Source organism: Lissotriton helveticus, chromosome 1_1 (genome assembly GCF_964261635.1).
Source record: "Lissotriton helveticus chromosome 1_1, aLisHel1.1, whole genome shotgun sequence".
Classification (NCBI taxonomy): domain Eukaryota; kingdom Metazoa; phylum Chordata; class Amphibia; order Caudata; family Salamandridae; genus Lissotriton; species Lissotriton helveticus.
The window spans coordinates 1,083,255,731-1,084,409,163 of NC_136057.1; the positions used below are offsets into that span (position 1 = coordinate 1,083,255,731).

Consider the following 1,153,433-nt stretch of genomic DNA (forward strand, 5'->3'; position numbering starts at 1 on the left):
AAGTAAGGGTTTAACAAAAAGTGGTTTATTGATAATATGAGGGGTTGCAGGTTGATGGGATGAGTGTCCTTGGCGGGCTTCTTCTTCTTCTGACAACTCCTGCGAGCTGGAGGGGATTGATGTGTGCAAAGGTGTTGTCTTGCTTCCTGGTTCCTCTGGACCGGGGTGGTTTCCCCGGAGGCTCATAGGAGGATAAAAAGAAATAAGGTAACCGTAAGAATGAGGTTCTGATATTATGGGGGTTGCTCTCCCTTCACCACACCTTTGTGCTCTATTTATTCCTTTTGTGCCCCGTATGGGAAAAGATATTGAGCTAAGCCAAGGAAAACGAGTTTAGGATGAGATGGGCATGGGGGTCTTTATAGGAATGCTTAAGTGCCTAGGATATAGGGAAAAAGAAAGGTGCACAATCCTAAAGCAGAGGTCAATCACTCGCAGTGTTCCTAATCATGGGTTGGCGTGTATCTCCACAACAAGAAGGGTCACACTAGGATTTAGAATCCTCCTGTTCACGCTTTCCCCCCCCTTGTACTCCCTCACGCTTCTTCCCTCCCCTTCTCAGAAACCCCGAGCTGTTAGTACTCACCGGCTCCGCCGTAACTCTCCTGAGTTACGGCCGCTCCCCAGCATCCTCCGGACACCACCAGTCCTCGTACCACCTTTCCTCGCCTTCTTCTGGGTTCCCTGGTGTTTTGGCGTCCGATAAGTCGGGGCCCGCGTTTTCCTCCTTGGGTCCCGCGTCTTCTCTGCTTCTCTCGGGTCCCGCATCTTCTCTGCTTCTCTCGGGTCCCGCGTCTTCTCTGCTTCTCTCGGGTCCCGCGTCTTCACGCTCCTCCACTCCACTTCGGCGTCTTCCTCCTTCCTCTGCCCTAAGGCTTTCCGCGCCTCCTTTTTGAACCTGCCTGTCTTTCATTGGTTCATGGCTTCCTCTTCCGGTTTGCGGGGGCGGTGCTTCTGGGTTATGCCTGTTGACGCATCCCTGTGGAACCAGATTAGAGGAGTATGGATGATGTAGTTCAGTATGTCGTCCGGAGTCAGCACCCGCGATTGTGGGTCCCCCTTTGGTGCTAGTCCAGTAAGTGTCTCTCCCCTCAACGGATCCTCCTCACATATATGCAATACCAGAAATGGTATCCTCTTCTCTGAGATGGACTGGGTGAATCTCAGGAATGGGTTCAGAGAATCAATCCAGAGGTAGAACTCCTGGCACTCGTAGTGTTGCCTTTCCAGAAGATGAGGATGTCATCTATGTACCATCGCCACAACAAGATGGTTTCTTTAAAGGGGTTAACTTCAGTGAAGATGTGTTGTTCTTTAAAGCTAGCCACATACAAACAGGCTAGGCTGGGGGGAAATGTGCTCCACAAAGATGTCCCTTTTTCTGTTGGTAGATCTGCGTTTTGAATTTGAAAATGTTGTTTTTGAGTGCAATGGTGATGCATTCCACAATGAAGTCAATGGGAGTTGCTGCTGTCCAGGTCTGGGCTCTGAGACTGGTCTCTACAACTTCAATGGCTGCGTCCTGGGGGATGTTGGTATATAATGCCTCCACATCAAGAGTGAGTTGGAGGTCGATGCCCTGTTGGTAGTTGGTTTCTGCAATCAGATTCAACACATCCCTATTTTCTTTCAGAAAGGAAGCGTCGTTGAGACTAATGGTTGTAGATAGTGCTAACAGAACGTACTCAGGGGTTCCTATAAGGAACCTATACAGGAGGCAATCAGTCTTCCAGGGGGTGGAAGGGCCCCTTTGTGTATTTTGGGCAATACATATAAGTAGAGGATCCTAGGTGAAGCCTGCTTCATGTTTGGTGATTCAGTGTTGTGCCTCTGCAGCCGTTATCAGGGATTGGATACATTTCATCAGGTCTTCGGTGGTGTCTGATTCTAGAGGGAGGTAGTATCTTCCATACACCAACTAGCGCAAGCATTCCCGGTCATAGTCTACTGTGTTCATCACCACTATGGCGTCACCTTTATCTGCTGGTGTAACGTTATAGTAGGATCTTCCATGAGGGTACTCATTGCTTTATGTTGTCTGGATGACATGGTGGCAAAAGATTTGGGGACTGAATCTGCGCTACTTCCTTCCGTACAGCTTTGTCAAAATTGAGGACTTCGCTTGGTGTCATTGCAGTTGTAGGTGTAAATCTGGACGGATTGTGTAGTCCTGAATCCTCATGGTAAGGGGTGGTTTAATCCTGAATAAATGCTCGAAGGCTGAAATATTTGATGGAGTTCACTCGTTAATCGGAATGCATCTTCTCGTGGGGTAGGTACGAACCCTAAACCTTTGAATAATACATCATCTTCTGTCAGAATCCAGACTGAGAGGTCGATCACTAGGTGTTTTTGTCTGTCTCGCTCCTGGTTTGTATTTGAGTTCCAGCCGCGGTCGGTAAATCAAACGAATTTCGTTGCGCGCACTGGGGATGCAGTGCGCGCAACGAAATTCGTTTGATTTATTTAAATGTTTACTTACCTGCAAACCTCCATTATCCATACATTACTAACCCTCACCCTGCCCCTCCCCCTCCCCACGTCACTGCCCCGGCAGGTACTCCCCTACCGACCGCGGCTGTTGAGTTCCTTGTTGTTGCCCGGGAACTTGTTTGTTCCCTCCTCTTCTTCCTCTACCTCTGCCCCAGCTGATGCGTAAACAAGCATTGGCATAGCTAATAGGTCTCGCCTTTTGGACCTTATAAGTGTTTAGCCATGCAACAGTTGATGTTGTTGCACCAAGGATATTGTGCTGCATAACTAAATACTTATAAGGTCCCAAAAGCGAGACCTATTGGCTATGCCAATGCTTGCTTATATATCGCACCCAACATATAGTATTGCCATTTCATTATTAAAGAAAAATCATGGAAGATAAGCACCCCTCTGTTGAACCCTTTTTTAACATATATTAGTGCAAACAAGCAATTTTTAAGTGTGCCCTATGGGCCGTTTTAGCTGTCTCGTCAGCCTTCTGTTTTCAGAAAAATTCACAATGAAAACACATACACATACACACAGGGGCTTTGGATAATCTGTCTTCAATCATTGGCCTATTCAGCTGTCATTCATGTTTTGCATCCACACACCAAAGCTTACAACATGGGGCAATGGCTCAGACAACTTAATCCATTGGCTGTCCTGAACCCTGAGTGATAGAATTGTGCCTGATCAGATGTGCACAGCCACCTCAAAAAAGCCAGGTTTGGTGTGACGGGACTGTTGGGTCACTTCATTGATTTTTATGTGTTAGCCAATTTTATGCATACTTCATGTTTGAAGTAAATATATAGCAAATAAATATTAATGCATTGCATGCTCGCCAAGCGAGACCTAAGGACTTTGCCAGTGTTTGTTTTTTCTGCAAACCACTTGTTACCTCAGTCTGTCAGTTATGTACCAATGGTAACGTGTTTTAGGAAGACAAGGCACCGGCTGCTGAGGTGTATGTGTAAACCGCAACTCTTGGAGTATGACTCTGGCAAGAAAACTCATCTGGTTAAAGCACTTGCTGCATAGATCTGTGTGGAAACTCCGGTAAAATGTTTGAATCGTCTTAAAACTTCTTGTAGGGTAAATGGCCTTCTGTAGAACATGTGTAAAACCTGCAGGTGACCGATTCAAACAGTAACAAGACATGACAGTGGGGCCCTGCCTGGATTTGTGGCAGAGATCCCTGTATAGCCTGCAGGCCACATGTTCACAGCATGGCAAATATTACAGTGGGCTCTAAGCCTGCTGCAAACATTTCCACATTCATCACGCAGCTCAGGATGTCCGCAGGGTTGCTGTGCGCTCTACAAATACCAAATAATAATAATAATAATAATTTTAAAACACTGTGAATGGACAATGTGCAATGCAGACTATTAGTACACAGATGCCATCACAAATTGCACCCCCTTCCCAAACCAGCTAGTACATCAAGTTTGCAAATGGGAATAGTACATCAGGCCCTACATGTCTTCTCCTTGCCCTTTAATATGACAGAACAATTAAACAATATTGGTTCAAAACCATTACAAATGCTAGTGATACACCCAAAATAGCTACCATTGTGAATCCGTGGGTGTCTTTCTACTGCCAGCTTATGCACCGATGGACACAATCAAGCTAAAGGCCAAGTCTGCAATATTTCAAGACTCAAAAGCTTAACAATGTCGCACTCTGCACATGATCTAAAACTAGCAGTTCAGGCTATGTTGATTTCTTGATTAGTCTGTAGTTAAGCTCTCCTCAAAGGCCTCCTAGAAAACACACTTCCCCCTCTAAGAGCTGTTCTTCACGCTGCTGTCAGGTTTCTAATACGTTATGTTATTAAATTATTTATAAAGCGCACTAACACTGATTAGTTTCTTGGCGCTAATTTAACAGTAACACAATCAGAGAAGGGGAAGTAGATTTTAAAAAGTTTGTTTAAAAAGCCAGGTCTTCAGTGCTTTCCGGAAAGGTAAGAGATCTTGGCAGGACCGGATTTCCAGGGGAAAAGTGTTCCATAAGCAGGGGGCAAGTGTTGCAAACCTACGTCCGCCAGAACGTTTAAGTTTGAAGGGAAGGGTCTGGAGAAGGCCTAGATGAGATGAGCGAAGGTTGCGGGAGGGAACGTATCTGGTGATTAATTGAGTGATGAATTTAGGGCTTTTGCCATGTAGCGACTTGAAGATCATGCAGCCAGCTTTAAAGACACAGCGTTGCATGACCGGAAGCCAGTGCAACTTGACAAGAAGAGGAGTCGCTGCCTGCCACCTTGGTTGTTTCAGGATCACCCTAGCAGCATATTTCTGCACCATCTGGAGACGCTTGAGTAAGTAATTAGGGAGACCCAGATAGATGGCATTTGCGTAATCCAGATGGGACAGAACAGTGGCGATCACAACCTGGGTAGTAGCTTCTGGCGTTAGTAGCCGCCGGACCTTCCTAATTTTTTTTAGCTGAAAAAAGCATTTGGAGACCACCTGTCCCACTTGTGCTTTTAAAGAAAGGTCACTGTCCACAGTGACTCCAAGCGTTTTGGCCGATGGTGATGGTTGCGGAGCTTGACCCAGATCTAAAGGCCAGTAGTGAGGACCCCAATGCTTAGCACTATCCCCAGTCAGTACCAGTTCGGTTTTACCTGGATTTAGTTTCAGCTGATTTTGATCCATCCAGGATTTAATAAACCTCATGGTTGACTGGAAATGACTAATAGATTTTTCGGAGTTGTCGATGGTAAAAAGTAGCTGCAGGTCATCTGCGTAGTTGAAAACTCTCACCTGTTTGTCCCTCAAAGTTTGTTTAAGGGGGGGTATGTATATGTTAAAGAGATGGGGCGACAGGGAGGAGTCCTGTGGCACACCACATGGGATGGACTGTTTGACGCCAGTCAGATCCCCCAGGCGCACCGCCTGGGAGCGATCCTCCAAGAAGGACCTCAACCAGCAGGCCGCTACGCCCTGTATTCCGGCCTGTCCGACACGGTCGACCAAGATGTTATGGTCGACCGTATCGAACGCGGCCGACAGGTCCAAGAGCACCAGGGCCTGGGGAGAGCGTCTATCTGCACAGTCTCGGAGTGTGTTCAAAACTGCAGTGACCACTGCCTCTGTGGAATGTGCAGGGCGGAATCCGGCCTGATGAGGGTCAAAGCAGGAGGACTCCTCCAAGAAGTTAGAGAGGATTTTAGCCACATGTGCCTCTAAAATTTTTGCCAGGTAAGGCAGTAAGGAGATGGGCCTGTAGTTTGCCTTGCATCCAGGGTCCGCCCCGGGTTTTTTTAATAGGGGTATGACCGTGGCTTCTTTAAAGGCAGACGGAACTATGCCCGACAAGAGGGAGTCATTTAAGAGGGCAAGAGCAGGAGTTGGGTAGGTGGAAAAACATTCTTCCAAAATACGAGGGGGGCAGATATTCAGTGGGGAGCCAGATTTGACTCTCATCATTAATTCCAAGAGCTGGCAATGGGTTATGAGTTGAAAATTGGTAAGGGTAGCGGAACCAGTCTTTATTGCCATGCCGGTCGTGATTGGAGTCTTTGATTGGGGAATGCTGGTTTTTATGTCTGTGATTTTGTCACTAAAGTAGCTATTGAGTGAGTCACACAGACCCTGAGTAGGGATTACTTTAGGACAGACATTCTCCAAGTTGGTCAGTTCATTAAAGACAGAAAAGATATCCTTAGATTTGTTTGACGAGTCTAGGATACGAGAAGAGAAATACTCCACCTTTGCAGCAGAGATGGCATTCATATATTCCTTCCTCGCCCTAGTATATTTAAGTTTACCCTCAATGTCATAATCACGGCGCCACAGACGCTCAAGGTGGCGGAGAGCCAGTTTCCTGTTTTTCAAGTCGACAGAAAACCATCTGTTGGCATCCGTGCGCCGTGCAAGTTTAATTCTTTTGTAGGGGGCATGGAAATTGCTGGCCGCTTGTAGCCAGTCGGTTAGAGAGGAAACTGACAAGTTTATGTCGTTGCCCAAGGAAGGGACATCATTAGCTAATGACTGTAGAAAAGCAGTCTTATCCATGGCGTTCCAATTTCTAGCAACTCTGCCGACGATTGGCACCGTGGTTCTGATGTGAGTGACACAAATCTTAAATTTAAGGATAAGATGGTCTGACCATAGGCAAGACAGGGTTAGCGGAGAGGACACGCAAGTAGTATTAGACCACACCTGGTCCAATATGTGTCCTTTATTGTGGGTGGGAGAGAGCACCAATTGCTTAAAGTTGAGATTAGACAGAAGGTCAGTCAATTCCGCCGATTGAGGGCCCTCAGAAGGATCCCTGTACCAATAGTTAAAATCGCCTACTAACATGACCCTGGCGTGATCCAAAGCTAAGTTAGCAACTTGCTCACTAAAAGCCATGGGAAACAGTGGCATTGAGGTGGGCGGTCTCTACAAGAGGACACATGCTATAGTCATGTGAGGGTTGGCAATTTTTAGTACGAGGTTATCTGTGTTGGCTAACGTCAAACAAGTAAGAGTGGTGACATCCAGGCTGGAATGGATAATCGCCGCGACTCCACCTCCTCCTTTCCCGTTTGCGCGATCTGCTTGGATGATATAGTAGTCAGGTGGCAGGGCTGCTATAATATCGGGTGCTGAGGTAGGAGATAGCCAAGTTTCTGTCAGCAGAAGGATATCAGGTTTCTCCGTGTCAAGCATCAGAAAAATGTCCATCTGATGCTTGACAAGGGAACGGGTATTGAGGTAGAGAATAGCGAGCGAATCAAGGGGTGAATTAAGCTGAGTCAAACATGCTGCCCGAGTGGAAAGGTGACAGCCTTGGCTCAGAATACCATGTTTACAGAGTTGGTGAAGTGTGTCCTTAGGTAGAAGCAATAGATCTTTATTCTTATTGCACTCTAAAAGGTCGGCCCTGGAATAGTGGATGGTTTGGGTATTATGAGGTGCCCCTGGTCCCGGTCGGTCGCGGACGGGCGCAGACGGGCTTTCCTTTGGCGCGCCTTCGACGCGCAATCGTCGCGCCCGCTGCGCTCGTCCGCTGCGCTTCCGGGGGGAGCACATGATTTATAGAGGAGTGGACTGACGGTCGATGGGCGTGGCCTCTGAAGGGGGCGTGGCCTGCGGGCTGAGCGAGGCGCTGGAAGCGTTCCACGCCTAGTTTGCAAGACAGCGCTGAGTCCGCTTTCCAAGCGGGAGAAATAAGGGTAGGTAAGTTTTAAAAACACATAAGTAATGGCAACAACAGTTTTAAAAAGGCTTCCTCCCGGCTTTCCGCCTCAGGAGTGTGTCACAACAAAATGGGAGTGCTCGTAGTCAGCTTCCCCTTTGTAGTGACGGTTGGTGGGCGTGGCCTCTGAAGGGGGCGTGGCCTGCGGGCTGAGCGAGGCGCTGGAAGCGTTCCACGCCTAGTTTGCAAGACAGCGCTGAGTCCGCTTTCCAAGCGGGAGAAATACAAACAAGCATTGGTAACATCAACTGTTCTCACCATTTCGAACACTTGGCCATGGCAATGTTGTTTAACAAGGCTGTACAGCATTGGCAAAAAACATTTTTTTTGCCGACGTTGTGCAGTGTTGGGAAAAATAAAAATGAAAAAAGGAGGCAATGACATGCACGCCCCTTGACGCTATGGCGGCTCAGGGTAATGAATGGTGTATGCACGCGCACTCAGGGGTCCCCATATTATGCCATCTATTGGGTACTCTGTGGCCCACTCTGTACTGTGCTGTCTGATGCGCACTGTGCAATATTTAGTTTCTAGTGAGAAGTCTGCAAACAAGTAGTACGTACCGTGCTCTCAGAGCTCCGAGACGCCTCTCGTTGGACTATTCCCGGAGAGAATATCCTTCCTCGCTACTGTCACAATATTGCTTGTTCTCAAATTAATAGAGCGCAGACTTGGGACACTCTGGGCGATGGAGGTGGGGTTCCGTGGGGCACATGCTGCCAGGGGGAAGAGATGGCGCTTGAGCAGCTGGTCATCTCCTGTCGTTCAAGAGGGCGGGGGTTGGTTATCGAAAAAAGAAACCGCTTCAGTGGGAAATGCGACATTTGCTCGTTAGAGGCCTGGGGATATCGCCAGCAAAGCTGCGGTCTTGGGGGACTCTTTCAAGATGCAAAGGAGGACGAGATGCAGGAGAAACCGCAGACAGCTTGGAAGGACAGCTAAGCAACAAAGGTGGATTTCCAGGCACGAATTGTAAGATCGTGTGGAAAACGTGCAATCGTTTTTGAAGAAAACAAGCACATTGACAAAGCTAGAGAATTGCAGCTTATGACTCGGCCGTGAAAGTGATGGCAGGAACGCGCTCTGTGATGGGGGAGGGACAGAGCAAGGCGCTTGGGAGAGCCATTAAAGCCACATGGCGGCTGCACGGGTGCATGCGCTCGTGAACGCGCTCGTGAACGCAAGCTTGAGGCCAGCAAAAGCCTCTGGGAGCACTTTAAAAATCTCCTTACTAAAGTTGAGCAAGCAGTGCATGCGCTGCTCTAGGTTCGACCTAAAAAGGTTGGAGGAAAGGTTGTTGGAAGTAAGGTTTTAGTGGTTAAAGGGGCATCTGGAAACCGGGTTGCCAAATCTGTGAGTTTCTTGTGAATGGAGTCATTCGGTATCCATACAACGGTGGTGGTGGAGTAGGGGCTCCTCGTCGACTATCGTTACTGCCACAGCTATTGTTGCTGGAAGAACTGCTGGAGGAGTAGTGCGTCTTCCAGGAGATGGTCGATCCATTTTCTGAAGAGAACTCCCCAAAATAGGTTTGGTAATGCTCTTTTGAGTATGGTAAAACCTTCTCCTTATCAAACCTCTTGATATCTTTCTGCAGATTGGATATCTTCTTCTGCATGGGGTAGTCTTTATGCTCCTTCATTTGTGCATTTATTTCTGTTAACTGTGACTTAAATGCTGTTATGCTGATCCCAGCCTTTAGAGTATTCTCCGATATATTGATCTTCATTATGACTGCCTCTGATAGACGTTCGGCAGTGTTAATAATCAAAATGATCAAGTTGTGTGTGCATTTCCACGTGATTTGTGACCATTCCCATCAGAACACAATGTCTTCTAGGAATAGGCGGGGGCAGTGGTCACAAGGAGCCCATTGGGTGCTATGTTGGCTCTCAGATACTCCGTCATGATGGCCCCAAGCATGGCTATCTTGACCTGCTGCTCTTTTGAAGCTGTAATTGAGTTCCAGTCCTCTTGATTGGGACTGCTTGTGGTGCTCCCATCTGCCCCTAGTAAGAATGTTGTTTTAGGGATCTTTGCATCAATATCCTCACTGTAGCTGAGACCCTGGTTATCATCCATTATAGAAGGAGCGTGTGCCTTTCCTGTTGTGTGACAATAAGGAAGGAGTGTAAAAGAAATAATAAATGTCCCTTGGCTGTGCGGCCATACTAGAACTATATACAAAAGAAGGGGGTACTGGAGCATATAAAGTTCCAGTGCCCATGCTCTGAAACACTTTAACACTAATGCATGGCTGTAGTGGAAGGAAGGAAAAGGAACGGTTGACAAATCTTTGGGGATCTTAGTAATTATTTCTTGGTGCCCTCACACATCCAAAAGGATGTCATGCTTCATCTTAGGGCGTGCTCCTCGTAGGGCCGGCGCTGCAATGCCCCATAAGCCTGCGAAGGGTCTCTTTGTTGGAGATCATTTTATTTTTAGCTGTAATGTAGAGTGGAGTGAGTGTATAAAGTGGGGTGAAGTAAAATTAAAACTGTATAAGGGATACCAAGTTATGTTTAATATGTTGGTTCCCTTGTCAGGGTTAAATTCAATGAAGGGAGGCTTTCCTTTCATAAGGGTTCAATGGACCAAGATAGCCTAGATGAATGGGTGCGGTCAGGTCAACATGTTTTACGCCTAATGATCCAGCCAGATCCTCGAAGCTTCCTCAGGACCTAAAAAAGATCCCTACCCCATACCTAGGATGTGATATGTAGTGCCAAGTACTCCCATATTGGAAAATACCTTTATAAAATGATCATCCAATCTAGATATAACAAAGAATATAGACATTAGGCATCCAGTTTTTATAACACATGGTAAGGTGCTCTTCATGTTTTTGCACACTGCTTGCTCGTGTCTCCTAATGGTATACATGCTCATGCTATTATTGTATCTGACGAGTCGCTGCAACGTGAAAATTGTACATACAAACAACAGGCCAGGCAGGACATGTGAAAAAACAACGAAAAGACTTGTTTTTAGGACATACAACACAAAATGAGTAGTGGATTACCCTCATGTGAGAGCAAGTATTTTGTATAAACATTTGTTGTGATGCGCAGGTAGCCTCATAACACCATGGTGCAATGATCTTTCATATGTATTTCACATTTTCTTTTAGCACTTTTGTCTGCCCACGTTATGCATTGCATAGGTTCCCTATAGATACCACCTCAATTTGGGACGTCATTTTTGTTTATTTATTTCCTTTTTCTTTCCAACGTGCTTGGTAGTGATTTGGGAATGTATGCCCCTCTTTTAAATAGTTATGTGAATCTCGAGCTTGAAACCCATCCAATATGCCACCCATGAGTTCTCTGACAAGGTTGCATGACATAAACATGTCAATTCCGCACAAAGAAAGGCCCCAGGTGGGACAGCTGGACGCATGCAGTTCTGACTGGCTGACTGGCCTTTGTGCTTACAGAGGTCACCACCGTGACTTTGTGAAGTGCTCCTGTGACACGTGATTCGGCCCATGTTCAAGCTGTTTGGGTGAATTCTAGTAGATATGCCGCAGTGCTTTTAATCTTGTCCAAGATACTCGCCAAGACTATATATTGCCAAAGGGATTGCCCATAGTCAATTTTAATTTCTCCTTTACCCAGTCTACTACCTAATTCCACTATCACCCAGCTAGGGCAGTGGCCAGAGCTCAGGCTCACACCAGGCCAGAGGGAGAAAAAAGAATCTTCGACAGAGAGACCAGTTCCTGCAGCACCCACCCAGCGAGGAGCTAGTCCGATGATGAAGCATCCCACCTAGGTGGGTGATGGCTATTGCATCTTTAACATAAGGATTCCCCTGAATCTCTGGACATTATCGAACCACAAGTAAAGTTTGACCTTCTGGTAGAATTTCCAAACAGCATGTCAATATTTCTTAGGGTTTTTACTGCAGCATGGGGGTGATGAGTCCTGCTGGGGCGACAAGGCTGCAGTTGTTCCCTGATTGTCGCTAGAGTTGGAGGTCGATCCTATCCGCATCTATGGTTGCGCAATGTGGCTGCAATCGCAGCAGCCTTCGTTGGCCAAAATTCTGTAACTCCCCTTCCCTTGGCCAAGAGTTGCAAGAGCAGGAGGGAACTCAGATCTAGGTTGGCCCCAGGTCCTAGCCACGTTCATCACTACAGGGTGAGCTCTGTTAAGAATAATTGGTGTACTGCGGCAATTTTACATACAGACCCCTTCATAAAAAATTTCAAGCAAGGTAATTTTGAGTCTTGAGTCCAAGTCCTGATTTTCTTCCAAAAGAACCATTGTCTTTTCATTTTTCTTGTGATTTGGTGTTGACAGTTTTTTTGCTTATACCATCCTCACCGGAGAAAAGCTACTGCATAGCCTAAATGTCCATAGAGCTTTGGAAATTTTTAGGACAGAACCCTTTAGAAAGGTTGACTTTTTGTTTGTTACGTTTGTTGTTTTGGGTCAAGATTTACAACCCTTACTAGGTCGCTGATGCACACCATCGTAACTGCCTATAATAAACAAGGAAAGTCCCTCTCAGCTCAAGTTCAGGGAAAGTCGGGGAGTGGAGCCTCTATTTTTGGTAGCAATGGAAGAAACCTCATTGGCTGATGTTTGCAGTGATGCCACATGGTCGTCCGTACAATGTTTATGAGGCACTAAAGACTTCAATTGAGAGTAAGTGTCCCCCCTTCTTTTGTTTCTTGTGTTTTGGAATTAGTATTAAAACAGTAATGGTATCAAAAAATGTCAAATTGGCTTACAGTGTATGTCAGGTATATTTGTGAATTGAGGAGTTGAAGCTGAATTATTTGGCTTGTGTATGGGCTTAAGATGTAAGGACTGGGAGGAAGAAGATAGACAAGGAGGTAATGGCCTTGTTAATTACTGGTTATCTTCATTACTCAGAGTCCTGGTCTTCCTCATCACAGTCCAGGATTCAAGCTCATTCAATCCCTTCGGCAATACATTTTTTTTTGGCTTTAAATGGTTTTTAGGAGCTTGGGCCCACATGCATCAAGCTAATTTGCGACCATAAACATTGCGAATCGGTAAAAAATGAAGTTTCCAATCGCAAAATAGCTAGTTCTGATGCGTGAAGCAAATTCGCACAAAATAGTCGTTTTCTCAATTTTAGAGCTTCTTAAAATACAGAATCGGTAATACCGATTCTGTATTTTAGGAAGCGCAATTAAGAAATCGCAAAATGGGATGCATCAACTTTTCGCAAATACAGAACTAGCCAAAAATCGCTATTTGCATTCCTTAAACTAGAAGAAATCAAATCAGGTGGTAAAAATGACACATAAACAAAAACAGGTGGAAATCATCAGCAAACAACTTAAACAGTCCCAGAACGCATCACAATGACCCATGATGGCAGCGCTGTACGTCGTGGCGAGGAGGATGAGGCTGAGCGCATCAGCACAGAGGAGAAGGAGGATCCAGGAGAGAATCTTTAGAGTGCGCGTCATATTGCTAGGGCAGACAAAGGAGGGGATTTATGATAAATATAGGCTGAATGCTGCAGCTATCTTAGATCTAATTGCTGAGTTAGACCCTATTTAGCAGCGGCAGACCCGCAGGACACATGCCATACCCACCCATGTGCAGTCCTGTGTTCCCTGCATCTCCTAGCTTCAGGAACCTTCCAGGGAGTAATTGTTGCAGCTGGAGGGGTCTCCCAAAGTGCCTTATCACACTTTTTTAACAGTTTCCTAAATGCCATGTTGCAGAGGATACACCACCACATCAGGTTCCCCACGACACCACAGGAATTGATGCAAACCAAATTAGATTTTTATCAGGCTGCACAGTTCCCACATGTGGTTGCTTGTATCGATGGGACTCATGTACCCATATGTCCCCCTGCAGTGAATGAGTATATCTACCGCAACCGGAAATCTTATCATTCACTCAACATACAGGTAACATGCAACTCTAAAACACTAATCACTGACATAGTGGTAAATTACCCTGGCAGTGCACATGATGCCTACATCTTCCGGCACAGTGGTATACACAGACGTCTATTTGCGGGGGATTTTGGAGAAGGATATCTTCTGGGTAAATCCATGTAATACTGTACTTCAAAACTGTTCGCCATGGTGACACATAGCAGTGACTAATGTATGTTTATCTCTCACATCCTGTAGGCGATAGCGCATACCGTGTGAGGTCTTACATACTCACCCCCATACCTGAATCCTGCCACACAAAGGAAGCGACGTTACAATCATGCCCACATTGCGACGCGCAATGTGATAGAAAGGACATTTGGGGTACTGAAATCACGATTTCGCATCCTACACAAGACCGGTGGGGCATTACAGTATAGTCCAGAGACATGCTGTAAGATTGTGGCAATGTGTGCTATGTTGCACAACATAGCCACTAATAGAGACATACCCTTGGTTGACTCTGACAGCAAGCCAGAACAGGACATACAGCTGACACAACCACCCCATGCAGCAGGCAGACCAAATGCAGCAGAGGGCAGACAAAGAAGAGCAGAAATCATGCAACATTACTTCTAAGGTGAGTAAGCACATGACAACACAGTATTTGGTTAAAGGTTTAATGTGACAGTTGTGTGGTTGTGTTAATGCTCACATACCATGTACATACAATTGCTTTCCATTGCCTTGGGACTGCAACTAAAGTGCGAATAAGTAACGCATATCTGGTTACCTCACCAGATTGTTTAAATGTCCAAATGTCTAACTCTTCCTGTGACGCCCTCCTGTGGCCCTAGTAGTAGGCCCAGCTACATCTGATATGGTGCCTTCTGTGCCTGCCTGACTCCTGCTACTGCGCCTCCTGCTATCTGCCATAGGCTCCAGTAGGCTGCTAAGGCAGGAGGCCTCTTCACTGTCATCCCCTCCATGCATGAGGTTCCCACTGGCTGCGGCTGTCTGTAGCCCTTCCACAGCAGTGGTGACCTGGATTAGGCCCCTAGCCACATCCCCACAGCAGTGGGTCATCTTAACCTGCATGCCGACTGCACGCCTGTAAAGCTGAGCTGTTGTAGTACTCCGCCTGTTGATGGCCCTGGCATATCTGCACATGCGCCCCATAGAATGGTGTTGCCTCCTGGCATTAGAGACATGCCCAGCCTGGATGACCCTGCACATCTGTTCAATGGATGTTGCTACACTGTCAAGTTTATCACTGTTTGCCCTGAGCCCTTCAATGACTGCAGTAGCCTTCTCCTCCATGCAGTCATGTATACCACCCATGTGTATGACCATTGGTCCCAGTTGCTCCTGCATAATACGCATGTTCTTTTGTTGTAGGCGCTGGACCCTCAGCATCTTGGACTTCAGCACACTGCAGGAAGCTTCACCAGCGTCCTCAGCAGCCCTCAGAAACGCACTTGGCCTTAGCCTGCGGAACGGACTGTGACGTTGCGGGATTGTTCCCTCTGGTGGTAGGAGTGGGGGTGTATGGCAGTGCCCTGTGGGTGGGCTCCTGTCTGGGTGTCCTCCTCACTATCCAAACCGGGCAGTGGTTGGACTCTTCTCCTGCGATGAGTAGGAACAGGTAGGGGCGAGGGTTATGGCATCTCTTGTTCTTTATCTGGCTGTTCTGTATGTCCCTCAGAATCGTGGACGTCTGCCACGTGACTCTCCTGTGATACATCTGTAATGAAAACAGTGCAAGATAATTTTTTAGAAAAATTAAATATATTTTTTTTGCACGTTTGTGACATTGCGCTTACAAAGGTCTAATAAATTGCCTTCTGTGATGTAGAAAGTCTACTTTTGTCACTTCCTTGCTGTACTCTGCTGCAGTTGAGCTGTACTACTCCCTCCATGCTTTGCCATTTCATTTGTATGCATACAAATCCCACAATGCAATAGGGGGTTGCAAGTTTGAGGTGGACTGGACTCGTGTCTGCTACACTACGCAGGGTATGCATTTTTGGCAGTTTGGGTTGCATTTCTATAGAAATATGTTTGGTTGTGCTCTTAACTTGGGAGGTCCCTGCATGTCCTGAGGTGTCAATCTGCGTGATCCCGACAACTGCCTTTGGCTGCAGAGTGGACAAGTCGTCCATTGGGGTGTTTGCAAGCTGAGTGGATGTTCCCCCTCCTGTTTTTCTTGCAGAGGCCAGCCTTTGAGCACTCTCTCTTTTGCCCGGCTGCGAAGATCATACCATATTTCTGTAGGTTGTTGATGTAACGATGTGTTACCCCCACAGAATTGACTCTGGCTTGTATCCCAAGCCAGATCTTCCTCTTCACTGACTCTGCAACATGCAGAGATAGTTTCTCAAACAGCTGGTCATGTTTTTGAACAACTTCCTCAGTGAGTATTTTAAGTTCCCTCTCACTCAATTTAATCTTCCTCTTCCTGCCTTCTCCTTTTTGCTGTTTTTTTACTATGTCCGTGGTGTTTGTTTGTCTCAACTTCTGCAGGAAAAAAGTATTTTCTAGGCTGAGCACCAACAGTCTTTCTACTCCTCAATTCCCCTGTGTACAGGTGTGTGGAATCTGAGAATCACTTCCTGCTTGTGATGTAATCTCCATGAGAGGATTGACGCTTTCGCAATTACCGATTCTGTCATTGCAAATTCGCAAATACAGATTTGGTAAATAAGTAATCGGTAAATATTTTAGGGATATTTAAGGAATCGCAAATATTTACCGATTTATGTGATGCATTCGGTGTAACGAATCAGTAATAGCGATGCCTTATTTCTCGCTATTTTAGAATCGCTAAATCTTTATCCGCAATGTTTCCGGTCGCAAATTAGCTTAATGCATGTGGGCCTAAAAGTCATTCAGCTCCCAAACATAGACTTACCTGTCAGTGAGGGCCTAAAGCTGGAGCTGTGATAGGCATGTTGAGCTCACTGTAGTCCGAGCCAGCGTTGTCTTCCATTCCAGGTGTTCACGCTGTGCTCGTTATTAAGGGTTTGGTTACTGTCTCCCTCGCTGTAGGTCAGGGCACAAGTCCTAAAAAAAGAAGTGGGGGGGACGCTGACAGGAAGTGACGTCACGAAAGGTGGCTTGCACCATCAGACTCATTGCCTCCCCTTGCTCACCTCTTAGATGCGATTGCATCAGAGAAGGCAGCACGTAAGCAGCGTTCTGAATGAGCTCCGATATCTACCCAGAGAGGCCAAAGAGTGAATGTGTGGCACTATTTGGTCGTTATTGAGCTCCCAGTAAAATAAGAGGGGTAGGGACGCCGTCCACCCTCGTGGTACCCCGACTCGAGCCCCCTGTAGGTATTAGGTTTAATGTTATACTGTGTATTGTTATCAGTGACTCAAAAACGTGAAATTGGCTATGATGTAACTTAGACAGCGACATGGACGTATCAGACCTTTTATTAGTCAGTGAAAAACAAGCGTAATATAATACCCGTACGTACGACGGACCTGTAACATCCTTGGGTGCCCGTGCCATTGCACCTGCATCGAGTGTTGATTGCTGCGCCCCCCTATTTGCGTAGAAAGTGGCCCCATACATATATTTAAAATGAACTGCTCTATTTTCAGCAGGCCTTTTTGTTGAGCAGCTTTGTATGCTGAACCTTGCTTCGATATACAGTAGACTCAAAATGTTGCATATGGTATGTGGAATAATCTTTTAGCTGTGCGACAGAAAGCCTTAGCCAAAGCAAGGTTCTTTCTGTTCACCCGGCTGTCAGACCGGTGCCAACTGCAGGCAGCGGAGATGGCGGCTGTAACTTACACCGTCAGGACAGCAGGTGTCGCAGCTGCGCTCCCCGCGCGCTCGCCTTGCTCCAGCCCCCTCTCTCTCTCTCTGTCACCGCTGGTTGAGGGTTTGTTAAAAAAAAAAAAAAAAAAGAAGTGTGCTGTGTGCAGGCAGGCGGAGGCGTGAATCTGTAGACACAGTCAGGCAGCCGGCCCTGCATTATTCACCGAGCGGCCTTTCAGCCAGCCCGGCCCCGGAATCTTTTTGATTGTTTCGCCTCCCTGGAAACATAGGAAGAGAAAAAGAACCATGTCTTGAGTATTACTTTTGCACTGGTATGTGTTTTTTTTTTTACTTAGCTGGGAGCCATGTTCTGAAGCAGCCTTTTACGGAATTAAAACATGACACCCGACCCAGGCGTGAAGGACTGACAACAAAGGAGAAATTAAGCAGAAAGTAAACAGGAAAGGAAGCGGCCGAGGCGGAGGGGACCATTCTGAAGGGGGGGTCGCTGCGGTTTTGAAACAATAATATCCTGTGCAGCCGGGACCGCATCCGGCCCCGGGGACGCGCGAGCCGCAGCTCGTGGACTCTGAGAGGGAGAGGTAAGTTTGTTTTGGTTTTCCTCGAATATCTCTGCCAGCGCCCATTGCTCCGTGGTGGTGTCTCCCGTGTTGGGAAGCAGAATCCTTCGCCGTAGGAGCGGTGTGTGTGTGTGTGGGGGGAGGCGGGGGCTTTCCTATCTCTCCATCCCTGAAATTGCCCTCAGGAAACGCAGCGCTATGGAAAGAGATCTGCCTGGAATCCGGCTGCTGGCGTGTGCCAACCATCCTGAAAACGTCTCTTTCACAGTGGCATGCCGCGCGGCTCTGACAGGCAGCTGCAGCCCTGGCACGGATACCTCGGATTCATTCTCCGACCGCAGCCCTGTTCATATGTCTAGTTGTGAAAATCCAATGTTGTCAGGTGCTGCTGTTTGTTGTAATCAGACGTTTACAGTGGACACGACACCCAGTGCCTCAAATTAAATAAAAAATAACTCTTTATGAAGCTAACCCTTTGTAAATGTGCCAAGGGCTTGAGGCGTGACACTGTCACCAGGCAACACCTTGGCTTGGATATTCACCTCTTTCCTCCTGATAAGGTCAGCCGAAGGGACTTTGTTTGCACATATTGGTTTTATTAGGCGAATTAACACGACTTAACGAGTGCAATTCAACTGACCGAACAACCCCAGAGCAAGACATAAAGACACATTTTCATCCTTGCAGAGATTGCACGCAGAGCTCTCCTGCAGGTGCAGAAAGGACTTTGTAAATAATGTTAAAAAAAAACCTCACGTAGCTGTGCAAAATACCGAATGGAATCTGCCCAATTAAAACACAGCAGCAGACCGTCACAAGCAGAAAGTAACACTCAGGTGTTTCATTTCGGCCCGGGCTTGGTTTCACACTGTTTATTTACCGAGGCAGCGCGTTGTCGCTCTTGTTTGATTTCCAGTAGATTTGTTTTCAGTGTTTACTCTGACTTGTGACCGAATACAGTAGCACAGGGTGTCTAAATATTTGCCAACCCTGAACTGTTGAACTCCCTTCAGTTGGTGAACTGCCACTGACTCGCTCCCTCCCCACTCTCTCGATGCTGTTTAATTCCATGTTTTACATTCAGAGTCCCCTTTATTGGGAAGGGCTTTGGTCTTAGGCTGCAAGTGTGAGGAATGCATTCTTTAGGCGTCAACATTCCTATGTGATTTCAGATCAGAAATTGAAAGCGATTTCTGCTTAAAATCTGTGGCTAGCATAGCTCTGCAGACACAGGTAATTATTATTGCAAACAATTGAGGGGATAGACATTAACCCGAGAGGCGTGGAAGGAGTGCTGAGGCTAACTTGTAATTATTTAGAATCATCCGTTTATGGCAAGGAAACTCTATGCCCAGTTAGACTGGGTTGCTTGCCGGTCCATGCATATACAAACAAATGGTCAAAAGCTCCCCCTGTTGAATGTCCTGCCCGCAATGCCCAGTTTCAGTTTCAGTACCCAAGAAGAGACACTTTTTCATGTTTTCTTCTTTTGTCCAGGATACAACGTACCTAGGAGGTATTGGCTCTTACCAATATGCAGGAACCTGGGGTATAGACAGTCACGGGAGGCCTTTAGAGTTTTGCAAACTGACACTCATCCCCCGATTGTTTTTGCTGTGTCCAGTTTCCTTAACTCTATGTGGCATAGGCGCCGCAAGTTTTAATCTCCTCTAGCACATGATAAATGTTCCATCGCCATTTCCTACCATTTCGATCTTACTTATATATGGAATCCTTGTTTAATTTGCTTTTTAAACCTTAATATTTTTTAACTGCCATGAAATTTGTTCAACTTACTGTACATGGATACTGATGTTTTTATTGCCCAAATCCAGTAATGTATGTATTTTCTATTTATTCTTTTATGGTCTACAAAGATTGAAATAAAGCTTGGAAATAATAATGGAAAATATGTAACGAGCACAGGAGGTGGTAATTAGTCAATTTGTTCATTGGTATTTTTCATGTGGTTTCAAATGGACTTCATGTCATTTGGTATTGCACACTGTTGGGGCAGATGCTCCGAGGACTCCACGTCATTCGCTGCACTGTGGAGGGTTATGCCACTGCATACGATCAAAACGGACAATAACACTGTGCATAACTCGGAGATGTATAATACTGAATTGGCAATAAAAAAATACCAAATATTATTGAAAACATCCACAGTGGAAGTCATACTATTAGGTAATCGCCTAGTCAAAACAGTATCAGTTTCAAAATGTCAAACTGGTTTATTTTTGAAAAGTGGTCTTGAAATATTGCTATATGCACAGACAAATATTTAAGGGTAGCTTGGGGGTGTTTATGCATGATTATTTCTCTTTTGTGGTTTGGATTTTAACAGTAAGAAAAAAAGCTTCCTGGGACTTTATCTCGTTTAGTTTAAAGAGATGTTCTTTATTATGATTTGAAAAGCATTGCTTGTGATTGAGGTGTAGTGCTTCCTTATTTAAGAGCCAATAAGCGGTGGGTTGTAGCTTGCTATACAATAAATAGAAAGCATGTTTGTAAATGCCAAGGTGCAATTGAAGGTTTTTATCTACACCCTTTTCCTGTTAAACTACTGCACCCCCCCTAATTATCCAATTACTGGCCTTCACTAATTCCTGCCCCTTTGACAACTATCTTCAGTATTCGTTTTTGGTAGTGGAACGGACTGGAGTTATGACTAAAGCATGTTTGTCATGTCTAACAAAAACAAGCATAGGCCTGTTTTAAGAATCCCACTGATTTGTTACGAGGCCAGGAAGCTATTTAAAAAAAAAATAATTTGTTATGATTGTATTAAAAGTCAAACTCTGATTATCTGAAAATCAGGTCGAATGATGTATCTTTCAATGTAGGCCTGAAGGAGAGAAGATAACACACTGTCTCGCTGTTACTGAGTCCAGATTGCCAGCTAACAAGATTTGTTGTACATCACAAACGCCAAACTGCATTCCCTACCAGCATAACATCATGCCAGAATTCTCAGTACATCATCTCCTTACTTTGATAATCACGAGGTCCTCTATTTTACTCTAATCTTCCATAAAAGCTATTTCTTCCAAATCTGAAATAGGGATATTCAGGTCTTCATTTGGCTTTTGCCTATTGACTTCTCGGCTCGCTTCCTTCCGCTGATCATCTACAAGCGGCCTACACTGGAACCAAATATGGGGGAACATGCGCAGCATTTACTTGACCTCATTGTCATATGTAAAATTGGGACTGTTCTTTATCCCAGCTTTTCAAAATTCAGCCTTTTAATGCATGTCACGGAGGCTCAGTAACATGCAACCTTAAATCACTATCCCAGAAAGCACTCAGTCTCCAAAAATGAATTAGTGTGAAAGGAGCATTCCTTCAAAGATGAAAGCTTTTGGCCAGTTATCTTTCCCCGCAATCTGAGTGGCACTCTTCTTTGGCAACTGCTTTATTAGAGGCTGATATTGCTCTGATAAAAAACAAGCATTAAAAATGCAATAGGACTCGCATGTACGCGAGACCTATTGCATAAGAATCCAAAGTGCGGGTGGGAAGAAGGCACGAACAGGAGTAGGGCTGATATGGTCTGAGAAGTCACGGAATGCGGGAGGGGAGGGGGAGAGGCAGGGGAAGAAAAATACTGTTGGAAGTAAAGGGGCTGGTAGCCGTGGAATGATCAAAATGACGAGGGACTAACCAGCCTCAAACCAATCAGAAGGCAGCATTTAACACAAAAGCTAAGGTGCAGAGAGTGGGCAGAGCTTCCACACTACAGTATATACTGCATGCCTCGCAAAGCGATGGCAGTGCTTTCGCACTACAACGCTAGTCGAGACCTAAAAATACTAGAACTAGCTGTTTCATAATCTTCTAAATGATGTTTAAAGAGCTGTTTAAAGTGTTGCCTTTCTAGAAGAGCAGAAACAAAATGTTCCATGACAGTTTGAATTACAACTGACAAGTTTCAGAACTAAAAATAGCACCTAGAAAGTATGTTTGTTCTAACCCCTAACTCTATTCACTCCAAATTAACCATGCTCTCTCAAATTAAACTAATATTGTTAGCATTACAATATGTAAGGTTAAGTTGTATGATTTAGCCTAATTCCTCTAAGAGAAATATTAGTTCCTGTATATCCCATATGATAAAATATTCAGTGCCCACATTTAAATCTCACACTGTAATGTTCAGCATAGAATTCATCCACCAAAATGACCCTTAAAAGTATGTGATGAGAAATTAGTTGTTATTCTGCCGCTTCTTAGTTTGTTGACAGACTGGATTTTTTTCTGCCTTGAGGGCACTTCTTTTTGTCAGGCTAACATGCTATAATTCATCCATAATGTAGCAAGTTTTTCTTTCAAGCCTTATTCTAGTTACGTCAGCCAGCATTACTTATATACATTATTTTATATATATATATATATATATATATATATATATATATTAGGACATCTGACAATAGAGCTGAGAGGCTTTATATATTGCACACCTAGATAGTTGCCACTTCCATTCCTTCTTAAGTATGTTCTAGATTTTTTGAGCGCCTTCACATTTGAGCTGTTGAGGCATTCACCTACCTTTTGAGTAACCTTAAATATAAATTGTTTTTTATTAAATAACACTTCCCCCTGCTGTTTCACTAGGTGGGAAAAACAGGCTTCTACTTATACAGTGAGTCAGTGTGTGTCCATTTCGGTTACACCGAATGAACCAGAATGACATTTCTGGGTACCTCAAGCAGGTGTAGTAGAGCTAGTAAATGATAAAATACAAAGAAAAGCACAAAAATAAATACTCTTTTAAAATATTACTTTTCAACTGCTATCTTGGTTTAGGGGAGAGACCCTGGGCCCAACTGTTTCCACCCGTACACAACTTACTTCCTCTCACCAGCATGTCATTCAATTAGCTCTGATTTTAGTCTGTAAAGAAATCCTTGTTTCTCAAAGGGCTTAATTGTGCACGCTGGTCACATTTGTTTTCTTTTAGTCTTGTTTTGTCTGTATTTAGAGATGTGCACCTTTGTCTAAGGGAAATGGTGGGCAGGCGAATGGCAGACACCTGGTCTAGGAATGCCCTCCCACAATATTTCTTCTTTGCATTTCACTCAAAACCCGCAAAGTAAATCACAGTGGCAAAACGTATGCACAATATCAAGCTCAGCAACAATTTCAACTGTATCTTCCTTTTTATTGACTACCAATATCCTAAAATATTAAATTCAAGACAGTTTGTATTCCCACCATATCTTCAACAAAGGTAGCTGTTCTTTACAGCCAGACTCCAACTCAACACTCCTGTGAGAAAATTACTCTTTAACAACCTCCTAGGCCCTATCTCTCTGTTCTGCATTTCACATTCTGGCACATGAGTCTTTTGTTCATGCATCCAATCTTTTGAATTTTCTGCTTCCACAAATCTGTAACTTTTGCAATCCCCATGGCCTACTGTCAGGCCTTACCAACGTGGCCTACTGGAGAGCCCTGCCACCATGGCCTACTGGAGAGCATTAGCAAAATGGCCTACTGGAAGCCTTAGCAACAAGACCTACTGGAGAGTCCTAGCTAGATGGCCTACTGGAGAGCCTTAGCAAGATGGCCTACTGGAGAGCCTTAGCAACATGGCCTACTGGACAGCCGTAGCAACATGGCCTACTGGAAAACCTTAGCAACATGGCCTACTGGACAACCTTAGCAACATGGCCTACTGGAGAGCCTTAGCAAGATGGTCTACTGGAGAGCCTTAGCAACAAGGCCTACTTGACAACCTGAGCAACATGGTCTACTGAAGAACCTTCGCAATATGACCTACTGGAGAACCTTAGCAACATGTCCTCTTGGCGAGCCTTAACCCCTTCGACGCTGATGACGAGCTGGGCTCGTCATGGCGCAGCCTCCTCGCACGCTCATGACGAGCCCAGCTCGTCACGTAAAGTGCGATTTAAAAAATCTCAGCGTACGAGCGGAATTCCGCCCGCACGCATGCGGTTAAGAACATGGCCTTCTAGGAAGCCTTAGCAGAATGGCATTTAAAGCTGTAACATTTACCACCACTTGCTGCTTCTGTCTCACTCCTTGGTGTAGAGACAAGAAATCACCTTGGTGGTTAACATCACGCTTTATAGATGTATATAGATGTATATAATACTGCTCCTAACATTGATGTTACTGAGTAGCAGTTCACACCACTGCCAAACGCAAGCTTCTCCACATTTAATGGAGGCATTTGGAAGATTTGTCACAATACAATAATGTACATCAGTTCTTTGCTGTAAATATCAAATGAAAAACTAAACGTATCTGCTTGAAAAAGAAGCATTGTTCCTTTAGTTACATCGGAGGGTTTCCACTCAGTGACTTGCTTCAGAACAATTTGCCACTGTGGGGGAAAGGCTCTGCCTTTAAACAGATACATGTATCCATTATTGCTTTATTTCTATTCAGTGAGAAGTGACATTAACATTGTTTTAACTCTAAAAAGGTGAAAACCTAAATACATTTTCTAAAACCTTGAGAAGAATCCAACCTTGATGTATTTATCCTAATTTTAATTCAGATAAAAGTAATGAGTCTGAAATTACTCAGTTCATTGCATAACAAGCATTGGCAAAGCCAAGATTTCTTCCCTAGGCGAGAGCTATTGCCTTTGACAATATGTTTTAGTCATGTTGTACACTAGTGTGGCTGCAATCTGGGTAGATTGTAGTGGGGCATATTGGGGTAGAGTGGGGTAGACTGGAGTAGGTAGATTGTAGTGGAGAAGAGTGAGTAGATTGAGTTGAGAAGAGTGAAGTAGATTGGAGTGGGGTAGATTGTAGTGGAGTGGAGTAGATTCGAGTGGGGTAGGCAGATTGAAGTGGGGTAGAGTAGTGCAACCCATGCATTAAAAGTTCTTTGTCGCCTCATCTGGGTGCGAGACATTCTATAAATGCATCTAACCTGACAATGCAATACAAATGCTCCACAATGGGGGGGGGGAGCCCAGATTAAAACGTTTCCAAGGGCCAAGATGTCCTTCAATTTTGTTCACTGGGGGTTTCAGCCATATCCCTGGGTGATGCTGCAGCAGAACAGGTAACCTATTTAAAGTCACAATCTTTTGCAGATATGGACTAACTCGAACGATAGACTGATGGGAAATATATTTGGTGGGGGATTCTAATATAGTACTGTTTAGAAAGAGGAAACAAATGTTCTGCCTTTATGACTAACTTGGAAACTCGCTGTTTCATAGACTTTTTATGTATACTCTTGACTTGTTTATTGTAAAATGTCATCTGAATTTCACGAAAATTAATGCACAGCAGCTTTGTAACATGCACGTGAGCCTTGTTTACCATCATATTACTCCGCTCAAATAGCAATTTATTCAACGTGTTTTTTTAGATAAAATTATAGCAACCATATCAAGAAGAGGGCTCAGTGAATCAAAACTTTTGAATATGATATCTGCTGTGGTCAGTAGGTCACACGAATAAAGTGTGAATCTGCATTCTAGCAGTTCGAGGTCTGTAAATTGAGTATTATTAAAGTGTGTGATGGCACTTGTAATTCATTGTGCTCATAATTGCCAGTAGTGCAGTATTAAACACTTTATAAAATATGATGAAATTAATCAATATGGAAATTAAACTTTAGAGACGGTGCTTTAGTTTGGCCAGTAGGATCTTGGAAACATGTTGCTTGAAGTGTTGTTGTATGAAAACTGACACCTCTGCACTAAATGTATGCTTTTTTTGTTTGCATTTTCCTTGGAAATGTGATCCCACAAGTTAGGAAAAGGAGAGAGTTGGACAAAGGAGGAGAATAAAGCTACTTGTAAGGTAACCCCGAGGGCTCTCTCCTATTACCAACAACCATCCTCATGCATTGGCCATGGTCGTAAATGCTGTTCAGCTGTTCTTATGGACTTAGGAGGATATGCAGTTTGCACACAAGAGGTTGCTTGGCCATCCTCATGCATTGGCCATGGTCGTAAATGTTGTTCAGCTGTTCTTCTGGACTTAGGAGGATATGCAGTTTGCACACAAGAGGTTGCTTGGCAGCCCACTGAGAAAGTATGCACGCACAGTACCGGCTTTGCACTGATGTTCATTTGAACATCTGAAGAAGCAGTTTCTAGCCCTGAAATTGGCGATGCCAGATTACTTTTTTGTCTGTGTTCTACTCATAGGGATTTGGGGTTCAAAGGTGCTCATTTTACAAATATTTGGGATGCTATGGGGAGGCCTTGAGTGCCACAGTGGTTGATGGTAGAGAAGCTCTTGGCATGAGTGATGTTTGCACGTGCCATAAGTGGCATTGTATTGTTTGTTTCGGTCCCTCCTAGAGTTCAATGGTTGAGATTATGGCGGCTGCCAATGTATGCCAGGATGCATGTTCTGCTTTGGTTTAGATTGAAAGGGAGAGTAGGTTCCCTTTAAGGTAGCAGAAACCTTATATGTTTTGGGCAGTGCTCCTCAGTATTCTTACTCCAAGATGGTGTTCCTCTTCTTCCTGGGTAAGGCTTGGTCATTGGGATTGTGACAAAAGCATGAACAGTGTGCAATCATTGTGACCCGTGCTTCACAGCACTTCTAATGCTAGTTTCTTTGGTTGTGCCTTACGTTGTCTAATTATTTTTTATCCTTCCCAATCCTTTCTCTGTTTTGTAGTCCTAATTTCTGTTTTCTAAAATCACGTGTTAAAGTTTTGTCTCGTATTTACCTTATTTTCCACTGTGTGATTGGCACTGGTTGAACCATACCAAAAACAGCTGCTGTTTGTTTCCTGGTGGTGCATCCTGGCACAAGGATGTAGGTAAGCTGCTCTCTTACCATTCAGTGTCATACCCAGCCTCCAAGTCAGACCTGTGCTTGAAAGTTTCCACAAATGTTTGATAAAAGAATACATGGACCTAGTAACATTACTGCGGGCGCCTATGTCTAGGATTAACAGAGTCCATGTCTATGATTAACAGAGTCCATGTACTGGACAAGATGATAACAAAAGTGAATTATCAAGTTGAATTTTGTAAACTTGCTAAAAAATAGAGGTAGATGTATGTGTTAGTGGATTCGGGATTTTCTTGTACTTAAGCTGTGACCAGAAAGCATGAATGTATGTCCTCTGCCTTTGCCATTCTGTAGATAGCCAACTAATCCTAAACAAGCAGGTAAACCCAGTTTTTCCTTCAGAATATGAATGCTATGATGTATTGCTACAGTCGGAACCAAATGCAGTATTCGTGTTGCATCTCCATGTTCTTGGTTCTCAAGATGGAAGTGTACTGAATACAGATAATAAATAAGAGCCACAAAGCATTTCATTGTGTTGATACATCCTTCTTACCTCTGTGGTCACACTATCTTGAAACTGTGGGACTTGCTGATCTTCCTCCAAGAGACCTGTCTCATTTGCACCGATTTTGTAGACGACAAATTGCAGCGCACCTTTTGTAGTCACACTGTGGAACCACATTCCCATTTTTAAAGAGACCCCTATTAACCGACTTTGCCTTTAAGAAATGACTGTATGTTGAATTTCTTCTTCAAAAATATGTCCTATAAACATAGTATAGCCAGAATATTGACTACCATAATATCTCGAAGGCAAATAGATATAGGTGATTATAGAATTACTGTCTGAACATCCTTGAAGATATGTATGTATATATCATGAAGATACATATATGTGGAGTTAAAAATATTAAACTATAATCTCCCATCAATGCATAACTACCTGATATTGGGGTAGCCGATATTTTGGCTACATTATATTTGTTGGACGATAATTTACATTCTGGTTGAATATCATAAGGAACAGCTGAAAACATGGGGTTCATGCCACTAATCCCGATAAATCCCTTTGGCAGGGATGTAGTGTCCTCAACTATAACACAAGACACACAAATGATGGACCGAAGGAGGAACAAATAAACATTTTTCCCCAGTCAAGAGAACTGGGTTAAATCTATTGTTCTGTTGCTCATCATGCCATCCCAGTTTAGACCCAGCCATAGGCAAATCAGTCTTGACCCTGCTCCTCATGGGAACAGTCCAGCCCAAACTGCCAAGCCAAGTCATCCCTGGACCACAAACAAGCATCCCGGGATGGTTTTTTTAGGGTAATACCCATCATCAGCCAGGCTAGCATGAATCCAGTGGCACAGTGAGCCGAGGACCCAAGTCTGGGCATACCTGGTACACTTAGGGCGAGAAAGCTAAAGACACACTGGCTGTGGGTGAATGTTTGAAAAGTTTAAACACTCCATCCATCATTTTATTTTGTGATGTTGCTTAACTGTAACACAGCCCTGCTGAATGATACTTCATGTCTGCTTTTGGAATGGAAATGGAGAAGCAAGATCCCACTGACCCTGGCAGCCATTTAAGAATAAGCATCTGCATTTTAGGTCAGGCTTGACATTGCATTCCTCTGCAAGGCCAACTGTTATGAATTCTTTACAATGAACGTAGAGTGACCTTTAGCTTCACCCAAAGGTATACTCTTTCACTTGATGGTTCTAGCTTTTCTGTGCACCATTCCACCTCCTAAAGAGAGCTTGCATTGTAATGCATGAGGGGGACGATTTTACTTCTAAAAAGTACACTGAATCATAACACATTATGTCCTTTAGATTATAGCTGCATTTTCTTAAGAGAGCAATCTATTCCCTTTGTTTTTTTTCTCTGCTGCAAGCTTCTCTTTAATATTTTAGTCAAGACCCAAAAAGCCTGTCCTATTAGCTGTGTCTGTGTTTGTTGATTCAAGTTGCTGCTGTAATAATTCTTTTCCCGTTGCTACCAGAAGCATCGATTCACACTTGCAGTTGTGTTAAAACTGGGGGTTATATTTTTTTACTCAGTAAATCCGCTCCATTAAAATGTCAGTCATAGGGCACAGCTCGCAGAAGCCATAGGGGCCAGTTATGCACTGCATGAAAAAACATAATATTTCATAGCTTACTATGTGCCTCCAAGAATACTGAAAAAGACAACAGAAAAAGGATGTATTTAATCTCAAAAGAAACTCTCTTAAAAGAGAGGCTGTATCACTTGTAGGTGGGAAGACTGGCTTAAGCAATTAACCACCATAAGAGCCCTCAGTTTATCTACAGCTTCTCTTTGCAGCACTTGTGATCTTACCAGTCTCAAAGTCAGACTGAAGCACACCCTCATTTACAACTGCACATGTCACTATTCCTATGTAGTTTCCGTACATATTGTATCTATTGGTTTTTGTTAAGCGCCTATCTCACCCGTAGGTCTCAAAGCGCTAGCTGAAAGCCAGGTCAGAATAGTGTGCTTAGAAAAAACACGTTTTTGACTTGCCTATCAATGCCTTTCAGATGTCCCCTAGAATGTCCCCGGAGCCATTAGTATAAGCAGAACTGCCAGTGAATATTCTTTCATGCATGGTTCTCATTATGCACTGTGACTGTATGGATGCCACCTTGGGTATTCCTGCATGCTTGCACTGTCTCTGAAGGAAGCGGTCATAAAGAGGCATGTTAGTGCTGTAGGAAACCCCAGCAAACAAACAAAGTCCTTAAAGGATAAACAATCTTTTCAATATTAAGGTTAATTTCCAAAACACTCCTGTCTGTGGTGCTCAGAAATATTACTGATGTTCTTCTCTTCTGATTTGCTCAGAGGCTCTGTGGTGGCAGAGATACAACCAAACCAGTTTAGCAACAAAAGGAATCTGAACACATATGTGTCTTACACATCATCCGTACCCGAAGAGTCCAATGCTTTCCCCCGAGGAGATTGTACTTCCTAGGATTACAAAATGTTTGCCTAAATATTAAATCTTAAAATCGCCTTTGGTGACACTTTAAGAAAGTAGATTTAAATAGTCAGCAGATACAATACACAATACCGGGAGATTTGTTTGGACTTTCAATTTGCAAGTTTCTGCTAGTAACCGCTTCCATGTGGAGCACATTTCCCCGCTGTGCAGGTGAGCTCTATGCGTGCGCAAATTGGACGGCCCCCTGCAGTCTGACACACACACACGTCCACCCTGACGGCTAGGGGCCGTCCGGCGCAAGGAAGAGGGTTAATAAGGAAAAGTGTGTTTTGTTGAATTCTTTGGTTATTCGCTATGAAAAACCAAGTGGGCAGAAAATGATGATCAGTCTTCGGTACATCTATGTGTTCCTCTTTTTTATCAGTACAAGAGCACCAGTCTACCAATCTTTTCCCTAACGTTAGATAAAACTTACTAAAAAAATCATTGTTTACCAAATGCTGGAAGTGTCTGACTACTTGTCTATGCATAATAAACAGATGGCAATCTTCTAGCATCAGCACATATCTGTGGGGTAAAGGGACTGAATGTCTTTTATTATTTATTTGTTCAAGAGATTTCATACTTTAAAACAAAAAAAAACCTTCTTTGGTTTCGAATAAAACCATAAAAGTACACATAGAGTTCCATAGTGTATAAAATACATTGCCATAACGATATTACATCTAGAAAGATAAAACAAAAAATACAGGATATGACACAGTACATAAAACATTTAGGGCTCAATGTGAGCAACATGTGCATTCATAACCATTCCCTCTAACTCTTCCCCCTCCACATCCCTATTACTCCTCCCAAGCCTCCTCCAAACAAAAAAGTCTAAATCCTCCCTCTTCTATCCCTCCACTATCCTTTCAATCCAAATAACAGACTAACATGTCCACCTCTGAAAATAAATTCATATTTCATGATACTAATTTACCACTAATCCTTTTATGGGTTCCGGAGTAACGTGCTACTCGCTAAAAAAGCGCATCAACACCTCATCAGGGGTAGCAAGCACTATATAAATGCAAACCTTTTCCCCTGTTCTATCCCTCCGTTATCGTTCTCAATCCAAATAAGTGACTAACATATCCACCACGCAAATTACTTTCATATTTCACTATAGTAATTCACCACTAATCCTTTATGGGTTCCGGAGTAGCATGCTACTTGCTGAAAAAGCCCTTTGACGCCTTGTCAAGGGTAGTAAGCGCAATGTAAATGCAATTACAATACAATATAATAACAAAATAGAAACTGCATAGGTCAAATGTTATTTCATCTGTGCCATTATAAGATACAAAAGTGGTATAGCACTTTTAAGGGCTTGAGCAAGACCAATGGAAACATAACATCAATGCGCGCACTTATCGTGCTAAAATGACCGGCACAATGAGAAAGGTCAAAATAAGAATTTGGAAAGTAAAAACATGGACCAGCAGGCACTATTTAATAGCTTTGGCCCTGATGGGAAAGCTCCATTTCAAAATTTGGTCACAGCTCATACAGTAGGTGCCCTAGTTTTGGTGCAGAGCTGCCTAAGCGTTGGACGGTACTGCCTGTAACCGGACTGCCTGCAGATCGGGATGATACATTTTTTTTCTGGGGCAAATGTATCCTGGTCAGAACAAAAAATGTGACGGAGACTCTTCTGCCTGTAGGCTTATAGGGCGTGTGATGTTGGGACTGGTGTTTTGAGGTAAAAGATAAAAGGGGGTAGGTGCCATACCCCAATTTTAGAAATAAACTTCTGGCTGCTGGGTCAACTACATAAGTAAAGTAACGCTCACATTTGGTATGGGGTTTGATTTGCTTAAAAGCATTTGTAAGGGAGCCACAGTTTACCCTTCCCTTGTCTTTCTCCCACCTCCGCTTCCAAAAAGAGAGCTTTAATGCTCCCCTTGGAAGAAAAGGGGAGTCATCATCCAAGTATTCACCCAGACCAAGTTCAATCAGAGAATCTTTCACAAAGGCCAACCATTTGACAGTACGAGATTTGTCTAAGGCCACAATGTCATTAAGGACAAGAAAATAATCAGTTAGTGTAGGGGTCTATGCCAGAAAAGGAGAGGCCAAATCTTAGCTTTCAAGGTCAGCAGCTCAAGACTCAAGTCATGTAGTAGAGGTACTAGTGGGGTGCTCTTGGGAAGATTAACAAGGGCGCACAGAAAGTTGTTTTCAGCTATGCTTAGTTCTGTTATATTTGTTCATCCCCATACCTCCTCTCCCTAAAATGGGCTGGCCTCTGCCTTGGCCTATAGACTTTTAAAACTGGTGAAATACACATTGTTTTAAGAAGCTTAAAATGTCTGAGGGTGGCTGCAGCATTGTGTTAGATTTAGGGAACTTTAACTGACCTGAGTAGTCCAGGTCATATTCTTAGATAGCGTGACACCTAGATAGTTAAAGTTCATAACTTTTTCTAAAGGAACACCACCAAGGGTGGTAGAGCCAGTGAAAGACCTGTGGAGACTGATGGCTATAAACTTAATTTTGGCATGGTTGATCACCAGTCCTCTTTACTGACGAAATGCCCCAAATCTATTCACCAGTGTTTAAAGGCATCTCATGGTCTTCGAGATTAGGAGCGTGTCATCGGCAAGTAAGTAGCAGGTGGATCTTCCTACCCATCAACCTCGGTGCATCACTCGTACGATCTTCCAATTAGACAACCACACCTTTTTAAATATAAGAACATTGTGGGAGCTAGAACGCACCCCTGACAGATGCACTTGTGGAATCTCCTCTTGTATGTTAGCTCACCCCTGGTCCCCCAGAGGACCCGTGCATGTGTGTCCTGGTGTAAGTTCCTAATAATATCCAGGAGGTCTGGTGGTATCCCTCTGGCTTTTCGAACTTCCCAAAGTTTTGGGTGGGGAACCAGGTCAAAACAGTCTTGTAATCCACAAAGACCAGATATAAATGTGATTTTTCAAGTAGAACTGTCTTCCAGTATATGGACGTGAACCTGAAGACCTGGTCGATGGTGCTCATCTGGCTTTTAAAGCCCACTTGAAGGTAAGATAGGGCCCTTGTTCTTCGATCCATTGCCTCAGATGGTATAATATCTGCCTGCTGAAAGCGTTTTGGGTTACATCAGTTAAACTGATAGGTCTTTAATTTGCAGGGGAATCCCTTGGGCATTTCTTATGCACCAGAACAATTTCCGCTGCTTTCCAGCTTGGAGGGATTCCCATTACGGAATTAGTTTAGGGCAGTTAGGATGTTTATATATTTGACCTAGCACTCCATGTCAGATAGAAACAAGTCCCCCGCAACCCCATCCAGCCCTGCAGTTGTTCCTGTGGCTGTGTACTTGAATGCTCTCTTTGTTTCACTTAGGCCTATAGGGATTGAGCAGGATGACTGGACTAGTACAGCATTCCGTTGGCTTTTGACATCGGAGCTCTTGACTGGGGTGGGGCCATAGAGATCTATTAAGTATTTTGCCACTTCTCCGGTTGGATGGAGTCAGCCAGACGGGTTGTAGAAATGTGCCCTTAGTTGGCTACCAGACGCCAAAACTTCTTGGTATCTCTTTTAACTGAGGCATCGTACAACTCATCCCGGATGTATGACGTTACAACTCATACTTTTACAACGCATGCCATTACAACAATTTTTTTACAACGCAAAAACGTTTACAACGCATGTATTTACAACGCATGTTTTTACAACGCAGGTACCTTTACAACGCATACCATTACAACGTAAGTATTGGTAAGTATATATTATTTTTTTTAAATTTAAAATAATTGAAAATAATATAATTTAATTTAATTTAATTTTATTTTATTTAATTGATTTAATTTAAATTTAATTTTATTTTATTTTTACCTTATACCCCTGTACCCCAAAAACCCAAAACTGACCCTGAACCCTAAAAATACCCCTGTACCCCAAAAACCCAAAACTGACCCTGAACCCTAAAAATACCCCTTTACCCAAAAACCCAAAACTGACCCTGAACCCTAAAAATACCCCTGTACCCCAAAAACCCCAAACTGACCCTGAACCCTAAAAATACCCCTTTACCCAAAAACCCCAAACTGACCCTGAACCCTAAAAATACCCCTTTACCCAAAAACTGAAAACTGACCCTGAACCCTAAAAATACCCTTTTACCCAAAAACTGAAAACTGACCCTGAACCCTAAAAATACCCCTTTACCCAAAAACTGAAAACTGAACCTGAACCCTAAAAATACCCTTTACCCAAAAACTGAAAACTGACCCTGAACCCTAAAAATACCCCTTTACTCAAAAACTAAAAACTGACCCTGAACCCTAAAAATGCCCCTTTACCCAAAAACTGAAAACTGACCCTGAACCCTAAAAATACCCCTTTACCCAAAAACTGAAAACTGACCCTGAACCCTAAAAATACCCCTTTACCCAAAAACTGAAAACTGACCCTGAACCCTAAAAATATCCCTTTACCCAAAAACTGAAAACTGACCCTGAACCCTAAAAATGCCCCTTTACCCAAAAACTGAAAACTGACCATGAACCCTAAAAATACCCCTTAAAAAACCCAAACATATAATATTTAAAATATAATTATATACTTACCAATACTTACGTTGTAATGGTATGCGTTGTAAAGGTACCTGCGTTGTAAAAACATGCGTTGTAAATACATGCGTTGTAATGGTTTTTGCGTTGTAAAAGTTTCGTTGTAATGGTAGTGCGTTGTAAAAGTTGCGTTGTAATGGTTGTTTCCCCTCATCCCAGATCAGGACATCCCAGTCATTCCGAGCTTTATATAAGATGTGCTTGTATCGTTTTCTGCAGGTTCTAATGACAAGGACTTCCCCATTCACAAGGGCCTTCCGCAATTCAAGTTTCACCCTACTGCAGTCATTATTGAACCAAGTGCACGTTGGTTTGGGAGCACTACCTATTGCGGTGCGATTAGATGTAAAGTATTTCCCCAGTGTACAAAATAGTGAATGATGTATTGTTGACATTACTTGGAGTCTACTTTCTGTTTCTGTATAGTGAAAATGTTCTAATTCAGCAGTGGCTTTAGGAGGCGCCCTCATCATTTTGTCCCTAACGTCTGGGTGAAGGGCCATTTGGGCCCATTTGGTTCTCCTCCCATAATTGGGATGTATCAGGTCTAAGGCACATGAAGGGAGGACCATCTCTGGCTGGCTGAGGCAAATATTCAGGTAGCAGTGCAGGACATTATAATCACTATCGGCTCTAGGGAGGACCCTCATGCCCACTAGATCATGCCATATTGGAACGCTAATATTATGTAATCAATCCTGCTTGTGGCACCAGGGCGTTTAAAGGTGTGAAGTGCTTCACGGTCGGATAGGGTACACCTATTGTAGGCCCCTAGCAAACGCATAACTGTAAGCGATAGGAGCTGATAGGCTACGTCTGTCCAACACTTTACCTAGTGGTACAACAAGAAAATGTCCCAGTGGAGAAGAATTAAAACAGATAAATCAATATAAGAATTAATCAGTTGTATCTAAACAAAGTTAGGCACCACCATACAGTCTTTCCAAAAATGAATGTGATTTTATTTCATCACGATGTTGAGATTAATCAATTTATAAAGTACAAAACAAATCCTACATGAATATTTTTAGAAGAACAGGTGCACAGAGGGGTGAGGTGATAAGTGCATGGGAAGGATTGTGAGGAAGGACAGTAGTGCGCGTATATACACATCAGAAAATTAATAACAAACTATCCCGACAGTTTCCTGCCAGATGCATTAAATGTCAAATCATAAAATAATTGCAGATATACATTCTCTGTCATATATGTCTGACAAAATAATAAAAAAGTGTCGACGTTTTGACCCCTAGAAGGAACAGCCAGTTTTTTGCCTAGTGGGCGGGGTCTTCATCAGGACCAAAGTGACGGGAGGGGAGTGGGCACCAGTAAAAACAGCTATATTGCTTCGGGCTGTGACTAGGAAAACTGGGCTCTATAGGCTCTCCGATTTCTCCATAGATGATCATAGTATTCAAAAAGAAGTAAGGGCCCAGGTTGATCAGTAACCTGTGGCTTTGGGCTGCTGGCATGACCGGTGACTCAGCTAACTAACCGGTCATGCCAGCCGCCCGAAGCCACAGGTTGATATTATTAATGGTACGTAGTACAGGTGGTAGCATCGAAGGAAGAAAGGCACAAGAGGCCACTGACTCTCAGAGTATATGTTACCGGGATCGATCCTCGCTCCTCATCAAGGTTCGGCCCATCGCCTACATCTAACCCACCCTCCCTGTCAGTTATACCCTCCCTGTCAGTTATATCCTGAGAGAAGGGCTCCCCCTCCGCCAACCCAGAAGTACACATTTCACGCCAAGCCATTAGGTCCGCTTGTAGCTTCTCGTCCCTACGGGTGAGTTTCATATGGGCTTCTTCGGCTAGGGACCACTCTTGAACATCTTTAAGCCAGATGGGCACTTCCGGGCCCCTCTGCCACATCCAAGTTAAAGCTACCCTGCGCTTAGCGAGCATCAGCATTAATTGTAGGAGCTTATATGGGAGTTTCTTTTTCTTGGGCTTCGGACAGATGCAAGTAAACAACTCAAGGGTTTCAGCTTTACTTGAAGGCCTGTGGCCGCAACAATTCTGCCCACCACCTCTTCCCAAAACTGCCTGACCATCGAACAATCCCAGGCCAAGTGTAAAAAGCCTACTTTTTCTATGTTACATCTTGGGTATATATCCCCCTGTCACATGAAATGCGTTTCAGGGATACCGGGGTTAGGTAGGTGCGATGCAAGAAGTTAAAGTGCGTTAGTTTAAATCTGACATTACAGGAGATAGGCTCCCTCACACGCACTATGTGTGCATTTTTTCTCACCCAGCTGGACAGCGAGATCTCTCTCCCAGGCAGCCATGGAGGGTGGCACCGGGGGGTGGAATTCTGTTTCATAGCTTTGTAGAGGAGAGAAATTAATTTGCAACCTGTACCACACATGAGTAGGATATCTAGAGTTTGTGTTGGAGGTGGAATGTCTAGGTACTGTGGCCAGGTGATCTTCACCACATCCTGGATTCCCCGACGGTGTAGGAATTGGCCCTGCCTGAGGCCAAAGTACTCTTTCGCCTGTTTGCAAGTGATCAAGGTCTCGTTGGGAAAAAGGTCGGCAAGAACTTCGCATCCACCCTCCCTCCAAGGATTAAAGGACATGTATCTTCCCATGTCTATAAAGGGGGCCAATATCTACATCGAAAGCTCCCTGTGAAAGGGCGCTTTCCGTAAGACTTTCTCGACAAACCGCTGCCATATACCGGCTGTATGTCGCACTATGTAGGGAAGAGTTGTATCCGACCCCCTTCCCTGCATCAGTGCATCCTGCAGTGTCTGGGTGTCCACCCTGCCGGAGAGAAGGCGTTTCTCCCAGTTGTCCAAGTCTGTCAGCCAACGTGCCGCAGGCTGTATTTAAGCCGCGTAATAATATAAATCGAAGCATGGAGCTTGCAGTCCGCCCTCTTCATAGCTGCGTAAATAATAGTGTTGAGAGCTACCCTACTACGCTGGCCAGCCCAGATCAGGGACGTGAGTAGCATGTTCAGGATTTTGAAGACTTGCGTCGGTAACGGGCATAGTGAGTTCTGGAGGACATATAGTGTCCTAGGAAGCATCACTATCTTGGAGATGGCCAGCCTGTCCATCAATGACAGTGGAAGAGTGTTCCAAAATGTCACCGACTGCCGCAGAGACGTGATTATCCGTTCTACGTTCCGGGCCAGCGCCTGTGTGTCCGACGGGCCCACCTGTATCCCCAGGTAGCGGAAACCCACCTGTTCCCAGCGCAGCCCCAGGTCCGGGAGATCCCCCTGGGGTACTGAGGCCAGTCCCGCCAACGGAAAGATCAGGGACTTACCACAGTTTAGTCGCAATCCAGAGACTTCTCCAAACCTATCTAATTGGCGCAGCAATACCGTTAGTGCGTCCTGGGGAGAGGACAAATAAAACAGGGCATTGTCGGTATATAGGGAGATAACATGACTCGTGTCACCCACTCTAATTCCCCATCGTTCCATTTCTGCCCTGACCTGGAATGCAAATGGATCTTTGGCAGGGCGAACAGTAAAGGCGAAAAGGGGACACCCCAGGCGGGTGCCCCTATGCAATTGCCAGTCTTCTGATCGCCTGCCCCCAAGTTTTACCCTTGTGCTGGGTGCCGTATTCAAAATGCAAATCCAGTGACAGAATTTGGGACCCAACCCCACAGCACGTAAGACCTCGAGAAGGTATCCCCAATCCACTGTGTCAAACACCCTGGCGAGGTCAATGGATACCAAAACCATCTGTTCTTCCTGATTGCGCACCTCATGCATGACTTGGTTAAGCTGGCGCAGATTCATAGCCGTGTTTCGTCCCGGTATGAAACCACATTTGGTCCTCATGGACCAAGTGAGGCATGTATGGCGCCAATCGAGTAGCCAAAAGCTTACATAATTTTTTTCACATCTGTTTTAATCATAGTAATCGGTCGATATGATGAGAGCTCATGAGCATCCCCTCCCGGTTTCAGAATCATACATATTTCCCCCTGTGTCATGCTTGGTGGGAGAACTCCGCGTTCAAATGCCTCGAGGTAGACCTGCAACAGGAGGCGGGGAAGTGTACCTGTGAATGAATGCTTGATAAAACTCAGGAGGGAACCGTCACTACCTGGGGATTTGGCTTGTGGTAGGTGCTGCAGAGCGGATTGTACCTCCCCCAGTGTTAGGGGTTCGTCAAGCTTCTTCTGTGGGCTGTGGATAGTCTTCAAGCACTTAGGCAGGAGGTACTAGGAAGAAGATGAAAGAGTAAAACTTCAGATGAACAAGCAAGTAAATAGTTCACTGACTGATGATAGGAAACCACAACATAACCAACAATAAAGATGCTCCCTCAAACAGTTCTTGTTTTTGTCTTTTTTTGTCTGTTTTGTCTGAAGAGAGTGCATTTCTAACTGGCATTTGTGTATAAATAAGAAAAACATGTTCAGTGGTGTGGAGCTAAAGGAAGAAAAGCCTAATTATGCAAGAATAGACAGTTACCATTCTTTAGGTAATCTTCTTCCTTCTCTGACTCTTTCTCAGTAATTTGTCACTTTAGGCTCCTCTTTGGCTAAATGGGTGGTGCCCTGGATACTCTAATGTCCTCCACAATGTCCTGTGAGACCAAAATGCTGCTCCTTTTGACGCAGGAAGTGTTCCTGTGAGTGACATGGCATGAATCTACAAGGACTTTCTTTCAGCCCCTTCGTGTAAGTGATGCAGGAGTTAATTAGGTGACTTTTTTGTTTCCAATTATAATTCACTATGTGAATCCGTCATTAAAATCTTATTTTTTCTTGCCTGAGCCGAACAGTCACTCTCTCTCTCGCTCTGTCTTTCCTCTGGGCATTGCACAGCAGCAGTCACTGCTGTTGCTATGTTTCAGCTGAACTTTCCATTGAAAAGGGATTTTTTTATCTCTCTCCATTTATGGATCTGCACAAAATCTCAGTTTTTGCAGCGCTGGGACTGAGACAGAGGCTGGGTGCTGTAGGTTTAGGCCGCTAGGGGGACAACGCAGAGGGCCAATGTAGAGATAGCAGAGACATCACCACTTATTGTGAGAAAATATATGCCCCCCCCCCCCAATTTGGAATCTGAACTAGACAATGCTGCACTTTTGCAGACCCTTGACATAAAGGCCTTGGCCCAGGAGGACATAGTGGGTTTAGAGGAGGACCTAACAGAGGAAGAAGTGATGGGGCCATTAGGGGGTTTAAGTTTAGGAAAACGACTGGTCCCAAGGCTTGCCAGTTGAACTATTCAAGATCTACGCCACTGGGGTGGCCAAACCAAAGCTGGCCAAGTTTCAAAGAGCTGAGAGGAGGGTCTTCTGATTAGAGACCAGCGTTTCACCACAATAGTGGTATTCACAAAGTGGGCAAACCCCCCTTCCAGTGTGGCTCATACAGGCCAATCTCCCTCCTCAATGTGGAAGCTAAAGTGCTAGTCAAGGTGCAGGCGACTAGGTTGAGAGGGGTAATTACGACCATAATACATCCGGATCAATTAATCATCATGCCCCACAGCAGTACCCAGCTTAACCATCGGCATCTCTACGGGGTCCTCAGCCAAACTGAGAAACCCTTTTCATAGAAGGCAGTAGTGATGGCCCTCGACACTACGACGGCTTTCAACAACATACTATGGAACTACATTTTTGCTGTATTACTTAGGATGGGCTTCGAACCTAACTTCTGTCGGTGGATTAGGCTACAGTATCAAGGACCCCTGGTCCAGGTAAAGATAAATGGAGTAACGTCTCGCGTGTGACCATTGGGTTGAGGGACTCTTTAAGGCTTCCCTCTGTCACCAATGATCTTCATGCTGGCTCCTGAGCTGCTTACGACATGGATATGCGGGTACCCCATAGCCAGGGGAATACCAATGCCTGGTGGATGGGAGGAGCGCATATCGCTTTATGCGGACGACATTCTCCTCTACGTCACACACCCATACAGATCTGTTAGCTGGCTGCTCCAGATATTTTCAGAATTCGGTGATCATTTGGGATACTGAATCAACTGTTCCAAATTTGTGGTTTTCCCACTTAAAGGGGACTTACCCAGAATGCCATCGGATTGTGAGGCTCCAGTCGTAGGGGATGGGTTTCGATACCTGGGCATTCATAACACCTGAGACCCAAAGGTGTTTCTTCCACAGAACGTGCATCCTCAACTAGAATGATTGTACGACGACATTGCCCACTGGCGTAATCTACCCCTCACATTGTCGGGGAGGGCCGTGCTGTATAAAATGATGCCCCTCCCACGTCTTCTATAAGTATGGCAAAACATGCCGAGGTACAGCATGCCAATTTTCATGCAGTTCCGTACAGGTGGGGCGATCTTTTGGGGCGGGGTGGGAAGAAAGATACCTTTTCTCATTTTAGCTTCCATTGGAAACTTTACTTACAATCACAGGAACAAATGTTCAACATATTCACACCAGAGTGGTATGACAATGGAAATTTACTCAGAGAGAGTGTTTTTTGGGGTTTTGGGTACATTTGTCGAAAGGTTTTTGGGATGTTAGGTTTTGAAAATGGGGTCGGTGGCTTTCAAAGGGTTAATACCTTTTATATATCTTGACAGTTGAAAATGTATTTGTTGATTTGCTTATAAGATTAGCATGGTTTAAAAAACATGTAATTTGGCAGATGCCAACATGCAAGACGGAAAGGAAAAAGAGTGCCCATTTGCTAATAACGTTGGAACTGTGAGGCCTGGCAGAACTTCAGAAGGATTAGGTTTCTTTTGGTATGTCAAGTTTTATTCCAATCTGTTAATGAGTGTACGTTTAACAGGAGAGAGCAGTTGCTAACAACTTTTACACCGTTTCACAAATCTACATAAATTGGTGAATTAGAACAGTTTTGACTTCGTAATAACTTTGGAGCCATTTGCTGGAACTCAATGAGATTTGGCCATTGGTAGCATATTTAGCATACTATTGGTATTTATAAATCCCTGAAGATCCTTCAAGGGAAGCCACGCATTTAACAGGGTATCAAGAAGCATTAATTTGCTAATAAATTAGGCACTACTGCATAGGTTTTGCAGACTTTTACTGGTGGTGGAAGTACTTGTTTCTCTCTGCATGTCAGAATCTGTATCAGAGAGCAAACTTTCATATTAGAATTAAAGTGGAAAATTGTTTTTTTGGGTCCCTCCTTTTTCCATGCCCCCCTGCTTTACGGACCAGCAGCAAACTTTCCATGAAGAAGTCAAAGTAGATTACTGTTTTGGAACGTTTTGTATAGACTTATTGAACTGTGCCACATTTACTAAGAAAACAAGAAATTACTGAACTGGAAACTCTGACTTATAACTAACTACTCTGGTGCTATCACTGCCTAAGTAATGTTAATGAAAATGTGTTTAAAAAGAATTGGACTACTTGGTTTATTATATTTTATTTTGTTATGAGTTTTTGTAAACCGCTATGAGTCCGCTTGCAGTAGAATTAGAGTCCTTAGGTTGATGAAAAAGGCATGGGTAAGGAAGAGATCAATGCCTTGTCTGCTGTTGTAATCCAGTGCCTAAATGACAATAGAGCCTTGAAGGATTCTGCGTTCTGTGATGTCCAGGGCCTAGGATGTCGAAGGCGGTAGCCAATCTTCCATATAATGTATACAATTTATGTTACAAATGGTTGTTGAATAATGCAAATACTAAGAAGACACAGGAGGGCAACAGTCTAAGGGATACATGTGTTCAATAGAGGGAGAGTCCACTCAGCAGAACCCGTAGAAGCAAGGGTGCTAATATTTTTTGGAGTGAAGTGTATACCATATCCCTCTATTACTTTAAACGGATTACACTGTTCTTGATCACAACAGCTGTAGATTTCTGAAGTGCGCTTGATATTCTGAACAAAAGTTGTATGACGCATGAAATCAAAATAAATACGGGGATAATAAAAATAAAATGTTATGGCTATTAACTTGGTTAGAACATTGACATTTACTCCCTGTTATTCTAACTGGACAGATGATGGGAGAACCACTTGTCTACCAAAATACCAAATACCAAAATAATGGGATATTTGGCCAGGACATCTGTTGATTGAATATAATTCCATTGTACCAGTTTTGTGGACTCTAAACCTACTTTTGAGTTAATTGAGATGGAGTTATCCTGGAACAAACTGACAAACATAGAAATTTGATAATTTTATTACTGAAGGTCTTTCAGTCACTGTACTCTTTCACACTTGATGTTGATTTACAATGGAAGTCTCCCTTTGAGGACATGAAAGCCAGGGCCAAGAACTTGGTGAGAACCTTGAATTGTTTCAGCCAGAGGTCTGCCACCTTCTATATTCCCTGTTTAAAATGAGCCTATATTGCCATGCTATGTTTGACCTTGGTCTGCTGCAGTTGATTATATTGAGAGGCTGCACATTTCAATAAAGTTTTCTTAAATTAAGGACCAATTAATCCAACAATTGTGCAGCAGGATGTTTCTTACATGTATTGTTTTTCACATTTTGTATATGTTTTGCTTTATAGTTTGTATGATTTAGTCAAACTAAAAGTAAGTTTGCCTGACTCTGTTTCTCACTAATCATATTTTGCCATTGTTTAATCTATGCCACGTTTTATTAATTGCAAAAAAAATGCCAGTGGCAACATATGCATGGATTTTTTGTGACACTACAGGAGGTAGTAAGTCTGTCACTTCGTTATGTTTGTCCTACCACTCTCGATTCACGGCAGGATTTGTGTATGGGGTTGTTATGTGTGCGACTGAAACCAGTCCTAAAATTAATGTAATTGAAGCTGGCTTGTAGTCTTCAATACTTAAACAGTTTGAGCTGTTCTAATGACGACAATCTATATAAAGCACAATGTCATTTCGTGCTAGGCAAAGGTATTCTGAATCCGCAAACTGCTTCTGATTTAACGTGGCACCCAATAACGTCCTAGATATTGAAAGGCCAACAGTAGTTCCATATCGCGGGGCTAGAATCCGATGGAATTTTCAAAGAATGTATTGGTGATTATGTAAGGTTGCATTTAAATGATGCTTTACTGGATTATGCTGTTCGACAAAGGTAGACTGCGGGATGCTATGTGTATTTATTGAGCCCTGTACAACGTGAAACTAGACATGCAATGTCCGAATCTCTTTATTATCAACTATTCGGTGAAGGATGTTAATTTCATTGATTGAGATTTGGCCATGTATGGTCGTGGGTTTCCGGATGGGCGTCAAAAGACCAGATCGATTGAGCAGACCGTGTAGCTCTGAGTTGGAAGCTAAATGATTTTAATAATCTAATGTAAATTCACAACAGGCTAGTTACACGAACAATGCACTTAGTGTAATAACGGAGGCTTAAAATAACGTTTCTGTTAGGCTAAATAAATTTCACTTTGAAAGTATTATCCGTAATGAAGCAATAAATGTATTTGTTTTTCGTATTTTGCCAATTATTACATTTTTCATGATAGTGTTTGATGGATTGCATAACTTTAATAAAAATGTGGGTTACTCGAAGCAATGTACTGTGTGTGTGTATGTGTCTTGTAAAGCGCACTGCTGCCCTGAGGCGTTGTGGCGCTGTGGACCGCTGGGGAACCCGTCCTGGCTATCCCTGTGAGATGGTCCCTACTGGGTATCTCCAAGGTGAAACCAGGCATCCCCGGCGAATGTGGGGGGGCCGTTGTAGAGATGAGGCAAGCTAATGCCCAGAGTTGCAGTGTGTGATCCCTGGTTAGAGTAGGCACCGAGGTGAGAATTATCAAGTCCGCTGACCCCTGGTCCCGGGCCGTTCTCTGCTTCCCGGTCTGCCGCCTCTAACCAGTGAGCCACACCACTAATACTAACTGTATTGGGATTTTCAAACACATCCAGGAGTAATCCTGACAGTCTGTCAGTCACAGAATTTCAGTAGTACCTAGGTGTACTGTATTTTATGCATACAAAATGTAGCTAAAAATGCATTTGCATTATTTAACTTATCTTTTGTTTGTTCTTGCTCGGGGAAATCCCTCCTCCTCTTTCATCCCCTACAGGTTAGGGGTACTTCCACTTGGCCTCTACCTCGAAAACAAATTTATCCTTTCGCTTCAATGGAGTGTGTCTTGTGCTGTTTAACAACCTGCAAAAGGTTTGCGATTGAGCGTTTACCACCTGTTGCAGAATCTCATTCCTGGAACGCTGTATTCCTCCCCACCCACCAACTGATTTAATAACATTAAACAATGATGCCATCCTGACCAAATTTCAAGCATGAGTAAATCTAGACTAGAACATAGTGGGATCAACTGGATTATTGTGTTAAAGCAACTGTTCTTGAGGCAGAACTGGATTCCGGGTTGGTTCTACTCGTCTAACCGTGTCCTAGTGCAGTGTGAGGACTCCGGAATATTCATTCTGATTTAATGCACAGAGAAAGCCGTCTAATTCCTTTGATCCAAGTGCTGTCCAGGCTGGGAGCAGTTGTAGGTTAAAGAAGCCTAGATTTGAACTTAAAACCTGCTTACTACACCCAGCAATCCGCCATAGATAGAAATCCTGCAGTGTAAGTTCACAAGTTGCAAGGAGATAAACGGATATTCGAAGCTATTTTGCCTTGCCGTAGGTCAGTATGAGATGTTTGGGTCTCTACATGCTTTGCAGAAATGCTAATCATGTCTTTCTATGTTTCTTATTACACTATTATTGATGATTTGTATAGCACAGTATTCAAACTGAATTTTTAGCATTTAATAGTAAGTGTTTATTAACCACCTGAAATTTACAGTAGAATAGCCTAAAACCATGATTCACATAGATCTCTGCGGCAGGTGCCCTACCTCCAAGAACATTTAAAATGCAATGTATTTGTGACTAATTAAACAAAGCATAACAGCTTTACAGTCACAATTTTCTTTGTTGACAGTTTCATTGGGGAGGAGCTTGCAACAAACGATGCTCAGTCTGATTGCCATTCATTCAGCTCCTCATGGCGCTGTCGTTCATGACAAAGCCTGTCATGACTCCAACCTCCTTCTGCCGCCACCCACAATTTGTAGAATCCTTGAGTAAAGACTTTGCATTTCCAACATGGAGTAATCTAGTTACAAAGGCGAAATCGAGCTGTTAATGAATCTGTAAATAAGGCACAGTGGTTTGGCCTCTTAAATACTGATATTATGCACTCTTGAGTTGTATTTATGTGCACAAATTGCTTTGGAAGCCAGGCTCTTATATATTGAGATCACGATAAGTATGCAGTTCATAGAACACATCACACAACAGGCAAATGGTAAACATTACAGCACCTTATGTCATTGGAAGATGTAAGCAACTGGAGAAACAATGCCTGGCAGCAATCTAACATTGGAGCACATAAAGCTGAAACCACATTATCTTTTCCCTTTTTTGGTGCTAAGCTTTGTTAGAACCCTTCTACAAATTGATTATGTGTGTGTTAGTTATCCAAATAGAGGGACACCAGGACCCATGCACTAACCTACATGGCAGCAGCCATCGGTAGTTCAAGGGTGCAGTCTCCCCATCTCTATTAATTCCTTTAGATTAGCGATGAGATCTGAAGAGCGTTGATAAAACTGTGACCATGCACCCTTAGTAAACGGAAACCAGGGTCAAGTACACTGTTTTTTTTAACCAAGATCCTGAGGCTTCATTCTGAACTAGATTACATGGGTTCCACTGTTGTAAATTTTCACCAACATTTCTGGATTACATATCTTTAAACGCTGCTTGTGCAGTCTTGCATTGGCACTTGCACTGACATTTGGCCTCACCTGTGCGACATCTGGCTTTAGCTTGGAGCGCTTGTTGCAAATGTTATTTTTACTCTTGTCAAGTGGTGCACAATTCCACTGGCACTTGGGCCTTCTTTATAGCTTTGCTCAAGTTGGGCAGTTAAGGCTGCAGTATTAACCGGGCAGGATTGTGAACACTCCATTGACCCCAGTCACGGACTATTCAAAACAATCTGTGTTATTTCTGGGAGATACCGTCTTCTCATTGAGGGTGAAAGAGAGGTATTAGTTAAGTGTTTCTGTTGGAGGTGAAATGGACTTCAACTGGTTACACAATATTGTAAACTGCAAGGTCATGATGATATACTTACAAAGCATAAATAGCTGGCCAACCATAGCATCCTGGTGCTAAAATGTTACAAACAGATATCTAGTCAAACAGTCAAATCATATAATTTCTTCAGGAGTCCCAGCTAGAGGGAATTGCACTAGTCAATGAGGACCAGAACATAACGGGTAACAATTGTGTAATATTTTATTACATTACATGTAATATTTTGTTCCATTACATTACATGTAATATTTTATTATATTACATGTATGCTACAAGTTCATTTTGGGGCATATCGCTTGAAAAAAGTTGTATTTTCTAAAATAAGAAAGTGTTTACCTTGCAGCTTCCAGTCGCCAACAATACTTTACAAATACTTCTTAGACAACAAATAAATCATCATCTCCTCTCTCTACTCCTCAAAAACAAACAATAACACACACAGCTGCACAACAAATTCTCTCACACACCTACCTCAGAATTCTTTCCGTCACAAGCTAGAAACATACACCCACTCCCACTCTCCTGACCACACAAATACATACGCCGCACTGTTAGCACCTGTTTCTATATCTTGAAAACCCTTAGAAAGGTGCTTCTGTATATTCCATCTAAACTGCATCGGCCCACCATCATTGCACTAGTCACTTCCCGGCTTGATTACTGCAATGCGTTGTACCTGAACATCAATGTGGCATCCCTGAACAAGCTTCAGGTCATTTAGAATGCGGCGGCCAGGCTGATCCTTAATATTTCTAAGCATCAATCAGCCAGGGAGGGGATCTGTGCTCTGCATTGGCTCCCACTTAGGAAATGCATCTCCTTCATAGTCCTTATTACGATCTATAAGGCCTTGTACAGTAAAGGCGCGACACAGTTGAAAACCATGTTCCAACGGTACAACCCCGGGAGAACCCTGAGATCCTCCTCTCAGAAAAAACCCATCTCTCCTAAATTCCGCAGGGTCAGATGGGGCGGACGCTCCTTCTCTGTGGCGGCTGTCAAATTCTGGAACACCCTGCCCCCCATCTCCAATGCAGAGTCTTTTCCGGTATTTAGAAAGCTGCTGAAGACATGGCTTTTTTCCACATAGTTGGCCAGTCTATGCCTTTCTTCTTCTCGCCATCTGCCTAGCGCCTTGTCACCCGCAGGTATCAGTGATTTATAAATTTTTAGCCTATCCTATCCTATTCCCTAAACCAATTCTACTGCCAAGCTTTCTCTATTCACCTAACGCATATACAGCAATAGAGCAACTCTCTTTTAACCGTCTCTCATCCTTTTGACATTAGAATCTTACATGACCTACATGCTGCACCACCTCCCATAACTCATACACCTTCCACCCTAAACAGATGCAAACAAAATAATCAACAGGCCATCCTTCACAACTTTGCATTTTCATGTCTACTGCACAACAAGGCTACTCTACAAAAACAAAACAGCTCACCAACTCACTTTAAACCACCATCTACACCACCCACACACGCAAACCCATCAAAATGCCTTCTTAGCCTGCTGGACAAGGAATATGATGCAGAACAGCTACACTATTACTATCCACCTACTGCTAATACCAGCACTGTGGACTCACCTGCTACAAATCCACAAAACACTGCTCACTCTTCTACTAAACAAAGTCACACATTCACTCAAGCACATGGTCTAAAATGCATACTAATAAATGCTTGATCACTTTAAAAAACACAAGCATTACATCTACGACCTTCTCTCTGACACAACTTGACGAACTCTTCGTAACTGAATCATAGTTGGGAGATGACATTGCTCCAGTGTTGGATGAGCCGTTCCTCTGGGCTATCAAACTATCACACCAAATGGTATAGGCAAAAGAGGAGGTAGCATAGATGTTGTGTTCAAACAAACATTAAATAGCACTAAGCTGATGACATCTCCATACAAGGTTGTGAGTCCCTCTTCACCAGATGCAATCCTACACCATCTTCCTCCTGTGACATCCGACTCCTTTACAGACCTCCACCTAGCAATGCAACATTCCCAGACATACTTATAGACACAGTTTCACACTTTACAACACTACACTCCAACCTATGCATTCTGGGTGACCTAACCATTTGGTTTGACAAACCCAATATGCCCCATCCAAAAACAATAATCATTGGCCTAAGCACACTCATCCTAAGCACACTCATCCTATATCAGATTGTCCACAAACTCACACACATCGCTGGACACATCCTACATGTCATTTTTGCAAATACAGAACTAGTTACCATTCAAAGAATTACTTCAATCACATAGTCAGACCACCATTTGCTTGCTTTCCAACATAAACAACACAAATCAACACCCCTAAAACCACATTACATGCATCCACCTATCAACTCTGGTACAAACTCAATTTTGAACACTTAAAAACACATCTAGCTTCCAGTACAGATCTAGACACAATAAAATACGTTAAAAATGAGTGGCTACTGGAAGCTTTTTATATCCTAATACCACTACGAACAACATGAGAGGACAAAAGAAAACTGGCACCTAGGGGAAAAACAGAGCTAAAAGAAATAAAACAGCAAATTAGAAAGCTGCAACGCACCTAGCTCAAAACGTCAAGACAAACTTCACCTACAGAAACTTAGCAGGTTATACAAGTCAACAATCAAAAAAGCTAAGAACAAATACTATTTAGACCGAATTCAGAATTGCTAAATGTACAAATACAGACTTCTATAAAATTCTCACTGAATTTCATGAACCAAATTGCCTAGAAGTAGTTCTTCCCATTAATCAAGAATTCACAGACAAGCTGGCAAATCATTACATGACCAAAGCAGACACATTGGGCTCCTATTTAAAACAAAGAAAAAAACCCAGCACCAACCCTTTTCCGAAAAAAAACCCCAAGAGTAGGCTAACCCAGATTCTCCATTCCGTCCAACAAATATCCCACAATGAATTTATGGACCTGGTCTAAGAAAGCAGGCCTCCGGCAGAACCTTCTAACCCATGTCAGACACAAATCTTCAAGAAAATTCTTCTTACTACTTCTGCTGCTACACCAGTAAGAAGAATCATCAACAATGCCTTAACTGCAGGAATATTTCCAGAAGATCTAAAAAAGTTATACATACCCCCGTTACTAAAAAAAGACAAAACTAGCCCCGTTTAATCCCGTCAACTACAGACCAATTACAAATGGTCCTATCCTGGGTAAACTGATACAAAGAACAGCATTCGCCCAGATGTCACAATTCATTGAAGATAATTCCATACTTATAGACATCCAAACAGGATTCCATCCAGGAAGAGGCACAGAATTTGCCCTCATTGCCATCTGGGATGACCTTAAGAACACAGTTTTCCGGAACACGGTTGCTCCGCTACTTCTCTTTGACCATGACTCTCTAATACAAAGACTCTATGAAGGTGGCATAGAGGGAACTGCTCTCGAAAGTATGACATCCTACCTTCAAAACAGAACAAATGTCATCCATACCCCATCTTTCTCATTCAAACGGTACTTCACGAAAGGAGGGGTCCCTCAAGGCTGTATCATCTCACCCATGCTTGTCAACATCTACATGAAGTCATTACCTGCACTGATCAATGAATTTCACCTCACGTGCTATGCCTATGGATATGACACACAAATACTCCTTGAACTGGAAAGCCCCAAAGACATTGGAAACTCACACATTTTCGAGCCATTGATCAGTTGATGACATGGTGCCATCTCAAATTGAATGCTTCCAAAATGGAAATACTCATATGTGGCGACTAGAATATTTATGACCCACTCACAACCTGGCCTGACAATCTGGGAACACCGCCTAAAGTATCTAAGGAACTAAGAAACCTCAGAGTTACCATGGACTCCAATCTATCACTGAATGCCCATGTGGACATGCTTGCAAGATCTAGCTTCATTAGTATAAAAACTCTGCGACGCACCTTCCCACACCTGGGATTTCCACACAAGGTCCAGGCTCCTATCTCTCTTGTTCTGCCTAAACTCGATGATGCCAGTAGCCTCTACCATGGATCATATTTAGCAGCTATGAAAAGACTACAACACATTCAGAACTCTGCTGCCAGACTACTCTTGCACATAAAGCCACAAGCCCACATCTCGGTCTTGAAGGCCCTAAATTTGGTTATCAGTTGGCTGAAGATCCGCATTCAAGCTGCTTTGTATCACCTACAAAATAATACATAGAACAGTACCACTCTTCTTCAGGAATAAAGTGAACAAATACATTCAACAAAATAACCTCTTCTCTAGATTGGCATCTCGACTCAAAATCCCACCATACAAGTAAAAAAACATAGGTGGCACAACCTTCTCTGTTCAAGCAGCACAACTATAGAACTCTTTACCCCCAAACATAAGATCCACGGACAACTACATTATCTTCAGAAGACTACTCAAGGGTTGGCTCTTCCCCACATAACCACCATACTCAAACATAAATATACAGCATATCCTTGAGTATATAAGCATTTATTTGGAATATATGTGTACCTACATATGTGTATTCCTTTGTATAAATGTGTACAATAATTATGTTTATTAATATATAGATATTCGTTAGCTCTGCTTAACAAATGTACATATTACTTATGGTTATATTATTCTATGTTTAACATGTGTATATAGGTCACTGCATAAATAAGTGAATCTTCATCATAACTTTTATCTACAATTGCATCACTATTGAATTTGCAAAATAAATTATAAATACAAGTACATTAGCTTAAAGTACAGCAACTGAGTTTATTAAATACAAGTTAAAGATACATATATTATGCTACTTATACATATATACCTTCCATGTACGTGTGTATCTTTATATGTATTACTTTGCTTCTAACTCAGCATCTTCAATGCACCACCCTATATCTCACCCTATACCTCTCTCAATATATCCTCTACCTCTTCACTTTGACTCATCCCTAACCCCATTCTACTACTATGATCTCCAAAATAACACTTTCTTGATTCTTCCCTCCTCTACACCTCCTTGCATCATCTCAAACCTCTTTTACAATTCAGGTCTCCCAAATAAGCCTTTCTAAACCCTTCCCTCTGACTCCTCCCCCTCCACCTCCCATTTACGCATCCCAAACTTCATTCTACTACTCTCTCCAATGCGCTATCCTATTCCTTACTTTATGCTCTCTTAATATATCCACTACCTACACTCTCTGACTCCTCCCCAACCCCATTCTACTACTATGATCCCCAAATACCATTTTCTAGACTCTTCTCTCCTCTACCCCTCCTTACATCATATAAAATCTTTTACTATTTAGATCTCTCAAAAAGCCTTTCTAAACCCTTCCCTCTGACTCTTTCCCCTTCCCTCCTTTTACTCGTCCCAAACCTCATCCTATTGCTGTGATCTCCCCAAAACACTTTCTAGACCCTTCTCTCTTCTATTCCTCCACAATCCTTTTCAATCCACCTAACAGACTCACATGTCCACCGCTCAAATTAATTTTATATTTCACTAAACTAATTCCCCACTAATCCTGTTTGGATTCCAGAGTAGCATTATACTCACCAAAAAGCGCTTCAACGCCTTGTCAGGAGTAGTAAGCACTATATAAATACAATTACAATTGTTTAGCTATTTCGGAGGCTAGTCTGATGCAGAAGCTTGCTTATTCCTTTTCCTTTTAATTTTTTTTTTGGCCTAACAACTGTAATACCCAGGGTTGTCTACCTTACTGTACTAAGTAATGTCTGTGCGCATCTTTGTACATTTTTTTAGTTCATTATGTTATCCTCTCTTACTCCCTCTACAAGGTTCCCCTTTACCTTGTTCTTCCCTTCCATTATTGTGAAGCGCTCTGAAATAGATAAATTACTTGTTCCTTCTTTGTATTAATTCGGAATGCATAAACTTCTAGTTTGCCCCCTATCTCCCCTTGCGCCAGTGCGCACATGTTTGAATTCTTTAGCTCCTCGATGGACAGGTGGATTAAACCATGCACCAGATTGGTGATCAGTGGCCGGATTGCCTGCTTCCGGCCTTTATCCCCGACAGGATCCCAGCAGATTTCTATGATAAAATTCTAGAGCTGACAGATATAAAATAACAATGAGGTAGCAGACGGACTTGGTAAAAGCACAGATTGTGTAATAAAAAGAGCATGCACTTAGCTTGTCAGAGGTGAATGCACTGCTTATAAAAGCGGAGAAACTCACGCCATGTCATCTTTACTGGTAACGGAAATGTATCTATCTGTATCAAGGTGCCAAGGAAAACGGCTGGGGGTCTAGCTCCTTGCTGTACCGTACAACTTTGAGGTGACTGTTTTCATCTTTATGGTGCAAATGAAGGTAGTTTGTACCAGACAAGCGCGTGATGGAAAATAATTCTATGTTATTTAAGACCCAAAAAAAAAGGTTGAGTTAGTTTGCTAGTGTCACTAGTACTTTATGCTGGCATTACTGAAATACGATACATTACTTATTACATATTTTTAGATCTGGCTTTATGATTGAGGGTTGTAGCATTCACATTTCAAATCATTTTGGAGATCTAATGAGAGCAAGGGACTAGGGAATTGTAGGTTTTGCTATTGGCGTAATGATAGAGAAATGCAGGGGCTGTGGTGTAGGAATAGAGTTTAGCGTATTTGCAGATTTGAGTGGTGGTGCTGGTAGAAAGAAATCCAATTCCAATACAGGAGATTTGAAACAGGAAAAATGTAGCACAGCCTGTGTGTATTTCAGTTCGCTTATTGAACAACAAACCTTTCAAGTTTTGCAGCTATTAACAGCTCATTACAGCCAGACCTATTGGCTTTGCCAATACTTATTTATCATGCCACAGGAACCCTTCTGTGGTATTATAGACCACAATACACATTACGTATCCTCTATTGATCATGTGTACAAATATCACAAAATGTTAATCACTACAATGTTACAAAACATATGTTATGCTTCCTAATTGTGCTTTTGAAGATATGAATGTGGCCTAACGCAACTTAAAGATTTGCAAGAAGACCAAATCTTCTATCTTAAAAATGCTGAAGCATGGTTGCCATATTCAAGCAGTCAAAGTATATGCTAAGGAGACTTCTTTATGATCATTTTTCAATTGGGAAATATGTATAAAAACCAAGAGATCTAATTGAAAGGTTTATGTTTGATCAGGCATTGCTTCTTTTGCAGTCTCCTGAGCTGTTTCTAAGCCCTAGGTGAAGTATCGGACGAGGTGATGGAGGTTTAGGGTGGATCACAGCTGAACTGCATGATCTGATGGAGCAATAGTCTAGATGTGAATATAGGCTGAAGGAAGATGTTGGAATATAGGTTTAAATTTTGCTGCGAGGATGCATGCTATAAGACATGGGCCAGTACCATTAAAGGAGGCAGTAAGATAGACATCTTGGACTCATGGCAGGAGCTAAAACAAGCATTTGCAATGCAATAGGACTCGCATTTACGCAAGGCCTTATGCATTGTAAAGGAGTGTGCGGACAGGCTGCAAGGCACGAAAGGGCTGAGGACGGGCTGCTGGCGAGTGAGAAGGCATTGGACTGCGGGAGTTGGGGCACAGGAAGAAAGTAGTCTGTACAGTAAAGGGGCCAGTAGCTATGGAAGGACACAAATTATGACATAGCTGTCAAAAGAAGGGACTAACCAGCCTACAGCCACTTGGAAGGCAGCATTTAAGACCCAAGCCTATGAAAATGATGGGCAGAGCTTCCACGCTATACTGCATGCGTCGCAAAGTGAGCTGCACATGAGCTGCAATGCTAGGAAGAGGTGTGGTGCCGCGGCCAGGGCGACTGATGCTGGAATCTGGGGACCACGGTTCGATCCCTGGCTCCGGCGGCAGGTTAGCCCAGCACCATGTGACTCTGGGCAATAGCTCGCTTAATCTTCCCGACGGCCCCCCAGCGCCTAGAGACCCTTACGGGTGATTGTGCGCTTTACAAATGTGGACTTTTACTTTACTTTAGGCTCGACCTAAAAATGGTTAATAATTGGGGTTAGCAATGATAACTTGCTTTTAGCAATACTGCTGACAGTGGTCAGTAGGCTCCTCTCTATTACAGTCATGTAAAGAAATTATTTAGAGTTTCTATACAAACACAGCAAAGTGGTCTCTTGTCTTCAGAAGCAAGAAATGGTTGAATGAAAACAAAGGAGCGTACAGAAGTTAAAGATTTCAAAATGACTGAGCTACATTACAGAAAATGGAATATATATATTATCTATATCCTAAAAGAAAGGTTATCTTCTGTGTCCCTATGAGTGTGTGCAATGGATTTCCAGAGAAAGTTGCAAGGACATACTAAACAAATCAAAAGATGATGGATGGAATGCTGAAGATTGCAAACATTCACCCCCAGTAAAGAGATCTGGGCCTAAATCCATAGGTTTTTTTGTTTTGCTCACCATGCCATTCCAGTATGGACCCTGCCATAGGGTGCAAGGTCAAGACTGATTTGCATATGGCTGGGTCCAAACGTTGGTGGCATGGTGATCAACAAAATGGTGGATTTAACCCAGATCTGTGAATGGGGTGAATGTTTGACGATGTTCAGCATTCCATCCATCATCTTTTTGTGTTCCTTAGTCGCCGTAAGTGGGGACGTGTATGCCCAGACATGGGTCTTGTGCTTGCTATGCCACTGGAATCAAGCTAGCCTGGCTGATGAGGGGGTGATACCGGGAAACCCGTCCCATGATACATGTTTTTTGGTCCAGGGAGGACCTAGCCTGGCAGATTGGGCTGGACTGTTCCCATGGACAACAGGGTCAAGACTAATTTGTATATGGATGTGCCCAAACTGGGATTTCGTGGTGAACGGAAAACAAAGGATTTAACCCAGTGTGACAGTGTTCAGCATTACGTCCATCATCTTTTTGTGTTGCAAGGACAGAGTAGACACAGGCTCATACTCTTTCATTGAATTAGGTAGACAAGACCGAGGTTTGGTGAATGCATGTAACTTTCTCCACTTCCGACAAATATTTTAGCAGTTTACAGTCCTTTGAGGCACAGGAATGCACAGTATAGTGTGTACATTTTGGCCCATCTACATTTAGTCCCTCATTCAATATTACTCACTTTAAAGGCAGAAGTCGGATTAGGGTCCAATATTGAGGGCAGCAGAGTAAAAGACAAAAAATGGCACTGCACTCAAATGCTGTAATAAACTACGTATTATTGGAGATTTGTGTCCAGAATTCAAAGCTGAAGAAAAGTTATTTATTCGGCAATATGTGGTAGTAGATGTCGACAATTTAATACAAATGATATGAACATTGCGTCTCCCAAATAAATCACGTTGCCAGTCAAGGTACTGGTAAAAGAGTTCTTTTATTCAAGTTTTCTTTCAATAAAACAGCACAGAATAGATAGCCGATGCAATATGTTTCGTCCCACACGGGACTTTTTCAAGGCTTTAACATGTTTAGAATATGACACACAGATGCTTCTTGTCAGGCTTTCTGTGGCAAAACGATATCTTTAACGGTAAATCTCTGTTTTGAATACGGCACACAGGTACTTAGTATCAGGTTCAATACAATCAAGAGAATATTTTAACTGGTAAACGGGATATGTATCTCCCAATGTCGCATTCTGATGTCCGATTCCAGAAGAAAAAAAGAATTTAGTGAAACAGGGTCTGTTCTGCCCATATTTTGAGCTGCTCCAGTGTAGACATATTCTCTGGCCAGTGTTCCTTGCCAATCACTCGTTCTATTAAAGAGACAAAGAAACCGTCTGGACAATGTCAGATTTCAACTGTTCTGTATTTCTTGCCCCCTGATTGGCTCAGGCTTGGCCAAATATTTTGCTCAAGCCCTGTGCCTGCTGTGGTGGCGACTGACAGGCCATAGACAAGGCACTACTTAAAAAAAAAATAAGTGAAGTGACTGGCACAACATTCCTTGTTTTTAATCTTTTTTATTTTATTTGTAATTGCACTGGCATAAATGTTTCCTCTAGCCTGAAATGAACCTCCATTATCATGCTACTATTTCCCTACACTGGTCGCCTAATTATTGTTGTGGAAGACGTAGTGTATGGAACTAGTTAAGGTTAGTACTTGGTTCTCACAATGATAGAAGATCATTGCAATTTGTGTCAAACAATGACAACATTCGTATTCATGTCATTTTTTTTATTTAATTGATTTTACACATTTCAAATGCCTACAAAAGACAACTGACCATTCCTTTTAAGAATTTACAACTTGGAATGATTGAGTTCATTATGTATGTTTTAATATTGTAGTTACAATGTTGATACTGCCTATAATTCAAGGGAAAACATTTTACAGCTTTGACCTCAGCACCACTAACATCAGTAGTAATTGTTGTTCACTCGACTGCTGTCCGCACCTAACACGGGCTCCGCCGCCCCTTTCCTTCTCCCCCTCCTCCCCTTTGCCCTCCCCCTTTTCCCCCCCCTTTCCCCCACCCCCTCCCCCCTGTCTTTCCCCCCGCTCCGCGCGCCCCCTCCCCCCCCCCCCGGTGACCGAGACCGTGTGTGGCGGAGACATCCCCTGCCGCATTTGCCCTCCTGCCGCCTGTGCCCCCCCCTCCCTTTGCCTCGCAGCCGCGGCGACGCCGCCTCCTCACTTGTCCCTGCCCCTACATGGCCCATATCGGATGCACCACACACAGTTAGGATCCTGGGTACACTACCACACACACGAATGCTAGTCCAACAGTTTTTTGGAATGTTTTTCCCTCCCCCCTGTATTAGACTTCCCAGTTCACTCTTTGGTTGACACAGAGGCCGATTATACTGTACCCCTAATCATGCCCGACCACACCTCCTCGTCTATATCTCACATGGAGCTGCTTTGATACGTCCGGGACTGGGAAGCGGACACCCAGCGACCCATGACCCATGGGAAGGTATGCTGTTGCCTCTATCCTCTGCTGCATTGTACAGGGAACTCAATTTCATGCACTGACTGTGGACTTTTCTTTTTTGAACGCGCTGGGCCCTTTCTGCAGTGCTGCGAACTGCGGGCACTGCACCATGAGTCACTCCCTGGCACAGTCACTTATGTACCAATGCATTTCTACCAGCAACTGTTTATTTTCACTCATGTATAACTGCTGTGTTAACATGTGCAATCTGCTAGGTACTGTTTGTGGCAATAATCCGTTGTTCTGACACTGTATGTACACTTACTGGCTTATCTGTGAATTTAAATAAAGTTTGGGACCATTGGTCTTAAAAAAAAAAAAAAAATCAGTAGTAATTGTTGTTATACTTGTAGTATTAATAGAATTGGTGGTAGGATGAGTAGCAACACAAGTGTTATGTTCTTAGTAACAGTACTGTGATACTATTTGTTGCATATGTTAAAAAATGATTATAAGTAACATCTTTTACATTTCTTTAAATGGCTATTTGCTTTAAATAAACAGGTGGAGAACTGAAGTATTTTGACTAGAATTTACTTCAGAGAAGAGGGGGTAGCAAATTAATCTGAAACAATAAAACAGTAAAATACAGAATATGGTAAAAAAAAAAAGCTTATACTTTTCGCAGGAAAGAGCTCAAATTACAAAGGCAACAAAGGTGGACATTTATGGTCAATAATATCTTAAAGACAGTTGGAAAAGAAAGACATTGATGGGAAGATATATATATTTAAAATGTTTGGTGAACTTTACAGGGCAAAGAGAAGAATATTAGAGAGATTGGGGTATTTCTGGGTGGGCAGAACAAGATGTGTGCCATTAGAAAAGCAAAGAGCATTAATTAAGACATTCTATATTTGATCACAGCAGAAATAGTGTTGATAAATGGTGGTTTGATAAGAGTTTAATAATTTGCACACAGCAAGGATGTATTAACATGACTATTTTTGTAAATAATTAAGAAAGCAATACGAATGTGATGTCTTCCTCTTGTGATGAAAGAATAATTTATAAAGCTAGTTCCAAAACCAGGGAAGGACTTCAAAGGATGTTCATGCTCCGAACCCATTTGATTATTGAACACATACTTTTCCTCTATACAATCTTTCAGATTGAGTTCTGCAAAAATGATTTGTATCTGTCCTCTAGATTTTTGGAAGTCGGGATAAAAGATGTGGCACTATTGTCGTGGGAGATGGAGACGAACTTCAAACATTGGTACATGGCTAATTGTGGGCAATTTTGGGAGTAGACTGGAGTTAAAGGTTTGTAATAAATAAATCAACGTGCCTTTTAAACAGCAATCCACGTGTTTGTTTATGAATGTATGTGGCTTTTTGAATAGCTAGAACCTAACTGAAAAGCACGGTACACGTTTTTGAAGCAGACATACTGATTGAAGTGGATGCAATCTGCAAATGATTGGAGGGGTAAACTGGGTTCTAAGAGATTAAGTGGATTGTTACAGAATTATGCACTATTCATGACAGAGGAGTCAAGTCAATCTTTAAATATGTTTGTTTTATAAAAGGGGACTTTGAAAGATTTGCCTCCCACTCAGTTCTTGAGAATTCATAGAAGACTGAGCGTGTATCAGATTGCGATACTATAAGTCTAACACTTTTTTAGGTCTCTCCTATAAACAGGCTTTAGCTTTCTGTTGTGGAGGAACTGTATTGTGCTTACAGTCGACTTTGGGGTTCTGTCTATCTCATTTGCTTGCTTCTTATGCAGTGGCTTTCCTTCCTATTCTTGTGTTTGTCCCTCGCATGGAGAATAACTTCTTTGTCGTGCGTTTGATTGAATGACTTGTATAATTCTACTGCTTACATTCAGTGAAAAACTTTATTTTTTATTGAACATTTCATTAGCTTGCATGTGTTTTCAAGCTCTTCCTCATATGCTCCTTTCCCACTCAAAGGCCCGCACCGCGTATTTATTTATTTATTTATTCAAAGTTTTATATAGCGCGAACAAGATCTTAGCAGATATCAGAGCGCTTTACAGTAGGGTGAGTAGACAGTAATTGGGTACAGTATAGTGCACGGTAGCATAATAGGATAACAATCATGTGCAATAAGATACAGGTAAACACTCAGCTAGACAGTAGAATAAGGTGGTGTAGAGTCTTTGCTCTAACTAAAATAGAGATCATGAGGTAGCAGAGAACACTCAAATAGACAAATATAAGACAGTGCTGAGTCTGAGCTAGCTACAACACAGGTCTAAAGATAATATTAAACATTCAAATAGACATTAGGATAGGGTGGTGCAGAGGTACTCTGATCCAGCTGCCATGGAGATCAGTGGATACCAGTAAACACTTAAAAGATAATACTATAGTACGGTGCAGGGTCTATGATCCAACTGCAAAAGAGGTCAATAGGTCATGAACAGAAAGTTAATGGATCACTAATTATCCGACGTTACAAGATCGGTGCATAGACTCTGAGCAGCAACAGTGTGGATCATGTAAACTTGGCCATAAGGATGGCTTTCACTTCTTTCTTGAAGAGTACAGTGGAGGAGATAATCCTCGTTTCAGGAGGGAGTGCATTCCAGATCCTCGGTGCCATTCCTGAGAAGGAGCGCTTGTAGGTTTTTTCCTTACAGAATCTGCGAGGTTTCAGGAGCAGACTTTTAGTACTTCTATTGGATCTCGAACCTCCTGATATAGTCAGCTTTTGAGTGAGGTAGGTGGGAGCCTTGTGGTGTATGGCTGAGTGTGTCATAACCGCAATTTTCAATTGTATTCTGGCTTCGAGGGGGAGCCATTTCAGCGATTTCAGGTCAGGGGTTATATGAGAGTGTTTCCTTGAGCCCGAAATGAGTCTCGCGGCCGCATTTAGGGAGGCTCTTAGGGGTGCTGTTGTTGCTTGAGGGAGACCGCTGAGGGCCACAATTCCATAGTCTATGCGGGGGATGACTAGTGCTTGTACAGCAGTTTGGAAGTCCTTGGCTGGGAGGAAGGGTTTGAGTTTCCTTAGAGTGTTAATTTGAAAGTTAGCTCCTTTCGTTGCTTTGCTAATGTGCTGTTGCATATTGAGCTTTGTGTCAAGTGTGATGCCTAAGGACTTCGCAGAGTCCACGATGGTGGGTTGGACATTGAATGCTGTTAGGTGATTGAGCCATATTTGGGTGGTGGTAATTTTCGCAGGGGGTGATATCAGGAGGAACTCAGTTTTCAATGCATTTAGTTTGAGGTGATTGTCGGCCAACCAAGATTGGGTGTTCCTAAGTGTGCAGTTAAGAAGTTTGATATCTTCCGGGGATTGTACCTTTAGGTATAGTTGAGTGTCATCGGCATACATGTGGAAGTGTACATTGGATGCCTGGAGCAGGGTAGCGAGTGGTTCCATGATGAGGTTGAACAGCGTGGGTGAGAGGGAAGATCCTTGTGGGACGCCTAAATCTACTGGCCCTGGAGAGGACAGCACGTTGTTAATCTTGAACTTCTGGGATCGGTTGTGAAGGAAGGAAGTGAACCATTTGAGTACAGTCCCGGATAAGCCCATTCTGGTATTTAGGAGCTCTAATAGGTTCTCATGTTTGACCGTGTCGAATGCTGAGGAGAGGTCCAGGAGAATGAGGAGGCAGGAGTCGTTGCGATCCAGGATTTGGAGGGCGTCATCAATTATGTGTGTCATGGCCGTCTCCGTGCTGTGTTTCGCCCGGAAGCCTGATTGGTGAGGGTCGAGGAGTTCGAACTGATCAATGTGTTTTGTTAGTTGGAGTTGCACACATTTTTCCAACAGCTTGGCCAAAGTGGGGATATTGGTGATAGGGCGGTAGTTGTTTAAGTCAGCCGGATCAGCTGTCGGTTTCTTGAGTATGGGCGTGACTTGCCCCACTTTGAGGGAGTCTGGAATGAGACCTTGCTGAAGGGAGCTGTTAATGATTTTTGTCCAGAGTGGGAGAAGCACGGGGATGAAGTCTCTAACAGCATTGGCAGGTAATGGATCTGTGAGGTGATTAGAAGGCTTCAAGGAGCCGAGCAGTTTGTGTATTGCTTCTTCAGAGTAGGTTTCGAAAGACGACCAGGAGGCGTTATTTTTAGGTTGGGTGTCGGGCACTTTGGTGATGCTCGGGTATCGTCTTACATCATTAAGGAGGTCATTCCTTATGTTGTCGGTCTTTAGCTTAAAGAAGGCAGAAAAGTCTTCACAGTGTGGGATGATGTTTGTTGAGTCGTTTGAGAGAGGGGGTTGCGTCTTGGTTTGAGTTTTGACTAGTTCGAACAGCTTTCTTGGTCTGTTTTTTGCTTGGTCCAGCTGGAGGCTGAAGAAATCAGATTTTGCGCGCTTTATTTTCCTAAAGTAGGCATTTCTCTTGCTCTTAAGTATTTTGCGATGCCGCGATGAGGGGACTGATCTCCATGTGCGTTCTGCCATTCGCATAGCCCGCCTGTCTTCGTTGAGTCTGCCATCATACCAAGGGTTCGAGATCTTGGTGGAGACTCTCTTTAGTTGCAGTGGGGCGGCTTCATTGATTATTGAGTTCATAGAGTCGAGGTAGTGGTCAGTCAGTGATTGAACATCAGAGGTGCCAGGGGGGGGAAGGAGGCTATTGGTGAGGTGGGGAGGCAGGGAGTTGGGGTTAAGGTTCTTCATGTCCCTTTTCCAGATCTTAGATTTGGTGGGTTGCGCCGAGACAGGTTTAACCTTTTCATTGATGAAGAAGGAGATAATGTGGTGGTCTGACCAATCACAAGGTTGGATTGCCCCTAATTGGGTGGAGTCTTCGTTGGCGATGAGGAGATCAAGTATGGAGCCTTTGTCGTGTGTTGGGCTGTTGCATATTTGAGTGAGGTTAAACGCGTCAAGGAAAAATTTGAGACTATTCACCACTGCGTCTTTCTGATCGTTCCAGTGGAGATTGAAGTCACCCAGGTAGATTTGCGGGATCTGCCGACCAGCGTTGGATGAGATCGTGTCCATGAGTTGTGGGGTGAAGATGAGGTTGTCCCTAGGCGGGTGATAAATGAGATGTAGAGCACATACTGGTTTGCCCTCGCTGGAGATATCAAGACAAATGAGTTCGCAAGACGTGATGGAGGGGGAGGTTAATTTAGCAACCGAGAGGTTGTTCCTGAAAATGCATGCGATTCCCCCGCCCGTCTTGCCGGTTCTGTCAAGTCTAATTATGTGGTAATTGGGGGGGACTAATATGTCCATGATAGGTGTGGAGGCTTCAGTTAACCATGTTTCCGTCAAAATGGCTAGGTCAAGATCCATTGATGTGACGAGATCTGCAATGTTGGAGGAATGCCTCTGGGCCGATGTTTATGTTTATGTTTATTGGATTTGTATTGCGCAACAAATACCCGAAGGTGTCTCGGCGCAGAGGATTTATACAGTGACAAGAAAATGAGAAATGAGACTATTGGTCAAAGAGCCATGTTTTCAGCTGTTTTCGAAAAATAAAAAGGGTAGGACTGGTCTTAATAGTGAGAGGGAGAGTATTCCAAAGCCTCGCCGTGGCTACCAAAAAGCGTCTGTCTCCCCAAGCAACTGTTCTAGTGCGAGGAAGAGGAAGAAGGTAGTTGGAAGCTGAACGGAGAGACCTAGTGGGGGTGTAGATCCTGAAAGCATTTATTAAAAATTGAGGGCCTGAATTGTGAATAGCCTTATATGCAATGCAGAGGGCTTTGAATTTTATGGGCTCCTGACTCTGAGCCAGTGCAGTTGACGTATGGCCGCTAAAACAGATTGGTATTTGGGAATAGAAAGAAGTGCTCTGGCTGCCGCATTTTGGACTAATTGCAATTTGTCCACAACCTGTTGTTGGGCATTTATCAGGAGGGCATTGCAGTAGTCCAATTTTGAGAATATTAGTGTGGTTATCAATGTCATTCCTGCAGCTGGAGGTAGGTAGGGAAGTAGTTTTTTAATTTTCCTAAGGGTGAAGAAAGAGGATGAAGTCACTGTATTAACATGATGGGTAAATGTTAATTTGGTGTCAAATATGACTCCAAGGTTCTTCACCTTGGCAACCGGAACCGGAGGGGGGCAAAAATCAGTGGGCCACCAGATGTCAGACCATGACGGGGACAGATTGCCAAAGGTCATAACCTCTGTTTTATTAGAGTTTAGTTTCAAGCAGTTCATCATCATCCAGGAGCCTATGGCTAGCATAGCCTCCTGGAATCTAGATGCCACTGCGAAACCATTTTTATGGACCGCCAACACCAGTTGGGTGTCGTCTGCGTAGGTGGTCAAACTCAGCCCATAAGTTTTAATGACCCTCGCCAAGTCCGACACATAGATGTTAAATAGTGTCGGACTTGGCGATGATCCCTGGGGCACTCCACAAGGTAATGAGGATGTGGGCGAGTAGAACGAACCAAGTTTCATAGATTGGGAGCGGTTAGCCAGGAAGGAAGCTATGAGGTCTCTGGCTAGATGGCTAACCCCCAATGCTGAGACACTGTCGATCAAGATGGTGTGATCGACAGTGTCAAAGGCAACGGAGAAATCAAGCAATATAAGGGCAGCTGCCCCATTCTGGTCTAAAATTGTTCTGATCTCATCAGCCGCCTTTATCAGTGCTGTCTCTGTCCCATGGCCTTTTCTAAACCCGAATTGGGTGTCGTCCAGCAAATGATGTTGATCAATGAATTCTGAAAGTTGACAGTTCCTGAGTGCTTCAAAGATTTTTGCTGGGAAAGGGAGGCAGGCAATGGGTCTATAACTGGCTAGTTCTAGTGGATCCAATGAAGGTTTTTTTAACAGAGGTTTAATTATCGTTTTCTTCCATATCTGTGGGTACTCACCCGTAAGGAACATGGAGTTGCAAATCTCAGTGAGGGGGGGTGTAATAATTTCACTGAGTAGATTGAGTACCGATGGAGGACACGGGTCAAGAGGGGAACCTGAGGTGATAGTTGTTGTATATTTATTAATTGTCTCAATGAGGACAGGCTGAAACAAAGAAAACGTTGGGCCAGTAATTGGTGAAGAAACGGGTCGAGGGTCAGGATCTTTGGAATGAACTAATGACGAAAAGGTATCATAGATGGTCGTGACTTTGCTAGTGAAGTAAACAGCTAAAGAATTACAAAGATCTTGAGATGGCTCAATTGCAGGGACAGACGGAGGGGTGGATAAAGTGTCAACTATTTGAAACAGTTTTCTGGACGAGTTATGTGCGAGCTCTATTTGAGATAGGTAATAGGCTCTTTTATGGGCGATTATGGCACGCTTGTAGATAGCTATGGCAGCTTTGTAGCTTTGTTTATCATGAAGGTTATAGTGCTTTCGCCAATGTCTCTCAAGGTTCCTGCAGTGCTGCCTCTGCAGTCTAAGTTCCTCTGAAAACCATCTGGCAGATTTAGTAGAGCGGTTAGGGAAAATTAACTTGGTGGGCACCACCTTTTTTAGTGCCTCTAGGAGCCAATCATGATATCTAATCGCCGCCTGATTGGGGTTGGTAGAAGTATCAATAGAGGGAGTCGTGAGTGCTTGAGTAAGCAGAAAAGGATCTAAATTTTTCCAGTCGCGAATACTCTGTGCAGTTTGTGATTTAGATTGTGCTGGATTAGGGTTATGTGCTTTAATACAGAAAATGACAGCGTCATGATCTGACCAGGTCAAAGGTAACACCTTGGTGAATGATATAGCAGAGTTGTTAGTGAACAACCCGTCCATAGTGTGGCCAGCTTGATGGGTCGGGCTGTGACTAGTTGATGTAATCCTAATGCTTCCAAGTCGGCAATAAGTTGAATCGTATCTTTGTCCACGGGAGATTCAAGATGAAAATTAAAATCTCCCAGGAGTGTGTAATCCGACGAATCTGTGCACAGTTGTAATATGTCACCAAGATTAGAGAGAAAATGAGTGCGTGGGCCTGGAGGTCGATAAAGAAGACTACCATTGAAAACTTGATTGTTATTAAGTGTGAGGGAGAATGTGCAGTTGAGTAGGATGCAATTGAGTCTGGGGGTGAGAGGGGTGGTCGAGTGTTCTAGCGCGAGAGGTATTTTTCTGAGATTGCTGGGGATGGCGCATCGGCTGCTTAGAGTTGGGTGCCTAATGGGATTCGAGAGAACTGTGGGTATGGGGAGTTGTGAGGGCGTTGTGCGCTTTACCGGGCCAGGGCCAAATGAGCGGAGGAGGGTGTCTATGTCATGAGCCGCCAGGGAGTTATGAGCGCGACGGGGGCGGTGGACGTTGTTGCGGTCGGGGATAGTGGGCCAGCGCGGAGAGTGTGAGCCCACCCGTTTCACCCATGGAGAAAGATGAAAGCGGGGGCCTGTGCGGAGGGTGTGACCTTTGTTGGACACAGAGGTGTTGGTTGTAGGTCGGTGTTGTCTGGGGTGTGTGTGGAGGAGTTCTTTGATGGTGTGGACCTCGTCTTTGACTTGTAGGAGCGTTGTTAAAATCAGGTCGAGCTGTGAGTAGGGGCTAGCGTTGGAGGTGAGGGCCGTAGGCAGGTTGTTGAATAGGGAGCTGAACTGCGAGCTGGGGTCGGGGGGGTGGGGTGTGCCATTGTCCGTGGAGTGTTCTGCGGTAATAGGGGGAGGGGTGGTATTCGGTGGGTGAGAGAGGGTGTGGGCGAGGGGTGTGGGTGAGGGATGGGTCGGCTGGGACGTAAGGGCGGGGACGTCGTTGGGGGGCGACGCCGGAAAGTTATGGGAAGAGTGAAGACTGAAGACAATAGGGGTCTCAAGAAGGTAGTGGGGGCTGAGTATGGGGGGGTGGAGCGGGGGGGATGTTGAGGAGCGGGGGGTGGTGGGCTCTGTGTGTCTTGTTGGGGGGGTGGGGGGGTGAGGAGTGAGAATGGGGGGGGTAGGGTGAGAGAGATAACTGCTGCGGAGAAGGGGAGATATGCTCAGGTCCGTTGTGGGTACCGCGAGATTCGTAGGAGGAGTGGAGTGGGTGGAAGGTAGGGTGGGGGCAGGTGTGATGTGGGAAGGTGTACGATCTTCGTCCATGAGTGCGGGGTGAGGAGTGGAGTGGAGTGGAGTGGGGTGGAGTTGAGTGGGTGAAGTGATCTTCGACACTGGGTGCGGGGTGTGGGGTGGAGTGGATGAGGTGATCTTCGACAGTGGGTGCGGGGTGTGGGGTGGAGTGGAGTGGAGTGGAGTGGTGTGGGGTGGTGTGGAATGGGTGGAAGGGAGGGTGGGGGAATGTGCGATGTGGGAGGGGGGACGATAATCGTCAGAGGGAGAGGGGTGTGCAGGGGTTACGTTATGTTGGGGCATGGAGTTGGGGGGTGTGGAGCATCTTGGTGTGTGCGAGGTGGGGGACCGCATTTTGGTGATGTGCATTAGGAAAGTAGGAAAAAGGTGGTCGAGTCGGTCGAGATTCCTATCTGTGGCTTGGAATAGAATGATCCCGTTGTTGTAGATGGTAATGGTGGCTCTGCCGGGGAAAACTTGGGATGGCGTGATAGAGAGCGTCAGGCTGTGAGCGGTTTTACTGGTGGTGGAACCAATGAGAATGGAGAGAAGCGCTCTCCTCCACTGTGCTCTACGCAGAGTGTGGAAGATGATATCAGTGCTCGTGGCACCATTGCTCTGAGAGAAGTAGGTGTCCACACATGGTATTTCAGGGTGAGCCTTCAGGAAGTTGTGTTTGTAACGTTTGGCGTTTTTTTTGGAGAGCCCTGGTGGGTAGTTAATTTTGTAAGTGTGCTCGCCTGTGCGTTCCATGGTGGAGGAGGCGTAGGCCGACAAAAGAAAAGAAAAGTTGTTGGTGATGTGACTTAGAGGGACAGCTTCACTTTCTGCACTGGTAATGCTGATGCCGTGCAGGCAAAAGATTTTGGTGTAGAGGTCAGGTTAATACGCCAGAAAAATATGAGGTAGTCAAGCGTAAAGTGAGTTTGTAGTAAAGTGTAAAGTGAGTTTGGTCCCCCAACATTTTGCCTTCTCCCTTTTTTTTAATCTCTTTTTACAGACCTTCGGGAACTTAGGTGTGACTGGAAGGGCCATCACTTCCATGATTGGAGGGAAGAGGTTGGCCCAGGCTCACTTACACCTGGGTAGGCTGTGTCCTGTCTCCACACAAAGAGCTGCACATTCCCTGTAGTTAGTCTGGAGCCAGGGCAGGGAAGTCAGGATGCTGGGGGACATCAAAGGAAAATCTCTAGAAGCATCTCTTCCACTTCAGAGGCACTTTTGGGTGTAAATATTGGACCTCAGACACCATCACACTAGTATACTTCAGGACCTGTGGATATTGTGCCATGAAGGAGTACAGCTGTGCTGCTGAAGGTCTGCTGAACTCCTGCTTTGCTGACCTGCTGCTCTCTTGCCTGGGTGAGAAGGACTGGACCTGCATCTTTCAATCAATCCGGGAATTGTGAAGCCCCCTACTCATCCTTGAGGGTCTCGAGGCGCTGGAGGGGTGTGGGGGGAGTGGGGGGGGGGGTGGAGGCAGATCTGAGGCAGCCCAAGAGCTGAAGGTGTGCAGAGTGGGGGAGCATCTGATGTTAATCGGGAGCTCGTTCCAGGTCTTTGCCGTGCAGTAGGAGAAGGCTCTTCCACCCGCTCTGGCTCTATGGATGCACGGGGTTTTGGCCAGGGCGAGGTCGGCGGAGCAGAGGTTTCTCTTGGGTACGTGGAAGGAGACTCTTTCGTTGAGGTATTGGGGTCTGGTGTTGTGGAGGGATTAGTTGGTGTGAGTGAGTAGCTTGAAGGTTACTCGCTTTTCGACGAGGAGCCAGTGGAGGTCTTGCAGGTGTCGGGTGATGTGTTTCTGTCGTGGGATGCCGAGGACGAGTCTGGCTGCAGTGTTCTGGATGGTCTGGAGTCTGTGGAGCAGGGATTTGTTGATTACGGCGTAGAGGGTGTTTCTGTAATCCAAACTGCTTGTTATGAGTGCGTGGGTGATGGTCTTTCTGGATTCGGAGGGGATCAATTTGCAGGTCTTACGAATGATGCGGAGGGTGTTGAAGAAGGTGGAGGCGACGGCGTTGATCTGTCTGGTTATGGTGAGGGAGGAGTTGAGTATGATGCCAAGGTTTCGGGCGTGGTGCATGGGAGTGGGGACATTCCCGGGGTGGTGGGCCACCAGGTGCTGTCTCATGCTGAGGGAGTGGGTCCGAGGACGAGGACTTCTGTCTTCTCCGAGTTGAGCTTCAGGCATCTGCTGCTCTTCCAGGAAGCAACGTCTTTCATTCCTTCCTGGTACCTGAGTCTGGTGGTGTGGGGATACTTTGTGAGGGAGAGGATGAGCTGGATATCGTCTGCCTAGGTTACTATGCTGAGTCCATGTTGTCTGACGATGGAGGCAAGGGGGGCCATGTAGAAGTTGAAGAGCATGGGGCTGAGCAATGATCCTTGGGGCACTCTGCAGTTGATCTCTCTGGGTTCCGAAAGGAAGGGCGGTAGTCTGATTCTTTGGGTTCTGCCGGGGAGGATGGAGCGGATCCAGTCGAGGGCAGTTCCCTGTATGCCGGCGTCCTGGAGCGTGGTGGGGAGAGTGCGATGGGAAACTGTGTTGAAGTCGGCAGAGAAATCTAGTAAGATGAGGGTCGTGGTGTGGCCCTGGTCGAGAAGAGTGTGGAGGTTGTCTGTGGCGGGGAGGAGATCGGTCTCGGTGCTGTGGTTGCTGGGGAATCCGGATTGGGAAGGGTCGAGGATGGAGTTGTCTTCGATGAAGTTGGTTAGCTGGACGTTGACGATCTTCTCAGTGACTTGACCGTGAAAGGGAGGAGAGAGATAGGTCGGTAGTTTTTTAGGTCCGTCTGGTCTGCAGAGGGCTTCTTGAGGAGAGTCTTGACTTCTGCGCGTTTCCAGACATCGGGTGATGTGCCGGATTCAAAGATGGCGCTGATGGTGCCTCGTAGCTCGGGTGCTATAGCGGCGGCGGCTCTGTGGAAAATGTGGGAGGGGCAGGGGTCCGTGGGGGCTCGTGAGTGAATGCTGGTCGTGGTGGTGTCTTCGGTGGTGACTGGGGTCAAGGCGGAGATGGTATGCTGGCTGTCGTTGCTGGAGGACGGAGTGGTTTTGGTGTCTATTCGTTGAAGTTGTCATAGAGGGACTTGATTTTCCGATTCAAGTAGGAGTCAAGTTTGTTGCAAAGAGCCTGGGAGGGTGTGACATCCATGGCTTCGCTGGGGGTTTGGTGAATTCCTGAATGATGCATCTCTTGAACACAGAGTGACTCCAGGGGCTAGTTGGCTGGCCTCCTGATCTGAAGCCTCAGGGACATCACAGGCTTTCAATAACATTGCATCTGCTCCTGGACTCTGGCATCTGTGAATCTACACTGCAAAGCGGCGCCACCACAGCCTGAACCCTTAAGTGGGTTTAAAGTGCTTTACCAGCCTCTGTGGATCCAGTGGAACCTTTGTCTCTTTGCTGCGGTGTTTGGACCCCTTGCAGAGACTTGCATCGCCACTGCAACCCGCATTGCCTACGGAACCGCCGCTAGGCGGCACATTCCTGACACAGGATCTCACATTTCTCTTTGAAGGCAACCTCGATGATGACTCCGGACTCCCTTGCAGCTCTTCGGAACGACACATCGCTGCAACTGTGCCCCTCATCCTCGATGGTGGACTTCATATTGCAAGCCCCCTGGACAGGATCCTTGACACAACAGGACCTCGCACCACAGTCTCGCTGTATCTCGGAACCGACACATTGCTTTGGCTGCACGGTGCATCATTGACACAGATCCTCGCAGCGCTCCGCAACCAGGGTTTAAGATGCTCAGCCGGTCTAACTTGGTCCGTGTAGCCGGTCTGCGCTTAATTGTGGTCGACCTGAACTTGTGACTTTGTCCCTGTCTGGAGCGATCAGATATCCACAGGGGGTGCTTTTTGGCGATATTTTCACTGAAACCTTAAACATGTACTATTCCTGGTTCTACTAATTGGATTTTTGTCATTTTTATCTTGTTTTATTTGTTACAATCACTCTATTATTCTAAAACTGTTGTGGGCTCCTTTTGTGGTGTTTTCACTGTGTTGCATACAGTTTGAAGTGCTGCAAAAAATGCTTTACACATTGTCTCGATGATAAGCATGACTGCTCTGTGCCAAAATACTATAGATTTGAGCACAGGTTAATTTGGGGGTTGCTTGTGCATTACCCTCACCAGAACTGTGGTTTGTGCTTGACCACGACTTACTCCTTAGTCAACCAACAGCCCAATTTCTTAGACCCCTGTTCTTTGTGTTGTTTTCCCATGCCGCACAGCTTGTCCATTGCTCGCCCTGCCCATTCCCGCTTCATTTTGTCATTTTTCATTTTATTTTACATCCCTCCCACCTCCTTCTTTGCACTCCCTTCCTCCGCTATCCCTGCCACTCCTTGGCACTTACATCATCCCCAGACCATGCCCCCATCTTGATTTTCTTTTTTAAATTCTTATTTTACTTTTTTTGTAGGGATTTATATCCGCAACTTGCTGTTCCTTTCCACTTTTTATGTATTTTTAAATGTACCGTTCCAAGATGTGTGCCTGCAATCTTGGAACGTTGAGTGTTGTGTGATGACGTGTTCATGTGCAGCACGGTAATAACACATAGGTATCTTGACGCGTTTGTTTTTTTCCCTCTTTTTGCTCATGCTGAACAGCATCACCATAACACTTTGACAAAGCCATTTTGTCTGCATTGGCAGGCACAATGTCAAACCTATTGGCTTTGGAAATGCTTTCTTACTATGCATTACTCCCCGCTTAACTATGGTTTATGAGTTGATGTAAAACAATGCAAATGTATGCCTTCACAAAGTGTTCTAGCGAAACACAAACTTTGGCCCGGCAACTGACTACACTTTAAACTGATTTTAATATACTGATTATGTGATTATACATATAACTAGTGTACTTTTTTACATGCATACGCTGTGGTTACTTTATTAACAACTGTGTGATTAAAGAGTAAAATTGCTATCTAGCGTGTGGCTTGTACTTTCTTTTCTTGTTAGGAAGGATATTATAGACATGCATCTGCGGCTTGGTTCACAGCAACTCACATATTTAGCTACGCAGTTATTGCACACAAAGCAGTTGTTTCAATAGCCGTTATTCACCTGGCTGATGTCTCACCAATGAATTCTTTTTCAGGGGTTTGGGAAATGAAATCCGTCCCATAAAGTTTGGATTTCATCCAGCGAAAGGCCTAGTTTGATTGCTTTCTTGTCAGTTAATTAGTTGCTGCACATGATAATGCATTTAATAAGGAACTCGTCAACACATGCTGCTCACTTTCTATATTGCTCTTCGTTTAATATTCATCATCTCCAGGAAAAGTAAATTAAACCTGACCCTTCTAATTTTAATCAGGGGCCCGTTGTTAGCTTACTATATCAAATAACCGTATTCTGTAAATCCAGCTATTTTGTAGCCTTTTGAAGTATTTGAACTATATTTGCTTGTATTTAAGCGCTATTTTCAGTAAACCTTCGTTATTCTGAAAAGGTGTCATATAAAAATTCACAATGGGAAACGTTTCCAGGTCCGACAAAGCCCCCTAAGGCTTCTGGTAATATTTACAAACCAGTCACACTCTGCCCTTTGTTTTGCAAAGAGAACCTCGTGATGCAAAGAGAACCTCGTAATAACATTATTGGATGATATTGAAGTTGCCTGTTACATGATATATTAGTAAATTACATGGTATTCCGCTAAGAAATGTTTGCACTCTACTGTCTCTAAAAAACGTAAGTAGTGCTGCGAAATACAACCTTCCAAAAAGTACATCCCATTTTTGATGCTTATCCTTGTTTGTTCGGCTCATGACTTTCAAGGATCGAACCAAAACGGATTGTTTTTTCTTACATGTTTTGTGCGTTCCTCAAATTGCGCAAACGTTACTAGCAAACACAATGTGCTTTTCCCATTGGTTCACTCATCTAATTATAATTTGTCATTCCAAACATACAATATCCTTTTGAAATCTACATTTTGATTTTTAATTCCTATCTTATTAGCTCAACCAACTGTACGTCATAAGTTGCGATTTTAAAACGTGGTGGAGCTCACTAATGCGTTAATGTATCTAGAGATGATTCCCGTGCATTATGCAGCAGTTAATTGGCAAATTAAAATACCTCACAGTGATTTCTGGGGACACCGTTATGGCTTCTTTTCATTTTTTAGAATTAACTCGGTAGTGTTCTTGTAGCCCTATAAGTAGATACATGTAGTTTTTGTCATTAGAAGCAGTCCAGTGATCTATGGGGTGGACTAAGTAAACAATTTTCATGTTTGTCTATTGGAAAAGATTTTTTAATACATTTCACTATTTTGATTTTATTTAGGAACTATGTATTTAATTTAGAGGTTTTCACGTGACTATTTTTGGAATGTGCTAATGGATCCAGCAACTAAAATTGTGGACTTGTAGATTCAGTGGCCTTGCAAATTCAGTGGCCTTGCAAATTCAGTGATGGAGGCCAATAACTGTGAAGTCACTAAGGAATGCGGAGGCAGGGTCTGACTTGTTTTAGAGGCGAGGCATTTAAGGACTGGGTAGGAGACGGTCGGAGGTTCTGCCTGGGTTCCTGAAGAATCTATGCCATACATCCCAGGTATCGAAGTGCTTCCGGCTCATGACCTGTAGAGAATGCACTGTGGTATGAAGAGAACCTGATGATTATTGTATCAGGGATGACTCGCCAGGATCTAAATATGCAGCCTTAATAGAATCGCATACCTTTTGCTGACTGAATACTGGTAGCAGGTTTGACAGATATGACTAGAGCAAATGATGAATGAGGGAGCCCAAAGAGGTTGAGGATCAAGATTCCTTTTATGGTGTTAGGAAAAAGCTTTGAGGAGCCCTGTGGTGACCGTCACAGAAAGTTAGATCCACGTATGATAGGTCTCTCTGACAAGACAGACTCTAATTCTCCTTCATGGAAATTTGTGTCTGAGAAAATAATGGCCAGTTGGGTTATGAATTTCTTTGCTGGGTTTCAACATTCCAAAAACATTCCATCAAATCTAAATGATGCTAATATTGAGAATGCCGAGAGATAAAAAAGTGCAATGTATATTCCAACATAATTTGCTTTAATGGCCGCCGCCTTCTGGATTTAAAACCTTTTTTTTTTTATCTCTTCTCTATCTCTTACCCCTTGAAACAGTTTAGTTTTCGTTTCTCTCTCTACTTGTATTTTCTGGGGCAAGGTTTTAAAACAGCAGACAGATACCAGTACTTTCCCTGCCAAACAAAGCAAAGTTCCTTATATTAAAACATTTCTGCCAAGTTTTTTGGCTGCCCTTGGATGAGCCCTCCGTGTTCTAGTTACCATTCCCCTCAAGACTGTTAATAATTGTGTAAATACTCTTGGGTCCAGTAGCGCTATATAAAACCTTTTAAAAAAAAAAATGTGTCCAGAGCTTGTAAAGGGCGGATAATTGTATGTGACGATCACAAACATTTAAAAATTCCTTGCCATTTCTTTATAGAAAACTGCTTCACTGTTTAGCTTTCTAAGGCGCCAATACATCCAGTAGATCATTTCACATCGCAGTACATAAACATACGGATTTGTTAAATCTGTTTTAGTAATGAAATAATAATGCAATTAACTTTTAATGTTATGTAGGTTTATACGTGTATTCCATAAACTACTTTACCAATTCTAGCTCTGCTGGTTCGTGTTTTGCTTTGTTTTCAAAGTATAGATTTGGTAAAGAATACCCGCTTTTCAGAATTTGAAGGCCGGTGAGTCCTTGTGAAATGTGCATCTACATCAGGTTTAGCGACCAAATTGGGACAACCAGCTTTTGTGGTGCGTTCTTTTTGTGGAGATAATGGCTGTTGCAGTCACTTGTTAATGAAAGCTCAGCACTTGTGTATGATTAACCATTTCCACTGCGCCCGAACCAAGGAGACACGCAAATTGGTTTATACATTAAGAAGGATTGCGTGTCATTCGCTCATCCTCTTAGGGTGATTGACGGCTGTGGTTGGAGTGCAGCTCATGACTGGGAGAGAGCTCTAACCCTGCTTGTCGTGGGAGTATATCACAGACATGACAACTTGATTAACTAGAAGGAAGTGACGGAAAGGTTTGGAGTTTCTCTGGGCTGGGCTCTTAATTGTTGAAGTTACTTGCCAAGTAAAGCCATGAAATAAAACTGGGAGAATCAACACGTTTTCTCTCTGATCTGTGTCTTTAAAATCGCCCACTGTAGTCTGAGGACAACTGTGTGAAGAAAGTCCAAAAATGTGAAATTCCTGAATGTGCGCAAAGCATGTTACAGAAAGTATAGACTATGACATTTATTATGATTTGGGGTTTGTCAGGCAGACAGACCTTTTGTTCTCCACTCCAAGCAACATAAACAAACTGTCATATTGTATGAAATGTATTCACAATAGGCATTGTTCATTGAGACTAAAGGAAATTGAAGTTGAATATATTGCAGCTACTTAACGGACAAAAATGTAGCATATACTTATGTGGGATCTCCTTACTCCGATTCATCCTGACTCTTCCCAGTACCGCTCAGGTGAAGTGTGTCTGCACTTCGCTACACAGGCAGAGTAGCGCCTACAAATATACAAAGGAGTAGCGAAAAGGACTGTTTTAGGTTTGTCATTTCAGTGTTCCAAGTCCGATATCTATACAATGACCAGATCAGAACAAACCAACAGCGCTAGAACGTATACTAACAAGCCAACAGCAAAAGTGTGCGGGAACACCTACTAAAGTTGCTTATTTAGGAAGCTGGGACGGGACCTCACCCGAACTTAGTGCCGTTCTTCATCATAGGGCCGGCTCCTCACCCGGGTGTAAATCAGCCTTTTTAGGTCGAGCCTGTCCCATTCCGCAGGAATGGATAGGATCGAATTCATGTCGTCAAAATCCTCTTCAAACTAAGGGGTTTCAGCCCGGCGTTTTCTTGCAGTTCACGTGAACATGCACGAGCATTCACGGCCAGGGCTTCTCCTCCCCTAGCAGCACTCCTCCCACACCAGCAACTCCCCCCTCCCACACCAGCACCTCCCCTCTCTCTCCCCGCAAACACAGCCTTGCCGTAGCAGCACTCCTCCCACACCAGCACCTCCCCCTCCCACACCAGCACCTCCCCTCTCTCTCCCCGCAAACACAGCCTTCCTTTCATTTCTCCTCCCCCTCCCCAGCCAGCTTCCCCCAGGCCGTGTTCCCTCAGATATGCTATTGCATATCGTTTGCTACCTCTTGTATTTTGTTGCTCTTGATACTTGCACAACTGTCACTATTGTCTCATGTAACGTAACGTTTGCTTTTGTAACATGCTCACTTGTAATTTTAGCTTCATGTATCTAAAAACGCCTCCCTCGCGCTCCTTTCTCCCTCTCTCCCGCTGCCTAGTCCTCCCACCCCCTCCCTCTCCAGCGCGCGCTCCACTCGCATCTGCCTGCTGCTCCCCCGCCCACCCCCCCACTGCCCTGCCCCAACCAGCAATGCCGAGAAGCTTGTTTCCTCTAAGAACATATCGTTTGCTACCTCTTGTATTTTGTTGCTCTTGATACTTGCACAACTGTCACTATTGTCTCATGTAACGTAACGTTTGCTTTTGTAACATGCTCACTTGTAATTTTGGCTTCATGTATCTAAAAACGCCTCCCTCGCGCTCCTTTCTCCCTCTCTCCCGCTGCCTAGTCCTCCCACCCCCTCCCTCTCCAGCGCGCGCTCCACTCGCATCTGCCTGCTGCTCCCCCGCCCACCCCCCCAACCAGCAATGCCGAGAAGCTGGTTTCCTCTAAGAACATATCGTTTGCTACCTCTTGTATTTTGTTGCTCTTGATACTTGCACAACTGTCACTATTGTCTCATGTAACGTAACGTTTGCTTTTGTAACATGCTCACTTGTAATTTTGGCTTCATGTATCTAACAAGCATTGGCATTGCCAATAGGTCTCGCTTGTGGGACCTTATAAGTATTTAGTTTTGCAGCACAATATCCGATTATGCAACTCGGATATTGTGCTGCAAAACTAAATACTTATAAGGTCCCACAAGCGAGACCTATTGGCTATGCCAATGCTTGTTACTGGGGGTGGGCTCTTACGTTGACTGGAGGTCTCATGTGGCAGGATGTCGAAGTCTAGCACAGTCCCTATCTGCAGTTCCTTCCAACGGTGAACTTACAGCAGAGCTTCCAGGTTCTGTGTAAAAAATCCACAAGAATTTAAAATTGATTCTGATTGACCTGTGGTTTATGTTGGTACCCTCACGCAGCTGTTAGTACTCAATAATTTTGCAGATCCTACGCACATTTTTATTCTGTTGTGTATGATGGACATGAGGAAAATATGAGTTTAGTAGGCCTGGAGGGGAAATGTATGCATTTCTATATAATTTCTATTGTTTTGTATAACGAGTACTTTTTTTTAGCTTTTACGTTGCCGTTGGAAAATTTAAAACAAAAACAAATTTCGAAAAATCTGATGTATAAATTTTCCTTTTACACAATGCTAACTCCTACAATGTAGCTATTTATGAAAGAATATTCAGGGTTGGTTACACACTGTAACCGTGTGACAGCTGCTGGGACTTTAGTCATATTGTTAAACCCAACCACCATGAGCCCCCTCCTTCATATTTGAAGTTAACCTTGAAAACCATCAGAAGATGTGATGCTCCTCTCATGACACGTGTGTACGATGCAGTGTCCCTCGGCCAGGCCTTACCCCTTCCTCACACTATCAAATGTGACGGGCTTAATTTGAGCCGGAGCTTGCCGGTGCTCAGCACCGGCACTTAATTATGGGGGCCGGGTCTATCACTCGGCATTGAAGTGCACCTGTTCTCTGCCTCATTTTCATTTTTTAGACTCGTGGCTGTCTCTGTCTGCGTGCGCACTGACTGGTGCGTGGTGATGACTCTCTGGCAGGCACAGAGTGTGGCGCTGCTGTGTATTACTGTCAGGCAGTGGCACTGAGTTACTTAAAGAAAAGAAGTAAGATTCAGAAGAACAAATTAATTCCACTTCCCCAGGCGCGGCGCGGATCAGGGCCCCAGTGGGCGCCGCCTGGGCGGGAGAGTCCGGGACTTGCCGTTGTAAATTGTAACTTTTGTTACAGCCTTGCAGGGGCCAGGGGCAGGCACTGGGCAGGGCTTTGCTGCGGGGGTTGGGGCTGTGCGCGCCAGAGGAAGTGACGCGTGCGCAGATTGCATGCAAATGCATTGCACGCGCATTTTCTCTGCTGCCCGCCCCTGCATAACCGCACGTCCGCACTCCGCACCTCTTCCCTCGCCCGCCCAAACTCCAAAGTTGCTGGTGGGGGAGTCGGGGACTGAGACTCGACTCGGAGTTGGGAGCGGCCGGCGACTGCGGAGCCTCTTTAGTGGTAAGAAAGCGCCATACAAATGCTGCAATGCCTTCAATAAATAAGCTGCTAGTGCGATATTACCAAGAAAAACACTGCAGGGGTGTGCGTGATGGGTATATCTCTGTGGCAGCACAGGTAGCCCTCGTGGTGCATGACACCCGGTACAGACTGGCATAGAAGGCACCCCTGGCCTCCCCCCCCACCTGCTCCTCCACCCCCACTCCTCCCCCACCCCCTTGCTATGACCTAGTGTCTGGAACCGCTTCGGGCATTGATTAAAAAGGCAATGTAATTAGGAGCGCTGAGACCTGCTGCCTCAGATAAGCCACTGATGCCCCCACCCCCCCCTCGTAGGAGCCGTGAGTCGACCAGCGGCGGCATCCCACAGCCAACACCCCCCTAGAAACCCCTGCTACTACCAACACAAACTGCATGGATGCAATCCCCATTCCCCTATTTAAACTCATGCTACTGCCTGCACAAACTGCATGGATGTAACTCCTTTCCCCCTCTCCCCCGTAGGAACCCCTGTCGCTACCAAAACAAACTGCATGGATGTAACCCCCTCTAGAAATCCCTGCTCCTACCAACACAAACTGCATGGATGTAATCCCCACTCCCCATTGACCCTAATGCTACTGTCTGCACAAACTGCATGGATGTAACCCCTGCCCCCTGTAGAAACCCCTGCCACTGCCAACACAAACAGCCTGGATATAACCCCTGCGAGTGCTCACAGTCACTGCTCAGCAGGTGAGGGCGACCTGGGTGCGAGGCGAGCGAGGCAGGGCAGGGCCAGAGGCCTGGCAGTGGGGTGAGATTGCTTATTTAAATCCTCATATCTTTGCGAAAATGTGTATGTCTCTAGAAATCTCAGAGCTAGCCCAGAGGAACGCAGCATTTCACTGTTGGAGAGTTTCATAAACTTAATGTGTCTTTTAACAAAATTAAATAAGACAAAAATAATGCAGGTAGAGCATAAACGAGGGATAACATGAGAGCGGAGGCACTCGTGCTCTGTTGCCCTTATTATAGATTATACTAATGGCTCGAATTTAAAAAATGGCACTAGAGAAGCTACATTCATGCTGACTGAAAGAAGACACCAGCTAGGAAATTACGTACTGAATCTTGCCAACACTGATTCTTATGGAGCCAAAATACAGGATTATTTTTCCCACATGCTGAAATTTGGTCGATGAAAAATATGGAATGTTTATGATTAACACTGCCAGCTTCAAAACTTATCGCTAATGTAAATTAGATTTTAGTTTTCCTTCCTCGTTATGCTCTTTTGTAAGCTAGAAATAAATATACTTTAATTGTTTCGTGAGTAAATGCAGATTTGAATACTCTTGAGTAACACAAAGTACAAATAATTATGCATATTTTCATTGGTGTATATTGTTAGTCTCAACGCTTATATGCAAAATTATACATTATACCCGCATTGATATTTCGATCCGTTTGTCTTTATAGACCAGCATTCTTAAAGTCCATAAACAAATAGCGAGACATGTGTGGTGAGTTTATGTATCTTGCAAGGCATACCGTTGATTCTTCAAAGTGATTAGGGTAAGCAGGCGGCCTCCCGAGAGCACATCTGAACTGTTTAAGATTCCCTTCATCCAACGGCACAGCTTGCTACCTGTCAGGAATTGGAATTGTCAGACAACAGCTGGTAGAAAGCCCATGGATGCTCCAATTTTCACTCTCTCATCAAACATGCTTTGGGATGCAGCCACAAACAGCTTTATTCAGGTGTGATGTTGTACACTTTGTGAGGAGTGTTGTTCTCGATTGTTAAAAATCACATGCTCCAGCCTATTGAACCGTGGTCCGTGGCGTGAAGTGAGCGTGATTAATTTACTGGTGGTGGCCAGACCAGTGAGTCGGGTTTTTTAACACTGTGATTGGTCGACCCGACCGACCGACTCTACCTACCACTGCTACAGCAGCGCTGGCGCTGCCCTGGAGGCAGGGACAAGATGGCCTGGGGCGGTGGGGCCTGGCCCTGGGGGTAGGCCGGCGCCGGCCGAATTTGAAATAAGGCAGGCAGCTGAGGCGGCAGGTGAGTGAGGTGAGGCGAGGCAGGGCTGGCAGGGCCTGGGGGCGGCGGGGGCCGCAGGCGCAGGATTACGTGTTTTTTTTAATTATCATTAATTTACTGGTGGTGGCCAGACCAGTGAAAATGTGGGTGGAGCCAATATAGTAAGTGGGTGGAGCCAGTGGATGAAGTGGGCGGAGCCAGAGAAAAGTAGGTGTGGCCTCTGGCAAACATTTGAGCACCTGCACTTCATTTTTTACAAATTAAGCAATGTGAGGCCCTGGTGATGTCTGGCATGTGTGCCATGCTAAATCATCCCGGAAGGAAACGACGTGGTGGTGGGCAGAGCGCCTGTGTCCTTGACATTTTTAAGGTTAATTGCAAACCTCAGCAAGTCCTAAAAGATTCATAAATCCCTCTGCTGTGTGGGCGCTCAGTGTGAAACTTCATCTTTTCAAAGGAAGAGAAGCAGGCGTTCCCCTTTAATGGCGTGGCAAAAAGCTGCAGCAATGGAAAGCTGTAGAAGGGATTTTCAGATTAGACTTTCATTGTCATGGCAGCAGTTGACATTTTTAGGTTTCACTGTTAAACGAATAATGGAAACTATTTTTAGTCCTGTTTATACTGTAATGTGCAGTAAGAAAGCAGGCCAGCACTAATATGAAAAGGATTTCAATTTGGCAAGGTATCGATTGACCGGCATGTGGCTTCATAAATTGCGGAAACTCAATTTATGATTTGAATAATAATCACTTGTTTAAAACAAGGTTAGAATAATAATCTGTGCTTTAAGATTTGATCTGGTGCGCCAGCATTTCAGTAACCACGTCATGCCATTGGTCTTCTAGTTAATCACTTATTTCCAGTCCCTTATTTGTACATCGCGTGATCACCAGGCTCGAAATTGCCAGGACACACTGGTCCCAATTCACAAAGCAATTTGTACACTCAAGTTTGATTTATACGCCCAAATGACTGCAAGAAATTCACAAAAGGTGAGCTTGCAGTGTAGCAATTTTAATAATGCGCAAAATTACCCCAAAGGCATCAATGTCACACAGGAGAGAAGCCTACACAAGGGCCAGAGAGTCATGATTTGCCTTCAAAGTTTGTGACTGCCCGAAAAGTACATGGGATTGTGGGTATTCTCAGAACCTTTTTGACCCCTTCCCATCCTGGAAATGAGCAGACTTAAATGGAGATGTAGGGGAAGGGTTTCTGCTCAAAAAAGGATATTTTTCTGAAATAATGAAAATGAAAAATGTTGTTTGATGGAGAGGAAATTACATTTAAACTTTAGTGACATTGAGAAAACAGAATGACACGTTCTGAGAGAAACTAATAAACGTGCACCTACTACACGGTTTTAGAAAACAAGACAGAACAAAATTTTAGTTACTGCATCTTAAAAGCATGCAGAAAAAGTGTAGTTTAGATGATATTACTCTTGTAGATGATATAGATTGTGATTTTCTAATGGACAAGGAACTATATCTCATTAACGTGTACTACAAATGTGTAAATGGTGAAGTCTCACGTTATGGAGTTTATCTCTACCTTTTTGACCCCTTCCCATCCTGGAAATGAGCAGACTTAGTAGAGATGTTGGGGACGGGTTTCTGCTCAGGAAAGGATATTTTCCTGTAAGAATGAAAAAGAAAAATATGGTGCTACTGCATAATGGTGCTAGAATTGCAGCAGGAGTAGTTGTACATCAGTAAACATGCTGATGCACAGGCATAGTAAAGATTGTAACTTATCGTGGCATGTGTCTAGAATGTTGCTAGTGGCATAGCTTTCTAGGGATACTCTGGAAAAGTCTTGTGAATTGCACTAAGTGGTTAATTTGCACCCATGTGAGGTTGTAGACCTGCAAGCCCAAATGTATGATTTCCTTTGCGAATCTGGCTCATTGTTTCCAATCATGGGATTTCCTATTCAAGCTAATTGTTACTGTCCAATTAGTTCATTGGAAGTAAACCAGGGCTACATCTCCCTTAATGCATCAAGTTATTAATTGAGATACCCTGATTGGAAAGGTGATGTCCTGGCAAAATTGGGCACGGTTACAACCAGATCCATGGATTAAGTTGCGCTAATAGTAGATTCATTAATTTAAGCCATATGAGGGACTTGCATTCGTCTTAAAAAACTGATAAGCTAATAGCACCACATGCACATCAGTTGAGAAAATCCATTTACTTTTTTGCCCTAAATCCATTACAATATGAAATTTCTATTTGCACCTAATTTTAGTTGATTTGTTTGAGATACTGATTTGACATTCAGTTCAACGGTTTACAACTGCTGTGATCATGGAGAAAGCCTGAAAAATGCTGAGGTTCTTTGGGAGACTTAACTTTCAGGAAAATACAAGCTCTGGCTAATCCAAACAGTTTGACATTAATGCGACTTGTTTGTGTACTGGGGATCGAGTACAGACTAAAGCATCCAAAAAGTGGATGGTACATAAAATAAGGAAAAGTTTTTTTCTATAGCATCCATTTTTCCAGATGTTTTTGTCAGTGTTTGCTTCCTAGTGCTACTGGAACCCTCACTATCTGTAAAATTGCCCCTCATGCATTACATTGGAGACAGGACACATCCAAACAACCATTAGAAAAACAGCAAGTGAGGTTGAGCCAAGATGTGATTGATGGCGTCACCAAAGGTGGTAGAGTTAGAGAAGCCAACGGCTAAGGAAAGCTGACTCAAAACCCATTGAAGTATGGAAAACCATAGTATTCAGTATAATTTTAATGAATGTCTCAAGCGCCATTAAAGGCAAATAAAATGAAGTGGTGAATCTAATCCATTACTAAAGCCTCATCTGGACTACTGTGTCCAGTAATGGAGGGCATGTTGAGAAAAGAGAATGAATGACCAGTATTTGAACAGAGTCTGCCTGAATAGAAAGTGCATGGTTTAGAAGGGAGGTGAAGCTTGTTAAATATAGGTCTGGATACATTTTATATGTTCACACCAATTACTGATTTTGTATAGGATTTCCTTTCAGTTGCATTGTATGTAGCTTTATCTTGGGTGGGGCTGTTAAAAGTATGGGTTTTATCTGATTGTTCTTGACCAATGTTGGACCCTCCGGGTTTAAACTTTAGGTATCATGACAATGGGATTAAGAATCCAACCTTAGATGAGCAGGAGGTAGGATGCTTTTGATGCATATTCGTACTGTTTAAGAGAATGAATATGATGCGGAAAGCAACACGTTTTCACAGGTCCTCCAGTACCCACAATGTCTTGAATAATATGCAGCTGCTTGCATACATTTAGCAAAAGAATGGTGTTTTCAATTATGGAAGGGCAAATTATCACTAGTATAGACTTCAGTATCCACAGTGTGGTGTTGATTTTTCCATAAGGCATAGTAAAATGGCTACCTTTTTGCTACCAAATTACAAGATAAGGCCAGAAATGTAGCCTTTTTCATAGAAAACCAAACTAAGGGCACATCAAATGCAATATGCCTGTTTGCTGAAAGCATTAAAAACCTTGCATCTTTACTGCTTGATTTAAAAAAAAAAATGTTTTGCAAGCCACAACAATTATTTTTTGACAATTCCCATGTGTGGATGGTACATGAACACAGAGTCTCTGACAGTTACTTCATGAAAGGCTTAGCAAGCATTTGGGTCCAGTTTTGGCAACCTTTTTGTCATTCTCTTTTGCCTTAAACAATGAATGGATTTTAAAGTCCTTGGTGAAAGATCATGAAAAGTGTCAAACGTTGGTGGGAATTTGTAACTTTGAGCACATTTGACCAATCTACTAAGCATGCAAATGCTGGCCAATCCCCATGAAACTTTTTTTTTTTTTTTTTTTTAGATGTTTTTATTTTAATGGCCTCCTCTTCACAACCATTTTTTTAATTTCAAATCATATTTTATTTATTAACCATAACAGAGATGATAGCGGCAAGAAAGCATCAAAAGAATTACAATCATGTTGCCAAAGTACCGCAACCAGACATGGGTTATTACACAAAACAATACGTATACAGTAAAGGAAAATAAAGTACCATCCTTGCATTCACATTTTTGTACATAGTTCCGTAGAGCCCTCTGTCCAAATCAAGTCATATCACACCATGCATGTTACACCATTCCTGCTTCGTGTTTCTAAGGTTGTCAAGCCCATGAGCCCAAGATATAGCCATTACAGTTCACGCAACACGTAGCCCATAATTCACTGAGAACAGACCTCATCGTATGGAACTTCAAGGTGGGTCAAAGATGAAGGAGGCTCGGTCCAGTGAAGACCATAATTTTTTGTTGGTGACCTGCCATGGTGATGAGTGTAACGCGGGGTTGTCAGTGCCCCTAATGCAGGACAGCCATTCCCTCCATGCGTTGAAGGAGACCTCACCCGTTGATTTCCAATTGCACAGGATCACCTTACATGCTAAAGTTAGTAGGAGATCCAGGAGCTGGCGGTCATGGTCACCTTTTAGTGATGGATCTAATGCCCCTAGGAGAATGTAGATGAATTCCCTCGTAGGATGTATGTGGAGCGTGTGTGCAATGTAGTCAAAGATTTTTGCCCAGAAGGCATGGAGCATGGGGCAATCAAACAGCATGTGCGGAAGGTCGCCAATACCAGAGGAGCAGTTCCAGCAATCCAGTGTGTCCCGTAAGCCAACCTTAAATAGCCTCTGTGGGGTCCAAAATGCTCTGTTGATAATCATATATTTGGTTTGTGATAGTATCGGTGATACCTTGTGTGTGAGTGCTGATGCATGTATCCTGACCCAGTCTATACTTATGCCAGTGTTGTTTGTTTCTGATTCCCATTTCAACTCGTTGCGCTTCATTGATTTGCTGGCCGTTGGCGCGAGTAGTTTATATATTTTAGAGACAAAATGTCCAGAGGATTGAAAGTGGGGTAGCATAGCTTTTAGCCAAGGCTTCACTAGTTTGAATGTTTTAGTGGATAAGGCTGATTTTAACTTTAAAAAGGCATAAAAGTCTATCGGTAACAGGGAGTGTCTAGCCTGTAGAGTCGAGAATGGCAATGGCATATTATTTTCGTATAGATCAGAGACCACATTAAGACCTTTATCGGACCAGTGGTCCCATACGACAGGTGATCCACTAATTTTAATGGACGGGTTACGCCATAAGGAGGCAGAGGAGGAATTGTGGATTCGTTGACCATTGGCATGAGCGCGATCTAACCGCAGGAGGGCTCTCTTGGTATTGAGCATGATGTATTTAGAGTTCGTGAGATGTGAGAGGTCCATTGTTAGGACTGCAGATAGCGGGGCTTTGCCTATAATGGATTTTTCAATATTGATCCATAAGGGCGTGTAGACAGGGTCCTCGATAAACCAGGAGGCTCCTTGCTTACAGAGAAAGGCGGTCTGGTAATTCCTGAAATTTGGCAATCCTAATCCCCCTTTAAGCTTTGGAAGTTGCAATTTTTTCATGGCAATTCTCGGCTTCTTCCCTTTCCACAGGAATTCCGAGATCAGTTTTTCAACCCTATGTAGAAAGTCCTCCGTGAAGGTCATGGGGAGCATACATGCCATATAATTCACCAAGGGACTGATCATCATTTTTAGTGTTTCAGCCCTGCCCCACCACGAAAGAAATTTAGGGGACCACCCATCCAACAGCTTTTGTATTTTCTTGTAGAGTATCTCCTCATTAATTTTTAAGGTGGATATCAAGTCCTTTTCAAATTCCATGCCTAAATATTTAAAACTCTTCGACTGCCAGGTAAGCCCGGAGTCGCCCAGGATGGCTTTATCACATAGATTATTCAATGACTTCACCTCAGTTTTATCCTTGTTCAAGGAGTATCCAGAAACAGCTGAGAAGTCATCTATCGTGGACATTAGCGCGGGGTAGTCCTTATGTATACACATGTGTTATGAGACGATATTACTGGATGCATAGTTGATGGCTGCTGTTATAGATACTCCGATAGGAACGACAACTGTAACTAACCTTAAAATACTATCGTTGAATGTGAAAGGACTCAACCAGCCAGTTAAACGCCAAAAGATACTTGACTATCTACGAAGACAGCATGGAGATATAGCCTTATTGCAAGAAACGAAACTGGAAGCAAAGCAATTCCACACACTACGCAATAAGTATTATACTGAAGTGATAGGCTCTGAGGCGATCTCAAAAAAGAATGGGGTGGTAATGCTAGTGGCTAAAAATGCAAATGTGGAAATAGTCTCTAGTGCAATAGATACGAAAGGCAGATGGGTCTCAGCGAGACTACTCAAGGATGACACTGAATTCTTTATCACGACTATCTATGCCCCAAATACGCATGATCCGTCCTTCTGGGTAGGCTTAACGAAGCAGATAAACTCCATCCCCGACACAGCAGTCCATATTTTGGCGGGCGACTTCAACCTCCCACACGACCCAATACTAGATAGAGACTCTAAATGCGTCTTTCGCCCGGGGAAGGCCCATAAGGCATTCATGAAACTGTGCAATAGATTTCATTTGGTGGACACGTGGCGCTTGATGCACCCTGATGGCAGAGACTACTCATTCTATTCCCCACCGCATGACTCGTTCTCGAGAATCGACTATATACTCATATCTAATAACGCGGTGGCAAGAGTTGAGGACGCGGACATTGCTCCCAGATTGGTCTCTGATCATTCCTGCGTCTCCCTTACATTGTCTAATATTAAACCGACCACCCGTCAATCTATGTGGCGATTCAATGACACCATTATCTCTGACACAAAGCACAAAGAAACCCTTGACGCTGCCATAAAAGACTTTTTATTATTGAACAAGAGGGGGGACACTTCAGACACCACTCGATGGGATGCGTTGAAGTCCACCATAAGGGGGGTTATTATAAAAATGTCGTCTGCAATTAATAAGAACCGCACTGCAACCTTGTTAAAATTAGAGGAGGACATTGCAAAACTCCAGCACACATACTTGAGGAATAGAAACCCTGAGGTTCTTACTGAACTCTCCAATCAGAAATACACCTATAACAAACTTATTAGTGAAAAGGCGGGAATTTGGTTAGACAGGAGGAAGCGTTTCAAAATTTGTGACTCGAACAAAGCCGGGAAGGGATTAGCCGCTTATCTTAAATTTAAAATTCAAAAGAATACCATTGCATCCTTACTCGATGACAATGGGTCTCCTAACTCTGACCCCACTAAGATTGCGAATATCTTCAAGGACTTTTACGAGAAACTTTATGCAAAGAACATGCATGTAGACAGCGTAAAAATGGAGAAATACCTCTCCAACTGCACGCTCCCAACACCAACGGCTGCGGAAAGAGACTCCTTAAATGAACCAATCTCTGAGTCGGAGGTTATTGGCGCGATCAAGTCTCTCAAAAAGGGGAAAGCCCCTGGGCCTGACGGCTATACAGCACAATTTTATAAGACCTTTGGCCATATTCTCTCCACCCCTCTCCTAGAGGTCTTTCATGAAATTACCAATACAGGTAAAGTTAAGGGGACTATGGCAGAGGCTGTGATTGCGGTAATACCCAAGGAAGGCAAAGACCACAAACTCCCCAAAAACTACAGGCCTATCTCATTGATAAATTTAGATTGTAAGCTCCTAGCATCAATTCTAGCGAATCGCATTCAAAGAGTCCTGCCGTCTCTTATACATCCCTCGCAAGCCGGTTTTCTGAAGAACAGGCTCTCGAGCGATAATACGAGAATCCTGGCTCATGTCATTGAGAAGGCGAAACTCTTAGCTACACCCACCATCGCCATCACACTAGACGCTGAAAAAGCGTTCGACAAAGTAGACTGGGGTTACTTAAATGCTGTACTACATAAATTTGACCTGGGTCCCACATTCACTAAATTAGTCATGTCCCTCTATGCCTGTCCCTCTGGTAGAGTACGAGCTGGCGGCGCTTTTTCCTCCCCATTTGGTCTAGAGCAGGGTACTAGACAGGGATGTCCATTATCCCCGTCCTTATTCCTCCTGGCTATTGAGCCTTTTCTGTACTACATAAGGGAAAACCCTGACATCGCTGGAATCCGGTTCACTGACTGTACAATTAAACTCACGGCTTATGCAGACGACGTGTTAGTCATGACCCATGAAACTTTTTTAAAGCAAAAATACATAAATATGGTGAATTACATATCCAACATTCAGTGGCCAAGGCAAATGCCAGTTTTACAACAGTTGGTCATGCCTAGGTCCAGCTAAGTAGAATACCATATTTAATAGACCTTCATATTATCGCTTTAGGAAGAATTTCTTAGTGCCTAATCTGTTTTAGTTATAGACTGCATCCACATCTTTTTATTCTCAATTTGGAAGATCAGCTTGATACAAATTCAGACTGGTGCCATGGTCAGTGAAATTCTCCTAATAAATCATCTTGTAGTGTTTATCAAAAGTGAACAAGCAAACAAGGGCTTAGTCTAGTGTTGTTCATAGACCTTCACTTAGAAGTAGAGTGGCAGACCTTCCAAGAAGAGACATTGGGGTAGGTATGAAACATGTTGTACAGGGAACAACTCTGAAGCATTTGGAACACATTGAGTAGTAGGATACTGCCCACTTAAGAAGCAATGTGAGAGCCTTTCTAGTTAGCTTTTAGGTTTTTTTCTAAGTCAGACTTTAAGATCTAGAAGTTATGTAGTTGCTAGTTTTGTTGTTCTCTTTGGACTTTAACTATATGCGACCTCCCTTTAAAAGGTAGTGTATCTGTCCGCTGAAATTCATATGACAAAGGCATGGGGGTAGATTCCTATCGGTTTACTGCTCAATTCTCTGGAACGTTTCAACCTATTCTTGAAAGTGCAGCCAAGCAAATTGTCTTCAGGATACTTATGAAAAGGAACTTTTCAAATAGTTTTTTTTATTTATTTGGGACATACAATTAAACCACAACTTGCAAGCCTAAATGCAGCAATCGAGTTCCGCCAGAGAACCAGACACAAGCTGTTTATGGTTCATAATGTTCTGCTTCTCTCACAAACCATGTTTATATTCCCATCAGTACCACCACCACCATTAAATGACCTCCCCCAAGACAATGGCCAGTACATATCTAATACAGACTCCTGCACATTTGACCTAACCTAAATGTTTTGTGGCCGTTTGAGACGTCAGCTGCCTAAGCGACTGGTGGTGTTTGTTAGAAACTGCAGGAAAAGTCTTTCCATGAAAATGTTGAAAAACAAATCTTCCGAAATTAGCAAGCACTGTATCCCAGCTGAATATAAGACTCAATCAATCAATCAATCATAAAAATGTGTATAGCGTGCTACTCACCCGTAAGGGTCTCAAGGCGCTGAGGGGGGGGCGGGGTCGCTACGGCTCGAACAGCCAGGTCTTGAGTAATTTCCTGAAGGAGAGGTGATCCTGGGTCAGCCGTAGGTGAGTGGGGAGGGAGTTCCATGTCTTGGCTGCCAGGTAGGAGAAGGATCTTCCTCCGACGGTGGATTTCCGGATCCTTCGGACGGAGGCGAGGGCGAGTCATGTAATATTATTGGAAGTTTTGACATCATGATGTGGCATAAATGCAGCCACCGTGGTGACTGGTGATGTTGAGGACTTCGTTTGGCGATGAGTTGACAATGACACAAAGCCCATGTTCTGTAAATTTTTGAACGTTCAATGAAGTTGAAATGATCTGTAAACATTGTTCCTTACCCCTCCCAGGGGTGATTGATGTCAAGCCCTGCACTAGAGAGAAATCTAAGTGGCATATATACATAAATAACTGAAAGGCACTGCCTTGCCATAAGCTAGAACTCTTCACCTTCTTAGAGGACAATAAACCAGGCCCAGCATTTCTGACTGAAACCTGGATCCATGCTGAATCCAGCCAGACTTTGTTCAAGCCCGCCTCCTAGTTATTATATCCATTGTTTAGTTCGGAAAAGCATAAAAAAGGCAGAGGGATTGAGATCATCCTCAAAGATGAGTTCGGCTGCTTTACTTAATCCGTAGAACTCCCAGATTGCGAAAGCCTGGTGTTCGCAATCTCGCTCTCCCCCACAATTACCTTTCAGGAGTTTTGCTGTAAAGGACTCCTGGCCTGAGTAGTACGTTTTTCATCTCCTTTCCTGTAGTGATTGCTAACCTGACAAACCCTAGAGCACATTTTTCCCATATGGTATATTTTAACCTTCATCTGACGGAACCGACTGATACTGAAGCCGCTGGCTTATTACAGGATCTTTTGGCCATACAATTTTATCAAAGGTTTTCCGGACCTACACTTGAGAAAGACCATCTACTTGATACTGTATTCTCCAATGATTAATGGGTAAAAGTTCAAGACCCTCTACCGATAATTTGGTCAGTTAATATTATGGGTCCACTTACCCTTGACACTCCTCGCCTGTCCTCAAACTGTAAACCAGCTTCCTGGAAAGACCGCCCCTGGTCCAAACTGCCTATTGAAGCCTGGAAAGAAGCTCTCATCGACTCAAGACCTACTCTAAGCCTAGAACCTATGTTAGCAAATGATATAATTTCACATTGGATTACATCCACTCTTGATCAAGTCATCTCACAAAAAAACTTTTACTAGAAAAGCAAAAGATAAATCGACTCTCTGGAATACCCCAGATTATGGGGAATCAAGCAAACAAAAATACAGAGAAACCATCGGAGTTTACCATGCAGAAATAACAAAAAGCTCAAGCCTTATACTTTGAGGAAAAAAATCAATTATGCCGCAAACTCCTCACATGAACCCTTTTGCATAGCTAAACTCTGAGAACCCTCCTCCACTGGCCCTCTACTGAACCCTCCCTATCGCTGTACAATGACCTCACATGATTTATTCAGAATGAAATTCACAAAATACACAGAGATTTCCACCCATCCATGAACACTAGCAACATGAGTTATAAGGAAGCTGTGCTGGGCACAAACCAGCCTATGCCCAGTGCAACCCCCCTCTGAAGTTAGACACTTTAATAGATATATTGAGTAAAGTGAAATTCACCTCCCCCAAAGATCCAGCCCCTCCACGGATTTTAGCCAAAGTAGGTGAACAGATACTTCCTACCTTGCTTGAAATGGCCAACTTACTCTTGACTGCTGGACTAATCCAGGCTGCCTGGAAACATGCCATGGTCAAAGCCTTATTAAAGAAACCCAATTTTGACCTCCTCAACTTTGGAAATTACCAACCGACCTCCCTGCTTCCTGGGATAAGTAAAACTCTAGAAAAACATGCAATATCACTCTCTCAAAATATTTAGAAAATTAGATTTTTTTTCACCCCACACAGACCGGATTTCGACCCTACCACGGCACAGAGACTGCTCTTCTAGCGGTGGTAGAAGGAGCTAAAAAACTGCTAGGTCAGGGAGGCTAAGCAGCCATAAACCTCCTAGATCTCAGCTCAGCATGTGATATGGTGAAGCATGATATCCTTGCTGAAAGACTGCAGAATGCTGAAATCTCAGGACTAACTCTTTCTTGGCTGTAGTCCTTCCTAGAAAGTAGGTCCTTCCATGTTTTTGACGGAGGTTGTACGCCAGATATTTTCCCCTTAGACTGTGGAGAACCTCAGTGCTCATCTCTGATCCCTAGTCTATTTAATGTTTATATGAGACCACTTGCAGATGTTGTCCATTTCTTTGGGATATCGATAGTATCTTTCGCAGACAACACTCAAATGGTATTTTCTCTCACTCAAAGCCAGAACTCCCTGCCTCCGCACTAGGACCCTACCTAGAGAAAGTTGCAGGCTGGAAGAGCAGTTCCTGCCTTAGACTAAATTGAGGAAAAACTGAGCCCATGATGCTGGGCAATAAATTGACCTCCGCTTGTAATCTGAGCTGGCCAAGCTGTCTAGGCCCCTCTCCCACACCAAAAACACCCAAGCAGTAAAGCTGCCTGCCTTATATTTTAGTCTACTGAGAATGCTCTGAAAAGTTCTCCCACTTCAGAGAGGCTGATGGTCCAGGCTATTATTCTTTGCCGTCTGGACTACGGCAGTTCCCTTTACTTGGGAGCCCCAAAGACCACAATAATAATAAGAAAACTACAGGTGATACAGAACTTTGCCGCCCGGACCTTGTGAGATCTACCTTGACATCAGTCTGCCAGACTAGCACTTGCTTCCCTCCACTGGCTTCCGGTGGCTGAGAGGGTTAAGTTTAAATTACTATGTATTTCCCATAGGGCACTCCTTGACAATGGGCCCCTGATCTCCTGCACTTTGGTATCCCCCGTACCTCCCTGGGAAAACCTTACACTCCTCTATGGCCCACCTAGCCATAGTCTCTAGGATCAAAAAGGTAATATGTAGAGGGCGCTCTTTTGCCTGAATTGCAGTTAAATTATGGAATAACATTCTCTGAGACCAGCTAAAAGGGGACTTCCATTTCAAAAATTGTTAAAGAACTGGCTTTTCCAGAACATATCCATTTAATTCTCATTTAACTAGGCTGTGCCGCACTATCAGTGCCAGAATGGAATGAAACTGAAACCTTGCTATGTACATTGAGGCGAAGCAACAGATGAATTGTATCAAGTTTTTGAATTTTCTTCACTTTTTAAGGTGCCCAGTTGTCAACTAGTGCTTACATTTTTAAATACATCCTAATTGTAGGGGCCTTAATTCTACTGCAAGTCTCTTTCTTCTACCACTTCATGCTTCCTGTCTCTTTATCCCACTCTTGCTGGTTCTTTTGCAGCCCTTTTTTGTCCCTTTTTTCCCATCTTTCTCTTCCTACTCCTTTCTCTTCTAGCCATCTTTCTCTGGTTTCGCTTGGTCAAAGTGTGATGATTTAAAATTACCCCAGTCCCAATAAAATTATTAACAGTGCCGTCCACCTGCACAAAGTTACCACTGCCAGCAAAAGAACAGTGTTCATAAAACTCTTTGTGCTATTTGAGCTTTTTATTACGCTTCTATATTGAATCTCATGTGTTCCTTCTAAAGTTTTGCACCCAAGCCTCATATGATTGGCTTAAAACTGAATTTGAGTAGTCTTCAGTTCTTAGAAGATTGAACATCATGCATGGTATTGCATAAATGCTTAACAGAGGTACATACCTGGAAAGGTGTGGGCATCCACAATACTGTATTGTTAGGACTGGCTTGATAAGAGTTGTCTGCAAGAAATTATATCCCTACTCTTCTAGAACATTTGCATACAGTTTGCTCCTCATCTCCTGCTATTAGGTATTTGGAACCATTCCTCCTCCCAAACAGTACTTCGATTGCATTGCGTGAGGTTCTATTTTAAATCTCAGAACTATAATGAATCGCCAATAGATTCTAAATATAATCATGTTAAGTTTGACATGTATACTGATGGTAAATATATTGTTTTCGATCTGTACTTTGTTGTGCTTGGGATCACCCTCCTTAAGCTATTGACTTATTTTACCTTTGAACTCCTAGCCATTGGCTTTTGACATCGTCAACCACATCATGGATCAGCCCTCTAGTATATTTTGGTGGCATTGTTTTTCTGTTCGCTATTAAGCTGTGTCCTTCCACCACTTTTAGAATACATGCATCTTGAGAAAGCGAGATGCATGCAGCTCACCGAATTCCTGAAACAAAACAACCTACTTGATGCCTTACAATCAAGAATATGTGCCAACTACAGCACTGAGACCGGGCTGATTGCCGACACATACCAAATCAGAACACTCATGGACTGCGGAGAAACTGTGACCCTGATCCTCCTCGACTTCTCTATGGCTTTCAACACCATCTCCCACACCACCCTCCTCAACAGACTCTACAACACAGGTATACCGCAAGATTCCCTCAAGTAGATCGCCTCCTTCCGTACCGGATGTACAGAGCATTCGACTGCCTCCCTTCCAGGGCCGGACTGCTCGTAGCGGGCACCAGGTGTTTCCCTGGTGGGGCGCCAGGGTGGGGGCCGGTTTGGTTACCGGGGGCCAGAAATATCGGCCCCCTGTAACAAAATCTGCTGAAACCGGCCCTAGCAAACAGCTCAGCCGCACCCCCCTCACCCCTAGGGGGGGGGGGGCGACCGAGCAGCTTGCCAGGCCCGGTTTCGGTTCCCAGTCCGGCCATACTTACTTCGCCTCCGCACCCAAAGACATCATATGCGGCATACCACAAGGACCATCCCTCAGCCCCACCCTGCTCAACATATACATGACCCCCCACTCGCAGTCGTCATCAGATCTCACGGACTCAACAGCATCTCCCATGTAAACGACACCCAACTGATCCTGTTGCTCACCGAGGACCCCTTTAACGCCAAAACCAACTTCTGCAGTGCCATGACTGAACGTAGACAAATGGAAGAAAGAAAACTGCCTCCAATTCAATTCTGATAAAACTGAAGTATTGATCTTTGGGGAGAACACCTCTGCACGGGACCACAGCCGTTGGCCTGCAGAATACAAACATACACCCACACCAACCGACCATGCATGCAACCTTGGCATCATGCTCAGCAGCCAACTGACCATGACAAGACAAGTTAACACAGTTGCTTACTCCTGTTTCCACACACTCCGCCGGTTCTTCAGATGGATCCCAACCAATACCAGAAAGACAGTCCCCCCAGACCCTTGTCACCATCCGCCTCGACTACGGCAACGTCCTCTACGCCACAGCTTTCCAAACTTTTCATGTTGGTGACACACTTTTTGAAAATGCATCATTTTGGGACACAGTAAGGCAGTGGAGCGAGCGTACCGTGTAGTTTGTGGCCAAGGGCCGCACCGGTGGGGGCAAGGTCAGTGGGGGAGGGGGCGGGCTAGAGCAAAAAAAACCTGTGACCATGAGGTTGAATACAGGCCTCTGCAGTGGATGCCGTCATCCACTGAGCCACCAGACCCGGCATACACGCATCTTTCTCCCTCCCTCTCTCTACCTCTCCCTCCCTCTCCCTCTGTCTCTCTCTCTCTCTCTGTCTCCCTCCCTCTCTCTCCCTCTCTGTCTCCCTCCCTCTCTCCCTCTGTCTCCATCCCTCTGTCTCCATCCCTCTGTCTCCATCCCTCTGTCTCCATCCCTCTGTCTCCATCCCTCTGTCTCCATCCCTCTGTCTCCATCTCTCTGTCTCCCTCCCTCCCTCTCTCTGTCTCCCTTGCTCCCTCTGTCGCCCTCCCTCTGTCGCCCTCTGTCTGTCTCCCTCTGTTTCCATCCCTCTGTCTCCCTCTGTTTCCATCCCTCTGTCTCCCTCTGTTTCCATCCCTCTGTCTCCCTCTGTTTCCATCCCTCTGTCTCCCTCACTTTCGCTCCCCCTCTGCCTCCCTCTCACTATCCCTCTGGCTCCCTCTTGCTCTCCCTCTGTCTCTCTCCCCCTACCTCCCTCTCCCCCTACCTCCCTCTCCCCCTACCTCCCTCTCCCCCTAGCTCCCTCTCTTCCTACCTCCCTCTCCCCCAGTTTCCCTCTCCCTCTGTCTCCCTCTCCCTCTGTCTCCCCCTCCCTCTGTCTCCCCCTCCCTCTGTCTCCCCCTTCCTCTGTCTCCCCCTCCCTCTGTCTCCCCCTCCCTCTGTCTCCCCCTCCCTCTGTCTCCCCCTCCCTCTGTCTCCCCCTCCCTCTGTCTCCCCCTCCCTCTGTCTCCCCCTTCCTCTGTCTCCCCCTCCCTCTCTGTCTCCCCCTCCCTCTCTGTCTCCCCCTCCCTCTCTGTCTCCCCCTCCCTCTCTGTCTCCCCCTCCCTCTCTGTCTCCCCCTCCCTCTGTCTCCCCCTCCCTCTCTGTCTCCCCCTCCCTCTCTGTCTCCCCCTCCCTCTCTGTCTCCCCCTCCCTCTGTCTCCCCCTCCCTCTGTCTCCCCCTCCCTCTCTGTCTCCCTCTCTGTCTCCCCCTCCCTCTCTGTCTCCCCCTCCCTCTCTGTCTCCCCCTCCCTCTCTGTCTCCCCCTCCCTCTCTGTCTCCCCCTCCCTCTGTCTCCCCCTCCCTCTGTCTCCCCCTCCCTCTCTGTCTCCCCCTCCCTCTCTGTCTCCCCCTCCCTCTCTGTCTCCTTCTCCCTCTCTGTCTCCCCCTCCCTCTGTCTCCCCCTCCCTCTCTGTCTCCCCCTCCCTCTCTGTCTCCCCCTCCCTCTGTCTCCCCCTCCCTCTGTCTCCCCCTCCCTCTGTCTCCCCCTCCCTCTGTCTCCCCCTCCCTCTGTCTCCCCCTCCCTCTGTCTCCCCCTCCCTCTGTCTCCCCCTCCCTCTCTGTCTCCCCCTCCCTCTGTCTCCCCCTCCCTCTGTCTCCCCCTCCCTCTGTCTCCCCCTCCCTCTCTGTCTCCCCCTCCCTCTCTGTCTCCCCCTCCCTCTGTGTCTCCCCCTCCCTCTCTGTCTCCCCCTCCCTCTGTGTCTCCCCCTCCCTCTGTCTCCCCCTCCCTCTGTCTCCCCCCCCTCCCTCTGTCTCCCCCTCCCTCTCTGTCTCCCCCTCTCTCTGTCTCCCCCTCTCTCTGTCTCCCCCTCCCTCTCTGTCTCCCCCTCCCTCTCTGTCTCCTTCTCCCTCTCTGTCTCCGTCTCCCCCTCCCTCTCTGTCTCCCCCTCCCTCTGTCTCCCCCTCCCTCTGTCTCCCCCTCCCTCTGTCTCCCCCTCCCTCTCTGTCTCCCCCTCCCTCTCTGTCTCCCCCTCCCTCTCTGTCTCCCCCTCCCTCTCTGTCTCCCCCTCCCTCTCTGTCTCCCCCTCCCTCTGTCTCCCCCTCCCTCTGTCTCCCCCTCCCTCTCTGTCTCCCCCTCCCTCTCTGTCTCCCCCTCCCTCTCTGTCTCCCCCTCCCTCTCTGTCTCCTTCTCCCTCTCTGTCTCCGTCTCCCCCTCCCTCTCTGTCTCCCCCTCTGTCTCCCCCTCCCTCTGTCTCCCCCTCCCTCTGTCTCCCCCTCCCTCTGTCTCCCCCTCCCTCTCTGTCTCCCCCTCCCTCTCTGTCTCCCCCTCCCTCTCTGTCTCCCCCTCCCTCTCTGTCTCCCCCTCCCTCTCTGTCTCCCCCTCCCTCTCTGTCTCCCCCTCCCTCTGTTTCCCCCTCCCTCTGTTTCCCCCTCCCTCTCTGTCTCCCCCTCCCTCTCCGTCTCCCCCTCCCTCTCTGTCTCCCCCTCCCTCTCTGTCTCCCCCTCCCTCTCTGTCTCCCCCTCCCTCTGTCTCCCCCTCCCTCTGTCTCCCCCTCCCTCTGTCTCCCCCTCCCTCTCTGTCTCCCCCTCCCTCTCTGTCTCCCCCTCCCTCTCTGTCTCCCCCTCCCTCTCTGTCTCCCCCTCCCTCTCTGTCTCCCCCTCCCTCTGTCTCCCCCTCCCTCTCTGTCTCCCCCTCCCTCTCTGTCTCCCCCTCCCTCTCTGTCTCCTTCTCCCTCTCTGTCTCCCCCTCCCTCTGTCTCCCCCTCCCTCTCTGTCTCCCCCTCCCTCTCTGTCTCCCCCTCCCTCTGTCTCCCCCTCCCTCTGTCTCCCCCTCCCTCTGTCTCCCCCTCCCTCTGTCTCCCCCTCCCTCTGTCTCCCCCTCCCTCTGTCTCCCCCTCCCTCTCTGTCTCCCCCTCCCTCTGTCTCCCCCTCCCTCTGTCTCCCCCTCCCTCTGTCTCCCCCTCCCTCTGTCTCCCCCTCCCTCTGTCTCCCCCTCCCTCTCTGTCTCCCCCTCCCTCTCGGTCTCCCCCTCCCTCTGTGTCTCCCCCTCCCTCTCTGTCTCCCCCTCCCTCTGTGTCTCCCCCTCCCTCTGTCTCCCCCTCCCTCTGTCTCCCCCCCCTCCCTCTGTCTCCCCCTCCCTCTCTGTCTCCCCCTCTCTCTGTCTCCCCCTCTCTCTGTCTCCCCCTCTCTCTGTCTCCCCCTCCCTCTCTGTCTCCCCCTCCCTCTCTGTCTCCGTCTCCCCCTCCCTCTCTGTCTCCCCCTCCCTCTGTCTCCCCCTCCCTCTGTCTCCCCCTCCCTCTGTCTCCCCCTCCCTCTCTGTCTCCCCCTCCCTCTCTGTCTCCCCCTCCCTCTCTGTCTCCCCCTCCCTCTCTGTCTCCCCCTCCCTCTCTGTCTCCCCCTCCCTCTCTGTCTCCCCCTCCCTCTCTGTCTCCCCCTCCCTCTCTGTCTCCCCCTCCCTCTCTGTCTCCCCCTCCCTCTGTCTCCCCCTCCCTCTCTGTCTCCCCCTCCCTCTCTGTCTCCCCCTCCCTCTCTGTCTCCCCCTCCCTCTCTGTCTCCTTCTCCCTCTCTGTCTCCGTCTCCCCCTCTGTCTCCCCCTCCCTCTGTCTCCCCCTCCCTCTGTCTCCCCCTCCCTCTGTCTCCCCCTCCCTCTCTGTCTCCCCCTCCCTCTCTGTCTCCCCCTCCCTCTCTGTCTCCCCCTCCCTCTCTGTCTCCTTCTCCCTCTCTGTCTCCTTCTCCCTCTCTGTCTCCGTCTCCCCCTCCCTCTCTGTCTCCCCCTCCCTCTGTCTCCCCCTCCCTCTCTGTCTCCCCCTCCCTCTCTGTCTCCCCCTCCCTCTCTGTCTCCCCCTCCCTCTCTGTCTCCCCCTCCCTCTCTGTCTCCCCCTCCCTCTCTGTCTCCCCCTCCCTCTCTGTCTCCCCCTCCCTCTGTTTCCCCCTCCCTCTGTTTCCCCCTCCCTCTCTGTCTCCCCCTCCCTCTCCGTCTCCCCCTCCCTCTCTGTCTCCCCCTCCCTCTCTGTCTCCCCCTCCCTCTCTGTCTCCCCCTCCCTCTCTGTCTCCCCCTCCCTCTGTCTCCCCCTCCCTCTCTGTCTCCCCCTCCCTCTCTGTCTCCCCCTCCCTCTCTGTCTCCCCCTCCCTCTCTGTCTCCCCCTCCCTCTGTCTCCCCCTCCCTCTGTCTCCCCCTCCCTCTCTGTCTCCCCCTCCCTCTCTGTCTCCCCCTCCCTCTCTGTCTCCCCCTCCCTCTCTGTCTCCTTCTCCCTCTCTGTCTCCGTCTCCCCCTCCCTCTCTGTCTCCCCCTCTGTCTCCCCCTCCCTCTGTCTCCCCCTCCCTCTCTGTCTCCCCCTCCCTCTCTGTCTCCCCCTCCCTCTCTGTCTCCCCCTCCCTCTCTGTCTCCCCCTCCCTCTCTGTCTCCCCCTCCCTCTGTCTCCCCCTCCCTCTGTTTCCCCCTCCCTCTGTTTCCCCCTCCCTCTCTGTCTCCCCCTCCCTCTCCGTCTCCCCCTCCCTCTCTGTCTCCCCCTCCCTCTCTGTCTCCCCCTCCCTCTCTGTCTCCCCCTCCCTCTCTGTCTCCCCCTCCCTCTGTCTCCCCCTCCCTCTCTGTCTCCCCCTCCCTCTCTGTCTCCCCCTCCCTCTGTCTCCCCCTCCCTCTGTCTCCCCCTCCCTCTCTGTCTCCCCCTCCCTCTCTGTCTCCCCCTCCCTCTCTGTCTCCCCTTCTGTCTCCCCCTCTGTCTCCCCCTCCCTCTCTGTCTCCCCCTCCCTCTCTGTCTCCCCCTCCCTCTCTGTCTCCGTCTCCCCCTCCCTCTCTGTCTCCCTCTCTGTCTCCCTCTCTCTGTCTACCTCTCTCCTAGTCTCCCTCTCTCCTAGTCTCCCTCTCTCCCCCTCTCTCCCAGTCTCCCTCCCACTGTCTCCCAGTCTCCCTCTGTCTGTCTCCCTCTGTCTGCCGCTCTCTGCTTCCCTCTGTTTCCATCCATCTGTCTCCCTCCCTCAGTCTCTGTCCCTCTGTCTCCCTCTGTCTGTCTCCCTCTCTCTCCCTCTGCCCCCCTCTGTCTCTCTCCCCCCCTCCCTCTCTCTCTGTCTCCCTCTCTCTTTGTCTCTCTGCCTCTGTCTCCTTCCCGTGACACACCCACCATTTGCAGGCGACACAGTACTGTGTCAGGACACACCGTTTGGAAAGCTCTGCTCTACACCAACATCTCCACGCTGCAGCCAGACTCAACCTGGACCTCCTCAAACTAACCCACATCGTCCCACACCTGAGAGACCTCCACTGGCTTCCCATCTGGAAGAGATGCCAGTTCAAGATCCTCACGCACACCTACAAAGCCTTCTACGACCTAGGACCTGACTACATCACAAATCGCCTGAACTTCCACCAACCTGCTAGACACCTGTGCACCTCTGCACTCGCCCTCACCGCCCATCCTTTGCAGCGATGGCTGCTTCCTCTCCTACATCGCTGCCAAGACCTGGAACGGCCTTCCCCTCCAGCTCCATACTTCCCCCCTCCCTGGCAGACTTGGAAAAAGAGACTCAAGACCTGGCTCTTTGATGGAGACACAGCGCCCAGATTCCTCTAGGGGTGACAGTGTTGCGCTTTATACATGCTGTTTGATTGATTGATGAGCCACCCCATTACAGTCTGTGCAGTGCCTGGTAGGACTGGAGAGTGTGTGCTAGCAAAAGTACCTGAAAAATGGAAGCTACAGAAAAAAAAGCATCCATTTTTTGTGACACACATATTTTAAGTCTTTTTGTCTGCGCTGCCTCCCCTGTACACAAGCAAGCACTGGCAGTGCCAACATCAATCAGTTCAAACATCAAACCTGGTGGTTTGCGAATGCTTGTTTTACACCGCAGCTCATGAAATGAAGGTGTTATTGCATGACTTATAAGTAACACTTTCAAACATAAACCTGTGAAAATAGAACACCCTACCAAATAGCAATAATTAAGCTTCCTTGCATCCTTCCTTCTGTTTTCTTTTCCAAAACAAACCCGCTGCATATGTGACCTACATAACAAGCTTTGGTAAACCATACTAGGTCTGGCTTTAACGAATATGCAAACACGAGTACATAAAAGCCAGACCTACTGGTGTTGTCAACCTGTGTTTAATTTTTGTAAAACAGTTCAAGTCCTCACCTTTAGACAGTTAATTCGGATGATAGGAATCCCTGGGGACAGCTGCACAGGCGACGATTAATAGTTACTGGGTAATTAGCTGTTTTATCCGGAGCTGGCAGCTTGTTTTGCATATTCTTATACTTGAAGAAAGAGGAGAAAAGCGCTAACTCGGGGCGAAGCTGAGAATTGGGGGTTGAGAGCGAGCGAGCCAGAGGGCTCCTTAGACGCATATTATCCCGGGGACGGGGCACAATTCAAATTGAAAATAAAGCTGCAAATCATTCCTCCCCAGTTGCACAACCGGAAGATGACTCGAGGCATGAGGGGCGACTATTGGCGCGTTACGGTACGCCCCCTTTGAATATATGTTCTGAGCTATAACTGGTAATGCCAATGGCGTCTGTCCTCCCTCCCTTAGCTGAGAAGGGGCACGCGTGTTACTTAAAGCACTCCGTTTTAGAACCCCATGTAAAATTACGTCCGAGACAACTGTTCATTTACACAGCGGAACTGCCTCTGCCCTGGCACGTTCATTGTTAAGTATTAATAATCTGCGATCACAAGCACACTACCGTCGTATTTGCAGAGTAGGCCGCATTCATGACTTGGGTCGCTGATAAATAAAACCTGCTAAAAACATGTCATGGGAAACGAGGGAAAGAAAGGTGCGACCCACTCTGAATATTGTGCTAGTATTTAAACAAAACACTCTAATTGAAATGTTAATTAAAACATCAATAGAAATATTTTAAAAAATTAGATACTTTAAGAATGCAGCGTTAGGGCCTGGCTTTTTTTATATAGCTGTGAAACAACCTATGTGTTGAGCTAGACCATGTATTGTGTGTGTAGTTTTGAAAGAAGGGTTGAGAACATGCACAGAATGTGCACTTGAAATTATTGTGTTATTTGATAAAGGAGTTACTGTGTCTCTGCATGTGTTGTCTCTTCCTGTGTGCCTTATCTTCAATGCCCCATTTTGCTGAGTGCAGCATATCTCAGCAGTGCCTGATTTCTGTTGTTCTCAGTTCCTCTGCCCACGTGCCCAGGCTCTCAACATGCCTCACCCTTCTCTGCATGTTAAATCTCTACATGTTCCTCTCTTCCTTTGGCCCATGTCTCTCTCTGTCTCTCGCTCCCTCTCAATCTCTTGTCTTTTATCTTTCTTCATCACGTCGTTTTCTTTTACCTATCACTCTTTGCTTCCCCCTTCAGTTCCTTGTTTGGTGTTTTATATGGTGTCATATTTCCACTGCATGACCATTGGCCAGCATGAGATAATCTAAGCATGCAGAAATGCCTAAAAAAGCACTATCCAAATAGTCACAGTCCGCATTGTGTATTAGAGGGTAAGTATAGGTTGGTGAGTGTGCCTCTGGTGGCCCTTGTATCCTTCCCGATGACCCCCTGAAAGGGCCAAGGTCCATCTTTTATATGTAAGTTAGCTACCTGAGGCTAGTGATATGCGGCTGAGAGAGAGTTTTGGCCTGAGCATGTGTGCAAATACCCTGACATGGCGCCTGGTCAGTGAAGATGTGCTGCAAGCAGCTTTTATGGGTGACCTGTCCAATTGTAAGGACTGGGTTCTTCCTGGGCCTTTTGTCCTTTTTAAAAAAATTATTTACATAAATGCCCTTCCCCCTCTCACCCTGTGCTGCTCTTGCACCTTTATGTTATACTAGTTCCTCCGCTTGCCATCGCCACATCAAACGTACTTGCCTCTCTTACCTTACCTCTCTTTAGCGGAAAGGATTCTACACCCACGCCACGTGTTTTACGCAGTCATTCACTCCTAAGACCTCCTCCCTTTGCAGATCCAGTAGCTACTGTTGCACTTTTGTCCCACTCTGACGTGGAGAAGGGAGAACGAGGTAGAGGGAGGGAATGTGGGGATACACCGAAGGCAGCAGAATTGTAGGATCTGTCTTCAGAGTGCAGAGAGGACAAATGTGCACCCTCTGATCTACAGTTTTTCATTCTAACCACATACACAATCCCTTTGTTACCCAATTAGATTTTGTGTTGTTCTATGGCCTTACATAATTGACTAGATTGATGCATTAACTAATGGTCTGCAACTTTTCGTTTATTTGCCTTTTTTAGGTCGCGCCTGGGCAGTGTATGTGCTGCTCTGCGGCATGCTGTATTGGATTATGGAATAGAAGCCCCGCCCACTCTCTGCCCATATTTGTCATTGGCTTGTGTCATTGCCCTACGTAAATGCTGGCTTCTGATTCGTTATTAGGCTTATTAGTCCCTCCTTAGTACCGCCTTGACTTCATTTGTAACTTCTCATGAGGACTAGCCCTTTTACGTCGGTTGTTACACGGTACATCTTTTTAATGTGTAAGCTCTATTTTCTTTAATGAGTTTCTCCTGTTGCAAGCACAACATGCCTTCCTGCAACATTCAGTGTGCCATGCATGCTTTCACTTTCCAAGTAGTCTGGGGCAATGGCGGCCGCCCGCTTCTTTGAATAGGTCTCGCATTTACAAGTTTGCACTATTGACATTGTAAATGACTATGCCTTTTATTTATGTGTTAATTAGCAAAACAAATAAATACAAGGCATTGTCATTCACAATAGCAATAGCATAACTCTCACAAATGCGAGACCTATTGCATTGCAAATGCTTGTTCTACTGTGCAGCACTAACTCGGCCCTTAAATTAAAGTGATCTTCTGTATGTCCAATCTAGAAAACAAAAGGCTAAACACACTATTTAACGATTCAGTATTTAACATGTACATCTAGCTCATTTGGAAGTATGGCACTCATTCGGTAGATTTCTGATTCTTTAAGAGAAGGCTGTAGATGTTAAAATTATGATTCGATAGATTCCTACTTGTGATTCTATTTGTTTGTTCCATTGTAAAAAAAAAAACATAGATTATTGCAGCACCGAGTCAAAACCTTTAAAAGTATTACTATAATATTTTATTAAGAATGTATTTCCATTTTGTCTCTTCATTTTCTATGTTGCTAGTAATAAAATAGAAGTAGTTTGATGTATGCGTATTAACTTAATCTCTCGGATTCTTTGGATGATATTGATAAATGTCTGATAATGTCAATCTCTGAAAGAAGCGGGCTTGAAGTCTTTATTCAGCTTTCAGTGCACCAACTGAGAATTAATAAAATCGGATTATGGCCTATTCATTTTGCAGATAAGTCATGGTCATACATTTACAGCTCATTATGTTATAAAGGTCTCGTGCTTCTTTGTCGCCCATTGTAACCAGATGTCAGATATAATTTTTCAAACATTTTCCAGGTGCAGTATCTTAAAATGTTATTAATCTGTCGTTGGGTTCGTATTAACTGGTGTTGGAGCAGGAGCAGTTTCATACATCGCGTGTAGTTAATTGCCGTCATTGTCGACTCTGGTATTGACAAGCTCCATGGTTCACAAAATCCATAGGAGAAGGAACCGACCAGTTAACCAGAAGAAAGGATACATTGGAAATAATACACACCAAAATAAAAGGCATGAAAAGTGTCCCATTTCATCTCCGTTTCTGCCCCTTGCTGCAGTGAGTCAACCGTGCTAGGTTAACTCAATTCTTAAATACGCTTTTGCTCCAGAGGCTCATAGCAAAAGAACCGAGTTGGCACATTTCGAAATTTGCTGTCTATTTTCTTTTTTGATAGTTCTCAAGAAGTTCAGTTTTGCTGGCTGGCATCACTCAGACCCGGCCTACGGAACTGACCACTCCAAGCAGTTCTACTGAGATAAAAATACATGTCTGATTATTTCAGCTTACCCTAACGACATATGATCCTCAGGAAATTAATATTTCTCTGTCGAGGAAATGGTTAATGCTTGAGATGGGGGAATAAACGCAGTGGTTCCAAAGCCATCAGGAACAAAAGTGGGCATTACAGACTGTTTAGTCTTCCCTCCCTGCCTACGTCCAACCTCAGTAATCAGAGTCACTAGGTTGTGTCCTTTGGTGACCAAAATTCAGCTTCTCAGTGATTTTCTAAGGACATATCCCAGCATTGTTCGGTGGCACACATGATCAGTGGAGAGGCTAGTCTAGAGGCATCAATTCCTGCCTGAATTGGTATGAATGCACTGTAACAAGTACGGCAGAAAATTAATTAATATGAATGCAATTGGATTTTAAAGAGGGATTTGTCTATAACCGCTCTAGAGCTGCAGATATATTCCAGCATTAGGAATGCCAGTTGCAACCTCTTCCCTTGTTCTGTTCATCTTACCATATGACTACATGACTACTATTCTGTAACACATATTTTTAGCTCTGCAGGACTCATTCTTTGATCCACTGGGACCAGGGATGGCTGGTTCCCTTTGCAAGTGGTGGGTGAGTAAAGGGCCCCAACACTTCTCATAAAACAAAATAAAACACTCCCTCCCTCCAAAACCCTAAAATAAAACACCCCTCCCTCTAAAACCCCAAAATTAAACAACCCCCCTCTCAAAAAGTCAATAAACCCATCAAAAAACAACTAGAAAACATTTTAAGTACATAAAATAAATGGTACTTACCCACTTCTCTAATCCCTTTTTAGGTCCCACCTACAGACCGCTTTGATCGGTCTGTTGTCGAAAGGCTTCTTGGGGACTATACGAAAAACGTACTGTGGGTTTACAGTGCACCATTGCATACAATTAGTTGGCTTTCTTGTCACTCTCTTTGCTTACTTAATATTAGAACATTGGAATGTTGGGAGCTCCATTGAAAACAATGGAGTGCTCTGGGTTTATAATGGCTGGTATAAGCCTGGAGCTCCAACATTCCAATGTTTCTTTGTTCACAGCTCTGGCTGTGAACAAAGGCTTCAGGGAGCCTGAGGGGATTCCAATCCCCTCACGCTTCCAAAAGGCTTTTTTTTTTGTTAGAACATTCTGTCCTCTAGTGACAGAATGTTCTAATAGCCTTATAGCCCTCCGTAGATGGGCTATACCGCTATTCAAGTCCCTCTCCCTTGTTAAAGGCCCTCGCCTTCGGCTCGGGACCTGTAATGCTGGAGAGGGCCTTTAATAGCCGGTATAGCCCTCTACGGCGGGCTATAAGGCTATATTCCATGCCTTCCTTTCTTTTTCTTGTGTTAGTCCCTTCTTTGTACAGCCTCTCTACCATCTTTTGATTGGATGACTTCTATCTTTCAACTGCTCACATTCAGGGATTTACTTCCCTCTTTTATTTGTCTGTTTCTCTCCCTAAATGCTGCTTCTCTTAACCAAATATTTTCCCTCCACGTTCTTCCACCACTTTGCTCTCTGTGGTGTTTCCCAGCCCTTTTCATCTTGTCTGTAAAAGCACAGCAACTGGTATATTTTTGCCAGGGTACGACCAAAGAACTGACTTTAAGGGTTGTTTTTGTTTTACCTCTTGCATTTGACATATTGTATGAAAGCACTGGCCTTGCCACAGAAAAGATTTTATAGTGCTTGCTGCTACACTCACTCAGCTGGTGTTTGAGGTAGGAGGTGTACTTCGCATGACTGCAAAGGAGATGTCTCTTCTCCTGAAAGCCCATAAATCCACTGCCTGGGATACTTCCGCGGGGTAAATGAATGGAGAATATTTCAGGTCTGATTCCTGTGGAAAGTACATTAGGCTTTTGCAAATGTTTTCTTTTTAATTCAAACGCTTCCTTTTACTTTTTGTTGTTGTTGTTGGTATTACTCATTTTATTGGCATTTTAGATAAACATAGCCATGCTACCTAACAGGATAAAGAGTGGTATGTCTCACTCCAGGTTGTCATGCTTTGCAACCAAATCCCAATGCCCTCCCCCGGGTCTATTTGATCATGGCCCAAAAAAAAAAGAAATCGCCCCTGCATTCTGCCTCCCCCTTCCCACAACACACTCCCATCAGACATTTTATTTTTTAATGTTGTTGTCTGTGATCCTTCACTTATTGAGGTCCTCTTCTGCTACCTACCATATTGGTCCCATGCCTAACCCTGGTATAGATCGAGTCATTGACAGAGACGTGAGGTGCTGCTGTAGGGGTCCCCAATACTCTCAATTTTTTTTACTGGGACCCCCAGTAAGGAGTGTTTGTGGCTACGGATTTCTTTCCCGAAAATCTGGATAATCAGGCAGGTTCACCATATGTGAAGAAACGTGCCTTTGTCTGTTCCACAAGAACAAAACTGGGTCTTGACTCTTAACCAGCAAGGCTAAGCCAAATCAACTGAACTAACGACACAACTGCCAGTACTGGGCTAACTTGATTTCTATTGAGCAAAGATCTGTTATGAACAAAACATATCAGTCTATTGTAACATTTCTTACTGGTTTATTTTAATCATTTTTTTACAACCAATTAGGATATTTTTCATTTTTTCAAAGACATTTCTTGTGCATATACAAAATATATGCAAAATATGTACAAATGGATACAAATTTTACAATGACAAATAAATTCTATGTGACTATACAACACATCCACATTCAACCTTTCTCACTACATACATACAACTCATATTCAAGAAACAAACAACATATACCTCTGAGGTATAGGCCAGTGTCGATATAAGCATTTCGTTAAACCAAATGATTTGGTATAGCCTACATTTTTTTCTGTGGTTTATAGGTTTGAAAAACAAAATCCAGTCAGAATGGATGTTGTTTGTTTCTTGAATATGAGTTGTATGTATGTAGTGAGAAAGGTTGAATGTTACAATAGACTGATATGTTTTGTTCATAACAGATCTTTGGTCAATAGAAATCAAGTTAGCCCAGTACTGGCAGTTTTGTCTGTTCCACAGCACCAGCAGCTGTCTGATGTGGCCCGATACATGTCCCTTAGTGCTGGACCCTGTTTTAATTTCCTTCCTAGCTGAAATCCATGAGAACACCAGTGCAGCAGTCCGTTACGACGATAATGGGAGTCTGACTGATGCATGGCTTGTAAAGCGAGGAGTAAGTTAAGGGTGCATTTTGGCGCCGTTGCTCTTCACGCTTTACATAAATAATCTGGGGGATGCACTAACCCTAGCAAGTAAAGACATCCCGAGAGTTGGTCAAAAAAGGATCCCGGCTTTATTATATGCGGACGACGCTGTTTTACTGGCAAGAATGGCAAGAGGTTTACAATCTCTTTTAGATTGTTTTATAAATTTTATGGACTCTTTAGATTTAACAACAAATTAAAAAAAATCACATGCTATGTCAGTAGGTGGAGGGCGGGCGAAGAAGGCATCTTTTTTCTGTAAAGGGCAGGAGCTCTCTAAATTTCCCACATTCCCGTACTTGGGGGTTGTCTTTGATGACTGAAGGTCATGGGTCGCACAACGTGCTCTGAAAAAAATCACATTAGCGAGGGCCTCAGGTGCCCTGTTAGGTTTTGCTAAGCGATTGGGCTGTAAGCCACTACCAGCTCTTTTGAAAATCTACAATGCCAAGTGTGTACCCATGGTGTCATATGGGAGCGAGGTGTGGGGTTACACTGATGTGAGCGAGATCCAAACTCCAGAAAACATATTTTAAGAAAAGTGCTATTGCTCCCTCAAACTGTAGCTACTTTTAATGTACATGAAGACTTAGGAGTTGGCTATATCGCAGATCAGATCGATGTGGCCCCGTTACTGGGGTGGCTGAGAATATGGGCGCAGCAAGCTCCGAATTTAAATCAACTAATTATTCAAGATTGTCTGTCCTTAGACAAGGCCCTTGCTATTCCCTGGATCCGTTATATTAAAACCCAAATGGATTCAATGGGCAGCCCTGAGCTCTTTAAGAATCCTAGGCCTTAAATAAAACGGCCATAAAGGCCGTAAAGTCCCAGTTCCTGAACAGGCTAAAGCTACAGAGGGAAGGAGAGGAATTGGTAAAGCCATCAGTGAGAAGTTTTGTAATGCTAAGTATGGGGGAAAGACATCCAGCCGTACTTAACTTACATAAATAAGCCGTTCCATCTCTTTGTACTATTACGGTTTAATATTCTTCCATGGCTGTTATCTTTTCCAAAAGGCTTTGCTAAAAGTGGGACTTTGGGGCCTTGCCCATGTGATAACTGTTCTGAGCAGAAGTGTGGCTCACTGGTTAGAGGAGGCAGACCCTGAAGCAGAGGTCAGACCCGGGACCAGGGTTCCATTCCCGACGCGGCAGGGTCTTGAGCCCAAATATCCACGGACTTGATAATTCTCGTTTCGGTGCCTACTCAAATCATGGGTTCACACTCTGCAGCTCTGGGCATTAGCCTGCTTAATCTCCACTACGGCCCCCCCGCGGCGGGATGCCTGGCTTTCACCTTGGGGAAGCCAGGACGGGTTCCCAAGGCAAGCGCCGAGATGCCTACGGGTAATCGAGCGCTATATAAGAACACATAATAATAATAATAATGAGCAAGATATGCTTCACATGATCTTTTTTTGTAAGTTTTATGTATTTCATCGTAAGAAATGTATCGTCCCAATATTAAGGGGCTGTAATTTCGAGCAAGCCAGACCGGCCCTGACCTATTTACAAATGCTTGGGTCCATGGTGGTCTGTTTTGGGGTAGCGAGCTACATTACAGGGGCTATTAGATGCCGAAATAAGTTACTGTCACTGTAATTCACCCATTTTTAGGCCCCTTCTTGCATGGACATTTTTTAGCACAAAAGTTTACAATAAAATGAGTATTTAGATGGAGTTTGAGATACCATGTGGGTGACAAACTGTTTTATTTTATTTATTTATGTGTATCTAACTGTATAGTATTGCCATTTTGTAACGTATTTAGTGGTGCTAGTTGTTTGTATATAATTATGTAATTATGAATAATCCCTGAATGAAATACTGTTCTGTGCTTTGATGGTTTTAACATTTTTTAACCGAGTAAAGCCAAATTTTGACTTTGACTTTGATGTCCCTTAGTTTTTTGGGTGTGTGATACCATCTCATGAGTACTTTGTATTCCGCCTATCTGTGTTTCAGGCTTCCTTTTACTTTTTTAATGTTCAGAGTTTCCTAAGTGATCTGTATCTGAAAATTAAAGAAAACCATTTTTAAAAATTGAGAATATTGAATTCAATGTACAGTTTTCAAATACCTTAAGGTATGCATTTACTTTTCCTCCTGTGTTTTGAAATGTCTTTTCTTTGACTTTTTTTAAACAATGCATTATAAACAAGGATTGGCAAAGTCTGTAGCTTTGCACTCACGTTATTAAGGCAGAAACTATTGACTTTGCCTAGGCTTTGTTCTCTAGTAGTGACAGTATGCCATTTTAACGTTTGATCAAAAGAGCATCCTAATAAAGGCTCACCTTACGGAGGACTGTTCCATAATAGCAAATAAAGATTTTTAGCAAGATTAAAGGAATTTTTTGTGCTGGATCATTGCTGAATAGTTTACAAGCACAACTGGCTGCCATAGTATTCAAACATAGAATTAAAAATCCATCCATATGGAACAAGATTTACTTGCGCCACTGACCTTTAATAAGAGGTAGCCATGTTTTAAAGTGTTGAAGCACATCATATAAACATGTTTTACAGTAAAAAACACATTACGTTCGTTTGATTTAAATTGCAAGATGACAAATTCACTCAATACGTTTGAAACATCACGTTAAGCTTCCACTCATGTCGATGTTATAGCATTTAAACCTCTTCAGATATTTCAGCAAAGTACGAAAACATGTCAAGCAATTTTTCTCACAATAAAGCTCCTTCATAGCTAAAACCTACCAATTACATGTTTAGAGCTGATCTCTTCTTCCAGATTAAACAACATACACATTGTTTATTTAGTTATCGAGTTTTATATAGCGCAAACATAGTGACAATAAGTAAAACAAAATAAACCCAAGACATCAAATACTGTGGACGAAACAGGCATGATGTAGATACGGTAAATAAACGTATACAGTGTTTTACAGAGTTAATACAACAGTGAGTGCATGGATTACATGTCATAATGACAATATATAAAGAAAGATTTACGACGAGCAACACCAACTCCAGTCTTATCATGAAAAACCAAACACAGCCCAGAAAGTTCATTGCACATTTCAATTTCTGCTGTAACGCGTTTCGGCAGTTCCCTCTCCCTCTGCCCCTCCCATGTTGTATAAGACACATATATATCACTTTACAGAGTCAGCCCAGTGCAGTATAAATAAATATTTACGGCGAACAGTAATATAGATGGACTAAAGTGAGGTAGATATGGGATGTATATATACCCGCCTGCCTTTGGGGCAGATGCAGTATAAAACATATATATCATTTTACAGAGTTAGAAAAGTAGTGAGGGCCCCAAGCTACAAGTGGTTTATATAAAATACATAACACAATAAGGAAAGGGCATTTTCAACAGACCGTGAAACAGGTGGATGATACACATTCGGAGGCAGCTAAAGTAGGGTGTTGTGCAGGGGGGGGGGGGGGGGGGGAGAGTAGAGGCACAGTTTTTGGCCAGTTATTAATGCTCAGATTTATTTATGGGGTGTGGAGTGAACATTAACAGACCAGATGGATGGTTTAAGGAGGAGGGTTTAGATATTTGTTGTAGAAAAGACGTTTCACTTTTTTCTTTATGTGTGAGAATGATTCATTGATCTGTAAATCTTGAGGCAGTGAGTTCCAGATTCTGGGAGCATTTCCAGAGAAGGACCGGGTGCGAGATTTCTCTTTCTTAAATTTAGCTGGAATCAAGAGTAGGCTGGGAGAGCTTCGCAGAGCTCATTTATTTGAGAGACAGACTGGTTTTTCCTTGTATAGAGCTTTGTGGGTTATGCAAGCTGTTTTGAGTATAGCTCTAGCTTTGATTGGTAGCCAGTTGAGTTTCTTGAAAATGGGAGTGATGTGATTGTAGCGACTCTCCCCTGATGGTAATCTAGCTGCTGCGTGGAGTGTGGCTTTCAAGGGGGCTAGATGTGTTTTTGGGGTGCTCATAATCGTGTTACTGTAGTCTAGTTTGGGCAGGACTAGGGAATGCACCACAGTCTTTAGGTCTTCATAGGGGATGCATGGTTGACTTTTTAAAGATGTCTCAGCGTGTTGAATCCACTTTTGGCAGAGCCAGTAACATGCTCTTTCATGCTCAGGGGACTGTCCAGTGTAATCCCCAGTGATTTAACCCCTTCGACGCTGATGACGAGCTGGGCTCGTCATGAGGTAGCCTCCTGCTACGCTGATGACGAGCCCAGCTCGTCACGTAAAGTGCGCTTTGAAATATCTCAGCGTACGAGCGGAATTCCGCCCGCACGCATGCGGTTAACTGAGTTGGAGATGGATAGTTTGCAGTTTAAAGCAGTGAGGTTATCGAGCCGGATATCTACAGGAAAGGATTTTTCTTTGGGTTGGATGCAAAGGAGTATAGTTTTGTTTGGGTTGAGCTTCAGATTGCTGCTGGTCAGCATAGATTGAATTGTCGCGAGAGTGCTATTTAAGTGCTGGATGTCTTTGACTGAAGAGATTCCCATGGAGAGGTGGGTGTCATCTGCTTTGAGGTGGTAGGCAAGTCTGGCTTGTTTAGGATTATTGCAAGGGTTTCTATATATAGGTTGAATAGGGCAGGAGACAGGATTGACTTTTGTGGGACTCCTTGTTAGATTGGCGTTGTTTTAGAGGTTGAGGAGTTTAGTTTATCTGTGAGTGTTGTGTCAGGAAAGACGCGAACCACTGATGAACAGTTCCATTGATGCCTGCACGTTGCAAGAGACCGTATCAAAGGCAGCCATAATGTCCAGGAGGACTGGGGTGGGGGGGGGGGCAGGCTTGACCACCACCCAAAGATCTGTGTAGCTTGCAGTCTCTGTATTTCAGCCTTTCCCGAACCCTGATTAAAAGCAACGTTTTTCAATTGCAAGGGGTTGAGGTTGGTGAACTGTGTTGCGGCGGGGCCATCATCATTCGGAGGTATGGTTTTGGGAGGACCTATTTCACATAGAGGAGCATCATTGGTGCAGGGTTGGGAGGTGGGTGGTTTAAAAAAGAGTTTAATGTTGGTTCTTTTTTTCAGAAAAAATGTTGCAAATTCTTTGCAGCACTTAGTAGAGTAATTAATCGAGTGTTGGGAAAAAGAGAAGGGTGGTTTTGAGCTAGTAGAGGATTCGATGGATAGCAGTCCAGTCGGATGGTGGGATGGAGTGGAGGGATAGGGTGTAGTGTTTGCATCAGAGGTCGAGCCTATATTATGATTTTGTTTAATGCAGTGATGGATGGGCGTGATTGTATATTTTTCTTTTTCTTCCAGGAGGGTTGATGGGGTTTGCTCTATAGGATCTTCAGCATTATTTAGGTGCAGGCTTAGGTCTCCTAGTATAATGTCTGTGCTACCTTTTTGGGAGCTTTGCAGTATTCGGTCATTTGAGTCTTCAAGGAATTGTGGGTTGTTACCTGATGGGTGACAGTTGAGGTGAGGTTTGGTGGGGTTGAGGATTTTAGAGGAGACCTGAAATATTCAATCAAATGTCACTTTGTGTATGATGGCTACTCCACCACCCCTGCGCTCCTTGCAGTCACAGAGAATGATTGAGAAGCCTGGTGGGGTGAGGAGGTCGAGGTATTGCAGACACATTTTTGAGTATTATTAATTCTCTGATGTCCATTGGAGATATATCTCAGTGGAGGACGCTGGTTTTTCTAGCTGTTGAGAAGGATTTGTGGTCGCTGTCCTAAACTTTTCTTACATTCAGCTCACATATGTCTTTCAGGACCCTTTTCATACAATGGTTTACCAGTGCATTCACTAAAATATTCAAAAACTTTTTTTATTCACTGGGATGAGAAGTGACTCACTAAATACTTCATCCACTCATTCGGGGCTTGAGATGCAGTGACAAAGTTCAGTCCAGGTGCATGTACTGGAACTGATGATGTACTGCAGGTCTGAATCGAAGAACATCAGCGCTGCTGTATGTGGCTATGGATACTGAAACAGCAGGGGAGTCTTCTGGCCAGAAGTTAGGTACCTTGGCAGTCTTACAGTTTGAACAGATGTTGAGTACTGCATGTACTTGCACGCCAGAATTGAGGTGTGTGGAAAATCTTCTTTTTCGTTCCAGTAATTTGTAGTATTGGGGGTTCTTTAGTAGTGCTATTCTGAGACAAAGCGGTCCCTAGTAATGCTAAAATTCAACAAGATTTATGGAATGAGAAATATGAAATGGTAACCTTTTCTCCCCTTCCTGGGCTGTGGACATAGTCTCCTGAAACCTAAACGATGGCGTGGAAGCCTTAAAGGAGGATGTTTTGTGGGAGAAGGAAGACAGGACTGCGTGGAAAGGGTATAGAAGAGACTTGAAACAAAGGGTTGTGATGAGACAGTAAAGGAGGGGCTAAAAGAATTGGTGTCCTGTGGCGTCAGGTCATTGGTAGAGGTGAATGCTTGGTCCCTGGCACCCTTGATATGTAACTGTGCGTCACTACAGAGTTTTGTTTAAGTGAAATTGGTGTTCCTCATAGTAGAAAGTGCCTGATAGATGACGTTTGATATAATTGTGCATACAGTCTTGACAAAACGTAGTAGATAGCACTGTGGATTAGCTGTTGATGAACAGCCTTCATTTTTATTACAATTTGGATATGATAATGCACAAAAATGTACAGAATAGATTAGGAGGTTTTTGAATGATGAGTTGTTTCAAAGGGGCCTTAATCTTTAGGACTACTCTGTGTACAACAATAACTTAAGTAATTTTGTTGTAGGTCAGCAAGGACGTTTTTTATCTTTAGTAACCAAACATTGGCAAAATCAAAAAACAAAAACAAATTTGCACTTCTGCAGCCCATACTGAACTTAAACTACTTGGGAGGGAAGTTTGACATGCTTCCATACATGTTGGTTAAGGAAGCCAGAACTGTTTCTAGGATGTATTTTTTGTGTGTGTTGTACTCTTGCACTGTTTCTGCCTATTCTATACCTGTGTGTATATGTGGTTGTGTTTGGTGTGTGTATGTGTAAATATTGCTGCTCTGTCTAAAGTCTTTCAAGTAACAATCAAAGTACGGGTTACACATATGCTACCTGCACTTTGTTACTTGTAAGTATTAGTGAGGCTTGCACACCATCTGCACAAGTGGTAAATGTTCTTGGGGGATGTGTGCGAAACTTGCTCTGCTGCTATACTCTGCCTGTGTGCTAGTAGCGTACTTCACCTGTGTGCTAGTGGAGATGCATTGGACAGCTGCTCCCCATGCTGTATCTGTTCTTTCTGTGTTGTTGCTTTTGCTTTACATTTGTGGGGGATGCTGGCACAGCTCCTGCCCATACTGTACCCATTCATTGTCTCTAAGGAAGCTTTTACTACTCCTGCCCATACTGTACCCATTCATTGTGTTAAAGGGCGCTTGTACTGCTGCTGCCCATACTGTACCCATTCATTGTGTTTAAGGAAGCTTATAAGGCTACTGTCCTTTCTTAACTTGTTAGCTGTGCATGCCTGGGAATCTTGCACACCAGCCACACAAGCTATACTTTATTCTGTATGAGGTATGGGTCAGAAGCTTGCACTGCTCCTTCTGTGGTGTACCTGATCGGCGTGCTTGAAGCTTATGCTGCCTTGATTGACCAGTTCAATGCGTGAATGATGGAAGGGTTTATAGCTACTTGATGCGTTGTGCCAGTTCTGTGTGCGAGCGAGGCTTGGACGACTGCTGTGCATTTGATTGAACACCAAGAGAATATTTCATTGTACAGAAGTGAAAACCACTAGTTTGTTAATGTTTGAATAACAACTTTAATGGTTTGGTAAGTAAGTGTTGATGGGTCATTTATTTAACTTGTCCAACTGCCTTGCGCCACGCCTATTAAAACCGGAAGAATTCCGAACTGGTTTCATAAAGAAACAAAGGTTGGCCCAGCACTCAAATAAGTTAAATATGAGTGACGATTGATAATACACCTTATTCACAATGCAACAAAACGCAGTCTGTCAACATCTTCCCAATCAAAGAAAGGCACTAGTGTATTTTGATTGGAGATACAAACATTATTTTATTCTCCATTTATATACAGGTTCATCATGAATTTTATGCACCTGTATATCAATAAAGAATAAAATAATTTTTGTATCTACAATCAAAATCTACCAGTGCCTTTCTTTGATTGGGAAGAGCTTGACGGACTGCATTGTGAATAAGGTTTATTATCAATAGTCACTCATATTTCACTTATTTGAGTGCTGGGCCAACTTTTGTTTAATTTGTTCAAGTGACTTGTATGTCATTTCTTTGGGGCACATGGAGGCCTTGCCCCAAGCCCTTTGCACCAATCTCAAGATAGGAAATATAGCCTTTATAAGGTACCTTCACTGGTGCAGGACTTTTTGCCCTGTCCTCACCTTGTGTGTTGAGCTTTATGGTTTCAAAAAGACATGTATTATTTGAGAGGTCTTTTGGAAGCCTTGGCTTTGGGATGACCGGCAAAGCAGCCATAAGTCAACCGACCTGCAGGGATTTGGTCTTGAGTCTGTCAGCCAGACACAGTGGTAGTTCAGATATCCTCTAAATCTGGACAATTTGTGGGTAGTTTGTGTCGGTGCTTGAATGACTCGGCATTGATGACGTCTGCTACACCATTCATGTGCAAATTGTGACTGAGCAGAGGGATTATTGTATTCAAGCACACATGTTCATTTCCGTCTCACCCACAGGCCTTGCCGTTTACAGTATCTGGAGATACTAAAATAAAATACACTATTGTGCAATATTTCCTAATCTTAAGTGTGCATTTGCATATATTGGCTTTGCTACATTGATATGGTTTTGGAATTGTTATTCAGTCCACTTTTGCCTGCCTGCTCAAGAATTTTCAAGAACATTTGACTGTTTAACAGTCTAAAGCTGAAGATCTAACAAGCTATATGAGAACACTACTAGTGCATGGCAGAGTCCCCCAGGTGGCACTTCTTATGGCTTTGGGAATACAACACAATACAAATAGTATGTTCACGTTTCTCCAAGGTCTGTGTTTACATGCATTAGCACTTTAAATTCAGTTGCATTGGTATTTACCAATGCTTGTTGTGGGTATGTTAATGGACTCTTGATTTTATCATTGCATGTCCCTATTATCACTTGGGGGTAAGGGGTTGTTCATGTCAGAATTTTGAAACGCATGCAGGAGTGGTATACCTATTAGTTTGAGAGGGTTACACATTTGTACTTGTTGTTTATTTATTAAAAACAACTTGGAAATGGAGACCTTATTGTGAGTAGAGCAGGGGGAGTGTTGTAATAGACAGTTGTCTGGTAGGAAGGTTTTGATTAGGGATGAGTAGGTGGCTTAATCTTTTTCCCAGTGGAGATTGACTTTCCTGTGGAACATCTGATCACAAGAGCAGTAGGTAGTGTAATAATCAATAAAAACATTAATAAAACTCTTTGTGATGCCCGTTAGCCAGTGCAAGATGTTCAGTATCTGTGATTTGGGTATCATGGTTGTAATACACATTCTGAAGCACTGGAAAAAGGGTGAGTGTATCGAGTTGATCAGTTTGCCTATAGGAGCTACTACCATCCCCTTCACTACCAGGTGTTTCTGTTCAATAGAGGTCACGTAGTATGAAGGATGCGCTGAACCAGGTTTCCGTGAGCATAATGACATCAGTGTTAGTCTTACCTGAGTGCAGGGTTGGAAGTTGCCGATAGCCACTTCACCGTTTCAGGTCTGGCTTTAAAAGCTTCAGCTGCTACTGTTATTCTTTTTTTTTTTAACTCTTTATTTGCGGCTGCATATTATAATTTACAACATATCATTTCCGTTGCATATGACATACAGTCCATTTTCATTTTTCACCCCTAACATATCCCAACAGGTTAAATGCTGATAACTGAACAAGTCTCGTTTCTTAAGAGGTACAGAAAAAGAAAGATAAGTACATTCGTAGACTATGTGCGGAGAAGCATCAATTTGTTGAACATCATTATGCAGCACATCATAGTATGTACCAGTCATGCAGGATTGACCAAAATTACTAAAGTCCGTAACCCTCCCTCCCCCCTCCACCTACCCATCCCTCCCCCCCCCCCCCATTTCCTGGAGCCTCCTGTCTAAATTATTTGTATTCGCATTTTTCAAACTCAACATTATAGGCTAGAAGACAGCAGCAGTTTCACTTCTTTCCCCCCCCACCCCCATAAAGTCCAAAGATTCCTTCACAGTTCAGAAATTTGAATATCCGGTGCCCTGTGGCACCCATCTCGGTCATCTTGTTGCACCTCGTCCATACCATCTGCTTCGAGATGCTCCCCGCGGGCCTCCCCTAAACCCCCCTCCCCTACATCCCTCCCTCCAACCTGTGGTGGTGTCGCCACTTGGACCAAACTTTTCGAAATTTCTTGGGGCATCCCCTCGCTTTGTAAGTCACTCTCTCGGCTGCCATGTACAGGTCCAGTCCCCTTCGCCATTCCTCCAGGCCCGGAGGTTCCGGTGCCCCCAAATACTTAGCAGTGTCCCTTTTTGTTACCACCAGGGCCAGGACAAGGAAAATAGTGAGAGGGCGTTTCAGATCAACCTCCGTGGTCATACCTAGCAAAGCCAGCTTGGGGTCCCGAGGAATCGGAGCCCCCAAAACGTCCTCCAGCTCCCTGAAGACCTGTGTCCAATAGGCTTGGATTACATCACATGCCCAGATCGTGTGGTAAAAATCCCCATCACATTGGTGGCATCTAAGACACCGCGGGTCATCCACTTTCCCCATTTTACTAAGTCGCAGTCTATCATAGTAGGTCCTATGTAGCACATTAAACTGAATAAGACGCAGTCTCGACTTGATCGCCACCTCCCGGGGATGCATCAGCACTATTTCCCAATCCAGGTCCTCCATCACACCCACCTCTGCCTCCCACCGCTCTCTAAGTTTTCCCAGATCACCCAGCATATTGTTCGTCAAGGTTTTGTAGGTTAAGGAAACCGCCTGCCCCGGTATCATCTCCTGGAGAAGCCGTCCCTCCAACGGTGCGTATTCTGAGATGTCGGTCAGCGTGATGTTTTGGGCTCGCCATGCGTGTCGTAGTTGAATGTATTTGAAAAGCTGTGTGTTATGGAGGCCAAACTCAGTTCTAAGAGCCTGAAAAGACTTCAGCTCTCCCTTAGCTATCACATCTATGGTGGAGATGCTGATGTCGTCCCACCTTTGAAAGCCGCGTAGTTTGTTTAGTTCAGCCAGCCAGCGGCAGTGCCACAACGGGGTCTGTCGCGTGGGCTTCTTTTCCCACCCCATACGTTTAGTGGTCTTATTCCATGCGGCAAGTGTGAGAGATGTCGCCGGGAGGAGCGGGGCCCTTCTAACGCCACCATAAAGGTAATACATTATGCTGTGTGGCGACATTTTGACTCTCTCTAGGGCATACGTCGGGTGGTCCGCCGGGGCGTGCAGCCAGTCGTTAATGGGTATCAAATGTTCCGCCCAATAGTAGGCCTCTAGGTTAGGTAATGAGATCCCCCCCCCACTGTACTGGTGTCTCTGGAGTGTATGTAGGGCCACCCTAGGATGTTTGCCTAGCCAAAGAAAGGATCGTAAGTCGGCATGGATCTTAGCGAGTACCCCGGTCGGGAGTGGGTAGTATTCGTTCTGTAATGCGTAGAGAAATTTTGGTAAGGTTATCATTTTATACATGGCCGCTCGGCCCAGGAGTGTAAGCGGGAGCTGTCTCCATCGGCTATATCCGCCACTGCATTCAACATGATCCGTCCCAAGTTCCTTTGAAACGACATGGTCCTGTCCAGGGTTATGTATATCCCAAGGTATTGGAAGCCGTCAGCAGTCGTCAACAGTCTCTCTGGTAGCCTACCCCATCGGTCCCGTCCCTCCGGGTCGTATAAAATTGATTTATGACAATTAATTCTATGGCCCGCCTGTCTCCCGTAGTGTTCTAGTTCTCGGAATAGCGCCGGGATGGTGGTCTCTGGTTTCGTTATATACAGCAAGACGTCATCTGCGTAGAGAGATCTTTTCTTGTGTCGGATTAGTGTCGGTGCCTGTGAAACCAGAGCTGTCTTCATTTTGGCGGATCCGTGCTGCTAATATTTCTATGGTGAGTGTAAAGAGGAGGGGGGACAGGGGGCAACCCTGGCGGGGGCCTCTCCGGATCTGAAACTCGTGTGAGAGCGTTTGGTTCACCCGTACCCTTGCCTTCGGGACCGAGTATAGGAGTTGGACCCATTTCACGAAGTTTGGCCCAAAGCCAAACCTGTGAAGTACTGCAGTAAGAAATGGCCAATGCACCGCATCGAAAGCTTTTTCGGCGTCCAAGGAAAGGAACCAGTGGCAATCATCTCGCCCCCGCACTTCCTGTAGCCAATTATGAGTGCGTCTGAGATTCATTTTAGTCGCCCTGTCCGGCAAGAAACCCGATTGATCAAAGTGTATTAGGTCTGGGATAACCGCCCTAAGGCGGGTTGCCAAGATGATTGCTAATAATTTCACCTCCGTGTTGAGGAGGGAGATAGCGCGGTAAGAATCACAGTCTTCCCGCGGCTTGCCCTCCTTATTGATCGGGACAATCGTCGCCATGACGAGGTCTGGGGGGAGCCTCCCCTCCTGGTATGCGCCAACAAAGAGGGCTTTAAGATGTCGTGTTAAGAGGTCCGCCGAGCGTTTGAAAAATTCAGCCGGGAAACCATACGGGCCCGGGGTTTTGCCCGGCCTCAGCTTGGCGATGGCCACTCTGATATCGTCCGTCGTTATGTCCGCCTCCAAGCCCGCCCTGGCCTCCGAGGACAGCACCGGTAGGTCTATCTGTTCCATTTACTGTAGCGCTTCCTCGCAGGTCGCCAGGTCTCTAGCTGCGTAAAACTGTTCATAATGGGCCGCAAACGCTTCAGCTATCCCCGCGTCAGTACTAACAAGTGTCCCGTCCGCTCCGTGGATACTATCCACCCAGCGAGTCGCACGCTCCCTTTTACTGAGCCACGCTAGAAGTTTGCCAGACTTGCCTCCCACGTCGTAGAGACGATGGAGGGTGGCAAGGGCTTGGGTCTTCGCCTCGTTTGTCACCAACTCTCGGTATTGCCTCTGGGCGTCAAGGAGTTTTCTGAGAGTCTCCACCTGTTTGGAGGTCTGATACTCCCTCTCCCACCCTAAGATAGTCTGTTCCAAGGCCGAGACCTCAGACTGGAGTTTGCGTCGTTCGTCTCCCAGTCTGCCCTGTATCCTATCTCGCAAGACCGGCTTCAGGGCTTCCCAGAAGGTGACACTCGACTCCACCGACCCTTCATTTTCGGCGATATAAACCTTAATGTCCGCGCGAATGCCTCGCAGTATGGCTGCGTTTTGCAGGTCCCAGGCTGCTAGGCGCCAGGAGCCTCCCCCGGTGCCCCGGGTACGCCCTATCTTTACTAATAACGGAGAGTGGTCCGATATACCCCTGGCCTTATATTCTGCAATGTCCTCTACCTTCAGGTATTGTCGGGACATGAAAATATAGTCCAGGCGCGAGAACACCCCGTGGGCCCCTGAGTAATATGAGAAGATCTGTTGTGTCGGGTGTAGCCATCTCCAGACATCCGTGAGTCCTAAATTAGCCACCTGTCGTGATCGCGCGGTCTGGAGTCCCTCTCTACCTGGCGCCCCGGAACGGTCCTGTGCTATACTCATTACGTCGTTGAAGTCGCCTCCCACCACTTGTACCGTGTCTGCAGTGTCTATTAGGATATTCGCCAACGCTGTAAGCGTTCGTGCCTGCAATTTGGGCGGTGCGTATACCGAAATTAGCGTGTACGTGCGCCTATTCCAGGTCCCCTGCACCCCAGCATACGTCCCCTGTGTATCTATCCAAGTGCGTGTGATGCAGAATGGGGAGGTGTTTTTGATGATGATCGCCACACCTCTGGAGTCGGAGGTGTAACCCGCATGGGCCAGAACTCTATGTCTACCCCTAGCAATGAAGGCACACTGTGTACCCTTGAGATGGGTTTCCTGCAGGAAGGTAACATCCGGGTCTACCCTTTTTATGTAGGCATTCACCAAACCTCTCTTGACCTTGGAGCCCAGACCATTGACGTTCCAGGTCAGGACGCTTACTCCCCTATCTCCCCCCTGTGGATTGCCTACGGTACTCGCCATTCGAAAAAGCGGTGACTATCTGGAGTCAATCTCGGGCATGTATATGTGGTGTGGAGGTTCAAAGTGTTTCGCTGCCTCTCCCCAATTATTGTCCCCCCCCCAATTCACCCCCCCTTTCCCCAACTTGAATCAACTTGGCACCCCCCATTCCCTCCCCCCTCCCCACCTCCCTCCCCATCCAGTCGCATCCTAACACAGGACAGAACTGTCCGCAGGAGTAGGCCTGTCGCCCACCCACCCAACCCTCCCTTCAAAAAACCAACAAAGAAAACACACAAGAAAATGTGTTAAACCAGAGGGCGTATCAACTTGCGTGCTTCTCCATGCCGGGCTGCCATCATTAAGAACCAGGTGCACTCCCACTCATGAATGTGAGTCTTGTGTTTCAGTCACTGGAGCGCCGTTCAGCCCCGAATCGTCCTGCTCCAAATGGCGTATCGCCTCTGCCAGCGGATGGACGGAATCCTGCGTTCTCCCCTCCTCCTCTCCCCCCGATGCGCGGCTTCCCAGCTCCGCCTTGTCGTCACCTTCCGACCTAATGTCATTTCGGAGGCAGCTGAACCTAGATCCCGTTCCCGGGTGTGTCCCTGGCGACTCAGAGCGTCCTCTCCGCGCACAACCTGGGTCATGACCTCTGTACGGCATTGCCGGAGTTTGCTTCTTCACCCTACGTGACTTCCTCCTTTGTGGCTTCGGCAATTCCCACTGAGAACTCTGCCGTATTGCTCTATCCAGTTCCTCTCGCCCGGAAGCCTCCCTGCTGTTAAGGATAGGGCGTTCTTCGAGCCACTGCCAAGCGTCATCCGGATGCGTGAAAAAGATAGACTTGTCCTTATAAAGCACTTTCAGTTTCGCAGGGAACAGGAGCATGTATGAGAGATTCAGTGTCCTCAGCTTCGCCTTCACAGCGTCGAAAGAGCGACGTTGTCTCTGTACCTCCTGACTGTAGTCCGGAAATATCATTATCGTCGTGTTTTCCGGGCGGATTTCTCCCTTTTTTCTGGCCTCCCTCAGGATTAAGTCTCTGTCTGCAAAATTAAGAAAGCGCGCAATGACCGGTCTCGGTCTTGCTCCCTCAGGTGGTTTCGCCAAGAGGGCCCTATGCGCCCTCTCGATGATGAAGCAAGGAGAGAACTGCGCAGTGGGGAAGGTCTCCTTCAGCCAGGTGTGTAGAAACAGGGTCATGCTCCCCTCTTCGATTCCTTCTCTAAAACCTACGAAGCGCAGGTTATTGCGTCTCGCCCTGTTTTCGGCATCGTCCACCTTCCACAGCAATTGTCGGTGGGATGCCTGCAACTCTGCCATATCTTTCTTCAGGGTGGTTATCGCGTCATCATTATCGCCAATCCTAGTTTCGGTCGCCGTTACCCTATCCGACAGTTTGCGGAAGTCTTGTCGGAGCAGCGTCACTTCCGACCCCACTTCTCCGATTTTCACCTCCAACGCCGCCCGTGATTCCTGGATGTCCGCCCTGGACGCCTGGATGGCTTCCAGTAGTAAGTTAGTGTCCGTCCGCACCTCGGAGGGCGCATGAAGGGCCTCTAGCTGTTGTTTGGGTGTCGCAAAGTTGTCCATGGGGCCCTGCTTCGGCGGCCTATGAGGCGGATCCTTCTTCCCCATAGCTGGCCGCGTCTCAGGGTCACTCACCCGTCGCAGCCTGTTGGCCCAGGCTTCCCCGGCTCACCCGCCCGGGGACAATACCTCTGCGTGGCGTGTCGTTTCTCACTCCGAGGACTGCGTGGTGGTCTACCGACCCGTTCGTCCGTCCGGATACGGCTCCTCCTCCTCGCCACCGTCACAAGGCCGCCTTCACAGTGTCTCCGGGTGGCCCTCCCGTATGGCACTTGCAGTCTTACCCCCGGGGGGGGGGGCTCCGTCCCAGCCTGCAGACAGCGAGAGGCCAGTGAGGGGGGGGGCAGACTCGGTGTGTAAGGATCGTGCGTCGTGTGCGCGGCTCCGGTCCGGCCGCCCTGGCGGCGCCTAGAAGCAACGGCGAGAGCGAGGGGAAAGGCACCCCAGACCCCAAGAAGGGTTAGCCTCTCTGTCCCCCCCCGCGCAGGCCACAGTCCAAAGAGCCCTTCCGCCTCTTTCTCAAGGGACCAGGTTGGGGGTCCCCAGGTCGTCCAGTCACTCCCCCGCCGCTCCGTCCTCCATAGCGTTCATATGGCAGGCGGTCTGTAGCTATGAGGGCACGGGGGCCACCCCGTCGGCGTCTGACCCCCCACTCCTCACCTCCCCAGTCCGCCGATCGGCGTGTTCCCGCTGCTCTCCTCGAGGGACTTCGGAGCCACAGTCCGCGGTCTCCTTATCGGCTCACCAGCACCTCCCTGTCACCGCCGTCAGTCCGGAAGGGGCCAGGCGGAGATCAGCACACGGGGGGAGAGGTCCGCCTCAGTATTTCGGCAGCGCCGTTCTCCTCGGCTCACGTCCCCGCATCAGCCTTGTTCCAGAGCTCTCCCGCTCCCTCCTCACCAGCCACCGGGACTATGCTGAAGTGCTCACTGGATTATTTAGCGGTCCTGCCCTCCATCGGCCGCCATCTTGGTGCGGGGCAGTCGGAGTCCGGGGCGTCTCGAGCCTCTTAGCCGGGCTCCTGCTCTTGCCGCCAGTCTCGCCGCACCGCCTCACCAGTCCGCAGGATGTCTGCACTGGGCCGCTCCGGATCGCGAGCGGCGCTCCCGAAGGACAGCTCACCGGGTCCAGTGCTCCCAAGCCGTCTGTCGGGTGTCGGGCAGCAGGGCTCCGGAGCGGGGCGAGCCTCTCAGCTAGGCCTCCGCTCTTGCTAGTGGGCCCCCTGTGGTGCTACCCCAGGCCGAGGACTGCCCACATCGGAGTATACCGTCTCTTCTACCCGTCTCCGGCTCAGTGACGGAGCTCTGAGGTCGGGTCCGCCATCTTGCCCGGAGGGGTATGGACGCCGGCACTCGTCCCTGGGCGATTACTGGATGAGGGAGGTCGTTTCAGTGCAGGCAAGTCCGCTCCTCTACCTCCGGGGGTATTACTGCTCCCGTTGTTTTTATTGTTGGTGCCCTGGGATCATATTTACGCCGGATTTTGTGGCAGCATTCCGGGAGCTCCGGAGAGGCACTTCCTAACCGGCCATGCTGCTGGCCATGCCCCCGCTACTGTTATTCTTGATCTTATTTTCATTCCTTAGACTAGTTAATGATTAAAACAACTGTGCCCCTTGCTTGGTCTGACCACTCTGTGGTACTTATCTCTATAACAATATAATAAATTGGCACCGTCTTCTCAGTTTAGTCAGCATCACAACCCAGCTAGACCTTGGTATACAACAGTGATGTAAGAGAACTTAGTAGAAGCTTTAGGTACCATTCCTTGTAGTTTATCTCACTTGATCGAGCAAGACGCTTTCTCTTTTAACAGTTCGATTTCGAGTACTTTATATAACATTGATTCCCTTAGAGAGAAGGGACCACATTAGATGATTTGAGAGAAGCTAAAGGCCACTCTAAGAAGCTTGAACTACCATGGCTAAGAGATTACTGCCTGACAGCCAAAGAGTTTTATCTCTTAAGTGTTAAGATCAACATTTTATTCTCACTTCATGTGCTATTTTTTTTATGTTTCCTAGACTGAAGGCACTAATAGTGCCAATAACAAGCTCTTGTGTATGCTGAAAAGCATTTTGTAATAGTGCCAGTCATTCACTTGTCCTGAGCCATAACCCGGCACTGTTCTTTCATGATAAAATGTATTAAATTGGCTTAGCTTTTAACCTTTTGTGTTAGGTATACTGTACAAGACGCTAGTTTGATACATTCAGGCCCCGTTTATCAGAGTTTGCTCGTATTACAATAGCAAGTATGAGCACTTGCTATTTGTGAATAAATCTGGCTCGATGTCTGACCCTTGCCTTCTCCAAATCGTGGCTTTGGCCACAGACCTCTTAGCCCCTCATTTGGTGGACATCTGCAATATGGCCTTACTAAAGGCAGAGGTTCCTGTTTGCTGGAAGCATGTGTTTATAGTCCCTCTCCCCCAAAAACCTTCAGCAGATCCTAATGTTTTATCCAATTTTCGACCCCTCCCTCTTCTTCCACTTGAAGCCAAGTTAATTAAAAAATCTGTTCATTTCCAATTGTCGTCAAATCTTGAAGGCAGTCAGCTGCTAGATGAGATGCAGTCCGGTTTTAAAGTACTCAGCTGTACAGAGACTGTGTGTGCTCCTTTCCCTACTTGATGATCTCAGAACCCTCTTAGACCAGGGCGGATCTGCCTCCCTGGTCCTACTTGATCTCTCTGCAGCATTTGCCACAGTCCTCCACTTCACGTCTACTTAACATCATAGTTAGCGGCTTGGGTTTGGATAAATCATTTCTTGAGGTGAGATCTAACTGTTATTTTACCACCTTTTTGCTCAAGCAGTTTTTATTTCTACTATTCCTGCGGCATCCCACAGGGTTCCTCTCTCAGCCCACCCTATTTAGCAAATGTATATTACTCTTTTGGAAGCTCTGATTAGAGTAAACCATCTACTATACTGACAACACTCAGGTTTTCATTGCTACAACCTCCGCAGGTCGACAGTCCCAGCATGAATGAGATGCAGTTACTTGAAATTTAACTTAGATTAGACTGAGATTCTGCTGCTTGCCACATAATTCTCTGGGTGGTCACAGAATTGATGGCCCTGTGAGTTAGATTCTATCCCACCAGACTGAGTCCATGTGCGAAAAAGTGTGCCCTGATGTTTGATAGCTGTCTATCCTTTGTCCCACAGATTTCCGTTGTGTTTTCTGTGCTTTAGCCTTTTAAGATCTAGTCGCAAAGTCTTTCTCGTTCTTCCAGTGTCATCTTGGAAAACTGATTTAGTCTCGTTTGGACTGTGGAAACTCTCTGGATCTTGGGTTCCCTTCTTTTCTTATGACTAGACTTCAAATCGTGCAGAATGCAGCTTCACAATGTTCTTGAAGCTTTCTCGTAAGGAGCCAGTCCGACCTCTTCTCCCCGTCCACCATTGGCTTCCTCTGCAGCAAAGATGCATCTTTAAGGCCCTATGCTTTGTCTTCAAGGATATGAAAAATGAATGTCCCATTTATCTCTGAAGAAAGGTTTGCTTATATTGACTTGCTCAAGTTTTTCATACATCTTTCCCTAATCTCTTGCAGTTTCCTGCAGTGAGGATAAGCCAAATTGGAGACTGATCTTTATCCTATAGGCTGCACAAAGGTTAAATTCTATACCTTGATTTCTCCGGCTCTCTCCTACATATGTCTCTCCTAGAAGAGCCCTTACCGCTGTTTAAATGCTCCTAATTGCCATGTCTCCTCTCCGTTTTACATGTTCCATGGCTCCCCTTTTTGGGGTAGGAGCTTGCACTTCACAAGTAACATTCCTCATTTATTCATGAGAGTGCGTCATACACACAAAAAACACATAGCGGATTCCCCTGTGTCCATAGGCTAACATAGCACACATACTGCTTCCACACTTGTGACATACATACACATTATTCACAGATATACACAGAATTAGGGATGTGTTGTAGGCCCATTTACACTGAACCAAACAATTTACACTCGTCACTCTAGGTATCTGGAATAAGGCCTATTCAACTGCTAACATGCTACTGTGCCACCACTGTTAGTTACTACCTTGCCATCCAGTGAGGAAACAGTAGACCCTTCAGACCACAGATCCCACTTCAGGGTCACAACAATTTACAGAACCTCGCTGAAACAGCTATCAGAAACTAGCATTAGCATAGCCAATAGGTCGTGCCTTCGGAACCGTATAAGTATTTAGTCATTCTGCGCATTTTCCTGGGTGCTACAACATCTACTATTCTTTAACATTGAAGATTTGACACTAATAGACATTTTATAGCACTGCATTGAGAGAAGTATTAATTTAAAATTTTAGTAGAACTGGTAGTCTGAACTCAAATATCTGGAAGTGCTTTTTATACGCGATAATGAAGAAAAAAGGAGTTTTAGTGAAATAAATAGTATGTCTGATATCACAATTTCAGCGAGGAAGACAATGCATTCAGGTTTTCTGGTTTCACTTAGTACAAATCAGCCGATAAATGGTATCAATGTGTCTTTCCTTACGCCAAGGTTTGTTTTTTATCTTAGTGCTCTTTTCAAAATATAGCGCACATTCTACTGGAAGGTGTTTGGAGCACTTTACATGAGCACCAGTTCCATTACACAAGGTCATACACAATTGCTTATAGGGATGGGGAGAAAAGTGATTTGCCCAGAATCACAGAATGTTGAGCCAACACAGAAACTCAAACCTGGTTCCAGTTAGCAGCTGTGACTGTAACGCCACACCCTGGATAGAGAAAGGCAGCACTCCAAATCAGAGGTGGGTAGGTTCAGACAGCACACATTTCTGGCTCTGCAAAGATTACATCTGGGGGTGTGAACGAACACATTTGTAGCGCGCTAATGCTCATATTTAGCTAGTACAAGTCTCAATGGGTCTTACAGCTTTCATTACACACAAAGAAGACATCAAACTCAATGAGACACATCAAGTTTTTATTGTTTTAACTATTGTCGGGTAAAACAAATACTTAAACAGTAAGCTCAGGATAAACCTTAACATTTAATGTTGACAACTACACAGCATCAAATCACTCAACAGAGAAAAAGCAATTCAGAGTTGAAGTTCAGAGGCAGACAGCCGTTGTTCATGCACTTTACTAACTGCCATTCAATATTCCAATTATCTTGACATTGTTCTGGAGGACCATACTATAGTTAAGTGTTCCGCAGCAGCTAAAGATCTGGTAACTTACACAAACATTATGGGATGTAATACTTAACAGTTTGGAAAGTAAACAGGACTGGAAACTAGGTGTGGTGAGATGGTAGCACCAGCCAAAAAGGCTTTATTATAAATTGTGCCTATTTGACTTGTCACTTATGCTGATTTTCGGGACTGGTGATATTTCAAGAGTATTTAAAGTGCTGCATGATCATTTTACAACCCTCATAGTTACTATCAAAATGATCAATAGATGAGGTGTCACAGTAGATCTTAACCGCAGATGCACCCCAAATGGTGACATACATGTTTAGCCTAGATTTACCTAAAAGACTTTATAAGATTAGAAAAGAGCTTTTAACAGTTCAGACCTACCTAGAGGGCGTGATAAAGCCAAGTCTAATCTTCAGTGTTATGCGATTTTTTAGGTTATATCATTTTGGGAATATAATTGGACTGGTTCAGTCTAATTCCACAACCATTTCATAGCAAAGGTTATTGCAATATGAAACTGCATCCCATTTAACCTGGCTATTAAGTGTAAGGTATCAGCCAAGGCACAGCAGCAGCAAAGGAATCTTTTAAAGTCTGCACCTAGAGATTCAGGTGGCCCAGAATTTTGTGATTTACTTGATGGTAAAAATACAAACTGATGCGGAGCAGGGAGAATGAGGGAATTGGGGCAATTGCAAGGAAATGCTATCTTTGTTTAATTGTGACACAATTTGGATAATTCTTAATGTTTACACCAGATAGTTTCAGATCTGTTTACAATTTTATAGTTTAATCAGAATTTAAATAATTTTATTATTGTCCATTTCAAAGCTTTGGTGTAAACAGGTTGTCATTTAACCCCTTGGGCACGGCCGCGATTCTGCTCCTGTGCGGCAGAATCGCGAGTGGGCGGGTTTATGACGGCCCCCAGCCGTCATCAGCACACGAGCTCCGTGATGCATGACCGCTGGGGGCCGTCATCAGCATAGAAGGGGTTAAGACTGTATTTGCCTATTTTGTTACTCACTGTTCCCATCTAAAAATGCAATAGGTGGTGTTTACACAGTTGTTTTGATTGTTCATCTCATTAATCAGCTGAAAAAGACAGCGATCAATCACATTAGGATTTAGTCAGGTAAAGGTTGAAAGCATAAGAAATATTACCGAACATGGAGCACAAAGATTGATAGTTTCAATTTATAGAATTAGCATCTTCATCCTCTTAAGACTCTGCAAAAGGTATAAAAGGTGTCCCAGTGATTGAGGATAGAACCAGCCAATGAGCAACTGGCACCGAAGATATAGCAATGGGAATTACTCTGTCTCCGAATATTACACACCATGGTACTGGATAACCAAAACATGTCAAGAAATGGATGATCATCACACCGGAACGCCCTGAGTGACACAAGATTAAAATGAATGATACTAAAGACTTAATAGCTTTTCCCCTTGCGTCCACACACCAGGCACGGCTATCATCACCTGCGTAACTGAAAACCAACTGAAGCAATCATATTATAGAACAAAAAAAATCAGGTAGACTACAGATTACTGAGCGGTATGTCAGATACTGGGTGCAGGATCTGCTTTGGAGCTCAAATGCCACATTTTTATGAAGGCAATCAGTGGCATTCTACTATATGTGTAAACGTGTAGACCATTGAGTAACGGACCAAAGCTTTGAAAATAGGGAATTGGGGCAAAGAGCAATACTCAACGAGGATGTATTTTAAATTCCACGTTGTATTAAGCTGCTCGGGTCCTTTGGTTCTAACCTTAGAGATATTATTGCAATAAATTGTTTTTAACTCTCTTTTCCACTCTTTGGTACAGCCCCTCTTCATACCAGTCATGCTTTTGACTAACAAATGAGGGTTAAACTCAGGCGATAAAGAAAGTTATTCGAGTAAGGCAAATAGAAAATTAACTTATTTTAAATTAATGTTTGATTAGCCGGTATTCTCTCTAAAGTCTACTAAGGCATTTTGGCACTTGAATAGGAGAGAGAAGAATGGCAAGCTAAAATGCGGGTGACTTGATAAGGTATGCTTCTTACTAGCCAAAGCACCTGCCTCTTAACAAAAAATACACTAATGCTTTGATACATTGTGCTACGCAAAAACTACAGAGGAATAAAAAAGGTCCCTACAAGTAACACAATGCTTCTACCAAGCAACGCACCATTTTCTGCACAAGCCATAAAATGACCCACATGTCTAAAAGTTGAAACATATTGGCATGCTAAATCTCAGGGCTGTCAATTCAAGCAGAGTGCACCCACAGACGTAAAACACACACCTGCAAGCCATTACTTTAATATCCGTATGACCACAATATTTTAGACAGATTTACTTAAGCAAGTCTCCAAACAAACTTGGACATACTTATAGGGCAATTCATAATCCCCGTCACTCTCAACAAACCGTAGTAGAGAGAAAGAACGAAACTCCCGTTTGGCAGGCTTTATCAAAAACCGGAGACTGAAATTGTTCATACATAGCGCTACAATCGGGATCAATAGCAGCAGGGCCGGATAGGTGATGAAATCTATGAAGGTGGGGAATCAGTCTTGAGAGCAACCGTTGGGTAATTTTGGGTGGGGGGGGGGGGCAGCTTTCCATCCCGAATCTGCTCATAGGGGCAGAACGACAACCAATGTGAAGGTGATCTGGAAAAGAAGGCGTTTTGTGGTGAACTGAGATCGAGGCTTGAAACGTGACCGAGGTGGAAGCGGGGGAGAAGGGGGGTTTGGGGGGTAGCCAACCACAGGGAGGTCCCCCCCCCCCCCCCCCGTGGCAGTGTGGGAGGGGCGGGGGGGGGGGTTTGCAGCTAACTAGCTAGCATTTTGTATTTGGGCTTGTTTTTTGTAGCCTAATTGTAGCCCAATGTATACATTCCTTGGGCTTCGGCTCCTAGCCACCATTTTGGGTTTGGTGACCTGGTGGCTGGGAGCTTTAGTCAGAAAAAAATTTCTAGGGCTATTTTAGCGTGGTTTGTTTACTTATTAGCGAGGTTGCAGTGTTTTAGTTATGGCAGCAGGGTGTTCGAAGCCCTCAGGCTCCTGAGCGAAGCTGGGCGCATGGACTTGGTTATTGGGGACGTGGCTGGGTCGCCGCGCCCGGCAGGCCTCAGAGGGTGTGGCAGCAGTGGTGGCTGTCTGCACTTCGCCCAAGCGTCCCAGGATGACCCCTGTGATTGAGTGGGGCCGCCCACGTTCAAAGATGGCAGCCCCAATACTTTGTTTGCAGTCCGGCGGAGAGGGCATAGAAATGGAGGTATTGCGGGAAGGCGAGAGGGGGCGGCGGGGGGAGTGCTGCCGCGTTGACGTGGTGGAGCCTTTTTCCGCTCTATCTGGACAGCGGGCTTTATCTGCCCCCGCACGCGGAGAAAAGTGCGGGGGAGGGCGGGGTAGTAAGAGGCGCCTGGCCTCGTTATCGGCCGCTCAGGAGATGGCGGCGGTGGGTAGGCGGGAGGGGGGTTTCTGTCAGGAAACTAGCTCGTCTCCCAGGTTTAGCCGGACAAGGGAGGGGGAGCAGCAAGGGCATATCGCTCCCTCGCCTTATATGAGGGAACAACCTAGTTTTAGCGGGCAAGGGAGGGGGAGCAGCAAGTGCATATTGCTCCCCCTTCTGTTATGGTCGATCAAATAGAGACTGTTGGTGTTGTGAGGTGGGGGAAGTGGGCCACGCAGGTGAGTGTTCCTTCGGTGGTATGGTCCACCTTTTCTGAGCGCGGTGGCAGGGACGAGGGAGCTGGGTTGGTTCTGGAGGTTGTGGGGGGGAGGGATACGGTTAGCCCTCTTCTCTTTTCTCCTCCTTATTCCTCGAGAGGTGAGGTTCTTTCAGTGGGTGGCCGCTCGGCTGGGGAGGGGGAATGGGCACAGGTTGGAGGGTGGGGGGGGGCTACACTCTCCTGAGGTGGGACAGAGGCATACCTTGACCCACATGCCATACATGGCTTTTTGTACACAGACATACCATGTTATAACACACCGCCACTTCCTAATGCTCATTCCTGACACTGTATGCTCAGGATGGCTCCTGTGCCCATCACAACATGGCCGCCGTGGTTTTTTCACACACCAGACCGGGCGATTTTCGTACCCCCCTCTCTCTTTTTTTTTAACACAGGAGGTCGGCAGGGGTAACTCATTTACAACACGAGACGTCTCCAGTCCCCTGGGATCCCTCGCTCCGTGGCAAACATAGGCAATAATGATAATAATGGCAATCTATTAGCGCTGAGCACACGAGCTCACCGCCTTAAGATGGCCGCCACAAAACCTCCCGAAACCACGTGACCTGACGGAGGGGGCGGAGACGCGTTGTCACACGCCGATCTGTCAGTGTGGTTTAAATAACCCCGGCCGCCGAGCTCACACATCTACTCGAGCTCGGCGGAGAAGGGTAGGTCTGACTACGCGGACACAGGAGATCAGAGGTGAGTCAAATAAGCGGAGGGCGGTAGTGGGTAGGTTTTAGCCTCTCTGCCTTATACTTCATTGAAGTGTACTATTACTAGTTTTAATAGTAACCCAGAGGCGCTTTTTCATGCTCTACCTCCAGCTGAACCCCTAGGCTCATCCCTGATGTTTTGTCCCGCCGACCCCTCATGTGGCACATAGTCCTTGACCATTAGGTAAGTGGGGCACGTGGGCTCTATCCACCTAGAGCTGATTAGGTCACAGTGTGTGTGTGTTTTACATCTAGCCACAGTATGTTACAAACGGTGCCTGTCTCACTAAACCTGCTCATGTTATACTATAGGAGCAGTGCATCTCATCTAAGCTGCTGCATTTTTAACCCTTCTTAACTACTTTTAAAACCACTGTTTTTAGCCAGCACCCTACCACAACCCTCCTCACTGATTCAGTCGTTGTGTGTGCTCCCCACTTTGCACACTACACACGCAATTTACAAGGCATGCAGTGGTCGTGTTCAGTGTTCCACAGCACCAACAGCATGCCACCTTGTTTACACGCCTTGGCATTGACGTGACTTGTTTTTAATGCAGAGTTGTATTTAATCATTGTTTTCCCTTTTCTCTGTGTATAGGCATAGGAGAACCCACAGAGGTAACTTAAATCATACACATGACACTAGCATGTTTCCCTTCACTTTGTTAAGGTCCTGATGAATCGCGGGTGACTATACCCACTGCGAGAAACATGACGACCATCTTCACTCTTAGTCTCATCTAGGGTCACCCGACCTAACCTGTTGACACCTAGCGAGCTAACCCCACTTTTTTAACTGCAGCCAGGGGACCCCCAGAATAAAGTGAATTCCGGTACCCCTTGCTACATTTTTAATATCCCTCACGCAACTACACCTTGTCCTGCCCACACACCCCCACCTCACCATAAGGCTGTTGGATAAAAAGATCTCCGCCAAAGAGCCCCTCGTTGAGGTGAGCCCGTCGGGGATTGCACCGCCTCCCCGACGAGGAGCAACCGCCTATGATGAAGCATGACACCCTTCTGGGTGTGTGAGGCAACTACATCCAACAAAATGGATGCCCCAGGGTGTTACTCTAACACCTTTGGTCACGCCAGTTAAATCTTCCCTAGCTCTCCATAGGAACAGTACAGCAACCCCCCTTTTTGTTTTCCCAGTGCTAGATACGGACACAAGCTGTTACTGGACCTTCCACCACTCTGAGTGGTAAATTGTGTCCGTAGATCAAATGATCAACTATCTTGCCTCCCTTCTTTTGATATAGGGACAGAGGCAAGACACTGGGGTCGGGGGAAGCACTGTGCGGGCCTATGTGCTTTCAGATATGGACCTGGATCCGGCTGGAGGGGTTAAGGCATGGGAGGGCTTGGATGTTTTTCCATCTTGGGCGGAGGGAGTGCGGGGCATTGTGGCAGGAGGTGGCAGTGAGTTTATTAGCCCCCCTGGAAGCAGTTGCGGTATGGGGGGTGCAGGTAAAACAGGGGGAGAAGAGAGGGCGAGGGTTGGACCCCTTGGGGGTATCAGGGGGGAGGGGTTGCCAGGTTTTGGGCCCTTCTGCAACAGTGGTACTGGCAATGTTAGAGTGGAGTGGACCCTCCCCCCGCCATCTCCGGGGTAAGTAGGGTGAGATCAAGGTACACAGGACAGGGTAAGGAAAGGTTGGTGGGGGGTAATTTTTTGGACAGGCAGGAAAGCAGGTCAGTTAGCGTTTTTGAAGGGCCCAGCACACCAGTCCAAACTTTTTCTTTACAGGGTAGGGAGCGTCTCAGGACAGCGGACTCGGTAGGGCGAGGTGCGACCCAGCTGCGCCGAGGAGAAGGGGGGGTGGAGCCTTGCGCGGCACATTCCGTACTGGCTGGGGATCCCGGCGCGGCCAGCATACGAAGGTCCGGCGCGACCTCGCTGGCCCCAACGTCAAGCAGGACACTGTGGTCGGCATGGCCATTGGACAGGAATTCTCAGAAAGGTCAACGCAGGGGGGAGTATCGGCGAGTACAGTCGGCCCCCCTGCCAGGAGTGAATACAGGGGCCTCTAGGGCTGGTGTAAGCAATGTTGGGTCTGATAAGGCCTGTGGTGTCAATTTTGCTACAGATCCTCTAAAATGTCGGAGTTTGTAAAGCGCACAGCTACCTCCACCGGAGGTGTCCCGGCACTGTCCGTATACCGCTTAGGAACCCTTCCTGGCTTTCCTGGGAAATGTCCACTCCTGGGCACCCCCAGGTGCAGCCAGGCATCCCAGCGCTTTTGGGGCCGTTGTGGAGACTAAGCAAGCTATTGCCCAGAGTTGCAGCGTGGGACCCATGATCAGAACAGGCACTGAGGCGAGAATATCCAGTCATGGGAATTAATGAGCCGGAGACCCGCCGAGGTGGGAATCGAACCCTGGTCCATGGCCAGAGCTCTGCATCAAGGTCTGCCTGCTCTAACCATTGAGCCACACTTCTCCACTTGTCAGCTCCACTTGTGAATAATTTTGAAGGCCTAAATAAATCTGAGAACAACTTTATATTGACTGTTCTAGTGGTTATTCAACCTGACCCCAGAGGTGGTGACTTGTAACAATATCTTAAACAGAGGGAGAAAAATGTAATTTTACGATTCAACACAGCGATAAGTGATCTGAATGAGATGTCTGAACCTCATAATCTGTGATCTGATGTGAGTGCCAGATAGCGCTGGACACGTTCCATGAGCTCATGGGGGAGTTGGGGGTGCCCTTGGCACCAGAGAAAACAATGGGACCATGCATGACCATGTCATTTCTGGAAATTGAAATGGATTCGGTGGGAATGCAGGCACGGTTACCAGCGGATAAGAAAGCAAAGATGTTGGACCTGTTGGAAGAAATGCTAGCAAAACACAAAGTGACAGTGAAGGACATCCAGGTTTTGTTAGGCCATCTCAATTTTGTCTGCAGGGTAGTCAGGGCGAGGAAAACATTTTGTAGGAGACTGGGACATCATTTACCTCACCACCATGTCCGCTTGTCGGCTGGGGTGAAGGAGGATTTGCGTATGTGGAAAGTATTTCTACACTCCTTTAACGGAATACCATTGGCCAGGGAGGATGACTTTCAGTAGGATGTTCAGATTTCTTCAGATGCAGCAGGCAGTGATGGTTTTGGCATATACTGGCAGGGCAAGTGGTGTGCTGAGAAGTGGCCTGAGCAGTGGATGAAGCATTGCCTTTTTGGAGCTTTTTCCGGTGCTAGTGGCTTTGACGCTGTGGGTAGAGGAACTGGCACATAAGAAAGTTTTGTTCCGCAGTGACAATATGGCAGTGGTGGAAATCATCAACAGGCAGTCGGCAAGAGATGAGCAGATTCTGAAGTTGCTGCGGGTGCTTGTTCTTGGCTACCTTAGACATGATATTGCGTTCAGGCCACTTCACATCCCTGGTGTGGACAATGACATCGCGGATGCTTTTTCTCGTTCGCAGTGGGAGAGATTCCATGGGCTGGCCAAGGAGGCGGACAGGACACAGACCCCAATGCCGGAGCATCTGTGGTATGTAGGAAAAATAGGTTTATACAGTTGGTGGTAGGTTCTTTGTCGGCGTCGACACATGTAGCATATGCACTGGCCTGGAGAGATTTTATAGCATCAGGTGCCTGTCGCCGGGATGAGGGATGGAGTCGGTCGGAGGATGTGATACAGTTTATGCTGGACCTCTAAGGTCACCATCGCAGGGAAATTGGCGGGTATTTCTTTCATGAGAAAACTCCTGTGGGGCTACTCCCGTTCCGTGGGGGAAGTAGGGAGGAGGATGTTGGAAGGTTGGGCTAGGAAGCGGGCGGGGAGCGTTTGGCACGTAGGTCGTTGTCATGACAGACTTTGGTGCGTTTGTTGGAAGCGTTACCTGTTGTTTGTAGGGATGGTTTTGAAGCATGTTTGTTTTCTACCCTTATGGTATGGATGTTTTTTGAGGCTTTTAGAGTCTCCGAGCTTTTGGGTACCAGGTCAAAAAGGGAATCAATTGGCAGGAGATCTTCTTCGCAGAGAGGGTGATTCATATTTGGTTAGCCAGCGCAAAAACAGACCAGAGAAGTCTAGGGAAGGGCGTATGGCTGGAAGCAGCTTCTCCGGTGTCGACATGCCCATTACATTGGGCCCGGCGGTGGAGGACTCTGTCTGGGGGGAAGGGGCTGAAAGGGTCTTTCGACACGCTGATGGGGGCCGGGTAACAGACTATCAGTTGCGCATGGTGCTGCATAAGGCCTTGAGGAATATTAAAGTAAAGTAATGTCCACATTTGTAAAGCGCACAATCACCCGTAAGGGTCTCTAGGCGCTGGGGGCCGTCGGGAAGATTAAGCGAGCTATTGCCCAGAGTCACATGGTGCTGGGCTAACCTGCCGCCGGAGCCGGGGATCGAACAGTGGTCCCCAGATTCCAGCGTCAGTCGCCCTGGCCGCGGCCGTTTGGATGGGGCACAGTTTGGGGCGCATTCTTTTAGGATCGGGCAGCAACGGAAGCCTGCAATCGAGGCTGGTCTAGGGTAGAAATTATGCAACTAGGGGGCTGGTCATCAAACAGTTTCCAGTGCTATGTGAGGAGTAGCGCTTGCGTCATCCTCTTTACCATGAGTCTCATATTATTTTTCTTGTTACAGGTTCAGTAGCTGGTCCTCGCTCCTCGGAACTGACCATCTGGATAGTGGGGCATTCATTCTTCAAATTGGCTCAAGTCCAGGCTTGCCGTTGTTATTTCAGAGAAATGTTGGGTTTCAATGAGCACTTGTTTAAAATTGTTTGGAAGGGGAAAGGAGGGTTGTTGTGGAAGGAGTTAGTACCTGCTTTGAATAAGTGGCTTGTTGGGGGTCAGTGCCCGGATGTTTTGTTAATCCATTTTAGTGAGAATGATCTTTGTGGATCAAAGGTGTAGTAGTGTTAAGGGCAATGAAGAGGGACTTGGCACTTATGAGGGAACAGTGGTCTGGTTGCCATGTTTTGTGGACGGAGCTGGTGCCGCGCAGAATTTGGAGGGGCGCTATGAATCCTAGGGCAATTGACAGGGCGTGTAAGAAGGTGAACCTAGAGATTTCAAGATTTTACAGGAGTGTAGGCTTTGGGAGAGTATCTCACAGGGACATTCAGTTTGAGGCAGTGGAGTTTTTCAGGAGTGATGGGGTCCACTTATCCAGGATGGGTATGGACCTTTATTTGCTGGAGGTTAAAGAAGTTTTATCCAGGTGTCTGAATGTACAATAGCGTTTGAGTGAGGCATAGCTGAGTTTCTTTTGAATGGGGGGCAGAAAGGGGGGGTAGTCCCCGCCCCCTCCCAAGGCTTTCTGGGTGGCGGAGATTATTGGAAGTTTGCCAGGTTGGCAGAGTTTTTGTCGTTTATTTTAAAGTTGGGTCATCAACAGGGATTGTTGAGACAGGTTGATTGTTGGGGTAGTTACAGAGGTTGGGTGATCGTAAGTGGTGAAGGGGCAGGCAGGGAAGTTTGTGTAACAGATGGTTTGGATTTATAGGTTTATATGTTTATGCATTGAATTATAGTGTTTGTAATTTTGTAAGGTTGTAATGTACGGGTGGGGCAGGTTCGAGAAAATGTTAGGGGCGGGGAGGGGGGACAGGGTTTGGTAAGTGTTTTTATTTAGTGAGGTTTAGTTTTGTAAGGCATTGGCAGACGAGTATAATTATGTGCACCTGTTCCAATAAAGCGGCCTTTTACACACAAAATCTGGTTGTGATCAGGTCCCCCCCCACCCCTCCCTCCCAAGGGGGGTTGGGGGGGGGGTAGCCGAGCGCAGGGAGGTCCCCCCCGGGCAGTTTGGGAGGGGTGGTGGGTGTGGGGGTTTTCAGCTAACAGGCGGGCATTTTTTGATATGGGCTTGTTTTTTGTAGCCCAATGTATATATTCATTGGGCTTCGGCTCCCAGCCACCATTTTGGGTTTGGTGACCTGGTGGCTGGGAGCTTTAGTCAGAAAAAATGTTCACCTCCCTCCCACCCTTTAGTTTTTCTTAGTTTTTTTCTTTTTTAAGGGTTTTCTTTAGGCTCTCCACCTTTTTTCTAGTTGGCGGCTTTGTTGGTACTGGTGTGCAGGGTATGTTTCTATATTGTCGCTTGGAGCAGGTGCTGTGCGGGGATTATTGGAATTTTGCCAGGGTTGGCAGAGTTTTTGTTGTTTATTTTAAAGTTGGGTCATCAACAGGGATTGTTTAGACAGGTTGATTGATGGGGTAGTTACAGAGGTTGGGTGATTGTAAGTGGTGAAGGGGCAGGGAGTTTGTGTAACAGATGGTTTGAATTTATAGGTTTATATGTTTATGCATTGAATTATAGTGTTTGTAATTTTGTAATGTATGGGTGGGGGTGGGTTTGAGAAAATGTTAGAGGCGGGGGAGGGGGGACGGGAAAAGGTAAGTGTTTTTATTTAGTGAGGTTTAGTTTTGTAAGGCATTGGCCGAGGAGTAAAATTGTTATGTGCACCTGTTCCAATAAAGCGGCCTTTTACACACAAAATCTGGTTGTGGTCTGCTCCCCCCACCCCTCCCTCCCAAACTTAGGACTAAAGAGTCTCTTCATTTGGTCAAAGATGGCTTCTTGGCATAAAATTAGCAAATCTCTCACAGGCCCAAACAAGCACTGTCAAAGCAGCACCTACAAATCATCAAAAATGATAGGAAAATAAATTGCTGTAGCGTGAAAGCAAAAAATGCATGCCTTGGCAAAGAGGGCTGGTGGAATGGGAGGGGATAGAATAAATAATACCTACATTGCAGTAGATGTGCGCAAATCAAGTTGAATTAATTTGTGCTTGGTCGGTGCTCCACAGCTAGGAACGGAAGTGACGTATTGGCTTTGCAAACCAATTAAGTGGCAGCAAAGAAGAGCAACACTGGAGTCAACCTGTGGTAAGTAGTAGGCAGGATCAAAGTCCTTTATTGAATACAGCATGCCTCGAAGAGAAGATGCATGCGCTGCCAAGGTTCGACGTAAAAATGCAGCGCTGTACAGAAACTTCATGCGAGTTAAGTCAGGGCAGGAGGTTGTGCCCACAAATGTTGCAAGGGACATTCCCGTCCCAGGGCTACCTATGAGTTACTGACCTCATTTTAGTTTAAACACAGTGTTACAGGTTGGGTCACTGGCAGGTGTGCATTGACATTGATTGGAAACTGTTGATATTTCCAAGAAATGTTTAATTCTTCCGACAGCCCTAATAAATTAATAAATATTCACTAACAATGAATACGGAGCTAGCATCGTGAGTATTTGTTTTGTGTGAGACTACGGAAAATAATTGCAAACTCTAGCTCTCTTTGTAAGAAGCATGACTCAGCCATGAAAAGATGACCAACTGTTTTTGATTCTTTTTTTAACAAGGAAAAATACAGCACATAAAATCGCTTTCGCTCTATGAGTAACAGCCATGAGCTTGATGATTCTGATCTTTGTTCTTGGATTGATGCAGAATTTATTTGACCTTAAAAGAAGATTTAGGAGATGATTAGCAGTGAAAATCAGCTAAAATTATTTTTTGGCTTGTTATTGCTAAAGAATATCTAAAAGCAGAACTACTGCTGTCATATGCTGCAGGTTGTGGGTGGATGATGGTTGGGAAAATCTTGCATGTGCCATATGTGTGAAGTGATTGACGGCAAAATTAACATTAAAATAATGAATCATTAAACAAATGTGTTAGCCATTTGTTAGTGAGATAAGTGTTCATTAATTTGATTTATTGTACCCTTTTAGCAAAATAAAAAAAATACCTGCCGACCATTCTATAAAAGATTTCTAGCCTGGTGAATTTAATGGAGAACGCGAGTTTCATGGGCGGGACACACACATCTGCTGAGAAACCAAGAGCTTCATTTTGTAGCTTCACTGAGATGAGCACTTTTGCCCTTTTCACCCATAGCTCATGAAAGGAAGGCGTGACCTAAGGAGTGAGAACGATCCAAACTTCTTTTGCTGGTTCTGAATGTTGCTACCACCACTCCTGCCTTCCCAGAGACAGATAAGGAGGATTGTACAAGCACACTTAATGTTTCTGGTTTAGGATAGACTTAGTAGCTAGGGGTTGTGCACTATCCAGTCAAATCGGCAAATTTTCAGAATTGGAGGTCACACCTAACTTAAGTCCCCTTGTTGTACTTTCCATGCGGGGGGTGTAGTTATCAATAGTGAGGCACATGCAGCGGCACCATGGCCAAGGGATCCACTGCACCCCAATTATGGCAGTTTTTCATTATCAACCCTGGCAAATGGGGCCCATTTTCCTTGCTTCCTTTAGGGCTGTAAGAATGTGTAGGTTTGCCCCGGGTTCCGAGTGTTTTTTGTTAAAGGCTGCCCCTTTTCCTGTTAAGCCTCCAGGCAATGACGCAATTGGAACACCATTCCATGATGATGATATACATATTGAGACACTTGTTTTTTACTCTGTAAAGCAAGCATATGTTTTAGTTTGCATGTGTGTTAGAAACCCTATGACATATTTTCGCTTTTAGCTCATCAAAAGTGTCACTAATTAACATTTTAAAAATCCCAAACTTGTATTCAATTCAATTCAAAATCTTTATTCGATTGTAAATTTTACAATCATAAAAGTTCATTTTAAAAAACACACAACTAAAAATGGTTACACACAATTCATTTTCAAAGGCAAAAAATGACACAGTAAACAGTACAATATATCAGGCAATAAAAGCATGGGCAATATATGGTTAAAAATATAAATAACTGTAAACTTAAAAAGCACCAGCACAATTTTACAGCATGGTTAGCCATCCATGCTTTTCCTAAAGCAGATGGCTTTTTAAAAAAAATTACAAATAAACAAAGTACAGTCAATATTCAGTAGTTGTAAGTAATAAAGTGCGGGTTTAATTTGTGTGAAGCTCATTTTTTTAAGGCACGGTTTAAGGTATAATTTCCGTGGAGTGGAGTAATAAGGGCAAATAAAAAGGAAGTGTGCCAGATCTTGAGGAGACTTTCCGTCGCAGCCACAAGCTGGCAACACTTCGCCCCGCTGAGCGCCACTTGGGAATGCCAATAGGCGGTGATAGAGGTCAAAGCGGAACCTTGTTAGCAGAAACCGATCATAGCTGGACATAGGCCATGTCAGGTAAGGTTCTATTTGCAAGCATGTTTTTAACAATAGATGTTTCCTAATACTGACCTTCTGTATCTCAGCCTCTTCTCTATCGGTACATCTTAACAAAACTAAGGCATTCTTAACCAGGTTCACATCAGATTTTCTAATTGTATTTGGGGCATAAAACAGATCATGTCGGCCAATTGCCGTTAAGCTGTCCTTTATGTACTTTACCCACGGTACCTTAAATCTCCCATCTAGCTGTAAAGCTTCTTTCAGTAGGGCATGTGTTAATGGAATTTCATTGTTTAGCCAACATTTCAGCCAACATGTGATTGGGCTTACTGCTATTCTGTCACCTAGATAGGGGACCCCCAGCTCCTCATGTACTGAGTAATTCCCAATACTCCTAGGTAGTCTTAGGATCTTTTTTAGGAAGTTATTTTCTGCGACCTCTAGGTCTTTAGCCTTGCGATAGCCCCAGAGCTCGCTCCCATAACAGGCAACAGCAACGCTTTTTGCCTGGTACAATTTAAGCGATGCGGCCAACGGGCAATTGCCGATTTTTTTTTGCAAAGCCAAGGATGGCCGCATTGACCCTTGTAGTTTCTCCCTTCTTTTTGGAGACTGCTGGGCCCCATGATAACTTATGGTCTATCAGGACCCCGAGGTAAGAGAAGGAGTTGGTTGATGGAATTTTTCCCCCATTTATACTGAAATGGCCAGGTTTCAGAATGCCCTTACCTGCCTTCATGACGAAGGACTTGGAGTTATTTATACTTAAACCACGTGACTCCATAAATTTGTGGAAGGAATTTAATAGTTTCTGGAGACCGATTGCTGTTCTGGAAATAAGAACAGCGTCATCGGCGTAGAGTAATACAGGTACCCCTTTGCGCTCAACTAAGGGGTAATCTGCTTCTACAAGTAAGAGAGATTCCTCCAGTTCATTAATATACAGGTTAAATAAAAAAGGGGCCAAGATGCAACCTTGTCGGACACCCCGATTTATTTTAAATTCATCCGTTACATTAAGGTCTTGAGAGTAACGGACATTCGCCCTTGTGTCTGTATGCAGATCAGCGAGAAAATTAACAAGGTTCCTCTCTACGCCCATTCTCAGCAAAGTGGCCCATAATAGGCTTCTGTCTACGCAGTCGAAAGCGGACGACAGATCCATAAAGGCCATGTAGACAGTGCCTTGTCTCGCCAATGTATACTTACTTAGAATAAGGTATAGGTTCAGACACTGCGTAATGGTCGAGTGATCTGGTCTAAACCCGTATTGTATGGGTGAAAGGATTTTATTTTCTTTAGCCCAGATAGATAACCTGTTAAGAATTACACCCCCTACCACTTTAACTACTGAATTCAGTAAAGAAATTGGCCTGTAACATAACGGGCTACTGCGATCGCCCTTCTTAAAAATGGGGACTATAGTCGAGAGACCCCAAGTTCTTGGGCAACCAGTTGTCACCGCTGCATTTATTACAGTCGTGAGAACCGGGGCCCAAAACGGGATACTAGACTTAAACAGGTCCGGCGGCAATCCATCCGGACCCGGGGCCTTGTTGGTGGTTAGACCCTGTATTCCCCTAACGGTCTCTTGTACTGTGAAACACAGTGGAATCGCAGTTGGAATTAAAAGATCGGAGACTTCCCGTTGCTCATTGCTCTTAAAAATTGTACTGAAATGGGACACCCACTCCCCCTCTGGGATGTTTGTTCCAATAGCTGTGTCATTTGGGTTTTCAAACATAGGTTTATTAATTATTTGCCAAAACTTACTGCTATTCCCCAACACGGATGGGTCTAAGAGGGATTCAATAACGTTTGCCTTAATTTCCTTTTTTCTAGTGGCTATTACTTTCCTGTAGGCCATGCGAAGATTTTTTATCAGTTCACGATCTCTTGGTTTGGTTTTTAATGCAAGTTTCAGATCCCTGCTTGCCTTTGAGCAGTTATGATCAAACCATTTAGAATTATTCTCACTATGTCCCTTTGTTGGCGCTGTGAGCATGGAACCAATTTTAGCGACCAGCCCCTCGAACCTAAACAAAATGTTCGAGGGGATTGAGTCAGATGAAAGACAAACGGACAGCTCCGCTTCACATGCGCTGGTTATATTAGTATACAAGGTGTCTTGATTTACCATTGACCATTTAATGCGACGCCTGCCATTTACGCACCTTAACGTGCCATGATCGAAACGTGACTGACGTTTAGCAATAAATGGTCCACCCAAGTTTATAACAAGGGGATTATGATCGCTGTATATACTAGTGAGAATAGAAAAATGCAAGACCCATTGAACAGCATCTGAAGATATTAATATGTGATCAATAAAGGAACCCTGCCCATGCCCTTTAAAGGTTGGGGTGTCAAAGATTTTTATATCGGGGACCAACGACATAGCTACAATCAAATTGTGCTCGTTCGTTAGATCGTTTAGGTTCTTACCCCCCCTACCATGGGAGAAGTGAAAACCTTCCACATTATGACACCCTAAAGACCCCATTGGCGTGCTAGCTGGGTTACCACATGGTTGAACATTAAAATCACCTGCTATCAACAAATGCCGTGATACATTGTAAACATTTTTGCTCAGAATATCATTTAAAGAGGCAATATTGCAAGTTTCATTATTACTGTTAGCATTGTAAAAATTAACCAGTGTCATCACAATCTTCCCATTTTTTAAATCAATCTTCTGTAAATTCAGATTTACACTATGGTAGTTGCTTATGTTACATTGCAGATCTTGGCTAATGAAGATGGCCAAGCCACCCTTGGCTCTACCCCTGGTCGAGGCAACTGCTGGGGTAATGAAGCTTAAGAAACCCTCCATATGAACATTATTTTCCTCTATCCAGGTCTCTTGGAGACACACAATACTAAATTTTCTGATAAATGATAGCCATACTGTGTCTCGTAGCTTATTTGCCAAACCTGCAATGTTCCAGGAAATTAATTTTGCACTGTCATTGAGGGCAGGACAAGTAACAGACTCTCTAATTAATTGTGAGGATGTTGAAATAGGCGACATTGCGCCTGCCACCACCGGGCCCACAGTACACTCTGCATCTGACTCCCAAAGCTCAGATGTATCACTAGTAAATAGCCTTATATCTGATGGGGGTGTGAAGGGCACCTCATTTTCCCCTGGGAACACTATGGGTAGTGCTTTAGGGGGACTACTGTTTTTAACAGCGGCGGTTTGGACACTATGTGAATTTTTATCATGACAGCGACCCCCTAGCTTCTCAGGTGACCTTAAATTACATGAAGCACTTACCCCATCCCCCGTAGCTTCTGCATTCCTTAACCATCAATCGCAGTCCTCTAGGCTGCTAAAGGCCATAAACCTGTTGGAGAGCTCTAGAGGCGTAAATGGTAACAGGTTTGACATGTTCCCATTGAAACCAGTTTTATGATTAAAGGGTATGGTATTCCACCCGTGTGTGGCTGGTGGTGGAGCCAGTTGGTGCATGTATACGGGGTTTAGAGCCTCGATGTTAGGGAACTGAGAAGAGAAGAAGGTATTGTTGTTATAGTGTTGTGGAGGGAAGACAGTGGATCTGGGGTAAAAATATGTCAGGGGGCGTGGTACTATGCAGTTCTTTTCATTTCCGTAAGGCCAGTTCAGGATATGTTGTACGGCTCTCCTGTCTCTAAAGTTTATTACCACAACATCGCCACCAATGTCCTTTGCTCTGCCCCCCAGCCAGGACAGGCGCCGGACATGGACTATCTCACCGTTAATCGCAATGGGTTTGGGTCTATAAAGAGAAAGCCAGTGCGTTATTTTATTTTTTAACTGTGAGTATCCCTCTCTTTTACCAATGGGCAATTCTGGGACCCCGGTGAGTATGACCACAAACGGTAATGCTTCTGGGGGAAGTTCTGTTGGTGGTGCCCTGGACAGGCCCCCTCTTCCCCAGTTATTCTCCTTCCCTTCAGGTTTAGGGGATCTTCCCGGGAGAGTACTAGGTTCCCTGGATGGAATATTTGCGGAAGTAGTTGGTAATGAGATGGTAGGTTTACCCTGTATATCAGTTGAAGCTGTTGTTAAAAAGTTTTTACAGGTATTACCGCCATGTGCTTTCGGTGCCACATTTAGGGAATTAGGGGTGGCTGAAGTTGCTACAACAGCCTGGCTATTACTTGTACTAGGTTTAGACGGTGTGGGACCCACAGTATTTTTTAAGAGGGGTTGGGTTAATGTGGTGACTTGTTGGTGCTGTACTTTGGGCTGATCTTGTAAACGTACAAAATTCCCTAACACAGTCAGATCCCCCTCAATTTTACCTAGACGTGTCTCCATCCCCCTAAATCTGTCTGACAGAGCAAGCATGTAACTACGTATGATCAACTCAATATTGTCCAGAAGCGACTTGGGGGTGGCGGGTTGCAAGTCCTCCTCCATCTGGATAAGGGTAGTATCAGAGTCTGTAGGTGCTTGGGGTGAAGGTAACGGTAAAGTGGGGCTAACTGTTATAGTTTGGTTTGTATCAGAAGATCGCATTAAAGGTAGTGTAGCAGTGTTCTTCTTTTTACCAAACTCAGTGTGACTTGTTTTGGGCTTGTTAGCTGTTAAAGTTTTCCTTCTTCTTTTAGGTGGAGGTGGCCCATGCGTTTTATCAGTCACTGGCCTCGGGCTTTTACCTCGTACAACTTTACCAGGCCTTATTGTGGGGGATATTAGGATCTTAGAAATGTTATTATGTTCAATGGTCACTGTAGGGGTGGTTTCTTGAGAATGGGTAGGTGACAATGCCGGAGCTAAACATTCTTGGAGGAGCAAGGGTACGCTGCAAGTCAGTAAGGTGTTATCTACTGGGGTGCTAATCAGATCGTCGTCTAAAGAAACAGACATTATAGGTTCAGAGAATGTTCTGTTTTTTATTCGCTCGATGGAACGACGGCGGTCTGCCCTCCTCTCGGCTAACAAAAGCTCCTTGTTGCCATCTATGGCTGGTTTAAGGAAATAATCATCCAGTGTTCGGTTGGTGATATTTTTGTCCGACCCCACTAATGCAGGGCTTGTAGCCGCAGCGGCCATTCAATGGTGAGGAGTGTTCACGAGGTGGGCACACAACAGAGACAGTTACTTACGTAAACCTTGTGCCAGGATCTCTGGCCCAGCCCAGCCTCTTCTAGCCGATGAGGGCCGTAGAGGGCCCGCCCTTTGCCCGGGCTTCGCCCCGGGCGTCCCGCTCGCGTCCCGCGTTGCGGGCGTGGGGCCGCTTTGTAGCGCCGCCTGGCGCAAGATGATGACGCGCTCCTATGCGCGATAGCAGTGCCCCCTGGGAATGCTAGTTCCTGCTACCTGCGGCGCTGTTACTTCTCGCGTCCCGGCAGGGAGGAACCAGCGGTGTGAGGCGGTCAGGTGCGTGGGCGTCCCAGTCAGCAGGCAAACGTTCTCCCTCCTCAAACGAGCCTCCTCGGACCCGTCTGTGTAATTTAGCAGTTCGCCCCTCTGGTCGGGCGTGGGGCCGCTTTGTAGCGCCGCCTGGCGCAAGATGATGACGCGCTCCTATGCGCGATAGCGGTGCCCCCTGGGAATGCTAGTTCCTGCTACCTGCGGCGCTGTTACTTCTCGCGTCCCGGCAGGGAGGAACCAGTGGTGTGAGGCGGTCAGGTGCGTGGGCGTCCCAGTCAGCAGGCAAACGTTCTCCCTCCTCAAACGAGCCTCCTCGGACCCGTCTGTGTAATTTAGCAGTTCGCCCCTCTGGTCGGGCGTGGGGCCGCTTTGTAGCGCCGCCTGGCGCAAGATGATGACGCGCTCCTATGCGCGATAGCGGTGCCCCCTGGGAATGCTAGTTCCTGCTACCTGCGGCGCTGTTACTTCTCGCGTCCCGGCAGGGAGGAACCAGCGGTGTGAGGCGGTCAGGTGCGTGGGCGTCCCAGTCAGCAGGCAAACGTTCTCCCTCCTCAAACGAGCCTCCTCGGACCCGTCTGTGTAATTTAGCAGTTCGCCCCAAACTTGTAGTCCGAGAAAGGAATTGTAAACCTACTCTCATGTTCAATTAATTAGCAACAATTTGTCATGCGATAATTGGTTCTTGAACCCACAATAGATGCCCCAAAGGCCTGTTTATTATTAATTTTCCATCAAGCCTATCTGGGGGTGCAGCAGCATCCCCCCCACACCCATGCGTCCAGTGCCACTATTGACATCACCTACTGATAAAATGGGCCTTCCTGAAAACCAAGGCTAGGGAAAGGTGGGCTGCACATGAACATCCATACTTCCCATGCCTGTTCAGGCAAGAATAATTAACTTTCTGAGATAGTTGACCATATCCAACATCCTCTTAAGGATAGTTTATTCAATTAACTGCAGATCACAGCTCCGAGTTGCATCATGGACACCAAAGCGGTTAATGTTACCATGGTTGATAAAATGATCTTCATTTATTTGGGTTCAAGTAATACCTATTCTTGTAGCTGGTTGGCACTCTATTAAAAAAAAGATTAAAAACTGGTTCAGTGTCAAGTGCTGTGAAATGAGACAGGATTGCGTTGTTGAATACCATCCCGGTGATTAGCTCTAGGGGCCAACCTAGAAAAGCTAAACATTGGGTCAGAGACACCCGCAATTATGACCCATCTACTTTGTCAGCTATTATACAAGCTGTCCCCTCCCCTCTAACATGAATGACTCTCATGAACTCACTAATAACTACAGCAACTCCATGACAAAAGTCAAGGACATCATTGCCCATAAACAACTAAAGAGATTCCCGTCCAAAGATACAACCCTTGGTTCATCTGCAACCTTAATGAGGAACGTTGATGCCTCAGACTTGCTGAAGGAGCTTGGAGACATACCCCTTCTTTGTCTAACCTTAAACTCCAACAAAAAAGACAGAGCACCTACATTAACAAATTAGAAGTTCCAAAGCAACATTCTTTCGACATCAACTTGACTCAGCAACAAATCATCCGAACAAAAAAGTTCTAAATTATGAAAAAATAAACTACCTGAGAAAGCAATGCCCAAACCCCTGGCAACAATACTCTACCCAATTGTGAAACGTTTTCCTCCTTCTTTTCTGAGAAAACCATGTTGATCACCATTGAGATCCTGAATGCCCTGAAACTCTTACCTTGCTTACCTCCCCCACACCCCATCCCAGGTGTTCAGGAAGAATGCCAACATCCTCTCCCCACAAACCTAAAAACAACTCAGTCTGTTTAAGCTTTAAAACCTTTAATAAAAACGAATTCTCAAAACTTCTATTCCAATTGATCCCCTTCCCTACAGATTTCTTCGTGAGTCTATTCACCTTCTATTACATGTATTGACAAGGATTATCAATGGCTCACTTACCAAAGGCTCCATACCTGACTTCCTAAAAAGTGATCAGGTCTCTCCTATCTTGAAAAACCCCAATTCTGATCAGTCTGTTCCTAACAACTACTGCCCCATCTCCAACATCCTAACTTTAGCTAAACTATTTGAAAAATGTGTGCACCTACAATTTCACAATCACATTGAGCAAGTCCATCTCCTTGACCAGTGTCAATCTAATTTCAGATTGCGCTACGGCCCACAGGCCCACTGGTACACATTCTTGATGGTGCTCTCTTGAACAGAATACATCTTGCTTATTAATACTACTGGACCTGTCAGCGTTGTTTGCTCTGTCAATCATGATACACTTCTGAACCTATAATAACTTAGAATGGGTCTCTGCAGCACTGTGTTGAAGTGGTTCTCCTCATTCATTCACAACAGATCCCAATGGGTGCTAATTAACCACACTCTTTCTGATCAGTGACCAGTTTTTTTTTTTGTTGAAAATCTGTTTATTAGCAAAGTGATCAGAGCAATAGTACAGAGTCATCATTATATTACTGAACCAGAATGAGACATGCTCCTATATGCACTATAATAGCAGTTACATTATACATTTTCGATTTTGTTGTTTTCTGAATAAGTTCTGATCAGTGACCAGTTACGATAGGCATCCCCCAAGGCTTCACTCTCTCCCCAACACACTTCAACCTATACATGGGAGCCTTTCACCGAAATCCTTAAGCTTTCTCTCATATCGTAACATATGTACGCAGACGATACTCAACTCTACATGAAAATCACCTCTCACGATGACATACAAATCCTCAACAACACCTTGACTAAAAATTAAACAAGCACACTCACAACACCCTTAAAAGCGAATTTCGTATGATCTCTCTGCCCAGTTTCACCCCAAAGATCAAAGACTGGCTCCCACTCCTTACTGCCCTGAGTGGTGCCCCATACATCGACTCAGCTAAATCACTAGTAATAATCTTGGACAATGACCTCTCCATGCAAAAGCACATCAGTGCCGCCACCAGAGGAACTAAGCATCAACTCCAAGTTCAAAGGAAATTATAACCATTTCTTCCCATTGCAGATCGTAAAACAGACCAGGCTCTTGTTCTATCTAAACTAGACTTTGGTAGTGCTACCCTTGTGGGCCTTCCTAAAAGTAAACTTGCACTGGTGAAAGCTAACTTGAATGCGGCAGCAAGGCTCATCACTGCCTCCAAAAAACAGATCACATCACCCCTGACATATAGTCATTGAAATGGCTGCCCTTTGAGGTGATTATCCATCTCAAAATTGTCTGCATGAAACACAAAACAATACGTGCCTAAGAAACTGCCCCGATCTGCCAGAAACAGACCACCTAGAAGTACTAGCTCTCTTCTACTTAAGCCACAAAAACCAAAACCTATAATCGATTCTTTTCTGGAATTGTACCTAGTATTTGGAACTCCCTCCCTCTAGAGACCAGGTGCCACCATTCCACTTCCATCTTTAGGAAAGAGGTAAAATCGCTACTAGCCAATAGATTTTCTTTCACACTGAGGTTACACCACCTTCCCCTCATTTAGGGTGCCTACCTGGCTGTGTGACGTTCTATTTTTCTACACTTGCGTCCACATCATTGAGTTCCGAGCTGTTTCTCCTCTCACAACCTATATACATTTTCCCAACACCTATAGGGCTCCGCCATACCAGTATATGTAAATGATTAAGGGTTCCTCTCTCTTCTACTTGGTTATGTATCTTTACCAATTAGTAAATATTTATTTATATATATATTATTTTTAGTTTGTATAATAACTACATTTAATATTTGTTAAGTGCTCTGTCACCCATAAGGGTCTTGTTTGTACTATATAAAACTATGAAAATAACAATAAATTAAACCTAAATTTTAAATGAAAGCAGGTAGGTACGTTGAATTTGCATAGCCAAAAAAACACAGCAGAGCACAGTAGATGATCAAAAGCAAGCATTCAGACAAGTGATATGAGAGGTAGCTGGATATTAGATTATTACTGCATTACAGTGTATTAACTAAAAAAAGAGGTTAAGATCATAGTTACCTTTTTACTACTTTTTTTAAACATAGTTTAATATTTTCGTACATTAGTTATATCTTCCATCTGTGCAAGGATAGTTTATAGTTTTGTTTAATTCACATCCAGGGTCAGTTGACATACCTTTTTCATTTCAAAACTGCCCAAAACAATTTAAAGAAATAACGGCAAGAGATTGTGCCAAGCGTAATTTATGTTGATGGAGTTAAAGCATGTTATGGTGGCAAAAATATGCCTAGAGATACCAATCCTCTTCAACCTTCTGAACAATTGAGCATTATACCCTTTGGAAGTCCTGAGGCTAAAGCCTTACGATTCTGTAGTTTTAGTATGCACCTTGTTTGTTAAATAGTTTTGGAGGCGTCCATATAAAATGTATTGTGTGGTTATCTAGTCCAGACCCCACCGCCCCCAACTTCTGGTTTCCCCTCTTCTAATATCGAGTTGCCTGTCGTTTTTGCATGACTGTCCTGGTATGGGTTCCTCAACCAAAAGTCTGACAACTCTCTATCAATCATTCCCACGAGGACTACGTCACTATTATTATACTCGTGCCTGCTTGTTGAGTTGTACAGCTAGCTGGTATAACATTAAAGCACATTGCTGCATCTGTTTAGATTTTCAAGTTGTTTCAGTCCACCAGCACATGGATCATGTCTTCCCAAGCCTGAACCACTTCCCTGTTCGTATCCCCTTTCTTACTTTATACACTTAACACCTGATGCTTGGAGTTCAACCATATACGCTAGTTCATTCTTCCATACTTTCACTGTTAGGGCATTGGTAGCCTTTCCGTGTTTCACATTACTTCTTCTAGCCGCTACTAATGTCAGAGCCATACATTTTTAAGTACTCCTCAGCTTCTTCTATCTAGTGATAAGGCCAATGTGATGCTAGGGAAGGGCATTCTCGCAACATATGCCATAAGCCTGCCTCCATTTTACACACTTTAGGCAATTGTTAACTGCACCGGGGTAAATGTCCGCAACCCTCTTGATGGTTAGGCACGTTCTGTGCAGAATTTTAAATTGTAAGTATTTGAATCATGCATTTTTTGATACTTTGGGGGCATTTATTAATATTGCATGCCGTTATCCTGAAGAGACATTCCCGATCATTTTTGCATTCTTGCAGTATTATTTTATATAATATGGTAGCAGCTTTCTGAGTATTCAATGAGGTTAATATTACTTTTAGAATAATTGAGTAAGAATTTAATGCAGTATAATTTCATTTAATAAAAGTTAGTATATCAAATGATTTCATTGTAGAGTTATGGTTGGCTGTAGGATTACAGTAAGGATATTAATATTTTAATTGAATGCGATACAAAATAGGTTTATAGTTAGTATTTTATGATTAATGATTATCCAGGGGCAATACCAAAAATTGATCAGGGATCAATACTCCACAACATCACACTACAATGGCCCATACACATTCACCCAGAATCCCTGATGCGCCGGGGTCAATTTATACGTTCCAACAATTCTTACCTTTATTGTTTCGAATGAGACGCCTATTAATAACTAATCTTTAATATCAACTTTCCTTTTACTTGGCTGATGGACCAATTAGTTGAATAGTTGATGGCAATGATGACTACAAACTTAAAAACCATTTAGCCAATAAAATTATCACAGACTCTCGTTAAAGTTAACAATTAATTTTTATCTCAAATGATCAAGGGTTAATGCTCAGTTGCAGTCGATCACAGATTACAAACACTGAACCTCACAAAGAACACATTTATATATATTATTGAAACTCATCCAAAATTAAACCTTGACTTTATGCAATGAAGGAGTGGATAGAGTAAGAGACAATAGTTTCAGCAAATATTTATGCCAAACATATTATACCTAACGGAGGGAAAGATGAAGAGACCGTATATTCATCTAAAATAATACGTATCAAAATATTATTGACGGAGTGGATAGGTGAAGAGACAAAAGTTTTAGAGACATAATACATTAATATTTATATTCTGAGAATCATTTAGGTTAAATACAAACCTAATGGTCTGTAGGAAAACCGCCCCCTTGGCCTAGGAAATGGTGGGGGTTCCCTGAAACAGAATCAGGGAACAAAGGATCTAAGGACAGGAACAGGAACAGCTAGGCCTCTCTGCAAACCGACGGACAGCGACACATCTCCCCTCTTCTTTCCTGTCAGCCTAAGCTCTCAACCACACCCCTAAAGGCACCCCAATTATACCCTAAGATTGACATGTCCATCCCACTAATGTTGCAAACTAACATTAAACTCATGCAGGGATTGGTGGGCTTGGGGGGTGGCGATGTCACACCACCATGATTTGACCTTCTATTAAACAACTTCATTGTGAAAATTAATTCCCATAGTCTGAACATACGTTTGTTCACACATTCCCCATACAAGATACAATTTTATAACGTTGTACTTTCATATATTAACATTTTCGCAGAGTGCATCTCCGGTCCCACGCCTGGGTACAGTAGTAGGCAGTCGTCTGACACTCTGGCCTTTACTCTTTCATGTCATCTGCGGTGCACAGCGCGTCTTGCTTGCCTCATGTCAGAACGGAATTACTCATGGAAGCTTCCCCCCTCGAACCCTGGACAATTTAAGAAGATGGAGGCTCCATCCGGCACTCTAAAGTAGATAAAAACGAACATTCATTAATTTTATGACAATGAAACCTTCACTGTTTCCCACCCACCTTGCACTATTCACCATACATTTTTCCTAGCATAAGCTTAGTGCAAAAGCGGCTTTAATGATTACTTTTAAAGCAGGATGCAACATGAAAAATACTGATGCACATGCGGCCTATTCAACTTCATTTTCTTTCAAAGCACAAGAGTTATTACAATGTTATTCATTTACGTGTTAGTTTTAGGCATGCGCAATGGAGTTCCCTTATGTTTATGTTGGTATGCATTAGTTTTTCTACATCTACTTACTGTTAGTACGTATTATGGGGGTATTCATCCGAGCAGGTTTCATTTTTGCGAAACCCTGCTCCATCAATGACATAATTTAATTTAGGTAAGTTTATTGTTATAAAATGTAATTTATTTTGATGAATTAAGTGTGAAATTGAATGCAATAAATTAAAAGTAAAATTAAGGAAACTTACAGTCATGGTAAAGTTTAGCATTATGGATATTGGGCAAAGTGACCATTGGACAAAGTACAAGTCATTTAGATGTCATCGATAAGTGGCCAAAGTAAATGTTGAATGAAGTAAAAATTGAAATGTAATGGTAGGAGTGAAGTAAAGTAAGTTTAAGTAAAGATACAACGGTACCTAGAAATGTTTTTCTGTAATACCACCATTATAGTATCTTAGACTAGTCCGATATATCACCGCCATGGCCATGTATTTTGTCACCAGCTTCGCAACATCTGCAGGATTTGTCCTCGTTTCTCATGACCTGCCCAATCTTGATCAGTTCTCCCTTCCTGAGCAAATTGGACTACTGACACACCTTCCTATTCCATCTCCTTCGCAATTTGTTCCTCCTCTTAGACGAAGTACTTAACTTAGCCACCTGTATTCTATTCATCCTTCTGCATTCCTCTTCCAAACCGTTGTTTAAATTCCAGTTCTCTTGTTTTATATCTGAGCCGGTTATCCGGGGAGGGGCAGCTCCTACTCCTCACCCTCTGACATATGTAAATTGCAGGAGAGTCAGTTTCTGTCTACTCTAATTCCCTGTCTAACAGGAGACTACAGCGGCCTACAGCAAATTTTGTTATTTTGATCACACAGGGAGTTTAAAGATTTGCAGTGTACATGATTGGATGTTGCAGAGAAAGTGACCACAAGGAGGGTCCCTGAGGTTTTCCAAGTGGAATTATACTGACTGGATTCTGTCCCACTCAGTTCTGGGTACTGCTTTTAGAAAATGAAAAATGCTGACTATTTGAACAGTTAGTGATTTGACCCTTGTATTAACATTGGGAAAGTTTCACCTTGCCACTGACTATGGTAATGGGTATGGTGGGTTATAGGAGTGTACAAGGGATTGTATGTTCTCCATTGTACAACTAAAAACCAAAATCGAGATTATAGATTGGGACTCAGCTAGAATCTTGCTGCCACTTCAAGTGATCTGAAATGTCTGTCTCAAGTTCTATTTCTTGCGTCCACCAAATCATATAGCCTTAATCGATTGCAATGGCAGAGGCAAGGATTGCAATGGCAGAGGCACGTTGTCCTGACCTTGCTGAACTATGCCCTAAGCAAAGCAGTCTTGTGGTGGAGATGAAGATTAGTTGGACATTTCGAACAACTTAAATGTTCCACTGTTCCTCCTTATTATCTACAAGTAGTTACACAGGTAATTCCTTAGGGTAAATCGATAAGATTAGGAGGTGTTTGTTGGAGAGTATTTGGTGGTGAGGGAGCAGATGTATGCTTGGAAGAAGCCTGCAAGGCGTTATTGGTATAACAAGTATACTGAACTCTCACATGCTAAGAGCTTATAATGAATGCATCAACAATAAATGTAAATTCCAGACAATAACTTATTTTATGAACTTGCAATGTTTTCTTTGTAAATTGACATGCATTTTATGTGCTAATGTTTCTGCCAGTAGCTGTTGCTAAGTACGGTGAAAATATGTTGATCACATATTGCTTTGGGCATTTATAAGTAATTACAATGATAAATGTTGTGCTAAGAATGTCTGCTGTAATTTATTGGGTAGATTTGAACATTGAAACAATACCAATTTGTTAAAATGTAATGGTTACTTACATGTTCATTGAGCTCCATTGTTCATTTTATGCTGAGGAAATAAAAGAATGTTGGAAGTGAGGGGGCGTTGTTCTGCTATACCGAATACTTATGGTCTCACATTAAAATATAAATAAAGGAATTTCGATGACTGAAATAAAAAAAATTGTTGGGGGCTGATTTACTGCTTTAACTCTTTGTGTGCTTTGGTGTAACACCTGGTAGCTTTTGGAATAAACCTGACCCATCCAAATGGCAGAATGGCTAACCGGTGGTTTCAATTTGTAAGAAGTTACCAGAAAAATTATACTGTCTCCATATATGAGACATACTGTACACAATTATGCAATGGTTCTACTGCCTGTGTAACTGCCATTGTATCTACTGCCCTAGTCCCATTAGCTAATGAAGTGGCGAAGCCTTGACAGAAAAATTGCATGTGTTTTGGTGTGGTTGGATTTACTACCGTAGGGTAGAGTGTTTCTTTATCTGATGCTTTCTGTGGGTTGAGTAAAGAGCTCTTCTCTTGCTGAGGCCCTACTCAAGCTGCCCCACATTACTGGTGCCTTCCGACTGTGTTCTCATCGTGACAGGCCTCTGACCTAGTCGTTGCAAAAGTTGCTAACAATGCCATCATAGTTAAATGAGATGCAGTAACAGGTTGTAATATAACGATTTATTAACATGTACAGGTAGACGACCTGGGAGGAATTTGAAATGGTTAAATTAGAGGAACCTAAAAGATAATGCATTAGTACTTATAAGGAAAGACCAGTGAAGACTCCTTTATTCTTCAAAATAATGGGATTCCATAGCCATACCTTTCCCTTTCCCGTTTGTGAAGCACACTGTTTGGGCAGTAATATGCCTGGATCTGAAACAGATATGCCTGCTCTGGCCTAGTCTTAAAGGATTTCATTTTTGGATCATTTCAGTTTAGCTCCATTATTTACTGCCTCTTTCCATGAATCTTTAAGAAACTTCTGTATGAGGTTCTTAAGAGATTTAATAATAAAAGTACATTAGGTCACTCTGGATATGGAAGCACACAGGCAGCATCTTATACGGACTGCTGAGACTGGCTCAGCCAGCCAGATGTCCTAGAATGCTGGCATTATATACTTTTACATATCTGCAGATTCACTGAAAGACTGAATAGTAGATGTGATGCAGAATCTGTCAGTGGCCATATTTTCTGCATATTGACATTTGAGGTTGGGCTTGAAGTGTGACAAAAGCCTTGTCGCACACATGTGGGCAAGCATTAAAATTGAATAATTGATCTTTGGCACGTGATTACTTCTTTCTCCACAGTGGGGGATTGATTTCTAGGTGGCCAACTAAACCCAGTTAGCACCCTCAGCAGAAAGAAATGCATTTTAACACTTAACAGGTCTAAATTTCTATAGATATCCATAACCAAGGTCGCATCTCACAACATGGTCTGGCAAGCAACATATCAAAGTTGTAAGATGTGGGTGCTACAGGATGTTCAAGGGCTAAAAACTGGTCAAAAGTCAGCTGTAGAGGTGCTTTTCGAAGCGTTGCTGGCTCTGTTTGGCTTTTTTCCATATTGCCACAAAAACGGCCACAAAGGACAATCAGCAGGAATCTCAGCAGGCTAACTAAGGGATGAAATCTGCTTTAAGACATCCCTGCCCCTTGTGACACCTGGAGCGTGTCGGATATAATATACTGACTGTGAAGGTGAGGTTACCACAACAGAATTAGCCTTCTCAGTTCTAACATGATTAGACAACAGCACTTGACTGAGAAGAAGGAAGCAATATATTATTTATGCTGCTGCTGAACTGAACTATTCTGCAGTTCTATAGGTTGAGCTTAAGCACCATGGCTCTGGCCTGGCGCTCCCACGGATTTGTACAACGAGGCATGAAATTGATGGGTAGGTCAGCCACCATGTACATAAACACAAGCTCCCTGTTGTAATAGATACCAGGTCAGCAGCCTTCTGCTATCAAATTACCACTCATGATTAAATAATGACCTAGTAAAGGTCGGTTTGTAATCCAGTTATTACTTTGATGCCCTCTGCGGTTCTGAAGGTTATAATTTTTATGACCCGCAGTACCTGAACCTTGAAACTGTTCGATGACCATCACACCCTATATCCGATTTTTAAATGCTCATTATATATCCATAGTTGTATACTACTGCTGCGTAATGTTCATCACACAGTAGCTAACACATACAATACGGTTAGTTTATTTAATGATTGCGAGTGAAGTTTGTATGGATATAGCTAATACTAGGTTGTTTAAATGCCCCTCACACACCAACAGGCCCCTTGGTGTCATGCTTCATCATCGGGGCCTTCGCATCCCTCTACGGGATGCGGCGTGCTACGACTAACGACTACGTAGGAGCACTAAGTAGTGAACTATGTGAGGGTGTGTGTATAAGATGTGAGTGAGGTGAGGTGAGAAAACCGTGAATAAAAAATACCTGGCACTTAGGAAAAAAATAAATGTATTAAGTCCTTGGCTGGTATTAATAAAAGGTGCAGAGTCTGGTTGAAAATATACATTCTAGGGTATATCAACCATTAAAGTGAAAGTGTCTTTAATGGTTGATATACCCTAGAATGTATATTTTCAACCAGACTCTGCACCTTTTATTAATACCAGCCAAGGGCTTAATACATTTATTTTTTTCCTAAGTGCCAGGTATTTTTTATTCACGGTTTTCTCACCTCACCTCACTCACATCTTATACACACACCCTCACATAGTTCACTACTTAGTGCTCCTACGTAGTCGTTAGTCGTAGCACGCCGCATCCCGTAGAGGGATGCGAAGGCCCCGATGATGAAGCATGACACCAAGGGGCCTGTTGGTGTGTGAGGGACATTTAAACAACACTGTGTGTTCCCCATCACTTTAGGGACCACTACAACCCCCTGATTGGATTCTACTTTGTATATTCATAATGCCTAGGGAGACTGAATCCACTTCTCTCTCTCTCCCCCCTCTTGTTATATTTATAGCTAATACTAGCTCATGGCATTTGCTGTTTCCTATATTGTATTAAGAGAAGGACTGTGTTTGCTGGCTGTAGAACTCTGGGCCCCTTTCTCCGGCTAAACAGTAGTAAAGTACGTGTCCCTCCACCCGAACACGTGCTGGACATTGAAACTCCTTATTTGGCCTATTAAACTCCCCTATATGTCTGTGTAAGTGGTGCTTTGAGTGCACCTACGGCATGGAGAGTAAAATACAGTATGTGGGTGCCAGTGTGTATTTATACAATGTAATAAACAGCAAAAATCTGTCTCTGTCAGTAATACCACTGTGCTCTGGCTGGGCTGCAATTTAAATTCACTGCAGTGATGCAAGAAAGGGAGAAATGCCTTTGCTACGTAGGAAACTTTTATTTTTATTTATTCATAAGGCATTTTGAGTGGTCCAGATGGTGACCAATTAAGGCCATCTTTCTTTCTGTTTGGAACAGTGATCCTGAGACTGATTCCTTTTTATGCAGGTGTTGGATGGGATATTATGCAATCGTCTCTGTATATGTCTGACAGACTGGGGGTGAGCTTTGGGTTATGGATGCCTTAGGACGCTCATTCACCATTTTTGGCCAATAGAGTACTGGACTAATGGCATCCTGCAGGCATTAAATATCAGGAACAATGCCCTGAGAAAAGCAATCCGGTCTGGCTAGCAGTAAAAATCTTCTTTATTGACCCTCATATAGTATAGCAACAGAGCGCCAGCCCTCAATTTTGAAGGTTGCAAAGGGGTGCAAGCATGAGAGACTGGGAAAGGTGTCCATAGAGGCAGACAGTGGCATACTTGCATGCAAGAGCAGTGACCTGAATGAAGGAAATGCTGCTCAGTACTGCTGCGAAAAGGAGAGAACAGTCCTTCCTACCCCTTTCTGGATTTTTTAAAAAACATTTTTATTGACAATTTGATTGGCATCAACAGTTCTGTAGTACAGCAAAGAATATTCGTTGGCATGCATCGACAACAATCCTGATTCATTCAAGCGTGGCCAGCATAGCGTACAAGAAGACAAACTTCATCAACCCCATGCTCTCGGATGACGTATATTGGGGCAGGCCCTGCCTCCTCATTCTGTCTAAATTAGTCACTATCATCCAATACCTGCTCTTGTGGGGGAAGTTCACAAATATCGCCCGAAAGTGATTCCATTTTCCCCACACCATCGTTCATCTTTTGGGGCAGCCTCTGTGTGTGTGTGTGTGTGTGTGTGTGTGTGTGTGTGTGTGTGTAGACAAACTTCTCTGTCACCATGTCCATGTCTCGACACCATTGCTGGTGCGTCGGGGACAGTTCCGAACCCCAGCGCTGTGCTATGTTGCTTTTGGCTAAAGTCGTCCCTAGTGGTCCCCAGTATTGGTCTGCGTGGTTCAAATCCGTGGGCTCCCAGATGTTAAGTAAGCAGCGTTATGGAGCAAGTGGGATTACCACTTTAGTAACTTGGGACATTGTGCGTAGAACAGCTTTCCAGAAAGGAGTGATTTGTGGACAGTCCCAGAGTGTGTGCCAGAAAGTGCCCTCGGCACCACATTGCCGGAGGCAGAATGGAGGGGTCCGCCTTACCTATCTTGTGTAGCAGAGTTCTCGTGTAGTAAATACGGTGTAGGATTTTTAATTGAAGCAAGGTATTGCCACTTCCCTCTGGGACATCAGGGCTGTTTGCCAGTCATCCTCATCTAGGTCACCCACCTCTGCCTTCCATTTCCTTTTCAGGGCCACTGTTGGATCTTGTTGATTGTTAATTATTTTTCTATAAGTTAGGGAGATGGCTTCTGTTTGGAGGTGGCCTGTGAGTAATCTGTCCTCTAATGGGGAGGATTCGGGTAACTGTGTGTCTGTAGGGATCGCTGCTAGTAAAGCATGTCTGATCTGGGCATACCTATAAGTTTCGGTTTGCGCTAGCTTGTATGTGTCTTGGAATTGAGTAAACGGCACAACCCCTCCTTTCTTTCACAGGCCCCCCAGTTTGGGGATCCCTATTAGGTCACATTGTCTGAATCCCTTAGTGTTTCTCAATCTCCCCAGTTTTGGGTGTCCCACAATGGCGTCGCCTGTGTAAGAGTCCCCTCCCACCCCATCGCCCTTTGTGCCTAATGCCAGATTATTATTATTTTTTTTTTGTATTTCTTTTTATTGAAACTTTTAACAACAGAAACAAAAATAAATAATCAAGGCAGTACAATCAATCGAATGGCGAAGCGTCCTGCGGGGAGGAAAGCATAAGATCATAATACATTCATTGACAGTGCAGGATGGGAGGATTGAGGGATGCAGCAAGTCCGGAGACAGTCCGAGCAACATAATAGCAGGAATGTCGGGTCAAGGGGAGGGAGGATCCGCCTCCAAGTTTGTGAAGGGAGGTGTACATATGTCTCCCCGGTAGGAGTTCCATTGACCCCAAAACTTATCCCACTTGCGAGGCCTGCCACGTGCCACATACACCGTCTTTTCCCTGAACATGCACCAGTCCATATTCTCCTTCCATGCCAGAACTGTGGGTGGCCTCTGAGAGCCCCACAACTGGGCAATATCCCTCTTAGCGATCATATTGCCAAGGGTCACCCACTGAGTCTGTGCCGAATCATAATCATTTGGTTCCCAAACATTCAACAAGCATCGTCTAGCTTCAGGCAACTACGCAACACCCGTGACCTCTTCCATTACTGCATGCACTCGATTCCAGAAACGAACAACCACCGGGCACTCCCAGAGTATGTGAAGAAAGGTGCCCGGGAGGCCACAACCACGCCTGCACAGCCCATCCGAAGCATAACCCATGCTGACCAAGCGAGGACCGGTAACATAGATCCTGTGGAGAATCTTAAGCTGTACAAACCGGAGGCGGGCCGGAATTGCAACCTCTTTCGGCGAAGATATGGCAGACTGCCAGTCTTCGTCATCTAACTCCAAACCATCGCCAGTCCAAGCTTCCCTGAGTCGCTGCATAAGGTCGGTCCTATCGTTTATCAACTTTTTATAAATAAGCGAAATTGTACTGTCGGGAACGTGCCCATCCAGCACCCGATCTTCAAGCGGCGACGCCTCCGGAACAGTAGTACCTGGAGGGAAAACCGCCATCAGCGCGTGTCGGATCTGAGCATATCTAAAAAACTCCTTGTCACTCAGGTCATACTCCAGTCTCAACTCCTCGAAGGTTTTGACCCTATCCTTAGTCCATACATAATTCACCCTGCATATACCAATCACGTCCCACCGATCAAAGCCTTTCGTCTTCCATAGGGAGCCCAGCCTCTCAGAGGCATAAAGAGGAGTAGCGCGTGTGAGTCTATCCTTCCATCCCATGGCATAATTCGCACGATGCCATACTTGCACCGCTATCCTGGTAGGGCCAGTGAGCATCCTCCCTGCGGATTTCGTATAAAGCGCCCTATTGTAGTCACCACCAGGCAGCAACCATCAGCCATTTCGAAAGCGGGGTTCGACGCAGGATCGTACGTGCCGTGGTTGATCGCTCCCAGTTGGGAGGCCCAGTAGTAGTGCTTAATATCCGGGAGAGCGATTCCACCATCATACCAAGGAAGTGTTAACTTGGCAAGGGCTATACGGGACCGCCCACCCCATATCCGGTGTCTCTGCAAGCTTTCAATCTCCCGAAAGTAGCTGGCCGGGATGGTATCTCAAGTATTCTGTAGGGCATATAAAAATCGGGAGAGTGACATCATCTTGAATAGAGCCGCTCGTCCGAGCGGGGACAACAGAAGTCTACGCCATGCCGCAACATCGGACCGCAAGCGCTGAAGCGGGGGCAGCAGGTTACGTTCATAGCGAACCACAGGATCTAAGATGATGAACGCCCCCAGGTATTTGAAACCCGCGTGTACCACCTGTATTGGGCACCCACGCGGCAAGAGAGGAGAGTCTCCCAAGAGAACGTACACGCAGGACTTGGACCAATTGATCACAAGGCTAGAATTTTTACCGAAGGAAGTCAATACTTCAAATAGCACTACTAGCGACTTACGAGGTGATGTGAGGTATAACAGGATGTCGTCAGCGTAAAGCGATACTCGGTCCTCAAAGTCAGGGGTCCAGCGTATACCCTTCATTGACGGCTCCCACCTCAGCCAAGCCGCCAACGGTTCCAAAGCAAGAGCAAAAAGAAGCGGAGACAACGGGCACCCCTGGCGAGTACCCCTTCCGAGAGAAAATGAGCCGGAAACACGACCATTAACAACCACCTGAGCCAAGGGGTCGTGATATAGTAGTTTCACCCAACTGATGAAAACAGGGCCAAAACCAAACTTGGCGAGGGCAGCCCAGAGGTATGGCCATTCCAGCGTATCAAACGCCATTGTGGCGTCCAAAGAAGCCAAAATGCCCAATTCACGCATCGAGGACGCTCTCGCAAGGGCGCCATGTAGACGTCAAAGGTTCAGTGCCGTGTTTCGGTGCGGAATAAATCCGGACTGATCCGGATGGATCAGGTCACAGACAACAGTGATTAAACGATTCGCGAGCACTTTTGCAAGGATCTTAGGCTCGCGATTAAGAGCGAGATGGGCCTCTACGACGCGCAGCAATCCCGCGGCTTCCCTTCCTTGTGAATCACGACAATAGACGCAAGTCTTTGATCGAACGGGAGGGTACCCGCATCTAGCGATTCTAAAAACATCGAGCGAAGATGTGGTGCTATTTTATCTGGGCGCAACTTATAAAGTTCGATGGGAAGTCCATTCGGACCCGTGGCCTTTCCCGATCTCACGGAGCGAACTGCGGTCGCGACCTCCTCAACAGAGAGTGTCGCGTCCATCAGGTCCCTATCCAGATCCGAGAAGCAGGGCAAAGCAATGTCTCTTAGAAGCAAATGCGAATCCTGTTCCGGTCTGTCCGATACTGGGGAGTACACGGTTTGGAAATACTCGGAAAAACACTCTACAATCTCAACCGGGTCAGTCACTCTCACTCCATCCGCTCTCTCAATCGAAGGAACCTCACGACTAGCCCTCTCCTTCTTGTCCAACCAAGCTATCAACTTTCCAGCCTTATCACCCACGTCGTACAAACGGCCTTGCTGCTCTCTGCTCATCACCTTAGCGGCATCAGTGACCAACGCTCTATAGTCAGTTTGTTTGAGGCTGAGAAGGTGTAACCTGTCCTGAGTAACATCAGATTCCAGCTCTCTTTCTATGTCTGATATCTCGGTTTCAAGTCGGACCACTGCCTTGCACTTACGTTTCTTAGCGTTATTGATTAACGATAAGGCGTGGCCGCGGATAACCGTCTTGTAGGCTTCCCATAGCGAGACAGACGATGACACAGACCCCACATTCTCCACAAAATAATGGTCGAGGGATTTGATCAATTCTGTGCGGATCTTAGGGTCACGGAGATACCAAGGGTTGATCGGGGCTACCCGGCCCTCAGTTCCCGGTCCCGTTTCCATTGCGAGCCATAAGGGGGAGTGATCTGAAATACCCCTAGCCAAATGTCTGATCTCCTTTACAAGTGGGGCCTGTGTTGCGGGCATCAGGATATAGTCAAGTCTCGAGAGACTACCGTGTGCACCAGAATGAAAGGTGTATTGTAACTGTCCAGGGTGTAGCAGCCTCCAGCAATCTATCAGTCCCAGAGTGTCAAGGAAGCCACCCAGCCAGGACTGGGACCTCCCAAGATCCCTAGGTGGGTAGCGATCGACATTTCCGGAGACCACAGAGTTAAAATCGACGCCCACCACAAGGATGCATTCTGGGAGCCCCAGTATCACCCTCCCCAAGTCAGCAAAGGTCGTAGTCTGAAGGCCAGGTGAAACATAAACGGAGAGCAAAGTGATGACCTTCCCCTCCCATCGCCCAGTAATGGCGGCATATCGCCCCCTGTCGTCAAGAATGACAGCATCGATCTCAAGGGGGAGGGAGACTCTGACCAAGATACCCACCCCCCTAGAGCCAGTAGTGAAGCCGGAGTGTGCCAGGAGACGGTAACCCCTTCGATTCATGGCCTGGCATGTATTGCCTATCAGATGTGTTTCTTGCAACAGCACAACATCAGGGGAGAGGCGTCTCAAGAGTTGTAACACCACGCCACTTTTTATCTTGTCCCCCAACCCGTTAACATGCCAACACAGCAATTTGAGCCCTCTACCCCCTATCCCGAACATAGTCGCAGCATCCACCCCACATTAGTCGCAACAGCCAAGTCCAAGAGTCCATCAATATAGTGCCTTGAAATGAATCAAACAATAACAACTTCCCCCCTCCTCCCCCCAACCTACCCTCAAAACAAGACCCCCCCACCCTGCACCCCTGCGTTGGACTCAAAGGCCCCCCCAACTTGCAGTGTGCCTGTCGCCCTAGCAAATAACTAATCTACGAAAAGAAACCCCAGAGGAGGAAGAGACTCACTCCCTCTGCCACCCCTGGAGAACCACCTCAATTAAAGCAAGTTAAAGGATCTGCAAACCGTGCCGAAAGATCCATATGTAGTCCAGCGAACCAAGTCACATTACTATTTCTGTTCCATCAGTCCACCCCCAGCTCCACCGGAATGTTCAGGGTGTTCCCGCTGCCTGGGCAGTGTGTCGAGCCAGTCACTTGCAGCCTCAGGGTGATCAAAGAAGAACGTCTGATCTCCATGTTCCACACGCAGCCGAGCTGGAAATAGCATTGCGTATTTCATGTCCCTGTCTCTCAGTCACCTCTTCACTCCCTGAAAGCCCATCCTTTGCTTCTGCACCAACTGAGTAAAGTCGGGGTAGAAACTCACCGTCGTATTCTCAAATTTCGTGGGGCCACCCAAGCGCGATGCCTGCAGGATAGCGCCTCGATCACGGAAATGAAATATCCTGGCGATTATGGGCCGCTGGGTGGCACCCAACTTAGGTTTACCACCCGGCACTCTGTGAGCCCGCTCCACCGCAAAGAATTTACTCAGGCCTTTGGGTGCGAGATGATTGACGATGAGGTCCTCAACGATGAGGTCGACATTTAAGTTGTCTGAATTCTCAGGGACACCCACAATACGGACGTTCTTCCGCCTAGAACGACTTTCAAAATCCTCCAAACGACGGGAGACGGAGTCATTAGAGGACCGTAGATAGCGGACCTCCGTTTGTAGATCGGAGACGTCCGTCGTGAGGCTAGAAGTCTTCAAGTCCAGGGATTTAACTTTTTCGTTCGTTTTAGCTAAATCCGCCCTGATCAAGTTGACATTGATCGCAACTGTATCCAGTTTTTGCGCCAGGGCTTCATACTGCACACCGATTGAGGTCTGCACTCGCAATGGCGCCCATAATATCGTGCAGAGTCGGGTCTTTGTCCGCCGTAGGGTCATCTCCCTTCCTAATGCCAGATTTGTAGTGTATAGGCCGTGGGGCCTGTGTAGTGCAGTTTCTTAGTGTTATGATATAACGCTCCCATTATCCCTTCAATGTCAAGGAGATGGCGGTCCATGTGGAATGCAGGTTCTTCTTGCGATACGTGAAGCCACTGGTTTATTAGAGTAAGTTGTGATGCCCAGTAATATGTCTGTATTTGTGGGAGGGCAATTCCTCCATCGTACCACCCCTTAACTAGTTTTTTCATGGTGATACGAGCTGTCCCACCATCCCAGAGGAGTTTGGTTACTTCAGTATTTATCAATGTAAAAAAGGAGGGGGGTTATGAAAGGGGGTATTTTTTAGGACAAAAATGTGGGCAGTGCCATCATTTTAAGAGGGTTGCTCTGCCCAATAGCGTAAGTGGTTGAGAACGCCAGTGTTTCACATCTCGGCGGAAGCGGGTCAGGGGCTTCATGAGATTTTCCTATGTGAAGTGCTTGACTCGAGGGGTGATATATATGCTGAGGTACATGAAACCCTGTTCTGCTATCTGGATTTCACAGTTTCGCTGTAGTTTTTTTTTTTTTTGGGGGGGGGGGGCTTTCTGGATTATTGATTGTAGGACAAATACATTGCTATCTCTAAAAAATGCAAATCAGGACATTGGAAACTTAAGACCACTGTTAATTTGGGCCCTTGTGGGAGCCCAATAGCCATCCAATATAATAACTAAAGTTTCAATAAGCCATTTGAATCATTACCACTTGTGACGCTGGACGCAGACGAGGAAACGAGAAATGGGAAATCTTTTCATCGAGCTAGACCAGGATTCATACCCTCCCTTTGGAAAGGTTACATCTAGTAATACTTGCACATCTCTGCCTAATTTAACAATGGAAGATATAGAACATATTGCACTTCACCAAAAGCATGTTTAGAAGCCGTAAAATAAACCTTATCACCCTTATTTTGCACAATGTTGACATGATGGAATGGTCCACGTTTAAGTGTCTAGCAAATAGAGGGTTGTATGATCGATTGATTTGTATTTCTTTATTAAGACGTTTTGTAAAATAATGTGTGTACATTTGGTTTATTCACCACACTTGACAAATGTTTGGAGGAGAGCAGGATTATGGAAATGTGTTACAGTCCAGACAAACCAATAGATAGCTTTTTTAAGAATTTCTTCGATCCCAACCCATATTCTCTGTCGAGTTTAGTTAATGCCAATTTTGAAAAAGTTGGTCTTCAATTTTTTCTTGCAGAACATGTAGTTCGGAGTGGCCATTAAGTTCAAGCTAAGGGCCTTCCAGAGTCAATGTCCTGGTACAACCCTGTGATTGCCCTACATGACGCGTTTTCTTGAATACTTGCTGGATGACCTGATTGGTGGACATTGAGTGAAGGGCTGTACTTGGACTATAGCAGGGTGTGAATTTGACTATATATATATATATATATATGTACATACTATTATAGAATTGTTATTACCATGTACCAGACCCCCGTTTGGGTATTTTACTGTTATGTTTGTATAAATCAAACCGAGTTACCCGCTATCATAATGCTATTGCAAATTTCAACATAGTATGTTTTCTATGTCCTTGCCTAAGCACGCACACCTGACGTCAATACAATCATCACTGGCACTTTAAAAGGCTGAAACCGATTAAATAACATTGCCATGTGAACAAGGCTCGTGGAGCCGAAACGTCATTGACTTTACCTGCACTAACTAAATAAAGAAAAAAGGAAACTTCATTGGTCCGTGTCCGAGTGCTACTTACCCTGGCTGGTCTCTATCCCAGAGCGAGGTGAGGCGACGGAATGCAGAATATATATATATATATATATATATATATTCACTGAAAAAACCATAGGTTATAGACCATATATAGTTAGGGATTAGCATTTACAAAACCTTATTTTACTCGCACAAAACCATTGAAATTCGCATATATAGTTAGTTGCGCTAACTATATATCGCGCACCCGCAATCCACTGCTGATGATGTCACATATTACATCATTCATGACATGGTCAGTGACATCACTGATGACATCACTGATGACATCTCAGATGACATCACTGATGACATCACTGATGACATCATCCAGTGACTGTGTGTTTCTGTAAAGTTTAAATATGTTTGATATATTGAAGAATGAGTGGATGTATAAGTGTCTGGATGAAGGATTTAGTAGGTGCGTGACTGACTGTATGAGTGAGTGAATAAATGTGTCGTACTAAATGCATGGGTTAGTGACTAAACTGTCTGAATGTGTGCATCAGTATGTCTGTTGTGATGTAAACTGCTGCATGTGTTGATCATTAGGTATACGAGAGGCTATATGTGTTATTGATTGGCTGCCCAAGTATTTGTATGGGAGATTGAGTTTGTGTGGGGGTGGCTGGGAGGTGTGTGACTCTGCATAGATGTGTGAGCAGTTGATTCACTAGGTGTATGAGTTTAAGAGTGCATGTGGAAACAGCTACATGGGCGGTTGACTGTGCATGAGTGTATTGATGAGTGAATGGATATCTCAATGCTACATGTCATAGTAAGTACATATGTAAAACACAGTACATGTGAGAGTTGGCATATATAAATAACTGTGCATGAGAGCCACTGAATGTGTGAGTGGCTGTATGGATCATTGTGAACTTGTATCAGGGATTGTATAAGAGAGTAAATATGTGTTAGTATATGTTTGAATAAGTAAGGTGTGTATAACTGTATAGTTGAGGAAATGGAGGTGAGATTGATTCTTTGCATGACTGACTAGGTGTGTGAGTAACTCCATGGATGAGTGACAGTGTGTGAGTGTCTGTATACACTGAGTGTATCTAAGGTTATATTAGAGTCTGAAGAGGTTCATCGTATTAGCACAAGAATGATGTCAAATGAGATGTCATCAGTGATGTCATTTGAGATGTCATCAGTGATGTCATCAGTGATGTCACTGACCATGTCATGAATGATGTAATATGTGACATCATCAGCAGTGGATTGCGGGTGCGCGATATATAGTTAGCGCAACTAACTATATATGCGAATTTCAATGGTTTTGTGCGAGTAAAATAAGGTTTTGTAAATGCTAATCCCTAACTATATATGGTCTATAACCTATGGTTTTTTCAGTGAATTTTCAAGGTTTTGTAAATGCTAATTCCTAACTATATATGGTCTCTAACCTATGGTTTTTTCAGTGAATTTCAATGGTTTTTTAATAGCAAATATCATAAGCTGTCGAATGTCAAGTACGTGGTAAGTAAAAACATTTTCGTGTTTATGCACACTGATCTGCTTTGAATGCTGCCCCCCCCCTCATTTCTATTAGGAGTACTCTCTCTTTGCAGATAGTGAAGGGTAGTTAACGCAGGCCTTTGCCCCCGTTGTAATCCGTCGTGCCTGCTTCTCTCTCCATTTGATTGATTGTTATCCAAGCATTTACTGTTTTAGAATTGGTTCTCTTTGGTTCATTCTCTGTTTAAAAACAAGCACAGAGTCGCAATACTCTGTTTAGTCTTTTCAGATAGTGAAAAATCGTGTAAAAAAACAAAAGGAATCGAGCAAAATCAGTAGGCCACTAATGGGATCTCTTTTTGACCTCGCTAAAATAGAAACATTAGGAACAACCCCTCATGAGAAATACGAAACTAGTGAGATGAACTGAGCTCCACACCATGATGGCTGCAAGACAGCTCGGCTCCGCCACCCACCCCGCCCAAAATAACGATAAACTCTATGCAAATATTACAAATATATACAACACACCAGCAAAGTAACAGGGTAAAACATTTTATTAAATAACTATTTACATAACTATTTTATACTTTTTGTTGCCCGATCCGGCTAGCTCAATCGATCGAGCATGAAACTCATGCACTCTGATAGTTCAAAGTTTTGAGGAGTGCTTGTTAGACTGTCTGAAGCTTATTTGCACCTGCTACAGCTTCACTATTCTCAATGTAAGTGGGGGCTGTTTGAGGACGTGACTGCATTTGAAAACAATGTGATGCGGTGCCTCCCTGAACCGCTTGACGGAGGCCCCCGAGGGACGGTGTGATGGCGCGGCCTCGGAGGGGGCACTTGGCTCCGGACCCCTCCCCAAGTCGTGTTGCCCTGGTGTGGCCTGAGATCGCCCCCGACATAGGTGGCCGGCTCCCGGGGTCAAGCGGAACTTTTTGCCTTTTGGTGACTCTTCCATTCTTGACCTTGTCCCACAATCCGTTTGACCTAAAGACACGCTGTAGTGGGGCGCCCCTTTACCGTTTCAGTTGCCATTCCGCCCGCTTTTGCTACACTGTGCCTCTTCCGCTATTCAGCTGTTTACCGCCCGCTCTTGCGACTACAGCGTCTCGCTCACCATGTAGTTGAGTTGCTCTCGCTCTTGCGGTGCAGCGATAGGCGGCTGCCACAGGACTCTCAAAATGGCGACCGGCTCTTCAGATTTGGGCGTGGTCCACTAAAATGGCCCTGCGACACCTTGGAACTCGGGCGCTTGTCTGCTAGGGCTTGGGCTCCATTCTCGAAAGCGTCCCCTCGGCCTTGAAGATTCTACAAAAGTCTTGGGGGCCCCCGACTCCCGCAGGCTTCTGGTGGGGAGCGGCTGCCATGATTGCTCGTGGAATGGCCACGACGGAGCTACGAGATGGTGGTGCTCTCATGCTGACGCCAGCTTCAGTCTGAAACATCCAGAAACACTGTAGACTACCAATTCGATCAGTTCCGGTAGCGCCCCAACGTGACCCGGTAGAGAAGAACTTGCCCTCCCCTCTTTGACTGATGGTTCTTGTTGCCTGTCCCTTCTGTTGTCATTTAACAGAACTATTTAGCCTGCTGAAAGGGGTTGTGTTCCGACTGCTGGTTGGTGGAGACATTTTGACTATATTCTGGACCTGCGTTGTCGCGTAATGCGTCATATGACGCGCCGCGTTAGCGCATCCGGAAGTGCTCCGGTGCGCGAAGCGCAGCTTCCCGGAAGCGATCCGGGGCGCGGCGCGCAGCGCGTAACGTAAGCATAACAGGTCATGTGACTTGTTAATAAAACTTTTCATTGGTTCATTTTACTTTTCTTATTCTAATGATGAAAGGCTTGGTCATATGACCTAAAAATTACACTTTTTATTACTTTCGAACATTATTTTTTCTTAAACATATATGTTATAAAGTTCCAGGCTAATGTACTTTCCTGGAAAATTTACAACTGTCCTGCAAGTAAAATATATTCCTTTTTCGAGAAAAAGGGCGTTTCTTCGTCCCATGACGGAGCCGTTGAGCAAAAGAGGCTCGGCCTGCTGTCTTAGTCGCCGATACGCCTGAATATCAGATTCTTATCGATCACTTTATGTTGCAGGAGTAGAAAACACAACAGCCCTTGACCATTTATCTTTACTGCGTTCCTGCGTATTATACCTTTTACCCTTCATGTAATTGGACTGCTTTATTTCACTTGCCTTTTACTGATTCGAAAACAGTGACTATTATTAAAAACTTTACCAATGTAAATACTACTACCATGTTTTCTTTTAAAAACCTTTATTGTGAAAATGTCAGTATACAAATACGGGCCTATAACCACGTGGGCCGGCCACGGAGCAAACTGTAATCGTATATGATGAGGAGACATTTACACTGTAGAGGAACGTAACGGGCGGGCCATTAGGTTGCAAGAACTAAGGTGTCTAACAGTTGCAGAATCGGTGGACGTACATTTTATAATTAAAATACGACAGGGCCAGTTACAATAAAATTATCTAGATATACATTTGCGGGCAAGTACCATGGGTGACGTTAATTCGAACTTTCAATAGTACAGTAATCAATAACACATCAGAACTTAATATCAATAGGGATGTCGAAATATTCAATCAATTCTCGTCCCCGCCCACCATGTGCTTCAAAACTGCATACGTATCTCGTGATATCAAGGTTGTGCAACCAGTACACAACAAGGAGTTACGAGTCCCATTTATTCCGGCACCATTTTGGGCGAAGACGGGCAGGTCCAGGATATAGTCAAAATGTCTCCACCAACCATCGACTATGATGATGTTCATATGCTGTATTTATTAGAGTAACACTCATCTGTCCACATGAAATTAATTTGCCACAATCTAAACATGTCATTTTAATCTTTCCAAAGTTCTTCTGAATATTTGAGACCGTTTCCCTTGCCTCTGATGCTGTCAGTGCCACTTCTTTGGTGAATGTACTGGCAGGTCGGGGGTTGTCCTCCAAATCTCTCTTTTGTGCAGCACTATAATTAATCGGTGCCACCTCTCCATATGACGATGCATGGTATAATTACCATAACTATATTTTTTTTCGGTTCCTCTGGAGAGTACATCGTGGCAGATGAGGCAGGTAACGTACCGGGCATTTACCTTTTTTGCATGTAGAGGAATGGAAAAAAAATTCGAGCGTCCGAGTTCTAAGGTGTCCCAGGGCCATTTTAGTGGACCAGGCCCAAATCCAAAGAACAGGCCGCCATTTTGAGAGTCCTGTTGCAGCCGCCTGTCGCTGTAGCAGCAAGAGCGGGCGAAACTCAGGTAGACGGCGCTCCACTGCAGATGAAGTGCCTCCACATGGAGAAGCGGGAGAGGCTCGTTTGCGCCGCCTCCCCCCCCCCTTCGGGCACCCCACGCCGACTTTCGGCGCAGCATTGTAGGATGGCCACACCAGTGCGGCAACTTGCTGGACACCACCTCGGTGCCAACCGAATCTCAGCGCCTTGTGGTGTCTTCCATTCCGAAAATATTGTTGGCAGCATTTAGAAAGGAAAGATAAACAGCCATTTGTGGCCCTCACTACACCGTTCTCCTAGTGAGTCTCACATTGTTACATTTAGGAAGAATGTTGAAGAGTAGTATGTTGAAAATCTGAAGCCATTGTTCTACAAACTCTCAACCAGCCTTGGATGGAAAAATCCTGAAGAATGTACAAACTGAAAACCAGTTTTTGTCTGTATAGCATCAGCAGCAACGCTTGAGTCAGCTTTGTGTGAAGCCGCCACTTTGATTCAATCAATAGCGTCCCCCTGCACACATTCAGGGACCTGGTCGTGTCTTCAGGTCAAACGGATTGTGGGACAAGATGCACAAAGGAAAAGGAAAAAAGTTCCGCCGGACCCGGGGAGGCGGCCGCCTATGTCATGGGCGATCTTAGGCCACACCAGGGCAATAGTGAAGCTGCAGCAGGTGCAAATAAGCTTCAGACAGTGTTACAAGCGCTGCTCAGAACTCTCAACTATGACACCACCTCGGTGCCATCCGGATCTTGGCGCCTTGTGCTGGTTCCGGCCTATTCACACATCGGTCCGCTACTGACGCCACCTCACAGGCCAACGGGGCACCCCACGCCGACTTTCGGCGCAGCATTGTAGGATGGCCACACCAGTGCGGCAACTTGCTGGACACCACCTCGGTGCCATCCAGATCTCGGCGCGTTGTGCTGCCTTCGGCCTATTCGCCGCAAGTGAGCAAAAAATGGTAAGGGGTTCTGCCCACTTAACCCTCCCGTACCTGAGCAGGAGACATCCAAGGATGAAAAAGTAGCAAAAAAAGGGTACTGAAGGGATTAATCCTTTTTTAATTTTACAACAAGAAACATCTAATTATCTTGTGAAATACAAATAAAGCATTATCAACATATGTAGGTAAGTTCATATACACACATATGAGCGGACATCTAGGGAGGCACGACAATCAACAATCTATATACAAAATATCACATATACATCATATACAAATATACAAAACATTTACAATATCAACAAACATTTATCTGTACCCTGAATTCAAAATATATATACAAATATATATACACCAATTTAAGTAAATGCCTCCTCCTAATTTACAATGGAGTGCACAACAAAGTGGAAAGTCCCAAAAAGAAAGCACCAGGGGGTTAGAACATTAACCCACTCTCAGATTGTATAGGTGCAAAACGGAGACAAATCAAATCTTTTTAAGTTGTAACAGGGGACTCCATTCAAACAAAAGGTGTCGACGCAGTCGCGGTCGCGTTTCAGCCAGGTGATGTAGGCTTCATCAGGACATGGGTACTCTAATCTTGACGGTCCTGGCCGCGCCTAGGGCCGGGATACCCGGTGGGCCCACAGGGCCACCCACACGGGTGGCAAGGGAGCCACTATCTTAACCCAGGTACTGTAAATAATACCTTGTATATATAATATGTCCGCTAGGAAAGGGGTAGACTCCAAACACGCGTGGCTTAAATCACACGGTCTCTCTCAATTATTCTGGTGACACGAACAAACAGTGTTCACCTCGGCGTTATTCACTCACATTCGCCGCAAGTGCGCACGCAACTCAGCTGCATAGCGAGTGAAACACCAAGGGGCGCCCCACTGCAGCCGAGGAACCTCCATCTTGGGGGTGACGCACAGCATCACATTGCTTTCCAATGCAGTCAGATCCTCAAACAGCCCCCACTGACTGACGCGAACTCACAGGCCAACGGGGCGCCCCACGCCGACTTTCGGCGCAGCATTGTAGGATGGCCACACCAGTGCGGCAACTTGCTGGACACCACCTCGGTGCCATCCGGATCTTGGCGCGTTGTGCTGCCTTCGGCCTATTCGCACATCGGTCCGCTACTGACGCCGCCTCACGTGCCAATGGATTTTCTACGCTTTTTATAGCCCTATGCCGCATAACCGGTCATGTGACTTGTTTATAAAACTTTTCATTGGTTCATTTTACTTTTGGTTTCCTAATGATGGAAGGCTTGATCATATGACCTAAAAATAACACTTTTCATTGGATTAAAACATTTTTTTTTCCCAAACGATGAAAGCCCCACCTTGTTTCTGGATGTTTCAGACTGAAGCTGGCGTCAGCATGAAAGCACCACCATCTCGTGGCTCCGTCGTGGTCATTCCGCGAGCAATCATGGCAGCCGCTCCCCACCGGAAGCCTGCAGGAGTCGGGGGGCCCCCAAGACTTTTGTAGAATCTTCAAGGCTGAGGGGACGCTTTCGAGAATGGGGTCCAAGACCTAGCAGACAAGCGTCCGAGTTCCAAGGTGTCCCAGGGCCATTTCAGTGGACCAGGCCCAAAAAGGAAAGAGCCTGCCGCCATTTTGAGAGTCCTGTGGCAGCCGCCTATCGCTGCACCGCAAGAGTGGGCGCAACTCAGCTGAATGGCGGATTTTGGCACAGTGTACCAAAAGCGGGCGGAATGGCAACTGAAACGGTAAAGGGGCGCCCCACTACAGCAGACGAGCCTCCACCTGGGGAGGCCCGTTCACGCCGCCTCACCCCCCCCCCCCCGGGGTGTGGAAAAGTAAATTTCGCCATGTTCTGTGTCCCTACGCCCCATCCATCATATGTTATATGTGCATGATCAATATGCATATGTTATTCCCCATTCTGATTAAAGACGCAATTACAGTTGTGTCCACCTCTGGTATGTTAATTTCCAGTCCTCGTGAATACTACGAATATCAGGCCTATGTAAGTAATGTTGCCACGTTTCTCAGTGTGCACGTTATTCAATTATAAAGTCCCCGTTTCTAGGCCTCAAAAGGGCCCGGACCACAGATTCAGCCCCTGTCTCCTGAAAGCCTCGCTGAGGAGCGATACAGCCCCCACCTGTATCCTCGACCTTTCACTTACTTCCTGCCTAGCAGTGCCCGGTGCAGCCCGGCTCTGCCTCTGAGTCTGCCAAAAGTATGTTATAGTTCCTGCTATCAGTTCAGTCCTCCTCTTCTGCATTCCTAAGCTACTGAACTGCATCAATAGTTTCCGTCATTGTCTAGCCTTCTCGTCTCCACGTTAGAGAAACACTGTATTTAATGGTCATTTAATATTCTTCACGCACTACATGTAGAATAATGCATGGTCCAGTCTTAGAGTCAAGTTAGCTTTTCCCCTCATGACTTCTAGTTTATATCAACATGTTCCCTAAACATTAGATACCAGATAGGATTAGGTACATGTCGCTCCGACCCTCCAGACTCTAGTCTCTGCTCCTAGCACAGAGTTCGTAGCCCCAGCTTCTCCTAGTAATACGTCATCGCTAGTTTTCGCGCACCATTAGGTTAGAGGTCCCGGCTCCTAAGGTAGCCCCCTCCTATGTGTCCGCCCATTCATGACATATTCTGTTACGTTTGCATCACATGTCTATGTAAACTCCCAGTTACACCCACTTTTACTGTTATCTTTCGCGACTGCTACACGTCACGCCTTCTACTCCACCCACTGTTACGCCTACTGCAATGTACTGCTATGTGTTTGCGCTATGTATATATGCCTGTATCTTGTTATTGAATGCTAGCGCGCTCATTCCAAGCTCATCCCAGACCTAGCCCCAGCAGCTGCTGGGCATCCTTTTCCCCTACTGGGTCCCAGTTGTCCTGCTGGGCCCTGTCATTCTGCTCTTCCTATGCAGGTTGTCCTGATCCTGTCCTTATGCTGTAATAAACCTGCAAAAACTCCTACTACCTCGAATCTTGACTCTTATTTATTGAGCTATCTGTTATTCATTTAAGCATTCAAAAATAGGGTATTATTTATTTATTTACCACATAATGGCGCCCGAACAGGGACTTGCCCTTTCCCCACGCGTCGGTGAAGCCACGCCGACCCCCTGACCCTCTGCAGTCGTGACGGAACTCTTCTGGCCAAGTGCAGATATTTCTGCTCAAGTATCCCTCAGGCCCACGGAGGAGACGGAGGAGGCGGTCTAGCATCCGAACGAGACGGTGGAGGAACGCGGCGAGTCCCGACCAGAGCCCAAGCCGAGAGTCCAAGGTCCGAGGTATCCGGAGGTCCACCCGTAACTGAAGTCCGAAGTCCGAAGTTCGTCGTCATAGTCCAGTCCCGTCCGAGGCCTTCCGTTCCGTGCTGCCCGGTGAGTACCATTGCTGGGGTAGTGTCTCGACAGGGTCAGTCTAAATTGACTCTGGTCTGTGGGTTGGTGGTACCCAAGCCCGCAAACGAAGTGTTCACCTAGGTGGATACGGGTCTTGATGCGTTCCTTTATGGGACCGGTATGTTCCGTACTGTTACAGCAGTGCATCCAGTAACTCTAGTCTGTTCCGTTCTCGAGAATTCTGTTCTGTTTCTGTTTTCAGTATTTTCAGGTAGTATTCTGTTCGAATTGTTATGTTATGATATTGTTTAATGTATTCCTAATGTCGTGGTATGCCTGAATTGTTTTCCCAATTGTTATTGTTTTTCGTGTATTGTATTGTGTTCCGATTCCGAGTTTAGAATGCCGCTCTTTTCAAAATTACGTCAGTTAAAAACTAGAAAGGGTCTGCTGGAAGCAGCCGTTCCTGTTCCGCCTAGGGACAGTCCAGGTCACTTTATGTATCAGAAACATGGCATAAGCGCCATCCTGTATCTAGATTTATGGGTAGAGTATACCAAACAGTTAGAAGAAAAGTATAGATGGCCCGTGTCGGGTACATGGGATGCCGAATGTATCATGCGAGTAGAAGAAGTATTATGGAAAAAGAAAGCCAGACAGTCACAGAAAGATGCCATCGAGTTATGGCGTAAGGAAGCGCATAGAAGAACGGAAAAGGAAGTCAGAAAGTCAGAGTTATGTAGAGAATCCCAAGAACGAGCCCAAGAAAGAGAATTGATCGAGATAGGTGAACGAGTCAAAACCGAACAGTCAGACAGACAGAGGCATGCCCTTATTAAGGGTATGTATCCTCTCCTTGCCGAGGGTTTGCCAAAAGCGACCCCAGAGGCACCCAGTAATTTCCCGCCACCATTAGTTCCGACCAAGCTACGTCATAAACCGACCGCAGCTGATATTTTCATTTCGTCCTATTTGGACGACACAGTCCCAGAATATGCAAATCCAGTTCGCGCTCCACCAGTCCCTGTAAATCAGGCACTTCCCGCTCTTCCAGGCACCGGAGTACCTGTTACGGTACCCCCGGGTCAGCCCGCCATACAAGTTCAGCCCACGTTACAATTACCGACCCTGCAAGCACGAAGAATGTCAGTCGACGATTCTAGTTTAGGGGCCGCAGGAGGAGGTCCTCCTCAAACCCCGCCGCCACACAAGCGTTTATCAGCACTCGAGTTACATGCTCAAGCATCACAGCGTACTCCCAAGAGTAATAAATCTGTCGCAGAAATCAGGCAAGCCCTTAACGAATGTGTTTATGATCCAGTTCCAGGCGAAAATACTATGGTTTTATATTCCTTACGTGTAAGAAGGGTGACCGAGTATCTAGTCACCTTGCCGAATATGAAAGAAGATCTAGACAGAATATATCGTTTCATCCGTACAGGGGATGATCCAGAAAGTATTGGCGAGATTATGTCCCAAAGGAAAGCCGAGATTCAGCTTATGATATTAAAGTTCCTGATCAATTGTCTAATAAGAGAACAAGATTACCAGTCTAAAGATCCCGCCGAAATGAGAACCCTGACAAGGTGGAGTGATAATATAGCCGAGGGTAAGCACAAGACAATTAGTGCCATGGAAAGTATGTACAAGAAAATTCGTAAAGAAATAATAAGGTTACACGAACAGCGTAAAGCAGCACAAGTAAGCGAGAAAGAAAGTGCCTCTGATCCTGAAGAGGAAGACGAGACTCCCGTCAGAATAGCGTATGTAGGAAAATCCAGATTTCCAGATCGCCATTTACGTCCAGAACCCAAGTCCATTTTTCATCATCCAGTATCAGAACGAGAGCCTCGTTCTCTAGAACAAGTATTTCAAGCTATCGATCACATTCTGAAATCACGAGTCGGTTATAGCGAATTAAGTACTATGCACGAACAAGAACTAGCCCGATCAGCAGTCCGATGGATTACTGATTCTACCACTTTTCCAGACGAAATAGTGGCACAAATGTTTCTGAAACTGCCCCCAGCCGAGCAACGACTGGTGGGTACGTATATGATCCAGCACCTCATTATTCTGTATGAGGGTCAACATTCTGATCCAGGCCCGTTACATGATATCCTGAACGAGTTACTCCAGTACAGATGGAGAGGTCTAGGTACCGATTTAATTAGTGTCATTCTAGAACAGCGTCACAAGTATAGAACGTTCCTGAACCCGCATTTTGTTCATGTCTCACCCCCAGAAAGTAAACCATTCTATATAGACAGACAGAATCCGTTACGAGAAGTCCACCCAGTCCAGGGGGCGGGTGGCGACATGCAACGAGTGTTTGTATACACTCCGATATCAAAGATGGAACTCCTCGAGATGAAGAAATTAATTCCCTGTCATGACAAAGATCCAGCAGGGTTCCATAGAGAATTAAAAGACATGCTCCGTATGGGAGAATACACGTACCCAGATATCATTAAAATGTTAAAGGTTCTGCTACCCGCAGGGGTGTATGAAAAGTTAAAGGAAAAAGAATGGGAGGTGGGAGAGAAAAAGATCGATTGGACAGCTCTAGAAGCTGAAGACAAGGCACGAGTACCAGGTACCGGTCTTGGAGATAAATGTAAAGAATTACCAGAATTATTGATTCAAGTTTTACCCAGATTATTGACAACTAGAAAAGAAGACTGGGATGCAATCTCAGCCTGTAAACAGAAACAAGAAGAAGATATTAGTGATTTTTATTCTAGATTCGAGAAATGTTTCAGTATTAATAGTGGTCTCAAGACAAGTAGTGAGTCATACCCTCACCTTTTCGTTACGAAATTAGTCGAGAATTCAAGTCCACAAATTAAAAACCGAGTTTTGAAAGTCGAAAGCACCTGGCAAGCAAATACTCCGTCCCAGATGCTCCAGATGCTTCAGTATCACCAGAATAGAATCAGAGAAGAGCAAGAACACGAGAGAAAACGTATGAAAGACACGAAAATGAAAGTGCTAGTTGCACAATCTATTCCCCAAGACAGTCAGAAGAGGGGTCCGAATCAAGCCAGTCATCCTGCAGCTCCCGTTAAAGGGAACTGTAATTATTGTAAACAGCCAGGTCATTTTATAAACGAGTGTGCAGTTCTGAAGCACAACATAGCTACTGGTAAGACTAAAGAAAGACCACGTCCGCCAAGACAAGAACAAGTTTCACAGATTCCTCAGTCACAGAATGCACAACAGACAGTTACAGTACCGCAGCCTATTGCTGCAACACAGCACGTTACATCGCAGATGTACCAGTATGCACAGTCTGAGTATCCAGAATACCAGTCATATTCATGAAACAGCCTAGAGAGGGAGGTAGGCTTGCCTCTCATCGAGATACCTGTAGACCAAGAAGGTCCCTATGTTCATAGTCAAGTATTAGGGAAAGACAGAAAATTTCTGATCGATACAGGGGCAAGTAGGACCACAATTAGTCATGCCGAAGTTCCAGGGGCTCCGCTCTCAGGCTCAAGAAATGTTTCCCTTGGATTTTCAGGAAAACCCATAGTTAATGAAATATCTCAGCCAGTTACTCTAGAAGTAGGTCCATTGTCCCGTACTACTGATCTGTTACTCACTAAGTCATGTCCAGAGAATCTGTTAGGTATTAAGACACTGAAAGAATTAGGTGCAGTTATTTGTTGTTCCCCAGAGGGAATACGTCTGTTCCTACGTGACTTTAAGGGTCACTATGTATTACGAGATTTTGATTCAAGATTGTCTAATGTTCCGCAACATTTATGGGCGCAAGGTCCAACTGATGTAGGTTACATGCAAATCACACCCTATCGTGTGACTCTCAAACCAGGTGTAGTGTTACCCCGAATCAGACAGTACAGATTGCCACCTGAGGCTGTAGCAGCCTTATCCAAAATTATTGACGAGCTCATGGCTCAAGGAGTAGTTGTAGAAACTGACTCCAATGTATGTAATTCTCCGATCATTCCTGTTATGAAACGTACTGATCCGAATGCACCCCCAGTATATCGATTAGTGATTGATTTACGAGAGCTTAATAAATGTATTATTCCTCAGTATCCAGTTGTTCCAGACATTTCTTCCCTGTTGACTGCCATTGATTCCGAAGCCATGTTTTTCACTGTTATTGATCTCAAGAATGCATTTTTCAGTGTTCCAATTCATCCAGACAGCCAGTTTCTTTTCGGATTTTGTTTAAATGGAAGGAGCTATATGTTTACACGCGCTCCTCAAGGTTTCACAGAAAGCCCTAGTATTTACAGTCAAGCACTTAAGAGACAACTAGACAACATTCACATGCCAACTGACACTGCCCTGCTCCAGTATGTCGATGATCTACTGATCACAGCCCGTTCTGAACGTGCTTGCGAGCGAGCATCACTTACAGTTCTGTATTTTCTAGCCGAGATGGGGCACAAGGTGTCACCTTCGAAGCTTCAATTCTGTGTCCAGCAAGTGGTATACTTAGGACACTTGCTGTCCAAGAGGGGTAGGCAGTTGACACCCGACCGTATCCAGTTAATAGCGAGTCTTCCCCAGCCCAGAACCCAGAAGGAGGTACGTGCTTTTATCGGCCTTACTTCTTATTGTAGACAATGGATTCCCCAGTATGCATTTCTAGCCAAGCCACTGATACAGTTAACGACACAGGAGGCAGCCGTATCGACTGTCCTCCCTTGGACACCTGATCATACACTTAGTTTCAACGAGTTAAAGAAAGCCCTATGTCAAGCTCCAGTTCTAGCTACACCGAACTACAGTAAGCCTTTTACACTTTTCGTTACAGAACGCGAAGGTACAGCATTATCTGTTCTCACACAAGATCAAGCAGGTCAATACAAGCCCTGTGCTTATTTTTCGAGCACATTAGATCCAGTCGCCCAGGCGTTACCTGCGTGCCTGAAGTCAGTTGCAGCCACAGCACTAGCTATCAGACAAAGTGATTCCATAGTTTTAGGACATTCCCTGACAGTACAAGTACCACATTCAGTAGAAGTTCTTTTAAACCGAACACAGACTCAGCACTTGACGATTGCACGTTTGACAGGTTATGAATTGACATTGTTCCAGCCACACATAGAAATTAGACGCTGCAACGTCCTGAATCCTGCTACACTGTTACCATCAGTTAGTTCAAATCCAGACACACATGATTGTGTGGAAGTAGTTAACATTACGACAAAGCCAAGACAAGATCTGACAGACATTCCGTTACTAGATCCTGACCTGACACTTTATGTGGATGGTTCATGTATGAGAACTAGTACAGGAGAACTAGTCGCCGCGTATGCAGTGACTACTGACACTGAAGTTATTGAAACACAACGTATTGATACTCTGTCCGCTCAAGCAGCAGAGCTAGTCGCTCTAACACAAGCCTGTATACACGCTAAGAACCTGAAAGTTAATGTTTACACAGATTCACGTTACGCATTCGGAGTTGTACACGACTTCGGAGTGCTCTGGCAAGAAAGAGGTTTTATGACGTCTCATGGAACCAAGATTCAGCATGGTCTCCTTATTCAAGCTCTGTTAGATGCCATACATTTACCGACATCTATTGCTATCATGAAGTGCAAAGCACACACGAAAGTTACAGACATTATTTCCCAAGGTAATGATTTAGCAGACCGCACAGCCAAGCTTACAGCACAGACACCAGACATTCCAGTTAATCAGACACATACTCCAGATCTGATTACATGCATGACAGTTAAGGACCCTACACAAGATGTCATAGATATCCAGTCACATGCTACTCCCGATGAAATCAAGAAATGGTCTGTACAAGGAGGGGTCCAGACAGATCAAGGATGGTTAACGAAGGGTAGAGCCACATGGTTTCTCCCCGATTCTATGGTTCAAGTCATTATCAATACCGCACATAGTCCAGTACATTTAGGAGAAAAAGCTATGTTAGACAGTATCCAGAACATTTGGTTCAACAAGCATTTACGAGCTGCAGCCAAGCAGAAAGTCCGTACCTGTATGATATGTTGTCAGTTTAATCCAGGTAAAAGTGTCCCGGTGGAACAAGGTGGTTTCCAGCCCCCTGACCACCCTTTTGAGGTCCTCCAGATGGATTATATTCAAATGGAGCGATGTCGAGGTTTCAAGTATGTCCTTGTAGTAGTATGCGCTTTGTCCAGATGGACAGAGGCATATCCAGTCCCAGATTACACAGCTGCGACCACTGCCAAGCAGTTGGTTCGTGAATTTTTCCCTAGATACGGACTCCCTAGAGTCGTATATTCTGATAACGGTCAGCCATTCTCATCAGAACTCATGAAGCACGTTTCCCTGTTGTTAGGGTACCAGTGGAAGTTTCATTGTGTACGCCATCCAGAAGCAGCTGGTCTAGTCGAGAGACATAATCAGACTCTGAAAATCCGTATAGCAAAAGTCTGTAAAGACAAAGGTGTAGACTGGTTAGTAGCTTTGCCAGTCGCTCTGTTCTACATGCGCATGGTCGCACATTCCAGATCAGGTCTGTCCCCGTATGAGGTCGTTTTCGGCCGTCCCCCTAACATGTGGGGTACTCCTAGACCCCGAAGTATTACCGATGTTTCATGTAATATGCTGACAGATTACCTAGCTTCCTTGATGTCTGCCCTCAACTCATGTCGTTCACAGGTTGCCGCCGCATTTCCAGACAATACCGAGGTGGCACCGCACGAGATCGTTCCAGGATCGATGGTTCTTGTCCGCAACTTTGACCGATCAAGTCCGCTGGAACCACGTTGGAAAGAGCCACGTCAAGTCCTTTTGACCACCCGAACTGCCGTCAAGCTAGAAGGCAGGAAGGGGTGGGTGCACCTCTCCCATGTAAAACTTTTTAAAGGATCAAAGCCAGTCGTCAAAGACATTGCCAAGAACATTTCCCAGGATTCGAAGGATTGCCAGAACATTGTTTTAAAGGACTGTCCCGCACCAGACTTTGTTACAAACCCTCCCTTGTTAGAGAAAACTCCGCAACAGGAGTATAAGTTAAAGCTCAGGTCTAATAAGTCAGCCAGTTTGATTGTATAAGTCCTCCCCTAGGTGAAACGGTTAGACTGTTTCTGACATGTATAAAATAGACCCCCATAGTGAGAGAGTTAGTCGCAGTTCACTACAATGTATCGTTTTTCTGAGTTTCATATTATTTCTCAGCATAATGATTTCCTGCACCAGCTACGCATTTTTCCTGTATTTACCTGTTCCTCATGTAAATATGTCTGCTAATGCTACAGTAGAGCACACGTTTAGTGATCTGCCTCCTCACGAATATTCATACCGCCTTGCCATGCGTAATAACACATTCATCCGTATGTTACATTATTCACACCAGACCAGCAATGCCACTAATTGTTGGGTGTGTGGTCGACTCCCCCCTTTCCAGACATCGAAGGGAGTTCTGCCACTCTTTCCTTATCCATTCTCACACAATGGTTCGTGTGGAGCATGGTCCACGTTAACGTCATCCTCAACAGATATGTCTTTTCTTAACAGTACATGTTTTCCAGACAAGCAAGGTTTCCCCCACAGAACAGGTTTAGATTTAGAAAATGAGGTATATAATTTAGGAAATTATTCGTCGAATTTCATGGTCCTGAATGTTCAGTCTGATACTACTCCAGACTTACCTGCTATTTCAGTACTACCAGTTAAAGGCGAATTATGTGTCCGTAGTTATGGTTCTGTACATATAGGACATAGTGAATGTACTACTGTTATCCAGTATAGTGACAGTGGGAAATCTATTTTTAAAGCTTCACGTCATTCTTATTTTGTTTGTGGTCAAACTGCATATGTCCGTCTGCCCCTCGATTGGGAGGGAACCTGTTACATTGCCTTCCTACTGCCACCTGTTTTTCTAGCCCCACCTGATTATCATAGGAATTCTTTCTTAGTACACACTAGACATCGAAGAGAGTCCCCAATTGTCGATCAAACTGAAACTACTCTAGAACAGTATACAGATTTCAATAAGGGTTTCTTCTTTTTCATAGGACCTGTCCAGAATAGTAAACTGATCCGTAGGCTAACAAGAACCCTTGAAGCTGTAGTAAATGAGACTGCCTCTGCTCTAGGTAACCTCACCGAAGAACAATCTGCTATGAGATTTGTCGTTTTACAGAATCGTCTCGTCCTTGACGTCATACTGGCCGATAGGGGCGGGGCCTGTAGAATTCTCGGATCCAGTTGTTGCATTTTCATTCCAAATAACGCGCCGTCTGTTTATTCAGCTATAACCAGACTCCATAAAATTGCCCACCTGTTACATCAAGATCCAGGCACCTGGACATGGTCCGGTTGGTTCTGGAATGTAATTTCCGCATGGGGATGGAAAGTCCTGTCCTTTCTAGGTATTGCAGTAGCGATTATATTTAGCTGCTGCCTCTGTATACAATGTGGCCCTGCGATTTGCAGCATGTGTGCTACCTCTTGTATTCCTAGTCCCAAGCCCCGTTCTAAATCCCGTTCTAAGACAATTCGAGACGAGCAAATGGTACTGTATGAAATGATAGACGGTATCATGAATATTGATGTTTCCTGATGAAAACGTAGTGACAAGGAGGGAATGTGGAAAAGTAAATTTCGCCATGTTCTGTGTCCCTACGCCCCATCCATCATATGTTATATGTGCATGATCAATATGCATATGTTATTCCCCATTCTGATTAAAGACGCAATTACAGTTGTGTCCACCTCTGGTATGTTAATTTCCAGTCCTCGTGAATACTACGAATATCAGGCCTATGTAAGTAATGTTGCCACGTTTCTCAGTGTGCACGTTATTCAATTATAAAGTCCCCGTTTCTAGGCCTCAAAAGGGCCCGGACCACAGATTCAGCCCCTGTCTCCTGAAAGCCTCGCTGAGGAGCGATACAGCCCCCACCTGTATCCTCGACCTTTCACTTACTTCCTGCCTAGCAGTGCCCGGTGCAGCCCGGCTCTGCCTCTGAGTCTGCCAAAAGTATGTTATAGTTCCTGCTATCAGTTCAGTCCTCCTCTTCTGCATTCCTAAGCTACTGAACTGCATCAATAGTTTCCGTCATTGTCTAGCCTTCTCGTCTCCACGTTAGAGAAACACTGTATTTAATGGTCATTTAATATTCTTCACGCACTACATGTAGAATAATGCATGGTCCAGTCTTAGAGTCAAGTTAGCTTTTCCCCTCATGACTTCTAGTTTATATCAACATGTTCCCTAAACATTAGATACCAGATAGGATTAGGTACATGTCGCTCCGACCCTCCAGACTCTAGTCTCTGCTCCTAGCACAGAGTTCGTAGCCCCAGCTTCTCCTAGTAATACGTCATCGCTAGTTTTCGCGCACCATTAGGTTAGAGGTCCCGGCTCCTAAGGTAGCCCCCTCCTATGTGTCCGCCCATTCATGACATATTCTGTTACGTTTGCATCACATGTCTATGTAAACTCCCAGTTACACCCACTTTTACTGTTATCTTTCGCGACTGCTACACGTCACGCCTTCTACTCCACCCACTGTTACGCCTACTGCAATGTACTGCTATGTGTTTGCGCTATGTATATATGCCTGTATCTTGTTATTGAATGCTAGCGCGCTCATTCCAAGCTCATCCCAGACCTAGCCCCAGCAGCTGCTGGGCATCCTTTTCCCCTACTGGGTCCCAGTTGTCCTGCTGGGCCCTGTCATTCTGCTCTTCCTATGCAGGTTGTCCTGATCCTGTCCTTATGCTGTAATAAACCTGCAAAAACTCCTACTACCTCGAATCTTGACTCTTATTTATTGAGCTATCTGTTATTCATTTAAGCATTCAAAAATAGGGTATTATTTATTTATTTACCACAGGGGCGCCCCACGCCGTTATTCGGAGCAGCATTGTAGGATACCAAAACCAGTGCGGCAACTTACTGGACATCACCTGGGTGCCATCCACATCTCAGCGCGTTCTGCTGCCTTGGGACTATTCGCACAACAGACCGCTACTGACGAGGCCTCCCCCCGCACCCCCCGGGACGCCCCACGCCGTTTTTCGGAGCTGCATTGTAGGATACCAAAAACCAGTGCGGCACCCAGGTAACATCACCTGGGTGCCGTCCAGAACTGAGCACGTTGTGCTGCCTTGGGACTATTCGCACAAAACACAGCTACTGACCATTGTTGCTTCTTTTTTCAAAAAAATGTTTAAATGTATTTACTGTTTTTGTTGCGTTGTATATATTTATACGTTATTAAAGTTTTATAATCCTACTACTTTGTTGGAGTGCTATATATTTTTAATGTGACACATAATTGTAAAAACTTTGATGTACAAAGAGGCATCCCTGGAATCTTCCGCTTCAGGCTCGGTCCCCTCCCCAATCACAATACAGGATGGTTTTCAGATAGTAGGAACGCGTGTGGTGTGACGGATCTCATCGTGTGGGGGCCTTGATCTACTGTAACTCCTTTGAAGAGGGGTGATTCTTTACAGCTGGGGCCATAAACTACATCTGCAGGGCTAGGTGATAGCCTGGGACCGGCCTGGACAATCGGACACAGAGGAAGAGGAGTGTCAGAGGGTGCGGTAGTGAATAGGGCGAAAGGGAGGTGTCGGGCGGGCACAGGGTGTGATTCTCAAGGAAGAGCAGCGCAGATGGGGGGAGGTTTATTGCCCATGCATAAGACAGAGAGCGGGGGTGACCAGTGCCTGGGGGAGATGCTTGCGAGGGTGGGGAGCCATGCTAAGGATCGACAGCGTGCAGAGAGTGGGTCTGGTCAAGGCATCTAAAATGGCTGCCGTGCACGACAAAAGTGTGGCATTTGAAAAAAGGCAAGATGGCGCAGACAATGTTTTTCAACACTTCCTGATTTCCTTCGAATCGAACGTTAACAGACGTTCTCTCCCACACTACCGGTCCCCCTGGGCTTAAATGCCGAGATGGTAGGGACTGCATCCCGTGGAGATAGGCCGAGACGTCACTCAGCAGAAAAAAAAAAAAAAAGTCTATAAACATACAATAAGTTAAAAGTCAATCATTCTTGTTTCCTTGTAGTACGCTCCCCAGTCCGCTTTCCGTTACGCGTACCGGGCGCACCCCACGAAAAAAAACGGAGGGAGGATCTACTATGCCCCCTTATGGTCATTTCCCCCTTTGTTTTGGCCTCCTCTTGTCTCTCGATCCTACCGAGAGACAAGATGGCGGCCGCTCCGGACTGTTTAGAATGTTGACAGACACCGGAGAGCCAATCAGCTTCGCTTCGCGAAGTTCCGTTACGCGTCAAGTACGCGAACCGGGGCGCTGCCCGGAGCGCGCTTACAGATATATATCTTTTTTTGAACGTTAATTTCTCAAAATCCACTGGAGCACATATATTGAGACCTAGCAAAGGCACATCGGGCTAACAGTCCCTACAATTTTGCCAAGTTTCGGGCAAATCCATTCAGCCGTTCGGGCTAAAAGTGAGGCCAACCGCCCTATGGAAATTAACATGGGAAAAACACGTTTTGGGACCCCCCTTTTTTCTCGGCCCCCCCTTGACGAACCCCCCCCCCCCCCAAATTGTCAGTGGCTGCTCAGAAACAAAATGTTCCATTTTCCTGAAAATTTCAGCCAATTCCGTCCACAAACGCCAAAGTTATTAGACATAGAATTTTCAAAAATCCCATAGAGAAAAAATCCTAACTATATATACCTACTGGCGACCGCCAGTAGGTAATATATATATATATATATATATATATATATATATATGTGTATATATATATATATATATATATATATATGTATTCAAAGTACATTGCTGGGGAGTTAAGAGTAGTAAATCTATACTTACATGTATATATTTAGCATCACAATATTGTGATAGTCGATACTTTTGCCATGATATTTTGACAGGTTGATATATTTGTCCTTACTCTGACATACAACAATATGCATAATTTAGAATGGATCTTACATTTACAGCAGATTTAAGACTGCTTCTCTCAGATGCACTTTCTTGAAGGATATAAAAGAAAGATTACCTCAGTTTTTGCTGCTTCTTTCTTTATATAAATTCTTTAGGCGGAAGAGGTAAAGCCTATATCCTTTAAAGATGGAATAAGGAACCTCAGACTGGAGATCGTTTTCTAAATGTTAAGTTTCCTGTGGCCGAAGTAATTGGATCTGCTTGGTGCCAATGCTGTAATGTCTTGATCATTCAAATTTGCCAACTCGTAGAGCAGGATTAGTTTGCATCGGAGATGTCCTTAGGTCATTCTTGTTATGACAATAGAAGACCACTTTAGTGTGATATGGCAGTAAGTAGATATTGAATGCTTCGTTTAAGAGTCTTTATTTTTGTTGTATTTTAGCATTTTGTACACCACTCAACTCTCTCTTTAGTTCTTTTGGAGTGTTTTAGGGGTTGGAATTAAGTTGGGAAAGCTTACGCTTACGGTTATAGTTACTTGGTTCTCCAGTTGGGTCATGTTCTGGTAGGACTTTGGAGATGTGGTTGTATGCAAATACAAGCTAAAGGGTTTTCAATTCGCTGGGGAAATGGAAGATATCTTCTTCTTCTTGTGTGGGAAGGAGGGATTGTACAGTGAAAAGCCTTGGACTGTAGTTGTCTGGCCAGCTGGTAGAGTGTAAAGATTTCGGTGATTTACTTAAGACTGCATTCAAGAAATGAATTGTAGGCTGTGCAAAGTGCCTTGAACGTAATTGTTTCACACTGGGAAACACCTTTAGGACTTAAGAGGTAGGGGTATATATCATCTGATTCTTAACGAATGTGATTGCGAGCAGTTCTAGGCACTCTGTGGTCTACTTAATACCCTTGCAGGGAGAAATGAGGCAATGAAATTCCATTTGTGGAGGCAAGATATCAACATGCTGAGGGCCATAACAGTCTAGTTTGGCATCATCTGTAAAATTACCACCCCAATAGAAGTCCGGGAAAATGGAAGTTCCATTATTGCCTTCAGATGAGAAATTCATCTGGTTATTTCTTATGGGCAAAAATGTTATAAACATTTGCATTATCTATTGTGGTAGTTCGACGTGCTTCACAAATGATATTTGAGAATCATAATAACCATATTTAGAGTAGCAAGATACCTACTTTTTGTCTTTTTAGAATGCAGGAAAGTATTTGATCTGATCCTACTTTTGTTTCCAATCATGGTCTGGCTAATTACTTTTTGTTTGACTGAAATGAGTGGGCTACGGTCGGTGTGGCTCTTGTGTTTTTCACTTGTATTTGGACTCTAATTATGTTGTATAAGTTGTATTGGTTACGTTTAAATCTGTGGCCGAAATAAACTTTGCAAACAAAACTATTGATTGAAACAGCTGTGCACTTTCACAGGGATAAGAGATTGTGCTGACGCCTGTAGCTCTGTTCGTGGCTGCCCTTTGCCTGAAACCATTCCGAATTGTCTTCAGAATTAGGCACACCACTTCCTACTAGCAATCGAATCAAGGGAAGAGCTGCCCACAAAAGCGAACAATCGGGTCATTTGGGAGAACTATGGGTTTGGGCTGGTTAAACTGGTCCAGCCCTTATTGAGGCTGTCCTCTCAGCATATTCTGCCAAAATCCAAACACTTCTAGTGGTTTAAAGTGTCATATTTAATATAGTGATCATATTCATGTACGTACTGGCCCATCCTTGACTCGCAGAACATTAGCCTCATTACCTTAGAACATACTGATTTACAAAATAACCCTCCTGATAATTTAATTCTGTATATACTCTTTAAGATGTACTATAATTCTCGTCGAAATGCTATTGTTTTTCAATAAATACCGATGGAAATACAGATCCTGTGATAGGTAACTTAAAAGGAAAATAAACCTGCATAGAACCATCCTTTCCTAATCATCCCATACTATATAAAACTTGAAGTAGGCTCTTAAGGAAATCTCTCAAAAATAGCAATACGTATTGGGAAAGCCATTAGATTTAAGATTAATGTGCTAGCCACTTGGGCGAGCAGAAGTGACCATAAAAGGCTGTACTTGTAAACTACTCCTTTATAAAAACTTAACTGGATGCTAAAGGATGAATTCAAACAGCCAATAGCATTCAGCCAAGTCATAATTGGCAAACACTCACTCTAGTGGCTAAAGCCAGATTTTGAAAGTAGTGGACTCAAATCTCTCTCTTTGTCTGTGTTGGACTTGCGATGGGCAAGCCCAGCACAAAGGGGGTAGCTTGGCTCAAGTGACAAGGCAAGTGAAGGCTGTAGTGTTAAGCCAGCTCCGACCCAATAATAACTCCTTGCACATCCACACCAAAAAGAAGGACACCACACCACTGCTGTAGAAAAATACGATTCTTTTATATAAAAGCTCTTTGTTGTAAATAGGGTTGACTGGGAAAGCACATACACATTTCTTTTGGTCATACAGTTCTGGGTTTCAATTCGGTAATAAATAGTATTAATAAATAGAATAACTTCAGGAATGAATATCACAATAAATATCAGAATAAATATCAGAATAAATATCAGAATAAATATCAGAATGAATACTGGTTCATTTAAATAAGCAACCACATGTTTCTTCTGGTATCGCTGCCACCAATTAAATACTTTAGGAACATCACATTTGCAATACGTTTCAAATGGGAAAGATAACTCTTACAGTTTGTGTTGATTTCAATGACCATGTATATGGCTTCTCTGAGCACAAAATAAGGTTTGGGACTCTTTAATGATCATTCAGGGCGTATGCGCGTATATCTAGAAGGCAAGGAAACACAGTGAATACATCATTTGCACTCGGCTGTCACCAGGATAGGATCTCTGCTTTTGCCGGTGAAGTCTATGCGCGCCTACGGGCTTTAGCACCACTAGAACACAGGCGGCACCAGTTCAAAGTCTTTAGACTGACGAACGGGCTGCCGGAGAGGTCACACAACCTTCACGCACAGTCAAATGAATGCTGGTTCACAGTTCCTTCACAACGCTGCATTCACTATGAAGAAACGGGCCCACCTCACATCGGCTGCAATCGGAATACGATTCAGTTGGGCACAGCACTTCTCTCGTCAGCGACGGGGTTCTCAGGGGCTCCACGGACCTCCCTCCGACTTCCGCATACAGGGTGGTTCCCGCCCACAGCTACAGCTCCCGGGTCACTGGGGAGTGGCAGAGACGCTAGTCCCGTCCAACGAAGGCCGGCCTTTCCCCGCCCCGGCGCACCACCTCACCTTCAATCTGCGCAGGAAGCGCTCTACGCTGGTGGGGCTCTGAGACGTCCAAGCTCCCCTCTAGAGGCGCCTGTCGCGAAGGGGGGCACAGCTGACGAACGCGGTCGCGGCGAACTTGCTCTCGCCTCGCGACTCGTTGAATCGATCACAGTTTACCACCGGGGGGGCGGGGAGGCACACAAATCTGGCCACAGTCTTTGGGGGCAATGAGGTACTCGCTGGGCAGGCGCTGTAGGCGCTAGGTCACTTCTCACGCAGCTGACTGGAACGCCAGTCAGAAACAACGCCAGCAACCCTTTGCTGCTCTACTGCCTGCGCTACCAGCCACCTCAGGGGTCAACAGGGCAGGTGTCAATCTGGTGTCAAGTCTGGAATCTCTTCTCATCTAATCTCCATCATCTAAAATGGCCGCCAGGGACTGGGCCTTATATAGCCAGTGCCCTGGGGTACTGGCACGAGCCAGAAGGTTCTAGAGCCTTCTCTGGCTGTGACAATGACATGGCACTCTTGAGGGGTATTTAGGACACTAACAGCCACCGTACTGGGGTTCTAGAGCAGCCATTTTGTGTACCTGAGGGAAATAAAGGAATTCCTGTCAGGAATGCGCGCCAACCAAAGGGCGCCAAAACCTCAAAAGGCCAGGGTTCATGAAGGCTCCAATGGGAGTCACTTCACATGAGGAAAAAGGGTGTCCACCATTTTAGGGCCATTTATACAGGTTGACAACCCCAGTTTGTAATGCCACAGGTTTGGCCAGGCGCCTTGTAAATAGGTGCCACAAACCTTGTGAGCAACTGGGCGTCAAGGAACATCTAACCCCATGAAACAACACATAAAAAGTCCTGGTAGACAAAGAAAAGCGACAAATTTTGGGAGGTACAGGGGAACAAAAGAAATCATAGTGGTGAGGGGACTCTCAGAAGCAGACGGGTCTAACAGTCTGTTATTAGCAAAAGTTTTTTTTACATCATTGCTGTAAAAAACAAAAACAGACCTAGAAAGCAGGGGCAGAATTCAAGCATTTGTTGCTAGTAAGAAAGAAAGGCTGTTGAGACCTGGGTTGACCCAACGGGAACTGTGATTAAAAACACCACATACATGTGGCTCTTTCAGAGCCTTTGTAAGTCCAGGATCTAAACACAAGACATCTGTTACATGCTCCACCAGGCGTTAACAAAATTGTGAGAAGCTTGACTGCACCTCATGAGCAAATAATATAGGAATTCTCAGAATCCCTAAATTAGTTAATGGTTCCCACCCGAAGAATCTTGTGGCCAACATTTACGACGTAAACTGTAGAGCAAGAAAGGGGACCAGAATTCCACAATTTTGTGAGCGTACTGAATTTGTTTTCATTAGGTACGGCACCACATGCAGGCAGAGTCAGAATGGCATATAGGGCAATCAGGTAGTGTCCAATGGGCTGATCTGACAGGTCAGTGTGTGGGCCTGTTTTTTTGTCTTTTGTGGGTCTGTTTTATAGTCTGCTGTGCCAGTATTTACTGTTGATTTCCTTGATATTAAAACAGACATTGCCTGCAGCAAGCTAAAATCCATGGAGTCGTCCATAACTAGCTAAACACTTATACATTGGGTTTTTACAAGTTCAAAATGTCACAATTTGCAAACATGGGGTCCTTTTTATAGCTATATGATTTGCTGTTGGGGGGCAGTCACTTTTATTTTGGTTCCCGGGACTATTTTTTGTCCCAGTCCGACCCTGGATGCAGGCTCCTTTCTATAGTAGTCCAGCACATGGTCCACATTTACAGAGCACCAATTGCCTTGGTAATACCGGTTCCAGGCATTTCCTTTATACTGTTCTGAATGTGTGGTATCAACGAGCAGCAAGAGACACTCCAAGTATCTCTCACAGAGGCCACCAGTATGTGCGGTAAAGTAACTCCAAGCATGCAAGTACCAGGATGTCACTGGACATTTAAGAGGAAGGGAGGCACACAGAACACGTTAAACAAAGTTACAGAACTTAACTATACCTTACTATAAACACTTATAATAATAGTGGGCGGGTGGGAAATTAAGGTACCCTTGTTTGTCACTTTGTAAAGAGGTGGAGGCATAATGCAGCCATAGACTCATAGAGGCGGGCTTTTAGTTACAGTGAACAGCAGTAATGATAAATGTTTGAATGTCAGTTTAGCAAAGATAATTGTCACGTAATAAAGAATGGCGAGGCTAGAGTATTAAGAAATGTTTGACAAGGAGTGTATTTAAAGGGTCAGCTTTATGTAAATCAAGGTTCCTTTAGCAAGGGAAGGGGAGCCAACCCTTAAACGGGACCCCATTCAGCACAAGGTCAATGAAAAACAATGAGATATGGGAAAATCGGAGGCCTCTCCTTAAATTCTGAAGGGGGGTACCATCATTATGCTTTGTCGCTCTCCTTTAGTATTTTCTGATTCGTTGTATCTGTCACCGCAGAGAGCGTTTAATTCATAAGAACTGAACATCTGTAAACTGATGGCAATGTGTAGCCTGATTTATCATTGCAGATGTGACAGAGGTTTCCACGGATCCCTATTGAGGGGGAAAAAAATCCAGTCACACATCCCATTGTTTCATGTACCTACGTTGTAAATGTAAGCAGTGACATGACCTACTCCCAAACCACTGTTGCTTTAGTGTCTGTTCTATTTCATACCCCAGTGTAACCTTCACTCCTATGCTATAGAATAGTTAAAGAGGAGACGTGTTTACTTCTGCAATAAATTAGGCTATACTTGGAATTAGTGGGTTTTGTAGTTAGCTTCAATACTTACCTGGGCGGATCATTTTCTTCCAAATTGGCTCAACTCTCAGGTTCCATGTCTGTTCTCTGCCAGTGCTGTCTAGGTCCAGCTGGCACTCTGGAGACTTACTGTTATCACAGTACCTTTAAGTACCTTTTCTGAACAGTATCGCTTAGGTATGCATGTTGTTTATGACTTGTTTAGGAATAAGTGGTGATGGTGATTATCATCCATTTCTAAGGAGTTTATGGAGAGCAAGAAGTGGGGTGGATTAGATGGAGACATGTGAAGGGGGATAGAGTACACTTGTAACGGATGCATAATCTATATATGTGTCACTCCCCATTGGTGTCAATGTTTTGACTGTGTTTCATAACTCAGTAATTGTACTTCCCCCTTAAAGTGGTAGGGATATTAGGATGAACCCAGTGATCATGATTAATTCAACCTTTTATCCTTTGTATCTTCCCATACCTAAGTGCAAACTCCTGGCAACCGGGGTTATATATAACCAGGGAGATACTTTCAGTTACTGAGTACCTGCAATTCTTAATTTCGAAAGGGGGGTGCCAGTACTTCGTAGCAGAGGTACAATACCTTTATTGAGCGCATTCTGGCACTTTTCTAGAACAAACAGTTACTTTGCTATAGTGAGTAACTGCAATTCTAGAATCCATTTAAAAGTAACGAAAATGATTTCAACATTGCAAAACACACCCAAGCCTCCGTCATTAATTGTATTAGTTTATCCTTTGCATTAAGACCTGTGATTTTGACTGTTGACATTTGCTTACTCTATACTTAGAGAGGGCTTTGCCTACTTTCAAAGAGGCTTTCTTCGACCTGCCTCTTCTAGCCATTGGCTTGAAGGTTTGTCAATCACAACTTGCTCAGCCCAGTGGAGTAGTCATCTCTCACCTAATGTTATTGACTGTTTGGATGTGTCTTTTCCCCGCCACTCCAGTGTTTGCATTGAATTGCATACAAGATTACTACTCTACTGCAGTCCTCTGTGCACCCTTGCAGGCTCCCTTCCGTGCTTCTCGCTTTAAAGTGCTAACTCTCCATACATTAGCACATTGACCCCGGACTTATTGGCTTTGCCTTTGCCCGGTTCGGTGTCATAGAAACATACGTCCGACCGCAGGCCATCTGTTTTCATTCACCCTGAGATCACTGCACGCGTCTCTGCTGAGCATCTTTGCAATGCTTTTCATGGCGACTCGTCATCTTCTGCTGTCTGGTGTGTTCTGCACTGGTGTATTTTGGTACCTCGGATGCTGAAATGGTGTTGCTCCAGTTTGTTGAGGTGCTGCTATACTGAGGCATCTCAAGTGGATATATATGATGATACGAATTCCGTTGCAACGCATGCCTTTACCACGCATGCGTTACAACGGAATTCGTTTAGCACGCATAAACCTTTCACCGACTATTTGCGTGGTGACGTCATACGTCATGAAGAGAAAACGGCATAATTTTGCCGATTTCTCTTAATCGACTCTGATGCCGACGTGACTTATGGTGAGTTGTTTTATTTGGGGGGGAGACCCCCCCCTTTTTTTTTTCTTTTACCACATATGCCTTTACTACAAACATCGTAGTAAAGGCATGCGTGGTAAAGGCATTAGTTGTAACCACGCATGCGTTGTACAGCATGCGTGGTTAAAGATTTCGTGGAAACGGCTTCGTTGTAAAAGCCGTTTCCCTTTCCCGGTCGGGGTCAGTTACAAATGCATATTTAAATCAAGAGGTTTGTCAGAATTTCGTGAAAGAACTTCCGGTCTAATAGGCTCATATGTTACTTTGTTCAGTAATAAATAAGCACCATCAGAATTTTTGCAACTAATGCATTATTTGCCGTCCAGAAACGCCCTCATTTCATTCATTTGGCTTCAATAAAAATTCTGACAAACCTCTTGATTTAAATATGCATTTGTAACTGACCCCGACCGGGAAACGGCTTTTACAACGAAGCCGTTTCCACGAAATCTTTAACCACGCATGCTGTACAACGCATGCGTGGTTACAACTAATGCCTTTACCACGCATGCCTTTACTACGATGTTTGTAGTAAAGGCATATGTGGTAAAAGAAAAAAAAAAGGGGGGGGTCTCCCCCCCAAATAAAACAACTCACCAGTAACATATGAGCCTATTAGACCGGAAGTTCTTTCACGAAATTCTGACAAACCTCTTGATTTAAATATGCATTTGTAACTGACCCCGACCACTTAGAGATAACAACATATCACTGTAATGGTGACACTGTAGACCACCAGAGGCTACATTTCGTGGAAAGCGTCTCTGTTTTTCGTGCCAACGATTCCCCAATACAAAACAAAAAACAACGGTGCAGCTGCAATTTCTACCAATTTTAAGAATAGCCTTTGTGTTGGCTATTATACACTGGTCGTTCGAATTTTGCTCTGTTTACTCAGTCCTATGGTCAGTTAAAATGTGCAACCTTGCAATCTGTTCAAATAGAAAATGTTGCCGTCAAAATTACACTATCAACTGTCTGTATAATCGAAAAAGGTACCTCTGATTGGGATTCTCGCTAAAATGGTGCGTGCGCGGCTCTTCATCATCTCAGACGGGAGATAGCTTTTGAGCCGCCTCTTCTGCAATTCCGATTTCCCATCAACCAAGCTTTTCTCCCCCTCGTTGCCTCGATGCTCTCATCTTGCCTTTTCTTCTCTTTGTCATACTGTCACCATCATCCCTCCAGGGCATATTTTGGCCAGATTGGGAAGCTGCCAGGCAGATGGATGAACTTTACCGGCAGCAGGGGCCTTCTGCTCCTATCAGACCATGCAACGTCCCCGGTCTGGCATTTCCTGATTAGGTTTCACTACTGAAAATGACTCGAGCAGACACAGCCACTGACTTAAGCTGCAGCCTAACCTTTTGTGACATGAAACCTAGCTCTATAACTACCGCCTACCCTCTATCACAGGCGCACGCACTAAGTGCATAGAACTGTGAGGAGTGCGGGTTCCTCCCCACATGCTTCAGCGTCAAATAAGTTATCTTCATCACAAAAATCGAATTTTTAAAACTCAGTTACAGGCTTGCTGCACATGAAAAATCCCCTGGGCGTTTGTTTCTTCACGCCTCTGTCTGCTGAATCATTTTTGCATCACGATTGTGCTTGGTCAAATATGAATGGAATATCATGACACTAAGGGAGCAAGACACAGGGATAGCTTTTCTTTGTAAGCACCACTAGTAACATGTTATCAATGTTTGCATAAGGAGATTCCTTTCTGGTGGCAGCTTTAAGGATGTTTATGTTGGAATGTGAAAGGTTCAAATGTTCTAAAGTTCCTTTTAGAGGGGCGGAGTTGCTAGGTTGTGATGTGGTACGTAACCCTTTATATTCATGTTGCCCCTGGTTGTATGCCTCACTGTAGTGATTATAGGGTGTTTCTGTCATAGAAGATCACAATCTATTATAGATCACTGCAAAAGGTTAATTTTATGGTCTGGGCTACGGACATCATTAAAATTCATAATACATACATATGTACAAGTATATTTATGACGTATATCGGGTGAGGGGCATTTGGTCAACCCTCCTCTTAAATTTTTCTGCTCATGTGCCATGATATTTTGCAATCTTCCACCACACCATACATCATTGGGCTAATGGTCAGCCCACCTCAGCCACCGGCGCTGTTCACTAGGAGTGATGGCATTTTTCTTCTCCATATGCGCACACCCACTTAAAATGTAGTTCACTTCAGTGTCAGCATCTGTAGACTTATCTCTGCCTGCGTTTCTTCTCATTTCATATTTGTTACATTTATTTTTGTGAAGGATCATTTTTACATATTGAGGTTTTTTTTCAAACATGGTAAAAGCATTTTAGATGGCACAATTTTGACTTTTTTTACATTTAACGCTGTAATACCTAATGCATATATTTGCAAAACAATCTCCCAAACGTATTGGCCAAGCAAATGCTTGTTTTAAATTAAAGTGACCTGAACTCGTCAAGAGTAGCATGTGAACATGTGTAGTGTGATACCCTCAGGTTATTCTGGAGCAAGCTGTAGCCATAGAACTTGTCACAAAGATATTCCCCAAAAAAGAGTACAACTAGTGACACTCCCCCACACCCCTTTTGATCAGCATATATGTAAGAGCTACAAATACACCATGCTATGGCATCTCAGCCGGTGTTATAACCATCCAAGCCCCCCTTTCTGTCCACGCCTCCCAGAATTGTCTGCATTGCTAAGCTTCCTCTGAAACTCGGAGAGAGGCATAGAAATCCCCCTGAATTTTTGTGTTGAGGATGATTTACCATTTTAACTCTATGGGGACAGTGTTGTAAGCCTTGCCATACGTCCAGAGTAAAGGGAAGAGTACAACTCCACACTGGCACACCTTAAGGGCATCCTGCATGCAATAGCATTTCTCATACAGGACCTTAGGAACTTTGATCACATTACCCCATCCTGATATGGCCCCATCCTGTTATAACCCCTCTGTCTCCCCTGCCGGACCACCCTGTGTTTTAAAACCAGCTTCATCATTTACAAAGCCATAACACCAAGCCCCCCGCGTTCATCTTGCAGTGAAGCTCACAATCTCTTATGGTTCTCAGCTCAGCAGGAGAGAGAACACAATTGAACTGCAGATTTTTCACACTGTAGATATACCACATACATGCATCAAGTCAAAAGAAAAAAAACCTGACATGTCAGTGTGCATGTGTTATAGCCTCATAGTGTGAAAAGGGAGACAACTAGCTTCATGGAGCCAAGTGTGGCAACTTGGGGAGGGAGATTGGTGGCTGCATTCCACAAAATTCCTAGATCACTCCAGCAAACAAGGAAGCTGGGGGTAGGTCTGCTTTTTGTGAGTCACAGTCAACGCGTGTGAAAAGCAGCAGCCTTCAGTGAAATTCTGTGAATTGTGAAGGTGAAGGGATTGATAGACTGACATCCCACGTCTACAACCCTCTGCTTGCAACCCAGTCCTTCTCAATCGTGTGGACCTTGCTCCACCTCTATTCACTGCCATCCTTGCAAAAGAGAAAGAAATATCCTTTTGTAGTGTCCATCAAGAGGGGCACAGATGACCTCACAAAAGTGCATAGTCCCTAGGATGAATGTGGGCCACCAGGTGAGTGGGGGCCTTCCAGCACCACGGAGATCTGTTAGGCCCCTGCAGTAGTCTGCAGAAATGGTCAAGCAAAATGCTAGCAGTGTGCACAATTTACTATTTCTTGTTCCCCAAATCCTTGTAATTTTCGCTAAATTATGTGTCTTACATGAAATACATTTTGCCTGTGTCTCTTGTTATTGGTCTCTACAAATGCATACCTTGCACAAGAAGTCATATGAAGTACCGTCAGGAGACTGGTTGGAGGAGAAAACATCTTTAATGAGACATATTCTCCTTGAACCACAAGACATTTTCTCCTGAAACCGGTTATTGGGGAAAATTCACGCATATTGGCGTTAGGCGGGATTCAAGAATAATTTGTGATTAAAGCAGTTTAACAATTATTTTCCATAGGACTAATAAATAAGTGACTGCAAGTAAAGCAGGTTTTTGAACCTCGAATTGTTTATCAAAAATTGGTACACCTATCAGTGCCTCTACTGACACTATTTTAACATACATCCTTGTTACTTATATCTCTTTCTCTTACCGTTATCAAGTCAGTGTACAGAGAACAGTAAAATGCCATTACTTGTCACCAACACCTCATTATAACCTTTATCTCAAAATACCCTTAACCATACCCTCACCCTCTACCTAACTCAGGTTAAATATATTAACATTATTTTAATTCAGTTATAATTATAAGCAACCACATAATTAAATCCATATTCTATATCTAACTCCATCCAATGTAGTAAACTATTTAATTGTATTAAATTAAGGCTTACCCATTCCCAAATCCTAACGTTAACCAACATTACATAATTATGTATATTAATTAAAGATAATTTAATGTTCTAGACATGCCACACATGAGCAATAATGCAAACATAACCCTACAGAATGTTAAGTATTTAATTGTTATTTAAATTTTAAGAAATTTAATAATGAACCCATCATTTACTCCAAATGCTGACCCTAATCCCAAGCAATGTTAAATATTTGATTGTTAATTGGAAAAGTAAAGAACTGTTATCCCAGTTCTAATGCTAACCATTGTTAGTTATTTAATCACTTTTATTAGTTTAAATTAAATTATCCCTTATATTATAATTGTATTTATATAGCCTTTACTATCCCTGACGAGGCATTAAAACGCTTTACGGCATGTAGCACGCTACTCCGGAACCCAAGGTTAGTAGTTAGTCCAGTGGTTAAAATATGGTTATTGCAATTAGTCAAATGCTTTCAAGAAAAAAAACATTGCATGCATTTACTCCAGTTACTTTATGATTTTTTTATTTTATTGATTTTCAACACACGCAAACCCCCCCCCATATAGGCACATTGTCGATAGGGCACTTTACTTGATACATTGCATGAAGTCACTTTCATCAGTTGAGCACGTATTAATATCTTATTCCGTATCACAAAAGCTTCCCAACATCCTCTCCTGCTATCAGTATCAACATCATTACATGTATTCAATACGCGCCACAACATATTTATAGGATCTTAGCTTAGTGCCCCCGCAGTTACTTGCCACTCCCTCCCTCATCCCCCCCCCCAACCCCTTTCACCGGTGCGCTCCAAGTAATCTAAACCAGAATTTTCAATCATCATCATCGTGCTAGGGTGTGCGGGTCTCCTATTGTGTTTCAGTTGCGTTCCGGTTCCTGCCAATTCGGACCCCGCTTCCTTTCCCCATTAGCCAAATCAAGCCTATCTATAGTCTATGTGCTCCGACAATTTCCTGAGGAGCCTCTAGAGAGTCTGTGTCCAAGTCCAGTTCTGGCAACTTTAGTATTTTCATTATTTGCTCTTCTGGTCTGTTGGAGCCTGACCATACCCTCCGTGGCCGCCCAGGTTGTGAATTCCTCCCTCCATCGCTCCATGCTAGGGGCCTGCTTAGATTTCCACTTCCTTGTAGTTCTCGTTTAGCTAATAATAACCCCAGATCAATTAATTTGATTGTGACCGTAGTTCACGCTGTACGAGGAAACCAGTGCAGTATGCATGCTCCCATGTTGGGCTCTATCTGCCTATCCGTCACTCCGCAAAGGACTTCAACCACCTCCTCCAGTACGTTCTGAGCTGCAGGCAACTCCATATCATATGCTGGAAGTCTGCTGCATTCGAGTGGCAACATGCTGAGTCCGCATTAAAATATTTCTTTCTCTGCTCCAGGGTGAAATATGCCCAATGTATAATATAGAAATGAATAAGTTGGAATCTGCGCATTCCGCGTACCCCTCCACTCCCTCTACACTATTTTAGCCCAAGTCGATTCAGGTATATCTTTGCCCAGGTCCTCCACCCACTTTCCTCGCAGCTGATTCAGTGGCTGCAGCCCCTCCTCTACCATTCACCTATACAGGCACGTTACTGCCTTCACCATCCCTGCTGCCGTTACGACATATTGGCATGTCAGGGATGTACTTGGTTCTAACAACCCTCCCCCCAGTGTTTCAGACACCAGAGTGGCATGCAACAAAAAGTCACCCCAGGGCAAGCCATATCTATCTTGCAGTGCCTGAAAAGGCAAGAGGGCTCCCTCCTCATACAGGTCCCCGACCATTTGCAGCCCCAGATCTTCCCACACCACCAGTGCCGACCAGTCTCCTCCATGCGGGAAGGCCGTGCACATTCCCAGCTGTATCTCCGGTGCGTATGGGCGAGTTTACGCCTCCCCTACACCTGCTTCTATTCCAACACTCTCTCAGCGCTTTCTCCTCATATGTCAATGAATCGACTTGCAACCTCTGTCCAAGGACCACAAAGGACAGAACATGTAGCAGAAACCATCGCTCCTCTGGGCCATCCGGCCCCCTAAACTCCTGAGCAACTGCCTGCGTGAGCCACTGCAGCTGGGCTGCCAAATAGTACAGTTCAAAGTCCGGGACGCCCATCCCCCCTCTGCTGTAGGCCTCATCATCGTGGTCAGTGCTACCACTCCTCCTGCCGCTCCCCCACAGGAATCCCCTTACCATGGTTCTGAACGTCCTAAACACCGGGCCTGGGATCCAAATCGGCAGCGTCCTGAAATAACAGTCTAGGCAGGGCTACTGTTTTCAGAATCAATACTCTTCCTGCCACTGAGATTGGCAAAGTACTTCAAAACACCATGCTCCCTTTGATTCCTCGCACTGCTCTGTTCACATTGCCCTTCAGAAGATCCGCCTGCTCATGATAAACGTTATTTCCCAAATATGTCAGACAGCAGGGCTCCCACTGTAATCCATCCAGTCTGTCAGGGGTCCCCATCGCCCGATGCACCGGTAACAGGCTAGTCTTCTCCCAGTTCACACGCAGCCCCGATACCGTCCCAAACCCCCGCAGTAGCGCCGTCGCCCCCGTTAAAACCTCGCCTGGGGCGGCTAAAAACATCAGCAGATCATCTGCGTAAAGCGATATATAATGCACGTCTCCACGCATCTCCAGCTCAGCATAGTGCCTCCCAGATCTAGCTCGTACCGCCAGTGGCTCAATTGCCAATGCGAACAGCAGCGGAGTAAGCAAACAGCCCTGTCGCGTCCCTCGTCTCACTGAGCAGGGTGGCGACACCGCCCCCTCGTCTTACCGGAGCCGTCGCTGATTCATACAGTATTTGAGTCCATCTCACAAACGCCTTCCCCAAACCCAGCTTGCGCATAACCTGGAAGAGAAATGGCCATTCCAGGCTGCCAAATGCCTTCTCTATGTCCACTGAGAGAAACAAAGCATTCGATGTCAAGTCTTGGCATCTCTCTAGAATTCGGAGTAGCCGTCTCACATTGATGGATGTGTTACGCTTAGGTATAAAGCCCGACTGATCCCGATGTACTAATTGCGACATATATGGGAGTAGGCAGGATGCCTGTATCCTGCTTAGGATTTTGTAGTCGGTTGTCAACATTGAGAGTGGGCGATATGCCTTCATTTCTATGGCTTCCCTACCAGGTTTCAGAAGGGGGATGATAATATCCTCCCTAGTGGTCTCAGGCCGCATCCTTGCGTTATGCGCCTCCTGGTATATCACTTGCAAGCGCGGAGCTAAGCAATCCGCGTATTTGGTGTAAAATTCTATAGGGAGGCCTTCCACCCCAGGCGTCTTGTTACGGGCCATATGCTTAATCGCACTCCTGATCTCTCCCATCGTGTTCTCACCTCTCAGCAGTTCTCCCTGCTCTTTACTCAAGCTCGGTAGAGCCACCTCCTCTAAATACTCCCTTTTACCCTCGGCACCCTGAGCCTGTTGGCTACTGTAGAGCCCGGTATAATACTCCAGAAACAAGCTGTTTATCCCCGATTGCGTGCTCACCGTCTCCCCTGTGGGAGCTATTAGGCCCAATATCGGTACTCCCCTGGGGATCCGGTTAGCCAACCATGCCAGCAGAGCACTCGATTTGTCCCCCTCAGCGTGCATCCTTGCTTTGTAACTCTTAAAATTAAAGGAGCGCAGTCTCTCCACCTGAACAGCTACTGCCTCTCTAGCTTCTTAGACCTCTGCCTGCGCCCCTGGATTTCCAGGTCCTTCTTTCTCCGCGTCCTGCAGCCGGCCTTCCGCTTTCTCAAGGTCAATCAAGATCGTTTCCAGTTACTTTATGATCAATTATATTAATACCATTTAGCCGTGTCATTAATGGGGGCTCTATTGTTTCAGGTAAATGGTTGGTGAGCTAGATAGGCTAGTGGAGATTAGTTAATGTTAGGTTTCAGAGGTAGTCTTAAGCAGGAGAGGTTGTCATCTATAAAATGAGGTGTCAGCCTTTGGCAGAATTACAATAAGAGAGATTAAGGCAGACATGCATGTGACTGAGAGGAGGCTATACTAAAAAATAGAAAGAATGCAGCGGATGGAAGGTAAGAAGAGGAATCACTTTGAAGAAAGAACGAAGGAATCAAGCAGAAGTAAGTAAAGTTCAGATTTCATGCAGAGTTTTAGGAATATAGTGGGAGACTGCTTTCGAAGATAGCAAGCAGTGAAAGGACATAAGCTGTAGAAAGCAATCTGAGGATGTAAGCTGTAAAAAAAAAATTACACATAGTGTTCCATATCCGGGGCAGACAGCTTAAAACATTTGAGTTCGAGTATAGACATTACTTAAACATTAAGAGTCTAGCCTGCTGTGTGCCAACCCTAGGATAGCTTTTGTAGACATAGTCTGGCGTATGCGACCCTTGGTTCAGGGTCTGTATGCTTCACAGGAGGAGTTGGTGCAGAAATAAGGAAAGGTCTCAATTAATTATTTTTACCTCACTATTCTGTATTAAAGGTTTTATTTTTTTACTCACTCATTAAAATGTATTATTTGACATTGGCTGAGACCATCTCGTCAGTGAGCAAACAGACATTACACTTGTTTTGTTACCTACTCCCATTCTAGGTTGTTTCTACAGCACAGCAGAGTAACTGCTGATATAAAAGGTACTTACAGCCACCATCTCAAGTGTATGTTGTACATGTGTGTTTGTGGTGGCCAGTGTAGTATAATCATTGTATGAATTAGGGAAGCAGAGGAACGGAGCCCTGTGGGTTCCACTTGAAAGCCCCTGGCCTGTTGCTGTGCTCAAGATGGAGGTGACTTTGTTTTTCCAGACAGTGGGAGTGTATTGCTGAAAATCCTGAAGCAGTTAGGTCATTTTGCTGAGAGGAGTTCCTCAATAATCTTCTTGTGGCGCTGCCAATTGGTAGATAGGTGAAGGGGGAGGGCAGGGCGGCTGCAGCCTCTGTTGTACAGAGTATGAGGATCCTTTAAGTAAGAACAGCCATTTGCCTCTTTTCTGATTACTTTCCTAGCTGTTCATAGCTAGGAGCAGATAGCCTCACCTCTTTGTACCTCTGTTGATGGCGCTACAGTGTGTAGATTACTCTGCTTAGAGGTGCATCTCACTTCACAAAGGCTGTGTCTGCAGAACATCCTAGAGAGGAGCTTAAAAAGGGAATCCACCCCAAACCAGTTTCACGTACTCAAAGAGCACCAAAAATAAATCAACTAAGAAAAGTGCAGCCATTGCAGAGGGAGGTTGCAACGACTTGCGAAAAGATAACATTTACAAAGGTACCCTTCACAGGGAAGGTGATATTTGGCAATTAAATGTGCCACTGCCCTGATCAGCAGAAGAAAGCGCTATCTTAAGGAGGACTGCATCTGATGTACAGCGGCAACCGGAGAATTAATAAATCCCCTGTGAAAGTGTCACATTGAAAACAATGACGGACAACAGTACAACATATAATGACATCTAGTAAGCTTACACATGACTCACTCTCCATCATGTGTCACAAGACTAATTGGTAACTAAGGCGGCTTTGTTCTGACAAATCTGTCTTACTAGTGACTCTCTCCAACCCGTGTGGCCATTCATGGACACTTGCTTTGGCACTTATCGGTCAGACTCTCAGAGGAACCAAACACACATGGGCTATTTATTTTTGCCCCTGCGCTGCCAGATGCATCGGCCTAACAAGTGACAGACTGAGCGTCAGCACAAATTATGTTTCAGGGCAGCAGCCTAACCTGTCAAACTATGCATCAATCTTACTAGCCTTTCAGAAACACCAGCCTAAGGTGTGACTGTCGTTGACCCTCCTTACCGACCTTCAGAAGCCGGGGTATCCAATACAGGATAATACAGCGAGCCAATGCAATGTTTTCAAAATATGAACATATAGCACTGTTATAAAGCCTGAACCGCAGTAATAATGGATAATATTAAAATCTGCCTTGGATCTTGCCCTCCTGGACCTAAGTTGGACACTGCTTAAAGTGGGGTTTTCAGCTGGACTCGTTCTTAAGTGAAAGGAAATATTATTTCATTTCCACTATGCCAGTCTTCCTTTTGCGGCACTGACTTCTGGATCTCACAGATTGGTTCTGAAATACACCCCAAAATGTGCCGGTCTCAAACCTTACACACTTGGCCTCTTGAGATGACTCAACAGATATAAATAATTTGTTGCTACAGAATTTTCCGAAGACCGAGTTGGTCCAGAACCTTACATGCGCTTATATGACCCCCAACCTTCAGCAGAACAAGGGCAGCACCCTGTCTTCACCCATTAGGGGCCCCATTAACATACAACCTTGTATGACATAATGATACCCAATATAATGGCAAATGAGGTAAAGGCACTTTTGAGGTTGAAATGACAAAGTAAAACGCAAACAAGGTACTAAAAATGAGGGATTCGTATGATATGCTTTCTAGATCTTTTCGTCTAGAATATGGACCAGGATTTGGTTTTCCAGACCGTCTGGCACTAAGGACCTAGTCAGTGTGCTAGCCTGAGAGAGAAAACCAGTTTGACTACAACCACCCCACAACCCACTGAGCAAAATGTGAGTGAGATGTGTTTCAGGTAATGGTAATCCCATTAGAAATCACAGGAATATATTTGTGGAATCCCAGACCCTCTTTTATTAAGGAAGAGCGCTCAAAAACACTAGGAAACCATGAATATATTTTAAAAGTTTATTTTTAAAATCAAAATCCTATTGTAGTGCAGTCGATATGAATTGTTACTACAGTAAAATAAACAGAATAGTAACCACAACGTTTACTACAAGCATCAACAGCAAGAAATATTCTATCATTTTGGCAGTGTAGACTTTAGCAATCCCACCCTCATTTCTTTACTTACTAAGTTAATTGTAGCACTAAAGCAAGGCCTAATGTGATTCTCAGATGGTTCACACCCCAATACTATTTGAACAATAAGTCTTTAAATTCAGTTAAATAACAAAATCTACTATTCTCTTCGGCACTCATGCTGACTGACAACTCAGCAAATGAAGACTGAATGCCTCAATGTACTCTTCAGAAAGGGTGGGTGTTGTGATTCAGTTGGGCCTGTCCAGTGTGTGGCACCTACTACCCTGTCCGCTTTGGAACCCTTCATACTCTGTGCCGAGTTTATATAGCATTATTTGATCATTGTTCAACCTTTCAAGAAAAACAACCAAAAATTACCTGGTATCCTTTAACTTATTTTCATTCTGTGAGACTGTGTTCTTTGAATAATCAAAACGAGAAACCTAGTTATCAATATTCACTGAACTTAATTTACGGTTAATAATAATCATTTAGAGGGAAATAGAAAGCTCAGATTAAATACTGTGAATATATTCGAGCAGGTTTGATTATCATGTTGCAAAGAAAAAGGGACATTAAGCAAACCTGCATTGCAGATCAGTCACATACTTTCACTTTTAAATGATTATCCTGTGTAAGCAAATAGGGAAATACCCAGAAAAGAAAAAGCACAATTTTCACAAGTATGTTCCTGAACTTATGTATGGTGTGCATCCAAGTGGTAGTCCAGAACTAGTGAATGAACCCTGCTTGGTTATAGTGGAGTACGCAGTGAGGTAGGGCCTTGACTAGGGAGGTTCTTTGTCTCTTCTTCCCCTCCTAACCCTGCTGTGCCAAGGTCAGGCCTACTTTTGTGTACTAGGCGGCCCTGTTCTTGTAGTTTTCTTATGCTGGATGGCTCTTCTTCTCCCTGCTTTTGTGTACTGGATGGCCCATGTTGTCTATGGATTGTGTTTGCTGGGCTGCCCCTGCTTTCCTTTCATGAATCCCAGCTCAAATGTGCGTTTATCACGGTCTACTTTAGGGCTTTGCGGTGAATGGAAAGATGTGGAACCATGGGTCCACAAATTACTGAATAAACGCTCAAAGGGTTCTGGTACAGAACATTAATCGAAGAAATGGTGCCTCCCCCATCTAACTGTCATCTATCTCGTCACCCTATCTCTCGTCACCTTATCTTAAAAGTGTACAAAATGAAAATAAAAGAAGATTCTTGTTAAAATTCACCCAGGATCTAATGGATAGAAAAGGAAGAGGATTGAAGATCATGAAAACTATCATTATTGCCAATGAGAGAACAACAGTTAGAACATTCACAACCCATTCGGCCTCCATTGTTTTTCTTTTTTGTCCCAAATGTTATGCCATACCTTAGTCTGTTATAGTGTTTGTATTAGATCAGCTCTCATTCTTTTTTAATGAGTTCACAGTGTTTTCTGAGCTGTTTCTCCCCTCCTGAGAGGAACGCAAACTGCAGTCTCATACCCACGCCCCTTGATCCCACATTTTCCATTACGACATTCTCTCTCCCTAGCTTGCGCTCTCTCTCTCTCTCTCTCTCTCTCTCCAGCCACCAATCTCTCCATCTTTGTTTGCATTTGCCTTCCTTCAAACTCAAGGTCCATCCTCTCTCACATCCCCCTCTCCCTATTGGCCTTCCAATCCCAGTCTCTGAATCACTCTCTGCATCTCTTGCTTTCCCTCTCTTGGACTTTTCCACCTTCCCTCCCACTCAAACCTCTCTGTTTCTCCCTCTCTTTTTTTCTGTCTCTCTGTAATGCCCCTCTTTTTAACACCATGGAAGATACCTTTTGCTTGCTTCTGTCTTTTATTTTGTATCTGTACTCAGGTGACCATTCATCTAATTCCCTTAACTCAGTAAGATAGGAGTTCTGGTATCAGTCAAATGTAACACCTCTTAGTGTAATATACCTCCTCTCTCCCAATGGGTTTCCCCATCTCCCAAGACATGGAGCCTGATTTAGAGTTTGGCGGACTTCTTATTTCATCACAAACTCAACAGATATCCACCCTATTACTAGTCGATTATTTCCTATGGCACTTGTAATAAGGCAGACGGGATAGCTCGCTTGTAACAAAGTAGCCACCTGCTAAACACTCTCAGTCCTCATTTTTAGGTCGAGCTAGAGTACGCATGCGACGCATGCGTCTAGCTTGACAACTATAGCTGTCCGTATCCTGGGAATCTGAGACAGGGGTCGGGCACGAGCGTCGACTTTACCTCGTGGGCGCGCACGCCCATCACGGCGCCGTGCACATCCCCTGCCTCAGATTCCCACCTAAACACGCAGGCAGGAAGGCACAAACACAGACGCAGGCACATACAAGCGCACACACACACACATGCGCACCCCCCCACGGGCTCATGCGCACACACACAGCCACGCACGCACCCCCTCCCCCTCCACTCATGGGCTCACGCGCACACACACGCGCACACATACACACAGACACACACACAGACACACTCGTACACATCCCCCCGCACACTCACCGGGCTCTTCCGCGTGTTCCGTGTCCTTCTTTCCCTCGGCAGCCATTGGGTCAGTCTCGTTTTATTTTGCGCCTGGTCCGATCGCTTATTTTCACAAACTGAAATTAAGCAGCATGCGTGCGCAGAGTTTCACCCCGCCCTCCAGCGCTCCTATTGGCTCCCGTATGACTCGATGACTCGGTTCATGTCTTTTTTTTAATGTGCAATGTGGTTTCTCACGTAACTTCATTCGTACAAGTCTGTGCTTTGCGTAAAAAAAGTCTTGCAAGATACCTGTAGGAGGCTGGTTGGAACAGAAAGTTAAAAATAGAGTGAAAAATGATGCACATTTCGCTTAACTTAAAGATCACACATTTTATGAAGTTCGCCAACGTAAATACAATGTTGCCCAGGTCTACTTGTAATCCTGTTTTTGAGACAGATGCGCGTTTGCACCCAAAATGGGATTGAAGACCGCACTGTGGTTGGGCCAACTGTACTGTGACCCCCTGCCATATATTTTAGGCTCCATCAGTGGCGCGCGCGGGCCTCTGGATCAATACCTGTATGTGCTGTAGAATAAGGGAACACACTGCAGAGATGCAGGGACAGGCCTTATCCCAGACCTGTCATCACACGGTGCTTTTTTGGAAAACCCACTGGCCACGGGTGCGTGTGGGATGGGAAGCACGTGGAAACTGTTGTCTGCTTCTCGGCGGAGGTGAGAAGCGCGACAGGAGCTGCTGCTCAGTCCACGCAGAGCTTTTGGCGCCAGAATTAACTTTTCACACCTCTTCCTGGAGCAGACTGCGGTTCTGGGTGCAGGCCGCATCCGCCGCTAGCGTGCTGCGCCGAGGAGAGCGCTAATGAGCGGGGTGACTGTGCGCGAGCTGCTCTGCTGCCGAGATTTTCGGAAGTAGTGCCCTCTGTCAAACCGCAATTCTTTTCCTATTCCTTTCCGCTTTTAATTTTCAATTGTAATATCCCGTTTCGGTGAGATAGCTTGGTGGCACCCTGCGTTGGCTGCAGGTATGTGAATTTAACCTGTAGACCAGAGGATAGGACCTGGCTGGGCTTTAATTTGTCTCTCTTTATTCTCAGGTCGATGCAAAGAATGTGTTTGAATTGTGCCTAAGTCTGCCCTGTTAGCAAGGCCCTTATGTACCAATGCATTTCCTGATAGTCACAGAATGGGTAAAAGTCAAAAGCACTGTGCGGTTGAAATAACAAGCACCGGCCCTGCTTCAGACAGGCATCTGGGTCGTCTCGATCGAGACGGACCCGCGGTTATGCAGGAGGCAGATAACTGAAAGAACATATCCAGTTCAAAGAATTTGGCCGACTGACGAAACCTGAAAGTCGACACCCAAGGTGCTACCGCGGCGAACGTAATAGAAACGTACATAACGGAATCCTGTATCCAACTACAAGACCTGTAAGACTCTACAGATAACTGAGAGATGTAGTACAGTCTATGTGAACCATAAAGGAAAGGATTGAATACAAATTTAAAAAAGCACCCATAGAGATACCAAGCCTACTATATCCAGTAAGATAAGGAGGTGATGAACACGATATCGGATAAAATAAGAGATATCTCCCCACAAAGGATTCCAAGTATGCAAGTTTTTTTATAAAGAAGGACTCCATCATCTTGGTGTCGATGACCCCTATTAATTCTGTCCTGAGGAAGGTGTGACCATATCTACGGCTTTAACACCGAAACGCGTCGACGCTTTTTTGTTCATTGAATCCAAGTAAAGCCGAGTGGCTTTCATAAATACGCCAATCTTGGACATTGGAAGTCTTACATGAATAATTGAAAGGCTATTGGATCTGACTATTTGGGACCAACATTTGTTGATCCATTGAAAACGAGGGGTTTACTAGTCTGTCTGTTTTTTTAATTAGTCATATGCAATTTCTTTGTGATATGTTTTCTATGCACAATGTATTAGCTTTTTTGTATTGATGAACATGTTATTTTTGTGTAATGTATTTTAAAGAAATGTTTATATTAATTGTTTTTCAGGAACATTGTTTTCTCTGAAATTGTAATATTGATTTTGGGTTCCTTATGTTAAGGATAACACTTTGTTAAGCGAGATATACTTTTTTTAAAAATAAAGAAAACGTGTAAACGTGGTACCTTAGCTTTTGTTTAAAAAGATTTTTTTTGTTAAATAAAATGTTTGGATTTTAGGAAATTGTTACCTAGGATATATAATTAATCTCGGAGCGTTAATTTGATTATCTGGGTCGTCTCTACCTGGGGAATATCTTTATTTACATCTTTTAAGTCCGCAGTCGGCACCCACGCCAGTCACGGACACACACTCAATGGATGACACCCCACGCCACAAGGCGCACATCATCACTCATGGCACTCAGTTTCCAGGTCCACTGCACGCACACAGGCTTACACCACTGTTTCAAAAACATGTCCCGCACTCTAAAACCTCCTCACCCGAACACCCAGACTCCACGAAAAACATCTAATAATTGTGGCGCAAAGCACTGCTCCTGTCACTCAGTCTGCATGCTCATAGCAGCACACGGACACATACACTCTACGGATAACACCCCATGCCACAGGGCGCACAACAATGCTCCTGTTCCTTAGTCTGCACACCCACTCATACAGTGGTACACTGGGGAATTTCACCTGCTATTAGTATGTATCTATGCTGTGGAGTAATGCCTCTGCTTCACAAGTGTTTGACCTATTGGTCAAAGGTTCAAATCCCGGTGGGCCACTGTGCCTTTCATCCTTCTGGGGTCAATACAGATGCACTGTAGTTAATAATAAACACGTCCTACTCAGCCATTAGGCACATATAAATGTGCGTGCATGTCACTAATTTTCCAGGTCCACTGCACGCACACAGGCACACACCACTGTATCAAAAACATGTCCTGCACACTAAAACCTCCTCCCCCTCGACCACCCAGACTTCACGAAAACATCTAATAATTGTGGCGCACAGCACTGCTCCTGTCACTCAATCATTATAAATAACAATGCCTTTTATTTATATTTAAAAGGACACCACCACATCACTCAGGGGCACCACCACATCACTCAGGGGCACCACCACATCACTCAGGGGCACCACCACATCACTCAGGGGCACCACCACATCACTCAGGGGCACCACCGCATCACTCTGGGGCACCACCACATCACTCGGGGGCACCACCACATCACTCGGGGGCACCACCACATCACTCGGGGGCACCACCACATCACTCGGGGGCACCACCACATCACTCGGGGGCACCACCACATCACTCGGGGACACCACCACATCACTCGGGGACACCACCACATCACTCGGGGACACCACCACATCACTCGGGGACACCAGCACATCACTCGGGGACACCGCCACATCACTCGCGGACACCACCACATCACTCGGGGACACCGCCAGATCACTCGCGGACACCACCACATCACTCGGGGACACCACCACATCACTCGGGGACACTACCACATCACTCGGGGACACCACCACATCACTTGCGGACACCACCACATCACTCAGGGACACCACCACATCACTCGGGGGCACCACCACATCACTCGGGGGCACCACCACATCACTCGGGGGCACCACCACATCACTCGGGGGCACCACCACATCACTCGGGGACACTACCACATCACTCGGGGACACCACCACATCACTTGCGGACACCACCACATCACTCAGGGACACCACCACATCACTCGGGGGCACCACCACATCACTCGGGGGCACCACCACATCACTCGGGGGCACCACCACATCACTCGGGGGCACCACCACATCACTCGGGGGCACCACCACATCACTCGGGGGCACCACCACATCACTCGGGGGCACCACCACATCACTCGGGGACACCACCACATCACTCGGGGACACCACCACATCACTCGGGGACACCACCACATCACTCGGGGACACCACCACATCACTCGGGGACACCAGCACATCACTCGCGGACACCAGCACATCACTCGCGGACACCAGCACATCACTCGCGGACACCAGCACATCACTCGGGGACACCGCCACATCACTCGCGGACACCGCCACATCACTCGGGGACACCACCACATCACTCGGGGACACCACCACATCACTCGGGGACACTACCACATCACTCGGGGACACCACCACATCACTTGCGGACACCACCACATCACTCAGGGACACCACCACATCACTCAGGGGCACCACCATATCACTCGGGGGCACCACCACATCACTAGGGGACTCGGGGACACCACCACATCACTCGGGGACACCACCACATCACTCGGGGACACCACCACATCACTCGGGGACACCACCACATCACTCGGGGACACCACCACATCACTCGGGGACACCACCACATCACTCGCGGACACCACCACATCACTCGCGGACACCACCACATCACTTGCGGACACCACCACATCACTCAGGGACACCACCACATCACTCGGGGGCACCACCACATCACTCGGGGGCACCACCACATCACTCGGGGGCACCACCACATCACTCGGGGGCACCACCACATCACTCGGGGACACCACCACATCACTCGGGGACACCACCACATCACTTGCGGACACCACCACATCACTCAGGGACACCACCACATCACTCGGGGGCACCACCACATCACTCGGGGGCACCACCACATCACTCGGGGGCACCACCACATCACTCGGGGGCACCAGCACATCACTCGGGGGCACCACCACATCACTCGGGGGCACCACCACATCACTCGGGGGCACCACCACATCACTCGGGGACACCACCACATCACTCGGGGACACCACCACATCACTCGGGGACACCACCACATCACTCGGGGACACCACCACATCACTCGGGGACACCACCACATCACTCGGGGACACCACCACATCACTCGGGGACACCAGCACATCACTCGCGGACACCAGCACATCACTCGCGGACACCAGCACATCACTCGGGGACACCGCCACATCACTCGCGGACACCGCCACATCACTCGGGGACACCGCCAGATCACTCGCGGACACCACCACATCACTCGGGGACACCACCACATCACTCGGGGACACTACCACATCACTCGGGGACACCACCACATCACTTGCGGACACCACCACATCACTCGGGGGCACCACCATATCACTCGGGGGCACCACCATATCACTCGGGGGCACCACCATATCACTCGGGGGCACCACCACATCACTCGAGGGCACCACCACATCACTCGGGGGCACCACCACATCACTAGGGGACTCGGGGACACCACCACATCACTCGGGGACACCACCACATCACTCGGGGACACCACCACATCACTCGGGGACACCACCACATCACTCGGGGACACCACCACATCACTCGGGGACACCACCACATCACTCGCGGACACCACCACATCACTCGCGGACACCACCACATCACTCGCGGACACCACCAGATCACTCGCGGACACCACCAGATCACTCGCGGACACCACCAGATCACTCGGGGACACCACCACATCACTCGGGGACACCACCACATCACTCGGGGACACCACCACATCACTCGGGGACACCACCACATCACTCGGGGACACCACCACATCACTCGGGGACACCACCACATCACTCGGGGACACCACCACATCACTCGGGGACACCACCACATCACTCGGGGACACCACCACATCACTCAGGGGTACCACGACATCACTCGGGGACACCACCACATCACTCGGGGACACCACCACATCACTCGGGGACACCACCACATCACTCGGGGACACCACCACATCACTCGGGGACACCACCACATCACTCGGGGACACCACCACATCACTCGGGGACACCACCACATCACTCGGGGACACCACGACATCACTCGGGGGCACCACCACATCACTCGGGGGCACCACCACATCACTCGGGGGCACCACCACATCACTCGGGGGCACCACCACATCACTCGGGGGCACCACCACATCACTCGGGGGCACCACCACATCACTCGGGGGCACCACCACATCACTCGGGGGCACCACCACATCACTCGGGGGCACCACCACATCACTCGGGGGCACCACCACATCACTCGGGGGCACCACCACATCACTCGGGGGCACCACCACATCACTCTGGGACACCACCACATCACTCTGGGACACCACCACATCACTCGGGAGCACCACCACATCACTCGGGAACACCACCACATCACTCGGGAACACCACCACATCACTCGGGAACACCACCACATCACTCGGGAACACCACCACATCACTCGGGAACACCACCACATCACTCTGGGACACCACCACATCACTCTGGGACACCACCTCATCACTCAGCCCAACCACATCATCACTCAGCACCACAACAGCACTGTCCTTGCTTGCTACCAACAAGCATTGCCATAGCCAATAGGACTCGCATTAGGAAAGTGTAAGCTATTGGCTTTGTGAATAACAATGCTATTAATTTAGATATTTTCAAAGCCAACACATAATAAAAAAATGTGTCATTTACAATACCAATAGCTCACACTTTCCTAATGCGAGACCTATTGCATTGCAAATGCTTGTTTTTGTATACCTTCACTGCAGTAATTTTTACATGCTGCTTTGTAGCTGTAAGAATTCATTTTTAGGTCGAGCCTAGCGTTGCTGCGCGCATGCGCTGCTCCCTCTGCGAGGCATGCAGTAGTAGAGTATGGTGTGTAAGCCTCGCCTTCTCTCTGCCCATATTTTTCGTTGGCTGGTGTCATTGTCCATGGTAAATGCTAGCTTCCGATTGATAATGAGGCTTGTTAGTCCCTCCTTGTTACCGTCCTGTCTCCATTTGGTACCTCCGATGAGGACTGGATCTTTTACTTGCTGCGTTACAGGGTCTCCTTCATTAGTCAGTAAGCATTATTTTTTTTCAGTCGGCTTTGGCAATGGCGGCCGCATGTTTAGTTTTGCATAGCACTTTCACTTTAACAATTGCTGCCGGCCAACCCCGCGAGTGCTATGTGGGGCTGCAGCTATTGTTAAAGTGAAAGCGCAATGCAAATATAAACAAGCGGCTGCCTTTGCGCATTGGCGACAGCTTGTTTCTTTTTGATGCCGAACTGAAGCAATTTTTGCGTCACCATTTACGTTCGTTATAGAGCACTTTTATTTCACAATGTATTGATTTCCTTAAATAGTTTCTATAACTTTACATGAATCTTAGAACTGTTGTAAGGAGGACAGGCGTCTTGTCAAAATTCCCGACTGAAGATCAAAGGCACCTCCTCGATACAGAAGAACTCTTCTAGTGCCCACGGCTTGACTGTAGATTTCCATGGCAACGTAGGAGTACTAGTATATTCGCCGAGTGATCCGAGAGACCCTTCCTTAGGTACAAATCCTCTGATAGGAAGCCAAGTCGTTTTTATCATCCAGACAAAAGGTTATTTGTGCATGTTTTCTCTGGAACGAGTTATATTTAGGAGCAACACTTCAGTATTTGACCTGAATAGCACAGCGTTACTGTATTCCACAGTGCCAGGGAAAAATAGAGGGTTAGATAGGAGAAAAGAAACACAACAACTTTGTTAGTTGTGGGCTACACCGTTAGTTCTCACAAGGAACGGCTCAATACAGTAAGGGATATTGCAGCAGGAGATAAGGAACTCAAGGTGCGTGAAGGAATCAGCAGAGGCTGTGACTGTATTGAAACAGATATACCTGATAAGTTATCTGAACCCACTATGGGTATTGTAAATAGAAAGTTACATACATCAAAGTACTTACCTCCTTCTCAGAACAGCCTCCTTGATACGGTCTAAATGGATGTTATGGTTGATTGTCAAAAACTGCAGACATATCCAGTAAAATCAATGCACTAATTTGTCTGCTGTCCAAATCAAACCTTAGGTGGAACTAAAATGAAGACACCAACCGTCTAAGAACTGCATTCTGGGTGAAAGCCAGTATGCATCTCATTTATGCAGTTATGCTTATATTTAATTTGGGCAGGACTTTAAGCATTTCTATAGCACTTTTACATGAAACAACAACATAATGGTGCATGTTTGTTTTCGAGTATCTGTGGGATAGCATATAAGTATAATCTCAGCTGGCCGTGTTTTGATGGCATCAGTCTGAGAACCCCATTTATTTTTGGTTTCCAGTGCACAAGAGTCCTGTCCAGTGCAAGAGAGCCACGTATGCCAGCCCAATTGTCTTAATTTTCCATGTGTACGCCTCCAATTTCTGTGTCCTTTAAGCTTTGAGGTGTAGTTATTGGTTACCTTGTGCATCAGCTGGTTCTTCCTGCCTATTGTGTATTTCTTAGCATTGCTTATCTTTTTCTAGGATACTGGGCTCAACTCCACTCCATACATTCATATGTTTGTTCATGTCCCTCTTTGGTCTTACCCTACTATCATGATCTCCTGCTGTTTCCTCATGCAGTTAGGGTATGTGTGGGAAACTGCATCATAATCATGTCCTGCTCTGGAACCAGCAGAAATCCTTGCTGGGAATGGCAGCTGCAATTAGAAACTGAAGATGGGCCAGCTTTTCGCCATAATAATTCTAGTGCAGTCTCATTTCATGTACTTGAAAGCGAAGTTGGTCTTATGCGGTACATTACTTATGTTGTGTCTTTATTAGTGATCCCTTATCAGCTTTTCTTTATTTTGAAGCTGTGTTTGTTTGGGATACTGTGCAGGTGATTGACTGCAGAACCTTTAGTGATTCTGAAAACAGTCATTGTATCTCAGAGGGTACCAATGCCTACCAACAAGTCTGTTAAAAGAAGCCCTTAGCAATCATGGGACACAGTGTTTCCTCTGTGAATCGCCCATTAATTTTTATATGATACTACTATTACTTTTGTTCTGATATTGAGTGCAGCCTGAGGAACTGCTGTGTTTTTCTGAAATTGTTTTACAATCTACCTGTCCTAGGAAGTGGGGATGCTAGTTATCTTGTTGGGGCTGTTCATCCCATAAGCTGTGCATTTGCTTGTCAAGTTGCATGAAGAATGCAAATTTCATAGCGTGGAAAGCCCATGTTTAGGTCGAGACTGGGCAGCTCCTGTGCTGCTCTGCGTGGCATGCTGTATTCAAGTATGGACTTGAAGCTGCGCTCACTCTCCGCCCATATTTTTCATTGGCTTTTGTCACTGTCCTTTGTAAATGCTGGCTTCTGATTCGTTAATAGGTTTGTTAGTCCCTCCTTAGTACCGCCTTGTCTTCATTTGTAACCTCCCATGAGGACTGGCTCATTTACTTCTGTTGTTACACTGTATGGCTTATTTAGTCTGTAAACCTTATTTTCTTTAATGAGTTTCTCCTACTGCAGGCACAGCATGCTTTCCTGCAACATTCAGCGCGCCATGCACGCTTTCACTTTCTGAACAGCCCGGGACAACTTCTTTGAAATGAAACAGGTCTCACATTTTGAAGAGTTTGAGCTATTGGCATTGTAAATGGCAAAGCCTTTTACTTATGTGTCAATTATCAAAACAGATAAATAAAAGGCATAGTCATTTACAATGCCAATAGGTTAAGCTCTTGCAAATGCGCGACCTATTGCATTGCAAATGCTTGTTCTTGTTCCTGTTATGGGCTCAGTGTTTGAGTACTATACGATCCCTATCCATTTTCCAGTCCAAAGTTAAAGACTTGTTAGACCAGTTAAACGCATCCTTTGGTGCCTCCACTTAGTTTTCAAGCTAAGTTAAAACACTATTTTACGTTATAATACCCCTGGCTCTAAGCATGGAATACTAGTATATTTAATTGCTAACAACATCGAAGTTACTCACTACTTTATGCTATTAGATGATTATATTTCTGCAATAAACATTGCCTCACTCCTCCAGAAGACAGTTGACACATACCACAAGGGACTGAAGAACTCTCAGCTTTACATACTTGCGTCTGCATTACCAAGAACCCTTACCCATACCAATCTGCTGTAGTGGTTTCTGTCAATCGTGTGTTAGCTCTCCCTAGTGGCTCTCAAACATGACCACTACACGTCCTGTTTTTTTTTTTTAAATGTATTTTTTATTGAGTCCTTGTCCTTGTAGTCCAACATAGATTACCCACCACGTGGACCGTACCATAGCTTTCCCAGCCAGAAATAAGGAAGATGTTGTCTTGTCTAAGGAGATACACACATTTATTCACGTTTCCCTGCCTTTCTGTTGAGTGAAAGGCAGGGAAATGTGAATAAATGTGTGTATCTCCTTAGACAAGACAACATCTTCCTTATTTCTGGCTGGGAAAGCTATGGTACGGTCCACGTGGTGGGTAATCTATGTTGGACTACAAGGGTATGCTCCTTGGCACACCTTGTCACACCTTGTGCTCTGGTACTAGGAGACCTACCTTTCTCTTTGTATATGTGGTATTTAGCTCGAACCTTTCCAAAAGGCAGGGAGCGCTGTACAGGTTCAAAGTCACAGTCAAACTTTGATTAGGCTTAGGCGAGCATTTGAGTTTAAGAGCATAATGTAGTTAAATACTCTGTCCTAAATTGGAGCAAAGGTGATGCAATCCTGATGAATGCTAGGATATTCTAGAACTTGGGTGCGTAGATGGATAAGACAGGTCTTGTTTTTTAGGTTCAGCCTAAAAAGACTTATTGTGGAGTTACCATGAACTTAGATTAAGTCCTGCCCTTTGCTTACTATTGGTTTACTGTCACTCATTTTCTTTGCCTTTTATTCTATAGCTTGCCTTGTCCAACTTGTTCCGTCTTGTGTTTAATCCTTCCCTGGAACATAGCCTCTTTACCGTCCTCTTGACTTATTCAACTTGTGTCATCCTCCATGAGAATGGAAGTGTTTGTCAGTTCTCTCCCTCTCTCTAGTGTGCTCCATATTTCACTCTGAAATACGTCTGCCCCCTCATGCGTTGCTCTTTACTCCCCTGTTTTGTTCTTTCTCTTATATGCTGCTTTTCTCCACCCCCATCACCCACTCCTACTTGCCCCTCCCCCTGCTGGCGCTCTTATGCATTGTGAATATCTATTCTTTTTTAACAATGTTGTACAGCGTCTGGGAAGGAGTGAAGCATTTTACTTTTACCCCTGGCCATCAATGCTGTACAGCACCACAAAACAAACATTGGCAAAGCCAGTATATTAGATCTGTCAACCTTCGGGTGGTCTTCCCCAAATGTTTTGCCATCTCCCCTTGTGTTTTGCTGAATTTGTTTTTGTTTGTCTTAGGACTCTGTGCGCCTTACCATTGCTAACAAGGGCTAAAGTGCTTATGCTCACTCCCTAAAACATTGAAAAATTGGCCAACAGCTCATTGAATTTTCATGTAAGTCCTTAATGAAGTGGAACAGCATGTACCCAGTGCCTGTCAATGAAATGCTAATAGCTGCCTTGTAGCACATATTGTGCCACCCACTTAAGTAGCCACGTAGATGTCGTCTAAGGCCTGCCATTGCAGCCTGTGTACAGTTTTAAATTTGCCGTTCTGCCAAGCCTAAAACTCAATTTTTAATACATATGTCACCCCTAGGGTAGGCCCTATATAGACCATAGGGCAGGGTGCATCAGATTAAAAAAGTTGGATATGTATATTTATGGAAAATTATTTTTCGCTATGGTACGGCCTACCCCACCCATAGGACAATATTGGTTGCCTTATTACATTTAATAAGTGATAATGTATGTAGGAAGCTGGCTCTTTATATGATATACCAAAAAGCGATATATGTGCAAAGAGTCCAGGTGATCCCTTACGAGTAGACAGTGGCTTACTCTAACAATCCCTTGGTGCTCTTCTAGGGGGTAGTATGGTTGAGCACCTTTAGACTTCTCAAAGAGTAGGGTCAAACATTTGCAAATACACCAACAGTCAATTACATTGCGACACATGATTCAATAAGGCGATTCACCATAATTTATAAAAAATAACACTTATCTTAATATGTATTTCGGCACCAGACTCAATATGATCTGATGACTATGTTTCAATAGAAAAATTCTTTACGTTTTTAAAAGTCTACACTTAGTGCAATTTTCAAAAGTTGCAATGTTATCATATGGGAGGAAAACAAATGCGGCATGCAGGTAGAGTACAGCAACTTACGAGACTAGTCTTCTGGATTTATGGTGAGTATTGAGCAGGGTCCAAGGCAGCACAGGAGGTCACACTGAGCGACACTGGGGCGGCTGGGTTCTCCGGTACAATACAGCCTCGGGTGTCCAATGTTAACCTATTGGGATCAGTCTTTGTCGAAAGAGGCTGCAGGTTTAGACTGGGAGGCCAGTCAGGCTGAACCAACAGGGTGGCTCATGTCTCACAATGCTCGAGAAGGTAGGGACACCTTTGGTACTCTTCTCCACGGACCAGGGCGACGTGTGCAGATGTGTCTTCAGGAGTGGGGTTTCTGTTGCTGGGAGCATTCTCAGTCAATGGGGCCTGCAAACAGAGGCTGCAGGCGGCATCGAGTCCACAGTGGGCAAGTCCAAGGTGGGCTTTATATCTGTAGGGATGGGGGAGTACGCTGGCACCGTTGGCCCACTTCAGCTCTGGCTAGGCGGCTTGGTGCAGTGGTGCTTTTAGGTGTTGAGTCTCTGCGGACCGGAGCCTTCACAGCTTGGTCTTTGGTATTTGCAGGATGCAGGGAAACAGCTCTGCTGCACCACAGGAGTTCCTATATCATTGGAGAAGTGCCGGTATTCCTCCCAGGCTTTTGAGGATCAGCATCTTGCTGGGTGAGATGACTTTGGCGCAATTGTTGAGAATAGGCGTACAGGCCAGCAGGGTTGGCGCCAAGTTAGTTGCTGCTTATTCGTTCCTGCTTTTCACAGCTCTTCAGTCGTCCTTCTTCTTTTGGGCAGCAGGATCTGATTTCCTGGTACCAAGGACTCCCCTAAATGCTAGATTTAAGGGTGTTAGGGGAGTTTAGGGTAGTAGCCAATGGGCTACTTACCCCTGTGGTCACTATGCCCCCTAAATGACCACTTCTTGTGGGAAGTGGGCATTACCCTGTCCCAGAGTTCCTAAGTTTGCCATCACCAAAATGGCAGACTCTGAATTTTCATCTTCACTTCACGTAGCCCACTGTAGGGGTGGAACTGGCCTGAAGGTGAACACGCCTGTCAGACTACTAATTTTCCCACCTTGTCCAGGCACCAAATGGCACTGGTCAAGATGGGTTGGCATACTCTCCTGTGAGGGAAGTCAGATTAACATATCAAAGGTATTGGGCTCTTTGATGCCCCCTGCGTTGGAATGCTAATTTGCAGGTCATCCTGTGGGAGACGGTGTAAACACCATCTTCCTGAGTAGGCTTCGTTCGTTACCTCTTGAAAGCAAAGGCCCACACCCTGGAGGTCAGAAACTCATCTTGGGTGGCAGGCTGGCTAAGACCAGTCCGTGAGCACACCAGTAGTTAGTAGGTTTCCAGGGGCTCCTCTAAGATGCCCCGTGGGTGAATGTATTAATAAATCCAACACTGGAATCAGTGTGGGCTTAATAATATGAGTTGTTTGATTCAAACATCTCCAGTTTCAGTGAGCCATCATGTAGCAGGGTAACTCGTTTTCACCAGTATCCAGGACATGAACTTAAAATGGCTTCCCTGGTCACTTGTACTGTCAGTAATGGAACTGACCAGCATTGGGGCATATCTGCTTATGCAGATATGTCTAGGCATGTAGTATAGTGCACCCTGCCTTAGGGCTGCAAGGCCTTCTTTAGGGGTGACTTACCTGTACTGCATGAAGGGTCTGAGAGCGTTGCATACAGGGATGTGTGCCATGTTGGGTTTTCACTGCAGTGGCAGTCTTATGTATTTGGTGAGGGGGGTCCCTTAGGGTGGCACAATTTGTGCAGCAGCCCTTAAGGAACCTCTTCAGCATCCTTGCCCTAGAGACTTATAGGGATTGCTAAAGGTATAGCCAATTGCGGAAACAATGGTACAGTTTTGGGTAAGAGATATGGGAATGGGAACCTGGTTAGCAGGAACCCCGTGCACTTCCAGTCAAATTCACATCAAATACCAGGCAAACATTGGTTGTGACTTATGTTAAAAAGGGGCTCTTTCCAACAGTATTTTTTTGGTAGCGGGTAGAAATGTCAAACTTGGTGTCTAAGGAATTGTAATTTAAAATCCTATTGAATGGTAAAGTCAAATTTTAAACCACAATTCTGAAAGTGTCACTTTTAGAAAATGTTTATTTTCTTGTCCTAACCATATGGTGCTTGCAGCCAGTTTCTTGGGTCACATGACTAGGTGCAGGTGTGGCCTTTCTGTATTTCTCCCTGATAGCCACATACTGGGTTTTGGCAGAATGGCCCGTCTTGGCAGGATGATATTTCTGAGGCATGCACAGCCCCACTTGCACTTCAAAGTTACTACCTCAGCTCAGACACACAGAACTTCACACTAACCGTGTGTGACGGCAGGCAGACTGGCATCAGGGCAGGAAATTCCAGACACCTCTGTGGAGGGAAACTCCAAACGTTTCTATCAATTTAAAGATGGCACCAGGCACAAAATTAGGACCCACAAACCCACTCTTCAGTTCACTTCTGGACCTGCGGAAGGCCTCTCAGAGGACTGCCCTACTGCTTGAAACCTGCTTCTCTGCTTAAACCCAACATTCCAGGGTGACTCCAAAGGCTAGTTGTCTTGCGTCCTCAAGGACAGAAGGACAGAAAAGGTTCCACCGCCTTGAACTGACACATGGAACCAGCCCAAGTGAATCCTGACCCTCCAAGTGGTGCCCCTCCAGTCTTGAACCTTCTTTGAAATTGGTGGTACAGGTGCCCAGATAACCCAAATCCAAAACTATGGACCTATAAACCTTTTCAGCCAAAAAGTGCCCTGAGAATCGAGAGGAGACCAGGACCTACCTGCTCGCCGATCAGCCCAAGGAACATCGCTGGTTGACCTGACTTTGCTGTAGCTCCCACTACATTCATCTCTACAGCTGCACATTTTGCTCAGCTGCTCCCCACAGAATGGCTATCTGCCCACAAGGAACCCTTATCAGCTACATCCTGCAGATTCATCCTGCTTGAGATTTTCGACTTCTGTAAAATTCTGAACTTGGAAATATTCACTGCCACTTCATTCAGCGGATCACTGACGACGATGCCTCCATTGACACTGCCTGCTGCCTTACCTCGCTGACCTTTACCATCTGAAACATCCTTTTCACAAAACCTCTAAGTCCAAAGGTAAGCAAAGACCGGGCCCAAACCTGTGCATGTAACCATACCGAGTTCCATCGCTATCTCACGCAACTAAATGTCCAAGGTTGACGCTTTGTAATATTATCTTTGATCTCTTAGGCTGTATTGTTCCCTTTGAAAATTCTTAACTTCCGTTCTACTAATTGGATATTTGTCATTTTGGTGTTGAATAATATATTAAAATTGACTCTGTTTTTCTAAATTGGTGTGAGATTTTTCTTATGTTGTGTTTTCACTTTATTACTGCTTAACTGCTGCATAAATACTTTATACATTGCTTCTCCAAGTTAAGCCCAACTGCTTTTGTGCCAAGCTACCAGATCGATAAGCACAGGTTAATTTAATGATATTCCCTTCAACCAACAGCCCAATTTCTCACATAGTACATCCCAGAGGTGATATTTATTGCGGTTGCCAATGCTTGTTTTGCTGTTTTGCACTATTTTTTCTCTGGCTGATGGTGTCCTAGCTGCAGTTGGTCCAAGGGATGGCAAGCTTGTCAGCGAGATAGGCAGGGAATCAAGTGACAATGGCTTTGCAGGTGGTTTTGAAGATGTTGCAGGCTAGCAAGGGCTGACAGTGGAGTTTCATCAGAGTGAGGATTTTGTGGTCATATTTTGTCAGGCCCTTGGTGAGGTATCAGGAGGAAAGGAATCATCTTTATATGTGGTCAGGAGGGTTTTTTCTTTAATTTGTAAGGTAGCTGTGTCTTTGTTGCAGTGTGATTTTCTTCTATCAGTCCATGAACCTTCATTGGTCAGCAGACAGTGACCACTTAGTGTTCCACCAATTTGGGTTAGCTCTGTCTCTTCACTACACAGTGGCGCATTTTTCAGTAATCTCGGAGAATGGATTAGGCCGGGTAAAGCCTAAGTGAATGACCATCAGAGTTGATGGTGCACCTGATTCCATCATCCCTCTCTTGGATACGCCCTTTAGGCCCAGCGCACTCCTTGGCAAGTGTGGTGCATAAGAGATCCAATAGGGATTAGGAACGTGAGGAAGTTACATATTTTGATTTAGTAGGGGAGACTGATATTCAGTTTTTAGTCTCTCCAGGTTACAATCAAACACTTGTCAGTCAGTCCATTTTACACCACGTACTTTAGTTTATCATCATATGCTGCTACATCTGCAGCGCACATTCCAACTGTCTCCCAGTGCTTTGTATCCATTTCACTCCTATTGTGAGGAAGAGTATGGTCTAACTCCTAAGGCAGGCTTTATGTGTTCTGCCAGCAGTGCCCATTAGTACCTCCCACCATTGTCATTCAGAAACACCTTACAAAGTAGCAGTGTGACATAGTGGAGTTACAGTCAAAAATCAGCATACACCGGTTCTTGCTCTAAATGTCTATATATGTAGCGCATGTCAGAATTTAGGACTGGGATGATCTATCACCTAAAAACCCTCAAACGTTTAGGAAAAAGTACTGAAGATCACCATGTTCAGTAGGTCAGAAATTCCAGCTACCCCTTTTTTTACCTCTGATTTTATTGTGGGTACAGTAGCTAGCCCAAACTGGACTCTAGTGTTAGGTATGGGGGAACATTAGGATTAGCATAGAGCACTCCCCATCCATACTCGTCCTGAGGCCTTGGAGTCCAAGTTCACTTTGCCCAAAAACTTTCACCATCTTGAAGATGCCCAAGGGTTGCTCCGGGAACTTTTACCCCTATTAACTAGGGTGTGTCCAGGAGTCATTCCCACTCAGTAGCTCGTGCCAGGCATAAATGTGGTGTCGGAAGACACCCACTTCAGAATACTCCTGCACCTACTTCAGAACACTCCTGCACCTGAGGAAGATTAGAAGAGGATTGGAACTGCTGTCTGTAACCTAAGAGCATCCCTGAATGACTGGACCTGCCCTTTCTCGTGGCAGGGACTAAGAAGTTGACTCCAAGTGTTATATGGCTCACCTCCTGTTGAAGATGCAACATGCTACAAGAGGCTTTTTCCCCGCAACTGCCCAGTGGCAACCGGCTCTGGACTGGACCTTGCTTTTGGTCTCTGCCCAAAACCCTGTGAGTCTCTATGTGCCTCCCCTGAGGTCCTGGGGGCTTTAGAGGTTTACTTCTGTGGTGGATTGGGATTTAAAGGAATAAGGCAGAAGGTAAAATCTTTAGCAAGGATGAACCTGTTTAGTGTATCCAACCAACACTTCATCATAGTCAACCTCAAATTGTGCTTAGGTCTCTATCAAATACGACCATTGACTATTTTTGGTATTCTATGCTTCTTGGTGCTATTTCTCCTTCAAACATTTAAAAATTCACATCTCCAGTTTCCCTGTAATGAATTTTTGTTATTTTGGTGTCATTTCCTTTATTATATTTTACTTTGTTATTCTAACTTGGTGTGGGGCTTTTAATGTTTGGTGTTTTTACTTTATTACTATTTTGGTACTGCATAGTACTTTTCACATTGCCCCAAGGTAAGCCTGTCTGCACTGTGCCACAGCAGCCATGGGTTTGAGCTCAGGTTAATTTAGTTGACTACAATGCTTGTGTAGTTACCCTCTTCAATTAATAATCCAACTTTTAACATCAGTAAACATGGACTCAGGCACCCATAATCAGCACATAGCAAGGTGCCCAAACAGTTTTATCCCCAATCTACAACGACTGTTTTCCTGTAGTTTCATGTTGAAGATTGTTGGTACTTTATTCTGCTTCACCGATGGCATACAAGCCCTACACTTTTGAACATTATTGATGTTCAACCTGTCCAGTTAAAATTATTATTTTTTTTTTTTATTTGTTTATTGAGGTAAGAGGATCGATGCACTGCACGATGCATACAAACATAATCTATAGGGTAAACATTCACAGTGCTGGCGCCTACATCCATAAATGGCCGGCCACCCGCACTGTGAAACCAAACTTAAGTGCATTAGTGTTACACAGCCCATCAGCCGACATCCAGCGGACCGGCGGCGTTAAGATCGATAGCCTCCCAGTGTTTGGCAGTGCTAATTTCGCAAACTTATAAATCAACAATCTTACATTTTCAAATTTCTTTTGCTTCTCATCATGTACCTTAACTTAAACTAAACTTAGCAACGTAGTCCCCAACTTCGGTTCACATCCTGCAATCATCATTCTGTGTCACAGCATTCTCCCTCCTCAGTGTCATCACTACTAAACTTTTACATGGTGAGTCATCAGCGTCCCAACTGTAGATTCTTCTACACTTCCGTCTCTGATCCAGAACCAACATGCGCCTGTAAATACACTTGCAAGTATCCCCAATAATCCTTGGGCCTAGAGCCACCTGGCAGCTCTTCTTCGTAGGTTGCAAGTGTGTCTCGACAATACACCATATCATTTATCCATTGTTTCACCTCAGGTGCCCTCCTGCCATTCCAGTACATAGACACTCTTCTCTTAGCCAGTAAAAGTGCTATCGCACAAAATTTACGTTTCAGTGCCCTCAAATGCGGGATAATGCCCAACAAGCAGATTTTCGCATCGCACAACATAGTGGTCCCCAGCATCTCGTTCAGGACCTGCATTACGCCTTCCCAAAACCCCGCCACTCTTCGGCAGTGCCACGCTAGATGCATGAAGTCCGCCCCTTCTTGCTTACACCTACAACATTTCGAATCATCTCGCAAACCATATCCATGCAATCTCTGAGGTGTGTGGTATACCTGATGCAAATACTTGTAATGTATTATTTTCAAGTTCCCGTTTGGGGTTAACATACCAGTGAGCGCACAGGTTGAATCCCATTCCAAATCAGTGAGCGGTTCTGCTAGTCCTGCACTCCATCTGTCCCTAGCCTTGTGAGTATTCGCCCCCGTCGCCTCTTGTACAGCGGCATATAGCTTGGACACCAGGTGTGACGCAGTCGGTGTGGTGAGTAGCAGTTGTAGGGGTGCCAGTGTTGGAGGCTCCTCCGGGTGTGTTGGAAAGTGTTCCCTGAGTGCTCTGTGCAGTCTATAATAATTGAAAGTGAATAGTGGCGTCGGGTTTGTGATGTATTGCAGCTTATCCAGCTCTAGAAAGACCCCGCCATCGTAGAGATCCCCAAAAGTGTCTAGGCCCGCTCGCTGGAACAAGTCCATGCCCACCTTCTCCTGCGTAACCGAAAGAGCTGGGTGGTGTGCCAGAGGAAGTGCTGGGGCATACAGTGGTAAACTGCGTGTCGTCTTGCCTATTAGTCGCCACGCCTCAATCGTGGTATTGACTGGATTTATGTCTCGTTCATGTCGTTTGGCGCGGGTATGTGTCAATATGCTGGCTAGTGGGATAGGGTCAGCGTCACCCGCCTCTACGGCCACATGTGACAAGAAGGGCACCTCATGGTACCAGTGGTGCGCATATTGCGCTTGCGCGCATAAGTAATACAGATAAAGGTCTGGCACCCTAAAGCCCCCCTTAGCATATGGCAGCGTCATGGCACGTAATTGCATCCTCGCTTGTTTTCCCGCCCACAATAAGTTAAGGACCAGAGCGTTAATATTACGGAATACGGCAGCAGGTGGTTTGATTGGGATATTGTTAAACAAATACAGGAACTTCGGAAGGAGCACCATTTTTACAATGGCCGCCCTGTCAGCCAACGAAAGGGGAAGTCTGTTCCATCTCTTAACCTTGTCCTCCAGTGAAGATATGGTCCGCCCGTAGTTCGTCCTGATCACCAATTCCGGGTCTCTGTGGAACCATACCCCTAGATATTTTGTAGGTTCTTCCTGCCAATTTAAAGGATAGTCTAGAGTTGTCGGGTGAGTGCTGTCCGTTAGGGGTAGAACTAGGGACTTGTCCCAGTTAATCTGTAACCCGGATTGTAGGCCAAATCTTAAGTACTCTCTTAGGAGCGGATTAAGGTGTTGCTCAGGATTCTTCACATATAGCACCATGTCATCCGCGTATAGTGAGATGTGTATGGGTCTTGAGGGCATTTGTATTGCTGAATAGTGGTGATGTTGCCGGATCTTACACGCCAGCGGCTCTAGTACCAACGCAAATAGCATCGGCGAGAGCGGGCACCCCTGCCGAGTGCCTCTGCATATTGGAATGGGCTCTGATACATATTTGTTTACTCTGATGCGTGCTGTCAGATCGGAGTACAACATCGCTATCCAACCCAGAAAGATCTGCGGGAATCCCATACGCACCAATACTGCGTGGATAAATGGCCAGCCAATCGTGTCGAAAGCTTTCGCTGCGTCCAACAACACAGCAACCGCCTTCGATTCCGGTGTTAAATAATGGGCCAGCGCGAACAATGTTCGGGTGTTATGTGTAGTCGCTCTGTCGGGGATAAAACCCGATTGGTCTGGCCTGACCAGCAACGGCATAAGAGGCTTCAACCGGTCCGCCAATAGGCTGGCTATGATTTTGGTGTCCACATTCAATAAAGAAAGAGGGCGATATGAGTCGCATTTATCGGCTTCTTTACCCGGTTTCAGCAGCGCCACGAGTAATGCTTCTCTCATGGAGGCTGGTAGCTTCTGAGCTTCATGTGCAGCCCCGTATAATCGCACCAAATATGGAGCTAGGGTGTCAGCGTACTTTTTATAGAATTCCGTGGCAAATCCGTCCGGCCCAGGTGTTTTGTTATTGGGTAACCTCCGAATGGTGTCAGTTACATCCTCCACTGTCACCGGGCGTTCTAGATATTGCCTGTGTCCGTCAGCTAACCATGCCAACTCTATATCCTCCATGTATTGTAATAACTCATCTTGTGGCGGTGTAGGACGCGCTGTGTAAAGTGCCCCGTAAGTGTTCCTGAATTCAGTCAATATGCCCTTGGTATCCGTGATCACCTCCCCCGCGTCTGTGCTAATGGACGTTATGTTTTGTGGGGCTCTACCCGCGCATATCTTTGCGGCTAATTCCCTACCCGGCCTCCCCCCTTCCCCATATCTCCTCGCCGTCGCACGCTTTGAGACATATTTTAGTTCGTCCGCCGCGAACTCATCGAATTCGGTGAGGAGCGTTTTGATTTCCCCCAGTACAGCAGCGTCACCTGTTTGGGTGTACGTGTGTTCCAGGGTTTGTATAGCTCGTTCTCGTGTGTGCAGTTGGTGTCTGATGTCTTTGAGGATGCCAGAGGTGGTGCTGATACAGACCCCCCGTAATGTTGCCTTAAAGGCCTCCCATAGCAGACCCGGGTCTTCAGTAGTGGGGGCGTTAAGTTCGAAGTAATCTATAATTGCCTTGTGTATCGTTTCAGCATAAACAGGGTCTTGCAGAGCTGTCGTATTGAAGCGCCAGGTAAAAGGTGGTGGGTCATAGTATGGTATTGCAATGTCTAATAGTACTGGGCCATGGTCCGAAAGTGTTCGCGGTAGGTGAGTTATGTCCCTGACCCAGGAAAGTACCTCCCGTGTGCCCAGCCAGTAGTCCAGCCTAGACCAACTATTATTAGCCGCATTTATGTGTGTCGCGATAGTCGTTGCTGGGTTGCGTGTCCTCCATAAATCTACCATGCGCAGGTCGTCCATGGCGTCTAGTAGCATCGACCTCGCTTTACCATGTTGTTCCAGCGTATGTGACGCCCTATCTAGAGTATCCAGCAGAGTGACATTGAAATCTCCACCCCAAATTATGTGAGTCGTCTGCATGTCGACGATAGTGTGCCATACCTGTTTGAAAAAATCCGGGTCGTCCACATTGGGTCCGTATGTGTTCACTAACAAAACCTTTTGTCGTCTCACCACTCCAGCTAGTGCAACGGTCCTCCCCTCTAAGTCTTTATGTGTGCTCGTGATCTCAAAACCCGTTCCTTTTCTGATCAGTATGCTCACTCCTCTAGAGTATGACGAGTAATTCGAGTTGGTAACAGACTCGGCCCATTTAGCGCCTAGTGCAGATGTGCTGACTTGGGATAAGTGCGTTTCCTGTAGAAATACAATGCTAATATGTAATCTGTCAAAATAGGCAAAGAGCCGCCTGATCTTTTTTGGGTCGCCTAGCCCCCGCACATTCCATGTTAGAATCTTGAGCGTATTAGTACCTGTTGCGTGGACTAGCATGGACATCAATGGCATACATCTTACATTTACCACCCTGCTTGTGCAGTTCGTATGGACGCATAGAATGCATAATGTTCGGCACTGACTTTGGTACGCTCCGTACAGTTACACCAGTCACATCATAAAACACAACTAAGGAGTTCGCCATGCGTCTCAGACACAGAGATTGCAGTTGGAAACATGTAGAAAATCCCTCCCACCCCCCACCCACTTTAGCCCCCGAACTTTGCCAAAGCCATCCCTGAACAACCCTCAACTGTAATGTCAAACTCTCAGTGGGGAACACCCACTCGGGGGTATCACCAGGGTCACACATCTCCATCCACAAGGTGGACGTGGACGGTCGCAATATCACGCTGTAGTGTAGTGAATGCACTTTAGGTCCCCCAACCCCCCCCCCCCTCAGCATAAGTAGTGCCGCTAATTCGGCATGGCGTCAGCATGCTAAGTCTCTCATTATCAGCCACATCCGCGCAGCCACTTGACCGAGTCTTGGCATGGACTAAGTGCCGACCACCAGCTTAGCTATGGAAGTCACATAAGTCATCAGAGGTGACCGGCACTGGATCGTGTCCACGTAATCCTCCCAGCCGTGTGGCAAGGAAGAAGCCAACCCCATGCCCTCTATGTCAGCGATACTCACAGTCATGACGCCTCTGCAGCGGCGTGTCTCCATCCTGGTCCATAAGTACAGTGGAATCGCAAGTGACACACCAGGCCACTCTCCGCTACTAGCACCGTCGCTTAGGGGTGTGTGAACTTTTACGCACTAATGCAGCGTCTGTCGCCTGCGCCTCATTGCCAGGCACCTGGATGGAATCACACACTCCCCCAGATGGAGTCGGTCATTCCACGTCGCTCGTGGCCGCACTTTGATCTTGCTGCTTGCGCCTTTTCAGTTGCTGCTTCACGTAGTCCTGCGCCGCCTGTACTGTTGGCAATATGACCGGTTTCCCACCAGTTAAAATTTTGAGTTTCGCCGGATATAGCATTGCATACTCCAGTCCGAGTTCTCGTAGCTTCTTTTTAACTGGAGCGAATTCCTTCCGAGCGTGTTGTACTGCCATGGTGTGATCTGGATAGAACTCTAGTGTATTACCCTGATGGGTAACCTTGCCCATTTCTCTGGCCAGCCTAAGGATCGTGTCGCGGTCCCGGTAGTTGAGCAAGCGAGCTATGACCATGCGGGGGACGGCACCAGGTTTCGGAACAGGCGCAAGTGAACGGTGCGCCCGTTCAACCAGGAACACCGAAGACATTTTCTCAGAGCCAAAGACCTCCTTCACCAACGATTCTATATAAGTCTCCATTTTCCCCGTGTTTGTGGATTCGGGCAAGCCCGAAATTCGGACGTTGTTGCGCCTGGACCTGGCTTCCTGGTCCTCCACTTTGGCGCGCAAACTCTCCACTGTCTTTTCCAGACCTCCGCAGGACCTGGACATGGCCTGATGGTCATCTTCCACTTGTGAGATTCGTTGTTCGGCTTCCGTTATACGCCCTTCGTGCTGTTCTATGTTCGCCGTCATGGTGTCCATGCGCTGCACAACATTGTCCAGTTTTCCGTTCATTTCCTGCAGGCTCTGCTGAATAGCCCGTAGCACTGACTCCATGCCCGTGGCGCGCGATTGTTCCTGGCCCCCATCCGCCTCGTGGTCCGTCGCAGCCATTTTATCTTGCTTTCGCGCCTCAAAATGGAGCTTAGTTTGCTGCCTGTCTGGTTTACCCATGTCCATCTGCAGCTTCGGCGTGGTTTGTGTCGACGGCGGTCTGGGGCTGCTAGCCGCTGTCCCACTGGCCGCGGAGCTGGCGCGGTGTGTTTTCGCTGCAGCCCCCCACCGAGCTTTGCGTGTAGTCATCAGCCAGCCACGTGTCCTGGGAGTAAGGCCGATCGCCTCCACTCTGGGTCGTCAGCCCAAGGCTCCAAATTGCGTTATGTTAGTGGGTGCAACGTGTCGGGGGGCCTCCCCTCAAAGCAGGTGCGTGGAGTTTGGTGTGCGCGGCTTAGTTAGAAGGCTCGCACCACAGTTGCGCAAGCACCAAGCATCTCCCTTTGCTCCGGAGTAGTGTGCAGTGAGTCACTCAACTCGCGCTGGGGTCAGAGACGGCGCTTGCTGGAGTTTGCTCCCGCTAGTAGCGTAGGCGAGCTATTATGTCGATGGCCACGCGCTGCTGTGCATAGGTAATAGGCGCCCCGCTTATCATCTGAGCTGTCCTCTCAACCCGAGACCTCTGGTGGCCCCCCGCGTTGTTCCGCTGTCTCCCCCTAAGCGAGTCACGCACCGTGTCAATCGCCTGGAGCTTCCCTCCGTCTCCGGTTCACAGGCGCGGTCTGCACTGGCAGCCCTCGGCAGTTACGCGACCTGCAGGAGCGTCCGCTGCCGCCTCTAGCTTTGTGCGTTTCATTGGGGCCGCCATCTTGTCGGCGGTGGAACGCACGCTTCTCTGATGCGGCGCCGTACCTTGGGGGCTCGCTCGGGTCTCGCCGTTGTCTCGCTGGTGGTCAGCGGCCACTCACCATGTGGCGCTGGGCGGGCATCAGTGTCTCGCTACTTCAGGAGCTTCGGTAGGCGCCGGTCTGCTAGGAATCCGGAGCGGCCATTTTGGCGATGTCGGAGCGCGGAGTCCGCGTTGTAGGCTGATTCCTTCATTCTCCGCATAAAGCTCTTTCCAGCTACAACTCGGGATGTGGGCCTCACCTTCCGATGCCCATATTTACAAGCGCCGCCGATTTTGAAGGGGTTTCAAGGGGTTAAAAGGCCGCTAGTTATGCAACCGTCCGGCGGAGCTGACAGACTAGCCAGCCATTCCGCAGTGCGCCCTCTAGCGCCCCCCCTGTCCAGTTAAAATTATTCATAAACACCGAGCGTGGTGGGAGGGTTTCTTCCGAGCTGGGATTGGATTTGGCAATGGATTGCGACACAATGAAATGTGCTGTGAAAAGAGGTTATTTAAAGACCATTTACTTATGAAGTATTATAGCAAAATTGTTATGGAGTAAGGATTTGATCTACAGGTTTTCGATACCAGTATTACATCCGCTCAAGTAATATTATGTAATGACTATCTCCAACAGTTTCATCCTTTGTGGCAGGCTATCCTTCTCATCAGCTCTACGGCTGATTAAAACTCATGGAGACCACAGATTACCAGCTACAATGCTAAGTACATAACATCACACTGCAGCCTAACAGGCAGAACAATAAATTATTCATTGCTTGGAGACCCCTCAGGTGCATACAAGCTCACACCTACGCATCAAATACGTCATACAGTACACAAAGGAGCACACTGCCTCACGACATTTAAAAATAGGATTCTTTTATTTATTTTATTCGATCATACTGGAACAAGGATTGAGATTTCTCGCTTAATGTTTCCCCTTTTTAATATTTTCTCTTTTTCCGTACCAGTTTTTTTATTGTGCACATCCGGTATGCTCCTTAATTCGAACTGTCCACTTACTCACAGTAAATCAGATTAGAACAATTATAATTATATTGGTTTTGGGTCAAAATATGATTTTCACAATTAAGAGTATCAAAGGCATATTTAACATAGAATGTATATCCACCTCACTGATGGCTGAATATATGCTTTCCAGAGTCAATAAAAAGTCTATTATTAATAGAGCTGCGATTCAGCTCTCAGATCATTGCGGGTGAACGAATATTGACCTATATTGCGCACAGCAGTTGATAGGGGAATGGGTTCAGGAGTTTTTTTTTTTTTTTGCAGTATACAAAAATGTAGAGTTATTGTTGTGTGTGTCTTTCTGAAGTAAGGTATTGGTGCAAAGGTTCAATCAACGTGGTGTGCTTGGAGTGGTTGGGAAAGTACAACTAATATGTTTACTTTTTGACCTTCCTCAGGGTTCCAGTAATCACCACCTGAGGTCAGACCATTCAGCCAGAGTGGATCCATGGAGAGGACAACTCATGGGGAGAACTAGCATTGTCGGGTAAGAAACCAGTTATTTTTTTTGTTTCAATCTCCTTATGAGAAGTTGTCACTCTTAAACACACATACTTTCTTGGGTATGAAGAACATTCCCAAATGTGTTTGTATAATTAAAACTTTACATTAATGTTGAAAACCCTCTCCATAAGACCTAGCCGGAAACAGAGAAACATACTGAAAATGGGGTGGTGTGTCAGTAGAAAGCAAATGTGCAACTAGGTACATGTCACTCTAGTAACAACAACAAAATGGCTCCCTACAAAACTTTACTTTTGAATTGCTTGTTTTCACATTTGGTTGTAACCAGAAATTATTCACTTGACCCCATGTAATGAAGTCCTAGTTCAGCGGACTATCACACCATTGCTCGCACCTACAATTGTAGTTGGATTTTCTTTCTTATTCAGAATGTGATCTCTATTCCTTAGCTATATTTCATGTGAGGAATTAAAAATATGAACAGGATTACTCAGGATTTCCATTATGAAAGCTGTCACTTTAAGAAATCAACCTCTCTCTCTGAAAGCCTTAGGGTAACCATTTCATCCTGCCTAGACCCATTCCCCGACCATAGACTATTTTTATATTTTTTACTAACAATTGTGCTCCTTGTGACTTATTTGCTGGTTCGGGAGGAAAGTGTTTTGTTTAGCTTATGTAATGGGTTGACCATTGCTGTTACCCCTTGGATGTTTTCGATTCCAACGTCTGTAGGAATGGGATAAGGTGGGTAGAACTCTGAGGCTCTAGCGAAGGGTGGTCTGATGGTTTCCTTCATTTTGAATTTATATTTGTGTTTTTCCTTTGGGGTCTTCATTGATCATCTAATCTGGAAAATGTTGCTGGGTTGACGCTGGCCACCACTATCGTGTTAGGTTAGCTCAAAGGCAATCTCCTTCTGTAGATGACCCTAGCTTCTTGGCTCTTTAAATCTACATGACCAGCTGTCTGCTGCTGGCTTATTAGTGCCCCGCCATGATCATACCTGTTCTCCACCCAATCTTACTGCAATAGTGTCTTCCTTGTATGTCATTCTGGCAGTATCTCTAGCTCTCCGTCTATTTCAGACCATGCACCTAGCTCTTCTGTGAGTGGGAGAGCAGAGTTTCTCAACCATTTCTCCAACAACATAAATATTTTGCTGGTGGAGAAAATTGAAAATCATGTTTGGTGTTATGCACATTTGCTCAAAGTTTACTCTGATGGACTTGCCCTGTGGAAAATTTGCAAGAGTAATTGTTGAGGAGGAAGAAAATACAAAGCCACATACTTTTGTGGTACCTAGGGGTCATCACTGCTCCACTTAGGGGAGTGTGTAAAACATGCCTCTCCTGGAAATTCAAAGATGGCAGGGCCTAAATTTTATATTCTAAGACATGTGGCACATAGATTTATCTGCTTGTCAATAGGCCAAGGGATGACTTTAGTGAGTCATTTTGCGCTTGGATTAAGTACCGAAGTGGTTTGAGGCTCAAAGCTACTACAATCAAGTTGATGTTACAAGGGCATATATGTTCTTGACTTCCTCGCTTTACACTGAACTTCCTGCCCTTTTGAAGTTCTCAAAAATCAATGATTGGTATAAGCATTTAGATTTTGTCTGGAATGCTGACCTGAATCCAAAACCAGAGATCCACAAATGTATCTGAGACTGCTGGTTCATCGTACAACAATTTCATAGAGATCTTCTTTGTCGGCCCTTGGATGTTTACAAGGAGAAGTGATCAGATGCGGACTGGACTACTGCCATCTCTTTAACCTGGGCCTCTCTTGAGGTGGAGTTGCATTGGTTACACTGAATACAGCGTCATTCTTAGACTTTGAATTGAAAAAAACAGGAATGTGTCAAACCTTAGTCATTCTAGTCACTGCCTCCAATTAATGTCACGTTGACCGTAACATTCTATGCCTTTGCTTTTAAGATATGGGACCACATCACCTGACAGATAAATTGTTATGGTATTAACCTAGTTGGTTCATATGTTCAGTAGATTCATTTTGGCTGGGGGTTTCTTGTAACAAAGTGCAAACAAGTCAAGAATAGAGAATGTGTACACTCAAGGTTGTGGTATCTCCTACCAGTTCATATTCCATAGGCACAGGCAATGCTGTCTTCCGGGAAAGCAAAGACAAAAAAAATTGTTTTATTGATTCTAGCCTGAACACCTTGATCATTCTGGCTCTAAGATACAGTTTGAATAGTGGTATGTTCATTGTACATAAACAAATACAATTTCCATTTGTAGTCCTTAGGCTTTTTCTGATTCAACAGAGGTTTGGATAAGTACGTTAGCCATGGTCTTAAGTTTACATTTATTTGTTAGTATAGTATACACTTCATAACTTAATGGGTGCTAGGCACTCTTGAGAAAAGGATGGTGAGGTAACATTAAGCTCTTTTGTCGCCTTGTTGAAGATGGCATTTTGAACACAGGCAATCTAGTTTACATGGGCTATATTGTACTGTGACTAATGTTCCATAATACATTGCTGAGTCGTAGGCTTCAGTTGTGGGCAGGTTAAACTGTAGATTGAGATACATTGGTATGTTTCATAGCTGTCACAAATCACTTGGTGGTAGATTGCTTAGTCCCGCTCGTTCAGAGGTATGGGTCCAGTGAATAAGGAGATCAGTTTTGTTCTAGAGTATGACACTGAGGGTGTTAATGCTCACACTATTCCACAGGCAGTAGGTGGTGGTAGAGAAGTGCCTGTCTTTTCTACTTGGGGTAGCTCTTTTTTCTGTTCTTTTATTTAGTTGTTTAAACCTCCAGAGTGTTTGGGAAGTGCAGAGTGGGTAGGCTTTAGGGCTTGTCAGTATGTGGGTGCTGGTCTTCTGAACACTACTATGTCAGGCACATAATCGTGATGCGTATCTTGATATTCATTGGGAACTAGTGCTGACCTCTCAATTGGGAGGCAATGAGTTGGGGACTTTTTAAAGCTTAAACTGAAGGATTGTTTTAGGCTATTTTATATAGTATGCTAACATACCAGCCATTCCTGATATTCCCCATTTGTTCATGCATATTATCTATGACATCACTTGTAGGCATTATGCCTGATGTGCTGTGGGAAGGGAAGCATATGCAGGATTGAGTATATCCCTCCAACCCAAGGTATTGTGGGATTCGCTGTTTTTCTCCCATTGATCTAACTCATAAATACATTCTCATGAATTGGTTTTCAAACGATGTTCTAGTCAATCAGTTTGGTGTTGCAAATTTGTCACATTCAGATATAGAGTTCCCATAGTGTATGATAGGCTGGGTCTCAATTCCAACTGTCAATAGTTGTCCAAGATATTTAATCATTTGGGCCCCTAACATTGACAAATAGTCTGTAAATCCCACGTCTGTTCCTTTTTGAGTACTTTTAAACAAAAGGGTATCATCCTTTAATGTGAAGGTGGAAATAAGGACCATAAATGCATACTGGGACGTGGGAGTCGCTCTCCTTTGTTGTAGTTTACACTAATTGTCTGGGAAAGGTGAGATGGCGTCACAGCGAACACCTCCGTTTCCCTCCTTTTGATGAGCTAATTTGCTACCTTATTCTGAATTCTTTGTAATCTGATGAGTACAAAGGCAGACAAGCCCAGAAATAGTGAATTACAATGGTCGGGTCTACTTAAAATAACTGCTTGAGCTATTAAAGGTCAAGTGTTTGCTGGTAAAACTGGCAAAATCTTGCGTAATAGCTGTATTAGTAAAAACTAAGAGGAAGACAGAAGGTTCACATAACTAGTGTGTCATTTTATCATCTTGAAAATTACCTAGGTTACAAACTGCAGTAGCAGAACCGGTGGTGTGCCAAGTTCCTCTAGCCAAAAGCTGGAAATGTAGTAAGTAACTGTGGGCTTACTGGCTAGTTGTTTGCAAGCCAGCTCACCACTTCCTCAATGCAATTTGGGAAATTCTCAGAGGGGCATTAGGGAAAGACTTTGACTGTTTCAACAAAAGTAGCAACTGTTTATTGTCTGCATGGCTCATAAGACTAAGACCAAATGATTAAATAAATGGGTCCATTGGGTCGGACATTTAGGGTAAAAAGCATGAGGCTTAAAGAAGAGCCCGTGGAACTCCCTGTTTTAAAACTTAGACTGGGATACAAATGACTTTAGCGAGTCTGCTTGCTGACATTGAGAAAGATGAGAGTTAATCCACTCCAGTGCCTTACCTAATAGTCTAATCTCTCTCAGCCTGAGAAACAAATCCTCATAGGAGATAGTATCAAATACCACAGACAAATCAAGTAACCACACTAAAGTAGAGGAATTACCACGGTTAGCTAAAGTCCTCAGGTCATCTGACAAAGAGACCAACACGGTCTCCCTACTGTGACCTGGTCTGAAGCAAGATTGTGATTCACCCAGAATATTAAAGTTCTCCACATACTGTGGCAATTGCATGTTCACCTTCCATTAATCAACCTAGAAAACCTTCTGAGTGAAGACTTTCGTCGGACCCATACTAATGTGAATTTTATATTATCGACATATACCCACTTGTTTGTTCCCCTCCCTGGTTGTACACACCCCCGCCCTGAAGAAGGTGTGGCCTACCTTGGCACCTAACACCGAAACGCGCGTCGGCGTGAACTTTTTGGACAGCAGTAACTTAGTCCCTGTGGACTATACTTTTCCATCTGCTCTGCGCCCCTAATTCGCACCCCTGTCCAAGCAACCATTATTCTATTCTATGGCAGCCGTGGGTGTTCCCCTATATGTCATTGTATGAATGAATGAGAAAGTGAATGAATTAGCGAATCCTGGATTGTGTGTGAGTTGCCCCTGTATATATGGGAGTGTGAGGAACGTTTGTGTGTATTTTATCTATTTGTCCTATATATCCACCCACTGTTTTCTGTTTTATCAGATTTGAAAAATGTATATATGGAATGTTTTTCATAAATGCAATTAACTTGAAAAAAATCACAAAAAAAGTAATAAAAGGATTATGTTTCCAAAATACCAGTAAAGTCTATGGCTCAGATGGTTTGTTGATGTCACCCCATACATAATCTCGTGGATCCCTATTGGGACCTTTGATATCTAGTTTGGCAGGGTGTCTGTTTTCTATTTTGCCCTGCTACGACGAAAACCATCTTTCACAATTGCTTGAACCTCTCAGCCTTGATGAAGGACAACTGCCTGAAACTCAACATGAACAACACCGAAGTACTGATTTTCGGCAGCCACACCTCCCTCTGGAATGACTCCTGGTGTTCATCGGAACTCGGACTCCCCCACTCCGAAAGATCCCGCCCGCAACCTCAGCATCATCCTGGACAGCAAATTCTACATGAAACAGCAGGTCAACGCCTCAGCATCATCCTGGACAGCAAACTCTCCATGATACAGCAGATCAAAGCCGTCTCCTCAGCCTGCTACCACACACTCTGCATGTTACGCAGAATTTTCAAATGGCTACCCACTCGCACTAGGAAAACAGTGACACAGGCCCTCACCACCATACGTCTGCACCACGGCAATGCACTATATGCAGGCACCACCGGCGAACTCATGAGAAGATACCAGACAATCCAGAACGCTGCAGCCAGACTTATCCTCAACCTGCACAAAAGGACTCGCATCCCCCAGCACCTGAGAGACCCCAATTGCCTCCACATCTAAAAGAGATGCCATTTCAAGCTCCTGACCCATGCCTGCAAAGCCGTCCATGATCAAGGACCGCCATACATTAACCACTTCCTAAAATTCCAACGGACACCCAGAAACCTACGCTCCGCTCACCTCGCCCAGACACTGCACATCTGCCAATGCCACACTGGAGGACGATCCTTCTCCCACCTCGCGGCCAAATCCTGGAACGCCCTTCCCCCTCCACCTCCAAACAGCACCCTCATTGGCAGACTTCAGGAAGAGACTCTCAAGACCTGACTTTTCGACTGAGACCCACAGCTCAGGGCCTGGATACCCTCATGGGTAAAATGCCACGCTATATAAGAACAGTTTGATTGATTAGTGATGTTTACAAATTCCCCAAATGCCATTGGAGTAAATTTAATCAGTTTAGGAAAGTCAGGGCCATCCTCCACTGTATTTGCATCAAGAGTAGCCCCAACCGCTGCGTTCAGCAAAGCAACAATTTTAAGAGATATTTTTCTTTAAAATATTTTGACAAATTATCGCAGAGAGACTGTGAGTGCTATAAAATCTGAGCTGTGCAGTCAGGTGTAGCAAAAAATCTAACTACCCCAAAAACCTCTTTTAATGGTGTTGCTGTCTTTTAGTATTTTCTCCATGAAATAGTTTGCTTTATCGGCTAAAATCTACTTTGTATAAGATTTTCATTCTTCTTTATTTGCATTTAGTCACAGGATAATAGATTTTGGTCCACTTCCATTCTATTGCAGATCCGGTAGCCGGAGAATCAGATATCCACAATTGTCATTTATTCTACAGAGTAATTAGAATGAATGTCAGATAAGTAGCAGGCAAAAGGTTGTGTCGTTTACCTGCATTCCCATCTTTTGTGCACATTTGGAATTACCATGCATTGATTTTTTTCTGATGCCAACACAGCATTGCTAGAAGGTGGTGGTTCTCACTGTGCTTATGGTTCTAAAAATAGCGAATTTCACTCGCACCATTATCAATTTACTCCTTCATTTTACTAAATTGGAGATATTATACAAAGTTTTAACTTTCTACAAAATTTGGAAAACAAATGTAATCTATTCTTGAATAGCGGGAAGCAGATGCAGGAAGTGGAGGTGGCTGCTCGGTTGAAGCTGGGGAGCTGTAATAGTATACAAGAAGTGTTGAGATGAAACTATCCTTGTGTTTAATAATACTAAGAAACCTATGATTTGGGAAACCATATTCAATATTTGTAGTATGGAGATTTAAATATTCCTAGCACCTGTATAAAAGCAGGTTTAAACAAATCTAGCCCTAGGAGAGAACACTGGACCCCGCAAGCAAGCAGCTGTTTCATTTGACGATCTGCAGTTCGGCTGCCTCCATTATTCAAGCTGTTAATGCAGTTGCCCTAATCAACACCAAGAAATCTAAAGAACTGCAACTTTCTTGCGAGTTATTTTTGTAGAACTGCGACTTGAAAAGGCCAAGTTCTATCAAGTTGAGCGTCAATGAAGACATACTTGAATTATTGCCAATAGGAATCTTAAACAGCAACTTAGAAGCTGCAATAGTCCTATAACCAATGCAAACAGCATTAATTCACCTAAAAGATTTCTTCTGTTACCAACGTGCAATGAGAGCTATTTAGGATTTTCAGAAAGGTGCCCTTTCTTTCTGAGATAAAACTCGCTAGTCACTCTTTGTTTGTGCAGTGATCTATCTGCTTTCTCCACAAAAGGTGGGAAAAATCTGTCAAACATTGGAATTCAACACTTTTCTCATCCATCAAACAGTTGGACTTGCCACTGTTAATTGGGTTTCGAGAAGGCTGATTTGACTAAACCTTTCATAGCCAGAAAACCTCTTCTTCCTTCCCTTAGACATCCCTGCCTAGCCAGAGGGTGAAAGAACCCGGAGTAGGTCACTAGACATGTTTCAGGTCACTTTGTCTGTTCCTGTCACATCAGTAGAAGTCCCCTGCAGACTTTCCATCTGTAGTAGTTATGGTGCTTCAAAACAAAAAGGCTTAATTTCAGCCCTGTTTTGTTTCTTTCATACATGTCCAAATTGTTGGAGATGGAAGCATCTACTGAATTGTAGAACTGTAATGCACTATGTGATCTCCATGAATCACTCTGTAATGGTGTCCTCCTAATCAGAACACTTAGTTGATGCTGTTGTCTGTGTTGAATGACCTTGGAAAGGAAGTGGGTGACTGGATATTTCTGTGACATATTGCAAGTCAACTGCTGCAGTTTTCTCTGAGGTTGGTACCAAAGACGCTGTCCTTCGTTGGAATGCATCTTTTACGTCTGCCAGATATTAGTCAATGGCACTTTTAACTTTGAGGTGACTCCCGACAACTGTGTTGAGGTATTCAGGGTCAACTTTAGTTCTTCTTTTATTTGCATCAACAACCTATGACTAAACTGCTCGATCTTTCTGGGGTGAAGAGTTTTAATTATGTGGCCACCACTCAACTGGTCATTCCTCTTAAGGATAAAGAGATATAATCAGCAAATACCAATGTTTTTTGTATCTTAATTTATAAAAGCTGGTTGACATTTTTCGACTGTGATGCACATTTCAGTGATCAGGATATGAATAGCCATAGGTTAAATGTAGATGTGTTGCCCCATGAAAAGAAACTGGTTTTGAGTGAGTTGGTGCTAAACGTGGGTACATTCAGTACTATAAATTAGCTTGTACTAGTATTTTCCATGCTTATTTGTAACTGACTTCGACTTAATATAAGATTAAATGTTATGAGGATCCACCAATGGTTGTTTACTTTCCATGAAAGGATGGGTGCTTGGCTTGGTAGTTCTGAAGACCACAGAATAAGCTTTTTGTGAATTACTTGACCTTGTGTCTCAGAAACATATTTTGTTTTTCTACACTTATTATTTAAGGTTACTTTCAATTCTTGTTTGACTCTTCAGGCCTGAAGTAAGGACTCGTTTATGGTTTATGAAGTAATACTGAGCACTGATGACAAACATGTATGTGTACATTTTAAGTGTATTTTTACTAGTTTTCTGAAACAAATACATCACTTTAAAGGTTCCTTTTCATATATTTTTAATGGATTGTTCATATCGTCCTAATTGTCTATGAATATCAATGTTTATTAACAAATGCAAAATAAACTATTTAAATAAACAAAATACCTTGATTTCTGTATTCTCAGCCATCAGTTGATTGCTGTTTAGGAATTGTTTCAAACATAATCATACCAAGCCAGAAACTTACTGATTAAAGTGGACTCTTAATTGTTGAGATGGGGTACTGTCCCATTCCTATGAAAGGCGCAGACATCTAGGTATCTCGTGGATGTTGAGCTTTTTCTTTGTCCTTAGATGGGCGCAGTAGATAATTTGTGGGGGGTTTCAGTTGGGTAGTTCAGACAATGTTCATGTTTTCTTCCTTTTCAACACAGCATATCAGTCTAAATGCTTATGTATCGTCTCATCTAGTCTCACCAGTAGCGTTAATTTATGTCTGCCATAGCTGTGCTATGAACCAGATGAAATCTGTTCAAGTGAAGCTGTTAGATGGTACTGCCAGTTGCTTCAGCCATTATGGACTGAGATACTTGCTGCAATAAAGACGATGTTGGTAAATTCCCATACCAGCTGGCATTTCCACTGTAATGTTAGACATTAATTTTCAGAGGCTTCAATATCAAACTAAAGCCTCTAAAATGATAACGTGCTGCTGTCTGTGAGCAGCTAATAAAACTCCACTAATTGTTTTGTAGCACCTTTGCCTATGAAACCTGTTGGCAATGGAAAGATTGTGCTTTCCATAATGGTGTTGCTCAAAGACTTAGAAGTGAATCGGGGTCCATTGATTTATTTTCTGTCTCATAATATCCCCTAGAATTAGCTGCCCCACATGGCCCAGTAACTTGAATTTCTCATTATTTATAAGGGATATTGATATGATACACACTGGAGAACTGGGTTAATGTTGTCTCTTAGATGGACCCTGAAAATGTGAGCTAATGCTTCCCGGGTTGTCCAATAGGCTAACACACTGGGAGCATTCTGACAGTTTTGCTGTGTCCCAGAAGACTACGAATCTGGTGTTGATACCTTCCCAGTTGGGCGGTGGGGCGAGCCTTGTTGAAGGAGAAATATTAAGAACATTTTTTAAGTGCAGTGTGCTGATCATGACAATACACATTAGCTGATATACCATTGAATGTGTGCTATTACTGACCCACTACATTTAAATAAACATGATTTGGTTAAAAAAAAAACAGCTATTATAAAAATTACTTTTTCCAAGAAACCGGTAAAACGCTACAGATCTTCTTGTACTCTGGCTCATCCTCTGAAGAAATATTTTAGTTTTATGGTTTAATGTGAATCCTTTTATTATACACTAATTTATTTCTCTTTTTGTTAGTTTTATATAAACACTATTGCGTTGCCTTTCAGTCATCTCAACGCATTGTGGAGTTTTCAGCATGTGTGAAGAGGTGATTTGGTTACATGAGAGTAAAATCGAATACCGGGTGAACCGAGCCTAATATAATTAACTCACTATTGTATTTCAGTTGTCAGATAGATATTATATTTCTAATTTTTGATCTATAAATGGGCAGCAAAGGTATGATCTAGAGAACTGCCATGGTGTTTAGGTTGTGGGTGTAGAAACGTGAATTGTTGCATTTCATAACCGACTCAAACAAATATATGGGACTTTTCAAGTTTGAAACTTCAAGTGCTCTTTATTTGCATTGTTATATTTGTTTTTGTGTAGAAACTGTGAAATGTTTGCCATCAGATAATAAAACATATATATAGTTTGCAGCAGAGAAGTTAGAAAGGGTCTAACATCGAGGTGTGACTTTTCTCTAAACCTTTAAACAAAATTTCTACAACAAAATATATTCCCTTAATTCTGAGCACAATCGAGGAGACCCTGCTTATATGTGAGCGACTCCCTTCACCCTCTTCCCTCCAGTGCCATTTGTAAACAGCACAAAGTCAAAATCCTCCCTATTTATTGTTTCTTCTGCTTGCGATCTATGTATCTAAACAAAGTTCTAGCACTGAAGTTAGCCATTCTCTGCTAAGATCACCACTGCATTCCCAAGCTACAGTGTTGCTCTATATTCTTAATAAACTAAAATGCTGTGTGGCGTAATTTAATTGAAAATTTGTGATTAATAGGACTGAAATTCCAGGAAACTTAAAGATATCAAAGGATGCTTAGAAAACGGTGACCAAATTCCCTTAATGGTAACTGGGTAGAAAATAGTTGCTTAAGAAATAGCTATATTTTTGACCTTTTATATCTGTATATCTTCGTGAATCTTGTAGTTTGATGATATTATAAAGTGGCTGAATTCAGGAAATCACTAGTGTCATTTTTGTAATGTAAGTAATTTTATTATGGATTAGGAATTAGCTGGTGACCATAAGTAGCAGCAACAGCAGCACCTCACCCTGACATATTGGGCTTCAGTTCAGAGACAATGATCTTCCTCATCTAGGATGTGCGTATCAGGCTAGGTGGACAGTGTTGAGGGTTGGATGAAGGAGGGACATGTTGCTGTTAGGAGTTTCTCTTTTACTTTCAACCTTTGTGCCTCAACGTTCACTTTCACTCTCTCTGCCTTAATTAGGCTGTTGGTAATGTCCATCTTACAGCTGTAGGAGTGAAAATTGAACAAAAATCCATAAAAAGTAAAATGTTCATACAGTTTGGTGGCCGGTTCAAATGTCAGTATTAACGGAATACAAGAGGCAGTCAGTCAAGTTCACTGACTATATGTTGTGATGAAGGATTCTGCCTTTTGCTCAAGATAGAATGTCTGGTCTATAAGTAGTCGAATATTTGTTTACTGTCATAGCCGAAGGCAATTTTAGAGCCACCAGTTAAGGTCCTTCTTGTAGTGGCATTCTTCAACTTGGTGATCGCTTTTTCTGTCCAGAAGAAAAGCATAGAGACATTTCTCAAACCAGTTTATCAAAAGTGCATTTCTTTTAGATCTGACCTTCTGGTGCCGCCCAGTAAAGAATTTTTGCCTTTTTGCCTGTTGCATAAAGGTCTATCTAAGGTTTTCCAGAGTGATGGAATTTCTAACCAAGCACCTTCATCACCGATGACTAATTTGACTTTCTGGCTTGATTATTCTTAGAGTTTCTGCTTATTCATTTTGTTTACCCAGTAGATGGTCTGCTGTGATGAAGAGGTTTCTGGCAGTCGTACCTGTCTCATATGGAATGAGCTTCCTTCTAAAAGGTCTCTAGGCTCAGTATTTTTGTGCTAATATGTTATTGGATTGCTTTTGGATGAACACTTTCTCGTTTAATGTTGGCAATAAAGTACTTTAACCCCTTCCGCGCTCATGACGAGCTGAGCTCGTCATGAGTTGTGCCGCTCGCACGCTCATGACGAGCTCAGCTCGTCATGTAACGCGGCTTTTTGAAAAAAGCCGCGCAGCGCAAAAATAGCCGCCGCACGCATGCGGTTAAAACAAGATGAACTTCCCTTTATTGCAGCATGTTTCTATAATACAACAAACTATTTTTAGAACATGCTGTACATTTACCTGCACACCGGTGTAGGATCCATACCCCAGTAAAAAAAAAAGCATCCATCACAGTTGTTTGAGAGAGCAGTAGTGGTTAAGGCAAATTAACTTCTCATCATGCTTGTGTTCTTTGCCCAGCACTGGGGGTTTCAATATGTTGTCACACTTCCTGAAGCAGCGACTCACTGGGCAGTTACACATCCTACAGATTCTTCTAATAGGAAGGCTTGACTTCTCTACTATGAATATTCATAAGGAAGTTGAGCCGAGGAGACAAGATCAGAGGTGTTACTCGTAGGGATTGACACTTCCTCTGAATGGAAATCCACCCCTCTTCCAAAGGATACATTTTTGCTTGGTTTGTATGTATTAAGGCTCAAATGTAGTGAATTCTCCACATCAAATAGGACTTCACTTGTTAAAATGAATATGTAATCTGAGGCTTTTTGTGGTTCTTGTTGTTGAGGTCCTGTACGACTGTGTTGCATTAACTGATTTTCAGCAACCAATCATTGCCACAAGGGTAGATAAACATTCCTTTCCATCAGAGGTAGGACACAACTAAAACTACTGCTATGGAATTGGAGAGGATACTGGACAGACATTTAAGTCAAAGTGTATGACGTTTAATTGTGAGCACTGTTGATTCACTGTGATCTTTAGAAATATTATGTCTTTTGGTAACTGGGAAGTACGTAACTAACAGGTCTGTACCACATTCAAGTATGTGTTGGGATTTCTCGTAAATATGGTGATGTATCAGTATTCTGAATGTTTGTTTTTTTAAATCACATGATTGTTATTCTTAGGTCCACAGTTGTCCCGTGTTATTGTATCCTGGCTCTTTGTGCATATCATGAATTACCTTATGTAGTTGCCTTTGTTCTTGTGAACCAGTGCATCAGTTTACTGAAATGACGTTGCTTGGAGTTCTTGGGGAGGAGGGATTACACTGAAAAGTGGAGTTATGACGCTTAGACCGTAGTCACTTGTTGCATCAGAGAATATACATTTGTCTTTGGTCATTTATTACCACACTGCCGGGTAATCTGCAATGCTTTCAAATACCTGATTGGGTAACTTTAAGGATAGAATTAGGAAGTCTTGAATTTCTTGTCGTAAGGGCCTCCTCTGCCCATGCTCATGGTTGTTGGCCTCATGTTTCCCTGAATATACTCATCCAATTGAACTGAGGTTTCTAGTATTGCTAATGCTGCAGTGCTTGTTATCAGTAGGTCTGATCAGTCCATTCTTGACAATAGTATCTTTCTGAGATCTAGATTATTCCTTCTGTTTCACAGTACGACCATCATTTATGGTGTCAGTCTTTAGTTTACTGATGTGCATCATGGCAGCATGCTAAATGAACAGAGCACTCCCCGACAAAGGAACGTTCACCATTTTCTGTTGCTTGTTCGCTTGACAAATACATAAAGATGCCATGACACCAAACATAAATCTTAAATGGAATGAATGTTCTCTATTATCTTTTGAAGGATATGTCTTGCCCTCCAGTAACATCATAAACATGTTTTCATAGGATGGTACAAAACCTAATAATGGGAATTTCTAGAGATTGATTTCCTGAGGAACGAGAGTATTTGCTTTACTATTTTTGAGGAATGAGGTCCATGGAATGCTGTACATCTCTTTCTTTATAATCAAACATATCCTTATATTTCATATGTTTTCATTTCCTCTGCCCCAAGCCCACTTAAAGAACTACCACAATTCGCTGCTGCTGAGAAGCAAAGAGACTTATGTTGATTATACATGCAACCTCAGCATCTGAGTATTGCCAGAGATCTGAAGTGGCAGGGTCTGGGTAACAAGGAGCTGTAAATGTTCTAATTGAAGACGAATATTCCCTCCTATGCGGTCAGACCAGAAACTGGCATTATCTTAGAAATAGCAGTTAATATATTTTGAATGCACTTATCAGTTTTAAGACACCCCTCCATATCGGCTACTCATGTTCTACCCTGATTTCGAATACACTTTTCCAAGGCGTGCCTTAGCAGCCACTGAGTTTGTGCACCTAACATGGTGATGCCGTCGATTTATAGGTACTCTAGATCCGGTATTCCAGGTATTGGGTGATAATACAGTCATTCTGCCTAACCAAATAACAAACCACATTGCATAGATTAATATTACAATATGCAACATTCCTTAGCAAATGTTATTGCCTGGCACAGACGTAAACGCACATTGCTCTCAGAAGTAAAAAAAAAAAAAATCATGTGATTAACCAACACCTGTCCTATGCGCCACAAAACATAACGCAATACTAAATCAACTACGTTTGAGAGCAGCGCTTTATTCGTTAGGTCTGCCTTTATTTTATTGAGTTTACCCTTCTAAATGTCGGAGCTTTGGAGCCGTTAGCAGCACAAGAAGGCGGGTACACACAGAGATAACTAAACATGGTGTCTTGTGTATGAAAGGCAGGCTCGGTTCTGAGGGGCGCTTGGGCGCAGCGGATTGTTGGGACTGAATCACAACGTTTTAAGGCATCTGTGGAGAGTGAAATGCTACACCATTGCCTCTGAAGCCCTGGCGTTGACGCTGTAGCAAAGCTGGCCAGTTCAAAGTGCAATGCACTTGAAGCTGCCAAACGATATTGATAGCGAAAACAAGAGGAGTGGGAATGGCTGTGGTGGCCAGTTGTATTTAGCCCCAGCCCCGCTCTGCTGTTTACATTTATACTGTTGGAACATTAGTCCCTCGTTAGTAAGGGGTCGGTCCCCATTTCATAGCTCGTTAGTACAATTTCATGCACGTCTCACAGACGTCGGTGGGGGGCAGGGGGAGAGATTGTCTTTCTTATTTGCCCTGCAATTGTTTTATTTTTTATTTAAACTGAAATTTCAGCTGTTCATTTCGATTTCTAATGCAGTAGCATACTTGAGTGACTGCTGAAATTTCCATGTTTTAGGAGCTGTTATCACTCCCTTTTATTTTGTTGAATAATCTGCTAATCCATAATCCCTCTGCCTGTATACTCCACACAGAAACATAACAGCTTGTTTTCGCTCACTTATTTTGCATACTGTTTAAGGACAGTTTTTCCAAGCCAGTCTCCGCTGGAGCCTGGCTTTTTTTTTAACCCCTCTTCAAGAAAGGCTTATGTGCATTGAGTCTAAATTGTATCTAAGCAACTCCATTGACAGAAACAAACATCTGAATTGACAATTTCAACAGGACGCTAGCTCAGCAGTGTGGGAATCATGCATGTGTTGTCATCAGCAAGACCTCAGCTACAAAAACTGCTGAAAATGCCCTGAATCAAACAAGGAATGCCTATACAATGGGTCCAGTGTTGGGCCTCTGTTGCATTTTCTGAAAATCCTCTGCACACACAGCTTTTATTCTTCATTTGTTTGGCTGAATCAATATTTCTGTGGCGTAGGTTTCTCAGGGGATTAACCCCAAGAATCGGAGACTGTCTGCAGCTCGGCTTGTACAGGCCCAAAATGTGCAGATAAAAAAAGGCCGCCAGTGCTTGAGCCTCTTACAGACGTGCATTCAGCAGAGGTCTGCTAGCAGCACACTGCTCCTCAACCAAGCACTATTTCTTCAGACTAGGGTTTGATTTCAGGCTTGTGAGCAGAGATTTCGAAATGGAAGGCACTACCTAATATATTCTAGTACTTATCACTGGCTGCCCTCAATATTTTGAACAGGTGCCGCTCCAGGGCAGAGATTGCGACAGCCTTTGATGTGCGCATTCAAGACCTTTGAACCTATGCTCTAATACCTGTGTGCCTCTCTAGTGCAGAGTTACTTAGGCTGTGGTTTGAATGCGGCAAATAATAGTAGCATACTAGGTTACGTCTACTACTCAATATGTGAAAAACCAAAGAAATTCACACATACAGTAGTCGGAGTGACAGCATCAGAATTCTGATGTGGAATATCACATACATGAGAATTATGTCAGAACTTACATATTCACTCACTCATCCTTCTCTACCTTCGCCTCAGTGAGTTAAACACCCTCTCCAGAGATCTGACTGTAACCTATATGTCATTTTGCTTCCAATATAGGTCTGTGTGTGATGAAAGCTTGTACTGGTCGGACCTGCTGAATTTGGTCTGCAGGGAATGGAAGGTTGCACTTATTTCTTTTAATTTATTTCTAAAGTTTTACATAGCGCGAACTTGATCCCGGAGGATATCAGAGCACTTTATAATTTGAGGCAAAGGTAAGATAGAGTGAGGGCGATAGATGGATAGTGTGAGGGCGATAGAGATAGACTTGGTGCTTTCTACACAACAGGGAAGTTACCACCAAGCGTCATCTATTCTTTGAGACAACAAAGCTTGCACTGCTGCTGCCCAATCTGGATGCACACTGTACATAAACCTCTCTTATATATGGTTTAATGGAACATAATGTGGCTCCACTTCAGTGGCAATAAAGGTCTTGTTTAGGAGGCACAAAACAACCAACGTGACGCTTTGGTCACTAATAAAATTATCATCAGGGCTGAAGGGAGCAAGAATATGATACCCATCCAGGATCTAAATTGTACAATGCCTAATAAGGAAAATTGGTTTCAGGCCCCGCTACTAAGGTAGACCGAGCTGTGTGGCACTTGGCAATTCATTTTCTTCACTTTGCCTTACCTTTCTGTGATCATCAGATATAAGAGTACCTTGATGCACACAGTCACAAATCCTTCTTCCATATGTCTTAATATACTGTAATGGTGCTCCATAGGCTTGTTTAGAAGAAATAAAATAGCTGACTTGCCTCTTATGTCATTAACAAACCTGTCAAGGCAGACAAGGTGTGGTTTGTTAATTCTAATAAAGGCCACTCAGTGTAGTGATGTAATCTAATGGGCTCAAGTGATTACATCCAAAATACACTTTCATTTAATTTTCGTATCTCAGCTATTAAAAGAGGCAGGCGTCGCCCGGGTATGGCCTGTTTCATGGCACACACGATAATTACAGTGTCCCGTCCTGTGAAGTATGCTGCACATGTCGACAGCCTCACCAATAGCACACCACGAGGCCTCTTCAAGGAGTAGGGCATAGAGAATGATGCTTTACCTGTCCCCCTTTAGATGCGGTTTCATAATATTTGATGTGATATACTTTTAGTCCTGAATAAGATGCCTTATCCCACCTCACTATTGGAGCACTGAAACATATTGACAGAAAAGGGAAGCAGGGTCTACTTAACTTTTTGATTTTTTTATCAGTAAAAACCATGTTTACCTCACGGACAAATGATCCGACAGTTTAACAAGGGAGAATATCGATTTAAGGGACTCACTCAAAATAGGGAGCCCATAACTAAGATTGTGCAGTCACTTGGTTACTTCCCAGTGCTAGATGTGTAACCCTCTGATGAAACATTCCACACTGTACACTAGGTAGGTGAGGGTTCATCATCCTATGTACGTAAATGAATGTATATTTTCACCAGAGGTTTGGCTTTTACTTCCAGCAGCTTTTTACTTCTTGTATGTTCGTCTGTTTACAGTAATCATAAAACAGTCTTTTAGCGCCGCTTACTCCCTCTTTTGTGTGTTAGCTACCTGTACTATCCGTGTACTTTATGTGTGAAAGTCGTGTGATGTTCCTTCGGCCACCTTTCACTTGTTCATTGTGCTGCTGCTGTACGTTATACTTTTATTTTGTAAATCTTTCCTCTACAAAAAAGACCAAACCATTTTCATTGCCAGTGCTTGTTTTAATGCATGATTTGAGTGAACATGCACAGAATATGTGAGCAAAAGTTACATTTGGTTTTACAGTGAAACGAGCATGTTTTGACTTTGACTAGATGACTTTTATAAACATAGCTGAATAGCTGAAAAGTGGATCCATGTCATGTAACGCACTTGCCAATTCTGGCATTTTAGCCAATAGCACTTTGGATGCAGGGAATTTAAGGCCATAATCAACATGTTAAAAAGTAAAACTACAAACCCCACAATGCAGCATGCTGTTTGCTAAAAAGCCAGGATTGGCTGATAGTGAACGCCATAGTGACACTTGGCAGACTCACACTTTAGCTCCTGATGGTATGCCTTTCTATCTTGTAGGCAATCTCTGATTAAACAGCTCAGTGGCTTCGAGAGCAACACTAGCATTTTAGATGCAAATAGGAGCATGTCCCTGGGCTAACATTAACACTCATTGGAAAATAGGCATGGTAAAAAGGTGTTACTAAACAGAGCATTGATGTGTCTGAAGAGAAGCGAGGGAAGAACAATATGCTAGCACTCGTCTTCCTGCCCAGGTGAAGCGTCTGTCCTAATTGTTTGAATATGTTTATTTGCATTTTGTCATAGTACAGCATTACACATAGGCATACAGAAATAGTAAATGTCGCTGTAGCATGAGACATTGTGCACAGGCCGTTGCGGGCATCCACTCTCGTGCAAAAGCATGGCAACAGGGAATAAGAGTGAAAAAGAATTGCACAATTAAACAGCAGGACAGATTCTCATTACACCGTTCAATAATAGTAGGGCTCCATGACGGAGAAAAGCAACATCCGTAATGGGACTGTATATCTTAGATTTGTTCAATTCAGAGCATAGGCTATGCCATGGCTGTAAAACCAAAGGAGTTAATCACATTGACAGTACATCACATATCCAAAGCTGTTTCTTGAAAACTATCAAATTTAAAGAACAATCCAAAGTATACAGAAAACAAGGGAGTGGGTGGTGCTTAACAGCAATCGTGTGTGTGTGTGTGTGTGTGTGTGTGTGTGTGTGTGTGTGTGTGTGTGTGTGTGTGTGTGAAGACATCGATGTGGATAGAGAGCAGGTCCATAGTGCTTCGTGACAGTGGTATTGTGTACGTCGTAGGGTTCATCTCGCGTGCGGCAGAGCGGGGGGGGGGTCCCACAAGAGGAGGGGCACATAGGGAGGGGGGGAAAGAGGGAGGGGGGAGAGTGGCAGTAGAAGTGGGAGTGGACAGAGAGGCGAAGATAATTACACAATGTTGTGCTGCAAGCACACTTGATGGTAGGTCGTCAGGGCGCTATCCCAATCCAGCGCTATGGGGTATTTCCTGAGCCCCGCCGTCTCCTCCCTGTGCAGCGCCACACTCTCTGCTCTCGCGAAGCGTCTGTCCTAATATGCAGAACCCTCACTAACTATAAATTGATTACGCTTTTTTAGTGTATGCTCAACATGCGGACTTTATGAAAAAAAAATAACCACAAAGTGATGCTTGAATTTATCTTTGCAAGTCGTCAGGTAGGAATGATTATAAACATTCAACAGTCAACAAAACAACAGCCTTATGGAGTAATCGAAGACATAAATACAAAACATATATACATAAATATTTCGAAAATAATTCTTCCAAGTAAAAACAATCAGAACAACAAATAGGTCCTGACTCGTATACTTGAGTTTTTGGATGTTCCTCAGTCAATGCTAAACACCTATGCGTGTTAGTTGAATAGAATTATAAATGTGGTCCTGTATGAGGGTGCTGCCATGGTGTCCAAATATTATATAGATGTCCCTTTTTCTCTTTGTTCAGGGCAACCTTGAAAGTTTAAAGATGGCATCTAGATACTCCTCAATTAAGCCTGCGCCTTTTGATCTCTATTTAAGGGACAACAGATCAGCAAGATCCTCTTCTGTGCCCTATATGCAATTTGAATACAAGTTAGGAATATCCAACGGTATCTCCTGGGGTTTTGCAATAACTGGATAATGATTTGCTGTGGGTTTAAGTGAAGCCTCACATCAGTGTATTTGCTTTCTTTCATCAAACATTTTTACCCAATCGGTTCTGGCAGATCGGGCTTAGTGGTCTGCCAGGGGGCATAAACCCCTGCATCTCCGGGTTACACACAATCCTTCTGATGAGCGGTCATAACAGTATTTGTGCTTTGTGACGGGTGGAATGACTTCCCTATTGTTTGTCTAGTCGTGGCGTGCCGGTGTCTTTAGTCCGTTGGGTTAGTTGTAATGTTTGCATCACAATTGTGATGTGGCCTGCCTTGAACAAGTGCACGAGCTGCACGTGCGAGCACTGACAGCAACATTTACTTTTCACATGCATATAAGGCTTTCTCTGTGCCCAATACCTGGGATGCCAGGCTTGTTAAGACCAAGCGGTAGGTAGAAACTTCTGAGAGATCATACATGCCAGTACCGCGGCTACTCGACAGAAAAACTCTAGATTTGCATTTCTTAAAGAAACCTAACCTAGAGGTCTGGTGCCCTGGGCAGAGAGGTTTATTGTCGCTTTCCTCCCTTGACGTTCAGATTGTTTTTGACACTTCGAGACCCCTCTATATCGTGATTGTCCAATGTGGGTCATATACATGCCAGATTTTCAGAATAGCGACTGACTATATTAATTATTTCCATGGAGATTCATTATATCTAAATGTACCTTAGGTGGATATCCTGAGCATCTGGTACGGATCTGTCCCTATGACTGACACCTCAGCTTTAGGTGGTGGTGGCCTTGGAGCCTGCCAGGAAATATATATCCAGAAAATATCTGAACACAGGATCCGCATTTGACCTCTTATTTAGCCTAGAGCTGTTATTACCCTATCTGCATTGGGATATAATAAACGTGATGATATTGTAAGTAAAAGGAATCAAACTGAAATAGTACATTTTTATGGTGAACTACATTGGAAACTGGACGTAAGTGTATGAAGGTTGATGCTAATATGCATAGGTAAAATTGTAAATTGTTCTGCAGAGGGTTGCACGACCTGTGGCATCTTGGTTACTGCAAATTGTAACAGGTTGCCTAACAACCACATGGATTACGTCTGCTCTAAGCAATCCAAAAATAAATACATAGAAATAAATAGATTCCTGGCTGAATGTTTCTAGATGTTTCTCTCTAGTTCGTTGTTCACTTACACCTGCATTTATCACATGGGGTAACTAGGTTTTTTCTTCACCAGTGTCTGTCTATCCTGATGGTGTTTGTTTCGTGCATCAAGGTGTTAACTGAGGATGAACCACTGTGGTTTTTGGGGGGACCCCCTTGTTCTATCAGCGCTGTAAACCCTGTGCTTGAATAACCTGATGTCTACTCAGTGTATTTTATTCCATGCAAAAAAAATGGAATTGACCGTTTCTTTATCCTTCTGGGGATAATGAAATTCAAAACTGTATACAATGTGCTAGATAAGTTCTCATCATTAAGACAGCCTCAGTACTGCATTAAATGGTAAACGGACTACTTTTCTGTTGGTTATGTCTTTTCCAAGTATGCCCCTTCTTTCTACAAAATTCAATTCCTCCCTGAGCACAAAGCATCAGCTAAATCTCCTATTATTAAGGATTTTGCGAATACAGCCGTAGATTCTTATGTCCACAAATCCAAAAATTAATTCTTCAAATATGTACAGTTTCCAATGCAGCCATAGATTCCTTTTTTGTTCACAAATCCAAACATTTAATCTTCAAATATGTACAATTTCCACTGCAGCCTTTAGTTCACAAATCCAAAAATGTATTTTGTACATATTTGAAGAATAAATGTTTGGATTTGTGAACAAAAAAGGAATCTATGGCTGCATTGAAAACTGTACATATTTGAAGAATTCATTTGTGGACATAATAAGAATCTAAGGCTGTACCGACAGAGGAACATTTGGATTTTTTTCAAGATTAAGGAATATATTACTGAATGTTGAACTTTGTATTCGCAAAATCCTTAATAATAGGGGATGTAGCTGATGCTTTGTGCTCAGGGAGGAATTGAATTTTGTATGTTGATGTACTCATATGTATGGGTACAAGTGGGGTTGTTTGGGTAACCAACCTCTCCCTCCTTGGAGCACTGCCAATTACCTATTTGACTAGCTACTTAAACCCGAACTGTAAATAGAGCGTCCTGGCTTAAACCTGGTTACCTTGAGTGTTTTTGAGTGCCCCTTCTTTCCTCTAAAACGTTCTTGCCCCGTTTGGCCGCTTTGAGGGCATTTGGTAACCACCGAATCCGGCTCCTGTTGACGACCTTGCTTCCCACATTGTGCTTCTGAAAAGGATGACTGTGTTTATTTGTGGGTATTTTACATTTTGATTTTGCTTAGTTATGTTTGCCTAGTCCTTCAGTCTATTGCTTTGACAGCTTGTTCATCCAACAAGGAGATTTAGGGAGAGCGTCGCTCCCTTGGGGACTTGTAGCCGTTGTCTTGGGTACCTGCAGCCTACAGTAGTTCCGCCTCTGAGGATCATAGCTTATTGGCGTAGCTTAGTCTGGAATTGAACAGAGACCCAGTTATAGATAGACACGAACATCTAGGCTTTATGTTCTCAGCATCTGTACAGCATTCTGTACCATTAGTATGACAGTGTAGCACTCTCCTGATCTGGGTGCCCTTTTTAACTGGTTTTGGTATTTTCATCAATCGTGTGATTGTGCACATGTGTTAAATATCTAGTTTATTAATACTTCATCATGGTTTATATGAAATACTTTTGTTCCAGATAAACAATTTTGTAGTGTGTTGTGTGTTTGGATGGAAGCGCCGGAGAACTTAACATTTCTTTAGTTAAACCTGAACCGAGTGGCCAATTGTGTGTTGCCCTGTCTGTACAGATTGTCTTCTAGAAAGGCACCACTAGCTGGTATGTAGTTATAATGCAGTGTTATACGCATGGGCAAGTGATATTTTTGAGTTATCATTATCTGGATATTTCTAAGATGTATTTTGTTGTTCAGGAAAACGTTCTGTTGAGTTGGCAGCTTTTTACCAACAAAATTGCAGTGCTGTGTACATGAATGTATGTGGCTTTGTGTTGTGTGTTTTGTTTGTTAAATGAAATTATAAATTATAATTTAAAATGTGTCATATAGTTATTGTATGTAAAATGGTATTGGATGGTAGATTGTAGCTGCTTACGGGAAGTATGCTGGGTCCCTATATTTTGTAATGATTGGACGATTTTTGGCATAATTTGGGTAAGGGTGATGTAGCATGGTAATCGCCAGACCTGACCTGTGTTGTATGAACGTGGGGTGGTCGACCTTGTAATGCATATCAAGCAATCAAGCCCAGTACAAAACGGCGGCTTAGAGAGAATTAAAAGTGGATAATGAATAGGTAGTCATCATAGGAGAGGGGATTACAGCGTGGGCGGAAGGGGCAACAGGGGTTTGGGATCGGGACTACATATTCAGAGACCGGGAGGGGTTGTACAGGCCATGGAGTGGGTGGGAGCTGTGCCCGGAAGGAGGAGGATTGGATGGTTGCATGGATTTTAGGGGGGAGAGGAAGGTCACACATCCTGTGTGTCCTGGAACCAGCTTTACACTAACTGAAGATTTTGGGCTGTATAAAATGATTATGAAATCCAACAGTTGGATGAAGACTGTCTTTGTCACTGCATCAGATTGAGAGTTTAGACTAAGTTGCCCATTTTTTCCGATTGAGCACTTGAAACAAACTGATAAAAAAACAGAATGATGGCACGCGTGCAAGTGAGGAACCTAAATGTATGTTGTGGACCCAGCGACAGGAACCCTGCCTTGATCAGAGTGGTTTCAAGTCTTATTCTCTGCTTAATAATTTCTAATTGAGAGTTCAAGGCACTAGGCCACGTTTTCTTATTTTTCTTCCGCCCCTTCTTCCTACTTTCCAGTTGCATCTCCAGACGGAAAACAGTTTTTAATTATTTTTGTATTTTAGACTCCTCCTTAGCAATAGGTGCTCTTTCTTTCCAAACAGCAGTGTATCCCTGGGGGATGGTTAGGAGCTGGGTTGCATATGCTTAGTGATTGATTGATTGATAGAACACAGGTTTATATTTTAAAGTTGAAACCCATCATTTCAGCAGTTGCAGTCATAAAAATATCTCAGCACCACCCCCAAGATGCAGAGTTTTCATCACCATATCAAGTGGTTTCTCATGAGAGAGAGAAATATTATTTTTATGGTTCTAAAGTACTGCTTTTGATATTTTTATATCAGGTAAAAGTCTCTTTGGGAAGTGTTGTAGATGTTTATATTTTAGTTGTTGACTGTGAGCGGACTGTGTAACTATGGTTTGTTAAATTGCCACCAATCGCCATTGTTATTTGTGGCTTGATTCCGGCTTTATTTTAAAGGCGTGGGCGCCCCGTGCACGCTCAGCTGTGGAAACTGTGGTTTGCAAGTTACAGTGGAGGGAGGGCAGGTCGGAGAACTGCAGACCTCCCACATGAAAAGAGAGACAGACGTGTTCTTTTTCATTTAATAGTAGCAACCGCAGTCGGAATCTGGAAGTCCACCTCCCACAGATGGTCTGCCTTTCAATTAGAAAAAATGGTGCTTTAACTGTCCCCACCTGCGATGTCAGGATGACATTAAGCACGCTCGCTTGTAGAGCCTGGCAGGAGGGGAAGTAAGCAGGCCACAAGGTGGACGGCTGGGCACCCCGGCACCCCTTGGTTAGGCATTGCATCTCACGTTACCCTCCTCTTGTAGGAATCCAGCAGTAGCCTAGAGGTATGGCTAGTGAGTCACTGCTTGGAAGCCACAAGAAAAAGGCTTGCCCCACAATATTTTCACAGACCTAATGCAGCATGGCAAGTTCGTGATTTTTTTTTTTAATGACATAGGACATTTATAGGCAACACTGACGGAGGTGAAAAATGATGGTCAACGCAGCACCCCTCCCTAAAAAAAGGGGAGCACTGTGCTCAAAGTCAGGCAAGCTCTCACTTCAGCGCAGGAAAAATACCACGCACTGAGAGTAAACTGGTCGGCTAATGTGGGAACTTTCTACTTGTGCTATAGATAACACGATTGAGCATAACGTTTGGGAGATTTGCGCCAACCACTTATGTCCAAATTTAGTGGTATTCATGCAATTTATAGCTAGATTCTGGCTCCTGTGTTCTCTTAGACATGACTCTAACAGGCCTTTTCACTCTATCCCTTTTATCTTGTATTGCCTTTGTGAGGGAACAGTTATTCCACATGAAATACGTATAGCCCAAATAATATGCCCCTACTGGGCTACATCTTTTATCACCGTATTCCTAGTGTGCCTAATTTGCTTTGCCTTTAGCCTAGTTAACGAAGCCACTGAGGTCCAAAATATTTTGTGTTTAGTGTTTGGACTGATAAAATTCAGGCTTTAAATGCGGTGAAGTCATTGCTCATGATAGTACCGGATAAAAATAAGTCTTGTAGCAACTAATGTGGATCACAAATGCATGTCCTTATACTTTTCCGAAAGCACAAGTAGTGTGCAGGAGAGAAGCTCTCATGAATTGTGAAGTTATGTTGCTTTGGGTATGTAGGTCATGTCCATCCTGATCAAAATGTGGTCTGAGCCTTTGTAAAACCTACAGTATTTCCTCTGCATTTTCACAGCCCATTACTTCGATTCATCTGGCTGCGCTCAAGAGCTAAAGCCAATCCCCCAAAGGCACAACTGCTGACGTCAGCACGGTCTCCCAATTAAGATCTTCTGCACCGCAGGCTCCGCGCGCATGGTTTGCCTTTTTCAATACAAAATAAATTATGCGGAAAGAATATCTTAGATCGGAAAACATATCTTTTCCAGGAGGAAATGTGAACTGTTGTAACATGCTATTTGCAATTTGAGTTCTATTATTTGCATATTTTAAGAATAATACCGAAAATGTAGTTGGTCCGTGTTAAAAGAAATAACTAAGCAGCTAAATTGAGTCTTTTTTCAGTCATACCAGCCATTCAAGAGCCACTTAATGTTTCTTACAGACTAATGTTCCTACTACATTCGGTCAAACCTATGCCTAGTTTATCATATATTTTATTGTAGAAGTGATCTCGGTAGCAGAGAAGTGAAACAAAAGTGTGGAATAATAGTCCTAAACCTACTACCGCCCAGCCCAACAAACATTTTAATAAAATGTTCGTCGATTTTAGCAATTTGGATTATCTTGTTTGATTGACAGATGTTTGCATGTATTTCCTTACTCTTAGGGACTACACACCTGATTTTACTGATCGGCAAAGTCTTTAAAAATAGAAGTATGCAGGAGCTCTGCTGTCCACGATCCATATTTTGCCAACAAAAAAATGTTTGCATTGTTAACTCATTCCAGTTTTCAGATTTGCTCTGTGTGATTTCCTGTTATGTAGCATAATATAGCGAATCAAAGCAAATTTTTTTTTCATTAGCTTTGTTCTTAGGAAAGATCTTCAAGATGCTATAAAGGTCTTGTTTTTGTATTTAACCTGATGACATTGAACATATCTCTTGGAAGAGAGAGAGTCTTGACAAATACAGAGATGAAGGGGAATACCAAATCACAAGGGATACTTATTAACTCATGTAGACTGATCTGGCCTTTAAGAAAGACTACAGTGATAAATAAAAGAGATTTTAACTGTAAGGGACACTAATACACTGTGTGAAAGATTTTCCATCGCAGTCTAGTTTAGAATCAAAGACCCTAGAGCCCTCATTGAAGACAGGCCTTACTTCAATCTGTCTAAAGAAATCAATAAGCCGAAAGATAATTGGAATTTTGGCATTACCTTTTCTTTTGGGAATTTTCTTTAGGATTAAGATTGCACGATTTTTATGTGCACCAAGTTCTTTTTTTTGTTTTTTTAATAACTTTCTATTGATTTTCTGCATATAAGAACATGTACATTTACACATACAGTTAGTGCCGTAACTCGTAAAGTTTCCAATAAACAAAGCAGTACAATATACATATCTAGCCTCGTGACTCACCCAATATTGTCTTCCGTAGTTCAAAATAATTACTAAGTTGAGAGCTTGCAGCCTGTCCCAAAGCTATCTCCACCCGAGTCCAGGGAGACTATATTCAGTAGTATTTATTGTGTACTCGAGTGCTTTATAGAACAGTTACTCAAGGGCTGTACAATGATTCATTCCGTTGGTCAATTCCGAGATTGAGGAGGCACCAGCCTTCCACCAATGGTGGGCATTCAGAAAACTCTTACCTGACGCCGGGGGCCACCGCAGTTGACGCTGCTACCGCCGTTGAGGCTGCTGGGTCCCTGACGCTGCGAGGTGGAACTGCAGCTCCCAGCAGGCTTCACGAGGCCAGCCCACCTGTTTCCGGTCATCACGCGCCCGGAGGCGCTGCAAAAGGCGGAGGCTCTCACTGGAGAGCGGGGGCATTCAGAAAACTCTTACCTGACGCCGGGGGCCACCGCAGTTGACGCTGCTACCGCCGTTGAGGCTGCTGGGTCCCTGACGCTGCGAGGTGGAACTGCAGCTCCCAGCAGGCTTCACGAGGCCAGCCCACCTGTTTCCGGTCATCACGCGCCCGGAGGCGCCGCAAAAGGCGGAGGCTCTCACTGGAGAGCGGGGGCATTCAGAAAACTCTTACCTGACGCCGGGGGCCACCGCAGTTGACGCTGCTACCGCCGTTGTGGCTGCTGGGTCCCTGACGCTGCGAGGTGGAACTGCAGCTCCCAGCAGGCTTCACGAGGCCAGCCCACCTGTTTCCGGTCATCACGCGCCCGGAGGCGCTGCAAAAGGCGGAGGCTCTCACTGGAGAGCGGGGGCATTCAGAAAACTCTTACCTGACGCCGGGGGCCACCGCAGTTGACGCTGCTACCGCCGTTGAGGCTGCTGGGTCCCTGACGCTGCGAGGTGGAACTGCAGCTCCCAGCAGGCTTCACGAGGCCAGCCCACCTGTTTCCGGTCATCACGCGCCCGGAGGCGCTGCAAAAGGCGGAGGCTCTCTCCGCATCGCGGACGCGCGCGGGCGTCGCCGGGCTGAGCCCTGGCAGAGGGCGGGCCGTCTGTGGCCGTCCGGGGCAGGAGGAGGTAGGGCTGGGCCACCCCCCTTACATCCTCTGCAACGGGTCCAAGTTCTTGGTGCTTCACTGTGGGCCCGGAATCCAGCATGTCAACCCGTTCCGGTAAGGCCTTGAGGGGTGGCAGTGAAAGTGCCCCAGGGGGTGCCATGTTTGGTTCTATGGACAAATTCCTCACTAGGGTGGCGGCTGTTATTGACAACGAGATCGCCATATCAGAACGGCGCCTCTCTTTTGACTTCCCCCCTTCCAAAAGCCCTTCTTCGGCATCAGTGATGTCCTCATCAATCTCCATTTCCCCTGCACCATTGCTTGGGGTTTTACCTGGGGATTTTCATATTGCACCACTAGAGGCTGGAACAGATGGGGTAGAAAGTTTGCTGATTGATTCTCACCTCGTCAGCCCTTGTACCGTGGTTGTAGAGTCCTGCCCCGATCTTCCCACAGCCGGTTCTCCTGGCATTCAGTCCCATTACTGCTCTGACGCTCCCACACCCGATCCACAACTTCCGCCCAAGACTCGATCTATCCAGGGGCCTATGAAAAGGAAAGGGAAAAGGGCGACCATCATTCGAAAGGGCTGTCACTCCACGCTTATTAAGCACGCCAGGTATCAGCCCCAGAGGGGCCCCATACTCCCAGGTGCTGGAGGATCTGCACCACCTGGGAACTCTAATGCCCCTCCCATCGTAGCCGACACAGTGCTACCTCCCCTGTTGGTCCCAGCAGTACCTGACCTAGCCAACGAGGGTCTCTTTTTGGAGCCGATCGAGAAACTGGTCAGGTCTCTTTTGGTACCACTTATTGACCAAGTCAAAAGTTTGGGGGACAGGCTTGACCGTTTTGAACAGGTTACCAGGGACAACTTCTTTTCCCTGAAAGCCTTGTTCAAATTACAGCCGAAGTCCAGCGAGGACAGGACAGATAGGAACACTGGGAAAGAGGCTCTAGTGAGTCATCCTTCAGGAGAACAGTCGACACAGCCGCCCAAGCGACCAGCTCTTGGGAACGCTTCCTCGGCCGCCTCCCAGGATGGCTCGAGGCAGTCAAGGCCGAATGTCTCCACGCATGCTGCCCAGGTGCATGCCATTCCTCTCCCAGCTGTAACAACCCCTGTGCCTAACCTAGGTCAAAGGAAACATCAGAAGGGAGGGACGGGTCCAACTTCTCAACCTGGGGCCGCTTTACACGCCAAAACTGGCGGTGCAGCGACAACCGTTAAGGCTAAACCCACCACCCTTCCGCCCAATAACCCTTCTCCATCGGCTTTTTCGCAGAAACTTACACGAAAGTGTCCCCCAGTTAACCTCCCCCCTGAGTGTCACCCGTTTGTTGTCGTCCTCACTAAAGTCCCCCCTATTAGGAATACCCAGCAGGAAAATCATCAGGCGCTTAAGAACAAGGTCATCCATTGGCTGAAAATCAACAGGCCCCTCCCTTCGGGAGTGGATGGCATAATTCTTGGCGTACGCAGGGTGGGTTGGATCGGACACGGGAAAAAATCTCTTGAAGGGGATTGTGTGGTGGTTAATTTCCAAGACGCAAGAGTCGCCCATTTGATATGCTCCCAAGGGCGATCTACGGCTGGAATGGGTGTCGATGTAGTCGACTTAACATTCTTCTACCCACGGACTATCACGACCACTCCTACCATCCATCTTGGTCAACTCCCCTATAATAGTAGTCCTGGGGGTCAATTTTTCGTAGAAAACAACGTCCACTGCCATCCTTCCCCGGGAGTCTTCTCACAGCAGTTATATCCAGCTCCAGTGACACAGAATTGGGGCTCCTGGGGTTGCTGACTCTGTGACGCTCCCGGGGAGGCCCTTGTGGCTTTGAGCCCTGCTGCCGAGCCTACACCCCTCCTCAAAACCGGTAGCCCCTCGACTACATCACAAAGCCAGGCTACTGTCGAGTTTGAAAAAGAGCAAGGGGAGATCGGGGCACTTCCTGACCTTCTGGTTAGCCTCCCTGGTGTGGGTGTTGTGGACACGCTGCACCCTGTCGAGGACTGTAGCATTACGGCTGTGACGGACCCCCCGATTAGGGTTTTCAGCTGGAATGTGGCGGGCCTCGAGAGGAAGCTAGCGCTGCCGGACTGGAACGCGCTAGTGGAGCAACACTCCATATGCCTGTTCCAGGAAACCTGGAGTGGGGTGCCCCTGCACAAGGCAGGATATTCCACCCACTTTTTGCCAGCAGTTCTTAGTGCAACTGGTAGGAGCCGCCCTTCGGGTGGCCTCTTAATTTGGGTGGCTTCAGCACTTAACTGCAGGGTGGTGGAGCGGGACACCAAATGCCCGGATCTCCTCAACATATTGTTGAAAAATCCCCAGGGCCGAGTCATCCTAAATATTTTTAACATTTACGCCCGAGGCACAAAGGGGGGTAGAGAATCCCCAGTAATAGCCTGTCTAGATGCCCAGCTTCGCTCGTCACCTCACAGGTCTTGTACCTTGTTGGCGGGCGATTTCAATTGTACCTTTGAGCCCCTGGACCTCGAAATTTTAACTGATCAAGAGGAACATGACATCAGGTGGGGGATTCCATCCCTTGAACTCAGTCCCATTAAAAAGTGGACAGAAGTGGCCCTTCAGATCAACTCATTAGCTATGGAGTTTGGTCTGAGGGCTGCCAATGGCAGGACTAGGTCCGACAAAGCAGGGGCCCACACCTACAATAGGCCAGGGCATACGTCACGGATCGATTACTTTCTCCTTGACATGCACCTGTGGAGCATGGTGGAGGACATGGTGATTATAACATCTGTCGAGAGTGATCACAACCTCCTCTCTCTCACCTTGTCTCACAGGCGGCTAACTAGCACCGCGAGTATAATCTCTCGTAACCCTGCCCCGGACCTGTCAGTAGTCGCCAACTGTGGACGGCGGCTAAAGTGGGCGAAGTTGGCACTTTCAGAGGAGAAAACTTCTGCCATCAGGCAGCTTCTTGCCTCAGCCCTAGTTAATCTTGACCCCCAAGAGGATGGGTTGCTGGAGGTGGCCCCAAGGTTCTGTACCATAACCCAGGCTATTAGTGACCTCTTTGTAGTTCCAGCCAATACGAACAGAAGGAATCCAAGCTCACGAGCTAGACAGGGCTGGTACAATCAGAAGTGCAGGGAGGCGAAGTCACTTCTCATTGAAGCAGTCAAGTCCAAACTACCGTCCAAGACTAGGGTGGCCAGGAGACACTATGCACTCTGCCAAAAATACGCTAAGATGGAGTGGGAGGATATCTTCTGGCAGGACCTCCTGGCTGCCAGTCGTGGGAAAGACGCCAAAGGTTTTTGGGACTTGGTGGGCAATAGGAACCGTCCCGATGACACCCTGAGGACCTGTACTATCAACGCCCAGACATGGTTCTCCCACTTCCAAAAACTCTATTCTGCAGCCGAAGGCCGACTAAACGACCCCTTTAACCTCCCGCCCTTCACCCCAGTCCATGACCTGGAATTTTTTTCTGTTTTGGATGTCACAAAGCAGATTAAAACCTTGGTACCATTAAAAGCAGCTGGTCCGGATGGCCTACCAGGCGATATTCTCCGAGCATATCCGGAAGAATGGGGGGCACTAATCTCCGCACTCCTCAATGCAATCGTTGTGGGAGGCCCTGTACCAGATTCCTGGAGAGGTGCGGAGGTGGTCCCCATCTACAAAAAGGGCAGCCGGGATTTACCTGGGAACTACAGGCCCATAAGCCTAATAGACTCGAGCCAGAAACTGGCGGGGAAAGCCATTTTGGGGAGGATCTCACAATGGGTGGACGATAACCACATCCTGTCCGATATGCAAGCCGGGTTCCGTCCAGGCACAGGAACCATCGAACAGGTTTTTAGGCTCCTGCTACTACACTGGAAGGTGGTGGAGCTGGGCAAAGGCAGTCTTTATCTGGCCTTTATTGACCTAAAGACTGCCTTTGACCTGGTTCCTAGGGAGGAACTTTGGAGGGTGCTTCACGGACTGGGGATGCCCCCGTATTTATTAAACCTCCTCATCAAACTGCACAATAACACCTATGCCCAGGTCAGATGGGGGTTGAACGGGGAAAAGACCGATAAGATCAGGGTCGAGAGGGGAGTAAGGCAGGGTTGTGTCCTGGCCCCCACCTTATTCTCCCTCTATATCAATGGAGTGGTAGATCACCTACTCGGCGAACCAGCAGACGCCCCCACTCTGGGAGGCGTAAAAATTCCAACCTTGCTGTTCGCCGACGACACCCTCCTCATCTCCAAAACCCCCCAAGGTCTCCAGACACTACTGAACCGCTTTCAGGACTTTTGCACCACTAAGGGACTTGTCATCAACGTGGAAAAAACCAAGTACCTAGTTATGCATCCACCACGCAAACTTGGCCGCCCTCCCATTCTGAACTCCATACCCCTTGAAAGAGTGGCAGAATTTGATTACTTGGGAATTCGACTTAACGACGCGATGAGCTGGACCGCCCACATCAATAAAATGACAATGGTCCACAAAAGGGTGGGGGGGGCCCTCCTTAAGGAGTTCAACAACTCAACAAAACACTGTGTTGCCCCTCTACTAGACATTTACAAAGCACGTGCGGTCCCTGCGTCACTCTATGGAGCCGAACTGTGGGGCCTGGGCAAAGTGGATTCATTGAGCAAGGCCGAAAACAAATTCATTAAAGATCTCCTTGCCATTCCTTCGAGTAGTCCGACTATCCCAGTGCTCATGGATACTGGCTGCAAAGCTATAAGGGATCAGGCCCGTCTTCGACCCCTCTTGCTCTGGGCTCGCCTGTGGAGGGTTCCTGAGCTAAAATCTTATGCCAATGGTCTAGCTGAGGTGATGCACTCCGACGGTTGGCATAGCATCAAATGGCTGAAGGACATTAAACATCTTTTAGGGGACCTAGGCCTGGACTCCTGCTGGCATAGCCACTCCGCTCCCCCGAAGGAGACCTTAAAAAACTTTTTTGGGAGTGGGTTGGTGTGAAGCGCATCAGTAGCCAGCAGCACTGCAAAACCACCGCAGCCTTTCTGCTGATAAAAGATGTCGTCACCTACGAGCCGTACATGGACATAATATCAATCGCCATGGATCGGTCCCTGTACATCAAATTCCGGTTAGGAACCCTACCCTTGGCCGACTTCTGCTCCAGGTGGAATAAACCCCAGTCCTCATCACGCTTTTGTGCTCTCTGTCCCGATAAATCAGAGACGGTGCCACACTTTCTTTTCGAATGCCCGGACTACGGTCGCCCCAGATCACGATGGCTTGGTCCTATCTGCAGAGAATTGGGTACCCGCCAGTACTCTGTTGCCCTCCGGATTCTTTTAACTAATACAGCCCCTCCCATTGTTTGTGCTGTTGCCAAGTTTTTAAAATGGGCTTGGTTGATTAGACATAGAAGACTGTCCATATCAATTTAATCCTCTTTTTTAATTAATTTATGCTGATCTTATGTGTTTTATTCTTTCATCGAATGTACAGTCATACTTTTTTTCGACATGCTGTTTTTATCTTTTGTACTGCTTTTATGATATATGCATATCGAAATAAAGTAATCAATCAATCAATGGTGGGCTATGTCTTTTTTTGGCCACCAAGTATCCCATGGCCACCAATGTGCGCTTTGTCCTGGGTCCCCCATCGCCTCCAGAGGGCTATCTTCAGGTGCAAGTCTAAGAGTCTGTTTAGTGCGTCTCTCAACACTTCATTAACTGCTTTCCAGTACTGTACAATCACTTGGACTCTCCCAAACAGTGTGGAAGAAGGTCCCAGGGGAGGAGGAGCACCCGAGGCAAGTGTTTTTCCAATTTGCCATAGTCTGTGCAGGGAATAATAGAATTGTTGCAAGTTCTTAAATTGTGATAGACAAAAGTGCGTCTATCGCTAGCTGACAGGGTGCCTTCTTGGCGTCAACGCACTCCTTGGCTTCAAGAGCTCCCAACTGTGCTACCCATTGTTCCCCGAGTGTGAGAAAGTGATCAGGAGAATTATTGACAAGTGATTTATATAGTCTGAGGATGTCCCCTTTCCCAAGTGTATCAAGTATGAGGGAACATTATCCAGTATTGGGGTATCTTTCATAGATTCACATGCCTGAATCATTCCCCGTCGTCGAGGCGGGAGTCCCACGGTAAAAATATATACCATAGCAGTGCCTAAAAATTTCTTGTAGTAGGCTGGAAAAGCCCAAAGGCCTAACTAGGCCTCAAAACTTAGCAGCCTATCTACATCATTATGTAAAAAGACCTGAAATAGTAGCCTCAGCCAATCAGCTGTCCTCACCCTCTAGAACCTTCCCAGCCCAGGCAGTTCTCCTCAGATTTTCACCGCACTTCGTGTGTAAGGGAGTCTCCCTGAGTGCCTACTCAGTTCTTTAGCTTTTTGGGGTTTTTTCCTCTGAAAAATGTCTGAAAAGAAAGCTCTTTTCAAGGCTTGTGGTACCTGCTTTAAGAAGAGAGTCCATGTGGATGACCAGCACTCGGACTTCATTTATTGTCTACACCCCTCACATGTTGTGAAGGACTGTAGAATTTGCCGTACCTTCCCTCAGAAAACAATCAGGGATAGAGAGGCAAGGGTTCTTTTGTGGTTGAAGTCTTCTTCCACTGATGATGAGGACAAGGCCTCTACCTCCAGCAAGAGAGCCAGATCCAGGGAAAGCTCTTCTCCTGAGAGAAAGAAGAAACTGAAATCCTCTCAGAGAGCCTCAGAACCCTCAAAGAGTGCATCTTCTCCTCGGACAACTGTGAGTACAGCCCAGACAAAAACTGTTTCTCTGGTGTCTGCTCATACTACTACTTTGACTTCTACATCTACAACTACTTCTACGGTTACCACTTCATCTATTACCTCACCTCTGATGTCTGTTAAAATATTGTCATCACCTGTGAAGACTTCGACGACGAAAACTGTCCCGCCGTCGACGTCTCCGTCGACGACGGCGCCATCTACCAAGCCTTCCGGTCCGTCGATGACAATCCCGTCGACGAAACCACCATCTTCGTCGTCGACGAAGGTCTCGTCGACGAAGATACCGACGACGCTCTCGTCGACGAAGGACGCGTCGACCAAGAAACCGTCGACGGCCTCGTGGATGAAGACTCCATCGACGGCCTCGTCGAAGAAGGACTCTACGTCGAAGACACCATCGACGGCCCCGTCGACGAAGGACTCGTCGACGAAAAACTCGTCGACGAAGACACCGTCGACGAAGGACTCGTCGACGAAGACCCCGTCGACGGCGAAATCATTAGTTCTGTCAGCGTCGACGGTTCCGTCGACGGAAATTCCGATTACAATGGCTTCTTCGTCATCGACGACAGCAGTAGCAGCTGCTCAACAGTTGCCCAGTACTGCCCCTAGGAAAATTCAGTATACACATTTTCAAATGAAAACATATCAGCGAGATTATTCCCATATTTCTCCGCTCTTACCATCACATCTATTGGAGACATATATGGAGGATGAGTCAGATGACGGTGAAGAGGATGAGGGTCCTTTTGGGGTTGCCCGTCACAATTGAATATCAAATTTCAGGAGGATGATGAGGATGATGACCAGGGCCATTATGAGCATGAGGATTTCTCGACACCATATCAATCACCCCATGCCAGACCTCAACAATCGGAGAATACTACCCAATTGCCATTCACTTTAATTCAGGACTTACAAGCAATGTTGGCCGACTATCGCCAGAGGTTTCCTCCGACACCGATTGCACCTGTAGTGCCGGTAACTCCAGTTGACTTGCCAAGACCTCCGTCACCACGGGCATCATTGTCTCCAAGACAAGATACTAGTCCTGCACCTCAGCATGACACGGATACTTCTTCTCATGATGACGATGATGGTAGAGAAGAGGGCGAATTGCCAGATAATACACCTGTAGATCCATGGGAGGATTATGTCATTCCCATGCCTTCACCGCCTGCACCCCGCCCTTCAGATTCTCCACCTGAAGATATCGGCGGATTTCATAACATTATGCAACGTGCAGCAAATAGATTTGAATTGACCGTCACAGTGGAACAATCTGACTGCTTTTTGCATGACTTTAAAGAGGGATATCGCAGCGTTACCAGAGCTATCCCCATTATTGACTACATATGGAAGGAAGGCCTCAGCATTATGAAAACACCTGCTTCCATTCCTGCAGTCCTTCCTCGAATAGAGAAAAAGTATCGAGCACCATCGGATACTCCATCTTGCTTAATAGGTCACCCTCGACCAGACTCTGTCATATCCCAGGCTGCACAGCAGAAATCCAAGAATCCTTCTGTTCCCATTTCTACACCACCTGACAAAGAAGGCAGGAGACTGGATGCCATTGGCAAGAAGTTCTCTGCAAATGCAGCGGCCTCCATTAAAGCTGCTAATTCATTGGCTATCCTGGCCCGTTATGATAGGCAGATGTGGTCCGAACTGTCTGAATACCTTGAATTGATCCCTGAAGATCAGCAACCAGAGGTGCGCAGGATTGTGCTAGAGGGAGAAAGGGCGGCATCGGAGATCATTGATTGCGCCCTGGATATTTCGAACACCAACTTTAGACAATTGGCAGGAGCAGCAGTACTTAGGCGTCAAGGTTGGCTCCGTGCTACCACCTTCAGGCCTGAGGTCCAAACAAAAATCTTGGACATGGCGTATGATGGAGATTCACTTTTTGGTAAACACATCGATGACGCTTTGCTGGCAATAAAGACATACACAGAAACAGCTAAATCCCTTGGTACCCTACAATACAAGAGGGGATCCTTTAGGGGAGCAAGAGGCCGTGGTTATTCCTCCAGGGGGAACTATTCTAATCAGCAAAACCGCCAATACCAATCTCAATACAAACAACCATACTATCAAAGCTCTTACAGACAGCCTGCCTCTGGATCTTTCTCTCGTCAGGGAGGGAAACGACGCTCAAGCAATCAAAGGCCTGATTCCAACAAGCGCCAATGAGCTTTGCCGGACGTCAGCCGTTCATTCTCCCCTTCCCGTGGGCGCCAAAATTTCCGCCTTTTACCAACAATGGCGGACAATAACCTCGGATCAGTGGGTCCTAGATCTTGTCAAGATCGGACATACTCTGGAGTTTATACAGAAACCACCGACAACGCCGCCCAGGGGTCCCCCTCCCCCTCGTCTTCACTTACTCTTCAAAGAAGCCTTAAAGATGCTCCACAAGAATGCGATAGAACAAGTTCCTCCTTCTCAGAAAGGGAAAGGATTTTATTCTCGCTTCTTCCTCGTACAGAAAACTTCAGAAGAGTGGCGTCCAATACTAGATCTGCGCAAACTAAACAAATATCTAAAGAAACAGAGTTTTCGCATGGTAACGTTGACGGACATTCTGAATTGTCTCAACAAAGGGGACTTTATGGCTTCTCTGGATCTGCAAGACGCCTACTTCCACATCCCTATTCACCCAAAACACCGCAAATACCTAAGGTTTCAAGTGGCTGGCGTCCACTTTCAGTACAACGTTCTTCCATTTGGCCTCAAATCGGCCCCCAGAATCTTCACCAAATGTCTAGCCCCAGTGGCAGCAATTTTGAGGTCTCAGGGAATACAAGTTTTCCCATACCTCGACGACTGGCTGTTAAAAGGACCATCGAGGAGCACCGCAATGGAGGCGGTCAGGAGTTCCTTATCCCTCTTTTCGATCTGGGTCTGACTCTCAATTCAAACAAATCTCAGCTTCAACCTCGTCAGGAGTTGACCTTTCTGGGAGCGGTCTTGAACACTTGCCAGTGCAAGGCGTTCTTGACTCAGGAACGGCAGAACAAATTGTTGAAACTGGCAAAACACATATTTGCAAGAAGGTCACTTTCGGTCGGACATTTGCTTCCCTTCTAGGGATGTGCTCCTCTGCAATCAGCCTCATCCCTATGGCGAGACTCAGAATGAGACCATTACAGGAGGAGTTACTTCGTCAGTGGAGGCAAGTCGACGGATCGTTCGACGACCGCATCAAAGTAACTGCCAAAATGAAACAAGCCCTTCTTTGGTGGTCAAAGGCGCCAAATTTGTCCCCAAGCCTCACCTTTCTGCAAGACATTCCAGAGTTCACCCTGACTACAGACGCCTCCATGGAAGGTTGGGGAGGTCACCTCCAGGACCTTCAGATCCAGGGACGATGGCCTCGTCGGTACCGACAGAGACACATCAACAGCCTAGAGCTGAGGGCAATTTTTCTTTCCCTGCAAGCCTTCCTTCCCAGGATTGCAAATTCGTCAGTGCTGGTGCGTACGGACAATACCACCAGCATGTACTATATCAACAAACAGGGAGGAACAAAGTCGCTCACCCTGTCGCTGGAGGCTCAGGAGATGTGGGAATGGGCCCTACGCCACGGCATATCCCTCAGAGCAGAACATGTGCAAGGCGTCCAGAACTCTCTAGCCGACAACCTCAGCAGAGCTTTCACGGGCTGTCACGAATGGGAGCTCGAACAACATCAAGTAGACAAGATCTTTCGGACTTGGGGGACACCGGCGCTGGATTTGTTCGCCACGCAGCAGAACAGCAAATGCCGGTTTTATGCCAGCAGGTTTCCTCAACAGGGATCAAGGGGAAATGCCCTTTTGATGAGATGGTCCGGAATATTTGCGTACGCTTATCCTCCGATTCCGCTCATTCCAAAGGTAGTGCAGAAGATGAAGAGGGAACATTGCACTCTCATCCTCATTGCTCCCCGTTGGCCAAGACAGTTTTGGTTTCAGGAACTCCTTCTGCTCTCGCGGCAGCCTCCACTTCGTCTCAAACCGACAGTGTCAATGTTGACGAGAGATGGAGGCCAGGTCCAACATCCGGATCCTCAATCGCTGCACTTGCACGCTTGGCTCCTGACTTCCTAGAGTTCAAGGATCTTAATATCTCCTCTGACTGCAGGGCGATCTTATCACAGGCCCGTGCGCAAAGTACCATCAAGACATATCGTCTTAAGTGAAGCGATTCTGCTCATGGTGTGGAGAACATAATATCCATCCACTTCAAGCTCCTCCAGAGGACATTCTTCCATATCTGCTGTCTTTAGCCAGGGCTGGACTCGTTTTTTCGTCCATTAAAATGCACCTGGCGGCGATATCCAGGTTCAGGAAGAGTTCCAACAAACCATCCTTATGCTCGTCATCTTTAGTCAAACAATTCCTTAAGGGGCTATTTCGAGCTTTTCCACCAGTTCGTCCTCCTCCCCCGGAGTGGGATCTTAATGTTGTTCTGTCTCAACTTCTCAAAAGGCCATTTGAACCTATTCACAAAGCGGAGCTAAAGTTTTTAACTTGGAAAGTGGCTATCTTACTGGCTCTCACTTCAGCCCGCAGAGTCAGTGAGATACAGGCCTTCACTATTGCACAGCCTTTCTTACAATTCTCAAAGGACTTTGTGACGCTTAGAACTAACCCAAGATTCATACCGAAAGTACCAACTCAGTTCCATATCAATCAACCGGTCAAACTCAAAACTTTTTTCCCGGATCCTAAAACTTCAGCGGAGAAGGTTTTACATTCTCTGGATGTGAAACGGTGCCTGAAGTTTTATCTTCAAAAAACAAAGGACATCCGCAAATCCAATCAACTTTTTGTTGCTTATGGCCAAGCCACCTTGGGTCAAGCTGTAACGAAAGCCACTATAGCTAGATGGTTGTCTTCTACGATTATTTTCTGTCATGACAAAGCCAACAAACCTTTAACAAGAAAGGTCAAAGCGCATTCCACCAGGACAATGTCAGCGTCAACGGCCCTGTTCGCTGGAGTGACGCTGGAGAACATTTGCCGAGCTGCTACGTGGAAAAGTGTGCACACTTTTACCAAGCATTACTGTCTGCAGTCGGCAGTTCATGATGATACAGCAGTTGGAGAAGCGGTACTGCAGCATCTTCTACATTAAGGTTAGACTTTTTACAATCTTTTATTCTTCATTTGCCTGTTTGAAGCATATCTTTTAATTGTGATGTTTTCGCATTCTCAAATACTGTCATATCTCTAATGTACTTATGAAGGTTTGGATGCATATGTTAAGTTAATAAGTTTGTGCTCTATTACCTTCCTGGTTGTGTGGGGATGTATATGGTTTATTTTGTCTCCCACCTTCCTCTAACGACAGACATGATGTCACTGCTTGCTACTCTGATTCAGGCATGTGAATCTATGAAAGGTACCCCAATACTGGATAAGAAAACAAGTTACTTACCTGTAACTACGGTTATCCAGTATTGGTATCTTTCATAGATTAACATGCACCCACCCTCCTCCCCGGCAGGGCAGTTCTGTTTTATGGATACTCATTCTCACTTGTGCTGGGAAAATCTGAGGAGATCTGCCTGGGCTGGGAAGGTTCTAGAGGGTGAGGACAGCTGATTGGCTGAGGCTACTATTTCAGGTCTTTTTACATAATGATGTAGATAGGCTGCTAAGTTTTGAGGCCTAGTTAGGCCTTTGGGCTTTTCCAGCCTACTACAAGAAATTTTTAGGCACTGCTATGGTATATATTTTTACCGTGGGACTCCCGCCTCGACGACGGGGAATGATTCAGGCATGTGAATCAATGAAAGATACCAATACTGGATAACCGTAGTTACAGGTAAGTAACTTGTTTTCTTCTAAGGTATTATAATCTGATAGGGATGTAAGTTTATCACAATATACTTCGAGAATGTGTTGAAGGTGTAAGTAATAATAAAATTGCGAGCTATGGAGGTGGAAGTCCATTGTAAGGTCTCGGAACGACCTGATTGAAATGCCCTTCCACACATCCCCAGTATGGAGTCCTATTAAATCCCATTTGACAAACCGGCTAGTCCCGCTGTTTTGTACAACCAAATGCCCTGCCACAGTGTGATTACCCACTTAACCTTCCATGTCAGTGCATGTGTTTTAGTGCAGCCTGCCAACAGAGGAGGGCAAGGTGAATAACAGGAGGAAGTGAATGGGAGGGGTGACTTTCCATAGAATAAGTTAAGGATTCCGTAAGAATCAAGGGGTTTGTGTTGTAGTCGACAAGCCTTGGTGCCCCTATCTCTGTGGTGCCAGTCATCCACTGGCACCAGGTGGGATGCAGAGTATTACAGTTTATCATCCCCCCACCCCAGCCCCGCCTGATACAGGGACATTTGACACTTATCAAATGACACTCAAGGAGTTTTGTTATCTCATAGGAAGGCCCGATTTGTGATGGAGGTGCGAGAAAAAGGACGTAAATGAATCATGGGAGGGTAATCATTTTAAATAGTGCTCCCTGGCCCGCCATGGTCATTAGCACTGGTGCTCATGTCTTGAAGTCATGCTTAATGTTACGAAGCAGAGGTGACACATTTGAATCACAATATCTCTGTTGAGTGAAGGTCACTATAATACCCAGATAGCCGAGGTCGTCTCCCATCAACTGGAGGTCAGTATCTGTCCACCCCCCTTAGCATCTCCCCCTTCACTGGCACCAACGCTGACTTCGCCTAATTCACACTAAGCACTGATGCATCACTGTAGAGTCGAAGGATTACCAGCAGGTGCAGGTCTGTGTTTTCAGGGTGCTGAACATATAGGAGCATATAATCTGCGTAGCGAGAGGCCCTGTCCTCCAATCCACCTCGCCATTGGAATCCCTGCACTCTAGCATCTACCCTGATTAGCTCCAGCAGGGGTTCCACTACAAGGGCAAAGATTAATGGAGAAAGCGGGCATCCCTGTTGAGTGCCACGCTCTATCGGCAATCCTTTATTTTGCCTCTTTCCACTGTTTTCTGACCTTTATTTTGCCTCTCTTTGACCTTTATTTTGCTTCTCTGCCCATTTCTTCCCTCTTCCCGCCATTTCCCCCTTCCCGCCACCCAGCGCCCGGCCCTCTCCCCAGGACTTGCGTAATGGACGCTGCGCCGGTGCCCTAAAGGTGCACCAAAAGCAAGCCTCTCTGTGCCGGACTGCGCCTGGACTGCACCCAGTGCCAGGACCCCTGGCCCACTCGCCACTGACCTTTACACACCCAAAGAGCTCATAGCTCTGGACCCCAGACACCAAAACCACATCTGCTGCACTTATCCCATGATCAACCAAGGACCTTTCACCTGCCACCACTGCCGCTTCTCCTGCAATACTGGCCCGCTAGCCCGCACTGGATCCCTCGCCCAATTCAGCCCAGAAGCCGAACAAAAGGCACCAATGCACTCGCTAAACGCAAGTTCCCTCTGTAAGTATGCCACAGAAATCTGGGACACCGTCACCACCCTCTCACCTGACGTTGCCTTCCTCACCGAAACATGGCTCAACCTGTCCACGAACCCCGACATTGCCACCGCAACACCAGAAGGATGCAAGATGATATACCGAGACTATACCAGCAAACACGGCAGGTGCATCCGCATCCCCCTCATCTTCAAGGATACCACCTGATGCGTCACCACCACCAATGACGGCCTACACCTCCCATGGAACATCTCAACTTCCAAAACTACAGACCGATGCTAAGACCACGATAAGAGCCATCTTCGTATACAAACCCACAGAACCTCAACTGGCTTTCTGCAATACCAACTCCAGCCTCATTGCTCCCCTAGCCATCTACTCCTACCACTATGTCCTACTCTGCGACCTAAGTTTCCATATCAATGATGCCAAATCCACCTCTCTCCTGGAGAATCTGAACAACATTGGCTTTACCCAACTGGTTACCAAACCCACGCACAAAGCCAGACACACACACTCAACTTCATTTTCACCTCCAGTGCCAAAATCAAATTCAGCCATGTCACAGTTCTCACCTGGACCGACCACGCCGTTGTTCACTTTACCATCTCCGATGCTCAGCACACCATCCCCAAGCATAAACCAACAAAACCTCAAAACAAGCCAGCTGGTACACCTCAAGAGTTCAGAACCACCAAGCACAACCGTTACTGACTTGAGAAACAGTGGCACGCCACAAGGAACCCCTCCGACAAAGTCACTCACAAAGCTGCCCTCAGCAACTACCACCGGCGTATCAAGGAAGCCAAGAAAACAGCCATCATAGCTCACCTCGATACAGCAGCAACCTACAAGAAAAAACTCTTCAAAGTAATCAAGGAATTCTACAACACAGCAAACACAGAGAACACAATCCACCCCTCTCAAGAACTCTGCGACACCCTCTCAGACAACTTTTACAGCAGATTGCCACCATCTACAACAACTTTGACCCCCAACTCACTGCTCTCAACAGCCACAACCAACTAGCACACACCAGCTGAATGATCACCATTTGGCCTCCACTCCCAACCCAGACCACCTCGTCCATCACGTCATCCATTCACTCCGGGGCACCCACAGACCCTTGCCCCCACCATCTGTGCAACCTTGGACCAGACCCCATCAGCACAGAACTGACCAGCAGCATCAACACCTCCATCACCACTGCAGCCTTCCTGGATAGATGGAAACATGCAGAGGTCAAACCCATCCTAAAGAAACCCTCCTTTTTATCCCAGTGAACTGAAAAATTATCGACCGATCACCCTGCTCCCTTACCCGACTAAAGTACTCGAGAAGGTCATCACCAAACTGCTTACTGAATACCTAGAACAGAACCGCGTACTTTACACCCCCCAAAGCACTGAGACACCTTTATCACCGCCAAAGACATCACAACCCTCCCCGACTGCAGAGACACTGTGGCCCTGAACCTCCCCGACCTCTCTGCTGCTTCCAACACCGTTCCCACCACACCCTCATTGTGAGAAGTTGGCCTGATGTGCAGTGCTCACTATTCTAGTGATCACTATATATCAGTCCAAACAACCCTTATTGATGATTGGTTGTAAGTCAACCTTATAGACCAGCTATCCTAGTAGCATGGATACGAGCAGTCTAAGGCTAAGACTCTAGAGGGCGTGTTAAGCCAGCTGTTTTACCATCACATTACCCCTTGAACACCCAGTGAAAGGACACCACACAAGTTGTTATGAAAATAAACAGTGTATTTATTTATAACAAGACTACCCTGGCTCTTTATGAGACAGGGAGCTAAGCACACAACAAAACTCTTACGAAAATACTTTTAAGTTAGCACGTTACACAAATGCCCGAGGGGCACGAAAAACCATATACGCTAAAAGTGGAATGCGAATTACTAGCAGGTAAGTAACAGTTCTAATAGGCTTTGGAATCGCTAGGACTGGACTAGGGAATCGTTAGATTACTACTAGGAGGCCCAGGGGACTCGGGTGCAGAGTGTGCACTCTCACGCGGGATGCGGGACAAAGTCTATGGAAGCTAGAATTCACAAAGTTAGTGTTCACGGGCGAACCCGACCTGGTAGGGAGAAAACGACAGTGGATCCTGACCCTTGGATAGTGAGGCTATGCTGGGACACCGGAGTGCCGAAGTTACCTAGCCCAGGGGCTGCAGCTGCATAGGTCTGAAAAGACGTCGGGGATCTCGTTGCCGGACCAGGAGCCTGGAAGGAAGAAGTTGCTGGCAGGCGACCAGTGAAGAAAAGTTCGATGGATCCAAGCCTGGATCAAGGAAGAAGAAAACCTGAAAGCAGAGGGGACCAAGTTCTTGAATCACTAGCCAGTGATTAAGTGGGCACCAGGATGGCACCGGGCGAAGTCACCACAGTCAGGTGAGTGGGCGCTGCTGGGCTCTGCAGTCTCTCGGACCAGGAGGCGTTGTCGGCGACCAGGATGGAGGTGCGAGCTGTCCCACGAAGGATGAAGTCGTTGGCGTCGAAGTTACCCAGGATTGGGCAACAAGCCTTGGCTAATTCAAGCCCACGCGGTGGACTCAAAATGGCGTCTTGAGTGGACCAGGAGGGTCCGGGGTGCTCCTCTTCTGGAAGGGAGCAAGGGCCAGTCTGGAGCAACCAGACCAGCAGCAGAAATGTCGTCGGGCGTCGTCAGGAAGGCCACAAGCCAACGGGCTAGTAGCCAAACAACGCGGTGAGCAGCGGAAAGCAGAAGGGCCCCACGCAGATCGTGGAGATGCTGGGGGGCTGCACTTCGGAGCTGGAGCTGCTCAGAGTCGGGGCTTCTCGGACCCCAAAGCACTCACCAGGAAATTACTCGGCGGGCTTGCTGGAAAGAAGTCGTGCAGTCTTGAAGATGGCCGGTCCCTCGAGGTCTCGTCACACCCACGAATCTCAGCGTGACTGATGATGCAGGTAGAGGTCAGAGGTGCCAGGGAAGCCGGTTCTCGTCGAGCTGGGCAGTCTTGATCCGGAGGAGAGACTTGCAGCAGACCGCAGTGTTCTTTAAGATGGTGCCTGCGGATGCAGGGTGACTACTCCTTAGTCACAAGGGAGAAATCTTAGGAAGAAGTCTTGAGTTCCTTTCGTGGAAAGTAGTTTCAGGATTCAAAGATGATCTGATTTGGAAGGGGGCCAGTCTCTACCTTTATCCTGTAAAAAGGGGCTGGCACGCGACTAAGTCCTGCCCTATGGGTGGGACTGGGAGGGGGGTGGTTACACCCACTTCCTTGGCGGGCTTTTCCCCAGCACAGGGTCTGGAGTGACCCTGGAACTGGTTCCAGCCAGCCTATGCACAGTGAGCACCGGGGTGCCACGTGCAGTCACCTTCCTCTAAAGCCCTGCCTACCTACAATACACAAAACCCTGTCTGGGACGGTGCTGGCACCGCCCCTGGCAGGAAACCCTTTGTCCTTATCTCCTGCTCTGGGAGGACTCCCAGCAGCAGGAGGGCAGACTTGTGTCTCGGTGGCAGCATCCATTTTGTGGATGCTAAGGCTCTGTCTGACTTTTAACCGGGTTATAGGTTACATGCATGTCGTGTCCCTCTAGAAGGGTGGAATGCTAACCCCGTCGCCAGAATTGGCGAGGGGTTAGTATTCCAATTCGTATGACACCTTACTCGACATGTTTTGATAAAGCGATACCAGAGTTGGCACATAACCGCGAGGATTATAATGCACTTAAGAGTATATGGTATGCGATATCATGGAAACGGCTAAGGGATGGATCCCGAAAGCCGCAGACAGGCTCAGCTCATGCCAGAGCACTATCTCACACGATTCCAAGCACTCTGCCTTCAGGATTGTTAAGGCCTGCCATAGGAGTGACTGATAGGAGATCTGTGTGTCCATTTTAGGGTTAGATATAGGTATACTATATCTAAAGCAAAGGGTGAGTACACCACCTTGCCCCAGCTGTCGTGCAGCCAGTTGTGTCAGTTTTAGTTAGTCAATCCAGGGGTGGCACAATACATGCTTCAGCCCCTGGGAGACTTCTGGGTGCACCTCAGCCCTGGGTACAGGGACTTGGAGAGGGCCCAGGGCCAATTCAGTACCTGAGTACAATTTGGATAGAGAGAACAGCTAGGCTGTGGGTCTGATTAGCAGGCCCACAGCCAGGGAAAGTCGTAAACCAGTGCAGCAAAAAGCAAAAATCTGGGTGATCATAGGATTGCAGACCCTACTCTCCTACATGACCCCCCCCCAAACTTTGGGACAATAAACTAACCTTGACCAGGTGAGTCTTCTTGCTCTAAGTGGAAATACCTGGAGAGCCCATCAGCATTGCTGTGATCAGTCCCAGGTCTATGCTCCACTGTAAAATCCATCCCCTGTAGGGAAATGGACCACCTAAGCAGTTTGGGGTTTTCACCCTTCATCTGATTTAGCCACAAGAGGGGCTTATGGTCTGTCTGAATGGTGAAGTGAGTGCCAAACAAGTAGGCCCTCAGCTTCTTCAGGGCCCAGACCACAGCAAAGGCCTCCCTCTCAATAGCTGACCAATTTTTCTCTCTGGGTGTCAACCTTCTACTAATGAAAGCAATAGGCTGATCATTACCATCAAAATTCAGTTGAGACAGAACAGCTCCCACACCCAACTCAGAAGCATCTGTTTGGACAATGAATGGCTTGGAGTAATCTGGACTCTTGAGGATAGGTGCTGTGCACATGGCCTGCTTTAGGTCATTGAATGCTTTCTGACAGCTTGCTGTCCACTGAACTTTCTTTGGCATCTTTTTGCTTGTCAGGTCATTAAGGGGGGTCACTATGGACCCATAATTTCTGACAAACTTCCTATAGTACCCAGTCAGGCCCAAGAAAGCTCGAACCTGAGTCTGGGTGATTGGAGGAGTCCAGTCCTTGATGGCCTGTATCTTACTCTCCAGTGGCTGAACCTGGCCTCCACCTACAAGGTGGCCCAGGTATACAACCTGTGACTGCCCTATCTGGCACTTTGTGGCCTTGATAGTGAGGCCTGCCTTTTGCAGGGCCTCTAACACTTTCCTCAGGTGGACCAGGTGATCCTCCCAGGTGGAGCTAAAGACAGCAATATCGTCAAGATAAGCTGCACAGAAGTCATCCAGCCCAGTGAGGACTTGATTCACCAACCTTTGGAAGGTGGCAGGTGCATTTTTCAGTCCAAAGGGCATTACCACAAATTGATAATGCTCTCCAGGGGTAGAAAATGCTGTCTTGGGTTTGGCTTCCTCAGCTAACCTGATTTGCCAATACCCAGCTGTCAAATCAAATGTGCTTAAGAAGTTGGCAGAAGCCAATCTATCTATAAGCTCATCTGCTCTTGGTATTGGGTGGGCATCAGTCTTAGTGACTGCATTGAGGCCTCTGTAGTCTACGCAAAACCTCATCTCTCTCTTACCACCCTGGGTGTGAGGCTTTGGCACTAGAACTACTGGGCTAGCCCAAGGGCTATCTGAGGGCTCAATGACTCCCAGTTCCAACATTTTCTGCACTTCAGTTTTGATGCAGTCTCTAACATGATCAGGCTGTCTGTAGATTTTACTCTTGACAGGCAGACTGTCTCCAGTGTCAACATCATGGGTACACCAATCAGTTTGGCTGGGTGTCAGAGAGAACATATGTCGAAAGGATTGCAGAACTTGCCTGCAATCCTGTTGCTGATGGTCAGTGAGGCTGCCACAAAAGACAACACCATCAACTGACCCATCATCAGGATTCTGAGTGAGCAGGTCTGGGAGAGGGTCACTCTCTTCCTCCTGTCCCTCATCTGTGGCCATGAGCAAGCTCATGTCCTTCCTGTCAACATATGCCTTGAGCCTGTTAACATGGAGCACTCTGAGAGGGCTCCTGGGAGTTCCAAGGTCCACCAAGTAGGTAACCTCTCCCTTTTGCTCAATGATGGTGTGGGGCCCAGACCATTTGTCTTTCAGAGCTGCTGGGGCCACTGGCTCCAGCACCCACACCTTCTGTCCTGGCTGGTACACAGTCAGTACAGCCTTTTGGTCATGCCAAGCTTTTTGAAGTTCCTGGCTGGCCTCAAGGTTTTTAGATGCCTTTTCCATATACTCAGCCATCCTGGAGCGGAGACCAAGTACATAGTCCACTATGTTGGTTGCAGGCTTTTTGAGAGGTCTCTCCCATCCTTCCTTCACCAAACACAGGGGTCCCCTTACAGGATGCCCATACAGAAGCTCAAAAGGGCTGTAGCCAACCCCCTTCTGTGGGACCTCCCTGTAAGCAAACAAGAGGCAGGGGATCAGGACATCCCATCTTCTCCTAAGAGGTTCAGGTAGTCCATGAATCATCCCTTTCAGGGTCCTGTTGAATCTCTCAACAAGCCCATTGCATTGTGGATGATAGGGTGTGGTGAACTTGTAGTTCACACCACACTCTTTCCACATGGCAGTCAGATATCCTGACATGAAGTTTGTACCTCTGTCAGAAACGACCTCCTTAGGGAAACCCACTCTGGAGAACACTCCAACTAGGGCTCTTGCCACTACAGGGGCTGTAGTGGTCCTAAGGGGAATAGCCTCAGGATACCTGGTGGCATGGTCCACCACCACCAGTATAAACTTGTGTCCTGATGCTGTCTGGGGTTCCATTGGACCAACAATGTCAATCCCCACTCTTTCAAAGGGAACCCCCACCACAGGTAGTGGTATGAGGGGGGCCTTTGTTGTGCCACCTGACTTACCACTGGCTTGGCAAGTGACACATGAGCGACAAAACTCCTTGGTATTCTCATTCATATGGGGCCAGTGAAAGTGTGAGACAAGCCTGTCCCAAGTCTTTGTCTGACCTAAATGACCTGCAAGGGGAATCTCATGGGCCAAGGTGAGAAGGAAACCTCTCAGAGACAAGGGGATGACCAGCCTCCTGGTTGCACCAGGCTTGGGGTCTCTTGACTCAGAGTACAGGAGTCCATCTTCCCAGTATACCCTGTGGGCACCTGTGGCATTCCCTGCAGCCTCAGCAGCAGCCTGCTGTCTGAGGGGTTCAAGGGAAGGGCAGCACAACTGTTCCTTCCCCAGGTCTGCTCTGGAGGGTCCCCCTGAGCCCAGAAACTCAACTTGATCAAGTTCAAGCTCTTTAGGCTCAGTCTCCTTCAGCTCTTCTAGATCAGCCTCCTCAGAGACCTGATCCTCAACCTGGGGCAAGGGGGAAGGCAAAGCCTTACCCTTACTGCTCTTCTTCTTGGAAGGTGTCTGGTCCATAATTTCAGGATCCAGCACCTGTTCAGTGGGGCATCTTCTGGCCTGTGACCTAGTCACAGCAAGCACATGTGCTGGCAAGCCTAACATCTCCATGTGAGTCCTCTGCTCCACTTCTGACCATTGTGATGACTCCAAATCATTGCCCAACAAACAATCAACTGGGAGGTCTGAACTGACTACAACTTTCTTTTGTCCCTTCACTCCACCCCAGGAGAAAGCCACAATTGCCACACTATGACTAGTAGTGACATTGCTGGCATTGGTCACCAGGAAATCAGTACCTGGCATGATCTGTCCAGGGTCCACAAAGTTAGGTGTCACCATGGTGACACTGGCACAAGTGTCCCTATAGGCCTGAGCCATCTTGCCATTAATCAAAGGTGTCTGCCTGTATTTGCCCAAAGTATTGGGACTTATCTCAGGGGACATATCCATATCCCCTGTACAGACAAGGACAGCCTGAGTGAGTGTGCCAACTAAGTTGTCAGACCCCTCAGTACCCAAGGTTAACCCAACTAATGCCTTGGGAGTGACACTACCACTACTGACTGTACTAGGGGGTGCAGTTGCTTTAGGAGCTGTAGTGGCAGGAGTTTGTCCTCCTCCTCTTTTGGTGCACTCACTAAACCAGTGAGATTTACTTTTGCAGTACTGGCACCACCTTTTTGACTGGCCTTCTTGAGTCTTCTTCTTCTGGGAAGCCTGACCCCCACCCTCTTTGGTTTGTTGGGGACCTGGTGAAGACTTCTGGTCATTTTGCTCATTCTTAACATTACCCTTCTGGTCTGCTTTCTTCTGACCACCCTGGTTCTGGTTCTGGTTCTGCTTGATCCTTGTCCTGACCCATTTGTCTGCCTTCTTTCCCAATTCTTGGGGAGAGGTCAGATCTGAATCAACAAGGTGCTGGTGCAGCAACTGGTTCTGACAATTGTTTAAAATTTGTTCTCTCATCATTAGATTATACAATCCTGTGTAATCTGTAACCTTGCTACCCAGCAACCAGCCCTCCAAAGCCTTAGTGGCACAATCCACAAAATCAGACCAGTCCTGAGACTGAGTTTTCTGGGTGTCTCTGAACAGCAACCTGTACTGCTCAGTGGTTAAACCAAACCCATCAACCAGTGTATTCTTCAGGACCTGGTAATTGTTAGCATCCTCCACTCTTGTAGTGAGGAGCTTATCTCTACCTTTACCATCAAAGGAGAGCCACAGTATAGCTGCCCACTGACTCTGGGGAATGCCCTGCACAGTGCAGGCCCTCTCCAGAGCAGCCATCCATTTCTGGATGTCATCCCCTTGCTTAAAGGGGGGCACTATTTTAGTCAGGTGTTTAGTATCTAAACCCTTCTCTCTATCTCTTGGGAGATTGCTGCCACCAGTGGGAGCTAGCCCACTCATCTGCTGCTCTCTTGCCAGGGCAAGCTTCTCTTTGGCCAGGGCAATTTCTTCCCTTTCAATCCTCAGTTCAGCTTGTCTCATCCTAGCTTCATGCTCCTTTCTCTGAGGGGAAGTAAATCTCCTCTGTGGAGGATTCCTTCTCCCCTGAGAAGAGGCATTAGAGTGCAGAGATCTATTGGAGTCCATAGAAAGAGATCTATCTCTCCTAACTCCAAGGTTAGGCCCACTTCGGGTCAGTACTGGGGGGCCCCCAGATCCTAGCCCAAGTAAGTCTAAGTTGGTCCTAGTTAGCCTTCTGACTACCTCAAGACCCTTGTCTACCTCATCCCCAGAGAGTACCTCCTGATCCTCCTCCTCAACTGCTGAATCAGTGTTGTGGAGATCTGGATCCCCAGAGGTTCCCTCTAAGGCTGGCATGTTCTCATGTAACTGAGAAAGCTTTCTGGCATCATATGTCTCTAAGAGACCTATCAGAAAGGGAGTGGTGGGGTTAGACCCCTGCTTCAGTTTCCTGGAGACACAGATTTGTCTCATCTCCTGGAAACTGAGAGCTGCATATCTTGAAGTGACCTGTGGAGGGTCAACACTGACCAGGGGAGTCTCAGTAGATTCTCCCTGGGTAGACATGCTTTTCTAGTGAGGTGTAAGTGGTGCACTTACCTACACTATGTGTTTGCCTACTGATCCCTTGCTAGAGTTGTAGTTTAGGGTGTGCTAGGCCCTAGGAGCTACAACAGCTGGTTCAGTAGAACTCAGAGTATTCTAAGCTAAGTTATATGTACCTTTAGTACTTATGTGATCTTTCACAAGATATTCTTAGGGCATGTGTGGTAAAACAACAGCAAGCTCAAATCCCAACCGCTGCTCACCAATGTGAGAAGTTGGCCTGATGTGCAGTGCTCACTATTCTAGTGATCACTATATATCAGTCCAAACAACCCTTATTGATGATTGGTTGTAAGTCAACCTTATAGACCAGCTATCCTAGTAGCATGGATACGAGCAGTCTAAGGCTAAGACTCTAGAGGGCGTGTTAAGCCAGCTGTTTTACCATCACATTACCCCTTGAACACCCAGTGAAAGGACACCACACAAGTTGTTATGAAAATAAACAGTGTATTTATTTATAACAAGACTACCCTGGCTCTTTATGAGACAGGGAGCTAAGCACACAACAAAACTCTTACGAAAATACTTTTAAGTTAGCACGTTACACAAATGCCCGAGGGGCACGAAAAACCATATACGCTAAAAGTGGAATGCGAATTACTAGCAGGTAAGTAACAGTTCTAATAGGCTTTGGAATCGCTAGGACTGGACTAGGGAATCGTTAGATTACTACTAGGAGGCCCAGGGGACTCGGGTGCAGAGTGTGCACTCTCACGCGGGATGCGGGACAAAGTCTATGGAAGCTAGAATTCACAAAGTTAGTGTTCACGGGCGAACCCGACCTGGTAGGGAGAAAACGACAGTGGATCCTGACCCTTGGATAGTGAGGCTATGCTGGGACACCGGAGTGCCGAAGTTACCTAGCCCAGGGGCTGCAGCTGCATAGGTCTGAAAAGACGTCGGGGATCTCGTTGCCGGACCAGGAGCCTGGAAGGAAGAAGTTGCTGGCAGGCGACCAGTGAAGAAAAGTTCGATGGATCCAAGCCTGGATCAAGGAAGAAGAAAACCTGAAAGCAGAGGGGACCAAGTTCTTGAATCACTAGCCAGTGATTAAGTGGGCACCAGGATGGCACCGGGCGAAGTCACCACAGTCAGGTGAGTGGGCGCTGCTGGGCTCTGCAGTCTCTCGGACCAGGAGGCGTTGTCGGCGACCAGGATGGAGGTGCGAGCTGTCCCACGAAGGATGAAGTCGTTGGCGTCGAAGTTACCCAGGATTGGGCAACAAGCCTTGGCTAATTCAAGCCCACGCGGTGGACTCAAAATGGCGTCTTGAGTGGACCAGGAGGGTCCGGGGTGCTCCTCTTCTGGAAGGGAGCAAGGGCCAGTCTGGAGCAACCAGACCAGCAGCAGAAATGTCGTCGGGCGTCGTCAGGAAGGCCACAAGCCAACGGGCTAGTAGCCAAACAACGCGGTGAGCAGCGGAAAGCAGAAGGGCCCCACGCAGATCGTGGAGATGCTGGGGGGCTGCACTTCGGAGCTGGAGCTGCTCAGAGTCGGGGCTTCTCGGACCCCAAAGCACTCACCAGGAAATTACTCGGCGGGCTTGCTGGAAAGAAGTCGTGCAGTCTTGAAGATGGCCGGTCCCTCGAGGTCTCGTCACACCCACGAATCTCAGCGTGACTGATGATGCAGGTAGAGGTCAGAGGTGCCAGGGAAGCCGGTTCTCGTCGAGCTGGGCAGTCTTGATCCGGAGGAGAGACTTGCAGCAGACCGCAGTGTTCTTTAAGATGGTGCCTGCGGATGCAGGGTGACTACTCCTTAGTCACAAGGGAGAAATCTTAGGAAGAAGTCTTGAGTTCCTTTCGTGGAAAGTAGTTTCAGGATTCAAAGATGATCTGATTTGGAAGGGGGCCAGTCTCTACCTTTATCCTGTAAAAAGGGGCTGGCACGCGACTAAGTCCTGCCCTATGGGTGGGACTGGGAGGGGGGTGGTTACACCCACTTCCTTGGCGGGCTTTTCCCCAGCACAGGGTCTGGAGTGACCCTGGAACTGGTTCCAGCCAGCCTATGCACAGTGAGCACCGGGGTGCCACGTGCAGTCACCTTCCTCTAAAGCCCTGCCTACCTACAATACACAAAACCCTGTCTGGGACGGTGCTGGCACCGCCCCTGGCAGGAAACCCTTTGTCCTTATCTCCTGCTCTGGGAGGACTCCCAGCAGCAGGAGGGCAGACTTGTGTCTCGGTGGCAGCATCCATTTTGTGGATGCTAAGGCTCTGTCTGACTTTTAACCGGGTTATAGGTTACATGCATGTCGTGTCCCTCTAGAAGGGTGGAATGCTAACCCCGTCGCCAGAATTGGCGAGGGGTTAGTATTCCAATTCGTATGACACCTTACTCGACATGTTTTGATAAAGCGATACCAGAGTTGGCACATAACCGCGAGGATTATAATGCACTTAAGAGTATATGGTATGCGATATCATGGAAACGGCTAAGGGATGGATCCCGAAAGCCGCAGACAGGCTCAGCTCATGCCAGAGCACTATCTCACACGATTCCAAGCACTCTGCCTTCAGGATTGTTAAGGCCTGCCATAGGAGTGACTGATAGGAGATCTGTGTGTCCATTTTAGGGTTAGATATAGGTATACTATATCTAAAGCAAAGGGTGAGTACACCACCTTGCCCCAGCTGTCGTGCAGCCAGTTGTGTCAGTTTTAGTTAGTCAATCCAGGGGTGGCACAATACATGCTTCAGCCCCTGGGAGACTTCTGGGTGCACCTCAGCCCTGGGTACAGGGACTTGGAGAGGGCCCAGGGCCAATTCAGTACCTGAGTACAATTTGGATAGAGAGAACAGCTAGGCTGTGGGTCTGATTAGCAGGCCCACAGCCAGGGAAAGTCGTAAACCAGTGCAGCAAAAAGCAAAAATCTGGGTGATCATAGGATTGCAGACCCTACTCTCCTACACTCATCAACAGACTTTACAACATTGGCATTCAGCAAACATCCTTAAGTGGATCGCCTCATTCTTCACAGGACACACAAAGAGCATCCGGCTGCCTCCCTTCACCTCCGAACCCAAGGACATTTTATGCAGCGTACCCCAAGGATCATCCCTTAGCCCCACCTTGTACATCACCTACATGATCCCCCTCACAGACATAGTCGTATCCCATGGGTTTAACATAATTTCCTATGCAGATGACATTCAACTCATCCTCTCACTCACCAAAGACCCATCCACCACCAGAACCAACTTCTGCGATGCCATGATCAATGTAGCCAATTGGATGAGAAAAAACTGCCTTAAGCTCAACCCTGATAATGCAGAAGTACTGATCTTGGGGAAGAACACTTCAGTATAGGGGCCACAACTGGTGGCAAGCAGAACTCAGGCAAACACCCACTCCAACAGACCATGCAGGCAACCTAGACCTCATCCTCAACAGCGAACTGACCATAAAGCAACAAGTCAACTCAGTCGCCTCCTCCTGCTTTCACACCCTTTGCAAGCTCCACAGAATCTTCAGATGGATCCCAGTCAACACCAGAAAGACCATCTCTCAGGTGCTCTTTACCAGCCCCCTCACTACAGCAGTCCTCTCTACGCTGGCATCTCTACCCAGCTTCTCAAAAGACTCCTGACCACACAGAATGCTGCAGTTAGACTCATGCTGGACCTCCCCAAAAGGACCCGCATCACCCCCCAACTCAGAAACCTCCACTGGCACCCAATTCAGAAGAGATCCCAGTTCAAGATCCTCGCACACGGCTACAAAGCTCTACACGGTCAAGGACTGGCCTACTTCCACTTACGCGCAAGACTCCTATGCTCCTCGTCACAAGCCCCTGTGCACACCCCGCATCCGTCGCAGCCGTAGTATGGTTTGCTCCTTCTCCTACATCGCCACCTAGACCTGGAATGACCTACCCTCCATCTTCTAACAGAACCCTCCCTTATGGGCTTCAGGGAGAAACTCAAGGTCTAGCTCTTCAATGGCGATGTCGCATCCACAGCGCCCAGACACCCCTAGGGGTGACAGTGCTGCGCTATACAAATGCTGAATGATTGATTGATTGGGAGGGGAGAGTTTTCCTTTGACTCTGAATTACGCCCATTAGTCTTATAAAGGGTTTCCACCCAATCCTCGAATCGGGAGCCCAGTTGCATTCTACAAAGGACCACTAGCAAGAAGGGCCAATGGACCGAGTCAAATGCGCACTTCTCATCAATCAGCAGCAAAGCACTAGCCTGTAGTTCATCTCTCCATGCCAGCATCAGGTGAAGGTGGCAAAGACAGTTTAAAGTGCAGAAAAATGGTGTTCCAGCTAAGCATAAAGCTGTTCTGGTGCAGGAGGACCCACGAGCGGATCACAGTCGCAAGTCTTGTTGCAAATATTTTGGTAAGTAAGTATTTGCACTTTAACATTTATTTGGGATATAGGGCGATACGAGGCACAATATTTGGGAGGTTCTCAGAGCTTGGAGGTGACCATTATGGTAGCTCCCCTGAGATCTGGGGTGATTAATGTCTCCAACCAGTCGATCAGAAGCTACCTGTAGCTCCCAGACACTTACAGAGTAGGTCACAGCATTGAGTTCATTTTTAAATAAGGACAAAACCATATTTTCCTTTTAAAGGTATGGGAAGTCTGTGTATATTTTGCATAGTTTTCATCAGGCTGCTGATTGCAGGGCCTGATAATGAGCAGTGCTCAGTCAGGTTATGGTCTGGGCTGGGGCATAGAGGTGAATAACTGAGGCACTGAGGTATTTAACTCCTAAATACAATCTCTTGTCAGCTCAGTATTGGAGTTCTGAATTAAATAATGTTTCTGAATGCTTTTAAATGGGAGAAAATGAAAATAAAAAGTTACCTTAATGATTATGTTATCTCTTCATTTGAATTTTTCTCCCATTTCAAAGTGTGGCATTAACAAACAGCAGGCCCCTTTGCTCCCAGTGGCCAGTAGACACTGTGTCATAAGTACAACTAAAAAATATAGCAATTTTTTTTTAATTTGAAAAATGTAAAGAGCAGAAAAAAATTCCATATTATGAACATGTTTGCATAACATTTATCTGCACTTTAAATTTCGCGCATTAAAAAAAATATTAAATCTTTGTGTTATACATGTTATGGTGTCACATATGTCCTGTGCTGCAAGTACATACGATACAGGCTCTCAGTAACCCATACAAATATATCAAATTCAGATGCACACATGTTCATACATTCCCAAAGGTCTCGCTCACACTGACACATAGGGCAGCCATGTCATTGCGCCTCCAGTCAAAGTATTTGGTTCAAACCATAGTTTCTAGCTCTGTGGACATTAGACTTTAAGTTAATGAAGCTGGGCATGGGGATGTCTGGTAACAATGCACAGGTTGCTTATCCTTCAGTAGCTCACAATGATTTTCCTGGATCAGAAGTAGATCTCACTACAGGAAAGGTTGGAGACCCTCTATGCCTTACCATAGCTTTTTCGAATAAGGCCTACAGATGTGGGGCAAGCATGGCGGAGTACTTCTTAAAAAATTCCGGGGAGAAGTCATTATGGCCTGATGTCTTGCCCCATTGCATTGAGGCAATGGGGAAGGTCCAATTCAGCCTTCCCCTCTCCAGAGAGGGTTCTCACTGGCATGTCCACCACAATGAGGTATTTCCTCTCAGTGGGTGGGGCTGGGTGGGTACTCAGGGTAGCATAAAGGGTGCCAAAATAAGAGGTGACTGCTGCAGCAATAGGTATCACCACACAGAGCACCTCACCAGCCAGTGGAGTAGCTTCCTGGCCTTGTCCCCCATTTCATATACCCTTTCCCAGAGAATAAAACCACCCCAAATGGGCTGAGTCCATGAGCGCCTTTCCGAAGGCCAATCTGGCCTGGTTCAGCTCCTCTCTGGCCGAGGGGCCAGAGTGGGCTGCAACAATGAGCTTGAGTGATGTCCTGTTCGAGAGTCAGCAATGTCTCCTCTCTTGCCCTGTCCCTACCTCTAATGTATGCCAGGGCCTCTCCCTGGACAGTGGCCTTACAGGCTTCCCATAACGTAGTTGGGGAAGGTATTGTACCGTTATTGCGATCAAAGTATTCAGTAAGGGTGATTAGTCAACCCACAATTTATTGGGGCAGACCTCTCTGTGCTGCCAGCCAGTCTCCTTACCGTCACCGCTATAGGGGAGTGGCCTAAAATTCCTCTGGGAGTCATTCGTATCTGTGAGATGTCCTCACTGTCTATGGCTGAGTAGAACCCGTAGCCAAGGCGGGAATAGGTATCATGAGAGAGAACAATGTGTAACTGCTGAGTGCTGTTATGCTGTTGTCGCCATACATCAGTAAGGCTGAGAGCCCCTGCCCAGTGTGACAGGCACCATGACTCAAGTTATTTCTGTTCTTGAGACTGGAAAGTTCTGAAATAGCTAACAAGAGAGGTGTGGGTTTCACATTGTTGTTACAGCCTTAAAGCACTGTCCTAGTTGAAGATACATCTACAGCTAATTTAAGTTTTGTTAAAATGTTGTTTCACTTCAAGGCTTACATAAACCACCAGTATTTTAGGCATTGCTCAAAATATCAAATTCAAATGGAATCCACCCTTTTGTTAAACATGAGAAGGAAGTGAACATAGATTACCTAAAACCGCTGCGATACTGCCGTTGATAGCAGGAGTTTACTTTAGCAACCAGTGCATTCTATTCTAGCTCTCTGATGGCGGGAGGTAAGAGGAGAAGGGCAACATTAGACTGTTGTGCAAACCTAACTAAGCAGGGTGTCCTTTCTCATTCACTTAGGTTCAGGCTAGTTGTGCAATTATATTGGCTTACTTGTATAGCTTGATATAATTATTACCTGGATTTTGATGTCAATGTTTTCTCTCAGCCATATGAATTTCATTGAGAGAATGGTCCTTGGCTTTGAGTAGGGCAAACTATTATTGTTAGGCTAAAAAGGCCATTATTCTGTAGTTTACAGTATACCATTCTCTTTTTTGTGACTATCAACTTTTCAATGTTAGGCAGAACAGGTTGAGGCTGTCTTTTCACATCAACAACATTCTGCATCTACACTATTCAGATGCAATGAAACACAGGAGCATAGCATTCTAAGATGGCCACTTATTAAAATTCACAGTCAAAACAAACATCTTGTGTTTAACCTGAACATTATTACGTTATAAAGGCTCAACAGTTTGATAACTTAAATTGGGTCCACTTGAGAAAGATTTGACAAACTTGCAAATATTTAGCACCAGCCACATTACATGATTGTCCCAGGAGTATAATTGGTGTTTCTGTTTATAGTCTTGTTGGAAAGTAGGATCTGATTTCATGGTTAACCCCACTTTTTTGCTGGTGTCAGTATGTTTTTTGACTAGTCTGGCTGGGATCCTGCTAATTAGTACCCTAGCCACTGTTCTTCCGCCCTAAATTTGACATGGAAAGTAGTTTGGTACCACCACAATTGGCTACTGGTGTCCCCCCCCCCCCTTTTTTTTTAAACCATTTTTATTGTTTTACAGCAAATACCAGAAGGTCAGCACAGTTATGAGCAAAACAATCGGGTTCAGATACCTTCCCAGTTGCATTAGTAATTATTCAAGACCACCTATGCGATTAAGTCACTTCCGCGACTCTTCAGTCTTGGCGTGGTTCATGTTTGAATGCTTCTCTACTGACTATACCCAACTATCTCTAATCCCAACTATCTCCATCCACCCCCCTCCCTCACCCTCCCACCCAGGCGTGCCACGTAAGGGCCATCCACTACAGCTCTGGAGAGCTAATGCCACAAGTGTTTAGTGCGGCGGGACAAGTGAAATCGCCATGGGGTCATGCATCCCTACCAATGGCCGACTGCAGTTGTGGACAGACAAGATAAGGGGGGTTCAAATCTGACTATATGTTAAACTATGGCTGCCACGGGGACATTCGCAATGGCATCCTCAGCTTTACTGGTGTCCCCTTGTAAGTCCCTAGTATATGGGACTAAGGTACCAAGGGCATAGGTACAACAGTTGTCTCCTATGTGCTGCAGCAGGTATTATGCCATCCATGAGAGACCACTGACACTGTGACTACAGGCCTGCCTTGGTAGCCTGCGTAAGCTGGTGCCAGCACCCCTTACGACAGATATACGTTTCCTCATATCTGAGGTCACAGCACTTAAAATCTATAAGTCACCCCTAAGGCAGACCTTTCAATCCTGAAGGCAGGGTGCTAGGTTATAAGTGTGAGGGTGCCCTGCTTGAGCAGGTCACCCCCTACAAACCCTGGGTAGCTTCTCCAGGCTTTGTAAGTGCGGTCAGCCATTTTCATACATATAGTGGCCATGTCACTACGCGATGGCTAACTATATATTGACTGTGCCAAAACTGGGCATATTTGGTATCATACCCCAACACTGTTACCAGTATTGGAGGTATGATTTCATGCAATGGGGTGCTCCTCCGGAAGTCCCAGTACTCCCGGTAACAACCTTCCAGGGTCTGCCAGCAAGCTAGTGCCTGCTGCAGACCCCAGACATGATTCTGCCCTTCTGTTGCTTAACTGAGCTTGAGCAGGGGAAGGTAGAACAATAGGTTTCCTGTCACATTGAGGTGTGACCACTCCCAGACAGAACTCGGTGTATTGGCCTGGGGTGGGGGCGCTTGCCTGCGCCACCAGAGTGCTTTGAAGGGCACATTTGGTGTCCTCCTTGCATACTCTGGTTAGAACCAGTTTTGGGAACTCTTGGCTCCCGCTCTGGTGCGAAAAAAGACGAAGGACATGGAAGTATCCTCCCCTTTGTCTAGCCCCTCCTCTGGGAAGGACCCCTGAGTCGTCCTAACCCCTTTCTTAGGGTATAAAAGGGCTTACGTGTGGGTGGGTCCTCAGATTTGTCGTGGGACAAGACTCAAGACTGAAACGACGTCACTCTTCGACCATCTGGACACTTGGACTTCACCTGGAACGAAGACTGCATCAAGGACGACTCCTGCTGCTCAGGGTCTGGCTGTTCTGTACCTTTTCTTCGTTGTCTGTGCTTCATCCAGGATCTTCAACAGACTTGTGGGCATCAAGGACACCCAATGTAATCTCCTTTGGAGTGAAGAAGTCACTCCCCTGAATCTGCAGGCACCACAATGAAGCTGACCGGTCTGCTGCTCCTAATGTCCCTCGTACTTCGAAAGGCTCAGCAACACAGGTGATTGTTCTCCAACTGCCTCAAGACCTGACCTGTCCTCTCTGTAATTTTGATGCCAGTATCCTTCGTCGGAACCGCTGGGACCGAACCCCTGTGCACCCCGTCGACTTGCAGTTACTAAGGCTTGTTGGCTCTTCACTCCAGAGATCTTCGTGCTACAAGAAGCTCCAGCCTCCAGGATCTCTTCCTGCCAAGATCGTCCTCCTTACCGCATCCTCTGCACTGTGGGCCTTCATCTTTGGTGATCTGCTTGAGGTTCTCTTGCGACTCCTGTGCCTTCGACCTGTGTGTCCTCTCACGGGTTTAATTTTGCTTCAGTGGGCTCTCCTCCTTGCTGGGACTTGCTCTGGCTTTCCTGCACTTAGTGAGTCCCTTGGACCGTGCTGATCTCTACGTTGCTCCTTCGTTTTCCATGTCTGTTGCTGCTGCCAAGGCTTGTTGGTGCTCCTGCCAGATGCCGGACACCGATCCCCTGGTTCTCGACTTCCGACGTGGGACAGCTCATGAACGGCTCCTGGTTTTCCACAGCGTCGCTTGGTCCTCATAGCTGCAGCAACATGGTCGCCGTCATCACTCCTGCATCTTCCGTCATCGGTGGTCATTGCTCTTCTGTGCCTCCTGGTCACCTCTGAGTGGCACAGACTCTCCCATCTGCTTACAGGTTCTTCCTTTCAAGAATCCACCCTTGGATTCCAACTGACTCTTGCACGGCCTTCGCCAGCAGCATCTTTACTGAAGTCCTCCTTTGTGGTCTACGTCGGTTTCCGATGTCACTTTGCACCTAAGCACCCGGCTTCCCTGGTGTAGGTATCCTGGTTCCTGGGGTATCCACGGGTGGGGTGGCTATCCAACCTTCTGTCATCCATAGGGTTTCTTCAAGGTCCACTGGGAAGGGTACTTCTTCAAAACTGGGTACTTACCTTGGGTGGTTCCTTGGGTCCCCAGCGCTTCTGAGTCTCCTGATCCAAGTCCCGACTTTGGTCGCAGTTCGCATTCCACTTTCTTAGTATATGGATTATTCTCCCCCTCAAGACCACTGTGTATGGTACTTACTTCCCTGTTTACGATTGAAGTATTCTGTGTATTTGTATTGATATCTCCGTGTAGGAGATCTACTAATGTGTTAGTGAGTCTGGTATGATAAATAGACCTATTTTTATAAATAAACGTTGTTCTTTTTCATTTAACCTACACTACATGATTATATATGGTAAAACAAGCTCCTTAACACTCCTTCTGGACTAAGCCTGAAGGCTGCTCTCCACAGCAACCACTTAAAGAGCTTTCTATGGTTGTCTAAGACCACTAAGATCACCATAAGAGTTGTCTGGTTTAGTGCAAGGTGCTTCACTTAAATAAATGTGCACCCTATACTAAACCACTCTCCTACAAGTTTCCTGGCTAAGCTTGGCTGCTTTGTTTTGTGCAGGACCTTTTGTTATACATGTTTTGCAGACTCAAAGTTAGCATTCATGCTACGAAATGTTGATGTTTCTCATTCGCTTGAGGGTTTGGTCCCATGAATATCAGTAGATTAATTTAAATAAGCACCTGCAACATATTACAGAAGCAGATACAAAGGCAAAATGCCTTAAAGTGACATGACCTTTTTAGAGCACCTAGTAGGTGGTGCATAATGTATATTTCCGTAGAGAGCCCTTGAAAGTGGGAAAACACTGTCCCAGTGATTATCAGGGATCCTCTTCCGTTGGCCGTGCAGTCAGAGACTGCCCTCCCAACGGCCAGGGTTGAGGTCCCTGGCCTACTTCTAATGAGGAGCAAGAGGTGCCACTACACAGACCGTGCTGTAGAGGCTGCATTATCAGTATTTGCACAGGATATTTGCACCCTGTAATCTGTGCCCTGGTTTGCCACCATCTTATACAGTTGTAAGTATGGGTATGGTTGTAAGGAAGTCAGAGGAGTCAGTTTATTGAGAGAAATCAATAGTTCAGGTAGATTGAATCATCCTGAAGTGGTCCTATTTAACTCTAGCATTTCAATCAAGAGGCTTGGCTCAGACTTGAATCTACAATGGATTCCACCCACTGTGGCTTGGTGTGAGACTGTATTTTATCTCAAAACCATCCTCCACTCCTTGTCTGAAATTTCCTCCCTAAAGTATTCCGACCGTATAGATTCTAAGCTTGATTCTAAACTAGCATTGTAGGTCTGATTACTCAGAATTTGGGCACTGTGTGCCACCAGGCTTCTTCTTCTTGTATCTCTTCCATGAGCCCATCTTGGTGCTGCTGAGATGCTTCCATGTGTATTTTGGAGTTTATGTTTGACTAACCAAGTCTCAACATTAGCTCTACACTGGTGAGATTCATGGTACTACCTCGGAGACCATACCAGACCCTCTGTAATTCTCTTTAGAATCCTTTCTGGTGGTTTCAGCCACTGTTGATGCATACAAGTATTCACTCAGGTTTTTCTTATACTTACTTGCACAGTCAGTGGAATGGCTGCTTCCAGTGACCTCTGCTATGGCGATAAGAAAGAATTCTAGGAATATTCTGAGTAAGTCATGTTCTGCAAGTATGTATTTAAGGTTTTCTGCATTAGTGTGGGGCTTAAGATGCTGCAGCCTATTACTTTTTGTCACAGCACCAATTGTACAGTGCCTTACAATATGTATTACAAATGCAAATTGTAATGCACCTGGTGGTGGATGCACCTTTCTGTATATCACATAGATTTGAGCTCTTTATTTTTGCATAATTTAGTCTCTTCACTAAGATCACAAACAACGAAGTTCAAACTGCTTTCCTTTCAATGAAACCCAAAGGAGCAATCTTTTTCAAAGCAACGTTGCTTTTCCTCAATTCTCTGCAGTCCAGTCACAACTAATTCATTCAGGTGTTACTGGAGCGCATGTATATTCTCTCTTTCTTTGCCTCACTTCTGCATGTGTTTGTGGGTTGCAGTTTCCTTTTTTACAGCCGATGAACAAATCACATGGTTGAGTGCAGACATGGAATATTGCAACCGGATGTCAGAGAGATCCAGGAAATCTGCTTTAGCAGGACAAAAGCAGAGGAGGCCATCCAATAGGAGAAAAGGAGCAAAGAGAAGGGGAGAGGCATGTGCAAACAGGAGAAGAGGAGGAAATACCACAATGTGAAGTAGAAGAAGCAGCATCCTAAACGCGAGGAGCAGCCCAAGACCTGGAGCCAGTCTCCAGTGGAGACAACTGAACGAGAAGCAGGAAGCTCGAAGAACCAAAGAAGGGAGTAGACTTTCTAGTCATGGTGGAGTCAGGAGAAGGTGCTAACTCCAAGGAGTTTGACCCCTCCTCTCCAAGTGTTGTGACCCAGGTAGATTCTACTGAGATGGTTGTGCAGGTTACTTACCCAGCATTAAAAACGATGTAGCTCCCAAACAATCAGTGATTCCACCATGATGACGAAGTACCGCACTACCAGCCACTGACCCACATAGCTGCTTACCTAGACTTACTACATAGGAGGTCTGCTGAGAAGTACTCCAAACCTTAGAAGGGCCCAGCCTCTCTACTACCGCTTCAGTACTCCACAAGGGTGTAGATAGTCTTTGTGTTATTGTATGTCGATTGCGTCATTGACTGCATTCTTTTTGTTCTTCCAAGAGCCATTGAAATGGGAGGATCTTCAGAGGCTCTCTGGGGAAGTAGCTCAAATCTTCAGTTCGATTCCCAAGAACTTTGGACTGAACTGTGATTCCCTCAAAACTCATAGCACAGTATAAGATTTTAAAAAGCACTCGATATGGCACCTTCCCAAACAGAAGTGTTACTCTGCCTTTTTGAACTCGTACTCTTTTACTCTAATTTTACGCCATGTAAATAATTTGCAGTTTCGTAAAACACAATTAAAAGTGGTTTGCAAATTAAAATGAAGAACTGGCTTATATTTTTTTGCAATCAATTACTTTGAGTTTCTTATGCACTTCAATTATGTACCGTTGCTTGCTCGTACCTTTTGCATCCGTGGGAACAATATAATTGGAAAACAAGGAACACAAATTAGAATCTAAATACTAAGCCTCGGTACTTGCCTTAAAATCAGGGAATAACGTTTTCATAGTTTTTGTCATTTTTTCTGTCTGGATGGGAGTGCGAGATGGAAAGTTGCTGGTATTTGCACCTCACATCGGAAGTGTGTGTTTGAGAGGTGCGAATATATTAAAATTGCTTTTCTCTTGCTGAGAGTGAAAATGATGGAATGCAGAATGATCAGTCCGTTTTGAAAATATATCCGGTTTGGGGGTTGGAATTGGGTGCACGAGGCCGTAAGTAGAAGCGCTTTGTGCACAGTCTGGTTGATGTAATTGACCGGTGCGCTTAGCAACAGTGCAGCTGGGCCTCACGGGACCTTAGAAGCAGTCCCTACAGGAAGAACCAATCTGCAAACTGCCAGTTTCCTTCCGTTTCATCAACCCGCCGCTTTCCTGAACTGCAATGGCTCCGAGCTATACGTGTCCCATATTCGGGTAATGTCCAGTCTGCAAAATCCAGGGAGAGTGGGAACGCAATGGCACATTGATGACATCACAGAACTACGTGCCACATGACCTTTGTCACTGAAGTCACCACAAGAGGTGACTCGAGTACAATAATGAAAATATTCAACATAAACGTTGTCAATACAATAACACCAAAACCTCACAAAACAGAGGCACATATGAAATGCACACTGAATAGACAAAAAGCGATGTCAAGATGAGTTGTACGTGATTTCACAGAAAAAACGATTCATTGGACTACATTACTGAGGAGCTATTTCATCTAAACTGTTTAATGGCAATTTTCAGGGTGAATAGCATTTACCATTTCATTGAAAGCAATTCACAGAATGACTTTTATTTGTATATTTATTTTTAAGGTGTAGAGGAGATGATTGTGTTCTTCTTTTCAAAAACTATTTTGTTGGAGAGATTTGTTTCAGTCCTTTACTCCAGGGGACATAATTTCAGATTTATACCTTTTGCACTGTCAATGAATTACCTTGGATGACTTGAATTCGCTGAACCCTCATCTTCCCTCACAAGATTCAACCTGTTGTGAGTAAAACGTTCCTCCCGCCCGCTACATGCACCTTTGACTCGTGATAAGTGAATGCTCCTCAGAAAATGTTAGAATTGTTGGATGATAAATTACAGTTCGGAAATTTACAACCAAGCATCTACTGCTACCTCTCCTTCCCTTTCTTTATAGGGCTGAAATTATGCAGTCAACTCCAAACCATAGGAGAAATTATCCTTTGGCATTGTTAACATATCATTAACATATCATTAGTGGTCTACTATGAAGATCATTTTGTTCCCATGTTTAACATCATTCTTCATCCTTTAAGAATAGGTGTGTTTTACTTGCATTTTGTGGATCCTCTGTTGTAAGATCCGAGTAGCGCTCAAAGTAACTGATGGGATGACACGCAAGGCAGCATCTTCAGTAGCTCACAATGAACTTGTGTGCTCGCTGTGCCTAGAAACGTGAAATTCACCTCAAACCACTACAAAAGCACACTCATGTGAAATGAAACCACATTTTGCAGAACCCCCATTAAAATTAAAATGTTCCCATTAACTTTAAAATTAAGGTATTTGTGTTTTTTGAATTAAATAAAATGTTTCAGAATGTGTGTATTTGTGGCATTCATACTTGTTTCTGTATTTGTGTGTATTGTTTTGAGGTTCATATTGTAGAACTTTCTTTGGTCAGTGGTCCCATGCTTTCTAGTTATTTATTGAGGATACACAACAGTTAAACGTTTAGGGACTGGTGATCTAGAGTATAACTAACATGTTTACAACTTTAACCCTCATAAATTATTTGTATAGATTAAACTTCCCCACTGTGGAGGCATCTAAGTCGTTTTGTTCTTCTTACCTGATTGACGTTATGTTGTTCTTTCTGTGAATAGACCCACTCTTAAACTACCAGATGTGCTCCAATTCATATATACAGCGATGCACACAGCTCTAGTGGTCCATCATGTCCCCAAAGTGCACCCACATGCATAATGGAGAGTGGCTTCTGCATCTTTGCCAGACTACTGCGGAAGTGATGGTGTCTTATTTTGCAGTGCATGGGCTAAGGTCTTTTTACCTGTACTCTTTGACTAATGCTACCTCATAGAAAATCTGTTTAGCCACCTTAGCGGTGCTCCTTCACTCGAATGTGAAGGACAGATATATGCAGCACTTATGTGATTCTTGTTGAATTAATGTATGGTGTGATGCATGTTGAATTAAAGTGTTACATGCTTGATGTTCTCATGCTTTGTGGAGGGTGTACTACACAAGTGCACTTTGACTGCAGCACAAGATGCAAGTTTCCCTCCATTGCTATTTCTTGCAGTGTCTTGTAGCCTATGTGGGAGGGTTGGGATAATTAATATTTATATCCTGTCCGGCTATAACACTACGAGAGAACAAAGGACTCGCCAGAGAAGTCTGCCTTGCCAAAATTGCATGCAAATTGCCTCTTCATATGTCCAGGTCTGGGACCGATCTTGAACTTAGAGGAACTCTGCTCAGTAAGTCTGGGCTTTCCTGGACAAGAGCAAAGAAGAATCCAGGGTATAGGGCAATCGTGACTGCACTTATTTATACTGTTGTCTAAGTATTACAAAAGGTTTGGGTGCCAAAGACCTGAAGATATATACCCCTAAGCTTCCGAGGGAATAAACCCACAAATTATAGTCAAACACTATGATCCGGCACTCTCCACAAAGAAATATTCAATAGCAGACAAATAGATAAACAAAAACAATAAGATGTTCTAGAATCCGTTCTGTAAGGCTTTAAAAGTTCTTTATTCTTTATTCTTCACAAACATACGTAGCCAACACGTTTCGTCCAATGGGACTTCTTCAGGGCTACAAAAAGTAAATATACATATTATATACAGTCCTATTTACAATAAATTAAAATCAAAACACATAACATAGTACAAAACAGACTTGTAATTAACATCTTGTAGTGTAGTTCCTATTATCCCAATAGGCTCTGCGCATTGGAATAATATCTTCAATAGTATAGACCTAGGGCAGAGGTTAACTAGGTCTTCTACCGACGATATTAGACTTAAAGTTTAGTGTTTGCCAGCTAGCTCAGAGTTCACTAGAAACTTTCTTAAATAGGCAAGGAGGATTTTAACCTCCTTGGATAGACAAGAAGGGATTTAGTTTCTGACAACCATAGAACATGACAACTTTGCTCTCCCCTAATCAAGAGTGTATCTCTAGAGTCGTGTGAAAACAAAAGACAACTTATTTTACTCAGTCAGTACGTGCATTCTTAGTTTCACCAGTTTGTAGAGAAATAAGAGATGGGCGTGGTTCAATAAAAGATGTTATTTATTGATCAGTCTCTTTTCTCATACAAGAGAAATGAATCGCTATTATTGCAATACTTGTAGTTAAGTAAAGTGCATACAGTAGAGACAGAATTATAAAATAATACTGTAAAAGCATTGATATGGTTTCTGAGCCATATGATACTTTAAAATGGATAAAATAGATACATACATATATACATTTGACTAATCGTACTCAACTGGTGCTTTAACCACGCCTACCCCAGTGTACCTGACCTAAGCCTAATACGTGGGCGGGAGTAGATAAGTAGCAGTTTAAGTTAAGTTTGTTTTGCCAAGGGACTGACTCGAGAATTCTCTTCGAGGGGTTATTTAGTTCTGTACCTGAGATCTAGAATGATGGAGGGCTGGTATCTCTTATCCCAGGTCTTGATATTCCAGCTGCCTGCGAGGGCTGCTTGGAAGCGCCGGAGCTGGATTTCTCTGCAGGAGAAAGGCAGCTTCTCGTTCTCAGCGCGTCAGGAAGGCGGGGCAGCGTCTGTGGGCTTCGCTCTCTGCTGGGCTCCTCAGCACGTCTCGCTGCTCCAATCTCGTCACCACCGCATGTGTTTGCTTAAGGCAATGTCGGTAATATTTATACCTGAAAGGTGCCGAGATTGACGTAAGGATGGACATATATACGTCAATAAGGATGTCATATGAACGGGCTCGTTCGCACATTCTTTTGCTGAAGTTCTCGGTGAAATCAAAACAATGGCTATGGGAATTTCCCAGGTCGCTGTAGGTTTGATTTGTTTTGAGAACTCCGTATGCCTTATCAGGGGCTGGAGGAATATCGCTTGTCTAATTAGATGGCATGCGTTATGACCTAATCAGATAACGCGCTTCTGTGCCGTGGTGTGGCTTAATCAGATAACGGTTTTGCACCGTTGGATGGCTGCTAGTTAATTATTAACCAAACCAGGGTCAGGAATAGGGGAATCGATACAGTACCTATAGGAATACATCACACCCACTCCACGTAGACTATGTCCATATTTACAAATCTAGGCATAGTGAATACCAGTAGCGTTTGTGTATACCGTACCACCCCAAAATACATATATATGCATTCCGAAAATTGGATTTTATAGAATATACGAAACACAATCACATGTACTGTCACGTATACTATATGCACAAGCAGTCTAATAATGCTACTCATATGTTAAAAATTCAGCATAATCTAAATGCGAAAACCACACATGAAATGGCTCTTAATACAGAAAAAAAAGTGCGAGACCATTTCATCACAATCATAAATTTATGTATAACAGTGCTAGCATAGCGAATGTCTTGTGACTACCTAAAAATAGAAATTTAGTTCTCTAAGAATAATGTCTACTTTAAGCAGAAGATTAGTGTCCCAAAAATCGTAAATATTTTGGAATTGGGGAAAAAGGTTCTTGCAGTCTGAACAAACTGATGAGAAAATTGTTCATATCGTTTTTCTTTAAAAAGTTGAAGGCCAAATTCAGGATGTGGGGAACTCCGAGTGCTAATTTGCTCAAAGTTATTCCTGCTGTTCTGGTGAAAACATCATATCATTTAGACTGTTGAAAAAACTGTCAACAGCTTCTTGCGTAAGTTCCACTAACTCGGAAAAAGTTGTTACCATGCATTCATGAGCCTGAGCATGATTGCCTCCATTGATGTTTTGATCAGCATAGCTGACTGAAGGTCGTACCTGATTGATGCTGCTTTCATCTTGTACTTCACTACCCCTCAATCGTAGTGGTGAAGACTCCACGAATGCCGTCATCAGGATTGGTAGCCGCTGGGGACAGCACAATGCATGAGCCGTTACCGGACCCAACAAGGTATCTGCGTCCATTGGCACATCCGATTGTAGTGCCAGACAGGTGTCCAACACGCATTCTTCGCCGCATAGCAAGCACCTTAATACAGGCATAACACAACTTTGCCACATTGGTCTAAATGAAAGAGACCAAGCCATGTTCAGGTCCCGAAGCCGTGCTAGTCTAAGGACTTTAGTTATGCGGTCCCGGTAGCCAATGGCTAGGATCATTTCTTCCCTTGTCGCAGGTGTTTTGTCTGTGACATGGTTTGCCATAGCGAAATAACAGGATCAAAAATAGAATACCCGCTACTAGTCCTAAAAGGAGAGGAAGTCCGCCAAAAATGGAATGGACAAAGTCTGGAAAAATACCCAGGATGGCTTTGAATGGAGTTAAAGCACCCGAAAACACTGCTTTAAATACACTGGAGATACCAGTGGTATCAGAAATATTTAAGATTTCGTTCAGTATTTCTGCGAAATGTATGGGGGAATTAGTTGATAATAATGAATGAATCTCTTCTGTTGTCCTTGCAACTTGGAGATCATACGTTTCTTTTGATGACGTGAGCCTGGTCGGCGTCTGTAGGAGCACAGTCTTCATTCTGCTTAAAGTATCTATTCGAATAGAAGCAATTTTCAAATCGGGCCATAACCTTGCCTCCCTGTCTGGAGAATCGCTGGGGAACAATACATGTTCACAGCACATGACCCTCCTAGTCACAGTTATGAGATAAGGTTTACCGGGCAGCAAACTACAACATCTGCGATCTACTATTAGAATGTAACTCCCGTTCGAGAGTCTCCTAAAGAATGGTTCTATTCGTGTTGCAGGTGTGCCTAGCTGGTAACATGAAAGGTTATTTGAAGTCCCTTCACAGGCTCCGTGCAAACTAATACCCTGACACAGAAGTGTACCACTTAGTGATCTTGCACAATTATCGCCACTGAGAAACACTTTCTGGCCTTTATTACTTACACATTCGTGTGTATAGGGCAAGTTCCATATTGACTTAATGTACCCTTTACCCAACCTTTCATACTGGCCTGCCTGTATATATTTTTGGCAGAATTGAAACTGGAAAGTAGTTATCGGAATATTTATTATTCCATGTATTATCCATTCAATGACAGGTCGTTCTGACATTGTCAATGGTAATCTCTCAAGTTTTTCAATGCTCAGAATTGTATAGTCAGCACCCTTCTGTGCCAAACTGATTTGTTTATCAGTAAGGTTAAAGATATTAAATAATGACGTTGTGTTGATTAAACGCCAAGGCACATAGCCAGAACGCAGATTTTGTAACGTCCAGCCAAGCTGTACAATAGAACGCAATTGGGACTGACCGTGTTGTAACATCAGTAAGTCTTGCGATATTATATCGATTGCTGAAGACACAATGCTGTCCAGAGAATATATTCTGGAGGACAGAGTCATTAACCCATTGTCCACCACAGAAAGTGATTTTTCCAAATTAATACGGTCAATTTCCTGTATTTTTTCTGCTGTCTCAATTTGAGTTACTTTCCAAACTTCGTTATAAGCTGCATATATAGAGGCCGCTATGAAACGTTTTTGACGCTGTTTGCGTGGTCCCAATATGAAATCACGCAAGTCAGCACCTTCTGTAAGTAAAGTTAGGTGTTGCTTAATTTCAGCCAGTGTGGACGTTTGTAGCCATTGAAGGCAGAGCTTGCCCACACTGTAGGTGGTTACTATCCCTGGATGTTGTCTTTGGGAATATCTAGGGTCTGGCCTAGTCAATGTGAACCCCTGTATTTTGTTCAGGAATCTGTCTTGACAGTTATTTGTATCTGTGGGCCAGATCAACCATTTTTTTCATTCATGATGTGTTCTGTTTTGGTTTAAAATATGGTTTACGTCTATCTCAACATCTATAGAGCTATTACTGTTCACTGTTGGCTTTGGAATAGACGGTTTGTTCAAATCTTTGATTTTGGCTAAGCCAAGACAGGTAGTTTGTTGAATAGTGTCATTCAAGAATATAATTTGTTCTGGGATCATGCAGGCTCTAAACAATGATTCTATACCTTGTACTTGCCAATCTCTTGTACCCCAAACAGTTTTTGCTTCAATATTATTGTTCCAGAAATCAAACCCAAATGTATTCATTTGTTCAAAAAATGAATCGGAATATATCAATTTTGTGTTTGTAAGCATGGTCTTCATACCTGTCTTATTTGACAATTTGAAATAAAATGTTTCTGCATTACTTGTGTTAAACCCTGAAAAGTATGAATATTTATCATAAAATGTTTTTGAGCTGTCTTTTGGAGGAGTAGCACAATGTTCCCATTGGTTATAATTTAAAACATTTCTAGATTGAGCAGATTTATGTAGATAATGGTTACCATAATGGTTGTAGTAGAACATCTGATCCTAATTAGACGAACCCTGCAAATAATCATGTTCTGTGAATTTAGCAGACATCACAAGATCAGACATCATATCATTAATACTTTCAAAGTCCCAATCATCAGCAAATGTGCTTGGTTTTACAAAGTCACTCAATGAGATCTTGAATTGGTGTGGATACTTCAGGATTTCAACCGGACCATAGATTTCATAATCAGTTTTGTCCCATGCTACACCGCCTGGTATAGGATTGGCTGTGAAGTTTACTGAAGAAAGTTCTCTTTTCTCGATGTGTGAAGATGTGTGTGGTTTAAGGACCAAGTTGATCTTCTGGCTTGCTGTGTCCATTTTAGCATATTTTCCTTCAATGAAATGTCCCAAGCATAGTACTAAGATGAGCAAAAGAATGAGGATAAATGCACCGAAGGCCACCCAAAATTCAATCCATGGAGAGATCAGATAGGTTTCTTTCAGCTGTTGAAAAAGTTCCTTAGCTTTGTCTTTAAAAGTTTTTGTTGATGGCTGTTTCTTTGCTTCACTCAGGTCTTCAGATGAATCATCGAAGTTGATGAAGTAGCCGGATGCTGTTCTGTCAATTGTTCCAATTGCTTTTGGATTTTGCTTTGTTTCATTAGCAAAGTCTGCAGTTACATCATCATAGGTTGTTGTTTTTTGATGAAAAGCTTTAATTTGGGTTTTAAGAGGTTCAAGTTCCATTGCTTTGTTGCATAGTCCTTGTTGATTTACTGTAGATTTTCCAAATGTGATCAGTCTTCCAGTTTGAGCCTCTGTATTTGTAGCAAACATTGGTGTTCTGCTACTTCTTGGGAGTCCACTTGACCTACTGTTTGTTATCGGCCACATGATTGTGGTTTAACCAGGTCGATGGATACAACTCGGTTCTCCTTTTTACCAGCAAGGGGCGGTAGTACTACTGATCTTGTCCCGTTGATAGACAAGACAGGAACTGCTTTTCTGTAAGAAGGCCCAAATTCCTTCTTTACCGCGATCTTTTCTCTGACTAGATCCCCGATTTTTGGAATCCAGACAGGCCTTGCTGGGACAGGTGGTTTCTCTTCAGTGGTTGTTGGCTGTTGTTTCAGCTTTATGTTGCTCAGGTCTTTCCTTGTTTCATTTAAGTCCTGTAAAATAGCCAAACGATCTTTGATATCAAAGCTTTTGTCTTTAACCTCTGAAGTCTGACTATCAAGATCTTGGATCATCATTCTAGTCCCGAACAATAGTTCGTACGGACTGAACCCTTTCCGAGAATTCCTTGGCAGGTTATTTAGACTACGTTGGACACTTATTAAATGTTTGACCCACCCAGCTCCCGAACCTAATACCTTTTCCGTTATAGATTGTTTTATGTCTTGGTTTTTTCTTTACACCATCCCGTATCCCTCAGGAAGGAAGTGAGAAGAGTCCCGCTATGCTATGCTCATTTGGCCATGCTTCCCCATAAGCTTGAGGGCTAAAGGGAATACATTAGTCAAAACGTAGCATGCTCCTAGCGTATATGCCATTATAGACTTGCAAATCCTTTTATAACAGTCCAGACGTCAGCCGAGTGCTGGGGTCTACATTATAAGTGAAAATTAGTCTTTTTATGTTAATATAACGCTTTTTTCATGATGGGTACTTTCCTATTGTTGTGGTTTATCTGGAGCGAAATGCCATGGCAAGAGTCCTACTCGCTCGCCACTGCGATCTCTGTTGCAGTCTGGGCAGTTTTTTACGAAAATGTGATGATGCAGGCTCATGCCTGGCCACCAGTACACTGATTGTAATTCATCCAGAGAATCTTTTTGCTTAAGGTGTCTGAGACCCTTACCCATATGTACGTCTGCTATTAACAAGCCTCTCCTGTCCGTGTTTGGAATTACTCTATCCCCCACTCCAGGGATTCGAGCAAAAGGGACTGAGTTTGCATCGATTATGTATGTATAATTGAGTGGATAATTGATCGGTAGCGCTGAGCAGTCGCCTTTTGATGACGTTTTTACTGCCAGTACTGTTTCACCGTCAATGTGTTTTACTGCACGCTTTTTTGTAGCTACGGAAGCCGATTTAGTTGCTCCCGCTGTGGCTGTCTCAGCCAATGAATTCCCTGCAACGTGAACGCCATCACGCTGATGACTCAGTGAGTGTATCACGTGAGTTTTTGGTAGTTCTTTCTGTAAAAGAGCTACTTGTTCCCAATGCAATTTTTGCTTGATTGTTGCACCTGTTTCATCTTTGTAACCGTTTTGAATCCATGTCTGCAAATCGTTATTGTATGATTTGAGGCAGTAATACGAATCGCACACTGAGTGTCGGGAATTCGCGATTGGCATTTTCTAGCGCCATCTTTAACGCTATTATTTCAGTTTGTTGTTCTGAATTATTTTCCACTGAGTGTGTTTTTGTGAGTAGAGGTCTTAATTTACCTCCGCGCCACACTTCTTTCACAATTTCGCATGTGGCTTTGTAAGCCAGCTCTCCCCAAACTGAGGGCTGAGCATGACCGTCTGTATATATTACACAGGCGTACTGTCGTAAAGGCAGAATGTCGATTGGCAGAGGGTATTCTCTCTCATATTCTAGATATTTTAATTCTTTCATTTCCGGGTCAAAATAGTATTTTACTTTGTCTGTAGCAACAGAATTTACCCATTGTATCCATTCTGGATTCAGTGCAGTTGTCGGTAAATTACATGGTGTTGTTAATGCCTCAAAAGCTGATTCTGCTGTTCTGACTGTAACCTGTCTACCGTCTGCTTGGTATTTTTCTTTTGCTACAGCTGTTTGAACCGCATGAACAATTTTTTCCTTAATGCTGAACCTTTTTTCAGCTTCTGTGTACAAATGTGATTTGTATGCTATTGGTACCTTCTCTCCCTCATTAGAGGTCAGGTATGTGAATCCGCATCTTCCTGGGATTACTCGAATCACAAGATTGCGTGTGTTCTCACGTGTTTGTAATTTTGTTTTAACTAACATATCTGTTTGTAAAGATCTCAAAATTTCTGTGTGTTTTTGAGTCCAATTGATTCTTTTAAAATCTGGTTTTATTAGATCATAGAGAGGTTTAATTCTCTCTGCATAATTTATAATGTACGTTCTTCCGAAATTTAGGAAGCCTAGAATTGATTGTAAGTTTTTTAGTGTTCTAGGTGCTTGGATTACAGCACATTTCTCTAGGAAATTGTCAGCCAGGCTTTTGCCTTCACTTGATAGTTCATATCCTAAAAACAGGACTGTTAGATGGGCAATTCTTGACTTTTTAAAGTTAAATCTGTAACCCTCTGCTGCAAACCCAAGTATTATGGTGTTCACTCTTTTCAAGTGAGTATCCAAGTCATCATCTGTTAGATAAATGTCGTCGACATAAGATAATGCCTCGTCATCATATGTTTGTAGTAATTCTGTTACTCTCGCTGAGAATAATCCTGGGCTGTTCTTGAACCCCTGGGGCAAACGACAGAATTTTTTTTGCGTGCCATTTATTGAGAACGCCGTCAAATATCTGCTCTCTGGTGCTATATTTTGACAGAAGAATCCATTAGAAATGTCTAATGTGGTTTTGTATTTTTTGCGCATTATGTTATTCATTAGTGCAGCACTATGCGAGTTTTGTACTGCAAATGTTTTGCAACATGAGTTAAGGTGTCTGTAGTCCAAAACAAGACGATATGAATTGTCTTGCTTGGAGACAGGGAACAAAGGGTTGTTCATTTGTGAGGTGCAAGTTTCAATCACCCCCTGATATTCAAGTTGGTTTACGATCTCTTTTACCTGTTTTTTAGCTTCTTGCTTAATCGGGTACTGCCTCTGTGCAGTAGGTTGTGATTTTAACTGGATTTTGTGAGGAGGAGAGTCCTCATCCCATCCCACATGATTTTTATATAAGGCAGGCGCTTGAGCTACTGCCCACTTTCTTGCAAGTGTATATTTTTTATGAATTGGAATATGGTTTGAGAAGGCAGGCATAATTATTTCTTCGCCATGTGGGCACTCCCTGACAAACTCTGGAGGCCAGTCTCGTTCAGCTAGAAGGATGTCATAGCCCTTGGACAGATTATCCCAAAATAGTCCCCTTATTTTTCTAGTCTTATCCCCCTCTATACGCAATGTTATTTCATATATTTTATGAGGTTTGCTAACTCTGGTATCTGCAGTTTCCACCTGAATGTATTCATTCGTGTCCACTGTCTCCAGATGATTCATAAGGACTTTGCGAGCTATGCTCACTTCTGCTGCGCTGTCTAGCATTGTCTGAGCCCATTCTCCGTTTTTCAGCTGTGTCCTCAGTATTCTCGGCATTGTTGATTACTTTAATACTGGCTACCTTCTTTTTTGGAAATTGTAATTTTTTATTCAGATGAGCAGGTACTTTGTCTTTGGACTTGACGTGCTCTTCCCTTTGTTCTGATTGTCCTCTTCTGTCCGATTTCTGCGAGGAAGTCTGAAAAGATTGAGAGGGACGTGTATCAATATCTTGATATCTATCAGGTTTTTTTATATTATCCCTATTTCTAAGGTTGTATTTTTTCACAGAGGGCTCCGTTTGGGGAGACTTGCGTCCTTGGTCAGGAGATCTTTCTCTCCGCCGAGGAGACCTTCCTCTGGACTGGAATCTTTTTTCTTTAGGATTGGATTGCTTATTTCCATCCCAGCTCTTTTATTGAGTGTTTAAATTATTTTTTATAAATACCTTTTCAGGACTTTCAACTAGTTGTGGTTTCACGGGTATTCCACCCAAACTATCTCTTCCTAGTTCTTCATAGGATTTTTCTATGATTCTGGCAATTTCAGATGGTTGGTCTGCTATATTTGTCTCTTTTAACCTCTGGCGAATCGCCACATTTGCTGCTTCTCCCTTTATGTTGGCTAATAATATTGCAGAGACCTGCTTGAAGTCTTTCAGTAATTTCATACCGAGAGTTAAAGCGGGTTCTGGACCGTATTCATATTGAATCTGTTTTAGCACATCTGGTATTACTGACATGGATGGTACACCATGTGTTTTTGTGTAAATGGAAGCAAAGACTGTTCCCCAAGTGTCACAGTCCTCCACATGTGGTGCGATTCCCATTGGAACACAGATAGTCAGAATCCTATGTTTCTCAACAGGGGTGGTATCTGGAAACACCGCCTCTATTTGAGTTATTTTTTGTGCTAGCCAGAAAGGAATTTGTTCCCGTTTTGCGGGTACCTTACCTAGACAGGACTGTATGTTCTGTGGTGTAATTTTATTTGTGTTCCCCTGATGATTGGTCAGCTGTGGAATTTTAATTGCTGGTTGGATTGTTGAAGTCCGCATTACATATTGGACTAATTGTCTATGTATTTTTATTAATTGTTTTAGCTGTGCTAAAAGTTCTGGTGCAGGTATTTCTTCAATGTCTGGATGTGGTGTGTATCCGGCTAGGCCACGTTGCTCCTGGTCTACCTAGTGGACCGAGCCTGGTGATGTGATTATTATGTTTTAGGGCGCCATTAAACAAGAGCAGGTGCTCTTGGAATTTGAGTGGTATTTCCACCTCCTCGAAAGGAGTGTACTCATTAGGAGGTTCCTCTATTTTGTAATAGTGGAAGTCCTTTGTTACAGCGTTTGCTGCTGGAAAGTTTATCCATGAATAGAATACCTCTGTCTGCCGATATTCGTGTGCCTCAATTACGAATATGAAAGAGGGTGGTCTGCACACCATATTAGTCCCAATATAATCCATTTTACACTTCAGAAAGTTGCGTGCGAGACTGGGATTGTGCATCGCCCTAACTGCAACGTAATAACAACGTGTTATGGGGAGCGCTGCAATCGCGCTCCACTCCCAGCTGCACTGCTACGTGGGGTACTCAACCCATGTCCATTTACCATTTCGAGGTATGTGAATGCAAAAAACGCTTATTTCCATTTTAAACAACATTTTTTCTTTTCTTTTTCTTTCCTTTGTTTAATCCTGTTCGTCTCATTCCAAGTCCACATATTGCACAAGTTGCATTCTTATCAAACTTCTCATTCTCACGTGTGCCCATCCGAGCCTCTTTGCCGGAAAACGATAATAAAGAAGCAAATAATAGTTCCAAGGAGCAGTTCTTTTATTCAGACCCAATGCATTTCGGGCAAGACATTAGCCCTTCGTCAGGGGAAACTGCGAATCAATAAATTACAAAACATCCATTAACCTTACATAAAACTCTGATTTATACATGCTTAATACATTTCTGAATAACGGTGAATTTATCATGTGCACTAAATGAAAAAGTCAAAATCTCGAAGTAAACCCTCTATGTTACAACTCGCTTTTGTTAAACAAAACCAAAATACTTCATGCCCCATAAATCACCACAAACCATTTAGTAACCCCCTTCATTCTGCCTCTCTCAGCTGACTATCTCGCTCGTTAAATAAATGGTTGGGCATTTTCTCAACGTTCGCCTTGGGTCGGGTGTGCTCAGTAATGAACTCAGGATCCTTCTTGTATCCGGCTATTTCCCAATAACGCTTCCGTTTTTTAACATTTACTCCCCTCCCAATTGCTTACTCAAATTCATATTACTATCTTTGCTCTGCCCGAGCTAGCTTACTAATGCATCGCTAAGCCTCTTAATTTCCCGTACCTGCTCTCCGCCGATTCTGCCATCACTCTCACTGCGCAGTGCGCACCGGAAACAGTTGTTAAACTCACGTCAGCCGCTTACGGGTTTTAAATGATTGTGCTCCACCCCCTGCTGTATGCATAAATTAATCACCTAGCTGCCTCCAACTCCCTACAACTACAGCTCCCATAGTGCTCTTGTAACTCATTAAACGTGCATAGAGACACATCAAAAAATCAAGGAAAAATTCTTATAGCTATACAATTGCATCAATATTATCAACTTTACATAAATCCATGTTTATCACAACTTAAATTCACAGTATGTCCGCTTCTGCTGCTAGGAACTTGATGTTCTCGGTATGTGGGTACTTAGATATTTCAAAAGTTATACATTTTCATCAATTAAATTGGGTGCAAAAACCAACGTGGGGCGAATTTAAATTTAAACATGAAAGAGGGTGGTCTGCACACCATATTAGTCCCAATATAATCCATTTTACACTTCAGAAAGTTGCGTGCGAGACTGGGATTGTGCATCGCCCTAACTGCAACGTAATAACAACGTGTTATGGGGAGCGCTGCAATCGCGCTCCACTCCCAGCTGCACTGCTACGTGGGGTACTCAACCCATGTCCATTTACCATTTCGAGGTATGTGAATGCAAAAAACGCTTATTTCCATTTTAAACAACATTTTTTCTTTTCTTTTTCTTTCCTTTGTTTAATCCTGTTCGTCTCATTCCAAGTCCACATATTGCACAAGTTGCATTCTTATCAAACTTCTCATTCTCACGTGTGCCCATCCGAGCCTCTTTGCCGGAAAACGATAATAAAGAAGCAAATAATAGTTCCAAGGAGCACTTCTTTTATTCAGACCCCATGCATTTCGGGCAAGACATTAGCCCTTCGTCAGGGGAAACTGCGAATCAATAAATTACAAAACATCCATTAACCTTACATAAAACTCTGATTTATACATGCTTAATACATTTCTGAATAACGGTGAATTTATCATGTGCACTAAATGAAAAAGTCAAAATCTCGAAGTAAACCCTCTATGTTACAACTCGCTTTTGTTAAACAAAACCAAAATACTTCATGCCCCATAAATCACCACAAACCATTTAGTAACCCCCTTCATTCTGCCTCTCTCAGCTGACTATCTCGCTCGTTAAATAAATGGTTGGGCATTTTCTCAACGTTCGCCTTGGGTCGGGTGTGCTCAGTAATGAACTCAGGATCCTTCTTGTATCCAGCTATTTCCCAATAACGCTTCCGTTTTTTAACATTTACTCCCCTCCCAATTGCTTACTCAAATTCATATTACTATCTTTGCTCTGCCCGAGCCAGAAATGGTAAATGGACATGGGTTGAGTACCCCACGTAGCAGTGCAGCTGGGAGTGGAGCGCGATTGCAGCGCTCCCCATAACACGTTGTTATTACGTTGCAGTTAGGGCGATGCACAATCCCAGTCTCGCACGCAACTTTCTGAAGTGTAAAATGGATTATATTGGGACTAATATGGTGTGCAGACCACCCTCTTTCATGTTTAAATTTAAATTCGCCCCACGTTGGTTTTTGCACCCAATTTAATTGATGAAAATGTATAACTTTTGAAATATCTAAGTACCCACATACCGAGAACATCAAGTTCCTAGCAGCAGAAGCGGACATACTGTGAATTTAAGTTGTGATAAACATGGATTTATGTAAAGTTGATAATATTGATGCAATTGTATAGCTATAAGAATTTTTCCTTGATTTTTCCTTGAGAAAATGCCCAACCATTTATTTAACGAGCGAGATAGTCAGCTGAGAGAGGCAGAATGAAGCGGGTTACTAAATGGTTTGTGGTGATTTATGGGGCATGAAGTATTTTGGTTTTGTTTAACAAAAGCGAGTTGTAACATAGAGGGTTTACTTCGAGATTTTGACTTTTTCATTTAGTGCACATGATAAATTCACCGTTATTCAGAAATGTATTAAGCATGTATAAATCAGAGTTTTATGTAAGGTTAATGGATGTTTTGTAATTTATTGATTCGCAGTTTCCCCTGACGAAGGGCTAATGTCTTGCCCGAAATGCATTGGGTCTGAATAAAAGAACTGCTCCTTGGAACTATTATTTGCTTCTTTATTATCGTTTTCCGGCAAAGAGGCTCGGATGGGCACACGTGAGAATGAGAAGTTTGATAAGAATGCAACTTGTGCAATATGTGGACTTGGAATGAGACGAACAGGATTAAACAAAGGAAAGAAAAAGAAAAGAAAAAATGTTGTTTAAAATGGAAATAAGCGTTTTTTGCATTCACATACCTCGAAATGGTAAATGGACATGGGTTGAGTACCCCACGTAGCAGTGCAGCTGGGAGTGGAGCGCGATTGCAGCGCTCCCCATAACACGTTGTTATTACGTTGCAGTTAGGGCGATGCACAATCCCAGTCTCGCACGCAACTTTCTGAAGTGTAAAATGGATTATATTGGGACTAATATGGTGTGCAGACCACCCTCTTTCATGAATTTAAGTTGTGATAAACATGGATTTATGTAAAGTTGATAATATTGATGCAATTGTATAGCTATAAGAATTTTTCCTTGATTTTTTGATGTGTCTCTATGCACGTTTAATGAGTTACAAGAGCACTATGGGAGCTGTAGTTGTAGGGAGTTGGAGGCAGCTAGGTGATTAATTTATGCATACAGCAGGGGGTGGAGCACAATCATTTAAAACCCGTAAGCGGCTGACGTGAGTTTAACAACTGTTTCCGGTGCGCACTGCGCAGTGAGAGTGATGGCAGAATCGGCGGAGAGCAGGTACGGGAAATTAAGAGGCTTAGCGATGCATTAGTAAGCTGGCTCGGGCAGAGCAAAGATAGTAATATGAATTTGAGTAAGCAATTGGGAGGGGAGTAAATGTTAAAAAACGGAAGCGTTATTGGGAAATAGCCGGATACAAGAAGGATCCTGAGTTCATTACTGAGCACACCCGACCCAAGGCGAACGTTGAGAAAATGCCCAACCATTTATTTAACGAGCGAGATAGTCAGCTGAGAGAGGCAGAATGAAGGGGGTTACTAAATGGTTTGTGGTGATTTATGGGGCATGAAGTATTTTGGTTTTGTTTAACAAAAGCGAGTTGTAACATAGAGGGTTTACTTCGAGATTTTGACTTTTTCATTTAGTGCACATGATAAATTCACCGTTATTCAGAAATGTATTAAGCATGTATAAATCAGAGTTTTATGTAAGGTTAATGGATGTTTTGTAATTTATTGATTCGCAGTTTCCCCTGACGAAGGGCTAATGTCTTGCCCGAAATGCATTGGGTCTGAATAAAAGAACTGCTCCTTGGAACTATTATTTGCTTCTTTATTATCGTTTTCCGGCAAAGAGGCTCGGATGGGCACACGTGAGAATGAGAAGTTTGATAAGAATGCAACTTGTGCAATATGTGGACTTGGAATGAGACGAACAGGATTAAACAAAGGAAAGAAAAAGAAAAGAAAAAATGTTGTTTAAAATGGAAATAAGCGTTTTTTGCATTCACATACCTCGAAATGGTAAATGGACATGGGTTGAGTACCCCACGTAGCAGTGCAGCTGGGAGTGGAGCGCGATTGCAGCGCTCCCCATAACACGTTGTTATTACGTTGCAGTTAGGGCGATGCACAATCCCAGTCTCGCACGCAACTTTCTGAAGTGTAAAATGGATTATATTGGGACTAATATGGTGTGCAGACCACCCTCTTTCATGTTTAAATTTAAATTCGCCCCACGTTGGTTTTTGCACCCAATTTAATTGATGAAAATGTATAACTTTTGAAATATCTAAGTACCCACATACCGAGAACATCAAGTTCCTAGCAGCAGAAGCGGACATACTGTGAATTTAAGTTGTGATAAACATGGATTTATGTAAAGTTGATAATATTGATGCAATTGTATAGCTATAAGAATTTTTCCTTGATTTTTTGATGTGTCTCTATGCACGTTTAATGAGTTACAAGAGCACTATGGGAGCTGTAGTTGTAGGGAGTTGGAGGCAGCTAGGTGATTAATTTATGCATACAGCAGGGGGTGGAGCACAATCATTTAAAACCCGTAAGCGGCTGACGTGAGTTTAACAACTGTTTCCGGTGCGCACTGCGCAGTGAGAGTGATGGCAGAATCGGCGGAGAGCAGGTACGGGAAATTAAGAGGCTTAGCGATGCATTAGTAAGCTGGCTCGGGCAGAGCAAAGATAGTAATATGAATTTGAGTAAGCAATTGGGAGGGGAGTAAATGTTAAAAAACGGAAGCGTTATTGGGAAATAGCCGGATACAAGAAGGATCCTGAGTTCATTACTGAGCACACCCGACCCAAGGCGAACGTTGAGAAAATGCCCAACCATTTATTTAACGAGCGAGATAGTCAGCTGAGAGAGGCAGAATGAAGGGGGTTACTAAATGGTTTGTGGTGATTTATGGGGCATGAAGTATTTTGGTTTTGTTTAACAAAAGCGAGTTGTAACATAGAGGGTTTACTTCGAGATTTTGACTTTTTCATTTAGTGCACATGATAAATTCACCGTTATTCAGAAATGTATTAAGCATGTATAAATCAGAGTTTTATGTAAGGTTAATGGATGTTTTGTAATTTATTGATTCGCAGTTTCCCCTGACGAAGGGCTAATGTCTTGCCCGAAATGCATTGGGTCTGAATAAAAGAACTGCTCCTTGGAACTATTATTTGCTTCTTTATTATCGTTTTCCGGCAAAGAGGCTCGGATGGGCACACGTGAGAATGAGAAGTTTGATAAGAATGCAACTTGTGCAATATGTGGACTTGGAATGAGACGAACAGGATTAAACAAAGGAAAGAAAAAGAAAAGAAAAAATGTTGTTTAAAATGGAAATAAGCGTTTTTTGCATTCACATACCTCGAAATGGTAAATGGACATGGGTTGAGTACCCCACGTAGCAGTGCAGCTGGGAGTGGAGCGCGATTGCAGCGCTCCCCATAACACGTTGTTATTACGTTGCAGTTAGGGCGATGCACAATCCCAGTCTCGCACGCAACTTTCTGAAGTGTAAAATGGATTATATTGGGACTAATATGGTGTGCAGACCACCCTCTTTCATGTTTAAATTTAAATTCGCCCCACGTTGGTTTTTGCACCCAATTTAATTGATGAAAATGTATAACTTTTGAAATATCTAAGTACCCACATACCGAGAACATCAAGTTCCTAGCAGCAGAAGCGGACATACTGTGAATTTAAGTTGTGATAAACATGGATTTATGTAAAGTTGATAATATTGATGCAATTGTATAGCTATAAGAATTTTTCCTTGATTTTTTGATGTGTCTCTATGCACGTTTAATGAGTTACAAGAGCACTATGGGAGCTGTAGTTGTAGGGAGTTGGAGGCAGCTAGGTGATTAATTTATGCATACAGCAGGGGGTGGAGCACAATCATTTAAAACCCGTAAGCGGCTGACGTGAGTTTAACAACTGTTTCCGGTGCGCACTGCGCAGTGAGAGTGATGGCAGAATCGGCGGAGAGCAGGTACGGGAAATTAAGAGGCTTAGCGATGCATTAGTAAGCTGGCTCGGGCAGAGCAAAGATAGTAATATGAATTTGAGTAAGCAATTGGGAGGGGAGTAAATGTTAAAAAACGGAAGCGTTATTGGGAAATAGCCGGATACAAGAAGGATCCTGAGTTCATTACTGAGCACACCCGACCCAAGGCGAACGTTGAGAAAATGCCCAACCATTTATTTAACGAGCGAGATAGTCAGCTGAGAGAGGCAGAATGAAGGGGGTTACTAAATGGTTTGTGGTGATTTATGGGGCATGAAGTATTTTGGTTTTGTTTAACAAAAGCGAGTTGTAACATAGAGGGTTTACTTCGAGATTTTGACTTTTTCATTTAGTGCACATGATAAATTCACCGTTATTCAGAAATGTATTAAGCATGTATAAATCAGAGTTTTATGTAAGGTTAATGGATGTTTTGTAATTTATTGATTCGCAGTTTCCCCTGACGAAGGGCTAATGTCTTGCCCGAAATGCATTGGGTCTGAATAAAAGAACTGCTCCTTGGAACTATTATTTGCTTCTTTATTATCGTTTTCCGGCAAAGAGGCTCGGATGGGCACACGTGAGAATGAGAAGTTTGATAAGAATGCAACTTGTGCAATATGTGGACTTGGAATGAGACGAACAGGATTAAACAAAGGAAAGAAAAAGAAAAGAAAAAATGTTGTTTAAAATGGAAATAAGCGTTTTTTGCATTCACATACCTCGAAATGGTAAATGGACATGGGTTGAGTACCCCACGTAGCAGTGCAGCTGGGAGTGGAGCGCGATTGCAGCGCTCCCCATAACACGTTGTTATTACGTTGCAGTTAGGGCGATGCACAATCCCAGTCTCGCACGCAACTTTCTGAAGTGTAAAATGGATTATATTGGGACTAATATGGTGTGCAGACCACCCTCTTTCATGTTTAAATTTAAATTCGCCCCACGTCGGTTTTTGCACCCAATTTAATTGATGAAAATGTATAACTTTTGAAATATCTAAGTACCCACATACCGAGAACATCAAGTTCCTAGCAGCAGAAGCGGACATACTGTGAATTTAAGTTGTGATAAACATGGATTTATGTAAAGTTGATAATATTGATGCAATTGTATAGCTATAAGAATTTTTCCTTGATTTTTTGATGTGTCTCTATGCACGTTTAATGAGTTACAAGAGCACTATGGGAGCTGTAGTTGTAGGGAGTTGGAGGCAGCTAGGTGATTAATTTATGCATACAGCAGGGGGTGGAGCACAATCATTTAAAACCCGTAAGCGGCTGACGTGAGTTTAACAACTGTTTCCGGTGCGCACTGCGCAGTGAGAGTGATGGCAGAATCGGCGGAGAGCAGGTACGGGAAATTAAGAGGCTTAGCGATGCATTAGTAAGCTGGCTCGGGCAGAGCAAAGATAGTAATATGAATTTGAGTAAGCAATTGGGAGGGGAGTAAATGTTAAAAAACGGAAGCGTTATTGGGAAATAGCCGGATACAAGAAGGATCCTGAGTTCATTACTGAGCACACCCGACCCAAGGCGAACGTTGAGAAAATGCCCAACCATTTATTTAACGAGCGAGATAGTCAGCTGAGAGAGGCAGAATGAAGGGGGTTACTAAATGGTTTGTGGTGATTTATGGGGCATGAAGTATTTTGGTTTTGTTTAACAAAAGCGAGTTGTAACATAGAGGGTTTACTTCGAGATTTTGACTTTTTCATTTAGTGCACATGATAAATTCACCGTTATTCAGAAATGTATTAAGCATGTATAAATCAGAGTTTTATGTAAGGTTAATGGATGTTTTGTAATTTATTGATTCGCAGTTTCCCCTGACGAAGGGCTAATGTCTTGCCCGAAATGCATTGGGTCTGAATAAAAGAACTGCTCCTTGGAACTATTATTTGCTTCTTTATTATCGTTTTCCGGCAAAGAGGCTCGGATGGGCACACGTGAGAATGAGAAGTTTGATAAGAATGCAACTTGTGCAATATGTGGACTTGGAATGAGACGAACAGGATTAAACAAAGGAAAGAAAAAGAAAAGAAAAAATGTTGTTTAAAATGGAAATAAGCGTTTTTTGCATTCACATACCTCGAAATGGTAAATGGACATGGGTTGAGTACCCCACGTAGCAGTGCAGCTGGGAGTGGAGCGCGATTGCAGCGCTCCCCATAACACGTTTCAATTACGAATATGACTGTACCACCTCTTGGTGTTAGTCCATTTTCTATAAGTTTTAACGTTATAGATTTTCTTATGTTGACCGGGATGAGTATTATATCCGGGTCATTTTGCTGCAGAGTATTATCTGCTTCTAGGAGTTCAGCTGCTAGTCTAACTGTCTCCCTTTCTTCTTCACTTTCTGTCATTTTACTGATAGAAAGGTTATTCTGTTTGTTTGCAGATCAGGTTTCTATGGAAACAAAGATTAGATGCACAATATTTTGGAACAGTGTATCCTTCAACGTTGAGTAAACCAAGAACCATACATAGGAGTCTCCTCCTGCGAGGTTTGGCGGATATGACCTTTCACCCACTCCAGACGTCTTTGGAGTATTATGGGAAAAAGGGGTCTGTGTGAAAAAGCACGACTGAGTTACTCTAATGTCTTGCATTAGTTTTATCGCCTATCCAAACGGTTGGGCGCCATGTAGTGTAGTTCCTATTATCCCAATAGGCTCTGCGCATTGGAATAATATCTTCAATAGTATAGACCTAGGGCAGAGGTTAACTAGGTCTTCTACCGACGATATTAGACTTAAAGTTTAGTGTTTGCCAGCTAGCTCAGAGTTCACTAGAAACTTTCTCAAATAGGCAAGGAGGATTTTAACCTCCCTGGATAGACAAGAAGGGATTTAGTTTCTGACAACCATAGAACATGACAACTTTGCTCTCCCCTAATCAAGAGTGTATCTCTAGAGTCGTGTGAAAACAAAAGACAACTTATTTTACTCAGTCAGTACGTGCATTCTTAGTTTCACCAGTTTGTAGAGAAATAAGAGATGGGCGTGGTTCAATAAAAGATGTTATTTATTGATCAGTCTCTTTTCTCATACAAGAGAAATGAATCGCTATTATTGCAATACTTGTAGTTAAGTAAAGTGCATACAGTAGAGACAGAATTATAAAATAATACTGTAAAAGCATTGATATGGTTTCTGAGCCATATGATACTTTAAAATGGATAAAATAGATACATACATATATACATTTGACTAATCGTACTCAACTGGTGCTTCTAACCACGCCTACCCCAGTGTACCTGACCTAAGCCTAATACGTGGGCGGGAGTAGATAAGTAGCAGTTTAAGTTAAGTTTGTTTTGCCAAGGGACTGATTCGAGAATTCTCTTCGAGGGGTTATTTAGTTCTGTACCTGAGATCTAGAATGATGGAGGGCTGGTATCTCTTATCCCAGGTCTTGATATTCCAGCTGCCTGCGAGGGCTGCTTGGAAGCGCCGGAGCTGGATTTCTCTGCAGGAGAAAGCCAGCGTCTCGTTCACAGCGCGTCAGGAAGGCGGGGCAGCGTCTGTGGGCTTCGCTCTCTGCTGGGCTCCTCAGCACGTCTCGCTGCTCCAATCTCGTCACCACCGCATGTGTTTGCTTAAGGCAATGTCGGTAATATTTATACCTGAAAGGTGCCGAGATTGACGTAAGGATGGACATATATACGTCAATAAGGATGTCATATGAACGGGCTCGTTCGCACATTCTTTTGCTGAAGTTCTCGGTGAAATCAAAACAATGGCTATGGGAATTTCCCAGGTCGCTGTAGGTTTGATTTGTTTAGAGAACTCCGTATGCCTTATCAGGGGCTGGAGGAATATTGCATGTCTAATTAGATGGCATGCGTTATGACCTAATCAGATAACGCGCTTCTGTGCCGTGGTGTGGCTTAATCAGATAACGGTTTTGCACCGTTGGATGGCTGCTAGTTAATTATTAACCAAACCAGGGTCAGGAATAGGGGAATCAATACAGTACCTATAGGAATACATCACAATCTTCTATGCAAGATTCAATTGTAACATATTTTTGCTAAATAAATTCCATGTAGCACATTTGACTTAGTTATGCCTCCTAACTGACATATAATTAGTCTACTTATTTTTTTTAAAAACACAACAACAATAATACAATACAAAAATGAGGGTAACTTAAAAAAGGCCATATGAACATTTGCAACCCGTAGTTATCTATTTTCATGTTTTGGGAGAAAAATATTTCTTTTGACAGAAGAACCACACTTTGTGACCCTTAAATAGTTATAAATGGAATGGTACCTATAAGAGAAGCTGAAAGTGGTTTTATATAAAAAAAACACGTGTTCTTCACACTTATTAATAGTGGAAAAAATAATAATAATAATTCCTTAAGAATGACCACCAAGCTTTCTAGGAGCGCAAAGGAAGCAGAGTACTTATTATCCTGATTTCATTACTGAATAGCTTACCAACAAAAATAATGATTGGGGCTTTGCTGTCGATCTTCCACAATGTCCCCGAGAATGAATGTTCTTTAAGAACAGCACCTTATTATAAATGCGAATAGGTATAATCATCAGAGAAACAGATTATGTATTCTACGCAAAATAATATAATGAATGCTACTCAAATCCGCATACCTTATGTAAGTCAAATCCTTTCTGTACTTATTCGTCTTTTTATATATATGAATATATTTGGTCCTGAGGTATATTATGTAATCAACCAGTTAGGGCGCGGGGACAACCACCTAAAAGGAAGATAAGTATTTCCCTATAATTAAAAGGTTTTTTCAAAAATTCATGCTTGATGTTCTCATGCTTTGTGGAGGGTGTACTCCACAAGTGCACTTTGACTCTTTTGTTAGAGACACTTTGACTGCAGCACAAGATGCAAGTTTCCCTCCATTGCTATTTCTTGTAGTGTCTTGTAGCCTATGTGGGAGGGTTGGGATAATTAATATTTATATCATGTCCGGCTATAGCACTACGAGAGAACAAAGGACTCGCCAGAGAAGTCTGCCTTGCCAAAATTGCATGCAAATTGCCTCTTCATATGTCCAGGTCTGGGACCGATCTTGAACTTGGAGGAACTCTGCTCAGTAAGTCTGCGCTTTCCTTCCTGGAATTTCACTCTCGTTGAGCATTTGATTACTGCCGCTTCTACCCATCTCCACTCCTAGCGCGCCCCCCCCCCCCACTTTGCTCCTGGTTTCCAATTTGTGCCTTCTGCCTTAAATTAGAGCTATCCATAGCCAGTTCTGAGGATGTTCTGCAGCTCCAGCCCAGATCACCATCTGATCAGAACATACACGCTGGTGCTTCTCTTCCTCCTCCAAAGACAAGGACCAAAAATGAGATAATAAGCGTTGCTGTTGTGTCTTTCTGGTATAATCGGAGATGTATTCCCCTGGAAAGCAATGTGCTGTGTGACTGTGAGAGAAAGAGCAAGACCCTGCTGACCGAAGCCTGTATGGAGGATCACTCAACTGAAGAGGAGGCTCTAGAGCCACTGTTTCCAGCCGAGCGAACTCGTTAACAGACCAAAAATCATTTGTGAGGACCTGCATCATCTCAGGCTCGCAGTTGTGCTCGGACCATCGAAAGACAGCACCTGGTGATAAAGCTGCAATGTCCCTTGATGATACCTTATCTTGTGGAATCTTGAAATACTCTGTTTCCAAAAGGGACACAAGGAGTGTTCTGTACATACGGGTACTTGGGATGTGCCACACAAACTGGTTAATCATTAACTGCTGTACAATAATTCTGTCTGTAACATGTAGTTCTGGAAATATCACAGTTTTAAGGTGTGATAGAACCTATACCCTTCATCCCAGTGTGGAGCTGCGTGGACATTGTTCAGGCCCGTTGATGCTTCCTTGACCGAAAAAGATTGACTAGAACTAGCTATCTGTGTTCCCACAATCAGTAGTTCAGGTAATGGAACTTTGAACTTGGAGACCACTTGTTATTGAAACTTGTCTCCCCACTGAACTGCATCACATCCCACCTGGTCCTCGGTGACCATGTTTAGGGTACACTGTCAATTGCCTTCAGACTCTGGTTCTTTTTATGGGTTTGTAATCATTCTTAAACTCCTTTTGAGTATGGGGGAAGGGTCAGCATTTTCAGATTGATTGAAAGGTCCTAGCTGCCTGCGCTGACCTTGCCTGAACCCAGAGTCACTGGAAAAACTAGGGCAAAGGACAAAGATATTTTAGAATAGTGTAACGTTCTATTGTCCACCTTTAGTTATTGGGGAAATTGGCCACACAAGAACATTATATATAGACCCCCATGTTAATCTGATTAGTGCATGTTAATGGGTTAGAGCTATAAAATAATTTTGTGAATGAAATCATGTCCTCTTTTCTGACCTATGTCTTACGCTTAATTTGAACATCCTTAATTCACTTTCCTGAAACTAATGACAGTTTCTTTTAAAAATGATATGTCTGATTGGACTTTAAGCTTTTTGAGTTTGATTACTGTGTTAAATATTATCCGAGTTACCAATGTGCTTCTACCCCCTGCAGTATGACTTAAATGGCTTTCTTTGCCTCATCATATCGGCCATAATACCCACTTGCCAGGCATCCGGGCATTCTAATGGAAGATGACAGCTTCTAAATTTAATAGGTTTGTGTTATACTTACGTGTCTCCGCTTTCTCCATTGGGGCTCACGGGCTATCTGGGCTCGTGGACGGGCTGTGCTCCTTGTTCCCGAGCCCAGCGTTCCGGGCATAGTCGTTAGTGAGAGAAGGTTTCAATGGCTGTGCTGGTCGGGTTTGCTCCAGCTCTGATCTTCAATAAACACATCTAGTTAACTTATGCAAATATAGGCCTCACTTATCTATTTCAGTTTGCCATGTTGGGAAAATACCCTAGCCAATCCCAAACAATTTTTAAACTCTTGAACCATTTGATTTTTCTCATAGGCAAAACATGCCTGAGTGGACAATGTCAATGACTTTAATTTCAATGTTACTGTGGCAGTCAATAACTAGTCAATTTTCACTGATGCTCATGCTTTGGGTGAAGATTTAAGGATAGTCCTCTTCATCTGTTCCCTGTGGCATTGATTTGAGCCATTTCCTTTCTTGTAAATAGTGGATCTATTCTTTTGTGTAAGGTATTTACCTGGGAGTGGAACACAATAGACTTCTAATCAATCTCAAGTGTCATTTTGGAATTGCCCATGATGAATGATGTGGTTAAAATATACTCCGCAACAATATTGTTGTCCTTGTTAGGTCTCGCCTGTCGATGCGCATGCGCATCGAGCTTGCGAGCCTATTGCGGCTTTAACAACGTTTAACTAAGAAGCAAGGAATCGTGGCGATTCCTTGCAGTGCCCATGACTTTTAAGCTCAATGCGCATGTGCATTGAGCTTAAAAGCGCGTGCACAGCCACAATCTCCCTCAGCCGCATTCCTCCGACACCTTTTGAAGTGAAGCTTAGCTTCACTTCAAAGGCCCCGGCTTCTTGACACCGACATGCCGCTCTCCCCGCTCCGCCCCCTCCCCTGCCCGCCGTGTGCATTTCTCCTCCACCCCCTCCCCACAGCAATGCCCTCCGTCTTGTTTGGCTTTGAAATTCTGGACACCCTACTTCAAAGCCCCAGGCACCCCATCTGCTGCCTTCCGCCTGGCATGTGTTTGGTGGATCCCAAAGGCGACGCTACACCGGTTCCCTCTCTTGCTCTCCTCCCCCCTACTCTCTCGTGCTCCCCTGATACCGTCACTTGTTCTGTCTCCTCAGATGCGGCTCCCTACTCCTCCCCCCTGCTTGTTATTCGAAGGATGCGTGCTTTTTAACATGCACTCCACTGCAGATAAAAAATAAATAAATAAACGTGGGATGCCGTATCTCCCTCTGCCCCCACCTGCCCTTTGCCTGCCTCGGTTTACTTATGGCGGTGGTATGTCAGGTCTGTTAAACCTTTCCCCCTCTGTCGATACTTTCAACAATGCGCACAGTTATACACAGGGTGCTGCCGCTTTAAATTACCCCTGCACAAAGCTCGCTGACTGCCTGCAGATTTCAAACTCCCCCCGGCCGTTCAATAGACTTGGCGGTTATCATGCAGTAAGATTACTGTAATTAGTTTCACTTTACAAGAGGAGGTAGCTGTATGCTTTCAGAGTTTGGGCAATTATTTTTAATAGAAGTCTGCGCACCTTTTAATAGCAAGCACTCGCACAGCGGATCAAAATAAAAGCCTTGTAGCGCTTCTCACAGAATTTACATGGTTGGGTCAAGGGACTTTTAAATATTTCTGGCTTTTCACTATGACGCCTGCATGTGGCTCACGGTGGGCTAATAGGTTTTAATCCTGCACAGTGGTAAACACTTCCACTTTCAAACAGTGCTGCTGGGCGGCAGCTATCAAACACGTCATACGTGTCCACTATTCACTGTAAGCATGGGTTTAGCATGGGTTTATCACTCTGCTTAGAGCATCACTGGCATGTTTTTTTTCCATTTTGTATATATTTGTGATAGCATGAACACACACACAAAAACACACACAGTTTTGGCACTGACTATCGCAAGCGCATGTAAAACTCACGGTTATCATTAACAGAATGGATTTTTATAAAAGCACAACAAGGGTCTCTTTGACTCTGTAACCTTTTGGTGCGCACACACGGACTATATCGCTTCTACACAGTAAATTTTCTGGCTGCACTGTCAGCACAACATATAGATCGTGATTACCAACGCCACTCATCCATTTGCAAAACGAAAAATGTAAAACTCTTCTATTGCGAGACCTATTGGCTATGCCAATGCTTGTGTAATTATAATAGCCATGCTTTTGTTTCCATGAGCTATGAAACTGGATATTTGCACAACAAAGTTTACTATTATGTATATCAGATCTCACTACTTTTTTGTAAATCTACCAATCTTATCTTCAAGTAGTAAGAAGGCCTAATAACACATTGGGTATTGGTAGGCAGAGTACTTAGATATTTGATGTTAATTGGGGGGAAAGGATGGGCATCACCAGTATTTAAATAATGATCTTGGTTACATGCATTCTTTGCATATATATAATGTTGGTATGTTTCTATTTTAGTGATTCTCTGGTGGGTTGTTTATACCCCACATAGTCTAAGTTATACCGTTTACAGAGGCGTAACGAACCTTGAGGGGGCCCCCCTGCAGGGTACGTGAAGGGGCTCCCTCCGGACTCAATCTAGTGCCCCCCAGCAGAAGTCCGGTGCTGACGGGGCCCCCTGGAGGGTGAGGGCCCCCCCGCATTGCGGGGGCTGCAGGGGCCTGTGTTACGCCCCTGACCGTTTATTTCAGAAATCCTTGGTGCTTCTTTCCAGATTCCTTGTAGGACATTCCCTCCTCTTCTTGCACATGTACTGGACGTTCTGCTACCTCGTGGCTCTTGAAGTTAATTTTGAAATATAGTTTGTACTGGAGCATATTCTGCCATTGCGTACATGATCCCTGTTAACTTCAACAACTGTGCTTACCTTTCTTCCCTCCATGCTTCCCTCGGTCACCCTTCTGCTGCCAGTCCAATTCTCATAACCCTAAAAGCTCTGTAATAAATTCCCTGAACCTTACCGGTTCCAGACAGCTTCTTGTTGCCAGGCTCCTGGATTATAGCTGGGAAAATAAAAATGCTTCAGTTTGGTAACTGGTAACCTTGCATGCTGTCTTCCTTTTTCAGTGTATATGGAAGGAGCAGGTAATGGTCATCAAGGTATCATTGGGTAGGGGTGCCTTTCAGATTAGTTTGATGTACGTGTTTGGTTTATCCTAAGCAGTACAGAGGGAATATTGTACATTTCAATGAAATAACCCACCTTCTATTCCAAAATGGCCACGCCTGCTCTTGAACCAGAGCTGGATTCGCTATGGTGTTGCTCTTCTTTCTGCTTTACCACTCCACCATTGCCTCGAACACCAGGGATACTCGTCCTTCAGCAATGTCAAACACTGTGTTACCTTGAGAGCTTGCAGGAGTTCAAGTTTATTTCCACTTAAACTTACACAAGGGTCTTCTACTGATAGTACCAAACTCGACAATAGATATTCTTATCAGCAGCCTAATAACTCTGTTGGGGTGAGATGGTGAACTCTTACCACAATCCTCATAGCTGTCAACGCATAATTAATGTGAAGCGCATCTTGTACAGTTGTTGTGAATCATTCTTGTGAAATGTGTTTTTTTAAAGGACAATTACAAGATTTGTGTGATGGCGTGTATCTACTCAACTCTACTTTTGAACTTTCATCCCAAATTTTCTGCAGAATTCCAAATTGAGTTTTGGGGGTTGTTGGCCTCCTAGCTCCACTAAGCTCACCCATGTTCACAACCAATGTTTCGAAACAACTACAACAAAAATACATATCTCATTTAAAGCAGAAGAATTTACCAGAACTTGTCATAATTCTGTCACCCCAAATAGCAATCCCAGCCCACGGGTTGATGTCTGTAGAGCCCCTGCCTGTAAAACTCTGAACGAGTTTAAGACTTCTACATAAAAAATATTCGTGTTTTGTTCCAGTTGTTTATTTTCCTATTGTGTCTAGCGATGTCTAGGTGCTTTCACCGAGTGTGGTTCCTGCTTTTGATCTCAGTCTGCGGTAGATACATAGATGTTTACCAACATCTTTATGGCCCTCTGGCTGTTGCACAAACAAGGCTCTCTGTCACAGCAACGTTTGGTCGCATAAAGGTCACGACTCTGAGAATTCCCTTGTCTTGTATGAGTAGCCGCGAGGTATTTTTGTGCAGGACGATACACAGTAATTGAATTCAAGATTCCGTGTTTAAAATTGGAAGACTACTGTTTGTAATGTGAGTGTGGTTGATTAAATGGCATTTTATAATCTGGGTACAAGTCATGCCTCATCGGCTTTGCAACAGGAGAGCCTTGCAGAGAGCTCTTCCCGCAGCGGCTCGACTCCTCTAACGAGGCCTGATACATACTGTATCATCTTCCATTATTTCAGTCCACGTATTAAAAACTTTACTACGGACAATACTTCTCTCAGTATTTTATATGGAAAATCGAGTGCATTCAACACAATACAACACTGTGTTAAAGCAAACCGAATAGGAAGGCCGTGGTTCCACAGTACAATACTCCGACCAAACCAGCCAGGCCTTCATTTATTCTGGAACTGTGATAAATGCGTTGTCACTGCAGCTGTGAGGGCAGTGCGGGCGCACACGTGCGGCTGCCAAAGAAGAATGCTGTTCGGTTGGTGCACTCATTGCAGCTGGAGGCCCGTGGGACTGTAGACTAAAGTAAAGGCGCTTAGAATCTAGCCTATGTCGGCTGTGACTATCTGAAACTTTTAACATGACTTAATTTCGAAGAACTCATTTTTGCTGTACCAGGTAGAAATGGAACACTTCTCAAAAATTGAACCCTGAGAGACTATTGCAGATTCGAGGAAGCAGACGCAAGTAATTTCTGACTGCAAGTATCAGAGACCTTATTTCCATGCAGTGGCCGTATTATGTATACATTTTGCCCCGGGGTAGCAACGTGCCTATGCGCAGCTGGGGCACAATGGTATACAGCAGGGGCCTCCCTTTCTGTAATACCGATAGGGCTGGCGCACATGTAACGTCGCCAGCACTGTCATGAGAGGATGTTCCCTCATTTGCATGGGCCATGCCCCCAGTGGTGGTTGCTCCCAGGAAGCAGCAGTAGGGCGGGGAGAAGGGAAGAGTGGGAGGAGGGTTAAAAAAAATCACTTACCTGTTAGCCGGCCAGCTGCCCGGCCACCTCCGCATCTCCTCTGTCCCCTCCCTGGCTTCTTCTGTGGAAACAGGAAGCACCTGGGCTCCCAGAATCCCCAAAGCCAATCACAACGCTGCAATGCAGCGTTGAGATTGGTATGAGCGCCATGGTTCGGCGCTCAGCCAGTGAATGGGGCCCCGGCCTGGGCGTGTTCTCTTGCAAAATGTGCATGAATGTGTGGCCGGTCCAAGAAGGTCGGTCAAACATTAATGTGCACTTACATAGTGCCCACCACTCCTCCCCCTGCTCTGAGAGGAGAACAGCTCCTCCCCACCGGGACGCCGTAGCAGGAACAAGTAAAATGATAATAACACAAGTTATTATCATTTTATTTTTCAATTTTTTCCACTGCTAAAGGCAGTGGAGCAACGCTCCTCCGCCTTATCGGAGGAGCCACCACTGCATGCCCCATGCAAATGAGGGAATCACCTTGCCTCTGCGCCGTATTACCGGCACAGAGGCAAGCATGCCTTTAAGTGGTGTACTAAAAGTGCGCCACAAAAAGGTGGTGCACTTTTAGTGCGCCTCCCAAAGGCAGCCCTCTTAGGGGGGAGAAAGAGGGTCCTTTGGGACCCCCTGCAGGCAAATACAGTCACTCACTTCACCTGCCTGCAAGGGGATCTCTCTCCCCTCTCAAAAGCTCAGGCTTCTGAGAGGGGCTCCTTTGGAAAGAGGCTTGCACATTTGTGGCTGTGGCACTAGGATAAAGTTGAACAGAGCCACACAATAGAGTTGCAGTGTTGTGGTACAGTGTTAGGAGTGCGCTCTAATAGCAATACCTCTTTTTTTCATGGCCATTACCACGGCCCTCCCTGGATAATGTGAGGAGGGGCCGAAGTGCATCCAATCTCCTACAGTTATTCAATAGCCTTGGGCTGAATAAGGGGCCCTAGCCTTTCGGGGGTCCCTAAAGGGTTGCGCCCCTCCCCCCCGTGACGCAGGGTAATGTGTTATGCCCCTGAGACAAGTCTGCCTTATTTTGCTGTTTAGCAAATTCATGAATTGCTTGGTGCGCAAATTACAATTCCACACGTAATGGCATATGAACCCTTGACTATCCCCATCAGTCATACTCCTTTGCCTTCTTGGAAACAGCTGTGTGAACGACTATAAAAACAATATGATTTGTAAAGCGCATGGCTGCCCTAGGGGTGGGGCTTCCCAGTGCTAACCACAGTAGACCGGCATTCTGCATCAAGAGAGGTGGGGAGGGCGCTGAGAGGCCTAGGTAGAAAACAGCCAGGTTTTACGTTTTTTTCCTGAAACAAGGATGATTCGACGTATTCCTCGGATCAGGGCGCATGCCATTCCAGAGGGCAGGGGCCAAAACGTGGAAAGACCTTTCAATTTCTTTCTTTTGAACCGAGCGATCACTGCCAAATGTAGTTCTGCAGAATAAAACAAGGTAACAATATTATTTTATTATAACTATTACTCCCAGATTGGCGCAGAATCAGGCAGTGTTATTTTTCTTATGGTCTCCTCAGCTGTGTGGATGACTAGATGGGTGTAATTGAAATCCTGGTTGCTGTGATTGAACTGTCCAAAGCCTTTAATTACCTTGGGCCCTATTACACATTTATTTAGAAAGTTTTATATAGTGCTAGCTAGACCCGTGGGTATCAGAAAGGCGCACTATTTAAAACAGGGGGAAACAACCCTTACAACGCAACTATTACAACGCACACCGTTACAACGCACACCATTACAACGCAGGATCCATTACAACGCATGCCTTTACAACGCATGACATTACATAGCAGATGCTACTACAACGCATGCCATTACAACGTAAGTATTGGTAAGTATGTTATTTTTTTAAATCATTTTTTTAAATGTAAATTAGATAAATTAATTTAAGTAATAGTATATATTTAGTTTTGGGTTATGGGGTACAGGGGTATTTTTAGGTTTCAGGGCTAGGTTTGGGTTTTGGGGTACAGGGGTATTTTTAGGTTTCAGGGCTAGGTATGGGTTTTGGGGTACAGGGGTATTTTTAGGTTTCAGGGCTAGGTATGGGTTTTGGGGTACAGGGGTATTTTTAGGTTTCAGGGTTAGGTTTGGGTTTTGGGGTACAGGGGTATTTTTAGGTTTCAGGGCTAGGTTTGGGTTTTGGGGTACAGGGGTATTTTTAGGTTTCAGGGCTAGGTTTGAGTTTTGGGGTACAGGGGTATTTTTAGGTTTCAGGGCTAGGTATGGGTTTTGGGGTACAGGGGTATTTTTAGGTTTCAGGGCTAGGTATGGGTTATGGGGTACATGGGTATTTTAAGGGTTCAGGGTAACGGGCATTTTTAGGGTTCAGTTTTTAAATAAATAATTTTAAATAATTTAAATAATTAATTTTAATAATTTTATTATTTTTTAATATTAGTTCTTTAATAATAATTGTTCTTTTTAAAATAATTATTTTTTAAATATATATATTTACAAATTAATTATTAAAAAATAATTTACTTTATTAAATTAATAACATTTTAATAAATTACATTTTTTTACTTACCTATACTTACGTTGTAATGGCATGCGTTGTAATAGCATCTGCTATGTAATGTCATGCGTTGTAAAAGCATTCGTTGTAAATGTATCTGCGTTGTAAAAATTGCGTTGTAACGGTGTGCGTTGTAAAAGTTCGCGATGTAACGTCATACATCCAAAACAGGTGCACCAGGCGGAAACAGGGAAAGTGCACCCTAATACATTGAATGCGCTGCCCCTAGGGCAGCCAGCCGGAAAGTCATGCTGCCCTGGGGGTAGTCCATATTTTTTAAATGAAGCGGCTTTCAAGCAGCCGCTCTGTTTGTGACTGCACTTGCCTGGAAGGGGATGTATGGGGGGTCCATAGGACCCCTTTTCCCCCCATCCAGAGGGCTGCAGTCAGGGGGCGCACTGACAGTGCACCACCTTTTAGGTGACCGCTTCTTTGCCTCTGCGCCTACGTCTATACTACTATTAAACAAAACAAGAGCCAATACTGGAATCTCTATTCATCAACCAATATCCTTCAGAAAAAGCTGCTTTGATTTAAGCAAAAACAACCTGTTTTGATTTAACACCGTACAAGTTTATTCTATTTTAGTAAAGTTCTTTTTTCTTTTTTAGCACACTATTTGTCGTGCATGGAAAATACAAAATGCAAAACTGAGTTTTTTGTCCCGCATCTGGTTACCATTATTACCTTGGAACAGTCGTTGCATCTATTTGGTTTCATGAGTGATTTTGTGAAAACTACGACTACAATAGACTCTAAAAATACGAAAAGAAGTATTTTCCACTGATTTATTTACCGATGCGTGGACGCATTGTTTTCTTATCTCTAGTTGTTTTGAATGGTTTGTGTGTGAATGTATGGCCAAGTGTGTATGAAATTGTTTATTCATATGTATGTATATATTGTATATAAAACTTATTGTATTTTGCATTTTGTATTTTCCATGCACGACAAATAGTGTGCTAAAAAAGAAAAAAGAACTTTACTAAAATAGAATAAACTTGTACGGTGTTAAATCAAAACAGGTTGTTTTTGCTTAAATCAAAGCAGCTTTTTCTGAAGGATATTGGTTGATGAATAGAGATTCCAGTATTGGCTCTTGTTTTGTTTAATAGTATTGGTTGGACTCAGCCTTTCTGAGTAAGGAGTCAAGACCCTTTTTGATTCTTTTACGTCTATACTACAGCGGAGGCGCAGAGGCAAAGGAATTCCCTCATTTGCATTGGGCCACGCTCCCATGCAAATGAGGGAGCACACTCTAGTGATAGTACTGGTGCTAAATGTGTGCCTGCGCTCTGTATTACAGAAGGGGCTCCACAAGCGTCTGAGCCCCTTTCTGTAATACCAGAGTCCCCCGAGGTATGCAAAGCGGGCGCACATGGCCATTGCGCCTCTGGGGCACTTTCTATTATACGGCCCCTGGACCATAGACCTTGCCTGAGAGGCTTCAAGCATAATAATGTCCATTGCTGACCAGTAGTACTTCGTTAATAGAAGACTAATGTCAAAATGGTGGTTTTGCAAGTCTGCAGAAACCTTGATCCTACAAAAAACAGCAAACAGATTTGGCACCCAGCTGTTGAACAGAATATTCTATGCTAATAGAGGTGCTGTGATCTCAACACAAACATCTGGCTAGGTGTCTCACTCATCCAACTAGCCTACCTCAACATTTTGAGTGAATACATTTCTATAGCCAGAAACTGGATTGGGCAGTTAAACATTGTGATTAATGCTTGAAAAACTGAAGCCATCACAATATTAACAATCAAATTAAAAGGGAATTCATAGCATTGCAGAAGTCAATGTGAAAATCACTGGGAGCATTTTAGACTGAACCCTTCTCCGTAACCATCAAATATGCTTAGGATTTGTCTGCACCCTTCAGATGAGAGCAGCAAAGCTGTTGTGCTTATTCTTATCCTCTTCGCTCTTCCTGTTGACTGTGCGCATTGCTCAATTTCAACTTGTCCGTTTCCATTGCTTGGGCCTCTACATGGGCCAAATTGGATGGCTGCAGTCATTACAAATACCGAGGGAAGACTGTTGACCACTTATAATGGTGGGCAGTACTCCATGATTTTCCAACCAGAAAGAGGGCAAAACCCTCCTCAGATTCTTGAGCCCAATTACTTCATGTGGTCTACATAACTGCAAAAGGATATTCCTTTGTGTAAATCTATGTGGTGACAGGTACATTAGACAGTGACATGCAGAAGCTTAATATATCAATATGCTGCTTTCTAGAACCTGTCACTAGGAGCATATATAATTTATTTTTGACCGTACAAGCATCTGCTGATGCAAGTGCATAGAAGTGCGAAGCAATGTTCAGGCAAATTAGCTGGGTAGCCGTAGTCTAGTGACAAAACCAGCATCACACAAACCTTGTTCGATGATCTACTGCCTAACATGGCAGAAAAAAAGAGTTCTCTTTGACCTTATATAGAATATCAAAGATGCTCTCTGTACCTGCCCATCGTTATGAAGACAAAGGAATAGCTGTGGACTGATCTTCGGTGGTTCGACCATTTTACTAGATTAATCTGGGTTTCTTCTTTTCTGGGACTATCAATAATCCCTGCAGCATACCACAGAAATTAGTATTGTTACTGGCCCCGCCCTATTATCTCTTCTCGACTATCCTCAGCATCCACAAAATCAGCGTCTACTTATAAATGCCAATATCTGTCAAGAACAACTTCCCAGGTATCCAAACACCTAGTATCAAATATTGTTCTAGGACCAAGGACAATGAGGACATCGGAAAAGAACACGGACAGGCCAAGGGTGGAAAAACACTTACTCATCAGAGCTGGAGGAGGAAAAGGATTGTGAGTTATAACTTACACATATAGCATAGCAATCATAAAATGTAAGCATTTTTCCCTCCTCCAGGTCCTGGCAAATGTCTGAAGAGCAACTGGTGAATTTAGAACTGTGAAGGGGAGTACAAAAGAACAGAGAAACAGAAACCAGCAATTGCTAATGCAACCCAAGGCGAAGAAGGGCAAACCAACAAAATAGCACAACAAATGGAAAGTCCAGATACAAACTGCATAGAAGAACAATATCCTATTAATACACACTGTTGCCAAGCATAGTCTGACTGGGAGGCTTTGAAACCGCCTAAGTAGAAGTTGATGCTAACTAGTCCTCACTGGTAAATCTTTGAAGTCATGAATGAGACCCCCGCACTTGTCCCAGAGTGGGAGAAAGGTGTGTATGTAGCATGTTGTTTACAACATGCTGCACAATCAAAAACGTTTTGAGTGGCCTGTGCTTGAGATCCTCTAATGTAAGTGTAACTCCAGGAAGTTGTGTTTCCATATTAGACAACACAGGCCTTGAAATTGCTGACTCCCTTACTCACTCCTGCATGTCCCTGCACTGCTCGTTCTTCTTTCTACCTCTCTTCACAGGCCAATGTAGCCAGGTTTGTGTGTGTAATCAGCAGAGTCTTCCCTTGGACCAGAGAAAAACTCTTTGGTCTGACCTCATTGTATCAGACCATTTGGACTGGTCAGCCTGTTTCCCAACAAAGACTGCTAACCAGGGCATGGCCACTGCTATCACCTAAGCGAGTGAAATGTGCAAATTGCCTATCCTCGGGGCCCATGGCTAGCTCTTAGAGAAGAGAGCCAAAACCCATCAACAGTTGCTGATTGGCTAGATGCTGCTTGGGAGAAAACCCTAAAAGGAGAGAAATAGAGCCTGGATAGCACTCTGGGAATGATGCACGTAAGCCAGACTGGTGCCACCAAATCTTTGAAGTGCCACACCAGTTCAGAGTGGCTGTTTAGGTGAACCCAACTGACACTTTGAATATAAATTGACCCTGCTAGGTATGCATACTCACCTTGACTTCCAGCAGATGTTATGTGCCTAAGACCAGAGGAAGAATATCACCAAAAGCTGAACATTTGGCTGACTTTTAATTGATTCTGGGCGATAAGGACACAGCATATATCCATGTATGAGGTATTTGCATACCACACACCTAGCCTAAAGGCAGTGTAGTGCTCTACAGGGTCAAAGGGAGGCATATAGCCACATATTGATAGGAGAGGTAGCTGGGTTCTCTGAGGCAGCAGTGTGCAGTTAGGCTTTGGGATCTAGTCTCCTTCAAAGAAGTGTAGCTTAAAATTTGTTCTAATTTGTAGCAGCGTTGGGGTGGTCCTAATGGATATAGGGATGTTGTTTGAGAGCCTGGGTGCATAGAGGGTAAACACCATCTGTCTTATGTGTTACTTTAAGGCATTAAAACCTTTGATGTGATGGATATGGAATGCTTAAATTAAACTAGCCTCTGATGATCGCTTGGGCTCGCTTCCATCGTTTTTCGCCCACCATGCCATCCTCAGTTTGGTCCCAGCCATATGCAGATCAGACTTTCCTCTGCTCCTCATGGGAACAGTCCAGCCTGAACTGCCTGGCCTGGTCCTCCCTGTACTGGAATACAAGCCACACAGGACCAGCTTTGCCCTTATATTGTGGGATCATCAGCCAGGTGTAGCTTGATTCCAGTGGCCGTGAGCTCAGGACCCATGTATGGACATACATGTCACACTTAGCACATCAAAAAACAAAGTGATGGATGGAATGCCTGAATTAACCTCAGCTACTGGTGATCGCTCTTTGCCTCATCCCAGTCCATCGATTTTTGCCCACCATGCCACCTCACTTAGGATCCAGTCATGTGCAAATCAGCCTTGACCCTGCTCCTCATGGGGACAGTCCAGCCCAACTACCAGATTAGGTCCTTCCTGAACCGGAATACCAGTAATGCAGGACCAGTGTTGCCCTTATTTGGGGCTCAGTAGTCAGATATAGCTTGATTCTTGTGGCAGTGAGCACATGACCCAGGCCTGGGCATACCTGTCACACTTAGCACATCAAAAAACAAAGTGATGGATGAATACTTGAATTATTCTTAGACAAGTGCGATCCCTCCGGGTCTCATCCCAATCCATTGTTTTTCGCCCGCCCTGCTAGCTCAGTTTAGACCCAGCCATATGCAAATCAGCCTTGACCCTGCTCCTCATGGGAACAGTCCTGTCCGACCTACCAGGCCAGGTCCTTCCTGAACTGGAATACAAGCAACCCAGGACTGGTTTCTCCCTTAATATGTGTTCATCAGCCAGGCATAGCTTGAATCCAGTGGCACAGTGAGCACAGGACCCACGGCTGGGCATACCTGTTTAATAAACTTGCATGCTGAGCGTGGTGCCCGCTTTAGGGACACCGTGCTCAGTTTCAATTTTTTTTAAAAACTTTAATGTTGAGCACGCCGTCTGCAATGGAGTTCCATCAGGATGGGGGTTTACTTGATCATATTACTTCAAGCCCAGGATGAGACATGCAGCAGCATATCAAGGATGCTCTTATAGAGAGCGAACGTGAAGCCTAGGAGGTCATGGAGTAGAGTTTTACCACCATTCCGATGCCAAAGTTCGAGGGCTTGAACAGCAGTTCTGAAGTAGCTTTTTGGAAGAAGGCAAATCCAAGTGAGTTGGCATGCAGTGAAAGTAGGAGTTCAAAGCCATTAAGTTGCATTTTATTTAGTCAGGTTTGTACTATTCCTTGGTTGTTGTTCCCGGCAAATTGCAGGAATTCTATCTTGGAAGATTTGAGTTTTAGGTAGTCGCAGGACAGCCATATCTGGATGAGGTACAGACAGTGTTTGAGGGATTGGATGTTTGAAGCAGAGGAGACTTTTCAGTAGAGTTGTCCATTAGTGGCATAATGGTGAATCTTGATGCAGTTATGTACGAGTAGGGCTCCACATGGACCCATGAAAAGGTTTAAGGGACGGGACAGTATGGAAACCTCCTCAGGTGACAATGATCTTTTGGTACCTGGAGGCGCCCGTGTAAAAAACTGGTGTTCGTGGAAAAGGGAGCAGGAAAACCAGTGAAGGACATTGCAAGTGATTCCCATTCGAGACTACAGGGTGTGGATGAAGGTGGGATGGTCGACTGTCGAAGGCAACTGAAAAGTTAGGCAATATCAGGAGGCGGGGGTCCTCTCATTGGTGGCCAGGAGGGTGCTGCCTATGACGTGTACGGTCTTTGTGCTGCAGTGGGATCTGAAGCCAGATGACGTGATGAAACGCATTGTAAACTGCTTCATTGACCGAATATAGTATTGTGAAATGCTGCTAGCCAGTAATCATCTTTATTGGGATATTCCTTCCCTTTACAACTCTCCTGCAGTGGTCATGGGGAAAACCAAGGAGGTATGCCCCCTGATTTCCTTTCGCAGCTGATGTGCCAGGAGGAAGTTGACTTGAAGCAGATGGAAGTCTGCCTCCTCTGAGGTTTTACGGTCGGTTGTGAGTGAATACTGCGAGCCCCTTCTTTTTTGGGGGGCCGCTGGTAATGGTGTATTAGCTGAGAAAGTCTTAGTTCAAGCAAAAAAGGCCAATGGCAACGTTGAAGTAAAGCTGCTGTGCTTACGTGCCATTAAATTCTAATTGTATGTATTGTTTGAAAACAAAACTAATTTTTGGGAACAATTTTGCGTTTAACGGAGGTGGGAATCACAGTGGAGTTGAGTAATCCACATTGCGCATTTTTATGTGCGCATCTGCAGTGCCATGATTGAATTCCGGCTGACACCTCATGATTAACTCCCACAGATTATAGGTAAAAGGACGTCCTACGTCTTGTGTGGGTGAATGCGCTATGCAGCCTTTATAAGGAGAGGAAAGTCGGTGCCATGGGAACTCATTTCTGCACAATGCAAAGTGAAAAACATGTTTTTAGAATTCTGTTTGCTATAGAAATATGACGTTTTTAGATTCTGTATCTGACGCACTGTAAGAATAGTCGATACGAATTGATTTTAAAGTCTTTTAGTTTTGGTGAATAAGTTGTCTTACAAACACATCTCATGGAATTCATTTTTCTGGATGATGGCATTTTCCCAATCATCTGCACTTGAGTTGTATGTTTTTTTGCCACACCACCTAAAAGTTAGAAACAAATAATGTAATTTTCTATAATAAGATGGAGAATCTTCACTTCTGACTCCTTTGTAAAATTCCCCCATGCATAGCTTACAAAATGGTTTTATGATCCGAGTCTGGTTTGCATTTATGCTCCTCTGACCTCCAGCGTCCAGCATTTAAACTTTGAATATGAGGTAGTTTTGATAACCAGCCTATTGTTTCACTGGCTTGCTAACAGCCATTTTGTGAAAACAAGCTGCCAGTGTTAAACATTTGACATTCTCTCACCAATCTACATCCTATCTGATTCATTTCCTGGTTTCAATTTCTTTTTACCCATTCCAGTAAACCGGAATGGAACATGATTGTTCTGCTCTGCCCGAGTTTCCCTCCCTTATTTTGTAAAAATCCTATTATTTGGTGATGACGCAAATAAGCAAAGGATTTTCACAATTTTTTACTGGCCTGAGCAATATCTTTTAATTTTCACTCAACAAAATAAATTTTTTCGATTTTCAATATACCCCGTACATCTTTTGCACATTTTATGGAGAATAGCCATATGTAAACTAGTCTGAGGAGATCTCAATCCCACTGTCTAATGTACAAGGATATTGTTTACCACTCTGTAAAATGTTAAAATATAGATGATTATGTATAACATGACAACAATAATATACTCAATAAGGGGCAAAAAGACATATTACATGTACAAAGCAATGTCCGCTTAAGTGCTTAGCAGAGACTAGCTAACACAAATCTAAAACAGAAAACAACAAAACCACAGAGAAGCACAAAAGGCATTCCTTAACCTGCCTGGTTATTTAGTTTTGTTGCCCATAATATAGGCAGGGAGCAGCATTTAGTCAGGATGAGCGCATGCAGGCCTATGACGCAGTGTGGTTACATCTTAGGCGTTACTGATCTGGTGTTTTGAGGGTTGCTCTCATATGGAGTACTGAATTCTGGGATTGCTGAAATCTTGTGTTTACCAGTCCAAGTATGATTGCTGGAGTTGTGTACCTGTTAGTTGTATAGTTGTATTCCATTGAGTGTTAAGTTAGTTTGAGTGACTGAGGATGTGGAGCATGTGCGATGTCTAAAGACAGGGTTATCACTGGTCTCCCTGTGAATGTGTGTGTGAGGCAGTTGGGTTAGTTTCTGTGAAGACAGTTGGAGGTAGTGATTAAAGTGCTGTAATATAAATCACAAAACAAAGGGAGGTACCTTTAAATCCAATAGGGACAGGGTGATGGGAAACAAAAAGTCCAAGCAGTCCCTCCTAGCAATTTAAAATATCGCAATTCACACTTATTTTGTACAACACCAAAAAGAAACCTCACTTGTTTCTAAACCATAATACTATTATCATATTATTATGAGTACGTCAGTTGAGCTCACAAAAAATCAAACAAATTAATACAATTACTTAAAAATCATATACTTTTGATTATATAAAAAGAGGGATTTGCCCTCAAAAATTTGTTAACAAATTATCACAGTATACAATACATATGCAGAAAAACCAAACAGTCGACGCAGCGTTTCGGTGTTATTTCCATATGACACCTTCTTCAGGACGGTTTTCTATAGTCTTTATATGTAGACTAGAAGTGAGCATTTAGATAAAAACAATGCAACGAATCAGCTTTGCAATTTGCAATGTTGCTGGTTCCTGATGGAACTGAATAAAAATAACCTGCTAGATAGCAATCAAGAACAATATATGTGCTGTAGGTGAGTTAGCCACCGTTAATAATTGATTCTGGTTGCTTCCTTGTTAATTCAAATATGATGCTTAATGTCCAATCCTCTTTGTCTTTAGATCTTCTGTTGTATTCTTTGGATAGAGCAAATTTGGTAATTTTCGGGGACCACTCTGTGTCGGAACCATTTCTTTTCTGTATTTAAGGGTCTTCAGACAGAATGCCGGCTTCCGGGTCAGGATTGGATAAGATTGGACATTAAGCATCGTATTTGAATAAACAAGGAAGAGACCAGAATCAATTATTGACTGTGGCTAACTCACATACAGCACATATATTGTTCTTGATTGCTATCTAGCAGGTTGTTTTTATTCAGTTCCATCAGGAACCGGCAACATTGCAAATTGCAAAGCTGATTCGTTGCATTGTTTGTATCTAAATGCTCACTTCTAGTCTACATATAAAGCCTATAGAAAACCGTCCTGAAGAAGGTGTCTAATGGAAATAACACCGAAACGCTGCATGGACTGTTTGGTTTTTCTGCATATGTATTGTATACTGTGATTTTTTTTTTAACAAGTTTGTGAGGGCGAATCCCTCTTTTTATATAATAAAAATGATATGATTTTTAAGTAATTGTATTTGTTTGATTTTTTTGTGAGCTCTACTGACGTACTCATAATAATTTGATATTAGTATTATGGTTTAGAAACAAGTGAGGTTTCTTTTAGGTGTTGTACAAAATAAGTGTGAAGTGCGATATTTTAAATTGCTAGGAGGGACTGTTTGGACTTTTAGTGATTGAAGTGCCCCAAGAGGAGGCAAATGAAAATCCTGCTCACATGCAGTGATATTCTGCTGTTAATGAATTTCATAACGATACCCATAATTAATTTAATAAAGATACCCAAGAAGAGAATCTGGTGTTACCGGCAGTCACCTTCTCTTGTCATTAATAGCAAGTAAGAGCAATGTCATTAACTGCGCAGGTATTTTCTTCAAATGTAAGTTGTAGGTTAAAAACATTATGTAGCTCCACATCAGTTTAAGTTGATGGTACGCACTGGTGTCCTTTATGAACCGAATCCCCAATCATAGTTACTTTCTTGCAGGTGTGGACGTAATATCTGCTTGCACCTTAATTTGTCTGACTCAAGTGCCACGCATTATTTGAACAGCACACTCTAGCGTTCCAGAGTACTGCCCTAACCCAGGATATGGGCAGTAGTTCCTTTGGCAGTAAACAAGGGCCCAGTTTGTGCTGTCAAACTGTCTTCCTCCCCACTCCAATTCCACCGTCAATTACATTTTGGCGTTGGTTGGCATTGTAACCTTTTAAGAGAAAATATATTGATTGTTTCTTTCTGTGTTACCAAAGGGTCCAATCCAAGTTGCATTGCTTCTACCAGGTAAAACAATCCTACTTACATTTTGGTGACTTTTGTGACGTATGTTTTGGAGAATCTAGGAAGCTATAACATTTCAGGTTACTTTTACATAAGTGGTAGAAGTTGCCTTTGACCATTTAGCAATTCAACCTGTGTTCGTAAAATTCTGAGCAAGTGACAGCCCGTCTTGTGATGCCATGGAGAGATAATTGTTGAAATTCAGCTGCTGATATTGGAATGTAAACAATCTGACAGCTATGCTGAAAGACAGATTTGAATAGTTAGAAGCCCTTACTTGTGAATCTCTACTTTTGAAAAATGTCGGTGCAAAATAAACCCTCACTGTCAGGGGAACTGCTGTTTTTTTAGTGGGTGCATTTCTCAAGTTTACAGGACAAATAAAGGCCCACGAGCTATTATTCCTACTCTCTCGGCTGACTACCTTCGAGTGCTCAGTGTTTATTCAAGCCTAGGAACATGAGTCCTAAGGACTGCTTTTGCCCAAGATGTTGTGTCTGTCGTCAGAGTTTTCTTAGGTGCAGTTCTGCAACAGATAGGGCTTCCTTCTCCTCTCTGAGCAGAAAAAGGCCATGGAGGTCCTTATTCTTTTAAGAACAACCATGTTTTAAGAGCTAATGGAAACCTTATTTTTTATTGGTGCAAATTGATTCATGCGCTGACCTCCACAGGCCTTCTGCAGTCGTTGAGATTCTTCTCCACTATTATGCAATTGTTTTTAAAAAACAATGGTGTCTCATCTTAGTTCTTGATGTTCTGTGCCATATTTTCCAGATGGTATAATTTTGCATGCTATAGATCAGAATGGAAATCATCTACGTAGTCCGCGATTCTCCTAAAAATCTAGCCTGGATCGGCCATGTGTTGGACTTGTAAAGTGTGTGTGTGTGTGTTGGACTTGTAAAGCGCACGGCTGCCCATAAGCATCCCGGCGCTGGAGACGGCTGGGGAACCCGTCCTGGCTTTCCCTGTGAGATGGTCCCTTCTGGGTTTCTCCAAGGTGAAACCAGGCATCCCTGGCGTCTGTGGCGGGCCGTTGTAGAGATGAGGCAAGCTTAATGCCCAGAGTTGCCGAGTGTGATCCCTGGTTAGAGTAGGCACCGAGGCCAGAATTGTCGAGTCCGCTGACCCTGGTCCACGACCCTGCCGCGTCGGGAATTGAACCCTGGTCCCGGCCGTTCTCTGCTTCCGGGTCTGCCGCCTCTAACCAGTGAGCCACACCACTCCACGGTGGCACACTCTTGTTATTAAAGGTGAACTTGCCACTAGGGTAGGTATTTTAGACTTGTATTTTTGTAGTCAGACAAGGGACAGAAATGTAGTACTAAAACTGTATGTAGGGCCTAAGGATATGTAAATATCCGGATAACCGCTGCAGCAATGAAGCAAAAGATTGTGACCTGCATGCAGCGGCGCCTGACGTAGGTGACAGAGGTTCAGTGGCTCCTTTAAATTGGGGCCACTTCAGTGTCTGAGAACATTAATCTTATACGTTTCAAGGGAGATTAGTTGTCTAGTTACCAGAGCCATCATTAGCACTCCAAGGAACCTGCTGTACCTCTTTTCCATTCTGTTCCGTTTCCCTTCTTTCGAGTTGGCAAATCATCAGTCATTTCTCTCCCGCATCGAAGACTGGTATTCTTAGAACATTTGTCCATGGCGATCTTGAAGAATTTGTAAACGTCACATGCATGGAATCAACTTGTGACTCCTTTCAAAAGGAGTGAGAGAGAAGCAGTCCAGGACACAGAAGAGAATGAAAGGACATAGATGAAGGCATTACCAACACAGACTCCACCAGGGACTCCACTAAGCCCTAGCCTCAGAGCTCCCCATACCTGAAAGACATCAACTCAGGAGTCTCACCAGGAAACTGCGCTCCAGGACTATTTGCCAGGGAAAGCCAGGCTCTGTGTCCCCTCATGCCGCGACCCTGAGCCTGGATCACAGTATCAGGCAAGTGGCACAGAGATAGAGTCGAAGCCTAGAAGGGAAGTCCAGCAACAAATTGGGAGCAGGGCCGAGAAAAGCTGTACGTTTCAGATGTCACCTTGAGCGCCTAGAAGTGGGGGCTGGGAAGCACAACCAGCTGTATTATTAGCACTTTGACTACCACATGGATGACATCACCACTTACTCTTAAACAGGTTGAATCCTAATCTATATCTTTGTTTCATGCTTCGAGGGTAACCAGACCAGATTTCTCCGACTGGCGGATCCTCTTTCAAGCAAGGCTCTAAGGAGTGCCTATTTCGTTATCGAACTGTTTGGGTTATTCTGAATTCACTATCCCAGAATAAAAAGACAATGCCGCATCTGTCCCTTGAAACCACAGTCTCATGTCCACCCCTTCTTGCAGCATCCATATCCAAGTTGAAACCCTTTCCAAAAGTTGGACATAACAGCATGTGTGTTTTTTTCATTCAGGAACATTTTGAAATAAAGGTAAAAGGAAAAAAAAGCATTTTCCATGGTAACAGAAGCATATGTTTCCATGTTGTGAAGTCTATTTCTAGAAGGTTGCAATGCAGTGGCAAATCTGACTGCTGCAACATAATTATAATGTGTTGTCGCCATTGCTAAAAATATTCGACTTATAATTTAAAATGTCAGCATGACTGAAAAAGTAGAAATTAAATTGCTGTACACTGCATTTATGTTCCTTGTTTGTGACTGATAAAGAAGAGGGTTCACCGTTGGTGCGATGAGATGATTATTAAGTATTTTAGCTCAAGGGCCATACAGTAAGCCCGTTCGTGAGCTCCCGCAGCGCACTGGTGATCACAGCTACTCTTGATGGCAATTCAGCATTATACCCCTGTGCAGCCATCGCCTTCATGCTTTAATATTGAACACAGGATGGTATCCTGCTTTCCACATGAATCCTTGGAATGAGGTGAGAGGAAAGACTTGGGAATCTGGCAGTTAGGAAAAGTACGAATTTTAAGCACTCCAGGCAAAGCAGCAGGTTGCCCCCTGGGGCACCCCACACAGGGAAATTTTTCTTTCTTCTGGCTTGTAGTAATTTTGCACTGCCAGTAGGTGGCGACTTATTGCTGCTTCCTTACAACACCCTATAGGACGACTTATGGAAGCGCTGGTCATGGTGAAAATCAGCGGAGTTGCTGAGGGCGGTTAAACAGATTATCTGCTCCAGAGACATTCTTAGCTGTAGAATATAATGGCTTCAAGAACATTGATACATCTCTAAATCGAGTCTGTTTCTCAAACGAAGAGCCATCCTCAGGTTATTACCACTAGTGATTATATTGGTTACATTCCTACATTACCATGACAGAAAAGAACACCTGGACGTATGTACCTAGTTCTTCCCTTGCTATATGTTAGCATGAGTCTGCTCTACCCTGGGTATGTTGTAAGATTGAAACCCACCAAAAATGGCACAGTTAGAAACCAGAACACAGCAGTGCATTCCACGTGGCATTCCTATGATCCAAGCGCTCAGACAAGACCACAAAATAAAGAGGAGAAGCCTAACAGAGAACATTATAAAAAAAATGTCCATGCAACATACAACCGTAGGTTCTTCTTAACATATGGGTGACATGTCCCTCCTTCAATCAACCCTCACACCCTTGAATGAGTTCCATGTATCTATGAAACTTTGTAAATATGCTGCAGATCATGCCGAGTTCTGGAATTCGATTCTGAGAATCCTGCACCAAGAGAAGCCTCTATAAATTACGTCGGTTTATACCTGTCTGCTGGGACATAGCTTTGCGCTTCCCTGGATGTCTCAGTCCTGCATAGCACGATTGGAACATTGCATCAGAGCTGTTTGGAATTATAAATCGTGCCTCATTAATGTTTATGAGGTGGGATTTTCATCTGCATCTTATTGCCAAAGGCTGTGAATGCATAGATAGAGACCTATATGGAGCAGGAGGCCCGCCACATTTGCGGGTTTTTTTGTTTTGTTGTATTTTGCCATAAGGCATTGGAAGTGGGAGTGAAGAGGAGGTGGGTACCACGGCACCACCAAAAGAAACTTGCTGAGGTTGAGTGAGCAATAAAGATACGTTTTTTATCTTGTCTCATTTCCTGTGCGTTGAAAGATAGAGGTCAAATGTCGAGCTATGTATCCTGGCAAATTGCTGCTTATTTTTTTTTCATGTAAATTGGTGTTTAATTATCTTTCTCGGGAATTGCAAATTGAGAGGCTTTTGTAAGCTGAAGTATGAGACAATCTTACTGCGGCACAGGGAGTGTAAAAGGAAGTCTGTAAGATGACAATTTTTTTAAACACAACAAAAGTTTGTTATCTGTAAATGAACTCAGCAAATATTTCAAAATATATCATCAGTAAGGAAAGCACAAATGAAGCACTTCTTTTTCAATTCCGAAGTGTGATGAAAACGACGATTTTAACACGATCAAAACAAATCTAGTCACTTTACGCGGTGATGCCCAAATGATACATTTTCACTGAAACCCAATTTTCACACATTATTTTTTGTGTGTTACATACTTCTATCCGTACAACTCCATGTGCAAATTTAAAGGTTCTTTCAACAGAAAATGTGAAATATGCAAACGACAGTGTGCTACCACACTATGCTTTAGTAGTATGTTTGTGACAGTATGCTCCAAAATGTACCACCAACTACATACTACACCCTTACCACTCTCTTGCTGAATAGCTCATTTACTACACGTGTTCTTTGTCTGATGCCTCGATTTTTCACAATCCCTGTAACTTCAGTGAAGTAACATTTATGTAACCAAGAGGGCATTTTTATCTCATCGGTACACAATATGTGGTCTCGTCTAGATTATTGGCTGATATCGCAGGAAATCTGTACTTGGACCACTGACTTATGCCACTTATCAAAAACACTTTCTGACCACTCCCCAGTAAAATTATCACTGATGTTCCCCACTCAAAACCCAAGACAGTTTCAATGGTGGCTTCGAATCTCCTCTTTGCTAGATATAGTGTTCCGAGATGGAATATGTGCGCCAATTCTACAAAGTTTCATAGATAGTGAGGGCTCTGTGCCAAAAGTAGGTACACTCAGGGAGGCATTCAAAGCCATGATAAGGGGAGCTTTATTGGACTCCAGGTTGGCGTGTTGAGGTCCAGACACTAGACACCGAACTATCGGAGCTAGTAGAATAGAGAGTGAATGACTGAGTATCATGATGTAGCTGATCAGGAAATAAGACACATGTCCAGACGGTGGGTGGCAAGAGCCTATGGGGTGGGTGGGACACAGTTTAGCTGCTAAAATACGAACACCCTGGGATGCTGCGCATGTGATGAGCATAGTCTCACAAGATGGGAACACTTATTATGACACCCACTCTATTGTGGCCAGATTCACATAATTCTACACTGGCCTCCATGGCACTCAGGAATCTGCCACGGAACAGGAGATCACATCATACCTAGATGATGACGTGCTTGCTTGCCTATCTCCGGGGCAGAGGGAATTTCTTGTACAGCCCATCAGTGAAGACGAAATTAGGGATGCAATTAGAATACTCCCAAATGGGAAAGCATTTGGGAACCATGGACTCCCTAGTGAATGTTATAAAGTATATATAGATCTACTTGTACCTCGCCTCTGGGAGTAATACCAGGAAGCTTATGAAATACAGACTTTACTGCCTACACTATGAAATGCGTTAATAGAGACTCTTTCGAAACCAGGTAAACCGCCCGAGAGGTGCGACTCGAAATGTCCATTATCTCTAATCTACATGGATGTCAAAATTCTAGCAAAGATAATAGCAACACGCCTCCAGCCACTATTACCACACCAATCGGGCTTTGTCCCTACTAGATCCACCACGCACAACTTGTGCACAATGTTTGCTGTTCTCCACCAGTTAAATCTATCAATACAGGCAGAGGCGGTGTTACTCCATGCTGCCAAAGCATTCGATTCTATTCAATGAACCAATGGGTGTTCACTATTGTATCTCAAATCGGTATGCTGAAAAACTTTCTAGGATGGATTTTCTTATTATAAATTGACAGTTTCTCGTATTCGAGTCAAAGACGTTACTTCAGAGATATTATATATTCACAGGGGCATGCAGCAAGGTTTCCTATTATCACTGATCCGATTTGCCATGGCCCTAGAGCCTCTAGCCTGCATAATTAGACAACAGCATGCTATAGCTGCTCTTTGGTTCCGACAACATCTGCTATCCATCTTGCTATACCCAGATGACATGGTGGTATATATTCGAGAGCCTGCCACATATTTAGCGCCAGCTATCCGAGAATACATAAAAATAACAGATACTCGGGACTAAGTATCAATGGTCCAAATTGACTTTCTTTCCCTTGACCCCGGACACTCACTCCCTCACTTTGGAATACCCCTTAGATTGGTGTGTAGAACCGATAAAATACCTGGGTATCTGGGTGCATCAAGACCCCAAAATAGAAATCCGGCAGAACTATGGTACTGCTTTATCAAAATTGCAAGATCAGGTATCTAGGTGGATAATGCTTCCCTTATCGCTGATAGATAGACTAGCACTTAGGAAAATGGTCGTACTCCCCAGATTTCTCTGTCGGATAATTAATATCTCTATTCTTCTGACCCAGGTCTACTTTAAAACACCACATTACTACATGATCACATTGTCATGGGCTGGGCGGAAGCCTAGAACGAGCTGGCAAAAGCTTACTCTACCATACGTTAAGGGGTGATTCGGTGCCCCAGATCAATATCTATATTATTTATGCGCACCAGTGCATTTAGCAAATTATAGGTATTACCCTCCTGCACATAGCAGTTGAAAGTGATGATGCACCCCCCAACCCCATGCGAGCTATCCTGCCACATACACGTCATAACCTAATAATCACAGGAATAAACAACATCCATAGCACAATAAATGCCTGGCGGATGCTCAGTATAAGAGCGTGCAAGAATCCTCCATATGCCCCAGCGCTGCCACCATTATAACACAAAGATATATCGGTCATCCAAGAGCCCAAGTCAGTATCTATATTGCACAAAGTGGGTTTGCAGACAATGGGTGACCTATATCCTGATCCTCATGTTCACCGATTCCAAGCAGCTATTGGAGCCCTATCTCCCTCCTTTCCGCAGGAGCCACAGACATTACAATCACTGCAGGCCCTGCTCACTAACACAGGGTGAAAGAAGCTTGTTATCCAACTGTATAATAATGGCTCCCAGCTTGAAACTCCCGAAACTACACAGCCTGCATTGAATAAATGGAATGCTACCTTGGTATAACCTCTAACCCTGGCTGAATGGGAGTTTTGCTGTGAGTCGCAAGATAAACATACATCAAACTGCGATCTGAGGTTCATTCATTTTAAGTACCTACAACCACTGGTTCATTTGTATACATTTATTTATTTTTTAAAAGTGCGTGCTGGGGCTCTCGTCAGGAGGTAGCTTGCACCAGCCCATTTCTCCTGTTAGCGTCTTCTAAAACAAAACCAACTACTACCCATGAAAGTGGAGAGAGAATTTGGCGTAATGGCCTCAGCTGCTGACTTTGCAGCTAGGGAACCAGGTTTGAGTTTCGGCATTGGCTCAACATCCTATGATTCTAGGCAAATCACTTACATAAATGAATGTGTCCTTAACTGGTGCTCCTGAAAAGCGGTGTTGATGATTAAGTGCCGGGGCTAAGCACCGGAAACCACCAGCTCAAATTAAACACTGCTACAACAGATGTATTATTCTCCAGCTTGATTAAAACAATATGGATTGTGGGCAGACGCAAAATGGGATGGATGCCAAAACCCAGACTTTATGCTCTTGGCTTGGATATGCAGATGTGTTTATCGTTATTGGATGCATAATACACAGCCACTATCTGAAGTGGTACTGGAAAGGTTAGACCCCACCCCAAAGATGTGCCTGTTGGGCATGGTTAACCGCTTCAGCGCTACCGCGAATTCCCGCCGTGCGCTGAAATTTCAAAAATGGCTTGTTTGTGACAAAGCCAGCTCGTCATGCGCGCAGCGCAGGTAACGCCCATGACGAGCTGGCTTTGTCACCCGCGCTGAAGGGGTTAAAAACCTACGTCCTACCAACCGCAGGCTTTTAAAAAAAACAAAATGTATCCTCATTGTGCGATTTTATGTATAAGGAGTTAACGGGAGCCCGTTGCTGCAACGTCTGTACCTTCACTGCCCCTTGGTGGCCAACCTGGGTGGGGAGTTTTCCTTTGACGGTTGTTTTGGTTTGGGGTCCCCTTGGTCCTTTACCATAGTCAATAATGCCGTACACTCGTGTGGGAGGGGGGGAGCTAGCCCTCTTGGCTACTCGGCGGGAATGTTTCCCGTCTGAATTATTGTCATCGCTTAATCATTGGATTTTGTTTTTCCGGAGTCAAATAGTACATTAAGTGCCTGATTGGTGGTGGTCTTCCCAAATTTCCCAAAAACTATATTTATTACTGGGTTTTCCTGTCCTGTCAAGTTTCTTTATTTTTACGAGCTACAAACAGCAGATTTTCCTGTTTTTTTGTTAACTTACCCAGATCATTTGTGGTATCGATCCCAATGATAAGGTTAATACTTACATCCAGTTGTTTTTTCAATACCATGCTTATCGTCTTACCGACTTCCTGCCAGAAGGGGTCGAGGAGGGGGCATTGCTGGAACATGTGTAATTCGTTTGCCTTCTCCATTCCACATTTTGGGCAGGTCTTTATATTGGCTCCCTTGAATTTGGATAGTATTTTGGGGTCCAGTAGGCCCTGTGTATAGTGAATAGGTGGTTTCTCTTTAAGGCGGCCGGTTTTATGGTAGACCAGCATTTTTCCAGGGATCTTCGCCATGTGTTTTTTAAGTCTAGCTCTGGCAGATCTTTCCTCCAGATTGTTTCTGGAATCAGGAAGTTTTCTTCCCCGGCTGGTATGAGGGCCCAGTACCACCTCGATATTTCTTTTTTTGTGGGAGGATCTTTCTTCATCTCTTTCTCTAGATCTTCATTTCCCCTTTTTTTCTCGGTAATTGATTTTGCCCAGCTAGTAAGTTGGTAGTATTTGAATTTAGATAGTGATGCGTTGGAAATTATATTTAGTTGGTCCCAAGTGACTCTGGAGTTTTCTATCATCAATTGGCCCCATTCTTTAATTCCTGCTGCTTTCAACGGGGAGGCTATGCAATCTTTTAGGCAGTCCGGGGTGCCCGGAGTTTCCCATATAAGGGATAAGGCGCTGTAGTATGGTATGTTTAGCGTGCTTCTTATTTGGTACCACAACTTTACTGCGCTGTTTAGGGTATTTAGTTTTATCTTTTTGAAGAATTTAGGGTGACCAAATTTATATAGAAAGTGATCTGTTCTTCCTGTCATAATTTGTAAAAATTCGGGGTAGTAATGACAGCTCCTCAAGAGAGGTCTCATGTTTTTGAAGTGAAATGCTCTATAGTATTCAAAAAGGTCAGGACTGGCTATCCCCTCTTGTTCTTTTTTCCTCCTTAATTTACTCCATGCGATTCTCATTCCTTTGGATGACCAGATGAAACTCGTTATTTCTCCCTGAATTTTCTTCAACACGTCTCTCTTGAATTCCAAAGGTATAGTATTGAAAAGGTAGGTACATTTAGGTAAGATGGACATTTTTATTATATTGGATCTTCCCAGGAAGCTTAGTGGAAGCCCACCCCATACATTAAGAAGTTTTCTGGTTTCTCCAGCGATTCTGCTGAGGTTTATCTGGGACACTTTTTCCAGGTTTTTAACCAGATTGATCCCCAAGTATTTTATTTTATCTTTGGCATAAGGGATGTTGGATTGCGTGTTCCAGCTCATAGCCTCTGTCTTTGCCTGATTAGTGTGATACCCTGACCCTCTCCCAAAGTTAGTTAATGTGTCTTCTATTGCTGCAATAGAATTTTGAAAATTGTCTGTAAATACCACCAGGTCGTCGCGTATAGAGCCACCTTTTTGGTCCATTCGTGGTGTTTAAAGGGCGTTATTGAGCTATGGTTTCTGAGGCTGCTTGCTAGGGGCTCAATGTAGAGGTTGAAGAGTAGCGGCGACAACGGGCACCCTTGTCTTGTTCCTCTTCGAATTTCAATGTTTTCGGTGAGGTTTCCGTTGATTAATATCTTAGCACTTGGTTTTTTATATATTTCCTCCACCATGCGACTAAAGCTCTCCCCTAGTTTGTATTTGCTGATGGCCTTGTTCAAGAATGTCCAATTGACTCTGTCAAATGTTTTGGCAGCATCGAAGGTGATTATTGGTAATGGTTTTTTTTCACAGGTGGCTATATCTATTGCAGCAAAGAGTTTGTGGGTTATCTCTTGTATTTGTCTCCCTTTCACGAAGCCCTTTTGGTCTGGGTTAATCAGTTTTGTCATTACTGCTGCTAGCCTCTTTGCCATTATCTGCATAAAGATTTTGTAGTCGCAGTTCAGCAATGAAATAGGTCTGTATGATTCACAGATTGTTGGGTTTTCCCCCGGTTTTAAGATGATGCTAATAATTGCATCATTCCAGGAGTCAGGGATTTTGTCTTGACCCTTATAGATTGTGTTTAGTAACTCCGTTATTGGTGGAGCCAAGGTCTCTCTCAGGTTTATGTAGAGCTCGTTGGTTAAGGTGTCCGGGCCGGCTGCTTTCCCTCTTTTCAGTCCTTTTATCACGTCTCCTCCTTCTTCAATTGTAATTTCTACATTCAGTTCTTCTTTTTCTTCTTCCGATAAGGATGGGAGGGGCTGGAGATCTAGGTAATTTTCAAGCTGTTCCTCAGTAGGGTTTATGTCTTCATTATATAGGTTGGCGAAGACGTTTGTGAACTCCTGCATTATTACAGTGTCCTCAGAGCTTGGTTCTATTTGATTATGCTGTTGGATGCTGGATACTTTGTTTCTGATTTGATCCGTCTTCATTTTCCACGCCAGCATTTTGCCACATCCTTCTCCATATTCATGGTTCGATAGTTTGCTGGCTTCCCATTTTCTCCTCACTTTACTCTCAAAAAGGTCTGTTAGTTTTCCTTTTTGTTCTTGCCTCTCCTTTTCTAATTCTTCTTTAGTGCATGAAGTGTTCTCTGTTGCCATTTGCATATCGAGTAGTTTTATACCTTTTTCCAAGTCTCTTATTTCTTGCTTCATAACTTTGGATCTGTATGCTCCCATACTTAACAGCTTCCCCCTGATTACTGCCTTGTATGTATCCCAGATGATTTGTTTCGAAGTGCCAACTTTGTCATCCTCAAAGAAGTTGACTGTCGCAACCCTAAGTTCTTCTATTAACTGTGGGTCTAGTAGTATAGTGCGGTCGACAGTCCATCTGGGTTGTGTGTTGTTATTTGTCATTTGCAGTTATAGTTGGACTGCTGAGTGGTCGGACAAGTGAGCCGGCAGATGCTCTATGCTCCTATCATTGCCTAGTAGGCTCCTGTTTATTAAGAAGTAGTCAATTCTCGATTTGTGTCCTAATTTTTTGTTGTGGAAGGTAAAGGCCTGTCTTTTGTCGCCCTTTTCTTTCCACATATCCATCAAATCCAGATCTTTTTTGTAGTTGCCTAACCACTCCCTCATTTTTGGTAAATGTGCTTGTCTTCCTGGAGGGGATCTGTCCATTCTAGGATCTAAGATTATATTGTAGTCGCCCCCTACTATTATCATGGAGGTTGTTGATAGGAGTTCTGTGTAGAGTTTTTGAAGGGGGGTTGGGTCGTCTGAGTTTGGGCCGTAGTAGCCTACTACAGTGAATATATTATCGGATATTCTTATTTTAGTTATTGCCCATCTTCCTTTATTGTCTACTACCGTGTGCTCGATCTTAGCTTTGAGCGATCTTTTAAAAAATTATTGCTATGCCTTTAATGTTGCAGTCTTGGTTAGTGCAGACATAGGCATCAACCCAGCTTAGATTTTTCATTATTTGGTCCCATTCTGAGCTTAGAAGGTGCGTCTCCTGTAGTAGGATTATCTCACTATCAACTGCCTTAAGGTATTCAAGAATCCTCCTCCTTCTATTAGCTGTTCCAAGTCCATTAACCTTCCAAGAGAGTATTTTTAATTCTTTGGAGTTTGTCATCATCTTCTTATGTTATATTGGGGAGTGCATGACCTAATTCATGTTTGCAGGCCCGTATGCTCCCTTTGATTTAGTTAGTGAGGACGTTTTTTCTAATTTTTTTCCCTAGTTTGCTCCCCACCCATGTTCTCTTTTTCATTTGTATTTGTGGTTTTTTGTGAGATTCATCGTTACCCACCCTGAGGAAGCCTCCCTTCTTCTTTTTGAGCGGTATTGTTCGCCCTCTTTGAGCTCCATGCTTCGCCTAGTTCGCAAGCTTCACCTTTCTTATTTTATGTTGCGGTCCGCAGTTAATTTGCTCTAAAAAAGTTTCGACCTCTTTAGGGTCCCTAATGTTATACATTTTGTTTTTCCACATGATCCTCCGGGCTGCAGGGAATTTCATTTGAACTGTGGCGCCGAGGGACTTTAGTTCCTGCATATAATGTCCCAATTACCACTGCCTGTCCTGGGTGGCTTTGGACATGTCTGAATGGATTCTGAAAGACCAGTTGTCCTTATTGAAGGTGCCCTTTCTTAAGGCCTCGCTTAAGATTCTCTCTTTCAAAGTGTATGTTTTAAAATTAATTAGAATTTTCCTCGGTGTCTTCCTCTTTTTATTTTTGCCAAAAGGGTCGCAGTGAACCCTCTGTATGTCTTCTTCCAGGTCATCTTCTTTGGCCCAGGGGAAATACTCTTCCAGGAGTGACACAATGAACTTTTTGATATCCGTCCCTTCCAGATTCTCTGGAACGTTCAAGACCCTCAATTTCCTTCTCGCCTGATTTTCTAGCGATTCAAGTTTCTTTTTCATGTTTTTATCGCTGTCTCTTAAAGATCTAATCTCCTTTTGGTTAGTTTCCACTTTTTTACTGAGAGCTTCTACTTCTGCTTCGACCACTGTCACTCTTTCTCCTAGTGCATTCAGTTTGCGGTCAAGTGTTCCACATACCTCCTGGATCTTACTTTGATTAACCTCTGAGACTGCGAATTTCTCTCTGATTTCTCCCAGCATTTTAGCCATAAATTTCTCCATGAGCTTCTCCGTTTGGCCTAGGTTGTTCAGCAGATTTTGCCATGGTGAAGCCTCTTGGTACCACGGCTTGTGGATCTGTAAGTGTAGCTGTCTCTTTCTCTTTGCTCATGCCCAGGATATTGTCACCTGCTGTTGTGGCGTTAGAATCCGCTCCAGTGAAGGAGTTTGTGTTTAGGGTAGAGCCCGCGTTAAAGGTTGCAGATTTGTTTTTATCTTGCAGAGCGGGATGATTACCCCTCGCTTGGACCTGCTGCTGGACTTTGAAAAAGGATCTTAGAGAGGGGGTCACTCTGATTTTTTGTTCTATCTGGTCTCTCTCCGGGTTTTTCCCCCTTTGCTGTTTTGCCTTTTGTTTTATGTGCTTGGATATCTAGATTAGGAACCCCTCTGGGCTTCTTTTTTGTGCTTCTGGGGGCCACACTTTGCTTTATAGGGGGGAGGAAGCTTTGTTTAGGGAACTGCCTGTTCCTGAGGTAGTAGCTAGATCTGATTCTGTTACCCTGTTCGAGCTCTGCTAGTGATTCGATTAGGATTGGCCCTACTGAGGGGGGTTTGAGTCTCCCCACTTCCTCTAGCCTCCAAAATTGCGTGTGGGGTTGCAGCTTCCTCCTTTTTTCCTACCCCCTCATCACCATTAACTTGCTTGCTCCCTCTACAACCATCGAGCAAGTACAGCGAGGCAACGCCTTCCCCTCCCCCCCGGGTACCTTGTGCATGGGCGAGTGTGTAATCCTCTGGTCAAGCCCAGCTGAGTTTCACCGCTCTCTGGTGCCGAAATTCCTCACCTTTACTGGGGGAAGTGTTGGAGACTTCACCTCCATGTACTTCTTTCCCGTTGCCTCCGTTGTGGAGTTGTCCCTGAAGCCGCCTGCTTGTAGCGGTAGCATTACTATTGGTAAAGAGTCGGGTTCCCATTCATTTGGGAGGTAGATGCCCTCCAGGGTTGTGGAAGAAAGACATGATATATTGTAATAAAACAGCTAGCTAACTATGCATAAGAATTGCCATAATCCTCTAGACCTAGAAATATATGGAGTCCTTTTAATCATATTTGTTGTCATGTACACATACAGATTTCGATTGATTCTATGATATGCTTTGTAAAATTGCTTTGTGATGGCCGGTAGGAATTTTATGGGGGGGAAATAATACCTGTATTTTATATGACTTGAAACCGGCTTGGTCTCTATATTGCATATGTTTTTTTAAATAATTCTTTTCATTGATGACAACTTCAGCACTTTACAAACGTATAGCAAGTCAGTACATTGCGTGCTGTTATTGCATGAGACATGCAGCATCCTTTTCAGATCTGACATTTTATGTTTGTTAATACAGCACCTGCCCGGTTTACTCGTGTTGTGAAGTGATATGGTGTTGTTCCTCCCTCGGAGGCTCACAAATACCCCCTCTATAATCATTTCATTTTCCCCATATTTGTGACCACTTTCTGGGACAGCCCCATGATTCGTATATTGACCGTTCCATTAGCTTGCACCAGTCCATGTCCCTCTTCCATGCAGTGATTGTTAGTGCCTCCTGCGCCCCCCCACAGTCTGGAGATGTTATGTTTTACTATACACATTCCCAACGTCACCCTTATTCTCTCTTTGGTATTCAAGTCCCCGGCCCGGGTTCTATTTTCCACCCCGTAACTTCCTCCATGCATTGAGTTATATGTTGCATATGTTGATGCAATTTTGAAATTCCAATAAGTAAATACTTAAAAAAAAACATTGATGGAAGCCCTCCCACTCTGGCCATTGTTCCAGCAGCTTATATTCTGTGGACATTGCAATCTTTGTGCTTTAAAGGTAAAGGCTTGCAAACTCTAAAATAAATGGGTCAGTGTGAAAGATGCCCCCAATAGTCCCTTGCACAGTGGAAGTTGTCTATTTTGGACAACTTCCTCTCTGCGAATAGTTAAGGGCTCCCATTACTCTGTGACTTTTGATTACTTGAGGACGCGTTTTCTGGCTTGCTGTAGAAGGGCTCGCAGGTATTGTAAGTGTCTAACAGTCCTGCCAAGTATCACGCATCAGGTGTGATGCTCACGCACTTCAGTGTGGTGTTCCGCATGCATTGTCACTCATTTATAAATGTGCAAAACTTCCTAGGCAATCATCATTTTTATACCGGACGCCGGACGCCAGATGGGAGTAGTTCCTATACGCCTTAAACTTTACTGACTCAAAGCTCGACATTATCCTGTCTTGAGCAACGAGCAAATATAAAGAAAATAAGTAAGACGCTTTCCTTTCGAAATTGTGCATCACGTCCACCGGGTTACTTTTAAATCACCAAACGCCGGACGCCGGACGCCGGACAGAAGTAGAATCTATGCTTGTTACTGACTCACAGCTCGACATTATCTTGTTCAGAGCAACGAGCAATTATAAAGAAGAAAGAAATACGCTTCTATTTTAAATTTCTGTAATGGAATATCCAGGTCGTGTTTAAAGGTCTTAAAGACCACGCCGTTGAAAAAATATTTTTTCTGATGAAATCACTGTTTTTTTAAATCCCCGTTTATCACGCTGCACTGAGTACTATCAGCTAGACGTTTTCAACACAAGACTTGGGAAATATTTATAAAAAAGGTAACTCTACCATTGCTGTAAGAACTACCTCATCCTTTTGGAAAGTCTGCAGTGCACGTTAGAAATCGTAGCCATATCAAGTAAAGGCACGAAGACAATCATATCCTGTCCCTGATTTTAAAAATTGTGTGGCTCCTGAAGAAGGCGTTGTCTTGAACGCCGAAACGCGCGTCGAAAAACATAAACTTGCCACCTTCGGTTTTTAATGTTAATTGTCTATTTACTTCTATGTTGATTTTTTATTATTGTTTTTAAAAAAATCTCTTTTGTGTTATTGTGATTTATGAATTGTCATTTTTATAATTTTGTGTATAAAATATGGTTTTGAGAAATAAATAATACATGTATGTATGTGCATTTACTTAGTTGTCCGTCCCTCCTTGCATTAGTTTCCCTTTTTCATGATTGCCTAGGAAGTTTTGCACATTTGTTTATTTCCCTGTCCTAGGAATCGCTATTTCTATGCAGGGGGCCCTTGTTTTTCACATTTGTCACTCATTTATGCCACTCTGAAACTGACTGGCTATGCAGGGTGCTACAATGTTACTAATCTTCCCGGCAGCCTGTCGTGCCTGGCTGCATATTTTCTTGCAGCGCCGCGCGGATTTCAGACACGCACCACTGAGACTGACTAGTCACTGCCAATTAACAAGTCCGGGGGGCGGGGCCTGTTCAGTGGCTGCTACTGGTTGTGGCACACCATGGGGGGCCCGGGATTATAATCCGGATGTGACCATAGTGCCTCGTCACGTCCTGGAAGAAGAGGAAGTGAGGTAAGGTCAGAAGCGGCAGGTAATCTAAGAGTCTAGTCCTCTGCCGGACCGCCGGCGGGGAGGGTGGCCAGATCGAGACCAGTGGCTGATGAATTTCTGTCACTCACCGACAGGACACTCGACATGGCCGACATGCATCTGAGGCATCGACTGCATCATGGTGATGATGATCGCAGGTGCAAAGTGGTGCAGCCGCTTGGGGGACGAGTCATTGTCTGGGAGAATACTGCAGCAGAGGGCATCATGTAGTCATCTGCTTGGAGTACTTCGCGACTCAGTATTGACTGATTGTGGACACAACTTCTGTCGGGCGTGTATCTCTCGGACATGGGGAGGCCTGAACATCGGCCTCTACCCACAGTTTCGGGCTTTGAGCCAGAGCACTCCTATGCGGCCTAACTGCTCTATCCAGAGAATTGTTGAACTGGTCCGGCAGCTGCGCAGGAACTGCGAGAAGCGGGCTGCCCCGGGCAGGTGCCCGGCCCATCAGGAGCCGCTGAGCCTCTTCTTCGAGGACCAGAGGGCACTCTGCGTCCTGTGTACCATGCACTTGGATCACCTGAACCATTGCGTGCAGCCCCTGGAGGTGGCCATGAGAGTGACACAGGTAGGGACTCCAACCTCGGCATACCTTCCATTGTGACACAGGTAAGGTCTTCACTCTAGGCAAACCTACCACTCCCTTCTGTAGGCACAGCTAAAACTCAAACACCCTTGGAGTACATATGGAAAAAGAACCAGGTAAGGATAAAACTTAGGGAGATCTATCACTGTCTCCTGACCCTGGAGTAAGTATTGAAAGAGAGACGGATAAGGCTCAAACACTCTTAGAGTACATAGAGACACGGGTAAGGTTAAACCTACCTGTCAAAAAATATACACTTTCAGATAGGGTCTGAGGCAATCTTTTGAGACCTGCCTGGATACCTTGCCCCAATCCACAACACTTATATACCACAAGTATCCAAGGGTCTAAAATAATAATGTTCTTAGCACTATAAACTCTGAGAACAAATCTTAATGTGTGCGCCACTGTAATAAAAAGGCCTATTCAAATAGGAAGTCTTACTTAAATAAACGGATTCCCATCACTCGCCAATTGGTAAACCTACCTGGCACCTGCCACTGTCACTGTATCAATGTCTCCTGACCAACGAGTAAGTATGGACAGAGACACAGATAAGGCTGACTCCTAGAGACACCTGCCACACCACCTTTTGTAAATATGGAAAGAGTCACCTGTAAGGCTCACCCGTACAGACACCTATCACTGCCTCCTACCCCTGGAACAGGTATGTGTTGGAAATGTGCCCTTTATGCAGGGCCACCCCACATTTTTTGCCCTTTTTGCCGAACCCTGTTTTAGAAGGGTATAGAACTATGTGCACTTTAGCTCTGCTAAACAGTGGTAAAGTGCTTGTGCTCCTCCTTTCAGTACAGTAAAACTGGTATACTTGTATAACTCCTCCATTTTGTGAGCCACAGCTTCCCTGTACCCAACATCCCAGTGAACAAAGACAAGGAGGTGGTAAGAAGACAGACTTTGTGCTGTTTATTCCTGTAACTTTAAAAGTTATTTTCCTCTCCTTGTGACTGCTTAAAATTAACGGTTGCCTTGTGGGCTTTGTAACTTAAAATCTGCTGTTTTACCCGTCTGTTACTGCTTTAAATGTGCCTGTTGCTTTGTGGGATTTGTCGTTTAAAATCTGCTGTTTCATCTGCCTGTGACTGCTTACACCTGCTGCTTTGTGGCCTTTGCAGCCCTGCTATGAACCACTAATCAGGTGTTCGATTAACACATTTCAAGGTATTAAATGCAGACATCTGCCAGTGAAGACTCCTGGTGTGCCACCTCATAGCCAGGGCCACACTGGTATTCCCAGTCAGATATATGTATACACAAACCCATATAAAGAAGCAGAAGAACACGAACTGAGACAGCACCTTGTTGTTGGAGAAACATTGGCATAATTGTATTTAAACTTAGGCACAAGTAACGTGTTATCTTGCCAACGATCCATGGGTAGCTTGGATTGGTAGAAACCGAGCTGCCTGCCTGCCTGATCATTCACTGAACTCCAGAATTATCTTTCATCGGGTGTTTAGACCTTATGAGTCACGTCCGCTGCAGTGGTCAAAAGAGGTGTAACATGATATAGGATGTGAGGAGATTGTTGCTCAAATGGTTGTAATTTCTGATATTTATATGTTTCCTGAGTCTTCATTGCTTGATTTTTCCTTGTGAGAAAGTGTCAGTCATAGTTGTCGAATGTCACTCATAATTACACTGAAATTGTGAAAATGTCACACATAAGCAATCTGAAACCTTGGCAGCTATGGTCGAACTCATTTGTAATTTGCATTGTCATGGTTGAACTTTGACGTTTGGGAGTTCACACGTACAAGTATGCCAACGTGCTTGGTGGACATTAAACAAGAACAAGCAAAATCCCTTTGAACATCTGCCGCTGCATTCCTTTAGAGAATACGCAGCAGGAACCCGTTTCAGGAGGAAATCTATATAATTACTCATTTTCCTTGAGAACCCTTGGGCTTCCTAATTGATGCTTACATTTTTTGCGCGACAAAAACAAGCTCAGGCGAGTAGCAATGCACCAAGCTTGTCGGTAGGGGAGGGCTCTGCCTGGCTGAAAATAATAAATCGCAGAAACAGTCACTGTTTGAGACGCCGTGCGCTGTATGGTTGACCTTGATGTATAAGATATGGTTCCTAATTCAAGTTCATAATTCCGACACAAAAGTATTCGCCGATCTAAACGTGTGTCAGGCAGAGAGTTGTAGAAGTAGGAGAGCATCTGAACCCCCACACAAGGCTATTGATGAAAAAACACAAGAGAGGAAAATGAGACAGTGGTGATTTCCAAAGATTGTAATACAAAGGAGGGTAAATATAGCAATTCAAGAAGAGACTGTGAAATAAAGCAAAACAGGCAAGATGGGAATTAAAGAGGATCTTTAATAGAGAAAGCAATACACAAGACTGAAAAAGAGGCACAAAGAAAGGGACTGAGGAGAAAAAGAATGTCGGGTTGAGCATACAGATGAATGGGGCATGGTAGGGGAAGGCAGATGAAAGTAATGGAAGGACAACAAAAAGTTAGTACTGAAAGAGTCTTTGGAGAAAGAGGGTCATGGAGGAAGAAGTGGCAGAGGAGAGTAAGAGGGATAGAGAAGAGTATGAATGACCCTTGGAAATTGTTAAGAGACAAAGAATTAAACAAGCATTGTCAAAGCCAATAGGGCTTCTAAATGAGAAAGTTATTGGCTTTGTCAATGTCTTTTAGCTCAGCTACAAATTAGAAAAAGAAGCTCTGTGACTCAGCCAGCAGGGTTTTATTTCGGATGGGAGGATGAATGCAATAATGAAGGAGGGAGGGTAGGATAAGAAAACATCAATTGGAGAGGGGCTTTGGGGACGGTGCATGAAGCCCCGGGGGACAGGACAAACCATGTAGGGGCAACAGGGCAAGCAGCATTGTGGGAGGGACAGGGCAAACGATGCAGGCGGGAGACTGGAAGAAGGGGGTGCAAGTAAAAGAAAACAAATCCCTCTGAAAGCGTGAGCTGTGGAGGGACACTGCGTAAAGAACAGATAATGGGCGGAATGCTGAATTAATCAAACATTCACCACCAGTCAGATCTGGGTTAAATCCATCGTTTTTTTGCACGCCACGCCATTCCAGTTTAGACCCAGCTCTCCTCATCAGCCAGGCTAGCTTGAATCTGGTGGCGTTGCAAGTACGGGACCCATGTCTGGGCATACCCTTCCCACTTAGGGTGACAAATGCAAAAAGAACTGATGATAGACGGAATTCTGAATTAATCAAACATTCACCCTCCGTGCAGATCTGGGTTAAATCTATAATTTTATTGCACGCCACAGCATTGCAGTTAGACCCAGTGAAGGGACACTGGGCAAGGAAGCAGTACTTGGGCCATGCTCCAGGGGAGGGGCAAACTTAAAAAGGGGAAGTGAAGCTGGAATGTCTTGACCAAAGAGAAGCAGAGTGACGATGAAACTAACTAATGGTAAGCAGTGGGTGGGCACTAAGCTCCCTATAAGTAAACCAATTTGCTCACAAGCGATAGCGCATGGGCTGTCTCGGGTGAGACCTAAAAATGGAGGTAGAGGTGAGTTATTGTGCGACAGTAAAAGAAAATATTTGAAGAAGGAGATATGAATGAGGGAGGACTTGAGGAGAGCACAGATACTAGAAAGATGACAAGAGGAGAGAAGAAAACACAGAGATTTATAAATACTACACTTTATTAGGAAAGGAAATAAAATAGAAGCAAGAAGTAGGAAAGAACAGAAATGAATCAGATAGAAAATAATGTACAGCCAAGAGTCTGTGCTGCACTTTGGGGTAATTCGATAAGTAGCATTTGATTCAATGAGGGAATTTGATGCCATGGTTGATGTTAAGTCCTCTAAAGCATATCTGATATAATGAGGTGACTTTCAATTATCAAGGTATATTAAGAGTGCAATGGGTAAGAGGATTCACCAGAAGTATTTGATAATTATTCTGTAATGTATTTCATATACTGAGGACTCGTTCATTCGATAATGTGTAGAGTGCAGAAAATGATGTAATGCATTTTGTGTATATTTTGATACATTTGTTCATTGAAGGTTATTTCAAGAATTTATATTCTGGGAGGTATTTCATGAAGTTCAGTACTATTAGATATTAGATAAAGTGATATGCGGAATAATGTCCATGTACGGCGGGATATTGAAATGCACTAAAATGTATTTGCTGCACTGGTAATTATTTAGTGCATTCAGGGTTATTTCAAGGAGCTGTCTGTTCTGATCTGTAATGACATGATGATCTGAATGAAGCAGGGTTTCCCAAGTAGGACTATGAGGGTCGAATTCATGTCAGATTATCAAGCTATCTACATAACATAAATTTACATCAGCACATTTAAGTGAAATTAAGTTACATATTAACTGGTTATTATCCTGAGTCTGGGTTGGATCAGCCCCGATTAGATTTGTGTTGGGCACCCTTTCATTGATGGAAACTTCATGGTACGGTGTGGGAATTCTGTTTTCAGAGACTGTAATGTCAAATATGCTTTAAAATTTGCTATGTTCCACTCGCAGTGTTGTAGAAAGTTTTTGGGGGACCACCCCCGACTCCCCATAGCTTAATAGTCTATAGCTAATGGGTTTGACCAAAAACTGGATAAAGGTGCTTTAGCAATATGATTTTTATGACCTTTTAAACAAAACTCTGCAGAGTAAAACCTTCAGATCAAAACGTAGATTTCTAAAATATCCTCTTTGCTTTGACACCTATTACCGTTTTTATTTTATAACTATCTGGAAAGAGTTGTGTTGATATGCGGTGGGGTTGAATATTGAAGAAGGTGCCAGATTGTGTTGTATTCTGGGTTGGCCTAGGGTATTTTTTGATAGGCAAACTTTGAAATAAAACAACTTACCTATCGAGCTTTTCAGAGAAAAACAGAAAAGTAACAAATGATCTTCAATGCCATAGAAACATGGGCTGACGTGAATACAAGATTATGTAGTAGTGGATGTGTGTTATACTGGAAAGTGACCCCAGTCTGGCCTTTGTAGCTGTGGATTGCTGTTTTTCCGGTAGCAGGAATTCCTTTTTAATTCAGGTTGTCTCTTTTTGAGCCAGTCTTCGCCAGACGCTCATACTTTGAAGCATGCTATCCAATTCTCCCAATGTTTCCTGTGTTCCTGGAAGTTTGTTTTTCAGTCCTTTCTTTTAGACCTTCTTGTATGTCCCGCTACAGCTCATTGGCCATTGCAGCCCTTAAAACCATCTTTCTGCTTTTATTCCAACGACATGCAATTTCAATTCAGTTTTATAGGCAAACACAACCAAAGCCAGACTTCAAATTGTTGAGTGACATAATTTAAGTCTTCTAAAGCACAAGCGCACCACAAGATTTAGTAATGTAAATGGGTGTGAAAAACAGCTGAGGAGAGCAACTCATTGATCCTAGAATTTAGAGAAGAGCCATGTTGTATGCCCGTACAGAGTAAGTGCTTCCCACAAATCTCAAGCCTCAATAACAGAACATAAACAAGTTGGAATTCTGGAAACGAAGCACATGGGGTGGTGTTTTAGGGAGAATTCCACAGAGCTGGAAAGAGATTTGTGAATGCTATAAAGAACTTTGAATGCACTTTATCAGGAATAGGCAGCCAATGGAAACCATTCCCATAAATACACTGTAAAAGACAATATAACCCCACACTTGAATTTACCTAAATTCCTTTATGTGTATACACCCAAGTACTAGCATTCAGACTAATCTTTACCTTGAACAGTAATCCGTGTTTGTTCAAAATGAAGTCTGTATCTACTACTATCTAGCCAAGATGATGAAACCATTGGGTCTACATATAGTAAAAGGCCTAAAAGTGCTGGTAGTGGGTACCAGTACTAATTTGTATGGATCAGGAATTATTTTTCATGATCAGTCTTTGACCCAGAGAAAGGGCAAAATAGGGAGAACGAGAAAGATTGGAAAACGGGGGCAAAAGGAGAAGTCAAGGATGTAAAAGGAACCCTGACAAGTGGGATAAAAAGACAAAGTGTAGGATGGTGAAAGAAAGAGGCATAAGGTGGAATCCGAAGTAAGCAACATTGGCACTCGAGAACCTGGCCGTCAGCAGCACCAGCAGAGGGCTTTTAAGAAAAACTTTGCAGATACCCTTATTTATTTTAACAAATTAACTACTGCAAACATCCATTTTCGTGTGATTCCTGATAATTGACACCAGTGGGGTGTCGAGTCTTGTTTCAAAATCAAAACAGTCAGTTCATGCATCTCAGTTTAGCATTGTCTTAGGAATCTCTCAATCCATCCTTGAAGTCATAATTAATAAACGCAGTGACAAGGTGCAAATACAGGCAGCAAATAAAGCTTAGGATGCATGCACAGGAAAATGATTCTACTTAGACTGATAATCAGTTTCTCTTCTTAGCAGTACAAGGTATTATAGCACAAAACTATGTCCAATAATATTGAAAACTTGTATTTCATGTAGCGCTTCATGCTACACTTTGGCAGTTTCCAAGGACTGGAATGTTATTATTACCCAGTGGTCGAATTGGGGGGAAAAAGGAGGGGAACTGTGAGCGGAGAATCAGAGGGCGGGAATAACCCAAGGATTATTGGGTCAGTGGGCGAAGCCAGAGGTGTGGCTTGAATGCGCAAACATCCCCATTTTTAGTATCTGTTTGGCATTTCACTGCCCAAGTTAATCAACCAATAGATACACATCTCCCTCCTCCCTTATTTTTCTAAACTCTTGGAAGCTCACGTTCCTCGCTGCCTGTCCAGTTTCATAGAATCTTCCGGCTACCTCGTACCTACCCAGGCCGGCTTCAGACCTGCCCACTCCACAGAAGCCGTTATTCTGGCAGTTCTCGACACACTCCGAAGCAACGCGGACGCTGGAAACCCCCAAGCCCTCGTCTTACTGGATTTGTCGGCCGCGTTCGACACGGTGGATCATAACATTCTTCTCCACCGTGTCGAGCAGGCGGGCATCCAGGGCGTCGCTCTTGAGTGGGTCAGGTCCTTCCTCACAGGGAGAACACAGGCGGTCCGCCTCGGCCCCTTCACCGCCAAAAAAACCCTCACATCCTGTGGTGTCCCTCAAGGCTCTTCCCTCTCCCTGCTCCTCTTCAATCTCTACCTCCGGCCACTCATCCAGTCACTTTTGAAATGGGACATCGTCACTTATAACTATGCTGACGATCTCCAAATCATCTTCTCCCTCAACTCACCACACGCTGTTAAAACCTTTCACGGAGCCATGACCCATATCCAACTCTGGATGAACCAGAATCAACTGAAGTTGAACCCCGGCAAAACTGAGCTCCTACTCCCTGGACTCAGTTCCACCTACTGGGGTCCACAGTTCTGGCCTCCAGAATTCGGCTCCTCCCCCGTCCCATCAAAAACTGTAAAAAGTCTGGGCATCATCATAGACACTGAGCTCTCTCTTAGGGGTCATGTCGGAGCGGTGGTTTCCTCCTGTATGCACCAACTACGGAGGATCCGTAAAATCCGCCATTTTCTCCCCCCAGCGGCACTTACCCAAACCGTCATCACGTTGGTACTGTCCCGCCTGGACTTTTCCAATGCCATCTACCACGGTCTGCCTCAATACCTGACTCAACGCCTTCAAATCGTCCAGAACCAGGCTGCCCGTCTGATCCACGGAACACCTAGATGGCAATCAGCTAAACCTTTGCTTAAGAACTTGCACTGGCTCCCGGTCGATCGAAGGGCTGCCTTCAAGGTAGCTTGCCTTACCTTTAAGGCACTCCATTGCCCCTCCCCTGCTTTCCTAAAATCTCTCATCCGTCCTCACTGTCCCACCCGTAATCTTCGATCCGCTCACCCCGACCTGCTGATAACTCCCAAGAGCAAATCTAAGAGGTTCGGTGGACGCCGGTTTTCCCACTTAGCCCCTGTGCTTTGGAACCTCCTTCCTCTTCCGATCAAATCCTGCTGCTCCCTCCTGAATTTTAGAAAAATGCTAAAAACCCATTTCTTCCCGATCCTCACTTAGACTCTGCTACCTTGCCCACCCCTCACTCTGTTCTGTTCATCAGCGCCAGGAAGCTTCGGTGTCAGTGCGCTTTACAAGCTACATTTAACATAACATAACATAACACATGATTATTTAAGGTTATAATGAGTTATTGACTTTAAAATACATTCACAAAGTGGGATATGCTTCTAATCACAGAATGTCCCAAATACGATAAAATGTGGAAGCACAAGTCATTTGTATCCAAGCCATGGAGTTTCTGTCCTCAGCACCTCTCCCTTTTTCCACAACAGCAGTTCAAACATGAATGGCAAAATATCCTACTTGGCAAATGTTTTCTATATAATTATGGCTCTGCCATATTTGCCTCATAATGCAAGATCTGCTGCATGAGCTGATCATTTAAACTAATAAATTGTTTGTAGCTCAAACGTATTAAAAAGTTAATAAAAATGTGACTTGTATTGCTGCGGAGTGGATGGCCTATTGCAAAGGTTGACTGATCACCTTTCTCACTACTTCATTTGTATGTTACACTGGTACTAATAAGACACAATCTTCCCAGAGACTGATAGCATGTGTACACATGTCAAAATAATAAAATATCAGAAAATATACTGCATTACGCTGCAGCCTTTTTTTTAATGCATAATTTAGTCAACACTGTGGCATAATGTTGTCCTCCTTTGCTGCATAATTAATTCCAGTGGCCCCACAGCAGGCAGCACTTGTTAAAAGTGCTTGTGAATGAAGCAGAGAGACTGTGAAGTTTGCAAACTTAGTTTGGTGTGCGTGCAAATCCTGCATTGCCAAACTCTGGTGAGTTGCAGCTACTGCTGCTGAAACAAGGCCAATGGAGGTACCTATGGGTGAAACAGACAGGTCTCAAGGGCAGGGCCTGCCTTAGTACTGATGGTGCCCTGTGCATTAATGTTTCTTAGTGCTCCCCAATGACAACCGCTGCCATAGATTGCCTCACTACCACCCTTCAACAGTGCCCCTCAACTCTCCGTAACCACACTCTCTCTTAGATGCATTTAATTTGACAGCACCACTCATACCATTTTAGGGTGTGAGAGCACTTTACATCACAACCATTACACAGAGACAATCAATATGTGTGTAAATCACTGTATAGAAAATGTTACATAAGACTAGGGACTACAAGGTGTAAGAGTCACATGACACCCACACCAGTCTACATCTAAAGTCAGCACCCGGTGCAGTCACACCAGTTGCACCGCCCTAGAGCTGGCCCTTTTCAAGGGTCCTGTGACCTCGGTGACAGAGTCACTGTTGTTCTAGGGTGTGCTGCTTCATAGGCATGCCCGCAAGACTGGAGGTGAACTTCAGAATGAATGGTGGTGGACAAGCCTTGAAGGTTAACCTACACTTGTCATGCTAGGATCCACCTGCTGGTGCTAAGACACCAGGCCTTCTAAAGTCTTGCGAAGCCTTCTAAGGTTTAGCATGGGATTGTGCTCTCTCAGGAAAAGGTCTGGTGGACTTGTCATTAAGGCTCAACCTGGTTCTCCAGTTCCAAATTAAGCAGCTCTGACCATAGTGTCATATCCTCTCCCCCACTGAACACCATAATCCCACACTGAGAAAAACTCATGCTGCTTTCAACTGCAACCCAATTGTTGCCAGCTGTAAACACCTGGATGCGGCTCAATTTAAATTACGCACGAGACAAGACCAATTTGTGGCCTACAAGAAAAAATGTAACAACATCCTGGAGAAAGCAAACTGTCATAGGGAATGGAATATTTAGCAAACCATGTGAAATGTAAGCAGGAACAACATGGTTCCCTTAACGCTTTTACACTCACTATTCAGAAATCAGTGAGTGCTTTTGCCTGAAAAATTAAGGACTACAGGGCCCTGAATGGACCCATTTCAATGTACATTGCTTATATCCTTACAAACTTTAAGCAGTATGGTAAAAAAGACCACATCCCTGGATGCAGAGCCGCCGTACACATTTTGTTTTCCAATCCACACATTGCAGTACCTCCAGGATTGGTGCACTAGTCACAAGCCCAGGGAAAACAAAGACAAGAAAACAAAAATGGCGCTTCACTGGCAAACTCTGTGAAAGTGATGGTAATGTGTTTGGGCGTGAGTACAATAAATCTGGCCAGTTTGCTACCACTCTGTCTTAGTTTATTTAGTTATTTTTCATATTTTTAATCCTTTTTTACCGATGCTGCACTTTGGAATTAAAATGTCAGAAAAATAGGATATTTCCTGCAAAAGGGTTTTTATTTTTTGGATCCATTTCACAGGGGAGCGAATAAAAGAAAGGAGAGGAAAGAGAGTGAGAACGGTGTCTTGAAGTCACGGTTTTCAGTAAAAGAAGAACTGCTAGACAGTAAGAGAGGGAAAAGACAGAGTCCTGTAGCTTCTCTGCCACCCCGTCCATAACGAACGCCAGGAATGCAGAGCTTTATTTACAGGTGATGCCGATTTATTGCGTCCTGGGACCCATTTTCAAAATAAGAAAGTAGGGGAACGGAATCCTTGGAATTAAAGCAGTAGGGGCACGCTTTGCCCTTCCGATCCCGCCCACTTCGACCACTGTTATTATCCTGTATTTGGTAATTGATTTACCAACCGTCAAAAGGATGAAGGACTGACTAGGCTTAGCCAGGATTCAAACTGGTGTCCTCAGATCGCCGCATTTGTCAGCAGCCATCTTGAAACTCACTGAACCATTCCCCTTGTCAATTAACTAACATCTTTTTTGAAGACATAACAAGCAATCTATAATGTGGCATACAACATAATATAGTATATTTGTAAATTTGCATGCAGATTTCTTAATTTGACTCAAGGGACCTAGATCAATGTCTTAACCGGAGTTTGATTATTGCCAAATATATGGCGGCCAAGAATGACAAAATATATATGGCTTTTATGTACCTGTCTGCCGCCTTGGATTGTGTCGCCCATTCCAAGCTATGGTCAGTCATGAAAGGTATGGTTGTAGAAGAGACCAAAGCAGCTTTGATACGCCAGATGTACTCACACTCACTGTGTTCCCTATGGAAGAGATGGGGAGTGTACGAGGCCTTTTCAGATTCAGCAGGACGTCACACAGTGATGTGTTCTTGCCCCCTTTTTGTTTTCAATTTATATCAATAGAATGGAGGCTTTCCTGACTGGATCCACTAAAGATGTGCCGTTTTTTCATTCAGTCCACTTGCCAATACGCCGATATGGAGATGATGCTATGCTAATAGCAAGAACTGGGAAGGCACAGTAGAAACTCATAGAGGTATATACCAGGTTTATGAAAAGTCTGGATCTTCATATAATGAAGCAAAATCTTTTGAACTCATGGCAGGGGTTCATCCTCGAACCAATATTCAATCCAGATACACGTAGGGTAGAGGTGGTGGATACACTTTCTAATTCAAGGGTTCTCTTCAACAGAGAGCACACATGGAACAATATGGTAGTTAACAGAGCTCTTTTATTAGAAAAATTATGAAGGCCATCTTTAGTTTAATTAAGAAGCTTGTATCCAAACCCAAGGAGGTAATAAAAAAGTTGTATGGAGCTAAAGCGATTTTCATTGCTCCCTATGGGGCAGGGGCTGGGGAATGGTGAAAAGTGACTCCCTTTAGCGTATAGAGAATGTTTTTTATAAAAGGATGTTAGCCCTCCCTAGAAGCTGTTCAAACTATAACTCCCACACTGAACTTGACGCTCCATAACTCTCGGATATTGTTCACCTAGCGCCTATCTTATTGTGGCATTCGATATGAAGAAGGGAGACTGTTAACTTGAATCCGAGCATTCTGAGGTATTATTTAAACTTGGACCTCTTACATAAGTTTATGTGGTTGCAATATGTAAAGTGCTTATAGAGGTCTCTGGGAATACAGGAGTTATACGAGAACCCACACAGCTGTGCGCTAATTTCCAAGCTGACAATTAAGGACATTTTCTTAGTAAATGCTGTGAGAGAGAGAATGGAGATAAATTGCACTAAATCTATGGTGAAATACCTCCCACATCGTTTTTAGGTCTCGCACCGGAAGGCTGGCTTGCCAGCTTCCGGGAAGAGATTTAATGTTTTTGAGATGGGTGCTTAAACCCGCCTCTCTCCTCCACCTCTCCTCCATTGGCTGGCTTCCTAAACGGACGCCAGCCATTGGAGGAGAAGGGAGTCACTCCAATCAAGCCCCGTCTTTTTCGGATTCGGGGGCTTTTTTCTAAGCTTCTTTCTATTTACTTTCTCTCCTCTTCCCATTGGCTGGAATTTTACCTTCCAGCCAATGGGAAGAGTAGAGAAAGTAAACACGCCCCCGAATGCGAAAATGAGGCTGGTTTCTCCGAGGCATTCTTGCGCTTGCCTTGGAGAAACGTGGTGCTGTGTGAGCCGCGTGCTTTTCTGCCCCCCCCCCCTTCCCTCCGTTATCAGCCGTGACAATGGCCAATAAAATACAGCGCCGACATGCAGAGCACATTTTGTACCGGATGACAAACACGAGGCCATTAGGGAGCCAGCGATTGAGTTACAGCTCCGAGAGCGAACACAGGGAGGAGCCTGCGGCGGGGAGACCCAGCGCCATTTCCCAGCTTCCTGACCCAGGACGCAATGCTAAGGCACATCAGCACACGAAATGCCGGGCCTGTGATGGCGGTGATTCATGGCAATAGCAGAGCGCCTCGATCCGCCCGCCTCCCCGGCCCCACCTTACTTGTGCAGCAAGCGGCCTCGCTTTGCAGCTTCGGGTCGGCTACTCGCGCCCCTCAGGCTTTGAATGTCACTGTGCCTCGGTATTATTGACCTCGTCGGAGCGGTCCCCGGCTTGGCCTTGGGTAGCCCCGTGTTACCTGCTGTGTGGCAGGGACGGGGATTGCTTCGCTCCTGGGCCCCGGGGGTACCGCACGGGCAGGTGTGGCTTGAAGCCCTCCTGTCTCGGTGTGAGGCAGATGTCCGCTCGGAGGACTGGGGGGCGCGGGAAGCCCTCACCTCTCCGCTGAGACTGCCAATTAGCGGGTCCATTGAGGGATTATGTCTTTGAGGGATTCCTCCAGAGAGCGCCTGCGCATTTCATCAGCCGGCCTCTCGGAGGAGTGCCGTGGTAGTGTGGAAGAGGCCTGCGTACCCCACGACTGCGGGGGCCTACACTGCTCCTTGGTTCAGCCCCCCACTCCCCAGGGTTTGGGGGCGCCCTGAACCCCGGAAAAGGGCTCTGTGCAGGCATGGATTGACCTAGAACCCCGAAATTGTGAGCGCATGCAGATGGGAACGATCCAGCACCCCCCCAGAAGAATACCTTTAAAGCAGACGGGATTGACCTAGAATCCCAAATCGAACGCCCTCCCCCCCCCACAGCTGCCCCCCAACAATATTGTGTTGATGTGGGTTATGAACACACAGGTCTGTGCTGTTGGATAGCGCCTTGAAACACTCTATGGTAATGAATAGAGAGCGCTGTGTGAAGTGGAACAGAGGCATGTGCTGTGGATCTTGACTCTGTGCTATGGAACACGGGCCTGTGCTGTGAGTCAGAGCTCTGTTCTGTGTGACACGGGCCTGTGCAGCGGGACAGAGCTCTATGTTGTGAAACACGGTCCTGTGCTGTGGGTCAGAACTCTGTGGTACTGAAAAGAGCTACGTGATGTGGTACAGGAACAAAGGCCTGTGCTGTGTGTCAAGGCTCTGTGCTGTGAAACATGGGCCTGTGCAGCGGGACAGAGCTCTGTTCTGTGTGACACGGGCCTGTGCAATGGAACAGAGCTCTGTGGTACTGAATAGAGGTATGTTCTGTGGAACACGGGCCTGTGCAGGGAAAAGAACTGTGTGCTGTGCAATACAGGATTGTGTAGTGGGACAGAGCTCCGTGCTGTGGAACGCAGACCTGTGCAGCAGGACAGAGTTATGTGCTTTGGAACGCAGGCCTGTGCTGTTGAATACAGCTGTTTTTACACAGATCTCTGAATTGTTGATATCCTGCCGCATCTCATTTACACAATAAAAATAAACAATGCATTCTGGGTGCTGTAGTTTTGGGTTGCTTCCATTGAACTAGTTCGACTAACCCCTGGCAGCAATGAATTGCAGGTGAAATGTTCAAGTCTGTGTTGGTGGGTGTGTGTGGGGGGGCTCTCTGTGTGTTTGTGTGTGGCTTTCTGTGTGTGTGGCTCTGTGTCCGCGAATACTCTCTACTACTCACCTATTGCCATTGTAAATGACAATACCATTTATTTATGTTTAAAAAAAAAATGTAATGAGCAATGCCAATAGTTCTTCCTTTAATAATGCCGAGACCATTGCATTGTAAATGCTTGTTTGCTAGTGAGGTTCCGTTTAAATTATATCCTGCTAATATTCGGTTATCCCAGTAACGCTCACTCTGCAGGAGATCTGACTGTTTTCCCCTGCAATGGGATGTCACCTCAAACAGATTTACATATACTATTTTTCTGTAGTCTTTATAATGCTCAAAGAAAAATATATATCTTCCTGCTCTTGCACAAATATAGCATTAGACAATGTCGACCAGCTTTATATTTCAAAAGCTTGCTGATCCTCTTGTATGCTATTCTCTAGTGTCATGCCTCTGCTCTTTTTTGAAGATCAGGAAATCCCAAATAGATCATTATAATAGAGATACGTCTCAATGATGTATTGTGGTTAAGAATTCTATTGACATGGCATTATGCGTCTTAAACATTTTATATAATGCTGGAGGGCCTTTAATGTATTATTAATAATTTATTATTTTATGTCTTTTATAAATGTTGTTAATTACGTTTTTTAGTTCAAACATAATGTAGTACATATTTTATGCACTTTATATGCTATGGAAATATAGCAAAATAGAGGATTTTTGACTGACTGAGTCGAGTGCTTTGCTCTTGAAGGAAGGATTCCGGAATTGGGAATCACAACTGTTATTAAATCTTGCACCGTTTTCTGCAATATTTACCTACATCATAAGCAAGTATATAGCTTTTTGTTTCACACAGTGTTATGCCGAGGTGTCACACCCAGATATATGGTTAAATGCTCAGTTCTTTGGGGGGATATTCACAAACGCTTTTTGATGTAATGTAGTAATCCTTTAGTACTCTTACCTACTCTCATTTGCCTTTGTGAATTAGCCCTGAACATCTAAAAAGGGAATGTTCAGGAAATATTTACTTACATTTTGTACAAATAGTAAAAACTTTACCTCTTTGCACTTTTGCTAATAGAGAGCTGGACACTTTGGGGGAGATTCACAAAAGAATATAACAGCACTTCAAAGTGTTGTTCTGTAGTACTACTTTCCAGCCCCTTTGTGAATGACTGTCAAGACACTCAAATCTGGTAATAGGTTGAACATGCAAGTCAGTTAGTTTAACTTTGTATGCATTTCCGCCATACATTTCAAGCGATTTAATAAAACTTTAAGTGTTAATGTATTTGTGATAAAAAAAAACAATTAAAAAACTCCAAACCCAGTCAGTGGTAATTTTAGAGGCTCAAGAAACCAGACAAAAGTGTTAGACCTGACCTAGAGTTAATGCTTATTCCATAGCAACTAGACACCTAGTCATTGTGCAGGGATTATTGTACAGCAATCTTTCTTTTAACAAACAGAAAGTCCATTTAGTTTTAATGCACCTGACAAAAATAATGTCTGGCTTTGCAAGTAGGGGGTACAAAGACGCTGCTGTCTGATTGTTGACCAAAGGTGTATTTTCAGTCTGCCTATAATGTCTGGCTTTGCAAGTAGGGGGGACAAAGACGCTGCTGCCTGATTGTTGACCAATGGTGTATTTTCAGTCTGCCTATCAGAACATTGCAACATAGGGTAGTGTGAGGCCGCCCCCTCGACCCCATCTTCCCGGGAGGAACTAACATCTGCTTCTGTCTCACCACCCAGCCCCGCTGGACCGACGACCACGCGTCCATTTCACCTTCAACACCACCACCGCACCCAAACCCACACTACTCCCGCCACAAAACTGGAGCAAGGTCACAGAAGAACTCCTAAACACCACCCTCCTCCAAGACCCCCATGTCGCAACCACTGAGACCAACTCCGGGACCAAGGAATTCCAGTGCTGGATCGCTTGCAGTGCTGACAAGCTTGCCCCCCTGCGCCACCCGGCCAAACAACGCCCACCTAAAGACGCCTGGTTCACCACAGAACTTCAAGAAGCCAGACGCTCCTGCAGGCACCTAGAGAAAACCTAGCGAAACCTGAAAACTACGGAAGCTCGCAACGACCACAAGAGCGCCCTGAAGGAATACCACCAGCTCATAAGAGACAGCAAATGGACCTTCATAAGAGACAAGGTCCAGACCAACCCGACCAACACCAAGGAACTGTTCAACGTCATACAGCAGCTCGCAAAATCCACCTGCGAAACCAAGGACGTCACACCTTCCCAGGAACTCTGCGACAAGCTCAGCACCTAATTCCATCTCAAGATAAAGGCCATCTACGACAACTTCAGCGAACCAACGACGAGCACCACCCCCCTACCCACCGCCTCAGATAAGCCGGCCATCACGTCCTGGGACCTCATGACCGTCTAACACATCACAGCGACCATGAAGAAAACCCACTCTGGAGCCCCTACTGATCCCTGCCCACCGCACATCTTCCACAGAGCCGCAAACGTCATCGCACCCGAACTAGGGCGCATCATCATCACCTCCCTCAGATCCGGCATCTACCCAGATGACTAGAAACAAGCGAAAGTAAAACCCCTCCTCAAGAAACCCTCAGCCGACCCAACAGACCTGAAAAACTACCAGCCTATCTCTCTCCTCCCCTTTGCGGTCAAAGTCACCGAAAGACTCGTAAACACCCAGCTGACCACCTTCATAGAAGAGAACTCCATTGTGGACGCCTCCCAGTCGGGATTCCGCAGCAACCACAGCACCGAGACCGCCCTCCTTGCCGCCACTCACGACATCCGCATGCTACTCGACCAGGGACACACCGCGGCCCTAATCCTTCTAGACCTCTCCGCAGCCTTCGACAACATTCAACACCGCACCCTTGCAACCAGACTGCACAACGCGAGAATCCAAGGAGCCGCCCTCGACTGGATCCAATCCTTCCTCTCTGGCAGAACCCAGAGCATCTGACGCCCGTCCTTCCTCTCCGAACCCACGGAGATAAACTGCGGAGTGCCCCAGGGATACTCATTCAGCCCCATGCTTTTCAACATCTACATGGCCCCCCTCGCCGGACAGCACGGGCTCAGCATTGTATCCTACGCCGACGACACACAGCTCATCCTCTCGCTCACAAAGAATCCCGAAGACACCAGACTCTGTTTCCAAGATGGCATGAAGAACGTGGCAGCCTGGATGAAGGACAGCTGGCTGAAGCTAAACACCGAGAAGACCGAGGTCCTCATCCTCGGTCCCTGCACCTCCTCCTGCTACAGCACCAGGTGGCCCTCAGCCCTGGGGAGGCCTCCCACCCCTCCAGACCACGCTCAGAACCTCGGCATCATCCTCGACTCCTCCCTCTCCATGAACCGCCAGATCGACGCCGTTGCCTCCACTAGTTTCAACTGCCTCCGCATCCTCTGTAAGACCTTCAAGTGGATCCCCTCCAACTGCAGAAAGACCGTCACCCACGCACTCATCACCAGTACACTAAACTATGGCGACGCCCTCTACGCCGGAATCAACAAAACTCTCCTGCATAGACTCCAGACGATCCAGAACGCCACAGCCAGACTCGTCCTCGAGACACCTTGCCATGAGCACATGACCCAACACCTACGAGGCCTCCACTGGCTCCCCGTCGAGAAGAGGGTCACCTTCAAACTCCTTACCCACGCCTACAAATCCCTCCACAACATCGAATCCAAATAACTCAACGTAAGAGTATCCTTCCACGTACACAAGATGAACCTCCTCTCCGCCGACCTCGCCCTGGCCGAGGTCCCCCGCATCCGCAGACACAAAACAGGCGGGAGAGCCTTCTACATCGCAGCCAAAACGTGGAACGAGCTCCCTGTGAACATCAGACGCTCCCCGACCCTGCACATGTTCAGGAAGGACCTCTAGACCTGGCTCCTCGACTGGTCCGGAGCTGCCCACTCCCCCACTGCCCCCCTCCCCCCCCCCCCCCAGCGCCTTGAGACCCTCATGGGTGAGTAGCGCGCTTTACAAACCCTTAATTGATTGATTGAGGCCGCACAGTTGTTACAGGTCTCCTAATATAGAGCTTAGTGAGCTAACACACCTAATTATGGGATGTTTGACCGGTATGTATAGTTTTTCTTTCCTCCTGAGATTGAATATGTGAATGCTACTCAGTTGATGAAATTACCACCTGTTAATTACTCTTCCAGGAATCTGCACTATTCTAATTAAAACTAAAATTGTCCTTGCAAGCATATGACATTCAGCAGTTCTCATATGAGATGACCAAGCTACATCCATGGAGTAGGCCACGATGCCTAAAGAGATGTCAAAAAGGTAGTTGCATTAAAATAACTTTGCAACAAATGGAATTTTAGCATGCAGAGGACACAGGTATTCCTTCAAGCGCCAGAGCACATTGAGTGTGTGGCTGATGTGCACTGTTGTGCAAATAATTCACTCTGGCAGAAGCAGAAATAGGTCCAATTAATAGAATAAGTTATTATAGCAACAACCATGTTTTCAATGTTGTTCTGAAGTCCCAGCACATATTGTGTGAAAGACACTAAAATATCAATGTTGTTTTTAAATTCTGCAGTTGCAATTGTATTATAAAATACAACATGTGTTACCAGTTTCTCCAAAATTCCCTTGAGAAGAATGGCCATATTCTCTATAATGGTTGTTCCCAAATGTCAGTACTAATTATAGCAACTGGCAGGGCCAGGGTATTGGAATGGACAACCTTGAACGGACACGAGAGAAACAACACAGACCACGGTGACCAGTTTGTCATTGTAGCACTGGAATAAGTAGTTCTCCAAGTAGTGTTTTTATTGGGAAACATCATTTTCAACGAAGGCTTTTCTACGCGTGACGTTTACTACGAGGCACTTACCTCGCAAACGTCTTTTCCACGCGTATGCCTTCAACGACAGTCTTTACCACGCATATACGTTCTGGCTAGGGGGAGGCGTGGAATTCCTTCCAGTCGTTCAGCGTGGGATTGGGGGGTTGGCGGGGGTCGGCTGGGGGAGGGGCTGGGGGGGCCTGGGGGGGTCTCCCCCCCAAAAATAAACAAAGGAGCGGGTTAATTAAATTTAAAAAAAACGCACTTCAGTACCACCGAGGTAAAAGGAAAGTGCCTCCCCCAAAGACGTGCCGTTACGTCAAAATAGTAGTCCTTTTTTAATTTTGGCAGACGTGTTTTGACGCTTGTTTCGATGGTGGATGGAAGTACGGGCTGCTCGTGAAAGACGGGAAGGTGTCAGGTAAGAAAATATTCTTTATTATTTGTGTTTAAACGAAGGTTAAAATGCGTGGTATAATCCTTCGTTGCAAATTCCAGCGTGGTAAAGCCACTTGCGAACTAAAATTCGCGTGGTATTGCCATGCGTGGAACTTGTATTCGTGGTAACATCATATATTCGTTTTTATTGTGCAGTGGTTTTGCATTGGCAACAAGAGTTATGCTGTTTTTGACAGGCCACGCTTAGCTTCACAGCAGAATAATGTTCATAACCATTTGTCTGCCTAACTACTTTAGCTTGGAGAGGCAGTACACAGCAACGAAATGCCTACAACACGATAGTTGCATATATAATGCTTCTGCATAGACAACATCCCGTAAAAAAATAGAAGGCATACGTTTAACCAAAACCTACATCTACCTTACAGTGCACTGTGAGCAACTGATCATATAAGTGTAGACTTCGGTAGGAGAGGTATGCCTGTGGTTAGACATAAATTATATGTTCAGGCTGCACATAGCTGAGATGTCTCTTAGACTTCTCATAGATGAGACATCAGACACCTTAGCTATCTGTCAATTTACAATGCTCCTTCTCCAGAGGACAAGAATCAAAACCCCTCATTTCTGCTCTATGTCCTCTAAAATGTGCTACCAGCCCTGCTTTTAAAACCTCAGGACATCCACTAAATATATTGAAAACCTATACTTGCAAGATAGGAACTGAGCTGAGTTATTGCTTTTAAAATGCCCTAAAACATCTTGGTGCTGAACTATGAACATCAGAAAAGATATGAAGGTAATCAATAAAATAGATTGCTTTTAAGAGCCCTCTGAAAAGTAACATAGAAGGGTCCTCTATTCTGTGCAGACTAAGGCTGAATACATTCCAAATAAAGGAAGGAACAAAAGACAAGAAATATCCCCCTTGGCCCACCCATTAAGTCGGGGGACTGATAGCAGGAAGATGGAGGTGAAATCAAGGGATCTCTTAAACTGAGAAGCAACCTCATAAGCAGTATGCTTCTGTTTCATAATAGGCTCTGTGGACAAAGAAGAACACCTTTTTATGGATCATTCTTGAAACTGGCAGCCAGTGCAACTTACGGTGAGTCTTGGAAATCCTGTCACATTGTCTGAAAATTCATGACAAGTCATGCTAGTATATTCTAAACCCCTTAAAGCTCTGAAATAGCTACCTCAGGAGAGATGATGATGATAACACAACTTTCAGTGACACGAAGTACAAATAAGGTTTTTCTTCAAGATCCATTCTGATGGAATCTTGCATTTTCTGTTTTTTATTTAAGTTAAAGTGTGATGCAGTACCCTCCTGTGTATTTGTAGATGTGGTGGGAAGTGATAACTAGTTCTTTCGTCTCCGTTGACCTCTTCCCAGGCCACCATGGCCACCTTTACAAATTGCACAGTACTGGCGGGGTGCAACCTCTGCATCAGTTATTTCCATTACTGTGAGGTAACAGTCCGCCCGTATTGTTAAGTTGCAAGTTAAACAATGGGATGTACTGTGGGGACTCAGTTTTACTTGGTGGTATTCCACTTTTCTGTGGCATTCAACATGCACATTTATCACCTGCTTTAAACAGGTGGTAAAAGTATGCAGGGGTCTGTGGTAAAAGCGCACAGAGGGCTGTTGTAAGGCAGGGTTGGGGAGGGCAAATGAAGGAGTGGAGAACGTTGGTTGGCAGGGTGGGGAGCATAGAACCCCCCGTGCCTTGTCTGATGTTTAGGTAGGGGTCATCGAAGGGGTCTGAGCTACAATACAGCCCTTTCACATAGTTATTTTACCAGATGGATTGCCTGGTTGGTAAAATCGGTTTCGTTGTTCATGCACTCAGTAACTGGGTGCAGGAACACTGGACCTCCTATAATTGTATAGAATGAAATTCCTAGTGGGAATTCGAGGCCCATGCCTTTTTATGGGCACCTTGCAGGTGGGTTGATTAGGCAGAGAAAGCAATGAAAAAATAAACCAAACCTCCTCTGCCAGTAAATTGTTTTTGGATGACCTCAGCGGCTGAAGATGGTAGACACTGTTGCGAACGACATCCCATTTTTTTTTTTTTACAGTAACAGTTTCCATAACACTCCAGAATGACTGATGAAAACCTTCAGGTTGCTCAGGCAAAAAGGCAGCGAAGAGGTCTCCTGTTTTGTTAAGGCAAGGGAGAGGCAGACAGCAAAAGAAGAAGCAATCCTTCTTGCCAGGGTGCTTGCTACCTTGAAGGAATGTATATGTGTGTAATTGGTTAATCGGCAAATCTAAAGGCTGCGCGAGAGTTAGTATATGTCTTTAATTGAGTAAGTCATTAGAGGCTTTGTGGTGACAAAGGTTTATTCTTTTTGAGAAGTATTGTAAAGGTGTTATGAGCTCTGTTCTGATGAGAGTCCTTGCAAGTGGAAACTTGTTAAAAAAGGTTTGCATTCAGCACAGTCTCATTGCGTATACATAAAATATATCTTTAACAAATGTAGAGGCAGATTTACTAACAGACCTGTGCAAATTGTTGATTGGCTGCCAAGAACTTTGAGAACTATTAATATTTGTCCAAACCTTTCCGACTTTGTGTGTGCTGCACTGTACAGCACACTTACAAAGTGGGGAATGTGTTACACTGTGTCTAAGCATGGGTCAGTTTTAACTTCAAGAATAGCCATCCAGTACAAATCCTATGCTTGACAACACATGCACATGCTCGCACTTTGATGCGCGCGTGTGTGTGTGCGCGCGCGCAATGGCACATAACAGCATAAAGTGGGCAAGTGCAGGTAGAAAAGAAAACCGCACCATTTCTTAGTAGATACGGCCCTGCTCTGCTCTCTCACTTTCACGCAACACAGTTCAGCACCTTTGGCTGCTGCACTGCGTTGCATGAAAAGTTAGGAAATCTGCCCCTAAATCGTGCATTTTCAAAATGCTTTCAGCCACAGACTGAGACCTCGAAGCATTATAAATAAATGGCAATATTCGACCCAACCACGATTCAGTTCTGTGACGCTCTCGACACAGACATATGCGTGCACGCTTTTCATAAATCGCGAAAAAGAAAACGTTTCCACTGACTATTTTCACTTGTTAAAAAAAAAAAAGTAAGATGTGTGTGTCTTATTTTGTATATATTTACCTGAAGGTGAAGGCCAACCAAAATGCTGCAGCACACTGTGTTGTTTTTGTTTTGCCATGTCCCCTACATTGCACTCCGGATCAGGTTTCACGTATTCTTTATGCACCTCAACTGCTTGATGACCTATGAAATACTTTGTATGAGGCAGTCATGAGGGCCCCATCTTCAACCTAGCCCAGTACAGATCAGCTGCTGCAGCGCTGGCTAAGGCACACGCCAGAAGCAGGGAGGTCTAAAGCCCTTTCAGTCCAAAAGGTGTTGCGCGCCTCTAGCACATGTATGGTGGTAGGACCCTGTCTGAGGAGAACGTCTTAGTACGGAGACCAATAGGATCCAATTTGGATGCCTTATCATTTAGCATGGCACCTATTGGAGGGTGGATATAACTTCTTCAAAAAGTGAAAGTGTATTGACTGCATTCCAGTGGCCATCTTTTTTACTGAAATGAGGGTAGATTGAGATTGGGTTCCTCTTAGAAATTCAGTGTTCACAATCTTGGGAAAGTGATGCTGATTAGTTCTTCCTGACCACAACCATTTGGTAGGTGGTTGGGATAGGGGGTAGGAATGCAGTTTCTGTTGTTCCAGATGAGGAATTTTCTAGGTAGGACTCCCTTTTTGTCTGTTGCGGATTACTGCTTCAGGAAGAATGATGATAGCCAGGTGGAGAGAGCTGAAACTTCATGATGCTCTTGTTTTAAATGCTACCATGTAGCGCCAGCATCATTGCTATCTGCTGTGAGAGCCATCGCCTTGTGCAAAGGCTGAGTGTGAAGAGTAGCCAGAAAATAACATTTGAAAGGGTACCAACCCAAACTGTTTCTGAAACCTTGGACAGTGGATTCACATCCCCTGTCTGGAAAACCTTTTTAAAAGTGGGATCCAGGCCTTTCTGCTTTGTTCCAGTTCCAAGATTTTCATAACTAATGAAAAGAGTGTTCCTTAGAATATTGAAGGACTGCTATGTGACGAGTTCTGTGTCTACTTGACAGCCTGTCTCGCGGAGCTGAGGGAACATCACCTGTAGTCTGCACTTTCTGTTGGAGGAGCTGAGGTCCTGCCTAGACTGTAAAAGTTTGCCTGCTGAGGGAGAATGCATATTTCTGGCCCTACAAAAGGAGAGACTGTCCGGAAGAGGAAGCACAATGTATTCTCAATGAGGGGAATAAGCCAAACAGAGCCAGGAGCAACACAAATGTGAAAGAGCTGCATCAGGCTCCTCAAACCTTTACTTGTGAATCACATCAAGACTTCTGCAGAGTTCAAGTCATGATTGAGACACTGGTGCTGCTGCCGATGTCTGAGACCAAGTGCTCCGTCAGTGCCGAGATGGAGCGCTGATCGGCCATGAGGCCGCAGCTGCAGTGTAACTCCACTAGATACAGATCAGGGCAAACCTATCGTACAAGCATCCCTTCTGTATCTAGTCTAGGGAGGCCACAACTGCCAAGACCAGAACAGAAGCAGAAGCTCAGGCCTGAGAATGTCAAGTTCTAAGTGAGGCTGCAGTCACAGCAGCAAAACTTCAAGAGCTGCCACAGGTGCAGGACCACTGCACGTGTCTGTCCTGCATATCTGTGGACTAAAGCACACTGTTATCTGCTGGGCTTGAGCATTGGGAAACGGTGATCAACTAAGCCGCAGACTAATGTCTGTCAAGCTAGCCTAAGACTTTGATTGAGTAACTACAAAGTGAGCTTGAACTGAACTGTTGGGGGCATCTACACCTTGGGGCTGATTTGAGAATACTCCTGAAGGGTATACGTTCCTCAAGGAAGAAGACATGCAGGATAAAGTCCATGTGGCTGATTCCCCTAATTGTGCTTTGCACTATTATATAATGCTGTGTGATTATAGTGCTTTCTTCTAAATCGATAGCTAAATACTGGTGTGTACACTACATTATTGTGCCTGTTGGGTACTGATCTCTTGTTCCCTACACTGCGTCCCTGAGAATCCTTTGACTGCTTACCCTTGCTATCCTGATAGTCAATTGTGGAAAGGGTGTACTTGGTTCAGCTTGCAGCAGAACCTTAGGAGATTGAACCCCGGGACACCAGTGGTAAACCTCTTCAACCACCACAGTTTGGAACCAGTAACCCCTCTCTACCCTGTGGCCAGGGCCAGACAGAGAACCAAATGTAACCCTTGCAAAAATTGTTCAAATCAGCCCTGCTCCCTTCCTCCTCACTCACTCATCTCTACCTTCTTTCTCTTTCCTCCCTCTATGTCCTAAAGCCCTGTGGCTTCTGTAATTAACTGGGGAAGCTGGAGAAGGTGACAAAGGCACCCCCTTCCTATAAAAACAGCCTCCAAAGGCTCTAGCCCACTGGGAACATGGCAGGTGAAAAGAACGGGCAAACCTGGGCCTGCCTGTGGCCCCCAAATGGAGGATGTTCGAAAAATTGAATGAGAAATTGGTGAGACTTGCTGGTACAGGGTCACTATTAGTTTCACAATCATTACATTGCCTTAAGCGCTACATTGCATAGTAAGTCTAGGTAAGTAGACCTAGAGTTAAGAATATATATATATATCCATCACCCAACCTCAAAATACAGAGTTGTCAGGCTGGCCAATCCGCCTATTGTGTTGGGTCATTCACCCACGTTAAATTCTTGTTGGCCTTTCTGCTGCTATTTTGTAAATGTAATCTTCATCTACTATTATTACCATTTTCAGCACTCTCAGAGCTCCGAAAATCATGCATACTCTATCCGTATATTACAAACCTAAATCGGGACAGCTTAGCTATTTAAGAATAGGATAGATTCAGAAACTTGCATATTTTGGCAGAAGCCTACAGCAAGTGGAAAATCTGCACGTTACGTATTCACCGCTCGCCCTGACAGCAGCACCTTTCTCAGCAGGTTTCACTGTGGCGCAGCGCCTCTTGCAGGCCTGCCCCTTTGACCCTGTCATCTGAAATGATTGCCTCACTTTTGTATACCCCACCCTAACAGTGCAAGCGCTGGTATTTCAGCTTCCCTCATGGCACAAGGTGACGGCTCCGTGGGCTGCTAGATCCCCGCATGCCAGTGCTCTGCGCATTGTGATGCTGGGGGTTGGGGAAAAGGGGGGTGTCAGATTTAAATCCGTTTTGTTTACCAAGCAGTGCAGACTCCTGTTCTGGCACTGCACACTGTATGTCTTATGCAACAGCAAAAGTGAACTCAACAATGTAATAGCCAAAACAAACCTGGAGAGGTGAAGATACCAATATTTTGACATAGTCAGATACATTTCCTAAAACTTGTTCTCATACCATTACTGTCTGTAAAGCTAGATGAAAATTGTGAGAAAAGACAACAGCTCAGATTAAGTTTCAAAACCAAAGCAGAGTCTGAAATTGCATGTTTCCTCCTCCGTATGGATGACAGTAAGTGGCATGTTGCTACCCCTGTTCTCAGGGGCATTAAGTCAACGGCACCAGACCTTGTAGTCTTTTCTTTACGTTCTGTAGGTGCCTTTACTTGCCCATTTTCAGGTCTCACCTTGGCAGTACGTGCGCTCTCTCTTCGAGACCTGCTGTATCTAGGATATGGGCTTGAAAAAACTCCCATCTTTTTCATTGGTTCCTGTCCTTTAGGGATGCTAGCTCTTCATTGGTGAATAAACTTGTTTTGAAATGTTGTATCCTCCAATGAGGACTGGCCCTTTTACATGTATTCTTACTGTTCAGGTTATTTATACTCAGAGAGAACTCTTTTTTTGGTTGGGCTGCGTCTTTGCTCGTTAAGTGTTCTATTTACTTGTGCAATGAAAGTTCTATTGCTCTATTTGCTGTCCCATCCGTTCATTTGATTAGTCCCTTGATCTCACCATGCCCCCCCACCCTACCTACCATATCACTGCTCCAGCCCCTCACAACACTGCTTGCCGACCCCCATTGAATTGTTGTGTTATTTTACATTTCACATTTCTAGCTTTTATTTATATAGCGCACCTATAAATATGTTGGGGGGAAATTAAACAGCTGACACCAGCCTCGAACTGGGAACCCCAGCTCCCCAGTCGGAAGCTCTCACAGCTGCGCTATATCCTTTCCTTGGCATTGTTGCAAGGTGCCGTACCATATGTGGCCAAAAGAGATCCCACAGGACACCTAGTGACAGCCTGTGGTACTGCACCCTCTCAACTCTGCTTGTTTCATGCAAGTTTGTAGGAACTAAACTTAAAGCCCTTCCCTGATTGTTGGCATGACAGAACTGCTTCTCCATTCACTTGAAATCGTGAGGAGTTGAGACGAGAACCCCACAAATGGTCTAAATCATCTTTTTATTATTTACACAATGGTTACTTTACTCTACCTTATTTTCAGGAAAGCAAGTGTACACTTATCAGTGAACTCTAACTACTTAAAGTTAAATAAAGGGATGCCTTCATAGAAAATGTAGATATGTTTTAAGCTAGTTTGAAACAAAAAAGTTGTTACTTCCCAGGTACTGCTGCTGACATGCTAACAAAGGCTTTCTCTTTTCTGTAACAACAGCACAGTTGAAGACGAAGACTTCAAGTTTTCTAGTCTGCTGTTGATAATCACGTAAACACCACAGCTATCTCGGGGCTGTCCGCACAACTACACTAAATTTACTATAAAATTTGTTTTCTTCCACATACATTAAGCAATTGTGCTTTACTTTTTTTCGTGCTAAGGTTATAAAGTGCCTTAAATATCTGAACAACACCAATAGCTCTAACTTTCAGCAAAGTGAGACCTATTGCATTGCAAATGCTTGTTCCATCTAGCAGCTGCAAACAGGAGGCTTTTGAGAGATTGATAGTGGAACAAGAGGTCACCCTTATGACATTACAGGGGCGGGGTCAAAGAGAATGTGACACCACTTTCACAACATTTTGCATGTGGAGAATCGTTGCCTTTCTCTTAAAAATTTGTTTTACTGCTACCTAAGATCCTATCACGCAAACATTAATTTAAATTTGCGATAGTCGCTTTAACCCAAAGACAGTAGCATCTGAAAATGTTGCAAGAACCTTTGACCAAGCTCAGGAAACTATGTTTTGTAGATTTAAGAACACTTCAACTACAAACAAATTGCAGTACTGTAACCTAAACTTTGTAAACCACTTGCACTGTTGTAGATATCTGCAGCATAGGGTTATCCCACATCATTTAGGGCTATTCCTCAGCTTTTTGATGAAGTGTGCTTTCCCTGGAAAAAGAGCCAAGGAGTTGCACTGCTTCTGCTGAAGGTGGTGAAAGGTATAATTTCAAGAACTTTTTGTCTCTGTATTATTTACAAAACCTTCTTCGTCAATGTGAATGAGGTCTGAAAAGATAATGAACTTAAAGATGAGTAAGACAATGTGGACATTTGAGGAAAAAGTCAGACCTTATTGGGTTTGTGATATCGTTTTGTGTTTGGAAACAGCTCCACATCGGCCTGGTAGGCTTCACTTCATGACATGTCTTAGTAAATTATATTTGGACTGATTTACCTGTAGAGAAATCTTGTGGAATTTCGAACAGAAATAAAACATGTTTGCTATTCAATGAAGATTTGTTATAACTGTACACGTTAACTGAAGTACATATTGGTTAAAAAATGTTTAACTTTTCTTTGTAGGCCTGTCTCATCCACGCGCCCTAACTAGAAAGAAAATGAAAAAGTTTAAAAGAAGACTTTCCCTGACTTTGCGAGGAAGCCAGACCATCGACGAGTCATTGTCAGAACTGGCAGAACAAATGACTATCGAAGAAAACAGCAGTAAAGATAATGGTCTGTACACACTTGTTTGTATTAAAGACATGGCAAGCAAACTGTGGATTCGAACTTTTTCAACAATTTCCATGTATTTTGCATCAGTCTGAAATGCTTTTAGTAGACTTTTCTTGTATATCTGTTATTATTGGCAATTGGACTCTCCGTAAGATTAGAAGAAATCCCTTGATTGCTTGATTGGCTGTGTTTTTCCTGTCGAACTTTATACAGCGTGCCAGCCTCTGGTTTGCCACAAGAATTAATCATTTCAACCATTATATTAAATATGTATAGCTATTAACAGTTGTCTTCTACAGTAGTGTTTCAGTCCTGGAATGATATGGCGTAACAAATATTGTTCCCATGGAGGTCAAGTCACCAGGACAACCCCAAGATTATTTTCTGAGTTGTTAGAGGTGTTCTATGTAGTCCTGAAGGGCATAATGCACGATGTTCAGGATATATACAGCAAATAATTCTATATATACTGAACCAAATAGAATGTACTTGCATGGTTATCCTGAAAATCTGACGTGGCTATAGTCCTCCCCGCCCTATGTTGGGCAGCCTTGTACATGCTTGTATCGACCTAAAATAATAAAAGTACATGGTTAGTACCTAAAATAAAGTAGACTCCATTAATATGTACTTAATGCTCTTGCTGACCCAAACAGAAAATAGCTAAAAGTACTATTTGATTATTGATGTTTGCTGATGGGCTTTTGCGTGCCCCAAAGGACTTTTTAACTGTTAATATCCTATAGATTACTTGCACGTCAGGATAGCACCGTCTCAAAACCGGATTCATTGCTATGACTATTTTAAACTGGTACTAGGTAGAACATGCCTTGTAAGTCTCAATTCATTACACATATCATTCACAAGACCTGTATTTATTTTTCATTCAAGAATTTAGGTTGGTATTGTATGATCCCATTTATGTTTGCATGTGAAATATAGGTGACAAAATAAATCTAAATGCCACTGTTTGCTTTCTCTTTGTTTTGTATGCTCCCTCTTGACTCCTTCGTGGGTATGACCATCCTGCAGAACCGATTGTCAAGAATGGAAGGCCTCCAACTTCCCACAGTATGCACTCGTTCCTCCATCAATATGCTGGATCATTCAAGAAGCCCCCTCTGCGGAGACCACACAGTGTTATTGGGGGCAGCCTCGGCTCTTTCATGGCAATGCCAAGAAATGGTAGCAGACTTGGTAAGTTGTTTTATTTTTAAGGTTATCAATACATAATTGCTAAGCAGAAACATTAATATCCCTAGTTCTTGTGTTCAAAGATTCAACAACAGAACTACTGTTGCAATGTTACCATCACTGAGTTGAGCGCTCAGCAAGAGTCATTAAGTGCATGCACTTCCACATGCAACTGCTTTGTGCGTTTCTTTCAAAAGGATGGCTAAATGAGCTTGGAAGAGTTTTAAAAACTGGCATAGGTCATTATGTGTTAGTGTGCCAAAGGACGACAGTCTAAAATGTAAAGATAAAGAAGGAAACGGGAAGAGGGAAACAGAGGTCGAGGATCACCCTCCTCATATACAGTGTCACAATCAAGAGAGAGTCAACCTCGAGTCATCTACGGTGGGCCCACTGATTATGTGGGAAAAACCCTCCTTTTCCCACAACAGATGAGATTTGTTTAATAAAGGCTGAAAATGAAGTAACACATTTTAAAATGAATTAAAACATTGATGTGCGAATGTTTATAATCTGGGGAGGCAAAATAACTAATTGGTCCCACTAACTAAAGGAACTCCATAGGATCTCATCATTGAGACCCATTTTATGTGTCTGGTCTATACACCCAGCATTGTTCTCTTTCAAAGAGGGTACTCTCTGAGTTGCTACTGTTTTCCAATTGTTGGGGTACGTGGCTGAAACTAGTTGATCAATCTTAAGGACCAAGGAGTGATAGTAACTTCAACTAGCCTGTTTTCCTCCGTTTTTAACCTTGTCAGATGAACCCTTGAATAAATACTGATTTGGACGACTCCTAGGCAATTTTAAAGATCACCTCATATAGAACCCACACCCTTTTCCTTAGAAAGCGCTCCCTTGTAAGGAAAGAGGTCCCAGCATGCCCTGAACCTCAGAAGGTAAGAAAGAACTTGATGATGAAGCACGTCAGTGGATAACATTCGGTGAGTGAGAGTTCCTTTAAGAAAAGGTCTTCCCCTTGTATTCAGTGGACCCACCCTAGATGACCCTAGATGACTATAGGTCGACTCTCTCTTGATTGTGACCAAGGAAGACAGTCCTCATGTAGTATTGGTTGTTGAAAACAGCTCATATGCAGGCAGTTTCCAGGCATTTCAACATGTCGAGAGTCTGCATGCAGGAAGACGAAGGGCTAACAGCGAAATTAAGTCTTTGGGATTCAAACTGATCCCAATCTATTGATTGTCTAAAAGCATTGGGCACTTTGAGGAGTTGTAGCTGTAATCAGGCAAAGATCCAGCAGTGAAATTATGAGGCACTGCTGACCGTTCTGGGCGCCGCTGAAGTAATAAAGGTCTGGATGAATTGAGCGTGGGAACATCAACGACCCCAACCTGTGATGCATTCAAAGTTTTTTTTTCCTTTTTAAAAAATCTGCTCACCTCCCCAATTCTACCATAATCCCCTTTTCCGTGTGTAGGTTTTGTTTCATACACATACACCCATGTTACTTTTTTTGAACCACATCTTTTTTTTGTCTGGACGCGTGGCAGAGTGACGAAGGCAGCACCCAGTATATATGCCTACCCCGCATACTCCTCTACCTGTTTTCTTAAAAATCTTCTTAAAAATGAGTTTCTAATTTGCAGCAACATGGGCCAAATAAACAACAAATGAACCCTTAACTGCCTTTCAAAGCCTGCCAGTACCGTTTTTGTAATGCAAATATCTCAAACTACTGAACATATTTACTAGCAGCCACAAAACTGCCTCTGTAAAAATACACCGTCATGTCAAATTTGGTGCAATTCATTTAAACAATTTTTCCTGTAGCAGAGAGAAAAAAAATGGGATTTAAAATAGGAAACACCACTTATAAATTTCACCACATAGCTTTGTTAACTTTTTGCCCTCTTGACTGATAGGCGCCACATTTGTCACGAAGCTATTATTAGCTAATCTGAAAAGTTTAAAATGGAAGTCTGGATTTAACCATGAGTACAGCATATTCATCACTAACTCTATAAGTCATATATAGTACCTCAAGTGCTGTTAAAAACGCTGTTCACTATTTTATGTGTCATTATTTAAGTAAGAAGGCATAAGCAACATTTTGCGTAAATATCGCTGCCTGTTCATTGCAGGGGAAACATAAGTACAGCTGATAGTTGTGAAGTGTGCAGCAAGTAGGCCTACTCTCCAGATGGCGTGACACCTTCTGAGTAACTTTACTGCATAGGGTAATTTTTCTAAATTCCAGTTCTACTCTGAATTCTTTAGTATTTCTAGTATGCGCCAGATGCAGTTGTCTACTGTGCTTGTAAGCATTTGTTGCAAATATCAGTATGACTTTTTGATGTGCGGAGGGTGTGATGCTTACTGCCTCACATAATTACAGCACAAGTTTTACAGTACATCGTATAGCATGAAGAAGTGGTGTAGCCATTGTTTACTAATGTACTCATACAATGGACAAATGACGCTGAAAGGATTTCCTGTCTCCAAAGAAAGGTCATTGTACACGTCATACTTTTATCCACACTTCTCTTAAACCACCTTTTGTCCTGCAGCCAAAGGAAAAGTCACCATGTCTAAATTAGCAATACTCCAAGCATAACCCATGGCACTGGTATTCAAGCATGTTAAACTTTGGTGAATGATAGAGTTAAAGTTATAAACATATCTTGCCATTGATGTCTACTTATTATCCAAAGGGTATATGTAGCAATCCACTCCCAATAGTGAGATTTAATAAAATAAAAGCGAGACTTTCTAAAAATTGGGACACTGTCACATATGTGATATAAATTTAGTTTCTTTAATACACTCTTAATGGCCTTATACTTGAGGGGGGTTGAGCTCGAGGGCTGCTTATCTGATATTATAGTGTTTCTCAATAGTTCCAGCACTTAGCAAAAATAATTAATGAATTGTTGTAATCTTTAATGACATTTTCCCTTGGCAAGTCATTTCATGTTTTGTGGCAGCTGAATTAACGCATATATGAACACAGGGCTGTGTACCAGCCCCGCAGACTGCTCCTCATGCTTTCCAGAAGCATCACTCTCTGGCTGGGAGTTGCTGTCTTAATCATCTTTGTGATTAAGCATTGTACTTCCTCAAAAGGTTTATTATCAGGAAGTAGGTTTTCTCTGAAAATATTGTCTTGCTCAAACTATTTTCTAGAACCTGTTTGCGTCAATGTTGGTAAAGTTTAGTGGTAGTATGAGGTTGAAGCGTAGCTGAGAAAGCTGTGTACATCCTTGTACATTGATACATGAAATAAACTACTTCGAACCTAACATTCGAATACGTCGTTACTACAATCCCCTATGGCAGTAGTAGGTAACGGCAGTGCTGGTGTTAAGGATGTTGTTGGGAGAATTACCCACAACAGGTATACCGTAGACCAGAAAAATACAACCACACTGAACATAGACAACTAAAAGGTGGTTTGGAAGGCTGATCACAGAAGGGCCACAGCACGGAGCAGTGGAAGAGTACAGACAGTTGACCAGCTGCTACAGGAGTGGGAGTACTGAGCACTTGGCATATAGCAAAAACATTCCCAATGTTCCAGTTGCGGTGTTGGCATTTTGTGTGGGTATGCAAGAAAACAAATAATGGGTCCACGGTGAAGTATGTAGCTGACACTGCTGATACTGATAGTAAAGATTGTGCACTCAGTATCGGTGGTAAAGGAGGCATGTGTAGTCTGACTTAAGGTTTGGGGAATAAGCCTGTATGTGGAATAAGGATAGTTGGGGTGAATGTGCTTATTGTGGAATACTCTGGATCGGCATACCCAATTGTAGCTAAAGAGGCTCTGAGGAATGCATTTGTGCAAATAATCAGTGAAACTTTGCAACTACCAGATATTTACTGTGATAGCATGACTGGTGAACGTATTCTTATGCTAGGACATAGAACAGTTACCTTTGAGTTTAAGTACCAGATAGGTAAAATATCCAAGACGTTTGATTTGGAAGCAAGGAAATCGAAGCTATAAGCAAAACAAAAAGTGGGACATTGAAGGACGGAGCTTCAGAATGCAATAACACATTTATGAGAAGGATGGTCCGTTAAAAGAGTAATGAATGGCAGGAAGACAGTTAACTGGGATGTTAGAAACTAGTTGACCGAAGAAGATGATTCGTTTGAGAAATGGCAAGGTGGTTCTATCGGGGGCATTTAAGAACATGATGTTGCAATTATGTTGGGAATGGCACATCAGCACTGACAAAAGGAAAAGTAGGATGAAAGACACAGACTAGCGGCCTGATATGGATACAGAAATTGAACTATGTGTGAGAGGTTGTATAAAGTGTGAAAGATCGGATAACTCACAGGTCACACGTAAACCACCTTTTCCCCCAAATTAGTTGCCGAAGTATGCTGTGGGAGACATTAGAGGGGGACCCCTATAGGACCTATCCCAGAGGCCAAAGGCATGTTGATATATATTATTGTGAGTTATACTACTTTTCTAAACTACTGGAGTTGAAAGTTATGGAAAAAACAGGGACCGTGTTGAGGGTTTTAGATGAGGCATTCCCAAGATAGGGGTTACCTGAGATGATAGTAAACGATAATGGGGTGCAGTTTAAGTGAGCCTGCATTGAGAATTTTCTCTGGGGTAAGGGTGTAATCCATAGCACCAATAATATACCACTGCCCCAATAGTAATAGAGCCATTGTGAGATTTTATAGACAAATAAAGGGGGTTATCCATTTGGTTAAATGTAGCAAAAACTGATGTGAGAGTGAGGTGAACAGAATGGTATGGCCATAAAGTGTGACCAAATACAGCCTGTTTGTCAACATGAGTAGTAGAACACCATTTACTAAAGACATTTTAGGTTGACTGTCAAGGGCTAGACTTACAACGAGGTCACCTAAGATGGTTAGAGAAACCATTAAGATGGTAAAATCAATATTTAAGCATTATTGTTACTGCCGACATGGTATTAGGAATGCTAATTTGAAGGAAGGAGTATAATTGCGCGACATAAGAGGTACAAAAGTGAGCAAGGGTCAGTGTGTCTTTTTATATCTTTAAAAGTCATTAGGGTTTTGGTAGATGCTACTGAACTCAGCAATAGGAAGGTATGGCACATGAACCGGTTAGCACGATGTAAAGAGGGAATTAGTAACAAGGTCAGCAGAGAATTTAAAAAGAGGAGTAAATTGTGTTGGTTAGAGGAAGAGCACAGGCAAGGAATGTAATGTGCATTGCAAGAGGAGTAGGATGTGCATTGCAAGAGCAGCATGATATTGAAGCTACAGAACATACTTTGTCACAAGCCCCTGATAATGTGGTGAGTGATGTACCAGTGGGGCACCCTGACGCTGGAGTATTTGGTGGGCAACTGGATTTCCCTTCCATTTGTTGAGAGTCTGGGACTTGTGTGGAATAGGAGGAAACCCAATAATGAACAATGACTGAGAATCCCTTAAAGAAAGATATGGACAAACCATCATTACATTTAAGAAGACCACAGGCCTGATTTGGTGTTTGGTGGACATTGTTTTGTGAGATATGATGGTCCACCTGTTTCTAAATAGAGCAGGTGGACCGTCAGTTTGATTTACAGGATTCTCCACCTGATGGACTTGGATCCATCAATCTTAGTATATCAGATCGCCTGCCCTATTTAAAGCAAATGGTCTGATGTACTTCTTTTTTCTCTTGCGGACTGCCAAGAAAAGACAGGCAGCCCAAAGAGAAAAACAAAAAGAAAACTGGCTCCCATGAGCTGGAAGAAAAATCCCACGGCTTCAAGGTACTTTTTTTTGTTTTATAAAAACAAACTCCTGTAAAACAAAAAAACGTTTTGTGGAGTGAGCGCATGAAACATGGAGTTTGCTCAGCAAACTTTAAATGCCATGGTGGCAGCTCCTCTGAACGCATAGCGAAAGATCTTCACAAAGCAGGCCGAAGTCAGTATTTGGCAGTGGAGGATATTGCCTCCATTTCCGTGGTGGACAGCGGGCCTAAATCTGGCTGTTTGTGGTTAATTGAGGTGATTTTGTATTCTTGTAGGTATAGTGTGTACATTTCTCCTTAGTATTCTTTATATTGTGCACACGTGCTTCATCTTCTACAAATTGTACATTTGAAGTTTGCTTTAGCTATCATTGTAATATTTTACTCATGGTTCAGAGAGAGAGAGGAGAGAGAGAGGAGAGAGAGAGAGAGAGAGAGAGAGAGAGAGAGAGAGGAGAGAGAGAGAGAGAGAGAGAGAGAGAGAGAGAGAGAGAGAGAGAGAGAGAGAGAGAGAGAGAGAGAGAGAGAGAGAGAGAGAGAGAGAGAGAGAGAGAGAGAGAGAGAGAGAGAGAGAGAGAGAGAGAGAGAGAGAGAGAGAGAGAGAGAGAGAGAGAGAGAGAGAGAGAGAGAGAGAGAGAGAGAGAGAGAGAGAGAGAGAGAGAGAGAGAGAGAGAGAGAGATAGATAGATAGATAGATAGATAGATAGATAGATAGATGTTTGTTTCTATGCATCCACTTCCAATGTTCCACATTAGGTAAAGCTCACCCTAGAGCCACGTGTTTTTCTGTACGAGAGCTAAAAAGGCAGCATAACATAAGCCAGATATAAATACAGTGTTTGCAAGAGTCTTTAATTTTCAAAATGTTTCAAATGTCCTACTTCCTCTTTTGCTTCCCAACTCACTTCTGGAGCTGTTGATTTTGGCAGTCTTGAGTTTTAGTAACTGGAATTTAGTGAGCTTAAAAACGTACAGCGTGCAGGTCATAGGTCATTTAGAAGGACTAGACCTGCTCACCAACTCAGGAACCAGCAAAATCCCTGTGGTTAAGTTTCGATCGCAACTTCATGCTGAATGTAATATAAATGCAACTGTGTGCAAACCCATTGATTTAGGATATTAAATTACCTTAACTTTTTAGGTTGAGCCTAGCAGCGCACACACACTGCTCTGCAAGGCATGGTGTATTCAGTACATATGTTAAAGCCGGCCCATTGCTTGTCATTGGTTGTTCCGGGTACCTTTCTAAATTCTTTACTATTGAATAGCAAATCGTGCCCATTTGTCTCTCCTTTTGGTCTGTTGTTCCCTCCCATAGCAACTGGCCCTGTTACAGGGCTCATTTTGCTTCTGTCCATTTCAGTTCATTTTGCGCACTATTTTCTCCGATTGCCTGCCTCATGTTCTGGAAATATTGCCAAAGTGAGCAGCTGACTAGTGTTACTGCTTCCCCCTCCACCCACCATTTCTCAGTGTGTTCTCCACTTCACACCTTAGCTTTCATTTATGCTCTACAGAGTATGGGTCACTGAAGATCGAGTTGAGCAGTCACACAGTTAGAATGTTAGAAATTTGTCTTTAGTCGCTAGCTCCCTTTCACCCAATCTTTCGTTTTTAGCATTAATCATTTTTCACTCGCTCCCTTTCTGTAAACGGCTGTAAATCTTGTTCTTTATCTGATCACAGATGTAGCAGCTGCGTCTCTGTTCCCAGTGGTAATCCCCCTTTTTTAGTCCTCTAGGCAGTGCTGCAGCTGCGTCTCTGTTCCTTGTGGTAATTTCCCTTTCTTAGTCCTCTAGGCAGTGCTGCTAGCTGCTCCTCTGGTCCCAGTGGTAATCAGTCATTAGTAGTTGTCCAGACAGTGCTGCAGCTGCTTTTCTGGTTCCTGTAGTAATTCCTCATTCTTAGTTCCCTAGGCAGTGCTGATAGCTGCTTCTATGGTCTCAGTGATAATTCCTCTTGCTTAGTCCTCTAGCTAGGGATACTGCTGCCTCTCTTATCCCAGTGGTAATTTCTCATTCTAAGTCCTCTATACAGTGCTGCTGCTGCCTCTCTGATCCCAGTGATAAATTCCTCATTCTGAGTCCTCTATACAGTGCTGCTAGCTGCTTCTCTGGTCCCCTCGGTAATTCCTCATTCTAGTCCTCTAGGCAGTGCTGCAGCTGTGTCTCTCGCCATAATGGTAATTCCATATTCTTTGTCCTCTAGCCAGTGCTGCTAGCTGCTTCTCTGATCCTAGTGGTAATTAGTCATTCTTTGTCATCTAGACAGTGCTGCAGCTGCTTCTCTGGTCCCAGTGGCAATTCCTCATCCTCAGTCCTCTAATCAGTGCTACAGCTACCCCTGTTCAGAGAGGTAATTGCTCATTCTTAGTCCTCTAGCCAGTGCTGTTAGCATGTTCTCCGGTCCCAGTGGAAATTCTGTAGTCTAAATCTTATGGGTAGCGCTACAGCTGCTTCTTTGGTCCCAGTGGTAATTCCTCATTCTTAATTCTCTAGGCAATGCTGCTAGCTGCTTTTCTGGTCATGTTGGTAATTCCTCATTTTAAGTCCTCTAGGCAGTATTAGCTGCTACTCTAGACCCATCATTAATTCCTCATTCTAAGTCCTCTAGGCAGTGCTGCTAGCTGCTCCCAGTGGTAATTACTCATTCTTAGTCCTCTAAACAGAGCTGATAGCTGCTACTATAGTCCATGTGGTAATTCCTCTTGCTTAGTCCTCTAGATAGTGCTGCAGCTGCTTCTCTGGTCCTAGTGGTAATTTCACATTCTAAGTCCTCTAGATAGTGCTCAGCGGCTTCTCTGGTCCCAGTGGTAATTCCTCATTCTTAGTCCTCTATACAGTGCTGCTAGCTGCTTCTCTGATCCTAATGGTAATACTTCATTCTTGGTTGTCTAGACAGTGCTGCTGCTGCTTCTCTGGTCCCAGTGGTAATTCCTCATGCTAAGCCTTTTAGACAGGGCTGCTAGCTACTATGCTGGTCTTGTCGCTAATTCCTCGTTCTAAGTCTTCAAGACAATGCTGCTAGCTGCTACTCTGGTCCCGTCGGTAATTCCTAATTCAAAGTCCTCTAAATGGTGTGGCTAGCTGCTTCTCTGCTCTCATCTGTAATTCCTCATTCTAAGTCCTGTACACCGTGCTGCAGCTGCTTCTCTGGTCTGATGGTAACTCTCACATTTTAAGTCTTAAGTGCGGTGCTGTAGCTGTGCCTCTGTTCCCAGTGGTAATTCCTCATTCTTAGTCCTCTAGGCAGTGCTGCTAGCTGCTTCTCTGGCCCCGTCGGTAATTCCTCATTCTAAGTCCTCTAGACAGTGCTGCTAGCAGTTGCGTGGCCTTATCGGTAATTCCTCATTTTAAGTCCTCTAGTCAGTGCTGCAGCTGCATCTTTGGTCCTGTCAGTAATTCCTCATTCTAAGTCTTCTAGTCGGTGCTGCAGCTGCATCTTTGGTCCTGTCAGTAATTCTTCATTCTAAGTCCTCTAGACAGTGCTGCTAGGAGCTGCTCTGGCCGCATCGGTAATTCCTCATTCTAATTCCTTTAGTCAGTGCTGCAGCTGCATCTTTTGACCTGTCAGTAATTCCTCATTCTAAGTTCTCTAGACAGTGCTTCTAGCAGCTGCTGTGGCCTCATCGGTAATTCCTCATTCTAAGTCCTCTAGACCGTGCTGCTAGCGTATGTGGTGAAAGAATTGAAGACAATTAGTATTATATCCAATAAACTAGATGTTTATTCGATTAACAGGACCCACGACAGCTTCAAGCAGGAACTAGGCAAGAAGTGTCCTGAGATCTCCACATTCTAGAATCCCTTACATAATGACAGATAAATGACATAGATAAAGTTCTATACTGAGCTGCATCTTTGGTCCTGTCAGTAATTCCTCATTCTAAGTCCTCTAGAGAGTGCTGCTAGCTGCTTCTCTGGTCCCATCAGTAATTCCTCATTCGAAGTTCTCTACACAGTGCCGCTACCTGCTTCTCTGGTCTCATCTGTAATTCCTTATTCTAAGTCCTATAGACAGTGCTGCAGCTGCTTCTCTGGTCCCAGTGGTAATTCCTCATTCTGAGTTGTCTAAGTAGTGCTGCAGCTGTGTCTTTGTTCATACATCAACTACACTCCAAACCAAAACACATAGTTAAAAGACATTGTCATTTACATTGCCAATAGCTCTAACTCTGATAAATGCGAGGTCTATTGCATTGCAAATGCTTGTTGTTTTGTTTCTCATACCTACTGCAAAAGTGTTTTAAACCTTTGAACAAGTACTGCATTATGACAGCACCATTCTAGAACATGTCACAGAACAGCTGTTGTGATGTAATCCTTCTTAGGCAAGCTGATGTATGCTTTCTTAGCATTTGTGTGAGGGCCGTAGCATGATTAACTTGGCGATATTCAACAGGACACACCTACATTTTTCACCTTTGATGGTTTCTAAACGGTTTTCTCTATATATTCACATATAGAACAATATAATTAATGTTCACCTTTGTTTTTAGTGCCTTTGTGTTTGTTGTATTCTGCTATGGATGAACTTTGTCTGACATTAGCATAGTTGTTATGGAAATAAAATACTCACATTTTTGTTGCAGACATTGTACATGAAAACCTCAAAATGGGATCAGATGGTGAAAGTGACCAAGCTTCCGGGACATCATCTGATGAAGTCCAATCTCCAACCGGAGTTTGTTTGAGAAACCGGATACACAGACGCATCTCAATGGAGGTAATTAGTTCTCTCGTGTGGTTTACTAACATGGTTATGATGCCTTGTTGCCAAGCGTCTGTATTTTGCTACTAGATACGGGTAACCCATTTCAGGAAGCGAGGGAAAAGAGGTCTCAAAGGCAATAATACTGTGGTTATCTTAGAGAATGCCCTCTCCTCCCCCAGAACGTCGCCAAAATTACTTTAAGTATTACATCAACGTTAACATTACTTTACCCTGTTAGCGTTAATGTTGTAAATAGGATTGCCACAGATGACAAGATACTTCCAGTTGATTACATGTAGATTTATTGTAGGACACAGCCAAGCACACAACCTCGCCAGCTGACCAGACCACCAACTGACACTAGTGGAATCCTCCAGGTAGAAGTCAGAACATACATAGGCATTGTGGTAGACAGAGAACAAGAAAACACAAAGAAAGGACTAAGACAAAAGACAACCATATTACATGAAGAATCAATGTACAACAGTTAACAACTTCAGCATGAAAGGTTGAAATAAACGTATAACCAGTTTCCCTTCATTTATTAATGGAGTGCACCTGCTAAAATGGTAAAATGTTTAATGTTTCATTAAAGGGGTTCGTCAAAGTTCGTTTTTTTTCCCTTTTCCTTCTTTCTAAGAGATGATGTCTTTCTCTAGACAGTACTGGTTTCCATGCTCTTCCTTTATCATTTAAAAAAAACTATTTTAGATTTGCTTTAAAGATATAATTTTCAGAGGAATGTCTAGTCATAGAACTTTCGCCGAGTCCTCTTATTGTGTCAGAAAACATGGCAGTAAAAACATGTATTGTACATTGCAGTTGAGCAGTGAAGTCGGACATGTTAGTTGGAAACTGGACTACGATGCAATTCATGTAACCTAAAGTTTCAGAAAGTCATGGGGTGCTTCAGTCTCAAAAACACATATGTCAGCACTAGATTTGACATCAATTAGATTGTCTCTGTGCCCATCATGTGTAGGATCTATGGCACTGCTAGTACTGCCCCATCCCTTTATGCCATCATGGTGGGTCTGATGGCTCAGTGGACTAATGCACTCACTTTAGGAATCAGTGTTTGAACTTATGATCACAGGTTCGAATCCTAGCATCATCATTCCGTGTTGTGTAACAGTGAACATCTGTGTTGTATTTACTTAATGTAATCCCCTCATGACAAAGCGTCACTTACTAGAATTGATCGTCAATTAGAATGTTAACAATATTGGCGAGGAGCTGGCTTGAACATTATTTCGACCCATATTCCACAAGAAGACGCAAGACACCATGAAAGATTTGTGAGGAGACACAGTTGTGCTACGGAGAACTGAAAGGTAGCGCGGTGTCTTCCTAGACAGTGCTAGGTACTGGAAGTACTGCAAACTTAAGGGGGTCAACACAGGATTTAAGCTCTAGTTAAAGCTTTAAATTGTGCAGCAATGTACTTTTACTTCGCCCAAGCACTTTGCGCTGCGAGTACTGTTGGTTGAACTCGTGCCCACAGGCAGAGCATTCATGAGCAACCACACAGGAATGCGCACAGGAGGAACGTTCGCAAAGGACCTTACATGTAGGCGCGTCAGAACGGGGGCATTTTGGATAGGGAGATTTCCTATTGGCCAACCAGCATGCTGTGGCCTTGTCCTTGAATCGCGATGCAGAGCCATTTTGGAAAAGGAATCTGATTGTCTTTCAGCTCTTTACAGCCATGTGCACTCCCTGTATGAGGGCTGCTAACGAAGCGCTCTGAAGCAATTATGGACAACAGAAAGTATTATTTTAATGAAAATAGCTCCTGAATTTGTTGCTGGTCCCATCTACATGTGGAAAAGTATTTTTTAGCTATATTTCACGCGCTGAATAGTATTTATTACATTCTTTGTTGGGTTTTTATATAATGCAATAACCCTTGATGACTGTTTTCTTGTACAACAATATGTGTGCTGCGCAAACATTCTCCCTCACTCCTCCATAATCTTTATATGACAATGGCTGGTGACCACCCATCAAGTAGCAAGAGTGGAAGGAATATTTTCTTAATTATATTGACACCATTGAGGTGAAGAATTGTCTCAACACAGGAAAAAGAAAATCCTGTTAGACTCATTGGGGCTACAAGGCCTCAAAGTCTATAACTAGGGAAAAGAAACCTTGCACAGCAGAAGGTTCAGAGGTGTTTCAAAATCATTTAGAAGATTCAGATAGATACTATTCTACTTCAGTTTGTATAGCTATTGACAGCCATCATTATTTGAGGGGAAAACAAAGTAAGATGGACCCAATTGAGTAGTTTGTTTCTAAAGTTAAGAAACTTGCATTAGCATGTAGATTTGATGTGTTACATGAACTTATTAGGGACCAAATCATAATGCATGTTAGGGAGAGGGGTTGGCCTAACGGCTAAGGCGCTCGACCTCAGACCTGGGGATCTGGGTTCGAGTCTCGGTAACGACGCCAAAAACCCCCTGTGATTCTGGGCAAATCACTTAATCTCCCCGTGCCTAAAAAGTGTGTCCTCATGTAACGTAACTGGTGCTATGTAAAGCGCTCTGATAACTGGTTCGGTTCTAGTTCGCGCTATATAAAAACTCTGGGGGAAAAAAAAAACCAATGAGTACATACAAGAAAGATTACGGGTGTATGGCGAGTCACCAATGGGTGATGTAATAGCAGTGGTTAAGAAAGCGGAGATTTCTAATTAGTGTGCCAAAGCTGTAGAGATTAAAGTGAAAGATATTCAGAAGGATGTCTTTGGTAGGGTGAAAGAGAGAAAGAAAAAAGAAAAGGAAGAACAATAAAAAAGTAGTGTAAAGCCCTCTGAAAGAAAATGTTAAAGATGCGGAAGCAGTGATCATTTGACGTATAGCAAAAAATATCTTGTACGTAATCAAAAGTGTGGGGCCTAAGGACACTTCTCTAAGGCTTGTAGGAAGGGCAAAGGCAACAAAAAAGTAGCAGTGATACAAGATGAGTCCAGTACAGATTCTATCGCTGAAGTGCCTATCGGAGAGGGTACATTCAAAGATATTGATTGTGTCTTGGGAATTAATGAAACCAATAACACTTATTAAACTAATGGTGATGGTGTGAACCATCTCTCTTTTTTTTTTGATTTTGAGAAAAAGCATTTAACAATACAGATTCCAGTTTACACAGCAGAATTGGTTATTTAGAGATATTAGCAATCAAAATTATTTAACAATAAGTTCATACGGTAAAACAAAATATTCATTGAAACTAAGATTTAGGAAAGCAAAAGACAAGACAAGATATGAGAGAAAGAGAAGAAAAGAAAAATAATCAGTACAACAAAGGATCAAAGTTCTTTCAGCCATCCCAATCCGCCACCGGCGCCCAAATCCTGGTTGCCAATTGTCACCTCCTCCCCCCTTTACACGAAAAGGCAGAAAATTCAAACCTATGAATAGCTAGCAATCTTGCTCGCCACTGCATGAAGCTTGGAGCTTCCGGAGATAACCACTGAGATGTTATGCATAGGCGGACGCGACATAGCAATAAATATAAGGGCTGAATCATATAGAGAATTAGTATCTGCTAGACTATTGCCAACATCAACCCCGAATATCACTAGTGCTGGAGTCAATACACACCTAATCTTAAGTGTGGCATTAATAAAGCGCTCAATATCTTCTAAAAACCCACCAAGGGATGGGCAGGAGTAAAACATATGGATTATATCGGCTGCCAGTAACCCTAATCGTGCACAAGCATTGCCCTTTATGGCACCTCACTTTGCAATTTTGGCGGGCGTGTAATATAAATCTAACATTGCCCTATAGCTTTGAGTCTTAAGTGACCCTGACACAATAACCTGACTGGCAAGTTCTAAAACCAGAGTTAAATCAATACCTGCCCTCCCAAGTTTCAATTCCATCTTAGCGCTTTGGGCTGTCAAATCATCCGGAAGGGTTGATACTATGTATTGATATATCATTCCTATTCGGCTTCTTTTCTTAATCAATTCAATCATTGGTACTTTATCCAAAATACCCGGAGTTTTCTTAAGATGTTTAGAAATATAGCTTTGAATCTGCAAGTACTTAAAAAAAATCACGTGGAGATAACTTAAATTTATTCTTAATTTCACTATAAGGTGACATTTGTCCGTCCTCCACCATATCACCCAGCCAATAGATGCCCTGCCTTTGCCAGCGATACATGGTATAGTCTTGAAAGATACTAGAGAACACTCGGGTGGCTTTAAAAGGCGTATACAGATTAATATTTGGAATAGTTAGTTTCTTCCTAATTATCCGCCAAATAGTACATGCAGCGATCATAACTTTGAAGCGGGTTCTCTTATAATAGCTGGGCTACAGGACCTCGAGCAGAATGCCCTTTGCAGCAGCGCCCAGCCCTATCTCAAAGATGGTTGGGCGATTGCATATTGGTACATTCACTTTATCTCCACATATCAGCAGACCCATTCCTTGTAGCATTGCTGACCAGTAATACATAACAAGACTGGGAACAGACCCGCCCCCCCGATCTCGAGGAAGGCACATCCATTTAGCTGACCGACGTGAGCGCCTGTAACCCCAAAGAAACCTATTACAGACCCTATCAGCCTTAGTCAGACTGCTTTGAGAAAATAAAAGAGGGATGGTCCTAAAGAAATATAAAACCTTAGGAAGAACTAACATTTTAATAACGCTACAACGTCCATATAAAGATAAATGTAGACTGTCCAGTCGCTCCAATTTGGCGTTCACTGCATCTATCACCGGTAGGATATTTAGATCCGGAATGCTATCCACTGTAGGACTTATGTGGACAGCCCGATACTGCCTCAAAGTGCCCTGCTAGCTCCTTAAGTTCCCTAAACGCAGATGAAACGTCAGATGTTATAACGACTATATCATCTGCATACGCTAGCAGATTATACAGAGTATTACCAGCTCTTATCGGTACTATACTCTGGTTAGCCTCAATTTTGGAGAGAAAAGGGTCTATATAGAGGGCAAACAGCAGGGGTGAGCAAGGACACCCCTGCCGCGTGCCCCTAGTGATAGGGAAAGAGCTAGTCTGCTGTCCAGAAATGCGAAGTTGAGCTCTTGGAAAGAAATAAATCGCGCCGATCGCCTGTATAAATTCTACAGGAAATCCTTTCCATTTAAGTACGGCCCACAGGAACCCCCAGGAGACCCTGTCGAACGCCTTCTCGGCGTCCAACAGGATCAACCCGAGGGGAGAGTTCGTAACATGAGCCCAGTCTAATAAGGCAATAGAGCGCCTAAGATGGTCCGCCGTGTCCCGACCTGGAATAAATCCATGCTGGTGCACAGAGACCAGCGGAGTGATCACTTGCGCAAGTCGACCTGCCATTATTTTTTAATACATTTCCGAATCACTATTAATTAGTGAAATCGGCCTGAATGATGATGGTAGTAACTCAGGTTTGCCTTTTTTTTTTAAACAGCACTATGGTTGCGTTTCGCCATGATTCAGACACTATGCCCCTCTGGGCTGCTCTTAATACCTCAAGGAGAAGCTGTCCAATTTCCACTAAGAATACCTTATAGAATTCTAGTGGAACTGTATCTGGGCCAGCAGCCTTACCGCTAGCCAAGGAATTTACAGCAAGCTCGACCTCCTCCCATTGAATGGGCACGGTCAAAGATACAGCCTGTTCCGGGGAGATAGAAGCAGTTTCAATATCAGCTAGAAAATCTTCTGCAGCCCTCTCTATATCTGAACTGGAAATATCTTCTCTATATAAAGAAGAATAAAAATCCAAAAATACTGCATTGACCTCCTCCTGGGTATCCCGTATTATTCTGTGTTTGTCTTGAATTTTTACAACCTGACTCTGTATGCTTCGTTGACGGAGTCTCTTGGCAAGGACCCTGCCTGAGTTCTCCCAAAACTCAAACATCTCTGTGCGATATTGTAAATACTTCAATGCTATGTCCCGGCCAAAAGACTCCAACAACCCGGCTTTGAGAATTGCAACTTTTTGTTGGCTGGACGCTATATCATATCCATTCTTAATGTTTAAAGCAAGTTTTATTTCTGCCTCCCTTAGCTCTTTCACCCGAATGCGCGTCTGCTCTTGTTCTAAATTCCACCTATAAGAGGAGAAACTTTTAGTCTCACCCCGAAGTCCAGCTTTTAGCGTATCCCAAACTACTTGGTCTGTAGCCGACCCCTTATTAATATTCAGAAATTGAACTAGCCATTTTTTAATGTGTGCACAATACTCTTCCTCATATAATAACTTCCTTTCAAACGTCCAATCCCTTGGAGGTTTCCTAATTCGTGGCCATGGACCTTCAGCAATCAGTGGGTTATGATCCGTAAGGAGCCGTGGTGGACAAAAAATAGAAGAAACAGCTGCCACTTGTTTTGAAAGAAAAACATAATCTAACCTAACATTTTTCTTATGGGGAATAGAGTGATACGTAAATCCATCTTCCGTTTTATTATGCAAAAATCATAAATCTACAAGACCATGTTCATGAAGAAGAGCCTGGAGTGCTTTAAATACTTTTGGCTTTCTCCCCACATAATTACGATCTGCAGCAAGGTCAAAGTCACTTAAAATATTAATGTTCATATCTCCAATCACAGAAGAAGTGGGCTAGGCCAAGCTGCTAATTCAACGTCTAAATATTTAAACACCTCAGGATCATCTAAATTCGACCCATAAACATTACAAATCGTGTGAACCATCTCTCTAGACTATCTCGAAACAAACCTGATTGCAACATTAGACTAGGAGGTGTAGAGATGCTCATAGTGGCTGATTCTACCCCCCCCTACATTATAGTTGATGAAGTGTGGGTAGAAACATGTGTTGTGGTACTGGGGACATATTTGAAACCCTCTCATGTGGCCCCTGAAAGTTTTACAGGAGTGCCGATACCCATGGTAGGATATATGAATGTTACTTTTGAGTTTAGAGGATGGAAAGCCATGGGGAAAATATGTGGCATAAGAGGGTCCATCTGTCTTAGGCTCGATCAATCAAAGAGAACTACTGGACATTATATTGGACCCAGCTAGTACTGAACAAGTGTTGGTAATGAGTAAAAGCAAACGCCATGGTGTGAGATTTAAAGATTTGTTCCCTGAGGTGTTTTCAGGGAACTTTGGTTTTATGGATTGTTATTCCCATAAAAACATTTTAAAATGAGATGTTATTCCTAAGGTACACAAATCAAGAGCTATTCCTTGGGTTTTGAGAGTAGAGGTCAATAAAAAAACTTGACCATTTACTCAAGGGACAAATTATTGAGGAAGTGAATGCTGCAGAATGGATTGCACTGTTGTTAGTTGCCAGGCGAGCTAATGGGAAAATGTGGCTATGTGTAGATTTGAGAGAACTCAATAAGAATATAGTTGTAGAGAAATTCCCATTAACTAAAATGAATGAAATGTTGTCAGTGACGAAAGGGATTGAGTGTTGTAAATCTGTAATCTTATTGTTTGTAAACCACTAGATGAAATGACACATTAATAGCAAAAATGTAACCACCGTCATTACTCCTAGGGGATGTTATCAATATGTATGCATGGCGTTTGGACTCACCTTTGCGGCAGTAGTCTTCCAAAATTTGATGCACAAGTTGTTTGCTTATATGCCTGGCACTGTTTTCTTTCAAGGTGAGATACTGTTCATGGGGAGAGTAGAGAACAACATGACATCAGAGTGGAAGAGGTGTTGAAAAAGTTGAGAGAAAGTGGCTTAACAGCTGAATTTTTAAATGTAAATTTGGGGTGCAATCTTTAGGTTACCTAGGACATGAAATTACAGCTGATGGCATAAAATCTATAAAAGAGTTATTGATGGCTGTGAGGGAAGCTCCAGCTCCCAGAAATAAAGATGAGCTGAGGTCATTTTTAGGGTTGGTGGAGTTTTATGCACAATTTGTCCTGAATTTCTCGGAGAAAACAATCAAGAGAGGAGAGTGGAGTTTAAGGCCCTTGCCACTTGTCATCGTATCTTGAGCGGCAAAGCACCTTTTCCGCTCCAGAGTCTAGTATCCCATTATGAGCCTGTACGCAGTCTTCGGTCCTCGCAGACCGGGCTGTTAAAAGTTCCAAGAATATTTAAAGCTCGTATGGGAGGTAGATCCTTTAGATACCTTGCTCCCAAATGCTGGAATAATCTTCCGCTGGAACTTCGGCTTGAACCCTCCGAAGTCCAGTTTAGGAAAAAACTTAAAACGCACCTTTTCAGCAAATAGCTTGTTTGGGAGGAGGGGGGACAGTCACTCCACTTGTCATAGCGCGGGGACACGCCAGTGGCGTAACCAGGCGCTTAATAAATGCCCATTAATAATAATAATAATAATAATAATAACTTACACCAACTATAAAAAAATTTTACTTTGTATGAAATGCCACATTGCAGACTGATTTTGAGAATATAAAAGAAAGTATTTGCACATAATAGGAGCTACAAAATTTTGATCACAAACTTGTATATGCATTGACAACCGATGCTAGCAAACAACAAAGGAATTGGGTCTGTGTTAAGTCAAAGAGATATTAAAGGTGAGGAGTTCTCCATTGCATTTATATATTGGGCATTGACACCAGCAGAAGAATGTTATTCTATAATGGAAAAGAAAACGTTTACTGTAGTGTGGGGATTTGAATACTTTAGATATTTTGTGTGGGGTTTTCAAATGGAGATAAGGTGTGACCAAAGACCACTATTAAAAGTGTTGCAAACACTAGGAGCTACTCAAGGCAACTCCTATGATTGCAAAACCTTAAGACTGTTAGACTACGGGTATACATTGATTTATATTCCTGGGGTCAGAAATAAGGTAGTGGATTGTTTAAATAGACTGCCATTACCTTTGGAAGATGATCCTGATGAAAATTGGGAAGAGTTGAGTGTAGCATGGACTTGGGGAGAAATGATGAGTCCTATTACTGACAAAGAATGGAAGGATGCCAGTATAAAGGATGAAATGGAGGAGAAACTTAAGAATTTCATTGTAGAAGGATGTCCAGGAAAAAAACTCTGGCACAGGAGTACAAATGTTTCTGGGAGATAAGCAATGAATTATCTGTGATAGGTGAGAATATTTTAGAGGATCTAGAATTATACCACCTAAGGGTTTGAGAGAGACCATTATTCAATAGAGTCATGAAGGACATCTAGGTAACGTCAAAATCAAAATGAAGATCAAGGAGAGTTATTGGTGGGCAGGTCAAGATGTTGACGTGGAGAGAGTTATTAAACAGTGTGAACTGTGTGAGGGTGCAGACATATCCCACATTTTACTAAAACCACGCCTGTGTCCAATACCGTGTCCTGTGATGGCATGGGAATCCATAGGGGGTTGATATTATGGGGCCTATAAGTGAGAACAAAGGTGAGGTGTGGTATGTACTGGTTGCCATAGATTATTTTTCAAAATGGTCAGAGTTGAAATTTGCGAATAGTGCCAAGTAGTATTGTTTTTGGATGAAATCTTTCAGAGATTAGAATTACTTAAAAGAATCATCATGGACAATGAGAACTTTCTCAAACGTAACAGCATAGAACATAAACTGACTTCAATTTATCTTCTCTCTGGGAATGGTGAAGTGGAAAGATTCAACTGTGTGGTGAAGGAATCTATGTAATTGACTTAGTGCAGGAATTTAAATTGGATGGTGAGCATGAAGAAAATGGTGTGGATGTATCACACTACTCCTACAGTATCATGGTTTAGGCCTTTTACCAAAATGAGAGGGAGGGTGCCTTTCATGAAGGTTAATCAGAGTTGGATGGCAAATTCTAGATTCCAGCAGTGGTGACCTAAAGTGGTGAAAATGAACATTCGGAAGGCACAGGAGAGGTACAGAGAATATTAGAATAAAAAAAGTGGTTACAAAGATTTTCAAGAGTGGTGGTGTGTTAAATTACCATTTTAAAGTGAAAAAAGGAGAGAGTAAATATTCTGATCCATTGGAGGTGTTAAAGATGTGTACTAACTAATTCTGCAGGTCTGAGTGATGGTGTGTGGCAGAAGTCGATTTGTGAGGTGTAAAAAGAGATTACAATTGGTTAGATGCACATCATTTGGATAACTGTGAATGAGGAAAAGTGGAGAAACAACAATGTGAGTAATGAGGGTAGTACTTAGGATGTTAGGGTGAAGGTGTATATAGTTTGTGTGTGCCTAATTGAGGAAGATGGTTAGATCAAACAAACATAGGACCACAGTCTAAGAGCAGGTCTGGAGTAGGAATCAAACTCCCTGCATATTTGAAGGATTATGCTGCTTGAATAGATATTGTTGTCATTATATTTTATGTTTAGGAATTTATATTTAAAGTTAGAGTTTACCATGTATAACAAAGCAATAGTTAATCTTTATTAATGTTATTTTGTGAAAGCCTAGATATTAATGATTTAACCCCTTCGACGCTCATGACGAGCTGGGCTCGTCATGAGGTAGCCTCCTCGCACGCTCATGACGAGCCCAGCTCGTCATGAAACATGGGAATGAGTAAATCTCAGCGTACGGGCGGAATTCCGCCCGCACGCATGCGGTTAAGGAAGGAGATGTGTTGTGTCTACCTAATGTAATCTCCTCACGACGAAGTGTAGAATGCATTGATAGCAGCACTAGTAGAGTTGTTCCAGTCATTTAGAATGTTAACAATAAGGCAGTGGAAGATTGCCTACCATTAGGAGTGGACATGTTGGCCCCTACTTATATGAATTGCTTTCTAGAAGAATACAACTTTCAAAACGAGCTCATTGTGGTTAAATGTCTTAACAATCTGTAATCAGTATTTGTATCTGTAATGGGTATTTTGTGTTACCAGGTCACTCATGTTTGAGCTGACATCTTAATAAGTTTTGTGTGTTGCAGTTTTGGGTTGCCTTAGTTTAGCTAGCAATCCAGCTGCCATTGATAACAATGATTTGTAATAGAAACACTTAAACGTGGTGTTCTAATGACATGAAATCATGGTAATGGTATTAATAATATCACCTGAGGTCAAAGGTACAGAACATTAATGATCTTGGTTAGCTATTTACAGCGTCACTGGTTTCAGGTTTCGATGATATAGTGCTGCAATATTGGATGAATCTCTTCTCCCAGATTGGGAGCAATTCGTAATGCTTCAGATTGATTCAGTTTGATTCATTCTGGGCAAATCAGTAAGCCACATTAAAAATATATGGTATTATCCAATGAGTTTTGTGCACAGGCGCATTAACAAAGTAAACTTGGGCATGTGTCCAACCAAGGTAGATCCCAGACACACCAGGCCAGGCACAGAGCCAGGTGCATCCCAGATTAACAGTGGTATGGGCTTAGCACTGCACACTCCTGCACTTTTCCTTCCCCTGAGTGAATCTAGGCGAAATGCTGGACTAGCGCAAAGGAAGACAGGGGTCAGTCATTTTCCCCTCATTGCTGTGTGCTTCCCCATACCTAAATTTACAAAGCGTATGAGCATATGTTAATATCAATTAATCTGCACTCTTAATGCAGGGATATAAGCAAAATGATCACATACTTCCAGGATGGTCTAATGGTTCAAGCCAGTAAAATTCACTCCCAGATCCACATAGGTGGAGTTCCAGTGTCAGTGACATCAGTAGGCCTCGGTACCTTCAGGAACGGGACCCATGGCACCAAATGTGAACTAGAGCAGTGTTTGCTCCTGCTGGTTTTTTTTTAGGTCTGGCTTCACAGCATAGTTGGTTGTAAGACATATTATTACCAGTTCTTTAAAATATACATAGAGTGGGTTTGCTTTGCCCAAAGGATTGTGGCACTCTCACCTGTCTCATGACCGTTGGTGTATCATATTCCTTCCATAGGTGTGCTATGGTTGCAGTGCCTGAACCACTATTGTACATCTGAAAACTACACTTAATCCTCCCAAATTCACTTATCTCACAAATGCAATCTATTCAGATAATAATCATTTTTGAATGCTTTCTGCTTTTTGTTTTTACTGCACTCAGCTTTTTTTTAAATGCTTTTGTCCGGACTTGAATGCGAGTTACCATTACAACTACCACCATTGCTACCACAGGTCTGTCTTTAATGTGCTAACACAAGAACCAACCAATATTAACAAATGCAGTTTACTGGTGTAGCTCATTAAAGCCAGGACTATTGGCTTTGCCAATGCTCATTGAAGGGAGGCGTGTCTGGCTTCATAGTACTTGAGCTGCCAACCTAATCCTCTCCCGCCATGTAGGTATTGTTTGTGAATGAGTACTTGCACATAGGCCACCTGAGTACACATTAAAAGAAAATCAGTTTTCACGAATCAGTATGAATTTCAGATTGTTTTTTAAGTGATTATTTAGGTGCCTGTATTTATAATTGCTGACACATTTTATGTCTAAACATTCAAATAAACTTAAAAGTCTGGTAAATCACAACCATTCCATTAGGCAATAAGTTCTGTGTGTTTTGGTTTTCAAAATAATATTGTTAGAGACGTAAAACAGCTTGCATTCATATCTCATTTGACCAATGTCATATAAGTGTTTTACAATGTACCTTGGTACCGAACACCCTTTATGGCAAAAGACATGAAGTAAGTAAGGCCCCTTTGCTAGTTCAACCTCATTGACAGCCCTGTGTTTAGCATGCCCTCCTATGCTAATCTTGAACTTTAATATTTTTGCACATTTTTAGTTTCAGCCTACTAGACTGCGCATCCACTGTCTGTTGCGGGGCATATTGTGGCTTACCATGAACATAGAGAGGCTTGGTGCCGGTCCTTTGCTTACCATTTGTTGGCTTTCCTTGTCACTCTCATTTCCTGCTTCTTATTCGTGCCCCAGCTTCTCAACCTTTTGTTTGTCCCTCACATAGAGCACTTCCTCTTTACCATGTATGTGATTGCCTGGTATCTGTGCTCAATGTTAAGGAACTACCTTTTTATTTAAGAAGTCATAGAGATTGCATGTGTTTTCGAACTGTCTCCGTCATGTCCTTATCTCTCCTCTCATGCTGCTGCCTAGTCCCATAGTGTTCCTCCGCCCCCCCTCCCTGTTACACTCCCCTCTGTACTTCTCTGTGTTGCATCTGCCTCTCTGCTCTCCCCCATGTTGCTTCCATCCCGGCCCTCCCTGGTATTGCTCCTTTTATCCTCTGCCCTTCCCTGTGTTGCTTCCGTGTTAAGGCATGGCCAAAGTGGAAAATTGCCCAGGACCCCTACCTTCCAGGGGTGGCCCTGGAAAAGTAAACTTTCATTTTATCCATCTCACCTCTGTCTAATTCCATATTTCAGCCTCTATGCCTATCTCCATCTCTGAGTCTCTTTCGCTTTTCCCATTATCATCTCAAGGACATTTGGTGGCCCTGGAAAAACATATTTCTGTTATTTTTTTCGTGTGAACCTTATTTCTGAAAGTTGGTTTGGCAGTATGTGGGCTGCAAGTAGCAGAAAATCTTCAGAAAAATTACAAAGAGAGGGCCCCAAAATATATCTTTCCTGGTGCCCTAAACTCCTTAAGACAAGACTCGGTGTCCTCCACCCTCCCCTTATTGCTTCTGTTACCCCTGGCCTTCTCTTGTTGCTTCATTTTACATATCGTCCCCTGTGTTGCTTCGCCCCCTTGCTTCCGCTCCCCCGATCCCTGTTTAAAAAAATGAAAAAAACACTTTTGCACATCTTATGTGGATTAGAGATAGGTAGGTAATACATGTAGAAGTAGAATGTTGGCATAGGGAGAAAGTAGAAGAACATGGAACTAAAAGACCATGGTTCTAGAGAGCTCGTTAGGTTAATAAACAAGCTTCCCTAAATCGTAACCTGTGTGTTATGCCGTCTTCTTTTCAGCATTTTGCTTTGTTTTTAGTTACCTATCCCACTGAAAACAATAGAAAGCGGCTGCATCATTTTGTAGATGCACCCATGCGTGCTACTTGCGCTTACAAAATGACATAGGTGGCCGAATAAAAGTTTTTTTGTTGTTTTACTTTAGCCATCCTGCACTGCATCGAGGATGCTTTGCAGCGTGCCTAAACATTGGCAAAGACGGGAGGTCACGAAGGTGAGGCCTATTGGGATTGTCAATGCTTGTTTCTTCATGGGCCTGAAAGCCGTAATTTCCCCAACATTCACTTTCGCCAGTGTTCGAGGCCCCGGTTCTTTTTAATATTAAGTATGTTTGTGCCATCTAGTGGCCTGATTAAAAATAACAACTAGAAATACGGTCTCAAAGCCAGCAGGTTGAATTGGAAATCCACAGCACAAACATAATTTAAAAAAACATTCCAGTGGAGATGCAAAATCGTTATCAAATATCTCTTCGGGATATTTTCGACAATCAGACTGTTTGCTCCACAATACAGATTATTTATTAAGCTGGGCGATCAATATTAAACATTCTTTAAACAATCAGCGAGTTGCTTTTATTGTTGTTAGCAATGCTTTCACTTGTATTCTGTACATCAATCAATCTGGGTTGGTAAAGTGCAGCTACTCACCCGCAAGAGTCTCATGGCGCTAAAGGGTATGGGGAGCCAGGATCCATTGAGTACTGGGGTCCTCCGAAGAGCCAGATCTTGAGGTCCTTCCTGAACTGGAGCAGTGTAGGGACTAGTTGGTGGTGGAGGTCGTTTTAGGCCTTGGCTGCGAGGTAGAAGGACTTTCCTCCCCTTCTGGTCTTGTAGATGGCGTGGGATGGTAGCTAGAGAGAGGTCAGATGTTCGGAGGTGTCTTTTGGGTTTGTGAAAGGAGGGGCAATTGTTTAGGTATGCAGGTCCGATATTGTGGAGGGCCTTGAATGCATAAGTCAGGTGATTAAAGGTTATTCTTTCGATGGCGAGCCAGTGGAGGTCGCGGAGGTGTTTGGTGATGTGGTTGTGACGGGGGATGTCTAGGATCAGTCTGGCTGTGGCGTTCTACAGTTTGCGAAGTAGTTTCTTGTTGATTCCGACGTAGAGGGTGTTGCTGTAGTCCAGTTTGCTACTGATGAGAGAGTGCATGACTGTTTTTCTGGATTCAAATGGGATCCATCGGAACGTTTTCCAGAGTATACGTGGCGTGTTGAAGTAGGCCGAGGTTAAGGTGTTGATCTGGTGGTTCATCATGAGTGATGAGTCAAGTATGATGCTGAGGTTTCGTACGTGGTCCGTCGGGGTGGGTGGTTTCCGAGGGCAGGGTCGCCAGTTGTTGTCCCACCCGGAAGGGGTGGAGCCAAGAATGAGGACTTCTGTTTTCTCGGCATTGAGTTTCAGGCAGCTCTTCTTCATCCAGGTGGTGACGAATTTCGTCCCATCTTGGAAGTTGTGTCAGGTGATGTTGAGTTCTTTGGTGAGGGAGAGGATGAGCTGGTTGTTGGTGTAGGAGGCGATGTGAGCTAGTGGTTTTTGACGATGGTTGTGAGGTTCCAGGACCTCTGCAACCAGCTCGGCTCCTACTTCCATCTGAAGATCAAGGGCCTCTACAATAACTTCAACTACCTGACATCGAAACCACTCCATTCTCCAGCAACGCCAGCCAGCCCACCATCTCCTCCTAGGCCCCAGTCAACACCAAAGACATCACTTCGGCCATGAAAGGCATCCACTCAGGAGCCCCCACTGACCCCTGAACATCTTCCACATAGCCGCCGCCACCATCGCTCCGGAACTACGACGCACCATCAACGCCACCTTCGAAACTAGCATCTTTCCCGACGACACGCATAAGCCAGACCCCTACTCAAGAAGCTCTCAGCATATACCACGGACTTCAAGAACTACCGGCCCATCTCCCTCCTCCCTTTGCGGCTAAAGTCACAGAGAAGATTGTCAACGTCCAACTAACGAAATTCATCAGAGAAAACTCCATCCTCCACCCCTCCCAATCCGGATTCCGCAGCAACCACAGCACTGACACCGCTCTACTCGCCGCCACAGACGACATCTGCACCCTCCTCGACCAAGGACACACTGCAGCCCTGATCCTACTCAGCCTCTCTGCAGCCTTCAACACTGTCTCCCACCACACTCTCTCCGCCAGACTCCACGAAGCCGGCATACAAGGAACCACTGTTGACTGGCTCCGCTCCTTCCTCACCTGCAGGACCCAAATAATCAGACTCCCACCCTTCCTCTCCGAACCCACGGAAATCAACTACGGAGTACCCCAAGGATCGTCGCTCAACCCCACGCTCTTCAACATCTACATGACCCCCCCTCGCCGCTATCGTCAGACAACACGGACTCAGCATAGTATCCTACACCAACAACACACAGCTCATCCTCTCCCTCACCAAGGTCCCCATCACCACCAGACTCAACTTCCAGGAAGGAATGAAACATTCACATCCTGGATGAGCAGCAGCTGCCTGAAGCTCAACTCGGAGAAGACAGAAGTCCTCCCCCTCGGACCCTCCCCCTCCGCATGGGACAATTCTTGGTGGCCCACCGCCCTCTGCAGCCCCTCCACTCCCACGGACCACACCCGAAACCTCGCCATTGTACTAGACTCCTCCCTCTCCATGACCAGACAGGTCAACACCATCACCTCCACCTGCTTCAACACCCTCCGCCAAAAGATCTTCAAATGTATTCTCCTCGAATCAAGGAAGACCATCACCCATGCACTCATAACCAGCAGACTGGAGTACAGAAACGCCCTCCACACCGGGATCAAAAAGTCTCTGCTCCGCAAACTCCAAACCATGCAGAACACCGCAGCCAGACTCGTCCTCGACATTCCTCGACAGGAGCACATCACCCAGCACCTACGTAACCTCCACTGGCTCCCCGTCGAGAAAAGAGTAACTTTCAAGATATTCACCCACACCTACAAATGCCTCCACAACACCAGACCCTAATACCGCAACAACAGAATCTCCATCTATGTACCCAAAAGAAACCTCCGATCCGCTGACCTCTCTCTCGCTGAAACGCCACGCATCTGCAGAGCAAGAAGAGGTGGAAGAACCTTCTCCTACATTGCAGCTAAGATTTGGAACGGGCTGCCAAACAACATCAGATGACCCCCCACCATACACATTTTCAGGAAGACCCTCAAGACCTGGCTCTTAGACTGACCGGAGTTGCTCCCTCACCAACCACCGCCCGTGCCTTGAGACCCTCACGGGTGAGTAGTGCGCTTATAATTACTCTGATTGATTGATTGATTGAGGGGGGCCATGTAGATGTTGATGAGGGTGGGGCTGAGGGAGGATCCCTGGGCACTCCACATCTGGTCTCTGTTGGTTCCGAGAGGTAGGACGGGAGTCTGACTCTCTGGGTTCTGCCCGTGAAAAATGAGCATATCCAGTCAAGGTCCTTTCTGCAGATGCTGGCATCATGGAGTCTGGTGGCAGATAGTGTCTAAGGCAACTGAGAGGTCCAGGAGGATTAGGGCTGCGTATGTCGTCTGTGGCGGCGAGTAGGGCAGTCTCAGTCCTGTGATTGTTGCTGAATCCGTATTGGAAGGTGTCCAGGACTTTGTTGGCTTCAGAGAAGTTTGCTAGCTGGGTGTTGACTGCCTTTTTCGACAACCTTGGCTGCAAATGGAAGTAGGGAGATGGACATTAAATTCTGAGGGTCTGTCGTGTTTGCGGAGGGTTTCTTCAGGAGGCGGTTGACTTCGGCGTGTTTCCAGTCAGGGAATGTGGCGGTTTCAAGGGAGCAGTTGATTGTCTGGCTTTGTTCGGGTGTGATGGCCGTGGTGGCTTCTGGAAGATGTGGGGTGGTCAGGGGTCTGAGGGTGCTCCGGAATGGATGTTCTTCATGGTCTTTAGGGTGTCTTCTGTCATGAGCGGGGTCCATGTGAGCAGGGTCTATTGGGTGGCATTGATGGGGGTGGTAGCTGAAGAGGTGCTGAGGTCTTGATTGTCGAAGATGTTGTAGATCATCTTAATCTTGAGGTAAAAAAGGTGTTGACGCTGTTGCAGAGGTCTTGGGAGGGTGGGACATTTCGCTGTTGGGTTTGGCAAAGTCCTTGATGATGGAGAAGAGTTCTTTGGTGTTGTGGGCGTTGGTGAGTATTCTTTCTTGGAGGAATTTCTTCTTTGTGGATTTGATGAGTTGGTGGTGTGCTGTGGTGGCTCCTATGCAGGCGGTGCATGTTTCTGGGGTTCTTTTGTTCCTCCATTTCTTTTCGAGCCATTGGCATGAGCGCTTGGATTCTTGGACTGCAGGGCTTGCATGCTTTCTTGATGTGTCGTCCTGTGGCTTTCTTGAGCAGGGCCAGTGTGTCGACGCAGTTCGTGATCCAGCTGTGTAGGTTGCAAGCCGAGGTGTTAGCGTCTGGTGTCGATGATGATGGGGTGCTGATGAGGGCGGAGGTAAGTTTAAGCTTAAGACGTTTTAAGACGATGGGTATGCTTGTGTATGGTTGGTTTTCTGAAGGAGAAGTGGATGCAGTGGTGGTTTTTCCAGAGGAGTTTCGTGGTGTGGCTGTAGGAGATGCTGTTTGTTTATGCGAAGACAGGGTCGAGTGTGTGTCCTGCTGTGGGCGGTGATGCTCGGTAGGCTGGGGGCTGCTGCTTGGGGCTGGAGGTGGGTGAAGGTGCAGTGGCAGTGTTGACAGGTGAGCGGGCCTTGGGTGTTGCTTGGCTTCGAAAGCTAGCAGCTGTTGCTGCATCCGGGGTTGAGAGCATGGAGGCTGCTGGAGTCGTAGTGTGAGGTACTGGGTTTTTCAGAACCGGTACCGAACCGGTAACCCAGTGGTGTCAGGGTACACCCTAAGACCTCGAGTACTTTCCTGATTCAGACACAGAAACTCAGAGTCTTCTAGGTGAAGTCAAAGATCGAATTTATTGGCTGCAACCAAGTAACAGGCGTCCTAGAAGTACAACAACACGGTGTGTATATTCTCAGGAGACTGCTCAATCTTACAAAACCAGGCTTCTCTTTTTATACGAAATATTGTGCTTTAGGCAAACATTCTTCACATTTTAGTATACCATTCACATGTTTTCACTACAAAGAAAAAGCAGAGTCATGATGACAAGCCCACATTACAGTTCGTCCAGCCCATAACAAATCACCCGGCAAGGCCCAATATTTTCATCAGATATCGGTGGACCCCCAATAAAAACGGGCACCTCCTCCTCGTAAAGCAAGTAAGAGAGAAAGGAACAGGGGCAGGTGGGAGCAAGATTAGGCAGGGTGTGTGTGCGATGAAAAGGGTTTATGGCATGTTGTGCCTTGATGCTATCTCGTTCGGCCACTGGGAGAGGAACTGACCAAACAGGTTCGGCCTGGGGCAATGAATTCAGCTTGCCCAGGTCAGAGAGAAGTCAATTAAGGTGTACGTGTCCTTTTGAATCGAATTTAGCTGTATTATAAGCCTATGTGAGGGCAACCCACAAAATGGCTGCCGTACACAAAATGGAAGCCGAGGGTTCAGGACGAGAATGACGATTTCGAGGTGAAATCGTTACTGGAATATGACGAAAATGCTTGTACATAGTGTACTAGCCATTTTCGGTCTTTTGATATAAAAATCGTTATGCTACGACAAAGTTTTATTCACGAGTCCAGAATTTTCAGAACTACAAACCCTCCTTTTGCCCTTACATAGGCAATTAACCTATCCTCATGCTAGTCTGAGTCCAGGTCTATATTCCTAAAGTCATTGAGATGTTGCTGTAACATCATCCTATTACTTAGTTCGTCTTTTGATACATGTTTCCTTACACATGATGTACACCTCTAACTATCCTTGTCTTGTGGTAATCTGCCGCTGCTGTGTAGGTGGGAGGCAACAGGAACGAAACAAAACATGAGCCCGAAAAGTCAGGGGGCAACCATGTATAGGCTCTATCATGGCAGATGAAATAGGTACCCTTAGCTGCTAAGAACGAAGGGGAAGTCTGGGCTGCAAAAACATATGTTTTAGTGCAGATACTCTTCCCTAACTGAGCTCTGGGATTCTTTCCATTACCTTGCAGACATAAGTGACCCTGATGGGGTACAATCCAAATCGGGGAAGATCTCTTAGCTTGCTGTTTCTCACTCAGAGTAGCTCCATATCCGGTCACGTTCCATCCTATGTATACTAGTGTCTCATCTCTCGGGATAGTCTCATAGGAAATATCTTCCTTAATCATGTCCACTATACCCTTAACTAGAGCACTATTCCTAGGATTGTCTGTTACAGAACGTAGGGGGTAGACTTCATGTGCATGGATAAACATTGTTCTGTATGACCACACAGAACCATTGTGGCTGAATGTCAGGACCAGATAGGGAATACCTTTATCCGTTGTGTGAGGGATAAGACCACACACCCAGCAGTTAGTCGTGTTAATTACAAGTTGGTGTTGGTGCAAGAGCTGAACAAAGGAGTTATTAATAAACTCTAATCTCCTAGCTGATTCGTGTTCAGGAAGGGGTTGAAAAGAATGTGAGGAAGCAGTGGAAGGAGGAGGTATAGGCGATGTAGTGGGTGCAAATGTTACTCGAAAAGAGAATAAAACATAACCTATTAAAAATATCATCACACTGAATAACATGAAAATGCACAATATCAAAAAGCTTTTCTTTGTCATCATTTTACATATTCTGTTTTTAAAGTTCGTTTCCTTGGCAGGTCTCTCCATCTTGAAAAATTCCATCCTCTATACAATGCTGCCCGCGATGGGAGGTTGTTTCTGCTAAGGAATGCTTCTGTCAGTCTAGGGCAACTCCCTTAGACCAACCAGAACTGTCGACCTAACGTCGTCAGCTGCACCCCAAAGACTTTGGACAATCGCGGCCCTAGCAGCGGAACCCGGATGGCGGTTCGAAAAACAAAAATAAGCAAGTTTCTCAGATGGGAGAGCTGCATGTTCAAAAATAGCAAAAAGGAAAATTTTATTTATTTGTCCATAGGTCTCGGCCTCAAATTATAACGTTTTCTCCCAGGTACTGTTTGGTCTTGGAAAAGGAGTTCAGGTTCTGTAGTGTCCAATCGAATTGACGGTGATACAGCTGGTTGCAAAATATTGTCACTCTCTTTTTCAGTAAGTGTTCCTTTTACACGTGCATCACTGAAAGGCAGAAAACGTGGCACAGTTTCAGTCTCTGAGTCAGCGACACCCTCCTGGACCCACCGGTCGTACGGCAGAGGTAAAGGTACCCTCTTGCAGTGGACTCCGTGGATCCAGTGCTTCTTCCCTTCCACTCGAACAGCTGATCTTGTTGAGAGAAGAACAAGATGCGGTCCGGTCCACCTGGGCTGATCGTTCTTTGTTCGCTGGAAGTTCTTTACTAGAACCCAGGATCCAGGGTCGATCTGATGACCTGGAGTTTCAGAGACCGGAGGCAGGGTGTCATGGACCTGTTGGTGTAAAACACGCAATTTAGCCGTCAATTCGTACAAATAATCAAGCAAAACAGGGTGTTCGATTTCACTGAACTTTGTGGGCCTTGGCACTCCCCATATGTTGGCCGGGCGTCCAAAAACTATCTCGTAAGGACTAAGTCCCACTCACGAATGCACAGGAGTGCTAGGGGTAGAGCGTCAGCCCATTTAAGACCAGAGCTCAATTGAATTTTGGCCAATTTAAGTTTCAATGTGCCATTGTAGCATTCTACCAGTCCAGCTGATTGGGGGTGATTTGCAGCGTGGAACTTCTGTTGGATGCCTAGCCCTTCACATACTTTCTTCATCACTCGACCCACAAATTCACTCCCATTGTCACTCCAGACCATTCTCGGCATTCCAAACCTGGGGAAGAACTCTTTCACAAGGGCTTTAGCTGTGGATAGGGCAGTGTTGTCTTTTAGGGGGTAGGCTTCCACCCATCTTGAAAAGGCACAAACAACAACGAGTACGTATTTTAAATTGTTGCACCTCTCCATGTGGATGAAATCTAGTTGCAAAACCTCGAACGGATACGTTGGAGGCGCAAAATGACCAGCTGGAGTTGGGGTTCCCCTACCAGGGTTGTATTTCAGACACCCCATGCAATTCTTGACCACATTCTCTGCACACTTAGGAATTCCAGCATTTTGCCATACTGGAGCCAACAACTTGCAAATCCCTTTCACACTGATGTGAGCCATTCCATGAACCATTGTAACCACTGCAAGCACGTACGCATCGGGTAACAACCATCTCTGATGCTCTGACAATTCAACCAAACAACCATTGGCATCCATTTTACCCGTACTTTCTCTCCACACACTCAACTCTTTCTCTGTAGCTTCAGCTTGAATCGATTTCACACTCTCTATCGTGTCTTCACACATTCCAACGTCACCAATCCATCTTGCAGGGCCTGCAACATACATTCGGCTCATCACATTCCTCGCTGTTTCTTTTGCGATTTCGTCAGCAAATGCATTTCCACGACCAACATCATCAGTCGCCTTCTTGTGTGCGCTGCATTTCACAATCGCAACTTGCAACGGCAAAGTAAGTGACTTAAGAAGCTCATTCACCAACTGACCATGCTGTATCTTAGCTCCATGCGAAGTCAGCAACCCACGTTCTTTCCACAATCGTCCAAAACTGTGAGCCACACCAAATGCATACTGGCTGTCGGTGTAGATGGTCACTTTCATTCCTTTCGACAACACACATGCTCTTGTAAGTGCAATCAACTCTGCTGCTTGAGCTGAATTATGTGGGATACGTGCAGCTTCAACAATTGTATACAAAGTCGTGACAGCATATGCTGCAGTCGTGTCACCATTCGGAAGCTTGAAGCATGAACCATCCACCCATAAGGTACCATCACACTTTTCAAGAGGAGTATCTTGGCGGTTTATTCTCCCTTTCGTTTCTTCTTCCGTCCTAAGAAAACAATCATGCTGTTCTGAATTATCTAATTCCGTTACAATTGGCAACAACGTAGCTGGGTTAAGTGTGTTGCATCTTTTTATGTGCACATGACTCGCTAACAATGTCAACTCGTAACCCGACAATCGAGCACTAGTTAAGTGCTGTGTCTTGGTTCTGTTTAACAACGTGTCCACTGCATGTGGAACCATCACAATTAACGTGTTATTCATCACTAAACCAGCAGACTGTCGAATAGAAACAGCTGCTGCCGCTGTTGCTCTTAAACAACTCAGCAACGCTTTAGCTACAGGATCCAAAGTCGATGAAAAATACGCGCATGTACGCTGCTTGTCTCCAAACAACTCTGTCAACACTGACAATGCACAACCCTCTTTCTCATGGACATACAATGTAAAGGGCTTACTGTAGTCGGGGGTACCCAACACAGGAGCCGAACATAATGCTGTGCACAATTCGGAAAAACCTTTCTGACACTCTTCAGACCATGGGACGGGATTCGGTGTATGCCACCAAAGGTTTGGCCAGCAAGGAAAAATTTGGTATCCACTGTCTACAGTACGATGTAATACCCAAGAAAGCATGCACTTCTCTCTCTGTTCTTGGCACACTCAATTTCGCTATTGCCTGAATTCTTTCTGGGGTCAGTTTCCTCCCCTCCTTCGATAAGAGATGACCTAAGTATGTAACTTCTTGTCGACAATATTGCAATTTTGAGAGAGACACTTTGTGATGCAAATCACACAAATGACGCAATAAAGACAACGTGGCTTCTTTACAGATTTCCTCAGTACCTGTAGCAACAAGCAAATCATCAACATACTGAATGAGGGTAGCGCCATCAGGTAAAACAATTGTATCAAGCTGTGTCTTTAAAGCTTGACTATATATTGATGGACTTTCACAGTAGCCCTGGGGAGCGCGTTTAAAGCGGAAGCTTCGTCCTCCTAAACTGAAGCCAAAAATATCCCTACTCTCCTCAGCAATCGGGATGCTGAAGAAAACATTCTTCAGGTCAATCACCGAGAACCAGGTGGCAGAAGCTGGAATCGTAGTCAATAGGGCAGTAATGTCAGGAACAACTGGGAATTGTGGCACAACTATTTTATTGACCTCTCTAAGATCAATCACAAATCTGTAAACAGGTGGCTGGGAAGGGTCAGTTCGTTTCAAAACAGGCAGAACAGGACTATTGCAAACGTTGCCTCTTGTCTCTTCAATCACATCTTTTTCAATCGATCATAAATGATCGCTAACGACGCTTTTTCACCTTCACTAGAGATTTTGTATTGGGGAATTCCTGGCATTTTAACATTGGCTTTCAATGTTACAACATATGGCGGTATTTCCAAAAGACCTACATCATTAGGACCAGTAGCCCAAAGAATTTTAGGAAGAGACGACAATTCTGTCGGAAGTTTATCCCTTGACAAATACATTGGAGAAACCACTTTCTTACCCAGTGTAAGTTGTACTCCCGAAGGAGAACAATACAAAGTCGCATACAATCTTTTTAAAAGGTCCAATCCCAACAAGTTTTCACCACAACCTGTTGTCAGAATAAGGGATGCTTCGAATTCACAGGGTCCAACAGAAAGGGACAAAGGGTCAGAAATCGGGTTTCTAACTGGGGCGCCAGAAAAACCTACTGATACATTCGTTTCGCCAGACAAAGGTGCGCCAGGGAGTTTGGAGTGCATAATAGAACTCTTTGTAGCACCAGTATCCAACAGAAAAGGTTCTGACACACCTGATGTAATAACCTCGACGTATGGTCCACTCTGATCTACCGGAACTGAAACAACTCCCTCTCTTTGTCTATGGCTGTCCTAGCAATCATTACCTTCCACATGCTCATCTTCTGCATAGTAATCATCAGCATAGTACTGAGCTGTCCTACCAGACGCATTATTCTGCTGATCAAACCTATTCATTGAATTCTGAGGCGGAAAGGAACGAGCGTTCTGGGGGAAATTTCCACGTCCTCTACCTCTAGGCGCTTGCTGAACACCTCGACCTCGTGCACCTGAGACACCATTCGCGCGCTGTAACAAAACAGGGCAGCTATACTTGAAGTGGCCCTCTTCCTTACAATAGGAACATTGATTGGGACCTACAGGGACACGTGGTTGAGTATACTCGACTCTTTGCGAGTTCCTCTGAAACTGTTGAGGCTGCTGATAGTTATTCTGATAGTTACTCTGAGCACCACTATTCTGACCACCACGTGGCGGATACGCTTGCTGTAACAGAACCTTCGTTTTCAACTCTTTAGTTTTATTCTCTGCTCTATCTTTCTCATCTTTATCTCGATTTTCGTAGTACTGCGCAGTAGCCAATATCTGTGCTGAAGAGGAAACTGCCCAAGAACTCTCTGAATCTTTTAACTTTTTACACAACTCGGGAAGCAAATTGTGCACAAATTTATCGACGAACAATCGCTGACCACCTTCTGTGCTCATATCTTGACCACTGTGGTCGACAAATGTTTCTTCAAACCTGGTGAAGAAATCTGACACGTTTCATCTTTCTTCTGCTTACACGCAGACAATTTATCCCAATTTACTCGCATGGCAGGCATTAAACTCTTCATGTAATCAATGATTTTACCAGGAAGTTCAGCTACTAAAGGCTCGGGTTTAGCACCACTAACTTGTCGGTCATCTGCAGCCGCAATATTAGCCCATGAGTCACCTAACTCCTGATCATGATCTGCATGACGAATCTTTCCCCATAAAGGCTGTGGAACAACATTCCCAAACAACATGTCTATATCCGCTAAATTCCCTGCAGTCTGTGACAATTCTTTGTAATACCCTGCAGGATTTTTACGGGGATCAGGCAATGTCTGCTTAAGGGCCAAAACTTCAGCTCGCTTCCATGGAACATGTACCCACACACGCTGAAAATGTTCTGGTATAGCTGGTGGAACATTACCAGGACCAGCTGCTACTGTTTCCTTCCATACTGGAGGAACTTCTCTCATGGGATATTGTCTTACCTTCTTCTTAACAGAGGAATCAGACTCAAGCAACGACCTAGAAACACCTTCAGTCCTAAGCGACAACAACGTCGCAACTGCTTTCTCAACATCTGAACCCACAATTGCGCCTTTTGAAAACTCGAACCGTACATGGCTCAACTCGGGCGGATTAGATTCCAAATCATTGTCCTCTAAATCTTCACATAGGAAACCAGACATTTTCTCAAAAACGTATCTCTGTTTCGATGCTTCCCACTGATGGAAGACATCCATAACAGATTTTAGGTCATATTTAGTCGGTTCGGTCATCCATCTATGTGCCAAATAATTCAACGTTTCCTTCTCCCTAGAATCAGGCAGTTGGCTACGCAACTGCTTACGCTCTCTGTCAGGAGTTACACTTGTTGCACCAAAGAAAGGATACAGAAGACTAGAAACAGTACTAGTCACTCTCTGACGAACAGAAGGAGAAGTCGATGAAAAGACAAGTGGAAAAGCAGGGCGAGGCAGATGCAGAGGCAGTATCAGAAGGAGTACCAGGAGTGGTAGTCGTTATAGTAGTTAAAGTTGTAGGAAGTAAAGGCAGAGCAGATGTCAAAGCCGTTGGCCCTTGAGGAGGCTGCGCCGGAGGAGCAGGAGCCAACTGAAGAACAGCTGGTGGGTGCTGTAGAGGAGCAGGAGGCAGTGCAACCACTGGTTGCGCAACTAAAGGTTGCGGAGGTGCCGTAGCATTTTGCGCATAAGGGGGTGGCGAACTTAACAAATGCGACATTAGGGGATCTTTTTCAAGGTCTTTTACTGCATCTTGCTGAAGAGGCGGCAAAACTGGATAGCATTTATCAATCACCATTTTACGTTGCCTGTGCAACTGCTCACTCATCTGTTCTTCTTCGTTATCTTTAAACTGCATAGCAGCTTGCATTATCCAAATACCCCTTTCTCTCTTATTTTTCTTTGCTAATTTAATTTCCTTCTGTTTGGCTTCCTTACGCCATAGGCGGAAAGAGTCAAACATCGTCGGCCGGGCTTTCTTCTTAAAAAGTTTAACTTCAAGGTTATCTAAGATTTCCGTGTCAAAGCTACCATATTGGGGCCGTTTTAAAACACCATCTTTTCTGGTGTATCGGATCCATACTTCATTACATGTGATGGGGCCTACTCCATGTTTCACGTACAATTCATAAGTTGGAGTTCCAATCTTAGGAACCGGACACGAGTCCTCCAATCGGGAATCCCTATTATTACAACCAAAACAAAACAAATTTCCAAGTCTGCTAAGACCAGGCATCTTCGCTCTCTAGTCTAGCTTCAAACTTCAAAGGATTATCGATTTACGATATCCTCGTGAATACACGAGTCCTTTGGCTTTGGTACTTGCAAGTTCCAAATCAAAGATCCCGAAGGGATACCCAATACTAAGACCAACTAAGGACTGGGAGACGCTCCACTTATACTTAACTGAGATATCGATGACGTCACCAGAAGACTCGTCTATCGTTTCGCTCTACCAAACATCAAGGGTCCAAATCAGGGCGATAGCCAGGGCAGCAGTCCTTTGTAGCCGTCGGGAAGCGGGGAACCTCGCAGCAAAGACTTTCGGACCACGTCGACATGCAGAGGTCGATGAAGTGGCGGCCTTCCTCCAGAATTTTCACACGAAGCTCCTCACGAACCTCAGGCTTGGACCGGTACCGTTGGTATCGCCCCACGTTGGGCGCCAGCTGAGGTACTGGGTTTTTCAGAACCGGTACCGAACCGGTAACCCAGTGGTGTCAGGGTACACCCTAAGACCTCGAGTACTTTCCTGATTCAGACACAGAAACTCAGAGTCTTCTAGGTGAAGTCAAAGATCGAATTTATTGGCTGCAACCAAGTAACAGGCGTCCTAGAAGTACAACAACACGGTGTGTATATTCTCAGGAGACTGCTCAATCTTACAAAACCAGGCTTCTCTTTTTATACGAAATATTGTGCTTTAGGCAAACATTCTTCACATTTTAGTATACCATTCACATGTTTTCACTACAAAGGAAAAGCAGAGTCATGATGACAAGCCCACATTACAGTTCGTCCAGCCCATAACAAATCACCCGGCAAGGCCCAACATTTTCATCAGATATCGGTGGACCCCCAATAAAAACGGGCACCTCCTCCTCGTAAAGCAAGTAAGAGAGAAAGGAACTGGGGCAGGTGGAAGCAAGATTAGGCAGGGTGTGTGTGCGATGAAAAGGGTTTATGGCATGTTGTGCCTTGATGCTATTTCGTTCGGCCACTGGGAGAGGAACTTACCAAACAGGTTCGGCCTGGGGCAATGGTTTCAGCTTGCCCAGGTCAGAGAGAAGTCAATTAAGGTGAACGTGTCCTTGGGAATTGAATTTAGCTGTATTATAAGCCTATGTGAGGGCAACCCACAAAATGGCTACCGTACACAAAATGGAAGCCAAGGGTTGAGGATGAGAATGACGATTTCGAGGTGAAATCGTTACTGGAATATGACGAAAATGCTTGTACATAGTGTACTAGCCATTTTCGGTCTTTTGATATAAAAATTGTTATGCTACGATGAAGTTTTATTCACGAGTCCAGAATTTTCAGAACTACAAGCGGAGGTGGGTTGGAGGACCAGTGTCCCTGGCGCTGGTCGCGGTCGGGTTGCAAATGGGTGTGGACGGGCTTGACTTTGGTGGCTGGCGGCCGGCCGCACAGTGGCTGCCATTAAGTAGGGGTCGGGGAGGGGGGTCAGCTGGACGGCGGGAAGGACACACTGAAGTGCGGACGGGCCGCAGGAGTGGTGGGGAAAAAGTGTGAGATAAAAGAAGAGAGCAAAGAGAGAAAAGTGGGAACAGGGAAAAAAGCCAAGAGAGGTGAAACAGCAGAAGACCCGAGTGCTCTCCCACTGGACTTTCAGGGATGAGGCACAGGCAGGAGCCTGCAGGTGGCGGAGGGCCTCAAACACCCATCAAATGGTGAGCTTAGGGACTCGGAGGGTAGCACTTAGTGGTGGAACTGCACGGGGGAGAGCAGTCACACTGACCAGATACGTGTTCTCTCACACACACGCCTAAACCCGAAGAATAAGTGTTCAATTAAGTAATCCCAATTTGACAGAGAGGCAAAATAAAGGAGCAAATTCGTTACAGCATCTAGAGCGTGTAAATACTTCAGACATATCTGATCCTTGCCTGGAGGGAGTGTTGTTAAGGCATTGTTAAGGCATTCATCATTTCATTAGTCTACTTCAAATGATACTTTTGTATTCAAACACAATTAAAATGTTCCTAAGAAAATGTGGTGGTTTCAGTATAACTTGCCATGAAATATGTGCTACAGTTCTTGTTGTCGTTTGTTATTTTGTACTTCTGTTACTATAAATGAGATTCCTGCACAGGTGAAAATGCACGATGTCTGACCTTTTCCAAGCCCACTTGTATTGAGTTCATGAGAATTAAGACACTTTCTATTCAGCGGCAATGTTTTGACACCGTCATTTGTGGGTTTTTTTTTTTTAGGATTTGAATAAACGCTTGTCGTTACCTGCTGATATCCGGATACCTGACGGGTACCTAGAAAAGCTGCAGATAAACAGCCCACCATTTGATCAGCCACTGAGTAGGCGGTCTCGAAGAGCATCCTTAGTAAGTTATATTATTCTGTCGCTAACAGTTTACATTGCTGGGATAAGGACCAAACCGCCAACGATTAGTAACATCATTGCTTCTGCTCCTTCAACATACCTTTGTTCGAGTCAGTGGTGAAAGTGAGGGACTGATGAAGGCTGTAAACTTGCACAATAGTTGTTAATGTTGTTTCCACTGTGTTTCGGTTTGATGACCGTTGAAATGCTCTTTACATTGGCTTAAAATGTATTTTTTTGAATTCATGATCTGTAGTAAGCCAGAAAAAAAGGTTACATCTTGCTGATCCCTACTAGGCAAGACTTTCAATAACTGGAGCTGGAATCATCCAGTTTTTGCCACATCTTTAGACCCTTTTGTCCTCTGGTGCAGATTATGGAAGAAACAACAAAACTCCCTAAAGCTATATTTTTGCAGTGCCCTTTGAAATTGTTAGAGTAACTCCTGGCAGGAAGAAAGCTTGAAATACAACTTGTTGAAACCATTAAGGCCCAGTTTATATTCGGTGTTGCCCTCCTCTCCAGATGCCGTTGAGTCTCCTGGAGTCAAAAAGTAGACTGCAGAGAGGCTGCATTCTTAATAACCTAACCAGTTACCGGTTCTGTAGTGTGAGTGGTAGAGCTGGGCTGTGCCATATTATGTTTTTCCTAAAGGGAGCAGAGATAGCCATGGAGATCTTTCAACTGCATCTCTGCCACACTGCCAGTACCATGCTTTCACTTTTACTCACGAGGACAATCAGAGGGCTGCTTCTTCACAAACTAGAGATGGGGAACACACACACCATCCCACCCACTTCCCGGACATTGGCTCGGATATTGCTCTTCACTTGAAATCAGTTAGACAGGTTATTGTTGCTTCCACCTGACATTGTAGCACAGTTGTCAGGGATCAGGCTTGGAGTTACCTATTCTGAACACAAGAAGTCATTCTCACCACTTGAGGACTTGGGGAGATAAAGGTCTCAAACCCACCCATCAAGCTCTCTCATCAATACCAGCCAAGCCATAGCTGGGGTGTGTTAGCTGAAGAAGGCGAATATCCTTATCCCATGGTAGAGTTGTTAATCAGTGTGTGTTTGCTTTCTGGCTGTCTCTGACTTCTGTATCTGCCTAGCTTGGCTGACACTTGTCCACATCCTTCTTCAAACGTTTTCAGCGTGTTTCAATTAGCTTTGCCTTGAAGGAGTTGTATCTGAGAAGGAACCTATCTACATTCCTCATATTTCAATATTTACGTTGCGCAAAGAGTTAGAAAAGTGTTAGTTTTATTGTACTGGTAAATTTTGGTAGAGCTTTGAAGATTCGTTGAAAATCATCCGATTGAAAATTGTCAGGAATGTGGAATGTCCTAGGATTCCCTCCTGCCCCCCTTTGCTTCAGAATGAAGGACACATGGATATAGACCAATCATATCTTGTTTATGAACACTACATAAGAGTATTTCAGGGCACATCTCGCTCTCAGTTAAATGTAAATGTAAATGTGTTGGACTTGTAAAGCGCACAGCTGCCCGTAAGCGTCCCGGCGCTTGCTTAGGGAACCCGTCCTGGTATTCCCCTGTGAGAAACCCCGGCAGGGTGTCCACAAGGTGAAAGCCAGGCATCCCGCCGCGAGGGGCCGTAGTGGAGATTAAGCAAGCTATTGCCCAGAGTCGCAGAGTGTGACCCCGTGAGTTGAGTAGGCACCAGAGCGAGAATTGTCGAGTCCGTGGTATTTTGGGCCCGAGGCGGGGAATCGAACCCTGGTCCACGGTCGATCTCAGCTTCCAGGTCTGCCGCCTCTAACCACTGAGCCACGCTTCTCCACACAGTGGAAACAGTGGAGGAGCTCTATACTAGACAAATGACTGTGTACATAGATGTTTTGAATATTTTTTCTGCCCAACCTGGAAGCATCTATCGGTCCTATTTTGTTAGCAGCTCCTTCTTTGAAGGTAGTGTAGTGGGGTTGGAAGCAGGAAACTCACAGAAGCGTCACTTTTTATCCAAGTAGGCTTTATTGGAATAAAGCAAGTAGCGGTACAGATAGGAGCCCATGGCTGAGGCAGCTGCACGGCGAGGGACCAAGAAGCAACGGCCAGAGGCAGGGTGGAACATAGCATGACTTAATGGGAATTCCATGAAAACATTCTAAGGATTAAAGAAACAGTGAACAACTTATCACATACTGTTAGACCTGACACCTTTTGGCGTGGTTCTTCCCCCATCTTTTTGCCTCTGACTCATGTGTTTTGATGCTGTGCTGGATTTCGTTTTTGCTGATTTAGATGTTTTGGACACTCTGCCACTGCTGATCAGTGTCAGAGTGTAAGTGCTCCTTCTGTAAATTGTGATATTGATTGAGTATACCTAATTGGCATATTTGTATCACCACGAAGTCCCTAGTAGAGGGCACTGTGTGTGCCAGGGCTGGTGATGACAAATGCCACTAGTGGGCCTGCAGCGCAGATTGCGCCACCCACATGAGTAGCTTTAAAAAGGTGACTCAGGCCTGCCAGCGCAGGGCCTGTGTGCAGTCAGTGACTGCCATGTCAGCCTGGCCAGTGTCCCCACTGGCTAGGCCTAATCCTTCCCTGTCTGTGCACATCAGTCACCCCTATGGAAGGCTCAAGGTACCCCCCTGGGCAGGGTGCAGTGTATGGATAAGGTAGAGCATGTGCTAGTGCAGGTACTATGCTCTGGTAGTGGGCTACAGCCATTTTGTGTGCTCACCGCTGTAAGGCTATCTTGCTCCATAGAGTAACATGGAGGGGGGCTAGGCCCATGTGATACCAGCCTATCTCCCCATAGGAACAAGATGGGACATAAGTGAAAGATATCCCTGGACTCAGAATTTAAGGACACATCTTTTAGTGAAGGGTGTTTTTAAATCCTGTGTGGGAGAATAGCACTTTTAGAAAGTGGCTGTTCTCTTGTCTAAACCTTTCTGTGTGCCTGGGTTTGTGGAATGTCTGCCTGGTCTGGATGTGACAGGAAGGGGCTGCAGAGCCCCAGAGGAGAGGGTCGGAGCCATCCCGGGGATGAAAGGGCACATCTGCCTGCTTGGGAGGAGGGAGGAAGGAATGCCAGATAAGTGCTGGGCTGTGCCTGCCTACCTCCCCCACATTAGCTCTCTCCTGGTGGTCAACTGACCCCACTGGCCCTGAAGCTGACAGGAAGAAGAAAGCCAGAGACACCTCAGTGCTCCGCAACCCCCAGAACTGGTTTAGACTGGACCCAGGGCCTCCATGCACAAAGAACTTCAAAGACATTGGGGGGTATAAGGAAAGGACCCCTGTCTGCAGAGAGTTAGATTCTGAAATTCTGCAAGCAAGAAGGAACCCTCGCTGGAAGGAGGACAGCTAGAGAACTGAAGGAAGACTGCCTTGCTGTGTGCTCTAAGGGCTGACTTGTTCTGCTGTCCACCTGGAAGCTAAGGAGAAGAAAGGGACTTTGCTGTGTGCTGTGACCCTGCCTACTTGAAACTGCCAAGACTCTGCTGTGTGCTGTGTCTACAACTGAATCTCCAAGGGCCTGAGAAGAGCTGGCCTCCTGCTGGGAACCCAGGGCTAAAGGTTCCTAAAGCTATCCCAGGAAACAGCTGCAAAATCGTGCTGTTGGGACCCGGGACGCGTGGTGCTGGACTGCGGAGCGTGAGGAGGAGATCGGTGTGCTCATCGGCACATTAATCGTGAGGGTTGGAGGCTTGTGGAGCCTCCCCTCGTGAAATCTGCTCCCAGGTGGTGGCAAGGTCGAGAGGGGGGTCTAGTTCCGACCAGCGCCCTTTAAAACCCTTTGCCGCCAAATCACCGTCGCAGCCCGGGGCCAGGATCACCCCTGGAAGTTGCTGTTCGTGACCAGGAGCGGCCGCGGCGAAGAACGAAGCCGCCGCGACCCCATTGGCTGAGGGAGCCGAGCCCCCTCACTAACGCCGCGACGGGATTGGCCCGCGCGGCGCAGCGTCATCAGGTGTGGTGTGCCGTGATTGGCTGAGCCCGCGGAGCGTCATCGGCGAGGCCGCGCTGCCATTCGTTGGCGGCCTCGCGCTCAGAGGGGCTCGACTGAGGGCCGCGACCGGATTGGCTGCCTCCGCTGAAGCTGCAGGAGGTGCCTCAGGATTCCCCAAAATCACCGCCGGGACCGGGGAAGAGGTCCGACCCCGCCGAGGGACCTGGAAGCGTCCCGCACCCCTGGCCCGCCGTCCCTCCATCAGGTGAGCTTCACCGCCTCCCCCGCCGCTCGTTGGATTGTCGAGAGCGGGCGGGAGAGGAAAGGGGACCGGCCGGGGCGGGGACGCGTGCAGTCTGCACGGCTGGTGCGCAGTGGTGCGCCTGTGATCAAGGAAGACGCGAGGCTGCCCCGGGGACGAGAAAGAGTCCCTGGGCCTCGCGAGGGAGTGTCTGACAGCGCCTGAAGCCCATAAATATCAGTACACGTGGGCCTGGTGTTGACTGTTCGTTTTGAGAGCGAAGTGCATAGAAATCAGGGGCATATTTTTGAGGCCTGATTTGAGAGACTAGAGACTATTTTTATTGTTATGCTGAGAACTGCCTATTTACAAGACCTACTAAGAATTAAGTGCAACCTTGTTCTAAATGAAGTGTTTAACGTGCAACCTTTAAGCTAGAAATGCGATGTGTTTTAAAGAAGTGATTATCATGCAACTGCTTCATTTACATGCTGAAACTAGATAAAGTTATATTTTATATATACTTACCTGTGTGGTCTCAGTTTGTGGTGGATTGGGAATTGCTGTTGTGTTAAGTGCAAATGTTATCCACATTGTCTCCGAGTTTAGCCTAGACTGCTCGCGCCATGCTACCTAGAGGGTGAGCAGGGGTTATCTCAGAGGGTTATTCCGTCGCCCTGACCGGAGCTAGGGGTCCCTACTTGGGCCAAGGTACTTACCTTTGCCAATCAGAGACTCCCGGTTCTAACATTGGTGGCTCGCGGTGCGGATTTTGAACTAATGATTGCACTTGACCTGCAGTGATTTCTTGTACATCACTAGTCTAGTTTAGCGGAACAGGTTGCGCAGGATTTTTTCTTTTTGGTGAAACCTTTTTAGTTGAAAAGGGGTAGGAGGTAACATGTCTCAGACCGCGCAAAGCATGAATGCAGAAGGGGAAGTGGAATTTGAAAGCCAGGAGTTGCTCACCTATAACAAGGAGCAACTGAGAAAATTCTGCAGACAGCTTGAATGCCCAGTAAGGGGCGGCGCAAATAAGGAAGAGCTACGGACAGCTCTGAGGGCCTGGTGGGAGGCCAAACATGGTGTCCCAGAAGCTACTATTGAAGAGGGTGGCTCACAGGAGATTGGGTTTTTGCCCAGTGAATTGCCAGTGGCGAAGCCAGCGTCTAGGGCCGGCAGCTCCCACTCCAGTAGGATTATTTCTCCAGAGGAGTTGGAGGAGAATCAGAGAGCTAGGGCCCATGAGATTGAGCTTTTGAAGCTCAAAGCGGAAGCCGACGAGAAGAGACTGCGCCTAGAAGTTGAGAAAGAGGCGCAGGAGAGGGCGGCACAGGAGAGGAGGCATGCTCTCGCTTTGGAGGAAAAGAAGCTCCGATTGGCTCATGAGAGGAGCATGAAGGAATTGGATTTCAAATATAAAGAGAGGGGGTCCAGTTCTAATGGTGGCAGCGCACAACCAGTACAGGCGGGTAAGGTATACATACCAAAGGATCTGGTACAGAATTATCAGAGGGGTGAGGATATTTATGCGTGGTTCAGAGCGTATGAACTTGCCTTAAAGATGAATGAGGTGCCTGAGAAGAATTGGGGAGCAGGATTGTGGAAGCATTTTGAGGCCTCTGGGAGGGATGTTTTGGCACCCTTAGAAGCAAAGGATGCTTTGTCCTACTCCGCCATGAAGGAGGCTTTGTGCCTCAGGTATGGGCTCACTGCTGAACAGTACCGCCAGAAGTTTAGGAACTTCAAGAAGCTTGATTCAAGTACTTGGGTGGAGTGTGTGAGTATGTACACGCGTGCACTGGAAGGTTGGATGAAGGGCAGCAAAGTTACTGATTATGTGGGGTTGTGTCACTTGATTAGTAGGGAGCACTTAAGTAGTTTGTGTGTCCCAGAGCTGCGCCAGTATCTTTTGGATAGTAAGTTAACTGATCCCAGTGAGCTTGCTAAAGAGGCGGACCGGTGGACTAGCACCAGGGTCCACAAGGGGGTGGTAAGTACCCCCGCCAAAGGTGGACAGGGTCCCCAGCAGAAGAGTGGGGGGGACACGGGTAATCAAAAGGAGTCTTCTAAAGGGCCCCAAAGTAGTTCCCAAGAGAAGGTGTCTCAACCCCCCAAGTCTAAGAAGTCCTGGCCCCATAAGGGCCCGCAGGACAAGAAGACCCTCACTTGCTATGCATGTAGGGAGGTGGGGCACATTGCTCCAAACTGTCCAAAGAAGAAATCTGCACCCACTGGTGCTCCAGCTCCAGCTCCGGCGATAGCCAGTGTAGCTTTGGGAGGGGATTTGATTTCTAGTGGGGAGGAGGGGTTAGCATTGATGACCCTTGTCTCTCTAGGAGACCGAGAGATGGCCCAGGAAACCTTGCTGCCCCAAAACACTAAGAAATACGGGCAGAAGGTAACCATCAATGGACAGGTGGTGGAGGCTCTGAGAGACACAGGGGCCAGCGTGACATCTGTGAGGTGTCAGTGGGTGTCTGAAGAGCAAATTGTTCCCCAGGTACTCCGGCCTGTGGTGGCAGCTGACAGTTCAGTGCGCTACTGCAGGCTGGCGAAAGTTCCATTTGAATGGGGAGGAGTCTCCGGTATTTTGGAGATTGTAGTAAGTGATGCCTTGCCTGTAGATTGTCTATTAGGTAATGACCTGGAGAGCTCCCCATGGAAAGAGGTGGAGCACAGGACTCACTTGGAGATGTTGGGCTTGCCTGCGTGGATCTGTGTGTCCACCCGGGCAATGACAGCAAGAGAGGGCGGTCTAGCAGAACTGGAGCCTGGAACAATGGCCCAGGGACCTGCCAAGAGAGGAAGGGGTAGAGGGCGCGGGAAACCAGCCCCCACCGTTCCCACGGTCCAGGAGGAGGCAGACCCGGAAGGGGATGCCCTGGAACCTACGGGGGAGCAGGTGGCCGAACTAGGGGAATTGCCTGAGCTGTCCCAGTGGCAGCAAGAGGGTGGTCCCTCCAGGGAGGAATTCTGCCAGGCTCAGAAGGAGTGCCCTTCTCTCATTGGTGTGCGGCAGCAGGCTGCCGACCAGGCCGCAGGCCTGGGGTCCAAGGAGCATTTGATCTATTGGGAGGATGACTTACTTTATAGTGAACCTAAGTTCGCTGAGCCCGGCGCAGCCCGTGTGCTGGTGGTACCGGAGCGCTTCAGGAACTTCCTACTGGGTCTGGCTCATGACGTGCCTCTCGCAGGACATCTGGGGCAAGACAAGACCTATCACAGGCTTGTCACCCATTTCTACTGGCCCCAGATGAAGACGCACGTCTCTGCCTTTTGTAAGTCTTGTCAGACTTGTCAGGCCAGTGGCAAGAGTGGAGGGAAGCGCGTGGCACCCCTCCAACCCTTCCCCGTGGTGAGCACCCCTTTTGAGCGGGTGGGCATTGACATCGTGGGGCCCCTGGATCCCAAGACAGCCCTAGGCAACAGGTTTATCCTGGTCTTGGTGGACCATGCCACTCGGTACCCGGAGGCCCTTCCGCTCAGGACAGTCACCGCCCCAGTGGTGGGCCGTGCCCTGATGGGGATCTTTTCCCGGGTGGGATTTCCGAAGGAGGTCGTTTCGGACCGCGGGACAAACTTCATTTCTAAATATATGAAGTCCCTGTGGAGTGAGTGTGGGGTGACTTACAAATTCACCACTCCTTACCACCCTCAAGGAAATGGTTTGGTTGAGAGATTCAACCGCACATTGAAGGGCATGATTATGGGCCTGGAAGAGCCCATGAGGCGGAAATGGGATGTCTTGTTGCCATGCCTGTTGTTTGCCTACAGGGAGGTGCCTCAGAAATCATTAGGGTTCAGTCCCTTTGAGTTGCTGTATGGCCACCCTGTCAGAGGACCTCTGGCTCTGGTGAAGGAGGGGTGGGAGAAATCCCGTGGGAAAACCCCTCAGGATGTGTTCAGCTATGTGCTGGCCATTCGCAACCAGACCAAGCGCTTCAGGAAGCTCGCTCAAGAGAACCTGGAGGCTAGCCAGGAGGAAATGAAGAGGTGGTATGACCAGAACACTTCTCTGGTGGAGTTCCAACCTGGTCAGAAGGTGTGGGTGATGGCGCCAGTGGAGCCTTGTGCGCTCCGTGACAAGTGGTCTGGCCCATATGAGGTGGTGGAGCGCAAGAGCGAGGTTACCTATTTGGTTAACCTGAAGACTCCCAGGCAGCCCCTGAGAGTGCTACATGTGAACCACCTCAAACCCCACTTTGAGAGAACTGAAGTGACTATGCTCATGGCTACAGATGTTGGAGGGGAGGAGGATAGTGATCCTTTCCCTGACCTCCTGGCAGTCAAGGAGCAAGATGGGTCAGTGGATGGTGTGGTCCTCTCCCCCACCCTGACCCCAAAACAGCGGGAGGACTGTCGCCAAGTGTTGGGTCAGTTCGCCCCACTGTTCTCCCTGACCCCAGGTGTCACCAAATGGTGCGTCCACGACGTGGATACTGGAGACAGCATGCCTGTGAAACAGAAGTTTTACAGGGTGGCTGACAAGGTCAGAGCTAGCATCAAGGAAGAAGTTTCCAAGATGTTGGCGCTTGGGGTTATTGAGCCCTCCAGCAGCCCCTGGGCTAGCCCAGTGGTCTTAGTGCCTAAGAAAGCTGCTACCCCCGGTGGCCCCCCAGAACTTCGGTTCTGCGTGGACTACCGTGGGCTCAATGCGGTCACGAAGACTGACGCGCACCCCATCCCCAGAGCTGATGAGCTGGTGGATCGGTTGGGAGCTGCCCAGTACCTGAGTACTTTTGATTTGACTTCAGGGTACTGGCAGATTGCCTTAACTGACGGGGCAAAGGAGAGGTCAGCATTTTCAACGCCAGAAGGACACTTCCAGTTTCGTGTCATGCCCTTTGGGTTGAAAAATGCCCCCGCCACATTTCAGAGATTGGTCAACCAGGTACTGGCAGGGCTGGAGCAATTCAGCGCAGCCTACCTGGATGACATTGCGGTGTTCAGCTCCACTTGGGAGGAACACCTGCAACACCTCACTGAAGTGTTGAAGGCTCTGCAGAAGGCAGGCCTCACTATCAAGGCCAGTAAATGCCAGATAGGGCAGGGATCTGTGGTGTACTTGGGACACCAGGTGGGGAGCGGCAAGGTGGCGCCCCTACAGGCGAAGATTGATACCATTCTGGCTTGGGAACCCCCCAAGACCCAGACGGAGGTGAGAGCCTTTCTAGGTCTCACCGGGTATTACAGACGGTTTGTCAAAGGCTATGGCACCATTGTGGCCCCTTTGACCGAGCTGACACCTAGGAATCAGCCCAGGAAAGTGAATTGGACTGAGGCCTGTCAAACTGCTTTTGACACCCTCAAAACTGCCATGTGCACAGCACCGGTGCTTAAGGCACCTGACTTTTCAAGTGAGTTCATTGTGCAAACTGACGCTTCAGAGCAAGGCGTGGGAGCAGTGCTCTCACAGATCAATGATGAGGGGGGAGACCAACCCGTGGCTTTCATTAGCCGGAGGCTGATCCCCAGGGAACAAAAATGGAGTGCCATTGAAAGAGAAGCTTTCGCTGTGGTCTGGGCTCTGAAGAAGCTGAGGCCCTACCTGTTTGGGACTCACTTCCGTGTTCAGACCGACCACAGGCCCCTCAGATGGTTAATGCAGATGAGGGGCGAGAATCCAAAATTGTTGAGGTGGTCCATTTCCCTACAGGGGATGGACTTTACGGTGGAGCACCGCCCTGGTACAGAACACGCCAACGCTGACGGTCTGTCCAGATTCTTCCGCCTTAGTGATGAGGACTCCCAAGAGGTTGGGTAGTTCTCCCCACTTTCAGCTGGAGGGGACACGTGTTAGACCTGACACCTTTTGGCGTGGTTCTTCCCCCATCTTTTTGCCTCTGACTCATGTGTTTTGATGCTGTGCTGGATTTCGTTTTTGCTGATTTAGATGTTTTGGACACTCTGCCACTGCTGATCAGTGTCAGAGTGTAAGTGCTCCTTCTGTAAATTGTGATATTGATTGAGTATACCTAATTGGCATATTTGTATCACCACGAAGTCCCTAGTAGAGGGCACTGTGTGTGCCAGGGCTGGTGATGACAAATGCTACTAGTGGGCCTGCAGCGCAGATTGCGCCACCCACATGAGTAGCTTTAAAAAGGTGACTCAGGCCTGCCAGCGCAGGGCCTGTGTGCAGTCAGTGACTGCCATGTCAGCCTGGCCAGTGTCCCCACTGGCTAGGCCTAATCCTTCCCTGTCTGTGCACATCAGTCACCCCTATGGAAGGCTCAAGGTACCCCCCTGGGCAGGGTGCAGTGTATGGATAAGGTAGAGCATGTGCTAGTGCAGGTACTATGCTCTGGTAGTGGGCTACAGCCATTTTGTGTGCTCACCGCTGTAAGGCTATCTTGCTCCATAGAGTAACATGGAGGGGGGCTAGGCCCATGTGATACCAGCCTATCTCCCCATAGGAACAAGATGGGACATAAGTGAAAGATATCCCTGGACTCAGAATTTAAGGACACATCTTTTAGTGAAGGGTGTTTTTAAATCCTGTGTGGGAGAATAGCACTTTTAGAAAGTGGCTGTTCTCTTGTCTAAACCTTTCTGTGTGCCTGGGTTTGTGGAATGTCTGCCTGGTCTGGATGTGACAGGAAGGGGCTGCAGAGCCCCAGAGGAGAGGGTCGGAGCCATCCCGGGGATGAAAGGGCACATCTGCCTGCTTGGGAGGAGGGAGGAAGGAATGCCAGATAAGTGCTGGGCTGTGCCTGCCTACCTCCCCCACATTAGCTCTCTCCTGGTGGTCAACTGACCCCACTGGCCCTGAAGCTGACAGGAAGAAGAAAGCCAGAGACACCTCAGTGCTCCGCAACCCCCAGAACTGGTTTAGACTGGACCCAGGGCCTCCATGCACAAAGAACTTCAAAGACATTGGGGGGTATAAGGAAAGGACCCCTGTCTGCAGAGAGTTAGATTCTGAAATTCTGCAAGCAAGAAGGAACCCTCGCTGGAAGGAGGACAGCTAGAGAACTGAAGGAAGACTGCCTTGCTGTGTGCTCTAAGGGCTGACTTGTTCTGCTGTCCACCTGGAAGCTAAGGAGAAGAAAGGGACTTTGCTGTGTGCTGTGACCCTGCCTACTTGAAACTGCCAAGACTCTGCTGTGTGCTGTGTCTACAACTGAATCTCCAAGGGCCTGAGAAGAGCTGGCCTCCTGCTGGGAACCCAGGGCTAAAGGTTCCTAAAGCTATCCCAGGAAACAGCTGCAAAATCGTGCTGTTGGGACCCGGGACGCGTGGTGCTGGACTGCGGAGCGTGAGGAGGAGATCGGTGTGCTCATCGGCACATTAATCGTGAGGGTTGGAGGCTTGTGGAGCCTCCCCTCGTGAAATCTGCTCCCAGGTGGTGGCAAGGTCGAGAGGGGGGTCTAGTTCCGACCAGCGCCCTTTAAAACCCTTTGCCGCCAAATCACCGTCGCAGCCCGGGGCCAGGATCACCCCTGGAAGTTGCTGTTCGTGACCAGGAGCGGCCGCGGCGAAGAACGAAGCCGCCGCGACCCCATTGGCTGAGGGAGCCGAGCCCCCTCACTAACGCCGCGACGGGATTGGCCCGCGCGGCGCAGCGTCATCAGGTGTGGTGTGCCGTGATTGGCTGAGCCCGCGGAGCGTCATCGGCGAGGCCGCGCTGCCATTCGTTGGCGGCCTCGCGCTCAGAGGGGCTTGACTGAGGGCCGCGACCGGATTGGCTGCCTCCGCTGAAGCTGCAGGAGGTGCCTCAGGATTCCCCAAAATCACCGCCGGGACCGGGGAAGAGGTCCGACCCCGCCGAGGGACCTGGAAGCGTCCCGCACCCCTGGCCCGCCGTCCCTCCATCAGGTGAGCTTCACCGCCTCCCCCGCCGCTCGTTGGATTGTCGAGAGCGGGCGGGAGAGGAAAGGGGACCGGCCGGGGCGGGGACGCGTGCAGTCTGCACGGCTGGTGCGCAGTGGTGCGCCTGTGATCAAGGAAGACGCGAGGCTGCCCCGGGGACGAGAAAGAGTCCCTGGGCCTCGCGAGGGAGTGTCTGACAGCGCCTGAAGCCCATAAATATCAGTACACGTGGGCCTGGTGTTGACTGTTCGTTTTGAGAGCGAAGTGCATAGAAATCAGGGGCATATTTTTGAGGCCTGATTTGAGAGACTAGAGACTATTTTTATTGTTATGCTGAGAACTGCCTATTTACAAGACCTACTAAGAATTAAGTGCAACCTTGTTCTAAATGAAGTGTTTAACGTGCAACCTTTAAGCTAGAAATGCGATGTGTTTTAAAGAAGTGATTATCATGCAACTGCTTCATTTACATGCTGAAACTAGATAAAGTTATATTTTATATATACTTACCTGTGTGGTCTCAGTTTGTGGTGGATTGGGAATTGCTGTTGTGTTAAGTGCAAATGTTATCCACATTGTCTCCGAGTTTAGCCTAGACTGCTCGCGCCATGCTACCTAGAGGGTGAGCAGGGGTTATCTCAGAGGGTTATTCCGTCGCCCTGACCGGAGCTAGGGGTCCCTACTTGGGCCAAGGTACTTACCTTTGCCAATCAGAGACTCCCGGTTCTAACACATACCCACCTCCCATAAACATTAAAAAAAACAATAAAAACAGGATGATTAATAAAAAACATAGTCATGCAATTTGATAGGTAACCTACAAACCATCTGCGAGCAGCTCCACCCTCAAATGAAGAATGGAGAGGTGAAACAGAGCTTGAACAGTTTAGAGATGAATAAATTATTACATAATTATCACTAGGTTCATTCTTGAAATTTATAGTATCATGGAATGAGGTGCCGTCAGAAATGCCCAAACCTTTTTTCGCAAAAAATCACCCACATCAACATTAGCTGCATATCTAATGGGAAATTGAAGTCATGTCACAAGATGGTTATTTAGAGAAATTCAAGTTCATACAATTGATGATTGTACATAGAGCATATCTAACACCAAATAGATTACATGTAATGTACCGTGCAGTATCGGGCTGCTGCCCAAGATACCATGCTCCACAAGCGAAATTATTCCATATACTATGGAGCTGCCCTAGAATAGTACATTATTAGTCTGAATTTGCACAAAATATTACACGCAATTGCACCAATACGAAATGACGACTCGCCAGAGTACTGTATATTGGGGTTAGGTCCTACAGGCGAGAAGCAGGCCCAACACACAAATTCATGAACCTTTCGCTTATATTGCCAAAAAATACTATTACAAGGTAATGAAAAGCGGCAAAGCCACCTAATATTACAGACTGGCACAAAGAAATGATGAGATGAGGTAGGGCAGAGGGTGCGGAGATCAAACGGGAAGAACAAAAGGGGCTACGTAAAAGGCTGATATCCCTAGACTGGAATGTACTGATGGAAGAGTTTGCCGCTATGGCGCTGCACAAGGAGTGAGAACGCTAGTTGCATGCCTAGATTTTAGGAGGCGTTCTGCTGATGTGAAGGGAGACTATGGTGGGGGGTTTTTTCCTCACTTTTGGTACATTTACATTTTTATTGCTGGATCAGGAAACACATGAAATTGTGTGGGAGTGCTTCGGATCTTAACGTACGTGTTAATAATATTGCATAGCTGAGATGGTGGGTGGGTTAGGGAGGGACTGTTATTTCAAAGTTTTTTGGTATTATTGTTTATCTTATTGTCTTCACAATGAATCGATATATTGTCGGAACTTGTACTGCAGACAATAGCTGGTCCAACACTAAGATGTAAGTGTCTCACAGGATTTCTAATAAGGCGACATAGGGGGCAAAATAGAGGTAATTAATGTTTGATGTAAGACATGACAATAACAGGTCGATGTGATGCTTTGTAATAGCATTATTGAAATATAACAAGCGATTCTCTATGCCCTTACCACTAATTTTTATGTCATATTGTGATACTTTTATGGAATGAAAATAATAAAATTTGTTTAAAAAAAATCATCATTAGCTGCAATGGCAGTTTGAACCCCTTCCTTGAGAAAACGATTAGCTCTCTCCACAAGTCCATTGGAGGATGGACTATACGAAGCAATTTGACAGTGTTTGACCTCAAAAGTTTCTAGAAAGTTAGTAACTTGATGAGCAAGGAAAGGTTGACCATTATCTGTGACAGCACAATTCGGAGCACCCTCAATCCTGAAAAGACTTTGAAGAAGAGAAATAACAGTAGAGGATTTGGTGGCTTGCACAAAAGAATAATAAATCCATTTAGAGTGGTAATCGATAGCAACCAAGCAATATTTCTTTTCTGAAGGCAACAAGGTGTAAGGCCTTAAAAATACAAAGCAATCTTATCCTAGGGAGAATCTGGAAACGGAACTGGGAACAAAGGTTTCACAACACAACTTGGACAAATATCAACAAAAGGGGATACCTGTTTGTCCATGCCTGGCCACCAGTACATTTCTTTTAATTTCGTGCAAGCAGCAGAAACCCCTAAATGACCTTCATGAGCAATGTTGATAATCTTTTCTCTCAAGGAAACAGGAGGAACAAAAAGACCATTCCTCACACAAACTCCATTTTCAAAGAATGACTCTTTACTGATGTGTGCAAAACTTCTTAAATCATGACTAAGACTTTTGCTAATAGGCCATTTACTCTTGATGAACAACTCAACTTTTTTTAAAGTCTCATCCCGTGCCATGGCAGGTGACCATTCATCCTGTGAGATACTACCATTGCACATAGAAATTGCATCTACCAAACCAACAACACAATCCTTGAAAAAATCATCTTCACCTTCGCTACAGTCCGGAAGGGGAATACGATAAAGACAATATGCTTAGACGTTCTTACCTACTTGGATATATTTGATAGCACGATTATACATTGTAACTTGGAAAGTAATCTCACAAGCCTTGCAGAGGATTTTCCTAATCCATTCCCAGACAACAAAAACACCAAAGGTTTGTGATCAGTGAAGACTTCACAACGAGAACCCCAAATGTATGTTTTAAACTTCTGAACTGCCCAAACAATGGCAAGGGCCTCACGTTCAATTGTGCTCTAATTACATTCAGTAGGTGTCAAGGCACGAGATGCTAAAGCAATAGTGTTCTCCTTACCATCCACCCACTGTCAAAAAACTGCACCAAGACTTTTTTGACTGGCATCCACAGTAATAAAGAAACTGCCATTGGAAACAAATGGATGTAATGAAGGTGTGTTTATAACCAAAAGTGTCACCTTATCAAAGATATCACATAGTGTATCAGTCCATAAAAATGTTGTTCCTTTTTTAAGACACCTCAGAGGTTGAACTAAATGGGCATAGCCAGTAACAAACCTAGCATAGTATTCACAGAGTCCAAGGAATGAGCGTAAAGCATCTTTGTCAACTGGAGGGGGAGCATTGCGAATTGCTTTTACATTGCAAAATTTAGGTTTAATACCTTCACTTGAAATTAGATGTCCAAGATATTCCACCTCGCTAACCAGTAGCTTGCAATTGTTAGCTTTCACAGTCATTCCTTTATTTTGTAAGATTTTTAAAACCTTCTCTAGAATCTGCAAGTGTTCCTCCTTGATTTCATGGCACATACAACATTCTCATCAGAAATGACATTCACAGTAGGAGGTAGTGCCGGATGAATCGTGGCTTGAGCAGGAAGAATCATGGCTTGGTTGGAGTGATTGGACAAATCTTTAGAAGTAACGATTGATCTTTCCATGCTTTTGGCAATGTCAATTGTTTCGGCTAAAGTGGGTTTGCAAGAAGTAAGAAGACGCTTTTGAATCTTTTTAGAGTAACAATAGAAAACAAATTGGTCTCTAATATAAGTATCGACATTGGGACCAAATTCAAAATTTTCGGCTGAAACTGTCAAAGTTGCCACATAATCTTCAACGGACTCTTCAGAGGACTGTTTACACATAGCGAAATTAAATCTCTCTAAAAGCTCACTTGAAGAATCGGAATATTGCTTTCCCATGCGTAGTTTTGCTTCAAAATAACCGTTCCATAAAGCATCTTCAGATGTAGGAGCAGGATAACGTGGAAGATTATCGAAAACACTGCGGCCAGCCACTCCTAGATGATTAATAAGCAAAGCTAATTTTCTTGAGGCAGAGTAAACATCAGCATCAATGGTGGTGTGATAGTTTTCAAAATCTGTTAGCCACTCTGACCACGTCAAATCAGGTTTGCCTGGTTTCAGTAAGAAAGGTGCAGGCTGAATGACACCTTGACTGCTGGCCATAATAAAATGTATATAAACCAAAAACAAATCGCCCTTAAAACAGTAATGCTGAGAAAAGGTCTTGAATAGTATGCACTATTGACAAGAAAACCAGAGAATATGCAGGTAAATTCCTTCAAAATAAAATATGAAATAAATGGTGTATGAAGGTAACACCCACTTGTACGTGTTACAATGAAATATGCAATAAAGGTGTGAGACTTCCTTTGTGGGTACGTTCAAAGAAGCAGAAGAATGCACATGGAAGACTCAAAATTCTACAGACACAGGAATTCAAGATGACGAAGGTGAGGGCAAGCGCACAAGCAGGCAGCGTGTGGTTATTTGAAAATGGTGCACGCCGGTGACCAACGGCAGGAGGGGGTCCGAAGCAGCAGCAAATGGGAAGAAAATGTCCCACCTCATATAAACTTCTCCAAATGTCCATGGCAGGCCGCTCAATGAATATAGATGCAGCGGGAAAGCCGGTGGTCTCCTGTAAATTTGCCAAGTGGCACGGGATACAAATTGTGAGGCCAACCCCTCTCCTGGTCCCAAAATGTAGTATGTTGGAGGCATGAAACTCACAGAAGCGTCACTTTTAATCCAAGTAGGCTTTATTGGAATAAAGCAAGTAGCGATGAAGATAGGAGCCCACGGCAGAGCAACTGCATGGCCAGGGACCAAGAAGCAACTGCCAGAGCCAGCCAGGGTGAAACGTGGCATGACATAATGGGAATTCCATGAAAACAGTCTAAGGATTAAAGAAACGGTGAACAATTTACCACAGGTAGCCCACACTTTCACCCTAGTAAGCCCAGAAGCTCTTGTCATCATCCTGATGTCTAAGATTTTCTAATCATTTCTGCTTGAGCCCCAGCCTAGGTTTGTACTAGAAGAAAATCAAATGACATCATCCATGAGAGGGTATGAAATGTTTCGAATGAGGAATCCTCCCAGTTGTGACTTAAAGTAGTAATCGCAAGGCTCTAGATTTCATTTTGCTGCTAGAAAACCCTCTCGTGTGCAGGAGTTGATGAGATTAGTGAATCACTCGGAACATTTTTCTGTTTAAATAATCATGATTGGACTAGTTCTCTGTGTAAGGTTATACAAGACATATATACCTGATGAGTTCAACAGCAGCTACTACCAACCATTTGTTAAATACCTTCAAAGCAAAGGCAATACAGTTGACTGTGTCGAACTCTTGGTATAAACTTCAGGAGACGCTAGGACCTGCCAGCACTTGGAGGTATGTTGATGTGTGACTGCACATCCTTCCTTAAAGAAAACCCTACAATCTGCAAGCCAGGTACCTTTCTTGAATATAAACTTGTGGAAATGAATCGAACTTTATAGTATGCAAACATGTTTAGCTTGCAGTGTAGGATGCATTGCTGGTTGAATTTCCCTCTTTTCAGCAGATGTACACTGGACGCCTGTGCTTGTCATGTCATTTCTGTGGCAACCATGGCATCTAACGCTTGCTGGTGTCTGTTGCTGACTAGCTGTACTAATCCCTGGTTGCACAAATCAAGATCTAGCTAAGAAAAAGAGCAATTAATTAAGTGTTTTAATTTACTTTTTATTTGCAGTGCCTGTGCTCTGTTCCCTTTGCCACGGATTGTTTCTTTTATCTGATTGTACGATTCTGCTTGGAAAAAAAGCCAATATGTACACTCAAATTCCTTAGAATCAAAGGCATATCTGTGTTTTGAAGCAATGTTTGAACAGTTAATATTCTAATTATTTTGCACTTGGTACATGGTCTTCCTTCAGCTGGTTTAAAAAATGTTCTCTTGTTTTAATTTATTCAACCTACAAAGTTAAATGCTGCCATTTGTATTTGTATGTATTGATTTCCCGTGCATCTTGAGTCTGTCTTTTGGTGGAACTTAGTAAGTTACAAGTACCCATAAAGCAAACAACAGAGTTGTGTATTCAAAATTGGAAATCCATTTAAAATTAATTGAGTGCGATAGAGTGAGGTGATAGCCATGCTTATTTCAATGTTAGAGAGATACTTAAACACTTAAAATCTACAACATGGTGACACATTACATAACATAGTCTGCCTCTCTGCCCTCGTTTGCTGCCCAGTCGTATTGACTCTCCAGGGGACAGACTGTCAAAAAATTAAGGTCACAAACTGTCTTGAAGTATTGCCTTGCTGTGAACTTAATGTAAATTGTTAGGCCTGGTTTGATAGCACTATTGTCTGCATGACCTATTGTTACCAATTCCTTAACATGTAGATAGAGTAGGCTTTAGCCCTTTCTAGAGAAGTAGGTTTTTCTTACCTCAAGTTATTGGCTGTTTGGTGTATCATTCAGCCTCCTATGGAGTGCTTGCATTTTGATGCATGGGGGCTGTTTTACATCTCAAAACACCTTAAATTCTTTATCTCATAGATACATTGTTTACAAAAAACATTTGTTTTTATGGGCTGGTTTGATAGCGCAGCTGTCCCCAGACAATTATGTGATCACCACTAGAGAGGGGCTTTGGCTCTGCCCACATGTTGGGAGCCAGGAGTACATGTTTTTATTGGGCGAAAGTTGTGTGTGCTTTCACAAAAAAGTGTGTGCCTGACACAGCTGTAATCATTTTGTTTATTTTTCCAGCTGCTCAGCTTGAACTTTCAGGAGCACACACATGACACTGGAATATTAGTTATGTGTCTTAAAAAACTAGATAATTTATGTCGTTTTTCTCTGGCAGCAGCACAGATTTTGGAGGAGGGCAGTCAATAACCTACATGGAGTTTTAGGTCTGGCTTGACAGTGCAACTGTCACCTGACCTTCTAACCTATATCAATTTTAGTCAAATGCTCTTTCCTTCCACACAGATACATATCTATTCCCATCCAAATTACTTGTAATTCTTCACTTTACCATACAACATTTCTTTAGGTCCAGACTTATTGGCGTTGACCGTGCTAGTTTAACTTGTTTCTTTCACTAAAGCAAGGTTATTTTTGTTTTGTTTATCTTTATTAGCATTTAAAACATTTCAACATTTTCTCACAGATTGTCCCAATATCAGAACATATACATCCATGCGAAAATCAACAGTATTTGGGAATCATTCACACGTAGTTCATTTTTAGTTGCTGCCTACTCTCTAGTCATCTCATGTACCCGAACTTCTAGCAGCCATCTTATTGGGGTAGACTGGGCGCAAAAATGAGGGAGTGTACCATTTTGGGCTAAGTCAATTTGGACGCAGATTTTTGGCTATGTGGTTTCTCAACCAAATACAAGTGTCCCAACTGTAGGAGACTCTAGGTTAGCACCAAGGATGGATCATTTCAGGGAGAAATGATCAATGACTAATAAATTATCGTGAACATATATAACGATCAAAAAGACTCTGGGAGCTAGACCTCAGATGGCTTAGTACCTAGGGACGAAGAGAGAAAGCAGCCGGCAAACTTCTGCATCTGTAGCATGTCGGGCAAGCTCAGGTGTCCATGTTTCAGGTCTAAGTGTAGGGAGTGGTGATGCATCCAATACAAAAATCTCTGGTCTGTCAGGGGACCATTGTGCAGGTAACATACCCGTACATGAGGTTAAGTGAGTCAGCCTCATTGATAATTAGTCCTGGGCATGTGGGGTACCTTCCCTGACTCTGCCTGACCTCGCACCCCGCCCTCCTCTCTCTACTTCATCGTCCTCTGATTCATTCTGGTCAGTACCCGTGTCCCCGTCTGGTTGTTCCCAGCTCCCCAGTATCTCCCTCCACAGTCCTGTGGTAGGACGTCTCCAGATTCCCCAGGCATCCTCCCGGCAGAGTATACTTTCTCCATCCCTAGCCCATGTGTTGACGTCTCTTGCCCATGCTTCCACCACCGGTCCCTTCCACGACTTCCATGCCAGTGCAGTCCTGAGCCTAGCTAATGCAAGGGCCACATATAAAAATCTAGTGCCTTCCTTCTGCGCTTTGGGTTGAGAAAAGCTCCCTAAGACTGAAGCAGGGCTTTATTGTTTAATTAAGACTCAAAATGGAAGTGAGACCAGTTGCCTTACCAGTGCTTGTTATTCAAATCCTCCTGCTGCGGTCTGAGCATATTGTCCATTATTGTCAGTCAGATGAGTAATGTGAAGAGTGAAAAGGTAATTCGAGAGAGAACCCAAATAATATGCAGCCTTTCATTTTAAGAGGAACGCCTTTAAGGAACATTATTACAAATGGAAGTCGTCTCTAAGGGCTTTTGCTATTTGTGCCATAATGCAATTCATGATCAAGTTCTGAAAATGCATTGTTGAAATTAGATGGTATCACTTGAATGCTAACATATTTATTCTTTCGATTTCCATTACCTTGCTTTCACAGTCAGAAATTGGGTTTGGAAAAATGGAAACGTACGTAAAGTTGGAAAAGCTTGGCGAGGTGAGTAAATATTTTATTGATTATATTAGCGGCATCGCTATCATTAGTGCAGGAAGAGCAGGTCGTCCATTGCACTCCTATTAAAGCTTTATCTTACTGGCCAACAAGGATCCTCAGGATTTCTTTTTGTTTCTTTGCTTGCATTGGGGTTCCTGGCACCCCTGCTACATACACCATTGGATTATCTACATTTAATTTGCTATCAGTGTGGTCCAATCACAATTGTATTTGCTGCTTAAGTGACAGAAGCTAACACATATATACTCAGCAATGTCAGGATCATGATGTACAGGGAGATTGTGTTAGTGCTGTTTACTATTTTTACATTTCTATTTATGGGGGTAGCTTACAATTAGTTTGTCATTTAATATGATTGCGAGGGGTTCATAAAATGTAAGGGAAAAAGTTACCTGGAATAAAGGTCAACTTTTGTCACTTTTACTGATGTCCATCATGTAATGTTGCCCTAAAGCGGCAGCCACATGTAGGGAAGAGTATGCCAGTGGGCTCCCCTTGCACAATTAGAACATTAGTCAAAAAGCAAACCATCATGACGTCCCATTGATGAAAAAATCTTGCAGATATTTCTCTTAAGTCAGGTAGCTTGACACCGGGGCTAAGGGTTGTCTTATAAACTGCAGCATTGGCTAAGATAAACGATAGAAGACACATACGTTTGTTACCTGGGTGCATAACTTAAGGGGAACCCTCTAAATGTGTCAGCATTGTTGATAGTAGCTTCTAGTAGATATCTCTGATGTCTTTGTATTTCAGAGCTCTTGTATATTTGTGTGTGTGGCATTTGTATAGCACAAACCTAGCCAAAAGACAGTGGAGTGCGGTGCGCGTTCATTGGCAAACATGCCTTCAACAAGTGATAGGAGAGGTAGCGAGGTTAATTGAGCAGGCGTGTGCTGTTACAGCATGGTGGAGTAGTCCTGTTTCAAGGAGTCTTACTGTACAGAAATATTCAACACTAGTTCAGTGGGTGCCTACCTCTTACATACATGTTTCTCTTCCTGGAATTGTTATAGGAGCGCTTACAGGATGAACTATTTTGAAACACTGATCTTTTATTACAGGGAACATATGCAACAGTATTTAAAGGAAGAAGTAAACTGACAGAGAATTTAGTAGCTTTGAAAGAAATACGATTGGAACATGAAGAAGGGGCACCTTGCACAGCCATTAGGGAAGGTGAGTGGACAAAAGCTGCTTCTTTGCTACTTCACTCTATTGCTATAAAAATAAATAGTTGTTACACATGTTTTAATTTGAAATGAAACAGTATTTGATTTCTTTGTGTTAGAAAGCAAAATCTAAAGATGCTCTCAATATTAAGATACAAAATGTTGAAGAAGCCAGAAACATTACATTTTATAACACAAATCTTTCCCCGAACAGCCGCTGTATTTTAAAGTGGGGAGAAATGTGATGCTAGTCACCAAGGTCCTGAAAGAAACGTTGTTTCCCCGGGTGGCAACACCTACATTATTTACTCACTCTGCATGTCCTGATATCTTGCTCAGTGAATCACAATAAGTGTAAAATGACTCAAAGGCTCACACCACATTGAAAACCACCTACTATGCACACTAGTCAATTGTGAGATCTCTAAGTAGCCACACCCAGCCATCATGCGCTAACACTCCATCCATGCTTTGAGCAGTTTTTCAGTATTAATTTCATTTTACTGTCTCGCAGCAGGTCAAGACAGCAAAAAATGGGACTACAGCACCCCCATCGCCTCACCTACAAAACATACCCCTCACACCAACATACATCACCCTGTGCCCACCGAAAATACTCACTGTCCTTAGAATGAGATAAAGATTGCAATGAATACTATTAACCACGTAGTCCAAGTACTCAACTGCAATATGCAGGTCCAGAGAGTTTTCCCATTATTTAGCCAAATGCCACTGTATCCAAATCAAGCAAGAAAGTGACTGAAAAACCCCACCATGAGCCTAGATCCGGAAACCCTCATAACAGACTTTAAAGTACACCAAAGACAAATTGCACCAAGACACTAACAGTGCAGAAGCTTGGCAGCTTTCTTTGCAGTCAAAATCCATCTTAAAACAAGTTTTTGAAAGTCAAGGTGGCCACTGAGTTGATGATGCAGTCTCCTCAGAAGAACTTACAAATAGCGTGTACATCAGTGACACCATCATGGTTCAGACCAACAAATATCTCCATGGCTTTTGAAGAAACATTCCATCACCTTAAAAAGGCAAAACTGCATATTCTTAAAACCAATAAACATACTCAAATCGTAAGCACTGAAAACCACTCCCATCACCTAAGAACGTCACCTGTTCCTCTATTTCCACAGCATCACTGAATACCAAATCTCAACCACAAGCCTGTCAGTTATCCCCTTCAATACCTTCCCAGCCACCCAAAGTTTCATTCCATTATCCTGGTTTAAATTCCTCCCAATTCCATCCTAGATGCATTATCCTCTTCTGGCCACATCAAACCTCGACACCGACAACCTACCTTCTTTGATACCAGCCAGTGTTACACCTTGTAGCCCTTTTGCTAATATTGACCTTATCAATACTGTTCTTTGCTACAGCTTAGGCCTTCACAACATCCTCTCTTATCTGTCTTGTTTTAAATTCCACATAGTTGAGTGTATGGAGGTATGGTTTAGCGATAACTCCATCCTCTCTGTCTTGATGGCCTACTTCTGCCTTGCCTTAAAATTAGCGTGAGCACAGAGAGGTTAGCCCAAACTGCTCCTTCATTCCACAGTTGTTTACTAAAGGTCACAACCCAATCTCAGTCGCTGCTCCTCAAGGGAGTGCTGTGGGGTGGGGTGGGGAGAGTAGGGGCATGGTGGGGGTAGTAAACTCCTGCATATAGCCGAACAGAATTAAGTACATAAATATAAATAAAACAAATTACATTGTGCGTGCTGCACCACTGATTGGGTTGCAGCGCACGCAATGTAATTTGTTTGATTTATTTATTTATGTACTTTTTTTAGAGAGTTTTATATAGCGCGAACTTGACCCGAATCTGGTATCAGATCACTTACATAGCATCAGTTGCATTACATAAGAACACATTAATTTTTATTAGTCACGGGGAGATTAACAGCCTGATTCATCAAGGGGCCGTTTTGCGAGCCCCTAATAGCGATCCATAGCGAATCGCTATTAAGGACTTGCAAAACGGTATTCATGTAGGAATTGCTAAATAAATAGCGATTCCTACATATTCCTTATTTGCGAGTAGCAATTTGCTACTCGCAAATAAGGAATAACTCCCCATTCATTCCTATGGGCCAAAAGGCCCATAGGAATGAATGGGGAGTATCCCTTATTTGCGAGTAGCAATTTGCTACTCGCAAATAAGATAGCGATTTAAAGGGTGCCAGGGGTGTCCAAAGGACACCCTGTAGCACCCCTTAAATGCACATTTGAACAGGTGTTGCGCACACACATGTCCAAAGGACATGTGTGTGTGTAACATGCAAAAGAAAAAAATGCACTTAAGTGCTTTTTACACTATTTTCGCAATTTACCACCAAGTCAGACTTGGTGGTAAATTGCGACCAAATATTGCAATTTCGCAATTTCTAATTGGTTGATGAATTGCATTTAAGGAATCTCTATTAGAGATTCCTTAAATCCAATTCCTCGCAAATATGCGAATTCTTAAATAGCGATTTTTGCATTTGGGATGATGAATCCCAAATGCAAAAATTGCACTCGCAAAAGGCAAGATTCTGAGATTCTTGCCCTTTGCGAGTGCAATTTAGCTTGATGAATCAGGCTGTAAGTGATTTGCCCAGAATCACAGGATGTTCAGTGTCATTGCAGAGACTCGAACTCATTTCAACTTAAACTTAACTCGGTTCGGCCGTATGCCGGAGTTTACTACTACTTACCCTGCCCCCCCCACCTCCCGCAGCACTCCCTCGGGAGACGCTACTGCCCAATCTTTGTGGAGTAATGATTTAAACTGATGTTCTATATGCATGCAAAGCAAATACAATCCCTGATCATGGAAGAATTTAATTTGTGGGTTAATAGGCTCGATTCAATACGCATGATGCACCTCCTTAGGAACATTCAGGCGTTCAGCTTCCAACAAAGGATGTGTGACCCAACACATAGGTCTGATCGCTGTGGGTCTTTCTTTCACCCACAAGCTCAAAACAATTAATCGCAAATACTTTCAAACCACTTTCATCTCCATTACCCAGACCAATCTAATACACAGACCCACTTCTCATAACAGCAATGACACCCAAGTACTTATTAGGCACATCAGAAACGTGTGTGCAGAGAACCATGAGCTAGAATATTTTGCACTCTATCTTTGCATCAGCCCAATTCAAAGTCCCCAAGGTGGGTAGTTATCTAGCCAAAATGTGATGTGGTTTATTTGAGATAAGCAGAGCAAAACATTTATGAACTGCAAAATGGAAAGGAAATGATATACGTTACAAGCTACAGAGGACAAAATAAAAACTACAACCTACACAGGAAAGAATACAACAAAACTAACTAAAAAGGCCTCTTATGCCTAACATATCCTCCAAATATCCAATCAAATTAAGGAAATCTTTGACATCTGTTACGAACAGTTGAATCCACATGCAGCGCAGGTGGAACTCCACAACTCTGTAAAAAATTCAATTTCTTTTAATCAAAAGTTGCCAAAATCTTTGATTTTGTCTTCATTTGACAGGATCTCTCTCCCTGCATTCCTTTCACTCACTAATGCTGCAGTCTGCTTTCACCTCAGTTGCACCTTTGGAGCCTGATGAGTTGATGAACTTGGCCAACAAGGTAAATGCATCCAGTACACCAACAAAGCATTGCTGAGGGAAATCCTTCAAACACTTTCTTCGCGCCATCTTGTTGGATGCAGTAAATGTGCTAAACATCTCCCTTTGGTCATTGGGTCCTGGTCCACTGAAACACATCATCATCACACCGCTGCTTAAAAGAAAATCTGCAAATATGAAGATTTTAGCAAGTCACCAGCCTATCTCCATACTGCCATCCACAGTAAGACCATGAAAAAAGAGATGACAAGACAATGGCAACAATACTCAGAGCTGAGCTCAATTGTCTACTGCATGATCATCTGTCTGGCGTCAAACGGTGAGGAAGATTGATTAAGCTCTAGCCTGTACCATGAAGGAGCTCTTCATTCCTTGGCAGAGGAAAAAAGAGCCTTAAAACTCCTTGGTCTGTCAACAGCTTTGGGTTCTCTCAATTCCAGAATCATTCTGGAAAGACTGGATGAATGGGCTGGCATAGCTGGGCATGCTCTCTCTTCTATCCATTTGTTTCTGATCAAGCGCAGCCAAAAAAAGCAACATTATGTTATCAAACTCATCCACATGCCTTGTGTACTCGGACATGTTGCAAGGATAATCCCTCTGGTGTCTTCAGTTCAATATCTACATACAACCCTTAGCCCAAGTACTAGATCAGTACCACATGACCCTTCAAATATAACCAGATGACAAGCAAAACCACCTCTAGCTATATAACAAACATGGCAATTTAACTAATATTACCTCTCCGATTGCAATGTACTTTACTGAATGAAAGAGAGATTTCTCTACATGAAAGAGTCAAAATCGAGATTCTTCTCAGGGGAGACACCAAGTATGACACTCTTGAACATGCTTTGGAAACCATCCTCCAGCATCCATGAAAGAAACTTGTGGATTTCTTTGATTCTGAATTTCCATTTTCTCGTAGGTCAGTGGTGTATTTAAGGATGTTAACCTCTGCCTGCTCTTACTGCAGAAAATTCCATGAAATCTTCCAACCAATCACATAGCGAAGCTGACCAGAGCCTCCATCATGTCATACTGTTATTCAAAAGAAAGTTGGTGCCAGACTAAAGACAGCAGAATCAGACAGACATGCGTTATTTAGATCCTGGCTGGTGGCCCAATAGGTCAGCAGGGACCACACCCTATGTTCCTCTGGTGGAGAACAGCCTGACAAATTTAGAGACCCCAACTGTCTGCCAGGGAACTTCTAAAACCTTAAGTACAACCACCACTGTAGCAGCTCTACTGAAGGCACTGATCCTTTGCACAGCATGAGAATTGAGCAAAAGAATTTTGTTCTTCAAGAACAAACTCCAGAGCACAATAAAAATGGCTCCCAGGCTCATGGATTGATTTTCTTACAATGGACTGCCATGTCTCGGGGCGTTCCCGAGTTAGGAAAATAAGTGACGGTCAACCACTGTGAATAGTATGGCGCTAAACTCCCTTTGACCTGGCGGCCAACGGCAGAGGGTTCATCAGGTCAAATGAATCTGATGGCGATTCTATCTAAAACTTTACTGTCGGAAACCCTGCATTCCCCCACCTTCAAATGGAAATTGAATGAGGAAATTGAAAGTTCAGCAGAATCATGCTTCCTCCATTTCATGACATTCCAAAAAACACTAGGTGGCCCCCATAACGTGCTTAAACTTTCACAATCGAACCGCTTCAACCAGAGCCACTTCATAGGCTCACAGTTGAAATCAGGTTAAAATGCAAGTTCCTTTTCCCTACCCACAAAGCATACTCAAGCAAAGGTCCTCAATACCTCCTGAAACTGTCACCGTACTACATATCTGTCAAGAACCTTAGCAAACAGAACTGCCCACCTGATCAACCAACGATTATTCAAGAGACTGGCACATGGCATCCTGTCCCTGAGCTTTCAAGGGCCTAATTGGAGGTACTGTATCACAGCCGTAACCCGAGATCTTAACCTAGTAGGTTCACAAAACATACACATTTATGCATGGCTATCACATGAATTCCATGCAGGATCGGCAGTCCCAAGTGAAAAATATTGTTACTAATCTATCAGATAGGAATCAAACTCCTCCTCCTTATTTACATTTGTTTTCAGCACTACGAAGTAATACAATGAATACAAATCCATAAATACTAAATAAAAACATTTTACTTTTCTCCAAATCGCGTTTAAGAAATTGTTAGCATATCAATATGAAGATTGATATGCTGACCCAATTTCCAAATCATCTAAAAGCACTATCTTGCGGGTATGGAACATCAAAGCACTAGGGTAGGATGAACAACATGGAATGACAAAGAGGAACCAAGAGGGTATGAGCGAAACATGTGGCAGGTCTTAATTAGCAGGCCTGAAGTTTGAATGGAGGAGTCTTTAAGAGTCGCGTATCAGATCATGGCCAAGTACATTTGATTGATTAAAGAGAATGAGTGAAGGGTTTCATACAGTGTGTTACTATAACATTAGCCACCTTTTTCTTAAAACGCCAGATGCTGAAAGGATGTTGGGTGTTTGAGAAGATAGGGGTTTCTAGACTATTATGTCTAAATGTAATGTGATATTGTCCGCTTCTGAAAATGAGTTGATTCCAAGTGATGGACTCTTCGACACTGGATCCTCTTTAGTCTTTCAGAGCTTTGTGCAATGAGTAGGCTTTTAGAACCCTTACATTGGCTAACTGAGAGCATATCTTTTAACCTTGTTGACTATATGCCTGGGGGTGTTCCATACCTTTTGGAAAACACCGCATTTCTTCAAATGACCTCTGGTTTGCTGGGAATTTGGCATAGCCCTGGTTACCACTACATGATTGGTTTTAGGATTTAATATAAAGATTCTTTCTGATGGCGGAGCTAAAAAAAAGTCTCCCTTTGCTGCAATTCTTAGATGTTTGTTTAAGAAATCCCCCATCTGCCCATCACCATTGTTTTTCTTAAAGCCTCGAGATATCTTTGAGTGACAGAGTAAAACTTCGAGGAGGTGCATATTTCTGCAAGCTTATTTTTAAAGTCACTCTTAACAGTACAGACGGGCAGCTTAGCTTCTCTTACCCCCTTCTCCACTCTTCACATCACCAAGCAGCTACGTGTATCTCCCTCTCCCAAAGCAAGCCGGTGTGTCCTCTCGTGAACAGATTCATAAGCGTTTCACTCTATCTACTACTAGATTTATAGCTGTTCTACTGAATGACTCAAACTTGGTGGCCTTCCCTGCGCTGTGCGGCTCCAGTGGTTGCTATGCCCCCAAGCACAACATGTGGCTGTCAGTTCCTTGTGCACCAGCTGCCGACTGGCCCTCTCTGACACTGGCCCAGCAGAGAAAAAGCATCTTCTGTCACTGTTAACAGCCCCTCCTGCTGCCCTCCAATCGTTGTTTCTAGGATCCAGGCCCTAGTGGTACCTGGGTTCTTTATATGAATCGACTTCTGGAACAAGATTCCCATCGAGGTTCAAATATCTGATGTTTGAGATGAAAGGTCAAATTCCTTACATAACTCCAAAGCAGTGTGGCCATCTTGCATCCCCGCAAGGCCTCACCCAGGATAACCTTTGGACACTGCTAAAGTCCAAAAGCTTTTTTGCGCGATAAGGTCCAATACAAGAACCCACTTTAAAATATTTTAAACATGCAATAGAACCATACCTGCTCACTGTTTCATAAGCATCCAAGTTTTATCCTTTAATTCAAATTATTACTAGACCCGCAAGGAGACAAAGTGCTGGTTTACCGTCCAGTCGTAAGCACATTCTTCTAACTGCTTAAGAGTTTTTTGATAATTTGGTGGTAAGTGTGGCTAGAATATGTATCCTGCAGAGGAAGGTAGACTGTTATGCTGCATGCAAGTTGTCTATGTGATGCCTATTTGCACGCAAGATGACGCCATGTGTTGCTGGCTTGCTAAGGTGCCTCTCTCTTTGTTTGGGTAATTCTTTTGACAGTTTCATACCTGTGCGTATGTATGCAACAAAGACAAAATCGCTTGGTTTGTATACCAATGCTGAAAAACAGTAGGTAGTGTATGTTCGTACGCAAGGCTTGAGTGTTCTGCCCATGGCTTTTGTGCGAGGTTGGACGAAGGGGAGGTCCGTTACAGTGTTATGTCCATTATGAGTGGCACCGTTTTATTAGAGGCTTTCAGGGTCAGTTTGCATCCCCGTCATACCATCACCATGCCTCTGTGCTGTTGCTCTTGACGCTGCACACATTTTAGGCACTGAATTCATTTGCCGTACGTACTCTGTAAATGGAAGGTTCTGAATGTATGTACGAATTGGGCAGAACTGGTTGGGAATTATTTGGTCACATTAGGCCACAGAGCTCTTAGGCCCGCTTTAGAAGGTAGGAATTTCCTATGAATGCATGTAGCTGTAATTGCAAAAAAACAGTAAGAAAGGGCTTAAGGCCCCATCACTCATTTTACAGTAATTCCTGTTGGGCCAGTATGTCTCGTTATCAGCTCCAGTGGAATGACGAAGTCTGCTGGTTTATCTCCGGGCCAGTAAGTTTCACCAGAAGCATCTGGTTGCTAAAAGCAATCCAAATCACACGGTGAACTCTTTGGGAGAATGATAACTAACCTAGTGAATCTGACAAGTATTTACCAATTCTCCCAGTAGTCCCTCATTTCTCAGGAGAATCTCAGGGGTCCTCCTATAATTCTGTTTCCCCCCTGGATTACTGGCACCCACCATAGTGGTAACTCTGGGACACAGAGTTCCCTTAGCACAATCCAGGAAGCTCATAATGAAACCGTACTGTGTTAAAGGGTACCATATATCAACACTGCTTTAATGAAGGTTAAATCATACCTTGTACATCCCCCATGAGAATGATAAATCTGCATTTTGAATGTTTCTGAAATTTGTGATGTGCCATTTTAATTTCAAACTATCTGTTTACAGTTACTTTTCTGCTTTGCAGTGTCGTTGCTAAAGGATCTGAAACATGCAAATATTGTTACATTGCATGACATTATTCACACAGAGAAATCGTTGACTCTGGTATTTGAATATTTGGTAAGTACTTAATTTATATATTTGTTTAATTGCATTTTTTTAGGCGCCATAAGCCAGGTTAGTTTGTAAGCGTGTGATGAATCAAATAAAACAATTATTCTGTAATTTCAATGAAGTCTTTAACCTCCACCTGGTTTAAAAATCTCCTATGCTCCATTTATAATTACAAGCAAACTTGTGATACTCATTCTTCTGGAATGCAGCAGCAATCGACCAGTCGATATCCTGCCATATTGTATAGCTTTGTACAGCAGTTACAAGATTCTCCGGTTACGTATGTTATTGGGAGGTTTCCTGTTGGTGAGTGTGTGCAATGGAGTAATGTAGGCAGTAGATTAAGGTCCTAACCAAGGAAGAAGGGTTAACAGTTGAATATGGTTGTATCTTTAATCAAGTTCAAGTTCAAAAGATACTTTATTCGGTTTAAATCACAAAAACCATAAAAGTGTACAAGCATTAAAAAGGTCCACAAGTCACCAGGCTGCATAATATATAATAAAATACAACATAAATAAAAAACGGGGAGTACCCAATAAGATATGCAGTACATGGTGGCAAGAGTTTAAAAACAACAGCATGAACATTGATCACCTAATTGAAGAATTCATACAGTAGTTAACATTTATAGAAAATCAGCTAGGACCAAGCGATCTTTTTGCCAAGTCTCACTGCTATGGTTAAAAATGTTGCCACGTTAAAGATTTCCCATATTTCTGTCAGAAGTTGGAGGTACATCAAAGCTGGCTTCACTTGCCTAAAGCCTTTTCCTTTTAACAATGGTATAATAAATTTTGATCTAATGCCCTTGAAGTGGTCACAGAAAAACAAAAAGTGAGCGGTGTCCATAATTGAACAGCCGTCGCATTTGCATAAATCTAAGTCCGTACTCCTGGTCCAGACAGGGCGGCCGGAAATTAGAAGGTGAATTTTATTCAATCGGAACCTTGTTAGCAAGTACCTATGATTGGCATCATTTACAACTTTAAGGTACAGTTCCGGTTCAGAGCCAGAGGAAACGATCAGCTGATGGGTCCTGACAGAGGGCTTTAACAGCTCCCTGCCCTCTCTGTCCATTCCTCTGTACAGCAAAAAAGTGTTTTTTGCCCATTTCAAGTCTCCTTTCACCAAACTAGAGGGTTTGTCGAACAAATGGGGCCGGCCCAGCTTTTCGCACATTTGTTGCACATATTTCAACCAGGGAATCTTGTCCCAGTGGTCTAGGAATAAACAATCTTTTAGAATTTCATGGTTCACTTCAAGCTCTGGGTTTAACCAGACTGCCAACCATTTTAATAGGGGGGCCATGGCAATTTTATCCTCCAAGTAACCCACGCCGCATTCCTGATGAACTATGAAGCTTGCAGTGGATCTTGGGAGGGAAAGAAGTGTTTTTAGAAAATTGTCCTCTGTGACCTGAAGCGATGTAACTGGCCTAAAGCCCCACAAGTCGGCCCCATACAAGGCAATGGCGGTACATTTGGCAGCATATACTTTTAGTACTGCCTCAATGGGCTTCACCCCTAGTTTACGGGAGAAGCTCAGCACCGCCGAGATCGAGCGTGCCAAGGCTGTTTTTTTCTCTACCATTTGAGGAAGCCACGTGGAGCCTTCATCAAAGACAACCCCCAAATAGGGAAATCTGGGAACTCGTGATAGCTTGTGTCTATTACAAAATAATGACATCACATTTTTTTTAGTCTTTGCTTTGTGGCCCACTACCATAACATGAGATTTGGTAAAATTAACACTTAAATCAAGATTATTCATAAAAACATAAAATGAGTTCAACAGGCATTGGAGTCCTACTGCAGTTCTAGCTAGAAGGGCAGCGTCATCCGCATACAGTAAGGCCGTCAGTGAATATTTCCCAGCCTTCGGGATATCCTTGCAAGCAGCGCCCAAAACTTTACCTAGGTCATTCATATATAGTGTAAAGAGCAGGGGAGCAAGAATGCAACCCTGCCTCACGCCATTAATGATGCTAATTTTTTTCCATGCAGTTCCCCTTTCTATCATAACGGACCATTGCTGTAAGGTCCCTATGGAGGTCTGCTAGGAAATACACGATGTTAGGGTCTATTCCGATGTTGAGGAGCTGGCCCCACAATTTGGATCTGTTTACTCGGTCGAATGCCGAGGACAGATCCATAAAAGCAATAAACAATGACCCTTGCTTAGCTAAGGTGTACTTCCCGATGAGCAATTGTAGGTTTAGGCTTTGGTCGATCGTACTGCGCCTCTTTCGAAAACCATACTGTAGAGGGGAAAGTGTATTAGTCTCCTCAAGCCAGTTAGTCAATTTACCTAAAACCACTCTCCCTAAAACCTTGACTGCAGAATCAATGAGGGATATGGGTCGGTAATTGCCAGGATCCCCCCGGTCCCCTTTTTTGTAAATAGGTACAATGACCGACTGTGTCCATGACTCAGGAATGCCTGTCTTAGAGACTCTATTAAAAACATTGGCTAAAACTTTGGACCAAAATAAAATATCGACTTTAAAAAGATCAGAGGGAACGCCATCAGGTCCAGGAGCTTTATTACTGGTCATCATGCCGATGGCCACTGCCACCTCCTCCTCATTCACAGTTAAAGTATAAGGCAATTGAGGGAAGGCCCTCATACCTTCTGTCGCCATAATCTCGTTTTCATAAACAGACCTAAAGTGCAGGTGCCATCGATCTTCTTGGATTCCACAATCCAATTCATTATTACTGGAATCCGAGAAGTAAGGTTGGTTGACCACCGCCCAGAACTTGGCGCTACTTTTTAAGACATCTATTGAGGTCAGATCAGCCCAAGCGTCCTCTCTGATTTCACGCCGCCTTCTTTCAATTGAGGTCTTGTATTCTTTCCTGAGGGTGGCCACGAGCCGTTTGTCTACTGGGTTGGACTTAAGTGCAACCTTAAGTTTATGGTTGGCCGCTGAGCAATTTTTGTCAAACCAGCCTTCCTTCCCTTGTGTTCTACCTTTACCCTGGCGAGTCAGGTTGGAGAAGATGTCAAGGCAAACCTTTTTATACGCCTCCATTACTTCACTATCCCCAGCCTGATCATCCATACACAGCATTAGGTCGTCCCTGCTACTAAGACATAGATTACTAAAAAATTCTTCTGGAATTAGCTTGCACCATTTAATCCTGCGTGCTTGGTCTGTCAACCGCATATCATATTTCTCTACCAGGTTTGGGCAACTATCCTTGATGACAAATATGTTCTTTGCTTTTAAAACAACAGGGTTATGATTGCTAAAGTGGGACCCTAGAACTGAGTAGCTACTGATTTGGACTCCACAAGTACTACTGAGAAATATGTAATCAATCACGGAGCCACTGCCATGACCTATGAACGTGGGGATATCCCCCTCGCACCCATGTGGCAAAACAAGCCCGTTTTCAGCCAACATTATTTCCCAAAAAATACCCTGCTCTGAATGTTCAAAGTGGGTATTTTCTTCATCCGGGATACCAAACAACACGTTGGGGGGGCATTTATCCTGACAACCGTGAATATTGAAATCTCCCATCAACAAGATAGCACAATCATGCTCTGCAGACTCTTTAAAATCAACCAAAAAAGCACTTAACATCATCAAGTTACTAACTGGGCTGTCCCTGTCAAATGAATTATAAAAGTTTATGACCAAAACATTATGGTAACTCCTATAAGTGATTAAAACAGCAAGACAATAAGGGCAGCCAGTGACTAATTGCGTGTATGTCCCAGGAATTTTAGCAGAAATCAGGGTTACCAGACCCCCCCTAGCTCGCCCCCTCGTTGACCCAACAACCGGTATAGAAAAAGCCATCCACAGTCAATAAATTTTGGGTGTCCCAGGTCTCCTGCATAGCTATTAAGTCCATAGAACCTATAAGGTCCCGCCAGATCGGATCATCCACTTTATTTTTAAGACCCGCGATATTCCAAGTTGCCATGGTGATGTCCTGGCCACCCCAAGCCTCATCTGTTTTTATTTGCAATGGAACCCCACCTTCCGTGCCGTTGCCATGAGTGGAAATTGGGTTTAACATCTGCTCATCCAGGATGCTATTTTCCTTTTGCAGAGGGGTGGGGGAGTTGTTGTTGGACCTCTGTCTATCTGATAAAACCTGTGTTTGTCAATCAACCCAATCCAGGGTTGATAGACAATCATAACGATTAGCAATTGGAAAGTTAAAATGATTATCATATCCGTTAGCAGGCTGATGGTAATACAGTGGGTGACTGTTATAGGGCCCTGCAGCAAACCCCCCTTGAAACGGTCTTCCTCTTCTTCTCCTAACCGGGTTCCATCCCTCATCGCCACCCTCGTCCCGGCCCGGAGGGTGCACCTCCCATGGGGGGTTAATCCTCTGAGTTGCTTTTTGCTCCTGTGGGCCCCTTAACCAACTCCATCTGTTATCTGATTGGTGCCCGGGTTGGTAGAAATAGGAGAGGGGCCTAGCAGTAACAGTGCTTGCTTGATATCCCGAGGATCCTCTACATATATGTTCTACCACCTGTGTGTTCTCAAAAGTGACCACCACGCAATCCCCTTGTAAGTTTTTTCTGTTCCCTCCCACCCATGGGGTTCTCTCAACCATTAGAATATTACTTGGCATATTTGGCGGTAAGGGATGGTTTTTGGAGAGCCAGTGGCACACTTTATTTTTTAGGGCCTGATGAGATTCTATATCAGAAGATGGGATTTCAGTGACACCAGTAAGAATCACTACGTAGGGGCAGGCATCTGGGGGAAGATGGATATTTCTACGGGCCGTTGCCTTAACTCTAGGGGTCGGGTCAGGATTTGGGGTTGGCAGGATAGAATCATTGGATCTGGCTTGGGGAATTGGCATGGGTTTGATTGAATTCTCGAGTTGTTTTGACTCGGTGGCCTTGACTTTAGTGCCTTCCAGATTTAAAGTATTACTAATGTTTTTAAGAAAATTATTATTATTAGCCACGGCGACACTTTTACCAACCGAGGATGACTTATTGGCTGTGTTGGCGATGTGGGGTGTCTTGGCATTCAAGTAAGGCTTGGGGCACTTATATCCCTATGGATGTTCTTCAAGATGGTTTCTAAGCAACTTAATCTGACCTCTATGGGTTCAAGTAGGGATTTTAATATGTTCAAAATTTTGGTATTATTAACCATACTTAACCCACTCCCATCCTGATTTTGTTTGGCTAAATTAGTGACTTCTCCACTAAGTTCAAGAATTTCCTCCAGACTTTTATCAATGATGGTATCGTCTGGGAGGCTTAAACCAATGTTTGTCGGGTTCGCCCCCCCCCCCGTTTCATTAGCACAGACTGCCAAGTTATTATTCACAATTGGGGGGTCTAAGATGGTGTTATTTAGATTGTGGGCAGTTTGTGCTTTCTTCCCTTTAGAGCTAGTGGGTTTATTTGCCTTTTGTTTAGAGATTGCCCCTTCTTTCAAGCCCCTTTGATATGTATCACTTGGCCGGAGTGGGTTGTCTAACTCAGTTCTATCTAAGCCACTCTCTGTCAAGAAATTAAGGTTGGGAGTGGCTTCTAGGTCCTGTTGTGAGCTTAAGACTTCAAAATCCCCAATGTCCGCACTATTGTGTACCAATGCGAGGGTATTAAGTCGGGACTCAGGGTTTGGCGTGTGTGCCTGTGCAATGAGGCCTAGAGAAGATCTCTTGGCCGTAGCTAGATCTTGTGACACCCTCCTGTCCATTAAAACTATCCCCTCTTCAATCAATGCGTTGGTACGAACAATAAAGTCATCCAGAGTCCCAGTTAACTTTTTCGCTCCTGCTACAGCCATGCTTCTGGTCTCCCGACAATTCATGACACTCTCCAGTACAAATTTCAGATGACCTCTTATGTTAAAAACAGTTAGGTGACAGGCCCATGCATTTAATGCTTGACGATAAATGGCAACTAACAACCCAATATACTGTGCTTTGATGTTAAGCAGACTTACAGTTTCTATGTCCAATAGTCACTTAGGCTGGGAGAAATCGGGCAGAGGTGGTGGCCCAGGCCAGGCTCCTCGGGCGACTGAGGGCCACAGAGGGCCCGCCCTTTGCCCGGGCTTAACCCGGGCTCGGCCCGCGCGCGTCCCACGATGCGGAGAATGATGTGGCTTTTTGTGCGCCTCCTGGCGCGTTATCCCGGTGTGCGGCTTCCGGCCGCTAGGTCTACTGGGAAGTGTAGTTCGTCCCCAGGTGCTCGCCCCCACACAGCGGCCGCACAGTAGATGTAATGATGCGGCGGCGGAGGGCGAGCAGGCACACCAGCGTGGGCAGCAATTCCGGCAGAAAAGTGGATCCCCAAAGGAGGCAGGTAGATGAATGGCACCAGGCTTCAGTGACAAAGGAGAGCTTTCCCGCTCCCCCGAGAGTGATGTGGCTTTTTGTGCGCCTCCTGGCGCGTTATCCCGGTGTGCGGCTTTCGGCCGCTAGGTCTACTGGGAAGTGTAGTTCGTCCCCAGGTGCTCGCCCCCACACAGCGGCCGCACAGTAGATGTAATGATGCGGCGGCGGAGGGCGAGCAGGCACACCAGCGTGGGCAGCGATTCCGGCAGAAAAGTGGATCCCCAAAGGAGGCAGGTAGATGAATGGCACCAGGCTTCAGTGACAAAGGAGAGCTTTCCCGCTCCCCCGAGAGTGATGTGGCTTTTTGTGCGCCACCTGGCGCGTTATCCCGGTGTGCGGCTCCGGCCGCTAGGTCTACTGGGAAGTGTAGTTCGTCCCCAGGTGCTCGCCCCCACACAGCGGCCGCACAGTAGATGTAATGATGCGGCGGCGGAGGGCGAGCAGGCACACCAGCGTGGGCAGCGATTCCGGCAGAAAAGTGGATCCCCAAAGGAGACAGGTAGATGAATGGCACCAGGCTTCAGTGACAAAGGAGAGCTTTCTTTAATCAGTTGGGGTGTATCAGTTTTAAAGAATTTTAAAATGTTACGTGATTAAAAATTGTGTTTTGGTTGTTCCCAAATATTCCAAAGAGAAGCAACTTGGTTGAAGAAAAGATCACACCCAAATTGCTCTTAATTTAAATACTCAACAGGATATAACAGCATGTTGTATTTGTAAATATCTTCTGGGGTTGAAAGGGATTGCTTGATGTGGGAGTTGAATAGTTCCCAATCCATTATGCACCCGCGTTTCCTTCGGAAAATCCTCAATTTGATGGACCTGAGAATTAGGTGTGAGCAGCATTATTTTGCAAAAGATGGGACTTTAAAATGATTCTGGAGATTAGTACAGGCGTTATAGTTAATTAGGCTGTTGCTTCCGGATGTAAAATGGTCCAATTAAGAGACTTTTTAAAGTGTTTACAAAGTAAAAATAATCTGGGACTCTGCTGATTAACTTGTTTTATTTAGTGTATTGATTTACATGATTGTCGAAATTTAAATCCAGTATTTCATATGTGGCTACTGGTTCTGTGAGTCTAGTCATGTACTGGTAAAATGCTTGGTAACAGTTGATCAAGTCCCCTAAATTCTTTTTTTCCAATACTTTATGATAACTAGGCAATTGGATATTGTATTTAATAGTGGTTGTGTGAGGCGTAATGCAAAATTAAGCCTTCTTAAAATTGTAGAAAATACATTCTGATACAGATTGTTATCAATCTCTAAATCTACCCCAGCATCATTTCTGACAATGAATTTGGCCTACGCTTCATAGGAGACAAGGCAAGCTTGGCACATATTCTCTCATGGCATAAAGTATGCATTACACCTGAACTAAGCTTATCCCGCAAAATAGTGGAGGATTGCCTTAAATTGAGTAATTCAGCATCTATTCCATTGTTGGCATACGTGAAGAACTCTCTTAAAGATCTTTGATTAAGAAAATGTTTTGATGCCCCATTCAACACGAACATCTGTGATAAAGTGAGATTAAGAAGATTTTTTTTGCATATAGGGAGAGAGGGAGAATTATATGTATCTTTAAATATAGTCACCATCTCTCGATATGTCCCACTCTCTACAACCTTGGATACTGAGTCCTATCTTTTCTGGATAGAGAACCCGGAGTTAAGATTTTACCTTACCCTTTGAGATTATGTACAATTCATTACCTAGTGGATCTTCCTCAAACAGGGTATTGGTTAAATTCACTCCTGTGTTGCCTATGTGATGGCATTTCGACTCAATCTGCCTCAACTTTATGCTTTTTTGCACACTGTATCACACTTTTAGAGCCCTTTATTTCACTAGTTTTTTATGGGCAAGGAATTTTAGATCTCATAAGGAAGGGCTGCAGTATATTCAGCTCCTAGACTCCCCTGTTTCATGCCTTGCGGTTTTAAATTTGATTGTCTCTGCTTTAAAATTAAGGAAGATTTACGCTAATTGACCATGACTGAGTCTGACTTTTTATACAAATAAGTTTTATTACAATAATTAAATTTCCCTTTTAAAGGTATATAAATAGTTGTGCTACAATAGAGGTTTTTGGATAACGTTACTGTGTTTCTCTGTTATCTGTGGGCTTTTTGGGTGAATTACGTTTTGTATTGACTTTTTAAGCTTTAACTTTTAATTGTGTATTGATGATTAATTTTTGTATGATGTACGTATATTTTGTGTGCGCTTTTATGGTCATTAATTTGATCGAATAATGAATTTTTGATTGATTGAATAGAGGTTGGAACCTTGACATTTCCTCCATTGCATTTATACACGGGTTGAATCTTCTAAATGTAAACTAATTTTTGCTGTCCACTTTAATTTCTTTACTTTTCCCCTCAATTTTACTTTAAGTTGTTGAGATCCTAATTCGTGGTGTTATGGCCCTTTGTCCTACTCCCATTCATAGTTCAATATCCCTAATAAGGCAATCGGTTATTGAATGTTTCCAGGATAGCTTTTCGCTGGTCTTCAGCATGGAGTGGTACTCTCAGTGCTTGATGACATTACACAGGAGGTGGAGGCTGTGGCAGTGGAGTACTTGTCCTGTTGGATCTTTCAGTTGCCTTAGATACAATTAAGCACACCTCGTCCTGCATAGGCTGTCCCAGTTTGGGGTTTCAGAGAAGCTAGTCAAATAGTTTTAGTCCTTCCTTACTGGCCCTTATATTTTTCTCTGTCCACCCACACCGCTTCGATTTGCAAAGATCAGCTGAGGTGTACTACCAGGATCCAACCTCTCCCCCTTTCTGTTTAACATCTGCATGATGCCTCTGGCCTCACTTTTACATGAAAGTGTAATCAAATTCAGTATGTACGAAATGAAACATGGCTGATCTTCAAAATGTTCAGAACCCATCATGATCCGGCAGGAGGGTCAGAGTTGAGAAAGTTAGCACCTTGCCTTAATATCATCAGGTGGTAGGTATCCACCCACTTATTAAAAGTAAATCTCAAAAAATCTGAGCAGCTCTTGAAAAATACAGTCTCCTTTATGGAACTAGACCCTCTAAATGGTGTTTACGGGCCTGTGTACTACATCCGGGAAAGAGGTAGGAAATCTGGTTGTTCAATGGAAAATTGAATCTTCAAAAATAGATTGCTACTGTGTTTCCTTCTTAAAATGCTACCTTATTCTTTACCTTTTTTTAACTCAACATATCCATGTGAGCTTAGTAAATGCCATGGCCCTCTCTTGACTAGACTATGGAAACAGCATCTATCTTGTTCTTCATGACAAAACCTTGCCTCGCCTTCAAAGGTGTAGACTGTGCCAGTCCCGTTGTTAGAAGACTTGCATACATTTGATTGTGTATTATCTAGTTTGAATGCCTTTTAATGGTTTTCCATATTTAAGGGAATTCTGTTCAAATCCATTGTGTTAATACTAGGAAAAGATTACATTTTTATTACACCAGTGTAACTTCTGAATTTTTGCATTACACTTACTGCACGAAATTACCAAAATTGCACCACATTGCCTAATTTAAAGTCTGTTTGTGAAAAAAATCTACTGCAGGAGCACAGGTACAATGCAAATCAACAGAACACGAGCAGCTGCTGATCATAGCACTTGTATTTTTTCGCTTTTTTAAATGTAAAATGTGTCCTCTTGTTTAGAATGGACAAAAATACTAATTTCACGCTGAGTTATAGCATTAAATGTCAGTTATACATTTTACGTAATTTTGCCTAATCTTACTGAAATCTCATGTGATGACACAGAGGAAATTATGCAAATTTCCCACACACGTAGTTAATATGCTTTCTTCTCTCATGCATGTCCCTTCTAGGCATCCAACTGTTAGGGATACAATCCCACATATTCACTTAGATCATCACATTTGGGGGTTCTTTCTATAACTTTGTGAAAGTATGTGAGAATCTGAGGTACAACCTTTTCGTTGAGATGTTGGATTTCGCTCTGTCAGATTGCACGTCTTTCTTCATTTCTGGACTTCTGGAAAGTTTTAAAACATTGACGGAATAGGAACAATATGCGTGATGAATTTGTTCAAGCCATGAAGTGTCAATATTTGACCGCTTTATAAAAAATAGATAACATCAAAATGGCCCAACGACTAAGCAGATGTCACAGGTCAAATCATTGTTTCTTGAGCCCTGTCAAGAACCAATTACATATTCTCTGACCCTCTGCATAATGATGCCCCCTAAATGCATAAGTGATATCCAGGCGCTTAATGCTCTCACTGATGTTCATTAAGCTCTTTTGACAGGAATGAGTACGTTTACCACAGCTCCAATCAATACTACAAAATATTTTAGGAACAGAGATGTTAAATTAGTGGTTCTGGACCACTTGCAATGACCTTGAAATAGCATGGTTATAACAGCGGGTTGAGACAGGAAGGACTTCAGTGAGTTCAAGGGGGAGTGTAATATTCCAATGCTCCTACATATTTGATGTCTCTATATATAACAAGCACCTTGGTGCACGGATTTCAGCATGCAGGTGGGTAATGCGCTCTTTACAGAATAATAGAATGATCAATTATGAACCTATTCTTCAATGTAAACACATAGTTAATGTCTGTGTGTCCGCGCTTCAGGACACATACGTTTGGTTGCTACTCTACTCCGCAGTGGAGACAATATGGGCTTATCATGGTATTTTAACTAATACTTTGAAGTGTGGTAACATATCTCGGCATTCGGGTTTCGGTTTACTTTACTGGGCCCTTGAGGTCTCTTTTGACTATAACACAAAAAAAAACTATTCAGCTAGTCTTACTTTATTCAGCCTTGAAAAGTCACCTAAGACGAAACATGTGTTGGCTGTCTTCTAATGTACAAAATGCAGGCAATGCTGGATCATTGAACTCTCACCAATAAAAACAGACCTGCTTACATTAGCAGACCTTCAAAAGACGTTGTGGTGCTCTGGGTGCATTTATATAGTCTTTCAGTCACTGAACAATTACTGTAATAGCAATAATTGAACTGCCTTTGTAATCGCTCTTTACATCAATGGAGTATTTATCAAGGAAAGTCTCATGGTTTCAAGTTTGTGACTCGTGAAACAAAGTTAACATTTCTTGTCCAATCCACTATTAATGTAAAAGTAGGCAAAGAGATGTGCTTTATTGATTGTTAAATGTGTTTTATGAATTTATTCATACCCTTCCATTTGAAAGTTGCCAGGTTTCACACACTCTTGATTTTCCATCTAAATGCATCATACAAAGCCCTGTGGGAATCTGAATTCAGACCCAAAGAGTAGCTTGCACCCGAATCAGGACTCCAAGATGTGTGGAATTCATGCAAGCAAAAAAAGAGTTTTCCACCACAGAACAGGGTGAAACACATAGTATTACTACATTATGTTCAATTCCAAGGTGCAGAACTAATGCCTACCACTGAATTAGCTAATTGATGAGTACATCAGCCCCCAGCCTAGACGGTTTTATAGGGGACTTTTATAAGGCTTATAAACACTTACTAGCACCACAGTTTATCGAGGTATTCGCTGAAGCACTTGAGAGGCAGGTGTTGCCCCCCCCCCACTCTACGAGAGGCGGTCATTATTCTTATCCCCAAACCTGGCAAAGACACATCCCTTTGTAGCTCGTATCGGCCCCTTTCACTGTTAAACTTAGATTACAAAACACTGGCTAAGATTATCGCTACTCGTTTCTCCCAATTAATGGAATTCATTATATCCCCGGCGCAGTCAGGCTTCGTCCCTCATCGTTCTACCTCTTTGAACATCAAAACACTATTCGCTGTAATACATATAATTGACCCAAGCGTCCCGGCAGCCGCTATCCTCTTGGATGCGGAAAAGGCCTTGGATTCCCTAGAATGGCCATTCTTTCTTTCGATCATGCGCTGCATGGGCATGCCTATGGGCTTCATAGCCACTACAGCACTGTTATACCAACGATCATTGGCCAGACTTCGATTAAATGGCACCCTTTACCGGCTCTTTTCACTGTCTTGAGGCACCCGGCAGGGCTGTCCCCTTTCCCCTCTTTTGTTTAGCCATGGACCCGTTAATTCGCCATTTTCAAGAACGCCATTTACACAGAGGCTTAAAATTTAACACTGACCCCGTACTAGTCTCACTATATGCGGATGACACTATCCTCTATGTCCGAGACCCCCAGACCAATCTAGAGCCACTCATCCAAGAAATACTCAGATTTAGTCGCTTTTCCGTTTTGGTTAATAATTGGCATAAATCTGTGATTTTTCCATTAACGACGAGCACGGCACAATGGGACTGTGGCTTTCCTCCGTAATGGTGCACGGACTCAGTAAAATATTTGGGCGCTCATATCCACCTAGACACTGCACAAATCCTTAGCCTGAACTATGGACGTGCATTCAGCGTTTTAGAAGCCCGGAGAGAGCACTGGCTCTGTATGACATTATCGATAGCCAGCAGGGTCGCAATTCTTAAAATGGTGATTCTACCTAAATTTGTATACCTTTTTAATAATATCCCCATACCCCTCACCAACAGGTTCTTTTTGACATTACGCACACTCCTCATAAGACTGGTATGGGGGGACAAGAGAGCGTGTGTCCGCCATACCAAAGAGGGGGATATGGGGTTCCAGACCCCCAATTATACTATTTAGTGACTCAATGTTGCTATGCATATGCATAGTTCCACCCCGACGCAAGAATAAAATTTTTGCGGCCTGAGGCGGATTTTGTATTGCCTGAAAAACTGGCCGCCGTAGTGCCCAAAGGCGTGCCTAAAAACCCACAAAACATACAGACGGTCTTTTCAACAAGCTGGGCATGGCATAAATTACAGAGACTAGTGGGCGCTACCACATTGTATTCTTCTGCATTACCCCTCTCCAACCCCACTTGGTTGCCAATCACACGGGAAAAACTGGTGCAGTGCCCATGTGACAAATTCAACATTACGAAAGTAGGATATCTCTACCCGACTGGGCAAATTTTTTCGATTACTGAAGATATTCGATTTCACCTACGCACATTCCTTTGTGTTGGGGTGTATTCGCTCTGCACTGTGAGCCGCGCTACCCACTTACCCAGTAAAGCCAGGCTCCTTCGCCCCACTAACGTTGAGCATCAAAAATGAGACCGGTACACATCTCATTTCCAAACTATATAAACTCTGTGCCAGAGCTCGACAGGTCAAAGATGGCAAGGTTTGGATCGCGTGGGAACACGATCTGGGCCACTCAATAACAGACGAACAATGGGCAAAATGCTGCACGGTTACGAGGGGCGTGTCCCTTAATAGTAGACCCAAGCTGTTAAATTTTAAATTTTTACACCGTATTTATTGCACCCCTGCAATGACTGATAGAATAGACCCTAACAGATTCCACGCCTCTCCGAAATGCTCCGCTCCATATGCTGACTTTGATCACCTTACATGGACTTGCCCTAAATTACAACCATATTGGGTGCAGATACACACAACAGTAGGTAACATGATTGGTTTTAAACTGATTCCCACTCCGGAAGTGGCCCTACTAGGCTATACGGTCAATTTTCCCCGTAACATGAGAAGTTTTGCATCCCTTGGGTTATTGCTGGCCAAAAGGGAGAAAGCCTTACTGTTGGGAAGTAAGCATGCCCCACCCTGTAGAGGTGGTTACGTAGCCTGGCATATTGCAACGTGAATAGTGAAATTTATAGCAGCATTAAGCCCAGCTCTTCACGTCCTAAAGACATATGGGGACCGTACAGGGATTATGTGACAAGACTGAGACAGGCTTCAGATTTGCAAGTGGAAAACGGCATTGTCCCGTAGGGAGTGGGTTGATGGGGTATAATCTTCAGTTAAGTTCATGCTTCACACTAGTCCTCAATCCCTAGTCAATACTACGCCCTAAGTTTGCTGGAACATATCTTGCCGGCCCAGACGATGTACCTCAGAGATATTGTAATTGCTTAATCTATTGAGGCAAAAGAGGGGTAACGAGGGGTAACGATTCTTTCAATTTGTACAATGCTGATGCTTGCATATTCCTGACGTTAATTGCTAACACATGCTCACTCTGCTCAATTTTGTTATTCATATTGCGATGTGACACATTACGGTGTACCATTAAGTATATTTTGTTTATATGTGTGAAATTCTTGAAAATAAAGTCTTTAAAAAAAAACATTCGCTAATTGATCAAAACGTATTGAATAACCCATGGTTGACCAATGAAAACTTTAAGAAAGGCAAAAGACAATTTGGACCTGGGTCTAGCAAGATTTGCTTCTCACGTGGTAAAAAAGGGATGCTACTAAAAATATTAAACAACCTTTGCCTGGAGATTATTAGAGGAATTTCGAGGTCCCTTTCCTTTCTACATAATTTTGTTGCCTATGACACCACCAACTGTGCAGCTGTTTTTGTGCACCAACAAGTTATAGAAATCCAAGACCTACCAATTAGGTGGGGATGAAATAGTTTTTCTCAGCTGGAACACGGACAGTAGCAATCCCACCCACAATCATGCAACTGTTCTATTTCTTGCCAGTATTAGCTTTCTAGTGCACTATATTGAATTCCTTAATCCACTACACTACAAAGTGGCAAGTTAATATAATTACAGGTAGCTTTTAAGGAGTTTCTGGAGTTGAATATAGCCTGGAATAAAAGCATAACGTGATATGGTGGGTTTTCGAAAAGACGAAGACAGTTGAGAAAATTCAATGCTGTTAGCAGAATTTTTTTTTTATATATATATATATATAACTACAAAAATCTTTTTTCACTGTTTGTTATTGAAACTAGTCACGTAGTGATGACGACATGGAGCACTGGCACTTTAAAAATGAGCAAGTGAATATGGGACGTTGTCATGTGAGCAAGGCTCCGAAGAGCCGAAACGTCATGCGGCATACTCTGTTTCAATAAATGAGTTGCACAGAACTGGTCCGTGTCCGAGGTATCCATGCAGCGCTGCGAGAAGGCGAGAGGCTGGCATTGGGACGCATATATATATAGGAGGAACTGTACACGCTATGGTGACTTTGAAACTGCGGCCACCGAAAGTGTAGCCAGATTCATTGTAAGAGGTTACAACCCCATTACTCTGAATAATGTGCTTTGCAAAGTAAGAGCCATGACCAGGGATAGTTTATTGGAACAAAGCAGAGGCAAAAAAACTGATGGAGGGAAATTTCGATTAATTACCCCATATTCAGCGGAAGCTAACCACCTCAAACAAATGCTTAAGAAAAACTGGCATATTCTAAAAGCAGATACTGTCATAGGTGAAGATGTCCCTGCTTATCCTCTGGTCACATTTAAAAAGGCCAGATCTATCCGTGACCACCTGGTACGAAGCCACTTAGAAAAGATACCGCCGAAAAGTAACACCCTGAGAAGTATGAAAGGTTTTTTCCCCTGCCATAAGTGTAAAGCATGTAGTAACAGCAAAAGGACGCTTACTTATACCATTCAAGATACTGATATGGTCAGGAAAATCAGCAAGTTTATTACTTGCAGTACACCATATGTGGTGTACTGTATTGTCTGCCCATGCGGGCTGAAATACATAAGCAGCACAGTGCACCCATTTAAAATCCGAATTTTAGAGCACATGAGGGCGATTGATAAGGTGGATCAAGCCTATCCGGTCGCAAGACATTTTGCGGAAAACCACCAAAGCGACCGGAATCAGTTACAGTGCTACGGATTAGATTTGGTTCCTAATAATATCAGAGGTGGGGATAGACTGAAGAAACTTCGCAGACTTGAATCAAGGTACATAATAGACCTTCATACAAAAACACCTTGGGGTATGAATAGTGGTGAAGATCTGATGGTTCATATTGGTACATGAATAAAGATTAAGAACAATTGACAAAATTGGAAAGATACAAATGATATCTCGTAATATATATATATGTATATAACTGAATATGTGTATATAGAAATGAGAATTCAGAGTTATTTTGGATGAATTACCTCTTCTATTATTATTACTCTTTCTTTTTATCCTTGGGTTTTGATTGATTTATGACTCATTGAAAAATGAAATTTGATTTGAATTTGAATTTGGAGTCATGAGTTATACCTTGATGTGTCCACTAATCGAGAAACATGATTTTGTTTAATGAAATGAGAAAAGAATGAAGAAAAAATGAAATGTTAAAAAGATAAAATAATGCAGTTTCAAATAGATACATGTTTATATATAAAAGAAAGTATAAGAATGAACAAAATGTATATAAATTAAGGAACTGTTAATGGTTGATTTACTTGGATGAACAGACTTGAATAACATCTTAGGAAGGATAATAGCCGATCCACGGCTTAATTTTGTTTAAACAACAAGTAACAGTTTCCGATCTAATATACGAAAAATTGTATATATGAGAGGGTCAGGAATTATACTTATTGTAAGTTCTAATGTACTTGTGTTAATTGAGTGGTTTACATGGTTAATGACATCATAACATGTATAAAGACGAATACATCAACTCATAATACACCACTCTAAGATGGCGTTGGTGAATGTCAATTGCCAGTAGTCCTTCCTTGATTGTGAGGAATTTGTTTAAGAACATGCTGATGTCCGGTGGCTACCGACATCGAGAAAGGCTGTTTGCCGAAACGCGAAGGCGTCTGTCTTGTCTGTTGAAGAATAAAGCAACTTTTGGAAATTGAAAATCCCGTGAGTGTGGGTAATTCTTTACAAGCGTGGAGGATTTGAGCAGAATATATATATATATATATATATCAGTGCCCAAGACGCTCCTTCTGAGATACTGGGACCAGTGAGGGTTGGTGCATATTCCGGCGGAGCAAGCCGGTAGTTTCCAAATTTACAATCGTTCACAAAGTTGTTCATGCGCTCTCAGGAAGAGAGAGCGCATGAACAACTTTGTGAACGATTGTGCATATATATATATATATATATATATACACACACACACACACACACACACAAAAACAGCAAGATGCAAAATCAAAATTTTTAAAAATGCATTGAAAATGTGAAGCAATTTAAACCAGGGCTAAACATTAAGTTCTAATCCTTTTGTGGAACCAGCAAACAGAATTTAGTATGTACCCCGAGTGGGCTGTATTAATCATTGGTATGCACTGGCAAAAGATGCATGCACAGGCGACGAAAAAGACAAAGTGATGTGCTACAGCCTAACATATTGCTCACCTTTTTTTTATTACAACCAAAATTTGAAGAGCTTCACAATTCCCCTTAATATTTAGATTAGTGTATATATTGTCTTTGCAAAATCAAATATTTCATAATTGGTTTCTTTATAATGTATAGCTGTTTCTGTATTTATGTGTATTGTTTTCGGGTTTAGATTGATCAGTTGCTTAGGATGGGGTCCCCAGCCACTGGAACCAACCTGAACCCGATTGTCGAGGCCTAATTAGGCTAGAACCAGTCTTGTGTTGCTTGTGTTCGGTTCAGAGATGACCTAGCTTGCAGTTAGGCTGAACTGTTTCTACTGACTGATTTGCACATGTCTAGGTCATAACACAACATGGAATTAATACAATACTATAGCAAAGCTCACAAACAAAACTGCACCTCAATATTCAGCACAAATAGGAACTGACACAGTATTTTAAGTCTCCCCAAAGACATTGCGTGCATGCACAGTATAATGTGAGATATATTGTTAGCTTGTAGTGGACCCACCCATTGCTAACCATTGGCTGGCTTTATTGTCCCTCTTATTTGTTTGCTTCTTATTTGTGAGCTTCCATGGCCTTCCCTTTCTCTTCTGGTGTTTGGCCCTCCCCTAGAGCATAAACTCATTACTTGTTTTTTCTTTTAGCTTAAGCAGTCTACAAGAATGTATGTGTTTTCTGGCTGTGTCCCTTTTGTGCTTTGTGTTCCTCCTTCTCACATGCATGTTTCTCCCCTCGCCCTTCCACTCTGTTGCCATCTTGTTGCCTACATGCCCACCCACCTTCTGCAGTCATTCTTGCTTCCCCCAACCCAACCCCATCCCTGCCTCCTCACCTCTACGTTTGCTTCGCCATCCCTGCCTAACCACCCTCCATTGTCCATGTATTTCCCGATCCCTGCCTGCTCACCTTTACATGTGCTTCCCCATCTTTGCAAGGCCCACCCTACATTATCTTTGTGCTTCCTTATAGCCCACCTACCCCCCATTGTCCCTCTGCTTCGACGCCCATCTGCCCTCCAATGTCCCTGTGCTTAGCCGACCGCCTTCCCGCCCCATCTGTGCTTCTCCACCCACTCTCTGTTATCCCTGTTCCTCCTCGCCTGCCCACCCGCCCACCCTGTGTTGTCCATGTGCTCCCCGTCCACCCTTCATTGTCCATCTGTACAACTGCCATCCCACCCTCCTTTGGCTGTGTGCTCGCCCGCCAACCATTCATTGTTCATGTGCTCTAACACCTACCCAAAGGTGACATGACGAATCACCAAATCTCCTTGTGCCCATCAACAGCGCCTGGATACCCTCATGGGTAATAAGCAGCGCTACATAAATCTACAAACTTTAACTTTGATCTAATACTATGTTTTTCACATCCACAAAAATAGTTATAGGTGATAGCTATAGGTGATAGATGTTCGCTCCTGTATGTAAATCCAGGCTGTACAGCCTACCTCTATTTTATTCAGGTTTAAATTTGCTAGTATGGCATTCACGTTTTACAGCAGCAGGTGATGTGTGCTGAATTGCAACATTCGGCAGCATTTAGTGATAACGTATAAAATAAATTAATACACTTTATGCTTGCAACTGTGCCTACTGTTTGTGTAGTGGCGTTCTCGGGAGCTCTGTGGTTGAACTCATGCCTAAAGTTATTCAGCATTTCACAAAATAGTTGCATTTTGTTCTGACAGGACAAAGACCTAAAGCAATACATGGACGACTGCGGAAACATCATGAGTATACACAATGTGAAGGTACGTCATCTTAAATCTTGTTTTTAAATAACATTTATATTTATTCGTAGCTTCTCTGGACTGAAGCAGTCTTTGAAGAGGATTCAGTAACTCCGCCGTGTAATGTTTCTTCTTAAAATAAAGTGAAATGCCCTGCATCGCTTGCAGTGACGTTGCTTTATCACTTATGAAAAATGTCCTTCCTCATTGACCTCGGGTTGAGATCTGTGCTTGTGCACACTCTGTAGCAAATAGAGCTGTTTAAATTTAGAACTGAAAGCTAATCTAGCCGTGCATGTCTTTTAGACACGATTTCCTATTTATAATTTCATCCAAGTTTGATTTTCTGTATAATTTAACCTTCCAAATGATGTTGTTACTTAAATAGTTATAAAGTATGCCTTTTTTTAAAACCTTGATAAAAGCCTTCAGGGAAGAAGAGAGAGCTAACAAATGTATTCCAGGAGTGCCTCTGGAGGTACAAGCTAGATATGTTGCTTACATATAACTCCATGTATTCTTCTGTGTTATTTCAGCAAATGTATTATTCTCAAAGTGCCAGCGTATCTAAGTGATGCCAGTCATTTTCAAAGTCCAAAGATGAGTCTACAGCTTCATACCTTATTGGGGACGTTTGTGATGTCTATGCAGATATAAAAATGCTCTGGACGTACACTGCCGTAGTCTGAGGAGATTTTCTCATATCGACTCTGAGGGATTTGCCAATCAGATCAGTTGACATATCTTGCACCCAGATTTTTTGCATTGTGCCAGATGACCGCTTTCTGCCCAGTACTTATTTTAGGGCCAGTGCTCTTAGTGATAACATCCAGGTCCTTTATTGGTCTGCCATTGTGCTTTGAGGCAGAGGTTCTAGACTTACAAAAGGCCCTCGTTACTGAACTAGAAGGGCAGAGCACTACAGGCTCTCCTTATCCAAGGCCTATTGGTGTCTGGCACCAAAACAACAGCGTTCCAGGTTTCCAGCAACAGACAAGAGGTCCCAATGTTCCTGTTGCCGGTGTAAGAGGAACATTAGCTTTAAATCTACAGTGGAACCTAGCATGCAAGAAAACGCTTCTGCTCGCTTGCTGTTTGAGTAAGCTCTTTTTATAGATGTTTATAAATAGTAGGTCACAATTACGCATTTTATAAAAAAATAAAAATTCACACATCATGGTCTGTGAGAATTTGTTTACTTTAAGTAAAATGATAATGTTTTCCCCCCAACCCAGCATCTATTTATATTCATTGTGGTAGACCTCTCATGGGATTACATCTTCTGACTTTCCATATCTAATGTATGCATTCTCTACTTTGATACATAGCTCAAAATCTAATTCCTGTGAAAGTACACCTGAGCCCCCTTGTTACCACAGTTGATGTTCTTCAAAGTCATTGGATTGTCAATCCCAGCTTAATAACATTTGAGTTGCGGTTAATGGCAGTGTCAAACTGCATTTTCAAGTACTGTATAAAAACAAGGTAGTGTAGTAATAATAATACTCATTGTTAATTCAGTGTGCTTGAAGCTTGAAGCTCGCCTGCTGTCTTCCTGTCTGGCCTACTTGCATTTACAGACAATCTCCCCAGTCACCAGGAGGCTCAACAAAAGAAAGGAAGCCTGCAAAAAAGTCTCATGGAGGTAGGGGAAATAGTCCCAAAAGCTTCCAAGTCACATCTACCTTCTTATATAACTTGCTGTAAACGTTTCATTTGATCTGCAGGACCACCCTCAGATTTTTGGAGCCAAAAGCAGAAGGTGAGCAAGCTCAGATGGGGACTTGGAGATGGAGATTTTCGTTGATCCTTAGTTGGGAGTGCCCAAACTTGTCTGGCAAGTGGTATAAGGAAAGCAGCATGGGAACAATTGTGTATTTCTGTCTTGAATGTGACTTTATAGTAGCTTTTTTCCAAGAAGCATATCCATGGAACAGGAGCTCCTGCTGTGATATGCACTCATCAGCAATAACTTGCTTGTTTTATTTTTTTTAATTGGCCGGTCTTTCCCACCTCACACTCACAGCAGAGTGCTGACTGGAACATAAGTGAGTGCAGTCCAGTTGAAGGATTTCCATTTTCCAGCACATTTGGAGAGATTTATCACCAGCTCTTACTTGAATCTGTGAGACCAGAAGTCTGGTTCATGAGCTAGTTATGATGACTTTTTGCTTCCTCGCTACGAGTACCTAGGTTTCAAGGTACCAAGCCTGCGTGTCTCTATAAAAAGTTTCTTCTGTGACAGGAATGTGAAGAAAGACATGGAACAGAAATAATCTATGGCCTGCCTGAAATAAAATTAGTGGACCAGTTGCAATTGGACATTTCTCCTTTATACTCCTTTGAAAAGTTTCCTCCGTGCCAGAGGAGTGCAGAAGGTCCTGTAAACAAAAGGCTCTGCTGCTGCTGATAAATCTTCTAAAACCGGTCTGGTGGTGGCTCAGTGGACTAATATGCCCACTTCGTGGGTCTGTGTTTGACAAAATAATTACCTTCTGTAACGCCTTAGAGACTCTATCTATCTGCAGATTCCTTACCTTAGAATTATCCCCAGGTGTCAGACTTGATCTGGAAATTTCCCATGAACAGTAGTATCCCTGCTTGCCAGTAGGTGGAGCAGTTCAGGTCCACGTGGCATCGTTGACGTTGTCCGCACCGGAAGTGAGGCTTGTGTTACGTACATAAGGCCACCTAGGCGCACAGGTGTCAGATTCATTTTCAAGACTTTCCCTGAGAGAAGTGTGTAGCCATAACATACACTGACCACTGGTGTGGAAAACTAGGGCCCTGAAAGGGGAAAGACCTGTCCCTAGAAATCCATTCGCAGAGCGGGAATGATGGGTGGGTCAGTAAGGAATCTGCGGCTAGATAGTCTCTACCACACAAGGCCTTACCGAAGGTAAGTAACGTGTTCATCTGATAGAGACAAACTTGTTAATCTGATAGAGACTTCTAGCTGCAGATTCCTTACGTTATAATAAATACCCAAGCGATACCTCCCCGGAGGTGGGTCTGCAGACCAATTTCACACAAGGGTGCCCTGCAGGACAGAACAGGGAAAATTCCCATCCTTACAGACCTGACTGTCCAGGCAATAGTGTTTAGTAAATGTGGGCAAGGAAGCCCACGTTGCCGCCTGACAGATGTCCAGGACTGGAACTCTGTGTGCAAACGCAGTGGTGGAATGAGCACGTAAACCCTCTGAGGGTTGTTTCTTAGCCATGTGTAGCCGATATTTATACAGAGCATGATCTTTGGGGATGATAGAGCGTGCAGGGACCAACTAGCTCAGTTTTATCAGACTCACCTTAGGCTCATACAACATTCACACATTGAACTAGTAGTCCTACCTAACTAATTTACTAATTTATTCACTCTATCAGTTTTCCCAGAGGTCCGATTTAGGACTTATACCTGTAGACCATGACTTACCAATCCTTGTCACTTTACTATAAGTCCTGTGGATCAGAGAGTTAGCATAAACAGATGGTATTTTAAACACATTTAATTTTCTTATAATAAACACAGACTCTGGAAAAGTTTTAAAACCTTTATCTATGATAGCTTTTCTGAGTCAAATGAAAAGGGCCACAATCTCATGACCATACATTTTACAAGCAAAAATATAACCAGCAGGACATAAAGTTGGTAAGAAATCACAGTAACACCATTAGACATTGGTACCTGGGAATGGTGAGAAAGGGAAATAGCACAAGGACATCTCACATTGATTATATTTACCTAGAATGTTGTAATGACCAATCCTGGCCATGGGCTGGGGCAAAATACGGACCAGGACCAGGCTCCGGACTAATCAGGTGCCCACGCGAAAAGACAGGTGCAGATCATGACAGGTGACCTCAGCTAAGTGCAACGCCAGCGTCACACCCCTCTCTCTAGGAAAGCCAATTAATACCCCGATTGGGTAATCGATTCCTCTGACAGAGTGCTCCGCCAGCACCTCTGCTCTCGATAGCCTATTGAGTGCGTTGGGTCAGTGACAGGTCAGCTATTCAGACAAGTCGGACAATTTCTCTATCTGAGCCTACCTTAGGTATTCCATTTCGTGGGCAATGTATCACCCCTAAATGTTGCAAATCTATGTGTTCCCCTTCAGTGATTGGTTGGAAAGACGAGGAGAGGTCATCACACCATACTAAGATGATGTAATTTCAATTCGTTTCATATTGATTGAATCCCCACTCACAATTTTACTTTCCCATGACTTTATTCCGCCCAACAATATTGGCATACAATTCATATACATGGTATTTATTTGAGTCTTCTTGCTTCCTCTTTAGAGGTCAGTAGAGCAGGTTCCCAGGAACATCGTGGGTAAGAAGGGTGTTGGCAATCATTCAATGCCAATGCTTCAGCAATTTCAGAGTATGTGTGTGCGGTATCGTTCAAGATGGAAGATGTGACAGTAGTTAGGCCCAAAGTACGAGCTAATAGCAAAGTCAAAAAGAAACATATTAGAATACAGAAATAAATTAATGCACTGTATACCGCTTATCTCTGCTCTATTCCCATTACTTTATTTTAACTTGAGCATTAATGATTAAGCAGAACGAGCAAGTTTAGTACAAGCTGCATCATAAGCATTAGCATGTAAAATCTTAAGCAGCCATTTCTGGCATTAGTGCACAGAAGCAAAGTTTTCCCACCAAGCAGAGAGGTACGTCACACCACGTGAGTGTGGCATGTGCAGAAGATTTCCCGCGTTTTCGGCGGCCATTTTAATGCACTAGAGTTACTGTTACTAAAAGCACATTGAAAAGCTTCCCCTAGATACTAGAAATGTTGTGAAATGTAAATATTAGTAAACAAAACATGTTGATTAATATTTTATAAGTTATTTAGAGAGGGCTGCATACAAGCAAGTTTCGGAATATGTGAATCCTTGCTCCATCAGGGAGATGGTCCGCTTCTGCATAGCCCAACCTTTCTTCGCTTCGACATACCCCATGAAGAATTGGTCATTCACCCGTAACTCTCATGTGCAGTCAAGGTAGAGTGACAATACTCTTTTTGGGTCCAGAGGGTGAAATTGCTCCTCTTCCTTGAAGGGATGAGGCAAAGCATAAAAAGTAGGTGGTTTGGCCTACGTAAAATGGAGTGACCACTTTGGAAGAAAGGAAGCTCTCGTATGAAGCACCAGTTTGTATGGGTAGATATTCAGGTAAGGAGGCTTGGATGACAAGACCTGAGGCTCACTGACCTTTCAGGCAGATGTCATTGCAAGGACTGAAAGGACAATTTTGTAAGGGCTCAAGCGGAGCGCATATCAGGAATATGAGGACCAGATTAAGCTCCCACTGAGGCATTACACAGGGAGAAGGAGGAAACCTATATTGCAAACCTTTCAAAAACCTATGTACAGTAGGGGATTGGAAAAGGGAAGTTTGGTCAGGCAACAGCTGAAAAGCAGATATTGTAGAAAGATATCCCTTAACAATGCCCAGAGCAGAGCTCTGCTTGGCAAGGGAAAGAACAAATGGAAGACTGAGATGGGGGAGCAAAAAGAGGGTCAACTGAGTTCGCTGCACACCGTGCCACAAATTTCCCTCGACTGTAGGTGTTCACCGTCTTGATGGAGGGACACCTGGCTGCCAGAATAGCATTGCAGACTTTGGGCAGAACGTCGAAAGCTGTCAACTGTTGCTTCTCCATCTTCACACAAGAAAGCAGAGGGTTGACGGGTTGGGTTGGGGAACTCTCCCCTGCTGCTGTGACACAGGATTCTCCCAAAGGAGCTACCTGATCGGAGAACCGATGGCCATGACTCTGTGCCAAATCTGGCGTCACAAGGATGACTTGGGCCTGGTCTTTCCTGATCATCTTGAGAATTCTGGGCAGGAGTGGTATGGGCGGAAAGGCGTACAAGAGGGCTGGACTCCACTCGAGATGAAAAGCGTCTAAGTGAGAGCCACCCTGGAAGCTCCAGTGCGCAGATCTGCTGACATTGCACATTCTCGTCCGTGGCGAACAGATCTAGCCAAGACTGTCCCCACTGCTGAAAGAGGCCTTGCACCACCTACGAATGGAGACATGATTTGTGATCTGCTCGGCATCTTCCGATGAGTTTCATCCGCTCTGGCGTTCGGAGAACCCACCAGATGTTGGACCACCAGGCATATGCCCTGCTGTTCCAGCCATGTCCAGAAAGCAGGGCCTCTTGACAAGGGGTCCACGATCCAAACGGATTTGTTTGTTGCAGTACCACATGGCGGTGGTATTGTGTTTGAACTCCTGCACTGGCCTTCCCTGGATGGAGGGTAGAAAGGCTTTCAATGCCAATCTGATCGCTCAGAGCACCAGCAGGTTGATGTAGAGTCTGGGTTCCACCAGAGACCTGAGTCCTCTGATCTCCTACTGTTCCAGATTGCCTCCCCATCCCAAGAGTGAATCATCTGTCACTACTGTGAGATCTGGTTAGGGAAGGAAGAGGGGTCTGCCTCTGACCGAATTGCGGTTTGTTAACCACCACTGCAGATCCTTCACAGTTCCTCTGAGAACGGGACCATGTCAGAGAGATTCCCCTGGCCCTGCACCGACTGGAACTTCAGGTCCCACTGCAGGGCCTGCACATACCAACAGGAATGTGTCACCAGCAGGATACAGGAGGCCATGAGGCCCAGCAACCTCTGAGTCAGTCTCACCAAAATCCAGAACAGAAGCTTAAACATTAGTGCCATAGCCTGAATAGCCTGTACTCGCTGTTCGGGAGGATAGACCTGAAACTGCACTGTGTACAGAACAGCTCAGATGAAAGCGAGCGTCTGATAGGGAGTCAGGGGTGACTTCCTCACGTTGATAGTGAACCCCGCCGAATGCAGGAGGCCTGCTGTAGTCTAGAGGTGGGAGACACCAGCCTGGGGCGAGCCCGTTTTCGACAGCCTGTCATCAAGATAGGGAAAGATTGTCACCCCTGATCTCCACTGATGAGCTCGAACTACTGCCATCACCTTGATGAACACCCAAGGGGTGCTGGTGAAGCCATAGGGGAGCACAGAGACTGAAAGTACTCATTGCTCACCATGAACGGCAGATATTGTCTGTGGGTAGGCAGGACAGGAATGTGGAAATATGTGCCCTGCAAGTCCAATGCTACCATCCAGTCTCCAGGGTCGAGGGATGACAAGACCTGAACAGGACTGAGCAATTTGAACTTCTTATTGAGAAAAAAGTTGAGAGAGTGCACTTCAAAGGTAGGATGAAGGCCTCTGTCCTTCTCGGGCATCAGTAGCGAGAATAGTTACCAAATCCCACTTCTGGCATCTGCACCCACTCTATGGCTCCTTTTGCCAAATTAGCCAGCATTTCTTAGCATGGAAGAGATAGTTGGTCATCCATCAGCCTGTTCTAAGTGGGAGGCATGGAGGGGAGTGGACAGTCTTGAAGGAGAGGGAGTAGCCCCTTCGGGCAATCTGCAGAGGCAGCGGCTGAAAGGGAGTTGGTGGACTAACCAGACCCAGGCCACCCAGCCCTCTGGGCCGGTAGGAGCTGCGCCTTAGGCCATGCAGAGGCTGGTAAGCTTGCGTTGCGCTGTGGCTGGACGGGTAAGGACGCGCTGTACCACCCTTCCTTGGCCGCAAAAGGTGGATGGGGGGGCCATGGAAAGGCCCAAGGATCTGGCTGAAGCACCCTGCTGTCCTTGGAGCGCTCCAGCCCTAAATCTGTCTTGTCGCAGAAGAGATGGGAGTCATCAAAAAGCATGTTCATGAGTGATGACTGAACATCCCCTGAAAAGCCCTTAGTCCTCAATTAGGCATGGCATCTCGGAGCCACTGTCGTCAAAACCACTCTGCCTAGTGAGGCAGAGGTGTGTGGTCCACAGTGGATGGTGAACATAGCTGCACCTGCTGATGGGAGAGGACAGCCAGTGCCTCCTTCGGAAGTGGCGGCAGCATCTGCACAACCATCTCCCACAGAGCGTGGGAGTAGCTGCCTAAAAGACATGCTCTGTTCAACAATCTAAATACCAAGCTGGCAGAAGAAAACATCTTCCTGCCGAAACTGTCCTGCTGTTTGGATTCCTTGTCCGGCGAGGCCATAAGGAATGCGCCCGGATTTACTTGTGAGGTAGAGGCTTGGACAACCAAACTCTTCGGGATGAGGTGTTGGGTTAAGAAGTTTGGGTTCCTTTGAGTAGAGCAGTGGGGCGGGCAATAGTCCTGTTCACAGGAGCCCCTGTTCTGGGCTTGAGCCAAGCCCCAGGCAGGACATCAGTAAGTGCCTCTTTGAAAGAAAGGAGCAGTTCTGACGAGGATAGTCCTGGCTGAAGCACTAATGTTAAGACATTAGTCTTGTCTGCTACCAAGGGCAAACTAAGGTCTAGGAACTCTGCAGCACCCTGTACTACTATTGTGTGAAATTCAAGCAATGAGGTAGACTGAGATGTAGTTATATCCAAAGGGTAGATTTATTCTTTAGTTCAGTCAGGACAGGAGCATTTTGAGGATAAGATGGTTGTAGTAGTATTGAAAGTAGTATCAGGAAAATCAGCCCCACCAGGAGCAGCAACCCTGCTGCTCAGGCCCATACAGCAACTGACAATTCCACTCAAACATACACACAGGTAACATTATGAGACATCACTTACACTGGCTGAGCAGCAGAGTACAGAACACAGAGAAAGGACTAGACATACATGAGAGCAGGATACCACACATTGTAAATGAAGCTCTCTCCTCTGTAGCCACGGTAGGGGGTGAAAGCATACCAGCATCTGGAGAGGTGTCCAGTCCTCTGGCTTCACCCAGTTCCTCACACCAGTGCATAGAGTCTTCATAAGGCTGGTATGCTTCCGTGTCCAGCGACCCCTCCCATCCTCCCTGAGTCGCAGCCCTTAAGAATTGTGCTCAGGCTCCGGCCTGGCCGACATGGCACCAATCTACACTGGAGTCTACGTCTGATGACGCCCCTCCAGCTCCGTGTCGGAGATGAGAATGGGAATGGCGGTCCCAGCGCTGCCGGGAGCATTGGCCTCAGACTGGCATCAGGGAAGGTCGGGATGGTACAACTGGCACCAGTCCAGATCCATATGTGCATCCTTGAGGTCCGACTGGCGTGAGGCCAGAGCTGCTGGCATGGATTCAGATGGGGCCCCTGGGACCTGCAGGTCCTGAAGGTGCGATGATGGGAACGGGCCACCCAAATATGAGGTGCATAGCGAAATAAAATTCTCAGAGCTGGGCGTGTGTCGCTCTGTCTCCTAGAAACTCGGGGAGATACGAAGCCGGCCCAGGCTCTGGCTCACCCACGGAGCCAGGCCTCGAGTAATGACACTCCGTCATCTATTCGGCCAGCGCATGAGAAGTCGGAGCATGCTTACACTTCTTCTTCTTGTGTTTGGACTTAACCGAGTGGCTTGGCGACTTGGACTGTGGTGATGACCATGGAGCATCGACTGGGACCTTGATCATCCCCGCGTCGATCCAATAGGAGCTCGAGGAATCGCTGCCAAAAGGCCTTCGGGTGCATGGTGCGGCAGTCGGGACACACCTTCGGGTCATGGTCCCACTTGAGGAACCAAAGGCAAACAAGATGCAACGCCGCATGGCTTTAAGTTGGCCTTCCTCAATGACCACCCTGCCACACCAGGAGGATAACCTCAAAAGGAGATGACAAAATGTCAAGAAAAAACATAGTCAAAAAAAGACCAAGTGGTAGCTCTTCCTGGGTCTGCGTTGACTGGCGCAGAAAGAAATGAATTGGCGCCAATGCGCCTAGTGGCACCTCTATAGACACCACAAATGTCACTTCCAGTGCGAACAATACCACTCGAGTTGAACGGCGCCACCTACTAGTGTGTAGGAGTACTGTTGATGAAAAATTCCCAGATCCAGTCAGACTCCTAGGGATACATCTAAGGTAAGGTATATGCGTCTAAAATTCTCTATCAGATCTCATGGGCACTTGTTTGAATCCAAGCAGATTTATTCAGCCTTTCGACCTCCGGAGGTACATAAAATAAGGAACATTCAGTTTGGTAAAATAAAGATTTGTTATTCAATGGCAGCATGCTTCAAGGGTGAACATACTTTTTACAAATACATGAGGAGCCCTCCTAAAACTTGAACTAGTGGATTGATGTCTGAGGAACATTTGCAGAAGGTATGGATAGTTCTGAAGTATAGAAAAATAAGTTAAAGTTTGTTTTATAGAGTTGGAACTCTTGGCAAAATGTAGTCTGTGGAGGACTGGGACAGTGTGCCTGTAGTATCCAGAAAAAGTCTCCACCGTGGCACTTTCAACTTAGCCCCCTTTCCCACCGTATTCATTTCTGGGAGAAATGGCTACACTTTGATTGATCAACATAGGTATTCTCCCCTGTAGAGCCCATCTCAGCTGCAGGCTCCAGCCTTGCCGGATTACATTTTTCAAACAAGCAGAAAAGTTTTTAACGCTAAAAGCAAATGTTTGACTGGAACAAGCTGCCATCTTTTACCCACAATTCAGCTGTGTTGATTTCCTAACTGCTGGACACTTTAAGTGTTTTTATTCCGATTTGATTTGTTCTTTCGGTGTTGTTGCACATGTATTATATGTACTTGTCGTAAGAAGACTTTTTTTGAAAAAATGTATTGAAAATGTTTTTGATAACATACCAAACCAATCCAACTTTCATGACAATCTCAAGATATGTGACTACTAGAACACAGTGTTTCAAATATAGTATATATGTAGTAAATTGGGGTATCATATATTCAACCCTGTCTCTTGCCCTCCATTACACATCCCTATATCTGAATATTAATCTTTTCTTCAAAATTATTCTGAACGACTGTGACCTGGCTGTAGTTTTTCTGTTATGCTTTTTCTTATTGTATGATGAGGGCTTTCTCATCCACCTCTTATTATTCTTGCCAGGGACCCTACAACTTGATAAACTTTATTGGGTATTCCTTCTCCCGGTAGACAGAGTCCTCGGCCAGCATACACCACCAATCCATGTTTTTTACCCACTGATCAACTGATGGAGGCTCTTTACTCGCTCCCAATTTGCCAGTATCCAGGTTTGCTGCCATTAGTGCCATGTTACAGAACTAAAGTGTATATGGCTATTGTTTGATCTTTTCGGAACTCCTAGAAGCCCAATTGTGGTGATATGTCAAAGTTAATTTCTGAGACCCTTGAAATCTAACTTATCTGTGAAAGCTTTCACAAAGTGTGTGTTAATGATCCTTGCTGAGCACACCCTCGCAGGCATCTGTCGTTGTCCCTCCTTCCGATCTTTTATGCCCTAAATCTAGTCAAATAAGCCTGGCGCAGGATCCCTAACTGTACTAGGTGAAACCGTCCAGGCAGATTTTAGCCGCTTAAAAAATGCAGAGCGAGGTCTATGTTTTCGGAGACAAAGTGTTTTGGCATTTTTGGCAGTCCACCCATAGTAAGCCTGTTAAAATAATTTTTACTTTTTGGCAAAATAAATTCACTGTAACGTTGATAATTCGGAACTGAGTAAGTTCTGTTAGCATTCTGCTGAAAGGTCGACTGTTGGTTGTGGGCAAACAGTTGAACTTCAGAAAGCACTTGCATCTGGTAAAAGAACTAGAAGGCTCGGACAGCGATATTTGAAGATAATGAGCACATTTTCAAGGGGTCCCAGGCCTTCGTGGAACGTACCAATAGTTCGCCTGGGAGATGTTAGGGGATATTCATGAGTCCTCGCCTATTTCAGGCTCCATCCCCTCCGTGCCTGCAGTTCTTTTCTGGGCCCGCCCATGATCAGCGATTTGCACATCAGCGGATGACGTTTGAAGGGAGCGCGCCGAGGGAGCACGCAGGGCAGGTGTTCTTTACACAGATGAGCGCACTCCAGTTTCGTTTATCATCATTGTTCAACAACTCCTCGCATTGAACTCTATTCATGCAACTGATTACTTCATTCGGTTGAAGCACACTCCATCTGAATGAAGTTACATACCTTACTTCGGTTGTTTTGATTTCTTTTTACCTATATACATAGACGAGTGCTTTTTATTATAATAATTAGTAACCACAAGATGGCAGCAATGGCAATCAAGTAAAAAAGTGGAAATCACCACAATGTAGTAATCGTTTTTTTTATTGAACGTTAGGTATGAAAACGCCGGGGTAGAGCCACAACAGTGCTACTGTTGCATTCCAAGAGAGGAACAGAGCAGGCGTTTCTTAATTTAACGGCATCATTATAAATGCTGGATTATTTCCAGAATGAACAAAAATATGCAACTCAAGTATTTTTTTAACCATTGATGCATGCATCACTTTTGAAACATGGCACCTTTTGTAGGTGTCCTATCGCAACAGAAAAGAGCCAACATTTCTCAAGAACCAGAAATGCACAGTTTCTTGTTACTAAGGCACGCTTTGTCTTCATCTGTGTTATTTAATCCCCGTTTCCTTTTAGTGACCGAATCTTGTTTATAATTTAGTTTCCTGCAGGTAATGAATGCGCTGTCTGCTTGCTGCAATGGTATTCCCATAACTTTGACCAGAGATTTGACACATGGTGGACTCATAACTCATATGTTAACTAATTAGAGTTAAAAAGTCAACCCTACCCTTCCCCATTATATCTTTTTTTATTTTGTACCTTTTTTCAGGACTCAGGACTGAGTCCCAAGTCCTAAAATGGCTACCGCCACATTGTTGTTGATGTGGTGGAAGCCAATCCAACCTCAACTTGAGCTGAGTGAAAGTGGTGCATGAGTGTCTTTGAAGGTCTGTGAGTGGATAGGGGAGTCTGAGTGTGTGTGTGTGTGGGTCTGTGAGTGGTTGTGTGAGTTAGTATCTGAGTGGGTCAGTCAGTGAGAGCGTGGGCCTCTGAGTGGGTCCGCGCGCCCCTACACCACATTAACAGAAACCACAGGAAAGTGGTGGTCGCCGGGGCCCAGGGTGGTCCACACGCCCTGCACATTTTTTTTAAAGTAAAGCAGAGGAGGTGGTCCTTATTTGAGCCCATGGAGGGTGGGGTTTTGGGGGGTCCGTGCTGCCTCTCCTATATTACTAAAAAGGCCAGGGGAGGTGGTGGTCAGAGCCCAAAAAGTCTCAGGGGGGGGCCATGTGCCCCCCTACTTTTTTTAGAAACTGCCCCTGGCTCAACCGGTGGTTCTTTACAAAACAAGTTCAGGAGCCTGCTTTTGGGGGGGGGAGTTTATTTACCTCTTACTGCTGATTTCTTAGCTGTATTTTGCCTCTTTCTGCGTGTTATTCTGCCTCTTTCTGCTTGTGTCTTACCTTTATATTGCTTCTTGCTGCTGGTTTCTAACCTCTAGTTAGCCTCTTTTTACTAGTTTCTAAACTTTATTCTGCCTCTTTCTGCTCCCTTCAGAACTTTATTCTGCCTCTTGCTGCTCATTTCCCACCATTATATTGCCTCTTTCTGCTCGTTCCTCACCTTTATTTTCCTTTTCTGCTCATTTCTCACTTATATTTTGCCTCTTTCTGTTTTTTTTCTGACCTTTATTTTGCCTCATTCTGATCCCTTCTGACATTTATTCTGCCTCTTTCTGCTAGTTTCTCACCTTTATTTTGCCTCTTGCTGCTGGTTTATGGCCTCTATTTTGCCTCTTGCTGCTCGTTGCTGATCTTTATTTTACCACTTTCTACTAAATTCTCACCTTTATTTGACCTCTTTCTGCTCATAGTGGTGGTTGGCGACCCACAAAAATGGTAGGTTGACATAAATTCAATAAAAAAAATACAAATAAACATTAAAAAATGTCAATATTTATCACTTACCTTAGCCTGCAGCACGCCCTTGGTGTTCTCCAGTCCCCTGCTCCAGACTCCTCCAAGCAAGAAGTCCAACAGCTTCCACAGGTCCTTATCCATTCCAGACACTGCTCTCATGCTGCATGAGTGAAGCATCTGGATTCCCTAGAGCAGGCTGCCTCAGCGCTCTGAAGAGCACTAAAGGCCTGTGCCTGCTTTCCAACACAGCTGTCTAAGACAGTTGAGTTTGAGAGGTTGAATTGCATATGTTGGTTTGGCCGTAGCAAGGTATCTGCCCAAACTGACATGCCCAATTGATGCTGTAGGGACTCATTGCTGCCAGTCAGCAGCAATGACACAATGGCCCCGCCCTGCCCTCTCCATTCGGCAGAAAGGCAAAAAATATGGTAATAAAATCCTTCTATTATCATTTTATTTTTCTAGCTCCCCCTCCTTTTTTTAGAAACTGCCCCCAGGACCTGGCCCACTGAGGGGCCCTTTACAAAACAAGTGCGGGAACCCACGCTTTTTTTTTGCTGCATATTTCGTGAATTCCCAGCAATTTTTTTAAAAAAAAAGGCTTTTTTGCCATGCCACAAGACCAAGGTTTGGGGGTTAGGGTGTTCCTACCCTGCCCCCTTATCTTTTTTTTCACTTTTTTTGTGGGACTCGGCTGAAGCTGAATCCCAAAATGTCTGCCAACCTTTCCTGGTTGAAGTGTTAGCAGCCAGTAAGAGCTCTGTATTTCCATGCATGAGCTCGTCAGTATTCATGAATTAGCCGTGATCGTAGATATACACATTTGGGTTTCTTTACATTTTTTGAAAACTACTAAACTGATTTACAATAAATAACAAAAAGCACAATCTGCGTACCAAAAGCTAGCTTTCTACCAAATTTGGTGTAATTGCGTTAAGCAGTTTGGGATGTGGTTGTTTTCAAAACTCCTATGATAATTAACACTGGAAACACACTTTTTATCCCCTTTTTCTCACACCCCACTTAACAGATCACCCCCAAAACTTTCTAAGCACAACTAAGATCATCAGCACACTTTTTTGGGAAAAGTTTGTGAAGATTCGTCAAACAGCGCCATAGATATAGGCAAGTTAAACACTTTCCCTATGGAAACATGGTCCTATCTATAACTACCTACTGGCAACATACGCTCCATTGGGCTGCTGGCCACCATCATGCTCAAAATCGAAGGGCATGTTGACATGTAAGTGGAGTCAGCAATCTCCACAGCAATTTCCCCAAGTCCTTTCCACTCCATTCGTCCAGCAAAGGATGCCGACACAGAGTCTGAAATCTCTTCATTATTGCCTTTTGGCTGCCCTCCAGCTTTGATCAAAACCAGGAGCGCCATTTTGGAGGTGTGATTTAAAAAGCACTCGTGCACAAACACAAAATACTTATAAAGTCCTAGTGCTAATACATACGCTACCTATTTATGTACACTAAGTTCATAAAACTGGGCAACACTATAATAATACTATTTCCAGTCTGTTCACATACACATTTACTCAAATGACCTCTTGCGCCCTAGTGTGCTCTGTTGGCAAACCAATTTCTCTGTTTTCTGGATGCCTCATGGCATATTGTAACTAAATTTATTTACACAGAGGTGCCACCTCAGATGCTCTATATTCTTTATATATTAAATAATGAAACAAGGTACCATGGTACATACTGCATGCATGCTAATTTAACATTCCCTTGTGAACATACCTTCCTACCTCAATTCGTCAACATTACTATCTTTTTCAACATGCTGTAACATTGTACCCACGCTCGTGGTGCACTCTATACTTGCCCCCCTATCCAACCATTTATATTTACATATCTGTAAGGGGTCAGTACATAAAGTGACTACGTGTAAAATCAAAGTGCCAACATTGTTGCTAGATATTAAAGCATCATCACAGTAAATATCTACATTGTTTAGTTTTTGATATGGCATGTCTGCTCCCTCATTTTCACATAAGAATTGCATCATATTTCAATTAACAAAAAAGTCTACCTACCTAATTACAGATAAAATCACTTTATTGCTCAATTGGTAGATAGACACTGCTCCTCTAAATTGAAAGAAATTAGGAGACAGCCTATAGGTGTGTGAATAGATCTTCTTCCATGTTAAATCCCATATGGGACTTAGTATTACATTTAATAATGTATCACTACTCAAGTCTTCTCAGACTTTTCTCCCGATCACCTCCTCTGTTGCACCTCTGTACCCTGTCAATTACAAAGTATATCAATGATTTCACATCAATATTGTGTCTCTCTTCAAGATTGCGGGCTATTGTGCAGTTCCTGTCCTTATTTCTTTTTGTCATTACATGCTGCAAGACTCTTTTATGCACTGATAGAATTGTGCTCCCTGCATACATTACATTGCAGGGACACTTCAAACTGTACCAACATACTCGCTTATACAATGACATTTTCCTTTTATTTTATTTGGAGTATTCTGAAATGATGGCCTACATTTACTTGTGTTTATTCCATACTGGCAGACTTTACATTTTTTGCATTTCTTCAAGCCTTAACTTTCTCCTAGCCAATTGCCTTTAGCTAAATTTTTAGTGCTGCATTTTACTAGGACAACCTTCATGGATCCAGCTCTTCTAAAATTTATTAGGGAGGGCAAACAACAAAAGAAAGTTGACACCCATCAAAGGGACTATCACAATCTGAGGACACAATTATCCAATAAAACAGACTATGTGATTAGAAAGTCCTACAAAGGCATGGCCTATGGAGATGTATATTTAAGAAGCATGTAAGATGTTGAACAATGAATCATGTTATCTTAAAATTTCAAATATTACGCTTTCTGCGATAAAAACGTCATATAATGAGGAACTCTTAGAATGGTGTAACCAGGGGCTTCTGAACCAAGAGGAATACATATGTCTTATTCCTGAATCCACAAAAATAAATGTAATCAACAATAATGCCTTCTAATATCAGCATTAGGGAGTACTTTTGAAAATACACAAAATATCTGGATTACTTCTTAAAAGAATTCATAAGAAACCTCCCTTCTTATATACAGGAAACAGGAGACTTTTTGAAAAAAAGATTTTTATATCCCATGAGACATTGACTAAACATTAATGACCATTGATATTGTAACATTGTATGCAATCATACAAAATGAAGATGGACTAAGGGCAGTAGAACACTTTCTGAGTTCAAGACCAATAAACTTAAGAAAGTATACAAAAATGCTATTATGCATGATTTGAAGGGATTTAGAGAACAACTTCTTCTAGTTTAATAATGATTTGTATCAACAAATTAGAGGTACATCGCTGGACACCTGCTTTGCCCCTAGCCATCTGAATTTGCATATAGGTGTCAGACCCCCAGCAGGTAGCCAACCCCCTCCTCAAGCCTTCATAGGGCCTGGGGAACTAATCCCTGGGGCTGTGCATCATTTAAGAGGGGAGAGGGCCCGCATGGCCCTCCTCTCTGAGCCTAAATTTGCCCTGGGGACCCCATCCCTCAGAGCCTTCCTGCAATGTAGGTTGGTGCCCCAGTGCCCACCCTGGGCCACCACATACAACATGGGGGCTGCGGAGAGAGCCCCAGGAAACTGGCGACCCCAGCTTCACCCCACATGGTGCGGGACCCAGCACTACTCCCTCACGGAGGGTGCAGCTGCTTTTTGCATGCTCCTTCTCAGAAACAAATCACCATTCTGCTCTCAGCCGGCAGGAAAAATTTTAAATCTCCCACTGGCTGGGAGCAGACTTAGTGTTTGCTCCCGTTTGACGGAGGATTTAAAAATGCTCCCACCAGACAGGAGCAAACACATGTTTTCCTGCCCACACTATTCCGGCAATAAAACAACTTTGTTGTGGGGTTGGACTCACCGGGACACAATAAGTGAGCCGGCCCCAGGTGATGGGGTCCTCGTGGCCATTAAAGATTCAGTGAGGGGGACCGCGTGGCCCCCTCCCTTAAAAAAAAATCGGCCCTAGAGGATGGGGTCCCAAGGGCCTTCACAGGTTTGGGGAGGGGACCATGCTGTCCATTCCCCCTTGTTACAAAATCGAGCCCAGGGCCACCATCGGCTCAGGGATGGTGGGGCCGCACTAAGTCACGAGGCCTGTAATGGCTGCTAGCAGCATTTTTTTCTCAAGTTGCGGGCAGTCAGTCAGAGTGCTCGCTTCCGCTGCAGTCTGACTAATGTAGGACCGAGATGACCTAAGGTAAAAAAAAAAAAAGCTTCCTGGGCCAATCAAAATGCTCTATTTTCGTACTGGCGTTTCCACGAAGCTCTCATGGGAGTCCCTCAGACCCAACCAACCATCTAAACAAATATTTTGAAACCTTAATTTCTCAAAAATTAGTGAACAGATTTACACCAAAGCACAATCTGCAAACCAAGATCCAGGTTTATGCCAAATTTGGTGTGATTCCGTTCAGCAGTTTTTGTGAAAACCCTTCTAACAAGTCTATGGAAAATGCATGGGGACCCTTTTTTCTCAGCCCATACTTGATGGATCATCCCGAAACTGTTCAATGCCAAACTAGGTAGGAAAAAGCGCTTCTTTAGAAAATTTCATGGAGATTTGTTAAACGGTACCAAAGTTATAAGCAAAGCAAAAAAGGCATTTCTATGGAAACGCTGACCTAACTATAACTATCCCATCCCACCTAACCATCCCTATCCAATCCCCTGGGGTCAAAGTGTAGAGGAGCCGGGCGCACCCTATCCTTAGCCTTAAGGAGGCCTCGGAGGCCACATCCACGAGGCCGTATTTAAAAATAAGCGCGGTTAGCGAAACATGTGTTTACTCCCATTTGGCTGGAGCATTTTTAAATCTCGCGCCAAACAGGAGCAAACTCTAAGCCTGTCCCCAGCCGGCAGGAGATTTAACAAGCATTTGCAGTGCAATCGGTCTCGCCTTTGAGAGCTTATATGTATTTGGCTATGCAGCACATTAGCCTGGGTGCTGAAACATCTACTGTTCTTTAACATGAAGGCAAGGAAGCACCAAACTGCGTGACACGCCAGATATGGGAACATCACCTTTCAGCAGCAAATGATATAGTCCGAAGCTCTCTTTTTAATATAAAATCAGGGCCTTCAGTGGTGATATCACTGAAAATACAAGATTTGAAAAAAATATTATTGTCTACTGATGTTCGTGGAAGACAATTTCTATGGACTGGAATCTAGAGAATGCTAAAGGGATTCTGGTATTTTACTAACCTCTGCTGGTACTTTTCTATCAAGAAAGTTAAATAGAGGCAGTTGTCAATTTTTTTTTTAAAGAAAGTCCCTCAGCAGAAAGCAATTCTGGTATTTTACTGACCTCTACTGGTCGTTTTCTATCAAGACAGTTAAAAAGAGGCAGTTGAACAAGCAGAAAGCACTTCTGGTAGTTTACTGACCTCTACTGGTCGTTTTCTATCAAGGCAGTTAAATAGAGGCAGTTGAAGAAGAAAAAAGTCCCTAAGCGGAAGCAGACAAGTCCTAGGGCTGATCTCCAGAGCCCACAAAGTACATACACATATAAGTATATATTAACGTATATGCAAGAGGTCTCGAATGCTCAACCTAAAAATGCTCCTACTGACTGGGAGCAGACTTGTGTTCTGTAAGTGCAGGTAGGGAAACAGAGCACATATTGCTCCCGCCTGGAGGGAGCATGCAAACAGCAACAGCTTCCTCTGAATGGGAGCAATGCCTGCACCCCTCGCAGCCCCCAACATGTGCTTGGTAGGTTCCCTGGGTGGGGGTCGCTGTGGCTAAAGTAGCCTTTGGGTGGGAAGCCATGTGGCCGCCCTCCCCTTTTTTAAATTATATTTGACCTAAGGATGGGGTACTTAGGCCTATAAGGGCCCGGGAAGGCGGGGAATGCGAAACCCAGGGCCTATTAGGGCCCAGGGTGGGGAGTTAATGCTTATGACTTCACATATGACATCACTCATGACATCTCAACTATTATCACCTATGACCAAGCTTCTTTTGCACATATTGCGTTGTGATCGAGTATGGCATAAAAAGTCTGAAAGTTAGTACAAAATACATCATAATATTATGAAGCATCATTGATGCCATCAAAGAAACGGCTTCCTTAGATGAACCAAGCTTGTGTTATGTGCAACATAGACCCTAAACCATACACTTCATGGGTAACCGAGTACATGTTGATTATCAACCACAGAACTGCTACTGCACATGGTGTTCAATCAGACATAACCAGGTTCCTCCAGATACTCAACTTCTGTTACATAACTAAAGACCTACTACGGACAGCCTTTATCTGTATCAAACCCCTAATAGTCACCAAACCTTCATTGTGAAATTAGGTTATTATGAGTAAAATAGTGGATACTGTAGACAGTGTTTTCTGAATGGAGAGAGTTTATTTCTACCACACTGTTTGCAGACAGTGAAACTCTCATGAGAAATACACCACAGAGTATTAAAAAGAATCTACTAAGGGGGGTGAGGGGTTGTGGCCAGGTGCGCAAGATGGCAGATGTGCACTGAGTGAGCTCCCGGCAGACTTATCAATATCTAACAGTAATCCTACCTGCCTGGCTCATCGGGACGACAGTCCTCCCTATTGCGACTCCTCTAACCTGGTGACGAAATTCCCTTGAAAGTTGGAGGGGGGGGGGGTGCAGCTCGACGGGGGCACGGCATGGGGTGAAGCGGCCTTTTACGGCTCCCCGGGCCCACTTATCAAACTATACCACAGCAGCGTTTGGGTCCGGCCAGACCTGCGACTGCCGTCAAGCACATTCCTCTGCACTACAGAATGGGAGGCGCAGTGAGTGGGGCCTGGAGTTGGGTTGCCGCCCGAGAGATGCCATGAAGGTCACTGAGAGGGTTGCTTGATTGGGCTGGTCTTGACTCCTGGTGACCTGGGAGACGGAGCAAACACCCGGGGAGGGGATGCGGCAAATGTAGAACTTTTGACCCAGGCCGGCTGTGAACAGATGAGCTAGCCGGGCCTAAATTAACAGGCGCAAGCGAGCCGCAGCCCCTGTTGGAGGAGAAGGTGGCAGCAGAGTGAGATTGCGGCCGCAGTGCACCGGCCTGCTCGGCTGCGCCGGTTGATGTGGCCAGCTCGCATTCTCCCATGGACCCACTTTTTTGGGTATATTTGGTGTGCCCTGGATGAGGAATTCCCCAACAATTCCGGAATAATGTTGAGGGCGGCGTGGGCCTCGGCAGCCTCAATACAGTCCCTGCTCTCTCTCCTCTATGAGATAAAACAGCAAGCTGAGAAGGCTTACGCATGAATGATGCTGTGGGAATCCGGTGGTCGCCTGGGGAAGAACTGCCTGGCCACGACACGTGGGTTGCTGAGATCTCCGTCCTCCACCCTCGGCCATCTCCGTTGGATAGCGGGTCAGAATACTCACCCATACTGTTGAGACGGTGCTGCGCTGCATTAGGTGTTACAGCACCGCGGGTAGCCCATAGTTGCGTAAGCGGCAAGACCAAGTTCTGGTGAAGTTTGTGACTGAGCTGGCCCGAGTAAAACAATTACCTAAAGACTTGCTGCATTTAAGATTAGTCAGTCCTGAGGGTGGAAACAGACATCTACCACTAGACCAGAATAACACACAGGCCATCAAGATGTCTGAAGACAAACCACCACTGACCTCGGCAAAGCAGAGCACGATAGACCAGTTTACGCGGGCGAACCAGCTGCTGCCCATGATAGTAAGAGTGGTGGGATTTCGACAGACGATGGGGGAAAATCAATTATTTATTTAATTTTCTCTCATGGTAGTCTGTCGAATTCCCCCAGGCCTCCCAAACCGCTTCACTGCTCTTACCTGCACTGGCATGGCAGAGACAAACTCTGGCGGCATGGACCGAGCAAAATCTCCCTCTGGCTATCCCGACAACGCCACGCTAATTGCTGCCATTACCCAATCGCTGGAAGGTCTGGAGACCAAGGCTGAGGCCATGGGATGTGAATTTATTGAGCCAAGACCTGAGGAAAGCTGTCATCTGCATTACTGAAGCAGAGACAAGAGCGTCGGAGGTCAAGGATTCAGTAGCAACCCTACAATAGAAGGTCACAACACTAACTGCAATGACCAAGGAGCTGACCATAAGTGTGGAAGACGCAGAGGGTCGCATGCGATACAATAACTTATGATTTTTGTGCTTCCTGGAGAGATGCGAAGTTTCCTCGGGGAACAGTTCTTGATGCAGTGGCTGCAATCCGTGGTTCTACCAGAGAGTCTGTCATCATGTTTTGTGGTGGAACAAGCTCACCTGGCCCCGGTGAAGAAGCCCTCACCCGGTGCGTGACCCCGACCAATAATAGCGAAACTCCTAAACTATTTAGATTGGGATGCAATGCAGCGATACACCAGGAGTCAAGAAAAAATTGTTTGAGTCAGCCCACATCATGATCTTCCCCGACTTTACAAGAATGGTACAGCAACAGAGACACTGCTGCGGCCAAACTAAACCTACGAAATCTTAAGATACAGTATATGTTGTTATACCCAACACAGTGGAGTTAGTGTAAAATTCTTAGACTTTTTTTGATGCACAGGAGGCTGCCTTCCAGTGGATAGATGAATGAGTGGTGATCAAACCAGATACCCCACGCGGAATGGACTCCAATTCATCACAAAGTGACTAGTGCAACCATCCCAAGAAGTCCACTTCCAAGCGCTGCAACAGATCTCAATCATCTTGGAGGAGTTTGCGCACAGATGACGATCATTGAAGCTACTGAGAGACTGTCGTCCCCTGTGAGACTGATAAAGTGTTTACTGTAGCCCTTTTCAACTCTCTTTTCCCTATTTCCAATCTCGTACTGGGATTACATACTCTCTCCTTCTTTGTATATCAATATTGCATGTGCATGCAGTGTACATTGGGTGGGATAATCATGTGGATGGAGCTTGACATGATTACTAGCCATGGGCTGAAGCAAGTGGGATATCTGCTTCAAAATCCCACCCTAGAGAGACGTTCCTAGGAATCCTTTCTAGAGGTCATGGTTTTTGGGTGTTGGGTTCATGGGATTCTTTGGTGGTGTCCCTTTCTTTTCTCTCAGTTGGGGTTCGGTAGGGGCACATAGCACGACAGATGCTTCCTGTTCTGTGAAGTATGGGGGGTGTTCTTTCATGTTCTTCTGGATATTTAACAGTCGCAGTCAACTCCCCATAGTGACGTTGAACGTGAGGGGGTACTAGATAAAACTAAACGAGAGGCAGTCATCCGGCAGGCCAAACATTCGGGGGCAGACGTTCTCTTCCTACAAGAGACTCCTCTTATGGGGACAAAAAAAACCCTGCCTGGCCCGTCTTGGCTATACCCAGGTCTTTCATTCCGGATTCACACTGGGCTCCTGGGGCACAACCATTCTAATCCATCGTGGGGACCCTTTTACCACCCAAAGGGTGTGGATGGAGACTGATGGTCGCTATTTTGCAGGGACAGGCGACCTTTATGGGGAACAGATCACGCTCTTGAGTGTCTATGCCCTCCCTCCACTGGCGGCCATCTTTACCGAGCGTTTCCTTCGCCTATGGGGCGAGATGCCAGGCGGCCTTTGCTTGGTAGACTCCATGTTGGCCATCATGTAATGTCAAAACAAAATCTAATAAAAAGTGTTATGAAAAAAATTAGCTTCTAAAAACAGTGTACACTCAGTGCAAAACTTGTCCAAATAGAGACTATTCACTTAAAATGACCAAGGTCTGCAGGTGCTAAAATCATACTGCCTTTATACTGTGATGAAAACCTTACATATAGCTATCTTTAGAAGCAATTCAAATACATGTACATAGGTTAGTACCGGGTGCACACAGTCTTCTATATTATGTAGAAATTGTCATGCTGTAATGATTCTGTCTAATAACTGAAGGCTACTTACAGTACTTAGTATGTAGTACATGGAATCTTTGTCCTGCTGGAAACTTTTTCTACCAAAGCAAAAAACTTGCATGGAACATACTGCACACAAGTTGGCAGCTGTCACCTGCACACAGGGTTACTCTTCAATACAAAGATTTATAACATGTTCAATACCTCTATACACCTATGATTCATTAGGAGCACATGCATTTTGTAAACACTTACACCCATTAGCTGGACACAGGCTGTACAAAGTGAGGTTGAAAAGTAATATGGATGTTACCCACCACTATGTAAACTATAAAAACAAACAAACACACTCAGTGGATGATGCCATCAGTGATGTCATAGAACATGTCATGAGGGACGTAATATGTGAGATGATAAGCAGTGCATGGCGGGGACACAAGTTGAGGTTAGTTAGCTCTGCTAACTATAATTGGTGAATTTCTGTGCGTTTTTTAGCTCAAAACATTAATGTTGTCACTGACTTATTCACCACCTAACTATAACGTCACTTTAACCTTTGTTTTCATATTAGTATAAAGGCAGATGTGCAGGGTGTCGTAAGGGAGGCACGACTCCAATAGTTGTGAAGCCTTGAGTGGAGTCATAATACTCCTGCCTCAGCAATTGTAATCTATTTGCATATATGGTTAATGCCATGACTTTCTTTCATATGTATCAGTTTTACAAATTGTTTGGCCAATACTAGGGATACAAGGGTTTACATTTGTTCACTGATGTAAAACACATTAAAGAGGCCTCAAGAGCTGTTCCTCTGTGCAAATTCATTATACCATACAGTCTGAGAGTTTCACTGTACCTTATAAATAAAGAGGTATTTTACATTTGTGCTGTAGTAATAAATGTGTGAATGTGGGTTATTTTTTGGATTGGCATTTTAAATTTGTTTCTTGATGCCTTTGGTGTGATATATTGTATGCACCTTATATGTTTTGCTTCGTTTTAGTGTATAGTTCAATATTTAGTCTGTTTATTCTGTTTCGTTTCACAGATCTTCTTGTATCAGATTTTACGTGGCTTGTCCTATTGTCATAAAAGGAAAGTGCTTCATCGAGACCTTAAGCCACAAAACTTGCTCATCAATGAGAAAGGAGAATTAAAATTAGCAGATTTTGGTACGTGGTTATGCACTGTTTACATGTATTTGAAAATTGTTAAAGAAACTGAATTCCAGACATCATCGTTAGGGGTACACGTAGCGCACCATTGTAGGATATAGCTTATGTGCATATTTTTCATTTTGAGTCTTAGATATGTATATGCGTGTGTTAAAACAATAAAACGAAAGTTGGTAATATTGTAATCAAAATAATAATTCCACAGACTTTGACACCATAAGTTATTACCTTGCTTTAAATATTAAATGGAGTACAAAGTGAATAAAGCAGTCCCTTACTCTTCACCTGCACATGCCTTATCAGGTTACAGTCAGTGCAAGTCTACTCTGTGCCACTAAGTAACTTTTAGTTACGTGCGGAAGTTGCACACTGTAAGACAGCAAGACTTACCTGCCACGGTGTCTTTATGATGACAAATGAACAACACTATGAACGGAGTATTTATATATTGGTCTGTCACCCTCCTCAAAAACTACATTTCAGCTGGGCCCAAAATAACTCCCTCCTCCTCTTACATTATGTACTAAGATATTCTACCACATGAGATCCTCAGTTGAATCACGTTTGGCATCCTCACTGCAGACTCACTATAATTTCTTTAAGTTTGGTTGCCTGAGACACCTGGTATGCAATCCCTTTATTGATGTAATCAAGTCTACAGAATTCCCAGTGGCCTTAAGACATTTTCAGTTTCCTGAGTTTACCATGTTATGTTATGTTATGTTATGAGTATTTCTATAAGACTCTAATCACCCATTAGGGTATCCTGGCTCCTATGGCAGATATTCTGGTAGGATAGGACAAAGAGTTAGATCTTCAGCTTCTTGCAGAACTTGAGAAGTGATAATGAGGCTCTCATATGGTGGGGGGAAGGTATGGAAAGGTGCGGCCTCTGCCTGTGGTTTTACGTATACGGAGTAAGCCTGCCAGTGAGAGTCCAGCTGAGTAGAGTTGCCTGGGGGATGTGTAGAAGTTTATGCAGCTGTTGAGGTACGCTGAGCTGATGTTGTTCAGTGCTTTGAATGTGTGTGCGAGCAGTTTGAACTATGTGCGTTTGTGGATTGGGAGCCAGTGCAGTTCCCTTAGTTGGGAGGTGCTCTGGGTGTGATGAAGTAGGTTGAGAGAGTCTTGCCAAAGTGTTTTGGTTGGTCTGTAGCCAGTTCAGGACTTTCTTTGTGACTTCTGCATAGAGTGTGTAGTCCTAATCTAGTCTGCTTGTCCCGCTCCCTGGGTGCTTCTTTTGCTGGTTCCATTGACTTCTCTACACTGTTCATTGTCTCCATGCTTGCCTCCTCTCCTTTCTCCATACGTTCTCTCCCGGCCACCATTTGAGCCACTTCCCTGATGACGTCATCCCCCCAGACTTGAACACACAACTCCCTGTCTTCTGGTTCGGGTGCAGCAGCCCTGTTGGAGTGCTCGCGTCCTGTGGCCTTTTCGCTATAGAGACAGTACCACTGCTTAGAATATGGCATCTCTGATGTTGGATCATTAGTTCATGATTTGAGTACAGCAGGCATATGAGGCATAGGAGATGTAATACATTGTTTTGAGCAGCAAAGAGGAGAGGACAATATCAAAGTCTGCTCACTTGCTGCACACAGTCTGAGAAGGCAAATGAGGAGATTCCATTGATGTGGTTGTATGCCAGATTGTCTTTTTAGAGATTTTGGCAGTTTTAAATATTATGATCTAAATAATATTTACGAAAATGTAACCCCATAGTATATCCAATGTAGATTTTCTATCATTAACGTTACGGAGGGATATTTTTGTAAACCATATTAAAAATACATTTATGTTAGACAATATTCTAACTGCGATATTCTGGTACCCACATCCAGTGATGTAGGCTGTTTGAATGGAATAGAAGAGGGGCTCACGAGGCCCAAGATCAAAATCCCCATTGATGATAGCATTGAAGCATAGTCCATTTTAATTAATCCGTTGTTGAATAATTTCTCTTTGGAAACAGAACTGTGCCTGGGACCACAGGACGTCAGAATGTATGGACTAAGTCACTATACCATATCAGTACCTCTGGGCAAAAACCGGACTAGCTCACTGTGCCTTACCTTCCCTCCTAACTTTTCCAGATTAACAGGTAAACTGGCATCCTAAAACACAACTCTCTAGTCCCGAGGAGTACCGTGGAAACACATCGTCACCTTTTGTTTTCTCACGCATGCTTTCTTAACAAAAGACAATATTTATTGAAACTGTTGGGCTCTATTATGAAGCAAGTGTGCTGCGATTAGAAAACATATACAACTGAGCAGAGTAATCCGCTTTACAAACGAGCTGTATACAAAGAAGAGCCCTATCATGGTAAATGATATAGCTACTACGTGAGCACAGTGCTATATCAGTGATCTCTGCGATTAGAATCAGAGCCCATTCCTGGCATTCATAGCTAGGTGGTTTGCATCTCAGGTTATGCAAGGAAAGCGCGCCCATTCCAAGATCTTTCCCCTATGCTAGAATCCTCTCTGTTTCGCAAAGGGCGCTTTTCGGTTTATATGATAAGAAGTGATCTGTTGGAAAACAGTAGCTGCTCTTTGTGCTGTGTCTTAAGTGGTAGGAGATGTTGCTTAACTGAGCACAGAAAAACAATAATAACACGTGCAGCCTATTTCTAAAATAATATTGTGGCACAAAAATAAATGTTACATGTAGCTGTGCAAAGCAAATATGGACTTCAACATGTAGTGATGTTGAAATAAGGGAGAACCATAGAAGGACCTAATGGGGAATTATAACACTGTTGCTGAGCATATGATAAGCAGACTGCTACGCTACCTAATGCTTATCACCAGATCTCTAATATAGTGTTAGGAGAACCTGGGAATCATGGTAATCATTTTTGTAGGTGGGCCACTTTGAACATGTAGCTGTGGAAGAAGATACACATAATTGGTATTCTTGTGTGATTCAACAAGTAGTGGTAGTTGTGGATTTTAACATGGGGTGTATTCCTTTTCTCGAAAGACATGAATTATGAGTGAGTTGTTTAATCGATTCCGGAAGCCATTACCAAGGCAGTAGCATATTATGGTCGGTGGCATTGAATGCTCAAGCTAGGTCCATTAGTAGTAGTGCTCAAGCCTGACTTTGATCCAGAAAAGTCAATTCTGTAATATTCAGAAGGGATATTTCAGTACCATCACAAGGAAAAAAGTCATACTGATTGTCACTCAAGATATCATTTTTCAGATGTAAAGAAAGTAGGTCCCTAAAGGCAGCTTTCCTGACGTTTGACAACAAAGTCAAGCCTCTTAGTATCCTATGTCAGAAAAGATCTCTTACATCAACCTTTTGTTTTCAGAGAGAAGTGAGAATGACATAGAGCCTTTTGTGGCCTTGCTTAAGTTATTGAGCAGTCTTGATTGCGTTTAGTGATGAAAAGACAAATGATTTGGGGACCACCGAATTGTAGATATCTGTTCACATCAGGTACTTGGCTAGAAGCAAAGATGCTTTGAATATATTTTATTGAGCGTATAAAATTAACATGCACACACATAAAACAGGCCAGTGGAAAAAAACTCCAAGTTGTGAGAAATTGACTCTCTAGTTAATGGAGGTTTGCACCCTGTCCAAGTAGGGACCACAATCCTAGCCAGGGAAAGACAAATACACAACCTAAATTAACCAATGCTCACCCTCTGGTAGCTTGGCACATAGCAGTCAGGCTTAATTCAAGAGGCAATTTGTAAAGTATTTGTGCCACACCTTAATTACAGTAACACAGTGAAAAGATTCCACACCAGTTTTGAAAAAATAAAGAATATTTTTATGAGTAAAACAAGACCAAAATGACAAAAATCCAATAAGTAGAACTTGAGAGAATGATTTTTAAAGAATATGGCCACAATGGAGGGCAGGCCAGCTAGAGGACCCATGCAGGTCCAGCTGAAAAAGTATCTTTCAATGGAGCAAACATCGGTGATGAAGACTCGATGCGTCCATTCCGATCCATGCAGTCTGGTAGATGCGTTGACGTTGAATTCCTTACGATGGAGGTGATGCATCGTCGTCAAGCCCCTTACAATGCAGGTGCTGCGCACCCATCCCTTGTTGAGCCACACAGGGATGTCCTCGAAGTGGCACTGCGTCAGTTCCAATTGGTTCTAAGTCATCACTGCATCGATTTTGTAGAAAAACGGCTGCAGAATCCACTTTCAAGGCACAGGACTGGATTAGCACCTAATGGCAGGGCAGGAATCACAGTTGGCAGGGACCTGCAGCTCAAGCGGAGCATCTCACAACAAATCTGTGCAATCTACTGGTCTGCTTTACCCCATTTTTTAAAAATGTGTATTGCACATTGTCTATATGTGTGCAAATTAGAAACTAAGCTACAAATTGAGAATTTTGTGAACGACACCTTAGTTTTGTTCTTTTCCCTAATTGAACTGCAAGCCATCATTTTCAATCTAGATTGTCTTGTCAATAACAGAAGCTGTATTGCAGTATGTGAAGCCTGAGTAAGTAAAATAATTTGTTACTTTAAACTGTGAATAACTGTGATAGGTTATGGCTAATCATCAAGGAGATCTGCACTGTTCATCCTAACATGCTTAAGAATTAAGACAAAAATGCAGATGTCAGCAGGAACCATCACTTCTACTTCTGGAACTGATTATCAATGTGTTTTCTCCAATGAAGGTTTGGCTAGAGCGAAGTCCGTTCCCACAAAAACCTACTCAAATGAAGTTGTCACGTTATGGTACAGGCCGCCAGATGTCCTACTTGGATCTTCAGAGTACTCCACACAAATCGACATGTGGTAAGTGGGTTTAAGCAGCAATGAGAACATCTCTGTTCATGTTTTACAGAGGCCTGAAGCTCATTTGCGATATATTCTTTCCAATGGTCTGACATTAGAGCAGAGTATCCAGCAAAGTTCCATACCCCCAATTTTAACAACAACATTCACAAAGAAGAGTTGCAGCACTAGAATGTTGAGAGCTCCACTAAAGACACTGGAGTAGCTCAGAGCCAATAATGGCTTGCATATGCCTTTCGACATTCAAATGTTTGTCTTTCTGTTCCTCTCTGTTTAATGTAGAACATTCTATCCTTACTGGCTGGATGTTCTGAAAAACCTGTATCCTTTCTTCCGTGGGCCTTATTGATGAAAGGCCATTACCTTCATTTTAGGCCCTTGCCACTGTTTTGGGCCTATAACTAGGATTCAGAGCCTTTAACAACCGGTATGCCACTTGGCAGAGAGCTATAGGTCTATACGGAGATTATTTGTTGTTGGCTGGTGAGCGGAACATCATTAAATCTTTCCCCGCGAGGGAAAGCACTTTTGTGGTGTCAGCATGAGTAACTCCGCCCTCTGCCCCACAATGTGGCAGTTCCCTTCATAAATCCAAGTGTATTCATCCAAGTGTCACATGTGCAGGAGTTACCATTTTGCCTTCAAAACATGGGCATTGTTAACCATGTAATCAGCTGGTGTGAGGTAATTGGGGTACAATTATGAGTTGACTGCCTGCACATGGACACTTCTGAGATGCCTTAGTGATTTAGTAGGGCTCCTCTTTGGAAATCTTTTAGTGTTTACATTGCAAAAAGCATGGGCTCTGATTAATTGTCCTACATTAAGGAGTGAAAATGCTCTCCAGCAGTCTTTCCTTTCACTGGGATGCAGGGCAGAGTTGAACTACAAGATGTTAACACATATTCAGCAAGAGGGGACTGTGCACATAAACTTATTTAGTTTTATCGGGTGCATGTCTGCATCTGGTAAAACTCAGGCGTGCCGGAGCTGGTAATTCCCCATTGTTGAGTTAGGTGGGTAGAGCTTTGTAATGGGAAAATGCAACCGTCTTTGGAAATGCACATTTTTTTCGTTCGTTTTTTTCTACAGAGGGGGAAAACATTTTCTCCTCTGCGAATCCCCTTCCCTTACACTCTCACAAGATTTTTGGGTGTTCTGTTCATCTTTCAACCCTAGTAGGGAGTTGCTCCTGGAGAAAATCTCTGGTTATATTACATGGTGGCAAGAGATTGGAGAGAAGTTTGTAAATGCCTTTGTGGCTTTCAACAATCTCTAAACTTTGAATAAAGAAATGTAATATGAGAAATACGTAGCAATATTAGGACATAAATACAAAAAGGGTAATGGCGAAAGTTTTAAAAGTTAAAATGTAAACAGTGTTGGCAAAATGTTAGCAACATATTTTCAGAGTGAAACCTCAGTGTTCTGCACCTGTTTCCCTATTATTCATTCCAAAGGTTAGTTATCTTTGCAATGTTTCCTTCACTATGTAAATCTGCCTCCCTAGTATTTTATTTTTCAGGGACTATATTTTTTTATGGAATGAGTAGTAGTGTGTTTCATGCTTCCTTTGATGATGTGTTTTCATTTATAGTCAGTCTATGCCTTTGTTTGCTAATTGCCTCTGCAAGGTAGTTCTTTTTAGATCGAAGTCTGACAGACAGCACAACTGGTTGTGTAAGACTTATGGGGGACATGCTAATAGATGACCTAGAAAGCAACTCTGCCAATGCTTTCCATTGGCTATTTGCTTTGTCACACTTATTTTCTATTGAGTGATTTTATTTTATTTTGGCCCGTCCATCTAGTCTTTGTTCCTCCTGTGGAGCTAGCCTGTTTACCATCTCTCCTAATGGCTGCTTTTATTCTTCCACAAGCGTCTGCTTTTCGGAAAATGTGTCTTTCTTTTTCTCAAAGCAGTCCATGAGATGTGTTCCCCTGTTCTGTTTGTTTTCCCACTTCTCGTGCACATATCTTTTCATACCATTAAAAAAGTTGACCTTTCAATACCTTTTTCCTTGGAGCCTCTTGAGTGCGTTTACCGTTTTATATAGATTAACTCTTCCACTTGCTCTCCTGTGCACTATCAGTTTCGAAACATTTCATCTAGGGACCTTTCCTATACTTATATGTGAACAGTCAATTACTTATGGTTAACATTATCATTGTTTAAAAAACTGAGCTTGTTTTAAATTGACTTATACAGCTCGAATCGGCAAGCAAAACGAAAATAAAATGCTTGCATTATTTTGTAGGCGCATGTTTATTTAGTTGGATCCTTTATATATCCGCATTTTTTAAATTATTGCCACTTTTTAAAGAAAGATGAATTAGGCAAACAAATGTTAGTTTCTTTAATTATTTGGTGACTGACGCTTATTATGCTGCAAGTAAGTTTCCTTAACCACTTCCGCGCTCATGATGAGCTCAGCTCGTCATGAGCGACGACGCTCGCACGCTGATGACGAGCTGAGCTCGTCATGTAACGCTGCTTTTTTTTAAAGCGCAGCGGGAAAACCGCTAGTGCGCGTGCGGTTAAACAGCTGCGACTTGCATTAACACGTTAATGCCGGAGAGATCACTATTAAAGCTCGTTCTGAATGTGACCTCAAATAAGTCTGATTTAGAGATGATTCCACTATTTATGCGCTTCTTCTGATATGTTTTTCTCTTCTATTTTTAAAATAATGTTTTCGCTTTCTTTTTTGGTATTTTCTAAAGCTATTTTGCAGCCAAATAAATACATTTAAATGCTGCTAATTTGTACGAAGAGTTGTGAAAATGTTTTAATGATTGTTTTCTCTTTTTCCCCTTCGTTTCTCAAGGGGTGTGGGTTGTATATTTTTTGAAATGGCGTCTGGAAGACCCCTGTTTCCTGGTTCAACGGTAGAAGATGAACTTCACTTGATTTTCAGACTTATAGGTAAATATCATTAATAATACATATTCTCTAGAATCGTCAGTAATATCGACATTAATTGCGTTTTTGTCCCCACAGCATGAGAAACATTTGTGTCCTCAAGGCTGAAATCGACTAGAAATTAGCAATGTGCCTTGGGAAAATAGTGCACACTACTTGTTTTTACACAATAGTTTAAAGTTATACAGATTGAGATAGGTAACATTCTGGATAATTGCAAAAAACAGTAGCCCTGTATGATCCTGGAAATGTATCGATATGAAACTAGGAGCCCAAAGCTCGCCTAAAGTAGGTGTAGCAGCACCACAAAATTCCCAGGGCACTTCTGTGTGGTGCTACTGGTAGAGTTTGTGCCCAGTTATTGGCCCATGAATTGTTTCCTTCCTTGGCGTTACTGATGTTAGATGTTCTCCTGTGTTTACGAGCTGTTTTAACTGGAATATTGTGAGCTTTACTATAAGAGTGTCGAGGAAGGGCACACTCAAATTTGTCACCTTAACATCAAGCCAATCACAAACAATTCCCTAAGAAGAATTCTACTAATCCAAACCCACTAATTGTTCCTGTGAGGTATGTTTTGTTTTCCAACTTGTACTTGGACCCAACCGTAAAATATTCTTGTCCAGTGACTTCCGGTTAAGGATTGTATTATTGGCAGAAACTCCAGTCACCACAGGAATGGTGTACAATATCTCTGGTGTGTACACCTATGCTCCATACCATAGTATAAACCAGAAGGTGGATTAAACAGACAATTCCTTAGTGCACAAACATATGGATATGTTTTCTGTATGCCATACACTGTTCACATATTTAGATAGCGCAGTGCACATGGTTGTGGCTATTTCTGACTATCCGTCAGTACTGGTGTCTCTTGAGAGAAACAGTCACTAATGTAGCCATCTCTTCTGCAATTAAAGAATACCTCCTTTTTAACAATAATGAGAACTGTAACCTAAGCACTGAAAGCAGTGAATGGAGGAGTATACATATATATATAGCACGATCACCTAGACTGCACAGCATCAGAGCAAATTCAGAGACGGGCCTCCAGGACCGATTGGATGAGCTGGACCTTGAGCACAAATGGACCCACTTATAAAAAAGATAGTGACATTTCTTGACAATTGGCGGGGGTGGAACTTGCTGGCTCAACAAGGTGGCCACTTGCTAGTTGAGCTCCACTGCGCCATAACTCGATCCTTCAATATCCTGGCAGTATCAGCTGATTAAACTGCATGCACCTGGGCGCCGGGGGTGTTGGAACCCCTCCGGCAGTGATCGGCGCTGGTTTGGGGCAGCTGCGAGGATCATACGCTCGGCAGTACTACGCATCCCCTGCGCCCTGCCATGCTGATCTCCAACTTCTTCCCCCTTAGAATAGAGCTCGTGGAGCAGCTGGGTCTTGTGGGGCCGGGTGAGGCAGATTTACTGTAAGTGGAGAGTGTGCTGACACAGCACGAGATACACTGGCATTCTTGGCTCTCCTGCTTCCGTGCCTTAACGATTGGGGACATCCCTGCTGAGTCTGCATTGCTGTGAGGGAAGCCACCCTGCGCGGACATTATCATAGAGCCCAGCACACAGCACCCACCGGCGGGGCATGCCCCACAGAGTAGCTCAATAGCCCTGTTTCCATTTTTGCCGGCGGTAGAACAGGGAGCATCAACTGTGGCCACACCCCGGCAGTACATACCAGAGCGCTAACTGGAACGGCGCAGGGCTTGTGGAATTACTAATTGCCCCCCTCGCCGAGTGCCTAGCTTGCGTAGGCTGCATTTTTGTGGGATATCGGCAGAGATCGTGCTGGGCTGTCTCGGGGCTGCTCAGACCTTGCTTTTTACAGCTAATCCAGGTGAATCCTTGGGGGCATTGTTCTAGCAGCTATGGCAAGGTAGAAAAACTCCAACCCAAGATCCAGTTCGAACAACGCAAGACCAGAAATCAAGAGCTCGATGAGGTTCAATCACTCCCTAATCAGGTAGCCCCGGGTGAGGAGACACCGGCGGATTTCTGTCATATACTGGCCACCATCCAATCCAGTCTCAGCTCCATCGACGGGAAGATTGACTCGTTAGTCTACCGAGTTGATCGTATGGCGGAGCGACTCGACAAACACACAGAGAGGATTGACATGGCAGAAAGGCGCATCACTGAAGTTGAGTAGTCGCATATGGAAACAGACGTCACGCAGAAATGGATGGGGAAAGCCTTACTGCAGCAGCAGGAGAAAGCGGAGGACTTCGAAGCTCGATCACGAAGGAGTAACATACGCCTTACGGGCCTGCCGGAGTCGACATCAACCGGAAATATGGAAACATTCACTGAAACCTTATTGATCTCATTGCTGGGCTGTGACACTTTTCTGCAATGTTTGTTATAGAGCGGGCGCATCGCTCGTTGGGTTAGAGGCCACCTCTGGGGGCTCCTCCACGCCTGATAATTGCTACATTTTTGAATTACAAGGACAGGTATGCAGCACTGAGGAAAGCCAGGGAACTAGGGACATTACAGTTCGAGGGTTCCACTATTTCACTGTTCCCTGATTGTACAGCTAAGGTTCAGGAGGCTCCTAGACAGTTTGCTACACTGAAGCGGGCGCCACGGGCCCAAGACCTAGACTATGCTATGCTTTATCCAGCGCGTCTGCGAGTTCCTGTGAATGGTGTATCCAAGATCTATCAGGACCCTAAGTCTCTGCACAAAGCGCTCAAGGACTATACCAATGAACAGCAATGTGGGGCTGCTCCGAATAGTTTGCAGGGGGCAGAGGGAGGGACCCTAGATGAAAACGACTAAATGTACGCCACAGGCCTAGCTTTCAGTAGAACCACATGTAAATGCAAGAGATTTGCGGTTAGGATTAAGGTTTTATTTTTATGTGAATGTTGCAGCTCTAACTGTAGAGAATAACTCAATATAGGTGTTCTAGTGCACTGTCCTTTGTTATTGCTCAAAAGCCAGATTCTCTCTATTAGTCTACATTATTCTGTCAGAAGGTATAGTTAGGTGCACGATGTCAGAGTACCCCCTTAGGGCGAGCACTAGCTGGGCCGAGCCGGGTTTATACTGGCAACGAGATCATTGTAGAACTGCAGCCTAAAAGCAGAGGGTAGCGCTTCAGACCTTGAAGTACAGCTTAACACCTTGTGGTCTGAGAGAGCTTCGCAAAGTATTAGTTGGATATTGATGATGCTCAGTGGCCTTAAGAGCAAAATACAGACGTAGAGCCCTGCCTGGCGCGCGGGGAGGCCCTCTGGCTTCTTATTCCCAGGTGACCTGGGAGGGCGTGCTTAATTAGGGTGCTACAACAAACTGCCATAATAGTTTCTACAATGTGGTTTTGTTCTCTTGGCCTCGACCGGGAGTACGCTAGTGGAGAGGCAACATCTGCCCCTGTGTGTGTTCCACCAGATGGCTTTATGTCATTTTTGTTTGAGTTGTGGGGGGGGGACAACCGATTGCATCACGTTGGGGTTGGCGCAACATGGGTGGGGGTGGAGGGGGCTTGTTGGGTACTTTTCGTTAAGTCACAGTGGAAGAAAGGTATATGAGGTGCGTTTCAATTACTTTAACCTGTTTGCTAGGGAGGACAGTGTAAATTCTATTTTGCTCCAAATCGCTTTTTATTTTTCCCTGGGATGACACAGCAGCTGGGTCAGATTAGTAGATTCTTAACATGGAATGTCCGAGACTTAAACAATCATCGCAAGGTACGAAACGTCATTGGCAATCTTAAACGACACTCAGTCGATATAACCCTGCTGCAAGAAACTCATCTGCCCACGATAGAACAATGTTATCGCAGAAAGTGTTGCAGGGCTTGTTTCACGCCTTGGGTTTACTTCCCATGCTAGAGGGGTGCTCACGTGGATAAACCCTAGATCAGGATTTAAACTTGATCCGGTTATGACGAATGTCGAGGGGCGGTACACTATTTCCAAGTGTAGGGGGAAGAAGCTAGAGTTACTGGTTATCAATATAAATGGTCCCAATTACGATAATCCACAGTTCCACGGTTCCCTATTTACAGTCCCAGGTGTTGACACAGCTATTTAGTTGTTAGTAGGGGGCGATTTCAACTGCGTCCTAGACCCAGCTTGGACCAGTCAGGGGGACCTGAGGGGCGACTTTCTGCCACTGCCAAACTCATTAGGGGCACAACAGTAAGACTCGATGTGGTGGATGTGTGTAGGACAAGGTTCCCAGGTAAGGGTGGTTACACATACTATTCAGCTCCACATGCTTTACACACGAGAACTGATTATTGGTTACTGTCTCGGTCAATGTGTGCGGATGTTAGACATTGTAAGGTACAGCCGCGCACCCTGTCCGATCATGCTCCTATACTTAGATCTGTGGAGTCCCCAGAAACAGCCTGCTCCGTTTACTTGGAGGTTTCCCCCATACTCGTTGCTAGATTCCGCTTTCGAAGCTGAGATGGCTCAGGCCATCGAAGATTTTTTCGCACATAATATAGGATCGATTTCGCATTTTTCTACAGTCTGGGAAGCATTCAAAGTATATATTAGAGGTATTACCATATCCAAACATTTTGGGATGCTTTGAGCCATTAGGAGTAGACTTGAATATTTAGAAAAACGTTTGATTGAACTAGAGACAACATTGTGTCGGGATGGGTCCATAGCCGGGAATGAAGAACTGCAGAAAACACTAGCTGACTATCAGGAAGCAGCTGACAGCGAGGTCCAGCACATGGGGAAATACGCTACAGCTACAAGTGTTGGGGAGGGAGAACAGCCAGGAACCACGCTTGCATCTTTTTTGAGGAGGAAGAGGGAGGCATCTATGATTACCGCGATACAGTCAGAGGAGGGTGAGCTACTAATGGAGCCTGTAGACATTGCCAAACGGTTTGGGCAGTACTATGAAACCCTTTATCGCTACCGCTCTCAGGCAAACAATAGCGATATTCATGATTATTTAGAACATATTAAGTTACCCTGGCTTACAAATGATCAACATGAATACCTGATACGATCACTAGAGGCCTGGGAAATACATGAGGCATTGCGCCATATGCATTCCGGCAATGCTCCGGGGCAAGATGGCTTAACAGTAACCTTCTATAAAGAGTTCAAGGAACTCCTGACCCCACACTTAGTCACACTCTTTGAAGAGCTTTACAAAACAGGGCGACTTTCCCCTACAATGTGCGAAGCCATGATAGTCACCATACCCAAGCCTGGTAAACCCCTTGAGAAATGTTCCTCTTACCGTCCTTTGTCCCTGCTGAACGTCGATACCAAAATTTACTCGAAAATACTGGCTAATCATTTAGCTCCTTTGGTTCTGAATTTGGCTAGCACAGGCCAGGCAGGGTTTGTCCTGGGCCGCAACCGAACATACTACTTGCATACTTTTATTGGGACGCTCCAACATGTTAACCCTGAAGTTAGGGCCATGGCGGTATTTTTAGACGCTGAAAAAGCTTTCGAATGGTCACTTATGCGAGCTGTTTTGGAAAGGATGGGGTTGGGCGGGGTCTTTTTAAAGTTGATCGCTGTTCTCTAGGATTCGCCCACTGCTAGAATCCACACGGGGGATATGGTTACTGCCCCAGTGCACATTTCCAGGGGTACTAGAGGAGGGTTCCCGCTGTCTCCCCTTCTCTACGCCATAGTGGCGGAGCCCCTAGCTTGCGCAACTTAGGGAATATCATGGATTCCGGGGGCTCAGGTTCCCTTCTTATAACTTAATATTGTCCTCGTACATTGATGACACTTCGCTCTCTATCCGGAACCCTGCTGATAATTTGTCCCCTGTACTTCGGGAAGTGGTTCGCTTTGGTGAACTTTCCGGGTTAAAAATTAATTGGACTAAGTCCATTATCTTTCCATTGACACCCACAACTACTCCCATAGAGCTAGACTTCTCTATAGTTTGGACCACTGAGCCTGTGCGCTATTTAGGTATACAAATCCATATGGACCCGGAGATGGTTTTCAAGGAGAACTATGGGAGGGAAGTGACGAAGTTAGAGGACGATGCAGAAAGATGGATCCGTGTGCCTATATCACTCTTGGAGAGGGTCTCGTTAATGAAGATGGTGATACTGCCGAGGTTTCTATTCTTATTTTTAAACATTCTGATGATTCTCCCAGCTCACTTTTTTAAAACTATCACCACTATTCTAACTAAACTGGTTTGGGCGGGCAAACAACCGAGGGTGCAGTGGAAGGTCTTTGCTCTTCCTTACTATTTGGGGTTGCTGGGAGCCCCGTATTTCGACTTGTATAACCGGGTTGCACAGAGCACACATGCGTTCCACTGGATACACCAGACACAAGACCCACCACATTTACACATTGATAGGGTGGCAGTCGCTCCTTCTGACCTACCTACTAGTTTGTTTCATCCCCCAGATCGCCGAACGGGAATTTTTGACTCTATAAGTTCTATGGTCCACGTATGGCGGGCCTTGGTTAAAAGACAGGACTGTAACCTTCTGTACTCCCCACTTACTCCGTTGGTATGGTGCTCCTGGCTCCAGGTGAGTGGAGACCGAGCAGTGACGAGGGCTTTGCAGGCTTTGAATATCAAAGTGGTATGCGACCTCTTCTTGGATGGCAGAGCTTGTACGTGGAATGAGGCAATACCGGAGGGTGCTACTCCCACTCCATTAGTGCAGTTTCAGTATCACAGGGTGAGACACGCCCTGCGCGAGATTCTTGGCGAAGACATAGAGGGACCCCCTGAGGTTACCCCGCTTACACTTATACTTCAGGCAGAAACACCTGTCAAGTTAGTGTCTAGGTTCTATGGAAAGGCACAGGACCATCGCAAACACTTCTACACAAAGTCTAGACTGGAGTGGCAAAAGGACCTGGTTATAAATATTGACGACGACACTTGGAAGTACTGCTGCGAGGCGACACGTCATGTGTCCCTAAATGGTCAGCACCGCCTAATTAATTTTAAATACTTGCAGAGAGTCTACTACACCCCAGAGCGGTTATTTAAATATGGGCTGCACGAGTCAGCTGATGTGAAAGAAGCAGGGTGTGTCCAGCGGACTTTCTGCATGTGGCTTGGACTTGTCCATTAATTGCTAAGTTCTGGGAAAAGGTGTTTGAGACGGTTTGTGAAATTATAGAAGCGCCGCTGCACCCTGACCCGATTATAGCTCTGCAGGGTTACTCTAAGTGAATTAAGAAGGCGATTAGATGAAATGGGTATGCTTATCACTAAGTGTAGATTAGACATGCGCTGGGCGCGAGGTCCTACTCCTACAATGTAGGAGTGGTCGCTTGACATGCTGTATTGTAATACGCAGTCAGAACTGTATAGTGAACTGCTTCCCCCTCATAGCCAACTTAAGAACTTCTGGGGTCTGTACCAAACGTACCTAGCTGGGCAGGCTCTTCTGAATGCAAGTCTGCTTCCTGCTGAGGTGGAGGACTCAGGGTAATGTTAGTTATTCTAATTAAAAGTTGCGCGGATATCAGTGTTGGTTCTCACTGACTAGCTTGGCAAATTAATTGTCTTAGAGGAGATCAGAATTGTGTCTGAAGCTCGCATTGTATAATCTGCTGTGACCACTGTTTGTTATAAAGATTTTGCCATATTTACTTCAAGTGAACAGTTGCACGTGGATGTTTACAGACATACACTTTGTAAGGGTTGATATTTATTGTTTACTTGTAATGCATGACGTTTTTTCTTACTGTGCAACCTAATAAATATATATATATTTTTTTTTGACAATTAGGGGTCAAGTCCAACTCATAAAACTTAATAAAGCAGAATATTCCCTGGCATAAAATAAGCAGAAGTACAAGACAGGAGGTATCAAAGGGGGCTACTTCCATCAGCAAAGTAAAGTGGCAGACAGGCACACTTTTATGTGAGTGTGGGGGGCCAATTTAGGCAGGGCTTTGCAGCAATATTACCAGCATTTATATTAGAAAAGGGTATTGGACCAAACTGACATGGCAGACTAAGTAGCCAAAGCAGACTTATACAGGCCCCATCTGCAGATAGGGAAAATCTAGATTTCCCCAATATAGAAAACAAAGTTATTAAAGCTATCAAAGCTCTACATCCACATAAAGGTCATGTGCTGGGTGGGTTCCTCCTAGCTTTGTGCAAAACCTTTTGGTCTGGCCAACTCAGTATCTTGACAGAACTTTACAGTTATGAGCGTGGAATCATCACTCACCCATGGTGGACTTCATTTATACTCGCACTCAAGTGGGACCCATAGAACTGTGGCTCATATTGTCCTATTCATCTTCTAAACATCAATGTGAAGATCCTGATGAATGCAAATACCAGCCACTAGCTCGAGTGACTTAATGTTCAAATTAGTGCATCCCAGTCAGTCAGGCTTTAATACAAAAGGGACAGATGAAAGAAAATATCAAGAAGGGAACACACCTAATTGACCTGTGCAACAAGCAGGTTAGACGTGAGATACTACTAACTCTAGATGCATTGAAGGCCTTTTTCAGGGTGGACTGGAACTTTCCCAAAGTGACCTTGAGAGGCTCTGAGCCATGATTCATTGACCTGGCATTGGTAAGATATGTGTCACCTGATGCCCCACATCTGTATTAGTGGGAGATACTCCCTAGGGGCTTATAACTAAGGGTATTCCACAGGAATGCTGTTTACCCTCCCCACCTGCTCCTCCACCTCTTCCTAAGGTTCGCTCTATACTTGGAGGCCTTGGCACAAAACATCCTCTCAGAGAGAGGGATCTCAGGAGTAAAGTTAAGAATTGATGTGTTTATACTCCCCCTCTTTGCGGATGACATTATGATCTCACTGTTGGGCCCAGTTATCTCCCTGCAACCCACACTAAAAAAACTTCACTGTTTTTGTGTGGTTTAGGGATTCAAATTGAACAAGCACTTGGTCTCAACATATTGGCTTGGCTCCTGCCAACCCTTCCTTTTTAGATGGACTCATTCTCTATTGCATACATGGGAGTCCAGTTAGCATCCTTGAAACCAGACTTGTATCAGGACAGATTTCAACCACTCATACAAGAACCAAGACCTCATATGTTGGCCCAACCAGTCCTTTCTTACTTTGGGCAATTAGCCACAATTAAGATAATGATATTTAAAATACCGAAATTTATAAAGAACAAACCGGTACCTCAATAAGAGGTTTCCCGGCGCTCTAGCAGTAGGCAGTTAGCCGACGAAAAGCTCAGAGCAAAAACCCTAAACCACTATTCTGCCCTAAAAAGCCAGGTCTTAACTTATTTCCTAAAGAGAGGCTCTGAATCCATATGACGGAGGTTGCTTGGCAGGTAGTTCCACAATTTAGCAGCCCCGACCGTAAAGGACCTGCCGCTTAGGCGAGCCTTCCTAAAGCGCAGGGTACAGAGCAGCTTTTGTGAATTGGACCTAAGTGAGCGAGTTTGCTTATAGCAGTGTAACCTTTGTTTTAGGTTGCTGGGGCAGGTACCATGCATAGCTCGAATGCCAAAGTCAGAGCCGTGAATTCAATTATTTTTGCCACCAGTAGCCAATGGAGCTCTTTTATATGCGGAGAGACATGATAACGGAATGGAACACGTCTTATCAGTCTCGCAGCCGCATTTTGGACCATCTGCAGTCGTCTAATTAGGTACTTTGACAAACCCAGATAGAGGCCATTTGAATAGTCCAGCCTAGATGTCACTGTGGCGTGGACTATGATTTTGTGGAATCTTCTGGTAGCAGGTGCAGAAATTTCCTCAAATTTCTCAATTTGCTGAAACAGGTGGCTGTCACCTGCCGTATTTGAGCCGATAATGAGAGATCCACCTCCTACATCACGCCTGGATTTTTTGTAGTAGCCGCCGGTACAGGGGGTGGTCCCATTTCTGCCGGCCACCAGATATCTGGCGCTGGAGGCGGCTCCTTCCCAAAAAACATCACCTGCGTTGAGTTTGAGTTTATTATTGTTCATCCACAACGCAATGTCTCTCAAACAGCCCTTGAAGATCTTGAAGGTATCGTCAGTCTGCCATTTAAAGGAAAAAAAACAGCTGGGTGTCGTTGGCGTATGAAACCGCCTTCACGCCCCTAGTTAGCTAGCAGCGAGAACAGCTGAGCCAGATAAAGATTGAATAGAAGTGGACTCAACTCTGAACCCTGAGGGACTCCGCACCAAAGATGTTTAGGTTCAGACTGATAGGGTTGCAAAGCTACCTTCTGTGCACGATTGTTGAGGAAAGACTTCAGCCAGGCCAGGGCCATGCCCCGAATGCCCATCTCCTGCAGTCTTTGAGCCAAAAGTGTTAGAAAAGTGTTTTTTATTTAATGTTATTCCCCTGACAATTAAGCACAAACATTTGGGTAAAATTCAAAATACCTGTTACAACTTCATTGAGGGGGTCTAGGAGATCTTGGATGTCTGCAAGGATGGACTTAATTACAAAGCACCCGACCACTGCTACCTGCTGGAATGGTCCAAGGCTAAGACTGAGAAGCATTGTTGCTTTTTGGACGAGACCTTGGTGGATAGGCTACGGTGGGAGGTGACTCGGTTGTATATTGCTTCAAAAGTGACAACCAGACATGAGAGGGTACCACCAACGTAAATGTAAGGCAAACTAGGACACTCATTCACTGACAGGCAGTGGGAGGCAATTCAGTGGAATACGTACAGGAGAATCTCCACACTGATGACTTGGAGACAGCAACTCGGATGGCAGTTGATGCCAAAAGATCCCAAAAGAACAGACCGGAGCCGGTGAGTTGGTGGACTCTTGAGCATGCTGATTGAGTTGGTGGACTCTTGAGCATGCTGATTCATATACAGTGAGTCTGCCCTCACCTGCGGTAAGTACTTGGAAGGGATACCCCAGGACTTTGAAGCTGTTGTTAAAACCAATATTCGAAGGACTGCCCAGAGTATTAATTCCATTTGGATGCCAGAAGTAATATGGGAACATAGGAAGCCCAGTACTTCCTTGACATCTCTTTTATGAGACCAAACAGGCTGTGTTGACTGTGTCATGATTCCACATATGGAAGACATGTATGGTAGGGTGTGGTTCATCTGTGTTAAGTATAAGCGTTCATAGTCATTTTGGGGAGCTTAGACGGCCTTCTCGTCCATATGTTGCACATTTCTGGATCATCTCTCATTAGACATTTTGAGAACTTAGATGCCCAAGGAACCTGAGAGCTCTACAAATCGTAGAGGCGGAGCCTGCCACATAATGAAGCAACAGAGGGGCAACATACCACCTCTGAGTTGCTTCAGCTCCAATATACAGTAGGTAGGGCCGTTTTTGTTGTTACTCAGCAAAAATATATATATATATATATATATTGAAACAAAATTCCCAGATTTTTGGAGATAATTCAGCATACTCTTAAAGTAATCCACCACACTGATACTAATGCTGAAACAAGAAAGAGATTTCACAGACTGCGGACTTATACAATGAAATGTCACTTTTAACTTGCAAAGTGAAATTGTTACATTTTTAAGATCAGAGTGTAGTTCTAGTGATGATAATATTAAATAATTAATAAGGAATCAATTATATAGCCAAATAAGATTAGTCACAAAGTGATAAGATGAACAACAATTATAGTAATATTTCTTTAGTCAGGAGTAGTTTATGTAATCAGTTTTTCACTTTTCAACGCGTTCGTTGAATATGCTGTGTTTTTGTGCAGTTTTTCCAACTTCAGATTTTTTTAATTTATGTTTGTTTATTTGTTTCAGGAACTCCATCTGAAGAAACCTGGACGGGAATTACTTCAAATGATGAATTTAAAAACTACAATTTTCCGAAATATAAACCACAGCCACTTGTCAATCATGCACCCAGGTAATGTTAATAACTATACAAATGTGTATTGGCTATTGTAGTTATATTGTTTGTGTGTGCCTTTATGCATGTCTTCGTGTTCCACTTTTAGTGTTTATTAGTAGCAAATATATATTGTAAAGGTGAGAGGATTTCCTTCTGTACAATTAATTTTTCAGTAGCTGTAGTATAATTGTATATTATTCTGGTTTATACCAATCAGATTTTATAATTAATCACAAACAATACAAATATATAAACTCCTTCCAATCAAAATACATGCTTTGCACGAATATATAGTAATTCCACTACCTACAAGACATTAGTCCATTCACTCAGTGAGGAGGCTTCAATGTCACACTCAGCCTCCTGTAAATAACAGAATTTGAAAAGTGAATCTGTAGCGTTGGGACAACACACGTTTAAGATTTACCATTCCCTTGGAAACCTTCCTCACAGCCCACCAACATTTTACACTTTTTGTGAATTGTATAGAACGACCCATATATATATGTGTGTGTGTGTGTATATTTATGTGTGTACATGTGTGCGTGTGTATCTATCCCTGGGCCCAAAGAAAGGTGGTGCGCTGTTCCGTTGGCGCCTGCCAGTCAAAATTGGACCTTTGTGCAATATATATATACATTTGTTACTTAACATAAATCCAAATGTCTTAGTGCTCGAGGAATTTGACTTCTCCACAAACATTGCAATAGCCCCTTGCACATTGACCCAGACCTCCCTTTATCAGTCATTGTATCACTGAGCAGAAAAAAGCTGGCAGTTCCGAGGTCTCTCTTTGTAAATATATGGGATCATCTGCGTACATAACTTGTATTCCAAGTATAGTCTAAGTAGCAACTCTCTATCTGTCAGACGGTTGTATGATTTTACAACGCATTCCGTTGCAACGCATGCCTTTACCACGCATGCGTTACAACGCGAATGCCATTCCCACACATAACCTTTACCACGAATATTCCTTTACCACGCATACTTTTACAATGATTTTTGTTGTAAATTCATGCACTGTAAGGGCATATTCTTGGTAAACCCTTCTTACAAATACCCCTCCCCTGCCCTTAACCATAAAATCGCACCCCTCCTTTTTTTTTATTCTAAAATTCCCCTCACCTCTCCACGTTGTCTCGTCTATCGTCTGTTCTCTATGATCTCCCGAGTTCCCGTTGCATGTCGTAAAGAGGAAACTGAAGTGCAGTTTCCTCTAACGACAACGATTGCCTCCTGATTGCCTCCACATCTCAACTCTATCAGATGTGTTTTTTTGGGGGGGGAGACTCCCCAAAAGCCCTTGTTGTTTTGGACCCATTTTTTGGGAGGGGAGGGAGTCCCCCTAAGCCCCCTTTTTTAATTGTAACCTTTACCGCACATGCCTTTACTACGCATCTCATAGTAAAGGTATGCGTGTTACAGGCTATTTGTGTTAACCACGCATGTGTTGTAATGCTTGCGTGGTTAAGGTTATTCATGGAAACTGCTGCGTTGTAGTGGCCGTTTCCCCTGTCAGACAATAATCTTACTTGAAAAAGTGGATATGCACAACCTCTGGTTGACATTGTTGAGGCTTCTGGCAGTTAATTTATTTAAGAGATTTATATAGTGCTCATGCACCCTACGCTGTATCAGTTCTTTACATTAAAGGAAGGGAAAATAGAGACTATGGGCCAGATGTAGGTAATTTCTATTTACCGATTCCTAAATACCGAATTTTACCGATTCGGTATTTAAGAATCGGTAAATAGAATGTAGGTAAAAAATCTGTAAATTTTACCGATTCGGTAATATTCGTTATTACCGATTCGGTATTTACCGAGTCGGTAAATACCGAATCGGTATGGAGGCCCATAGGAATGAGTATAGGGGGAGCATATTCAAGGGTGACAGGGTGTCACATTGACACCCTGTTGCACCCCTGAATCGTGCATGCGTGCACATGTGGCGCACATACATGCCCTAGGGGCATGTATGTCTGCCACATGGCACTAAAAGCACAACATTTTTATTTATTTTTAAACACTTTTTATTAACAAAAAGACAACAAACAATTACATTCAAGAAAGAAAAATGAAACGTAAATAAAACATCAGGTGATGCCATACATTCTTCATCACATGGGTCATTATGCACAGCTACAGAATCACATGTGACAATGTTTCGTACTTGGATCATAGGGATTCCTGCTCTTCCAATTCCAGTCGTGGCGTCGGTGGTTCACAAATCTCTCCTCGGTGACCATTCCATGACCCCTAGACCTTCCCCCATTTCTCCAAGCAACCCCTGGCCACATACACTGATTTCTCCCTAAACATACACCAGTCCAGATCCGCAGCCCACCTGGAGACTCGGGCGGCTTACTTGCACCGCAAAGGGGAGCAATATTTCGTTTAGTCACCATATACGCCAGCGTCACCCATTGCTTCCGATACACATTCCAATCTGTAGGCTCCCACACATTCAATAGACACCTTCGGGCTTCTGGTCGTATCTCCTCACCCAATACCTCTTTTAGTTCATCATGGATCTTCGTCCAAAATGTCTGTATCGCCACACAGTGCCAAAGAATATGCATAAAGGTGCCAGCTTCTCCACATTCTCTTCTACACACTCCACTCCCCCTTGCCCCATTCGCACCAGCCGAGGCCCAGTTATATATGACCTATGCAGTATCTTCAGTTGCACAAGTCGGAGCCTCATCTGAATCGCCACTACCTTCGGGTAGGAAACAGCCTCCACCCAATCTTCGTCATCTAATTCCAGAACATCTGCGCTCCACTGGGCTCTAATTTGCCCCACGGGCTCTCCATATTATTAACCAGTTTCCTATATATCAAAGAAATAGTTTTCTCGGGAATGTGCCCATCTAGCACCCGGTCTTCAAGAGGCGACGCCTCCGGGAGCACTGTGCCCCTGGGTATGTGGGTGAGGAGAGCATGTCTCACTTGCAGATATCGATAGGGTTCATTATCGTGTAGACTATACTGTTTTTTAAGAGACTCGAATGTGTGTACTGTGTCCCCTCCCCAAACATTCTTTATCTGGGTGATCCCAATAAGATCCCACTTATCAAACCCCTTAATTTTCCACAGGCTCCCTAGTTTCTCCGAATTCAACAGGGGAGTAGCCAACGTCAATTTGCCTTCCCAACCTAAATATCTATTAGCCGCGTGCCACACCTGTATGGCATGCGCGGTTGGGCCAAATAGTGCACACTTCCCTAGTTTGGCATATAGAGCTCTATCTATCATTCCACCCGCAGCCAGCCCACGGTCCATGGCATAACCCGGACCTCCCGGGGGTCCGTAGACGATATGGTTCACAGCAGCCATCTGTGAAGCCCAATAGTACTTCCTTAAATCCGGGAGTCCAATTCCGCCATCATACCACGGGAGAGTCCATTTAATAAATGCTATTCGGAGTCTACCCTCCCACAGAAGCTGCCTCTGAACAGTCTCAATTTCCCAAAAATAAGAGGCCGGTACCCGGTCCATCGAATTCTGAAGGGCATAGAGGAATTGGGACAAAGCCATCATCTTAAAGAGAGCGGCCCTTAGGAACAATGACAGCAGATGCGCTCTCCAGCGCTCCACATCTTTCTTACATCTACTCAATGGGGAAGCCAAATTATATGCGTACCGTAACTGGGAATCAAGCATTATATATATATATCTAAATACTTAAATCTACACGATTGCGGGATACTCAACGGGTCGCCTACAAGGACAAAAAGCACCGACTTTGACCAGTTCATAGCTAATTCTGAGTACCTACCAAAAATGGCTGGCACATCTAGAAAATTGCCCAAAGACTCTCCGGGATTAGTGAGATAGAGCAAAACGTCATCTGCATATAGTGAGATCTTATCTTCCCATTCTGGTGTCCATCTCAAGCCACGTATCGATCTATCCCATCTGACCCAGGCCGCCAATGGCTCCATTGCAAGTGCAAAGAGCAGCAGGGACAGCGGGCACCCCTGTCTCGTGCACCTCTCCAATGAAAAATCATTCGAACTACAGTTATTGACGACCACCCTGGCCAGGGGGTTTGCATCCATCCAATAAACTCACTTCCAAAACCCAGCTTCGCCAACACTGCAAACAGATAGTTCCATTCAACCCTATCAAACGCCATAATGGCGTCTAGGGACACCAAGGCCGTCGGTTCATGTATCTTCGATGAGCCCCCAAGGACACCGTGCAACCTCCGCAAATTCAGCGCCGTATTACGACGCGGCATGAAGCCAGATTGATCCGGGTGGATCAAAGTCGTGATTACCTTTACCAGCCGAGTGGCGAGCAGTTTCGCCTGAATTTTAGGCTCTGCATTAAGGAGCGAAATAGGCCTATATGAGGAACATTGTGACTTGGGCTTACCCACTTAATGTATGGCCACTATATTTGCCACTCGCTTGTCGTATGGAAGCTGACCCTTCTCCTTACTCTCCAAGAACATGGCTCGGACATGCGGGGCGAGCCTGTTGGCATTTAATTTATACAACTCAATCGGTATCCCATTAGGGCAAGTCGCCTTACCGGATTTTATCTGTCTTATAGCCTGCGCAACCTCATCGTCGGAGAAAGGAGAGTCCAGATAGCACCTACCTTCCTCCGACAACCGCATCATTTCGCTATTCTCATCCTCGGTAAACCCACTACCGGCGGTATAAACCTTCTTGTAATACTCCGAAAATGCGTCAGCTACAGCTTGTGGATCTGTAACTTTATCTGACTCCGATCCTTCTAACTCAGGTACCAGCCTAGATGCCCATTCCCCATTCTCGAGCCACGCGATCAATTTACCGGCTTTATCACCATGTTCATATATGCGGCTCTGGACAGCATTATTTTGAGCAATCGCCCTATTTCTCGCTAGGCCTTTGTATCCCTCCTGCCGGAGTCTCAGTAGGTGGAGGTCCGCCGGCGCATGTGACACAAAATTGCTTTTTTAAAGGTATTTACCACCAACTTGTAGTTTGTGGTAAATAACGAATCCTTAAACCAAAAATGCACTCTCTTGAGTACTCCCTACATAGGATTTAAGGATTCAGTAATTTACCGATTCCTTAAATTAAGGAATCGGTATTTTACCGATTCCTTCAAATAACATATCTGTAAATTACGAATCCTTAAATCAAGCCTCCTACATCGCAAAGGGCTAAATACCGGTCGGTAACGGGAAATTTACTGATTTTCGTCCGTTACTGACCGGTATTAGCCCACCTACATATGGCTTACCTCAACTATATGTAGGTGTTTGCACACTGAGAAGCACCTTTGCATACTTCGGCATGCTCTGTTTCAAGACTCCATTAACTCCTAATCTCCTTAACGTGATGTCATGGTGCTTGGTAATGTCATGGTGACTGTGAAATCTCTTCTGCTTCTATCACAGTTTCCTTAAATGAAAAAACAACTTTAATTATTGTCAGAAACTTCTGACCACAGTGTAGCCCCACCTATTTTGTGTGAGTGTGGCCATCACTACATTTCCCTGCCTGGAAACGTAATTGGAGGCATGGTGGTGGTCCTGGGCAGGGAAATCAAAACAATAACTCCAATTAGCTGGGAAAAACTACCTTATGCATCAGCTTTAAATCATTCTTCTTTGCTTCTTTGTGTCCCTGCTTTTGGATGAACAGTATGCCCTTTGTGCACATCACACTGAGTAGGAGAGAGGTTGACCAACAATTGGGTCAGAGTAGAGTAAATTCCATGATTTTCTTTCCAGTACCTAATGTTTACTGCTAAAGCTACATTGTGCTGCCTTTTTAGGTCCGGCTTGACAGATAAACAAAGTGGCTTTGCCAGACAGTTATTTCTCTAATCTAGTGCTATTGGCTTTTTGATGTATTATCTCTCCTCCTTTGGATTGTTGGCATTTCAGTGCTTGAAGGACTATTTTAGATCTCAAAAGTTTACTGAATCATAACACTTTGAAATCTTTTTCTCATGGTTGCATTGTATGAAGAAAACATTATTTTATGTCTTGTTTTTCACTGCACCAAACAGTGTTTTAATCAGGACTGGAAATGCAAGCCAACCTACTATCTTTATTTATATTTGTTCTAAAGAGTGGTGAAGCTGGTTAATCACTCACAACTCCTAGTGCCCACTAGTCACAGATGTTATGCTGTTGTCTTAGGAATTCCTGCTAACAGTAGTGTCCCTTCAAGTAGGGCACCAACATGCTTCATCTGTCTAATCACACCACAGCACTTGGCATCTCCCGCCGTTTTCTCTGTTCAGTGCAGCACAGTTGGCAATGTATTAGGTGTTGTGGGGACATGACATGCCTCTTCATGTTTCTCTTAACATTCAGCATTCAGGAGCTCATGGGCTTATAAAATGTTTTGATTTTGCGGCTGGTGAACACAAGTCAGGGGGTACTCAGAATTCTGATTATCCACAAAGCTTCATAACTCTCGTTTTGTTTACCTGATCACTCAATTTTTTCACAGAAAGGGAGAGTTGAAATATAATGGCCTATCTGGCAGATAGATTCTTATCCTAATTCAGAACTAAGCAAAAACTGAAGTTCAGACACCGCAAACATTCCAGCGACTAAACATTTGTTGTTCCCTATCTTAGATCTCCATAGCAGTCTTTGGATTGATCTTTCATTTACTTTCTTAATCATCCATAACATCAACTATGGATCCTGATGTAGGTTTCAGAGTACCTGTGACTACAGACTCGTGCGTACCCATCCAGAGCTGAAATTCACCAGATATCATGTGTCCACTACTCCACAATCGGCTTAATCTACAACATTCTCTCAAGTCACTTATCATATGTTTAAAGCGTTCCTCCGTAAGGTTGCGCGAGTGCCACTGCGTCTTTGAGCCTAAGCATCCTCCCTAGCATTACTGACCAACTACAGCCATACACCTGGTGTAACCATCTACAGAACGTAAATTGTTTACATCAGGCTGCTCATTTCACCCTGAAGTGTGCAGACACAACAGTTGGAATTAACTGCAAACTCTCGAACTACTGACACACGTTAAACTATTCCTGCCTAAAACTGTGTGAAGCTACTGCTCCAGCTGCACAGGTCCAGAGCACCCTCAAGTTACAGACCTGCTGGAGCGTTTTCCGTGTCAACTTTTTCCTCAATACTCTGCTTGTTACCATTGGACTGGTTATCTTCAACATAAGATACTTCAGTTTGCCGTTGTGCTCTGCTTTGTTCTTTGCTACCTTTACTTAGTCCCGAGACTAGACGTCCATGGAACCCAGCTGAGACACCAATATAGGTACCTGAACTGGTCAACACAATGTCTTACAGTATGGTTTATGGAAAGACAAGCCTTGGGGCACACTGATTGGGACCATGCGGGGGCCTATAATAAGACTCTTCTCAAATTACTCCTCCCGACACACGCTCAAGCATAGTTTCAATATTCACGATTGGGAGCAACACTCAAAACCTCATACATGACACCGAATTTCTCCTTTCTCATAGGGCACCTTGGATACACACGAACATTACCGTTTTCCAACCATGTGTGTGTTCTCGAGTTTGAAACATAGAAGAGCAGGGTGAGTTCCATGAGCCAGACAAGTGGCAAAGAGGTGATATACAACTGTCAAATAACCAGTACAATTTGTCGTCACTGAAAACAAATCCTTCCAGGATTCCATCCTACCACATGTCAAAGATAAGGACCATGGTGCTAACTGATGACAAATCCCAAGCATACAGCTGGGAAAAAAAACCCTGAACTAAAAAAAAAAACTGTTAATGTTAAGTCACAGTTCTTATGGAATTGGATAAAAAAGAATATCAATCAGATAATAATAGCCACCACCTTAGAAGACTAATTGCCACAAGAAGCCATTTTACAAATGGGACTGTGCGAAAAGTAAGGCGATGTTACCTCATTTCATCCTACATGCTAATGATCAAGACTAATGGTGTTGACAAAGAGAGCAAGAGCGATAATGTTGAATATTCACCTGTATACCCATAATGTTTAATTGTCGCTAAATATTCATCCTTTGTTTTATAGGTTGGACTCCGAAGGAATTGAATTGCTGATTAGGTTTCTTCAAGTGAGTCTCCCCTTCCTATAATTACTGCTAAATGCTCTTCATTGTGACTTCTAAAATCCCCCAAAATAAAACAGAGGGCTATAATGCAGAATGGTTTTATTAGCCTCAGAAATATTTTCATCATTTGCTATGACTTAATATGTATTAATTACATGTCATGCTGGGGAATCTGCATAACCTTGTCTATAAATGTCTGCCATATTACATTATCTAATGTTTGGTCACTGATGGTCACAAAAAGGAATATGTTTGTATGATTTGCTTCTAATTCTGAATCATAAATCATAATTATTAAATTAAAATTTTTGCAATAAAGTTTGATGCCAGAAATCAGAGGAAAGCATATTACCACTGCAAGTTAAAACCAAGGACCAAAGGGTTGGCATGTTTTTGCAGTTGCAAATCCTGTGATTAGCAAAACCGCAGAATGTGAGACCACAAAATGACATTTTACTTTGTACTAAACCCTTTTACAATTTATAAAGCCCTTTCCGAATCACAAAATGAATTTACAAACAGATTCTGAATCGCCGTTATAAAGAGACAAATTTCAATAATATGTTTGAATGGTTTGGTGATAACATTCACAAAGGGGAAGCTATCCATGCAGGGCGTCTACCCCCTTGGAAATTGGGGAGCCTCCATGATGTGTTCAGAAATAGGAAACATATTTTTTAAAGTAGCAGTGGCTCCTTTAATGCTCAATACACAGGTCATTCTGTGACCTTGGGAATCAAGGTGTTGTGACGTGGCCTATTAGTGCATAGGTTACATGGCTAAATTACAGGCAGATTTCAAAATGTTTCTGCACAATTTGCGACCACTATTTGTGTGACCTGTCTGTTCATATAATGGTCCTTGAGTGCTACACAGCTTTATCAAAAATGTCTACGTATTTTTTTTAGTTTGGTTTTATTATATTGTATTGTTTTTCAGTCATGACCTAAAAGCAGAGCTTGGAATAAAATGTCTTTTACATAACCATCCCTGATTTATACTTGAATGTTCCAAGTATTTGCACTGTTTATTTCCTGCTTTGCCACTTCAATTATATTATAGTTTCTCAGAGGAACAATATAAGGGGAAGACCATGAATTTTGGAAGTGGAGTCATTTTGTGTAAGATAACGTTTTGGTTTTATTTTACGCTGACATTTTTTTTGTCTGCTAGATAACATGCAAAGCATAATAAGGCATGTGACGGACCAAAAATCAGTATTGTTACATGCTTAGATGGCTTGGTATCTTATAACCCCTCATCCCACTGTATTCTTAAAACTATGCTTTAAAATTGACCTTTCCTCATAACTAATGATTGTTCTTACGTCTTCCCATCTAATGAAAGAACCTCTCATATACCTTTATATTCTGCATGCCTCCTCTCTACCAGTGTAGCCCAATCCAAGTTGCATGCCTGTCTGCAAATGAACCATACCTCATTTCATAGACCACAACCTCTCCTTCTTTGGAATGATATTCCTGCAACCTAACAATAACTAATCTCCTCTATCCCAGTGGTTGATTTGTAAAAATAAAATACGTGCCGTGCTCTCCTCAGGAGTCCGCCCGGCACCAGCCAATTTCTCCAGTTAGTGCCGCCTAAAACAGAACCAACTACTAACCATTAAAGTGGGGAGAGGGTGTAGCAAATGGCAAGAGCTGACTACTTCGGAGCTTGGGAACCAGGTTCAAGTCTTGGCGTCCCAACATCCTGTTATTCTCGGCAAATCACTTAATCTCCTTGTGTCTACCATAATGAATGTGTCCTTAAAGAAAAGTGCCAGTGTTGATGATTAAGGACTAATGCCGCTCACAAATGAAAATATTGCTCACACGACATGTCGGTATATAGCGGCGTGTGTTAACTTAAAAATTACAATGAGCTTTAAACAATACACTTGTGAAAACAAGGCACATGGTAGAGCAATAAATAAGATGGACAGCTATCGGCACATGTTCTCAAGGGCTGTGGAAAGAAACAATGGGCTCTGAGACAGCCATTCAATAGTGTGCTGACAGCTTCTGTTACATTCTGTTGACTTGATGAAACCGGCTTAGAGTTCAGAGAGAGGTTCACTTGCTGCATTTATTTTGGCGGGAGTGCAGTATGGGAAAGAATATTTTTGAGGCGTCACAACTACTGTAGGAAACCCAATTTGAGAAGGGGACAGTTAGGAGCATAATTGAAGCCAATCGACAACTAAGCACAGAGCAGCAAGATGTGCACAGGAACGCAAGGAAGGGCTTGGTTGATGCTAAGCTGGCAGCGTCCGGCAAGCTAGGATTTGCCGCAAGGTTGAGGCTGGCCTAGGCAAAGCAGACATGGAAAGTGGGTGGCTCAGTCTAGGAAACCACCCAGGGAAATTTATAGTGGGAAAAGTGCAGAAGGGAAAGAATCTCCAAACCCTTCCGTCTGAGAATTTAAATGTCTCACTTTTGCTGCCCAAGAGGCAATCAGCGACTACCACAGAGTGGCGCTCTGTGAACCTCATTTTGACCATAGGGATTTATTCAGTGACCCAGACTTCAAGTGACAGTGATCTGGAATTGCTGCATCACGGGGTAAGAAAGATCTTACAAAACCAGGCCAGACCCCACATGGTGCCCGGGTTGAAAGATGGCTCTGAGTCAGTCATCACACACGTAACAGTAACATACCAAGTACTAACCATCACCACAATCCAGAAAAAGCAGTGTTACTTACCGGGTCACATCACATAACATTAAGATTGCTGCCTTTATTATAAGAGGCCTGCTGCTGCAAACAGCACACACTGCACGACATGCTGCTTCAAATAATAGTGCCGGTCTGATGGGACTGCCAGTGCCTGTGCGTCGTACGCGTGTACCTCATGATGGTAAAGTCAGTCCTTGTACATGGAGTTTTAAAATGGTTACGGCACACACACTGCCATGGCTGCAGCTGCCCCAGAGGACCAAATCCAGCCCAATCAGTGGCCCACCAACAGGCAACACTGACTGAAGTGCCACGGATTTATTATTGGCTCTCAGCGGGCACTCGGAGAGACGGAGAAGGAGTGAGTGACTGTGATTGTGAACACGTATTATTGTGTGACACAGACACACATTGTGTAGTCGTGGTTGAAGTTAGTTGGCTCTCATTTCTCTAGACGCACCACTGATAAATAAGTGCTGGTGCTAAGCACCAGAAACTACAGGCACAAATTAAGCACTGCTCTATACTATCTGTTTATCCCACCAACTGTGTGCATGAACTCAAACTAAGGATTATACTTGCCTCATATTAATGTAATGTACCACAAAGAACATGGAGTAAATGAATTAAATGTTTTTGTTGTGAATACAATACTAATAACAATAATCAATAACCACTGGATTAACCCCATTGCCAAATATAGACAGTGGTCAGAGCAGGGGATGACAGATCCCCAACAGTGGCATTTATTTAATTGCAAAATTGTTTGTCGATAAATCTGTTATGTGGGTAGTATTGCTGACCATTTGGTTCATCACACCACCATTGAAACAAAGTCTGCTGTTCTCTCTAGTGGAGTCATACGCATCCAAGCATACAGAGGTCATTAGTTTATGTCTCATTATTTGGTTTCAGTATATCCTTAATTTCATGTGTTCCATACCAATTATACTGCATGCAACTACTGAATAATATCTCATGTTAACTCCCGGGTGAGCAGTCATAATTGTTGTTCTTCTGGCACAGGAGGGTGTAGCTATGCATTCCATTTGTATGTGTCATTCACGTTTTTCATTGTCTATCCCGGGGAGAATGCATGTACTGTTAATTGGCGAGGTAATAACCCTTTCCTCTTCGGGCAATGCCCCGGCTCCTGACTGCCTCCTTCAGGAATATTACGCTCTATATTGCGAGATCCTCGTCCCGCACCTCGCTGACCTTTTCGACGAGGCCATTGAAAAGGGTTCCTACCCATCCGAGAAAGACATGGCCACCATCGTTGTTCTCTCCAAATCGCAACAGGCCTCTCCGCGTTGTGCGAAATACCGTCCCATTTCCCTTATCAACACAGAGGTTAAAATTTATGCCACGATTCTCACCCTGCGGCTGAAACCCTACTTATCCATGTTGGTTCACCCAGACCAATGCGGGTTCATGCCAAGCGTGGTACCCGGCATTGTCTCCGGAGGCTGCATCTGGTCCTGGCCCACCGTCATTTGCTCACCCCCTACTTGGCGATCCTCCTCGTAGACTTCATGAAGGCCTTCGACTCGGTGGACTGTAGGTATCTGGTCGATGTCCTCGCCGAGATGGGTTTTGGTTCCCATTTTCGAGACCTGGCGATGGAACCCCTGGCGGCCCTAATAAGGTCTGAGGGACGTGTGCGATGATGGGAGTGGCCCAACGCAGAGGTTGACAAGATCGCCCTTTATGCGGACGATGTCCTAATTTATCTGGCAGACCCCACCCAATCCGGATTCTGCACTCCTTTGAGCAGGCATCCGGCCTCCGGCTGAATCACAAGTCAGTCCATGTCCCTCTCCACATGTCTAGAGATTGCTACAACTGGCAATCTAACTTACCGCTCCGACGCCAGTCCTTCAAATACTTGGGGATATGTGTGACGCTTCTCCCTGAGCTGGTCCCGTAATGTTACCCCGCTGGTGAAGAAAGCCAAGGATGACCTTCAGAAGTGGCAAACGTTACCTCTGAATCCCCTGGGCAGAGTCACCCTGTTTGAAATGATGATTCTCCCCAGGTACCTTTATGTCCTTCAGAACAACCCCTTTTGCTTTCGGAGGGCCTGGTTGCGGGAATTGGACCATATGGCCTCCAGGTGCCTCTGGGGAAGGGGATAGTTCGTCTGGCCATGAAATGCCGGATCCCTCCATTCGATGGGGGCCATGGGAATGACTCATTTATATCTATACTATTTGGCTACGTACTTATTCTCCATACACAACTGGTTTAATGGGGGCTGCACTCCCCGTACAGCAGAGATTGGATTTTAGACAAGCCTAACTCGCCCAATTCAAGTCTGTAGGGCAGGTCTACAGGCTTGGATTGGGCGAGTTAGGCTTGTCCAAAATCTAATCTCTGCTGTACGGGGAGTCCATTCCATCTTGCTTACCAGAAGTGACGCGCTCCGCGCTGTTGGTTTGGCGGGCAGCACTGCGCCATACTCATTGGTCGCACAAGCTGACTTAATGCACGCCTCTCTGGCATGGCACTTGGCTCCGAGAGGTTAGTGGGTTGCAGGGCTTTAGATCGTGGGACCTTATCGGAATTACGCAATTGGGAGATGTGTGGGAAAGCGGCAATATGCGCTCCTTCCAAGACCTTCTCACCCGGAATTCCCTGCACCCGACACAATTCTACAAATATTTGTAGCTATGACACGCCCTCCACGTACACATCTCAGGCGACACAAGGATACCCTGAATAGAGCCCTCCAGAGGCAGAGACCATGCTGGGGGATCAGGGGAAGGGGGGTATCTCCTGCATCTACCTGACACTGGTTAACAACACCCGACCTCGCTAGACCGACTTTGAAGCTAATGGGAGGAGTGGGTGGGTACTCTGGAGGAGGAGGACTGGAGCGACGCTCTCATGGCACCGAAGACTGTTACCGCCTCGGCCAGACTCCGTCTGGTCCAGCTGTACTACTTGCACGCAGCCTACCTGACCCCAATACGCCTCCATTGGGCGGGCTTTTACCCGAGTGCTTCCTGCACCAGATTGGCCATGACCCGGCTGATTTCTTCCACGTGTTATGGACTTGCCCCTGTCTGGCATGGTTCTGGGGTGACATTGAGGAGCAGCTCACAGAAATATTGGGGTGGGAGGTCCCTCGCAACCCACCCACGGCACTCTCTCGTTACCATTACTGATGGGCTGGATGGGTCTAGAAATGAAAAACAATTTTTCATTACAGCAATGGTGGTGGCTAAGCGAGACATGGCTGCATCCTGGAAGTGTCCTGATCCACCTTGCTCGGGGAGATGGCGGAGGGGGGTGGATTGGTGTGCTACACAAGAGAAAACCATGTACGAAGCACGAGGTTGTCCCAAAAAGTATCGCAGGGTATGAGGTAAGTGGTTGGGGTCTTTGTGATAGTCAAGCAGGGGGTGTTTCTATGCATTTCTCTTTGTGCCTCGAGGGTTCCGAAATCATGAAAGCTTGTGCCGTTGATTGTGATCTGCCATATTTAATGTCCTATGCTGATTTGCTGGTGTTGTTTATTGTCAAAACAATAAAGTTGCTTATCAAAAATTAATACTGTTAAACCCTTCTTCCTACCTTCTGTATCTTCAGTAACCCAACATATGGGGTGCAATACAGGTCCAAGGTGGTGACCCACTTTGCGCTGTGGGACACCCTTAAGTGTATGCACTGGGTGAAGCACTGGTCATTGTGCAACATCACTGGCAGTGAGCTGTACTCAGTGCAGGCATGAACTGCACCTACACTTGGAACAGTGCATTAGTGAAAGGCAGCTAAGCTGTTTCAAGCTGCCAGTGAGCCTTTTACTGGCGGTGACGAGAAGACCTTTGATTCAAAGTGTGGCAGAGATCCCACGTAGACAGGTTCAGTAAGAGACTGCACTTGTTGCCTGGGGTAGCTGGAAGGTTCGTTGGATTCCCTTACACCGTCTCTATGGGGCACAATCAGCGTCCCTCCTGATGCCCTCTTTGCCCACTTCTTTAAAAGTGCGCAAAGGAATTTTTCCTTTGCGTGGGGCTACATTCCCTTACAAATAAGGACATGCCATTTTAGGTTGCACTGATGCACATTTAGCTCTGGTGATCCATATTTCAGAAAGGACCTTGCAAGCATCTGCAGTTCCCTCTGTAATACGATAGTACTCTGAAAATAACCCATGCATCTGGAAGTTGTATTCATTAGGAATAACGATTTGATGGTTCTGATAATAGTGGCAACCTGTAGTCATATGTATAATTTTCAGCAAAGTGATTTTGCCTTTCCATGTTATTGTGAAAATTATAGACCACTCTAGATGTTTTTAGAGCTCTTCCCATGTATTGTAATCTGCTTTTGCTTTGCAGTTGTCATATACTGACGGGCCTTCTGATTTTACCAAATTTGTTTAATTTAAGAGTAGGTTGCTAACAATTCGATCATCCAATATGGGCCAGATATTAACCCTGAAGTCCTCAAAAATATAAGGGCATCATCCACAATAGAGACGTGTATTATTGAAATCCCCTCCCAATCCTAGATAACATAATGTGCCTCTGTTGTTCTCACTAGATGTGCAAAAGGCTCCCACTGGCAGGACATACAATTGGAAGGTGGAGGAGTGAAGAAATACATTTGAATATTCCCTGCATATTTTTACAGACTTTGATAATTTTGGGCCTGATTTAGATCTTGGGGGACAGGTTACTCCATCACAACGGTGACAGATATTCCGTCTGCCGAAATATAAATTTCATTATATCCTATGGGATGTATATTTCGGTGATGGGATCCATCACCGTTGTAACCGACTAACCCGTCCTCCTCCAAGATCTAAATCAAGCCCTATGTCAGTACAAGTGCCCTTGGCCCAGGTGCAGTGTATAGGAGTATCCATCTTACTGAAATATGGTATAATCTAGCCCTAATAGGATGTTTCTGCTTAAAAGTTACATGATAGACCGTCAACGTCTTTTCCACACCAAGAGATCCTACCAATGCTGCAGCATCTAATACAGCCTTGTCAAGTACAAAGAGAACCGTTGGAAGTCTTGTGTTATAGGTCTTCCAGGCAAAACGCAGCATTCATTGAAATGTATTAAAACTTTAGGATACCATTTAGTATATCACCAAATATTTTGGGTGTATTTTGTTATACAGGTCTATATGAAAGAGGTGTTTGTTCGCACCTAGTGTGAGACTTACTTATGTCATGGGTTGCAAATAAGGTTGTTTTCCTTCAGCACACTAGTAGCTTACACAGTTCCCAAGCATCATTGCAGATCTTTAACATGACAAGACCACTATCATGCCATATTCTTTTTAGAGTTCCATCTCAAGGCAAGCTGGTGCATGAGTTATTTAATTCTGCTGGTCTTTAATACCATACATCATCTCGGGTGCTTACATAGGGGCTTCTGGGTCCTTTATTCATTTGTAATTGGTTGTCCGTCATCCCATCTATCCAGCACTGAAAAGCCTCAGGATCAGTTGCTCCCGTCAGACTATAAAATGCAGTATAGAAAGTCCTGAAAGCAGCAGAAATGCCCATATGATCATGGGTAACCATAGCATCTGTCATCACTGCTTCACCTCACTCTATATGATCCTTTGCATATGCCAAGCAAGTGCCTTTCCAGGCCTCTCATCTCGCAATACAGTCATGCCATGAGGAGCCCACCAATTCATTGACTTTCTTGATTTCACTGCAAAGGTGTACGCTTCTATGGGACTCAGTGCAGTCGCAGTTAATGTTCCAGTTTGTTATTGACAGTTTTGTAAGCTTGTAATAATAAGCACTACATTGGTAATAGTATTATGAATATTGTTATTAATATCGTAACTGTTGTTCATTGTCATCTCACTACAACACAATATTAATAATAATAGTTATTCTTGGCGATCTCTGAAGACTTTGCTAGACTCTGTGCTATGAAGTAAATGTAAAAAACTATACAAAAAAGACAACAAAGTAGCTAATTGTGCCTTAACAGGAACCACTATCTGTCGTACTACCGGTACCCAGTCTTGAGTACCTAATGTTTTTATGTCCTAGTCTGAGCCGTGAGGGTATTTGAATAAAATATACATCTGGAAGAAGAAAAGAACATCTGACAGAAACAATTCTCATCTGATGGTGGCCGTATCCTCTCATTAATTAATTGAAGATAAACCTACATTTTCTGCTTGATTGTTATACATTGAATCTTGTAGGTGTGTGGTTTTGTAATAGGTGTGAACATTCTTTTCTGTGATTAAGTAAAAATGGAAGCGCTAAGAAAAAACAATTTATCACAGAGAATATACTCTGAAAATCCAAATTTGAATAACGGTTCAAATATTTTGATTTAACAGTATGACTCTAAGAAAAGAATTTCTGCAGAAGATGCCATGAAGCATGCATACTTCAGAAGCCTGGGAACAAGAATACATGCTCTGCCTGAAAGTAAGTCATTCATTGTTTATAGATATTTTAATATCATATTTTGTCTATTTCTAGTTAAACAGACATGTCTTTTCAGTGTCCAAGCAAATTTCCCAACATTGGTAACCATGGTGTATTTCACTGTGAGAATTCTACTCCATGCTTGTCTTTTCTTGAATCATTTATGATGTCGTAGCAAAAAGGTTTGGGATGATTTTAAGATGCATAGCCATGGCATGCTAGAATCAACTATCACCTTTATGCTGATGACACCGAGCTCTACTATAAGATTAAATCCCACTCAGATATACTTCACTTAAACAATACCTTGAGTAAGATCCAATCCTGGTTTTACACCAACCACCTTACACTGAACCCTAAAAAACTGAAATTATTCTCTTTTCTCCAAAAAACAATTGACTCCCCATCCAAGGCTGGATCACTGACCTCAATTGATCCCTCTCCTTATCCAACTCAGCGAAATCCCTAAGTTTCACTCTTGACAAAAACCTGGCTCTTAAGGACCATATAAAAAACTTGGCTAAAGAAGCACTTTTCACTCTCCGACACCTTAAGAAAATCAAACCCTTCATCTCCTTAGATGACTTTAAAGGGGTTGTCCAATCACTAATCCTATCTAAACTTGACTATCTCAACGCTATCCTCACCAGAACCCCCAAAGTACACCTGGCCCCCTTAGAGCTGTGCATAACTTGGCGGCCAGGCTCTTCACTGACTGTAAATGATTTGACCACATCTCCCCTGCCCTTAAAGCCCTCAAATGGTTACCCGTTGAAGGAAGATGCTTTTATAAAACTGCATGCATCACACACAAAGCTCTTCACCAACAAACCCCGGCGTACCTAACTAACAAACTCAATATAGCGGGCAGCACCAGAATTATGAGAAGCTCCAATACGCTCCTTCTAGCCCCCCTGCTATTAAAAAAGAACTCCACCGAATCTCGCTCCTTTTCCGGTAATTCACTAAACATCTGGAAGGCCCTCCCAAAAGACCTGTGGTGTAACCCCTCCTACCTCTGCTTTAAAAAAAAAAGACCTTAACTATCACCTTCTTAACATATATTGGGGTCCTTAATCTCATCCTTTGACCTCGCCTCTCTGTTGTCCCCTGCATTGGTTATCTTTTTCCTCACCCTGTCTTCACTCTCCCTCTTTACATACCATCCTCTCTTCTCAGCCCTAAACTGTTACACCCATTTATATTATGTATAACGTCCAGGAATTCTTACCCCCTTTGCTTAATTTAAGATGAACCTGCTTGTTTTGTTACCCTGAAAAACTGCTTTATCTTATTTTTGCCCCCTCTTAACTTACTGTGAGATGTACTCACCTGTTTTTGTTTACCCTAAAAAAACTGATTTTCTTGATTGCTTCGGTTCATGTAAAGTTTTCTGATACCTCCGGGTGTAGCCAGCGCTATATAAAACCTTTCAAATAAATAAATGCCAGCATGGCCTTTCCAGTCCAGTATGTTCTATCCCCATGAAATCTTCATTGTATATTTGTCAGCGCACATTCTTAACCTTGAATGATGTTCATCATTTGGGAGTCTTTTCTGGTATGACTACCATTAAGGAAGCGATAGGACATTGACATTTTGTGGCCATTGAAGCAGTATTCATGTTGTTTCTTGCTATTGCCGTCACCACCATGAAGTATGGGATTATCTGTGCTGTTCACAAAATTCATCTCGGGGACACACCACACCAATGTTCAACTGAAATAAAGAGATCCCTTTGTTCCAATTCAATCCTGCCATATACAAAATAGATAATCCATTCCCAGGACCCTCCACTGATTGTCATGTGTATAATGAGCATGATTAATAGCGCCTGTATTCCTAAAGAAACTAGCAGAGAGGTAGCACAAGTCTCTAGTATCTTTGACTGTTTTGCAAAGTATTTCATGGCTCTTTTTTTAAAGCTTACCATTTTCCGGGTGCCCTGGTCTCCTTGTTCTGCTCTTCTTTCCTCCTTTGGATTGCATTTTATGTCCTTTGTGTCCATGAATTTGGATACAGAGACTGCAACCACATTCAGCAACTAGCTAAATGTAGTCAACCAATTTATTGGATGCTTAATATTAGTTGTCTCCTGTAGAAATTGTGATCTAGTATGCCTTTATTAACCACAGAAGTTGCATTGTTCTGTCATATCATTTAAACATTACACAAAATAAAGGTAGTATTTTTCATGCCATCTCTATCTTTTGCTAGATAAATACTGCATTGTATTTACTGTAGCATCATGACCCATTAGTTTTAAACGGGAGTTGTCACCCTTTACTGGATAATGTTGCTGTCAGAAGATTTGGGAATGGAGTGTCTACTGTAGTTCTCACCTGGTTCATCATGAGGCACTGACAACTATTGAAACGTTAAAACGGGGGCTCTTTTATCATGGGTGTCATGATGCATGATATACACATAATAATTCCTAAATATGTTTTTGGGGAGTTGGTGTGAAGTGGTAGACACCCTCAAGAGGGGGTGCACATCGTTTTGAAACACATAGATCTGAGACTGAAATGTGGGTCACTGGCATACAGATTTCGATTCAGCTCCAACATACTTAACTCAAGATGTTACAGGCTGCATAGAATATTACACCCGTGAATTTACTGCAAAGCAGCAATATCCTTTGCAGACCAAATTGTTAATATTTCTTATTAAATGCTTTATGCTTTTCTAGATGTCTCAATATTTAGTCTGAAAGAGCTCCAACTACAAAAAGATCCTGGATTTCGGAACTCTTCATATCCAGAATCAGGTATGCTACCTTTACTTACTTCCAGAGCGTATTTGAGTGCCTAACCACTCATACTTAATCAAAGTTTAAAACTTTGAGTTTATGAAAATTTATGAACGTTTTTAAAGTTATCTAAATTACATTATGCAGTTTATAAACCTTAATCATTGCAGTTAGAGCGTGACCAGCTCCATATCATACTCTGTTGCATTTATGCAAAGTACATCCTCACTGAAGTAGAATTGCACAATAACTTTTCTAGTGTGATTGTTTAACTGCACTTGTTGACATATGTCAAGTATAATTGGAAGTACATATTTAACTTTACGCCCAGTAATTACATTTGGATCTGGAGTTTCAGATAATGTACTTGTTTTTTGTACGATGGAATTGTTATGTAGGCTGATGTGTCAATGCTTCTGGTGGGACCCTTTAGCCTCCACCTCTTTTGAGGGGACTCCTATACCCTCTGCTGAAGTGTATGTTATTCTTCTTGGTGTGCACCAGCACCACCTCTAGTGAGATATATTTGCTAACTATTTTGTCTTCCTGTCCCTGCATCTGGGAGGACTTAAAAAACCTACTGCTGTGACACCAATGGGTCCTAGACTCGCGCTTCCAGTGCTCCTTGTTTGACTCCACAGAGGTGATTGCTGTTAGTATGAGTGTGGCATTAGGCCGTATACCTTTACTTTATTTGTACCTAGCTACACTTGTTAATCTCATATATAGATTATTTGTGGGCCTATATCTCCAACTGTGACATTGTGGCCTTACTGCCTCTTACTAGTGCATGCGTGCAGTTTGCTGAATTATAACTCCTGGGCAGTTTCTAAATGCCATTCAATATGACTGTATGTCTGTAGATTATGCTACAGCCTTTCTCCCCATATACATTAATTTCAGCACTGGCGTGGGCTTCCCAGGGCCTGTCATGGTTCGTGGAGGGGTTCCCCTCCCATCATTATTGAAATCGGCCCTGGGAGATTGGGCCCGGGGCTTCTGAAGGCTTTGGGGGGCCCGGGGGGGACACGTGCCACCCTCTCCTTATATGCAAATTTCAGCCCTGGGCGTGGGCTCCCCGGGGCCTTTCATGACTCCGGGAGTGGGACCATTCATCCCTCCCCCTTATTGAATGTGAATCACAAAAAGCACAATCTGTGGACAAATGTCAAGCTTCTAGCCAAATTTAGTCTAATTCTGTTTAGCAGTTTTTGCTGTAGCCTTGTTTAACCCCTTCGACGCTCATGACGAGCTGGGCTCGTCATGAGGTAGCCTCCTCGCACGCTCATGACGAGCCCAGCTCGTCATGAAACATGGGAATGAGTAAATCCCAGCGTATGGGCGGAATTCCGCCCGCACTAAAGAGGTTAAAGAAGTCTATTGAACTTCATGGGGATTTTACGTTTTAGGGCCCCCCTTTTTTACACGGCTCACACTTGACAGATCATCCCGAAACTTTCCCTGCACAAACTAATCAAGAAGCAGCACCATTTGGATAGGTTTGTGGAGATTAGTCACACGGTGCCAAAGTTATTAGCATCGAAACAAACACTTTTCCTATGGATCTAACTATAAATACCCACTGGCGACTGCTGCTGGGATGGATGGATGGATAGATAGATAGATAGATAGAGACACACTTTGTTCTTTTAGAAAGAAATGAATACAAGTTTGATGGATAATCTGCAGGTGAGAGTGTGGAGACAATTTGGAGAGAATATTGCGTATTTTAAACAAGAAAAACTGACATAAAATTAACCAGTGGTACACAATATTGTTTTACTCGACCCTCAATAATAAGGTAAAGTTGAAAGCCGGTGAGACACTGAGGTTAGTAATTAGCAATTGAGTCCGTAGATCATCATGTTTCAGCCAATATGAAATCCTCAGAAGGTGTCACTGGCTTTCTTCAGGACCAGGTCCCTCTTACACTAACTGCTGTCTTATCTGAATATGTGCCACCAGCCGCCACTGGTTAGCTTTGTCACATCTGACTTTCCTTACCTACTAAAATAGCCGTTGAGCTTAGCAGTGGTCACTTGATGGTATGAACACCCTATGTACATCATCTTAGCTACAGTGGCCAGCAATGCAACGACTCTTCTCCTTAAATGTATTATTTTCATTGCAGGGCATGGGAAGAACAGAAGACAGAGTATGCTGTTTTAGGACTCTGTAATACCGTTACAGCCAGCATCCATTTTCCAGCCATGAACTATGACCTACAGGCACCTACTCCTGATAGTGCGCTTGGACTGCCTGTGCGCCTGCGCTCTCTAATTCCAGGCGGAGTCTTCGCATCTAAGACCTGCAGATTTTTTACTTGTTGTCACAGTGTGACACCCTCTGTACAGTTGGTTTTAAGGTCTGTCCCGTCTCTAGGTCCACTAGGTTATGGACTGCTGATGTTTTTGTAGCTGCATTATTTTGTGCAGGACTGACTGAGAAACACAGAGCATTATTTATTGTGGAATCATTGCTGCTAAATGACTACTGTTTGTATATTTAACACAGCACCCTGTTGAAAGCCTGAAGACGTTGCAGTGACTTTGTAATATGTGAATGCATCTGTTTCTCACAGGAACTGTTTTTGTAATTATTTTCCTCAATTAAATTGCAATGTTTTCCAGAACATAAACCCACCCTGTTGTGTCAACAGTCCAAGCAGATGGACCACTTGTAATGATATTAGTCAGAAGGGCTGCAAGGAGCTCTCCGCTGTAACTTCTACTGTCCAGCGCTGACGGCACTTTACATCTGCTGCCAAGCCTTGCTTTACGCTGTCCCCAGCCCTTGCGTTAGTTAAAAATACAAAGGTAATCTTCGAATTGGAAAATGTGTGTATGTTGCACGATCTGGTGTAGAAAGACCCATGGCTCGTTAGTGCTTTGAACAGAATCCTGCATAGTGGAAAGCAAGAGGGCTGCAGGTCCGCACCAGTTCTAATGTAGGTTTACAAGCGTTGTATTATCTTGGGGAGTTTTTGGGGAGAGGTAGCAGTTAAAAACACAGTTTCTGTACCCTGGATTCTGTTGGTTTGCCGAAGTCGTATTCTGATGAGGTTCTTGACCTGTGTTTGTTTTCAAGTCCTTGGTGGTATAATACAGGTTGTGACATCACGAGAGGATGCTGAGGTCAGATAAGACATCCGGAACCTTTAACTAAAAAAAAACTACCCTCTGCTGTTCTCTATTTCTCTTAACCACATGCTTTTTGGATCTGTCTACATCTGTACAGGAAGTGTTTAAAAGGGATACAAAGTGTTTTCAAAAATGCCATTCATCCATTTTTAAAATAAATGTCCAAACGATTTTAATTTCTGTCGGATGTTCCAATCTACAACTGTTTCCATTTAGTTTATGCTTATTGTTGCCTTTTTTGCATGCATTGTTATGAAAAGTAATCAACCTTTCAAACAGAACGTGGCAAAAAAAGTGAGAACGTTCAGCTTTCTGACTTACTGCAGTAGCAACTTTGCAAAGTCAAAGGTTTATTTTGCTTTTAGTTTCCACCAATAAGAAAATGCTACAATTTTCTTTACACCTTTGAAGTAGTGGATTTGCAGTCTGCCTTTCCTGTGCTCACTTCCTGTGTCAAAATTTGAAAATAGAGAGATTCAAAATGAAGGACAATCTAAGTAAGAAAAATGTTTTGCAGAAAAGCTAAAAATGAGGTAGATTGAAGCTGCTCTTGAAAGGGAAGTGCTTCGAAAGTTAAAATATCAATATAGAAACAGCACATTGTATGTTCGAAACAAGTATTTTCCCCCTTAAAGGCAGTCAGTGAAACATACATTGTACATGAATCTTTGTGAATTGGGTAAATTAAAAAATTTATAGTCAATTCTCGGAGGTACATGGCACATGTAATAGTGGCGTATTTTAACACACAGGTTATGAAAATGTGTCAAATATTTCGTCAGCTATGTTAAATCGCGGTTTAGTGAATTGTATTTATTGGGTCCACTTGGAAGCTGCTGTATACGAGCATGCTGGTGTATGTGGTTGTTTTGTCTTCTACACCTAATATAGTGTTTGCATTTTTATTTGTGCAGTGGCTTGTTGAGTCCTTCATTCTTGGACTACGCTGGAGGGTGTTATGAAACTATTAATATCTCAGCTACAGCACTATCGTTATGCATTCGCTCCATTAACTGACTGACCAAAACATGTGCGGTATGGAAAGTCTTGGTTAACTGTAGCCTTCGGTTTTGAGTTTATTCTGTTGTAGACTAACCAGCTGTGAACTCTCCTGCCATTTAGTGTAGGTTTTGGATTATTACAATTTGTATTTTGGATTTCTTAAAGGTTTATTATTTTTCTGTGAATAAGGCCTACATTAATATATCCTATCTTGTATTATTTTGTTGTATAAACTAAAAGTCCATGAGCTGGACAATTTCCACTGAACAGAAGAGATAGAGGGTGGTTAAATTAGAGGTACCTGGTTGCAGTCATAGATGTCAGGGACAGAATTGCGAGTACAAGTCTTGAACAGAGAAGCAAGACATATGGGTCAAAGTAGGTCGAAAGCGAGATATGAACTCCCCTTGTATCAAGTATGGTGGTGATAATGAAATGATCACTTACTGTAAAAACATTGACAGTAAACTATTGGTGTGGGTAGCATACATTTGTGGTTGTTTCTTCAAATATAAATGACACCTGTTAAATGACATTTTGTATTGTTAATGTTCCAAACAAATCATTTAGAGAAACGTAGTTCTGTTTTGTTTTTCCTTAGTGTTAGCATGCCATTGGTCCTTTATAAGGAAGAGAAGTGTCTCCTTCAAAGCAGCAGCCCATCAACAAAAAACATCTGCAGTGATGTGTATATATCTTTGCTCTGCAGCATTATGAAACGTAATCAAGATTAAATGTTCTCCATGCTTTCTGTTTGCGTGTTACCAGCACGTTGACTATTACCAGCCATCATTATTGAACATCTGAATGCCCTCTATGCTTCTAAAATACCCTAACGTTAAGAGAAAAACACTGAGGGCTTTATGAGCAATCCAGTCTTCAAACAGAATAGGTGACTATCCAGTGTTGTGATCACCTCCCCACTAGGTTGTTAAAACACGTAAAATATGTTGTATTTGACTAGGATGCCACAAACGTCTACTTAGTCCTAGAGTAATACAGTGGATTTGGAATCCTAAAAGCCGTAGCCCCACGTAATTGTATCTTTTTAAAGATTTATTAGAGGACCAAATCCTTTGTGCCATAACCACTTTGTGACATGGTGCTGAAACCATTGCTAAGGTTAGCAGATATTCAGATTGTCTCTACTATAGCCTGTATTGTAGAAGTGGTGGGTGGGGGGGCAAGAGCACATTAATTTCTACCCCCTACTCTAAACTGGAGAGTAGAGACATCTGAAGATCCAATGATTGTGTTGTTATTCATGTGCTCTGATCAAAGAGATTATTTTCCTTTCTTTAATTTTCTGAGTGGCCTGCTCAGATTAAAATGCCACTAAGAAATGTGTCAGTGGTGCATTTATGACTAGAGCCACTGCAACAAATTAATAGTCGTGGGGAGGGGTTAGTTGCATCAGTCCAAGTCACAGAAACAGAATAGTAAAATTGGCATTGACCTTGTAAGTACACAAGGGATCATTGGCTCCAGGGAAGATGTATGTTTAAATGTCATTACAAAAAGAGTGTTGCTCAAGAATGTCTTGCTTGACAAAAACAAATCAGTGAGATCAGTCTTCTTGTACTGCTACTGCACCCTAGCCAATGCAGTATTCAGTGAGTCTGACTTTGAGTGTAGAGATTTACATGTTACTCCTAAGGTTCATTTCGTTGCAAATCGTTAATTTGATTACAACCTTAATCTACATGTATGATCAATGGCCTTTGATATTTTGGTACTGTTGGAAAGAATCTACACAACATTGTCCTGGAAGATATGTCAAATTCCTGGATCTCATTTGCTACTGAACATTCTGCTCATAGGTGTAAAAAGGCGCCCCCATCATAGAGGTTCCCAGCTGAACGTTTCTAACCTGAGATAGGAAATGCAGCAAGGTTGCTAAACTTTGATTTGATTGGCGCATTGTAGCTTCTCCAAAGTTTAACCAGTCGCTGATACCGATGGACAACAGCAACATTTCTAAACATCTTTGACTATAAACAAAATAGGGTTTATCTAGAGAAAATGCCCTTGTCAGGTAAGAGGCTGCAGCACGAGACTCTGATTCTGAGGCTATAGTATACAGTTGGGATGTAGCAATTATTTGATTCAGGTGTATTCAAATATGGCATGTGATAGAGAATTGACAGGGCTTTAAAACAGACTTCTGAGGGTGTTTAAAAATTGTAACGCTCTAAGCACTGGGGATATGATGTTCAATGAAAGCCTGAAAACCAGTCAGGAAGCAGCATCTTCCACTAGTTAGTTATTTTAGGATTTTCTCTGGTGACGCCAGACAGATTGAGTTGGGGTAGTCCGGTCTGGGCAGGATCAGTGAGTCAATGGCAGGAATGTGATATTTAGTGTCTCTAAATAGGAACTTTTTCAGGATCCCCAGCTGTACAAAATAGGTGTTAGCAACCTTGGTCTCTTGCCTATCTAATGACAAATAGGGATCATTGAGAATGCTCAGATTTTGAACTGTTTTGGTTGCTTATGGTGCAGACACCATGACTGAGTGCTCAGATGTTGCACCTATCTGTGATAAGTAAGGAGGAGCTCCGTTAGCCTCATGAAGTTTGAAGACTTCTACTATTGCCTTCATGTGATTGCCAGGAATGTGATCATGTCTAAAGGGCCTACTTGATATTTAACCTCTAGGCTGCGGGCGGAATTCAGCTGGCACGCTGAGAATTTGTAAATCCCTTTATTCATGACGAGCTGGGCTCGTCATGAGCGTGCGAGGAGGCTACCTCATGACGAGCCCAGCTCGTCATGAGCGTCGAAGGGGTTAATAGAGTGTTTGTGGTAAGAAAACCCTAAGTCAATCTGGGTGCTGTCCTTGTGCGTGTGGAAGTGGACGCCTACCGGGTGTACCGGTGTAATCAGGGAAAGCATCTACAGATTAAATAGCTAAGGAAATAAAGTTGACCATAGCGGGACACTATAGCCTGGTTATATGGTTTCAGAAGAAAAGGATGGGAGAGACACCATCTGACTGTATTACTCCAGGTACGGTTGGAGACAGTTCAGGATAATTCCTACAAACCCTGCTTCATCCAAAGTGATGTGGTGATAGTGTGTAAAAGGCAGATAAATAGACCAGCGCTCTAACACCACCGCTTTCAACAAGCCTCTACTAATCATCTAGGACAGAGAGCTCCACTAATTTGGTGCTGCAGTCAGGTAGAACACATGCTTTAAATGGGTCCAGGACCTTGTTCTCCTCATCTCCTCAGCAAATGTCTTGGGAAAGGCGGAGCATTTCTAGCGATTTGTCCAGGTTGTAAAATTATAATTTTGTATGAAAATTACTCTGAGGTCACGGGGGATTTCTTAAGCGGGCGTTTCCAAGTTGCAGGGATAGTACCATGACTAAGAGGGTTGTTAAATAGTAAAAAAAAAAAGCTCATTTAATTATAAATGGGCAAAGTAATTCCTTCATTCTAGCAGGACGCAGATAATTTGGAAAGAAATAAGTTTGACTTCTTAAATGGGGATTCAGTGACCAGATCAAAGGTTTCCAGTCAAGTATAAGCGACTTTGGAACTTGTATCATTCTGTAATTGTGTTTAGGGGGTACAATTTCACAGCTAATGCCTGCATGAATTTGTGCCATATTTTCAAATACAGGAGGTTTGTGTAGTAAAGCGGGTCATTGCAAAATCAGGGCAGAAACATGAATATGTAGTTTAATGTGTATTGTAAATAAGTAGCGCAGAGTGCATTTCCCACACAAGTGCAACAATGCAGATTGAGTAATCTTGGGGCACTGAAGTACAGAAGTAATCTCGGTGTTCCTTTAACAGATTAGAGACCTACCCAACACGCTCAGAAAAGTATGATTTTTTGCCTTTCTGACTTTATCTATGTACATGTTTGCTAAGGTAACGTAAGCATTTCTTAGGTCAGGTAAAGAACACTGGAATTTGTCAGTAGAGTTCTCCTACCCCATTTCATAAAGCCTCATGACAATAAGACTGGTTTAGACTTCTGAGATTTAAGGGTGCTCACTCTGGAATGCATATGAGGTCTAACTTGTACATAGTCGTGTGTTTTTGATCGGACATTCTAGTTTTGGCTGCACATCAGAGAAGATATATATTTTCATGCTTAGAAGTTAAAACAAAATAAGGCGTCTCATTCAAAAGAGGGCAGCCCTGCCCCTGAAGCACAATTCAGACTTAGTTTAGTTTTAGGCAACTTGTCAATAAAAGTCACCATTCTTTATTGTTCAGCATACCTTAATCAGAACAACAGTGCTTACCACAACTCATGAAAGTCTCTTTGCCAACCCACTTACCTCCCTCCGATTTCGTTTCTTGCCCGTTTTTTTCATTGGTGATGCTACTAATCAGTTTGGAAAGTTCATTTTCTGAGTTTTATATGGACCCAGAGAGAGATACTTTGTGAATCATTTTAAGAGCATTCACATTCTAGAGATGCCCTGTTCTTTAAACTATTAGATATGAAATGCACACCTGCTTGTGAGAGTCTGTTTCTGCAAGCCCTTCTGCCAAGTCATACTGATAAAGAACTCCTCGAGTAATGGCTAGCGTGTTTGCATCAGTGATGGCTTTGGTCATTTGTCCCTTGTATCAGAAAGGATATCATTCTTCAGTGTATTAATACCTTGAACAATCAAACTACGCTTTAGACCTTCATGCTGAGATGCCAAAGATCACACGTTTTCAGAGTTACCAAGTACCTTTGTTTATAACCAGTGTAAGAATGTAGGTATCCAGCTAGGGGAATTGGTGAATTTCTTGGTGGCCCCAGTACATAAATTGCACTGATGCTGGCCTACTGTGTACTGTTTCTGGGACATTTGCACTGAAACATTGTAACAGACGTACACTTAAACTGCTGGTTCAAGACTGATGTCTTTTAGTTTCAGATATTTTTAGCAGCTTAAGGGACAGCTTGCTTTAATGTCGCAAAAATTAGGGGTAGTTACAACAAGTAATACCCAGTAGTATTACAGGGGGGCTGCCATCTTTAATGCAGTGACCAGTCTTGCTACCCATCAGACCGTACCAGACACTCTTGAATAGACTCAAAGGTGCTTAGCCTATCTTGCCTGTTACTCATCATAGAGGCTTCTTTGTTTGTCCTATCTTATTTAGTGCAACCAAATTGTTTTTGATTTTAAATAAAGTTTTCCAAGCACAATTTGGATACCTTTAATCACATTATTAGCTTTCTCAAACTTATATGAAATACTGTTCGGTATTGACACATTGTTCGATCTGGCCACATTCAAGCATCGAGAGATGTTTCTTCTTTGTTACTGTAGGATACTTTTTCGCACAGTTGGCTAGATTCCGTCAGGATGTTTCCCTCAAATTCTTTGTTATTTCTATTTGTTATTTCTATTTATGTTATTGCCCCTTTTGCTAGCACAATTGTCATCTGTAGTTGGTTCTCAAATCCCTTTGAGAATGCTTCGAGCATGGCTTTCTGTTAACCTAGCATACACTTGATTTTCCAGATATAGATATCTCTAGCTTGGCTCGTCCCAGAATTCTTTCAAAACTTTCCACATACTTAATATAGGGTCGTTTATAAAAAAAAAAATACAAATATTGTTTTAATTACATTTTTAGCTCAAATTCATTAACAAGAAAGGATTTGTTTAAATAGTCATGTGGCAGTAAAACACCACAACCACTTATCTCTCAGGTCTGATCCGAATATGTCATGAAGGGCTCTATTCAAAGGACTCTCAAATCAGCCAGTCGCTTTATTCCAATTACACTGCTTAAGTTGTTTTACAGAAAGGGTATAGAAAAGGAACTATTTCAAAACTTGCAATGGACAAAAGACAGATCTCAAAAAGTTTATAGTTTTAGTGTAAAATGTTTGAGAAAGTGCACATATTTTGAAACTTTCTCTAGTTGCTCCCATCACAAATGTAATTCAATGACAAGCGAAATACAAAACATACCAGTAACTTGGAAAGTTTTTTTATCAACCTTGATAAGATTCACCTTTCACCCCAAACTGTTAAACATAGAAGTTTTCCAGATTGTTCCAAATTTATCAAATGTATGTAATGTTGAAATTATATTTTTGCAGAAGCCACATGTTTTAGTTTTCCTGATTTTGATTACATTATCAAAGTTTGATAAATTATTAGCATGTGAACAATCGCAGATTAAAGTAGTTCACATTTATTATGCAGGATCATGCCATTGCGGAATTTGTCTGCAGGAACAGGACTCAGAAGGTCCAGTTTGCTGGATGTTTTCTGTACTAATTTTCGGTTCACCCTGCAAAGAGTAATAATTAGGAAGAACTGTGCTTTAAACTCTATAAGAGTTGGGTGCTCATATTATCCATGTTTTAAATGCTTCCTTAGACACATATCACTGCAGATTGTTTTTACTTTATTTTGTTATAATTTCTCCAGGTGGACTGCTGTTTTAGGAAACTGAGAACAAATTTGGATATTTGTACACCATTTGCTAACATTGGTTATAATTAATTCTAGAGCTGCATGCAGGAGTACTGTGTGAAAACTTTGTAAAGCAATTGAAATTTTGGTTTCTATGGAGATAGCAAACATATCACTAATACGGTTTTGAAGCCCAGTTAGCAAATACCACATGGTGGTGGCAAAAGTATTTTGTAAACCTTTGTATGCAACCTGTATGAAATATTTGTTTTGTGCATTTCAAGTGACAGCAACTCCGTATCGCTATATTTTAAGATTGTCATGTAAAGTTTATACTTGAATGCCATGAATAGCTGGGAACACCTTAATAATCTTTCCCTGTCAGTCACTGTAAAGCATTCAGGGTCCTACAATTTCTGTTTAGAGGACTGTTCGTTTCTTGTTATTTAACAGTATTAAGTGATTTTTGTATATTTCATTTTTAACTGATTTGTGACTAGTGATTGTGGCATGTTTCAGGATGTTTATATAATACCGCTAAACTGAATTGGGAATTATATATTTTGATAGAAGACACATATTCAGGTGTGAGATTCAACACTGGACCACTGGTACTTTTCAGCAATTGTAAATTGGGAAGGGGCTGAAATTGTGAAGACACGACCATAAAAACATGAGGACCTATGAAAGTGCTATTATTTCTAACTGACAAACCCTGTGTTAATATTGTACTTTTGAAAGTATAAATATCATGTGGAATTCCTTGGTTCCAATTTGAAGTTTTGAATTACAAAAGAAAGTTCTGTAGTTTGGTGTGTGGCTTCTTTTGTTCAAGGTAAATTTATCAGACCGCTTTATTTTACTTATTTTTGGCAGTAAAATTCAGGAACGGTATCAAACGTAAGTTTACCATGTCATATGTTCTTGGAGTGCTTTCTACTAACGTTTTACAATTCCAAACCATATTAAGAGTACATTTCAGTGGTACTTATTTAGCCTGAAAGGTTGAAACTTTGAAATAGCTTTGCTGGATTCCGACCTGCCACATTCCAGAATGACGGACAGACACCTTCACCCCTCCAGAACTACTGCAATGTCTTATTGACGATCATGTACTCTTTGATGCTGAGAACTGTCACACAAATAAAATAGCAGACATCATAGGACAGTGCTGGCTGAAAATAAGAGTCATGTGTCATGCAGTATTAAAATCAGTGCTGTAGTTGAGACAATTAAAAGGATGTTGAGGATCGGTGTCAAATCATAGGTGTCTTATAGAACAGTACAGAAGGGCTAACAAAGGTGAAGGAAGGTTGATTTTCAACTTCGACTAACCGGTATGGCATCTCTGCAACCGGCTATTCCTGATCTTTATAGATGCCTGTATGAGGCATACTGATCCTCCAAATAATTCGGGCAGACTGATATTGACGGCATAAACTGGTGACTGCATACTTGGGGTGCATGCACCAAATCAGCTCCCAGGTCAGGTTTGTCATAAGGTTGTAGTACAGAGGCACACATGGCTGAACCATGCATGTCTCTTCTACGCCGTCCTAACCACGAATGCGTCTAGATCACGCATTACTTTACCACGCAATTTCGTGATAAAGGCATGATTGGTAAAGGGATATGCATGGTAAAGATTACCACTAGCCTGACCCCACCCCCTCCCCGCCTAAGACCTAAAATACTAACACCCTACCTTCCCTTCCCCCGCCCTGAGGCCTAAAACCTACCCCGCCCTGACCTTAAAACTACCCCTACCCCTTCCACTGCCCTGAGGTCTAAAACCCTGCCCCCAATAAATAAACTACCCGACTCCTCCCACCTTGAGCTCTAAAACCGACCCTACCCCTAAAACTCCCTCCAAACTCAGCCTCTGCCCTTAAAACTACCCCGCCCTCTGCCCTGAAACCGACTCCACCCCCAAAAAACTCCCCCCAAACGCTGCCTCAGCCCTTAAAACTACCCCTACCTTCTCCCCACACCCTGAGCCCAAAAACGTACCTGACCCCCCCGCCATGAGCCCTAAAACTGACACCCCCAATCCAGCTCCACCCCCACTTACCTGTCCACATTCGGAGCTTCCTGTTCCAATGCTTCCTCTTCTTCTGCCCGCCCATCGGAACACTAGACTGCTATCTGCCTTAAACACGCAGATGCGTGCTTCAGGCAAGCATGGGTATGCTTACGGGGAAATGGCACACGTGGCTCAGCCCCCATTGTAAAGGCCATTTTCCTTCGCACAGTGCTAGTCCCTGTGGTGCTGCTAGTGGTGCTAGTGTAGTGCTTACACTCACTGGTTCAAATGGGATGCCAGAAGCCAGTAGTGGAGGGACCTGGGCAGTATTTCGCAGCGGGAACCCAGATCAAGGCAAAGATGACGATAGTAACAACAAGAGCACAGTCCCACCCAGGGAAAGGAAACAACATCACTCAGACATGTGAAATGACTATGGTGAAGAAAAATATAGCAAACCTGCATGCACTACAGAAAGGTGCTCCTACTGATGGCTGCATTTTCACATAATATTTTCCCAGCATCTCAACAAAAGGGGCTTCTTTCCTCTGATTATGGACATTGTTGCCCAAATTCACTCCTCAAAAGAAGGGAGCAGGGTATTGGATAGATATTGGCTTTACAGCCAACACAGTCAAGTATAAGAGTGGCAGACAAATGATCATGGCAATAACCAGGTACCTGCGCAGCGCCTTTAACTCAAGATTAGGAGCAATAGTAATCTAAATGCTTGTAAACCCGTAACCACACAGGTACTTACCATTCCTCTTTACCTCCTAAGATCTCCAAGGACAGACAATCAAAATACTGGAGACTGGAAACAAAAGCTTAAACAGAGCCCCAAACCAGAGGGTAAATATGTTGATAACACTTTACAATCCATTTAGACAGAGCCAGTGATAATGAGTTACATACAATGAAGATGGCTCTGGTGGCATTATTTGAGCAAGTGGGGCTAGAAGGGCAAGAATTGCGAGAGGCAATTTTTCTCTAGCTGATGTATTTGACTCTGATTCGGGACCAGAAATGTATCAGATTCTTAACATGCACCCATATTTGGTACCCTCAGTTAAACTTATCAGCCATCTTCATTGAAGGGAGAGATCATGGACCAAACAACACAACAGGCCCTTTTAATGATTCTGGGAGTGATAGTGAGGTGAAAGAGTCAATAGAGTTGGGCCCATTTAATAGAGAAACAGACCCCATTTGCCGACATGACAGACGTACACTAGGTAGCCAATGTCTCCTCTTCAATAAAATCTAATCTGAGAGGTAGCAATTCATTTATAGCAGGATTGGATCCACAACTCTCCCTGCCCTCAGTATATGAGCTGTGTGTACCCACAGGAAGCAATATCAGAATGTGTTGCTGTGATTAAACCAGGAAACCTCAAAACGCAGATGATGGTTTGAAAAATGTCCAAGGTGGTCTCATCTCAAGGTGCTCGTATTTGAGAATTGAAGGAATGTACTAACACCCTGGAAGATAATGAGCAACCATGCAGAGGCAAATAACAGAACAGGAGCAGAAGATGGGCGATGTTGCGTGGAAGCTCAAAGCACTAGAAAATACAATGAGACACAATAACCTCAGAGTCTTTGGTATAAATGAGGGGTTGAAAGAGATGACCCTATGACATTCATTGTTCAACTGTTTCAGAGAGCCTTCTCAACTCTGGCAGATTAGGACGTGGATTGGCAAATCTAGAAGGTGCACTGCTGTGCTTTCCAGTAACCCAAGTTCACTAAGAGTGAGAGGCAATCCTTATAAATGTTGTTAACTTTATTTTTCAACACATATTGTTCCAAGACACACACCCCTCTAATCTTGATAAAGGGGTTATTTTTTGTTCATTGAGATGTTTGTCATGCTACAGTAGAGAGGTGCTGCAGACTGCAACAAATGATCACCTCTCTCTAGGCAGCTGGGCCACTTGTTTTCTTACAAGAACCAGCTAAATTAGAAATCCTCAGGGGTAGTCACACAGGGTATCTAATATAAAAGAGAAAGCCAAAGGCTTTCTAGACTTGTGAAAACTAAACAGAACCTCAGACCATGATTTAACATAAATATCCTTATATTTGTATGTTTTTCCTTTCTAAGCCATGATAGAGAAATTGGGGCCGTGCTGATCCACCACTGATGCTTAAAATCCACATGACCTTCCCAGTTGGGAGGTGGAAGGGTTGAAGAGAGTTTGAGTAGCTCTCGAGGAGTGGGCAACAAGGGGGATGGGTAGTCGGATTCGGGAATGATTGGGTATGGGACGGTTGGATATGGGGTATGGGACAGTGAGGTGCAGAGAAAAAAGAGAGCTGTAGTGTACCTATGGAAGTAATCAAGGGTTTAATAAGGACTTTGAGCCATTAAGTAATGAAGGATGGAGGAAAAAGCGGACGTCAATATTATGACATGGAATGTGAGTAGGCTTTGATCGGTTTTCAAATTAGTCAAAGTCAGAAGAATTATCCCACATTTCAATAGCATCCCTCAAAGAAACACACCTAACCAAGGGAAACTACAATAAATGACATAGCCTTGGCCTTAGAATGCTTGGGGGCACCGAACAAGAAATCCCTGTTAGAGGAGTTATGCTTTTGGTTAGATCCCTACCTCAGTATACCATAATATTAAAATTGAGAAGACGGGTCATTGAACATTAGCATCAGGTAAAGGCCACTGATGTTTCACTATATGTTACTATACGCACCCAACGAAGTTGATTGCTATACATTTAATCATCTACTTTTGGAACTTGCAGTTTGAGAGAGCCCTATCATTTGTCTGTGCTGATATTAACCTCCCATTGTTCCCCAAGATTGATACCCCAGATCGGGGGCAACTACAACAAATATGGTAATCAATTATTGCAGGAGAGCTTTACTACCAACTGATGACACAATCCAGTAAACTTACAAGGTTTTTTTGAGACCATGTTTAAGCACTCAGTGTAATGCACTTTAAAATGCTGCTATTGTTCCATGTATATTTTTGTATCCTTTTTGCAAAAAAAAGAAACCTACATATGTTACATTACATCTTTTTTTTGCTTTATCAAACATCTTAATTTCTTTCAGGCCTGCGGGATGGACCATATTAACAAGTGTTATTCTTGTGTTCCATTCTCAAAAGCATCATTCTAACCAATTATTTATCATTAAAGTGCCCAGAAGTATCTGCCTTAACTTTAGATTTTAGGTCTTGCCTAGCAACAGCTTTTAGTTATCTGTTGTTGAAGATTTCTTGTGTACAATACCAATACTTACAGAAGCCTTTGGGTCAGCTCATTGCTTATCATTTGATGGATTTCTTGTCAATTTTATTTGCTTCCTATTTAATAGCTTTCCTTCCTCTTCTTGTGACTTGTATGCTTACACAGGGAATTACCTTTTTTCCTTTTCATTAAGCACTCATTGGTTGTGCATGTGCTTTCTTGCTCTTACCCCATGTGCTTCTCCCTCGTTACCTAAATCCCTTCCATCGTGCAAGCTCATGTTGCTTCCCACCCCTCCCAGCTCATGTGTAAAAGAATAGCCAAGTGGTATACTTGTTCCAGGTTTGACTAAAGACCAGACTTTATCCGGTTGTTTTTCTTTTGTCTCCTAATTCCACATGTTGCATGAAGACGCAGGTTTGGCACACAAAGGCAGTATTTATGGAGCTGAACGAGGATAAGGCTGATGTACTAATTTAGCCTGTGCTTAAAGCAGAACGTGAACTTAGAGTGACTGGAAATATGTCTCTTCTCCAGAATTAATGAAAATGAGTTGGTGGATCTGCACAACCTCTTTTATCTGGATTAGAAGCCTTTTGTGTGAAGGTAAATCTTAAAGCATAATTTCTTTTGCGTGCTAACACATGTGTGGGGGAGAGTGCCCACCTCCCTACAGGGTACTGATAAACTTAAAGAAAGAGTCCCTGGGAACCAAGGACTGTGTGTTGCACAGCTGTAGGGTTGACAAACAACCTAATTCAATAAACCAATGCCGCTCACGGTGTGTGCTGCTGACGGGGAAGAACGACGTGGGATCCCTGCGCTCTGCAAGCGCTTTGTAATCTCTGCGGGTTGCTTTGAGGGGAAAGGACACGAACTGCACAACACGCCGAGGGACTGCGAGGTCCAGCAGGCTCTGTGCTTCCCAGCTGCTGCCTCTTCCCTCGGCGCTCCCGCCCCCCCACCTGGACAATTCAAATACTTTTCGCGGCCCCCGCTCCGCGGGTGCCGCTCACGGTGTGTGCTGCTGACGGGGAAGAACGACGTGGGATCCCTGCGCTCTGCAAGCGCTTTGTAATCTCTGCGGGTTGCTTTGAGGGGAAAGGACACGAACTGCACAACACGCCGAGGGACTGCGAGGTCCAGCAGGCTCTGTGCTTCCCAGCTGCTGCCTCTTCCCTCGGCGCTCCCGCCCCCCCACCTGGACAATTCAAATACTTTTCGCGGCCCCCGCTCCGCGGGTGCCGCTCACGGTGTGTGCTGCTGACTGGGAAGAACGACGTGGGATCCCTGCGCTCTGCAAGCGCTTTGTAATCTCTGCGGGTTGCTTTGAGGGGAAAGGACACAAACTGCACAACACGCCGAGGGACTGCGAGGTCCAGCAGGCTCTGTGCTTCCCAGCTGCTGCCTCTTCCCTCGGCGTGCCCGCCCCCCTGCCTTCAGCGATTTAAACTCGTTCCTATACGCGGGACGCGCGCGGGATTTAGCCCGGGGCGAAGCCCGGGCAAAGGGCGGGCCCTCTGTGGCCCTCAGAGGCCCGAGGAGGACGGGACGGGCCCCACTACTTGGTGTTTCTAGATGAGGTAAAGCCTATTTGACATACTGTTTCGGTCAGTAGTATTACCCCAACAAAATCCATTACCTTGTCCATATCCAAGTCATATACTGACACAGAAAGTGGTTGCTACAAAACTAGTGCCTCGGCCGACCACTTGTCTGAGGATACAAGATAAGCGTATAAATAACACAATGTTACCCTCACGTATAGAGGTGGACAAAAATAACTGCCATCAGCCTGTTGTCAGTCCATCTTGTAATCATCCCCCTCCTCAAACAAACAATACAATGTGTAGACTTTCACTGTTGGAGGAATTAAACAGTCTGTGCAAGACCAGCTATGCCCCTGTAGGATAACCAAATAATACTATTTTGTTAACTACAAACGAGAGAATGCTGGAACCTTTTTCTATATTTACTAAAACAAACACCCAATGTATAGTATCCGCCCGGCCCACTCCTAATAAAAGGAAGCATGATGGGGATAAATATAACGAGAGCCAATCGAAAGTACAAAAAACACAAAATGAATCCCCAATCTTGTCTCCAACCCCCATCAATCTTCCCCAAACTGCAGAGGTGGCTGAAAAATTAGATGACCTAGCTCCTTCTTCCCAGAGTGTCCTATTGTCAATGATCGAACAACTGATCAAAACCACTATAGACCCCCTAATTGACAAAATTAACATCCTGGGGGATAGATTGGCAGGGATAGAAGAAAAAATCAATTCTAATTTATTAACCTCTACCCATGCTTCTATACCCACCCATCCCTTGACAATTGCTACCTCAAATAAGCCTAAACCTGCCATTCAAAATAAAGTTATTCAAAATAAAGTTGCCCAAATTCGAGCATCAGTTCCCATCAACCTCCCCCGAAACATTTCTAAACCCTCTCTTAAATCCACTACTTTGAAAAATTCCGTCCCCAGAGTAGAGCGCAACAGGGTTCCCAGAATGCATCTACCCCCAAAGGCAGCCCCATTTGTATTCATCCTCTCGGGAGTACCGCAACTAAATAAGGGAAAAACAGAGAGACAAGATGACTTATTAACTAAGGTCCAGTTTTGGTTGTCAAAAAATAGACCCCTGCCCCATGACTTTGATGGCAGGATCGTGAGCGTGAGGAGAGTGGGTTGGCTGGGCCCCCTTCCGAAAAACATCATTGGTGACCTGATACTAATAAGATTCAGAAGCAGAAACATTGCCTCATTTCTTCGATCTTGGAACCCTAAAGAAGGGGATGGCCCCATAACCGTTTGGGACCTACATGACTTCTATCCAAGCACATTATATACCCCTGCCTCCAGGCCAATGACCGGGGATTGTACCAGGCTGGGTAGAGGATCTTGTTTACCGTTTTTCTGTAGTACTTCCGCCCTAAATAGATCTGAAATACCGTATAACATTTTTTAACCACAGTTACCTCTTGCACATTCCCTATTGATGAAAAGGAAGAACTGTCATCATGAACACTGTAAAGTATGCTATTGTTAGTAAAGTTATATTCACAGGGTGAGCTTTTAACTTGTAGATATCTGTGTTTCACATGTATGTACTTTATTTTTTAACTATGAATGTATCTTGAAATTGTACGCTTTTATGATTTTATACAAAAAATCGAATAAAGCTTATTTTGAGTTGAGTTGAATAAACCAATGCTGCTGAATATTCTGGAAAGAGTATGAAACAAATTATGCAAAAAACATTGATGCTCAAAATCATTTATCTGCATGAACACGATAAACATCATCAGAAAACCTTAAAGTATAATTCAATTCATTATACAATGCATTCTGAACAGCCTTATCTCCTCATTTCAACTGTTTCACTGAATGTTTCTTGTGAAATAAAAATAACAATAATAATAACACGATGTAAATTGGTTGATAAAATCAAAACCCAATGCATTTAGGGTTCAAAACCGAACCCTTCATCAGGGGATATACAATAATTCAGATGCGTAATGAGAGATTCATTCCAATTCTTCTTGTGACGTTGCGTCCTGAATCTACAACACAAAATGTAGTGTCATAAGAGAACATGCGATTCCATGTTGTATGCGCAATAGAAAACTTAGGACTTGCAGGATGTGAAAGAGACCCCAGTTTCAAAGGAAAAACTTTTATCCGTGAAGATAGAGAAAAGAAAAGTGTGTAAGATAAACGCCACCTCCGTGTCATTAGTATCTATGAATTTCATGGTCATGAGTATTAGTCAAAATCACCATTTCAATTCCGCTCACCTCAACCCACGTTCTAAAGGGGCAACAGTATGAACGAACGATGTCATGTGACCAAACATTAAAAAAATGGTGAATCAAATCCATGCGGGGTACTACGCTAGTGCAGTCTTAATCCATTTCAATAAATTCATACCTGAACTCTTCTCATAATGTATCCAAAAATTATTACACAGGGCAGTGGTCAATGCTGCAACAAAACCAAACAAACAAGTTCCATATCGAGTCACCCCCATGTTTATAAAGAATGCGGAGATAACTATATAGAAAAGGTCTTACCTCGCGATAACCCCCAGCGTCATACCGCCGCCAGCTAAGTCAAGACAGTTGGAGCTCCCCGTTCGAGTGTAGAGCTAAACAACAAAATGTATGCTCTGTCAGTAAGATCCATCCATCAGTTTAAAACAAATAAATCGCTCTTTCGACCCTCCTGCCTAACATCCTGACACTCACCCGTCAAACAAGCCTGAAGCGTTCCACCTGCACAGCCTGCGATCACGTGTATTGTTCCAACCAATCCCCGCTTAAGATATCGTCCACCTTGTAAACACAAACAACGGACTGTTTTACCTTTGCGAAGGTAATCGGCAACGTAAAAGTACCGTTATTAAGACTAAAAAACTTTATTGAGGTAGTGAAAAACCCAAATCTCCATGCTGCTAATCTCCACTCCAAATAACATGTGTACTCTAAGAAACGTCAACAAGCATGAAGTCAAGCTTACTAACCTCCTCCTCTCTATTGAATGAATTGATAAATAGATGTATGAGTCCGAGTTCAAGCGCAACCGTATCATAGCCTTCCCAAGAAGAGGTTCACCAATGTACAAGGAACACCAACATAGAATGAAAAAGAATAGCAATAAAGCCGGTGAGATGTTAAAAATAAAAAATAAAAACAAGAGATGAAATTAAATGAATGATAAAGTAAAAAATGCATATTAAAAAGTGCTTGAGTGCTGTGATCAAAAATATATATAATTGCAAGTCCCTTACAATCTAAACATTCCATTGATACATATGTTGTTTATAAAAAAGCACAGAAGCTCATAATGATCATTGAGACCCCCAGGGATTAAGGTCCCTAAAAACTTGATCCAGTGTGTTTCTCTGCGTGCAAGAGCTGTATTCAAGTCAATGCCTGTGTAAGTGTCAATGTGTTCTAGAATAGTATATCTGAGTTGAGGGATCGCGTGGGAAGTTGTTACCCAATGTGCTGCCAGACAGGAATTCATGTTTTTATTGCGGATGCGACTCTTGTGCTTCACAATTCGTTGGTTTTTTTCTGCTGGTTCTACCAACATATATGAGTCCACATGGGCATTTTATAGCATAAACAACTCTTTCCGTGGTGCAATCCGATGTGTGTTGCAAGGTGATGACTCTTCCTGTATGTGGATGTCTAAATTCCTTGCCTTCCATGACGTTACCACATTGGCCGCAGTTATGGCATTTTCTCATTCCCTTATGTACCATCTTTTGAGTTGTTGCTGGAGGTTTGAGTATTTCTCTCATGTTGTGAGACCGAGTATGCGCAAATAGCGGAGAGCCATGAAAAATGTTCTTAAAGTCCGGTTCATTTTCAATCAGTTCCCACCTATGTCGTGTAATTGCTTTGATTTGCGGAGCTTGTGCAGAATATTTCAACACAAATACTTCCCTCTTTAATGGAGTTTTAACTTTTTGTTTCAACAAATCCTCCCTCTTTTTCTTTGAAACCACTTCTTCTGCTTCCTTCAATACGATATCAGGATAACCCCTCTGTTTGTACTTTGTGATTTGTTCCTGGATCAAATGTTTACATGTAGTTTCATCTGATGTGATCCTCTTTATCCTCATGAATTTTGAAATCGGTAAATGCTTCTTCAAGGATAGTGGATGCGTGCTGGTGTAATGCAATGCATTGTTCACATCAGTGGGTTTTTGGTAAACCTTAGTGTGTAAACCCAGATCTGTTTTTTGAATTTCAATATCCAAAAAGTGAATGGTTTCAGTGCCAATCTCGTGAGTGAATTGAATCCTTGGGTTACATTGGTTTAGATCCTGTATACATGTCTCAAGTGATTGTCTCGACCCTCTCCAGATGACTAAAATGTCATCAATGTATCGTAAAAACAATACAGCATTTTTTTGCCAGTCCGGACGGTACAAGATATGTTGATGCTCAAAGTATGCCATGAATGTGTTGGCATATGCCGGTGCCCCCGGGAATCCCATGGATGTCCCAGTCCTTTGCACATAGAAACTTCCCTGCCACCTGAAGTAACTATGGTATAATGCAAAGTGCAATAATTCCAGAAGAAATATACTTTTATCTTCTGCTATATCTGAGTTCAAAAGTCTCCACTCGACTGCCTCCAGCCCTTCTGCATGAGCTATAGACGTATATAAGGCCACCACGTCAATGGTACACAGTAAAATGTCGTCCAAAAAGAATCCTTGGTGGTGTCTAGTTTAAGTAGACAGTCAGTGGTGTCTTTTACATACATAACCCACGTCTGAACAAGCGGTTGGAGATGATGGTCTAAAAAATGACCCAGTCCTTCATGAATCGATCCACATCCTGCCACGATGGGACGAAACTGAGGTTGTAATCTGTTTTTATGTACTTTGGGTAACATATAAATTGTTGGAATTTTTGGGTTAGAGTTCATCAAAAATATCCGTGTGTTTTCATCAATGACCGACATTTCCACTCCTTTTTGTAGAATGTTGTTCAAAATGAATGCAAAGGCTCCCGTTGGATCTTGTTCCATGCGAATGCATGTGTTATTATCGTTCACAAGTGCATTAACGCTATCAATATAAAATTTTGTGTCCATAATCACTAGAGCACCCCCCTTATCTGCCGGTTGAAAGGTAACGGAAGAATCCTGTTTTAGTTTAAGTATGCCACGTTCATGTTTCGTTAAATTGCATTTGGTGGGTGTCAAATACTTGATTTGTTCCAGATCTTTTTTTGCCAGAATCTCAAAAGTGTCAAGAGTTTTGTGTGACACGGGTGAGATACATTTGCTTTTAGGTTTACATTTTTGTGTTGAGTTCCCAGCCTGATCCGGTGCCATATTTGTTGCAAAAAACCATCTCAGTCTTAGTTTGCGCATAAATTTAAATAAAGATACTTCTGTTTCTAAGACATGCGAAGAATGCGTGGGGACAAACGATAGGCCCTTATTCAAAATCAACTGCTCCTCTTTGCTTAATTCCCTTCTGGAAATGTTAATGACTAGTGATTCTATCTCCTCAAATTCCTCTGGGGGCTGCCCGTTTCGGTTACGTTTTTTTTTGTTTTGTCCCCTGCGGGTCCTTTGTTTGTTGCTGCAGTTTTTTCTGGTGGTATCTTGTCCGTGGGGCCTACCCCTAAAAAAGAGGGTTGAGCCCCTGATGTGTTGGGCATATCACCTGTGGGTCCAATCATGCTCTGAGATACAGATACATCGCTTGGTCTCTGTAAGGTGAGGTCTTGATTGGTAGCTATGCTCTCCTCTGATGAATTGACACCCGGTTTTCTAAACCCCCTCCTCTGGGCGTATGCTTCAGCCCATGTATACACTTCGTCCAATTTATAGTCGATAGTGTCTCTTCTGAACTTGTGTGTCTTTCGCTCATGTACTTCCCGGGCGTGATTGTCCAAATTTTTATTGATGTTTTCTAAAACTTTAGTCCAATCTTCTTGTTCCATTTGGCTGGAAATTTCGTCTTTCAACTTGCAATTATATATATTTTTGATCACAGCACTCTAGCACTTTTTAATATGTATTTTTTACTTTATCATTCATTTAATTTCATCTCTTGTTTTTATTTTTTATTTTTAACATCTCAGGCTTTATTGCTATTCTTTTTCTTTTTCATTCTATATTGGTGTTCCTTGTACATTGGTGAACCTCTTCTTGGGAAGGCTATGATACGGTTGCGCTTGAACTCGGACTCATACATCTATTTATCAATTCATTCAATAGAGAGGAGGAGGTTAGTAAGCTTGACTTCATGCTTGTTGACGTTTCTTAGAGTACACATGTTATTTGGAGTGGAGATTAGCAGCATGGAGATTTGCGTTTTTCACTACCTCAATAAAGTTGTTGTAGTCTTAATAACGGTACTTTTACGTTGTCGATTACCTTCGCAAAGGTAAGACAGTCCGTTGTTTGTGTTTACAAGGTGGACAGTATCTTAAGCGGGGATTGGTTGGAACAATACACGTGATCGCAGGCTGTGCAGGCTGTGCAGGTGGAACGCTTCAGGCATGTTTGGCGGGTGAGTGTCAGGACGTTAAGCAGGAGGGTTGAAAGAGCGATTTATTTGTTTTAAACTAATGGATGGCGTATCTTACTGACAGGACCATACATTTTGTTGTTTAGCTCTACACTCGAACGGGGAGCTCTAACTGTCTTGACTTAGCTGGCGGCGGTATGACGCTGGGGGATAACGGGGGGATAACGCGAGGTAAGACCTTTTCTATATAGTTATCTCCGCATTCTTTATAAACATGGGGGTGACTCGATATGGAACTTGTTTGTTTGGTTTTGTTGCAGCATTGACCACTGCCCTGTGTAATAATTTTTGGATACATTATGAGAAGAGTTCAGGTATGAATGTATTGAAATGGATTAAGACTGCACTAGCGTAGTCCCCCGCATGGATTTGATTCACCATTTTTTTAATGTTTGGTCACATGACATCGTTCGTTCATACTGTTGCCCCTTTAGAATGTGGGTTGAGGTGAACGGAATTGAAATGGTGATTTTGACTAATACTCATGACCATGAGATTCATAGATACTAATGACACGGAGGTGGCGTTTATCTTACACACTTTTCTTTTCTCTCTCTCTTCACAGATAAAAGTTTTTCCTTTGAAACTGGGGTCTCTTTCACATCCTGCAAGTCCTAAGTTTTCTATTGCGCATACAACATGCAATCGCATGTTCTCTTATGACACTACATTTTGTGTTGTAGATTCAGGACGCAACGTCACAAGAAGAATTGGAATGAATCTCTCATTACGCATCTGAATTATTGTATATATCCCCCGATGAAGGGTTCTGTTTTGAACCCGAAATGCATTGGGTTTTGATTTTATCAACCAATTTACATCGTGTTATTGTTATTGTTATTTTTATTTCACAAGAAACATTCAGTGAAACAGTTGAAATGAGGAAATACGGCTGTTCAGAATGCATTGTATAATGAATTGAATTATACTTTAAGGTTTTCTGATTATGTTTATCGTGTTCATGCAGATAAATGATTTTGAGCATCAATGTTTTTTGCATAATTTGTTTCATACTCTTTTCATAATATTCAGCAGCATTGGTTTATTGAATTAGGTTGTTTATCAACCCTACAGCTGTGCAACACACAGTCCTTGGTTCCCAGGCACTCTTTCTTTGTCTTCTCCAGAATTCCCATAAATCTTCTCCCCAACACTATAGAGCAGCTACTGTACAGCACCAAATGGGTAAATAATGTATCCCAGTTCTGACTCCTTCAGACGGCTGTATGTTATTTTGAGAATCTGCAACAATCCTCTGTGATGTTTTGAGCTGAATCATGTGCAACAGGCTTTTTAAATTGTGTTCATTTTCCTGCATGGAATTTGACAAATAAACCCTGCTGTTCATAATGATTGAAAATAATGAATTACTTGTTCTGTTTCAAGATACTTTACTTTTTGTGTTTGCTTTATTCTAGCTTAACACTCCCATTATAAAAGAGAGACTCTTTGGTTTTTCTAATGCTATTTTATTCTGGAAATATTTTTTCTGTGACTCTCACAGTGTTGTTGACAATTTGGATGCCTAGTGCCCAATCTATGAAAGCCTGGTCATATAATGACTTTCAGTTGTTATGCAAATAAAAAACTTGTTTTATTCCGCTACCCTGAAATCCTAAATTTGACACATAATATTTGGGTGAAATGTAAAACAAGTACTGAATCAGGGTGCGCCCCCCACCCCCAAGCGGAAAACAGTTGCATACCAGGAAAAAGAAACTCTGCACTGGCTTTAAGGTCTATTGTTGTGGTGTGCAGAAGACAAAATAGAGACTGGATCAAGGCTAGATACGAGAATGGAGTAATGTAGGAACCACTCGAGCCAAAAAGACTGATGTCATCCAGAGCAATCAACAAGCTAGGAATATCCGGTCATTTGCGAAGCACTGAATGTTATTACCCACACTTTATTTTATAGCAGGGGAAGAAAAAAGGAAAGCTTATTTTCGACAGGAGGAACAACTCTACCATATTAGTCAAGCTTCAGAGAAGAATTTAAGTGACAAATTAGAATTGTTTTCCAAAGTAATACCTGGAACTGGATTATTAATCCAATGAAAAGTCAATATAGAGAAGCTCATATCAAAATTTGAGATGGCGGAGTACAGCAAAAGTAATTGATAGTTACTGCTGAAAAGAGCAACACATTCACCAACAAAAAACAGTACAATTGTCACACTGGGATGGGTTCCTAAGATGACGCTATGGAAGAACTCACAGCTTGGATATTGGGCATAGAAGTCCAAGAAGCTAGTGGGAGAAAGCAGCGCTGCTGAGAGGCACTGAGTGCCTCAAAAACACAATACCATGGCTTGTGGTAGCAGATACCACTGGTTTCAAGATGAGTCGCAGCTTGTGGGAACTTGTAAGCACCAATTTAGCGGATGCTGAGGACATTGCTCCTGCTGTGATAAATGCCTTGGGTATGTAAGATGCAGAAATAACCACGGTTGGTACAGGGGATCCGGCAAGCATAGAATAAGACCTTGGGCATGATAGTTGTCAGTGGCCCAATAAGGACAGAAGCTTGTGTTATGAACAGCGTGGATTCCACATACACCAGACTACAGATATCACAGTTGCGACTCATGCAGGGATGGAGTTATACAATCTCACTTGTATTTTGCCTGTCAATTCTTATCTTTATGTTTCTCCTGGGAGCTGAAGCTATGGGTTACTGTGTGTTATAGTGTGTTAACACATTTTTGTAGATATTATTTAAGTGCTGTGACGTTTAATATGGTGATTGAACAAGGTTTAAATTCCAAACTAATGTAAAATCATGAGTAAAAAGATCTTCACAAAACAAAAACTTACATTTTGGCCTGGTCAACACATCCGCTATTCAGGTGAAATGCACACCACTAGCAAAGTCCTTAAAAATGATACACCTTGGGGAGGAGTTACGCTAGCACACAAGATGGCCGCTTAAGCTCCCGGCTCCGCCGACCTCCGTCTTTAGCTGGATAATCCTGTCTTAAATCCTGATTTCACGCCCGACCTCCGTGTGGATGAATCGTTGCAGAGCCTAATGGTGCAATCCCGAGATTTTTACCGGCTTGATTGACGGAGTTATATCGTGTTTCAATTCTCGGCCTAGCCCAGCTTGTGAGCCGGGGCCTCGAGTACTGGCCCAGCCGGTTTACAGTTGAACAACTTCGGCCGTGGGACTCAGGCAGGGTCCGGTCTCTCGCAGTGGAGGTCATCCTTGCCCGATCTGGATGGCGGTCATTTGGTCTTGTTAACAACGAAGGCGCGGTGACAAGACACGTCTGTGGCTGTGGGCGGGGGTCCCCGTCCCGGAGACCCGGTTTGCCCCCGCCGATGTTCGATGGGTTGGGGTCCTCGCTCGCGGTAGCGGAGTACAGATCGCTGCCGTGGTAATTGATGAGTCCCCCTCCGTTGCCATCTGCTCCGCTCTTGCCTTCTCCCCCGGAGACACACAGCCCTCTGGGGAAAAGGACCATGTTTGAAATCGAGCGAGAGGAGATGGATCGGACAGAGTGTGAGCCGTCACTGAGGACTGTACTTGCCGCCATCGGGGCACTTCACTCGCAAGTGGAAGCCATCGTCCACAAAATGATCGCTGGTGCAGTTGAAACAGGGCGTTTGAGACCGGACTCTGATCCTTTACAAGATCCGAAAGGAGCTGAGTTTCCCATGATGCACGTCTTGACGGAGGATGAGGGCCCCGTGCAGACAGAAGTATTGATGCCCTCGGTCAGTGTTCGAATAAATACTTGCGAACTTGGGACTTCGAAAAGATCGCTACTCCCACCATTGCTGCCGATTGCGGTGGAACCACTCGATTCTCCATTCCTGAAGACTTCTATTAGTGACTTTTGGATTGTGATAACCTCTTTTCCCTCCCAGGCTGTTTCACTACGTTTACGGAGGAAGCAACATCGAGACTTACTGTCGGCAGGGGAGTACTTATGTGCGGTTGGGGTTCTTAAAGACCTAACATCTTTGACTTGTTCCAGTCGAAACTTTTTTTAACCCCTTTTGCACTTTGATTCTCCTGTGAATGCGGTGGTTCTACCGGTAGGAGTTCGCATGAAAGATCGGAAGGCCCAGGGATGAGATTGACTGACTGGGTCTGATATCATGTCTTCAATGGACACAGGATTTGCTATCAATATTGATGCGGGAGGCTGGGCGGTGTTGACAACTTCCCCTGTTTTGTTCTGCTTGTATCTCCTAATAGCTTTTTGGTTATATTACAGGGGTCGTTTGTTTCTGGCGGGGGGAGGGGAGACCGGGAACCTGTATGAAGATTTCCTCCTCCACTTTTCTACTTTTAGAATTTAGTTAGATGGGGTGACAGGCACACTGCTAGTTGGGGTTAGGCGAAAGCCATATGCAGGGGTGCAGGGTGCGGTGAACGGGTTCTTTGTATTGTCTTTGTTTCGTTTTTATGTTGAATATCCTTATACTATTCTGCTATTGGGTGCCTTCCTGATCGGTAATCCTGTTTGATGGGTGGACGGGCCCTGAGGGTGACATTGTTTATTTCGGCCTTTATAAAGTATTGCGTGTATTATTGCGTGTTAGCTGCGACAGTTGCTTAGTTCACTACCCTATACTGTTACATTCTCTTGCCACTCGAAATTGCCCTGTTCTCAATAATTCTGTTTCTAGGGGTGCTGCGGTTTGTGATTGGGACTGGTTGTGCTGAACTTATATATCCTGTACTTTATATGTCTACACGCCAGCTACAATTTATGGTTCAGCTTTCCTCGGGGGCCACCCGTCTGTTCCTCTGTTATGATTGTATAATTGTTGTTAGTTCCGTGAAGTAAGGCACCTGCTGTTGGTTTTTCTTGTTCTCATTAATAAAAAGAATTTAACAAAAAAATGATACACCTTAAAACTCTCCCCTGAGTATATTTTTCAACAGCATATCGTTCCACTTAATATTAAAGAGGGGCAGAGGTGCACCGACATGGTAACATCCAGTAACAAATTAACAACAACTATGATAGCACTACAATTGCCCACACATTGATCTAATCTTGTACAAATATATTTTATATGGAACTTAGTCATGAACCCTGCAACCAAAGCAAAAGCACTCGTACTCTCACCAAACACAACATCTTTGTCTGCTGTGAAGTAGAATAAAAAGGTACCCATACACACACAGTTCATAGAGGAGAGCAATGACAAGAAATGCTTGCTATTACGAACCCCTATTTGGATTTGTTTTTCTTGCAAGAGGCTGTATATATAGATCAAAAGGTGGAGCAATCTGGTGACCTTGTGCTAGTGCCTTGCAAAAACGAAGTGATTTTGTAAAAAAAAAATAATAATTATCAAGAGGCGATATATATTGATCCTCCTCCCTCGTATCAAAGGTGGAGCAGTGAACTTGTGTTATTGCCTTGCGGAAACTAAGGGCCATATGTAGGTGGTCAAACACCGGTCGGTAACGGACGATTTCAGCCTTTACCGACCGGTATTTGTAGTTTCAGATGTAGGGGGCCAGATAATTACCGATTTCTGTAAATTTACCGAATCTGTAAATTACCGAATCGGTAAATGTACAGAATCGGTAATATGAGATGTAGGTGGCACTGGAAACAGTGCCACAGGCCCTTAGGAATTCGTTATTTACCATGAAATACTATTGCATGGTAAATAACGAATTCCTGTGTACATGCACATCAGTGCATGTACACCTGTGCCATATGGCACACATACATGCCCTAAGGGCATGTATATGTGTCACATGGCACACAAGCCAGAATCAGGGGTGCAACAGGGTGTCAAAGTGACACCCTGTCCCCCTTGACAAATCGGTAATTTTACCTCAAGGCCCATAGGAATCAATGGCAATTACCGAATCAGTAAATACCGATTCGGTAATTACCGAATCTTAATGATTCGGTAATTGTTACCGAATAATTACCTACATGGCATTTACCGATTTGTAAATACCGAATCGGTAAAATTCGGTATTTACGATTCGGTAAATGCCATTTACCTACATATAGCCCCATGTGATTTTGTAAAAAAAAGAAAATATATCACTTGCTAAACATACAATTGAAATTTAGAGGAAATCTAGAACATGTTCAAGTTTGCCACCTAAGGAGAACCTGCAAGATGTCCTGTAAATGGTCTAGATGAGGTTTCTCCGAGAAGTAGCTCGTGAGCTACTGGTAGTTCTCCGGCTACCTGTAAGTAGCTCCCCTGTGTGTAGCGCAGTAAACTAAATTAGAAGCTTTTGCTTTATTGAATATATATATATATATATATATATATATATATCAATCAAATCACAAAGGTGCCTGGTGTAGAGGAAGTCCACACAGGTAGGTTTCTGCCAAACAATCTTTATTCGGAGGGAACAGCAAGGAATAAAAGTTCGCCAGCACAGGAATAGTGTTCAAGCCGCCTGACGCGTTTCATGTAAATCCACTTCTTCAGAGGCAAGGCTGGATGGAAATGAGAGGCACGATGATTTTCTGCACTTTTGAATTTCAAGTTCCGCCTCTGTGGGCGTGGCCACTCCTCGTGGCATGATGGTACTTGTAGTGCCGTGTTTTTTCTCCAGTGAGCTATCGTTGCCCCAATTTCACTGATTGTTCAAATAAAGCCGCAGTTGGGGGTGCCGCAACAATTTTTCCCTTGCTGACACTGCGTATCCCCGAATAACAAGGCACCTGTTCCTTCAACAGTGGCGCCGTTTGACGTCACCGCAGGAGTGCTGGGAAGCACCGGTTCATCCTCTGCGGCTCAGGCGAGACCGCTAAACATCAAATCACAAAGGTGCCTGGTGTAGAGGAAGTCCACAACAGGTAGGTTTCTGCCAAACATTCTTTATTCGGAGGGAACAGCAAGGAATAAAAGTTCGCCAGCACAGGAATAGTGTTCAAGCCGCCTGACGCGTTTCATGTAAATCCACTTCTTCAGAGGCAAGGCTGGATGGAAATGAGAGGCACGATGATTTTCGGCACTTTTGAATTTCAAGTTCCGCCTCTGTGGGCGTGGCCACTCCTCGTGGCATGATGGTACTTGTAGTGCCGTGTTTTTTCTCCAGTGAGCTATCGTTGCCCCAATTTCACTGATTGTTCAAATAAAGCCGCAGTTGGGGGTGCCGCAACAATTTTTCCCTTGCTGACACTGCGTATCCCCGAATAACAAGGCACCTGTTCCTTCAACAGTGGCACCGTTTGACGTCACCGCAGGAGTGCTGGGAAGCACCGGTTCATCCTCTGCGGCTCAGGCGAGACCGCTAAACATCAAATCACAAAGGTGCCTGGTGTAGAGGAAGTCCACAACAGGTAGGTTTCTGCCAAGCAATCTTTATTCGGAGGGAACAGCAAGGAATAAAAGTTCACCAGCACAGGAATAGTGTTCAAGCCGCCTGACGCGTTTCATGTAAATCCACTTCTTCAGAGGCAAGGCTGGATGGAAATGAGAGGCACGATGATTTTCGGCACTTTTGAATTTCAAGTTCCGCCTCTGTGGGCGAGGCCACTCCTCGTGGCATGATGGTACTAGTAGTGCTGTGTTTTTTCTCCAGTGAGCTATCGTTGCCCCAATTTCACTGATTGTTCAAATAAAGCCGCAGTGGGGGGTGCCGCAACAATTTTTCCCTTGCTGACACTGCGTATCCCCGAATAACAAGGCACCTGTTCCTTCAACAGTGGCGCCGTTTGACGTCACCGCAGGAGTGCTGGGAAGCACCGGTTCATCCTCTGCGGCTCAGGCGAGACCGCTAAACATCAAATCACAAATGTGCCTGGTGTAGAGGAAGTCCACAACAGGTAGGTTTCTGCCAAACAATCTTTATTCGGAGGGAACAGCAAGGAATAAAAGTTCGCCAGCACAGGAATAGTGTTCAAGCCGCCTGACGCGTTTCATGTAAATCCACTTCTTCAGAGGCAAGGCTGGATGGAAATGAGAGGCACGATGATTTTCGGCACTTTTGAATTTCAAGTTCCGCCTCTGTGGGCGTGGCCACTCCTCGTGGCATGATGGTACTTGTAGTGCCGTGTTTTTTCTCCAGTGAGCTATCGTTGCCCCAATTTCACTGATTGTTCAAATAAAGCCGCAGTGGGGGGTGCCGCAACAATTTTTCCCTTGCTGACACTGCGTATCCCCGAATAACAAGGCACCTGTTCCTTCAACAGTGGCGCCGTTTGACGTCACCGCAGGAGTGCTGGGAAGCACCGGTTCATCCTCTGCGGCTCAGGCGAGACCGCTAAACATCAAATCACAAAGGTGCCTGGTGTAGAGGAAGTCCACAACAGGTAGGTTTCTGCCAAACAATCTTTATTCGGAGGGAACAGCAAGGAATAAAAGTTCGCCAGCACAGGAATAGTGTTCAATCCGCCTGACGCGTTTCATGTAAATCCACTTCTTCAGAGGCAAGGCTGGATGGAAATGAGAGGCACGATGATTTTCGGCACTTTTGAATTTCAAGTTCCGCCTCTGTGGGCGTGGCCACTCCTCGTGGCATGATGGTACTTGTAGTGCCGTGTTTTTTCTCCAGTGAGCTATCGTTGCCCCAATTTCACTGATTATTCAAATAAAGCCGCAGTGGGGGGTGCCGCAACAATTTTTCCCTTGCTGACACTGCGTATCCCCGAATAACAAGGCACCTGTTCCTTCAACAGTGGCGCCGTTTGACGTCACCGCAGGAGTGCTGGGAAGCACCGGTTCATCCTCTGCGGCTCAGGCGAGACCGCTAAACATCAAATCACAAAGGTGCCTGGTGTAGAGGAAGTCCACAACAGGTAGGTTTCTGCCAAACAATCTTTATTCGGAGGGAACAGCAAGGAATAAAAGTTCGCCAGCACAAGAATAGTGTTCAAGCCGCCTGACGCGTTTCATGTAAATCCACTTCTTCAGAGGCAAGGCTGGATGGAAATGAGAGGCACGATGATTTTCGGCACTTTTGAATTTCAAGTTCCGCCTCTGTGGGCGTGGCCACTCCTCGTGGCATGATGGTACTTGTAGTGCCGTGTTTTTTCTCCAGTGAGCTATCGTTGCCCCAATTTCACTGATTGTTCAAATAAAGCCGCAGTGGGGGGTGCCGCAACAATTTTTCCCTTGCTGACACTGCGTATCCCCGAATAACAAGGCACCTGTTCCTTCAACAGTGGCGCCGTTTGACGTCACCGCAGGAGTGCTGGGAAGCACCGGTTCATCCTCTGCGGCTCAGGCGAGACCGCTAAACATCAAATCACAAAGGTGCCTGGTGTAGAGGAAGTCCACAACAGGTAGGTTTCTGCCAAACAATCTTTATTCGGACGGAACAGCAAGGAATAAAAGTTCCCCAGCACAGGAATAGTGTTCAAGCCGCCTGACGCGTTTCATGTAAATCCACTTCTTCAGAGGCAAGGCTGGATGGAAATGAGAGGCACGATGATTTTCTGCACTTTTGAATTTCAAGTTCCGCCTCTGTGGGCGTGGCCACTCCTCGTGGCATGATGGTACTTGTAGTGCCGTGTTTTTTCTCCAGTGAGCTATCGCTGCCCCAATTTCACTGATTGTTCAAATAAAGCCGCAGTGGGGGGTGCCACAACAATTTTTCCCTTGCTGACACTGCGTATCCCCGAATAACAAGGCACCTGGTCCTTCAACAGTGGCGCCGTTTGACGTCACCGCGGGAGTGCTATATCCTCCTATATTCTGCGAGTTTCCCTCTCGGCTGCCAGAACGCCGGTGGTGCTGTGTAAAACAGCTCTTCGCCGCGCGCTGTTAAAGATCGAAGAAAGGCTCCAAGCAGCAATTAATGGACCCCACAGCACTCCGATGCAGTTGTAAATGAGTTTATTTCATGCTGCAGCAGTGGCACAAGCGCCAACGCATTTCGGTGCAAAGCATGCACCTTGGTCACAACGCTGACCATGTTTCCACAGTAATTTTTTATACATTTTGTTAGTCATTGGTTTCAATAAACAAAAAAGAGGACTCATGTCAGTGCAACAACTATGGCGGCCATTTTGTAGTGAACACCAACCTCCATTCACAAGTATTGTTGCCTCGTATGGGAAATATAAAATTAGATCAGTTTCATAGTTTATACAATGCCACACTTCTATTTAAATCCATATTATTATGTTATATTCATTTATGGTTCTCCCCACCTGTTGTGTCTCAGATCTAGTAATCACACTAAAACAGTGCTGGTTAGACAACGTATCTCCGACTGTTTCACCATAGTAGGACGTCCTTCTGCTAGAGTGGACCAGGTTAGAAAAGGGATTTTTGATACAGTATTTCTGAAGGCTCCAATGTGTAGCTGAGACATACTCACAGTGAATACAAAGTTTCCCTTTAGAATCACCCTTGTACCTAATACTAATTATTTTTTTATTTTAAATCTCTTTTCCTAAAAAAATATTTTTGGGGAGTTGCGACCTCATCGCAAATCTGCAAAGCCAAATCACTAATTTAAGTGGTTTTCTAAGTGTACAACTATGTGTGCAAGTGGGTGCCCAATTCTGAGTGGGCTTGTGAGTACATGAGTTTCTAAGTAAGTCTCTGACTGGGTGTTTGAGTGTCTGAGTTGGTCTGTGACTAAGTGCATCAGTGTCTCCGTGGGTTTGTGAAAGGGTGCATTAGTGTCTGAGTAGGTCTGTGAGTGGCTGTGTAAGTGTCTAAGTGCAACTCTGAGTGGGAATGTAATCTCTGAATGGGTGTGTGTGTCTAGATGGGTCTTGAGTGGGAGCATGACTGTATGAGACTGTGTGTGGGTGCATAACTGTCTGAATGGGCCTATGAGTGAGTGGTTGGGTAAGTCTCTAAATGGGTCTTCGGTGAGTGTATGCCTGTCTGAGTGAGTCCATGAATAGGTGCGTGACTTTCTGGGTTGGTGCTAGAGCGGAGGCATGAGTGTCTAAATGGAGCTTCAGTGGGTGTATGGGTGTCTGACTGAGACCATGAGTACAACCTTATCAGTCTCTAGCATATGTTACTAAGGTACCCAGGGCATAGGTACACCAGGGGGCCGAATTGTAACTACAGGCCTGCCATTGCAGCCTGTTTAAGCTGTACTAGTACCACTTGCGAAAGATATAGGTTTCCCTATATCTAAGGTCACTACACTTAAAAGTCACCCCTACAGCTGGTCTTTACAATCCTGAACGCAGGGTGCTGAGTTATAAGTGTGAGTGTGCCCCTGCTTGAGCAGGACACCCCATGACCTATGGAGTCCATTCTCCCGGGTTGTGAGGCAGCCATTTGACATATAGAGGGGCAATGTGTCATTACACGGTGACCATCTTGAAATTGGCTTAAACAAATCCTATCGTGTTTGGTATCAAACATGTTGGGATCATACCCCCACACTGTAAATGGTGTGGGAGGTATGATTCCATGCACTGTAAAGCTTCTCTGAGAGGCCCTCTGTGCTCCCGGTACCAGTATTCCAGACCCGAACAGCAAGCTAGGGCTGCTGCCAGCCAGAGACAAGTTTCTGCCCTCTTACTGCTGAGCCAAGCTTGGGCAGAGGAAGTTAGACAATAGGTATCCTGTCACAGACAGGATTTAGTGTATTGGTGCAGGGTGGGAGTGCTTTCCAGCCCCACATAGTCTGCGTGCATAGCACACTTGGTGCCCTCCATGCATATTCCAGTGCAAACCAGTTCAGGGAGCCGTTGGCTCCCGCTCTGGCGCAAACCTGGTCAAAGTACAGGGGAGTATCCTCCCCCTTGTCCAGCCCCTCCTTAGGGAGGAGCTCCTGTATCGTCCCAACCCTTTCCTTAGAGTATTTAAGGGTTTACCTGTGGGTGGGTCCCTAGATTGATCGTGGGACAAGATACATTTCTGACATTACTTCTTCAACCGACTGGGCACTCTGCCCTTTGCTCTGGGCATCAAGACTGCAACTAGGAAAACTCCTGCTGCTCCTGATTTTGTCACCCTACTTGTCTGCTGCAACGTCTGTGCCTGTGCACCATACAGGAATCTTCCAAGGCCTGTGGGCATGCAAGACACCTGAAGGAATCTCCCTTGAAGTGAAGGAATCACCTCCCTGCATCTGCAGGCACCACAACTAAGCTGACCGGTCTGCTTATCCTTGGCTCCCACGGACTCCAAAAGGCTCAGCAACACAGGTGGTGGTTCTTCACATCCCTCGAGGCCTGCCCTGTCCTCTCACCAAATTTGAGGTCAGTATCCCTCGTCGGAGCCGCAGGATCCGAACCCCTACGCACCGCGTCGACTTGCAGTCACAAAGGTTTGTTGGCTTCCTTCCACCAACGTCTTCAGGCTCCAATTAGCCAAGTGACCAAGATCTTCATCCTCACTGCATCATCTTGCATTGTGGGCTCCCATCCTGGTGAGCTGGAGGTCCTCTTGGAACTCCAGTGCCTCTGGCCTGTGGGTTCCCTTGAGGGACATCTTCCTATTCGTTGGGCTCCCCTGGATGCTCAGGACCTGCCCTGACTCCCCGGTTTGTGGTGAGTCTCCTGGATCTTGCTGGTCCCGACATTGCACCTTTTTCCACTTCCACGTTGGTTGCAGTTGCCAAGGCTTGTTGGTGCTCCCGCCAGACACTTACCACTCAACCCTCGATCTGACGTGGGACAGCTCATGTACGGTTATGTCTTTCACAGCTTCGCCTGGTCCACACGGCTGCTGCTCTCCTGCAGCACCCGGCATTCGTGGGCATTCGTCTTCCGTGCCTCCTGGTCATTTCCTAGTGACATAGACTCTGTCCCCTCTGCTTTCAGGTACTTCTTGACTTGAATTCACCTTTGGGTTCCATCGGACACTTTCTCCTTCTGCACCCGGCTTCCCTGGTGTAGGTATCCTGGTTCCTAGGGTATACACAGGTGGGGTCGCTCTCCAACCTTCTGTCTTCCACAGGGTTTCTTCAGGCTCCACTGGGAAGGGTCCTTCTTTAAAATTGCAACCGCGACTTACCCATTGACTTGCATTGATCACGCGGTCGTGTTCCCACTTTGCACACGGCCTCCGTTGGGCTCCTAGTTACTTACCATGGGTGGTTCCTTGGGTCCTCAAAACTTGTACGTCTTCTGGGTATAGTCTTGACTCGAGTCGCGGTTCGCATTCCACTATTTTAGTATATTGTTTGGTTCCCCCCTGGTGACCACTATGTATTTTGTGCTGCTTAACAGTTTCTGTTAAAGTATTGTGTGCATTGTGTGCATCTCCGGCTAGGAGATACCTGTATGTGTTAGTGAGTGTTAGAAAATAAATACATATTTTTATAAATACACTGTGTGGTTCTTTTTCACTTAATCTATATCAATAAGATTATGTTTCGGTAAAACAAGCTGTGTTACACTCATTCTGGACTAAGCCTGTAGGCTACTCTACACAGCTATCACTTAGAGAGCTTTCTAAGGTTGTCTACCACCACTAACATCACCATAAGGGTTGTCTGGATTGATGCAGATTGCCCACTTACATAAGTGGAGGTGGCTGAGTCGGTGAGCCTTGCTGTGGATTCAGGGGCATCCGCTATGTTGGCGCTCCTGGATCTATCGGCAGCATTCAATACTGTTGACCATACCTTGCTGTGTCAGAGACTGCAGGAGATGGGCATAGGGGGCACGGTAGTGGCCTGGCTGAACTGCTTCTAAAACAACCACTCCCAGAAGGTCTCACTACAGCCATTTGTGTTGAAGCCGAAACCGCTATGGTGTGGAGTCCCTCAGGGGTAAGCGTTGAGCTCTCTCCTGTTTAATCTATACCTGGCTCCGCTGTTCTCTCTGATAGCCAGTTGGGGGTTAAAAGCGATTTCATAAGCTGATGACACCCAGCTGGTCTTCTCTTTTAAAGAGCAGTCTGAGGACTCATTCAGGAGCTTCAAAGGCTCCCTAAGAGATATTGTATTGTGGATGAATACCAACAAACTGACACTCAACGCAGGAAAGACAAAGGTGATGTTTTTCGGGAAAGAGTCACCTCCAGCACCAGATTTTTGGTGGCCTGGGGAAATGATCCCCAGTACCCTGCAGACAGTATAAAAAAATCTTGGTGTGAAGTGGGAGTCTGATCTGTCATTCTCGGCTCCGATACTGCAGGTGACTGCCACCTGCTTCAGTAAACTCAGAAATCTGCGTACATTTCTGCACTTACTGCCAGAAGCCTGCCAGAAAATCACAGTCCATGCCATGGTGACATCCACGCTGGACTATGCCAACAGCCTAAATTTAGGACAATAATTAGACGCCTTCAGATGGTCCAAAATGCGGCTGCGAGACTGACTAGGCGGGTCCCTTTCCGACATCATGTCTCTCCGCATTTAAAAGAACTCCACTGTTAACCCGTGGCTAAAAGGATCGAGTTTAAGGCGATGACGTTGGCATTCTGAGCCACCCAGGGCAACTGCCCCAGCTACTTGAAACTAAGACTATGTGGCTATAAGCAGACGAAATCCTTAAGGTCTAACTCACAAAGGCTGCTCTGCACACCCTGCTTCAACAAGGCCCGCCTAGGAGGTAGATCTTTCACGGTTGGGGCAGCTAAGTTGTGGAATTACTTGCCAGGTGACCTACTCAACATAGAGGCAGAGCCTCTTTTTAGGAAAAAAATGAGGACCTGGCTCTTTAGGGCAGAATAATGGGTCTGTGGCTTTGCTTCTTGGTTTTCCATCTGCATACTGTCGATCACTTAGCGCCATGCCACCTCTGTTTGAGGTAGCTGTCACATTTTACAAGTGTCTGAATTATTATTATTAAGTGTACATCCTATACCAAGCCAGCTTCTCACAGTGAGTGACTAAGTGGGTGTGTGAGTGGGTCTGTGAGTTGGTGCATATATCTATGAGTGGGTCTGTGTGTGGATTTGTGAATGTCTCTGTGACTGTGAGTGCATGCATTACTGTGTGGAAGATTTTTTTTTCACCAAGGTTTGCGACTGCATCGCGGTGTCACACGGGGGCGCGCTGAGCGCCACAACTCCTCGCGCATGGGGAAATCAAGAACAGTTTACAACATTTTGTAAACCAGAAACATATTTACTGGGGCCAGGTTACCCCTACCCTGACCCCTTCTATACTATTTCCATTTTACTAACATTCCCTGAGACCGGCTCTGGCTTCATAAAATGGCAGCCCAATTCTTGGCTGCATTACACGGGCCGCACTGAGTGACGCGACTGGGTCGCTACGCTAACCGCGTGGGAAAAAAAGGTACTCATATTTGTAAAACTAATAAAGAACAACTAACAAGCCCCTACAATACACCCCTGGGGTCAAGGTACTCCTACCCTGACCCCTTTTTGCTTTTTCGATTCCTTCTGACAATCCCCAGGCCGGCTCCACATCATTAAATTGAGGGAGCAACATTTTCCTCAGCTTGCGACAAGCTAATTACAGCACTCTCCTGCCGCGTGTGTTCGCGTAGCCTCTTGTTGGAATCGCGATCCTTTTGCGTACCCAGTTGTATATCTGATTTTTTTTTTAAATAACTACGAAACTACTGAACGTTTTTACACCAATTCACAAAAAGGTTTTTTTCTAAACCAACTGTTACCTTTCTGCCAAATTTGGTGTAATTCCATTCAGTAGTTTGGGCTGTAGCCTTGTCTAAAGTTCCTATAGAAATTAACATGAGGAAAATGCATGTTTGGACCCCAATTTGTTCTCGGCCTCCGCTTGACGGATCACCCCTAAAATTTTAGGACAGTAGCTGGAGTGAGCGTCAAACTAGTTTTGAATATTTCACGAGGATTAGTCAAACAACACCAAAGTTATTGGGAAGTGAAAAAACGCTCTTCCTATGGAAACTACATTCTAACTATAACTACCTACTGCTGACCACCATTAGGTTTTAGATATATATATAAATTTATATTACCTACTGGCGGTCGCCAGTAGGTAGTTATAGTTAGGACCAAGTTTCCATAGGAAGAAAAAAAAAATTTTTGCTTATAACTTTGGCGTCCTTTGATGAATCTTCATGGAATTTTCCAAACTAATTCTTTGTTCATATCAGCTCCTATGTTGAAAGGTTGAGGGTGATCCGTCAAGGGGGCCGAGATAAAAGGGGGGTCCCAAAACGTGTTTTCACCAAGTTAATTTCCATAGGAAACTTTAGACAAGGCTAATGGTCGAATGGGTGAACAGAATTACCCCAAATTTGGCAAGGAGAAGGGTCTTGTTCTAGAAAGCACGCTTTTGTTTATTTGGTGTCAATCCGTTGAGTAGTTTTGGAGAAATATCGAAATTTACAGATATCGATATTTGGGAATTCTGTAATCTGATTCGCTGAGGCGTTACAAGCACAAGCTTGCTGCTTATTGGCTGCAAACGGTTGCAACTAGGAAGTGTTGGCCGCCATTTAGTGTTTTTGTTGAAGCGAGTAAGGGGAAAAAAAGGGGGGAAATTAGGAAAGCGGCGGGTAGGAGCACTGTAACGTCTGTGGGGTGTTTAGGGTGTGCTATAAAGGGATTGTAAAGTGAAGTATTTACCCCTACCAGTGTGAAAGTGTTGTTTTGCCCACAGTGAGATGGTGGTGAGGTGCTAGTACACTCAGGGATGAAAGCGTGGCCGTAAACCGTGAGTTGAGTGCTGTAAACTCATGTGCTCTGGGCGCTCGGTTGCAACTAGGAAGTGTTGGCCGCCATTTTGTGTTTCCGTTGAAGGGAGTAAGGGGGAAAAAGGGCAAAACAAGTAGGAAAGAGAAGGGTAGGAGCACTGTAACGTCTGTGGGGTGTTTAGGGGGTGCTTTACAGGGAGTGTGAAGTGAAGTATTTACCCCTAAAGGTGTGAAAGTGCTGTTTTGCCCACAGTGAGATGGTGCTGAGGTGAGGTTTTGGTACAGTTGTGAATGAAAGCTTGCGTCTAAACCATGAGATGAGTGCTGTAAACTGATGTGCTCTAGGCACTGTAGCGTACTGGCGGAAGCAAAGTTTTTATCCCTACCGGTGTGAAAGTGCTGTTTTGCCCACTCTGAGATGGTGCTGAGGTGAGGGGCTGGTACACTCTGGGATGAAAGCGTGCGCCTAAACCGTGAGCTGAGTGCTGTAAACTGATGTGCTCTGTGCGCTGTGACATACTGGGCACTGTAGCATAGCTGTGAAGGTGGTGTTAGGATGCGTTTAGAGTATAGCGGGAGTTGGAAGCAAACTACTCACTGGTACCGGTCTGAAGACTAGGGAATGAAACCGTGAGCCTAAGCCATGAGGTGACTGATGTAAAGTAATGTGCTGTAGGATACTGCCCGCTGTTGCATACCTGTGTAAGTAATGTTAGTATGCATTTATACTATACATGGAGTGGGAAGCGAACTACTCACCTCTACCTGTCTGAAGACTCGAATGTAGTGTTTTAGCAAGAAGGAATAAAGAAATAATCGTGTGAAGAATATAATGCAGAATGTTGCAATGCCACAGAAGACAAATGTTGAAGTCAGGGGTGTCTAAGACAGTTGCTGTGTGTAATAAGGCGATGGAGTTTGAAAGTTATATAAAAAGTGCCATAAATGGACCCACTGGTGCAAGAGCTAAGGCAAACTCTAACCTGTTCTGCTGGATTCAAACATAAGCTCCTGTATCAGTGAATTCCACATTACATGTTACAGTTCCATGTGACATGAACAATAGCTATTAGACATGAATGACCAAATTGTATAATGAAAATAAAGGTAGGATACGAATACCACACTTCACCAACTAGTTCCTAAACAATGTTGTGTTTTTTTATCTTGATTGGCAGCTTGTGAGCACAGGCTGAGGAAGAGTACATTTCTGTGAAAGGGATTTATGGATAACAGGCAGGCAGAGAGACGTATGCACGAAGAATAGACAGTTTCAAAATGGATGTCGGGTTTAGGCTAATTTAGCAAGTAAATAGCGTGTTTGCATAGGCCATACATCACAGATCCCTAGTTAGAGTGGAGACATAAGGGCAATAATGATAACAGAGTTCAAATGCGTGAGCATACTTGGAAAGTTATTATATGAAAGTAGTACAATCTAAGTGTATTAAAAAAAAATAAAGGAAAAAGTAAAAAAAGATGGAAGAAATCATCCAAGAATAACGTGAGTTTCTTACAAGTCTTGGAGATTGCAGTCCGGACGTTCTTCAGCGGCTTGAGATGCGTGATGTTCCAAGAGGTCATTGTTGCCAGCGTGTGAGAAAAGCTAAGCGGTCCAATTCATATCCTCGAAGGGACAGTAATGTTCCTCGAATGTTGGAGCGGCAATTTGAATTGGCAGGCAATCTGCGATGTTGTTAAAGGTCGCACGTTGCAGGAGATGTTTCGCCGCGGTGCAGAAATCCCATTCTGCCACGATACCTTTTTGCTTGGCATCAGCCATTGCTCCAGTGCCCGAACAATCAAGTTCATGGTTTTCGAGATACTCCTTTACCTCCTGGATATCGGGAGCGATTGTTGGGATGTTGGCAAGGCAAAGATCCATTCACTAGTCGAATGGGCAAGTTTTGCAATAAAAAGATGGTTGCATGCAGATTGCATATGTGTTCAATAAATGTCATGTTGTAGCTCGCTCCGATAATAGTTAGAGGCAGGCAGCCAAAAAGTTTTAAATTTTTTGACAGTATTGACGTAGCTTCGCGTAGAGGCGTATTCTGTCTGACATGCTTGTTACCACAGGGAGCGTAGCCATTTTTTACATAATAGTAGTAGGATGGCCGTAAACAGAGCGAGAATTTTGTGCACAGTTCCTGTTATTCGAGAGATGATTGAATGAATGAAGTCTGGTATTATACCAAAAACAGTTTGAACGACTGTGAGAAGGCTGGAGAGGAGCATGTTAAAAAAGTGTGGCAGACCTTGAGTGTGAGATGTGTTGAAAATTGTGTAACAATTCACAAACTGTAATGGGAGGTTTGTATTTAAAAGGGAGTGTATTTTACTTGAAGTTCGTACTATTTGGAGTCAATACATTTCTTTTGCAGATTTGAGGGACACTTCTGTTCTGAACAAAAGCGCTTTAGTTTGATTAGTTTAATAAATCTGTTTTCAAAGTAGGGATTGAAGGCCAAGTTGAAGTTTGGGAGTTACTTTGTGTGGGTGGGAATAGACTTTGCCACAGGAAGTTACTCGGTTTGGAATAGTAAGGACATACGGTATGCCAGCTCACATTCCGTATGAGTGAATGTTATTGAGAAGCAGATAACTGCCGTTAGAAAGCTGTGTGAATGTTGGTCTAGTTGTGGGAGTTGGCGTGGTTTTAAGAAAGCACACAAAATTGGGGGCTGTAAGCTTAGAAACTGCATGTAGTTGGACATTCTTGGATAGTAATGAATGACTGCCATTGTGGTCGCAGTTTTTACCTGTGAGAAAAAACTTCTGTATGCTCTTTAAGACAGCGATATGTAAATGGTAGAAACAACTGCTCATGAATAAACGTGCTACCTTGTATAATCACACACAACATGACAAACAACATGTACACCTAGCAGACACAACAACACTACGTACTTTGGGAACCATGGCTAGCCATGTACACAAACCAAACATGGCATGTCATCTCTGCCACACAACTCTGAATGCAGGGAGAGATGGGAGCAAAGTATGTGCGAAGGTGGCAAGTGATTCTTGATTATAAAAGTATACAATGCAAAGTGTTTTGGGGATGTGCTGGACAGACGAGTATGCATAGAACAGACATGTACATGTCAACATACACTGATGGTGGATGCGTGAATGATGCTCTCAGCGTGCTGGTACTCGGAAACCGTCATGGACGCTGCAACGCATATATGCCGCACAGTTCATCTTTCGGCACTGCCGTATGTGAAAGAGGACTCAACACGTGCCAGCGGAAGCTCCTGGGCAGAGGTCTGCGAGCTCAGAAGGCTCCTGAGATCAACGCTGGCTACCGCGACACAGGCACACAGCGCCTAGCCTGAGGCCCAGCATCGTGGAGTGCTCTGTATACTACTAATACAGTAGTCAAACAGGTAGCAACAGTGGAATGGTGTCTTGATCCCACAATAAACGATGTTAGAACTGCATCTGAGAGTGGAGATGAAGGTACTCCCTTCGACCAGGTGCAACCTACTCTAGGTCCCAGCAGTAGAACGGTGTCTTGATCCCACAATGGATGATGTCCGATATTACCTGTTGCTTGGTTTTCATATAACTCCCTCGGTTGAGGTGCATTAGACTCTGTGCTTCCATAGCTAACTGCTGCACATGATTATTGGGCTTGATTGACTGTAGTCGGTGGACTACATCGCGGTACAGCAGGTCCGAACAGTGAAACAGGGTCTTGATTCTACGATTGAGGATGTCAGAAGTTAGTCTGTGAAAATTTCTGTGTACCACCTCCGATCAGGTGCAAATAACTCTAGGTCCCAACAGTGGAACGGTGTCTTGATTCCACAATGGAAGATGTCCGATATTACTTGCTGCTTGGTTTTCATAGAACTCCCTCCATTAAGGTGCATCAGACTCCGTGCTTTCATAGCTAACTGTTGCACATGATTATTGTGCTTGGTTGACACCAGTCGGTGGAGTACACTGCGGTACAGCAGGTCCGAACAGTGAAACAGGGTCTTGATTCTATGATTGAGGATGTCAGAAGTTAAAGTCTGTGATTATTTCGGTGTTCCCCCTCCAATCTGGTGCAACCAACTCCATGCTTTCGAATCCAACGGTACATGGCTGTGAGGCGTTAATGAATAGTGCCTCTGGCCTACACTGCGGTCAGCAGGGCTCACAATTCAGATGAAGTGGTGATTGTTAAAAAACAGAATCCAGTAGTCAAGTAACTAGAACGTCTATGGAAATATACACAATATCCTTTTAGTATACTTGCTTGAAAATTTTTTTTTAGATGACTTATAGGTTTACTACAATGACCAAATTTATCTTGCAAGTGCAAAGGAACACTGAATAGTCTACACTGTGGACAGCAGAAATCGCAATTTGAATTGTTTTGATTTATTTATTGTAGAGTTTTCTGTAATTTATGTTGTTGTATTTTGTGAAGAGGAAGTGAGAAAAAGTATTCGTGGATGTCTGTGTGAGCACTGCCTACAATTAACACTGCAGACAGCAGTGTTCACAATTGAGATCGAGTCGCTATTGTAGATGACGCACTCCTGTAGGAAAAGACATTGCCCCAGTGCGCTCTTTCTGCACCATGCATACGTATCATTACAGGCTCCGCACACACTTGTTTTAGCTTCGCGTACGACAAACTGGGCAGCTCAAGTCCATGTTATGTAGCTGTGGGCCCTTGCTGACCGCTCTCTCTGACCTACACTCCAGACAGAAGTGTTCACAATTGGGATCGAGTTGTTATTGTTTAATTACAGAATCCAGTAGTCAAGTAACTACAACGTCTATAGAAATATACACATTATCCTTTTAGAATACTTGCTTGAAGACATTTTTTTAGATGACTTGTAGGTTTACTACAATGACCAAATTTATCTTGCAAGTGCAAAGGAACACTGAATAGTCTACACTGTGGACAGCAGAAATCGCAATTCGAATTGTTATGATTTATTTATTGCAGAGTTTTCTGTAATTTGTTGTATTTTGTGAAGAGGAAGTGAGAAAAAGTATTCATGGATGTCTGTGTGAGTACTGCCTTCAATTAACACTGCAGACAGCAGTGTTCACAATTCAGATTGAGTCGGTATTGTAGCTGAGGTAGTCCTGTAGGAAAAGACATTGCTGCAGTGCGCTCTGTCCGCACCACGCATACGCATCATCGCAGGCTCCGCACACACTTTTTGTTGCTTCTCCTATGGCAAACTGTGTAGCTCAAGTTCACCTTACGTAGCTATGGGCCCTTGCTGACCGTTCTCTCTGGCCTACACTGCAGACAGCAGTGTTCACAATTCAGATCGAGTCGCTATTGCAGATGATGCTGTGTTGATGGCAACAGATATTACTCCTAGTACGGCCCGCCCGCAGCACGCATCATCGCTGGCTGTGCACATGCTGAATGCTTTTGATGTGGCTATCTGAGTGCACTAAAACTGATGGACCCTTTATGATACAATCTTTCTATGTATTACGTCAGATCTATTGATTGTGTCTCATTACACCATAAGTTGTGGTTCTTTCACAGTAGAATATTTTTCTATATTATTTCACATCTACTGTCCCTACCTTAGTGCAGCAAAAAGTTTTGATTCTTTTATTATTGAATGTCTGTTTGTGATCCAATGATTACTGTTGTAGTTGATGGTAGCAGCAACCATTCCCTGAGGGCTGGTTTACACTCACTCCACACGCATCCACCACAGACATCACTGGGTATGTGACCCTGGCAATAAAAAGGTGTTGAGCGCACGTGCCCGTACCGACTTCCACTATCTATCCATGTCCGTGTGTTCATTATCTATGCATGATACTGCCCCTGGGCCGTACTACATTACATTGTGCTGTGGACAGCGTATGCAACCATGTTACCTCTGGTAGTGGGGAAAACTGTTGTTATGTAAATTTTAGGTGTATGGCTATCACAGGTGGAAGGCTACTTTACAGACGATGAATATTGATGAAGATGGTGGTTGCATGTTGTGTGTAGTGTAAGATATGTGTACATAGCAAAAAGTTTCAAAAAAACTCTCTAAGCAGAAGAGGTGTGTCATCAAATGCTGTAGAGAGAATGACTAAAATGGGTGGCGTTTTGCAACTGCTACAATGGGAAATGTTATGAACTAATGAAATGCTTTTTTTTAAGGTCACATGACAATCGTGTACTCAGCGCACAAGGAGACTGCACCTGACGCGATTTTGAGACAATATATTTACTATAAGTTCATTACAGTAAGAAATATATAAATGTTTCAAATATTTTAGATAATCGCTTGGTCTCTTATACAATTTAAAGTCCTTACATATATTTTGGAGATAAAAAAAATAAGGGAATGGTGTACCCAGCGCGACACCATATGTCTATGACGTAAGACAGGGCCTGGCAGCGTGCACTCGTTGCATACACAGCGCGCAGCGGGGGCGACCCGTTACGTACATGATGTAATGCGCGGTTTGGTACTGCATACCAAACTAGCAGCTGGTGCGACTTCATACGTATATGTTGTTACGCGGGACACAATGCCACAAACTCATCGGATACGAAATGCGCATCATTTCAATATGGTGGATAGGATTTGCATGCTGATGGAGCTTGGTAGACTACCGGTATGGGACTTTAGTTTTCTCAATAAAAAAAAGAAAAAATTATATCAATATTTCATTTGGAAGATATAAAATGTTACATAATTTTAAAAGTTAAAAAAAGGATAATAGAGTTGCAAAATATTGTAAAACAATTTAGGTTTTATAAATATTAAAATATGAAATTAACATTCACAAAACCTTTGAAGTTCACTGAAAAAATCATAGGTTTTATAGACGTTATAGTTAGGAATTAGCATTTAAAAAAACCTTAGAAATTCACTGAAAAAACATAGGTTTGAATGATGTAATATGTGACGTCATCAGCTTTGCATTGCGGGGGTGCGAGGTATAGTTAGCTGAACTAACTATAACGGGGGAATTTCTATCGTTTTGTATGAGTGAAATGTCCAACTCAATCAATCAATCAATCAAGGACATTTATAGAGCGCACTACTTACCCGGAGGGTCTCAAGGCGCTAGGGGGGGGGGGGGGGGGTGCTGCTACTGCTCGAACAGCCAGATCTTGAGCTTCTTCCTGAAGGAGAGGTGGTCTTGGGTCAGGCGCAGGTCGGGAGGGAGGGAGTTCCAGGTCTTGGCGGCCAGGTGGGAGAAGGACCTTCCTCCTGTTGTCGTTCTTCGGATGCGGGGGACGGCGGCGAGGGCGTGACTGGCTGATCGGAGGTGGCGTTTGGGAGCGTAGAAGTTGATGCGGTTGTTGAGGTAGCTCGGGCCTTGAACTGACTATAACGTCCCTGAAACCTATGGTGTTTTTTCAGTGAATATATATATATATATATATACACCAACATTGAAAAGTATTTATTTGAAACAAAAATGTGTGTATTTTCAGAATTCACAAGTTGGTGTTTGGAGAAAAATGGTTGAATATCAAAAATATATTTAAAGCTGATATTTAAGTGATAAATATCAAACAGTGTTTGAAGAGACTATTACTTATAATATTAACTTGGTGCATGGGTCACTGCAGCCATGGCTGCTATGTTTAACCCATGTAGAGGCATTACATATTGACAAAGCAATTTTGCCCTAAATGCTTGCGAATGTGCCTGATATGCAGAGGTAATCACTGCTAGCAATCTTGCATATGGTAACCACTAATGTAATTTTCTCTGATGTAGTTATTGCTATATGTCTAATAATATTAGTAGTTCAGGAGCTTTAGACCCTGGTCTAAATATTGTACCCAAGCATACTCTTAAGTGGTTGTTTTATCTAATGTGGATTTTGCAGATTTCCAATAATTACACTGTTCTGGTCTATCCAAAACTCTCTGGGTAATAATTACATGGAATACACTCATTCTTAAAGGACAGTGTGGGTCTCATCATTTATAGAAAGTGTTTTTATGGATCATTTTCTGAACCAGAGAGAACTCCCTATAAATTGATTTTTTGATTGAAGTGAGCATATGTCAGATTTTGCTTTATTATTACTACTTGTATTTTATTTATGTGATTAGCCATTAAATGTCTGTGGCAAAAAATTTCATTATTGGTTGCTCAGTAATGGGGGCAGCATTACTTCCAAAAGAAAAGCATACGTAAGCGATTGAAACAGTTGCAAGAAATAAAGAGGAAGCCTTGGGCGACAGAAAATTACTTTGAAAGTCAATCTGACGATTGATCTATGAATTTCATTTATATACATTGGATTTGGTACATTTCATCATCTTTGAAAGTTTACAGAAACAACACAAGTATGCTAAGACAGCTGAAAAATTTAACAACTGTGTCTAATGACAATGAGACAAAAATAATTAATAATTGATCAGGTACCTCTACTTAAAAGTCTAGTGATTCCGGAGAGACTTGTTCAGGGAGGTGGGCAGCATTTTGTAACACTAACATTTCTCTTTAACATCCAATCAGGTTAGCAGGATTCAGAAGATTAATACTGGACACAATGGAAAATAATCTTCTTTCCTGTAGGATGATCCGCTAGCAAATGCATACATTTTTAACATGTTACTGTATTCATAATTTTTTGAATGATTGGATTCTGGTAATATGTTAATATACATAAACCCTGCCAGTAGGTAGATCAGTCTTCTCTGGAAAAAGATCGACCAACTCGTTGCAGTACTATTTCCTCAGTCCATGCTAGCGTGGGCAAGACTGATCCATATTTTCCCATAAAGCAAGAGAAATTTGGAAGAAAGTGAACTTCCAAATGAACGTAAATGATACTGAAATTGACGTTCTCCTTGTTAATGGACCAGAGATGCCATATAACATTCCCTTTTGCCTAGACCATGTGTTCCACTCTTTCATCGATTCATCAAAAGTGACACTAACTTTCCGTTCCAACAACCAGGCTGTACCTTGCACCTGCTTGTGCTTTTACAGAAAGGCAATATGCAGCGCTCTACAAAACTCCACAGAAAATAAATAAAAATCAAACTTTTAAATCTGCAGTTGTGGAAAGGTAAAGCATGCCCTGGTACAAATGGAGCAGTGTAAAAAAGATTGGTGCCAAGGCTGCACAAAATGTTAACTTGTAGAAGAGGAGATAGCAAAGTGTATTCAGACAGAAACACATATTCTGCACTACACCAAAACCTGGAAAATGATGTTCCAAATAATGTACTCGCAAGCCTTCTTTATTAACAGGGAAGTCTTGGAAGAAGCCGCAGCACGCTGTTTGACTTGAACCACACTTATCAGTAACAGCCACCACAGTGTGGATGGAAGTTAGGAACTGGAGGACAATAATGAGGGTCTGGTGCTCCCGGTGGGGTACTCTCTAAATGTTCAAAAATTTGACACATCCACCAGGAAGACAAATTATATCAGGCTGTGGATTCATCCTTGAACCTTTGAACCAATTCATTGACAGCTTCTTGCAACCCTTGGTATCAGAAACCAAGAAGTCTTATGTACGAGACGCAATGCACATTATCCAGATAATGGTGAACCAGCCTTGTGATAGATCAACACAGTTCTTAGTTACTCTGGACGTGTCTCTTTATATACCAGCATTCCACAAGGCCAAGCCATTGAATGCATACATGGGGTATTGAATAAAAACCCTACCCCTCATTGGATCCCTACAGAATTCTTGGTCTCTCTGCTTGAGACGGGAATGACAAAGAATGTTTTCGGATTTCAAAAAACATTTTACTTCCACTGCAAGGGAGTAGCCACGGGGGCTGGATTTGCTCCCAGCCTAGCAAATCTATACATGGACCAATATAAAGACAAATTCATATACAGCACCAATAACCCTTTCATTGACAACATTGTGCTTTGGAAGCGGTATATTGACAACGTCATAATGGTATGGAAAGGGACAGTACCCGACTTACTCAATTTCCATCTATGGCTTCATGTAAGATCACCAGATAGCCAGTTCAGAGTCAACTATGACAGAGAATTCATTTGTTTCTTGGACATCTGGCTCAAAATTGTAGAAGGGCTGATTGGAATACCTTGCTGAAATATTCATCGTATCACCCAAGGAGCCTTAGGGATACCCTACCTTACGTACAGTTTTTAAAGCTCCGTAGGAACTGTTCTCGCATAACAGATTTCTTCAATGAAACAGATACTCTGATCACGAGACTAAAGGAGAGATGTATCCCAAAGGATTGCTCAACCATGCTCGGAAGAGAGCCTGGTATTGCCCTAGGCCTAGAGAGACCTACTAGAGGTGCGGACAAAGACGGAGGGGAAGATTGTCTGTGTTACAATCTTCAACACCAGAAGCCAAGAGATCAAGAAGATTATCAAAATATATTGGCACCTTGAATCCACAGAAATCAACACAGTATCTCAACCATTTTTTGCCTTCAAATGGGCAGAAAATGTTAGAGATTAGGTCATACCTGGTGCCACCAACACCACCGGATATCAGGACCCAACTACAACTACCACCATTAGTTGACCACTTCAAATGCAGCAATTGCATGGCCTGTAAACTGACAATCAAGGGCTTGACCTTCACACACCAAGAGCGGACCTTTTAACTACTTCATCATACTAATTGCAACAGCGCAAATGTGATTTACGCCTTCAACTGTCCCTGAGACCAACTATACATTTATCAAAGTACACAAAAAGTAAAGATCCGAATCTTACAATATTGCAGAAGGCTACATTGTAAAGTACAGGGTGCCCCATTAGTAGATCACTTCATTGAGTTAGGCCATGATCTGGAAGCCTAAGATGCTGGGTCATAGAAAGGATACTGCCACACTCTCGAAGAGGTGGTATCGCATCATCCCTCAACCTGAAGGAATGTAGGTGGATATATACCTTGGACTCTGTCAGTCATGGTCTCAACGAACTGGAGGAGACAAGCAGATAACTGGGTCTTTTAGGAAGGGGATGAATCTATCACAATTCGGCTGGGCTCAGCTTGTTCTTTCTTTCCTTTCCCCTAACCCCCTGACATACATATCGTAATTCTGTATAGGTCACTCACAACAACAATTGAGGGATTCCACAGCAACATTATGTAATATATTTATACACATTATGTTAAACTTTGTCAAATATTGCCCACATTTTGTCTCATAACGATTATAATTGCCCAAGAATTGTTTATATAACTTGTTCTATAACCTAAACCAGTGTATCTGCCCACAGCACTGTCCACTTTGAATTAACAAACTATACGCAAAATGCGTTTTTGTTTAATTTTTGTTCTCCTTTTGCATGTAGGCACAAAGGGCCCGATGTAGGTAAAAGGGAATTTCCGATTCCAAAATACCGAGGCGGGCCGAATCGGTATTCTGAAATCGGAAAACGAGATGTAGGAAACAAACAGCGAAATAATAAGGAATCGGTCGGCATCGGTAATGTGAATCGGTACGTACCGAATCAGCACGGACCGAATCGGAAACTACCGAATCGCCTACCACCGATTCGGAACTAGCCGAATCGGCTACCACCGAATCGGAACTAGCCGAATCGGCTACCACCGAATCTGAACAAGCCGATTCGGCTACCACCGAATCGGAATTAGCCGAGTCGGAACAAGCCGATTCGGCTATTGCCGAATCGGAGGTATGAAAACACACCCATGGCCAAAAAGCCCATAGGAATGCATTGAAGAAACCGATTCGGCTATCTCCGAATCAGATGATACCGATTCGGAATCTACCGAATCGGTATTATCCGATTCGGAGATAGCCGAATCGGTTAAAGCCGCTTCAGCCAATGAGGTGGCTCCCCCTCCCCCTCCCAAACAGGGAGTGGCAACCCTGGCAGGTGCAGCCAATTAAGAACTTTCTGGAGAGCCTGCCTGAGCTGAGCAGTCACAGTTAGCAGCAGTGGGAGTAGGAGGTAGTGAACTGTTCAGACCAAGATGGCAAACCAGAGTGAGAGCCAGAAGTCCAGCCAGAAGAGGAAGCCTAAGTTCAGCAGCACCGAGCTGCAGGTGTTGGTTGAGGAGGTGGTGAGGGTGCACCGGCAGCTATTCGGAAGGCTGTCCCTCAATGTGCCAGAATGCACCAAGAGGAGGCTCTGGAGCGATATCGGTCAGAAGGTCAACGCTGTGGGTGTCACCCCCAGGTCCCTGGATGAGCTGAAGAAGCGCTTCTACGACATCCGCAGCCTGACCAAACGGAAGATGGCAGAGATCCAGAAGCAGGCTGGAGTCACTGGTGGTGGCAGGAACCCGGCGCCACCCCTCACCGAGCTGGAGGAACTGGTCTCCAGCACCATTGAGAGGGAGAGCGTGACCGGAATTGGGACCCTGGACAGCTCAGCCAGAGCTACAGCTACAGGTAAGAGGCATGCGCATCAGGACACACCCTACCAGACACCTCCCCATTAGACACAATGCATAGCCAAACCCCAGCACAGTACTGCAACCAACATACAAGAGACAAGCATCATGGTACATCCAGTCAGCAGTAGGTATCAAAATATGGCAGTGCAGAATCACAAGACATGAAACAGTGGAACACATTCTACGGAGATGCTAGGACATGTGGAATGCTTTAATTGTACTGACTGTAATACATCGGTACTCTATTTACAAATGCTTCTTTGTACCTAGGGGCACCATCAGGCGGACAAACACTGCCAAAGGAGGCAGCAGCACCATCTACCACTGCACTCGCAGGGCCGAGCACGAGTCAGGCTGCCGAGGATGAGGAGGAAAACACCATAGGCCTGGATATTGAGGGAGACCTGGAAATTGACTTTGATGCACTTCACTCCCCACAAATGCAAAGCACACCCTCCTTGCAATTCTCCCCAGAGAACTCCCCGACAAGGGAGCTCTTTCCACCTACACCAGCTCCTACCACTGTGGCTCCAGTACACCCTGTCCTGGGAGCAGGGGCTCAGGCCCCGGCCAGCACCACACCCCCACCAGTGGCACCCCAGCCCACGCAGCAGGCGGGCAGCAGCAGTACCCGGCGCCGTGCCATTCCCACCACTGCAGACCCAGCACGGGAGGCCAGTGTGTTCCGGGGCCTCGAAGGCAATATGGTGAAGATCCAAAGGCAGCAGGCGAAATCCATCATGGCATGCCAACGCCAGCTCCTGCAGCACAACCTGCAGATGGGGGAAATGGTGAAAGGATTTCAGGCCTTTGTGGCTTCCAACAAGGAGGCAGTAGCAGGTTTAGGCAGGCTAACCACTGCCATCACACAGTTATGTGGCAGAATGGAGGAGCAAGAGGTGGTGCGCAGGCGGGATGCCCGGGTGCAGAACCGCTCCTTGAGCCGCCTTGCTGCAGCAACGGCACAACTCTGTCAGCGTGGTGCCAACATGGAGTCTAGTCTCGCTCAAAATACCGCAGAGTTGACAAGGGGAATGGCCCGCATCACTACAGCAATGGAGGCCTTGATCATCTCTAACACTGCCGCAAATCCTGCCCTGGACCTGGGGGATGCTGGGGACAGCAGCAGCCGCAGCAGCCCGGCCAGCGCTGCGTCAGAGCCACGCAGGAGCACCAGGCGCTCCGCAGATGCCGCTGGTCATTCTGAAGGGGGTGAGGGACACCACAGTGGGGCTGCAAAGCGCTCAAAGAAATAGCCTAGCAAGGGCGGGTGAGGCAACCTGGACCCTAGACTTTTGTTTTCATTGACATTACACCTTTGTTTTGTTGCACATCAGTGCAGTAACTGTGTAGCAACAGTATTAAAAATTGCTTATTCAACACAACCATTCACCTGTCTGTGCATTTTTACTCACTCAGAAATAGTTTGCTGTTATCTCCTCACGTCTATGTCTCCCATCACTTGGCGTACACACCCCAGCTGGCTGTGTTAGTGGCACAGCTTCGTCGTCATCATGGTCCTCGTAGTCACTCAACTCCACCTCAGTGCCCTTCTTCACCGCAAGGTTGTGTAACATTGCACAGACAGCTATGATTTTGCAACAGGTGATGGGGGTGTACTGCCTTGCACCTCCACTCTTGTGCAGGCATCTAAACCTGCTTTTCCAGATGCCGAATGTCCTTTCCACAACATTCCTGGTGCTTTTGTGGGCACGGTTATACCTCCTTTGGCTGGGTGTAGAGGGGTTGAGGTAGGGGGTGAGAATGAATGAACGGAGGGCATATGCACTGTCGCCTAGAAGGAAAAGGGGTTAAATTACTTACATGCATACATGTATTTCACTTTGCTGTTTTTGGTTATGGGGGGCTGATGATGTGTCTCACCTAGGAGGTATCCTTCTCCAAATTCCCCAGCCATCAGCCGTGCATAGATGCCGCTCTGTTGGAAAATGTAGGAGTCGTGGGTACTACCCGGAAATTTTGCTACCAGGTCTGTGATGATGCATTTCGCATTGCAGATCACCTGTACGTTGATGGTGTGAGTGGACTTCCGATTGCGGTAGATGTATTCTGTGTCAGATGGTGGGCAAATCGGAATGTGTGTGCCGTCTATGCAGCCAATGATGTGGGGGAATCTTGCCATCTGGTAAAAGTCTGCTTTGGTCTGGACAAGTTCTGCCTGGGTTGCAGGGAAGGAAATGTAGTGGGCCATCCTCTGGATCATGGCATCAAGGAACTTGTGGAAGAACCTTGACAGGCTGCTCTGGGTCACCCCTCCTGCCACAGCGACTACACTTTGGTAGCTGCCAGACGCCAGCAGGTGTAGGCAGCATAGCACCTGCACCTGCACAGGGATTGCGTGTGCCCTTGGGGTGGGGTGCTGCAACAGGGGTTGGAGGTCCCTAATGAGGTCTGTGATGGTCTCTGAGTCCAGCCTGTACCGCTGTAGGATCTCTGCATCTGTCAGCATGACCAGGGTGATACGTTGTCTGTATACCTGCTCCTCTCTTTGCCATTCCCTCTCTCCTTGCTGCTGTAGCCGTAGCCGCCTCGCTATGACATAAAAAGCTGCCATCCTGCAAGTTGCAATGCATTTTGGGGCTGTTTTTATGGGTTGGAGTTGGTTACCACCTGATCGTAATCCATGGTAATTTCCGAGTGGATTCTACCGATTTTGAGCCAAAATCGGTGTTTCTGTGTCTCCCTACATCTCCCCATCTGTCCGAAGCGGGGATTTTCCCGATCGGTGAATCTACCGAATTGGTAGGTTCTCCGATTCGGCTTCTGTCCGATTCGGTGTCACTTCCGAATCGGTACATGCACCGATTCGGCTTATGTCCCAATCGGTGTCACTACCGATTCGGTACATGCACCGATTCGGCTTATGGCCGAATCGGTGTCACTACCGATTCGGTACATGCACCGATTCGGCTTATGTCCGAATCGGTGTCACTACCGATTCGGTACATGCACCGATTCGGTGTTTGCATCCGATTCGGTGTGTTACCGATTCGTACTGTATCCGATTTTCGGTATGTACGTATCGCATTCTTTTACATTCGGTAATCATTCCGATTCGGTTTTCGCTCCCATTTGTACTTTTTTTTGTGCCCTACATCTCGATGCCAGTATACCGATCGGTAAGGGCCCAGATTCGGTATTTTCGGCCGTTACCGATCGGTAACGGCCTACCTACATCGGGCCCATACTTCTTACATGAATGTGATTAATTTAATTGCAACTGTATGTTTTCATGCTATAATGCATTAATCCCCTTGATTCAGCATATGAACTATGTTATTCTCATTTGTAATTGTGATTAATTTAATTGCAACTGTATGTTTTCATGCTATAATGCATCAATCTCTTAGACTCAGCATTTGAACTATGTTATTCTCAATTATAATTGTGTGTTCTGGTACTCATAATCACCTCAATTGAATACAACACATAAACTATGAGTAAATATGTAATAGATGCCACTTCTTGGTAAATGAAGACATTTTCGGCATTCATTAATTTTCTTGATACATGGCTCCTTTCAGATAGGATTTACCACTTTGAGCAATTCTACATTTGGAGCTTTGGAACTACAACTTCAAATAGCCCAACAATCATCTACACTGATTAGCATTCAACGAACTCCACAACAGCAGCAACTCCACCTCAAACACTATAATCACTACGTGGAATCAACTAACCATACAAATCACTGCTGCCACCAAGAGCTCCTTCCAATCAGGAGCACCCGAAGACCCCTGCCCCAACCTCATGCTTAACCTGGGGAGTAACTCCATCAGTAAGCAACTCACCCTCATCCTCAATTCATCCATCAACTCTGCCTGCTTCCCAGAAGGATGGAAACACGCAGATGTAAAACCTCTGCTAAAGTAAAACTACAGCTGACCTACAAGAACTCAAGAACTACCGGCCCTTCTCCCTGCTACCGTTCCCGGCTAGAGTCCCGGAGAAAGCAATACACAGCCAACTCTCCAACCACCTAGACATCAATAACCTCCTAGATCCATTCCAATTGGAATCACGTGCTAATCACAGCATAGAAACCGCCTTAATCACAGCCACGGATGACATCCAATTTCTCCTAGACCAGGGAAATTCCGCAGCCCTGATTGTCCTCGACCTCTCCGGAGCCTTCGACACCATGTCCCACTACTCCCTCCTAAACAGACTCCATCAGATGGGGATCCAAGTAAATGCCCTTAAATGGATTGCTTTGGTCCTCACCGGAAAAGCCCAGATGATCCACCTCTCGTCTTCCACCTCAGGCCCAAAGAACATCATCTGCAGTGTTCCCACTGAGTCCAACCCTGTTCAACATATACATGGCCCCCTGGCCACGCTGGTCAAATACTATGGTATGAAATTCATATCATACGTTGACGACACTCTGTCCTCAAACCCCACTAACACCAAAACCAATTTTCACAGATGCATGGCCAGAGTAGCCAGCTGGATGAAGAACAAAGTCCTCAAACTCAACACCGACAAAGCAGAGGTACTTATCTTCGGAGTAAAACCTCCCCATGGGATGGCTCCTGGTGGCTAGCGGAACTGGGCACCTCGCCCACTCCCACAGACTATGCCAAAATCCTTGGCATCGCACTCAACAAGAAGCTCACTATGAAGAAGTAGATAAACACTGTCTCCTCAGCCTGCTTCCTCGCCCTTGCCATGCTCTGGAAAATATTAAAATGACTCCCCAACAACACCAGATGCACCATAACCCAAGCCTTCATCACCAGCAGCCTGGACTATAGAAACTCCCTCTTTGCGGGCATCATCTCAAAACTACTGAGAAGACTGCATACCATCTAAAACAATGCAGCCAGTCTCATCCTTGAACTACCGGGAAGAGCCCACATCACTCCCCAACTCAGAGGCCTCCACTTGCACCCCGTCCAAAAAAGGTGCTAGTTCAAACTGCTGACCCACACATACAAGTCCCTGCACAACAAAGGACCAGCCTACCTCAACCGCAGACTGAACTTCCATCAACCCTGCAGACAAATACACTCCGCCTGCCTTTCCCTCGCCCACAAGTACCTCGCTTCCACAAAAGCAGCAGCCACATCTTTTCCTACCTGACTGTCAAGACCAGAAATGGCCTCCCACTCCACCTCTGGATTGCACCATCCCTAAATAAGTTCAGAGATGGCCTAAAAACCTGGATGTTCAACTGACAACACCCAGCAGAAGCACCCCCCAGCGCCTGGATGCCCTCATGGGTGATAAGCAGCACTCTACAAACCATTGATTGATTGACCATGAAAATTGGTCCTCAACAATGGCAGCAGTTGTTATCCGGTGTCTCCAGTAGGGGTTAACAGATGGAAACAATGTCTTTATTGTTGAATTGCTTTATCACCAAAATACAGGTCATGTAAAGTGGTATGTATGCAAGTGTTGCAAACCCTGTGGGCTTAATACCAAACATTGTGCTGCAGTGTTATACAGTGTCACATCATTTACCACTGGCACTGTGTTAAGCAGAGTTTTAGCACAGATGAATGGATTAGTTTTCCATTGTGATAGTATTTTTTTCCATTGATATGCCCTGACGTGAACATGATTATGGGTGTCAGATCTTAATGTGTAACTTAAATGTAGATCCTGTCCAGCTGCTCGCAACAATCAACACAGGTGTCGATATTTGGTTTTAGCCACCTTGAACCTACATTTCACAGCAGCTGTGGATCATTTTGACAAATCTGGAGGAGAGACAGCACAAACAGCAAAGGTCTATGCTGACAAATCCAGGGTAGAGGGTGTTAGCTCTTAACTATAGGCTCCACAACTCTCTTCCTGGCAGTGCCAGATGTTACTTCCCACTCCTTTTAGATACTTGGATTTTGACCATTCCTGTTTCTGACCTATTAGGTAGAGCCTAGAGGCAGCACACATGCGCTGCTCTGTGAGGCTTACTGTATTGGGGTATGCACCGTAAGCCCCGCCCACTCTCCGCCCATATATGTCATTGGCTTGTGTCATTGTCCTTCAATAAATGCTGACTTCTGATTCATAAATAGGCTTGTTAGTGTCTCCTTGGTACCGCCTTGTCTGCATTTCTTACCTCCAATAACGATTTGACCTTTTACTTGGCTTGTTACACGGTCTCCTTATAAGTCGGTAAGCACTATATTGTTTCTTGACTAATGGGGATTATGGCAGCTGCTTCTTGTATTTGCAGCGCGCCCACACATGACAATGGCGCCTGCTTTTCATATGGAGCGCTATGCCCCTCTAACTTTCAAAGTGGCTGACCCGTACCCCCACAGCACTCACAGTACAATGGTGATGCTTTAAAAAAAAGTTTTATTACTTTTAAGATAAACTTGACGTCCGCTTCAGGTTAAGCTTTTTAATTTTATAAACTTGAATGTTGAACACGGCGCCTGCTTTAGGGACACCACTCAATGCTTCATTTTTATATTAGTTACTTTAATGGTGAGAGTGGCACCCGCTTCACGGACACCGCAATCTGCAATACAATAGATCTCGCTTTTGCTAAACTTTTTTTTTTTTTATCTTTTTATTAACTGTGCTCATATTATCAGACATTACAGAACATTGTTCATATAGCATGGGATAGAATAACATTTCACCGTATAATGTAAGGCTGGCATAGACACAAGCAGGGTCTTCAACTGTTAGAAACCTGGTCCTCCCCCACCCCCATCGCCCTGAATTTCCGCCAAAGCCCCCAGATCTTTTTCCATTTCTTAGTCCAACCTCTACTCTTGTAGATAGTCTCCTCAGCTCTCTGGCACCAATCCAGATCACGCAACCACTGGTCCCATTGCGGAGGAACCTGCGCCCCCCAGCCACTAGCTATATTTTTTTTCGCAACCCCGGCTGCCAGTGTCAGCCAGATCTCATTATATCTGGACCAGTCAGTGGCCCCCTTGATCATTAGCAATAACCACCTGGGCTCTAGCAGAATCGGTGAACCCACTACCGTTGCCGTCGTGTCCGTGACCTCAGTCCAGAAGGACACTATCTCGGTGCACTTCCATAATATATGATAGAAAGAGCCGTCACCTCGACATCCACGTGCTCAGAGGGCTCACTGACTTCTTCCCCAGGTATACAAGTGAGACTGAGGGTAATATACTCGATGTAGAATTTTTAGCTGCACTAATCGAAACCTGGCGCAAATTGCTATCTCTCGAGGGCTTTGCAGGGCATCCTGCCAATCGTCATCCTCCAGGGCACCTATGTCACTCACCCATCTCTCTCGCAATGACACCAATGGGTCAGGCATGTTATTTATGAGTTTGCGATAGATAGTGGAAGTGGATTTCTCTAAGATGGGATCAAGGAGTAGCCTATCCTCCTTGGGAGAATACTCCGGGATGGACGTGACGCACTGTATGTGTGAGCGTAGGGCGTGAGTGACAGGTATGTAATGGTAATGTTGTGAGTCATGACCATCATACTCTTTTTTTCAGATATTCAAAGGAGCGGGGGCATCCATTTTCCATACGTCTCCCAATGCCTATTAGTTTCCAACCCCTGAAGCCTTTGAGTCGGGTCACTTCTGCTAATTGTGCACCGTGCCATAGAGGGGTCTGCCCGTCAGGGAACCCATCCACTTCAGGAACTTGTTTGCCTCCCTCCAACACTGAACCACCACCCCTGTGTGCGAGGGCCAGTCCTTCCTTGGCCTACGGGCATAGAGCAATGGCTCGTAGTTTCCATCAGGCATTACCAACCGGTCGACTCTGTAAGCCGGTTCTGACCTAGCCGCATACACCCAGTCATTGACCACCTGTAGCTGGGAGGCCCATAGTACAATCGTATGTCTGGGAGGGTCAGCCCCCCATCATACACTCCTCTTGTCAGCTTGTGCAACGCAATCCTGGGGTTGCCACCATCCCAGAGCAATGTCTGCACTGCCTGGGATATGCTTTTGCCAAACTTTGACCAATTGGTATTTGTTAGAACTAGGGGGTCTCTAGTTGGCTGAGGTAGGTACCTTAGGCCAAATAGGGACCCTAGCTTCTAAGTCAGGGAAAGGAAGCACACCTTCTCAGATAGCCCCTGCTCGCCCCCTGTCATGGTTCGTCTGTTGCCACACTTCCCTGTCACCTGGTTGCCTGTGTACGATGTGTCTGCCTATGCGGGACGCGATCCCCTCACTTCCGGGTCTGCTGGTTAGCGGTTTAGCCCTCTGCCAGAACCACAGTGGCATCATTAGCGCTTCCGGGGGAATCCGCTTATCAGATGCGGTCTCCCCCGGTTTGGCGCTTCGGATTAACGTTTGCCCCGATGTTGGATGCTGGTCATGGCCTCAGCTGCTGCCTCAAGGTAATTTCTGTTGGCCACGCAGGAGTGCTTGAACTCTTTTTTATTTTGCTCTGTTCCGCGCTGGAGCGCTTGAGCCCTGTTGTACGGTGTTCCGCGCTGGAGCGCTCGAGCCCTGTTAGTACTGCGTTCCGCGCTGGAGCGCTTGAGACCTGTTCGTACTGCTATAATCTTGCCCGCCCGCTCTTGAGTGCTTCTTGGTGCCTGTTCGTGACTTTCAGTATCGCTGGAGCGCTTGAATTACTGTTGTACTCCCGCGCTGGAGCGCTGAGTGGTATTGTCATGACTGTGTTTGCCAGTGCTGTAGCGCTAGTCCTTTCGCCTGCCTCACAGTGTTGGTGCGTCTGTGAAGAGGCCGGTGACTTTATTATTGCCAAGTAGCATTTTACTATCTGTCTTACCTGAAGTACTGTGACCTTGTTAGGTTATCTGCCATACCTTGCCCCTGTACATAGGAACACTATTACTTATTCAGCGCAGGATCGCTTCTTGATTTACTTATTCAGCGCAGGAGCGCTTCTTGATTTCTTGATTTCCTTATTCAGCGCAGGAGCGCTTCTTGATTTCCTTTACTTAGCGCATGAGCGCTAGCTACTTGGCAAGATTTTCAGTTCCATTTCCTTGATGGTAGCAGGCCTTCTGATGTCCACTTAGAAGGTAATCGTTGTTCCCGCATGAGTGTATGTTTATGAGTGGTCGCTGGGTTGTTGTATTGATAGTAATAAGTGTTCCCTTGTCTTCCTGTCCAGCTGGTGCCCACGGTCTATCAGAACAGAGAGACATCCACCACTACCCTCCTGACATCATCCTGATCATTGTAGCTACCGTCCTCACTCCCATCTTCATCCTGGTTGTCATATCTATGGTAGGGTAAGGTGGGTGTGGGGGCAATAGCTCATGTCGTCTCTGCGAGATCTCTCCGCAAGAAGCAGCTAACTTGTAGGGAACCTGACAGAATCCAAAGCCCAAGTTAGAAATCTCGCCCAGATAACATAAGTGATCCTGAGATCACTCTGCAAGACATAGCTGCTATGCTTGCTAACATATAGGCAGAGAACCTCAGTCTGCACCAAGACATGACGGCCTTACAGGGTCAAGTAGCGGCTAGGGTTACTAGTCCCTGGGGTCCTTCTCCTTCTGCTAGGGTGAGGCAGGAAAGACTGCTACGGCCTCCCATATTCACCTATGATAACCCTTCTTCCACTACACCACAAGATAACGCCATACATGTTATATAGCTCCCCATCCCGAACAGCTAGCCCCACCCGAACGCTTTTATGGCGATAGCACCAAGTATAGCGTCTTCCTCCATCAGTGCCACCTGCACTTCATGGCTAGAGCAACTGCTTTCCCGGACGACGCCTCTATGATCGCATTCATCCTCTCCTAATTGGGTGGTGATGCTGCACAATGGTCCATCTCCTTGGTGGGCAATGATGACCCCATGTTGTATAACCTGCCGATATTCAAGGAAGCCCTACGGCGTATGTTCGCCCATCACACCTTTGTACAAGCCGCAGATAATGAATTACTTAATCTGAAACAAGGCAACACTGACCTGCTTCACTATATAACAACCTTCAACCGGATTGTCATAGAAACCCGCTGGCCCAAAATAAAATAAAAATCCGTATTCTACAGGGGTCTACGCGACGACCTAAAGGACCTGATTTCCCAGATGCCTGATCCACCGGATGAGATAGGGCCTTTTATCGACCTGATGGTCAAGGTAAATTACAGAGTACAGGAGCAAAGAAATGAGAGAACCAAAGGAGGAGAAAACCGATTCCTGTCATTGAAGGAGAAAACCAAAGAAGAGCCAACCCATTCTGGTGACATGCCTGAACCTATGCAGATAGGCGGTATACGAGGACCTCTCACCAACACGGAACGAGAGAAAAGAAGAAGACAGAACCAGTGTGTAATGATGATGCTGAGGCAGGAGGTTATGATTCTAGACATTTATCATGCCAAAAATGAGAATATTTGTCATGGGAAACAATAGTGATACGAGCACCAGTGTCTACCAGTAGTTGAACATGATGTTTTTCAATGGTAGTGTCAACTTCTGGATCAGGAACATGAAAGGTGCGACTAACATCATCATTATCTTTCACAACAACTACATACTCTTGAGTGGTAATATCACCAACATCACCTTCAGGATATTCAGTTGACTGCTCAAGGGGGTTTGAATCAGAAGAGGAATCATATTCATTCAAGACACAACGTACACCACCTCTTCTACCTCTCATGCAGACTCTTGAAAAATGACCATGTTTACCACATTGAGTGCATTGTTGATTGGCAGCTGGACAGTTCTTAAAATTAGACACATGGTAAGAGGAACCACATCTAAAACAAAAAGTATTTTGGCTGAATTGTCTACTGGGCATGAAAGGTCTTCTGGTACTAGTGTTTCCCATCCTTCTAAAATAACCACGTGAGTCACGAGGAATAAAATTGGGAGTCTTAATAGGTGCAGATGCTGCACTAGAAATAGAAGTATTAGAGAGAGAAATTTCTAATTGTTTGGAATCCTCCAAGGATGTCTCTATACTCTTGGCTATATCAATAGCTTTATATAAAGAAGGATCTTTGCAGGACAATAGTTTTCCTTGAATTTGTTTACAAGAACAGCAAGCAATAAGTTGATCCCTGATAAGTTGAGAGGTGAAGTTGTCCAATTCGCATTTGGAAGCAAGTATTTTTAAGGCTGTAACAAAAGTGTCAATACTCTCTTCAGGTTTTTGAACTCTGGTGAAGAATTTGTAACGATGTACGACCATGTTTTTGGTTTTGACAAAGTACTTGTCTAATTTGGCAATGGCTATGTCAAATTCATTTGGAGTTTCACCAGTAGGTGGAACATAAGGGGGTAAATGATCGAAAACGTTCTGGCCCTCTACACCGAGATGGTAGTACATCAGATTTTTTTTTCTTTCTGCACGGAATCTGAGTCCATCAATTGCACCTAGGTAGGCCATGAAAGATCTCAACCAAAGTTTCCACTCGAGGGGAGGATCTCCAGGAGTCTGAAGAAATGGAGCTGGAGGAGTTACACTTTGCATTGTGATATTTTCAATTTTTACTTTTTGTAATAAAGTATATGTGAATAGAATAAAAGTAAAAGAAACTGTTGTAAATATGACTACAGATTAAAATTTTGCAAATAAGGAAAACGTGTTAAAAACAATACTAAATATTTTGATGTGAATAAATGATGTACACATTAACGTGTAAATGTTGTACACTACGGCATGTAGATGCTGTGCACTTCAGCGTGCAAATGCGTGCAAATGCTGTGCACGTCAGCGTGCAAATGCTGTGCACGTCAGCGTCGGTAACAAAGTATTGGCTGTGCGCATCAGCGCGAAAACATAGTTTGTATTTATGCCTTTTTATTGTATGTGTAAGTATTGGCTGTGCGCATCAGCGCGAAAACATAGTTTGTATTTAAGCAATGGTTTGTTATATATTAGTAGAAGATATTAGTTCAACTGGAAGGCTGTGTGCATCAGCGGAGGTAATGTGCGGAGATAAATTGGTTGTGCACTGTAGAAAGAACAAAGACTTGGGGCCTTTGTGACGCGCTACAGCTGTGGCTTGCAGCAACAAGAATCTGACGCTGAAAGGTAAATCCTCTGTGACGTTGCAAAGCAGGAAGACAACAACGATTGGTAGAGCGTGTTGACTGTTGCCAGGGTGACCGGCGTGGCTGGTGCGCGTGAGGCAGATGACGTTTGATTGTGAGAATTCTACCACGTCATCATTCTGTGGCACAGCTCGGAGGAGAAGGAACAAGCTGGGAATATGCGCAGCGTCGAAGAAATACACACACGCTGGAAGCACACGCGGCGCTGGCCGAAACAGAGGTGAGGGTGGAATCTCGTAGAAAAGCGGTAGATTCTTGAGAGTCAGTTGGGACTGTAAAGCCGAGCATAGAGAATAGATCTGATAATACAAGGCAGGGCTCGCAGCTTGTTGGCGCGTGGGGACGCTTATAGCAAGGAAAAGTCAATTAAAAGAGTCTTGTGGCTGCGACGGCTCTCGAGTGCAGGGGCAAAAGTAATTTGTAGATGTACTCACACGAAGTAGAAAGCAGGATATCCTGAATTTCACAGCGCTTGGTGAAATGAAGTTGAAGTGATGTCTTGGATTTTATAGCGCTTTGTGAAATAGAGTTGAAGTGACAGCTGAGACATAGCTGACCATCCTCCGTCGCCAGTGTAATGATGATGCTGAGGCAGGAGGTTATGATTCAGGATTTATTCAGGAGAAGAGAGCCGTCCAGCCTGAGGGAAAGACACAGCAGCAGCAACTGCCAAACAGGGAACACTGGGGAGGAATCATCAGCACATAGAACTTCCAGAGATGACATCGCATGGAATGCTGACAGTGCAGATCACCACACAGTGCCTATACTGAGGTAAAAACGGGCACTTCGTCAGGGAATGCCCAGTAAAGCCTAACCGAGCAAGAGGAAGAAGACCATATGCACTACCCATCTCCAGTCAGGACAAGGCGGGAAACGGGGCAACCCAGTAGGTAACGGGGTCCAGCTACTGGGTTCTTCATCGAACAAGAAGACGACCCCTGCCTTTTTCAGTGGTAACCTCCACCTGGGCGTAGAGGTGGTCCTACGAGCCTGGACAGGGCAGGTATGGCAGGTGACCACCCTTCTTGATTCAGGTGCCACTGGCAATTTTATCGACACCCAGTTTATGAAGAATCTGGGTATAGCCACCATAACTAAGAAAGGTCCACGGTCTTGTGATAACCCGGATGGTTGGACAGAACATGATCATGACACATGTACAGGGCCTGCTGTTTGTGAGCTACCAGAGGAAGATAGTACTTGTCTCCTTTATACAAGAGCCAGTTCTGTGTTGTAACACCTTTGTGGTTCGCTGTAATGACGGATGGATTGATCTGTGTAAGGTCATCATGGAGAAGGGAGAGGAAATCAGAAGACAGCACAAGACCCTGAAAACATTGCTCGGGAATGATGGGCAAAGGTTTCGAGGCACACACAGAGTCATTGGTGTCCTCCAGGCGGGATATGGCATCGGCCTTGGCGTTTTCTTTACCCGGTCGGTACTTACGCGGAAGTTGTACTCATTAGGGCTATTCTTGGTTCCCGTCGTTCACGGGGGAGGCTCTTTTACCTGGTTGACTGAAAGGGTTATGGTCCGGAGGAGAGTTCCCGGGAGCCCATGTCCCATGTTCATCACGCCTCCCGGTTGGTTTGCGCCTTCCATGTCCGTCACCCACTCAGCCCTCACCCTGCCACCCCTGTGTGGTTCTGTTGTTGCGGGCGGGGGTTTTGTTTTGGACGGGGGTGCTGTCATGGTTTGGCTGTTGCCATACTTACCCTGTCACCTGGTTGCCTGTGTACGTTGTGTCTGCCTATACGGGACACGATCCCCTCACTTCCAGGTCTGCCGGTTAGCGGTCTAGCCTTCTGCCAGAACCACAGTGGCGTTATTAGCGCTTCCGGGGCAATCCGCTTATCAGATGCAGTCTCCCTCGGTTTGGCGCTTCGGATTAACGTCTGCCCCGATGTCGGATGCTGGTCATGGCCTCAGCTGCTGCCTCAAGGTAATTCCTGTTGGACGCGCAGGAGTGCTTGAACTCTGTTTGTGATGTGTTTCGCGCCGGAGCGATTGAACCCTGTTGTACGGAGTTCCGCGCTGGTGCGCTGTGAGTCATGTTTGTACTGCGTACCGTGCTGTAGCGCTTGAGCCCTGTTTGTACTGGTGCTGGAGCGCTTGCTATAATCTTGCACGGCCGCGCTGGAGCGATTCTTGGTGCCTGTTCGTGACTTTCAGTATCGCTGGAGAGCTTGCATTACTGTTGTACTGCCACACTGGAGCGCTGAGTGGCATTGTCGTAACTGTGTTAGCCTGTGCTGTAGCGCTAGTCCTTTCGCCTGCCTCACAGCGCTGGTGCATCTGTGAAGAGGCCGGTGACTTTATTATTGCCAAGTAGCATTTTCCTATCTGTCTTACCTGAAGTACTGTGACCTTGTTAGGTTATCTGCCATACCTTGCCCCTGTGCATAGGAACACTATTACTTATTCAGCGCAGGAGCGTTTCTTGATTTACTTATTCAGCGCAGGAGCGCTTCTTGATTTCCTTATTCAGTGCAGGAGCGCTTCTTGATTTCCTTTACTAAGCGCAGGGGCACTAGCTACTTGGCAAGATTTTCAGTTCCATTTCCTTGATGGTAGCAGGCCTTCTGATGTCCACTTAGGAGGTAATCGTTGTTCCCGCATGAGTGTATGTTTATGAGTGGTCGCTGGGTTATTGTATTGATAGTAATAAGTGTTCCCTTGTCTTCCTGTCCAGCTGGTGCCCACGGTCTATTAGAACAGAGAGAAATCCACTACTACCCCCCTGACATCATCCTGATCCTTTTAGCTATCATCCTCACTCCCATCTTCATCCTGGTTATTGTCATATCTATGGTAGGGTAAGGTGGGTGTGGGGGCGATAGCTTATGTCGTCTCTGTGAGATCTCTCCGCAAGAAGCAGCTAACTTGTAGGGAACCTGACACCCCCTCATTAGCATGGCACGATCAGCTAAGCTTATCTCCAAGGCAAATGTGAAAAGTATTTGCAACCCCGCTCTCACTAACCCAATGATGACATCACAAATGGACTGCACACGAGTTTCATAAAAAAACAAGTATATGTTTATTTAATAAGATATATGATGAGACCACACGATAAAAATCCAACATATGTGTATTTGTAATACTTCACCTGGCAGGTTGTTAGGCCTGCCAGCCTTGTAGGTTCTTGCAGTATTAATTAGCAATTCTAGATGATCCAATGCAGTCCTAATACAATGCTATGCAGTTGGTATTGCAAGAATCAGGCACTTCATAATGTAGAAAGAATGCAGTTCGTTATGCAACAATTAGGCAGTTTGTAATGCCAAAATAATGCAATTCCGAATGCAACAATCAGGTACTGTGTTATGCAAAATAATGCAATGCGTAATGCAACAATCAGGTAGTTCATAATGCCAAAATAATGTACTCCGGCACCGATCACGGTGCTCTGGACAGTCTCTACGCCACTCCTGCTGACTCCTGGTCAGCTACAGCCAAACTATGTCCCCAACATGGGTATGGTGTAAAACAAAGTGTAGCTTCACAATCTAGCCCTGGTACTGCCACTCCTCGGCAAGTACGGGCTGCAATAAGGACTTCAGCGGAGGCTTGCGCTGCAAAGTGAGGAAAGGCAGAGAGCGTTTCTCTCATAGCCTGCACCCTGCCCCAGGCACGACACACGCATGCTCGCTGAGCATTACCTGGGAGGGGTGCGATCTCACTCTCCTCTCCCCTCCTCGCGACTCGGGCCTCCAATGCGACTTCGTTGATCTTGGGTTGTGGAACATGGGTCCGCCTTGGCAAAGGCAGGCTCGGCACAGCACCTCTGGGGATGCCAGTCCTGGCCGATGGCAATGACAAAGGTCACAGGGCACATGCACACAGCGTCGCTGAGTCTTCACTTTAGCTCTGGGTGCCCACAATCACAGGGCAATCCTCACGAAGGTCTCAGGCTGCACAAAGCACACAGCGTTGCTGAGACTCACTTGAGCTTCGGGTGTACACTATCACAGGGCAATCCTCACAAAGGTCTCAGGCTGCACGAAGCACACGCACACAACGTCGCTGAGATTCACTTGAGCATCAGGTGTACACAATCACAGGGCAATCCTCACGAAGGTCCCACGCTGCACGAAGCAAATGCACACAGCGTCGCTGACACTCATTTGGACTCCGGGTGCACACGATCATGGGGTAGTTCTTACGAAGGTCTCAGACTGCAAAAAGCACACGCACACAGCGTCGCTGAGACACCTCTGAAAACGTTGATGTTCCTGAGATTCCACAACAAGGAGCCAGCTCTCCTCAGACCTTTGGGACCAAGTTACTTCAGGACCCAGCACACAGCAAAGTCCTTTCAAGCAGGGGGACACAGCACACAGCACACAGCAAAGCCCCTTAGCCTCTCCTTGGTTAAATCAGCAAACTGCAGGCCAGCTCCAGAACACACAGCAAGGGTCAGTCCTTTCCTTCCATCTCTTCAGCTATTTCTTACTTGGCAGAGGTTCCTCTTGACCACAAAGTAGTTTCAATCCTTTTCAGTCTTGATCAGTTCCATTCCAACGTTCAGGGGTTTCAGCAATCATAGTTATACCCCTAAATATATTTGATGTCTTTGTGTTTAGGGAGGCACTGACCCCTGTCTAAACCAGTTCTGAGTGTCTCCCTGCCAGTGACACCTTCTTCCTTTGATATTGGGGGTCTGGATCTTCAATCACTCAACATGAGATGGAGCCATTGTTTTATGTCGGCAGCCCCGGCCTCTTCACCTCCAGGGGCTACTCCTCCCCCCTATACTCCAGATGCAGGTCAGCCTGTTGTTGTCTCACCTCCTCCCCTGGGTCAAGACATTCCCCAGATCCTATCACTTTCAAATCCATACAGTCAATCCACAACCAGGCAGAGATGCACTGAAATGTTAGAACTCAAAAAATCTGCCACTTCTAAAAGTGTGGTTTCTAAACACACAATGCAAAAATCACCTTCACAATTTGATTAAAATGTCAGTCCTACCAAAATTAACTTACCTTTTCAACTGTATACCAATCAGCTTCCCAAAAGAGGAAATCACAAAAGTGCTAAGAGCAGCTTTAAGTCTATGGCTGGCAGTGAGAATAATTCTTGGCTATTTCTCAGAGTTTGCTCCAGTATGGAATTCCCCGGGGACACCGGAATGCCTCAGGATGCCCTGAGCTTACCCTTAAAGCAGGTAGGAGTTAGACAATGCGGCGACCTAACATCAGAAGGCGCAGTGGTCCCATGGGAAGTTTTGTACATTAAGACAGGCTGCAGGCTCTCATGGTTCAAGTACCTACATCTTACTTCATGGGCCATGATGGTAGGAAATGAAGTCAGAGGCAACTGGGATTTGAGACTTTAATACAGGACCCCTCACAGAAAGCTAAAGAAGCAGCAATATGGTATAGATACTTCCTGGAGGTGTAGGAGGCGAAAATAAAAGACCCATCTGAGGTCTGGACAGGTGTGTTGCAGGAGGGAAGTATGAAGGTTTTATGGTCTGACTCCGTTAAACTCCTTTATAACATTGTCACTCCATCTAATCTTAAAATACATCACTTGTTAGTCATCCATAGGTTATATTGGACGCCACATAGATTATCAAAGTTTGTCTTTCTCATGGCAAATGACCTACATGTCTTTTTTACGTGCCCATGATTAAAGGACTACAGGAGCTCAGTGGAAAAGAATATAAGGGAGATTATAGGAGAACATATAACCTTAACAGAAACTTTGGTACTCTTAGGAGTGATTTAAACAGAGGGGTTTATTGTTTTATTTAATCCTTCTGGCTAGAAGGGGAATTTGTAAATATTGGCTAGACCATCAACCTCCCAATGTAATAACTTGGTTGAATGTGGTTAAATGGACATGTAGATCGGACATAAAAAGGGTTAACAGTACTCCAGCTGAAATGTGGGACCCCTTTCTGAATTGGCTGGATTGAAAGGTAACCATTGATAACAAATTCGGATATCTAATTTGGAACCTAGTTCAATGATTACACCAAGCCATGGGTTGGGGGGGGGTAAGTAGGTTATGCCGCTTCCCCCGCCTTCTTTTAAGAAGGACAGTTGGGTGCCGCGGCAGGTGCTGTATGAAACTGCTTGGACCATAGAAGGATCGACAGTGCTTAATTTTTCAAACTGGCCCAGATTGCAGTAACCATGGTGTAATGAGGACAAAAAGGAGAAAACAAATCACCTTCACAAAAAGATGTGTTGTTAAATTGTGAGTTCAGGAACTTTACCTCTCCATCTTAAGCCTATGGGAAGATAGGCTGGAAACATATTACACAGCCTCCCCATTCTGTCCTATGGGCAAGATGGCCTTTCAACAGTGAAAAACGAAATGGGGAGTATTTCACTGTCAAGACATGGTACACACCTCAGTACATGTCCTACCTTTCACATACACTACACCCTGCCCAGGGAGGTACCCTGGATCTACCATAGGGGTGTCTGATGTGCATAAATAGGGAATGGTAAGGCATGGCAAGTGGGTGCACTTGTCAGGCAACATGGCAGTTTCACAAACTGCACGCAGGCACTGCAGTGGCAGGCCTGAGTTCTCTCTTTAAGGCTACTGGTTTGGGTAGCACAATTAGTGCTGCAGGGCCACTAGTAACATTTGTTTTACCAGCACAAGCATACATAGTGCATTTTACTAGTAAAACAAATATACCAATTATGGACAACCAATTACCGTTACACTTTATACAGGGAGCACTTGCACTTTGACACTGATCAGCAGTGGCAAAGTGCCCAAAGCATCTAAGTTGGCAACACCATGTCAGAAAAAAGGCCTAGGGGGAAGGCAAAACCTTTAGGGAACTTTAGCCAGAAAGGGCCAAGTCTAACAGTATTGTAAATGACAATGCCTTTTAATATTATAAAAGGCATTGCCATTTACAATGCCAATTGCTCAAAATCTAACAATTGTGAGACGTTTTGTATTGTAAATGCTGTTATTGTTCTGAAATGTGGACGTTGTCACCATACGAAATACAGCTCCGCCTGGCCATTACTAGCTTCTCTCTGTCTCAGTACCCTTATAGTTCCAACTTGGGCATGAACCTGTTCGGCATTTTGTCCCTGACTTTTTAGACTTTGATCTGACTAGTTATTCCCCAATTTCCCACATCACTATGATTCTCTATCTCCTTGGCTTGCAATTTGTCCGTTGAATGTATCCACCTTAGTTTACAATTTTGCCTGAACAAAGAATCCTCCTCAATGGCCTAGATCATCTTTATTAATTACTTAAAGCCTTGTCAACTTCACCTTCAATATCCCTAACTAGAGATTGGTATTCAAAATCTTACAGGAGCATTTTGATATTTTACTTTGTTACTCACCCCAAACTTGATGTCTTTTCTTTATAAATATAATTGATAAAATGAACTTAATAAATCATGAAGTTTATTAGGTAATAAGGAACATGATCAACTTGGAATCAGCACAACAGCAACTGCCACTTAGATTTCCCTCACCACATGCTAAACAGATTCTACATTCCATTACTGGCTGCTTACATCATGAATACATTAATACTAAATGCAACACATCCCCGCCCTAAATAAACTCTTAACAAAAAATTATCTAAACATGCAACTCCATTATCTAATGTAAAAGAAAAATGTATTGTATATTAACTTACTGATAATGCTTATTGATAAATGAATATACCTATACTTGTGAACATTCAAACAACATATTAACAACCTACGTACATTTTTCAAGCAACACCAGAATAAGGACGTCTCTAAACTTTTATACATAGCCTCTAAATTTCAATGGAGGATTCTTCTGCTGAATGCTCCTGCGTAGTGTCACTTGATCTGTAATCATATGCCCATTGCTTCTGCATAATAACAATTGATGAGTAATCATATGCAGATTACTTCTGTGCAGAGGAAATTGATCAATAATCATTTCCTCTCTTCTTTCTTCTTTCTGATTTCTTAATGCCATTCTTCAACAACGTGTTTCATTTCTCAAATTCAATTCCTTACCATTTTCTAATATAACATAATATTTTATCACTTCTTGAATCCTTTTTGGCTCAGACCATTTTGGCTCTCCTTTTTAACCCCTTTGAACCTTCTCACCCATGCAAAATTACCCACTGTCAAATTCATTGCACCGGATACATTGATTTCTTGTCCAACTCCATATTTCTTCTGTTTTTCACATACTATTTTCCTTATATAACTATCATCCATTTTTTATCATTCCCTTTATACATCTACGCTGGCACAGCTATTGTACAAGGTTTCCAACCTTTTAATAACATAAAAGGTGTCTCGTCTATTACTGAGTGTAGAGTTGTTCTTTAATTCCACACCATTTCCTTGAAGTTTTCATTCCAATTCAGTCCATTCTGTACTGAAGGTTGAATATTCTCTCCCAACACCCTGTTGAATATCTCAACAAGACCATGTTCATGTGGATAATATGCAGCTTTTCTCTTATGACACACACCACATTTCTCCATAAACTTTCCAAACTCCTTTGAAACAACTTGGGGACCATTATCTGTGATCAGTTCCTTTGGATATTGTATTGTATTGTAATTGCATTTATATAGCGCTTACTACCCCTGACGAGGCGTCGAAGCGCTTTTTCAGCTAGTAGCACGCTACTCCGGGACTCATAGAGGATTAGTGTTGAATTAGTATAGTGAAACATGCAAGTACATTTTAAGTGGTGGATAGGTTAGTCAGTTATTTGGATTTGGAATGATAGCAGAAGGATAGAGGAGGACAAAGGTTTGTATGTATACAGCACTTGTTGACGCACGCTATTCAGGAAGCCTACGAAGGATTAGTGGTGAATTAATATGGTGAAATATGAAGTCATTTCAGTGGTGGATATTAGTCAGTTACTTGGAGTGAGAAGGATAGCGAAGGGATAAAAGGGGAAGAAAGATTTGCATTCATATAGCACTTGTTACCCCTGATGGGTGTTGAAATGCTTTTCTGGCGAGTAGCACGCCACTCCGGAACCCATAAAGGATTACTGTAAAAAATGTGTATAGTAAAAAAATATGAAGAAATTTTTGTAGTGGATATGTTATTCAGTTATTTGGGTAGTAGATTAGTATAGTTTCATATGGAATTTGAGAAGTGAACATGCTAGTCTGTTAATTTTGATTGAAAAGGATAGTGGAGGGGTAAAAGAGTGAAGGATTTTTTTTTTAGGTCTTAGCAGTAGGAGGAGGCTTTTGGATGAGTAAAAGGGAGTTTTGGAGGGGAAGAATCCAAAGGAAGAGTTTAGAAAGGTTTTTGTAGGGGATCAGTATAGTAAAAGAGGTGTGAGATGATGCAAGGAGGGGTAGAGTAGGAGAGAGTCTAGAAAGGGTTATTTTGGCAATCATAGTAGTGGTATGGGGTTTGGGATAAATGAGAGAGTGGATGTAGAGGATACATTGATAGATGTATCGGATGAGAGATAGGGTAGGTTTTGGAAGGAGTAGTAGAAGAAGTTTGAGATGAGTCAGAAGGTTGGGCTAGAAGATATATAGAGCGAAGTATAGGCTGAGAAATAGGGTAGTGCATTGGAAATGCTAAATTAGAAGAAAGTGATAAATATATAGATCCATAATTACATTGAAATTATATAGATACATTAAGGAGGTAAGTATATATTGATTAAAGATATTGATAGAGGCACAGGATGAGAAATAGGGTAGTGCATTGGATATGCTTTTTCAGGAGAAAAGTAACAGACACACAGATCCAAGTACATGGAAGGTACATAGATGCACAATGGAAGTAAGTACATGTAGACCAAAGAGGATTTTTATTGATTTATTATTATTATTATTTTTTCTCTCAACAACATAATTATTTTACATGTTTATACAAAGTAATACACAAAGATAGGTACATATCTATAGTGAAAACAAATGCTTGTATACAGAGGGATATGCTGTAAATTTCTGTTTGCGTATGGTGCTGATGCGGGGAAAAGCCAAATCTGGAGTAGTTTTCTGAAGATAAGGTGGTTGTCGGTGGATCTTATGTTGGGTGTAAAGAGTTCCATAGTTTGGCTGCTTGAACAGAGAAGGATGTGCCACCCATAGTTTTTTTCTTGTATGGTGGGATTTTGAGGCGAGATGCTCCTTTGGAGCAGAGGTTCCTTTGTTGAATGTGTTTCGTGATTTTATTCCTGATGAAGAGTGGTCCCATTCCATGTATTGCTTTGTGGGTGATACAAAGCAGCTTGAACGTGGATCTTCTGGCAACCGGTAACCAATGCAGAGCTTTCAAGGCAGGGGAGATGTGGTCTCTCGGTTTGATATGCAAGAGTAGCCTGGCAGCCGAGTTCTGAATCCATTGTAGTCATTTCATGGTCGTTAAATGTGATCCGTGGTAGAGCCTATTGGCGTAATCGAGTTTGGACAGAACAAGGGAGATGGTAGCTTGGACCTTGTGTGGAAATCACAAATGAAGGAAAATTCGTTGCAGCGTTTTTATAGTAGCAAAGCTTGATCTTGCTAGTTTATCCACTTGATCTTGCTAGTTTATCCACTTGGGCATTCATCGACAGCTTGGAGTCCATGGTCATTCTGAGGTTTCTTACTTCCTTCGATACTTTAGGCAGTGATCCCAGTTCATTAGGCCATGCGGCAAGCAGGTTGTAATGGTCTCAAAACTATTCCATTGTTGGTAGTCATTGCCCATTCCTGCCGTTTCCCACTCCCACAGTTTTTTTCGCTCTGTGCCCTCCCGCCTACCTGCCAAGCCCTCCCACCTCCCAGGTCTACGTAAGGAGGCCGATGCACGGCCGCACAGTAGACGCGCGCAGCGAGCAAACCACTGGTGCGCCAAAGGCAAGCCCGTCTGTGCCCATCCGTGCCTAGGTCATGCCCAGCCCCAGGACACCTGGCTCTTCTACCCCAACAAGATACACTGCCACTGACCTCCATGCCCTGGAGCCCCCAGATGCACCAACAATCTCTGCTGCCGCACCATCCCACGAAACACCAAAGGATCATTCTCCTGCCGACACTACTGCCTCAGCTTCAGCACTAAAGCAACCAACATCACCTGCCACACAGCTAACACTGCTGGACTAGCAACATTAAATGAGACCCCAGGACGACATTCCAGTGCACCCTACTCAACGCACGTACCCTCAGGAAACATGCCACAAAGGTCTGGGACACAATCTCTTCCCTCACCCCGGACATCATCTTCCTCATGGAAACCTGGCTCCACCCCATGTCCGCCCCAGCCATTACCATCACCATCCCGAAGGTTACAAGATAACGCATTGGGACCAGACCAACACGCACAGAGGCGGAATTGCCATGATCTACAGGGACACCATCCACTGCACAACATGCCTTGACAACCAAACACCGGTAATGTAACACCTCAACTTCCAACTCCAAGCAGACGGTAAAAGCACCATTGGAAGACTCCAAGCAATACATCTTCCTACGGGATTTAACTTCCATCTCGATGACCCCAGTGACAGCAACTCCGCCAACCTCCTGGAAAGCATGAGCAACATCGGACTCAAGCAGCTTGTCACTGACTCAACCCAAATCGCAGGAGACATGCTCAACCCCATCTTCAACTCCAGCGACAGAATCAGATACACCCACACCACACCACTCACCTGGTTCAACCACCAGAGAGTGCATTTCTCCATCACAGGACCCAACTATCCTGACGCTGGGCCCCTCAATCCACACATAGAAATTGGAAACAGATATCAGAAGACCAGTGGAATAAAACGCTCCGCTCCCACCTCCCGGACTCCACACATGACCCTGAACAAGCAGCAAAGAACTTCACCCGGTGGATTACATAATGTGCCAGCGTCATTGCCCCTGCCAAGACAACCAAGACTAAAGAACATAGCAAAAGACCAAGCTGGTTCACCATGGACCTCACTCCACCAAATGCAACTGCTGTCAACTCAAAAGGAAGTGGCCCATCAGCAAAAAAGCAGAAGACTGCACCACCTATAGGACCGCCAACTTTAAGGAGTTTACCAATCCCACAACCATCGAGTACAATATCACTCCCTCCCAAGAACTGTGCGACAACTTCGCAGACTCATTCCACAACTAGAACTTGACCATCTACAAAAACTTTGAATGCCAACTCTCTGTTGTAAACAGAATCAATCAGCTCACATCCAGAAACACAAATGCCTAACACCTCCTCACCCACTGGGAACTCCTCACCACGCAAGACACCATATCCATCATGAACTCTGTGCACTTTGAGGCCCCACAGACCCATGCCCCCACCACATCTTCATACTGAGAAGCAAGACAGTTGGCAATGAGCTCAGGAAGGTCTTGAATACCTCCATCACCGCGGCCTCCTTCGCTGAGGACTGGAAATACGTCAAAGTGAGGCCCCTCCTAAAAAACATCTGCTGACCCTGCCAATTTGAAGACCCACCAACCCTCCTCACTGCTCTCCTACCCCGCAAAAGTCCTCGAGAAAGCAATCAACTAATCAACCAGCATCTCACCCAACACCTAGAAAGACCACAACCTCTTGAACCCCTCCAAATCCGGATTCTGAGCTAACCACAGCACTGTTACAGCCCTGTTTGCAGTCACTGATGTCACCAGAGCCCTCGTGAACTTCTGGAAAACAGCAGCCCTCATCCTCCTGGACCTGTCTACTGCGTTTGACACCGTCACCCACCACATCCTGATTAACAGACTCCACCACATTGGGAATCAAGGAATCATCATCAACTGGCTCGCCTCGTACCTATACTTCACCAGTGGAACCCAAAGGATCCACCTCCCACTGTTCACCTCATAGCCCAAGCAAGTCATCTGTGGAATCCCCCAAGGCTCGTACCTCAGCCCGACCCTCTTCAGCACCTATATGACTCCACTGCCCGACACCATCTGATCACAGGGACTCAACATCATCTCCTACACCAATGACGCACAGCTCATCCTCTCACTGTCCGAAGATCCCTCCAACACCTAAACCAACTTCCACAGATGCATAATGAATATTGCGGACTGAATGAAGGATAACTGTCTCAAACTCAACTCAGACAAAATGGAAGTCCTCATCTTTGAAAACAACACCTCGCCTTGGAACAATTCATGGTGGCCCAGGGAGCACGGCACACCCCCAAACCACCAGAACACACCTGCAAATTCGGCATCATTCTAGACAACAAGCTATCCATGAAGAAACAAGTCAACGCATTTTCATCCACCTGCTTCCACACCCTGTGCATGCTCCGCAAGATCTTCCAGGTGGCTCACGATCAACACCAGAAGGAACGTCACACAGGCCCTCATCACCAACAGACTGGACTACGGAAATACGCTCTATGTAGGAATCACCGCACGCCTCCTGAAGAGACTCCAAACAATACAGAAAGCAGTGGCAAGACTCATACTCAACCTCCTCAGAATGGCCCATATTTCACCCCATCTCAGGGAACTGCACTGGCTCTTGATTCAGAAGAGATGCCAGTTCAGAAGAGATGCCAGTGGGTCAGACAAGATCTCGCAGACGACTCCCTCAACTCCGCCGAACACCTACACTTCCGGGTCCAGACCAACACCACCAGAGAAGGGGCACTCATCTACAGACCTCCTGGACGCGGGCCCTCTTCTGCGACGCCATCGCAGACCTCGCCGGCACCCATGCACTCGCTTCCACGGACTACATCCTCCTCGGAGATCTGAACTTCCACCTCGAGAACAACAACGACGCCAACTCCACCGCCCTGATCGACAACCTCGCTAACCTCGGCCTCCGTCAACTCGTCACCGAACCCACCCACGTCGCCGGCCACACACTCGACCCCGTCTTCTCCACGAGCACTCACGTCGCATTCAACCACACCCCCAAACTCCACTGGACCGACCACCGATGCATCCACTTCACCTTCAAGAAACCAACCATACACCACAGCACCCAACAACTGCCCCGCCGCTGCTGGAGCAAAGTCACCGAAGACCAGCTGACCTCCACCCTCTCCCAGAACCCACCCACCGACACCTCCGACACAGACACCGCTGCCCGAAACTTCAGACAGTGGATCGACAACACCCTCACCCTGCTCAAGAAACCCTCCAACCACCCCAGCAAAACCTGCAACGACTTCAACGCATCCAGAACGCCTCAGCCCGACTGATCCACAACATCCCCCGCCGCAGCCACATCACCCACCACCTAAGAGACCTGCACTGGCTCCCAGTCAACAAAAGGATCACCTTCAAACTCCTCACCCACGCACACAAAGCACTCCACAACACTGGACCAGCATACCTGAACGACAGACTTCTACACCCCACCCGTCAGCCTCGCCCTTGCCGCCATCCCCCGGATTCAACGAACGACCTCCGGTGGCAGATCCTTCTCCTTCCTCGCTGCAAAGACCTGAAACACCCTCCCCACCCATCTAAGGCAGACCCAAGACCTGCTCACCTGCAGAAGGCTCCTCAAAACCTGTCTCTTCGAGCAGTAGCAACACCCTCCCCGACCCCCCCCCCCCGCGCCTTGAGACCCTCACGAGAAAGTAGCGCGCTGTACAAATTCTCTGATTGATTGATTGAAAGGCCTGGCTGCTTGAATAATCAACCTCCACGCAGCAGCGATTAGCTCCATTGCCTCGAGACCCTCACAGGTGATGTGCCACGCTCCATAAATGATGGTTGATTGTTGTATTAGGCCTATGACTTCACAGTTCTACTTCTGTTACGGTAGATTTAGTACTGATTACTTCACCACAACTCTTTTTGCCTGGCTGCACAGTTATCCTTGTGTTAGGTAGGCAGCTCCATATGATATCAAAGCAGCTCCTCTATTGGTCCAGGCCTATAACATCACAGTTATTGTTGTGTTGGCCTAAGCCTACCCCTTATGACCTCACAGCTACTTCTACGTTAGGTTGGTTTATGACTTCACAGTTATCTTTGTGTAAGGACAGACCCACTCCTAATGACCTCACATCTACTCCTTTGGTGAGTTAGGCCTGTGACTTCACAGTTAGCCTTCTGTAAGGATAGGCCCATTAAGGTTGGCAAGCCACAGCAATATCTGTTTTCTGATAGTCGTATTGGTCTTGCTGCTGCACAAAAATCCCTGTTGCTTTTGTCCTATCCACTTGGCCCCTCACATCTGCTAGTGTGCTTGGCTAGTCCCCTGCCCAGACATCCATGAGTCGGGCTGCCCTGGCCCAATTGATGTCCCACTGGTAACCTTGAGTTGACAAGTCCAGCTCGAGCTTCACATTGTTTGACTATGCTTGGACCTAATGACGATCCACATTTAGAACTCTGCTTAGCTGGGATTTGTGTTCATCCCCAAAGTTACACCATTGTCAGGTTGGACTGGCGCTTAGGGCAATCAGATAGTGCATGCAGTGCCTGAAGAGCTGCTCTGACAGGCCAGTGTGTGTCTGCCTGTTTTATGGTCTGCTGGGGCAGTTTTTACTGTTGATTTCCCTGATTACACAGTAGCATATTTTTTCATTTGAACCGAGCACCTCAAAAGTTCCACGTACATCCATTCCCAATTTCTGTCAAGCTCGTTCAGGAAATTCTATTGGTAAAACAGGAGTTTCACAGTATGTGACTAATCACGTCATGCACAAGCTGCATAGCCTCTGATATACCTATCTTAAATCCAGTGATATTTTGCTTTTCATTGAAGGCATACCTCAAAGACCCTCAAGTAAAACAGACAATAATGTTGTCGATAGACCAGATGGTACCAACAATCTGTCTCCTCTTCTAAGAATTCAGTTCATGTACGACATAAATACAAAATTGTGCTGATTTTGTTAGTCCATCTCATAGGTAATAATTAAATTATCTTCTGACACACCTAATCTCTTTCCACTTCAGTTTTCCATTCTTGCTCTGAAATTGCTTTCAAACTGGCATGTTTAATCTCTGACACCAACCATTCCTCTACTTTTTCTTCATCATATTGACGAGTAAAGGCATGGGTCGCAAATCCAATTGGAGGAGCCTGCCAGCCAGGAAACTGCCTGGAAAGGTATCGAGGGATATTCATTTTATTTGTATTAATTCTTAGAATATTGCTTCCCTCCTCATTAATAAAAGAACAGCGTCACCAGGAGTGCAGAGCCACCTTGAAACGCTACTTTCTATTTTTCAAACTTCCTTGTGTAAAGAAGGTATCTTTGTTGACCAGAATATCGCTCATTCTTACTTTCTAGATTTATTGGAACCCTGGAGTGTCTCCTCGAGCCCTCTGACGGCTTGTAAAAGTGGGTGACACTGGATACTGTACACGCTGTTGCAGCTTTCTAGTTTTTAGGTCTCGGACCGACGGCTGGCTTGCCAGCCGGAAGTCTGAGAATTAATGTCTTTCAGTGGGTGCTTTAAACCCGCCTCTCTCCTCGTCTCTCCTCCATTGGCTGGCTTCCTAAACGAAGGCCAGCCATTGGAGGAGAGAGGCGTCCCTCGAAAGAAGCTCCGTCTCTTTCGGATTCGGGGGCGTGTTGGTGCTGTTCTTTCCACTTTAAAGCCACGCCCCTTTTGGGGACGGCCAAACACGCCCCCGAATCCGAAAATTTTCGGAGTTGCAGCCGCCATTTTATTTTTGTGTTGTTGTCAGCTAGCCTGTCTAGGACCGTGCGTCCGCGTTACACACGGTCTGTCTTTGTTTTATTTTACCTCTCCCCTTTTGTCCTCCCCTCCCCAATGTGCCGTGTCTTTTTCCCGCCTCCCTCCCGCTGTCCGTGTGTTTGTGCCCGCCCCCCTCCCGCTGCTTGCAGTTCGCTCTCTTGGCGCCGCTGGTGCTTGTTTTCACGGTTTCTGAGGTTTACCTCTCCCCTTTTGTCCTCCCCTCCCCAATGTGCCATGTCTTTTTCCCGCCCCCCTCCCGCTGTCCGTGTGTTTGTGCCCGCCCCCCTCCCGCTGCTTGCAGTTCGCTCTCTTGGCGCCGCTGGTGCTTGTTTTCATGGTTTCAGAGGTTTACCTCTCCCCTTTTGTCCTCCCCTCCCCAATGTGTCATGTCTTTTTCCCGCCCCCCCTCCCGCTGTCCGTGTGTTTGTGCCCGCCCCCCTCCCGCTGCTTGCAGTTCGCTCTCTTTAGCCTTACTTCGCTTCAACCCCATGCAAAATTATGCAAAGAGGGCATAATGGGGTGGGAACTTTGCAGACACCTTGTAGGATTATCATCAGAAGGCCGAAAGGTCCTGTGAAGCACAAAGGCAGGATATTCGGTATTCTGTCCCCCCACCAAGCAGTCTCTACCTGTGTAACCGGACGGTGGTCTGTATATAGGTCTTGGGGAGAGTAGTGCCGTCTCTCTAGGGTTTGTGATGAATCACTACAGGCCACTGGAAACATAGGCACTCGCCCCTCTATGTCCTGCTGGCCTGCTATTGGTTCAGCCTCTTTAAAGTTCATCTCTGCCTCCTCCTTCCTGCGTGCTCCCGCGATGGTGACAGCCATAGGCTCTCTGACACGCAGTGGTTTCTCTCCAGTGCCTTCTTCACCTGTTCGCTGTGGTCAGATCCCTTTCTACTCTTTCCATAAACTGGATTGACCGTGTTGGCAACACTGACTCACCCGGCTCTTGCAGCACTTGCACCCCACTCCCCCCCCCAGCAGCGGGTGTATCTATTGGTGACATGGATCCTGGTGAGTATTGTGAATCTGACTCCTGGACTCTTCCACTCACCCTGCAAGACACCCCTTAGGACTATACAGCAAGCCAGATCTACCAAAGCAACTTGACCTGGCTTTAGGGGAGATCGAGCATCAAATGAAACCAGGAGCAAAGAATAGGGAAGCGGAATAATGCATGATTCTTCCAAGAGAATTGTGTAATTTCTTGTGTAATACTCTATCTGGGTGGCTCTGTATGTGTATGTGTGTGTGGCTATGTATATGTAAATTCAATAGGTTATGCATATGCAAAAGATTAAGCTATTAGCGTTGTAAATGACAATACCATTTATTTAACGATTAAGCTATTGCACATTAAAAAGACAATGCTATTTATTTATGATTTAGAAAAGAACTTAAAAAACAATAAACAATACCAATAGCTCTATGCCGAGACCATTGCATTGTAAATGCTTGTTTTTTAAGGCACGCAGGGTCTTATCTAACAAATACAACTTCAAGTATATGCTATTCGGTTTCCTGTTACTGAGCACATCTGCAACAATTCCTCTTTCCTCGCAATTAACCAAGCCTATTCAACTTTCTCTCTTACAGTTTGGTGCATCTTCAAATAGTTGTAACTTCTCACCACTCTCACTATTTGAATACTGCCCATAGCGTGCATCTCAACATGTGTAATGTCTTGTGGCTCTCAGACCACGACCATCATTGCATCCTATAGAGAGAATTCGCAGGGTATCAGCTGGAGACAGACCGAAGGCTGCGTGTGTCCTGCTGTTTCCAAACAGTGAAGAGCACTTGAACAGATAAACCGACTTACCACCAGCAACCAGACACGATAAGTGAAAACTGCAGTTTTTCACTCGAACCCTCGCTTTATCGTTGCATCATTCCTTCCACGGTAGACGATATTAGAGCCGGCACACCAGTCTGATAGGAGATATTCTCATTTTTAACTGAAGTGCCCTTAAATGTCAATAAATCCAATCCGTATTTTAGCTGAGAGCGAGTTTGGGATCATCGAAGTGGCATCAGAGGCCTGAATAGAATGTTCTGTAAAAGGGTCTACAAAATCCAGAAGTTATTACTGCACGTGGGCAGGGAATTGGATGGCGCTTTAGCAGCACAGTGCAGTGTTTCACAAGCGCTTTTGTGAGTTGCTACGTTTGCGTTGAGGCCTATTAATGAGTGATCTTGAGCAAAAAGCCTGATTTACCAGTGTCCTCAGATGTAAGTGCAAGCTCTCAAAGCACTGTTTCAATATGGTTATTATGTGTTTTTGACACATACAGTTTGTTTTGGTGTTAATGGACGTACGAGCTGTATTCAGGTATATGAATGCAGCTGAGTGATATTAACAATGCCTATTTGCATAGTGTATGCCACTATCTGATATGCAATTAGGCACTTCAACAGCAGCTGTTATCACGCCAATAAACGGTGCAAATGTAATCAACCTTGGAACAGTGAAAGACTGCAAGCTAAGAGCATTCCCAAACTGTTACATGGAGCCATATTAAAAGATGCAGTGGACACTATTAAATCAGGGCAGAGTTATACTTTATTTGGACCCATAGTTTACTTCGGTAGAACTGGGTACATTCTTTTTTGTGACCATTCGTAACTGGCGCCTTCTGCTATTTATTTTTTCCTTTCAGGATGTCTTCTCCTATATTTTCAATAGAGATTTCTGCAGCTTGTCATTCTTAAATGGGTTGAGGGATATGTTCATTCACCGTAGCGCATAATACATCAGCTGAGCTAAAAAAAAACAAAAAAACTGCGTGATCCTTTGAGGTCATCGCAGCTCTCTACTGAGCTCGTGCAGGTACTCCATTGAGCTCATGCAGGTAAGTCACTGAGCTAATGCAGGCCACCACATCAATTGATGCAGGCTCCTCACAGCTCATGCAGGCAAACCATGGAGCTCATGTCTGGACCCAACTGAGTTCATGCAGGTACTGATTTGAGATCACCCAAGTGGAGTGCTTGAATATTTCTGCAAGAAAACCCTGAGCTGTTGTAGTGCCTAAATTAATATCCTGCTGTCACTTACCTGCCGGGTAGACATTCGAAGGGGCTCTTGCACAATAGTAATAAGACTGGCACAGTCAAGCAACAGAGCTCCTGGTGCACTCAGCGGACCTCTTCAATCACCACTGAGATTCTCAGGAACCCCACTTAACACCTATAGGCTCCCCACTGAGTTACTTGAGGGAACTCTCTGAGATCCTGCTATCACTCAACTGTGTGTGTGTGTGTTCGTTCAGTGACATATATCTAGGCTTCATGGCAACATGATTGATATCGCTGCACGAACATGGTCCATCCATGAATTAGAGTGGGCGCTCTTGGAAAATTCTGGCTATCCCTTGAATAATAGTGGTCCATCCTCGACATATTCTGGCTATTTGTTACACAATTCTGACTATCCTTGCCATATGATAGACATCCTTCTTATTTAATGATGATAAATGGCCATGAAAGACAGAAACTGTCCATGTGACAGTAATGTGAGTTTGATGATAACATGTATTTTCTATAAATGAGATGAATGGAAAACATAAATGAAGCAATGTGATATGCGTTTTGAAAAACAATAGCCAAGTGACCTTGGATAATCAGGTTTTCTTAACTGTCTATTACAGTTGTTTAGCAAATTTAAATTAAGCATCATATTGAAAAGTGCACTGCTTTTATCCATGTGTTTTGAGGCGGTTAGTCTTACACCCCCCCCCCCCTCACTAAACTCATACAGAAGGAATGGCTTTCTTGGAATGCCACAAAAGTATCTGAATAGTTAATCAGTGCTCTTTCAAAAACCTCTGGCCTTCTAACCAATTTATGCAGAAAATATGGTTAAAAATGCACCACTTGCCCCCATTTTTTGGTCTCGCCTACGCAGCGCGCATGCGCTGCATTGGAGAGAGTCCTAATGCCATCGGCACAGCTTTGGGGGCAAAAATGTGCACGTGTTGCATTGCTTGCAATGGCGATTTCCTTGTGGGCGCGCGTGGCCCCATATGGTGGCGCCATATGGTCGCACGCTCCTGCAAGGGAATCTGTTTTATATAGCGCGAACTCGACCAAAGGTATTGTAGCGCTTTACAGAGCACCCGTTACGTTACAGAAGGATGCATTCATTAAGGCTTTGCTGTCTGCCTCTGTGCTCCCTATGTACAAACACTGCACACTGTAGAGAGAAGTTTGGAAAATGAGGTACTTCATGATTTCAAGGGTGACCTTTACGAAACAAACTTCTGCCTTTGTACATAGTATTTGTAGCTGGTTAACAAAGAAATCCTTACCTAGGTAGGAGGTTAAGCTACTGATGCCTTTTTCCTTATAAATCTCCCTCTGGCACTCTCAAAAGCTAGTAAGTTATGATTAAAGTTTCAAATGCTCAGTTAACTTGGGACCTGGCAAACATACTTGAATGAAAGAACAGTTCATACTTCACAGGGCACTTGTTGCTTAGATTAGGTCTGGGGGGCTGTCGGGGGCATTAAGAGCGCATAGCCCAATGCACTTCTCTGTTTTTGCAAGGGATTAGCTGAAGTACTGTTCAAATCTTTCAATAATGGCTCATGAAAGCACTTTCCGGTTTTGTATGGCGCACACTCCCTCTACACTCCACCGCTCTTGTTTAGCCTACTTTCTCATTCTCGAAAGCCCTCCGACTTCCCATTGAACTTTAAAAATTGAGTGCCAATAAATTGGCCACCTTTGTACTGTCCATGTTCGCAGAGAGTAGGGAGAGGGGTCGGCTTCCCTACGACCAGTGGGTGGCAAACATAGTGGTCATCCACAGGGCAGGCAAGCCCAAGACACTCTGCTCGTCCTATCGGCCCATCTCATTTCTAAGAGCTGAACCTAAAGTTCTGGCGAATTTGCTGGCGACACGACTCGTTAAGGTCATTACCACCCTGGTACATCCGGATCAGTCCGGCTTTATACCTCGCCGAAATACTGCTCTTAACCTGCGCAGGTTACATGGAGTTTTGGGTAGGGTCCCGACGATCCAGGAGCCAGCGGTGCTGGTATCGCTTGATGCCACCATGGCATTTGATAGGGTTGAGTGGCCATATTTGTTTGCAGTCTAGGGTAAGATGGGCTTTGGACCAGAGTTCATTGGTTGGGTGCGTCTATTGTATGCCGACCCCCTTGCCAGAGTAGTGGTAAATAATCGTAAGTCTGCTGACTTTCCCCTAGGCAGAGGCACGAGACAGGGATGCCCCTTTTCCTCGCTCATGTTTGCTTGAGCACTGGAGCCACCCGCGGTGTGGGTCCGATGGCACAGTTCGATTCGAGGACTGCAATCGTCGTTGGATTGGGAGGATAACATTTCGTTATATGCTGACGATATTCTGTTCTATTTTACCAATCCAAGGGGCTCCCTGATTTGTTTCCTGGATGTGCTTGCCATATTCGGGAGGTACTCCGGGTTTGCAATCAACTGGTCTAAGTCAGTGCTCTTTGTCCTTAGAGGTGACCCGCCGGTGGTCCCGAAAAACGATCCGATGCAGGTCGAGTCGTTGGGTTTCCGATACCTCGGGGTCTATGTCACACTTGACCCAAAATTAAGATACGATAACAACTTGGGTCCCCCTATGTCTCGACTTTAAAAAAACGTGATGCGTTGGCGAGCACTTCCGCTGTCTCTTTTGGGCAGAGCAGTGCTTTTCAAGATGATAGCCCTTCCCCGATTCTTATTTGCGCTGCAGAACACTATGGACCCCGTACCAGCGTCTTATTTCAAGGAAATAGAGACTCTCCAGAGACAGCTTCTCTGGGATGGTAGGCCCCATATAGCCTTTTCCAAGCTCACCCTTCCCTGGTATGATGGGGGAATAGGGTTGCCAGACCTATGTAAATACTACTGGGCCTCCCAGCTGACGGCAGTAAACCACGTTATATATGGGGCCCCAGTGGACCCCGGCTATGCAATGGACCGCTGGCAAGCGCCCGGGGGCCACCTTACCAGGGCACTGTATGCCAGATCGGGACGGTTTCCACTTGCTGGTCCTACGGCACACGCTTTGCAGGTTTGGCACGCTGCCAATAGACACCTTAAGTGGGAGGGGAGATTAACACTTGCCACCCCACTATTGGGTTCGGAGAGATTAGGAAGCCTTTGGAAATCTAAGGGTTTAGACAAGTGGGAAATTATCGGGATTACACAGATTAAAGACATCTGGAGGAAGGACACAATACACACATTCGATACCCTCAAGCAGCAATATCACCTTCATGTTAGGGAGCACTTCCGCTATCTCCAGCTCAGACACGCATTACTTACGCATATTCCCGTTGGCACCCAGATGCTTCTCCCCTTGAGGACCGTGTGCTGGATGGTCTTCTCCCGGAGAAGACCATCTCCCTAATATTTAAAAAACAAATTAATAATACGGAGAACCTGCTGGTACTGCTCAGGACACAGTGGAGCGCAGATGGAATTGAGTTGGATGACGAGGATTGGCGGGAGGCGGTCTCCTCTCCACGAGTAGTTGCAATAGAGATGAGGCTCAAATTAGTGCAATTAAAGATCCTTCACAAATCATATGTCACGGGGCCCCGGCTGATCTTGATGGGTAGGTCAGAGACGGGGGAATGTCGCAGGGGGTGTGGAGAACCTGGCATATTTATACATAATTTGTGGCAATGTAGGGAGGTACAGGCTTATTGGGTAGAGATCCAGGATAAACTGCGGGATGTCCTGGGCGTGGATATACGGCCAGAGGCTCGTAGATGTATTTTAAATGTATGGGAACCCACAGATCTGTGTGCATACAAGCGGCAAAGGGTAGCGTTGGCTTGTATGGTCGCTAAGCGCAACATTGCCCAACTCTGGGGAGCGAGGCAACTACCCCGGGTCGGGAAATGGGCAGATGAACTGGTGCATGTTTAGGGAGAGGTCGGTCTATGCTTCTAGGGGTTGTCTCCAAAATTGGGGGTAAGATCTGGGCAGACTGGAATGGATTCTGTGGTGACATTTGTAAGCCTCGATCAATCTGGACGAAGAGGTGGCGCAGGAGTCCCCGTGATCCCTTGATCATCATCCTGTATTTATAGTTTGAAGTATGGACTTGTATATTTGACAACTGTATAACTGATCAATGTCACCTGATGTCTTTCGTTTATTAACTGTTAATAAAAAGATTTTTTAAAAAAGCCCTCCGACTATTTTGGGTAAAGGTGCGCTGGTCCAGCACGCACAGGAGGTTTTATTTGATCTGGGCTGTGCTGAAAGGCCCGATGCAGGCTGGAGGCGGGAGACTGTATTTGAGCACAAATCTAACATTTCTTCCCTAGACTGCTCTCCTTTGAGGCGCTGTCCAAGCTACTGCGGTGAGGAGTCACACCGCTCCCCGTCCCTCGGCAAACAAACGGGGCCTGGGAACCTCTCCGACCTCCAGATCTATCAGGGAGCTGGATTTTCAGAGCCAAACTTGGACGAGATGTCAACTTTTTCCAGGAACCTCGGATTTTACACACTATCGATGCTGTGCCAGCGAAGAAAAAACTGCTTTTAAGATTATTTATCCGTGCCTCGTGAACATGAATATTGTTCCCACAAATAGCAGAGTATGTGCAACAAGCACAAGTGGTGTAATACCTATGTCCAACGGCAAGTTCCCAACCTTTTCGACAAATTATTTTGGATTATTATGTTCACTTTTTTCAAAGGTATTTGACAACAACCGCTGTGCAACTACAATCTCTTTCAAATATTGCTCACTCCATAGAGTTAAAGTTCAGAACAACTGAATTTTACTCTTTTTCATTTTAAGGTATGTTCTGGGACAGTCTTAGAATATCTTGAGTTCTAAACAGAGGTGTTAGATGAGTTGTAGCATAAATATATATATCAATTTACATCGTATTGTATAGTTTGTGCAAGGTTTTGAGTGGATGGTGGACATCTAAGGATTTATTTATCTGAACAGTGATCAGCCAAGGATCTGAAGGTGGAAATACATTTTACGGTTCTTGAGGGTACAGAATTTACTTGGGGGGGGGGGGGGGGGGGGAGAAACACACAGGCGCAGAGAGCACCACTGAATGCAGGAGGAGAGAAGTACATAAATGAGACAGCTGGAAAAAACATGCACTCCCATGGAGTGCTTAACAGAAAAACGAAACAAGCATTGGCATAGCCAATAGGTCTCGCCTTTGGGACCTTGTTAGTATGTAATTATGCAGCACAATCTCCTTGGTGCAACATCAACTGTTGCATAGCTAAATACTTATGTCCCAAAGGCGAGACCTATTGGCTATGCCAATGCTTGTTAGTTAAAGCAGCATACTGTCATAATTTGCCTGAGAAGTATCCACATATAATTTGGGCCTTGCCAGTCTGGGTTTCATACCGTCCCATATGTAGATCTTAATTTGTTGGTTAAAGGAGAGTAAAGTTGCACTCGAAATAGGCAAAGGGAGCATGCCAAACACAGATTTGTATCCAGTGGTGAAACAAAACTCAAAGGGGACCCCTGCAAAGTACCAAGTCAGGAGCTCCCGGCCAGATGCCCGCCGCCCGTGCACAGTGTTGTAGGGGGCCCCCTGGAGCTCAGAGGCCTACCTGCATTGCAGGAGCTGCAGGGTCTAATGTTACGCCACAGCTTGTATTGTCAAGTGACTGTCATTTTAACAGTCTGGAATCGCCCCCCAGAGGGAGTGCTGAAAACCCTTCCACTTGCAGAATTGTCTTTGCATGTGGTGGATTAGTATTGCAAAGTTGTCTTGTAACATACATTGAAGGTCTCCGCTAACTAGATATTTTATTTTTGACGGGATCCACTTGAATGGGGGTCCTACCAAGGAATGTACTGTAGTACTATTGGTCACTGGCATGGCCCTACTTTATAACCAGTTAACCATTCTAACTTTTTCAGAAGTTTCCTGGAAAAGACTTGCGTTGTAACATCTTGCTCTAAATCTAGAGCTAATCCAATCACTTTCAAGGGCAAATATTTTTTCAGTACTACAATTCTGCCTAGCTTTGCTTTAAAGAGAAGGGTGACTAGATGGGCTTATTCGACTGAGTTTACTGCGAGCAACAAAGCCTACATATTCCACTTTTAATGTGGAATCCAGGGTAACTAGACTATTCTGATTCACATGCATGTTAAATTAAATGTTGAAATAATTTAAATTATGGACCTAACCAAAATTCTAACAATATTGCTCGTTTCACACAAGAAGAGATCCTAAACAAAGTGTAGTCATCAGAATTCTTTCTCTATGACTTTGTGACTATCTCATTGGCATGCATACTCATCTTACCACCACCCTATGATCAGATTAGCAAAGGAAGCGGCAGATTTGTAACACATTGTTGAGCGGCAGAGCTGTAAATAATATTTTCTCAACTAAAGAGAAAGTATTTATGCGTTGGAGGAAATTCTATAGATTCAAGAAGTATTTTGCTATAAATACTCTCACTGACCTCGGTTTCACGAAATAGCTTTGAAATCATCATTATTTCTGGTCATTATATGAAGAAACTTGAAATATAGTCTGGTTCCGATGGGATCCTATGTGTGTGCAGCCGCACGTCTTTAGTGTCTTGTACAAAAGAGGGATCTGGTGCTTAGCTATACTTGAGAAGTCAAAGGCAGTACATCTGCAAAATCCTTTCCAATTATACGACACAGAAGAACTACATGTCCTGTAGTGCACCGTTCAGAAAGGCTGGAATCAGAACCTTCACCCACTGCAGTCAGAAACCACTGGAATCAGAAAATGCACCCACTGCAGTCAGAAACAACTCCCAAGAAAAACAGCAGTGATCTACTAGAAACATCAGCAATTGATCTGCATCTTTCAAACTTCAAATGATTTACTTTTACAGCCATAAACTATGAAAAACTACAGCTCCCACGATGCATTGTACTAAACAATCTGTACTTTACACCACTGTATGGCATAGGCAGCACCCAATCAGACTCGCTCTGGAAGATGGACGTCTGCCAATAAGCTGAGCGCACAGGTGTGCTTAATAGGCTTCTTAAGGGTGTGTGAAGTTTGAGTAAGGGTTTAAAATAGTCATTTAGCATTGGCCCCAAATGTCTGTATAAATGTCCATTTCTGATTGAACTCCCCACTTCCATAAGTGTAGTGTAGTTTTCATATCCCTGATAGGCTCTGCGCATTGGAATAATATACACTATAGATTTGACATAGGACTGAGGTCAGTATGTCTCTTTCGAGTACATTAAACTTAATTACTTGTGGGTGCCAGCTAACTCAGAGGTCACTAGAAACTTCTCGAAGGAACAAGAAGGGATTAGTCTCTGACAACCGCATAAACATGACAACTTTGTTTCCCTTAGAATCGGAACAGTCTCACAATCATGGAAACAATTGATAACAGTTTCACTCAGTCAATCGTGCATGCTTCGTTTCTACAGAGTTGCACAGAAATGGAGAGATGGGCGTTTCAATAAAAAGGGTTTATTGAACAGTTGTATTTCTCATGCAAGAGATATGAACTGCTACAATCAAGATAAAATAATACTGCAATAGCATGGTTTGTAGCTATGACCTATATTCACAAAAATACATACATAAATAACACAGGCTAAAATGTGGATACTCATCTGGTGCTTCTAAATTGTTCTACCCCAGTGTACCTAACCTAAGTGTAATACGAGGTATGAAGTAAGTGCAGTTTTCTAAAGTTTAGCTAACTATATTTTAGTACGAGGTATGAAGTGCAGTTCTCTAAAGTTTAGCTAACTATATTTTAGTATTGCCAAGAGTTGCCAAAAGTTTCTTTAGGTTCTAGTCTGCTCCATACCTTAGAAGGAGAGAGGTTGGAATCTCTTTCTGAGACTCGATATCTAACACCCCGCAAGGGGAGTCAGAACAAGTGGAGCTGGATTTTCTGCGAGGAGGATGACAGCGTCTGGTCAGTGCGTCAGGCGGGGACTCGATCTTCTTCCGAACTTGCCGTGGCCAACTGGGTCGTGCAAGTATGCAGCCGAGCTGTGCTGTACCATGGCTTGCCATGGCAAGTGAAGGTATATTTATACCTCGAAGGGGTTTAGAATGCCAGTATTGACATAAAAGTCGGGCAGCGGAATAGATGTTCATGCATAATAAATGAGTTTTTGGAGAAATCAATATCCAAGCAAGGGGAAGTCCTAAAGGCTTAAGAGTCTGGTTTCCAAGAACTCGTTGTGACGTGGATGGACGGATGTAGTTGACAGAAGAAAAAGCCGAAACCATTTCATGTCAGGTTACATAAATCAATTGTTGTTGACAAAGTTACATAGTGTCTCTGGAAGTGTTAAAATAATTCTGTTCTCTATGAATAGGTTTACTATAAGCAGATTACTTGTACCAAAAATGAAAAATACAAATTTGGAGAAAAAAAATGAATCATAGGAAAAAAGTTCCAAAGTTAGTCCCTTGTTTTGAAAGAATGAAGACCAAATTCAGAGTTTCTCAGAACACTGTGTGCCAAATCAAAAGTCAGTGTTAGGGCTTGGAGACAACATGAAATCTTCGATTTCTGTAGACAAAAAGTTGTCTACTGTTGTAGGTGAAAGTTGGAATACCTTGTTTAGAAGATTAACCGCACATAGATGTGAGCTATCGCCTTCAGCATTGGAGCATCAGCAATGTTCAAATCGGATGTTACCTGTGTGCCTGTTGTTTCCTCTAGTACCTCAGCAGTAGCAGTTTGCGACTGTGAGATCTCAATGAATGCCGTCACCAGGATTGGTAGCCTCTGGGGACATCACAGAGCATGGGCCGTTACAGGGTCCAGTAGAATATCGACATCCCTAGGCATGACTGATGGGAGTGTTAGACAGATGTCTAGCACGTATTCTTCACTGCAAATCAGGCAGCGTAGAACAGGTAAGATGCAATCTTGCCAGATTGGTCTGAATGACAGAAACCATGTTGTATTTAATTTTCGTAGACAAGGTAAACCCAAATTTTGGACGATGCGCTCACAACACTTAATCTTCAGCAGAGCTCTCTCCACGGTGAATTGGGTGTCGCTGGTGATTTGGCATGCCTTATCATAGCAGTAGGAGCAAAAACAGGATCCCTGCAACGAGTGCTAAAAGGAGCAGCAGTCCCCCAAACACAGAGTGTACAAAGTTTGGAATTATTCCGAGGACTGCTTGAAAAGGTGCTAACAGTCCTGCACACACGTTCTTAAATATATGTACAATACCGTTCGTATCAGACATGTTTAAGATATGTCCCAGCATTTCTGAGAAATGTATAGGGCAGTTTGTGTTCAAAAGGGCATGTATCTCGGCAGAAGTCCTTGCGACTTGTGGATCATAGGTTTCTTTGGCCAAGGTCAGTGGCACTGTTTGTTGCAAAAGAATGGCTTTCATTCTGCTTAGAGTATCAATTCGTATAGAAGAGATGTTCAGTGACGGCCATAAAGGCGACTCCCTGACTTTCTCTATTTGTGGAAACAAGACTTGCATACAGCAAGGGACCCTCGATGTAACCGTTACTAGATATGGGATACCTGGCAACATGCCACAGCAACTGTGATCCTTCAACATGAGGTAACTTCCATTTGAAAGTTGTCCAAAAATTGGATTAATCACTGCAGCTGGTAAGCCTTGCAGGTGAAAGGATAAGTTTGTAGCTGAACCATCACAGGCCCCGTGTAAGTTAATACCCTGACAAAGGAGAGAACTGCTTAGTGCGTTTTCACAGTTAGTACCGCTAAGAAACACTTCACACCCCACTCCAACATCTGTGTGTGTATGGTACATCCCAGGATGTCTTGATGTATTCCTTACCCAATCTTTCATATTTGCCTGCTGGTATATGTTTTAGGCAATACTGAAAATGGAAAATTGTAACAGGCAGAGTAATTTTACCATGTATGATCCATTCAGTAGCTTTTTTTTTGCCACTATGAATGGTAATTTCTCCAGTTTTTCAATGATCAGCACCATATAGTCTGCTCCCCTTTGTGCTAGTTTGATCTGTTTATCATTGAGATTGAATTCTTTGTACTGCAACCCAACGGCAAAAGTACTGGTTAACGGGGCATTATCTGACGGGATTGATATCTCCCGAGGAACTCGACAGGGCTGCCCCTTATCCCCTCTTTTGTTCGACATTTTTATAGAGCCTTTTGTTTGTGGCATTAGAAGGGATAATGTTATTCAACCATTCAGGATGGCTATCTTGGAGTTAAAAACTGCCCTATATGCTGACGATCTCCTTTTATATACATCCAACCATACTGAAGCTATACCCAGGCTATTCCACCTTGCAGAGGAATTCGGAAAACTGTCAGGCTACCAGATTAACAAGGAGAAGACAGAGATAATGGGGTGGAATAATGATACCCCCATACAGGGGGTGAAACAAAAGATGCGATATTTGGGAATTTATCTAACTCAAGATTTAAAGAATATACCGATAATCAGTTTGCAGACAGTTGTTAAAGACATCACTAAAACCTTAACTAGATGGGGTAATCTTCCATTAAATATATATGGACGAGTTAATCTCATTAAAATGACTATACTCCCCAAATTGACTTTTCTTTATAATTCCATCCCCCTATCCTTCCCTGCAAAAGATATTACCAACCTTCATGGCAAGATTGGATCTTTTATATGGGCCTGCAAATCCTCTAGGATAGCCTGGAAAAAACTGAGGAGGGGCTTAAAAATTGGAGGACTGGCCTTACCGGACTTACTAGCATATTGTCAAGCCTTCCATTTTAAAAACTTTAGGCTACTTGCTAACACATTAGACGCATCTTCACAGGGCCGTTTATTCCAGGCTTTATTGTATGATTCACCACATGGTCATGATTTCTTTCTATTTAAGTTTGGCGACCAAAAATACTTCAAGAAAGTGCGTCTCAAGATCTTACAGACCGCACTCAAAACCTGGGGGTTTATCCGTAAGGTATTGGGAATTCCCTACTTTCACACGTATACACCAATCTGGGATTCCCTGGGCACTCCTTTATGTCTTCAGGATCAACTTTCACTTCCCTTGAGAATAGCTGGAATTGTGAATTGGGGGGGATTTATGGACAGACTCAGGCCTTATGGACTGGAACTCCCTAACATTACTTACAAACGGTCTATTGACGAGATTCATATTCTACCAATTATCTGCTTGGTGGTCAAGTCAGACTTTACAGCGGGAAAAAGATACTGGAATCTTGGATGCAATCCGCAGAGGAGGGAGATGGACTAAAGAAGTTTCATTTTGGTATAAATTGTTTACTATTGACGAAGAGAATAACTTACGTCGGGAATTGACAAGCCTCTGGGGGAATACAATAGCTGAATCACCCGAAGAGTGCAGTAAAATCTGGTCAGATTCCTTTTCTTTATCCCAGAAATTAATTAAACCAGCTAATTTAAGGCGGAATCACTTGTTCACGGCCTATAGAGTATATTGGACCCCGGCAAAATTATATAAGATAACGCATAACAATTACCACTGCCCCCGCTGTAAACTCATGGCTGCAGATGATATACATATATTTTTGGAATGCCCGGAGATCCAGGAATATTGGAAAGCGATAGTTGGCTTCCTGGGGGAGGTATTATCAACAACTATACTATGCACACCCAGGCTAGTCTTTTTTGGTTTACCGCATGATTACAATATCAACAACTTACATTCACAGTTTATTTTTTATGTGGTTGTCATCGCTAGAAGAGAAATATGTAAAGAATGGAAGTCAGCTGCCCCCCCAGATTCGCAGAGTGCCTAAAAAATATAATGGAAGTCTGTAAGATGGACATGGTTGGCCGCGATGGTAACACTGAGAATATATGGTCAAAACTGGAGGTCTGGTCGAACATGTAAACAGTCCAATGATTATGCCAGAGGTTGTGTCGGTCCTGTCCTCCCCTGGCTTGATTAACATCACCATGAGTCAGGGGAGTTGGATAAGGAAACAACCTACCTCTGGGACATCCCTGTCTGCTTGACACTGACTCCGGGGCGGATACAGAACTGTCAGTTTAAATGGCGACAGTGAGACCCATCTAGAGCACACAAAAAACTGGTGGCATATATGAGGACAAAAAAAAAAAAAAAAAGAGATTGAATTCTGAAAACAGTGACGTAATGTTGATTAAACGCCAAGGCACATAGCCTGCAAGCAAGTTTTGTAGCGTCCAGCCTAATAGCATGTTAGAACGTAGCTGAGTCTGACCATGTTGCAACGTGACCAAGTCTTGTTCCATGATGTCTATGGCAGAAGACACAATGCTGTCCAATGAATATATCCTGAACGACAGAGTTGTTAACCCATTGTCTACTACAGAGAGAGATTTCCAATCTGGATCTGATCTGTTGTGATGCAAAATAATATGTACGTCGACCTCCCCCTGTGTAGTGCTATTGCTTGCAGGTATAGGTATTTACGTACTGTTCATGTCTTTGATCTTGGCTAACCCAAGGCAAGACGTTTGTTGGACAGTGTCATTCAAAAACATAATTTGATCAGGGATGATACAGGCTCTAAACAAAGCTTCTACCCCCTGCACTTGCCAATCTTTTGAACCCCAGACAGATTTCGTCTTAATGTTGTCTTTCCAAATGTCGAAACCCTGCCTAGACAGTTGGGCAGTAAAGGCTGCAGAATAAATCTGTTTTCTATTGGTTAACATATTTTTAGTTCCTGTCTTGTTAACATTCTTAAAATAAAATGTTCTAGATTGGATACATTGAAACCTGAAAAATATGGAAACTTCATTGCAAAGGTTTTTGAGCTACCCTTTGGAGGTGTAGGACAATGTTCCGATTGGTTATACATAAATACATTTCTAGGTGACGCAGATTTGTGCAAGAAATGATGACCATAATGGTTATAACAATACATTTGTTCATAGTATGATGAACCCTCTAAATATTAATGATTTGCGAACACTGCAGACATTTCTAGATCAGACATCATGTTATTAAAATCATTGAAGTCCCAATCATCAGAAAAGGTACTAGAGGTACTGAAATCTTAAATAAGTGTGGAATCTTCAAAAGCTCCGACGGGCCAAAAATGTCCTATTCTGTTTTGTCCCAAACTATACCATCTGGTATAGGAACGGCTGTGATGTTCACTGCTGACAAGTCTCTCGCTTCACGATGGGATGATTTGTGTGGCTGGAGAAGTAAGTTCCCTATTTTACTTGCTGTGTCCATTTGAATATATTTTCCATTTATCAGCATACCCAGAGTTATTAGCAGAGCTAACCAAAGTAGAAAGAAAAATATTCCAAAAACAATCCATGGTGAAACCAGATAAGTCTTTTTCAGGTGATGAAAAAAGTCTGTTGCTTGTTCTTTGAAAGTTCTTTGTGCTGGCGTCGTTTCAGGTTCGCTGGGATCCTCAGAAAACGTAAATAGCCAGAGGCAGTTCTGTCAATGGTTGGAATTGCATCAGGATTTGTTGAAATCGCTGGTACCACTTGATCACTTGTTACTTCGTTGTAGACAGGTGTATCAGGACAAACAGTTTTTTGGGTCTCAAGAAGTACGAGTTCCATAGCTTTGTTGCTTAGTCCTTTATTTCTCACTGTAGAATCTTCAAAGGTGAAGAGTCTTTCAGTTTGAACCTCTTGGATTGTAGCTAGAGGTGTGCGTCTGCTACATTGTCGGAGTCCACTTGGCCTACTGCATAGTATCGGCCACATAGTGTGGTTTGATCAGGTTGATGGATACAAATCTTTTCTCCTTTTTACCAGCAAGGGGCGGCAGTAAAACTGTTCTTGATCCGTGGATTGCTAGGACAGGTACTGGTTGTCTGTAAGAAGGCCCAAATTCCTTCTTGTCAGCAATCTTTTCTTTGACTAGATCCCCAAGCTTTGGGATCCAGACAGGCCTTGCTGGGATGGCCGGATTTTTCCCAGTGGTAGTTGGCTTCAGGAACACATTGCTTTGTTTCGATCGTAGTTCATTTAAGTACTGTAAAACAGCCAAACGATCTTTGATATCAAATTTCTCATTTTCCACCACTGTGCCTTCCATATCAAGGTCCGGTACCAACATTCTTGTCCCAAATAGGAGTGACACCCCTAGAGAACTTATTTAAAGTTACCATCCCTAAGTAAGGGACCGCAGTGGTTCAGGTAAACACACGCTAATGGTTTATCTGAAATTAACAGGGGCGTCTGCGCCTGGCCACCAGTATCTCTGTTTTAATAATGACACTGTGGCGGAAACACCTGCATGAGCAGAGGCGAGTCCTTCATGTGCTGCTAGGATTAGTCCTAATCTATATTACATGTTTGGTATTACCCTATCCCCCACTCCAGGGATTCGAGCAAGCGGAACATTGTTCGCATCAATTATATATGAGTATTTGAGTGGAAACTTCTTAGGTAACGCTGCACCGCTGCCTTTGCTTGAAGCATTGACGGCCAGTATTATTTCACTGTCTATTTTCGTTTATGAACGAGTGATTGCAGCTACGGAAGCCGTTTGCACAGCCCCCTTCTCTGCTTTATAAGCCAATGAATTCCCTTCAACGTGAACGCCATCACGTTGATGACTCAGCGTGTGTATCATGTGAGTGTTTTGTATTCCGTTTCACAACTGAACTACTTGTTCCCAAAGCGTTTTATGCTTGATTGTGCCACCTTTTGCATCTATGAAACCATTTTGAAGCCAATTCTGTAAATATTCATTGTAAGATTGAACACAGTAAAAAGAATCGCACACAATGAGTGTGGGGAATTTTTTATCCATATTCTCAAGTGCCATCTTGAATACTTGTAGTTCAGCTCGCTGGGCTGTACAATCTCCTAGAGATTGCGTTTTTGTAACCATAGGTCTGAATTTGCCATCGCACATACAAACTTTAACGACCGCGCATGCTGCACTATAAGCTTGCTTAACCCCATAGCGGGTTATGCAGATCCATCAGTATACATTATGAATTTGTAATGATCAAGAGGAAGAATTTCAGTAGGCAGAGGACATTCATGGTCGTATTACAGGAATGCTCACTTTTGTAATTGCCTCTAAGGCTGGTACAGGGGTCATGACCATAATGTGCTTTCCCTGTGCTAGGGCTCTTTCTTTTGCTACAGCGGTTTGAACTACTGTCTGAATTTTTTCTGTAGAAGTGAATTTAATTTCTGCTTGTGTGTAGAAATGTGATTTGTAAGCAATTGGTACTTTTTCACCTTCGTTAAAAGTTAAGTAGGTGAATCCGCATTGACTCGGAATGATTCGGATCACTAAGTTGCGTACGTTTACGCGTGTCTGTAAGTGTTTTGTTGCGAACATGTCAGTTTGAAGTGAACGCAAAATCTGTGATTTTGAAATCAGGTTTGATTAATTCATAGAGAGGTTTAACCCTTTCTGCGTAGTTTAGAATGTAAGTTCTTCCAAAATTCAGGAAACCTAGAATCGACTGTAAGTGTTTCAGCGTTTTTGGAGGTTGGAGCAGCGCACACTTTTCTGAAAAGTTGGCTACGAGGCTTTTGCCTGCACTTGAAAGTTCATATCCTAAAAAAAGGACGTTGAGATGGGCAACTCTTGATTTTTTTTTTTTAAATTTTTTTTTTGCAATATATCAGTTGAAAATAGAAGGGGGGGTAGACAGTAAGAGGGGAAACAGAAAGGAAAGAGAAAGATAGGCGACAAGCCGCCATAAAACCCCACACAGGGGGTGCAAAAAAGGGGGGAGAGGGGCTCATCCAAAGAGGAAGGGCGGTATGGTTCCATAGTCCGCAGGCAATGAAAAGCTCAAGTCCAGTATAGGCACCCTCAGGTCGACAAGACCGCCCAAACCCCGCTCACGGCCCAGTGGCCCTCCCAAGGCATAGCTAGTCGCCGCGAGAGAGCAGCAAGGAGGAAGAACGTAAGACACTTACCCCAACTACCCCCCACCCTCGTCCCTCCCCAACATCACCCTCCCCCCAGTGGCGGCGACCAACAAACATAGCAAACAATACAGACATCCTGGAGATCAAATTTGGAAGAGATGGAGAGACCGCAGCGTTGACGGGCATACAGCCGAGGGCAAACCTCGGGACAGAAATCGCACAAGTGAGCCCCAATTGTACATGAAATTCTTGTAGTTCCCCAGGAAGATGTCAGAGAGGCGTTCCATGCTCAACAGACGCCACAGTCGAGCATGCCACAAGGAAATAGCCGGGGTAGATGGGGACTTCCACGCTGCCGCCAGAGTCACCTTGGCCGCACCCAAACACAACCACATAACACGCTTATCCGCCCTGGTCTGGTATTCAAGCAGTGGATCCCTAAGCCCTAATAGGACAAAGTCCATGGAATTCGGAACCGGATAACCCAAAATGTCTCTAATGTGGGACAGAATCTCAGCCCAGAACGGCTGAATGGAGGGGCAATCCCACCATATATGCTTAAAGTCTCCCAGCATCCCACAGCCCCGCCAGCACCTATCCGAGGTGGCCGGGAATATGCGGTGTAATTTGGCGGGGTACATGTACCAATCAAAGATGAGTTTCATATGTGCTTCTCTGCGGTCAGTAGAGTGATTGTGCGCTGTCACATCTCTCCATAGGGCCCGCCATTCGTTGGCAGAGATGTCCCTCCCCAGAGTGGATTCCCAATGGTCTTGATATCGAGGACGTGGAGACACGGCAGAATCTAATAACAATTTGTACAGGAAAGAAATCGTACCCCTCATGGTAGAAGTGTGAAGAAGGAAGGACTCAAATTGTGACAAGGGTCTGGTGGCTGCATCTACCACGGCAGGCGATGTCGCCCAATGTAGGAGTTGGAGATGCCGAAAGCGTTCCGTCGGGAGGATATCGTAGTCCCTCATACAGTTGTGGAAAGTGAGGGGTTCGGCGCCATGGAACAGGTGGGTGAGGGCTCTACAGCCCCCCTTCCTCCAAGCGTCGAAGGGACCCTCCGCGAGGGCCGGGGGGAAGGCCGGATTGAAGTGAATCGGGGCGAATGGGGACGGGAACGTGGTCCAACGGTCGTCACCGCTTACCGTGTCCCACACCTTCAGCACCGTACTCGTGGGGGTGCTAATGTAAGCATTCTTGGGGCGGTCCGCCTTAGGCTTCCAGGCCAGATCCCAGATGGAGCGGCCCGCAATGCTACGATCCATGTGGAGCCAATGTTTTTCCGACTTCTGTTGGGACCACTCCACGATGACTCTCAGTTGAGCAGCTTTGTAATACAAATGCATGTCTGGGAAGCCTACCCCCCCTTCCAAGCGTGGGCGCCTCAGGACGTGGAATGGAAGTCGTGCTCGGCCTCCCTGCCAGACATATCGTAGCATCATGGTCTTCAATCGGCGTAAGTAGTCTAGCCCTACCGGAATAGGCAAAGCCTGAAATAAATACAACAGTTTGGGAAGGAGCACCATTTTAAGGGCGTGGATCCTGCCTAGCCACGAGATGAATTTAGGCTTCCAACGATCCAGCTCAGTCCGTACCGAGGAAAGCATTGGAGGGAAATTAGCGTGGAACAGGGCATTCACGGAGGAAGTCAACCGCACGCCCAGGTAGAGCAAGGATTCCGTCGCCCAAGCTAACGGAGTGAGCTGCCTGGTCATTTGCACCTCCCCGGCCGAGAGGGTCAGGTTTAGGATGAAGGATTTATCGAAATTAACCTTAAAGCCCGCGACTTCCTCGTAGGCAGAGAGCACAGAGTGGACATGCGGCAGCGACAGCGCCGGCTCCTTGATAGACAGTAAGACATCGTCCGCAAAGAGCGAGATTTTGTGCTGCTCGCCCGTAAAGGGAAGTCCTAGAATCCTCTCGTTGTCTCGCACTGCTAACGCCAATGGCTCAATGCTAAGAGCAAAGAGAAGGGGTGAGAGGGGGCAGCCCTGGCGCGTCCCTCGGGAGTGGCGAAAACTCGCGGATCTATGGCCATTGATCAGTACACGGGATGTGGGCCCACTGTAATTAGCCTCAATCATCCTCACGAAAGAAGGCGAGAAGCCGAAGGCCAATAGAGTCTGGTGCAAAAACCCCCAGTCGACGCGGTCGAAAGCCTTCTCTGCGTCGAGTCCTACTAACACCGCGGGTATGCGGAAACGCTCCGCCTTTTCGATGAGGTGTATGACGCGGCGTAGGTTATCGTGGGTCTGTCTGCCCTTAATAAATCCCGATTGATCAGGATGGATCAGGGCAGGCATCAGATCCTGCATCCTGCCCGCCAATATAGAAGAATACAGTTTGGCGTCCAGGTTGAGAAGTGCTATCGGGCGGTAGGATGTACAAAAAGCAGGATCCTTCCCCGGTTTGGGAATAACACTGATCAATGCCTCAGCCATAGAATCCGTGGTCCTGCCGTCAATCGCCATTGCGTTGAAGAGGGAGACCAGGTAGTCGCACACTTCAGAGGCAAACGTTTTGTAAAAAAGGGCCGTGTAGCCGTCAGGCCCGGGGGCCTTGTGCAGCTTCAGGCCTTTAATGGCATCCAAGACTTCCTCCCGAGTGATGGGGGAGGATAGGGACTCGTTCCACTCCCTAGAAACCTTCGGGAGAGACAGGCCTTCCAGGAATCTGGATTGTGCGTCAGGATCGAGAGCATCGCTTGAGTAGAGTGCCGCATAAAAGCGCCCGAAAATGGCCGCTTTGTCCGCGTCTCTATGCTGAACAGAGCCTGCAGGATCACGAATGCCCCCGATATAGTCCTTCTCGCGTTTGTCCCGGAGTTGCCGGGCAAGATGGCGCCCGATCTTGTTGCCCTGGGAGTAGGAGGTACGTCGAAGTCGCAAAAGAGTGAATTCCGCCCTGTTATTATAATGGGCCCTCAGTTTCCCTCGGACCGCCGTCAGGGGGCGAAGGGTCACCCTGGAGGGGTTCGCCTTGTGGGCCTGCTCTAAAGTAGCCAACTCTAATTCCAGAGCCTCCCTCTCTTCGCGCCTTAGCTTGTTCAGATGTGCGTTGAGGGCGAGGCACGTGCCCCGTAAGGAGGCCTTGCACGCGTCCCACGTGGTATACACCGACGTGTCTGACGGCAGGTTAAGGAGGAAAAAATCACCAATTGCCTTGCGTAGGGCCTTACACGATACCTCATCTCGCACTACCGCTGCCGGGAAATACCACTTGCGCCAACCATCCCCCCCGGTGGCCCAGTGCAGTCCCAGAACCACAAGGCTATGATCCGATAACGAGAGTGGAAAAATACTAGCTAATTGTACGTCCCCTCGAAGGGCCTGACTCAGCAAGATATAATCAATGCGGGAGTACGAGTGGTGTACGTTGGAAAAAAAGGTGTAATCTCTGGTCTGTGTGTGGAGAAAGCGCCAACTGTCGATCAGTCCCAGGTCTCCCAACTGCCTTTTAGTGTCATCTGAGAAGACGCCAGTGTCTGCCCTGCGGCCTCCAGAGCTATCCAGACCCCTGTCCCACACCATATTGAAATCGCCTAGCAAAAGTAAATGACCCTCCACAAAGTCCCCCATCTTGTCCAACAGATCCTGCAGAAAGCTATTCTGTCCCGCATTAGGGGCATACAACACAGCAAATGTACACAAGCGCCCCCGCAACAGTCCCTTCACCAATAGCCAACGGCCGTCCCTATCCACACTCACTCCCATGGGCTGAAAATGCAGGGAAGCCCGAAAGAGTAGGGCCACCCCCCTGTGCTTTGTGGCCGCAGAGGCCCTATAGATAAGGGGGAACTGCCGATGTCGAAGCCTCAACTCATCCCTCCTAGCCAGGTGGGTCTCCTGGAGAGCCACCACATCCAAATGGTGATCTATAATGTACTTCCAGAGTTTCTGTCTCTTCTGCGGAGAGTTAAGGCCCTTCACATTCCATGTTCCTATGCTGACAGGCATAAGGGATTATACAGATTCCACGCCATGCTCACAGCCAAACAGCCACGGCGCTCGCACCGGACCCACACACGCTCCACAAGCCAAGCCCAGGGGAGGTAGATAAACACGGGGACTCTAGGGAAGAACCCCAGCCACAACCAACCCAGAAGACCCGCCCGGTCATTCCGCAAGCCCTGTGAGGCATCCATAGTCCCAGGGTACGCAAGGGTCAACGAAGGCGGATCCCCAAGCCATATACAAATCACAAAAGAAACTATCGACAAAGGCCCTCTCCACACACACTCGTCACACAACGTCGCCGCCACTCCCCGAACTTCCCTCCCCAACCCAGAACATCCCGCCATGACATCCATGTTCAGAGCGCCAGCAATCCCACCCCTAACCTCCCCAAGAACAAAGAATAACAAAATGCAACTCAATGCACTGAACCTGAACCACGCAGTCTTCAGTTCCAGAAGGTCCAGGTCCAAAAGTTCCCCGCTGGTCCGGGGTTGGGGCAGGGGGGACCACCTGGGGACCCCCAGGTCCAAGTTCCGGGGTGTCTTCTCCAAAAGTACCATAGTACCCCAGGGACCTCAGGCCAAGAGCCCCTCCGACGCCACTCCATAAGACCGGGGTTACGCTGCTCCAGAGCTCGTCTGAGAATCCGTCATGGTGGCGGAGGCCACCGAAGCCACCGCGGCCCCCCTCTCCTGCTCACTAGTTGCCGGATCCGGCCGCCGCCGCTCCGGGGACGGGCCCACCCTGTGCCACGAGGAAGAACGATGCCGTCTCCGGAATGTGGATCCCCGCGGCTCCTGCGACGGCTCTGTGTCCTCAATGCCCAGAAGATCCTTCGCCTCCCGCAGGGAATTGATCTGACGCAACCGATTCTCCCATCTAAAGATGATCCGGAAAGGATGCCCCCAGGAGTAGGATATGCCACGCTCCCGGAGAAAGGCGGTCACAGGACGGAAGTCCCTTCGTTTTTGCAAGGTCGTCGCAGCCAGGTCCTGGTAAAGCTGGGGGTGATGGCCCCTGAATTGCAGCGAAGCAGTGGTCCTCGCTTTCCTCAATATCTTTTCCTTCAACTGGAAGTCATGTACGCATACGAGGATATCCGGCGGCGGACCCCCGCCCCTCCTGGGCAGCCCCACTCTGTGCACCCTATCCATCTGGACGTCACGCATCTCTTCGTCCTCTAGGATCTGGAGAAACAGCGCCAGGACGTATCCACGCAGGTCTCCCGCTTCCCCGTCCCACGGCACTGCTTTGATGCGAATGTTATTTCTTCTGGAGCGGTTCTCCAAATCCTCCGCATGGGTTTGCAAGTCCAGATTTTGCTCTGTGAGGCGTATGATATCCTGTTGGAGTTGGTGCACATCGCTCGCAATGCTAAGGTCATGGTCCTCCAACGTCGCCACTCTCTCCCCAATCCCATCCACGTCTCTCCGCACCTCCCTGAGATCCGAGGCCAGCTGGGTACGAAGCTCTGAGATGTCCTCTTTGATAGTCGCGAAGAGTTCCTTCATGAAAGCTTTAGTTGCTGGCGCCTCATCATCCGATTGCCTGGAGGAACCGCTGGCACCGGGCGACGCCGGTTGCTGCGACGATTTGGGGGCTACTTCCTTCCCTGTCTTCCCCCCTCTGCGCTGCGAGTTGGACATGGCTGCGGTCTGCTCCCACGCACCTCCACCTGGGTCCAGCACAACCACAGCCGGGAGGCCGAGATGCGGACCGGCGATGCACCGCGCCGGGGCGGTCCGCTGAAGACGCTATTCGCCCTCTCCGATATGGGAGCACCGACCAAAGTGTGGCTCTTCTTCCACCAGGCCACCTCCACGCAGTGACGCCGCTAGTATTCAGGGGTCCCTCCGGCCCTAGGGAGGCCCATACCCCAAGGCTGGTGACCGGCGCGGGTCCCCACTACCGCTTGTGTCCTCACCAGTGCCCAGGACCCGGGAGGGGCCGGTCCGGACGGTCACCGACAGAACCTCTCCAAGGTAGCGCCAGGCGCCCTGCCGCCAGTAGGGCCCACCCAGGTGGGCAGCAGACCAAGTGCCCCGCTCTCCAGAACTGCGTTAGCAAGCCGCAAGGTCTCCGCTCCCCCTGGTGCCAGTGTATAGCTGAAGGTCGTAGCCGCGCCGGCGGAGCTTCCCTCGGGGGGGGGTGCGCCACAGTCGCAATGGCAGGTCACTCCACAAGGTCCATTAGCAGGGCCACTGAAGAATTAAAGCCCCTCCACTACTACGGGCCAGCCACCCATGTTGCACGGCACTGCTGGCGTTATGCCGGCGCGTAGAAGACCACGCGCCGGCCCCCCAGCCACTCGCAGCCACTCGACCCAAGTATGGAAGGCCTCAGCGTGGCGTGTGTCCCAGGGAGGTACTGAGCCTCGCCACTCTGCAGCTCCGCTTTCCTACCCCCGCCGGTACGCTCACCAGTCCGCAGCTCTCCGAGGGGGGGGGGAATCCGCTCGCTCTGCCCCCGCCGGACCTGTGCACAGCGTCCGTTATCGGCGGTTTCAGGGGCCGCCCTCAAGCTCGTCGCCGGCTCCTCAGTCAACTCCCGGCGGCTCCAGTCCCCGGCGCGGTCCGCCAAAGCACCTTCAAGCGCTGATCAGCAAGCGTTCCTCGGCTGGTGCGGTCCGCATTCCGCCTCACCCGTTCACCGCGGCAAAGCTCACGCCGAAGCTGCGTCAGGGCCCAGGACCGCTCCTCCTCCTCCGGCCTCCGGGGCACGCGAGGCCGCTGCCTCACAGGCCTCGGCTCGGCTCCCTCCGAACAGCTCCTGCCGGTCACCCCTCACCGAGGCGGCGACACCGGAACACGCCGCCAGCAAGCGGCAGCCTCCGCCGATCAAGCAGCACAGGCAGAACGCCTCAGGACCCCGCTGTAAGTTGCTGTGCAGGATCGGCGTCGGAGAGGCTCGAGAAAGCGTCCTACTCCGACGCCATCTTGGCCACGCCACTCTTGATTTTTTTAAATTGAATTTATAACCCTCCGAGGCGAAGCCCAGTATAATGGTGTTCACCCTGTTCAAGTGCCTGTCCAGGTCATCGTCTGTCAGATAGATATCGACATATGACAATGCCTCTTCGTCATAAGTTTGTAGTAACTCTGTTACTCTTGCTGAGATTAACCCTGGGCTGTTCTTGAACCCCTGTGGGAGTCGACAAAATTGACGATGGGTCCCCATTATTGAGAAAGCGGTTAAATACCTACTTTCAGGTGCAATGTTCTGACAAAAGAAACCATTTGAAATGCCCTATCTGGTTTTATATTTTTTGCACACAATGTTATTCATTAATGCTGTGCTGTGTGCATTTTGCACTGCAAAATGTTTTACAACAAGAGTTTAGATGTCTGTAATCCAAAACTTGATGATATGTATTGTCTGGTTTGGAAACAGGAAACAAAGGATCGTTCATTGATGAGGTGCATGTTTCAATCACCCCCTGGTACTCAGTTGATCTAAGATCTCCCTGGTCTGTATTTTAGCTTCTTGCTTAACTGGGTACTGCCTTTCTGCAGTTGGTGGTTTTTTTAACTGGATTTTATGGTAAGGGGAGTCCTCATACCATTCTACATGTTTTTTGTATAATGCTGGGGCTTGGGCAACTGCCCATTTCCTGGCTTAAGTATATTTTAAATGTAGTGGGACATGGTTGGAGAAGGCTGGCATAAGGATGTCTTCGCCATGTGGGCACTCCCTGACAAATTCTGGTGGCCAGTCCTGTTCTGCTAGAAGTATATCATAACCCTTTGAAAGTCGCTCTCAAAAGATTGCTTTCCCTTTTCTTGGTATGTCCCCCTCCATCCGGAGTGTTATTTCATATAACCTATGTGGAGAACTAACTCTGTTATCTGCAGTCTCAACTTGGATATCTTCATTCAAGTCCACTGTCTCCAGAAGTCCCTTCAGGTTCTGGCAAGCTATTGTTACTTCTGCTGCACTGTTCAGCATTGTCTGAGCCCATTCTCCATTCTTGAGTTGTGTTCTCAATATTCTCGGCGTGTCTGATCTTCAGACCTGCTATCTTCTTCTTGGTGAATTGAGGTTTTTGTTTGTTTTTCTGAACGTGTTGATTGTCTTTGGGCTTCACGCGTTCTTCCTTGTTGTCTGACCGTCCTCTTCTTTCGGATGTCTGTGACGATATCTGAAAGGTACGAGAGGAACGTGTATCAGTATCTTGATACCTGTCAGGTTTTCTCAAATTATCCCTATCCCTGTGGTTATACCTCCTTTCAGAGGGCTCCTTTTGAGGAGACCTACCTCGGGATTGAGAACGTTTCTCTTTTGAATGTTGTTTGCTATTATCCCACTTCTTTTTAGAAGATGTAGGATTGTGTTTAGTCGAGTCCTTCTCAGAACTCTCAGACAGTTGTGGTTTAACTGTGTAATTCTATTAGTTTTTATATTTGATTCAATATTTTTTTTTTGGGTGAAATCTGTTTATTGGTGTTTGTAACTTAAACAATACAAAATGCACTGCTTTACAATCAGAGTTGCCCTTCAGCAATTCGCAGGGATTAGGATATCAGCAGCGTGACTCATCAGTGACAACATGACAGTACAATTAAAATGGTTTGGAGCAGGGCACCAGCGCCCTGGCGTACCCGCCAAATAGGAGTCAGGAGACAGTTCTTCGCCCCTTTATAAGGAGAAGGGCAAGCATTACATAGGCATCCCATCCCTGAGTGGTTAGCATGTGCAGTAGAACCAAACAACTAACTACGACACTATTGACAGGTTTCATTGCTTTTTGCCCCAGTTCTCAGCTCCCCCCAGCCCTGACCCCCCCCCCCCTCCCGCTTCTTCCGCTCCCATCCAGTGTGCTCGTGAGGGAATGTACCAGGCACTGCATCGCCGCCGTGTCGCGCATTACATGTCCTTCCCCCCCGCCCCTCCCGCCTGTGGTGTCAGTTTAGTTCCCCGCCGCCCCTGCCTCTGCCGCAGTCCCAGCCTCCAGCATAGTGTTTAGCATGTGGTCCCATCGGTCCGCCATGGGTTCTTTACGGAGACCCACAGTTTCCTCCCTCCGGATGGCCGTCCATTCAGCGCGAGCCCATGATGAGAATGATAGGGTCCACGCCCTTGTGGTGGGTGGGTCCCTCGCCTTCCATCTCTTGGTAATGAGACGGACCGCCGTCACCATTCCTAAGTCAAGGAATCTAGACGACGCCTTGTCTCTGGGCGGTCTCTTGAAGTGGTGTAGGAGACACTCGGGCCAGTTGCAGGGGATGTTGCGGCCTGTGCTCCGTGTAAGTAGTGCGTGAATGTCCCTCCAGTAGGTGCCAAGGCGCGGACAATGCCACAAAACGTGAATAAGTTCTGCGTTCACTTCCCCGCATCTGGGGCATGATGCGTCCGCTCTGTGGAAGTATTTATTGATTAGGTCTGGGGTGAGGTAGGCTCTATGCACTATGTATACTTGGATCTGGCGAAACTTAGTGTTTCTAGGGATGCGGACCGGGCTTTGTAGAATCTTTTCCCACTCCCTGTCTGTGAACGCTCGACCCATGTCTCTTTCCCATTTCACCCGCAGTGGAGCTAGGTCCTGCTCCGTATGTGTTCGCAGGGACGCAGCAAACCATTTGACTAGGTGCCTGCCCCTGCCCATAACATGTAAATACTGCATCGTCAAATGTTGCACTGGTTCCTCCATGACATCACCCCATTTAGCCGTCATGGAGCCACTAGGGACCTGTGCATCAGGAAGCCTCCGGTGGGGAGCCCAGCGTCCGCGACCAACGTCTCGTAGGGTGTCAATACTCCATCCTGGTACAGATCACCCAGCGTCTGGACGTCAACCGCATGCCATTGCTCTAACATAGAGTGCGTGAGCACCCCCCCTCCGCCGGGCGAACCCTCCAAGGGTACCACAGGCGCATAAGGGCGCACCCCTCTCGTGAGGTACAGTGCCCTGCGGAAGCATTTGAATGCTACCGCTAGCAGTAGTGGGGTGGGTTGGCGCTGTCAATGGATGAAATAGCGCAGTGATCCGCTCCAGTGCATACGGTGGGTCAGCTGCAGCGGTGTCCTCCCTTCCCCTGTCCGCCAGCCAGCGGGCGACCCATTGGAGCTGTGCCGCCAGGTAGTAGTGTTCGAAGCAGGGAGCCGCTAACCCACTCCTGTCCGTGGGCAAAAACAGTTTCCCAAGCGCGAGGCGGTGCCGAGCTGCACCCCAGACAAAGTCTCTTAAGATCTTATTGAGATTCGAGAAGAAGGACGCGGGCAGGAAGAGCGGGAGGTTCGCGAAATAGTAGAGAAGGCGAGGAAGCATCACCATTTTAGCGAGGGCCACTCTGCCTGTAGGTGACAGCGGAAGTGTAGACCAGAAGCTTATCTGGGCCCTGAGCGCCGTCACTGCTCTACCCAAGTTCCCGTCTAGCAGGTCCGTCTGCTGGCGGTAAATCTGGATCCCCAGATATTTAAATGTGGTCTCCTGCCAGCAGACTCTCGTGCCGTGGAGACTGTACTCTGGGTCCGCCACGCCCTCCCTGAACGCATATAGGCACGACTTGCCCGCATTAACTCGGAGCCCCGAGAGGTCGGCGAAACGACTCAGCATCGCGGCCAGCGAGTCCGGTATGCGGCTCACGTCCCGGACAAAGACCAGCAAGTCATCAGCATACAGCAACACCTGATGGACCCCGTCGCCCAGCGGTATACCATCCGCCAGCTGCTGTCTCATGGCTGCTGCTAAGGGCTCGATTGCCAGAGCGAAGAGGAGCGGCGACAGGGGACAACCCTGCCGGGTACCTCTGACCACCGCCACCGCCTCGGAGACATACGGTCCCATCCGCACACGGACCGTGGGGTTGCTATACAGAAGCCCCACCATCTGCAGGAAATTGTCGTCCAACCCATACGCCACCAACACTGCCGACAGATATCCCCACTCCAGGCAGTCAAAAGCTTTTGTTAAGTCCAGCACCAGGCATCCCGCCCTGGGCCAGGCCGATGTTGCCTCCGCAGCTACCCGGAAGTACCTCCTGAGGTTCAGGGATGTGGATCTCGCGGGCACAAAACCATTCTGATCCGGGTGCACTAAATGCGGGACCACCGGTGCCAGTCGCTCTGCAAGGAGCTTGGCGAATACTTTATAATCGGTATTCAGCATTGCCAACGGGCGATAGGAGCCCAAGGACATGGGATCTCTGTCTGGCTTGGGTAGGGACACTAAAAACGCTTCCCTCAGGGAAGGTGGAAGCCGGCCGGCGTCCACTGACGCCCTATACATCCCGAGGAGTCGAGGCGCCAGGATGTCGCTGTGTGCCTTGTAATATTCAGCCGGGAGACCGTCCGGCCCCGGCGTCTTACCGGACGCCAGCACTCGGATTGCGTCCCCCACCTCTTCCAAGGACAGTGGCGCACCGAGGTCCTCGTTGTGGCTATCCGCAATAGTAGGCATGGTGACCGAGCTCAAAAAATCCGCCAGCTCGTGTGCGTGGCCTGTACTGCGCGACCTGTAGAGCTCCCGATAGTGGTCCGTTAGCGCCCGATGAATTTCGCGCTGTGTGTACACTACCGACCCGTCTTGAGAGCGGAGGGTGCCGATCGGAGTCACGCGGTCTGCTTTTCGGACCAGCCAAGCCAGCAGGCGGCCAGCCCTATCCGCCTGTGAGTGTGTTCTGGCCGTGTGGGCCGCGTAGTTATGGCATCTCAGCCGCTCGAGCAGGACCGCGTGCTCACCGCGAAGCTCCCCCAGTGTATGCGTATGTTTGCCGGCCCCCTCTCCCTCTCGTTCGTAGCGCAGGAGCTCATGCTCGATACGGGCCAGGGACTCCGACACTTGCGCGCGGATGTTCCACGTGGCACCCAGGCAATGCCCGCGTATAGACACCTTGTGGGCGTCCCACTCCACCCCCAGATCGCTTGCCGTGCCTTCGTTATCTTCGAAATAAGAAAGGATGGCCGTGCCCAGGGATGACCTGAATTCAGCGTCCTCTAACGCCGCAGGCTGCAGTCGCCAGGTGGGCACCGGGGGTCTATCCGCCTCCCAGTTGAGCTGAAAGCAGAGGGGATTATGGTCTGAGTGTGTCCTTCCTAAGTATTCAGTCTTGGACAGCAGCGGGAGCAGGGACCGGGAGCCCACTATGCGGTCTAGGCGAACGTGGAGGCCATGCACAGCCGAATAGTACGAGTATAGTTTGTCCGCAGGATGTTGTGTGCGCCAGAGGTCGTGTATGTCCCAGTGCGCTAGCCAGGTCCTAAAGGCATGTGCTGTTGATGTCGCTGTCGCTGCGCGCAGGGATGGGAAGGAGCGGTCTAGGTGCGTGTCCAGAACCATGTTAAAGTCGCCACCCAGTAGCCAGGGGAGGCCAGTATATCTCTGGAGGACAGGATTGAGGGACGCCAGGAATGCGGGCTGGTCTGTGTTGGGGGCATAGATGGAACCCAGTAGTATCTCCTGCCCATTAAGCCTCCCCCTAACAAAAGAGTACCTCCCGTCAGGGTCAACATGCGCGTCAGTGTATGTAAAGGGGACGCCGGCCCTCACCCATATCAGGGCCCCACGCGCTTGCGAAGAGTAAATCGTGCCATGTACCTGCCCCCTCCAGCGCCTGCGGAGCCTGTCTAGTTCCACCTGGGTCATATGCGTTTCCTGAAGGAGCGCGATCCCCACCTGGTGCCGCTGCATGTAAGCAAATATTGAGTATCTACGCGACGGGGTGTGCATGCCGCGGACATTCCATGTCATGATGTTGGTGGTTGCCATGACGTGTGTTGTAGTGCAGCCATCTGGGGGGTCTGGGGGGCCGACCTGTCGGGCCGGGGTTCGAGCCTACGCTGGGGGTTCGCTAAGTGTCGTTCCTGAAATGTGTGAACTAATGTAAACATGAGAACTTCAAAGGGCGATTTCCCAACGGGGCAAACGTCCAAACTTAGTAGGTAAGCGCTATTCAAGACAACTTGCCCTCGATGGGAGTGCGTGTGGGGGAGAACGCGCGGTCAGTAGCTGAACATACGATGCCCGCGCTCAAGGCCCTTAAACTTGTGGAGGTGTGCATGAAACTATCGGTCAGTGGTTCGCGCCGATCGGCCCAGGGTAGCCCATGGGGTAATGCGCGCTCCGAGCACCCAGCTCCTCCCCCCGCCGGGCTCGACCAGGCTTCCGCAGTGTGACAATCGCCTAGTATCGAGGGGGCCCGCCACCCACATTAGCAACATATCCGACAGGCCATAAAAGGATACAATATGTAGTGCATTCAGTCCGGACAGTACATCTGGCCAGTCCCAAGTCCGACCCAGGTCACACTATAAAGTCTGCTGTCTGAAGCGTGACCGTAGGCATAACAATATCATCCGACAGCACCGTGGACGGTGACGACGGTCCGCTGATTTGTGCTCCGCTCAGCTGGCCAAGGTCTTGCTCGTTGCCTGTATTCCCAGCACCCAGCGTCGCAACCGCCTCTAGGGCCTCCTGTCGCATTTTCTCCGGACTAGGGGCAGCTTGTCCTAAGCCTGCGCTCCTCCGAGCCCCCTTCTTCCTCCGCCGCCTCCTGGAACGCTGCTCCTGCCAGCCGCCTTCATCCGGGCCTGTCGGTCGCGACCCCGACTACTGACCTGTTTCCTCCAGCCAGTCCCAAACCTCTGACGGGGCCTCGAAGAAGCGCGAACCTTCCTTGGTGATCACTCTCAAGCGAGAGGGGAAGAGCAGCGAATAGGGTAGGCCTAGCTCCCGCAGATGTTTCTTCACCGCCAGGTATGAGCCACGCCTCTTCTGCACTGTCGCCGTGTAATCTGGGAAGAACAAGACTTGGCTGTTGCCGACTTTGAGATCCCCCATCTTCCGCGTCTCGCGGAGCACCGTATTGCGGTCGCGATAGTTAAGGAGTTTAAAGAGGAACGGGCGAGGGCGAGTTCCGGGCCTCTGGGCTTGTGCTGGCACCCTGTGTGCCCTCTCCACCACAAATTGCGGCGATAGCGTTCCATCTGGCAGAAGTGCCCGCAGCCAGTCTTCCATGTAGTGTTCGGGGCTCTTTCCCTCTTCCCCCTCCGGCAGACCCACTACCCGAACGTTGCTGCGCCGGGAGCGCCCTTCCGCATCTTCGGCACGATTCTCCAACACGTGAACTCTGTCGATGAGGTCCTGCAAAACAGAGGTATGACCGTGTACCACTGGCTGCAGTTCCTGAACCACTTGGCGCTGCGCGGCAACTGACTCCGACAGTTTGCGATGATCCGCGTGTAACAACGTGAAGTCGGAGGTGACCTTGTCAAGCCGCGCTTCCAGGGAGTTTTTGGTTTGCACCAGGGTAGTCCCAATGCGCTCCACCGCCGCCAGTACTGTGTCCATCTTGGCTGCCAGAGCCGACACAGGCTCCATCTCCGGCCGCTGGATCGGGGCCACCCGGGCCCTGTGGCTTCGGCTGCGATTTATCTCTCAGTCTACCCATGGCAAGTTGCTGCGCCGTGGGCATCGACTTCCCCCGATGTCGGACCAGCAGCAGCGGAGCGCACGAACCCACCAGTCTCTCTGCGCTCGCCGGAGGGGGTCAGTGCGGCAATCAGCGTCGGTCGGGCCTAAGCGCACCCACCTCAGTAAAGCGCGTTGTTGTGTCTGTGGGGGCCGGCTCAGCGCAGGTCTCCGTTCACGTGCCTCACTTCCAGGTGATATGCAGGCGGTACTCACAGGCTACTCATCGCTGTACCTTGCTCAGGCGCTGCCACCACTGCCTCCGCCTGAGCGCACACCCTGAGGGGTGTAGTCCGTAAGCGTGGGCCTCACCACCTGTGGGCTGAGGCGATTCCTGGCGTGCGTTGGCGCGCTCAGCCGCCCACCCCGACTGCTTCGCCTCTCCACCCCGGCCTGCAGAACTCCCACCGTGTCTCCGCTGCTCTCAAATGTCCCGCTGCGTGGTAATTGCCACCAAGAGCACGGCGTGTGCCCTATACTGTAGGCTGCTGCGCGCTTCAGGCAGGGGTTTCTCACCGGAGGCCCCCCCCTGAGGTCACTCCAAGAGTCCGTGGCCTAGCTGGGGATACATGTAGATATTTGGAGATGAACGGACATTTATGAGGTCGCACAGAGGGACTGGTGGATAAAAGCAGTCTGGAACCACAAATGCTGTAGGAGAACAAAGTCTATGATTCAGTGGTCTAATTCGCTGCTTTACAATTTCTCGTCTTCATACACACTTTGGGGCAACCCCTCTATAACTGTTCTTTCTCCCTCCTTCAGGTGCAACTGTCCTCCCCCGGACAGCAGCGCAGGCAGGCTCTGCCGGTCCGCAGTGGTCGCGCTGTGCCCGATCGGCTCAGCAGAGTCGAGGGACATAATGCCGGGTCTGCAGGGAGGCGGGGGCCCCCCTAGGTGCGTGAGCTCCCAAAATGGCGCCTTCTACAGCAAAGTTCTATGGCCGTCTCACCTCCGCTTCACCGCCGACTTGCCTTGTCTCCCAGCCGGTGCCATCACCCAGGGTACCTCACAGCTCCCGCCGGTCGCTACGCTGTGTCAGCGCTAAGCCGCCTCCCAGCCCCCCGCAGCAAGGATCGCGGCAGCCTCTCACACCAGGCCGTCTGCAAGAGAGCAGGACCCTCTCCCTCCACTGCTCGTCTGAGGGGTCCTGTCAGTGGCGGAGCCCGTGCCTTCCCAGCGCTCGCCAGTCCGCAGCGGTGACACCGCTCAGCCGCTCGGCTTCCGGCTCCCTGCACGGGTCGCTCCGGGCCCCTCCTCCCAGCCCGCCAGCGGCCGAGCGGGGCGATCGATCACTCGGTCCGCAGTGCCTTCACCGGGGGCTCCGTAGTCCACATCCGTGGTCGGGGTCTCTTCACTGCTGTGGTGAATCCTCCGCCGCTGCCGCAGTGCCGGAGTCAGGGGCACTTTACTCTTCTCTGAGGTCCGGGCGCCTTTCGCGCCTTCGTCGCGGTCACCCGCGGCGCGTAGGCGATGGCGCGTTTTTGGCTCTCCGGCCGTGTTCCAGGGTCGTGAACACACCGATGGGGTCCCCAGGCGATCCCGCAACCACTCCGCCGGTCACTGAGGAGCTCAGGTCACTCCATCCGGGAAAATGCAGGATAAATTGGGGCCTCACTGACAGAGCTCTAGCAAGTGGCGTCCGCCATGTTGCCTGGTTGGCCACGCCCCCTCATTTGATTCAATATTTGTTCGACTGACATTGTTTCAATGTCAGGATCAGGTGTGTAACCTGCTAAAAATTGCCATGTTGCTCCTGGTCTACCTAGTGGACCGAACCTGGTAATGTGATTTAAATGTTTTAGGGCGCCTTTAAACCAGAGCTCATGCTCCTGGTATGTGAGTAGAATTTCAATATCCTCAAAAGGAATATATTCCTCTGGTGGATCATCTTCTTTGTAGAAGTGAAACATTTTAGTTACTGGATGTGATTCGGGGAATGTTATCCATGAGTAGAATACCTCTGTCTGGTGAGATTCATGTGCCTCTATCACAAAAACTGCTCTACCACCTCTTGGTGTTAGACCATGTCTTATAAGTTTTAGAGTGATGTCTCTCCTTAAATTTAAAGGATTGATTATAGCATTCTCATCGGTTTCATCAAAACCTGTACAATGAAAAGCTGTTTCGGCTTGATCAGCCACAGCTCCACCGATTTCACTGTTATTGTCGTTATTAGACATTGTTTAATGAAAAATGCAGAGCAAGTTTTAAAGGAACAAAGATAAGGTGCACAATATTTTGTAACACTGTATCCTTCAATGTTGAACAAACCAAAAGGTTAATACATAGAATTTTCGTCTTACTCAGCGATGGCGGATATTATCCCTTACCCACTCCAGATGTCTTAAGGTGTATTATGAGTAGAGGGTCTCTGAGAAAAGCATGACTGAGTTACTTCAGTATCTAGTGTTAAATTAGTGCCTTACCAAACTGTTGGGCACCATGTGGTGTAGTTCCTATATCCCTGATAGGCTCTGCACATTGGAATAATATACACTATAGATTTGACATAGGACAGAGGTCAGTATGTCTCTATCGAGTACATGAAACTTAATTACTTGTGTGTGCCAGCTAACTCAGAGGTCACTAGAAACTTCTCGAATGAACAAGAAGGGATTAGCCTCTGACAACTGCATAAACATGACAACTTTGTTTCCCTTAGAATCCGAACAGCCTCAGAATCGTGGCAACAATAGATAACAGTTTCACTCAGTCAATCGTGCATGCTTCGTTTCTACAGAGTTGCACAGAAATAGAGAGACGGGCGTTTCAATAAAAAGGGTTTATTGAACAGTCTTATTTCTCATGCAAGAGATATGAACTGCTACAATTGTAAGACAGAATGTGAAGTATAATACGTACAGTGTTAGTAAGATAAAATAATACTGAAATAGCATAGTTTGTAGATATGACATATATTCATAAAAGTACATACATAAATAACACAGGCTAAAATGTGGGTACTCATCTGGTGCTTCTAAATTGTTCTATCTAACACCCCGCAAGGGGAGTCAGAAACACTGGAGCTGGATTCTCTGCGAGGAGGATGACAGCGTCTGGTCAGTGCGTCAGGCGGGGACTCGATCTCCTTCCAAACTTGCCGTGGCGAACCGCGTCGTGCAAGTATGCAGCCGAGCTGTGCCGTACCGTGGTTTACCATGGCAAGTGAAGGTATATTTATACCTCAAAGGTGTTTAGGAATTCCAGTATTGACGTAAAAGTCAGGCAGCGGAACCTCATGAATGAAACCCTAAGGAATAGATGTTCATGCATAATAAATGAGTTTTTGTTGAAATCAATATCCAAGCAAGGGGAAGTCCTAAAGGCTTAAGAGTCTAGTTTTCCAAGAACTCGTTGTGACGTGGATGGACGGATGTAGTTGACCATGCCTGTATTTGGTTAGCATGGGCAATGCTTAACTAAGGGCTGGATTTCTATACCTAAATAAGGGCAATGTGAATTGTACCTATATAAGGGCATAAATCTGGAAATATATACATATATATAATACGGTATCTAAATCAACACACAAAAGTAGCGGCCGGTGTCAGAGGGGAGTGCCGGGGGGAGGAGGGATGATGATGAATAGCGAAAAATAGGAATACAAATAAGAACTTACCTGCTGCCTGCAGCCCGCCGCATTGCCGTCTTCTGCTCCTTTCATGGCTCTACTGCAGGCAAAGACTCCCAGACTCCCCTGCACCTGCTCTCACACTGAGAACTTTTTCAGAATTGTGCCGGTGATTTGCGCTCCAGTGAGCCTCTGCTTTGCTGTGTCCTATCCAACAATATAGCTGGGTTGGAGAGAGCATCAATGCACATGATAGTTTGGCCGGCCTGAGACGGTAGGCCAAACCACCAGGTGCATTGATAACACTGCATAGCAATCCACATGGGTGCCTGCTATCCCCATGGTCGCCTTGAGACCCTCCGGGTGAGTAGTGCGCTATATAAATGCTTTGATTGATTGATTGATGGTCCCTCTCCCAAGACTCCTGTAAACAAAACTATAGGAAACACAGGGTTATTATCATTTTTTTTTATTGCGCTGCTGGCGGCGGGGACGCTCATCTGCCATAGCGGAGGAGCCGCCCTGCCCACTTCCGTAATTTTACCCTACTATCAGGGCACAAGTCCTATAAAAATAAGTGGGGGGACTAACCTAGTTAATCAGTATGCAAGTGATGTCACAGCGTGTGGCATTGCAGGAACTGGCATCACAAAAAGTGGTATCAGATCTTAAGCCCTCACATATATGTTTAGCAGGTGTATCATGAGTACATTTGAGCACATTTCGAGTATACTTGTAAACCCTCCTGATTTAGGCAGAAGATTCACACTTTTGTACGGCTACATATAAAACAATGCTTTAAAAGAAATTGTGATATTTAAATTATTACAATGCCTCCTCAAGGGTAATAAGCGTATATAAATGCAATTTATTTTGTGCAAATACTGGGAAAGAACACATCTGACATTCTTACAGCGCATGCATATCTCGTCAACAGAGCCTGATATAAAGTGAAAAGCGGCCTCTCTTAAGTATGTGTGAAGTGCTAGCAAGGTGCAAGCCTTTGTTTCCCCTCTGCTGCATTTGCATCAGGTGTGAGGCTCCTGACTGCTGCCAGCCAGGAAATTCCAACAAAAGGAGGTCTGATGACCCCTGAAACTCTGCCTTTGTTATGGCCGAGTTTCCCAGCAGGAGTCATAAATAAGAGAGCCCCGTCCCCGCCTGCATGCTGTTGTGATCGAAAGCAGACAACAGCGTGCAGGCGCTGCTGATTGTGTCCCGGTGTTTGGAAATGACACCGGTACGAATTCAGCATCCTTTTTAGTGGGGCCCAACTTCTTGGCAGGATGGACAGTATCCACCCTGTGAAAGAAATGGGGGGACGCCTTGACTCATGCCCAGCCTACAATATACCTTTTCTTTTTAACAGTTTTATATAGCGGGAACTCAACCAGAAGTAAGGAGGCGCTTTACATGAGCATTGGCATCGGGAGATTAAGTGATTTACCCACATTCACAGGATGTTGCGCCAAAACTCAAATCTGGTTCCCCTGTTCCAAAGTCCGCAGCTCTGGCCGTTTCACCATATCATCGCACCTACGGAATGTATGTAACACTAGTCGTTATTTCCCCTAAATCACTTTAAATCTACTATCCCGGACGGTGCATGTGTATGAGACTACTTCGATGTGAAGTAAACCGCAATAAACATTGTATCATTGTTCTTGAGTGCATCCACCCTTAGCAACCTGTTGAAGTAGACTTGTACAATGAAGGAGGGGTGGGAAAGTGCTCAGCATGAACACGCCTTTAGGCAGTTATGGGGGATGCCCAGTTCTGATCTCAGTTGTGGTTCAGTGACTTAATATCGAGGGACATAATATAGAATGCCCAAAATATCGACTCCAAAATATCGAAGGACAAAATATAGAATCCCGATCTACAAACAGGTAAGTACTAAAATATCGAATCCAAAATCTAGATTGTTAAAAATATAGTTAACTAAAATATCGAATTTTTTAAAATATACTAAAAATAATATTTTAAATATTAAAAACAATTAAATAAAACATACTTAAAATAAAGTAAAAAATCTTACAAAATATAAAAATAGTAAATGTAATGTAAAAAAAAGTAGAGAATTTTTTGGATAGCGAGAGGGTAAAAAGTACTATTCCCACTCCAAAGAGTGCAACAGTAGGGAAAGCGTAGGATAGCGGGGGGGGGGTGAAAATTACTATTCCCACTCCAGTGAGTGCAAAAGTAGGGAAAGCATTGGATTGCGGAGGGGTAAACATGACTATTCCCACTCTAGTGAGTGCAACAGTAGGGAAAGCATTGGATAGCATAGGGGTAAAGATTACTATTCCCACTCCAGTGAGTGCAACAGTAGGGAAAGCATTGGATAGCGTAGGGGTAAAATTTACTATTCCCACTCCAGTGAGTGCAACAGTAGCGAAAACGTTGGATAGCGTAGGGGTAAAAATTACTATTCCCACTCCAAAGAGTGCAACAGTAGGGAAAGCGTTGGATTGCGGGAGGGTAAAAATTAGTATTCCCACTCCAGTGAGTGCAACAGTAGGGAAAGCGTTGGATAGCATAGGGGTAAAAATTACTATTGCCACTCCAGAGAGTGCAACAGTAGGGAAAGTAATGATTTAATATTATCAATACCAATTAGAAAAATGTATTACTAATTAATAAAAATTGATTACCAATTAATAATTATCAATTAATTATCAATGCATATAAATAAAAATAAATGTTAACTTTATTACAATTAAATCACTTCCCACCCTATTCCCCTATAAACCCACAACCCACTCCAAATAAATACAATTAACATAATTATCAATTAATAAAAATGATTTACCAGTTAATAAAAATTAATTACCAAGTAATAAAAATTAATTACCGATTAAAAATTATCAATCAAATAATTATCAATACATATAAATAAAAAATCATATTTAATTTACTATAATTAAATTACTTCCCACCCTATTCCCCTATAAACCCACAACACGCTGCAGAATTAAATTACGCAAAAATTAAATGACATAACATTCATTACTTTAAAAAAAATTAAACTGCGAAAAAATTCGATATTATGGAAATCGATATTTTAAATTCGATATTATGGAATTCGATATTTCATACCGTAAATTTGATATTCTGGGTTGTCTATATTTTAGTAGTTCGATGTTCTGGGCTGACTATATTTTTGATTCGATATTTTGGGCAGTCTGTATTTTGGAATCTATATTTAGGGTGTTCACGCTTAGTCATGGTATCTTTGTGTTGACTGCTTAAGTAGATCCTTAAATCTTGAAAAATGTTGTTGGTGTGTCTGATACATGACCAAAACAGCTCTAAGAAATAATGTGCTTAATTCCTTACTCTGCTGAAAATGCTTGTTTTCAGTGTTAATTTTAGTAGACCGTGGCACGCTGATGCTGCCTTCATACTGTGATCTGCAAGTTTCCCTTTGTTTTTTGTGCAGACTTTCAGACTGGAAAATGCATTACTTTGTGTGAATCTGTAAATTACTGATGCTTCCTGGCCCTTGTACCATGAAATGTCCAGAATCAAGACATCTATAAACTGCGTAAAAGAACAATAGGCAAGAGGCAAATTAACGACAAAGAACATTTAAAAAGTCCTTGTTAATTAAAGACCAAGGAGATAGAAACAATCATCGCACATGAGGCAATGGAAGTTACTGGTAGAGGCTAAGAGAATAAGTAGATTTCACAGAGAAAAATACTCGTTTGGGTGATACTGCACCAGCCACATCAGGGCCGGTAGCAAGACTTGAACATTAATTACACGTCCGGGTCAGGTAGGGAACAGTGAGCAACATAAACCCATTCACTTGTATGTCAGTGTCTAGCAACAGTGGCTTTTATCACAACAATTAATGGTATTACCTCACCTTTTCTGTTTTTCCCTTATTTTGGAACCTCGGGTGGACATTCTCTTTCTTTGGGGAAGGTCTGTTCCCATTATCTCTCTCTCTCTCTCTCTCTCTCCATCTATTTACTGGTGCTTCTCAAGTTCTTGGGCAGGTACCCTGGCATGCCTATTGTAGGAAATTGGGTACTGGTTGAGAAGGGTGAAACCCTACTCAAGCAGCCACCATAATCTGTGGGTGTGAAACACAAGCAAACCCCAAATTAACCTGTGGTTAACCAGCTGGTAGACTGACACAAAAGCAGTGAGGCTCAACTTCGAAGCAATGTGTTAGGTAGGTATGAAACACTTCAAACAGGGGCCTCAGTCCAGCGTCTAGGATGCACCGGTAGTTCTGAGAAAGCTGTGGGGCTGCCACACAGTGCTTAGTAAAATAAGTGGCCGGTTCCTAGTCAGGAGGCCACTTCCATGTGCACCGCCCATTGCTACTGTAAGTGCTGCCAGTTACAGTAACAACACAACTAATAATCGTCACACTCTTACAAGTGTGAAAATTCTGACAATTCCAGGCTCCCAAAGCAAAAACAATGGCTTTAGCAGCAGGTATTAGTCATTCATATTGTATATTTAATTAACAAACAATTGCTAATGTGCTTGTTTCAAAATGAAACAAACAGCACCACCATGTGTCAGACTGTCATAAGTGCCGATGGTGAAAATTAAGTACAGAGCACTAGAAATCACAGGCTAAAATTACGCATTGTTGCCATGCAAAGTCCTCTGTTGTCGTCAAGAATGCTGTTGATGAGGGGATTGAGATGTGAAGGCCTGTGTCAAGGATGCGTCGCTCTGTGGCGGTTCCGAGGAGGTTGGAGATGTGGTGTGGGGGTCCTTTGTCGGGGATGGGTCACGCAGCGGCGGTTCGGAAGCGGATCTGCGAGGAGATGCATCGTGTTGCGTTGATTCTGCCCACAGGGCCACAGCTGGGCTGGCAGAGCAGCTTCAGACCCATTTAAAAGGGTGCAGGACTGGGGTGGCACCACTTGGGGAGTAGGATTCGCAGAGGGCAGAGTCCAGGATGCTGGGTTCAAGATGGTTAGAGCCTTTCTTGTCCCTGAGGCTCTGATCAGGAGACCAGCCAACTAGCCCCCGTAGTCATTCTTATGGTCCTGGGTTCCAGATGCAGGTTCAGTCCTTCCCACTCAGATCGCAGGGCAACAGAGTGACAGTCCTTGCAGAGCATCACAGCAGTCCTTCTGAGTCTTCCATAGGTCCAGAAGTGTACTGAAGAGTTTTGGTTTGAGGGCCCAGTATTTATAGTACCAAGTGCCCACTTTGAAGTAGGAGAGTTTCTAGCGTCTGCCACCCCCAGAGGTGTTTGGAATTTCTTCCCTTATCTGGGGTCACAAAAGACTAGGGTTAAACCTCCTCCCCCTCATCAAGACGGAGATGGCTCATCCTGCAAACACGATCCTCCTTTGTCTCACTGTCTGGGAGCAATACACAAAGACCAACAGCCAGCTACACCTAGTCATGTGGCCCAGGACACGCTCTGGAGGCACCAAATGCCTGCGACAAGAAAATGGCAACTTTCTAAAAGTTGCTTTTTCAGAATTGCGACTTAAAATCCAACTTCACTATTAAAGAGGGCTTTAAATTAATATTCTTTAGACACAAAACCATTTGTTCCCTTGGTCAAAGTAATGCCCCCTGATCAATTTAGTTTACAGATCTACCTCTCTATAATGTGGGTCTATCTACTTTTAAATGGTAATTTCCTGTAAATTCTAACAACCTGGTGGCTTAATTCAATTAACAAGGTCTGTACCGTCTCAGGCTGTTTATGAGGCTTTGAAAAACTATCCACTTGATATGGTTAATCACCAGGCTGTTGGATATATTTCCACAGATAATGCTGATGTTATCTTGTGGTTAATCTAAAGAGGGATGTGATGGTAGGAATGACCTTCTATTGAGGTTGGATTCTAAAGCTGTGTTTTCCAAACTGTGGCTGTGGGTACCATTGGTGGGTCATCAGCTTGTTTTCGGTGAGTCGTGAAAGTCCAAACAATAAATAAGGATGCTTTTAAATTCCGTATTTATCTTATCAATTTGCTGTATTTCAAAAATATAGGTCAAATATCAGTCTATGTTTTCTGACAAATCCCTGCTTATTTGTTTAATATGAGGATTGGTGTTTACAAATTCCTCCCACTTTGTAGCCAGAGAAAGAAAAGTAAAGTGAATTATGTGGCAATCTTGCTGGGGTACAGGAAAGGAAAAGCTATAGAATGACATTTTTGGAACACACAACAAAATGTAAACACTTGTAAATGAACTGTACACATTAAGCAGTTAGGAGAGCAAAAATAAAGCAACGTTTTTAGTAATTCTGACGTGTGATGGAAACAAAGATTTTAATATGATCAAAATGAATCACAACACGTTACTTGGTGATGCACAAATGATCAATATTCACTGTAATCCGATTTCCACGCATTATTACTTGTGTGCACTATAGTTTTATCAGTAAAACGTGCACTATAGTTTTATCAGTAAAACTGTATGGCTGTGCAAATGTAATGGCTATTTAAATTGAAAATGTGCTGTTTGTACATGACAGTGCAATACCACACAGTGCTTTCATTGCATTAAAAAATGTGCCTGTATCCTGTCCATTAAAAAAAAGTTCCTCAAAAAACATGACAAAGCAGGGTGGGTTAGGGGGAGCAAAGGAGGAGCAGGTAGGGTGAGCTAGTCAACAACACCTGAGTGGTGGGAGGGACTGGGAGTGGGGAACAGGAGAACAAAGGAGGAGCTAAGGATCTTTAAAAGTAAAATTAGACAAAGTCGGAAGGGGAGAACTGTGAAAGAAACATATAAACTTGGAGGGAGGAGGGTAGCAGCAAGGAGATGTGGGGCCGGTGTATTGAGGGGATAAGCACCACACGAGGGAAAGAGCAAGAAAACACATTGTAGGAAAGTAGGATCTGCTTCTTATGGTTACCCCCACGTTTTGCTTGATGTAATGCTGTTTTTGACTTGTCTGACTGGGACCCTGCTAATCAGGACCCCAGTCTATCCGCTTTCTCCCTAAACTGTTGTGCTTCGTACTTGGGTACACACCAGATTGGATACTGGGGTCAGCGGCGTAGCTGGGGGGGGTCCTACCCAGGCGACACTCTTTTTGGGGCGGCACTGGTGGCCCATTCCGCTGGCCTTTATAATTTATTTGGGGACACTGACACTACTGTCAGTCACAGTAGTGTCAGTGTCAGTAAATGAATTATAAAGGCCACCGGAACAGGCCACCAGTGCCGCGCGCGCGCCATTTGAAAGTGCAACAAGCGGCCAAGCGCGCTTGACTAGTGTCACCTGCTTTTTGTAAGTGCTGCGCCTGCAGTGCTGCCAATTGCCGCCCGTGTTTTTTTGCATGCTTGTTGGTCCGTCCGTCCCAGCCAGGGCCGTCAATCTTGTAGCACGCGAGCGCTACCAATGACGGCCCTGGGCTTTACTTTTGGCCAGCCCTCGCGATGAGCACGTAGCAGTGACGCGTCACGTGCTTCAATACTACGAGCTCTCGTGAGGAGTCAATTCTGGGGCAGGGGCAGTGGCAGTGGTGTGCTGTGCGATTTGCTGGCTAGTTGCGGCTGTTGCAGCAAGTGAACCAACTGCCTGCCATAGAGACCCTGGAGGGAGGTGAGAGTTCAACTTTTTTTTTCCAGACGGGTGGCTGACACCGAAGCCTCTAGGGTAGAGGCCCTCTAAATCTCTTAAAACGTCAAACCTTGAGGCAGTGCGCAATGATGTTTGCTTTTGAATGAACATGCTAGCATTGCATCTGAAGGCACGGAATCTAAGCGTTGCATCTGATACTGCTGTTCGTGCTTTGGGTGGTGGAGCCATGTCTAATATATGTAACCAAGCCTTTACAAGTCCAAAACCTTTGCATTGCCAAAACTCTACCATCCTGGGTTTTGGATAGAGGGTATGTTAAACATCTGTATTAGTGCAAAAATCACATGTATCCTCACTTGCACCGTTCTCTCGCTTCAATTATTACAGCACTTCCTGCTAGACAGTCTCGAGGAAGAGAGGGACAAGTGCATTTGCAGAAAGTTTTCCATAGTGCACATGCGTGCTCAACCCTCTTCCTAACATGGTGATGGAAAGAATGTTGGCTTAGCATGCTAGTCATTGTGCACTTGTTTATGCAGTTGCTGCTGTCTCGATTCTGTGGGGCAACCTTTGAGACCCATGGAACTGATAGAGGAGTTGTCCTGTGCCTTTGCAACACATGTATCACAGTGTGCACAGGTACTCGAAATGGTCTCTGAAGCCCCTGAAGGGTGGTTTTGAAAAGAGGAACGGGTAAGCATGCCCTAATTGCCCCCCATGATTCCTTTTGGATGCCCCCACACCCTTTAATATCTCCCACCTGCAGCCCACCTTACATATGGCCAGATTCCTCAAGCCTTCTCCATCACATTTTATCCGGGTCGTAACTCAGGTCCATGCAGCCCCTGTGGTGCAGGGAGGCCGCAACCTTTCACGGCCCCAAACTGTTCATGGGGCCGCATTTCAGCCGATAGCTAATGAATATCTGTGAGATATGGGAGACTCAGCTGCCCCTCATCACGTTCTGCAGGGAGGCCCCATCATTCTGTGTTATTCCACTGTCACTTATGTGGAAGAGGGGGGGCATTACGCATAGCCTGACAAATGGCACAAACCGCTAGGGTATATGAGGGCTGGCATCATGGCCGCACAAACGGGGCAGGTGCAGTGCAGGAGGTATAGCCTCAGGCAGTAAGTGCGGCAAACCAGCTTTGACGCTCTGCCCCAAAAGCGGACCCCAGGAGCCGCCTGGTTTCGGATGGGGCATCAGGAGTGGGCACGCCGTGAGTAAGGTAACCAAACGCAAGACATGGCTCCGTCACTGAGGAGGGCTGTCACTCACAGGCTCGGCAGCCCTGCCCTGGTGCTGCCTCCCAGCCAGTGTCTCTCTCGGGCAGTGACTCCTGCCTCCCTTCGCGTGCCCTGGGTAGACTTGGGGGCATCGGTTACAGGCTCAGCCCACAGGCGGCTCTCAGCTCCCCACCATTGGCTGCACTTCCAGACCATTAGGAAAATGAATGAAGCCCTCTCTCCGGTTTCCCAAGCGGCTAATGCCGTTTTCTGGAAACCCGAGACATCCTGCGGTGGATCACGGGGGGCACACACAAGCACAGGGTGCAGACATTTCTCTCTACTGTACGCACCCCACTCTGCTCTTGGGATGCCTTTCTTCCCCAACTTGTGCTATGCTTACAGTGTCCTATGCTACCTTGTGTTTTGTTAGAAAAGCTTTAGTGCTCACAACCAAGAACTGAGTTGCCTCATGGCACTAAATTGTTTTTCTTTTGTAAACATGTCATGCTCACCGCTGCCACTCTTCATCCTCTTCCTCACTCCCTGGCCTCTCTTCCTCACTCTTTTCATCACTCTGGCATCTCTCCCTCACACTGGCCCTCCTCATTCTCTTTGTCACTCCCTGGCCTCTATCCCTCACACCCTCCTCATTCTCTTCATCACCCCCTGGCTTCTCTCCCTCATACCGACCCTCCTCATTCTCTTTATCTCTCCATGGCCTCTCTCTGTCACACCCTCCTCATTCTCTTCTTCACTCCCTGGCTTCTCTCCCTCATACCAACCCCCCCTCATTCTTTTTATCACCCCATGGCCTCTATCCCTCACACCAGCCCTCCTCATTCTTTTCATCACTACCTGGTCTCTTTCCCTCTTCATTATTTTAATCATCCCCTGGCCTCTCTCCCTCACACCTCCCCTCAATCTTTTCATCACTCCCTGGCCTCTTTCCCTCACACCCTCCTCATTCTTTTCATTACTCCCTGGCCTCTCTTCCTCACATTGGCCCGCCTCATTCTCTGCATCACTCCCTGGCCTCTCTCCCTCACACCTGCCCACCTCATTCTCTTCATCACTCCCTGGCCTCTCTCCCTCACACCTGCCCTACTCATTCTTTTCATCAATCCCTGGTCTCCCTCCCTCACACCTGCCCTCCTCATTCTTTTCATCACTCCCTGGCCTCTCTCCCTCACACGGCGTTCTTCATTCTTTTCATCACTCCCTGGCCTCTCTCCCTCACACTGGCCCTCCTTCCCTGAACAGTGTCATATACGTTGATGTTTGCATTGCGCTGAGGGGATTACCGGGTATTTGTTCACACAGCTCTCTGATGGATGTCACATGTGGATAGATCATGCAGTCTGTGTGTTCTCTTTTGTGTTGCCAGTCACTGGTGTATTCAACTGTGTAGCCTTGGCCAAGTCATGTATGTGCATGTAACTAGCATGATCGAGGTAATGATTAGCGGCGATACTATGTGTCTCTCGGACCTCTTTTAAGTGCTCGCTGTGCCAATACCCCCCCCCCCCCACCACCACCACCACCACCGGGGGCGGCAATCTGAGGGATAGCCCCGGGCACCACAAGCTCTAGCTATGCCTCTGACTGGGGTACCCTTGTCAGTCCCTAGTATGTGGTACCCATGTACCCAGGGCATAGGTACCCCAGAGGTCTCCAATGGGCTGCAGCATGTATTATGCCACCCATGAGAGACCATTCAAAATGGAACTAGAGGCCTACCATTGAGTCTGTGTAAGTCGGTGCATGCACCACTTACTAAAGATATAGGTTTACTATATCTAAGAGTCACTGCACTTAAAACCTATTAGTCACCCCTATAGCAGGCCTTTACAATCCGGAGGGCAGGGTGCGTGGGTCTAAGTGAGAGGGTGCCCCTGCGGAGTCCATTCTCCCAGGTTGTCAGTGAAGCAGCCATACACTATATAGAGGGTCATACCGTGACCGCACAGAGACCATCTTGAAAACGGCTGCAATAAATATTATCATGTTTGGTATCAAATATGTCGGAAACATACCCCCACACCACACCGTAAATGGTATGTTCGCGCTATATAAAACACCAAATAAAGAAATAAAAAATAAAAATGGGAGGTAGCAGCCTTCTAGTCCCGGGCAGCACAAAATGGTTGCTGCCAACCAGAGACACATTTCTGCCCTCCTGCTGCTGAGCCAAGCTCAAGCAAGGGAAGGCAGAACAATAGGCATCCTGTCACAGGGAGGTGTGACCACCTTCCAGACATGATTTAGTGTATTACGACTGGGTGGGTGGGTGCGTTTGCAGGGCCTGAAAGTCTGCATGAGGGGCACATTTGGTGTCCCTGTGCAAAGTCCAGTTCAAACCAGTCCTGGGAGCCGTTGGCTTCCGCTCTGGCACAAAACTGGACAAAGGACCTGTTATGTTACAGGGTATTTGTAAAGCGAGCGGCTACTCCCGGCGCTGACTTTACCCTATTGACAGAAAAGTGGGAATGCCTCGTCTATTGTTGAAAGAGCCAAGTTTTTAGATTTCTGCTAAAGCTAAGGAGATCCTGCACCTGTCTCAGAGGAGGCAGCAGGCTGTTCCATAGCTTTGAGACAGCCACCTGGAATGAACGCCCGCCCATATGCGAACAAGCAAACTTTGGCACGATCGAAAACCTCTGAGTTGAGGACCGCAGGGTTCTAGATGGAGCATATGGCTGAATTCTGCTCCTGATGTTGGGAGCCCCTTTGATGTGGAAGGCCTTAAAGGCCAGCACCAGGGCCTTTAAGTTCACCCTCTTTCACAATGGAAGCCAGTGCAGGGACCTCAAAAGAGGCATCATGTGTATCCTAGGGTCAACCATAAGGACGGCCGTAGCTGCCGTGATTAGACCACCTGCAGGTGGCAAATAGGTAATCAGAGAGGCCTAAGTACAGAACATTAACGTAGTCCGGCTATGACGTTATCAGTGTGTGGACCGCGGTTTTTCTTTGCGAGACTGGAAGTATGGGGGGAAGTTCCTCATCATTTTCAGAAGGCCAAAACAGGTGCCTGCCACAGATTGGACTTGGGACTTCATGGACATGTCCGCATCTAATTTTACCCCAAGATTTTCTACGGTGGTGACTGGGAAAGCCGGGGGGGACATATCCTGGGGCCACCATCGGCGCCATTCCTCGCCCGGGCTATGGCCAAAAAAAATGATTATGGACTTGTCTGAATTACATAACAGTTGAGTTTGCCTGAACCAGGTAAACACCTTAGTCAGGTAATTGTTTATTTCACCTCCTCTCAGCGCAGCATCCTTCTTGCAGTTAAACAACAGCTGCATTTCGTCAGCATCGGATACAACTTTTGCCCCATGTTGCTCTGCCAGGAGTGCCAATGGAGCCATGTATAAATTGAACAAAGTTGGGCTCAGAACCGAGCCCTGTGGCACTCCGACCCTCATTAAGGGAATAGGGGCAGAGAAAGGGGGGACCATACAGTTAACTGACGTCTTTCCAAAAAGGAGGAGAACCATCCAAGGACCGTGCCCCTGATGCCACAGTCCTGAAGTCAGGGCAGAAGAAAATCGCGGGGCACGGTCCCAAAAGCTGCAGAGAGGTCCAGTAGTATCAATACTGCTTGTCCACCTCTATCAAGAGTGGTTTTAATGGTGTCTGAGACTTCCAATAAGGCCGTCTCCGTACTAAAGTTGGCTCTTAACCCTGACATGGAAGTATCTATCCCCTGTCCACACCCTCGCCTGGGAGGGTCCCCCGAATCTTCCCAAACCTTTCCCTAGGTTACTTAAGGGCTTACCTGAGTGTAGGTCCCTAGATTTGTTGTGCGATAAGATTTAGAACTGAAACCACTCCACTTCTAATGTCTGGGCAGTCCGGACTTCGTTTGGGCCTGACTTCGTCTCCCTTCCGCTCTGCTGCATCGTCTGTGCCTGTGCATCATACAGGAACCTTCCATGCCCTGTGAAGCATCAAGGATAACCGAAGAAGGACAACCGAAGTAATCTCCCTTGGAGTGAAGGAGTCACTCCCCTGCATTTGTAGGCCCCTCAACACTGCTGACCAGTCTGCTGATCCCAAGCTCCTGCCGACTCTGAACGGTTCAACAGCACAGGTGGTGGTTATCTACATCTCTCGAGGCCCGAGCTGCTCTCTCACCAAGTTTGAGGTCACAATCCACCAAACCCCTGTGCACCGCATACTTTTGCAAGTGCATATGCTTGTTGTCAAATTTGCACAAGTACATTGGGCACCGGCAACTTCTTCCACCAAGATCTTTAGCCACATTGCATCGTAGGCACCGTGGCCTGCTCCTTTTGGTGAGCTGCTCTAGGTCCTCTTCCGACTCCTGTGCCTCTGGCCTGTGTGTCCAATTGAGGGTCATCTTTGTTTTCCTTGGGCTCCCATGATTGCTCGGGCCTGCCCTGCGTTGGTGAGTCTCCTGGACCTTGCTGGTCCCAACTGCGCACCTTCTTGACTTCCTGCATGGGTGGCATTTGCAAAGGCTTGTACGTGCTCCCGCTGGACACCGACCACTCAGCACTCTACATCCTTCGTGGTACAGCTCATATCTGGGTTCTGGTCTTCCTCAGCGTCGCCTGGTTCTTGCAGCTGCAGGGTCGAGGTCACCGTCATCTATACTGAAGCACCCGACATCAGAGGGCATTCGTCTTCCAAGTCTCCTGGTCACTCCCGAGAGACATAGACTCTATCCCCTCTGCTTTCAGGTACTCAAGAATCCATGTTTGGATTCCGACGGACACTTTCCCCGCTTCCAGCAGTGGCACTTTCCTGAAATACTCCATTGGGTTCGACAACGGTTTCCGACACCACTTCACACCTATGCACCCGGCTTCCCTGGAATAGGTAACTTGGGTACCTCAGTATCCACGGGTGGGGTGGCTCTCCAACCTTCTGTCTTCCACGGTGTTTCTTCAGAGTCCCTAATCTTTAAAAATCCAACCACAACTTGCACATAGACATGTACGGTCGTGTTCACACACTGCACACACTCTCCGCTGGGGTCCCTATCTACTTACCTTGGATGTCTCTGTGGGTCCCCAGCGATTCTACGTCCTCTCAACATTGTCCGGACGTGAGTCATTTTTCTTATACCACTTTCTTAGTATATGGTTTAGTATCCCCCTGAGGCCCCCTGTTTATTAGTGCTATTTACTATGATTTCTTTGCTAAAGTATTGTGTGTTTTGTGTCTATCTCTGTGTCGGAGATACTGTAACATACTAGATAGTGGTAAAACAAGCTGCTTTACACTCCTTCAAGACTAAGGGCCAGATGTAGGAAGCCTAATACCGGTCGGTAACGGCTGAAATGACCGAATTTCCGCCGTTACCGACCGGTTTTAGGCTTTTCAGATGTAGGAGGCATTTCAGGATTCGGTAATTTACCGAATCGGTAAATTACCGCATTCTTTTTTTTTTGTCAAAGGTGCAATTACCGCATTCTTAAAATACCGATTCGGTAAATTACCGAATCCTGAAATGTAGGGAGCCCTCAAGTGAGTGCTTCTTACATTTAAGGATTCGTTATTTACCACCAACTATTAGTTGGTGGTAAATGACGAATTCCTTTTAAAAAGCAATTTTTTGCTTTTTATACAGTGCCATGTGGCAGACATGTATGTGTGCCACATGTGCACCCATGCACTATTCAGGGGTGCAACAGGGTGTCAATGTGACACCCTGCCACCCTTGAAAGGGTTCCCCTTATTACCGATTCGGTATTTACCGAATTGGTAATTCCCATTCACTCCTATGGGCCTCCAGGCCCATTGGAATGAATGGGAATTACTGAATCGGTATTTACCGATTCGGTAAATGCCGAATCGGTAAATACCGATTCTTAATTACCGAATCTTACCAATTCGGTAATTTTTACCGAAAAATTATCTACATCCCATTTACCTATTCTTAAAAACCGAATCTGTAAAATTCGGTATTTAAGAATAGGTAAATTGAGATTACCTACATCTGGCCCTAAGCCTGAAGGCTGCTCTCCACAGCTACCACTTGGCTAGCTTTCTAAGGTTTTCTGAGACCTCTTAAATCACCATGAGGGTTGTCTGGACTGGTGCAAGGTGCCCACTTACATTAGTGGACACAATATACCGGGCCAGCTTCTCACACACATTCACTACCACAGAATGCTCATACAAACAAACATTGGCAATGCAAATAGATCACGCCTTTGGGACTAACTGCCATTGACAGTGCTTTTTGGCCATGCTGTACATATTGCAGTAGAAAGCAGAAGGTAGCAAAGTACCCCAAGACCCCCTCTTGTCCTAAACAAAGCACAACCCACATTAAACAATAGGATGTAGAAAGTGAGACGTCAAATAAATGCCACGAAAATTAGTCCGCTCTTCTTTTTTGGGAACATAACATAACCCAGACCTCCGTTCCAAAATATTTAAATAGATGAATCCTCACTTCTTTCTCATGCCTGGATATCAGTACTGCACCCCTCTGGGTGAAGACAAACCTCTAAAAAGCAAAATCCATTTTTACCAAACCACACAATACCACCAAATAATAGTAGCACACCTTGGAACTAAATGCTTCAAATCACTGTTGGTGAAGGGGTTGCTAGGTTTGCAAAACAGACTAGGTATCTGGTGAAAGCAATGGGTATAGCTTCCATTGTATGCCCAACAAATAATTTGGCACATTCCCTACTTTCTCACACCTCAACATATTATGCACGGATGGTTCTTCTCGCAAGGGTCATTTTGCTGATTCTCCTCCGATTGTCTTTCGGGAGCGGTGTAGTAGTAGAACATGGACCGGACTACTGCTTGCCAAGGAAAATCAAATGAGTGAACTGCACAGCTTGTTGAATGACAATGTTTATAATCATGTCACAGTTTATACTGTTGTGTCATCACCTATTCCGTAATCCCTTCTGGCTCTACTTTACCCACTATCCTTATGTCCCACTTGCAATCTGTTAGTGTGTTATAAAATGTGCCCAATTCCCACGCTCTGTGAGAATGTGTGCCAGCCTGATTTTCAAGAAGGATTTTTGGCAAAAAGAAAAACGAGTGGAAGGGGGAGAAGAAGGAGGAAGTATGAGAGGGAAATGAGAGTGGGAAGGAGGGAAAAAGCAAGAGAGAAGGAAAGAAGGAACAAGAGAGCGATGATGTTAAAAGGATGAAATGGAGAGAGAGAGAGAGAGATTGGAAGTGTATCAAAGAAAGCAAAATTATAGGGTAAAGAAATCATTGGAGTGTGGCACGGGGGCAAAGCAATTAAAAAACACAGGGCTACTACAGAATAGGAAAAATGCTTGGGGGAGGCAAGACTTCGCAAGGAATAACGTCAATCAACTGATGAGTACAAATGGTTATTGCACTAAAAGTTGACACAAGTCCAGATGCCAAATGCCTGTGACATAGTGCAAAACCCCTGTTGTTATGCAAGTTAGATTTTGTCTATACACATAAACTACTCTGGACTCTGCGCAAGAGCCATGTGAACTATTTACTTAATTTTTATTTATTTATTTGGTGTTTTATATAGCGCGAACATGACCCTGAGTAGTAGGGTATCAGAGCGCTTTACATTACATATCGTTAACTTAGAACAAACACGCACGTCATGTAGGTTTCGTAACTATCCACAAAGTCCAGCAAATTTCAAGAGATAGTTATGCAACCAAGTCATAAGTAAATGTACATTGTTATGTGAGAGAAACATTAGCGTTTTAACAATCATATATACAACACAAAAATGAGGTTAATGTTCAATGAGAGGTAGCATATGCATGATCAAGAAGAATATATGATAATGTCTATAATGCTGAGATTATGGAAGAAATGTGCTCATATAAAAAGAATTGGCTTCATTATTGAACGCAGTGATGGACGAAATTCTTCTAATGTACCCTTCATTTCACCACCCTCTAAACACCCAATGCACCCAATCATCTGTAAGCACTGCATTTGATTTTACTTTTGCCTAGTGAAAGTTTTGGCAACAGTGTACCTCCTTCACACACATTTGCACCGAATCACAGTTGCAACTGGAAAAGGAGACCATTGTTCTGTGCACAGGGCCGGCTTTAGGGCTTGCAGCAGCAGATGCGACAATGTTTGTTGGTTCCCCCAGTGGCCACCTTCTCCACAGATTCCCTCACTACCACCCTTTAACAGTGTCCCTCAAGTCTCCATAACCACGCTCTCACATGCATTTCTGCAAGCAGCTATTCAATGACAGGTGATGGCTCATTGTTCTATATTCGGATTTTAACTTGGAAACTTCAAGTAACAAAAGGATCTCTCTGACAAAAGCAGTAACTAAATGAACGTTTTACATTATAGGCACTTCTGTGACCTGCATGGTAAAGGGGAAGGTGCATTAGCCCACTGCACTACTTTATGATGAGTCAAAACTTTCACTAGTCAAATTCCATCTGTCTCCAGTAGGTCTATAAATCACCAGAGTTATCTTGACATTTTTACTGTTGCTGAAAAATTTCTGGAGAAAAGGAACACTGCAGCAGGAGCTTTTAACTCCATAATATATTTGAAAAAAAAGGTGCCACCCGACGTGAGCGCCCACCAGTTGCACTGCCCTAGAGCTGGCGCTGTCTCTGCGCTCTGCAGAGAGGCCAAGAGCAGACTGACCATGTATTCAACACCTTTTTCACCCACTGACAGGCACTGTGAGAACCTCACACTGCGTTCAGGTTGAATTCCAGACCTCTCAATCATGGACCTTTATAGACACCTGGAGGCAACTCAGTTCAAAGTATGCACTACCTGAGAGTAGTATACTGCACTAACAAAATACAGACACCAAACCTACTGGAAATAGCTAACACTTTTAGGGAATACAAAATTAAGTAAAACATGTCCAATATAAGCGGGAAATAATTTGCTGATGTGGATTACCATAAAGTTTCTTACATTCACTGATCAGAAATCAATTATTTTGAAGGCAAAAAAGTTCAAGGCAAACAGAGAGCCCGATAGGGACCCGTTTCATTGTCAGTTTTTAATTACTACCCGGTCTCAGATCCTGAGAGACCTGGCACAATTAAAGCCCTTTCGATGCCAGTAGTTCCCTAACTCTAGAATCTTCCCAGTTCACTGTGACCTCTGAAGTCACACCCAGTCCCAATCTATTATAACTGCTAACAAGTCACCATACAAACAGCAATTGGCAAAACAAACATGTCTAATTTTTTGATTACCAATGCGGACCTACTGGCTTTGGCAATACGATTTACTGATGCTCTTCAGCACCTTTATGAAGAAAGGTGAACATGTTTCATACCCTATTAATTGCAGTGGATTCTTCAGGGCCTGAGGACCATAATCGAAATACATGAAACCATCCACAAGTAGCTATTTGTCCAAATGAGAAACTGAATAATCCTATTAAGCATCCAATCCCTAAGACTCCTTGTAAATAATTTCCGCAACACATACTGAAGAATCCCACTAAGCATGATCAGTCTTCAACGCTGCTTCCTCATAACAGAACTACAGAGTTCATCAGCACCTTATGAACACAGGAGTCATGACCTTCTCGGCCGATTTGTTAAGTATTTAAGGTATTCCCCTTATGTGCCTGATCACAGCCGTATGCTGTACAATGAAGATCTGAGTGGTGACCATACCGGCAGAGATATTCCTTGTTCATATCAACCTTTATTCACAAACATGGGTTCGAATACGGAAAGGAGATGGGAGCAGCTTGACAAACAAGATTCCAACAATCAATGGTTTAAAACAGGGGTGCTTGCAGGCCCCTTGTTTATTTAACATCTATACCACTGATCTTGAGCAGCACCTTCGTTCAATACAAGCTGATCCCCCAAAACTGGGTACAACACCAATAACTAGCCTCCAATACGCGGATGACATTGTCCTCCTTGCCCAGACACACATAGGCCTTCAGCGATTGATCACCCAATTAGGAGCGTACACCATCTCTGCTCAACTGACGATTAATCATCAAAAAACGAAAGGGATGTACTTCTCTAAATAACGCAAAATAAAGAATAAACGCAGTTTCACCTGGATTTTAGAAGAGAAACCATTGTCCCGAGTAGATTCGTATAGATATCTGGGGTTTCAACTTGATTGCAACCTTAATTTTAAGCAACATCTGGAACAAGGAAAAACGAAACCCAAACAACTGCTTTTCGCATTTAAAATCCTACAAAAAAAGCTTAAAGGCTGCTCCACCGGGGGCACTTGCTTAAGGTTATCGCCACAAAATTTCTGCCCTCCATATCATACGGGTCGGAAATGCTGAATACGAACAAAGCCACAGTCTTGGATACTGCTCTATCTAGCCTCTTTAAGCGTTTGTTCCTAATCCCTCAACATATCTCACAGGCACAAATCCGACATGAATATGGACTAAAAAAACAGAAACCAGCCAGACAAGGCACATTGGCTAAATATTACTGGAGTTTAGGGCAGCAGAAGACAACACCGTAGCCCATTATTGTTGGCAGGAGGTCGAAAAACAAGCCAGGCTAAACAACTCCACATTTATAGTTTTAAAAGAATCTCTTGCAGCACTCCAGCTTGATGAGGCCTGGCTCACTATTACCACTTATTCCAGATTTAAAATTGTAGTGAATAATGCAATTAAACGGACCTCACTACAAATGGACAAAACAGCGATCTCAAAAATACATCGAGCATGGGCGGTGATACAATCTTTTCAGACGCTGAAACCTCAGCCATACTTGTCTGAGCACTTTTCACATAAAAAAGCACTACTTGACGCTGCTGCGGTCATTACCTGTAAAAGACCTGATCCCGGAATGAAATCAGACGTTGCTGACAAAAGAATGCAGGCTCTTCAGAAAAGGCGACGAGTCATTATTACATTTATGATGCATCTGCCCATCATTATTAGAAACTTTGAAAATTCGTCCTTCCGGAGCCATGAAGGAAAGCACAAATAAGGACATGCAGAACGACCGTTATCAAATGCCTTGGAGGCTCGTTGATCCAATTGTTCTGCAGAGCCATTACACCCTTGAACATTGCAGTAAAAGAATTGGACAAAAAAGAGAAATTGATTTGAAATTTTTGAATCAAACTTTTTGCACCCTTTTCCATCTGCACTTTTCACATTTATACAAACTCTTGCTCTTATCTAACTAGTTGATTATCCCTTAAGGATACGACTCTGTTGTGTGTCTATCTTTAGCTTTTTTATAAATGTTTAGCCAATTTACCATGTACCACAGTGGCTTGTCCCACCCTTTTATGATTTTTTACGAAATCAAATAAAAGTATTATTGACTTGACTCCTAGTTCATATTATATTCCTAAAGTCCTGAAGAATCTTCTGAAATTATTACGGCACTGAAACATGGTGACCCTACTTCATAAAGGTCTCCACATGACTTATGTTTTTGAGCATGGCCAAACAATGCTCTCTTAAGCATTGCTTCAACCCACGAATATTTCCTACAAATTTTAGAGTGAGGGCACGCACAAAGAAAGTGCTAGTGAACTTCCCATCATGTCACAAAGTCACTTCAGGGATAGGGGTAGTTTATGAAGTCTTCGCCCCTCCTGCCACCTAAGAACAGGTGCGTAATTAATTGGTTGGCCACAACAAATGAATCCGCCCTTCCACAGAGCAAGGCCCCTTCATTGATTGAATAATGGCGACACATTACGAAGGTTTGAACAGAATGGTCATGAGTGTATTTTGGTTTTTTCGCAGCTGTGCATTCATGAGAATTGTTTGAGTAAGTATGTTGTCTGTCGTTGGCGAATGTTTTCTAATGCGATTGGAATGCGCCGATTTTTGGTTAAAATAAGCACGCATTGGGAGTCCACGCATCACTATAGCTTGCTTAATCTCCACAATAGCTTGCTTAATCTCCACAGCGGCCCCCACAATGCTAAGGATGCCTGGCCTCCACCTTGGGGATGCCCAGGAGTGGACACCTCACAGGGAAAGCCAGGATGGGTTCCACAGCGGTATTCGTACAAGCGCCTTGAGACCCTTGCGGGTGAGTAGTGCGCTATACAAGTATCAATTTACAATTTTATTTACAATTTACTTACTCCGTTTTTAAAAAAAATTGGTTTCAGATTTGTACCCTCCAAGATGCACTCCCAATTTGTAAAAACCTCCCAGAATAATGCTCTGGTAGATATCTGGAGATTATGCAACCCAGACCTCACAGAATATAGTTTTTTCTCTCCCCCTCACCAATCCTAATCTCGCATTGATCATATTTTTCTTAGCAAATCCCTCTCCCAACATGCCATTTGTTCCGAAATAGGTTCCATTCTACTCTCTGACCATGCCCCTGTCTTTGTAGATTTAGACCTCCTTCCGTTCTCTCCTCCCTCGGGCAGATGGAGGTTCAATAACACTCTGCTCCAAGATCTCACCTTTTGCTCTGAATTTTCTTCTTTTGCCAATGAATCTTTCCTTATTAACCACACTCCTGATTCCTCTTTTGTCATGGTTTGGGACTCATTCAAAGCAGCCTCTAGAGGTTTTATTATCAATTTTGTGGCAAGACGGAAAAAGCTTAGGGAAGCCAAGTCAAATCAAATCTTGGCTGAGATTAACCGTCTAGAACACGAATATTACTCCTCTAATTCAGACACCTCTCTTAAAAACCTTATTGAAGCGAAAATCTCTTTCAACAAATTTACAACTGAAGCAGCCTCTAATCTGTTATTAAAATGCAATTCCCGATATTACGGTGGTAAAAATAAGATGGGGAAACTCCTTGCCAACTATTTAAAGATAAGACGAGAGCGTACGAAAATTAAATCTATACGTACCTCCTCAGGTGATTCTTGTTTTAAAGACAAGGAGATTCTCTCCGAGTTTGTCAAATTCTATGATACCCTGTACACCCCTGAACGGATTCCCACACCCTCGGATCTTACTTCCTACTTCCAATCCCTCCCCTCTCCTCCAACATCCCATGTTAACTTAGAATCTTTAGATCTCGATATATCCCTTTCCGAGATCTCTCTTGCGGTATCTAAACTCAGGCATGGGAAAGCTCCTGGCCCTGACGGCTTCACCATTGAGTTTTACAGTCACTTTGCCCCTCTCCTTCTTCCTAAACTCCTACTTCTATTCCAATCCTTCATTACAGCAGGTTCTTCGAGCGGTTCCTTTCAGCAAGCTTTAATCTGCTTAATTCCCAAAGAGGATAAAGATCACTCTCTTTGCAAGAACTATCGCCCGATCTCTCTGGTTAACACGGACTATAAGATATTAGCTAAAATTCTCGCTCTGCGAATGGATCCCCTCTTACCAGATCTAATTGGTCCTGAGCAATCCGGGTTTGTTAAGGGCCGTCTTTCCTCAGACAACTCACGAGTCTTTCTTAATATTATCAGCAGAGCTTCGCAGTTAGATCTCCCTTTCGCAGCTATCTCCTTAGATGCGGAAAAAGCTTTTGACAGAATCGGATGGGACTTTATGTTTCAAGCCCTTCGTTGGTTTGGCATCTCTTCTAAATTTATTTCTCTTATCTCCTTACTCTACTCTAATCCCCAAGCTTCCATTTTTGTTAATGGAATGACTTCAGACTATTTCTCCCTTCACAGAGGTGTACGTCAAGGCTGTCCTCTTTCCCCTCTATTATTTGTTTTGGCTTTAGAACCCTTTCTTACTAAGATACGTCAGGATGATAAAATATCTGGGTTTCATTTTGGTTCCAATCAAGTTAAGCTTTCGGTCTATGCGGATGACATCCTCTTTTATTGCTCCGACCCTCTTTCATCTTTGTCTCCTTTTCTGCAACAAGTCTCCTCTTTTTCCGCTGTTTCTGGTTATCGCCTAAATGTTGATAAATGTGAAGTCCTTCCTTTGAATCCTCTCTGTCAACAACATCATTTCGCTCAATCTGGTTTCTCTTGGCAGTCATCCAAAATTAAATATCTAGGTGTTTTATTCGCGCCTAGTCTATCTGACACTCTTAAGTTGAATTTTGCTTACCTTACTAAAAAGATGGAAGCGGCTATCACACGTTGGCACCCACTCTTTTTATCCTGGTGGGGTCGACTTAATTCTATAAAGATGATGCTCTCTCCTCTCCTTCTCTACACCCTTTCTATGCTCCCAATACGTATTCCGGTTTCTTATTTCAAAAAAAATCGACTCTCTGCTTTTAAAATTCCTTTGGCGTGGTAAGCGCCCCAGGATAGCCATTGCTACTCTTCGGAAAGATAAAGCTCAAGCTGGTGTACGCTTTCCTGATCTTAGAGAATATCATCGCGCTTTTTCTATGAAGCAAACAACCCGATGGCTTTTGAATGACCCTCCCTTTTACCCTCCCGTATGGTTGACTATGGAATCTTCCTTTATTTCTCCTTTCACTTTCCGTGAATTTATGTCCTTTGCGTCTTACCCCGCTCGGCTTCGCACCCCTATTATATCTCACTGTCGTGCTCTTCTTCTTCCCTTTTTATCTTCATCATACCCTTCTCTTCTTTCTTTCCGTGAACAACCTATTTGGTTTAACTCTCATCTTAAAATTCGTAATCGTACTATTTATTGGAAGGTCTGGCATTCCCGTGGAATCTGCTGGATTTCTCAATTGCTTTCCTTCAATGTCCCTCTGTCCTTCTCGGAACTCCAGTCCTCCTTTCAGTTACCCCCCAGTGCCCGCTCCAAATATAACTTGCTTTTACCTGTTCTCAACTCTTATCTCCACTCATTACCGATATCCAATGATTTACCTCTCGACCGTAAAACCACTTCCTCCTTACTAGAATCTACCCCCTCCGCTTCTTCTCTTTATAATTCCTTCCGCTACACAGTTGATCGAGCGAAATCTAAACTTGAGATTGCTTGGGAGTCTTATCTTTCTCAGGAATGGTCCGTTCTTCTTTGGGATAAGATCTGGACCAAACTCCATAAGACCTCTAGAGCTGCTAATACTACCCAAACTTTATACTTTATTTATAACAGAGTTTTGTTTACCCCTCTTTCCCTGTCCCATTTTTCATCGGAGACATCCCCTACCTGTTGGTCTTGCCCTTTTTCCTCAGCAGACCTCAAACACATGCTTTTTGATTGTCCACATATTTCCAAGTTCTGGAATTCAGTATGGGCCCAAATCCAAAAGATTTTCCATTTTCAGGTCCCCTTCTCCCCAGCTCTTGTTTTTCTGGGTTCCATTTCTCCTGACCTTCCTCAATATCCTAGCCATTACCAACTCCTTGATCTCTTAATAGCTGTTGCTTTCCACACTATTACAGCTAACTGGAAACAGGCTGCTAACGTGTCTTATCGTTCTTGGTGGAATGCAGTTTGTTTCCATCACCGGCTAGACACCAATTTTGTATCTCCCGTTTCTCTGGCCATTAAACGAGACCTTATATGGCTTCCTTTGGTAACATATCTTTTCTCCACTGCTCCAGCGTGCTCCTCCATTGCTCCTGATGTTGTTGTGGTCCGCAAGCCACCATGAATTTAGTTTACCTTTTGCTTAAATGTTATTTTCATTATTATCATACAGTGCATTTGTATTTCTTTTACCTTATTTGCTTATGTCATTTCATGCTCATTTTACCTGCCTTTTATGAGATGTTATTATAATAACTAATGTGATTTTTCCCCCTTTGAGATTTATGAGATTTTATTGTAATACCTAATGTGATTTCCCTTAAGTTGTAATTATTATCATATCCTTCTTCCTGTTTCTTCTTCCCCCCCTCCCCTTTTTCTCTTATCTTCAATAAAATCAAACTAAAAAAAAAAAAAAAAATTGGTTAGTCTTTACGTTGATGCTCTCTTATTTCTTTCATTTCGGTCTCCTAAAAGCACAGGGGAAGCACTGCTTAGATGCTGAAGAAATGTTGTGTCACACACTATAATTTGGTAATTGGGTGCTTGATTCACACTGGCTGTGTATGGAAATGATCAGAGTTTTGTAATCAAATAGCTGTTGATATTGTTAATTTCCCTATACATGGAACCTGTAGTAAAACATTTTTTGGGTGTTTTAGAAACTGAGGCCCCTGAAGAAGGGCCTCTGGCCAGAAATGCATTGGGCAAGGGTAAGACCGACATCCTGGAAAAGCTTTTGAAGTTGTTTTGTTCTGCAACTACGCAATTGTGTTAATGTGTAATAATGTATTATTAAAATGAATAGGTGATAATACGCTCAAGAAATGTTGTTCTGAATGAGGTTTTGTTAAAATGTATGCAAATAGAGACGTATGTTAAGTTGTAATCCATTTGATTTATGTTTAACAGTGTTTGAAAAATAATTACAAGTGCAGTAGCACATAGCAACAGTGCACAGTGGTAAGGACAGTTTGTCCTAGCGTTCGGCCCTTCATTGATTGAAACACCAATGATGAGACGCCCGGGGCATAGGAACTTGCATATCTATGTACACTTCAGTTTTGCTCCTGCCAGGAGTCTATGTTAGTCGAACAGCACTTTTTCGTGCAAGTGGATACAGTAATAGAGCATAAATACACAGTTGCATAATCATGGTGCAGATATCAAGGTAGTATGTGAACCCACATCTCAGTGGAGATCATATACTCACCAAACAGGCCTTCACCCTCACATTTCTCAATTTAGAAACTGTATCTGACTGGGGCTGCTTCTGCCCGGGGAACCAATATTAACATTTGCAGTATAAAAGGCAACATCATTTCTAAGGAAGCATAATGTGAAAGTGAAATTGTATTATCAAAGAAGCTGTCACATTTCCATTAATAGTTTGTAAAGGTATTTTTCTCATGAGCAGTGAATGTTTTGTAGTCCAAAGCATTTATTGCTTTCAACAAAGAATTACAAAGGCTTTTGTCAATACAATCCGAAAGCAATACATATAAAGAAGCATTATATACTTTGTCATATTTTCTAATGTGAGGGGAGGAAGCAAGTGTTGAAAATATATCAGACTTTCACACTAGCTTAGCCTTTTGTCTTCATACAGGCGATACATAAAACAATTGCAAGACATTATGCAAAAGGCACTGTTGGTTATAGATTACAGAAGCAGAAGTGTATACAAATAGGGGAATCAACAAGGGAAGTGCCTTGGCCAAAGGTATGGTAAAAACATGGTCAAACCCCGGTCATCCATGGGTGACCATGAAGAAACCATGGATCAACATGGTTGGTGAGTGAACAGCGATTCAGGGGGGATTTGGGGGGACGGTGGAAACAGTATCCCTATTAGACGTGTTACTAAACATCATAAAATACATCACCATCAACAGTGTTCAACACTTTGAAGATATGATGGTGCAAAAATGTTAACAATAATACAAAACATATATTGTGTTTTCATATAAAAACACTGTTTAAAATGAACACCATTGTACTAGGATATCGATACAGTAAAAAGTGCAACCAACGTATACAGTGTTTCACGATGGCTATCTTGCAGCACAGGAAAATATCAGCACAATGCAATGAATTGTTACATCGGTTAATGAGTCCATAGTTCTTGAAAGGTATTATCAGAATTTCAGAATACCTATCAGGATTTCTGAATATTCGAGGAAAGCAGAGCGGGAGAGGAGCATCGGTCCAGACTTGAGAGTGGCATTGGAATGTGACCATTCAACATGGCTGGAAACTGCAGGGGGGAGAAAAAGAAGTGTGAGGATTTTCTACAACACTACAATAAATTAATCAATTTGTTATGAGTAGCATGTTTTCCATATCATATAGAAGTGTTGAATCTTTCAAACGAACACACAGAATTGATTTGTATTTCACCCATAAAATCAATCACAACGAAAAGTTTAAAAGTTTTTTTAATTTGCCCATTCAAGGCTACAATATTCAAAATGTTCAGAAATACACCATGAGCCACAGACATGTCATAATATTGAAGCAATAAATACACTTGGGGGCCTGCATGAGCCAACTTCCCACCAAATTAATGTCACACAAAAAGAGCCACGGGTCCGGATTAAGAGGAGGTTATTTAGCTGTCTGAATGTGCTCTGCCATACAAGATAGGAGGTTTCCCTTTTCAGAGCGGTTCCCCTCACTCACCAGAGATGTCATGCTTCCTCATAGGGGTGCCTACTCACGTGAAAGACTAATCTTCGCGTGGGCTACAACCCCCTCTCTACGAGGGAGGAGCTCAGGGATGTTTTTATTGAGTCCGGTGGGATGTACTAAACCCCTATGTGAGAATGGGTTGTGTATAAAAAGGTGGCAGTGCTGTGATGTGAAATGAAAAGGCCAGAAATACCTATAATAGTGTCACAGCCTTCTTCATGGTCAGTTGTTCAGCTACTGCAATAATTGGGTGCAAGTAAATGTGAAAAACACATGAATACATCAAAAGTACGATACTCAACCAGTATGATTGACTGTTCAGTATGTTCCGTGACACTATTTTAGGTCTTTCTGGCCGAAACATGTTGGTCTAGTGATTTACACATTTGTCTTTAATGCCGGCACTTGTGTAATCAGCTATTCATTGTTTTTAATCCTGACGACGGATAGCTGAAGCACAACATATCTAACCCTGTAGCTAGTTTTAAAATTTCACATCACAGCACTGCACCTTTTTATAGACATGCCATTCTCACTTAGGGGTTTAGAACACCCCGCCTAACTCAATAAAAACATCCCTGAGCTCCTCCCTCATAGAGAGGGGCTTGTAGCCCACGTGAAGATTAGGTCTTTCACGTGAGGAGGCACCCCTATGATGAAGCATGACACCTCTGGTGTGTGAGGGGAACCGTCCTGAAAAGGGAAGCCCCCTATATTGTATTGCAGAGTACATTCAGACAGCTATATAACCTCCTCTTAATCAGGACCCGTGGTTCTTTTTGTGTGACATAACATTGAAACAAACCAATCACACTTTTTGTCACTATACCAGTGGCTGGCGGAGATTTAATTGAAGTACTTCATCACCCCCGTTGTTGCCTTTCTCGGTGAGATAAACGTGAAAGGTATGCCAAGATATGGGTCATGGAGCTACCCTCAATTAACAGGCCTAACAATTCTGAGGTTGTGCCCCATCCCATTTAAAGGTTATACGGCAATTGCAATAGATTGGCCCTTTGGGGGTTGAGCCAAGACCAATTTACATGCATGTCCCTGTCTAATAGAGAGGCAGAGAACAAAAAACGATTGCAGCTCCCAGTTATTACCATTTGCTGAGAATAATTCACACATTCTATCCATTGCTTTGTGCTTGTTTTTTGTGTTTCTCAGAATACAGCATGTCCAGTGTTTACTCATTTCTGCTATTGGCAGATTTTGGTGTTTAAAGTCTACACGTCAGGCCACAGTAGACCAAGAAAGTGCAATGCACTTAGTAGTTCCCAGGAAAACATTTTATTTTGTTGAACAGGACTGAAAGATATGTAACACAAATACAATAGCTGACTATTCCATCCCACTTGAAAACCATGTAACTTTCTGACATGGTCCAATGCTGTCTTCTTGTCCCTATAGGTAGTAAGTGAGGCTAAATATGGATCTAGACCATCAAACCTTTCTAAATTCCTAAAATGTATACAGCCCTACTATGGTTACATTTGTTTTGGCCTCATGGTTCTTAGTTGTAGACATTTTACATTTGACTGGCAGCATAATAAAATCAGTCTACAAGTCTATTTTGATTACCAACAAATGGAATTGTTTCCAGCAACCAGATATTGGTGCTGATTCGTCAAAATGCCTGTGGCAGCAGAGTGATATCACACACACCTTTTCATCCTACAAGGACATCACCAGGTTGAGCCCTAGCTCCCAAACATACTGCTCCAACGAGTCATGTCTGCTACCTAGGGGTAAGACAAAGGGCAAAGAGTGAATACTTTGTGACTCTGTTTTGAGACTAGATGTAGCAAGGAGAGTGCCAAGGGCTCTGGGGGGATTTTCAGGGGTTAAAAAGATTTAGAACCAGTTCAGTGACAATTTCTGAGATTTAATTTGCGTATCGACTATTTGAACTATAGCTGACATGAATTTCGCATGGGGTTGCAATATGCCCTGGAACTTTCTCAAGCAACTTTCGGCAGCAAAAAACTGTCATAAAAAAACACAATACAGACATTAAAACATTAAAACATAGTCAGGATCTCATTGGTGCGCAGAATTAAAAACAACAGATAGTTAATTACATAGTAAAAGCAGGTGGGAAAAAGATTTTGAATAGGTAAAAAGCCTTTAGCCAAAAAGTCAGGGATTAAAAAATCATACTGTTGGGGTCAACAACCTGGACAAACCCGTCAGACAAATGCCCTTATATTAACATTTAAACATTTGTGACTTGGGGTATCTGTCATTTAAAATACTATTTGTTTTCTTTTGGCAATTTCACACTTTAAAATTAACAAATGCTACTACAGTGGGCTGGGGAGTTTAGCTGTTGCAGGTACAACAAGGTATCAGCACAGCTTCATATGCAACACTTTCTAATTAGTGGAACTAGAAACCTTTTGGAGTATGCCAGGTAGTACTTGCAGAAAAAGGTGAAATGGAGCCGGCTCGGGCGTAGACTCATCACAAGGGTGCAGATTCGCACGTTGCTGGAATCAAATTGACACAGTGGGAAACCCAGTTGCCACCTCACAAGGCCGAGCCTAAATCTGGTTAAAAGGACTCTATCCCAGGTAGTAACCACCCATGACAGGTACGGCTCCAAATTTAGGGGTGGTTTGAAGATTCCTACTCCCTTACAGAGATCTTAACAAGCTCACCTTCCTCTCTAAGCCGAGATTTCCTAGTTTGAAACCCTCTTCTAACCCAAGGTAGGCCAGCCTTGGACAAAGTGAAAAGGGTAGGAAAAGGTTCCAGTCTCCCCAGGTTAGACATTTCATGCTTAATATATTGCAACCAGGGTATGGTCAAACCTCTGTCATGAAGCAAGGCAGTCAATGGTCACCTCCCTATTAAGGCCTACATTGCGATTCACACAGACAGCACACCATAGCGTTAAAGGGGCCAGTTTGATATAATCTTCTACATACTTAACCCCGAGCTCCTGGTGAACAATATGAGTAGCACAGCTCACATGCAATGTGGGAATTGTTTTAAAGTTACGGGTACCCTTTGAGTACAAAACGTATGCTAGGCATAACATGCAAGCTTGTTTTTTTGGTGAAGGGTGTGTGCAGTGCATGGCGCAAGGCAGGCTCAAAGAGGGCCAGCGTTTGGGGAAAAAGAAACAGTACCAGTTCTTTATAGATATGACATTGTCTTGCTTTCTCTCTGTCATGCAATGCAGCTGAGTCCTGGGATCCTACAAATGTTGAATACTTTGAGCCGGGCTGAGCTTAGCAAATTTACAACATAAAGTATTGAAAAGTAAGGTAGAACGTAAGTTTCTGAACAATAATGAGTATCTTCCTTTAAACAATAATGGTCAAAGAAATTGGGTGGAGCAGTAATGTTTCTTGTCAAGCAAAATAAGTTTCCTTTGACATTAGCATTACTCATATTAACAGATTCTTCCTAAGGGGTCAGTATGCTGGAAACATTTCCTTGTATGCACTTTAATCGTGTACATTTCTGATTTTGTCCAGAGCTACAGTGGTTAGCATTGTCAATTTATAGAAGGTGTTTTCATTTTGAACTACAGAATCTGCTGCCGGGACTAGCCTATTAATATTTAGCATGACACACAGTTCATTAGACCAAATGCCACATATGAGTCCAACATGTTAGAGGAGAAACCAACATTTTTAAGATGGCCTCCAACACCAGACAGGAAACTTAGTTCAGTTTACACTTTATACTTAATATTTAAGAAAATCTCAAGGGTGTGACTAGCACAGTGAGGCCAAGAACTGACTGGTTAAGGCCAAGTAAATCCAAATTGGGGAGCAGATTAAGGCGAGCTGGCAGAGAGGGAATGTTTAGCTAAACATGTAAGTGCAATTAGCTGTTATTTCAATGAACCTTTCCTCAAACAGAGAGTTGAATCCCAAAGGCCTGTAGGCCAAAATTAACTCAAGAGTCATAGTCGGAAAAGTGTAGTTAGCAGTCAGAAACCTAGTTCTGCTCAATATTATAGAGATATAGGTAATATTATGGAGAAACTATTTTTAAAGGTGACACCAAAATCCTCACTTTTTCAGGTAATGTCATTATGCAAAAGATTGTTGTAGCCCAAAGGCATAGGTAAACCATCTTTTAGTAATTCATTACTAAGTAGGGGTAACAGTGAAACATTGCAGAGGTCTCATTGATACTTAACTATTGATTGCACATTGGCTAAAACACATTCTTTTAACTTCTGGAAATAAGAGGCTTCACTTTCTAGTGGGCTCGGGAACCATTATAAAGAGTGCCAGCACCAAGTGCATTTTTAACAGAGATACAGGGATTGAACATTTCACAGCAGAGTAATCACCTGGTAATGGTGGTAGAAATCATTGAGCAGGAGGGGCCTTTTATGAAAATCTAAGATGGTAGAGCCATGACTAAGGCCATTAAAATATGGCAACCAGTGACACAGCCAGACCATCTTCCACACAGAGTGGCAGCATGTCTGTACTATAAGAATAAATCAAGACTGCCTCCTGGGCCACATGGGCAAGATATATATTTTTTAAAACGAAAGTATTTTGGGTAGATGGTAAACTGTGGCAATGGATTCAAGCTTTGTTTCTATGTGTGTGGTAAGGTTTATGGTAAAGTATATATTGCTAAGACTGTAAATATATGTTATCAGATTTTTAACAATTTTACCAGTTTTTTATTATTAACACTGCTTGTTAATATTTTCATGTCGAATTTCTGGACCTCTATGACAGGCTCAGGGAATAAAGTTATTGATTAATGGTACAACTTATAACTACAGTTCATTTTTCTTATTGAAAAGACGTCCATGCACTCCACAAGGTTAATTACAAGGAAACTAAATCAAATATGAAAAATGGCATGTAGTAAAGAACACTGAATTTTGTTGCAGGGGTAGCCAGGCTCCTCTAAAAATTCATATCGGGAAATTAAGAGGGGAGGTAAAAAAAGAGACTCTTTTTAACAGCAAGTAACCACGGTGAGAAAGGGCCTGATGATGAAGCATGTCACTTTGGTGAGTGAGGGCTGCTGTACTTTTCCAGGATGACCCCAGCCCTGGTTCTTTCTATAGGGTATCAGTTCCTAATGATAAGGCCCCTGTATCTTTTTGGTTGTGTGCTGGATACCTTTGTGTTACATAGTGACTGAGAAAGGTTGTACCTTTGGCACAATGTAACCAATTTGTAACTTCCCTTCCTCCTTCTTTGTGTGCTTACAGTGTGGACAAATCATGTATATTTTGAGAGAAACTAACCTGAAATAAGGTGTTTGGTCCTTGCATCCTGGCAGGACTCAGAGGTGCCACTGGGCTCAAACTGCTCCAGAAATGAATACTCGACAGCAGAGGGCTCGGTGTTAGCAATAATCCAGTTGGAGTCTGCAAAGTAAAAGTCAAATCAGTATTACCTGTTGATATTTACATTCAGTAGTGTGATGTGAAGATCACAGACTACAGTGGCACCGCTGTCTCAGGTATTAGCCTAGCTGTGTAGCAGTCATTATTACCACACAAAGGGGAACAATGTGAGGGGAGCTGTGCATGCAAACAACACATGTTGCTCATTTTAGTGTTAGAAAAACTGCAGGACTATGATTAAGCACCACATACACTGTACTGGTAAATGGAAAGCTGTCAATATAATTTCACAGAGCCTGGAATGTACTGACGAGTCAGGCTGAATTATATGTCACAGAAAATGCTCTTTTCTAAGTCAAAATGTCTATTCAAACAGTAGTTTCCCCAACATGACCAGAACAATACTCTGATCTCATGCAGAGTGCGGACATCATTATAGAAATACATACATATTGAAACACCTAGACATATATTTATATAGTCTATATACAGTGACATATGCTATTTACTACCATAGTGGGGTGGGGCCATGGTTCACAGGAGGTGAAGCCTCAGGTGAGTCATGATGATTCTCCTCTCAATCAACAAAAGTAATAAATAGCATAATATACTCTGAACATTCGCATAAATGGTTTTCATGGCATTCTTTCATGTGTATTTGTTGTAAAAAAAATGGTATTTAACCAAAACCAGAATGCAAATTGTGAAGATTTTCACAACAATTAGAAGAGTTTTTTCCCCGTTTAATTTAATAGTTACAAGCAATATCTGAGGAAGTAAAACATGGTTTTCTTATGCCAATAATACTGTAATGTGGTAATACACCTGACGTTGACCTTTGTGCTGTTGTAATAAATGTGTGAATGTAAGTTTATTAGTTCAGTTTATCTAAATACCTTGTTATCAGGCCCTATTTTGTTACTGCCATGGCACAAATGTATTTCTGCCATCACAGTGAAAATAAATGTGGCCCAGAAACAACACTTTATTCAGAGCAACGGTACTAATAAATGCACAGCAACACATTTTATACCATGGTACAAAGGTGAAATTCCAGTGTATTGTCATAGTAGAGCGAACGTGACATGAGAAAAGCACTGCCTCACAGGTTGCATGTTAAATGTATTACTATTGTTATCACTGAGGGTGAGTATGGACATAAGGACCCTCTTAGGGTTTCACCTCTTGTGCATCATCGCCCTCTCCCCACAAACAAAATGGTAATAAGCAAAACACACACACACACACAAACACAAGCAAATATATAAAAAAATGTATGCCAATAGCATTGGATTCAGATCAACACATGTAGTACACGCATATTCACACACATACGCATTTATTCTAACAGTGGAATGAATATTCACATTTTTTGTCACACTAGATCGAAACTGGTATCGGAAGAGGACTTTACTGAATTAAAGGCTGCATGTCAAAATGATTTTACACACAGAAATAACGCTCGAAATAGTCACTAAAACGTAAAATGTGAATTTACACATCTGCGCAAATGTAGCCCCTTTCATTCTGCTTGTGGTTAAATACCTATAATACACATGAAAAATGTCCTGGCATAAACCATTTGCCCAGAATCACAGAATGTTGATCCGATACCGTGACTCAATATCACATCTTATCCTTGTATGCAATTACTAGATAGATAGATAGATAGATAGATAGATAGATAGACAGACAGACAGACAGATAGATAGTGAAACTGTTTTTTCTTATAAACTCTTTTGCCTTGCATATGATTTTGGCAAAGAAATGAAAGAGTTAACTGGGTTTAGTTCATGTGTAAACACTGCAGTCCAAACATTCCAATTTCCTGCAAATGACTTTTCAAATTTCTATCCAATTAGATGTTTCCACATACTATGACAAAATGTGTAGCGAGTGCTGCAACATACATAGTTTGAACGTCAGTAAGCATGTCCTGAAGTCTCATGGATAACATCTTAGAAGAACCTCTAAAACAAGCATTCTTATGTCAAACAATATTCTTTATATCCTCCTTATTAAAAAAATAAAACAAGTTTGATTTGGCTGATAGTTCTCATTTTGATTTTGCCGCACTACCTAATGAAGATACGTGATTTAATGAGGAAAAGCGCTCTGATACCCGATACGTTCGGGTCAAGTTTGCGCTATATAAACTCTGGGGAAACAAATCATTCCTCAGCATCAGAATATTAATTAGCCTATTCTTGATCAGTCCATTCTTTTTCTTTATTACATACACATTCTTTTATCATCATTAGATCCAGAGGTACCTGGACACAAGAAAGCATACCTAAACTACTTTTCAACTTTCAAATCCCTAATATCTATACTGAGAATTCTCATTGCAGAGATTACGCCCGACAGCGGAGACTACCCACATCTGCGGAGCCTCCACCACGAGTGCAGAAGCCCTTTGTGAATTAGGCTCAGAGTATCTAGCCTCTTCACCGAGAGAAAAAGCTGGCAGCAATGTGCTTTCATCGTCGCAAAGGCTAGATGAATTCCATGGGATGTTCATCAGTTGATGCAAACAATGAAAAATTATGTTCATCTCACTGTTTAAGACATTGGGTTAAGAGAAGTGTTTTGAAAATGTAATAGTGACTTGATTTAAAGTAACAGCTGCTGTAATGTAGTTAATATAAATGATTAATGCAGAATGGTGTAGAACAAGGGCACTGGTGCTTGAGACTGCAAGTAATGCGGGATTCAAACTTACGCAATTCTATTACCTCCACAGAGCTTACTTAAGACCTCAGCGTCTGAATAGCATTCACCCTACTCAAGAGGCGGATTGCGTGAGGTCTGAGGTCTACCCAGCCGGATTTACCATGTTACATGAGACTGTAGACTATTGAGGCCATATTGGGAGGGGGTTAGTGCCACAGTTACCCCGGTGACTGCGGTCAGAATAAACCTTACCATCAAAAAAGATGGGTTACAAATTCGCACTCTTAGCCCTAGTACTTGCCAGGTGCCGGATAGCTATTCATGGGGCACAGGTGGCACTCCCAACACACTACAAGTGGAAATCAGACCTATTGGAGTGGGCCATTTCATAAGTGGTACGACTCCATAGAGTCCGCACGGATGAGAATGAGGAGAGAGATCTTAACCTGTGGGACATGATGATTGATCGCATAGGGGGACCTACAGTGAGGAGTCGATGGATTCTGACTCGATCCTCTCCTGATCCTCTGTGGGATCTTAGTACTTCATCGCTTCCTACGAATTGTGATTAGAGAAGTGGGTTGCATGTGAATGTTTTTATGCCTTACGGTGACTAACGTATAGCCTGCCACAACTGTAGGATGTGATCGAGGGTCACATACTGTTATAGGTGGCGTTGGATCCTTGTTGATCTTCGGTGAGGGCCATTCGCATGGGACACCATCTGGGTTTATCTCTCCTCCCACTGTTGATGGGTATTATGTGATTGCTCATACTGATTTTTGTACCCCTTCTTTTCCCTTCCTGTCCCACTCCTACACTGACATGATTCCTTTCCTTGGAATTGGAATGAATTGTATTGTATCATTGCAACTCTTGTACTGTTATTTCTTGTCTGAAAATGTTAATAAAGAAATATATATATATATATATCATCTGGTGTCACAAAAGTAATAGTAGATGCAGCAATGGTACATATTATATGTTTATTTTTATGTAAAATAGTCACACCTGCTGCACTGGTTTCTTTCACTGAAATTGTATGCAAATTATGGGCAAGTGTTTCCAGAGTAATAGGATAAGATTTTGAGACCATACGTTATTTTGAATTGAACCATAATCTTAGGATCAGGTTAAAAAGAAAGAAACAGCAAGATAAGCAAATACGTAATCAGATATTTCCTGTGATAAATTCAGTGAAGAATACTGCATAAAGAGATTATAAAACAGTGGTGGCTCCTCCGAGGCGGAGGAGCGTCACCTCACTGCTTTTTAGCAGTGTAATAAAAGGAAAATGAGATGATGATAACTTGCGTTTTTATAATTTTATTTTGTCCTTCTTCCAGCAGCTTTGCGTTAATAGGGCGGGGCGGGCTGCTCTGCTCACAGAGCAGGGCAGAGGAAAAGTGGTAGCACCCTCCTAAGTGCGCAATGACTGTTTTGCTGGCCCTCTCGGGCTGTCCAAACAGTCATGTGCACTTTGCATGTTTTATATGCAGGCTGCATTACAGACTGCATGGAGAACATGCCAGGGTCCCAGTCAGTGTCTGAGTGCCGAACCATGGCGCTCAGACAAATCACAACACTGCTAAGGCAGCGTTGTGATTGGCTGACTGGGAGCCTGGGTGGGCTTCCTGTTCAGGCCGAGCGAGGGACAATGGAGGAGAGACGTGGAGAGGAAGCAGCAAGAATGTACATTTTTTCATTTTTCTTATTTGTTAATACCCGCTGCCCCGCATCCTCCCCACCTACTGCCCCTGCCCCCTACCTCCAATCTGTGCCGGCCGCCGCTAATTAGACACGTGCTTTAAACACTTTGAAGAAGACAAGTGCACAGCTAACAGCCCTAATCTGCAGCATTAGTGAGCCACAGAAATTATAGGAGCACACACTAAGCAAGCATCTGAAAACTGAAGCTGGTGGAATGCAAGGCCATGATGTCTGCCATCTTCTGTGAACACCAGCCACTTCTCAGTCTAGTTGATCCTCGATTAAAGTAAAGTAAAGTCCACATTTGTAAAGCGCACAATCACCCGTAAGGGTACACTCCTCTGCCACCAAAGCAGTTCATGTATCGAGCTACATTTGTAGATCTTAAAATTCATTGGTGGGAGAGCCAGTAAGATGGATACTCTAATTAGTATTAGATATTTATGATCAATTGTGGGAAGAGTGTATAGACTAAACACTATAAATATTTTATCTTGGGGTTTACATGGGGGTTGGCATGCTTACTTCTGTTAGGACGGTTATAAATGATCCAGCAATCTGTTGTATAAGGAGTGGTTTAGTCAAACGTTTCAGTTATTTAGGAAAAGAGTTTAACCCCTTGTGTGCTCATGACGATCTCAGCTCGTCATGAGTCACAGTGGAGCTGTACTCATGACGAGCTGAGCTCGTCATAACGGCCGCGGCCCGCCCACGCGCTCATCATGAGCACAGCTGGGCCGCGGACCCCCCCCACCCCCCGCACCGTGGGGGGAATTACCCCAGCTGCCAAGGGGTTTATATATTGCATCTTGTTTCGGGAATCAGAGTAAAGAGGGCCCCGAGAGGATTCATTGATTTCTCACATAAAGAAGATACTGAGTATAAAATGGTTTTTCTGTTTACAAGCAATACCATCATTCCATGCTTCATTGTCTAGAATGTTTTTTCACACTGGAAATTATGAATATTTGTCTTTTGATTGTAATTTGCAAATTTGCATACAATAGAAATCGTTCCTTATATAGATGGCACCCAACAAAAATGAAAGAAAGTACGACTTGCCGCACCAAACTGCAAACTAAACAAAAAACAGCTTCTAAAACACCAAGTCAAGATCTCCTCTCTTTGCTCCTAAATGACAAACACGTTCAAGAGTCTTAAAGAATGTCAGTAGGCTAGACCTCTTAATCGGGCTCCTTCTGTAGAGCTACCCCGCACTGAATGCAGGATTATGATATTGGCCTTAAGACACCCACTAGCAACGAGGGGATGTTTAATGGTAGATGCTGCATGGTAACATTATATTATATATATATATACGGTTAAATCCAAATTCATGGATTTCTAAACATAATAAAACACATGTATTGCGAACATAGAATGAATCTGACAAGTAGTGGTAGACTCACACTTTCTCACTGCTCTATTAACCGCATGCGTGCGGGCGGAATTCCGCTCGTACGCTGAGATTTTTAAAACCGCATGTTACGTGACGAGCTGGGCTCGTCATCAGCGTGCCAGGAGGCTACCTCATGACGAGCCCAGCTCGTCATCAGCGTCGAAGGGGTTAACAAAACCCCATCAATTCATGTCCCGCCTCTTTCTCACTGTATCTATCCTACCTCTAATGCCACGATACAGCCTTCTCTACACATCATTTCAGCCTTAGAAACGCCACATCTACCACACAATAGACCATCTCAGCCACTCTTGAAACAAGAGCCACAATTATAGAAACTCTATTCATCCAGGCTTACGCTTTGCTCCCCTGACTACATGAAATGTATAGTCACTGAGCCCGAGTCTGTTATTGTTAATGTGTGTTTTGGCACAGGCTATTTATGGTGAAAACATATGTACAGATGTGGGTCAACATATAGAAAATTAGGAAGAGAGAAATAAGTGCTACTATTCCTTAAGAAACCAGGTGCAACTACAGGCAACGACCAGTCCCCTAATTCTATGTCCCAGATGCTGAAAACAGTTCAGTCATAAAAACATCAGGTAAAGTGAGACCTAAGGGACTATTGAGCAAGCTGTTTGTGTGCTGGCTCTTACAAAAAAAGCTTATTACATCATATTTTAATGCAAAGCCTACTGGGTGTCAGCCATGCTATGACAGCATCATGGAATCCATGTTCGTGGGTCTTCCCACAGATCTTGCCATCCCTAAGTCACTCAATATTAATGGGTTTCTTCCTTTGTACATTGCTTAAGCCCTTAATATAAAAACGAATTTGACATTCATCTATCCTGTAAGGAGTGTGACTTGTGAACTTTCTAGTCAAAAAGGAACCCACAATGGCACCAACAGTGTTGTTGCTTCTTTGGTAAATAATGAAGAAAACGTTAGGTGGGGTTCTGTACCAACCGATGTTACATGTGCATAGGTGTAGGGGTGTTAGGAAGCTTCAATTAATATAAATCGTTCCTCTAAACTAGTTAAAATACAACTCCCACTTACTTCCTTGTAATATGGCTACTACTTACGATCTCAAAGTTACACAGAGGTCTCCTCTTCATGCTCTAGCTGAAAAAAGCACATGGTTCATAGGATGGGCAAACTCAATTTCGTTTTGTGCTGAAGGGAGAACGTGACTAAAACCCTTTTGGTTCTGAATGGATCAGTTGGGCCTTTTTTCTGTTTATCTATGTTAGAATAGTTGGCTCTAGCAAGCACACTTTCTGACATCTGAGCAAAGGCGAGGCAGCAAGGTTGGAATATCTTTTGCTGAATTCTATGCATTTTTCTTACAGTTCTTATGTGACGGGAAAATATTCCACTGCAACAACAACAAGGCGATGCTTGGATTAATCTCAGCCGTTGACAGTCGCTCGGGCTTCATTATAGTCCATTGTTTTACCATCGCCATGCTTCTCTAGATAAGGGCCTGCCTTTAGGACTCATCAGTGGAGCTTAGCTTGGCTCCTGCGGCAAAGTGAGCATGGGACATATCTGTTAAACGTAGGGCGTCAACTGCATCAACAAAAGGAGATAGGTATGCCCAGACATGCTCAAGCGCCATAGGACACACGCCACACCCTTCTTACAATCCCAAAGTAGGGTGAAACTGGTCTGGGGTTATTTGTGGTCCTTTATGAAAGGGGCCTGGTCATGCAGTTCTAACGAGAAGCAGGGTCAGTACTTGCATAAGGTGGGCCTTCGTCTGTAGCGGCATGGTGGGTGAAAATTGATGGACTGGAATGCAACCTGAGAGATTGCCAGTGTCTGAAATTATTCTATACTTCACCTTGTTGTTGTTGAACATGATAAAATGCATGCGTGCCTTCAATCTCAGGATATAGATGGTTTTTTCACCCAACTGATTAACCTAGGTCTATAACGTAAATCAATTTTGACACATGTTCACGGTGTGTTTGAGAAGGAACATTGCTTGCTTCATGAAGAAAGGCATAGATAGTATCCATTTTCAATACCTTTCATGAAAGTGAACCACTGTCATTCAACATACTGTATGCCTCAACACCACTGCTAGTAGTTTTGGGGAGTCACTTTTATCTCATTTGAAGTAGTGAGCACAAGGACATATCTATTTTAAGACGTACAATTTGACTTCAAAAGAGTGTTTGTAAATTTAGGTATTTCTCGGTCTCAAATGTAATAGTAATATAAATTGTTCTCAAAATAGTTGGCAAAAACATTGTTCACATGGCTAAAGCAAGCAGGGCATTTATACAATTGCAAATGAGGTGAACCTTTGGAATAATTAAAAAGTGACCTCAACTTTCACACAACAAATATACTACATAGAATTTATAGATCATTGCATGTTAAGTATATAAAAATAATTCTTTCACACCCTGAGATTTCCAATGTAGAACATGTTTTCTATATTTAAGCAGTCCTCGTTTTGCTCCAACTGTGTGGGTAATATATATAACTTTCCCTAAGAGGGTAGCACAGTCTTCATAAAAATAAAAAGGACTCATCTTACCTGTGCTGTGAAGAAGGCTGGAGTTAAAGACCCCGAAGGGAGTGCTGGACTATTGAGCGCAATAGAACCTATGTCGCTACTGGAGAGAAGCATAGGAGGGGCTGAAATTTCCAGGCCTTTGGGTTTTTTAGCCTTGGGAGGTAGGGAATGAGATTTTAGTTTGGAGCCCGAAGAGAGGTTCAAGGGCTCTGACAAATCTGAGTCATGGTAGTTGTCTTCGAGGAAGAAACTCCGCTGTTCTGAAGAAAAGGATGAGTTAGGGGATAAAGAAGGAGACCTTGATGATGATGATGAGGAGGAAGAAATGCGAGCTGCGTTCGTAGCCATGAGTGAGGCTAGTTTAGCTGAAACTGACGTGGTCAAAAGAGAGGATACCGCTGCAGATTCTGATGTGGAGGGCAACGATACCATTGGCCTCATCACATGATTGTCTGTTTTATTTGTCACAAATCTTATAACAGTTCTGACTTCATCTACAGACGTTCTTGGAGGTGGTTCTTCTTTACCATCTTCTTCTTCGTCTTCATCTTCTTCGTCTTCTTCCAATTTCTCAGTTTTAATACTTTTGAAGTTATCGTGTTGGTTCTGTAGGGAATTAATGGTAAAGGATGAATAGAGGCCGGAGTGGATATACTCATTGCGATGGGCGCTTTTAAGTGCTGACAAGCTATGCTTGTGTTGCTCCCTTCCCTCTGAAGGCATTTTACAATCGCTGTCCTGCAGCAATAAACTTTCCCTGCTGATATCCAAAGCATGAGGATCCATTTTTAGAATCTCTGGAAAGGAGACAAACTTGTACACAAATTTCTGCCCAATTACTTTTTTGATGATGTTCTGTGAAGTGAAGAAAAAATGGATAAGATCAGTAAGTTTTATATTCTGAGCATCAAAATACATGTGAATGTAACCTCTCCCAGCGGCCACAGATAAACTATATTTCTTCCATTAGTAAATCTAAGTCAGTAACAATGCATTTGTTCGTAAAACATTTAAACAAGCGAGGTTTTCAAACCTATAACAAACCTCATCCCCTACAGTGTAAATATACCAATGGAATTTCTTTCAAACTGAGGCAGTTCAGCAGATGCAAAAGCAAAGTTGTTATCAAAATGTATATTCACTGAAAGAATCATAACTTGGTACAACATTGTGACGCTGATAGCATTATCGGTCAGGATACAACAACCACAGACATAGAGAGGAACTATTTGTAGTGACAGGATTCTGGCAGGAGTTAGTTTTCACCCACATAGGTGCTCCAGTGTAGCTGCAGCAGGCATCAGATCATTTTGATAGCAATGCCATTTTCCCCAGAAAGTATAACTTACAGCCCGACAAGGTTTTAGGTTTCTGCTCATGGCGAGTGAAGTTCCATACTGATACGTGGCAGGTTTACTAAAGGTGCAGTAGAGGGCATATAGGACATTGTAACCTTTCCTCATGTATATTCATCAAGAAGTGGTCCAGCTTGGCAAGCTTTACAATCAAGAGTTACCTGCAGCCCTAACAAGGACAGTTACACCATATCCCTTTGTTTAAAATTGCTTGAAGTTGGGCTCTAGCCGTATTAGATTCTAATGGTTCATTAAACCTTAGTAAAAACTCTGCATGTATCACACTAAGATGGTTCTCTGATTTCCCTTTATACCTAGAGGTCGACATTCTACCACTTTCTTGTAGATAAGCATGTTCATTTTATGACAGTAAGCAAGGCCTGCTAATTGTTGCAGAATCAGAGATTCCCACAGAACTTCAGTGCAAGTCAGCCAGGGTTAAGGATTAAGTATTGCACACCTGGAAATTCCCCGGGAACCTCAGTGCAGGTCAGCCAGAGCTATAGTTAAGTATTGCAGAACTACAGATTCCTATGGATCGTAACCCTATGTCTGACAGAGTGTTGTATTAAGTATTGAAGAATGGGAGATTCCCTGAATCACAGGGAATCTCCCATCCAGAGTTATAGTTAAGCATCGCAGAATGGAAGATTCCCATGGAAACTCAGGGTCGGTATGCCAAAATAATTGATTAAGTATTAAAGACTCAGAAATTGCCACAGAGTCTCCTGGTAGGTCAAACCGAGTTATGGATTACATATGGCAGAATTGGAGATTCCCATGAGTGCGCAGGATAGGTCGGTCAAAGTTATGGATTAAGTATTGGAAAATGGTAGCTTTCATTACAAGGCCAGAGGCTACCATTATGCATAACCTTTTTTTGCCACTCCTGGAAAGTAAATCCAACCAAAAACATTTTGCGCTGGTTTGCTTCCCTTTTGCAATGCAAACCGAACGCAAAAGGTTTGTAAATCTTGATGAAATTGTTTTGTCACAGCTTCCTTCTAAAGTACTCAGGTTTTATGGACACTGCAAAACAGGTACAGGCATTCATCTCAAATTTATGAATACTGTATTCTCGGCAAAATTGCATTACTTGCAGAGAATCTGCGATTTTAGCATTATCTCAGTGGAGAATATACTGTTTGTTTAAGACTACGGACTGCTTATCCATTCTCTGTAAATGCAGGAGTTATTATACTCATTTGGCATCCACCTTAAAGTTACAAAGTCTAACAAATAATTAACTTTATTTCACCTTGTCATAATAGTATCTGAGTGCTCGGCTCAGCTTGTCATAATTCATGTTGGTTTTGTTCTTGCGCAGTCCCCATAGTTTGGCCACCTCCTCCGCCTTGAGAAGCTTGAATTCGCCATCGGTGGACGTCCAGCAAATGAGGTGCTCATGCTTCTGGTCAAGCAGCAGCTGCAAGAGGAACTGCCACAGTGTAATTGCACTCTCCATACCTTTAAAAGAGAAAATGACATAAAAACAGGAATTATACCCTGTAATTGCACCTTGCATTATTAGAAAGCTCTGTAGTTCACTGGCTGAGAATGAAGAAAAAGCATCTAGGATTTCGTCTTTAGGTCGAGCCTGGGCAGGGCATGCGCTGCTCTGCAAGGCATGCTGTATTGTGGTACGGACTTGAAGCTCTACCCACTCTCCGCCCATATTGTTCATTTGCTATTTTCATTGTACTTTGGAAACTGTGACTTTTCATTGGTCAAGAGGTTTAGTAGTCCCTCTTTGGTACCACCTTGCCTCAATTTGTAACCTCCCATGGCGACACCCCCTGTTACTTGTGTCGTTACTTGGTAGGCTGTAATTACAGCCTCCGAGCACTATTTTGCTAAATGGTTTCCTGCCCTGCTATTGCAGACAGGACAAGCTCTCTAGCAACAATTTCTTCATTTTACATTTTCAAATGGCGGCCCACCCCTTTCTTTAGACACGGGTGGCTCGTTAAAGAACAGGGGCGGCTGGCGTTTTTTACCAAAAAAGCATTTCTTTGTCAACTTCACAAACAAATGCTTTTTTATGTGCCTGTTCAAAAAAGGGAAACTCGCTGTGAGCTGCACACAGGAAAATAAAAAAGGAAAACTTTACTGTGACTGTTCCCCAACTCAGCAGGGGAGCCATACTATGATATTCACTGCACTAATGAAACTCGTCCTGTAATGCTTTGTGGGGCCCTTATTTCAAAACACATTTTTGCCCTTAACTCAGCATGTGGTGGTCCTAGTACGATGTGACCACCACAAAACCATTCCGTACAGCATGCTTTCCCTTTTTAAGTTATCATCTGGGTCCTCACCTTAAGTTGGGGGACCCCAAAATTATCACCTATCCCATTCTCAGATGAACTTTAAATCCACTCTTCCATAGTTGGAGCTAATGATCTGGGAGGGTGTGTTTAAGGTAACTTTTCCCTTTTTTAAGACAAACTGTGTTTAAAAGTTGAGTAGCTACGTGGCATAGGGCACTTAAAAAAAAAGTATTTGTCAACGTAACAACCAGATGTTTTTTTTTTGTAAAACTGTCCCATACAGCGCCTTCAGCTTAATGCCGGCAGTGCACCTTTATTTAAGGCAAGTGGCCGCCATTAACCTAAAAGGGCGCCATGGGGCACTTTTACAAAATTGTTGCATTTCCAATGCAATAGGTCTCGTATTTCACTACAAATTAAATATGACCTGATAAGTATTGCCTTTTAAAGAATGCCCTACAAATGGATAGGTAACTATTGGATTGTTTAAAAGTAAAACTGTATTGATATAATAACAAAGACTGTTATTAGGTCACAGTGTGGGAAAAAGCTACCTATAGTTCAACCTCGTCAGCCTACAGACATGCACGACCCTGAGCCACATGCTCTAAATAATCAGCTGTGCATTGCTGATGTGCCCTACCTATCCTTGTCAATTGAAAGCAATGGCAGCCCCTTCCATGACAGCCAGCCAAATAACTGGGCTGAGAAGCAGGAGGTGTGGGCCAGATTTTCAGTGAGACAGAAGGGGTGGGGAGGAGCTGGACTCCTTTGCTTCATTCCAAGTGGCTCTTACGCAGCCCTTACCAACATCTGCATATATTGTAAAGATTTTTTAAAGTGTGTGAATGTTGTCAATAATTTCATACATCTACCCAAACAATGACCAAATGAGGATGAGCATCAAAAATACATTTTGGTTTAATGACTGAATTATGTTGATGGGAAACAAATGCTGTAAATCCCTATTAGAGAGGATTCAGTTGTGACTGCAATTCTAAAACAGGTGTTCTAATATACCCTTTATAGTTTATTACCAATAAGAAATTAAATGTGAGAGTAATAATATTTCTTATTGTTGCCTTAGGTGCAGATGGATATATTAAGAGTACAGACAAAGGTTACTGCTTTAACATTTGTCACCGTTCAAATACAAGATGAATATTCTGGCATGAAAACATTTAGTGATGCTTTTACCTAAATAAAGCATCTGATATAACTTGTTTTTGTAAGTAAGCAACAAACTACAGTCATCCTACGGGTAAAATAAATAAAATGTCTTCAATAGAATGTAAAAAGCAACTTTATAGTAGTAATATTGCTGCCCATCTTCCATATATAGTGGACTTACATTATACTATGCATTTGTCAACTCCTGATGTGTTCAAACCTGACTGACGCACCAGTCCACTGTACGTCAATCTACGCCCCTCCACTGTACGTCACTCTATGCCCCTCCACTCTACACCCTTCAACTCTACGCCCCTCCGCTCTACCCCACTCTACTCGACTCCACTCTACAATACTCCAATTCACGACACTCTGCTTCACTCTCCCCTACGCCACTAATGTATAGTCAGGCTGAACAGCAGCCATGCTGTAGTACAACATGGCTAAAACACATTAGCAAAGCCAATTGCTCTTACATAGGTGAGACCTATTGACTCTGCCAATGTTTGTTTTTGTAATGTGTGTTTTGCACCTCTGTTTCGAAACATACATTTAATACATCTTTTTCAGCTTCTTGATGGACATGTTCTGTACCTCCTGGAACTCCATAACATATGATATGTCATTGACCACCTGTTAAAATATTCTGGGTAAAAGTGTGAGGGAAAATGAAGGCAATTTTTCAAACTAAAGGCTCATTATCATTATGTAATATAATGTGCAGTTTAGTTGAGGATTGGAAACATTTTCCTCAAAAAAGGAAGTTGGCTGATATTTTATTACAATAGCTTTTCAGCAAACCTCTTTACATTATAAAGACAATTCTAAATTGTCATATACAGCTTGGTGCAATGAGGATTGTTTTAATCATAATGTGTAATATAAACTGTTCTACATATCGGATCTCTTAAAATGCTTTGCATGGTCTCCTTTGACAGATTATTAATCAGAATATGCTTAATATTAATACATTTGTAATGTAAGAGGTGCAGATGTGTGAAAACCTCACTGATATTTTCTTTCTGGGAGCCTTGTTTTTTTAATTTTTATTTTAATTAATGTTTTAATACTGCAATATTCTTGGATCTCTATTTTTGAATATGATAAGTGTGAAGTTATAGATTGGTTGCTATATGTGGACTTCTTTCCCTTCTCTTTATTTCCCTGATATTATAACTCCTATGCTTAATTTCGTATGGGTTGGGTGTCATATGGTTTGTTATGGTCATATCATATAACATGTCTGGATGCAATAACTCACAGAGAGGCACCAAAATACAAATCATGTGGTACGCTTTGTGAAGCGCAGAATTTAAGTATTCACATTTTTAACCACACTCTTAATTGCATAACCATGCCTCTTGGAAAGGATTCCTAGTTACACTTCTTTGAACATGTTCCTTTTGGATATATCCCACATATTTCGTCGCACTGAAAGCACTGCAAGCACTGCAAGCATCTATACTCAAGGACGTTTTGATGCTCCTGGCTTCTAAAATATCACTCTGGTGCACTGCGTAACATTGTGCCTTTACACAAGTGTAAGCGGGAACAGAAATTAGGTATCAGAAATTAGGCCTTATTTTTAAAAGACACAAATTTGTGGCAACAGTCAGTTCAGAGTTTTGAGATGAGTGCCATAGTTTCTGTTCAAACATTGTTTATTTTAATTTGTATTCAATTAATGTAACTGTAGCAATTAATGTTAAAGAAACTTTTTTACTAGAGCACAACGGTATTTTTTTTGTAATTGATATGAATCATTAACTTTGCAACCATTTGTGAATGGTTATTGTTTTTAATTTCCTGTTAATAAATATTTTGTGAAAGTTTTTTAAATCCCAGCCTGATACATTTTTTTTAAATTTGATGTAAAATATCAATCAATAAATTCAACTTTATTTGTGTCATATAAAACAAACCAAAGAAGTATCACAGCAGCACAAGATAAAATTCAATAAAACATTCCTTACATAAACCAACTTCAAAGAATACAACTCGGAGAATAAGACTCAGTGTAATATCAAAACGTTACAATTATTAAAATCTACTAAAACACCTATCGTTATGCTTTGCTAGGGATTGGCTCTAAATTGCAAGATTAGAGTCTCAGGCACTTGGACTAATGCAACACGTCCCCCACGTCGGACAGTGAATCTCTAATCCAGACCACATTGGAAAGGAACTTAGCGACCCTATAACAAACTCTTGGGTTAAATCATACAGGAGCTTAAGCCTCTTGGTGAGGATGATCCTTTCCGGTAAAAAATAGAGGTTTATGAAATAGTTTCTTCGGAGTTAAATAAAACCTGCAGAAAAGCACAATGTGCTGGGTTGATTGCTGTGACCGATTATCACAGGGGCATTTCTGAGTAATAGTACCCCATCCTGTTTCCTTAGGAATGCAACTTTGCAGTGGAATATAATGAGAACCGGAAGCATGTTAGTATATATTTATGATGAATATTACAAATTAGCATAATGTACAATTTACAACCATACTGATCCTTCAGGGCAATATAACGACCCATGGCTACTTTGTGGAGGTCTACCTGGCCCCTTTATTCACCACAAGGTGTGGCTCAATGGTTAGAGCGGCAGACCCTGATGCAGAGGTCTAGCCCGGGACCAGGGTTCAATTCCCCGCCTCGGCGGGTCTTGGGCTCAAAAATTCCACGGACCTGATAATTCTCGCCTCGGTGCCTATTCCAATCATGGAGTCCCACTCTGGGCCATAGCTTGCTTAATCTCCACAACGGCCCCCACAACGCTAAGGATGCCTGGCCTCCACCTTGGGGGTGCCCAGGAGTGGACACCTCACAGGGAAAGCCAGGATGGGTTCCACAGCGGTATTCGTACAAGCGCCTTGAGACCCTTGCGGGTTAGTAGTGCGCTATACAAGTATCAATTTACATATACACAAGCCTTCATCACAGCCTCCTTTAGGGCCCTTCTGGTATAGCCGATTATATCCTCTGGGAAAACCCAGAGATCCCTCTCTCTCTGTCCCAGGCCCAATAACTGCAGTGTTATGTGCTTTAGCAGGGAATTTTGTTAACCTGGTCTAGGCAAATACAATCAATAATAATTAGTCTAGTGAAGTGGGCCTCTGGGTGTGATCAAACGGATATCCATAATAGAAGCAGTTTGCTTTCTAAGATGTCTGACACAAAAATCAGCTCCCAGTGGTTTTTAGAATCCAGGGTTGAGTGGGGTACAGCTAACAGTCTGTAAAAAAAACGATTTTCTAGCATTTGCAAAAATACAGTTATTCCGCATACCACAGATTGAACCACCGTATATCGCGGAAGAGATGGTCTAAGCATTGTAGAGGGTTAACATTCCGCATTTGGTTTAGTGTCTGGCTTCATAGCACACCTGGCCAGACCCATTTTTTTTAATCATATCAGATGCACAGGTTTCCCTATGTTGTTGATATAAGGTGCCAAATGTTTGGTTCGGTTAAACTTTCTGAGCCAATAGGAATCAGTGGCAGACAGTATGGCTCGCGGGTGGTGGGCCGGCAAGAGGGAAGCGGGGTGGCATGCAGGGCACATTTTTAAATAAACAAAAAATATACTTACCTTACCGCGGGGTTCAGCATCCCCGCTCCCCTACGTCTCGGACTCCAGGAAACAGCCAGTCTCCCCTGACCAATCACAACGCTGCAATACAGCATTGTGATTAGAGAGCACGCAGGCTCCCCTGACTAATCACAACACTGCAATGCAGTGTTGTGATTGGTCTGAGCGCCGTGGTTCGGTGCTCAGCCAGGGACTGGAGGCCTGGGCGCCTGGGCATGTTCTCTATGCAGGCTGTAATGCTGCCTGCATGGAGAACAAAGAAAGTGCGCATGACTGATTTGGACGGCCCCAGAGGGCCGACCACAGAGTCATTGCGCACTAAGGAGGATTCTACCACTCCTCCCCTGCACTGCAGCCCTGTCCCTCACGCAAAGCTGCCGCAGCAGGGGATCCAAATAAAATGATAACAACATTACGTTATTATCATTTTATTTTTCCAGTTTTTTACTGCTGCAAAGCAGTGGGGCGACGCTCCTCTGCCTTAGCGGAGGAGCCGCCCCTGTTAGGAATAGAGATGTGCTTAACAGAAATGGAGATGCATAGCAGCAGCCCTTTGAAAGCTATAACGGAAAAGCACAGACTGTGCGTAGGTGTAATGGGCTGAATCCGCTTTTTTCCCCTTGTAACTCCTGTTAATAAATACACACCCCGAAGGACCTATATAAACATGGGTCATGATAGCTGTACACATGATCTGCTACTTGATTAGTAGGCAAATTATGGAGGAAAGAATTGTACAGAAGAGTGTGCACTCATCTTGCAAACAGTTCTGTCACAGAAGTACCCTGCATCTGTTGAAGTGAAAACCTCAGTGCTTTTGGATTATGGATTATGCAGCGCAACAGAGGAAGTGGTAGCAATGGAAACAAACAAAAGACTGACTCGAATTCCATTGTCTTTTTTGCATTTTTATTTGACTCATTGTCTCTGCCAGCAACTTGGAACAAAGAAATACCCCCATCGTGTTTTCAATGAAAGACTACACTGTGGCTCATAGTTTGTTCTCTAGTTACTGTCAACTATTGCTTACAAATGCATTTTAAAAATATAAACCGCTTACAAAATATTGCTGCTGCACAAGTTACATTCTAAACGTTTCATTAGGCTAGAAAATGGGAACTGGAAACTTTCAATTATTTTTTTCTATTTTGATATGTTATAGTGTACGCTTGTGGCTGTGCCAATCAAGATCTCCTGTGATCACACAGACAGCTGGGGCCTGCCATATTACAAAGATGGAGGGTGTGGGACAAAGTGCTTGAGGCACTAAGAGAATATATCTTTCAGGTCGACATTGTCGCAATAATTGCCTCAATAATATTGGATCCTTCTGGACTGAAGTAATGTTAAGACAAATGGCTACTTCTATGTGCTTGTGGTTGATCTGAGAGACAAACGATTGGGATCACATGACACCAATATGGCAGCACCAAGTCTTTTGATGTGCAAAGCCACAACACGTTACAGCGGCCTTATTGCGGTCAGGCTCTCACTTGAGTCCTGACAAAAGCATTTAAAAGCATACTGTTGCACTGACAAAAATAACACAAAATGATTACTTTAATTATGTATGACTTAAAGAATAGGATGTATGATAACTTTGTTTTACATGTAAAATAGTCCCCCATGCTTAGGAATACAATGATCCATAGGTGGTGAAATGGTAAACCATGGTACACCATGGTGTCCACTGGGTAAGCCAAAGGTGCTCCCCAATTTTGACTGGAAGCTGGGGATGCATGTTAAAACACCAGCCCTGCACCCAGTACCCCCTGGGCATGGCTGAATTCCTTGCTCTCACTAAACAAACGGAGGAGTACACCCTGGAGGCACCTCAATGCCTCCGCCAGAGAGAGAGAGGTGCACACAAGAGAAGGAAAGATTCATCCTTTGATAGAACCCTTTCAGATCCCACATCATCTTCTGGAAAAGATACATCGAGGATGTCCTTGCCATTTGGCAAGGACCGAAGGACACTCTCACATCATTCTTTCACAGGGGCGGTGCCTGCTCAGGCACCCACGTAGGGATTACGATGGCCCGCTGCCTTTACATGGCGGTCGGACCGCCATGTAAAGGAAGACTTAATTGGACTATGGGGGCCCTTAGCAGGGCACCCGTACCTCTAGGGCCTCTGCTATGGAATCAGGGATCACATGTGGTGCCCCCCCAAACATCTACCCTTGTCTGACCGCCATCGTTATGAGGCCCTTGTATATTTGTTTTTATAGAAAACAATTAACACACACTCACTCTCTCTCTCTCTGTAATGTGTCTTTACCCAGAATGTTTCTTGCGTTAGCGAACCCTTGGATTAACTAGACAAAAAATGTGTTTTAAAATGGTGCTTCATTCAAGACATCATTCAAAAGCCTCACCATCTTTTTACTAGAACAGAGGCCACTGTCATATACATCTTTTTGATAGGAAACATTTGATGCAACAAATTGTACTTCTGGTAGGAAGAGGGTGAGCTTTCGTTTCATTAATTTCAAACCTGAAGTAAAATAACAGATGTTAGGTAGAAAAGGTGTAAAACCCTGCAACTGCATTTTCTTTGTTCGCCAAAAACATATCTGTTGTTGTTGGCATGTGTTACAGAAAATATTTTAACACTTTTTCTTGTACAAACCAATAAACCCTGTCTCATTTTCCACTCATTTCTTAATTAAATAGGTGCATCTCTGAGAACGGCGTTTTGTTAAATTCTCATTTGCATCAGTTCCTGTATTTCCGCAGGGTTGAGGCAGGAAACTGGAAAATGAGCTGCCGGAAACCGGGTCTGCTACATCTGTCGCCAACTGCAATCGAATCTTCTTTCCTTTCCCTCAAAGGCTCTTTATTTTAACCCCCTAAATACCAGTCTCGCAAGTCGTGCAAACCATTATGACTTGCGCTCACAACACACCACCATCTTATGGTTCAGGAGTTAACAATATTCAGGAAAAAAAAAATGAAAGGAAGAAAATGAAGAAGAAAAAAAATATATATATATATATATACATATTTTATCTTCAAACAGAGGCACTTGCATTTTACAATCTGTCTCAAAAGATAAAAGGTGATGAATAAAGAGGAACATCTGTAAACATATTTTCATTAACAGTAAAGTTTTCAGGACATTATAAAGTTTACTGCTAAATCCTAACTGAGCTTTAGAAACACCTTGGACCAATTTACATAAAGACAAACCATGCAAACGTTACTCTGATAAAGTATTATAAGCACAAGTTACGGGCGAATAAGAAAATAAATACGTTAAAGGGCCCACACTTTTTCATAGAAGCCAGCCGCCGGCACGGCGGAATGACAGGATTGCCGAATACCAAGGCTACCTCTTCTAGGACCGCCTCTTCACGCCCCTTTTTTCCACCCCCCCTCCCTTCCAGGTTCAATTTCCTGCCTGTTTCTTCCATTATCACTGACTTTCTCCCGTTCCTTTCCTCCTTTCTCAGTTCTTCGTGTTCTGCTTTTCTCTCTCATGCTGTGAGTCACAGCCTGATGACGAAAAATAAGTGCATGATTTAGAACTTGGCGGATGGGTTACTCCATCACAACGATGACAGATATCCCGTCCACCAAAATATAAATTGCTTTATATCCTACGGGATCTATATTTCAGCGGACGGGATATCCATCACAGTGTGACGGAGTAACCCGTTCGCCAAGATCTAAATCAGGCCCTGAGTCTTGTTCCACAATACTGGATGCTGTGCTCACCACATGCACCCTCCTGCACAAATTAAGCACGGAGTAAGCCTCGAGCAATAAAAAAAATAGCACTGATCTAACCATTCTTAAAGCATTTACTAAGTTGTCAATAAAATTGTTATACGTGAATGTTGCACATCCCCAAAGCAGACCTTACGGAAAAAATAAGAGTGCAATCAACTGGCATATAAGATAGCATTGCAACAACGTTGTTACACCAAAAACCCATTCAAAACAGTTGTTTGAACTCAAAAAAGACACAACACAAAATTGAAATAAAACAATTCCGAAAACCCATACATCAATCTATCTAAACGTATCTTTCAACAGGAGGATGTAAATAGATCTTTAAAGAACAGTCTATACACCATACAAATACAAATATAAATCACATAGTAGCACTTATATACCACACATTCATGAGAGTACTTTGGAGGACCAAGGAATGAGACAGGAAGCAGTGTGAACCCACTAAAAAAAGACACTGCTAAAGAAATATGTGCATGACATCACCAAAGCTAACTGCCAACTTTCAATGCATTCTCGGCAGAGGTCATCGTAGATGTAGTAACATAGACAAGGCCACATCACGCCCCAAGGACAGAGTGTGGAGGCCTTTATGCGAATATCAAGTTGGCCACCACTCTGTGAATTACGGTTTGGGCCTTAATCAAGGAACTATTTGTAGCACTTGAAGCTGGGTTATCATTAAGCCTGGGAGTAGTTCGCGAAGTAGAGCTACGCGAAGTGCACTCCGCGAGCTACGGGTAGCACTACGCGAACTGTGTAATGCACTGTTCGCGATGATTGCACAGTGCCGGATGCTTGTCCGCACTGTGCAATCATTGAAAACGGCTGTCTTTTACTGCCGCTCGAGTAGATATTTACTCGAGCTGCAGCTTTCTCAATGCGGACTGGTAGTTTCTCATCACGAGCGGTCGCGAGCATACACGACCACTCGCAATGAGAAACTGGACCTACCCGCTTTGAGAATCTCGCAGGGAGGTTTATTTTCCACGCTCGTGATCGGCAACTTAATGTTGCTGATCGTGAACGAGGAAAAAGTCTCGCCGGGATGTCATTTTGCTTGCTCACGGTCGCCAACATGACATTGAGGGCCGCGAGCAAGCAAAAAATGACCGCTGCACTATGCTACACATGCTTGCACTGTGCCATGTGCAATTCGCGTAGTACGAAGTAGCACAAACTTCGCTAGCATAGTGCTTTGCCCAGGGTTAGTCATCATAACAAGCATGTAGAAGTGTGTTGGAGCTTTTGGTTCTGGCACGAAAACCAATAGTTAGTATTATATCAATCTGCCAACCACAGTGAATAGACTAAATATCTACAGAGATCTCAGCTGTATGGTAGAGACGCCTGGCACAATTGCTGCCTTAAATTCCTCCTACATCACCATTCTCACTGGTCACAACTCTTGTTGTTACATTAGTGCACAGATGTTATACACATATGATACGAAGGGCTAGTCTCTAGATCACATATGCTACGATCATCATGCAGGAATCAAAACATAAAAATAGCTCACTTAAGAGACATACTTCATCCACTCCCATACCGAATATCAATAGTGCAAGTACACTCCACACCCTTTCTTGTCAAATCTGGCTCTCCAGTGGACCCGCTTAAACCGGCCCAGTTTAAGAACATGCAGGCTATATGCCGCACACCTATGCTAGCCCTTATCAACTTGTCACTGTCCTCAGGGACCGTGCCCACTAGCTGGAAGCATGCGGTAGTAACACCTATTTTAAAAAAGCCTTCCCTAGACCAAGTCAAACCAGAGAACTATCGCCCTATCTCACTGCTCCCGTGGGCCGCCAAAGTCACCGAGGCCCACGTGAATGGGATCCTGGCGGACCATCTTGCCAAAGCTAACATCCTGGATCCCACCCAAAACGGATTTCGTGCAGGTCACAGCACGGAGACTGCCTTGTTGTCTATGACAGAACATCTGCGCTCCGTGCTGGACAACGGACGAACAGCGGCACTCCTGTTATTAGATCTGAGTGCCGCGTTCGATACGGTGTCCCACGAAATCCTGTTGCGGCGGTTAGAGGAAGTAGGTGTTAGGGGATCTGCTCTCTGTTGGTTCCGTTCCTTTCTTTCCGACAGATCTTTCCAGGTTGCAATCCCTCCCGGTAAATCTACCTCCTACCCGCTCACACTGGGGGTCCCACAGGGATCATCGTGGAGCCCCACCTTATTTAACATATACGTTAGACCGCTGGCTGCTGTAGTCAAACGCTGGGGCCTGACAATGGTCTCTTATGCGGATGACACACAGCTGGCGGTCACGTTAAGTGGGGACTCAGCTGTGGAGGCCCTCAAGTTTTGCGAGGGTCTTCGTGCGGTGTCCAATTGGATGAATCAGAACTGTCTCCAATTGAACACTAAGAAGACAGAGGTCATGGTGTTTGGCAAGCAACCTGGACGGTGGAATGATGACTGGTGGCCCCCTGAGCTAGGAATGATCCCTTCCCCCGCCATGGGGATGAAAAACCTTGGAGTCTGGTTGGATCCCACCCTTAGTTTTACCTGCCATACTGAGAGGGTAGCCGCCTCCTGTTTCGGTATCATTAGGAGCATCAGACCGGTACTGAAATTTTTCGATGCCCCCACTAGACAGCTAGTGGTTCAGGCCTCAGTACTATCTAGGATAGATTATGCCAGTGCTTTGCTAGCAGGAACCAATCAGGCGGAACTCAAGCGGCTGCAGCGAGTTCAGAACGCCGCTGCAAGGGCGGTGGTCGGACTGCCTAGAAGATGCTCGGTCTCAGGAACACTGCAGGCGCTCCACTGGCTTCCAGTGGCTAGGAGGATCGAGTTTAAGGTGCTCTGTCTGGCTTTTAAAATTTTTAAAGGCACAGCCCCCCCCATACTGATGAATCTACTGACCCCGTACGTTCCCTCTCGACCCCTGCGATCGATGGGTCAGAATCTTTCTGTTGTTCCACGTTTTCTGTTGAGTAGGACCGGTGGACGCTCTTTCCGAGTGGTAGCCGCAAATTTCTGGAATTCTCTTCCTGCTGAAATTCGAGCATTGGAAGACCTACTCCAGTTTAGACGTGCTATTAAAACTGTACTTTTTAATAAAAAATGTTAATAAAAACTTCTGGCCAATATTTGCAATGTTGTGTTTACCTCTCTGGGCGCCAGGACGCCCCTTCGTTGGGGCAGCTTTGCGCGCTACAAAAACAGCTAACATAACATAACATAACATAACATCCAGGAATGAAGTATAACAGGTTTTTTTTTAAGTCCGCACTCCTATAAACGACTCAAACACTTAAAATGGAAAACAATTGAAATGGTGCAACCTTATTTAAACAACTCCAATAACTATTGCGATAATCCCATTCTTCTCATCATATTTCACATAGGCAGATTCAACAGTGCCACTTTTCCCTTTCCCATATTAACCAGATCAACAGATATCAGCTTTTCCAATTACCCCTCATTCAAGGAACACAAGATGCTGGGAAGCTGTGATGAGACGTAGCCACCCTTTTGAGCCACAAATGCCCCTCTTTCCAATTCAGTAATGCTAGCTTATATCAATGTGCGTTCTTCAATAATGCCTCCACTTTTTCCCTTTTCCCCACAGTTTCTCAACAGTTAACACTTTTATGTCATCCAGGCAGAACTACAGCAAAGCCCCTGCTAGGATCTTCCCAAGTCTACCGCTGGTCGAAGATACTGAACACTGTCTTCCTTTGGCAGCCCCGGCTGGCTCTCCTTCCAAGAGTGTTGACTGCATAAGAACTTAAGTCCGGTTTACTAAGTGATTTATCAGATTTGCTCATCACTTCTTTCCTGTAAATTTACGATTCACCATCCATCCTTCTTGCTCACTGCACTTCAGCAAATTTCCACCCTACATCTGTGCACGAGATAGAGCTTTTTTTCCCAAACGGCCAGCCTCTGGAATAAGATGCTAGACAACCTTTGCAAATAGCGTGATTTCTTAAGCTCAGGGAAGAATTGCACCCATGTCTACACCGACATTACCAATTCAAGTCTACCCATCTCTAATACTAGCTTTACTGCGGCAAGAAGATGTATGATGTACAGTGCACTTATAAATTCAGTAAAAGAAGAACATTAACATTATGAATGTAGGATTAAGGGCGACCATGGTATGACACAGTTCAATCCATTAAATGTAATTTTTGATCATACCCTAAAAATCATAGAATTCTTATGTAATTTCGGTGATGTCATCTGGGCCAAAGACGTAAAGATGTAATTTCCCCAATACTGTCATATTGACTTTTAAGTCACATTTAAAAAAAGCTACTTATTTTTAGTGGCCAAATGTTAACTATTATGTAAAATGTCAACATTTGAGGACTGCTATCAAGGCGATTTGGTGAAATTATCACAAGGAAGAAAAATGATTATCTGTCATTGACAGGCATAAAAACAATGCAGTTGTGATCATGCAGAAAGAGAATAAAAAACATAATGTTAAAAAATGGGAACCAAATACGAAGACTGGCACAAAACGAGACACAACTAACAAGACTTCTCCACACCCAAAAGATCTTCAACATATTTCTTTCACATTTCCCTACACAGTTCCTAGAGATCTCAAGAAGAAGTGCCCGTTACTCATAAAAATAGATGCTTTGTATTTTGAACGACTATATTGAAAATTACTGGACACATATAAATGTGGTGTCACACATTGTCAACACTGTTTTCTGCAACTAAAATGTTTGAAAAATACTGTACTAGAAGTCTACAGGAAATGAAAAGAAATTGCAGAACTGAGCAGCAAGACTGACTAAAAGAACATATTTGCCCTATACCTAAAACTCTGCTTTGATTGTCAGTCCCTCAAAAGGTACAATTCAAGAGTTCTTGTACTGAACTACCTTAACAAAGTAGAAAGTTCCTCCATTGTCAGCCGGTCAGAGCAGTGATGTAGCCTGGAGGTCCTGGGCCCTAGTGAAGCAATGAAACTAAGCCTTCCCAGACGATATTGAAATATGGCTATAAGGAGGTGAAGCGTGCCCATCAAACACCTGAACCCCAGTATGACTGCATCTACTACACTAATGTAACTTACAGGTCTCTCAGATCCTCATGCTAGCCATCTTTTCTTCTCACCTACCTGCCTCCACCCCCTCCAATCATCCCCTTCATCCATTTAATGTTCTCCTCCCTACCCTCTTCCTCAGTGTCTCTTCCCCTTCTTCTGTCTCTCACTCATCCCCATCTCCTTCCTACCTTCTCTCCCTATTTCTGGTTTCTTTCTCTTCCTTTGTCCGTGCCCACTTTGCTCGTCCTCATTCTCCTTTCACTTTTAACGCTCACACGTATTTCCTTCTCCCATTCTATCCCCTTTTTCCTGCCCTTCTCCCCATTCTTTCACCCTCTCCTTTTCCTTCGTCCATGTCCTGTCTTTTATATTGTTCCCTTATCACCCTACTTCCTCTGTGCCCCTTCCCTGAAAAGGAAACACAGCCAAGGTCCTAGCATACACTTTGTTTTAAAAAAATCCGATCATGCAGCCTCTGAAATAAGAACAGCTGGTGCAGGGCAGACTGGGCCCCCTCCCACCTCTGGTCCACGGTGCCATTGCACCAGTGGCACCAATAGTGGCTACGCCCCTGTGTCGGAGGACTGTGTTCTGCACATTGCACAAGTAGATCCTTCTAATAGCAGGCGGAAGCGCCTTCTAGGAAAGCATTATGTGTTTGCACTGCTGGAACACCAATTTCTAAAATTCACACACCAGATGGTAACCGGAAAAAATTATTGTTTTCATAATTGCACCGGAATAGCGCTTGTCTCTGCTAATAAATACATTTGTATGAGTACCTACAAAAAAGACTGATTCACAACAGTATAGTCCAACTTTGACCATGTTGTTATGTCTCGAAAATCATAAGGACAGCAGAAGTGACTTCACACCCTTTCAAGCCTAAAAACATCACAGGAAGATACATCTGACCTTTATGACCACCCTAAGTGACCTCACTCACATCACATGACTTTTTACCCTTTACCTCGCAGGAAGTGACAAATGGCCTTTGCCCCTGATAACAAGGCAGGAAGTGACTTCATACACGACTGAAGGTCTCACTGCTGCTACACGTTAATCACCCGCATCGTCAACAGGCACCAACAGCCAGGGAACCATGGGCGCCAGAGGTTCTGCATGGAAAACAACCACGGGCCCCGGGTACAAAATTCTAACCATAATTACCCCTAAATAAAGCACGTATTCACGCTTCACCCCCTTCTATAGTGCCGGTTATACTTTGACACCAAGTTTAAGTCTGAGGCAAGGGAAGCGGAAAAAAAATAAAAAAAATGGACCCAATATGTTCCTCAACAAACATACTTCAGAGATGACGAATAGGATGTGGGTATATGACGAACGTTGCCACTTCAGACAAGCTGAGGAAAAGAACCAAACACGGTTGTGATGTGTTTTTCTAAAAGTGTTGTGAATAATGATGTATAGAAATATTGAACTTCAATATCAAACTGTGTATTGGTTGCTAAACCTGGTAAAAAAAAATATGGCACAAATGTTTAATTCGAGGCGACATTACGTGTTTGTAATTCTACGTGTAGCTGTATCTACACAGGAACTGTTCTTCTGGGTGTACTTTTCCATGCCCAGCAGCTAAAATGTTTCCTGTCAGGGCATCCTCTTTGGTTTTGTTTTTGTGTTGTAACCATAAAAATGTTCTAAATCCGGATTTCCTCCAATTATCCTGTGGAAGCCTCTTGCTGGGAAAGCCGAGTTCATGCGGAAGGTAGGAATTCCTGCAGCACCACCCAGTGGAAATATGTGTAGCAGCAAAGCCTTGACTCCTGCAACAAAGTGCATTTGCATTCGATTCTGACGGCAATAGTGTGGGTTCCAGTCATGGCGGCCGAGCCACTATGGTATTTAGCTGGAAGTAGTATAGTAACAGTTGGAGTACTCTTTTACATGCTTTTACATGCCCTTGTAAATGATCAACTCCCTATTAGCAAAAGTGCAAAGAAGGGCACAGTCCTCTCCATTTGTACTAAGTCTCAATGCATATTTCCAATGTTTGAGAGCTAAATCACATAGGCATTTAGGGTACATAAAAGAGTACTTCCTAAGTGCTACTGTACATGCTCTAAAATGCCTTTGTGAATAGGCCCATGTAGACATCAGGAAGAAGCCTTTCAGCACTCAAAGACATACACAGACAGACTTGTTTGGCCAGGGATCGACAGACTTATTAGCATTTTTGGGATTTTCGCTACCGACCAGAGCCTTTCAAATGCTCTTGGAGAAGGGTGGGAGTCAATATTTATAGGGAAATGCGTGTTTTGAGTCAGATCAATGCTTCAGGGTGTAATGTGTTGCATAGTATTGTATAATTTATGTAGCACATTTGTGAACTGGTCAACCATTTTAGGAACAACCCCTCAGTGGTGTAGCAGAGATGCCACTGGCCCTAATGCAAGCAAGGAAAATGACCCCCCACTCCCTTGTTTTGTAGGGGAAAAAACAGCTATTATTGGGGTGCAAAAGGAGCCTTCGACCTCTGAGCCCCACTGCAACTGCACCTGCTGTACTATTGATAACCAGACCCCTTTCACCCAACCAGGCCCTCCGCTCAGAGGTAGGCCTTTATCTAGAAGTCACATGGCCAGCTTAAGTCAAATTTAGGGACCTTCACTAAAGTTTGCTGAAGACCTGCATCAATTTGCATTTCCCACCTGCGGTATTTCTTAAGTCTGGTGTGGCTGGAGAGATGCCACATATCAGGCACAGCTTTCTCATTTTCCTGCTGACCAGTCACCTCTGCTCATGAAGGTAGAATGGGATTTTGATCTTGACTTGGTCCAGAAATGTATGTCACTTTACAGGAGCCCTTTCAGCGCATTTTGCACAGTTATTTACACTGAATAAGGACATCGCGCTACAGGTAGTGAGAGTCTTTATGCTTTACAAATCGGCTTATACTGCAATAGAAAAATTGTAAATGTGATATTAATGATAAAGCGTGTTGATTACAGAGGCACGCTCCCAGGAGTCATGAAATTGGCCTGTCCAACTCATGTCATAAGCCAGAGCATTTTACGACGGGCTTGCCATTTGCATACTATGCTTTGAATGTTACCCTCCCAATATTGAAAGACCTAAGAGCAAGAAAGAGAAAGCACACAAGGGGGAAAGAAGGAGGAGAAGAAAGACCTCAAATCATGCCAACGGGAGAAAGCAGTGATAAAGAACAACCTGAAAGAGTGTGATAAAGGGGCATGGCGTGCCTGGTGGTGGATTAAAGAGGAATGAGGTGGGATCAAGACTATGCAGCCTTGGGATTTGGCACCCGGATATCTGTAGAGCATGATCTGGGCTTCTGAGAAAATATTTGGGCAAGGCACCTATTATTTTTCAAATTAAGTACTGGTGGGTGTTCATCAAGCTGATATAGCCAATTTTGCAACCTAATATGTTGACACATTTACTTCTGTTAAGGGCTGTCAGGATTTATTTACATTCAAGGAAAGGACTTCTTTCCTTACTCTGGAAGCATAAAAAGACCTGTCTGTTGTGGCGGGAGTGTGTTGAATATGAAAGTTTCCACCCACGCTCTCTGAAGGAGGGACTTCCGGTAGGACAGTTTTTGAGATTGTGACACAATTGTACAGACAGGAGTACATATAATAAACCCGTTGAACTACTGAGGAACAAACTACAAGAGAAACATTACCCAGAAAACATCAAGGGAGCAAAAAAGATGGCCAGCAATAATAACAGAGAGGTAGTACTTATTGACGCATGAGAAACAACTGGTATACAGGCCAATTTGCGTGACAACAAACCGTCTGAGCTCAAACAGATTGAGGAAATTGATCGGCAAGCACTGAAAAATCCTAATATCAGGAAAATTAAAAATAGAAAGACCAATGTTCTCTTTCAGGAGGGGACAGAATCTGGGCGACAGATTAGTATATACACACCCTAAGAAACAGACACCAGAAGAGAGCATAACCAGCCTTTAGAATGTACCATCCCCTAAAATTCACTATCCATGTGGGGGTTACTTCGTTTGCAGGTTAACTAAGAGTTGTCAGGTGGTTGATTTGGGACTGCAGACCCCATGGCAACTGAATAGTCTTACGAATAGCAACTCCAGCAATGGGATCTACGTGCTCAGATGCCCATGCTCATTAATTTCTATAGGAAGGACAACTCGAAAAATACAAGTAAGAATAAAAGAACACAGAAGCACTGTGAGATACAGGAAGACCAATACAACACTAACACAGCATTTCATTGGTTAAGGGACACACAGAAGATGACATTGAATGGTAGGTATGTCATTGAAAATAAAAATCTGTTTAGACAAATATGACCATGGCCCTCTTGAAGTATGAACAAAGATGGGTGCATAGGCTCAGAACTGATGCACACGGACTGAATTAAGAGCTTCTATGGAGACACCTGAACTACTAACAGTCCATCCAGCTACTCCTAACACATTTAACTACACCGTTGGGGCATTCTTTCTTGTCTATCAGCAGAGAGCAAGTGCTTATTCCTGTATTATTTGCTGCATTGTAGGCCGGGTAGAATAGGTTGATTCCCACCTCGGGTCACAGGGTTGTTACCATTGAATACTCCTTTGTATATGGGGAGCCATTAGAAGTTTTTTTGCATTCAACTGGTTTTGTATCTCATTTGTGTGAATGGGACCGTCCACTGTGCATAGGACAACATTTACAACTACTTCGTAATTGAGGTAGACAGACCAATAATGGCAAACACCCGGGAAGGGTCTCCTGTTTTAATAAGTCAGATGAGCTGATCAGAAACTCCCAGCTGCAATTTCCAGGGACTACAATTTACAAAGGGAGGCATCTCCATTGAAATATGGTCCGTCCTAGTATTGGAGAAGGAAACCCACATGGCAGAGGTATTCTGGGTCACGTGGTATGAAGTGACGTCCCACCCACATCCACGAATAGTGGTGTGCCTCCAGAAATGCATGACGGACGCTCTAGAATGAGTTTCACTGCAAGCAGGGGTGTAGTACGCACCTTGCGGGCTCATTTCCTTGACGACGTGAGTCATTGGGGCTTTTTTGTAATGGGCAGAAAAACGTAAGGGGAAATTGTTTCCGCTTATGGGATAAAGGCATTACCTATGTTTACCATGGGGTATAATAAGTGTGTTTAGTGTGAAGTGTGTGACTACAGGAGTCACCTCCCCACTGAACACCACAGAGCATAACCATATCCCAATTAGGGTAAGGCAACTGAGCACTCCTAAGTATCTGCATGCAATATTCATTAGTTTCTTGTCATAATGATTGCATGTTGTGTACTTGTGTTTGCAGTGCCACCCCATCCACACGGGTGCCGGGATACAAATGGTTCCTTATATACGAATGGCTACTAATGGAGCATGATGGCGTTCAGAATCTTAATGATGTTTCTATACCCTAGGTGAAATTCTAGTTAAAGGAGAAAGTACAAATGTCCACCTCTTATTGCTGGGTATTCATCCATGAAAAATTAGCATTAGAGATCCCCTACAGCCCTGAAGAATGCCCAAGACCTGGATATAGCAACATCACAAAAAAAAATGATATTGAAACTTTTCAAACACTCACCCCTAGTCACAGATCTGGGTTTAATCCATTGTTATTTTGCCTGCCACGTCACCCCAGTTTGGATCCAGCCATATGCAAATTAGTCTTGACCCTGTTCCCCAAGGAAACAGTTCAGCTCGAACTGTCAAGCCAGGTCTTCTCTGGACTGGAAACTATCATTCTGGAATTGGTTTCGTGATATCACCCCTCATGAGCCAGGCTAGCTTGAACCCAGTGGTGCAGCGAGCAAGGAACTCACGTCTGGGCATACCCATGACACACATAGCAACAACACATAATAATTTTATGGACGGAGTATTGAAACTTTTGAAACAATCACCACCCGTCACAGATCTGGGTTTAATCCATTGTTATTTTGTTCTCCATGTCACCCCAGTTTGGACCCAGTCATATGCATATCAGTCATGACCTTGCTTCCCATGGAAACAGTCCAGCCCAAACTGCCAAGTCAGGTCCTCCCTAGTCCGGAAACAATCATCCTGGGACCTGTTTCGGGGTATCACCCCTCATCAGCCGGGCTAGCTTGAATCCAGTGGCATGGTGAGCACAGGATCCACTTCTAGGCATACCTATCCCACTCAGGGTGACAAATGCAAAAAGAACAATTGATGGACGGAATGCTGAACAATGAAACTCGCAGCTGAGTTTGGGGAGAGGTGGTGCCCGAACATTGTTTTTCATTTCTTGTGTTTCCTCATACACATTACCATGCTGCCAAAACATAATGAAATCAGGGGTAGCGGTACATAGGTGTTGCTAACAGAAACCTAAAGACGTTTTTCATTATTGAGGACTAGGTGGGATTTTTAGCATGTTCCTGTATTGTAGGTGAGTATTAATGTGCACTCATTAGGAGTGGAATGCCTGCCCCTGTGTTTGAAAGGCCGTTGTAGTGTCCTCACTGCAGCTCGCAGATGCACAAACGGAGAGACACAGGTTGGGTTCTTACACTTCTTTTATTCTTTAATATCGTAGCTGTTTACAGGCATGTCCGCCCTGCTTGCTGTCCTGGTCAATCTGCTTTTCTTCCTGTCCCTAACCAGATGTGGTGTCCGGTGACCTGGTCACCTCCTTCATGACCCACAGGGTCCTAGTGTCCTTCTGTCCTGTCGCCCTATCTGTCGGGTCACGACAGCCGCCTTCACCATTCTTCTCATTAGACTGCTTTACCTTTGAGTGCCCCTAAGAAAATAAGGTAGACAATGAAAACATACCTTTTATAGTTTTTTTAGCAATGCTGCCAAGTGGTTCAGTATCATGTAATATCTTCAGCCAATACTTGCTTTTCATCCAACACTATATTTTATTATAGGGCTTGTTAATTCGAACCCAGTATCTGAAGTGATGTTAACTAAAAAGCCAGTATTGGCCAACGTAGGAGCACATGACAAGCAGCTAATTGGTAGCTCTGTTTTACAACTTTAAAAAGTAACCTAGGCCATTTCAAATATATACTTCTGTTCCATGTAAAACCAATAGTAAAACTGCTCTTTGAGAGGATTCACTCTTTTCATTTGCAGCAGGCATTAAAAGAAGCATTGAAAGTGACAATCATTTTGGCTTTTGTATAGTGAAAAGTTTTATACTAGGCTTCACTTACACATAGAAAATGGGCATCAGCAGTGGAACCTTCCCTAACACAATAAAAAGGGTACAGGTGACAGCATTAGGAGGAGAATCACAAGGCTGTGTCGCACACAGAGCAGCTACACGCGTAGCAACAGTGCAAGCATAAGTGTCGATGGGGTGATAGTAGTGGATCCATTTCTCTATCATGGAAACAGGTAGAGCTGAACTTCCCTCTTTCACAAGAGAGTTACAGGCTAACAGTAAATGTATTTCTGAGGAATAAAGGGTATGTAAGCTGCACACAGATATCCGTAGCCGCAGCTTAATTCATAGAGATACGTATGTAGGTGGTTACGCGAGGGCATAAGCAAATACTGCCACCATTCTACCTTGGGTGACATTCCCTGTCGATACACATGCTGTCCCTCTCTTTCACATCTCATGATTTCTCCCATGAGTCTGTCAGTGCCATTTTTTTAACAGGAAAGTCCAGCTGTCACTCTTTTAACTTGTTGTTAAATAATATACTGCAGTCCTGCTAGTCAGTTCATACACGTAATACTGCTGCCATTAATGGGCTCATGCACATTTCTCAATTAACTTTATGTCTCACATGTTGAGTACCTAGAAGTGCTAATACAGATGCCTCTCCTCCTTGTGATGTGAAAGGGGTAGTAAGGAGATGATGGTGTAAAGTAGGAGTCTGGTGCCCAGTAGAGGCATTTAAAGATAGAATGTTTCACATGGCAAAAACAAATACATGTGCCTCTATACTGCCCTTATGTTCTCACCCTCTGTTGCTTCATCAGGTCTCTATATTCCCTCTCTCACAGACATGCTTGTCTATCACGCCTGTCTATCACTCCCTCTCCATTCATTCTCTATCCCTCTCTAGTCTTTCTGCCACTCCCTTTTTCACATTCTCTTCTTTCAAATGTCTCATTCTCAGGTTCACCACTTTGGATTTCTTTTTCATCTGTTTTCATCCTCATCTCGTTAACTTGCTTCATCTTCACACGTCCTTTCATCCATTTATCTAATGCTCGCCTTTCTCACAGTCTTTGTTCACATCTGCCTCTCTCAATCTATTCCCCCCCACCGTCCTCTTAGACACCCTTTGTCACACTCTGCTCATTTTCTCACTCTTTCTCCCACTATCACTCCCATTGCCCCTCTTTTGCTTCATCTTATATCCTATTTGTATCTCCCTTGGGACCACCTATAGCCAGTGCAAAATGTTTTGCATCCCTAGGTGAAGGCACACATTTGTGTATCATCCCTTTGGCAATGGTGCCACATTTGCTGCTTCTACTGGTAATATATAATCTCCTGTTGACTCCCTCAGCATCCACCTAGCATTCCCTTCCCCAAATGCTGCCTCGCCTTCTACCTTCTCTTCCTCTCTTTAACACGAAGGCTTCCTTTATTACCCCTCACTTGCTCTACATACCCGACTTTTTCGACTTCCTAGCTCACACTTCTCATTTGCACGCTCCATTTTGACATGCTGTCTCTCTCTGACGTTTCTAGGGCAGGGTATGGGGCTGGTGCCTGCAAGTGTGCATATCGGCTTGGCCGGCTCTATTGCTACGGCCAGCCTGACATGCACACTGTAAACCCAGCAATCCCCTGGCTGTGAAAGAGCCCGATTGCTGGCTCAGGCCCCCAGCCTCAAAATGAGTGCTGGGTTAGCCAGCTCTCACCAATCATGGAGCTGCTCTCAGCATGAAAGCAGCTTCTGGATTGCTTGTATTGGTGTTCGCTGAGCATGAAGGATTTCCTTCCCTTTCCTGCTTGTGGAGGCTGATAGGGGAGAGAAGTGCGCACCCGGGGAGCAGTATATGTTGAGTTTGGTGCGGTAGCACCCCACGACATTTTGATAGTTGTAGTCACCACTGGGTGTATCCCTAGGAAATCTGCATGACAGTGGCGCACCCAATGTTAGGTGGATTAGGGATGGGGTTTAACCTCAAAGTCCTGTGGTAATGTGTCCCCAGAGGCAAGATTGAAAAAACTTTTCAAAATACAGTCAATAAGAAAATACTAACTCAAAAAGGGAGTTTGAGATTAGAATTTTGAAAAAAATCACATAGTTTTATTAAAATTTAAAGTGCAAAACAGAAATATGAAAAATGCAAATGCAGCAGCAATTTAATTTGAACACATAGAAATCAACTGCCATGAAGGCTCACAGTAATAGGACAAGTTCAAAATAATAAGCAAATCAGAAATAGACTCAGGGCCTCATTTATATAGTGGAGGATAGCCTGGTGTTGCACCAAGGTGAAGGAGTAAGTTCCTCCGTTGCCCTGGTGGAGGGACTGCCCACCAGATTCCTAAATGACCTCCCAAGTTGGTGATCATTTATAAAGCATTGGCAGAAACCGCCATCACAGCGGTTCCTGTGAATGCAATTTTCTATCTGGTGCAGGGGTCTATCATTCGACTGAAGCCCTGTACCAAACACGTTTTAATTTTCAAAAAGAAAACCTGAAAATTTTCTTTTTGACAAAAATGCACCCTTTGCCATGGAAGCCTTCTCCCATGGCGAGGGAAGCTTTTAGCAGCTTTCAGCACCCCTTACTGCAAGGGGTTTTCCTGGCGGTGACAGGCAGTGAAAAGCTAGCACTATATAAAACTCAAAATAAATAAATAAACTGACCTGTCATTCTGCCCATATAAATTAGGTGGGCGGAATGACAAGTTAGCCTCTGACGGCCCTGTGAAGTAGTCTCTTTCATCATTAACCCTAAAGTCCGTACGCATTTACATTCAGCGGGCAGACCGCATTCTTGGCGTTAAGGATACTCTATCCCAATTGCGATGGAGTATCCTTATCACCAAGAACTAAAAAGGCCCACTAGTCTCAAATGTGCAGCAAAATCAGTAAGAAATCAGACAACAAACTTAGAGGCCACTGGAGTCAAGCTATCCTGGCTGATGCCAGCTGATAGCCATAAACCGGTCCTAGGATGCTTGATTCTGGCCCAGGGAAGACATGGCTTGGCAGTTCGGGCTGCACTGTTCCCATGAGGCACAGGGTCAAGACTGATTTGTATATGGCCATGTCTGAACTGGGGTGGCGTGGTGAGCAAAATAACGATGGATTAAACCCAGATCTGTGACTGGGGGTGAATGTTTTGCCAATGTGCAACATTCTGTCCATCATCTTGTGTGTTTTGCTGTTTGCCCTATGTGGGAAGGGTATGCCCAGACGTGGGTCCCGTGCTCACTACGCCACTGGAGTCAAGCTATCCTGACTGATGACGGCTGATAGCCAGAAACCGGTCCTGGGGTGTGCGTGATTCCGGTCCAGGGAAGAAATGGCTTGCCAGTTCGGGCTGGACTGTTCCCATGAGGCACAGGGTCAAGACTGATTTGCATATGGCCATGTCTGGAACTGGGGTGGCGTGGTGAGCAAAATAACAATGGATTAAACCCAGATCTGTGACTGGGGGTGAATGTTTTGCCAATGTGCAACATTCCGTCCATCATCGTGTGTGTTTTGCTGTTCGCCCTATGTGGGAAGGGTATGCCCAGTCGTGGGTCCCATGCTCACTACGCCACTGGAGTCAAGCTATCCTGGCTGATGACGGCTGATAGCCAGAAACCTGTCCTAGGATGCTTGATTCCGGTCCAGGAAAGACATGGCTTGGCAGTTCGGGCTGGACTGTTCCCATGAGGCTCAGGGTCAAGACTGATTTGCATATGGCCATGTCTGAACTGGGCTGGCGTGGTGAGCAAAATAATGATGAATTAAACCCAGATCTGTGACTGGGGGTGAATGTTTTGCCAATGTGCAACATTCCGTCCATCATCTTGTGTATTTAACAAACTTAGAAGCTCAGGAAAGGTGTCCGGCTCACCCCCAAATTCAAGGGTTTATATAAAGTTTTCTTGCATAGAACACTATTGAAACTGCAAAGTCAGAATGGTACGAACATTATTACAACAAATCACAATTCATATTTTGAAAACATTACATAACCCTAACTATGTGTCTTAGCACTAACCTACAACATGAATATTGATTGCCCTGTCTGAACTACTGTCGTCCAGCGGTGTTAGAACAAACGAGTTACGAAATCATCAAAGAAACAATTCTAACAAATGAAATACAGTATATGTTAGAAGGAAGAACCTTGAAAATGCTACCAAAAAGCTTCCTCTAGTGAGTTCTTCGAAAACAGTGTCATACAGAAATAAACAATTCACAGCTTTCTCCATGTAGTGTCAAACGAGAAATATAAAGACAGAATGAACATTGTGATTCAGGATTATTTTTAAACAAGGTGGCTTTGAACCCTAACTGGGTCCTAGTTAAATCTAACCCAAGAAAAACACACTTTATTTAACACATCATAATGATTTAGTTTTAATTGCAATAGCTCCACTTCAGTGTACATGAGTGAAAGGAAGTGTAGAGCTACTAATATTAATGCACATTTAAGTTCAAACACACAAAATCTTCCTCATCCTTCTCATCCCTTAATTTCCCTTAAACTCAGTGTAGTTATGATATTACGCATTAGCAAATCATATAATGGAATTCTCATGCCAGAATCTTATCTTGTATTAGAACTAAGAGGGGGAATCTTTTAAAAGCACAGCTGCGAGCTGGATGGTGGATGGAGATCTATGTGACTGGGGCACTTACCGAATAAACTTCTTCCTTCTTCCTACTGCATTTTGTCTTGATAAGGATAATAAATCCTTTGTAGGTTGAAACAAGTCAAGTCAAGTCAAGTCAAGAGATTTATATAGCGCGCTACATACCCATAGGGTCTCAAGGCGCTAGAGGGAGGGTGGGGACCTATCAGACAGCACAGCTGTCCGGTTGGGAAAGACTTCCTGAAGACATGTTGAAAGCAGACTTGGGAATGCATTCTGCCAATTGCTTACCATTGGCTTTTTGTTTTGTTATTCAACTTTGCTTACTTTTTATTTACTGGCTTTATTTATTTTAGCCCGTCTGTTTTGTGGTTGTGTCCCTTCTGTGGAGCATAGCTTTATACCATCTCTGTGATTGGCTGCTTCTATGCTTCCACCAGTGCCGGTTTTTTAGGCATTATTTATTTGTTTTTGGGAAGCACAGAATCCATGAGCGTGCATGTGTCTTCCACCTGTCTCAGGCGTGTGTTTTTCAGCCCATTTCTACCCACTTTCCTCTGTCTCCAGTGTGCTTTTATTTCTACAGTGGCATTTAACTATTTAAAATGCCTCTACTCAGTGTGCAGCTTCCTGGCGCCCTGTCCCACTAGAACTGAGGCATCGACAGAAATTGTAATCACGTGAAGGTCACACTTTTCTTAAAATTAACACAGATGTATTTTCAACCTAACACTGAAAACATTGAGATAATAGTTACTTAAAAATGACTTTCACCAATTTATAATAAATGACCGAGGCGTATTTTACAGACCATACAAACAATATATTTCTTGTTTTATTAGTTCTCAGTGTTTTTTAATAACCCCTAGATTTGCGAGAACCCCCTGCCCCGGGCTCCTGCAGCAAGGTGCTATTGATACCGCAGAAAAAAATGACAACATAGAGATGATTAGCCTCAGCCTGCCCTTGAACCCCTGACTCACCCCACTCATGGTTTTTGGGGCACTACACTAAACGGCACTGCTTTATTTTCATCTGTATGTACACCCCTGGGGCAAATTTATTGCCCAGGCTCCTCTTAACTTATTTATAGTGCAAATGAGTTTGATTTAATGGAGTCCTCATCTCTTAATTTGACTAAATCTAAAAAAAAATAAAAAAAATAAAACAATCTATGGAACTCTTAAAAGGGGCAACGGTGGTCGACCATGCATGGGCCAATAAAAAGGCCTTGCTCTGTCTGGCAGCTGGCCCTTTCAAATAAAGCTTTAAATCTACTTCAGATAGAAAACCATTTAACACACACTCTTTTAAATACATATTTTAATTATCCCTTTCTGCTCCTGCAAAAAGCTCAATAAACTAAAAAAACAACAGTGTGTGATTTTCTCCAGTGGGAGATGTTTCCATTCTTTATGTGACAAAACACATTAACATATTCTGTTTACTTTGCTCTTTAAAAGTAAACCGTAGTACGGCCATGTCAAAGAGAGTGCATGTAAAGCCCATTGAAAGCATGTGAACACGCCTAAAATAACCCAGTTCATGGGATAGTTACTTCGATATACACATGCCTTGAAAAACTCTCTCTCTCACTCTCTCTTTCGTTATTTGGGAACGTGATAGAGACTAACAGTGAAAAGCGGCCAGCCTCTAGGCGCCACTTGGCATCAAATACATATAGTTGTGCAGCTAGCCAAAAATTAACAAAGGCAGATACACTGTAAATGGGGACTCTACATTGCTGAGTGGTGCTCGGTAATACAGTCTTTCATAGCGCCTAGGGGCGGAGTAAGAGCAGGGCCAGACAATGAAAGGTTTGCTAGAGATAGAAACACCACAGTGAAGGGAAGTAAACCACGGGGGACCTCAGGAGAGGTTATCCAATCTTATTTTATGCCCTTTCTTTGTTAAGGAGTTTTATAAAGCACAACTTGTCTCCTTTGTGTTATCAGTGCACTGCCTTCCATTGCCCTCAAGCTAGGATACAAAATGTAAGTACATAAGCAAAAGGGTGCACAGAGGAGCCAATGCACCTGTCCTCTTAGTCCTTTTACACACAACACCTCTGTACCCTCCCTCGTCCTCATATGTTAAAATAAGCATTTCTTTTAGGCTTTAAATATTTCTTGCAACATTGTGACTTCGAAACATTGCTCGAATTTCTTCTATTTTATCTCGTATACAGTTAAATATACGGATGACCCTCATAGCTTCAGTGAAGCATGTGCTTGCGTGTGCGCACACCTACGTGTTGCGCATGTCATGTCTGTGAAAACATTAAATATTTTGAGAAAGCATACCGATAAACCGACATTTACTCATTTATTACGAAAGTGGAACATTCACATCCCATGTTATTACCACAGTGTGGTGCAAACAACTTGAGAAAACGCTGTAGCACTAATTAAATGTTACAAACACATCTCACAGCAAAAAAACTGTTCATCTTGGCCTCCGGTTCTTGTCGTATGTGAGGCTACTATACACCGATATGACAGCGTCTGTCCGTGTGGCAGGTGCAGTATCGCCTAGCTTCCCTATCCATCGTGGCACCAGGCAGGGGTGCCCCCTGTTGCCTTATTTAATTGCCCTGGCTATGGAGCCGCTTGCGGCCTGGGTGCGCATTGATGCACAGCTGGAGGGGTTTGAGTGGGCTACCGGTCTCTCAGACAGGATCGCGTTATATGCGGATGACGTCCTTTTCTTTTTAACAGCATTGAATAGGTCGGGACCGCGGATACTGGAGATCATGCGAATATTTGGGGAGGCGTCCGAGCTATACATGAACCCTCGTAAGTCCACGTTATGGGTGCTGGGAGCTCGGGACGGAGTGGGTGCGTGGGCGTCTACACTACAGGTGGGGGTGGGAGGCTGCAAATATCTGGGCGTTTTCCTCCTAGACGTGCCAGCGGTGTCGTGGGAGCGGAATGTGGTGTCAGTTTGGGAGCGCGTGCAGGCGGATATCAAAACCTGGACTCGCATGCCATTAACGATCTATGGCAGGTCGGCAATATTCAAAATGGTCGCTCTCCCCCGCATACTATACCAATTGCAAAATCACCCGAATCCGATTGCGCCCAGATGGTTCCAGCTGGTCAACTCGGCACTGGGGCAGTTTCTCTGGGGGGGAGGAGCGGTGCATGTCGCACTCGTACGTGTTTTCTCTCCACTTACTGTGGAGGCCTGGCAACCTCAGACATCCTTTCATATTATCAGGCCTCATACCTGCTGGTCCTCAACGAGTGGTGGTATGGGGACAGGGGGGACCCGGCCTATGCTGTGGAGCGGTACATGATGGGGCAGTCTACTCTTCATACGATACTTTATTCATCTACATTGCGTGGTACATTGCCGCCAGCGACAAAAGTGGTCTTCCAAATTTGGCGGCAATCTCTGAAGCGCATGGGGTGGTGGAACACACTTACGGAAGAAACCCCCCTATGGCATAATGGGCGCCTGCCTGCCTTGGCGACCTTGCAGGGCTCTCAGGGTTGGGATGCCATTGGCGTCTCCACCCTGGGCGATGTTGTGTGCGATGGCTCCCTCAAATCATTTCGTGACCTACAGGTAGAATTCAGCATGCCCCAGTCGCAATTCTTCCGGTACCTCCAGCTTAGGCACGCGCTTACTCCTAGCCTGGAGGGCCTTGACTCGATTCCCGAGTTTAGCCCGCTGGAAGCAAAAGTTTTTACGGGGACCTGGAGACCAAAAAGATATTGCGCATATATCAGACCCTGGTCACACATAGTGCGTCCCAATTGAGAAAACTGCCGGGGCGTGAGAAGAGGATGTGGGGGTCTTGGAGGAAGAAGACTGGAGGGAGGCCTTGGCTGCACCTCGGGGGGCAGCCATAGCAATGCGTCTCCGCCTCATCCAATTTAAATGTCTTCACCTGGCACATTTTTACATACTGTCTGGCAATGCTTATCGCTAGACCTTTATTGGAGAGGGATATTTGCCTGTGATGGAAGGGATCGGGGGCAATATCTATAAACAGCACTTGTTACTGCTGGGCCTCAAATTGGCGAAACGCGATATTGCTAAGATGTGGAAAGATGCGCGGGTGCCCTCGGTGGCAGCCTGGAAAAACGGCTTGGACTTCTGCATGGGGTGGGAGCGGCCAATCTTTGTGGCTCGGGGGTGTCCGCGTAAGCATTATAAAATGTGGAAGCGGTGGGCTGACTATAGGGGCCTGTGGCTGGAGCCTCCGGCTGAAACAGTCGATATCTCAGCGGAATGAGGGCAGGGACGGGTGGTTGGGCCTGGCGCAGGGGGGGGAGTCTGGGGTGTTTGTGTGCTTGGGTGGGTGGGTCTTGGTGGTGGTGCGCAACCCTGGGGTGGGGGACAGTTGGGGCACATGGGGATGTTATCCTAAATGATGCTCATTGTCGAAAGTGCTGGTTGCCTTGTTTTCTTTAAAAAAGTCAATTGCTGTCATTTAACTGTGTAATGGGATATTGCAGTGGACTCTGGAGTGCAGAGCCATGCGCCTATTGTGTAAATTGACTAATAAAGCTTGTTTAAAAAAAAGAAAAACTGTTTATAGTTACAAGGATGCTTCAATGTGACTATGCATTGTCATTGCAAATATTTAACCCCTTGCAATTTGGTTTTGTTTACATATCTTTTATAAGGGGAGAAATTTCATAACAGCTAATTCGTTCCTATGTTGCCATCAGGTGGAATTAGCTAACATCATAAACTGAGCATAATTTGCATTTGCGTAATTATGAGAAATTACAGCATAATTATGCAAAATGCGAAACTGTAACTTAGCGTTATATTTTAAAGGGAAATAAGTCCTTGTGTCAATTTTTGACACAATAATGTTATGTTATGTTATGTTATTGTTTTTTGTTGTGCGCACAGCTACTCCAGCTAAGGAGCGTCCTGGCGCATTTGACAAGGAGGAACATAACACAACAGAAGGAAGCGGGCTACTAAGAGGGGACCACACTAAATGAAAAGCTCATCAAAAATAAGCTGGGGACTGAAAAGAGGCAACTAAAACAGGAACGTTTTCAAGGCTTTCCGGAAAACCAAAAGATCCTCCAGCAGACGGATTTCCATCGGAAGAGAGTTCCACGCTAGTGCCGCCTTTACACAGAATGCATTTTGGGTTAATAAAAGTGCAAAAAACAAAAGCAACACCATCAAGAACAGTTCAAGTTCTGTTCTTCCCGAGTGGTCACGTTAATTATTTTCAGTGAATTGTACATTTGCTGTTAATTTTCACCTTGAATGGCACCTAACCATGCAAAGTGGTGTAATGCTATGATTTAGGGAATTTCACATAACAAACGTAATGTGAAATTATCCACATTATCCAAATTATGTGGCGTAAATTAATTTTTCTAAATTTAACATAACATTTCCCGCTATAAATTTTTATCTGATGTGTTTACTATGGGCAGTTAGCTTAGTTAAAACAACGTTTTTTGTTTCACTTTGTTGTTGGATTGTCTGCAGATGATGATGGGCTCTGACTGGAATTAGAATATTCAAGTTTTGTGTTTCTTTCACACATAGAATATAGCCTTAGAGCCCACAGTAGCGGATTCTACGAGCCATTAAAGGCCCGCTCCAGCGTTAAAGGGCCGTGCAGAAGGCGAGGCATTTAACAAGGGATCGGCGTTTAATGGCCAGTGGAGTCCTCTACAGAGGGCTCTAAGGTTATTAGAACATTCCACCCCTAGAGAGCAGAATTTTCAAATGTTGTTAAACTATTTTTATTGTTTTAGTTAATAAGAAATACATTTGCAGTACAGTAGCAATACAGAAGAATCGGAAGCAAATATATAATAAGAAAGAATTAAAAAAGAAAGGACTATCTAATAAAGAACAGCTGATTGGAATAAAAATATGTCATAGTTATTATCATATGAAAAATGATCGGATAAATTCATGACAAATAACAAGTATTAGAAATTCATCAAAATTTTAGGTGTAAAGTCCAGGAATATGGGACAGATGGAAGATTAACCTATATCCCAGCAAAGTCATAATAAGACAGAATTTTCAAATTTTTAAAACAAATGCCTTACTGAGCCCAAGGGGTGGAAATCCACTCGGGCTCTGTGAGGCCTTTGTTAAACATTGGAATGTTGATGCTCCAGGGTTCTAATGGCCATTAGAAGCCCAGAGCACTCCATTGTTTTCAATGGAGCGCTCAACATTCCAATGTTCTGATATTAGTTAAACAATGGATAATGGCAACACTCTGCAGGGTAGTTTGGGATTTTCATCATAATCATAGCACCCATATTACACTGTGTCCAAATATTATTTATATTTCACAGAGACACTAGAAATATCCGTTCAGTGCTTCAGGCGGCAGCATTGACTAAAGGTCCTATGGGAATTAACATTTTTGACCTCCCTTTTTCTCATTCCCGCTTGACGGATCACCCCGAAACCTACCACGTGCAACAAGAATCACCGGGACACTTTTTTTGTGAACTTTCGTGAAGATTCATCAAACGGCACAAAGCTTTAGGCACGTCAAAAAAACGCTTTTCCTATGGAAGCTTGGTCCTAACTATAACTACCTACTGGTGACCAATATATATATCTGTAAAAAAGAAGCAGAGAACTCTGGGCAGTTTCCAGATTTGGGTGGAGAGCAGGTCCTATTTAGAGCTCCCTAGAACATCAGCGAAAGTCTGAATCTGCTCACCTCAAATGTCTGCAAATCTAGCAAAGATTTTAAGCAAAGGATTTGAACAGTGTGAACAACGAAATAAGAGAGGCACATCAATGGAGATATCTGAACAAAGTCCTTGGGATAATCCACAAAACTGCAAAATTACAATGACAAAGGCATTCATTCTTTATGTATTCTTGGTTTCTTTTATTCGTTGCACATGATCTGAATGGGTAATCCCACACTGGCGATATCCTAGTGTTTGACAAGAGTCCTCATCACAATAATCATCACATTTAGTCCAGATCTCAAGCATATATTGTCAATCGCTTATTATTTCCATAATATAGGAAGCCAAATAAAACACACGTCTAAGTTGCAAAGTGTTTTTGAGAGCCACTAGGGAGTCCGCTGTAGTCCTGTAACGTCGAGAAAGATTATCCCAAGGACTTTGTTCAGATATCTCCATTGATGTTCATCTCTTATTTTGTTGTTCATGTTGTGTTATTAAGGACCATTGATGGTGGCTGGTTCTGAGAGGTGGGCATTTCTTGGAGATCGAATAGGAAACTAGCATTGGTATCTAGTATTTTAACAAACATAGGTAGTGGTGCGGCAGTCTGTGTACCCTGCCATCAGTAATCGTTTTTGGATCAGCACAGTGCCATACATGCTGAGCTACAAAAGGGACAAAGTATTTTGCCACCTCTACAGCAAAGTCCTTAAGCATAGAATAAGCACAGTGCCATCCACACTGAGTTTTAAAATGACAAAAGACTTTTACCACTCCTGGCACAGTATTACAGTTTTGGATTGGTAACATGCTATCCAAGCCAACCTGGAATGAATAAAAGCAACACCTGATGCATATTTAGCTATCATTATAGTTCTTCAGAGAGGTTTAACTTAGTCAAGACATAACGGAGCACCCAGTATGATTCAAAACAATACCCTTTCAGAGTTTGAGTGCTTCATTAATTATGCAAAAAAGAAAGAAGCAGAGAATCTGTTTTGCTATCATTATAGCTTTTCAGAAAGGTTTAGCTTTGTCCAGACACAAGGAAGCACCCAATATAAATCACCAGTGACACTCGAACTTTGCTAGAAAAACATATATTTGAGGTGAACAGATTCAGAGTATTGCTGTTGTTGTAGGGTGCTCTATACAGGAGCTGCTCTCCACCTAAACTTGGGAACTACCTAGAGTTCTATTGCAATGCTTATGACCTCACCATATATGCACCAATAAGTAACAACACATAGAAGCACAATATAATCAAATAAAAGATAAATGGTGCAATGAGGTATATATTCTAACAGATAAAATACTCCATACCGCATCCTAGGTGACTTGCAATATTCTTATAATGTATTCTTATAATGACTTTATCCTATACATATATACACACACATATATATATATCTATTACAGAGTAGGCAATAGTGACTCTGGGTATGGTTAGATCAGAGTTTCTACAGCAAAGCCATTTTGAGTGCCATGTGGGCTTCATGTCCTTTTCTTCTGTTTGACCCTCACCTGGAGCATGGCCAAAGTACTTATGTCCCTCCACTGCCCATGTTGGGCGTCACTTTATTCTTTTTGTTGAAGCATCTAGTGAGAGTGCATGTGATTGGAAGCTGTTTCGCCTCATGTGCACCCAACTGCTTTCCTTGTTGTTGCCTGCCACTACCCGCTGTCCATATTGCAGCTTGCAAAAACAGAGTGGTATGCTGTTCCTAATGAACACTGACGGTCGATGTATATGTGGTGAGATATAAAGTACTCACTAGAGGCAGGAGGAGATTTCCTCCTTTCGGAAAGGGACCCTCACACACCCAACCAGCGGGGTGTCTTGCTTCATCAATGGATCTGCTCCTTATCAGGTCGGCGCTGCAATACACGATCGGCACCCATGTTGGGGCCTTTTGGCGGAGATCTTTTTTCCTTTGCCATAGGGTGCTGTGCGTGTAAGGGCCCTAGTGAGTGTAGATGTGAAATGTGCAAATGTGAGGTTAAAACAGGAGGTAGAAGTCCATCCAGAACTATTTTAATGAATGTTGCCACTCTCCTGATTGAAAAGGTAAATAGCGCGCACCACTGTTATAAGATTACGGGGAAATGCGCTGTTGAGGTCAACATGTTTCCTGCCTTTAAATCCAGTAGAAGGCAATTCTTTAGGACTGATGTAAGATCTATCTACACTTTTTGGTGGTGGCCCCTAATTACGAAAGTAAGTGACCACCCATTCAGCACCCTAAAAAGTGGTACCTCTAGATCTAGAACATCAACCCCAATCGGGTCAGATTAATGCTTCATCGTGTTCCGGCAGATGTTGGACAATGAGTAGTGTAGTCATATATTCTCTGTGCTTGTGGTGGGAAGACCTACCCTCACTCTGCCGGTCCCGGGAGGTGGCTTGTAGCTAGCCATCAACCACTGTTGTGTTGTTCCTTGCCCCATTCACTACCTGTGTTATTGTTTGTCCCAACCCTCTGTTCATGTTGTTGCTTGCACCATCTACAGTCTGTGTTGATGTTCGCCCCCTACCATCCAACTCTCACTATCTGTGTTGTTGCTTGCCCCTTGCAGCCATCCTCCCGCAGTCTGTGTTGTTATTTGTCCCTTAATCTCCTCCGACCCTCCATTTGTTTCCTTGCCCAACTTTCTGTTCATGTTGCTGCTTGCCCCCTCCCTAACTCAGCAATCCCTCCCACCCTCCCCTCATGCCAGCCGTACCAGCTGGCCGCATCATAGCACTTTGAAAAAAAAATCTTTCAGAAATGCTGCACAGCAGTCGCACTGCTGTATAATATAACAAAAAGATTTAACAAAGCAATACCTCACGTGGGTGAAACCTTTTGGCTTTGCTAATGCTTGCTACACTGGTAACGAGTGTGTGGGAGAATTGGAATCTATGTACTGAAGATTTACTTCAAACACCTCAACATTTAGGTGAGACTGAGACTTCCAACAATCAGAAGTTGATCGACTTTGTAATGCAATATAATGTTTCTTCATAATCTCAGGCTACAGCCTAAATAGGGACAAAACAGAAGTCCTTCCACTGAAAGTACACTGCCTCTTTTCATGTTTGGGTGACTCCGGACTACACTGGCAACCCACATGTATTCAATATCTTGAAGTGTGGTTCTGAAATGACTTAACTGCCTCATCATCTTCTTTATTCGGTCAAATTAAAAAATGAACATAAAAGCACATGTAAAATACATCAATAAAAGTTATGATAACAAAAACATTATTTTTTAAAAATTCCAAATATTTCTTCACAATCCTAGAATAAGATGAGAATATATCAAAGTATAAAAGATAAAACAATTCGTATAAAAGATAAAACAATTCATATAACAAGTCTAGGCGCGTTCTAATTGGTGATCATACTCAGTGAGCTATATGTCATCTCCTTCCTCTTCCTCATGCAGGCCCATAAAAATGTTGCCACCGAATAGCAAACCAAAGGGTCTGGCAGTGTTTGTAAGAAGAATAGTGCTACCCGACACTGCCTAAATCCCATTTTCTTTAACCCCTTGCATGCTGGTGACGAACCCCAGCCGTCACGCTCCGCGGTGCTCGTGTGCGGATGACGGCTGGGGTTCGTCACGGCCCCGCCCTGTTCGTTTGTTTACCACACAGCGGCGGAAACGGGCCAGCATCGAAGGGGTTAAAATTGGTTTAAAAAAGGCTTTCCTTTCGCTCTCATAGAGCCCGCAAAATAAAACTATGTGCAATTCAGTTTGGGGTGATAAGTTATCACACAGGCACAAAGTTAGTTTGGAGTGGTTATATGTTTTCTCAGGATGGCAACGCATAAGGGGAATCAAATTAGTGCGAAATCTTAGCAAAATAAACCTGTGTTGCGCACTATTCACTATTTATGTTAACTAAACATGATGATGATGATGATGACTTAACTGCCTCAATAAGATAAAATGAATGAAAAAACCCTAGACAGAATTAAAGAGTTACTAGAGACTCTTGGGGGTGGGGGGTCTAGAAAATCTCCATGCAACACAGCGCAGCTTCCCCAAGGCTGTGCTGAGTTGCGTGACAGGGAGGGAGCAGGAGAGTGCTATATTTTTAAAGATATGGCTCTCTCCTCCCCATCCCCGGGCGCCAGCACTGATTTCAGCTGCTAGGCGCCACGCACAGACCTTAGCGCTGTAGTGCTCGGTTGTGTGCATGAGTGTAGCGCAGGTTTTATACAGGAACGGTACCCTTCCTGTACAAAATACTATGCTAGGCACGATGGAAAGCTTTTCCCACTTTGCATACTTGCTGCACAGTGCAGCACGCATGCAAAGTTAGAAAAGGAAGGAGAAATGTAGTGTAGGGCGTAGTTTTCTCACGCTAAACCCAATCTACTGTTTATAGTAAATTGAGTTAAGCGTGTTGCATTGGAACGCCCATGCACCACCCTTGGTATGGCCCCAAGGTGCAAAGTATTGCGGAGCCGAGCAATGCGCTGCTTCGCCTTACTTTAACGTTATTTCCGGCACTAAACAAATTTTTGTGCTGTTTTGCGTTGCCGCAAAATCTTAGCAAATCTCCCCCTTGGTCTCCAAAACACATTTGATGGGGCAGCGTTGAGCCCATAAAAACTATGATTACTCCATTAATTTAGTTTTTTTTCTATTATGTTACCTGTCCACCTATCAAACCACTTCCTCTCCTCAGTTGACAAAATCACCTCCTCTTTTCTATGGAACAATAAAAAGGCCAGAATCTCCTATGAAAAACTATGCATGCACCATAGAAGCAGGGAATGCAACTTCTGTAAATGGTTCCACTACCAAACTGCCTTTCTGCTACACAAGGAGCATGATGGTTTCTAGATAATAACGTTTCCTAGCCGTATGGTACTGGATAGAAATAGAGTTGGCCACCCCCTACAACTTAATTGGGATCTTTAAGATGCATTTGTTTGCACCCTTACGTGCACACCAAATCCTTAAGGATACCACCAAAGCAGTTTACCTAGACAATAGAACAGCAACCCGTAATCAAAATCTACTGAGTTTAAGAGAACTAGGGAGTGATTCTATGAAAAGGAAAGAGAGGCACGCAGGGAATTGTTGGTGGAAATTATTAATTTAATGGTTAGATCCCTGTTCCAGGCCTTACATTAAATTAAAGGTTGAACCAATACTCCTAGGTTGTTAGCCAAAAAAGTAGGAGCTGTTTAAGGACATTCCATATAGTGCTCCCTTGGATGCTTTAAAATTCAAAACTGGGACATTCACTGTTACATGTTTTTTTGTGTCTTGATATTGTGTGTAATAGGTCACTGTTTTGACAATGCAACGGTGTTCATTGGATGTGGGACATATAATGAATGTAATTTGATTATTTTCATGATGATATTGTTCCTCTGTTGATGACAATTCTACGTAAATTGGAACTTTTTTTATGAATAATGTTGAAATTAAATGGCGATCAAAGCAATTAAGTTGTGACCACAAATTGAAATCATAGTGTTGCTTAAATAGAGTCAGTACTGGCATTTGTTTGTTCTTAAAGATTTAACAGTGGCCCAGCCTTGCTGACGTTAAATTGGCCCAACTCCTTGCTGCTATTCAAGTTTCTAAAAGTGGAATTTTCAGAATTACAATTTAAAATCCCACGTCATCATAAATTAGGATTCCAGAGACACCAAATTTGAATGGCTTATCTCTTCCCCTTTTGAAATTACACTTATAAAATGTAATATGGCATCTTAATTGCTCTCGTATGGGAGAGATAGGCCTTGCAGTAGTGAAAAACGAATTTGGGAGATTTTCATTACCAGGACATTTAAAACTTAAAAGTACATTTCCTATTTTTTTACATACATTGCACCCTGCCTTCTGGGCTGTCCTGGGCCTACCCTAGGGGTGTCTTATATGTATTAAAAAAGAAAGTTAGGCCTGGCAAGAGGTTTGTATTGCCACGCCGAAATTGCAATTTAAACTGCACGCACAGCTACATAAGTGAATGGCACAATCAGTGCTGCAGGGCCACTGGTAGCTAGTAAATTAAATATGCCAATTTGGTATAAGCCAATATTTCCATGTTCAGAGGAGAGAGCACATGCACTTTAGCATTTGTTAGTGGTAGTAAAGTGCTTAGCATCCTAAGGCCAGCACAACCGAGGCCAGAAACAATAGAAGAGGAAGGCAAAATGTTGGGGGGAAGACCACTCTTAGGCTGACAGGTCTCAAACTTACCATACAAAAAAGAAACCACTTCTATTTCTTCCTCCTCATATACACTCTGGGGGACATTAGGTCTCACTCTTGTAGACCTCGAGGCAAAAATAGAAAAGATCTCTAGAGAAGAGCTCCCTTATGATGAAGAATGCCAACTTTTGGTGGTGATGTCTTATGCTTAGTAGGACCTCGTTAGGCCTAGGTTCTGAATTTATCAACCTGGATCATCACCACGGAACTGCACACTGATTTGTTTGGCTACATATTTAGGGAGAGTGTGTGCTGGACCATAAATTCTCTCCGTCCCGTATTTTGATATATGGTGATATGGTGATAGATAGATGTAGTTCTAGTTAAAACCCTTGAGATCTTTTGATTCTGAATGAGAGGTGTCTGAGTTCTAAATTAGTCGCCTTGGTTTGTAGATCCAGGATTATTCATATCTTAATTGGTGGTTTCAATTGATTTTAATAGTGTCAATCAAGTTATTGTAAAATGTGATTTCTCTCTCACTGTAATTATTTTGCGATAAGACTTCTTCAAAGTTATTTCTTTCTTGGGAAGGTTGAAGTCTCAAATATTCACTGTGTTTAGTTGAAGCAATACGTCTACCTTCTCTGCAGATCTAAGGGCTCAAAGGAGTTTGGAGATTAGTAAGAGATTCATTTTCATTGTGTTTAATATGTGAGAGACTCAGCTGTGTGGTCTCGCTCCATAAATGATGCTGAGATCAGCTTCCCCACTTTATAGCTGCTCCCCTACCATCACAGCAGCATCCCTAACTCACTTCCTGTCGTCTGCTTAGACAGATTATCTGCAGCACGTTTCCTTTGGCTCTCATCATTAAGCAGTACTTAGAGGAAGCATGATGAGGAGGAAGTGCTCATCCATGTGTCGACTGACTTCTCAAACTCCACTTTAGATGAGCCTCAACCTCCATTCCATGCTGCTGTTACATACGTGCTAGGTAATACTCGTGGAAGACGACAGCGCGTCCTGACAAGGAGTGGATACTGTGAAGGCCTGCTAAGTATACTTATTTGCCAGAGCAGAGGACAACTGTTCCCAGTAAAAACTGCGCCACTCTGAATGGAATATTGTGAAAGGTGTCAAGTGACTCCATAAAACGACCCCAGTTAGGATGAAAGACATAAAAGGGGAAAAACACCTTGGGCAATGTCATAATACTTGATTGAAGATGAACATAACATGTTAATATGAACATAACACTGGAGAAATAAGCAGGACACCAAACTCCTAATGACATAAGGAAGGAGAAAAGAGCCAGGATAAAACAGTAGTCAGCACCAGAAGGAAAACAATCCAGCCAATCCAGCTCCAGCAATAATCCAAACAACCCAGCTCCAGAAGGAAAACAATCAAACCAATCCAGCTCCAGAAGGAAAACAATCCAACCAATCCAGCTCCAGCACAATCCAAACAATCCAGGTCCAGAAGGAAAACAATCCAACCTACTAGAAGCAAACATCAGGAACTAAAATAGTAGCGGAGGTCGAAGATCACAATTAAAATTTAGGGAATAAAATGCTTGCAGTGCATCTTCCTCAAATAAATCATCCCTTAAATGTGCTTCAACAGGTTTAAAATCCAGCCCCACCAGAAAATAGAAATAGAATTGACAAACTACTTGGTAGATGAGCAATTCTTCGGATTTTCTCACACCTACCCTCACCATTCCAGAATTTTGGGCTACTCTCATTAAAATACCGCCATTTATATTCGCTGAGCCCAGTTGATAAAGAAAGTCTCAAATCTGCATCTGCCTCGTTGTCAGCTCACATTGGTGCCGATTTAGGACTTTCTGGAATTCACAACACATTCCAGCAAGCAGTAGCTGCAACAGTTCGTTTTCAAAAGCGCTTGGGTGGCGAGAGGAATTATACACTGAGGAGCTGCCGAGAGCCATGTGCTGCAAAAGAAGTTATACCATAGACTTCGAAGGTGGCTCATTGCCTTAGCATCGGCTACTATTGTAGAATTGTTCAAGTCCCAAATCGATGATGAATAGGGAACAAGTGATAAGGAGTGGGATTCCCCTTGCGGACTTTCAGTCCTGCCAAGTATCACGCATCAGGTGTGATGCTCACGCATTTCAGAGTGGTGTTCGGCAGCCCTGCACTGAAATGCATTGTCACGCATTTTGCCAGTTGCCAGCGCGCGCCACCAGCGGCGCCTGTGCACCTGTGCGCCAGCTCTGTTGCTCCGAGAGATGTGCTGCTAGCAGCTGCTTGCTGGGCTCCGAGTTTATAAATAGTTAAAAATCCAATCTGCTCTCAGCTCTGGAGTGGCTGAGAGTGCTACAATGTAACAAATCTGCCCAGCCTGTGTCGTGCCTGACTCCTGGCTGCAATATTAACTCCTGCGGAGTCACGCGGCTTTGACACACACTCACTGCTGCCAATTAACAACGGGGGGATGTGCCACCTGCTGGCCGTCACAGTGGCACACCATGGGGGCTCGGGATCCAGGCCGCTGCAGTGCTGGAGGAGACTTAACTGGTGCGTGCTGCAGCCTCTCTTAAGGATGCTGCGTGAGTCCGGACCGGTCACTTTCCTAGTACCCCCTATGGCATTCGGACAGCTTCCTACTCCCATGAAGGCGCACGTCTCATGCTAAACCTACTCAAGGGGTTTTGGCCCTCTCCTCCCACGACTCTCCTAGTAACACTGTTCCCTATTACATTATGACAAAAGATTATTTGGGGTTAGGGTGTCAGGGGGTATGGAATTCTTAGTCGTTGGAAATGCAATCCCTCAGCAATAATGGCCGTTACCTATTCTGCCTATCCCCTAAAGCGAAATAACAAACTTTGATACACGATGACATCCAAATTGTGTGATACAAGGCTTCTACTGCTTATATTTCTGTTTATTATGTACACTGTGAATAATGACTCATACTGTGTTATGCCTCTTTTCATGTGTGGCAAAACTCAATAAAGTTTGTTTAAAAAAAGAAACAGTTGGTTTATAGGCGTATTGCTAGGAAGGTTTTGAGGATTCTTTTTTCTCAGGCGAAAATAAAAGTACATATATTTTTGCATGGGAAAAAACAAAGCGAGGGGAAATGCTCTTGCTACTTTATTTCTTCCATGGCGAAAAATATCTTCTCTCACTGAGAAAGTCCTTCCACAATACCACGGACAATTTTGTGGGGCGTTTCATTAACATTCCCTTCCTAGACCACTCAGAGAACTCCAGTCCTGGAATACCCACTTCTGACTCAATGAGAGAATTACTATATCCATTTCAGAGTGCAAAATCACATTTCTTGAATAAAAATCGTGGTTTTGCAATCACAGATTAAATTATTTACATATGTAAGTGTGACTTGCATGTGTGATTTACGTGTTCAAATGGCTTTGATAATGGGTCCCAGTTATAAGTCAACATATCTTGTGAAGATATCCTAAAAACCTGGTATCTTTAGACCCGAATTCTATTATAGACCACTGTTAGAAAACACAACTCTGGTGTCGGCCTGATCACACTGAAAAAAGTATATCCTGGGACAAAATATCCTACTATCGGAGAAGAAAGATTAATTTAGAATTATCCGTCTACCCTATTGCAAGTGCAATAGGATCTAATGCCATTGTAATACGGTGGACGGGATATCCATCACCTTTGTGATAGAGTACCCGCCCGACTAACTCTAAAACAGGCCCTAACTTTGCACATTGTGCTTTACGTGTCTGTAACAGCCCTCAAAATAGCCTCTTTTACTGGCTCCTTTTGGTCAGCTGAGCCTAAATTTTCAGACCCTCCTCTAAGGTACATTTTGCAATGACAGCTGCTTGAATTTGCATCAGCAATCCTAATATTGGAAATAAAAGTGGCACAATTTCATGATCAGTTTCTCCAGTGAGTTGTATGACAAATCGAATGATGGATCTCGCTTGCAGGGGGCAACTTATTTATTTATTTTAGGAGTTTTATATAGCGCTAGCTGGACCCGAGGGTATCAGAGCGCTTCACAACATGTACAATTATGAGCAAATAAACGGTACAGATAATTAATATAACAAGCGGGTTTAGGCCGGGTACAGACGCAAACAGAAGGGAAGGGGAAGGGGAGGCAGGAGGGTGCAGGACAGACCAGACGAGCATCTGAGCGGATTCATTGTTCAGTCATGATGGGAGTCCCAAAAAAAAGTTTTAATGATTCGGGACGGTGACCTCTGTCTTTAAGTTACGGGATGGAGGAGAGCCCGCTGAAGTATTTTTTGGATGTCATTGGCTCACTCGAGATCGTTTAAGGTAGAGGACTTTGAGTAGGTTCTTGAATTTTGGAAACAAGGGAGTCATTCTGATGTGGGGGGGGGGGGTTGAGTTCCAGATTTTAGGGGTGTTTCCAGCAAATGATTTGGCTGTGGATTCAGTTTGTCACTGCAGTCACCAGCAATCACCTTTCCACAGGAATAAGGGCTCATAACAGCACCTTTCTCATGCATTTATTTGCTCCCTGGTGGCCCTAGTTGTGAAACTTTGTTCTGGAGCAAGAAAACACAAAATTGAGCAAATCTATTTGCATCACTTCTACTGCTGATCTAGTAGTGAATGGAATATGGCAGATTTTCAATAAAAATGAATAGTCTACAGCAAAAACACTAACTTAATTAATCACTTAACAAGTTAGTGACTGAGCTACGGAGAGCATTGCTCGGTAACACGGTGTTCCACTGCCTGTGCCCAAGCTGTGGGGACTGCAGTGCATGCTGTCATTCATATAGTTACCCCAGGAGCGGCTCTAGGCTCATGGCGGCACTGGGCAGGGAGCATAGGTAGGGGTCCCCGAAAGAGGGGGCCCGGGCAGTGCGGAGCCCCCTAGAGCTCAGGAAGGTGTTTTAATAGAATGTTGAAGTGGAACAGAGCCGGAGGCTGCCAAATCCCTGCCAGGGGCCGCCACGCAAATATGTATCCCTTCTCATAGGATTATTATATTAAGGATATATATTGGTGTGGCGGCCCCTGGGGTTCGGCGACCCTGAGCAGGTGCACAGCTTGCAAATGCCTAAGGCCGCCCCTGGTTACCCAATTAAAGTATGGGATGTAGTCATGTTGATTTCAATGAAAATCCCCACATGAACCCTTCTGCGCATGTGCATGGATACACACATTTTGATACGACCCCAGATTTCATGAATGTCGTGCAGATGAACATTGGTTACTGTACTTGTTTGGAAGATGTAATTAAAGTCTATTTGGCCAATAAGCCAACATAATCTGCCGATAGACAACCCTACACCTGCAAGACTACTGTAATAAGTGGGGATCTGCCTACAATGAAGAATGACTCAGCAAACATGCAGTTCCATCAGTATGAAGTCTCAATGCTGCAGCATTAGAGGCACCATCTTGTGTGTGGAGGCTCACAGCGACTCCCTAGCACAGATTCATAGGATCTCAGGCATTAAATATTTCTCCGCTTGTCAGAGTCCTAGGACGGTAAAGCGTTGCCTTATTCTTACAATCAGCTGCAGCTGCATGCCCCGAGCATTTGATATCACTCAGTACTTCCTGCAAGCACCTCCTTACCCACTTCCTTTATATAAAAGAAGAAAATCTGCCTTAAAACCGTTGATCACTGAATGTGCCACAGTTTCCTTAAATTGAATCCCAACAAGGCTGACAAGGTAGTGTTTGGATCACTACTTTTTATTGGGCAGACACTGCTTGCAGGGGATGTCGCACATCCTATTGTATAATATTTGGTGTCATTCAGGATGCAAAATGTTTTTGATTTTCCAAATCAACATTATTGCAAAGTATCTGGTTCCACCTAAAGCTCACACTAGCATGCCCACAGAGAGTCCCAACTGGCCTTCCTGTTCTCATTCTCATATCTTAGCATTGTGAATGGTGTGTACCATGAGGTACCTCGACATGCTATTATGAGAACAGTGTAGATGCAGCGCTTTAACTTGCCTCATCTCCCATGCTGTGCTCACGTGGGCACATCACTCCCACTCTAGCCTCTTCCCACAGGCTTCCAGCGAAGAAGAGAATTCACTTCAAGACATTTTGTGTAGTCCACCGTTGCTAAGGAACAAGGCCCTTCATTCTTAATTGATGTCTCCAACTAATGCCATCTACAGCAAGCACTTCATAAACTCAAACCCTACCTTCTGTGTATGCCACAGGTTCAAGAAATTATGTTTTTGTGGCGGACAACAAGTGATTCATCTCTGAAACCAGTTGCCCGCAACATCTTCCTCTTCCCTCGTCCGTTCTGTTTACAATCGTCTTTTCTTCAGAAAGGCCATGAAAACAATGCTCTTTTCTCAATACCTTTGCACTCTATCTAGTGAACGAATGGCTAATTAAGCTATCTATCAGTCAATATTCTAATTGATTTTGGAATGTTACCATCAAGCATAAATTGGCATGAGTGGCACTCTTCCAAAGACGTGTAACACGAACAGTGTATTATATTGGATATTATCATGGGTACACGTCTATCTGTTAGTACTAGAAGATGCATGTAATTCTGTTTAGGTAGTAGCTAAGGGACAATAGGTAAAGTAAATGAGGGTGAGAGAAAGGAGGGGCAAGAAAGGGAAGGGTGTGTGACACACTTTGGTAGGTGCAAGTATCAGTACGTGCATGAGTGTGTACATGATTAATAAATGTATTCTAGCCTTAAATGTTTAAAAAGACCATACATATATGTAGATTTCAATAATGGTTACCCTCCACTCTCACAAGATCTACTTCTATCCAACAGGCCAGAATTGTCAAACACTGGTCTGGCAGGGGTGGATCCACCCCAGAATTCTGCATAGAGTCAGCTTTCCTGAATCTACATTTGACACCCCTACTACAGGTCAATGTGTATTACTTAGCTACTGGGAACAATGGCCATTAACAACCTGTATGGCTAAAAGCAGAAGAGCTATAATGCTATTAGAACATCCCATCCACTGACAGCAGAGCGTTCTAAAGTGAAAAGCGAGAAACAGACAGACAAGCAATGCAATATAGTAGCACAAGGTCTAAATCAGATATTATTGACCACGTGGAACTAGTCTTCAATGGAGCTCTCTGCATTTCAGTGTTATAATTTTATATATGTAATTGTACATATTTTTCTCTTAAATATGCATCAGTTCCCAGATCAATTAAAATGAAAGGTAAGCATAATATTCCAATAGTTCATAATTTGGATAAACTCTACTCCATGCTTTCCAGAGGGGATCATGCACCTAGCAAGTCTTCTCACCATTCTCAGGCTTCTTAAGTTATACGGTTCTAAACACTTTCCAACAAATAGTAATTTTCGCTAAGACTGATGTGGCATTAATCCTTCAAAAAGAGTTCCATTCTAACCCACCTCTCATTACATACCCCTGAGAATCATGCCAAATCCTGCATAAATGGTGGGATAAAAGGGTTCACTTCTCTCCACGTTGTCATACAGGGGGTCAAACACACGCTTGATTCATTAGCCAGCATAAGTCCAATGGGTTTGGGCCGGGACCTACAGTGAGTCTAGCCTTCATCAGGTTTACCTTGTAGCACATACTTGTAAGGAATGACCCATGAATGTCTGATTCTTTGGCCTGCTTCCTCTCTCGGCAAGATTCATCTCACATCACAGCTTCTCTACAATATGCCTTTTCCAGGCCAAACTTTTTTAAGGGACTGTCTGCTCCTCATGCCTGTTCAGGAGCTTTTATTATCATACTTTTGAGGTAACTAAAACTTCTGGTGTAAACTGTGATGCATACATGCTTTCCTGTGTCTTTATATTTCCTTCAAGAGCTTGTGATTGTTTATTCCAGGACTATGGTGTTCCTCGTATTACGACCTGCATTGAGCTTACCATCGCAACAATACATCGGTAGTGACAAGGCTTCCAAGATAGTTTGAAGATAGATGCCTCCAGGTCTCTACATTAGGAGACAGAAAGAACTGAGCAGGAAGATTGTTCTACCGCAGTATTTCTAAGACGCTTTCACAGCTCACAATTGAATGAAAGTGAACAACTCCTTCTTTTTCACTGCCACAATGATTACTGCCTTACCCTTTTTCTTTAACTGTATTGCCAGCCATGCCAAGAATGTCTTTGGAGAATAATCAATAGAACTTTATAACTCAATATAGTTCTACTCTCAGACATGCACATTTGTTTATTTAATGCATTTGCAAAGCATGTCGCACAGCTGCTAACCACCTTAAAGCACTTTGAGTTGGAGCACATGGAGATTAATCACAAGAGTAATGTTTGCAGTTGGGGCAGGAAGCATAGGAATCTTAATACAATGACACATCTTCAGTCTGCCATTGTGGGTATAAAGGCAAAGCCTTGCGAAGGATCAAAAGGGTGTGCATTGCCCTTGACATGGTTACTTGGGGTCTGATCTTGGGAATTGGATAGGCCTAGAGTAAGGTACATTGGAGAATCCTAGAGGGCAGTACTCAGGTGTACTTTTAACCATGGACTAAACATTATTTAAGTCTTAAACCCTCTTAAAAATTTCTGAAAATCGTTTTTCAAGTCTTAGGTAAAGAAAGGTTCTACTGTATAACTGTTCGCATGTGTAAGGTCTAGAAGTCAAAGGGTTGTTTTGGGTGGCCTCCTAGACTGGAAGATATTTAATTGTGCTCACTTTTCGTATGTTTCTGTTTCGGACATGTATTGCAGGACCATCCTGAGCAGGCTTTAATGTATAAAACAGCTGAACCATTTAGGAGACTATTTGGGAATGTATATAAATTTCCATTCCCACTGGGATTTTCACTGTCCGTAACATAGCTTCTTGCAACTAATCCAGAACGAAGCCTCATGGTTTTTGTCATGGATTATAAAAAGGGATTGTAATATCTATCCCATAACCCAGGTTGAATTATTTTCTTAGATAAAAATGTATTTTTGCTATGAAAGATAGATTTTCTACCTTTCAAGCAAAATATATCTTCATTTGGTTTCACGGGTACCAATATCATTTTGCATCAGGCGCCCTTTCTCAAGTCTAAGAATACTTGCCTCTAAAAATGCCTCCTCGCAAAAAGTAGAAGTACGGTCTGACTAAGAACATTACACTCTTTTCCTAAGCCTCAAATACTGATATTATTTCTTATTTGTTGCTGATGTTTGCAGGTGAGGGTTTCCATCCACAATGTATTTGTTTTTTTCAAAGTAACACTACGTTTTGCATTTGTAAACTTAACACTATCCAGTGTTCTGCTTGTCTGCAGCACTGCTCGAAGGCTGAAAGTGAAGACCAGTTATACATAACTTAGGGAAGCCACCCCCGGCCCGGAGGATACGGAAACACCGCAGCGGACCCACCAAAGACCCACCGCCACATTAGGATGGCTGGTGGGTCCAGGTTTACGTCCGCAGCTTTTCCGCCGCGGTTGGCTTACAACCGTGGCGGAAAAGCCCTAATATGGTGGCGGTGTCTCTCAGACACCGCCAGCCATATTAGGATGCCCAAAAAGAAATGCTTTTCCACGGCGGGTTTCCTGCCGTGGTAAAGCATACGGAGCTTCACTGCGGGGGCCCGTTGCGGGCCCCCTGGGTGAAGGGGGGGGTGGGGGGTGCACTTGGGGGGTACCCATGGTACCCCCCTGCATTTGTATGCAGTAATCGGCAGGCACCGCGCGGTGCCTGCCGCTTTCTGCATACAAATGCAATGAATGCATTTTTAACATTGCGGCGGGTGCAGCTTGAAGCTGCACCCGCCGCAATGTTAAAAATAGAGGATGGGACCGCCAGGGTGGCGGTCACATCCTAATTGGAGAGGAGGGAACTCCGCAGGCCATGCGGAGGTTCCCTCCTCCTCGATGGTCGCGGACGGACTCAAGTCCGTCTGCGATCATAATGAGCCCCTTAGTGTGTAAGCACCTTGGCACCACTTGCTTTTGACATACCACAATAGGGATCAATTCTGACCTACACAGACTGGAGTGCCAACCAGTGATGCCAACGTCCCAACAGGACAAAGGCCACCAATTGCAATTACTTCTGAGTACACGGTTGGGTACATTTTAATGTGAGTCACTGGAAAAGTGTAAAGGCTAACTACATGGGAAATTCATTACTGCAGCTCGGAATTCTTCACTGAGATGTTTCATGGGGAATTTACAATGATTAAGTGAGAGTAACTACTGGAACTACTGGAAGGAGGCCATTAAGAGATATATCCTAAACTCAAAGAATCTGGGAGACCAGAAGGAGGTGAGAGACAGATGGGTACAGTCAAAGTGCATGGATTTTTATGATGTACTTAATTGCTAAATTTGACATACTTATTTTATGCTACCAAAAGTTTGATGTACATGACAAATAGATATTTAGGAACATGACTTGGGTTTCCATAGTACTTATTTTAGTGGAAACGTATTTTAATAAGAATTAGGACTCAAAACCAAAAAATGCAGGTATAGAGGAATTGCCTGTGTTGCTTCTGTGCTAGACCATGGGGGATGCACACCACTATATCATCTACTCCCCAATACCTCAGACCCTTCCTTAGATTTACATTAAATGAGAAATGTGTGCCTCTTTGCATATGTTTGTTGTTTTTAAAAAAAAATGATTATTCTATCTCCTTATTAGGTCCTTAAATATGTAATTATTCTTCTCATAATGTCAAATGTCAAATGTGTCAAATGTCAAAGGTTCTTATATAGCGCCTTATCACCGCAAGGTCTCAAGGCGCTTGCTTTGGGAACCCGTCTGTAGCGTCCAGCTACAATAACCACAGACACTGTGTGTAACTATCAATGGAGCTTTATTCTTGTACATCAGCTCTCGTCCCGGTCCCTACTCTGACTGCCCCCTTCCTGTCCTGTCCCCTCCTCTTCCCCTCTGCCCACCTAACTCCGCCCACCCCAACTACTGGACTGCTAACTTTGTTACATCTCCCCCTTTCTTAATAAAGCAACAAGTGAAGAAAATAGAGATTAGTCCATCTCTGCAATCAGTCTCTTGGGAGGTCGCACTTGACGGCGGGGTCTCACTGGTGTGGACACGACAGCTTCAGATGAGGGCCCTTCTGCAGATGAAGGTCCGGTGTCAGGTGCGACAGTCTCAGGGTTGTCTCTGTTTTCAAGTGTGGGGACCACAGGTATACTTTCATGGGTTTCAGGAGAGCACTTCTTGAAATGAGAAGCGTTGCGGGTGACTCTTCGTGTTTCTGATTCTGCTGTCACCATGGTGCCCTTTTGTTGGGTGATCGTTAGTGGCTCATCTTTGAAGCGACAATCAGTCTTTTGGCGTTGCTCCTGCTTGACAACAACTCTGTCACCTTCTTTCAGGGAGGGGGACCGGGCCCTTCGCTTGCGGTCCGCATACTCCTTCATTTTGTCCTTGCGGTGGCGATCCGTTATGGCCATGTCTCGGTGTTGTTGACCCGACAGAGGTTTTCTCAAGGCTCCGTCCCATGTGGGGATCCGATTTCTCATTGTCCTCCCAAGCATGAGAGTCGCAGGGCATTGGCCCGTCGTAGAGTGGGGGGTGGTCCGGTAGGCACTAAGGACCTCGTTCAAGGCTGACTGAAGATCTTTCCTTTCAGCTGTGGCTTGTTGGAATGTTCTCTTGATGGTGGACATGAATCTTTCCACAGTGCCGTTGGCCTGAGGCCAGAGTGGCGTGACTTTGCGATGTTGAAAGTCCATGTGTTTCGCGAAGTCGCTGAACTCATGACCGTTGAATGGGGGCCCATTGTCCGTCTTGATGACCCTGGGGACGCCCCAAGTCGCGAAGACTTCTTCAAGTACCTTGAGGGTGCATGTGGCATTGGTTGATGATATGAACTGGGCCACTGGGAATCTGGAGTATTCATCCAGGATGACAACGACATACTTCCCAGATTGCAGGGGGCCATAAAAGTCCATGGCAACTTCTTGCCATACCCCATCGGGCAACGGGGTCATCTGTAGAGGAGCAGGTGGATTACTGTGGCTGGTCAGTTGACATGGGTGGCAGTCTTTCAAGGTGTCCTCGACCATCTGGTCGAGAGCTGGGAACCAGACACGTTCTCTCAGTGCTCTTTTGGTGGAGACGACTCCTCGATGGCCTTCATGGGCCAAGTCAATGACTCCTTGTCTCAGTGTCGCTGGTATGACTAGTCTGTGATCTCTGAGGAGGAGGTTGTCACCAGTTACAGAGAGTTCATTGGAGACGTGCCGGAAGGCTTGGAGTTCTTTCTTGACGGCAGGGCTTTGCTCTTCTTCCTGCGGGTGGTATCTCCATCTGTTGGTTCGGGTGCGCAATATCGCAGTTTGTAGAATATTGTCTTTGTTGGTCGCATCCCGAATGGCGTGCATAGGGATAGCTGGTGGACGAGCGTGAGTGGCCACAAAGTGGATGTATTCTTCCGCAATGGAGGGCGCAGTCTCTGTTGAGTCTCGGGGGTGGCGAGACATATAATCAGCTGGATTTTCATCCTTCCCCGGTTTGTGAATGATCGAGAACGTGTATTCTTGCAGCCGTAGGCCCCATCTCTCGATCCTGGGGGGCATCTTGCACTTGGGGTTTCCATAGATCGTGACAAGTGCCTGATGGTCGGTAATGAGGGTGAAGTGTTTCCCGTAGATGAAGATGTGGAAATGCTCGCACGCCCACACGACGGCCAGGCTCTCCTTCTCCGGCTGGGAGTACCGTTTCTCAGGGTCTGTCAGGCTCCGGCTGGCATAGGCGATGATCCTCCTCTGATCCGACTCATGGTCGTACTGTGCCAGGATGGCTCCCAAGCCCACGGGGCTTGCATCCACGGTGATTTCCGTCTTCCTCTTGGGATTGAAATAGGAGAGACAGTTGGCCGACTCCACGGCATGTTTAATGTCCTTGAAGGCACGCTCACACTCCGGAGTCCATGCAAATTGAGCGCCAGCCTTCGTGAGGAGCCTCAGGGGGTGACTCAGGGTAGCGTAGTCACGAATATAGCGGGCGCAGTAACTGGCCATCCCCAGAAAGGAACGCAGGTCGTTGACGTCCGCCGGACTCTTAGTGTTGTTAAGCGTGGCAATCTTGTCCGGGTCAGGTTTCATGCCACTCGCTGAGAAGATGTGCCCGAAGAATTTAAGGGTCGACTGATGAAATTCACATTTGTCCTTGTTAAGGGTCAGTCCAGCTTCCATCAGAGCGAGGCAAACACGATCAAGGGCGGTGTCATGCTCTTGCGTGTTTGAGCCGTAGACCAGGATGTCGTCACTGTAATTAAGTGCGTTGGGGATGTGGTGGATGACAAGACGAATGGCCTCCTGGAAGATCTCGGCTGCGGACGAGACACCAAAACTGAGACGTTTGTAGCGAAAGAGGCCGAGATGTGTGGCAAACGTCGTGATGGGGCGAGAGCTGTCGTCTAGCTCGAGCTGGTGGTAGCCCTTGTTCAGGTCCAGTTTGGAGAACACCGTCGCCCCATTGAGGGCCGTGATCATGTCGCTCAGGAGCGGGCCTGGGTGTCTCTCCCTCTCGATAGCTGTGTTCGGCAGACGCATGTCCACACAGAGACGGACTTTGTTTTGGGAACCTTTCTTGGGGACGATGACCACCGGGGACACCCATGGAGTGGGGCCCGCAGTGCGCTCAATGATGTCGGCGTCCAGAAGTTCCTGCAACTCACTTTCGACCGCGGATTGCAGATGAAATGGCACTCTACGCGGGTGTTGAGCCACTGGTTTGACTTGTTCGTTGACATGCAGGTGGATTTGGCGACCCTTCAGTTTCCCCAAACCTCGGAAGAGGGAAGGGAATTTTCCAGCGCAGTCCGAGATGTCGTGGACATTGAAGAGGATGTGCACCAGCTGAAGACGTTCCGCCGTGGGGAGACTCAGCAGGCAGTCAGCCTCAGGTCCCTTGATTACGTGGATCACTGCTGGGATGGAGAGTTTGCCATGCGTGAGAGTGGTGTCAAACTTGCCCAAGCACTGCAGAGGTTTCTTCGCCATCCAGGTGTAGACGCGGACGGGCGCGAAATGTAGACGAGGTTTGGGGTCCATCCGGTCGTGTTCGGCAACTGATATGTAGTTGAGCGATGCTCCGCTGTCCATCATGAATTTGGCGGCATGGTTGCCCACTTTGATGTTGAGGCGTGGATAGCGTTTGAACTGATCGTGGTCAGCAAAGTTGACATATTCAGTGGTGTAGGAGGAATGTCTGGATGACGACGATCTGGAGTCCCTCGATGGAGAGCGACGGTCCCATCGGGAGCGCCGAGAGTCACGACTGGAGTGTGAGGACGTGGGAGATCTGGGAGGATCTTCCCGAACAGCCCTGATGTGATGACGCTTGACATCCGGTCGTGAGGGACGCTGCGACCCATACTGTCTGTCACCATCATTGCGTTTTTCTTTGTGGTAATCCCCGCACATGGCCTCAAAATGGTTGGACCGTCCACATTTTCTGCACCGCTGGCCCATGGCGGGGCAGGAGTCGATGTGAGGGTAGTCGTACCCACACCTGAAGCAACGCCTTGAGCGTTCAGGCCGGCGATCTCTCCTTTCGGATACCGTCTTCCTGTAGTCTGGGCGTCGTCTGGGCGAGTACTTGGAGCGCCGCGATCTGTCTCGCGGGTGACGTCTTCCACTGTCGCGCCGATCCTGTCGTCCTTGCCGTCTCTCAGTGACACGGTTGGCATGCTCACGGCTGGTACTGGGCCCTGTTTCAATTTCCGCCGCGTTTTCTTCAGCCTGGTCGTACAGTCGGGAATTTTCTTCGATTTCTGCTAGTTCCTGAGGTTTCCTCAGCAGTCGCCGTCTCAGTGACTCCGAGTGACATCCTGTGATTATCTGAGATTTGATGGCTGCGTCTGGCGAGAAGTTGGTGAAGTCGCAATGTTGGGACTGCCGTCGCAGTCGATGTATGAAGGAACTCAGCGGTTCATCCTTTGCCTGGCGCTGCTGGTGGAACTTGTGTCTCTCATAGTCGACATTTCTCTTGTGCAGAAAACGGTTGTTTAGAATGGTTCTTACTTTATCGTAGGTGTCACCATCGTTGTCCGGGATTTCACGTACAATCTTGCTTATTTCACGCCCCCCTAGATTGCGAAGAGCTATGATCTTGTCCTTGTCAGGTTCAATTTTGGACCCCTCAATATAGTCCTCAAAGTCTTCTAGCCATTCTTGCCATTTTTGTCCCATGCTGCTTCCTGTGGTGACTGACAGTGGCTCCGGGGCTCGCAGGTGGGTGCCTCCCTTGACATCTTTCTGCGCGGGAGGGTTGGACATCTTGGCGATGAGTTCTGGCGCGCGCGCCCACTTTTTTGCGTCAACAACTGGAATATGTTTCCAAGGTTCGTTCTCTTGTGGCTGGCAATGCTTGTTTCTCACTTGCAACTATCAATGCTTATTGGCTAGCAATGCTTGTTTCTCGCTTGCAGCTATCAATGCTTATTTGTGTTCCAATGCTTGTTCCCTTGTCAATGTTTGCTGTCTCTGTCTTCTTTTTTTTTTTTTTGGATGCCTGACTCCAAAATGGCCGCCTCAATTTTGCCCAGGGAGGATGTCCCAAAAGTCGCCTGACTTAAAGATGGCCGCCGCTATGGGAATCTCGTGTCTCTCACGATCTCACTCAGAACTCCATTCTTCATTCGGCACTCACCGGCAGCCGGTTCCTTCAGGCAGCTCACCCTCCGCACCTCTCCAGACGCTCCTCGGACACCGGAGCGGTCAGATGCGGTCCAGGCGAACTCCCGGTTCACTGCGCGGCCTGCCGGCAATGTCTCACGCATCGGGGGTGAGCTTTTCTTCCGTTTTTTTGGCGCGAACAGCGCTCGTTCAGCACAGCACAGCAGGCAGTCTCCGTGGGGCGCCGTCCTCCACACAGGGGCACTTTCTCTTCTCTCTTGGGTCTGGCAGGGTCAGGGTAGGCTCCTGGCTTCTGCTTGTGCAGCACTAGCTGGTCACTGTGCGTTTCCTGCACAGGTCGCGTTTTAGCGCGAACAGTCTCTTCTCCTTCGAGCGTCCAAACGCTGGGTGCCTCGGCTCCCTTGTGAGGTTCTGTGAGTGGGGTTCAGGCGCATCCCACCCTCGTCGCCAGCTGTAGCGTCCAGCTACAATAACCACAGACACTGTGTGTAACTATCAATGGAGCTTTATTCTTGTACATCAGCTCTCGTCCCGGTCCCTACTCTGACTGCCCCCTTCCTGTCCTGTCCCCTCCTCTTCCCCTCTGCCCACCTAACTCCGCCCACCCCAACTACTGGACTGCTAACTTTGTTACACCGTCCTGGCTTTTTCCCTGTGAGATAACCCGTACTGGGCCTCCCCAAGGTGAAAGCCAGGCATCCAGCCGCGGGGGGCCATAATGTGGAGCTTTATGGAGGATAAAAACTCATGCAAGTACGCCCACACAACCGTGCATTTATTCATAAAAGACAGCACGATATGCAAAATGTATGCTTATTTAATAAGCACGTCAAAAATGTATTTTTACAGTATGGTCCATCCCACACAAAGAAAAGAATGCTGGCAAATGATGTTACCAGACAAAATGATAGTTCAAAAAGTATGTTTGCATTATCAATATTATTAGGAGTGCAAAATGAGACAAGAGCTTATCATATCAATGAGTCATATCCATGGGTAGATTTTACAAGACAACTGAATACTAAAAGAGAATAACACTCAAATCGTTGTAGGTTCAATCTGTGCTGTGCTTGAAACCCCCATAGCGCTCTCTCTGTCTTGGTAGATGTCACCACATCCCTTACACCCAAAAAGTGAAAATGACCTTGAAGATCCTGAAACACAAGACCTAGGAAGAATTTCAAATGAATACTCTTTATATTTTCTGGCTAGAGCTCAAGTTTTAAATGTTCCTGCTCTGTGTTCTTCCACATTTTTGAGGTTTGCCAAATTCTGCATGTTTGTTTTTTAGAATGAAGCTTCTCTTTTATAGTAAGGGCCTGCTTTCAATTAAAAAGGTGTGTTTGCCTCAAGGTTGTACTTTTGTATTTACTTCAGTTCATACTTCATGAACACAACTGAAAGTTGAAAGATCTTGTGAGCGGCCATCTTTGAAACAGTGCAAGGATCCGTAGAACTTCAATCATTCACAATTCCGTCATTGGTTTCACAGAAACCACGAAAATACATCTTGTTCAGAAAAATAAAACCAATAATAACAATTAAAATTATGCATATCCCTTTGTATTCTGTGGCGTTGTACCATTCAGTTAATGGTTTGCACTGACACTGGTCTGTTTACCATAAAAGATCCCGTTATAAATGTAGTTTTTGTGCGGGCATATTATTTGTCAGCAACATAAAAACAAAATACAAGGCTAAGGTGCTTAAGTCGGGTACCTAAAATTGTCTGGGCGATAGGTGGAGGATGATCGTTATAGATAGACCTACACGTTTGCGACGTTTTTCAAAAACGAATTATTGCAATTCTATTACAGGACCGGAGGCTTCAGATTATGCTTCTCAAACTTTACTGCATCAACACAGCAGCCAATGAAAATATATTATTTTCTCAAGTAAACAGTAAAATTACTACATTTCCCATGAACACCATGGTTATAGGCACGCCCCCACAGTCCATAAGAACCCCCAGCGTGCACATCACATCCTCTTTCTTTGCTGCTCAAGACAGAGTTAAGTGCCGCTTCCCTGTCCCCTCACTCTGCTTGTCTCTTTGGGGGTGTCTTGGGAAAAGTCTGGATTGATTGCCTAATGCGGGTGGTTCCGCTTCTGAATTGAGGACGGGGGTGCTCCCTGGTGGCATTTATATTCGTTTTTTGTGCATTTGTGATTTTCTGTGTTTCTAGATTCGAGCGCTCACCTTGCGCTTCGTTGCTTGGGCCGTCTTCTACAAGGGGCTGCTCCCGCCTTGGAGCGAGCGCCTGTCAGCGCGCTGCTTCCGTTGTGGAGAGCGCGGCTGTCAGCGCGTGTTTTCTACGGTCTTTGACCGGCAAGGGGCAATCCGCGCTCATCACTGGGGCCCGTTACCGGCTGCCTGAAGGCGCGCGGAGGCTCCCTAATGCGCCCTGCGTTCAGGCCGGGTGGCTCACGGCCGACGCGCGCGCCCAAGGACGCTGACCATTTGGGCTGGTTTTAGTAGTATTTTGGTCGCGTTTTGGGCGGCGCGCCTCGGCACGTCCCCCTGGCTTCCTGGAAAGCGCGTTTTGCGCTTTCTACACACCGGCTTGCCTCTTGTTGGAGCGCCTGTGCAGGGTGGGATAATTGAGAGTCCAGAGTGGGCACACGCTCTCTAAATTTGAGGACCTTGGCCACTGGCCTTCCTGACTACAGCTTTGCTGAGGGGGTTTGGGTACAGTTTGTGTGATATTTACCTGTTGTGTGCAGTGGGCTGACCCCCCCCACCACCCCCAAAGGCTGCCAGGGTTATTCCCTTATATTTCAGTGCCATTTTGATACCATGGCAGAGTGGGTTAAATACCCTGAGGAGGAAGAGGCAGATGGGGAGGTTACTAATGAAGGGCAGCAGGACGCTGTTCTAGAGGATACTATTGTTGAAGCTTTGGATGCCTCGGTCCAAGCTTCAGTTGACAGAGCCATGGAGACGAAGGTCCCCCAGACTGTGCAGCAAGCACTCGCAGTGGCCCTGCGCCCCATTCGTAAGCAGTTGGAAGGCTTTGCGAAGCGTCATGGCTACGATAAACGCAAGAAGCAGAAGCGCGATGCTCCGTCTACCTCTACTTCAATTCCGGAGGAGCGCCAGTCGTGGCCGCATGCGCAGTCCTTGGCTTCCCTTCCGGTTAAGGAATGCGCTAGTCAGCCACGTGCTGGCGGCAAGGCGAAAAGTAAACGTCCCGTGGTGGTGGACACGGATACCACCACCACTAACACTGATACCAATACCGATACTGATACTTCGGAGGAGCATCCTCCGCCCCCTAAGAAGGCCAGACCGGCTTCTAAGCCTGTGGAGGACAAGGCCCCTAAGGCCTTCCACTTTGACCCTTCAGACATCATCCACCCTCGGTCTTCGGACTGGGTCCCGCCAGCGGACGTGTCTGATTACATTCACAGCCACCTCCGTAAGAGCTTCCCTCGAGAGGTGCGCAACCGGCTGCGGTCGGAATGTCCGCGTCCGGATATTCCGGACGGTGTCGCGGACACACCGGAGATAGATGCCAGTATGCTCACTTTCCTGAAAAATTTTTCGAAGGACCCTAAGAGGGGGCTTGACAGGGCCTGGCGAGGCTGTCAAGACAAGATGTTGGATGTCATTGGGCCCCTGGCGAAGATCCTAGAGATGGCCTTAGCGGCCAAAGAGGGTGCGACTCCTGTAGATCCGGACATCTTGGCTGAGTGGACTCAGCGCGCCATTTGCTTTCTGGGTAACGCAAATTGCGCCGTCTCTTCGGAGAGGCGCAAGTCCTTACTAATGCGCATGGACAGCAACTTAACGGAGCTGGCGGAAGCTGAACCTGGCCCTCTGGCCGGTGGGTGTCTCTTCGGAGACAGGTTCGTGAAGGACGTCACCAAGTATGTTGGCACCTTCACCGCATTGGATAAGGCCCAGAGTGGTATTAAACGCGCCCTCACGCAGGGTGTTTTCAACAGGGCCGGGCGAGGCGGGGGTCGCTCGTCAGGCCGAGGATTCCAGAGAGGCTCCCAGAGAGGGGATTTTGGCCGCGGCCGCGGCGAGTGGGACTCTACCCGCGGAGGAACCTTCTATCCCTCACGGCGAGGCTTCAACAAGGGCCGTTTCCAGTCGGGAAACAACAGGGCGAATTTCAAGGCCCACCAAAGTTCCGGTGAGTCTGACAGATGTGTCTTTTCTTCCTTTGGGGGGTCGCACGCAGCATTGTCTGCGGCAATGGCAAATGTTAACTCAGGATGTTTGGGTCTTGCAGACTGTTCAGGGATTCAAGCTGGAATTCTACTCTCCTCCGGCGCAAGCGTTTCCCCCGCCACCTCTCCATTTTTCCCAACTAGATCACAGTTTTATAGAAGCAGAGGTGGCAGACTTGCTGAGGAAGGGCGCGATCGCTCTTTGCCAGAGAAGCCCTCGCGGCTTCGCCAGCAATGTCTTTCTGGTCCAAAAGAAGGGAGGTGGCAACAGACTTGTACTCAACCTCAGAGATTTCAACCAACATCTGGTGTACAACCATTTCAAAATGGAAGGTATCCACATGTTAGCGGATTTGTTACAAGAAGGAGATTGGTTAGTGCGATTAGATCTGAAAGATGCATATCTTTCCATTCCGATTTTTCCTCCACACCGCAGGTTCCTGCAATTTCAGTGGAGCGGCCAGTGGTACGAGTATTTAGCTCTTCCTTTCGGTCTCTCCTCGGCTCCCTGGTGTTTCACCAAGGTAATGAAACCAGTGGTGGCCTTCCTCAGGGAGAGGGGTGTGCGCATGATCATTTACCTAGACGACATTCTGATCATGGCGCAGGACCGGTCAGTGTTACAGCAACACTTGACCATGACTACTTCCTTGTTACAAGGACTGGGGTTTGTGATCAATCTAGCGAAGTCAGTAGTGACCCCGACTCAGGTAATAGACTTTCTGGGGTTCACGATCAACTCCCTCACGGCGCAGCTGCTTCTTCCACAGGCGAAGTTGAGGGACTTGAAGAAGGAGATCAGGAAACTGCTGGACAGGCAGTTAGTCTCGCTCAGAACACTGGCCAGGATTGTAGGAGTCCTGGCGTCCTCTATCCAGGCGATATTTCCGGGTCCTTTGCACTACAGAGCCCTCCAACGTCTGAAGATCAGACACCTTCAGAAGGGTCTCTCGTATACGGACTCGGTTCCGCTTACGGACGAAGTTCGGCACGAACTCCAGTGGTGGCTAGGCCACGTGGATGCCTGGAACGGCAGAGCGATCTTCGGGTCGCGACCAGATGTGGTAATCGAGTCGGACGCCAGCAGATGGGGCTGGGGCGCGCGCTGTGGAGAGGTTTCCACAGGCGGCAGATGGTCGTCTCAGGATCTGGAACTTCACATAAACTGTTTGGAATTACTGGCAGGATCGTTCGCGGTCCGCACGTTATCCCCGAAGCAGACATCATGTTGCATCCTCCTGCGCCTGGACAATGTGTCCGCAGTGAGGTATATCAACAAGTTGGGCGGCACGAGGTCGTCTCTTCTTGTCCAGATAGCCAAAGAGTTTTGGCAGTACTGTCTGCAGAACCAGATTTCAGTCATAGCGGAGTACATCCCGGGTCAGGCCAACCAAGTGGCGGACTGGCATTCCAGACACTTGAGGGATTACAGCGACTGGAAGCTGCTTCCCCAGGTCTTTCTCTGGTTACAGACGATTTGGGGTCCTTTTCAGACGGACCTGTTCGCCTCCAGGTTGACGTATCAACTTCCCCGGTTCTTCAGCTGGAGACCGGATCCGATGGCAGAAGCGACGGACGCTTTTCTCCAAGATTGGTCGGAGGGGACCCAGTATGCATTTCCCCCCTTTCTGTTGATTCCCAGAGTAATGACTCATGTGATACGGCAAGCGGCGGAAATTGTCATGGTGACTCCGTGGTGGACATCACAAGCGTGGTTTCCCAAGTTGTTACAGTGGAGCTGCGACCGCCCCCGGCTACTGCCGGATTTGAAGTGGTTGTTGCAGGGCCCTCGTCAGGAACAGCACCCGTTGCTGTTGGAGGGCAGGTTATCCCTGATGGCATGGAGGCTTTCAGGGAACAGTGGCAAATGCCAGGAATTTCGGACAAGGCTGCTGACTTTATCAAGCAGGCTTGGGCACCTTCCACCAGGAAGCGATACTCCGCTGCCTGGAAGAACTGGGTGGATTGGTGCGTGGGACGACGTCTGGATCCCGTGGGGGCAGGATTACCCCAAGTGTTGAACTTTCTCTCCGAGAAGGCGGCAAGTGGCCTAGCGTATCGTTCAGTCAACAACTTTCGCTCAGCCCTCTCGGCGGGGCATGCCCTGGTGGATGGTAGACCAGTAGGCATGCACCCGGTTGTTTGTAAGTTGTTGAAAGGCATCAGGGTGGCCAACCCTCCCAAACCCAAATATTCAGGTTTGTGGGATGTCTCGGTGGTGATTTCTTTGCTCGACAGATGGCCGGTTAATTCTCTCCTGTCCAGGAAGCAATTGTGGGCTAAACTAGCCATGTTGCTTTGTCTGTCCTCTTGCAGAAGATCTTCAGATGTCAGAGCTCTCGACGTAACAGGTAGAGTGTTTACCCCGGAGGGGGTTTCTTTTCATATTACAGGTCGTACTAAAACAATGTCTCGACATATTTCTTATAATGCTTTTCCTGACAATGAAAAACTATGTGTGGTCCATTGTTTGAAGACCTACGAGGAGTGTACGAAGGCCTTGCGGCCGCTGGGCTGTTCGCAATTGTTGATTTCTATTCAAAAGCCCTTTAAACCAGTGGCGGCTGCCACTATTGCTAGATGGCTTCGGTTCATTATGAAGGAGGCTGGTGTTGATACGAGTATTTTTGGTGCTCATTCAGTTAGAGGCGCAATGGCGTCCAAGTCATATGGTTTAGGATCCAGTATCCAAGATATTATGCATTGTGCAGATTGGTCCTCTGATTCAACGTTTAAAACGTTTTATTACAAGCCGGTGGGAGATATTACTTCTGTGGTATTTAAACAGCGTTAAACTAGCATAATCTGAAGCCTCCGGTCCTGTAATAGAATCAAAAATTTGCTAGCATTCGCGACAAGAATTTTCAATTCTATTAAGGACACGGAGGCGAGGATTATCCCACCCGGCTTAATGTACTGTGTGTATTAAGCTTACCCACCCTTTTATGCAAGAATTACGGGGTGTTGTTTCCTTTATTTCAGGATCGGATAAGAAGTCGGACTGACAGACGACTGACGTCGAGATGACGACCTGAAGTTCTTCTTCCACGTTGGAGGATTGTTTGGTTCATGTTATGGACTGTTTTGTTTGGTTCACGTTATGGACTTATCGCCTCAAAGAAAGAGGATGTGATGTGCACGCTGGGGGTTCTTATGGACTGTGGGGGCGTGCCTATAACCATGGTGTTCATGGGAAATGTAGTAATTTTACTGTTTACTTGAGAAAATAATATATTTTCATTGGCTGCTGTGTTGATGCAGTAAAGTTTGAGAAGCATAATCCTCGCCTCCGTGTCCTTAATAGAATTGAAAATTCTTGTCGCGAATGCTAGCAAATTTTTGATTCTCGATGCAATTTTGCTTAACATGAAGGCGAATGAACAGAGCACAAAATCTGTATTAATAGCGCCTCTTGCCACCTGGTTCTGCTTTGCAGTGCACCGCGAGCGTATAACAAGACGGCAGACACAGAACAGAGTGCCGTTCATAATTCACTTGGAGAATTTCCTCACCATGCGGCCAAAATTTTATGTACATGTGCGCTAAGCACTGCTTCCTGTTACTTCATCTTGACATTCGGCTGAAAGGCATGACTCACGCTTGAATCACATAAAAAAGCACAAACTCCTTCGCCCGCCGTGAGGCTATATTCAGATTATGAAGGGCTCTCGACAATTTACAAAAATATGGCTTGACACTCGAAATAAGTCAACAGCAAATGAATCAACAAATTAAAACAGTAGGCTACATCTGTTCAGCGTGTGGGTCGTGGAGTGGCCTTTTTGTGTCTGAAAAATAGGTTCCGATATGCACACGGAGGTCGGGGTGACTATAACACGATACGAGACTATATTCATGAAAGATTTTCAGAATACCCATCATGCATTTTATTCTCATTTAGATTCCAAGTAATTATTTCTATGTTTACATCCAGAAAGTCGGCCATGGATTTAGAAGGGGTCGCTACTGGCCAATAAGGCAATCAGGCAGTGCGTTTCGGCTGTTTTGAGCTGGGACAGTATTTACGCCTGATTTCCCTGATATTAAAGCAAACATTGTCGCATAGCAGGCTCAAATCCACGCAGTCTTCCATACCTTGCAAAACACTTATCCGGCATGTCTTTACAAGTTCCAAACTGCCCAAATTTGCAAACATGGGCCAGTCTTTTTAGTTTTCTTTTTTTTTTGTTTGATTTCAACGTGCTTTATTAGCAAGTTTTTTTTTTATACATACATAGTACAATAATAGCGTTGGCGGTGGCTCGCGGACGCCCTTAGGGTTACAACAGGCGTGGCGGGCTTCATGGCGGAGCATATATCACGTAATCAATAGTGTATGCTTGTTGTTTGAATCTTGTTGCACCCTCACTCAAAAAAATGAGAAGAGTAAGAGATGAAAAAAGGAGGGTGAAAGGACAGGGAAAGGAGAAAGAGATAGGTTGTCATGTGGTTCTACGGCTTGGCCAAACAGGGGGCCCACTGGCTGGCCCCTAACAAGGAGTACACACCAGTGTGGCTGGAGAGAGCTATACTAGGAGGTCTAGACCCCATAGCCATGCTCACGGCAAACAAACATCCAGAGGCCAACAACACGATCCTCAAAAACACAAAAGCAGCTCTCCTTAAGGTAGATAAAAAGATGGACCAGAGCATCTTTACCCGTAGTCGAATTCTATGGGTTTCTCAGAATCAAAGCGGCCATCACAAAAGCCAACCTAGACAAAAGAACACCCTCCATCTTTTTAGTTTTCTAATTCGTTAATGGGGCTACTTTTATTTTGGTGCCTAGGACTATTTTCTGTCCCGGTGCAACCCTTGATTTAGCTCTCTTGGGTCAGGAGAACACTGCAGGAAGCTGGCTTTCAATACAGGGGACTAAAACGAGGCACACTCTGTAGAAAGTACAGGTAACCCTTATTGGTTTACAGAGGCAAAAATGATAATATTAAATGCACTCTTTTGTGGTAGTGTGAGTGAGCAGTTAAGGGTTGGTTATCAGAGGGTAGTGCTAAGCATTTGTTGTACTGATGGAGGCAATAAATGAGACACACACTCAAGAATACATTTGAGACCAATTTAGAAAAAGAAGTTGTATTTTTTTACATTTTGATACCACGGACTTTGTTATCAAGTAAGTAGTTTTTTAAATATCGATTTTTACAGGTAAGTAAAATGTTCACTTAAATGCACCTTCACACAGCAATGCTTTCCTATGGGAAAAAAGGCATATGTTGCATACAGTTATTTACTGCCGGTTTCTGGAGGTCTCCTTCAGGACTTTAGTGTTGTATGGGGCCATGGTCCAAAGTACTACCAGCAATCACTTGTTGCATGCCCTGGGGCGTTCCCTGAGGCGTATGAGTGCAGAGGTGCTGGTCGTGTTGGTAGCTTTACGTACTACGCTGGTGGAAAGAAGGGAGGACACCTAAAAGCATGCTGTAGTGGGGGGCTTGGGGACAAGTCCGAGAGCACCCAACGGGGACGTCAGGTCATGAGGGTCTAGGGAAAAATAAGGCACAGTCGATTCTCGGGCACCCAGGCTAGGGAGCTCGGGTGTAGAGTGGATAGCTGGGCTGGACTCTGTGCGCTCGTTGAGGGTGATAAAATCAGAACAGCTGGGCAACTCTGGAAGTGGGTCTCTATGGTGCTGACATCACTCGACAGTTTCTGAGTCTCGGTGCAGTGGGAGTCTGAATTGGACTCTCATGGGCTTTGTTTGCTGCAAGGTGTCCATTACTCCGTATTGATGCTGTGTGGCTACGGTCGATCCTGATGACCTCTCACTCTGTGGGGGACAGATCTGATCTTCAGGAGCACAGGTACCCCTTCCTGGATGGCTGCTGCATCGGGTTGGCTGGGGGGCTGCAACATGGTGAACCAGACTCTGCTTCTTTGGTGCCTGTGAACTGCAGGGGAGTAGTTGCTCTTCTTTAAAAGAGATTGCTGGCAATTTGTAAAGGGCTGGCAGTCTACTGGGGTTCTTGGAAGTTGCTCAGCTGCAGGAAGAGTCACTCGGTCCCAATTGTCAAGACTGGTGCAGGCAGGTAGGGTTTGGTGCTAAAAGTCCACAGCAGTCTTCAGTTCTCATTCGGTTCTTCTCTGTTCTCTTCTTCTGGATCCGCTGAATATAAGTTTGTGGCATTAATACTCAATTTAGCGCTGTTAACGGGCATGACAGTAGGAGCCAATGGGCTACTTACCTTTAGAGTGACTACACCCCCTAAATGACCACTTCTTGTGGGATGTGGGCATAATCCTGACCCAGTGAGCCTAATTCCACCAAAAACCAAGAAGGTGGAATTCTAGTTTTCATGTTCATATCAAGTAGCCCACATTAGGGTTGGAACTAGCCTGATAGGAAACACCCCACCTAACTAGTTAATTTTTCCTGCCTGTCCTGGTGCCAAATGGTTCCGGGGCAGGGGGTTGCATGTCCCTGTCTGGGGGAAGCCTTTGAAGCCTCCTGCCTTGATGTGCTGATTAGTTAGCCAACCTGCTTGGAGGAGGTGACAACACCTACGGCCGGAGAAGGCATTGTTTCTGCCATCAGAGTGAGGGGTCTCACCTGCAGTGGCGCCGAAACCTGTCTGTGGTGGCAGACCGGTCTACACCAATCAGCCAGTGCACTAGAGGGTTGGTAGGGTTTCAGGGGGCACCTCTAAGATGCCCTCTGGGTACTTATATTAATAAATCCATCAGTGGAATCAGTGTGGGCTTATTAATACGAGATGTTTGATGCCAAACATCTTTAGTTATAGTGAAGCCATCATGCAGCTGGGGAACTCATAATCACAGGTGCCCAGTACATATACTCAACATGGCTTCCCTGTTCACTGGCAATGTCCAAGAATCGACATGGGCATCACAGGAGAATATCTGCCCATGCAGATATGTCCTAACATGTAATACAATGCACCCTGCCTTCGGGCTGTAAGGCCTGCTGTAGGGGTGACTTACTTCTATTACATGCAGTGTCTATAAGCATGCCATGTTGTGTTTTAACTTTTCTCTGCACCATGTCATGCAATGGCAGTTTGCATGGGTGTGCTGAGGTGTCTATTAGGGTGGCAATTCATGCTTCAGCCCTTAGGGACCCTTTTTAGTACCCAAGCCCTAGCTAACAGGGTTGCATTTACAAGGGACTTACAGGGGATGCTAAAGATATTGCCAACTGGGAGAACAATTGTACAGTTTTAGAGAAAGTGATCTGGCTTTGGGGGCCTGGATAGCAGCAACCCAATGAAGTTCTGTCAAAATTGCAACAAAAAACAGGCATAAAGTTCGGGTGACCATGTCAAAAAGGGTCCCTTTCCTTCAACCACTATTCGGCCACTAATGTGGCATCTGTATTAGAGATTTTATCTTAGCTACTGATTGAGTAAAGGCTCCCAAAAAGACCTACCATGGCCAGAAATTGTATCTCAAGCACTACATCAGAATGAGACCAACTAAAACCTCAAAGAAAGATTGTGTGGAATGCCTTAGTGCTCTAGCCTATCACCCAATGTTCAACATCTGCATAGGCCCTTAGCCTAGACATTGGAATGCACCATCTTCAATTCCACATGTACACCTGCAACACTCATATCTGTAGCTACCTGAAGAGGGAATCAGGGAGCTCGGATAATCTCACACAGTGCCATTATCTATCACTGGATAAAGGGAAACTACCTTTGCGCCTCAAAGGCACTCTGACAAGGGACAGCAAAGAGCATCAGGTAAGATCTTTCAGCTGGCCCACACCACCAGATGCATCCCAACTTCTGATGCAAACAATAAAGAGCCTGGGTTTAACATCTGATTAATATCTAATCGAATGTTCATGTGTTGAAAGAATCCCACTCTAACAAACTAAGCACAGAGTGGAGCTCACTAGATGTCTTGTCAAGGCATCCTTGGATTAATAAAGCATAATGTACATGTGTTTCCCCAGAAAAATAATTGACAATATATACAAGAGGTGGGAAAGGGAACCAGATAATGTCTTAGCGTGAAAACAAAGCCACTCTATTAATTATCAGTGGAGGACAGGTTTAAATTTGCAAACTATGTATAATTCGTTTTGGAGCAAAGGGTAATAATGCTCCACAGTAAACACCTACGAAGAAAGTCAGACCTACAAGTGCAATCAACCAATCGAAATTCGAACAACAAAAACACAGAGACACTGGCATCTCTAGAAATATATATAATTATATAATTAAATGTACTTTACAGTGATCTATATAACAACTTAGCAACATATATAGAACAGAATAATAAGAGAAAAAAAGAAAAAGAAGAAATATAATAAAAAAAAGAAATGTTAAGCATTATGAAAAATTACTCGACCATGAAAATAGTTTTTCCGTTTAAATTACAACATTTGCAGAATGGATTTGCATATGGCAGCGTAATCTGCCACCATGTGAAATTGGGGATACACAGACTAGCTGCTAAACAGCAGTAAGAATGGAAGAGAGATCAAGCACTCATGCACTTTAAGAGACGCTCTAGATTGTGAGACTTTATGGTCTGGTAGAAGGCTGTGAAGCCGAAACCTGTAGACTGTCTTTTTAACCAAAGTCCAGCACTTTGGTGTACCATTAAACACACCTGAAAACTATCTCTGCTGTGGTGCCGTGAATTCTCGCTGCGGTGATCGAAATGCACGTGTGGAATTAAGTTTTGATTTATATATATATATTCACTGAAAAAAACAAAGATTAAAATGACGTTATAGTTAGGTGAAAATATCAGTTAAAATGTTAAATTTTAAACTATAAAAAAAACTTTTTGCAGTGTAGTTCTAGGGTTTTTATTTTAATGCGAAGTAATTTTTTTTACCATACCTAACTAAGCCAACTCCATGCCAGGCCCTGCTCTCAACCTCCTGGGCGACCAACCTCCTGCAGCACACAGCCTTCAGCTGTGCATGACATGGGCTTAGCTGCAGAGCCAACCCCCAAAGGGCTGCCAACACCCCCACTGCTAGCCAACCTCCATGGTCTAACAGTGCCAAATGACCCCCATTTATTTTTGCAGAGCTTCTGTACCGCGTCAACATGCTGCTAGTGCTGGTAAGCCCGATTACCTCTGATATGGATTTATGTCCCGATTAGTTTAGGATTTCTCAGTGTGTTTATTGGTTTTATAATATAAAATCATGTTACGGGATCTTAAGGGCAAGTTGCAGGTGGGGGGCATGTTTCATAGTACCGTTTCTCCCTTGCGTGTGTTATTTCTAAGCGGATGTTTAACGCCTAACTCTTCGTTTCCGCAGTCACTTGTGGCTTTCCATTTCTTTCGTCTCGCTGTAATGTAGCGCAGACGTTTAATATTCATGTTTGGAGACACTGGCCTTCCTCGTCGCTTTTTTAGATATATTTGAACAAACTCTTAAGACGTTTTGTAGTGATTGGGATAAAACGCTACTCACGATATAGTTTTAACAACAGTTTGGTATTCTCTGTACGTGAGTTTGTCATGGACACTTGCATTCGTGATGTGTTGATTGAGTTATATACTTGTGATCCTCTTAGGGGAGGGGTCAATATGGCCCTTAATGATATAGGGGGTTATATAGAATTGGTTATGGATGAATAGGTTTATCTAAAAATACACTTTTATTGATCTATTGATTGCTTTGAGTCCTGAGATATGGATTACAGTTACAGCGTTGTTACTATAGGGTTATTGATGAACAGCATCTATTAGAAGAGAAATCTGGAGAGGACACACAACCATGTCACTGACTTGAGTAATTGAGATGTGAGTCTCTTATAATTATTCATCTTTGATAGGATGGATTCACGCCTCATAGACACTAATAGCTGGTACTTGTGTTGTTTTTCCTTTCAGAATTTTGGATACTCACTATATTGAGTATTATTACTATTGTTCACGTTGCTGGTCATTTGAGAAGGTTTTTACAGTGAATAGGTGAGTTTCTAATTTTGACCCCGTATTGGAATGGTCACTTTGACCACGTTGTTTTCGTTTTAATGATGGAAGTTTTAGACATCGTTTTACTTTATACGTGATGTTTCTTCTATTGCGTTTACTGACGGTTCCTTAAGGAGGTCTGTACTGATTTTTCGATTTCTGACTTTACACTTTTTTCTTTTTCTTTTCTTTTATTGGTTTTTCCACATATTCTAATCTTTGGTGTGGTTATTGGCTTTCTTTATATGTATGTTTAGGCACCTTTTGAGAAGAGTGAGACACTTTAGTAATAATAGTGTTTCTCTTGTGGTAACTATCTGGCGTCATGAGTGCTTCGCATTGTCTTGTTCTTCACTATGTCACGTAGACATTGTTTTTGATATATGTGGTACTAATTTTGTAACATATGTCAACCTCATGTTCGTTGAGTTGTAATATGATTCCTATGTATTACAATTTCTAGCCCTGAGGAAGTCTGTGGCTTATACCACACAAGACGAAACACGTGTTGGCGGCTAGACCTTTGCTCTGAAGAAAAGTGCTGTGAAATAAAAAGAAGATTGAGAAGATCATCATGTGACGGAGGACTTTATTAATGGGAGAATGAGCTCAGGATATATTGTTTGTTTGTTGTGGTTGAAGTTCAGGACTGTAACCAATCCAGAAGCAGAAGATTGATCTCTAAAAGCTAGGATGGAGCCTTTAACAGTCATATCTCTATCTCTGCAAACTATACCTTGAAGCACACCTTTATCGTCTCAATTTTGGGTATGGCAGAAAAAGGACTGGTCTACAATGGTAGTGTTCTGTAGTGTTTCCTGAGAGCATTAGTGCTGGGGCAGTGAGACAGTTTAATATCTATGGTGAATCCCAAGTGGCAGTGGCTCACCAAGACAAACAGTACATCTAACAATTGTATCTGAGCGGTGCTTAGTAAAAAGAAAGTTGTCTAAAGCATCTTAAAGGAATTGCATCACAGAAATGCGTAATTATACGTCGTTCCAGAACATTTTAAATAAACTGGTGCTTCTTATGAAAAATCCCCTGAGTGGGAAACTACAACAGCAAATTGAAAATGTTTATAGAGGATAAGTTGCATGTGATTCCTCCTTGTTATGTGAATTGGCATACTGCAGTGAAGATGTGCCAGTCCATTTTTAGGAGAGTGTGTGAAATTTGCATTATTTGCTTTTGCATAATTATGTGAAATTTTGCAAAAATAACGGGAAATTATGAAGAATTATACAAAATTCAAATCGGCTAATATGTCAATTAGTGCTATATTATAGCATGATATGCATCCGCATTTGTTTATAAGGGCAAATTACGCAATAAAAAAGAACAAAAAAGCATTGTGCACAACAGTTACCTAATGAGGCATAATATTGTAATTTCAGGAATTTCACATGACAAGACTAACATGAAATTACCGAAATGACAAAAAGTGTACCAATGTAATATACATTCCAGCCAGACCTAGCCATTAGGGACCACCAAAGGGCAGAGACTGATGTAAACTGGCTGATCTAGTAGGTTTGCTACAGTAGTTTTATGTCCCCTTGATTTGATTTCAGAAAACCAAAGTAGTCTTCTGATAATTATTGACTAACAAAGTTCAGAAATCAAATCCTTTTGGCCAGGCTCTAATCTAAGATTTAGTAGTCTGTAGTTACAAGGTTATCAATCTTGAAAGGGTTGCTATCTTAGAGCATTTCACAGAGCAGCACGGCTTGTTCCTTGGCAGAGGATGCTTGTGGGAAAACTCACTCGGATAACCAGTTTTCTGGAAGAGATGATAAGTAGAAAGCCACACAAATTTAGTTGCTCTCCTCCTGCACTCAGCCCCTTGTCCAGAGCTCGGAATTAAAGGGAAATAAGAAAAGGGTACTCCAGTGCCCTTCATTCAGACCTATTCATTCATTCAGGCTGTGCTACAAAACATTTTGACTGCTGATATTTACATGCCTTTTGGTGGTAAGAAAAACAGTGCTTGTTGAAAACACCTTTTACTATTTTATTTGGAGAGCATATTTTTGGCGGTTGTGAAGTGTGAACAGAATGTTTGCGTATATTTGTTGTGCTACTTTGTTTTGTGATGTCTTGTTTTTGTGCAGTTGTGTTTTTAAGATGCATTATTACATTGTGTCGTACTGCGGTTGTTGTGGTGTGTTCTGTTTTCTCCAGTTGCATCTTATTTTTAATTGAGTTATATTGATTTGTGTTAGGTTGTTGGGGTATGTATTTACTGTTGTTTACTTTAGAGATGTCAACGAATGCTGCTGCATTTCGACCAAAGGCAGAACATTCCTTTTAAGTACCAGTCTCAAATAACCATTTACCACTATCTAAGGTAGTAAAATAATGCTGATCCAGCCCAAAATTGTTGCAGACTTGTCTTAAATTAGCACTTCCAGTGCTCACTTTGGGTCAGATGTATCAATATCGGATGCAGTTCAACTCAGCAAGACAACTAGCTGATCTGTGTCAAAAGGAGAGGGCAAGAATGTGGCATACCTAATAAGATATGGAGCATTCCTGCTCTCCCTCTGGGCTGGTGCACTTGTGGCTGCTAAGCACCAATGCAAGCACACTTGCGCCATGGTGCAAGCGTGCCTGCGTTGTAGGCAGGACTGTTTTTGTGCAGGAAGAGGCACCTTCATGGACAAAGTCAATCCTTGAAGATATTTTCTCTTTCTATGTGTGGGGTATTCTGCAGCACACATAGAAAGTGGAAAGACGTGGATAACTAAAGTTATTTCTACTTGTTGCGCCTCCCCTGGGAAGGCGTAACTTTTTGATACATTCCCAGGTTTACTACTGGTAGTAAATCTGGGATTTTTCCAACAATCTATAGGTGGATGAATGGGAACACCCACGCTCCACCCATGGGGCGCCTTCCCAGGGCAGAGTAAAGCATGGCAACAACTTACTCTCTGTTGCATTACTCCAGATTACTATGCCACGCAGAGCCATGCAAATTGGCTCTGCACCGCATAGTAAATCTCACTTAAGGCTTACGCTGCCCTTGTGTCACCTTGAGTGATGCAAGGACATCGCAACCTTTTCATAAATCAGGCCCTTTATGTGATACGGCCCAATGAATTTACTCTAGTCTTTGAGCATATTCCATGTGCACTACTTTTCTGTTACTATGAATTCAATGAATGGTGTAAGAAAGTAGGACTTATTTGCAAGTGCTTTACAGATCTAAAAAGTAAAATCCACACAAGCTGGTTAGTTGAGTAGGTGGCCTGTGGTTAGGACAGGCCTCCACTGCTCGTCTGATCTGGAGTGCGTCAATGAAAAGCCTGAATCTATATCTAAAGGAATGTGTGTCTCAGCTTCAAATTTGGTTTGTCAGTCTGTCATTGGTCGTTTCAATGCAGCTCTCCTCAGTAGTGAAACTGAGTATTTGTTGTAATCCTTACATGCTATAAGTTTAAAACTTCCTAAATAGAAGCCGATGTTTCTACACCCCCATCTACACCCAATTTTGGCAGTCTTTCTCACTATTCGCACCTCTTGTACAGACTTACTTGTACTCTTGACAGTGTGAGAATTTGGCTACAAATGTTTCTGAAGACCCATTTCTCCAGCTATGTTCTTCTTAAAAGTACAGTATACTTACTCCAGTCCAATTAAGGTTATGCCTTTCTGTAACTAAGCATGAATTATAATGTCGAGATTTCAATTTATCGTTTTTTATCAGACTCTTTATACGACTGAAAACTCAGCTGCCTTTCTGGATGCATGAGTACTGTACCGTTACAATGGGCCCGAATCTCAAAGCTATTTCGTTTTTATACTTTAAGAAGATTTATTTACAAGTAAATTTTAATGTGAGTAAATATCCTGAAGAAGGATGGCCTGGAAATTTGTGAAAACCTGGATATTTGTAGACTTCTTCACAACCCAGTTAGACACCGGAAGCTGTCCTGTGAAGGACGGGAGTTATACCCCAAAATTGGTTGGCTTGCAGGGAAAGAAGATTTTTCCTAGGGAAAAATATCTCTCCTGAGTAGAAAAGAAAGAAAGACCAGTAAAACTGCACTAATGCAAATGCAGTTTCATATGCACAAGTGTGCGTTATGCACAAGTACATATTAAGAAACGCCTTTACATAAACATAATGGGGAATATTCAGATACAATTAGCACAAACAGAAAGGACTATGACTATTTTGCATTCCAGTACTCCTAAATGCTTTTGTCAATTGACTCCATCATATCTTATGATCGGAACCGGCCATAAGGGACAAAGGCGAATTGGCTGGCACTTTCTTTAAAAGGAGGCTGCATTTGTGGTCTAGATCTTCTCATGCCACGGTTGTGTATGTGACAGAAACCAGGACAGAAATATCCACCTGTCCAAAGATGGAGTCCACAATAGCGACAAGAACTATATCATTAAGTTTACAAGTGGAAATATATATTTGCTGTTCTAATGCCACTTCTGATCTTGACAACATCGTGCAAGTCAAGATCGTTGTGCAAGTAGCCTCAATATTGTGAGTCAATCTTTGAAAACAGCCGTCAGTGTGCGTCACATACTTGGATTACTGCGGCAGAGAAATAGTGCTTATGAGTACTGATCAGGGCCCTGAGCTGTTTCATAAGTTCTTTGAATAACTGCCTGCAATAGCTATGACTTATTGGTCAATATATTTGAACCTTTCTGTTGTGTATGACATTGTTTGGCTTCATTTTCTAAAATGTGCACCACGTCGGAAGGATTGAACTTACCCGTTCAGTGCACTTTGGGGCTGATATTAAAATGTTTTCCTGCTGGGCACGTCTACCAAAGCGTTGGACAGATGGGGTTATGGCATGGCGGCTCACTCCGAATTTACCTCGGGCTCTAGAGGGGTTGGCATATTGATAAAAAAGCAATTCCTTTTAATCGTTAAAACAGTTAAATCCGACAATGCAGGTAGATTTGCTGCCGTACATGCGCAGTGGGAAGGGAAACCTATCAATATTGTTTCTGTTTATATACCACCGGCTTTACAAGCGACAGCCCTCAACGATCTTAGTGCATTCCTGTTGTGACTTCCAGAGGGTGAACTAATAGTAGGAGGGGATTTTAATTTGGTTGTTGATGATTCAATGGATAGATTCCCTCTAAGAGCAGCTACGTCAGGGACATCACGTATGGGAAGTTTCATGACAGCTATGGGACTAGTGGACATTTGGAGGAAGTTTCACCCTTTGGACCGTCAGTTTACCTATCACTCTGGCGTTCATAACTGCCTCACTAGAATTGATTATTTTATGGGGTCGGTGGGCGGCCTTGGCAGTGTCACCAGTGTAGAAATCAAGCCACGGGGCATCTCTGATCTCTCCCCTCTCTTGATTAGTTACATACACCACCAGCAGAAACGGCGCCAGACCTATCCAATACGTCCTGGCTATCTCCACAATCCCAAGATTAGGAAGGAACTACAAAAGGTGACAAAACACTATTTTCAGGACAACGCTGGTTCCGTGACCTCCTCTGTCACATTATGGGAGGCTTATAAGACGGTACTCAGAGGGCAGGCAATAGTCTCTATTGTCAATCATAAACGTGAGAGACAAACGGAACTTCTAGTTTTAGAAACTGCAGTAATTGATGCGGAGGCACAACACACTACTGACCCAACTCCTGCGGCGGCCCATACCTTACAGATAGCACAGCGCAAACACAAGGCATACCTGACTGAGGTGACCACACAACAACTGGCAAACACATGACACAAAATGTATGACGTCGGAGACAAGGCAGGCAAACTACTGGCGTGGTTAGACAAGCGGGAGAAGCGAGACAGATGGATAGCGCAGCTTGCAGTGGAGGGAGGACAACCTACTACAGACCCACATATAATAGTAACCATGCTAGCATGACATTACATGAAAATATACTCCTCAGATTCTACAATCTCGGAGGAGGAAGCATTAACATACATTAAAGACCTTAAAATGCCCAAATTGCCCCAGAAGAAGCACAATCCTTGGAGGGTGACCTCACGACGTATGAGGTGACACTAGCTATTAAAGCATTACAATCGGGTAAGGCACTGGGACCCAACGGCATACCAGTTGAATTATATAAACGACTGTCAGACTCACTTTCGCCACATCTGCTGAATATGTTTGCTGAAAGCCTAAAGGCTGGAGAACTTCCAGGGGATCAACGCACAGCTACCAATGTAGCTATATTAAAACCTGGGAAACCGGCGGAACAATGTACATCATATCGGCCGATCTCCCTCATGAATGCCGAGGCTAAAATACTCGCTAAATTATTAGCGCTACGTCTATCACCACACTTATCTAAACTCATACATAAAGATCAGTCAGGCTTTATGCCTGGCAGAAACACAGCACTCAATGTAAGAAGAGTGCATGGTGTAATGGCGCGTGCGGAATACCTCCAAGAACCGGCAGTAATACTCTCGCCGGACGCTCATATGGCGTTCGACATGGTCCATTGGCCATTCCTATTTGTGGTGCAGCACCATTTGGGGTTTGGTCCGCGGTTTTGTGCCTGGATCCGCCTATTGTATACGAAGCCCATGGCACATGTCACAGCTAATGGCCATATCTCAACAGATTTCCCCTTGGCCAGAGGCACGCGTCAGGGCTGCCCGCTGTCACCACTACTATTTGCCTTAGTTCTGGAGCCTCTGGCGGAATGGATAAGATGGGAACCTACTATTCAAGGTCTTAAGTGGACTAACGATTGGGAGGATAGGATCTCCCTCTATGCAGACGATATCCTGCTATATTTCACCTCCCCTAGGCGTTCTATAATCACCCTTTTGGATGTCTGCACAGCCTATGGACGGGCGTCCGGTTACTCTATTAATTGGTCTAAATCCATCATGTATGTACTCCATGGCCCACCGCCGCGCCTACCGGATGGCTGCCCGTTGCAGACTGCAAGTAGCACGTTTAAATATTTAGGGATTTATATCACCGCTAACTCTGCAGACTTCTACAAGCACAATTTGCAACCCCCACTCGACCGTCTCAAACGAGATATACGATACTGGGAATCACTGCCACTAACTCTGCTGGGCAAGGCAGCACTTTTTTAAATGATGGCTCTGCCCTGCTTTCTATATATTTTGGAAAACACACCGTACCTTGTGCATACCACCTACTTTAAAACGATTGCATCGCAGGTATCGGTTCTATTATGGGGTCATAAGCCTGCGCGTATAGCACAGGCCAAGTTAGTAAAAGGCTGGTACGATGGTGGTATGGCACTCCCGGACATCTGTCTCTATTACTGGGCAGCGCAGCTAAAAGTCATTAATCAATGGTTACATCTTCCGCAATCTGAACCGGCTCTAAAGGCAGACAGAGCACAGCTGGGATTGTCTGGTATGCTGGCTCCCCTTTACGATAAAAAACTATCTCTCACAAAATTTGGGTCATTGAAGCACACACTCACAATATGGCATGCAGCGCAGGCAAGGTTGGGATGGCGGGGGTATTGACACAACTTACTCCATTGTGGGACGCAAAGAGCTTGGGGAATCTTAGGCACACCAGGGTCTTCGACCGATGGGATGCTATAGGCATATCAACGATAGGTGATATGTGGCAGAGAGGACAAGTACTATCTTTGAGCCCCTAAGACAACAATATGATTTAGCCCCATCAGAACAGTTCAGGTATATACAGATACGCCACGCATTAATGACAGCACTGACGCCTGACTCAGAAGTCCCAGAAGCGTCCCCTCTCGAGGACAGAATATTGACAGACTATATGCCATCGAAAGCGACTTCCCTAATTTACCGTAAGCTGGTTAATAATTTACCCGACCCAACAAGACCATTACGGGAGAAGTGGTCTCATGACTGTGGAGAAATTGACGACTCAGAGTGGCAAGAGGCGCTGGCGTCCCCAAAGGAAGTAGGCATCCCCTCACGTCTCCGTTTAGTGCAATTGCAAATACTACATCGTTCCTACTACACTAGAAGCACTTTACACAAAATAGGATGGATAGCTCATCCATACTGCTTGAGGGGTTGTGGTGAGGAAGGGACCTTTTATCACACCATATGGGACTGCCACAGAATAGCTGACTATTGGACACAGGTAATGAGAACTATGTCTCAATCGGAAGGAGTATCCCTGCTGCCGGACCCCAGGCGTTGCCTTTTGAATATATGGGAGCCCAATGATCTTACACGTTCAGGACAAGGTTGGGTGACACTGTGTATGATGTTAGCTAAAAGAAACATAGCGCAAAGATGTGGTGGAGCAGAGAGGCCTACATTAACGGCTTGGAAGAATGATATGGATGCAGCTATGATTTCAGAAAGGGCGGTGTTTTGCAATAGGGGCTGTCCTAAAAAATGGAATATAATTTGGGGAGCATGGAATGCATATAGAGGAAACATCTGCAAACCTCCCTCAGACAATGACGATACTAGCTCAGATTCAGATTGACCCCCTAGGAACAATGCCATTGAATATCATTAAGAAAGACTGTGGTAGGTTATGCTGCTTTTTTAGCGTGCTGAAGGTGTAGGGGCTTCCCCCTTCTTCCAGTTAGGCTGGGTATGAGATCCCTAATCTTTTCAATGCGTCTATGGCTAGGGGTTTCCCTCTATACTTTATCTTTGAGTTTGCCCACAGAGATTCCCAATCAGAGTTTTTAACGCTGTGTTCCAGTTTTTTGTCTACCTTAAGCAGGGCTTGTCTAGTGTTTTTAAGTATAGGGCTATCGGTTTGTGTCTGTTTGTGTTTGGTGAGGAGTGTCATTGGGTCGAGATTGTTTAATCACCGAACCTACCACCTCACTACCCACTAGAACAGGATACTCTCCCCCCCCACCCCTCTAATCTCTCCTCTCTTCCTCCCCTATTTATTTTTCTCTCAGAGTAGACAGAAGACAGGGGCAGATCAAACATAGACTTTGATATAGCCCTACACAACGGACGGTTGCCTCCAACACAGTGCGCCAATACTATATGTTATATGTTCTATATGATATGTGTTAGTGGAGTAATGCAGAGATGATCAAACGTATGTATTCTATGGGTAAACGAGAACACCAGCATCTAAGCCACCTGAGCAGCCACCACTATATGGACAATGTGCTGATGATTATAAGTTAATGGATATATGTCGTAAGTGTTTGGATGTACATGTGCCTTAAAGACGCCTGCTGTACTGTATGCAGTCAATATGAAACCATTATGCCACTGTATTGATATTGTATTTGCCTACTGAACTTGTTTAATAAAACTGACAACAACAAAAAAATGTTGTAAGTGTAAAACCCAATAAAAACATTTTTTGTAAAAATTAAAAAAAAGACTGGGATTTTCCTTTTCTGTCTTTCAGCAGTTCTTGCAATACAAAATGCTTATTTTTTTAAGTTTTCAAATAAACTAACAGCATTAAATATAGGAATACAATAATGAGACAATGATAATAATATGAAAACAACTTGCCATTTTTCAAATTAACCGTATATCAATAAAGATTCACAAAGTGTTTATAAACGTAATTTTTTTAATAGGCAATGACACGCTCTACTTGTGCTCCTGTGCTCTGCAATAGAAGAGTGGAAGTACACATCATAAAGAAAGTGGAAAACACATCTGGAAGGCAAGTAACCTTCCACTTAAAAAAAAAATGGCACCCCTAAGAATACCCCTGCGCCACTTGGAATGCCCTTTTAGAATTATACGCCCGGGGAAACTGCCCCTGTGGCCCTGCCCACGCTTCGCCTCCATCAACAGTGCCATGTCAAATACATCAAATGAGCAGAATGTTTGCCCACAGGACATTCTATGAGCAAAGGGTGAGGGTCACTTAGCCTTTAGGTGATCAAATGCTACCCATCAATGTTAAGAGGTTATTTTTCTGAAACTCGATGACACTGAAGGTGCTTCACGGGGACATTTGGCATTATACGAGTCAGCAGATATTAACTTAATCGACTAGTTAAAATATGTATGCAATGATTAACCCTTTATAGAGACCCAAATAAAGTTTCAATAGTACTTTAAAATTTCAATATGTATAGATTATTCTCATGAATTAGAATGACCAAAAATTCTAATAACAGTATGCAACAGCCAATACACAATCTAATTGTGAAATGTATACCCTCTACTCGATAAGCAATCTACACAATATGCTACTCCAGTGCTATTGAGCATAGGTCCAGGTAGGCCGGAGCCGTGCTAGATTTTGGGGGCATCCACATAAAATGAAGTGATGGACAATGAATCCAAATGCAATGATTTGATAGAGTAAGTGGTTATCCTGAAGATCCGGCATCGATCCAGACCCTTGGGACATACATTCGGAAGGCCTGCGCAACTGAATAAGTCTGCAGCCTCAAGTTCAATATTATCATGAGTTAAGCACTGCATGTATTCCTTAAATGAAATGTCAACTCAGAACGATAGATCAGTAATACTAGTTACTCTCTGGCTGACTATGCAACTAGTTCCAAAATTATGCAGCTAGTGTTTTGACATGTAAAAATATCCATACGCAATTCGCCTTGTTGTTATAATTATGGAGTTGAATATTTTGCTGAGAATGCTTATTCGGATCAGAACTGTTTCAGCGTTTTCCGGTAGGCCTGTGCATGATATTCCGCATGGAGTTTGCAGAGTTTATTCCACTCTGCGCTCCACGTACAGTGCGGAGTTCCGAAAAACTCAGCGGAGCGCAGCAAAGTTTTTTCTAGCTTGCTAAAGTTAAGCTGACGAGCGCAAGCAAGGAAAATCTTACTCCAGACCACCTCCTGCCGAGATTTCTCACCGCGGGTGGTTACGGATCGTCGTTACTGCTTGCGTTGTTAAACCTTCCGCTCGTGCTGGGGAAGCTGCTGCTTGAATAGGATACATACTCGAGCGACAGAAAGAAGCAGCGCCTTCTTGTGCTGCGCATGGTGCAGTTCGTGCTGATTTACAGAGCGAGACAAACATTAGGCACCAAACATCAGTGTGAACTGCAGCTTGTGGAACTCTGCGTAGCGCGGTGGAGTTCTTTGGTCACTTCGCAACTCCAACCAGACCTACTCACTACATAAAAAGAGAAAATTGGGCTAATACACAAAGCTCTAGACATATGCATACACACGCATCCATGTAACACAAGTAAAAACTGCATGGATTTGCAAAAGTAGGTATAGTGAGAGGAGTGTCATAAGAGCACTAATGGAAATGCCAATGAAATGTTACTGTCCCTCACAAAATAGTCACTTTCAGCTCTTTCCCAAACATGTAGGCATGCACTTCCTCAACAGAGCTGGGCACCTAACTTACACTCAAATACATCTGGCGTAAGAATGGTAGAAGTGTGGGAAAGTGCATTCATCTATCCACTGTTTCTCATGATGTGTGCAGGACAGTGTGCCATTTCTATAGCAAATTCAGTTTTACAAGAAACAATTTGACCTGCTAAAAATAAAAATATACCTATCCTTATTGATGTGTGACTGTGACATTAGATAAAGATCTGCCTAACTTTGGACTGACTACTTTACTCCCCAAGTCGACCAAGCTGCTGGATAACTGGTCAGGTCGCAGTGTACTGAACCTAATCACTGCTTGACCCTTTCCATACTGCCGTTATCAGTTGGGCGAGCAGCAGCAAGCGGATGGTGCTTAAACTGTAAAACTGCTGGAGTTAGTGTCCTTGCTCTGATTTAGGCATCATCTCACTAGATCTGCTCCTAAAAAAATGGTGGTGTTCAAAGGCACAGTTTTAGACCTTTTAGACCAGTTTAGATCTTTTCTAACTAGGCACTACCACTTGGTAGCTTCTCCTCCATGATGTTCAAACTTCTAGATGCTGAAATGCCGTCTCCTTCAGGTGTCAATTTTGTATCCATTCCTCTTTACCTTAACATGATGCTTTGGCCAATTTCCTTCACAAAGCGGGTTCAGGTTTGATATTTATGAGGATCAATGCCAAGTGTATGTTCACCTTAGTAAGTACATAAATGCGCCTACCGCCTGGTTCCGCAGCCTTCTTCAGTTGTCTGTCTACAAGAGACGGTTTTTAAAGCTGAGTTTTAAGTTAACCGCATGCGTGCGGGCGGAATTCCGCCCGTACGCTGGGTTTTGCGAAACCGCACTTTACGTGACGAGCTGGGCTCGTCATGAGCGTGCGAGGAGGCTACGCCATGACGAGCCCAGCTCGTCATGAGCGTCGAAGGGGTTAAAGCCAGCAATATGGGGGTTCCATTCACCAAACGGAAATTCTTATTATGGAATGCAGACAATGCTATCTGCAGCCTAATCCAAATCTGCCCTCATCCCTTCACCCCCCCCCCCACACTCCCAGTCCCATACCAGACCTCCCACTGACATCTTCCTACATCTCTGAACAGGTGGAACATATCAGTGGATTCATCTCTACAATCAGGAGGAATAACACACAAAGTTGGCCCCAGTATTCCTAGGTATGTGTGGTTATTCCCCATTCCAGGGACAAAACTAGTAAATGCTGGGTTTTGGTATGGGAATACTGGCTGGAACCAGAGATTACAAACCATACAGCCATCATTTAGTGAAGCTCATAATTAAGGTTGAAGAGGAATACCGCTGTTAATGCTGTCATACAATCCTCTTTTCATTATGGTATTAACACGTGTCTAGAGGCCCCAGAAAGTTTTTGTCACTATTTATTCAGAATTCAGCCACGAGGTTGTTGGGAGGTCTGGGGAAACATAACCACAGTTCGTCAAGGTTTTTAGAATTTCACTGAGTGCCAGTAATGAAAAGAATCACGTTCAAAGCATTAGTAATAGTCAGGGACTCAAAAATAAAGGGCCTGATTACCATGGCAGTGAGACCGCCACCAAAAGGTTGTCAGTGGTGGTCTCACCGCCATCGGAACCATTTTCACATTAGAATGGCGGTGGGAGGGGTGGCGGTCGGAAAGACCAACCGCCACGCATCCGACAGGTCCTTGAGCCTGCTGGTGCGGCGGAGGGGGTTGTAGTCCCAACCATGGTGGCGGTGCCTGCCAGGCACTGCCGTAGGGATTACAATGTCCCATTCCGCCAAACTTTTCATGGCGATTAACCCACCATAAAAAGGCTGGCAGAAAGGGACTTTGGAGACCCATAGCGGGCCCAGTTGCCCCCTGGCCCTAAGCTGTGGCACTGGGTGCCCCCCTACATATCCATGCACCATGTGGCAGGCACTGCATGGTCCCTGCCACGTAGTACAAGAATATATGCAGTGACCCCTTTTTGTCTTGCGGCATGTGCTGCAGCCAGCAGCACCCGCTGCAATACAAAATATAGGCATGGAGACCACCTTGGTGGAGATCGCATTGTAATGCCTATGTCTGGACTGCCGATACCCTGTCGGGCGGTCCCGTTTTCCGATAGGGTGGTGGTCAGTCCGCCCGCCATCATAATCAGACCCTATGTGATCTGGTGGCAGCTACATTTTCTGCATGATTATGGATTTGCTACAGTTGCTACATAATTCATCATGTGCTGCGTAAACTACAGATTAACATTTTTTTTAATCTAGCTCATATGGATCAAAAGTTACTAAAATGTAGAAACATCTGTGGAAGACCGTTTGCAAAGTTTGACTGATCACCTTTCTGTTGCTAATTCTAGAGGCCCTGGTAATAGTGTATATATCCATGTAGGCAATGCTACAAGATTGTTGACTTCTAAATTAAAGAAATATGCACCTTATGCTCTGACATCTGTGAGAGAGACATTCTGGTTGGTGCCTTGAGGTATCCTAGCCCGAACTGCACGTAGGTCTTTCTCAGTGACAGCTGCCATAATGTGAAACAATCTGCCTACACAGCTTCATGCTGAAGCTCACTTATTACACTTCTGCAAGCCCTAATGTTTCAGAGGTATCGGACTATACCTGTTTTGAAAGCCTCATTTCCCAATGGCTCTCACATGCCAACTCCTCTATCATTATTGTGTTATACCACAAACCTGCTTATAGCCCTTCTTTTTTGGGGCATCTCACAGACTTCGCCATGTCTACTCAATTGCTCTGCAACAAAATTCCATTGCTGAGTGACTTTACCCTTCGTGTAAATATTCAGAATAACAATCAGGGTTCAGAAGTAAGCTAAGTTCTAAAATCACTTGGTTTCTGCCAAAACGTTTCTGGACTTCTGCTCACAGATCAGATCGTACACTGGACTTGGTTCCTATCCGTGACGTCAATATCTGACACCTGTTTCACTGTTATCTCTTATTCTTATTGATTACATTCAATGTATTCAATGAATGTATTACGTTACTAAGCCATACAATACCACGCAGTAGGTTACAACGTGGACGTTACATCATCCGTGTTGTTACCACGCATGGCTTTACATTGCAAGTCGTTTCTACGACTTGCACTCGATGGCGCGCTGGACCTAGGAATAGTATAAATTACTATTCCTACTCCAGTTAGCGCAACAGCAGGGAATGTGTTGGATTTAAAATCCAACACATTCCCTGGTGTTGCACGCCATCTAGCGCAAGTCATAGAAACGACTTGCGATGTAATACCATGCGTGGTAACAATGCGGACGATGTAACGTCCTCGTTGTAACCTACCCGCTTGGTATTGACAGCGTTGTAAACGCGGTTTCCCGTATTTAATGTGCTCCCTAACTGCAAACATCTTCAACCAAACTAAGTATTTGCACGTAACCCACTCTAATATTATATCTGTAGAAAGGTCTCTGAACAGGTTACTAGAAAGCCTTTACCAACCTTTGATCTTATCCACCAGCTTTATCTGACCCAGGAGAGGGTATGACAGAATATCCAGGGGAAATATATCACCCAGACATAATATCATGGCAAAATACCAACTACCACTCTATCACAAAGGTACGGTCAATTTGGTAAGTACAGAGTTTCTACTTTTAACTTTACACATGCACACCTTGAAGGTACACAAATCATCAAGGTACATATATTTGGAGCTACAAATTGTGTGTTTCGGCTTCTCTAAATCACTTACCATCATGGTATTGTGGTAACCGATATTTCACCCATAATATTTTGGCAGGAAGGTATTAGAAAGTCAATATTTTGGTAGAATACTGATCTATAATGCCAACTCGAATCTTTCCACCCCCCCCATTATCACCAAAAACCTCAACTTGGCGCTTCCAATTTGTCTCAAAAAAGTAAGACTAGCTGACAAGACATTCAACAAGTGGTTTGAAAGGAGTCTGGCTATTCTAAAAAGACAAAACCTTGCACTAAAGTGACAATGAAGAAAATAAAATGTTGCCATGGATAGAGAATTCTGCAAATTTCACATGAGGACTTTTCACAAAGCATTTCAGAGGCCAAGACAAAGTACTATTCTGCAAACAAAACAGGCAGCAAACCATACACTCATATTTTTAAAATCTTTAAAGAATCAACAGATCTAGAAATCATATGACATCACATTCACCATGAACCAATTCTGTGAAAACAAATGTAACGTTTCTGACAACTAGATCCCAAATATTTGAACAGATATGTTTGACAAACTGGAGCCATTAACTCCTCTCTTCAAGAAAGCATGGCATCCTGCCACTAAAACAAACCAGCATCACTCCTCTACTCAAGACACCTACAGGCAACCAACTAGAGCTTCCTAATTACATATCCATTAGAAACCTGCTTTTACTTGGGAAAGTCAAGGAGACAGTTGTTAAATGCCAACTACAGAACTTTGAGGAGAAGAAACACAGTCTCTGTTACAGACAATCTACATTTCCACAAGGGAGAGGAACAGAAACGTACATCACTGATGTAAGAGAATATTAATTACTTTTCTTGATGTAATTATCCCACATGATTTATTGGTGGCCGATGATACAGTGGGTCACATAATCATTTTTAGAATATCTGAAAAAGTGTGCTGGTGTAAATGGAACAGCTTTGCAATAGTCTGGGACCCCTAACGCAGGTTATCCCCCATTGCAATACTCAATTCCAAAAACATTCAGGTGACATTCAACTCCACATTCAAATTGGCAAGAACTGAGATAAACTAAACAGTAACAAAGTGTATAGGCACAGGCGCACAGCGTGAGGTTGAACAAGTAGACTGGAGGGAAAGTGATGGTTGGTTGGAGGAAAGTAAAGGTGCTCCCACAGGTGACGCAACTGTCCAAATGCGTCCGACTAATAAACTGAGTTGAGTGCGCTACTTACACGTAGGCGCATCCCTGTGAGTTGGGCACACTTGTGGAGTTCAGCCGAGCTGACTCAGATAGGGCTCAATGAGAAAAGTTCAAAAAACCAAGTTCAATGAAAAAGTTTCATCGTTTGTTGTGTTTTTAATTTCAAAGTTTCATGTAGTATAGCGTTACATCACGCAATTCAATAAATTCAACATAATCCAAATTTGTTTCAAGAAATGCTCCAATGCATTTCGGACTGTGATAGTCCTTTGTCAAGGAGCGCTGCGGGAGGATACAAAAAATGCATCTTAGATCAACGGTACAAATCGACTGAAGTACAGTGAACTTGTGCGGGTGAGTAAAAATGGTGCGGGTTAACGTGCTCGAAAAACATGCTTGTATGTGTGTAAAACCGGACCCGTGTGCAAACGGGACAAGGAGGTGAAATAAAAAGTAAGAAGAAACCATAACCAAGATCTGTGACAAAGGGTGATAAAAGAAATGGAAAGGTCGGGGGAGGTCTGAAGATGTTTAAACAAATCTTACGCGTGATAGTTCAACGCTGGGCTCACATAGGCACTGCGGAATAGAACGGTGAAGAACCGTTAGGTGAGGCGAACGAAAAAGACGTTCAGCGTGAAGGAGAAACATGCAGACGTGATTACTTACTGGGGAGAGTTAAGGAGTAGACAAAGTTTACAGCCATGTTTCACGAACTTCGCGGAGTTACTGCGGAGTTCGGGAGGAGTATAAAAAAAGTCAAAACAAACAAAGGACCCTAGTGAGTGAGAAAAGGAGGCGGCCATCTTGTAGTGGGGAAGAGTGATTCAAGTGATAGTGTGCAATCAATGTAATATGCAGAACGGGGGTGCATGGTATCAAACAGAACAACTACAGATAACAACTTAATTCGGTCCGGTCATTGAGACCGAATAGTTTCAGGGATTGAAGTCTATAAATCCATGAAGTCTCCCGTTGTAGGAGAGTCTTGTTATTGTCTCTTCCTTCTATGTTGGCAACCATTTCGAGTACGAGATATTTTAACTGGGCCACGCTGTGATGAGCTTCATTGAAGTGAATTGCCACATTGGATTTAGTGTTTTTGGTACGAATGTTTGACTTGTGTTCGTTCAGCCGGATTTTTATTTTTCTACTGGTTTTTCCCACGTAGATCTTCCCACATGGACATTTAAGTAAGTAAATAAGGTTTGCTGAATCGCATGTAGCATCTACTTTCAGATTAATTTCAAAACCTCTCATCGGGTGATTTATGGTGTTGCCTCCAATGACATTGTTGCAATTGTTGCAGTGGTGACACGGACGTGTGCCCGTGTGCCCGTGTGTTTTCTTGGTTCAGTGGTGGGTTTGGATAATATTTCTCTGATGTTCATAGGTCTACTGTAAGCGAAGATGGGAGGTTCCTTAAATAGGTCCCCAAAATCTGGTTCTGATGATAAAATTCGCCAGTGTTTTAGTATAATCTTTTTGTAGCTTTTGCTAGAGGTAGAGTATCTAGAGACCAGTGACATTCTCTGGTTGGAATCCTTCTTCTTGCTTTTTAAAGCTTCTGAGCGTGGAATGACATTTACCCTGTTCATAGCCTCCTTGATGATTTCTTGTGGGTACCCCCTGGTTGAAAACCTGGTCGCCATGGTTTGTATTTGGGAGTTTCTCGTGTCAGTGTCAGACACTATCCGAGTGACTCTCAACATTTGGCTGAAGGGTAAGTGTCTCATGAGTGAGTCTTGGTGGAAGCTGCTGTATAACAGCGCATTGTTGCGATCAGTGGTTTTGCGGAAGAGGTCTGTTTCGATGCCTTCAGGGGTGACTTTCACTAGTACGTCCAGAAACGTAATTTCTTTGTCAGAAATGTTCCATGTGAATTCAATCCGATCATCTTTAGAATTCAAGTCGGTTAGTGCCAGTTCAAGGTGGACTCGGGAATCTTTCCAGATGAAAAATAGATCATCTATGTAGCGTGCGTATAATTTGAGATTGTCTTTCCAGCTGCCGTTTGTCAAAATGTGGTTAAGTTCAAAGTTGCCCATATATATATTCGCATACGTGGGCGCGGCGCAATTGCCCATAGCCATTCCGGACATCTGTAAGTACCAACATTGAAATTAATCTGAAAGTAGATGCTACATGCGATTCAGCAAACCTTATTTACTTACTTAAATGTCCATGTGGGAAGATCTACGTGGGAAAAACCAGTAGAAAAATAAAAATCCGGCTGAACGAACACAAGTCGAACATTCGTACCAAAAACACTAAATCCAATGTGGCAATTCACTTCAATGAAGCTCATCACAGCGTGGCCCAGTTAAAATATCTCGTACTCGAAATGGTTGCCAACATAGAAGGAAGAGACAATAACAAGACTCTCCTACAACGGGAGACTTCATGGATTTATAGACTTCAATCCCTGAAACCATTCGGTCTCAATGACCGGACCGAATTAAGTTGTTATCTGTAGTTGTTCTGTTTGATACCATGCACCCCCGTTCTGCATATTACATTGATTGCACACTATCACTTGAATCACTCTTCCCCACTACAAGATGGCCGCCTCCTTTTCTCACTCACTAGGGTCCTTTGTTTATTTTGACTTTTTTTATACTCCTCCCGAACTCCGCAGTAACTCCGCGAAGTTCGTGAAACATGGCTGTAAACTTTGTCTACTCCTTAACTCTCCCCAGTAAGTAATCACGTCTGCATGTTTTAGTCCCAACAAGGGGATTCCCCCCTCTTTGGCTTTTCTTTCTTTCTCTCTATACACACTACATATCGACATACTCTACCTCCTCTCTACCCAGTCTGGGGAACTTTGTACTTTACATTGTGGCTAATCTTTCGGACACGTACACTGGACCCCTTTAAATATTGTCCGTCCTGGTTCCCCCTTTTTGTTACATACTCCTTAACTCTCCCCAGTAAGTAATCACGTCTGCATGTTTCTCCTTCACGCTGAACGTCTTTTTCGTTCGCCTCACCTAACGGTTCTTCACCGTTCTATTCCGCAGTGCCTATGTGAGCCCAGCGTTGAACTATCACGCGTAAGATTTGTTTAAACATCTTCAGACCTCCCCCGACCTTTCCATTTCTTTTATCACCCTTTGTCACAGATCTTGGTTATGGTTTCTTCTTACTTTTTATTTCACCTCCTTGTCCCGTTTGCACACGGGTCCGGTTTTACACACATACAAGCATGTTTTTCAAGCACGTTAACCCGCACCATTTTTACTCACCCGCACAAGTTCACTGTACTTCAGTCGATTTGTACCGTTGATCTAAGATGCATTTTTTGTATCCTCCCGCAGCGCTCCTTGACAAAGGACTATCACAGTCCGAAATGCATTGGAGCATTTCTTGAAACAAATTTGGATTATGTTGAATTTATTGAATTGCGTGATGTAACGCTATACTACATGAAACTTTGAAATTAAAAACACAACAAACGATGAAACTTTTTCATTGAACTTGGTTTTTTGAACTTTTCTCATTGAGCCCTATCTGAGTCAGCTCGGCTGAACTCCACAAGTGTGCCCAACTCACAGGGATGCGCCTACGTGTAAGTAGCGCACTCAACTCAGTTTATAAACTAAACAGTGACATAAAGTCCATAAAAGTTCCCGAGGCACATTAACTACAGATAACTGAACATTATTTCCAGTTCAACTGCGTGAATACCAAAAGTTACTGGATACACACAAATTGACAGCATCCCATTAGTTTGGCCCAATGACGTTAAGACTTGCCTCTACCACAGCCTAGCCAATCTGTATTTTGCAAACTAAATCTAAGCAGTGGTCATCAAAAGTACCACAGCCAAATCATGATAATCAGAAAGGTCGACCCTACCTCTCCTCCGGTTAAAATACTGTGTTGCACTTAGCAGAGCATTGGTCTTTCACAATCTGGTTACAGTAACATAATCCACAAAAGAGCTCAAAAAAAGGAAATCAAAAGACTGAAACTGAAGAGATCATGACACATTGTCACAGCACTCAAAGGACTTTACTGGCTCCCAATAAAGAACAAAATCAGTTCAGACTTTTGCACTCGGTACTCCAAATGCACAATAACATGAGCACAAACTATCTACAAAAATGAACACTGCGTTACATTCCCAAATGGAACTGTTTGTGGGTTTAAGCAGGGTAAATTTAATTGCATAATCGTAGTTTAAGTGTAAGAGTCGAGGTGACCGAACTGTCAGAGTTAAGGGGGGTTCAATTCAGCAATTCACTTCACCAAGTCTGAGGAACCAACCAAATCTGACCATTTAACAAAAAAAAAGGCAGAGGAGGCATTGCTAGTAATGCATTGGGACAAACTCTTGAAAACTATGCTTCTTGCCAACGACCACCATCAGCAGCCATCGGGGCTTCCCCTGTAACACTAAGCCACCCATAATGGGTACAAGGTTAATGGGAACAAGCGAGCACATGGAGAAATCACCTGCTCTCTCCTGCTAGGTGGCCAAGGGGCTTCTCATAAGTTTCTCACCAAGTGTGGTGCATGCAAAATGGTGGTGGGGGAGGGGTACCCCTGTAGGTGTGGCTGGTGTCCAAGAGAGGACCAAATTGTAGCAAAATTCGATGTACATGAAGATGGCGGACGGGTACTGGGATGGTGTTGTTCTGGGGCGGTTCAAAATGGAGTGCATGCAGTGTTAGGACTGCCGCAGTCCAACAAACGTCAGAGTTTGGAATAAATAGTGCATTGTCTATGTAAACAAGAAAACTGCTTTATTTGCATTTCTCCATTTAGCAAAGATAATTCAGCATAATATGTCCTAACCCACTGGGTTTCCAAAATAAACAAAAATATACAACAAATATACATAATACGATAACATGTTTAAGACCAATGTCAAATATGCATAGCGAATTATCACTCAGACTACGGGCTCTGCAGCATATAATCCAATCCTTCCTTATTTTTTACCCAATCAGAGCTCTTTTCTTTCATCACACACATAAATAAAAGCTAAAATATAGAAGTTTAGTAAACCAGTGTAGAATGACTACCTACCAATAAATAAAAAAACGAATCTTACAAAGATGGGCTTTTTCTATGTATACATACATGTCTGAAGTAATCTCTTCCTAGTCCTTCCACTGATAGGCAGGAAAAAACATCACTTGAAAATGGTTTCAATATATTCTTTTTCACACATAGACCACCTACCTTGAAATGGAATACTTGCTATCAGAGGTAAGGTACGTAATGACCAGGACAGATTCCGTTTCAGGTATTTCAGCATATCCTGCGTTCAGATTGCCAGGATGTGAAATGTATCCTCTACAAATCGGCAATAAGACTGAGATAAAGGTGTTGGGGAAGAAAACCCTGCTCTGGGTACCTCAGCACTGGCCTGAGACTTGAGATGCTATTCCAGAATAAGCCCACAAGGTAAACAACTTAGGATTCTGGTTGGATTCCAACCTATCAATAAAACCGGAGGTGGCCAAAGTAGCCTAGACTTGTTTTGCCCTTCAGAAATGGCTAAGAAAGATCATTTGGATGCTCCATTTTTCAGTCCAAAGGACAGTTATTCAGGCCTTGATCTTATCAAGGCTGGACTATGGCAGCATTCTGTATCTTGGGGCTGATAATACCTCTATACGACGCCATCAAGTGGCCCAGAAATCTACCGCCAGGCTTCCGTTCCAACTACTGAAACATGCATCTATGTTAGGTATCCTCCGTGACCTTCTTTGGCTCGCAGCAGACAAGTGGATCCAGTTGAAAGCATTATGCTTTATGCATAAAGCCAGATCATACACTGGTCCGCAGTTCCTGCAAGAACTGATGGTTCCTTACCAGTCCTCCCACGTGCTCGAGCAATAGATCTCTCTACACAGTTCCCTGAGTCATACGTACTCGGATGGGCCCAACGCCATGGAATACTGTCCCATGTCCCTGAGAAGTTTCACTTCCTTGACCATCTTTTGCAAGAACCTGAAATCCTGGCTGATTTAGTTTGTTATTTGACTGTCCTGCCCTACCCGTTGTTAATAGTGCTGGAACCCCCTATTTGGGTAGCTATGCTCTTTAGAAGATTTTATAATAATAGCTGCTGACCATTCCTTCATAATGCCCGAATGTTTGCATTTTACTACATTCCAGAGGTGTTGTGTGCAGGTATTGGAGTGATAGTTCCATGACAGATTTCATGATATTCTTATAAATTAGTTTTAGTAATTGTACTCATTAGGACACCTCACATGAGGTCGGCAGAAATAGACCTCAAAACTTGTTGAGTTATTCCCAAGCTCAACTAAAATGTATTTTTAACTGCAAGGAATAAGGACTTGAAGCCAAGTTTTTTCAATTAAAAAGTATTTTTACTCTTTTGCCATAGTTCTTTTGGTTAATTTTTGGGGGTTAAGAACGAAGGACAAAGAAAGAAGCAAACAGGTGTTTTGTGACTATAAAGAATTTGTTTTCACTTCTATGAGGCTAGTATAGTGTTAAAATTAGCAAAAGCAATGTTTCTTTTTACATTAGCTGCCTTAGCCTGGTGTGATTGGAGTTTATCATGTACGATTTGATACAAATAAGCTAGAAGATTAATGAAGTGTGCCTTTAACCTGAAGTTACCATGACGAGAAATGGGTGAATTTTGGCCAGTGCAATGGCTTTGACCTTAAGATGAAAGGTGTTTGCTAATTGTAACGGCATATTAGCCCCGAAGAACCGACACATTTAATCATTGTTGTCGGCTTCTTTCTTTGTCTTTCCTTTGTAAAAAATGTGATTGATCACAATGATAAATACTTTAAAATTATATTTGGAAGAATTATAAAGAAAGAGCAAAAAATACTTTTTAATTTGCTTCAATACCTTATTTCTGTCTGTCAATAAACTAATTTTACATATAATGACTTCAAAGGGAACTCATTTATAAAGTCAGTGGTAATAATGAAACTCTGACATGGATTTGGCTCCCCTGGATTCACGTTGGACATCCTTATAGGGATTACAAGTCTCTGGTGCATAAAAACCCTTATTCGTAGACCCTGATAAGCAGAGAGTTTTTCAATGACTGTGGGGGCCCTTGCGCAATTCACCTGCTTGGGACCACTATGCCTAACATGGAGGTTCCCAGAATGTCCCTAGTGATTGTTGCTTCACCCTGAAATAGGGCTGGTTGCTGTCATTATGGTATTTTGGCCTTGTTGAAGATAGGCAGCCATGTGAGAGGTTTCCAATGGTGAAGACAACTGAGGCTCTGCACCAAGAACTCATGTGTGAACACATGAAAAGTGCTTCGCATGAGTGATTGTGCCCTAAAAGTGATCATCAAACAAAACACATCAACATTGATAAGGAATCATTTCAGCCAGTAACATAGCTCATATTCATTATGTGGCCCATATAAATTAATACAAGGACACACCACTAATGTGTCTTAAATCTTTTTTGTGTGTCTCTGATTTAAGAATACATGTTCTCATTTAGTTACACACAACAGTAATCATTCAATTCTTACATTTTATGGTATAATAATCAATCCAGTGTTGCTCTATATTTATGTGGCACTATATAATCCACTTTGGACGAACACAGTTTTTGATGCAATAGACAAGAAATACACAATGTTTCTGGAGAATATCATGTCAGCATCCTAATTAGATAATAATTGATATCTAAAATAGACATCTACGTGTGTTAGTAGCTACTATATCATTGATTTAAATGTGCACTTTATTATGGGATTCTCAACTTCAGCATTGTGAAGTCATGAGGGTCACGCTCATGTGATAGCAACTCCTAGGATGATTCAGGGTCAAAGGTCATAAAATGTCACATCCTGAGAAGCCACTGATGTCAAAGGATGTGTGATGTCACTTCCGCTATTCTTGGCATTTTGTGAATCAAGGTCCAAGGCATCCTCTGACTAAGGCCCTCATTAGAAGTCCAGTGCAGGATTCTGATCCCTGTGCAAACACCTGTTTGCATAGGGATCAGAATTACGAGATGTTTGATAATTCTCACTCCCTCGCAGTTTTCCCTTGATAGATTCCAGCAAGTCATACTTGCCGAAAATTAACTTGGTAAAAGGCCCATAAAAAAAGACAATAACCAGGCATGGGCTGAGCTGGGAGTTTGGTAGGATGGGAGCAGTGTCAAATTCTGAACGACCTCCCATGTCCTTAAAGTGCTGTGGATACAATCTGTAGGAAAGATATGCACTTGCCTGAAAAGACCTCTGTCTACAACACAGTTTTAGTAAAGGGCTTGAATGCAGGTACAACGTAAACAAAGGTAAATCTGGGGACCACCATGCAGATCGTGATGACCAGATAGGACAGGTGAACTGTATGGATCTGTGGATTCTAATCTACCATCATATTATCTGTGTTTATAATCCCAACTTGAAGAATTTCCCCTAGCTTTAGTTTTTTCAAATATTTTCTTTGTTTTTTACATTAGTTTTTATTGGTTGTGGCGAGCATCATATCCATTGTTATGTGTTTGCTCATAAAGATATTTGCTACCATTATAAGTAGTGTAATACATATTTTATTGACTGACATCTTTTAGAAGGCAATGCTCACAATAGTCATGCGTTTTAACCCCTTCGACGCTCATGACGAGCTGGGCTCGTCATGCAGTAGCCTCCTGCTACGCTCATGACGAGCCCAGCTCGTCATGAATGTGCGAGGATCGCGAAATCCCAGCACAGCAGGGGAATTCCCATAGCATCCAAGAGGTTAAGTAAATTTCACAATACTCTGTATATGTTTGTTTTTGAAACTCAGCATAACTTGATATATGCAAATGTTGTATGTAGTAGCTACAACAATTAGATGACCCAGGCTACCCGCTTTGGCCACGCAATTTATTTGATGAGATTGGTGCTCTGGTTGGGTCAGACGCAGACATTGTTACATACGCACCAGGAACTTACCTGAAGCTGAGAGAGTTGACCATACGCTCCGACAGTGAGTCTTTGGGCTCCACTTTTGTCACACAGCTGGGCGTCCTAGCAGTCTACACAAAGCTAGTGTTTCTGTAGTGGCAGTAACCCAAAGGGGTGCTACGCGAAATGTGTGGAGCACCAGAGGGCAAAAGCTTTTATTGGAGTACACAGCCTTGCATCCGAGGAAAGATGTAAACCCTGAGTTATTCTTCTTGTTCCTACTCGATCCTATTTTCTTCACATTCCTCACCAATCTGCTACTATTTTTGCCCTGGATTTTTGCTCCTCTCCGGTCAAATCTCTTTTCTAATTTTCTTCTGATAGTCACTGTTCAGCTCTTTTCTGTACCTTTGTACCACAGAGAGTTTGGTATTTTGCTTATCAACTTCTACATAAATCATCATCTAGCTAGGGCTATCCACACAGAGGTGAAAAATTGACAAAGGCTTCTTATCATTCCAAGCACCATGTTACAGCTTTGGATTGGCGAAATAACATCCAAGCCAACCTGAAATTAGCAAAAGTTGCTCCTGGCAAATATATTTCACTCTCATTGCAGGTTGTCGGAGAGCATAGCTTTGCCCTGACAAAAGCGAGACACCCATTATTGGTCAAAACCAAAATCGTGGCACAAGTGCCACTTACTTATCCCCATGCTTAAACATTTAACTGCAAATATGGATACGGTCTTGTCACTTTTCTAAATGAGCATGTGTGTCTGACCTAACTATATACTGGCTAGCACCTGTGTACAGTTAGGTCAGATGTTCCATAGGCAGGGCATTTTTCGTTTCTATAATAACTTTGGTGCTGTTTAACTAATTTGCACAAAACCTTCCAAAAAAAGTTCAGCCACTTTGGCTCCTTCATGGAAAGTTTTGCGCTGATCTGTCAAACGGGGTCTAGAAAGGTGGAGTGCCAAAAGTGCATTTTCCAATTTAGATTCCCATAGGAAAGTTTGCTCTCCAATACAGACAAAAACAGTTGAACAGAATTTCAAAGTTAGAACAATTTGCTTAGTGGTTTTTGTGATTTGGTGTAAATCCGTTCAGTAGTTTTTGAGAAATTAGCATTTAAAGAAGGGCGTGGGTGTAGCATGATAGGATTAACCCTCAGAAAAAGTTTGAGACATCTGGACCATTGATGCTTCTTTACTCCCATGGTACAGTACAGCGGCACTAAAAAAATAACCAGACCTGATTGGTTGAGTTTTTAATCCCATCAGTCAATTTGGCACCACAGTGAAGGTGCTGGTACTGAAAGGATCTCATTGGCTGGCCGAAACATTGAAACGAAAATTGCAAGTGCCATTACAGGACTCGGGGACTTGTTCCCCGAGTCCTGAAAAATATCAGAAAAGGCCCCACCAGGGTGCAGGCTGAGCACACCCTGACCCCAAGGCCCATGTGGGGGGGGGCCTATAGGGACTCACCCATGTTTAAATTAAAAAAAAATGTTTTTGCTGCCAGTTCAGCAGTACTGCCGCAGGACCCAGCGAGTCTCCTATGAGATACTGTGGCAGTACCGAAGGCAGTGCGCATCAGGGGTTGTCCACAGGCAAGTCCATGTGACCAACGCACACTGTCATGGCGAGGGGCTGTGGGACTGTCACCAGAAGAAGGTTTTGCACATGCGTAATTTAGAATATAGTGAAGAAAAACAGAAATCCTGTGAAAAAACCCAAAGGTTAAAGTGACATTACAGCTAAATATAACAGCTAAATATAAACAACAGATCCTGAGGTACATTAAAAAAAATTGAAACTAACTTAAAAAAAACAAAGGTTAAAGTGAAATTATAATTAGGTGACAGAATGAGACAAGAGATATTGTTTAGAAACCAAAAAAACACTGAAATTTGCCAATTACAGTTCTGTCAACTAACTGTAACTTGCTCTGCTCACCTGTCCTGCACTACTCTTGACCTCACATATTACATCACTCATGACATGTTAAATGGCATTATTGATGATGACATCACTAATGATATCTCAAATAACATCACTCGTGGCATCATAAAATAGAATTGCATTACAGCTAATTAAAAAAAAAAAACTCAAACCCTAATTCTAAAGGGACGAGCAATCGATTTGGATAAAAATAGGTGTTTGTAGTGAATATGGATTACAACCAATGCAGCAATAGGGTACTTTTGTCCCACATAAATATTTCCAGGTAAAACCTGGCTGCATTTGTGAAAATAAAGTTAAACAAAGAAGGTATATTTGTGAAGAGAAATACTGCACATTTCAAGTTTAACAACTTGAAAGGGGGGGGAAACATGCAGGGTTACCTGATTTTTTCCATTTTGAGGTGCAGGACTCGGAATGGGCAGGTAATACTGTACCCATTAACTACCACAATCTGTGCTATTGGAATTTGGCAGATGTGGCATGACCGACCCACATAGAGAGGCCGCGGAATGAGGCCCTAAATGCTTATCATGGGCCGGGGTTAACATAAGTATCACATTTAAAACAACTGAATGAAGAACAAAAATGTAAATGCTTTTGTTATTGATAACGAATATTTTATATTTAATTAATTGGAATAACATAACATATTGAATATTTAACCTGAGTTGGGGTTAGACATGCAATAAAGGTGTAGTAAAGGGTCATATTTCATTTAACGTAATTTAAAATGGTATAATTAATAATGAAATGCATAAGCACAATGGAAAGTGGAACTGTAGATAAGGAAGAGATTGCACCAAATTAATAGTAATCTTAATGTCAACTTTAGACTGATGAGGATGCCTCATTGTGGGGATGTCAGAAGTGATTGTGCTGTCAATATGTTGTCTTATCTTAACTATCCGATTTCTTAAATAGTCTGTTAATAGCTGAGTAGGTCTCCTTAGAATACGCAAGTGGAGGGGGGTCAAATGAGGGGATTCACGCCATTCTTGATGGTCTTCAAGTATGCCCGATGTCTGTTGGAGGCTTGAATAATAGCATTTCTCTAGTAGGCAGCCTTAGACTGTGTGATGAGCTGTCTGCATTTAGTGTACAGTTGTTTCAGGCAGCTGGTCATCTTCCAACTCTGTTCAGCTCCACTTCTTTTCTTGCAGTCAATTGGCACTCTTGCTACTGATAAGTGAGGGATATACCAAGGCGTAAATGGTTTGGTTTCATAGCCGTTGTTTTGTCAGAGCCAGGGAGTATGTTGCCATATGGAGGGTGATATTGACTGTCCCCTAAAAGGGTCTTGACATCTTTGCTGGGGTAAGATAGGGCTGGTAGAATATTATGCAGAGGATCTTGTGAAAGATTTGATAATTGTTGTCATGAGTTTTGGTTGGCCTCTGTGAGTTAAGGAGTTGTAGGTGCGGTCAAGGGCGATGTCATTGAGGTAGGGCCAGTTTCTCTTACTGAGGGTTGGCAGCTTGGCAAACCGTGCAATGTTTGCATTGGCCAGTAGGTTGAGGTAGACATCTTTCATGGTCTTTGGAGAATGTTGCCTAGTCAGAGGTTGCAACAAGAGATGGTGGGCTGATGAAGGCTGCTACGAAATGCTCAGACAGATTGGTGCTGAATGCTGGGTTGGGGCCAGGTGGTTGGTAGATGGGATAAAATGTGATTTTGTATGTAGCAGTCAAAGGAAAGTGGCAGTAGAGGAGCTTGAAGTTGCTGGACATCGGTTGCTGTTGGGGTATGCAGATCCAAAGAATTTGTAGGATTATCGTGATCCACCCTCATGCTTGATTTGATTGGTCCCTGTGTGAAAGGCTGTAATACAGAGAGACCAGGAGTTCAATAATATGAGTGGTAGAACAGCGAGGGGAGGAGAAGGAGTCAGATAAGCACACACTTCCAAACAAGCCAACACATTCACCCAGATGCACTTGCACATGAGGTGTTGGGCAGGCAAGCAGTGCATAATTTGAGGAGGGTGAAGAAGGAATAGATGTAGCAACATGGAACCTGCTGTCTTACAGTAGTGCAAAGGGGGAATAGGGTGGTGCAAATGCTGCCTAGTGTTGTGTGGCGTTTTAAGCTCCGAGTGAATTTTCCCGATGCATGCCCTTATATAGGTCCAATTCACATTTCCCTTATATAGGCATAGAAATCAAGCCCTTATTTAGGCATAGCCCATGATACCCAAATACAGGCATGGCTACTTCCACCCGTACGAAACGTCACAACAACTTCTTGGAAAACCAGCTTAAGCAGTCAGGGACTTCCCCTTGCCTGAATATTGATTTGTCCAATAACTCAGTTACTTTATAAAGAACAACTATTCCCTAGGAGTTCTTGCCTGTCGTTCATATGCCCGACTTTACGTCAAACTATGGCATTCCTAAACACCGTCAAGGCATAAATATACCTTCACTTGCTCTAGCAAGATACGGTGGTTCGGAGCTGTTCGAAGATCTACTTGCCCGACGCAGCTCGCTACAGCAAGTGCAGAAGGAATCCGACTCTCCAGCTGATGCACTGATCAGAAAGCTGCCCTTCTCCTACCGAGAATCCAGCTCCAGTGTTTCCGGCTCACCTTGCCGGGTGGTGGGAAATCAAGTCCCGAGACAGAGATACCAGACCTCCTTCATTCTAACAAGGTATAGAGCTGATTAGAACCTAGAGAAACCTTTGGTAGATTCTTGGCAAAAACAACCAAACCTATGCTACACAATACTTACTTCTTCCCTCGTACTAGACTTAGGTTAGGTACATTGGGGTAGGCGTATTTTAGAAGCACCAGTTGAGTATTTTAGTCTATGTTATTATTTCATATTACTGTTTACACTGTACGCATTATACCTTGCAGTCTGCATAACGATTGTAGCAGTTCACCCCTCTTGCATGAGAAAGAAGACTGTTCAATAAACCCTTTTTTATTGAATACGCTGTCTCACTATTTCTCTGCAACACTAGAAACGAAGCATGCACGATTGACTGAGTGAAATACTTATCTATTGTTTACGCGACTCTGAGAGATATATTCTTATTCTTGGGAAACAAAGTTGTCATGTTTATGAGGTTGTCAGAAACAAATCCTTTCTTGTGTATTCGAGAAAGTTTCTAGTGACCACTGAGTTAGCTGGCACACACACAATTAAGTTTAGTATATTCGATTGAGACCTAGTTGACCTCAGTCCTACATCAAATCTATAGGATTTATTATTCCAATGCACAGAGCCTATTGGGAATATAGGAATTACACTACACTAGGGCTTTAGGAGTGCAATCTGTGCAGCCAGGCAAAGGTTTCCTCAGGAAGGAGGTTGGAAAGACAAAGAAGGTTTTCAAAAGAATATGGCAGCAGGAAAGTGGGGGTGAAGATGCAAAGAAGGGGGACAGCAAGATAAAGTGAGCCATGCATATAAACACGTCATCAACATACACATACAGTGTAGAGGGAGCATGCCGTTAGCAATACACTTTTTTAAAGTGAACAGAGAAGTGGGCAGACTAGGAACACCTATTCCCCCCATTAACAAAAATAAGAGCAGGAGGGAGGTGATCGAGGTCCAAACTTTTGGGGAAACATTTTTTGAAGTGGACAGTGAAAGGATGACAGCCAATCCAGGTGAAGCACACTGTAGGCAAAACCCCTATGCAAACATGTGACTGAACATGAGTCGTAGTCCCCAATCATCCAAGTCAGACAGTAACGAGTGCTACTGCACCAAGAGGAGGAAGGAAGAGCACCAAGACCGGGCTGTTTACTTACCAAACTCATCCCAAGGCCACACCTGCGATTAGCAGGAGAGACCTACGGGCCCTACCAGAGCATCATAACCCCTGTCTTGGAAACGCACAAGCCTAAAGATATACAACACCTGATGTCTTCTTATATGGGCCAATCAGAGTACCTGCACCCTCTCAAACTATACTATGCGCATGGCCAGTTCTGTCACCTCCCACATGGAGTGTAAAAGAAGATAACTCTCTTCACCTTAGAAATGGAGTTTGCGTCGAATTTTGGTCTCTGAGTACACTCATACTGGGTTATTTTCCCAATATGGAGCTGATAAAGCCTTCATTTATCCCCTCCACATACATACAGACATCCCAGGAGACAAGAAGGCACACTATAAGCAATAAGCATAGAGCTTATGGTTCCTTTAGCCATGGCTGGTGGAGGCCTTCAACTTTGTTTGGCTCCAGTTCTGCCCATCTATAAATCCTTCCAATAGTTTTGTCCGAAATGGCAATTAAAGCAAAACCTAAGAAACATTGTCAAAGCCAATGGGTCTGTCCTTGAATAGCTGATGTGGTGGGTATTTTTACTGTAAGTGTATGCCAGTAAAAGAAAAGGAAAAAATACCACCAAAATCTGGTAGCCATGTGCTTGCGGTAAAAATGTTAAATATAAAACATAAGCATTGCATCCATCTTTAATTTATCTGTACACATCTTTTCTGCCAGGCAGGTGTACTTATAACAGTTATAGAAACTCTCCTTAGTTTTGATGCGCATCAAAGGAAAATATGATAGTTATTGGGGCAAAGAAAAGGTACGATAGCCTTTGAATTATTGTAACTTGATGATATAGCTTAAATACACAAGGATGATGCAAAAATGTGAATGACAGTTTAACAGACCCATTGACATGCAGCCCCTTAATGTAATTATATATGGTGTCTTTTTTTCTGATTTTTTTTATTATATAAAGCTGTCAAGACCTCAAAATAGATGTTTTCATCTAATAGTGAGAGATGAAGAAACAAAAGGTCAATGGTGGAGCAGATAATGGAGGTGGGAAAGTAAAGATGACCGCAACTGGAAGAATAAGAGTTGGAAACCTAAAGTCAAGGGTTGTTTATATTCCCTCCTGGAGAGGACCTGGACAGGCAGTTCGGGCTGAACTGTTCCTGCTGGAAGAGGGCGAAGACTAATTTGCATATGGAAGGACTACGTTGAAATTGGCATAGTGGGCAATAACCGATGGCCTTGAATGTGGTCTTTAGTGCTCATCAGTGGCTGAATGTAATTCATGCATTCCTTCCATCACTGTTGTTTGTTGCAGTCGCAGCCCAGACATGGTTCCCGTGCTCACTGTACCATAGGACTGAAGCTGAACCTGACTGACGAGGCCTAAAAAGGCCACCATCAATTGGAGATGTTTGAGTACACAAATTGAGGTGATCACGCCTCGGGGTTTGGGTTGGACTGTTCCTACTGGAGTATACCCTACTCTGAGTACACATGGCAGGTATCAGTCTAGAGTGGCACAGTGGGTGAAAAAATGGACTGACATGTGGCCTAGAGTGATTTTCAGTAGCTGAGATTAATTCAAGCATTCTTCTATCACTCTTGTGTGTGTCAGTCAATGCCGTATATGCATTACGAGTGTGGTGAAGGAGCAGAGCGTAGTGGGACACCAAGATGAAGGATGGATACAAGTAATTATAGCATGTTGTTGTTTAAAGCACTGATGCACAGCAAAATATCACTGCCTGGTGCTGGCAGTTAGAACAGACCGGAAACAGCCGCTGAAGTTTTGCTATGAGGAAACCAAAAGACTTGCAAATACAAAAAAGAAAATCATTGAACTGAAACAGGAAGTGACAATACAGCTAAGTATGGAGAGCTTCATGACTTGTTTTAATATAATGTGATTATTATCGCAGTTTTGTGTCTTGAAAAATATTTTTAAGAGCAGCTGCTACTATAGCCAGCTTCAAAGATGTACAATTAAACGAACTTGGCAGGCTGGACTGCCAAGCTTCAAACTCGTGTAATGCAGATAATGGCAGATGTCAGCAGCCAGTATTTAACTCACTGGCGTCTTGCTGGAAAAACACATAATCTACATGCTATCTGAGATTTGTTTACACATGGCTACTTGTGAGAGCTAAATTTACAGCATTCACTGAGATATGTGATATTCAGCTAGATGTCATTCTGCTGACACTTCTCAGGTGAGGGCAGGGCACAAGTCCTAAAAAAAGGTGTGGGGGGCGCTGACGTCACGACAGGAAGTGACGTCACGAAAGGTGACTTGCGCCATCAGACTCATTGCCTCCCCTCGCTCACCCCTTAGATGCGATTGCATCAGAGAAGCCAGCGCGTGAGCAGCGTTCTGAATGGACTCCGATCTCGTGAGGTCAAAGAGTGAATGTGTGGCTCCATTTGCTCCAGTTATCGAGCTCCCAGTAAAATAAGTGAGGGGACGCCGTCCACACGCGTGGTACCCCGACTCAAGCCCTGGGTGAGGGTGTTAGCCATTGCAGACTTCAGGAATCTAGCAGGAGAAATGCTCCTTACGAAATCCTTCATTGTGGGCTTTCGGTGTTTTGAACTGAGTGCAGTTAAAATGGCTGATAGATGTGCAACCTACAGAGATCCTGAGCTTTGAGACACGGTGGCCCACTTAGGTTTTGAAGGCTTATTAACTGCATTGTATTGCAGTTGATTTTATACAGCACTGTAAACCGCTAACGAGATGCAGAAGAGCATGCGTGGATGGGCGGCCGTTACTCTGTAAGAGTAGCTTGTAGTTAGGTTTGATGGGTATTGCTATGCAGGAGAACACATTCATTTTTGTAGGATATATTTAGAGGTATAGGGCTGACTTCAATGAGTAGATACAGTTGAGCAAACACAAGGAGAAGATGGACGGAGCGCTAGAACTTTTCAGACACTCACCCCCAGTAACATATCTGGGTTGGATTCATCATCGTTCTTTAGCTCACTTCACCACACCAGTTCAGACACAGCTATATGCAAATCAGTCTTGACCCTGTGCCTCATGGGAACAACCCAGCCCGAACTGCCAAGCTATGTCTTCCCTGGACCAGAAACAAGCATCCTGGGACTGATTTCATTTTAACAACCCTCATCAGCCAGACAAGCTTGAACCCAGTGGCAAAGTGAACAACGGACCCAAGTCTGGGCATATCCTGCCAACTTAGGGCAAACAAAGCAAACACAAGGAGATGATGGATGGAGCGCTGACACTTTTCCGCCACTCACCCCCAGTCACAGATCTGGGTTGAATCAATCATCGTTCTTTAGCTCACTTCACAACTCCAGTTCAGACACAGCTATATGCAAATCAGTCTTGACCCAGTGCCTCATGGGAACAGTCCAGCAGATACAGTTGAGGCAAGACCTGAGGAGGTGAATGCCAGCTGTCAAAGGTGCTCGAAGCAAGAGCTTGGAGATCATTGCTATAGTGATGGATTGTGATGTTTGAGGTGGACAGCAGGGTGCTTAGATAATACATGAATAAATTGTATAGTATAAGAGTGAAAACAAAACCTTAAGGAGGCTGTACGTCAGGATATTGTATATATTGTAGGATATTGTATATTGTTATCTTGTGCTAAATATTATTTGCAAAAATATTGTCCCATTAAGTATATATTTCTATTATCCACTGATATGCTTATAGATGTTATTTAGGACACTATCAGCCAGATTCATCAAGGGAAATTGCGCTCGCAAAGGGCCAGATTCTGAGAATCTGGGCCTTTGCGAGCGCAATTTTTGCATTTGGGATTCATCATCCCAAATGCAAAAATCGCTAATATAGAATTCGCAATTTTGCGAGGAATTGCATTTAAGGAATCTCTATTTGAGATTCGTTAAATGCAATTCATGAAACATTTAAAAATTGCAAAATCGCAATTTTGGGCCGCTATTTACCGCGAAGTCAAACCTCGTGGTAAATAGCGGAAACTTAGAAAAATGCACGTAAGTGCATTTTTCTAAGTTGTATGTCACACACACACATGTCCTTGGGACATGTGTGTGCGTAACACCAGCGTCCACTATCATTTCAGGGGTGTAACAGGGTGTCCTTTGGACACCCCTGCACCCTTGAAATCGCATACTCAAAATGCGAATCGCTAATAGCGATTCGCACATTGATATGTGTTTCCATTCATTCCTATGGGCCTTTAGGCCCATAGGAATGAATGGGGAGTTATTCCTTATTTGCGATTAGCAATTAGCTAATCGCAAATAAGGAAGCTGTAGGAATCGCAATAAATATTGCGATTTCTACTTGAATCTTGGTTTGCGAGTCTGTAATAGCGATTCCTTAATAATCGCTATTACAGACTCGCAAAACATGCCGATGATGAATCTAGATGTATATGTATGTCAGGCGATATTCTAACAACGATATTAGGGTATCACACCTTTAGTGAATTACGGGAGGTGGAGGGTCCTGGTTGCTTTCATGTGAACAAAATGCTAGAGACACAAAGATGAGAACATTTAGAGGGAAGTGTGGGAGATACCTAGAGCTTAATTCGAGGAGGTGGTTGCAGTGGGGGTCCCACCCACACTCATTTTTGGGAACGGGCACTTATTTTTTCTCAGCAGATTTTGATCTAGAGCAAGAGAAAGAAAAACACAAAAAGGGGAAAGGATAAAAAAAAGGTGGAAAAACAGTGACAAAGGAAGAAAGCAGGGAGGAGAACGAACTGCAAGAGTGAGATAAATAGGAAGGGAGTGTCTGGTGGACGATTAAAGAGGCGCGAGATGGAATCAAAATAAGCAGCCCTGGTATTCAGTACTGGCGTTCATCATTTTATAAATTAAGCTCTGGTACCCATGCAACAGGAGAGAGGGCTGGGGAGGTCCTGGCACTGCACACATGTCCAGCAGCACCAAAAGCAAAAGAAAATGTGTATAGACCACCAGCACAGTCACAAACCGTACATCTAGGAAACAGGATCAGTGGGAAATGAATGAAGAATAATGAACTGAGACTTCTAGGCACATTGTGCCGTTCTGGTTATAGTCGGTAGGATAAGGCGAGGGACGCAGGCGTGTATTTTTAATGAGTTGAACACTTCCTGCAGAGAACGTTACATAATTTGTAGGTGACAGTACCAAAGCCCAGGAGCACCACTGTGTGTCATTCCAAGGCAAATGAACAGAGCATAATTGAGTTCAATAATAACAGTTCTTATTTAAGAGTCAAGAAGCAGTTTGGTTTGTAATGCTTCTATAATGACCAATAGTGAGTAATACTATTGACCAATTTAGCTGCACTATTTTTATCCACCTCTGGAAGGCAAAAAGGTGAAATAAGTCCTGCCCAGATTCACGGTTTAACAACAAGGGCACAGCCCATTAAGTTTCTTTACTATAGGGCCACTGGCACTATGCGATTTTACGCCGGTGGCAATTTTGCAAAATTATAGATATGCCTCATTTGCCACATAATCCATAATCAGCCGTGTAATCTGCAGATTTTAACAAAAAAAATTTCTAGCACAAACGGTTCAAAATTACTAAAAATGCAGTGGCACGCGTTGCCATGCAGTGGAAGGGCCTTTGCAAAGGGTGACTAGTTACTTTTTGTGGCCTATTGCTATATTTGGGAGTTAAGCTTGTACTAATGAGGTGCAGCCAATGCTCAGGCAGTGTTAACGAGTTTGAAAATGACAAAGGATGCATTAATACTATCACAAAATATGCTGCAATATGTCTCATACTTTGCCTTTTGTTGCCGCATAATTTTATTAACCCTAGCGCATACTTTTGCCCTCCCTGTTGCATAAATCAAAAGGCCCTGCTTAGCGTTTACGTTTCCCCACACATATTTGGCAGGTTTTTTTGTGAGCGCCACATATATGCAAGTTCAGTTCTCGCATTCCGCAAAATTAACCGAAAAGAAGGAGAGAGACAAACAGCAACTCAAACAGAGTGATGCCAGCAAAAAAAGTGAATCCACCAGAGTCACGGATAGACTAGCTGTGCGCAGAGAAGCAGCCCCTGGGCACCTCAAGCGCTATCTAGACACATCTGAACACACGAGGCATGATTGAGCCGCGATGCTGGATTTAAAAGGCCCTGTCTCGGTCCTTCGCCGAGTACAGAAAGGTTCGAGTGGTCGCCCTTCCTCATAACAATGGCAGCCGCCCCTCGGGCCCGCACACACCCCCTCCTGTGCTGGGGAACGGAAACTCCTAATGAGATTAGTTGGTGTGCGCAGACATTACTTAGCCATGACTAAACCTGCTCCCTTCCTGCGGCCAATGGAAAATTCAAGACAACTCTGTTCTGTGCCTCCCTGCCGCACCGGCACCTCGAACGCTGACACCCAGCTCCAAAAACAACTCTCCATTTTTCTGCCTTTTTGGCTGATGGTGGCCAGGGATGGAAAAAAAAAAAAAGAGAAACCCGAATAACTACAAAGAAAATTGTACTCCGTAAGCGCATGAACCTGAGAAGGAGGAAACCACAGGCCCTCTTTGTGCGCACCAGTGAGTCATTTTCAAGATGTTGTCTGCTGCCAGTTTCAAACCGGAAGCGCATGGCAATTAGCCTTGCTGTTTCCAGACAAGCTAGAAACTCGCCCCAAACTCCCTTTAAAAGCCAGGCTGCTGCTCCCCCGCTCGCTGTAAACACGTTATCTTCTATAACCTACATCCACAGTGATGTGTACTGTGTCAACACTGATGGCCCATACTGGACACTGTCCGAGTTAACAACATTCATTTAGGGCCGGGCAAACCAAACGCAAGATGTGCCCAGCATTTCGGCCTCGCAGTGACTTGTGGTTAAAACAGCAGGAAATGCAAACTGAATCGGTGCAGGCTTCTCTTATGTTGGGTTGTGTTCTGTGGAGTTATGCGGTATGTTGAGGTGGCATACTATGTGACATTTTGTTATGCTGCATTAAACTATGCTGTGCTATGTTAAGTTACTTAAACTATACCCTGGTTTGTTATGCTATGCAGAGTCATTTCTTATGTTGTTGTGTTGTGACGTGTCACATTAACCTATGTTATTTTAAGTCACAGCGTGCTATACTGGATTGTGCTGAGGTATGTTATTTTGTTGGGCTTTGTTGACTTATGATATGCTTTGCTTTGTTTTGCTATTTTGCTGTGCTTGCTAGGATGAGTTTTCATATGTCGAATATTCAATATCTTTGAATAGACTGTGGATTACTCACTCTTATTACAGAGTACTGGGTCTAAACCGAGGTAACCCTTTACTTCTTCATTTGTTGACACAGAGCATTTATTATCACTATGTTTACACGTTTTGTTTCTTTAGTTTTTAGAAAACAGAGTTGATGCAACAGCATGCACCCTACTACTTATAAATTTTACAAATACGAAATCAAGATTTGTTTTATAAACAGTTTAGCTATACGGTTTTTAATCAGGAAGTTGCTCATCAAGTCTAATACTAAAGTGATACATTAGAGACTCCTACACAACCTGTAGTATTATAATTATACACTCAAAAGACTTACACAAGGTCAAGTCTCACATTTAGGCATCAAGAAGTGTCACACATAGTGTAATCCTACAGCTATACACCAGGAAGACTTACACTTTATGTAATCTTATAGTTATGTACAAGAAACCCATAGTTAAACATCTGGAAGTGTTACACATATTGTAGATTACTAGTAAAACCTAGACCGAGAATAACATTGTAGATATACGCCAGGAATTGCTACAAATGTGTAGTCTTATACACCAGTAAACCATATACGAATAAAACAATTAAAGCATACACCCTGAAGTTTTACAAAAAAGGGGAATGTTATAGTTTTATGACAGGAAGACTTACACATAGTATAGGCGTATAGTAATGCATAAGACATCCCTGCTTAAAGTGCATTTTAATATTTGTGCATCATTAAGTCTAACACGAAGCACAGTTTTATAACTGTGCATCAGTAAGTCTTGCACAGAGTGTAGCCTGCAGTTATACATGGGGAAGTGTTACAGAAAGTGTGGTTTTATAACTATGCATCAGTAAGTCTTACGGAAAGTGTAGTCTTATATATATATTTGGAAATATCACACAAGGCAATATAGCGTAACACAAATCTCGTTCAAAACAGCATAAAATAACATAACATCACATGTGTGTAACTTTATAGCTACATACCAAGATGACTTACACACACTTTAGCCTTACAGTTGTGCACCAGTAAGTCTTACAGAAGAAGTACTAGTGTTACAGTTATACACCATGAAGAATAACACAAAGTGTAGCCTTATTCGCCAGGTGGTATTAGCAAAGAGTAGTTTTATAGTTCTGCATCAGTAATCTTACAGAGTGCAGTTTTGCACCATTAAGTCGTGCACAAAGTGTAGCCTGTAGTTATACATCAGGACAGCCTTACACACAGTGTACCTGATAGTTATACATCTGAGACTCTTACACAAAGCGTTATCTAGTTACACATTGCAACAGTAATCTCACACAGGGTGCAGTTGTTCATCAGTAAGTCTTCACACAATGTAGCCTATAGGTATACATCATTACAGCCACACTCAAAGTGCACCCGGTGATTACACTTATGACATTCTTATGGAAAGCATAACATATTTTCACATCAGAGTCTCACACAGACTTTATACTTGCTATCATAAATCATCAAGTTTCCTGTAGTTATAAATGACAAAGGTCTTGAACAAAGTTGAGCCCTACTGTTCTACATCCCAAAGGGTCGCACAAAGTGATAGTGTCTCGTTTTAATTCACCCAGCCGTGCACCAAGTCTCGCCATAGCGCTGTGAGGGGGTGTTGCACGAAGTGCGAGCTGCTAGTTGTAAATCTTACAGACTTGCACGTGGAACAGTTACACGGGCAGTTTTCCAATTGCTCGTACTGAGCTCACACACAAACTGCTCTCGTTACCGAGGGATGCCCGTTAGCCGCCGAGCACACACAGCATCCGCTCTGCAAACACACACACACATCTGTACATCGGGAACCAGGTTATTTGGTCCCCACACACACCTTGTACATACCCAGACGTCCGATACACTTGAAAAGTTTCTTCCTGCTTTATTTCTTAATATTCTACAGGTAAAATCCACTCCGTTCCCATGCTGACAGGCGCCTGCAAACGTTGCTGCTGCTCTTGTAATGAGATTCTGTTTTTTTTCTTCTTTTTTTGCTGTAACTGTGTGCGCGAGAGAGAGCAGGAAGTTGGAGTAGTCAGACAGAGAGCCGGCTCACTTCCTTTCCTGCATTATTCCCTAGGCGGTTTGCAGTCTGTGTAAACAGGCTTTTCCTCCTCGCTCTCTCTCTCTGGCCGCTGATGTTCAGCATCACTGTAATCCTAGACACACAGGGGCGCGCGCGCGCACTCACACACACACACAGAGCAGGAAGTGAACAGTAACGACACACAGCACTCACCGGCAGCCGCCGCAGCCCCATCTGTCACAGACGTCAGCCTCTTCCTGCCACACACCCGTGGGGTGGGGCTCTGCCATCCTGCGCGCACAGATCACAACAGCCCTTAAGAACACAAGGTGTGACCTTTGTCAGCCAGCAAGGGCTCGCCCGAAGGCCTCAAACATCAATCCCCTTAAAACTCCTTACTGCAACCGGCCATCACAATACGGTCATATCATTACCAGACGTTACCGCATGAAAAAATATAATTTTAGTGACAACAGGAAGTGAGTATTTTAAACTACCGATGCACAGATTTACTAAAGCATTCCGTTAGCGTGATGCAAAGAGGAGAAAAGTGGTGCATGCTCTTTACAAGTACAAAATGTGCTTTGGTCAGGAAAGGTGGACTTCGCAAAGCACAACAACTGCTTTGCACTGCTGTGCCTCAAGTGGGCGTTACTGGGACGGAGCAAACGCCTATAGACTTGCCGCAAAACGTTATCTACTAAGATAACCAGACCAACCTTTGTCTGAAAAACTTATATACGTGAAGCAGGCGCAAACAACGGGCACTTGTTGACTTCTTTAAAAACAACACATTGCATAGTATCCTCCACCCTAGCAGTTGCCAATTATATATCTCCAGAATATCCCAATGCCACAGACTCTCTGGGATACTGATACAACCAAGACACTCAGGGCTCGAGTCGGGGTACCACGCGGGTGGACGGCGTCCCCCCACTTATTTTACCAGGAGCTCGATAACTGGAGCAAATGAAGCCACACATTCACTCTTTGGCCTCTCTGGGGTGAGATCGGAGCCCATTCAGAACGCTGCCCACGCGCTGGCTTCTTCAAGCCACCTTATGTGACGTCACTTCCTGCCGTGACGTCAGCGTCCCCCCCACTTCTTTTTTTAGGACATGTGCCCTGAAGACACTCCTGAAACTTCCGTTGCATGAACACGTGCTCGCGTTCTGGTATGTACTCAAGGTTGTTCCTTAAACTTAAGTACAATATCTTTTGAGGATATCTCATGTAACCTAATATCCAAAACGCAACAAACATATAATTTATATTACTTCAAGGTTTGTCTCTGATTTGGTACTTTAAACTGTATCACTTCATTTCCACAGATGTACTAAGATTGGATTTAGAAAAAGCGACCACAAATTGTGCCCTGATATTTGCAAATGATTTTGCAAAACTGACCTATGTATTAATAGGTCTGTTCATGTAACTGGGAATCACAGGGATGGTCAGGTAATGACATACATAAATAATATTCATTAATTAACCAGGTCGCAATTTGCGATCCCCTCTGTTGGACATATATGGTGGCCAGTGGCCTTCAAGGGACAGCAGACCTTTATCCCTGTGATTGCATTTCAAAAGGGAAACCTTTTTTTTTAAGCATACCAATTTCTTTAAAGGAAACAAGTCTGTTTAAAAACAAAAAGGTTTCCATTTTCTAAAAACGTCAGAGAGAGTTGGCAGTGCTCTTCTGGACAACTGCTGCCTACTTCCCGCAACGTCTCCACCCTGATTCCCAAAGGGGAAGGAGCAGAAAGAGGACCTATTCCTGTTTGTGAATCAGTTACCACCCTAACTTGGGAGTCAGGTAACTGATCAATGATTTGCAACCGGAATACCAGTTGCAAACCATTGATACAAACCTTACAGACTCACAATTTGGAAGGAAAGCTCAAAACATACTCCTTCAAATTGCAATTCGGTAGTTGTCGGAAACCCCTGTTTCCTATTTGAAAACTCTTTCCAAATCACAAAATGGGGTTAATAGACTTGAAATTGGGAGTTTGTGGTCATATATTCTGTTATTTAAGCAAATCACAGCGTTTGTGACCAAAAAATCCCATAGTAGATATTGTATAAGATTCCATAGAAGAGCATTTTTTAACCTTTTGACTTTTGTGGACCTTCACAGAATCATTACTAGAAATCGGGGACCCCCACTGAGTCATTATTGGAGTCTGGAGGTCTCGGCTTCGTCATTACTGGAAGCTGGGGACCCCAGCTTAAGCAGTTTCTAGGATTTGAATTTCAAAACAATACACAAAAATACAGAAACAAGTATACATCAAACATTACATGTTTTATTTAATTGACATGTAAATGTAGAAAAATCTGAATTTTCATGGGAAGGTTGGAGCTTTTTCTAAATTTGTTATTTTTCTTATGAAAGACAAAGCAATATGCTAGACATTAACATATCACTTTATCTTTTTTGCTACTAATAAATGTTCTCTATGTGTTGGTGAATAAAAGTTCTTCATTTTTTGGGCGTGGCTAAGGCAGCCGTCATGGCGGACGCGGCTTAGGTGAGCTCCGTCCCGCCGATTAATCTTCCGTCTAATTATCCTGGTTCCCCCCTCACCCGTGCGTGTCCCGCAGCGGTGGGGTGTAGCGGAAGGTGTCCGGCAGGTGCTGGGCGACTCTGCACTACATCGGTGACACTGGTCGTGGGCAATCGCTCCCGGAGGCGGAGCGGCCTACGTCGACGAGCAGCGCCGGGAGCCTCGAGTTTGGAGGCATCCGGAGGAGAGTGACGATCGTCGGCGGCCGGTCCGACGCGGCCGCGGGAGCCGCCCACCCTATACGGGGTGGAAACACTGGCGAGTGAGCCTTGTTGGGGCGGATGGTCGGCCCGGTGCTGCGCCGAAAGACCTGGCTGGCCGCTAAATAACCGCGACCGGCGGGGCACGGTTTGGCTGGCCGGAGGCAGCGGAGGGTGCCCTGACGGACCCCCGGGCCCGGAGACACGACCCCTGCGGTGGGTGTACACAGGGGTGCGCGGTGGCAGCCCTAGGAGGCGGTGGAACAGAGGAGCCGACACTGAGAGCCCGGCGGCCATTTCGGGCCGCCACAGACCTCGAGGCGGAGTGCACCGGACGGCGTCCATTTTGACTTGGAGTCGCCTAAGACTCGGCGGTGGGTTCGGGCCGCGGCGTGCTCCTGGAGAGCCCCCTAGCCGTGGCACGGAGATCCTCTGGGCGTTGGGAACACTTTGCAGTATATGCCCTGTTGGACCTGGCCCTTTTGGCAGGTTCACCCCGAAACTTTTTGCTTTTTCCTAGCCTGTTTCTGGAACCTGGTGTTGGTGATTTTAGGCCTTGGCGCACTTTTTCACTGTGGTACAGTGTAAAGTGCGTGAGCTCTCTGTGTATGTGTGGTGAGTGACCTGCCCTCCCATAGGAATGAATGGGGAATTCGTATGCCCATGGTAGTTCCTGATGTGTGGGGAGTGCAGGGTCGAGTTTGATATGTGAGAACTCGTGAGACTGAATGCTGCTCAATGGTATATGCGGCATGATTGTGTCTAGTCTAGAAGTGCCACTTTTAGAAGTTGGCATATTTGTGTAGTGAGTCTGCTGGCATGTGATTGGCTGGTGAGCCTTGAGGTGCCGGGTTTTTAGGAACCCGGTGGTGCCAGGGGATAACACCCGAAGACCTCTGAGTTCTCCCTTGTTCCGGACCACAGAAACAATGAGTCTTCTAGTCGCAGTCAGAGATCAGGTTTTATTGGTAGCTACCAAGTAACACGTGTCCTAGAAGCATGACAAACACGGGTCATGTATTCTCAGGAGACTGTTCGTGTTCGTTTTTACAGAACCAGCCTTCTCCTTATATACACATATAATGGCTTCGAGCAAGAATTCTTGAGTTTATGATATGGCTATAAACATATTTCTGCAATAATACAAAGTGCGGAGTCATGTAAGCAAGCCCACATTTTAGATGTCCAGTTCGTGATAGATTACCCAGTTAGGCCCGGGACTCCCATCAGATATCGATGAAACCTCAATAAAGAAGGGCACCTCCTAGTCATAAAACTGGCCATAAACAAGGAACGTGGACAGGTGCATGTTTGCAGAAAGCATGGTCTGTATGTAGTGAATGGTTTGTGGAATGTTATGCATTGATGCTATCGTATTCGGCCACTGGGCGAGGAGCTGCCCAAACAGGTTTGGCTTAAGGCCATGGAGTCAGTTGGGACAGGTCAGGGGGAAGTCAGGGAAGGTGGACGTGTCCTTTTGGATCAAGCTCGACCTTTAATTGACTTAACATGAGGGCAAGACGTAAGATGGATGCCGTTCACAAAATGGAGTCTAAGGGATTGGGACGGAAACTACGATTTAGGGGTGTTGGCAACCCTCGATTGTGACGCAAATACATAGGAATGATGTCCTAATCATTATCGGTTCATGGACACCAAAATCGGCATGGTACGTTGATATTTTGTGACACGGGTATTGGACCTCGATATTGGGATAACAACAGGGTCCAGATTTTCAGAACCACAGACCCTCCTTTTGCCCTTATGTAAGGCAATAACTCATGTTAATCAGAGTCCAAATCTGTATGAAGGAATTCGTGGAGATTCTGCTGTAACATCATTCTGTTGCTCAGTTCGTCCCTTGACACAGGCTTCTGTACACATGAAGTAGCACAGAGGCCACAGAGTGCAGGAGCACACTGTACACACAGGCAGAACATAAACAGAAGTGTTAAGATCATCCCAATGAAGATCAGTGCTTTCCATCCCCAGCCGGTGATCAGTTCCCAGAACCACCCTAGCAAGGACCAGTCCCCTTTCTCAACGTGAAGGGAACCAGATATTTCATGTAGTTTAGAGATGGCCTGGTATACTGTCGGCGCATTATCAGGGATGAATATGCAACAACTGGATTGGATGACTCTACACACACCACCACGATCGGCGAGTATGATATCAAGGGCAATTCGGTTCTGAAGGGTCATAAGTCGATCCGACTGAAGCTCGGTTGTCAAATTGCCAAGTGCTCCGGCCGTCGTAGTCACGGCGGATTCAACTATCCTTGCTAACTGGCGAATATTCCTGCTGTTCACCATAGGCCCCCAAAATGGCAGAAAACCTTTTGCGAAGTCAGCGAATTCCTGACCCGAGGTGTCGTCTTTACTCACGACACCTCTAGCTGTCCTTGTCCGATGGTAATCTGCTCGGGCCGTGTAGGTGGGAGGCAGCAGAAATGAGATGAAACACGTGCCTGAGAAGTCAGGGGGTAACCATGTATAGGCTTGGTCGTGGCAGACGAAATACGTGCCTTTGGCTGCTAAGAGTATAGGGGAAGTTCGGGAAGCGAACACATATGTTTCTGTGCAAATGCTCTTTCCTATGCTGTGGGATCCCTACCAATACCTTGTAAACATAAGTGACCTCGGTGGGGCACTATCCAAACTGGGCGGGATTTCTTTGCTGCTTGGCTCTTGATCAGGTAAACGCCATGTTTGGTTACGTTCCAACGAGTGTATGGAGTCAGTTCATCTTTGGGGATAGTCAGATATGTGTCGATATCCCTACTCATATTTCTTATCCCTGCTATTAGTGCCTTGTTACTGGAATCGCTCTCAGTGGAACGGGTCGGGTATGGTTCTAGGGCGAATAGGAACATGGTCTGAAAAGCCCACAGAGAACCATAATAACTAAATGGCAGGATGAAGTATGGGATACCCTTATCAGTTGTGTGCGGCATGAGTCCGCATATCCAACAGTTTGATGTGTTCATTATAGACTGGTGTTGGTGTAGGAGTTGGATGAAAGAGTTATTTACAAATTCGAGTCTTCTGGCAGACTCGTGTTCAGGTAGAGGGTGAAAAGAGTGTGGGGAGAGAGTGGGAGGAGGCGTTGGCAGAGTGTCATTTGAGAATAGGTAAACTCGAAATACGAATAGAGCATAACCAATCAAAAGCATCACAGTGCTACACAGCATTAGAACACATATTATTAAAAATCTTCTCTTGGACAGTATAGTACACAATTGTTTTTCAAAGTTCGTAGGTTTGACAGGTCTCCCTACCCTTGGAAACTCCATCCTCTACTTGCTGCCCGCGGTGGTAGGTTGATTCTGCCAGGGAGTGCGCTCCGTTCAGTCCGGGGTGACTCCCTCGGACCAACCAGGACCGTGGACCTAAAACTTCCTTGGTTGCACTCCCTACACTTCAACCGCGACCCTAGCAGCGGAACCGGATGGCGGTTCGAAAATCAAAAATGAGCTAGTTCCCTGGGACGAGAGAGCTGAAAGATCAAAAATAGTTCTTGGGGGGAAAAAGGGAAATCACATTAGATCAAGTTTTATCAGTCTCTGGGGCTAGATCTCAGGTCGTACCGTCGCTTCTCAGGTACGGTGTGGTCTTTAAACAATGTCTCAGGTTCGGTAGTGTCCAACTGCATAGACGATGACACAAGTCCTTGCAAAATACGATCACTCTCCTTTTCGGTACCAGTCTCTTTTAAACGTGCATTGCTGAAAGGGATGAAACGAGGTACGGATTCAGTCTCAGAGTTGGCAAGTCCTTTATCGACCCACCGGTCGTATGGAAGGGGCAGAGGGACCCGTTTGCAATGGGTCCCATGCACCCAGTTCTTTTTGCCGTCCACCCGAACAGCGGACCTCGTGGAAAGAAGCACCAAATATGGTCCGGTCCACCTCGGCTGTCCGTTGCTGGTGCGCTGGAAGTTCCGCACCAAGACCCACGTGCCGGGTTTGATTGTATGACCTGGATCGTCAGAGGCTGGCGGAGAGGAACTGTGAACCTGTTGGTGTAAAACACGCAATTTAGCTGTCAATTCGCACAAATAATCAAGCAGTACGGGGTGTTCTATGTCACTGAGTTTCTTTGGTCTTGGCACGCCCCAGACGTTGGCTGGGCGGCCAAACACTATCTCGTGAGGGCTAAGACCTAATCTGGAATGGACAGTCATCCTAGTTGACAAGAGTGCTAGGGGCAAGGCGTCAGGCCATTTAAGACCCGTGCTGGCTTGGATCTTGGCTAGCTTGAGTTTCAATGTGCCATTGTAGCACTCTACTAATCCAGCTGATTGGGGGTGATTTGCAGCGTGGAATTTCTGGTGTATGCCTAGACACTCACACACTCTCTTCATCACTCGTCCTATGAATTCACTTCCATTATCACTCCAGACAATTCTAGGCATACCGAATCTCGGGAAGAACTCTTTGACAAGGGCTTTGGCAGTTGACAAGGCGGTATTGTCCTTAAGGGGGTACGCTTCCACCCACCTTGAAAAGGCGCAAACAACAACGAGCACATACTTTAGATTGTTGCACCTCTCCATGTGGATGAAATCGAGCTGCAAAACCTCGAACGGATACATAGGAGGCGCAAAATGACCAGCTGGAGTTGGAGTTCCTTTACCGGGATTGTGTTTCAGGCATATCATACAGTTTCTGACCACATTTTCTGCATATTTTGGGATATTGCTGTTCTGCCATACTGGGGCCAATAGCTTACATATTCCTTTCGAACTGATGTGTGCCATGCCGTGAGCCATTGTTACTACTGCAAGTACGTATGCATTAGGTAGTAGCCATCGCTGGTGTTCCGATAATTCGACCCAACAACCATTCGCATCCAATCTACCCTTACTTTCTCTCCACTCATTCAACTCATTCTCAGTTGCCTCAGCTTGTATAGATTTCACGCTTTCAATGGTGTCCTCACACATTCCCACATCAGCAATACATCTAGCGGGACCCGTTACATACATTCGACTCATCGAGTTCCTTGCGGTCTCTTTCGCCACCTCGTCTGCAAATGCATTCCCGCGGCCAACATCATCTTGAATCTTCTTGTGTGCACTGCATTTTATAATGGCAACTTGTAGTGGCATGGTCAGTGATTCAAGGAGCTCATTAACTAGCTGACCATGTTGTATCTTTGCACCATGTGATGTAAGGAACCCACGTTCACGCCATAATCTCCCAAAACTGTGAGCCACGCCAAAGGCGTATTGGCTGTCAGTGTACACATTCACTCGCTTTCCTTTTGCTAACACGCATGCTCTGGTAAGTGCAATAATTTCCGCAGCTTGTGCAGAGTTGTGGGAAATACGTGCGGTCTCTATAATGGTGTGTAATGTTGTTACGGCATATGCGGCAGTCGTATCACCATTCGGTAACTTGAAACATGAACCATCAACCCATAAAGTATCGTTGCATTCAGGAAGGGGAGTGTCCTGTAAGTCTACTCTCCCTTTTGTCTCTTCTTCTGTCCTGAAGCAGCAGTCATGGTTATCAATTTTGTCTGTGTCTGTTTCTGTCGGGATGGGTAATAGTGTAGCAGGGTTGAGTGTATCACACCTCTTTATGTGTATGTGACTTGCTAGCAGTGTAAGTTCGTAACTGGATAGTCGAGCGCTAGTAAGGTGTTGTGTCTTTGTCCTGTTTAGTAAAATGTCTACTGCATGTGGAACCATAACAATCAGAGTATTATTCATGACTAATCCAGCAGACTGTCGAATGCAGACAGCTGCTGCTGCGGTGGCTCTCAGACAACTTGGTAGTGCCTTAGCCACAGGATCTAGAGTTGCCGAAAAATACGCGCATGGGCGCTGTTTGTCCCCAAAGTGTTGTGTTAAGACTGATAATGCACAGCCTTCCTTCTCATGGACATATAATGTGAAAGGCTTACTGTAGTTGGGGTTTCCCAACACAGGAGCCGAACACAATGCATCACGCAACTTGTGGAAACTTGTCTGACAATCTTCAGACCAGGGCATAGGATTGGGCGTATCTTTACGGAGTAGTGCCAGCAAGGGTTTAGCTAGTAGTGAGAAATTCGGTATCCATTGTCTACAGTACGATGTAATGCCCAAAAAGGCTCGAACTTCTCTCTGTGTCCTTGGGGCACTCAGTTCTGCAATTGCCTGTATTCTTTCTGGTGTCAGTCTCCTTCCCTCCTTCGACAAGATGTGACCTAAGTAGGTTACTTCTTGTCGGCAAAATTGTAGTTTGGAAAGGGATACTTTGTGCTTCATGTCACATAAGTGATGCAATAATGACAACGTAGCTCTTTTGCAAATTTCTTCAGTGTCTGCGGCGATCAGCAGATCGTCTACGTACTGAATCAGAGTCGAACCATCTGGTAGAATAATCGTGTCCAGTTGTGTTTTCAGGGCCTGACTGAATATTGATGGGCTTTCGCAGTAGCCTTGAGGAGCACACTTGAAGCGGAAGCTTCGTCCTCCTAAATTGAAGCCGAAAATGTCTCTACTTTCCTCAGCAATCGGGATGCTGAAGAAAGCGTTCTTCAGGTCAATTACCGAGAACCAATTTGCTGAAGCTGGAATCATTGTCAATAAAGCAGTAATGTCGGGGACGACTGGAAACTGTGGAATAACTACCTTGTTCACTTCTCTGAGGTCGATCACGAATCTGTATGCAGGCGGTTGTAAAGGATCAGTGCGTTTTAAGACGGGCAAAACCGGACTGTTACAGACATTTCCTGTCGTTTCTTCGATGACGTCTTTATCAATCAAATCATAAACAATTTTCAACAATGCTTTTTCGCATTCGCTAGATATTTTGTATTGGGGAATACGTGGCAACCTAACGTCGGCTTTCAAAGTTATGACATATGGTGTTATCTCCAAACGACCTACATCATTAGAACCATTAGCCCAAAGTATATCAGGAAGTGACAATAATTCAGTTGGAATATTTTCCTTTGACAAATACATCGAAGAAATGACCTTCTTACCTAAAGTAAGTTGTACTCCCGAGGGAGAACAGTACAAGGTCGCATATAACCTTTTTAGTAAATCCAAACCTAACAAATTTTCACCACAACCTGTTGTCAAAATGAGGGGTGCTTCTAATTCGCATGGGCCAACAGAAAGGGATATAGGACTAGAGATCGGGTTTCTAACAGGGGCGCCAGAGAAACCTACTGAGACATTCATTTCGCCAGACAAAGGTGCGCCAGGAAGTTTCGAGTGCATAATAGAACTTTTTGTAGCACCAGTATCCAGCAGAAATGGCTCTGACACTCCTGAGGTAATCACCTCAACATAAGGTCCATTCTGATCTACCGGAACTGAAACAACTCCCTCTCTTTGTCCATGGCTGTCCTAGCAATCATTACCCTCATTCTCGTGTTCGGCGTAATAGTCGTCAGCATAGTACTGAGCTGACTTAGGCGATGAATTATTCTGTTGGTCAAAGCTATTCATGGATTTCTGAGGCGGAAAAGAAGTTGTATTCTGAGTGAAATTTCTACGGCCTCTACCTCTAGGGGCATGCTGAACACCTCTTCCCCTTACACCTTGAGCACCGTTTAAACGTCGCGCAAGAGCCGGACAATTACCTTTAAAATGACCCTCTTCCTTGCAATACGCACATTCATTCGGGCCATATGTAGGACGCTGATGGGAAAACTCGTTACCTTGCGCGTTCCTCGAATACTGCTGTCGTGGTTGATAGTCGGGCTGACTAGCCGTGCGAGGCGGATAGGCCTGCTGGAGGAGAACCTTAGTTTTCAAATCTTTCGTCTTTTTATCTGCCTTGTCTAGCTCGTCCCTACGCCTATTTTCATAGTACTGGGCCGTAGCTAAAATCTGCGCTGACGTAGAGACAGCCCAAGCACTCTCAGAGTCTTTTAGTTTATTACATAGTTCAGGGAGCAAATTATGTACGAACTTATCCACAAACAATCTTTGGCCACCCTCGGTAGCCATATCTTGACCACTGTGGTCGGTGAAAGTTTCCTCAAATCTCGTGAAAAAGTCAGACACATTCTCATCTTTCTTTTGCTTGCACGCTGATAGCTTGTCCCAATTTACGCGTACTTCAGGCATTATTGTCTTCATGTACGCTATAATTCTACCGGGAAGTTCGGCTATTAACGGCTCAGGTTTAAAACCACCGATTTGTCTAGCATCTGTGGTCGCAATGTTCGCCCACGAGTCACCTAGTTCCTGATCGTGATCCGTATGACGTATCTTGCTCCATAAAGGATGTGGAACAACGTTCCCAAATAACATGTCTACATCCGCTAAATTCATTATACATGAGCTTGCAGTTTGCGATAACTCCTTATAATACCCAGTTGGGTTCTTACGAGGGTCAGGTAGTGACTGCTTGAGTGCTAATACTTCCGATCTTTTCCATGGGACATGTACCCATACACGCTGGAAATGGGGCAGAATTGGTGGAGTAGCATTCGCATCACCTTCCCTCCAAACTGGAGGAACCTCTCTCATGGGGTACTGTCTCGCTCTTTTCCTACTAGACATACCATATTCAGACGATGACCCAGAGTTACCACCTGTACTTCGATATGATAATAATACCTCAACTGCTTTGTCGACATCGGGACCTATAATCATGCCTTTCCCAAATTTAAATCGTACATTACACAACTCTCGAGCGTTGCTCTCTTGACCATTATCTTCCAAATCCTCACACAGAATAACACACATCTGTTCAAAAACATATCTTTGCGTCGGTTCATCCCATTGACGGAAAACGTTCATGACGGACTCTACATCATATCTGGCTGTATCCAGAGCCCAATTCCGTGCTAACTTATTCAGGGATTCCCTCTCTTGATAATCAGGCATTTGGCTTCGTAACTGTCTTTGTCCCGTATTAGGGGTCGTTTTAGGCGACCGAAACAGTGGTGAAGGAATGTTAGTAACAATGCTGGCCATTTTATGGCAGACGAAAGGTGAAAGCGGAGGAATAACTGGTGGCAGAACAGAGTCACGCAAAGCAGAAACAGAAGCATTCGCAGAACTAGTATCAGAAGAAACAGAAGGTGCGCTAGGCGAAGTTGTAGAAGGAACAGTAGGAGAAGTAGATGTGATTGGTGAGCCTTGAGGAGGTTGCACTAGAGAAATAGAAGCCAGCTGAAGAGTAGCTGGTGAGTGCTGTAGAGGAGCTGGTATAACAGCTACCAGAGGTGCAACTAAAGGTTGCGGAGGTGCTGTGGCATTTTGCGCATAGGGTGGTGGCGAACTTAGCAAATGAGCCATTAATGGATCTTTTTCACGCTCTTTTACTGTCTCTTGCTGAAGAGATGGTAAAACAGGATAGCATTTATCTATTGCCATTTTACGTTGCCTGTGCAACTGCTCACTTATTCGATCCTCTTCGTTGTCTTTAAATTTTATCGCGGCTTGCATTACTGAAATACCTCTTTCCCTCTTATTCTTCTTTTCTAATTTAATTTCCTTCTGTTTGGCCTCTTTACGCCATAAGCGGAAAGAGTCAAACATCGCCGGTCGGGCTTTCTTCTTGAACAGTTTGACCTCTAGGTTATCTAAAACTTCTGAGTCGAAACTACCATATTGGGGCCATTTTAAAACACCATCCTTACGGGTGTATTTTATCCACACTTCATTATATGTGATAGGACCTACGCCATGTTTTACATAGAGCTCATACGTTGGAGTTCCAATTGGAGGAACCGGACAAGAATCCTCTAATCGGGAGTCCTTATTATAACCAAGACAAAACAAGTTTCCAAGTCTGCTAAAACCAGGCATCGTCGCTCACTAGTCTAGCTTCAAACTTCAAAGGTTTATCTATTATGATATTTCTCGTGAAAACACGAGTCCTTCGGCTTTGGGGCTTGCAAGTATCAAATCAAGTCGTATCTCAAGGATACCAAAAACTAAGGACAAACTAAGGACTGGGAGACGCTCCACTTATACTTAACTGAAATATTTGAAGATCGGTGACGTTGCTAGAAGACTCGTCTATTGTTTCGCTCTACCAAGGATCACTGGGTCCAAAACAAGGCGATAGTCAGGGCAGCAGTCCTTCGTAGCCGTCGGGACGCGGGGAACCTCGCAGCAAAGACCTTCGGAACCACGTCGACATACAGGGGTCGCTGAAGTGGCTGGCCGTCCTCCGGAATTTTCACACGAAGCTCCTCACGAACATCTGGCTTGGACCGTCGCCGCTTGATATCGCCCCGAGTTGGGCGCAACTGAGGTGCCGGGTTTTTAGGAACCCGGTGGTGCCAGGGGATAACACCCGAAGACCTCTGAGTTCTCCCTTGTTCCGGACCACAGAAACAATGAGTCTTCTAGTCGCAGTCAGAGATCAGGTTTTATTGGTAGCTACCAAGTAACACGTGTCCTAGAAGCATGACAAACACGGGTCATGTATTCTCAGGAGACTGTTCGTGTTCGTTTTTACAGAACCAGCCTTCTCCTTATATACACATATAATGGCTTCGAGCAAGAATTCTTGAGTTTATGATATGGCTATAAACATATTTCTGCAATAATACAAAGTGCGGAGTCATGTAAGCAAGCCCACATTTTAGATGTCCAGTTCGTGATAGATTACCCAGTTAGGCCCGGGACTCCCATCAGATATCGATGAAACCTCAATAAAGAAGGGCACCTCCTAGTCATAAAACTGGCCATAAACAAGGAACGTGGACAGGTGCATGTTTGCAGAAAGCATGGTCTGTATGTAGTGAATGGTTTGTGGAATGTTATGCATTGATGCTATCGTATTCGGCCACTGGGCGAGGAGCTGCCCAAACAGGTTTGGCTTAAGGCCATGGAGTCAGTTGGGACAGGTCAGGGGGAAGTCAGGGAAGGTGGACGTGTCCTTTTGGATCAAGCTCGACCTTTAATTGACTTAACATGAGGGCAAGACGTAAGATGGATGCCGTTCACAAAATGGAGTCTAAGGGATTGGGACGGAAACTACGATTTAGGGGTGTTGGCAACCCTCGATTGTGACGCAAATACATAGGAATGATGTCCTAATCATTATCGGTTCATGGACACCAAAATCGTCATGGTACGTTGATATTTTGTGACACGGGTATTGGACCTCGATATTGGGATAACAACAGGGTCCAGATTTTCAGAACCACAGCCTGGCCCAGGGTGCCTGGGCCTGCTTGTGGATTGACTGTCTGGTTTGAGGGTGACAGGGGCTGCAGAGCCCCCAGGAGGTTGTCTGAGTCAGCCCGTGGATGAAAGGCAGCATCTGCTGCCAGGGAAGTGGGTGAAGATCGCACCTGATAGTGAGTGAGGCTGTGCCTGCCTGCCACAATGCTGGCTCCACCTCCCCGCTGGGCGACTGTCACCTCTGTCCCTGATACTGACAGGACTTCCCTATAACCAGTTCTAGCTGGTTCTCACACTGCCTGCACAAAGACTTCAAAGACTTTTCTGTGTATAAGAAGGGGCTGTGTCCCCTTCCAAAATGTTCTTGTTTTCAACTTGAATCTGCCAGGGGCGTGCTGCTGCTCCAGCCCCTGGATGCCTGGAGGACTTCTGGGGAACTTTGCTTTGCCCTGGATCCCTGCTGTTGCTGGACTGGTGACCTTTGGTTCCCTATAGCGCTGGGAGCGCTTTATTTTCCCCTCCTAGCGCTTGGGAGCGCTTTGTTTGACTTCTAGCGCTCGAGGGCGCTTTTGCTAGACCTTCAGCGCTGGGGAGTGCTGGGAATTGCTTTTAGAGCTGGGGAGAGCTTTAATTGATTTATCCCCAGGATTGCGGAGCCTATCGAGTGCCCACCTCGATTTATTGTTTAGTTTAAGAAGCCGGAGCCCACCCGGCATCTGCTTCCAAATCGCTCCGATTGGTGAGGAGCTGCCGTGCGAGGAGGGCAGGAGGAAGAATGATGGCGGCCGGTCTGCAGGGCTCCCGTGAGCGGAGGGAGCCCTGCAGCGAGAGGAGCGGCATGCGGAGAAGAGCGGAGGGGGCGCGAGGCACATTGCCGGTGCCTGCCCCACCGCGAGCACAGAAGAGCCCCGCTGCCCAGAGAGCCGGTGAGTGGTGCCGAAGGAGGGGGGTGGCTTCGAGGCACATTGCCGGTGCCCGCCCCTCCCCTCCGGTGTGCGGCGCATGTGGAGGCCGTTTCCGAGTCCACGAGGGACTCCCACGAGAGGGGCAATTCTCTGTTAAAGCCGCGAAGGCTCTGGGGGCATTTCTTGAGAGCCCACGAGAGGCTCAGGGCCCAGATTGTGTTTAGAGCCAACGAGGCTCTAGGGGGCAGTTGTAATTACGAGCCCAGCGAGGCTCGAGGGGCCATTGTTTGCAGAGCCTGAGGGCTCCAAAGGCCATATCTAGGGTAAGAGCCTGTGTGGCTCCAACGTTTGGGGCATGTGATGCCCAGAGCCTGTGTGGCTCCAGCGTTTGGCCATTTTGAGTTAGAGGGGGCGCCGGGGCACATTGCCGGTGCCCGCCCCCTCCTGCCTGCGAGTAATGTGTTTTTAGAGCCTGTGTGGCTCCCACAGTGGGTGCAGTTTGCGCCTAAGGGTCAGTGAGGGCCCTGGCGCAGTTTTGATGATTCCCAGCTGCCCAGCAATTAGTGGGCAGCTGCACCGTTTAGGCCCCTGACATTGAGACACAGGGCGTCTTAGCCCCAACAAGGCCAGTTGGCCTAGGGACTGCCACAGGTGGTGGCTTATGTAAGGTTTTGCGCAATTGTGTGGTTTTTCCCTGCACCTGTGAATGTTTTAGGCATCATGTGTCTTTGCGCTATTGAGTTGTGACTTTCTTTCCCTGCGCTGCACCGCTGAATGTTTTAGGCATCATGTGTCTCCTAGCGCTGCACCTCTGAATGTGTCTGTGATGCATCATGTGCTTTGTTCTCAACACCGCTGAATGTGTAGGTTTATGCATCATGTGTTTCCTTTTACTACTCCTCTGAATGTATATTTATGCATCATGGGTAATGTGTTCTTTCCTAGACCCCTAAATGCTGTGTGATACTTAAGTGGTTGTTCTTTTTAGTACAGGTGGTCCTAGTGAGGTCCTGGTCCCCTGCGTGACATTCTCCTAAGGTGGTTAGGGTTGCTTAGGTGGTACTTACCTGTTACCAGTAGATACTGGTTGTGATTTATAACTGTTATTTTGTTTTATATCTTATTTTCTATGATCTACAAAGTACTATTTCTAAATGTGTTGATTCTGACAGTGACCCATGTGGCCCTCTCTTGTAAATAATCCCTTATGAATATTGCCCGTGCCAGTTGGCACAATGTACATGTGTGAGTTTTATCTGATGTGTTTTTGACAATACAGAAGTTTATTTTTACATAACCTTGTGTGGAGTTCCTTTTGTGGTGTGCCTAGGATGTTGTTGCTGTTGTGTGCTGGCGCAAATGCTTTACACATCGCCTCCGAGTTTGGAGGGATTGGATTATTGTATGGGATTGGAACGTCCAGTATATGAGGCCCGAGGCTGCCCCAGAAAGCACTACAAAATATGGAAGAGATGGGCGGAGTACAGGGGATTGTGGCTGGAGCCGCCGCTACAGCGGGATGTCGCTGATGAGCAAAGGTTTTGAGAACCGGGGTGAGGGAAGGAGTGCATCACCAATTCAAAATGACTGTTTTGCTTACAGACCTGAGTGGACATCGTGAACGGGGCTAGGGTGGGATCCGGGAGGGGTGTAGTTCCTACAGGGTAGGGGGGGTGGGTATTTTTCTGATAATAATGTTTAATTTGACTGATGTATTGATTGCTATTCCTTGCATTTTGATTTTCTACTCACAGTCCCTCCGGTGTTCGGAGTACTGTGGATTTCATGCAATCTTCCTTAAAACAACAATAAAATTTTGTTCTGAAAAAAAAAAGTTCTTCATTTGAGGCCACCTGTGTCGGGCCCACCTTGTTTCGGCACTGGGGCCGCACCTTAGCGGCCATGCTGCTGTTGCAGCGTACAGTACGTTGTATCCCCCATGATCACTCGCCTGTGGCTTTGGGGGGTTGGAGTACTGCAGGGAGCATAGGAGGCCCTGAAGAATGGAGACAGTCATCACTGTTGTTTGGCAAGCGGTGTTTGTGTGCTCTAGTGCCATCTTGCGTATATTATATGTGCCCTATCCAATATGGTGCCTTTTCATTGTAGTCTGTGGGGGGTTTTCCAATCCAAGATATTCCAGGTCACCATTTTGTATATAAGGCAGTGAGAACTTGGTTAGAGTGTGTCATAAACGTTTCTGCTTGTGTCCACGCTCATAGATGGCTATTGTTCTTCTGACTAGTTTTTCTTTGTGCCCTTCCAAGTTGGTCTCATCAGTGTTTCCTGCCCCTCTGTTTCTCTGGAAGTTTTTGTGCCTCTGGCTTTTCCTCCTTCAGAAGTGGTCCTTTTTATTTGCCATCTGCTAGTGTGGACTGTTTCCTGTTGGCACGGTGGCTTCGAGAAGGGATCGCCCTTCCTTCAACATCAATGTCTCCAGGATCCTAAGTATACCACCATGTCCAGCCAGGTTGTAACGCCTACATCTTTCCATCCAGTCTGAGGTCATGGATCCAGTACAGGATTTACAGGAGACCATTCAACAAAAAAGCATACTGTTGGCGGCTCTCAGTAGGGAAAATGCCGCACTATGTCAAGCTTTAACAGCGCGCCATACTACTGATTTACCTACTGTACCCTGCAATGTGATAGCAATGCAGAGCAGATGAGTGAGTTTCTGGATTTCGTGCCTGTGCATTTTGCCTTCCGTCCAACCCAGTTTGACCGGAATCGTAATAAGGTGGGCTGTATCATCAAATTGTCTGGCTGGAGACACTCTAGCCTGGGGTATCCTCATCGGATCCTTATTTGGATGATGTTAGAAATGGGGATCTCTGGTTGGCTTAGGCTTGCGCCAAAGCCAGGCAGAGACCACCATTCTAGTCAGGGCTTGGGAGTTACAAGCCAAAGATAACCCCTGCTCACCCCCTTGGTAGCTTGGCACGAGCAGTCAGGCGTATCCCTGTGCCGATGTGTAAAGCATTTGCACAACACACACAGTAACAAATTACTAGGCACACCACAAAAGGAACTCCATGCAAGGTTATATATAAAAATAGCCTTTGTATTATAGTAAAACACCTTAGATAGTAATCACACAATATACACTGTGCCAACTGGCACGGGCAATATTTACAGGGGATTATTTACACATGACAGGCTCACGTGGGCCACAGTCAGAAGCATCACTTGATAAAGATTAGTAAAAGTCAGAACCCATCATACTTTTAGAACACAAACAGTAATCACTGGCAAGACACTATACTCAGCGTCAATCTGTAACATAAACCCTGACAGGCACATTCCATAAGGCGAGAACTCTATTCTGCGCCGACCTCATAAGCTAAAGTCTGGTAGACCATAATCTTCTAAACATAACTCGCATTAGGAAAGAAACTTAATAACATAACCTGAGATAGGGAATAAAACACACCTAGACCACAGTAGAGAATCACAATGAAACCTTAGACAGTAAGTAAAACCTAACAAGCATTAAAAGCACATCTATACGCATAAATCAAGGTGCATAAATCATACTACAGACATTACATTTCCTAGCACCTATAAAAAGTACACTAGGGCCTTTCGCCCTACAAACCTAATAGTCCCCTGGGCCAACTGGCCATCTATAGGGGGCTCAAATGCCCACTGTCCAAAAAGTCAGGACGCGCTGCCAATGCAGCGACAATCACGGGGGCGCACTTGGCGCAAACCTAAACGTGGCAGCTGTCCACTACTTGCTGGGCAGCTGGGAGTCTCAATGAAGGCCTAAATGTTGCAGCTGGCACTAAGTACTGCGCAGCTGTGCAGGACAAGGTAGGGGCGAAGGAGTGCGTCTCACTCCTGCGTTAAAAGACATGTCCCCTGAAATAAAAGTCCTAAATGGTGCAGCTGCCCATTACTTGCTGGGCAGCTGTGAAGTAAAAGTGCGGCATGGGCTCTCACTGGCCCTGGGGAACAACTGTGTCACACGTTGGAGCCATCTGGCTCTAAAAACAAACATGTGTCCCCTAATGAGCTGGGGGGGAAGGACACGGGCCTTTAAAATAGAAATAACCCACGTTGGAGCCACCCAGGCTCTAGAAGTAATTAATGCGAAGTGTTAGAGCCATCTAGGCTCTAGGAATAATGGAAAGCCTTGCAGCCACCTAGGCTCGTGGAACAAATACGGCGCACATCGGAGCCCTCTAGGTTCTTGAAACAAATGTGCGGAACGTCGGAGCGGCCCGCTGCCATCCGGGGCTGCTCGGGAAAGTGACACCACTATGGTGCCTGGATAAGTAGCGGGGGACAGGCCCTTTAAACAATATGCCAATACCGTTGGCGCAGCCCTCTGTTAAGGGGGACTGCCCTGAAGAGGAGTACCGGCGATGTCTCCCGCCCCCGCCCTCACTCACTGACTCGGGCAGGCTCTGGGGCGGCCTCGTGCAGCATGGCGCGGGGCTCTCTCCTCAATCACGGGAGCCCTGTGCTGCTATCGGCGGCCTCGGCCGCTGCTTTCCCAGTTCACCCGGGCCCCCTCCTGGGACCCGGGGCTCTCTCCTCTCCGGCTGCCACCGCGGGGCTCTCCCCCCTGCTCGGGAGCCCTGCGACATCACACTGCGGCGTCACTTCCTCTTCAGTCCGGAGGCCGCGCCCACAACCAGGTGGGCCGTGGATGGCGATTTCGGTGGTGGAAAAGGAGGAGTAGGCTCCCTTGTGAATGAAAATAAAGTTAGTATGCGGGGTGGGCACCCGCTAGGACTCAAATGAGCAGGGTGGGCACCCGTATTAGTTAAAAAACAAAAACGAGGATGCAGGGTGGGCACCTGCTTAATTTAAAATACTAAATCAAGCAGCCACAATGCAGGTTCGGCACCTGCTGGTAAATATTAAAATAAGCGGGGGCAGCCACGCTGCCATTATAAATGCAGCAGTGAGGGGTAGGCCCCCTCAAGATAAGGGGTAGGCCCCCTCAAGATAAGGGGTTAACAAGAAGAATGCACACAGCGCTCCCAGGGCGCTAAAAGGTGTAGCAAGGTCCTGGAGAGTTTAAGGGCAAAAGCCAAAAGGGGTTCCAGGGTAAGGAAAAGTCCCCCAGTCATCCTTAGACAAGGCAGGGGGGTCCCCAAGAGGTCCTCCAGGCATCCAGGGGCAGGGCAGGGCCCAGGGAGGCAAGCCTTCTCCTGCGCCCCAGCAGTAACATGCCCCTGGCAGATTCCAGTCCAAGACAAGAACATTTTCATCGGGTCACAGCCCCTTCTTTTATACACAGAAATCCTTTGTCTCAAAGGTGCAGGCAAGGGGAGAACCAGATGCAACTGTTGCTCAGCCCCTCTCCCTATTCACAAGACAGGCCCGGGACATCAGACGCACTAAAGGGGGTGGAGCCAGCATTATGGAGGGAAGGCACAGCCCTATTCAGGTCCCAGGTGCAACTCGTTCCTCCCATCCAGATGCAGATCTCACTATTCACCACCGGGCAGACTCACCCTGGTTCCTGGAGCCAAGCACACCAGCCAGCCCCTGTCACTCACAAGCCAGACAGGCAATTCACATCTCACAGAACACAAAAATGCCAACTTCTAAAAGTGGCACTTCTCCACCAGACACAATAAATCTGAGCACGCTATCGCGCATTTATTCTCACGAGTTCGCACATACCAAACTCGACCCTGCACTCCCCACATATCAGGAACTACCATGGACATACATATCCCCCATGGATTCCTATGGGAGGGCAGGCCACTCTCAGCACACGCACTCAGAGTGTGCACACACTTTACACTGGGCCACAGTGCTAAAGGACGCGGAGGCCTAAAATCACTACCACCATGCCAGAGGCTAAAGGCAAAAAGTCTGGGGGTGAACCTGCAAAAAAAAAGGCCCAAGTCCAACAGATGATGTCTCGTTTTTGGCAAAATTTTGGAAGATGTTTTCACACCCGAATTTGGAATATTCTGCAGAAGATGTTTTATGTGAAATTCAACAAGGATCTTAGGAAGTAATGGGCTACGTAATCCACTTCCGACGACTGGCTTCAGAAACCCAGTGAGCGGAGCGTACTCCTCTTACTGTGTTTGACGTGGCCTGAAAGAAGAAATTAAGGATGAACTGGTACATGTACCCCAACCTACCACCCTAAGTGATGCGATTGAAAATGCGCTACACATTGAATTTAGTTGAAAGGAAAGGAAAAAAGAAAGGTGAAATGAACAAGGAAATTATTCATCCTCTGCAACTAGACCATTACTGTCATTGCAAACTGAAATACAAAAACCTACAGAAGCCTCAGAGGAACCTAAGCAAACCGGTTCTGTGCAAGGTCCCTTTTTCCAATTTTGTGAAGTCCGCATGGGTGTAGGAAAGTAAGATCTTTCTTTTATGGTTACCCTCGCTTTTTACCTGGTGTCAGTATGTTTTGATGTAGTTTTCTGGGATCCTGCTCTCCAGGACCCCAGCATCCGTGCTCTCTCTCCCAAAATGGCTTTGGTAGGTACTTTTGTACCTCCATTATTGGCTACTGTTGTACCCATATATGCCCCTAGTATTTGGTACTAAGTTACCCGGGGCATGGGTACACCAGGGGTCTCCTATGGGCTGCAGCATGTATTGTGCCACCCAATGGGCGTCCACTTAAACTCTGACTACAGGTCTATCTTTGCAGGCTGAGTGAGATGGTGCTTGCACCTCTCACAACATATATAAGTTGTCTTATATCTGAGGTCACTGCGCTTAAAACCTATACATCACCCTTGGTAGGCCCTTCAGTTCTGAGAGCAGGGTGCATGGTGTGAGGGTGCCCCGGTGTGATCACGACACCTCTACAAACACCGGAGTCGATGCTCCAGGCTTTGTAAGTGTGGTCAGCAATTGTAAGACCTATAGTGGACATGAGTCATTACGAGATGTCTAACTATATAATGGTTGCGCTGAGCCTGGTCATGCTTGATATCAAACATGTTGGAATCATGCCCCAACACCGATTCCGGTGTTGGAGATATGATCCCATGTACTGGGGAGCTCCTTAGAGGAGCCCCCTGTACTCCTGGTTGCAACCTTTCAGGGTCTGCCAGCAAACTATTGCTGTCGCCAACCACATACACTGTTATGCTTTCCTGCTGCTGAGCTCATACAGGGGAAGGTAGAACAATAGGTTTCCTGTCACAGGGAGGTGTGACCAGCTCCCAGACAGGACTTAGTGTATTGGGCTGGGATGGGGGCGCTTTCCAGTGCCGCCAGACTGCACTTAAGGGCACCTTTGGTGCTCTCCTTGCATACACTGGTTTGAGCCAGTTTAGCCACCCCTGGTTTCTGCTCTGGCACGAAACTAGACAAAGGGCAGGGGAATATCCTTCCCTCTGTCCATCCCCGCCTCTGGGAGGGACCCCTGAGTCATTCTTACCCTTTCCTTGGCTAATTAAGGGCTCCGCCTTGGGTGGGTCTTCAGATTCGACGTGGAACAAGACTCTCCTCTGAAACCAAGACACTCTTTGACCATCTGGACACTTGGACTTCGCAGGACTTTGCCTGGAATGGAGACTGCATCAAGGAAGACTCCTGCTGCTCCTGGTCTTGCTGTTCGGCAAGTATATTACCTTGCCTGTGCTTCTCTCAGGCTCTGCAGGGACCGGTGGGCATCAAGGACATCCAAAGTAATCTCCCTTGGAGCGCAGGAGTCACTCCCCTGCATCTGCAGGCACCGCATTGAATCTGACCTAAGGACTTCCTGGGGCTCAGCAACACAGGTGGTGGATGTGTGGCTCCCCAGAGGCCTGGCCTGTCTACTTTGCAATTTGGAGAACAGTATCCCTAGGTGAAGCCGTTGGGTCCAAACCCATTAGCACCATGTCAATTTGCCGTTGCAAAGCCTTGTTGGCTCAGCACTCCAGAGATCTTGGGGATACAAGAAACTCCAGCCACCAGCATCTTATCCCTCAACGATCAGCGTCCTCCCTGCATCCCTTGCATTGTGGGCCTCCATCTTTGGTGAACTGCCTGAGATCCTCCTGCGACTTCTGTGCCTGCTGCCTGTGGGTCCTCTAGAGGGTCGTCTTCTACTTTGGGGGGCTCCCCTGCTTGCCCAAGGCCTGCTCTGACTGTACTGTGCATGGCCTGTCCAATGGACCTTGCTGGTCCCAACAAATGTATCTATTCGTCTTCCTTGCCAGTTGTGGGTACCAAGACTTGTTGGTGCTCCCGTCAGACACCAACTACCTGGGCACTGACATTCAACGTGGGACAGCTTGTGTATAGCTCCTGGTCTTCCACAGTGTCACCTGGTCCCCACAGCTGCAGTGACAAGGTCCTCTTCAACTCTTCAAAACAACCTGCAATGGGTGGGCATTGTGCTACCGTGCCTCCTGGTCACCTCAGAGTGGCATAGACTCTGTCCCATCTGCTTGCAGGTTCTCCTCTTCAAGAATCCCCCTTGGATTCCTCTGGACTTCTTCACAGATTTCTCCAGAGGCCTTTCTTCCTGAGTCACCCATTGTCGTCTACGAGAGGTTTCGACATCACTTCACCCCTATGCACCCGGCTTCCCTAGTGTAGTTAACCTGGTTCCTGGAACACCCACGGGTAGGGTGGTTCTCCTAATTTCTATCCTCCAAAGAGTTTCTTCGGGGTCCCCTGGGAAGGGACCTTTTTCTTTTAAACTGCAACTTCAACTTCTCCTTTGACTTACATATGGCACACAGCTGTGTTTCGATTCTGCAAATAGCCTCCTTGAGGTTCCTGAGTATTTACCTTGGGGGGTTCCTGGTTCTCCAAGTTCTTCTAAGTCCTTTGCTCCAAGTCCTGTTCTCCTTTGCAGTTCGCATTCTACTTATTTGGTATATGGTTTGGTCTCACCTGGAGACCAGTGTATATTTGTGCTACTTACCTGATTTCTTTAAAGTATTCTTATGTGTATTATTGGTATCTCCGGATAGGTAATATACGAAATTATAGTGATTGTGTTGTATAATAAATAGACGTATTTTTCATAAACAGAGTGGTTCTTTCTCACCTAATCTATATTCTTGATTAAATGTGGTAAAACAAGCTGCTTTACACTCCTTCAAGATAAGCCTGAAGGCTGTTCTTCACAGCTACACCTTTAAGAGCTTTTAAGTTACCAAAGACCAGTAAAATCATCACAAGTGCTCCAAGTCCTGTTCTCCTTTGCAGTTCGCATGGTACTTATTTGGTATATGGTTTGGTCTCACCTGGAGACCAGTGTATATTTGTGCTGCTTACCTGATTTCTTTAAAGTATTCTTATGTGTATTATTGGTATCTCCGGATAGGTAATATACGAAATTATAGTGATTGTGTTGTATAATAAATAGACGTATTTTTCATAAACAGTGTGGTTCTTTCTCACCTAATCTATATTCTTGATTAAATGTGGTAAAACAAGCTGCTTTACACTCCTTCAAGATAAGCCTGAAGGCTGTTCTTCACAGCTACACCTTTAAGAGCTTTTAAGTTACCAAAGACCAGTAAAATCATCACAAGTGCTTCCTGGATTAGTGCAGGGTGCATCACTCCTTTAAGTGTGCACCATATACTAAGCCAGCCTCCTACAATGGGTGTCTGCTCATCAGATTCCCAAACAGTCTAAGTACAAGATAAAATTAATCCAAGCGATAGCTCGTATCACTTTGGTTTTTGGTCCTGTATCAGAGTGTTCAGTAAATCTACATATCTCGATCTACAGTTATCATGAGCAAATCAGTTTTGATATGATTAAGTCTCCCAGGCATCCAGTCATACTAGGACTTCCGTGGCTGTGTTTCCATAATCCATACCTCAATTGGGCCACTTGTTCTATTTATTTGAGTTCAGTCTATTGCAATCAATGCTGTTTGAAAGGTTCCGCAGGAACCAGTTGATTGTGAGGTGGCAAGTAAATTGATGAAGATTCCATTGGTGGCTACAATGGGAGCTGTCCTGGAGCCCTTTCAAGAATTTTTAAATGTCTTATCATCACCTACAGTGAAGGAGTGACTCCCACACCATTCATGTGACTGTGCCATCGAGTTGAAACCTAGATGTGAAATTCTTTAGTTGGGAATACTCCCTATCCGAATCAGAGAAGGAAGTTCTACTGTAATATTTAAAGGAGAACTTAGAAAGTGGATTAATTGTGCCCTCTACTTCACCGGCAGGAGCTCTCTTAATCTTCGTTCCTAAGAAGATGAAAGATCTCAGACCTTGTATAAATTTCAGGAAGTTGAATGAGATAACAATTACGGATCAATACCCCCTTCCACTTATCAGGGACATCTTGGAAGCCATTTGAGGATCTAGTATATACACCAAGCTACATCTTAAGGGAGTATACCATCTGCTATGAATAAAAGAGGGTGATTAGTGTAAGATGGTTTTTAGCACCCCTTTGGTCACTATGAGTATAGTCAAGCCATTCGGTCTCTGCAGTGCTCCTATAGTCTTCCAAAGATTTATGTATAGCATTTTTGCAGACTTACTCAACCTATTTGTCACCATATATCTTGATGCTATCCTGATCTTACCTAACAATTTATCTGACCATTGTCAACATGTTTCTGAGGTGTTGCATAGATTATGAAAGAATCATTTAACTTGCAAACAGGAAAGGTTCACGTTTGAAAAGCCAGAAGTTGAAGTCTTGGGAGTCATCCTAAATGCCACTGGTGTCATTATAGATCCAAGTAAAGCCACTGTAGTTATTGATTGGCCAGCTCCAACAACTGTCAATGAAACCCAAAGATTTTTGGGATTTGCTAAATGTTATTAAAAATTGTTCTATCTACTTGTCCGAAATCTCCCGCCTCTTTAGGAAGGTGAATCAGTGCCATAGTTTTCAATGAGATTCTTACGTGGAGAAGTCCTTTCAGTATCCAAAGAAGACCTTTACCTGTGCCCCCATTCTTCAACTTCCCGACACCGAGAGCCCTTTGTGTTAGAAACGGATGCTTTGGCGAATGCTCGACGGGTGGTCCTGTTACAGAGACAAGATGATGACTCTCAGGAACACTCTGTGTTCTATTACTCTCATTCTCTAACACCCGCTGAGTGAAACTATTAGGTTTTAGAAAGAGAATTATTGTCTATGAAGGAAGCATTTAATGAAAAGAGACATCTTTTACTAGGAGCCAAGTTTTCTTTCGAAATAAGAAAAGACCATCAAAACACTCAATCTTTAAAAACCATTCAATGTCGCAATTGATGACAGGCATTTTGACTTCCATTTTACATCCTTTACAGGAACTGGTAATGAGTTCACAGATGCACTATTCCGTCGATTCCCTGAGGATACCACGATTCCACAATAAACGATACTGTCTCCTGACAGAGCGCTTCTGAGCATAACCTCATTTATTATTCAAGTGCGGATACAGCAACAAAGAGTACCACTAACAGAATTAGAGAAATGCCCTTTTACAAAGATTGTCTCTTCGTATTCCCCACATATTTACAAAAGATTGTCCTCTAATTATGTAATGATTTCAAATTTGATGGTCATAGCAGGTTTAAAAATACCCTGGAGTTGCTCTTGCGATGTTTTTGCTGGTCATTCATACTGCAGTACACCAAGAGTTATCTTTCCTGTTGTTCGACTTGTGCCCAAGCAAAAGTATCATACCAAAAACCAATGGGTTTACTACAACCCTTACCTGTGGCCACTGGTCCCTGGCTTTCTATTGGGATATATTTTATTGTGGACTTACCTATCTCAGAGGACAAAACTACTATAATGGTTGTGGGGAACTGCTTTTGAAGATGGCCCATTTTTCAGCTCTGACAAAGTTACCCAGTGCCAAGGAAACAGCCAAATATGTCCTTCATGATGTTTACAGACTACATGGCTGTCCCTAGAAGATAATCTTAGACTGAGGCCCACAGTTTATAGCTAACTTGTAGAAAGATTTTGCTCGGTATTGGGTACAGCCCGAGCCTTGACTTCAGGTTTTCACCTACAAACCAATTGACTCACTGAGACGACCAACCAAACTTAAGAACAATAATTGAGATGCTTTTGTAGTGCCACTGCTGATAATTGTGTGCCCCTTTTTCCTTTTGCAGAGTTTGTCTTTAACAATACTGTTTATAGTACCTCCAAAGTCACTCCCTTTTTCTGTCTGCTGGGGTTTCATTCCAAATCATGTCCTGAGATAACAAGGGTGCCTACATCTGTTCCTGCAGCCTCTGAGTTGTTTAGTCTATAAGCTGAAACAAGAAAACAAGTAGTGAAGAGCTTACAATTGGCCAGGCATAGGATGAAAGCATATTCTGACAAACGTTGGCGTCTTGAACCTGATTATCAGGTTGGAGATCAGGCAAGGTTGTCTTCCCAGATTTTGCCTTCTAAGGGTGGGAATTCTAAATTCAGCACCCTCTTTTTGGGTCAATTTTCTGTCACCCACAAGATTAATCCTATCACTGTGCGCTTGTTCCTCCACGATTCTTAGAAAGTCCCTCCTACTTTTCATGTTTCTCAACTGAAACCTTATGTTTTTAGCATATTTTCCAGGGTACCTTCTCCTCCTCCATCTGTCATGGTTAACGGGTAACCCGAATTTGGCGTTCCACTATTGTGGATTCCTGTAATTTTCGGGTGGAACTGTAATATCTTGTTCGGTGAAAGAGTTAACCTATTTCTGACCAGTCCTGGGAGCCTGCCTCTGCTGTTCATGCCCGGCTCTTGTCCATAGGTTTTTCCGCAGTCATCCCACCACACCCAGTGCTTCTGAGGAAGGTATACTGTCGGGAGCACCATGATTCGGCACTGGGGTAAAACACACCGCACCTTAGCACCTGCGCTGCTGCTGCGGCATGCAGTGAGCAGTTTTCCATGTGCTCACTCACTTGTGTCTTTGGGGGGTGGAGTGCTGCAGGCAGCATGGGTGGGCCTGGATAATAGAGACAACAAGGGGTGGTGATGGACAGAGTCTCTGAATTAAGCAGAGTACTCTCACCCAGTCAAGAGATCAGGGCTAGATCCAACACCGTTTTTTAGCTCATTGCACCATCCCAGTTTCAGAACCTGGCTGTATGCAAATTAGTCTGTCCCTGGCCCAGTGCATCATGGGAACAGGGCAGACCAGACTACAAAAGCCAATTCTTACACTGGGAAGGAAACAAGCTTCCGAAACCGGTTTCTGGCATTTCAGCCGTCTTCGTCCCCGGTAGCTTGTCTCCTTTCTGGTGAAGAATTGGCTTGGTAGTTTGGTCTGCCCTTTTCCCATGATGCACTGGGCCAGGGACAGACTAATTTGCATATAGCCAGGTTCTGAGCTGGGATGGGGCAGTGAGATAAATAAAGGTGATGGATCAAGCCCTGATCTTTGGACTGGGTAAGAGTGGTCTGCTTAATTCAGACACTCTGTTCATCACCACCCCCTTTTCTGTATCGTTTTTGGCCACTATAGGTGTGGCAGGGTATACTCAGACATGAGTCCCTTTCTCACTGCTCCATCAGGATTCAAGCAAGCCGGGCCGAAGAGGCTGAAATGCCAGAAACCGGTCCCCGGTAGCTTGTCTCCTTTCTGGTGAAGAATTGGCTTGGTAGTTTGGTCTGCCCTGTTCCCATGATGCACTGGGCCAGGGACAGACTAATTTGCATATAGCCAGGTTCTGAGCTGGGATGGGGCAGTGAGATAATTAAAGGTGATGGATCAAGCCCTGATCTTTGGACTGGGTAAGAGTGGTCTGCTTAATTCAGACACTCTGTTCATCACCACCCCCTTTTCTGTATCGTTTTTGGCCACTATAGGTGTGGCAGGGTATACTCAGACATGAGTCCCTTTCTCACTGCTCCATCAGGATTCAAGCAAGCCGGGCCGAAGAGGCTGAAATGCCAGAAACCGGTCCCCGGTAGCTTGTCTCCTTTCTGGTGAAGAATTGGCTTGGTAGTTTGGTCTGCCCTGTTCCCATGATGCACTGGGCCAGGGACAGACTAATTTGCATATAGCCAGGTTCTGAGCTGGGATGGGGCAGTGAGATAAATAAAGGTGATGGATCAAGCCCTGATCTTTGGACTGGGTAAGAGTGGTCTGCTTAATTCAGACACTCTGTTCATCACCACCCCCTTTTCTGTATCGTTTTTGGCCACTATAGGTGTGGCAGGGTATACTCAGACATGAGTCCCTTTCTCACTGCTCCATCAGGATTCAAGCAAGCCGGGCCGAAGAGGCTGAAATGCCAGCAACCGGTCCCCGGTAGCTAGTCTCCTTTCTGGTGAAGAATTGGCTTGGTAGTTTGGTCTGCCCTGTTCCCATGATGCACTGGGCCAGGGACAGACTAATTTGCATATAGCCCGGTTCTGAGCTGGGATGGGGCAGTGAGATAAATAAAGGTGATGGATCAAGCCCTGATCTTTGGACTGGGTAAGAGTGGTCTGCTTAATTCAGACACTCTGTTCATCACCACCCCCTTTTCTGTATCGTTTTTGGCCACTATAGGTGTGGCAGGGTATACTCAGACATGAGTCCCTTTCTCACTGCTCCATCAGGATTCAAGCAAGCCGGGCCGAAGAGGCTGAAATGCCAGAAACCGGTCCCCAGGAGCTTGTCTCCTTTCTGGTGAAGAATTGGCTTGGTAGTTTGGTCTGCCCTGTTCCCATGATGCACTGGGCCAGGGACAGACTAATTTGCATATAGCCAGGTTCTGAGCTGGGATGGGGCAGTGAGATAAATAAAGGTGATGGATCAAGCCCTGATCTTTGGACTGGGTAAGAGTGGTCTGCTTAATTCAGCCACTCTGTTCATCACCACCCCCTTTTCTGTATCGTTTTTGGCCACTATAGGTGTGGCAGGGTATACTCAGACATGAGTCCCTTTCTCACTGCTCCATCAGGATTCAAGCAAGCCGGGCCGAAGAGGCTGAAATGCCAGAAACCGGTCCCCGGTAGCTTGTCTCCTTTCTGGTGAAGAATTGGCTTGGTAGTTTGGTCTGCCCTGTTCCCATGATGCACTGGGCCAGGGACAGACTAATTTGCATATAGCCAGGTTCTGAGCTGGGATGGGGCAGTGAGATAAATAAAGGTGATGGATCAAGCCCTGATCTTTGGACTGGGTAAGAGTGGTCTGCTTAATTCAGACACTCTGTTCATCACCACCCCCTTTTCTGTATCGTTTTTGGCCACTATAGGTGTGGCAGGGTATACTCAGACATGAGTCCCTTTCTCACTGCTCCATCAGGATTCAAGCAAGCCGGGCCGAAGAGGCTGAAATGCCAGAAACCGGTCCCCGGTAGCTTGTCTCCTTTCTGGTGAAGAATTGGCTTGGTAGTTTGGTCTGCCCTGTTCCCATGATGCACTGGGCCAGGGACAGACTAATTTGCATATAGCCAGGTTCTGAGCTGGGATGGGGCAGTGAGATAAATAAAGGTGATGGATCAAGCCCTGATCTTTGGACTGGGTAAGAGTGGTCTGCTTAATTCAGACACTCTGTTCATCACCACCCCCTTTTCTGTATCGTTTTTGGCCACTATAGGTGTGGCAGGGTATACTCAGACATGAGTCCCTTTCTCACTGCTCCATCAGGATTCAAGCAAGCCGGGCCGAAGAGGCTGAAATGCCAGAAACCGGTCCCCGGTAGCTTGTCTCCTTTCTGGTGAAGAATTGGCTTGGTAGTTTGGTCTGCCCTGTTCCCATGATGCACTGGGCCAGGGACAGACTAATTTGCATATAGCCAGGTTCTGAGCTGGGATGGGGCAGTGAGATAAATAAAGGTGATGGATCAAGCCCTGATCTTTGGACTGGGTAAGAGTGGTCTGCTTAATTCAGACACTCTGTTCATCACCACCCCCTTTTCTGTATCGTTTTTGGCCACTATATGTGTGGCAGGGTATACTCAGACATGAGTCCCTTTCTCACTGCTCCATCAGGATTCAAGCAAGCCGGGCCGAAGAGGCTGAAATGCCAGAAACCGGTCCCCGGTAGCTTGTCTCCTTTCTGGTGAAGAATTGGCTTGGTAGTTTGGTCTGCCCTGTTCCCATGATGCACTGGGCCAGGGACAGACTAATTTGCATATAGCCAGGTTCTGAGCTGGGATGGGGCAGTGAGATAAATAAAGGTGATGGATCAAGCCCTGATCTTTGGACTGGGTAAGAGTGGTCTGCTTAATTCAGACACTCTGTTCATCACCACCCCCTTTTCTGTATCGGTTTTGGCCACTATAGGTGTGGCAGGGTATACTCAGACATGAGTCCCTTTCTCACTGCTCCATCAGGATTCAAGCAAGCCGGGCCGAAGAGGCTGAAATGCCAGAAACCGGTCCCCGGTAGCTTGTCTCCTTTCTGGTGAAGAATTGGCTTGGTAGTTTGGTCTGCCCTGTTCCCATGATGCACTGGGCCAGGGACAGACTAATTTGCATATAGCCAGGTTCTGAGCTGGGATGGGGCAGTGAGATAAATAAAGGTGATGGATCAAGCCCTGATCTTTGGACTGGGTAAGAGTGGTCTGCTTAATTCAGACACTCTGTTCATCACCACCCCCTTTTCTGTATCGTTTTTGGCCACTATAGGTGTGGCAGGGTATACTCAGACATGAGTCCCTTTCTCACTGCTCCATCAGGATTCAAGCAAGCCGGGCCGAAGAGGCTGAAATGCCAGAAACCGGTCCCCGGTAGCTTGTCTCCTTTCTGGTGAAGAATTGGCTTGGTAGTTTGGTCTGCCCTGTTCCCATGATGCACTGGGCCAGGGACAGACTAATTTGCATATAGCCAGGTTCTGAGCTGGGATGGGGCAGTGAGATAAATAAAGGTGATGGATCAAGCCCTGATCTTTGGACTGGGTAAGAGTGGTCTGCTTAATTCAGACACTCTGTTCATCACCACCCCCTTTTCTATATCGTTTTTGGCCACTATAGGTGTGGCAGGGTATACTCAGACATGAGTCCCTTTCTCACTGCTCCATCAGGATTCAAGCAAGCCGGGCCGAAGAGGCTGAAATGCCAGAAACCGGTCCCCGGTAGCTTGTCTCCTTTCTGGTGAAGAATTGGCTTGGTAGTTTGGTCTGCCCTGTTCCCATGATGCACTGGGCCAGGGACAGACTAATTTGCATATAGCCAGGTTCTGAGCTGGGATGGGGCAGTGAGATAAATAAAGGTGATGGATCAAGCCCTGATCTTTGGACTGGGTAAGAGTGGTCTGCTTAATTCAGACACTCTGTTCATCACCACCCCCTTTTCTGTATCGTTGGATAATAGAGACAGGCACAACTTTCATATGACAAGTGGTGTTGATGTGCTTGGGGGCCATCTTGTATATATTATATGTGCCCCATCCAATATGGTGCCTTTTCATTGCCATCTGTCGGGGTTTCTCAACTCAAGATGGCGGTATATTACTTCCTGTGGGAAGTTTCCTTTTCCAGGTCACTATTTTGTATATAAGGCAGTGAGAAATTGGTTAGAGCACTTCGCAAACATTTCTACTTGTGTCCATGTTCCTAATTGGTTATTGTTCTTCTGACAAGTTTTTCCTTTTGCCCTTCCAGGTTAGTCTTCTCAGTGTTTCCTGCTCTTCTGATTCTGTGAAGGTTTTTGTGCCTCTGGCTTTTCCTCCTTCAGAGGAGGACCTTTTTCTTGGTCATCTGCTGGTGTGGGTTGTTCCCTGTTGGCACAGTGGCTTCAAGAAGGGACTGCCAATTCTTCAACATCAAGGTCTCCAGGATCCGAAGTATATAACCATGTCCAGTCATTGACAACTTGTTGTCCATACTAGATTTTGTTTGCAGTACTTGTGCTTCTCCCACAAATCAAGCTTGAAATACCAACTTAGTTCCCGATTTATTATTTGGAGGTCAGGGGTGTTCTGCATGGGCAACCGAGTAAATTACTCAATCGCCCTGATGGAGATGCCAATGGCCGAATTTCTAGCATTGGCAAGAACCGACGTCATGGCTGTTCCTGTCTATGCATTGTAATTTCACCATACAGCTCCAGCAGCATGACGAAGCAATACAGAAAACAAACCACGTTTTTTCTATTTTCAAAAAGAAAATCCCAAACCAGCAGTTTTTTGTTTTTTTTTTAAATAAAAAAACAATGCCCCCTTGGCCTGGGAGTTTTCTCCTGTGGCGAGGGGGGAATTGAGCACTTTTCAGTGCGCCTTACCACCAGGTTTTTCCCGGTGGTGAAAAGCACTGAAAAAAGCCTGTATGTCCACCCATGTAAATTGGGTGGGCGGACAGATAGCCAATCTTCTGACAGCCCTTTCTCCATCATACTGTCAGAGAACTTTGACCACAACGGCAACGGAGTAATCTCCACTGTTGTCACAGTATGGTTTGCGACATTTAAATTGGGCGGGTGGACCATAGTCTTGGCGGGGAGGGAACTGCATCGCCATTGCAATGGATTTGCCTCTCTGCCAATAAAAATTGGGCCCTTAATTTCTAGCCTCCAATTTCAAATTCCTCCACATTTATAGAAAGTTATAAATTTTTCGATTTTTGGAATTTGCTTTTTGATTTACATGTACTTCATTAATCTGTTAACATTAGTTAATCTTCTAAACAGTCACAGATTATCTGAGTATGAGTTGAGGACCCACTGGGTTCCACAGACCACAGGTTAAGAACCGCTGCCTTACAATAATTCTCTTTGTTCAGCTTTGACTTCAAAACATGCTTCCTTAAGAAAATGATCTCCAAGCTTCCAAGGTCTGGCAACAAGGTCCTGGTTTCAGCAACAAAGTATTATGATTGGCTAGCAAGTATGTCCTATTCCTCAAGGAAACTTATACTTGATAACTTGAATATGGCTGCCATGATTTCCAAACATGCTGAGAATTCAGTGGATTCTCTCGAAATGGAGTTTTCACAATGCATCCTCCTGAGACGTAAACCCATTTGCCAAGAGGTTCTTGGAGCACTGCCAGCCTTTTCCTCCCTAGAATGAACATTGTGCTAATGAGTTCTTAGTATTTTGCTTCTGCGACTGCAGTGCAGGAAGGTGAACCTGGCCACAGATCATGACACTCACTCTGGAGGTAGCTGTATTTGTATCACATTCTCTTTGGAATGAGTATGCTCTCTGGATGCAAGATGTTATGTTATATTGATTTGTATAGCGTACTATTTACTCAAGAGGGTATCGAGGTGTGGCTGAGAATGGATGAAGTACTGACCGAAGTTAGGAGAAAAGAAGGGCTCACCTGTTGCTGATTGACTGCACAGAAGGATTCTTGTATCCCATTGCACGTGTGGGTGACGAATGGGGATGTCTCGGACCAAGTCATGTACTAAAATCACTTTGGAGTGCAGATGATAAATCCCTCTTTTGTGGGCATAAAAGTGTGAGAGCATAATCTTGTATTCTTATTACATCAATGATAATGCTCCCTTGCACCTGCACGCCACAATGTGCACTGATGTATTTTATAATCAAATGTGAAAATTGTTTTTTTTTTAATCTGGAGTGTCCTTTAGCCTCAGCATGCTTGCTAGGATTCATGACTGTAGTAGGCATAGTAGCCATGTTATCAGAGATAGCACATTTGCACATTTCCTGCATTTTGTAGTAAATTGTGCTTCACTTTCGATCCTGGCACTAGAAACACAATATTAGGAAATAAATGTCACTATATTTTCTGTGTTTTTAACTTCACTTACCCCCTGGGCACTCCTCATTTCCAGCTAACCGACACCCCGCTCAGCTGACTGAACGCTGCCACGGACGAATGTTGGTTTCAATCTTGACGCCATCCCTGGCCCAGCGGACACGCCCACTCGGGCTGGCCACGCCCTCTCTCCCGGTCATATAAGAGCGCGCTGAATGAAAGCGCCGCACTAGCAGAACTCCTCCTGAGGCAAAAAGCCGGGAGCCACATTGCCGAATTTTAAAATTGATGTCACTATATTTTCTGTGTTTTTAACTTCACTTAACCCCTGGGCACTCCTCATTTCCAGCTAATTGACACCCCGCTCAGCTGACTGAACGCTGTCGCGGACGAGTGTTGGTTTCAATCTTGACGCCATCCCTGGCCCAGCGGACACGCCCACTCGGACTGGCCACGCCCCCTCTCCCGGTCATATAAGAGCGCGCTGAATGAAAGAGTCGCACTAGCAGAACCCCTCCTGAGGCGAAAAGCCGGGAGCCACATTGCCGAATTTTAAAATTGATGTCACTATATTTTCTGTGTCTTTAACTTCACTTACCCCCTGGGCACTCCTCATTTCCAGCTAACCGACACCCCGCTCAGCTGACTGGACGCTGCCGCGGACGAGTGTTGGTTTCAATCTTGACGCCATCCCTGGCCCAGCGGACACGCCCACTCGGGCTGTCCACGCCCCCTTTCCTTACCCGTTCTCCTCCATAAATTATGCTTACCTATCGGACGCGCAGCGGACGAGCGCAGCGGGCGCGACGATTGCGCGCCAAAGGCGCGCATAAGGCAAGCTCGTCTGCGCTCGTCCGCGCCGAGGCCGGGCCTAGGGCCACCCCCCCCTGATTCGCCTGTGCCTCACACATTGCTTAATACGGGCGTAATCACATACACTTCTGAACAACTCCTAAACCTCAAGGCCTCAGCGGACGTGCCTCATGCCTTACCACACCTGCTCTACACCAATTCTAGTATTGGTCCTCACAAATGTTCTACTTGCACTATCCCCACCCCTCCCACGATTTCCCTCCGACAGGTGTTAGCAGCACTCATAAATGTGCGATCTCTCCCCAAACACAAAACTGAAATTTCCGAATTCATCGATTCTCAAACTTGGATCTACTATTCGTTACTGAGACCTGGGGTGATGACTCCTCTGGTCCAGATTTCAAAGAGGCCACCCCGACAAACTACTGCGTCTATAGACTAGATAGACCTAAAAGAAAGGGTGGAGGGATATCCATCATTTATAAAGACCACCTCAAAGTCACAATTACGGACTCTAACTATACTGAGAGTGAGGCTTTCTCCTTTACCATCGGCCTCTCGGGTAAACAATCACTCACAGGTATGTTAATCTATCGCCCCCCGGGTCTAGGTTGAAATTTCTCACGAATCTTAGTAATCTAATCGAGGTCTCAGTAGGATCGCCACATTTCACCATACTGGGAGATTTCAACTTTCATCTCGAAGCAACTGACGACCCTGACACCTCGGTGTTAATCAACGACCTAGCAGCAGCTGGTCTTCAGCAAATGGTCAAACAACCTACCCACAAAGCGGGACGTACCTTAGATGGGTTATTTACCAGCAATCCACACATTTCTGTTTCTAAGGTAATCCCTCTTACTTGGACGGATCATGCAGCCGTCTGTTTCTCCATAAAAATCAACCCCCCTCCACCTCCCTCTACATCACCTACCCCTGTCTCCTTTAGAGACTGGAAAAATATTAATCCCTCCCATCTCGCGGCGATGATGCCCGACAGTACCACCACTAACGAACAGGATCCCACACTAGCTTCCATCAACTATCTGAACAGCCTAAATATGGCTTGCCATAAGTTGGCTCCTATCAAAACCTCCTATCGCAGCAGGAAGCTCCCCTCGGCCCCATGGTTTACGGAATCCTTACGACTGCAAAGACAACATTGCAGGAATCTGGAAAGACACTGGCGCCGCCATTACGATCCTACGGACAAAAACAACTACAAAAACGCCCTTTCCAAATATAAAAAACTCATTACCTCGGAAAAAACTCTCTACTATACCTCCCAAATCAATCAGGCGAAAAATTCTGCAAGAGAGCTATTTCAGGTGGTCACACATCTCTCTAACCCACCCGCCCCGCGCTCAGATGGATGACAGATTCTTTGCGATTCTCTAGCCAACTTCTTCAAAGACAAAGTTAGTGCTATTTTTTCAGCCTTCACCCACTCTTCCTCGTCTCCCACCCCCATGTTACCCCCTCCCAATAAGGCGCCTAACCTCTATGTCTTCGAAGCTACTACGGAGGAACATATCCGACAACTTGTCGCTCGCACCAAATCAGGATCACCTTTAGATCCTTGCCCTCTCGCCATCCTCAACCTCATCCCTGAAGCTATTTCCCCTGCACTGACCACTATTTGCAATGCTATGTTTTTAACTGGCATATACCCCTCGGTTTGGAAGGAGGCTATCATCAAGCCACTTTTAAAAAAACCTACTTTAGATCCCCTCCTTCCCGCCAGCTACCGACCCATTGCTTGTCTCCCTTTTCCTGCAAAAATTTTCGAAAAAACCATGAATACACAATTATCGAAATTTATAGACAACAACAACCTACTGGATGACACCCAATTTGGGTTCAGACAGGGGCACGGAATGGAGACTGCGCTATTAAAAGCAGCAGACGAAATAAGGATGACACTGGACAAAGGAGGAGCGGCAGTACTAATACTTTTGGACCTCTCCGCAGCCTTCGACACGGTCGATCATGTCATCTTGATCGACCGTGTCGCAGCCATAGGAATTAAGAACAGAGCTAAAGAACTTCTTGCTTCTTTTCTGGCTGACCGTCCACAGACAGTGAAGATGGGCCATTACACCTCCCAGACCTTTACTCTCCCCTGCGGAGTACCACAGGGCTCCTCGCTAAGTCCGACACTCTTCAACATTTATGTTTCGGAATTAGCGAGGGTAATAAAACCTTATGGAATCGCTCTCACAACCTATGCGGACGATACTCAACTGGTGTTATCTGTATACAACGATGGTACATCAGTTGCGGCAAACTTCCAAGAGGGAATGCGGGCAATCAGCTCCTGGATGTCATCAAACTGTCTTAAATTAAACTCTGACAAGACAGAGGTGATGACATTCGGGAAACTGGAACCAACCTGGTCCCCCCAATGGTGGCCACCTGAGATGGGAACACCACCTCAACCGGTTGCCAAGGTTCGTAACCTGGGAGTCATATTCGACAACAAAATGACTTTCCAGCAACATGCCAACTCCGTGGTCTCCTCATCCTTTTATATCATAAAAAGGATTAAAAAATTGATTCCATACTTACCTCCTTCTGCTGGCAAAACTCTAATCAGTACTTTGGTCTTCTCTAGAACAGATTACTGTAATGCCCTTCTTTTGAATGCCCAAGAAAAGGTCCTCAACAGATTGCAGCTGGTCCAAAACGCCTCGGCCAGGATCCTACTAACCATTCCCAAATTCACATCCATCTCCCCTTATATTCGAAAGCTGCACTGGCTCCCAGTGAGTAGCCGGACAAAATTTAAGGCTTTATGCATTGCATACAAAGCCATTAACAACCTGGGCCCACAATTTCTAAAAAAAGCCTCTGCCCTCTTGAACACTCAAGCACTTTACGTTCGTCGTCAGCCCATCTGCTCAAAGTTCCACGTACAAGAAGGGCCAACTGGGGAGATAGATGTTTTACCATCTCGACAGCCAAACTCTGGAACACGCTACCCCTCTATGTCAAAACCGCCCCCACGCTCATCAGTTTCAGAAAAAAACTAAAAAAACCTGGTTGTTTTCAGCATAAATGTTCTGCCACAGTGACGGTTCTGTTCTGCTAGCGCCGAGACACCCCCTGGGTATTTGCGCGCTCTAAAAATCGCATTAAATAAATAAATAAATGGAGCTAACAGTGTGACTATTTAGTGTATCTTAGTTTCAAGGATGTTTCACATTTCTCTGTGAGATCTTACTGCCACATGCTTAGTAGATAAGTTCTCTGCAAGTATCAAGTTTCTGTCACGTGTTTGTTCTCCATAAACTTTTATTAAGGGAAAAATATATTAAAAAATCTTCTAGTTTGCATTAATTTTAGCATAGCTGGGTAAGAGCTCTGGTCAGTTGAAATGACAGTGGTCCCCTGAATATTTGCTGTGATGCTTACTATTTTCGCGTTAAGTGCATGTCAGACCTTTGGCTTCCCGATGTGTTATGTTTTATTTTAACATCAAATGGCAAGGCACTGGTCACACAGCCTAAGTTCTGCCCATGTGAATCTGTATTTACTTTAGGCTTTCTTCCATCTTTAAGTTACAACACTGGATACTTTTGATGTGAAAAGCGCTTATTCCATTCATGGCAAAAATATTGTTTCTATACTGACTTTAAAGGGTTTAGGATCAGCCTCCTTCTGTCAATAACGTCATGTGATCCAGATCTTCAGCCTTTGACTTGAGACAATCATATCTTGGGTCGGCTCACTCTTCTGTATCTCTTGTTGGTATAATAATTGATCACCCAGTGAGATTAAGTGATTTACATGGAATCACAGGATGTTGCTGCTGAGACTTGAACTGGGATCACGGCCGCGCTAGTCGACAGCTCTGGCCGCTGCCCCACATCCTCTCCACTCCTGTGCTATCTGTCAGAGATCTCTTTCTTTCTCCTGAATGACAATTGATGAAAACAGCTCTTAATTAAATACATAGGCGAAACCGATGCATTACCAATGCTTGTTTTCAGATGCTTTTGTCTGCACCTGCTCCTCAGAACAGATACAAACATTTGCAAAGCCAATAGCACACTGTACAAATGTCAGACCTATTAGCTTTCCCAATGCTTGTTAGGGTTTGTGACATGACTTTTGATGGTGACAAATGCAAAAAGAACAATTGATGGACAGAATGCAGAACAATGTCATACATTCACCCCAGTACAGAGATCTGGGCCTAAATCCATCTTCTTTTGCTCACCATGCCATTCCAGTTTGGACCCAGCCATATGCAAATCAGTCTTGACGCTGCGCCCAATGGGAACAGTCCAGCCCGAACTGCTAGGTCTCAGATTTTGAGGTGCCTTAGTGAATGTAACAAGTGCCCCACACATGCAAGGGAAGGCACTTTCTTTCTTTAGTTAAACATATCAACAATGAAAGACCCTTTGTCCCCAGATGATGTCGCAGAAAGTGTCATCACATCAACTCTGATGAGATAATTGGAAACCACATAATTGAACTGAAAATATCTAAAAGACATTTATAGTTAGGTGATGCCTGATAGTATGAACAAATATCTCCTCATATGTTTGTTCAACCGTCATATTCCCAGTTCCATACTCATATACCCTATGGCCTTTTCATATGGAATCTATGACATAATATCAATGTAAACAATATTGATTCACAACAATATCAGACATTTAATATCTCTTACAAAAATATTGCTTACCTATACTTAACTAATAAATACCCAAATATCGATAACCAAAATATTGTTGTCAAAAATATCTATTTTACTTATGTCGATAATGCAAAAATACTGAAATGCAGAATATCACTTTCAATAAAATCACAAAAATAAAGCCACATGATCACAAACCAATACAATAAAAAATATTTTATGTTAAACAAAAAAAAAAATTAACTCTAAAAATATTAATAAATATTCTAACAACATTATAATTTCATATCACAAAAAAACGTTAAAACTCCCAAAAATAAATATGCATTTGAATTTCATACAAATTATAATTAAACTAAGATATGTTTTACAACTAAAGAAATCAACAAAAATAAATTAATATTTATACATTAAAAAAAAAAAACAAATACCCCAAAAACACCAAAACACTGAAATATATATTTAACATTATGGATGGATGTGGAAATGGATGTGGATTTATAAAGCGTGAATTGCTGCCCGAAGGCGTCCAAGCGCTAGAATAACCAAGAACCTGCGAGGGGGGCTAGCTGGGATTAGTGGGGCAAATTAAAAAGGAAAGTTTTTAACTGTTTACGGAATGTGGGCAGATTGCAATTGGCTCTCAGGTGCAGAGGGAGGTTGTTCCATGCCATGGATGCGTTGTAGGCAAACGTCCTGCCTCCAGATCTGGATCTTTTTATTCTTGGTGCCGTGGCCAAGAAAGTCTGGCTGGAGCGGAGGTTTCTGCTGGGGAGGTAGTGGGTAATTAGGTCCCGGGTAATCCTGGGGCCCGTATCCCAGAAGGCCTGATGTGCAATGCACATGGCTTTAAACAGAATCCTCTGACGCACTGGTAGCCAATGAAGGCTGGTCAGCCCGGCCCTCACCGATTGTCTGCGAGGGATCTCGAGCAGCAGGCGTGCTGCGTAGTTCTGCACTATCTGGAGTCTGCGTATGGTGTATTCTGGGGCACCGAGGTAAAGCACGTTGTTGAAGTCTAGGCGTGATTGTATTAGACCCTGTACAGCCACCTGTTTTACCTCCATGGGAAGGAGAGGGAAGATTTTATTTAACATTCTCATGAGTCCAAAACAGGCGGCTGAGAGATTTGTGGCCTGGGTGCTAAATGATAAGGATCTGTCCAACCAAACCCCAAGACACTTGATGTTGTTTTTTGGGGTTGGAGGAAGGCCTAGACAGGGGGGCCACAGGGTGTTGGGAAGGTAGGGATCAGGGGAACCTAGGAGCATCAGCTCCGTTTTGTCCCCATTCAATTTGAGGAATGAAGAGGACATCCAGCCCTTGACCTTATCTAGGCATTCTTTGAGACCGCCTGACGCAGGCAAATTGGCCTCCTGCGCCAGTGAGACCACCAGCTGCGTGTCGTCCGCATAGGAGATGATCTTAATCCCAAAAGGGCGGACGACCTCAGCCTCATGTGGGAGAGGTGTGGCGCTGCGGCCAGGGCGACTGACGCTGGAATCTGGAGATCAGGGTTCGATCCCCGGCTCCGGCGGCAGGTTAGCCCAGCACCATGTGACTCTGGGCAATAGCTTGCTTAATCTTCCCGACGGCCCCCAGCGCCTAGAGACCCTTATGGGTGATTGTGCGCTTTACAAATGTGGATTATTATTATTATTATTATGTATATGTTGAACAATGCGGGACTCAAAGAGGAGCCCTGAGGGACCCCGCACTTTAAAGGTCTACAGGTGGACATAGACTCACCCTCAAAGACTCGGAAGTATCTATCCTCTAGGAAGGATTTGAACCACAGCCAGGCTTTGTCCCTGATCCCGGCGTTGGATATGCGGTGCAGCAAGATGTCATGGCTGACCGTGTCGAACGCCGCACTGAGGTCAAGGAGGATCACTGCCACTGATCCTCCTTGGTCCAGGATCTTTCTGGACTCCTCTGTGACCATAAGAAGGGCGGTCTCAGTCCCATGTTTGGGTCTAAAGCCCGTCTGGGTGGGATCTAATAATTGTTGTTCTTCTAGAAAGTTTACCAGTTGGAGATTTATAAATTTTTCCAGAAGCTTACTCACCCATGGGAGCAGGGAGATTGGCCAGTAATTGCCAAGGTCAGTCGGATCCAGGTTGGATTTCTTCAGTAAAGATCTGACCATGGCCTGCTTCCAGGCGGGCGGGACAATGCCGGTGGTGATGGATGCATTTAAGACATCTCTAATGGTCGGCAGAATAAACTGTGAGGCCGCCATAATGATGTCTGGAGGGGCTGGATCGTCAGGGGATCCGGACTTGACTTTTGGATTCAAGGGTTACAAGGTCTAGAGAGGGGAAATGGGTCAAGGTGGATAGAGATTGTGGTGGGAAAGAGATTGAGGTTTCATTGGGTTGGGCTGAGAGAGTGATGTCCCTAGGGGGGAAAGCTGAATAGATTTTATTCACTTTTTGATGAAAGAACTCAGCAATGTTATTACAATGGGTGGAAGATTTAGTGATTGGTAAGTCGGGTGGGGGTTTTGATAATTGGCTTCACAATTTGAAAAATTTCTTTAGGCTTTGATTTAGCACTCAAAATCTTGTTCGAAAAGTAGGCAGCCTGAGCAGTTTTAACTTCTGCTTTATATTTGCTAAGTGACTCTCGGTAGAGGGTTTTATTCTCCGTCGAGTAGTCCAAACGCCAGCGTCTTTCCGATTTCCTGCACTGACGCTTCATGTCCCTGAGAGCTTCAGTATACCAGGGAGCAGTTTTGTGAGAGCGTTTTAGCGTGACTTTCTTTTTTGGTAGTATGACATCCAGAGTTTGAGAGATCCAGTCAGCGTAAGTTTGAAAGGCTGCGCAAGGGTCTTCATTATAAGGGGGGTGGCTGCTGGCAAGTTTAATGGACCAGTCGTCAATTGCGAGGCGAGACCAGGCTCGCATGAGCCTTGTGGTGGGTCCAGTCGGGGGGGGCTTGAGTGAGGTCCACTCAAAGGGGACCAGTGAGTGGTCTGTCCACGGCAGTGGAATTGGTGGCCCCGCTACAAGATCAATACAGTTGCTAAAAATCGGGTCTAGCAGGTGGCCCTTAACATGTGTGGGGGTCTTCACATGCTGGGTGAGTTGCAGGGCTGCCAAGTCGTCAGACAGGGTAGTGGCTGTGTGGTCTGCAGAGGAATCAAAATTAAGATTGAAATCACCTAACAGGGTGAAATTGGACGAGGTGCTAGCCCGTTCTGCCAGGCTCGTAGGTAGGCACTCATGGAACTGCTTAGAGGGGCCAGGGGGGGGCGGTAAATAAGAGTGCCTGAAAAGCAGCTGTTAGGAGAGAGATCGATGTCAAAGGTGAGGCTCTCACAGTCTGGGATGGTTTCAGAGGTGACACGACATTGGAACCGTTCCTTGTAAATAATGGCTGGACCTCCTCCCTTGCCTTTCGGTCGATCTTGCCGCGTGATTTGAAAGCCTGGAGGGAGGGCTTGGGCAATGGCGTGGGCATGGGCAATGGCGGGTGGGCAATGGCGGGTGACTAGGATTGACAATTCCGCCCTTTCCAGCGCTCGTTTTCCACCCAGAAAGGCGCCTGCACACTGTAATCGTGTGTCAGGTTGGGGAGGTGAGTAGTTTTAAAAACGAAAATTTTTAAGGTTCAAAACAGTGAAATGCGCTAAATGCAGTCTACTCCCGGCTGTGCCTCAGGAGGGTCCAGGATTAATCTATCGCGCTAGTGAATCAGCGCGCTTTGTAGAACTATGCAGGGGGCGTGGCCTCGAGGTGGGCGTGTCCCAATCCCGGCGTGGGCAATGGCGGGTGACTAGGATTGACAATTCCGCCCTTTCCAGCGCTCGTTTTCCACCCAGAATGGCGCCTGCACACTGTAATCGTGTGTCAGGTTGGGGAGGTGAGTGGTTTTAAAAATGAAAATTTGTAAGGTTAAAACAGTGGAATGCGCTAAATGCAGTCTACTCCCGGCTGTGCCTCAGGAGGTTCCAGGATTAATCTATCGCGCTAGTGAATCAGCGCGCTTTGTAGAACTATGCAGGGGGCGTGGCCTCGAGGTGGGCGTGTCCCAATCTCGGCGTGGGCAATGGCGGGTGACTAGGATTGACAATTCCGCCCTTTCCAGTGCTCGTTTTCCACCCAGAAAGGCGCCTGCACACTGTAATCGTGTGTCAGGTTGGGGAGGTGAGTGGTTTTAAAAACGAAAATTTTTAAGGTTAAAAACAGTGAAATGCGCTAAATGCAGTCTACTCCTGGCTGTGCCTCAGGAGGTTACAGGATTAATCTATCGCGCTAGTGAATCAGCGCGCTTTATTATAAAATAAAAACTAATTAGTGTCCACCATAAATGGCAATATATACAAATAAAATTCAAACTAAATTAACTCTAACAAATAAAAACAACGCAAACTAACCAATAAAATCATATAATCAATTAAAATAACTTTATAAAAGGAGCGCAAAATTTGATTACTTACCACATCAAGAAGTACTAAAGCTTCAAGATGACGATTCTCTGTCGGATTTCCTACAGAAAACCCGAAAACAGAAGTGGAAGAAAACATACAACTGCCTTCAAAAGTAAGTAAAACACTTAATTTAAGAAACTTAAAAATTACAGTTTTGAAAAACTTTAAATTATAAATAACAAACAAAATACTCTATATTTTAGCTATATAAATTTAGAAACCACAAAGAAATTACAACACCTTCACCAAACCAAAAACCTATCAACAAACTCCAGCAATTAAATAATTGGAAAAAGACACATAAAGTAAGTACATTTAAAGCAGTTCTAAATATCAAGTAGTCAACCTTAAATGCAAAATATAAAATTAAAAGCCCTCAGATCCTACTAACTACCAACAAACAAATAGTTAAAATACAATTGAAGCAACTTTATTTTTCCCAACAGAAAAGAAGCCACCTGATCCACATTAAAACACCTCCAACGGAAAACAGACAAAAGCACTGCAATTACCATCAAGAACACATCTGTAAGTATAAAATGGAAAATTATTGCCATCATTTTGTATGTACACTTCAAATGTAAAGTATAATTAACCCGTTCCGTTGGCCGACGTGAGCACTACCTCCCTGCTGTTGCACACGACTGTTGGCCGACGCAGCCCCGCCCACCCTTTAGAACGCCCACACCATGGTGGAATGTTCGCCGTGGTAAACGGGTTAATACAATTCAATTAACATATTATTAAAATATTTTTGGACATAATCACAGAAAGAGCAAGATACATCACAGGAAGGGAAACAATTACTCTCAGAATGTCTATACTTACGGCCAAAAAATTACAAGCACCGAAAATGTACAAATTATTACTCTAATGATTTTAATGAAAGGGTTACTACAAAAGATTATGTTAATAATATCAGAGAATACAACCACCCCCCAAATATCATAGAAAATGAAGTAAGGCATCTACTACATTATTTAAGATAGGCAAGCACTTGTCCCCAAGAGCCTACTACTAAAATACTAAAAGAAATACTTTATAAAGTACATGAATACATCACATGTCACCTACCAGTTATACTCACTTTAAAACGCCTAAATAGCACAAACTAAAAAAACACTAGTGATTCTCCTCCTGCCCCTAGAAGATACCAAGATATCCAAATTCCTCAACACTTAACCACTATTCGAAATGAAGAACCCCTCCTCCTACATGATAACCTGAATAAAGGGAAACACAAAATTATATTTGCTATCACAGATAGCATATTAAAACTAAGCCAATGTTAAATATGGATGATGGATGGGACATTCAAAATGTGCCACAAATCATTTATACAGATACACACCATACATGGTGAATATCAAAACATTACTATACCATTCATATATGCCTTGCTACCTAATAAACAAAGTAGCACTTACTACAAACTACTAAACCACATTAAAATTAAAGCAAACAACTGCTCCCCACATAAATTAATAATTGACTTTGAACAATCCATGACAAAGACAATACTTAAACTATACTCACAAACAGCCATAGAAGCTGTTACTATCATTGTAACCAAAGCATTTGGAGACATCACCAACAATCTATACTTGAGGGCTGATTACTAGTCCGGTGTCGGTGGTTGTCTCCCAACCGCCCTATTATGAATAGGGTGGTTGGACCGCCCCAGCCACATCGCAGCCACCAGGGAACTGCTGTTCCCTGGTGGTTTTGAGGTTGTGTAGATGCATACATTTGCTTGGCAGGACTGCCGCGATCCCCTCAAGCATATAGAAGTTACTGGCCACCAGGGTTTTCATGGCAGTTCCTCTTCCATGAATACCCTGGCGAAGAGGAAACGAAGGTGCCTCTGCGGCCTGTGGAAGCACACAGGGGGGGCACAACATTTGCCCCCCTGTGTGCACGCACACCAGTTCCTGCACGGCATGGAATTTTTCAGTCCAACTGTTTTTGGCATTCCCATGGCGGGTGCCCATATTTAGAGGCACCGCCATAGGAATGCAAAAAAAGCCCGCCAGACAGGAGGATACCCCTAATCTGGTGGGTGGTCTGACCACAGCTATGGTAGTGCTACGGCGGGGAGGACCCGGCGCTGCACCACCAAAGTCGTAATCAGGCCATAAGTGTTGTATATGCACAAAGAAACAATTTGACTTTGAAATAAAAAAAGTTTGGACTAACCTATGTCCCTGTAACAGAGGTAGCTAATCACTACAACGTTCCTATAGGAAGTCCATTCTGGCAACAAAACAAACACAAACTAAGGCCCCTAATTTTTTTTTTTTTAAACATAGTTTATTGGTTTTGTTCAAAACATACAGGAAGCGTTACACAATAACTGCCATCCCGTCTATCTAAGAATCAAGCAACAGAAAACCCCCCAACCGTGAAGCATTACGTTGATCGATATTACAATAAGGTCATACTAACAATCATATCTTGGGTCGGCTCACTCTTCAGTATCTCTTGTTGGTATAATAATTGATCACCCAGTGAGATTAAGTGATTTACATGGAATCACAGGATGTTGCTGCTGAGACTTGAACTGGGATCACGGCCGCTCTAGTCGACAGCTCTGGCCGCTGCCCCACATCCTCTCCACTCCCGTGTTATCTGTCAGAGATCTCTTTCTTTCTCCTGGATGGCAATTGATGAAAACAGCTCTTAATTAAATACATAGGCGAAACCGATGCATTACCAATGCTTGTTTTCAGATGCTTTTGTCTGCACCTGCTCCTCAGAACAGATACAAACATTTGCAAAGCCAATAGCACACTGTACAAATGTCAGACCTATTAGCTTTCCCAATGCTTGTTAGGGTTTGTGACATGACTTTTGATGGTGACAAATGCAAAAAGAACAATTGATGGACAGAATGCAGAACAATGTCATACATTCACCCCAGTACAGAGATCTGGGCCTAAATCCATCTTCTTTTGCTCACCATGCCATTCCAGTTTGGACCCAGCCATATGCAAATCAGTCTTGACGCTGCGCCCAATGGGAACAGTCCAGCCCGAACTGCCAGGTCTCAGATTTTGAGGTGCCTTAGTGAATGTAACAAGTGCCCCACACATGCAAGGGAAGGCACTTTCTTTCTTTAGTTAAACATATCAACAATGAAAGACCCTTTGTCCCCAGATGATGTCGCAGAAAGTGTCATCACATCAACTCTGATGAGATAATTGGAAACCACATAATTGAACTGAAAATATCTAAAAGACATTTATAGTTAGGTGATGCCTGATAGTATGAACAAATATCTCCTCATATGTTTGTTCAACCGTCATATTCCCAGTTCCATACTCATATACCCTATGGCCTTTTCATATGGAATCTATGACATAATATCAATGTAAAAAATATTGATTCACAATAATATCAGACATTTAATATCTCTTACAAAAATATTGCTTACCTATACTTAACTAATAAATACCCAAATATCTATAACCAAAATATTGTTGTTAAAAATATCTATTTTACTTATGTCGATAATGCAAAAATACTGAAATGCAGAATATCACTTTCAATAAAATCACAAAAATAAAGCCACATGATCACAAACCAATACAATAAAAAATATTTTATGTTAAACAAAAAATAAAAATAAACTCTAAAAATATGAATAAATATTCTAACAACATTATAATTTCATATCACAAAAAAACGTTAAAACTCCCAAAAATAAATATGCATTTGAATTTCATACAAATTATAATTAAACTAAGATATGTTTTACAACTAAAGAAATCAACAAAAATAAATTAATATTTATACATTAAAAAAATACCCAAATACCCCAAAAACACCAAAACACTGAAATATATATTTAACATTATGGATGGATGTGGAAATGGAAATGGATGTGGATTTATAAAGCGGGATTAGTGGGGCAAATTAAAAAGGAAAGTTTTTAACTGTTTACGGAATGTGGGCAGATTGCAATTGGCTCTCAGGTGCAGAGGGAGGTTGTTCCATGCCATGGATGCGTTGTAGGCAAACGTCCTGCCGCCAGATCTGGATCTTTTTATTCTTGGTGTCGTGGCCAAGAAAGTCTGGCTGGAGCGGAGGTTTCTGCTGGGGAGGTAGTGGGTAATTAGGTCCCGGGTAATCCTGGGGCCCGTATCCCAGAAGGCCTGATGTGCAATGCACATGGCTTTAAACAGAATCCTCTGACGCACTGGTAGCCAATGAAGGCTGGCCAGCCCGGCCCTCACCGATTGTCTGCGAGGGATCTCGAGCAGCAGGCGTGCTGCGCAGTTCTGCACTATCTGGAGTCTGCGTATGGTGTATTCTGGGGCATCGAGGTAAAGCACGTTGTTGAAGTCTAGGCGTGATTGTATTAGACCCTGTACAGCCACCTGTTTTGCCTCCATGGGAAGGAGAGGGAAGATTTTATTTAACATTCTCATGAGTCCAAAACAGGCGGCTGAGAGTTTTGTGGCCTGGGTGCTAAATGATAAGGATCTGTCCAACCAAACCCCAAGGCTCTTGATGTTGTTTTTTGGGGTTGGAGGAAGGCCTAGACAGGGGGGCCAAAGGGTGTTGGGAAGGTAGGGATCAGGGGAACCTAGGAGCATCAGCTCCGTTTTGTCCCCATTCAATTTGAGGAATGAAGAGGACATCCAGCCCTTGACCTTATCTAGGCATTCTTTGAGACCGCCTGACGCAGGCAAATTGGCCTCCTGCGCCAGTGAGACCACCAGCTGCGTGTCGTCCGCATAGGAGATGATCTTAATCCCAAAAGGGCGGACGACCTCAGCCAGTGGCCTCATGTGAGAGAGGTGTGGCGCTGGCGGCCAGGGCGACTGACGCTGGAATCTGGAGATCAGGGTTCGATCCCCAGCTCCGGCGGCAGGTTAGTCCAGCACCATGTGACTCTGGGCAATAGCTTGCTTAATCTTCCCGACGGCCCCCAGCGCCTAGAGACCCTTACGGGTGATTGTGCGCTTTACAAATGTGGATTATTATTATTATTATTATGTATATGTTGAACAAAGCGGGACTCAAAGAGGAGCCCTGAGGGACCCCGCACTTTAAAAGTCTACAGGTGGACATAGACTCACCCTCAAAGACTCGGAAGTATCTATCCTCTAGGAAGGATTTGAACCACAGCCAGGCTTTGTCCCTGATCCCGGCGTTGGATATGCGGTGCAGCAAGATGTCATGGCTGACCGTGTCGAACGCCGCACTGAGGTCAAGGAGGATCACTGCCACTGATCCTCCTTGGTCCAGGATCTTTCTGGACTCCTCTGTGACCATAAGAAGGGCGGTCTCAGTCCCATGTTTGGGTCTAAAGCCCGTCTGGGTGAGATCTAATAATTGTTGTTCTTCTAGAAAGTTTACCAGTTGGAGATTTATACATTTTTCCAGAAGCTTACTCACCCATGGGAGCAGGGAGATTGGCCGGTAATTGCCAAGGTCAGTCGGATCCAGGTTGGATTTCTTCAGTAAAGATCTGACCATGGCCTGCTTCCAGGCGGGTGGGACAATGCCGGTGGTGTTGGATGCATTTAAGACATCTCTAATGGTCGGCAGAATGAACTGTGAGGCCGCCATAATGATGTCTGGAGGGGCTGGATCGTCAGGGGATCCGGACTTGACTTTTCGGGCTATGGATTCAAGGGTTACAAGGTCTAGAGAGGGGAAATGGGTCAAGGTGGATAGAGATTGTGGTGGGAAAGAGATTGAGGTTTCATTGGGTTGGGCTGAGAGAGTGATGTCCCTAGGGGGGAAAGCTGAATAGATTTTATTCACTTTTTGATGAAAGAACTCAGCAATGTTATTACAATGGGTGGAAGATTTAGTGACTGGTAAGTCGGGTGGGGGTTTTGATAATTGTTTCACAATTTGAAAAATTTCTTTAGGCTTTTATTTAGCACTCAAAATCTTGTTCGAAAAGTAGGCAGCCTGAGCAGTTTTAACTTCTGCTTTATATTTGCTAAGTGACTCTCGGTAGAGGGTTTTATTCTCCGTCGAGTAGCCCAAACGCCAGCGTCTTTCCGATTTCCTGCACTGACGCTTCATGTCCCTGAGAGCTTCAGTATACCAGGGAGCAGTTTTGTGAGAGCGTTTTAGCGTGACTTTCTTTTTTGGTAGTATGACATCCAGAGTTTGAGAGATCCAGTCAGCGTAAGTTTGATAGGCTGCGCAAGGGTCTTCATTATAAGGGGGTGGCTGCTGGCAAGTTTAATGGACCAGTCGTCAATTGCGAGGCGAGACCAGGCTCGCATGACCCTTGTGGTGGGTCCAGTCGGGGGGGGGCTTGAGTGAGGTCCACTCAAAGGGAACCAGTGAGTGGTCTGTCCACGGCAGTGGAATTGGTGGCCCGGCTACAAGGTCAATACAGTTGCTAAAAATCGGGTCTAGCAGGTGGCCCTTAACATGTGTGGGGGTCTTCACATGCTGGGTGAGTTGCAGGGCTGCCAAGTCGTCAGCCAGGGTAGTGGCTGTGTGGTCTGCAGAGGAATCAAAATTAAGATTAAAATCACCTAACAGGGTGAAATTGGACGAGGTGCTAGCCCGTTCTGCCAGGCTCGTAGGTAGGCACTCATGGAACTGCTTAGAGGGGCCAGGGGGGCGGTAAATAAGAGTGCCTGAAAAGCAGCTGTTAGGAGAGAGATCGATGTCAAAGGTGAGGCTCTCACAGTCTGGGATGGTTTCAGAGGTGACACGACATTGGAACCGTTCCTTGTAAATAATGGCTGGACCTCCTCCCCTGCCTTTCGGTCGATCTTGCCGCGTGATTTGAAAGCCTGGAGGGAGGGCGACGGCTAAGGCGGGGTCGGACTCCGAGGTAAGCCAGGTTTCTGTAAGAAAAAGTATGTCTGGCATATGCTCCTCTATCAAAAGTGCAATTTCAGCCTTATGTTTCGGCAAAGAACGACAGTTCACTAGGAACATATGGAAGTCATGGGTGAAATCGGCGGGAGGTTTGGGTTTGAGGGAGCACTTACATTTAGGACAGGCTTGTGGTAGAAGATCAACGCAGTAGGGATGCTGAGTACAAGCAGTGACAGGGGGTCTAAGGCTGTACAGAGTTACCGCACTATAGTGCCTGAGCTCTGGTATCTGTAATGCAGGGGTTATGGCCCTAGGCACGGGCTCGGCGCGGACGAGCGCAGACGAGCTTGCCTTATGCGCGCCTTCGGCGCGCAATCGTCGCGTCCGCTGCGCTTTCGGTAGAGGCACATGTTTATAGTGGAGGGGTAAGTACAGGGGGCGTGGCCTCGAGGTGGGCGTGTCCCAATCTCGGCGTGGGCAATGGCGGGTGACTAGGATTGACAATTCCGCCCTTTCCAGCGCTCGTTTTCCACCCAGAAAGGCGCCAGCACACTGTAATCGTGTGTCAGGTTGGGGAGGTGAGTGGTTTTAAAAACGAAAATTTTTAAGGTTAAAAACAGTGAAATGCGCTAAATGCAGTCTACTCCCGGCTGTGCCTCAGGAGGTTCCAGGATTAATCTATCGCGCTAGTGAATCAGCGCGCTTTATTATAAAATAAAAACTAATTAGTGTCCACCATAAATGGCAATATATACAAATAAAATTCAAACTAAATGAACTCTAACAAATAAAAACAACGCAAACTAACCAATAAAATCATATCATCAATTAAAATAACTTTATAAAAGGAGCGCAAAATTTGATTCCTTACCACACCAAGAAGTACTAAAGCTTCAAGATGACGATTCTCTGCCGGATTTCCTACAGAAAACCCGAAAACAGAAGTGGAAGAAAACATACAACTGCCTTCAAAAGTAAGTAAAACACTTAATTTAAGAAACTTAAAAATTACAGTTTTGAAAAACTTTAAATTATAAATAACAAACAAAATACTCTATATTTTAGCTATATAAATTTAGAAACCACAAAGAAATTACAACACCTTCACCAAACCAAAAACCTATCAACAAACTCCAGCAATTAAATAATTGGAAAAAGACACATAAAGTAAGTACATTTAAAGCAGTACTAAATATCAAGTAGTCAACCTTAAATGCAAAATATAAAATTAAAAGCCCTCCGATCCTACTAACTACCAACAAACAAATAGTTAAAATACAATTGAAGCAACTTTATTTTTCCCAACAGAAAAGAAGCCACCTGATCCACATTAAAACACCTCCAACGGAAAACAGACAAAAGCACTGCAATTACCATCAAGAACACATCTGTAAGTATAAAATGGAAAATTATTGCCATCATTTTGTATGTACACTTCAAATGTAAAGTATAATTAACCCGTTCCGTTGGCCGACGTGAGCACTACCTCCCTGCTGTTGCACACGACTGTTGGCCGACGCAGCCCCGCCCACCCTTTAGAACGCCCACACCATGGTGGAATGTTCGCCGTGGTAAACGGGTTAATAAAATTCAATTAACATATCATTAACATATTCTTGGACATAATCACAGAAAGAGCAAGATACATCACAGGAAGGGAAACAATTACTCTCAGAATGTCTATACTTACGGCCAAAAAATTACAAGCACCGAAAATGTACAAATTATTACTCTAATGATTTTTATGAAAGGGTTACTACAAAAGATTATGTTAATAATATCAGAGAATACAACCACCCCCCAAATGTCATAGAAAATTAAGTAAGGCATCTACTACATTATTTAAGATAGGCAAGCACTTGTCCCCAAGAGCCTACTACTAAAATACTAAAAGAAATACTTTGTAAAGTACGTGAATACATCACATGTCACCTACCAGTTATACTCACTTTAAAACGCCTAAATAGCACAAACTAAAAAAACACTAGTGATTCTCCTCCTGCCCCTAGAAGATACCAAGATATCCAAATTCCTCAACACTTGACCACTATTCGAAATGAAGAACCCCTCCTCCTACATGATAACCTGAATAAAGGGAAACACAAAATTATATTTGCTATCACAGATAGCATATTAAAACTAAGCCAATGTTAAATATGGATGATGGATGGGACATTCAAAATGTGCCACAAATCATTTATACAGATACACACCATACATGGTGAATATCAAAACATTACTATACCATTCATATATGCCTTGCTACCTAATAAACAAAGTAGCACTTACTACAAACTACTAAACCACATTAAAATTAAAGCAAACAGCTGCTCCCCACATAAATTAATAATTGACTTTGAACAATCCATGACAAAAACAATACTTAAACTATACTCACAAACAGCCATAGAAGCTGTTACTATCATTGTAACCAAAGCATTTGGAGACATCACCAACAATCTATACTTGAGGGCTGATTACTAGTCCGGTGTCAGTGGTTGTCTCCCAACCGCCCTATTATGAATAGGGTGGTTGGACCGCCCCAGCCACATCGCAGCCACCAGGGAACTGACGTTCCCTGGTGGTTTTGAGGTCGTGTAGATGCATACATTTGCTTGGCAGGACTGACGCGATCCCCTCAAGCATATAGAAGTTACTGGCCACCAGGGTTTTCATGGCAGTTCCTCTTCCATGAATACCCTGGCGAAGAGGAAACGAAGGTGCCTCTGCGGCCTGTGGAAGCACACAGGAGGGGCACAACATTTGCCCCCCTGTGTGCACGCACACCAGTTCCTGCACGGCATGGAATTTTTCAGTCCAACTGTTTTTGGCATTCCCATTGCGGGTGCCCATATTCAGAGGCACCGCCATAGGAATGCAAAAAAAGCCCGCCAGACAGGAGGATACCCCTAATCTGGTGGGTGGTCTGACCACAGCTATGGTAGTGCTACGGCGGGGAGGACCCGGCGCTGCACCACCAAAGTCGTAATCAAGCCATAAGTGTTGTATATGCACAAAGAAACAATTTGACTTTGAAATAAAAAAAGATTGGACTAACCTATGTCCCTGTAACAGAGGTAGCTAATCACTACAACGTTCCTATAGGAAGTCCATTCTGGCAACAAAACAAACACAAACTAAGGCCCCTCATTTTTTTTTTTATAAACATAGTTTATTGGTTTTGTTCAAAACATACAGGAAGCGTTACACAATAACTGCCATCCCGTCTATCTAAGAATCAAGCAACAGAAAACCCCCCAACCGTGAAGCATTACGTTGATCGATATTACAATAAGGTCATACTAGCAATGCCCCGGAAATAATAACAGCCTTTCACAGCATGACATTGTCCCTATTGTGCCAATGATGACAACTCCCCTCCCCCAACTTCCCACCCCCCGACGCGATCCGACGTACTCATTCTCAGTTGACAGTCGTTTCCAGGTATGCCTATGGCTTAGTGTATGTGTGGTACCTGTCATGGTAGGGGCTCCTCTCTATCAGTGATCTGCTCCCCTAAGGTGACAGGTGGCTCGCAGTCCCGCAGTGCCTGCACTAATGCTTCCCACGCCGCTGCAGCCTCTAGCGCCCCATCGTTGTTTTGTCTACGCGCCAGCTGGAATTTCAGCGCGCTTTCCCTGGAAGCCCACTTCAGGAACTCTCCCCTCCATCTATGGGTGGAAGGCCCCACCGTTGCCCTCCAGTGCCTTGTGATTTCTCGTTTCGCCAGTATGAGGCCCAGATCTATAAATTTACTCATGACTTCGTTTTTGGACATGTGGGGAAACCAGTGCAACACACAGATAGCCCTGTTAAACTCCAATCCCCTCTCCGTTACCGTATTTAGGGTGTCGCCCACCTCCTTCCAGTACAGTCCTATCACCGGGCAGGACCAAAGCATGTGGTCTAGTTCTGCCCCCGCCATCGTGCATTTGGGGCACGCCGCCTCTACAACCCCAAAATATTTCCGAATCTTCCCCGGCATCAGGTATGCTCTATGGAGTATATAAAAGGGCACTAGCTGGAATCTGGCGTTCCTCGAACTCTTCCAGGCCCGTCTCACTATCTGTGTCCAGGCCGTCTCGGGGATGTCTCTGCCTAGGTCTATTTCCCATTTACCTTTCAATGCTTCCCAGGGCGGTAGGTTCTCATTGAGCATTCTAGAGTACAAGCATGTGACCGCTTTAAAGGTCCCTGCTGCCATCATAGTGTATTGGCAGGCCATCGACGTTGTAGGTTCCACTAGTCCTTCTTTCCAATGTACCTGTATTGCTTTAGTCACCGCCATGTGCAGTAAGAAGTCCCCGCTCGGCAAGTCGAATCTTTCTTGTAGAGCCTGGTAGGGCAGCATGGCCCCATCCTCATATAGGTCGCCTACTACCTGCACCCCAGCGTCCTCCCAGCTCTGCAGCCGCGACCAATCTCCCCCATGTGGCAACGCCGTAATCATCCCAAGCGGTATCTCGGGAGCATACGGATGCAACACTCCTGCTCTGCGTTGAGTGCGATTCCAACAGAGTCTGATTGTTTTCTCCTCAGTGAGGAGATCCCTGAGGTCCAGTTTCTGTTGCAGAGCGATATAGGAAAGGACGTGGCGTGGCGTCCCCCCATCCCTCTTGTGTTCCGGTCCTCTAAATTCCCGTGCTATTTCCTGTGTGAAGATCTGTAGCTGGGCAGCAAGGTAGTATAGTTCAAAGTCTGGTACCGCCAATCCACCCGTAGCTTTCGGTCGTACAAGCGTTGCCTGTGCCACTCTGCGTCTGCCTGTGCCCCAAAGAAAGGACACTATGAGGGACTTCAGCAATTTGAAGGTGGAGCTAGGTATCCACACAGGTAGTGTCCGGAAATAATACAAGAACCGGGGGAGTACCACCATTTTTAAGAGGGCTATGCGGCCTGCTACCGATAAGGGGAGCGTAGTCCAGAATGCCATGCTACTCCTTAGTGCCCTCACGCCTCGACCCACGTTCCCCTCCAGCATGTCCGCTGCTGTGTGATAGATGTGCACGCCTAAGTATTTCAGGCAAGTGGGTTCCCAGCACATCGCTCGGGCCAAGCGTGGCTCAGTCTCTCCGTCCCTAACCGGAAACAGACATGTCTTGGACCAGTTGACTTTCAAGCCCGAGACTCCTCCAAACCTGGACAGCAGATGTTCAGCCCTGGTCAATGCTCGGTTAGCATCCGACAAGAAGAACAGTAGGTCGTCCGCGTAGAGTGACACATATTGTTGCCCAACTCTGCCCCTCAGGCCCCGGTAATGCCTCCCTGTCCTAAGGTCAATCGCCAGAGGCTCGATCGCCAAAGCAAACAGCAGTGGGGACAACGAGCATCCCTGCCGCGTCCCTCGCTCCACTGGATATTGTGATGATACCAGAGATCCAATTCTTACTCTGGCCACCGCAGACGTGTAAAGTACCTTCATCCATTGTAGGTAGCCCTGTCCTAAGCCAAAGCGATCTAAAACTTTGTATAGGTACTCCCATTCGAGGCTATCAAAGGCTTTCTCAATATCTACTGATAGTATCATTGGTTTGAGTGCCTCTGAGTGATCATCATCTAGTAATCGCACTAACCTCCTGACGTTTGTGGCAGTATTCCGCGTCGGTATCAAGCCAGCTTGATCATCATGGACCAATGCGGTCATATGAGGCAGTAAGCGGGCTGCTAGTATGCTGCTCAGTATCTTATAGTCGGTGGTTAACATCGATAATGGCCTATAGGAGGCCGCGGCTCCGCTTTCCCTCCCCAGTTTCAGCAGCGGGATCACCAATGCTTCACGCATCGATTGGGGCAACTGTCCTGTCTCTCTAGCCTCTTTATAAACTTCTTGGAGTCTCGTCGCCAGTAGATCGATATACTTCCCATAAAATTCTATGGGTAATCCATCCAACCCCGGAGTTTTATTACGGCCCATACGCTTAATGGCATTACGAATTTCCCCAAGCTCTATGTCTTTACCCAAGTCTTTCGCTTGGTCATCGTCCAATCCCGGCATCGTCAGCTCCCCCAAAAAAGTGCCAACAGCAGGGTCACCCGCTTCCAGTTTGCTTTTGTAGAGTGCCTCATAATAAAACTTGAAACCCTGCAAGGTTTCATTTTGAGTATGGACCATATCTCCCTCCTCTGTTGTTAGAGCTAGGATAGGGGAGCTCCTCTTCGCTGGGTTAGCCAGCCAAGCCAACAGAGTCCCTGCTTTGTCACCCTCTGCATGCGCTCTCATCGTGTACGATTTATGGTCGAAGCTGCGCAAACGTTCAACCTCGACTGCTACCTCCTCTCTAGCTGTTCGGACATCCTCCTGTAATTCGGGGGGGCCGGGTCTCGCCACCTCTGCCTCTCGAAGCTTAGACTCCGCTTTAGCTTGGTCCCCCAGGAGGACTTTCCGTGCTCCTGCATATTTTCCTATGCAGATGCCTCTAATAACCACTTCAAAAGCGTCCCATTCTGTTGCCCTCGTCGCCGTCGTACCGGCATTTTCTATAAAGTACTGAGTTATCCCCTCTTCCAGTGTGGCTTGAAAGAGCGGGTCATCTAATGTTTCTGGACGTAATCTCCAAGTAGGGACGCATGAGATCCCGGCCATCCAGTCCATCGTAACTAGCAGTGGGTTGTGATCCGATATTGTCCTAGTTAGATATTCAGTCCGTATGATAGCGGGCGCCACTACTGGGGAGCAGAGCACCTCATCCAAACGCACGTGCAGCTCATGCATACTAGAAAAATAAGAGTAATCCCGGTCTCCCGGGTGTTGCGCGCGCCAGATGTCAACCAATCCCCAGCGCACCTGCTAGTGCAGTCTACCTTAGGACAAACGGTATGTCGGGGAGTCAGCCAGTGGTGGGTGTGATCTATCCAGCATAACATCTGTGATGGAATTGAAATCCCCGCTCATCACTAGGGGATTCGCTAGGTATTGCGCCAGTGCTCCAGATAGCCCCTCCAGGAAGTGCAGTTGTTCGAAATTGGGTGCGTATATACTACAAAAGGCAATGTCTCTACCTCTCAGTTTCCCCTCGATAGCTACATATCTACCCTCAGGGTCTATTGTTTGCCTAGTCAGCTGGAAAGGCACTCCCCCTCTGATCCAAATTAACGCCCCCCTAGCAAATGCAGAGTATGTGGTGTTGTGTACTTGGCCTCTCCATCTGCGCTGCAGCGCTATACCCTCAGTCTGTGTTAAGTGCGTTTCTTGGAGCAGTGCAATATGTACTCCCCTACGGATTAAATAAGCGTGAACTTTGTGTCTCTTAGTCATAGTGTGAAACCCTCTTACATTCCAAGTCACACATTTCAAATTAGTTGAATCAGCCATTATCCCATAGCATTCTGTGCGTACCAGGATATAAGGTCGTTGTCGCGTCGGTGATGGCCCCCCCAACATTCCCCCAATCGCCCTAAACCCCCCACCCCCCCAAGAACAGGACCTAGTAGCACCCATCTAGTTCCCATCCAAACCATGACAATTGTCAACAACTGTGGGGCCCACCAGTAGACACTGTGGGCAAGCCTTATGGGCAAAGAGGGGGGTCGGTTACCACCGGGTAGCCGCCGCTAAGTTTCGGTGTCGCAGTGTCCCTCCGAGCCCATTATAAACAATTCTCTCTGCAAGTCCCCCCCCCCCATTCAGTACATATTCAGACTCTTCTGACGATAAACACCCAAGGGAGTGTGCCAGTAGTAGTTCAATAGCCCACCTCCCTCCGTTGAATTATGTGTATATTGCCTCTCATTACCTCAGGCACCTCCCCCCATCTCCATAGTCCCCAGTCATACATCAAACCTGTGAGCATGAGTCCGGCTCAATCAGAACAGTCCATTACGGGCATTCTCTCGACTGACTTAACCCTCGTCCAACATTCCATCCGCAGTGGACGGCGTGACCTTCGGGAGATGTGTGCTGTCCGCCTCAGACTGTTCGGCATCCGATTCTTCGTCATCCTTGGTAGAGTCCGCTCGCTCTGGTGGCCGCTGGCTCCCCGGGCCCAATAGCGCCTGCACCGCCTCCAGCGCCATTCGCCGCTCCATCTCAGTGTCCTGTGGTAGTGGCCCTCTCAGACTCGCCCGACGGCGCCGGAGCCTCCTCGATTTCCTCCGCAGTGGCGGGTCCTCGGTGACCCGTGCAGCCCGGTCCTTTCCATTCTTACCCGCTCTGTACAGTTCGAGCCACGTACACACTTCCTCCGGGGTGTCAAAAAAAGTCGTTGAGCCGTCCACAATGATCCGCAACCTGGCCGGGAAGAGCAGCGAATACTGGAGACCCTCGCTCCTCAATTCCCTCTTGACAGCGAGGAAGGAGGACCTGCGCCGCTGCGTTTCGTAGGTGTAATCTGGAAACATTTTCACCTTGCTGTTTCCTACCTGGTAAGGGCCCTGCGTGCGCGCTCTTTGAAGCAGAAGGTCCCTATCGCGATAGTGCAACAATCTGGCCACAACTGGGCGCGGGGGTCGTCCCTGTGCAGGCGGTCGAGCGGGCACCCTGTGAGCCCTCTCCAACGTGTAAAAGGTCGATAAGCCTTCCGGGGCGACCGTCGTCTTGAGCCAGTTCTCCAGGTAGTCCACCATGTCCTTTCCCTCCGTTTTTTCCGGTAGGCCCACTATACGGATGTTGTTCCGGCGATTGCGCCCTTCCGCCTCCTCCGCCCTTTTCTATAGCATTTCAACTCTATCCAGGACATCAGCCATGGTAGCCGTGAGGGCAGTCTGCTTCCGTCCCACGGATTGGAGTGTTTCTTCCACCGCTGCCACTCTGTCCGCAAGCTTGCCATGGTCTGCCCGCAAGAGGCCCAGGCTTGATGCCACCTGCGCTATGTCCTGGTGTAGCGTCGCTTTGGTGTCCACTATTGCCTCTAGAATTTTATCCAACTGCGATTGCAGGCGTGGGTCGCATGGTGGGCTCTGTTCGTCATGTTCGCCTTGTTCTGATAGCTCCGTATCCGAATGGGGGTGAGCTCCTTCCTTCTTGCCTTTGGGTTTCCCCATGGTGGACCGCCGCAATAGTAGAGGCCCCCTCTAAGTGCAATATCTCTTAGGGTTGCATGGTGTTAAGCTTTGCCCGTGCCGGTGGTTCGCGTTTTCCCAGCAAGAGTTGCCCCCCTGTCCTCGGCCTCACCCTCGAGGAATACTCTCCTTTCCTCTGGTCTGCAGGATGGGAAAGATATGGGCCGGAGGGCCATAATTGGCTCAATGACTACGTTATCCAGCAGGCGTGGGCGAGGTGTCCGCCTCCGTTCTGGTTCCCACAGTACTAGATGGGGATGGCTCTCCAGTCCAGGCGTCCTGCACTGCGGCATCCAAGCGCATCAGCTACCGCCAGCACAGTACCGCAGCAGATCCACCCACACAGGGCCACGGCCATCCTTTCACCAGTAGGGATGGACTCACCAGGGGGTATCGCAGGGCCGCAGGTCTCTCTCCCCGCCTAGCCGCCGCTATCCCATCGCGCCCTCCCTCTCAGAAATGCCCATGTTCATCAGCGCCTATGTAGGTCAGTGAATGGGCAAGCTGGGCGTTCCAGTTCGTGCAAAGCTTCATTGAGTCCCAGCGCGCCGTCAGCCACCACAGCAACAGGCACCCCCCCACGGCCTCTCCTCCTCTGCACCGTGTTCCTACCTGCTCTGGCGTGAGTGAAATCGCGTCCCCGGCTGCAGCAGAGGAGGCGGACCATTCGCAGGAACGTCCGGCTCTACCGGACCGAGTCCCGGCTTCCCCCGGGCCAGTCCGCACTTGTGTCGAGCGCTTTCCCCGGGCAACAGGGCGGCGCACCAGTTCAGTCCCCGCTGTGTCTTGGGCCGGGCTGTTCAGGACCGGAGCCCCTCCTCAGGGCAGTGCAGGCTGGCAGAGGAGCTTCCAAAGACGTCGCGTTCCTCGTCTACCACAGTCGAGAGCAGCCCCGCTGGTTCACGCGCCAAGGGCGCCTCAGGAGCACTAACGTCAGTGGGCGCGCAGGTCAGCAGCCACTCCGCCCCGTCCTCCGGCAGCCATGTTCCTCGTGTCCGCGGCTCCCGTTCAGGCCTCCTGCCTCCGCCCAATGCCGCATGACAACAGGGGGAGGGCCGACCCGGTCCCGTCCACCCCGGCAGCAGCCGCTTTACAGCACGGCGTCTCCGCTGTTTCTCCTTATTGTCCCCAACCTGCTCCAGGCGAGCACCGGTGATCAAGCGCTCTCAGCTCCTTCAAGCTGCTCCGCACTCCGCTAGGCCGCCATTCTGAGCCTCGGCAGCTGGGCTGTAACACTCCAGTACTCGAGTCGTCCGCCAAGGGAACCACTCCAAAAGTTCACCAAGTGGTCTGGGCCCCCTCATACGCCCCTTGAGTGAGTCAGGGGGGTTCAGGGAGTCTGCAAACAGGATAATTAAGGGCTTAGTAACGGAGCTCTCTAGTTAGGCGGCCGCCATCAATGGCTCCAAACCACGCCCCTCCTAAGGCCCCTAATGTACTACTTTGAAGACACCTGCATTGGCAGACTGCACCTCTATGGACACAATCATCAACCCAAATTCCAAATACCATGGTAGAATCTCTACAGCAATACCATGGCTCAAGAAGCCAAAACCAACAACGTAGTAGAAGGATGGCACACTGCTTTCTAATCTACACTAGGGAAAACCCAACCTATACTCTAAAAATTCAAAGAAGCACTGCAAAAAGCACAAAGCTACCAACAATTAAGAATGGAGCAATCAGTAACCCAAATTAAACCTAAAATTAGCAAAGAAACCAGTAGAATGTACGACATGCTACAATGTAAAGTTAAAATCCTTATTAACAATAAAGGAATACACTATTTAGAATCACTAGAAAAAACCCTACTGTAACATGCCAAACTATCTACATACTAACCAATAAACCTTACTAAAGTTTCACTTCAGCATAACTAGAATATTTGTAACAAAATATTAAACAAAATATTTCTCTACATCAGTCAAAACAACATACAAGTAAAATATAATAAAGACTGATACATAAAAATAAATGGTTATTAATTATTACAAATAAAATCAAATGGAACTATGTAATGCAAGAAATAGACATATACAAGAACACATTGCAATTGCATCAAAATCACATCCATAATAAAATGTTATTATAATTCTCAGATGTTTAATATGTTACAAATTCATAATCTATCAACATTGTAAAAACACAGGTATTAAATGGCCTCTATGATTCAGTTTCCTATGCTCTTTATGAAAATACTCATATCAAATGTAATATACAACATGAGTCTATTCATAGCAACTAGATTGTACTTTGATAACTGCAGTTTGGTTCTTAGTACATGTATTGACGGCCATATAACACTAGTGTTTTTTACAATTTTTATGGATTATGTAAAGAATCATTTTGTATCATATTAGATGGCTGAGAATTATAATCATGTATCAAGATGCAAATATTGATTTTCGAATTGATATGTTTTTGAATATTTCTGTTGGATAAGCACATTTTGCACTAGGCTAAGAACAAGAACAAGGCTACTGGAGCCGAAATGCGTCAGGTGTACTCTTCACTTGCCTTGACATAATAAGCCTGCGTTAAGAAAAGTTCCCTTAGTGTGCATGCTTGCTTTCACCACTGTGAAGTTTATCATTGGATCATCTAATTTAAAACAAAAATACATTTCATTTTCTACTACATAATTAAATCCAGAATCAATTAAGTAATCCTAGAAAAAAGAATTGGAATAAAGTTTATCAAATTTATATTCATAAAATAACAAATATGTAAATAATGTCAATCAGTAATTAATATAACACTGCGTTATTTTACATTTCTCGACTTAAGCTTACATTTATTTATATAATTTTATTTCAAAATTAAAATTTTATAAAAAAAATGTAAACTCATTTTAAAATTGTGTTTATAAATTAATAAATAATCACATTCAATTAAAATGTTTTTGTAAAAGATAAAGACATAAAATTAATATATTATTTCACAAAAGTAAAATACTTGCAATAATAATATAATAGAAGATTTTAAATATTGCCAACAAAAAGATCAAATATTCAATTTATTATACAAAAATATAATTAATTTCTATTATCAAAATAATTAATGAAATATTACAAATAAAAAAATCAATTTCTAATAAAATACTGTACAACATTACATATCATTACATATCATTTTTTCAATGAATGTACAAAAATTGTCATTTATTATACAAACATGAAGTCACAAACAAATTATTATGGGCCTATTTTAATAATCGACCCAACTTTTTCCTCTATAACCCCAAATTCCACTCCCATAACCTTTTCTAATATTGTACGGGCTCGAACGCTTCCCGGACGTGGATTCTGACACCGGGGATGCAGGTCTACATTGCTACAAGACCATCATCTTTGTAATACATGCAAAGATATAGTTTTTTGAACATACTATAGAAGATTTTCATTGGTCTGGGAAACCAGATGCGGCCGGCTGTCCAGGAGGTCTGAATCCCAGGAACTCTGGACTGTTTGAGTTTTGCAGCAGGGAACAGTCCTAGTCTTGACGCAGCGGACATGATGTGTCAGAGCAGCGAGGAGGAGTAGTGCAGCTGTGTGGAGGAAGCATAGCGTAGCTCCAGGCTGCGAGTCAAGCGGCCCAAGGGGGCTGAGAGGGATCCATGACCGACCCCTGAACTCAGGGTGGGTGTCAAGTGGCGGCAGCACAGAACGGCTCAGAGCAATCAAGGCTGGGGCTCGAGCCAGGAAGCCCAGGAAGGCCAGACCACCCCAGAGAAGCACGACAAGAGAAGTAAGCCTAATGGGGCGCATTGACCATCAAGTGGCTTCTTTAGCGCTGCTCCTGTGCTGGTGCTAGTGCTTCCCTTGGTGGCTTGGCGAGGGCGAGCCTTGAGTACCGTGGAAGTGGGCTGACCTAGAATCAGGTGCGGCTCCAGGTGTGCTCCTGCCCCCCCCCCACGCTACTTGGCCATTGAAGGAGAATGTGCCAGCGGCACCTGGGCATAGATAAATCAAGTTAAAATTAAGAAAATAAGGGGCTCAAACCTGCAGGATTGAACAGCAGAGGACAGCTTCTCCATTTTCAAAGTTATAATCATTCACCCTTCCCCAAGCATTTCTATGGCCACTCGTCACTCACCAAGCATCTATAAGGCCAGCTGGTTTAAAAAAAAGTCACAACTACAAAAAAGTGTAGAGCACCAGACAGACAAGAGTGGGAAAGGCACAAGGTACACGGTCACTTGTCCGTCAAAGATCAGCCCAGATTAGCGGCCATGCGGTCAGGAAAACCAGGTCCTGACCCTCAAGCCTCCAGTTGGCCCCATTTAGCCCAAGACTAATACATGCCTCTGAGATATGGTAAGGGGCTCCTCCTAACATTCTGCAGGGAGGGTCATCAGTTTGTGCTACGCCACTGGACAACACACCTTAAAGCCAAGAGCTCATCACAGGGGCACAGTGTGACTTTAATCTGTGTTGCTGCATGTACTTGGGCATGAGGAGAGTATAACCACCCCCTTACTGCATTCCTTGCCTATACTGCCTCCCTCACCACTCCCTATAGTTTTATGTTTCAAACTTAATTTATTAACATTATGTGGTGTTATTTTAATTCTGTACCTCCGTTGTTTTCTATGGGAGTGTGCTGGCAATGTGTGGTGCTGTGGTGCTTGAGCTACTGCAAGCCAAGAGTGCAGTATATGTGAGCCTTTTGACACTTGTAGGGCTGTAGTAACTTTAGAAGTGTATTTTGGAATTTGCAATTATCTTAGTCTTTTGTGGGCAGGTGTTTTGTGTTAGCATGTCGCACACAAACCCCTTCTTAAATTTCCCTAAACCTAAACCCGTTCCATTTAGTATTATTATTACCCATTTTCCCATCAGTTCTCCTGGTCCTTTCCTTATTATTACTAATTCTTACTAATTCCTATACCTACGTGTACGGAGATATTCACCTCTAAGGCAGATATCTCTTCACGGAAAACATAGAATAGGTGGAGGCAGAGGTCTAGGTTTGTGAATTGCATGTTGTAGTATGTGAGTAGCACTACTGAAATACTAGTTCACATACTACAAAATGTGAATCGGGTCCTAGGCTACAAAGTTTAAACTGCGTTAACACCAAGTTGGGCAGAATTAATTCATGTTTAATGGATATAAAACAATACTAATGTTGGCCACATCTCCAAGTAACAGAATACAATATATATTGTTAGAACCAAAGCACAACTCATGAGGCTTCAAGGAACTCCAGACTTCCAGTTTATTTTATTCTGATTCAGTACTGGACTGTCTGGGAAAGAAAAGAACTTTGATGTGTTCCTCTGGGAAGATTTTCCTTGGGTTCCAAATTTCAAATGTGACAAAAACTCAATTTTTATGCTGTTTTGAGGTCAAGAAGTTTCTTCAGCTTGTTCCATCTGTTTTGGGTGTATTATACCCTGCAGGTGTAAGGTTCTGCATGGTAATAACTCTGCGGCGTTCAGGTAGGCTTCTGCATTTCACCAGATATTGAAATTATTCTCTTCTCAGCCCTGGACGATCTAAGGTTGGAAGCAGATGGTGGCAGTTTTGTAGCTGAATTCCTGCTCGATCTGATAGCCTCTTTTGACATTTATGATGCCAACGTCTGTAGTTATCTGAGTTCTGAGTCTCCAGTACAGTCTGGAACTGGGTTGCCATTTCCTTGTCAAAGGGTGGCTCGGTAGTTGAGTCATCACCTCATGTTAGAAGTCTCACTTCTTCTCTGTTCCCCAGGGGATCATTTGTTTCTACATTCTATGTATGTGTTAATTTCAGGCATTGGCTCATCACACTTAGGAATATGGCTCCAGTTTTTACTTGTAGTGAGAAAACACAAAGGTGCTCTTCAGAATTGAAGCCGACCTGAGGTCTGAAGCACTTTTCAAATGCACCTGTTAGTCATGCATGCCTGTATGATAAGTCATTGTATGAAGTAAAATGCAGAAAGAATAAAGGTTATGCTGATGAGAGAAGCCGCTTGGATGTATTCCTTGTTCTATTGCGAAAGGACCTCGGAGTTTACCTATCAGTTATTTCTTAGGTGAGGAATTTGGTATTAAAATTTGATGCAACCATATCTTTTGCTCCCCAGGTATTAACAACCACTTCAAATTGCTCCCAAGAGTTTTGAGAAACAGTGCTCCTGCCCCCGGAAAGAATGCCAAGATGGCGACTATTAGGAGAGATGATCCCACATTGATGATTTCCAGAAAACAGAAACGGGCACATGCATCAACGATAATTGCATTCGCAAACGGTGCGAATCACAATTTTCGGCCGTTTGCGAATGCAATTATCAAAATTGCAATGCATCATGTATTTCGCAATTTTAGGAATCGCAATCATTTTGCGATTTCTAAAATTGCGATTGCATTTCAGAAATCGCAATTTCAGATTTCTGAAATGCAATGCATGATCATTTTTAAATTGCGAATTTTCAATTTGGAAGGGGTAAATTAGCATGAGGTTGAACCTCGTGCTAATTTACCGAAAACCTTCAAACATGCACAAAAAAGCATTTTTGAAAGTTGCATTTTACACACACACATGTCCTTGGGACATGTGTGTGTGTAAATTGTAGTTAAGTTTAATTTCAGGGGTGCAGGGAGGGGTTCTTTGGACCCCCCCCCTGCACCCTTGAAATTGCATTTTTAATTTACGATTCGCAAATTGAAAATCGCAAATTGTAAATGCCTTCCCATTGATTCCTATGGGCCTTTTGGCCCATAGGAATCAATGGGAAGGGTTTTCCTTAATTGCGATTCGCAAATTGTGAATCGCAATTAAGGAAAAATACCGAATCGCTAAAAAAATGCGAATTAATCATGCATTGCCGTTTGCGAATCCTTAATTGCGATTCCTTAATTTTTGCAATTAAGGATTCGCAAACGGCAACATTGATGCATGTAGCCGCCCATGTATTGAGATGTACACAACATGAGGACCAGCCCATTCAAACAAGTAAAAAGCTTTCCATCAACTTCCATTCCTTTCAACAACATTCCACCCAAACTATCACCCATTTACCATCGCATAACACACACCACAAACACTCCATTCAGCACCAGAAACACACCACAGTGGCCTCATCAACACATACAGAATCAAGGATTGACTTCCAAAGTACCTTCATCTCAAACTCCCTGGATAACTTATGAAGCAAATTCGGATGATTCAAAATGAGGCTGCATGAATGGTGATGGGAGGCAAAAGGTTTTTATTATGTCTCCCATTTCCTTCCAGTGCTTCATTGCCTTCCGACTGAGAGATGGGTCAGTTCAAAGACACTATGCCTTATTCATTGGACGCTATGAAGTCTGTCAAAAGCTTCTGAAGAAGAAACTAGCTGCTGATTAGAAGAATTCACTAATTTGCAACCTCCAGATATTTAGGCCTTTATTTAGCTGCCAAAGGCTAGGAAGAAATTCATTTCAGTCTATACACCTAAATTCTGTATGAACATCTACCATGTTTGTGCACACAGACTAAACCAAGTGTCATAAATCTTTAAGTGCTTATCATTTTTCACAAGCATAGGGTTAGTTTACTGTCTGTTCCATGTAAATCAGTGAAACACCTGAAGGTGACTGTTGATCTCTGGAAATGAAACCACCATTTGGGCAACCTGAGTGCAGATCAGATTGTGTTAATAAGTGATATCTTGGGCAACAAAGTTTCTAAAATGTATTGTTTTAAAATTTGGGACAGAAGAAAATCTAATACCTAGGCCTAAATCCGTAAGTCTGCCTATGTCAAGCCTTCTGTATATGGAGAAGATAAATGCTTGCTGTAAACCCATGAAGGCTCACCATTCTTCAGAGAAACTCCAGAATGCCATTTTGGATTATATTTGATAGGATCCGCTCTATGAGCCGTTCGGCTTGAAACCTATCTCTTCTAACTCCCAATGTATTTTTCTCACCCAAGTGCAGGCAGTTTGGCATCCCACTTCCAAGAGACAGAATCCCACATTGTTCATTATTAGTACGTAATTACTTGCTCATTCACATTAGGGCAGCACATCATTGGTACACAAGTATTTTTCCAAAGTCTAGCAAGTATAGCCCATTTTGCCTTCCCATATGAATGTTGGTGTCTATGTCAATTCTTTCCTCCACCACCTCCCCATCTCTTACATGGAGGGCTTCACTCATCATCTTTCAAAGTTTAATTTCATCAGACTTGAGCCATGTAACCCACCTCTGCATATGTACTCAATAAAAAAATGAAAACCAATTTTTTATTAGTTTTTATTGAACATATAATACGTGGTCAGCATGGTTGCAATAGGTCAGAACAATATGAGTTCAGTGTATATACGATGAGTGATATAAAGCTGTATATGAAACTACCATTTGGGAAACCGTGGAGTGTAGGTCTGACTATGCTATACAACTTTTCTAAAATGTATTCTTTTAAAATTGAGGCCAGAATAAAATGTAATTCCTAGGCCTAAATCCGTAAACATGCCTATGTCAACCCCTCTGTGTATGGAGAAGACAAATACTTGCTGTAAACCCATGAGGGCTCACCAAAATTCAGAAAAAAAGCCAGAACGCAATTTTGGATTATATTTGATAGGATACGCTCTATGAGCCGTTCGGCTTGAAATCTATCTCTTCCAAATCCTAATGTATTTTTCTCACCCAAGTGCAGGCAGTCTGGCAGCATAGTTCCAAGAGACAGTTTCCCTTAAGGTTCATTGTCAATAGGTAATCACTTGCTCATTCACATTAGGGCAGCACGTCATTGGTACACAAGTACTTTTGCAAAGTATGGAAAGTTTTGCCCATTTTGCCTTTCCATATGAATGTTAGTGTCCATGCCCATCCTCTCCTCCATCACCTCCCCATCTCTTACATGGAGGGCTTCACCATCTTTCAAAGTTTAATTTCATCAGACTAAAACCATGTAAACCACCTCTGCATACACAATACATTTTTTTAAGCCAATTTTTATTAGTTTTTATTAAACATATACTACATGGTGAATATGGTTGCAGCAAATCAGAACAATGATAGCTCAGTATATATACGATGAATGATATAGACCTGTATAGTACCATTGATCATCGCTTATCAATCTGCAATGACGTAGATTGAGAGCAATTGAGAAAACAAAGAAAACCCTAATGAGAATGTATCGAAAATTCCACCCATCTTTAACCCCACATCACTTCGAAATTCTTCCGTAATACACGAACATCAATGTAGTTCCTTCTCCATCATAAAAGGAATGAGTTTTGTAATATGGGAAGCATTAAGAGTATTTTCTCATTGAAAGGAGAGAGTTTGCAGCAGGACATGCAGGTACCATCCAGTCTTGAAGCGTGGCTATCGTTTAAGATGTAATTTATAGGATTTCCGTCCAAAAGTGTGTCAATACTGCACATTCCCAAAGCATGTTGGTGAAGCTAGCACGAGAGTTGGGGCGCCTTGGATGATCAAAGGATGCTCTTGAGCAAATTTAGTTAAATTTGCGCTGGGTAAGGTATGCTCTATGACATATACTAAATTGAATCTACTTCGAGAGCGGGCATTACGTGAAATCTTACGCGGGTATTCCAATATGTTTTACCAACCATTATCATGAAATGTTCCACCCAAGTCCATTCCCTGTTTGTCCCTGATAGGTTGTAGGCTTGCTCCAGTGTGCTCTCGAATGTTCTTGCATAACCATGTAATTCATTTCTCCTATGACTTGTAGTGTGCAGACTCTGTATGAGCACATGTTTTGGTGGTTCTAGGAGATCTCCGAACCATAGCCTTTTGACCCCATGTAGTATGCTTCCGTATAGAAGGAAGCAGACTTTCCACAGGCCATAGTGTTGACCAACGTATTTAAACTATTGAGCAAGCCTTTCCCAAATAGGTCTCCCTCATTAACCAGTCCAACTTCACTTAGGGGCATATTATAAAGGAGGTATCGCCAAGTTAACGGCACTTTATCGACAAATTTATCGCTCCATTCACAAAAAACATTGCCACAGATGACCCCTGCAACTATCGCTAATGAGATGCAGAGTAGGCGTTCCCTTGCAAAAAGGCGCGACAACACCACATTCTCAACGACCAGCCAGATCGGCGATGAGGACCCAAAACAGGCAATAAGGCGCTTTAGCAGCAGGAAATTAACACCTGCTCTGACCTGGTGTAAAGTCAGACGACAGCCTGCACCAGAAAAGGGAGCCCAGCCCAGAGCCACACCTGAAGATCAACTGATACCATGGAGTCACTGATCATGGAGCTCGGAGCCCCAACAGGGCCACAAAACCCACCGCCACCACTCCAGGACCCCCCCTCATCCCCCCGTACCCCCAGCGCACACCTCGGGACCACCACAGAGGCAGCGCAAAGACAGCAGACCTTCAGAAAACGCACCACCCTCACAGACCCAATACAAGAGGATGTCATTGCCCACTACAGGCTCAAAAGCACAACCATCCTCCGCATCTTAAACATCATTGCCCACAGGCTGACGGTACCAACACAGCGGACAACCGACACCTATCCGCAGACAAAGCTGCTGGCTGTGCTTCACCTGTTGGGCTCTGGTACCTTCCAACCAACAACCGCCAGAGTCAGAGGAGTCTCACAGCCAGCCCAATCCAAGTTTCTCTCAAAGGTCTTGGATGACATCATCAGCTTGGTACCCCACTACCTATACTTCCCTCACACTGCGCAGGAACAGCGAGAGACCAAGCAAGGCGTCTATGCCATAGCTGACTTCCCGCATGTGTCAGGGGCAATTGACTGCACACGTCCTACTTGTGCCCCCTGGCAACACTGCACATAATAACCGCAACAGCAAGCACACGCATACCATCAATGTGCAGGCAATAGAGAGTGGACCACCGGGGAATATCCACCAACGTCGTCGCCAACTACCCAGGCAGTGTGCATGATTCCCACATCTACTGACAGTCCATCATCAACCAGTGCTACCAGGATGGCACCCATGGAAATGCACTGCTCGTTGACAAGCACCAAATGAACACACCACACACCTCAACTCCACAATCATGCAACGCACAACCCTGGGGATGCACACGTTACAAACTCACATACAACATGCCAAACAACATGCCCACTCTCCGGACACAAAAGCACAACTTACTGTGGGAACCTGGTCCAGCCATGTACATAAGCCATCAACAGCATGCCACCTCAACCACGCAATCGCAGATTGTGGGGAGAGGTGGTGACCAGGAATGTACCCATTGCCAAGTGTGGCGTGGATGTGCTGGCCAGACTGCAGTATGCAGACCTCAGACATATCCATATCGACATACACTGCTGGTGTTTAGAGTGTAGTGGACAGTGGACGCAACCATGTCACCCCAGCCAGTGTGGAAGATCCCGGAAATGTAACTTGTTACGCCCCCCCCTGTAAGCGTGAGCGGAGGGGCTGTCCCGGCGTACGCCAGGCCAGGGTAGGGGTGTGAATACAAAGCATGTATCTCTGGGCGTGGTACTCTTCCGGAATGCCCAACGTCTCTGCCAGGGCGGTGCCTCTCACCGTGCCACGAGGCTGATGCCGTCACCATGAGCGGTGTTTCCTGTGATAATGTGTGCCTGCTGCACCCTGGGCCGCTGGTACCCAAACCTGTCTTGCCCGCCCCTGCGCACCCAGGCCTCACTGCTCACCTGCCGTCGCCGGCATTTGTCAGGGAGGACCCAACACGTGCCCTTGCAAGCTTGAAGCCCGAGGTCCGCGACCCTGGCAGCCTGCTCAGACCATCACGGCCTCCGCGACACAGGTCCGCAGTACTCCTTTCTCGTTGACGTACTCCACCGTCATACACAGCGGACTAGTAGGTCACACATTTGGAACTGAGTCTTGATTACACAATGCAGAGGACAATGTTGATGGCAGATTTTATATGACTATACTCCCTTCGATGTGGTGCTACCAAGTCTGTGTATAGAATTCCAACCACATGTTTGTGTGGGCCCACACAGACTACTGCCCTTGGGCCACACTTAGCTCGAGTAGGTCACACATTTGGAACTGTGTCTTGATTTAGCAATGGCAGAGTTCATATCATTGCACGCAAGGAGAGGTGTAAGAGGAAAACGCGTGTCAGTCAGGAGGATCATCATTACGGAGGTGATCGAACACTACCAACAACTGCCCTGGTGTCACTAACTCTGTGCATTGCGCGCCAACGACACGTGGCTGTGGGCCCCTGCTGACCGCTGCCTCTGGCCTACACTGTGGTCGAGTGGGTCACACATTTGGGACCGAGCCTTGATTTTGCAATGGCAGAGGTCATATCATTGTACCGGCCTCATCGCAGACTGCATCCCTACTCGGTCCCGGTGCCACTAAGTCTGTTCCCCGACATTTATGGACACTCTCTGGTTGAACTTTGGTGGCGTTTGAGTCTATGGACTAGGGGTTGACTTTATCCTCATGTAGCTGATACCAAATTGGTGGTAATAACAAGGCAGTAGCATTCCACTCCTCCATTTGCTGCTTCCGGATGGCTTCTGCCCTCTGCATCATGTCCTGGAGGACACCTTCCACTGTCCCCCGCAGCCCTCAACCACATTCCCCATGGACAGCGACGAGGACCCGCTCAGTCCACCGCAAGCCATCGTCCCGTGGCAGTGTGCCTGTGCCAGCTGCAGTTCATCCAGGGCCACTAACTCTGTGCATCTCAAGTCAGGGACCCTGTCTGCTGAGATATTGGATGGCCTCTGAGACGATAGCCTTGGGTCTTCAACGCCATGTGTATGTGGCCCTGCGCTGTCCACTGCCTCCGGCCTACACTGCAGCCCACCAGGGCTCACACATTAAATCGAGTCCTGAGCGGCCAGACGTCGCATCACCGCAGGAGGCACATGCCACCACTGCCAGGACCACCTCCAAATGCCAACTGCCAGAGTCGAAAGAGTCTTACTGCCAGACTGTCAGAGTTGCTCACACCTTTCGTGGATGCCATCATCTGCCTGATACCCTGATCAGCACTCAGGCAGTGTGGGAGACCTGGGACGATGATGAGGAAGATAATGCAGGTGTAACACACCCCACTGCAGCTGCATCAGGAATATCCCGAAGGGACACAATCCTAGACATTTTCTTCACATGAGCGCGCTCAGCTCTAGTGCCCCAACCTCAGTGCACTGCAACTCATAGACACTTCTATTTGCTCATTGGTGACCTCTGTACTTGCACTGGCTATCACCATGATGCTCCGCAGTTGTCTCTGTAATGCTGGTGTTTTCTGTTTCCCTTTTAATAGTGTTCACTGTTGTAGTTGTTGCTTGCACCAGCCACTCCTTGCGGGCTGGCTTGCACTCACCACACACGCATCCTGCACAGGCGTCACTGTACATCTGACCCTGCCAATAAAGGGCCAGGCGCACGTGCCCGTAGCCAGTCCCACAAACTATCTACAAGTATCCGTGTGGTCATAATGTATGCATGAGGGCCCCGGGCCCTACAACATTACATTGTGCTGTGTACAGCAGACGCAACCATGTCCCCGCTGGCAGAGGGATACGACCTTGGACATGTAGCTTTCTTGTCACCCACTCAATGCGTAAGAAGAGTGGACTGGGCCATCGTATGGAGGTTCCGTGTGGGTGTGTGAATGGTCAATCTGGGGCTCTGGGCGTGGTCAAGAACAGGAAATGTGCAAATGCATGTGTCTCTGTCACAGTGTGGGTCTCCTTTGTGGGGTGTAGGTGGTCCCTAATGGGACTTAGACACCCACGTAAGTGATGTAGTTTGGCTTCGATGAGCTCTGACCCCACCCGCACCTCTTCGGCCACCTCCTTTTTGCATTCTGACACCTGGCATATGAACGCGATGTGTGCCTCGGTGGAGGGTTGGGAGCCAGCTGTGGTGGCGGGTGCTTCCTGCTGTGTGGTCTGTGCAGGTGCTGGGGTCTCCTCTATGTAGCTTGGCTGCCCTGCTCCTGGGGGTGGGTTGCCTAAGATGTCCATGAGCTGTTGTAGGGCATCGGTGTCAAAGGTGTGGTGGTCCTCTCCAGCATCACTGATGAGTTGTCTGGTCTGCTCGGCTGGAGGTGTTGTTTGTCCCTCTGCAATGTGAAGGGGAGATGCATGTTGACATTTGAACTACATGATGGATGTGAGGTTGTACATGTACATTTCAATTCCACAGTTTCCTGTTATGTAAGATGTGATTGTCCTGTTTCTGCACATGAGCGGACCCAGTTGTGTCCTCTGTTCTGCAGTGTCGGTGTTTCACTTTGTACCACATTGTCGTGGGATGTGCTGTGATTGCTACGTATGTGCTGCAGTGTGCCACAGGGATCAGGGACATGATCATGGGTCATTGTGGGTGTGCAGTGTGCTACACATTGTTGGGCATGTGTGCCATTGTGCTCATCTCCCCCGTCTCCCCAGTCCCTGGTCATTACTCACCCTGTTGATGTTGTGTCAGGTCCTATCGAGCTGTGTCCGTACTCCCAACTCCTTGCACTGTCTCCAGACTGATGACTGTGGCCTCCATTTCCTCCAGCTCCTCCTGTGGCGCAGGACTCCCACCTCATGTCGCCGTTGCTGCCTTCCTGTTGGCAGTGGGTTTGTGATTTGTTTGGCTTTTCACATCATGCCAGCGCATCTTGGTTCTCCTCCATTGACCTTCTCGACACTCCGACTGCATTCATGTTTGTCAAATTGACGTTCAGTTGATGGTAGTGTTCTGTCACCTCCGTGACGTTGATCTGGTTTTGCTGCGGACTGCACCCTGTCTTCCTCTTCCTCTTCTCCTTGGCCTTCCCTGACCCTAAGTTTCCTTGCTAGCGATCTGTGGGGCTTGTGGGGTTCGCGTTGGCCTCTGCACTCAGTCTGGGTGCATCCATGGTACTACACACTTTGAATTGTTTTTGGTGTGTTCTTTTTGTTGCTTTTATAGTGCATTTCCCGGATGACGCGTGGGATTAGAAGGCCTGTCGTTGGTTTTTGCTGCTTTTTGTATCCCGATTGGCCTCATTGCAACTTTTTTTGCTTTCGTGTTTCGCATTTTTGGGGCGTTGCATTGACTTTATCGCAGACATTTGACAAATTGTCGTGGGCCTATCGCATGGTACCTCCATGTTGTGAATACTAAGTTAAAATGGCAATATTTTCCAGCGATAGACTGCAATATGAAGAGTTGCGTTAAGCTAATTTTGTGGTGATTATCACAGGTTCTTGAGAATATCCCCCTTAGTGTATTAATTCCCTCGCTATAAAGGTGCCCCTCTGTGTGGGAAGGCTGGCGAGGGGCAGTATCGGATCTTAGGGTAGAACGGAATTCATGTATGTAACAATACTTCTCAAGCAGCCTGGGGTGGTGCAAAGCATGGTGGGAAAATTCTTGGAGCTCCAAGTGCCCAGGAAGAGGATCTTGTGTAGCGCTCCCTCTCTAATCTGTGCTTCTGAACATCCTGTCTCACGGAGGTCATGACCTGCAAGCCACAGTCCACTCTCTCAAACTGTGCTGTAAAATAATAGCCCTAAATCTAACTGGCCCCCATTCAGATGAAGTTTCAGTTTGGCCAACACCACTCGTTGTCTACCAGAACCCCATATCAAGTCGCCCAATAGCGAGTTCAATTCTCAGAAGGTCTTCCTGAGGATCAATAGTGGGAGATTAATAAATACCACTATCGCTGCTCAGTGCCAAACTGCACACAATAATAACATCCTGCAGCCAGAGATGAACAATTCTAGATGAATAATTATGAAAGATCATATGTTGTAAAACCCATAGCAGGACTTTACAAAATGTTTTGCAAAGGTTGCCAGTTGTCTGTCTCATGCATTTTGGGATTATTGATGATCCACCTATCACTCTATTGCTAGAATGACCCTGCACAACTTACCTGTGGGTGTCCCAAGCGCAACTGACACGCAGCACCCGCAACAGGAGGAGTACACCCCCATGTGTGAAATATAGGTCTTATAAAGCCCATTTTTTATTATTGGATAGATGCACCCCTTTTGTGTTTTTGGTTGATTCTGTTTAAATGCCATTAAAACTAACTGGTCAAATCCAGCATTTGCGCAAAAAAGCAAACCATTCTAAGAAGCAACCTAGCCCTGGTAATGAAGTCCTTCTATTAAGCAATGGATGAGATGAAAACAAGAACTACTGGCCTTCGGTGGCGTGAGTTTGGAGCGCCACAATAGATGGTGTGCCTCCTGCATATAGGCGGCAACCACATCCAAATAATATATTGTTTTTGGACTGAAACCTTTCATGACAGAAAGGAAATTTAACAATCTCGGCCCGTGAAACATTTGGATGCTGTTTATGTTTGAACTTTTCCTCCTTTTTCCGGTCCCAGGTTCCGCTTCCTTTTCCTTTGTCCCTGCAAGGGTTTGCACAATAGAGAACCAGAAACGCTCCGCAGGCCTCGCCCACCGCTCTCCTTCCTGCAGGGATATCCTTTCCAGGCAGAAACTGAAAGAATGCAATGTTCTGCATTAAATGACACCTCGCTGTGACTTGGGTGTGCTTAGAGTCAACAGATTCTTAGAGATACGTGCTGTCATGTTGTGAAGACACCCAACTCGGCTCCCACACATCCTTTCCCCCACCCCACTTGCAAGTCCAAAATCGCTTCCCTATCAAATTAGCTTTTGTTTTGTAAACAGGCATTTAACGGACACCTGAGCTACAAAAAAACAAACATGGTAATGTTTTGCGCTATGGTTAATGATCATTTCCTTGGATTATTGTATGGCTATATTTCACGATGTTACTTTTTTTAAAAAAAATTAGCAATTCAATATAGTAACCTAGACACTAAATAAGTAGTTTATATAACTTTTTATTTTTTTATCAGAGTTCAGTAAGATGGCTAGAATGTCCTCTACTGTCATGGATAAAGCCTTTTCAGACATCATCACTTCAAGACGTTCCTAACACCAAGGTAAGACTGAGTTTACTCCACACAGCTCAATCATAATTCCTCATCCCTCCCTGCTTTTCCGCTTTTGAGAAACCTAATCAGTGTGCAACTTGAATAAATCTATTCGTATTTACAATGCAGCCTCTCACCTCACACTTATTGAAACATAAATCATATTCACCCAAAATTATGAATAAAAAAAATTTGAAGTTGGATGCTTCTCAAAACCCATGACTCCATAAGTTTTCTTCTTGTAGCTTTATTGTTCTACTTTAGGTACCAAAATCTGCTCCTAAAAAAGGCTGCCTTATTACCTCATGCTAATAACCTATGTGCTCAACCATTGGGGGGCGGTGGTTAGGGAGCTAAGGTGGACTCAGGTGCATGAAAGCAATGTAAGCAAACTGGGGGGCAGCGGCATATCCAGTGTGTCATGGGCCCTAGAACAAGGAAGGAAATGGGCTCTCTGGCTGCTGTTTGGACTGCACCTGCTGAACCAGTTGAACCTACACCTCACACTGGAGGGTTGCAAGCGGATGTATGATGTTACAACACAATCATTTTGATCGCAGTACATCACATCGCTGTTTTTACAACGACTTGTGCTGTAGGGTTCTGGACTTAGGAATAGTATGATTTACTATTCCAACTCCAGCCTACGTATGGTAGGGAAGGTGTTGGAATAGTAAATCACACTATTCCTTAGTTTAGAGAACCCTCCAGTGCAAGTCGTGGTAACGACTTGCGATGTAAAAGCAGCGATGTAATGTATTTCGGTATTTTGACCGCGTTGTTAAGGTCGTTTCCCGTTGCAAGCAGTTCTTGCGGCAGTAACTCTGGCCTGCCCCTTAATGGTTGGCCTGCCCTCTGGGATGCTCTGATGGGCATTGCTAGCATTTGTGAGAGTGGCAATGGTATTTTCCTGTGCTGCTGTGGAGGAGACAGAAAAGGGGAAGAGCTTATTTTAGTCTAGGTATTATCAGCCTGCTCTCCTGTATTGTACCCATGCACAGACACCCTTTATTCGCCGCTGCTACACTGGAGTGCAATTGATTGTTTTATGACTAAAATGAGGATACAATTAGGGGCCAAATGCACATGCAAATTTAGGCATAATTATGTAATATGCAAATCCATCATTTAGCGCTATATTTGAGTGCAATTTTGACACAAGAACGCATGTAGCAATAAAATAAAGCATACAAATAGAAGTGGAATGAGCAAGAGCTGCTCGTGTTCTGACTGTTCACATTATTCTGCACATTCACGGTGAAATTCTGCCTCGAGCGGTCGATAACTACAAGATGTGGTGTAATTACACCTGCATAATATTCATTTTGCCCAAGCATAGATAAAATTGATAATGTTGGCATGCTACCACATTCCCAAGTGAAGCCCACAGAGTTATGGAAACATATGTGACAAATGCTCATTAACAACTGATGATATTTCAGGGGTTGAGCTCAGAGAGAAACGAAAAGCACACTGACTTGTGCCATGTAGCCCAGATGGGATAATGTATTTTATCAAGCTCAAGTAAAACATTTTGAATCCTTTAAAGAAAGGATTAGTAAAAGGAAAATAAAGTGACCATTTTACAAGGAGCACAGAATGGTGAATGTGATAAAAGAAACAGTTTATACTAATGTAGGCTTATATACCAGCCCGCTGGACAGCTAAGGTCAGATGCCCAAAACCTGCTGGATCTCTGTCTGCTTTCAAGGCTCCAACCTCTGGCACACTCTTCTGTCCATCTGAACCTTAACCCAGACTGAGTGAAGTTAAGATGAGCTCACCACACCCTCTTCTTCTGATCAGTTTATGGATGTGTGAGCATACACACTCAATTCTCCTGCGGCTTCCTTCTTTCCTATTCACCTTTAGTGCTTGAAGTGGCCTGTCAGCGGCGTAACACCGTCATAAATTAAAATAAACACATAAGTAAACATCCTGTGTTAGATAATTGAAACAACATTATCTAATTTTCTTCCTTAATTACATCCCTTATTAGTATACCAAATTTGAAGATTAAACTATCAACACTAGCTATGATAACACTGAAATATTTAGAGCTTCAGTTCAATTTTAGGATGGAAAATCAATCATAACATTTGATGGATATCAAAATATCATCATCCTTAAAAAGAATTGGGAGTAAATGACCTAAATAACTGAAACATGGAATTCAGTAGTTTCCTGTAGCATGATTCACAAGGTACATGCTGGTATTGTAATGAATTAAGAAGGGATTTGAAACCTATGTTATTTACATGTCCATATATATATCAATAGTATGGAGATAGGTTTGGAACACATGAATATTTTTTTTATAATGTTAATAATATTCCATATAAGATATCAATTTCTTTTTCTTAGGAAGTGCCTCAACAGATGGGTATAATTAGCCTCAGACAAATAAACTAATAGATCTTGTAATAGTTGTTCAAATGAAGTTCAACTCTAACTGAAAAGTTTTTGCAAATGTCAATTTCAAAGCTTGGTGGTATACTGTATGTTTAAATCGCATGTGAGATAGAGCTTATGTTTCACCTAATTCTCTTTCTATTAAGAGATTAAAATGTGGTTGCCTGTAACAATATTTCTTAATAAATCTAGTCTTTCAGAGAAAGCGAAAGCTACTTCTAGTGAATAATTGAACAAACCTCTATGATTATAATAGTCATATATTATTAATTTCTTTTTAATGTGCCGACAATAAGCTTAAAAAAATTATTCCTAATTGTAATACATCTCTTTCTATGCATAACATTTTAACTGTTACCTTTATATATGCACATATCTATTCTTTCTATTTTCTCTTTCTTTCTATTTTTCTCTTCCCTTTATGTTATATTTATCCCTACTCAAGCTTTACTGGGTGCTGGTTTAATTATTATTATACAATCAGGCATACAAAGTGATGATTTATAATATATATAAATGCTTACATTTAATTACTTGGTTCTAAAATGTACTTTACGTATGATTACACTCTACATATTATCATATTTGTACGGAATATTGTATTTCTGTGAAACAACTTTTAAAGTGAAAAATGAGCAGGCAGTTTAGCAGAAAAGATAGGTCTTCAAGTTAAAAAAAATAAAAGATAGCTTCCTGTATTACAAAGACTTTCAAACTATTCAAGTGCTTGTGACTCAGGTATCTGAAAGAAAACCCTCCAGTATGTTCTTTGTTTATTAAGAGTGACAAATCCTTAGCCTATTCTACATTCATGTATCACTTTCTGTAGATGTTCACCAAATCTTAAATTGAAAGTCGTATTAATGTATGTTGATGGATTTGTTCATTGCAGCAATGGAAACAAAATAGTCATTGGATGCAATGACCACAAACATCCTGTGAGAAGCCTCTATTTCTCATTTTTATAATTTTTAGGCACATATCCTTAAAGGCGTTGGGACAGCCAATACTATACTGCTTATTTGCATGAATGTTGACATAAATAGAGTTATAGCATAATATCCTGTATCGTGTCCCCCAACATGTGGACGACTCAGCAGAATAAATGAAGGTGACATGTATTGTCCTGACACAATAATGACATGCATAGGAATATAGGTAAAACTAGGCAAATGAACAGTGAATGTAAAATACACCCACAGTGTGAAAAAAGTTAAAAATCTGAACAAAATTACCAGAAACCGCATACTGCAGATTACCATTATTTTACATTTGTGTATTTCCAAGTTTTGAACAATATGTTCCTTCGTGTTCTCCTTCCTTTATCCAGCCTTACCAGCCATGCCACTGCCAGTTGCCAAGTGGGAATGACCTGGTTGCTTATTGGTGATCTTCATTACTCTGAGTCTTCGTCTTCCTTATCACAGGTCTTAAATATGTAATGTCTCAAACCGCAGACAGTTTTTAACTACCCTAGCAAATCTTTTTAGTAAACTAACTGTTAGTCATTTTCATACCGTAATAAACTTAAGCCACACCTTTGTCAATCACACCTAAAACGTAAAGAAGCCACAATAATTCCTCTTTTACCAAGCAACAAAAACAGGTAATGTGGACATAAAAGTATTGAGTATCGCGAGGTTGGGCAAGCTTAGGACTGAGAAGAAGAGAACCAGGATTTGGAATAATGAAGATTACTGGTAAGGCCATTAATGCTTCGCCTGTCTTCTACATCCCAGTGCTCTTGATTTGAGGCAATACCCAACTCTGAAAAAATGACCACTGGGAAGCCAAAAATATGATTACTGTTAGACTTGGCCCTTTTTACAGGGTCATCCCTGAACGTTTTGCCTTCCTCCTAGTATTTCTGACCTGGTGTTGGTGGTTTTAGGGCTCTGGGCACTTTATCACTGCTGTTCAGTGTTAATGTGCATGCGCTCTCTATGGTAAACTTGGTAAAATTGGCCTACACCAGTTTGCCATATTTAATTTACCTATCAGTCACTTGTAAAGTGGTATCTCATATACCCAGGGCCAGTAAATTAAATGCTACTGGTGGGCTTGCAGCGCTGCTTGCGCCACGCACCTAAGTAGCCTTTTAAACCTGTCTCAGGCCTCTGCCAATGCCGGGCCTGAGCGTGCAGTTTACTGCCGCTGTGACGTGGCACCTAAAGTGGGTGCCACGTCTGTGACTCCCCTTTTACTCCATATCAGTCCACCCTAAGGTAGGCCCTAGGTAGCCCTATGGGCAGGGTGCGCTGTAGGTAAAAGGTAGGACATGTGCCTTTACTGTATGGCATGTACTGGTAGTGACAAACAGCCATTTTGGTTTCTCACTACTGTGAGGCTGCCCTCTCATAAGAATGCATTGGGGATTCCCTGATATGTGTTTCAATGTTAATACATGAGAGGAGTAGCGTGGTCAAGTTTGGTATGTTTGGAATAGTGGTAATAAATGCTGCGTAATGGTGTTCGCAAATTTATTATCACTATTTTAGAAATTGCACTTTTAGAAGTGGGCATTTCTGTGTGCTATGTGTCTTTGTGCCTGCCTGTTGTGTATTGCATGTCTGGCTCTGGATGACAGGGGCTGGGGAGGTGCAGTGGCTCCAGCGGGGCTGGGTGAATCAGCACTAGGCTGAACAGGCCAATCTGCATTTGGAGTAGTGGGAGGAGTAGCAACTGGGCCTTACACAATGCTGGATCCACCCCCCTGTGGTGTGTCTGGGGCCAGAGCCTACACTAACAATGAGGGTGTTTGTGCACTTTAAAGAAATGTTTAAGTGCCCCCAGAACTGGTTTAGACCAGGCACAGAGACCTGTGCCAGGGGGAGAACAGAGACATTGGCAGTATAAATATTGGGGCTGTGACCCCATGATGTTAGTTAACTGCTTGAAGCTGAAGGACTGCTGAGCCTTAGGAGGAACCGCCTTGGGACCCAGCTGCTGTCTCCTGGGGGTCCCAACTTCCTGGCCTGCCTGTGCCCAGCTCTACCCTAGGGAACATTGGACTTAGCATTGGGCTGAGCGCTTTATCTTCATTGCCCTTGGAGCCCAAGAAGGGGGCTCCTGCTTTCAAGCCGGAGAAGAGCACTGTCAGCTCCCTGTTTTGTGTTCCATGGGGTAGACCGGCGGAGCGCTGTATTCCTCCACCAATACTTCTAGCAGCCTGGGTTGAGGGCTGCTCTGTTGTGGAGTTTGTAATCTGCGCACTGAGCGTGTGGCCGTGCAGTGTGTGTTGAGCTGCCTTGCCGGGGCCAAGAAATCGTGGCGACTCCGCTCCGTGAAAACCGGAAGTCAGGTGAGGAGCGCCTGACCTGGGGTGGGTCCGGCCAGAGGAAACAGAGCCAGTGCCAGAAGTCAGGCAAGCCGGTGCCTGAGTGTGGGCGGGGCTTCCGTGTTGCCGGTTAGAGCACCGCATGCTGCTGAGCCTGTCTGTGGACGGGCTTCGGGCGCAACCTCAGGAAGAACTGGAGCCAGGCAGGTTCCCCCTGCCTCTTCCCATCGTCTTGCCAGGAGCAGAGAACCTCGCATTGAGGAGGCTGAGGAGAGGAAAGACTCCTTTGAGTGGGGCCTGTGAGGCACCCTGTTGGTCACAGCTGCACTGCCGCATTGCGGACAGCTGCAATATGGGGGTACTACTGTTCGGAGTTGCACCCCGCCCCCTTTTGCTTTGCACAAGTTGTGGTGGCTGCATCAGCAGCCAGTATGCCAGTTTAGAGGCCTCGGGTTAGGAGAGCCCTGACTTTGGGGACATAGGGCATTGCGGGGAAGCCCAAGACAGGCCCCTTAGGAGCAGGCCAGTCGGGTTGGTGCTCGCTTTGTGTTTTGGCTGGGCGTACGGCCCTTGGGTGATGTGTGCACCTTATCAATGTTTCCAGTGCACTGACGCTGATGAAGATGTATACCTAAGAGGGGCATGAGATGTTATGGAAATGAAGCATTACTGATGATCTTTTTGTCTAATGTGTTTATACTAAGTGTACTATTGCCAGTAATTACTGGTTGTTTTTACTTCACTACTTGTGAGTTGTCATATGATGTCAGTGGCCCGATTGGCCAGGTAGTGTATATAATCCCCTCTAAAGTCATGACAAGTGCCTGGTGGCACAGGTATGTATCTGATGGTGTTATAATGTGTTTTATGAGTAATACAAAGGCTATTTTTGATATAACCTAATGTGGAGTTTCTTTTGTGGTGTGCCTAGTGTATTGCTGCGGTGTGAGTGTGTTGCGCAAACACTTTACACATTGCCTCTGGGATAAGCCTGACTGCTCTGCCAAGCTAACAAAGGGTGTGAGCAAGGGTTATCTTCAGCTTGTAACTCCCGTGCCATAACTAGAGTGGTGGTTTCTACGTGTCTTAGGCACCTGCCCTAGCTAACCAGAATTCCCATTTCTAACAATTACAAATCAACTGTTTGCAGGAATAATGAGGATCTTAAAAAAAAGTTAAAAGAAACTATGAGTCCACAGCACTAAAGACATGGGACGTTTAATCTGCTGGTAAACCCCTTCCGACTTGCAGATGATAATGTGACAAAAAAGTGTAAGGAGTTAAAAACTTGCCACATTAAAAATGTCCTTCAAGATGTATGGAGGATCAGATACCCAGAAGAAAGGCAATACACAATTCATTTTGGTGTACATAATAGCCTCTCCAGACATGACTACATCTTCACGTCAGCTACAGGGATGCTAGGAATGACAGAGATCAGGCATCTACCCAGGGGTATATCGGACCACTCCCCAGTTCTCATTGCTTATGCACCATTTGCCCCACAAAACCAAAGATTGTTTCCCATTGGCCCTGGGTATCTAAAAAATCATAAAATAAGTAAAGACCTCATCAAGGCGACAAAGTGCTACTTTGAAGATAATCAATGCTCAGTGCCCTCTCCAACGACCTTGTGCGAGGCATACAAGATGGTACTCTGTGGACACGCAATCTCCTTAATTGTGGGACAGAAGAGAGAGCATCAAAAACACATAGATAAGCTAGAACTGGAGGTATCTTTGGTAGAGGCGGCACACGTGGCAGACACTACTGAAGAGATGACGTACAGACTGCACCTGGCACAACAGGAGTATAAAGCATACACACGTGAAGAGGCCACTAGTAAACTGACTAGAACACAACACACGGTTTACAAACAGGGAGACAAAGCAGTCCGACTGTTGGCCTGGTTAGAAAAGAAGGAAAGAGCAAACAACTTGATGATTCAGATTAGATTACATGACGGAAAGTTGGTAACTGCACCGCAGCAAATTACTGAAGCGCCGGTGACACATTACAAGACAGTGTACACACCAGTTACCACTGCAACTACGATAGAGAACTGCACATTTCTCCACGATATAGACATGCCTGCCTTAGATCCAGATGCAGCGGCGGCTCTAGATGAGGATATTACACAGGAGGAACTTACACAGGCAATTAGAGCGTTACACACAGGGAAGGCGATAGGGCCCAACGGGATTCCGGTAGAATTTTATAAACAAGCAGCTCCCCAACTTTTGCCACACCTACTGGCCATGTATGTAGATAGCTTATACAAAGGAATCCTGCGTAGAGACCAGCGCCTTGCCACCATAGTTGCAATACATAAACCTGGCAAACCGGCACAGGAGTGTACATCATACAGACCGACCTACTCAACTTGGAGGCAAAAATACTTGCCAAGACGCTTGCAACCAGACTGCAACTGCACCTGTCAGCGGTGATTCACCTGGATCAATCTGGATATATGCCCAACCGCAATACAGCACTGAATCTTAGAAGGCTACACGGCGTGATAGAGCGTAGATCGACTATAGCCGAGGATGCAGCCATACTGTCGCTAGATGCATGAATGGCATTTGACTTAGTGGAATGGCCCTTCCTTTTCGCAGTCCTTGAACATCTGGGATTCTGACCGAAATTCTGTGACGTGGATCCAATTATTATATACCCGACCGATTGCGCAGGTCGTAGTGAATGGCCATATCTCATCCGAATTCCCATTAGTTAGATGAACCAGGCAGGGATGTCCGTTATCGCCACTTCTATTTGCAATAGTACTCGAACCTCTGACGGCATGGATTAGGCAGGACCCAGTGATCGGTGGGTTGCGGTGGGCGTGTGACTGGGGAGACCGTATATCGCTATATGCGGACGACATATTATTATACCTAACATTCCCAGCACGCTCCATTAACTGCCTATTGGATATATGTGCGGCCTATGGGCAAGTATCAGGGTTCACCATCAATGGGAAAAGTCACTTCTTTATATCCTGCACGGTTCCCCCCCCCCCCCGTGACTCCCATGTGGCTGTGCACTTCAAATAGCAATTAATGGCTTTAAATACCTTGGGATATTTGTATCACATGATCATGCACAATTCACTGCCAAAAACTTGACACAGCCATTGGCGAGATTCAAAAGCGACATCAAATATTGGCGCACACTACCATTGACACTACTGGGAGGGCGGCCATCTTCAAAATGATGGCACTTCCCAGGTTTCTTTATGCACTGCAGAATACACCGTCCACTGTCACCTCTTCCTACTTCACAGCAATAAATGCGGAAGTGACGACATTGCTATGGGACGGGAAAACTCCCTGTATAGCTATGCAAAAACTCACCAGAAACTGGTATGATTGCGGGATTGCTCTTCCTGATATAAAAAGTTACTATTGGGCTTCCCAGTTGGTGGCTATTAACCAATGGCTCCATGTCCCCCAAGAAGATCCAGCGTTTCGGATGGATAGGCACCTCTTGGCCCCGCCAGGGATCATGGGGGCACTCTACAACAAAACGAGGCAACACAACCTCACAGGCCCAATGGCACACAAGATGCACACATGGTTTGAGGCGCAAAGGGCATTAGGCTGGGAAGGGGTGGTTACACAAGAAATTCCGTTATTGGATATGAAGAGACTGGGGATGCTGCGCAGCACCAAAGGCTTTCATAGATGGGACTTGATAGGAATATCAAAAGTTGGAGATCTGTGGCAAAAGGGAGAGATGGTCACATTTGCCCATCTACAGTCCACTTATGGGTTAGCCCAGACAGAACTATTTCGTTACATGCAGATCAGGCATGCACTTCAGTCCTTACTACCACCGGGAACACGACCCGAAGAATTCTCCCTGCTAGAGGATAGGCATTTAACAGACCATCTCTACAAAAAGGCGATTTTGCAGACCTAACGGAAAATAGTAAATAACCACCCAGACCCCACGACGGCGCTGAAGACCAAGTGGAAGGTAGAAGTGGGGGACATAGATGATGCTGATTGGCAGGAGGTGCTTGCGTCCCCTAGAGGCTGCAATACCATCAAGACTTAGATTAGTGCAATTAAAAATCCTACACCGCACGTACTACACAAGGACACTATTGCATACGATACACCGCATAGATACGCCGATTTGCCTCAGACAATGTGGAGAAAGAGGTACATTTGACCACACTATGTGGCTATGCCCAGAGATAGCGTGTTACTGGATGGCGGTGATGCGTACGCTCTCCCAAGTCACGTGTGTCAAGATACTTCTAGACCCAAGGTGCTGTCTCCTCAATATCTGGAAACCCAAGGATTTAAACATGGTTGCGCTGGTCTGGGTAACACTAGGTATGACAATAGCAAACCACAACATTGCACAATGTGGAGGATCCAGACTTAGCCCTACTCTTGCTCAATGGTGCATGGACATGGCGATGATTGCGGAAAAGTCTGTATATATTCATGGAGGGTGCCCCAAAAAATGGACAAAGGTCTGGGGAGGTTGGAACACTTATCGAGGCAACATATGTGAGCCCCCTCCGTTGGATGAGTCCGAGTCAGATACTAGTGAAGGAGCACAAGGTACTGTATGATAACTATGGATCACGTTCTAAGAGTCCATTTGGGCAAACGAGTTTGGGAGGATACGTCTCTTGCAGGGAAAGAGGTCAAATCAATGTTGGTACAATATTCCATCTATGTCTGTACATCATGTGAAATAAACTGTCAATGTAACACTAAGAGAAATGTTAATAAAAATCGGTTAAAAAAAAGAAAAGAAAATGTCCTTCGAAAAAAGCTTCAGAATTGAACACAGTAAATCAACAACTAAGGAGAGGTAGGCTTAAGATATGGCAAACCATCTGCAATGGCTGAAGAAAGCTAAAGTAAGAGGCAAATCAAAAGTGGTGTGACTGAAAACACCATGCGGGTGGGAAGGACACAGAGGGAAGGACATGGTGTACTGCTTTGCAGGGCTGGCAGCCACCATCAGTGGAGACATAGAAGAAAACATAGAGAAATTAAAAAGAAAAGAAAGGCTAACAAAAGATGTAATAAATAGAGTCAGCAAACTAAGAAAAAAAGAAAGCTGGAGGAAAAAGGGCAGGGCAGAGAATAAAGTAGGTGAAAGAGAAGATAGATTAGTGACCAGAGGAGGATAGCAAACAATAGCCAACAGGAATTGCACAGAAGCTGAATAGCTATGGGGACTGGTTACCTGTGACGTGCCAAGGGAAGTGGACATCGAATAACCTGCTTGAGTTAGCTGTGCATAGGAAGAAAGGTGCAGTGCAGTACGGGGAAAAGCCACACAAGAGGTGAGAGAGAGAAACACAGCCACAAAAGATCCCTGACAAACAGGAGATGCCGTCCTGGGAGAAGTTACCTCAGGGCCTAGTGGAGAAGTTTTGGATAAGGAAAACAGACCCATAGGTGGATTCCAAAGAGTGTGAAAATAAAGACTGGTGGTATCTGAAACTTCATCAGGAGATGCCATTTGACCCTCTGTCACAGCCTGAGGAAGGGTCATGGGTCAGGCAAGTTCTAGGGGACTGAACAGGAACCTACTGGGGTTATAACCTATATTTCTAGTTCTTAGATTTAAACATTTTGGGCCTTATTTACAACAAAGTGACTCAGAGCGGTACTGCAAACCATTTTGCTGCGCCACATTGAGTCACTTACTACGCACAGGGATAATAATAATAATAATAATAATACCAACATTTATAAAGCGTGAACAGCTACCTCAACTGACGTGTCCCGGCGCTTAAGCAGTAGGTAGTGGCTCATATCTACAATGATATGACAAATCTTTGTTTTCCCCACTGTGCTGGCTCACAATTGGCTGCCATGTGCCGCCGCAAGAGCCCTTGCACCAGGAGATTGTTTGCATGCAGGAAGGGACACCTTTCTGCACAAAAACAATCACAAGAGGTGATTTCCTCTGTGAAGAACACATAGAAAGGTGAAAAAAAGGAGAAATGAAAACATTTCACCTCGTTTGATCTCCCAATGCATGCCCTGGGAAGGTGTAGCATTCTGATGCGAGTTCTTATAAATCTGGGAATGTGTCAGGTTCCATGAGTGTTGCGTGGGAACACCCACAGCAACACCCATTGAACGCCTCTTTCACGCAAAGTGCTGCATGTAAAGGGGTCACGCAGGGTGGCTTCTGCATGGCTTTTCCTGTCCTTGTAAATATGGTGCAGCAAAATGCACCGCCGGTGCGTAACGAAAAGTGATGCCCCTGCGTGCAAGGGGCTTGAAAATATGACCCTAGATAGGTTTATATAGTCATTGTGTTTGTGGGCATGCCATGGAAACCAATATGAGGGAAGAGCAAAGTCAATAACTTATTTGGTTTATCAAGGTATGAATTAAGGATATGACATACTATTCATACCAACAAAAAGGATGAATTATTTTTTGACAGATTAGAAATCAGTTGAAGGGTAGAGAAAAGAAAGAGAAAGGTTTATATAAGTTTTGGACTAAGAGGAAAACCCCAAATTAGATGAAGAAAATAATGTAGATATGAAGTAAGCAAGAAGTAAGCAAGTAAGAAGAAAATATAATGCAAAAAAGCCGAACATCAACGGCGGACCCTAACAACCGTACTTTCCAATCAATTAAAGTGTGATACAGCTGCCAAGCAGAACCAAATTTGAAACAATAAAGTGGAATGGTGCACCCAGAGATATATAAATCCACAAATCGTTGGTTTTGTAAAAATATTCTTACATTTTATTTAATTTGTATATATTGCATACAATCCATCAAAAGAACACCCAGACAACTTGTTTCATTCGAAAAGGCATTTGAACTTCACCAGGGCTGTAAATAATGCACAAAAACATATATAAGAAAAGGCTCCACAAACAATAAAACATACATAAATATCACACTAAGCCAGAAAACAAACACATTACACACCAATTAATACTTTAACAAATACCAACATAACAATCATCATACACAAACCTATAATATAGAAATATTGAAAATCATTGAGCTTGTGTGGGAGCATATGTGCAAGGGAACCCCACCAAAAAAGGGGACCTGCAAAGTCACTTCCCACGTTGCTTAAAAAAACTTTCTCTGCCCAAATGTGTACAAGACTAGTTACATAGAAGAATATACCAATCAATATACTTATGAATTATTATGTTTGTTATTGTAGAAGATGTTTTATTGATGTGTAATATGTTTGTTTTCTGACTTATTGTTATTGTGAAAAACTGAATTCTGGAAGAAGGCTGTTGCCCTCCATGGTAAAAAGGTCCAGCCCTGGATGGCCATAATGAGATACAATATTCTGAAATTCCAGTGTGCACAGATTCAATGGAATCAAGGTAGAAAAAAATCAGACATAATTTGTCAGCTGGCCTATTATCCCTCCTTGTCAGATGAACTGCCTTCAGAGATTAAAAAAAATGGATTCTGTCCATCAGAACATCTCTGTAGTTTAAGGGGCCCAGATGAGGATTCCTCAAACTGCCCTGGCAATTGGCATAGTACAGGGCACCTAACTATCTGCCTTCACACAAATCACTTTCCTCTAAACCATCACCTGAAAGTAAAGGAGATACCAAAGAATGGGTGCCGATTCTCTCCAGTTGGAAGAGTTCTTACGCTCCTACTGCGACCAACAGGGCAGCCTGTGAACGCCAAGCGGCCCTGGCAATTAAGTCGGACTGCCAGCAAATGTGGAGGTTGCCGGTAGGAAGCACTGCTGCTGCTACATTTGGTACACAGGGCCGAGATTGCAGCACTGCTGCAAAATCAGCCCCCTTTACCAAAAACAGCCCCCACCAGTCCAAAACTGGTCCCCATCCTTCCGGCCCACCGGGGAAACGCCCAGTGCCCGCTACAGGCAGTCGGCCCTGCCGACCAACAGGCTTCTACGGCCATTTCCCCCAGCACTACCCCCAAGTCGGTGCTGCTGCATCCACAGTTAGGATTACTGGGGATGGAGAGCTAGTGCCACTCTTCTATCTACATTTTCTTGAATTAGCCACCAAAGGACTGTCTGATAAATCTGAGCGGTTACAGGAATTAGAACTTCATGGTCCTGGGAAAATGGATCAATTGGGCAGGTGATGCTGAAGGAAGTGTAGGTGACTTTGAGAACATGTTAGTGAGGCAGTAATCTCCTCTTGCTTACTGAACTAGTCTTTAACTCAAGCCTGAGGTTTCTCCAGCAGAGATCTCAAACAGGATGTTGATACTCTTCCCTGGAATGGAGAAGAAAAACTTGGCCCAAATCATGCGGTAAATAGGCCTGATAAAATGCAGTCTAGGAAGGAGATATTTAAAGCTTCTTCCAACTGATCAAAAAATATAGACCTGAACCATTTGCACCACCTACTGAACATTCTTGGACTCCTCTGAAAAAAGGCATAATGAATGGGCCAATCATCAAAATATGGTAAGACTTTAATACCCATAGAATGCATTATACCCACAAGAGGAGCAACACTTTTTATGAATACCGTGGGTGCTGTTGAAAGACGAAATGGTATTACTAATAATTTGCAATGCCAACCCAGAATGCAAAAACCGAAGGAACATCTGTGACTCTGAATGATTTGGGATGTGGAAATTAGTATCTTTTAAATCTAAACATGCAAGATACTCTCTGGAGCTATGAATAGAAGGAGTGTTTGAAAGCATTCATCTTCTTCAGCTCTATAACTGGGTAAAATTATCCCATTTTATTTTTTTTTCAAAATGGGGAATGAATAGAATCCCCGATTGAGTTCTCGTTTAAGAAGTGGGATGATGGCATACATTGAAACTAGGCCTTTTACACCTGGGAGTAGAACCTGGTGCCAAAGAGGACAATGGGGATAAGCATACTCTGAAAATCCTGAAGCACAGCCTCTGAAAATTGAATTTTGGAGCCTAAGAGGATGACATCTCTTGTCCTCCAAATAGTCATGCCTTAGAAGGAGTCGAAGGGAGGTTTTGATACTGCTTGGAACCAGGATTTTTCAGAAAGCGGGCCCCGTAGCCTAATCCACTCCATCTGAGAGTCCAGTTTTCGGTTTCGGTTTGGGAGATAGTGAAGGCCCAAAAGCTCTTTAGGATCCATAAGCACAAGTGCTACAAAAAAAGATGAATCTGGGTCATTAACTTGCAGTCTTCAGCAGATCTCTTGATCATCCCGTCAGATTGAGGACCAAACAATTTGGCACCTGTGAAAAGCAAATGCACCAGATGGGATTTGTTCTGCTTCCCAAAGCTCATGCAATTTGACATGGTGCCATGGCAGAGGACCCAGAAGTTGCACATAAGTATCAAAAAGAATATCTGAGAGGAACCCATGATAAAAAGAATGCTGGTTCAATCAACTCCTGGCTGCATACTGTCCGCCAAAAACTGGAAATGGAAATCTCTAAGTAAAGACTGGAGTACATAGGTTGCCTATATGTTAGGTCTAATGATACGTTTTTACCGGTTTTAGATCTCTTAACAGAAACCTCAAACTTCATTTCCACCAAATCCAAAGGTGATACATCCCCCGATACGATGGACCGATGAGAAAATAAACCAGCCAAAAGGAAATCCACCTTTACTACAGATGGAAATTAGTAATGAAATCCCCTGCAACTGATATCTTCTTGACGTGAGTGTGTGACACCCTGGTTTTTCAGTCACTTTATCAACCTCTAGATAGAAGGGTCTGAACAGCATTGTACAAAGGGAGGTTTTCTGGTTCTTTTTTTTTATTCTTTTGAAAGAAATTGCCATCTCTTCTCGCTCATATGCAACTGGGACAGGAAAAGCCTGATTGATTCTAATATTTTGCAAAATATTCTTCAGATCAGTACTTTGACTATAAATGTAAACACCCTCCTATATCTTCCCCATTCAGGTCATTCACACCTGGTTGCGGGTGATCTGCCCATCTGGGTTGTTTTGCATTTGTGAGCCCTTCCCAAACCTGCACTGCACCGACCACCGCAATAGCAATAGTTTTTGTCTGGCTGCCATAGTGGACAAGCCGTATGAGGCCTCAGTAGAAATTTTCTCAATAACGCTACCAGGCCGAGAATTTGTATGTTTTGTTTTCTGGGCATTTCTTTGCTTCAGTCGTGCTGAAGGAGCATCTCAGTGCTGTGCAGTCAGAAGAACACATTCCCTGGCTGGGTTGGTGTCTGTGGTGTACAGATCCTGCGGTCCTTCCTTCCTGCCTTGCGATACCGCTGCTCAAGAAAAGCCTATGGAATGGCGTCCCATCAAGTAGCGGGAGACTGCAGGATCAGCTTGAAGAAAGTATGACTGGAGAAAAGGTAAGCAGCCTGAACAGCAGAGACTGCGAAGGCGGCCCTCTGCTGTCATGGAGTGATTGCCTGAGAGCAAGGAGCAGGAGACTCGTGCTAAATAACATGACAAAATGAAACTGGAACCACTCCAACAGAACCCTGCCCAGGAAGTGTCTTTAGAAGTCCCAAAATCATTGCTGGCAAATAATGAACATAACTTCACTTTGCACGGTTTTAAGCTCAAACTATATATATATTTTTCCACCTTTACTTACCTGACACCTGCATAGAATCTATGGCCCTCTACAAGGCAAGTCTTAGATGCACTGCTAAACCGACCTGTAGCGCCTAGAGTGGACCTGCTCCATATTGCGGGAGCTCTGGCCCTCGTTACTACTGGAATTACACAGGTGACAGGTAGATTCTGTCCTCTGTCGCATGAGGTTTTCTGTCAATGATGTCCCGGAAGGTCAGTAATGGGCCCTAATTTTAAAATCTGTCACAGCCGGCGCTGGTGGCTTAGTGGATAAATGCGTCCCCTGTCGGGGCTTGTGTTTGATCTCAAGGTCACAGACTCAAATCCCAGCGGGTTCACAGACTTTCATTCTTCTGAGGTCCATAAATGGGAGCCAATAAACATCAGCTATTCAGCGCCAATATAACCATCTAGTTGCACGTGCATCTTATGTTTAGAGACTACTGTTTTAGGAGAGCAAATCCAATGATCAAAAATAAACAATTTTCCCACTATACAGGCTAAATTTAAAACAATTTGCAAACGATCTTCAGATGTAACTTTTTGAAATATTTATGGAAATATGATTGAAATAAAAAGGCAGATTACAGCGAAATTGGTATCATTTTTTTCTGCATGGGACCAATAAACATTGTATATAGCTTTGTTGGCTAGTAGTATGACCTAAATGTGGATTATGCTGGAGCTCTTGCCTATTAATTATGCACAATGCGTATACTCTTTTTCCATCAAACCTGCTTGCCATCGAAGTTTTCAAATTGAAAAGAATGTGAAACAAGGTCATTTCTCATGAAACATGGCCCACAATTGGCAACGTGAGTGGGCTGGTTAAACATCTCAAAAAATCTGAAAATTATTAACTACCGTCTCATTTGTTTCTTAAACCGACGTCTAACTATTGAATATTCCTGAAAAATCTCAGGTTAGACAAAAAAGATGGTGGGGTCGCACTTCCGGGCTACCAGTGGTACCAAAGACCACTCCTGGCCAGGCGAGGATCATGGTGGTTTTCTTCAGCTCTACCTGTGCCTATAGAGATAGCTAGCTTCATTTTCACTTATTCCACTATTCCTTCATACATACTCACCCCTTAAGGCTCCAAATTGTGATACAAAAGGTTTTTAATCTATTTTAAGAAGAATAAACCTCCATAATGATTTCAAAGGGGGGAGTGTTTACAGCTCCTTATTTACAGCATTTTCTTAACCCCTCGGTAACACCTGTAGATGACCGTGCACTGAGAGAACCAGGCTCAAGAACCACCTGACCAGGCTCTATCCCCCAGATGCATCAAGGCTAGATTCTGCGAATTCCAAATTGCGAAAAATACCGAATCGCAATTTAGAATTCGCAGAATGGGATGCATCAAGAAAAGCGAATAAAAAAAGCGAATCGCAGTCGGCCGCAATTGCCGATTGCGATTTTCGCAAAATCGCACACAAATCGCAGAATTGCCTGTTTCCCATGTTGAAATTGCGATCTCGCAATTACCGAAATCGCTAATTGCAAGATCGCAAAAACGGGAAGTCGCATTTCGAGCACAATGATGACATCACAACCAGGAAGTAGGCAGTTCCCTCACTCATTCAGAACACAGAGCCTGAGAGTGGAAGAAGCACAGCCCAGAGCTCCACAAGACACATCCTGCAGCACCACAACAGGACACACACACCAAAACAGAATGTCCCAGGAAGCAGCAGGAAGCAGTGCACCTGGCAGAAAACGTAAAATAAAATTTCCTGAACGGGAGTTGGAGTTCCTCATCGAGGGTGTAAGCAGGGACCATGACAGGCTGTTTGGCAAGGAATCCCGGAAGGTGCCGGAAGCCGACAAGAGGCGCATTTGGCAGCGCATCCGGTCCAAGGTGAACTCTGTTGGAGTGACCCGGCGCTCCATTGATGAGCTGAAAAAGAGGTGGTACGACCTCAGAGGTCGTGCCAAATAACTCATTGCTGAGAGGCTGGGGGAGCAACATGCCACCGGAGGAGGAGACCCCACAGTTGCGCCCAACACTCCACTTGAAGACCTGGTGGATGACACACTCAACCCTGCAGCCTGCGTGGGGGTCACCCGGCTGGACACCTCTCGACCCACCCAACAATCCCAAGGTAAGTGCCATGCAACTGCGACCCTGTCCCCTAACAATGCCCATGCCTCCAGATCTAGCATTTGATAACCCCAGAAATGCAGGCCATGCACACCTGAAATGCCATATTGCATTGTGGGACCTGTAGTGTGACAATATTTCCCGGATAGCCACACACAGCCAGACCTGTCAAGTGAAACATATCCCTAAAGCCAGTCAGGGAATGCAAGCCTGCATGCATGTTGCAATATCCCATGTGCAAGATACATATCATTAATCTTGCACCCATTTACATCACAGGTGCGTCAGAACAACCCAGCACAGACAGCGAGGCACTCCAGATTGAGGAGAACCCTGAGGACACCGAGGGAGAGGGCCATCCTGCCCCACGACCTGGACCCTCACAACCACCAGCAGCAGTACCACCACCTCCCCATGTGGACAGGGCCACCCCTGCAGCCACAGGAGGACAGCAACCAACCCATGTGACACCCAAGGCAGTGATACAGGCCACACCACCACCCAAGAGGCAGACACGGCGCACAGTCACTGTGCGTTCACAGTCCAGTGGACTGATGGGGCAGCAGCGTAACGTGTCAACACGCACTGGCAGGGGGGAACATGTCCGAGATCCTGGGCTGGGCATAGAACGCCGGAGGCTTGCTGTCCACCAAAAGCAGGCACGGCACATGGCAGCCATGCAGCTGCAGCTTTATAAGACAGCACGCAACGTGAGCCAGCTCACGGAAAGCATGCAGGTGCTGACGGCTGCTGTCAGGGAAAACAGTCCGATCATGGTGTCACAGCAGGACATCACCCGCCGCCGCCACCGCCAGCTGCTGACACGCCTGTCAGCATACACCAGATCCAACCATCTGATTGGTAATGCGACCTCCCAACTTTCGCGCCGGTCCCTGGCGATGCAAATTCAGATGGTTCAATGCTGCCAGGACGTTGCCAGGGCCTTGGAACAGGTCACAACAGCTGTCCAGAATCAGCAGGCGTTTGGCCATGGCCAAGCAAGGGGGGGATGATGCCAGTGAGGGCACATCAAGTCTCAGCAGCCTGTCCGTGCCAGTGGTAACCGTACGCCGCCGCAGCACCAGGCCCAGTGCAGCATCACGGGCCAATACTGGCGAGGAGGACGTGGAGAGGCGACTGGGTGTGTCCGGCCAGAGGCACCAGTGACTCTATGTACTCTAGCAGCAGTGCCATGCTGATAAGACAAGCATGCCTGCTTCGCTATCATGGAGCTGCATGAGGAAATACAGTTGTCATGTATTGTGAAAAAATAATTTAAAGAAATATTATTGTGCAAAAAACAATGAGAATTTATTTCAAACATAAATCCGACTCATGTCATTAGTTCATTTGGCATGCATGAGTGCAGTGTTGTGTGAGGGGTATGGGTGCACTAGAAATAGTTAATTGTGATTTGGTTGCGGCGCCTTTGTCCTTCTGCAGGATTCTCCCCACGTGCATGATGCACATGTGCAGATGGGCGGTTGTCCCCCTCCGACTCACTGCCAGAGATCTCCACAGGTATCCTCCGCTTGGTAGCAATATTGTGGAGTATGGCACACATGGCCACGATGCGGCAGCAGACCTCAGGCTGGTATTTGAGGGCCCCACCAGTTTTATGTAGGATGCGGAATCGGCTCTTTAACAGCCCAAATGTCCGTTCAATGCAATTTCTAGTGCGAATGTGTGCAGCATTGTAACGCCATTGCTGTGGTGTGGCAGGGTTGAGGTATGGGGTAAGGAGGTACTCACGGAGGCCGTAGGCGCTGTCACCTGAATGAAAGGAGTAGAGGGCCAGTGCCTGTTATGCGCAGCTTCATGGTCTCGACGTACTGTATGTGGGCATGTGTACTTACCTAGGAGGTGTCCTTCGCCATAGTCACCCCTGGCCCAGCGGGTGTGTATGCCACTGTGCCGTAAGATGAAGGAATCATGCGTGCTCCCCGGGTATTGGGCCACTATGTCAGTGATGATTGTCTTTGCATTGCAGACCATCTGGATGTTCAGTGAGTGGTAGGACTTGCCGTTCCGGTACATGTACTCTGTCTCAGCGGGTGGGCAGATGTGGATGTGGGTACAGTCAATGCATCCAATTACATGGGGGAAATTGCGCAATGTTGTAGAATTGAAGCTTTGTTTGACTAAAGTCCTGTTGGTTGTTTGGGAAGGTTATGTAATGGTGTATCCGGGTCAGCATGGCGTCCAGGAAACTGGGTAGGCAGAGGGACAGTGTGCTCTGGGAGATACCCCTGCATATGCAACTATCCCCTGGAAGCTTCCAGAGGCCAGGAGGTGCAGGAAGCACAGGTCCTGGACATGGGTGGGCACGGCATTGGTCCTCCGTGTTGGGTGCTGCATCAGGTGATCAAGGTCATCGATGAGCTTCTTAATCATTGCCCCATTCAGCCTGTATTTGGAGTAGATCCCCTCATCAGTCTGGCCCAGGAGTGTTATCCGCAGCCGGAAGATGCGCTCCTGAATCCTGCGTTGGTTCCGGGCTGCACGCTGGAGCCTCAGCCGTCTTGCCACGATGTATAGACCTGGCATTGTGAATGTCCTCATGCTCCTACTGTGTCTCCTTAAGTGTGTTTGTTTTGCCCCGCCCATTTTTACATTTTGATTTTTTTTTCTTTTTTTCCAATTGAACTTTATGGTTACCACCTGGTTTGACTTCTCCTTAAATAGCGCCTCGCTAATAGCGATTTTGTTTTTTTTTGCTAATTGCGATTTTTGATGAATTGGATTTGCGAATATTTTGCGAGTTCGCTAATTATTTCGCATGAATCAGTGGAACATCGCTATTACAGAATAGCAAAGGGGGTTCCACGTTGATTCTGCGAATTTAATTGCGATCTCGCAAAATATTTTTTGCGAATTCGCAATTTGGTTGGTTTTTCAATCATGAATTGCGGGAACATAAATTTCGATCGCAATAGCTGTTTCGCAACTATTGCGATCGCAATTTTGGTTGATGAATCTATGCCTATGTTCTAATCCCCTCTCCTATTCCTGTGTTCTCCTTACTAGTCTCAATTATCTTCCGCATTGGTTTTACTATTAAAGCGTTTGATTTTTTTATGTTTCTGGGACAATATCGTCTCTTTTACAAATGCATAACTAAGTCAATTAAGATGGCATGTAGTTGCAGTGTGAGTAGTTCATTGCGTACAATTATTAGAAACCAATTACATCTCTGTTGCCTTTAATCATCATCATACAAGTTAGCATGTATGCATGTTATTTACTATCTTTAAGGCATGTTTCACTGCCTTCAAACGTTACATGGTGTACCGTTGTTTATTCAAATCACATTTCAGTAAAGACTTTTGAAATAAAAAATATTATGTTTATTCATCAAAAACAACTAAACAATAGGCACAATGTTGGCTGTGGGTGGAGGAGGAAGCAGACAGTGACCCCCTGGTGTGGCTCATGCTCTCCAATAATGACCTTTCCCATCATGACAATTTTTTATTTCCATAACAGACCCTGTTCCTTCAAGGGATATTGCCTGCGATCACAGCATTTTGCGAATGCGCAGTCCTCACAGGCATATATCACTGTATTTGCAGCCCCGCTATTCAGTAGAATTCATAAAGAGAATTCTACCTCATTAATAATTATGAGGAAGGATTTCTACAAACCCTACTGAATTGCCGTTTAGCATTATAAAAAATTAGTATATCACACAGTGAAGTAAAACCTAGGGTCATAAGCAGCGCTTTGCAAAAATTGCGACTGCTTTGCGACCCCATCTTTGAGGCATCCTACCCTAAAATACATATACCTTTGTGGAAGCTAACATTTTCTTATTCAGAAACCCAGGGAAGTGGGTGGGGCTTGATCTGTAAACAATCTGGGCAATCAGGCCTTTCCTTTGACACATGCCTTGTCACTGGGTATGTTTGGGTGTTTTGTGCGGACATGCTGAGTCATGGTTGCTGCTCTTTATAGCTTAATTTTGCTAATTTATGTCGATGTATTCTTCCTCACATCATGTAATGATTTACCTTTGCAGCTGCTCCTCCAAATCAATGTAATTAACTGAAATGTCTTGTTTAAGCCTTTTTCTACTCTTCCTCCAAAGGCCACAGCTTTGTTAACTCCTAATGTGTTTGTTTGTAAGGCATCATGCTCCTGCGTTCTGTGTGTTATTGGGGGGGGGGGGGAAGTATCACCAGAACTGTTGGTGGGTGTGTCTGAGACTGAATTAGATGAAAGGAGAATTCACCCACCTAAAATGTTTGCACACAACACCGAGTTTCCAATTCCTTTTAAAGTAAAATATACTCACACATTATTCTGTATGTGAGTGAATGTTAAATACAGCAAAGAAGAGAACACAGAGCAAATAACCACCACTTTCAGAGGAATTGTAAAAAAGGTGGTTGCCTCTTAGGAATGATCGCTGGCCCTCTTGAGACCCTGAGATGTAATCAATGAAACTTACAGCCATGGGTATTCATTGACTTGATATCAGAGAATATTAAACTTTCAGTCCAATCAACAGGAGAGATGTGTGCTTCCACACTTCCCTAACCATACACCAAATGATGCGTTGGTTAGAAGTAGACCCAAGGAAATGGGCATTGAAATAAGGGAGAAAACGGAAACATGGTATGGTTTATCTGCCTCGGCGCACAGCTGGGCACTGCTGTGGTAGATATTCAGATCCAAAGAGAAGATGAAATCTTTAGAGATTTTATCACTATGACTACAGAATACGATTTTTATTATGATATACCATTAAACAATCTGTATCTCCATTTCGATATAGCTTTCTGAAAACCAGGGTCTTCATAAAGCTTAAACAATCATTGACTATGAAATTAGTGCGCACTATGTAGGTTTAGTGAGCATTTTTCATTACTGGCAATTGTCTTCTGTGCTATATTAACTAACTTCTGTGATTCAATTAAGTTCAAAGCAAGAGGTTCATAAACTATAACATAATAAATATACATTAGTATTATAGATTCATCAGACAGGCAGTAATCACTTTCCCACCCAATGTCTGTGCATTAATACCTTAGGAAAATAAAAAGAAAGGTTACCAAAGTCTGTGAAGAGGTGAGGATTTTTTCGAGGGGGCGTGGTTTCGGCGCCGACCGGGATGGCAGCGTGAGCGAGTTGCTCCGCGCCGAGTCCCGTCCTTACTCCTGAACTACCTTACCCCATGCTACCTGGCAGCTATAAATAAGGTCTTGGCGGGTCGCTGGCCTGGTGGGGACCGTCTAGCCCCCATCGGGACCCTGGAAGCCGCGTAGAACGGACCTGGTGATCGGCCCGGCTCGGCAGGACAAAGGAAACAAGATGGCGGCGCCGACGGAGTGAAGCTCCGGAACCTGTGTGAGGAGCGGTGCGGGGCCGTTTGGAGGCGCCTGGAGGTCCATCGTGAGGCGGAGAGCCGAGGAAAGGACGGTGGGTGCGGGCCCTGTGCGGCGGCGGAGAACAGTGCGGAGGACTGGAGGTAGCGGCGCCCCCTCCCCCACCTGCTCCTCCGGCCGGCTGGAGCGCTGGAGCTGGGCTCGTGCAGCGCGGCCAGAGATCCTACGGGAGAGAGGGGCCGCCCGGCTGCTGTGTGTGCCGCAGAGGGGGCCGCTGGGGTACCGCAGTGGGTGGTGAGTCGTCGGGGCGCTGGTGGAGCAGCAGACCACAGCGCTTGGACGCCCCGGAGAGTGGGCGGGCTGAGTACCGGCTGGAGGATCGGTCGCCGGGGGAGGCCCCGCTCGGTGACCAGCAAGGGTGTACCGGATTGGCACCATGAGGTGCGCTGTGACCGGGGTGGCCGGCGCATTCCGGCCCACTTAGGGGCGTCTCAGGGCACTGCAAGGAGGGCTGCGTCTGGGCTTTGGATGCTGGACATGATTGCTGGCAGTGCCTTTGGAGATATGCAAGAGCACTATTGAAAGACTACCGTTTTTGCCCGGTACTTTGCCAGAGGAGTGACCTGCTTCCTGGCGGAAACGGCTGCCTGTCCCTGCCTGGTGCATCATTTCAGACGCCTCCCGCGGCTTTAGCTTGACCCTCTCCGCACCAGGGGCCATGTGATGCCCTCTTGCTACTGGCTGGAACAGCGGGTTAACGTGGGGCCCGACCGCACACGGCGAAGAAGCTTGGTCGCCCTGGCTGCGACGCACGGAGCCCGGTGCTACTAGGGGCAGGGGGCTTGATCAGCCCAGGAAAACGGACTCACGGCTGCCCGCCTGCTCGGTGGGGCTTGCGGCTTCTGGACCGGAAGCTGGCGGCTGGGCGAGGGCGTGGGACGGCTGGCTCCACATAACCACGCTTGCCCTGGGGATAGGAGATCTGCGCCTGCCTGGCTGTCTCGTCGTTGGTGCTGGGCGGGCCCGGGATCGGAACGTTTGAAGGAGCTGTCGCCACCGGCCACCTTTGGTGGTGGCTGCTCGTGAGGCGGGCGTCCCGCGCTCGAGATGGCCGCGCAGGGGACTGGAGTCGCCGCGACACCGGCGCACGGGGAAGGGAGGTCGGAGGGGGCTGAGGACGGTTTCACGACAGAGCCCTCGTCGCAGGAGCAAAGGCTGAATCTCCGCCTCGATGCGATATTGGCCGCGATTACTGCCACGAAGGATGAGCTGCACCAGGACATAGCGCAGGTGGCGGCGGGGCTCGGCCTGCTGAGGGCGGACCACGCAAAGCTCTCTGACAGGGTGAAATCCAACGAACAATTGCTCCAGGAGCTGAAACCGGCCGTGGTCACCGCGGAGCATAAACTTGAGGACGTGGTTCGTCGCCTGGTGCTCCTGGAGCGTCGGGCAGAGGATGCGGAAGGACGCAACCGCCGGAACAATGTGCGGGTGGTGGGGCTCCCGGAGAAAATCGAGAAGGGTGACGCAGTGGCCTACATGGAGGACTGGTTTCGGACGGTGGTGGCGCCGGAAGGCCTGTCCCCCTTCTTCTCGCTGGAACGAGCGCACAGGGTGCCCGCCAAACCGCCCTTGGAGGGTAGACCGCCCCGGCCGATGGTGGTCAAACTGCTGCACTACAAAGACCGGGATCTGCTGATCCAAAGGGCGAGATCCCAAGGGCCCTTCCAGGTGGAAAACAGCAAGGTGACGATTTTTCCAGACTACACGCAGGAAGTGCAGCGGGGCAGGGCTTCTTTTCTGTCGGTGAAGAAAGAACTGAGAGAGGAAGGGATTCAATACTCCCTGCTTTTTCCAGCCAAGCTGCGGATTATCGTTGATGACAGAACGCACTTTTTCCAAACACCGGATGAAGCATGGTCCTGGCTGGAGCTGTATCGTGCGGGGACGGATCGTGCGCACAGGCCCGCCAGGGATCGTGCGCAGCCGGTCAGGGTCAGGAAGTCGCAGCGCATCCGCTCCCGGAATAGGCGCCAACGGGCCGAGCGAGAGGCGCAAATGCTGGCCGATAGACAGAGTGCGTTGGAAGCCACGGCGAACATCACGGGCTCGCAGCGAGATGACGCCTCCAGAGGTTCGGCTTCGGAAGGGGAAGAGGAGAAGACCGGGGATGAAGACTCGGAGGTGGGGGGAGCACAGGGGCCAGAGGTTACCCCACAAACATCAGATGGTATATTTAATGGGTGAAGCTCGTGGCCGCTGAACTGTTGGTAAGGCCTGGACGTTCCTGACTTCTACTGGACTGCCAGGTATGGGGCTGCATTAGCAGTATGGGGCTGTGGGCGCGGGGTGGTTGCTCTGCCGTCCTGGTTTGGGGCTCCATTGTCCCCACCAGACCCTTAAGGTCTTCTGTGGTGTCGACTACAGACTAGTGTGATGTGTTGGGTGTTTGAGGTTTGGAACGGGGCTGAAGCTGGGTTATTAGGCCCTGTCCTGGGGAGGGGGTGGAGGGGAGTTAAGGGGTGTGTTTTGGAGGGGTTGTACAATTGCTGTGATGCGGGTCACATTTATTGGCGTGGGCCACTGTTGGGATTGATGCTCTATGGGGACGTTACCTAATTTGAAATGTGTCACATGGAATGTCCGGGGTATTCGTACTATGGTTAAGCGCCACAAGGTACATGCCTACTTGGTGAGGCGGGGCATTCAGATAGCGATGCTTCAGGAGACTCACTTGACTCAGCAGGAATGTGGGGCGTTACAGAGGAGGTGGCGGGGTCAGGTGTTTGGCACGACTTACTCCGCATTTGCCAGAGGGGTGTTAATATGGATCAGAGCGGGCACGCCATTCCAAGCCACGAGTCAGAGAATAGATCCGGAGGGTCGTTATGTGGTGGTGGAAGGACGGCTGTGTGGTAGGGAGGTGGTGCTGTGTAACGTTTATGCCCCCAACGCTGATCAAGCGCATTTCTTTGAGGGTTTGTCGTGCTCACTGGCGTATTATTTGGCGGGCCCTATATTGCTGGCGGGGGATTTTAACTCCATTTCAGATGTGCTGTTGGACAGGTCACACCCGCCTTTGGTAGACTCCCCGGTGCGCAGACTTGCGACCCATAGGCGGGACTGGCAGGAGAGGTGGGGCTTGGTGGATGTATGGAGGGCGCAGCACCCCGAAACTCGAGATTACTCCTACTTCTCAGCACTGCATGATCTGCATGTTAGATTGGATTCGGTGCTGTGTTGCGAGTCTCTGGCGAATGTGGTGATTCACTCTGAGTATTTGTCTAGGACCATCTCGGACCATAACCCACTGCTGATTTCTGTGCAATGGCAGCGGGCGAGATCGGCGGTCCCCACGTGGAGACTCCGTCCGGAGACGCTGGATGACCCGGCGTTCTGTGACACGGTCCGACAGGGCATAGACGACTACTTCACGGTCAATGCTGGATCAACAGCGACTAGAGCGAATGAATGGGATGCGATGAAAGTGGTGCTGAGGGGGGTATGTATGGGACGGTTTTTGACTGTGAGAGGGACGGTGCTGCATGACCTCGCAAAGGCGGAGGAAGTGCTGAGAGAGGTGGAACAGCAGCGGCCCGAGAAGCCGGAGCTGCAAGACAGCTTGTTGCGTGCTAAGGAGGCGGTGGCAACTGAGACGGAGAGATTGCGGTGCTATGATTATAAGTTGTATGCGGTGAAAGTGCATGAGGAGCAAGATAAAGTGGGCACGCTCCTTGCGAAGTTGGCTGATCCGAACCCTAGAGGCTGTCCGGTTATGAGTGTGCGACAGGAGGATGGGGAGGTGGTTTATTCGCAGTCGGCGGTCCTGGGGCGCTTTCAGTCCTACTACACGGGCCTGTATGCCAGCCACCTTGAAGTGGAGGCCACGGACATTGGTAATTACCTAGATCAGATCCCTTTGCCGGTTTTGGATGAGGAGGAAGCCCGGGACCTGGGGGGCCCCGTCACCCTAGCGGAAATAAGAGGGGCGATCAGTCATATTGCGCGGAACAAGACCCCGGGGGTGGATGGATTGCCGATCGAGTTCTACGCTAAATTTATGGAAGTGTTGGCGCCCAGACTGCAGGTTGTGTATGCGGAGGCGAAACAGTTGGGGCGGTTGCCTGACTCTATGACGGAGGCGCTGGTTGTGCCCCTGCTGAAGCCGGGCAAGGATGCTTTGGATGTCTCTTCTTTTCGTCCGTTGTCTATGCTAACTGTAGATTACAAGATTTTGAGCCGAATCCTAGCCACCAGGCTCCTACCACTGATGACCTCTTTAGTGCATAGGGATCAAGCGGGATTCATCCCCTCTAGGAGCACTTCGATGAATATCCGTCGGCTGATTGGGGTCATCGATAGTGCTGCCACGGCGGAACCAGGCCCAGTAGTGCTGACGGTTGATATTGAAAAGGCGTTTGATAGCTTAGAATGGGATTTCCTAGATGGCGTGCTGTTGAAGTTCGGGGTTGGGGAGGGGTTCCGGGGCTGGACGAGAGTGCTCTATGCTTCGGCTAAGGCGCGGGTGCGGCTGGGGACCTTGGTCTCCTCGGTTTATCCGGTCTGTAGGGGCACGAGGCAAGGCTGCTCGCTGTCCCCTCTGCTCTTTGCCCTCGCAGTGGAACCGCTAGCGGCGCAGGCGAGAACGGGAGTTGTTTTCGACGGGATCGCACAGGGACTTGACTCGCATTATATCTCGTTGTATGCCGACGACTTGTTACTGTACCTGGCGGACTCTGGAAGGGCTCTGGAAGGCGCGGTGGACATGTTGGGCAGGTTCGGGAGGCTTTCAGGCCTCAGAGTGAACTGGACTAAGACTTGTGTGTTTCCGTTGCGGAAGACCACGCTCTGGCCGCAGCTCACGAGGCCGGTAGTGTGGGAACCCTCTTGTTTTGTCTACCTAGGAGTGCGCATCTACCACGACGCGGCAGACCTCCTTGAGGGGAATGTGGGGCGCTGTATTCGAGCGCTGAGAGGCAGTATGGACTTCTGGGCTTCTCTCCCGCTATCGGTACTGGGCCGTGTGGCACTGTTGAAAATGGTGGCACTCCCGAGGCTCCTTTATTATTTTAGAACGTTGCCGGTGTGGATCCCGCAGGGTATCTTTCGAGAGCTGAAGACGTTGGTGACTGGCTTTCTCTGGGGCCACGGTCGCAGACGGGTGGCATTGGCCACCTTGATGCGACCCAAATGTGAGGGAGGGATGGCTGTCCCCGACTATGAGTTGTACTATCTGGCAGCGCAGCTCCAGGTCCTGACGCAGAACGTGGCCAGAGAATTCAGGGGGCCTGAAGATGGCCGGGGGATCGGCATTCAGAGGCATGTCTTGTCGTCTATCGTGCTGCAACAGAGACTGGCTAGTAGGGACCTCACGATGGAGGAGAGGACATTTAGATTGTGTTGGAACAGGAATCTGAGGAGGGCTGGGAAGCGCCGACCATACGCACCGGAGATTCCGCTGGGAATGCTAACTGCCTTACCGCACGGTGGTGATTGGTCCCAATTGCTAGAGTGGGAGGACCTGGGTTTGCAGATGGTAGGAGACCTCTTTGTGGACGGGACAATGGCCCCGTTCCAGACCTTACAAGAGCAATTCGGCCTGCCGAGTGGTACCTTCCTGTTGCATGCGGCGGTTGTCGCGGCTATGCAGAGGCATTGGGGGGGTGGATTGGCCGAACCGGAGGTGACAATGGTGTGCCAATATTTGGTGATGGCAGCGGGCACCGTCAAGGCGGTGACCTGTCTTCACAATAGGATGTTAAATGAAGGTCTGGCCCCTTTAGCTGAGTTGAAGTCGCGTTGGGAGACCAGCGTCGGTAAACAAATCCCGGACTCCGTATGGGGTCAGGTGCTACACAGGGCCTGGAAAGGGACGAGGAATGCGAGATTCCAACAGGTGCATTTCTTTGTGCTCCATAGGGCATATTTGACCCCGGAGAGGCTGCGCCGACACTTCCAGGTGCTTGATGCCATGTGCCCACGATGTCTTGAACCTGAGGTGGATCTGGACCACATGCTGTGGGGGTGTTTGAAATTGGGGGACTACTGGTCTGAGGTAGGGGACCTCTTGAATGCTGTTACGGATCGGGAGGTAGATTTTGACATGGCCGCTTGCCTGCTTCTATGGTTCCCGCACACCAAAAAGACCAAGGTAACTAGCAAATTCATTGGGCTGGGATTGATACTGGCACAGCGTGAAATCACTTGGCATTGGAAGTCCAAAGAGGGGCCGTCTGTACGGAGGTGGAGGAATGAACTGGTGAAGTGGTCGGGCTGTGAGAGTGTGTTACGGATGCGCCAGGCGACTAGAACTGGTAACGAGAAGAGTTTGGAACTGGCACGGTCCTGGGAGCTGGTGGTGCAAGCGTTAAGGGACTACCTAACTGAAGGCGAAGAAACTGATCAGTTATAGGCTGGGATTCCCTGTGACTACTTGCTTGTCGAATTTCCTGATAGTTGTCACCTTAGAGCAGGAAGGGGATGGTGGAACCCGCATTAGCAGCAGTTGAGGGGGAGGGAACTGGGAGGGTATCGTAGGAGGGGGTGGTTTGCCGGCTAGCGGCAACCTCCCGGAACCGGATGGCCCAGGAAGGTAATCGTGATGTTTCAGTGACTTGACATTGGAGTGGCCAAGGACTAGATGGAGAGGGTGGGTTGGTTGTTTTGGGGTAAAAGCAGAAACGAGGTGCTACACTTGACCTGTGCCCCGGATGGGGCACGCACCGGGGTACCACCAGTGCACTGACTCATTGAAGCGCCGCCCAGCCTCCGGGATGTGGGCTAATCGGCTGTGTATTGTGTTACTATTGCATAGTGTGCTGAGTGCCGTTGGTGTCTAGGTCGGCCTTTTGGATATGTTTATTCCTGATTCTGCAATAAAAATATATTTAAAAAAAAAAAAAAGAGGTGAGGATTTTTTCTTTCCTCACGCAGAAATAACAAGTTGCACAATATCTGAGTTTGTAATCCTCTAGCAATCACTTCAGAAATAGTATTTGTAAATAAGCGTCTAAATTATAAACATAGTTACTTAATATACTTCTCTATATAAAGTTACGTCTATTGTTCACCTCCAAATATCGGATCAGTGTGTAAACTTTCAAAACACTGGCAACAAAGTCGTGGCTATGGCAGCTATGTATCTCAACTGACTAGCAGGGGTGCTCTGGACAAAGAGGAACCTATACTCTTTGGGGCCTATTCATGAACAACTTTTGTAGAATGTTTTGTAGTATTACAAAATGTGCTACAAAATGCACTTCACAATCTTACGTATGGAGTTTACACCTCTCCTATATTTTTCCGTGCAAGATCTCTACCCAGAGTGTGGAGCCTCCGCATAGGTAAGTATACCTTTTAGTAATAAATGTGGGAGAAACAGAGAGGAGTGGTTGGAAAATGGGGAATACTTACTGCTAAAGGGGAAGAGAAGAGGGAGGAGTATCGTCAGAGTTATTGGAGGATTGGGGGGATTTAGGGGAGGATATCTACCCACCCACAAGAGTAAGCCCATTCCTATTCACAAACTTCACTTCTAAAGTAATAACATCCAAAAAGGAACCCAAAACAGTAGTAAATTACTCGAACTCAGAGCTGAGTAAGTCTAGTACCACAGATGGCTAACCATTGGTTCTGCAACACCCTTCCATATAAAATAATGGTGTGGGGAACTTAAAATAAACCCCACAAGAAATAATGTTAATTTAAATTCAATTAATTTAAATAGTTTAAAATATAAATACAAATATTTTAAAAGGGAAAACATATAAAAAGTAGTACTAATTTACACCTATTTATAACACTTGAAAACCTTTTGCGTTTAAAAATAATGTAACAATAAATGTTGTCAAATATTTAATAAATTATGTACTCACTTTAAATAATTAAAAATGCATGGTAAAAATAATTTAGGTGGGATTTTATTTTTAAATATAAACTTAAAAAACTTATTTTAATGTCTTTTAATATACTTTGAATACTCACATTTAAAAAATAATATTTAATTAATTGTGCTGTAGCATTGCTTTATCTTTAGTTCTACATTTAAAACAAATATAAATTATTTTACATTAATATTTAACATACAAAATAATTAAGTATACTTTTTACAAGTTGAATAAACTTTTTTTATTTTTGCCATACTTTACTTTAGAAAGATTCACATTTGGGAAGGAGATCTTCTTGAGGTAAAGTATACAGGAAAATTCTGTATGATTTACCATAGGGATATTTCCACCCCAGTGGGGGGGGGATCTCTGCATAGAAAAGCATAATAAGACATAAATTCCCACTATGTAAATAAAAAATATTGTTTAGTTATTATTAGCTATTAAAAGTGAGGTATAGAACGAATTCAAAGTAATTATCTTTAATACAATGTATTATTATATAATTTGTAAGTGCTAAAATGTTATTAAAATATTTTATAACTTTACAAAAAAATATATACTGTGTATATATATATTTTTAACATTAAATTATATTTATCAAGTCTTTTAGCTATTTGAAATAACTATTTATTTTAAAGTTAATTCCTTTCCCTTCCCCCATTATTTTCTATGGGAAGGTGTTGAAGTTCTAGGGGTTAGCCATGTGTGGTGCTAGACTTAATATTGTTTGCTTTTAAGTAATAACTTACACTTGTAAACTAGGATCCACTCCCTTTTTCAGGGGGTGGGAATGTGTAAATGTTCACAATCAGCAAATTTAGAAAGATTTTGTGAATAGCAAAAAGAAGTAAAGTTACTCAAAAGTTTCAAAGTAAATTGACACATGTATATTCCTCATAAGTGTAACTTACCTTTGTTATTAGTTCCGTGTGACTTGAAGATGGTCTCCATCACCTGCAACTCTCATGAGAGTCATGTAGTTCTCTTCACTGAATTTCAGGCATTTCTTGTAGCGGGTTCAGTGAAGATGTGAAGCCTCTCTTGAAAACTTTGTGAATGCTGCCAGTCCTTTCAGCTTCTGAATATGTGCACTGCCAAGTAGTTTAGATTATCACACTTCTGTGCACCTTGATCACGAGGACATAAGGACTGGTCACAAATCATGGCATATGAAGACGAGTAACTCCCAACGCTCAAAACAGCCTCTGAAGCCTTGGTGACAAAAACCACACAAAAGGCTGTCTTAGAGTTAAATAGAGTTAGTAAAATGGAAGTGGTTTTAGAGAGAGTAGAAAAGTAATGTGGTTACTGGATTATCACCCTGCCCTCAAAATCTAAACAAATGCATATATAGTAGCAAAAGTAGCAGGATTAAATGTTTTTATCCATAAATATACCACATGAAATAGCACATGGACCAGTGACTCCCAGTGCTGCTTAAAGCCCCTACAGACTTGTGCGCCAAGAACTACATAACAAGCAGTCTTAGAATTAAGTGGATTTAGTAATATGGACATGTCTTTGGCGGGACTAGAAAAGTAATGTGGTTAAGGATTATCAGCCTGTCCTAAGAATCTATCTCTGCCTGTAAAACAAATAAATGTAATGCAGCAATAATAACTCGGTAAATATTTGTATCCATCTATATGCCTGTTAGTAGATGCAGGTGCTGAATTCTTATATGTGTGATCTAGTGAGAATTCTTGAAGATAGATGTTGGGTAATTCGTAGGATATAAAATATGTCAATATGTATGGAGTAGAATACAACAAACAACAACACCTATAAATAATAAATAAATTACCATTTTGTCACACATTAGAATGTCTGGATAAATAATTGGCTATTTAGTCAATAAATAAACATTCGCTATTTTTCAACACTTGGGGCTTCATATGAAGTATTCAGGATGGGCAGCCAAACTGCTAGAATTTTCTCAGTGGCATCCCACCTGCCAATGTTAAAGTTATGGCTGTGTCAAAAGGGAAAATTTCACAGAAATTCTGTTCCAGACACAGCAGGATCACTGTTCGTGAAAAGGGAATCTGATGAAAGTCATCCTTTATGTTTGGCAGATGAGAGACAGGTTTGAGCAATTGTCCTCAATATACCCACTTGTGATTGTTTTCAGATATACCCGGTGTCCTCTTGAATAAAGGTAACAACCTTGGAACACCGAGAAATGAATGGAGAGGTGCACTACCAGAGGGTGGTAACGGTCAATTACGAAGCAAGATCAGTTTCTTCGTTGATTTCATCCTTTATTTTGAATTTATTAAACAACTGTACAAACACAGAACATCAGCCAACGCGTTTTGTTCATGGAGATGAACTTCATCAGGGCTGGAAAGGAGGACATAAATAACATACATAAGTGCCAGGTTTGTAATATGGTAAGACTATATGTACAATCCGAACAAACATTACAAAGAAGAAAAAAACAATGTTTTAACAAAAATGTTAACCTTGGAACACCGAGGTATTTTTAGCGAATGTGGATCCTTGGAACACCGAGGTATTTTTAGCGAATGTGGATCCCATCTTTGTTCAGTAGTTTTTATTTAAGAACCCTGGTGGTACTGACCTACCAGGGTGGAGAGAGGAGGCCAATGATGAAGCATAACACTATTATGTGTGTGAGGTTTCCTCTTCCATAAGGGATGACTTTCCTCAGATGCGTGGCAGAAGTCCTAGATGTCCAAACTCTGGATTCCAGATTGTTCCTAGATTGTTAGGAAACAATATACTTTCTATGTTTCTCTTTACTTGTCTGACGCTACCGCACCAAGTTTTGTGGTTTATTTGATTCTCCAGAGAGACGTACGGTTGTATACCCTTCTCATCTCCCTTTATGTTTTATTGAGTGAAAAGGGAATGCCAGCAATTCTGCTTTTCATGGCATCCCAGTAGGCATGTTTCTGTTTTACAGAAGTCATGGCCTCCCTTCACCCATACAGTTTATTTCTGTAAAACAAAGTAACAATGTCCTAGATGCACTTTTGCTGCTTGTTCGGTTTGACCGTAATGCTTGTCATCATGGTCAAGAAGAGAAATAAACAGATGGGCTAAATGAACTGCGGGCACCTCAAGGTGGCGCATTGGGCATCCATCTGTTTTTTGTCAATGCTTTACTTCTGCCCACTTCTAAGCAAGCCTCTTGGTCTGTTGATGATGCCACTAGAGAGATTAATTTCTCCAGTAACCATTTGCTTACTGTAACACATAAGTGATGGCATAGTCAAAATCAGGAGCGGCCCGTGCAGGTAAGAGAGGTGTGGCTGGGTGCGGGGGATTTTGGCAGACAACAAGGGAAAATGAATCATTTATTTAATTTTCCCTCTTGGTCATCTGTCAAATCACCCCTCAACCCGGCCCCAACTTCCCACCGCTCTTACCTGCATGGGCCACTCTTGGTCAAAGCTTTAATATTCTGGGGTGCGTATACTGCTCAAATCGAAGAGTAAACTCACATCAGGACATTTTATCAGGAATACATAATAATAATAATAATACTGTCTTTAATAGAGTGCGAACAGCTACCTCCTGAGAGGTGTACCGGCGCTATTGCAGCTAGTGGTGCGCCAGGCCGCCTGCATAACACAGAGAGTCCAAGAGGCTTCTCCTGGTTAAAAAGCCAAGTTTTGACTGCCCTCCTGAAAATGGTTTCAGAGGTGATTTGTCGCAATGCGCTTGGCAAGGTGTTCCAAAGCATGGCAGCCTAAAGCGTAAAGGATCTGCCCCCTAACCGAGCATTCCTAACTCGAGGGGTGCGTAACAGGTTCTGGGAACCTGATCGGAGAGAACGAGGCTGCTCATATGCGCCAAGTCTCTGCTTCAGATAGCGAGGGCAGGATCCGTGGAAAGCCCGAAAGGCTAGGGTAAGGGCCTTAAATTTGATTCTACTGTGGACCAGCAACCAATGCAATGCTTAAGATGAGGAGACATGTGCTGCTTAAATGGGACATGTTTAATCAGTTTAAGCAGCCGCATTCTGGACCATCTGCAATTTCTTTATCTGGTACGATGGGAGGCCCAAATACATGCCATTCGCATAATCCAGACGGGTGGTAACTGTGGCGTGAACCACAGACTGGTGGCAGTGTGCTGGCAGAAGATGTAGAATTTCACGCAGGTTTCTGAAAGTGCCAAAACAAGCGCCGGTCACCTGTTGAATTTGGGCCGAAAAGGATAGGTCCGTCTACCACTTAATGCCCAGGTTTTTTGCGCAGCTTGCGGGAGCGGGGGGCAGCCCATTTCCTCAGGCCACCAAAGGTCAGCGGCGGGGGGTAGCCTGTTGTTGTTCATCCATTGTGCTATATCTTTTAAACAGCTTTTAAAATTCTCAAAAGAGGCATACCACAAGTCTTTAAAAGGGAATACCAGCTGGGTATCATCGGCTTAGGAGATCGCCTTCACCCCCCAGTTGGCAATCAATGAAAAAAGAGGGGCCAAATAAATGTTGAAGAGCAGTGGACTGAGGGCCGAGCCCTGAGGGCCGCCACACCAAAGGGGCTTGCGAGTGGATTCATGTGGTTGGAGTGCCACTCTCTGCGTGCGCTTATGAAGAAAGGACTTGAGCCATTGTAAAGCTGTGTCCTCGAACCCTGCGCCCTCGAACCCTGCGTCCTCGAGGGCGCTGGATCAAAATGGAGTGGTCGACCGTATCAAATGCCGCAGATAGGTCCAGGAGCACCAGCATGGCTGATGCCCCTGAATCCAGCTCCAGCCTGACTGAGTCCACCACCTCAATTAGTGCGGTTTCCGTGCTAAACCCCGCACGGATCCCTGACTGAGTATCGTGCAGAATGTAGTGGCACTCAATGTAATTGATTCAGAAAAGGGGGGTCCAGAAAAGGGGGTGGTGATGAACAGAGTGTCTGAATTAAGCAGACCACTCTTACCCAGTCCAAGGATCAGGGCTTGATCCATCACAGTTATTTAGCTCACTGCCCCATCCCAGCTCAGAACCTGGCTATATGCAAATTAGTCTGTCCCTGGCCCAGTGCATCATGGGAACAGGGCAGACCAAACTACCAAGCCAATTCTTCACCAGAAAGGAGACAAGCTTCCGGGGACCGGTTTCTGGCATTTCAGCCGTCGTCGGCCCGGCTTGCTTGAATCCTGATGAAGCAGTGAGCAAGGGACTCATGTCTGAGTATACCCTGCCACACCTATAGTGGCCAAAAACGATTCAGAAAAGGGGGTGGTGATGAACAGAGTGTCTGAATTAAGCAGACCACTCTTACCCAGTCCAAGGATCAGGGCTTGATCCATCACCGTTATTTAGCTCACTGCCCCATCCCAGCTCAGAACCTGGCTATATGCAAATTAGTCTGTCCCTGGCCCAGTGCATCATGGGAACAGGGCAGACCAAACTACCAAGCCGATTCTTCACCAGAAAGGAGACAAGCTTCCGGGGACCGGTTTCTGGCATTTCAGCCATCGTCGGCCCGGCTTGCTTGAATCCTGATGGAGCAGTGAGCAAGGGACTCATGTCTGAGTATACCCTGCCACACCTATAGTGGCCAAAAACGATTCAGAAAAGGGGGTGGTGATGAACAGAGTGTCTGAATTAAGCAGACCACTCTTACCCAGTCCAAGGATCAGGGCTTGATCCATCACCGTTATTTAGCTCACTGCCCCATCCCAGCTCAGAACCTGGCTATATGCAAATTAGTCTGTCCCTGGCCCAGTGCATCATGGGAACAGGGCAGACCAAACTACCAAGCCAATTCTTCACCAGAAAGGAGACAAGCTTCCGGGGACCGGTTTCTGGCATTTCAGCCGTCGTCGGCCCGGCTTGCTTGAATCCTGATGGAGCAGTGAGCAAGGGACTCATGTCTGAGTATACCCTGCCACACCTATAGTGGCCAAAAACGATTCAGAAAAGGGGGTGGTGATGAACAGAGTGTCTGAATTAAGCAGACCACTCTTACCCAGTCCAAGGATCAGGGCTTGATCCATCACCGTTATTTAGCTGACTGCCCCATCCCAGCTCAGAACCTGGCTATATGCAAATTAGTCTGTCCCTGGCCCAGTGCATCATGGGAACAGGGCAGACCAAACTACCAAGCCAATTCTTCACCAGAAAGGAGACAAGCTTCCGGGGACCGGTTTCTGGCATTTCAGCCGTCGTCGGCCCGGCTTGCTTGAATCCTGATGGAGCAGTGAGCAAGGGACTCATGTCTGAGTATACCCTGCCACACCTATAGTGGCCAAAAACGATTCAGAAAAGGGGGTGGTGATGAACAGAGTGTCTGAATTAAGCAGACCACTCTTACCCAGTCCAAGGATCAGGGCTTGATCCATCACCGTTATTTAGCTCACTGCCCCATCCCAGCTCAGAACCTGGCTAAATGCAAATTAGTCTGTCCCTGGCCCAGTGCATCATGGGAACAGGGAAGACCAAACTACCAAGCCAATTCTTCACCAGAAAGGAGACAAGCTTCTGGGGACCGGTTTCTGGCATTTCAGCCGTCGTCGGCCCGGCTTGCTTGAATCCTGATGGAGCAGTGAGCAAGGGACTCATGTCTGAGTATACCCTGCCACACCTATAGTGGCCAAAAACGATTCAGAAAAGGGGGTGGTGATGAACAGAGTGTCTGAATTAAGCAGCCACTCTTACCCAGTCCAAGGATCAGGGCTTGATCCATCACCGTTATTTAGCTCACTGCCCCATCCCAGCTCAGAACCTGGCTATATGCAAATTAGTCTGTCCCTGGCCCAGTGCATCATGGGAACAGGGCAGACCAAACTACCAAGCCAATTCTTCACCAGAAAGGAGACAAGCTTCCGGGGACCGGTTTCTGGCATTTCAGCCGTCGTCGGCCCGGCTTGCTTGAATCCTGATGGAGCAGTGAGCAAGGGACTCATGTCTGAGTATACCCTGCCACACCTATAGTGGCCAAAAACGATTCAGAAAAGGGGGTGGTGATGGACAGAGTGTCTGAATTAAGCAGACCACTCTTACCCAGTCCAAGGATCAGGGCTTGATCCATCACCGTTATTTAGCTCACTGCCCCATCCCAGCTCAGAACCTGGCTATATGCAAATTAGTCTGTCCCTGGCCCAGTGCATCATGGGAACAGGGCAGACGAAACTACCAAGCCAATTCTTCACCAGAAAGGAGACAAGCTTCCGGGGACCGGTTTCTGGCATTTCAGCCGTCGTCGGCCCGGCTTGCTTGAATCCTGATGGAGCAGTGAGCAAGGGACTCATGTCTGAGTATACCCTGCCACACCTATAGTGGCCAAAAACGATTCAGAAAAGGGGGTGGTGATGAACAGAGTGTCTGAATTAAGCAGACCACTCTTACCCAGTCCAAGGATCAGGGCTTGATCCATCACCGTTATTTAGCTGACTGACCCATCCCAGCTCAGAACCTGGCTATATGCAAATTAGTCTGTCCCTGGCCCAGTGCATCATGGGAACAGGGCAGACCAAACTACCAAGCCAATTCTTCACCAGAAAGGAGACAAGCTTCCGGGGACCGGTTTCTGGCATTTCAGCCGTCGTCGGCCCGGCTTGCTTGAATCCTGATGGAGCAGTGAGCAAGGGACTCATGTCTGAGTATACCCTGCCACACCTATAGTGGCCAAAAACGATTCAGAAAAGGGGGTGGTGATGAACAGAGTGTCTGAATTAAGCAGACCACTCTTACCCAGTCCAAGGATCAGGGCTTGATCCATCACCGTTATTTAGCTCACTGCCCCATCCCAGCTCAGAACCTGGCTAAATGCAAATTAGTCTGTCCCTGGCCCAGTGCATCATGGGAACAGGGAAGACCAAACTACCAAGCCGATTCTTCACCAGAAAGGAGACAAGCTTCTGGGGACCGGTTTCTGGCATTTCAGCCGTCGTCGGCACGGCTTGCTTGAATCCTGATGGAGCAGTGAGCAAGGGACTCATGTCTGAGTATACCCTGCCACACCTATAGTGGCCAAAAACGATTCAGAAAAGGGGGTGGTGATGAACAGAGTGTCTGAATTAAGCAGACCACTCTTACCCAGTCCAAGGATCAGGGCTTGATCCATCACCGTTATTTAGCTCACTGCCCCATCCCAGCTCAGAACCTGGCTATATGCAAATTAGTCTGTCCCTGGCCCAGTGCATCATGGGAACAGGGCAGACCAAACTACCAAGCCAATTCTTCACCAGAAAGGAGACAAGCTTCCGGGGACCGGTTTCTGGCATTTCAGCCGTCGTCGGCCCGGCTTGCTTGAATCCTGATGGAGCAGTGAGCAAGGGACTCATGTCTGAGTATACCCTGCCACACCTATAGTGGCCAAAAACGATTCAGAAAAGGGGGTGGTGATGAACAGAGTGTCTGAATTAAGCAGACCACTCTTACCCAGTCCAAGGATCAGGGCTTGATCCATCACCGTTATTTAGCTCACTGCCCCATCCCAGCTCAGAACCTGGCTATATGCAAATTAGTCTGTCCCTGGCCCAGTGCATCATGGGAACAGGGCAGACGAAACTACCAAGCCAATTCTTCACCAGAAAGGAGACAAGCTTCCGGGGACCGGTTTCTGGCATTTCAGCCGTCGTCGGACCGGCTTGCTTGAATCCTGATGGAGCAGTGAGCAAGGGACTCATGTCTGAGTATAACCTGCCACACCTATAGTGGCCAAAAACGATTCAGAAAAGGGGGTGGTGATGAACAGAGTGTCTGAATTAAGCAGACCACTCTTACCCAGTCCAAGGATCAGGGCTTGATCCATCACCGTTATTTAGCTCACTGCCCCATCCCAGCTCAGAACCTGGCTATATGCAAATTAGTCTGTCCCTGGCACCAGTGCATCATGGGAACAGGGCAGACCAAACTACCAAGCCAATTCTTCACCAGAAAGGAGACAAGCTTCCGGGGACCGGTTTCTGGCATTTCAGCCGTCGTCGGCCCGGCTTGCTTGAATTCTGATGGAGCAGTGAGCAAGGGACTCATGTCTGAGTATACCCTGCCACACCTATAGTGGCCAAAAATGATTCAGAAAAGGGGGTGGTGATGAACAGAGTGTCTGAATTAAGCAGACCACTCTTACCCAGTCCAAGGATCAGGGCTTGATCCATCACCGTTATTTAGCTCACTGCCCCATCCCAGCTCAGAACCTGGCTATATGCAAATTAGTCTGTCCCTGGCCCAGTGCATCATGGGAACAGGGCAGACCAAACTACCAAGCCAATTCTTCACCAGAAAGGAGACAAGCTTCCGGGGACCGGTTTCTGGCATTTCAGCCGTCGTCGGCCCGGCTTGCTTGAATCCTGATGGAGCAGTGAGCAAGGGACTCATGTCTGAGTATACCCTGCCACACCTATAGTGGCCAAAAACGATTCAGAAAAGGGGGTGGTGATGAACAGAGTGTCTGAATTAAGCAGACCACTCTTACCCAGTCCAAGGATCAGGGCTTGATCCATCACCGTTATTTAGCTCACTGCCCCATCCCAGCTCAGAACCTGGCTATATGCAAATTAGTCTGTCCCTGGCCCAGTGCATCATGGGAACAGGGCAGACCAAACTACCAAGCCGATTCTTCACCAGAAAGGAGACAAGCTTCCGGGGACCAGTTTCTGGCATTTCAGCCGTCGTCGGCCCGGCTTGCTTGAATCCTGATGGAGCAGTGAGCAAGGGACTCATGTCTGAGTATACCCTGCCACACCTATAGTGGCCAAAAACGATTCAGAAAAGGGGGTGGTGATGAACAGAGTGTCTGAATTAAGCAGACCACTCTTACCCAGTCCAAGGATCAGGGCTTGATCCATCACCGTTATTTAGCTCACTGCCCCATCCCAGCTCAGAACCTGGCTATATGCAAATTAGTCTGTCCCTGGCCCAGTGCATCATGGGAACAGGGCAGACCAAACTACCAAGCCAATTCTTCACCAGAAAGGAGACAAGCTTCCGGGGACCGGTTTCTGGCATTTCAGCCGTCGTCGGCCCGGCTTGCTTGAATCCTGATGGAGCAGTGAGCAAGGGACTCATGTCTGAGTATACCCTGCCACACCTATAGTGGCCAAAAACGATTCAGAAAAGGGGGTGGTGATGAACAGAGTGTCTGAATTAAGCAGACCACTCTTACCCAGTCCAAGGATCAGGGCTTGATCCATCACCGTTATTTAGCTAACTGCCCCATCCCAGCTCAGAACCTGGCTATATGCAAATTAGTCTGTCCCTGGCCCAGTGCATCATGGGAACAGGGCAGACCAAACTACCAAGCCAATTCTTCACCAGAAAGGAGACAAGCTTCCGGGGACCGGTTTCTGGCATTTCAGCCGTCGTCGGCCCGGCTTGCTTGAATCCTGATGGAGCAGTGAGCAAGGGACTCATGTCTGAGTATAACCTGCCACACCTATAGTGGCCAAAAACGATTCAGAAAAGGGGGTGGTGATGAACAGAGTGTCTGAATTAAGCAGACCACTCTTACCCAGTCCAAGGATCAGGGCTTGATCCATCACAGTTATTTAGCTCACGGCCCCATCCCAGCTCAGAACCTGGCTATATGCAAATTCGTCTGTCCCTGGCCCAGTGCATCATGGGAACAGGGCAGACCAAACTACCAAGCCAATTCTTCACCAGAAAGGAGACAAGCTTCCGGGGACCGGTTTCTGGCATTTCAGCCGTCGTCGGCCCGGCTTGCTTGAATCCTGATGGAGCAGTGAGCAAGGGACTCATGTCTGAGTATACCCTGCCACACCTATAGTGGCCAAAAACGATTCAGAAAAGGGGGTGGTGATGAACAGAGTGTCTGAATTAAGCAGGCCACTCTTACCCAGTCCAAGGATCAGGGCTTGATCCATCACCGTTATTTAGCTCACTGCCCCATCCCAGCTCAGAACCTGGCTATATGCAAATTAGTCTGTCCCTGGCCCAGTGCATCATGGGAACAGGGCAGACGAAACTACCAAGCCAATTCTTCACCAGAAAGGAGACAAGCTTCCGGGGACCGGTTTCTGGCATTTCAGCCGTCGTCGGCCCGGCTTGCTTGAATCCTGATGGAGCAGTGAGCAAGGGACTCATGTCTGAGTATACCCTGCCACACCTATAGTGGCCAAAAACGATTCAGAAAAGGGGGTGGTGATGAACAGAGTGTCTGAATTAAGCAGACCACTCTTACCCAGTCCAAGGATCAGGGCTTAATCCATCACCGTTATTTAGCTCACTGCCCCATCCCAGCTCAGAACCTGGCTATATGCAAATTAGTCTGTCCCTGGCCCAGTGCATCATGGGAACAGGGCAGACCAAGCTACCAAGTCAATTCTTCACCAGAAAGGAGACAAGCTTCCGGGGACCGGTTTCTGGCATTTCAGCCGTCGTCGGCCCGGCTTGCTTGAATCCTGATGGAGCAGTGAGCAAGGGACTCATGTCTGAGTATACCCTGCCACACCTAAAGTGGCCAAAAACGATTCAGAAAAGGGGGTGGTGATGAACAGAGTGTCTGAATTAGGCAGACCACTCTTACCCAGTCCAAGGATCAGGGCTTGATCCATCACCGTTATTTAGCTCACTGCCCCATCCCAGCTCAGAACCTGGCTATATGCAAATTAGTTTGTCCCTGGCCCAGTGCATCATGGGAACAGGGCAGACCAAACTACCAAGCCAATTCTTCACCAGAAAGGAGACAAGCTTCCGGGGACCGGTTTCTGGCATTTCAGCCGTCGTCGGCCCGGCTTGCTTGAATCCTGATGGAGCAGTGAGCAAGGGACTCATGTCTGAGTATACCCTGCCACACCTATAGTGGCCAAAAACGATTCAGAAAAGGGGGTGGTGATGAACAGAGTGTCTGAATTAAGCAGACCACTCTTACCCAGTCCAAGGATCAGGGCTTGATCCATCACCGTTATTTAGTTCACTGCCCCATCCCAGCTCAGAACCTGGCTATATGCAAATTAGTCTGTCCCTGGCCCAGTGCATCATGGGAACAGGGCAGACGAAACTACCAAGCCAATTCTTCACCAGAAAGGAGACAAGCTTCCGGGGACCGGTTTCTGGCATTTCAGCCGTCGTCGGCCCGGCTTGCTTGAATCCTGATGGAGCAGTGAGCAAGGGACTCATGTCTGAGTATAATCTGCCACACCTATAGTGGCCAAAAACGATTCAGAAAAGGGGGTGGTGATGAACAGAGTGTCTGAATTAAGCAGACCACTCTTACCCAGTCCAAGGATCAGGGCTTGATCCATCACCGTTATTTAGCTCACTGCCCCATCCCAGCTCAGAACCTGGCTATATGCAAATTAGTCTGTCCCTGGCACCAGTGCATCATGGGAACAGGGCAGACCAAACTACCAAGCCAATTCTTCACCAGAAAGGAGACAAGCTTCCGGGGACCGGTTTCTGGCATTTCAGCCGTCGTCGGCCCGGCTTGCTTGAATTCTGATGGAGCAGTGAGCAAGGGACTCATGTCTGAGTATACCCTGCCACACCTATAGTGGCCAAAAACGATTCAGAAAAGGGGGTGGTGATGAACAGAGTGTCTGAATTAAGCAGACCACTCTTACCCAGTCCAAGGATCAGGGCTTGATCCATCACCGTTATTTAGCTCACTGCCCCATCCCAGCTCAGAACCTGGCTATATGCAAATTAGTCTGTCCCTGGCCCAGTGCATCATGGGAACAGGGCAGACCAAACTACCAAGCCAATTCTTCACCAGAAAGGAGACAAGCTTCCGGGGACCGGTTTCTGGCATTTCAGCCGTCGTCGGCCCGGCTTGCTTGAATCCTGATGGAGCAGTGAGCAAGGGACTCATGTCTGAGTATACCCTGCCACACCTATAGTGGCCAAAAACGATTCAGAAAAGGGGGTGGTGATGAACAGAGTGTCTGAATTAAGCAGACCACTCTTACCCAGTCCAAGGATCAGGGCTTGATCCATCACCGTTATTTAGCTCACTGCCCCATCCCAGCTCAGAACCTGGCTATATGCAAATTAGTCTGTCCCTGGCCCAGTGCATCATGGGAACAGGGCAGACCAAACTACCAAGCCGATTCTTCACCAGAAAGGAGACAAGCTTCCGGGGACCGGTTTCTGGCATTTCAGCCGTCGTCGGCCCGGCTTGCTTGAATCCTGATGGAGCAGTGAGCAAGGGACTCATGTCTGAGTATACCCTGCCACACCTATAGTGGCCAAAAACGATTCAGAAAAGGGGGTGGTGATGAACAGAGTGTCTGAATTAAGCAGACCACTCTTACCCAGTCCAAGGATCAGGGCTTGATCCATCACCGTTATTTAGCTAACTGCCCCATCCCAGCTCAGAACCTGGCTATATGCAAATTAGTCTGTCCCTGGCCCAGTGCATCATGGGAACAGGGCAGACCAAACTACCAAGCCAATTCTTCACCAGAAAGGAGACAAGCTTCCGGGGACCGGTTTCTGGCATTTCAGCCGTCGTCGGCCCGGCTTGCTTGAATCCTGATGGAGCAGTGAGCAAGGGACTCATGTCTGAGTATAACCTGCCACACCTATAGTGGCCAAAAACGATTCAGAAAAGGGGGTGGTGATGAACAGAGTGTCTGAATTAAGCAGACCACTCTTACCCAGTCCAAGGATCAGGGCTTGATCCATCACAGTTATTTAGCTCACGGCCCCATCCCAGCTCAGAACCTGGCTATATGCAAATTCGTCTGTCCCTGGCCCAGTGCATCATGGGAACAGGGCAGACCAAACTACCAAGCCAATTCTTCACCAGAAAGGAGACAAGCTTCCGGGGACCGGTTTCTGGCATTTCAGCCGTCGTCGGCCCGGCTTGCTTGAATCCTGATGGAGCAGTGAGCAAGGGACTCATGTCTGAGTATACCCTGCCACACCTATAGTGGCCAAAAACGATTCAGAAAAGGGGGTGGTGATGAACAGAGTGTCTGAATTAAGCAGACCACTCTTACCCAGTCCAAGGATCAGGGCTTGATCCATCACCGTTATTTAGCTCACTGCCCCATCCCAGCTCAGAACCTGGCTATATGCAAATTAGTCTGTCCCTGGCCCAGTGCATCATGGGAACAGGGCAGACCAAACTACCAAGCCAATTCTTCACCAGAAAGGAGACAAGCTTCCGGGGACCGGTTTCTGGCATTTCAGCCGTCGTCGGCCCGGCTTGCTTGAATCCTGATGGAGCAGTGAGCAAGGGACTCATGTCTGAGTATACCCTGCCACACCTATAGTGGCCAAAAACGATTCAGAAAAGGGGGTGGTGATGAACAGAGTGTCTGAATTAAGCAGACCACTCTTACCCAGTCCAAGGATCAGGGCTTGATCCATCACCGTTATTTAGCTCACTGCCCCATCCCAGCTCAGAACCTGGCTATATGCAAATTAGTCTGTCCCTGGCCCAGTGCATCATGGGAACAGGGCAGACCAAGCTACCAAGTCAATTCTTCACCAGAAAGGAGACAAGCTTCCGGGGACCGGTTTCTGGCATTTCAGCCGTCGTCGGCCCGGCTTGCTTGAATCCTGATGGAGCAGTGAGCAAGGGACTCATGTCTGAGTATACCCTGCCACACCTAAAGTGGCCAAAAACGATTCAGAAAAGGGGGTGGTGATGAACAGAGTGTCTGAATTAGGCAGACCACTCTTACCCAGTCCAAGGATCAGGGCTTGATCCATCACCGTTATTTAGCTCACTGCCCCATCCCAGCTCAGAACCTGGCTATATGCAAATTAGTTTGTCCCTGGCCCAGTGCATCATGGGAACAGGGCAGACCAAACTACCAAGCCAATTCTTCACCAGAAAGGAGACAAGCTTCCGGGGACCGGTTTCTGGCATTTCAGCCGTCGTCGGCCCGGCTTGCTTGAATCCTGATGGAGCAGTGAGCAAGGGACTCATGTCTGAGTATACCCTGCCACACCTATAGTGGCCAAAAACGATTCAGAAAAGGGGGTGGTGATGAACAGAGTGTCTGAATTAAGCAGACCACTCTTACCCAGTCCAAGGATCAGGGCTTGATCCATCACCGTTATTTAGCTCACTGCCCCATCCCAGCTCAGAACCTGGCTATATGCAAATTAGTCTGTCCCTGGCCCAGTGCATCATGGGAACAGGGCAGACCAAACTACCAAGCCAATTCTTCACCAGAAAGGAGACAAGCTTCCGGGGACCGGTTTCTGGCATTTCAGCCGTCGTCGGCCCGGCTTGCTTGAATCCTGATGGAGCAGTGAGCAAGGGACTCATGTCTGAGTATACCCTGCCACACCTATAGTGGCCAAAAACGATTCAGAAAAGGGGGTGGTGATGAACAGAGTGTCTGAATTAAGCAGACCACTCTTACCCAGTCCAAGGATCAGGGCTTGATCCATCACCGTTATTTAGCTCACTGCCCCATCCCAGCTCAGAACCTGGCTATATGCAAATTAGTCTGTCCCTGGCCCAGTGCATCATGGGAACAGGGCAGACCAAACTACCAAGCCAATTCTTCACCAGAAAGGAGACAAGCTTCCGGGGACCGGTTTCTGGCATTTCAGCCGTCGTCGGCCCGGCTTGCTTGAATCCTGATGGAGCAGTGAGCAAGGAACTCATGTCTGAGTATACCCTGCCACACCTATAGTGGCCAAAAACGATTCAGAAAAGGGGGTGGTGATGAACAGAGTGTCTGAATTAAGCAGACCACTCTTACCCAGTCCAAGGATCAGGGCTTGATCCATCACCGTTATTTAGCTCACTGCCCCATCCCAGCTCAGAACCTGGCTATATGCAAATTAGTCTGTCCCTTGCCCAGTGCATCATGGGAACAGGGCAGACCAAACTACCAAGCCAATTCTTCACCAGAAAGGAGACAAGCTTCCGGGGACCGGTTTCTGGCATTTCAGCCGTAGTCGGCCCGGCTTGCTTGAATCCTGATGGAGCAGTGAGCAAGGGACTCATGTCTGAGTATACCCTGCCACACCTATAGTGGCCAAAAACGATTCAGAAAAGGGGGTGGTGATGAACAGAGTGTCTGAATTAAGCAGACCACTCTTACCCAGTCCAAGGATCAGGGCTTGATCCATCACCGTTATTTAGCTCACTGCCCCATCCCAGCTCAGAACCTGGCTATATGCAAATTAGTCTGTCCCTGGCCCAGTGCATCATGGGAACAGGGCAGACCAAACTACCAAGCCGATTCTTCACCAGAAAGGAGACAAGCTTCCGGGGACCGGTTTCTGGCATTTCAGCCGTCGTCGGCTCGGCTTGCTTGAATCCTGATGGAGCAGTGAGCAAGGGACTCATGTCTGAGTATACCCATCCACACCTATAGTGGCCAAAAACGATTCAGAAAAGGGGGTGGTGATGAACAGAGTGTCTGAATTAAGCAGACCACTCTTACCCAGTCCAAGGATCAGGGCTTGATCCATCACCGTTATTTAGCTCACTGCCCCATCCCAGCTCAGAACCTGGCTATATGCAAATTAGTCTGTCCCTGGCCCAGTGCATCATGGGAACAGGGCAGACCAAACTACCAAGCCAATTCTTCACCAGAAAGGAGACAAGCTTCCGGGGACCGGTTTCTGGCATTTCAGCCGTCGTCGGCCCGGCTTGCTTGAATCCTGATGGAGCAGTGAGCAAGGGACTCATGTCTAAGTGATGAACAGAGTGTCTGAATTAAGCAGACCACTCTTACCCAGTCCAAGGATCAGGGCTTGATCCATCACCGTTATTTAGCTCTGGCTGAAATGCCAGAAAACGGTCCCCGGAAGCTTGTTTCCTTCCCAGTGTAAGAATTGGCTTGGTAGTTTGGTTTGCCCTGTTCCCATCATGCACTGGGACAGGAACAGACTAATTTGCATATAGCCAGGTTCTGAACTGGGATGGTGCAGTGAGCTAAAAAACAGTGTTGGATCTAGCCCTGATCTCTTGACTGGGTGAGAGTATTCTGCTTAATTCAGAAACTCTGTCCATCACCACCCCTTGTTGTTAAATATTTTGTCCACCCTAAGCGTGGAAGGGTATACTCAGATGTGAGTCCCTTGCTCATTGCACCATCAGGATTCAAGCAAGCCGGGCCGACGACGGCTGAAATGCCAGAAACGGGTCCCCGGAAGCTTGTTTCCTTCCCAGTGTAAGAATTGGCTTGGTAGTTTGGTTTGCCCTGTTCCCATCATGCACTGGGACAGGAACAGACTAATTTGCATATAGCCAGGTTCTGAACTGGGATGGTGCAGTGAGCTAAAAAACGGTGTTGGATCTAGCCCTGATCTCTTGACTGGGTGAGAGTATTCTGCTTAATTCAGAAACTCTGTCCATCACCACCCCTTGTTGTTAAATATTTTGTCCACCCTAAGCGTGGAAGGGTATACTCAGATGTGAGCCCCTTGCTCATTGCACCATCAGGATTCAAGCAAGCCGGGCCGACGACGGCTGAAATGCCAGAAACCGGTCCCCGGAAGCTTGTTTCCTTCCCAGTGTAAGAATTAGCTTGGTAGTTTGGTTTGCCCTGTTCCCATCATGCACTGGGACAGGAAAAGACTAATTTGCATATAGCCAGGTTCTGAACTGGGATGGTGCAGTGAGCTAAAAAACGGTGTTGGATCTGGCCCTGATCTCTTGACTGGGTGAGAGTATTCTGCTTAATTCAGAAACTCTGTCCATCACCACCCCTTGTTGTTAAATACTCAATGTAATTGGCCAGTTGTTTCTGTACTATTTTTTCGAGCATATCGGCTGGTGCCGGTAGTAAAGAAATCGGTCTATAATTATTGAGTTCGCCTGAGTCAATATTAGCTTTTTTTTTAGGGGGAGGAGCGTTGCATGCTTCCATAAATCCGGGAAGATGCTTGTAGCCAGGGAGGTGTTCCATATTTCAGATAGCACATGGGAGGAGGAGTTAGCTAACTCCTTCCATAATTTCGGAGGGCACGGATCTTCTGGTGGCCCAGATTTACAGCACTTGATAGCCACCAATGCCTCCTTCTGTGAGATTAGAGTAAAATTGGAGAAGGGGGGGCCTAGAGTATTTCTTTAAGGCTGTATCAGACTTAACTGTTTCAACCAGGGATGAGAAGGAATTGTAAATCTTCCAGATTTTACTGTCAAAAAAGTCAGATATTTCCTCGCAAAGTGCTGTTGATGGTTGTGCATCAATTAGCAACTCGCGAGGTTTGAGAAAGGCGTTTACAACTTTAAAAATGGCTTTGTCAGGTTTGTCCGCCTCCTCAATAAATTTGGCTATATACTCTCTCCTGACTTTCTTCATTAATTTATGCATTTCATTTAAAGATTTTATATATGTAGCTTTCGCTAGGCTATCATACTCCACTCTCCACAGCCTCTCAAGCTGCTTACATCTGCTTTTCATGTTCCTCAGTTTCTTCGAGAACCATGGGGCGGAGGGTGATTTTCTAAAAGATTTCAGAATTTTGGCCTGAGCAGTGGACTCCGCCGCCTCCGCAATCCATTTATGAAGGGAAGCGGCGTCAGCATTGGGGTCCCTGGAAAGAGCGCGTTGGCTGTCCATCACAACAGGGTCTAAAAACTCAGCAGTGAGCTTTCTCCAATTTCTTTTTACAAAATAGCGAGAGCTGTCTGGAGAATGGCTTTTAGCCAGATTGAAGGAGAAGGGCACAAGGAAGTGGTCAGACCACACCAGCTGTCTCGGGGCTTTGCTTTTTAGAGACGGTATGTTGGAAAAGACAAGGTCCAAAGTGTGTCCTGCTTTGTGAGTGGGAGCGTTAACAGCTAGGGGTAGATTGGCCCCTTCAAGAAAGGAAACTATCTGCCTAGCTTGTGTGCAAGAGGGGTCATCTACGTGCAGATTAAAATCCCCCAATACAGTGAAGTTGGAGAATAAGAGGGATTTCTGCGTGATGTAGTTGCAGAGTTCGACATGAATAGGGAGTGGACAGTCAGGCGGTCTGTAAACTAGCAGGCCTGCAAAGGAGCTCGTGGGGTTCATTTTAATGCAGAAATTTGTCAGTGATGAACATGTAACCTCCCAGGAATCTTTCGTAATAATCGCCACTCCACCTTCTCTTTTTTCTCCCTGCCTATGTGCACAACAGATTTTGAAGCCCACAGGAACAGCAAGTGCCACAGTGGTAAGAGCTTCATCTTTCAGCCATGTCTCAGTCAGAAACATGATCTCAAACTCCATCTCAGACAGAAGCAGCCAAAGAACCTCTGTATGTTTAGGCAGGGATCTGCAATTAATTAAGCACGCCCTAATGTTGTCCTTAGGCTTGCTTAGCCCTCTAACTGCATCTATTGGGGCACTGTGGGCTCCATCCTCATCTGGTGCCCAGTGGCACTCTATGCAAGGGCTTATGGGCTGTTCAAGAGCTGGAAAACACTTGTGTGCTCTAGAGCATGGATTTACCTTTAGGGCTAGTAACTCACATCTGGACCACTGAATCACCTCTGTTTTATTAGCAAAACGGGCAGCGTCGCTGGGCGCGAACTGGCCACGGACGGGCGCAGACGGGCTTACCCTTGGCGCGCCCGCTGCGTGTGTCCGCTGCGCAGCCGGATGTACATGTTGCTTAAGAGCTTCCCCCAGCCTGTAGTGTTCGTGAAACAGCACTCAGCTGCAGTGGAACGGGGACCGGCCTGTCAGGAAAGTGCAACGTGCAGGTAGGAACAAATGAGTACAAGTTTTAAAAGTCGAAATGACAGGAGAATAGGGTTTTTAAAACAAATAGGAGCACCCTCGCTGTATCGCAAATGCCGCCTGCAGCTTCGGTGACCAAGCCTAACAGCGCGCTGCCACCAAGCGACACCATGCATAGTGAAGGTTACATACATAGGATCATGTTCATTTGGACCTATTAACTGGGCTAGCATATATGACATCATTGTCCATCCTGCTTATAAAAGCTCCTAAGTTCAACATGAGCTGCATCTACGTTCGGTGTGACTCGCCTGGTCTGCAAATGCTAGCACTGTATGATACTGGGTTGCCAGTGCACATGTGCTCCTGTAGCATAGATTGGAAGTGCGGGGTGATGGCAAAGGCTACTTAAAGCGAACACAAAGTGGAACAGGTGCTTGCTTGCCTGATTTTCTTATAAACAGACTTCAGTACAATTATGTATTTGTCACTAATTCCCTATGTATACTTAATAAAGTGATGTTATGCATTTGGTAGGCATTTAGGGGCATATTATCAAGGGCCTTATCGCCGCTTTAGCTGGACTTTTTCCCACTAAAGCGGCGATAATTTCATCGCCCTATTAGCAAGCTGCCGCTAATAGCATTTAGCGACAGTTTCTAGGCGATAGCAAACGGTTTGGGGCCCGCTTTGCATGTCAGCGATATTTATCGCTAATGACATGCAAAGTGGGCGTACACAACCTGTTAGCGACTGAAAGCAGTCGCTAACATCGCTATCGCCTATTATCAACGCAGGCACAGCGATAAAAAAAATTGCGCTAAGCGCGAATATCACCAACAACTAACACCTGCTAAGACCACTTCTTAACCTGTATATCCAATGGGAGTTGGATATTCAGGTTAAGACCCTATTGGCGTTAATGCCTGAATATAGCTGGATTTCCAGCGATATTTACGCATTGAGCCGCTATCGCCGGATATTTTATCGCATTTGAGATAAACGTTGTTAATAGCACGTTATCTCTACGAATAAATCTGGCAATGCCCGGCGATAAAAAAAGTATCGCTAAGCTCATTTAGCGATAAATATCGCTAGTTGTTGATAGTATGCCCCTTAGTGATTTGTGACATTGTACAGAACACTAGTGTCAAGGCATTAAATAAAAAACAGCAGAACTCTGGCAGCAATGAAGTGCCGGATGCCCCTTCTGAGAGGTCTTCCTCGATGGTCCCAGTTTGGCACTGGGGCACAAGTTTGAACAGCATCGCCAAAAATGTTCAGTCACATGGTAAGGTTGTCAGGCCTCCTAACTTGATCACCTATCGGCCACAGACACAAATAGGTTATAAACAGTACATGTTCAAATCTGAAATCTGAAGAATCAAGTGATACTTTTGTCACAAGGGTGAAGGCCTATGTCGAAAACTTCAATTTTTAAATTATAATGATTGAAAAACATTGAAAGTGCACGTTTTAAGAGGAAGTGAGTCTTCAGTTTCTGAAAAAGCTGTGTAGAAAGAAGCCTTGACAACTTAAAGACCATCTCGGACGGCTCATGCAGCACACATTACAGATGCTCAAGTGGATATTATGAACAATCTCCACATGAATTATGACATATCTCACATTGCGTTGTGCAGTGCTAAAGGCTCAATGTCTTTGTAACATGAAATTGCGAGGGAGGGTAATCACTGTCAATATCACCTTCAAGCAGATGGCCGCCCAGCTCTCACAACTGCCTGCGATAGAGTGGAATGACAGGCTATTTGCAAGTTCAAACCCCACTAGGTCTCATCTGATCCCTGCTGCAATCCCAAAGCATTCCACAGCGTCCAGAGATTGCACACACAGATCATGATGTTGGATTGGGGAGATTATAAATGTAAAAATAAACATGAGCGAGTCTTTAGTATCTCTAAGTGCATGGCACTAAGACATGTCAGAGTAAACTCCACATGCACCAGTGCAATGACGGAGGATAATGACATCACAGAACTTGCACTGCACATAGATTTTTGAAGCATGAAGTACCCGTTCTGGATGCATTGGAGCTCGATATGTGTAATGATGGATGCGGAATTTCCCATGGTATGTGAGAGCATCCCACTCAAACCTCAAATGTTAAAATCTACACATACGGTTCTCACAGGTCATCACATGTTAGAGGATAATTTTGTGCTTCACTCCCCAGGAGTGGCACCTTGGAGAGTTTGATGTGTATGTTGTTGTAGACATTGCAGATACTGGATGTTTCCTGAGTCTCAAATCTGCAGTCAAGAACTTTGGAAACTGATGACAAGAGTAGAAATTCTGAAAGCCTTGATGTTGTAAACAACCAGACAAATACAGTTCCTTCTAGAAATCTCACACATATTTTTACTCCCCCCACCCCCCGGGCGGTGCCACCCCTAAGCCCATCCTCCACCAAATCGATTACCTAATGGGACTTCCAACAATTCCACATTCACCAGTCCATTAAACAAGTCCTTTATCCAAAGTCTTTCCCTTATGTAATCCAATAATTCCCAGGCAAAATCCCTATCTTTTTACAGTTATTGGTCTTAGTACATTTTATGGCGATTTTCCAGCATTTTCACAGTAATACCCAGGGGGTAGCAGAACATAGCCATTCATCATCTACATTGCATATACTATTCTTCTTCTTGTCGTAAAGTGCTAGTGCCTACATTTTATCTTATACACTGTACCCGTTTTTCCCCCTAATCAAACGATCATTTTACCAACATAGCAGCGAACATAATAAAATGCAAGTGTCAGATTCTAAGAGCGAGCAAATGTAGAGTGGTTACCAGCCCTTTGGCTTTTCTAATGACCATATATTGAACGCAGACCTTTCCCTAGGATACAAATGCCGCCCTGCATTGATTGATGTAACCGAGTTATAAACGTGCATATCCTCCTCCGGCCTGATCCCCGCATCCAGATCCCCCCGGTTTTAAATTATTTAAAAACAATTCCCAAAGTGCAGGTGCATCTGAGCGCCCAGGTCTAATGGCCAGCTTAATGCCCTATTTCAGAAGATGCATATGAGATCTCAGCAGATTAAATGCGTTAATTGTCCCTCATCCAAGGAAGCCTATTCCTCTGCTTGATCCCTCCAGAGAGAAAGGTGTTTCCAAATATTCTCTCCATTCTGTCTAGACTTCATGCCCCTTCGATCGTATATAGCTTTCTCAAGACTGTGAACTTTCAATAAGCGGGCTAGCCACTGATGAAATGTTCGTGGGTTAGGGTCTAGCCATAGCGATGCTATGACGATTCGATAAACTGCCATAGCTATACAAATTAAAGCCCCACCTTCTTCGCCCCCCAAGTTATGTATACCAAGGATTATTACCTGAAGGGTAATTTACACATGTATCGGTAACTTTCCCGCTAGTTCACAACTTTCCTACTTCTGTATACCTCCTGCCTTTTTTGACAAGAAATCCCTTACCTGTAGATATTTAAAGCAATCCCTATTGAATAAAGTAAATTCCTCTTTTAATTCATCAAATGACTTTAACCCTCCTGGTGAAAATAGACATCCAATCTGTGTTATACTGGAGTTTATCCATCTCTGGAAGTATTGATCTTTAACGCCTTAACTGCTTCGAACGTTCCGCGCCAGTGCGGAACGTTCTAAAAAATGGGCGGGGCGCGTCAGCCAACGGACGTGTGCAGCACTACCGAGGTAGTGCTTGCGACGGCCGTTGGCCGACACCTGCAGCGAACGGGTTAAAATATCCGGTAACTCTTCGTTCTGAACGAGTGGTGTATAATAACTTACTTTAGCTAATCCAACCAGACGCAGCACTGCCGGCCATACCCTAAAAGGGTTGTCTTAAAGCGCACTTGTTTGTAGTACCCATAATTAATCTGGCGCCAAAGGCACCCTCTTACGTTGTAAGAGTTTACATGCACATATGGGTAGCTCCCACTTTTAATGTCCCGCCCGGGGGTCGCATTCAACAAGGGTATATAATACATAATAGAGTCTGACCACCAGAATACTCTAAGATTAGGTAACGCCAGACTCCCACGTTCCTTAGATAAATATAAAAATGTAGCCGCCCATCTGGGTCTTGTATAAGCCCATATGAACTGTGCAAAGATACCTTCAAATCCTTTAAACCAAAAATCAGTGGAATTGTTCCTAAAAAGTGTAAAACTTTTGGAAAACAGATCATATTAATTATATTCACTCGACCAATCAGGGTTAGATGTAAATTATCCATTCGCTTAAGTGTTTTTTTGATCTCTACAGCACATGGTTCGAGATTTTCTTTAACTATCTCATCAATCTCGGAACCTATCACCACTCCCAAGTAAGTTGTTTTTTTCACCACCATTTTATCAGTTCTTGGGGCATATTTATTAACCACAATTTGTATTTTATCCCTGTTCATGGCATATCCAGAAACTGCGCCAAACTTTTGGACATCAATTTCAATTACTTTCATAGCCATGTCACGTTAAGTAGTAACTAATGCCATATCGTCAGCATATGCAAGAACCTTTCCTACAGGCTCAGTGTCAAAAAGAGGAAGGATTTTCGGTGAGTGTTCCAAATGTTTAAGAAAGGGGTCGATGTAAATGGCAAACAATAACGGGGAGCCTTGTACCTCTCGTTATTTTGAATGCCTCAGTCAGTCCCCCGTTCACTTGCACTCTTGCCTCCGGATCCTTATACAAGGCTTTCACTGCCCGAATAAACTGCTCACCAATCCCTTTCCAGGCCATAGTAGCCCACAGGAATTGCCAGGAGACCCTATCAAATGCCTTCTCGGCATCCAAGAATATTGCGCCCATAGGGTCTCCTGCTACCTGTTTCACGTCGAAGAGTGTAATAATTTTCCAAATGTGCTCAACTTACTTCTACCAGGGACAAACCCGTGTTGACTTTGGGATACGATCTTCTGGATCAGTGGTGCCAAGTGGGAGGCCAAAGTTTTAGAGTAAATCTTCATGTCCCCATTAATAAGGGTGATTGGCCGGTAAGACCCTAGCTCTGCCCCCACTATAATTTGTGCAAACAGAGCCTGAATAACATCCGTCAATTGCTCGTGGAAGACCTTAAAAAATTTGGTAGGGATCAAATCTGGCCCCGTTGCTTTCCCCTTTGGTAAACTGGGGGAAGCATTTATTATTTCTTCCCAATCAAGCCGTCGGCCTAACTGATCCCTATCTTTTCCCATCAAGAGAGCTTCAGCAGGTTGGAACAAATATTGCTCCATCTGTTCTAACCTCTGTGCCCCCCCCCACAAGGTCTTCTGTGTAGAGAGTCAGATAAAAAGTGCAAAAGACCTTTCGGATTCCTCCTACCTCTGTTGTCAATCCCTCCGTGGGGTCCTTGATTGCCTGGATTTCATTTCGGGTAGCTTCCTGCCTTGTTCTTACAGCAAGGAGATGACCCACCCTTTCGCTCCATTCATACATCTCTTCATGACGAACTAATGCCTTATCAACTGCCTTTTTTAACAGTTTTTCCCCTATTAAGGTTTTACTTATTGCTACCCCACAATATTTCAAGGGTATTCTTTCAACAATGACTCATATACAAAAGGGTTAATGATTGTGTGTGGTTGTCTAGTAACTCTACAATAATCAGAGCAAATTTCACAAGGGAAGGAAAGGTAGCAGAAGATATTTCCAGGTATAAATCCTAGGCCAACATCAATTCAGGTCCACAATTCATTATAAAAAATATTTGTTTTTTTATTTCGATACGCATAATAGACATAAAAACCAGGTTAAGAATAGTGCACAGCTATTAATTTTAAAGATACAACTGCTATTAATTCACTGTAGTACATAGGTCACTAGATATCATACATGACTATCTGTGGACAAAAACATCATCTGAGGTAACATTATCTGCACAATCTAGTCCCTAAAAGTTAATGTTATCGTGAGAGGCTGTATAGTGTCATTCAAGAGTTTTTTAAATACCCATTTAAGACAAGCTTAACATTATGAGGCTGCTGGTTATTTTCATTCTCTTTCATCAAGAAAGAAAATTATTTTTCATGTAAATCAATAAAAAGCAATATGCCATTGAATCTATGAAAAAATTAAACACCAAACTGTTTATCATGTATCTGTAGACTCCAAACCAAATATTCAAAATAGTATCTAATCAAATATAACATTGATCCCATATCTTACACAGGCCAATTAATAACTGCAAATTTCGTAACTTCCTAGCTTTTGACCCTGACCCAGACCCTGGCATATAAATTGTTTATATAATGGAATAGTTTCTTATAGAAAGTGGGACCTATCTCACTGCTAACTACTGTAGCATAAACATGCCAGTGTCTATTTAAACAAACAGACCAGTTCAATTATGTACATAATACATATTCAAAAGCCAGTTCATAACCTTATCATCTAGATATAAGTCAATATGTACAAACACTGCAGTAACATGTTTATAGAATGGCGATTAACACAAACATTCACATATATTATATGCAGTAACTAAAACTCAAATTAAATAAAAATGAGAATGCAGCTTAATTATGCAACAATTTTTCTGCAAAAACATTTTTGGCGGATTTTTATAATTATTATTATTACATTCAAGTTTATTGTATGATTACTTAAAATCATTACAAACATGTTAATGTAATGTGTTTCCAAACCTTTTTAATCATGAACATTAAATAGGGATATCATTCCTGCTACTCTCGACCCAATAAAATGTGATATGACTTTAAACTGGTCGACTATTCATGTATTTGGCTTCTCCAATCAAGTTCGTCATTCAAAGATTTGGACTTATGGGCTTTCCTAAATACCTGAATTACAACAACAATATATTACTTTTTGACAAATGTGAGCATGAGTGTAATAAACCCCCCATGCTCCCGCTGGCATTTGTCAAATATGAAGATTTGTGAAAATCTGCCAAGCTTTGCATCAGCAAATCTCACACTTCACAAGAATAAATAAATGTAAGTTTTGACCGTCAACACTGAAGTTCTATGGACACATATTTTCACCTGAAGGCATGTGGATTGATCCTGTGATTATTTCTTGGAAGGCCAGCTATTGTGGGGAATTCATCCAGGAATTTGCATTCATAAGCAGGTCACTGAAAGAACTGACTAGGAAAACTCATGATTTCCACTGGTCTTATCATTGCAAAGCTGGTTTTGACACAATTATAACACACATTGTGGATTCCAGTAATGTAGCTTACTTGTCAGTGCACAAAAATCTTTTGGGATGACAGTCTCCTAAAGGGGAGTGATTCGGTTCTGGACTAAGGAGGTTGGAATCAAAACAAGAAACTCTGACCTCTCACGGACCCACAAGCATAACGTGTTTTGTAAATTACAGGAAGGACCGAAGCGAAGCAGGTCCTCAGGACTTTGAATAATAGGACACCAGTAAAACACAGAATGTGCAATTATTAGTCTGATTGTTTCCGAAGAATATGTGGCTTTGTGATATTTGTAAACATGTGTTGTAAATATACGTCATTTCTAAAGGGTATAATGTAAAGTGTCATACGTTGTCATTAGCGATTTTACTGATTTTTCATTTTGTGTCGTTCTGGTTCATGTTGTAAATATTTTTGTTTGATGTGATGAAGTGTAATACAACAGAAAACGTTGAAGATAAAAAATCTATTGGACAAACTATAAGCTTCTCTGAAAAGGGCAGCTTGAATGGTCTACTGCGGCATGCAAGCTGAGTCAATGCATGCTTTGTAGATGTAGACTGTTTCTGGACATGCAGGCAATCAAACGCCCCAGTATTAAGAGCAGAGGTATAAAGTCAATGATTGTCAGTCCACTGTATGAAATTTAAGGCACCTATCGCAAATTACCATGGCTCACACACTTACTGTGCATCATTTCCATTTGCTCCTGCACATCATTTCCTGTTTTCCTTTATGTAAGGAGACTGGACCATGTGGAATCTTCATCATGATGCATTCTGACAACACTTCGTTCAATGGGATCTTCGTCCTGTTGCGTGACATTTTGCCTCTTGTTTTTAAGGTCCTTTCTTATCCTTCGGTTGGATACTTCTACTTTTCAATGTTCCTCTCTGCTGTCCTGCCTAGCGCCTGTTTTTTCCAGTCCTGCTTCAGATTGCTCATCTTCCTCTTCTACTCTTGCGCTGAGGCTTTCATTCTTGTGAGACATTTTGCTCATGTTGTAACCCTTCCTAGAGACATTTGCTGTTTTCACGTGATCCTCTTGTGTGAACTGTGCTACAGGAAGGCTCTGTCATTTCCTCTGTCAAGCACAGTGCAAGAAACAGGTGTGACCACTGAGTCCACTGCTTGACATGAATCTTGGAAGCACCAGGGTTGACGTGGTTTGAGTTGCCTGCCTTCTTCAAAGCACAGATGAACGTAAGCTCGGGGGCACAGGTTGTTTACAGAGACTGTAAAGCTGATGCATTCCGTGATTCTCCTGTGAATAGTTTACCAAGAAGCTATACAGTTACCTCTAGTTCTCTCTATATATTTCTTTTTTAAGTTGTTATGCCTGCAGTCCTGTGTATGCGTCAAAGTGGCCTTGACAGTACTCGCGACATGGCTACGGTGCACTTTTGGTACGGATGAAATACTGCTATGATCGGAGGATATATTTTGGTAAATCCATTCAAAGGCGGACTTAAACCCCTTGAAGTCAGACACAGATCATTAAGAATACTCGCATAAACTTTAAAAGTCTCTTCAGCTTTTTTTAAGAATTAGATCTTATTTACAACTACAGAAAATCTAACTTCTTTGTGTCAAGAGCAGTGGCACCTTCAGATACAATATGGCACAAATACATCGAAATGGTCCTGCAAAACGGTCCCATTATTGAAAAGGCTAAATTTAGACCCACTAAATTCAGGTAATTATAGGCCCATCTCCCTACTCCCAGCGACAGGGAAGATGTTAGAATCTTGGGTTAATGTACAAATCACTAACTTTATTGTAGAGAACAATTGCTTGCATCATTCTCAATCTGGTTTCCGTTCTGGATTTAGCCCAGAATCAGCACTCCTAGAAGTAACAGACTACTTCAGACCCTGACTTGATACTAGAAAGAAAACAATCTTGGTCCTGCTGGATTTATCGGCTGCTTTTGATACGGTCTCACATGAGGACCTGCTGCTGCAGCTAGAAGAACTAGGCATAAGAGGAACAGCCCAAAATTGAATAAAATTCTATCTTGAGGACAGACAGCAAGCTGTCTAGTTACCCACCTATGCATCAGAATTTAAAGAGGTAAACTGTAGAGTACCTCAGGGGTTGTCCCTCAGTCCCTCATTATTTAATGTTTCTATGCCCCTCCAAGCCTGGGGTATCAATGTTGTGTCGAACACTGACAACACCCAACTGATGCTCGCCTTCAACAATTTTCACAATTCTGTCCTAGCCAACTTTCAAGGTTGCCTTTTGGCAGTGGCAGAATAGATGCATTAGGGCTGCCTATGCCTGAACTTGTATAAATCTGAGGTTCTAGTTTTCGGCACATCACCATTACACACAGCAATCATTTGACCATCCAACTGGGAACACTTCCAGCTCCAACCTCAGTGGCCAAGAGCTTGAGTGTTAAAATTGACATCTCACCCTCCTCTAAACCTCAGGTTAAGGTTATGGTTGAGTTCTGTTTTGTTTTTCCTCAAATAGCTAAGACAAATGTTCACATTTTTATCAGCTAATACACATACATGCATCATGCGTGCCTTAATTACATCTAGACTGGACTATTTAAATGCCTGGTTACTGGGGGCTCATCAAAGACATGTAAACAGACAACAGCAGGTTCTAAACGCTGCGGCCCACCTTGTGCTGAATACTCCACACCACAACTCTATTCAAAAGGGGCTGAAAACACTTAAATGGCTCCACATTAGCCAAGGAATCACTTATAAAACACTTCTATTCACTTTCAGGGCTGTGAATATTGATGTTCCCCAGCTATATTCAAAATAAGATCAAAACGTATCAACCCCATAGCATCCTATGATCTACCTATCAAAATCCAGAACTGGCAGTAGAGTTTTCTCCTTTCTGGCAACAAAATTGTGGAATTCGCTTCCTAACATTAGCAATATTTCATCAGAAGCTATGTTGAAAGCCCTTTTAAAAAGCCACCTCTTTAAAGAATTCCGAATTGTATCCCTAGTTCAGGTCAGATAGATAAAGCTTGTTTGTTCTTCTTACGTATACCTGCCTTTAGCGCCGGGACACTCCTCCTAGAGAAGCTGTTTGTGCTCTCTAAATGCTTTCAGTCATTCACTCATTCAAAAGTAACTTTCCAAAGCTTGTTCAAGATGTCTACATGGAGTATTCTAGGAAAACACACCAAAATAATTGAAGTATGATGCATAAAGGAGAAGATACGACTGGCGTCTGTAATCATTTTATAGGATATTTCAAATTAGTTTTGAGTTTTATAGGTTTTTATCTCACACAACCCCTTTTCCTCTAAATTTCAATTGCTGCTTCCATCTCTGCTGCTGGGCAGATAACAAGTAGTCATCTTTGCTTCTGTGTGTATGTGTTCCTTTCACATAGACAGTGTGCTTTAAAACAGTAGTATTTGGTTCTTTAATTAAACAATTAGTGTACATGAATGCCACAGCAATGCTTTCCACCAATCACTGCAGCAAGCCTATACATATTTTCTCTGCTCACCCCACAGCAATATGAATGCTCTTTGGCTAATGAAAATTACCTGAAGCTTCCTCTAAAATTCGTCATATGGCCTTTTCATTTCAATCCCTGTGAAACAGTTCTTCCCTGGTGGTGCTAAAACCTGACAATGCCAAACATATGTCCTCTTGCTTTTATTAACTGCTTTCACCAAGTTGAAAAATCTGCACATTTACAACAGCAAACCTTGCAAGTGTGCACAGCCTTTTAGTACATGTCATCAGGTCCAGTGTCTTGTGCTTATTGAACAAGTTGTACAGTTATGCCACTAGATATGAATGACAAGCACATAATACGCAAACATTTTATAGCATTAGTAAAAAAATAATGTGGTTGGGAGGAATGTAAATGGGCTACTGCCCCATACTCATTGCTTCAGCCAGTTAATACATCCCAGCTATAAGGCACGAAAACACACATGCTGCGACGCCACGATGGACTGTGACAAAGAAAGTCTCTAAGGGAGGCTTCTGCTCTCTCACAACTGATGTCCGCGGCTGCACAATACTTGACTACATGGGCTCAAAGTTTGAGGGGCTCAAATGGCGAAGTTCTCGGGTCTGGTCCTCGTTTGGTGTATTGCTAGCACCGGCCAAACAGCCCCATTTTACTCTTCATTTTCCCCCTATTTTTTGAGGAGGTTACGAGAAATTCTTCAAATCGTTGGATTCTTTTGCTCATAATCTCGACACGTGCGTTCGTCACATGATCCGAACCAATGAAAATATTTCATGATGTATGAGTTTGGGCTACTCATTAAACAAGCATTTACAATGCAACGGTCTCGCCTTTGCAAAAGTTAGCGCTTTTGGCATTGTAAATGACAAATGTTTTATTTATGTGTTGGTTTTGGAAACAGATAAATAAATGGCATTGTCATGAGCAGTAGAGAGTGAGTAGTAGAGAGTGAGTAGTAGAGAGAGTAGTAGAGAGTAATAGTGAGTAGTAGAGAGAGTAGTAGTGAGTAGTAGAGAGTGAGTAGAGAGTAGTAAGTGAGTAGTAGAGTGTGTAGTAGAGAGTAGTGAGTGTGTAGTAGAGAGTAGTGAGTGTGTAGTAGAGACTAGTGAGTGTGTAGTAGAGAGTGTGTAGTAGAGAGTGTGTAGTAGAGAGTGTGTAGTAGAGAGTGTGTAGTAGAGAGTGTGTAGTAGAGAGTGAGCAGTAGAGACTAGTGAGTGTGTAGTAGAGTGGTGAGTGTGTAGTAGAGTGGTGAGTGTGTAGTAGAGTGTGTAGTAGAGTGTGTAGGAGAATGTGTAGTAGGGAGTGTAGTAGAGTGTGTAGTAGAGAGTGTGTAGTAGAGAGTAGTGAGTGTGTAGTAGAGAGTGTGTAATACAGAATGTGAAGTAGAGAGATTGAAGTAGAGAGATTGAAGTAGAGAGATTGAAGTAGAGAGATTGAAGTAGAGAGATTGAGGTAGAGAGATTGAATTAGAGAGATTGAGGTAGAGAGATTGAAGTAGAGAGTGTGGAGTAGAGAGTGTGGAGTAGAGAGTGGAGAGTCTGTAGTAGAGTGTAGTAGAAAGTAGTGAGTGTGTAGTAGAGTAGTAGAGAATGTGTAGTAGAGTAGTAGAGAGTAGTAGAGGGTGTGTAGTAGAGTGTGTAGTAGAGCGTGTGTGTAGCAGAGTGTGTAGTAGAGTGTAGTAGAGTGTGTAGTGTAGAGTGTGTAGTAGAGAGTGTGTAGTAGAGAGTGTGTAATGTAGAGTATGTAATGTAGAGTGTGTAATGTAGAGTGTGTAATGTAGAGTGTGTAATGTAGAGTGTGTAGTAGAGTGTGTAGTAGAGTGTGTAGTAGAGTGTGTAGTAGAGTGTGTAGTAGAGTGTGTAGTAGAGTGTGTAGTAGAGAGTGTAGTAAGTAGTGACTGTAGTAGATAGTGTGTAGTAGAGAGTGTCTAGTATAGAGTGTGTCGAAGAGAGTAGTGGCTGTAGTAGTGAGTGTGTAGTGAGTGTGTAGTAGAGTGTGTAGTAGAGAGTAGTGACTGTAGTAGAGAGTGTGTAGTAGTGTGTAGTAGAGAGTAGTGACTGTAGTAGAGTGTGTAGTACAGTGTGTAGTAGAGAGTTGTGACTGTAGTAGATAGTGTGTAGTAGAGAGTGTCTAGTATAGAGTGTGTCGAAGAGAGTAGTGGCGGTAGTAGTGAGTGTGTAGTGAGTGTGTAGTAGAGAGTAGTGACTGTAGTAGAGAGTGGGTAGTAGTGTGTAGTAGAGAGTAGTGACTGTAGTAGAGTGTGTAGTACAGTGTGTAGTAGAGAGTAGCGACTGTAGTAGAGAGTGTGTAGTAGAGTGTGTAGTAGAGAGTGTGTAGTAGAGTGTGTAGTAGAGAGTAGAGTGCGTAGCAGAGAGTAGTGACTGTAGTAGAGAGTGTGTAGTAGAGTGTGTAGTAGAGAGTGTGTAGTAGAGTGTAGTAGAGAGTAGAGTGCGTAGCAGAGAGTAGTGACTGTAGTAGAGAGTGTGTAGCAGAATGTGTAGTAGAGAGTAGTGACTGTAGTAGGGAGTGTGTAGTAGAGAGTAGTGACTGTAGTAGAGAGTGTGTAGTAGAGAGTGTGTAGTAGAGAGTGTGCAGTGATTTGAGTTTTACATCAAATTAAAAACGGGAACGGAACAAACTCATCCTATACATTATTGTGGTAGGTGCCCACGCATATAGGGTTAAATGATGCGTTAGATGCCACAGGTCCCACCAACACGCTTCCTTTATGATAGGAGAATGCCCAACATCGCGGAGATTTGCTCTCTGCTCTTCCCGGATATTTGTATTTTCAAATGTATAATGTTATCCTGCTAAACGAAGACGATGCTCAAACTATAAAAGAAGAGGGTTTCACAGATATGTTAGTCCTTCCGGGCAAACGAAATGACCCAAAGAAAGATCAAGTGACAGTTTAGAGCTCCAAGTGAGTCTTAATAAAATCAGTGTCTGGAACGCATAGCATCAAAAAACGAGCGGGGCATCAAACTGCAGTGTCATTCAATCAAAGCTTCAAGGCTTCTGAGCGCTAGCCGAGAATTATTTTTTGTGAAGCACTAATCACTGTGGAAGGTGCCCCTGCTATCCCAGATGTGAGAAGTCAGTCTGATATGAAAATAAGCAGTATTTGGAATGAATGTATTTGGCAGGGGGAAGGTGGGGCGGCGCAAGACCGTACTGACGAGTGAACAGGAGCCATTTTGTACCGAGTGATTCTGCCTGTGTGCATGTAGACAAACCAGGCAGCAGCATGAGCATGTGATTCGGTAAAATAACAAGCATTTACAATGCAATGGTTTTGCCTTTGTTAAAGTTAGAGCTATTGGCATTGCTCTTGACACTCTGAAGCTCCACTCTGCACTCTGAAGCTCCACTCTGCACTCTGAAGCTCCACTCTGAAGCTCCACTCTGAAGCTCCACTCTGAAGCTCCACTCTGAAGCTCCACTCTGAAGCTCCACTCTGAAGCTCCACTCTCCACTCTGAATCTCCACTCTGAATCTCCACTCTCCACTCTGAAGCTCCACTCTGAAGCTCCACTCCGAATCTGCACTCTGAATCTGCACTCTGCACTCCGAAGCTCCACTCCGAAGCTCCACTCCGAAGCTCCACTCTGAAGCTCCACTCTGAAGCTCCACTCTGAAGCTCCACTCTGAAGCTCCACTCTGAAGCTCCACTCTGCACTCTGAAGCTCCACTCTGAAGCTCCACTCTGCACTCTGAAGCTCCACTCTGCACTCTGAAGCTCCACTCTGAAGCTCCACTCTGCACTCTGAAGCTCCACTCCGAAGCTCCACTCCGAAGCTCCACTCTGAAGCTCCACTCTGAAGCTCCACTCTGAAGCTCCACTCTGAAGCTCCACTCTGAAGCTCCACTCTGAAGCTGCACTCTGAAGCTCCACTCTGAAGCTCCACTCTGCACTCTGAAGCTCCACTCTGCACTCTGAAGCTCCACTCTGAAGCTCCACTCCACTCTGAAGCTCCACTCCGAAGCTCCACTCCGAAGCTCCACTCCGAAGCTCCACTCTGAAGCTCCACTCTGAAGCTCCACTCTGAAGCTCCACTCTGAAGCTCCACTCCGAAGCTCCACTCTGAAGCTCCACTCTGAAGCTCCACTCTGAAGCTCCACTCTGAAGCTCCACTCTGAAGCTGCACTCTGAAGCTCCACTCTGCACTCTGAAGCTCCACTCTGAAGCTCCGCTCTGAAGCTCCGCTCTGAAGCTCCGCTCTGAAGCTCCACTCTGCACTCTGAAGCTCCACTCTGAAGCTCCACTCTGAAGCTCCACTCTGCACTCTGAAGCTCCACTCTGCACTCTGAAGCTCCACTCTGAAGCTCCACTCTGAAGCTCCACTCTGAAGCTCCACTCTGAAGCTCCACTCTGCACTCTGAAGCTCCACTCTGAAGCTCCACTCTGAAGCTCCACTCTGAAGCTCCACTCTGCACTCTGAAGCTCCACTCTGCACTCTGAAGCTCCACTCTGCACTCTGAAGCTCCACTCTGCACTCTGAAGCTCCACTCTGAAGCTCCACTCTGAAGCTCCACTCTGAAGCTCCACTCTGAAGCTCCACTCTGAAGCTCCACTCTGAAGCTCCACTCTGAAGCTTCACTCTGCACTCTGAAGCTCCACTCTGAAGCTCCACTCTGAAGCTCCACTCTGAAGCTCCACTCTGAAGCTCCACTCTGCACTCTGAAGCTCCACTCTGAAGCTCCACTCTGAAGCTCCACTCTGAAGCTCCACTCTGAAGCTCCACTCTGCACTCTGAAGCTCCACTCTGAAGCTCCACTCTGAAGCTCCACTCTGCACTCTGAAGCTCCACTCTGAAGCTCCACTCTGAAGCTCCACTCTGCACTCTGAAGCTCCACTCTGCACTCTGAAGCTCCACTCTGAAGCTCCACTCTGAAGCTCCACTCTGAAGCTCCACTCTGAAGCTCCACTCTGCACTCTGAAGCTCCACTCTGAAGCTCCACTCTGAAGCTCCACTCTGAAGCTCCACTCTGCACTCTGAAGCTCCACTCTGCACTCTGAAGCTCCACTCTGCACTCTGAAGCTCCACTCTGAAGCTCCACTCTGAAGCTCCACTCTGAAGCTCCACTCTGAAGCTCCACTCTGAAGCTCCACTCTGAAGCTCCACTCTGAAGCTCCACTCTAAAGCTCCACTCTGAAGCTCCACTCTGAAGCTCCACTCTGCACTCTGAAGCTCCACTCTGAAGCTCCACTCTGAAGCTCCACTCTGCACTCTGAAGCTCCACTCTGAAGCTCCACTCTGAAGCTCCACTCTGAAGCTCCACTCTGAAGCTCCACTCTGAAGCTCCACTCTGCACTCTGAAGCTCCACTCTGAAGCTCCACTCTGAAGCTCCACTCTGCACTCTGAAGCTCCACTCTGAAGCTCCACTCTGAAGCTCCACTCTGCACTCTGAAGCTCCACTCTGAAGCTCCACTCTGAAGCTCCACTCTGAAGCTCCACTCTGAAGCTCCACTCTGCACTCTGAAGCTCCACTCTGAAGCTCCACTCTGCACTCTGAAGCTCCACTCGGAAGCTCCACTCTGAAGCTCCACTCGGAAGCTCCACTCGGAAGCTCCACTCGGAAGCTCCACTCGGAAGCTCCACTCGGAAGCTCCACTCGGAAGGGGCAAAGATCGGAGCATCACGGAACTAAAACAAATATAAACAAGGCAGTGAGTGCAGCACCGCCTTAGCAGTGGGATAGCAGCCTTGATAACATCGGAGCAGCCCCTGCGCCCGGCCTCAAAACAATAAAGGCAACTCTAGAATGCAGATTTACCTGTATCCCGCAAGTGATGTACGCAGATGGGAAAGAAACAAATAGCAACCTTGGAGAGCTGGCGGGGCAGGCAAACACAGCATCGGGAGACGCAATATAAATAAAATAACAGCTAGTATCAAATTATACAAAAGCCCAACGTAACGAATTGCTCAAAAAAGTCAAACATCATGTGTACATGAAGACGCAATATAAATAAAAAAAAAAAACCAGCCACCAACAGATTAAAGAAAAGCCCCTCCATAGCGGATCGGTAAATAAACTCCAAACGCATCTGTTTATGCAGCATCACACAACCCACATGCCCGTAATATTAAACAAACAAGTGATAGCCGCAAACCTTATCATTTAAATTAGTTAAAAAGCCGTTGTCCGAGCACCCGTGAATTGCCTGAGAGCTGGGGTACAAGCCTTCGCCAATGCAGAACGGGCACAGAGAGGCAGCCTGCTGTGGCGGAGCGCAAAATGATGCCCCCCCTGCAGAATGCGAAGAGGCCCCGAGGCTCTTGAGTATAAAGCATGCCTCGCAGATATGTAATGAGCTTGGGCTGAATAGGATCCCCCCGAAAGGCTGCAGGGTTTCTGCATGTTAGCCCCTAAAGAGCGGTAACATTATTAAAGCCGGTTTATGAGGTAATGGACAAAGTAAATGACTTCAACTAAAAAGGGTGTAAAAAAGGGCCGTGTCTTGATTTCGAGTGCTCGATCGGTTTATGAATTATGTGATGACTCGGTTCAGATATGGGGTCCAGGATCAGTACATATCCAAACGCCTTACGCTATCGGCTTGGATAGAAAGTATTGTAACCAAACTCGAGGGGACTTCAGAAGTACAGTGCCATAAAATTCAGCCATCAATGTTTAAAACTAAATAAAAAGGTAGCGTCCCAAAAAAATAAATAAATAAATAGCGCCTTCGGGTAAAGTCCGCGCTATATAAAAATGCATAAATAACTAACTAAATACATACCGCAAATCACTGCCGTCACTCTGCCGGCCTGCGACCAGGAAGTCAGGCAGGCCGGCGCGTCAACAGGAAACAGGAAGTAGGAGGGCGGGAGCCTACCCCGCCTCCCACGGAAGAGCCGCGATTGGACGGAGCCGCCGTGTTTGGAGCACCGGAGCAGGCAGGAGCCTACCCTGCGCCCCGGTGCAGAAGGAGGTAAGAAGAGTCCTGCTGCCGGGCCCTGCAGCTGAGGAGAGCCGCCGCACGAAGGAAGCCGGTGAGTGCGTTGCTGAGCGGGGAAGGGGGAGGCGGGGGGCGCGGGGAAGGGGGAGGCGGGGGGCGCGGGGAACGGGGGGGCGCGGGGAAAGCATGTGCGGGCGGGCGGGCTTTGTATGTATGTGTGCGTGCGTGTGACTGTGGGGGAGGGGGGTGTGTGTGTGTGAGCGAGTGTCTGTGTGCCTGTATGTGTGTGCCTGCGTGTGCATGCGCTCGCCTGTGTGTGCGTGCGTGCGTGCATGCAGAGGGGTGGGGGCTGCCTGCCTGCGTCTGTAAAAGCAAGGGCTGTGAGTTACTCTGCGCATGCGCGGGGGCAAGCCTGTTCATTCCAAGCCAGCCTCAGCCAGCCTCGGGAAAAACGAAAGTAATAAAAAAGCGAAACTGACACTGCCACTGCAGACAATGCTGCGCGCTCCCGAGGTGAAATCCGGCACTGAAAACGCTCGTAACACTTTGGTGTCCACTCTCCTAAAAACGGATCACATTAGTTGTCGAGCTGACAGCATTCATGCTTCGCATGAATGCTAACGTCAGCTCGACCTAAAAAAGGAATCTTACTGCTAGAAAATATAACAGGAAATATCATATGTACAAGACTTACAGTATATTTTGGGTCCCTTCAATGAGGGGCAAATTGGCAATGTAGTGCATGGATATTTTTAAAAGTAACATTTCCCTCTTAATTCCACGAATGTCCAAACTGGGATACTAAAGAAATAATGTATCTGATTCCTATTGCTCCATCTGCTGGATCTCACAGGAAATGCAACCCTGTCTGCGGTAAGCCTGTTTGTTAGCTGTGTATTCCATTTAGGAAAAAAACGTCTGGTGCGAGGGAAACAGCAATCGAAAGAATTATGTAGACAGGCAGAAAAACATTACCATGGTAAACGGCGTTTAAAGTTTACCTCAATTTCCTTTCCTCTTGGGCCACTAAATAATGTTTCTGTGTTGGCACTTCTATTTCTTTCTGTGTTTACGCCCACTGTAGTGACTCTTCTGATGAATTCAGACACTCTTCGAACAAGCATTTGCAATGCAATAGGTCTCGCATTATTAAAGTTTGAGCTATTGGCATTGCTAATAATAATGCAACACCCTAGAAACCAACACTCCCAAAGTATCCATTACCACTTAAAACAAGCATTTACAATGCAATGGTCTCGGCATCATTAAAGGTAGAGCTATTGGCATTGCTCATGACATTTCTTTTTTTTTCTTTAAATCATAAATAAATGGCATTGTCATTTACATTGTCAATACACACCACTCTGCACTCAACTGCACTCACCTGCACTGCACTGCACTCACCTGCACTGCACTCACCTGCACTGCACTGCACTCACCTGCACTGCACTCACCTGCACTGCACTGCACTCAACTGCACTCACCTGCACTGCACTCACCTGCACTGCACTGCACTCACCTGCACTGCACTGCACTCACCTGCACTGCACTCACCTGCACTGCACTGCACTCACCTGCACTGCACTGCACTCACCTGCACTGCACTGCACTCACCTGCACTGCACTCACCTGCACTGCACTCACCTGCACTGCACTGCACTCAACTGCACTCACCTGCACTGCACTCACCTGTACTGCACTCACCTGCACTCACCTGCACTGCACTGCACTGCACTCACCTGCACTGCACTCACCTGCACTGCACTGCACTCACCTGCACTGCACTCACCTGCACTGCACTCACCTGCACTGCACTGCACTGCACTGCACTCACCTGCACTCACCTGCACTCACCTGCACTGCACTCACCTGCACTGCACTGCACTCACCTGCACTGCACTACACTCACCTGCACTCACCTGCACTGCACTCACCTGCAATGCACTGCACTCACCTGCACTGCACTCACCTGCACTGCACTCACCTGCACTGCACTCACCTGCACTGCACTGCACTCACCTGCAAGGCACTCACCTGCACTGCACTCACCTGCACTGCACTCACCTGCACGCCACTGCACTGCACTCACCTGCACTGCACTCACCTGCATGCCACTGCACTCACCTGCACTGCACTCACCTGCACTCCACTGCACTGCACTCACCTGCACTCCACTCACCTGCACTCCACTCACCTGCACTGCACTCACCTGCACTGCACTGCACTCACCTGCACTGCACTCATCTGCACTGCACACACTGCACTCACCTGCACTGCACTCACCTGCACTGCACTGCACTCACCTGCACTGCACTCACCTGCACTGCACTCACCTGCACTGCACTCACCTGCACTGCACTGCACTCACCTGCACTGCACTCACCTGCACTGCACTGCACTCACCTGCACTGCACTCACCTGCACTCACCTGCACTGCACTCACCTGCACTGCACTCACCTACACTGCACTGCACTCACCTGCACTGCACTCACCTGCACTGCACTGCACTCCACTGCACTCACCTGCACTGCACTCACCTGCACTGCACGCACTGCACTCACCTGCACTGCACTCACCTGCACTGCACTGCACTGCACTCACCTGCACTGCACGCACTGCACTCACCTGCACTGCACGCACTGCACTCACCTGCACTGCACTCACCTGCACTGCACTCACCTGCACTGCACTGCACTCACCTGCACTGCACTGCACTCACCTGCACTGCACTGCACTCACCTGCACTCACCTGCACTGCACTGCACTCCACTCCAGTGCAGTGTGCACTGCACTCACCTGCACTGCACTCCACTGCACTCCACTGCACTCCACTGCACTCCACTGCACTGCACTCACCTGCACTGCACTGCACTCACCTGCACTGCACTGCACTCACCTGCACTGCACTGCACTCACCTGCACTGCACTGCACTCACCTGCACTGCACTCACCTGCACTGCACTCACCTGCACTGCACTCACCTGCACTGCACTGCACTCACCTGCACTGCACTCACCTGCACTGCACTGCATTCACCTGCACTGCACTGCACTCACCTGCACTGCACTGCACTCACGTGCACTGCACTGCACTCACCTGCACTCACGTGCACTGCACTGCACTCACCTGCACTGCACTGCACTCACCTGCACTGCACTCACCTGCACTGCACTCACCTGCACTGCACTCACCTGCACTGCACTCACCTGCACTGCACTCACCTGCACTCACCTGCACTGCACTCACCTGCACTGCACTCACCTGCACTGCACTGCACCGCACTGCACTCACCTGCACTGCACTGCACTCACCTGCACTGCACTGCACTCACCTGCATTGCACTGCACTCACCTGCACTGCACTGCACTGCACTGCACTCACCTGCACTGCACTGCACTCACCTGCACTGCACTCACCTGCACTGCACTCACCTGCACTGCACTCACCTGCACTGCACTGCACTCACCTGCACTGCACTCACCTGCACTGCACTGCACTCACCTGTACTGCACTCACCTGCACTGCACTCACCTGCACTGCACTGCACTGCACTGCACTCACCTGCACTGCACTGCACATACCTGCACTGCACTCTGCACTCACTACTCTGCACTCTGCACTCACTACTCTGCACTCTGCACTCACTACTCTGCACTCACTACTCTGCACTCTGCACTCTGCACTCACTACTCACTACTCTGCACTCACTACTCTGCACTCACTTCTCACTACTCTGCACTCACTACTCTGCACTCACTACTCACTACTCTGCACTCACTACTCACTACTCTGCACTCACTACTCTGCACTCACTACTCTGCACTCACTACTCTGCACTCACTACTCGCTACTCTGCACTCACTACTCACTACTCTGCACTCACTACTCACTACTCTGCACACTCACTCTGCACTCACTACTCTGCACACTCACTCTGCACTCACTACTCTGCACTCACTACTCTGCACTCACTACTCACTACTCTGCACTCACTACTCTGCACTCACTACTCTGCACTCACTACTCTGCACTCACTACTCTGCACTCACTACTCTGCACTCACTACTCACTACTCTGCACTCACTACTCTGCACTCACTACTCTGCACTCACTACTCTGCACTCACTACTCACTACTCTGCACTCACTACTCACTACTCTGCACTCACTACTCACTACTCTGCACTCACTACTCACTACTCTGCACTCACTACTCTGCACTCACTACTCTGCACTCACTACTCTGCACTCACTACTCACTACTCTGCACTCAGTACTCACTACTCTGCACTCACTACTCTGCACTCACTACTCTGCACTCACTACTCACTACTCTGCACTCACTACTCACTACTCTGCACTCACTACTCACTACTCTACACTCACTACTCTGCACTCACTACTCACTACTCTGCACTCACTACTCACTACTCTGCACTCACTACTCTGCACTCACTACTCACTACTCTGCACTCACTACTCTGCACTCACTACTCTGCACTCACTACTCTGCACTCACTACTCTGCACTCACTACTCTGCACTCACTACTCTGCACTCACTACTCTGCACGCTCACTCTGCACTCACTACTCTGCACTCACTACTCTGCACTCACTACTCACTACTCTGCACTCACTACTCTGCACTCACTACTCTGCACTCACTACTCTGCGCACTCACTACTCTGCGCACTCACTCATCTGCACTCACTCATTTGCACTCACTCATCTGCACACTCACTCATCTGCACACTCACTCATCTGCACACTCACTCATCTGCACACTCACTCTGCACTCACTACTCTGCACTCTCTCTGCACACTCTCTCTGCACACTCTCTCTGCACACTCTCTCTGCACACTCTCTCTGCACACTCACTCTGCACACTCACTCTGCACTCACTACTCTGCACTCACTACTCTGCACTCACTACTCTGCACTCACTACTCTGCACTCACTACTCTGCACTCTGCACACTCACTCTGCACTGTGCACACCGCTGATATCACGGAATCTTCCACCACACTTTCTAAAACTCTATAGTCCGAAGCATAATAGGCACAGAACCAAAAGAAGGGTAGACATTGCTTAAAATAATCTTATTGTATTTATGAGAAGCAAAAGCGAGACTGTAAAATGTGCTGAATATCAGTTTGTTACGAATCAACAGAGTGGAGTTAGAGAACCAAGAAATAGTAATTTAGAATCCGGGTTAGAAGGAGTAGTAATCACAAGCTGAGGATCAACGGGCGCGAAACAGCGTGGTGGGCGCGCAGGAGACGCAGATCAACGGGCGCGAAACAGCGTGGTGGGCGCGCAGGAGACGCAGCGTGAGCGTGCACATCAGCTGAAGATCGCCGGAGAAGACACCGAGCCTGCCTGCTGCCGTGACTGACCCCCTGCAGAGGGAAAGAGCCCGGTGAGTGGGGGTAGAAGGGGGGGGGCGGCAGAGAGGGAGTGGGCAGAGAGGGAGGCTGTGTGTGTGTGTGTGTGCGTGTGTGTGTGCGTGCGTGTGTCTGTCTGTGTCTGTCTGGTGTGTGCCTGCCTGCCTTTGTGTGTGCGCGTCCACAGACCCTGGTCGGCTCGTGCACCGCTCTGTACTCCCTTGCGAGCTTACATGGCGACAATAGTTCTCGTTGCCGAGACCTAAAAAGCATTGTAAGATGTTGAAATAGAGTGCGGCGTGCCGTGTGAGAACAATGTAGTAAGGAAAACAAGGGGACTCTAATAAGTGAACCTGGGGTTGACTAATGTTTTAGAAAAACAATGGTTCTTATGTGGCCATAAAAGGTCCTTGGTAGGAAGCAGTGTCAGAATTTGTGACTGCCCTAGAGTCGAGATAGGTAATAAATATCTCAGGGACGATAAGTAATATGAACAGCCTGTGCGCCTGTAAACACTGGTGCTCACACGAGCTGCTCCTAGAACTAGTGAAACGACAAGTCCTCGAAGAGCGCACTCGGACTGGACACTGCTTTGGTGGGGAAGAGATGCAGAACATAAATCAGTTTGAAGGCCGCCCGAAACACACCAGTGCTGGTGCAAAACCGCGGTATGTTAGGAATCTGAATAAACTGCGACATACGTGAAAACCTGCACTCCAGACCACTGAATGGAAAGGCACATAGTTGTGTAGATCTCACAAAGGAACCAACTGGATAAACACGAAAAAGATGTAGAAGGTGCAGCCACCATTGTTGCTGATTAGGAGCGGCAGATGTTGAAATAGAGCTAGGCGGGCTGCGTGGCTGCCCTTGTTGAAGATTACGTGTAGCGTGCTGTACTACTGTAAAAAAATGCTAATGAATACCAAAAAAAACCCATAAAAGCGGGCTCCTGTCAAAATATTAAGCATGGCGCCAGTGTTGTTAATATGAAAGCTGGCGCAGTGCGAAAACCTAAAGCACGACGCCCGGGGCGGGCCAGAGATGAGGAGCAGGGAGTGGAAAAGCAGGTGTCCTTGTAGGAAAGCATGTCGTATGTGCAATAGGAGAATAGGGAACACTTTCTGGGGTGACTGGTGAAGTAGCAACCCTGAATGGGGGTAGGAGGGAAAGAAGCAACACCGACCGTGGGGGGTTGGGGGTTAGGAAGAAGCAATACACACTGGGTGGGAAGGGAAGAAGCAACGCATGCAGGGGGTGGGAGGGGAAAGCAGAGGAAAGAAGACAATAAATAACAAGCAACCAGTAAACGTGTCCGTCCTAGATAAACAAACGCATTTTAAAACAAGAGGTGCTAATGCTACCTGCTGTGCGTCTGAGATGCCACGGAGTGCTAGCGGAAGAAACGATCGCTATTGTAAACAAGCTGAGGATCAACGGGCGCGCATGACGCAGCGTGGGCGTGCACATCAGCTGAAGATCGCCGGAGAAGACACAAGTCTGCCTTCTGCCGTGACTGACCCGATGCGGAGGGAAAGAGCCCGGTGAGTGGGGGGGGGGGGGGCGGCAGAGAGAGAGAGAGTGTGAGAGTGTGTGTGTGTGTGTGTCTGTGTGTGTGTGTGTGCATGCATGCATGCGTGCGTGCGTGTGTCTGTCTGTCTGTGTGTGTGTCTGGCGCATGCCTGCCTGCCTGCCTGCCTTTGTGCGCGTTCACAGACCCTGGTCGGCTCGTCCACCTCTCTGTAGTCCCTTGCTAGCTTACTAGGCGACAATAGTTCTCGTTGCCGAGACCTAAAAAAGCCCAGACACAAATGCCAGCCATAAGAAGGTACTACAAACATGCAAAGCTTTGGGACTCAGGATTCTTAATGGCAGGACAAGAAGGGGGTCACTGAGACAATACACATACAGCTCGCATTTAGGTAATATATAACAGAGTACGGAAATAATTTAAGATATGGTAGAATTCCGCCGGTCTGTCCTTCATATTTTTAGTTCCTTACTGCTCCGGTGGAGTATTTAAAGGAAAATATTTCCACTGTAACAGCAGGAGCACCTACGTAAGAAAGCAATGCTGGATCAGCTACCATATCATGGTAGTTCGCTTGCCATTATTTTTGTTAATCTGTATCAATCATTTTGCGCACAATGTGGGTGGAGGCCATGGAACACTTTTAATGGCGAGGAATAGCAGGCTTCACATGGTGCTCCTGAGTTGGGAAAAAATCTGCATTTGAAATCCCATCTTAAATAGGGCTGGCCTTCTGAACTACTGATCTGGCAGCTCTTTAGTGTCCGCCAGGTTAAATTTTTCTAAAAGCAGAGCCAGCAGAAGCTCCGACGATAGGAAACCTAGTAGTTCAACCAACTGTAAATAAGGCGTGGAAACAACAGGTCTAGATAACCAGGATCCATGCTGATTTTCTGCAGGGCTCCTGCTCCACCACACCGCAATACACCCTTAGATGTGGTTACTGACTTACAAACATACATCCTCCAAGCTTTAACCAGAATCTCACAATCCCACATCTGAAACTACCATATACCATACAATGCAGTCAAAATGCAGAGAGGATGCTACAGGCCTCAAAGAATGTCACACAGACGACTAATGACAGCTGTCATGTGAGTAAACATGACTACATGAAGAGAAACCAAAAAGAAAAAGAAAACCCTGGGTCACATGCCTGCAAAAGGTCTCCATGCAGAACTCTAACCAGTGTGTAACTACAAACACAAAGTGATCCAATGCTTAGTACCGAACTAGTGGTGCTCACAGCTGTCTCAACTGTCTCTACATACTACTTAACTGTGATAAACTACATGCTAACACAGATTAAGTAAGCCTGGGTAACAGAGCTCCAGTAGGTGGAAATCATCTTGAAGCAAGGCAGCAGCAGCACCTATTGACGAGACAAGACTTGTTCTAACTAGTGAAAGAAGTTCTGCAATGATGCAAAGTGTTTTAGTGCTCACATCAGTTGTTTGCTAATATCATAAAACACCACAGCTAAAAAGTGCCCATATTTTCTTCCCTCACAACATGGGAGCTGAAAGAGCGGCAATGTTTTAAAGGGTGACTTAAGCTCAACATTTACTTTTTATTCTAGTGTTGTTTAACTCCTCTCATTGAGCATTTTCTTTGCACTTCTTTACAAGAAAGTAAATGTTAAAAAAAAATCTAAACCCAACTAAGGGGCCTGCATTATTTATATAATTAAGACTGTCATGAACGTTTCCAATAATTCAGTCCAACTGTACGAAAAAGCAGACTGCACATGCACTACAAGGGAAGCTCACTACAATGTCAATTGCAGTGCTATCTCCACACTCCCCACTTCTACCCCTATGCCCATAAGAGTGGTGAAATAAAAATGTGCAAAGCCACTGCCCTGGTCTTTTTAACTTCTTTGCTAGGGTCCTACCTCCTACAAAAAAGAAGAGCACAAGGGCATAGTAATCCAAATCACAAGTAGTGGCTGATAGTGGAGAGAAACAGAATTTGACATGGTGATTTCATACTTCTTGGGCAATGGAAATAAAAAAAGGCAACAAGGTAAAGGAAAATGAAGCAAAAATGACATAATAACTAAATACCAAAGATCATGTCCCACTATATTGCAAGGTTTTGTCAGTGCTGTTGCGTGGCAGTCTGCCATTGCTGAATCATTTCTGTGGCCCCGATGACACATTACGTTTTTGGGGGAGAATGAGTATCTGCTAACTTTTTCTTCTTCTTTTTAAGTACATATTTAGGACTACTCTTCCCCCACGGCCGTACCCGATCCTGCCTCATCGAACCCAAAAATTCACTGCATCGCCAGCACTTTTCATCAATCTATATATATAAAAAAGAAGGTATGTCTGTCTGTCAGTCTGTCTGTTTGTCCTTTATGCATTACTACACCATTCATCCGATCGTTGTGAAACTTTGGGAAGTTTTTGAGTACACTCCTGCGAAGGTTTCTGGCATACTTTTAAAAAAAATATCGTCCCCACAGGCCCCTCATAATCTTTCGAATACTGATGAACGCACCAGTCGGAAAAACAACAAACCGTGTATCCACAAGCACTCGAACACAAGCACTCAAATAAATAAATAGAATTAAAACACCATTCATCCAATCGCCATGAAACTTTGGGAAGTTGTTGAGTACACTCCCGTGAAGGTTTCTGGCATACATTTTTTTTAAATATCGGCCCCCCCAAGGGCCCTCATAATATTTCGAATACTAATGTACGCACAAGACGGAAAAACAAAAAGTCGTGTATCCACAAGCACTCGAATAAATAAATAGAATTAAAACAGCATTCATCTGATCGCCAGGAAACTTTGGGAAGTTGTTGAGTTCACTCCCGGGAAGGTTTCTGGCATAAATTCTTTTTATTATCGGACCCCCAGGGCCCTCATAATCTTTCGAATACTGATGTACGCACAAGACGGAAAAACAAAAAATCGTGTACCCACAAGCACTCGAATAAATAAATAGAATTAAAACAGCATTCATCCGATTGCCAGGAAACTTTGGGAAGTTGTTGAGTACACTCCCGCAAAGGTTTCTGGCATAAAACTTTTTTAAATATCGGCCCCCCAGGGCCCTCATAATCTTTCGAATACTGATGTACGCACCAGACGGAAAAACAAAAAATCGTGTATCCACAAGCACTCGAATATATAAATAGAATTAAAACAACACTTTGAAATGTTTTCCATATTAAGAGGAATAAGTTTCAATAAAAATGACACAATGTAAATTGAATCTTATCATAACGAGTTTCCTTGAATTTCCTTTCTTCGGAGATCGCAGCAACGCGCGACGGATAAGCTACTAGATAAAAAAAATACTGCAATGACTCACATGAACACACTTACTCAAATATTGCACAGGTTCACACACACTGACAGAAATATTTCAGAGGCTCACGATCACACACTTGCAGAAATACAGCACAGGCTCACGCACACACACAAATACAGCACAGGCTCACACACACACACAAATACAGCACAGGCTCACGCACACACAAATACTGCACAGGCTCACGAGCACACACAAATACAGCACAGGCTCACGCACACACACAAATACTGCACAGGGTCACGCACACACTCAAATACTGCACAGGGTCACGGGCACACACAAATACTGCACAGGGTCACGCACACACACAAATACTGCACAGGGTCACGCACACACACAAATACTGCACAGGGTCACGCACACACACAAATACTGCCCAGGCTCACGTGCACACACAAATACTTCACACAGGCTCACACGCACACTTACAGAAATACTTCAGAGGCTCACGTTCACACACTTGCAGAAATACTACACAGGCCCCCGCACAAAACACAGAAATACTGCACAGGCTCATGCGCACACACAAATACTGCACAGGCTCACACACACACAAATACTGCACAGGCTTACACACAAACACAAATACTGCACAGGCTCACGCACACACACAAATACTGCACAGGCTCACGCGTATACACAAATACTGCACAGGGTCACTCACACACACAAATACTGCACAGGGTCATGCACACACACAAATACTGCCCAGGCTGACGCATACACACAAATACTTCACACAGGCTCACACGCACACTTACAGAAATACTTCAGAGGCTCACGTTCACACACTTGCAGAAATACTATACAGACCCACGCACAAAAGACAGAAATACTGCACAGGTCATGCACACACACAAATACTGCACAGGCTCACACGCACACACAAATACTTCACATGCTCACGCACACACAAATACTGCACAGGGTCACACACACACACAAATACTGCACAGGGTCACGCACACACACGAATACTGCACAGGGTCAAGCACACACACAAATACTGCACAGGGTCACGCACACACACAAATACTGCCCAGGCTCACGCGCGCACACACAAATACTTTACACAGGCTCACACGCACACTTACAGAAATACTTCAGAGACTCACGTTCACACACTTGCAGAAATACTACACAGGCCCCCGCACAAAACACAGAAATACTGCACAGGCTCATGCACACACAAAAATACTGCACAGGCTCATGCGCACACACAAATACTGCACAGGCTCACACACACACAAATACTGCACAGGCTAACACACACACACAAATACTGCACAGGCTCACGCGCACACACAAATACAGCACAGGCTCACGCACACACACAAATACTGCACAGGCTCACGCGTACACACAAATACTGCACAGGGTCACTCACACACACAAATACTGCCCAGGCTGACGGGTACACACAAATACTTCACACAGGCTCACACGCACACTTACAGAAATATTTCAGAGGCTCATATTCACACACTTGCAGAAATACTATACAGGCCCACGCACAAAAGACAGAAATACTGCACAGGTCATGCACACACACAAATGCTGCACAGGCTCACACGCACACACAAATACTTCACATGCTCACGCACACACAAATACTGAACAGGCTCACGCACACACACAAATACTGCACAGGCTTACGCGCACACACAAATACTGCACAGGCTCACGCGCACACACAAACACAGCACAGGCTCACACACACACACACAAATACTGCACAGGCTCACGCACACACACAAATACTGCACAGGGTCACGCACACACACAAATACTGCACAGGGTCACGCACACACACAAATACTGCACAGGGTCACTGTGGAAAAGTAAATTTTGCCATGTTCTGTGTCCCTACGTGTCATCCATCATATGTTATGTGTGCATGATCAATATGCATATGTTATTCCCCATGTCCGATTAATGACGCAATTATAGTTGTGTCCACCTCTAGTATGCCAGTTTCCAGTTCTCGTGAATACTACGAATATCAGGCCTATGTAAAGTTACGTTGCCACGTTTCTCAGTGTGCACGTTATTCCATTATAAAGTCCCCGTTTCTAGGCCTCAACAGGGCCTGGACATCAGATTCAGCTCCTGTCTCCTGAAGTCCTCGCTGAGGAGCGATACAGCCCCCACCTGTATCCTCGACCTTTCACTTACTTCCTGCCTCGCAGTGCCCGGTGCAGCTTGGCTCTGCCTCTGAGTCTGCCAAAAGTATGTTATAGTTCCAGTTATCAGTTCAGTCCTCCTTCTTTGCATTCCTAAGCTACTGAACTGCATCAATAGTTTCCGTCATTGTCTAGCCTTCACGTCTCCATGTTAGAGAAATACTGTATTTAATGGTCATTTAATATTCTTCATCACGCACTACATGTAGAATAATGCATGGTCCAGTCTTAGAATCAAGTTAGCTTTTCCCCTCTTGACTTCTAGTTTATATCAACATGTTCCCTAAACATCAGATACTAGATAGGGTTTAGGTACATGTCGCTCCGACTCTCCAGACTTTAGTCTCTGCTCCTAGCACAGAGTTCATAGCCCCCAGCTTCTCCTAGTAACACGTCATTGCCAGTTTGCGCGCACCATCAGGTTAGAGGTCCCGGCTCTTTAGGTAGCCCCCTCCAATGTTTCCGCCCCATTCATGACATATTCTGTTACGTTTGCATCACATGTCTATGTAAACGCCCAGTAACACCTACTTTTACTCTTATCTTTCGCGACTGCTACGCGTCACGCCTTCTGCTCCACCCACTGCTACGCCTACTGCAATGTAATGCTATGTGTTCGCGCTATGTATATATGCCCGTGTATTGTTATTAAAAGTTAGCGCGCGCTCATCCCAGACCCAGCCCCGGCAGCTGCCGGGCCACTCTAGCCCTGCCATTCTGTTCCTATGCAGGTTGTCCTGATCCTGTCCTTATGCTGTAATAAACCTGCAGAAACTCCTACTACCTCGAATCTTGACTCTTATTTATTGAGCTATCTGTTATGATATATGCCTAGTCAAAAATAGGGTATTATTTATTTATTTACCACATAATGGCGCCCGAACAGGGACTTGCCCTTTCCCCACGCGTCGGTGAAGCCACGCCGACCCCCTGACCCTCTGCAGTCGTGACGGAACCATACTGGCCAAGTGCAGATATTTCTGCTTCAAGTATCCCTCAGGCCCACGGAGGAGACGGAGGAGGCGGTCCAGCATCCAAACGAGACGGTGGAGGAACGCGGCGAGTCCCGACCAGAGCCCAAGCCGAGAGTCCAAGGTCCGAGGTATCCGGAGGCCCACCCGTAACTGAAGTCCGAAGTCCGAAGTTCGTCGTCATCAGTCCAGTCCAGTCCGAGGCTTTCCGTTCCGTGCTGCCCGGTGAGTACCATTGCTGGGGTAGTATCTAGACAGGACCAATCTAAATTGACTCCTGGTCCGTGGGTTGGTGGTACCCAGACTCACAAACGAAGTGTTCACCTAGGTGGATACGGGTCTTGATGCGTCCCTTTATGGGACCGGTATGTTCCGTACTGTTACAGCAGTGCATCCAGTAACTCTAGTCTGTTTCGTTCTCGAGAAAATTCTTGTATTTCTGTTCTCAGTATTCCAGGTAATATTCTGTTCGAACTGTTATGTTATGATATTGTTTAATGTATTTTCAATGTCGTGGTATGCCTGAATTGTTTTCCCAATTGTTATTGTTCTTTATGTATTGTACTGTGTTCCGATTCAAGTTTACAATGCCGCTCTTTTCCAAGTTACGTCAGTTAAAAACTAGAAAGGGTTTATTAGAAGAAGCAGTTCCTGTTCCGCCGAGGGACAGTCCAGGTCATTTTATGTATCAGAAACATGGCATAAGTGCCATATTGTATCTAGATTTATGGGTAGAGTATACCAAACAGTTAGAAGAAAAGTATAGATGGCCTGTATCGGGTACATGGGGTGCCGAATGTATCATGCGAGTAGAAGAAGCATTATGGAAAAAGAAAGCCAGACAGTCACAGAAAGATGCCATCGAGTTATGGCGTAAAGAAGCGCATAGAAGAACCGAAAAGGAAGTCAGAAAGTCAGAGTTAAGTAGAGAATCCCAAGAACGAGCCCAAGAAAGGGAATTAATCGAGATAGGTGAACAAGTCAAAGCCGAACAGTCAGACAGACAGAGGCATGCCCTTATTAAGGGTATGTATCCTCTTCTTGCCGAGGGCTTGCCAAAAGCGACCCCAGAGGCATCCAGTAATTTCCCGCCACCATTAGTTCCGACCAAGCTACGTCACAAACAGACCGCAGCTGATATTTTTATTTCGTCCTATTTGGACGACACAGTCCCAGAATATGCAAATCCTGTTCGCGCTCCGCCAGCCCCTGTAAATCAGGCACTTCCCGCTCTTCCAGACACCGGAGTACCTGCTACGGTACCCCCGGTCCAGCCAGCATTTCAACTTCCCGCTCCGCCACGAAGAATGTCCGTCGATGATTCTAGTTTAGGGGCCGCAGGAGGAGGTCCTCCTCAAACCCCGCCGCCACGCAAGCGTTTAACGTTAGCCGAATTACATGCACAAGCGTCACAGCGTACGCCTAGACATCAGACTGTAGCAGAAATAAGAAAATCCCTTGCCGAATGTGTCTATGATCCAGTCCCAGGCGAGGATAATATGGTTTTATATTCGTTCCGCGTAAGAAAGGTGGCCGAGTATCTAGTCACCTTACCGAATATGAAAGAAGATCTAGACAGAATATATCGTTTCATCCGTACAGGGGATGATCCAGAAAGTATTCACGAAGCCATGTCTCAAAGGAAAGCCGAGATCCAGCTCATGATATTAAAGTTTCTGATTAATTGTCTAATAAGAGAACAAGATTACCCGTCTAAAGATTCTGCCGAAATGAGAATCCTGACAAGGTGGAGTGATAATATAGCCGAGGGTAAGCACAAGACCGTCGGTGCCATGGAAAGTATGTACAAGAAAATCCGTAAAGAAATAATAAAGATACACGAACAGCGTAAAGCAGCACAAGTAAGCGAGAAAGAAAGTATCTCCGATCCTGAAGAGGAAGACGACGAGAATACTGCCAGAATAGCGTACGTAGGAAAATCTAGATTTCCAGATCGCCATTTACGTCTAGAACCCAAGTCTATTTTCCATCATTCAGTACCAGAACAAGGTTCTCTAGAACAAGTGTTCCAAGCTACCGATCACATTCTGAAATCACGAATCGGTTACAGTGAATTAAGTACCATGCATGAACAGGAACTAGCCCGATCAGCAGTCCGATGGATTACTGATTCTACCACTTTTCCAGACGAAATAGTGGCACAAATGTTCCTGAAACTGCCCCCAGCCGAACAACGACTGGTGGGTATGTATATGATTCAGCACCTCATTACTCTGTATGAGGGTCAGCACTCTGATCCAGGCCCGTTACATGATGTCCTGAACGAGTTACTCCAGTACAAATGGAGAGGTCTAGGTACCGATTTAATTAGTGTCATTCTAGAACAGCGTCACAAATATAGAACGTTCTTGAACCCGCATTTTGTTCATGTCTCACCCCCAGAAAGAAAATCATTCTACATAGACAGACAGAATCCGTTACGAGAAGTCCACCCAGTCAAAGGAACGGGTGGCGAAATGCAACGAGTGTTTGTATACACTCCAATCACAAAGATGGAACTTCTCGAGATGAAGAAATTAATTCCTTGTCATGACAAAGATCCAGCAGGGTTCCATAGAGAATTAAAAGACATGCTCCGTATGGGAGAATACACTTACCCAGATATCATTAAAATGTTAAAGGTTCTGCTACCCGCAGGGGTGTATGAAAAGCTAAAGGAAAAAGAATGGGAGGTGGGAGAGAAAAAGATAGATTGGGCAGTTCTAGAAGCTGAAGACAAGGCACGAGTACCAGGTACCGGTCTTGGAGATAAATGTAAAGAGTTACCAGAATTATTAATACAAGTTTTACCCAGATTATTGACAACGAGAAAAGAAGACTGGGATGCAATCTCAGCCTGTAAACAGAAACAAGACGAAGATATTAGTGATTTTTATTCTAGATTTGAAAAATGTTTCAGTATCAACAGTGGTCTCAAGACAAGTAGTGAGTCATACCCTCACCTTTTCGTTACTAAATTAGTCGAGAATTCAAGCCCACAAATCAAAAACCCGAGTTTTGAAAGTCGAAAGCACCTGGCAAGCTAATACTCCGTCCCAGATGCTCCAGATGCTCCAGTATCACCAGAATAGAATCAGGGAAGAGCAAGAACACGAAAGAAAACGTATGAAAGATACGAAAATGAAAGTGCTAGTTGCACAATCTGTTCCTCAAGACAGTCAGAAGAGGGGTCCGAATCAAGCCAGTCATCCTGCAGCACCCGTTAAAGGGAACTGCAATTATTGTAAACAGCCAGGACATTTTATAAATGAGTGTGCAGTCCTGAAACACAACATAGCTACTGGTAAGACTAAAGAAAGACCACGTCCGCCTAGACAAGAACAAGTTTCACAGATTCCTCAGCCACAGAATGCACAACAGACAGTTACAGCACCGCAGCCTATTGCTGCAACACAGCATGTCACATCACAGATGTACCAGTATGCGCAGTCTGAGTATCCAGAGTACCAGCCATATTCATGAAACAGCCTAGAGAGGGAGGTAGGCTTGCCTCTCATCGAGATACCTGTAGATCAAGAAGGTCCCTATGTTCACAGTCAAGTATTAGGGAAAGACAGAAAGTTTCTGATTGATACAGGGGCAAGTAGGACCACAATTAGTCATGCCGAGGTTCCAGGGGCTCCGCTCTCAGGCTCAAGAAATGTTTCCCTTGGATTTTCAGGAAAACCCATTATAAATGAAATATCAAAGCCAGTTACTTTAGAAGTAGGCCCATTGTCCCGCACTACTGATCTGTTACTTACTAAGTCATGTCCAGAAAATCTATTAGGCATTAAAACACTGAAAGAGTTAGGTGCCGTTATATGCTGTTCCCCAGAGGGGATACGTCTGTTCCTACGTGACTTTAAGGGTCACTATGTATTACGAGATTTTGATTCCAGACTGTCTAATGTTCCGCAGCATTTATGGGCGCAAGGTCCAACTGATGTAGGTTACATGCAAATCACACCCTATCGTGTGACTCTCAAACCAGGTGTAGTGTTACCACGAATCAGACAGTACAGATTGCCACCCGAGGCTGTAGCAGCCTTGTCCAGAATTATTGACGAGCTCATCGCTCAAGGAGTAGTTGTAGAAACTGACTCCAATGTATGTAATTCTCCGATCATTCCAGTCATGAAACGTACTGATCCAAATGCACCTCCAGTATATCGATTAGTGATTGACTTACGAGAGCTTAATAAATGTATTATTCCACAGTACCCAGTTGTCCCAGATATCTCTTCCCTATTGACAGCCATTGATTCCGAAGCCACGTTCTTCACTGTCATAGACCTTAAGAATGCATTTTTTAGTGTTCCCATTCATCCAGACAGCCAGTTTCTTTTTGGATTCTGTTTAAATGGAAGGAGCTATATGTTCACACGCGCTCCTCAAGGTTTCACAGAAAGCCCTAGTATTTACAGTCAGGCACTTAAGAGACAACTAGACAACATTCATATGCCAACTGACACTGCCCTGCTCCAGTATGTCGATGATCTACTGATCACAGCCCGTTCTGAACGTGATTGCGAGCGGGCATCACTGACAGTTTTGTATTTTCTAGCCGAGATGGGGCACAAGGTGTCCCCTTCGAAGCTTCAATTCTGTGTCCAGCAAGTGGTCTACTTAGGACACTTACTGTCCAAGAGGGGTAGGCAGTTGACACCAGACCGTATCCAGTTAATAGCGAGTCTTCCCCAGCCCAGAACCCAGAAGGAGGTACGTGCCTTTATCGGCCTTACTTCTTATTGCCGACAATGGATTCCTCAGTATGCATTTCTAGCCAAGCCACTGATACAGTTAACGACACAGGAGGCAGCCGTATCGACTGTCCTCCCTTGGACATCTGAACATACACTTAGTTTCAACGAGTTAAAGAAAGCTTTATGCCAAGCTCCAGTTCTAGCTACACCGAACTACAATAAGCCTTTTACACTTTTTGTCACTGAACGCGAAGGTACAGCATTATCTGTTCTCACACAAGATCAAGCAGGACAATACAAGCCCTGTGCTTATTTTTCGAGCACATTAGATCCAGTCGCCCAGGCGTTGCCTGCGTGCCTCAAGTCAGTTGCAGCCACAGCACTAGCTATCAGACAAAGTGATCCCATAGTCTTAGGACACTCCCTGACAGTACAAGTTCCACATTCCGTGGAAGTGCTTCTAAACCGAACACAAACTCAGCACTTGACAATTGCACGTTTAACAGGTTATGAATTGACACTGTTCCAGCCACACATAGAAATTAGACGCTGCAACATCCTGAATCCTGCTACACTGTTACCACCAGTTAATTCAAATCCTGACCCACACGACTGTGTGGAAGTAGTTAACATTACGACAAAGCCAAGACAAGACCTGACAGACATTCCATTACCAGATCCTGACCTGACACTTTATGTGGATGGTTCATGTATGAGAACTAGTACAGGAGAACTAGTCGCCGCGTATGCAGTGACTACTGACACTGAAGTTATTGAAACACACCGTATTGACACCCTGTCCGCTCAAGCAGCAGAGCTAGTTGCTCTGACACAAGCCTGTATACACGCCAAGAACCTGAAAGTCAATGTTTACACAGATTCACGTTACGCATTTGGAGTTGTACACGACTTCGGAGTGCTCTGGCAGGAGAGAGGTTTCATGACTTCTCATGGAACCAAGATTCAGCATGGTCTCCTTATTCAAGCTCTGTTAGATGCAATACATTTACCGACATCTATCGCTATTATGAAGTGCAAAGCACATACGAAAGTTACTGACATTATTTCCCAAGGTAATGATCTAGCAGACCGCACAGCCAAGCTTACAGCACAGACTCCAGACATTCCAGTTAACCTGACACATACTCCAGATCCGATTACATGTATGACAGTTAAGGACCCTACACAGGATGTCATAGATATCCAGTTACATGCTACTCCCGATGAAATCAAGAAATGGTCCGAACAAGGAGGGGTCCAGACAGATCAAGGATGGTTAACAAAGGGTAGAGCCACATGGTTTCTCCCCGACTCTATGGTTCAAGTCATCATTAATACCGCACATAGTCCAGCACATTTAGGAGAAAAAGCTATGTTAGACAGTATCCAGAACATTTGGTTCAACAAGCATTTACGAGCTGCAGCCAAGCAGAAAGTCCGTACCTGTATGATATGTTGTCAGTTTAATCCAGGTAAAAGTGTCCCGGTGGAGCAAGGTGGTTTCCAGCCTCCTGACCACCCTTTTGAGGTCCTCCAGATGGATTATATTCAGATGGAGCGATGTCGAGGCTTCAAGTATGTCCTTGTAGTTGTATGCGCTTTGTCCAGATGGACAGAAGCATATCCAGTCCCAGATTACACAGCCGCGACCACTGCCAAGCAGTTGGTTCGTGAATTCTTCCCTCGATATGGACTCCCTAGAGTCGTATATTCTGATAACGGTCAGCCATTCTCATCTGAACTCATGAAGCACGTTTCCCTTTTGTTAGGGTACCAGTGGAAGTTCCATTGTGTACGCCATCCTGAAGCAGCCGGTCTAGTCGAGAGACATAATCAGACCCTGAAAATCCGTATCGCCAAAATTTGTAAAGAAAAGGGTGTGGACTGGCTAGTAGCTCTGCCAGTCGCTTTATTTTATATGCGCATGGTCGCACATTCCAGATCAGGTCTGTCCCCGTATGAGGTCGTTTTCGGCCGCCCCCCTAACATGTGGGGTACTCCTAGACCCCGAAGTATTACCGATGTTTCATGTAATATGCTGACAGATTACCTAGCTTCCTTGATGTCTGCCCTCAACTCATGTCGTTCACAGGTTGCCGCCGCATTTCCAGACAATACCGAGGTGGCACCGCATGAAATCGTTCCAGGTTCGCTGGTGATGATCCGGAACTTTGACAGATCAAGTCCGCTGGAACCTCGTTGGAAGGAACCCCGTCAGGTCCTCCTCACCACCCGTACAGCCGTGAAGTTGGAAGGCCGGAAAGGATGGATACATCTTTCTCATGTAAAACTTTTCAATGGATTAAAACCCGTTTCTAAAAACATTTCCAAGGATTCCCAGGATTTTAAGGACTGCCGAAATATTGTTCCTAAGGACTGTCCCGCAAAAGACATTGACACAACCCCTTCCCTGTTAGAGAAAACTCCGCAGCAGGAGTATAAGCAAAAGTTAAGGTCTAGTAAAATAAGTCAGTCAGTTTGATTGTATAAGTCCTCCCCTAGGTGAAACGGTTAGACTGTTTCTGACATGTATAAAATAGACCCCCATAGTGAGAGAGTCAGTCAAAATTCAATTCAATGCATCGTTTTTCTAAGTTTCATATTATTCATCAGCATTATGATTTCCTGCACTAGTTATGCATTTTTCCTGTATTTTCCAATTCCTCATGTAAATAAGTCTGCTAATGCTACAGTGGAGCACACGTTTAGTGATCTGCCTCCTCACGAATATTCATACCGCCTCGCTATGCGTAACAATTCATTTATCCGTATGTTACATTACTCACACCAGACCAGCAATGCCACTATTTGTTGGGTGTGTGGTCGACTCCCCCCTTTCCAGACCCTGAAGGGAGTTCTGCCACTCTTTCCTTATCCGTTCTCACATAATGGTTCGTGTGGAGCATGGTCCACGTTAACGTCCTCCTCAACAGATATGTCTTTTCTTAACAGTACATGTTTCCCAGACAAGCAAGGTCTTCCCCACAGAACAGGTTTAGATCTAGAAAATGAAGTATATAATTTAGGTAATTATTCGTCGAATTTTATGGTCCTGAATGTTCAATCTGATACTACTCCAGACTCACCTGCCATTTCAGTACTACCAGTCAAAGGCGAATTATGTGTCCGTAGTCATGGTTCTGTACACGTAGGACATAGTGATTGTACTACTATTATCCAGTATAGTGACAGTGGGAAATCTAATTTTAAAGCTTCACGTCATTCTTATTTTGTTTGTGGTCAGACCGCATATGTTCGTCTGCCCCTCGATTGGGAGGGAACCTGTTACATTGCCTTCCTACTGCCACCTGTTTTTCTAGCCCCACCTGACTATCATAGAAACACACATCTAGTACATACTAGACACAAGAGAAACCTCCCGATTGTCGATTATACTGAAACTGCCGCAGAGCAATTCATTGATATAGATAAAGGTGTGTTCCCTTATTTAGGTACAGTTGTAAACAGTAAGCTAATCCGTAGGTTAACAAGAACCCTTGAAGCAGTAGTAGATGAGACTGCCTCCGCTCTAGGTAACTTAACCGAAGAGCAATCCTTTATGAGAATTGTCGTTTTACAGAATCGTCTCGTCCTTGACGTCATACTGGCCGATAGGGGCGGGGCCTGTAGAGTTCTCGGATCTAGTTGCTGCATTTTCATTCCTAATAACGCGCCGTCTGTTTATTCAGCTATAACCAGACTCCATAAAATTGCCCATCTGTTACACCAAGATCCAGGCACCTGGACATGGTCCGGTTGGTTCTGGAATATAATTTCCGCATGGGGATGGAAAGTCCTGTCCTTTCTAGGTATTGCAGTAGCGATCATATTTAGCTGCTGCCTCTGTATACAATGTGGCCCTGCGATTTGCGGCATTTGTGCTACCTCTTGTATTCCTAGTCCCAAGCCCCGTTCTAAATCCCGTTCCAAGATAATTCGAGACGAGCAAATGGTACTGTATGAAATGATAGATGGTATCATGAATATTGATGTTTCCTGATGGAAACGTAGTGACAAGGAGGGAATGTGGAAAAGTAAATTTTGCCATGTTCTGTGTCCCTACGTGTCATCCATCATATGTTATGTGTGCATGATCAATATGCATATGTTATTCCCCATGTCCGATTAATGACGCAATTATAGTTGTGTCCACCTCTAGTATGCCAGTTTCCAGTTCTCGTGAATACTACGAATATCAGGCCTATGTAAAGTTACGTTGCCACGTTTCTCAGTGTGCACGTTATTCCATTATAAAGTCCCCGTTTCTAGGCCTCAACAGGGCCTGGACATCAGATTCAGCTCCTGTCTCCTGAAGTCCTCGCTGAGGAGCGATACAGCCCCCACCTGTATCCTCGACCTTTCACTTACTTCCTGCCTCGCAGTGCCCGGTGCAGCTTGGCTCTGCCTCTGAGTCTGCCAAAAGTATGTTATAGTTCCAGTTATCAGTTCAGTCCTCCTTCTTTGCATTCCTAAGCTACTGAACTGCATCAATAGTTTCCGTCATTGTCTAGCCTTCACGTCTCCATGTTAGAGAAATACTGTATTTAATGGTCATTTAATATTCTTCATCACGCACTACATGTAGAATAATGCATGGTCCAGTCTTAGAATCAAGTTAGCTTTTCCCCTCTTGACTTCTAGTTTATATCAACATGTTCCCTAAACATCAGATACTAGATAGGGTTTAGGTACATGTCGCTCCGACTCTCCAGACTTTAGTCTCTGCTCCTAGCACAGAGTTCATAGCCCCCAGCTTCTCCTAGTAACACGTCATTGCCAGTTTGCGCGCACCATCAGGTTAGAGGTCCCGGCTCTTTAGGTAGCCCCCTCCAATGTTTCCGCCCCATTCATGACATATTCTGTTACGTTTGCATCACATGTCTATGTAAACGCCCAGTAACACCTACTTTTACTCTTATCTTTCGCGACTGCTACGCGTCACGCCTTCTGCTCCACCCACTGCTACGCCTACTGCAATGTAATGCTATGTGTTCGCGCTATGTATATATGCCCGTGTATTGTTATTAAAAGTTAGCGCGCGCTCATCCCAGACCCAGCCCCGGCAGCTGCCGGGCCACTCTAGCCCTGCCATTCTGTTCCTATGCAGGTTGTCCTGATCCTGTCCTTATGCTGTAATAAACCTGCAGAAACTCCTACTACCTCGAATCTTGACTCTTATTTATTGAGCTATCTGTTATGATATATGCCTAGTCAAAAATAGGGTATTATTTATTTATTTACCACATCACGCACACACACAAATACTGCCCAGGCTCACGCGCACACACAAATACTTCACACAGGCTCACACGCACACTTACAGAAATACTTCAGAGGCTCACGTTCACACACTTGCAGAAATACTACACAAGCCCATGCACAAAACACAGAAATACTGCACAGGCTCATGCGCACACACAAATACTGCACAGGCTCACACGCACACACAAATACTGCACATGCTCACGCATACACAAATACTGCACAGGCTCACGCACACACACAAATACTGCACAGGCTTACGCGCACACACAAATACGGCACAGGCTCACGCACACACACAAATACTGCACAGGCTCACACGCACACTTACAGAAAGACTTCAGAGGCTCACGTTCACACACTTGCAGAAATAAATACTACACAGGCCCACGCACAAAACACAGAAATACTGCACAGGCTCATGCGCACACACAAATACTGCACAGGGTCACGCACACACACAAATACTGTACAGGGTCACGCACACACACAAATACTGCCCATGCTCACGCGCACACACAAATACTTCACACAGGCTCACACGCACACTTAAAGAAATACTTCAGAGGCTCACGTTCACACACTTGCAGAAATACTATACAGGCCCACGCACAAAACACAGAAATACTGCATAGGCTCATGCGCACACACAAATACTGCACATGCTCACGCACACACAAATACTGCACAGGCTCACACACACACAAATACTGCACAGGCTTACACACAAACACAAATACTGCACAGGCTCACGCGCACACACAAATACAGCACAGGCTCACGCACACACACAAATACTGCACAGGCTCACGCGTATACACAAATACTGCACAGGGTCACTCACACACACAAATACTGTACAGGGTCATGCACACACACAAATACTGCCCAGGCTGACGCATACACACAAATACTTCACACAGGCTCACACGCACACTTACAGAAATACTTCAGAGGCTCACGTTCACACACTTGCAGAAATACTATACAGACCCACGCACAAAAGACAGAAATACTGCACAGGTCATGCACACACACAAATACTGCACAGGCTCACACGCACACACAAATACTTCACATGCTCACACACACACAAATACTGAACAGGCTCACGCACACACACAAATACTGCACAGGGTCACGCGCACACACAAATACTGCACAGGGTCACACACACACACAAATACTGCACAGGGTCACGCACACACACGAATACTGCACAGGGTCAAGCACACACACAAATACTGCACAGGGTCACGCACACACACAAATACTGCCCAGGCTCACGCGCGCACACACAAATACTTTACACAGGCTCACACGCACACTTACAGAAATACTTCAGAGACTCACGTTCACACACTTGCAGAAATACTACACAGGCCCCCGCACAAAACACAGAAATACTGCACAGGCTCATGCACACACACAAATACTGCACAGGCTCATGCGCACACACAAATACTGCACAGGCTCACACACACACAAATACTGCACAGGCTAACACACACACACAAATACTGCACAGGCTCACGCGCACACACAAATACAGCACAGGCTCACGCACACACACAAATACTGCACAGGCTCACGCGTACACACAAATACTGCACAGGGTCACTCACACACACAAATACTGCCCAGGCTGACGGGTACACACAAATACTTCACACAGGCTCACACGCACACTTACAGAAATATTTCAGAGGCTCACGTTCACACACTTGCAGAAATACTATACAGGCCCACGCACAAAAGACAGAAATACTGCACAGGTCATGCACACACACAAATGCTGCACAGGCTCACACGCACACACAAATACTTCACATGCTCACGCACACACAAATACTGAACAGGCTCACGCACACACACAAATACTGCACAGGCTTACGCGCACACACAAATACTGCACAGGCTCACGCGCACACACAAACACAGCACAGGCTCACACACACACACAAATACTGCACAGGCTCACGCACACACACAAATACTGCACAGGGTCACGCACACACACAAATACTGCACAGGGTCACGCACACACACAAATACTGCACAGGGTCACGCACACACACAAATACTGCACAGGCTCACGCGCACACACAAATACTTCACACAGGCTCACACGCACACTTACAGAAATACTTCAGAGGCTCACGTTCACACACTTGCAGAAATACTACACAAGCCCATGCACAAAACACAGAAATACTGCACAGGCTCATGCGCACACACAAATACTGCACAGGCTCACACGCACACACAAATACTGCACATGCTCACGCATACACAAATACTGCACAGGCTCACGCACACACACAAATACTGCACAGGCTTACGCGCACACACAAATACGGCACAGGCTCACGCACACACACAAATACTGCACAGGCTCACACGCACACTTACAGAAAGACTTCAGAGGCTCACGTTCACACACTTGCAGAAATAAATACTACACAGGCCCACGCACAAAACACAGAAATACTGCACAGGCTCATGCGCACACACAAATACTGCACAGGGTCACGCACACACACAAATACTGTACAGGGTCACACACACACACAAATACTGCCCTTGCTCACGCGCACACACAAATACTTCACACAGGCTCACACGCACACTTAAAGAAATACTTCAGAGGCTCACGTTCACACACTTTCAGAAATACTATACAGGCCCACGCACAAAACACAGAAATACTGCATAGGCTCATGCGCACACACAAATACTGCACAGGCTCATGCGCACACACAAATACTGCACAGGCTCACACACACACAAATACTGCACAGGCTCACGCACACACACAAATACTGCACAGGCTCACGCGCACACACAAATACTGCATAGGCTCACACAGACACACAAATACTGCCCAGGTTCATGTGCACACACAAATACTTCACACATGCTCACACGCACACTTACAGAAATACTTCAGAGGCTCACGTTCACACACTTGCAGAAATACTACATAGGCCCACGCACAAAACACAGAAACACTGCACAGGCTCATGCGCACACACAAATACTGCACAGGCTCACGCACACACAAATACTGCACAGGCTCACGCACACACAGAAATACTGCACAGGCTCACGCGCACACACAAATACTGCACAGGCTCACACACACACACAAATACTGCACAGGCTCACCTGCACACTTACAGAAATACTTCAGAGGCTCACGTTCACACACTTGCAGACATAAATACAACACAGGCCCATGCACAAAACACAGAAATACTGCACTGCCTCATGCGCACACACAAATACTGCACAGGCTCACGCGCACATTTACAGACATACTTTAGAGGCTCAGGTTAACACACTTGCAGAAATATTACAAAGGCCAACGCACAAAACACAGAAATACTGCACAGGCTCACACATACACACACAAATACTGCACAGGCTCATGCACAAAACACAGAAATACTGCACAGGCTTACGCGCACACAAATGCTGCACAGGCTCACGCACACACACACAAATACTGCACAGGCTCACACACAAACTTACAGGCACTTGCACACACTTGTAGAAATAGTGCGCAGGCTCACTAGGATAGAAACAGGGCACAAGTCGGGGGCGTACAGAGTACCTCCACTATTTTTAGGAAGGGAACTCTGGTTTCCTTATGGACAGGCAGAGAGATATCTGGAGTGTCCACGCCTTGCAGTTAGCTGCATTTGTAACAAGTCACAGAATGCAAAGCTCCACAGTCTAAAAATTCACGCACAGGCGAAGTTGTGAAATATGACCCGAGCCCCAGTACCCAACTTACCTGCATCCTTCCTGGAAACCTGGCAGCTTCCCCAAATGACTTGACCCGCCTGTCTCGACCAGTCCGAAGCGGCGATAGATGTCCTCTGTGCACTCGGCCGCACGGATGAAAGTCTTGTAATTGGGGAAAGCCAATTCTCAGGTCTGCTGCAGAATATGCAACCGTTCTTCACGCAGCCTCTCTGGCTCCTGACTCAGCCACTCCACTCTGCAGCCGCTAAGTTCAAGGAGATAGGCTGCGAAATCGGTCTGGTTCTGCCAGCTTTCCTGGAAGCTATCCCGGAAAATAGAAGCCAGTATGCTTTCATCTTCCACATCCACCGCCGACATCTTGTAAGTGTCACAACTTCAGCACTGAGGGAATCAGGAAGTACAGTTTCAGCCAATGGCATGTGCGGAAAGGAGACGTTATCTTTAGCCTGTCAGCAAAGACCTGTCTACTAACAGTACAGCAATACTCACTTCCGTATACACACAGAACGGGTAACGCAACACGCCATCTTTAAAGTTTAACTGGAAATGCCTTGTTGGCTAAATTGACATTTTCATGTAAGCCGAGAAGCTGATGTGAAGGCATAAAATTGATAACAACAGCACAACATGTAGCTGTTTATAATCTGTTTGTGTAGACAGGATGCACACCTTAGATTATCCAATATTCAACCATTTTTCGTCGGCATCTTTTTTTGTAGGTGCGTGCAATTTTCTGTAGTGCTATGCCCACAGCACAGAGGTACTAACAACATGAAGAAGTGGGACTGTCTCCAGCCCCCAGAAAAGCACAGCTAAACTGCCACATTGGGCTGTACCTATATTCTAACCTTTTGATCCTGCATTAATCCATAGTAATCCATAGTTTTTTCTTATTCCAAATTTCTCCTCCAAATGAGAACACGCACATCGTGTATACGTTGTTTGTCAAGTTTCTATTATTCAAATGGTGCCGCTTAGGGCTTCAACCAAGAATAAGACTGGTAACGCAAATTCATTCCAGGCAGTCTTTATTGAAGTCACATAACCCAATGCATTTCGGGCCTCCAGCCCTTCTTCGGGGGTCACTGTAAACAATAGGGATATTGCATCATTACACAGCTGTTTGTTTTCATTAAACATCATCATAATCCATAGAGCAATATATATCTCTAGTTACCTATAATAAATAAACAAAAACGGCGTGCTAAAAAATATAATCTTCTCAAATTAAAAACCCCCAGATTAGAACCCCTGTATTTTGCGCATTGCTACCCAGCCCATTATTTCACTGCGCCACCCGCTCATGTTGAAAACCTGCTTCTTCAAATCTTAGAACAACCGGCTCCTTTTTCCATCCACATTAAATATGTAACGTATTTCGCTCCTTTTTATCTACATGTTAAATCATATGTGAAGATCTGTATTTAATACCTTCCAAATAAATACCAACGTTTAGCAAAAGGTGACATGCTCTTGACCTATAGATAACATTTCCACTCGAGGTGCAAAACCTTTCTCCATCTTACTGAGAAACACATTCTCTTTCAGTTGAAATGCAATCTAATCTCCCACTCACACATACCTGCCATAACGCCATTTCAAGGTCACATCCTTCCGATACTGACTCAAAAAGTCCTCACCCCTCCCATGATCCCTCATTTTTAAACACATATCATGAGCTCCAGTTGGTGCAAACACTCGTAGTAGTTCCCACCCCCTCTAGTCTTCACAAGTGATTTCACCTGGGGTCCTTGATTAAAAAACTGCATCTCCCAGAATTCTCTATTCAATGCATTGTTTGCACAACAAAAGATAAACGTTTTTACGAATCAAGTCTATCAAGGTATGATAATGCATATTGGAAACATTCCAGATTCTGTCCTTGTTCTCAAACAGTCAAAAATGTAAAATAATGCAATAACAATTCTATTTCCACCGATGTCATGAACCACGATGCTGTTCATTGTGCGTGAACTCATATTCTCCCCCAACTCTCCATTCTTCTTATGGGTGCAATCCTGTAGTTTGGGCAATAGTTATGATGTCTGTTTGTGTAGACAGGATGCACACCTTAGATTATCCAATATTCAACCATTTTTCGTCGTCATCTTTTTTTGTAGGTGCGTGCAATTTTCTGTAGTGCTATGCCCACAGCACAGAGGTACTAACAACATGAAGAAGTGGGACTGTCTCCAGCCCCCAGAAAAGCACAGCTAAACTGCCACATTGGGCTGTACCTATATTCTAACCTTTTGATCCTGCATTAATCCATACTAATCCATAGTTTTTTCTTATTCCAAATTTCTCCTCCAAATGAGAACACGCACATCGTGTATACGTTGTTTGTCAAGTTTCTATTATTCAAATGGTGCCGCTTAGGGCTTCAACCAAGAATAAGATTGGTAACGTAAATTCATTCCAGGCAGTCTTTATTGAAGTCACATAACCCAATGCATTTCGGGCCTCCAGCCCTTCTTCGGGGGTCACTGTAAACAATAGGGATATTGCATCATTACACAGCTGTTTGTTTTCATTAAACATCATCATAATCCATAGAGCAATATATATCTCTAGTTACCTATAATAAATAAACAAAAACGGCGTGCTAAAAAATATAATCTTCTCAAATTAAAAAACCCCTCTTAGGTAATACTTTAAACTGAACACACAGGTCAATATGTAAAACTCAGAGGGGGCAGCTGCCCCGCCAGAGAACGTTCTTCTGTTGCATCCAGCAGACCATGTTACAAATAGATTTCCTGTATTAAAAGACTCTGCCTCAGCACCTGGGTCTATCGAACAGATCCAATACCAAGTAAATCTGTCAAGGAGGCTACTAAAGACACACCTGGTTTGGACTCAGTGCAGGGGTTGTTGAGTCAGTTATCACTAGAAATGAAAGAATGTTTTTCCACTTTAGAAGCTAATCAGAGGAGAATTCAAGACATGTCTAGAGGAGAATTTAACAGCATTAACACAATGTATGGAGGTTTTGGAAAATAAAGTTCTAGAGTTAGATCTGATGTGAAAGATAACACTCAGGACATGGTTAGCCTCAAACTCAAGAGAAGTACTTCTCAGAAAGGTTAGAAAATAATTCCAGGAGGAACAATATCAGGATTCTAGATATCAAGGAGGGGGTGGAAGGATAATGTTAAAGCTTTTGTAATAGACATTCTGACTAAAGCCTTCCCGCAAGTTGTTTCCACCTCAATTCTGGAAACCGAAATCCAACGGGTACACTGTGACCCCATTAAATTAAACCTCGGTCAGAAGAAGCCCAGGAAAATTCTGGTGAACATACAATCATACACCCTTAAGGAAAAGATACTGGGGGTGACCCTTTATCAAAAAACTACTCAGGTCCAGGACCTAGCGTTCAAAATAAGGTTTGATATTTCGCGGGTGGCAGAAGACAGAAGGTGGGAGATGGGTAAGCAGATAGACCCTCTGAAAGAAATGGACGCCCAACTTCAGTTAAGGTTTCCTGCATTCCTTAAAGTGATGTGGGCCAACAAAAAATGCATAATTTTCAAACACCAGAGGAGGCAGCCCCATCCATTCATCAATGGATGGGCCTAGAGGAGTCAGCCAGTGGATTGCTATTCGTCTCTTTGCTATTGTGAGTCCCAGTATCAGAAAGCATCTGGTTGTTTTACATTTAGGATTGCTGGGTATTAGTCCCAAAAGGCACAATGTAATCACTAGCACTACCCTCCAAACTGTCATTCTATTGAGTTGCTCGAGTACAGTATTCTTGTATATGGGGTCACTGCCAGACCATAAGTATAAAATTGTCTTGTACGTACCGGCATCTGGGACATTGTGGGTCTCACGTGGCATTGATCGTGTGTAGTCATCTAGGGGAGAGGTACGTCAAAGGGTTAGCCTTAATCGTCTCAGCTACCTCCTACACACTCAAATTTAAATTGCTGTTGGAAAACGTGGGCCAATCAATGTTGTAGACAGAGAAGGCTAGACTATATATGCACCTAAAATGGAAAACCTATCTGTTTACACCTAGTAATGTGTGTGTTCACTAGAGCAATTTGATCTTTCTGAAAGAAAAAACTACTGACAATATTCCAGGAAGCACTTGAATCTTTTCTGGGAATAGTTGTTTCTAGACCATCCCAAGGTTTGTTCCTGACTTCAGTCTTATGACTTCTAACAGACTCTTTGTAGGCAGCTCTACAGAGAATGACTTAATCTTTAATGCGTGGAGAGAGCTTCAGATTCAATGAAAATTACAGTTATCCAACTAACAAGACCGATCAAGCCCTTTACTGCTTTTAACAGGGGCAACTTGGTCCACGGAACACTGAGAATAGCTCACACTGTAGAATATATATTTTAAAATTTACTCACGGTAACGTCAGTGCTACTAGAATCTTCAAGACATAAGAAAATATTGTGATGCCCAGGAATCACCAAACATTTCAGGATCATATCTAGCTCAATCATTTCCCACTGTAGCCCTAGACTGTCAACCCCTACCTCCTCATTGGGTAGAATGACAGTATTCATCTATGTTACAGAACAGGGTAAATTAGGACTAAAGCTATCGTACTGCGATCGCTACAGAAACACGAAAAAACAGAATGATCAATTATGCAGTATATCAAGACAATGGATTAGAATGGCGGACGGACCTGCGTCCATCCGCCACCCCAGAGGTGAAGGGACCGTCCGCAAGGGCAGCGGTGGTCCCTCCGTGCAAATTAGGATGTGACCTCCACCCTGGCGGTCACATCCTGTATGTTTAACATTGCGGCGGGTGCTGTTTGAAGCAGCACCCGCCGCATTGTTAAAACTGCATGTTTTACATTTACATGCACAAAGCGGCAGGCACCGCGCGGTGCCTGCCACTTTGTGCATGTAAATGTTGGGGGGTACCATAGGTACCCCCCATGTGCACCCCCCACCCCCCGACACCCTGGGGGCCCGCAATGGGCCCCCAAACACCAATGTCCACATGCTTTTCCACGGCAGAAAAGCCGCCGCGGAAATGCATGTGTCCGTGCACATCCTAATTTGGCTGACGTGTCTTGCAGACACCGTAACCAAATAGCCCTCCACACCCCGCGGATCAGCGGCGGACGGACCAGCCATCTGCCGCTGGTCCCACTGCAATCCCACCGCCATCCTAATCTGGCGGTGGGTGTTGTCTGTGGCCGCGGCGGTTAATCCGCATCCTCCAGGCCGGCGGTGGCATCCGCCGGCCCGGGGGATGCGGATTACCTGCCATCCTAATCGGCTCCATAGTGCAAAATCGCCCTGTTGATATGATTGGAGCAAAGACATATTGCCTTCCATAACCACAAAATATTATCAGAGGAATGGAGGTCAAAATTACATCTCCCCATGTTTTTATTAAAATCGACATTGAGAATAATGGGGAGTCCCTGCATTTCCAGAAATCTTTGGGGGCCATTGTTACTGATGTGGCCATTATTTCCTACATAATATGTGAGAATGTTTCAACATTTACTGATGTGGCTGGTACAAAATTATCATTGTGAAAATAGATTTTTTTTTTAAAGAAATTCTAAATGTAAAAATATGTTTTGAAAATTAGGCAACCAGTAGAGAGAATGTCAGTGTGATATGTTTTTACCGCTCACACTCTATTTATTCTTAATACGTTTTCTCCTGCTCATGTTTTAGTGTATCTCGCGCTCTAAAATCTGGGGCTCTCAATGACTTGAATTGGACTGTCAACAGCTCTGGAAGGCATCCCTGGCCAATCCTACAATGCCACATCAGCACTCCACTCTTGTCCCAAACCTCTTGCACAACACTCTGGGGCTGTAAATCTATACTGGGGTGCATGTTTAACCAGATTGATACCTCGTTGGACCCTATAGGCCTAAGTTGAGAAAAACTGTACTTTTGTGCAGATCTACCCTATAAATTGTAATACCGTGTAAGCACCACAGACCTTCGAAAGCACTACAGACCTACACTATGAATGCCCACTCACACTATAAGGCCTATGCCAAGTCAGTACCAGTCCCTGAAGAGTCCCTTCTGTGACAGGTTACTTTTGCGTTGATACAAGTCTACTCAAGATGCCAGTCTCATATGCACAGACCTCACGGGTGTGCAGAAGAGACTGCCGGTGAAAGTACTTTACGTGTTAATTGTGTTTATGCTTGTAACTTTTATGTTTGGAACTGTTCATGCCTAAGTTCCAGTTCTGACTAATTTGTCATATGAGTTTGCATTTTTAATTAGTTTGGATCGTTCTTAGTCATTGCATTTATTGTTTCACAAGCTTACCTCTTTTTGTTGCATTTCCTGTGGGGTAACTCTCTCTCCAGTAGCTGTTAAGCCCGCCTGCTTAGCTACTCTTGTGTCACCTCGATTTTTTTGCTACCCGCTCTTTTGGATGTGGATGGAGTGGTTTGTGTATTGGGAGAGCACAGGCTCCTGCTCCTATAAATTGCAATTGCCTGGTGTATGCGCTCTCACTTGCGACAGATATTGTATACAACTAAGGGCTTGTAGCCCGCCTATTGCTTACAATTTATTGGCTTTATTGTCAGTCTTATTTGCTGCCTTCTACTTCGCCTGTGTGTGCTGGCCTCTTCTTTCAACTGGAGCATGGACCAAGTACTGATTGCTTCAGCTTGTTTGCTCTCCTTCCGCTGATCGCGATGCGATTGATGTACCACTTTAATTTTTTTTCTTCCCTATCACCTTGTTGAACATCATGACATTTGTAGCGATGTTTTACTTTACTCTGCCAAATGCACTTCAAAGAAGCCCCTTTCTCCTTTGAGATGGATTTTTTTTGTGACAACATATGTTATGTGCTTTCAAAACTGGTTTCACTACTACATTTTGACCTCTATTCAGAACGGAGGGGTGGAGAGTGCATAACTCACTAACGCTACCACCAGCCAAGGGTATTTCTCACCCTTTTTTACTCCTGCCAAGGGAATCCAGGAATAAAATTGTTATGACGATCTCCTTTAGTCAGTTTTAACACTTATTGTCTGCACCCATTTAGGATCCTTTTCTTTTCCTTTTTTAATTGGTTGTATTGTCTACCCCTCCCTATTGCTCTGCCTCTAGTGTTGGTCTGCGCTGAGGCGTTTTGTAGCAGTCCTATGATGAAGCATGCCACAACTTGTTGTGGGTGAGGGCAGTTTTAACAAAGTGAATATGCTCCTGGCTTCACTTTTTTATATATACATTAAAAAATTGCCACTTGCATTCACCTTACTTACTTTAGTGTGTATGTATCGTCTTGGAGGAGGGCGAAGTAAGGTGTTTTCCTTCTCCCCCTTACATTGTGTTAAGTTCAGTAATACATGAACATGAGCGCAAATTTCATATAATATTTTTCTTTTACTCATAGGAACATTAACGGATTTGCTCAGAATCACAGGGGTATGGTGTTGAGACCTAACAAGCACTGGTAAAGCCAATAGGTCTTGCATTAAAGACTATTGGCTCTGCCATTACGTTTGCTGACCTTGACAATAATTATTAGCCATGCTGTATAGCAGCATAGCCAAAAATATTAATAAAAAAAGGACTATGATGCATCCAGCACTAATGAACTTAAAAAAAGTATTAGCCATTGCACTTTTCTAAATTAGTTTTAGCCACACTGGAAAACATCTGCGCTGATGCATAGCATGGCTACTAAACATTGCCAAAGCCAATAGCTGTCATAGGCAAAGTGGGACCTAATGGCTTTGCCAATGCTTGTTTAATTTGGGAGGTTTGTTCATCATAGAGCATGTGAAGAGTACTGTTGCTGGAGATGTCAATGTTATAGAGGAGGATATCAAAAGTTGAGATGCAAAAGTGGCTGTGCCCATAGTTTTGATATCATGTGTATGATTGGAAGACTTTATATGGGTAAGACAAGGCTACAAGGGCCTGAAAACCGAACATTAATTAGGTTCTTGCAGACTTTTCCATTCTCAGGAAGCTCTGCGAAATCTACAACTCAGCCAGTAAATACTTGCTTCACTCTGTTCCGACAATAGAACAAAAAATTCAGTCTTTGTTGTCCACATACATACATTTTGACGAGCTTCATGCCATTGGACAAAGGGGTCACATGACCACTAGGGTTAATTACGGTCAGGGTTCAGGGCGTCTTAGCCCGACTTGCCTCAAAGGGTGGAGAGGACAAGGGTAGCTGCCTGTTTGAGCTTGTATGAGAGATGTCTGGCCTAAGGCCAGAAATGCTGCCTATTTTCTCCTTCACCAGCACCCACACCCCTACCATATCCACATCTACAACCAGATTCACACACATACAGCAAATGTACTACACTTATATACTACAAACTGACCTTACACAGAGATCAATGTCTCAAGACCAACTACAAAACCACAGAAACCACACATATACACCCTTCTACCTCAGCTACCACACATTTACACCATCACTTACACACAATACACCACTCTATCCTATATCACTAAGCAATCCACTCATCATAAACACAACACAAATTCACAACACATTTAACTATATCCCATCGAGGCACACACTCCATACTCTAATTACTCCAAACAGACCCAGTGGCATAGCCGGAGGGGGGGGGAGGGTGATGGCGGCGGACTACCCCAGGTGGCACAAGTTTTGGGGGCGCCCCCCCCTCGCTCTTACCTGCGGCCGTCGCGACTGCAAGAATCGGCAGCAACCACCGCTCTTCGATCAGGCCGCCGCGGGCGGCAAACGCGGGGGCCGCCATGGGCGCCTAAGGCCTAGCTAAGCCATTGAACAGATCCCTTTTAGTCACCAACAAACCTATACTCTACCTTCCATCTTTTCATCTACCAACACCCTCCTCTTCTTTCTACCACAGTAACACAACCACACAACACTTGCACTCCTCTGCACCACACATATTACCTCCTTCAGCAATCACATCTAACCCAAATACTCTTAACTCTAGATCATCCCCTCACACACACACCACATACACTCCATTCACAAACACATCACCACCCCTTTTACCTTACAACTTCCACTCACCAACAATACTTTACATACAAATCCTTCTCAGAAAACAAATATACCAGCAGCTCCTCTCACTACGCCTCAAAAACAAAACATAACACACACAAACCAGCACAAAAAAATCTCTCACACAACACCTCATAATACTTTCCATCACAAACTTCAGACATACACCCACTCCCACCTTCCTGATTACAAAAATAATACACAACATAAACAAACTCCTATTCAAAGCATTCTCTCTTCCCGCACACCTAAGAAATATACAGTACACAGCAACTCTTTTCTAAGTGCCACTCATCAATTGGACAGTTTAGAACCTTACTGCATGACCCATATGCTGCACCACCACCCCTAACTCATACATCTTCCAACCTAAACAGACGCAACAAAATAAGCAACATACCACTCTTCACAACTTATCATCTCCAGGTCTACTGCACACCAAGGCTTCACTACAAAAACAACACAGCTTACTAACTCACTCTCAACCTCTATCTCCACCACCTACACACACAGACCCATCAAAATGCCTTCTTAGCCTGCTGGACGAGGAACATAATACAGAACAGATACACTGGTGCTATCCTCATACAGCTAATATCAGCACTAATGACACACCTGCTACAAGCTCACAAAATTCTGCTCCCTCTTCTAGAAAACATAATCACACTAACACCAAAGCACATTCTCTAAACTGCCTACTAATAAATGCTCGATCACTCATAAAAAACAAGCATTACATCTACGACCTTCTCACTGACACTCAACCTGACATGCTCTTCATACCTGAATCATGGTTCGGGGATGATATGGCTCCAGTCTTGCATGAAGCCGTTCCTCTAAGCTATCAAACTATCATGCAAAATCATATAGGCAAAAGAGGAGGTGGCCTAGCTGTTGGGTTCAAGCAAACATTAAATATTGCTAAAACTGACGACGTCTCCATACAAGATTGTGAGGCTCTTCATACCAGATGCAACCCTACACCATCCTCCTCCTACAACCTCCTGCTAAAGTTACGAACCTCCACCTAGCAATGCAATATTCCCAGACACACTTCTAGACACAGTTTCAAACCTGATAACACTGCACTCCAACCTATGCATTCTGGGTGACTTCAGCATTTGGTTGGGTAAACCTGATATGCCCCATCCAAAAACAATCATCACTGGCCTAGATGCACTGAACCTACATCAGATCGTCCACAAACCCACACACATTGCTGGACACATCCTATATGTAATTTATGCAAATACAGAACTAGTTACCTTTCAAACTATAACTCCAGTCACATGGTCAGACCACCATTTGCTTGTTTCCTACATAAAACAACACACCTAAAATCACCTTACATGCATCCACCAATCGACTGTGGAACAAACTGAGTTTTGAACACTTTGAAACACACCTAACATCCAGCACAGATCTAGACACAATAAATTCTGTTAAAAAACGAAATGAGTGGCTACAGCATGCTTTTGATATCCTAATACACTATGAAAAACACAATAGAACAACAGAAAACAGGCACCTTGAAGTAATAGAGAGCTAAAAGAGATAAAACAGCAAATTAGAAAGCTGAAATTTACCTGGCTCAAAACAAACACCAATCAAGACAAACTTCAACTACAGGAATTTAACAGAATATACAAGTTAACTATCGAAAAAGCTAACAAAGATACTATTCAGACAGAATTCAAAATGCTAAATGTTCACATAAAGAATTCTATAAAATTGTCACAGAATGTCATAAACCAAATTGCCTAGAAGCTGCTCATCTCATTAATTAAGATATCACAGACAAACTGGCAAAAAATGACACGACCAAAGCAGACACATTGGACTCATATTTAAAACAAAGAAAAAACCACCAGCACGACCCTTTTCCAAAGCTACAATTCAAGAATACGATAACCCAGACACTCCATTCCTTTCCACAAACTTCACACTCTAGTACAACAACACTTGAAAGTCTGGGTTTATTAAATAGAACTGTAATCTACATTTATTACCTTCCTTATGCATTTATACCTTTCCATGTGCTTATATATCTCTATATGTATTACTTTGCTTCAAATTCAGCATATCCAATGTATTACCCTTTATCTCTTGCAATATAGCTCTACCTCCATTCTGACTCATCTCAAACCTCATTCTACTATTCTCTCCAATGCATTTCTTACCCTATTCCTCTCTAAGTATATCCTCTACCTCAACTCTCTGACTCATCTCAAACATCATTCTACTACTCTTTCCAATGCACTACCCTATTTCTCACCCTATATCTCTCTCAATATATCCTCTACCTCCATTCTCTCTCTCACTCATTCCAAACCCCATACCACTACTATGATCTCCAAAACAACCCTTCCTAGACTCTTCCCCCCTCTACCCCTCCTTACATCATCTCATACCTCTTTTATTGTTCAGATCTCCAAAACAAACCATTCTAAACCCTTCCATCCCTTCCCTCTGACTCTTCCCTTCCACCCATTACTCATCCCAAACTCCCTCCTACTGCTATGAACTCCGTAAAAAAAGAATTCTCGACCCTTCCCACTTTTATCCCTCCACTATTCCTTTTCAATTCAAATGACAGACTAACATTCCACTGATCAAGTATTTCATGTTTCCCTATATTAATATCCCACTAATCCAATCCAATCCAATCCACAAGTTCTTTATTTCGGCCATCAAGGCCATAAAAGATGCAATAAAAACAGTAAAATCCTCGTGCAATACAAGTACAGGCTAAACAAAAGCATCAACATATAATATTACAGCAATTGCAAGGAAGCGGAAACTAACTTAATTCATTGTGTGTAAGGATCCAGGAAAGTCAAGATACTATGCACTGCAGTTCATCTCACGGTTAGGGATTAGCCTTTCAGCAGTTTTTTCCTTTTCAACCACATAGCCATTAAATACTTAGATAGTGCAAATACAATACAGTGTAAAGTGCTTGACTTTAAAATTCTAAACAAATGTAAACTGTGTCTAAAGCCTAGATTCCTACACAAAGGTACTAGCCAGTGCTTTCTTGGTTTGCTATAGGCAGGGCAAAAAAACAGCACGTGTAGTTCATCCTCCACATTCCCGCTGCACCCTGGACAGGTTTTATCGTCCGATGTAGACCACTTGCTTGTAAAGTCTTTGATGGGCAATGTACCAAACCTCCATTGAATAAAAAGTTTCCTTGCAATAGTGGGAAAAATAATATCCATGAATTCTTGTAACTTAAATGAACTTTTGGAGACCAAAAATTGTTCACTACGGGTGCCAATTTTAGGGGCACACAGGAGCGTAGTTAGGCTTTTATCCTTGAAGATCTTACTCAGCGATTTACGTGAGACCTCAAGACAGCCTCTTTCGGGATCATCCCACAGATCAGCCAAGCCTAGTCGGATAAGTTCTCGTTTTACATGGGCCAACCATGGGATTCTGTCAGAACAACTATAGCTCAGGACATGCTTCAAGTCTTACCTGTAGTGGGACAGTTCAGTAGTGGACCATAGCCTATGCCAAAACCTCAAAGGTTTTAGGGCTAACTCGCCCCCTATAGAAGGGAGGCCCAGATCTAGTCTCAATGGTAAAAGAGGTGTGCCTTGTGGTAGAGAAAACAACCGTCTAAGGAAGTTAGTCTCTACCTTGATAAGTTCTGTTCCAGCATTATAGCCCCACAGTTCACCACCATATGATGAGGCTGCTCTGGCTTGAGTTTTATACATCTCCAGTGCTGGACTAACTGGCTTGAAGGTTGAAGAATTTGAAACCTTCAAAATCGCCCCCGCCATTTGCGATAGCTTTAGACGAGATCTTGCTATCTGTGGAGCCCAAGATAGGTTTTCATGCAGAGTTACCCCCAAGTACTGGAACGTTGTGACCCTTTCTAGCCTATCCGATCCCAAGGTTGGATTTGGCCTGGTTGTTGCCGAGGGATTGAATACCATAAACTTGGTTTTGTCTGCATTGATCTCAAGGCCGTGGGTTCTACAAACGTCCCCAACCCCGTCCAGTATCTGTTGGATCCCCATGGGGGATTTGGCAAGCAGGAGAGTATCATCGGCAAACATAATTGCCGGAACCATTGTTATTGACGTTGTCAAGGTGAGATATTACGCCGTTGACATAGAGGCAAAAACAGGGTTGGTGCTAAGACACAACCCTGTCTCACCCCCCTGCCAACGGGAAACCTAGATGACAATGCCCCATCCCTCCCACACCTGACCTGGGCAAAATTCCCTTTATGGAGCCTAACTATTACATGCAGGAGCTGTGGTGGAACACCTAACTCCCTAAAGACCGCCCATAATTTCTCACGTGGTACTAAGTCAAATGCGGACCTCAGGTCCACAAACACCATGTACAGACTTCCCCCCTCGATCCTTGCCGTTTTCCAGAAAAGAAGAACGAGGCGAAAAATCTGATCCATGGTGGATGTGTTCTTCCTGAATCCTGCTTGGAGAGGGCTAAGGATCGCGTTGTCCTCCATCCAATCCAAGAGCTGGTCCAGCAGTAGGCGAGCAAAAAGTTTTTGGGGTACATCTATAAGGCTGATCGGCCTGTAGTTGGCTGGGAGCAGAAGAGAGCCCTTTTTAAAAATCAGTACTATCTCTGCGCCCAGCCAAGTACAGGGGATCTCCATTCCCCTCAAAACTGAATTAAAAATAATGAGCAGATAGGGACCCCAGATCTCTGGTTGGTGCCTGAATAAGTCTCCAGGCAGTTTGTCTAGGCCTGGAGCCTTCCCCCATGCAAGTCTCCCTATTGCATTTAGTACCTCGCCCACTAATCCTATTTGGGAGCGCCTACTGCATTTACCTACCTGACGCCAAGGACTTGCCTGACTGCCGTGAGGGGATCGGCTGAACTAGGACACTCGCACCGCCATTACCTGCCGTGAGGGGAACGGCTCGCTGCTCCTCGCTCTCGCGCCCCACCAGCACCATCGCCGCCCCTGGGACTCCATTTCCCAGGTGCCCCGGCGGCCGTGGCGCGAGAGTGACGCCACCTGAGTGCCCGGAGGCGCGTTAAAAGACAGGATCGCTGAGCGTTCATTGGGAGCGCCTACTGTATTTACCTACCTGACGCCAAAGACTTGCCTGACTGCCGTGAAGGGAACGACTCAACTAGGACACTCGCACCGCCATTACCTGCCATGAGGGGAACGGCTCGCTGCTCCTCGCTCTCGCGCCCCAACAGCACCATCGCCGCCCCTGGGACTCCATTCCCGGGTGCCCCGGCGGCCGTGGCGCGAGAGTGACGCCACCTGAGCGCCCGGAGGCGCGTTAAAAGACAGGATCGCCGAGCGCTCATTGGGAGCGCCTACTGCATTTACCTACCTGACGCCAAGGACTTGCCTGACTGCCGTGAAGGGAACGACTCAACTAGGACACTCGCACCGCCATTACCTGTCGTGAGGGGAACGGCTCGCTGCTCCTCGCTCTCGCGCCCCACCAGCACCATCGCCGCCCCTGGGACTCCATTTCCCAGGTGCCCCGGCGGCCGTGGCGCGAGAGTGACGCCACCTGAGCGCCCGGAGGCGCGTTAAAAGACAGGAACGCCTCTCGCCCCCACAAGTCGCGCGCGGGAGCGCCTGGGCGGGCCCGTTTAAGCCCGTTCAAGACCGGAGAGGCCGGGTCGGGCCACCCCCTTCTATTTACCATCCAGTATATCCGAGTGAGTACATTATTAATAAAACCCTCCGTAACAGACTGGGAGATTTGACATGCCTTCCAAAGAGACGGATCACTGACATAATATCGACAGTCAAAATATCGACTTACCAAAATATTGAGGTAAAAATATAGAATGCCAAAATATCGACTTCCTATCTACAAACAGGTAAGTACAAAAATATCGATAGGAAAAAATATAGACAGTCAAAATATCGATTTTTTTAAATATCTTAAAAGTAATTTTAAAATACTATAATAATAATTATAATTAATTTAAACATACTTAAAATACGTAAATAAACTTAAAATTATTAAATATTTATTGTAACTTAAAAAGTTTTTTTTAAATATATATATATATATATATATATATACATATTATTAACAAAACATATACAATATTTTTTCCGTAGGATAGCGAGAGGTTTAAATTTACTATTCCCACTCCAGTGAGTGCAACAGTAGGGAAAGCGTTGGATAGCGTAGGGGTTAAAAATAACTATTCCTACTCCAGAGAGTGCAACAGTAGGGAAAGCTTTGGATAGCGTAGGGGTAAAAATTACTATTCCCACTCCACAGAGTGCAACAGTAGGGAAAGCGTTGGATAGCGTAGGGGTAAAAATTACTATTCCCACTCCAGGAAGTGCAACAGTAGGGAAAGCGTTGGATAGCGTAGGGGTAAAAATTACTATTCCCACTCCGAAGAGTGCAACAGTAGGGAAAGCGTTGGATAGCGTAGGGGTAAACATTACTATTCCCACTCCAGCGTGTGCAACAAGTGTATAGGTAAAAATTACTATTCCCACTCCAAAGAGTGCAACAGTAGGGAAAGCGTTGGATAGCGTAGGGGCAAAAATTACTATTCCCACTCCAGTGAGTGCAACAGTAGGGAAAGCGTTGGATCCCGTAGGGGTAAAAATTACTATTCCAACTCCAGCAAGTGCAACAGTAGGGAAAGCGTTGGATAGCGTAGGGGTAAAAATTACTATTCCCACTCCAAAGAGTGCAACAGTAGGGAAAGCGTTGGATACCGTAGGGGTAAAAATAACTATTCCCACTCCAGAGAGTGCAACAGTAGGGAAAGCATTGGATAGCGTAGGGGTAAAAATTACTATTCCAACTCCAGCGAGTGCAACAGTAGGGAAAGCATTGGATAGCGTAGGGGTAAAATTTACTATTCCCACTCCAGAGAGTGCAACAGTAGGGAAAGCGTTGGATAGCGTAGGGGTAAAAATTACTATTCCCACTCCAGTGAGTGCATCAGTAGGGAAAGCGTTGGATAGCGTAGGGGTAAAAATTACTATTCCCACTCCAGAGAGTGCAACAGTAGGGAAGGTGTTGGATAGCATAGGGGTACAAATTACTATTCCCACTCCAGTAAGTGCAACAGTAGGGAAAGCGTTGGATAGCGTAGGGGCAAAAATTACTATTCCCACTCCAGTGAGTGCAACAGTAGGGAAAGCGTTGGATCCAGTAGGGGTAAAAATTACTATTCCAACTCCAGCAAGTGCAACAGTAGGGAAAGCGTTGGATAGCGTAGGGGTAAAAATTACTATTCCCACTCCAAAGAGTGCAACAGTAGGGAACGCGTTGGATACCGTAAGGGTAAAAATGACTATTCCCACTCCAGCAAGTGCAACAGTAGTTAAAGCGTTGGATACCGTAGGGGTACAAATTACTATTCCCACTCCAGCGAGTGCAACAGTAGGGAAAGCGTTGGATAGCGTAGGGGTAAAAATTACTATTCCATCTTCAGCGAGTGCAACAGTAGGGAAAACGTTGGATAGCGTAGGGGTAAAAATTACTATTCCCACTCCAAAGAGTGCAACAGTAGGGAAAGCGTTGGATAGCGTAGGGGTAAAAATTACTATTCCAACTCCAGCGAGTGCAACAGTAGGGAAAGCATTAGATAGCGTAGTGGTAAAATGTACTATTCCCACTCCAGAGAGTGCAACAGTAGGGAAAGCGTTGGATGGCGTAGGGGTAAAAATTACTATTCCAACTCCAGCGAGTGCAACAGTAGGGAAAGCGTTGGATAGCGTAGGGGTAAAAATTACTATTCCCACTCTAGTGAAAATAAATTAATATAAATCGCATAATTATAAATTATTTAGCAATTAATTCAAAATAATTACCAATTAATTTACATATTTAATTAATTTTAATTAAATTGCTTCTCACCCTATTCCCCTATAAACCCACAACCCGCTACAGAAAATAAATGACTATAATTAAAATATTTATCAATTAATCAATTACAATTAATTACCAATTATATTTTAATTAATTACCAATTAATAATTCATTAACAATTAATTCTTAATAAATAACATTAAATAAATTAACATATTTAATTAATTATAATTAAATTACTTCCCACCCTATTCCCCTATAAACCCACAACCCGCTACAGAATTATATTACTCAAAAAATAAAAATTAATATTCACTTACCTAAAAATCGATATTTTTGTTGTCTATATTATGTCTAGTCGATATTATGTCCATTCTATATTTTTGATTCGATATTATGTCCATTCTATTTGATATTAAAAAAAATTTGTCGATATTTTGGTAGTCTATATTATGTCTAGTCGATATTATGTCTATTCTATATTTTTGACTCGATATTATGTCTAGTCGAAATTAAAAACTCGATATTTTGACTGGTTACCCAAAGAGGCTAAGGGGAGGGCAGGTGCTGCAATATTCACGGGAGCTATGGACCAATTTATAACAAAGATGAACAGTGTTGTTGATGAGGGGATCACTATAATGGAGCGACGTGTCTCGCACGAACTAGCTATTGCAAGAAGATCTTCCATGGGACTAATTGCGGACGCTCGGACCCCTGACAACTTGATTGCCAATAGTGGCTTAAGTGCTTCCCCCATTCTAGAACTCCCAATTCCACAGCTCCCCCTTTGTAATCTGTCACAGACTACTCTTAGCAGTCAGTCCACAGCCTCAGAATCATTGCTGTTGTCGCCTCAAGTGTTTCCTACCGTATCCAGTGTAGTAAAGGTATATGATGCTAGGCAACAGTGTGGGAAGGACCCAGGGGCAATACCTAAAAAGACCCACCAATTACCTAATAAAGCAGGTGGGAGGAGAAACAAAGGCCGTAAGGGCAGGAAAGCAAATCCACCCATCGCGGAGCAAGTTGTCGTTAATTCACATCTTGGTTTAACAGGCTCCATTCCGCCTAGCAGGGCAGTAGAGGTTTTAGATGGGTCACTAAGCCAAGAAATGCCACAGAGGGTGTTGGAGGTGGAGCCTAATACTGTCTATGACACTATTAGGCTCCTGTTAGCTCCACTAGAAGAGAGGTTGAGGAAGATCGAGGTCCACCTGAAAAGGATCGAACGTGATGTTAAGGGCCTTGTTGAACCCACTCTCAAAGTTATCTCACCCCCAGTAACTAAATTGTCTAAATTACCTAAAACCCGTAAGGAAAAAGTTTTCACTCCAGCTACCAACAAGGAGTTAGTAGGTTTAGGTACAGCCCAGACGGCTATATCTGTTCCTATATCTGTTCCTGTAGCTATCCCTACTGACAAAGAAACAACTCGTCCCAATGTGAATAACTCATGCCAACGCATGAACATCCCAGACCAAAATATGCCTGGTGGGGGGGCAATGATTAACCAACCCATTGTGGGTAAAAAGATCTTAAACCTACCTCCGGAGGTTTGCCCATTTGTGGTGGTTTTAGCGGGGGTTCCAGAACTGGGCAAAAACGAAAGGGAAAGCCCTACAAAACTATGGAATAGGGTCGTACACTGGCTAAATGTGAATAGACCCTTGCCCTTGCACCTGGTGGGTAAAATACTTATGATTCGTAGGACCCCATGGGTGGGACACTTGGCTAAAAATATAAGGGGAGACTGTATTTTGATTAATTTCAATAACCCTAGAATTGTCGATTTCATCTGCAACTGGAGATACCCTAGCACAGGCACGACTGTCCATTCCCTCCCACTAACCTACTTCTATCCCCCCGGCCATTTTTCATCTCAACCTGACGGATGGATTATGGTTCCTGGGCGCAGGAGGGGCGTAGCACAAGGCGAATGGTCTATGCCCCCCCGTAAACATTGATAGTTTCTTCCACTACAATCGTTATGATTGTCTGGATGCAGTCGATTGACCAGATGCTACCGAAAGTGAAATAAGTACTTCTTCTTTCCCCCAGGGTGACCACCCCTTAGAGCTACCTGCATTGCAACTGTCAGTGGGTATAAAATCCACTGGCATAGCCCTGGACCCCGCAGGTATTATAAACACCAACGCAACCTTGGGTGAGACTGCAAGTGTCTTAGCCCATGGTAGGGATATTGTTAGCAATCTTAAAATTGTTTCGTGGAATGTGGCAGGTCTGCGAAACAAGCTTTTGTTACCAGATTGGATTGACTTCATTAATGGGTTTGACATTTGCATGTTTCAGGAGACATGGAGACTGGAACCGCTGCATATGCAGGGTTTTTCTTGCTTTTGTGTACCCGCTACCTCGGTTGGACGTGGTCGTCCCTCTGGTGGACTCATAATGTGGGTAAGGGTTGATCTTAACCTTAAGATTACACATCACACCCCTTCCTGTCCGGACATTATGAGACTTTCCATTGAGGGTATAAATGGTGCCCCTGCTTGGGAATTCTTCAATGTATATGCAAGAGGTACCCAGGGGGGGGGCCAAATCGCCCACAATTGACATTTTAACTGACTTGCTAAGGCTGTGTGCTCCTTATTCCTTAGTTCTGGTTGCTGGGGACTTTAACTGCTCATTCGAACCCTTGGCAGTAGAGGACATTTTAGGAGTACATGAGGACGATGCACAATGGGGCGTCCCGTCCCTAACCCTCAAGCCCGTGCGGAGATGGTCTCCTGTAGTCATTCAATTAAACGGTTTAATGATTGAAACAGGTTTAAGAGCTGCCAACGGCCGTACTACCTCCGATGCTCAGGGTGCTAATACCTACAATAGAGTGTTGTTTGAGAGTAGGATTGACTACATAATGATAGATAGGAGGACTTGGAAGTCTGTAGTGGATATGGTCATTATACCATCGGTGGAGAGTGACCATAACCCTTTGTCCCTCACATTGCTAGACCCATGGCACAGAAGGGAGTGCATACCTTTAAAAAGCGGGGGTCTATTAACCAAGCAACTTATTCCATCTAATTGCAATAGATTTCTCAAGTGGCCAAAGTTCTGTCTGGATGAGTCAAGACTGCGCGAGCTGGATGGAATCCTTGCAGAGCAGTCAGTAAGGCTATCTGTAGCTTGTGATGAGGTGGCTGGGTCAGCAGAGGTAAAACATATCTATACTGCCACTATGGATCAGATTGGCAAGTTGTTTACGGTCCCAGTAAAGAAGATCATGGCAATCACCAAGCCATTGCAGGACTGGTTTGATAGTAATTGTAGAAGGAGGAAAACCGATTTAATCTCTGCCATCAAATCCTCTAATCCAGTATCTGTACGTTCGGCTAGATTGTCTTATAGAAAGGCAATTACAGCCGCAAAAAGGGCTTGGGAAGAGTCCCATTGGGAAAATCTTAGAGATGCAAGCCGAAACAAGGATGGTAACCTGTTTTGGTCACTAGTCAGAAAAACATCTGGGTGCAGCTCGAACCAAATCCCAAATCATATCACGGACAGTGAATGGTTTGAACACTTTTTCAAACTCTATGGTGGGAATGACCTGCCCGGAGTCCCTGGGCATTTGAGCGGTGCTCTGGTTGATGGTTCAAACTAGAGTTAATAAAAAAGAGGTTCTTGCTGCAATAGCCAAAATAGTATCTGCCAAAGCCCCTGGACAAGACGGTGTGCCCGGTGATCTTTTTAAAGCTAACCCCGATGGTTGGGCAACGTATTTCGCCACCCTGATAAACGCATTGATGGCAGGCTCACCGGTCCCTAATTCTTGGAAGGCGGCCGAGGTGATTCCCATCTACAAGAAGGGCCCTAGGGAGAACCCTGCCAACTACCGTCCAATTAGTCTAATAGATGCTGGACAGAAACTGGTTGGCAGGGTTCTCCTTGAAAGGATCCTCTCGTGGGCAGAGGAAAACAACATAATTTCCCCTTACCAGGCTGGCTTTAGGGCATGCACAGGTACAACTGACCAAGCGTTTAGGTTGCTACTCCTTCACTGGAAGGTGGTTACCATTGGCAAAGGCGGTCTTTATTTGGCATTTATTGACTTGAAGACCGCCTTTGACCTGGTTCCCCGAGACCGCCTGTGGACTATATTGGAGGAGATGGGGATTCCGCCTCCAATCCTAAACCCTTTGGCACGCATGCATGATGGTACCTATGCCCGTATTAGATGGGGCTCCCAAGGGCAGAAAACCGATAGGATTCCTGTGAAGCGAGGGGTCAGACAGGGGTGTGTGTTAGCCCCAACACTTTTTTCTCTGTTTGTGAATGGTGTGGTCTCTTTTCTGCTTACAATAGACGCAGACGCCCCGGTTTTGGCGGGCGATAAAGTGCCCACCTTACTTTTTGCACGTTGTTGGTTTCAAAAACCCCCGTGGGCCTGCAAAAGTTGTTGAATCGCTTCAGTTTGTTTTGTGAACTTAGGGGCCTTGTCATTAACACCTCGAAAACTAAGCTTCTCTATTTCAATCCCAGTAAGTCCTCCAGGTCCACCCTCTTTCTTGATGGAGAACCTTTGGAGCGTGTAAAAGAATTTGACGACCTGGGAATTAGAATCTCTCAAAACTTGAAGTGGCAGCCCCATATTGATAAAATGCTTCTGAACCATAAAAGGGTGGCTGGTGTTTTGGGGTGGGAACATCGTATGTCCACCTCCAAGCCCGTTGCCCCTGCCCTGGATATATATGCTGCAAAGGCTGTGGGCAGCGCCCTCTATGGTGCAGAGCTGTGGGGCTTCAAATGCATTAGCGGCCTCACCACTTCCGAGAATAAGTTCCTTAGAGAGCTGGTATCCCTTCCAATGGGCACCCCCATCAAACCATTACTGAGCGATCTGGGTCGCCGCTCTATCCGGGACCTATCCAGGCTACGACCTCTTCTATATTGGGCTAGGCTATGGCGGACCCCTGAGCTCTCTAAGTACCTTGATGGTTTGATAGAGGTTATGAATCTTAATGGCTCCCACAAAGTCAGCTGGATCCGTAACATTAAGAAGCTTTTGAATGACACTGGTTTGCCAACCAATTGAGAGCTTGGAGTTCCCTTATCCAAGCCTGAACTTAAGCGAGTCTACTGGTATTGGGTGGACGAGCAAGATCTAAGGGACCCAAACCAAGGAAGGCTGACCGAAGAGTTTAAACAGCATAAACTCAAGCCTCGCGTGGAGCCTTACTTGGATTTCATAAAAAAACCAAGGGATAGATCGCTGTTTATCCAGTTCAGGCTGGGAAACCTACCCTTACACGATTACACCTGTAAGTGGAAGCCCCCGTACCAAACCCCACCTGACTGCCCAACTTGTGAGGGCGTCACTGAAAGGATCGCTCATGTTTTTTTTGCATGCCCAGCCTATGCGAAACCGAGACAGAAATGGCTAAAACCTGCATGTCTATTGCTCGGAACCAGGAATCATTCCGTAGCTTTGAGAATACTTAAGACTGACACTAGAACATGCTTAGTCTGTGGGGTTGCCAAATTTCTGAGCTGGGTATGGGTAATTAGAGCAAAATCTATGAGATGACTTAGTTTTTAAATCAAATTTTTTAATTCCACAAAGCTGCTAATGTTTAATATGCCTCTTAATTTATTTATTGTAACATGAATGTTTTTACTGTAACTAACCCTGTAAAATGTAAGATTTATGAACTGTGGTTTTTCTTTTAATCTTTGTATGTGCTTTTATGATATCTTTGTGCATATCGAAATAAAGCTTTGAACTGAACTATTTGGGTTCCAGAGTAGCGTGCTACCCGCCAAAAAGCATTTCAACACCTCATCAGGCGCAGCAAGCACTATATAAATGCAAACATTTCCCTCTTCTATACCTCCACTATCCTTTTTCAATCCAAACCACAAGCTAATATGTCCACCTCTCAAATTAATTTCATATTCCCCTATACTTATCCCCCACTAATCCTGTTTGGGTTCCGGAGTAGCATGCTACCCAATGAAAAGCACTTTAACAACTAATCATGGGTAGCAAGCACTATATAAATGCAAACCCTTCTGTCTTCTATCCCTACACTCTCCCTATCAATCCAAATAACAGACTAACATGTCGACTGCACACATCAAATTAATTTCATATTTCCCTAGCCTAATTCACCACAAATCCTTTTTGGGTTTTGGGTTCCGGAGAAGGGTGCAACTCACTGAAAAGCGTGTCAACACCTCATCAGGGGTAGCAAGCGCTGTATAACTGCAAACCCTTCCCTCTTCCATCCCTCACTATCCCTTTCAATCCAAATAACAGACTAACATGTCCATCGCTCAAATTAATTTCATATTTCCCTAGATTAACTCACCATGAATACTTTTTGGGTTTCGGAGTAGCGTGCTACTTGCCGAAAAGCGCTTGAACACCTCATCAGTAGTAGCACGTGCTAAATAACTGCAAACCCTTTCCTCTTCTGTCTCTCCACTATCCTTTTACATCCAAATAACAGAATAACATATCCACCACTCAAATTAATTTTATATTTCACTATACCAATTCACCACTAATACTGTTTGGGTTCCGGAGTAGCCCGCTACTCACCAAAAAAGCGCTTCAACGCCTCATCAACGGTAGTAAGCGCTATATAAATGCAATTACAATTACAGTATTCTGAAAACATGAGGCCTGATTTCCAAAGTTCAGGAAGTTTGTGAGCATCTCACAATTGCACTTTGGGAGGTTCACATGCTAATCATATTGTATTGTAATTACATTTATGTAGCGCTTACTACCCCTGGCGAGGCGTCGAAGCGCTTTTTCAGCAAGTAGCACGCTGCCCAGAACCCAAGAAGAATTAGTGTTGAATTAGTATAGTGAAATATGAAAGTAATTTGAGTGGTGGATAGGTTAGTCAGTTATTTCGATTCAGAAGGATAGCGGAGGAATAGAAGAGGGAAAAAGGTTTGCATTTATGTAGTGCTTTACCCCTGATGGGGTGTTAAAGCACTTTTTTGGGCGAGTAGCACGCGACTCCGGAACCCATAAAGGATTAGTGGTGAATTAGTGTAGTGAAATATGAAAGTAATTTGAGTGGTGGATATTAGTCAGTTATTTGGATTGAGAAGGATAGCGGAGGGATAAAAGAGGGAAAAAGGGTTGCATTTATAAAGTTCTCGCTACCCCTAATGAGGTGTTGCAGGCTTTTTTCGGTGAGTAGTAAGCTACTCGGAACCCAATGAGGATTAGCGGTGAATTAGTATAGTAACATCTGAAAATTGATAAGTGGACATGTTAGTCTGTTATTTTGATTGAAAAGGATAGTGGAGGGATAGAAGAGTGAAGGATTTAGATTTTTTTTACATCATAGCAGTAGTGGGAGGCTTGGGATGAGTGAAAAGGGGTGTGGAGGGGAAGAGTCAGAGGGAAGCATTTAGAAAGGCTTGTTTTGGGAGATCTGTATAGTAAAAGAGGTGTCAGATGGTGCAAGGAGAGGTAGAGTAGGGGAGAGTCTGGAAAGTGCTATTTTGGGGGTCATAGTAGTGGTATGGGGTTTGAGATGACTGAGCGAGTGGATGTAAAGGATATATTGATAGAGGTATAGGGTGAGAAATAGGGTAGTGCATTGGAAAGAGTAGTAGAAAGAGGTTTGAGATGAGTCAGAGAGTTGAGGTAGAAGATATATTCAGAGAGGTATAGGGTGATGTTATATTTGGGGATATCTAGTTGGCAGAGGTAGGTACCTTTGACCAAGTAGGGACCCCTATGTCTAATCAGGGTAAGGGGGTACACTCCTAAAATAACCCCTGCTCACCCCCTTGGTAGCTTGGCAGGAGCAGACAGGTTTATCTCAGAGGCAGTGTGTAAAGCATTTGTGAACACATACAGTAACCCAGTGACAACACTACGGATGGACACCACACAAGTTGTAGTATAAAAATAAGTATTTTTATATATACTTAATACAAGATCACAAACGACATAAATCCACAATATTGTACTCTAAAAATGGTAGAATTAGCTTAGTTCTCTTAAGATGTAAAATGTGACACTTTGAGTTCAATGTACCTTAGGATGCGTAAGGCTATACAATGAAAGTGTTGCAGGGAAGGTGATGCGTCGGTTCCTTACACGCAAGAACGGTGATGCATCGGGTCCCTACTGATGCGTAGGGGATGCATTGATTCTTCTCGGTGGGGAAGGTGCTGCGTCGGTTTCTTACTGCGCTTCCGTGGCGATGTGACCAGCAGCGCCGTGATGCGATGAAGATCCGGTGCAATGAACAAAAAATGGCGTCTTCTCCTTAATGTGACACAATGCGTGCACGGCCGTGCGGTGACTCAACGTTTCTTCTGAGCCGCGACAGGCCCTGAGATACGCTTCCCTCTGATGCGGTGGCGTCTGATGCAACGTCGATCCTCTTCTCCGGCGATGCGAGGCGCTTGGCCAATGATGCGACAACTGCAGCGGCGACACGCTTTCCCATAGATGTGACGACGGTGGCTGAGGTGGCGACACTCATCTCCAATGGTGCGGCGGCGTCTAGTGCGACATCGATCCACTTCTCCTGCGATTTGAGGCGCTTTCACATTGTGAAGCGACTGCTGCAGTTCAGCTACACACTTCTTCTTCGTGAGTCGCGCTTCCAGCTCCTTGCGACACACAGTCCCTCAGAAAGCCCGGCACAACTGCAGGCACTTCCAAAGAACTCTTGGGGAGCTGGTGGGTGAAGTATGTTGTCCGTGAGGCTTCAACTTGAGGCAAGCTCTATCTCAAGCCCTTGGAGATACTTCACAAGTTGAATGAAAGTAGCGCAAATTCCTTTCTCCACTCTTTGGCAGTCAGGCAACCACTGCAGGCCAATCCCTCATGCTTAGGGATAGTCTCTCCTCAGTCTCTCTGGTTCCTCCCCTCAGAAAAGGTTTCTTCTTGTTTCCCAAAAGTGATCTAAAGTTCTGGGATCTGGGTCCCCTCTTTTATACTCATTTTCTCTTTGTTCTCTGAAGGCAGAGAGGCCTTTGCCTAGTCCAAACCAGTTCTGATCAGTCCTGAAGCACTTTGTTGACAAGACTCCTTCTTTCCTTTCAGAGTGTAGGCCAGGGTCGTCAGACGCACCACAGTAGGTGGAGCCAGCATTGTGGAGGGAAGGCACAGCCCTATTCAGGTCCCAGATGCAACTCCTCCCTCCCATCTGCATGCAGATCTCTCTATTCAGCCCTGTGCTGACTCACCCTGTCTCCTAGAATCCCCCAGCCCCAGTCAGTCAAACTCCAAACAAGGAATACACAACCTAGCAGAGGCAGGCTTCGATGGTTAGACAAGAAAATACCTACTTTCTAAAAGTGGTATTTTCAAACACAGAATGTTAAAGCCAACTTCACTAAAAGGTGCATTTTATAATTTTGAGTTCAGGCATACTAAACTCGAATGTATACCTAGTTCCCTGAGTCAGTTAGGATTATAAGACGTAATAATCAAACTGCCCATTCTTGCCTATGAGGGACAGGTAGCCTTGCAATAGTGAAAAACGAAAATGGCTGTAATTCACTATTAGGACATGCCACACACACCAGGGCATGTCCTACCTTTTTACTCACAATGCACCTTGCCCTTGGGTGACTAATATGCAGAAGAGGGAAGGTTTAGGGACTGGCAAGTAGGTGCACTTGCCCAGTCAATATGGCAGTACCAGACTGCACATAGGCTCTGCAATGGCAGACCTGAGACACACTTTACAGGCTGCTTCAGTGGGTGGCACAACCAGTGCTGCAAGCCCATCAGCAGCATTTGGTTTACAAGCTCTGGGCACACTCAGTGCACTGTACTAGGGTCTGACATGTAAACCAAACCAACCAATCATGGAATCACTAATCCATACATCAATTTATAATAGGGAGAGCATATGCACTTTAGCACTGATCAGCAGTGAAAAAGTGCCCAGAGTCATAAAACCAACAAAAACAGTTCAGACAAAATACAGGAGGAAGGCAAAAAGTTCAGGGATGACCCTGCAAAAAGGGCCAAGTCCAACAGGTGAGAAATAGAGTAGTGCATTGGATATGCTGAATTAGAAGAAAGTAATAAATATATAGATTAATAAGTACATGGAAAGTTCATAGATGCATAAAGGAAGTAAGTAGATGTAGATTAAAGATATTGATAGAGGTATAGGGTGAGAAATACGTTGGTGCATTGAATATGCTTTTTTTTTAGGAAAGTAATAAATACATATATCCAAGAACATGGAAGGTATATAGATGCATAAAGGAAGTAAGTATAAGTAGAGTAAAGATTCATTCACTGGTTTTCAAGTGTTGTACTGAAAACAGTATTAATGTATTCTTTTTTTTAAAAAACATAATTATTCGTGATGTTTATACAAAGCAATACACATATATACGTACCTATCTGTGGTACAAATAAATGCTTATATACAGAAGGATATGCTTATATTTCTGTTTGCGTATTGTGCTTATGTGGGGAAGAGCCAATTCTTGAGTAGTTTTCTGAAGATAAGGTGGTTGTCGGTGGACCTTATGTTGGGGGGTAAAGAGTTCCATATTTTGGCTGCTTGAACAGAGAAGGATGTGCCAACCATAGTTGTTTTCTTGTATCTTGGGATTTTGAGGCGAGGTGCCACTCTAGAGCGGACGTTCCTATGATGAATATGCTTGGTGATTTTATTCTTGTTTAAGAGCGATCCCATTCCATATATCGCTGTGTGGGTGATACAAAGCAGCTTGAACGTGGATCTTCTGGCAACTTGTAACCAATGCAAGGCTTGCAAGGCAGGGGAGATGTGGTCTCGCTGTTTGATATGCAAGAGTAGTCTGGCATTTCTGAATCTGTTAAGTGAAATCCGTTTCTGGAGTTCTGAATCCGTTGTAGTCTTTTCATAGACGTTAAAGGCATACAAACCAATAGACCTGATTCAGGTGGGAGACTACCGTTTTTTCAAGCCAAAAATGGCTCTAATTTAGCTGTCTCCCGCCTGAAATTGCATTTTCTACAATGGAAGTCAATGGGAAATTTTCACTCTACCGATTTTTTATTTTAATTCTCCCATGTTCCTGTCCTAAAATGTTGGCATGTATGGTTAAAGGTGATCCGTGGTAGAGGCTATTGGCGTAATCGAGTTGGATGGAACAAGGGAGATGGTGCGATCCTCACTTACTAAAGTTCATACTGTTAACTCCATATGTCTCTGAGTTGTTTCATGAACTTGTAATAAGTCCATGTAGTCGAGATTTAGAATAAAGATGAATGCTTTATTGATACAGTTCTTAGTTGTAGTTAAGTATCAAGCATAGAGGAGTACAGAATAAAATATAGAATAGGTCTTCAGTACAGAGCAGAGCCCCAACAAGAGCAGCCTCCTTGCTGCTAAGCCCAGCAAGGCAGAGAAGCAGGAAAGGTGCATTTCACTAAAGACCAGTTTACTACACACCTTCCCCCTTTAACGAACAGCAACAAAAGACTTATGTAAGAAGTAAGCATAGTAATATCATAAATAAACATAGGAGTAAAATTGCTGCCAAAACACGTAAGTTCTTTTTTCAATATGATTTTTACACTTGGATAGCAGAGTGACTACAAGTGGGTCCTGATGGATGCCATGAACTGACAGGTCATCTAAGGCAGAAACATGTTGACCTTCCTCTAATAAGGAAGATCTATACCCCTATTCACATACTGGCACATGCATCAACAATGCCATTTGCAATTCCTTATTAGCAAAAAATAAGGATTTGCTAATAAGGAATAGCAAAAGGCTATGAATGTAGAAATCGCAAAAAAATAGCGATTTCTAAACATACCTTAATTGCGACTCGCAAATTGCGAGTCTCAATTAAGGACCTCCCCATTCATTCCTATGGACCTAGAGGCTCATAGGAATGAATGGGAAGACATTCTCAATTTGCGATTCTCAATTAGAGAATCGCAAATTGAGAATGCAATTTCAAGGGTGCTAGGGTGTCAAAAGGACACCTTGTTGCACCCCTGAAATCTGCATATAAGTACATCTTGCACACACACATGCCCCAAGGCCGTGTGGGTGTGTAAAATGGAACTTTGAAAAATGCACTTCAGTGCATTTTTCAAAGTTTTTGCAAAAAACCATGAAGTTCAACTTCATGGTAATTTGCTCCCCTTATTAGCGAAATCGCTCGTTTTTTTACTTTAATGCATTGCATTTAAGGAATCTCAATTTGGGATTCCTTAAATGCAATGTCAATTTAAGTAATCACAATTTAGAGATTACTTAAATTGCGATTTTTGCATTTGGGATGATGCATCCCAAATGCAAAAATACCGGTCGCAGAGGGGCAACTTCTGAGAAACTGCCCGTTTGCGACCGGTTTTTGCTTTGATGCATGTGGGCCTAAGCTTTTTAGTCCTAACCATTGGAGACACCAATAAAAGTAAATTTTGTCTCCCATGAGCTACTTTTAATACACTTTTCCACTTTATTTGCACTCTGCTCCTCACTCCGTACTTCCATTGGATGATTTACGATCAAAACACCTCACTCTCCTCTTCTCATAGAAGAGTTGTAGGCCACACTGTGAACCTTGCGATCACAGTGTGCAAGAGGGAACCCAGTGATGAAGCATGTCACACTTGGGTGAGTGAGGGTTCTCGTCTTTAAAAGACACATGCCCTATCACTTCTATGCACCAACACCATAGTTTTTTTTTTTTTTTCTAATTGTCTTTATTGCATTTTACAAGAAAAAAAAAACAGCAAGATGGGTTAACGAGTCCCCTTCCCCACCCGCCCATAACAGCCGTTTCCATTCGCATGTACACCGCTAGTGCGTAATGTTCAATAATGAGAGAGAGTATACACAGCCGTTCAGCCAACATAACAAATTCGGGCAGGCGGCGTATCTTCACAGCTATTAAACAGTTTGTCTCTTAGAAGCATTTCACAGATCAGCCTGCACAGTACACAGATAGCCCTCTGAGTTCCGTCCCCCCCGCTCCCGACAGGAAACACTCCCATAATCTATTCATGTGCGGATTCAACAGTACCCTCCTTGCTCACCAAATAAGTGTGGTACAATCCCCAGAAATTCTTGGGCCTACTAGTAGGGGGCTGCAGCTCACTGTAGTTTTCTGACTGTGTGCAGCAATAAAGCATGTCATGCGCCCAGCGTTTCAGAGTAGGCAGCGGGCCCCTCATCCAGCAGCAGGCCAGGACTCGGCGGGCCATCAGCAGACCCATGTCCACTAGGCGTCTAATTGCTTTAGGCAGTTGCTTAGTGTACCCTAGCAAGGCTAGTAAGGGGCTGGGCGCAATGTCTACCTCCGTAAGCTTGCTTATGTCTGCAAATATCTTTTCCCAAAAGTCCCAAACCCCGGGGCACTGCCAAGCAAGATGCAAAAAATCTGCCTCTGGGGCGCTACATCTCTCGCAGCGGGCAGAGTCCCTCAACCCATATCTGCAAAGTCGTGTCGGTGTGTAATATACTCGGTTTAAAAATTTGAAGTGGATCAGCCGATGTCGGCCATTAAGGGAAACTTTCTTAGTGATATTGCAGCAGTATCGCCACTTGTCGTCGTCCAATACAGTGTCCAAGTCAGTCTGCCATGACAGTCGTGCCTTAGTGTAGGGGTATTGTGCGTCTGTCTGCGTCAGTCTGTATAAACTGGACAGTAGCTTCTTGGGCGATGTGGTTTTGATTACATGTGTGAGCTCAGGGACCTCCGGCGGTTCCGCCATGTCGTTACCCAGTAGGTCGCCCAGGGCACTGCGCACTCTGTGGAATTGGAATCGTGTCAGTAGAGGGGGCATTTCACCATCTCCCAGAGCCTGCTCCCAAGTTTTAGCTACTCCGTCAGTGAACAGATCGCCAGCCGTATGTATATTCAGCTTATGTAGGGCAGCAATTACTCCCTTTTCCACGAGCGGAGGCAGCCATCTGGCCCAGTCCACCGGCATAACCGGTGAGTACAGGAGTGCACCGTTCTGCATCTGTAACAGGCTGTGCCATGCATGATTAGTGGCTGTCAATGAGTCTAAGACGCCCGTTCTGCGATCCAGTGGCCGGAAAATTGTGTGAGGGAGTGCCTCAGGGTCAGCAAAGAGGGTCTCCTTGCGCACATGCGGGATATTGCGGTCTCCATGGAGCCACGTGTGCAGATGTGACGCTTGGGCTACGCGGTAATATGCCTCAAAGTCAGGGGCGCCAAGACCCCCCATGGAGTACGGCATGATAAGCGTCGTCCATCGAACACGGGGTTGTCCGCCCGCCCAGGCCAGCTTAACCAGTTGTTGCTGCAGCCTTGCGAAGAACGATCTGGGAAGAACAATTGGCAGGGTCGCAAACAGGAACAAAAAACGGGGAAGCACAACCATCTTCATTATGGAAATGCGCCCCATTAATGACAACGGAAGCTTGCTCCAATTTACAACGTCGTCCTCCAGTTTGCTAAAGGCCGTGCCGTAGTTAGCTCTAAAGAGGATTTCTGCATCAGTATGCAGCTGTATCCCCAAGTAGCGGACCGTGTCTGTGGTCCATTGAAGGGGATATTCCATCGCCGCTGGTTGTGTAATTGGGGTAAGTGGAAAGGCCAACGACTTGGTCCAGTTAACCTTCAGGCCAGAGAGCGCCCCAAAGCGGACCACTTCTCTAAGGACTGAAGTTAGATTGGAGTCAGGGTCACGCACGTATAGCAGGGTATCATCTGCGTACATTGAGACTATGATCTTGTGTCCCGGGAATCCTATGCCCTCGTACCCGTGGTATTCTCGCAGGGCGCACGCCAGCGGCTCTGCCACTAGGGCATAAAGGAGAGGAGAGAGAGGGCATCCCTGCCTTGTCCCTCTGCTAATAGGAAAAGAGTCTGTAACCAAGTCTCCCATGCGTAGCCGTGCCCTCGGTTCATGGTATAGTTCCCCTAGCATTTGAAGGAACGGCTGCCCCAGGCCCATACGCTGCAGTACTGTGCGCATGAAGGGCCACTCCACAGAGTCAAAGGCCTTCTCCATATCGAGGAAGACGGCCAGCGCTTTCCTGTCAGGCCTCACATGTTGGATCACCCCCAAAACTGTTCTAATGTTGTAGACCAGGTTTCTGCTAGGAATAAATCCAGCTGGTCCGGGGCTACCAAGCTGCCAGCAAGGAGCGCCAACCGGGTGGCCAGCACCTTAGCAAAGAGTTTGGTGTCAACATTTAAAAGCGACAAGGGTCGATATGAGCTGCACTCATCATGCGGTTTCCCTGGCTTCAAGATGGTAACCAGAAGCGCCTCCCTCATTGATTGCGGCATACTGCCCTCTACGCAAATGTCGTCAAATAGTGTCGAGAGGTGCGGGAGCAGTTGGTCCTTAAATGTTTTATAGAAGGAGGCAGTGAGTCCGTCAGCACCCGGGGCACTGCCCGATCTCATTCCTGCCAGGGCGTCTAGTATTTCATCCTTGTCTATAGGTTGCTTGAGGAATTCCCTATCAGAGTCGGGTAGGACGGGGAGGGTGATGTGACCCAGGTAGTCCTGTATTTCCTCTTCCATATCACCAGTTTTAGAGGAGTAGAGGTCGGAGTAATACCTTCTAAAGATCTCGGCTATATCTCCCTCGTCTGTGGTCGGTTCTCCCTGGGGAGTTAACTACCATGACGGGCTGGCGCCGGCGCGCTCCCCTCATGAGGATTGCCAGTACCGCACTTGGCCGCTCACCCTCGCCATATACTCTAGCAGTGGAGTACTTGCTCATGTGTTTTACCTCCCTGTCTGCTTCATCATGGTACTCCGCAAGAAGGGATTTAATCTCCTCCCCCACAGAGTCGTCCGTTGGGCCACATTGCCTGCGCACCAACTGACCCAGTTGTTTCTCCAGGTCCGCCAGTCTATTCCGTATGGATTTAAGTATGCCCGAGTGTTTTGACATCGCAACACCGTGGATATAGACCTTGAAGGCTTCCCATACCACCTGGAAGCTGGCTACCGAGCCCACGTTGTGCTCGAAAAACGTATCTATGGCCTCAGCAAGCTCTCCTCTAAACACCGGGTCTAGTAGGGAATTAGGCGGGAATCGCCACGTGAATGGCGGTACAGATTTACCTGGAATATTCAATTCCAGCAAGACAGGTGAGTGATCGGACAATGTTCTGGGCAAAACCCTACAGTCTTTCACCCGGCCCATGTGGGAGGAGGAAGCAAGCAAGTAGTCGATCCTGGTATGGACGTTATGATAGGCAGAGTAGTGAGTGTACCCGCCCCGATGTGGATTACGCGACTGCCATACATCTTCCAAACCCAGGCGAGTCAACGCGCCGCGGAGCTCTAGTGCAGCGAGAGTAGGCCTACGAGCAGGGCCGGCAGACCGGTCCAGGGTCGGGTTCAGAACCAGGTTAAGATCGCCTCCCCATAGGAGCAGGTTCCTCTGGTAAACCCGCCCGACTTTAGCCACAAGGGTTTTGTTAAATTCCGGCGAATCAAAGTTCGGGCCGTAGGTGTTCACCACTGTGACTTCCACAGCAGGGCCTCTACATCTGGATATCACGTATCTACCGTCAGTGTCCGTCTCCAGGGTCTGAATCTGTAGTTTAGATTTAGGGTTCACCCACGTTAGAACTCCCCTGGAACTAGTGGTAAACCCCGCTACCGAGATGTTACCCTCGAGCCCTCTACTTCTAAGCATGTGACTGTGTGTAGGGAGATGCGTCTCCTGGAGCAGGGATATATCTACGCGTTGGCGCTGCAGGTAGCTGAGGACCTTTCGGACCTTGCGGTGGTCATTGAGACCACGAACATTCCAAGTGATGGCTGTTAGCCTAGGCGTGTGCATACCTCCCTTTCCAGTGTCAGTGTCTGTCATCACGCACTACGATTGTGAGCAGGTGTAGCGGTTCGGCAGCAGCGTAAGCAAAGGATATAAACTGCAACAACAGGCCGGGCAGGGCATCTAAAGACATGAAACAAACTCCCCCCATTGTGAACAGAACAAACCGTGGACGTGGGAAATCCAGTGTATCATCACTAAGTACATAAGGAAAGTCTCTACCCCCAACCTCCTCCCCTCCCGCCCCTCGACGACCACCCCCAACTTGGCCTCTAGCTACCCCCAGAACCCCCCAACTCCCTCCCACAGCAGACCTACCCCAATTTGGCCTAGCATGTGAATGTCTCCCTCCCCGTGGATTCCCAAAATAGAAACTCAAGTAATCCCAAGAGGGGATCCAGTGTGCTCACAGCGCAGGGGCCGAGGTTGCCAGGTGTATAATCCCACCTACGTCAGATTCTTACGCAAACAGCCCCCCACCGCCAATACCAAGTGGTAACGTTCCCACGAAAGTCATCAGGGGATCAGGCAGTTGTGACACTTAAACTTCAAGTTGGTGCTCTGACCGCTAAGAAGATCACAGATATAGTTCAGTAAACAATCCATGACCGCCCCCACCCACCACCAGCAGCCCATCGAGCGTAAACAGCTTACCCGCGGCAGCAATAGAAGAGAAAAACAAAACAGTCTCACCAGCAGGTCCAATCGTCCGGGTTTCCACAGACCCACCTTCAGAAGCTCGGATACCACGCACTCAGGTGCGTAGTTGGGCCTCACAGTGGGGACACTATCCTGGTCAATAACTAGGGAGCAAGCGAGCTGGCAGATCTCCGTGCTTAGTGTAGCTCCTGGTGCATGTAGAGCAATTAGTCCTGTTTGTCCAGCTGGCTACTGGCTTCCTCCCCATCGTTCTGGCTCCTGGGGCTGCCTCTGCCTTCCTTTGTCCACACTTTCAATGCCTTGTGGAGGTCCTTCGGGTCCGTAAAGATGTGCGAGGTGCCCTGTCGGTTGATCCTCAATTTTGCTGGGTACAGCATGGCGTAGTCCAGTCCGAGATCTCGGAGCTGCCTCTTGTAAGGAGCAAAGTGCTTGCGTTCTTCTTGCACCTTCGCGGTGAAATCTGGGTATAAAGAGATGTTGGACCCCTCATATTGCAGCGTCTTCTTTTCTCGTGCAATTCGGAGGGCTGTGTCTCTGTCTCTGTAATTCAGCAGCTTGGCAATGATGGGCCTCGGGGTGCCCCCGGCTTCGGACGCGGGCCCAGGGATCTGTGCGCTCTCTCCACTATGAACATCGGGGAAAAAGCGTCGGCACCCAGAAGCGTGGCCAACAGCTTCTCAACGAAGAGCTCCATCTTTCCCGTCTGGGTGGTCTCCGAAACTCCCGTGATGCGTATGTTCGATCTTCGAGAGCGGGCCTCCAAGTCCTCCGACTTCTCTTGAATCACTTGCAAGAGTCTGTCATGCTGCTTCCGAACTTTGTCCTGTTCCGTTTGGGCTTCCTCCACCTCCAGTATGCGTCGTTCAGCCATGTCCAGGCGCTCCGAATGTTTGTCTACTCTTTCGGACATGCGGTCCATCCTATAGGAGAGCGCATCTATCTTAGATCCCAAGGAGGCCATGCTGTCCTGTAGGCCTTTTTCCATCGTCACCAATAGGGCCTTAATGTCTGTGTAAAACGTGTTTTCCGCCCCCCTAGGCTGTGGAGCAGGCTCCATTTCTGGCGCTTCTGGGGCCTTGGTGCGGCGCTGTTCATAGGGCAATTTCGTTTGAGTTTTGTCCCCCTTACCCATGCTGCTTCCGTTGCGCTGGGCAGCTCTAGTCAGGATCAGCCAGGGCGCTGAGATGGTATCTCTTGTGCCCTTCCAGCAACCAGCTGTTGGGTTTGCCGCTCTCCTCGCTGTCTTCGTGTGATCAGGCCCACTCAGGCCCAGGGGTACAGCCCGTCCACCTCTCCAGGGCCGCCAGCGCCGCAGTCGTGAAGATCTAAAGCGCTCCCCAGCCGCACCCCCAGGGCGTCGCCAGGGCTCTCCACCAAAAATCCACTTGGGCGGGCAGCTCTCACCACCCGAGTTTGGAATATGCGGCCGTGACCCCAGTTGCACAGCAGGAATACCTCGAAGGATCGTGCTCCTCCGGCAAAAATCCCACGACTAATGGCTCCAGGGTCCGTGCAGTAGCTGCCAGTAGGTTACGCTGCCATATGTCTCATACTAGCACCACAGTGCAGGAGTAGAACGACCTGCAGTGCCAAGAAGGGTGCCCCATGTCTTCTCTAGGCAGGGGGGCGGCCGTGGGAGCTCCAGGCACACAGGACCTAGGGCCGCTTAGCACAATGCCAGGTACGAGCACATGTAGCATCAAATAGGGCTCCCTACTGTTATGAGGCAGCGCCGCATGGGCAGATAGGTCCGGGCCACCTCCTTCCCCCGTCGCGTCGCAGGTTCCCGCTCTCCTCCAGTCCCCTCTGTCGCAGCGGGCCAAGGTCAGCGCGGCCGCCGCACGTCGGTGCACGCACACCGGGCTGCGCGCAAAATCCAGGCCGGGGAGGAGGGGCCCTGCTCTTCGGCACTCTCACTCTCGCCGTGCGGAGCCCTGCGGGTCGCTGTGCCATCTACCCTGCTTTCGGCCGGTTGCGGCGGGCTGCAACGGTGTTGGCGAGCCTTGGTGTCCCCTTCAGACTTCGCGGGGTCAGGATAAATTCAGGATGGCAGTGGTGATGGCTCGGAGCTCCGAGATTAGGAGTCCGCCATCACCGCTGGCAAGTTCCGCCCCCCACTAACACCATAGTTAGTAATAGAATACATCCCAATATTTTTTGTGGGTTCAGTGTATTTGGACTGGTATCGTGGATGTACATTACTCAGCAATTGAACCCTTTTGTGAGATTGAAGTTAGCACAGCTTTAGGTTGTGGGTTCAGATTGGTTTCCCCAGTTGTGAGGCATACTTTAGTTAGTATTAGAACTTGACCTTACACAGCGGTGAAAGCATTTAATATATAGGATTATTATGACGGAGAACACAGGACTAGGTTTTGATGAGGACACAGAACAGGCTATACTATTAACACCTAGTATATTGGACACACATTTTTCACAAATACTGTCTCACACAGAGGACTGGACGAAGCTGAGCAATATTAAAAAACAACATGTAAGGACTATTCTACATGCTGCAATCTTGACTGACTATCTAAGAGGGAACATCACCCCTCCCTGGTTGATAGTTGGAAAACGAGGCAGCATCTGTGAGGCCTGCACAAATAACATGACTATATTTGTCCTTCACTGGGAACTAAACACCCAATTGTAGCGCCTGACTCTCAGAGGGTAGCGTTGCAGAGCATTCTGAGGCTTACTCAAGGGAGGTATTGAGGACTAGTAATCGCCATTTGCAGGTCCGCAAAAATAACACTCAATAATTGATTGTCCAGTCTGTACTTTGCTTTATAAAAGTAAGAGTACATTTATTAAACACACACACTACTCAATACCCTGCACCAATTTACAAATATACAAAAGCTGTTGGAGTTACTTTGTGACATTGCATAACATCTCCACCCCTCCCGCAGGGGGGGTGGGGGTCTAGTACCAACACTCCAATGTATGCACATCATCTTGCCGCCCAATGCAGTTAGTGGAACATATTCTGGAGCGAGGGCCCTGTGCACTGGTACCATCCGAGTGGCGACCTCCCCCCCCCCCCCAGTATCTCAACAAGCATTTAAATTAGGTAACACTGTCTTGGTGACTCACAACCCTGACTGCGCATTTGCTACTGACCATGAAGTATGCACATCTACATCTTAAGGACCTGCAGTATGGGTTCTTCACCTAAGCGCAGCAGCAAGAATACATGTTTAAGCACCACTTTAGAATGATAGTACTCATAACATTTGGGTTTCATTAAAATGTGTTGCAATTACAGCCCCTAAAGGCATCACAGATGATCACGCATATACAGCCAGACACCCTAGCAGGAATGTCTGACAATATAACCCCACTTTGCTTATGACATCACCTTACATAGGTACTTCACATGACACATGTGACCTCCAGTCCCCCTAAAAGAAATAACATTAGTAAATGCACTGCTGGTGCAATTACTCCTCTTCACCTCCAGAGGATGCCCTTTTCCAAACATCCCCAACTTGAGGGGTTGTTTCTCTTAAGTCCCCAGGACACTTAGGGTGAGACTTTTCTCTTCGTGCTGGGGGAGACTGCGCTTCTCCAGCAGCCCCCCGGCACCTTTGCACTCCTGTGGTGGTGACCCCGTCCTCCTGGGGCCACCACGAGTCGAGAAAAAGCTGTTTGGACCTTGCAGGCCGGTCCTGGCCTGCAAGGCATTATAGGATGGCTTGCATTTATTAGTAGTGGCTCCCTCGCTGCTTCGGGTGGAGCCGCAATCCTGCCGCTGGCAGCTTCGCCGCATTTTTCACCCTTGGTGGATGTCCCGGTCCCACCCGGACCTCCAGGTGACTGTATGCGGCTCGGGGAGCCCACCCCTAGCCGCTCCTTCGGTTTTCCGGGGCCCGGTCCCACCCGGGCCCCTCGCACCTCCTTAGATCGTTCTGGTGTTCCCGGTTCCACCCGGGGCCCCCGCATTCCCATTCGGGGAAGGGCAGCCCGGGAGCCCACCCCCGGCTGCCACCGCCAGCTCCCCGCCCGGCCAGCACTCTTCTGTGCTGCCGCGGGAGCCGGCTCCTCTCTTCGGGTCTGCCGGCGGGCAGACGCTGGGAATCCTGCGGGTCCTCCTGGACCTTGGGGGAGTGCGACGGAACTCCCCCCGCCTTCTCCCTCACTTCAGGCCTTGGAAATGGGGTCCCGGGCCCCGGGGCCATCTCCACGGGAAGCGCGACGGCGCTACCCATCGGTTCTTCTTCGATGGGGGCCAGGTATCTTCACGGGGAGAGCAACGGCGCTCCCCGGTTTGGCTTCGGGCCTGGGGATGGGGTCCCGGGCCCCTACAGACCTCTTCTCGGGGGGCGCGACGGCACTCCCCCATCTCCATCTTCGGTGGGGACCAGGGTGGGGTCCTGGCCCCCCTGCAGGGCACTTTCACGTGCAGCGCATTGGCGCTCCCTGGTTTTCCTTCTTCTGGCGGCAGCCCCCGGGGACCTGACCCACCCCGGGGGCATCTCTGAGACCGGAAGCAGAGCCCCATGCACTTCGTCATCTGTCAAAGGTTGCCTACCTTCCAGGGGCCATAGCTCAGCCCCTGGGGGTCCAATCGTCGCCATTTTTGCATCTTCCCGCCCCTGGTGGCACCCCCAGCCACTGGGAGCACTCTTCTTCACCCTCCGGGTTTCCAAGAGGGTGCATTCTGCAGGGAGCGGTCTTCACTGGCTCCCTGCACCAGCCTTTCACCTGGCTCTCCTCCTGGGCCTCTCTTCTCTCTGCGCAGAGGCCCCTGCTTCTGCGCACCGGTCCTGGGCTCTTCTTTTGGTACTGTTAGGACCCTGGGGCAGTAGGGGGCTGGCAGTAAGTCTCTGTTGGTCCTATCAAACAGCGACACATCACTTCCCTGCCCCTGCTCCCTCCTTCATGTTCAACCTCTGGGTTTGTTTAAAATGGCGTCTGCCAGGGTCTCTGAAGCAAAACCCCTTCCCCCCTCGCTGCCTTCCCTCCTTGGTGCAGCCTGGTGCCTGGCACCCAGCGATAGCTGCTGATGGATGAGCCTATAGCCCCAACCATCTTCTCTTCGTGGAGAGGAGGTCTTAGCTTGTGGAAGAAAGGTTATCAATCCATTCAGCTGAGGTCAGCCCTCAGCCTGGCCCTGGTTATGACTGACTCAGAGAAATGTGACATTTCGGGATGACCCAAAAGCAGTACAAATATGACTTTGGTCTCTGCAGAATACTCCTTTTCACATTCGCTACAGTGGACTTTAGTGCGTGTCTGGAATCTGTAGGCCTTATGAAAGTTAATCTAGCACATGAGCTTCACATCCCCATTGGGGAATAATGAAGTGAAAAACAGTAAAACACACTGACTTTCCCAGGCATGTTCCTTCCCAGTATATAAAGCCTATTCCAAGTCACCACACAATTCTGCCCAAGTCCTGCCACACCCTTCATCTTGTAGCTGCTCCCGGACTGCACACGCTAGGAATCTCCCCTGCGCAGCCCCTACACGTGTGCACACGCATGTACATGTGTCTGCATGTAACCAGCCCGGTGTCCCTTACTCCAGCTGCTGCGCAGTGGCCTTGTCAAGCCAGGGGGACACCAGTAAAATCCCCATGCAGTCTCTTACATCTTGAGTTCACTGTGGGTGAGTCCCAACTTATGAGGCTCCCCCACAGTAAAAGTTCAACAATTAGGTGCTCAAAAAGCAAAAACATCCGGGCGGCCCATAGTGTCAGAGCCACCTTCTAACACAAATGTACTGAGACTTTTCCTTGACAATAAAAAGATTTTGTCACTAACTGGTCGAAAATAGCCTGGCGTTGTACCAGGGATTGGTTAGTGTTGATAATTACAACAGCAAAAGAGACAGCCGAACAACTGGTAATAGACATTCAGACCTTGGAACGCCAACTGAAATCAGAAATACATGTAACAGTTTATAAAAAGAAATGTCAAAGAACTTAAATGAAATAAAGGACGATTTAGTTAAGTTCAAAATGACCAAACTTAAAAAAGATCTAGAAAGATTTTCATTGGAAAAGGTTTACCCTTATACGATAGAAGGATACCAAATCTCTGCTAGTAAAAAGACTAATAAGAGAGGTACCCATGGTTGGAGAAGGGACACAGACGAGTGGACATCAAACTCTGATGAGTAAAGTGATTCAAATGATTCAGATATAGATCAGTAACCTCACAGCACCTATAGGCGAGGCAGAGGACATGGAAGAACACACACCTTTCATCAGCAGGCACCATGGTGGCCACCACAACCATGGTCTTTTCAGCCACACCCTTACAATCCCTGCCCTCCCTTTGGCGTTCCTTCTTATCAGCTTTTTTTTGGCAATGACAGAGGAAGAAGGGGAAGAAGGAGAGGCAACAGAGGTCGAACAGCAGGGAACTAGCAACAAGTGAGTTGGGACCAGCACTGGAACATAGGATAACGAGGAGCATGGCGGAGCAATGGGCCCTGTTCCTGAGTTGTGCTCACTGCAGCTCATTATGAATTATAGACTGACATCTTAGAAAGAGGTTTTAAGTTAATGACTTTGAGAATTTTGTATTAGTTTCAAGCTATTTTTATAAACTTCTCACTGCTCAAAAAATTTAATTTTCTTATATTTTAGCTTTTGCAACACATTTGATTGCTTGCTTTTACTCGCAACAAAGTGTCAGAGAAAATGTGGGGCCAGCATCGGACACGCCGAGAGTATGGCGGTCATGCCGGCCCCTGACGACCTGGGAGGCAGGCCTGTCGCACACAGCAGTGACGCAACAGGCGCGCCTCCAACATGATAGGTCGTGGGTCATGGGGTGTGACCCAGAAGTGATGCGAATCACTTTCGGGTCACGCAAGTGGCCAGCACCAAGCAGGCCAGAACCGGTCTGAGGAAAATGGCCATAACCAGCCTCGCTAGGAGGCTGCTATTTGATTTCCTCTTTTTCTCTGTTCCAAGTTTTTGAAGAGCTTCACTGAGGATCGTCGATAGGTCGGTGGAACGGTGTTTTCATTTTCCCCTGCAGGCATCGAGTCGTGGTGGAGCGGGGGGGTGTCGAACTGCGGCGGCGACATTATTTCCATCACACCGAGTCGTGGCGGAGCTGTGTGTGCCAGGAGCAAGATCGGGCATTGGGAGCAAGTGGAGTGGTGTGGCTCACTGGTTAGAGGCAGCAGACCCGGGAGCAGAAGTCGGCCCGGGACCAGGGTTCAATTCCCGACGCGGCAGGTTCGTGGACCAGGGTCAGCGGACTCGACAATTCTCGCCTCGGTGCCTACTCTAACCTGGGGTCCCACTCGGCAACTGTGGGCATTAGCTTGCCTAATCTCCACAACGGCCCCACCAACGCCGGGGATGCCTGGCTCCACCTTGGGGATTCCCAGTAGGGACCATCCCACAGGGAAAGCCAGGACGGGTTCCCCAGCGGTATACAGCGCCGGGACGCCCCTTTGCTGGGGCAGCTGTGCGCTTTACAAGTATACAACATTTAACATTTAACATTTGACGCGGGTTCATCGGTTCCAAAGACTGGGTGAGTGCTGACACGCTCAGCTGTGAGGGTGGTCAGGCGCACAATTAGGCGGGGAGCGGCTAACGTTTTCGACCGCTTCCCGGTTCACTTGCCTTGGCGGGGATAGCAAACCAATTTAAGCGCGTGTTTGCAGTGCAGGCGGGGGAGCTGCTGACATTCCGCTAGGGTTTTTTGGTGCATGAGCAGTAGCATGTAGGAGAGCACTCATGGTAATTTTAATTACCGACCACACCGTTTGAAGCACCCGCACCGTTTGATTTGGGGCAGCTGTTCCTAGGAGAGCGTTCACGGTACTCTTTACCGCTTGGACCGTTAAAAGCGCCTGCACCGTGTGGTATTGGAGGGGGCAGCGCTCCAACTTATTACATAATTGTGCACGCTCGGTGTACTGGACAGAAGTTCATATCGCTCATCCAGGTGGGGGCATGCGCTAAGGGCACATTTCAGTGGCACAAATTTTGTAGCAAAGAAAAGTTATCGTACAGTGTAGTGGGCAACAGTGCTCCGTGATATCAAGGTGGGGCAGTAAATACCACAGCCATGCTTGAATATTACGGCCCATTGTCTAATCATTTACCACAATTTGCAGATCACACCTGGGTTTGGTGTTTCCCATGGGGGGGGGGACTGCACGTGATCTTGTGTTTTATCTATTACAGTGAACAAGCAGGGACAAGAATTTAAGGAGTCCATTCCTCAACTGGAGCAACGCAGGTGATACCAAAGGGGGGCATGGACAGGCCTGCACTACACCGCTTCTGTGAGCCGCACGGGCTAAGATTTCTCGCCTAACCCACCGGACTAGCTGGTGTGGCGCGGCTCTGGTTGCGTGGGTGCTTACGGACGGTTGTGTACCTCCAGCAATAAGGTAAGGGCCTGGACGGTGGTACCAGGCCTAGAAGCATTGTGGGGGAATTTGTTCCATTGTGTGCCATTGCCAGATTGAACGTGTAAGCGGGGCTAGCATTGTATACGCGGTGGTAGTCACAGCACTGTCAAAGTATTCAGCAGCTAAGTTAAGCAGCAATGGCCAGTAAAATGAAGCGGGGCAAAAAGCACTCTTGCATGGAATACATGAGGAGACAATGATGCGCAAGATGGTCACCATGGATAGGAGCTGGAAGAAAGTAGATAAATTGGGGCAGAACCTTGGAGATCTCAGAGAGAGGGTGGAAGGTCAAGGAGGGGTTTTGGAGAGTCCCAGGCGAACCATAGTACCTCCCAAGCCCAGGGGAGAATTAGATCCCCTTCCTAAGCGGGTTAGGCCCAAAAAAGGGGGTACAAAACCAAAAGCACTGGTGCCAGTTTCTCAGCCCGGGGATGAGAGGAGGAGGTGCCCGGTCCATCGGGAGTAGTGCCATTGGGAGCGGTCCCATTGGGTGCCTCGGTCCAGCCGGATGTATGATGTTACAACGCACACTTTTACAACGCATACCTTTACAACGCATTTTTTACAACGAAACATCCATTACAACGCATTCCATTGCAACGCATGCCATTACAATGAAATTTTAAAAACTACATTTACAAGGCATTCCATTACAACGCATAATACCTTTACAACACATACCATTACAACTCATAACATTACATTGTATGTTTGGTAAGTATTGGATAGTGTAGGGGTAAAAATTACTATTCTAACTCCAGGAGGTGCAACAGTAGGGTAAGTGTTGGATAGTGTAGGGGTAAAAATTACTATTCTAACTCCAGGGGGTGCAACAGTAGGGGAAGTGTTGGATAGTGTAGGGGTAAAAATTACTATTCTAACTCCAGGGGGTGCAACAGTAGGGTAAGTGTTGGATGGTAATGTTATGCGTAGTAATGGTACGCGTTGTAATGACTGAGTTGTAATGACATGCGTTGTAGTGGTGTGCGTTGTAGTGTCATGCATTGTAATAGTTGCGTTGTAATTGCATGCGTTGTAATGGATGTTGCGTTGTAAAAGTTTCGTTGTAATGGTAGTACGTTGTAAAAGTTGCGTTGTAAAGGTTGTTTCCCGTCCAGCCTGCCCCCACGGGTGTGGTCCCTCTGGGAGGTCCATCAGGAGTGGTTCCTATGGGAGGTGTTCCTGTGGGTGCCCCGGTACCGGTCGTTCCGGTGGGGGAGACCCCTCTGGGAGGTTTGCCTGCAGGGGTGGTTCCAGTGGGCAGCAGCACACAGGTTCCACTGATAACTGGGCGGGAGTCCCCAAGGATGTCCTCGCTGGCTCTAACCCGGTCCCACCAGATTTAGTGGCACACTTAGCGGCAGTCCAGTGACAGAAGCAAGGAAGATGGTAGCTCAGTTTGTGGCAACACCTGGGGGATCGCTAAGTGGGCGACAGGGTACTCCTTCTCTTCCCAACCCAACCAGTGGGGTTCCTACACTTGGAGTAAACAAAGAAGTACCGGTGATCAGCCAGGCGAAGGAGAAGTTGACGGAGCCTGCTGGAACGAGTTCAGTAGGTAAGCAGGTGACATTGCCAATGCTGGGTGTGGGTGAATCACGTACCGGGAGAGAGAATGGGGCTAGACACGTGACACGTGAGGTGAAAGAACTCATATGGTCAGGCAGTTATGTTAGTATGTTCTCTTTGCTCTTGAATGAAAGAGAATGGGAGGAAGCTAAGAAACAGAAGGACCGGATGCTCTCTAGAGAATGGGCAGCTGAATTGTTAAAATTCAGGATGGAAGAGAACTTGAATAACTGGATCAGGGGTTTTTCAGTATTCATGGCAGTGATGGCAGAACGTTTTCCTAACATACAGGCACAGATGGCATGTTATCAGAACCGCATTACTATGGCTCATGAAAATATGGGGGAGGTGGTTGGAAGCAGTATAACATTGACTTCAGGAGGGCTAAGTCAGCTGACCCAGCCCTTTCATGGGACCGGGTCGACACAATATCCTGGTTGGATCAGTTTGGGGCAGCACAGTCCAATAATCAGTTTTGTACAGCCAATCTAATAACAGGGGATAGACAGTCCAACTCTTTTAACATTTTCAGCCCTTTCGGCCTACACAAAATACAGGCCCTGCCAAGAACCCAGGTAGCGGGGAGGACGAAAGGGGACATGTTGGGATTTTAATAGGCGGACATGCACCAGGGCACCAGGCACATGCAAGTTCAAACACGCCCGCTCTATCTGCGCTAACCCATCACACCCAGAGTCCAAATGTCTCAAGAAATCTAGAGATAAAGGAAGGAGGAAACAGGAATGAGATTAGGGTACACCAGGTGGGGCACTCACCCATTGACATAACAGCTATGACCCCTTGGCTGAACAAGTACCCTTGTCAGTCCACTGCTAGGACTCTGCAAGAAGGTTTCATGTATGGGTTTAGGCTCCCCGCACCTGACTATGTGGGGGCACCTGATTGCAAAAATCATCTTTCAGTTAGAACTAATCCAGGCATTGCGGCAACAAAGATTACTAAAGAACTACGCCTGGGCTGAATAATGGGGACATTTGACTGCATCCCAGTACACAATTCTGTCTGCTCCCCTTTGGGGGTGGTCCCCAAAAAAGAAGAGGGTTAGTTCAGGTTAATTCACAATCTATCTGCACCTAAAGGTAACTCATTAAATGACGCCATCAGTGATGAGATTTGTAGTGTAAAATATGCGTCATTTGACCAGGCAGTGGAAATGCTTAGTGGCCAGGGCCCTGGTGCATTGCTGGCAAAATCCGATATTGTGTCTGCTTTTTGTATGTTGCCAGTTCACCCTGCGGACTTTCACTTGCTGGGAGTTAAGTTTCAAGAAAAATTCTACATGGACATGTGTATGCCCATGGGGTGCTCGGTCTCCTGCGCTTACTTTGAGAAATTCAATTCATTTTTGGAATGGGTTTTTAGACAGGTGACCGGGCATCAGTTTGTCATGCACTATCTATCCTGGGGTCAGCGGGCTCCCAGAGGTGTGCGTGGGCACTGCAGTAATTCTGCATGTTCATGCGAGCCTTTGGGGTTCCCTGGCACAGGAAAAGACAATGGGGCCAACAACAACGATAGAATTCTTAGGCATTGAGTTAGATTCAGTTCAAGGGTGTTTCCGTTTACCGGCAGACAAGATTAAAAAATTCAGGACAGAGTTGCAGCAATGCCTCACCAAGGATAAGGTTACTTTGCATCAGTTACAGCAGACAGTAGGGCAGTTGAATTTTGCTCTCAGAGTGATCCCAATGGCACAACCATTCTCCCGTTCCATCTCCCAGACCATGGTCTCAAAGGAAAGCACCACCACACCAGGCTGTCGGCTGAGGTTAGAAAGGACATGTGGATTTGGATGGCATTCCTGCAGGACTTCAACGGCAGGGTAGTGTGGCCCGGTCCACCCACTGCCTCTGCAGAGTTAGGTTTATGGACTGATGCTGTGGGTAGTGTGGGATTTGGCACCATACTTGGTAATAAGTGGGTGGCACAGCAGTGGCCAGCATCATGGGTGCAGAATGGTTTAACAGCTAACATTGGTTTCTTGGAATTGTTTCCTATCTGGGTGGCCTTAACGGTTTGGCCCCAGAGACTGCATAATCAATCAGTAGTGTTTTGGTCTGACAGCACAACTGTAGTCAAATGCGTCAACCAACAAGCAGCACGGTGTAAAATGATTCTCCGCCTGTTAAAGGAGATAGTGCTGTTGTGCATGAAAGCAAACATACTGTTTAGAGCTAAACATGTGCTAGGTGTGTTAAATTATGCTGCTGATGCATCTCTCGCTTCAAGATGCAGGTCTTCAGAGCACACCTCCCCTCAGCAGAGGCAAATCCAACATCCTTCCCAGAAATACTTTGGCAGATTGGTGCTCTCAACTACCGAACCTCGTGGCAGCTAGCCTAGCTCCCAGGACCAGGAAAGCTTATGAAGGGGCGTTTTGGGCATATTGTACATTCTTGGGAAGGGATTGGACAGAAGAGTGGCATGACACAGGGGCACTCCTGCGTTAATTGGGTGCTTTAAATGAAGAGGGGCGCTCTGCAGCAGCAGCCAGGCGCCACGTGGCAGCAATATCTTTCTATGCGCAAACCAGATACAGGGGAGATCCCACCAATAGATTCACATTCAGGAAGGCTTTGAAAGGATGGCAGCGCATCCAAGGGTCAGCACCGGACTCGAGACGTCCAATAGGAGTGGAGTTGCTAACATCCTTACTTGGGGAGCTTGACACTGTTTGTAAAACTGCGGGGGAAGCTCTGCTATTCAGGGGGGCCTTTTCATTCGCTTTTAATAGTGCTTTTCGGATAGGGGAATTGGTGGCCCAGAATAAACAGGATGTACAAGGGGGTCTACAGTTAGACCATGCAAAAATACAAAGCGACACCTTATTGATATCCATTAGGAAGTAAAAAACTGACCAAGAGGCCCGTGGTGAGGGGATAGTGCTACATCGGCAGTCCTTGCTGTCCCATAGCACAGTTAGAGGCATTTTTACAACATAGACCCAGTACGAGGGAGGGGACATTGTTAATCCATGCGGACGGTACCCCGCTCACCAGATTTCAGTTTAAAAGAGTCATGGATATGGCAGTGCAGCAGGCAGGTTTGGATCCTAGTTGCTTTGGAACTCATTCTTTCAGAATAGGGCTGCCACTGAGGTGACAGCAAGAGGTTTTCGCAGCAGCAATGTCAAAAGGATTGGGAGGTGCTCCTCCAATTGTTATAAACGCTATGTATGGGTGCACATGTGAGTGGGACGTTTTGCATGGTGCTGATGCATGTCTTTCTCTGCTTACCTTTACAGTTTCTCTAACGTGTCACGCAGGGGGGAAACTGGCGCCGGCCCATCAGCAACTACCACCAAAGCAAGGACAAGCACATCCATCGGAACCGGGACCACATGTTGTTTGGATTATTGGCCATTCATATGTAAGGCATTTGAAGTCATTTTTTTTTTCAGGGAATTACAAATCCAGAGCTGAGCAGGCTGGTTTTAGGGTCTCACTGCATGGTAAAGGGGGTCTCTGCTTGAGTCAGTTCAGGGTTTTTGTAAGGGACCTGCTGAGCAAGGGTGGGCCTCTCCCTAGTATCATTATCTTACACCTGGGAGGAAATTATCTGGTGAATCTGGGTAGAAGAGGGCTAGTGGAATCCATAATCACGGAAGTGGGTTGGTTAGCGAAAACATGCCAGGGATGCACAATAGTATGGTCACAGATGGTACCCAGATGTCAATGGAGGGAGGGGGGAGTCTGTTAAGGCAATGAACCACTCAGTAAGAAGGATCAATAACAAAATGGAGAGGCTGTTTAGGTCTCCTCAGTTACAGGCGATCGCCCACGGGTGCATCAGGGGGGATCCGTGCTTCTTGAAAAACGGTGTCCATCTATCAAAAGTTGGTAATGCAATCCTCTTAGAGAATCTGCTTGCTTGGTTAGGGGGCGTCAGAAGCAGGGCATGACCTTCTAGTTAGCATAGTGGGGGGGGGGCAGAAAGTCGGTCAACTCTGCTGGCCTGTGGCGGTAAGGTCATGATTGGTGAGCAGTAAATTTAAGGTCCTTAGAGGGCGGCGCCATTCTTGAATGGGGTCGCCCAAGGGGGCGGGACAAGTGGTCCCTCCTAGAACTCCAGGGGCAGTTACAGCCTGGTTGGCTGGATGGGTGTGGGGTAGTGGGGAGTTACGCTTTTCCTAGGCTAGTTGGCCACCCCGCACGTGCACAATGGCGCCAGTAAAGGGCGCAGAACTGCAAGGGCCCCTTATGGAGATAGTATACATAGCGTACGGGGGTAACCAGGGGGGAAGTACCCTCATGGTGAATGGGCCCTCTGCGCATGTGCACTCCGGATGGAGGGCAGGCTTATTTGATAATGATTTGACACCAGTGTTTGACCTTGCCTTAGGCTCAAATATGGATATGCAGAAAAGTAATTGCCATTATGATTATTGATAATGATATGTTTAGATTCAGATAGCAATAACTGGTATTATAGTTATGTTAAGGTTAGCCATCTGACATCTGTACCTATCAATGTAATCAATGTCAATTGTATGTTTTCTGCGTAATTTTGTAATATTGTGAATATGAATTCTTTAATTGTTTCTTAATAAATACAGCCTAGGGTTATCTACGACCCCCTTTTCCAAAGAAATTCTTGTTCTTGATGTTATGTGGGTCTTGACAAGGGAGGAGGGGGTATAGGTAGTAACAGGCCATATTCAGGCCTGCCAAGTATCACGCATCAGGCGTGACGCTAAAGCATTTCAGTGTGGTGTTCCCGCATCACCGCACTGAAATGCATTGTCACGCATTTTTGTCACTGTCCACACTCTGCTGACAGCGCTGAAACTTGCTGCCAACGACTCCAAGTGCTAGCGCGCGCCGCCACCCGTGTGTGCCACGGGCTGCAGCAGACTTCACTTGCCAGCAGCAGCAGCTCAATAGTTAAAGATCTGCTCTCAGACAATGTTACAGTATCTGCCCGGGTGCCTACGAGATTCCCGCCCACGCTGCGCCGGCTGCGCGGCTAGTGTCAGTCACTGTGAGTCACTGACTGCAGCCCAATTAATACCGAGACCCCGGCGCGGCGGTCTCTGCATTATAGGCTGTGGCGCCGTGGGGGGGTCGGGGAGGGGGGGAGAATATGACCTCAAGTCCTCCAGTAACAGGAAGTGAAGAGGTCGGTCAGAATCGGTGATCCGGGTGTGTCTGAAACTGAATGCGCTGCTGCCTGTGCAGGAGGGGAAATCATTTATTATAATATTAACCCGGCTGCGATGTCAGACGGGCGGGACGGCACAACATCGACCTCACAGTGAAGTTCTCCCTATTACTTCCTATCCCTGCTTAGGTTGGTTGTGACACTGTGGATAGTCATTCAGGTTTCCAGGGTTTTAGTTCCTGACTCAGGGTTCGAGCGAGTGTGACACCATGGCAGAGGCCACGAGTCCAGGCCTCGAGCCAAGGTGCAGGGAGAAGTCATGACTCGTCGCGGCTGGCTGACTCGTACCGTGACAGCGCTGCAGTGTTCCCCACGCCTCAACTACGTGTGTCACACTGGGTACCTTTTAAGTAGCAGTCCTGTTTCAGACAATAGTTGCAGTATTATGGTCACACTTGCCGCTTTGCATTGAAAGATACCAGCTCCTCTTCATCGGGTGAGTGCTGCTGCTGCTTACAAGTAGCACTAGCTCACTGTTGTACTTACCGATAGTTTCACTATTGTAAATTCCTACTGTACAACCTACTTTTGTTAATTTTTTAATTCTAGGATTGTAACTGTATTTAACCATCCATGTATTTACATAAATGTGCACACTATATAAAAATTCATGTAAATAAATAAAACATGTATTCCCTCTTTCTTCCCCCACCCCCCTACCTAAGCCTCCGTTTCTGTGAGGTCAGCCCATCTCCCGTATTAGAGGCACTATCTCTGCCGGAGGGTGGCTAGAGTAACGCAGGGGGAGCCTGAAACCTTTCACCATGTCAGTCGTGTTCTGTCTGCAGAGCAGAGGGGGATTTTCGGACATTTACACCCGGGTCATGGCACAGGCAGCCAGGGCCTCTAGGAACTGCTGGAGCTAAGTAAGGGCACAGGCAGCGAGGGCTTCCAGGCAAGCGCACTGTTAGAAGCGAGTTTAGGTACCAGAATGATAGCAAATGAACAGAAAAGGTTAAGAGAAACAACCACAGGCAGGGCTGTATCTGCAGCCGGTCTGATTCTCGCCTGTAGAGCGGCTGACATTCCTTAAGGTATAACAGCACTTTAACTATTTTCATGTGTTTAAGCGTGCATTGACAATACAATACATTAGTATTTTAAAATAACTTCAACATTGTTATCCAGATCTGTAGTGCTACTATTTGAATAAAAAGATTGTTTTATTTGATTATTGTATTTAACATTGCATCTCTGCTGATAACATTCTAGTTAGTAGTCGCCATATATGACTAAGCAACACGTTTGCATTCTTGCACGTGTCCATGTAGTGTACTCTGAAGTTCTATTTCTGTGAGGAGAGATTATTCTAAGTATATGCTATTTTAATAGCACAAACCAAGGCAAGTGGAGAAAGGCACAAGTGCAGTCAGCAAGTGATGGGAGAGGTACCTGCGTTCTTTGAGGAGACATGTAATATTACTGCATTGTGCTGTCATGTTTTTTTAAAAATGGTGCGTCTATAACTCTTTCCTCAGTTGCAGCAGTGTCGAGGCAGTCCTGATGGATACAGGGATATTTTTCCAGTTCCTTCATGCATAGATGGAGAAAGTCAATTGCCTGTTTTATCACTTTTTAGAGTTTTTGGTCACCAGTCTGGTCTAAACCCTTTTATCTTAACTGCATGTGTTTAAAGATATGATCCTAAAGACCATCTCATTGCTCAAATAGGTGTAATTACTGATATTTATAGGTTTCCCCCATCGCCATTGCTTGATTTTGCACGCGAGGAAGTGTCACTCATAGTCGTTGAAAAGTCACTCATAACTACAGTGAAATTATGAAAATGTCACACATGGCAATCTGAAACCTTGGCAGCTATGCATATTCACCTGCAGTTGAATGTCACTCATAAGGGCTTTAAAAACCATGGAAATGTCACATATAACCAATCCGAAAACTTGACAGCTACTCTACACTGGAGTCTGACTCCAGGGACAGGACAGTTAGCTTGTAGAAAGGCATGCTTAGTCTTTCTTTAGTTCTCAATGAATCCGTTAAGTTTTTCACCATGGAAAGCCCTTTGATTAATGTCTATAACGTCGGCTGCCATCTTGAAGCGTATTTTCACTTGCGGGAAGACTACCCCTTTGGACCAAAATAAAAAAAGTAAATAAATAAAAATATACAAGCGAGCTTTAGTTTAATAAGCTATGTTTTTAACACAGATTCTTTCCATTTATTTCTAAATATACCCAAAACTGTTCTTGAACATGGCAAAATGTTGACAGTTAGCTGTAATTCACGGATGCGACATTATACTATATTGGAATACTGACAACTTGAAAAAAAACACGAGTTTGTCAAATTGTGTTTTGGAGTTATTGTCTGGTGGACTTCATCCTTCTGAAAAATGTCGCTTTCTTTATACAAAACTATTACAAAGCACAATGTCTCCGGCTTCAAACAGGGAACTTAACCGTTTTAAAATGGCTGCTTCCTCCCACCAAACATTTAGAGGATTCCTAAGCAACGTGACTTCCACATCTATGATGTTGCTGGTCCGTCGTCTGTTTCTGACTCGAGCGGCCGTTGGGAGCCTATGGGAACGTGGGTTTCTGACCTAGAACGCACTGACGTCTTCGGGACAGCCAGAATCTAAAGCCTTTCCGGCAGCACGCGCACCCTCTTTAGCCGGCTCTTCCCTTCTTACAGTCGCCATGGTGAGTACTGCAGCTTTTCAGAAGGGAAGGGAGTGTCGGCGGCAGTGGACACCGTGACAGTTGCGGGCATCGTGGTGTTTGAGTTTTACTGGAGATTCTTTCGAGATTAGGCAACTCGGCCCCTGTACTAGAGGTTTCCTGCACGCTGAAGTGTATTGACCGTTAAATCCGAGTCTATGCCTAAGCAACTCGAGCACTGCCTTTAAAGGGCATTAGAGGCCTGCTGTCATTTAAGTATCACCCTGCTTTGTTCATAGTGCACCTTGCCGTCCAATTCTCTCTCATCCGGAGTACACGAGCGGCGATAGAGTACACCACCTTAGGCTGTTCCGTTTGCCCCGATTCTCGCTTTTGAAGTCTTTCCATTACCGTTGATCATTGTCTCGTTACTGCACGTTATGAGTTTCTGTTAAAATATGTGCTATTGATAACATTTTACGCAATGTTTTCAATCTTCCAGAAGTTTTATGGAGGGGCCACTAACATTAAAAGGCTGATTGCTTACCAAATAAACCGCACTTATGTGTTTCTAAGCATGATAATTAATATTTGTTACTAATACACAATTTAATGCCAAGAATATTTGTCCTTTCTGCAGGACCATCCCACAGTTTTTTGCCTTTTGCTTGAACCATATTTTTGCTGGTTATAGAACTCTATGCAGTTTATCCCTGCTAAAAAAGTACCAAAATGCTTGTGCTTATCCTTTTAACATTATACAAATTAAATACACCTTAGTGGCATGTTTAACGTATCAATATGTATCAGATTCTAAAAAAGACTTTGTATGTGTTCAATGTTTTGTCTGAGCTTATGCTTCAGGTCAGTTAGATAAACAAGGTAGAATCTAACTTTTTTACTTATGGTATGGTTGATTACTTGGATTACCTGCACACATTAAGAATCATTCACACGTCAGTGTAGGTTACTTTTTTGGTCCTGATGAATTGCTAATAGACCCCAATTGAGGCTAAAGCAGCCAAGAAACATGTTGACATCCTGTTTTAGAAACTAATCACGACTGCTCTTTAGGACCATTGCATCCCACATGAGCTACACTGGTTTTAATTAGGTCAGTGAGCCTCACTAGGAATGTTTACCCTAACCCAGCATCACTTAATCTATTTTAAGCACTCTTCTCATCACACTACTATTCACTCCCCACATACCCGCACTCATATAAACAGCATCATTAAAAGATCTCTGGCAAAGAGCGCCCTTGTGGGTGCCCGTTGGGCATTGCAGCGCTGGCCTTACGAGGAGCATGCTCAGATGATGAAGCATGACACCTCTCGGGTGTGTGAGGGCATTTCCTCCTATTGGAGCATACTTTACCGACCTAACAGACTATTAGCACCTATACCCCCTCCTAGGACCTCCTGCACACCCTTGTTTCTGAGCCATTTAACATCAAGGTCTTGAGTGCCCTTTTTACACCGTATACTAGGGACTTGCAAGCAAGATAAATGGGTCATTCGAGAATAAGACAATTTAACCATGGCTAACCGGGGAGCCCACACACTTTACTACTGGTTAGTAGGGATAAATACATTTTAAAGCCAGCAAAAATAGTGTCCAGCACAAGACAAAAATTCCAGAATGACCAAACGGCAAAGGTATTTTTCCTACAAAGGTAGTACACCGATCCGTCATAAGCTTAATCTACAGCTGGACATCTTGCAATCCAATCTCTTCATCCTGTGTCGAGTTTAGAAAGTATAAGAGCTGACCTTTGGTTGGAATTCAGAACATAAATACACAACAAATCTCTTAAGAATACCTGGTATGCTCTTTCAATTGCTTTTTGTACCAAGCAAAAAGCTCCAAAACCCGTTGCGTCTTGGTGCGCAGGCATAACGGAATTTCACCAAAATGATGTTTACTTATTTAAGATTTTGCTTGCCAAGCCCACAGTCGCATTCTATAGGGTTTTTAAGCTGTTAAGCAAACAGTCAGGAATGCTGAGTTTGAAAGGTATAATGTGGTTGTTTAGGAAGATGGGAATACAACTCACAAACTTTATCAAACGGGATGTCAAATTGATTACTGTTAAGTTGGAGTTTCTTGCTTGGGTGAACATGAAATTCTTTATCACCATCCTATTAGTTGTCTTGAATGTGGCACTAAAGGCACACTAATTGGTCCTACTAGTAACCAGGCGGCAGAGCAGTTAGTAAAATAGTAATTCATGGTTTAATTATTCACAAATGCTTGTATTGCCACATTCTGAATGATTAAGAGTTTGAGGTGTACCCTCAAATATTTGGGTACAACTTACCTCATCGGGTGGGTGGTATATAAATGCTGGCTCTATCTGTGTTTGTTCATTGTTCTTAAAATTACTAGCTCTGGCGTTTATTCTTCCTTTTTTTGTTTCTTTGTTCTCCAATCTTGTTTTGAAAATCTTTTTTTTCTGATGTCAAGGTTAATGTTGCTTTTGTTAGTCCATTTTCTGTTTCAGGCAGTTTGTTACACACTCATCAGTTTTTGTCTATTTCTTGGATTCATGGTGTAGTACGGTTGGGTGCCCTAGCTGTAATGTTACAACTTAAGTACCATATTCTATCTAGATCACCCTATTCACTCCTATTAAGACCTGATTTTGGACACCCCATCGATCAGGCTTTGTTCCTTCAAATGGTCAAGTATCACCTGAATCTCTTTAGATTACGTACAATGGGGATGTTGGCAATGGTATTGTCTGGTGCGGTTTCCTAGAAAAGGAGGACCTGAGTTGATTGACCAAGTATATCAGCTGAGAGTCTGACAAAGATGAATCTTGTTCAAAAGGACCAGCATTTTGCTCACCACATACCAATATGGTGCTTATTGTCGTTTCCTTTATATAACTGGCAGTCCAGTATACACTAATAAACCTTTTCTAATTATAGCACAAACGGATACATTGGTTCCTTTATCATATTTAAAAAATTCACTGGTCATCAGTTTAGCCAGATATGGTATTACATGTATAATAACTGTAGAATCCAAATAGTATGGTTATTTTCACCTCGTGTCCTAACATCAGTTTTTATAGGCACAAAATTTGGTGCCACTTAAGCACTAACTAAAGTGACAAAAAGCACTGTCTAAAACTTAATGAATAACCCCCAAGAAAAAACTATCTCAATAGGTAAAGCACCTGGTTTGCATTGCTACTTCTCAAACTAGTGACACTCTAGAACGCTGGCCAGATGACCATGTTTGGACAGACCTAGATCTGGCTCACGGGCCATCTCTATTTGCACCTTTCAAACCGTGTCCACTTACAGCAGATGTCCTTCCCTGTATTAAATTGTCTTTTATTGATTTTGTTAAGTTGATTCTATATGTATTAACTGCTGTTCTACAGCTCTGTTTGTGTTTAGAGCTGTGGGCCAACCATCAGTTTGTGATACTGTTGGACAGCCTTATTTTTTATGTGAGGTGTATTTACACCTAACTTGCTAGTGCCTTCCGGTTCTTGCATGTTCCAGCCGGACTCAGTTGCCACCAATTAACACTTCCGCTGTCATGGTTTTTCCTGCTCACCATTCTTCACACCAACAGCTCAGCACAACCCTGAACCTACTTAATGCAGGCCGCAGCACAACCACGGCAAAGGTAAACCAGTTTGTTCCCAGTGCCAGGAACCCATGCCCCATGACTATGCAACGCAACACTATATCCACACCCGCCAACGAATGCCGCCACTACTACTCCATCCTCCAAGACCTCAGCAACATACTCAAGCAAACATGGTAGGACCTTTCTTCTGCACCCATTGTGATTTTCACCTGCGACACCTCAGATGCCGACACTGCCACCTCCAGATAACCAACGCAAGCCACTACCCCGCACAAACTGTCTGCCATGCTTCTCAGTGTCCGTCCCTCAGGAAACACTCTACTGAAATCTGGGACCTCCTCAACAGCAACACATCAGACCATCTCTTCCTGGCCAAAAAATGACCCAACTCAGCCTCCAATCCGGACATTGGCACATTCATACAACAGGACCGAACCCTCAAACCAGGCAGAGGACTACCGATCATCTACAAAAAAGACGATAGACTGCACCACCTCCATCGACTCGTACACCAACTTCACGGAACACCTCCACTTCAAAGTACGAATGGACTACAGCCCCGCCCTTAAGTAAACCCTTGCCTACGGTCCCCCGGACCCCAGGCGTAATTCTGCAACCACATCGCAGACTTAATTGCTCCCATCCGATCAACCAACTACATCATCCTTTCGGAACTCATTGTCCACCTGAAAGACACCACAGACCCTAACTCCACAGCCCTCCTCGACAGCCTCTGCAACTTTGGACCCACACAGCAGGCCACACCCTCAACCCTATTTTCTCCTCCAGTACGAACACTATCACCCCATGACCCTGCTCACATGTTCTGAACACTACATCATACATTTCAAGCTAAAGGCTCACCAAGCCAGCCCACCAAAAAAAACAAAGTACCATCAAGACACTGGGGCAAAGTATTTGAAGAAAACTGGACCATGAAATTACAGGAACTCTCACACACGTACACCAAAACTCTTTCTGTCCACACAAAGCTCTTCAATAAATGGCTTGCCGACTGTGCTAACTGCACTGCTCCCACCAGAAACTAGATCTACTATTCTGTTTTTTAACTTCAAGTATTATGTATTTTCTGGTGTATAACTGTTATGATGAATTTCGCTGTCTTTTTTTAAAATCATTTTGTACCTTGTATTTCTGGAGGACCAGTTCTAATTGGATATTTTAATTGTCCCCTCTGTCGCTGAAATTTTTATTGCATATGTTGTCTGTCTGCACTTTAATGGATATGTATCTGTATCCGAATAAAGATGATTGATTTGACTAGATCTACAAAAATAACAAACTACCTAGCTGGTACACGAGCGACCTCATGGAGTCCAAGTGCCACTGCAAACAATTTGAGAGAGAATGACGACTCGACAAAAACACCACGCTAGATCCACATATAAAGTGGCCCTTAACCTCTACCACCAACAACTACGAGACGCACAGAAAAAGGCCCAATTCTCAGACTCAAGGCTAGCTCCAGCAATGGTAAAGAAATATTCACCATCGTCAAGAAGTTCTCGAATCCTGAAGCTGTCAACGACGACATCATCCCATATCAAGCACTCTGCAATGACCTCAAACTTCTTCGAACAGAAAATTGGCAAGATCTACAACACATTTGACAAACAGCATACCGATACAAACTCCCCCTACCTGCTGTAAACCATCTCCTTTGCCAAACAGCAGCTAAGCAACTGAAATCCCCTTCTCGCACTAAGAAACCACAATCCTGATAAATACCTTCTACTCTGAGCCCCCTCAGGCCCATTCTTCCACTTCATATACAAACTTGGAAGAACCCTCGTCTCCCCCACGCTCACCGCTATCGTACATACCTTTATCATCACCTCCACCTTCCAGTCTTGTTGGAAAAATCCCTTAGTCAATGCCATATTGAAGAAACCAACCGCAAACCCCAACACCCTCTGCAGCTACAGACCCAGCTTGCTCCTTTCTTTACCAGCTAATTAATACCCAAATCTCAGACCACCTAGAACTCCAATTCCTAGACCGCTGTCAATCACGTTTTTACACCAACCAGAGAAAAGGGACCACTCTTGTTGCCGCCACCAAAGACATCAGAAGCATTCTCGACTGATGAAAAACTGCACACTCATCCTCCTCGACCGGTTCATAACACAAGTCACTCATCAAAAAGCTTCAGTAAGTTATCTGCAGACCAGCCCTCAAGTGGATATCCTCCTTTCTCACGGACAGAACTCAGTCATATTGCGTGAGAGAGGGGGCGCCGCACGACCTACCTCGTCGCGTGCATTCTTGACTGGATCTGCGGCACATCTGTGAATATTTCACACAAGGACACCACACACACACCCACTTGTGGCCATGCTGCAGGAGGCTGATGTGGAGCTTAATGTCATGACAAGACAGCCCAGGAGTGCACCAGCGGTCCTGTAATAAAAAATAAAAAAAAATTACTCCCAGAAGTATGTAGCCAGTAGAAGGACACTGGAAGCAGTACAGTCCAGGCTCCATGATGCGACCATTGAGGCGCTGACCAGCAAGGACACGAGAGTGACGCAAGAGCCAGCCAGTGGTCAGTTAAGGTAAGTAATGGGCAAGTTCTATGCCACTTTTTTAGAGTTTATAATTTTTTTTTATTCCAGCGATTTAGGAAGCGCTGTGCTGGAAAAACCTATAAATAGCATTTCTTTAATTTATTAACTCTTTTAATTGAGGAATGGGACGAGGAATATAAGAGTGAGTTATAACGGTAGTAACTTCGAAGTGATCCAAGCATTTGCAGCATCTTTGTGTACACAAAGTAGGCGACTACTGCTTCGTCAAGCTTTCTGCACCCCAGCATCTGAGTGAAGGAAACGGTGCTACTGGCAATGTGAATGGGGTGCAGGGGCACTAATGCTTGTTTGAGTGACAAAACGTCAGTTGTGGATGAACTCATTTTACTGTACTGTAACTGTTGAAAGATGAAAGTAATAATTGTTTTCCACCACTTTGGTTATTTTACCTCCTGTTGGCTTATCAGTTTAAACTAAACCGCAATTTTGGGATGTGCTCAAAATAACTGATGGCTATAGCCCGATTATGATGAGCTGAACAAACTCCGCTGCTCGAGGATTGGCAGAGCGATATGGACTGGTGCATGTGGAATTTTATAAAATATCTACTTGTCCATGGGGCTGGTTGCTTTATAAATGTACTTGTCTTGCAACAAAATACACTTGTCCCTTGGGTGCAGTGTAGTTCAGTGACAAATTATGACACTAATCTCATTAATCCAGAGCTCTGATGTAGCATCTCTGATTATGCCAGGGCTCTTTCTACTCTCTCCCTCTTTCTACACTCTCTCCCTCTTTCTACACTCTCTCCCTCTTTCTACACTCTCTCCCTCTTTCTACACTCTCTCCCTCTTTCTACACTCTCTCCCTCTTTCTACACTCTCTCCCTCTTTCTACACTACGCTCTCTTTCTACGCTCTCTTTCTACGCTCTCTTTCTACGCTCTCTTTCTACGCTCTCTTTCTACGCTCTCTTTCTACGCTCTCTTTCTACGCTCTCTTTCTACGCTCTCTTTCTACGCTCTCTTTCTACGCTCTCTTTCTACGCTCTCTTTCTACGCTCTCTTTCTACGCTCTCTTTCTACGCTCTCTTTCTACGCTCTCTTTCTACGCTCTCTTTCTACGCTCTCTTTCTTCGCTCTCTACTCTCTCTCGCTCTCTACTCTCTCTCGCTCTCTACTCTCTCTCGCTCTCTACTCTCTCTCGCTCTCTACTCTCTCTCGCTCTCTACTCTCTCTCGCTCTCTACTCTCTCTCGCTTTCTACTCTCTCTCGCTTTCTACTCTCTCGCTTTCTACTCTCTCGCTTTCTACTCTCTCGCTTTCTACTCTCGCTTTCTACTCTCGCTTTCTACTCTCGCTCTTTTTCTACGCTCTCTCTCTTTCTACGCTCTCTCTCTTTCTACGCTCTCTCTCTTTCTACGCTCTCTCTCTTTCTACGCTCTCTCTCTTTCTACTCTCCCTCTTTCTACTCTCCCTCTTTCTACTCTCCCTCTTTCTACTCTCCCTCTTTCTACTCTCCCCCGCTCTTTCTACTCTCCCCCGCTCTTTCTACTCTCCCCCGCTCTTTCTACTCTCCCCCGCTCTTTCTACTCTCCCTCTTTCTACTCTCCCTCTTTCTACTCTCCCCCGCTCTTTCTACTCTCTCTCTTTCTACTCTCCCCCGCTCTTTCTACTCTCTCCCTCTCCCCCTCTCTTTTTACATTCTCTCTCTCTTTCTACTCGCTCTCTACTCTCTCTCGCTTTCTACTCTCGCTTTCTACTCTCGCTTTCTACTCTCGCTTTCTACTCTCGCTTTCTACTCTCGCTTTCTACTCTCGCTTTCTACTCTCGCTTTCTACTCTCGCTTTCTACTCTCGCTTTCTACTCTCGCTTTCTGCTCTCGCTTTCTACTCTCGCTTTCTGCTCTCGCTTTCTGCTCTCGCTTTCTGCTCTCGCTTTCTGCTCTCGCTTTCTGCTCTCGCTTTCTGCTCTCTCTTTCTACGCTCTCGCTTTCTACGCTCTCTCTTTCTACGCTCTCTCTTTCTACGCTCTCTCTTTCTACGCTCTCTCTTTCTACGCTCTCTCTTTCTACGCTCTCTTTCTACGCTCTCTCTTTTTACGCTCTCTTTCTACGCTCTCTCTCTTTCTACGCTCTCTCTCTTTCTACGCTCTCTCTTTCTACGCTCTCTCTTTCTACGCTCTCTCTTTCTACGCTCTCTCTCTTTCTACGCTCTCTACTCCCCCGCTCTTTCTACTCTCCCCCGCTCTTTCTACTCTCCCCCGCTCTTTCTACTCTCCCCCGCTCTTTCTACTCTCCCCCGCTCTTTCTACTCTCCCCCGCTCTTTCTACTCTCCCCCGCTCTTTCTACTCTCCCTCTTTCTACTCTCCCCCGCTCTTTCTACTCTCTCTCTTTCTACTCTCCCCCGCTCTTTCTACTCTCTCTCTTTCTACTCTCCCCCGCTCTTTCTACTCTCTCTCTTTCTACTCTCCCCCGCTCTTTCTACTCTCTCCCTCTCCCCCGCTCTTTCTACTCTCTCCCTCTCCCCCGCTCTTTCTACTCTCTCCCTCTCCCCCTCTCTTTCTACTCTCTCCCTCTCCCCCTCTCTTTCTACTCTCTCCCTCTCTTTCTACATTCTCTCTCTCTTTCTACTCGCTCTCTATTCTCTCTCGCTTTCTACTCTCGCTTTCTACTCTCGCTTTCTACTCTCGCTTTCTACTCTCGCTTTCTACTCTCGCTTTCTACTCTCTCTCGGTCTCTACTCTCTCTCGCTCTCTACTCTCTCTCGCTCTCTACTCTCTCTCGCTCTCTACTCTCTCTCGCTCTCTACTCTCTCTCGCTCTCTACTCTCTCTCGCTCTCTACTCTCTCTCGCTCTCTACTCTCTCTCGCTCTCTACTCTCTCTCGCTCTCTACTCTCTCTCGCTCTCTACGCTCTCTCGCTCTCTACTCTCTCTCGCTCTCTACGCTCTCTCGCTCTCTACGCTCTCTACGCTCTCTCGCTCTCTACGCTCTCTCGCTCTCTACGCTCTCTCGCTCTCTTCTCTCGCTTTCTACTCTCTCTCGCTCTCTACTCTCTCGCTCTCTACTCTCTCGCTCTCTACGCTCTCTCGCTCTCTACTCTCTCGCTCTCTACGCTCTCTCGCTCTCTTCTCTCGCTTTCTACTCTCTCTCGCTCTCTACGCTCTCTCGCTCTCTACGCTCTCTCGCTCTCTTCTCTCGCTTTCTACGCTCTCTCGCTCTCTACGCTCTCTCGCTCTCTACTCTCTCGCTCTCTACTCTCTCGCTCTCTACTCTCTCGCTCTCTACTCTCTCGCTCTCTGCTCTCTCGCTCTCTACGCTCTCTCGCTCTCTTCTCTCGCTTTCTACTCTCTCTCGCTCTCTACTCTCTCGCTCTCTACGCTCTCTCGCTCTCTTCTCTCGCTTTCTACTCTCTCTCGCTCTCTACGCTCTCTCGCTCTCTACGCTCTCTCGCTCTCTTCTCTCGCTTTCTGCTCTCTCTCGCTCTCTACTCTCTCTCGCTCTCTACTCTCTCGCTCTCTACGCTCTCTCGCTCTCTTCTCTCGCTTTCTACTCTCTCTCGCTCTCTACTCTCTCGCTCTCTACTCTCTCGCTCTCTACGCTCTCTCGCTCTCTTCTCTCGCTTTCTACTCTCTCTCGCTCTCTACTCTCTCTCGCTCTCTACGCTCTCTCGCTCTCTACGCTCTCTCGCTCTCTTCTCTCGCTTTCTACGCTCTCTCGCTCTCTATGCTCTCTCGCTCTCTACCTCTCTACGCTCTCTCGCTCTCTCGCTCTCTACGCTCTCTCGCTCTCTACGCTCTCTCGCTCTCTACGCTCTCTCGCTCTCTACGCTCTCTCGCTCTCTTCTCTCGCTCTCTTCTCTCGCTTTCTACGCTCTCTCGCTCTCTACGCTCTCTCGCTCTCTACCTCTCTACGCTCTCTCGCTCTTACGCTCTCTCGCTCTCTACGCTCTCTCGCTCTCTTCTCTCGCTTTCTACTCTCTCGCTCTCTACTCTCTCGCTCTCTACTCTCTCGCTCTCTACTCTCTCGCTCTCTACTCTCTCGCTCTCTACGCTCTCTCGCTCTCTACGCTCGCTTTCTACTCTCTCTCGCTCTCTACTCTCTCGCTCTCTACGCTCTCTCGCTCTCTTCTCTCGCTTTCTACTCTCTCTCGCTCTCTACTCTCTCTCGCTCTCTACGCTCTCTCGCTCTCTTCTCTCGCTCTCTCGCTCTCTACCTCTCTACGCTCTCTCGCTCTCTACCTCTCTACGCTCTCTCGCTCTCTCGCTCTCTACGCTCTCTCGCTCTCTACGCTCTCTCTCTTTCTACGCTCTCTCTCTTTCTACGCTCTCTCTCTTTCTACGCTCTCTCTTTCTACGCTCTCTTTCTACGCTCTCTCTTTCTACGCTCTCTCTCTTTCTACGCTCTCTCTCTTTCTACGCTCTCTCTCCTCTCTCTCCTCTCTCTCTTTTTCTACGCTCTCTCTCTTTCTACGCTCTCTCTCCTCTCTCTCTTTCTACGCTCTCTCTCTTTCTACGCTCTCTCTCCTCTCTCTTTCTACGCTCTCTCTTCTCTCTCTTTCTACGCTCTCTCTTCTCTCTCTTTCTACGCTCTCTCTTCTCTCTCTTTCTACGCTCTCTCTTCTCTCTCTTTCTACGCTCTCTCTTCTCTCTCTTTCTACGCTCTCTCTCCTCTCTCTTTCTACGCTCTCTCTCCTCTCTCTCTTTCTACGCTCTCTCTCTCTTTCTACGCTCTCTCTCCTCTCTCTCTTTCCACCCTCTCTCTCTTTCCACCCTCTCTCTCTTTCCACCCTCTCTCTCTTTCCACCCTCTCTCTCTTTCCACCCTCTCTCTCTTTCCACCCTCTCTCTCTTTCCACCCTCTCTCTCTTTCCACCCTCTCTCTCTTTCCACCCTCTCTCTCTTTCCACCCTCTCTCTCTTTCCACCCTCTCTCTCTTTCCACCCTCTCTCTCTTTCCACCCTCTCCAAGGTATATTCTGTTCAGTGCAAATAACTACTGTGGCAGTGTACTTTTTGAGACCAAAAACAATTTTTGCTTTTGCTAATGTTTGTTATAATGTAGAGGACCACACCAATAAAGTTTTACAAAAACCATGCCAAAACAATTCACACACTGACAAAATTAAAAAGATGACCACCAATTTCAGGCGTACTGGCTTTGCCAATACTTGTGTATTTTTGTTTCCTATAATCTTATTAAAACTGGTTACACTGATTTCCATTATTAATATTTTTGGGAAATACAGTCATGCAACAGCACATATAACTAAATGATGCGGCAAAGAAATGGTATCTGAAATTTTACAGTTTTTTAGCTAAATGGTTTTAACCTGCTCATTTTTTTGTGAACGTTTTATTTTGAAAGCAAAAGAATCATCACTCTTGCTTTCAAGCTTCTGCAAATATTTGCATCAAATCATAGAGCATTCTGGGAGCATTATACATAGCCTCATATTGTTAATCTTTGAAAACGTGTACTGATTTATATTTTGGAACCACTGTCAGTAGTGCAGTCAGAGCTTACAACATTTACTTACAGCGCTCACCCATATAATAAAGGCTTTCAATTAAATAACCACAAATACAAGTTATAACAACATTAACATATGGACAAACCTATTAACTTAACTTCAGACAGTGCACTTCCCTTACCATAATGTGGTACTGCAAACTGGAAGCCAAAGGGTTTGTGCTGCAGAGGGTTGGGCCTATTTGTCCCAAGGACAAAATATACATCAAAACCTGTTGGCCTTGACATCAAACAATATGTTCTGGGCTTCAAGCTATAGGAATTCCACGTCCCTGGAGGGAGGTTCATGAGGGCAGAGGATGCCCTTTAAAAATGAGTTAAAATCTTGAACAATTGGAACACTTACAGGGGGCAATATATGTAGCAACCTTGTCCTACCTGAAGATGAGACTACTTGGTAATATGCAGTACCTTCGGTCAACGTTTGGTGGGAGGCAGAGGGAAGGGACTTGGGCTTTTTGCTTGCTGGCAAAATAAGTTGTGCAAAAGTGCAAGTTTCGAAATGCAACTGTTATGACAATAAAAAGATGAAAAACCTAATTGATAGTTGACGACACATTTTTGAAGTCTAAGCTGCAAACATTGAAAGTGACCAATTCTAGCGCACACTATATGGAGATCAACTATTGAAATTTTGTCCCTGCTTAAAGAAGACCCTTTAAAGAAAAGAGGGGTGACTTAAGTTGTATGTACAAGAGCAGTCAGACTTGAGGGTGAGAGTAATATCTTCTCGTGTGGTGATCAGGAAAATGATCTTAGGTGCATTATTTTGCACTAACTGGAGCATGCGAAAATGCTTGGCAGGAGGAGCTTCCAGGTAAATTGTTTGCCTAGTTTAGCTTTGATTGGATTAAAGCATTTGCCTTAGAGAGCAAGAACTGAGCGCTGCATAAGCAAAAACCTTCCTTATGCATTGGATATGGTGGTGGTTGGCCTTAACCATATTGTCCACTCAAATGAAAAGTTATCTCCAAAGTTTCATCTGAAAACTATCATGACAAAGTGCATTTCTCCTCTAATGAGCTAGTTCACCAGCTAACCGTAGGTGGGCTCATTCTTTTGTGGTTATTAGTCTTGACATTTTAACCCTTTTGGTCAATCTGATGCTGTATGGGCTTGGCTCAGTCCTCTTTCTCCAGCAGGACAGAATACCCGATGTCGGGATGGGCTGGTACCTCGTCTCCATGCATGAATTGTTTTGGTCTTTCATTTGGCCACACTAATTGTTCAGGTGTTACTTGTGCCTGGCCATAGGCTGACCTGCTGTAACTGGCTTGGTCCAGACCCAATGAGCAACACGAGGTCCTCCTTGCACCTTATGCTCGAGTGCAAATTCAAGCCAGAGAACTGCTTTGGGCTTTACAAAGAATTCTGCAGACCGGAAGAAGGGGATCTATTAAGCAGCATAAAGGGGGGTGGGGTCAGATACTGACAGGTAAACTGCAGCATTGACTACAGCTAAACTGTGGAGCACCATCATTTTAGGGTTCCATTTATTCAGGGTGTAGCCGAGCCCCACCTCCTATGCGTCTAAGCACTCCCCTGCACATGTAATAATACTATTGTGGAGAACCAGAGAGGCTAGTCATGACATTGATTAACCATGGTGAGCCAGTAGGCTGTTTCCCCACTGCGATGCAGGTAGAAATAATGTAAGCCCTACTACTATGATTGGCTAACGTCAACCTCTAAGTGTATCTGGGGACCGGAGCAATCCATGTTAAAAAGAATAATATCACCGTGGGAGTACCCCTATCACTCTAAATAATCTGTTACATTGTGGTGAAAAACATGTCAAAATCACAGTTAGGACACCCACGATACCGGTCTCCCGTCTAAGAAAATACAGGGAGTCTGCTAGAATGAGGAGCAAGTTGTCACTTTATCGCAGCATTAAGAGCTCACTAAAAAAAGAGGAGTGGCTCAAATGATATGTTGAGCTGGTACAGAGCTATGTTCTTTCCAAACATTATTTACATCTATAGGTTTCTATATTTGTGTCTCAATCCCCTCAAGCTTTGAGAAGCCTTTGTAGAACATTGGAATGTTGCTCTGTGGGCCTTTACCGGCCGTAGAAGCAGGGAGCGCTCCATTGTTTTCAATAGAGCTCCCAACATTCCAATGTTCTAATATTGTTTATATTTTTGGGCTTCCAGTTGTTGTCCACAACATTTTACTTAACATACAATACAGACCGTCTTATGTGATTTATTTGTAGGGCATATTTTCAAAATGTTTTGATTTCTTGAGGGAGGTGATAGTTGGTTGATTCCCTGAATTGTTGGGGCCCACTTTTAGGTTTCTTTGTTTACCCACAGCTTGCCCCCACACCAATATGCCTGAGACATTTTGGCCAGAACCACTTATGGATCGTGTCTTAACATGCTATACCATTTTTCTTATATTGACAAACTTAATATGTAAAGTGAAGTGTGCCACGAGGCTTGGTGGCCGTACAGTAACATCTCTGCACTAAATAAATACATTAAAATGCTCAAATACATTTTGTTTTTTTGGAAGGAAAGCTTTGTTTGGTTGCCTTTCTCACTCTGATTTCCTAGGTGAACTTTGTCAGACCGATCAATGAAAATATCAATGTAGCTGTAGACCTAATCAACTAACCTGCATCACTGAAATCTATCTTTTCTAGGCATCACTTTCACTTACACCAATGAACATTTTCAAAGCTGGCGCGGATGAAGAGCGGGCTGAGACAGCCCGTTTGGTAAGTATAGATGTTACATGGATGACAGAAGTTAGAATTGTGGAGTATTCAAATTCTTATTACTAAAAAATATATCTACTTTATTGCAGTCTTCTTTCGTTGGTGCCATTGCGATTGGCGATTTAGTTAAGAGCACTCTAGGACCCAAAGGCATGGTAAGGACGTTTTATTTGTTTTTACTAAAAATACCTGGTTTAAACCTTCTTAAAATTTCAACTGAAAAGGAGAGGAATTTGTAATATTAATATTGGGTGTCTAGCTTTTTGTGATTTCCTTCATGGATAATAGTGCGTCTTTATAGTGATCTAGTGACTGGTCAGGGGTGACCTTTTAGATTCTGCAAAGTCTAATTGTGTAGTTGTAACACGTTTGTTTTAATCTCTGTAATTCTTGCTTTGCATATGTTTAATTGAATTACTTATATGGTACTCTATTAGCTGTTAAGTCATTTTCAGAGCTCTTAGATGAATCTGATCATTTATGAATTGTATTTTAATCAAAACCTGGTTGTAATGGGTGGGCTTAACTCCTATCCATAATGGTCAATGGACTTTAATAAGACACAGATTGATTTACTGTTTGAGTTCGACCCCTACATCCACTATACCGCAAAGGTACTTTGACATGGCTTGGACTCTGCCTAGTTCAGTGTTATGGTCTGCATGTAAATTGGACCTTTGCTCCAATATGCCCAGTGCAACAAGTTTGTAACATGACCATGACTGTGTAATCAACTTGCAATCAGCTAAGCCATCCCTTAGCTTTAGACTAAGCAAGTCTGGTAGCCTGGGTCTGTTTTTGGGACCGTTTATTTAGAAGTGTTTTGTTTTTCCGCGGTGTTCCAGACCAATCTGAGGATACCAAATCACGTTAATCATATTTTAAGCTTGGAAGTGACACAGGGGCTGATACTTTTGTGTACGTTAAGTGCACAGTTTGTCTCATTAATTATAGTGTTGCTGGAGATAAACCCTAAATGGTTTACCTTTTGATTACAAGTCAGTCCATAATGGTGATATATTGAAAAGAGTTAATCACCAGTTCTTGAAAGACTTGAAGCTTTAACTTGGTCCTGTTTACACAAACCATGTAAAGTAATAAAGATTTAAATAATGACCATGCTAAAGGCTACTTTTGAGATGTTTTCTCTAGATATTCTGAAGATTTAGGTATCCCAAAGTTCATCTCGTTGTCTTGGAAGAATTGTTGTGTGAACTGTTGTCTGGGAAACCATTCTCTCTCAATACTGTGGTTTATTGCCAGCCAGTAGTGAAGAGAGCCTTATGTGGTTTGATGTTGAATTGATGGGAATGTAATCGGATTGTTTTTTCAAGTAATAACAATTAGGAACTGCTGTACTCTACTATTGCATGAAATGTAGACTGGGATAGGACTCTTTGATTTATGTGCTTGACTGGTGGGTCAGGACACATGTGGAAGTAGTAGCACAGCCTTATCTCTGCTGTAGAAGGTTGTAGTCACCCTGATTTGGTAGGACATAAAGCCAAGTAAGGGGAAATGTCAATGCTGAAGTACCCTTTTCTTCAGGGACCCTTGGTCTGTCCCTCCTCAAGTTCCTAAGGACTCAGCTCATCCAGAAAAGGAGTCTTCGTTGCTTGTTGCACACAGTCCTGGGTCAAGTAACATTAGAATAATATGTTGGTTCAACATTGTGTCTTAGGTCTGTGGAGCGTTGCAATGTACCATTCAATCCAATGGCTACCCATGTTGTTTGGAACTGAGGTAATTGATTTCTATTATCTGAAACCCTGGTACTATTCTTGACCCAGGGTTAGTCTAACCTCTCCACAAGAGTGTATGATTTGCAGGGAGAGAAATGGTTGAAAAGCTTCCATGTATTTATGCCAAGGGGTCATTTGGCAACCTGAATAATCTGCATGTTTGTAGGAAAGTGACCCTTTTTGCATGGCGACCCCCCCCCCCCACACTTTTTGCCTGACATCTGAAGCATTTTGATTTGATGTGCCCTGGGCCCCTGCCAAACAGGCTCCCGGGGCCCATGTTCTTTCTCAAAACTGTACCTTTGTACCTAAAATTGGCACATCTCAGGCCAGGTAAGCCCCCTTGTAAAAGGTACCAATGGCACTTTGACCTGGTTAGGCCTCTAAGGTCAGCTGCACCTATTGTGCCACTCTTGGGGACCCTGCATCCTAACACTCACACACTGCCCATTGCATGCTGCATGTTTTGGTGCAGAGAAAAGTGAAGTCGGCATGGCACATTTCCCTGTGCCATGCCTGCAATCAATCCTCTGCCTTGGCCTAGGTAAGTCACTCTCTGGCACGTAGCTCTAGCCCCCAGGCGAGGGTGTGATACAGTAGCACTGCACCCCTACAATGTCTAAGTCCATTAGTAGACATTGTAAGTGCAGTAAAGCAATAAGGAGTTTGTTGTCTGGTAGTTGGTCATTATGAACTCCACAGCTCCATAATGGCTTTACTGAAAACTGGGAAGTTTGGTAGCAAACGTCTCGGCACAGTACCCACACTGATGCCAGTGTGGAATTTAATGTAAAATGCACTCGGAGGGCATTTTGTAGATGCCCCCTGAAAAACTACCAGCCCTGGTGTGGTTTCTGAATGGCTACCCACCATTTGCCACCACCAGACAGGTTTCTGGACCCCTGGGTAGAGGGCCTCTGCTCTGTGTCCAGAAGCCAAGCCCATCCTGGGCGGAGGTGTCATGCCTCCTCCCCGAGGATGCGCTGGGTCCACTAAGTGGAAGCTTCATATCCCGCTACCTTTGTAAGCTGTCCCTACATTTTGCTGCCCCCAGCAATTGGCTCCCACTGGTTCTGACCCGTTCTTTGAGCAGAACAATCTGCAGGAAAACCAAGTTAGGAGGAGAGCTGTACCCACCTTTGCCAATCACACCCTTCAGGTTGGGGAGGCGAGGTGAAGCACACATCTCAGTCACCTCCATCTTGAATATAAGGGCACCCATTCAACAAAGGAGTAATTCCGGATATGGATTACTGCTTAATGTGGGGAAAAGAAGAAACAATTCCTATAAGAAGAACCCTCATCCACCAACTTAGTTGGTGGCATGCCTCTTTACCGGGTACCTCCCGGGTGTGCTTCAACACCTGAGTTACAGCGGAGCAGGTTTTTTTTTTGGACAGTGCAAAGTGAGTGACAAGTGACTGTGATTAAAAATGCCTCTGACACCTTGAAATGTATTGGTGGGGTCATAGGCAAGATTTAAAACAAAGCAAGGGGATGCTCTCTGTGACTTAGTTGGTCATAAACATCCGTGGTAAGGGCGTGATTAGGTCTACATGTTTCACCCTTTCATTGCTTAATAACAAGGCTTTCTTCAGGACGAGTGGAAAGATAAGTGCACTCGCTAAGGTGCACTCCTTCAGTGAAAGATGAACAGCAAACTAACGGTTCTGCTACCAAGGACTTGTTTTGGAAGAAAAAACACATTAGGTTCAAGATCCTACAATCGGGAAAATCATGCATACAAAAGCAGTAATATGATCATTAGGTTCATCAGGTGTAATAAATCAAGGTCCACCTGCCTGGATCTGCACTCGTTCATTTCACCCGTGCCGCCTAATGTGCACTGTGGACATCCACGTATTAAGGTGGCCATCAATAGTTTGCCATCATGCACATGCTTTCAACCACACTTGTGACACTAGATGTGTGGTCTATTATTAGGGAAATTCACATGCGATTTGCCGAAATTACCCTGTCAAGGGAGAGAGGCAGAACACTGCGGGCTCTCCAGCTGGCCAAATTTAAGGAGACAATGTGATTGTTCAGTTAAAATTGTTGGTAAAATAACAATTAAAAACTCAATCTCATGTCAGACTGAAAAGTCCGACAGAACAAGGCAGAGAAAAGAAACTATTTGTATCTTACGTCGATTGCAAGTGTGCGATACCCCATGGATCCTGGGGGGGGCGTTGCCTATAGTCAAACCCTGGAAGTGAGCAAGTTGAAAATTATCAGGCCAATACTTGTCAGTAGTCTGGCTTTCTGTTGGGCAAGTGCCCTACTCACTTCATCAAGATCAGCTCCCGCATCTGGCGCCTACTTCAGTCCCGGCCCTGGATCCCGAGGATAGCTTGTCTCCCGGGCAGACCGTGTTACATGTGCCGGTCTCTGAGGCTGCTTCCGTGTATCATCCCGCTGAGCGTGATGTCGGCATACGTGCCTACTTCCCTGTAAAGTTAACCCATACTTGCCCGACATGGCTCGTGGCTCGTGTTAAGAAAAACCCAGGGTTAGAAAGTTATACATTCACAACGTAACAAGAATCACTTTGCATATAGCTAGCAATCAATGTACATAACATTGACCAGTGTGCTAGCCATTGTTCTGCATTATCCGGGTGGATATCCCCCAGTATTGGAGCATACCACTAATCCAGCTTTCAGAAGGGATAGCATGCAATATACATAACATTGTGCTAGGCGTTGATCTGCATTATCTGGTTGGATGTCCCCCGGTATTTAAACAAGCCATGAATCCAGCTGACCTAAGAGACAAATGTGAGCAGACTCACGGCTTTATTTAATTACTAACACAACCCCGCTTGAGTAAGGGGGATGTCCTTGGTGTGTGTAGACTCTATACCATGGAACCCATTACGCCTCTGATAGTTTAAATACAACCACCACCCATTTCTTTGCTAGAATGTTTGTCGTAGTATAACTCTGCTCTGTCGGATATGGAGTCAGATGTACATGGTCATCCTAAGGGAGTATCATCTCTGATTCAGTGTGTTCCACAGAATATTGTCATTGAGGCCCTGTTTGCAGGTAGAAAGTCTGTATACCCATCTCTGTTCCTTTTCTAATAGGACTGTGTGTGTGTTCCCTGTTTGTATTTGCTCAATGATTGACCAACTGAAGTCATTAGTTGTATGGCCTGTCTGTATAATGTTTTCCCATTTTAGTTGTTTCACTTACACTTGATGTTACTATGGTGTTCGCAGATACGTTGTTTCACTTTTCTGCTGTTCATCCCTACGTACCTTAAGCCACAGGGGCACGTTATAAGGTAAACTACATTGGCAGAGTTGCAGTTATCTGGGCAAATAAAACCACGAGTCTGCACACATCATTGGTCCCTTATGTCAGCTGGATTCATGGTATGTTAAATACCGGGGGCCATCCGCCCGAATAACGCAGATCCACGGCTAGAACAATGTAATGTATTGCATGGTATCCCTTGTGACAGCTGGATTAATGGTATGCTTAAATACCGGGAGATATCCGCCCGGATAACGCAGCACAATGGCTAGCACATTGCTTGCGACGAGCCATTTCGGGCAAGTGGGGGTTAACTTTACCGGGAAGTAGGCATGCGTGCTGATGTCATCCCGCTCAGCGGGATGATGCACACGGAAGCAGCCTCAGAGATGGGCACATTTAACATGGCTGACCTGGGAGAGAATCTATCCTCTGGATCCCGGACAGGGACTGAAGTAGGTGAAGTAGGTGCCAGATGCAGGAGCTGACCTTGATGAAGTGAGTAAGGCCCAACCGAATGCCAGACTACTGACAAGCATTGGCCGTTCTGATTATTTTCAACTTGCTCACTTCCAGAGTTTGACCATAGGCAACGGCCCCGCAAGGATCCATAGGCACACTTGCGATCGACTTAAGACACAAATAGTTTCTTTTTCTGCCTTGTTCTGTTGGTCTTTTCAGTCTGACCAGAGATTGAATTTTTAATTGTGATTTTACCCACAATTTTAATTGAACGATAACATTGCCTCCTTAACCCCTTCGCTGCGGAGGCAATTCCACCGCAGCGCTATGGGGGGCCGCGCGGTGCTCTCATGCTCGTGACGGAACCGCTCTGTCACGAGCCTTGGGTGCGCTGTGCTTATGACGGAGCGGTTCCATCACGGCCCGCCCGCTCAATGGAACGTCCAGCCCAGGCGCGGAATCCGCGCCGAGCGGTCCGTGACTCAATCGCTTTGTCATCAGCACAGCTCGTCCGTGGCTGGTGACGGAACAGTTCCGTCACCAGCATGGGAGGGGTTAAATTTGGCAAGCTGGAGAGCCTGCTATGTTCCGGCCTCTCTCTCCCTTAATAGGGTAATTTCGACAAATAGCATGTGAATTTCCCTAATAGACCACACACGTAGTGTCACAAGTGTGGTTGAAAGCATGAGCATGATGGCAAACTATTGATGGCCACCTTAATACATTGATGTCCACAACGCGCATTAGGCGGCACGGGTGAAATAAACTAGTGCAGATGCAGGCATGTGGATCTTGATCTATTACACCTGATGAACCTAATGATCATATTACTGCTTTTGGAAGCATGATTTTCCTGATTGTAGGATCTTTAACCTAATGTGTTTTTTCTTCCAGAACAAGTCGTTGGTAGCAGAACAGCAAGTTTGCGGTTCATCTTATACTGAATGATTGCACCTTAGCGAGTGCACTTAGCTTTCCACTGGTCCTGAAGAAAGCCTTGCTATTAAGCAATAAAAGCCTGAAACCTGTAAACCTAATCACGACCTTACCACAGATGTTTATGAACAATTAAGTACCCCCCCTCTCCCCTTGCTTTGTTTTAAATCTTGTCCTATGACTCCACCAATACATTGCAAGGTGTCATAGAGGCACTTTTAATCACGGTCACTTGTCGCACACTTTGCACTGTCCGAACTGTAAGTCAGACATCGAAGAACACCCGGGAGGTACTCGGCCCCTCGGGTGGGAAACCAATGATGAAGCATGCGACAAATTAGATTGGTGGGTGAGGGTTCTTCTTAAAAAAGGGATTTTGTTTTTCTTTTTTCCCCTACATTAAGCAGTAATCTATATCCGGATTGACTCCTTGCCCCAGTATTGGAACTTTCATATATTCACATGCTTTGTATCATTCCCCCGATGTCTGAATGGGAGCCCTACCGAGGCTCCCATTCCGACGACGGGGGAATGATACAAAGCATGGGAATCTATGAAAGTTACCAATACTGGGGAACCAAAGTTACAGGTAAGTAACTTGTTTTCTTCTTTGTTAACTGTGTTAATCTTAAAGGGACTAAGAGTAGTTCCGTCATACCCTTTCTCTCCAAGTGTTTTTTGATCTGAGGGGCCCAGCCAATTAGAGAGAGGCTCATGCCCCCTCCCACTAGAGGGTGGCATAATAGAGGTGGTGTACTCCCCAGGGGAGGGACCTATTGACCCAACCTGCACACCCCTGTAACGCCCGAAATTTAGTATTTAGGGGCGATCCCGAACTTTGCCTCCGATTTGAGGAATAAAGAAGGACAGAAGAGCCGTGCTGACCCAGGAAGAAGAGGACACCTACTGCTTTGGTCCTAGCCCTACCGACCTGTCCCCTCTTCGACCAGCCTGCAGCGGAAACCCAGGCGTGTCCAGCAGCCCAGAAGACCTGCGCTGCACATAACTTAAAGACTCTGTGTCCCGTGAGCACCGGATTTGCTCAACAAAGACTCCAACACAGAACCCTGACCCAGGCAACTCTGCAATTCTATACCACTCTGCACCTGACGGCGCAACACCAAAAGGTCTCCCCAGCGATCCTGACCTGGGATGTGGTGATCCCCTGACCTTCAAGCTGATGCCTGGAGCCTCAACCTGAAGGGTCCTCCCTACTGGAGCTAGTAAAAAGACCCGACGTCAAGACAATCCGGCACCGGATGCCCCACAGCCTTATGTGGCACAACCACCGGTGTCCAGGCAACCCCCCAAGAATCCAACTTGCCTCTCCTGATGGTGGCCGCCTCCAGGAAGCCTTACTGTCCGAGTCTGCAGACTTTTCTTCGAACTGGAGATCTCCATTGAAAACCGCTGGGTCCCCAACTTCTTCTTGGAACTCTGCATCCGGCCGCCACTGTCACTGGTGGTGCAGCTCCTGTGCTGATTGTTGGTTCCTGCAGTGCTGATCATAACCCCAGGAACGTTGTCCCCACATCTGAGAGGCCTGCTCGTTAGCAGCCCCTGACCACAGGCTCCCATAGCCCTTTTGGCTAAGATTGGGCTCCTGCACTAAGCACCCAGCCGCCCCAGTTCCGCTGGTGGTTCAATTTTAGTACCTAACTGGACCTTGGGGAACCTTGGTCCTAACCTCAAAGTCCTGCTTGCAGGTATTTTACTTACCTGTAAACTGTTACCCCTCTTTTACCTATAGGAACCAATGTTAAGAGTTTTTGTTCCTAAAAATGTCTGTTGAACTGTGTTTTATGGAAGAAAAGTAACTGTGCTTTAAATCAAAAAGTGTTTTTCTTACTTTTGTATTCTAAGATTCATGGTGTTCTGTCTAGGCAAATCACCCAGAGAGCCAATGTAATCCAAAAGTAATCTCTTATGTATTATAAACTGTTTTGAAAGCAAATACAAACCTGTAACGATTGTAGATTTAACCACAACTGCATTTCCTTATAAAGTCTTGTTTTTGAGAGCATATTTCACTTACCTGTTCCAAGTTTGGCTTTGTTCTAGAAATAAAACATAAGTATACCTTTTTTATACTTGCCCAATTGGTCTGGACTGTGTCTCTGAGTGTGCGCCATCAGCCTTGATTGAATGAATACAATAAATGCTTAATGCTTCCTCCTGATAAGCCTCCATTCTCGACCACAGTACCATAAAGAGAGCTGTTAGTGATTATCTAATTTAGCCTCTGCTATACCTCTGGGGAACCCCTCGACTCTGTGCACACTATACCTTACTTTGGTATAGTATATACAGAGCCCGCTTTCTACAATGTTGACATGGGTTTAAAGAATACAAGAACAAATGAATAGTGATAGTGTGGCATCTAAATATGGCTGCTGCAGAGTCCGCAGTCCTGTAAAACCCAGCTGTATAAGCAAGCCCACCTGAGCACTTAATTATAATACTTAACGTTTGATTAGTTAAATGACTTTCTATTACTTTGTATTTCTTTTCGACAGGACAAAATTCTTATAAGCGGTGGAAGAGACAGCTCTGTGACAGTAACTAATGATGGCGCCACCATTTTGAAAGCCATTGGAATAGACAACCCTGCTGCACAAGTACTAGTTGGTAAGTTGTAGGAAAGGCTAAGTCAAAAGACTTTGTTCAATTTGTTTAACCCTACTAGCTTGTATATTGCTGAATGTAACAATATCGCAGGAATATATTCAGTAAGTATACGTTGACTAATAGTTGCATATACATACTTGTGTTTAGATTCATACATGTATCATTTCTTTACCATAAAGTCCCAGAACATGATATTTCATGGGGTAGGCATTCTGTGCAAGGTTCTTAACATGCAGGTGATGCTGTCTCCGTTTTATTCATTAACTTTTTTGGTATACCTCTCTGGCTTTCTCATTTGAATAATCTCTGCAATTAAGATGATTGATTAAATGTGAATTTAAACCTAGTTTCAAAAATGTTTGAGTAGTCTCAAGTGTGCCTCACAATGCCAGTGTGCAGTTGTAGGGATATTATTCTTGCGTGATCCAATAATTTTTGATTTGGTGCAGTGTAGGGCATCCTTGTCAAATATGAGCAAGTGCATTCCGGTTCTATCGAGAAGCTCAGTTTTGTCTCCAAATTAGTTCTCGTAGGCAGGCCATTGTTTGAGGCAATTGGTGATTGCAATATTCTGTTCCTAACTATAGAAAGGGAGAGTTCTTTCCCCGTCATGTTTTGGAGGTTTTATGCTGTGATGATTCCTGTTCCTCAACATGTAGTCCACTTACTAATAAGATAGTCTTTGAACCCAGGAGCGAATGGTTGATTTTGCGTTCTAGTGCTTCCTTTTATGTTTTGTGTTTAAGCTTGATGCATCTTTGAAAGAATGTTCAGGGTTAATGACGTTACCTAAAAGAAGTCGCTCACAATGCCTTACATATTATTGTCAATGGTGTCCCATTCTGTGTATAGTGAGCTGGATTGCAGCAATGTAGCCTCACACTGTGCAAATCCAAAATATTCTCCTGCTGAGTGAGTTTTCTGTATTTGGACTATTTAAATGTCAGTGTCATGACTGCATTAGCTTGAGGTCATTGGTCAGAGAATCAAAAGGCGTTGCAGTTTCTACCATTGATCGCTATCTAATGAAAAGCTGCATTAGTGAGCATTGTATGAAAATGAGGTGGTTTTACCTTGTAACTGATGTGCCTGTATCAACATGCTTCTGCCACTTTGCGAAGGAGGTGCTCTCCTATTGACCGTTTACATGATGTAATTTGGAAACTTGTATTGTGATAGTGAAGCAGGAAATGGTTACTCATAGCGTTTGTCTACAGAGAAAGCAAGAAATAACACGTGTTTTGCTGAAAAGTCTTTTTGTGCTTCCCTAGTGTCTTCTGAGGACATCTTAGACTTTGGAGAAATCTTGTTTCTGGGCTACGAACTTTCCCACGCTTTATTTTAGTTTTCTCTGGTGACATCCATGTCTGACATGTTTTGCCAACCCGCAAACACAAGCTGCCCTTAGAGAGCTTGCTTATGTAATTAATTTAGTAGAGGTTCTAGTTTAAATAAATCCTTTCAATTTGTCTCTCTGCAGTTCGGTTCTGGCTCTTAAAAAGACTGTTTTTCAATCCTGCCACGATTATCTTGTAGGAAGCTGTCTCTTTATGTAGTATACTAAAAAGAGTTATGCTGTGTAAAGAGTCTGGGTACCAGTGTAAGTAGACGGGGCATTGCTCTAGCAATCCCTAGGTGCTCTATTTGGGGGTGGTGTCGTCGAGCAACTTTAGGCTGATCAGAGAGGAGTTTTAGACATTTGTTGCACACAGTCAAATGATGCACCTACTCAAAAAGGAGATCCACACCAATTTAGAAAAATAGCGGGTATTTTTATATATATTTTGAACCCAAGAAGTATGTAATTAGGTAAGTACTCTTTCGTACTAGACTGTTTTCACTTTTAGCCATGTTAACCAACAGTGCGTTTTTGCGTGTAATCTTTTCCTATGGGAGAAAGAACATTCACTGCACACACAGGAAGGGGGGCTGTCAAAGGGGACTTGGGGGTAAGTCCGTGAGCTCCCAATTGAGGGGGGGGGGTTGCTCGGGAGAGCAGTCTTATTTCCTTATGCCCGGGCTGGGCAGCTCGGGTGCAGAGGGTTTGTGATTAGCTGGCTCTCGTATGTCAAGGCGCTCATTGTTACCAGTCGGGGCCAGCAAGGGGGACAAAAACAGGACAGCCGGGCCGCTGTCTGTGCTGATTTCCCTTTTGGTCATGTTGTCCGTGATGTCGTTGGAGTCTGGGTCGACTTTCAATAAGCTTTGGTTTTGGCAAGGGTCCGGTAACCCTGTTATTTGTTCTGGAAGGCTGATTGAGGTCCTGGCATTTTCAGGCTTGGTAGGAAGACTGATCTGACCATGAGTGTGCTGACTTTCTGGGTGGCTATTGCTCTGTGGACCCGGACATCAGCCTATTTAATCTGGGCGTAGCCGTCAGTTCCTGCAGGATAGTAGCTCATCTACTCCAAGGGGAATGCTGGCTGCTTGGCGAAGTGCTGGGAAACATCTGGGTTTGTGGAGGTTGCACAGCTGCATGACAAGTCTGTTCCTGACAGTTGTCGAGTTTCTGTGCAGCAGGCAGGGTTTGGCACCAAACGTCCACAGCAGTCTTCAGTTCTTGCGGGGAGTAACCTCTTCATAGTCCTCTTCTTTGTAGTCAGCGGAATCTAAAGTTCTGGATTCAGCGAGCACCCTAAATACTAAATGTAGGGGAGTGGAGAGTAGTAGCCCAAGGGCTACCTACACTTAGGTTCACTAGGCCCCCTATATGACCTCTTCCTGTGGGAAGTGTACATAACCTTGTCCCAGTTTCCTAAATTCTGCCATTACCAATATGGCAGAATGTTCCGAGAGTGGGGCACAACCGGCAGGTCAACTTAGGGGTGTGACTGGCCTGGATGTGCTCCAAGCCTACTTCACATACTAATTTCCCGCATATCTTGTTGCCAAATGGGCCTCAGGGCAGGGGGTGGCATCTCCCAGGTCAGGGGGTTGCGTATCAAAGGTGGCAACAGCTTTGGAGTCTCTGGCCTTGGTATGCTGACGGCTAGCCATTCTGTTTGGAGGAGGTGTAAGCACCTCCAGCCAGAGTAGGCATTGTTCCTGACCTCTGAATGGGGCTCTCACCTCCTAGGGGGCAGAAGCGTGTATGTGTTGGCAGTGTACCAGTCAGCCAGCACACTAGTGGATGAATAGGTTTTCAGGTGGTACCTCTGAGGTACCCTCTGGGTGCAAGTATGAATAAATCCATCACTGGAATCCATGTGGGTTTATTAATATAAGATGTTTGATACCAAATATCCTTACTTTCAGTGAACTCATTATGTAGCTGGGGAACTTGTGTGTACCAGTGTCCTGTTCATATCCTTAAGATGTCTATCCTGTTCACTTGCAATGTATACGACTCTGACATCACTGGGGCATATCTGCATATGCAGCTATGTACACACTTATAATCTAATGCAAACTGCCTTAAGGTTGTAAGGCCTGCTGTAGGGATTACTTAAATATCTTGCATGCAGTGTCTGCAGGCATGGCACACAAGAAGTGTGCCATGTTGTGTCTGTGCCATGTCATGCAGACTGCAGTGGCAGTTTGCATAAGTGTGGTGAGGGGTCTCTTAGGGTGGCACAATCATGCTGCGGCCCTTAGTGACCCTATTTAGTACCCCTGCCCTAGGTACCAAGGGTGCCATCTACTAGGGACTTAGAGGTATTCAAGGTATTGTCAATTGGGAAACAATTGTACATTTTTAGGGAAAGAGTTCTGGCACTGGGGACCTGGATGGCAGGAACAGAGTGCACCTCTATTATAATTGCATCAGTTACCAGGAAAAAGGCGGGGGCAGTTGCTTTCCTATAGATCCCTCACAAAGGCAGATTTAATGATCATTTTACAATTGTAGTGTTGTGCACTCTTTCCTCCAGTCACACCATATGAGCATTCTGGATGGATTTGATCAATCTACTGATGAAGTGGCTGTTGTCAGCATGCACTACCCTGCACAGCTCTGTTTGAACTTTGCAGTTGGAGTTATACAGGCGCATTGCAGATAAGGTAAATGCACTGAAGGGCGCACCGTAGAATTCACCGCCTCTGAGCAGGACAGTGTGTCAAAAGTTAAGTTACACAGACAGCATCGTACAACATACCTGGGTTGAAGAGTCAAGATTGGTTGTCTGCGTTTCCAGCAGACTTTTTAGTGATGGTTCAAGTGAGTCCTGGACTCCCATCACTTTCTATGTAGCGGAGTTGTGCTGATGGGGACCGGAGCTTGAGTTGGTAACCTGGGGTTTACAGTGGCCTGCGCAAGGCGTTCTTGTGCAAGCTAGTGAGGGTGGCCGGGGACACTCTGGCGATTTTGGGCCAGTGGGCCCTGTACAGTCTGGACTCACTGGGGTGGATCTATGGCACCTCCTAGGAACAAGAGAGCAACCATCAGTGCAGTAAAGGACCAATGAAGTTGCAGTTCAGTGGAGAAAAGTGTATTGTGGGCATCTGCTTGAATGGGTTCCTGAGTGGCTCAGTTACCTAAACCAAATTGAGCAACTGTTTCAGAGGCTGCATATCCTTGGGCTGGTGGAAATTGAATGATCCTGTGAATTTGACAATACCTGCAGACTTTAGATAGAGCTGTAAGTTTCACTATGCAGAGTTGGAGGATTGTGTGTGTTTCCTGGCTCCAGCTTGTTGCAAGGGCAGACCTGTTGCAGGATGGTCTAAGAGCAGACCTTGATAATGCAAAAGTGAGGCCCTTGGCCGTGTGCTGGCACAGGGTTGGGTGAGGGGGGTGACTTTGAAATAGAATGGAACTCCCTCATTCTGCTCTGCGGCAGGATGCACATCCAAGAGCCAAAGCAAGACTCTGGGTTCGGGGGAACAGCAGATACTAGGCTGATAAATTACCTGACCAGCAAGATGGAGAGAGACCTAACACACAGACCTGTACAGGAAAGCAAAATAGACTGTTTTTTTAATACCGCTTGGTGAATGAGCAACTTCATCTGAGATTGCACACCATGGCCGCCGTGCCTGAGCCTTCATCTGTGCAGCTCCTGCAGGCCACTGAAAACAGAGTCTCCCTTGAAATAACAAGCATTTGCAATGCAATAGGTCTCGCATTAGGAAGAGCTATTGGTCTTGTAAATGACACATTTTTTATTTATGTGTTGGTTTTGAAAATAGCGAAATTAATAGCTTTGTCATTTACAATGCCAATACTTTTAACGTTTGCAAATGGGACACCTAAAGCATTTGTAATGCAACCTGTTTTGTATTTACGTGACTTAGCTGTATTGATATTACAAATAACAGGTGGAAGAGAACAATATATTAGCACAGGAGAAGAGAACAGGGAGTTAGAGAAGGAGGCAGGGTGAAAGAGAACAGCAGATCAGCACAGGAGAAGAGAAGCGAACAAGGAGTTAAAGAAGGAGTTGGGGTGGACGAGAGCAGCAGATCAGCACAGGAGAAGATAACAGGGAGTTAAAGAAGGAGGCGGGTGGAAGATAACAGCAGTTGAGCACAGGAGAAGAGAAGAGACCAGGGAGTTAAAGAAGGAGGTGGGGTGGATGTGAGCAGCAGATCAGCACAGGAGAAGAGAATAGAACAGGGTGTTAAAGAAGGAGGCGGCTTAGAAGAGAGTAGCAGATCAGCACAGCAAAAGAGAACAGGGAGTTAAAAAGGAGGCAGTGGAAGAGAACAGCAGATCGGCACAGGAGAAGAAAACTGAGTTGAAGGAGGCGGGGTGGAAGAGAGCAGCAGATCAGCACGGGAGAAGAGAAGAGAAGAGAACAGAACAGGGAGTTAGAGAAGGAGGCGGGTGGAAGAGAGGAGCAGATCAGCACAGCAGAAGAGAACAGGGAGTTAAAGAAGGAGGTGGGGTGGAAGAGAGCAGGCGATTAGCACAGGATAAGAGAACAGGGAGTTGCAATGAAATTATTGGTGAGACAATGGAAAAACTAACTTCAAACGTTAAACTTAAATGATAATTGTAAAAAAAACGTTAAAATGTATTTAAACATTTTTTAATCTGAAATATTGGTACAGATGCATATTAGGCAAAACTGTGCTAATCACAAATTATGGAATCTAAAATAGTGGTACAGGACATACAACTTTAGGTGCACATCTGCCTGAATCAAAGTGCACTTGATTAACTGGGTTGGTGGGTTCATAGATCACCAATAATTTTTTCTTTCCATTCTTTATGCTTCTTTTTTTTTCAATTTTGATTTTTTATTTGTCATCCTTGTGATGAAACGATGTCTTCCGGATGCACTCATTCAAAGCCAATAGTACCTTTTCTTTGTAGCAATAAGCAGAATATGTTCCTATGAAGTGCATTAAGAACTAAAAAGGGTTTCTAATCCTCGTCTAGGTATGCCTCTCAGCTAATTATCAAACTTACTAGTTTATTTAACTTGTATGCAATGGCTAATTTATTTTAAAATGCATTTTTTTATTGCAAGCATATGGCTGCCATCTTTAGGCGCTAAGGTAGGCTTTGACTATGTCTTACTTGTGTGCTGGAGCAAGTGCAGGAGCTGTTTTGGGGGTGAGAGCCTGGGGAGTGGGCCAGAGGGTACAGAAGATATTCTGAATAGATTCAGCATCCCCAGCTGAAGTCATCAAACTGCACATGTTTAGCCGATGGACGCTGAAACTCTAGGATCACCTTTAAAATGAATGCCAGGGTTTTTTCCATTAAAGGGTACGACACTGACACTTCTGGGTACTTTATTGTCTTGGTGGAAAAAACTTTTTCTTCATGTGCGAGGGACAGAGTCGGGGTGCTAATGTCACCGCTTGGCGATGCTGGATAGGTGCTGGGCAAACGTTTTCAGGACCATTCTGGCACGTAAAAGGTTGTTCCTAAAAGGATGTTCTTAAGAAATGTTATTCTTCTATATAAATAGAAATTTACAGTAACTTTGGTAAAACCTGAAGCTGTTGACCTTCCCAGATTTGATTATTTACACGAACCAGCAGCTGACGAAAAATCCTACTACCTGTCAAGCTGCGAGGTTAAAAGCAAGGTCGCCTGGACACAAACTCAATAATAGCATTTTAAGTATTACAAACAACACTTAACTTGAACTACAAAAAGAGTTAATCATGCTGCAGAAACAGATGGTAACAGTAAAAGAGAACAAAGAAAAGAAATCGAGGGATGAAGTACACTAAACATTAGTACCTACAGCAGGGGCGCTTTATGAGACAGTGACTTTAATCGGCGTGCACAAAACTCTTATGAGCATTTAAGTACCAAGATACCACTATATGGAAAGGCCATCTAATAATCGGATCTAACGCTCCCTTAGCACTTCTTAAAACAAGTATCAACATCGCAGTTCCGATGAGAAGCATAGTCACAGACAAAGAGAGAGGGCTGAGCATGCTGAACCCATTCTATAATCTGTTATAAAAGTGGTGTCCATGTCAGCTGAGAAGATGCAGTGACAGAAACAACCGGGAAGACAATGCTGCATACATAATAACATGGGATTCGGCCCCAAAAAAAAAGTCGAACCACCGTCTGGTTGTCTCCAGTTACTCCCAGCCCCAAAAAGTAAAGTTCTAGCAAACGAGAGAGTCAAGTGCATGACGTCAGACAGAAGTGGAAGGGGGACCCGAATGAGCTGAATTGGAGTAAAATGACTTTGCGGCCCTCTGGCCATGCCCTGAATGCTGTTTACTCTATTTCAAACAGTGCTTTCAATTGGAGCCGGCCAGAGCAGGGAAGCGGGGCAGCATACCTGCAGAAGCCCATTTAAACATAAATTCGAGAGCTGCTCCATTGTTTGTCGAGGGAGTGGTTGTGATATGCTTGGAATTGACGAGAACGACATAGACTCTGGGTTAAGGCATGTGGCAGAAAATTGGACCGGCATCAAGCTAAAAGAGGCCCCTTTAGTGAAGGCGACATCAAGATCCGTGGTCTATGGGTACATTGTGAATCCTGAATATTTAGAATTTCAAAGAATGGCGCCTGCACTTTTCCAGAAACCGAACCTTGTTAACACGCTCACTACAAGCACACCCCCTGTGACTGAGTGAAATGGAGGCCGGGAGAGAAAGGGGTGGAGGAGCAGTGGGGGAAAGGACATGAGAATAAAAGCAAAACCAGTGCGGCGCTCGAACGAGAAGAAATCCATATGCAACAGACGAAAGGTACAAAGGGGAGAGGAAAGGAAAACTAGAAAGAAACCACTTCACTGGGGAATGTTTCTGCTTCAGGTCTACCAGCCTGTGCCAGAAGTGAATCCATTTAATTGTTCACTGTGATTTACTAACTACAAATAACAGGTTAATATCGAGAAAGTAACATCAATTACAAGTGCCCCCGTCGGATCGGAGAAAAGAACAACGATCCCGAGGAGTGAGCGAGGGAGGACAACAAATGTAAAATTTGAACTTCGGAAAACCTGCTGCCAAGGTGGGCAACATCGCGACGAACTCCGGTGTCCGAGAAAAGGAGGAAATTTGCGAAGGCTCCTCAGAAAATGAAATAATAAAAACTCACCGCCGCAGCCCGGCTTGAACAGGAAGCCAGGCAACCTGTGTTGGGGCGGGGCCGCAAAAAGACAGGAAGCAGACGGGAGCCTACCCCGCGCTCCTGTGCTGAAGCGCTTCTGTGCCCGTCAGCCGGAAGATTTGCGTGTCAGCTAGCGGGGCTCCCGTGCTCGTGGAGAGCCCTGCCTGCTGCTGAGGATGACCCGCTGCCTGCCGAGGGAGAGAGGGACACACGAAAAGAACTCTGTGAGGGGGGGATGTGTGCGCGCGTGTGTGTGTGCGAGTGAGTCTGTGTGTGTGTGTGTGTGTGTGTGTTTGTGCGCGTGTGTGCCTGTGTGTGCGTGTGTGTGTATGTATGTATGTATGTATGTATGTATACATGCATGCATGCATGCGTGTGTGTGTAAAAAGAGCCGATGACTAATGGGGGGATGGAAAGTGAAAGTAACCAGCGCGCGTGTGTTTCAGTCTGTGTGGTGGCTGGCTGTGTGCGCACGCGTGGACGGAGCCGACGTGCGCGTTCGCGCACCCAAATCCTGGGGAAAAGTTCGTAACACCCTTTTGTCCCTCATTCCCCCGAGACAGGCAACTATAAGTCTCCAGCCTGGACGCATCCTTCGGATGCGAATTCCAGGCGAGACCTAAAAATGTTCAAGGCATGTGTGCTGTAGAAACACATGTTTTGCATAAGTCCGCCCTCTAGTGTTGGGCTCAGATGATTGCAAGTTGTTTTTGTTCCAAGAAGTTTTTACGAGCCACGAGGCTGTGTGACTTGGTAATAGTGCGTATGGTCATCGACTCCAGATTGTTTTTTTCCACCGACTGGTTCGGGTGTAATATCTCGCGCTTCGGTTCGAGACTACTTTGGGCTCCCTTTGTGTTTTTAGTCTACACAACGGTATTGTCTCGATCCGTTAGTTTATTGCGTCCAAGCGATCACCCTTCTGCGTAGCGGGTCTTAGGTTCGCTCCCTCTGCCTATGAGTCACGCCTGCCAGACATACTTTCGACACTCTAACGTACATTGGAGTATGACCGTCTGCACCCGTCCGAGCCAAGACCGCGACAGGCGCAGGACACACTGGACAAACCTCCCCGATACTAACATATCAGGCAAGTGACCTTCTTAGGTTCAATGTTTGTAATAACTGTCCATGTGGTATTTTCATGGATCAAATAAGGGGTCCCTTTTCATGCAGGTCTTGCAAATGGACCATACCCTGGTCCGCATTGGAATCGATGTGGCATTTAGGTACTATTTCAGTGGGTCGCTCTAACTTTAAAGGGGGGGGCTCATTAATGCGCGCTCCGTGTGTCGCCACAGCCAAGATATCAGGGACGTTATCCTTGATCTTGACCTAGATATCCTCTTTGTTAGACCTGTCTGGATTTTTTTGCGTAGTCCCTCCTCATTATCCTTTATTTTGTCCCCTTTTTGCCCCTCGTTCCCTTAATATTTTTGTGTCTACTACTTTTTATAGGTGTTGGTCAAGGGGATAGGTATTCTTTCCCCCCCCCCATAATCTTTTACCTCAGGCCCAGAGGCCTGTTCTGACAGGGAAAGTTGGAGCCACAAAATGGTGGCTACCAACTGCCCTAACTGCCAAGTCCAGAACTCATCCATAGACCAGCATAGGGCATTCCAGAACCTTCTGGTCCATTCTGGACCACTGAAGGGCAGCCTATAAAAGGCGGAATGCGGGGCAGCCATTTTGTCTACCTGTGGAAGTCAGCTGGAGGACAGGTTGTAGCTAAGGGTGGGAAAAGGTTAGACTTAGGGTTGACCTCCTGGACTGGGAAGCTGCCTATTTGGTCCAACCCACTACACCCCTTTTAGTTACTTGTCTTGGCCCTGCTGTGGGAAGTTACTGGAGACCCTGGGCGCCTAGCTTGCCCCTTGTCTAAATTGTACAGGGGAAGCCTTCAGGAGAAGGAGACTGCAGCGCTGCGGTGTGCAGTCCTCTGCCCAGTGAACGAGGCTCAGAAAGAATAACCCTCATCCCTATACCCCAGTCTCCGTCCAGACTTAACAAGGAAAAGGACTTTGCGAAGTGGGAACTGGGTGCAGAAGCGAACCAGCGCTGTTCCTACCTTCCTGGGTGCTGGGGAAGGATTGTGTCCTGAGAAGCCCTGGTGAAGGGTGCCAGTTTCCCTGGAATAGCGCCCCCCCGGGATCCACTGAGCCTGGGAAGCCTGGCAAGGCTTCCCTTTGTGAGCGGGACCCCAGGGGCACCTTCCGCGCTTCAACCGCGTTGCTGAGGAACATCCCGGTAATCAGGGGAAAGCCAGGGCGAGACGCTAACCAAAGGCGCCTTCGCGCATGCCCAATCTGCGTTATTCAGTCTCCCAGGAGGGGCCTAGGACCGAGCAGGCCCAGTGCGGGGACACTATACCCTCGCGCATGCGCGGAAGCCTCGCGTGTGGAGAAAAACGACGACTTCACTGCTGAGGAGAAGCGTCTCCATTGCGCGCCGAGGGACAGATCCATTCTGGTGTGGAACCGCCGCTCTAGTGACTGAGTCCTCACAGCAGCGACCCGGGTTGCACCTGGGTGGGCTGCTGCTCTGTGAGAAAGGGGGCGGGGAGGCCAACCACCGAAGAAGGAGCACCTGCAGGGTCTGGCAGGAGAGCGGAGGACTTGCCTGCTGCCTGCTCATCCAAGTAAGCTGGGAAGAGTGAGGGGTGGCGAGGGAGAGCTGATTAGGCCTCCTGTTTGTCTGTCTTCTCCCCCCCCTTAGAGCAGCACTGACTTCAGGGATGGAGGAGGTATAAGGCCTCCTAGAATAAAGGGCTCTTGACAGTGCATGACAGTGTGCCCCCCCCCCCTGAATGGAATAGAAGCTCTGTGGAGCAAAAGACAAATACCATACATACTTAACTGGCCTAAGAAAGCGTAAAGGTTACCTGCCAGTTATTGATAAAGTGCCTATTTAAATGTAATGAACTACAGAAATTCATTGATAATTTGCATAATAGATTAAAAGTGTTATTGCAATTGCTGAGACCAGTTGTAGAGTATAGGTCCTACTTAGAAAATATGCCTAATTAAATGCTAGAACCTCTAGTAATGTAAAGTTGATGACTTAAGTTAGCACCTTGGCAGAGTCTATATTAATTTCCTGATTAATAGGTATTGTGCTTTCTTCTCCAAAAGGGAATCTGCATAAGATGTCAATTTAGTAATTGTAAAAGACTAAGCCTATTTACAAGTTACATGTATTGAGTTGTTATTCTCTTTCCACAGACAAACAGTGTTATAATTTCTCCTGAACTAAGTGTAAATCTTTCCTGTGTGAATACTGAGTTAAACCAAAGAGAATTCTATTTTTATAAAACAGCTCATATTTTCCTAACAACTTGGTGTAGTGTTGTTTTTGTGTGCTATTGCGTGGATTTACTTTTGGGTGGTCTGCAACCTTCACACTGTGCCTCTAGAAATTGCTTGTCTTACCCCTAGGCCAGGCTACCCTAGGTGACCTGGCATCTCAGGTTCTAACATTTGGTACCTAGCGGTGGGATACTGACTTGGTTGCAGCTACTCACTAGTAATTTAACGCAATACACTAACCTACACCAGGAGTTTTCTCCTTGCGGCCCTCCTAATTTGAATTTTGTTTTTTCTAAATTTATTTCTGGTGGTGGGTGGAGGTTAACCTCAGGTCACTTCTTGGTTTTCTCCTGTGAGTGATTTTATTCCATGGCAAAGATGGAGTTGAATTTTAAAGAGCTGGAAGCCAATACTGTGGCCCAACTCAGAGATTGGTGTCAGCATCAAGGGGTATTTTTTAATAAAGGTGCCAAGAAAGGAGAGTTGCTGACAAGCATAAGGGCATGGGTGGAAGCTCATTTAAGGGAGGAACCAGAAACTGAAGAGGGTGACGGGGACACTGTCACTGAGGCTGCATTGTTGAACCAAGTGGGAAGTGGGAATCTGCTGACAGGTCCCAGGATACCTTCAAGGGCAAGCAGCAGCGTCTCAGACAGGGGTTTAACTGAAGCCGAGCTAGAAGATAGGAGGGAGGAGAGGAGAATGAAGTTGGAATTAGCTAGGATGGATATGGAAAGGGAGGAAAGGAGGTTAGCTCATGAGCGAACCATCAAGGAGATGGACCTCCAAGCCGTACTAAGAAGGTCTCCCAATCCTGATAATGGTGGCAGCGAAAATAAAGTGAACACCAGGGAATCCAGACCCTATTTACCCAAAGATGTCATTGCTAGTTACACCCCAGGTGATGACATTGCCAAATGGTTGGCCGCCTACGAAGTTTCTTTAAGGGCTCACGGGATCTTAGAAACTCACTGGGGAGGTGGGCTGTATAAATACATGCCACCTGCTGGCAGAGACACCTTGTTGGCTCTGGAGCAGGATGAGCAAACCCACTACCCTGCAATGAAGGTGGCACTGGTGAAAAAGTTTGGACTTACCCCTGAACGGTACAGACAGAAATTCAGGGGAAGTCACAAAATGAGTACCCAGAATTGGGTAGACTTTTTAGACTACGCCAAGAAAGCTTTGGAGGGTTGGGTCAAGGGCAGCGAGGTGAAAGACTATGAGGGGCTGTACAATCTATTTTTGAAAGAACACCTCCTCGAGAAATGTTTTCCCGAGTTGCGCCAACACCTGGTGGACAGCAAGCTGACCGATCCCCGGAAGCTTGCAGAGGAGGCGGACACTTGGGCAAGTACCCGGGTGTCCTCAAAGGGGACTGGAGGGGATTCTCAAAAAGCCGGACAGGGTGCCCCCCAGAAGAAAGAGGGAGGAGATAAAAAGAGTTCTCCAAAGGTCCCCAAAATAATTTCCAAGGTAAGGGAGCAGGTTTCACCCCTAGGGCAAACCCGCCCAGAAACCCTAATCCTGGCCAAAGCCAGCAGCCAAGGGTTCCCCACTGTTTTGAATGTGGTGGTGTTGGACATTATAAGGGAGATGTCAGATGCCCAAAGAGACCACCCCCTCCCACCGGAGGAAAGTCACCGGGAGTAGCTAGTGTAGCGCTCGGAGAGGAGTTGCCCTTAGATAAGGGGGGTGAGTGGGCGGGTGTCACCTTAGTGTCCCTGGGAGAGCGGGAGATGGTACCAAAGATCCAGGTGCCCCCAAATACTACAAAGTATGGGCAATGGGTTACCATCAATGGCCAAAGAGGGGAGGCTCTGAGAGATACAGGAGCCAGTATGACTATGGTGAGAAGTCAACTGGTGTCTCCAGGGCAGGTTGTTCCTAATGTACTCCACCCCGCCGCGATGGCTGACGGCAGAATGGGCCACTATCCAGTGGCTGAGGTTCCCTTTGAGTGGGAAGGGGTTGCAGGTTCACTTCGAGTTGCCGTAAGCCCTGCCGTGCCAGTTGATTGTCTGTTGGGGAATGACATGGAGCACAACACTTGGAGAGAGGTGGAATACCGGACGCATTCTGCGATGCTGGGTACACCTGACTGGGCCTGTGTAAGCACACGGTCTGCGACTGCCCAGAGAGGGAGTTCGCCTGGGTTGGAGCCTGGAACAATGGCCCAACCCGCTGCCAAAAAGGGACAGAAACGGAGACAGGGACAGCCTGCTTCGGCTTCCACGCCCCATGGGACAGATCGGCCACCTGCGGTGGTAGGCCAGGAGTCCATGGAGGGGGGAGTAGACTCTCTGGAGGATTTACCCATCCCGGCTGAATGGCATGTGGAGGGAGGTCCTACCAGAGAGGAATTCTGTAAGGGGCAGAGGGAGTGCCCTACCCTTGAGGGACTGAGGCGTCAGGCTGAAGCCCAGGCAGCAGGTGATGCTACGGGACACCACCATATTTACTGGGAGGATGGCCTCCTCTACAGTGAACCTAAGGTACCTCTACCTGGCTCATCAAGGGCCTTGGTGGTCCCGCAGCAATACCGAGCCTTTCTGCTGGAATTGGCTCATGCGATACCACTGGCAGGACACTTAGGCCAGGACAAGACCTTTGCACGGCTTGTCCTCCACTTCTACTGGCCTCAGATGAAAGTGGCGTCCAACACATACTGTAGGACATGTGTATCCTGCCAGGCTAGTGGGAAAACAGGGGTGAAGCTAAAGGCTCCCCTGGAACCACTTCCTGTCGTTAGCACCCCCTTTGAGAGGGTGGGCATCGACATTGTGGGGCCATTGGATCCACCAACAACAGCTGGTCACAGGTTCATCCTGGTTCTGGTGGATCATGCCACACGGTACCCAGAGGCCATCCCTCTGAGGACTGTTACTGCACCTGTGGTGGCTAGGGCCCTGATGGGAATCTTTACCCGGGTAGGATTTCCCAAGGAGGTTGTGTCTGACAGGGGGACCAACTTCCTGTCCGCTTACATGCGGACCATGTGGAAGGAGTGTGGGGTGACCTACCGGTTCACCACTCCTTATCACCCCCAGTCCAATGGACTGGTTGAGAGGTTTAATAAGACCCTGAAGGGCATGATAAGAAGTCTGCCGGAGAGCTTACGGAGGAAGTGGGACGTCCTCTTACCTTGCTTGCTGTTCTCCTACAGAGAGGTGCCGCAGAAAGGAGTGGGCTTCAGCCCTTTCGAATTGTTGTATGGGCACCCTGTGCGTGGGCCTCTCAGCCTGGTGAAGGATGGATGGGAGAAGTCTCCCAGAAAACCTCCCCAGGATGTGGTGAGCTACATGCTGGCCTTCAGAAGCCAGATGGCCAAATTGTGGAAGCAGGCTGCTGACAACTTGGAGGCCAGTCAGGCAGTCATGAAGGAATGGTACGACCAAAATGCTCACCCGGTGGAGTTGGAGCCTGGCCAGAAAGTATGGGTGATGGAACCTGGAGAGCTAAGTGCCCTTCAGGATCGTTGGACAGGCCCATTTGAGGTGTTGGAGAAGAAGGGTAAGGCCACTTACTTGGTGGATCTTAAGACCCCGCGGCAGCCTTTACGGGTGCTGCATGCCAATCGCCTCAAACCCCATCATGAGAGGCCAGAGGTCATCCTGATGTTGGTGACTGATGGTGCTGAGGAAGCAGAAAGCGAGCCTCTCCCAGATCTCTTTTCATATCAAGAGAAGGATGGGTCGGTGGAGGGAGTGATTCTCTCCCCATCCCTAACTCCTGAGCAGCGAGAGGATTGCCGCCAGGTATTGGGGCAGTACTCTTCGCTGTTCTCCCTTGTCCCGGGAAGAACCCACCTGTGTACCCATGATGTGGACACAGGAGACAGCCCCCCAGTGAAATCCAAGACCTATAGGCTGTCGGACAAGGTGAAGGCTAGCATCCATGGCGAAGTTGCCAAGATGTTGGAGCTAGGAGTGATAGAACCTTCCAGCAGCCCTTGGTCCAGTCCGGTGGTGCTAGTCCCAAAAGCCGCCCCACCGGGCACCACACCAGAACTGAGGTTCTGTGTGGATTACCGAGGACTAAACTCAGTTACAAAGACTGATGCTCATCCAATCCCTAGGGCGGATGAGTTAATTGACCGGCTAGGAGCTGCCCAATACCTAAGTACCTTTGACCTCACTTCAGGGTACTGGCAGATCTCCTTGACAGATGGAGCAAAGGAAAGGTCAGCCTTCTCCACGCCTGAGGGACACTTCCAGTTCTGTGTGATGCCCTTTGGGCTCAAGAACGCCCCTGCCACATTTCAGCGGCTGGTGAACCAGGTCCTCTCTGGAATGGAGAGTTTCTCTGCTGCTTACCTGGATGACATTGCTGTCTTCAGTAGCAGTTGGGAGGACCATTTGCAACATTTGCAAGCCGTTCTCCAGGCCCTGAAAAAGGCTGGATTGACCATCAAAGCCAGCAAATGCCAGATTGGGCAGGGGTCGGTTGTGTACCTTGGACACTTGGTGGGTAGGGGGTCAGTGCAGCCCCTGCAGGCGAAGATTGAGGCAATCATGGCCTGGGAACCCCCCAAGACACAGACTGAGGTCCGAGCTTTCCTGGGCCTCACAGGTTACTACCGTCGCTTCGTGAAGGGGTATGGCACTATTGTAGCGCCCCTCGCAGAGCTCACCTCTAGGAAACAACCTCGACGGGTAGTTTGGACAAAGGCTTGTCAGCAAGCCTTTGAAAAGTTGTAGCAGGCAATGTGTGAAGCACCGGTCCTGAAGGCTCCCGATTTCTCCAAGGAGTTCATTGTTCAAACAGATGCATCCGAACATGGCATTGGGGCAGTGTTATCGCAACTAAATGAAGAGGGCCTGGATCAGCCTGTAGTCTTCTTATCCAGGAGACTGCTTCCCCGGGAACAGAAGTGGAGTGCAATTGAGAGGGAAGCTTTTGCGGTGGTGTGGGCTCTGAAGAAGCTGCGGCCATACCTCTTTGGCTCGCACTTCCCGGTTCAGACTGACCACCGCCCCCTTCGTTGGCTGATGCAAATGAAGGGGGAAAATCCCAAGCTGTTGAAGTGGTCTATCTCCCTACAGGGAATGGACTTCCGGGTGGAACATCGGCCTGGAGTGGACCACGCCAATGCAGACGGTCTCTCCAGGTATTTCCGCCTTAGTGAAGAGGACTCCCAAGGGGTTGGGTAGTTCTCCCCACTTTCAGCTGGGGGGGGACGCGTGTTAGACCTGTCTGGATTTTTTTGCATAGTCCCTCCTCATTATCCTTTATTTTGTCCCCTTTTTGCCCCTCGTTCCCTTAATATTTTTGTGTCTACTACTTTTTATAGGTGTTGGTCAAGGGGATAGGTGTTCTTTTTCCCCCCCATAATCTTTTACCTCAGGCCCAGAGGCCTGTTCTGACAGGGAAAGTTGGAGCCACAAAATGGTGGCTACCAACTGCCCTAACTGCCAAGTCCAGAACTCACCCATAGACCAGCATAGGGCATTCCAGAACCTTCTGGTCCATTCTGGACCACTGAAGGGCAGCCTATAAAAGGCGGAATGCGGGGCAGCCATTTTGTCTACCTGTGGAAGTCAGCTGGAGGACAGGTTGTAGCTAAGGGTGGGAAAAGGTTAGACTTAGGGTTGACCTCCTGGACTGGGAAGCTGCCTATTTGGTCCAACCCACTACACCCCTTTTAGTTACTTGTCTTGGCCCCGCTGTGGGAAGTTACTGGAGACCCTGGGCGCCTAGCTTGCCCCTTGTCTAAATTGTACAGGGGAAGCCTTCAGGAGAAGGAGACTGCAGCGCTGCGGTGTGCAGTCCTCTGCCCAGTGAACGAGGCTCAGAAAGAATAACCCTCATCCCTATACCCCAGTCTCCGTCCAGACTTAACAAGGAAAAGGACTTTGCGAAGTGGGAACTGGGTGCAGAAGCGAACCAGCGCTGTTCCTACCTTCCTGGGTGCTGGGGAAGGATTGTGTCCTGAGAAGCCCTGGTGAAGGGTGCCAGTTTCCCTGGAATAGCGCCCCCCCCGGGATCCACTGAGCCTGGGAAGCCTGGCAAGGCTTCCCTTTGTGAGCGGGACCCCAGGGGCACCTTCCGCGCTTCAACCGCGTTGCTGAGGAACATCCCGGTAATCAGGGGAAAGCCAGGGCGAGACGCTAACCAAAGGCGCCTTCGCGCATGCCCAATCTGCGTTATTCAGTCTCCCAGGAGGGGCCTAGGACCGAGCAGGCCCAGTGCGGGGACACTATACCCTCGCGCATGCGCGGAAGCCTCGCGTGTGGAGAAAAACGACGACTTCACTGCTGAGGAGAAGCGTCTCCATTGCGCGCCGAGGGACAGATCCATTCCGGTGTGGAACCGCCGCTCTAGTGACTGAGTCCTCACAGCAGCGACCCGGGTTGCACCTGGGTGGGCTGCTGCTCTGTGAGAAAGGGGGCGGGGAGGCCAACCACCGAAGAAGGAGCGTCTGCAGGGTCTGGCAGGAGAGCAGAGGACTTGCCTGCTGCCTGCTCATCCAAGTAAGCTGGGAAGAGTGAGGGGTGGCGAGGGAGAGCTGATTAGGCCTCCCGTTCGTCTGTCTTCTTCCCCCCCTTAGAGCAGCACTGACTTCAGGGATGGAGGAGGTATAAGGCCTCCTAGAATAAAGGGCTCTTGACAGTGCATGACAGTTTGCCCCCCCCCCCCCCTTGAATGGAATAGAAGCTCTGTGGAGCAAAAGACAAATACCATACATACTTAACTGGCCTAAGAAAGCTTAAAGGTTACCTGCCAGTTAATGATAAAGTGCCTATTTAAATGTAATGAACTACAGAAATTCATTGATAATTTGCATAATAGATTAAAAGTGTTATTGCAATTGCTGAGACCAGTTGTAGAGTATAGGTCCTACTTAGAAAATATGCCTAATTAAATGCTAGAACCTCTAGTAATGTAAAGTTGATGACTTAAGTTAGCACCTTGGCAGAGTCTATATTAATTTCCTGATTAATAGGTATTGTGCTTTCTTCTCCAAAAGGGAATCTGCATAAGATGTCAATTTAGTAATTGTAAAAGACTAAGCCTATTTACAAGTTACATGTATTGAGTTGTTGTTCTCTTTCCACAGACAAACAGTGTTATAATTTCTCCTGAACTAAGTGTAAATCTTTCCTGTGTGAATACTGAGAGTTAAACCAAAGAGAATTCTATTTTTATAAAACAGCTCATATTTTCCTAACAACTTGGTGTAGTGTTGTTTTTGTGTGCTATTGCGTGGATTTACTTTTGGGTGGTCTGCAACCTTCACACTGTGCCTCTAGAAATTGCTTGTCTTACCCCTAGGCCAGGCTACCCTAGGTGACCTGGCATCTCAGGTTCTAACACTCTTTATAACTGAGACCTGGCTAAATGATAATAGTAATCCAGATCTAGCGATCGCTCTCCCCCTGGTTTCGCTATTCTTAGCAGGACAGGCCGAAGGGTAGAGGAGGAGTAGCCCTGGTTCTCAGAAGTGCCATGAAGTGTCATACCTTCAATTTAGACCCCCTTAAAGGGGCTGAAGGAATGGGTTTTTCTATTATGCTAAATGCGACCTCCTCATTTTCAGGTGGCCTGGTCTACCGCCCCCCAGGCAACGCCACTATGTTCCTAGAATCCCTGAGTGATTCTTTAGGGCAGCTCTTATTACGTTACCCTTACTTTACACTGTTGGGCGATTTTAACTTATTTGGAATCCAAAACCGATGCTCAAGCCCTTAATTTCCATCAGACACTCGAAATCTTTGGCTTACACCAAATGGTGAGTGAGCCGACCCACTATGCTGGACACACACTAGATGGGGTATGTTCCAATTTTCCCTCTTTGGTGATCCGGACACCCACTCCGCAAATTTGGACAGACCATAGTCTTATCCCTTTTTAATATTTGCATTTCTCGTTCCCCTGAATCAGCAAAGGCCAGCCAACAACCTCCAACCAATGTAAATTGGAGGGTGGTAGAGGATAGCATCAAACGGAATCCTATCCACCAGTCACAGATACCCAGCATGTCTGGAGAAGCGGCCCATGACTCTAAACTCTTTCACACCTGGATGTTCCAAGTGATTAAAGAACGGGCTCCACCTAAACTCTCTTCGGGTAAGGAGAGAAGGAGAAAGCTAAATGCCCCCTTGTTCTCACAGGCTTTGGCGGAAAAACATCTATTGTGCAAGCAAAGTGAACGAAAATGGCGAAAAACGTATGATCATACAGCTAAAACTTTTTATGTCCTACAAAGGAAATCATACCTTTCCTGCATTAAAACAGCTAAAAGGGATTATTATATAAAAGCCATTAAAGAAGCCCAGCAAAAGCAAAAAACGTTTTTTTCCATCGTCAAATCCTTCACTCACCCCACAACTCTTCAGCCTGAAATCCCGCCCTCCTTGCCCTTTTGCAATCAAATCGCCGACCACTTCGAGAAGAAAATCGAACTTATACTGAGAGACTTCTCGCACCCTCTCGCGCCTGCCCTGTCTAGCTGCCCTGTCAAACTGGAGACTAGGGCTTATACTCTTAGTGCATTTAAGCCGGTTTCTTTGCTCCAAACGCGTGAAGTTATTTTGGCCTGCAAATCTGGGGCTCCGACTGATTCCTGTCCTCGGATACTCCACCAGATAATCGACGTGGTCAACCCGATTATCAATGAGATCATCAATGCTTCTCTTCGCCCAGGTTTGGTTCCCCCGGACTGGAAGAAAGCAATAGTCAAGCCCCTTATGAAAAAATCTGATAAACCCACCACGGACCTCTCCAACTTGCGTCCAATTTCCCTTCTTCCAGTTCTGGGCAAGATAACGGAACGGATAGTTTACCAGGAGTTAAAAAACTTTGTGGAAACAAATAGCATCCTTCATCCTCAGCAATCTGGTTTCCGCCCAAGGCATTTGACGGAAACTGCCCTTTTTGAGCTTACCGACTCAATTAAATTCCTGCAGGATGAAGGGAAAAACGCAGTTCTGATTTTATTGGATCTCACAGCGGCGTTTGACACAATCTCCCATACAATATTGATTAGTAGGCTAAGAGACATTGGTATTACAGATGTGACTCTCGCCTGGATAATTTATTTTCTTTCTGATATATCTCCAACTACTTCTTTGGGCCCCTTTCTCTCCAAAGAAAAGGTGTCATCTGGAGTACCGCAAGGCTCTTTTTTGAGTCCTTTATTTAATATTTACATGGTCCCCCTTATTTCGTTAATGGAGTCATATGGCATACTTGTAACTTCATACGCCGATGACACTCAATCGTACCATTAGATAGGGACTCCAATGACGCTGAACCGAACTTAAAGAACTGTCTGACGGATATTTTCCAATGGATGGAAAATAATCATTTAAAATGCAATGCCGGGGGGCGTGGCTTGCATGGCGCCGTGAGCGGACGCATCTAGTCGGAGCTCCCGCCGTACCGGGCTATTTTAAGCCATTAAAGCTGAGTCGGGGACTTCTGTTTCCACCCCCGGAGCTGTTTGGTGGGGGCTGCTGGCATTGGCGCTGAGTCTGGTGGAGTGCACTGGAGGGAGAGCAGGGGTCGGAAGCTTCTTCCTGACGCCGGCCGGAGGCTCGGACGGTTGCCCGCCATCTTGGTCCCCGCACCGCCTCTGCCGTCGCCCAAACTGCTGAGGAGGGGAACGCGAGCGCTGCTGCCGCGCTCCTGGGAGCTCCGAAGACCGCGCTCCCTGTGACTGCAGCGGCCGATCCTCTCTCAGCCCCGGTGAGCAGTGGGTGAGCGGAGGTGCTGGGTACCCGGTGGGGATCGGGTGCGGAGGGGCTGCCATCTTGTGGTGTCCGGCGGACGGAGGCTGCGGCCCGGGTGCGGGGCCCTGAGTATCGTGGGCTGTCTGGAGCTTCCCATCCTGAGGACCAGAGCGGGAGAGTCCTGTGGGTGGCTCTTCACTACAGGGCGAGCGGCGGTGGGTCACTGCAGACGGGAGGCTCTGAAATCTGAGACCCGCCATTTTGAGCATCGCAGGAGAGGTCTGCGTGTGGCTCCCTAAGGCCGGCCCGGGCCCCCTCCCTCCCCCCCCTCCCCCCCCCCCCCCCCCGAGTCGCGCTGCTGGTTGCAGCGGAGGAGTGGAGCCCTCGGTGCGTCGAATTGGCGAGGGGCGAGACCTGGAGGACCGCAGGTGAGCTGTGCCCCTAGCGATACCCCGAGGAGTATTGGGTGGGCGGTGACAAGGCAGTTGGGTGGCTGGGTGCGGAGCGCTCTGGCAGTGGACTGGTGCAATTCCTCCTTGTGGCTTCCTGCCTGCACCGGCGTGGACCTGGCCCCAGTGGGAGTCCCCTGACGGCGACTACGACAGGAGTGAAGCGGCGGAGCACTGGGATCTGGTAGTGCGTGGAGTCCGTTGCCCTGCTGACACGACGAGGCTTCAGTGTGAGGAGAGCTTGCGGGGGTGGCCCTCGAGGTGAGCGGTAGCAGAGAGACCGGAGTGGACGCCCTGGCTCGGTGGGCCCAGTCTGCTAATTTGAGGTGAGCTGCCTGGATTGCTTCGAAAGGGGTGGGGTGGCCCACTGTTGCCCTGCTGCTGCGGGAGCCGGGTGATCTGGACTCTGGACCCTCCGGTGGTCGGGGTGCGGGCCTGCTCCCTCTATCCCTGACTAGTGCGCTGTCCCGGTGGGCCTCCCTACACCCCCCCTGCTCGTGCTGTGTTCTTGCCATCTGGTGCCGCGTGGACGCTGCGGTGAGGCGGATCTTGGCCAGCAGGTGATCCCCCTGGTCGTGAGAGAAGATGACGCGCACTAACAAAGGCGCCAGGGCCGACCCGGCGGCGGCCCCTAAAGACAACACGGTGGTAGCCATGTGGGGCAAGACGGGGGCTCCGACCGCTGGAGAGGGCCCGTCGAGAGTGGCTGCGGACTCCCCGCCTGTTACCCAGACGTTTATGGCTGCCTTCATGACTGATCTTAAGGCGGAAATAGGATCCCTGAGAACTGAGGTGCACTCCTGCGTTACTGAGCTCAAGAGGGAGGTTAGGGAGCTGGGGGACCGTGTGGACGGCCTGGAGAGGACCATGGACGCACGGACGGAGGACCAAGAGCACCTGTGGCAGCGCCTGACAGCCCTTGAGGAGCAGAACATTGAGCTCCAGATCAAGCAGGAAGACTTGGAGAACAGGGGTCGGCGCAACAACCTCCGTATCCGCCGCGTGCCACTCGGAGAAGAAGGAAAGGACGTGATGGATTATGTGGCGCAGCTCCTCCATGAGGTCCGAGGAGATGAAGACGTCTCGCCCCCCACTCTGGATCGTGCGCATCGGGTGGCGGCGCCTGCGGGGAGATCGGGCCTCCTGCCGGACATCCTCACCAGAGTACACTTTTTTGTAGAAAAGGATGAGATTTGGAAGCACGCGAGGGACAAGCCCGACCTCCAATACAAGGGCCATAAGATTCAAATATTCCAGGATTTGTCGCCTAATACCTTGAAACGCAGACGTGCATTCCGCCCAGTGACTGAGAAGCTGCGAAGCATGAACATTCCGTACCAGTGGGGCCATCCCTTCGCGCTTATTTTCCAGTGGGAGGGACGGCGCAAAGCTCTGAGATCCTACAACGAGACGGCGCGGTTTCTTCATATCTCGTCTTCTCCCCCGGAGAGCACTTCTAGACCCTCGTCCCGTACAAGAACGCCGACTGGCCCTGACTGGGCCACGGTCCCGAGGAGACGACGCACCCCGCCTGTTGAGGACCCCACGCACAGCCTGGCTAGACAGGACGTAATTGCCCACATTAAAGCTCTTGAGGAGGCCGTGGCCGATCCCGAGGGGCGTTCTCCCACGATGCGCCCTCCTACGCCGTGAAGATGACACTTCACTTGCCGCATTCCTTCTGAGGTACTGTTCTCCTGTCTCCTTCTGCTGACAAGGGGTTGAGTGGTGGAGGGGGGACTGATGAGCTCCCGATTCCCCTACCCTGGGCCTGGGGGGCTCCATACCTCCTGGTGCGCTCTGATAGTCATGTCCCTCTTGAACTGCCCCCTGGGGAGTGACATCCCGAAGGACATTCCAACCTACGGGTGTAGGATGCCCTATTCTGGGGACAGAGGACTCTGGCCCTGTTGGCCGCACTTCTATGGTTCCTGCTGCCAGCCGGTTCCGCTGCAGACTGTCCGTTCTATGTTCTTAGCTGCCTCTATCTTTCTTTCTCTCTTTTCTTCTCTCTCTTTCCTTCTGTGCGGGACCGGGGAGGGTGCCGGGGGTGGCGGATGGGGTGCGGAGGGGGAGGACTCATGCCCGGGGTGTGTGGCTGATGTGTGGATTGCTGAGGGTGGTTTTGAAAGCGGACTCTAGAGCTCCCTGCCATGGCTAGTAGGGTGAATGGCCCCCTAAAGATCCTGTCCCTTAATGTTAAGGGCCTTAACTCGCCCAATAAGCGCAAGCAGATCTGGCACTACCTTCTGCGGCATGACCCGGACATCGTTTTCATGCAGGAGACCCACCTTCTCCAGGCCTACACTGGGCGCATGGCACATCCTAGATACCCTCTCCAGTACTGGGCGGCGGCGGATACAAAGACGGCAGGGGTAGCGATTCTGTGCAAAGCTGGCATCAGGCGGGGGGAGAATAGGCTCTTCCGAAGTGGAGATGGTCGTTTCCTTAAGGTGACTGTTGAGGTGGGACTACGACGTCTTACACTGTGCAATGTGTATGCCCCCAATCTGGCGCAGGATCGTTTCCTCCGAGACCTCTTGCGGGAACAGGTACTTCAGGGTAGCCCCTCTCTCATTCTTGGCGGAGATTTTAATATGGTATGGTGTCCTACGATCGACCGGAGTGAGGGCTCCTTTAACGGGGCTGGGGCGATGTCTCTTGCGCTTCGTAAGCAGATTGGCGACCTAGGTTTTTTTGACGCGTGGCGCTATTTTTCCCCGGATAAGAGAGAGTACTCCTTTTTACTCGAGCACCCACCGCTCCTACTCTCGCATCGACCATCTGTTCCTATCCCACGACCTCCTCAGGGATGTGGTGGACGTGGGGATGTCGGACATATCCATCTCGGACCACGCGCATGTGGAACTGCTCCTTCGGGATCCGCGGAACTGTCGTCGTCCCCCCCCCGCCCCCCCCCCCCCCGAGAGCGGAAATGGTATCTGCCACCGCACATCCTTCGTGACGAGGTGTCTGTCGAGGACATTCGTACAGCCATTACCTCCTATTTTGAGACCAACGACCTGCCCGAGACGCCTTTTTCGGTGGTCTGGGACGCCTTTAAGGCCACGATACGGGGCCACATTACATCCCTGGCGATCGCGAGAGGGGAGGGCGGTGGAGGACGGCCTGGTGAGGGACCTGAAAGCTACGGAGGTGCAGGATCGGGAGGGATCTACCTTGAAGACAAGACGCTGCCTGGCGAATCTGCGGGGCCAACTGCGACTGCTGCGTACGAACAGGGCTGAGGGCTCCCTTCTGGCTCTGAAACAGCTGCATTTTGACGGAGGGGATAAGGTCGGGAAACTCCTAGCGAGACGGCTGAGGGTCAAGGCGGCCAGATCCCATATAGCGAATGTGGCACGCGAGCAACAGCGGAGGGGGACAAAATGCGGGCGTTCCGGGATTTTTACGCCTCACTTTACACTGCGGAACCGCCAACTCCTGCCCTGACGGAAGAAGTCTTGGAGCAGTATAGCGGGTTGACGTTGCACCCCCGCACGGCTGAGCTTCTGGAGGAGTCGATAACGCAGGAAGAGGTAACTTCGGCTCTTAGAGCTCAATCTGGGGAAGACGCCAGGCCCTGACGGCTTGCCACTCTCCTTCTATCGCTTGTTCCAGTCTCAGCTGAGTCCCTACCTCCTTCGGTTTTTCGCCTCTTTTGATGAGGGCCAAGGCCCTTCCCCAGGCATGAGGATGGCGGAAATGGCCTTAATTCCGAAGCCTGGGAAAGACCCCGCACTTTGCTTGTTGTATCGCCCGATAGCGCTACCTAATACCGACTTTAAAATATACACCAAGGTGCTGGCTAAACGGCTGGACCCCCATATGCCTGACCTCGTCGACCCGGACCAGGTGGGCTTTATCCGTGGACGCCAGGGGGCCGATAACGTACGGATAATCGCGCATTTGGTGGGGAAGGCCCACCACTGGCAGATCCCGGCCTGCCTCCTCTCGTTGGATGCTGAGAAAGCATTCAACCGGGTGGACTGGTCGTTCCTCAGGGCGGTCCTTTGCAAAGTGGGGCTTGGTCCAAAGATGGTCGCCAAAATCATGGCGCCCTATGCTGCGCCAAAGGCTCGGATCCGCGTGAATGGGCGTTTAACGGACCCGATCAACATCGGTAGAGGGACTAGGCAGAGCTGTCCTCTCTCGCCCTTGCTGTTTGCCCTGGCGATAGAGCCTCTGGCGGATATGATCCGTCGCGACCCGGGCATCCACGGCATTCAGATGGGTGGACAAACCCATAAAGTTGCGCTCTACTCAGATGACCTCATCCTCATCCTCACCCTTACAGAGCCCCGACAGTCTTTACCAGCGCTCCATGCGGTGCTCTGCACCTTCGAAGGCGCCTCCGGTCTGAAAATCAATCACGATAAGTCCTGGGTGCTTAACCTTACGATCCCTTCGTCTGAAGTTCCCTCGCTAGAGCAGTTATATCCGTACCGATGGACCGCTCGCCACATTAGATGCCTGCTCCTGACCCCCTCACTAGAAGGCTGGTCGTCACTTAACTGGAAAGATTGTCGCAAATCGATCCTTGATGACCTGAGAAGATGGAAGTCACTTATTCCTTCATGGCTGGGGAGACTCAATGCAATCAAAATGTCTATTCTGCCCAAACTCCTTTACCTATTTCAGTGCCTGCCCACGCCTATTCCCTTGCCAAACATCCGAGCCTTACAAAAAGACTGCACTAACTTCATATGGGGGGGGTAAGAGACCTCGCTTCTCCCAAGCACTCCTTATGGCCCCGAGAGATCGCGGAGGGCTAGCATGCCCTAATCTAGCGGATTATTATTGGGCCGCTCACTTGCGATTCGTGGTTGAGTGGGGCACCAGGAGGAGTGAGAAAGGGTGTCTCCATATGGACAGGGCAGTCGCTGGCCGTACTATCTGGAATTTGGCTTGGACTCGGTCCCCGAGCGCGTATCTGGCGGTGCCCACAAGGACAGTACTGGACGTGTGGGATCAGATAGCGGTAAGGAGGGGTCTCACGACTTTTCCCTCCCCACATACCCCTATTGAGGGCAACCCGTGGTTCCCGCCGGCTTATCGCACCAGAGCCTTTGGTAAATGGACACAGGGCGACTGCAGAGTCCTCACAGATCTCTTTGATGGGGGGTACCATTAAATCTTTTGCCCATTGTAGGGAGGAGTTTCGGCTACCACCTGAAGCTGAGTTGCAATATCTCCAGCTGCGCCATTGGGCCTTGACGGACGTGATATACCCTGGGGCCACCCGGGACTTTACTCCGTTCGAGCGCCTGGCCCGCTCCTGCACTGACACGAAGGGCCTAATTTCCCAGATTATCAGATATTGCAACACCCTCGGACTCCGTCCTCGCAACCGTACCAACAAAGATGACACACGTCGCTGGGAGTCGATGTCACGCCGACGCAGTGGACTCGCTTATGGAGAGATATCCCCAAAGTGTATCGCAGCATACCGCAACAGGAAAACGCGTACAAGGTGATGACACAGTGGTATTACACGCCTCAGCGCTTGCATAAAATGTTTCCCTCCTCCTCTCCCGGCTGCTGGAGGTGCCATCATGTGCCTGGGGATTTCCTACACATCTGGTGGACCTGCCCCCTGATCGATATCTTTTGGAAAGAGGTCCTGAGCCACATAAGAAGGGTCCTGGGGTTTCCTTTGCCTGATGCCGCTAGTACAGTGTTGTTGGGAATCAAACCTGCCGATCTGCTCGCCTTGACCCGAAGTGAATGGACTATATCATTACAAATGCTGGGTGCTGCCAGACAACTTATTGCCCTGTATTGGAAGAAGGCGGAGGCCCCTCCCCATTGCTGCATGGTTTGGGAGACTCTGGCATGTCATCACTATGGAACTGCTCTCCGCGAGACTACAGTCTCGCACTACACGCTTTGAGAAAGTGTGGCAGCCCTTGGTGACCTATCTGTGCAAAACTGAACATGCGAGGAGCATGCCTCCTAGGCTGCGGGCGCTGCGTTTAGTAGATGATGCTGTGATCCCCTTTACCCCGCGTAGTCCCATGAAGTGATGGCCATAGAGACCGAACTGTGCTTACTGATGAGTGCCACGACGACTGCTCCTCTCCGGGTCATCTCGCTTCCCCCTTCCCGACTCTTTCTTTTCTGTCTTTCCCTCTATTCCCTCTTTGCACTATCCTTATTATTCTGTTGCCTTCCTCTAGGCTCCTGGTTGTGTGTTGGATCGCTATGGTCCGATAGTTGTTTTGGTTTGTCCTCTGGTTGATGCCCGATCTTACGGGCCTGATCCTATGCATGGTGACATTTGGGCGTGGTGGTCGGCACACGCTACTCTTTAACGCGGCCGGCCCGCTTGGGATTTCAGCGGAACGCTGTGTATGAGACTGAGGTGCTTACTGACCATGTACACATAGTATGTTATTGCAAAGTTTTGTTTGTGACGCGGCCGGCCCCTTGGGGGTTGTAGGCTTATCGCTGTGTAACTGTCACCTTTTCTCCTGCGTACTCCCTTTTGGGGGTAAAATAAAAACAGACGTTCAAATAAAAATAAAATGCAATGCCAATAAGACCGAGATTTTGCCCTTGGGGAAAAATGCCCATTTTTGCCCAAGTAAATGGTGGCCAGACGCTTCTCCCGCTCCGCCCCATGCAGTGGAATCAGCCAGAAACCTGGGAGTCCTATTCGACTCCACGCTTTCTTTTGACCAGCATGTGAGGAAAGTGGCAGGAAGCGGTTTTGGCATCATTAAATCCTTAAAGAAGTTCTTTGACTTCCTCCCTACTGATTCAAGAAAGGCCGTGGCTGTAGCCCTAATACTCTGCCGGCTAGACTATTGTAATGGCCTGATGGCCTGGGCAAAAAAGGCAACATTGAAGAAGCTCCAGAGCGTTCAACACGCTGCCGCTAGATTGATATTGAAATTACCGAGAATATCCTCGACATCGGCGGCCCTCAAGAACTTGCACTGGCTACCCCTGCACAAGAGGATTTTGTTTAAAATCATGACGACGACATTCAGAGCCCTAAACCACACAGGTCCGAGGTACCTTGCTAGGAGATACTCGCTATAATCCCCCCGAAAGTTGTGGTCATCTGGGGGAAACTTGATTGATATTCCCAGATTTCATTATAAAACCAAGGGAGGGAAGACTATGAACGTCTTGGCCTCGAAGGCCTGGCACGCTATGCCCAAAGACCTCAGACTTCTCGACCAAGAGATCGCCTTTAGGAAGCAATTAAAGACCTGGATGTTTAATCTACCAGATGCCTTCGTAATGGCTGCTATCTAGCTCCCAGAATGATAATGGTATTGTACTTTTCTTCAGCGCCAGGATGCCCCTTTCGGAGCGACAGCTGCGCTCTACAAATACCGAATACAAAATACAAATACCTGCTAATGGAATGCACTCCGTTCCGTTTCTGTCCAAATTGTCACTCCAAGTAGCCTCATATTGACCAACACTCTGCAAACTATGCTTCTTTACCGATCCTCTAGAGGAGAGCTGTGAGGCCTGCAAGTCTTTTAGATCTAAAAAGACTTCAAGACAGACATGCTAGACTACAAGAACTGCAGCGCAAGCAAGCGGACAATGTACTGGACCTGTTTGGTGGACAACAGGAGGAAGATGAAGAAGCGTCAGCGGCATAGGAGGAATCCACTATTCTGAGTCTCAATCTGAGGTTGACTCAACCACTCTTCAGGTGGCACAGAAGCATCGGACAGTGAGTATTTATACCCCTTATCCTAATCCCAAAGCATCGGCTTCGACCAAAAAGACTGCTCACAGCCCATCACTGCAAAAAAAGCTAAGGCGTGCACCGAAAAACTGATTCAGAAGCCCCGCCCTCTGGCTCTGGAAATTTGGCCTGTGTAAGGGCATTCACCTCCGCCACATCTGGGTCCCCTATCCCTTGATCTTCGGTCTCTGCACCGAAACAAAAACAGTCAATTTTGGATCCGACCACAGCTCCCAACTAAACCGAAGCTTCCTGCACTGAAGTGCTTAGTTTTTGGACAGAAATCTCCACCAGAGCTGATCCTTTAGCAATTTCAAGAAAGCCTCGACCTGAAACAGACTCCAGATTAAGACTGGAACTAAAAAGAATAGTGCTCCCGCCAACAAAACAATCTTTTTAAAAAAGCAGTTGTCTTTTGAAGAAGCTTTGGACGTTCCTATTCAGCCTTTAAAGGAGAAGAGGAAAGATGCTGCCACTAGCCCATTGCATATCCCTATTCTAGCTTCACCCACCCCACAAACATCACCTCCACCATCTACTCCACCACCCCAGACACCACCACCGCCAGACGGGCCCAGGGCCTTGGGATGCTGCTCCCTCCATCACTTACTCTCCTGCCACACTTAGAGGTTTGCAGCACCCTCCTTGCGCCCTTCTGTCTACAACCTGGGATCGTCTTGTGTCCCTTGGCATCTCGGCTGATCTGCTTTCTCCCAGACTTACCCGAAACCCCCCGTCGGCCCTCACCCCGCCCGAGACCTGTATTCGTATACTCTATCTCAATACACGCTCCCTTCCCCAACACCACGTCGATATTTTTCTCTTGCTGACAGCTGAGAACCCCGATGTCCTGTTGCTCACTGAGACCTGGCTGACTGATCTCTCCCTCCCTGATATCCTGGCTTCCTTACCCCCTAATTACTACATGTTGAATGCCAACCGGCCTACTGCTCGTCGTGGCGGTGGGGTGGCGGCAATCATACGCAAAGATCTGACATTTATCGCGTCTTCTTCGCTATGCCTCCCTGAGGCTGAGAATCTTGTCATCAGCCTGGCAACGGAAGCTGGTGCCTTGACCCTCATTGTCCTATATCGCCCTCCCACCCCTATGCCCCTGTTCCCTGCTGCCCTTAGCGAACAGCTCGCCGCCCTGATGACCTCTTCGGCCCGTATTGCCATGTTCGGCGATTTTAATTACTGGTTTAATCATGCCGATGCCGGTCCTCACGCCACCGAACTGTTCGAGGCACTCCTCAGTCTAAATCTGACCCAGCATGTCACTACCCCTACTCACATCGGAGGTCACATCCTTGATCACATCTGGACGCAGGGGGTATCGCTCTCCTGCCCGACCATCTCCCCCTGCGTCTGGTCCGATCACTCGCTGATTGAGTCCTCCATCTCTGTAAAGGGCCTGGCTAGGCTCCCCCCTTTGGAGGGTGGGATTGCTCGTAAATGGAATGCACTTGATTCCTCTGCCTTCCTTTCTTTTCTCGCGGAGACTCCGCCCCTACCCAGTAACACTCCAGGCGTCAATATATTGGACGCTAATATCGCTCACTGGCTCACGACGGCTAGCGACCAATTTACCCCCCTGTCCCGTTTCCCTCGTTCACGCCATAGTAAATCCCACAAATGGTTCAATTCAGCTCTGAAATTACAACATCTCGAGCTGCGCCAACTGGAGCGCAGGTGGAGGCGTAATTATCTTAGTACTGACAGGGAGGCGTACGTGCTTGCACGTAAAGAATATAAAAAAGCTATCACTACTACTAAGTCTGCTTTTGTCTCTGAGAGAATACTAATCGCCCCTAACAAATCTAAATTAAGGTCCTGGGCGAATTAACATCGGACGCCAGGACACATCCGAATCTGCCCCCCTCCGCTGAGTCATGCAATGCCTTAAACACCTTCCTTATTGATAAGATCGTGGCTATTAAAAATTCCATCCCTCATTCCCCTTTATCGCCTATAGCTGCAGCCTCCCCCATTAACACCTCCACTCTGACCTGTTTCCCCACACTTGATCCCGAGTCCCTAGCCAAGCTGGCTACTCGAGTGAAATCTGGCTCCCCCAAGGATTGTTGCCCTCCTTCAGTGCTTCGTGACATCTGCCATACTTTTCCGCACTGCATTTTACCCTTACTTAATACCTCCCTCAACTCCGGCACAGTCCCTAGATCGTTTAAGGAGGCCGTACTGGTGCCTTTGTTAAAAAAAACTGCCGCTGACCCAGCGGTCCTCGCCAATTACCGGCCCATCTCCCTCTTGCCTTACCTGTCTAAAATCTTGGAGGCACATGTTACTACTTGCCTCTCGCAATTCATCGAGGAGTCCAACTTCCTGGAAATAAACCAGGCCGGCTTCAGACCAGCCCATTCTACCGAGGCTGTGATCCTCGCCGTGTTGGACAACCTCAGAAGCAACGCCGACAGAGGACTCTCCCAGGCATTGGTCCTACTGGATCTGTCGGCGGCATTCGACACGGTGGATCACAACATCTTACTCCACCGTGTCGAGTCCGCCGGAGTCCGTGGGCCTGCCTTATCCTGGGTTAAGTCCTTTCTAGAGGGTAGATCTCAAGCAGTCAGCTTGGGCCCCTTTAGAGCCACCAGTCCTCCTTCATCCTGCGGGGTCCCTCAGGGATCATCTCTGTCCCCCCTTTTTTTAAATTTGTATCTTCAACCTCTTATTCACTCCCTGGGTAGGTGGGACGTCACCGTGTTCAACTACGCTGACGATTTACAAATTATTTTCCCCCTCACCTCCCCTGACGCCGTTACCAACTTTCAGGCGGTCATGATACACATCCAGCACTGGATGAATCAAAATCAATTAAAGCTCAACCCTGGGAAAACTGAGCTTCTCCTTCCTGGGAGAAGTGCTTCCCACTGGGGCCCCCAGTATTGGCCAACTGAGCTTGGTTCACCACCTTCTCCTGCTGGCTGTGTAAAGAGCCCCGGGGTCATTATTGACTCTGAGCTTACTCTCAAGGCCCAGGTGAGTGCTGTAACATCTTCCTGTATGTTCCAGCTACACAGGATATGGAAAGTTGCCCACCTCTTGACCCCCGAAGCTTTGCTACAAGTCCTAATAGCATTGGTGATGTCCCGTCTGGACTTCTCCAATTCCTTGTACCATGACCTCTCCAAATCCCTGCTGTCTAGGCTACAGATCATCCAAAACCAGGCTACCAGACTGGCATTCAACATCCCTAGATGGCAGTCGGCCAAACCTTTATTACATCAATTACACTGGCTACCAGTCAGCGAAAGAACAGCCTTCAAGGTCTGTTGTTTGGTCTTCAAAGCCTTAACTGGCCCCTCCCCGCCTTCCTGCAGTCTCTGATCATCCCTTACTGTCCTTCCCGTACCCTGAGGTCCACCCATCTTCAGCTTCTAGTTATCCCCCGTTTCAAACTCACTAAACTAGGCGGCCGCAGTTTCTCGCACCTGGCTCCTAAGCTATGGAATTCTCTTCCACTCTCACTTAAGACCTCATGCTCTCTCTTATCCTTTAGGAAATCTTTAAAAACTCTGCTTTTCTCACACCCCCACTAACTCTTTTCGCTTGGCCCAGTGTCCTATCAGCGCCCGGAAACTCATGGTGACAGTGCGCTTAATAAATCCCCCTAAACATAAACATAAACACCCCCTACATTTATTTGAGGAAGGTGAAAGGTCTCCTCATTCACGAATAGGAGATGATGATCAGGACATTCCACAAAACATACACCCAGGGGATGCTTGGAATGACCATGACATTGAACTACATGGGATACGGACCCTGTCCTATTTCCCACCCAACCATCATCCCCTGATGTCTCTGTAAATCAAGATTTAATAGCGCAGACAGCAACTTTCCACCAGGTCCCCTTGTATAAAGATTTACTAGGAGGATCTTTTTTTTTTTTTTTTTAGACGGTCTAATTCCCAAAGAGGGGCACAGTATTTACCACTCCTTAAAGGCAGGACACGTCACGCAGATGCGAGAATTAGAACACCACGCATTGATTTAAAAAAAAAAAAAAAAAAAAAATTAACAAGTTAGCTCCTTCCGATCCTACCTTTTTTATTAAACGTCCGTTAACCTCAGACTCTTTAGTAATCTCAAATGCAAGGCATAGGGCTTACACTCAAACATCAGGAGACGCACCACCTCCAGAGAATCTAAACTAATAGATGCTTCTGGAAAACATGTTGCTGCACAAGCAGCTAATCACTGACTTATAGCCCATAGTCCAGTCCTATTAGCAAGATATGACGGAGACCACTGGGACGAAATGGAGGGGCCCGGCCCACACCTTTCTGAAGAGCACAGAAAAAGTGGCTGGGAACTTGTTAATGAGGGAAAACTCCTTACCAATAATTCTATTAAATGAGCAGTAGAGGCAGCTGACGCCGCTGCCAGAGGTATAAACACCAGCATACTCTTGCGTAGGGATGCATGGCTGTGGGCATCAGGATTTAAGCCTGCATTTCAACAGGCTATCTTGAATTTACCTTTTGATAAAGAACATCAGTTCGGGCCTCAAGTATATTCAGCCCTTGAGAAAATGAAAAGAGACAGAGGTTGAAAAATCAATGGGGGCTCTAAAAATGAGAATAATACTAACCCAAATGGGGTCCGAGGGAATATTTAACGACCAGCAATGCTACAGCCCTTAGAACTACAGAAATACCAACTGAATAGTAGCAAAGGGTCGAAATACCAACTGAATAGTAGCAAAGGGTCGAACCCTCAGAAGAGGGATGACTGGTGTGTGTGAACTGACAGCGAAATCATTCACTGGGCACTCTCGGTGTTCCCATCAGAATTGCGACCTATACCGCCCTACATCATTTGGGAGTCTGACAGATTGCACACGGGGAGTGACCCAATGTACGATTTGGCAAAGTAATGCCCCTTCCGTCTTATGTGTCCTAATGTATCTAGATGTTCAATGGGTATCAGGTGGTATCTAACAAGCAGTGCTGAATAGTGAAAAACAAATTGTGTCAAAGAAAAGTGTTATAAAATTGGGTAAGGGAAGGAAATAAGTTTAATAGACACCTTCCATTCCCAACACTAAAACCAGTGCAAGAGGTAGTGTCGACAAATAACTACCCTGACATTCGTAATGGTCATGGTCGACATGTTTCTGCAGTTTTACCTTGGGCCCATAGGTCACCTACTGCTTCATCAGGACCTTCTATGCTACTGCTAAATTAAGTGAGTCAACAAAAAGGGGAAAGTGAAATAATAATTATCACCTGCAATTCTCCTGGTTGCGAGATCCCCGGATATCACAGTGTAACACACACACCAATATGTAAAAGAAAAAGAAAAATAACTAATGAGCTTTTTTCTCACATGTAGCATAAGTGATAAATTATATCATCATATGGCTGCTAATTGAATTAAATCAATCAGAAGTCTGTAGTGCAGTACATCGTGTTCCCTAGGTAAGAGTAACATGAGAGCGGAGTTACCTTTAGTAGAATACACTCACCCAATGATCTGGAGAATGTCGCCCCACCTCACCCGGCATCAGCGCAGGTATGACGGAGCCCCGCTCTGTGTAGGCAGAACATAAGCAAAGGGGGGTCAGGGGAAGCACTATCGGGCTAAGAAAAACAAAGCGCCACTCAGTCGTGTATATGCTAATACTAGCAAACAAATAATTAAATAAGCGGATAGAATTGTCTACACCCGCCAAATCGTAACGCAATAGAGTGATGTTCTGGTTTAATATTCATTTACGTTCTTAACTCTGGTCCAGAAATATTATGCCTTCTACCTCATTGGATTTGTGCAGCATGCACTTGATTGATTCGGCAGTCTGAAACGAGAGCGGGGGTCGCGTAACTAGCTGCTCTCATATTAGTTTAGCGTTCGAGTACAAACGCTATCAGAAGCGCCAAAGGGGAGACCACGAGTAAAATGCACGACCGCCTGCGCCAAATGACTCACCTGTCCGTCGGTACTCCGGACGTCCCTCTGGGCTGTCAGTGGGAGGTACCGACAGGACAGGTCAGCATGTATTTGCAGGTTCCGGTTGCTCACGAGATCGGCCGGCGCGGCACAATGACGTCACGCGCCGCACAAAGGCTCATGGGCAGTGTAGTTTTCACTCTGCAAGGACGTCAGATACTATCAGGAAGAGTCCTGTTCTGTTTTATGTAAACTACGAGATACCGTTCATCTCTATCAGCCAACGTCTAGATGACTGATAAATACGGTCAGTAGTTGTGTTGAATGTAAGAAGATGTACAAGAGCGGTCATTTCGACCCCCGGATAGGGAATATAAGGTACAGGCGACATCCTAAAGACATCCACGGGATGTCTTCAGTCAGTCCGTGTTTGTCTGTCTGGAGCTTGTACACCCATTTCTGTTCGCGCCTGAATAAGAAACCACTTACATCAGTAATATGTGTGGGTATTAGTGGTTGTTCTAGTACAGTCCAGTGTAAATCAATAGGAGTGTGCCTTGCTTGTAAAAAGTGATTTGTAAGTCTGGTGGGCTGTCTAGAACAACGGATTGAACTCTTATGTTCTGTAATACGTGTCTTAACCTTTCGGGTAGTCATTCCCACATACCTTTTCTTACAAGGACATGTAATTAGATACACTAAATTGGAGCTATTACAATTCGTGAATCTACGCTGTTCCCATGGTCGATCAGTGCCAATGTCTATGGTCTGTGATTTGGCAGTCTGGGGACACGCTGCACAATTGCCACAAGGATGGTGTCCAGTGGCTGCTGGCATGTCCCATAATGTGCCCAAGGCTCGTGGTATCTCGCACTTAGGACGGGTATGGACCAATTTGTCCTTCAGGTTCTGTACTCTTTTGAAAGCAAATAGTGGGGCCTGTATGGAGTCAGTTCCTGTGTTGAGAATGCTCCAATGCTTCTTCACTATTTTTTTGAATCAGATTGGACTGTGTGGTGAACGTACTCACAAAAGTGATCCGATCTTGTTTAGGTTTCGGCGGCAGAATTTCCAATAGACCCTCTCGGTTATTGTTGGAGGCTCGTTTTTTAGATGTACGAACTAGGTGTTTGGGGTAATCCTTTTGTAGGAGGTCCTTTTCAAGACTTCTGGCATGGTATTCAAACCGGTCTCTAGTAGAGCAGTTCCTCTGAATGCGCAAAAATTGCCCGTAAGGCAAGTTGTCGCGGAGAGACTTAGGGTGGCAGCTGTAATAACTTAGCAGGGAATTCCGCGCCATCGGCTTGCGGAATACTTCAGATACAAGGCCCGTGGGGGTGGATGTTATTAGGAGATCAAGGAATGCCAGCTGTGATCTACTCTGTTCCATTGTGAACCTCAGAAAGCGATTCCTTTCATTCAGCCACTGGTGGAATTTTTGGAGATCTATTTCACTTCCCCTCCATATCACTAGGATATCATCAATGTAGCGCTTCCACAGACGCAAATTGTCTGTGAAAGGATTGGTGTCAGAGAAGATGTGATCTAATTCGAATCTGTGTACATACAAATTCGCGAGGGACGGAGCAAAAATACTGCCCATGCTTGTCCCGCTCACTTGTAGATAAAGGGAGTCCTCGTACTGAAAAAAGTTTTCAGTCATTGCTATATTGGCCAGAGTCATAATGAGTCTCACTGGGGTGATCGAGTCTAAGTCTCTCTCTGTTAATAGGGCCTCCACCACCTCAAGTGTTTCTAGTTGTGGTATCGAAGTGTATAAACTCTCCACATCGAATGATACCAGTATGTCTATGTCTCTGTCGTAATCGATTTCGGGGAGAAGTCTCAGTACATCTTTGGTATCTTTTAGGTAGGTGGGCATTTCGCTCACCATCGGTTTTAAAAAAACATCGACGAAAGTCGATAGCGGCTCTAAAAGGGAACCGATCCCTGAGATGATGGGGCGACCTGGGGGCGGGCGTTGGGGTTTGTGTATTTTCGGGAGCTGATAGAAATAAGGTATCCTGGGATTCACAGTGCACAGGTATTGTCCTTCTTTTGCTGTAATCCAACCCTCGCTCAGGGCTTCCTCCACGATCTGGCTGATTTCTTTAGTCAGTCTATCAGTGGGGTCTAGGGTTAATTTTCGATATGCCCTGGTGTCATTTAATTGGCGAAGGCACTCTTGCCAATAGGCATCTGAGTCTAGCAACACGATCGCCCCGCCTTTGTCCGTGGTTATAAAACCGGCGGACAAAGGCGGGGCGATCGCAATCAGCCAGATCGTGGAGGAAGCCCTGAGCGAGGGTTGGATTACAGCAAAAGGACAATACCTGTGCACTGTGAATCCCAGCATACCTTATTTCTATCAGCTCCCGAAAATACACAAACCCCAACGCCCGCCCCCAGGTCGCCCCATCATCTCAGGGATCGGTTCCCTTTTAGAGCCGCTATCGACTTTCGTCGTTTTTTTTTTTTTTTTAAACCGATGGTGAGCGAAATGCCCACCTACCTAAAAGATACCAAAGATGTACTGAGACTTCTCCCCGACATCGATTACGACAGAGACATAGACATACTGGTATCATTCGATGTGGAGAGTTTATACACTTCGATACCACAACTAGAAACACTTGAGGTGGTGGAGGCCCTATTAACAGAGAGAGACTTAGACTCGATCACCCCAGTGAGACTCATTATGACTCTGGCCAATATAGCAATGACTGAAAACTTTTTTCAGTACGAGGACTCCCTTTATCTACAAGTGAGCGGGACAAGCATGGGCAGTATTTTTGCTCCGTCCCTCGCGAATTTGTATGTACACAGATTCGAATTAGATCACATCTTCTCTGACACCAATCCTTTCACAGACAATTTGCGTCTGTGGAAGCGCTACATTGATGATATCCTAGTGATATGGAGGGGAAGTGAAATAGATCTCCAAAAATTCCACCAGTGGCTGAATGAAAGGAATCGCTTTCTGAGGTTCACAATGGAACAGAGTAGATCACAGCTGGCATTCCTTGATCTCCTAATAACATCCACCCCCACGGGCCTTGTATCTGAACAATTCCGCAAGCCGATGGCGCGGAATTCCCTACTAAGTTATTACAGCTGCCACCCTAAGTCTCTCCGCGACAACTTGCCTTACGGGCAATTTTTGCGCATTCAGAGGAACTGCTCTACTAGAGACAGGTTTGAATACCATGCCAGAAGTCTTGAAAAGGACCTCCTACAAAAGGATTACCCCAAACACCTAGTTCGTACATATAAAAAACGAGCCTCCAACAATAACCGAGAGGGTCTATTGGAAGTTCTGCCGCCGAAACCTAAACAAGATCGGATCACTTTTGTGAGTACGGTCACCACACAGTCCAATCTGATTCAAAAAATAGTGAAGAAGCATTGGAGCATTCTCAACACAGGAACTGACTCCATACAGGCCCCACTATTTGCTTTCAAAAGAGTACAGAACCTGAAGGACAAATTGGTCCATACCCGTCCTAAGTGCGAGATACCACGAGCCTTGGGCACATTATGGGACATGCCAGCAGCCACTGGACACCATCCTTGTGGCAATTGTGCAGCGTGTCCCCAGACTGCCAAATCACAGACCATAGACATTGGCATTGATCGACCATGGGAACAGCGTAGATACACTAAATTGGAGCTATTATAATTAGTGAATCTAATTACATGTCCTTGTAAGAAAAGGTATGTGGGAATGACTACCCGAAAGGTTAAGACACGTATTACAGAACATAAGAGTTCAATCCGTTGTTCTAGACAGTCCACCAGACTTACAAATCACTTTTTACAAGCAAGGCACACTTCTATTGATTTACACTGGACTGTACTAGAACAACCACTAATACCCACACATATTACTGATGTAAGTGGTTTCTTATTCAGGCGCGAACAGAAATGGGTGTACAAGCTCCAGACGGACAAACACGGACTGAATGAAGACATCCCGTGGATGTCTTTATGATGTCGCCTGTACCTTATATTCCCTATCCGGGGGTCGAAATGACCTCTCTTGTACATCTTCTTACATTCAACACAACTACTGACCGTATTTATCAGTCATCTAGGCGTTGGCTGATAGAGATGAACGGTATCTCGTAGTTTACATAAAACAGAACAGGACTCTTCCTGATAGTATCTGACGTCCTTACAGAGTGAAAACTACACTGCCCATGAACCTTTGCGCGGCGCCGTGACGTCATTGTGCCGCGCCGGCCGATCTCGTGAGCAACCGGAACCTGCAAATACATGCTGACCTGTCCTGTCGGTACCTCCCACTGACAGCCCAGAGGGATGTCCGGAGTACCGACGGACAGGTGAGTCATTTGGCGCAGGCGGCCGTGCATTTTACTCGTGGTCTCCCCTTTGGCGCTTCTGATAGCGTTTGTACTCGAACGCTAAACTAATACGAGAGCTGCTAGTTACGCGACCCTCGCTCTCGTTACAGACTGCCGAATCAAACAAGTGCGTGCTGCACAAATCCAATGAGGTAGAAGGCATAATATTTCTGGACCAGAGTTAAGAACGTAAATGAATATTAAACCAGAACATCACTCTATTACGTTACGATTTGGCGGGTGTAGACAATTCTATCCGCTTATTTAATTATTTGTTTGCTAGTATTAGCATATACACGACTGAGTGGCGCTTTGTTTTTCTTAGCCCGATGGTGCTTCCCCTGACCCCCCTTTGCTTATGTTCTGCCTACACAGAGCGGGGCTCAGTCATACCTGCGCTGAGGCCATTACGAATGTCAGGGTAGTTATTTGTTGACACTACCTCTTGCACTGGTTTTAGTGTTGGGAATAGAAGGTGTCTATTAAACTTATTTCCTTCCCTTACCCAATTTTATAACACTTTTCTTTGATACAATTTGTTTTTCACTATTCAGCACTGCTTGTTAGATACCACCTGATACCCATTGAACATCTAGATACATTGAGACACATAAGACTGAAGGGGCATTACTTTGCCAAATCGTACATTGGGTCACTCCCCGTGTGCAATAGACTCCCAAATGATGTAGGGCGGTACAGGTCGGAATTCTGATGGGAACTCTTTAAAAACACAGAGTGCCCAGTGAATGATTTCGCTGTCAGTTCACACACACCAGTCATACCTCTTCTGAGGGTTCGACCCTTTGCTACTATTCAGTTGGTATTTCTGTGGCTCTAAGAATGAGTACATATTGTGGTTCTTTTCGTAGGCCCACTTACAAACAAGGTGCAAGATCTACCACCTCAGACACCACTGGGTCAACATACAAAACACAAGGACAAACCTTCTCCATAAACCTTTTACAGAGGTTCCTATAGTGGGAATAACTTTAAAGGAAGAGGTAGGGGTAATAACGACAGTTCCAACAGCAATAATAAACAAGCATTTACAATGCAATGGTCTCGGCAGCATTAAGGTAGAGCTATTGGCATTGCTCTTTTTTTTTAAATCATAAATAAATTGCATTGTCATTCACATTGCCAATAGCTTCAAGTGCATATGCGAGACCTATGGCATTAGCAACCACACACAGTAAGTAGTAGAGTGAGAAGTCGATAGTGGGTAGGAGAGTTATTAGTAAAGAGTATTAGAGCACGCAACAGAGCTGTGTGAATAACAGCTGTGAGCCCGTGCCTGAGGTGCATCATCAGAGCTGTATGAATAACTGCGTCAGCCCCGTGCCCGAGGTGCATCATCAGAGCTGTGTGAATAACTGCGTCAGCCCCGTGCCCGAGGTGCATCATCAGATCTGTGTGAATAACTGAGTCAGACCCGTGCCGCATCAGAGCTGTGTGAATAACTACGTCAGCCCCGTGCCCGAGGTGCATCATCAGAGCTGTGTGAATAACTGCGTCAGCCCGAGCCGCATCATCAGACCTGTGTGAATAACTAAGTCAGCCCCGTGCCCGAGGTGCATCATCAGAGCTGTGTGAACAACTACGTCAGCCCTGTGCTCGAGGTGCATCATCAGCGCTGTGTGAATAACTGCGTCAGCCCCCGTGCCCGAGGTGCATCCTCAGAGCTGTGTGAATAACTGCGTCAGCCCCGTGCCCGAGGTGCATCATCAGAGCTGTGTGAATAACTGCATCAGCCCCGTGCCCGAGGTGCATTCTCAGAGCTGTGTGAATAATTGCATCAGCCCTGTGACCTAGGTGCATCAGAGCTGTGTGAATAACTGCGTCAGCCCCATGCCGAGCGACTGCAGCCGAAACTTACACCCAGAAACGTAACTGTGCACCTACCCACACCAAATTATTAACCAACAGTGAAGCCCTGCACTCACACCCCACAAAACAGCATTGCTCATTTAGAAGACAGACACATTGAATTTCGAGCTTCTTCTGCGTTGATGGTAATTTCTATAAATTACTATTGACCTTGTTTTCTACTCCCAGTTTGATAGACCACCATCAATCACGTTGACCAGATCGCTGTCCCCGGATATCACATGTCGTCGCGTCAAGTCCCTATAACTGTGTGTAATTGTATGCTGGAGTAAAATCAAAAAGATCTTGCTAACGCACATCACTAAATCCCTGAAACAAGGGATCTAGGGAAGCTACAATCCGGGGAGTTAAATCCGAGAGTAAGGAAAGTCCAATATCGCAGGTGTTAACAATTAACTGGACGTCAAGAGCAGGAGAACCGAGTCCAACTCAATGGATAAGCGGGAGTTGGGCTGTGAAATCAAGCTCATTAACAAGAAGTAAATGTTCCACGGGAGACTTGTTATAAAGCGCATTCTGGTTTTCAGTTTCCTAGGTGTATGGGCGGGGGTGACAAAAAAAAAATGTCTGTTAAAGACGTGTGTTAAGAGAACCTAGAGTGAAACTCACAGGTAGACAACAGTTGAATAAGAAGCACGTCTTTAAATGTTAACACCGGAGTAGGAAGCTAGAGTTTGCGCAAACGCCTACATCGGATCGCCCGGGGCAAGGCAGGACAAATAAAAAAAAAAAAAAAAAAAAAACAGGATAGGCTTGTTAATTACCGTGTGCGCACACAGTACATAAGGTCAGTTGAATTGGGCGCTACCCAGTTTGGTAAGCACGCTTCTTCATACTCGTTTGGGGTGATGTGCTTGACCACAACATGGATTTCTCCAGAAGTGGTCAGGAACGGGGAGATCACCTGGGGGGTGTCCCTTTACCTCGATGCCAATACAATGTATGAAAACGGGGCATGTTTCCAAAACTGGACTTTTAAACCGCGGGCAGCACTTTGAGCTGAACAAAAGATCTACAGTCATGGGACAATAAACCGGTACAGGCAATTAGACAATGCTCCAGGGAAAAGACTCGTTGCTTCTTTCCGGCTACCAGACTACATGCGGCGCAGAGAATCCTTTGAAAAAATAAAACGCTGCGATGTGGGCACTCGTGTGTCTGTGTGCGCGCGTGTGTATGTGTGTGGGGGGGGCCTGTATGTGCGTGCATGGGCGATTGTGTGTGTGTGAGAGAATGCAGCGTGGGGGGGCCTGTATGTGCGTGCGTGCGTGCATGGGCGCTTGTGTGTGATTCTGAAAGAATGCAGCTAGCGCGTTCGCGTGCGCGTGCTCATTTCGAATCGCCTCCAAGGCGATGCGCGCGGCCAGCAATGTCTCCTGGAAAGGAGACACGGCCACAATAAGTTCTCGGCGGAGACGCGCTTCCGCGCGTTTCAGCCGAGCCCTAACAATGACATTCTTACCATTTTCCCAGACCACTGAACACCTGTTGGGGTCGTCTTTAACATTTTCTCAACACTTTGGTTCAATCGCAACAGATCAATGGCTGTTGGATATTATCCAACATGGTTACTGTCTGGAGCATATTACAACTCCTCCTAATATTCCAGCTCAGGAACACAACCTGTCCATTTAACATCACTCTCCTGCAACAAAAAATAACTCCTATTACAAAAAGGAGCAGTAAAACCAGTTCAAACAGTTTCAGGGAACAGGAGTTTATTCACTTTACATCTTATTCCCAAAAAAGTTGGATTCCTAAGACCCCGTCTCTATCTCAGACCATTAGATCATTACATCATATCAGAACACTTTCACATGATCACCCTTCAAGAGATCATTCCTTTATTACAAAAGGGAGCCTTCATGGCTGCCCTAGATTTAAAGGAGACTTCATTCCATATACCTATTCATCCTGCTCACAGAATAGAACTGAGGCTTCAGTTTCAGGTAAAATATTATCGACTCCATGCTCTTCCCTTCAGGATTAACCCATTCCCAAAATGTCTAGCAGTGGTGGCAGCACATCTACGCAGACAAAACATTCATGTTTTTCTGTACTTGGACAATTGGTTAATAAAAGCAAACCGTCTCAACCTTTGCAAACACAGTAGTTTACAAACCCTGACCTTATTACATCATCCAGGGTTTACCATCAACCTACAAGTTGCATCTACAGCTGGCCACCATACAACCATACCTAGGGGACATGCTCAACACGCATTGGCATACCCAAATGCAGACCGAATATGCAACCTAGTAACACAAATTAAACCGTTTCAAACCGAGCGTCAAATCCCAGCCAAAACATTTCCGCGACTTCTAGGAATTATGGCATCTTGTATTTCAATAGTCCCACATGCCAGACTTCACATTGAGACCTCTACAAGAGTCTCTTCAATGGATTAAGCCACTGGGTCAACTTCACAATCTAGTGTTGGTAGACAGCAGCACACATCACTCTGCAATGGTGGAATCCACTATCTGTCCAAAGGGCTGTCGTTTCCAGACCTAGTTCCACAAATGATTCTGACATCAAATGCTTCCCTAATAGGTTAGGATACATATCTCCAAGACCTCACAATTTAGGGAGTATGGGATTCCAAACACCAGGATCTCCATATCTTATCACCTAGAGCTGCAAGCTGTTCATCTAGCAGTGAAAGCTTTCCTACCTCACCTACAACACAAAGATGTCTGTAGGAAAGTAGGGTCGGCTTCTTATGGTTACCCCCACTTTTTGCTGATGTATCACTCTTTGGCCTAGTCTGACTGGGATCCTGCTATCCAGGACCCCAGTCGGTGTTCTCCCTTAAATTGCAATGCTTGTACTGTAGTGTAGGTACATTGCAGATTGCATTCTGGGGTCCCCTTATCAGTCCCTTGTATATGGTACACCATGTACCCAGGGCATAGGTACCCCAGAGTCTTCCCAGGGGCTGAAGCATGTATTCTGCCACCCATATGAGAGGCCATTCAAATTGACACGACAGGCCTGCTGCTGCAGACCCTGTAAGATGGTGCTTGCACCACTTACTGAGATATAGGTTCACTATACCTCTCTAAATCACTACACCAATCGGTCACCCCTATGGCAGGCCTTAACAATCCTGAAGGCAGGGTGCTGGGTTTTATGTGAGAGGGTGCCCCTGCATGAGCAGCCCCTCTGCAGCTTTCCTAGATCATTCTCCAGGGTTGTCTGTGATGCAGCCAGTCTTGTATGTTTAAGTGCATTATAAGCTTGCGGTAAATGCTAACTTTAAAACGGCTGCTTAGAAACATGTCGTGTTTGGTGTCAAACACCTTGGAATCATACCTCCACACTAGTAACTGGTATGGGAGGTATGACTCCACCCTTCTAGAACCACTACTGTGTCACCGTTCTACCCGGTACCAGCTAACGACCTGGGAAGCAAAAAATTGATGCTGCCAGCCACAGACCTGATTCTGCTCCCCTGCTGCTGAGCCCAGCTCGAGCAGAGGAAGGCATGACAATAGGCATCCTGTCACAGGGAGGTGAGACCACCTCCCAGACAGGATTTAGTGTATTGGGACTGGGTGGGTGCACTCTGAGAGTGCCAGAAAGTCTGCACTGGGGGCACGTTTGGTGTCCCTGTGCCTAGTACAGCTCAAACCAGTTCTGGGAGCCATTTGCTCCTGCTCTGTCGTGAAACTGGACAAAGGACATGGGTGTGGCCACCCCTCTGTCCTGCCCCTCCCCTAGGAGGGTCCACAGAATCTTTCCAACCCTTTCCTATGGGTATAAAGTGGGTTACCGGACTTTATATTTTGCCTGGACAAGATTTTGCTAAGAAGAAACCATGTACTTCGACTGCCTGCACGACGCTGGACGACTGAAGAATCTCCCTTGGAGTAAAGGAGTTACTCCCCTGCAAAAGCTGGCACCTAAACGCATCTACCTGGTTTGCTTCTCCCGAGCTCGTGAGGACTCCGAAGAGTTAAGCAACACAGGAGGTGGGTTTCCGAAGGTCCCTGAGGTCGATTTGCCCTCTCAGCGACTCTGAGACCAGTATTCCTCGTGGGTACTGTGCTACCCGAACCCCTGTGCACCGCGTACATTTGCAGCTGCATATGCTTAGTGACTATTCCTGTGCTTTGGACTCTGTGTAGTCCCGACACGAGCAGTATTTTCACCGAAGATTTCCGGCCTTCACTCTCTAAGTGTCCTGTGGGCTGATGCGTTGCAGACTTGCTTGAGGTCTCTTTGCGATCCCTGGTCCTTTGGGTCCTGGTGAGGGTCACTTTGTTAATTCTTGGGCTTACCTGGTTGCTCTAGACGTGCCCTGACTTTCCATTGCTTGGAGAGTCCCCTGGACCTGGCTGGTCCACACCGTAACCTGTTTCAGCTGACCGTGTGGGTTGCAGCTGCCAAGGCTTGTTGGTGCTCCAGCTGGACATCGACCTCTCGACATCCTTTGTGGGACAGCTCACCTCTGGATTCTGGTGGTCCTAGACTTCTCCTGGTCCTCGTGGCTGCAGTCAAACAACCCTTCTTCGCACCTGAAGCACCCGACATCTGTGGGCATTCGACTACCAAGCCCCTGGTCACCTGAAGTGACAGACACTGTCCCCTCTGCTTTCTGGTTCCCCTCGCCTTGAATCCCGGCTTGGATTCCACCGGGCACTCTTCGCTTTCCTGGCAGCAGAACTTATTTGCAGCTCTCCATTGAAAACTACAAAGGTTTCCGAAACCATTTGACCCCTATGCACCCGGCTCCTCTGGGATAGGTAACACGGGTACCTCGGTACTCACTGGTGGGTTGGCCTTGGAACTTCCTATGTTCCAAAGGGTTTGCTCGAAGTCCTCTTAGAAGTGTCCTTTAAACTGTAAATGTTCAACTGCGACTTTCCCATAAAGTTGTACGGAGCACGCGTCTGTGTTCCCTCACTGCACCCGTCCTCCGTGGGCTCCCTGTGTCACTCCTCTGGGTGGTTTCTTGAGGTCCTGGCGATTCTACGTACTCTAGGCACTGTGTCTATTGAAGTCGTGATTGTTATACCATTTTTTTAGTATATGGTTAGGTCTTCCCCTCGAGCCCGCTGTGTATTTTACTATTTATAAATGTTCTATCATTACAGTATTGTGTGCTTTATGTTCTAATCTCGTGTAGAGATTAGTAGAGCTAGTTACATTAATAAATACATATTTTTATATAACTGCTGTGGAGTTCTCCTTTCATTTAGTCATTCAGGAGGTGAAATTCTGGTAAAACAAGCTGCTTTACATTCCTTCAAGATTAAGCCTGAAGGCTGCTCTCCATAGCTACCACTAGGATAGCTTTCAATAAGGTTCTTTGATCTCATACATCATAAGGGTCGTGTGGACTAGTACAAGGTGCCCAATTTAATTAGTGGACAGCATATACCAACCCACCTTCTCACAATGTCCTCATTCGAAAACATATGACAACTACGTGTTACATACAAAAACGGGGGTACGCGCTCTCTCCAATTGTCTGTTAGCACAGAAAATATGGAGTTTAGCAATACATTACTACATACACCTTCTAGCAGAACATGTCCTTGGGACAAGCAATCAGATAGCGGACTTTCTAAGCAGGACACAGCAACAAGTCCACGAATGGGAACTACACCACATGGTTCTTCTACCATACTTTCAGACATGGGGGTTCCCACACATAGATGTATTTGCAACAAAATGGAACGCAAAATGCCCACATTTCGCAAGCAGGTTTCCACACCAACAGTCCAAAGGCTCTATGGAGCACCTGGTCAGGGATATGTGCATATGCTTTTCTACCTCTCCCACTACTTCCATTAGTCGAAAGGAAACTCAGACAAACCATTCTTACCATGATACGAACTTGGACTTGCCAACCTTAGTTTTCAACGCTGTTAGAGCTATCACTAGTTCTACACAAGAAGCTTCACCTCAACCCGGACCTTCTCACACAAAACCAAGGGACACTAAGACATCCCTATCCCAAATAGATGAATCTTGCGATTGGGCTGCTGAATTCTTTGAATTTGGTTACTTGAATTGACATCAATAAATTCTTAAAGAAGCTCGCAAACCTACTACAAGACCATGTTATGCGGCTAAATGGAAAAGATCTGTTACATTGTGTCACAAAGAAAAGATTAACCCCCTTCATGTAAAAGTACAAACAATAGTTACTTATTGCATCTTCAGACTACCCGGGTTAGCATATACTTCTTTACAATTACACCTTGCTGCTATTGCAGCCTATCTGCAAAGTAGACAGCACTTATAATTATTCAAAATCCCTGTTATCAAAGCCTTTATGGAGGAACTGAAGAGTCATTTCTGCTATACTTTCACCTGCATGGACCTAAACATTGTAATAACAAGACTAATGGGGTCCTCCTATTGAACCACTTCACTCTTGTCAATTGCAATACTTATCATGGAAACTTGCCTTTTTAATCGCTATTACTTCACTTAGAAGAGTGAATTAAATATGGAACCTAACATTAGAGGAACCCTTCTTCTGACTACGTAGAAACAGAGTAGTACTTAGAACAAATCCTAAGTTCCTATCAAAGGTAGTCTCTAACTTTCATATTAATCTATTGAATTACCTGTTTCTTCCCACAACCAGACTGTTTTGCAGAAAGGGCGTTAGACACTTTAGATATCAAAAGGGCCCTAAGGTATTATATCGACATTACTAAATTATTTAGAAAAACAAAGCAATTGTTTATTGCCTTCGCAGCTTCTGGTATGGGAAAGGCAATTTCTAAATCTGGCATTTCAAGATGGATAGTTAAATGTATCCAAACGTGTTATGCAACAGCTAAAAGGCTCTTACCTGTTCCTCCTAAAGCTCACTTCACTAGGAAAATAGGAGCTGCCATGGGCCTTTTTAGGGAACATTCCTATTGCTGATATTTGCAAAGTAGCTACTGGTCTGCTCCACATACTTTCGCAAAACACTTTTGTGTGGTTGTCTTTGCATGATAACATGCCAGTGTTGGTTAAGCAGTACTAAGAACTCTTTTTCAAACAACTGCAACCCCTACAGGTTAATCAACGCCTACAGTCTATGCATAACGTGTATCTACAGCATGCATGCCTCTAACAGATAGTTACTTACGCTGTAAGCATCTGTTCTTGCCATGTAGTGCTGTGGTTTCACATGCGCCAACCTTCCTCCCCAAAATCCTTTTGTAGGTTGCAGTTCATACACTTTATATACTTATACCATACTACTGCATGAACATCTCATTGCTCATATATATGGCATACTTACATTCTCACCTACCCACGACAAAACAATCTGAAGATGGTGTTGATGACCATGTGCACTATTACCAAGAGGAGGAGGAGGAGTCATAGCCTCGTGACTCGTAGAAAACTTCTTGGAACAAACACAACTTGCAATCATCGGAGCCCAGCCCTAGATGGCGGACTTGTGCAAAGCCTGAGAATCTACAGCACTACAAGCCAAGAACCGATGTTTATGGGGTAAGTAACATAATCCAGTCACTCAAGTGGCCACTCTCTTGCAGACTAACCTTTTGAACGTAAATGAGACTTGCACGCCAAACAATTTACCAACTGAAGACAGAATTACAGAACCTGTATACAGCATTCAATAATGGTACACACCCTGGCACACAGTGGAAGCTGCAGAGTCAAAGTCGAGGATTAAAAATCTGATTCCTGGACTTTCCAGAGAGCCTGGATGTAGTAACTGAGGAAGTCCTTCGAGGTAAAGTGGAAGCTGTGGTTGATTGACTTGAATTATTAGCTGCTGTACCTGGCCAAGCTTTGTGTTCTCCTCCAGTGGAAAAATCGCCACTTCATCTCTCCAGAAGAATTATGGAGATGGCTGCAGAGGAGTGACCGAGTTAGAAGATATGCAACAATGTAATCCTTGAGGATAAGGCGAGGCGGCTACAACTGGGGGCCAGGAGTGTCCACATTGTAGGCTAAGCACACATCAACGAAACAGCAGCTGTGTACCCCCAGAATTGTGGTCCGAGATGATGGTACATTTGGCATGGGCACTACTCAAGGAGATCTAGTAAAAGAACCCAATAAAGTTTTCTATGTAAGCGACTATAGATTTGGGATATGCTCTCGTATGGGAGGGGAATTGAAATTGACTGCAAAGAGGGTTGGGGATGAGGGGAGTCAATAGGACAGTGGTGGAGAACCTTTAAAACCTGCTCACTACTTCATGTCGGTCACAATGGAATAACTGAGTGAATACACAGTAGGCTCCTGAGGTCTTCAAAAGGCTCGATTAGGTGTACTATGGGTGAAAGGGGGAATATATTATGATAATATGCATTACCCAGCATTTCAAGATCAGCCCCCCTGAGAGGAAGGACCTCTTTACAAAGCGTGGCTTGTTTTCCTCAAGTCACTGAGCTAAGGGTCTCGGAGTAAACCCCCTCCACATCTCTTATCATAAAACACACAAGAGGAAAATAAAGTGCATCCATTTCTACAATTGTGCATGTTTAGTTTTTATTAGTGGTTCCTGTCTCAGAAAAGGGGAGTCTTCGCACCGCCCTTCTGAGATGGAGGGGAGCTCTAGAATAACTTTGGGCGCACACCTACACATGTTGTTGGGTGCATGCTCGGGAAGGAACAGAGTGGGCCAAATGTTGATACTAAGGAAGTCCTATATCATAGAAAAGCAGAGAGGGGAGGGAGTAACTGGCGCAGGAGGTGGGAATCGCAGGGCATCTTCAGAGTGCAGAGGTGGAGTAAGATTGGGAAGAATGTGAATTATGGATAAAAACAGTAAAATGCACACATGGAATGTGCATAGAGTTGGTGTTGCCTTCTTACATCCTAATGATCCAGAGAAGCACAGGAAACAGTAGGGCTAGTTCTAATTAGCTACTTACTCCGCATATGCCAGAGTGGCCTTGGTGTGGATATAGCACCAGGGGTTCAGTTTTTCCGTGGATCTATCAGGGCGGACGAGGAAACATATACACAGCCATAGATTACTATTTTATTTTGGAGGGTCCTGGAGGTAGGGGTACATTCCTCTGTGTCCAGATGGTCTAGGCCGTAGGAGTGAATTGTATACCAAATGGCTGCATTGACACCTTTTCTAAGTTGCATACCCAGACTGACAAGGTAACAGCAGGAGTTACTTGATTCCCTGATAACGAAAGACGTGTTATTGAAGGCCATAAAGGGAATGTTAAGTGATAAAACACCCAGCAACCATATATTCCCGGCAGGCATTTTATAATCCATTCCGTGGCAACTCTGAGATACTTCTGAAAATATGAGGAGGCAAAATCCTGTGGGAGTTTGTCAGTTATTATGACAAAGCCAGTTATCATCCTGATGTTGAAAGCAGAAAAGGACCTGTACAGCTGTGTCAAAAAGAGCGTTATCAATGATTAACACTGACACCAAAATCCTTTGTAAAACTCTGCCCAATAGAATGCACTGGGTGTTGGGATCACTGGTTCTCACAGACTAAGGCAGCTTTCTGCTTGACCGACGAACCACCTGTAATCGAAGATAGTTGCCTCTTCTTACACTCGTGAAGTTCAGGGCAACATTCGCATGCACTGGCAGCTTTAATTCTAAAAAAAGGGAATTTACTCTCTAGAAAAGTGTCTCGAGGATCCATGCAATGGATACTGGAGGTCATGGGTGTGAGAAATTGCCATCTTTCTTGTATGGTATGCCCCCACTTTTTGTTGAATTGCTGATGTGCTTTGACTTAGTGTGCCCTTGGCTCCTGCCAATCAGGTGCTCAGGGCCTGTATTCCTTCCCTAAAACTGTATTGAAGCTCAACCACAATTGGTGTCTCTGGCCACATGGCAGCCCCATGTAAATGGTACCCTAGGTTCCCAGGGCATTGTGATCAGAGAAGACCCCTAGGGGCTGCAGCACTGAGTGTCCTGGTGCAGAACTAAACAATGAGTCGACATGGCCCACATCCCTGTGTGCCATGCCCACAAACCCACTGTCCTGGCATACACCGGTCACCTCTCTAGCTGGGTGCCCTATGCCAGTGGTGTGGGCACAGGTGCATGAGCCCTGTGCCCCTACAGTACCCAGGACCATTCCTGGGCCCTGCAAGTGCAGTGATTCCATTAAGAGTATATGGTGCTGGGAGGTTGTCATTACAAACTCCACAGCACCATAATGGCTACACTGAAGACTGAAAAAGTTGATATCAAACTTCTCAGCACATTAAATCCCCACTGATGCCAGTGTGGGATTGTTGGAACCTGGGATGTCAGGTCACCTAGGGTAGCCTGGCCTAGGGTAAGACATGCATTTCTAAAGGCACAAGTGTGAAGGTTGCAAACCACCCAGCAGTAAATCCACGCAATAGCACTCAAAAAGGACACTACACCAAAGTATGGAAAAATAAGAGCTTGTTTATAAAAATAATATACTCTGCTTTATACTTCTTAAAATCACAGCTCAGTATGGAACATTAAATCCCCTCAAAACACTTAGTCTAACAAAGTTACTAAATCAACATTTTAAGCAGTTTTCCTATTAGAGGTCACAGCTCAATACAGCTTAGTTCTAAAATTGATACAATCCCTGCAGAATTGCTAAATTAATTCATCAATTGACATCACTAGTACATTACAGTAAACTCTGCTGGTTTGGCTCTCCAAACCTTTCATTACAGCATTACTTCAGAAGAGGCAAGATCAGTACTTATACTTAGTCAGATATGCTATATCCATTACATTTGGTACCCCTACAATTCCCCTTTACTATGAACCAAAGATTAACTAGTTCTAATCAATTAACACAGCAATCAATGAAGTCCCGACAGGGATTCCTTAGGGGCACTGCACTCCTGGGGACAGATTCTCTGTTCAGTTACTTGTCAGTGCTCAATCACGGGCACTAGTCTTACCCTGGTTGTGAAGGTCACTTCCCCAACGTGAATATCTCCTTACTTGTGTTAAGGTTGAAGCTGGAACCTTCATGCGCCAGAAACAAGGGGGAAAACTGGGTGATATGGCCAAGGAACCGAGGGCTGGAAAGGCTCTCTCGCCTCTGTGCTCCCTTATCCCGCTCGGGCCGACTCCTCTGTGAGGCGCTCGAGCGGAAGGAACAAAGGCAGGAACCACGATGCCCTCCTGGCCCCTACCGGGCCTCTCAACTCTCCCTCCCTGCTCGGGCCAGCTCCTTGGTGCGGCGCTCGAGCAGGAGGAAAAGGCAGATCACGGGCACAAGCTGAGGAAGCAACCGGCGCCCCTCCTCAGCGCTGGTCGACGAGAACACTTCTCCAGCGGACATGCGCGGTAGCGCTCGCACTGGTGCCGCCTCCCACTGCACCCGCTCAAAGGAAGGACGCTTCACTCCCGGGCCTGCTCGATCCTAGGCCCCTCCTGTGCCAGGAATAACTGCAACACTTTAGCATGCGCGAAGGCGCCTTTTGGACAGTGTCTCGCCCTCACTTTCTCCTGTCAACCGGGGCGCTGCACAGCAACGCGACTGGAGCGCGATCGGTGCCCCAGGGGTCCCGCTCCTACTTCGATGAAGGGAACGAGTTCCTAGCCCCTCACTTTCCACCTAACAGGCTGAAAGGCTTGCCACACACCACAGGATCAGTCAGTGGTAAGAAAAGCTTGTTGTATACTAAGGAAGTGCTTCCTTTCCACACTATAGAGAGGAGGGGGGGTATAAGGGGGGCTCCTTCAGAGTAGAGCCACAGAGCTCTTCTTCAGCACTAATCCCCTATCCCTCCTTACTGGACAGACTTAGGGGCTCCAGGGAATTCTTACTTCAGCTCCCAGGGCAGGGTCTTTCTCAGCTCCCAAGACTACTGGAATTAACCCCTTCACCTAACTGTCCAGGGTCAGCAGGAGGAACTAACCTGGCTAGGACAACAGGAAATGGGAGGTGGAAAAGCCTTGACAGAGGGCTTCCCTTGTAGAGCAATCCACCCTTCAGGTTCCTACCCCTACCAGACCTCAGCCTTCACTCTAGCTGCTCCTCACTGACAGACAAAATGGCTGTCCAGCATTCCGCCTTATATAGGCTGTCCCTCAGTGGTCCAGAAGGGACCAGAAGGTTCTGGAATGCCCTATACTAGTCTATGGGCAGGTTCTGGGTCTGGCAGTTAGGGCAGTTGGTAGCCACCATTTTGTGGTTCCAACTATCTTCCTGTCAGAACAGGCCTCTGGGCCTGAGGTGAAAAACTATGAGGGGGGAAAAGAACACCTATCCCTTTGACCAACACCTAGAAAAAATTAGTGGACAAAAATTATTAAAGGTATGAGGGGCAAAAAGGGGACAAAATAAATAATAAATTGGAGGGACTACAAAAAAAAACAGACAGGTCTAACAGGGATGTAATGAAAAATGCACTACAGAGGGCATCTTGGAGATGCCCCCTGAAACCTAACCTACAATCCACATCTGGTCTGAGAGGTTGCCTAGGCTGCCACACAGCAGCCATGTTGCTGGACCCCTGGGTGGAGAGCCCCCGCTCTCCTGGGCCTGCAACAATGCACATCCTGGTCGAGGTGCTAGGTCTCCTCCCCCAGGATGGGCAGGTTAAAGCTACAAAGGCATACCACCTTTGTGAGCTTCTCCAGGCCACTTGCTGTACTCGGCAACTCACCCCCACCAGTTCTGACCCCCACTCTGGTGGGAAGTCTGGCGGGAATTCCTACATCAGGTAGGGGGGGTGCCAGCCTGTGCCAAACCCACGGCTCAGGTGGGAGAGGGGAGGTGAAGCACAACTCCGTGCCCTGGCCATCTTGAATAAGGGGAGCCATGCCCAATCAGAGATAGGCTTGTGCCCCCCTCCCACAGGAGAGGAGCAGGATAGGGGTTGTACTCACCCTAGGACAGGGACCTATTGGTCCCTGCCCTTCCCCTACCTGTAACACCCCTAAAATTAGTATTTAGGGGCACCCTGAACCTTCCTTCCTCAGATCCCGATTTCGAAACAAAGAAGACCAAGAAGACCTGCCGTGCAGCTGCTAACAAGAGGACGACGCCAACTGACTTGGCCCCAGCCCTACTGGCCTGTCGATCCTTGAACCTGCTCCTGCTAAATCCCGGCGTCTCATGCGGACAGCAACCTCAAGAACCACGGAGGACCTGCCTGCCTTGACCCTATTAGAGCCTGGGACTCCCACAAGCAGTGGCTCTGCTCAAACAACAATACCCCTGGTGCCAGCCGCGAATCCAGCCCACTGTGCACCCATCGAGCCCGGCCTGTACCCGAGTGGACAAAGATCCTGAGGATGTCCCCCCCAGCGTTTCTCACCTGGAATCCAGTGCCCAAGGACCCTCCTCGACGACCCAGGCGACGCCTGCAGACTCAGAACCAGGGACCCCCCCCAACCGCGACCAGCAGAGGGTAAGATTTCCCGACGTCCAAAGACACTCCTGCACTCGGCGCCCCCCCGGCCTCCTGTGCCCAGGTCCGGGGTGCCTACCTACCCTCCGAAATCCCAACTTACCCCTCGAAGTGTTGGGTACTCCAGAAGATCCTCCGTCACTGAGCCTGCAGTCTTTGTTCCCTTTTCAAGATCTCCATTGAATAACATTGAGCGCCCGATGGCTTAAAAGCACCTTGCACCCAGCTGCCAGAGTGCCCCTGGCAGTGCAACCTTTGTCCTATCCTACTTACCCATTTGCCCCGAGCAAGTGACCAGGAGCCCAGCTCCCACAGCCTGCTAGCCAGCAGCCACCAACCAAAGGCCCCCTGCCTTGCATTGGGTAACATTGGGCCTAACTACCTCTGCACCTTGCTGCCCCGCTGAGGGTGTACCAACTGTACCTACCTGACCCTGGGAGACTCCTGAGTCTATGCCCAGAACCTTCACTCTGCCAGTCGACTACTTACCTAAAAGCCGATACCTCGCTTGTCTTCCTCGGGCTAACATTGACTGGTTTCACTTGGAAATTCTTTCAAGTGTGGAGTTTTGGAACTTTAAAATATTCACCTAAAATCAGCCAACCCACGAATCCCGATTTACTCACCTGTTATCAGGAGAGACCTCAGTGCTGCACCTTTTAGCCCAGCACAAACCCTGAAAAGTAATTTGTCGTACTTGCCAGTAACCTGCTTTTTCTTCCATAGGAAACCATTGACTGTTTTTCTGTGAAATTTCTTCTAAGTGTTGATTTTTGCAAACTACAAATTCTTTAAAAATCGTACCAACTACCAAAACGTAATTGCTTTCCTGTTTTAGATAGGTGCCCCAGTGCTGAACCTAGGAGTCCAGTACTGGATTACAAAAGTAAAATGAACATACTTTACTTGCAAGTTGAATTTCCTTCCATAGGATAACATTGGTAATTTCGGCTAGAAAAGTTTGTCAACTTTTAAAATACAATAATATTCCTTAAAAATCACTTCTGTAACCAAAACGCTTTTACTTAACTGTTTACAGTACCTGTCCCGAGACTGAATCTAGGATCCAGTCCTGAGGTTAGGAAAGTAATCTACAAAGTAACTAATTGCATTTAACTAAAAATTCCCATTGAGCTCAATGTTGCATTGTGTTGAAACTGTGTTGCCTATTGCAACGATCTGTAACTATTACATTAAAAAAGTCTATTGCCTATTTGAACAGTATTTAACTAAAGTAATTTATTCTGAGAAAGTATATTTTGATACCCTGTTGGTTCTAAAATAAAACAACTATATCTTTTGATAAAAAACAATTGGCCTAGAGTTCAGTTCTTGTGTGTGAGACCATTTGCTTACTGGGTGGGTACAACAAATACTTTACACTGTCCTCTGATACTGCCTTACTGCTCGACCAAGCTACCACTTTAGAGAGAAAGGTTATATCTAACTTTAGCCTCTGGCAAAAACCTCTGGAGACTGTGGACTCTGTGCACCCTGTACTTTACTTTGGTCCAGGATATACAGAGCCACTTTCTTACAATGGGGTTCACCAAGCATTTTCTCTGGTGGATCACGTTATATACTATGCCCATGTCCAGGGTTAAAACTGGTGTGCTGTATTCCGAAGACTGGGACTTTAAAAGCAGCATTGGGGATAACTATTCATAACACTACTCTTGTGATTTCGAAGCACATGCTTGTGTACCTCTGTAGACCACACAGTGCATTTTGGCCTGAAAACCAACTGGGGGAAATACCAATGTATTCTCTCGGGGAGGACTGACAAATTTGGGGCAAGATATGTGTAAGGAGGTGAGAAAACAATGAGAATGTGAGATTTTATTCTACTTGGGCATGAAGGTGGCTTACACCGAGGACTAGCAGTTGACCTATCACCTAGGAAGAATTTTGTTTGGAATGAAAAGCTAGGTAAAATTCAGAAACACCATGCCCCCCTCGGTTACATGCAGGATTGCAGTAGCATAGATATATTGCCATTGCTGTATCTGCAGAACGTTCTGTATCCTATAAGCAGCAACACCTTTAAAATAATAAACAGCATAGTCTCGTTATTTTGCACTGGGAAAAGTTGGATTAGACTAGAGACTCTGAACCACAATTGGCCTTTTGAGTCTAGAGCTATGCTGTGTACTGATGGATTTGCAGCATGTGACAGTGAGGCTAGCGGATGGAGACACTGGGAGAAGCAGCTACTGGGGGTTACCAATGAGCAGTTTGCATTAAGAAGGCTATTAATAACGGCAGCTCCATTACAGCACAGTGCTCTTTTGTAAGACTTGAGGAAGGCAGCATGTGTGGGGATGAACACCCTGCCCCACCCCACACTACCACAGATATAAAGACACTTAAAAGTATAAAGTGGGGCGGCTTAATCACTTTCACCACATCTGCTATTGTGCCCCGTACCTGGGATGGGACTGGGTCCCCCAGAGCACCTCTGGGCAGGAAGGAGGGACCAAAGAGGCCTGCTGTGCACAGAGGAACCGGAGCAGCCCTGCAGCGTGGCACATGCACGGGTTGCACCCGGGCCAAGACAGGGCAGACTTCGGTCGGGCTTAACCTCTTACATTTGTCTTTTTGGATTTCAATCAAGTAAGCCTCTTGGTTCTCTTAATTTTGCCTCTTCTATTATTTGGTGGTTTGGATCTTTCTCTGGCCATGGGCAAACGGAAAGCTGGGGACCCCATGAAATCTGAGTCCAATGCAAAGAAATCACAGAAGCCTCTAAGGAGTAAATCCAAGCTTGCATTGACCAACACTAACATGCTTGCTGAAGCTTAAAGAAAAACTTTGGGTGCCAGATATGTTTAAGAAGTCTAAACCATTATCCATTCCTGATGTTGGTACTAAAGTTTCAAGCATTCCAGTAACTGTTTCTTATGACTCCCCTGGTCATCCTGAGACTATAGGGCCTGTTGTAACTCAGATTTACGAAACACCATCTATTGAGTCATCGATTGAGTGCCACGTCCCTTATATCCTGTAATTACTATTGTTCCTAATGTACTGCGCCATAATAGATTTGGTTCATTAGCAACCATCGGAGACGTTGGCTAGTTGTTCACTCTCCAGGAACAGTCTTGCATTAATTATTTTATTCACACTTATGTTACCTATCAAGATTTTGGGGGAGAAAATTACTTGCACGTATTTATTTGCAGGTTGGATAATCTTAGGGATCTATTTACTTCTTTAATCGACCAGATCACTATTTTGTAAACCTAAACCAAATCCTGCTGTTGTGGATGTGTGTAGCAAAGGTTTATCGGGAACTCGTCAAAAGAATGATGTATGACCTAACTCTAATGCAAGGGAGCTTTCTCAACCAAGCACACAGTGCACGAATCCGAGGCTGGACCCAGTGTTCACTAAGTATCTAGTTCAATTGGGGTAGAAAGATAGACTCCCTAAGAGTGCTTTTAATTTGACCTCCGTTTCGAGGGTTAATCTCCAGCGCACATCAAGTAGTAAATCCAATGGCCCACTGAATAACAATCATCCCTGTTTACTTTCTCAAAATAACACCACATCCTTTTCCTACTTTAGTATGGGGGGGATAAATCAAGCTGGCAGGAGGAACATATCTTTGCTGGTCAACCCAAGAGCACCAACATATCAATTGGCGAGTAACTGCCCTTTGAACACTTCATCGCAATTACTGCCATTTACATGACCCAGGTAACAAGATTACAGCCAGGATCTTTTGAGGACGCTGACACTAATGAATCAAGTGATCCACTGGCTTAGGTTGAAGCAAAATTGTCTCTGTGATTAGATCTGATATTGTTCATGTAAGAAGGTGTTCGTCTGATTTATCTGCTCATGATTATATTCTGGTATGCTGTACTCCTTTTCAGTTGGCCGAAAAACTAACCTGACACCTCAAAGGGGGTAGCAAGTTGAAAATGATGCTAAAGGCATCCCTCCTTCCCACGCCCATCTGCTAGTACAACTGTGGGATCTATCACGCATTCTTCTAGCTTAGTTCGGCATGGTAATGATGCTCCTATGCTTACTAATGCTTCCAATTTAAATGCAGTCAACTGACTGAACTTTTATGGTGTAACTAACTTACACTCTTACAAAAGAAGAAACCTCACGTTACTACTAGTATGGTTTGTAAAGCATTTAACTGTGGTAGCTGTAATTCCAATTGGATGGATACAACTTAGTGTTGTTGCTGTGTCGTTAGAGGAAGACTCATTCTGTGAAAATAGTTGACTCCAGAGGTAGTGGGGCAAATTATGTTGCAGAAAATACATCCTCTTCTATTGGTGTCGCTGATAAAAATGTTACTTGTGGTAGCTATAGGTCAATTCTACAGGGCGTAGATATCTTTAGCACACTGCCAGAGAGAGCCCTTTGCTGTCCTGGAATCTGGCCGGCGTAAAGTCAAAACTGGTAGACTCCGAATGGGTGTCCTTTATTGGTGACAGTGAAGTTTGCTTGTTCAAGAGACGTGGGCCACTGAGAGTGTTTATAAATGGGTGCACTACATTTAGTGTGGGAGCGAAACCGCCTGAGAAATTAGGATGGGCAATTGGTGGACTATTTAATTTTAAATAAGCATTACCTTTTTAGCTTCCATACATGCTTGCATGTAGATAGTAATGATTTGATGGGGATTGTTACTCTTCCCTCAGGCTTTCGTTTGGCACTTATAAAATGTCTATGTAAGATCAACCGTGGCTAATAATGACTTCTATTTTACCTCTTCTGGAAGAGGTCTTAGAATCTTTACATCTGAGTACAAAAATGGTACTTGCTGGAGACTCTAATACCTCCTATGAACCTTCTCCATATATTATTGAGATAAAAAGGTGAGGATTAAATATGGAGCGTTCCTTCACTGGTAGGAAAGCCTTGGCATAATCTCTCTGCCAATGCTCTTAAATTAGTTTCTATAATGGCTGACAGAGGATGAAGAGCATGTAATGGATGCACAATCTCCAATCCAGAGAGGGCACCCACATTTAAGAGGATCTTACGCTAATGTTATTGACTACATCTTAGACGTGAGATTTTCATTTCTGGCTGACATGAAAGTGGATCTATGCTCAGACAGTGGTCCTTGATTTTAACATTATCTGGAGCAGCCTTGAAAATGACAAAGAATGACTGACACACAATAGTACCGGAACCAATTTTAGCCAGTCTGTTTCATGGCCAAATGTGTTGTCCAAATAACAGTTGTATTCACAGCTATATGGTCTGTTCGTGGCTTTTGTATTCAACAATTTAGGTTCAAAAGATGCAGATATTCCTATGCGTAACATATGCAATTTACTCTTTATTGAGATGCAAAGCAAGTGACTCATACCTCCGTTTATCTCTGCCTTAGTTGCAAGCATATGCCCTTGAAAAAGAAGCAAGCAGCTTTGAAACACGTTGGGTGATTTAATATTTCTGGACACAGCATGCCGGTTTTACCGTAATAAAGAATGCTGCTAAATGCAGAATTCGTGTTTTTGAGTGCATTCTCGCTGTGGTGCAACCTTTTTTGAATATATACATATACATACTGAATTGGCTCGCCTGTCTTGAACAATAGAGATGTTCCCATTCTTTTGTTCGTGGATGATTCTCTCCTTATTTCCAAAACACCTATGGGACTCCAGCTTCTAATTAACACGTTTCTAGGGTTCTGTAAGCCCAGAAGTTTGGAGCTGCATGAAAATATGACTAAATATATGGTGTTTGGGAAGGGAGTGGTCCCAAACGTGTGTCATCCGTGTTGGTGGTGAAGTACTAGAGAGGGTACACAGTTTTAACTACTTTGGTGTCAAATTCATGGAAAAATTCAAATGGGTAGGATAACTTAACAAGAGTACGATGATAATTATTCACAGATGGAATGGTATTATTAGATTGTACAAGAAAATGAGCTCACTCTCTATATCACCGGCCCTAGAGGTGCACCGAGGCGCAAGGTGCCGCGCTCTATGGTGCTGAGATCTGGGGTTGCACTGATGTTCATTCACTAACTTTCTCCGAGAACAACTTTGAGTGAAAGATAGTTTCTGTACTAACTAGTGCCCCTCTCATTCCACTGTATTTTGATCTAGGACTTAAGACGATTACTGTCGCACTCAAACCTCTTGTGTATGGAGTCCCGTCTTTGGTCCACACCTGAACTATAAGTGACTACAGAGATTCCCTTAGGGATTTACTAAATGTTGCTGACGATAAGCCGGTACACTGGCTTAAATCAGTTTCTGATTGGTTCATTAGGTTGGGCCTTCAAAGGCTATGGGAAGAGCCACATTCCCTTTGTAAAGCTCAACTTAATTGTCTGAAGTCACATTACTGGGCATATGCCCACGAGCGATACATAAATAGTGGGACAAATGGTCTTTTGACGTACAAGTTTTTGGATTTGAAGTCTTATCCGTGCTTTGTGCCATTCCTATATTAAGTATATCCGCTTCTGCAAAAATCTTGTATGTTCGCTTTCGGCTGGGTATTCGGCCATTAAGAACGTTCCAAATAAATGGAATAAGGATTCAGTCTCCAGCTTTTTCCCAGCTTGTGATCAGGACTTGGAGTCCGAGGCATATATTATGTTTTTTTGCCCAGAGTACCTTGGGTCCCGTCGCAAATGGATTTGCATAATTTGTCGGAAAGCGGAATTGACCAGATATCTTGTAGCCCAGACAATTTAAACAAGTGACACTTCTCTAATTGTGTTGGCGGTTAGTAAATATTTACAGAATGTTTGGTATAAGCATGGTAAACTTCCAACAGAAGAAGCTTTGTGATTTACCGTGTTTGTCTTTTAATATTTGTTGACTTCCAACCAGTGTATATTTTTTGTCTTTTTAGATTTCTTTGATCTAAAAATGGTGTTTGCATTTTGCTCTTTGTACCCAGTCCTTGGATATCTCTGCACTGAACTTTTAAGCATGTTTTTTAAATTCTGAATACAATATATTATGGAATTAAATTGCATATTTATTATTATTATGGCTGAACATACCCGTTTTAAAATCCTAATTTGATGTGGAATGTGCAGTTTTCGATTTTTAGGTCTCGCCTACTCCATTCCGCAGGAATGAGTATGCGAGTCTAATGCGTAAATCATATCAGCCTGAAAGAAAAACTCAATATCTTGCTGGTATTAAGAAATATCATAGAGCAATCTGTAGGGCTCGTGCCGCTTACTTTTCTCGTGAATTCAGTACCAGTACCAACCCGACCAAACTCATTTTCAAGGTGCTCAAGGATCTCACGACTAGCAGAGCATCAGCTGCTGAGATCTGCTCTTCCTCCCATTGTGAGGATTTGGCTGCTTTTTTTTATTGGTAAGGTGGAGGGTATCTATCGTGCCTTCCCCAGCTCCACAGGGTCTTTGCAGAGATTGATACCTGCTTCGAAAACTACTTTATCTCTATCTCACCTCCCAGAGCTTTCTATGGAGGATTTTAACAAACTTGCAGCGAAAGTTAAATCTGGTTCTCCTAAGGATCCGCTACGGCCTGCTCAATTTAGAGAATAGGCCCCCTTTTGCCTCCCTCCTTTACGTAAGCTCATCAATTTGTCTCTATCCTCTGGTTCTGTCCCTGGCACTTGGAAACAGGCCCAGGTGATTCCCATCTTAAAAAAACCTGCCCTGGACCCATTAAAATTGGAGAATTATCGTCCCATTTCCCTCCTCCCGTGGGCAGCTAAACTCACCGAGGCCCATGTTATCACCATCTTATCTAGCCATCTCCATTCTGCTAACATTTTAGATCCTTCGCAGAATGGGTTTCGGCCCGGTCACAGTACCGAGACTGCGCTTCTCTCTACGGCTGAACACCTTCGCATGTTGGCTGATTCTGATTACACCGCGGCACTGGTCCTTCTTGATCTCGGTCTCCCACGATATTCTACTTCAGCGTTTGGTTGAGGCGGGTGTCGACAACATGGCACTTGAATGGTTCCGATCTTTTCTATCTGGTCGTACTTTCAAGGTTGCCACTCCACCTTTTGAATCTAAACCTCATGCGATTGCCCAGGGAGTCCTGCAGGGATCGGCTCTCAGCCCCACTCTGTTCAACCTTTATGTGCAGCTGCTGTCGCCAAGCGTGGGAACCTTACTATGGTGTCCTACGCTGACGACACGCAGCTGGCGGTTGCAATAAGTGGGGCTTCCGATCTTGAGGCTGCTAAGTTCCGTGAGGGGCTTATTTCTGTGGCTCGTTGGATGACTGATAATTGCCTTCAATTGAACGCTAAGAAAACCGAGGTGCTCATTGTTGGGAAACAGTCATTTATGGGGCGACAATTGGTGGCCATCTGAGCTCGGTCCTACCCCTATCTCTGTTACTGAGGTTAAAAATCTAGGGGTTTGGTTCGACTCTAAACTTAGCTTCACCACTCATACAAAAAAGTTAGCTGCCATATGTTTCGGGACCTTGCGTAAGCTTAAATCCATCTTTAAATTTTTTGATGCGCCTACTAGACAGCTTATTGTACAAGCTATGATTCTGTCGAAGTTAGATTACGCCAGTTCTCTTCTATTGGGAGCTAATCAGGCTGAACTCTCTAGACTTCAACGCGTTCAGAACGCTGCCGCCAGGGCTCTGGTTGGCTTACCAAGATTCTGCTCAGCCAAAAAAAATCATCCACAAGCTCCATTGGCTCCCTGTTGTTCAGAGAATTCAGTTCAAGTCTCTCTCTTTCATTCAAAATCCTGAAACACTCTTCCCCTCAGATTTTGAAGCACCTCATCTCTTTATATGTTCCATCACGGTCTCTGAGGTCCACTGGTCTTCACTTGGCTACTGTACCGCGTTTCAAGAGGTCTAGGATCGGCGGCCGCTCTTTTAGAGTGCTTGCTGCCAAACTATGGAACTCCCTTCCTGTCCATATCCGTATGATTGACGGACTCTTGTCTTTCAGGAGGGCTGTTAAAACTTTCCTTTTTCCTTTAGACTCCTAGTGCTGTTGTGTTTTGGGTTCCTGTTATTGCTTCTGCCCGGTTTTTCTGTTCTGTCAGCGCCAGGACGCCCCTTTGCTGGGGCATCTGTGCGCTCTACAAATCCGGCTAACATAACATAACAATGCAGCTAAACCACTACTTAAACCCAAGGCTCTCCAAAGGCTCCCAAAAAGCTGATTTCGAGAAGTGCACGTCCTCGTGCACGAGCTTGCCCGAGCCTTCTGCCTATCAGCCTCCCTCCCACCTCCCCCCTAATTGCTTTAACTGTCACGGCCTCGAGGCCGTGAGCTACTTGAAAAAGATCTGCTCCGCAGCTAATCTGACATCAGCATCTCTCCCCCTCCCACGGCCGTCCTTTCTGCCCGCCTCACACACCACATACGAGCTTGCCCCACCACATAATGTGCACCGTGGTTATTTTTTGACAGTGTGCGATGCTTTGCACAATATTCCAGTGCATGTTTCTGTTTGTTTTAGCTCGCCAAAGCGCACGTTTTCTTCATCTGCCTACCTAGTAATGCTTCTCTTCCTCCCTGCCTTGTCTCGCCCGTGCGGCTCTCCAATGCGCCCTTCCATGATGCGCCCTTCCATGATGCGCTCTCCCTAGTGTGCTCCCCCAACCCACGCTGCTTTCATGTCTGCGTCCTTCTCAAGCTCCACCTTGCTATTGCATGTTTGCTCTCCCTGCACCATCTATATTGTTCTCTAGCTTCTGGTACCCATTTACTTCTGCCCACCAATGTTGCTTCAACCACTTTCAGGCTCACCTCCTGCTCCCCCTCAATGCGCGTGCACTCCCACCACCCCTCCCATTTGTTCTCTATTCTTGCATTTGTTCACGGCCGCCAGGCCGTGACACCACATCAAAGGGCTTCTCCCAGCGTGCGCTCTGCGGCTTCTCCTCCCCTAATTATTCATGGCCAGCCGGCCGGCCGTGCTCTGCGGCTTCTCCTCCCAAAATTATTCCTGGCCGGCCGGCTGTACTTTCAGTTTCCCGGCCGCCCCCCACTTCCCATGCATGTCTTGTTTGACGAAATGTTACTCTATGACCTTGCTTTAAACAAGAATGCCCTTAAGACTTTCTAAACAGGCTTATACTGCCACCCTTATTCTGCTGCTAAGTGCTGTTAGTTTAACTCGCACAAAGTCACATTACGTAAAGAGAAAGGCTATATCCAAGTGAGTGCTTTACCCATCACCCACTGAAACTGCTGACCTGTTGCTCCGGCATGTACACAAGAGTGGCATACGCTACGCACTACGATCGCTGCATTGTATGCGGCCATATTGCTTGTGCTGTTCACTTCTGCTATCACTCCGTACTGTCACCAAGCTAGCTCTCAGGGAGTCTCCCGTGTGCTTTAGCCTGCAGTTTATCGATGTAAACATCCCACGCATTCCGCTGGGGCGCCACGGGCCCCCTGCTGCACAGACAGTGTTCTGAACGTTACCGTCTTGACAGCCACCCACTCAGCCAGAGTCCTAATGTCGGGGCGGGAGTGGACTTCTGGGGTATATCTTCACAGCGCTTCAATGGTGCAAACCCTAGTTTCTCTTGTGCAACAATGTGCCAGAAGCGCGTCCCTGCCTCGTCTTCCCAGCGCACACACCTACTCACGCCACTGAGCATCAGCGATGGGTGGTAATACGACCCAAAGGTGAGCCGAGGAAATTGCCAGTGCCCACCACACCCAGCGATCGTAGTGCGTAGATCGTAATGGCTTCTGGTAACACAAAGGCACCAGAGTGACTTACGACACACTTAATATGGCCAACAGCAAATACATGCAAACAATACATTCTGCAGGACCGCTGCTGCACACCGCAACACATGCATTGATGTCAAGAAATGGAAAAACACTGGTAAATGTAAGCATAATTGTATAATAGCTTAACTGTCTTTTTGGATTTTTAAATTACCTTACAATTGTGGCGTTGGCGAATCGATTTTGGAGATCCTACCATTGCCTGCCACTGTTATCATAGCATACCGATCATTAAAAATGCTGACTCTCAAAGGCCCCGATCTTTAACATCGGGTGAAAGTAGCTTGTATATATAGTCATCTTGTGCTCTCGTTATTCCTCATTACAGAAAACAAAAGAATGCTAGCTAATGGGACAGCAATTTACCATTTTTTACGGGTTTCCTATTCTAGTTTGCTTTTGTAGCTGAAGACTTAGATAGATATCTTGTACACATTGATACGCAAGACCCACAGCACTCACTGTGATTACACCATTCTCGAGGTGCCTTCCACAGGTGAGTGCCATTTAAATAGGTGATAACACGCATCATTCCCTGTTTGTCTCCACATCCACTAGTTTGAACAGATTTCCTCGGACCTTGCTATCGGACAGACGTGTTGTGCTGACGTTGATATAGAACTCTGTGACTGCCTGTGCCTTGCATTAAATACATTAATTAATGCGATCAAAGGCATGCTTGTCGATATTAGATATGTGACACCCAGCATTGTTCAATATCAGACGTGATACAGTTCTACAGAAAGGCGTTCTGCCTTGGAGCTGCTTACTTCTGAAAGCTAAAACGTCTTTATAAACACACACACATACACAACCACACACACACAACCGACCACACACCCGACCACACACCCAACCACACACCCAACCACACCCACAACACACCCAACCACACCCAACCACACCACACCCACAACACACCCAACCACACCACACCCAACCACACCACACCCACAACACACCCAACCACACCCACAACACACCCAACCACACCCACAACACACCCAACCACACCCAACCACACCCAACCACACCCACCCACAACACACTCCCAACCACCCACAACACACACCCATAACACACACCCACAACACACTCCCAACCACCCACAACACACACACAACACACACACCCACAACACACTCCCAACCACCCACAATACACACCCACCACCCACACACCCACCACCCACACACCCACCACCCACACACCCACCACCCACACTCCCACCACCCACACACCCACCACCCACACACCCACCACCCACACTCCCACCCACACTCCCACCCACACTCCCACCCACACCGTCAGTGCACGCTTTCACCAGGCACACACACCACCAGCCGGCTGTGCACGCTTTCACCAGGCACACACACCACCAGCCGGCAGTGCACGCTTTCACCAGGCACACACACCACCAGCCGGCAGTGCACGCTTCCACCACAGCACCACTCAGGGGCACCACAACATCACTATGCACTACAACAGCATCACTGAGCGCCACAGCATCACTTGTCCCCAAAACATCACTCAGCGCCACCACAGCATCAATCTGTGCAACCATTCAATAACTGGTTCAAATATTTTCTGTCAATGTTTCAAGCTTTATTACAAATGTCATAAAAAGATGTTAAATGTTTTCACTTCTGTTCTTGTTAAAACATTGTGATTTGTCAGATCAATACATGTAAAACCGGGGAAAACTAAACATGTACCTTTACTAATGCTATAGATGTAACATTTGCTAACTTTAGAACTATTGGCATTTCTAATAGCAAAATTAATACTTTTATATTTTGAAAAACAAACATTACATTTTACACACCAAAAGCTCAAACTTTTCTATTGCGAGACCTATTGCATTGCAAATGCTTGTTAGGTATATTGTTAATGTATTGTGAATGTATACTTTGGTTCTTGGTAAACCTAATAGTATTATGATATCCAAAACAGTGACGGATGAATTGGAATTTGAATTTAAAAGTATTTATTGAGCGCTCGTACACCAGGCGGTTTCATGGTGCTGTTGAGGAAAGTGAGTCCTAAGAGAAAGGGTGTAGTTTTAGATTTTATGAGCCTGTGCGAACAAATTGATTTTCAGTGTGCTGTGGAACTCCAGATAGTATGATGTTGATCTCAATTGGAAAGGTAGAGAATTCCAAAATTGTGGAGCAAGGACGGAGAACGTCGTGCCTCCCGTTCTGCTCTTCTTGAACCTGGGCACCACCAGGAGGGATTGAGAGGAAGACCTCAGTTGTCTGCTGGGGGTATAGGGTCTGATTTTTGGAAGTGATGAAAGATGGGGCTGTTCCCGCGAGAGCCTGGAACGTAATACAACCCATCTTAAAAAGGGCCCTTTCTCTGATAGGGAGCCAGTGGAGGGATCTAAGAAGGGGAGAGGTGTGGTGAGATTTAGGTAAACCATAGACCAGGCGGGCAGCATCGTTCTGAACCAGTTGGAGCTGCCGAATGGCGTATGCTGGGGTCCCAGTGTACAGGATTCCCGTAATCTAGCCGGGAGAGGACCATGGCCATCCGGATCAGTGTAAGGGCTGAGAAAGAAAAAAAACGTGAAATTTTTCGAATGGCGCGTAAGGTGAAGAAACGAGAGGAAACCACCGTGCTACTGGGAGTGTAGGGTGAGTTGTTGATTGAGGGTGATCCCCAATGTCTTGACAGAGAGGGAGGGGGGGGAACCAAAGGAGGGGGGCCAGAAACTGGGGGACCAGGGGTTGAGTTTACTGCCAGTGAGGAGAAGCTCGGTCTTGTCAGGGTTTAGCTTAAGCTCATCCAATCCCTGACAAAGACCATCACCGACTGGAAGTTGTTGATAGAGTCAGGGGAATCTGAGAGGTTGAAGATGAGCTGGAGGTCATCAGCGTAATTAAACACCGTGACCTCCATCCTTTGTAGGGCAGAAATAAGCGGAAAAATATATAAATTAAAGAGAAGGGAGGAAAGAGAAGATCCCTGCGGGACGCCGCATTGCACTTTGTGGGCCTCGGAGGAGAAGTTCGCCAGATGGACTGCCTGTGATCGGTCGCTCAAAAATGAGCTGATCCAGGCAAGGGCAGGACCTCCAATGCCAGCCGCCTCGACACAACAAAGAAGGATGGTGTGGTCCACCGTGTCGAAGGCGGCCGATAGGTCAAGGAGAACCAGTGCCTGTGGGTGGTTGGCGTCTTGTCCCTCTCTGAGTGTGTCTAAAACAGAGACCACCACTTTCTCGGTGGAGTGGAGGGGGTGAAACCCTGCTTGGCGTAAAGAGAGATAGCCGCTGTCCTCGATGAAAGAACTTAAGATTTTGGTAACGTGTCGTTCGAGAACTTTGGCCAGGTAGGGGAGGAGAGAAATCGGCCGATAGTTTACCAGCGCTGTTGGGTCTGCGCCTCGTTTTTTCAGGATTGGAATGATGGTGGCTGACTTAAGGGTCTCATTGAGAAAGGCGAGGGGGGGAGAGGGCAGGTGAGGAAGATATCTCGTAAGATGTGGGCCGGACATATGTCGGAAGGAGATCCAGATTTGACACAGGGGAGTAAGGACAGGAATGTCTTTAGACAGCGGGGTTATACGGTCGAGGTGGGAGGTGTTCGGAGGGGGGTCATGGTTTAACAAGCATTGAAAATGCAATAGGTCTCGCAATAGAAGAGTTTGACCTTTTTCGTTTTGCAAATGGATGAGTGGCGTTGCGTGGATGAGTGGCGTTGCGTGGGTGAGTGGCGTTGCGTGGGTGAGTGGCGTTGCGTGGGTGAGTGGCGTTGCGTGGGTGAGTGGCGTTGCGTGGGTGAGTGGCGTTGCGTGGGTGAGTGGCGTTGCGTGGGTGAGTGGCGTTGCGCGGGTGAGTGGCGTTGCGCGGGTGAGTGGCGTTGCGCGGGTGAGTGGCGTTGCGCGGGTGAGTGGCATTGGGTGTGTGACTGTGCTGCCTGTGGCGAGTGCAAACTACAATCAATTGGCACAGATTAAAATAATATTTTTAAAACATGAGTTTATTATGCCAGTTTCAAAACTAGTAGTTTCACTTAACCTGCATTAACAGTAGCACTTGGAATATAGTTATTTAAACTCTTTGATGTCGCACATAGGGCATTGAGTTGGGAGATCAACAGCTGAGCTGTACATTTTCAGTTTTGCGTGTAATTGTGTTATATCTAGGGAGACGGACGGACGTGAAAGTGATCGGGGGAGGAGGGGGGTGGGGAGCACGTGAGTGGTGTATGTATGTGCCTAAGCGAGGTGCTTGGGAGAGCGAGGCTGTCCAGGAGGGAGGGGGAAAAGGGAGGGGTTATGGCAAGCAGGGGGCCTGATTATGGCCACAGCTTGAAGTCTTTGAAGTCTCCGCATGCTGGCAAATGGTGATGAGGCAGAGAGTCTTTGATTCAGAGTTGTACTTCTGGATTGCTTTACTTAGGGAGGAGCCAGACAAGCATGAGGGCCTTTGAAAGTCGGTAGTATAGACGGTATGTGAATGGCGACTTTGGGTGATGTTATCATACATGGTTCATGGCCCTGCACTGCAGAGCCGGCATAGCGGAAACGCTTTATTATTTACTGTCAACGAGAACTGAAGGCGAGGGTGCTAGGCAAAATGCAAATCTGGCGGGTGAGACCGTGCAGTGGCCCGAAGATGGGGGGTTGGGTAGTGTGGGGTAAACAAGAGCCACCCAGCAGCACGTGAGCGGGAGGCACCACTTGTAGGGGGTGGATGTGAAGAGGACTCGTCCCTGTGCACGCGAAAGTGAAAGCAGCGGCCGCATCAAAAGTGTGCAAATTTAAAATACAAACTGCAACGAAGTAGAGCATCAAAAAGAACCCGCTGTAGACTTACTGCAATTTGAGAGATGCTGTCGCGTGAAGGGACAAACTGAGTGTGTTACTGCAGTAGAAAGTGAAGAAAGGCAAACCAAGATGAAAAAAAGTTAAAACAAGAATAAGACCAAAAGAGACAAGACGGAGGGAAGGCAGAGAAGGGGAGGGGGGAGGAGAAATGCGACACGGCGGGCAGGGGAGGGGGCGGAGCGGGGAGAGGGTGTGAAAGCAGCAGGGGCCTGGAGTGCGGCTGAGGGAACTGAAGAAATGCGACACGGCAGGCAGGGGAGGGGGCGGAGCGGGGGTGTGGGAGGGGTGCGCCTGAGGGAAAATACATGCAAGGCAGGCGGCTGGGGGCATGTGCACGCGCTTTTAAGCTCAATGCGCATGCGCATTGAGCTTGAATTTCACGGGCACTGCAAGGAATCGCCACGATTCCTTGCAAGTTGGTTAAAGACTGTTTAAGCCCCCATAGTCTCGCAAGCTCGATGCGCATGCGCATCGACAGACGAGACCTAAAAAGGCTGGGGAGGGAGGAGGAATGTTGGCCTTAATGTCTACGATTTTGTTGATAAAAAATGTGTTCAGTGAGTCGCACAGGGGTTGGGAGGGTACTGGCTTGGGTGTGGTCCGGTCTGAGGAGGCCAATTCGAAAACTGTGGCAAAGATTTCTCTAGGTTTGTTCTCTGCCCGGAGGATTTTATTCGAGAAGTAGCAGGTTTTGGCATCTAGGATGGCTTTCTTGTACTCAGCCTGGATAGAGGAGTACAGTAATTTGGTAGCAGTGCAGTACGTGCTTCTCCACGCCCGTTCTGCACGGCAGGTAGCCAGTTTTTTCTCCTTGAGTTCCGGGGTGAACCATTTGTTGACGTCGTGAGCGCGTCTTACTCTAATGCGTCCTAGGGGTGCCACCTGATCGCAGGCGTTAGATAGCCATTTATTAAGGGTTTCTGCCTGAAGCGGGATGGCCTGGTTCTCTGTGGTTGGACTAGAGACTAATAGGGAGGAGCAGAGTAGTGGGATATCTACTTTGCCCCAGTTGCGGGCCCAGGTGTTCTTGGGCAGGGGGGGTTTGATGGTCAGACTTGAGTCCAAGAGAAAGGTGATTAAGTGATGGTCAGACCACAGGCAAGGAGTAACAGTGGGAGTATGAATAGGGGTGTTGAGGGACCAAACTTGATCTAATATATGGCCCTGGATATGGGTAGGGGTGTGGATGTGGGATATAAAATTCAAGCTTTTAAGTGATTCCGTGAAATCTTTGGAAAGGGCATCTTCTGCCGATCGGATGGCCAGAAATTAGTCGCCAAGTACCAGGACTGCCGAGTTGTTGACGGCTAATGTGGCTAGAAGGTCCAGGAAGGCTGAGAGAAAGTGCGGCATATTTTTGGGAGGTCGATACATCAGAACACATGTGATAGGTGTCTGGAAGGAGTTAGTGAGCAACTAAATAGTCCACTTCTGGGATAGGGGGGTGGGGTAATAGTTGGAACTGTAGGTCTGAGCGGATGATCAGAGCCACTCCTCCTCCTGCTTTGCCGGGGGGTCGATCGGCCCGGAGGGCATAGTAAGAAGAGGGCAGGGCAGCGAGCAGGTTGGGCAGGGAATCCTGGCAGAACCAGGTTTCCGTAAGGAACAGATCAGGTTTCTGCATGTCCAAGAGAGTGAACAGGTCGAGGTGGTGCTTTACTGCCGACCGGGTGTTAAGTAGGTAAGCAGAGATTGTCGGTGAGGCACTTACTTGAAAGGCGGAGGGGCTAGTGCAGATGGAAGGTCGTGTTAACGAAGGCACGTGGGCTGGGAGAGAGGGCAGGGGATGAGTGTTTGAAATCCCGGCCTCTGTGATGTGGGCCAGCGCGGCTTGATTCAGGTCCCAGGGGCCTTGGCGGGCACATAATGTTTCCGGGGGATCAGAGACCAAATTGGCATGGTGTTGTGCCCCTGGCCCCGTCCGGTCGCGGACGGGGGCAGACGGGCTTACCTTAGGCGCGCCCGCTGCGCTTGTCCGCTGCATGTCCGGGAGATGCACATTTATAGGGAAAGAGGAGGGGCGTGGCCTCACGTCAGTGGGCGTGGCCTGTCTGTGATGGCGGCGACTAATTAGCCGACCCGCGGTAGTGCTAACCTCCGCGGGAGTTTCCTGTGTGCTGTTCCCAGGGGAAAGTGCCCAGCAAAGAGAGCAGGCAGGTAAGGTTAAAAGTGAACACAACATACAGATTTGTTAAAAATAACATGCGTTGCTCCCGGCTTCTGCCTCGGGAGTGTCAGTTTCCTCAAAGCGCGGGCTTGTAGTCAGCGCGGCTTTTGTAGGGCGTTTTTGAAAAAGGGGCGTGGCCGCACGTCAGTGGGCGTGGCCTGTGGGCTTGTCGGTGATGGCGGCGACTTATTAGCCGACCCGCGGCAGTGCTAACCTTCGCTGCACGGGAGTTTCCTGTGTGCTGTTCCCAGGGGAAAGAGCCCAGCAAAGAGAGCAGGCAGGTAAGGTTAAAAGTGAACACAACATACAGATTTGTTAAAAATACACAAGCGTTGCTCCCGGCTTCTGCCTCAGGAGTGGCAGTTTCCTCAAAGCGCGGGCTTGTAGTCCGCGTGGCTTTTGTAGGGCGTTTTCTAAAAAGGGGCGTGGCCTCGCGTCAGTGGGCGTGGCCTGTGTGCTTGTCAGTGATGGCGGCGACTAATTAGCCGACCCGCGGCAGTGCTAACCTCCGCAGCGCGTGAGTTTCCTGTGTGCTTAATTTATTCCCAGCTACTGGTAATTACTCTTGGCTGCATCCCAGTCCACCGTTATTTTGCACACCATACCACCTCAGTTTGGACCCAGAGATATGCAAACCTTTCTTGACCCTGCTCCAGTGGGAACAGTCTAGCCTGAACTGCCAGGCCATATCTTTCCTGAACAAGCACAAAAAAAAACAATACTGATTTGAATACAGCTTGTATTTAGTTAAGGAAGGACCTGGCCTAGCAGCTTGGGCTGGACTTTACCTATTGGAGCAGGACCAAGACTGATTTGCATATGGCTGGGTCCAAACAAAGGTGCACTTTGTCACCTTTACGAGTGACACTTAATCTTGTGAGTGAAACCAGTGCAATTTATGCAGGGTCTGGCACTTTCCTGGGTAGCCAAGGTAATCTGGACAGAATGATCATCTTGTGCTTTCATCTCCAAACTTTTACGCTTGTAACACTAGAAAATGGACAAGGTCGTAAACTAGTTTTCAATTTTTACAGATTTCTGAAACAGATACGTTTGGTACTGTGACACACAATACTCCAATTGGAACTGGATCTCTCAATCTCTGAAGGACCAATTTAAACCTTACTTTACTTAAAGCCCTTTTGACCTATTTAACTTACTGTGCTCATATCGGACTCCACTCAAGCTAATGAGAATTTACTCAGTGAGATATTCAGAGTCTTTGATGTGGCGAGTCAGAAGCTGATCGGGTCCAAATGGCACCCTATCAACGATAACTTGATAAAACTGTCAGACAGTGCCTCTTGGGTAAAGCTCCCAAAAATGGAAGGGCTAAGATGAGATGCAGTGATACAGGTTTATGGCACTGGTGTCACTATAAGCGAAACACTGCTTTGCCAGTACACTTCCTGCGTCTACTCAGGCCTTGGCACTAGTTGATGAAGGATAAATCATGTATGATTATAAAGTAGCAAAAGACTGTCTGAGTGGCCAGCTATGAAACAGAAATTGAAAATGAGTGAAGTTGATGTAACTTACCAAGAAAATCTAAGAAGCCAACTGGGGAGAAGTAACTCTGAAATTATGTGATTCACATTAAAGTTGTAAATGAGTATGAAGAAGATATCATAAGGAGAAAACAAAATATTTTTACGTGACCAGCTGGGCTACCAACTTGGATGTGTATAAACTTTAGCTACATTTTTTTAAACATTTTTCAACAGGACCATCGACCACTTTACCACCATCTTACACACAACCACCATCAAGCTCTGACATTGAGTCGATGAGGTAGAAGCAACCGCCTCAAGACTAGTGGTGGATTTTTTAGGGGAGCACACCAGACATTAATTTGTTATAAAGAACCAACATATACCAAAATATGACAAGAGGCGATTTCTGGGTTGCAAAGAACCAAAATTAAACCCCATCAAATCAGTTATTTACTGTCATTTCTTGTGTTCTAAAACGTCTGATGACTGACTAATACTTCTATCGAAGAAGCAGTTTCAAAATATATGAGCTAACATTACCTGATTAGGATGTTGTTATCTTCATCTTATAGCAATATTCGAATAATCATATTGTGAGGGGGTGGGCATCATACGCCCTCAAGGGCTTACTTAAACACAATCTAATATTCAATCAACACAGCATTATTTGAATACTTGGATCTTAAGATCCCTCTTTCCCTAAATTATGATACAGAAGTTGTCGGAACCCCAGATGCCAGACCCCTTAGGGTACATTAGGAAACTGTGGGGTGCATAGGAGGGAGGGGGCCTGAGGCAACAGACTGATGCTCTGGATGGGTGCCTCCCTTATTCACAGTATTGGGGCTGCAACAAATGTGAGGGGGTGGGGCAGATGTAGCAAAAACAACTTTCAGGATCCCAAGAATGAATACCTATGCACTGTGCCTATCTGATATCACCAGTGCAGTAAGTGATGTGCCTGCTAATGGTTGTAATGTTAAGTACTCCAGGGTAGGGCATGAGGACGCTTACTTTTATTTTCCAGTCTCAGAACATCTCAATCCATGTAACTGTGATACTGATTATTGAATGTTTAGTGTTCAGACCATAATAAGGTTTCTTTCAATCCATGCCTTGTTACGTTTACCCATTTCTTCGACAACAGTTCACCAAAATACAAGTGTGTGTTACATGATTTCAAAGGGCTAAGCTAGGGAGTTGGCCTTTGGTACTTTTTGACAAGGATTTGGGGGCTACTGGTCAGGATTTCTAAGCACCTTTTTATAGTGCTTGGTGTTCTGTTAGCTAAAAAGCATTCACGGGCACAACTTCAGTAAGGGAATCACGCTTACTGCATTAGATTTGTCTGTTTTTTTTCTTTGCTTTAGTACTTGCCAATAGATGTAGTTTAATTTCGTTTTTGCTCTATTTTAAATTGGTTGTCTTTTAAATTTCAATTTTCATGGCACCTCCCAGTAAAATTGTTAACCTCACCTCTGAATTATTTTCTTAGTTACATATGCCAAAGAAATAATACAAAAATCTGGATGGAAGGCTGTGGCAAATAGCTCTGTTAGCTGTAACTATGGAACTCGTATTCCATTTTGGGTGGTTGTTCCAGCCAGAACTGTATGTTGCTTAGGGGTTGTTTGCCTTTGATTGGCTCACTGAAACATCACTTCAGCTATGCACAGTTTTGATCCTGCAGCTAGGTGACTGAATAGGTAGTGAACCTAAGTAATAGGAATATCCTATTATGTCCTGCATGTTTTGTTTTGTGCTTTATGTATCTGGTAATAAGAAATACTACAATGCACACTTAATGTATTGATGTATTACATTTGTAGACATATCCAAGGTCCAAGATGATGAAGTTGGAGATGGAACAACATCGGTGACTGTTCTGGCAGCTGAACTGTTAAGGGTAACGAGCCTTTCATGTTAGTTTGTGCATTTTGATTGGTAGTAATGACACTTCAAGACCGCTAAATTCTACAAGTTTGATAGGTAATGAATCCCTTTGCTGCCGAATCTCAACTCCCTTGCCTCTCCTCAGTTAATTCTTTTAAAGTTCGGCTACTGTGTCCTCACAGCTTCATAACCTTTCTACCAAAAAAGGAATCCAGCCAAAATGTGGACACCCCCGACACCACACCCACGTTTTTTGAAAAATGGCATTCACATTTGTTTTTAATAAGCTACTGTGTTCATCTTTCCAGCTTCTAGGAACAAGAAAGTTAAAAAATGAATTAAAAACTTTTTTTAGTGGTAGTACATATATTTTTTTATGGTTTCTCCCTACTTGATGTTTGTCATAGAAACAGTTGTGAATGCTTCTGTCCTCATCAAGCGATACATTTCAGAAAAAAAGGCCAAATAAGTATGACACACCTGTTTAACAGGTCTCTCTAACAGTTTATCCCTTTTAGCTTAGATCCCATGTACTATTTGTGTATTTCCTTTTCATTCGTTTGATTTATTTTTTTGGGAACCCTTCCGTGTGGTAAGTGTACCAAATTTAAGTACGAGAGTTCAGGATAGTCTTAAGTTGCATGGTGGCAGTTGTGCCAACTGGGGTCTTTGCCTCTGGTGTCCTGCAAACCCTCAGATTGGGGTCAAGTAACTAATTTAATATTTAACTTTAAGGGATAGCCGGGCAGAGCCATCTCCGGCTAGAATCTCAAACTCGGCCTTGTAACAAATAGTATGCAATCAATCCATGTCCTCAGTGCTTTTGCTTTTAAAATAGGAAATACTTTAATACATGCTGTGAATAGCGTTAAAAATGGAAAATTACAAAACGGAAAATTGAAAAACCAGCAAACTAGGGGGTGCACACTAAAAAGGTGTCACAGAAGTCAACTGACTCCTTGTAAGCACACCTGGACACATGGATCTGAGCCCTCTTTAATGTTTTGTGTGCCAACAGCTCCTAACCACTAGAAAAACAATACTCCAATATTTGCCCACTTTGCAACATGTGCTATGCAGTTCTAAAATGCAACGCTGACTGGCTTTGTCACAAGATCCTCACACAGCAGCCTGAGTACTTCGAAAGACATTTCAGGTTGTTAGTACAATTATGAACACACTTTCCCTTTCGCTATGAAAAATCCATGTCTATCGGGTTCTACGGTTTTCCATAGTAAGCATTGCAAAACAATGAACATTTGAATAAAACTGGTCTTTTTACCTGTTGCATACAAATCTTTCTAAGCCCAGAAGTTAGCGACTCCCAGGCCATGCCACAAGGTCAGCCCTGGGAGGGCTTCAAATGTGTGTGTGTGTGTGTATGGGGGGGGGGGGGGGGGGGGGGGAAGGGAAGAGACTTCCTCCAAGATCCTAAATTGACTGCCTGAAGAGACTTTGGGCCCGATGTAGGTAATCCCAGATTACCGATTCTTAAATACCGAATCATACAGATTCGGTATTTAACCGCATCAGCGCTAGCGGTTTTCCCGCTGTGCGCTGACTTTTTTTAACCACTTCGACGCTGATGACGAGCTCAGCTAGTCATCAGTTGCGCCGCTCGCACGCTGATGACGAACGTGGCTTTTTAAAAAAAGCAGCGCAGCGCGAAAATCGTCGCAGCGCGCGTGCGGTTAAAATACCGCGTTACATGACGAGCTGAGCTCGTCATGAGCGTGCGAGCGGCGCAACTCATGACGAGCTCAGCTAGTCATGAGCGCGGAAGGGGTTAAGAACGGGCAAATGGGATGTAGGTCATTTTTCTTAAATAATTACCGAATCGGTAAGTTTCGGTAATTACCGATTGCCATTCATTCCTATGGACCTGGTGGCCCATAGGAATTAATGTCAATTACCAAATCGGTAAATACCGATTCAGTAAATGGGGGAACATTGAAGGGTGGCAGGGTGTCACTTTGACACCCTGTTGCACCCCTCAAATGTGTATGGGTGCACATGTTGCAGACATGCCCTAAGGGCATGTATGTCTGCAACATGGCACTGTTGGAAAAGCAAAAGAAATGCTTTTTCTAAGGTTTTCATTATTTACCACCAACTTCTAGTTGGTGGTAAATAACGAATCCTAAGATGGGAAAAGCACTCATTTGAGTGCTCCCTACACAGATTCGGTAATTTACCGATTCGGTATTTTTAAGAATCGGTAATTTACCGAATTCTTAAATACCGATTAATCTGAAATGAAGCCACCTACATATGAAAAGCCTAATTCCGGTCGGTAACGGACGAAATTCGGTAATTTCGGCCGTTACGGACCGGAATTAAGCTTCCTACATCTGGCCCTTTGTGCTTCAATCTGTGTAGAACGTCTTCATTTTTTTTTTTATTGTTATGCCTCTGTAAATTCAAAATCAGCTGTTGACAGAAGTTAGCTTAACGATGCTATGTATTTATCGCAGTGCAAACTTTGATAATGTGGGACTAGCCAAACTTTAAGGATGAACAATAGCATGGTAGGGCATCCCTGAAAGTATAAGCCGCCGCCTTCTATTTTTGTTCCCATTTATATATGTGTGTGTGTGTGTGTGTGTGTATGTATGTATATATATATATATATATATATATATATATATATAATATATATACACAAACTTAATAGAACATTATAGTAGAGAGAGACTACAATTGATGCCACTCCCACTTTTCTTACCATCTCAGCTTAATACACTGTACATTACAATTATTATTCAAGAACATATTTGCAGTTCTGAATGCTTGTGTTCATTCTCAGCACTTTTTAACAGGTGGTTTTGGAGAGGTGCCCAAATCTCCTTTTGCCTTCAGGCTACTGAGTAGTAGTTCTCTATAGAGTTCCAGCAACTCACTACAGTGGGGAGGCCATATAAGAACAGAGTTGGACTACCATCCTTTTTGCCAGAAGAAAATTGTTGTAACTCTTGATTAGTATTGGATTATTTTTATCGAAATTATATTCATCACATGAATAACTATATACTCGGTGTGCTTTTTTATTAGGAAGCTGAACTTCTGATTGCCAAGAAGTTTCACCCTCAGACTATCATAGCAGGCTGGAGGCAAGCTACCCAAGCTGCTAGAGAAGCTTTGCTGAAAGCGGCTGTGGATCATGGGTATATTATTTAGCAAATCCAAGTATTTTTTTACCGGATCTATGATATATACTGTAAATTTGTATTGCATCACAGATGTATGTTTATTTGAAAATGAGAAATATATAACTAAATTAGTCGTTTGAGATCCTTAATTTTGAACGTTGTCAATCAGTCATATATTGCAGATGTGCCCAGTCTTTTACTATAGAAGCAATGTTTGAAGGCCATTTTAACCTCCAATTGTTACCCCCCACAAAACAGATGTGTCCTTTGACCTTGTAACATAATCTTATAGTCCTGTGTTGCTTGGGCACAGTGTGGAGTTTTGTTCAAGTCATATCTTTGGTCACCACAGCTTAAATTATTTGTGGTTTGGATATTTTGCCTGAGGATTTAAAATGCTTGCCAAAGAATGAGTGGCTTCTTTTGAGGAAAGACATTTGATAATACATGCTAATCAGTTATTTTTGTGTTGCTGTTTATTTTAACATTTTAGGAATGATGATGAAAAATTTCAGAAAGACCTGCTAAATATTTCCAGGACCACACTGTCATCTAAGTTGCTTACTCATCATAAAGATCATTTTGCAAAACTGGCTGTAGAAGCAGTACTCCGACTCAAAGGTTCTGGCAATTTGGAAGCAATTCATGTTATAAAAAAACTAGGCGGAAGTCTTCTGGAATCATATCTTGATGAAGGTATGGTCGTTTCTGATCTATGGCTTTAGCCAAAACGTTTTGAGTTACTGAAATTATAAATATTATTTATTTTTAGGGCTTTCAGCCAGCCCTTTTCATCCAGTGTTCTGCTGTTAATGTCTTTAACATTTTTCTTCTGTCCCTGTACAGCATGCAGCATGGTCTAGTGGAAAGCCCACTTTAGACTTTGGCTTACCATACTGTAATCGCGTTATTGATTTTTCACAAGGAGCCTATCCACACACCAAATTGTTCACTTAATTGCCAGGGGCTACTCTTCCAAAAATATTTTTATAGCAATTACATTTTTTCAGAAGCGATAACAAAACAAATGATGACAAAGCGGAGAGGCTGGCAGCTAATGCCAAGTCTATTGGCTTTGCTAATGCTTGTTTATCCATGTTGGCTGGTATAAGTTGGCCATATATTACTCTCCTAGATTTATCCTAGTTAACCTTTTTGTAGCATGTGCCGTTGTATACACACATGCTCTGCTTACTCCTGCCATTTAGATTTGGGTGCAGATGAGCAAAGTGGGTTGTTTAGATCCCACATTATATCATCGTCCAGACAGGAGAAAGTGGATCCACTGTCTTAAGGCTTCAGAACATGTTTGAGTTGGCTCTTTAAAATTCAGCTTTCATACTCCTTTCCTTACAAATCCGTTGTGCAAAGTGATGACTCTCACAGCAAGTAGTGGCTTCAAGCAGAAGTACCCAAAACGTGGGTACAGTGAACTGTGAGCTCTCTGCTCACGGCTTTCCCCTCACCTTCCTGAAGCCATAATCTGAGACGGGCAGGCCCTGCCTATCAATTTCTTTACCTTGAAAAATAAGCTGTAGTCTGCTCTGCAACCCTACCATATAGCAAATGGCAGGGTTTAAGACTAACTAATCAGCCGTCCTTTGCATACAAGAACTTCATGGAGTTTCTAGAGGTATCCCTATCTCCGCCCTTTAATGTCTATCTCCAGCCACAGGAATTTAGGCATTACACTTCATCGGTTTTTGGTAAGCTGTTCCATCCTCCATAGTCTGCCATGCTAAATCAGGGACTTCCAAAATGTATCCCACTTGCCTCAGTACTCTGATTCACACAGCACTTTCTCTGCCAGCATCTGCGTGGGGGATATTAAGCATTAGCCCTAGTTACAGCCAGTGAACAGTCTTACTTTTAAGTTGATTGAAGTGTTCCTCTGCGCCCTTCATTAAGGGGCACTTTCCCCAGTACAATGACGTAGGGAGTTTCCGCCGAGGGCACCTGGATGGTGGTATTGGAGGGGCAGTATGCCAGCTGTGAGTGTTGAGATGCGGTGGTCAAATCTGAGCTGCTCCGGCTTTCCTGCTGGGTCGTCGTGCCAAGTGCTTGCCACCTAGAGTTAGACTTCGTGACCCTCGGAACATCGGGTAGGTTGGGAGTGTAGGATCGCAAAGGCGGTTGTGATAAAGCTGCCGATGAGACCTGGGCCTGTGCTTGAGCCTGAGATGTTGCCCCCCCCCCCGCTTTCTGCTGGCAATGGCGTCGCTGGGTAGAGTACTCAGACCTGCGTTTGGAGTGGTATGCTGGGGATCGAAGCGTCTGCTACTTATACTTGAATATACGGTATCCACTGATCACTTCAAAGAACCAACAGTTTGCTCTAGTGCAGAGATCGAGTATCAAACCCATTTAGGGCTGAAATCTTCCTTTCAAAGTCTTTGAAAGAATCCAAAAGACTGTCATAAGGGGTGTCCCTCATAACTTTAGGATAGACCGCTGGAGGTGTAGATGGGACATGCACACACTCTGGGAAAATCTTCCTGCTCGATTTGTTGACTGTGGGCAACCTCAGCGTGGAATTTCTGCGTCTGGTTCCCACCACATCCCTTTTCACTCATCCCAAGTCTCCTCCTCCTGCTATGAACTCGCCCCCTCACCCCCCCCACACAAGAAAAATATTCTAGATCTTTCACTCTTATATTTCTCCACTATCGTTTTCAATCAAAATAAGACTAACCTGTCCACATCTCAAATTTCGTATTTACTATACTAATTCATCACTAATCCTTTATGGGTTCCAGAGTAGCGTGCTACGCGCCCAAAAAAGCGTTTCAATAGGGGTAACCAGCGCTATATAAATGCAAACCTTTCCCCTCTTCTATCCGTCCGCTATCCTTCGCAATCCAAATAACTGACTAATATCCACCACTCAAATTACTTTCATATTTCACTATACTAATTCAACACTAATCCTTCATGGGTTCCGGAGTAGCGTGGTACTTGCTGTAAAAGCGCTTCGACGCCTCGTCAGGGTTAGTAAGCGCTATATAAATGCAATTACAATACAACACTGCTTCTATGCATGTGCTACACTTTCACTTATCATGCACTCATGATGTCCATGCAAGTGTTCTGAGTTTCACATAATAATGGAACTTTGCACCAGGTGGAACTTTGCACCAGGTGGATCAGATAACTGCACTCACTAACACGAAAAAATGCGTGGTCATGCAACAAATGTTTAAAAGCGGAATGCTGCCCCTACTGTTTTACATGACCTATACAGGGTAAGGACAGTAGTCCGCGGCGTAATATGGGAGGTGGGAAATTAGCTATGCAGGGAGGCGGGTTGCACCTCCAGGATAGTCACAACCCTAAGGTGGGCAGCCTGAAGTAAATACAAAATAATTCCACCTTATGTGTGGTAGAATTAAGAACTCTGGGACAAGGTTATGCCCACTCCCCACAGGAAATTGTTATCTAGGGGATGTAGTGACCCTCAAGGGTAGGTAGCCCATTTGCTACTATCCTTCACTACCCTTAGCGTCCTTAAGTGGAGTATTTAGGGGATCCCCTGATACCAGGAAATCCGATTTAACTACTGGGAACCAATGCAGAAAGAAGGACCGACGAGAGCGAGAACTGAAAACCTGCACCAAAGATTGGCATAAAACTCTGTGAGGTTGCTTGCACTTTGACCGCGCTGGACTGACGTCGCCAAACACTAACACTCTTCCCCCAAACCCTTGGATCACTGCCCAGCACCTCAACAGGGAAAGATCTCCCTTGGTGTAAAGGAGCTGCTCCACTGCATTTGCAGGCACCACAAAGCAGCTGCTGGTACACCATGTTGCTAGTCATTGAGCTCAACAAAGGAGCAGCGTTACAGGAAAAAGGTCTTTGTGCTCCAGGAAGTCAGATCTGCCCAGCCGAGAGGTGCCGTGGCCCTCAGGAGCCACCCAGCACCAATACCCTGGGAAACCTGAGCAGTTACAGCAGCCAAGGCTTGTTGGTGGTCTTGCTGCCCTGTTTCCCCTCTTTACCAGGTCCCCTAGACCGAGAGAGAGCCTCAGACCGACTGTAACAAGACATCACAAAGCACCCCTGCAAACATGTTCCCCAGCCCATGTCCGAGGGAGATGACGGTGCCAACATGGTCCTAAGACCCTCAGGAACTTGGAACTTGGCCAGACTGATTCACTACCCCCCCACCCCGTCGCCGCCTGAAGCCTCTTTGCAGGTACTGAGAGAGTCTACAGCGACGCAACCCCGCCAGACAAAGCCCCACAGCACACAGACCCCCCAGCCTGATTGAGAGTGGACCAATGGTATCCCTACATGCCCAAGACCTTCTAGACTTGAGCTCCCTGCTTGCAGCCTCTGCATTGGAACACCCCAGAGCCAACAGAGCTGACCTCTTTGTGCTGCCTTGGACCTTGCCCTATGTTTACCTCCAGTCCAGAAGAACAGCGCTGTATGTCATTGCGAAGTGATTAAATTCAGTATGTTTTACCCCATAGGTTAACATTACCACTTTAAACATTCATTACAGTGCATTTTCTAAGTACTTGATTATGATCTTGGTGTCTAAATTCATATTACATTTTTTTTATTTTTTATAAATAGGTGTTAGATTTCTTTATTGGGTGTGTCTCACTTACTGACTGTGTGTGCAGTAAATGCTTAACACTATCCTCTAAACCTAAACTGCTCGCCTACACTACCACAAAGGAGCATTTGTGATTATTATTGTAACCTCTGTAAACCAGTAAGGGTCGTCTGGACTCTCCGCACAGTGTACCTCATTTTGGTGCACTTTATAGAGATACAGCGATTACCTTAGTATGCAATGTGGCAAGTTCCATGCCCTTTGCTCTCATGAACTAGACCTAGCAAAAGAACAAAGGCACCACTCTTATTTCCAAGATAATGTCGACTCCCATGTTAATCATTCCATTTCTCTTTGACTTTATTCAGAATCTTTACTTTCTGGCAGAACGATCTTTGCACTAACAAGACATCAGGAGAATTGAAAAAAATTCTAACTATTCAAGAGCAAAAATATTCCACAGACAAAAGTGTGTAAACCACAAGCCTGCTCACTCAGGCAACTTACCAGAAGAAAGTCTTTTGTATAAACGTTGAAATCAAAAACCAAATACATCTTAATTAGTACCCCAAAATTCACTCTACTGGAGTTAAAGCTGCAACTACAGCTTTCTGAAGATCTCCATATGGTAGATTTCCTAAGATCATACATAAAGGTCAGGCCACACTAAACTTTGGAGGTACAGCATATTTCTCACTTATCTTCATAATTATTTCAATGGATGGGGTTGCTGCTCTGTTCACTACTTATAAACACAGATTGAGATCCTTGAAAGAAGATGGAACACTTGCATAATCCTAGTGCTCCTGCATTTGAATACCCAGTGAAATCAAAAGCAGCCCTTTACCGCAGGCCCCCCCCACACACACAATGAAAGAAAAGGGAATATATGTGTGCTCTGCCAGGATCTTAAGTATCCATACAAAAGGGGTGAAGCTACTAACAGGGCATGGTGATGTACTGGTGGAGTGTGCTTCTAAATAAATCTGAACTGTGCTTAACTCCCATTTTTCTTTTAAAAACAGATACATTCACATGTCACTTTTACTAATATAATAGTTTCAAAGTGTGAGTGGCTTCATGTATAAAAAGAAAATTAGTTCCATTTTGCCAATAAAGCCTTCTTAAGAAGGCAAAAATAATATTTTGAATGAAATGTTTAGTTTTTCTAAAGCAAAGTACTTATTTAAAATATTTTCACAGAGGTAAGTCAATTCAGGGCTTATTATTTCGATGGTGATTCCACTGAAGCAATGTTAGGATTAGTGGTAACCTTTCATTATTGCATCTTCATGCCAGAACGTAATTTTCCGGTTGATTTTCATGATTATTCCTACATTAGTTGTGAACCCCAAAAAAATTCTTGAACAAAGTTCTGCATCTGTAGTACTTGTTTTTTTAACATGTCCTTCAGATCTCCTCAGATTCACACATTACTAGAAACAAACACTTTAATCAGAAAGAATAAAAGACTCATTTATACTGTTTTCTTGTAAATTATGAAGCAAGCCGAGGCATTGGAAAGCAGACATAAATGCTTGGAATAAGTGTACAATGACATATTAGCAGAGTAGTCCATTTCAGGCAAGGGAACATGTATTCTGTGGCAGCAGTCATGCTTCCTAAATACCAATGGGACCAAGGGGAGAACAGATTGGCCAAATAGCAAAACATTAAAACAAACCCACCCCTTTTAAACAAGAGACAACCTACAACCTGCTGTAATAAAACATTCCCATAGGCAGTCTGACCAAAGTCTGCAGAATGCTTTAAGTTGTAGTAGTAGTAGTAGTAGTATATCAAGCATTCAAGCATGTACACAATTCCTTTGAGACAGTAGAGGGAAAACTTTATTAAGTAGGCTGCCAAACGTCTTTGAAACTGGTGGCATTCTTGCTGGCTGCCAAGAATGGTTTGGAAGAAAAAAGGCACCCTAGAACAGAAATGCAGGCATTATGTGTTCAACTATAGCTTATATACCATCATACATCTCACGTAAATAATTTTTATTTGTGGTTGTATGCCTTTTCCTCCAGCTTCTAAATGAACCATCTTTGCTTAGAATTAAGGGTAGGATGTATTTGCCAGAGTGACATTTGGAACTTCATGTTTCAGAGCTAAAATCGGGACGGGTCACATAAAATACCTGTAAGGGACTTGTGTTCCATTTCAGGTCTTAAATAAATCAAATGTTAAAAATATATCATGAGTAGAGCATTGCAGCAAATGTTTCAAACCTCTACAGCTAAAGATATGTAATATGGAGTGTCTGCATATCTTTGAGAGAGAACCACATCTTGAAGGGGGGGGCACCCTCTCCATTTGAGATCCGTGTACATTATGCAGAGATTGGGAATTTTACCTTGTGCCGCTAACCGTTCTTTTAAAAACAGGCAGTTTATGCCTGAAACCGTCAATGTGGAATTGGAAAGCAATTTATTTTTTTCTTCCATAGTAATTTCAGATCTTGTTTGATCAATACCATGTGCATCTGATGAACAACTAATTTGCTAAACTGGTTCCAACAACCTCTCATCAAATCAGACTTCACAAATTTTTCTGCCGCGAAGGATATTCACCAGGTTGACAAAACCAAGCTTATGAATATCCTTCATGGCAAAATTGTGCTTCAGTTTGTTTTTGCCAATCCTATTTCCCTTCATGTACTTTTGTGTTTTTTTTTCCCCAAGGGCCCAAGAAGGCTGGCTCAGCAGACATGCGCACTTAAGGAGTGCAAACCACTCCTTTCACTGCTCTGGCCATCCCCACCTCGTCCCGAGAGCCACTGACTGTAAATGGAAAATTAAAATGTTTATCAATATGTTATTATTTTATTTGACCTTTTGTTCAGTGGGGCGATGCTCCCCTTAGTGGAGGAGCCACCACTGGCCCTGACCTCTGTGTACAGGAGTCCCTCCTCCCACTGACAGCTATTTTTTCCCTGGTCAGCAGCTTGCTGTCTCAGGCTCTCAAGAGTGGGACAGGTCCTCTGTCTTTGGCACATATCTTCCCTAGAGGGGTCCCCCTTGGCCAAGGAGCTCTGCCGATTAAGGCCTAAGTTCCTGGGTCTCAGGTCCCCCTGAAGCCGACAGGTGGGGTTCCTTGAGGAAGAGGGTACCTGAGCTTGTCTGACTTGAAATCCGTTTCCAGGACTTACTCCAGTATTGGAAGCTTTCATAGATTCACATGCCTGAATCATTTCCCGTCGTCGAGACGGGAGTCTCCGGTAAATAAAAAAGCACTGCTTAGCAGTATAGCGAACTGAAAGAGGCCTAGGCCCATTTCCCTTTTGCAACCCATAACACGTGTTATGTAAAAAGGACCAAACTTTTCCGTGAACCAATCAATCACAGCTCCTCACCCTCTGGAACCCTCCTGAGAGAACCTCTTGCTCCTCAGATTTTCGCGCACTTGTGCATAAAACACTTTCCGTGCTGAATCCAAGGTGAGCCTCTTAGGGGAGGAAGGTGGGTTGCATGTGAATCTATGAAAGCTTCCAATACTGGAGATCTACAGTTGCAGGTAAGTAACTTGTTTTCTTACTCCAGTTATGGAGCTTTCATAGATTCACATGCCTGAATCAGAATATCATGTAAGACAGTATGAATTACATCATACACAGCGATAATAAAATGTGCCTTTGCAATCAAAAAAAAGGAAGGAGGGATGTAAAGGGGGCTCACCGTTATTGGATGATATTTCTCAGCACCGCTTCTCCCACTGCCAAATCTGTTTCTGCAGTCGCTTCTAAGCAGTAGTGCCTAGTGAAGGGGTGCGTAGATGTCCAGGTTGCTGCCCTGCAGATGTCCTGGATCGGCACTCCTGCAAATAACGCAGTGGATGTGGACACTCCCATCCAGCGGTCTATCCTTTTTGGGACAGGTAGTGTCTCCAGTTCAGTGCTCATTGGTCTTACTATGAAAGCTCCAAGCCTTCTTGGGATCCCAGTTTTAACCCTGGTACCCTCCCTTGGACTGTATTGTATGTGGTGCCAACCTCCAGTCAGGTTTCGTTTTTTTTTTTTTAGAGGACACTTTGTTTTTATCCTTCGACTGCCTGTTGGAAATGGCCCTTTTTACAGGATTATGCCCAAACTTTTTGCTTCTTTCTCTTATTTTTTACTAACCTGTTGGTTTTAGGACCCTGAGCACTGCTGATCAGTGCTAAAGTGCATATGCTGTGTAAATTGTGTCATGAATTGGTGTTTCCATGATTAGCATATTTGATTTACTAGGAAGTCCCTAGTACCATGCACTGAGAGTGACAGGGCCTGTAAATCAAATGCTACTAGTGGGCCTGTAGCGCTGATTGTGCCACCCACAGAAGTAGCTTTGTAAAGTTAACTCGGACCTGCCACTGCAGAGTTTGTAACTGCCATGTCGACTTGGTGAGTGCACCCACTTGCCTAGCCCTCATCTTCCCTTTTCTTACTTCTATGACACCCCTAGGGTAGGCTCAAGGTACCCCTGTGGGTAAGGTGCATGTGAAAGGTAGGACATGTCCTGGTAGTGAATTACAGTGCATTTAGTTTGTCACTGTGGAAAGGCTTTCTGCCCCATAGGGTAGAATGGGAGTTTATAACCTCATACAAATATAACTTTCCATTGGAACAAGGTAGGATAGTCAAGTTTAGTATGCATGAGCTCCGAATATAAAGATGCATCTTTTAGTTAAGATAATTTTTATATTGAAACTTGAAAATAGCACTTTTAGAAAGTGGGTATTTTCTAGCTTAGCCATCCTGTGTGCCTCTGCTGGTTTGTGGATTGAGTCAGTCTGGCTTTGGAGTGACAGGGGCTGGGGAGGTGCTTTCTCTCGGGCAGCCACGGGGGGGGGGGGGGGGGGGCGGTTGATGGGAGTCCTTCCTTTCATGAATGAGTCAGGGCTGGGCTGAATAGACCTGGGCTGTATTCAGAGTCCTGCCGTGCAGCTGCACCAGAGAGGACAGAACTGGTTATGGCTGTGCACAGTCTCTCCAACAAGAGGACAAAAAAGTTTGCTGTATAATTATTGGGGCCCTGACCCCAGGATTTTACATTACAGCTGAACGAAGGAACCTGTTAGGAAGAAGAGCTGGAAAAGCTGTCAGGAGGAACTGCCTCTGCTGCGTTCTCTGCTGCGTTCTCTGCTGCGTTCTCTGCTGCGTTCTCTGCTGCGTTCTCTGCTGCGTTCTCTGCTGCGTTCTCTGCTGCGTTCTCTTGCTGCTTCGGTCTTGGGCAGGGAAAGGACTGGATAGTACTTTCATCGTCCTGCTGTCCATTTACTCCAATGGCTTGAAGTAGAGTTTGCCTCCTGTTGGACGTCTCAGGGATAGAAAAGACTTCAGAGAGAACTCGCTAGATTGAAGGAACCTGCCAAGAAGAACAGCTGTAAGAACTGCCAAGAAGAGTATTGCCCCTTTGCTGTGCTGTTGCTTTGTTGGGTTGGCATGCAGTTGGTGCTTCTGCCTTGGGCAGTGAAAGGACTGAACTTTCTTTACTTGTGCTGAGTATATCCAAGGGCTTGAACACAAGCTTGCCTCGTGTTCTGAAGTCTCAGGGACTGCAAAGACTTCACAAACCTTCGGGTACCACTTCTGGAACCGCTGTTTCAGTTGCCAGAGAGAAGGGTTGTGTCCTGACCGCACCGCAGAAGGCACCGCCCACATCTCTCATCGCAACCCTGATCTCACCACCAACAACCACCGCTGCCACCACCGTAACCTGTGGGCACCGCACTCCGCACCACCTTGCCTCACTTCACCATCCTGGTCTCATTGACGCCATAGTGGCTGGGGGCACCACTCGTAAGTTTCACGACGCACCGCCTCGTCCTGTAGTAGTCCTCGCTGACCGACACCTGCTCCCGCTAACTGGCTGTCGCTTGCACCACAACCTGCCAGCACCGCATCGAGCTGCACCGTGAGCCTTGGCCTCACCGACGCAGTCTGGACGATCATCACCGAGCTGCTGCCTGCACCGCATTGAGAGGGCTCCGCACTCTGCACTGCTTCCATTTTGCAACCCAACTGCAACTGTTGCCATTACTGGCTCGCAGCTACATGCTAGCTGCAACGAGAAAGGTACTGTTCACGAGTCTGTCCACACTTTCGCTGGCCCCTACCGACGCGGTCGTCTGGAACGGTTACAGTTTTCAGCATCGCGTTAGCCCCTGACAGAGCTTCCAACGCGTAGGAACTGTGTTTTTAAGATTTCTGCAATTTCAAGTATATCTTGCAATGTATATATTTTTAAGTACTGTATGTTGGATTCTTATCGTTTTGGCCTTGTTTTAGATGTATAAACAGATTGGATATTGTTCTAAACTGTGTGGTGTGTTCTTTTGTAATGTTTTCACTGTATTACTGTTGGTTATGTGCAAATGCTTCACACACTGCCTCTGAGATAAGCCTGACTGCTCGTGCCAAGCTACCAAGGGGTTGAGCAGGGGTTATTTTAGGAGTGCAACTCCTTTTCCATCACTAAAAAGAAGGGTCCCTACTTGGACAAAGGTGGAAACCCTTGCCAACTAGAGAACCCCATTTCTAACACTTCCCCCTTAATTTCTCAACGTGGGGTATTGGCAAACCCTCTTTTTATGGTCACCCCCTCCATGTGTTGTGGTGTTCCTACAAATCTAAAGGATCTGTGCATTAAGATAATCTGAACTAAGGGATTGGTATCTACACTGATTAAAGACATCCCCGCAGGATATGTTGGCCTATAGACCAGCTAGCTCGCAGTGCCACTATAAGCCCACAATCCTTACCAAGGAGCGAATAGCTTTCTGGAAACCACTGAACATGACCACTCTCGAACCCCTCGGGCATCGTGGAAGCAGTGCAGTACTTTTCCCTCAGTCACTTGTGCTTACTTCTTCTGAGAGAGATACACAGAACAAACAATGGGGGCATTTGCAACCAGCACCATTCTAGTGTAAAATGTATTTGCTATGACAATCATTAGACCGACACCTATGTATAAGATTACAAGCACCAACAGAGCAAATAAAAGGTAGAATCCTACCATGAGCTGAAACAGTGAATACATGCAGGCATATTGATACATGGCAGTAATCAAGAGTATTCCTAAGACGCAAACCCTAGCTAAGTGTGCCTAAGTGTACCTAACATGTATGTAGATGTGAAGCCAAGAATCCCCCTAGGAAAGAGCCAACATCATTACCTGATGGTCTAGAGTCAGACCACCGCATGTTGGAGGTTCTGTATGTAGAGACTCCAGCCTCTCGTGTCCGCATGGAAGCTTCTCCTCTGGTTTGCCCAGTAAAGATATGGTGCTTATATACCCAAAAGGTGCCCTCAGGGGATCTGCCTAGAATGGTACTGTGGGCCTGTCGTTCAAGGATGATGACTGCAGTACTCTTGTACAGAGTTATTATACAGAAGACAGTAATCCTGCAATGATACTAAAAATC

The 1,153,433-nt window shown here is 45.2% G+C and overlaps 3 protein-coding genes and 1 non-coding gene across 7 annotated transcripts in view; 2 read left to right on the forward strand and 2 right to left on the reverse strand.

The window, feature by feature from the left end:
* The first annotated feature begins 17,472 nt into the window (after window positions 1–17,472).
* CDK17 (cyclin dependent kinase 17) lies at window positions 17,473–546,973 on the forward strand. 2 transcript variants are annotated; one of them, XM_078678048.1, is made up of 19 exons: window positions 17,473–17,925; window positions 235,672–235,760; window positions 389,321–389,473; window positions 390,506–390,670; window positions 400,987–401,120; window positions 430,290–430,415; window positions 451,085–451,141; window positions 452,224–452,338; window positions 460,867–460,961; window positions 480,153–480,215; window positions 504,785–504,908; window positions 506,887–507,015; window positions 509,580–509,700; window positions 512,529–512,626; window positions 524,324–524,429; window positions 532,438–532,480; window positions 541,490–541,580; window positions 544,273–544,350; window positions 546,464–546,973. In XM_078678048.1, the coding sequence occupies exons 3-19, from the start codon at window positions 389,356–389,358 to the stop codon at window positions 546,499–546,501; spliced, it is 1,701 nt and encodes a 566-aa protein (XP_078534174.1). In that variant the 5' UTR covers window positions 17,473–17,925; window positions 235,672–235,760; window positions 389,321–389,355; the 3' UTR covers window positions 546,502–546,973. The 2 variants fall into 2 exon arrangements, with proteins under 2 accessions (XP_078534174.1, XP_078534185.1); XM_078678059.1 differs by lacking the exon at window positions 506,887–507,015.
* Window positions 128,986–129,118, reverse strand: LOC144780809 (small nucleolar RNA SNORA57). Its single transcript, XR_013600773.1, has one exon. It is a non-coding gene; the product is annotated as a small nucleolar RNA SNORA57 (small nucleolar RNA).
* Window positions 546,974–687,798: 140,825 nt separating the features above from the next.
* Window positions 687,799–814,271, reverse strand: ELK3 (ETS transcription factor ELK3). Of its 3 annotated transcripts, XM_078678093.1 has the most exons (6): window positions 813,915–814,199; window positions 705,344–705,552; window positions 702,752–703,585; window positions 694,311–694,433; window positions 690,737–690,813; window positions 687,799–688,634 (listed from the first exon to the last, which is right to left on the reverse strand). In XM_078678093.1, the coding sequence occupies exons 2-5, from the start codon at window positions 705,548–705,550 to the stop codon at window positions 690,772–690,774; spliced, it is 1,206 nt and encodes a 401-aa protein (XP_078534219.1). In that variant the 5' UTR covers window positions 705,551–705,552; window positions 813,915–814,199; the 3' UTR covers window positions 687,799–688,634; window positions 690,737–690,771. The 3 variants fall into 3 exon arrangements, with proteins under 3 accessions (XP_078534219.1, XP_078534200.1, XP_078534211.1); XM_078678074.1 differs by lacking the exon at window positions 690,737–690,813 and having other exon boundaries at window positions 813,915–814,271; XM_078678085.1 differs by lacking the exon at window positions 690,737–690,813 and having other exon boundaries at window positions 688,386–688,634; window positions 813,904–814,035.
* Window positions 814,272–1,038,549: 224,278 nt separating this feature from the next.
* The window catches only part of CCT2 (chaperonin containing TCP1 subunit 2), a 310,711-nt gene continuing 195,827 nt past the window's right edge, over window positions 1,038,550–1,153,433 (forward strand). The window contains exons 1-7 of the mRNA XM_078678105.1: window positions 1,038,550–1,038,689; window positions 1,052,984–1,053,058; window positions 1,053,148–1,053,213; window positions 1,061,978–1,062,089; window positions 1,138,244–1,138,320; window positions 1,141,359–1,141,471; window positions 1,141,950–1,142,152. Of these exons, the coding sequence (XP_078534231.1) occupies window positions 1,038,687–1,038,689; window positions 1,052,984–1,053,058; window positions 1,053,148–1,053,213; window positions 1,061,978–1,062,089; window positions 1,138,244–1,138,320; window positions 1,141,359–1,141,471; window positions 1,141,950–1,142,152 (649 nt within the window). The 5' untranslated portion in view covers window positions 1,038,550–1,038,686. The remainder of the gene's footprint in view (window positions 1,038,690–1,052,983; window positions 1,053,059–1,053,147; window positions 1,053,214–1,061,977; window positions 1,062,090–1,138,243; window positions 1,138,321–1,141,358; window positions 1,141,472–1,141,949; window positions 1,142,153–1,153,433) is intronic.

Coding starts and splice junctions, on each gene's coding strand:
- CDK17 (XM_078678048.1), top strand. CDS start 389,356: ATGAAAAAGTTTAAAAGAAGACTTTCCCTGACTTTGCGAGGAAGCCAG. Junction 480,216..504,784: donor TGAGTATACACAATGTGAAG/GTACGTCATCTT, acceptor TTCGTTTCACAG/ATCTTCTTGTATCAGATTTT. Junction 509,701..512,528: donor TCCACACAAATCGACATGTG/GTAAGTGGGTTT, acceptor TCGTTTCTCAAG/GGGTGTGGGTTGTATATTTT.
- ELK3 (XM_078678074.1), bottom strand. CDS start 705,550: ATGGAGAGTGCAATTACACTGTGGCAGTTCCTCTTGCAGCTGCTGCTT. Junction 694,434..702,751: donor CAGCCTTCTTCACAGCACAG/GTAAGATGAGTC, acceptor TTTACTTTGCAG/ACTCCAACTGGATTATTGCT. Junction 688,635..694,310: donor GACCAAACACCTTATTTCAG/GTTAGTTTCTCT, acceptor TCCCCCCTGCAG/TTTCCAGCCATGTTGAATGG.